The sequence below is a fragment of the Arvicola amphibius genome, chromosome X (assembly GCF_903992535.2).
Source record: "Arvicola amphibius chromosome X, mArvAmp1.2, whole genome shotgun sequence".
Classification (NCBI taxonomy): Eukaryota; Metazoa; Chordata; class Mammalia; order Rodentia; family Cricetidae; genus Arvicola; species Arvicola amphibius.
Genome location: NC_052065.1, coordinates 45,215,207 through 46,368,639, shown reverse-complemented (window position 1 = coordinate 46,368,639; position 1,153,433 = coordinate 45,215,207). Strand labels below are relative to the sequence as shown.

General features: G+C 35.6%; 1 protein-coding gene and 1 pseudogene across 1 annotated transcript; both read left to right on the top strand.

The window, feature by feature from the left end:
* Window positions 1-376,810: 376,810 nt before the first annotated feature.
* Il1rapl1 (interleukin 1 receptor accessory protein like 1) lies at window positions 376,811-1,032,496 on the top strand. Its single transcript, XM_038315713.1, is given in 23 exon segments — window positions 376,811-376,865; window positions 377,512-377,791; window positions 476,047-476,233; window positions 479,862-480,015; window positions 710,528-710,602; window positions 981,816-981,841; window positions 981,843-981,896; window positions 981,898-981,950; window positions 984,154-984,227; window positions 984,230-984,309; window positions 1,016,771-1,016,912; window positions 1,030,982-1,031,067; window positions 1,031,069-1,031,143; window positions 1,031,145-1,031,154; window positions 1,031,600-1,031,721; window positions 1,031,723-1,031,812; window positions 1,031,814-1,031,879; window positions 1,031,881-1,031,934; window positions 1,031,936-1,031,995; window positions 1,031,997-1,032,131; window positions 1,032,133-1,032,165; window positions 1,032,168-1,032,189; window positions 1,032,192-1,032,496. Coding segments are annotated over 23 exon segments (2,238 nt in total).
* Window positions 1,032,497-1,075,919: 43,423 nt separating this feature from the next.
* Window positions 1,075,920-1,076,771, top strand: LOC119805418 (annotated as a pseudogene).
* The last annotated feature ends 76,662 nt before the right edge of the window (window positions 1,076,772-1,153,433 follow it).

The following is a 1,153,433-nucleotide window of genomic DNA, read 5'->3' as shown; positions in this document are numbered from 1 at the left end:
TGACAGACATTTAAAGTGGAAATAAACTTGTTCAGTTCATAGAGAAATGAACATATTATATGTAGAAATACAGATTATGTTTTTGTTGTGTGGTTTTGAATTACTTGAGTTAAAAATACACTGGGAATTAAAATTTGACCAGGACTTTAAGCTAAATTGTTTCTCAGAAAAGTCCTAATACCACATTATTAGAACATCTAGCTAACATTGAGCTATAGAGTGTGGAATTGTGAGAGAATTTAAAGGTCATGGAATCTAACCTCCTTCACAATTCAGGAAATCCCTTGCATCCAAGTCTTCGCAGAAATTCTGTTTGAATAGCTTCAGTGTTGGAAAATTTACTCCAGTACATGCCATTTCTGAATAAGCCTAACTGTTGAGAATTTTCTCATACTGAACAGAGAAGTACCTTGCAAAAGAGTGGAACTTGATTTGCATGTGTGCTCTGAAAAAAATCATTAAAGGAAAATAATGAAAGTTATTAAGAAATCTCAAAATTGAATTCCAACTATTTATATTCATACCCTCAAGAACCTTCATTTCTGTATAATCAAACTTTTGCCAATAAGTATTTCATTGGGAGAGTATAAGTTGTTACATATAACACAGTATTTTTTGTTTTTATCACTCAAGACTTTCACTGCCTTTTAACTATTAAAAGATCTGTGATTTCTTTCTTATTTTGTGGACTTTCCATTATCTTCTTTTCTAATTGTAGCTAAGCAAGTTTTGCCTCTATTTAAATTTCAATTATTTTACTCCAATTTATGCTTCTTAATTTTCTTCCTTTGAACTATCTATAGCATCTTTTTGGTGTTCTTGTTTAATAAACAAAAATGGATCATGTTGGTTTTTACTCTTATCTGCACTGGTCATTTTATCTTTTTTGAAGGAAAAGAAAGTGTGTGGTGCTGAGGTTACGGCCTCTGCTGCATGCTACCCAAATCCTTTTGGAGGCCATCTGCCACAGTGCCCAGTGGAATTCCATACTACAGTCAGGTAAACTTCCTCAGAAAAAAAAGATACTTCATGAGGAGTTTAATGTACATGTTTATGCTGTCTTTGATCTTGGAAGTAAATCAAAGGTGACTACAGAATTTCTCATCTTTCTCAATTTTATTCTCCACTTGTGCTTTGCTTTTGAGTTGTTTCCAGCCACTGAGATATTTCCAAGTGTTGGCTAGAAAAGTTGTGAATTTAATTCTATAATCTGATCTTATGGTAAACGGATGCCCAACAATGATCAGTATATTTGGAAATTTGACCTCAGCCTCTTAACAGTTAGTCATTTACATAAATGATGTATTGATTTATACTAGTGGCTCTCAACCTACAGTCTATGACTCCTTTCAGTGGGGTAGTTGAATGACCCTTTTTTCAGGGGCTGATGAAGACCATCAGAAAACATAGACATTTATATTATGATTCATAACATGAATAAAATTACAGTTTTGAAATATCAATGAAAATAATTTTATGGCAGGGATCCTCACAACTTGAGGAAATGTATTAAATCGTTGCAGCATTATGAAAGTTGAGAACCACTAGTTTATAGAGACCTTATCTCTGATGAGAATGAGTAAGAGAAAAGATAGTTTCCTCACCTTTTCTCTTTGCATAATTTTCCTGTTTACATATAAAGTCAATTATGAATTTCATTTTTACTAGCAAGTGGATCTATGGTGACGTTGTTTTAATATCCCAGTCTTCATGCTTGATTAAGAGAATAAACAGCTTATAGTCAGGTCTTTCTTTAAACCACCAGCTCCCAAATAATTATGTGAAAACTTCTTATTAAGTATGGAAGTTTGGCCTTAGCTTAGGCTTGTTACAACTAGGCCTTAAGACTTAAATTACCCCATTTTTATGAATCTACATTCTGTCTCATGGTTCATTACCTCTGCTCAATACCATGCATCCCAATACCTCCCTATCTGGCTGGTGAATCTCCACCTCTCTGATTCTTCCCCAGAGTTCCTCTTTCTTCTTGGAAGTCCTGCCTATCCTCTCCTGCCCATCTCTTGGTCATTTAGCTGTTTATTAAATGAATCAAAAGGTGTCTTAGCAGAGATATGTCTTCACAGTGTATAGAAAGATTATCCCAAAGGATTTCTAACTCGTTTGGTCTAAATAAGAAGAAAAGGTTTCAATTCTAACACTGTAAAACTGTATACAATAATAACAACTATCAGGTAAAAATTACATTTTCAATATCTAGTCCATTTGTATTTGGCACATTTGGAGAAAGTACTCTATTATCTATTCTATTTTGGTTAGTCCACATTTTTTTTACCTAAATCACATTCTATCATAACTTTTATTACCAACCTAAAAGTATCACTTTAATCTTGAAATATTGTCTTTGATAAACAACTTAAGCTTTTATGTCTGTCAACCTTATAAGTTTCACATTTCTTTTGTAAGTTTCTTTTCTGAATTCAGAAACAAGGAAAACTGTAAAATTATAACTATCTACTTTTCAAACCTATCAAAGACCTAAGAAGAATAAAATATTACCTCAGTAAATAGGTAGTGCATAACAAGCAACTTCCAAAACTACAGAAATGTTAGAGACAGCTGGCTGCTAGGACAGTCACCCAAGGTTCCTCTGCAATGTTCAACATCCATATTTTGCCTACAGGCCCAGAATATGTGACAGACATTTCTGCTAAACATAGATTTTGAAGGACTTGTGTATCTTTTCTCTGCAAAATTTGGCAGTCAACTTCCCTTGTGTCCTTCTGTCCAATTTGGACAGCATAGTGTCAGCAGTTGAGGCAAGGGCAGTTTCATGCCCGGTGGGTAGCATTGTCACAGTGCAAGCAAACTCCATATGGAAATTCTTAAATATAAATCATCTTCTATAAAGTAGAATAGTGCCTTTAGGAATATCTCCCTGTCATTAAAACCTTTATGTTATTAAAACATCTTAAATACCATATTCTGTAGATTTCTGAAGTGTTTGAAGACCACCTATCTATTGAAACTATATCTCTGACCATTGAAAACATACCTAACATGACTACAAATTTGATTTTTATGGATGATTACCTAACATAACTAAAAGTTTGATTTTTGTGGATGATAAATTATTAACCTGCATTTCTTAATTATCCTAAATAATTTGTAAACATAGTTTTCAAGGGCTAGAACTTTAAATTACCTCATTAAAATGATCTTCATATCATATATATAAAGCCTAAACAAGAATACACATATATGTTTGGTGTGAACAAGTCAGTTAATGAGCTTTTGATTTATCTTTGAACAGTTAAAAGGCAGCTGTCAACTGTTATAAGTATATTTGCTTTATATAATCAAACTGTAATATAAATCATCCATGCCATATGAAAGCATGGCATGTAATAATAAGTCATGAGGACTTCATAGCCAACAGATTTATCATGTCTCACATCATATCAGAGCTATTTCCTTTTCAAGGGATCTACTTCCACTCTGGAGGTCTCCTCAAGTCAAATCTGATCTCTATTAATATGCAATCTGTCTATTAATCTGCAATCTGTGGAAACAAAAGCATAACCTCTCTCCCAATACAATACAAGGTCTGACTTCCATTTTGAAGTAAAGATGTTTTTAAACTATATAGGTTGGTTTAATTAGCAGTTTTCACAACCCAATGTCTCTTAGAAGCTATTGTTTTTTACATTAGCATTTAATTGCAAAATTAAAAAGGCACAACGTAGGATCCAGACTTCCTGTGTATTATCCATTCTTATGTAGCTTTTTATTACTTAATTCTCTCTTTATAGAGTTTGCTTTATTATTAAGCTACTTTTCTATGACTGTCTATCCTAACTTTTATTAGCAATCTTAGAGTATCATTTTAAACTTGAAACATTTTCTTCAATAAACAACTTAAGCTTTTATGTGTCTCATTACTTCTGCTCAGTACCATGTATACCACTTGCTCTGTGTCTGGCTGGTGAATCTTCACCTCACTGATTCTTTTTCCGAGTTCCTCTCTTCCCTGCTTATCCTCTACTGCCTAGCTTTTTGCCATTCAGCACTTTAACCAATCAGAATGTGCTTTGGCAAAGGTACATCTTCACAGTGTATGAAAAGATTATGCCACAACAGCCACTATCCCAGAGACTGTGGTTTAGGGAAATGAAAATTAAATTTTCTTTATTAAAGTAATAGTTATCCCTTCTATCTGGTTAGTATAGCTTAAAGTGTATCAGCATTCCAAATAATTAACTAGTCCTGTTGAAATTTCACGTGAGGGGTGCGTTCACTCATGGAGACAGTAGGAACAGAAACTAATGGTAGATCACCAACTCCAGTTGGAATGGGACTGATGGATCATGCGACCAAACCCGTCTCTCTGAATGTGGCCAACAGTGTGGGGTGACTGAGAAGCAAAGGACAATGGCGCTGGGCTCTGATTCTTCTGCATGGACGGGCTCTGCGGGAGCCTTCTCAGCTTGGTCGATCGCCTTCCTGGACCTGGGGGGAGTTGGGAGGACCTTGGTCTTAGCATAGAGTAGGGAACCCTGATGGCTCCTTGGCCTTGAGAGGGAGGGAGTGGAGGTATGGGTGGAGGGGAGGGGAGGGAAGGGGGAGAAGGACGGGAGGGATGGTGGAGGAGGAGGGGAGGGTAGGGGGAGGAGGAGGGCAGGAGATGGAAATTTTTAAATATAAAAAAATAAACCATGAAGAAAAAATGAAAGTAACAATTATAATAATGGAAAGTTCCTACATTACTCAATATTGTGCCTTTTGGTCTGTGCAGCTAAAGCATACTTAAAATAACCCTCTTGTCAAAGGGAAACTGAATTCATTCATCTTGAATTTAAATAAACAAGTCTAACCACATACTGGACAGATAAAAGAATAAAACCTGGATATATTGCTAATAATAAAAGAAAAATCCGTGTGTCCGAAGAGGTTTTACTATATTTTTCTAATATAAAATATGGGTAATTTATTCCTAAATTGAGTTTTATTTTCAAGTTATATTTTCAAATATATTACTAATTAGAGACAATGACTAGTAATAATGGATGCTTCATATACATCTTATTTTCTGCTTTATAATGTTACCAAAACCTTGAATTTATCCAGAATAAAATAGTAAGTATTCAATGGTTTTTATTTAATATATTTAAGTAAAGTATAATTATATCATTAATCCATTTTCTTTCCTCCTTTCAAACACTTCCATGTTACTCCCCTCTCTCAAATAGATAGCCAATTTTTCTTTTAATTGTTAAATTTATGTGGACATATATGCAAATACAACCTACTTTTTCCATTTTCATTGCTTGAATGTATATAATTTCAGGGCTGACCACTTTCAATTAGTGTCTCTTAGGAACACACTCCATAACTGGTTATGCAGACGTCTTTATACTGATTGCAAAACCATAGAATTGAATTTCCTTCTTAATACATGTCTATATGCATTTGTGCATGCATATGTACATATTTGTTTGTTCCGTGTATGTGTGTGTGTGTGTGTGTGTGTGTGTGTGTGTTTATGGAATCCAAATAACAACCTCCAGTGTCATCCACAGTAAAGTTATTTATCTGTTTTGAGTTAAATAGCAAATGGTTTCCTGTCTCTTTCTCCCCAACATCGAAACCACAAATGTGTGCTACTACACCTTTCTTTCTCACACAGTCTGATGATCATAATCACATTCTCATACTTTTGAGGTCAGTACTGTACAGACTGAGGTTCCTCCACAGACCCTAGTGATTTTCATGTGTATATCATTCATTGTTTTTTTTCCAGTTTATTTATTTTTTATTAAAAATTGCCATCTCCTCCCCTCCTCCTTCCCCTTCCCTCCCCTCCCCTCTACCCACACCCCCACTCCCTCCCTCTTGAGGCCAAACAGCCATCAGGGTTCTCTACACTATGTTGAGTCCAAGGTCCTCCCAACTCCCCCCAGGTCCAGGAAGGTGAGCAACCGAACTGACAAGGCTCACACAGAGCCCGTCCATGTCATAGAGACCAAGCCCATCGCCAGCCTCCACCATCTGAATGTGGCTGACGGTGGAGGAGGACTGAGAAACCAAGGACAACGGCAATGAATGTGAACTCTACAGCATGGATGGGCGCACTGTGAGCCTTAACCTTCACCTGGCGATGGATGGAGATAGAGACAGAGCCCCACATTGGAGCACCGGATTGAGCTCCCAAAGTTCTGATGAGGAGAGGGTGGAGAGAGATCATGAGAAAGAAAGTCAGAACCACGAGGGACGTGTTCACCCACTGAGACGGCAGGACAGAACTAATGGGAGACCACCAAGTCCACTTGGAATGGGACTGATGTAATATATCATTCATTCTTATGTTAGTCAACCCTGGGGGTTCACATATGGAAGGCAAGCACTTTGCCACTGAGCTAGAATCTTTGCAGTACAGTAATAATTTTAGAGTTTTCAACAGTATATAAGGGTTGAAATAAAGTATTCATTGTGAAGCATACTGTAGTTTGGCTTTTCGTGCTTTTGATGTTCAACAAAGTTGGTATATAATACTCTGTTCCATTTATATATGTTTGTTCATATATACATAGGTTTATTTACTTTTCAAAGTCTACCTTATTAATTATTGATTTCTTGTATATACAGAAAGTAATGTGGTGAAAACAAGATGAATAATATGATTATTATAATTGCTTTCAGGATTATTCAAGAGTTTATGTTGCATTAGTTATAAATTTTAATGCTCATATTTATTAAGATCATAAATAATTTTCTCAACTTATGTTTTACCTATGTAAATTTTTGGAGATATCACTTAAATGAATTGTGGACATTCATGTATGAAATCAGTTGTGCAATATCCTTTTAAACTGTTTTTTTATCATTTTCTCACTAGGAAATTTTCCAGTTTTTTTTAAATTCCTTCCTCTTATTTAAAAATAATTGCATTAGGTACTCATATGGTATTCTGATCTCTTTAGAAATTGACTTTTCTCCCGAGAAATGAGATTCAATTGTGGCCATTATGCTAACACTGAAATAAAAGTAGAATGTAGAACAATTAACAAATACACCCACTTTTCTACCTATCTCTAACATTTTACATTTATTGGTTTAGTGTGTGTGTGTGTGTGTGTGTGTGTGTGTGTGTTTATGCATGTGTGTGCACCACTGTGTGCATATGAAAGTAGAAGTGAGAAAACAACTTATAGAAGTCAGTTTTTTCCTTCTCCAAATGAGTTCAAACTTAGGTCTTCACACTACTTGCTTAGACAACTCACAAGCTCTAACTTACCTTCTAAATACAAAAAATAAGTTTGTAGAATGCAATTTTATTATTTCCATAAAGCTAAGATTTGGGTTAACATTATCAATTATTTCAATTAATGTCAATATTTTTATTTTGTAATAATTTTATTCTTGAGGTTAAGTCTAGAATCTCTTATTTTGATGATTTTCAGGGTCATATAAAATGATATTAAATGATTATGTTGCTCTAACATATTATTAGTATTGTTTTAGTACCTGTGTATTTATATTTAATTTTGTTTCATATAGATACTAGAAGATAACTGTGACTTTGTGTTTCGAAATTCACACTATTCTTATAATTTAAGACTAAGCTATATTCAAATGAAAACATACATTGAGTGTTTCCATATATAAAAATTTTAAGAAATAATGTGGTGAGATGAGAGGTAAAAGAGATTACCATTAATGATACAGGTAATTAACATTAAAATATTTGTGGATGTGTAACACAGTCTGTTCACGAAGAATTTGGTATAGTATATTTGCAAAGAAAACATTTCCATGTGAATTTGAAAGAGTAGACTAGAAATTACTAAGCTTGTACTCTCTGGAATGAAGCATGTTTCTTTCTGTTTTGTTTTTCTGAAGGCCTCATTCTTTACTCATTTTCTCTCTACAATCTTTGAAGTTATTAAGCAGACCGCTTAGGGGAGAAACTGTCTCTAGAGAAAAAAAATGTAATATCTTACTTAGGGGTTTTAGTATTTGGCTACAGTTTTTCCTTCCTTTCTTAATAGATTCACTCTCTTTGTTCACCTTTCTAAAGGAGGCATTGTAAGGAAGCTTTCCTACAGGGAATTTACTGTATCCAGAGATGGCTGGCTCTTATTTCCCCTTTTCGGCTAGACAGTCCTTTGCTGAAAGAAGCTTTTTTTTTCTTTTTTATCAGCATGGATTGTACCCCTTCCCCACTGTTATAAATCCTCAATATTTTCTTAAACGGAACAGACTATACTGGAAATTTAGCTCCAATAGTGTAGTAGCACTTGAATTTAAATATGGTTTTTTTGTTGTTGTTTTGCTTCCTCTTAATCTCTATAAACTGATAGTTACTTGAAGAGAACTTGTTTTCTTTGTTTGTGTTGCTCAATTCTTAAGCTTTAGTGATACACAAGGTGAGACAGTCTAGATGAAAGAAAATCTTGAAGGGCCATGAAATCCTCATTCACTTTAGAGCAAACACCTTAGGTTAAATGTTTCTGCAAATTTACATACTTAGGGTCTTTATGATGTGAATAATTCTCTACAGTAAAAATTGAATCTGACTTGAAAACCCCACACATTTTTTGAAAATATTTAATATTTTGCGACAATTCATTGATAGTGTGTTTTAATTTCATGGCAGTTAATTACCCTTAGTTTTCTAATAAAATACTTCTAATTGCATATTCATTTCTGGCCAATATTAATTGAGATTGGATTTCAAGAGAGACATGGGCAATTATAAAATAATTTATTTTATTAATATTTTAAATAAAATTTTTAGAGAATGATGTATTACATTTAAATTTTCAAACACTCAAAATGTCACAGAAAATTATATAAAACAAATTCTATTATTTATTTGTTACTCTATAGTGAAACATTGGCTCATTTTTCTATTGAGCATTTTTTTCCTAAGCTATATTATGGTCTTGCTTAAATAAGATGTATTTCCCAATTAGTTTAATAATTCAGAACCACTTAATTATTACATTTAAAGGATGAAAAATGTTGCTGAATATTATTTGGTAAACTACTGAATATATTATGCATACCCACTATAGTAATTTTATACTATTCTTGAAAGAAAGGTCTCATTCTATTACCTTGGGGTTGAAATTTCTACATGCTAACCTTCTGCTCTCACTATCCCTCCCTCTTCATCCTGAGTATGCTACTACACGCAATACATTTTATTTTGTAATGAAGTTCCTTATGGAAAATATTAGGCAATGCCAAATTGGCTTCCATCACTGTAAGTCCATAAGCTCTAGTCCCTCAATTGAGCAGCAAAGTTTAATTATTTTGCCCTTAGTAAAAAGCACTGTTGATGTTGTTAGATGAAGGGATGGTAATAATTTGGATTTTAATTTGTACAAGTTGGGTATTCTTTGTGTGGAATGCTTGAGGACTAGAGGAGTTGGCCACTTCAGATTCTTATATATTTTGGAATATTTTCATATAAATAATATGTATGTTTTCTCCAAGGTCACATGTATGTCTAAACAATAAATTCATATATATATATATATATATATATATATATATATATATATATATCCTGTAATTATTTTATATAATTTAAAAATCAGTTACAATTTTAGACTTGAAACAGTTAGAAAGTCACAGTTGAAAGGGTTTTAGGGATGGGTTCATATTCTCTCCCCCAGAGACTCCGAGAAAATTGTGTTGCGTGCCTATTACTTAACTGAAGCCTGTCATAAGAAGTCAGTTGCAGAACTGTCCGTTATAGTATCATGACAGAGTCTAAGAAATTTTAAATTTCATATTTCAAGGCTGTTGATGGTAGGCGTTCAAATTTTAATGCATAACTGTGAAAGCATTTGTAGAAGCTTATCGTCATTTTTGAAGATCAGAATTGGTTCTCTACTAGTAATATTCATTCATACATTTATTGATTATGCAAACATAGATGATTTGTATACAAAAACAATTAAAAATGCTTAACAAGCACTGAGGAGCAAGAGTTACAAGATTATCATTGATCTAAAGATATATATGAAACATTAGATCATGCCAATGTAAAAAATATTATTTGAAATTTTCTAAGCAAATAATAAATGTTAGGTCTAGAAAATGTAATTTCACTAACATGATAGTTACAAAACTATCCTGTAATTGAAACAGGATTATATTAAGAAAGAGGAATATAATTGTAGGATCCAGAAGAGTTGAGGGTACCAGGAGAACATGGCTTAAAGATTCAACTAAGGAAAGCTCATAGAGTATCACATAGACTGAAGCAGCAATCACAGAGCCTCCATGATTCTATGATAAGTCCTCTGCATATAAGTTATGGTTGTTAGCTTGGTATTTTCATGGATCTCCTAACAGTGGGAGTGGGGTTGTCTCTGACTCTTTTGTCTGTTCTTGGAACCCCTTTCCTCCTACTGGATTGCCTTTTTTACCCTTGATATGAGGGCTTAAACTACTCTTGCTGTATCTTATTATTCTGTGTTCAGTTAATATCCCAGAGAAGCTTGCTTCTTTTTGAAGGGAACTAGAGGAGAAAGAGATCTCGGGGAGAGAAAAGATAAAGGGAGACAGGGAGGTGGTTGGGATGTAGTGTGTTGTTGAAGGAAGCCGCGGGCTGTGTCCCGCCACCCGGCTAGCTTTACCCAAAATAATTACACGGAAACTGTATTCTTTTAAAACACTGCCTGGTCCATAGTTTCAGCCTCTTATTGGCCAATTCTCACATCTTCCTTTAACCCATATTTAGTAATGTGTGTAGCACCACGAGGTGTGGCTTACCAGGAGAGATCTTAACCTGCGTCCATCTCGGAGAGGAGAAGCATGGAGACTCACTATGGCGACTGCCTGAAGCGTCTCCCCAACTCTCCCAGAATTCTGTTCTGTCTATTCTGCCTACCTAATTTTCTGTTCTCTTAAAGGGCCAAGGCAGTTTTCTTTATTAATTAACCAATGAAAGAAACATAGACAGATAACTCTCCTCCATCATTTCCCCTTTTTCTGTTTAAACAAAAAAGAAAGGCTTCAACTTTAACATAGCAAAATTACATATAGCAAAACAGTTATCAAGCAAGTATTACAGTTACAATATTTAAATCTATTTTATCTTTTATCATAACTAAGGAAATCTATAACTATCTATTTATTCTTCAACTCCATCAAAGACTCCAGAAGGATATAATATTACCTAAGTAAACAAGTCATTTGTAACTTTCAAACTCTAGAAATGACAGAGACAACTCGCTGCCTAGACAGTCACCCAAAGTTCCTCTGTACCGTTGGGGCATCCATCTTCAGCCTTCAGGCCCATAGTGTCCAGCAGACTTTTTCATGAAGCAGGAAATTCCAAAGACAGTTCAGTCACTTTCTGCTGTGTCCTGCAGAACGACTCGCAGACTCTTTCACGAATCAGGAACCCCGAAAGACCATCTCACCTTTAGGCAAGTTCAGCAGTCCTCTCTCTGCGGGTTTTTTGTGTCCAGTTTATGGAACAGTCCAGCCAAGAGCAGTTTCTTGCCCAAATGGCTAACAAACTCCATAAGTAGCCTCTTCGATGCCCCTCTTCCTCTCGAAGTAGATTGGTGCTGCCAGGAGCAGACGTGTCTCATTGTCATGAAAAACCCTAAGTTATTAAAACATTAAATGCCATATTCTGCAGTCTTTGAAAGATATGAAGAATGTCTATCTAACTGAAATATATCTCTACATATCTAGAAAATCTAATAACATGACTACAAGCTTAACTATTATCAATGATTATCCATTAACAATCTATATTTCCTAATTATACATTACATTTTAAAATGAACTACACAATCACAATAGCTTAATCAAGATCAGAAATACATATACATATAACAAAATTGTCCTTAAAATCTATACCAATGCAAATTATTCATATCTATATCATCTCCCCCTTTAAATGTAAAAGAACATTTATAAACAATATTTGGGAAAATGGGCGCAGTTTTTTCTCTCCAAACTGCTTCCTGCTGACTGGGGGCGCTGTTATTTAGGTCTTTATAGGTGTAACCTGTGTGCTAGGTTCCTCTCAGTTGGCAGTTGAGTAAAGTAATTTTTGAAGATGTTCATAGCAAACCTTTCAGGAGGGCGTGGTCTATCATACCATATTGGGATAGAAGCAATCCACAGAGTCTCGTCCTCTGTGAAAACAAAAGAAGAAACTCTTTTCCAAAGCATCATGTTCTTAGATCCAAATCCTGAAGTCATACCATTAAGATGTCCATTCTGGTCTAGCCTGGCAGCCCATATAATGAAATGTCTCTCTGTATTTAGCTCCTTTACAGTCAAAAATTTCAAAGAAAACACAATAAAATACATAATCCAGACTCTCTGTGAATTTTCCATTTTTACGTGGTTTATTTTCACTCTATCACTTTATTCTGTCTCTTTAAAGACTTTACCCTTTTTTTTTAAAAGGCATTAACTTTATTTTCTATCTTCTTCTCTCTCAAGACTACATACATTCATCCAACATTGTGACTCATTGAAAAGTCTTTTATGTCTGAATCTGTCCTATTGTGAATCTGTAATTCTTCTACTGTCGAGAAACATCTTTGATTTGCGCCTTTACATCGCTAAGCGCTTAAGACTCTAAGCTGTGACAATCCTAGGTCAAAAACAGGTACTGTGAGCATGCCACACCCAGTCCAACGTGGAGGAGCCACTTGTGACTCTGAATCGGTTGCACCTCTGAGCTGCAGAGCCGCCGGACTATTCTGGATGTTGGCTCCACCTCTCTCCAATTTCAAAATGGAGGATGTACCATTTTCTACTAGCTCTGGGGCCGCCAGGTAGGAGCCGCACTCAGCACTTTAACTCTGAGACTGAGCTTGCCACAAAGAAACTCTTTTCATACAAGTTACAGCCAAATCTGAGACACAGAGCACTACACAGTCTGAAAACATCTCTCTGTATGGCGGCAGAAATCTGTCATGTTCTCCCACTTGCCTAAGCCTGATTCCTCCATCTGCCCAGGTGCAGGCGGGGAGCAGTGAGCCATTGGCATGGTCTCAGAGCACTTTCTTTCCTATCCCAAGAAGGCACACAAACATCCAGTCCATAAAAGCCACTGAAATGCTTTATAACCAGAGTTTGCACTGGCGGCACAGCACCAGGAAGCCGCGTTTTAAAATGACTCAGCTTTTTCTCTGCCGCTATTGCCGAAACAGGAAATCTCTCTACAGCACGTCCAGGCAAACAGCAAAAAGCTGTGTTAAACTCTCTGTGTCCTTTATTTAAAGCCCTCTCAGGTTTTTAAGTGCATTTAGTCACCACGTTGGAGCGCCAATCTGTTGAAGGAAGCGGCTAGCTTTACCCAAAATAATTACACGGAAACTGTATTCTTTTAAAACACTGCCTGGCCCATAGTTTCAGCCTCTTATTGGCTAATTCTCACATCTTCCTTTAACCCATATTTAGTAATCTGTGTAGCACCACGAGGTGTGGCTTACCAGGAGAGATCTTAACCTGCGTCCATCTCGGAGAGGAGAAGCATGGAGACTCCTATGGCGACTGCCTGAAGCGTCTCCCCAACTCTCCCAGAATTCTGTTCTGTCTATTCCGCCTACCTAATTTTCTGTTCTCTTAAAGGGCCAAGGCAGTTTTCTTTATTAATTAACCAATGAAAGAAACATAGACAGATAACTCTCCTCCATCTTTGTGTGAAGAAATAATAATGATAATGATAATAATAATAATGAAACTGTGATATGAATCTTATTTTTTCAAATCATTGAAAATTGTTTATAAATATTTGTAAGTAATATTTAAAAAATAGAACAAAATATACCAATTACATACAGAATTATAAAATCAATAGATACAAATCAAATATTATCCAAGAAAGCATTAGTAGACTATACTGAAATGTTATGCAGCATAATTATTTTGTTTACACACACATAGTGATGCAAATAAGTGTGTTGAATTGTTAAAATATCACATTGTTATGAACATTTACATGTTTTCCAAAGAGATAAATAACTCTTTTGACTTTGGGGGATATACCTGGTGTTACTCAATTATAAATTATGTAACTTTGAGGAATGAACAGAACTAATAACAGCTGTATTTTTCTTCCCATTTGTAGTATAAGAAACCATTAATTTTTCTGCATTATTGCCAGCCCTTGTGATTAAGAGTTTTACTATATACACCTTAGTGGTATCAAAAACTATGCCACTGTGGTTTTAATTTTTCTTTCTTAATTCTCTAATAAGACTAAACATTTTTTTTGCTTAATGTCTATTTGTGTGTTTTGTTTTAGAAGTCAGTTCATATCCCTTGGCCATTTTAAATTTTAATTGTATACTTGTTGAAATCTCAGAATTCTTTCATTTTTTGCTTTTAAAATTAATTTTGTTAGTTCTTTTATAATTTGATACAATATATACAATATGTTTTGCTTTTATCCCCTCTCATCTCTGACTCTTTGGGCATCTATATACATTCCCTAGCCCTACAACTTGCTGTGATTTAAAAATGTTTTATACTAATAAAGACCAATTTCTGTTGCCCAAATATTTTTAGGTGTGTCATTTTCTACTACTAGAGTATGATTGAGTTATTAGGGCATGAAGTCTTAAAGAAAACAGACTTTCAGTCTCCCAAAAGATAACAGCTGCTATAAGCTCTTCAGCTAAAGGAAGTAGACTTTGTGTCCACCTTGATATGGGGCTTGTTTGGGATTGAAATATTTACATAGGTATTGTGCATGTTATTGCAACCCCTGTGAGTTCATGTGTGCAGCTACGCTAGTGTGTTTGAAAGACACTGTTTTCTTAAAATTATCTACAACTAATTGTTCTACCACTCTTTCTGCATCTTCAAGTATCTTTAAATTGGGGCATATGGCTATATATATTTCTTTTAGGGCTGAGTACTCTGCAGAATTTTAATGTCTGTTCTTTGTACAGGTGTGTGTTATATGTCTTAATCACAGTCTATTGCAAATTGAGGCTTTTCAGGTAAAGATTAAGAGATGCATTGGTCTATGGCATAACAATAAATTATCATTGGTCCATTTTATCACTATGTCCATTCATTAGAATAATAGTAGTAGTTTTTTTCCCGAGTCAGGTATCTGTTGTCTTAGTTGGGGTTTTTATTGCTATAAAGAAACACCATGTCCACAAGACTCTTACAAGGAAAACATTTAATTGCGGTGACTCACAGTTTCAGAGGTTTAGTCATTATCATCATGATAGGGAGCATGGTGGAAGGCAGGAAGATGATGTAATGGAGAAATATCTGAGAGTCCTACATGTTGCAGGAAACAGGAAGTCAACTGAGACACTAGGTAGTACTCTTAGCATAGGAAACCTTAAATCCCACCTCCACAGTGACATGCTTCCTCCAAGATCATACCCACTCCAACAAAGACACACCTCCAAATAGTGCCACTCTCTATGAAATTATATAGGGCCAATTACTTTCAAACTACCACATCTGTCTAGCAATAGATCCTGGGTAAATAATGATACATGTATAAGTTTCATTTTGTGGACTGGATCTTAAATTCAAATAGACAATAGTTATTCCCATATCAGGGCCAGTATTATACCAGTGGGCATTCTTTACCACACAGCACCAGTCATTATTGTAATTCTCATTATTGTAAGTCACAGTTTGGTGAGACAAATGATTGTTTTTCTTTTCATGTCATATATATATATATATATATATATATATATATATATATATATATATAAAACATCATCTAGCACTATGAAAGCTAATCAGTAAGGATTTACATCAAGTCAATACCAGTTTAATTTCCCTAAGTTGTATGATTTAAGTGTCTGGTGTCTCCAGGAATAGGGTCTCAACCATCAAGTTGTGGAGGGTAAATGAGAACACCAACAACTGTAATTTTGGGGCATCTTTAGGACCTTTTTGGTCAACAACTTGGAAGAAGCTACTCATTCCTGGAACCAAGCTTATTTGTTAGCCTCTATTGTTTAGTAAGGGACATTGTTGACCCATTTTATGATAAATCTATTTTAACTCTTTTTATGTGTGTATATAAATATAATTTAGGAAGTTTCTATGTTAATAGGTCTCTACATGCATTCTATTCTATTATTTATCTTTCTATGTTTTTCTTTTCTACCCATCCCAGCCATCCTTTGCCCTATTTTATCCCTTTCTGTTCACTCTTAACCCCTTATATCAGTACATTCTGTCTTCTTCCTTGAAAGCCCCTCCCAGTAGCCTGTTTGTGGTATTATTTGTAAGTATTTTTCCTCATTTAGTGTATTTCCTATTTTATTGTCTATAACGAGTTCTCTGAACACAAATTACTTACAATTTTTGTGGAGATAGGAACTACTTTTAATCTCTTTTGCATTCAGTTTATATTAATATACTGCCTGACTCAAGGCCACAAGGCTTTCTCATATTTCATCCTAAGAGTGTTATAGTTTTAGCTTTTACATTTATACTTGTGGTTTGTTTTGAGGTAAAGTTTGTGCATGGTGTTAAAAAAGTTTTAACTTTATTCCTTTATAAGTAGATATTTAATGGTTCCACCTTGATGCATATTTTATAGTCCAGAAAAAAAGGCTGGTGGGTTTTCAATCATTGATGTTCATAAGTATCACCTAGAGTTCATATTGAAAATGTAGATTTTTGTATAGTAGAGAAAACTCCAAATCTGCTGCTTTACCAAGTCCCCAGATGATTTTTGTAGTGGCAGTAGGATATTTTGAATAGCACGGAAATAGACAACTGCTGAACAAGTAATTCTAAGTGCATTCTAAGTATTCATTTACTTTTATTCACCTTTGTGAACATTGGCTTTCTCTACTATTCCCTCTGTGGAGGAGATTGTAGCTACTATACTACTTTTAGGATCACATCTCATTAGGTGCATCCGTAAACAAGAAAATTCCTAGGTGATATTACTAAGCTTGACGCTTTCATCCTATCACAGCCCATTGGCTACATTAGTTCCATTTGTTGACCATCAGCTATAGCTAAGGTTTTTAGAATGCTCAGTGGGTGGGTAACTAACTGTTCCTGGGACAGTGACTAGAGACTTTCTACAATTTTACAGTTGTTCTGCTGCCTAATGTCAAATAAAATTTGATCATTTTTTACCTTAAACTGAAAATGTCTAAAGGGGCAGTACATTAGTAGAATTCAGAAAGCCTACAAATAAGTATCACTGTCTAGTGTTGGACTAAGGAGTAGAAAATTGAGTTTCTGTTTATTACTAGCTCCTTTTGTTTCAAGTTCAGCAGTTCTAGATAATGTATGGCATCAGTAAGGGCTGTTATTGAAATAAGGACAGTCCTAGTACAAAGACTATGGAGCAAGCAGTCACTAGCAAGATTCTAGATCTACTGGATGCTTTGCCACTTAGAAACTGAATTAGGTGCCCAGTAGGGGATATTTAAATCATTTGATGTCTGAAACAAGCTATAGGTGCTGGATTTATGTTTGTTTACCTCAATTTTAAGTAGTTCTAGAGAAAAATATTTTCTTTGATTTACATGTAAATGTCCACGTCTAAGACCATTAAATTAAAAATAAAACAAGAGCCTTCCAATGGATATACAACATGGGTTTTCTACAAAATTAAGGCTAAAGTTGGATGGTCTTAACTGGATATGGATTTGACTATGATATTTCCTGAAACTTCCTGGAAAATACTGATTAATCAAATTGTGTTTAATATTTAATATGCCACCATGAAAAGGCATATTAGGAAGGTAAGCAACCAAACTGACAAGGCTCACACAGAGCCCGTACATATCGTAGAGACCAAGCCCATCGCCATTGTCCTTGGCTCCTCCGTCAGCCTCCACCATCAGCCACCCTCAGAGAGTCCGATTTGGTCACATGTTCCATCAGTCCCATTCCAAGTGGACTTGGTGGTCTCCCATTAGTTCTGTCCTGCCGTCTCAGTGGGTGAACGCATCCATCATGGTTCTGACTTTCTTTCTCATGATCTCTCTCCTTATGTTCCTCATCAGAACTTTGGGAGCTCAGTCCGGTGCTCCAATGTGGGGCTCTGTCTCTATCTCCATCCATCGCCAGGAGGGAGATGGGAGGACCTTGGACTCAACATAGTGTAGAGAACCCTGATGGCTCTTTGGCCTGGAGAGGGAGGGAGTGAGGGTATGGGTGGAGGGGAGGGGAGGGAAGGGGGAGGAGGAGGGGAGGAGATGGCAATTTTTTAATAAAAAATAAATAAACTGGAAGAAAAACAGAAAAAAAAAGAAAAGGCATATTAGTTTTTTAAGGAGAAAGATTATGTAAAAAATCATATAATGAATGGTTTGGAATAAATACCAAGAACAATAAAGTGACATAATTGGCAAACCATCAAATAATTAACAGTTTTATTATGATCATTACACTATTGCTTGTGTTTATCTCCATATATCTCCTTTTGTGGATTTTCTGATAAGATTCCTCAACCTGGATAATCCAAGATATTTTACTAATACACTGAGCATACATTTTACCCAATACACTGAACACATATTATACCAATGTAAATGCACCATATTCAATTCTGTTTTTATAAAAAAAATTGTGATAAGAAGCTTAAACAACAATACCGTCTGACATGGTAATGTGGGTAGTAGAAATTTAAAAAAAAAAAACCTACCCACAGAGTAAGATTTACAGCCAATTAAAAGCTGCTGAAAGAGGGAGAATCCGTTTTCTCTAGGGATAAGCCTGCTGAAATGTTATTGAATTCCAAGTGGTCAGTAATGAAGCATGATTAATAAAAACTCAGAGACAAATATTGGGGTTCAAACTGAGTACGAGAAAAGCAAAGCAGTCAGCCATTGACTCTTACCTTGATGTTAGACCAAAAATGGTGATCCTGCCTCCAGAAAACCTCAGAAAGAGACTGTGAATGACAGCTGTCTCCTGCTTTATAATCCTCTCTAGTTCTGGGATTAAGGTTGTGTACCACTACCCCTGGTTTCTATAGCAAGCTAGTGGCTGCTGAGATTAAAGGTGCATGTCATGGTGGCTACTAGGATTAAAGGTGTGTGTTATCATATCCTGGTCTGTAAGGCTGACCAGTGGAGCTGTTTTACTCTCTGATCTTCAGGCAAGCTTTATTTATTAAAATACAGATGAAATGCCACTACACAGTTCCAAACACACACATATATAAGCGCAACACTAAATGGACTCAGAATGCTGTATTTGTGTGTGTGTGTGTGTGTGTGTGTGTGTGTGTGTGTGTGTGTGTGTGTGTGTGCTTGTGTGTGTGTGTAATTAAGAAGTCAAGAAATCAACAGGGAGTTGGGGTGCATTAGAATTTTGATTGGGGTAACAAAAGGTCAAAATGATGTAAATACAGCACTCAAATATGAAACTCTGTGAAACTCTCAAACTGTTTTTAATTGAGAAAATGACATTAGCTTGGACAATTGCTACTATTTATTTACATACTTGTCTCCTGAGCAGCTATTGCAGTTGCAGTGGGGATGCTTGACTCATGTGGTATCAAATGAAAATGAAGTTGTTAGCAGTGGAATATTTTGTGTAATAAAGTCAACTTTAGTCAACTTTAGTACTAAACTGCATACTTTGTTAATTACAACTGATGTGGATTGTTTTAATGATACATTGAACATTTCTTTTAAATTTTATCTGATACAATATTTCACATTGTTCGCTTAAAAATATATCTCTCCATTTTAGCTGGCCAGTGGTGGTGCTCACATTTAATCCCAGCATTCAGGAGGCAGAGGCACGCAGATCTCTGTGAGTTTGAGGCCAGTCTGGTCTGCAAGAGCTAGTTCCAGGACAGCTAGGACTGTGACAGAGAGAAATCCTGTGTCAAAAAACCCAAAAAATAGAGAATATATATTTCCATTTTAACATATTTTAAAAACTAATTCTTTTACTTTTAAGACCATAATTATATTATTTTTCTTTTCATTTTGCTTCCTTCAATGCCTCTCATAAGCCCCTTATTGCCCACTTTCAAATTCAGGGCCTCTTTTTCGTTGATTGTTGTTACATGTAGATAGATAGATAGATAGATAGATAGATAGATAGATAGATAGATAGGTAGGTAGATAGATAGATAGATTCCTAAATATAACCTACTCTGTCAGTATAATGTTACTTTTAAGTATGTTTTTGTGGCTGACAATTTGTCACTGCATAACCACTTGTCGTGCTTTTTCCTAGGTTAGGCTATTAACATTCATTTATTGCCCGTAGTTCTTTGTGTAGAGTTGAGACCTCTTTGGGTTTTCCCCTGTCTATGTTATCATGTACATTGTTTTTGTCCTTCTTCAACTTTGGTTTAACAATTATGTTATAAGTTACCACATGCCTATTCAAGGTAAATAAATACAGTGATGATTATCCAGATACCATAAATCACTGCGTCCTATGTCACACATGTTCGGCCCCATATAGAGGTGTTTCAAAGTAAAACAGAATTGGACTTATAACTTCAGTTACCTCAGAAGAGTTTCTGCTTAAGTCTAATAGTCTAGTAGTATGGCCTCATATATTCTGCTAATAATCTCTAACTTAACTGTGTTTTGAAGAATAATCAATAGTATATTGACTTACACAAATATTTAGCAAATTTCTCTTTTCTTTCTATCACAAAATATGATGTCAATATCTAAGATTGAATTAATTCTCCAAAGGCTAAAATATCATTTCCTTTCAAATGTATGGATTTTATTTTTAGTATTTCTAGTAAAGATTATCCTCAAAAATATACAGATACAAAGCTAAAGTTCTTCCACAGACAGATATTATTTTAACCTTATGGATGTTTGACATGATCTAGGTCAATAACTCCAATAAGAATTCCAGGATACTTCCAAGTTCACCAAGGCTTCTTGGAGCCTCTGTGGTCCATGATTATAATGTCATATGCGAATATTTTACTTCACATTGACTTTTGTTTTCTTAAACTAGTTCTATTGAACATTCTGTCACTCATGTTGATGTGTTACATAATTTTATTAAAAATTCTCTTGAAGTTTGATTTTGTCTAGAATTTTTATGTATACATTTTACCTGCAGCAAGTCTGTCAATACTCTACATGGTCTTAATTTTTTAATTAACATATTTGACTTTTTTCTTTGTGTTTTGCTTCTTATTTATCTAAAAAATAGAACCAGACAATACTGAACCTTTTAGATGTATTTCTTTATTTATCATTCTGTTAATTTCAGTACTTGAAATTATAAAAAAATTACTTAATTTTGTCACCTATTGAGTTTGCCTATCTACTATCTAGCCTTCTGAATTCAAGTTTCCTTGTTCCGAATTAACTCAATTAGATGGATAGTGGTCAGCTTAGGCTTCATAAAATAATATTTCTAATAAGAAAAGTAACAATATAAAATACTAATACACCTGCCAGACTTTGATACTAAATACATTTCTCTTCAAGAGTCAAGGTTCAGCAATAGAGGATTATATTTTAAGCATCATAAATTTATACAACTTACATATATAAGCAAATAATTGACACATAAAAATAAGCTTATATGTATTCTTTGATACTAATTTTCACACATGTACAGAAGAATTAAGTATAGAATTAAAATGTCTCTCAGTTAAGTGAACATATTAATAAAATTAAAATAACTGAATGGAGCCAAATAGAATGTGGTTATTATGGAGAAAATAATCAACTACCTTTAGTAAAGGTTTGATTTCAAATTAAAAGCATAAATCTGTCTTCAGAGATAGTCACAAATTTTTATAATAATACTTAATAACTAGTAACTTAACTGTTAAGTTTTCAATATTTATGTCAAAAATAACTTAAATATCCCAAATGGCTAATGATTTTATTTATTTATTACTTGAACCTTAGTGCCAAATTGTCAGATGTGAACACATAACCAGTAATAACTACAGAAACTAATAAAATAAAAACCCTTTTTAATTTTCTATCCATTGTCAGGATAGGGAGGGTGGGGAGCAATAGAGTGTAGAAGAGCAGGCTACAAGTAATCTGGTCAGAGAAATGGGAAGAAGGGAGATCCTTAGCGAGAGAGAAGGTGTTGAATATAAAAGGTGGGAGGAAGTTGTAAGGGAATATAAAAGGTAGTTTTAAAGTATGGGCTGTATTGTATGGTGAATATTAAAGATTAAATGAAGAAAATATCCTTTTATTTCAGACACTTATATAACTTGATTTGTCTCTCAATTTCTATGGCGAGCATAAGCTACTATGTATTTTTAAATGAAATTTAAAAAATAAATCTCAATAATGTCTTCAACCATGACATATCAAAAAGGCAATGAATAACTTACCAGGATCTGTTTAAATTTTATTAGAAATTTATCTGATAGTTTTCCTAATAATTTAAAATAAATTAATCTGATAATTATTTTGGAAGCCAACATTGGTTTAAAATATTTTTTCTGACCCATTATAAGTGATTTACTCAAAATAAACTTTTCCTCCATTTTTTTTCTTTAAAAGGCTTACAGCGTTTATTTATTTAGAAACAGTTGGTACCTGTTTCTTTACTACTTGTTATTCTTCTAATTATGAGCAACCGCTCAGAAAGTTTACCTATTCTATGTAAACTTTTAAGGGACAAAACAAAGGGATGCCTATTGGAAACAAGAAACCACTAACTCTCTTTGGATACTATGTTTTTCTGTAACTTGTATTAAATAAGTCTAAGATGCTGACATCAGATGACATATAAAATTGGAATCAGTTTCTGGGTTCATGAAGAGAAGCTTAAATGTGAATATATAAACTGTGTTATTTTTTCCTTAGTTTTTTCTGGTTCATTCTGAACAAAAGAATGATTTGGCATCTGTGTTTATAAGTTTCTTGAATATAGCATAAATTCTCAATGTGCCTGTGTGTTTGTGCCTAATATATACAAAACATCCCTTGACTAGTTGATTAGGCTTTCAAGTATTATGTCATTACAGTGTTTGAATGATGGACTGACAGTAATTCTGGTTCCAATAACAATTAATTTGAAAGTTTGATGAAATTATCGTGAAGAAAAAAAAAAACAATTGGCCAATGTTACCTTTCAAATCTTCATAGCTAAACAAATTGAAAAAAATACGATGGCGATTCAAGTGTTTGGGGTAGACACTAATATGGGGCCATTTCTTAGAAACAATTTAAGACCACTAATTTCCATGCCATAAAATTGAACTTCTTAACATGAAAATAAATAATATAATAGTTAAACAATAAAATTTAATTCAACATTATTTTCTGTTTATTTTGTTATAAAAACATAAATTTAGATAAATTGATACATACATTTTTTTTACTTTTAAATAATTAATTAATTTTGGGGGCATAAGTTAATAAAGCAAAAGGATTCAAGATCAATATACAAGTAGAACAACTCAATTCTACTTGTATACATTAGCAATTAATGAATGATGGGAATAAATAACTTGAGTTATATTTAGGAAGTGGTGTCCTGTGCCCATGCATTGAAGACTACCTCCCATTTTCTCTTCTATCAGGTTCAGAATGGTCAGATTTATATTAAGGTCTTTAATCCATTTGGAATTGAGTTTTGTGCATGACGATAGATATGGATCTATTTTCATGCTTCTACATGCTGATATGCAGTTATGCCAGCACCATTTTCTGAAGATACTTTCTTTTTCCATTGTATAATATTAGCTTCTTTGTCAAAAATCAGGTGATCATACGTGGACTGATAGTGGCAGAACCTGCATAGGACCCACTTTGAACACCTGATTTTGGCTAAGCGATGTATCCCTCCAAAAAAGAATGGGCTCTGAAAACCCATTTCAAACAGTAAGGATAAATCCTGGTCCCACTGCCAGTGTCCCAACAGACTGCCTAAGCCACACAAGTGTCACCCACATTCAATCCAGATTCAGTGAGCTCCCACTAGCTCAGATTAGCTATTTCTGTGGGTACCCTTATCATGGTCATTTTCCCCTTTGCTCATATTATTATTCCTCCCTCTCTTTGACTAGTCTCCAGAAGCTCAATCCCAGTGGATCTCTACATCTGCTTCCATCAGTTGCTTGATGAAGCTTTTTTTTTTTTTTTTTTTTTTTTTTTTTTTTTTTTTTTTTTTTTTTTCGAGACAGGGTTTCTCTGTAGCTTTGGAGCCTGTCCTGGAACTAGCTCTTGTAGACCAGGCTGGTCTCGAACTCACAGAGATCCGCCTGCCTCTGCCTCCCGAGTGCTGGGATTAAAGGCGTGCGCCACCACCGCCCGGCTTGATGAAGCTTTTTTGATGACAGTTAAGGTAGTCATCAATCTCATTTCAGGGCAAGGCCAGTTCATGCATCCTCTCCGCTATTGCTTAGGGTCTTAGTTGGGTTCATCCTTGTGGATTCCTTGGAATTTCCCTTGTGCCAGGTTTTACACCAGCCCCAGATTCAACAAAAATAAATGCACAATATACCCAAACCTATGGGACACTATGAAAGCCATGCTAAGAGAAAAGTCCATAGCACTAAGTGCATATATAAAGTAAATGGAGGAATCTCACACTAGTGACATAACAACACTATTTAAAGCTCTAAGAACAAAAAGAAGCATAGTCACCCAGGAGGAGTGGATGGCAGGAAATAATGAAATTCACATCTGAAATAAAAAATAAAAATAAAGAAATTAATAAAAAAACAAATGAGACAAAGAGCTGATTCTTGGAGGAAATAAACAATATAGACAAATCTTTATCCAAACTAACCAAAAGACAGAAAATATCCAAATTAACAAAACCAGAAATGAAAAGGGGGACATGACAACAGACACTGAGAAAATTTAAAATATATTTTCATGTGTTATTCAGATATAATTTTTATTCTTTGTCTTATTAATGTAGAATATATTGATTGAATTTTCTAATGTTATACAAAGTTATATACAAAAATCAGTGCCACTTGTTTGTGGTTTATGTTTCCCATTTTTCTTCTGATGGATTTGGTTTGCTAATATATTGTTGAAAATTTTTACATGTGCACATATATTTATGCTGTATATCCATCTATAACGTTTGCAATGTACTTAATTTGTTGCCGAACTCTTAGGTCTATAAAATATTCATTTTTTTTGTTTTTTGAACTAAATTGGAAAAACATTTTTTCTTACTTAAATCTTTTTTTCTTTTTTTTATTTAAAAATTTCCATCTCCTCCCCTCTTTCTCCCCCTTCCCTACTCTCCCCTCCACCCATACCCGCTCTCCCTCCCTCTTCAGGCCAAGGAGCCTTTGGGGTTCCCTACTCTATGTTAAAACCAAGGTCCTCCCAACTCCCCCTAGGTCCAGGAAGGTGATCAACCAAGCTGATAAGGCTCCCACAGAGCCTGTCCATGCAGAAGAGTCAAAGCTCAGCGCCTTTATCCTTGGCTTCTCAGTCAGCCTCCACCGTTGGCCACATTCAGAGAGTCTGGTTTGGTCTCATGTTCCATCAGTCCCAATCCAACTGGAGTTGGTGATCTCCCATTAGTTCTGTCCCACCGTCTCCATGGGTGAACGCACCCCTCACGGTCCTGACTTTCTTTCTCATGTTCTCTCTCCTTCTGCTCCTCATCAGGACCTTGGTAGCTCAGTCCGGTGCTCCAATGTGGGGCTCAGTCATTTTCTTCATCTATCGCCAGGTGGAGCTTCTATGGTGATATGCAAAAAATTCATCAGTATGTCTATAGAGACTGGCCTTTTCAGGCTCCCTCTCCTCAGCTGCCCAAGGAACTAGCTGGGGGCGTCTCCCTGGAAACCTGGGAACCCCTCTAGGGTCAAGTCTCTTGACAACCCTCAGATGACTCCCTAAATTAAGATATATGCTTCGCTGCTCCCATATCCATTCCTCCGAGCTCCCCCCATTCTCCCCTTCACGCTTTTCTCTCCCCATCTACCCTTGGCCCCGTCTCGCCCCACCCTCAAGTTCCCAATTTTTGCCTGGCGATCGTGTCTAATTCCAATATCCAGGAGGATTACTATATATTTGTTGGGGGTTCACCTTCTTATTATCTTCTCAAGGATACCAAATTATAGGCTCGATGTCCTTTAATTATGGCTAGAAACCGATTATGAGTGAGTATATCCCATGTTCATCTTTTTGGGTCTGGGTTGATAAAATGTATTTTATTTATATTAACAGGCTCTGCCTTTTACGTGTTTGACAATTATTAGCTTGTGTGTGTATCTGTATATGTAAGGATGTGAAATTGTTGTGTAGCGTTTGTGAACAGAGGACAGTTAGCAGGAGTTCTGAGGTTGTCAGACTTGGTAGAAGATGCCTTTACCCACTGAGACATCATGCCCTCCAAGTTTCTTTCTAATTGCTTTACTTGGTCAAAAATATTTTAAGTAAACATTAATACAATTAGATTAGTAACTACCATATATAAATTATTTATATTTATTGGGTTTATGCTTTATAAAATATAAAAGACATCTTTTTTACTTAAATTATGAATTAATATTTATAGGGAGAAATATATTTCTGAAAGTTGTGGTCTTGAACATTATGTCCAGTTTTCATTGAACAGATATCCTTGCATTGAAGAAGACTATAAACTTATCTTTATACTACTAATTTCTGACACATTTAAAGCAATCTATATCTATTTGATAAATTATAAATTTGGAGTCCAGTCTCCTGCCAACCCTAAAATAGCTCCCATAATTAAGATATATACTTCCCTGCCCCCATATCCACTCCTCCTCCATCTCAACTGTCCCATTACCCCAAATTCTCCCCATCCTCCCCTTCTCACTTCTCTCTCCACATCTCCCATTACCCCCATCATACCCCACCCCAAAGCTCTCCATTTTTTTGCCTGGAAATCTTGTTGACTTCCAATATCCAGGAGGATAACTACATGTTTTTTGGGGGGTTCACCTTCCTATTTAGCTTCTCTAGGATCATGAATTATAGGCTCAATATCCTTCATTTATGGCTAGAATTCACTAATGTGTGAGTACATACCATATTCATCTTTTTGGGTCTGGGTTACCTCACTCAGGATGGTGTTCTCTATTTCCATCCATTTGAATGCAAAATTTAAAATGTCATTGTTTTTTTACCGCTGAGTAGTACTCTAATGCGTATATATTCCACACCTTCTTTATCCATTCTTCCATTGAGGGGCATGTAGGTTGTTTCAAGGTTCTGGCTATTACAAATAATGCTGCTATGAACATAGTTGAACAAATACTTTTGTAGTATGATAGGGCATCTCTTGGGTATATTCCCAGGAGTGGTATTGCTGGATCCTGGGGTAGGTTGATCCCGAATTTCCTGAGAAAACCGCCACACTGATTTCCAAAGTGAGGGGTTCCCAGGTGTCCAAGGAGATGTCCCCAGCTTGTTCCTTGAGCAGCTGAGGAGAGGGGGCCTGAACTGGCCCTATACTTTAGCCACTCTGATGAATATCTTGCATACCACCATAGAACCTTCATCTGGCGATGGATGGAGATAGAGACAGAGACCCACACTGGAGCACTGGACTGAGCTCCCAATGTCCAAATGAGGAGCAGAAGGAGAGAGAACATGAGCCAGGAAGTCAGGACTGCAAGGGGTATGCCCAACCACTGAGACGGTGGGACTGATCTAATGGGAACTCACCAAGGCCAGCTGGACTGGGTCTAATAGAACATGTGATCAAACCGGACTCTCTGAAGGTGCTTACATGGAGGGCTGACTGAGAAGCCAAGGACAATGGCACTGGGTTTTGATTCTACTCCATGTACTGGCTTTGTGGGAACCTAGTCTGTTTGGATGCTCACCTTCCTAGACCTGGATGGAGAGGGGAGGACCTTGGACTTTCCACAGGGCAGGGAACACTGACTGCTCTTTGGACTGGAGAAGGAAGGGAAGGGGGAATGGGGAGAGAGGGAGGGGAATGGGAGGAGGGGAGGTGAATATTTGTAATAATAATAATAATAATAATAATAATAATAATAAAAATTTGGAGGATTATTTTTAAATCATTTTCCTTTTTGAACATTCCAGTGCTGCAATCAATATATTTAACTTTATTCCAATCCAAACTTCATATTAGTCTAATCTTGTAAAACGTTATTGAATTCATGAAAAAACTGTCACCCAATGATGTTTAGGTGAAATAAACAATAATGTTTTCTTTAAGTAATAGTCATGGTAATGAAAAATGCAGATTGCCCCTTTTTGATTATTGAACTTGAAGAATCATCTTTTTCTTTTGCAGCACAAATTCCAATTCCTTTAATAAGCTTTTTGATATGAGAATCAATGACCTTTTTACTTTGTTCAATCCAATACAAAAACATACCCTGACATTTGTTAAAATTTTAACAGTAAAAAATTCTTTTGATAGCATTAGTAAATGTAAACGTAGCAATCTGTTTCATTATTCTAATTTTTATGAATTAGTAATTATTTACGTGTTTTCCATTATATTTACAAAAACATGAGCAAGCAGAGCTAGACATTGCTATAAATGTCAGAGACATGGAACAACTTTTAGAAAAGCAAAACTAAACAGCCCTATTAGATATAAAAGCTAACTGCACTGATGAAAAGAAGATAAAATATCCATCTAAAAGTAAATCAAAAAGAAAGAAAGAAGAAACAAAGAAAAAACGGGTGAAAAGGATTTTGGAATCAGCTTTCCACCATCACATTTGGTTTTCTAGAAGTGGATGACTATGGCAACTCTACGACCGATGAGTAATGTAGATAACAGTGACTGCTTAAGCGTTCTTATGAGTGACCCTAATTCATCACTGTCTAACAGTTAATAGGTTTAGAGTGGCTGCATTAAAACAACAAGTGCAGTATTTTTTCAAAAGAATGTAATTTGTCTTGTTTTTGTCATGCTGGCAATGGAAACTAGTTTTATTTTGATAAAGGTTGCAGAATTTACTGGGAGGAGATATCTGATGGCATGAAAAGGTCTTTCTCAAAGGAATTTCAGATACCAAAGTTACATATTGAGGCTCATTCTCTTGACACAGTCATACAAGAAACATTTTATAGAGGTAGTGTAGAATACTAATGGGCTATTTTTTAAGAAACAAAAATAAATTCATAATCCAGATTGAATGAATGGTATATATTAGATTAAAACTATTTAAAATAAAAAAAAATATTTGTTTGAAAAATAAACCCATGAGCTATCCAGCATCCAATTCCTGGTCATCCAAAGTGTTTGGTTGATATCCCTGGGAGGTCTGCTCTTTTCTGAAAAAAAAAAATGGAGGAGTGGCTATGGTGGAGAGGGGGAATGTGGCATTGCACTAGGAGGAGTGGAGAGAAGGGATACTGCTGTCAGCATGTTTAAATGAGAGAAGAATAGATGAAAAAATGATCCCATGAGTCCTTAATATTTCCATTACCAAATAAGGCAAGTTTACAAATTTAGGGCAATAACATATAGTGGCATGTCAAGCTATCTGCTGTCCCTTATGGATTTAAATGGAATTTACAGGAAATTATTGTACAAATTAAACATTGTTTTTTTTTCTTGAAATTATGTGTACAAGTTATTGGTACAGAAAATAGACACTAAATTTGCATGCATCACTAAGTCATTTAGAATCAGTGCTTTCTGTATTTTGGGCTATTTTCTGTTGATCACAATGTTTTTTTTTACCATGTATCTACAAATTATCTTTATATTTTTGCTAAAATATCTTTACATTTTTGCCTTTGGGAAGTTTTTGAGGGTTCTTAAATAAGTCATGGCATAAGTTGGCCTTTGGCCAAGCCTGGTGACCTAAATTTACTCCCTCGAAACTACATAATGAGAGAGTAAAAACAGCTTCAGCCAGTTGTTCTCTGACCTCTACATATACAGCTTGGCACGAGCATGCCCATATATACACACAGAATAAATAAATAAAGTCTTAACTTGAATTTTATTTTAAAATCTTTATTTTCTTAAATTTGAAACCTACTGTATTAATAGTGAAAGGACTCAAGAATAGAATTACATTCACATGCATTTGAATATTTATTTTGAAAATAGGATAATAAGGATAATAAATTCTTAGTGTGTGTTTGTGTGTTTTTGAGTTTTTCTATTAGGCCGTGTTTGTGGTTATTTTATATAAAAAATAAATTTATCTTTGATTTATGTTCTACCATATTCACTTTAACTTGATGCCAGATACTTTAAAACTTTTAAAAAATAATCATTTACACGATGATATCCTATAGCATGGATTTCTCTCTTTTCTAATGTTGATTTCTAATAAACAATGTATTGATCCAAGATGAGCAACGAAATTTAGCAACTGAAAATTGCCTATATGGATGGCTCCTTAGAGCCATTAAAATTGTGAGTTCTATGTATTTTCCAGGTCATATGTATTTGACATTAAAGTGGAAAACTTATACCAAGAGGTGGTGTTTGTAATTTTTTAATCTATCTGAAAAATATTGAATTGAAGCTATAGATACTTGGTTCTAAGGACCACGTAATGACTATTTCCAGTTCTAAATTGCACTGACAACTTTAGATTGCACCTCATAATTCCATGCTGAACAATTCCTTAGAAAATCTACTTCAGCATCAATGTAAGGAAGTGTTATTCTCCCAATCAAAAGTAAGCTAGTTCTTTAATTACTGTTTTGTATCCTGTATGATGCATGAAAACAAGGAAAATATAGAACAAAATGAGTACTTTTGGGAAAAGGTAAGTCCAGTATCTGCAGCAGTACAGACAAATAGAGATGTTTGTTTCTGTAAACAGCTCATGAGAAAATCTGATGTGACAGCTCTGTCTGCTTGAAGTTCGGTTCGGTATATAATGTATGTTCTGTGTCTATAAAGTAGTGGTATTAAATGATTTGCCAGTTGTCTCCTAAGAAGAACTGAATTGTAGACATTTTGTGGATATTAATAATATTGATATCATCGTTATTTTAAGAATATACTCAGATATATACTTCTGAGAACTTGTACCATATTACTAAGTAGTTCGACATACAAAATTGGAAAAGAGTCAAAATAGTTTGGAAGGTATTTTGAAATGAGACAGAATCTAGACTAATCAGACATCAATGATTCTTTAATTTCTTTCTATTATTTTTTGTATGCTTAATGCAAAATTATGTGAATTACAGTAAATACCTAGCCACTGTCTGTGCTGATTCACAGAGATGAAGTAAACATGTCCCTTATGCCCATAAAATCAACTCCCAGATATTAACATAGGAGATGAAAATAGGTCACACATATCAAAGAATCATAAATCATTTGAAAGATGACAAACATTCATAACATAGCCATCTAGTGTTGGATAAATTTAGATAATCTTGATTTCATAACTGTAAATTATTTCCCCCATAGTTAATCTTAAATCTTACCTCCAACTTTACACTTTATTTCTCATAACAAATTAGACATCTGGGAATAAATATATGAAATAAATTGTTTCAGAATATCACTACATGTTATTTCAAACCTAAAATTTCATTATTGAGACTTTATATATCTTTTAGTTCCTAGTAGGTTAAAAATGTCTATACTTTTGAAAGCACATGTTCATTCTAAGTACTTTCAAGTTATAAAACACTCATAACTACTAAGCAGATTTTTTTAACCAAAATGAGTCAAAGGAGAATTTTATAAATATTTATAGTATTAGTTGTAGTTCATATATTCTATGAGGATACATATACATCATGAACTTTACATGAATAAAATTAACCACTGAACACAGACATTGTTTACTTATTCTAAATTGTTAGTAAATTTACATATGAAATGTATAAATATGAAAAATTTATGCTTTTAATTGAAAAAAGGCAAATTATTCTTTTTCATCGTTTTCAAAGAGTTTGGATTTCTATAAATCTTGGACAACATAAATGAAACAGGGAACTGACAGCTTCCAAAATGTCATAAGATTTTCATTGTAATTTGGTTGTAATACTAAAAATATTTTTAAGTATAACTGGTTGAAAATGAAATTGTTTAATGTTTATAACATTCCGACATTGTTAGAAATTCATTCCATATGTGGGCTAATTTCCCATGAAATACTGGAAGTAAATTGTTGCATTTTCTCCTCTATATGATTGATGAGGTAAACAAAATTTACCAACAAGATTTGATCGAGCAATAAGGTTTCCAAAGGTTGTAGTCTTTTTCCATCAAACCATGTCTTTTGGCCTTTGATTTTTTTGTCTGTAAATGGAATTATTTGATTATCTAATATATAAATTTGTGGGAATATGACATACTAGATGAAAATAATTTACAATAAAACATCACCTTGTAAATACTCAATGATTTTTGCATATCTTCCAAATTTTAACATTTTTCAACTTAGAATAAAAATGATCATACTTCACTAACTTTTGAACAGTATGAATGAAAATATTAGTTAGCTGCTAATTTGAAATAGCTAATAAAGAACTAATTGAAATAAGCTACTTATCTATGAAATGAAAACATTAAATTAAGAACTATTTAAGAGCACGAACTGTTTTACAAAAAGTGAATGTGGATGTGAATAACACCAAATTTCTTCCCTACTGATAGTTGTTATGAAATTGGATTGAGTTCCTACTTTTAATGAGATAAATGCATAAATCTTAGAATAATCATAGAAAGCAGAAACAGATGCTGTAAGCACCTTCGTTGTTGATCCCAGAAATACTGTGTCAACAATGTTAGAAAACTCGTTTTGTTGATGAGATCCTGGCTTTCTATGCGCTTTGCTTGAATAGTTGTTTGAAATTTTACACATTGGCAGTCTGTAATTGTGCACTTCAATTTAATGTTTAAAATGTCAGCATCGGCCAGAGGCCTTTTCTTCAGCTAGGCTTATGACATTCAGGAAGTGGTATTCTCTAAATTCATGCTCTAGCTATGCCACTTAAACTTTTTGGGAAGCATCTACAGAGTGTTTTATCAAGGCAGGGGGTTGTAGTAATTCTTTTGGCCAGCCATCTACCTTTCCAGTACAACAATATGCCATGCACCTTGAATTGGCAGAGCATACTTGGAAAACCCGATTTTAAATATAGGTGATGCATTATCTAGGAGAGTTTTATATACTGTAAGGATATTTAAAGAGAAAGTTACATAATACACTAATGGTAGGCAGTTTTCAAACCTTAAGGAAATATGTGTTTGTCCAGCCCCTCAGATGCACTGCATTTCAAACATGAAGCACATGTAATGGAAGTTATTACAGAAGTGTTTCTACATGGATATGTCAAAAATGAAAACCTAAGGAATATCTCTACTTTCTTCAAATTGGAGTATATAATATAAAACTACATTTTAAAGATTTACAATCATAGTTTGTACCATAAAGTGCTTTTGTATTGCTGTGTACCCAATGGCTGCATCCCTTAAATTGAGTTGCTGTTTATAAGGTGCACGGTTTTTAGCTGCATTGTTAGTTGAGAGTTGGCTGAGCATGTCCAGTTTAATGTATACTTACATAAAACACAGGATTTACCTTCAAAAAGGGAAAAAAAACCTAGGTTCCATCTGTCCGAGAGCACCAAAAACATTGATTTTAAATAACTATTACTTCCATTTTGCTGTTGTCCCTTGTGACTTCCTTTTTATATGAATATTTTCTTTAAACATATTGACAGTCAATTTGACAAGCTGTCACTTTTAGCAAATGTCACATTTTCCATTAGTAATTTCTGTCTTTCAACAAATAGTATTAGTCACCTTATAACATTAAGCACATCCTTTTATTTTTAAAATGAAAATTTTAAAACAAATAGTTTTGATGCTGAAATTATATCGAAACAAAACTTAGAAGACCAAAAAGCATTACCTTGGTGATGTAAGTGACCAAGGTATTGAAGTAAATTGGAAAATAAACAAATGGAAGTATGATAACAAGAAATGGACATTAAGCTTTTGAGGGATTGATGTAACAGTCCTAGTATTGGGATGCAAGCTTGAGTTTTGTAATTTTCAAGATACTTATAGCATCCAGGCATTATGGTCTTTCATTGGAAAAACTCTTTATACTAGCTGAATGCCTGATAACATGTATTCTACAACTACACATAAAATAGGATCTGAGAATAAAAAGTGGAAATGACAAGTGTGAGAATATAAAAGAGATCAATCTTTTATGTGTGTATCAAGTAAAGGCCTCCATGCTTTCAGAACTGAGATTTGAAAAATGATTGCTATAAAACGGCTAAGGTTAATATATCCTTGCTAATAATTATGGCCTTGAGTTGGAAAGTCAGAAAAAACAAAATTAGTGGGAATGATACGTAGCACAAAGAGGAGAAATGGGTCATATGAAGTAATGGATACCTAGGCCATGGTATATATTCCTTATAAACTTTGTGAGGAGTGTCATTAAGCTTTTGCATTTTTAACTGCAATAAAAACCACAGAATTAATTTAAGCAATCATTTCACATATTTTCCTAATTTTCGTTATAGCAAATTAATTTAATGAGCAGGAAGTCAAAGAAATTTATGGGGAAAAATTAGGTCATTCTTGCTGAAGTCCATGAACTTGTATTTACTCTTTGTTAGTGTAAATGGAATGAAAAATATTAAAAGAACATTATGCATGCTCAATAACTGAGAAAGTGATATGCTTGTCTATGGGGACATTAACAAGACTTGAACATCTGTTAATGTCTGCTATCCTTAGGAAAATTATTTCATCAAGCATACACTGTTTCAACCCTTATTAACTTATTTCTTAAAGGATTATATATCTGACTGTGATCCCTTAGCTCAATGCTCCTCTGCTCATTGCATCAGTGTGAGACAACTCACTGCTCTCTGCAATCATAACTTATAAATATGACATTAAAGACACTAATGGTATCTGAAAAATGTCTCTTCTCCCATAAAATTATTGTCATATCTTTGGAAAGATGCTTCTTATAATGTTGAACTTCACAGAGTAACTGTTAAAATGTATGCAGAAACAAAAATAGAATTGAAAAGACAGACATACTTTTTTTTTCAATACATGTACTTGGGAATAAAATATACTTGAATTCTAACTCTGTCATTATTAACCATTTGCACTTGAATAAAGTACTTGCCCTTTATCATCCTGAAAGAGAAATAATGATAAGTACCTCATTAAATTGTTGTTTATGTAAAGCAATCCCTGAAAAAGCCTATGACTTACATATAATAGATATTCAATAGGTAAAGGCTATGCAATATAAGTAAAGTGAAAGATGTGGTTATCAGATATGTTAAAAGGAATACAATGGCAATTATTTTTAAAAATACAAAATTTACATGACTACTTGAATATAATAGGTCAATTTTTTAATTTGGTTTCAGATTTTAGAAAGTACATTATGTATAAATGTGATTCTATTTGCTTAATTAGTTTTGTATATTTGAATGCACAACCACTTAACTCTGACTATTATATTACTGAATTGGCACACAATAAATGGAACCACCCAGATTTAAAGTATGAGGAGAAAAGTTGCCAGAGTTTATCTAATTCTTTTTTTTCATTTTTTTTATTAAAGATTTCCATCTCCTCCCCCTTCCCTCCCCTCCCCTCCACCCATACCCCCACTCCACCCCTCTCCAAGACAAAGAGCCATCAGGGTTCCCTTCACTATGTTAAGTCCAAGGTCCTCCCAGCTCCCCCTAAGTCCAGGAAGGTGAGCAACCAAACTGACAAGGCTCACAGTGAGCCCGTCCATGCTGTAGAGTTCATGTTCATTGCCGTTGTCCTTGGTTTCTCAGTCCTCCTCCACCGTCAGCCGCATTCAGAGAGTCCGGTTTGGTCCCCTGTTCCATCAGTCCCATTCCAACTGGACTTGGTGGTCTCCTGTTAGATCTGTCCCACCGTCTCAATGGGTAAATGCACTCCTCACGGTCCTGACTTCCTTGCTCATGATCTCCCTCCTTTTGCTCCTCATCTGGACCTTGGGATCTCAGTCCGGTGCTCCTATGTGGGGCTTTGTCATTTTCTCCATCCCATGCCAGGTGAAGGTTCTATGGTGATATGCAAGATATTCATGAGTATGGCAATAGGATCTGGACATTTCTGGCACCCTCTCCTCAGCTGCCCAAGGACCTAGCTGGGGGCGTCTTCCTGGACACCTGGGAACCCCTCTAGAGATCTAATTCTTATTCTTTATCTATTGAGAATGAAATACACAATATCAGAGGGCTTTTTGCCTCTTTCTTCTCATGCCTAATATTAGTTATAGAATTTATCTCAGAATCAGCCTTTATACTAAATAATTTTGTCATAATATCAGGTCTTGGCAAACCTCAACAACTTCAGGCCAGAGAAGTGGCCCGATGCATATAGACCATTATATCCTGAAACTGAAGCTCTAGTTACATGCCTGGAATCCACATGAAGTTGAAAGAAAAACTGACAATACATAAAACTTTTAGTTGATCTTCATACATGAATTGTGGCATGACTCCTAATAATAATCATAATAAAAATAGTGATAGCAACATTAAAATTCACAGCTTCCTTAGTAACTATAATTTGTAAGGTACCTGCTGTTTCAGAGATATCAACATTGAGAGTGATAACCATTTCAATGACATGTGTGCAAGGTGTTTCTTATAAGGAAGTAAAATGAGTGTCCTCTAAACATTAGTCTGTATAATAAGTAGTACTTTCTCATTTCGAATTATAAATTTCTACCATATTAACATTTCTTCTGGCAGTTTAGCAGTAACAAGCAAAAAGTCCTAATAGAGGTGCAGCTTTAGGAATGTAATGTTGTGAGTCCAGGTCAAGATTTGGCATTCATCTAGTTGCTAAAATCTAACAGAACTTAGATGCAAAGAACTAAAGTGGTGAAATCATGACCAAAATACTTGATTTACCAATATCTGGCTGTCAAACACTATGTACCAGAAAACAAGGCTGTTAACAATTGCTAGATCAAGATCTAATTGTTCTGCCTGCACCTAAAATAAAGCCTTTGTAGCCTTCCAAATTATTCAATAGCAATGGGCTTGCAGTAGTGATGATAAAACATGAACATTGTACAGGCATCTTTCATCCCCATCACTCCTCTATGGACTAATTTTCACATCAAAGCATCTCCCCTTGTACTGTTAGATGAGTAATCCCCAGACCTGATTATTACTTTGTGATTAGCTACCTCAGGAAAGTAATAAATTCTAGCTCTCTACATGTTAAACTCTTGCATAGAAACATTGGTATGCTACTCTGCAGTTGGAGACAGGTTAGAAGATGGAGGAGGAGAAACAGGAGAAAGAGGAGAAAGAAGAGGAGGAAGAAGAGGAGTACAGATGTTGATCAAGCTTTTATGGGTTTCTAAGACCAAAACTTATCACAAAAAGATTTGGTCAAAAGGCTGATTATGAAAGAAAATTAATGATATTAGGCATGCAAAAGAGGCAATACCTTCTCTGATGTTGTGTATTGCACCCTGAAAATAAAGCATTCTAATTAGATGAACTTCTTTTTTCTTCAGAATTTGCATATTGGCAGTGCAATTTATTATTTTTCCTACTAAATAACAACTATATATGTTCCTTAATAAACAAACAAAGCAGCAGTAGAGCCAGCTTTTAAAGTATGTGGATTTGAGTCAGAATAATTTCACTGTAATTAAGGAACTATAAGTGGTAAAATAGATTTTACCACTATTTGAATGATAACTTGGAAGGAAATAGCTCTTATAATTCTTGACATATTAATTACAAGATTAACACAAATTTTCAAAATGTAAAAAATGTATTTTATATATGTGACATATAGCACATACATGAACAAAGCTATTGCAGTGGTGAATGTTGACTTTCAGTTAGATTAAAGATTGCCCAGGTGATTAGTAAACCATAACTCTGGATGTGTTTTCAATAGTGTTTCCAGAGAAAATTTGATCATAATTGCTCTAACTTGGTCAATGGATTAATTATTGGAAACTCATGAAAGGCAGAGTAGGAATTAGTCAGAGGAAGCAGTTCACTAAAAACATGCTCTTCGGTTCTAAACACTCCAATGGTCTCTCTTTTTCTAACCTCCTAGTCGCTGTCATTTCTCCCCTCTCTCTTTCGTATGTGCCAAGACCTAAAGAACAGCCATTAACTGAAACTCCTGCCACTAGATACACTGTTCAAATTTGGGTAGCCAAGTGAACTTGTGCTCAATTATCTAAAGTCAGCAGTCAAAATAATTCTTTATTCTTTAAATTGTTTCTGTCAGACATTTGCTCACGGTAATGCAGGAGTAACTACTAAATGCACTGTTTTCTACTATAATGAAAAGGGAGGCACAGGGTTCGTTTTTCACTTCCCCTACCCTCATCTCCAGAGGCCTTTCACACCAAGAATTCACACTTCTATTTTCTTATATTAGTTACCCCCATTCCTTTCTTCTTTTCAGTAACATGAGACCTTAGATAATATAGGTTTCTCTAATTAGCTTCCTCTTTGACATTCTCTTCATGTCTCACTATAAACCACCCCTTTATGGCCACCTACTTAAAGAAATCTACCTGATCTTGAAATAAACTTTTTTATGTAAGAAAATCTTACATCATTTCTGATGTTTAAGGACTTTATTTATTTCAGAACAGGGTCATTCTCCTTAATATTCTTTTGACATTAAAAAGTAGTATTGTAAGGAATTGATAATTTTAAAACATCCTTATTCTTTGCCCTTTGAAAATTGTTATATCATTGTCTATTATCATCTACATTTAAAACTTTGAAGCCTATAGAAGACAAATGTAAAATAATCTGACAATTTTCTTAATTAGCTAAGTTGATATTATCTGTTGCTTGTAAAAGAAGACTATATTGTGGACTCTCCATGAATTTTGTATTTGGAAAGTTTAATATGATATTTTCTTCTGGAATTTAAATTCATGACATTTTAATAACACTAATTTTAGTTAAACATTGAGAATGCCTTGTGGAGTTATACTTTTTAAGTATACTTTGTGGAGTTATACTTTTTAAGTATTCCATGGTAAATGTGACCTATACATTTTTTAAATTAAATGGAGGAGAGTAAATTTGCTTTGACTTCTGCAGAAACTTTTGGGTTATTCCTGCAGGAAAAAATCAGGTTGATAATTTAATATTACTTATTTTCAAATTTTGCTTTAATTTATATATTAATCTAAATTTCAATAATAAAAATTACAATGATTATTGAAGTTCTTCTAGTGGTACATATACAATTACATTTAGTATGTAAAGTTTGCATTGCTATCTATATGGATATTGAATAATTGTGAATTGATTAGACCTACTAAAATGTTTGTGGATGAAAGAATCTCAGGTTTGAGCATACAGTGAAACACAATGAAATGATCAGTAATTGGTCTTTCATGTATGGTAATGCAAGCATAGTGAGATGTAAACTATGGAATCTAGAGGATGTAAAAAGTCCAATTTTAGAGTCATAAGTTTTCTGTTGATCACAGGGTATAAATAAATATGTAGAATTTTGGGTTTCATTCTCTTCTTACAAATATTCTGCGTACCTTTTGATGTCTGTAAATATGATCAAAGTATGACTCATATGTAGTTATGTTTACATACTTTATATCAAACATTTTAATCAGTACTGTGATTAGCTTTTATTTCTTTTTAATTTTAGTGGTATGAATATTTTTATGCATGTTCTTAGTTAGCAAGTACTAAACTTTAAATTGCTAATATATGTCAATTTTCAAAACATATTATTACAATGAAGTTCTTCTATTTAACCAAACTGATGGTGAAACAGATAAATGACCTAGGAATTTGTTTTAAACACTAATAAAGAAAATAGAATTAATATCAACATACAACATAAGTCTAAATAACAATTTTTATGTTGGTTTTTGTGTACATGTATGTATGCACATACATGCATGTGAGTATAGAAGCTTAAGATAAATTTCAGGTGACTTCCTCAATCACTTGCCATCTTTATTTTATTGTGTGTATGTTGTAGTTGGAATGAGAATTTTCTCTAAAGGCACATACCACTACAAGCATTAACTGGAGACATGGTCACTTTAGATTTCATGCAAGTACCTGAAAGACCCAGACAACCCGAATGATAAACCTACCTTTTGTACTTTGTTCATACTGGATCACTTTCTACAAAATTTCCAATGAATTCATCCTTGGACTAGGTCCCTGGAAAACAGAAGTGATCTTCCAATTTATATAAAGTACTGTTAATATGGCTTTTACCTGAAACAATTTACTATAGATGAGTAGGTGCATTATGCCAATATAAGAATTTTAATATAAAGAACACACAAAAGAAGAAAAGTAAAATTTATTTATAGTCTTGGAATATATAAATGATTGAGATAATAGTGTTACCAATGAAAAAAATAAAAGGGTTTTTAAATTCTTTCCATAGCTAATTTCATTTGCTAAGATTTTGCTTTTTTCCAGTGTGATTTCCTAGCCTTTTATTTGTAAGAACAAGTTTTTGTAAGGAATCCTAATACCATTTTGATTTCTAATAGAACAACTTGGACAAGGATTTTAAGAACATTGTTTTATACCTTGTTAAAAAAAAACTCAACACACCGTATGTGAATAAGAAAAAAGAACATACTGTAATGTTTATATAAATATTAAAAGTATGTTACAGTTCCAATAAATGTTGCAATCTGTTGCACTTTTAAGTAGCATAGTGATTTTACATTTCCACTTGAATTAATAGCTAGAAGGAAGCACCAATATTCAATATAAATTTTAGTAATAAAGATATACAAAATTAATATATCAAAGTACACTAAAAATTCCATAATGAAAATCTAATTTCATAAAATTAGCTACATATTTATAATTTGAACAGTTATGTCATTTGTGGAACATGATACTACCACCTACCAGATTTTCCATTTTTACCAAATATTCTTATTTGTTTCCAGTTCTCAGCATATATGTACTTTATTGTTTATATATGTGAGGGAATAGAAAATCAAACATTAATTTTTCATTCAAATATATTTTTATTTGTATGTGTAAACTTTTTAAGTAATTATCAATCATACTAAATATTTTAGAATGACTATGAAATGCCTATGAATCAAGAAAATTACAACTTGGAGCTTTTTGAATATTTTAATCTGTACTTTTCAAATAATTAATTCCCACTTAGGGTAGGAATTTATTCCATATTTAAACATTCAGAATAATAGCGTATGACCTATGTTTGGGTATCTAAACTTGTCTGTTCTAAATTTTACTGGTGTTTTGGTTGACAGTTTTATCTGCTTATGTGGTATAATATGATGTTTCAATAATGCATATATAAAGAGGAATAATCAAATATATTTAATTAAAATATCCATCACTTTAATCTCAGCTTACTCTTTCATTCCCGAAACACCCAGACACAAATTATCACATAGAAGTTATATTAATTCCAACACAGCTTGCCCAATGAATCTAGTGTATTCCTAGCTAACACTTACATCTTAAATCAATCCATTTCTATCAATCTGTGTATCACCACAAGGCTGTGGCCTACCAGTAAAGTTCCTAAGGTGCCAGCATGCCCTTCTCCTTTGGAAGCTACATGGTGTCACATTGATTCCTCCTGCTTTCTTTCTATACCTCTGTTCAGATTTCCTGCTTGGCTTTACTCTGCTAAGCCATTGGCTGAAACAACTTCTTTATTAACCAATGGGAATAAGACATTTTCACAGCATATGGAGGGGAATCCCACATTACATCACCCTCCAAAAGTTATCAATTTTTTCAATGAAAATACTTTAAATATTTTTAATAACAACAAGAACAGGTTTTTGCTATTTTGCTCAGACTGGCCTCAAAGTCATATCTATATTCCTGCATCAACTCCTCCAATACTAGGATAACAGGTGTGTACCATGAGGCCTACCATTTATCAACATTTATTTTCAAGAATGCATTGCTCTCCTTTTAATTAAAAATTTCAAATGTGAATATAATGCATTTTGGTCAAACCCACCCTGATTTTTTTCTCATTTTTTTATTAAAGATTTCCATGTCCTCCCCTCCTCCTCCCCCTTCCCTCCCCTCCCTTCCACCTATACCCCCACTCCACCCCTCTCCAGGTCAAAGAGCCATCAGGGTTCCCTTCACTATGTTAAGTCCAAGGTCCTCCCAACTCTCCCTAAGTCCAGGAAGGTGAGCAACCAAACTGACAAGGCTCACAGTAAACCCGTCCATGCTGAAGAGTCCAAGCCCATCACCATTGTCCTTGGTTTCTCAGTCCTCCTCCACCATCAGCCACATGGCGTTGGATGGAGAAAATGACAGAGGCCCACATTGGAGCACCGGACTGAGCTCCCAAGGACCTGATGAGGAGCAAAAGGAGGGAGATCATGAGCAAGGAAGTCAGGACCGGGAGGAGTGCATTTACCCATTGAGACGGTGGGACAGATCTAACCGGAGACCACCAAGTGCAGTTGGAATGGGACTGATGGAACAGGTGACCAAACCAGACCCACCCTGATTTTTACATTCAAAGCTTTCCCTGTTTCTTCTACCTTTTCACACTGCAAACTTCCTGTGTATTTTATTTGTAAATAGCTGTTGAAGCAGTTTAGTGTAGCCGGTAAGTGTTGCTGGCCCTGAGAAAACTGACTTTCCTGCTCAGAGCAGCCATCAGTTGTCAATAACACCTCAGATACAGGTGGGACTTCATGGTAGTCTATAGTATGCTAGAGAGGTATTATCCTTCTGTTATAGAATACATATTTAACCTAATTTGTGGATGCTCTTAAAATCTTCCATTCCCCTATTTTTCAATGGTACTGGAACCTTGTGGTAAAGGAATATGATGTATATTTCCCACTGAGAGCCAAGAACTTGATAGTCTCTTATTCCCTACCTGTATGCCAGGTATGTGTCTCTGCACCGATCTTCACCTACCGTATAAAAGAAGTTTCTAATGCAAGTTGAGAAATTCACTAATCTATGAGCATAAAAATGAACAATACTAACTTCTCATCCCCCTTCCTATTTAACACTAACTGTCTCATTTTTCCTTTCCCCCTTCATAGCACTGGTGTTTGATCCCTCTTCCCTCGAAGTATCACATGGCCAATTACTAGTTCCATGCTTTCTAGAAATAAACCATTTTAAGCAACATATGCAAAGTTTCAAATCTTACAGCTCCGTATGAGAGATAAAAATGCAACATTTGTCTTTATGAACTCAGGTTACCTAACTCAGAATGGTTATTTCCAGCTATTCCTATTTGCCATTGAAGTTCATACTTTCATTTATCTTTATAGCTAACTCGCATTTAATTCTCTCTTTCTTGCAAAAACAAAATTTACAAGATTTGTTTTGCATATGACTTTTGGGATTAGTATTTGCAATTTGAATATTCAGGACTATGCTATTCATGCTTGTGTCACTGTGATTACTGGAATTAGTTTCACACTTTCTATGGATAATCCAGTTTAAGAAACATATCCAAAGTTTCAGATTTTGCAGCTTCATATGAGAGGAAAAATACAGCGTTTGTTTTTCTGATTTCAGGTTTCCTATATACAGACAGAGAAAAAGGTATATTTCAACTCATGTTTTTGAAGGCTTCAACACATAATTGGTTGACCCTGTTGCTTTAGGTTTGTCATAAGGTGCGACATCATTTCAAACATGTGCAACAGAACAAAACTACTCATATAATTGCTAGGCAACAAAATGGGAGGAAAGGAAAAAATAAAGGAGGCAGTTTTGAGTCCCACTATCACCTCTGAGACATAACTCTTTGACATAAAGACCTTCAGGCAATTCACATCTCTTAAAAATTCCATCATCTCCCAGAAGCAGCAAGATGAGAATCAAATATTTACTATGTAAGCCTCCAGGAAAAGACATATTGGTATTTTTGTCTCTGTGAAACAATATGAATAGATTGTCAGTTTTAATTTATACTTAAGGAGTAGATTCTAGACATAGAACAAAAACTGAAAACTCTTGAATGAATAGTAGAGATTTGACCATGACAGTCCTTTTATAAAAGGAGTATAAAATATCTGGATTAAGAAAATATTTATGACCGGGCCGTGGTGGCGCACGCCTTTAATCCCAAAACTTGGGAGGCAGAGGCAGGTGGATATCTGAGTTCGAGGCCAGCCTGGTCTACAAGAGCTAGTTCTAGGACGGGCTCTAGAAACTACAGGGAAACCCTGTCTTGAAAAACCAAAAAAAAAAAAAAAAAATTATGACTTAAACTATCAAATAATTTGATATTTTGCTGAGGTAGATTTTGTGAAAATGTGTGTGTGTGTGTGTGTGTGTGTGTGTGTGTGTGTGTGTGTGTGTATGTCTGTGAAGAAGTGTGAAATACTGCAAAGTTGATGTTACTATTCAGATTCATTTTTAAATGTTTAAGTTAGTTCATAGGAAATCAATTAAGGGAATGATTTTCCTTATTTCATCTTCCCATAATAATTAGTTTTATAGACTCTCTTTAGTCCCTACCTCCAGGTTCCTGATTCGAATTCATCCCTTCCCTTCATTTTGGTCAGATATATAAGCGAAATAAACCCTTTCATCCTGAATTTACTTTCATTCGTGGTGTTTATCACAACAATAAGAAGTACACTGAGACACTTGGACCTGTATTCTTCTTCTATCATTTTAAGAAGTCTCATATAGTAAGGCAGTTTGAAAAGTAAGTAGTTTTTACTCTAAAACTAATGCTGCTGGTTTATTCTCAATTTGTCTTGGTAAACAGTACCTTATATGAAGATATTTAGAATTTAAGCAGTTTTTATTACAAACAAAATATTTTATTTTAATGTTCTATAGCTAGAGTTCATATTATATATAAAGGTTTCACTTTTAAATTAATGAAAATACTTTCTACAAATTCCATTATGAAAATTAGTAAGTAGAAAGTACAACTATAGCAATATTTTATTAGCTGCCATTAATTAGTATTTAACTTCCATGCTTCAAGTTAGTTATAATTAGTTAGCTAATGATGTATATCTTATTAAATCAAACATGGAAATTATATTTGAAAAAGTATTATATAATTAATTTAATTACTAAAATGTAATTGAATTATTATTTAGTATCCAATGTTTTATTACCTATCATAATAATAGCTACATAAAATTATTTTCCAATAGTTTTATCTGTGATGTACTTAAAGTTGAATTTGCATATATAACTGTATGCATTTATACAAAATAGGCTCTGCCTAAGGATAGTCAACATTTTCTGTTACTTTTCCATACAGAAAGACCTTTATTTCTATATATATATAATTTGTGGACATTAATTGAGTTATGGAAATGATCTAATGAATATTGTACATCATTAATTTCACCTGCCACCCCAAAATCAATGTATTTTAAATTTGCAAAATCTACATATCGTGATGGACCTATCTTTTTTCCAAACAATCCTTAATCTTTAAAAAGTTCTATAATTGTCTTCTAATTTATTAATGAAAGTTGAATTTAAGCTTTGCCTTGAACTTTTCTGATTCAGTGAAAGCAAAAGTGTGTTTTCTGTTTTGATTGCTGCTCCAAAGAAGGAATACTCTCCTTTAGTTCTGGTTAATCTTAAGTGTTGGCAATAAAGAAACAATTAACCCAAATATAAAGTAGCACAGAGAAACTAAAATGTCTTCATATATCCCTTGAGGAAGAACTATTTAGCTTTTACTGTTTTTAATTTTTACCAATGAGTATATAATGTTTTTATATACCAATGAGTATATAAGTGTTTTTACATTTTTCTTTTGCAATACAGCTTATTTGTAGTGTTAGCAAGTAAGGATTGAAAAGGAGAATAGGAATTATTAAATGTTCTAAGGGTTAGCATAAACCTGACTCTAGAGAATTCCCAGGAATCCACAAGGATGACCCCAGCTAAGACTACAAGCAATAGAGGAGAGGGGGCCCGATCTTGACTTGCCCTGTAGTCAGGCTGATGAGTATCTTAAATGTCACCATAGAACCTTCATCAAGCAACAGATGGAAACTCACATCGGAGCACTGGAATGAGCTCCCAAAATCCAGTTGAAGAGTGGAAGGAATGAGAATATGAGCAAACAGATCAAGACCATGATGGATTCACCCACTGAAACAGTTGATCTGAGTTAGTAGGAGCTCACCAAATCCTCCTGGACTGGGAAGGAACAAGCATAGAACCAAACTAGTCCTTCTGAATGTGGTTAACAGGTGCATGGCTGGGTCAGACTGAAGTGCCGCTGGCAGAGGCACCAGGATTTATCCCTACTTCATGTACTGGCTTTTTGGGATCCTATTCTCTTTGAATGTATACCTGGCTCAGCCTAGATAGATATAGTAGGGTGGGCCTTGGACCTTCCAAAAATCAATATGCCTTACCCTCTCTGAGGATTGAATGGGGGTAGACTGGGAAGGTGTGTGGAAGGAATGGGAGGAAAGGAGGACGTAGGAACTTGGATTGGTCTTTTTTAAAAATCTAATAAGTTAAATTAAAAAATGAAGAAAACATTAAAAACAAGAAAAATAGAAATGTTCTAAATTATTTTTCTATGCAATTTTAAATATTCCATATAAACTTATATGTAATTTGTTCCCCTTATTTTGAATATTTTTAATTCATTGGTAATTCTGTACACTTATAAAATTATTTTTAAATTGCCAAAATTTTCTCAAATTCTGAAGTTAATACTGGCTGTGTTTCTACCTAACCCCATGACATCCTGATACTCTATTAGAAAAGGACCAATATTTAAGTGGTGGCTTTATTTCAAATTTCAACCCATAAATGGTATTCTACAGTACTTGATGCTTTTTGGGCATATTTTATTTATTTTATTTTTTTTACTGTTTATTTATTTTTATTTTCCCAAAATAAGTTGGTATCACACTGAGAAAATTACATATATTAACAAATCTAGGTATAATTATAAGGTGATCTTCAAAACTCTGAAAACATTGGTCAGTCAAATGCCATCTAAGAGTAGACATGTATAAAGGAGATTATTTAAAAGTAAAAATACCACATATTCTCTTTTATAAAATTAGGAAACTATAATATGCTTGCCTCATATTACCCACATATACAAACACACATTGGGAGGTCTGCATATACACTAGAGAAATAAGCATAAACAGACATGTTTTTTTCTTTTTTTGATTTCTTTTTTTTATTAAAAATTTCCATCTCCTCCCCTCCTCCTCCCCCTTCCCTCCCCTCCCTTCCACCCATATCCCCACTCCACCCCTCTCCAAGACAAAGAGCCATCAGGGTTCCTTTCACTATGTTAAGTTCAAGGTCCTCCCAGCTCCCCCTAAGTCCAGGAAGGTGAGCAACCAAACTAACAAGGCTCACAGTGAGCCCGTCCATGCTGTAGAGTTCATGCTCATCACCTTTGTCCTTGGTTTCTCAGTCCTCCTCCACTGTCAGCCACATTCAGAGAGTCCGGTTTGGTCCCCTGTTCCATCAGTCCCATTCCAACTGGACTTGGTGGTCTCCTGTTAGATCTGTCCCACCGTCTCAATGGGTAAATGCACTCCTCACGGTCCTGACTTCCTTGCTCATGATCTCCCTCCTTTTGCTCCTCATCGGGACCTTGGGAGCTCAGTCTGGTGCTCCTATGTGGGGCTCTGTCATTTTCTCCATCAAATGCCAGGTGAAGGTTCTATGGTGATATACAAGATATTCATGAGTATGGCAATAGGATCTGGACATTTCTGGCACCCTCTCCTCAGCTGCCCAAGGACCTAGCTGGGGGCGTCTTCCTGGACACCTAGGAACCCCTCTAGAGTCAAGTCTCTGCCAACCCTAGAATGGCTTCCTTAAGTAAGATATATAATTCCTTGTTCCCATATCCACCCTTCCTATATCCCAACCATCCTATTCCCCCAAGCTCTTCCCATCCTCCACTTCACACTTTTCTCTCCCCATCCCCCCATCCCCCCATCCCACCCCACCCCCATGTTCCCATTTTTTGTCCAGCAATCTTGTCTACTTCCAGTATCCAGGAGGATAACTATATGTTTTTCTTTGGGTTCACCTTCTTATATAGCTTCTCTAGGATTTTTTACAAATTATAGGCTCAATGTCCTTTATTTATGGCTAGAAACCAATTATGAGTGAGTACATCCCATGTTCATCTTTTTGGGCCTGGGTTACCTCACTCAGGATGGTGTTTTCTATTTCCATCCATTTGCATGCAAAATTCAAGATGTCATTGTGTTTTACCGCCTAGTAGTACTCTAATATGTATATATTCCACACTTTCTTCATCCATTCTTCCACTGAAGGGCATCTAGGTTGTTTCCAGGTTCTGGCTATTACAAATAATGCTGCTATAAACATAGTTGAACAAATGCTTTTGTAATATGATTGGGCATCTCTTGGGTAAATTCCCAAGAGTGGGATTGCTGGGTCCTGGGGTAGGTTGATCCCAAATTTCCTGAGAAACCTCCACACTGCTTTCCAAAGTGGTTGCACAAGTTTGCATTCCCACCAGCAATGGATGAGTGTACCCCTTACTCCACATCCTCTCCAGCAAAGGCTATCATTGGTGTTTTTGATTTTAGCCATTCTGACAGGTGTAAGATGGTATCTCAACGTTGTTTTGATTGGGCATATTTTTTAAAAGTTAAAGAGAGTTTAATAAGATGAAATATTCTAAATCCAAATAACTCAATGTCAGATCAAATTCAGGCTCTCCTATGTTAATTTATATGTCCAAATGTAAACTAAGCTTGTACATTGCTTAGCATTCAGATTGTAAGACTAGTACAGCCCATAGTTTGTATCAGTAATCATTCAGAGCATACAAAACAGGAGCAGAAAATGTCTGCAAGACATAATTAGATATTCTTATGTTATATAATTGTACTCAACTGTCTATTCTAGAATAATGATGTTGGACCATACAGAACACACTGCCCAGTGTTTCACACTTGCAAAATTTCTTAAAAGCCTCATTTCATATACAAAGGTCATTATTTCGTAAAATTGTCCATAGTGAGATTACAAGTTTTGAAGACATAGCATTCACGGAAGTCCAAAGATACTGGATATAAAGGTACTGCAAATTCTCTTCAAACACACACACACACACACATGCATATATCTCACTACTGATATCAACTACTCAGTCCTGATATTAAGGCAGTATATTGGTATAAACAAAAGAATATAAATTTTTTAATGAAATCATCAATCAGAAAGTAAACTTTATTTTTGTTCAATTGATTTTTGCTAAGGTCAATTCTGTAAATACATATAACATTCAGTCATCTGTATTATATGCCTTATTCTATTTAATTATTATACACAAATCTTCTTGTACATCAGGAAGAACAAAAAATTGTACTCTGAGAGTAATATGTTAAAATATTTTTGTCATGATGGTTAAATATATCCTGTGTGTACATAAGGTAAAACACATCGTTTGTTTCAAGTCTTTAGGCTCTGACTCTAACAAGTAGTTATCTTTCTGCTACTTGAATAAGTACAAATACTACAGGTAGTAAGTAAATAGTGATGAAGGAAAAATATAAAGTGGACTCTATAAATGTCATTATAAACAGTATTGCTAATTGGTATACGATAGACACTAAAATTAGTGAGAGAGTCAAGAAGATAGAGTGTATTTTCTGTCACTATAATCTTTTTTATACTGTTTATATTTTATATTTTGACTAATATGGATATTGAAAACAGGACCATATGCAATAAGGCAATCATTTATTTTGAGCAACATTCCCATATCCTTGTCCAGTTACTGTGTCTGTGTGCTATTCTCTATTACAAGATTTTTTTTTCATTTTTTTGTGTTTTTGAATTAGGGTCTAACTATATAGGTTTTGATGGCCTGCAACTTCCCATGTAGATCATGTTGACCTTGAACTCAAGTAAATCTTCTGGACCAGTGCTGGGATTAAAAGTGTGTGCCATCACACCCAGCTAGGATATGGATTTTATAAACATTATGGTTATCACTCTCACAAAAAATTATGAGACCCTAATGGGCATTTATTACTCTTCACATTTCAAATATACATGGCTTTTGTACATTTTAAAGTAACTAAAATTGAAAATATTATTGCATAACTCTTTTAATTACAGTGTTTTTTAGTCTTTTTATAATAACATAACATCAAATCTTTCTATCAATATATCTTGGCTTTAGACAAATTTAAAGTATTCAAATGCACTATTATTTAGAGAAAGTTAAAGAACAAATTTTATTCACAGGATTAACTAATTGCAGAGTAGGACGAAATCCACTAATTGATCATATCTAAGGTTTAGCTATTCACTTTGTTGGAATTTTGGCTTTTGGCTAACAAACTGAAAGCAGTTACAATGACATAACATATAGGCACACAATTGCCAAATAGAGTACCCTTTATATTTAATATATGAATACAGAAGTATCAGGAAAAGATAAATATGTTCACTGAGCATAAAGAAAATTGCATTCGTATAAGTACCTTGTATTACCTTTTCCTCAGCTGTGCTGAAAATATGAAGCAGGTTGGAATGTTCATTTTATGTGGCTCTCAAGTTCCTGCTCTCATAAAAGTAAAATGAGAAACAGTAAATTATTGTGAAGTTTGGTAATAAGAACAGAGAAGACATATATTTATGACAAAAAATATTGAGTAGCATTTAGTGAAAATATGTTGAAATTCACTTGACTTGATTTTCTTAACTGGTGTAAATAAAAATGATTTGACAATAAAAGCCTATTCCTAATTTCTTTCTTTTTGCTATTATTTTCAAAGGTATTTCATTTCATCTGAACAATTTAGAATATGATCTTGTCACATAAAACCCTTTTTATCTTTCAATATCAGAAGTACTTTTTAGAAGTATAAAACGCCATTAGCTGTAATTGTAAGCAAATATGACGTAGTTGGCCCACATGTATTATAAATCTTTTATGAAACAAATAATCATTTAATTTTCCCTTCTTTGGGGAACTGAAGATTCATAAAGTAATTTAAACTCTCTTCCAGTCATATTTGTTTGTGTTGAATGCTCCTGATTAGCCTTTTCTCAGCCATTTGTATAAAGTGAAAAATATCTGATTTTTTTCAAAGAGGACCTAATAATTTACCTGAACCAATATTACACACACACACACACACACACACACAGAGAGAGAGAGAGAGAGAGAGAGAGAGAGAGAGAGAGAGAGAGACAGAGACAGAGACAGAGACAGAGACAGAGACAGAGTGAGACAGAGAGACAGACAGAGAGAGAGAGAGACAGAGAGAGACAAAGAGAGACAGACAGAGGAGAAAGATGGATGTGTGAGTGTAGCATGTGTATGCTATGGTTCCCATGTGGAGGTCATAGGACAACTTTAAGGACTTGTTTGTCTTCTGTTACAAAATTTTTGAGGTCTCAACTTTTGTGTTGCTTATGCTGTGTCTTGCACACTAAGATTTGACTAGTTGATCACTTTCTGGGCTGTTCTCCTGACTCTCCCACCCATCTTGCTCTAGGAGCTCTTAGATTATAAATGTTTGCTACTGCATCAGTTTTTTCCCATCTGAATTCTTTAAACTAAAGTCACGCTGTCATGCTTGTACAGCCAACATTTTATCCACTGACCTATCTATCTCAATAGCCTTGATTTGTATTTCTTCTTACAATTTTCCTGGAAGATTTTTACTTAGAGTTGAGAAACTCATGAATTTTAAGATATCTATGAGTCAGAAGATTAAGAACTTAAGACATCTTTAGCATCATTTCTATAAAATATCCATTTGGTGCTATCTCAACTGATCCCCAACAAACAGGCTGGAGAAGAGAAAGATGCTTTGTACTCAATGAGCATTGACCTTGCTTCAACATCAGCATAATATCTGAAGGTATAGAAATGAAAAGCTTTAACATAAATTCTATAGTTTTTCTACAATGACAGACAATTCTTTTAAATGCATGTTTACAAGATTATTCACACTGTTATTTTAGCTCTACCACACCTTGTAGATCTATGTAATGTGTTCTCTGTTCATACCAAGAAAATATGATTACATCGTTGACATAGAGTCATTTTCAAAATAAAATATGTAGTAGATGACAACTCCTTTAAGGGAACTGTTGTGCCTTGTGAGCTTATTTTTGTACAGAGGCTATCAACTGCTTCAATAAATCCTTAATAAATCTAATTAGAGTACTGTTGACTTTCTACAGTCTCAGAGAATAAATATTTTATTCTAAAATTTGGTGGATTGTCATGTTCAAAAATGAAGAATTTCCTTCTTAAAATATTCAGTAAAACTCTACACATAACACCGCCGTGAGAACAGGACAACAGACAAGGATTTCATCTAGTGAGATGAATTCTAGCATGTCCAAATCCATAAGGAATTATCCTGAAAAAGTATATGCCTGTTCTGCACTAGAAATGATTGAGCAGTCTGGGAAAGTATTTAGGGGGAATTTTCGACAGAGAATTTAATCATTTCATTTGTGAGTTGTCTACTTGATTCATGTTTTTTAAGTGGAAGCATGTTACAAAATATAATATGGGATTGTGAGAGATGGCTCAGTGATGAAGAACACTTATAGTTCTTGCAGAGTACCCAAGTTCTCTTCCAACCATCATTCCTGGCTGGCTCACAACCACCCCTTCACAGCAGCTCTGTGGCCAGGAGCATTCAGTGCCTCTGGGAACTGCAGGCACCAGCCCTCACTTGCACATACGGACATATAGAAACACAGATACACACACATATATAACTAAAATAATAAATTAAAAATAAAAACTAAAATACAGCATATAGTTTGTTATATGAAATATTTTATAAGAGAATGAATATGTTATAAATGTAAATTTATGTCATATGAAGTTCTGTTATCTTATATTTTCACTTTTATTTATTTATATTTTGAGATTATAATATGATCACATAATTTCCCCCTTCCATCCAAGCCTTCCCATATATACCTTCTTGCTCTCTTTTAAATTTCCACACTTGTTTTTCATTAATAGTTATTACATACACACATATATACCTTATATACCTATATGTTCCTAAATATATAAATACAAACTTCTCAGTGTCTAAAGTGTTACTGGTATGAATGTTTTCAGGGACCGAATAACCAATTGCTGTGCTTTTATGAGAAAGACTATTACTCCCACCATCAGCATTCCTTATATACTTATAGTTCTTTGAATACAGTTGAGGCCTCATGGGTTTTCCTTTTTTCACATTGGTGTATCTATTGTTTTCCTTGCTCAGCTTGTGCTTACAGAGGTTAGTGGTAATCTTTAGTGTAGTAGCTTCTGACATTACTAGGAGACACGATATCAAAGTAAACCCCCTGTCACTCTGACTGCTGCAACCTTTCTGCTCCTTTGGCAGTGCTCCCTGAGCTTTAAGTACAACTGTTGTACTGTAGATGTATTCAAATGGCCTGAGATCCATATTTGAATTTTGATTGGTTGCTGTTTTGTTAATTATTAATACAGTTATTTGTGGGTATAATGACAAATATTTAGAGTGTAATTAGGGATTTTGATGGTTTAGTAAACTGCACATTATAAGTATCCTCCAAGATTGTTTCAGACAACCCTGAACAACTCAAAAAAGCTCCTTATACCCAGTCTTGAGGTATTTCTTTTTCTTTTTTTTCTTCATGGTTTATTTTTTTATTTAAAAAATTCCATCTCCTCCCTTCCTTCTCCCTCTTCCCTCCCCTCCCCTCCACCCATAACCCCCTCCTTCCCTCTCCAGGCCAAGGAGCCATCAGGGTTCCCTACTCTATGTTAAAAGTCCAAGGTCCTCCCAACTCCCCCAAGGTCCAGGAAGGTGATCAACCAAGCTGACAAGGCCCACACAGAGCCCGTCCACGCCTTAGAATCCAATCCCATCGCCATAATCTTTGGCTTTTGAAAGGAGTGCTGTCATTCCAGATGGGAAATTTTCACATAAACAATATATGTGTATTTATTTATATACTTATGTGCATTAAAGGCATTTTTTAGGTAGAGTGCCAATATTTGATTCCTTTTGAGCTTTTAAATACATTTCCTATTATTTTACTTTCTTCCCCCTTCTATATTTGTCAATGCCCATCCCCATTATTCACCATCAGGTCACTTGTACCCTATATTGCTCGTCAACTCTCCCACACCAACAAGGGTCTATTTTTACTTTCCTTGTTTCTGCAGTTATTCCATGTTATTCACACAAATCTGAAGATTTGGAGCTAGAACTTCTGATGAGAGAGTAGATGTAATGTTACTTTTTTCTAGGTACTTCACTCAATATGGTCAGTTCTAGTTCCATGCACTTGCCTACAAAGTTAACAATTTCATTTTTCTTTCCAGCTCAATAGTGTTCCATAGTGTATATGTATTACATTTTCATTATTATTATTAAAATAATGTCACATAAGCCCATTTTTAATAATCAAATTGCAGCTCTTGCTTGTTCAGTATCCTAAATTTCACATGTAAATAAAACATGTTAGTTATGTAAGTAAAATGTAATGTTAAATGTAGTTCTCATATCTCATTAATATAAGAATGTCAGTCACAATAAAGCATAGTATAACCTTGTCCATGTAGTATCTTTAGATAAAATAAAATTAAATATCAAACAAAATAAAGCAAGGAGTGTCGCAGGTAAGATTTAACATTGATTTAGATGTTGGTAAAGGAAGAAATTTCTATTATCTCTTAGCCAGGTGAACTTCTATATCCCTAATGACAGATATAGAACATGGTATGTAATGGACTATGAAAAATGGTTGATATTTAGAACAGCATTTATATTTATATTATAATGGGATCTTTGTTGAAAGGTCAATTGATTGGAATTGAAATTGGGCAGGGTTAAAAAGACACCAACTGAAAGTAAGGAGACAGTGAGAGTCTTATTTTCAAATTTTCTAAAGTATTGTCCAGAACAATAAGATGTAAAACTAAAAATAAAACAACAATAGTATACATGTATTCTTAAAAGGAGAGAAATCATCGTGTAAGCAATTTTTAGGGTAAATTGATATTATGCTAACTCATAATTAAATTTCTTAGAAAAATTGATATATGTTACTACACTGAAATGAGTAGTAAGGCTGGCATGAGAAGTATGGGAAGACAGTTTTCTCTCTTACTAAAATTCATTATGACTCTTAGATGTCATGTTTTTAGAAATAACATCAGTGCTTTCATAATTGTCTAAAGTTTACAAATAGTAGTAGGCAAGGGAAAATGTCATAAACCCTAGATTCACCACGGTAGATTAACAGTTTCATAATTTCTTCCTTATTATTTATACTATATATTTTCTGTTTTTAATCTCATATTACTCTTAGATTTATTATTTATTTATTTATTTATTTATTTATTTATTTATTTGTGTATTGAAATAATCTTTTTTAATTTTACATTCAAATCCCAGTTTCTACTCCTTCCTTCCTCTAGCTCCCTCCATCTTTCCCCATCACAGCATCCATCCACTCCTCAGAGAGGGTAAGGCTTCCCATGAAGAGTCAATAAAGTCTGGCACATCAAGTTGAGGCTCGACCATGCCCCAACCCACCACATCAATTCTGAGCAAGACATCCCTCTATAAAGAATGGGCTACAAAAAGCCATATCATTCATTAAGGATAAATACATTTTATAATTTCTTAATCTTCCATTGTCTGTTATAAGTATTCAAATATTATGGCACCAATTTGAAAATTTTCTTTCATGTACTGGTGTATTCCATTTAGGTCTCTATGGGCTGTCTCCACACTACTTTGTGAACATATTTCATTGCTACTGTAAATAACATTGAAATGTAAATGTCTTTGAAATATTCTTTGCCTGCTTCTATATAGTGTGTTATGAGTTCACATAGTAAGTTAGAAATCTATGCATGTGTAATGTGAAATTATTTTATCAAGTCTGTAATCAAGAACAATGTTCTGCAACATTTTGATTTTCTTTCAATTTTAATTATATGCAATATTTAACAAAAAGAGTAAGTACAGCCAATAGAAATATCTTTATTAAATATTCATTCTGTATTAAATGATTGAAATTTTATTTAAAGACTGAAGACAATGTGAAAATTAACTACATTGAATGTTGGCTACATCTTAGCATAGAAATATTTAATATTGGGTATAAAGCTAAAATTTTTTACTAAAGGAAATATTTTGATGGCCATTTTAAATTGGCCCAATTAATGAAAACTGTGCATACCATTTAATTATCAGTTAATCAATCATATTTTAAGTTTATGCATGATTAGAATTTTTATCAAGTCTGTTTATATCCGTGTATACACACATACAGACACACACATACAACCACATACTCATAAACTTTTGGAGAGATCTCTTGCAAAAGCTAACTTCTCATTGGATATGTGTTAGTTACTTAGTCTTAGTATAATTTACATACTCACCAAAGTCATGAGATTGAAAGTATTAGCAAAGTATTAAGTGTTATTGTAATATGCATGCTACATTAATTACTTTCAGATATTTAAATTTATATACTTATGAATAACTAAGGAAAGAAATTATAGAAAACTATTCATTTTGGAATGGTGATTGTTTAGTTATAACTGAATTTTAAAGCAAACAGTATTTAGTGTGTCAATCAATAGTTGAATCAATGAGGTATGTGGTTCATATATTTAACAAATTGGACACTATAAAATACTAGATCAGAGATAATACCAATTACTGAATTATTTTATGATGTTGACATACTCAAATCCTTAACACTGACTTGCTTAATACAGCTCTAATGCATTTTGATATTATTTTCATAAGTATATACTAAATTTTATTATTTATATTTTCTTAAGTGAAGTAAAAATTTTCTTTGTATATTAAATTTCATATAATATGGATGTCATTTGCAGTATTTTAGTGTTGCTCATAAATTTGGTAGTCATTTCCTGCCCTTTTTAAGTATATACTTTGGGGGAAATTATTTATTTTGATGTTGGTGCTTTAGGTTCCTGTGTTTTTCTATGCACTAATAGATGAAAACACATTCTAAAATATTTTTCCAAGGAATACATTGTACCTCGTAAGCTTTCAGGGTAGCTAATATTATCGAAAAGAGTAAATTTATCCTTCAGAGTATAGTAATTCCAGAGCCTGAGTTATCTGATAGATTTTCCCATTTTAACCCAAACAATATTTATTGGGCTCCTTTTATGTTCAAGGCACTATACTAGATTAGGGATATAAAAGTGAGTAAGAGAGGGTTTACACTCTCAGTTTCTTACAATTTAGTATGACCTGTGAAGGCTGTGCTCATATATTTAGATGATATGTAGTATGTGTTTTAGTAAAGAATATGGCCATGCTAAAACTTAATAAAAAGCACATTACTATTTGCTTATATTTATCACAGTGTCTTTTTCCTCTGAAGGAATTCAATGACTTTTTATCAATGCCAATTCTATTATCTACTAAACAAATTTGGACATTAAAAACAGGAAAGGCAAAAACAATGAATTCTAATAAGCACTCACAGTTTTTATAAACTCTTGACTTGAACCTAGGTCAAATTAGCCTGAATGACATGCAAGGTGACAAAGCTGTTCTTTTTTACTTTATGCCAAGCATAATGGGATACTCTTATTTAAATTTCCCTTTTGGTGCCTTTTAATATGTTTTAAACTGGAAAGAAATTTGGATAATCAAAATATTAGGGTTCCATAGCAATGGTAAATGATGGTTGTATATGTATGGCGCTCATATACATGCAAGGAACACATACATTCAACAGGCTAAAAGTTGTTTTTCTATATCCATTGAGCATCAGTTTAAGTAACTCTTGTTAATATCCACATCTGCAGATCACATCCCTGTCTTGAAAAACAAGCAAAAAGAAAAAAAAAGGAAAAGAGTGGAGAAATTATATTTGGTGTGGTGTGAAACTTAGTGAAAATGTCAATGTATGATTTATGCTAGAAATTTAAGAATAAAGATAATTTTAGAAATAAGAAAAAGAATAAAGTGACTTTCTAGCATGAGAAAAAATGACTGGGAAATTTCAGTATGATTGTAAATTTTCTCATGTTTTAAACAACTATCCAGCAAACAATATAATTAATATTCAAAGTTGAGTTATTGTTAATTGCAAAGTATCATTTATAAGAACAAATATTGCTTTGCAAATTAGCAATCTATGATTTAGTCTTAACAAGCATAAAATTTGTTTCAGATAAAATAGAAATGAGATATGATTATAGATCATTATCTCCTTAATTAATAAAAATTAAAATTATATATATTGAATTCACTTGTTTTTTTTCTCAGAAATTAATAGAAGCCCTACAACTGGGTATATAAAATCTAAAGAACTAACTTCATTGAAAGTCTTATCTGAACAAAAAGCTGCTTCTGCAGACATCAGAAAACAGTGGTAATATATCCCCTACAGATACATTCATAAAATACATTTAAATTCACTGTTCAGAGAGATGTAGTGTTAATTCTCACACTTTCAATAGGTAGTCATGACAGTACATATTGATTTCCTACCAGTGGGATGATAATAAACTTAAAGAATTTTCAGAATTAGAAATACTTCCTGTAAAAACAGTTGCAGTATTAAACACAATAATCATGCAATATGCATTCATTTTGTGCTTAAATGGAAGTTATGAATAGAAGCATAATGATATAATATTTTACAACAAAAAATAGTATCAGAATTATCTTATATGCATTGATCTTTTTCTGATAACTAGAATTTTTTCCAGTTTATTTATTTTTTATTAAAAATTGCCATCTCCTCCCCTCCTCCTCCCCCTTCCCTCCCCTCCCCTCCACCCACACCCCCACTCCCTCCCTCTTGAGGCCAAACAGCCATCAGGGTTCTCTACACTATGTTGAGTCCAAGGTCCTCCCAACTCCCCCCAGGTCCAGGAAGGTGAGCAACCAAACTGACAAGGCTCACACAGAGCCCGTCCTTGTCGTAGAGACCAAGTGATCACCAAATGTCTATAAAATCATATCCATTGAATTTGGTCTATAGTATGTACTCGCATTTCATTAATCTTAAAAAGAAAGCAATCAAATCAAAGCAAAACTAGCAAAAAAAGACCTACTAGGCAAAGTATTATTTTTTTTTAAACATGACTAAGCCTCTTGCATTTTTATTCAAGGAGAGTTGGAATTATACTGAGTGAAGTACTAATATTTTCTTTACATGCTATAGAAATATAGCCACCTTTACATTATCTAAGACATATTTCTTACTTGAAAATTTCTTTCAGTCATTAATGCCAGACATTCTTAATAACCAAAAAAGTGTGAGTGATGTAATATAAAATGTGGATTCTAATATGCATTATTTAGAATTCCTGAATGTAATTTTTAGAAATTTAGGTTATTATAAAGAAATGAAGGAAGACTGGCAGACCAAAAAACCAGTATCTGAATTTCAATGCTGTTCTATTTGTAACTGAAAAGCCAAGATTTAATTATTGCTTGTGAATAGAAGAGTCTTTTAGAAATATAATTCCCTAAAGTTGTTATACCTCTGAAATCGTGCCTGATAAGTGTGCATATTTACATCATTTAAACATGTTCAAACTCATTGCACTTTCACGCAATATTAAACCAAGGAACTTTAAATAAACTGTAAAGAATGAAGAAATTGGGACTACAGTGTATCAAAATACCTGTGAATAACAAGTTGTAATTTGTTAAGCAGATCCAAATGATGCATGCCATAAAAATTCTGTCCTCATGTAACATAAATTCATATAGTTTGTTTTATTTATCTTTTAGTATTTACTCTATTAATTAAAGTGAATTGTGCTTTAATATAATGCACTGTTTTCCTTATTAAATTCTTTTTCTTTCTTCCTTTAATAATTTGCAATCATTTTATATTATGTTCATTTTCACTTCTATAAAAGTACTTGACACATTTTAGAGTTTACATATAATAAGATATCTGTTCAAATATGTTAGGTTTAAATCACTTCAAATTACTAACAGTCAACTGATTTGTCATGTAAGAATGACAATTTAATATCTTTTAATCTTAAATTGAATGGATTCATACCTAATATTAAATGTTCTCTTTCTTTTTAATAATTTAGTTTTTTACATTCTGACTGCCATTTCCCTTCTTCCTCTCCTCCCAGTCCTTTCCCCCACCTTCTTTCTGCCCCCTGAACCCACTTCTTCTCTCTTTCTATTCAGAAAAGGGCAGGTCTCGCATGGACTGATATTGATTTTTAATCTTCACTAACTGTACCTGAATTTGAAATACTTTTTAAAATGAATCTATTATTTTAATAAATGTTAATGGTGATTTCATATTTTTGCAATAATTTTTTGCTATATAGCCATTGCATATATTTCACAAATTTCTACTGGTTTTCAAATGCATTCTCATTTTTTCAATAAGAGCATCCTTATTTTATTGATTTTTATTAATATATCACTTATATTCTATCTATCCCTGATAACTTTTCTTATTAAAAATTTCCACCTCCTCCCATTTCCATCCCCCTCCCCCCACTTCCTCTCCCCTTCCCTCTCCAGTCCAAAGAGCAGTAAGGGTTCCCTGCACTGTGGGAAGTCCAAGGTCCTACCCCCTCCATCCAGGTCTAGGAAGGTGTGCATCTAAACAGACTAGGCTCCCACAAAGCTAGTACATGCAGTAGAATCAAAACTCAGTGCCATTGTCCTTGGCTTCCTAGTCTGATGTGTGGGAGTCTTCTGTTTGTGTTGATTTCATTCGTTAACAAAGGAACTGCCTTGGCCCATTTAATAGGCCAGCCCTTAGGTGGGTGGAGTAGACAGAACAGAAAGAAGTGAGGCAGAATGCTTCAGGCAGTCACCATATGCAGTCACCATGCCTCTCCTCTCCAAGACAGATGTAGGTTAAGATCTCTCCTGGTAAGCCACCCCTCGTGGTGCTACATAGATTATTAAATATGGGTTAAAGCAAGATGTGAGAATTAGACAATAAGAGGCTGAAACTAATGGGCCAGGCAGTGTTTAAATGAAAAAAAAAGGAAGATGTGAAAATTAACCAATAAGAGGCTGAAAATAATGGGCCAGACAGTGTTTAAAAGAATACAATTTCCATGTAATTATTTCAGTTGTAAAGCTAGCCAGGTGGTGGGAATCAGCCCGGCAGCTCCATCAACACTAGTCAGCCCTCCTTGTCAGCCACGTTCAGAGAGTCCGGTTTAATCACATACTCCATTAGTCCCAGTCCAGCTGGCCTTGGTGAGCTCCCATTAGATCAGCCCCACCTTCTCAGTGGGTGGGCGCACCCCTCACGGTCCTGACTTCCCTGCTCATGTTCTCCCTCCTTGTGCTCCTCATTTGGAACTTGGGAGCTCAGTCCAGTGCTCCAATGTGGGTCTCTGTCTCTATCTCCATCCATCACTAAATGAAGGTTCTGTGGTGAAATGCAAGATATTCATCAGTGTGGCTATAGTATAGAGCCAGTTCAGGTGCCCTCTCCTCACCTGCCCAAGGAACAAGCTGGGGACATCTCCTTGGACACCTAGGAACCCTTCTAGAGTCAAGTCTCTTGCTAACTCTAAAATGGCTCCCTTAATTAAGATATATACTTCCCTGCTCCCATATCCACCCTTCCTTTATCCCAACCATCCCATTTCCCCAAGCTCTCCCCATCATCCCCTTCACACTTTTCTCTCCCCATCTCCCCTTACCTCCATCCCACCCCCATGCCCAAGTTCCCAATTTTTGCCTGGCACTCTTTTCAACTTCCAATATCCAGGAGGATAACTATATGTTTTTCTTTGGGTTCACCTTCTTATTTAGCTTCTCTAGAATCACAAATTATAGGCTCAATGTCTTTATTTATGGCTAAACACCACTTATAAGTGACTACATACCATATCCATCTTTTTGGGTCTGGGTTACCTCATTCAGGATAGTATTTTCTATTTCCATCCATTTTCATGCAAAATTCAAGATGTCATTGTTTTTTACCACTGAGTTGTACTCTAATGCATATATATTCCACACTTTCTTTATCCATTCTTTCATTGAAGGGCATGTAGGTTGTTTCCAGGTTCTGGCTATTACAAATAATGCTGCTATGAACATAGTTGAACAAATGCTTTTGTAGTATGATAGGGCATCTCTTGGATATATTGCCAAGAGTGGTATTGCTGGATCCTGGGGTAGGTTGATACCGAATTTCCTGAGAAACCACCACACTGATTTCCAAAGTGGTTGCACAAGTTTGCATTCCCACTAGCAATGGAAGAGTGTACCCCATACTCCACATCCTCTCCAGCAAAGGCTATCATTGGTGTTTTTGATTTTAGCCAATCTAACAGGTGTAAGATGGCATCTCAAAGTTGTTTTGATTTGCATTTCCTTGATCGCTAAGGAGGTTGAGCATGACCTTACATATCTTTTGGCCATTTGAACTTCTTCTGTTGAGAATTGTCTGTGCAGTTGAGTGCCCCATTTTTAATTGGGTTAATTAGCATTTTAAAGTCTAGTTTCTTGAATTCTTTATATATTTTGGAAATCACACCTTTGTCTGTTGCGGGGTTGGTCAAGATCTTCTCCCAGTCAGTAGGTTGCCTTTTTGTCTTATTGACAGTGTCCTTTGCTTTACAGAAGCTTCTCAGTTTTAGGAGGTCCCATTTATTTAATGTTGCCCTTATTGTCTGTGATACTGGGGTTATACGTAGGAAGTGGTCTCCTGTGCCCATGTCTTGTAAACTACTTCCCACTTTCTCTTCTATCAGGTTCAGTGTATTCAGATTAATATTGAGGTCTTTAATCCGTTTGGACCTGAGTTTTGTGCATGGTGATAGATATGGATCTATTTTCATTCTTCTACAGGTTGGCATCTAGTTATGCCAGCACCATTTGTTCAAGATGCTTTCTTTCTTCCATTGTGTACTTTTAGCTCCTTTGTATAAAATCAGCTGTTCATAGGTTTGTGGGTTAATATCCGGGTCTTCTATTTGGTTCCGTTAGTCGACTTCTCTGTTTTTATGCCAATACCAAGCTGTTTTCATTACTGTAGCTCTGTAATAGAGTTTGAAATCAGGGATGGTAATGCCTCCAGAAGTTCCTTTATTGTATAAGATTGTTTTGGATATCATGGGTTTTCTGTATGTATGTTGAGGACTTGCTACTTCTTTTAAAACTTTTGGAAGTTATGTAGTTGATTTCAACAAGTAATATTTTAAAATCACAGAATACTTTTAGGACTTTGGTCTTTACTTTTTTCCTGTAACATATTTTTCAACATCTTTTTGTTTTTGCCTTCTAAAATGCTTTAAGTATCTGGCAGACATTACCATGAAGCAGGACATTTCAAAGACATTTCTTCCTATATTGGCAGTTCGTCAATCACTTTCTTCTGTGTCCTGCAGAGTGTCTGCTAAATTCCCTCATGAAGCAGGAACAGTCTCTTTGATGCTCATCATTCCCTTGAAGTAGATTGGTGCTGCAGGAGCAGACATGTATCATTGTCATGAAAAGTCCCCTCACGGTCTTTGAAATTTCCTGCTTCATGGTAAAGTCTGCCAGATACTATGGGCCTGTAGGCTGAAGGCGGATGCTCCAAAGACACAGAAGAATGTTGGGGGACTGTCCAAGCAGTGAGATGTCTTTGTCAACTCTAGAGTTTTGGAAGCTGCTTACAATGCACTTCCTGTTATCTCAGGTCTCAGCAGCTGGGAATGAACAAGCAGCCTCCACCTACAGAAGTGTGTCACTGTGTGTGTGGGCATTGGGGTCTCATATACTCAAGTTGTACCCAGTGTGGGGCATAGTGTTCTTCTGCTATCTACAGATCAATACATAAAACTTTCAGCTCTTTCTCCAGTAAAAAAAAAAAATGCTTTAAGTAGACCTGTAAATGACTCAATAGGTAAAAGGTGCTTGCCACTGATCCTGACCCAGCTTAGTTAAATCCCCAGAATTCATGGCAACAGGCACGAAACCAATTCCCACATGTTGTTATATGATGTCTTTATTTGTGGAGACACACACAAAGTAATAAAATATTTTTAAAATTTTAATCAGGAAAAATATGCTTTATTTAAAATGTATATATCAGCCATTCTAATGTAGACAGGTATTCATTTCCTCTCTATTACATTCTTGTGTTTCTTCTTTACAACTGACAATTTAAGTTATGTACTGAAGTAGTGTAACCAAATCATTCCTACATATCAATGAATCAGAAACCCCATTTTTTTTTCTCTAAAATTCGAAGCTGAGGCAATGGTGCATTTCTTTATACATTAAAATTGCAAAAAATAGTTATGTGGCAACATAAGGTACAAGCATGTATCTGCACTTTTCCTTATTTCTCTTATCCTACACATTCTTAAGCAGATTTATTCCTTTAATACTGTATTTTGTATGTATATTTCTAGACAGTTTTCTCTATGTATTTGTGCCTACAGAATATATCTACATAGATCTGTATAAATTATACTTCATAATTTTCATATCTTGTTATTGTGACTTGGTTATACATCAAGGAAGCATTTTCATGAATGTATATTTAAATATAACATCATGTAAAGTAAACATTTTCAATATTTAATCCCTTTTTAAACTTCATGAACAAATAATAGAGTTTAAAGATTGATCAGTGGAGAATGGACTAAAGGAAGAAATCCAACAGTACTCCACTACTTCAGCAACCACCACAATCATTTTCTACCAAGAAAAAAATCAATTTAAAACCTTCTTGCTTTTTTAACATAGGTAACCAGGACATATGCTGAATTATGCCATTATTTATTTTTTTCAGTAAGTGCTCTGAAATTTTATTTCCTGCATAAATCATTTCCATTTATCTTGTATTTATAAATTTTCCTGTGACATGCCAGTTTTCCAAAGTGATAATCATAATAACTATTTATTTCCCCACTCTTGAGGTATATATTCATTTTTAAAGAAACATGCTACACTGAATTTCTCCTTAATTTTTGTTTTTAGAATAATGTCTTACTCTGTCGCCTAAATTTCCCACAACTCCTGGTAATGTTACTGCCAACTTCTCAAGTGCTGGGATTTCAAGCATAACCCACTCCACCCACTTTATTGTTTTTTCATATCTTTGCATATTGATTGGAATAGTTTTGACATATTTTTCTTAGTCAGGTTTCTTGGGCAAATGATATATTCATTTCATTCCTAGAGAATTCCAAATTATTGTCCTGTTGTATAGTGTTACATACCAAAAAGCAGCTTCTTTGCTCTTAAAGTATGTATATGCTTTTAAATTTTATATTATTTTAATAATTTACTATTGTCAATGCCTCTAATTGTTCCCTCTTTACTAAATATTGATCTTTTCTCATATTGTATTAATACAGCCAAATAAATGAGATAAAAATTCCCCAACTGTTATTTTCTCTAAATTTCAGAGATTGGAATGATTTTTATTAAGAAAATTTTGCTGTTAGATTTATCTGTGTCTCTCTGGCCCTCTGTTTCTCTTTCTCTGTGTCTGTCTGTCTGTATCTTTCTGTTTGTCTGCCTATTTATCTGTCTGTCTCTTTTCTCCCTTCCCCCGTCCCCTTCTCTCCCTCCCCCCCCTCTCTCTCTCTCTCTGTGTGTGTGTGTGTGTGTGTGTGTGTGTGTATGTGTGTATGTTACACTTTCTTTCATGCTATTCCTAGAATATACAACTTTGGTTGATTTCCAGCACACAAAAGTTTGTTTACCTCGTTCTTGATTTCATAATCTGACCATTTGGATAGAATTATACACAAATACTTTTAAAGAGCTGTACATTCTAATATAGCTCAAGTGAACATATTTTACTTATGTTTACAAATTCAAAGTTCATTTTAGACAGATAAGGAGGTACATGCAATTCTTTTTTCCTTCTATACTTATTTGTTTCTCATTTCCCAGACCTTAAATTGATAAAGAATTTTAACATTCTCTTTTTAATGACACATAAAATAGATTTTGACCTGAAATGGTAAAGCAATTATCAATTTCATGAGTAAACTTTTGTTGTACTTATTAATATAAAATTAGTTCCTGCATTTCAAGCTGCAGATATCGAGGCAAATTACACTTTGACCATTTATTTCATAACATCTTCAGTTTGCAAAAGGAAAATGAGCTCTTTTCTTTCTATGTCTGAATATCTGAAGGAAAAAAAAGAACTTTTGCATTAGGGAATTTTCTTAACTGAACAAAGTGTCCTTTGTATTTCAGTTCTGTCTTTTACATAGTAAGGAAAATTACCCTTAGGAATTATTTCACAGTCTCTAATGATAACTTCAAAACGTCACAACTCATTGAATTGGGATAATACCACAGAGAGTTGCCTTTGATTTTATTTTTAATCCTTTAATTCTCTACCTATAGGATTGGCATTGATTTCAGTGTAACTCTAAATTTGACTCAGGTAGCAATATCTGCTTATCAGTGAAGTAAGTATTAATGTGGTAAAAAATATGAAGCAATCTATGTGCTCTCAGTTGTTGTGTCTTTGTATAATTTAATTTTTGACTAGCCATTACCTTATTTAGTAAAACTATGTGTCATATAGAAGTCTGTTAGAGATACAGTTTTATCATAATGAATAATATAAAACAATCTTTTAACACTTAACTGATTTGATGAATATTTGCTTTGTTCCTCTTATATTTAGAGCACTATATGAGGCATGTATTCAAAAAGCAAGAACAACTTGAATTCTTTGGTGTACCACATTGTGTAGAGCTGCATAATGAACCACAAATTAAACAGACATGAACATAATTAAGATAACTTGCTTTTTGGTTTCAAACACATATACTTCCAGGTGCCAATTCAGGGCAAAAACAGTTATTTTATGATTAGACTTCTAATGACACTTCTCAGTATTTATAATTATAAGCTAAAGTTTTCCCTGTTTTTCTGGAGAAAGGAATGATTATGCTTTAGAAAATCTGGTTAGATATTTCTAAAACTATAGTCACTACTTCTGCTCTTCTTATTTACTTCTTTTCTTCAAATGAGCAGACAAAATTCTATGGTGATGATCTAGAGGTGATCAGATGCCATTTGCAGTTAGGAAGGGTAAAAAGGTGTGAAACTTTGATGGTAGAAAGCAGACTGCCCTTCCTTCCTAAAAAAAATCATATACATGCTGACAGTCAACCTAACATTCCTTATGTGTGTTTCAAATAAGAGTGTTGTGCCAACTTTGCCTCACTCCACTTGGAGAATTTTTTAGGTTTAAATTTATATGTCATCAGCTTTAATTGAAGTTTAATATGTCCATATCATTGTGTATTATATCAGTTAAGCAATCCTGATTTTTTGACATAAACTCAAATGTTGAATGTGTAAAAACCTTTAATATTGCATTCATTAAATCCATTTTATTTTAATTGATCTATAATAAGTGAGCACAACTGTCAAATCAAGTACGTAATTTTGATTTGTAGATACAATGTATAATGATCGATTTATCTTTCACTTTAAACATTTATAATTTATTTGGGTTAAGACTATATCATTTCTTTATTTTAAATAAAAGAAAAATATACAATTCTTGCCTCTAGCAATCTTGAAAATTCTAATTTTTGTGCCTTATAACTATAGAAATAACTGTAATTTGGTGTTTACTAATGAGACTTTCTTTAGCCCCTTTTCTGCCCTATAAGTCTCAGACTCTATTAGCTACTATTATAGTTTTATATGTATGAGATCAGCCTGTTTCTTTGTTTTTATTTTCAAATGGAACAATTATTTTCTTTTCTGTTTCTGTGTCCAATATATCTCAGTTAACACATATGAATCTACATCAAACCGTACTGGAAAATTTACAGCTAGGATTCGGAAACTGAGTACAGTTTTCATCATGAAAGTAATAATCCTTATGATTAAGTGATCAAAAACCGGTCTTCTTTATGTAGTTCTGTTGTCAGGTAAATCACTTCTGACTGCTCAAAATGTCTGTGGTTTCTCTATTAAGGTGAGGTTTCACTGAAACATGTAACTTTGTGACTTCATTCTAAAGAACTGATTCTCAAAATATATCATTTATGTTATCATTTAAGGCTCTATAAAGTGACTTACTAATGGGTAGAAACATATTCTTATGCTTTTATCTTTTATCAGTCTCACAGATGTTCAATTTTATATTTGGAATTTATTTATTTTTTTTAACAGAAATTTTAATTACGTTTTATTGAAAACTGCACTGAACGCTAAATGTCCACCTTTACAATAAACAAATACAGTAACGATAAACTCACACTAAAACAAAACATACTTTTGATAGCCATTATTTTTCTGTTTGGGACAGCTTTAAAGTTTTTCTTTTGTCACAAAAACAGGAATGTACCTATACAAAGGCTCGAAATAGGCCATCTTTAAAAACAAAAAGGCAATGATCAATTTAGACTTAAGTCTGGCCTTATTTAGTTTTAAACTTATATCAACTTACAAGTTCTACATGACATTAGTACTTGATATTTTTGGCCAACAGGAAAGATAAGCAATTTTAGTCCTTTTATTTCTTTAATAACTAAAATTTCCCTCATCACCTAAATTCATTCCCCAATTCTATCTTTAGTTATCTTATCCTCTAGGCTTACCACTTTGAAATTTATCTTTCCTTATGATGTCTAAACACCTGGATCAAACTTTCCCCAAGTTCTACTCTTCGAGTCTAAGACCTGAGGAATAGTATTGTTTGATTGACTAAAAATGTGTAATTGAAAATATCATCATGTGATAATGCACCTCATTCTAATAAGTTATTCATTGTGTACTGATATATAAAAACAGTTAACTTAAACTGAATATTGTTTCAAACAATTCCTAAGAGGAATAAAAAATCATTATTTGCATTTTAATGTCTATAGAACCAATGTAATATTAAAGAATCAGACAGAACTGTTGATTCTAGGGAAAAGATTTATGTACCTTTGGTCACTGCAGTATGCTTGTAAGTGGCTTCGTGCCTTCATTTCTTAGTATTTGCTAAGTGTAGGAGACCAGATGACATGCTATATGCTTCTTAGAATAAAAAAAGACTTTTGATTATCATGGGCACAGACTTTACTTAATAAAATATAAAATATTATTATATACTTGTGGAATTATTTATAGTCACATTTTAGTTAAACTCAGAATATAGGCAACCCTCAATGAAGAATGACTAATTCAATGTAATTTGATAAATATTGCAGTTTAGAAGAATAAGTTACATATTTAAGTATAGTTTATTGATAATTTGGCAGGTGCATACAAAGTGCCATTCTCAAGGTGTAATATTATGAGTTAAAATTAAGAAGTAAACATGTCCAAATATATATTGAATATGAAGGCAGTGTTTAGAATTCAATTTTCTGGGTAAGATATAGAATTCAAGATTTTACAAGTGTTTCAGTTTTATGTATGCATGTCTTTGCATACATGTCCAAGTGTGGACATGTACACATACTTGGAGAGATGTTGTCTGGCTAGGCTTACAAAACCAGTAACAAAGGTAGAATGAATGCTTTCATTTTGATGCAATTGACTTACTGAAGAGCAGGAGCCTGATTTTAGCAATGCCATACACTGCTCAATTGTTTTCGAAAATGAAAGCCATAAATCTTACCAACCATGTACACCTCATTCTTTATTGTATCAGAAACATAAAGCATTTATTTAGCTCATGAATTGAGTGTGCATATTAAGATGTAGAGTGAAGCACATTCTTTCCAATGCTGTCTAAGTCAGGTATTGCCGAGTGTAAAACTGCTATTTACTTATTCATTTTTTAAAATATGTAGAATATATTGATAAGCAAACAAAATCAAAAGAGTAAATTGTTTGTGCTTAATATTGACATTTTAAAAATTTCTTTAAATCATGGATTGAGCAGTTTCACAAACAGGCTTCCTGTATTTTCTCAAGAGAATTGGAAATATAAATTGAATCATTCAGGCAAAATATTGAATTTCAAGGCATTGTTAAAAACTAGATTGCTTACATAAATATTTTTATTAACTGTAAGCATTTGAGGCTAGTTTGGGATATAATACTTCAATAGCCACACACTGATTTCTTAATCCCATCAATTCATGCACTTTAATTTTTGATATTTGTTCGGTTTATAGTCTTTTATAGGATTTTAAATAAATGAAAAAATAAGTAACTATTGAATTCTTGCAGCGATAAATCACTGCATGGTTCAAAGTGCTAATTACTTCATAAAATCAAGAAACTATATTTGTAAGTATTTGGGAATATAATTTCACATTATAGTCTTTTTTTTTTTTTTTTTTTTTTTTTTTTTTTTTTTTTTTAATATTTATTTATTATGTATACAATATTCTGTCAGTGTGTATGCCTGCTGGCCAGAAGAGGGCACCAGACCTCATTACAGATGGTTGTGAGCCACCATGTGGTTGCTGGGAATTGAACTCAGGACCTTTGGAAGAGCAGGCAATGCTCTTAACCTCTGAGCCATCTCTCCAGCCCCCACATTATAGTCTTTTATATTTAGGGATTTAGAAATGTTTTTTATTTATTTCACTTGCATTCATGCTTTAAAACGTGTTCTTGTTTACTACATAAAAATTTAAATATAAACTATATAAACAAATTGAGTCCTTTTAAGAACTTAAAAACAAAGTAACTGGGAAAACATGGAAGATCTAGCTTACTTATTTAATAAGCATTCATTCATTCCACAAATATTTAAATTATCTATTATTAGCTACAATGACAATTTTTGTAGACATTAAAAGACCTTTTTTCCTATTGTTTCTTCTCTTTATTGTTTCTTCACATTTTAATTTAACAATACATGATTGCACTTAGAAAAGTTGAATATTAAAATGATGTAAAGACTAGTTCTCTCATGCAAACTTTATGAAAATAAAATAAAATGCAGGATCAGCAGTGTGCTGCAAGACCTTAAAAGATTTTTCCTCAAAAAATTCTAACCTTGAAGACACCTATTTATCATTCAGCATTTTGTATGTGGCATTTTCAATCTCCTCTAGAATTTATCTCATTTGTTCTTAGCCATGCAGCACAAGTCTAAAAAGGTACACGCAGATATTTTTATGTGGTATATATTCTCTACATATTCAATGGAATGAAAACTCAATGGAAAAGATAAATATTGGATTATAAATATATTTACTTCTTATTTTGTCTTTGTATATTCAAAAGTCTCCTGGCTTTACTTGCTTGTTTTGACTTCTAATGCTAAATTGCCATTTTTGCAAGTGTTTCCTAACTACCGAGGTATATTTTAAGACGATCATTAGAAGAGAGGTTTTTATCCTTTGCCCCATTTTTACTCCTGAATTAGCCATATAATTTTCATAACCACATAACTGGAAAAGTTGGATTTATATTTTTCCATAATTTTGAAATATTAGCCAAAAAAGAGGAATTATTTTGTTTTAAACAATCCTAGAATTCTTGATAAAGCAATTGCTTAGAGTCAAATGGAGTATATTGCCACTGCCACTCAAGGTCCTCCTTTGCAATCTCTAGCAGGTAATCTATAAATTCCAATGACCTACAAGAACAAGACAAGGATTGCAGGTGTTCAGGCACCATGATATCATTAGTAATAATCAATGCATGACTGTGTTTTTTCACTAATACATGAGTAGAGTACTAAATTATTGAGCAATGTTAGATTGCTCTTTTATCGAGCTCATTAGTCTTGGAAGAATTCATTAATCATTTAAGCTTAGAAGAAAAAATGTAACCTAGGATTTGGCAGAATAATCAATAACATATAAGTTAGTGTGTGTGTGTGTGTGTGTGTGTGTGTTTGAAGAGAAAAATAAGGAGAATTCTAAGTTTTAACATTGGATTCGGTGGAGGAGTCAACTTAAACTTTCTGTATTGGGGGATAGGGCTGGTACTGTATAGCTTTTGCAGCAATACCAACATAGCATTGTAATAAAACTAATAGTTGTCTAATTTATGTACCTGACATAATTAACATATTATACGTTTTACCATTTTGAACTTTCTTTTTCCTCCAGAAATCACAGTTAGCATGATGACATCTTACCACAAGTTAAATGACTTACTATTCTTCTATTCATCTATAATATCTCTAACTGCTTCTTCCAGCTATTGGTAGTGATTGTAATTTATTTCAGAGCCATGCTCATTTTCATCTGAGCTCTTAAAATTATCTGTTAAAAACTTTTTCTGTTATTTTACCCACTTTATCGTTCATATTGTCCAATATATCTCTATAAAATAGGCATTTTTCTATTTACAAACAATACAGACTTCTGCATTGTTTAATAATGTAAATCTCCATGATTTAAAATGGACAAAAATAGTTGATAAAGTATTGATGTATATTATGATATATGTATACATTTGCATAGGAGATACCTGATACAAAAAGAGAACTATTAACTTGTCAAATTTAAGGAACAAATGTAAGAATATGAAAGAAACAGAATGCAAAACATGTCCTTTAACTGTATAGTTATACACAGAACCACAACCATCATACATTTACAGATTTATTAACTGTCATTCTCACTCTTCTATACACTTTATGTATAGTGAAACCTAACTAGCCATTGTAATTCATTTCTCATACTTCTCTTCATTGTCATCTAATTATTTATGCACTTGCTTTAGCCCGAAGATAACATTTTCTCATCCATCAAGATAATAATCAAATATCTCTTCCTCCCTGAAATCTATTAAACTCTTAAGAATTTGCTCCAAAACATACTCATAGTATATCTCCAACATATAATTTCTACTTCTATGATTGCATGCATATTTTTTATTTGTGTTCATGCATTATCTTGACTTCTTGACAATAGTGTACTTTTCCAGTTTCATGGCTGAGTGAACATTTCTAGACCATGTTTATAATATTTATTGCATGAATAGATTCTGTGTTAACTGAAAGCGTGATGGCAACAACATGAAAATTCACATGCTACTCTTTGTGTGTTATGTTTGAAACTTAAATGTAAAAACACCTTTGTCTCAATAATGTAATTTCACATAAAATATGATAAATTTTCTACTATTACACAGGCCCATATTTTATATTCTTGCAGTAAACTTCATTAGCATAGTTGCCCCATTTTGTCCTGGAGCAAGGTCTATGTTTATAACGTTTCTTTTCTTCTACACTGCTGTTTCTTCATTTGCTTTTATCTATTGTTCTTAGTAAAAATGAAACTAGTAAAAAACACGATTTTTTAAAATTGTGAGCCCATTGGCCACATGTTTTTATTCTACATATAAATTGAATGAACAATGAATGGTTATAATGCACTCTTGTACAGATTATGGTAATCTTCTGACTCATTCATTCAGTATATATTTTAGCTGTCCACTAGCTACTATGAACCAATCACCTTGTTTTAAGAAACTTGAAGTGTATTCTTGTTTGTTCTGCTACAAAGTAGAAATGTTAATTTTGATGAGTTGATTGAGAACTTTGAGGAGATGATTCATATCTACATTAAGTTTTAGATAAAAATATAAGTATATTTTTTGCATAGATAATTAAATTATCCTTAAGTAAAACTCTTACTATCAGTAATGTCTTTATCCTAACATTTGTATTTTACATCTTAGTGTAGTCTATGTGAGAATAGCATTGTTTCTTTTGTTTAATGAGTGAACAGACAGATGATCAGAATGATTAAGAAACTCAGTTTAGGCTATTTGGCTTCTGAGTGTTCAGTCTAATACTGGATCTATATTTCATAGTCCCTTCTTCAAAATTGTTTAGTTTAAAAACTGACAATTAACAATTATTAGATAAAAAGTAAATGAATATAGTATATTTTATGGCGAGAAATATAAAAATTATTAGGGAAATATCAATTTAAATATAATATAGACATAAATATGAATAATTTTAGATACATGGAATATGTATTTATTTTTGAAGCTCAAGAAAATTGTAAAAATGAACATTTTTATATGATTCAAATTAGGATTTTTGTTATATTTTGTCATAAGTATCAAATAAATGTGCAATTAAGAAAATTATTATGGTCCTAATCCTTATATTGCTAATATGAACTCATCAAACCAAATGGAGAAAAATGCTAAAACATGATTAGTGAGTTGAAAAGAAGTCAGAAATTACTGGTGAACTTCTGTAAGGTATCATATTACTGATTAGCCAAAGATTAAAACCAAGCTTTGATTGTTAGACTTAGGAATCTATTAGCTTTCAGTGACCTTGACAGACTAGGCTTTAGAAAAAAAATGTTGGCAATAAATGAATGCCTGAAAGAGAGATCTGATACGAGAGAGAATTGAGAAGAAATTAAGGTAAAACAGAGTACCTTCTACCAAATGAACTAGTATCACTTTTTAAATTGATTTTTATTGAGCTCTACCCTTTTCTCTGCTCCCCTCCCTGCCTTTCCTCTCCCTTTCAACCCTCGATTATCACATGTACTCACTCATATGTTGTTTTTAAACATCAAGCAAAAAAAAAAAAAAAGCCCACAAATCACAATCCCAGAGAACTTAGACAACAATGAGGACCCTAAAGGAGACATCCATAGATCTAATCTACATGAGACATAGAAAAAGGCAAGATATCCTGCGTAAATTGGAAGCGAGGGTTGAAGAACTAGTATCACTTGTAAGAGTGACGAAGAAATGGAGCTGTGATGGTGAATGGGAAATTGAATAAAGAAAGATATTTCTAAGAATGGAAAATGATAGCATAGAATTCTGGTGGCAATAGTAAGAAAGAAAGTGCTTCGTAATTCAGGAGTGAGAAAACTAATTGCTGGAGCTTTGCCCTTGACTAGGCAAGAGGGAAGGGGATGGAGAAGAAAGAAGGTGGGGTTTGTAATAATGAGCTGATTAGCTATGGGTTTGTGCATCAGTGCAGCTATGTATGGGGCGAGGATATATGATAGGAACCGGAGCTTATCCTTTGCTTCAAATTTCTCAGGTAAATGAGAAGCAAGGTTATTGATCGAAGTGAGGAAGTGTTTTAAGTTGGAGGAAATGGAAGAGAATAAAACTGCCATCTAGATAAAGATACTTAAATGTTTCTAAACACTGAGATTTTCTCAAGATTGGAATTGCAATGTCCAGTTTCCAACCAAGGCAACTAAACTCAGAAACCTGATACTATGTCCTACTTTGGTGCCTTAAAACCATTCCCTAGTACACAGATAAATTTGATGTTAAAATTGGAGGTCATGCTCAGTGCCAACTTAAAGTTAGTGGTCATGAATATAAAGTGAGAACAATTAGAATAGAGATGTGCTTTCTCCAGAACTTCCAACAGAAGTGCGAACAGTGCGTGAGTGCTGTGTTGAAAACAGCTGGTTTTGTACCAAATGAGCACCAAAACTTAAAGTGAGCTAAAAAGAACTGAGAGAGATGCAAGAGAATTCTTGCAACACATTCTAAATTTAGTATTTGTAAGAGAAGTGGGCATATGAAATGAATAGATTATCAGAAAAATCCACTAGATAGCTGTACTTCAAGGCTTGGTGATAGTAAAACTTTGTTGCAACAATTACTAGAGTCATCGGAATATATGAAACCTGAGAGTATGATGCCTGGAAAAGAATTTCTTAAAACATTTAGAACATGATCTCATGACCAAGGCGAAGTGGAAGACAAGATATCTTGAGTCAAGGAGCATAGTGAAGTTCAAAGCCAAAGAAACACTTTCAATGGCGATTTAAACTGGTGGAGTTTATGAGGTACAGATTGCAGAGGAAGAGAGAGGAATGAATTAATATCTTCAGGAAACAGGATGCTGCCTGCTCTGACGTAGCTTCAATTTGAAATGATACGTAATGTTTCCATACTAGTATTACTTTTGGTAATGCTTTAATTGAGATACATTTAGTCTAATGAATTGTGAATTTAAATTCTAGGTAGCATGCTTGTTGCTGTGCTGGGATTTTACTTTGCTTTCTGCTTACGTACAGAAACATAATAGGAATAAATGCAGTTTGCTAATAAAAGCCTTATTACATATATTTGTTGCTAAAACTACCTTAAGCCTTCAATCTGTCACTGGTTCACTGAATTTGATTGATGAATATTTTCTAGTCATTTTTGAAATTACAGTGCTTTTGAACAATATGCACATTTAGTGTGTACAGTAGAAATGTTCACCTTCCTGCGAATGAGATAGTAGATACTTACAGCTAATACATTGTAATTTACTAGCTTTTTTACAGCAGTCACCAAACATTGCTACTTTTCTTGGATCCCAGGAGAGCCATGAGTGATTGATTGATTCCAAATGGCTCTCAGTCACTTGGAGGGAGTTCTCTTCTCCCACCTGCAATGTTTTATGTGGGTTGTTTGACAAATGTGAACAATCTGATTTTTCTGCCATTCTCATTTTTTCAGCATTCAGAATTGATATTTTTTACTTCCAGCCTCTATTCTGATTAATTAGATTATATTCCCTTGCCATTAAATGTTACTGATTATTATCTGCATATAATTATATCAAGTTAAATGTGTGTTAACAAGTGTGACAAGTATTTTATTCATTTAGTAACATGTTTATATGTAAATATACCAATTACTTCCTCTATAATTTGCATATATATGTTATATCAAATATGTGCGAATTAGGGTTGGAATTTCCTAATATATATCAAGAATTTAACATTGTCTGCTAAAACTCTTTAGCTTTTTTGTAGAATGAATTACTTTGTTTTTATGGAAATTATCCTTAGCAAGTGTTTTCTTTCAATAATTGATTTTCAGTTTTGGTGAGGACATATTTAGATCTAGGAGAACTGAATAGATTTTTTTCTTTTCTATTTTACAGCACATTCATTTTTGCTAGCAGCCTCCCCAGAAAAAATGTCTAAATCTCAAGGTTTTAGAATCTGGTCAAGTTTCACATTTAGCTCCATGTTATAAATGTAATGAATGTGATACATTTATTCCATTAGATGAAAGATGCATGCTTGCATCCACCGTTCCACAACCTTCAAAAGTGAATTATTGGTTAACAGTGATACTAGATAACTGATAAACTGAATTTAACAGTTTATAAATCTCCCACATATGTATACAATGATATTTAATGTTTCAAGACCCCTAAGCCAGTACATTTTCAAATTATGCAATTATAGTCAGAGATCACTCATTTGTTTCCTGGCTGCCCAGACCCAAAATAACAGCACAGAAACTGTATTATTACAACACTGCTTGGCCTATTAGCTCAGGCTTCTTATTGGCTAGGTCTTATATCTTAAATTAACGCATTTCTATTACCCTGTGAATCACCACATTGTTGTGGCCTACTGGTAAGTTTCTGTCTGGCATCTGGCATTTGTCTCCTGCAGTTACTAATGACTTCTCCCTGACTCTGCCTACTCTCTCCTCCTCTATCTGCTTGGAATTCCTGACTTGCCCTACTCTGCACTGCAATAGGCACAGAGTAGCTTCTTTATTAACCAATGGTATTTACAGAATACAGAGGAGAATCCCACATCATAAAATATTGCTTATCCAATTGTTTGCTGATTGTGTATCTGTCTTTTTCTCTATATCAGACACATATTCGAATGAATTAAAAAACTTTATAGGTATTTCTTTCTCTAGACACTATAGTTGGTAAGATACTGAATACTACTTATGACTGTCTCACTTCTTATCTAGATATTCACCAGAGTTATGGGATGACTCAAAAGAAGCCTTTGCCTCCAGCAATTTGTGCATGATCTTGAGCATTACTAAACTACATTAGATCGTTAGTTAACATTGATTATCCAGCTCTTCAAACTCTAGTAGTTTGTTAAGGACAGGTAGTGGTGCAGACACCTTCATACAGCCCCCTCCTTTTATCACTTTTACTCAAGTCACTACCAAACCACAGTCTATGAGTTGCTACTAGATTTCAGTCTACCTAACACCCTTACTGTAAAATTTCCTACTGATGCTCATGCATTAAACATTTCTTAAACTTTTACCATACACCAGACTTTTAAGATCATTGAAGGATAAGGCAGAAACTTCCAATTGAAGAGCTTTTGCTTCTATTTTCCTCAAAAACTGATTATTTAAAATAAACTGATAAGGTAGCAAAGAGAGCAAGGTATCTGATTTCTGTTGCATTATTCTTGTTCTAAATCCAAAAAGTTTAGTGCTCATTGCTGATACAGACCAATTGTTATTTTGTAGAGTTTCTCTCGGATGCTGCTGCTATTTTTACTATTTATCAGGTCCTTTATGTAGCTTGCTATAATCATTTGCAATAAAGTTTCTCAGAAACTAAACCATGAGCAGGCAAAGCAAGCCTTTTCTTCAGTCTTACTATTTAACATTTATCATATGGTACAGTGTCTCCCTTAAGGAGTTGTTGTGATGATTAGTACAGTCATTATATGTTAAGTATTTTGGGTATAGGAAACCCTTCATAAATATATTATTCATGTGGTGTTCTCCAGTTATCTAAAAAAAACACCATACATTTTGCATTTAATACATTTCATTGTACATGTTTCTTTTAACATACATATAAAAGATCATTTTCTTTTAATAGTTTGATTTTAGAGAGTTTCAGATATAGGTCAGACTTGTTTAAAGGCAAAGAAATAAGCTAATAAGATAAATTGTTTACCCTAGATCATAAGGTCAGCCCTGAAATGCAAATACCTGGCCATAAGTCAGTACTTCTATCACTATACCTGAATGTCATCAACTTTACTGGTATTTAGGTAGTCTTGTTCGAATTTTAAAACATGTTAATGATAAAATGACGACTTATTCTCATATAAAGGGCAATACATAAATTTTAATAGCATTCTCTATAGCATTAACTTTTCCCCACTGTTTCAAATGATGTGTTCAATTATGAAACATTTTATCTTTGTTCATATGTTTTAATAAGACTCACATTTCTCTGATTGTTTTCATATTGTTAATTGATCATGGGGATATTTTGTCTGTCTTATACACAAATGTCCAAGACTTTTACTACAAAGAATTCCTGGGAGTCTTACCTTTTCTCCTGTCCTAATTCTATTGATAATGCTAAACCTTTAGATTGAAATTGTATTGAAAAAATGTTCATCTTTGACTTCCTCTGTTTTCAATATTATTTTGGTAAAGTCACACACCTGTTTCACAAATCCTAGGAGCAAAGTAGTCTGCCCATCTTTTTTTTTAATCTTACTCTTTGTACTGGTCTCGTAATTTATCTCTAGTTTTGTTTTGTGTTTTGAGACAGAACTTCATGCACTCACAATGTAGTTGAACCTGCCCTCAAATAAGATTCTCCTTCTCATATCTGGCATTTTTATTCATGTTTTAAGAAAACAAATTAAATTTTCCTCAGTGTGTGCTTTCATTTTGATATATCATATTATTCTTATAAAAACAGAATTATATAATTATACTGCTATTTAGTAATTTTTTGAAATTTATCTAAATCCACTGAGTAGCATTGTATAACTTTCAAACAGTATTCCAATTATTTAATGCATTGACAATTATATTTGTGGAAAAATACAGTATAGAAGTAATATAACATAGTATATAATAATATAGCAAGGAAATAAAAATATACCACAAGATAACTTCCTAGTTAAAAATTTCAAAAGTGGAAGTGAAATTTTCTCTAACCACACATAAAATTTTTGTGTTTTTGTCGATATGTTATTTTTACAACTTTTTGCACAAAAAATAAGGTTAAATATTTTGGGGAAGTTATGTCATGTCACATGTAATGCAGAACATTTAAATGGTGTGTGTGGCATCCATTAAGAGTTTTTGATCAGTGCTGTCAGAGGTTTGATGATAAGGAGATTTTCTACATTAGCCTACTATGGATACCAGTAGCCATATGACTGTTGAGAACTCAAATGTGGCTAATATAACAGAAAATTTGTTTTATTTTGATTTTCTTAATTTTCAAAAGCTATGAATCATATCTGCAACTATCAGGGGCCATGAGAGGTACAGTAGGTGGTAACTAGTGTTCAACAGGCTAACCTACCAGATGAGTGATTCTCTGATAGGATGCCCCATCTAGCAAGACCATGGAGTACACGCTGTGGAAACCAGGTCCTATCTGTAACTTCACTCATGAATCACTTCATTTCTTCCCTAAGGACTTCATTTATTCCTTAAGAATAGTTTTGGCTGCTTTTCCACTGCTTGTGTGCTTACTCATGAAAAACATCTGCCTTCTGATCACATATATCCAAGGGTGGTCACAAAGATGACTTTTCATTTGGCTGTATAATTTTGATATATAGAATATATACTGGGAAATGCTTCATAACAGGATATACTTGTCCCACAAGGATTATGGACACTTGTTTTGGTATTTTGCTCAGACTAGCTGCACACAATAGGTTCACTTTTGCCTCAGAGCAAGTTCAAACAAGACTAAAGGCTTTTTATAAATAGATTATAAGTTTAAAACCTTACTGCATGCACAAGGTCAATGTTGCATATTTCTGACCAGGGTGATGCTTGGAACAACCTAGAAAGGGCATTTACAAGCCCTTCTTCTTTTGTCCATCTGTTAACAATGGATCTGTGTCTTAAAGTTATCACTGGACACTGGGTGCCCCCACATCTGGTTGTGGTCTTTCCCGTATGTCCTTGGGAAATTACGTTGCCTCGGCAATGGCTCAGTTTCCTAATTGCCTACCATAGAAATGTGCCTTTGACCAATAAGAAGATAATTCGACATATGAGAAGGTAATTCTTATATTTTCTTAATCACATCAATAATTTTTGATAATAATAAATTTTGATAATTTCTGAACTTACCAATTTTTTACAAGAATGGTCGAAATAAGCTCATTTCTTATCTTTCTCTCTGAAAACATCTTACATTGCATTTTTCCTTGTACAGTCATTTTACCACAGTAGATCTTTCCCATCAGATGTTTTTCTCTGTCTTTCTTTTCTTCTTCTTGACAAGTTTTCATTCCTACTTTTTCATACATTATTCTCACCTATATATTAGTAAATTATAGAGCAATTCTCTAAACAAAAAAAAACCTCACCCCAGAGAAAGAATGACCAGGCTATCATTTTAACTTCATCAGTTGCTATGTATCAGAAGTATAAAATAATTGTTAGGACACATGTTGGAGTATTATATTAGAGTCATTTATAGGTGTCATTCTAATTCTCTCCTCTAGGTAACATTATTTCTAATCTGAATTTCATGAAAACTCTGGAGTTCCAACAAGATGAGCTAATGTTTCCTGAATGCTCTGAATTCGTGCTATACCTCAAGGCAGTAACAATATTTAAAGTCTCTTCTACTTCTTGTATTTGATGAAAAATTAAAAAAATATGTACTGGCTATGATTCAAACAAATATGAAAATATATAGGATTAGTAAAAGTAAATTAAAAATACAGTACTTTCAATTTCCTTGAATTAGATTATTCTTTTATTTTTTAAATTTATATATTGATTAATTTTTATTTTGAGATAAAATCTGGTTTTATAGGTCAGTGTGTACTCACTACGAATCTTTGGATGGCCTTCAATTTGTGAACTTATGACTGCCGTCTTGCTAATGTTATAATTATAGACATACATCTCTATGACTGTAGACTTTAAATACTATTAATTTGCAATTTAATGAATAAACATTTAAAAGTTTGGTACTGTTTTAAAATGACATATGTGTTTTGTAGTAATGATATGGTGTTCCTCACCAGTTTGTTGTTTACAAGGAATAAAAGGAGGCATGAAGAAAACAATAACATTTATAACATAAAAAAATAAAACCACAAACAGTGATTGGCAGAGTTATGGGGTTAATATAATATTGTGTATTCTTTGAAAACACTGTGTAGCACAAAATTCAGAATAGCACAAATGCACAAATATGTTCCTTGCTGTTTCGTAGACTTTCCCACAACTCCATATGCTTAATCTATTCTATGTTGCTTTAACATAGCACCAATGTCTGGATAATTTATAAAGCAATTATTCTCCACAGTTCTAGAGGATGAAAAGTCCAAGATGAAGGATCTGGTCTATGAAAAAGACCATCTTCTTTCAATATAACATTTGAGAAAGCCTCACATTTTCAGAGTGTAAGAGGGCAATAGTAAGGGTTTGGCTTTATAGCTAAATATCATTACTAATGTATTTGTGAGAGTGGAGCCCTCATGACATAGCCCTGTCTAAAAAGTCTTACTATTTGGTAGGAATTTTTAATGGTACCAGATGTCAAAATGAGTGTCTAAAGCATCAAGCACTCTACTAATAAACTACAAGTTCTATAATTCATGTTTCACAATATATCTACAAAGCAATCAAATTTAAATATTAATATTGAAAAGTATATAAATTGCAGCAATATATACATACATACATAAATATGCATAAATATGCATATATATAATATTATTTCCCTATATTGCCTTTGGTAAACTTGAGTCTGACCTTTTCACATTTGAACAACAAATGTGAAATAAGTTTATTGGGATATTTTATCAAGGTCCTGAATATCAGTCAACAGCTCAGTGTGAGTAACATATCCTGTAATGCCCAATGAATGTATTTTTTGTTTTTTTATTAAAAATTTCCACCTCCTCCCCACCCCTCATTTCCCTCCTCCTTCCTTAACTCCCCTCCCCCTCCCTTGCCAGTCCAAGGAGCAGTCAGGGTTCCCTGCCCTGCAGGAAGTCCAAGGTCCAACCCACTCCATCTGGGTCCAGGATGGTGCACATCTAAACAGACTAGGCTCCCCAAAAGCCAGTACATGCAGTAGGATCAAAACCCAGTGCCATTGTTCTTGGCTTCTCAGTCAGCCTTCGTTGTCCAACACGTTCAGAGAATCCGTTTTGATCCCATGTTTTTTCAGTCCATGTCGCGCTGGCCTTGGTGAGCTCCCATTAGACCAGCCCTGCAGTCTCAGTGGGTGGGCGCACTCCTCAGGGTCCTGACTTCCTTGCTCATGTTTTCCCTCCTTCAGCTGCTCATTTTGGCCTTCCACAACGAAGAGGAGGCCTGGCATGTGCAGTACCAGACAAGGTCTGAGCCACAGTCAGCAAATCAAGGACAAGAACTGGGACTTGTTCAAGCCTGCTCAGAAATGGAAAACTGTAGATCTGACCAGCCCCAATGAATATATTTTTAAAACTTGTATACTTATGGGAATGGTAGCAAATAAAAATGAAATTATGTTATTAATAAGGAAAGTATACCACTGGTAATTATGCATGTTGCAGTATTCACAGGTAAATCTAAGCACCTTAGATGCATCATATACAGGCAGAAAGGGGCCATAATAGAAAGAAAAATGACAAATCTAAAGATCACATATGAAATAACAATATTGCAATATATTTAAAGATGTGCCTGAAAGCTAAGATATAATTTAATTATTTATCTATTATAATGAGAGTAAATTTTATTTATCTTCTACACAATATTTGCCATCTAACAACCATTATGTTTAATATAGAAACAACTATAAGACACGGCAGCCCATGACTTTAATCCACGAAACCCCAAGTTAAAGGAACCTCAAGGTCATTATGAGTTTGAAGTCATTATGGTCTCCCAAATCTTGCTGGATGAAGGTTCTATATTGACTTTTCAGACAGTCATCACTCTGACTAAAGTCAACAAACAATAAGAACAACAAAACCCCTCCCTAGTTTGTTTTCCCAACCAGAAATGATGTCTCTTTATTTCCTGTAATGCTCCTGAAAGGGTTATTATTTTCTTAGGATTACAAGTAGTCAATTGGTGTTAAAATGTTTGATGTAAAGGACAAAATAAGTTAAGGGGCTTAGTGATTTAATTTTATCAATGAAAGAGATGCCCTTTCTCATGTTATCACTACCCTGGACTATATAAAAAGTTTAGTTTCAGTGTGCAAACTTTTTCTTTTAAATTATTTGAGAAAATATTTCCTTAATTAGTATTATATTATCCATACCTTAGGGTCTGTTTTCCAACCACCTGGAAGACACACATAAAAGAATATGGTATCAACAAAGAATACTTTTTAAAACATAGTCTATAAACCTTGCCTCTTCAGGGAAGTATTTTTGATGTTTTATAAAAATTTTTTAAGTGTCTAAGAGACTTCTCTAGAAGTGGCCCTGTATCAAGTTAGCAGCAAAGTTTATTTAATGGCAGTCTGCTTTACAGAAACCTGGATATGTCAGAGACTCAGTACTTTGTGCTGCATGGGAAAAATGCACAGGCTCATTGCAGAAGCTCCTTTGAAAAAATATTTTGGCCCAGTCCTGCTGAAACAAACAACACACACACACACACACACACACACACACACAAACACACACACATATGTGACACACACACATATGTGCACATATATATGTGTGTGTGTGTGTGTATGTATGTGTGTGTTGTGTTCTTCCTATGATAAATAAAATAAAAATTTATGAAAATCTGGCATCTCACCTGTCCCCTTATCCCAGTAAAAATATTGGGATAAACTAATTTTTTGGATAAAGAATAACTTTTAAAGAAAATCAAGACACGGGCATATGCACACATCACACATCATACCAAACATGCATATCACACACACACACACACACACACACACACACACACACACACACTAGTTTGCATAAATCATCTTCCTGTTAAAACTTAATTAATGTACACTTATACTGCCTCTTCCAAGGCAGTAAAAAGTATGACTATTATCAATATATTATGCTACAAACAGCCTCTCTGGCTAACTAACTCTCTCAGCCTTCTATAGGTTATTAAAATAAAAAACCAGAATTCTCATGTAGGAGGAGTATGATGACAAGCAGTGTTTTTATCTTTATAATTTTAACAAACATATGAATTGACTTTGTCAGTTATTAAAATAAGTGTACTGAATGCCCTCTGTGTGTGCATCAGGACAAGTGGTCTAATCAAGTTCAACTGTTCAGTGTCTATTTGGCTCAGCTTAATTAAAATTCAGCCCTGCTTTTGAGCAAGCCGCAGTGGTTTGGCAGACCTTCAAAGGGCTATACTGCAGCAAACAATAAAAGTGATAAAGACACACAATAACAATCAATACAGTGCAAATGCTCCTGTAACTCACAAATCAAGGAAAAGGTTCTTCCTTGATGTCTTCTCACCCATTTCTGATTATAAATTTTTTCCATCTTTTATTTGTACGAGTGTCTAGACTCTTCTTATCATTGACCTGATGATTTTTGACATTTAATGGAACAAAAAGGAGAAATGCATTTAAGATAGATTTGTGCAATACAAATACTTTAAGATATTTACAACTGGTGTTTTAACAGTTGTACATTGCAGGAAAAAATTATATGGAGGTTTTTTTTTTTACTTGTATGAGGTAGAGATCCCTTAATTCATCTCCCATTCACTTGTGTGTGGGAGATACATTCTTGGTGATCATCCCTTTTTTTTTCCAGTTCATTTGGCAGACTGCCTTGGTCCCAGATTTTCTCACAAACCACCATCTGGCATTCTCACTGTCCCCCACATATAGCTCCATCAGGACCTCCTCCAACCAGGCTGGAGAATTTCACAGCTTCAGGACATAGGAGTATACATGAAGTTGCAAGCACTTCAGGGACGATGTCTCACTTTCCACCCACATATCTTTACTGTTAAGAGTTTAGGCATAAGAAATGCTTAGGCACTATGTATCAGGAGTCCTGGAAGAAATATTAATTCAACTCTGAGTATATGTATGTTTAGTTACTTAATGTTTATTATGCATTTGAAGATGAGAGATTTAAAAACTCTGATCTAAATTTGATATGTTCACCTTGGATAATTACTGTACCAAAAATTATATAGAAGAGTTACCTGAGAATTCAAGATTAAGCTGTTGATTACCAGTTCTATAGTACTGGTGATTTTATCTCTAAATAATCAAATAATGTCTTTAATCTGTTAAGAAAACTTTAAATGTCACTTCACTGAACTGTAAGAAATGAAAGATTCAGACAACAGAATTGGGTACATGAGAGCAGGAAATGTTGGAAATATCTAGGATTTGTTGCAGATTTTAATACAGACAAACACTGTTATTTTGTGTGTACTTTGTGTATGGGTCTAATTGTGTATCTTTCTTCTGGAACTCATGTAATTTTTACAAAGGCATATTCATCATTGTATTAGCTTTGTCACAAACTTCTATACTTGAAAGAGGTTCCCTGGGATAGAGCCATCACAACTGTTCACAGAATTCTGGCCAACACAATGGCTAGTTACTAGCCCAAGGTTTTGTGAACTGTTGCTATGGCTCTATCTCTGTGCTTCTTTCATCAGTTATAATGAAAACGTGTGCTTCTTAATATTTTTGTTGTGTTGATTTTTTCTTTTTCTTGTTTGAGGAAGGTTGAAACAAAAATTGATGAAAATTGAAAATTGTGCCCAAAGCAGCTGCATGCTACATCTACCAAGGAATCAAATGACTAATAGTTTGGAAAACAGGGTGCCCACTTGGAGACAGTTTTTTCAGCAAGTTATGCATATTTTATCTCATCAGATATAGAATAATAACAATAAACACTTGTGCTTCATAAAATGTAAGATCACAAAAGGCAGAAAGTAAATTTGAAGGAATCCTTAATGGATATGTGGTTTCTACTGTAGATTACTGAGAGTGGCTTTTGTATTTTGTATCAAACAATCACACAGGTTATAAATATTTAGGCAAAGTTGTAAATACAAAATAATTTATTTTAATGTAACATATAAAAATAAAGTAATATAGTAAGGTAGCCCTCTGAACCGAATGTATAGCCTAATTAGTGACTAGTCATTAAAAATCTCCTCATTTCTTTGTGCAATAAATATTTGAGAAAACAAATTTGTTCTAAAAATGAAATATCCTTCAAATATAATATGAATATTTAATTATCTGTATTACAATGTGGCTTACAGTTGATTAATCATTTTTATTTAGTTATGTTAATCAGTCAAGAAAAAAAATCAAATGAATATCAGGTTAAATAAGTCAAGCATGCATTAATTTCAAGATACTGAATAGTTGATAAGATCTTACTTTTTACAAATTGCATATATTTGTTGATATTGCTCTGTATGTTATGAAATATAATGTCCATAGCTTGGATGAAAGAATCATCTCCAAGTGGGCACCCTGTACTTCAAATTGTTAGTCATTTGATTCCTGAGTAGATATAGTATTAAACTGCTTTGGGCACTATTTTCAAGTTTCATCAATTTTTGTTTCGACCTGTCTCATTTTTGAACCAAATCCTCAAGTTACTATTTGAGATCAACCTAGAATAAGAATACTTCATTGTGTTATATATGAGAAATTTCTCAAAGCTTAATCAATAATCCTATCATTGATAAATAAAGCTTAGTTAGTCTGAATGGAAAAGATCTGCCTCAAATGTCAATTATTCTAAAACCTGTTAACATTTTAAGTAGTTTTATATTTAAGTGAAGCATACAGATGTTTACTATTTCTTTTCAGCTAATTGTTTGGAATTTATATATTTTACTTTGATTCCTGTTGCTACCTTTGGAGCAATATGTAACAGTGAGGATGTAGATGGTACTGCAAAGTTGTCAGAGGAAAAAAAGTAGGTAGAATCAGAGGCCAGACATACTGACAGTGAACATACATTGAGGACTTTCAATGTAAAGTTGACCAGCTGGAAAGATGTATGAAGCTAGGATGTCCTCAAGTATAAACTCAAAGTGGTAGATATGATTGATTTTGCAAGTTCCAGCTAATAGGAAGTACATTGAGATATAAAATAGTTCTGTCTTGATTCACTTACATACACTGAATAAAGCAATTCAAAAATATCTATTTATTTACTTCATGTATATGTTTGTATGTGTGTGTCTAAGTGCATACGTATACATTATGTGTGCTCAATTTCATGAAGGTCAGAAGTTGCTCTTAGATTCATTGGAACTGGAGTTATCAGAGGTTGTGAGTTCCCATGTGAATGTTGGAACCAAGCTTAGGTCTTCTACATACAAGTGCATCCAACTGCTAAGCAATCTCTTGAGCCACTAATGTTTTTATTATTCCTTTAAGAATTTCACTCAAAGTATCTTGATCATATTCATCCCTCCGTTTGTCTCCCTACCTCATCCTGGATCTTCCCCTATCTCTCAAACCTCTCAATTTCTTACACTCATCTAAAAAATAATACTCAGTTGATTTTCTGTTGCCCAAGCACTTATGAGTGTAGAATTATTCATTGGAGTGTAGTAAATCTATCAGGGTATACACCATCAAATAAAACTGATTATCCTTCCCCTAGAGCCATGAAGTGACAATTACTCCTCTGTAAATGGAAGGGACACATGAGTTTTTCTGTCCTCCATGCTAGAATGATGACTGACATGTTCTTGTGAAGATCTTGGGTAGGCAGCCCTAGATACTGTAAATTCATGGGTATTGTGGTCCAGGCATGTCTAGAAGAAACTCTTTGTCTCTAGTCCCCCCTGGTCTGTAGATTTTACCATCTTTATGTCCCTCTCTTCAAATGAACCTTGACACTTGGGGTCATGATTTGGAAGTCCTATTTATGACAGCACTGAACAGATACTTATTCTTTGTTCTTTTTTTTTATCATGGCTTAGCTACTATTCTATTGCTGGGACAAAACAACTTAACAAAGCTAAGTCATAGGAGGAAGACTTTAATTCGGGGCTTGCTTACAATTTTAGGGAGTTAGTTCATGACCATCATGTAAAGAAGCATAGCAGCAGGCAGGCAGGCATGATGCTGAAGCAAAAATAAAGAGTAGGTAGAGAGAGCTAACTAGGATTGCCATGACCTTTTGAAACTTCAAAGTCTACCCACTTGATACCTCCTCCAGCAAGGCCATACCTCCTAATCCTTCCGAAACACAACTCAGCTAACTGGTAACAAAGCATTCAAACAAATAAGCCTATGGAATCTATTCTCATTAAGACCACCACAGACCAGGTATGAGTTTCTTTGCTAGCCACTGCTAGAGAAAATACTCTGATAAGGTATGAGAGTGGAACTTGTTTGTATATAAGGAGATAAAAATAATAGAACTGATAAATGACTGATAAGAGCTTCAAAAGTCTGGAAGCTAAAATATATTTGTCACATTGAATAAGAGGCAGCATTTAAAAGTATTAATTTAAAAGAGCATCAAAAAAGGGATACCTTGCTCAGCCTAGATACATGGGGGAGGGCCTTGGTTCTACCTCAAGTGATGTGACAGATTTGTTGACTCCCCATGGGAGGCCTCACCCTTTCTGAGGAGTGAATAGGGGTGGGGTAGGAAGAAGGTGGAGGGAGCGAGAGGATGGGAGGGAGAGGGACATGGGATTTGTATGTAAAATAAGATTGCTTTAAAAATAAGAAAGAAAGAAAAGAGTAGCAAACCAATGCCGTATCAGCCCCCATTTTCTCCTATTGCATATGTTCAACTCAGGATTTCTACCCAGCAAGCTTGTTTAGAATGTTTCTTGTGTTTGGACCAAAAGCAATTTCATTATCACTCTCCTCAAAGCATCCTTGAGTTCTCTGTTCCTCATGCTGTAGATCAAAGGATTCAGCACAGGGGTGATGAATGTGTAAACCACAGACACTACCTGGCCCGACGCAGGAGAGTAACTGGAGCTGGGACACAAGTAGATGAGGCTTCCACATCCATACTGCAGGAGGACCACAGTCAGGTGGGAGGAAATAAAAAAAGGGTTGTTCTTCAGATGAGCTTATTTATTATTAAAACTCAGCTTTTGTTTTCATGATAAATAAAACACATAAGCTAACCAGGTTGAAATATATATATAGTCCAGTTATAGTTCAGATATGTTAAATTGTGCAGATATGTTAAATATGTCAAAAATTCCCAAAATATGATATAAATAATAAAATATAGATGTTAACCAAAATTAATTACTTTCTTGGTTTTTTGAGACAGTCTTTCTCTGTATAATACCCCTAGCCTCACAAAGATCCACCTGTCTCTGCCTACCATGTACTGGTATTAAAGGCATGTGCCAGCACCACTTGATCAAAATTAATTACTTTTAAGCATTCAGAAAATATTGAATTAAATTACTCATTTAAAGACAGATGTAAAACTATCAGTTGGAGATGTAACTCAACTAATAGATTGCTTTCCTAGAATTAATGAATTCATAATCTCTGTTTCTAACACTGTTCAAAACTAGCCATGTTTGTGTATACATGTGGGTTCCAGTGTTCACTAAATAGATGAGCTTAAATTTCAACACCATAAGAGAAAGCAAATGCTGAGACAGGATATTAGGTTTGGTATTTGACAATGAACTGGAACACAAACCAAGTTTATTCTATCCTCAAGAAATAATTATACTATTTTCTAGATTAGATAACATGTAAGTTAGAGCACATTTAAGACATCAAAGTACTGTAGAAATAATAATTGACTTAATAATTGCTATTAAATGTGATTTACTACTCTGTGAAATGTCTATTCATATAAACAATGAAGATTTTTTTGAGCATTTTGGCAAGTATAGTTCGAGATATTGGGGATATATTGAAGAGTAGTAGAAGAACCTCCTTTTGGATATCCTCACATTCTAATGTATAAATAATAAACAAATATGCTCATTAGAAAATATAAAATTGTGATAAAGGCTGTGATGAAATTAACCAGGGGAATCTTAATCATTTATTAAAAATTTGTTTCATAGGTAGGTCTGAGTAACGAAAGTACTAGTCATACCAACAAGTGTGGATGGAAATATGAGACAAAAGGAAAAGCTATTTTAGAAACTTGAAGATGGAATAAGGATGGTATGACCAATGAGCCAAAGAGTTTGTGTGGCAACAGTAATTTTTAAAAATGTGACTACTACACCAACAAACTCAAGATCCACCTAATCAGTCACATCATATTCATATTGGTTTTCTAGATTTGAAAATTACATTGTACTTAAATAAGATCTTAGCATTTCAGATAATTTGTTATATTGTATATGGTGGAATCTAATTCTTTTAATTTCTGAATTTGAAAGTATTGCTAATGAAAAATGGGAAATTACACACAATTTTCAAAATAGTGAATGTTGAAAGAGATCTAATCAATGGAATCTTTCATCTACTTAGCATGAAATATTAGAGTAAAATATTTTTGCAATGTGGAAATGAAAGAAATCAGAGTTCCAGTCATAGTACCAGACTTCTGATTAGCAAGTAATTCTGCAGTACATGAAATCATACTACTTAAAGCAATGTGTTGTGTGTTTTCCCTATACGTAATATGTTTATTTCCATATACTTTAAGATAAGTGAGTTTTGTTGAGATTAAGTGGAATATAGACTGACTTTATTAATCATTGTAATGATTTGTGCCAAGATAGTTGTATTTAATGAAGGTTTGTTAAATTGTTTCTTAAAGAGCAAGGATTGAATATATGAGAAGTTTAATTAAACAACTTCTACCCTATAGTGAAGAAATTTTTTAATTCCAAGAAGTATGTCTTCATTACTATTTATGTATACAGAATATAAAAATTTAAACATGAGATTACTTCCAATTCTTGGGATGTTGCAATAAAATAATGAAACATGGAGAGATGTGCTATGTCCATTTTGTTTATATTTGAAGCCTTTTATTGGAAATTGTTTACCTCATCATTTAAATGATTTAGGCAAACAAAATTCTACAAGTAGCTATGGTATGGGACATCTATCATACTATCATGTGCCCCATGTCTTCCTATTAAATGCATGGATTAAAATACCAATTACACCCCTACATTAAAAATTGAATATATAATAATTATAGGTACCTACAAATGTGAAAATATGCTCAATTCTTCAGAAATAAAAATTTTAAAAGAATTTTTTTTTATTTTCTTGATAGTTGCCAGTATCTTCAAGGATTTTTTGTTTGCAAACAAAAATTCTCAGACATTTATTCTAAACAAACTAAGAAAACATTTTAGAAGTACTGATGTATTTATTTATAAAGAACAGAGTTTAAAGGAATTTTTTCCCTACAGTTTTGTATTGTAGAGTGATGAAAATGTCTTCTTTGAGATTTTCACTATGAATCTTTGAGCTCATATTCATACTATTATTGTCAAAGTATTGTAAGTTCCCAGCAATTAGCCAAAAGATTTAGAAACCTTACCACTCATCATTGACAGGTCTCAATCAATCTCTCAAAATACAAAGAAAAGAGCTCTGTTAGTGTTATTAATATGCCTCATAATTTGTTAATTTGCCCTTGAACTTACTTTCTCTTTTTCAGCTTTCCAACAGTAGAAAAGTTTTAAGTCAAAAGGAAAGACAGTACCCAAGAGGGTAGATGTAGTATAGATAGCTAAGTTTAGAAAAATCAAAATAGCAAATGTACCTTACAAACTCCCACCATGTTGACACATGAACCAGAAACGGGTTCATTCTGTCTTTATGTATTTACTGGGATATAACTCAATTATTCACAAAATCAATCAATTTAATGTGAAATTAATGTTGCTGCACAACCCCAGAATTGTGAAAGCTTTACCAAAAGAATTTTTGAAGATTTATGTCTTTCGACTCAAAAACTCTAGAACCAATACAAGAAAGTTTCCATTTTATCCAAATCACACTCCTCTCCATGCCTCATCTCCAGACAGCCAATAAATCTACTTTAAAATACAATGGATAATGCTGTTATAGACAATTAATATAGAAGAAATCACATACTACATTTTATATATGGTGTATTTGCTTAATATAATGATTATTATCTTCATCCATATGGTACAGTGTATAGTACGTAGTTTCTTTACATACAGAAATACCAAATGTATCATGAATACTTTCCATTCTTCATTTGATCCACATTTACATTGATATAATTCTGTACCTTTATGGATACTTCTGAATGATTTTAAAATAAATACATTATTTTACATAACACTCAATGGCACATTAATACCTTGATTTCCTCACACCTCTTTAATACCAGTTGCTTATATAAGGAGTGATAAACTAAGCATAAGTTAAATTGTATTATTTTGGCCACTTAAAGTATATAACTAAGTGGCATTTAATACATTTACAGTGCTGTGTAACTGTCACTATTATCTCGTTTCAGAATATTTTCATTATCTGACTCAAGTCCTTCTAAGGATAAAGTGTCATCTCATATTGATGTTTATTTAAATATGTCAGATTGGTAATGATTTTGAGATTTTAGAATGTGATTATGAGACCAATGTTTGTGTCTGAAGATACGTTTTTTTCAAACCTTCTATTCAAGTTTAAATTTGGTCATCATTTTATTGTTGATTCATAATAATGAAAAAAAACTCACTCTTACATCAACAGTTGTCATACATGAAAACTCCACTCAGCAATGCTGGTAATTTAATGCATTGGACAATTATTCTGGGATTTCTAGTCTATGCACAGAGAGCATCTTTATAAACTCAGAACACTTTTAATAAATACCCATTTGTTAAAGTGTGTGTGTGAAAAGTTGGATAAAACAATCATGTATGAAATGCATATACGAATAAATATGCTAACAAAAATATAAGCATGTGTGGCATAATTCTGTTTGTAGCTTGTGAGCTTGTTCAGTTAAAAATCACACACAATGTTTTGAAGAATATTTTGATTTTTTGTTTTGTTTTGTTTTGTTTTGTTTTTTGAGATAGGATTTCTCTGTAACTTGGGAGTCTGTCCTGGAACTAGCTCTTATAGACCAAGCTGGTCTTGAACTCACAGAGATCCACCTGCCCCTGCTTTCCAGTTGCAGGGATTAAAGGCATACACCACGACTGCCCATCCTGAGGAGCAATATTCTTAAATCATAAATTTTTGAAAAACGTTAGTGTATTATTATGTTTTTCTCATCAATGTGTTTATTAATAAAGGGCCACAATATGGGTATTAGAGCTATATGGAACTTTCTGTTCCATTGATTATGTAGAATGTATTTTATCAAAATATGTGATTAGATTCAATTATTGTGTGCTTTCAAAATGAGGAAAGCATTTTTCTTGGTGTAATGTTGTACTTCTCTAATGTAGAACATTATACAAATAATAATGGGAGGAGTAAGCCAAGTGATAATGCACAGCAGTTAGCCTTATTTGTAAAGATATTAATCCAAACGTTCTCATACCAATGTGCTCATTAGTAGAGCCACCATTGGGTGGCTGTGGTTGCTCTTAAGAGAAAAACAAAATGATGAAAAAAACAATATTTTATTCACACTAAAAATTTTAAAATTTCTCAGTCTTTTTTCTGAAAATATTGACTCTCTTAAACTCCCACATCTTTCCCTATACCCCAAAATGAGATTTTGTTTAGGCAATAGTAAATACACCTAGTTGTATGTGAAAATATTCAATTTTAAAGTCAATTTGAAAGAGATTTCCAAGACTTTGAAGGCTTCCAGATGGTGCTCAGCCATTTCACTGTGAAGTTTATGATTACATTGAGTAAAGCAGCCAGTCTCTGCAATGAACAAGTTGTCATGAGAAAAATGCCCACCTTCTCCATTGTAGTTCGGGTTGTCCAGGAGAAGACTTGTACCCGTCAAGGGTAATTTCTCCACTGACCGTTTTCAAAGTCTGTTGGATTTATTGAGGTAAACCCATTTCTGTGGTACTAAACTGACAGAAAGGAAATTAACCAATGTTCCTTTCTTCACTCAGGATGACTTTATTGCCTTAAAAACATTCACCTCTTAGAAGGCCTACTTTTTGCCTGGTACTAGAAATAACAACTGAGACTATTCAGGGGAAAATGGAACTTGCCCCAAAGAAAGTGAACTCAAACACAACTCCTAGACTGAAAAGGATTTTTTTTTCCAGTTTATTTATTTTTTATTAAAAATTGCCCATCTCCTCCCCTCCTCCTCCCCCTTCCCTCCCCTCCACCTCCACCCATACCCCCACTCCCTCCCTCTTGAGGCCAAACAGCCATCAGGGTTCTCTACACTATGTTGAGACCAAGGTCCTCCCAACTCCCTCCAGGTCCAGGAAGGTGAGCAACCCAACTGACAAGGCTCACACAGAGCCCGTCCATGTCGTAGAGACCAAGCCCATCGCCATTGTCCTTGGCTCCTCGGTCAGCCTCCACCATCAGCCACCCTCAGAGAGTCCGATTTGGTCGCATGTTCTATCAGTCCCATTCCAAGTGGACTTGGTGGTCTCCCATTAGTTCTGTCCTGCCGTCTCAGTGGGTGAACGCGTCCCTCATGGTTCTGACTTTCTCATGATCTCTCTCCATCCGCTCCTCATCAGAACTTTGGGAGCTCAGTCCGGTGCTCCAATGTGGGGCTCTGTCTCTATCTCCATCCATCGCCAGGTGAAGGTTAAGGCTCACAGTGAGCCCGTCCATGCTGTAGAGTTCACATTCATTGCCGTTGTCTTATTTCTGCCAGCTTTGGTCATTTGACAGCTACAATTCTCCTTGTCTAATATGTCATTTCAAATCTTCTTCAACATTCTAATGGGAATCCTGCATTTGGTTCTTTAATGCTAATGCATAGAGACACAGGGAATGAATGAACTTTCATCTTATTTATGAGGTTGAAAGTTTAATATAGTTTACTCTATGTTTACCATTTACAGCATTGTTTCTGTATTACCTGCATATTGAATTAAGATTGACATTTGTTGCTTTTACAAAGACAGTCTGGGATTTGTGCAATGGTAGGGTTTCTATTCATAGTAAGAGAGAAGAATGTTTATGTGAATAAGTACTAGCTTTTATTGAAAGAATGGGTCGGTTTTACTTAATCAGCATCCAAGGGAAAGGTAAATGGCTATGATGTATCTTTCGTTATTTGTGAACACACAGGGCTCTGTGGTTGTTGCTAATGATGGGATAAAGGAAAAAAGTCTTTCTGTGCCCTCTTTTCGCAGCAAAAAGGGAATGTATGCCTAAAATTATCCGTCAAAAACTAAGTAAAATAACTTTAGAGAAAGCATGGAATTTGTACCCATTTTCATAACTTCCTGTTGCTAGCTCCCAGAATTTAGCCAGGATGATTAATGACCACTGCCACTTGTGAGCTTTCCAAGTCCCTACAGACATAATGAACTTGACCCTTTGGCCACACAGAAGGAAGCAGGCTGTTAGAGCCCTACCACAAGAAATATTCATGATTATGAACTTCCTGCAGTTGAGATGAAAGAAACATTTCCCTAGCTCTAAGGTCTCCTATTTATAAAAACCTTTGTTTCTTGTCTTCTTTCTCCTGTTTCTGCTTTGAAATTCAGAATCAAAGCTTGAAACTACCCAACCTTGTTTAGCTCCAAATCACTCAATCAAGAAACACCAAATGATTCTACTGTTGCTATGCTTTACTGGCACATTCTCACTGTTCGTGGTAATTTTTTATAGTTATCTTCTTCCATGTTCAATTTCAACATCTATTTCCTTGAAGCTTTTATGTATCCTTTTCATAATACTTTTCAGACACTCTATTGTATTATCATCGTCTTCATTCTTAGAGTGGAGAAGAACAATTCTCATAATCGTGTGTTATAACTTTTAGCTCTACAATGCCATCTTAGTGTGATTATTTAAAGAAAAAACCTCTAGATCACTTATATACTCTTTCAAAGATTTCTTACTCAGTATCCACTGTTTGCCCAATGTTACTTAAACTGTGCTTCTTTAGTACTGATGAATTAAATAAAAAATCACTAACTCTAAACGTCTATCAACCTTACAGTAATTCCACACTACTCAGAAACAGTTTTGAAAATTATAATACTTTTAAGATATTAATATTTATAATATCTATCGGCTTTAATTTCTTAAGTTAGTCCGCTAATTGATACAAATGATTAGAATCTTGCATTGAGTTGGCTGTGAAATAAGTTTGACAATCAAAAAAAAGAAGAAAAGAAAGAAAGGAAGGAAGGAAGGAAGGAAGGAAGGGAAGAAAGAAAGAAAAAAAAAAGAAAGAAAGGAAAGAAAGAAGAAGAAAGAAAGAGAAAGAAGAAAGAAAGAGAAAAGAAACCCAAAACAAGAAACGAGATTCTTAGAATGCTATGTATTATGATTAGGTATTGGGAAGACACTATTCTTGTTCAGTACCAACGTTTGTTTAGGGTACTGTTTAATCTCCTTCCAACTGTGAACTATTTTTTTTATCAGAAAAAAAAGACTAAGCAATACTATAAGCTAAAGATGATATGATAAATTTTACATGAATTTGCATTCATATTCCTTGTTTTCATCTTGCCAATTCCTTTTCTTTCTTTTCTAATTGCCACTCTGGAAGCCTCACAGAAACATGGAAATACTATGATACCATCTTTCTCCTCCATTATTCTTGCATTCTTGTTCTGTAACGTCTGAGCCCCTTGCAAGCAGACCTTTTGTCTTGTTTATCTTTCGGTATGCACAGTTGTCTCTGCCCTTATACTCAACAGGTGTTCAATGGTAGCTCTCTGAATGGAACTGAATAATTTTAGGGAACTATGTAACATTGCAGATTCTGGTGAATTGCTTTTATTCCGCAAAAAGATTTTTTATCCCAATTTTTCTCACCGGTGTTGTATCACTCATAATACAACATGCTCCACCATAAGGCCAGCAAATGTGCATGAGCACAGCTGCCCAGTTCCTCATCATCTCTTCTTTTGAAATAGTATTGATTATATATATTAAAGGGAACAGTTATTGTATAGTAATCCTTTTTTTTAACAAGGTTTTCTTTCTAGTGGGTTATTTTTTTTTTTTCAGAAAAGAGAGCATTGTTCAGTGTCTCCAGGTCTAGGATGCTATTGACAAATACTTTGCTCTTCCTCTGGGAGGAGGATAGAGCCTGAACTCCATATGGCCTTCATATGAATTTTTTCAAGCGCTTTCGAATTATCATTAGTTTGTCATAGTATCTCTGAGCATTCTGCTCGTGTCTATGTACTGTCACATTTCTTTCCATTCTTCTCTGGTGGGAAATACGTATCTGCCTCCATTTACTATGAAAGAATTTTTTTATGCACATTACCAGTCATGATCTAATTTGTACTGTAAAATTATACAGAGCATATGGAAAACCATATCAATTTTATTTATTGCATGCTAAAATTATGTATACATTATTAGAAATTCCTTCTTGTAATTACACCTAACATGCCCCCACTTAATGAAGAAAACAATCAATTCTTAGAATAATAAAAGTAGAAGTGGTCTTAGGGAGAGTGATCAAATCAATAAAATGCACAAAATTTAGAAAGTTACTTCATAGTTACCGAAGAAACAAGCTGCAGTGTGTATGTAACCTAGGTATTCTTATATAATTATAGAGCCGTATGCTTTAGTCACAGTGACTCACTCCCGTTATCATTTAGTTGTGTGAAATAGTATAACTGCAAAATGGAAGTTTTGTATAGAAAATTGGTGAACATACTATAGCAAATGTTCTTATTCTTCACATTGAAATGCAACCCTAGTCAGTTTTTATTTTTTTCTAACTATAGATAAAATACTCAAATGAGTGCATTTATAAAGGTTTGATCTTTTAAAAGTTCATATAAATGAAGTAAATTTTGTATGATTTGCTGGAAACTGAACAACATTAAAAGGGACATTAATTGCATATACTTTTTGAAATAATCAGGTAATATGATGATGAATTTGATAGCATTGTTCTTCACATTGACAGAATGAAAAATTTAAATTTATATCAGCATCGATGAATAAAACTAGTAATTATTTAAAATAATGCAGAAGTATTTAAAAATTAAAATGATTAAAAAATCCAGCTCAAGCATAAGATGGTTAGAACACATTAGGATTATCAAAATAAATAACAATAAAATGATTATTTATCATATTAATTTATTTAATGAAGCAATAAAGTCAAATAGTTAACATTATAATTCAAGACAGTAACTACTGGATAAATGAGGCATAGTGATTAAGACCTTCTTGAGGTTGGCTCCAGGTACAAGTAATATTCTATCTATTGACCTAATTTGTGGGTTTTATTGACTGGAAGTAAACATCATTAAACTTAGTATTCAAGTACTTGTACACACACACAAACACACTTAAAAATAATGGAGTAGATTATTGACTTGCATTAGTCATATATAATACTCATTTGATTCTTCTAATATTATTAAGCACATATATTCAAGTATTGTTGAAATTTTTGTAGAATAATGGATCAAATGAGCTGTTTCAGTAATTGAGTTTATGCGTTTTATTTTACTTGGGAGGGGCTAATATTATTTAAAATACAACTGGGACTTTGCATTTCAGAATACTTTCTGTTCTTGCAGAGGATACAGAAGAGGTTCTGGGCACCCACATCAGGCAACTCGCAACTGGCTGTAACTCCAGTTTCAGGGGATCTGACACTTCTGTTCTTATAAACTACCTGTATGCAAGTAGTTCACATAAATTCACACTGTCATACACACACACACACACACACACACACACACACAATAACAGTCATAATTCATGTCACAAAATAATGTGTAAATGTAGAAATTCAGAGAGTAATCTTATATATGTCAGCACACATACAAATACACTAATGTTCACTGTTTACCGTGTGATAAAATTTATGATTCATTGGAATATTGATTGATTTTGTTCAGTGTGCAAGGTAGTATTGTGACTGCTGGAAACTGAAGGAAGAAATATAAGCCTATCTGTGGAGTCTGATGACTTAAATATTAAATATATTTCTAAGAGAAAGGAAAAAATAGATTTGCCCTCCCTGTGAGATTATAATTATGCAAGATTTTTCATTTATAAATACTTTCTTGGAAAGTAAGTGAGTAAAGACATTACAGACACAAAATCCAGTTTTCATAAAAGAGCTGAGGTGGCAAATGCAATGATCTCTTCCTCAAACCATAAGAGGCGGTGAAGCTATAGATCTAAATGTACGATTTTATTTACTAAGACTTTGGACATCACCTTTATGTATCAAAAAGAACAAATATGTTTTAATACGGGGTAAATAAGATACAAAAATATTCACAAATAGAATAGCCTTTGAAGTATATGTAAAGAGAATGCTGTATAGTTGCATAAAAATTTTGCTAAATATTTAGGCAATAAAACTGGGGGAATATTATATTATATTATATTATATTGGATAAAAATGAAGGAAGACTGAGAAGCCACTAGGCCACTGAGAATTATTTCTGGGATTTTATTCTCTAGCATTTTCTGTAGAATATATCACAATAATCTTAAAGGAAATCTATGCTCTTCTTCAATTTTACTCTATGTGCTTGCATGAGGTCAAATATAGATCAGAACTATATCTGTTGTATTTAATTCTACAGTCTCAGCACACAGTAGTTGTTTCAGTTAATTGAAAATGAAAACATGCTTGACAGAAAGCTGATTGCTTATATGCTAATGTGACAGTATTGTAAATCAAAGTATTCATAATACCTGTCAATCCAGCAAATGAGTAAAACTAAATTCTGCACTCTGTGAGCAGTCTTCACATAAAAGATATAGTTGGATTCAAATGGTTATGACCAGTGCATCTTGCTATATTGAAAACTAAAGAAATCTGTGTTAATTCATTGTCTTTTACATAAATCTAAAATCATAGTGGATTTTAAAGATTAAAATACTTCATTTTAGAGAATATTATCTTTGCATGTGTAATCTAATAAAGACAAAAATAGAACATGTTTTTATTTCTATTTATTTTAGGAAAAATATTATCTTTTCTCATTTTACATGCCAAATTCATTTTCCACTCCCTCCCTTCTTCTTGCTCCCTCCATTCCCCATCCTATCCCCCATTCACTCCTCAGTGTAGGTAAGGCTTCCCATGGGGAGTCAACAAAGTCTAACACATTGCTTTGAGGCAGGACCAAGGCTCTCCTCACTATATCTAGCATGACCAAGGTAACCCTCCCGAGAAAATGTGTTTCAAAAGCAGAACAAGCAGTCAGGATCAATCCTGATCTCACTGCCAGTGGCCCCACAGTCTGCCCCAGCCATACAACTGTCGCCCACATTCAGAGGATCTAATTTGGTCCTATTCTGGTTCCCTCACTGTCAGAAATGAGTTGGAAGACTTCTCTTAGCTCAGGTAAGCTGTTGCAGTGGTTTCACCATCATGTTCCTTAGTTCTTTGCTCTTGTTCTCACTCCTCCCTCTCTTCGACTGGACTTTGGGAGCTCAGCCCGCTGCTCTGCTGTGGTTCTCTACATCTGCTTCCATCAGATGGAATGTAGGTTCTATAATGACATTTAAGATAGTCATCAGTGTGACTACAGGGCAAGGCCAGTTCAGGCAACCGCTCCACTGTTGCTTTGGACCTTCACTGGAATCATACTTGTCAATTCCTGGGAATTACTCTAGTGCTAGGTTTCTTGCTAGCCCCATAATGGCTTTGTCTTTCAAAATATCTTTCCTTGTTATCCACCTTTGTCCTTCTCCCATCTCGACAATCCCATTCCTTCTAGTTCTCCCCGCACACGCACACTTTTCACCTTCCCATCTCCTTGCACCCCCATGCTCCCAATTTTCTCCAGAAATCTTGTCTATTTCCTCTTCCCCGAGGTTTCTACGTGTATTTCTCCTAGGGTTCTCCTTGTTATTGGCTTCTCTGGGGTTGTGGACTAGAGGCTCCTTATCATTTATTTTACAGCTAGTATTCTCCTATGAGTGGGTACATACCATGTTTATCTTTCTAGGTCTGAGTTATGTCACTCAGGATGGGATTTTCTAGTTCCATCTATTTGCATTCAGATTTGAAGATGTCGTTTTTTTCCGCTGAGTAGCATTCCTTTGTGTAAACGTACCACATTTTCTTTATTCATTCTTAAGTTGAGGGATATCTAAGTTGTTTCCAGGTTCTAGCTATTATGAATAATGCTGCTATGAACATGGTTGAAAAAAATGTCTTTTGAGTATATGCCTAACAGTGGGATTGCTGGGTCTTGCAGTAGGTTGATTCCCAATTTTCTGAGAAATTGCCATAGTGATTTCCAGAGTGGTTGTACAAGTTTGCATTCCCACCAGCAAATTAGGAATGCTCCCCTTGCATCACATCCTCTCCAGCATAAGCTATTATTGGTGTTTTTGATCTTAGCCATTCTGAACATTGTATGATGGTATCTCAGAGTAGAGAAAACCATGTTCTCTAATATGTTGAAATTATAATGTAATCATATCATTTTCTTTTCTCCTTCACCTTCAAACCCTCTCATGTACCCACTTAATCTGTTTCAAATGAGTGGCCTCACTTTTCTTTAACTGTGTTTTTAATTTTTAATAAATTATTTTACATCCCTGCTGTACTTTCCCCTCCCTTCTGTTTTCCCACTTCCTCCCCTCAACTCACTTTTATGAATCCCCCCAACCCATTCCTCCTGACCATTTTCTATTATATATACAGTTAGTGTGCTCTTCCCTGGGGAAAACTACTTCTCCCACTTTAAGCATTCCTCAGTTGTCCCTAGATCTTTATGTCAGGTTGAGGCTTTAAATGAATTTTCATGTCTCTTTAGCAAGTAAATTGTTGTCATTCCCATTCAAGTCACCTTTAGGCAGCTGTGTTGGGGCAATTTCATGAGTATAGCTTCTGACATTTCTAGAAGACATAATCTCACAGGTAACTTACTGACTGTTCTTCTAAATCTTGAAGTCATTCTAACCAATTTCCTACAATGATCTTTGAACCTTATTTTCTGGAAGTATTCTATACATATAACAATTGAAACTTTGCTGAGTAACATGGACTTTAATGTTTTTCTAATTTTAAAAGTTACAAGAATATGTGAAAAACATGTCATGAGAAATCCACCACTTGCTATACTCAAATTATTTTTAAAGTAAAATTTATAGACAATGAACTCAAAATCAAGATGATAAAAGTCTTACCGTACTCAATTTTATATAGAAGTTATTTATATTTGAGTATTTGATAGAATGACTGAAAAACATAAGCTACAAAGAACAGTTGACAAACATATCTTCAAATTCATTAAAAATTTTTGGGAGCATCCTAGTTAAATCGTGTTATGACTACTTCTCATGGCGATGAATGATACGGACATTCTTAACAATCTAAAACATGTGAATGGGCCAAATAATGTTATTTAATGCATCCCATTTGACAATTTAAACTGAAGAATGTATCAAATACAGCTATGAGCAAAGTGTTGAGATTGTGAACTCATATGCATTTTTGTTAAATTAATTGATTGGTTTATTCTTTCTATTAGCAGTAGAAATCCCAGTTTGAAATTATTAATGGCATGAGGCTGAGAAATCTTTAAGATAAATATCCTATAACTAGTTAAACAGAAACAGTTACATGACATACTTTATGATATGTATTATTGCTGTTAATTTCACATGGATTTTAAAAATATTATTATTCCAAAGGTACTTCAGATTTCCTCATGACCAAAAATAAGATAAAACAAATGTGATTGAACTCCAAAATGATAATGTTTTATTCTATGTATGTATAATTATATATGTTCAATTTATACTATACAACGTATATGTAAGTAGCTATTACATTCTTTAAAGCATTAGATTATACTTTACATGAAAATATACAATAATGGAATTAGGTGCATTTTTCTCTCATTTGAAATTTTGTTCTATAAATCCTGGCAAGAATGCACACTATATTTCTCCTCAATCCCTTGAAGGATAGATTTTTGTATGACATTTTACCAGTTATTTAAAAATGAGTAAACTTTAAATGTTGAAAATTACATAAAACCAATTGCAGAAAGCAAGTCTATTCTTCCAGAGTTGTCATTATAGATACAGTGTAGTAATATTGAGAGTAATTCTTAATATAGCAGTAAGAAAAACATCTAAACCTTAGTCTTGTAACTTTTGATTTAAAATCAGATGCCTCATTGGGGGGAAATGCTCACACTTTTCTTACTTTGACTTTTCTATCTTTGAGTAAAGACATGTCTTAATTAGAAAATTTTGAATATGAAACATAAATTACCATAGGAAAGTCACCAGCATAGGCAACCACTTCATTCACACACATTAAAACTTTTAGCCTGTATTCATTTGGATGGGCATATAAGGACCCATGTTTGTCCTTGTAGTGCACATGTGGAAACCCCGACCAAATTATGGCAGCTGGTTGTCTTCTTCCACTGTGTGGATTCCTGGAGTAGAACTCAGGTCACCCAAGTTGGGTGCAAGTGACTGTCCCTTGCTTGCCCCATTGATATTTGAGATTATCAATGTTCCTGCATTGGCTCTAAAAATAACTTCTTTAATAGACTGAAAATATAAAAACACTGGTTTGATTCTTGACATTATTGACATTTGAGGAATAGGAATTTGCTAAAACAAAGTACCGAAAATGGACTGTAAGTCAACATATGAATTACTGTAATATAATATTTTTAAAAATTTAGTGATGAGCACATATGTAAAAAGAGAAATATAAAGGTTACATTTCAGCTTTAAGTTCAAAAATAATTTGTAGGATAATTTAAATGAGTCCATGCAGATCCACTTACTTTTTCCATATAAATGACAATTTCTCTGTGGAGTGTCAGTAAGAAATATTGGTTCCTTCCTTGTCCTCCAGCTTCCAGCTGAGTGTGACTGGGGAGAACAAAAGAAGGATTTGTGAGATAAAGAAAATTGGGTGAGGGGATATTTTTTCTTTGTTCTACTTTTGTAAATTGATAATTTAGGTGACCAAGAGATTAGATATAAAATTCACAGATCCTGGCTCAAAGACCTCTCTTTCCAGCTTTTCTACTATCTCAGGGTCTAGTATTTGCATGGTATTTTTTTTATTTTTAGTTATGCCTTCACTGTGTATGTATACACGTGTGAGTAAGTGAATGTATTCCTGCATGTGCTTGTGCGTGTGTGTGTGTGTGTGTGTGTGTTTTATTGAAGTTTCCTCAAGTAATTCTACTAAACACATAGTTTAATAGTTTACTGTACATAGAAAATCATCTAGATAGTATTTGTTACTAACATGAAAATATTACAACCACAGAAGTAGTGGTGAGGGGGTGTTCAACTTCTCATATTTTGATACTTTAAATTTATATTATTTACATATTTATAAAATTCCTGTATCCATTCATTTTTAATAGCAATAAAATATACAGCAAGTGTTTGAGGGATACTTTTAAAGGAAGCCCATTCATTTTGTTGCTTTGTAAAATGTTTTATGTAGGCTGTATTAAAATTTGGAATTTGACTCTGCGTTTAGCAATTGATATGTATTTCACACTAGTACAACGCACAAGTTTTAAAAAATTTAGACAAATAATGCTGCTATAAGCATAGTTGAACAGATGCTTTTGTAATATGATTGGGCATCTCTTGGGTAAATTCCCAAGAGTGGGATTGCTGTCCTGGATACTGGAAGTAGACAAGATTGCCGGACAAAAAATGGGAACATAGGGGTGGGGTGGGATGGGGGGAGGGGGGATGGAGAGAGAAAAGTGTGAAGTGGAGGATGGGAAGAGCTTGGGGGAATAGGATGGTTGGGATATAGGAAGGGTGGATATGGGAACAAGGAATTATATGTCTTACTTAAGGGAGCCATTCTAGGGTTGGCAGAGACTTGACTCTAGAGGGGTTCCCAGGTGTCCAGGAAGACGCCCCCAGCTAGGTCCTTGGGCAGCTGAGGAGAGGGTGCCAGAAATGTCCAGATCCTATTGCCATACTCATGAATATCTTGCATATCACCATAGAACCTTCACCTGGCATTGGATGGAGAAAATGACAGAGCCCCACATAAAAAAAAAAATTTAGACAATGATCTGGAAATTATTTGGAACATTTCTGACCTGTAAATTTTTTACACATTTAAAGCCCCTCATATATCATAAAAGTGTATGTATACATCATTAAAGTAGGGACTAATGAAAGGAATTTTTGTGATTAGTGGAAACTAAATGATTTTTCTTTCTGTTGCTGGTCATTACAAATTGAAATAACTAAAATTGGGTTCATATCCTTGGTAAAAATTTATGGAACATATGAAGACATCAAAATTAGCAATGTACACGCTGAAGATTTATGATAGATAACACGTGACCTAATTTTAAAAATCAATATTACGCTATTCTACGATGGTTTAATGGGGAAAGGTGTTTCCTACCAAGAGCGATTACTTGATTTTGATTACTGAAGCCAGCATAGTGGAAGGAGTGAATAACCCTTGCAGGTTGTCCTCTGATGTTCACATGTGGGCTAATAATGCACATGGACCCTCTCCCACATACACAAATATGCACACAACTAAATATGTTATTTTTTTAAAAAGAAGACATTACTAAATATTTTAAAAATCAGTATCTTATGATTTTAATTAAATATCTGTTCAAAGCACATTTTAAAAGATGAAGCAGCAATTGATTTCACAGAATATATAAAATGAAGACTATACAAAACCAAAACTCTCTTTTTGGTCCTTGGGAAACTGATTAAGGATGACAACTTGAAAAGTAGTTCAAAACTTTGTGTTTAAGATACAAATATTTTGTAGGTATGGATGGTAGGAAGGAATATCATTTGGTGATTAGCGATGGAAACTTTGTTAGTGTTTCTTAAAAAACTGAACTGTTCCTTCCATTGTAATGTCATTCATACATATTTAATCCAGAAGCAATTAAGGTACATGTTCATTAAATTGCTGCATGTTAAAGAGCATAGAGCACAACACAAATTTATACCACCTGGAATTACTCCAAATCATTGTGAAGAAAATGAGTTTGTATATGATGTTTTATGCATATAACATTACTCTGTAAATTGAATGAGATATTGTTTTCTGAAACAATACAGATGAAATTTATACTGAGTTAAAAAGCCAGCCCCTTTGCGTGATACGTAAAAATTCTATGCGTGATCCATTTCACATGAAATTCTCTAATTACAAGCTAATATGTAACAACAAAAATGTATGTGTATATTTTATACTCACTCCCATGCTCATCTATACTGTTTTTTTTTTATTTTGATAGTTCTTTGAAATCACACTTTGAATTTAATTGAAATTGACTTTTATATATGGTAAATTGATGAAATTTTAATTCATACATGGAATTACAAGATAATAATATATTACAATGGAGACATGTACAGTGTTGCTTAGAGCCCATATTTTTTATTTATGACATTTCAGGTAAAATTGTTCAATAATATAAATCTAATTTAGTAGCATAAACTAACAGTATTGTAAATGTGCTAAATTGTTTCACAAAGTAATTAGTAATAAATTGCTTTATCATTATTTTAGATCATCTATGTAATATAAGCTTCATTTATTCTAAAAAGGAATTGCTTTGAAAATTCTTATGCTTAGATATTTAAATGCCATGATTATATGAATATTTAAGTCTTTAAAGACAGACACATTTGCTGCTAATGCCAATCAAATCTAAGATGACCAAAGGAACCCTGCATTCATGAATAAGTAATCTTTATTCCCAAGAGTTTTCTGAATCGTCTAAGAAGTCCTGTGGGAATAGGGAGAACATTCTTTGAATGACATTTTATCTAAAAGTGAAACAATCACAGGAGCAGATGTAGGATATTAGAATCTGCTTGACCTGTATATAAGGATTTCTGTGTTTGAACTCTAAAGAATCTTCTTTGCTTGAGTCTAAACTATAATCAACAATATTGAATCACTGACTCACTATCAAAAGCCTATACAATGCTTTGAATGTATATCTTGATCACCCAGTATAAATTCCAAAAATATTTTATAGTTACTATTTTTTTTCATAATTGCAATGATAATAGCCTCCTGGAATTTTGAAGGTCAGCCTTATACTGGAGATTTGACTTGGAAATTTCATAGTGGCTATTTAAACTATGTGAAATATTTTCTGCATAAAACAATAAATTTTGTTTAAATTTTAAACTGCTTTATAAAGATACAGGTTTGTTGAATATTGCTGGTGGTTCTGCTGGGACCGTTGAAGCTGAATTCTAATAAATATGTCATAATTATGATGTAATTGTGCACGAGTTCTAAGAGAAATGTACTCTATTTCAGGAATTGTTAGAGTAGAAAGAGTGTCATTAAAAAAACTCTTAAAATTATACAAATCTACATAAAATTTAGTAAAATTTTATCAAAAGCCTTATACATTTTCTAGATAATGAAATATATACACATATACCTCATTCTGATGTCGTTAAACATTTTTTGTTAACAAATGATAAAGAATTTAGTCCTCACACATGTATAAAATTAATACTACACAATAGATTGTATTAAGTGATGTTTATATGTACATTTATTAATTCAATATGTTTGTAGCTTATTTCTAGTGCTAGGTAAACAAAATGTGCAAAGAACAGTATCAAGAGCTGACAAATGGGTTTCAGTGACAAACACAATATTATTGAATGATAAAACCTGTACTAAGCAGTTCACAGGGGACAGCGAGGCAGAGACATTCCATCATCTTTTAAAAGACACAGCAAATCCCTCATGAATGACTGGTAGATTGGAGATTATGACTGTTGTGTGTGCAAAATTGCATGATACATTTGCTATTTTATATATGGGGTATTATTACATCATAGTTCATCAGTAAAACATGTACTCAGTTAAATATTATCACATGGGAATCATTGTACTTGTATTGAATTTATATTTCATTATATTGAATTTTGGGTTAGTATACAAAGTGGTGATTTTCATCAATGCATGGTGTTATTTATCATAGTTTACTTTCTTTCATTGTCTTTACTCACATGATGTATTTTAATATTTACAACCATGATTTACAATTAAATGGACTTTATACGTCATTCAAGATAACAATCGTTGAAACCTTCATTATAATACTCTAGTAGGCTCAATATTTCAGCATTGTTTTATTACATGTTTATAACACAAATGTATATTTATCAGTGATTGGTTTAACTTGCCAATATATCATTTTTCTGGATATTTTCAATCACATATTCAAACAACATCACAGCTCTGTGATATAGTTTAAATTTTGACATATTTTATATGCTTCACTGTGACATTTAAAACATGATTATATACATGCAAAATTTATATACACATCTGCACATAGATTATATATTCATTTCAATACATTTATGGAAGAAATATTTTCTAGTATAATACATTCATTGTTTGAAAAATAGTAATAAATGTGAAAACATGAAAAATACTGCAATTTATTGTTTTGAAAAAGTTAGAATTATAAACAATGTTTGATATTAAATCAACATGTCATTGTATTCTAAACACTTGTGTCAAATGAATATGACTCTATTTCATAAACACTAACAAAACAATCCAATTCAAATTGTACTCATTAAAGCCAAAGTGAATAGCACAAAAAATGAATAACATGTAGTTTCACTGTCTGTCATTTTAAAAGACTAAAATAAAAAGGAACATTCTGAATAGATAGTGAATCAATCTCATACACTTTCTCAGTGAATTAACTGAGAGTGGTTTTGTATGCCCACAATCTGTTCCTGTATACTAAAAATTAATGTGGAGCTTTTACCTACTTATATCAAGTACTTATCTCTTGAAACCTTTTAATCATCTGAGTATCACCAATGCAAAACAGAACCCAGGTAAATCAAAGAAGAGAGGTTCTTTAAGCTTTTAGGAACTAGACATTACCATAGCAACAAGAGGCACTCTTTATAAGGCTTTAATACCTCTGTTTTATTTTCCATTGCAGCAGAGGTTTACAAAAGGCACACTCAAAGGCTTTGTTGGGAATTTTATGGTGTGTCAGCATAGCCATGGTTGGGGTTATAATGAAGTAATTTTAAATTTATACAGGAAAAATCAGGATAAGTAGAAAGCCACTTTTTAAGCAGTAACTCAATTCTGTGTTAAAGACACCCATACTACTATCCTGTAATAGGAAGCATTGATATTTGAAAATAAAAAGAAATATTTATCATGCAAAACTCCAGTTTTTATGTTTATATATTTTTACATATGTTATATATATACGCAAACATAATAAATATTTTAAATTTACATGATGAATATTTTATTTTTATGAATCATATACATATGATCTTTAGTCTTTATAATAGATTAAAAATGGCATGCATGCCATTCATTTTGAAAATCATTCTATAATTTAATATATGTTAAGCCCCCTTCTTTTTGTTTATTTTAGTATGCAAAGTAATTTCTTTCATTTGACATTTTTATATATGTACATCGTTACTTTCTTATTGATCTCTATCAAAGACCCTGACCCTATTTTGGTGGTCCTTACCCTTCCTCAAATTAAAATAGTCCCCATTCTGCTTTCGTACCATGTATACTCCCATATCTTATAAATTTGCTATTTTTCCCTCCCTAAGGACTCTTTTTCCTTCCTGATTTATGACCCTCTTTCTATATATTGTTTTACTTTGAAACTGCACATTTCCACACTCCCCTGCATGCTTATGTGTGTATGTATGTATGTATGTATGTATGTATGTATGTATGTATATACATATATAAGAAAAACAATATAGTAATACAGTATTTCTCTTTTATAGTTTGGTATATTGTGTTAAAAGTGATTTCTATTTTTACTCATTTAGAGAGAATTATGATGTATTTTTTCAGATCTGAATAAAATTCCATTATGTGTTTATACCACGTTTTTTGTATCCATTTACCTTTTTATGGACATCTAAACTGGTTTCATTTCTTAGCTCTTCTTCAGAATATAGTTTTCTCCTTTCTAAATGGGGACTCATGTGTTTTCACTATTTCCTCCAGTAACTCATATATACCCTTTATTTCATTGCCTCTCAAAGCAGAACAATCTTCCATATGAAGTCCAGATATGTTTAAGGACATTTAATCAATATTCAGTGGATTTGCATGCTAATTAATTAAATGCAGTATTTATTCATCCATGTAAAAATGTTTTAAAACATTATATGTTCTAGAAGTTTTAACAGAGAATATGGGGAAAGTATGACTACATTGGTCTTATTAGCTCTGTGCCCTGACAATAATGTGATGTTAAATAAATTATATTGAGGCAGATAACTTTAAGATGAAACAAATACAATAGAATGTTCATTGGCTATGCTGACAGCATTCAGACAGAGCGTATAATTCAGCCTAGAACATTAGAGCATCAAAAGTCATCATGCATCGATGTTAAGTGAATTAGGGCAAGTGGACATAATAATTTGAATAGCAGGGATCTGAAGGAAGACAAACACATTTTAAACAACTTATAGTTTATCTTCAGTTGACTGGTAATGACCCAGTGGTACACTCTCAGATTCAAGCTTTAGAAAAAATACTCTATTTACTAGCTATATGAGAGAAGAGTGTGCTGAAAGAGCATCAGAGTAGTTCAGATAAGCAGAAATATAGGTGAGTATTTCAATCACACAAAATAGGCCTAAATTGGATACAAAACTGTGGATACACAAAGTATATCATGGTTCCTAGATGCAGAAGGGGAGTAAGATATAAAAAGTATTTTTAATGAGTACACCATTCTTTGGATATACTATCAAGATGTTATCTCCAGTAATCCACCTAATCAGCTCACAGTTTTTAACAAAATCAATATATCATACTTGCTTCATTAAGTTGCAAAAGAATCTCAGAGGAGGGTGTTACTAAAAATTACAGATGACGTAAGCTTTTCACTTCATACCAAAAGATGGACAGTTGACACTACCATGAAAACCCAGCTACTTTGGCCCGCTTTAACCATTTGTCAAGATATATTATGTCCTTTTCAATATCCTGGGGGTAAAGATTATCATTAATCTACAAGTGAGGAAATAAACAACTATGTCAATGACCTGGTGCTTGAGTGTTAATGCAAATTATTTTTTATTGCAACTTTCCTTTAGTTTTCCTATAGTTTTCTCTTGTTGTTCCCTTTGCAAAATAAAAAGTGCAGTTACATTGTAATGATTAAATATACACATATAGCATCAGAATGTTGGCCATTGTGAAATTTTGTGGGTGTGCTCAGAAAGACAGGCACTGACAATGCAGCACTTGGGCTGAGGTAGCATATAGATTGGTGGAAACGAGAGCACACCAGCTATAAATTCACCAGTGTTCATTTGCTAAAGGGACTGCTTTATGTATCTGCAAATAGGAAATAACAAAGCATCCAACTCTTTTTTAAAAGACAAAGAAAAACAGGGACCTTGTAAAGCTTTCTTTAGAAATTTCAAACAGTCATTTTTAATTTTAGATGCTGTTCCTTATGTTTGATGCAAAAGAAGATAACTTACAGTGGGTGTGAAATGCAATTGCATTTATAGCATGTTATATTTTATGTAAATTAGCATTTATATATTGAGACTTTCATATCAGGGCGTCTATGGATTTTCTATTAGAACACCGGCGAATATTTTAATTAGAGCTTGTGAGAATATTTTGTTTTCCTTCAAAGTTCAGATTAGTTTTCAAAACGAAATGACATTAGTTTTGCTCTTTATTTAGCACCTTAAAAAGGTAACACTTTAGAGAGTTTACAAAATAGTAGAAAATTGTGAGTCACAAATTCTGATTGTACAAATAATTTTAAAGTGATTATTAAAGAGTTGGTCCATGTCAAATACGATTCTTTCTTTTATATTGCTTGTTTTTTAATTCTTTATCTAGATTTAGTCATGTTTTTCTTCATTCAACTATAGCAATCTCTTCAAATACCCACAGTCCATAAAATAGGTCATAATAATAGAAAGGTACCTTATCTTTGACACTGACTATAAAAATCTACACAAGAGCCTTTTAATATGGTATATATTGCCATTATAAAAAGCTAGTAATTTGTTGAGAAATAAAATGATATCTCCACATGGAAATATTAGTCAATTACAAATAGTACCACAATCCATCACTTGTGCAATCAGACCAAACTGGGATAAGTTACACTATAACATGGAAGATAAGAGTACAGAGAATTGTGGAAAGATGCTTAATTATATCCCTTTTCACTTTGTATTTTTAAAACATTACTGAAAATAATTGAATAATAACCATGTGCTGTATTTCATGTCTCTTTACAGACATGTTTATTTGATGCAAACTGCTGTGTATCTTTGAGAATGACAAATTACTGGTTTTGGTTTTAAGATGAAATGTTAATAAAATAAGTAAATGAAGCACAAATGTTCTCCCTTAAAGGTTAGAAATACCTACTTAGATTGTACTTAGACTTCTTAAAAAAGTGTTTGAAAGTTTCTTAGATTAAATTTTAATTTTTCACTTTTCCAAGATAAAATAAAATGTAAATAACATTATAAAATAGGTGGACTTTCTTAAGTTTGGATGAAAAATAGCTACATAATATCACTGTTAGCTCTATTGTTTGTTTTATATAAATGAGATAAGGTGATGTATCTAGTACTCATAATCCACAAGAATAATCCTGTGCCAGGCGGTGGTGGCTCACGCCTTTAATCCCAGCACTCAGGAGGCAGAGGCAGGCAGATCTCTGTGAGTTCGAGAGCAGCCTGGTCTACAAGAGCTAGCTCCAGGACAGGCTCTAAAGCTGCAGAGAAACCCTGTCTCGAAAAACCAAAGAAAAAGAATAATCCTGTGTAGAAAATTCTTATATGCAGTAATTATCAAGAAGGCTTTGTTTTTCAAATCTCATAGAGTCAACAATTTTAGTTTTATAAATGTGATAATTGTTACAATGTGAAACTTCATCAAACATCTTACTTGTAAACATAAAGTGGCTTAAATATAGATACTAGATTGTTTTAGGGGAGTCATTATTCTTTATAAATATACTTTAATTCTAAATACATAAATTCTTGTAACTTATGTATAAATGTTTATCTATATACATATATGTACATATGAATGAAATCAGGGAAAATAAGAGTAGACACTAAAGAAGATTGGCAATAGTATGGAAAAAAGCTAATTTGCTCACCTTATTGAGTCTTTCAGCCATTAACATATTATATGTATCACTTACATGCTTATTTTATATTTTATTTTCAGAAATCAAGCAATAGTTGCATAAATGTTTATTTTATTCTTTTAGTATATTTTTTCTGTGTGAGTTAATTCTAAATTGTATTAAAACCATTTTTTCATTGAAATAAGCACTACTGTTTTATTATACTTAAGGCCAGAGCCACAAGATGAAACACATATTTAGAACTGTTATCCTGACTAACAATATGCTGTATCAAACTTAGGTCCTAGTAATTCCTTTTTTTTTCTTTTTTTCTTTTTAATTTATTTATTTTTACTTAAAATTTTCCACCTCCTCCCATCCCCCTCCCCTTCTCTCATTCCCCTCCCCTTCCTCCCAGCCCACTCCCCCTTCTTCTCCAGTTCAAAGAGCAGTCAAGGTTCCCTGCCCTGTGGGAAGTCCAAGGTCCTCCCCCTCCATCCAGGTCTAGGAAGGTGAGCATCCACAGACTAGGCTCCCACAAAGCCAGTACATGGAGTAGAATCAAAACTCAGTGCCATTGTCCTCGGCTTCTCATTCAGCCCTCCTTGTCAGCCACGTTCAGAGAGTCCTGTTTGATGACATGCTGTATCAGTCCCAGTCCAGCTGGCCTTGGTGAGCTCCCAGTAGATCAGCCACACTGTCTCAGTGGGTGGTCGCACCCCTAGCGGTCCTGACTTCCTTGCTCATGTTCTCCCTCCTTCTGCTCCTCATTGGGACCTTGGGAGCTCAGTCCAGCTCTCCAATGTGGGTCTCTGTCTCTATCCATCGCCAGATGAAGGTTCTATGGTGATATGGTAAATAAAAAATATTTACCAGTATGGCTGTAGGAAAGGGCCATTTCAGGTTCCCTCTACTCAGCTGCCCAAGGATCTAGCTGGAGACATCTCCATGGACACCTGGTTGTAATATTAGTCAGTTTGGAATATTGAAGCAAAAGATCAAACTAAAACTTTCACATTTTTTATTTTATATTTCAGACTTCAGGAACTGAATATAAAGTTCAAGTTTGGTTGCTTAGGAATAAAGAGCTTTAGCAAATAGAGTAGTATGAATGTAATAATAATTATATAGAGGTCTAGAGACAATCCTATTGAAAGAATTAAAAACTGCTAAAAGAAATATTCCGGAAAAAAAAGGAAAGTTAGGAGAAGTCCAACAACAAGGTAAATGTTAGTTCAGAGTACTAGTGAAAATCATCTCAGGGACTGCTTTTAACCTAGTAACTCACTTTGTAAACTCTTGATTGTACCACCATATATTCTCCTCCTTCCAAAGTATTATATTATTTGTTGTCTAATTCTAGCTTGTTAAATAACAAATAATTTTTTATTTTGGTTTTGTAAGAACAATACTGCTTGTTTTGGCAAACTTACTTAAACCTTGTAATCTCTTTAAATTTTAGTTTTCAAGGACAATGAGTTCTAATATGTTTCCTTGGCTTACAAAATTTTGCATTGTATTTTAGCTTTTTGTATTGTTAGTTCTTTACACATAATAAAGCAATAATGTATTCTTTATTCCCATAAAATAAACCATAATGTTCAGCTTGTTTGGGAACCTGAAACAAAACTCCTTAGAGGTACGAATCAAGTTATAAATCAATTATTTTTTTTCTTTTCTATTTGTTACTACTCATCACAGACAATAACTAAGAACAATAATTAACACTTTTATTTCTAATAAAGACATCTTTAAGCATTCTTAAAAGCTAAACCAAGAAGCCCATGATTGTTATTGTTTAGAAGATAGTTTTGTGTTGTGTCTATTCTATTTTCTTGTTTGCATTAAGAATGAGTGGACAAGAAGATAAAAACCATCATAAAGACAGAGAAGGAGTCCTATTGCAGATCAATTAAATTTTATGATGTGGGAAGTCCTTCTGTATATGTGTTGCTTTTATTGGTTAATGAATAAATAAACTGCTTTGGCATGTAATAAGGCAGAGTAGAGCTAGCAAGAAAACTAAACTGAATGTTGGAAGAAAAAAGGAAAAGTCAATGAGAAGCCATGGAGCCGCCAGAGGAGAAAGATGCAAGAGGTCAGCCGCAACCTTACGTGTAGGCCACAAGCCTCGTGGCAAAATATAAAATAATAGAAATGGGTTAATTTAAGATATAAAGTAGAAAAAGACAAGATCTCCTGAGGAAATTGGGAGCATGGGGACCTTGGGAGAGGGTTGAAGGGAAGGGGAGATGCAGGGCGGGCAGCAGAGAAAAATGTAGAGCTCAACAAAAATCAATTTAAAAAAAAGGAAAAAAGAGTTAACTAGCAATATGTTTATGTGATTGGCCAAGCAGTGTTTTAAATAATATAGTTTCTGTGTGATTATTTCTAGTCAAGGTGGTTGGGAACAAACCTGTAACCCCAAAGAACAGTTTTTAATGAAGTGAACAGTTCAATAGTCTTATGATTTTCATCATTGAATTCGTAAGCTGTACTGATGTATATTTTCTTTTCTTTATTTTTTTTTACTTAAACTTTTTGTGGGATTTTTTTCGAGGAAGAGTTTCTCTGTGTAACAGTCCCAGCTTCCCTGAAACTAGCTCTTGTAGACCAGGCTGGCATCAAGCTCAGAGATCCAACCAACTGCCTCTGACTCCTCAGTCCTGGCATTAAAGGTATATGCCACTAACGCCATTTATTTTACATAGCAACCAGTTTCCCCTCCCTGCTCTTCTCCTGTTAACTCACCTTTCCCATCTATTTGCCTTCTCAACTACAGCTCCTGTATCTCTGTTCAGAAAGGAGCAGACCTCACATTGGCTTGTGAAAAGCATGGCACATCAATTTGGGGCAAGACTGAGAACTGTCCCTTAATTGAGATAATCTAGCATGGGGAACAGGTTACCAAAAGCCAGCAAAATGCCAGGGAAAGTTCCTGCTCTTACTGTTAGAAGCCTTTCAAAGAGAGCAAGCTACAGAATTGTCACACACATGCAGAGGATTTAGGTCAGTTTCATGTAGGCTCCCTCTTGGTACAGTGTCCATGAGTTCCTGTGAGCTTATTCCAGCTGTCTCTGTGGGTTCCCCCATCCTGATTCACCTGGCTGATACAATCCCTCCTCCCTTTCTTCGGCAAGATTCTAGAAGGTCAGTGAAGTTCTTGTCTGTGAATCGCTCCCTCTAAGCAGACTCTTTTGGAGTGACATCAGAAAAAGTGCCTGACATACAGTGTTTATGGAATGATATCTTCTAAACATAAAACTGTGATTGACTGCTAGTAATCATATTATTCTTTATTTATAGAAGATAAATTTTAGTAAAAAATGATATCACACACTTATTAGGATTCATTGTTTTTTATATCATTAAAGTTTTCATTTGAAACAAAGTTGTGGAGAATGTTATGGAAATTCTTTAAAGCAAAGGTTCTTCATATGTACAGCAGAAATAAACAGATTAAGATGTGGAATATAGAAGTACTATTTATTTAACAACATATGTGCCTATTTTTCTGTCAACCTATGTATCTATATGGTGATCATGTATAGTAACTGGAAAATTTTAGGGTCTTAAATATTGGGTTTTGAAGTGCGAAGAGGGAGAGGTGTAAATGACATAGAGTTACCCATATGTGATGTCTCAAAATAAATGTAAAAATAGTTTTAAAATAGATATTTGTCATCTACTCTTCTATATTGTGTACTTTTAGAAAATATTGCTCTTATCTGTGGAGGCTGTGCATTGCAAACTTTTGATGGTTATGTTTCATATAAGATAATGGGAATAATGCAATAAATAATGCATTATATGACTTGTCAAGCTAAATATAATGACCATCTATTTTTATATAGCACTTCATACCAGACATTATTTTCTTTTTTTTATTAAAAATTTCCATCTCCACCCCTCCTCCTCCTCCTCCTTCCTTCCCCTCCCCTCCACCGATACCCCTACTCCCTCCCTCTCCAGGCCAAAGAGCCATCAGGGTTCCCTACACTATGTTGAGTCCAAGGTCCTCCCAACTCGCTCCAGGTCCAGGAAGGTGATCAACCAAGCTGACAAGGCCCACACAGAGCCCGTCCTTGTCATAGAGACCAAGCCCATCACCATTGTCCTTGGCTTCTCGGTCAGCCTCCACTGTCAGCCACTTTCAGAGAGTCCGGTTTGATTGGATGTTCCATCAGTCCCATTCCAACTGGACTTGATGATCTGCCATTAGTTCTGTCCCACCGTCTCAGTGGGTGAACGCATCCCTCACGGTCCTGACGTTCTTTCTCATGTTCTCTCTCCTTCTGCTCCTTATCAGGACCTTGGGAGCTCAGTCCGGTGCTCCAATGTGGGACTCTGTCTCTATCTCCATCCATCGCCAGGTGAAGGTTCTATGGTTATATGCAAGATATTCATGAGTATGGTTATAGGAGCTGGCCTTTTCAGGCTCCCTCTCCTCAGCTGCCCAAGGAACTAGCTGGGGGCGTCTCCCTGGACACCTGGGAACCCCTCTAGAGTCAAGTCTCTTGACAACCCTCAGATGGCTCCCTTAATTAAGATATATGCTTCCCTGCTCCTATGTCCACCCTTCCTATATCCCAAGCATCCCATTCCCCCAAGCTCTCAATAAATAAGCATTTAAACTAACAAGGTAATTTTTAAAAGAATATATTTATATTTAAACTACTTTGTTTTTATTTTATTATAATGTAATTACATCATGTCCCCATTATATTCCCTCCATCCAAAACCTCCCATATACTGGGTAACTTCCTATATTCTTCACTACCTTGACCTTAGCAGAATCCCTTGTGATGGAACACATAGATAAGATACTGACAGTTTTACGTTAACTAGTTTTGTTGTCATATTCAAGTGAATGGATTTTAAATTCCGGTTTCACGATTCACTTAATCTATAAGCAAAATATCTTCTTTTTGTTGATTGAAATCTGAAGCCATTAAAGGCGATTTGACTGGTTGGATAAAATTAAAAAATACTTTGTACATAACATAATAAATGAAGTTAACAATATGGATTTCATCAGACTGAGAATAAAGCACAAGTTACTTATGTTGTTTGAGAAATGCTGAATATCTGAAGATAACTCTTATTAAATGGCAGAGCACAAGGTATAATTGATTTTATTTCATAAATTCTCTAATTACATGTATTTATGAAACATTTACAAATTATTTATTAAATACAAGACACTGGGACAACACATATGTTTACATGACCTCTTCCAGGAAGAAACTTACTGTTTGGAGATAAAATGGTGGGAGAGGAGATATATTCTTTCACTCAAAGACTGTCAATTTTTAACAGAAGAACTTTAAATAACACTCTTTAATCAACTGATAACCATTAAAGATAAACATTTAAGGTAGTGACATTAACTGAGCTATCAGATATAGTACATGTGTTTGTGGAGTACAGAATAATTGCAAAGTGTCAATGACAGGCTATAGAAATATCATTTGTGAAATTCTTCAGAATATTAATATCATGAAACAGAAGATACAAAAGGAAGTTATAAAAAAATTCTTTTGAACTCTAGGCATAGGAGATACAGCAGAGACCATATAAAAGTGGCCTCTTGTCCAAAGTTGCGGACCTAGGTTAATCCCAATGAGACTGATAAGAAAATGGCAAAACAGAAGAGATTATATGTACGTGAACATACCCACTCAACAGACACCATAATTAGCTAATGGCTATAGCAAATAAAAGGAAATTAACATAATTACAAAAATAAAGTTCATTTCTAATGAGAAAAGCATAACTAACTTGGATATGTAAACTTCAGAAATCCATATTATTATTTCTAGATATATTTTAATAAAATTTTATGCTTTCTACTTAATTTGGAATATTTTAGTTAATATTTTATATTTTCCAGATGATATGTTTTCCATGAATTAATTATTCACAACTATATTTTCCAAAATGATATTAGTCTGAATTTTGAAAACAATTATATTTAATAGCCATCAAAATTATGATGTTTACATTTTTAAAAAGTAGGATATTTTGTGTATCTTTGTTTAGATTTTATTTTTGTACTTATAGCTTGTTATGTATTATTAGGATGCTCATGAAATTTTTCAAAATATTTGACTAGATTTTTATTTAATATTTTGACATGAAATTTATTTATTTTCTATGCCATACATTTGTATAACATTTATAATAATTTAACAAAAGAAGTTCAGATTTCATATTTTCAATACTTTGTAATAACGTCATAAGATCTGAAATCTTTAATTTCTGGAAAGTGTCCAAATGTTTGCTGTTAAAATATAAATGCTTGATGCTTTGATTATTTTAAATAATTCATGTCTGTCTAGAAATCCCATTATATAATAAAAATGTCTCAGAATTAAAAGAAAAAACTGTGTTTACCTTTCAAGATGATTGACAGTTCCTATTTTAACAATGAATTTCTGATAATTCAAAAATGTATCAGTTATAGATAGCTATGATGAATATAGAGGAGAATGATAATACCATAAAGATAAATTTACAGGCAAATATAGCACATAATTAAGATTTTTGTTTCAAAAAAGTGCAGCAGAGTTTATTTTTGAAATGGCAAATGGACAAATAATTTTGAAAGAAAAAAAGCAAAATCGCTATCATAGTATATACTGTAGTTAAAGTCAGGTAAATTAAATATGTAACAATAATAACAAATTAAGAAAAATTTGGAGAAAACTTTATGTGTACTTTTATGTATCAGTGCAGAGGAGATTGTTTATTATTTTAACAGTTATGGAAGAAATGCATGCTGTAAAAACGCTAATGCACATAACTATGTCCTTTGCATTAATAGGTGATTTAAATATTCAAATGACTAACATTAAACTCAAGTATTTCAACATACCATAGTGTAAATTCTAATTTATCCTGTCATCTGTATGTCATATTTAAATGATGCATTTTTGTTTTAACAATTTAAAATATAGCTTCTTTTTCTGCTTTTGACTGCCTTTTGTAGAAATTCCCCCAGCTGCCAGTCCAAATTTCTCACCCAGACTCAGGGACTCTCATCACCTATCCAACAGGGTATTAAGGCTGCCAAGTTGGCATCAACTCTCTTATTAGCTTCACGAAGACTTGAGACAGAAGCTGTCAACACTTCCTCTTTGGAGTCTATGTGACTGTGAAGAAAAGGTCACAATTTAGTCAAAATAATCTTATCCACTTATAGTTAAGAAAAGGATGTTTTGCTAAAGAATATTCCTGTTTTTTCTAGTGTTCACAAATGTAAAGTGCTCAATTACTTGTGTTACTATTTCTGTTGGAACTTAATGCAGTGATTCTGACACAGCTGAGGAAAAGGGGAAAAACAGTGATTTCCCTAAGAGGATTTTAAAAAGTAAAGAAGATGTAACCAATAAAATTTAAACCCACACAAGTAAAGCAGTCATTGCCCCTATTTGTGGCAATTGTTATACAAATATCAATAAGAAAATCTCACAATTTTCCTATTTTAAAAATAAGAGCTATAAAAAATTTAAGTTCTATGTTGTTTTATACATCTTATATACTGCTTGAGACTATTGTCAAATTTGATAAGTCATTTTAATCAAATTATAAATTATTAAATATAGGGCCTTTATAGGGAGAGAAAAGATAATTATTTATTATTACTTTTGAATAAGCGTTTGGAATTTATACTCCCTTAGAATTCTCACCAGTAAAAAATTGAATTTTCTCATTTATTTCAGTGATATTTAATTAAAAGGAAGTACCTGAATGACAGTGGTTAGAACTTTATTTTACAAGAATGCTAATTTTCTACAATTATTAAAAATGTCCCTTGATAAATGGTTCTGGGATCACATAATGTTGAAAAATAGCAAAGTAATTCAGTCAAATTTAATGAATACCTGAAAGTCTTAGAACCATATACTTTCCCATTGTCCATCCTGAGGCTTCTAGTAATATTCATAACATTTATCTTGTCAAACAAGTGTTTGAACACAAAACTCCATCATCACATAGTATCCATAAATATTTATTTATAACCTCATATTATATGGAATAGAATTTTAAAAGTCGTGCTGTAAGACATTGGATATGAGGTATAAAAATCTATTTTTGTGTTATATGGCAGCTGCTATTAACTCTGACAAATAACAATAACACTTATTAAGGACAATTTGTTGAAGATAAAATGTTGAATGAATCTGTGAGCAGGATTCTGTTATGATTCAGCTATATACTGTGGTTTATAAATAACATTTCACAAATAAACACATAGAAACATAATGAGTTAAAGCAATTACTTCTTAGACTTCAGTGGTATTTTGAATTTTATGTTTGGGTAATATTTCTGGAGGCTAAAATGGAAGTACAGGTCTGCAATCCAAACTGCTTGGAAGACAGTTCAGGGGAAGCACAAGCCCAAGGCTTCCTTGAGGACACTGAGTTCACACTTAGCCTGCAAAAGTTAGTGAGAGGCTGTCTCAAGAGAAAATAAAAATATACAAATAAGAATAAGTAAGTTTATAGTTTTACAAACTTTATTGTTGGCAAAATCAGTCCTTTTCAAACAGTTTTCAATGGTGAAATGACTTCTAATTTCTTATTACATTCTCTTATAGAAGTCCCATTGTACTAAAAAATAGTTATTTAAACGTATAAATTTATATCTGAATCAAGTAGTGCTTTTATTGTTTGCAGAGTTATTACTACAATGGTGTTCTTTTGAATTATGTGTGTGCTCCAAATGAAGAATTTATTTCACAGTGTAATGATAGGATATTATTGTGGTTACCAAGTTTGAAAAATACAGACATTAACTCTAAGGGATTTTACCGTGAGGGGTTTTGAGTTACAAAGTAGAGTCTTCTATATTTCAATTTTTATAAGTTTGTATGTCATTGTAGTCCCCTCATCTGTATCCTCATATTTCTAGGAAAACATGTGTATATATATATATATATATATATATATATATATATATATATATATGTTAATAATATATCAAATAAATATATATCTTGATTATTTATCATATCCTACCTTATCTTGATATTAAATGCTACAAAAATAACAGAAAATTAATAAATTAATACATAAATTAATACACAAAATGTAAACGGAGACTTGTTTTACTTTCCCAGCTGCCTAGACATGAATTATCACACAGAAATTATATTAAGTTCAATGCTGTTTGGCCTATTAGTTTAGGCATATTCCAAGCTAGCTCTTATATCTTATATGAACCCATTTCTATTGTTTTATATTTTATCATGAGGCTGTGGTTTGTTATCTCTTTCTTCTTGGGCAGCTACAGGGCATCATTCTCCTTTGGTAGCTATATGGCATCTCCCTAACTCCACCTTCTTTCTCCTTGCATTTGTAGTAAGGAGAAGCAGGCCACATCCCACCACCCGGCAAGCTTAACCCACAGAAATAATCACACAGAAAACTGTATTAATTAAATTACTGCCTGGCCATTAGCTCTAATTTCTTATTGGCCAACTCTTTCATCTTCATCTAACCCATTTCTATTAACCTGTGTTCACCACAAGGTCTTGGCTTACTGTGAAAGATTCTAACTAGCATCAGTCTCAGGCAGGAGAATCGTGGTGTCTGCCACACTGCCCTTCTTCCCTGAATCCAGTTCTGTCTTCCCTGCCTATCTAAGTTCTGGCCTATCAAAATGCCAAGGCAGTTTCTTTATTCAACCAATGAAAGCAACACAAATATAGAAGGACCTCCTACACCATGCATTCAGTTTAGTTTTTCCACATACCTATACTCTGCCCTCCCATAGACTCAAGCAGGTTCTTTACTATCCAACATTAATAAAGCATTTTTATAACATACAGATAGAAATCCCACATCATCTCTCCCTTTCTGTCTAAATAAAGAGGAATGTTTTAATTTTAACATAGTAAACTGACATATAACAAAATAGGTTCAAGCAAGAATTACAGTTACAATATTTCTTTGAGTTTAAAGCTTCATATCTAATTTATCTTTTATCATAACTAAGAAAAACTATAACTCGAACTATCTGTGTTCAAGTCCAACAATGACCCCAAGAGGATCTAAATATTATCTAAATAAAAAGGAAGTTCATTGTAAGCAACTTCCAAAACTCTAGAATTCACAGAGCCATCTTGCTGTCTGGGTAGTCACACAAAGTTCTTCTGTAACATTAGGGAGTCCATCTTCAGCCCTCAGGCTCACAGTATCTAACAGACTTTTCCATGAAACAGGAAATTTGAAAGATTGTTTTGCCTATATTGGCAGTTTATCAGTCACTTTCTGCTGTGTCCTGTAGAATGTCTGGCAGACTCAATCATGAATCAGGAACCCTGAAGGGCTATCTCACTTTATTTACACAAGTGCAGCACTCATTTTTCTGTGGGTCCTGCATATTCAGGTTATACAACATAGCATCAAGCAGTTCAGAAAAGAGCAGTTTCTTGCCCAAATGGCTAGCTTTATCACATTGAAGGCAAATTCCATAATGAGTTTCTTCAATGCCCATCAACCTGTCTAAAATAATTGGTACTGCAAGAAGCAGAGATGTTTCACTGTCCGAGAAAAGTATACGTTGTTAAAACATTTGAAATGCCATATCCTATATATATTTGAAGTATGGAAGATTATCTTTCTAACTGAAGTATATCTCTGTATAACTCAAAAACCTAACTAGAATAATTAAAAGTTTAATCATTAATGATTTCTAAACTATACATTGTATTTTTAAATGAAGTACAAAAACAATATCTTAAATAAGAATAGGCACATTCTTATTAAAGTTATTATTAGAACATATACACAGTATAATAAAATCAACCTTAAATTTTTATCAATAGACCAAGATCCATCCCAATGCAAAGTATTCATCTATATCATATCCCCCATACTTTTTTTAAGAAATTGACTGTGACCATAATCATTCATAACCAACCCCTTTAAAAGGAAAATAAATATTTATAAACAACCATTTTGGAATTTGGGCATAGTTTTCTCCAAACTGCTTCCTGTTCTTTGACAAGCAAAGTATTTTTAAGGTTCATGGAGACCTTTCAGGGGGTCTTGTTCAATCACCACATTATTCTGGAAGGAATCCACAGGTTCCCATCCTCTGTTGAAACAAAAGAACCTCTTTTCCAAGTAACATGGCCTTAGAATCAAATTTTGAAGGCGAGATACCTTTAAAATATATGTTGATTTAGCTTAGCAACCCCCACAATAGTGTGTCTCTGCAGTTATCTCATTAGCAGTCAAAATTTCAAAGAAACCACAATAATATACATACTCCAGATTCTCTTTGTATTTTTCATCTTTAAGGTGTTTTTATGTTACTTTTATTGTCTCTTTAAAGACTTTTGTTTTATTTTTAAAATTATTTTTATAACTGTTTATACTCATTCATTTTCTTAAGCCTATGTCCATTTTGTAAATATACTATGACCCATTCAGAAGTTTATTTCTGTCTGAATCTGTATTTATTGCATATCTATAATCCTTTTTTGATCACTGCTGTAAACTGTTAAGCAGGCATGACTATGACCAGAGTGGCCTCTTTCACAGTTGATTCCACCCTGCCCAGCTTTCCAATATGGCAGAGGTCAATTTACCATCAGCTCTGGGAGCCATGTTTACCACTCCAAGTCTGGGTAACAGTTGGTCCCATATTGCCACCAATTAACTTGCAGCACATGGCCCTCAAACCCCATCCAAGCAGCACTTTCCTAAAAATCCAGAGCCATTTATGCAACCAGTATAAAACAGGAAGCTGTTTCTTAAAGAATTCAAGCAGTTTTCTTGCTAATGCTGAGTCAGGAAGCCTTCTGTTAAAGGAGCCACACCTCTGCTTGCCACCAGAAAATAGAGCTTATCTGAGAAACAAAAAAAAAAAAAAAAAAACAACAATACAGTTACCAAGAGACTGTGCTTGGATCTCATTTTTGTAGGCCTAGAAGCCCTCTTTTTTTATTCTAAAAAGCTTTTTTAGGTCTTATGTGGATTCATGCCCTATAGTGGACACCATTTGTAAATGGAAACTGCACTTTATTTTGCCAGCCACTCAGACATGAATAATCACAAAGAAGCTGTATTAATTACAATGCTGTTTGGCCTATTAGCTTAAGCATATTCCTAGCTGGCTCTTACGTCTTAAATCAACTCATTTCTATTATTTTATATTTTTGCACTATATATATATGTGTGTATGTGTGTGTGTGTATATATATATATATATATACACACACACACATACACACATATATATTGTTATGTCTTACTGCTTGGGTGGCTACATGGCATCTTTCTCTCTTGGTAGCTACATGGTGTCATCCTGACTCTGCCTTCTTTCTCCTTGCATTTAGTTTAGTTTTCCTTCCTACCTATATTCTGCTCTGCCATAGACTAAAGAAGCTTCTTTATTAACCAATAGTAATAAAGCATATTCATAGAATACAGAGGGAAATCCAACATTAACAAAATACAAATGTACTTGTCTTGTCTTTAATTTAGTGGTTTATAAAATTGTTTTAACATTGATGCTCTTCTCATGACCCAATGTATTCTCATCAGTGATATTCCCTTTAATCAATGTCATTGACATCATTTAAAGATATCCATGGAAGTTTTGAAGTTAGAATGCTGAGTCACTATATGGATAAATGAAATTGAGTTATCTACATAGTCAAAACCCTTGGCTATTAGGTTAATATAAGAAAAGTTAAATTATAGTACATTGAAATAATATCGCTTCTCGGCCTTTTGGCTAAGATCAAGTGAAATAAACTTTGAATTCAATGTACGAGTACATTTTAAACTAACCTTTCCTTGTGCTATAATATTCCTTTCATGTTGGTTCCTTTAATAGAGTTCTAAGTCTTATTTGATATATATATATATATATATATATATATATATATATATATATATATATTTTCTCCTTTCAATTTTTAAAATGTGAAATAAATAATGTGACTATGCCGAAGTATTTATACAGAATCTGGAATGTATTTTCTTGTCTCCATCTTTAAGAATTGACTCACCCACAGTAATGTAACACCAATTTGATTCAGTGACTCACTTTAATTCATGCTTTTCAACATTTTCATTTCAGTTTTAATATAAACAACCTTATATTTACAGTCAGAGTTTGCTCTTTTGCCTAGTTTGTAATTGTATAATTATATTAGACAATAAATGAGTAAGGAAAGGTTTTAGAAAAAAACACATCAGACTGTAGACACTAGTCAAGGGAGAATGTCGAATGTTAAGCATGCATATTAGTTCAGGGAAGTACCTTTTTATTATTAAAAATTTCTGCCTCCTCCCCACCTCCCATTTCCCTCCCCCTCTCCCACTCCCCTCCCTCTCCCTCTCCAGTCCAAGGAGCAGTAAGGGTTCCCTGCCCTGAGGGAAGTCCAAGGTCCTCCCCCCTCCATCCAGGTCTAGGAAGGTGAGCATCTAAACAGACTAGGCTCCCACAAAGCCAGTACATGCAGTAGGATCAAAACCCAGTGCCATTGTCCTTGGCTTCTCAGTGAACCTTCCTTCTCAGCCACGTTCAGAGAGTCCAGTTTGATCCCATGTTTTTTCAGTCCCAGTGGAGCTGGCCTTGGTGATCTCCCATTACATCAGCCCCACCGTCTCAGTGGGTGGTCGCACCCCTTGCAGTCCTGACTTCTTTGCTCATGTTCTCCCTCCTTCAGCCCCTCATTTGGGCCTTGGGAGCTCAGTCCAGTGCTCAAATGTGGGTCTCTGTCTCTATCTTGATCCATCGACAGATGAAGGTTCTATGGTGATATGCAAGATATTCATCAGTATGGCTATAGGAAAGGGCCATTTCTGGCTCCCTCTCCTCAGCTTCCCAAGGAACTAGCTGGGGACATCTCCATGGATACCTGGGAACCACTCTAGAGTGAAGTCTCTTGCTAACCATAAAATGGCTCCCTTAATTAAGATATCTTCTTCCCTGCTTCCCTATCCACCCTTCCCCCATCCCAACCATCCCGTTCCCCCAGGGTCTCCCCATCCCCCAGTTGCTATATACTTCTAGTACACGATCTTTTGTAAGTACTCTCTTTTTCCAGCCACCTTCATTTAATCATTGCGTTCTGCCTGAATGAGTTCTTTCCTTTGTCCCTGAGGGCCTTTTTTTTTTGAGGAGAAAGCTTACTTCCTGTTTTGTCAAGGAAGGTAAACATTTTCTACATGGCTCAAGCAAAGGAGAGGTAAAGTTACCTCCACATTGCTTCCCTACTTTCTCTATGTTCCAGCTTTTATATAGTAAAATTTATCCAAAATTATTTAACAGGCTAATAGTTTAGAGAAGATACCTTATAAATATCATTAACAATAACGTGCTTGAGAGTGACCCTAGACGTCACAGTCTCTGTAAGATTCTCAGAGTATTCCACTGCACACCAATAAAAAACAATATGAAAAGATTAAAGTTTGTGAATTGTGGTGTCTTAAGCATATACCTGTCCACCCTAATTTGTATATTGGCAGCCAAGACACACATGAATGCACTATAAACATAGGCCAGTGACAAAGAAATTGCCTAGAATGTGCAGGGAAGTGGGTTCCTTTCTCAGTACTGCAAACAAATAATTAAATAAGAAAACTGTGAACAATTATCATAAATCTCTATGACAACGATTTGGGGGGAGTTAGAGTACAGATAACTCATTCTTTTTTCATTTTTGTCAAATTAGAATCTTCCACGGGTCATTCCAGTCAGTGTTCAACAAAGTTCTGTATGCTAGTGGAATAAATAAATGAATGAAATACAACATAGTGCTGAAAATGATTTTCTAAATGATAAATGTTTTCTTCCATATATAAGTGTGTGTCCTTTATTCTTGGATACATTCTTCCTTAACATGTACAGTAAGTGCAGAAACTGCAAACACACCTTCTGATAGAAATCTTCACAGGAAAGGAGGTGATCAATAGTTGTCATGCACCCAGCTTCTCCTGGCTAGTTCCTGGCTCTTCCCTCTGGAAGTAGAAATGTTTTCTTACTTGAAATACTTGATTCTTAAAAAATTATAGTACCTAAAGTTCTCCTGGAAACTAGATATTGTTAGGATGAGGCAAGACTGAAGATTCTGTATTTCAAATGAGCTGCCTGGTGCTGCTGCTGCTGCAGAACCAGGGATCACAGTCCACATATAGAATTTAGGTCATGTGTATCCACTAGTTTTTACTAGCCACATTTATTAGATTAACAATTTTGTGCTTGTCCACATTTCTCTATTTACATCTGCCAAAATTTATTTATTAGCATCAACTTAATTTTCTCACTAACAGAAAGAAAGAAAAGAAAAAAAAAACTTATAATTACTTGAAAACCTTGACATGATATGCAAGGTATGTGCACTGTGATCTTGGTATAATTTATGATATCAATAAATAAGTATGGTAACAAAATTATCTAAATCTAAACTTTCTCCATGCCAGGATTACTCAGAAAATGACAGCAGCATACAAGCACTAGAATCATTTGTTAATTGCACTATATGAGTAGTTTGTATGTATGTACAAACATAATGGTTATGGTGGATTTTTTTTCCATTCAATGCATTATCCTTGGTGTGGCTTTATAGATTTTTTTTAATTTTATTTTTTTAGTGATGTGTGAGATTTTGACAAAATTTTGAGAGTGTATATATATATATATATATATATATATACATCTTTGAAAGGAATGTGTTCCCATGTTTCCTTAAGCAACAAATATTTTAGTGAATGTTGTTGCTGTGATTGTCTTTGTGCATCCCATTGAATGCCTGATCCCTTCAGTACAAGCATAAATTCTTTTGTACATATTTGAATATGCTTCAGTGAAATACATGAACTAAGTTAGAATGGTAATGTTTTATTTCAAAGTCTTATGAGACAATTAATTTTCACCTTCATTCACATGGTCTTTATATTTGGTTTGCATATTTACCTTAACTTTCATTTAACAATGTTTGCTGTGCCTTATGCAAGAGATAACATGTTCTAAACATACAAATATATCATGAATATCCAGAAGAGTTGTTCTGCTCTCAAAGGGCTTAGATAATAGGTTGTGTCAATCTATACAAGGAAATGAATGGCAAAGTGTGAGGTTTAAAGATAATGATATATGTCTTGAAAGTATTTTCAAGATACACTACTAGTTTTTTCTTCATTTATATATCTGATAGAAAGAAAATGTATAAAATATATGAGTTATGCAATAAATAGACAGTATGCTAATGATGATGAATGTGGAAAACATTATATAGTTTCTCATTATAGTTTGTTTCAGGTACAGTAAATGGGTAACTACTATCACAATATAACATTAATCTAAGCTTTGAGATCCTATTGCCTTACACGAAAAAATAAATTCACCTATGATTCCTCATGATATAAGTAAGTGATTTCTAGTTGGTCTCCTGTGGAATGGTATCTAAGAGAAGAGTGTATAGTAAAAAGAAGAGGCATCACTTGACACGGAGACTTTCCAGAGAGATCAGAAATCAAACCTAAATTGTAGTTTCTTACAGTGAATATGAAATTCACCTTCTCCAAAAAAGAGTTATGAGTTTTAATTGTATCATTTAACCTCATTAATGTTTATTCCTAAAAATAAAACATAAAGCGCATGTATATACAAATTCATATATACATGAATACATTTCAAGTCTCTTTATGACTTTAATTTAAATACAGATTTTTTTGAATGAGAAAACTTTTATTGAATACAATTTTGTCAGCCTCAATTTTATTCCTTTTCCCTTTCAAGTTTTAGGTATACTGTTCAGTACACATAAACATCCACATTTTATGTTATTAGTATAAAAGACAATAAACTAAAGAACACAACTGCTTATAACTTGAAGAATAATATGGGAATTATACCTATAACCAATGTTTTGATAGTAAACAAAAGAAAAATCCCTTAGGAATACTTTAACTTACAGTTAAAAATTACCTCATAGGATTAACTTTTGTCCTGGTATAAATATGGATAGGGTATAAATATTTTACATGGCTGTAATACACCTGTCTGTCCTCACCCCTAAAACAGTTAGTGTGAGGGGTCATGTTTAAAAGAAAAAATAAGTTGCATTAGCATGCTTGATTTCAGAAACCAAGTATATTTATGACAGTGCATGCAATACATGCCTACCATTGCTACCATAGCTACCATAACTATCAGTGCTAGACCCTCAATTTCCTTCTCACATTTGTGAAAAACCTTCTCCCATTATATTGATTGCTTTCCTCACATATGTGACCAAATGTTGAACAGAAAAAAAAAACTAAAAGGAGGAAATAATTATTTTGTCTCATGGATTTAGAATATTAAGTTGACCATGGTAAGAAAACCAGTGTGCTTCATGGTAAACAGAAAGGAGAGGGCCTTCTAGAAACCAGGCAAGGCTGGTAGTTATAACTGTAACTATAACCTCCAAGTTATACTTACTGAAGTAGCATGATCTGAAATCATACCCAGAGACTTATTTTCTACAGCTAATTCCCACCTCCTAACATTTCAACCACTTCCCAAGATAGAGTCACCAGACTGAAAACAACAGAGTATGAGCCGATTGAACACATTTCATTTTCAAACCATCATGGTAATGTTCAAATTATATTCATTTGATGTACTATTTAAAATTCTCTACCCTCTCTCCCTCCTACCCTTCTTTCCTTTTCTCTTCTTTCAGGTCTTTAAATTTAGAAAAGGCCTCCTAGAGCCATTTGCGTACTTGTTTGTCTTGAAGATTTTCTTCTTTTATTAGAAGGTCCAAGATTTACATAGACTCAATCATAGGAATTGTTAAATCTTAACAATACAATAGAAACATTTCCCTATACATGGCTTCTCTTTACTTGTGTAAAATATACTTATTGACCCCAGGTCTTTTCTTTTATCTCGTGCAACATGACCAAGCCAGAACTCCAATAGCTTTCATTAGCCTGGCTCAGCTATAAATCCAAACTCTCCTGAAATTCATTAAAGGAAAAATAGCTAATTAAAAATGAATGTAAATTTTCCCCATGGGATCATAAAACTAAGTCTTTTAAAAAGATGTGTTGTGGGCCTTAATGAATTTTTCTTTATTTCATCTCAATCTTTCTTTGGTTTTGGTGATAGGGTTATCAAAGGCAGCGAGCCCAGATAGGTGTCTTGTAAACTTTTAAGCTGGATGCCTATCTCAGGGGATCTCAGAGGGTATCATATCTTAAGTGTTATTGTTTTGGAGTGTGGAGTGTTTCTGCTGATAGATATCTCCCCTGGATTATAACGGTGTGACAGTGTTAAGCTTATATCATGAGCTGACTTAGACAAAGCATCTAATTACAATACTAACCAGATGGAAGTTGAAAGATGGTTCCATTTTAATATCTGCGGAATTTGTTCATATGGAAATTTTTTAAAAGGTACTAGTGATGAGTCTCCCAGTTTTAGTTTAAAAAGTAAATCAAAAAATAGAACAGAAGGATATCGTTGCTCTATGATTTCCCTGTAATGATTAATATGTGGCCAATCTCAGAGAATCCTTTGGCCTCTGCACCAACATCAATCATAATGTTTTGTGTTTGCAGACATTATTTCTGTGGATTAATAGAAAATACTTGCCAAAATTGACTTGCTAATTTTACAGCACATTCTAAGGGACTCTGTAGACAGCCTACCCACATATACTAGATATTTTTTTTTAAACTGGAACAAAGCAAAGTAAGTCTAGAGTCTTGTTAACAAAGTAGAAATTTAACTGTGGTAATGAACTCTACTGTTTTTCATGTCTAGATAGATTCATTACTTTTTCTAATGATTGAGAAGATCACTTGTACTTATGTTTTTCCAGTTTACAATGGACTGTGGGTTTTTACATTTGTGTGTATATGATAAATAAAAATACTTAAGATTTTTTTAACATAGGTATTACTTTGCCCTCTAGAGGCTGCTCAATATAAGGAACATTCAGTGTTAAAAGATTGGTAGTGGTAGATGAAAGCACAGCAGGAAATATTGAATGATACAAAGAACTTAATTTCTCTTCTTTCATAATGTATTACATTGTAATAAAACTGTAAGGTTTGAAACATCTCACTGTGACTATTAATATTGAGTAGAAGTTAACACTATATTTGGACAGTTTTCACTATTAAGAGAGTCTGTATTTTCAATCCTGTTTACATTTCAAAGGACATTTTAACTCATGTCAGCTTTCAAAAATGATAGCCATAAGTCTAATAGCAATATAATCTAATACAAGTTCCTTTTCTGGGAAGTTGTTTAATCACCAAGTGAAAATATTCTTATTGAGTCTATTTTCCTTTTGTATGCACATATTTATTTATAACTATATTGTAAAACCTTAGGCTAGGGCAGGGAAGATATTTTAGTGGATAAAGTGTAAGCTTTCCAAGCATGAGGACCACCTGAATTTGAATCACTAGCATCCTCATGAAAATCATGAACAAGGTCCTGATAATCTATAACCCTTGGGCACGGGTCCAAAAGAGGAAGGCAGACCGATTCCTAGGGTTTGCTGCCCAGCCAGTCTAGCCACTTTAGTACATGATTGAGTGAATGGTTCAGTACACTCAATGTCCAACTATGACCTCCACACAAATTATCTCAGTCCTCCACATTCTCCACAGAACATAAGACAGTTGAAATTGTCTTTGCTTTTCATAAGACTTCTAATACCCTTTTATTATTTTGTAGTTCAGCTTGCTCCTAAAATTCAGTTTTCCTGTAATCATTTTAAATAATTATAATATATCATATTATTTGCTGTTTTACCCTCAGAATGTAGTTTTTATGATTAAGGTCTGAGGAAAGGGGTGGAAGGTGCATAACAAATCATCCCATTTTGTAGATAATAATATCAAGTCTTAAGCCAATCACCTTGCATAGGAACAGAGAACTTATAAAGTCATGAATTATGTTACTTGATTCAAATGTACTAGTGATCCTTTCCTCCAGTTTCAGTTCCAGAGTTGATTATTTGCCTCATACTTAGTGAATACTGCCAGTTACATAAGCTGTGTTACTGGACTCTCTGCCTCCATTTGAACATGGCAATTACAGCTTCATTGATTCTGATTATTTGACTATAGAGGAAGACTTGCTATTGGCAAAAGAAAACTCTTCTCATTTATAGGGTAGACAAGAATGAATGAATCAAGTAAAAATAACCATTGTTCTGACTTGCCAATTGCTTTCATTTAACGACAAGGGGTAAAACCACATTTAACTGGAGAGGGCAAGAATCCCAGTATGGTTAAGCCATACTGATGTGGATATAGCACACACTTTTGGATGGCTGGGTCTGGGAGTAACACTGCATGGTCTGCAAATTCTCTTCATCTATTCACAAAGTCTGAGTCCCTTGTAATTGCTAATTCAATGCTAATATGGTTGAATAGAAAATAAAAACCCACTTGTTTACTTTTTAGAATGTCTTTTATTTCAGATGCATTCTTAGTCAGTCAAAAGGGATGTTCCACACAAAAGCTTATTTCTACATGATGTGTTAATGAAGAATGACAGTACAAAAGCAAACAAAGAAAGCAAGTTATACAGTGAAATTATTTCAAGCCAAACCACAGCTGTTTGAAGAATGACAATATGATACCTTAGAACTGCCACTATTCGTAATTAATTGACTTTACAGGTTTTTAGAAAGTCACTGGTATGTCTTGTACTTAGGGCTAAAAATGCACAATAACAGTCGATAGCAGTGCTACAACATAGATCTCACATTGTCAAATGCTGCTATGGATGAAGAGTTCTCATTTGCTCTGGATCTATTTAGATGAACCACTTGAGAGTTACAGATGCATTTATTTCAGGCATATTCAGACGGCAAGAGCATTTAGTTCTAAATGTTTCTGATAGAAATGTAAAATTCAAGTTGAAAGCTAAGTATAGCTAATCTTTTAAAAACTTAGATCAGACATGAACAGTAAATAATGAACACTTAATGCTACCTTTGGCCATAGAGCTTGACTAATATTTAATGTAGGCAATCTCTTTAACCTTTCCAACATAAACTGAACTTTTGTTAAAGCTTTCTGACTTCACTGAACTGGGCATATCCTTTGATTTTTCCTTCTTGAAAACTTTACACAGTAAGTCCTGGTTTGTATAATTATTATATTCCACCCTTACACTATAACTATGCATATAATTATACATGGACCTTTTTCATTCACTTTGTTTCTTCTCTTGAACCTATTTCCTAGGAAACATTGATTTCCCATGAGATAAGGATTCCTGTACATTTAGCTTCATTTGTTTATGTCATCAGTCTCTAGCATGTGCTTGCCTTCTGTTTATATCTTATTATATGAAAGAAGAAATTGATGATGAATGAATTAAATAGATAATGTAGTTTCATGTAATGCTTAGTATACATTAAACTAGTCTAGACAAGTTGTTTCGTGGTTTGAATTAAAATTACTATCCAATTATTTTCTGAATAATGGTGTTAGAATTCCTAGGAAAACATTTTGTTGGTATCTCATTCCAAAGCTCTGACTCACCCATGATTTAGTTCAGTAACAAATACCTAAAAATCTCTGAGTGTAGCTATCAGATGCTAATTATTAGTGTTCTCGTATGGAGGGGGACATTCCCAGGCTTTTACATATGCTTCTCAATATGATTCCAATTGTAGTAAATTAATTTTTTTATTTTATTTACTATCAACCAACTTACTGTATTCGTTGAGAATCTACATCATCTCTTATATATCCTTAACATTCTTCATATCTAACCAATTTCAACATTGGTTTTTTTTTAATTATTGTGCCATATATTATATAGGAACCACAGTTCCCCCTCCCTTCTCAGCTCGAGTTCCTCCCTGCACCTCCCCTCTCTCCCCAGATCCTTTGTTTCCCTTAAGAAAAGGGCAAGCCTCACAAGGATATCAACCAAACACAGCATATCACTTTACAATAAGACTAGGTGCATACCCTCACATTAAGGCTGGATTAGACAACCCAAGTAGAAGGAAAAGTGTCTCAAAATCAGGAAGAAGAATCAGAAGCAATCCCCACCTTCCACTGTTAGGAGTCTGACAAGAACACCAAGCTACGTGATCATATCATATATGTAGCAGACATAAGTTAGACCCACACAGGCGCCATGATTTTTGATTCAGTCTCTGTGATCCCCCTAAGAGCCATGGTTAGTTGATTCAATGGGTCATCTTGTGGTTATCTTATTGACATTGGTACAGTACTCTCAAGTAACCTTAACTTCATTTGCGATTTTATCCAATAATAAACTTTTCTGTTTCAAGATCCATAGTGTACTCATACTGGAATGTAGTTCTCATCCTTGCTTAAGAGCTTACAGTCTTCCACTGAGAGCTAGGGTTCTAAAATTTTGGATATGTTATGAGACGTTCATTGACTTGGACATCACTGCAACTCTTCTCATTATTAGACTGTGGTTACCATTCTTTATTGAAAAATATATTTTAAGGAACACTGTTGTGATAATGTTTTACAAATGTGAAACTGGACCATAGAATTATTAAAGAATTTAAGGGATTGTGACACAAGCAAGAGAATCTTGTCATATACCTTCATCTCAGTCTTATACTGAATTATAATGCCTAGGGTTGAATATTGGTACACTACTTACCACCTCTATAATATCTGTTTAATTCCAGGTTATGTTAATGATCTGTGAAGGACCCTAAATTATTTATTATCTCATGTGTCACTGCTTCAAGCAGTAAGTAGGTTATCCTGTATTTCTTGAAATTTTTAACTTTTAATTTTGCCAATTTTTTCAGTGTGACTTTTTTAGTCTTGTTGACTTTTTTAACTGCACAGCCACATTTTCATAAACCTCAAGGAGTAAGGAACATTGAGTTTTGTTCAGTATAGTCTTTAGCCAGAAGGTGTTCTGGAATGAGTGCTTGTTTATCATGAGAACATGTTCCATAAATGCTGTAAAACACTCCATGTACCAAGAAAGAAAGCAATGCATACCCCCAATAACTTCTCCAAATATGGAAATCAAGGAACAAATGCAATGCCATTTTTTCACAAATATACTCAGAATTGCTAGGAATATATAACTTTTAGTGTAAAACTATAATATAAATGAAAATAACACCAAACAAGAACAGTCTGAAAGTTGTTAACTTAGTAGATAGTGTGTATGGAAATATTTAGAAATGTATAATACATGAATAGTAATGCTATGTTTTATATGCCAATAATTTTAAATAGTAATTCTATCCCAACCAATTCTTAAATTATATATCTTTAGGTGTTACATGAGAGACTACTGTCAATAGTATTAACTTAAGAACATTTGAAAAATACACAGGAATTAATTTTTCTTTTCTGTGTATCATCAAAATAAAATGCCTAATAGTAGAGATGATGCTGATGTCTTTAATCGAAGCACTCAGGAGGCAGAGGCAGGCAGTTCTCTGTGTTCAAAGCCAGCTTTTTCTACAAAGTGACTTCCAGGACAGCCAGGTCTACACACAGAAACCCTGTTTCAAAAACAACAAAAAATGATATAATGTCCAGGTTAAATGAATTTATTTATTTATTTTTAATTTATTACATTCATTTAGTGTGTGATGAGGAGTACATGTTACATCCTGCATGTAATTGTCAGAGGAAACCTTGCAGGAGATGGTACATTCCTTTCACATTGTGCGTCCAAGGGATCAAACTCAGGTTGTCAGGGTGGATTGTAAATGCCTTTATCTACAGAGTCATCTAACTCACCCTCTATAAATTTACTATGGCTTCTAAGCGCTGTGCTGCTCTACTTATATGGGTTAATTTTAACCCTGTTAAAGGAACATCATAATATTAATATAATTCAATAATGTCCAAAACACTTTTTATCCATTAAAGAATGTACTTCATCAGAAACATAGAAGACTCAGAAATACAGAATACTCATAAAGAATATATTTTTTATCCAATTATTATCATTAGAACCATGCACTATTAATAGAATTAACAAAACATATTGAATAGTATTTAGTTAATACTTTTTCTCTTAACATAACATTGGGTATAATAAGTTCAAAGATGATCATTTCATTCAGTAGGATAAATATGACCTATACAATTGAAAATACAGATATGACTGGTGCATTTGGATCAACAATTTCATTTCTATTTATTTGCTTTCAAATTACCAAAGCTACTAAGATTCATAAGAGGATAATCATTGAGAGTTGTCTGAATGATTAAGATGACAAATCTGACAGTACTGACATTGTACATACTTTACGTTTAAAGATTCATTGACTATACAAACAGGGTACATGACTAATGAATCATTACTTTATTATATTGACATGCCTACAGATAGGAAATTGGTATTCTAATTTAGATACTTGTCCATGACTCCCTTTGTCTATTTTAGGATAAATTTAACCTTAACATAAATTACTTTGGGAAAGTTTGAAGAAATTAATTTGAGTAAATAATTGAGATATAATAAGGAATTAATTGTTTACATAAATAAGTTTATCGAAAAGAATCATTTACTGCTCTATCTTAAAATTATATCTAGATATTTTTATTTTTAATCTAGAAGATAATATGGTGATAAATCATCTGTCCTTCTATGCTATAAATTGCAGCTTTTGGTACATTTCGTATTGTATTAGAGTCTCAGGGTTCAGATACTTTAATATGGATATAACCACAACTTTGATCAGTCTCTAATTATGACTATTATTTTTATATGTTTTCAGTCTTATTGCTAAGAATAACTAATATTATTGAATCTTTCTATTATTTTTCATAGATCCTGAATCTTAGTGACAGAAAGAGAGATCTCTTGGTATATATTAATGTGTATGACTTATTTGTGATAATCAGTGTATGTACTATTAACATATAAAAAGTTGATGTCATGCACTGTTGTGTACATTTTTTCATGGTTACATTTATCTCAACACTTTGTATCAATAAACTATGAATGAACTAATTTAATTACATTATTCAATATTAAATATGTTATTGTAATGCTGTTGACTACTATTAACAGAGGAGTAATTCTAATAAGTCATTGTATAATGAAATATTTCACATGCACCAAATATTTTTCTTCTTTTTATCTATGCACCAGCTATTAAATTTTATACATAGAAAGGAATTTCATAGCAGTCATGATAACTTGATCTAGCATTATTGAGGCTATGAGAGTATATCAAAATTCTATACAAATTATCAGAGCATTTTGTCTTATTAAATGAAATAATGCTAACTAATTAACCCTTTCAAAACAAGTAGGCTATGCATCCACATATGTGCATGGTAATGTGAGAAGATGTAGCTTCCTGGTATGAGAATGTTAATTGTATTTCTGAAAGTTACACCCAGGGGCCAATTTCTATCTTGGCCGCCTGACACACATTAGGACAATTAAAGTACCAAAGGAATCTCATTTTATTTCTTCATCATTATGTCTAAGTAAATTGATGGCTCATTACTAAGATGTCTTCAGGTTCCAGTAATTAAAATAAAAATGAGGATCTTATCATGATATTCATATTGCACATTTATCCACTTCTCTTTTGATTTACAACTTATTTTTTATTTAATGTGGCTTACACAAATCTCTTAGGCTTATGTATTTGTGAGTCTTTGTTAATATTTACTAATGGAGTACAAGTGTACCAGTATAGTCTGATGAAGTATTTAAGTCAGAATCTTGGGAGTGAATTGGAAGCTTTGAAGAATACCATATTTATTAAAGTTGTTTTCCAAATAATTCACATTATTCTGTTTTCCGTCTCTGAAAATCTCATTATTAGTGACTTAGAGTTGAATAGGTTTGAGAATAGCAGTAAAACCAAGTGGAAATAGTCAAAATACTTAAACATGTAACAATATTTGTAGTTTCCTGATAATTTTTAAAACTTCTCTATTTTGCTTTGATATGATAATTAGACATTTGTATTTGTATTGATCATTATATATATATATATATATATATATATATATATATATGTCCTATTGTGTCTATTAAGTTTATTTGGTATATAAACAATGACCAAAATAATAATATTGAAATGTGTCAGAAACCAACATTCATAAACATTCATGTGTAAAATTTCACATTTCTGAATAAAATGCCTAGCTGGATGAAAACATTAAGAAATGTCATTCTTTTTAATAAATTTATTTATAAATTTTATACCCAGCTGCAGTTTCCCCTCCCTCACCTCCTCCTAGTCCCTCTCTCTACCCCTCTGTTCCCACCCCCAATCTTTTACCCCTTTGTGTTTAAGAAAGGCAGGTCTCCCAAGAATATCAACAATGCATGGCTTATCAAGTTACAGTAAGACTAAAATATCATTCTTGCCTTGACCCTCACTGGAGAGTGTGCCCATGCACACAGGCAAGGGAGAACTGACCCTACTGGCATGGGCATGATGGAACTGGCTCCACTCCCTTGCCTGAGACAGGTGACCCAAGTGGTCCAGACTGACCAGCTCAACTACCACATACCTACAATGGATTGGCCCACCTAAGGTTTACCTATCTAAGACCTTTTGGAGCTCATGGAGATACTGGTTCTGTCGAATGATAACCAATACCCAAAGGCTATACTTGAGTTGGGGCTGCCTTGGGATGGCCAAGAGACATTTGAATGTAGATCTAGTCATGATGATGTACCTGAAGCCAGAACCCAGGACTCATTGCACTGAACATTTGCTAGTGAAACTGATTGACAAAAAGATGTACTGTGTGATACACTGCTCCCAATTCCACGAGAATTATTGAAGAGGTGCTGGAAAGACAGGTAAAATGGAGAAATGTAGAGTTTTCATGGGACGTTTTTTATTTGTTTTGTTTTAGTCTTGTTTTTGTTTGTTTGCTAGCTTTGTTTTGTTTTGTTTTGGTTTCACTTAAAAAAAACTTTCTATTCCTGGAGTGCTGCAGTGGTGAGAGGAGGAGATGGGGGGACTGGGAGGTGAGCAGAATTGGGGTGTCAAATTCCCAAAGAAACAATAAAAAGTATGTTACAAAAAGAAATGCCATTCTCCAGACAAATGACTGAATATGACAACCTTAAAATTAACTTTTCCCCCTTGCATTGGATATCTTACATTACAAAAATATAGAGAATCATGGCAAATATAACACACAAATAAATGTAGTATTCAACATAAAGAAGTTGTAAGTATTCCATCTTATCCAGTTCATTACAGCACTTTGTACTTATCTGTAGATAAATGCCCCTCAGAAGAGAATCTGCTGTATGTTTTTATATTATCCAGCATCAATCACTTTGATTAGGGTCTCACACAGTGAACCAGGTGTCTTCTCTTCCACAGCAGCTCCATATGTCTCCTACAGCTGTTCTACTTTGGAGGCAGAACATGACTTTTATAGTTTGTGTCCCTGTCAAAATGACAGCGGATAGATCCTTTGGTTTTTTTTTAAATCTATCCTTCTTTCTTTTGTCTTGTGATATGACTTATGGCCAGTAGTAAAATTGAGTAGTATGCAATAAGAGTAATCATATCCCGGAATATCTGATAGCTGAAGTATTAGCATCAATTATCATTCCAAAATATTATTGGAAGATCCTGGGCACAGGAGTAACTTTATTTATGAAAAATAATACTGAGGGAAACTTTTGCTAATCCAATGATGTGTGACTACTATAATTTTGATTTATTTAAATGGAGGATAAATTTAATTTTATATACTTTATATATAATCTTGAGATTTTTACCTTGACAAAGTGATTATCTTTTGTATTATGTTACAGAATCTAGGACTCTACACTCACTATAATCATGGTAGAAATGATAGAATAATCTCTGTGTATAAACTTGTCAAGATCTAAAGGGTCTGCTATATGTAAATAACATATATATGAGTATAAATAAATAGCATATATATGAGTAAGACAAATAAAGAAATTTAATTTGTTGTAAATAGTAACATTATTCATGTCTAAAGATATAGAGTTTTCATAGAGTCTAATGTATGAAGGTAAACAAAGCTATGGGACTTTGAGGAAATATGGCATTACATGAAGCTTACTAGAAACACTTTTTTGGGGAAAACATAAAGAAGCTTCTCATATTGAACTTCTGAGATTCTGATAAAAAAGTAAAAGCATATTAAATCTCAATTATCTTATTGAAAGAATGATCCTAGGAAGATTCATAATGTTGTAATAGTTTTATTATAAAATGCCGTCGAAGACAGAATATTATATAGAATGAGGCAGTAGTTACCATAGCGTGTTCATTGCAAATGAAATTTCTATTTACCTTTTATGGATTTATAACAATTATTACCACCAACAATGTTCGTGATCTTTTAGAAAAAACTAACAGTGCAAAGGAAAGGGGCTAACTAATTCTCATTTTCAGCATGCTCTACCCTGCAGCTTCAGATTTCTCTGTTGGTAGCAGCTTTCCTTGCTGGTAAAAATCTAGAATTGGTTTGCTAAATATCAGTTGATAATATTCTTGTTTTATCTTGCAGCAAATATACCAGAATACATCCCACTTCCTGTAGAGAATTACACCAACTTAAGTCTAGTTGTTTAAATGAAAAGAAAAGGCAGATGAGGCAATATAATTATAAAATTGATAAAGGGTTACAAATGAATAAACAATTGGCATATTGAATAGTTAAGGGCCATGGCTTTTTTTATTTAGCTGTAATGTTTCAAATTCATAAATTTATGATGAATCAATAGTGTACTCATTTGTACAAACTTTGACAACCAAAATTAATTCTTACTGTCACATATTTACCTTTACCTATTTATATATTTACTGTTACCTTACAACCACCCCTCCCCCACTATACACATATCACATTCCATACTTTAGATGCTTCTTATAATCCCGACTAGTTCTGTATTAAAAAAAACAAAACAAAAAAGAAACTTAGTTTTTGTCAATTTTTCTAATCAAAATATTAATGCCCACAATTTTACTTATCTTTGGGTGTAGGAGGAAGGTTCTGTCTTAGAATTACAAAACCAGGTTATTCATTGGCAATCCTCGAATTGAATAATCTTTTTAAATAGCTACTAAAATACCTTACAGGAATACCAGGTAGTAGATTAATTGATTGGTTTGGGGAAGAAATAGGCAATTTTAATGTGTATGTGGGGGATTTGGATGTTCATGACACTAAGTAACAAATAATAATAATTTTCAAAATGCATTAATGCTTTTCATTTCTAAGACCTGAGATCAGCAGGGATTCTCAGTTTTGGAGAAATCATTGAATGTTTGGACCCAGAGAACCCACAAACTGTTGGAGAATAGTACAAAATTCAGAAAACATTATGTAATATGAACACATTGGATTGTGTATTATATTAAATGCATTAGTCTGTTAGTGAAAAATTCATTTGCATAAACTTCTTGTAAAAATAAATTTATAATAAAAACACTATGATATGTAAAGAAATCTATAAAGGACAACAAATAATTGTTCATCAACAGGTACTTTACTATCAAAAAGCCAAAGAAAAGGTAAAGAAAAGGAAAGGGATGAATGATTTAATCATTGTAAATGTACTCTCTAGTGAGCTAAACTAGAACATACTAATTGCTGAACACATTTTACACATATTTAGCAGATATTTGTTGAATTTTGTAGTGTAAGATTCTAAACAACTACATAGATTCTTTCTTCAAAAGGCTTATAATCTAGTAATTGACAGGTAGACTTACACTGATTGAACCAGTGCTCCCAGATTGCCTGAAGCACGTATAAAAGATGTTGAAGTCACACAAACTCATTTACATTAAAACACTATGCTTTTGATTATTCTTTATATTTCCTAGTATATTCTCTTATTCATCATCTCCTATCATTCATAGTTCTCACCTCCTCAGACACCTAGTCTAACAATTTCATCTCCTAATTTTCTCACATAATTAATTGCATTTACTTGTTTATTCACACACCATTCCTCTCCCATATGACATGTTGATTAGCAGCTCACAATGGTACTCCATATTAGCACTAAATGTTTGTTGAATGAATAAACAAATAAATTTATGGAAGAATGCCAAAGTAGCAATTTTCATATATAGAGAAATAATTTCTAACTCACAGCACCAGTGAGTGCTTTGTGATTAATACAAGCCAGCTTTTAATCTTCTGGTTTTGATATTCATAACATGAGAAATTAATGTAAATAAACCACTTACATGTTATTATTTTTATTTTATAATGATGAAGGAAATATTTTAATAATGTATGTCCAGATTTAAGTTTTAGTCTATAATTTTCCATTTCTAAAACCAGTACTGTGATTAATTGAAATTAAAATTTCTATCTAATTCATATAGTTCCCTATCCAGAAAGGCTTTTAAGAATATGGCTGCATACGTTGATTGTTCTTCTGTTTACAAACTGTATTATTGAGGAAAAGCTAAAAGATAACCATTCAGTTTGTTGAGTGATATTTTAATTCACATATGGCTTATGAGTTCCTAATATAGTTTAATACTATTTGATTATACTGAAATAAATACACTCAAGTAGAGAGAAGGATATCATTTTATCATTCTCTGCGCATTAACAAAAGTTTACTTGTTGCTATTCTTTATTTGCAAGTTATAAATGTGTCTGAATTGTAATACTTATTTTTGGTTGTTTCAAGACAGGGTTTCTCTGTGTAGCTTTGAAGCCTGTCCTGGAACTCACTCTGTAGACCAGACCAGCCTGAACTCACAGGATGATGTCTCCCAAGTGCTGGGATTAAAAGTGTGTGCCACCACTGACCAGCAATAATAATATTTTGTTGATAATGTTTCCATGCACCTTCACTTATTTTTCTCCTCCACAATTTTTGCATTTATATATTCATTTTTGTATATTGTGCATGAGTGCCAAAGTCAGGGACAACTTTTGTGAGTTGTTTCTCCTGTTCCAAGGGTGGAACTCAGGTCTTCAAGGTTGACAGCCTGCACTCACTGAGTCTTCTTGCTTGCCTCTCTTTTCTTTCTAACTTCTGTAATATACTACACGCAAATGCTTAAATTTTCCTTACATTTCCATAAAATTTGAATTTTATGGTTTTATTATTATAAGTGCTCAAAATTGATTTGTAAAATATAATTACTTGAAATAGCAATGAATATATTCACAGTGTAACCCATAGCAACATTTTCACCATCTCCCAGGCATTGCTCTTGAGACATGTCTAGGTTCTATGGGACCCTATATTTGAATGCTTGCAAGTTTAAGTAAACAGTCTGGTTTCAAAAATTGATATAACTATTTCAAAATAATTTGGATATTGTGATTCATGTCTTTTTTTTCGGTTTTTTTTTTCCTCTCTCATGGTTTATTTTTTTTTTTATATTTAAAAATTTCCATCTCCTTCCTTCCTCCTCCCCCCTCCCTCCCCTTCTCCTCCCCCTTTCCTCCCCTCCTTCTCCCCCTTCCCTCCCCTCCCCTCCACCCATACCTCCCCTCCCTCCCTCTCAAGGCCAAGGAGCCATCATGGTTCCCCACTCTATGCTAAGACCAATGTCCTCCCAACTCCCCCCAGGTCCAGGAAGGTGATCGACCAAGCTGAGAAGGCTCCCACAGAGCCCGTCCAATCAGAAGAATCAGAGCCCAGAGCCATTGTCCTTTGCTTCTCAGTCAGCCCCCGCTGTTGGCCACATTCAGAGAGATGGGTTTGGTCGCATGATCCATCAGTCCCATTCCAACTGGAGTTGGTGATCTCCCATTAGTGCTGTCCCACCTTCTCCATGAGTGAACGCACCCCTCTCGTTCCTGACTTTCTCCCTCAAGTTCTCGCTCCTTCTGCTCCTCATCAGGACCTTGGGAGCTCAGTCCAGTGCTCCAATGTGGGACTCTGTCATTTTCTTCCTCTATCGTCAGGTGGAGGTTCTATGGTGATATGCAAGAAATTCATCAGTATGGCTATAGGAACTGGCCTTTTCAGGCTCCCTCTCCTCAGCTGCCCAAGGAACTAACTGGGGGCGTCTCCCTGGAAACCTGGGAACCCCTCTAGGGTCAAGTCTCTTGACAACCCTCAGGTAGCTCCTTAAATTAAGATATATGCTTCCCTGCTCCCATATTCACCCTTCCTATATCCCAAGCACCCCATTCCTCCGAGCTCCCCCCGTTCTCCCCTTCACACTTTTCTCTCCCCATCTTCCCTTGGCCCATTCTTGCCCAACCCTCAAGTTCCCAATTTTGCCTGGCGATCGTGTCTACTTCAAATATCCAGGAGGATTACTATATCTTTTTTTGGGAGTTCACCTTCTTATTATCTTCTCAAGGATCCCAAATTTATAGGCTCGATGTCCTTTAATTATGGCTAGAAACCGAATATGAGTGAATACATCCCATGTTCATCTTTTTGGGTCTGGGTTACCTCACTCAGAATAGTGTTTTCTATTTCCATCCATTTGCCTGCAAAATTCAAGATGTCATTGTTTTTTACCGCTGAGTAGTATTCTAGCATGTATATATTCCACAGTTTCTTCATCCATTCTTCCACTGAAGGGCATCTACGTTGTTTCCAGGATCTGGCTATTACAAATAATGCTGCTATGAACATAGATGAGCATATGCTTTTGTAGTATGATTGGGCATCTCTTGGGTAGATTCCCAATAGTGGAATTGCTGGGTCCTGGGGTAGGTTGATCCCGAATTTCCTGAGAAACAGCCACACTGCTTTCCAAAGTGGTTGCACAAGTTTGCATTCCCACCAGCAATGGATGAGTGTACCCCTTACCCCACAACCTCTCCAGCAAATGTTATTATTGGTGTTTTGGATTTTAGCCAATCTGACAGGTGTAAGATGATATCTCAAAGTTGTTTTGATTTGCATTTCCCTGATAGCTAGGGAGGTTGAGCATGACCTTAAGTGTCTTTTGGCCATTCGAACTTCTTCTGTTGAGAATTCTCTGTTCAGTTCAGCGCCCCATTTTTTAATAGGGTTAATTGGCATTTTACCGTCTAGTCTCTTGAGTTCCTTATATATTTTAGAGATCAGACCTTTGTCAGTTGCAGGGTTGGTGAAGATCTTTTCCCAGTCAGTAGGCTGCCTTTGTGTCTTAGTGACAATGTCCTTTGCTTTACAGAAGCTGCTCAACTTCAGGAGGTCCCATTTATTCAATGTTGCCCTTAAAGTCTGTGCAGCTGGTGTTATGTGTAGGAAACGTTTCCCTGTGCCCATTTGCTGTAGAGTACTTTCCACTTTCTCCTCTATCAAGCTCAATGTGTTCAAATTAATATTGAGGTCTTTAATCCATTTGGACTTGAGTTTTGTGCATGGTGATAGATATGGATCTACTTTCATTCTTCTACAGGTTGACATCCAGTTATGCCAGCACCATTTGTTGAAGATGCCCTCTTTCTTCCATTGTGTACTTTTGGCTCCTTTATCAAAAATCAGGTGTTCATAGGTTTGTGGTTTAAGATCCGGGTCTTCTATACGATTCCATTGGTCAACTTCTCTGTTTTTATGTCAATACCAAGCCGTTTTCAATACTGTAGCTTTGTAATAGAGTTTGAAGTCAGGGATGGTAATGCCTCCAGAAGAACCTTTATTGTATAAGATTTTTTTTGGCTATCCTGGGTTTCTTGTTTTTCCATATAAAGTTGATTATTGTCCTCTCAATCTCTGTGAAGAATTTTAATGGGACCTTGATTGGGATTGCATTGAATCTATAGATTGCTTTTGGTAGAATTGCCATTTTTACTATGTTGATCCTCCCAATCCACGAGCAGGGGAGATCCTTCCATTTTCTGGTATCCTCTTCAATTTCTTTCTTCAAAGACTTAAAGTTCTTGTCAAATAAATCCTTCACTTCCTTGGTTAGAGATACTCCCAGATATCTTATGCTATTTGTGGCTATTGTGAAAGGTGATACTTCTCTGATTTCCCTCTCTGCTTCCTTATCCTTTGTGTATAGGAGGGCGACTGATTTTTTGGAGTTGATCTTGTAACCTGCCACGTTACTGAAGGAGTTTATCAGCTCTAGGAGTTCTTTGGTGGAGTTTTTGGAGTCGCTTATGTATACTATCATATCATCTGCAAATAATGAAAGTTTAACTTCTTCCTTTCCAAATTGAATCCCCTTGATTCCCTTATGTTGTCTTATTGCTATTGCTAGGACTTCAAGCACTATATTGAAGAGATAAGGAGAGAGTGGACAGCCTTGTCGTGTTCCTGAATTTAGTGGGATAGCCTTGAGTTTCTCTCCGTTTAATTTGTTGTTAGCTGTCGGCTTGCTGTAAATAGCTTTTATTATATTTAAGAATGACCCTTGTGTCCCTAATCTCTCCAAGACCTTTATCATGAAAGGGTGCTGAATTTTGTCAAATGCTTTTTCAGCATCTAATGAGATGACCATATGTTTTTTTCCTTCAGTTTGTTTATAAGATGGATTACATTGATAGATTTTCTTATGTTGAACCAGCCCTGCATCTCTGGGATGAAGCCTACTTGATCGTAATGGATAATTTTTCTAATGTGTTCTTGGATTCGGTTTGCCAGTATTTTATTGAGAATTTTTGCGTCAATGTTCATGAGTGAGATTGGCCTGTAATTCTCTTTCTTGGTTGAGTCTTTGTGTGGTTTAGGTATCAGGGTAACTGTAGCTTCATAGAAGGAATTTGGCAGTGACTCTTGTGTTTCTATATTATGAAATACCTTAAGGAGTATAGGTATTAGGTCTTCTTGGAAGTTCTGGTAGAATTCCGCATTGAAACCATCTGGTCCTGGGCTCTTTTTGGTAGGGAGGTTTCTGATAACAGTTTCTAATTCTTCGCGACTAACAGGACGATTTAGAGCATTTACCTGGTCCTGGTTTAACTTTGGTATATGGTATTTATCTAAAAAACTGTCCATTTCTTTTACATTTTCCAATTTTGTGGCATACAGGCTTTTGTAGTAAGATCTAATGATTCTCTGAATTTCCTCTGTGTCTGTGGTTATGTCCCCCTTTTCATTTCTGATCTTATTAATTTGCGTGTTCTCCCTCTGCCGTTTGATTAGTTTGGCTAAGGGTTTGTCAATCTTGTTGATTTTCTCCAAGAACCAGCTTCTTGTTTCATTGATTCTTTGGATTGTTTTCTGTGTTTCTATTTTGTTGATTTCTGCCCTCAATTTGATTATTTCCAGTCTTCTACTTCTCCTAGGTGAGTCTGCTTCTTTTTTTCCAGAGCTTTCAGGTGTGCTGTTAAGTCACCAATGAGCGCTTTCTCCGTTTTCTTTAAGTGGGCACTTAGTGCTATGAACTTTCCTCTTAGCACTGCTTTCATTGTGTCCCATAGGTTTGAGTATGTTGTGTCTTTGTTTTCATTAAATTCAAGAAAGACTTTAATTTCTTTCTTTATTTCTTCCTTGACCCAGGTGTGGGTCAGTAGTTGACTGTTCAGTTTCCATGAGTTTGTGGGCTTTCTGGGGGTAGCATTGTTGTTGAATTCTAATTTTAATCCATGGTGATCCGATAAGACACAGGTGGTTACTAATATTTTTTTGTAACTGTGGAAGTTTGCTTTGTTACCAAGTATATGGTCAATTTTCGAAAAGGTTCCATGAGCCGCAGAGAAGAAGGTATATTCTTTCCTATTTGGGTGGAATGTTCTATAGATGTCTGTTAAGTCCATTTGGTTCATTACCTCCATTAAGTCTTTCAATTCTCTGTTAGGTTTCTGTCTGATTGACCTGTCCATTGGTGAGAGAGCAGTGTTAGAGTCTCCAACTATTAGTGTGTGTGGTTTGATGGCTGCCTTGAGTTCTAGAAGTGTTTCTTTTACATAAGTGGGAGCTTTTATATTAGGGGCATAGATATTCAGGATTGAGACTTCATTCTGATGGATTTTTCCTGTTATGAGTATAAAGTGTCCCTTTCCATCTCTTCTGATTGATTTTAGTTTGAAGTCAACTTTGTTGGAAATTAGTATGGCCACACCCGCTTGTTTCTTAGGGCCATTTGCTTGATAAACCTTTTCCCAACCCTTTGCTCTGAGTAGATGTCTGTCTTTGTGGTTGAGGTGTTTTTCTTGTAAACAGCAAAATGTTGGATTCTGTTTTCGTATCCAGTCTCTTAGCCTGTGCCTTTTTATAGGTGAATTGAGTCCATTGATATTAAGTGATATTAATGAGCAGTGGTTGTTAACTTCAGTCATTTTTAGTAGTAGAGTTTGTGTGTTTCCCTTCTTCTAGTTGTGATGGTGAAGGGTCGCTAGATGACTGAGTTATTGTGGGCGTTGTTGGACTCCTTGGTTTGTGATTTTCCTTCTATTACTTTCTGCAAGGCTGGATTTGTGGCTGCGTATTGTTTAAATCTGTTTTTGTCCTGGAATATCTTGTTTTCTCCATCAGTGGTGAATGCAAGCTTTGCTGGGTATAATAGTCTAGGCTTGCATCCATGTTCCCTTAGTGTCTGTAGCACATCTATCCAAGCTCTTCTGGCTTTCATGGTTTCCATTGAGAAATCAGGTGTAATTCTGATAGGTTTCCCTTTATATGTTACTTGACCTTTTTCCTTTGCAGCTCTTAATATCTGTTCTTTATTCTGTATGTTTTGTGTTTTGATTATTATATGGCGTGGGGGATGCTTTCTTTTGATCCAGTCTATTTGGTGTTCTGTAGGCTTCTTGTACCTTCATAGGAACATCCTTCTTTAGGTTGGGGAAGTTTTCTTCTATAATTTTGTTGAATATGTTTTCTGGGCCTTTGACTTGTAATTCTTCTCCTTCTTCTACCCCAATTATTCTTAGGTTTGGTCTTTTCATGGTGTCCCAGATTTCCTGAATGTTTTGTGTTAAGAATTTGTTAGATTTGTTTAGTTCTTTAATCTCTGAGTTTATTTCCTCTATAGTATCTTCAGAGTCGAGATTCTTTCTTCCATCTCTTGTATTCGGTTGGAAATACTTGTCTCTGAAGTTTCTGTTCGTTTACTCAGAGTTTCCATTTCCAGTCGTCCCTCAGATTGTGTTTTCTTCAATACCTCCATTTCATTTATCAGGTCTTGTACTGTTTCCCTTACCTGTTTGATTGCTTTTTCTTGTTTTTCTTGTTTTTCTTGGGTATCTTTGAGAGATTTATTTATTTCGTCTACCTTTTTGTTTGTCATCTCCATTTCTTTATGGCAGTTTTTTACCTCCTGTTTAAGGTCCTCTATTATTTTCATAAAGTACTGTTTAAGGTCGGTTTCTTCTATATCTTCTGGGGTAGGGTGTTCATTCTTGTTGTTTCGGGATGTCTGGCTTGTGGTGATGTCATGTTGCCTTTCATGTTGTTGGAGGAGCTCCTGCTTTGGTGCCTGCCCATCTCTTCCTTCAAAGGGAGCCCAGAGGCCTTTGGTGTCCTAGGCCAATCTTTGCTGTGATTGAAACTGGTTGGATCTCCCCAGTGCCAGAGGAGGACCTATTCCTTGCGACCCAATCTGAAGATGCCCGCACTCCCTTGCAGGAATCCTCAGACCTGCCTGGAGGCCAGAGTCTGACTCCTCTGGGTGGATGGCCTTAGAACAGGAGCAGGACACCTGAGAACACTAGGGAAAGCTTGGGAGACACAGGGACGGGAGAAACCGACACAAGCCTGCAGAGGGAAGTGGGGGTAGGGGGTCTGTGCTCTCTTCCAGGGCAGGTTGCCCCAGGGTCCGCATTCACTCACCAGTTCAGATGGAATGTCAGGGCACAGGATCAGGGATTCCAGGCAGCCCAGGGTCGCAGCCCCGACAAAAAGGCCAAGGTGGGGGCAGGGCGGGATGGAATACCACACAGCGAACCTGGCAGCACAATCTGAAGGAGCCCGCACCCCTCCGCAGGAATCCTCAGACCTGCCTGGAGGCCAGAGTCTGACCCCTTTGGGTGGATGGCCTTAGAACTGGAGCAGGACACCCCAAAGAATGATGGATCCTCTGGCAGACTGTCAGGTCCCCTTGCAGGCCAAGCAGCTCTCAGACAAAGGCCTACCTTGCCCCGGGGCAGTCAAATGAAGGAGGGGACCTCCCACCAGCCTGGGTGCACTCAATTCCAGGTCCCCAGAGCCCAAACAGGCTGAGCTGTGGGATTTTGTGGCCCCAAAGACGGGAGGATGAGGCAGGGGGAGGGGGGGAGGATTCTGGGTGCAAGCTGGGAAGGGACAGGAAGAGAGAGGCAGTATCCGGGGAGAATAACCCCTGCAGGAAGAGCAGGAATTGTGCTGGTGGCAGGGGGAGTTGTGGAGTGTAGGTGGTCCCTCTCTGGGCAGTTGCCGTGGTTCAGGCACTCACTCCTCACTCACCCCAAAGAATGATAGATCCTCTGGCAGACTGTCAGGTCCCCTTGCAGGCCAAGCAGCTCTCAGACAAAGGCCTACCTTGCCCCGGGCAGTCAAATGAAGGAGGGGACCTCCCACCGGTCTGGGTGCACTCAATTCCAGGTCCCCAGAGCCCAAACAGGCTGAGCTGTGGGATTTTGTGGCCCCAAAGACGGGAGGATGAGGCAGGGGGAGGGGGGGGAGGATTCTGGGTGCAAGCTGGGAAGAGACAGGGAGAGAGAGGCGGTATCCGGGGAGAATAACCTGATTCATGTCTTTAAATCCAGGAGGGTTATGGAGATCACAACCTCTCAGGCTACAAAGTAAGACTCTGTCTCAAAAAGCAAAGTAATTGAGGGAACATTAAGCCTCAGTGTATATTCTTCAGTGATCAGGGGCTAATTCCAAAATTAGCAAGAAATGAAAGCACCACACATGAGAAACCCTCCTTTGAGTTGTTGGTCAGCTAAGTCCAAGAGTACCCACCAAACAACTTAGACTACCGCTATTGCTTTTAGTTCCCTCCCACATTTTGAAGGTAGGACTCTGTTGCCAGAAACCCCACAGAATATAATTTGTGAAGGGACTGAGGTGATCTGACCATAAATACTAGCTCTCTTAGTATTGGAAATGCCAAATGAGTAAAGCAATCAGTAGAGCTATCTGATAGTAAGCCTAAAAATCACAATAATGACTGAACTAGCAATATGTACACAGTAGTCAAGTACTGACACTTTTATCTTAGGGATAATTAACAGCTGTCTAGTAGGTGCTGTAGGAATTCCTAAAGCCAGTAGCCTTTAAGTTACACACTCACTTGGGCAGGGCCTCATAAAATTTATGGTGATGTAAAGTGCGCTTCCAGCCTCTTTTCCAGCTGCAGGATTTGGATATTGATTTGTGAGTCTACCCCTAAATAAATAACCTGCTATTATTCTCAATTCTGAGCTAGTGTGGGATTTCTTTTAAGTATCCATCTTCAAATAGGACTTAAGGCCTACTTATCCGGAGGGAATTCATGCCTCGTAATGTAAGCCTAGCCTACTATCCATGATTACTAAGGTCATAAATACAAGTGGAGAACCTACTACTGCCATCTTCCTAAGCCAATATAATTTGTTTGTTCTAAATATGTATCCTTATACTCACACATAAATATAGCTCTCACCTCTCATCAAAAGTGCTTTACTTTGCAACAATGGAGACTATTACAGAGATATTCAACTGGCCCAAAATGCCAAAAAAAATAAGTTACTATGAGATGAGCAACCGCAACTGATCCATTTGCAATACAATCTTTTAACCCAAGACGCTGACAAAGCTGTAGAAGTGAGAATGGAAAGATTATAAGACCCAGAAGTCCAGAGTGGATTTTGTGTGTCAATATACCATGATGAGAATAGTGCACCCAAGAATGCAAAATAACATGACTATAAGAATAAGACCAACATAATGGCAATACCATTTGGCATGCCAGTGTGAAATTCCTCATGGTTCTACCCATAGTTGAAGATTTGTGGAAAGTCAACGGCTCCTGCTAAGCGATAGAGAGAAAATCAGTTCCTTCCAGGGAAAAATTCCTACATAGGTTGTCTGATCAGAAGTAATAAGCCCAGGAAGCATACATATACAAAAAGAGCTACATGGAATCTTTATCTTATACATAATGTTTGCATACATTGTGTGTGCATATGTGTGTGTCCATACCTGGAAATATCTCTTCCCCTTCCCAAATTTGCAATCTCTCTCTCTCTCTCTCTCTCTCTCTCTCTCTCTCTCTCTCTCTCTCTCTCTCTCTCTCTCCCTCTCTCTCTCTCTCTCTTTCTCTCTTTCTGTGTATGTGTGTATGTGTGTGTGTGTACATAATAGTAATAGTAAGAAAAGAAATTGTGAATTTGGGATAGGGAAGAAAGCTTTGGAAGGGAAGAGAAATGGATAATAATGTAGATGAAGTACTAAAGTTCAAAACAATAATAATATTAACTCTATTAAAATATCAAACTACACAAAAACTACAAAGAAGTATTTCAGAATTATTTAAACTCCTGAAAACTGGATAATCAGAGTGTAGGATAATAATTATAATTCAAGCTAAGGTCTTGAATATCATAATCTAAAATTGGTGACATTTTTGGAAGCAAGAATGAGACTGAAAGTTGCTAGGCTAAAAGAATATTCAAATTTAAATAACTTTAAGTAATACTCCTAATAAAAGCACATCGTATTCATATGACCTCGAAGTTAAAATGTTGTGAATGAAATCACTCTAAATCTGATACCTTCTGTAATCATTTCATCTTTTTATATAGATATATCTCCTATTATCAGTTATTTGGCAAATTCACTTGTTAGAAATTGCTCTTTTGTCTTTCTCTATTTTTATTATTCATAACTCACTCTGGGCATAGATGTCCTAATGCTGAAAGTCAAGAATTTTTTCTGTACCACTCTCTATATCACTACATTTTCTTTACGTGTCTTGAAATGTTATGACTGCATTAGATACACTGTGAATTAATCACTTTGCTAACCTTTAAAACCAAACCATAGGCCTATTATGTAAGAGATATTACAAATGCTTTAAAATTGATTTAAATTGGGGCTGGAGAGATGGCTCAGAGGTTGAGAGCATTGCCTGCTCTTCCAAAGGTCCTGAGTTCAATTCCCAGCAACCACATGGTGGCTCACAACCATCTGTAATGGGGTCTGGTGCCCTCTTCTGGCCTGCAGGCATACACACAGACAGAATATTGTATACATAATAAATAAATAAATAAATAAATAAATAAATAAATAAATAAATATTTTAAAAAATTGATTTAAATTGAATGGTTGTATTTTAGAGGTAGAATTGAATATATTTATAAGCAGTTACTCTTTAGCTTATTGATAAATTCAATGCAGTTTTGAAACCAGAACGTATATTCTTGTTAATAACTTAAGAACAAATTTAATTTCAGTATAAAATCCAATCACATAAGTGCCATGAAGCATGCAAAGTTATTACCAATGTCTTTTAGACAAAATAATTTCCTATTCACATATTTATCTTTGTGGGAAATAAACCAATTCTATGCAATTATTTTTTTAATTTCTCTTGTTTTACCTAATATGAATATAAAATATAACACATATTTCTATATCTATAGATGAATTTAATATATTTTAAAAGTATTTCATAGACATTTATTTTTAAATAAACATATGAATATAATTTTCTTTTATCTTTGAAAGAAGTTTTTTCCTTGTAAACCTAATTTAGCATTTCTAGCATATGAATTTTTGCTAATTCTATTTAGACAATTTCAGATTAAATAATATAATTCTTTCTTAAAATATCTTGATTAACCTCTATGGTAACTATTTATCATGTGGAAAGATCTACCATTATTATGCCAGTAATATACATAGTGCTAATTCCCAAAATTGGTGGAACTATATTTTTCAACTGAACACTGTAAATATATGAAAAGCAATTAAAGACCTTTGAATAACCATTCAAATGCAACATACTTCTGGATCTTAGAAATAAACTATACACAATTAGGCAAGCCAAATTTTAACTGAATGTATAATGAGGGAAATAAGAGCTGTTTTTTAAGTCTAAATTTATAAAATTCTTCATGAGCTCTTGTTCACTAATAGAAAGTATAATTATTTCCCAGCTCACTTACTTGTCAGCATGATAATAATTCTAAATAAGCATTTTTATTAAGAAAAAATATTTCAACCTATTCAATTCTGAGAGTGGTATTGCATTTTGCAGCTATGTGATAGCAAACATTCCCATTTCCTTTCTTACTCTCAAATGGATTTGTGGTTTGATGACTATGGCTCCTTTTCCTATCCTACCAGTACATAGTTGGCCTGCTTGGATTGACTATCTTGTTTTCATATTCTGTCATATTGTGACTTTCTGATATGTTCATTTAACAAACTCTTTGTTAGTTCTGCAAATTACTTTATTATCTTCTTCTTTTTAAATGATGACTTCAGACAAACCTTAAGTGGTTTAACTTTGTCAACTATTGCATGCACTTTATTGTCCAATCAAGTGAATTTATCTTTTTTTACGTACTTAAATCATGATTAATAAAGTCAAGAAAACCAAAGAACCATGGAAAGCAAAGTCCATGCAGATTGTAGTCATTGCCTTTCTTTGGTTTTAACATTGCATGGCATTTTTGATTTCTTTGGTATTTTCCTCTTCCCATTATCTGATATTAAAATTCAATGAGCTAGATAACCTATAAAGTTCAGAATTTTAACAAATCACTTATTTATTGATTGATATGTGGGTTTCTGTATGTGTAAGGACACACACCCCATGGCAATCAAATGGAAGTCAGAGAACAACTTGTGGGAGATAGTTCTCTTCTTCTGCCAGATTTTCAGTCTTGGATGAAAGAAAATTACCTGCTTAGACATCTTACCAACCCCAAAGTAAGAGAATTGTATTTCTCACAGTTCTGGCAAATGAAAGACAAAGATTGAAATGGTGGCAGATTTGCTATCTGCTAAGGACATTATTTTTCATAGGTTGCAGATTATTGTATTATGTTGAAACAGTGGACTAAATGATTTTTCTTCTAGTTTATAAGGGCACTATTTATTTTTACAGTCTTGTTCTTTCATGACCTGACCATCTTAAAATGGTACATCTCATTAATTCCTGAGTTAAGATTTTAAGATATTAATTTACAGGTGCCATAAATATTTAGGCCATTGTCAATGTATCTACTATTAGGTAACTGTGTGATGACAATCAATGAATTTATTCATCCTCCTAAGTCCTTGATTTTTATTCACATCTACTCTTGTAAGACCAAATGTAATACTAATTTCTGAAACAACAGTTTATGGAACTCTCTTCCTCCTCATGTGATTTAATTCTATCTCTGACCAAATCTGTGTATATTCTGATCATTCCAGATTTCCCCCGAGGATTAAATAAAATCATTAAAATTCTGAATTTCTATAAAATGTTAGAAATTTAGTCATTTTATATATAGCAAGTATTACATACAGTTAAAGAATTTCATAGTAGTTTATATAGAGTTTATTCTCTTATAACTGTTATTTATTTATTTATTTATTTATTTGTTTATTTATTCTGGTTTTTCAAGATAGGGTTTCTCTATGTAGCTCTGCATATGCTGGAACTTGATTTATTCTGTTCTCCAATGCCTTATTTATATTATTATAATATAATATGTGAAAAATACAGTTGTGAAATTTTCCTTAGTTCTAACTAAATCATGGACCAATAATAATTCTGAATGTCAATTGAAAGTGATAAAATATTAAACCAGCTTATAAAGTGCTTTACCAATCAATTTTGGTATCCTAACACCTCTGCTGATTTGTATGCTTCTTTTTAAATAAACAGATGCAGTGGCATGATATATCACTCACATGAAATTTCAAAGATATATAGATATACATACATGTATATTTAATAGACAGAAACCCATACCTATGTTTTAAGAATACTTTGTTCCTGTCACTGTCAGTATAGATAGCCGAAAAGTTGTATTAAGAAGACTAAAGCCTGTTATTCTGTAGCTATGACATGTATTAGATGCTTATTAGTTTTATTCTAAAAGCAAGTTGTATACTATGAGATAACATAGACTAATCTCAATATCTGTGTACAAAGTTAACATTAATAGATTTGAAACAATCACTTATATCCTTTAGTTTTAAAAATGGAGCCCTTTGAAGTTCAGATACTTAATATAAATATGCATGAATGCAAGGTATATTAGAATATCATTGTCAATCTATACCCTTTATGTGTTTGTTCTAAATATAATTCACCTGTTATTCACTAGGGTATTTTGATTTCAAAATAATAATATACAGCAGCACTTTACTGATGTAAGTTAAAGACAATGAGTCATATGGAACCAAATAAAATGGGCATGAAAAATACCACAAACTACCCTACTTGTGTATGTTGTTTTATGTAAATAATTATGCTAGTAATAGGCAACATAAAACATATATTTCTGTCTATAGAAATTTAATATCCTTGGGTCAACATGTAAAGTGACTAGAATAGATATGTTTGCATCTTGTTTTCCTGAAAATACCTTTCTCTTGTCACTATCAGTTAAAAAATAATACATGAAATTATATAAGTAATAAAGTATGAAATCAGGTGAATAGCTTATGCAGGAACTCAGGTATACATACATACATATATATATATATATATATATATATATATATATATATATATATGTGTGTGTGTGTGTGTGTGTGTGTGTGTTTGTGTGTGTGTGCATATGTACATATATGTATATATATATATATGTATATATATGCTAGTATATATGTATATGTATACATATATGCTAGCATACGGATAATAAAAGGAAAATTGTAATCAAACTGTGTGGAGGAAAATTTAAAGTAATATTTCCCAAGATATAGAGGTGTGCTTAATGTGAAGAATTCATAAAAACAATGCAAATAAAAAACTTCCCATTGATTCTATTTTTGCATTTGTAATTTTCTTTTAATGCTATTGTATACTTTTATCTATTATATTTATATTTAGTTTTTAGGGTATTTTTCTTATCTCATTAAACATTCTTTTTAATACTTTCTTTCATTGTGTCTCTTCTCCCATTGTTATTCCCTTGGCGTGAGTTTAATTTTTCAAATATGTATATTTTAGTGTTTAGTAATGTAATAACCAGCCACAGGTCTTTTAAAGTATTTAATGTATTCCATCTATTTCCTGTAGAAAATTATACTCTTCCTTCTCTCTTCCCTTTCTGAGCATCAAGCTTATTAGATTCTGCAAGTTCCTTTGGGTCATTCTCTAAGCTTTAACTATTGTGTGTTTCATTCAGAATATCCATAGACATTAGATATTTCATAATGAACTGAGGGCGGCAATCTCCAAAGTAAGGGAAGAAAGACTATTGTGTAAAAAAATGGCTAAGGAAGAAACCAAAATAAAAGGTTTAAATGAGGGGAGTATGGAAGGGTGGAGAAAAAGATGAAATATTGGAAGGGCTAACTAGCAGCAGAGCCCTTTTAAAAAGCCACCTTGACACCTACTGTGGTATAAACAGTTTAAAATATGTAATTATATAAAATAAATTTAAATAGAGTTAAAATATAATGGGGGAGAGAAGGCACCAATTAGACCTCCAGGAAAACTTTACACCTTGTGAGCTTTTTGCCAAAGGAGATCCAGGAACCCCAGTCCCCAAACATCACAGGAAATTGCAAAGGCTATAGGTTACCATTTTCACCTGAAAGTAAGTAACTATTGCTGAAAATAACATTTACGTATATCATGTAGCATGAAAAAATTGTACTGGTGCCCAACTAAAAGTTTCATTCCTATTTACTTAACATTCATAAGGTACTACATAAGTACTATGAGCTGTGTGAAGAGACAAGGATTTCTTTTTTTTTCTTTTTTTTTTCTTCTCATGGTTTATTTTTTTTATATTTAAAAAGTTCCATCTCCTTCCCTCCTCCTCCCCCTCCCTCCCCTCCTCCTCCCCCTTCCCTCCCCTCCTTCTCCCCCTTTCCTCCCCTTCCCTCCACCCATACCTCCCCTCCCTCCCTCTCAAGGCCAAGGAGCCATCAGGGTTCCCCACTCTATGCTAAGACCAAGGTCCTCCCAACTGAGACAAGGATTTCTAACAGTTCTTAGGAACTAAGTACGGACTACGGACTACTGACGACTTACTATGTATGTACTATGTACACACTATGTGCTACGTGATATGTACTACGTGCTTCGTACTACGTAGTACGTAATACTTATCCTTAATGCACACTATGTGCTATGCACTACTTACTAAGTGCTACGTACTACGTATATGTATATGTATTAGGTATACGTAATACACACTACGTGCTACGTACTACGTAACACGCAATGGGTAATACGTACTACATATACTTAATACGCACTACGTGCTATGTAATACGTACTACGTAATACATACTATGTGCTCAGTAATACGTACTACGTAATACGCATACGTAATACGTACTACATACTATGTAACACGCAATACGTAATATGTACTATGTACTAAGCACTACGTGCTACGTAATAGTACTACGTAATATGTATATGTAATATGTGCTACTTGCTACGTAATACTTACTACGCACTACCCACCACGTAACACGCAATAGTGTAATAGGTACTACGTAATACGCACTACGTGCTACGTGATATGTACTATGTAATACGTACTATGTGCTACGTAATACGTGCTACATAATACACACACGTAATACGTAATACGTGCTACATAATACGTAATACATACTACGTGCTATGACCACGTAATACGTAAAATGTGCTATGTAATACATAATATGTACTATGTACTACGCACTACGTAATGCGTAATACGTTCTGTGTGCCATGTATATGTACTACATGCTACTTAATACGTGCTATGTAATAAGTACCACGTAATAGTACTACATACTACGCCACTACATAATATGTAATACATGCTGCGGTGCTACATAATATGTGCTACGTACTATGTACTAAGTGCTATGTACTATGTACTGCTATGTGCTAAGTGCTATGTCCATATTGCACTACGTACTATGTCATATGTGCTACATACTCCGTGCTATGTGCTATGTTACTATGCGTTAAGTGCTATGTGCTACGTGATAGTATGTATGCACTACGTGCTATGTACTATGCATTACGAACTACGTACTACTATGTGCTATTTACTACGTGCTATGTACTATGTGCTATGTACTACGTACATACTACGTGCTAACCTACTATGTTACTATGTAATAAGTAATACGTACTATGTAGGTACTAAGAGTGCGGTGTAGAAGAGACAAGGATTTCTAAGCGTTCTTACATCATGGTTTTCAATTCGTTGAATATTTTGTACTTCCATTAGTTTCAACTATTTAAGAATAATATTTTTAGTAAAGGAATATTAAAAAATAAAATAACTACTTAAAAAATACTGTCTTTTATTATGGACATTGTATTAGTTAGGATTCTTCTATGATATGAATAAGACACCATGACCAAAATATGTTAGGGAAGAAAAGATTATTTGGCTTAAACTTCCACATCACAGTTCATTACCAAAGAAAGTCAGGACTGGAGCCTCAAGCAAGGCAGGATTCTGGAGGCAGGAGCTGATGCAGAGGCCCATAGAGGGGTGCTTACTGACTTGCTTCAATGGCTTGCTCAGTTGCTGCTTTCAAATAAGAACCAGGACCCCCAGACCGGGGATGGCTCCATTCACAATGGGCTGGGCTCTCTGCCATCAATCACTAATTGATAAAATACCCCACAGACCTGTCTACAGCCCAATCTTCTGAAGGCATTTTCTCAATTGATGTGTCCTCCCTAATGACTGCCTAGCTTCTGTCAAGTTTATATAAAACTAGCTAGCGTCAAAACATTACCTCAAATAAATTAGCTTTATAAAATCTGGGTGTTGGTGGCATATACCTTTAATCCCAGCACTTGGTAGGCAGACGCAAGTGGATCTATGTGAGTTCAAGGTCCACCTAGTCTGGAGAGCAAGTGCCAAGACTAGTCTTGAAAGTATACAGAGAAACCCTGTGTTTCCTGTGTTTAAAAACCCAAAAATAATAGATAATGAAATAAAAGTTGGTAAATTAGCCATGGATCATAACTGATACTTTATGCTTCATATTCTGTATTTCCAATGGTTAAATGGTATTGTAAGTAATTAAATTAATCTGTATGTACTCAATATGTTGTGCTTGAAATGAGATAAACCTTTTCATGAGTTTTTTTTTTTAATCTGCTATTTACTAAGTGGCTTTTAACCAATAGTTCTTTATTGTGTCAGGCACTCTACTGGGCTTTCAGTATGCAGAATTGGTGAGAAATCCTTTTTTACCTAAAAGGAGATAGCCATTTAAGCATACAACAAGGATACAGTTTGATAGGCACTATTGAAGAGATACATGCAAAGTGTTAGGTAACACAAAGGAATGAAGACTCCCTGGAGGGGAAGGATAAAACTTCAAAGAGATCTAGGAGATGAAGTTATTTGAAATTGGTTTTAAAAGCCAATGAGGAATTTTCTGGCTATGGTGAAATCCAGGAGGGCCGTGTCTAGCAAACTATACAGAACATAACAAAATTGAATTGAGGACTAAGGAGATGTTTCATTGGATGCAATGCTTGTGGTACAAGTATAGGCACTAGAGTTAGGATTCCCATCAATAATACTTAAAAAAACTGTCATAGTAGTAAATAGTTGATTCTCTAGAGCTGACTAGACAACAGCTGAGACCACTTGTTGAGTTCAATTCTGGATCCAGAGAATGACACTGTCTCAGACATAAGTGGGGGACAACTGAGGAAGATGCCCAATGTATGTAACTCTCATTTTTATATGTACCCCCAAACACATGCACATACCTACATGAACACGTAAATACCTCTCTATATATATCTCTGTATCCTTACATCTTTCTCAAATAAATCATTGTGATCTTTTTTTTGAGCGCTGAGACAGTGTTTCTCTGTGTACCTTTGGCACCTGTCCTGGAATTCACTATGTAGACCAGGCTGGCATCGAACTCATTTTGCCTCCATTTCCACTTAGAAAGAGCCAGCCTCTAAGAGATGACAGTCAAATGTCACAAAATAGGATACAATAAGACAAGGCAAAAGCCCTAATACTGAGGCTGGACAAGGGCACCCCATCGATGGCAAACAGTACTAAGAGCAGTTAGAGTCAGAGACACACCCACTCTCGATGTTAGGAGTTCCATAAAAAAACCAAGCTAAACAAACACAGCATGTATGCAAAGGACCTAGTGCAGACCCACACAAGCTTTATAATTGTCTTTTTACTCTCTGAGTCCCTATGAGCCTGGCTTAGTTAATTCAGTGGGTCATGTTCACCTGGTGTCCTCCATCCTGTCTGACTATTACAATGTTTTCACCCCCTCTTCTGTGGGGTTCTCTGAGCACATAGGAGAGGGACCAGATGGAGAGCTCCAATTTATGCTTTCTCTACATGCTTACTGTCTGACTGTGGTTCTCTGCAGCTTCTCCCATCTGCTGCTGGAGGAAGTCACTGACTGTAGCAGAACATCAGTTGGAATCATTTTGTTATTTTTTTAATTAATTAATTTTTGTCTGTAGTGTTTATATCCATCCAAGTTCTCTGTGCTATCCAATCTCCAGTTCCTGGCCATCAAGACAGTATAAGAAAAGAGAAACGATACAAGACAAGCAAAAACCCTCATAGTGAGGCTGGACAAGACAACCCAATAGGAGGAAAAGAGTCCCAAGAGCAGGCAAAAGAGTCAGAAATACACTTTTTCCCACTGTTAGGAACCCTAGAGAAACACCCAGCTTACAGCCATAACTTATATGCAGAGGATCCAACGAAGAACCATGCAGGCCCCGTTTTGCCCTTCAGGCTCTGTAAACCCACATGAGGGCTGCTTAGTTGATTAGGTGAGCTGTGTTCTTCTCTGATCTTAAAGAGCAAAAGTTGGGGTGTTTGGGAAGTTCAGGAGGTGTGATTCAGAAGGATAAAAGGATGGTATAGAAAGGGAAAAGTGGTAGACTGAAACAAATATATATATATATATATATATATATATATATATATATATATATATATATATATATATATAATCTTTTCATAGAAGATGGGCAATTTTCCATTGGCAAAGAAATACCAGACAGAATTTTAATCAATATGGGTGTCATCCTAGGTAAGATGTTTAGAATAGTAACTGGTTACACTGTGGATGAATGAGGAACATAGTGCTTACACGTCTTTCCTACTCCTTTAAGTAAGCATAATAATCACTGAGAAAGGAATATCAGTTGGACCTGTTCCATACAATAAAAGTGTTTCCTTCCTAATCTTGCGTCCCTACTAGCAAATACACTTAGTCTTGTCTTATAAAGTCAGCAAAGTGATTAAGATTCAAATGTCTAGCTTTGTTAGCAGACCAGGGGAAAATGCTTTAATGATTCCCATATTTTAAAGAAAGTGTATCTTAATTTGTGAAATGTGTTTCAAATTCATTAGAAATCATTCATTGCAGTGAAATGAGGCAATCAGAGTCCATAGTGAAATGTTTTGAAATGTTGCTTTTAATGGTATTATCCACTACCTACATGATGTAATTAATATTGTGAAAAATAAAGTTAGTTTGGGTTTCTGATGCCTTAAAGAGTGAGTTGCGGGGGGGGGGGGTAACTATTTGGGAACTTAATCAGTAGTTGTGTTTCTTTTTTTAATGTGTTATTTTCTTCCCAAAACTATAATCTCCACCCCTCTCTCTCTCCCCCCCCCTCTCTCTCTCACACACACACACACACACACACAATTACAATAGTACATTCCTATGGCAGCCATTTGATTTAATATAGGAAAGGTGTATGTGAATTTTGTAAATCATTTCCATATGTTGTTATTAATATATTCTGCTATATCTACAGAATATCTAGGTCACTAAATGGCATGCAAAGTACATTCACATACCATGTCCTAATTTCTTCAGATTAATTCCTATGGATTTCACATACATTATTACAAATTTTATATTCATTTTCACAGAAACCTACCATGAGCGACTTTCACACACTGCTATCAAATACATTATACAAAAGTGGATTCTCATATTACTTTTGTTTATATATTGGAAAGCTCAGAAATAATTGTCTTTCCTTTCCTGAATGTTACGAATAACAATCTCAACATCCGTTGCAGGTGTTGTTACTGAGTTAACACATGGGGTTTGTAAATTTACACATTAGAATATAATTATATTAGAGAAAAGGCTCTGGTATACTCAAGAATTATGAATCGCCATGACCATCTGGGTCCTATAGCAGTCCATTTCTCTTACAATTCAGAAATTAGTTAATAATTTCAGTGTACATGGGAATGACAATATGCCTAGAATTTGCCCCTATATAGAAGCTTCTTAAAAATTATGCATTTTTCTGTTATTTCAAGGGAAAAGTTTTTACTGCTTAATAATATGAAACACATTTCTGTTTTTCATATTACCTTACTTCTGGAATACTTTAAATTCTATAAAAAATAATTTTGACATCCTGTTGTGATTTTTCAATTTCATAGCATTAGAAATTAGTTATTCAAGAATAGGTAGACTGTAATGGGTAGCTTATACTTCATTTCTCAAGATAAAAACTTTAGATTGTTCATAGTTTACTTTGGAGCAGTAGATATCTTCATCCTAATTAACACCTTCCACTTCTCCTCTCCCGGTACTTGAGAATTTGGCTACATTACCAATGGAACAGGGGTTATGAAATTGAACAGGGATCTGACACAGATGGACCTCAATTGTCTCTCATGGCCTTGGGGTACTTCCAAAGTTATTTTGTACAATAATTCTCCCAAATCCTGGTCCTCATTTCATATTTTCTCACATTGCTCAGTTCCCCAAATGTGATGAAACATGCAGCGAAATATCAAGTGGGCACATAAATATGACTCTCCTGGTATGTTTAATGTGAGAAGACAATGTAACTGGGAAGAGGCTGTCAGAAAACCTATGTAAACACTTCAGTATTAATTTTTTTTCCTTCACACTTTGCACATTTTATCAAAAATTTCTGATATTTTATAGAAATATTTTATTTTACTAAAGTCTCATAAAATGACCTTAGTTTTCTTAAACTGTTAAAATGTTGATATGCAGCTCTAAAAATATTTTAATGTTCAATAATTTATTTGTGTTTTTCCTTACATAGTTAATCAAATTTCACAAAATCCCTAACTTTCAATTATCTGAGGACTTACCTACATCTGAAGATTGCTTATGTATATCGAACATGACAATAAACAAATACAAGTATATAAATATATCTTTTATTTTATTTTTTATTCTTTTTTGTTTATTTTTTATTAAAAATTTCCATCTCCTCCCCTCCTCCTACTTCCCTCCCCTCCTCTCCAGCCACACCCCCACTTCCTCCCTCTCCAGGCCAAAGAGCAGTCAGGCTTCCCTACACTATGGAAAGTCCAAGGTCCTCCCAACTCCCCCCAGGTCCAGGAAGGTGAGCATCCAAACTGAGAAGGCTCACACAGAGCCCGTCCATGCCATAGAATCAAAGCCCAGCGCCATTGTCCTTGGCTTCTCAGTCAGCCTCCACCGTCAGCCACATTCAAAGACTCCGGTTTGATCACATGCTCCATCAGTCCCATTCCAACTGGCCTTAGTGATCTCCCATTAGATCTGTCCCACTGTCTCTGTGGGTGGGCACACCCCTCGCAGTCCTGACTTCCTTGCTCATGTTCTCCCTCCTTCTGCTCCTCATCAGGACCTTGGGAGCTCAGTCCGGTGCTCCAATGTGGGTCTCTGTCACTATCTCCATTCATCACCATATGAAGGTTCTATGGTAATATGCAAGATAATCATCAGTGTGGCTATAGGACAAAGCCAGTTCAGGCACCCTTTCCTCTGCTGCCCAAGGAACAAGCTGGGGACATCTCCTTGGACACCTGGGAACCCCTCTAGAGTCAAATCTCTTGCCAACCCTAAAATGGCTCCCATAATTAAGATATATATTTCCCTGCTCCCATATCCACCCCTCCTCCCTCCCAACCATCCCATTCCCTCAAGCTCTGCTCATCCTCTCTTTCTCCCTTCTCTCCCCCCATTTCTCCTTATCCCCACCTTCTACTCAGCAGTAAAAAAACAATGACATCTTGAATTTTTCATGCAAATTGATGTAAATAGAAAACACTTTACTGAGTGAGGTAACCCAGACCCAAAAAGAGGAATATGGTATGTACTCACTCATAAGTGGATTCTAGCCATAAATAAAGGATATAGAGCCTATAATTCATGATTCTAGAGAAGCTAAATAAGAAAGTGAACCCAAAGAAAAACATATTGTTATCATCCTGGATATTGGAAATTGACAAAATATAAATATATCTTTAATGCTTAAGGAAATACAAAATAATATGATCATGTACTTGAATAGATTAATGGTGAGTGAATATTGGAAAAGATGTACTAATGCTTCCACTCTTGTTTTATTGTGATTAAAGTTAGTTTGTAAGAATAAAGAAGCCTGAATCCATTTGCCTCAAAGAAGGGAACACAAATCCGGAAGATATTTGATCTCACACAGAGTTAGTGATGTTCTTCACAGGCCACAAGGATGGATAAGAAGGGACTTTTCTAAAAGTTCACAGACAGCCATTTTGTGGCCATTTTCTCTAAAACTGTCACATTTATCATACATTTAACATAACTACATTCTACACACATTTCTATCAAAATTGAGAAAGGTATAGGCCAACTGGTCATGGTTGCCATATCTCTTATATTGGCTTGGGGAAAAAAAAAGCTTCTTTTAACAGAATCCCATAACTGCTGAAAATATAATGAATATCTTAGATTTTTTTATCTGCTGGAAGTATATTTCTAATCAAATATATTTTCTCCCATCTTTCAATATATAGAAATATTCAGAATTCTTCTATGATGAATAGTTCTATGCTTTTTTATTTTTAAGAATTTTAAAGAATGTACAAAACTGTCCTGAAAAGATGAGCAAATTATGCTATTACACTTTATCCCCTCAGTTACTTTTGTTATGCTTTTCTGTTCAAACAATGCACTTTGTTTTAGACAAAATGGGATATGTATAATATAGCTTTTCTGCTTATGCTAACATTAGAGTTAGAAGCAACTAGAAATATATTATTTGCATGCTTTCAATTTCTGTCTTGAATAATTTCTATGCATTCTTCTCTACTCAAAATTCTAGTTCTGGGTTACTATGTGTCAAAACTAGAATGACACAGACTTGCCATATGTTTCAGCTCTGTTAAGTCAGCAACATTGTATACATTCTGTAGTTCCTAGAATAATGAAAAAATGGGAACTTTTTTCTGCTGTTTTTGAAATGTTTACCTAATATAGTTTCCACATTCCTATTCCTATCCTTAGGTAAAGCTACACTTTTCATTATCAGCAGTGTTGTCCTATTAGAGACCAGTGATTTGACTCACCAACTTAGTTTCTTCATTATTATAGTTCTTTTTCCTTCTCCCTGACAACTCCTGGTAAAATGCATAATACTCATCTAAAATTTCCAGTAGTGCCAATAAATAGATTTTGCATTGCATATTAAATTATGTAAAATGTACTGTGTATAAGAACACATCGTTCTACATATACATACAATCTCTGATTCATTAAGGAAAAATTGGAAATATAGAATTCTATAATTTGGTTTAAATTAGCATACTTTACTCCTAAACAAAAATGACAGTTACAATATAATGATGGAGTCCAAATTATTACAAGTTTACTTAAATGAGGAAAGTAGCATTCTTTGTTATTAGAAAACATTCTTTCTCCTTGCAGTATCAGTTGGCAAGCCAATTTTGACTTTATCTGATCTAAATTATCTAAGTCCTAGAATTTCAGCAGTCTCTTTAGTTTTAACATAATGATTGCTTTTTATTTAAGGTTTTACAGCTTCCTTCTAAGAAATAACAGACAAGTGGCTTTCATGACATACTGTAGGTGAGAGAAGATGGATACCTTCAACCATGCTGGTTTTAGGTACTGAAGACAGGATCCATCCATTAAATGTTTTGTTACAACTTGCTAATTATAATTGACACTTATTAAAATTGATAGTCCACATTCTCTCAGCTTGGTTAGGGCTTGTAATGATTCCTCATTTCTTTGGCTACTCTGAACAAACCCATGAAGTATCTTCTTTTCTTTCCATAGATTTTTTTTTTCTTTTCATCCAATATCTCTCTATTGTAAGGATAGCAAACTGGCTTTCTAGTTGCTGCCCCAACTGTATGACCTAAAAATAAAAAAAAAAAAAAACAAACTAAACTAAAAAAGTTAAGGGGGGGGGGGCATACTATCTTTGAGTAATCACCTTAATTGTTTCTTACAAGAAATGAAATATTGTGTATCACAATCATTTACACAGCACTTTCTCTTAGTATTCAAAGTAGAGAACAAAAACCTCCATTATTTTACACAATCTGTAAAACTAAGGTTTCTTTCAACTTGCAGCATCAAAAGGTGATTTAGAGATATGTATCACTTCAATATCTATCTACTTCCTCTCATTTCCCTCTGAATTATCAGAGGAAAAAATCACATTTTTAGTTTAAAATAGTTAATCCTATTGTATATCAATAGATAATATGCAAAATATAATTTAATTTCAAAATCTTCTTACCCTTTTATCTTCATCACTATCATTACACCAATCTGTTTTATTTCACATATCAAAATGACTTTCATCTTGCCTTTGCTATTTTTCTCCTCATCCTGTTATCAGATTATTTTTATTTGCTATGATTACATTGTTTTATTTTCATTAGTACATACATATCAGAATTATATTTAAACATTTATCTGGAACACTCTTTCATTCATATGCCCTCTGAATATTAAAACTCTACTGTTCTTATAAATGTCTTTGTACAGCATGCTAAATTGATCTTTATCTGATATTTTGGATTATCATTTTATATTTTAATGATAACATGCATATGCTGTTGATTGAGAGCATAAACTCAGACGCTTATATCTTCATCATTTGCTAACTGTAATTCCTTCAATAGAACATAAAAAGCTATGCTATGGTAGTATAAGATTTGTATTCTACATAAGTTTCACAGAATGATTCAACATTTGAGTGATTCATTACATATACTTTCTACTTTCATTAAATTCTTATACTGTTATAATTTAAAACTACTTTAACTTAGTGGTTTATAACTTAGCTCTGGAATTGGGCAAATAGTTCTCAAGAGGAAAAATAGAAGTGATAGAGAAATCTTTATTTAATGTTCAACATCCTTAGTCAACATTAAATTTACTTACTATTTCATTTACTAAGTCAAAATAGCTAAAATCAAGAAAATGAATGACAAGAAGTCCAGGAAAGGATGTGGGGAAATGGGAAGCGTTATCCACTATTGGTCAGAGTGCAAACTGATTAGCAACTGTAAAAATTATTGTAGAGGTTTCTTTTTTTTTTTTTTTTTGGTTTTTTGAGACAGGGTTTCTCTGCAGCTTTAGGGCCTGTCCTGGAGTTAGCTCTTGTAGACCAGGCTGATCTCAAACTCACAGAGATCTGCCTGCCTCTGCCTCCCAAGTGCTGGGATTAAAGGCGTGTGCCACCACCGCCTGGCTTGTAGAGGTTTCTTATGAAGCTTAAAGTAAAGCTACCTGTGATCCAGTTATACTACATAGCAGCCCATATCCACACTCTGGAGATATTGCTGATACATTGTCTTTGCTTCCCTGTTCACCAGGGCATAGATATATGGAATCAGCTTAGCTGTTCATCCACAGATGAATGGTAAAGGAAAAGTGGCATAAATACAAAATAAAGTTTTTCAGTAATACATAAAAATGAAATTATGAGATATTCAGATAAATGAATGAAACTGGAAAAATGATGCTGAGGGAGGTAATCCAGACTCAGAAAAATAAATGACATATGTTCTGTCTCCCAAGTGAATCTTAGCTTCAGATCTTCAGATTTGTGTCTTTAATGTAGATCACGTTTAGAACTCAGAAAGCTAGAAAGGGGTCATTGGAGGTGGGAGGGAGATTTTAACAGAAGAAGAAGATTTTAGAACAGGTTATATATGAAGGAGAGAAAACAATAGGATGGTGTTTATGAGGGGGAGGAAACTGAAGGGTAGGGGACAGGAAGTGATGATGAGGAACTAATCCTACGTGTTTTGAAAAAGGCATACAGAAACCTACTATTCCGTAATCTTACTAAAATATAATTTTAAAAGTTTGAGTGGAGTCACTATACACAGAGGAATACTACTTCTGAAGCCAATTCCTTATCAAACATGAATCTCAGTGCCATATGTGCGATACCTCCCTTTGATTTGGTTATGAAATGGTTGTCAGAGACTCCTCATAATCCAGGCTCTCATCATTTCTTTTTGGTTGTGCACTAGACCATGATGGTAAGATCAACTATTTCTGAAGTTTCCTCACGTTTTGATCAAAGGCAGAGGCGTAATTAAGCTGACACTCATCTGGAGTCTTCCTTTCAGCTGGCTAGCTTTCATGGTGCTGGAAGGTGCTCTTTGGGCTGCTGGGGGAAAACTCATCAACATTTCGAAAAATTTTATCTACATTATTAGTATAGCAATATTTCCAACATACTGCTTCTCATTTGTGACCATGAATATTCACATGTATTTGTATTTCATCATTCAAGTGAAGCCCTCACTTCCTCGTTACTAGAAACTAAATCAACCTGACAAGAGTTTAATAAGATTGGAATTGTTTAGAATGTGTGCTTCATCAACGATTTCAAGTCAGGCAAATAAGATTGAGTACAGTAAGTAAATATTCACGGCTTTTAAATTTCAATCAAGCGCTATTTTACATTTATGTTTGAAAAGTCAGGAAATGCCCCCTTTGGTATTTTATTATTAAAATAAACTTCGTTGTAACTGTTTTACTTGTGGTTATAAGGTGTGTTGGCTATATTTTAAGCAAATGCATATGATGGTGGTAGAGAAACATCATACACAAAAAAGTTTTCTGTAACCTAAGGCATACTCTGACAGGGAAAGTACATTTTGTACAGTAAAGGTACAGTATTCTCTCTTTGTTTTTGTTTGTTTTCTTTCAGTTTGCTTTTTACCAGAATCTTCTGTGGACTATAATTAAGTACAGGTCTAGGTAGGATGGACAAAGCAAGATTAATATACCAATTTGATTTAAGATGGTGATTACAACACTAAATATTACTTTAGTTAGAATGAAGTACATGTTTTACTTAATGAAGTTCATTTATTTATTTATTTATTACTGAATATTTTGAAGAAACTGTCAGAAAATATATTAAAAAGACGAATTTATGGAATAGGTCTGGCATTTTGTCATCAAACTTAGACCAATCTTCACAACTTTCTGAGAGTAATATTACCTCAAGGATATCGTGTTATTGTTCAACTTCTGTATTAAAATAGTACAACAATTGAACCCACTTTATTAGTATTTGGGTACAGTGGCTATGATTTAAACGTGTTCTACTATGGGTAGAATGGAAAAATCTGTACTTATATGAGTTGTCTAAGAGCAACACTGATTCCCAGAATAAAGCTCTCTCTCTCTCTCTCTCTCTCTCTCTCTCTCTCTCTCTCTCTCTCTCTCTCACACACACACACACACACACACACACACATTTCAAGACTACCTTCTCTCTGGATATTCCTGAAATTTAAAAAAAAAGTCATATAAAGCCTAAAAACACAAATAGTATTATGTTCTCACTCATGCACACTACCATCTCCTAAAACCAGAAATCTTAGAGGTGGTTATTAGAGGCTCAGGGAAGGCAGACATGGAGAGATGACAGCTAAAGGGTGCAGAACCTAGCGTAGACAGGGAGAATAAAGATATATTTGAGCTATGCTGTGCAATGTAGTGAAATAACCAAAAGCTGAGTGCTATACTTTAATATGTCTTTGGGAGAATGGCAATTAAATATTCACATCACAGATGAGGTCAGACAATTGAAGTGACAAGCGGGATGTTGGGCTTATGTGAGCATTACACACTGCACTATATTCAAAAGCCATAACTTCCCTTTCTGTTACTAAAATGCATACTAATTATGATATGTTAATATACTTGAAAGATTATGGTTCTATTATTTATCTACTAAAAGTATTTGTGCTTTATTATGCTGATATTGTACATTTTGACAAACATACCTAATATTTAAATTAGTCAATTATTTCATCCAAAAAATGTGACTACTGCTTGTATAATTATCACAATTGCCTAAAAGTGTTTTAAGAAGCTGAATCAGTGAAATCTGTTAGTAAATTTTATTTAAATGAATAAGGGTATTATTATTTATTTATAAAGCGTATTTCTCTTCATTCACATTTTTAATTATAACATAATTATTATGAATGACATTCATATTACTGTAGATAGAAGTTATCACTACTGTCAAAATAAAGCCGTATGATTTTTGTGAAAAATTCATCATTTTTCCTAGAGTGTGCTCTTATATTTTCATAAGGTATCCAATGTAATGGCCATTCAGTTCAATTCATTTCATATACTTTGCAAAGGAGAAGAAAAAAATATCTCCTCATACTTTCTGAAACTTCATATTTAATTATATTTTGAAAATCGGACAATAATTCTGAATATTGTTCAGATTATTTTCATTGAGTTAATTCATTCATACATCTTTTCACAAGAAATATTATTCACATACCTTTGATTATAAGTATTCTTAGACAGATAAAATACAGAGAAATAAACAAACAGGCACAGGCTTCTTTCTTTCTGAAGCATGCTATTGTAGGGGAATCCAGGCATATTAACCTGTCTCAGACCTACAATATAAATGAGATTATATAAGTATTTAAAATGGAAATTTAAGCAAAATAATGAGACTTACCATTTACTGTTACATTTATTTTTTATTTTTATTGAAAATATGGTTCTATACAATATATTCTGACCACAAGCTCCCTCCTCCTCATTTTCTAGATTGTCCTCAGCACCCTACTCATCTAATTCCATGCTACCTTTTCTCTTCATTCAGAAAACAAACAAATGAAAAACACACCAGAATAAATAATACAAACAGCAGAAAAAGTAAAGGAAAAATATGAGAAACACATATACACAGACACAAGCATGCAAATACACACATACACACTCAGACATAAAACACAAAAATCAGAAACCATAGTACAAATAAAAGACCAATAAGGTAAAAAAATTACCCAAAGCAATATGAAGCAATAACTCTGTTTCAGATTGGCCTTCTACTGCTAGGCATGTGGCCTTCCATTTATGTGGCTTGTATAGCCAGCAAGACTCCACTGGAGAAAACTTATTTGATTCAGGATGAACAAAAACTTCATGGCTAAGATGATCCGGGAAGAATATTATGGGCATTCCATTAAACTAAAGGCAGAGTGGCAGGAGCTAATAGGAACAATCCTTACAACATGAAAACAGTTTGTAAGGATATGATTTGCCTTTGGTGTGAAAGATTTGTGAAGAAATTTTGCTTCCAAGAAAGTGAAATGTTAAGATATAAAAATAAAATAGTGATTACTGAATTAGATCATGGCCTTAGATACCATGTCCAGGAATTTGGATTTGGTCTTGACAGAGTCTGAAGAAGCAGTGGAGAATTCTGTGTAGCTTCATAATAAAAATTTTTCTAGTGAGAGGGTACATTTTATTTAAGGCAAAAGGTCTGCTTGAAAATAGCTTCTTGCTGGGTGCTGGTGGTGTATGCCTTTAATCCAAGCACTCCAGAAGTAGGAGCAGGCAGATCTCTGTGTGTTTTAAGTCAGCCTGCTCTAGAGAGCGAGTTCCAGGAGAAACAATGCTATTAAACAGAGCAGTCTGTCTCTAAAAAAAACAAAAATAAATAAATAAAAAGCTTCTTTAAAATGGGTTTTATTTAAACTATCTTCTTTCACTCTATTGACACATAAAATAAACATAATAAAACATAAAATAAACAGCATAGAACACTTCATGTTGTATAGATGAATACAATAGTCAGGTTTTGTACAATTCTAATTTTTGTTTACTTAGAATAGCAATAAACAGCATTAGCTAATAAAACACGCACATGTACAGCATGACAAGTTGAGAGACAGACTACAGCAGATAAATATATTTTAGTAGTTTAAGCACAACCCATTTCTCGCACCACACAAATTATATGCCCTCCCTGTTTCCAGATGTGTCATAGGTTTTGCACTATAGCTTATAAAAATCCCATCTCTTTTTTCTAAAACTGTCATTATAGTAGTGAGTTTTCAAGTCACTTTTGAAAATTGAAAATTAAGAATGAACTCATTTATTTCTTTATGAATATCTGTTATGTTGTATTGCTACTCTGATAGGGATACCAGGAATGAAAGAAATTACACCGACTAAATGCATTAAAAGGAACCCTTATGGAAAGCAACAGTCCTACCCAGTTGTGACACAATGAACCAAATCAAGTTTTAGCATGCCCCAACAGCCCTAAGGAAGCAGTAATGGCACACATACCCTGGCGTTAACCAAAATCTTTCTAATTGAGCTTAAGACCCACTCGACAAGAATGAAATCATACCTGATACTGAACATCTACCCAACTAAAACTCAGTGCTAATGAAGTCACAGTTACTGGAGGAGAACACCAGTTTACTAAACTGTAATAACAATATAAACATTTGTGCTTATATCCACAAGTGTTTTCCTCATCCCTTCCCTCATCAAAGAATGGAGACCATTACAAAAAGCACAACCAATCAAAATGCAAAGTTTTGAATCCAGTCCCAGTGGATATGTGTGTGTATGTATGTATGTATGTATGTGTATATACACATATATATGTATGTATGTATGTATGTATGTATGTATGTATGTATGTATAAACACTCATGAAAACCAAGGCTCAAGGAACATTGTGGAAGAAGAGGGGGTGAAAAGAGAAACAGCAGGAGGTTTCCTGTGACATTGTGTCTCTTAGTAATATCAGAAACTATACCCATAAAGTCTTGCTAAGAATAAGAAGACAATAAAGACACCAGAACGTAAAAATTATATATCCCATAGAGGCTGAGACTTTCCTTATCCTTATTCCCCTTTATTTTACCATGATCTTTTTCTTGGGTTTTGTTAGTCTTTTCAACTCTTTTGAAAGTGGTACCTTTTCCTGGGCACAACAGAAATTTTAATTAAACTTAAAACACTATCTTCAGATTATTATTCTATTTACCAAAGTTTCTCCTTTGTCTTTTCATATAAACTGAAACTCATCAGTAGGTCCTGAAAAGTTCTGTAGCCTGCACTCATTCTCCCAAGTAAAACTCCCAAGTCAATCTAGGATTTGGTAACATCTGAGAAAATGCAGAATGACTGATTATGTATCTTCTGGGAGTCACAGAAAATACAGATGACTAAATCACTGGTCCTTTTTGGGTTATGTTTATGAAGCAGATGAACATTAATGTTACTGTCCAGTATTGGATGTCTGTGATGAACAGAGTATAGATGCTAAATTGTAACACAGAGTAATGTGCTTCTGAGAATCTTCATCTCCACAGGATTCCAATTTAAATCTGTAGAATTTGGAAAGCCATAACTACTGGGGTTGTGTAAAGACTCTCAGTCCACCAGGAAAGAGTGCAGGTAGCTGGACTCAGTCACATCAAGTGCCTTCCAGCAGAGCTTCATGTTTGGTCTTTCAATAACCCCTTTGTTAGTGAAAGGAGACAGCACCCAATGTTAGAGGAATTTTGCAAAAGGGAAGATCTACAGAGGAATGCTATTTAGTTTGAGGCATTCTGCAGTTGAACTTCCTTAGTTCAAGAACATTGAACATTTCACAAGTGAGGGTAAAGATGATAAATATGATTGTTGATGTATATACTAATGTACGAAAGAGCTTAAATCAGCAATGGGAAGAGAGTGAATGAAGCAGAAAGGTCATCTCACTTATGAAGCATGTTATAAGAACAATAAATAAGAAGCAAAGGTCAATTGAGGTTTTAAAAACTTATAGAAAATAAGGATAGGCAACTTTTAGACATTTAGAGTGACATTGTACAATTTGTGGACTTGAAAATAGAATCATAATCACATGAGATTTCAAGTACATAAATTTAGTTACTAAGAAAAAATGAGGTCATGACATATATTTGAAGGCTAACAGAGTTACATAATCAGTTCTTCATAAATTAGCTATTACCAAGTTAAGTATATGTGTATTTGTTCCAAGAAAATAAACACATCATTTTACTCATGGCAACAATCTCCCTCCTAGCTAAATTCCTTGAGGTGATAATGAGATAATTGTTTATCTTACACTGAATACAGACAATAAAGATTAAAAATAAATTGTGGATATAGGAAAGACGAATTCTATAAGTAAGATTTTATAAAACTAGGGTGGCAATTCCTTGAAGATACTGTGCTCTGCTATGGAAATATGTGTAAATATGATAATTTTAAAAGCCATGTTATTTACTCAGTAGTGTGCCATTTCCTTCACAAAACAGTTACATTCAGAACTCAGAAGGAGTAGAGTAATACTTTGCATATAAATAAAAATTAATTTAACATTTCAAGAGAGTTAAAATATATTTTATAACATAGACATTAGGTTTGACATACAGTTTTACTTACTGTTGCTTTCACACTGAAAGAATTGCTATATCACAGATATAGGTTAAAATATGACATATACAAAGTTTGTTGTTCATAAAAATTGATGTTTACTCATCAATTATTTTTATTCTCTTTTGTATTAAGAGCTTATTATAGGACATATTAATATAATATAATAAGAAATCCAAGCTTTCAGAAGGGGAGAATCAATCCATAAATACAACCACTAAATAAGTATTTATTCAGAACAAAAGTGGGCACATTGTGAGATTAATTTGGATAGTAGAAATGTAAACACATGCTGTACGATATACATATGAAATAAACATCACAGAGTTTGGTATATTGCAAGAGTTTAAGGATATACAATGACCATGTTGTAAAATATAAACACCACAATTATTAAAGGAGTTAAAAATATCACACAAAGATAACATAATTTTCGATGGCATGATGGAGCCAAAGTCACCTAGAGAGAGTCAAGTTTTAAAGTGTTTACTAGGCCATGATATTGATATGTCAATACTTGGGTGTTCCATATACATTCACATGTGAGAACACATATGTGGTGGGTACCACACTTATGGAAAAGGGAATGGTGATACAAGCTAGTTGGTTTAAATACCTCTTTTGTTAAACAGTTATTCATATGTAGCATATTTCACATGATAAGTTCAAGGTAAAACACAAATGCAGGATAATCAAAATCAATCGTAAGAAGTGTGCTATCACAGAGATAAGTGATTTTATTTATATTTTACTTATTAAATATTAATTAATGAATTAATTGACTTCATTTTTATCTCTTGTGGTATTTAACCACTACAGTTAAACTGAGTCTCCTTTTAAAACAGCCTTTTCAAAACCATTCTTAGAAGTAGTTTCAAATTTAAGATTTTTCACAAATAGTGGTATAAACATCACACTTTGAATTTTAACACAATATTATCTGCAATTCAACATTTCCCCCAGGTTTAAAGGCAAATATGTAATCATTTCTTATACCTAAGATATTATGCAGAAAATCCAAAAATACCTTTTAAAAATTTCAAAATAAAGCATTTATAGTGAAGTTGTGGTTACTATTCAATAAAGTAAAATATATAAACAATCCATACTTACAGGAGTGATGGTAAGCATTAATTTTGCATTTGCCTGTGCTTAGCATTATCTAAGAGTATGGTAAAGTACACCTCTAAATATGTCTGTGAAAGGTTTCAGAAGGATTAAGAGAGCAGGAAAGAAAGATCTTGTATGTAAGTATAAGCGGTGCTACTCCATAGGCTTAGAGGAAAGATGGACAAAAACGAGAGAAAGGAAATTAAGATTTGAACCAGCTGAGCACTCATTTGGCCCAACATAGTGAGATTGGCTTGCTTTATTACACCCTACCTACCATGAGAGCTCTGAAAGTATGATCCAAAATAAACACTTCATCCTTAAAATTGTTTCTGCCAGGTATTCACCACAATTATTTGAAAGTAATTAGCACAAAAAGATCCAGTTAAACCGTATTCTGATAAAATGACACTTTGTTGCAAACCATCAACATTAAAACTGTTATCTGTTATTCAACAAAAACAAAACTATTGTTGACATTGGAACTGAAAATACTATTGTCCCTAACATAGCACACATCCAAAGTGTTGTAGAGCCTTTGTTCTCAACCTTCCTAATGCCGCGACCCTTTGGTATAGTTCTTCGTGTTGTGGTGACCCCAACCATAGAATTATTTTTTTGCTACTTCATAACTGTAATTTTGATACTGGGTGACTCCTAGTGTAAAATACCTGATATGCAAGACATCTGCTATGAGATCCTTTTGAAGGGTCATTTGCATATTAAAAATTTCCAAAGGATATCAATTTTCCAGTTTTCTTTTATGAACCCAGCATCCTGTTGATTAAATGTAAAAATTTGTCATATGGAAGCACATAGTTACAAACAAAACTGTATGATTGTCTCTATAATGTTCTCAGCATGATGCTTCTGTAGAGTTCTGAGTGAAAAAGAATATGAATTCTCAGAGTTCTGGCACAATTAATCTTATTAATATCTTATTTTTCTTTACATTTTGTTTACAACCATTTCAAATCAAGTCATTTAATGTGCCAAACACAGCAGCTAATCTTTATAGTTAGGGAAAAACGGACGTTGCCTAATCAGTGTTTTTGAACTTGGATGTTGGCATGCCATTTTATTCAAGTGTATTTCTCATTTATATTTCCTAACATAGAAGTCATCCAAGGGAACCTGCAAAGTATTTAAGAGGTAAAACACTCAGGATGCAATGAGTATTATTGTAAATACTTGTGAATAAATAAATACATGTTTTCTTTCTCTATGTACATTTTATTAATATACCCAAATTTAGCCTTAAAAGAATATAGGATATTAAATACATGAAGACCAGAATACGAACAGCCATCTGAAAAAATCTTGGCTTGCTGATGCAAGGCGTGATAAAAAAAAATCCAGCCTATTCTAACTTGGTTCACAAAATTAGAATCTTATTTAGAATGCAATTATAAAGCATAAGAAATAATGGTGTTCAATAAGCCTTGAAACATATTTCATAGCCAGCATGGAGATGAGCAGGGGCCCAAGGTAAATATAGTTGTATGTACTCTGGATGGTTAGAATTTTGCTGTTTGGCATGCATTTATTTAGCATGCCTTGTTTACACAGTAGCAACCAGTGTGGTATACTTTTTCACAGAACTCTCCACTCTCTCACTAATTATGTTAATGCAGATAACTTCCCCACGTCTATCATCTTAGCGTCCTTTTGTAGTTCTTGAGCAGGGCCATTTGGGCCGTATGATTCCTAATATTCTCAGATAATAACATTTTTCTTAGTTAATCACTGGGAAAATATTACATAAAATGAAACACCTTGCGCTATTCTACATATTTATGGTGTAGTTTATTTAGTGATTCTGTTATATTAGATATAGATAGAGAATATTTCCAGAAAATAATTCATAAAAATTATTTGAAAACAAAGAGAGTGACAAAGATATAAATCTGCCAAGGTTGTGCCTGTGTCTTCAGGAACAATCAGAGACCAGGCAAGTCTGATGGGGATATTGTTAGAAAACAGGTAGCCAAGCAAGTGCTTGAAAAGCTACCAAAGGGAGCTTACTTCAAAGGGACAAGCACATTTCTGAGCTAATCCCTTCCTTAGCTTTTGACAGGCTTGCATGTCAGTGTTTGTTATAATGTGAGCCATTATGTGCTGACTTCAGCATGGGCACACTGAAATTGGGGCATGATTTCACATTTTATTACTGACTCAACTCTTCCAAGTCCTGGGTAAAAAATATTTGTTTTTAAAAATGTACAAACTCCAATAAATAATAATGGCATACATAATATAAAATGAATTTGTCTTTTCTACAACAATTCTAGGATGAAATTCTTAATAGATAGTGTTACAAATTTTATCATTCAAAGAAACCCTACCTAACTTTTGAAATATTTTAAATCGGGTAACAGATTTATTATCCCCTTTTAAAATATTTTCAAATAGTACTTTTTTGAAAGTATTACATTTTAGTTTTATTTAAATGAAATCTAACTTGGAAAATATGAAAGAAAATATAGCAAAATCTGGCCAATAGATTTAAAGGGACTTCAAATTATTATTATTTTTTGTGTATGTAGGTTTGGGCACATATGTGGCAAGGTAGACATTTGCAGGTAAGAGGAGAGATTTGTGAAGTTGGTTATCCCCCACACTTTTATGTTGGCTCTGGGTATTCAACTTAGGGGAACATGGTTTTTTTGTTTTTGTTTTTTTTGCTTTATTTTTTTCTTTTTTTGTTCCCATATCCACCCTTCCTATATCCCCACCATCCTATTCCCCCAGGCTCTTCCCATCCTCCACTTCACACTTTTCTCTCCCCATCCCCCTCCCCTCATTCCACCCCACCCCTATGTTCCCATTTTTTGTCCGGCAATCTTGTCTACTTCCAGTATCCAGGAGGATAACTATATGTTTTTCTTTGGGTTCACCTTCTTATATAGCTTCTCTAGGATTTTTTACGAATTATAGGCTCGATGTCCTTTATTTATGGCTAGAACCCAATTATGAGTGAGTACATCCCATGTTCATCTTTTTATGAAGAAAGTGTGGAATATATACATATTAGAGTACTACTCGGCGGTAAAAAACAATGACATCTTGAAATTTGCATGCAAATGGAGGGAAATAGAAAACACCATCCTGAGTGAGGTAACCCAGGCCCAAAAAGATGAACATGTGAACATGTTTATTAAGCAAATACTTTTACCTGATGAACAATCTCAGTCGCCACTTAATGGAATTTTTAAACATCAATAGCATTCTAACAATTCAGGATATTTATATGTAAGGATTTTTTGCATTGTTTTAATAATCATAATTTTAGCAATCATTCACACATTCACGCGTGTGTGTGTGTGTGTGTGTGTTTGAGTGGTGATAGCTATCTATATCACGTGGCAGCACAGTTACCATTTCTCAATAGGACCCTGAGCAGCAAAGTACAATGGGTGACAGTGTTGGGGCAGATGAATTTGAACCAAGTACAATGATATGCATATAAGGATGTCCTAGAATGATCTAAGCATGAGAACTAACCCCAGCTGTCAGTACTTGTCTTGAAACAGTATCCAAATGGTATAAGATTATCCAAATTTGCCAAGTATTTAAAAATCTGTATTCATAATTGAAACCTTCAGTTTATTAAATTCTTGGCAATTAATTCTAACATAAAATGTTAAATGGGCTCCAGAGAGCATATCAATTATTGAGCCTGATGATGCAGCCCAGGTGCCACCAATGCACTATCCCATCATTATACAGAAGCTTTTACAGAATTAAAATTCAGGGGAGTAAAACCTCACATTCTCTTAGTATTAATATTTCTAATAGCTAAGAGAGTTTATTAGTGATAAAATATTGATGTAATGAATAAGCACAGGTGTACAGAAAAGTCAAAGCTGAGAAAATGTTTTCAGGTTTTGCCTTAGCTTTATGTTCCAATCCTCTGAGCATCTCTGCTTGTGATGATGATTGCCAGCGGTCTGAGCCTTGTTTCTTACACCACATTATAAAGATCACAGAGGAAAAAAGAGGTTAAAATCTTATTACCAAAGAATAAGACATGAAGCTACGTTATAAACCTGTATGGCAGCATTAAATTCTTTTATCTGGGAATCGCTAGGGAGAAGTCTTATATTTCTGATAATGTCAGATACAATATTTCAACAAAGACCTGACAAGAATGCTAGGTGTTTTCTTACTTGGTTTGACATGACCTCTCTGCTTTGCTCACCTTGCAATTTGCTCACATTCTTTTTATGAATTCTTACTGTTATTAGCCTTGCTATTTAATCCAATTAGAATTTAATTTTAGTCACTGATCTTACTTTGAAACATATTGGATTATGTAGGGAGTCCTCTCTCCTTCTTGGCTTGTCAGCCATCACAGTCCATGATGGGAAAAAAAGGCAGAAGGGGCTGTGTATGAGACCATGAGCAGGAACAAAGGGAGGCCTCCATGAGTCAGACTTCAGTGTAGCAGCATAACTTGACTCCAGAATATATGGAATATATAGGACTGTTGATCCTTGGGACAAACCTTAATTTGCACTAAGTAGCATGCTTCTATCACAAGGCTTAGTAAGAGAGAGTAAGGTCCTATAGAAGAACACCTAGCACCTAGTCTTCTCAGCAGGAATCTGTGTCAAGGGTGAAGCTAAGGAGGAATGGAGACAGCTTTTAGATAAGGTCAGTCCTCCAGACTTCGAATAAGCTGCCATAGTATGGCAGGCTGTGACCTGTAACCACTCAGTAATTCCAACAGGATTAAAATGTCAAAGACATATTAGTAAATTAGGGAATATATAGGGTAGAGTAAGGTAAATGGTGAAGGCCATTAGCACTATACCACGTGAGAAATGCTTAAACAATTCTGCAAACGAAAGAATATTTCTGGAAAATGTGCTAGCTTTCTGAATTTCTCTGACAGATTAATAACGAGAAAGCTTTAGTGATTTGATGGCTGTCACCATTATTGTGACTTGGAAAGAAAGGGAACTACCAAATACAGTTTCTTGCTCAGTTCAGTTTTGACTTTTTGGTTTTTTTGGATTTTTGTTTGAGAAATAAATGGTCTCATTTTGGACTTTGTTACTTAGATTTACCTTGGACATAATATGTAGCATATGATGGTCTTTACCCTATGATTTTCTTGGTTCAGCATTCTAATGTGATAATATGTATAACTTTAGAGCTGAGCTTAGTTCTTTAGAAAAAGAACTACCTGAAAAATATAGTGACTATCTCAGAAATAGTTGATATGTGTAGCACAAATTATAAAAACCCAGAGTCAGTTATTGGGGTTCAAGCTGAAGTTCAGAAAAGATAAACAGTCAGCCACTGACTTTTACCTCTTCCTCGGTCTGAAATGGTGATTCTGCTTCCAGGAATCCTCAGAAAGAGACTGTGTCTGAGACTTGTCTCCTCACATCTTACATTCCCCTCTAGTGCTGAGGTTAAAGGTGTGCACCACTACTGCCTGTTTCTATGGCAAACTAGTGTGGATACTGGGATTAAAGGTGTCTGTCACCACTGCATGGAATGTATGGTTGACAGGTGGGACTGTTTTATTCTTTGATTTTCCGGCAAACTTTATTTATAAAAATACAAATGAAATATAACTACAAAAACGCAGTACACAGAATACTCTTATATTTGCCTTCTGCATATCTGCTTCAATAAGTCAACAGTAAAGCAGTTAATGTATAATAATGCCATCATTTCAGATGACTTTAGGACCTTCCAGTGGACACCATTTTGTATCCCACCTATAAACATTAATGTAGATTATGTAATAAACTGACATTAATATAACCTCAAGGTGCACTGTTTTATAAAAGTATGAATAAATGTCACAGACTCATGTGATATTGATCTTGTTTTCTCCATAACCTGCTGAGTAACTAAAAAAGTCCAACAACACTTCAGTTAAAATTAAGAATGAACGTCAATGATTCTAAAACTATTCTTCCAGTATAAATTTATATAATATACAATGATGGAAGGGTCTGATTTTATCCTCAAAAATCATAATATTTTCTCTTTAATAGGGTCTTTCACATAATTACTGACTTTTTTCATACTAAGTCTGTTCTTAAGCACTCTATCTGGTAGTATTTCATCAAATATATGCTGGACTCACTGCCTTTAAAAAGGAATTACTATTTTGTATATGTATAATGTGTTTGTGGAAGACGCACATGCACTGGTACATATTTGGGGGTAAAAAGAACAATTTTGTGGGAATTGATTATTTTGCTTCCACCTTTAGGTAGGTTCTTGAAGATGAAACCCATATTATGAAGCTTGTAGCATCATGTGTCAACTGCTTTTACCACCCACCTTTGCTTACTGAACTTCGACTAATTATCTACACTCACGTTATATATAAAAAGAATTCATTGATTCAGATATTTCAAGAAAAAGACTTTCCCCTGTATTTTATGATTAACATTTGATGGTCACTTTTGTATTTATTATACAGCTCTGATTTAGAAAGTTATTAAATGGGACTATGAGTAAAATATTGAGTTCTAAGTAGCACTTGTTACACATTTACATGGACAAGGTACTATTCTATTACAGAATATTCTTATAATTGTCTTCAGGAAAAGTAGATTTTAAATAATTACTGACTGGTACACTGTGCTTTGAAAACAAAGGGAACATAAAGTACAAAACACTAGCCGATAATGTAAAGAACTAACAAATATCCTCATAAAGAAAATAACATGAACTGCTTTGCACTCTTAGTCTGTATCCTCAAATTTTCACTTGCTATTATTATTCTCACCTGATTTAAGCACGCCATGCTTCAGTGTTTATCAGTTGTCAGAGGAAAACTATTTGCTCCCTGTAGAAAATGATATCATTCTTACCTGTAAGCAAATTGATATTGATACCTTTTGTCCAAGACAGGCACTCATTTCATTAACGCTGTTATTTGTGGATACTTTTGTCTTACTGGCAATTTGTTTCATGTTTTCTTTGAATGTCAAAGAGCATGCAAAGAGTGAAGCAGTGAAAACTGACAATGGTGGATTTGGAGTAGACAAAATTGAATTACTCTAAAGTATATTTCATCCCGTACTTATTGATATAATATTAGTAAAAACTATATATGAAGCTACATTGCATGATTATTTACATATATATATATATATATATATATATATTGTGACATGATTATCCAATTTAAATTATTTTCAATCTCTATCATTTCAGTTTTCTTGCCTGAGTGACAGCTGTGCTTCCAGCATATATTTTAGCTAATTTCAAATATATAAATGCTATTGTTAACTAGACTCATCATGCTTTACACAAGATATCCAGAAATCATTCATCATGAAACTGAAATTTTACACTGAGCACTTCACTCTCTTACTTCTGTTTATTTTTAAATCTTCCAATTTTCATTCAGAATTCTGTAGTATGTTGAGCCTTTCCTTTGTTTTACTGTATAATACTTGTTTGTATGAAATGAGAAGACATATATATATATATATATATATAGTGTCTTATATTTTATTTTTTATTGAAAAAGGATTCTTCTATCATACAATACACCCTGATCATATTTTCTTCTTTCTCTTCTCTTCCCAACTGCCCCATTACCTCCAGTCTTCCCCAAATCCACTCCTCCTCCAACTCCCTTCAGAAAACAACATTCCTCTAAGAGACAATAATTTTGTCTTTAAGTGTGAAATCTTTATTTCAATCGTTTACATGGTCATCATTATTTTTTCCTCTTAGAAATATGAAGCATATACAGATACATATAAAGAATATTTTTCTGCATTCTTTGCTTTGTCCAAAATTGATAGAGAACCACTGTGTTGGAAAATTAGAGGAAACAAATCTGATTTCTGTCCAACATGCTCAAAATAAATTCTGTGACTTTGTTTTCTAAAGTCTTTGTTTTATTCATTTTGTACCAGAGACAGAAAATTCTTTTGGTTTAAACTTTGGAGGTAGATATCAACAGGCCCACTCACTGTGAAACTGCAATTGTAATCAAGTGATGAACTCAACTTAATCTATAATATAGTGCATTATCTATATCAAACTGCATTTCTATAATATAGTGCATATATAGTGATGAGCTCAACTTAATCTATAATATAGTGCATTATCTATGTCAAACTGCATTTCTATATTCCTGTACCAACTTGACTGTTATCTTTCAAATATGAATCACTAAACTTGATGCTTTGAAATATAATATTTCTTAAAGCTAATATAAAAAGTTAAACAATAAAGGAAATTTAAGTAGATATATTTTTATTTTCATAAATCTCCTTTATATTTGCCTGCACCTTACTACCACTCTTTATTGAAAACACTCTTCCAAAACGTATATCCATATGAAGCCATTTCAAATTATAGAATCCTTTAAATCATCTTTGGTAAGCTCAAACTGAAAAAGAAAACTTTCATGTTTAATAAATAGGAACTAAGCATTTTAAAAGTTTGATGACTTTCCAAACCTATAGAAATTAATTCCATCATTAGGAGGAAAATATTTTGCTTTCATTAAAACAGCAATGACCAAAATGTTGACAACACTTTTGCTATTATTAATCCCAACTGTACTTAAAATACAACAATGATTGTTTTCATTGTCTCAATGACTTGCTACACTATTAATCTGTTTGGATTGTTCTGGTTATAACTAGCTTGTGAAAAGCCAAAACTCTCTTTCACATCCCCTCTACATGTAGAACAAAGACTGTGCTCATGGTTCTAATAAAATGGAATGAATAAGTCAAAACATTAGAATATGATAAAGGCTGACCGACTTGATCCTGTGACTTTCACATAACTCAGAATGGAAATAATCCAGCTCCTTTATTCTTGTAGTGAAGAAACAAGTCAAAATCACAGAGGCTGGTAACTTTCTTTACATAGATTTTCAAACAACTTACATAAAGTCGTTGGGAAAATTCACAAAGACCAAAATAATGTTTCAAAATTCTGTTTGGAAGACAGGGCAGAGCTGCATGATACAATGATGCCATCTATTGGTATCCAAGGAATGGCACTGACCACAACAGGTTTGCACTGTTTGAGCTGGGGAGGTTTGTAATTTGTATCATGTTAACATTTAACCCATTTAAAGCATAGATTCTTTTTCTAATGAGACTCACTTGTAAATATTAAATTACATATGATGAATGTACACTTATGTTGTGCATTGATATTCTCACCTACCTCCCCAATAATGTTCTCCATGGTGCAAGAAGTTCAATACTATGACACGGTCTGGGCTTTGTCTTCCTGTGGACTAATAGGCGTCCTGTTAGAACAGACAACCCTCTCTTATTTCAGTATGTTACTCATGTCTTTCTCTTCCATGTTCCCAATCTCAATAGTTATTTTGGTTTCTAAGAAGAAAGAAAAAGTTACAGAATTGGGACTTTTCACAGTTGAGTTGATCCCCAAATATTTCAACCCAGAATGTGATAAGAGAATCTTTGGCTACTCTCCAGGAAAAGTAAAATACTCAATTGTGTATTGCATAATAGTTTCATTTTGCCCTGATAGTTTTGGAGCTTGGGATGTATTCAGGGGAAAGACAGTTTGACTAACATACACAAGGCATTGGTTTCAGTGTCCAGCCCTGACCCACTCGCAAAAACCGTGTGTCTTGTAAAAGTCATTTGTAATGAAATATGATCATTTGTCTTATCCTTACACACAGATCATAAAATAGAGTATACATATTATTTCAAACAATGCAAAAATAAAAAATAAGATAGTCAATTAACACAAATACAATGAAGGCATCAAGAACATCAAAATTTTTAGTTATATTGTTAGTGAGGTCAGGACAGGAATAGTCTCCCATTTTACTTAAATGGTGATAAAATGTTAAGGGATAAGGATTTTCACATGAAGTAAATTGCGATGAAAGTTTCCAAGATTGCCACAACAAAGCGCAATAAAACAGAACAAAATAAAATATTTCTTCACTAAATTTTCATATTTTAAATTTTAAGGATACTGACTGTACAATTGTAAAATATTTTTTAGCACTACCCTAAACAGAAAAAAGTGCTAAAATGTCATAACTTCTGTTGCATTTTCATCACTTGCTTTACTTCTTGGGGGAATATAGGTGGCACTTAAAATGACCCTTACTAATAGCAATTTGACTTAAAGTTTGCCAAATTATATTCTTGTTATACATTGTGCTTACTTGCAGATTGTTAAGACTATGTAAGTCTTATTTAAAAAAAAATATGTGAATAAAACCTCTCGAACACTCAGAGAGACGGGTTTGGTCGCATGATCCATCAGTCCCATTCCAACTGGAGTTGGTGATCTCCCATTAGTTCTGTCCCACCGTCTCCATGAGTGAACGCACCCCTCTCGTTCCTGACTTTCTCCCTCATGTTCTCGCTCCTTCTGCTCCTCATCGGGACCTTGGGAGCTCAGTCCAGTGCTCCAATGTGGGGCTCAGTCACCTTCCCCATCTGTCGCCAGCTGGAGGTTCCCTCACGGTCCTGGTATGGGTGGAGGGGAGGGGAGGGAAGGGGGAGAAGGAGGGGAGAGAAAGGGGAGAAGGAGGGGAGGGAGGGGGGAGGAGGAGGGAAGGAGATGGAAATTTTTAAATATAAAAAAAAATAAACCATGAGAAAAAAAAAAAAAAAAAAAAAAAAAAAAAAACCTCTCGAACAAACACATTGATTTGAATTCTAGGGTTCATTTGAAAGAATAATCAAATTTAAAACAAAAATCCATATCAATGTTTCTATTGTATGTTTCTGTCATTTTTCAAATACAAGTACTTTTAGCTCTTCTGTCATTATAGATGTTATATAATGTTAGAAATGCTTTATATTAATATATTTCCTTTAATATAATCGTGCTTTGACTAACATACTTTCAAGGCTAATTTTATATTTTTCAAGTGAAAAACCTGGAATATACATAAGTAGTAGGACATAATTTTAAATATTAAAGAAGTAATTATAGCATTGCTCTTTTAAATGATACAATTTACACTTCATCATATCTTATTGATTTACCAAAAAAACAATCTAACCTTATTATTAGCATGTTATATTAGTTCAAAATAGTTTCTCAATTAACAGGAAGGGATTTTTACTCATGTATAAGAGTACATGGTACACATGTATGAGCTCATGAGTGTGTGTGTGTGCCGTGTGTGCATGTGTGTATGTATGTGTCCACATGTGTACATGCATCTATGGAACTAAGATTAACTTTAGGACATTGATAATTCCTCATTATATTAATTGAGGAAGGACCTCAACAAAATTCAGAGCTCATCATTACTGCCTTATCTCGTTTTCTAACTTGTTCTGGGGATACCCAGCTTTATATCCCAAGAACTAGAATTATAAGAGTCCCCCATCATACATATCATCCAGCATTTATATTGGTTTGGGGGATATGAACTCCAGTCTTAGTGCTTGTGTCAATCACTTTATCCATAAAGTCATGTCCTCAGCCCTACTGGAAAGTTTAAAACTTTCAGTTGTAGTACTAATTAGTAGTGGGAATCAAAATGTGGAAACATGAGGCGGGAACAGAACAGGAATTACTCAACTAGTTTTGCTAAGAATGTAGGATACTGAAATCAGTCTCAGAAAATACATTGCAAGTGACTATGACCACATATGTACTTCTTTTGGAGACCTGACCATGAAAGCCAACTCCACATTTTTGTCTTGAGAAATGATTGAATTCCATATAAGTGTACTTAATTTATATATGCTTGAGTATATATGCTTATTAAAATATGATGGATATGTGTTTTGTAAAATTATTAGCATGTCAATTGAATTTCTGAAATTCACAGTGATTTTATTTTGTATCTGTATTTCTTTGAGGTGTTAATAAGTAGATTCTTAGTTCTATCTTTTAGATGTTTTAATTTTGAAACATTTAAAAATAGTTTCATTTTAATAAAAAGAAATATATCTATAAGAAGTTATAGAATATGTACCTAAGAAAAACAAATGTAAAATTTTACATATTTCTACCCATTCATGTATATATATTTCCATCTTCATTGATTTTAATTTAGGCTAGAATTCTATTCTTTTGAAACTTTGGTGTTAAAGATGAAATTTTCTTTACGTTCACTGAGAATTTCACTTATGTGTAATTTAAAATCTTTCTAATTTACAGATCATATTCTTAACTTTTTGTATAATAAAAATTTAGCTTCCCCAAAGAATAATCCCTCATTTTAACAAAATAGTATATGGCTTTTCATACAGTGTATGTATTATAATAATGAGAAAGGGGATGAGGATAATTTGTTTTTAATGAGACAGGGTAAGCCACACTGTGTAGCTCTGGCTCCAATAGAACCTGCAATGTAGACAAGGTTGGCATTGAACTTATAGTAATCTCAAGCATAGCTTTGTATTATTTTATTTTTCTCTTCTCATAGGCATATCAATTTCCTTCCTATGAATTTAAGGAAGATGGTGATTTTTACCTTTCTTGGTAGCTGCTTTATAGGCAGAAGTCACTCTATCAGTCACGTGATGGTAGTTTTCACCGCTGCAGGTGCCTCTACTTATTAACGCTTCATTGCTGAAATCTACTAATTTACTGGTTAGATACTAAAATCATCAGTTCATTTAACATTTTAAAAATGAAAATATCTTAGCTATATCTCAAACAAAAACTAGTAGATGGTCACAGTGATTTGGAGTTGAGACCCTCAGTCCTTAATAAAGCCCATTAATTTTGTTATAGAATAGTTTTGAATCACATGATAAATATGCTTTAAATTAATAGAATTCTGACACCACAAGCAGGTGTAGTATAAAAATAAACATTGCTTGGTCATTTTAATCTTTTCTATAGAACTGAATTAGACATTGTCCATGATTATCCTCACCTTTCTCAAATGAAATGGTTTATTTGGTGAGTTTTTCTGCTATTACTTGAAGTTATAGCAACACTGATTTTGATACATAACTTGCTTTCTCTTGAGAATTTCACATGGAGATAAATTTTCTTTTTTTTTATTAAAAATTTCCACCTCCTCCCCGCCTCCCATCTCCCTCCTTCTCCCCCTCCCTCTTCAGCCCAAAGAGCAGTAAGGGTTCCCTGCCCTGCGGGAAGTCCACGGTCCTCCCCTGTCCATCCAGGTCTAGGAAGGTGAGCATCCACACAGGCTAGGTCCCCCCGAAGCCAGTACATGCAGTAGCATCAAAACCCAGTGCCATTGTCCTTGGCTTCTCAGCAGTCCTCATTGTCCGCCATGTTCTGGGAGTCCGGTTTTATCCCATGCTTTTTCAGATCCAGTCCAGCTGGCCTTGGTGAGCTCCCATTAAATTTTCAAAGGTTCTATCTTGTGTCAGCACATTGCTATGGCTCTAATGGTAGCATGGATATAATCTAAAAATTCTGTTTTGACTATATGTTCATTTTTCATGTCAATGTCTATAGTGATTTTCTCATAACTAAAATAAGATTGACTTAAGACAAAATATAGGTATTTGCAAACAAATTTTCTTTTTCTCTGCCAGTTCACAAAAAATAACACAGAGACTTACTAATTATGAAAGCTTGGCCTTAGCTTAGCCTTGTCCCACTGGTTCCTATAACAAATTAACTCATTTACATTAATCTACATTCAGCCACATGGCATTATGTTTCTTCCATCCTGAACCTTGTGTTTCCTCTGTTGGGACTCTGTCTTTCTTCCTTCCAGAGATCCCTCTGCCTGGAAGTTCTGTCTATGCTTCCTGACTAATTATTGCTGTTCAATATTTTATTACAACAATCAAATCAACACACCTACACACAGTGTACAAATATCTCACAGTACAGTATTTCCTCATTTTGTCTAAATAACAAGGAAAGGTTTTAACTCTAACATAGTAAGCCTATATACAACATGAATAATTGTCAAGTAAGAATTACATTCACCATGTATAGCCCATCTGTGCTTGGCAAGTTCTGAGAAAGTATTATATTATCTATCCTATATGAGTGAGTGCAAAGTTTTATATCTGAACTATTTCTGTCATAACCTGTATTGCATCTTACAAATATGGTATTAAAGCTAAAAACATTTTCTTAGATTAACAACTTAAAAGCTTATGTTTCTCAACTTTATAAACTTTATATTCTTTATATTTCTTATAAATTCAATAACAAAGAAAACTGTATACTATCTAGCTCAAATCAAATCAGAGAAACAAGAAGGATATAATATTACCTGAGTAAACAAGAAATGTAGAACCAGCAACTTCCAGAGCTATAGAAATGACATTGACAACTGACTGCCTGGGCAGTCACCCAAGGCTTCCCTGTAACAGTGGGGTTTTCATCTTCAGCCTACACGTCTAGGATATCTGACAGACTTTTGTGAAGTAGGACTTGTGAAGGACTGTCCTACCTTGTCTTTTCAAAGTTTGGCAGCTACTTTCTTTGCGTCCTTCTTGTCCATTTTGAACACCATACTGTCAGCAGTCAAGGCAAGGACAATTTCTTGCGCAAATGGCTAGCTTTGCCACATTGAAAGAAAACTTTTTACGGAGGTTTTTAAATGCCTGTCATCCTTTTTTGAAGTAAACTGATGCTGCCAGAAGCAGGTTTCTCACTATCACAAAAATTCTTAGGTTATTAAGACATCTTAAATGCATGTTCTATAGGTATTATGAAGTTTTTAAAGACCATCAATCTAAAATATGTCTGGTAAAACTGACTTGTACAGAATACAAATTTCCCACAACAGTATCTCAAAATCAATTGTTCTTGAAATCACATCAATGATTTGATGGTTCATATAAAATAAATATATATTACTTCTGACAGATAAGGCTTGTTAATACACTGCAAATATAGTACTGTAAAGAAAAAAACTGTTTCACAGTTGATATAACTAATAGTGCTTCTGTAAGGAAATTTTATGCAGTTAGCAGAATAACTACAAAATAATAATTTAATAATTTAATAATTATAAAATTATTCTATTCATGTTAATATAAATTTTCAGTACATTTATAATTATTAGACATAGTCTAATTTCAACTAAGGTATTCAAGCAAAGAAAAATTCCTTATACAAATCAGTTATAGCATTAGGTCAATTGTCAGTTTGCTGTGTGGTGTTTTATTCTTTTGTCTTTTGGAGGGGCATACCACCCAGCTCCCAAATAAATCACATAGAGGCTATTTTTAGTTATGAATGTCTGGCTTTATTTTGGCTTGTTTCTTGATAGTTTTTCTTAAGTTATTCCAACTACCCTTTGCCTCTGGGCTTTTATCTTCTCTATTGCTGTATACCTTTCTTTACTTCTTTTTTCTGTGGATTGCTGTTTAGCTGGGTGGCTGGCCCCTGATGTCTGCCTCTCCTTGTTCTCTTGCTCCTTTTCTTTCTAATTTCTCCTTGTATTTACATTTTCTGCCTGCCAGCCCCACCTATCCTTGCTCCTGCCTTGCTATTAGACAGTCAGCTCTTTATTAGACCATCAGGTGTTTTAGACTGGCAGAGAATCACAACTTTATAGAGTTGAACAAATGCAGTATAAACAAAAAGCACCTTAAATAATGTTGCTCTACATCAATAGGAAAGAATATTACTTTCTTTAATGAAAACCCAGAGCATTAACTCACTATAGATATTACTTGTGCTTATACAATGACATTTTATCAGTTTGATCCTTAACATTTAATGCCGGTAATAGTATATAATACAGGATATATATTCTCTGCAATGATGACTTAGAAAATAAATAATTTTAATGAGAAAAATCTGTAGCAATATATGCAAATGTGTAATATTATATGCACATGTGTATAATACTTATGCACATGAAAAGTAATTTTGAATGTGTTATGGTTAAATTCAACAGAATGACCTTAATATAACTTGCACTGAAAATATATTAGTATTCAACATTAAAAATATTGACTTTTGTCGTCTTGGGTGTTTGGTTTTGTTGTTGGTTTTTGGTAAAACAATGTAGAAAACATGCAGGTAAAATATTAGTGAGGATCAGAAAGACTCAATCTTGGCCTAATAAAGCCCCTGTATAAATAATGCAGGAAGCTTTGCCTGGGGCCCACTGTTCTACCACATAACTGTGTAAGGGAAACTTTGTGAAAATAAATCTGAAACAATTAATTTGAGCCATAGAATGAATCAATAATGTTAATTTTGATTCTAACACTGAAATCTTAATTTCAGGAATCAGGACATAGGTAAACAAATTTTAACTGCTTCTTAAATCTTAGGAACTATGTGAATATACAAACTTTGACTACTCTTTCATTTTCACTTATTATAAATTTTAAATGTAAACAGAGGCAGATTTGCAAACCAAACAGCTAATTCCCTTATTTATGAAAAATTTTTGTTTATTTTAGATTTTTAAAACATTTACAAACATCAATGAATTCATGAACTCATTGGATTTCAAAAGACTCATGTGACCTCAAGACCAAAGATGTGTACTCTTGTCAGTCAGCCGTGGCGCATGCCTTTAATCACAGGGCTTGCAAGACAGAGGCAGGTCTCTGAATTTGAGATTAACCTGGTCTACAGAGCAAGTTTCAGGACAACTAGGACTACACAGAGAAACTCTGTCTTGAAAGACAACAAGGCATACTCTTTTTTTATATCACATATCTATGGACATATCTGAGTGCCTAAGACAAGTTGTAATTTCTAAAAGTGCAAAAGTTCTACACTTTGAAAAACAAGAAAAATCAAACAAATAAAACCCCTTATTGCTGAAAACATTTGTTTGTATCCTCAAAGTATCAAAGGAATTGCTTCTGACTTCCATTCATATATATTTCCAGAAACTATGAATAAGTCATTTCCTTAGACATAACTTTTAATCAGTGGTGATCTACTTTCTTCAATATGTAATTGTAGAAAGGTTGAAATATGCTGCTTGTTGGTTCCCAGCCATTCAGCCCCAAAACAATCACACAGAAACTATATTAATTAAATCACTGCTTGGCCCATTAGCTCTAACTTCTTATTGGCTAACTCTTACAACTTAATTTTATCCACTTCTAGTAATCTGTGTATCGCCACGTGGCTGTGGCTTAATGGCAAGATTCCAGCTGGCCTCTGTCTCTGGCTGGACTACATGGCTTTTCCTTGACTTGCCTCCTTTCTCCCAGTATTCAGCTTAGTTTTTCCCACCTAGCTCTGTTCCCTTATAGCTCTGCTATAGGCCCAAAGCAGTTTCTTTATTTATCAATGGTAATCACAGCATACAGAGGGAAATCCCACATCATAGAACATTTTAAATATTTTGTTTTGAGCTCATTACATTAATTAAAGCACTCAGTCTTTACCAAGGAATACTCTAAAGCTTATCATACAAAACTTTATCTAGTCTCCACACTAAAACCAGCCACAATTAATAGACTTTGAATTCATGGCATTGAGAAAGATGTTAACAAAAACACCATTCTTTTGATAATCAAAACATACATTTATCGCTGTAGAAAATAACATTATGTGGATAAGTCTCTCAAATGAAAGTAGAAACCTGTGCATACACTTTACTCAGTCAACTAGGAAAAAAAACTGATTTCCTACTTAATCACATGCTACTAGAAAAGTTTGAAAGATGCTACAGAATTTAAAAATTCCCCAACTAGTATGAATCAAACTTAACCATTTGATTGAGAGTTAATAATAAATCTATAATTCTTTCACACTTTTCATCTTTTGTATGTAGAATGAATGCACATGTTCATATGCGTACATTTATGTATACTGATGGAGATCAAAGGTTGCTGTCACATATGTTTTTCATTACCCTACCACATTTTCAGAGATAGAATCCAACAGTGAACTTGGACCTCACAATATCAAATGGACTTACTGGACTGTGAGCTGCAAGGATATTTCTGTCTCCATGTACCAAGATTTGAGATTACAGGCCTATTCAAACACATATAGTTTTTCTGCATATTTACGTGGGTGCTTACAATGAAGAATTTTACCAATTTAGTCATCTGCTGAAACTGCTTCTTTTCTTCCTTTATTATATCTTTTCTCTTTATCTTAAAAATCTGTAGAATTCTTTTGTGCATCTGCTTGCACATTATACTTTAAATTTCTAATACAACTCTGCCTTTACTTCTTGTCCTTTCTCTTTTGTATTTTATTCTTATCCATTGTATTCCATGAATATTTTTTGTACTATTTACAATCACATTCTCTATGATTACCTTCTTCACATCTGATGTAAAATTATCACTTTTAAATTATTGTTTTATATTATTCTTCAAATTCTTCCATGTTTCAATTCTTATTAGAGCTTTGATACTAAAAGTATGGGCCACTGATTGACAGTTTAGATAAATTCTACAAAATGGCCATTCTTAGAAAATACCAGCCCTAGGCCATAAATTAAAACACAATAAAACAAGATCCTTAGTATATACAATGTTAGGCCATATTAATATTTAGGAAGCATTGTTCAAAAATGTATTTTTCCACAAAGTTTACAAAACAATATTAGTTATTTGATTTTCAAAGAGAAAAATGTAAAATGATTTTTTCCCATTTTCAGTATAAATTTATAATGTTTCTAAAACATTAGCATCTGATGGCATTAGCTGCTGTTCTATTAAGACTTTTTGTCAACCAACAACAAAATACTATGATTTGTCATGCATATGCAGGATACAGGCACAGGCTTCAAGCACTTACTCCAGCATTTGTAAATCTCAACATTTTCTATGTTGGTGGGAAAACTGACTATTAATAATTATTGCTATAGTGATCATGAAGTTTTACTATTTGAAAAATCATATGCAAGAATATTTTCAGTTCTTTTTCAGTGTTTAAACACACTCACTGAATAGCTTCTAAAATCCTCAAACTATCATACTCTTATATAGTAACTAAGTTTTTAAATATCTGTGTTATTTTTTTCTACTAGGTAGTTTGATATTTTGTTGTAGAGTCCAGTTCCTTCTATGCAAATTTAGTTTCCAGCATTTTATACTCACATGATTTCAGAAATCTTTGCCCTTACAATTTTAATCACTTAGTATTTCCAATGATTATATGAATCAAGCAAGTAGACACACGCCTGTAATCTCAATACATGGGAGAGAAAACTATGAGGATCACTGCTACTTAGTGGGTTATATAGTGGGCTATATAGAGAGTTTCAAATAGAAAGAAAAATTCAAAAGCCTTGGGACTATGAAACCTAAGTTAGTTGAGTTAGTCCATGTAAAATATCTTCCTTAGTCTTACTAAAACATTTTTTCTCCCACCATCTTTTTTAAAACATGGATATGTTCTAGGAGCAAGAAAGCCTCGGTAGGTAAATATATTAGATTTGCAGCTTCCATATTAAGAAAGAAAGTAGGATAAAAGGCCTTCAGCGTCTTTTGGGTTACCAATCCATAAACATGATTACAGTTCATATTATGTGAAAATTTTAAATTGACTATATCAGATATTTTAAAATTAAATGATATCCACATTTATCTAAATATGATGATCACTTTTCTCCAGTATTTTGTTCCCAAAGTGTTTGATGTCAGTAATAAAACTTTTCACAGATAACTTATTTTGTCAGTATTTCCATAGTGGAAGGAAAAAATATCCTTAGGTCAGATCCTGAAAAAAATGCTCTTAGCAAATCCTCAGAGGTGTCGCTGCTGCTGCAGATAATCACAGAATTTGCCAGAAATTAAAATGTGCAGCGGGTGAATACAAACCTTCTCCTTCTTTGCAGTGTTAGAAATATCTAACTTCTTTTCTAACCACCACAGTGTCGTTGCCATATTTTAAAACTCTTTTCCTGTGACATTTCTGGGGCAACCTAGTCACCTTCATCTTTATCTCAGTCACAACCCAACAGGATCTTGTCAATCATAGTCCTGTGATCTCAAGAAATTCTTACCTGGCTTCTTTGTCTCTGGCCAATTCCCTTGAACTCAACCATTTTTAGTGCTGCTCGATATTTACCACTCCAGGCTAGGAAATCTGACAACTTTTACTTCTGAAAATCCATCAATGGGGTGTCTGTAGCAAGGGTGATATTATCCAACTTTTTATTCCCAAATAGCCCAACAATTTTTTTATTCTTTTCTGTCATTACAAAAGTACTTTTTATTTGATTTTGAAATTGATCCTTGTCTAGAATGTATTTATTACTCCTCAATTCAACAATATTATTCTTCCAAAAATTTGTCCTTAGCTAAACTGACACAAGGCTGTTTTCTTTTCTTGCTTTTCTTCTTTCTTTGTAACTCCTGTATTGGCAGATTAATTTGTCAATTTATTCATTACATATTTCCAATGAAACTGTAAGTGCCAGAAATTTGGTTAAGCATAGATATTATGAACAAATAAATATTTTATGAGATTTTGGATGCTCTAATTATTGTAAAACATTTTTAAACTATTAGTGAATCACTAGAATCTTGAAATCTTGAAGGGTAATTGATAACTTCACCCACATTCTCTTTCTATCACCCTTTCCCCAACATATAGACACACGTTGATATAAAAGTTTCTTAAGAGAAAGATGAAACTATTTTCTTCTTTCTCTCTGAAAATATATATTATCTAGCACAAAGGCCCAGCAAGTTTTTAAAGAAAATTACTTTTTGTAAAATATGTTATGATAAATTTGTGAAGAGAAAAAAGAAAGGCAATAGAATAAAGATAAACTACTTTCTTAAGTTGTGAGAAGAACACAAACAAACCTCACATGGTTTAATTCATTAAAGTATTGTGAAATATTCAGGTTATTTTGCTAAAATTAAAGATATTAAGTATAAAGGTATTTTCTCTTTATATATCTATAGTTTTTTTATGAGCTGTTTTATTACTTGATACCACAGTGGAAATTTGAGCATAATATAGGGTGAGCAAAAATAATCATTTCTACTTAGGGATTTTTTTCAATTTCAAATGCTTTTTCTAATCTATTGAAATTGTATGTAAATAATAATATCTTATTAAGTTAGTGGATTATTTATATATTCCATATATTTTGTTTCTCTTGCAGGGTATTGTCTTGAAAGTCTTGTATTGAGTAAATTTTACACTGGTCTATATTTTTTTATTTTTCCTTGGTTCCTAAGATCAAGAGACTTATAAGATAGCTATAAATTGTAGATCAAGGTCAAAGATGCATACAGATTACTATACTACAATTGGGAAACAACTAATTGCTCATGATATTTTCTTGTACATGAATATTTAGATATTTAAATTAAACTTAAAAAGAAATGTACTACATCTTATTTGAGTAATATTTTTCTTTCCATTCCGGTAATCTTTCTTAGGGATCCAAAATGTTTCCCAAGAAGTTAAAATCGTTGAAAATGGCAGTATCTAAAATTATTTTTTTCTCTGTTGGCTCTATAAGCTCACTCACTAGAATGACAAAACCTTTTTTCTTTATTTCTGAAAGCATTTAATGTATGCAAAGTTACATTTGGCTCAAGAACATTTTTAAAAATAAACTTTTCAAATTGGAATGTTCTTACTGAAATAAGACTTTTATGATGCTGTTTGATTTGGCATATGTTCCTTGTGATATCTGTATTGAAAACATTTTGCATCTAAGGTACCTTTTTCTGCCGTATTGGAAAATTTCAACTCAATTTATAGTTATCATTTGGGGAAAAAAGACTTCCATCCAAAAGAGGTTTCAGTAAGATTAGCAGTTAGTGCCTTAAAAAGAACAACAGAAGTTAAATTGAACCTTTGCCCACTTTAAAAAAATAAAGATTCATTACAAAATCTCTTTTTCTAAAGACTCACAGACATATATATATATATATATATATATATATATATATATATATATATGAAGATATTTCAATCTTTGTTAAGAAACATGTTTTACTATGTTATTTGATTCCTTACAAATTGGTTAAGATGAAAATTATTACAGAAGAGTAGTGCTGAAAATGTCCTTAATTTAATCCTTGTATTCTTTCCAGAGACATCTTTGTATGAGGGTACATTCAACATGATGTAACAGTCAATAATTGAAATTTGGATCATGGAAATGGTTACTATTTATTTAACTGAAGTTTGAGCAGATATCTCCATGGTTATAATGTTTCGTGTGTCATAGGTAGACTGTTCTTTGATTTTTACAAATGAAACAAATGCACCTGGGGAACTCTCACATAGCTAAAAAAAGAGAAATTTATCTGAACCTGAGAAATGGACATTTACTCAGCTTTAGTCCTATTTTCCTAAGGTAGCACTGCTCAGGGTTCTGACAACCTAAATTATTTTCTTTTTTTTTTCTCTGTCCCACTATTTTTTTTTATTTTAACTTTTTAATTTGTTTTACATACCATCACAGTTCCCCTTCCCTCCTCTCCTTTCTCCCCCACAATCATCCTGTCCATTTCTCTGAAAGGGTAAGACCTCCCATGGGGATTCTGCAAAGTTTGCTCTCTGCTATAGTTCACATGTTTAATTTCTCCCAAAGCTTCATGAGTGAATAGTTTGGTTCCCAGGACAGGGACACTACTGGGATTTTTTGGAGCTTTTAAGAGTAGGATCAAGACCAGGATCTATCCTTAATGGATGAGCTGGTTTTTTGGATCCCATTCCCTGTGGTGGGATGCCTTGATCAGCCTTAATGCTGTGGGCAGGGCCTTGGTCCTGCCTTAACCTAAATTATTTTCTTACTTATTTTCTTACTTTTATACTGTTTATAGATGAAATTCTACCTTATACACTCCTAGAGTCTTATTTCCTTTTCAACATTATGCTACTGAATTTATTCTTGTTGTGGAATGTGGTTTTAAACATCTACATTTCATTCCCATGGCTATAAAGTATTTTGTCATGGAAAATATGTTGCCATGTTTACATAAAATTTACATTGTGAGTAATTTTCAGTTTATCACTATATTGAATATCCTTCTCTTGTGTACTTAGCATATGCCATTTGACAAACATTTCATGTATGGTTCTGTTTGGTATCTGTATAAAGATATGTACAAGAAGAATTATTGTTGGCCGTGCATATGTTGAGCTTCAGTAGAAACTACAAATTTTCCAGAGTAATATATTTTTTCTTCATTTTAAGGATCACAGCTTGAGTCTTTATACAGCATTTCTCAACAAGACAAAATAAAATATATAAATTAAAATATCTATTCAATGAGTTACATTTAATTGAACATTTTGGTGTGCAGTAGAAACTTTGCATTAGTTAAAATTAAGAAAGTATTGATGGTGTTGAAGAAATGGACTAGCCTCTAAGAGTTTATAATGCTCTTGCAGAAGACCTGGATTAAGTTCCCAGCGCCTTTATCGAGTGGCTCACAACCACCTAAAGTCCAGCTCTAGGGAATTTGACCCTTACAAGCATACCCACACAAGACACAAGCACATATTTAAAAATAAAATAATACAAAAACCAAAACGAGATTGCATTGATATGAAGTTGTGTTGAATTTGAATTAAAATATAATGAATTCAGTCTTTCTTTATAAATTCAGATCTCCTTTTAAGAAGTCCTTAAAGAGATAATAAATACCCCACTTTCATAAATTTATCGTTGTTTTAAAAGTAAAGTCATGAAGTCTGCTAGAAAATGCAGTTTGAGGTAGATCACAGAAAATGATTGCCATGACCCCTGACACACTGCTAATTTCTTATTTGTTCCATGGTCATAAAATGAAACATTAAATGAAAATTTTAGTTCTTATATTCAAGTTTCTTCTATCTTCTTTTCAATAATATTGAATTATTTTAGAATACTTGATCTTGCGGTAAGAAACATCAAATATTTTTATTGTGATTTCTATGAGTCTAGTCTAAAGCAGTCAATTTTTCAATATGTGAAGAAGGTAGAATGGCACTTTCTCTTGTATATTACTAGTCCTATATTTGTGGCACATGTGTATTTTGAGTAAAAGTACAAAGTTCTACTCATAACAAAATTATATGTATAAAAATAGTTCATTGATTTTCTTTCAGCTTATATTTCACTATCAAAAAGTTTCCTTCAGTCTCACTTTACATGAGAAAGTTAATGGCATTTTGAAATATTGGCTTTGAAAAAACTACAGTTCAGTTTGCTTTGATGACAAGGAAAAATAATTTCCAATATTAGATTAGAGTGAAAGCAGCCATAAAAGAGAGTTTAAATGGAAGATCGTTGCCTTTCATCCTTTTACAGTTTCATGCAACTACTAAAAGAATAGTCTGTTTTATAAAGATGTTCTTTAGCCAATTTCCTAAGCCTCAAGGCATTCATATTACACATTATGCACTTCAGCTGTACGAGCTGGAGTCTTTTTTTAAAAGAAGCCCGGGTTTATATTCTTTACATTTGAATTTATGCCTGAACAAAAACAACAAACTACTTAATATTGCTGCCTTTCTTCATACAATGATTGACTATTCCTATGTGCTCTTTTACATCAGCAAACCATTTTTTTTTATTTCTCTCTGAAATGAGGTTACGGAATAATGTGACATAAATCTTATAAGTGTGTTCTGCTTTCTAAAGAGCCTTTATTTTTACTTTTGTTGTTCCAAATATAACAGTTATCTCCTCCCATTCCCCTTATCCTCAATTAGCTGCCAATGGTCTGGAACTTGATGATTTTACCTCATGTGATTCTATTTGTTTGTAATCCTATATTCAACATTGTATTGAAGTCTGTTAAACATTGATAAGCCGGCTTTTATGCAGCAGGTCCTCAGAGAGCATTCCACTAAAATGCTGCAAAGACCGGGATTAGCTTTAGGTATTGTAAGGTCGTTTTGAGACGTTTTCCTAGTGTCTGTTCTTCCAAAGGTGCCAAATCAACTTGGCCTTGATTTAATATTGCTAAAAATGTAGCACTGAGCTGAGTTGGAACTCCACATACTTCAAAATGAGTTTTTTTTTTCTGGGAGCTATTTAACAAACAGTTCCATTTTTAAGTGCCATGGAATGCAGTGCACACATGGGACATTATTGTGTACTTGCTGTAAAACATTGCATTCTTTGCCAAAAATCTTACATTCTTCCTGTTGCTATTCTTGCTGCACCTTATTCCGTTATCTCTTGCCAACATTTTAATATTATTTGATACACTTTTATTTAGTAAGAAGAATTTTATTGTGCTTAATTTTATCTTATTTGTAAAGAATTAAAATTTCCTGGAATCACATAGATAACCGTTATTTGGGAATATGCCCTACATGTGCATATTATAAATAGATATTTTTGGAAATAAAATAGTATATTACTTGGAAATTTGTAGGTTGGGTGTAATGTTATATGCCTGTGATACCAGCATTTGGAAAGTGGAAGAAGAAAGATCAAAAGTTTCACATCATCCTAAGCTACATGAGACCATGTCCTAAAGAAGGAGAGACTGAGTGGAGAGAGAAAGAGAGGAAGAAGAACAGGGTGAAAGATTGAGGGAGAGAGGGAAGAAGAGAAAGGGAGAAGAGAAAAGAGGAGAAATAAGCTTATCTTCAAAGTTTTCTTATATAGTATTATATTCCAAAAATTTATTACATAAGATATAAATAAAAGTGAAGCACATACACACATTAACACCACCTAGCCTACATAAGAGGATAGATATTTTGAGTCTCCATGTATTTATGCCAAATATTAATCCTTCCTCTTACAAAGATAACTGTGTTTCTTAATTTTATATTTGTTGTTCCCTTCTTTAAACATCATTTCTTTATATGCACTTATATTCTTAAATAATTTATTGTTATTTTTGTTTGTTAGGCCTTTGTGATAGAATGTTTATAATATTTCTGGGTAATTTATAATCCATTATTGTCTCTGAGGTACATGCAGACTTTGAGTAAAGCCATGGTTCCATTGTTCAGAAACCAGTACAGTATTTCATAATGTCTGTAAGAAGTAGTTTTATTTCTGGTATTCTTAAGAGGGCATGGCTTTTTTAGTACTTTTACTCTAGCAAATTATTTTCCCTTGAATACTCTTGTCTATCTTTTAATACATGTGACCAGGAATTTCTTCATAGGAAATAGATAAAAGTGAAACTATTGGGTCATTAGAAATATGTTCAAGCTTCCAAAGGTGTTTCACTTTTGCTTTGGTAATATCATATTTTGATTGCTACAAGTTTATTTTTTTAACTACATTCAAATTTAAAAACATTCTTTTTTATTTTTCTATTGATTTTTATTGAGCTCTACATTTTTCTCTGCTTCCCTCTCTGTCTCTCCCCTTCCCCCTTCAATCCTTGCCCAAGGTCCCCATGCTCCCAATTTACTCAGAAGCTCTTGTTTTTTCTAATTCCCATGTAGATTAGATCTATGTAAGTCTCTCTTAGTGTCCTCATTGTTGTCTAAGTCCTCTGGGGTTGTGGTTTGTAGGCTGGTTTTCTTTGCTTTATGTTCAAAAAGCATAACTCACTCACCTATGAGTGAGTACATGTGATAATTATCTTTCTATGTCTGGGTTACCTCACTCAAAATAACGTTTTCTAGCTCCATCCATGTTCCTGCAAAATTCAAGATGTCATTATTTTTTCTGCTGTGTAGTACTCCATTGTGTAAATGTACCACATTTTCCTTATCCATTCTTCAGTCGAGGGGCATTTAGGTTGTGTCCAGGTTCGGGCTAAAACAAACAATGCTGCTATGAACGTAGTTGAGCACATGTCCTTGTGGCACGACTAAGCATCCTTTTGGATATATACCTAAAAGTGGTATTACTGGGTCTTTTTTTTCATGGTTTATTTTTTTATATTTAAAATTTTCCATCTCCTCCCATCCTCCTCCCCCCTTCCCTCCCCTCCTCCTCCCCTTCTCTCCCGTCCTTCTTCCCCTTCCCTCCCCTCCCCACCACCCATACCTCCCCTTCCTCCCTCTCAATGCCAAGGAGCCATCAGGGTTCCCTACTCTATGCTAAGACCAAGGTCCTCCCAACTCCCCCCAGGTCCAGGAAGGTGATCGACCAAGCTGAGAAGGGTCCCACAGAGCCCGTCCATGCAGAAGAATCAGAGCCCAGTGCCATTTTCCTTTGCTTCTCAGTCATCCCCCACTTTTGGCCACATTCCGAGAGACGGGTTTGGTCGCATGAACCATCAGTCCCATTCCAACTGGAGTTGGTGATCTCCCATTAGTTCTGTCCCACCGTCTCCATGAGTGAACGCACCCCTCACGTTCCTGACTTTCTTTCTCATGTTCTCTCTCCTTCTGCTCCTCATCAGGACCTTGGGAGCTCAGTCCGGTGCTCCAATGTGGGGCTCTGTCATTTTCTTCATCTATCGGCAGGTGGAGGTTCTATGGTGATATGCAAGAAATTCATCAGTATGGCTATAGGAACTGGCCTTTCAGGCTCCCTCTCCTCAGCTGCCCAAGGAGCTAACTGGGGGGCGTCTCCCTGGAAACCTGGGAACCCCTCTAGGGTCAAGTCTCTTGACAACCCTCAGGTGGCTCCCTAAATTAAGATATATGCTTCCCTGCTCCCATATCCACCCTTCCTGTATCCCAAGCATCCCATTCCTCCGAGCTCCCCCCATTCTCCCCTTCATGCTTTTCTCTCCCCATCTTCCCTTGGCCGCGTCTCGCCCAACCCTCAAGTTCCCAATTTTTGCCTGGCGATCGTGTCTACTTCCAATATCCAGGAGGATTACTATATCTTCTTTTGGGAGTTCACTTTCTTATTATCTTCTCAAGGATCCCAAATTATAGGCTCGATTTCCTTTGATCATGGCTAGAAACCGATTATGAGTGAGTACATCCCATGTTCATCTTTTTGGGTCTGGGTTACCTCACTCAGAATAGTGTTTTCTATTTCCATCCATTTGCATGCAAAATTCAAGATGTCATTGTTTTTTACCTCTGAATAGTATTCTAGCATGTATATATTCCACAGTTTCTTCATCCATTCTTCCAATGAAGGGCATCTAGGTTGTTTCCAGGATCTGGCTATTACAAATAATACTGCTATGAACATAGATGAGCAAATGCTTTTGTAGTATGATTGGGCATCTCTTGGGTAGATTCCCAATAGTGGAATTGCTGGGTCCTGGGGTAGGTTGATCCCGAATTTCCTGAGAAACCGCCACACTGCTTTCCAAAGTGGTTGCACAAGTGTGCATTCCCACCAGCAATGGATGAGTGTACTTCCCACTTTCTCTTCTATAAGGTTCAGTATGGCTAGCTTTATGTTGAGGCCTTTGATCTATTTGGACTTGAGTTTTGTGCATGGTGATAGATATGGGTCTATTTTCATTTTTCTACATTAAAATATTGTTAGTCTTGTACATCTTGCTTTAAAGAATTCTTCCCTAGCAAAAGAACATGTAACATTTCTCCAAATATTATCTTTTAAATGTTTTTAAATTATCTAAAATATATGATACATCAAGCAATTAGGATTTTCTTTTGTGCATTATCATATACCTGTGGTCAGATGTTAGTCATTCAGATATATCATCTCAAGTACCTATCAAATTAGGAGATTGTATGGTACCAGTGAAAAAGAATATTTGAAAAAGAACAAGTCAATCCCAGTATAAATTGCTGCTGAAATGTTAAGAAGAGGAGAATTAGCAAGAGTTATTCTTTGGCAAGGATATTATAGATAAGTTTGAAGAAGTGAATTCTTATGAAAAGTATCAGAAAAAGTAAGGACTTGATATGGCAATTAACCCTGTTGTAGTTCACGGGGGAATAAAAACAATATTTACTACTTCATTCAAAAAACTAAGTAGCAAGAATAAATGGTCTATTTTCATTTGAAAAGAAAGAATGAGTTTTATAATGAAAATATCTGTAACTGAACATGTGGAAAATTGAAAAATATTATAAAATCATGTTTCTTAATGTTCTGGTAATACCTATATCCAGCAACCATTTGTACATTATAAAAATAAAGCATAAGATTTGTAGTTTTATAATGTTTTTTAATTAGACTGTAAGTATAGAAAACTATCACAAAGACTAATAAACTATTACTTAAGAAATTGTAATTCACTACCAAACAGAAACATGGAGATGTTCAAATACTTTGTACCTGATTACAAAACAGGAAAATCATCGTGATGCTCAGACCAGAGACCAGTGTATACCTATAGAAAAAAAATGATATTACATTAACCCAAATGCAAAAATATATAACCAGCAAGAAAAATTCATTTCTCTAGCCAATTAATTTGATGATTAAAAATATGTCTACAACTTCTACATCTCATATAAGCTCTGAAGGTTGTAGTCAATAATCAACATATTTTCATAATAAATTTCAGCAATATTAAAGCACATCAGACACTACCATATGTAGTCTGGAATAATATACCAAATACAGTTGTGTGTATTTGTGTGTATGTGGCATGTGTGTGTGTGTGTGTGTGGTTGTGCATTCACAAGATTCTACTTTAAGCTTCAATTAGGTCAACATTGTCAGATTCCTCACATGAGAAAGTTCATGTGATACTTCTCTTTCTTTACCTGGCTTATTAACATTAATATAATGGTCTATATCTGCCTCTACAGAAATTTCATTTCAGTCTGCTGTTGCTGAAGTAATTATTTAGTTGATGGTTCCATGAACTGGTTCCACATTATGCTTATTGTAAAATTTGTTACATGTAATGCCAATTATACATAAGGTTGTAATAAGCATGTTAGTGGAGGTGTTACTTATTTAAGAATATTAAATTTGAGTATTAAGAAAGCATGTGCTAGCTAACACTCTGCTTCTCATTTTGCAAATCTATGAAGTACCATCTTCAAATCCCTATTATTGTGGATCTATTTTTAAGCCGTTCTCTTCATGATAGAAATAAGTCCCTCAAACTTCAAGCCAAAATTAAGTCATTCATACATTAATAAAAGCTCTGTGAGGGTCTCACATTTTTTAGTGTGGAGGGGAAAATTTGACACGTACATAGATAATTTTATTTTTTATGGGTTTTTTGTTGTGTTTTGTTTTGTTTTGTTAGTTTTTTGAGACAGGATTTTTCTGTAGCTTTTGGAGCATGACCTAGAACTCACCTTGTAGATCAGGCTGTCCTCAAACTCACAGAGATCCATCTATCTCCTGACTCCTGACTGCTGGATGAGAGACTTGTACCACCACCACCTGGCTGATAATTTTATACTTAATAAAGCCTACTATTAAATGTAATGCATTTACCAGTGTCTTGCAACCAAGAGCTCTGTTAGAGCCCATTATATTTGGTTAGGAAAGGAAGTACCCTGTCTAGTCCCTTTAACCATTCTATACCCAGAGTAGAAATATAGATTCCTCCTACACACTTATTCCATCATTGCTAAATGACAGGAGAACAATAAGAGAAGCTTCTCAGGGAAAGATACTCACTATGACTGATACCTAATTGTGTCTGTCAAGTATTTTCCTCCCTTCTATGTCATAGCACTATATTATTAAAGGCAAAATTGCCACAACATATTTCACCTATTATATCATGACTGATTTCTGCAAAAAACTTCACAGCTTACTAAAACGCAATAAAGTTAACTTGAAGAAAATAAAAATCACCAAACCATAGTCAACTGTCACAAGCATATCACATCTGCCAAATGCTTGATTAACAAAGTTAAAACAAGTGTCAGTTTTTTTCTTTCAGAAAATAGATGCAGCAAGTATTTTCCATCTCATCTTATAGTTCCTAAGTTACTCTGATTAGATGAGACAAAAATACTATGAGACAAAATATAAAATATATACTAGTAGTTTATGAAGAACATTAAATTCTAAGGCATAATAGAGTTATGCCAGTTATTCAAGAGTGATTGTATATTTAAAAATCAATTATTATTAGTCACATTGAAAAGGCAAGATAGAAAATTCTTATAACCATATCAAGGAATGTAGAAAGAATACTTGGCAAATTCTAACACCTATCCATGGCAATAAATCTCAGAAAAGAATAAAGGAAGATATCTTGACATCGACAAAGATCTTTTATAAAAATTATAACTAATAAATTCGTACTAGTTGTTGAGAAGTTCAAATCTTTCCTTGGAAGGAGATAGGGAACGAATTAAAAATGTTCACTCACTAGAAATTTTCTGCATCAATACTTGAATACCCAGATAATGCAATAAGTCTACAAAAGGAAATTAAAGGAATATTTTATAAGAAGGAAGTAATAAATTGTCTTTGGATATTATTGACTTTTTAGAAAAATAATGTTAAACTTGACATATTCTTTGAGATGAATAAATAACATTATTATAATACGTTGTTATACAAAACTCAATTGCTCTTACATACATTAGTAGGAATCAAGTACAAATTGAAATTACAAATACATTACTATTGCCATTATAAAGATGGAAGCCACAAAATAATCCCACACTAGCTCGGAATGGAGTATAATACAGGGTTCTTTATTAAGGGGTAGACCCATAGATAACAATCCTCTAAATAAACAAGGAACAGGAACTGAATCCAGCAGTGGAAAGAGAGAGCAAGTGTGCACTTTACATTGACATTTATAGTATAAGAGGCCATGCCCAAGTGGGCTGGTATCTTAAAGGGTACTGGCTGAAGGAGTTCCTATAGCACCATTGTCTTCCAAAATGTAATGTTTACATATAAAATTAATATGTATAAATATATTTAAGAAAATTAATACATTGCCAAGAAAGATAAAATATTCCAAGAAGTAGGTTGATATTCATGTGCTTATATAATAATAAATATTTTCAAAAATACCAATTTGTCCAAATTTTATGTGTAATTTCAAAATATTTCCAAATTAAAATCTCATGAAGTTATTTCATTAATCAGGAGGAAAATATTCTAATGCATATAGGCAAAATAATCAGATGAAACTAATATCAAGGAAAAAGGGCATATGTCTAATACTAACATAGTTCAGAACTTTACACTAATCATAATACCCTGGTATTGATAGAAGTGTGGTAAGCTAGCTAATGAGTTCCTTTTTTTGTTTTTTTTTTATTTTATTGAAAATATATTCTTTTCTCAAACATTATGTGCTGATTATAGTTTCCCTTCGGTCCATTTCTCCAAGTTTCTCTCCACCTCTCCTTCCATCCAGATCTATTCCCTTTCTGTCTCTCATTTAAAAAGAACAGACTACCAGTGGTGGTGCACACCTTTAATTCCAGCACTCAGGAGACAGAGGCAGGTGGATCTCATTAAGTTCGAGGCCAGCCTGGTCTACAGAGTGAGTTCCACGACAGGCTCCAAAGCTACGCAGAGAAACCCTGTATCAAAAAAAGGGGAAAAAAGGAGAAAAAACAGAAAATTACAGGCTTCTAAGAGATAACAACCAAACATAACAAAATAAAACAGTGAAATGAGGAAAATATATTAATATCAAAGCTGGCCACAGTAATCCAACAGGAAGAAAAGAGTTCCAAGAGCATGCGCAAGAGTCAGAGACCTACACTCATTCTCACAGTCAGGAATTCTTTAAAAATATCAAGCTAATAGCTATAATATGTATACAGAATTCCTGGTGCAGACTCAAATGGGTCTGTACTTGCTGTTTCAGTCTCTGTTAGTGAGTTCATATGTGGTGCTTGATTGATTCAAAGCCATGTTCTCCTGGTGTTCTCCATCTATTCTGTCTCTTACACCCTTTCTTCTGACTCTTCTCTGGGATTTCCTGGGCTCAGAAGGGAGGGATTTGATGAATACCTCAAATTTACACTCTATGTGTCTTAGTGATACCTGACTGTGGGTCTCTATATCTGTTGTGATCTATATAACAAAGGAAGCCCCTCTGATGATGACTGGATAAGGTATTGATCTGTGAGTATAGCAGGATATCATGAGTAGTCAGATTTCTTAAAGTGTGGCTCATAATTTCATATAGGATTACATGACTAAATGTGGGGTCATATATTTAGCAAAATGAAAAGGTTTCTAGATGTATACTGACCGAAACTGAATTAAAATGTAAGCACATGGTGAATCCAATATGTCTCTGGGAATAGTTGTTTATGCTTCATCACAGAATTTCACCACAGACTATGTTGTGAATACACAATATATTCAATATATTAAAACACCACAGCACACTTGCAAACATTGTATGGAATGCCTCTGCTCATATCTAAGAACAGATGTGCAAGTATCTCCATAGTATACTGATCTACAGTATAAATACACAGGAGTGGCATGGCTTAGAAACACTATTTTTTTGTAGATTTTTAGTTTTTTAGTTTTCTGTGAAAACTCTACACTGATTTGATTGTGGCTACATTAGTTTACATTTCTTGCTGCAGTTAGTTAAGGTTCTCCTTTCCACACATCCTTACCAACATTTGATTTTCTTTTGCAAAATGAAATATATATTTTAATTGCTATGCATATACATTCTTTAACTGAATGTGTGTCTGTGTACTACCTGTGTAAAATGTCCATAGAGGTATGTATGAAATTCTTTCTATTAACATTCTAGAATATTAAAACAACAACAATAAAAAAGAAAAAAAAGACAATAATTAGTTGAGTTAAGAAACAAGCAGGGTTGTAAGAGTTGAGGTTCTGGGAAATGACTTCATAAACTTCTATGACTCAAATGCACCTTTAGAATGTGAACAATTGTATTTACATGAGTTTTGTGGAAAGAATTAAAAGACATACTATATTTAATATTCTTAATAGAGTACCTGACACCTCAAATTCTCAGTTTGTTGTTAGAGTCATTGCTTCTAAGAATAATGAATTTTACAGTTTAGTAGCATGGATATGGCTATCAAGGCAAATGGAATTGTTTGTGTTCATTTAATTTTTTGATAAATTAAATGCATATTTTATTCAGTAATATGTTTTTATAAAAGAATGATTTCTAGAGGTGATTAAAATTTTGATTATAACAACCCTTTAGTTTGATAATTTAAAAATATTTTCACAAGTCTATGATAAATTTGCCCCATTTAAATTTTTATACTCAATAAGGTGCAGTATTAACTATAATTAGAATTTCACATGACATCTCAGGAATTACATTTTCAACTATTAAACAATGCAGACAAAATTAAATTTCATATCTGGTCAGGACCCTAAGCATATGATTGATTCATTATCCTTAAAAGACCGTTTAGAGTAGTGATTTTCTAATCATTGCAACTAATATTTTGAATATTCACCTGTGAATAGAACTTATAATAATAGTTTAGAAATGAGAGTGACATAAAATTAAAATGAAACTTTTACCTTTACCACTTTTCATGGGGTCATTTGCTGATTAAATTATTCCTTATGCTTGCTATTTATCTTACTACATCAATCACTCATGATTTTAAATTTGAGGCATTTTGATAATATAATTAGTAAATCATCACTTTTATCTACTAAGTAACAAATTTATATTTTAGAGCCCCTCAGATAGACTGTGAACCTTTGAATAATTCAATTTCTCACATTAAACAATGCAAACTACAAACATCCAGTAAGTTGTAACTCTAAATAACAATTCTACAAAGGATGAGAGATAATAGCTAAGCAATGCCTTTTGTCCTACATAGCAATACATGTTACTATTTGTATTTCTGCCACTTCCACTTCATCTTTAGTGTGCAATTCCTACCCCAGTTACAGTGTTCACTATAATAGGGGGATAGAGAATCTAAATGAGATGTGAAAGCTGGCTCAGCGAGTAAAGGCACCTGCTAGAAAGCCTGGATACTTGAGTTCAATACCCAGACTCCACATGTGGAAAGGAGAGAATGAACGCAACAAAGTTGTCCTCTGAATTCTCTGACATATACAGAAGAATTATGGCAAGCACCACCACCTATGCCTACATGTACACTAAAAGAATGTAAATTGAATATTTTTTAAAAAGAATCTAAATGACTCATTTTATAGACAGATGAACAATACTTTCAAAACAATTTGGGAATTAATCTTACTCTACAGTTTGTTGTTATGATACTTAATTTTTGTCTGTCTCTTGGCATCACTATCCTCATCTAAACTTACTAGATAGAAACAAAATGTCTTTACACCATTTTTACAACTTAATGGTTTTCATACTCAAAGATATAAAAATTTCATGAGTAGTTTTTAAAAATATACAGCACTAAACATCTCTCTCAGAAGTTCTTATTCAGTAGGGTGAGTGGCTTTAGAACTTGCACCCATATCAATTATTCTAATAATGCAAATGATACTGATCACGGAGGCCTCCTGGTCTAGTACATTATTCTTTGTGTTCTTTTCTAGACACTCACTGGCCTTTTTCATGTTATTCTTTCCCAAATCTATAGCACCATTTCCTCTGTCTCATTACACACCAATATCTATGCATATGTTTATCCACACATGTAACTGGTCACAAGCCGGGCTGTGGTGGCACACGCCTTTAATCCCAGCACTCGGGAGGCAGAGGCAGGCGGATCTCTGTGAGTTCGAGACCAGCCTGGTCTACAAGAGCTAGTTCCAGGACAGGCTCTAAAAAAGCTGCAGAGAAACCCTGTCTTGAAAAACCAAAAATAGAAAAAAGAAAAAAAAAACTGGTCACAAACTCACTCATATAAACCATCAACCCCTCCCTATCTTTTATTAGTGTGCCAAATCAGTACAGCAACTGCCTTAGTACACAGGTTGGAGATATCCCTAGACACTCATATTTAAATGGATATGTTGGAATTCTCACAAAGCTTATTTTAATCAAGCATCATTATATTTTTAAGAAGACCATATTTTCATGGTATTAGATTATTGCTCCCAAATTAGTTCTTAGTAGCCTGTGAAAATAGTAGCTTTAACTAAGTATTCAGTGTCTGAACTGAAAAACACCTTGTAGAGATTTTATAAAAGGTTATGAAAGGAAGGCAAATGAACATCATCTACTCCTGGGAATGATGCCCTGAGGACACAATATTAGCAATGTTCTTCAAGCATGCCATAAACCAATGGTGAATAATGCAAATCCCCTATCTTCCTAGATTCACTTCTCCATGCTTCTTCCCTTAAAGTCAGCATCACTATTTTATTCATAATATTGAGGAGCATGCATATTTCTCAGGTTTTTATTCCCGCTATTTCTTTTGCTTGTTTCATGCTTCCTCCTATCCAGAGCACTTTAGGTTTCTATGCCTAACTAAAACAAACTAGAGCTTGAAAATTAAAATTAATGTATTTTGAGAAATCTTCCATTCACATTTTATAGATATGTTCCCTGCTTTTCACCTATTTAGAGACATTTTTCAAATATTTTCATAGTTTTCATTTTTCCATTCTGTGGCTTGAGCTGCAACTTTTCAGGAATGCATATTCAAGCTACATAGGGAAAAATAAATAAAACATAATAAAATTTGATCAATTTTATATCTTCTTATTTACTAAAATACTGTTCATTAGGATCTAGGCTATTCTTTGTGTTCACCTTATTTAGCTTCTCTAGGATCACGAATTATAGGCTCAATGAACTTTATTTATGGCTAGAAACCAATTATGAGTGAGTACATCCCATGTTCATCTTTTTGGGTCTGGTTGTATCACTCAGGATAGTGTTTTTTATTTCCATCCATTTGCAAAATTCAGGATGTCATTGTTTTTTACCGCTGAGTAGTACTCTAATATGTATATATTCCACACTTTCTTTATCCATTCTTCCATTGAAGGGTATCTAGGTTGTTTCCAGGTTCTTACAAAGAATGCTGCTATAAACATAGTTGAACAAATGCTTTTGTAATATGGTAGGGCATCTCTTGGGTAAATTCCCAAGAGTGGTATTGCTGGATCCTGGGATAGGTTGATCCCGAATTTCCTGAGAAACCGCCACACTGCTTTCCAAAGTAGTTGCACAAGTTTGCAATCCCACTAGCAATGGATGAGTGTACCCCTTACACCACATCCTCTCCAGCAAAGGCTATCATTGGTGTTTTTGATTTTAGTCATTCTGACAGGTGTAAGATGGTATCTCAAAGTATGCTAGGGATTTTAAAGGACGTTGGTATATGTAATAAAGTACAAAATTCAAAGAAGTATAACTGAAAAATAAAAACAAAATAGTCTCAAAAATTTCAAATTAGACTTGTGAAAAATATACTTTGTCCAAACTATGAGTTCATTTTTATTTCATAAATACTGAAAATGACTTCGCAGGTCATGCTTTCCTACAAATTCAGGGTTTAGAAACTTCACAGCTGAGCCTTTGGAATTACTTGATCAAGAGTCCAATAATGTTAAATAACTCATATGTATGTTTTTCAGTAATACCTGTCCATGGTTGTAGTATTATTTTATCAATAGTAATATTTTTCTTTAATTCATTTTATTATCAATTTTTATGTTTGTTTAGAAAGTAAATTGTTCTTCATTTAGTTGAATATATACTCCAGTAAAATAAAAGAATGTTGTAATTGCTGGTCCTGGGGCATTGCTTTGGAAAAATAATTTGGGTAACTATATTTTTTGCCGCATTTCAAAATCATCTGTTCATTCCAATGGTTTTCTTCCTAAAAGATTTTCTGTACATTTCCAGTTAGGTAATAGCCCTAGTTTATGGCAGCTCAGGAAGCAGAAATGTCTCTACTTTCTGGAATAGAAAGGTCCAGCTTCCCCATTTACGAAAGCCCTTTGTGTCTTGGAAACATTTTTCTTCAGCAAGTTATTCTCTGAATATTGACACACTCTCAATAGCAGCTTCAATCCCTATGAAAATAAATGTTCCAGGTCACTGGCTAAGAACATAAAAGATGTTAGTTGACAAAGTCTCTCACTTTTTCCTCAAGTATACAATGCCCAGCAAGGGTAGCAAAATATTAGCGTTGGAATACTTTGATTTTTTTTTCTTGGTTATAACTTGAGAGAGGGTTGAATGGAAGGGGAGAGGCAGGAAGGGGAGCAGAGAAAAATGTAGATCTCAATATAAATCAATAAAAAAGAATAATAAGAAATGTACTTTTTAGGACATTTTTTTTCTCATGGTTTATTTTTTTATATTTAAAAATTTCCATCTTCTCCCCTCCTCCTCCCCCTTCCCTCCCCTCCTTCTCCCCCTTCCCTCCCCTCCCCTCCACCCATGCCTCCCCTCCCTCCCTCTCAAGGCCAAGGAGCCATCAGGGTTCCCTACTCTATGCTAAGACCAAGGTCCTCCCAAATCCCCCCAGGTCCAGGAAGGTGATCGACCAAGCTGAGAAGGCTCCCACAGAGCCTGTCCATGCAGAAGAATCAGAGCCCAGCGCCATTGTCCTTTGCTTCTCAGTCAGCCCCCAATGTTGGCCACATTCAGAGAGACGGGTTTGGTCGCATGATCCATCAGTCCCATTCCAACTGGAGTTGGTGATCTCCCATTAGTTCTGTCCCACCGTCTCCATGAGTGAACGCACCCCTCACGTTCCTGACTTTCTCCCTCATGTTCTCTCTCCTTCTGCTCCTCATCAGGACCTTGGGAGCTCAGTCCGGTGCTCCAATGTGGGGCTCTGTCATTTTCTTCATCTATCGCCAGATGGAGGTTCCCTCACGGTCCTGACTTTCTTTCTCATGTTCTCTCTCCTTCTGCTCCTCATCAGGACCTTGGGAGCTCAGTCCGGTGCTCCAATGTGGGGCTCTGTCATTTTCTTCATCTATCGTCAGGTGGAGGTTCTATGGTGATATGTAAGAAATTCATCAGTATGGCTATAGGAACTGGCCTTTTCAGGCTCCCTCTCCTCAGCTGCCCAAGGAACTAACTTGGGGCGTCTCCCTGGAAACCTGGGAACCCCTCTAGGGTCAAGTCTCTTGACAACCCTCAGGTGGCTCCTTAAATTAAGATATATGCTTCCCTGCTCCCATATCCACCCTTCCTGTATCCCAAGCATCCCCTTCCTCCGAGCTCCCCCCATTCTCCCCTTCACACTTTTCTCTCCCCATCTTCCCTTGGCCCAGTCTTGCCCAACCCTCAAGTTCCCAATTTTGCCTGGCGATCGTGTCTACTTCCAATATCCAGGAGGATTACTATATCTTTTTTGGGGGAGTTCACCTTCTTATTATCTTCTCAAGGATCCCAAATTTATAGGCTCGATGTCCTTTAATTATGGCTAGAAACCGATTATGAGTGAGTACATCCCATGTTCATCTTTTTGGGTCTGGGTTACCTCACTCAGAATAGTGTTTTCTATTTCCATCCATTTGCCTGCAAAATTCAAGATGTCATTGTTTTTTACTGCTGAGTAGTATTCTAGCATGTATATATTCCACAGTTTCTTCATCCATTCTTCCACTGAAGGGCATCTAGGTTGTTTCCAGGATCTGGCTATTTTTAGGACATTTTTATAATTTTACAAGAAAATTGGTTATAGAATACAGATGCATACATGATAAATACATAGATGATACTTGCATCTAGATGGAATCAGTGAAATCCATACATTATGACTGTTTTCCACATCACTGAGCTCCTTCTCCACCTTTGCCATCTCCTGTATTTCTTTGTTACTGTAAAGTTTCTCAAAATCTGATTTTTAGTGCCTATATTATTTAGATAGAGTTTAACATGCTCTCTGCCTTCTAGATTTTCTGTAGTGGAAGAACATTGATCTGGGTTCAACTTATTTTGAAATAACTACTACAACTTGCTTTTTTTTCCTTTTTTTATTAAGCCAGTTAATCACTTTTTTTCTCAAAAACAGACTATACTGGGCTTACCAGAATAACAACATATGATACCTGTGGAAATTTTAGCAAAGTGTTAGATAAATTGTGTAAAGTCTACCATAGGAAAAAAATGAACATCTGGATTAGAATCCTAAAACCAAACGCTTTAGTTTTCTTTTACTACTAAGGAGCCTGCTTTCCAGGAGTTACTCTCCTATTGACTTATAAGTTTTACATGGCCTAAAGTACAAATGAAGACATTTGCAGGAAATTCTCATTACTGTGTAATGGGATTCTGGTAAAGAAAATTTACATAAGTATATGCAGTTAAATTAAATATGTACTTACTGAATAATCATATGGCTTCGTGGTTAAGCTTCTGAGTTCTTTATTTTGACACCTAAATAGGGATCTCAGAGTGTGTTCACAGTGTGATCACAAACAGTTACAGAACCTAGTTCCTCTTCCTGCTAAGTGAGATGTTTCCAAAGCAAGGGCTTATGGATACAATCATGTGTGGATAATGTTTAAGCAAATCATTACAACAAAATAGCATACAATCAGTGATGTTCAGAATTATAGGAGAAATAGTACTGTGCAAAGAAGCAAAGGAAAGTGATTGTGGAGATATTAGTTTAATAGTACATAGACTTCATAGACTAAAGAGCCTGTCTTTAGGATCATATCCAACCCTAAATGTTTGTCTGATGTAAAAATCATAACCTACTGAATGCAACACTGAAAGGCAAATATGGCATTGGATCAAAATGAGGTACATTACGTTGTCAATTGTACACAGTTACAAAATCCATTAGACTGACTGATAATACTGCTTACCTTGATATCAGCAAGTAGAATATATAAAGACAAAAATTCTTTTAGTTTCGTTATTTATATTTAAGTAATCTGAGTCTCTGCATCTTTGGGTTCTACATTTGTTCATTCAAGAATATGCACAATCAAAATACTAGAAAAGAAGAATGTGTCTGTCTTGAACAGACCCAGGACTTTTCTTGTCTGTATTTCTTAAGGAGTACTACATAACAATTAATTGTCATTTTCTTTTCATTGCCCAGTATGAACTATGTAGACATCACTTAAGAGATTAATAAAGTATATGTATGGTATAACTACATATCATGAATCACCACATCATTTTTTCCATTTTCTTTATATATTTGTTTTTACATCCCAAACAAAGTTTCCCCTCCTTTTTTTTTTCCTCTGGGTTCCTCCTCCTATCTCCTCCACCCATTCTCTACTCTTCTGTTTCTCTTCAGAAAAGGATAGGCCTCCCATGGATATCAGCCAGCTATGGTATATCATGTTGCAGTATAACTAGGCACCTCCTCTTTTATTAAGGCTGGATGAAGCAATACAGTAGGAAGAAAGAGTCCCGAAAGCAGGCAAAAATCAGAAACAGCCACAGCTCTCATTGTTAGGAGTCTCACAAGAAGACCAAGTTACAAGACCAAGTAGAGGGCACAGGTCAGTTCCATACAGGCTCCCTGGTTGTCGGTTCAATCTTTATGAGCACACATGAGCACAAGTTAACTGGTTTCTTGTTTTTTGTTTTGTTGTGGTACCCTTGATCCCAATGATTCTAACAATCATTCTCCTACTATTCAACAAGATTCTCCATTCTCTTCCTAATATTTGGCTGTGGGTCTATGCATTCATTTCCTCTGTTGCTGGGTGGTTTCCCTGATAACAGATGGGCTAGGTACAAATCTCTGAGTATACCATTAAGAAAAAAGGGTTTCTAGCTGGACCAGTCATTACTTGGTCACTCTAAAAAATTCTGTACTGTCTTTACCCATAGCAGATTTTGTAGGCAGGAAAATTTTTAAGTCAATGGGTTTGCAGCTGGGTTGGTATCGAGGTCCTCCATTGGAATTCTGTTTTTTTCATGGTTTATTTTTTATATTTAAAAATTTCCATCTCCTCCCCTCCTCCTCCCCCTTCCCTCCCCTCCTCCTCCCCCTTCCCTTCCCTCCTCCTCCCCCTTCTCTCCCCTCCCCTCCACCCATACCTCCCCTCCCTCCCTCTCCAGGCCAAGGAGCCATCAGGGTTCCCTACTCTATGTTAAGACCAAGGTCCTCCCAACTCCTGGTTATAGGAAATAGCTTGTTCAGGCTCTGCATCCCCCATTGCTAGCAGTCTTAGTTATGTACACTCTCAGAGATTCCTAGAGTTTCCATTCCTCTAGGTTTATAGCTCATCCCAGAAATACTGTAATCCCAGATTCCAATTCTCTCTCCAATTGTCTCTTCTAGTACTCTCTATCATTCCCCAACCTGATCTCTCCAGTTCTGATGACCATTCCCTTTCCAGACTCCTCCCCCTGTTCAATGTGAATATCAATTCTATTTCCCTTTCACAGTGAGATTCACATTTCATATCACTTCCCCTTGAGCCTTCCTTTGTAGTTAACTTCTCTGGGTCTATGGATTATAGTATGGCTCTCATTCAGTTTACCACTGTGATCCACTTATGAGTGAGTACATACCATGATAGTCTTTCTGATATGAGGTGCCTCACTTGGGATGATCTTCTCTTGTTCCATCCATTTGCCAATAAATTTCCTCATGTTGTTGGTTTTTTTTTGTTTCTGTTTCTATTTCTGTTTTTGTTTTAATAAAGAGTTTCTCTACATTACAGTCCTACATGTCTTGGAACCATCTTTGTAGACCAGGCTGGCATCGAACTCAAAATGATCTGCATTCTTCTGTATCTGATAGGTAGGATTAAAGGCATGTGCCACCAATGCCCAGAGAGATATTATTGTTTCTAACAACATAGTAATACTCCAGTTTGTAAATGTACCACATTTTCTTTATTAATTCTTGGGCTGAAGGACTTATAAGTTGGTTCCACTTTCTGGCTATTATGAATAAGCTGCTTTGACGGTAGTTAAGGAAGTGTCCTTTTGAGGGACTGGATCATCCTTTAGGTATTGCCAAGGAGTGGTATAGCTGAGTCTTGGGGTAGTTCAATATCCAGTTTGGAAGAAAGTGCCATGTTGATTTCCAAAGTGGCTGTACAAATTGCACTTCAGGCTGCAGCATAGTGTTCCTCTTGCTCCATATCCTTTCCAGCATGATCTGCCACTTGAAGTTTTCACTTAGCCATTCTGACAGGGATAAGTTGGAATCTCTGAGTCATTTTGATTTGCATTTCCCTGATCTCTAAGGATGTTGAATTTTTCTTTAAGTGTTTCTCAAAAAATTGACATGACTCAGTTGAGAATTCTCTGTTTAGATCTGTAACCCTTATTTTAATTGACTTTGGTTTTTTGATGTCTTGCTTCTTAAGCTACTTATATATTTTAGATATTAGCCCTCTGAAAGATGGGACTTTGAAGAAGATCTTTTCAACTCTGTGGGTATGAATTTTTCCTTTAGACAGTATCCTTTGCCTTATAGAAGCTTTCAGTTTCATTAGGTCCCATTTATTCATTGTCAATACTAGAGCCTATTAATTTGGGGTTCTGTTCAAGGAGATGCCCACTTTCTCTTCTATCAGGTTCAGTTTATCTGATTTTATATTCAAACCTCTGATTCACTTGGATTTGAGTTTTGTGCTGGGTGATAGATATGGACCTTTTTTTTTTGCATTTTTCTACACACTGATATCCTATAATACTTTCACCATTTGTTGACAAAGCTTTCCTTTTTCCATTGTATAATTTTTGCTTCTTTTTCAAAAACCAAGTATGCATAGGAGTGAGGATTAATTTCTAGGTCTTTGACTTGATTCCACTAATGAACCTGTCTGTTTTCATGGCAATACTATGGAGTTTTTTTTTTTATTACTTTTGCTCTGTATTACAACTTAAAATCGGGGATAGTGATACTTCTAGAAGTTCTTTTATTGTATAGGTTTGCTTTAACTATCCTGGGTTTTCCATTTTTCCATATAATGTTGAGTATAATTCTTTAATGTTCTGTAAAGCATAGTGATAGAATTATGAGGAGGTTTGTATTGAATCTGTAGGTTCCTTTAAGTAAAATGCCATTTATCTATGTTAATCCTACCAATCTATGAGCATTGGAGATCTTTCCATCTTCTGAGATCTTTTTCAAATTCCTTTTTCAAAGTCTTGAAGTTCTTGTCATACAGGTCTTTCACTTGCTTGGTTATAGTTACTCTGTGATATTTTATTGTATTTGTGGCTATCATGTAGGGCGTTGTTTCCTGTTTTCTCTCTTAGGCTATTTATGTTTTGTATATAGGAGGGCTACTGATCTTTTTTTAGTTATTTTTTTATGTGGCCACTTCATTCAATGTGTTTATCAGATGTAACAGTTTCCTGGTAGAATTTTTGGGGTTCCTTATGTATACAATAATATCATTTGCAATTAGCAATACTTTGACTTTTTCTTATTAATTTGTATCTCTTTGATCTCCTTTAGTTGTCTTATTGTTTGTAGGCATGTCCCCGCAGCCACTCCCAAATAACCACACAAAAACTTATTAATTGTAAATGCTTGGTCAACTGCTTAAACTTGTTTTCAGCTAGCTCTTACACATTAAAGTAACCCTTTTCTATTAATCTATGTGCTTCCTGTTTCCCTCGTATAAATGCTTTCCACCCTGCTTGCTCTGCATTTCCTGGTATATCTGCCCATCATTTTCTCTGCATTCTCTCAGTCCAGTTCTCCTTCTTAACTGTATCCTACCTAATTATAGACCAGCAAGCTTCTTTATAAAATAATCACAGTGCTATATATTCACACAGCATAAAAAATTTTTCCACAATAGCTCTAGCTAAAACTTAAAGGACTGTATTGAAGAGATATGGGGAGAGTGAATATCTTTATCCTGTTCCTAATTTTAGTGAAATTCTTCTGTTTCTTTCCATTTAATTTTATGTTGGTTATTAGATTTAGATTTCTTGTATATTTTTCCTTTCACTTCATTTCATTCATGTCTCATATATATATATATATATATATATATATATATATATATATATATATCCCTTATTTCTCTAAGACATTTGACATGAATGTGTGGTTTTGTTTGTTTCGTTGTCAAAAGTTGTTTCAGCATCTAATGAGATGATCACTTTTTTCTTTTTTTCTATTTAATTTTTTTATATGGTGGATTATATTGACAGATTCTAATATGATGAACCATCCCTGAATCTCTGTGATGAAGCCTACTTGATAGTTGTGGATGATGTTTCTGATGTGTTCTTAGATTCTTGTGTTTGGGTTGCTTTATTTATTGAGTATTTTTGCATTTATATTCATGAAGGAAATTGATCTGCAATTCTTTTTGTTATTTTGTGTGGTTTGGGTATCAAGATGACCTCATAAAATAAACTTGGCAATGTTCCTTCTGTTTCTATTTTGTGGAGTACTTTGAAGAGTATTGGTTTTAGCTCTTAGCTGAAGGTCTGGTAGAATTCTGCACTAAAACTGTCCTCCTTAGCTTTTTTTTTTTTTTTTTTTTTGTTGGGAAAATTTAATCACTGCTACTATTTTTCTTGGATTTATAGATCAATGTAAATTGTCAATCTGATCATGATTTAAATATGGTAAGTAGTATCTATCGAGAAAATTGTCCATTTCTTTTAGATTTTCTAATTTTGAGGAGTATGGGTTTTTGACTTATGACCTAAAGATTCTCTAGATTTCCACATTGTTATTTTATCCAACCTTTCTTTACACTGAAAAAAAAAGTTAAAAAAGTCTTTGCTTCATAGATTCTTTGTATTGTTTTTGTTTGTCTGTTTGTTTCTATTTAATTGATTTCAACCCTCAGTTTTATTATTTACTGCTGTATATTTCTCTTGGGTGTGTCTGCTAGTTTTTGTTTTACAGCTTTGAAGTGTTCTCTTGAGTCATTGGTTTGAGAATTCTCTAAATTCTTTATGCAGGCACTTAGTGTCCTGTGGAAGTCTGCTGAGCTTGGATGGCGTGAGATGTGAGAAGGGTCTTGGGTAACAGAATCTAGGGAAGCAGCTTCTTTGGCAGTTGGGTCACTCATAAGTTCTAACTGCCAAACCATTTTATTTAAAGGACTAGCTTAAACATTGGTTTCAGAAGGTAGTCCTAGATATCAATTTCACTGCGACTATAAAGGGATGAGTGCACAGTACACACACACACACACACACACACATACAGTACCAATGTGTACACTGTAATCATTATCAAGTGTGCTACTTTTCCCTAACTTCTTTCCTCATATATTAAAATATGGATATGTTTTTATATATGTTGGCCAGATGAGATACATAAAGTCTAATTATTTTTCCTGAATTTCAAATAATGGAAATTATATCCAACAGTTTACTTTGATGAAATTTACAGAAGATCCCAGAGATTTCACTGCTCACTCTGTGCCATGTTTGATAGATGGCACAGTAACTGAAACGACCTGACTGTTACTGTTCCAATTACATACATTTTCTATCCTTTATTTAGCATCTCTAGAGAAGATAGGTATCTACCTGTTAATATGAATTAAACTTTACATTAAAAAGTGAAGATATTGCTCATGATCTCCCTCCTTTTGCTCCTCATCGGGACTTTGGGATCTCAGTCCGGTCCTCCTATGTGGGGCTCTGTCATTTTCTCCATCCAATGCCAGGTGAAGGTTCTATGGTGATATGCAAGATATTCATGAGTACGGCAATAGGATCTGTACATTTCTGGCACCCTCTCCTTCGCTGCCCAAGGACCTAGCTGGGGGCGTCTTCCTGGACACCTGGGAACCCCTCTAGAGTCAAGTCTCTGCCAACCCTAGAATGGCTCCCTTAATTAAGATATATAATTCCTTGTTCCCATATCATGAACTCTACAGCATGGACGGGCTCACTGTGAGCCTTGTCAGTTTGGTTGCTCACCTTCCTGGACATAGGGGGAGCTGGGAGGACTTTGGACTTAACATAGTGAAGGGAACCCTGATGGCTCTTTGTCTTGGAGAGGGGTGGAGTGGGGGTATGGGTGGAAGGGAGGGGAGAGAAGGGGGAGGAGATGGAAATCTTTAATAAAAAAATGAGAAAAAAAAGTGAAGCTATTTTAACTTTAAGTGTCAGACACAAATGTTTAAGATTTATTTTATTTGTTAATGTTTTTGAATTCTTATGTCGTTTGAAATGGTAATTTTGTTCCTGTAGCTTTTTAAATAGCATATGTATGGTTAGCAAAAGCAATCACTTTGGCTTGCCAAAGCTAATCACTAATGTGTATAATCAACATTATCACATTGATGTAATTTGTAACCTTTCATAAGTCACTTTGCCCTTTGAAATTGAATGTACCAGTATAAAGAAATGGCTTGCAGAATACATTACCAAGTTTTGTTGACTGTTCACAACTACTATATAAAATAACTTTGAAGTGGTATTCAGTTTAGTCTTTTCAATACAGAAGCCAATGAAGTATAAGTGATTGGTAAGGTACTATCTAAAATTTATATGAATTATTTTGTGTGTTTCTATGCCTTATTACTTAATATTTCAAGCACACATGCATGTCCATGCCCCCCACACATACATATAACACACACAAACAAATACACATACATACACAGAGAGAGATTCCATACTGTCAAGTTTACTAGATTTCAGGGTTTTATGATATAATGATAATATACTAAAATATTACTTCAAGCAGGCATCATTACTTCCAAAGCTTTTCAATATATTAAAAATATATGAGTTTATATCAAATCACTCTGTCATTCTTAGAGAAAGATATTAGTCATTAAATCTTGTTAATCTACTAATAACTATCAAGTTTCCAAAATGCATTTTAGTGTTACCTACAAATATTTTGATACAATTATCACATGACACTAGATATAAATATAAAGTCTGTATAATACTGATTAATATTTAAAATATAGTTTAAAAGAAGATGGAAGAATAATGATACACCAAAATGACCTCCATTAATCCCTAATTACTTTGAAGTTACATCTTATTTTGTGATTAAGCTATCATGTCATTTTGAATTTCATATGTACATAAAAAGTAGATAGTACATATACAATAAACAGAACCATTTTAGCACCATTGTGCAATATCTGTTTTATTATAATAAAGTAAATTGAATAATCACATAAAAATATGTAAGACCAGGTTGGATGCATTCACTAATAAGTGCTTACTTGATGGAAAAAAGAGGTGAGCTTTTTAGAAAGGACAAAGTAGATTAACTGTGTTCTAGAAATTTTATGATGGTTTCCCTGTGGGAAGCTCTTAAGTGACTTGTAAGAGACAAAAACCACAAGACTTCTCTAACCAAATACTTTAAACTGAGTAATTTATAAACAAAAGCAAACAATTGCTGACAGCTTGAATGACCAAGATCGATGAGCCAGCTGACTCATTATTCACTGAAGAAGGCTTCCATGTTGCTTAATGGGTGATGCTTTCTCAAATACTCGTTGCATGGTGGTAACATAAAACAATTACTCCTGTCTTCATTCATAAGACTGATAATCTCATCCATGAAGACAATATCCACATAAGCTACTCAGATCAAGCTTTCACTGTCTTCTGGATTAGCTGTCAAAATGTTAATTTTAAGGTAACATAAACATTGAGAAAATAGTTGATAAAGGATAATAAGAAAGATGATAATAAGATTGTTGGCAGATGTTTCTGTCCTACCTTGTCTGGCAGATGTTTCTTTCCTACCTTGTCTGGCAGTTGTTTAGTTCCAAAAAAAGACACAGTGGTCTACTATAGTTATAAACTAATTGACCTATTATCTCAGGCTTCATATTAACTCTTACAACTTATATTAACCCAAAATTTTTGTCTGTGTTAACCATGTGACTTGGTACTTTTTTCAGCGACACAGTCATCTTGCTTGCTCTGTGGCTGGCTTCCTCTGTGTCTGGTTGACAACTACAGGCTGAATCTTTCCTCTTCCCAGCATTCTCCTGTTCTCTTTGTCCCACTTCTACTTCCTGCCAATCCACGTTTATTTAAAATACAAGTGACACAGTGACACGGTAAAGACCATTGTCCCACAGCAAAAGACAATAAAGATAAAAAAATTTAAAATATAATAAAAAGAAAACTAACATTTCATCTTTACAATATTTGCTTTTCAATGGACTTTACAAAATCCAGTTGGTTCCATTGAAAATATTTTAGGTGCTGTTTAATTTTACATTCATTTTGTTGAAAAGAGTGTAAAGACACAGACAGGCACAGACAATCACAATTTATAAGATATGCTGAGCAAGGACTTTCAATTGAAACACAGTAATGAAAACTTATTCTTATGACTTTGTAAAGAAGAATTATCATAATATATAAATAATTTGATAGTATATAAATTTATAAATGTCTCCATATTACTTTCTTGCAATATTGATTGCAAATGCTCCCACATGCTAAACACGTAAGACATTTTCCTGCAAAAGCAATCAAAGTTTATTTGCAAAGCAACCTTGGCAAAACTTACAAATAGGATTCCCGAGGGTAGAATCAATTGATAAAATGTTATATTTCTTTAAAAGAAATATTAGAAAAAATAAAATAGTATAACTTAATATTTTAATTATTTAATTTTATATGTATGACTATGTATCTACATATATATATGTTCACCACATGAGTGCAGTACCCTCAGAGGCAAGAATATGGTATTATAATTACTGGATTGGAAGTTCCAGATGGTTGTGACTTGATTGTGTGTACTAAGGTCTGAACTAGGTACCTATTAAAGAGCAGGAAGTACACTTAATGACTGAATTGTCTTTCCAGAGCCAGTATGAGCTGATGGTGATATTTCAAAAAGTTCTGTCACCCTTAATAGAATCCAAACCAATATGGGTATTCCAAATGAAACACATATCTAAAGGTATCAGTGATATATAAGAGAAAACATGTAACATTTGTCTTTCTGAACCAGGATTGCCCTACTCAAGATGACTGCTTCCTGGTCATTCTATTTACTTGAAAATATCATCTTTTTAACAGCTGGATAAAATTCCATAGTGTAAACGTCTCATATTTTGGTTATCTATTCTTCAGTTGATGGATATCTAGAATGTTCCTATTTTCTGAATATTGTGAATAGAACAGCAGTTAACATGAATAATCAAGTATCTCTGTAATAAGACATAGAGTCATTTGGGTTTATGCTGAAAACTAGTATGCCTGAATATTGAGATAGACTGATTCTCAGATTTCGGAAGAATATTCACACCAACTTTTATAGTGGATATACCAGTTTACGCTTCTACCAGAAGTGATTCAATATTTGCCCTTTCCCACATCTGATACAACACTTGGTCATTTGCTTGTTTACTTATTTTTATGTTAGAAATTCTAACTGAGCTAACATAAAACCTCAAAATAGTTTTAATTCACAACTCCCTAGTATCTAAAGATGTTGAACATTTTAAAATGTTTCCTAGCCATTCATATTTCCTCTTTTGAGAACCAAATTGAGTTTTTTATATGTTCACACTATTTTTTATTTTATCTGTATAACATATCTTTATCATTATTTATGTAGACCTACTTTTGCCTTATGAGTGAGGAATATAATTCTAAACATAGACAAACTGTAAGAGGCCAAAACTTCTTCATGATGACTTGTTAATAGAAATATATATATATATATATATATATATATATATATATATATTCTATGTAAGAAATATAATATTCAGGAAGATATATGGTACAGTGAAGCTGTTCATTTATGCATTTATCATACTATAAGTATTTTGTAAATATTCTTTTAAAGCAATAAATCCTATGTTATAAAACCTGCATCTCTATTACATAAAATGAATCAATTTCATTGTTTGTGGGCATATTATCAATATGCATTCTGAAGCCAGAAATCGATACTTAATAATTTCACAGAGCATTAGAGAATATGCTAATGATTTACCAAGCAAATTACATCATAAAGGGAGGATCTTTTAGCAGTTCAGAAATTTTTCCTTTTGTTTTTTTTTTTTTTTTATTTTCCATCTTTGTGTGGCTTTATTTTAACCTCTATTTTGTTTATTTTTACTTTTACTTTTTTTTGCCTTTTTTCGAGTTTATTTATTTATTTATTTATTTTATTTATTTACTTTTTTTTTCCCCTCATGGTTTATTTTTTTTTATATTTAAAAATTTCCATCTCCTTCCCTCCTCCTCCCCCCTCCCTCCCCTCCTTCTCCCCCTTCTCTCCCCTCCTTCTCCCCCTTCCCTCCCCTCCCCTCCACCCATACCTCCCCTCCCTCCCTCTCAAGGCCAAGGAGCCATCAGGGTTCCCCACTCTATGCTAAGACCAAGGTCCTCCCAACTCCCCCCAGGTCCAGGAAGGTGATCGACCAAGCTGAGAAGGCTCCCACAGAGCCCGTCCATGAAGAACAATCAGAGCCCAGAGCCATTGTCCTTTGCTTCTCAGTCAGCCCCCGCTGTTGGCCACACTCAGAGAGACGGGTTTGGTCGCATGATCCATCAGTCCCATTCCAACTGGAGTTGGTGATCTCCCATTAGTTTTGTCCCACCGTCTCCATGAGTGAACGCACCCCTCTCGTTCCTGACTTTCTCCCTCATGTTCTCTCTCCTTCTGCTCCTCATCGGGACCTTGGGAGCTCAGTCCAGTGCAATGCCAAATGTTTAACTCTGATATTTCATCTATTCAATCAGAACTAGAAATTTCTAAATAAGTTTTATTTATATACTTACTATGTAAATCTTTATTAAACTATTGATGAGTATCATTAAACTTGTCAATTTTGTTTTGTACCATAGAAAATTATAAAAGCAATTAAGTTATCTCATAATATTACCCAATAATATTCTTTAAATATTATCTTCATTAGGATAAAAATTAGTCAAAATAAATTATGTTCTCACATATGAAACATTTAGAAATATATACAACACCAGCTTGTGGTATTGCTATCACTAAATCTGCATTCAATAATGACTGTATAGACAAACTGAAAACCTGACAAAACAGTGGACATATTATCTGAAAATGTTCATGTTCAGCAAAAACAATGAAAGTTTGCAATATCACAGATTAAAGATCACTGTGAAGATGGTGTCACTAACACATTATGGGCTCAATTGGGCACTGAGTCAAAGCACCCCATAGTATAGAGTCTCATAAAATATAAATGAGGTCTGTAGAAACATCTATTCATTGTAGTTCACCAATGTTAATATTTGGTTTTATAATGGCTGTATATTTGCATAATGTGTGAATAAGTACTGGGTAGATATTATCAAAGAAAAATGCATTTGCTGCATAAGAATGGGAACCTGACTTTGAATCCCCAACACCCATATTAAACCTAGTCATAGGTACTTGGACCTTTAACCCCAGTGCTGCAGAAGGCAGTGACAGAAAAATTTCAGCGACATGCTGGCTGACCAGATTACCTGAAAAATGGTGAGCTCCAGATATAGTGAGACACTCTGTCTCAAGAATATAATATGGAGAGTAATTGAGTAGGGTGCTAGACATTCTCCTTTGACCTTTGAACATGCACTCATTAGGAATGCAAAACCTGAACTCACACATACATGTAACACATACACACACACACACACACACACACACACACCACTGTTTATAGATTCTGCTTTAAAATATTAATAATACTGGAAGCTGAGTGATAGAACACAAAGGTATTTGCAATTTTTCTGTAAGTAAAACATCTTAAAATCAAAAATGGAAGTAATATATTTTAAATCAAGGAATGCAAACAAATACTGCAACTTCTAGTATAAGAAGTTTTATGTAATTTTTACTTGAAAATGTGTTTATTCAGGAGGACCAAGGGAACCAAATTATGGGATATATTTATGTTAACAAGCTTAGTGCTATTATGCAAGGCATAGTGCTTCATGACTTAAATGGAGATCATTTATTTTGATAATTATTTCATGATAGCTTTCATTAAGCTCTAAAATTTATAAAATATCAAAACCAAAGGTTAAAATACATGAGTAATTAATGGCATAATCAGATGTGATTACTGTAAAGATTAAACCTGGCACATATTGTCTTAGAATTATAAGATGTATACAAGCAGTGTTTTTGAAAATATAGTTTTACTTTGAGATTGAGGATGTAAAGAGTGGCATATTGCTAAACTTGTGAGAATCAAAAAATTATGCATAAATATCTTAGGTATGAATTTCATGAAATATCTGAACTAATTTCTTTTGTGGTCAATTGGTGAAGTCCTCTTAAGGCATTTGATATTTTACAGGCAATTTTATCTGATCAAATGATTTTTCATCAAGAGACTCGCTTGGTCAGTACACATTCAATGGTGATATGATTTGGTTGTAAGAGGGAATCAGATGGCTAATCAGGAGAACAGAGATAAGAAAAAGCTTACCTCTGAAGCAAGTAACAGAGTAATAGTGAAGGGCTTAGCAATGATCACAGCAAACTAGATATACTGTAGAACAATGAAATATACTTAATATAAGTGACAATGTAGAGCTACAGCTATCCCCTAAGATAGAAAGATAAAAATTTTAGAGAATATAAAATAATTGTTTTTCATATGTGTAAATGTTATATGTCATGATTCCAATTAATTGAAAAACTGACCAAAGGGCAAGTAAATTGATCCTCTAAATATTGAAAAATGCTACCTAACTAGAAATTTAACCCAATCATTTTGAAGAGCATAATAAAGAAAATTTGAGATAATAGTAGTAGTAGTAGTAATAATAATAATAATAATAATAATAATAATAATATACAATCAAACGTTGCCTAAATGACCCAATAGAATTGGGTCTACTGTAGATCAAGCTGGTCTCAAGCTCACTGAGGTTCATTTGTCTGTCTTCCAAGTGCTGAGTTTCACCATGTGTGCCACCACACCTGGCTAAAATTTGCTTTCTGTTTGATTTTCCGTACAGGGCTTTTCTGTGTAGCTTGGGCTGTCCTGCAGCTTATTCTTCATAAAGCTAACTGCAAAAATGGAAATCTTTTTGCTTCTGCTTCCCAAATACTGGAATTAATATCATATGTCAAAAGATAATAGACCGTAATTTTTCTTCTAATATGGTAGTTAATGCCTTTTGAGTGTAAAAAAGTTTAACAACTGGGAATAGTCATTTAGGCCAGATCCAGAAAGACAAACACCAAACACGGTATGCACTCACTAATAAGTGAACATTAAATGTCAGTATTTAGGTAAGAATACTTTCTTCTGTTGTCCATGAGTATAGTATATACTTGTTTACACATGATGTTCTTATTAGAGAATGCAAGTGCACATGTGTGCTTGTGAATTGAGGCCTAAAGTTGGATTAAGAATTTTCCTCCATTTTTCTAATCCTTGTCTTTTCAGGCAAGATCTCTTAATTCACACCCAGGATTGTGCATATGGCTACTCTAGTTAGCCTGCTTTCTTATAATAAAAAAAGAGTTACCACTCCTCTGCAGCTCTCATCCCCAAGTAACACAAAGGGGGTGTAAAACATTAAAATCTTACTGTGATGTGATCTCACCTACTGCCTTTCTCCCACTTGCTGTCCCCTGTGATGTATGCCTCTTCAAAATATCATTTTGTGCACTTTTAATATGCTTTTGATTTTTACATAAATTATTCTACAAGGAAGACATTTCCAAACCATTGCCAACTCAATTTCATTCCCTGTGTCCCTGGCCTCCTTTCATTCTTGGTTGACTTCATCATCAGTTTTTGTTTCTTTTCTGATTTACCTTTCCACATACTTATCCAATTAGAATCTAAATTGCATTAAGGAGATTATTTGTATTTGTTTTTCATAGTTGTACACTAAATGCCTTCATTATGAATCAATATTTGTTGAATAATATTAGCAGTAAATATTCCCTAGAGGCATTTTTTTTTGCTTTCCATACTAATTTATTCATGGAAGAATATATTAGCATGCTTGGTCTAGGTTTAAAAGATGCAATACACTTGAACAGTCATGAATAGAGATTTCTGGTCCAGAAGTTACAAGAGTAAGAGTAAATTCTGTAATTTGTACTGTCTTGTTTCAGCAGGAAAACCCCTCATAATTTATAATCTTATTTGTATTCTGCCAAATTTGCAATGCAAAAGCAGTGGTGCAAAATGACAAATTAAAAGTTTTTAAACATGTTTTGCAGAAGTAACCCAAGCCTGAAAATAAAAAATAAATCAAGTCTATATTGCTCAGTTCTGCTTGAGATCTTAGTTATAAAATAAACTCATATTTCTGCTTTTAATTCATATGTTTTTTATAACATGGATCATAATCTATGAATAGTAGCACTATCAAAAAATTTTGGCACAATTCTTCATTATGCTTATTCAAGCTGAAGTTTTAGCACTTCTTCGTTATAAGCAGATCTGCTAGAGTGTGGAAAACATAGACTGGGGAAATGTTGAAAACGATTGTTCTGTCTCTTTCATTTACTTTTGTATCAGTCCACAGCCCAAGGGTTCTGTGAAATGACAAAATTGGGAGCTATGGATTATAGTTGGTTTCCATCTCAATATCAGCCCCAAAAATCTCCTGTGAATTCTAAGGCCAAATTTTGTACTTTTTCTTTGACTCAGGGTTATGCTTAATCAAATGTCTATAAACACAAAGGAAGAGGAAATGCACACACAATATTACACCATTAGAAACGATAACAATAGCAACATTCATAAAGGAATAATTAGTTTAGGATTACCGGCCTCTTTAAAAAAAAAAAAAAAACATCAGGTTAAGGGAGGTGTGTGTGTGTGTGTGTGTGTGTGTGTGTGTGTGTGTTGGTGTGTGTTATAATGTAACTAAGGTGGTGCAATATTACTAGCGTGGTCAAAACTATGATGAAATTCCCATTTGTAAAAATAATGCTGTACACTGTCTACCTCAAAAAAAAAGATAGCCGGGCGGTGGTGGCGCACGCCTTTAATCCCAGCACTCGGGAGGCAGAGGCAGGCGGATCTCTGTGAGTTCGAGGCCAGCCTGGTCTACAAGAGCTAGTTCCAGGACAGGCTCTAAAAAGCTGCAGAGAAACCCTGTATCGAAAAACCAAAAAAAAAAAAAAAAGATGTCTTGACAAATTCATCATTATTATGCTTTCTCTCCACAGTTCATTTCCTTTGCATTCTATGTAGTTCTTTAGGCCCTGTGGGCTCATCTATCATAAACTGTGGTATTATTTCAGAATCATAAGCCTGCAAATCACAAGTTCATTCAAAATCACAGCACATAAAAAGATGTTTTTTAAAGAGACCAATTAGTCTTTTATCATCTTGCAAATGCATGAGTTGATATTAAAGATTTCTGATAGCTATGGCAGAAATATCTCATAGTATGTAGTCATTACTACTGAAGAAGAACTCTGATAAATTTTCCAGAGAAAATACACTACCATGTTTATATTCAATGTATATAAAAACTGTACCTTTTTGTGAACTACCAGATGATGAAATTTTATAGCATTTTCCTAATGATTTTCAGCCATTCTATTTCTCTTCTGTAGGAAAATTTGAAGGAGAGAAGAGGTATATTAATAAATAAATGTGCACATATCTGAATATATTTTACATACATGTACATATATATGTATATGTTGTAAAGATGTGCACAAGATAGAAACACATATACAATCATGTATAAACATGGATTTATAATTCATATATTACATAAAGTTCTTCCTGGTCACAAATTATATTGTATTACTGATTGTTTATATTCATTGGTGTTAGAATTTAGAATTTTTGAGTCACTGGTTAACTTTTCCATACTTTTCAATAATGAAATCAAGCTTCAGTGCTCCTTAGGAACCAAAAGATAGCAAAATTTCACTGTCGTGGCCTTGCTTTTAAGGCACGTTTCATGCATCATCCTATGTGAAAGCACAGAAATCCCTATGTCTGGAGTTAAGCAAGTATTAACAAAGCAAAGACACTATTTTTTATGTTTAATTGTAAATAGAATTTCTAATATAGCAATTCATTTAAAAATTCAATGATGGGTTTTTGTTTTTGAGAAATGTTCTAAGAGTCTATGAAAATACTTTTACTGGAAGCAGGACAGCTTTTCCCCTCAGCAAGAAAATAAAACATACATTTGGATCAGTCGTAGTTCCCCTTGTCAGTTGAGTCAGCTGAAATCCTTGGAGTTGTCAACATCTGCGTACAACCTTAGGCAGCTCTGACACAATGGAGAGCTGTGACTATACTTTATTCCAAACTAATGACTTTTTGAAATGTTCAGTATTATATTTATACCGATAGGTACAGAGCTAACTTTTGCATTAGAAGAAGCTACAGTTTGAAGCACCCGAATGATTCTTAGTTTCAAATGTGTATAGCTGCTTTATTTCTATCCTTTCCAGATTGCTAGTCATTTATCTCTGTAATTTCTTTATGACTACTATACTTAGACACAGAATAAAGAACATATTTAGAACAAAAGATATAAAAATCTTATGGCTGTTTATGAAAAAAAATATTCTGTACATTCTCAAAAAATGTACCATAATAATAGTTGGCCATAATTAAATAAGTATGACAAAATCTATTTTAAATTCAGTAATGCTAAGCAGAAAATTTGTTTTATCAGTGCACCAGTTGCATTTGTTCATCACACACACACACACACACACACATAATATTATAATACATATCATATTGGTTATATATGTAATATTTTAATTAATGCATATATGTTGTAGTGATTTCTATCTATGCTTGAAAAATGTTTCTGTAAATAAAATGACTTTTCAATAGCCCTTATTTTGGAGCATTAGAATGAGTAAGTTGTTATAAGATCAGTGCCAGTAGACATTTAATGGAACACCTCATTTACAATTGGAGGCTTTTAAAAAATTGGAGGCTTTTAAAAAATTGTATAGAGTGGGGAATGCTGTATTAATAATGGTCACATAATCTAATTGTTCCCTATATTCAACTAGACATTCTTCAGAATAGAGAAATACATGTGAGTAATATAGGTAGAACACTAAGAAAATGTATATTCCAGTATCCTTTATCATTAACGATCCACGGGTTTAAAACTCTGTGATTACATTATTCCCATCATGACAACAAAACTTATCACCATATCACAATTTAACCTGCTTTTCCATGTAAGGTCATATGGTCAAAGATGTGGGAGATTAGCACACAAACATCTTTGGGAAAGCTTTATTCTGCCTGCTGCAATTGTAATTCCCATTTTTTCTTCAAAACTCTTTTTAATAATCCTATTTGTTTAAATGTTATAAATGATTTATGAAACAATAAAAATATCCAAGGTGCTAAAGATTAAGCTATGATTTAAACAAGTGGATCCTTGTGTCTTACAAAAATTATCTGCATTTTGTTTTAAAGCATAAAAGTTAATTTAGAAAATTGAAATTTCTATTGATATGCAAGTTTTTCTACTCAAGATCCAGCTATTGACTTACTTTTACCATTTGAAAATAAACTTGTCATTTGTGTCATTATGATCACTTATTTTAAAGTAAATTACTTATATTGACTACAATGAGCAAATTAAGCTATTTAGCTTATGGAACTCTCTGTCATAGACTGAGCTTATTACATTTGTACTTGATTCCAATAACTCGGTAAGAGACATAAGAAGGCTATGCCGCTCATCATTCAATTGAACCCTTACAAAATAATTCAATATCTCGTCCAGAAATTGAATCATAAGATAAACATATAAACTGAAGACAAGAAGGAAATATATGCTGTAGACATATTAGAAAACGTGGGAATTATATCTTATAAGCTCTTTGTTTTGAGGAGAAGTGAAAGGTATGAGAAATAGCCTCTGTTTTGCTCAACATGATGAGCTGAGATTTATCCTGGATGAATTTTCTTTGTACTTTCCATCCCAACTAGGTCCCAACTAGGTAAACTGTGGCCATGTTACCTGTGGGGTGGAGGTGGGATTACATTTCCCAGTCACTGGTGATTCAGACATTCCCATTTCTTTTAAAAAATAACTTGTTGGTATCTACTTAATCAGGTCTTTCTTATTTTTTTCACTGTATGTTATCCTAATTGTTTTTAATTACATACCAAAAATAATCTATGAAAATTTAATAATAATTTGTACTGTCATTCCTTTCTCTCATAACATATGGCCAACTGACACATAGCTGTAAATAATTCAACCAGATTTTTAGAACAAAGACAGTAGAGCATAGGGTGTGTTATTCAGTTTGTGTTAAATAGTGATCTATTATACAATTTAATTTAATTTAAGTATCAATAAAATTTGAATTTGTTTTATCAATAAGATAAGAGAGAGAGAGAGAGAGAGAGAGAGAGAGAGAGAGAGAGAGAGAGAGAAGGCACCTGTGTGGTTAAAAGACATGACATCTTTGGAGAATTAGCTATCTCATCCTACCATATGGGTCCCTTAGAAACAAACCCTACTAATTAGGTCTGGTAGCAAGTACCGTTACTCATTGAACCTTCATGATCATGCTAGGTCTTGGAAATATTATTGCTGATATTATGACTGAAATAAACATTAATTGTAAATATTCCATTTACTTGTTATATACTCTTGGGCAAACTAATTTGTTTAACTAAGCCTCTGCCTTATTTTCTGAATATTAGTTCCCTAGTATCACTTACTCAAAAGGAATATAGCTTGATTAATTGATATTTATACATATATATATATATACATATAAATCTAGCATAGTTCCTGGCATAAGGAGTTCTTGATAAATTTTAGCCATAATAATCATTATTACTATTATAATCATATTAAATCCTACTGTAATGAATTTAATTTTTCTATTATAAATAATATAAACACATTCAAAAGATTTAAATATATATCTGATATTTAACGTAAAAGACATGAACCCCAAATGGTTAAACATAAATAGCAAATAAAAGCCTAAATAAGAAGGACTTGATTTTTAATTTTTGTCTTAACCCTGAATACTTAAGTTATTCCTGGGTTAATAGTTCCTCACTTCCTAAAGAGTCAGTGTAATGATCTGTCCTATCTCTTTAAGAGACAAGCCATGCCCACTCCCCCTCTGCTGGGGCAAGCTGATTTTCAGCTTCCAGCCTGAGTTCCTTCCTTTTTTGTCTCCCTCTCAAAAAGGAAGCTTTTGTCTTTTCTGTCTTTTCCCACTTTCTCTCTCCCTCCTTTCTCTCCGTCTCTCAGTCTCTCTGTCTATCTCTCTCTGTCTCTCTGTTTCTCTCTGTGCCTCTCTACTCTTCTCCCTTTCTCCTTTTCCCCACTAAATAAATATCCAACCTCACTCTGAATGGTGTGCCTATCCATCTGTCTCTTGCCTACAGTATGGTTCCCTGCCCAGGACTAGCTGCCTTTGAAGACCTGCAGCATGGTCTCATGGCATGCCCATCTGTCTGTCTCTCCTTGTGGCCTTCTGCAGTGACTCTGTGCTGCCTTGGACTGGCTGCTCTTGGGACCCGCTGCCTGCCTGCTAGACCAGCAGTGTTTATGCCTCTCTAGCTGCTGGATATCCTGCAGCATTTTAATTTTTCCATTATAGTCAGGGTTCCAAATTATAATAATCAATTCTAAGACTCTACATTTCCTATTGCAAACACTTGTTTAATAATACGAAAACACAGTAAAGGGCATCTTGGATGCTGCACTTAATTTGAATGACTGGAAATGATTCTGATTACAAATTACAATAAGGACACTGTTAGGGGCCAGCCTCGACAAAATTATCTCTTGCCATGGTGGAGGTGTGGGGATATAGAAAATATTAGTAAAGAATATGAAGATGTGAATGAAAATAATAAAACAAAGAAACATATAGGATAGTATCGGGAGAGAGTTCTAGTGAGTACTGGAATTTGCCTGCATTTAATTTCCAATAGTTTAAAATATCCCTGACCACAAAATGGAGGAGTAAGAGTTGAAGGTCGCAGGCCACGTCCAGAGCTGTACATTCTGTTGATAGAACAAAACAAGCTCACACCCTAGACCAAAACTTTCTGTAGGCAAACGACTCCATGGGTGGAATCCAATGTTATCTCCATAAAAGGAACTGGAACTTCTTTGGAAGTTCTAAGGAGACTTCTGTTTGAGGTATAAACATATCTACTCCATTCTTGAAATACAAGGTCTGGATATCAGCCATACCTATTGACAATAACATTGAGAGAGCAAAGCTCTCTGGTCTAAATCTAGGTGGTATCTTTCCTTGCAGTAGAAGCACAATAATCTTGAAGGCACAAGAAATAAGTTCCAACTCTCTGACCTTTGGTCAACAAGGAAATAGGCTCACATTTTCCGACTTCCACAGGACTCTTCATTTATCCATTAGCCAGAATTCATTTTTATTTTAAATATATGCACTTTTAATTTGGTGGTGATATTTAGCAATACTGCAATCTGTGTGTCAATGTTTATAGATAAAAAAGAAACAAGATACTCTAAGCGTGCTTTCAGAAAGCTACTCCCAGTTGGGACACATCTTTTTCAAATCTGTGTTGTTTTGCACTTTTTTCTCAAAGATGCATATGCCAGAGAATGAGTGTCATCTTGTACTATCTTTGTGATCTCTTTGGGGTCTTTGATAAACTGTTAGAACTCACTGCATTATCATCTATGAGAATGAAATGAACGTATGCAATATAAAAATTTATACCCACGATTTTCTCTCTATTGCTCCAGGGAAAGGAAACTAGTACCTTGAGTGTGCTAACTGCATGTTCAATCACTGAGCTGTATTCCAAGATCTATTAGTTCTTATTTCTTTTATTGAAAATTGATTATTTTCTCATACAATACATCCTGATTATAGTTTCCCTTCTCTCTACTCTTCAAAGTTTCTCCTTCCCTTCCTTCCCCTCCAATCCAGATCTACTCCTTTTCTGTCCCTCATTTGAAAAGTAGAGGCTTCTAAAGGATAATAATAAAGTATAACAAAAGAAGGTATAATAAGATAAAACAAAAACTATCACATCAGTCAAGACAAGCAAACAGAAGGAAAGGAGCCCGAGAGATGATGCAAGAATCAGAGACCCACTCATTCTCACACTTATGAGTCCCATAAAAATACTAAACTGACAGCCTATATATATATATATATATATATATATATATATATATATATATATATATATATATATGCAGGGGAACTGGTGGGCCCATAAAGGCTCTGCACTTGCTTGCTTCAGTCTTTGTGAGTTCATATGAGCTTTGCTTATGTTGACTTAGAGGGCCTTGTTTTCTAGGTGTCCTTATTTTCTGGCTCTTAGACTCTGTTTATCTCCTTTTCCACTGGGTTCCCTGAACCAGTTCAGCTAATATGCTTATACATCACATATTACAAATGTGAAATTCTTCATCCTGGTTTCATATGTTTTAGTCACATAGTCCCTTAAAATGTAATTATACGGCATAGAATTAGCTATGCAGCATTGTTTCAAAGACTTTGACAAAGTCATTTTAAGAAATTTTACTCTTTTTCTTTTCTTACCTTGTACACTCTTTCTCTCTCTCTCTCTCTCTCTCTCTCTCTCTCTCTCTCTCCTCTCTCTCTCCCTTCATGACTGTGCGTGTACCCCCAATGTGTGTGTGTGTGTGTGTGTGTGTGTGTGTGTGTGTGTTTCTGGATCTAGGTCTCTGTATACCAAGACATGTGTGTGAAAATTAGGTGATGACTTGAAGGAGTCAGTTCTTTCTTCTAACATTTGTATCTCAGACATTAAAGTCAAGTCATCAGACTTGAGGAAAAGAGATTTTAGCTGCTAAGCCATATTGCTTGCACCAGCACTGACATTTTTCATCAAGTAAATTGTAATGTGGCACATCATCATTCTATAATTTAATTTACAAGACAATTCTTTTTAACTCTAGTGATATGAATTCTAGAGCTTGTGGCACTGGTTATATCATTTTGGGCAGGTGATGGCTAAGTTTACTGTGTAAAAGATATATTATTTACCAGGTCTGAAGTAAATAGGTTCATAATTTAATATGTCAACATTCATATAGTTCAGAAATGTCTGCAAATTTCTAAAGTGACATTCATTTTTAAAAGAAAACTGTCATTTTTGTAATGGATAGTGCATAAACTGAGTTTCCAAGTACACTTAGAAGATTTATATGGCATAGTTCATCAGTGAGGCTCTGCATAAATCTAGCTTAGGACTAATTCTTCAGGTTTCATCTTTCAGTATATCACTATCCTTTTCTTTTAAATACCTGTTTCTCAAGAGTATTGTCATAATATTTTTATTGATATTGAATGGGTTTATAATAGGTTAAATATTCTTTAAATCTAATAATTAATTTTATAAATATGAAGAATACATTTTTGTGTTGGTATGTGGATGGCATTGTTTTACAATTTTTGTTGGCCTATATGTGCTGAGAAAAAACTAAACTACTCTCATAGTTGTTAGCATTATAGCTGAGATGGAAAGGCATCCTGACAGTTGGTAGCCAAGGAATACCACAAAGTCATACTGTATGACAACCCTCATACAAGAGACTTATTGAGAGGAAAAAAAAACAAGGAGGGTGGCTGCCTCCTCTCAGGCAAGAAAGAGCAGCAAAGTGAGTAGGATACAGGGCTTATAAAGTTTCTTGGGAAGTGGGTGGCACTTTTTACATGTGAGCTTTTTCAGGGTAGAAATTGGTGGAATTTCATGTCTAGTGACTGGGCTTTTGATGCTGTAGAATCCAGTAGCTAAGGCAGTTAGAGTATTCTGTGAGTGGAACCTGACAGTTAAAGGTCCTGCGGGAATGGACACTTGTGTAGCTTGATTGGCTTGCAATAGTTGTTATTAATTACTAGTATAGTACATTTAATATAATGAGAATACACTATCTCATTTTCTACCTTTTAAAAAGATTTTATTAGATATGGCAATTTTATTATAGTTAAAATAGTGTTTGACTTTTGAAAATTATATATATATTATGTATTATACACACATATACATATATATGTAGCAAACTTTCTTCAAATAATTTTATGGTGGAAGACTTTTTAAATTTATTTTATTTGACAATTTCATACATGAGTACTGCACTCCTCATTGACCCCCAACTTATTCTCAAGTTTATAACATCATTTTCTTTTTTATTGTTATATACACACAATACATGTATATATAATGCATCGATATATAAGAACAGGATTGTTCGTGTGTGTGTGTGTGTGTGTGTGTGTGTGTATGTATGTATGTGTTTAGGACTTAAGATTTAATAGCATATCAAGGGGCTAGTCTCTGAAGAAGATTGATTGTACATTTCTCAAAGCCATTAGATATTAATATCTAATATTAATATTGATGTTATTAATATTATATTATTAATATTGATATTATAATATTGATATTAATATCAAATATTAATGTTGAAAGAATGCCACACACATTTCCTTCATTATGACTTTGAAAACCCCATTTCTTCATTGTCTTTAAAATAAATGTTTTAAAATGCCCACTCAGTTCCAATTATTACAAAGATCATGTATGTATAATTTCCAATATGGGCATATGTAAACAGAAACTGCACTTTTGTTTCCTGACTGCCCAGACCCAAATAATCATACAAAACGAAATTAATTGCAGCACTGTTTGGCCAATGGCTCAAGTATATTCCTAGCTAGCTCGTACATTTTAAATTAACCCATTTATTTTCATCTCTGTATCACCAGAGGACTGTGGCTTACCGTTAAGTTTCCGGTGTCCTTATCCTTCAGCAGCTACATGGCATCTGCCCGACAGTGCCTTCTTTCTCCCTACATTCAGTTTAGTTTTCCCACCTAGCTTTTTTATAACTTGCCATAGGCCAAAGAGGCTTCTTTATTAACCAATGTAATAAAACATATTCATAGCATACAGAAGAGAATCCCAAATAATCCATTCTTTCAGGGACTTTGTATTCCAGATACAAATTCAGGTTAATATAGACATTACAGAGTATTATATATACACATTTCATTAAACCAGTTGTTGAGACTCTAAAAGTAGAATTATATTTAGCATAAAAATGTAGAGATTATGAATGGAATTTGTTTGTATAAAAGACATAATTTCATAAATATGTTCAAAAAGGAATAATAATCTAAGAAATTATCTTATTTTGATTGCATGTTTGAACATAATTTATGATGGGTGCATGTTTTCAATTTATGGGGTAAAATTACTTGCTCAATTCAACTTACACAGGTATCTCTAACAATACTCCTTTTAAAATAAGTGGCTAAAAATATTAATGTCTTAAAACTTTTCAGCAGCAGTTCTCAAGCATGGAAACATTTAAGGAAATGAAACACTCTCACACCTTTATCAAGAAGTATTCATCAAGTTATAATAGAGACAGTTGTAATGTTTCAGTTTGTTTCTTTTCTTCTTTCCGTTGAAGGCTGTTGTGGTATTCTGTGTCAAGAAGTGATCTCAAAACAGATTTAATCATCAAAGAATATCAGACAAATATTTGAGAAAATATCTCGATAACTATACACTTGTCTTAAAATAATCATATTGTATGTTAATTAAACTATACATTTCTGCATTAAGATCATATATATATATATATATATATATATATATATATATATATATATATATATATATATATATATATAAGCAAATTAGAGAATTTAAAGAAAGAGCCACTATATGTTTCATTACTTGGGAGGTAAAGGTAAAACAAGGAGTGTTGTCACAACTTTGATGCCAGTGTGACTTAATTTGAAATTTCCAGGATAACCAAAGTTTTAAAGCAGTACCCTGCCTAAGAAAAGATTAAAATAGCTTAAATTAACTAAAAATCAAGTTTCAGGTTTTTTTAATTTTCTTATAGATAATATCTTGCAGGTTACCCAGAAAGTGGAAGCTTGTTTTGCATACCCTCTCACTGAGAGTGCAAAGACAAGTAATCAGCTATGGCTAACTCAAAGAACATCACAATATTGTAGTCGAAACAGCATTTTCAAAACCCAAATGCCATTTTTGAATTAGAATTTGGGTATCTTATTGGTTAAGTCAGTAAGTATTTTCAGGACAAATTTATTTGTACATTTTGACAGAATAAAAGGACCAAGGGCAGAAAAGCGTTGGTACAGTCCTGTAGTAATCCTTCTCACAAGTGTGCTAGAAATCTAGGTTGGAGGCTAGGAGTCGGTATTCACAAGTTCCCAAGTACTGCTGGTTGTGTTGTTATGCAGGACACATTGTATGGTAATGCTTTTGAAGACATTTCCATAGAAAGAAGAGTTGTTAATTTGATAGAGTCAGCATTGAGAGAAATTCTGGCTAGAGGCAATGTGATCAAGTTGAACTCTAGGCAAATTCATTTAGGAGCAATTTATAGATTGCAGGCCAACACTGCAAGCAGGGAGATAAGTCTGCAGGCAATTACAAAAATATAGGTGAGACATAATAAGGTTTCTGAACTAGGAACTGAGAGTAGAGACAGGGAGAAGATAAAACTGAGGGATATGGTAAAAGGGGAATCAATCTGAGAAAAGAGATAACAAACTAACACAAGTGTAATATCTAAAGCAAATTAAACCAAAGGCTTGGAAAACTAATGGGAAATCTGGCCATTTCTGTTCATGTAGTAATTTAGAAATTTAAATTTTCATAAATTTGAATATATATGCATAAATGATATATGTTCTGCTAACCCTAGGAACTTCTGGATAAAACATATCACAAAATAAAACTATCTTTGAATATTTTTAATCTTGTTTTCTAATCCTTATTTCTAGAATGAAGCACTGGTGCAGAGATCATGTGTACATATGGGTCCCATAAATTTCTGCAATTCTATATAGAGACTTATTCACATTAAGCAAAAGTTTACTGGTGATCTGTCTCCAGGTGAAAACCACTAATGTCTAAATAAAAATACATGTGATGTTTGAAGCTTATAATATGGAGGTAACAGAAATGTACTTTCATTATATGCTTTTGAACTTTCATAGCTGTTTGTGACTGTCCTTGATGCTAAACACAATGTCGTTCAAAGAGGCCACTTTGTTTGTTTGCTTGTGAATTTGTTCATTGAGCATTCCCTCCTGGGGAATAAGTTTCTTTTTTATTGTTTTTATTGTCTTGTATACTTTCCCCCAAACCTTCTCACATGATCTCCACACTCCAAATTTACTCAGAAGATCTTGTCTTTCTCTACTTCTCATGTAGATTAGATCCATGCTTTATGGACATTTATGTTATTTAAGCTCTTTGGGATTGTGAATTGTATGTTGGTTTTTCTTTACTTAGTGTCTAAAAGTCACTTTTCAGTAAGTACAAATTATATTTGTCTTTCTGTTTCAGGATTACCTCATTCAATATGTTTTCTAGATCCATCCATTTGCCTGCAAATTTCAGGATGTGGTATTTTTTTCTACTGTGTAGTACTCTATTGTATAAATGAGCCATATTTTCTTTATACATTTTTTGGTAGAGGGGAATTTAGGTGGTATCCAGGTTCTAGCTATAACAAGTAATGCTGGTATGAACATAGTTGAGCACATGTTCTTGTGGTATGAGTAAGCATCCTTTGGGCATATACTCAAAAGTGGTATTGCTAGGTCTTGAGGTAAGTTGTTTCCTAATTTTCTGAGAAATCAACATACTGATTTCCAAAGCAACTGTATCAGTTTGCACTCCCACCAGCAATGGGGGAAAGATACCTTTACCCCACATCCTCTCCAGCATAATCTGTCATCAGTGTTTTTGATCTTGGGCAATCTGACAAGTGTAAGATAGAAACTCAGAGTTGTTTTGATTTGTTTTTCTCTGATGGCTAAGGATGTTGAGCATTTCCTTAAGTGTCTCTTAGCCATTTTAGATTCCTCTGTTGAGAGTTCTCTATTTAGGTCTGTACCCCAATTTTTTATTGAATTATTTGTTGTTTTGATGACTGATTTCTTGAATTCTTTGTATATTTTTTTGAAATCAGTTCTCTGTCTGATGTGGATTGGTGAAGATGTTTTCCCATTTTGTAGGCTGCCATTTTGTCTTGTTGACCATTTCCCTTGCTTTACAGAAGCTTCTCAGTTTCAGGAGGTCCCATTTATTAATTATTTCTCTCATTGTCTTGCTACTGAGGTTGCGTTCAAGTGTACTTCCTACTTTTTCTCCTATGAGGTTCAGTGTGGTTGGTTTTATGTTTAGGTCTTTGAACCATTTGGGCTTGAGTTTTGTGCACAACAATAGATTTGGATCTATTTTTGTTCTACATTTTGATATCCAACTATGCCAGCACCATTTGTTGAATATGATTTCTTTTTTTCCATTTTATATTTTTTCCTTCTTTGTCAAAAAATAGGAGATTATAGGTGTGTGGATTGATATCTGGGTCTTTGATTCAAATCCTAATCCATGGTCATCCTGTCCGATTTTATGCCAATACCAGACTGTTTTAGTACTGTAGCTCTGTAGTAGACTTTGTGGTGAGGGATTATGTTATGATGCCTTTAGAAGTCCCATTATTTTATAGGATTGGTTTGTTTTTGTTTTTTGTTTTTGCTTTTCCATATGAAGTTGAGTATTGTTCTTTCGAGGTCTGTGAAGAATTTTGCTGGAATTCTGATGGGCATTGCATTGAATCTGTAGATTGCCTTTGGTAAGTCTGGCATTTTCCTATGTTAATTCTGTCTACCCAAGAGAATAGGAGATATTTTCATTTTCTGGTGTCTTCTTCAGTTTCTTTCTTCAAAGATTTAAAGCTCTTAAAAATACTTAATAAAATATCGGCAAACCAAACCTAAGAACAAATCAGAAAAATCATCCACCATGACCAAGTAGGCTTCATTCCAGGGATGCAGAATGAACAGATGAAATCTGTCAATGTACTCTACCACATCAACAAACTTCAAACTGTAAACTGCAAACTGCAAATTACAGAAAAAATGATCATCTCATTAGATGCTAAAAAACCTTCAACATAATACAACACCCCTTCATAATAAAGGTCTTGGAGAGAGCAAGGATACAAGGAACATACCTAACATAATAAAAGCAATATACAGCAAGCCACAGCCAACATCAAACTAAGTGGAGAGAAACTCAAAGTGATCTCACTGAAATCAGGAACAGGACAAGGTTGTCCACTCTCTCCGTATCTATTTAATATTGTACTTGAGGTCCTAGGTAGAGCAATAAGACAACAAAAGGAGATCAAGGGGATACAATTCAGAAAAGAAGAAGTTGAACTACCACTATTTGCTGATGATATGATAGTTTACATAAGAGACCCCAAAAATTCTACCAAGGAACTCCTGCAACTCATAAGCATCTTCAGAAATGTAACAGGTTACAAGATTAACTCAAAACATCAGTAGCTTTGGATTTTTCTTCGCTTGGGGCTTTTTTTCATGTATCTGTGATTTTTATGTGTTTAGTCATCTATGCAGCAGGTTTTTCTTTTTTTTATTAAAAATTTTCACCTGAGAAGAAAAATCCAAATCAAACCATTCAAGAGTAGGTTTGCTCAGCTATTAAGTATAAAATCAGTAATGTGTCACAAAGGTTAAATATAACAGCCATAAACATAAAAACAGAAAATTTGTTTAGAAACAAAAGTATAAAAAATTAATAGAAATAAAAATTTATCTTAAACTTTAAATTCATTGACTCCTTTAAACAAACTATTATTAATTCTGAAAGAAAAAGATCTAAGAAAACAATAACAAAAAATAAAAATTGATTATTAGGATACATTCTAACAATGGCAAATGCCTTGGAAACACATATAGAAATTCTATAATAAAATTAATTAAATGGTACAAATATTATATACAAAGAAAAAGTAAATGCTAGGGAGGACAATATTTATGGTTTCCCCAAACCAAATTTAAGGCACTATATACACTATCTAATGACCCATATATATTATCTAATAACACTAAACATGCACAAAGATAGGACCTCTCCCTTGGTGTTTCCCTTCTTATTTGTTTAAGACTTATAAATGTCATTGTTAACTATTTTAGATATTACCTCTGAGGACTCTAATCATGGTAATTGATAGGTTAGGCAATAAAAAAAATCAGTAGCCCTCCTGTACACAGATGATAATTGGACTGAGAAAGAAATCAGAAAAACATCACCCTTCATAATAGGCACAAATAATATAAAATATCTTGGAGTAACCCTAACAAAGCAAGTTAAAGACCTGTATGATAGGAATAAATTTCTTAAAAGTTAATACTACCCGATTCACCCTTCACTGTAACACTAGATTCCAGTGCAAATACTGAGTAAGTGACTGCAAAATGTGTGTAAAAATGGCTCACAGCAAACCCTACTGCAAATTTGAATACTGAGAAAATCTCATGTGAAATGAATAAATGGGCAGATAAGGAAATGAAGTTTTGACTTGTTGGTTGGTAGAATGTACAATTCTACATTTGGTTTCTTATTAAAGTATCGATGTTATTTAGCCCAAAGTGGGCAATCATTATTATGTTCTATCATGTCATATTTCATAGTGAATTTGAAATCGAAAAGCTAAATTTTATTTATGATAGGCTAATTGTCTTAAGTAATTTTCTATTGCTGTAAGAAGACAACAGGACCAAAGCAACTTCTAAAAGGAAGAATTCAACTGGGAGCTTGCTAACTGTTTCAGATAGCTAGCCCATGATCAACATTGTAGGGAGCGTAGCAGTAGGCATGCAGATAGGTAATGTGCCAGAGCAGTAGCTGAGAGTTCACATCTGATCGGCCAGTTGCAGGCAGGGCAAAAGACAAAGAGACAGAGCAAGAGAAAGGGAGAAACCCGCAGAGAGAAACACACCCAGAGATGCACACAAAGACAGATAGAGGCATACACACAGACACATGCACACACAGAGAAAGACAAAGACAGAGAGAGAGAGAGAGAGAGAGAGAGAGAGAGAGAGAGAGAGAGAGAGAGAGAGAGAGAGGGAGGGAGGGAGGGAGGGAGGGAGGGAGGGAGAGAGAGAGAGAGAGAGAGAGAGAGAGAGAGAGAGAGAGAGAGAGAGAGAAACTTGCTCTGGTGTGGTATTTTGAAAACTAAATTCAGCTTTAGTGACACACTTCCTCCAACAAACCCATACATACCTCCTAATGTTTTCTAACAGTTCTCTGAACTAGTGGACATTCTCATTCATACCACCACACTAACACCGTGGATTCTTTGCATTATGGTTTAGCTTAAATATACATTGAATTCATTCATATCAAATCAGCAGAAAAAATTCAAATACATAGATTGTTTTATTCTATGCAGCCCTCCATTTTTCATTATGAAAAATAATTTCATTGTGCACCATTATATGTATCCATGAATAATGTATGTATGTATACATATATGTATACATACATATATATATATATATATATATATATTAGAAAGCAGCATCCCCAGTGAGCATTCCATTTTCTTGCTCATAGTAAATATCAAAATCTCTACAACTGAACATAAACATGGTTCAGCACAGGATCTCAGTTATCAATTCTTCAGAATGTATACATGCACAGTCTCTAACTGGAACTTATCATAATATATACACCATCAGAATATAAAATTTTAAAGAAATTATTTTAGGTGTATATGTATATTTATGTTACTGTATCTTACATATATGCAGGTGCCCATGGAGGCGAGATGAGGATAACAGGTCCACTGGATTGGAGTTACAGGATGTTGTGAGCTGTCCAACCTGGGTGCTAGGAACTGATCTGCTGAGCCATGTCTACAATAGGGTATAAAGTATGCAAGCTCAGTATGCTCAGGACGTTTGTACAAAAGTGTCTTATTCATACTCGTTTCTCTACCAGTAAAGTTACTTATACTACTATACCGGGACCAAACTTACAACTGCATACTGTTTTTACGAAAAAAAATCACTGCTTTTTTTGAGTGTTTACATTTTCAAGTAATACTGATATGTGCAGAGCTTTGGAAATCATCTTTGTGAATACTATATTCTTTTTTACTTTATTCTGAGGAGTGATAGTAACTCAATTCTTATATTGTGTAGCTTGCTTTGAAAAGGGCAACTAGATGATCAATACACAAAACAAACCAAGACACTCATGTCCCCTACAATGATTTCTCCTATGTTGCATTGCAATGCTTGAAGATTTTATAGCTTGATTTTGGCCACAAGAGAATTTGTGCTTAATGTCAAGTCTAATTCATATTTAATAACCATCATATATTTTTAGTACCTAAAATAGAAAAGCAAAAAGGCACCACTAGTTATCACTTGGCTTTTGTGTCAAAATCCTTGAAAAAATAAACTCAAGGCTGTAAAACTATATTTTGACTTCATTTCAGAGATTTTAACCATTGACTCTTGACTGCATTGCTTTGAGGTCTTTAGTGAGGCAGAAGCTCATGAAGAAAGGGTGTGTGTTTGTACGAGAGCATAGCCAATGGCAGCCAGAAAGCAGAGACAAAGAGAGAAAAGGGCTAGGGACAAGGTGTTCTTCAAGTGCATATCTCCAGTGATCATATTCTTTCAACTGAAACTTATATCCTACAGTTTCCACCATCATCTGATAGCACCATCAGATAGGGACCAACATTTGGACAAATCAGCCTTAGAGGAAAATTTAACTTCCAAGCAATGGCAATGTACACTGTGAAGAGGAACTTCCTATACAACGTGATATCACCTCCATAACTGAAGGATTTATGTTGTTATGATAGGAATTATACCAAAAGTTATGGGCATTCAAGGCAAATACACTATCATTAAGCAGCACCCCAAGTCCTGTATTAAAATTGTTGATATCCTAAAAAGACTTATTGAATTTCTTCTTATGTTTCCTATTATATAGGCATATAATATTTTACCACTAAGTACTGTCTCTTTATCAAAATAAAATTACATGTCCCTATGCAACACTAAATTTGAACCTACATAGGGCTTTTCAGTTCAGTTTAACCTGAGCAATAATTTCTGTAATTTATTATTATTAATACATACTATTGGAATTGACTTAAGATTTATGCTATCCTGTGCTTTTGTGTTACCGAGCTGTTATTTATATGTTGTCTCAACTATAACTTCTGTCAATACTTATATTATATGTCATTACACAAACACCAGATAATCACATGGGTTTTTTTTTCTTTCAGTATGTTTATATGTTGGCTTACATTGACAGATTTGTGTGTGTGTGTGTTGAATCATCCCTGCACCTCTGGGATGAAGTCTACTTCATCACAGTGGATGATTTTTTTGATATGTTCTTAGATTCGATTTGTGAGTATTTTATTTGGTATTTTTTGCATCGACGCTCATGAGGGAAATGGGTTTGCAATGCTCTTTCTTTGTTGTGGCTTTGTATGGTTTAGATTTCAGGGTGACTGTGGCCTCATAAAATGAATTTGGAAATGTTCTGTTTTTGTTTGGTGAAATATTTGAGGATCTTCAGTAATAGCTCTTCCGTAAAACTGGCAACTTCTGTGCTAAAACAGTCATGCCTGGGACTTTTTTGAGGAGATTTTTAATAATTGTTTCTATTTAATTAGGGATTATAGGTCTATTTAAAATTATTTATCTGACCTTGATTTATTTTTAGTAAGTGGTACATATCAAGAAATTTATCCATCCCTTTAGCTTTCTCAATTTTTTAGAGTATACATTTTTTAACTATGACCTAATAATTCTTTGGATTTTCTCATTGTCTGTGTTAATAGGTGTGCAAACTTGTACAGCCACTTTGGAAATCAATATGGTAGTTTCTCAGAAAATTGGGTATCAATCTACTTAAAGACCCTCCAGTTATACCACTCCTGGGCATATACCAGAAGGACACTCCGTTCTAGCATAAGAACACTTTCTCAACTATGTTCTTAGCAGCATTTTTTACAATAGTCAGAAACTGGAAGCAACCTAGATGTGTCTCAACTGAAGAATGAATAAAGAAAATGTGATACATATACAGAGTGATGTTTTACTCACCTGTTAAAAAATAGCGTCATGAAGTTTGCAAGCAAATTGATGGAACTAGAAGAAAATAACCATTGTGCATGAGGCAATCCAGACTTAGAAAGGCAAACATGGTATGAACTCACTAATAAGTGGGATATTAGCTGTAAAATAGAGTATAATCATACTACCACCCACAGACCTAGGATAAGTAACAAAGAGGGCTCAAGGTGGTAGGGGAAAGCATGGAACTCCCTTGGAAAAAAATAGATTTTACTGGTGGACTAGGGGTGGATGCAGATGGGTACAGGAGGAATCAGGTGAGAGGGAGAGTACTTGAAGAAATGACTCAAATTAGGGGACATTTCAGGGGTGACGTAGAAATATAGTGCAACAGAAACTCCCAGAAATCCATGAGGGTGACCCTAGCAAAGAGTCCTAGTAATGGGTCATACAGCCATGTTATGTAACCAGGCAAGGCTCCCAGGGAAGTGTTTAGGATACCAACCTGTTATAGACTTTCTGGGACCACCAGCCCTCAAATCATGACATGGAGATTTATTATAATTTATGATTGCTCCGCCTTATTTTCTGCTTGCCTTATTAGCTCTTGTAACTTAATTTAGCCTGTTTCTGTTCATCTGTGTTTTTCCTTGGGGCTTTTTCCCATTTCTTTCATTCTGTATATTCTGCATTCTGGCTTCCTCTGTGACTGGCTACCTGGCCCCTGGCATTGCCCTCTCTTTCTCTCTCATTCTATCCCTCTGCAGAACCTATATTCCTATTCTCTTTTCCCACCAGACCCACTTATCCCTCTACTATCTAGCTATTGGCCATTAAGCATTTTATTAGATCAGTCAGGTGCCTTAGGCAGGCAAGGTGAAACACTATTACAAGTTTACATAGTTAAATGCAGTATAAACAATAACAGCATTCATTTGTATGATGTAATATTCTGCAACATATAAATGCAGCATATATTTACTCAGTTAAACTAATATTGCATAAAACCAACTCAGTCACAAAACCGTTGTCCTACAATTTGACCTGCCTACAGGATGTGCTGGGGTAAAGTTGGCAAAAAACTTGTGGGAGTGGCCAACCAACGACTCATCCACCTTGAGACTCATGACACAAGGAGAAGCTGCCTGGAGGTCCAGGAACCAGTTTGGATAGCCTAGAGACTTAGGATAGAGCCAAACAGAAGCAGAAAGAGAAAGAAAGAAAGAAAGAAAGAAAGAAAGAAAGAAAGAAAGAAAGAAAGAAAGAAAGAAAGAAAGAAAGAAAGAAAGAAAGGAAGGAAGAAAGAAAGAAAACAATGATAGTCAATGAAATTAATGATACTCCGCTATACTTGTAGATTGGTTCCTGGCATCATTAGAAAAGCTTCATCTGAAACTGATGCAGAGACCCTCAAGCAAACATTAGCCAAGGCTCTCGGAATCCTGTGGTAGAAGGCAACAAAGGGTTGTAGGAGCGAGAGAAGTCAAGGACAGAACAAGAAAATAGCTCTCAGAATTAACTAAGCAGGGTTTATAGGATTCACAGAGACAGAACCTACAATTAGAGTGCCTACATTGGTCTGTACTAGGTCTTTTGCATATATGCGGTATGGTTGTATAGATTGACCTTCTTGTGGGACTCCTAAGAGTGGGAGCAAGGATTGCTTCTGACTCTTTTGCCTGCTTTTAAGACACTTTTCCTTCTCTCTACTGGGTTGCCTAAGCCAGTATGAGGGTTTCTGCTTAGTGTTTTCTTAACTTGTTTTGCTGTGTTTGGTTGATATTTCTAGTAGTACTGCTCTTTCTGGAAGGGAAAGGAGGGGGAGTAAATTTGGGAGAAAGGGGGGTGGGAGGGGACTGAGAAAGAAGATGTAGGGGAAGCTGTGCTTGAGATGTAATATATGAAAGAAGAATAAATAAAAGAGGAAAATAATTTAAAAAGGAACAAAAATAATGCAAAGAAGAGTACATGAAGTTCTTTAATTAAATGAAATAAATGAGACATTTAATATAACCCATTTTATTCCATTTTAAAGAATACTATGATACAATATCTCATTGACTTCTGTTTATGTGGTTATTGTCAATAAATGATATAAAGAATCTAGAGCTTCTGGAATCACTCTTAGATCTTTAGTTTTCTGTTTTTCTACTCCCATCATGTTACAGAGAAAAGCAATCCTCACACTCATTGCAACTGCATCTAATCTCGACACTATTCCATTGACTGTTCACTCAGTATTCAAATCTGTATCTTAAAAATGTACACATGAGGGATTTTCTTTTTCACATTATATATCCTGATTACTGCGTCTCCTCTCTACTTCTTGCGGTTGCTCCCCTCCTCCCATTTCACTTAGATCCACTTCCTTTCTGTCTACCATTAGAAAGCAGACAGGTTTCTAAGGGAAAGTTATAAAATAAAATACAGAGAATGCAAACACTAGCACTTTTGGAGTTGGAAAAAAGCAACCCAACCATAGGAAAAGTGCTCAAAAGACCCGAGAATCAGAGACCCACTCACTTGCCCACTCAAGAATGCCATAAAAGCACTGAACTGTAAGATATAATATATGCACAGAAGGCCTGGTAGAGACTCATGCAGGCACTGTGCATGCTGCTTCATTGTCTGTGAACTCATACAAGATTTGTTCTTGTTTTAAAGAGCCCTGTTTTCTTGGTTCCTCTGTACCTTCTGGCTCTTATATCACATGTCCTGGCCTTTTTATTCCAGGCCCATTACACATGCAAAATATTCTGTCTAAAAATTATTATCTGATAGGTTATCCTCACATATTTCATACAATTTTTTATTTTATTTTTCTTGAATTTTCAGATTCAATGTCAGTTTCTTAGGAAAACTTCTCTTTGCATCAAAGACTAGATTGGAACTCCCTGTTTTGTATCTTCCAGCACAATGACTCAAGTTTAATAACAGTCCCAGATATTGTTAATAAATTGCATAATTCATGAATATTTAATAATTGCAAATTTGATGCTAAATAAGGCTGCATTTCTGTTGTTCACAATGGATCCTGAAAATTTTGGTGTACTTTTTATTGTAACCAAAATTATTTCCCTTTCTCTCATCTACACTTCTTGTCTTCTTTTTTCTCTAGTTCTATCTCCCTTCCCCTGTCCCTACCTCTCTCCTCTCTCTCTATCTCTCCCTTCCTTTTTTCTTTCCTTCCTATATCCCATCTTCCTTTCCTTCCTCGCTTTGAATATCAATATTTCCTCTTGTTTCTCTTTTTAAACAAAGCCATGTTGCATGATTAAAAAGTCTAGAAACTGATGATGTTTTTTTTAAAGGAATACCAATTTAATTTTATTTTGTAAGTAGAGACTAATGTAACTTAAGTTTTATTGTTTTATTTTCTACTCTAATATGCACCATATGATAGGTCAACCAAATTAACAGCATTGTGAAATCATGGCACTTTTGAATGATTTTCTTTCAAATCTATGGTACATTCGCAGTCAGCCATAAGTATTTAATATATGATGGTTAAGGGGCGTTTCAAATTCTACATTTTCAATAGCAGAATAAAATTTAATGAGACAAACAAATTAGATTCCCAGAAAACACCAAACTAAGTTATTAGATGTGCTGATACAAATTTTTCTAAAAAATAGAACTTCCTTTTAATTTTTTAGTGGAAATACTCATCAGGGAGTAAGGTGTTCTGCATTCAATAGATTGTCAAATGGCATTGCTATACTAAGAGGCAGTTTGTATAATGTTAATTTCTAACTGTTTTCTGTTCATTTTATTAAATTAGTTATTTATTTTTAAACTCTAATGAATGTTTTAGGCATTACATTACTTCATAATCATTGCCTCCCCATCAAAGTTATTTTACTCTTTTGAGATGACACTATATATTGAGAAAAATGCCAACTTCTATACTAATTTAACAGGTTTTTTGCCTGACTTTTATAAATTAGTTGCTAGAATTTCCTTAGTTATAGTTAAAGCCAATATTTATGAAAAAGAAGCAGACACATCTATCACAAAAGGCAACCATTTTGAGAGAATGTGTTGCAAACATACATTCCTAATTAATGAAAAAAAAGCAATTTGAAACTACCTGGTGGGATTTAATTTGATGATTCTTAAGCATAATTTCTTAGAGTATTCATTGTTGTCTTCCTTAACTTTTAATGAAAATAGTTGGAAAACATCTCTGTTACCCAGATACTGAGTAATTAAACTGGACCATTAATCCTGATAGCTAATGTTTCATGAACAAAAATGCGCATATTTGCATAAAGCAATAAAAAGAAATAAAATGTAAATAAGAATAATTATATGTTGTTTCTATATATGTGATTCATAGGAAAATCTCATGTTACTTTAAATTTTTGTTCTACAATATTTGTTTTGTTATAATAGAATCCATGTAATTTATTCTCAGGAGTTTCACTTATGCATCTGATTGCAATTCTTTCCATGGAAACTGAATCAAATATTATACTGAAAATGTAAATTTTGTGAAGAATTTAATACAATGTACAAGCTAACATTGCTAATAAAATAAGATTCTACAAAGAATACAATTAACTCATAAGATTAGTGAAAAGTATGAATTGTCATAAAAATATGTTATGGGTATTTGAAGGTATTTTAATATTAAAATGATGTTTTACACTTAATATAGTCATAATACAGCAGATCCTGCTCTACAAAATAGTTCTAAAATTCAGTTCATGTTCCCTAAAATATATACCTATTTGAAAAAAAAAAAAAGTAGCACTGATTTCCTCATACAGTGACCCAGAGGACATTCCTTATCTGACCAAAAAAAAAAAAAAAAAAGCAGATGCAACTTATGAAGCCTGTTATTTTTCAGAAAGACAGTGAAAAGGTAGATTGTTTAGGATTGCTAAGGGAATTTTACATAGAATAGATATGAAGTAGAAGACTGACGTTTGATACGACTTGCAATCAAATTTTCTCTGCTTCTTTGCAGTTTAGAAGTCCAGTATAACTATGTGATTTCAGATTACACAAATGCTTTGTGAATTGATTGGCAGTTTCCTCTAGTAGAAAAATAGGAAATTTGACTAGTGAATAATCAATATATAATGTAGAAGGGATTGATACACAGGGTTTATTTGAATTTAAGAATTAGCATGATACTGATAGAAATGAAATAATATACATTATAAAAAGTTAAGCAAGAGTATTTAAAAGTTTTATCATAAAGTAGAAATGTATGAAGTACTAGTTATCGTTAACCTTATTTTTTATTCATTTATGTGTGATCAGTATGTAAAACAAACCCTTTCACATTATGGAGAATTGTTCCATCACTTACTAAGCTAAATATAAAGCCAAGCTTAATTTTATTTAAATATATATATATATATGTGTGTGTGTGTGTAACATATATATATATATATGTAAAATCATGTTATAACATTAAATGTATAATATTTAGGTTTTATGTAGTACTTCCATTTAAATTATTAAAATGAAAAATGGAAATTGCTAACTTAGAAGTAAGAAATGTGTAATCTAGCATCTCCATAAAATTGCTTTAAAATCAGTAAGATCAAGTTATTCTTTTGGTATTAGAGCTATGTTTTAGTTTTGCTTAAATTCAGATACCTCCAGATGAACTGTTGTAATTAAAAGTGTCCTATAGTTCCTCTCACACTGTTTAAGACTTAAAAAATATGAACTTTATTGCCAAAAAATCTTTCAAATAAATATAAATATCACATATCAAAATTAACTAGCTCTTAAATTTCTAAGGACACAAAATAGGGATTGAATTTTAGTGAAATAGTAAGAATTTCATTCAACAGTCTAAGGCCATGATTTGAATTTTGTTGTTCTTGTTTTCAATTGTGGGGTGTTATAGCCAGTATACTGAGAATAGGGTTAAATTTAAGGATCATTGACAATAAAATTAAAATGAAAGTCTGTATGAATGACTAAGCATATAATTGGTGTTAGACTTCCTACCCTCTCGGTAATTGGTACAGGTTGTCTGTGGTTATTATATAAAGTTAAAGATCATAAATCACACACAATATTATCTAGACAATATTATACAAATTAGATTGTGTTGGTTCGACTGCTATCATATGTATACTAGTCAATGTAAAAATGTACTATCTTATATTTCCCCAAATGTAAATAACAATAAAGTTAAAGACAACAGTATCATGATCACCATAAATTATAACATATATCATATATGCCTAGATGTAAAATTAGCTATTTATTAGTCATATTAAATTATGACTGTAGACACTGGGACATAATTATTTCAAAGCAAAACTAAATATCATGTCTATGTGCCCAAATGTCAGGAAAAGTGGCAAATAAATGGAATGAGAAAAGAACACTTGTTTTGCTTTAAACATAAACCTGCATAATTTTGAATGTGTATTATGGGATCTCTCTCTCTCTCTCCTCTCTCTCTCTCTCTTCTCTCTCTCCCGATCGTCTCTCTCCTCTCCCTCTCTCTCTCTCTCTCTGTGTGGGTGTGGTGTGTGTGTGTGTGTGTGTAAAATACAGTCATTTTAACTGAAATAATGTGAACCTCCTTTCAATAAGTACTTTTTATTTGTTTGAAAATGTCTTACCTTGTTGCAAACAATGATTCATTTGACATAGTAACCTTAAATGCCTCTAATTAACACAGGGCTCTTTGAATACATTGTTATCTTTCAGGCATGACTGAAAAATCACTATAGTGTATTGTTATAGCAAGTTTCTAATTGGTGTTAATAGAGAACCCGGAGTCAGATATCAGGGCAATGAACACTGAAAATTCAAAGAAGCAGAGCAGCCAGCAGCTAGTTCTTACTAGACATATTATCAGACTGAATGGGTTATTCTGTCACTACGGAAGTCCTAGGACTGAATGCCTTGAGCTCCTTCTCCTAACATTTATATTCCTCTCGTCCACCGCAGCCAGTATCCCTTCCTCTCTCCACCTTCCCACTGCTGGGATTAAGGCATGTGATCCCACGTACAGGGATTAGGAGGTAAACCACCACTACCACCTGGCTCTGATTCTCATTTAGATGGAATTGGTCTTGTGTAGCACAGGACCGCCTTGAACTCAAGAGATTTGTCTGCTTCTTCCTACTGAGTTGCTGGGATTAAAAGTGTGTGGCAACACTGCCTTGCCTCTATTGCCAAGTAGTGGTTTAGCTCCATCACTCACACTCAGGCATTATTGTTAAAAGATATACAAAATACCACCACATTTTTTTTTTTCCAAAAGGTAATGTTATCTGTATGGTTTAAAGTTTTTAAATATACATATACATTACTATTCTGTGGGTAAAGGTCAATCTCACAGTGTTTGTTTGCACTGGGAACTGTACTATACCAGACTATGTTCATGACTTCAGTTCACAGGAAAGAGATTGTTCAAAACATAGTTTATTGCCGAGAAGCAGCATTGCCTGAAAATCTGTTTAGAGACACAAGTATGAGTCCTCATACCAGAACTATTCAATAAAAAAAAAATCCTGCAGCAAACAGTAGTTCTAATATGTGCTGAGAAATCTGTCAAGTCAGCTACTTGAGTGTCAAATGGTAGTATTGGCAATATGTAGCAAAATTTTCGAGAGAGAAAACCCTTTATCAGAGGAGTCTAAAGTCTACTGAAGTCTAATGAGAAATGTGTGTGTGTGTGTGTGTGTGAGAGAGAGAGAGAGAGAGAGAGAGAGAGAGAGAGAGAGAGAGAGAGAGAGAGAGAGAGAGAGAGAGAGTTTGGGAATAGATAGATGAAAAGAGTAGGGAAGTTGTGTGAGCATTTGATGTCATTATTATCTTGAAGGAGCCCTAATATAAATTTCTTTAGTTTCAAGCTAAAGATAAAAATTGGATATTTCCCGGTAAGCCACCACCCCATGGTGCTACACAATTACTAAATATGGGTTAAAGTAAGATGTAGAATTAGCCAATAAAAGGCTGTAACTAATGGGCCAAGCAGTGTTTAAAAGAATACAGTTTCCTTGTAATTATTCTGGGGCTAAGCTAGCCATGAGGGAGCCGGGTGGAAACCCAGCCTGCAGCTCCTTCTACAAATAGGTGAAGATTAGAGCCTTATAATTTGCATTTCTAACAAGATTTTAGGTATGTTGATGTACTTGGGGTCTATTCTGGAATCCACAGTTGGAGAACACTTATTCTCATCTCTCATATAAAATTGAAATTCCTCACACACTTCCCTGAAAAACCTTCAAAGTAATTTATCATCTGTGCTATAGATGTTTTTATTCTGAATTTTTATCTTTAAAATAGTCACAATGAAAAACTACTAATTTCTATAAAAATAAACTAAAATTTAATTTATATAGATAAAACATTCATACTTAAATCTAGTAGTCATTTTGTGCATATAAAAGACTATGACTCTATGGGATGGACAGCCTTTCTGTTTCACAAACAGATATTATCTTGAAAATGTCAACCCTTTCTGCTGTGTTATATCCCACAACACCAAACTCATCTATCTATTCTTCTGGTCAATGTGTGTCCAATGATTAATGTCACTGGCATTCAGAGGGATGATGAACAGTGATTCAGAGAAGATTGGCAAAAACCAGAGAAGACTGTTTTAGAACTCTAAAATGAGTCAAAACTTTTTCTTCAAATTGGGATAAAATGGTATTGAACATTACTGACTCATTCTCAGCAGGTTCACTTCCTTTACAAATATATTGAAGACTGGCCACAGAGAGATCAGGGCTCTTTCAAGCAGTGTAATACCCTTCTGCATAAAAAGAAATATGAGTGTACAGTGAACTTAAGTGAAGAAGAAGGAGGAGGTGGAGAAGGAGAAGGAGGAAGAGAATAAAGAAGAATAAAGAAGAAAAGAAAGAAGAAGAAACTATGTGAAGCAGTTCCATTGATTGGAGAACACATAGCAATGCATATTGCATGGCTGACTAGGAGACTAAAGCTATCTTAGTCATAGAAAAAAATAAAATAAATAAAAATAGAGTGGTTTTAAATCATTTGTTTAACTTGCATTACCAGATCATGCCATTATAAGCACAATCACAATAAGTACTGCTTATGTATTCTTTTGTCTCATTATAATTACACTGAATTTCTTTCAAATATCTACTACTGCTCACAACAGAATGTTTAATATTATGAAAAAAATTTCATGAACTGCTGCAATCCTTTTCAGAGCTATGGTTAATTCCATTTTATTATGATATTAACCACACACACACACACATACACATATGTGTGTGTATACATTTTAGTAAAGTAAAAGTAAAGCATTTAATTTATAAAATAATGAATATGAAGTATGGCTATGCTTAATTAGTTTGATTTTGCTCTTAAAATCGTTCTCCCAAACTGATCCTCATTTTATATTTTATGGTATTCATAATAGTGTTGCTCCAAATTTATTCACAGCCTTAGAACCTAAGCTATGTTATGTTACATTACAAGCAGGATTTTCTCCACAGTTAGGAATCTTGAGATTATTGTAGATTATCTAGATGTGGAAATTGTAGTCGCACAGATCTTTATAGACTGGGGACTGGAGATCTTGGCAGAGCTCCTATTAACAATGCAATAGAATGCATGATGAAATATCAAAGACACTGATCTGACTTTAATTTTTAGTACTTTCTATAACTAAAATATAACTAAAATTTATTGGGTTAGATTGGGGCATCTTTACTTGACTCTATGGAAGGAGAGTTATACCTCATTACTAACAAGAACAGTGGTTCTCATATTTTAACTTGCACCAGAATGCCCTAAAAGTCATTCTATAACATTCAGTTTAGAGGTTGAAGTCAGTATCCAGGAATTTAGATTTCTGACAGATTCAAAGATGAAGCTGTTGCTTGTAACGAAGTTTTCTTTGAATCCCCATCTCCAAAATAATGACACTTCTTATTAAGTACGAAAGCTTGGCCTTATCTTAGGCTTGTTTTCAACTAGCTCTTAAAACTTAAATAAACCCATTTATATTATTGTACATTCTGCCACATGGCTCGTTACCTCCTCTGTGCTATAGGTTACAGTCCATTTCCCTCCCATTTGACTGGTGAATCGTACATTTCTCAGATTCTTTCCCCCATGTTCCTCTCTCCCTGAGTAGTCCCATCTCTTCTTTCCTGACTAGATATTGGTCATTTAGCCCCTTATTAAACCAATCAGAAGGTATATTAGGTAGATGACATAAAACAAACACATTTTCACAGTATACAAAGAGATTATTCACAAAAGCTTTTGGTGGTCTGAAAAACATAATTTGAGAATCAGTAGTCAGGGTAATATATTTGTGAACAATAATGATCAAATACAGGTTTCATCCTTGAAGTTGGACATAGAGATAGTGAGGTTGTGACGATGATTATATTAATAAATACAATATCTTGGCATTTAGAAGAAGTTAACAAAAACTAACAATAAGGGCTGGAGAAATGGCTTATTGATTATAAACACTGGTATCATAGGACTGGGTTTTATTCCCGAGAGTCACATGGCAGGTCACAACCACTGGCAACACCAGTTCCAGGGAAACTGACACGCTCAAACAGACATGTATGCACAGAAAACACAAATACACCACACCCACACACATACACACCCACACGTACACCCGCCTCACCCCCCATATATATATATATATATACACACACACATATATATATGCATATATATATGAGAAAATATATCACATAAAACACCACTCAAGATTTCATTGATCCTCTTGTATCAGGACCTTGTTTGAATGCCTCACTCAACAACCTATGCTACAGAGAGTAAATAAATAAAAAGATAGTTGTTAGTACAATGAAAATTATTGTCTTGAAAATAGGAGCTAATGTATATATTTTAAAATAAACTCTACTTTATGATTCTATCATTTAAACTCTTTTAACAGTTAAAGAAACATGTGACCTGATTGCTAAACTATCACCTGGAAAAAGTTAGTGAACTCTTTAACTCCAAGTTTCCTCATCTCTTAATAGTTACACACCATAGGATTCTGGTGAGATGAAGTTTATATGATACTCCTAAGAATTTTAGCACATTTTCTCTCCATGATACTCATTAATACTTTCAGTTACTTATAACTATATTTGCCCCACTTGTATTTATAATATAGTACTTCAGATTTCATGGAGCTTTAAGTAAATAAAACCATTTACTTTGGAATCATAGCTTATAATTTTAATATGCTAAGGTCTAAGCACTACTGTTACTATTTTTGAAAAGTACAGATGTTATGTACCATTGTTTTTTGAAACACCGAGTTTTCATTTTGAAGACTTTGGTCATTTCACATGGAGTTTATCAAGGATAGGGTCAAATTTAGAAAGAATTAAAAAGCATTTATTGACTGTTCATTCCATGTAATGGTTATAAAATTCCTGCTATGCTCTCTCTATACACCCCTTTTCATAAATTCTGTGATATAAGTCAGCATCTAAATAACATGTCACTGAGCTCCTTTTGTTCTAATGTACTCTGCCTTCTCTCAGAAATTATATAAAATAAAGGATGGTAATTGTGTATATTTAGGCAATAACTCAATTTTATTCCACATTTAGTTTTCTGACAAGTTTTTTAATTATCACAATGTAAAGCAAGCACACTTAATGACAATTTGTATTCCTTCTCTTCACACCATTTATAATATGGTATTTGTAATAGTAAAATTGTGTTTTTAAAATAAATATTTCATATTTAGTCTTCTCCATTTCTTAGCATACAGTGCCTAAAACACTTTGAGTTACTTCTGTGTGCTAATAAGGCATATGATAGCAAGAGGACTTACTTATAGATTCAGCATGGGTAACTGGTTGCTGGGAGAACCAATCATGTGATTAAAAATGTTGGAAAATTTGAGTCTTACATACCAAGCATTATGAGAGGAGAAAAATCCAAAGACTAAATTGATCCCTGGTGTCCAATGATTTACTCAGCATGCCTATAGAATAAAGTTTCATTAAAATTAACAGATATAAGATTCATAGAGCTTCTGGGTTACTTAACACTTGGAGTTAGTAGAAGGGTGAAAATCTTGGAGGCAATTGTAAAAACTCCAAGCAACTTCACAGATGCCCTGACCATCAGGTACGCTGGCAGATTCCTCATCTGCATGTCTTACAATATCCTTTCGAGTAAATAATTAAACACATAAAAGGAATATTTTCCTGATTTCTATTATACATTGTAGCAAATTATTAAAATCGAAGAAGGGATTGTTGGTAATCAGGTATATAGACTGTATGACAGAAATAGAAATCAAAACCTGGGATTGTGATTAGCATTTCATGTCTAGAGGTAATCTTGTTATATTTCCTTTACTGTGGAGAGTCTATATTAATTCTAGTACAGTGGAATTACCTAACAGAAATTTGAGAAACTCAGTTCATATTAGAGACCTAGTTGTATGTGCAGAAAAATTACCTTTTCTGGTCACAGAAATAAAAGTTGTCCCTGTCTTCTGGAAACATGTGGTTTGTGAAGAGAGTGGATTAAAGGGCAGGAAATAGAAACTTTTGATTCCAATAGGTCTACAGCCCACATGAGATGGAAACACAAATTGAGTGACACCTTTGGAGATCATTTTTAAAATTGTTTTAGGATCCATGATCTTTAGTTTAAAAGTATATAGATTTTCTTCTATGAATGGAATCCATCCCTGTCTAACTTTTCATGATCTGGCATGCCCTGTGACTATATCCAGGTCTTTTACATAGAATACCTAACCTTTATTTAAGCAATTAAATAATTGTTTTCTTATCACTACTAACTATAGCTTTAAAGATTGTATTACTGATAGTATAAATGTAAGACTGAATTTACCACTGAAGGTAGAATTCAATCAAACCAGAGACATGAAATCATAATCCTAATTGAAGACATTTATTTGAAATAGACCACTCATTAGCTTTCTTTTATATAATATCCAAGGCAAAAATAACTTTTCATTGGTTGATCTACATACAGCCATGCGGTACTATGTTTGGAATACAAAAGATGAAGAAACTAAGAAAGATTTTCTAAAATGACAGAAAAACCTTACAAAATTGCAACAAAATTAAGCAAAACATTCCCCTTACAACAAACAAAATCAGTAAACAAAACAGAATTGAAGAATTTTCATGTTTATATTACATGGAGTTACATTATAGACTCATAAACTAATATTTTTCCACAGTTGTAAATGTCGAGATGGATATCCAGAATTTATAGAAATTTAGGGACATTAAGGTTGTCATGTAGAAGTAGTCAGTTATTACACACACTTTATAATATGTGCTCTTTGATAAGCACAATTGGTAAATGTTCAAAGTTGTCTTTTCCTAAAACCCAGAACTGGTAGGTGTCATCATATATGGATAGGAAAGTTTTACATATATCCTAAACTAAGGATCTTGAAGTGAGATGATTATTTGTGACTGTCCACATGGTCCCCGTTAGATCACAAGGGTGGTGACCAGTGGGGGGCAGGGGGCAAAAGGAGTACAGCTAGATAATATGCAACAGACACAATATGGAGAAAGGCATGCGAGAAGGGATTGAGCAGTCTATAGCAGCTGTAAAAGACAACAACTATCATCATCAGCTCCCGTAGACTCTCCAGATGGAATGCATGCCCTTCCTATCTATTTTAGACTTCCAAGAAGACTTGAAGAAGACAATTAGTTAGTGTTTTAATTTTATTGAAAAATATTAGCTGATATTTAAAAAATACAAAAAATGGTACGTATTCAGGAGACAACACCATGTGGAGACATATATAAGCACTGTGTGTTATTTGCATCAGACTTAAGCTGTTTTTAAAGTGCTAAGTTAACTTTAACACCAGTGAAGCAATTAGCATAGCTAATGATATATACTGATCACTTTATATAAATACTTATATGTCACGACACCAATCACTTTATATAAATATTTACATGTACCAGTGACAAAATTTCAGAATTCCAACTTACAGGACAACAGAAGAAAAAACTAAATCAATTATTTTGATACACTCTGGGGAGAGAGATTGTATCCTAATTCACTCCCTCTTCTTTATTCCTACTGCACTATGAGTGCAGAATCAGCCTTCATTTGAATAAGTACTGATTCAGAGTATCCTCCCATTCTTCCAAATTTTGTACTTCTTCAAGTCCCTTAATTTTGAATTATTGTATCATTTTTTGTCAGATTTAAATCGGATCCTGTCATTTACTTTTGAAAACAGCCCCATGCTTCCTAAATTTCCATAGGCTAAACTAGAGTTCTATAAAATTTCCCTACAATACTTCCCCTTGCTTCCTCAACATTTCTCCCTTTGCACATTCACCATCTTTTGAAATGATTTGGTCCAAACTTGCACCATTATTACATGTCTCTACTGGAATATAAGCCTCCTTTCATTCACCCTTAGTCCCTTTACTTTTATTTCTGTTCTTAAGACGTAGATTATTTTTAAGTGTTTAGTTCAAATAAGTCTGTGTTTTGCCTGGCGAGTTATAACTGACCATGCTTTTATTTAACTATTCATTTTACCTTTGTATATTTCTATTTTAAAATGAATAACATTCTGATTATGTGTTTATACTTTGGTTTTACATGTCTAGACTACACATAGTATGCAGTCATGTGTAGACAGAAATCATCACAATTTAGTAGAGCTTGTGTCTTTAGAAACAAATACCTTATTTCTGTTAGTGGTAGAAGTTTAATAAAGTCTCGATGAATGAAATCATTAACCACTGCTCACTTGAACTCATATTATAATATTGGTCAATAGGATATACCATTTTTTAAGACATAAGACACGATATTTAAACACTTATTAGGACAAAGTTTTTCTTTTTATGACAGAATTTAACAGGCTCCTTCAGAATGCCATTGGGGTACAAAAAGTACAGGTTTACCACTGAGATTGTTAAGTTCTTTTAATTCTCTTAGATTTTGAATGAGAACTTTGTGAAAGAACAAATAAAATGATGTTTTTAGGTCAATATAAATTATAAAGATCATTTCTATTACTAAAGTAGAATTGCCACATTGGGGGAGATCTGTTTGTCTTTATGTACTATATTATGTTGTTCCTGACAAGATGATATTTCTAATTCCTTTAAGTTCTAATCAATATTCACAGAGTTCATTGTCATATGGTAAGAACCTGCCATCTCTATAATTTTAAATGATACATTTAAATGACCATGAGTAATTTTGTTTTTTTGTGTGATTTTAAAATATATTTCAGCTGTCAATGCAATAGGAAAAGCTTTTTTCCATTAATCATTCATGAAATTACAGCACATTTTAATGGGCTGGAAACATTCTTTAGCACTTTCTTTAGAAGTAAGCATAGTGGTAAATTTCGAATGAGGCCTATATTCTTACACTTTGACTTCTTGCAGAGAAAATTGATATCATGGGCTCCTAAACCTATTTTATTGCTAAAAACTGCTTATATAATTTGGGGAAATTACCCATGTTAAGCTTCCATTCCCTTAGATATAAAATGGGATTAATCAAAGAGGTATTTCAGGGGCTGTCATACAAATAAAGTAACAAGCACAATGCCTTGCTTGCAGTAAACGTTCAAAGAAGATGCACTAGAAATATTGCAATGAGCTCTCTATCACTCCTTGCTTTACTATTCAAAATACAGTGTTCTCCACTTAGGAAGTATTCTGTAAATACTGTTCACTACATTTTTTACAATACCATAAAAATAATTAAATTGCAAACTTTGAAGTTAGCATAGTTTACATTTGGACAAAAGAGATATGGCAAATCAGCAATGGTTCTAAGAAAGAATATGATTGTTTAGTAAACTAAAATGTGTGACCAGGGTATGGAAAAGAGAAATGACCATCATTAACTGGGCTCTGGCAACATAGCAATCATAGCAAGAAAGGTTCTATGTAGTTACTGGAGATGGGACTAATTTTATCAAAGAAAATAACGGAGATAAGGAAGGAGAGGCCAGGAACACAAAATGACTAATAAGGGAGCATGCAAATATTTAACTAAAGCAAGTAGTGTTACTTTTAATCACTCAACCTTCTACTGCTTTTTTAATCTTCATCTCTAAGTTTAACAATTGATAACAAGTATTTCTTAACAGTTTGTAATGTTTTTCAAATTTATATTCATTTAAATATGTAATTTTTGTTTTTATTCCAAAAATTGGTACAGATGAATTATAAAGAATCCATAAAAATGATGATGAATGTAGCTGTATTTAAAAATGTTTGTTGCCTGGCCAGGCTGGTCATCAGAGATGCTTCACCTAGAACTTATAGAAACAGATACAGATACCCACAGCCAAACATCAGGTGAAGCTCACAAATTCTGTGGAAGAGACCAGGGGAAGGATCATGGTAGCCACAGAGGCCAAAAACACCACGAGAAAACACAGAGAGCAGACTCACCTGGGCTCAAGGGGCTCACAGAGACTTAACCTACAAGCAGGATACTGCATGGTATACTGACATAGGCCTCCTAAACTATATGACAGTTCTGTAGCTTGATCTTTTTGTAAGACTTCCTAAACCGTGGGAGCTGGGGGTTGTCCTGGACTCTCTCTGACTATTTTGCTGGCTTTTGGACCCTATTCCTCACACTGCATTGCATTGTCCAGCCTTAATATGAGGGAATGTACCTATTGTATTGAGACTTGCTATGCCATGCTTGGTTGATATCCATGGGAGGCCTGCCCTTTTCTGAATAAAAGGAAGAATGAGTGGATAGGGGTCAGAGAGGAGATGGGAGTTTCCGAGAAGAGGTGAGAAGGGAAACTGTGGTCAGGATGTAAAAATAATAATAACTACAACAATAAAACCATAATTAAGTAAAATGCTATGTAAAATGTTTCAGAAGTGAAATTCCATAAACAGTTCTGGAATGAGAAGTTGATGTGGGAGGGTCTTCTGTTTTTAATAAAGAAACTGCCTTGGCCAGCCTTAGGTGGGTGCAGTAGACAGAACAGGAAGAAGGAAGTGAGGTAGATGGCTCAGTCAGATGCCATGCCTCTCCTAAGTGAGAAATCGCCATGCCTCTCCTCTCTGGGATGGACTGCCGTGCCTCTCCTCAGGGAGAGAGATGGATGAAGCTAGCCGCCAGGTCAGACATGTTGAATCTTTCCTGGTAAGACACTGCTCGTGGTGTTACACAGATTATTAAATATGGGTTAGTCAAGATGTGAGTAAGAGGCTGAAACTAATGGGTCAGGCAGTGTTTAAAAGAATACAATTTGTGTGTTGTTATTTTGGGGCATAAGCTAGCCGGTGGCTGGGAGCAGGGCGGCAGGAACACAGCCCGTCTGCTCCTCACTACAAGAAGTATTATATTTGGGATTATAAAGAATCTAAAACATTGTACATGTCTTGTCTATTATGATCAGTTTTGCTGAAATCAAATAATAGGATGCCAGAAAATCTTAACATCATAAGTACAACCTTTGGTCCATTCTATGATAAAGACAAAGAACTTTACAAGGGAAAAATATAAGAAATTAATGGAAAATTCTGGCAATGAAGAAAGAAAATTTTTGATGTGATGGAGGAGTGTCTATGTGTTACTTTCATTGGTTAATTATAAAGAAACTGCTTGTCCCAATACGACAGAAAATTAGGTGGGCAGAGTAAACAGAACAGAATGCTGGGTAGAAGGCAGCGGGACAGACAATTCAGGCAGTTTGCCATATGCAGTCGCCATGCTTCTCCTCTCTGACATGGATGCAGGTTAAGATCTCTCCTGGTAAGCAATCCACCTCGTGGTGCTACATGGATTACTAAATATGGGTTAATCCAGATGTGAGTAAGAGGCTGAAACTAATGGGCCTAGCAGTATTAAATGAATACCAGTTTTCCGTCGTGTAATTATTTGGGTAAGCTAGGTGGGTGGCGGGACACAGCCCGCCATTCCTTCTACACTGATGTGCTAATTTAGCAAAAAGAAAAAAGAGGAAACATGAGAAAGAAAATTTTAAAAAGTTATAAATGTATTTATAATCCTGTTCTCATAGTAGTAACAAGTTACAATGATTACCTGAAAAAGAGAATTCATCTCTGAACAGCATATAATATTTAATGAGAAGGCTTTAATAAAATTATTCATTATAATAACAATTATGATGGTATTTGTTAATTATTATATGGCTAGTATATTAAAATATACTTTTGGGTACAAATTTATGAGAGATTAGGAATCATTTAATATGTAAGGAAGTCATGTCTAATAACAAGTGATGATATTGGGATTTGAATCTTGCTCTATAGAGCAATGAAATTAGCTAGTCATTCAGGTGTTTTTAACGGCAGATTCTAGCCTTGTTGCAGCATTTATGGAATGAAAAATTGCATATTCTTTGAAAGCATTTTCTATTATCTTAGAAACCTACCTATAATTGTGACAAGTATATATTTGACCCTACTTGAAATAAACAATATAAAATGCACAAAGTTTATGAGTAATGGCACATAACACACTGTATTATGTCCCAAACAACAAAATAGATATTTTACTGTAATAATTTCACAATTATTCCAGTCCTTACCCTGCAGATTTAAGGCAAATGTTAGCGCAATGGATTGTAAGATGGAGAAGGCCACACATTAGAGAAGTCAAAATATTAGACAATAAACATGCCTAAATATTACTCCTGAGGAAGACTATTCTCTAAGCTGTCTGCTTATACAAACATCATTAAGAAGCTAATTTAGGACAAAATGTTTCTTGCCTTCTACACTTAAAAGTATATGAGGTGCCCACAGACACTTCTCACTTAACATCTTTTGTACATAAATGTTACCAGCTTATCTTACATTGTTCACTATTTTCTTCTCATCATACTATTTGATTAAACTACGCCATTTGAGATTCCAATTTGGTTTGTAAGAGAAAATTTTTAAGTGTAGTACAAGTATTCTAGCATTAAGTAGCATGGAATGTGAAGGATATAGATATTGGAAACAAATATCTCCAGCTCTGTAAAACTTGTCTTAGTAGCACCTTGTTGAGATACTTTTTTAAAACATTGATGGAAATGTTCTCATTTTGCTTGTTTTTTTAGTTAGTCTTCTCTCATTACATTCCTGATCACTGTATTCTCTCCTCTCATTTCCCCAGATCTACTCCCTCTCCGTTTACCTTCAGAAAATAGGGACTGTCTCTGAGATATCAACCAAATATAGCGAAACAAGATGCAATAAGACTAGACACAAACCCTCTATCAAGCTGGCTGAGGCAACACAGTAGGAGAAAATGTGTCCAGTAGTAGGTTAAAAGGGTACAGACACTCCCATCTACTACTGTTAGGAGTTCCAATTAAACACCAAGTTTTGCACCATAATATATATGCAGAAGGCCTAGGTCAGTCCTATAGACTCCTTGTTGTTGTGAGTCTTCTGTGAACCCTCCGGTACCGTTCCAGATAGTTGATTCTGTGAACCATTTTTCTTGTGATACCTGGACCCCGCTGGCTTTCTACAATTCTTCATCCTCCTCTTCTGCAGAGTTCCCTGAGCTCCCCTAATGCTTGACTGTGGATCTCTGCATTTGTTCCCTTAAGTTTCTGGATGAAGCCTTTTTTTGGTGATGAATGGGCTATGTATCAATCTATGAGTATAGAAAAATATTAAGAATCCTTTCATTGACTTTTTGTTATACCAGTAGTGCTGATTCTCTCCTAGGTCATTGGGTTATCCATTATGCTTTGTACTATAATGTGCCAAATATAGAGGCCTAATTGAAGTTTGTATTCAAGCTTCTGTATTTGTAAATGCAAAACAAATTCTAGTATCTGCTGAGTCACTCAGCTTCCATCCAAATTATAACAACTTCCTTAGGAGGACACCTTGCTTAAAGCCTCAACTAGTGGTTAGAATCATTTTTCTTCCAACTGTCATTACAAAAAACAAAACAAAACAAAAAACAAAAAATGTTTCATCCCAGTAAAGAATCTCTGTGTATCTCTTCCATTATGACTCTGAGGAACTTGACTGGTAAGATAGTACTATACTTATCTTCCTAGTTTTAAAGCATTTAATTACCAATAATTACTGCCAATGTGATTTTTTCTCTATTGCACTTTAAAATTTTGAATTCCATTCATTTTTCAATAACAATTTAAGTCAATCTGGAAAGTCAAGGAGTAATCAATTACCTGTAATTTCTCAAACAAAAAATGCTAAAAATATAGAAATAAAATAAAAATCTAGTGTAGAACAAGACTAAAATGAATAAGATTGGCATGAGCAAGGGAGGTGTAGCAATATGAACTTTTCATAAATATTTAAAGAGCTGTTTGTGCTGCAGTTGGGTTAAAACATACACTTGTAATCCTATTCATCATGTCTCTCAAAGTTATTTCTTTGAGTTTTTATTGTTTTTAAATGTTACTACCCTTGAGTGGTTTAATGAAACTATGAGCCACAAAGGACAGCAATTACATAATTACATTTTATGCCTCAGTTTGGTCCTCTAATCCAAAATTGAATGTTGAATCAACCTATTTTTCTTCTCCCGAGTATATTAGCTATTACTTTTGGTAAGCTCTTAAGTTCTTTGAGTCTCACAACACTTTTAGATAGTGGTAATCATGCTAATTTTATAGTTCTTATGAAGGCATTATGAAATAATTTATTAAACATACTTAAAGCATTATATAGAACTGTATTAGCTTCCTTTCCTTATTCCATTTTTCTTTCACTTTTATGTTCTGTTATTACCTTAATAAATATATATTTCTTTCTGTGTTATAAAATTTATAAAAGCAGTATTTTCATATGAAATAAATTGTTGCATCTTTTCAATAATTTCATATTTTTATTTGGAAAGTAGAATTATTTTGCATTGTTATCTGTAAATATGAAGAAGAAAGAAGGTTTGTGCTGCATGGTTTTTATTTTTATTTATTTATTTTTTATTTTTTTTCTCATGGTTTATTTTTTTTATATTTAAAAATTTCCATCTCCTTCCCCCTCCTCCCCCCCTCCCCTCCCTCCTTCTCACCCTTCCCTCCCCTCCTTCTCCCCCTTCCCTCCCCTCCCCTCCACCCATACCTCCCCTCCCTCCCTCTCAAGGCCAAGGAGCCATCAGGGTTCCCCCTCTATCTGCTAGACCAAGGTCCTCCCAACTCCCCCCAGGTCCAGGAAGGTGATCGACCAAGCTGAGAAGGCTCCCACAGAGCCCGTCCATGAAGAACAATCAGAGCCAGCAGCCATTGTCCTTTGCTTCTCAGTCGCCCCCCGCTGTTTGGCCACACTCAGAGAGACGGTTTGGTCGCATGATTCCATCAGCTCCATTCCACTGGAGTTGGTGATCTCCCATTAGTTCTGTCCCACAGTTTCCATGAGTGAACGCCCACCCCTCTCGTTCCTGACTTTCTCCCTCCTGTTCTCGCCTCCCTTCTGCTCCTCATCGGGACCTTGGGAGCTCAGGCCAGTGCTCCCAATTGTGGGGCTCAGTCACCTACCCCATCTGTCGCCAGCTGGAGGTTCCCTCACGGTCCTGACTTTCTTTCTCATGTTCTCTCTCCTTCTGCTCCTCATCAGGACCTTGGGAGCTCAGTCCGGTGCTCCAAGGTGGGGCTCTGTCATTTTCTTCATCTATCGTCAGGTGGAGGTTCTATGGTGATATGCAAGAAATTCATCAGTATGGCTATAGGAACTGGCCTTTTCAGGCTCCCTCTCCTCAGCTGCCCAAGGAACTAACTGGGGGCATCTCCCTGGAAACCTGGGAACCCCTCTAGGGTCAAGTCTCTTGACAACCCTCAGGTAGCTCCTTAAATTAAGATAAATGCTTCCCTGCTCTCATATCCACCCTTCCTATATCCCAAGCACCCCATTCCTCGAGCTCCCCCCGCTCTACCCTTCACACTTTTCTCTCCCCATCTTCCCTTGGCCCAGTCTTGCCCAACCCTCAAGTTCCCAATTTTGCCTGGCGATCGTGTCTACTTCCAATATCCAGGAGGATTACTATATCTTTTTTGGGAGTTCACCTTCTTATTATCTTCTCAAGGATCCCAAACTTATAGGCTCGATGTCCTTTAATTATGGCTAGAAACCGAATATGAGTGAGTACATCCCATGTTCATCTTTATGGGTCTGGGTTACCTCACTCAGAATAGTGTGTTTTCTATTTCCATCCTATTGCCTGCAAAATTCAAGATGTCATTGTTTTTTACCTGGCTGAGTAGTATTTCTAGCATGTATATATCCACAGTTTCTTCATCCATTCTCCACTGAAGGGCATCTAGGCTGTCTCCGGATCTGGCTATTACAAATAATGCTGCTATGAACCTAGATGAGCATATGCTTTTGTTGTATGATTGGGCATTCTCTTGGGTAGATTCCCAATAGTGGAATTGCTGGGTCCTGGGGTAGGTTGATCCCGAATTTCCTGAGAAAACCGCCACACTGCTTTCCAAAGTGGTTGCACAGTTTGCATTCCCACCAGCAATGGATGAGTGTGCCCCTACCCCACAACCTCTCAGCAAAGGTTATTATGGTGTTTTTTTTGGATTTAGCCAATCTGACAGGTGTATAGATGATATCTCAAAGTTGTTTTGATTTGCATTTCCCTGATAGCTAGGAGGTTGAGCATGACCTTAAGTGTCTTTTGGCCATTCGAACTTCTTCTGTTGAGAATTCTCTGTTCAGTTCAGCGCCCCCATTTTTTAATTAGTTAATTGGCATTTTACCGTCTAGTCTCTTGAGTTCCTTATATATTTTAGAGATCAGACCTTTGTCAGTTGCAGGGTTGGTGAAGATCTTTTCCCAGTCAGTAGGCTGCCTTTGTGTCTTAGTGACAATGTCCTTTGCTTTACAGAAGCTGCTCAACTTCAGGAGGTCCCATTTATTCAATGTGCTGCATGGTTTTTAAACGTTTTTTTCTGATGCTTAGCACAAACATGTCCATTTCTCCATATAAATTCATAAGCTTTTTGGTATCAATAATCTCCATCCATTTTTGACATTCCAGTACAATTCTCAGACATTATAAAAAGGATGTTCTCCATGGTCACAAAGCTTTCACGCCACCCCATGAGAAGAAGTCCCTACCTTTTTTTTCCAGTTTATTTATTTTTTATTAAAAATTGCCATCTCCTCCCCTCCTCCTTCCCCTTCCCTCCCCTCCCCTCCACCCATACCCCCACTCCCTCCTTCTCCAGGCCAAAGAGCCATCAGGGTTCTCTACACTATGTTGAGTCCAAGGTCCTCCCAACTCCCTCCAGGTCCAGGAAGGTGAGCAACCAAACTGACAAGGCTCACACAGAGCCCGTCCATGTCGTAGAGACCAAGCCCATCGCCATTGTCCTTGGCTCCTCGGTCAGCCTCCACCATCAGCCACTTTCAGAGAGTCCCATTTGGTCGCATGTTCCATCAGTCCCATTCCAAGTGGACTTGGTGGTCTCCCATTAGTTCTGTCCTGCCGTCTTGCATATCACCATAGAACCTTCACCTGGCATTGGATGGAGAAAATGACAGAGCCCCACATAGGAGCACCGGGCTGAGCTCCCAAGGTCCCGATGAGGAGCAAAAGGAGGGAGATCATGAGCAAGGAAGTCAGGACCGTGAGGAGTGTGTTTACCCATTGAGACGGTGGGACAGATCTAACGGGAGACCACCAAGTCCAGTTGGAATGGAACTGATGGAACAGGGGACCAAACCGGGCTCTCTGAATGTGTCTGACGGTGGAGGGGGACTGAGAAACCAAGGACAACGGCAATGAATGTGAACTCTACAGCATGGACGGGCTCACTGTGACCTTCACCTTAACCTTCACCTGGCGATGGATGGAGATAGAGACAGAGCCCCACATTGGAGCACCGGACTGAGCTCCCAAAGTTCTGATGAGGAGCAGAAGGAGAGAGATCATGAGAAAGAAAGTCAGAACCATGAGGGATGCGTTCACCCACTGAGATGGCAGGACAGAAGTCCCTACCTTTTACAAGAGAGGAAGATGGCATTCATTCAGTGACTTGGTTACATTTATTTATTTCCTGTTTTTAATTTTTAAGATTATAATTTAATTACATCAATCATTCAAACTAGAATCATGTTTAAAATAAGTTATTCTCTGTTACCACTATCAAATTTGGAAGTAATGAAGATACTTTCAATACTCTGTATCATTATATAACTTATACAGTCCATGAAAATTAAAATACCCTGCCTAAAGGGATGGTTCAATGCTAGAGCACCATTGTTGCTCCATTCCCTACACAGGACAGTTCACAAATCTCTGTGCCTTCAGTTAAAGAGATCCTCATTAGATCTCCTGCTTTTGGACTCTAGGGTTACATGGGTTATCCTTATACATGGGCTCTAGGCATACAGGTGAGATATATATATATAAATATATAACATATATATAAACAAAACACACAAAATAAAGATAAATTAATCTTTTAAAAAATGATATTGATATAATCTAGACATTAGAACACATAACACAGAGGTATGTAGAAATGTAGAGGTAAATTCCCTAATAAACTCATTTCATGAACTTTCATGGACTTTATTTAATCCTATCATTGTTGGTTAAAAATTGGAGAAGAAATCATCTAAATACTGTGAAGCTCAGATTGGTCAACTCTAAACCATGTTTAATATTTGTTAATTCACATAATATTATTATTTGAGATTTAACTGGGTAAAATGTGATGTAGAATGACCAGTAGACAATTTATTCTTCATTCTACCATCAACTATGTGACTTGTGCACCCTTTAAAAGTGTCTACCGGACACAGCTTCCTTTCTTTGCCTCTTACTTCCTCTCTTTGTCTCTTCTTTCCTCTCTTGCCTCTTTCTGCTCTCTTACTTCTCTTCTTCCTTTTGTCTGTCTGCCACTCTCCTGTTCACACTCTGACAGGGCCTTTCATCCCCCTCCTCCCAATAAGCCTCTTGCACTAACTCTGTTGCATGTGGCCTGTTTGCTTAGTGGAATATCTTGGCAGGGCCAACCAAAAGGTACCTACTTGCCTTCCTTTTTTATTTTTTCCTTTCATAAATTTTTACAAGCCTTTGTTTACATATGTTGCCACTGAACAAGTTTGAATATACTCACTTATTTATATAGCTACATTTTGCTTATAGTAATAACTAGGTAATGATTTAATGATTATATCATTTCAATAAGCACACGAACATGACATATTTATAAATGAATCAACCTTACATACTTGTCTTTTTGGTTTGAGACTATGGCTCCTTATGATCCTTTTTGTCACTTTCAAAAGATAAAATGCTTTTCTCAATAATGAATAAGTCTAAAAGTATTCAATACCTTAAACCTATTCTAAAGAAGTGGTCTGCTTCTACATGTGTCCCTTCCTGCCTCATTGAGAGACAAGCTGAAAATTTACAGTCAAGAAGGGATGTATTTACCGCCAAGTAGTACTCTAATATGTATATATTCCACACTTTCTTCATCCATTCTTCCACTGAAGGGCATCTAGGTTTCTAGCCGTAAATAAAGGACATCAAGCCTATAATTCGTAAAAAATCCTAGAGAAACTATATAAGAAGGTGAACCCAAAGAAAACCATATAGTTATCCTCCTGGATACTGGAAGTAGACAAGATTGCCGGACAAAAAATGGGAACATGGGGGTGGTGTGGGATGGGGGGAGGGGGGAATGGGGAGAGAAAAGAAAAAAAATTTAAAACAAAAAGAAGGGATGTATTTGCCATTGCCTTTCTGTCCATGCCCTGTACATTGTCACCCATTCCTGCATACATCTAACTTGATTTGGATTCCTTGTGACTACAGGGCAGTGCATGAAAAGAAACAAAAGAAGCGATAAATTACTTATTTAATTCATTTTGTGGTGATGGTTTCTAGGGTCTTTTAGAAACAGTATCTATTTACTCCATGATCAAATATTTGACCTGTTGTTTACTTCACTGGACAAAAGCTATCTCCATTTTAGCACCCTTGGACTTTGTTCTTTGTCCTCTGTATTTGGAAGGTCTTCCTTCATTGTTCTGCAAATATCTGTGGCCCTCCTGCAGATTGCTCTTTAACAGGGCCTCAAAGGGATTTTTCCCAAGCTTTGTATCTAATACTGATAGACGAAGTGTCTGTTCTAGCCATAGTCCAACATTCAGAATCAGCGCCAATAGGTTAAACTCTCTTTTGCTCAGAATTCTGACCCATTCAGCTGTATATCATACATCTGTTTATGATTTTCCCCAATAACAGAAAGGTAAAGATGGTTTCCTACCTTAGAATGAAAAACGATATGTTCCCTACTCCTCTATAAAAGACAAAATGCAGAGGCTCATGAAACAGAAAATGCTGTTTTCTCTACCCTCCAAACCTTGTCATGCTCCCATGAGACAGTGTAAAAAAGATGGGTAAAATGTATTCTGCTTTTCAACTGGAATATAAAATTTATATCTTCATATGATATGGTATGTAACAAATTATAAAATAATATATCTCTCTTACATTCTGATGGACCAAAATTACGTTATGAAGATGAGAAAAAAAATCCTAAAGTATTTCTCTGAATTGAGATATAATTATATCAGCAGCATTAAAAACCATTTTAAGAATTATTTTATTTGAAATAACTAGATGTATCTCAAAGCCATTTTCTCTGTTTCTATTAGTGATATGTAATTCACAAAACTCATTGACAATACTTATTCTAAATTCAATTTTTCTCAAGAAGGTACATGTTAGTATAAATGTTATTATAAAATATTAGCCCAGAAACGTTAATGTTTAAATAAACATAATCTAAGCAATAGCTATTTGAACATAAAATATGCAACTTAAAATCTATTAAAAATACTATTAGTGGAAGAATGTATAACATTTACATGGGCTGGTTTGTACCACATAGCTTGATTTTTTCATACATAATGCAGCTCAAAATAAGAATTGAATATCTCTTTGTAATTTAATACAATTATTATTGCCATATGAATTTCATATTGATTATCTGGTTTGATTATTTCATATTGATTATTTGTTTTGAATTCTTAGTGCTGTTCTTATGGATTAGGAAACTTACACAAATATTGAACACTGATTTTCACTAGAACTTCCCCATTTTTCCAAAATTATGAAGTTGAAATTTTAAATGTTCTTTTGATGAAAATTTTCAGTTCTTCTATATTATCATATTTTAGAATAACATTTGCTGTTCTTTAGTTTATGAAGTTGTTTCTCAATAGAAGCTACAGCAGAAAATAAAGCATAAATTAACTAACTCCATTTGAATTTCTGGCAAAAAAAATAGATAGCCTTTTACATACATCCTGACTCTAAGGGTTTAATTGCTCTTTTATGGAAACATAAAGCAATCAAAGTGTAGAAAATCATCTATAAATTCAGTGTAGTAACAGATAAAGTCTAAGAAGTGCCTTTTAGTAAAATACAACTGTGATAATGAAATCAAACCTTATATATTGATTGGGTGTTACACGGGACTGTAAATATAAGACCACATAGAATTATACACATAAGGAAATTATATAGAACCTATATCCTGTACCAATAGCAATTTTATTATTTTTAGAATAAGCTGAAGTTATACAAGTTGTTTCCTTTGGAGGAAACTAGGTGAAGGGTATAAAGGACCTTTCTGTACTATTTTTGCAAATGCTTGTGAGTCCATAATTATTTCAAAATAGAAAGTTATAAAAAGATAACCTTTGACTGCTTTTCCGTTTTCTCACTTAATCAGATTCATAAGTCTTTCACTTTAAGACACCCGTTTTCCAATAAAATTGCTCAAAATTAAAGAATGACCTAGGACCCATGGCATATTATTAATGTCAAGCATATTATTAATGTCAAATGTGCTAAAATACACTTAAGCAAACATTTTGAAAAACACTGAATTACAATGTTTTTACATAGTATTATAATGAAATTTGTTCTCTATAAGTAGAAAAATTATTATGATTATCTTAAAACCAGATATGTTCAAAATGTTTCATGTCTACGTGAATTTCATTTATATTCAAGCCATCAATATAAAAGATCAGTGCTTCTTTTTACGAATTTGAAATCACCTTATTAATAGAAGACTGTTTTATAATTTAGCATAAAAGACAAGTCTAATCCCGTCTTATAACAATGAGTTATATAATGGAAGTAGGATCATGGGATACAAATTTATTCATGCAGTAGTTTACAAATATACAATTTTACTTGTGTTACCTTTGGGAAAAACATTATTAAACTCTTTTCCTCAAGGAATAAGTTCCTATTCTTAGAAGATGAAGTTGTAAACAGACATATTTCAGCAAAGTCTTTTGAAATGTCATTCTGTCTAAAAAGTTATTTTAAAGGACATTGATAAGTAATTTACTAGGAAGAGACCTGTATATAAAATTATGGTAATCATATTTAATAATAGAAAATATAAATATAATAATTAAAATCATTTTCAGTATTTATAGGATTTGAAAGAGTAGAATCTATGTATGTCTTCTTTGGCCATATGTCTAATGGTTCTTTGCCAGTAGAAGTGTTCCCTATATATCACTTGAATATATTATCATAAATTTTTTGTGTACTACTCCCATAGAATGGTCAGTTTGTTTTGGAGATCAGGTCACACAGTCTTCTTATTTTACAGTTAATAAAGCTAATTTAGAATTAACTTGTCCTAGTCTTCACGATCAATGAGCACAAAATATGGATTTTCACACTGGTCTGATTCCATGTGTAGGGTTCTTTTAAGATGATAAGAATTATCTAAGACTTTGGCTTTAAATGATTGTGACATAAAACTATCAATTATATTTCCCAGTGTCCTACCAATATAATTTTCATGTATATTTGTCATCAGGACATGTTTACCAAGGAAACTAAGTAAAGACAATTATATACTCAAGACTGAAAACTCAGTTCTAATCTCAGCTCTGGACTGAAGGTGAGACACTTCTACATATGATTATATAACAATAGAAACTGTCGTCTGTGACATAAAATAATGGTTATGGAAAACCATGGAAGGGTCAATTATATCCATCTTCAGAGATACCCAAAGATTTTCAAAATAATGTGGCTGTTATTCTAACATTTCGGTTAGAAGAATTATGGAAATAGAGCCAAGGGTATACTCAGGAAAAAGCAGTTTTCAGTATAATATAATATTCTGAATATACATATGCTATCAAATGTTTGTTAATTTAGTTCATTGTAGATCTAAATCTAAATATCTGAAAATTTAGAAATGTACTCTCTAAAGCTTTTCAGCAAACACCAAATAAGGTTTTATTTTATAAGAAAGATATTAAAAATATAGAAATTTGTTCCATGTCAGCATATTTTGAGAAGTTTCCAGATCATTATTTTCAAAATTGCTTCAGTTTCAATCTTTACAAAACCTTTCCATATAAGAAAATGAAGCATGTATGTACATCTTGAACTTTGAAGCTAAGAAAGGACTAACAGAGAGGAAAGGAAAATGTATATTGAATGTTCATTTCTAGAAAATGTTTTCCTAAGCAATAACAATAACAATTCAGCCAATTCAGCAATCCAGTACTATTCAGAAGAAATCCACAGTGATATTCGTTTTGTGTTTTTAATCACTGAATTTGACTTGATTGAAGAACAATTAAGCCAGAGCATAATGATTACATTTTAATTCATGTATAGATCATGTTTGATCATATCACTACAAATGCGTTCAGTTTATAGATTTGAGAGCAAAGTGGAGAAATCTATGGTACAGTATAATCTCTTTGCAGTGACTTGTTTAGAGCCTACTTTGTTTTCATTATTTCATTATTATTATTATTATTATTATTATATTATATTATTACAAATTTTTACCTCCTCCCCTCCTCCCATTTCCCCCCCCCAGTCCCCCTTCCCCTCCTTCTCCAGTCCAAAGAGAAGTCTGGGTTCCCTGCCCTGGAGATCAGACCTTTGTCTATTGCGGGGTTGGTGAAGATCTTCCCCTAATCAGTAGGTTACCTTTTGTCTTAATGACAGTGTCTTTTGCTTTACAGAAGCTTCTCAGTTTTAGGAGGTCCCATTTATTCAATGTTGCCCTTAATGTCTGTGCTACAGGGGTTATACATAGGAAATGGTCTCCTGTGCCCATATGTTGTAGACTATTTCCCACTTTCTCTTCTATCAGGCTCAGTGTGTTCAGATTGATACTGAGATCTTTAATCCATTTGGACTTGAGTTTTGTGCATATCAATAGATATGGATCTATTTTCATTCTTCTACAGGTTGACAACCAGTTCTGCCAGCACCATTTGTTGAAGATGCTTTCTTTCTTCCATTGTATAATTTTAGCTCCCTTTGTCAAAATGAGGTGTTCATAGGTTTGTGGGTAAATATCCGGGGTCTTCTATTTGATTCCATTGGTCAACTTCTCTGTTTTTATGCCAGTACCAAGCTGTTTTCATTACTGTAGCTCTATAATAGAGTTTGAATTCAGGGATGGTAATGCCTCCAGAAGTTCCTTTATTGTATAAGATTTTTTTGGCTATCCTGGGTTTTTTGTTTTTCCAAATAAAGTTGATTATTGTTCTCTCAAGGTCTGTGAAGAATTTTGTTGGGATTTTAATGGCTATTGCATTGACCTTATAGATTGCCTTTGGTAGAATTGCCATTTTTACTATGTTGATCCTACCTATCCAAGAGCATGGGAGGTCTTTCCATTTTCTGGTGTCCTCTTCAATTTCTTTCTTCAATGCCTTAAAGTTCTTGTCAAACAGACCTTTCACTTCCTTGGTTAGAGTTACCCCAAGATACTTTATGCTATTTGTGGCTATCATAAAAGGTGAAGTTTCTCTGAATTCCTTCTCTGCTTCTCTCTCTGCCTTTTGATTAATTGGATAAAGGTTTGTCAATCTTGTTGACTTTCTCAGAGAACCAGCTCTTTGTTTCATTGATTCTTTGGATTATTTTCTGTGTTTATATTTTGTTGATTTCAGCCCTCAGTTTGATTATTTCCAATTTTCTACTCCTCCTGGGTGCGTCTGCTTCTTTTTTTTTTTTTTCTAGAACTTTCAGCTGTGCTGTTAAGTCTCTAATGTGAGCTTTCTCTGTTTTCTTAGTTTGAGCACTTAAAGCTATGAACTTTCCTCTTAGCACTGCTTTCATAGTGTCTCATAAGTTTGGGTATGTTGTGTCTTTATTTTCATTGAATTCAAGGAAGACTATAATTTCTTTCTTTATTTCTTCCCTGACCCAGGGGTGGTTCAGTAGTTGACTGTTCAGCTTCCAAGAGTTTGTAGGCTTTCTGGGGATAGAATTATTGTTAAATTCTAACTTTATTCCATGGTGATCTGATAAGACACAGGTGGTTTGTACCGGCAAGGTACCAGCGGTTATAGGGTTTAGGGAAATAACCACGGTAGTCCTTTATAATAAATCAGTTTTAATACAAGGGAAAATAAGGGAACTTACAGATCCAAGGGTCCAGTGGAGCAGAAGGTACGCAGGGGAGAACCAAACAGGCTCCTTCTGGCGCCCCAATCCTATTTAAGGGGAATGCTACTCCGCTGGGGCAGCCACGCCCCTGAACGCAGGGATTGGGCCAGCTGCCCCAACAGTGGTTACTAATATTTTTTGTATCTGTGGAAGTATGCTTTGTTACCGAGTATGTGGTCAATTTTCGAGAAGGTTCCAAGCACTACAAAGAAGAAGGTATATTCTTTCCTATTTGGGTGAAATGTTCTATAGATGTCTGTTAAGTCCATTTGATTCATACACCATTTATTCTCTTATTTCTCTGTTAGGTTTCTGTATGATTGACCTGTCCATTTGTAAGAGAGGAGTGTTGAAGTCTGCTACTATTAGTATGTGTGGTTTGATGGCTGCCTTGAGTTCTAGTAATGTTTCTTTTACATAAGTGGGTGCTTTTATATTAGGGGCATAAATATTCAGGATTGAGACTTCATCCTGATGGATTGTTCCTTTTATGAGTATAAAATGTCCCTCTCCATCTCTTCTGATTGATGTTAGTTTGAAGTTAACTTTGTTAGAAATTAGTATGGCTATGTCCGCTTCTTTTTTAGGTCCATTTGCTTGATAAACCTTTTCCCAACCCTTTACTCTGAGGAGATGTCTGTCTTTGTGGTTGAGGTGTGTTTCTTGTAAACAGCAGAATGTTGAATCCTGTTTTTGTATCCAATCTCTTAGCCTGTGCCTTTTTATAGGTGAATTGAGTCCATTGATATTAAGTGATATTAATGACCAGTGGTTGTTAACTCCAGTTATTTTTTTTTTTGGTAGTAGAGTTTGTGTGTTTCCCTTCTTCTAGTTGTGCTGGTGAAGGGCCGCTAGATGTCTGAGTTATTGTGGGCATTGTTGGACTCCTTGGTTTGTGATTTTCCTTCTATTACTTTCTGAAAGACTGGATTTGTGGCTACATATTGTTTAAATTTGTTTTTATCATGGAATATTTTATTTTCTCCATTGATAGTAAACAAAAACTTGGCTGGGTATTGTAGTCTGGGCTTGCATCCATGGTCTCTTATTTTCTGCAGTACATCTATCCAGGACCTTCTGGCTTTCATGGTTTCCATAGAGAAGTCAGGTGTCAATCTGATAGGTTTACCTTTATAAGTTACTTGACCTTTTCCTTTGCAGCTCCTAATATTCTTTCTTTATTCTGTATGTTTTGTGTTTTAATTATTATATGGCAAGAGGATTATTTTATTTGATCCAGTCTATGTGGTGTTCTGTATGCTTCTTGAACCTTCATAGGAATGTCCTTTTTTAGGTTGGGAAAGGTTTCTTCTATAATTTTTTTAGATGAGAAAGTACTATGATTTATTTAATCTTTTTTTTTAATTTCTGCCTCCTCCCCACCTCCCATTGACCTCCCCCTCCCCCCTCCACTCCCCCTCCCTCTTCTGTCCGAAGAGCAGTAAGGGCTCCCTGCTCTGTGGGAAGTTCATTTCCCTCCCCCGTCCATCCAGGTCTAGGAAGGTGAGCATTCGGAGGCAAGCGGACTTTTTTTTTTTTTTTGATACAGTCTATTTGGTGTTCTGTATGCTTCTTGAACCTTCATAGGAATATCTTTCTTTAGGTTGGGAAAGTTTTCTTCTACAATTTTATTGAATATATTTTCTGGGCCTTTGAGCTGTAATTCTCCTCCTTCATCTACTCCTATTATTCTTAGGTTTGGTCTTTTTATTGTGTCCCAGATTTCCTGAATGTTTTGTGATGAGAATTTGTTGGATTTGCTGTTTTCTTTGATCAGTGTGTTTATTTTTTCTATGGTGTCTTCAGAATCTGATATTCTTTCTTCTCTCTCTTGTATTCTGTTGGTTATGCTTGTTTCTGTAGTCTCTGTTCATTTACCTAGATTTTCCATATTCAGCCAGCCCTCAGTTTGTGTTTTCTTCATTGTCTCCATTTCAGTTTTCAAGTCTTGAACTGTTTCCATTATCTGTTTGGTTGTTTTTTTCTTGGCTTCCTAGGATATCATTTATAGATTTACTCATTTCTTCAAACTTTTTGTTATTCTTCTCATCCATTTCTTTAAGGGAGTTTTTCCCTTCATGTTTAAGGGACTCTAACACTTTCATAAAGTCAATTTTTTCTACTTCTACTTGATTAAGGTGTTCAAGTCTTCCTGTTGTAAGTTTGCTGGGTTCTGGTGTTTTCATGTTGTTTTTCAGATTGTTGGAGGGATTCTTGGTTTGGGCCCTGCCCATCTCTTCCTCTGAATGCTCCCCTATGGATCTTCTGGTACAGGATCAGTTCCCCTTGCTGGACAGGGACCCCTCTGATGGATCTTCTGGTAAAGGATCAGAGCCCCTAGGTGACCAGGGGCCTAGCAGACAAAAGGCCTACCTTGCTGCAGGCAGGCTATTGAAACAAAGGAACTCCAGCCCGATTGCGCTCACCACTCCTTCCCAGTGCCCAAAAGGGCTGAGCTGGGGGATCTTATGTGTTTAGAGCCTACTTTAACCAGCAATTATTGCTTTGTTCTTATGACCTGGGATCAGATTCACCACTCAAATTAGCAGGATAATGTTCTTCACCATCTCTCACTTTAAGTAGGTCTCTCCAGGTGAGGCAAAACCATGCTTTTCCACCTCACGTCAAGGCTGGGCAAGGTATCCCACCATAGGAAATAGGTTTCAAAGAGCCAGTTTATGCATCAGTGACAGATCCTGATCTCATTGCTAGGGGCCCAACCAAAAATCAAGCTACATAACTCTCACTCGCATGCAGAAAGCCTAGGTAGGTCCCTTGTGACTCCCTAGCTGTTGGTCCAGAATCTGTGAGATTCCACAACCTCAGTCAGCTGTCTCTGTGGGTTTCCCCATCATGATCTTGACACCCCTTGCTCATATAATCTCTCTCCTCTATCTTCAACTGGACTTCTGGTGCTTGACCCAGTGCTTAGCTGTGGATCTCTCCATCTGTTTCCATCAGTTACATGATAAGGCTCTGTGATAACAATTAAGGCAGTCACCAATCTGATTATAGGGAAAGGCTAGTTCAGGCACCCTCTTCACTTTGCTCTGGGTCTTAGCTGGGCTTATTCTTCTGGGTTCTTGGGAGTTTCCCTGGCATCAGGTTTCTCCCTAACCCCATAATGGCCCCCTCTATAGAGATAACTCTTTCATTACTCTCCTCCTCCTTCCCACCCACATCTCAACCATTCTCTCATATCCCCTCCTGCATCCTTTGCCCTCTATTCTCCCACCCCCAGTTTACCCAAGAGATCACCTCTATTTCTGTAGTAATAGGAGGTGCAGGGAGCTAACTTAACTTCCTAAATAACCACACACAAATTGTATTCATTTAAACCACTGGCGGCCCATTAGTTCTAGCCTCTTATTGGCTAACTCTCACATCTTGATTCAACCAATTTCTAATAATCTGTATGTCACTATGAGCTCGTGGCTTTACTGGGAAGATTCAGCATGTCTGACCTGGCAGCTTCATGGCAGGTGGCTCTCTGACTCTGCTTTCTTCCTCCCAGAATTCTGTTCTGTCTACTCTGCCCACCCTAATTATCTGCCCTATCAAAAGGCCAAGGCAGTCTCTTTATTTAACCCAATGAAAGTAACACATAGAAGATCCTCCTACACCATATTCCCACTTGTCAGGAAGATCCATACATCCCTTCTTGGGTCCTCCTGTTACTTAGCTTCTCTAGGGCTGAGGATTGTATCCTGGTTATATCCTTTGCTTTACTTCTTAATACATACTCATGAGCATAGTACATACTGTGTTTGTCTTTCTGGGTTTAGGTTTCCTCACTCAGAATGACTTTTTTTCTAGTTGCATTCATTTGCCTGTGGTTTTCATGATGTCATTGTTTTTGTTTTGTTCATTTGTTTTTTCTAAGTAATACTATATTGTTGTATTTTTCTTTATCCATTTTTATCCATTTTCTTTATCCATTCTTTGGTTGAGGGGCTTCTAGTATTGTTGTTTGGCAACAGCTGTGGTGGCAAGGAATGAGTCATAGAGTACAACAACACTATGTGGAAATTTATTAGAGAGAAGGGTAAGAAGGGATTGGTGGGACTGGTTAGGAAATGGAGTGAAAAGGGGCAGAGCAGATGGGTTTAGCTTGCTTAAAAGGGAAAGTTTGAAAATGCATACAAAGCATTATGGCGTCACACAACATATGATGCAGCCATGCAACATAAGACATAGCCACACAGTATTTGATGTAGTGTTGCAGGGCTGTGGGGCTCCGAGCTGACTAAACATTTGCCTGAATGCCAATGGGTGTATCCTGCCAGCTGACATGGTACAGGGTAAGTGAAAAGATAGAATCCTAACACAAGGTTGTTTTCAGGTTCTGGCTATTAGGAATAATGCTGCTATGAGTATAGTTTATTAAGTGTCCTTGTGGTATGAGTGTGCATCCTTTGGGTATATGCCTAAGAGTGGTATTGCTGGGTCTTAGGTAGATTAATTCCCAGTTTTCTGAGAAACTGCCATAGTTATTTCCAAAGTGGCTGTACAAGTTTGTACTCCCACCAACAATAAAGAAAAGCTCTTCTTACCCCATATCCTCTCCAACATAGACTTTCATTAGAGTTTTTGATCTTAGTCATTTTGACAGGTTTAAGATGGTATCTCAGAGGTGTTTTGGTTTGCATTTACCTGATGGCTGAGAATTTTGAGCAATTCCTTTAAGTGTTTCTCTGCCCTTTGAGATTCTTCTGTTGAGAATTTTCTGTTTAGGTTTGTAACTCCTTTTTTAATTGGATTACTTGGCATTTCCATGTATAGTTTCTTGAGTTATTTATATATTTTGGAGATCAGGCCTCTGTATAATGTGGGGTTGGTAAAGATATTTCCCCATTCTGTAGGCTGCCATTTTGTCTTATTTAGGGCATTTATGTTGTTTCCAGGTAGCTCTATAATGGAGCTTGAAATCAGGGATGGTTATTCCTACTGAAATTTTTTTTTAATTGTAAAAGATTGTTTCAACTATCCTGAATTTTATTTTTTCCATATAAAGTTGAGTAGTGTTCTTTCAAGATCTGTAAAAAATTGTGTTGGGAATTTGATGGGGATTGCATTGAATCTATAGATTGCTTTTGGTAAGATTACCATTTTTATATGTTAATCATACCTACCCATGATCATTTAGGATCTTTGATTCTTTGACTTTTTCTCCAATTTATTTCTTCAAAGACTTAAAATTCTATTCATATAGGTTTTTTACTCATTTGGCTATTGTTACCCTAAGATATTTTATATTATTTGTGGCTATTGTAAATGGTATTGTTCCTCTGGTTTCTTTCTCAGTCCATTCATCATTTGTACATTTTTAAATAACTGAATCAAGAAATTCATAATATTTCTAAAATTAAGTTATGATGGATTATGAATATTATCTCTCAGAGTATATGAAGAAGAGGGAATAATTTGAAAACAATGGACAGTAAGTTTTAGCTACATTTAGGGAATGCTTTTTAGAGATCTTGATATATTATCACACAACTTTATTATTAAATCACTTTTTTCCAATTTTTACTTTTAAAATATTTTAATCAAATGCTACTTATATCTTTTTGATTTTTTTGTACCTTCAATGCCTATTGGTTCTCCAGGGTATGACTATGACTTCTTTCTATATAAATATCAGCATATGCATTTGCTGTATTCTGTATTCTGGGGTTTTAGTTGTATATTTCAATGGTAGACCTGAAAACAAATCTTTTCTCTAAATAAATTTTATAATGGAAAAAAGCATCTCTGTGTTATAAGAAAGAAAACAGTTCAGGTCGTGCTGGCCTTGGTGAGCTCCCATTAGACCAGCCCTGCAGACTCAGTGGGAGGGCGCATTCCTCTGGGTCCTGACTTCCTTGCTCATGTTCTCCCTCCTTCAACTCTTCATTTGGGCCTTGGGAGCTCAGTCCTGCACTCCAGTGTGGGTCTCTGTCTCTATCTCCCTCCAATGCCAGATGAAGCTTCTATGGTGATATGCAAGATGTTCATCAGTATGACTATAGGAAAGGGCCATTTCAGGCTCCCTCTCCTCAGCTGCCCAAGGAACTAGCTGTGGACATCTCCCTGGATACCTGGGACCCCCTCTAGAGTGAAGTCTCTTGCAAACCCTAAAATGGCTTCCTTAATTAAGATATCTTCTTCCCTGCACCCCTATCCACCCTTCCTCCATCCCAACCATCCCATTCCCCCTGGATCTCCCCATCCTCCCCTCCTCACTTTTCTATCTACCTCTCCCCATCACCCCTTACCGCCACCCCACGCCCACCCCCAAGATCCCAATTTTTGCCTGACAATCCAGTCTACTTCTAATATCCAGGAGGATAACTATATGTTTTCCTTGGGGTTCACCTTCTTATTTAGCTTCTCTAGGATCTGGAATTATAGGCTCACTGTGACCTTTATTTATGTCTAGAATCCACTGATGAGTGAGTACATACCAAATTCATCCTTTGGGTCTGGGTTACCTCACTCAGAATGATGTTTTCTATTTCCATCCATTTGCATGCAAAGTTCAAGATGTCCAGCGCGACCTGGAATGAAAAAACATAGGATCAAACCAGACTCTCTGAACGTGGCAGTCAATGAAAGCTGACTGAGAAGCCAAGAACAATGGCACTGGGTTTTGATCCTACCGCATGTACTGGCTTTTGGGGAGCCTAGTCTGTTTAGATGCGCACCTTCCTGGACCCAGATGGAGTGGGTTGGACCTTGGACTTCCCACAGGGCAGGGAACCCTGACTGCTCCTTGGACTGGCAAGGGAGGGGGAGGGGAGTTAAGGGAGGGGGAGAGAAATGGGAGGTGGGGAGGAGGTGGAAATTTTTAATAATAAAAATAACTAAATAAAAAAATAAAAAAGAAAGAAACATCCTGGAAAAGATGGTAGTACTGTTTTATGTTGCCTGGATGCTATCCTTGTGATTGTTTTCCACAGCATAACCTTTTAGAGGCTCTGCATGGCTAATAACATGAATCAACATGTGGTGGATTCTCTGACTCTATCAGGTCTCTTACTTGATTGTACTTAATTTCTTCTCCCTCCAATTGAGTGCTTAAGCAGTTTCAAATCAGAAAAGTGATGCAGTAGTAAAATTTGGAAATATAGAACAATCATTCATCCTAATGATATGCTATTTGGCACCTTTGAATATATGACTATTGCAAATGGTTCATCAGAAATTCAAACAGGTTATTTGTCTTAATTCAAATTCACATTTGAAAAGCAGAGAGGAACCTGCCACAGTTGAACGTGTGCAGATACTAAAGTGAAGTAACATTCTTCTCAGTAAGATAATATCTTCACAAACTCAGGATGTGTTTAAGATTGACATTTTAATAGCATATCTAGCCAGGATATAACACCTAGAAATGCAATAACTGCATTTTTTGTACTATGCTCTTTAATTCATATTAGTATTTAAGACATGTTTATAATATTTATATTATAGTACAACAGGGAAATTTTACTGCATATTACAGAGACCTGGATATGTTTATTATAAAACATGTAGAGATGGTTCACTAGCATTTGTTAGTTCCTTTATGATGTGTGGTGTTTGATTAGGGGCAGCAAATATAAAGATAACACCAGTTTTCCATGATGGTTTCCAGTCACCAAAATAGTTATATCTTAAATCTTATATAGTTTTACTACCTTGACTATTATGGCATTTATCATATATTGTATTAACTATTTTACAGTATAATTAACCATACTTTAATTTAATTTTCTTGTAATAAATTTGTATTCACTTTATATTTTATGTTGTCCATTTGATTTTAATATTATTTTTAAATTTATAAGATAAAATTAATTAGAAGAGTTTATTTTTTAATATAGTTACTTGTGTGTGCATTTGCTAGAGTTGTGGCTTTTTCTGGAGTCCTTACCATATACATTATTGTAAAGTAATTATACTTTGCTTTTTGAAAATCTAAAAGCAAAGTATGTATCAGGTACAGAAAGTATTTCCCCTTTAAACATTTTATTAAGAAATCTTTCTGGAGAAGCTTCCATGTTGGTAATGTATGAAAGATGATATCATGCATATTCCTGAGACAAGGAACTAGGGCCCATAGTCCTGTTAACATTTTCTTTATCAAGCAGATACAATTTGTACCAAAACTGTTTTGATTTTTCATCATAGTCCACTACTAATTTTTTTGAAAAATTCTAGGTTTAAGCAAGATTGTTTAAATGTGTCTCTCTATATAAAAAAGAAACAAAATGCAGCAGGACATGTGGTGGAAGTGGTGAGAAATTTAGTTCAGATCATGTCAGTAGCCCAGAGGGATCACATGCTAGTACTGAGTTAAGCTCCTCTGAAAGAAAAGATTTACAGAGATTTGGATGCCAAGAGGACAGTAAAACCAATATACAAAAAGACATTTGAGGGTAGGAATGACAATGTTTAAGGGCAATTAGGCCACCTGTATGGATAATTTTCTATTTTCAAGTCAGGGCTCTTCAATTCCTGTGAGAGTGGAAGACAGAAACGTTTTTATTATTGTGATCATTGTACATTAAACAGGATGGTTTCATGTCATAAAGAATGACAGACAAATGGAGGTTCCCTCACGGTCCTGACTTTCTTTCTCATGTTCTCCTCTCCTTCTGCTCCTCATCAGGACCTTGGGAGCTCAGTCCGGTGCTCCAATGTGGGGCTCTGTCATTTTCTTCATCTATCGTCAGGTGGAGGTTCTATGTGTGATATGCAGAAATTCATCAGTATGGCTATAGGAACTGGCCTTTTCAGGCTCCCTCTCCTCAGCTGCCCAAGGAACTAACTGGGGGCGTCTCCCCTGGAACCTGGGAACCCCTCTAGGGTCAAGTCTCTTGACAACCCTCAGGTGGCTCCTTAAATTAAGATATATGCTTCCCTGCTCCCATATCCACCCCTTCCTGTATCCCAAGCATCCCATTCCTCCGAGCTCCCCCCATTCTCCCCTTCATGACTGAGCCCCACATTGGAGCACTGGACTGAGCTCCCAAGGTCCTGATGAGGAGCAGAAGGAGAGAGAACATGAGGGAGAAAGTCAGGAACGTGAGGGGTGCGTTCACTCATGGAGACGGTGGGACAGGACAGTTGGAATGGGACTGATGGAACATGCGACCAAACCCATCTCTCTGAATCTGGCCAACAGCGGGGGCTGACTGAGAAGCAAGGACAATGGCGCTGGGCTCTGATTCTTCTGCATGGACGGGCTCTGTGGGACCGTTTCTCAGCTTGGTCGATCACCTTCCTGGACCTGGGGGAGTTGGGAGGACCTTGTCTTAGCATAGAGTAGGGGAACCCTGATGGCTCCTTGGCCTTCAGAAGGGAGGGAGGGGAGGTATGGGTGGAGGGGAGGGGATGGAAGGGGGAGAAGGAGAGGAGGCTGAAGGGGGAGGAGGAGGGGAGGAAGGGGGGAGGAGGAGGGGAGGAGATGGAAATTTTTAAATATAAAAAAATAAACCATGAGAAAAAAAAAAGAATGACAGACACTCCTCAAAGAGACATAGAATGAATCTACAATCACCAAGTTTTCTTACAGTAAAATGATCTAGGAAAGGGAAGAATTGATTGGAACAAGCCTTAAGTTATATTAACAGTATTGAGCATCCTTAGAAATATAGGATTCTCTCCTAACTATATGCCTCTTGAGTGACTGGAAAGTTTGTCACTGTTTACATAAGTCTATAATTGTTGGAAGTGTATAGATTTTTGTGGGATAGCAAGTTTCATTTCTAGAAGCCAAGGCTGAAATTAGTAGCTAAGTCAGAAGACTTTGATTAAAGTTAGTCAAGGAGAGTAGTCACACCCTACACCTCATCGTAGGGAAATTGGACTAAGAAGAATGTTTCACATTTATGAATATAAGTTTAACAAATATATTCGTATCTTCAACCTATGCTTGCAATCAATACTTTAGAAATAAAGATAGCATATGAATGAATGGTGAAATATTTGACTCTATAAAATTTGTGAGATTCTCCCAAATGTATGCCTTTACATTTAATTTCTGGTCACAGGACATTGTGTTACAAAATGAATAGTCAGATTCACTTTGTGTAATAGTTAGTAGATTTTGACATCCAATTCTCAAAATTTAACTCTATCTTTTAACAGGTATATGACCTTATAAAATCAATTAAATGGCTCAAGTTTCAGTTTTCTCATTAAATAAAACAGACATTTTATGAGTAACTGCTGCACAAAGTTATAGTGATCATTAAATGATTCAATTGCTACGCAAAATACATGGTAAGAAGTAATGAAAATTAGATATTTTAAAACCTGGATGAGTACAGACATAGAAAGTAATCTATATACTTATATATTTAAAAACCATTAACAATAAGACTTTTTGATTTTTTACTTGAGTTTTCATCATTATTATATATACTTGATCTCTAGTCTATTTTATTTGTTTCATCTATGTAAGAGGTAATTATATAAATATGTCACATTTTAATATATCATTCAGAAAATCATTCATAAGTTAAATGAGAAGTCTATACCCTGAATGGCAAGGAGTTTCGTCTTAGTGCTCAGGATTAGCTTGAAGGAAAGCATGTTCAGAGATATTTCCTATCACTGGTTAATTTCATCAACAACCCTCTAAAGTTGCACTTCAACACTTAGGACATAGGTATGCTTTGTAACAGGAACAGTACCAAGAGAACATACATAAGTCACCCGAGACAATGGGAATCTCTGCTTATATATAGATTTTTTTAACTTTGAGTGGAATACAGAGTTTAGAAAACTAATGTATTTAAGAGAGCCAATCTTAGGAGTCAAAACAATTGATTTGATTCAGTTTTTTCTTTCTAGAAGGATATTAATTGTAGCAATAGTAATTCATCAGAATAATATAAAAAGGATAGATTTTTTCAAGGATTATCTCATATTTTTATAAAAATAGTCTAAGTTAAATGAAATACTTAATTTTATTTTTATAATTATTTATTAAATTCTATTTTTTTTTCAAGGTTACCACTCCTTCCCATCCTCCCCTTCCCTCCACCCACCCATCAGAGAGGGAAAAGCACACCATACTGGGAAAGGTCCTAGGCCCTCTCCACTAAATCTAGGCTGAGCAAGGTATACATCCAAATGGATCAGGCTCCCAAAAGTCAGCTCATGCAGCAGGGACAAATTTTGGTGACAATTCCTGTGGCCCCTCAGTCTGCTGCAGCCGTGTAAACTGTCAACCACATTTAGAAGGACTAGTTTAGTTCCATGCTTGTTCTTCCCAGTTTGGCTGGAGTTGGTGAGTTCCCAATAGCTCAGGTAGACTGTTTCAGTGGGTAAAACCTATCATGGTTTTGACCATCTTTGCTCATATTCTCACTCCTCCCTACTTTTCACCTAGACCTTGGGAGCTCAGTCAGTGCTCTGATGTGGGGTCTCTGCCCTGTCTCATTCAGCTGCTCAGATTAGGTTATATGGTGATATTTAAGATATTCATCAGTCCAACCACAGGGCAGGTTAGTTCGAGTACCCTCTCATCTATTGCTTAGGGTCTTAGGCAGGGTCATCCTTGTGGATTCCTGGGAATTTCTCTAGAGCCAGGTTTCTGCTAATCCTATAATAGCTCCCTCAATCAAGATATCCTCTTTCCTTGCTCTCATCTCTGGCTTTCCTCATCTTGAATATACCATTCCCTCAAGTTCTCTTCACCACTCCCTTTCTCCTCTCCTCTTCCCCTTCTACACTCCCTTTTCCCTCCACCCCTATGTTTCCAATTTTGTCAGGTGATCTTGTCTGTTTCCAATTTCCAGGTGGATCTATATATGTTTTTCTTAGGGTTCACCTTATTACTTAGCTTCTCTAGGATCATGAACTATAGGATTAATATCTTTTGTTTTAGCTAGTATCCATTTGTGAGTGAGTACATTCCATATTCATCTTTTTGGGTCTGGGTCTGGGTTGCCTTACTCAGGATGGTGTTTTCTAGTTACATCCATTTGCATTCGAAATTCAAGATGTCATTTTTTTTACCACTGAGTCATACTTTAATGGGAACACTTAATTTAAAAAAATAGTAGCACACATGAATATTTGTGTGTATGTGTGTGCATGACACACATGTCTGTATATATGAGTGTGTGTGCATTTTAGCTTCTGTTATTTTGAAAAAATAAATATGTTCATTCCAACATGGGTAATGTAAGTTAGTAAACAAATATTCAAATTAGAATAAATACTTATTGGAAAGTTATGATAAAATTCAAAGTTAATTAATAATGAATAAAAATTATAAGATCATATAAACCTTGTTCCAGTTACCCCAAAACACTTTTGCTCAATAATAATAAACATTTCATTTATGAAACAGAAAAGGACTTTTCATACACATTATAAAATTCTTTGTGTCCCCTATATGTCACTCCGTAGATGACAAATGTGTATCTTGTGGAATTTTACTTGAATAGTTTTGTTTTGAAAGAAAGAACAATACAGATTGGATACATTTTTTTTTTTCTGGAATTGGAGATATCTGTTTTTTACTTTTTCCTAAATATAAGAAATAAAAATATATAAACCAATTTTTCTCAAATAAATTTAGAAAATTAAATATAGTTTTCAAGTCACAAAATATAATTAATATTATTAATGATGCCTGAATCCACTATAAAAAGGGAAAATTCTTTTCATTTTGTGCTACAAGCTGCAACACTTGAACAGCAATTACTCAGACCAACTTTTCATGAAGTGACTCATCAGAGCCAAGGGTTTTGAGAAGGTTTAAACCAAGATGCAGGATATTTTGATTTTATAGCCTTTTTAAAAAGTGATTGTTTCTTGCTGTAAGATTTCCTGCTGTAGCTATTAGTCTTTGGTTATATAATTTGGGGTTTATATCTCCCACAGTTCATCACTATTTGAATTGTGTGAAGACAGTCACACAGTCAACAAATCTGCTTCCCCCTTTCAAGAAATTTGCTTCCCACTACCAGGTCTTTGCTCCTTTGGTCCTATATGAAATATAAATATCTGCCTTCCTGCAATTATCTTTATTTGACAGGCATTAGGTCAGTGTTTAGGGTCTAGGTATAAGCATTACATTAAAGAATTATAAGATTCCAAGGACATAGAATTGCTACATACCGAAAGCTGTTAATTCATAGCTGCTCACATAGGTAGAAAAAAGTTAACCATGCCTTGGTTTTACTTCATTTAGATAAGAAAGTGATAACTCCAAACTAACTTTGCATTAAAAGATGACTGAGAAGCCAAAGACAAAGGCGCTGGGCTTTGATTCTTCTGCATGGACAGGCTCTGCGGAGCCTTCTCAGCTTGGCTGATCACCTTCCTGGACCTGGGGGAGTTGGGGAGGACCTTGGTCTTAACATAGAGTAGGGAACCCCGATGGCTACTTGGCCTGGAGAGGGAGGGAGGAGGGGTATGGGGTGGAGAGGAGGAGGGAGGGGAAGGGGGACGAGAAGAGGAGGAGATGGAAATTTTTAAATATAAAAAAAAACCATTAAAAAAATTCCTACTTCCTCATCTAACCTTCACTTCAGTTTACTGATAACTTTAGATCAGGAGATTTACTTCTTGTGTCTACTCTCAGGAACAAATAATTAACCATCTATCCACAGCCCAAAGGAAGACAAACCTTCACTGGCACTTCTGATAAACTTCAAACTTAAGAGCTTGCTAACATTGAAGCTTACTAACATTTGACAAAATGCTAATGGACCAAAGGCCATAAACTTCTCTTTCTGATTACATAGGTTTTCTGGCTACCTATACTTAGAAGGGTTTGTGGGTCTGTTAAGCTGGGTAAGAACAGAGAAGCAGGAACCAGAAGCAAACCGAAACTGAAAAAGAAAAAATAGAAAATAATGTAACAGAGAAATGAAAGTCGAAATTAGAATTGAGACCAAGAATTAGAACTAAGAAGTTATAGATAGTTAAGGACAGAAGAATTAGAGTAGAGTACAATGAAGAGAGAACAATAAAGAAAGAGATGTATGCTGAGGAAAATTGCCTGTGAGTTGATTGTTTTCACTCCACCTGCTGTCTAGTGTCTTAGCTGGTACTTAAAGGGACCTGAAGGCCTGGTACCCAGAAGAACCCTGTTTATTTTGTTTATCATGTATCCAAAATACAAAATGGTAAATGCTGACTAGCATGGAATATACTATTAGGATACAAGTATTTGCTGGTTTCACATATAGCATGTTTTAATCATTTTTTGTATTTTTTGCTGTGTTATTTTCTTTCTACATGGGCTTTCTAATCTAAGGAATTGTGGAAATATGAATTCATCAATTTATAGAAAAATAATTATGAACTATTTAGGAGGTAATATCACAATTGAAGGAAAGCATGAATATTAAAGCAAAAGTCCCTGCTAACACATGAAAATGTGACTTTAATGAGACAAAATAGCTTCACAACACAAAGATTCAGTTTTATATTATATACATATACATAAATATTGATCAGACTGTTTATGTTCAACTGATTTGAAATCATACTTTTCTTAGAAACATCTGGTTTCAGAGGACTTGTTATAGCTTGTATTTATTTAAACATATTTCAAAAATATATATCTGACACAATCTATAAATATATGTTAATAAAGAAATAGCAGGATATAAATAAAATCATGCAGATGTGATTCATATTTGAAATCTTGAGTTCTGATTCCACTTTTTACAGAGCTAATACACATTAAATATGAACATGGATAAGATTCCCAGTGATGGGATTCCAAATAGCACACTTCTCAATCAGTGTTCAGACTTCCAACAGACTTGTTTAATATTAAGTCCTTAGTCCAAACAACCTAATTAGTTTGACAATAAAGATTAGAACCCTGGAAACAATAGTGAAAATGTGTGTGAGATACAATTGACTTAGCATTGTTTTAAACTACTCAGAGAATTAATGTTTAAGGAGAATATATAAGGGACAACGTAGGGTTTACATTAAATATCATACATCAGTAGACAATTTTGTAAGGATTTCACTGAAATTTTATGTACCAATCCCAGTTCCTACTCCTTCCACTCTTCCAGCTCCCTCCACCTTCCTTTCCACCCCACTGCCATTCACTCCTCAGAGAGGGTAAGGCTTCCCATGGGGAGTCAAAAAAGTCTAGCACATCACTTTGAGGCAGGACCAAGGCCTTCCTCATTATATCTAGGCTGAGCAAGGAATCCCTTCAAAGAGAATGGGCTCCAAAAAGACAGGTCAAGCAGTAGGGATAAATTCTAAACCCACTGTCAATGACCCTGAACCACTAGGCAAGCAGTACAAAGTGTCACCCACATTCAGAGGGGCTTAGTTTGGTCCTATGCTGATAAGTTTGGAGTCAGTGAGCTCCCATTACTCTCAGGTAAGCTTTTTCAGCCAATATCCCCATCATGGTTTTGATCCCTTCAGCAGATGACTATTATTTGTATTTTTTATTAATAGCCATGGTGGTATGTTGTTTTCATATTATAGTTTGGATTACTTTGTGGCCATAAATACTAAATACCTTATTAATATCAATCAATAAGAGCCTATTCTCCTGCCTCCTAATCAAGATCATGCTATCATTTTAATCTCAATTTTAGCAGTGAGTAAAGGTAAAAGACTATTTTCTTCACATTTTGTTCATTATTTTAATGTTTGTATTTATGACTCCAAATATTTCATTATTTGCATATTTACTTTATCTCTTCTCCCTGGTACAAACATTGTTACTTACATTTTATTCTTTTCTTACAAAGCTGTTTAAAATATTAACAAATATTTTTATTTATTAGATTTAAAAACATACCAATCCAAGTTCCCCACTCACTCCCCCTCCTCCCATTCCCTCCATACATCCTCCCCACCTCTCCCTGCATCTAATTCTCAGAGAGAGTAAGGCACAATTGCTCTGTGAAGTCCAAGGCCCTCCCTACTATATCTAGGCTGAGCAAGGTATACTTCCAAGAGAATAGGATCCTAAAAAGCCAGTACATGCAGTAGGGCTAACTCCTGGTGCCACTGCCAGTGGCCCCTCAGTCTGCCCCAGCAATGCAACTGTCAACCACCTTCAGAGGGACTAGTTTGGTCCTATGCTTGTTCCTTCCCAGGTCTGCCTGGAGTTGGTGAGTTCCTATTAACTCAGGTAAACCATTTTCAGTTGGTGAACCCATCATGGTCTTGACCTCTTGCTCATATTCTCATTCCTTCCACTCTTCAACTGGGTCCAGTTTTCTGATGTGAGTCTCTCTGCCTGTTATCAGTTGCTGGATGAAGGTTCTATTGTGATATTTAAGATATTCATCAGTCTGACTACAGGGCAAGCCAAGATGGGACACCCTCTTCTCTATTGCTTAGGGTCTTAGGTGAAGTCGTCCTTATGGGATTCCTGGGAATTTCTCTAGAGCCTGCTTTTTCCTAACCCTATAATGGCTCCCTCAATTAGGATATTTTGTCCTTGCTCTGGGAGGGGAGACAAGGAAGAGGAGGGAGAAGAAGAGAATTGAGGAGCACTTGAAGGAGTGAGAGTGTGAGATGGAGGAAGGACAGAGAACAAATAAGTTTTAAAAGGAACACATTTTTAAGTTTTGTGTGAAATCTCTTTGAAATGTAATTTGCTTTTATTTTGATAATTATAATGTACGAAAAATCAGTTTTTGATAATACTTCAGCTTGTCTTTTTTATTAGTCAACAATATTTTAAAGTCAGTCCTTATTTTAGTATACACCTATTCTGCCTTTTATCTTCATGTGCACATTTAACCTTTTGTGAGAATAAGAAAGGTATTTTCATGAAACTTATTTCTCTTGGCCTTTTGGCAATGGCCCTTCTTAGTTGACTTTTTTAAAGAAAACAAACCCCATACCTGTACACATCTGAAATGAGAACAGTCCCGGGTGTGTATCTATCTTTGTTAATAGACTGCACCCATTACTTTCAACTCCGCCATACAAATGCTGTAATGAATACCCAGCTATATGTCTTATAGGCCTGTGTGAAAATGTCTCTGGGATAAATGCCAATTGTGGAATTTACTGTGTCAAAGGGTATGTATATACTTAATTTGACTAAGTAGTAACAGATGGCAAGGCAGATTGCTGCGCATCTACACTACCACCAATGGAGTGTGTCAGGTACTTATGCCATTGTAACTACGTGGTTGATTCCTTTTATAGTGCATGTATTCCTCTTAACTGTTGTAGAAAGGTGCAAACAATGTTTCATACGTCTTGAAATACCTTTATTAGGAACCTAGGGATTAGGAAACTTGATAATGATTAAAGCTAAACTTGGCAGATAATGGCTATACTGGAACTGGCTCTTAAATAATCAGATGTCTCACAAGGTGCAATAGGTGTGTGGTTGCTGTTTTCCAGAAGTATGTAATTGTTTTCAACAACACAACTTAAACATGTTTGTAGGTGTTGGTGTTGTTTCATGCATTTTAATAAAGTGATTCTATTTTTATCATTCTTTGATTTCATACTTAAGACACAGAATGAAAATAGTATAAATAAATATGATGCTTTCCAAATGTCTTTTATAAATGCTGTGATCATGAAAAATACTGTTTTATTTGGAGAAGTTTGTTGTAACAAAAACATGATATTTATAGTATTTTTCACTATGCAGAACTCATTGTATTGGCTTTTATATTAAACTGCTATGAGTAGGAAAGTGTTCTTACTGGCCTACTAATTTTAAGACAAAAACATATCCCCCATATGCTATTAGAATGTTTTTGTTAGATTTTTTTTCTGTTAATTTATTTTACTATTCATTCATTCATTGTCTGAAATATAAATGGCAATGATCTGACTTTAGTCAATGGTTAGAATTCAGCCATATTTAATAAATTACCACAAACTCACTCTTGATACTGACTGATCACTTGGCATGCTATTGCTATTGACATTTCCTTTTTTTCTATGACCAAATGATAAAATCCCATTTAAGTATAGCTTAAGAGATGTGCATCTTGTTCTTTACAATAATGCTGGGTAAATTAGTAGTAGCTCAGGCAAATACACATTGGCTGGTATGTGAATTCTTTTTTAAAAAATGAAATTTACTATCTTAAACTCTATGCCAAGCTGATCTTCTGCCTCAATATACACTAAAGTTTTGCCACATTTCAGTCCTGAACTTATATATGTGCACACATGTTATACCATACATAGACAAAGAATGTAGACTGGTGGTTATAATTACATTATATCTTACCAATATTGTATTTTTCTTTGAAACATTGTGAAGCATACTCATAAGTATATATAAATCCAATGAATTTATAGTAAAATATTCTCTCACTTTTTTACCTTTAAATATGTACATCTAATGGATATGGGATCAAGACTGAGTAAACACAAAAATTGATCTAGGAGAAAAGACTTTATTCAGAGTATCTCTTCTCAATTGTATCTTTTAAAATTTTTTAAAATTCATTTTTATTTTATGTGCATTGGTGTTTTGCCTGAATGTGTGTCTCTGATGAGGTGTGTCAGATGCTTTTGAACTGGGGCTACAGACAGTTGTAATCTGCATGTGGGTGCTGGGAATTGAAACTGGGTTCTTTCAAAGAGCAGCCAGTGCTATTAACCAATGAGTCATCCCTCCAGCCCCTTAAATTATTTCTTGATGTTATAAAGAAACTTATAGCATCTTGTGGTTGTTACTTACTAACTATGATGTCTTTAAATGAGTAAGCATTGCATTTATTGTTTAAGAAAGGCAAGTTTTGGTTCATGCTAATATTTTGATGACAATTCCATTTACATAAAGCACAAACAAGCTCTACCTTCAGGAACATTTAGGAAGAATGCATTTTCAATTCCCTGTCACTATGGTTTACTTGAGAGAACAGAAATCTACTCAAGAATAGAAATCTACTCATTTCTTGATGGAGAGTGACTGAAAAAGGTTAGAAAAGCAGCCAAGGTTGTAGTGGGGAGACATATGCAACCATAGGTAGTTACTCTTAAATAATTCTGAACCTAGTAACAAGATAAATCTGAGGGTACAGAGAAATGCCTGATCAATCTAATGACCTCATGCAATATGAAGAATTTTAAATTAAAGTTTTAAAGGAATGAATCTTTATAACCATAATGGGCCATCTCATTACCCTTCTTGTTATTCCTGATCTCTATTGACATGCTTATTGTCTTTACATGGAGCCTTCTATATCTGGCTCTTTTCTTTTTATACTAATAGTCTCATAAACCCTATAATCATCATTGTCTAAAAACAAAACACCTGCATTCTGATGCTTACAAAATTTGCATATGCAACTCAAACTCCTATACTTCCACACATCACTATACATCTCTAAATTCATACTTAACATCTGTATCTGGATACAAATCTCACTTCTCATGTCAGACCTAAACTCTTCTCTCCAGATGTCAATTCCATGGATTACAACTCTTAATCAGTCACAACATAGTCTATGCTAGCTGAGGAACTGTTTTGGATGGCTTCTTGGCTTCTCCCTTCTTTTCATTGCTACCATTAATAAATATGTATTATAACATGAAGATATATCCAAAAATATTACTTCACTAAATTCCAAGTTAGTCTGAAAGTTCATGATCCCTCTCCATGACTCATAATGTCTAGTCTTTATACAGAAACCAGATTATTTGTTTTACAGGACCACAGTGAGGGTTTATATATGTTCAATTTAAAATGATTCCGTTTTAACTCACAAGAAAAGCCAGAATCTTTAAAGGAACTTCTGAAGCTTTCCACAATGAGGCCTCTGATTCTTTTATCTCTTGGCATAACCATTTTTATCTCCACTCAAATCTGTTGTTTCACATATGCTGCCCAATGGTATGTGAGTGTGCCTTGGGGAATTTGACAGCGCTTGCACTCATTTGAAGTGACATGCGACTCTTGAACTTCATCTTATATATCTGCTTGAATAAGTCCTCAGTTAGGGCAACTATAGTTCAAACAACTCCACTGTTCCTAATACTTTCTTAGTCACACTGAAATTTCATTTGACCCATAGTATTTACCATTCTCAAACATACTGGAAAACTCAATTTCTTTTAATAATTATATTATATCCTTCCAATTGTAACAGGAAATTCCTCACAGTAGAGATCTTTTCAATTTTGATCATAGGTAATCCCCAAGTCCATATACATTATCTACTAGATATGCATAAACACTTCTGGAATGATTAAGAAGAGAAACCCAGTTATCAAGGCAATATATTTCATTCTCTTTACTTATAAACGCACAACTGGAAAGGGCTCAAAAAAATGATCTCCTTTTGGTCCACCAAAGAAAATGCATGCATTGTGGAACCGTGATTTAGAAAACAATGAATAAAACGATATTGGGAGATCTAGGTAGATAGTTGTTATATTTTATGATTTTAAACTACTTTAATATTGTTATGTATCACAGTGATGTTTCAGTAATTTTAAGGGGTTTATTGTGCTTGTGATACAAAATGAAGTAGTGTTTATAAATAAATGATTTGAGACACGACCCTTATTTTAAAATATTCTAGTAGAAAGTTAGTAAGAGATTTACATTACTCATCAACTAATGGTCATAGGTATTAGGGGATTATACTATTTTTATACTTGTTTGTATGTTTGAAAATTTTCCCAATAAAATAAATAAGTGAACTCAATAGGACCTCTTTACACAAAAATGTTTTATGTTGCTATTTAAGGAAAGATTATTACTTATTTTCATCCTCTCTGTGTGTAGAGCATCACAGATAGAAACAGATGTAAATTATGCAAAGTTGATATATAAGCAATGAAATACCATTAGGTGAGTAAGTTCTGAATCATTGAGTCATTTTGATGATGAACCAGAGAGGAGAAATAGATGAAATCATGGATATAACACTTTTGAAATGGTCTATCTCATAAATATAGAGGCAGTCATAAAAATGTACAGTTACATAAAACTTACAATTGACTTTAGTTCAAGGATAAGATATAATTAGGAGTCATTGAAAATCTAGAGTAAAGATAAAAAAAAATACACTAACTGTATAATTCAACAATAATTCCCTGAGATGATTTCTTCTGGTATGAGAAATAATCTCATATAAATAATAAAATAAGATCATAAAAGCCATAGGGTCAGTGAAGAGCCTTTCTTATTTAATTTTAAAATCCTGGTTGCTATAATATCTATTGTTATTATTTTTGCTATGTATGCTGTCAAAAGCCCCTCAACCCAGCCGGGCAGCGGTGGCGCACGCCTTTAATCCCAGCACTCGGGAGGCAGAGGCAGGCAGATCTCTGTGAGTTCGAGACAGCCTGGTCTACAAGAGCTAGTTCCAGGACAGGCTACAAAGCTACAGAGAAACCCTGTCTGAAAAACCAAAAAAAAAAAAAAAAAAAAAACCCTCAACCCCATAACTCCTAAAAATGTTTTGAGTTTGATCAGAACTAGTACTCACCTGACTCACACTAAAAACTCTTCTGTAGTCCCAACTTTCATTCCTTTTTTCAAAAAAAAACATTATTATTTATTTATTTATTTATTTATTTATTTATTTCGTATACAATATTCTGTCTGTGTGTCTGCCTGCAGGCCAGAAGAGCGCATCAGATCTCATTTCAGATGGTTTGTGATCCACCATGTGGTTGCTAGGAATTGAACTCAGGACCTTTGGAAGAGCAGGCAATGCTCTTATAACCACTGAGCCATCTCTCCAGGCCCCCCTCAACTTTCATTTCAAAGGCTGCTCTCACATTCTCATTTTAGCTATGTGGAAAATGGGGGGGGGCTTTGCCTATCACGTATAACTTGGCTTTGCTTTAAACTATTCAGTCTTCATTTTGTATAATATAATATAATACTATTTATTATTTGAGAATGTAATATATGCATACAGCTATTTTGATCATATTAACCTCCAGTTATATCCCCCAATTTCTTTTCATATCCCTCCAATCATCATCTCAGAGAGTTAATTTTAAGTGATGATCATATAACAGATGGACTGGGAGCCACCCCAATGAGCATGGTCAACCTACCAGGGGACCACACCTTTAAAAAAAATGAACATTCCCCTCCTTTACCATTCACCATTTGCCAGCTCTTCAATAGGGGCCCAGGATTTTTGTGTCTCTCTCCATTCATGCTATAATGTGGACTGGCTGGATATTGTGCAAGTTTTGTCCAGGCAATCACAGCTTAGCTGTGTTTCTGCATCTGTTCCCATCAGTTTCCCGGGTCATTGTAGTGGATTCCTGGGCATTCTCCTAGTGCCAGGTTTACTTGATAGCCCCATGATGGCTCTTTCAATCATGATATCACTTTCCTTGCTCTCCCTTACTGTCCTTCCCCCCCCCATTTATGCCATCTGTTTCCCCTCATGTTCTGCTCCCCTATTCCCTTCTCTTTTCCCCACCTTCTTTTGCCTTCTTTTTTCCCCTCGCTTCTCAGGCTCTCAATTTTCTCAAGAGATCTTGTCTACTTCCCATCCAAATAAATTTATAATGTTCAATAGTATTGTTTATATCATTACACTTTGATAAAATACTAGCTATGAGTTAATAGATACAACAAATATATTATGTACCTAGGAAATGTGCTATAGCTTCTGTTTTAGAAAACTATTATAAACATCAAAAGAGTTCCCAAATTCTCTCTTTAATATTCAAGATACAATGTGCTGTAGTAGAAAGATTATGATCAGCTTTAAAAGAAACTGCAAGTCATATTCCTAATTTGTTCCACATACAATCATGACTTTGTAGTTATATTTCTCAAAAGTATTTTATTCTGATGAATGTTAAAGATGATAGTTTAAGAAAAGATAGTTGATATATATGACCTAATAGATACCAGGTCTTATTTTTTATAAAAATTTATTTACAATGCTTCAAATAATGTATTTTGATCATGTTTTCCTCCCTTACTCTTCCCATATCTAGCTTCTTTCCTAGCCACCAATAACATATGTATACTACTTTCTGTCCTTTTCCTTTCTCAAAAACAGCAAAATAAATAAATAAATAAAAGTAAAAACAAGCAAAAAAAGCAAAAAAGTGAACCAAAAACCCACACAAAGAGCCTTGGAGTTCATTCTGTTGGCTAACTACTCCTGGGCATGGAGCCTGACCTGAAGTATTAGTGACATACCCAGGGACATTCCATTGGAGACACTTAATTTTCCATTTCTGAATAGATATCAGTTGTAAGTACTGTCTTGAATAGGGTGGGACCACTTGTCCACTTCTTCTCAGTGCTAGAACCCTCATCTGGCTTGAACCTTTGCCAATCCTATGTGTGTTATCATAATCTCTGTGTGTTCATATGTAAATTATTCTTAGATAATAGTTCTACCATTTATCAATTTGTGATGGGAAACACAAACAAAGAAATGTTCAAGTGATACTCTAAGAAATTATGAAAACTGAATTGATTTCCTGAAATCTTGAACTTACAAAACACGAATCATGTAATTCAGAATTGCTCATTTTCTTTCGTTTCTATCTGTCTGTCACACAAACATAAAATCTTCTTATTACACAAGGAAGAGACAGCATGCAAAATAAGCTAGCTTTACTTAAAATAAAACCAAATGGGGGAAACCACAAAATTTTAGCTTTTAAAAATACTTACCCTTATGCAGCTTCGAGTCATGTGATTAATATTACCTACTATTGCCCAACTTTCTTTTTTTCCTTATTATTATTATTATTATTATTACAAATTTTCACCTCCTCTCCTCCTCCCATTTCCCTCCCTCTCTCCCCATTCCCCCTTCCTCTCGCTGTACAATCCAAAGAGCAGTTAGGGTTCCCTGCCCTGTGGGAATTCCAAGGTCCTCCCCCTTCCATTTCAGGTCTAGGAAGGTGAGCATCCAAACAGACTAGGTTCCACAGAGCCTAGTACATGGAGTAGAATCAAAACCCAGTGCCATTGTCCTTGGCTTCTCAGTCAGCCCTCATGTAAGCCATGTTCAGAAATTCCGGTTTGATCACATGCTCCATCAGACCCCGTCCAGCTGGCCTTGGTGGGTTTTTCATTAGATCAGCCCCCCTATCACAGTGGGTGGTCACACCCCTCACGGACCTTGACTTCCTTGCTCAGTTTAGTTAACCAGTCAAGCACCACAGCACTGTAAAATAAAATCACATATAAATTTACTGAGAAAATTGCTCCCTATTGTAACTTTTCTGATTCATTGCAGTTATTAAAAGATATCAATGTGGATACACACAGTAATGATTTCTTTGGGGAGGGGGTTCGAATCAGGGTTTCTCTTGTGTGTAGCTTTGGAGCCTGTCCTGGAAACTAGCTCTTATAGACCATGCTTGCCCTGAACTCACAGAGATCTGCCTGCCTCTGCCTCCTGAGTGCTGAGATTTTAAAGACATGCACCACCACCAGCCCAGCTTGATTTTATTTTTTAATGTTTACTGAGTTTAATGTCACTATTCTTTTTTTGTTTTTTTTTTCTCATTTTTTTATTAAAAACTTCCATCTCCTCCCCTCCTCCTCTCCCTTCCCTCCCATCCCTTCCACCCATACCCCACACTCCCGCTCCTCTCCAAGACAAAGAGCCATCAGGGTTCCCTTCACTATGTAAGTCCAAGGTCCTACCAAGCTCCCCATAAGTCCAGGAAGGTGAGGCAACCAACTGACAGGGCTCACAGTGAGCCCCGTCCATGCTGTAGAGTTCACGCTCATTGCTGTTTGTCCTTGGTTTCTCAGTCCTCTCCCACCGTCAGCCACATTCAGAGAGTCTGGGTTTGGTCCCCTGTTCCATCAGTCCCATTCCAACTGGACTTGGTGGTCTCCCGTTAGATCTGTCCCACCGTCTCAATGAGTAAACGCACTCCTCACGGTCCTGACTTCCTTGCTCATGATCTCCCTCCTTTTGCTCCTCATCAGGACCTTGGGAGCTCAGCCCGGTGCTCCTATGTGGGGCTCTGTCATTTTCTCCATCCAACGCCAGGTGAAGGTTCTATGGTGATATGCAAGATATTCATGAGTATGGCAATAGGATCTGGACATTTCTGGCACCTCTCCTCAGCTGCCCAGGGAACTAGCTGGGGGCGTCTTCCTGGACACCTGGGAACCCCTCTAGAGTCAAGTCTCTGCCAACCCTAGAATGGCTCCCTTAACTAAGATATATAACCTAGATGCCCTTCAGTGGAAGAATGGATGAAGAAAGTATGGAATATATACATATTAGAGTACTACTCGGTGGTAAAAAACAATGACATCTTGAATTTTGCATGCAAATGGATGGAAATAGAAAACACCATCCTGAGTGAGGTAACCCAGCCCAAAAAGATGAACATGGGATATACTCCACTCATAATTGGTTTCTAGCCATAAATAAAGGGACATCGAGCCTATAATTCGTAAAAATCCCAGAGAAAGCTATATAAGAAGGTGAACCAAAGAAAAACATATAGTTATCCTTCTGGATATTGGAAGTAGACAAGATTGCTGGACAAAAATGGGAACATGGGGGTGGGGTGGGATGGGGGAGATGGGGGATGGGGAGAGAAAAGTGTGGAGTGGAGGATGGGAAGAGCTTGGGGAAATAGGATGGTTGGGATATAGGAAGGGTGGATATGGGAACAAGGAATTAATGTCACTTTTCATCATTGATGCTGTTTGCTGTTTTGCTGAGGCATTATAAATGCTTCCAATTATTTCAAGTCTTTCTATAACTTCTCTAGTCTATGGAAAATTATAGAACACTATACACAGAGAGAGACCGAGAGAGATCAGAGAGAAGAAAGTACTTCCCTAATATCTCTTACGCAAGACATGCATAACACATGAGCAAAAATAACAATTTTAAGGCTTTTGTCTTGTAAAATCTGCTTGAAAGCTATTCATAGCACCCCAGAGTATACTTTCATGGTTACCATGAAACTAAATTTATATAATTTAGTCCTCTTGCTCTCTTCTGCATGTCTGTGTCCTTAATTACATAAAACCTAAGGAATCTAAATGTTGACTACTACTCTCACAGATAAGACCAATAAGTAGAATGATGTTTTCTGAAACTGTTTCATTATTCAAAGCAAACAATAATGTCCAGCTATGTAGTCACTTTAAAAAACTCAGCTTATTCCTTATCTTTACCTCAGGAAGCAGGGATGATGCTGGAATAAAGCCAAAGTATATTCAACCACAGTAATGAAAATACGATTTGCCATCTGCATCTAAATTAATATATTCATATTATAAAACCTTAGTATTCCTCGTAATTTGGCTACTTAAAAGTAATTATCTTAGTGCCAAAAGTAGTATATATTTTAGCAAACTTGGCTTTCATGAAGAAAAAAAATTACTTTGTCCTAGTATATTGTCAACTCATATACTTCTTAAGGTTAATATTTCTGAATATTTGCAAGATCATTCTCAAGCTCATTAAAAGGATGAGGGCAGAAATTATTTTAAATTCAGTCTTTTGAGTCAACAGATGAACAATTTATAATGGCCTTTTGAGATGTACTTTCATTGTAACAAATACCATTAGTTATTAGTGTGTGAGAATACAAGTGAAAGCAGTCTATTTTTGTTGGCTAACAATAACAAAAATGAGGAAAATAGTGGACTGGTCAAATATTCCCAATTAACTTTGAGAAGAGTTGAGGCTCAAATTTGAAAAGAACTTCTTTGTCCATTTAATATTAACATTAAAAAAAAATCTATCTATCTATCTATCCATCAATCTATTTATTTATACATTTGCATTTGGAGTTTAGAAAGAGAGAGAGACAGAGAATGGAGGTTTATTCCCTATAATGTTTGTGCATAATCAAGGGAGGGACAGATAATAAAAATGTCAGAAGAAGGAAGCATAGAATAGATAGGAGAGATGGGAGCTGGGTGTGATGGTGCACACGTTTAATCCCAACATTGACAGGAAGAGGCAGGTGGATTTCTGTGAGTTTCCAGGCCAGCCTGGTCTGAAGAGCAAGGGTTACACAGAGAAACCTTGTCTCACAATCCACCCCCCCTAAAAAGACAGAAAAGAAAAACAAAAACTAAACAAACAAAGAAAAAAGGAAGAAGGAGGACATAGGAAGAGAAGAATGTGGACTAAGAGGATATAGTAATGGAAGTCTTACAGGAATGGAAAACCTTATGTTGTCCAAGATTTGAACCAAGTGGCCTTTTGACTGACGACAAAGGCAGAATTCTAATTTGAGCTTCATGTTACATTATATACCCCTCTTCTCTGGACATCTGCCCATTCAAAAATCTTTGCAGTTCTCTGTGTTCTTTCAGATATGCCTTTTTCACTTGCTGCCTGCGTGATTTTTGTAAACTCTGAACTCTACCAATCATGCTTGTTTAAGGACTATTAGTGTCTTTAATCTTTCTAAGTGGATTCAAATTCATTTCCTAACCATGTGAAAAACCTTTCTTGCTCTGACTTCAGTAAAATATGCTAGCCTTAATTCATGTTATTCTTCTAGAAATAATCCTTGATTCAGAAACTCAAAAATCAAACAAACAAGCAAACAAGCAACTACCACCACTATGCCTAGGAAAATTTTCTAGTTTGGGGGCCACTAGAAACTAAGGAAAATTGTAAATAAAAGAGTGTTCAGAAAATACCTTGGAAAATGACAGTTTAGGAAACTTGAGAAATAAGTGAATAATAAAGGTAGTGAACAAGATGACAGAGAAGAACAGCTTTTTGGGTAGTAAAACAAAGCTGAAGCATGCTCTCATTTTTCCAAACCATTTTTTGTCTAATTTGCAAACTAAGTCCATTGAAAAACATACTTTTCTCTCACCTAACCAACTACACATCTGTTTGAAAACTGTGAACTCTTAAATCCTAAATGCCTTTTAAATAACATTTTGTATATGTTCCTAGTTACTATGCCATTTGAATTTGATTTAATAATTCTCCTCAATTACAAAACTGTCTGAAGAAATTGTATTAAATGTCCAAAGCATCACAATAGCCTAAGAAATTGCCCTGAGTTCATACGTTTTGGAGATTCTTATCTTCTCCCTTCTTTTCTAAGGGATAATAGCAGTTCTAGGGAGATAGAACAATTGATAATGGTTTTTTTACAACGCATATATTTTCTGGCATATGATCTCTATATCACAGCTTCATTACTGTAGTGAGAGTGCTACTCTTGGTTGGTTGCAAAAGGGAATTGGGAATTGATCGCAGCTCTGTGAAAATTATAAATGTCAGATTTCAGTTTAATTGTGGTAGAAATGTGTGCTAGCTCATTTTGAGTATTAAACAGCTGTGTAAATATTGAAAAAGCAGAAAATCTAACATAACTAAGACTTAGATGCTCTTAGACTCTTATTTTAAAATGCCATGAGTAAAAATCCCATGCAGACACACACACAAAAGGTTATGATGTAGAACATAACTCAGTTTCTCAACACTGACAGCACATTAGAGTCACTTTGGAGTATTTAAAATTAAACTTATGCCTGCACCATCACTGAAAGATATTCCTCATCAATTGTTATCACCAGATATCATTTACATTGCTTCTATAATAAAATACACAGTTTATTCTATTGGGTAGGATACCCTCGGTTGAGAGTCATTGGTCAAAATGTATGAATACAAGGTTCACATACTTCATTTACACAAAGTAATGTAGAAAACTTACCTAATATTTTTAGAATTTCTTACTTCGAAGGAATCATGCAGAAATGTAGTTGACAAAAATTAAACCAGTTACTTTAAATTTTTTCATGAAACTGAATCAAGATCTTTCAAAAATAAAAAATGGAAAGTAAACATGATAGAAGTGCATTTCGCTGGTGTCTGTCTGTGTCTGTGCATGCACATGTATGTGTATGTTTTCCCATCTTCATGACTAGATACTACTACTGCTCAGCTAGAAAACTCATGCTGACCGCACAGGTTTATATGTCCTGTGACGGTCTCATAGATAAGATAAGATTGGAATTACATAGGAGGTTATTTATATTGAGAACACAAGCTTCCTAAGCAAGAGAATATATACCTGCATATTCTATACTACAAACATTGAGCGAAAAAAACTAATATTGACATATACAATATCTTCTTGAGATCTTTTATAAAATGCCAAAAAAACATTCACAGTATGTGCATGAGACAGGAGTAACAAGTATAAATCAAGTATACCAGTATTTGCGAATACAGGGTATGAGCACCAAACAAGGAGCATTGTTTTCTTAAATAGTTATTGATTATTTTACTATTTCTATGTCTGATTTTGGCATGTTTGTGGGTTGGGGTGACTTACATATTATGGAGCATATGTGGAGCTAGAGGACAACTAGGTGAATTTGGTTTTTCTTCTTCTACCTTTATGTGAGTTTTCAATGATTGGGCTCATGGAACTAAGGTTGCATGGTAAGCACCTTTACCGGTAAGTCATCTGCCGGCCCTTGTCCTTATATATTTATGGTAATTTTTATCTGGTGAGAAGCTACTAGAGCTACTTTCAATAGATATTTTGCCTGCAAAGACTCAGATGCTGTACCAGGAAGACTATGAAAAAAAATTGTGCAAACACCAAACAGCAAACGGACCTGACTGTTGAGGCCATAAAGGCATAGTTCAAATCATATTTCTCCATAACATCTCTGTGCCTTGACAATCTCATCAACACTATCATTAATTTCAGAGGATTGTGGTGAAGATGAACACCTTTAAGCTGTCCAATATACTGTTTGTATATGATTTCAGAGATGACCACTTAGTATCAGACATATTATACAGATATATACATGTCAGCAGGTTGTATTATATATGTAGGAATTAACAGAAAATGTATTATTATTAATGAGGCCAAAAGTTATGATTTGAGGAGAGACTAATGGTGTATCACTGAGGGATTGAGAGAGGTAAGGAAAAGTTGTAATGATGTAATAATATTTAATTAAAAATACTGAAAAAAAACATAAGCACTATGGACTGCAGTGGTATTTTTAACTGTGGTCCCTCAACCCCAAGATTCAAGATGCAAGTGCCTTACACTTGACATTCACTGAAAGAATAAGTGAAACATTGTAAAATAGACCACAGTTCACTTTGAGGTTAATCAAAGTTGTAAGTAATATTATGGTTGTTTTGTTTCAAACATGGTTGGATGAATTTGGATCATTATTTAATTATAATGTCACACAAAGCAGCAAGAAGAGGATCCTCAAGATAATACAGTGGTTTTACTTGCACTCATAAGAAAATATAGGTATATAATACCAAGAAGATATCAAACTATCCAGATATGAATGGTGTTATACTCTAAATGATGACAATCCTCCAGAAATATGTATTTCCTACTCCTTGGCAGCATTGTGGTAAATAATACAGTGATAGACTTGTATTAAAGGAATCAAGTATACCTCCCTGATTCCATATCCACTCTTCCTCCATCCCAACTGTCCCATTCCCCAGGCTTTCCCCATCCTCCCCTTCTCACTTCTCTCTTCCCATCTCCCCTTACCTACCCCATCCATGCCCCCATCCCCAAACCTCTCAATTTTTTGCCTGGAAATCTTGTCTACTTCCAATATCCAGGAGATAACTACATGTTTTTCTTTGGGTTCACCTTCCTATTGAGCTTCTCCTAGGATCATGAAATATAGGCTTCAATTCTAGGCAATCAGATTCCCACTAATGAGTGAGGAACAGACCATATTCATCTTTTTGGGTCTGGGTTATCTCACTCAGGATCGTGTTTCTATTTCCATTCCATTTGCATGCAAAAGTCAAAGATGTCATTGTTTTTACCAACTGCAGGAGTACTCTAATGCTTATATATTCCCACACTTCCCTTTATCCATTCTTCCATTGAGGGGGCATCTAGGTTGTTTCCAGGATCTGGCTATTACAAATAATTCTGCTATGAAACACAGTGGGAACAAATGCTTTTGTGGTATGATAGGGCATCTCTTGAGTATATTCCCAGGAGTGGTATTGCTGGATCCGGGGGCATTTGAAGGTAGGCAATAGATTGGACTTCTAGAGGGTTCCAGGTGACCAAGAAATGTCCCCAGCTTGTTCCTTGAGCCAGCTGAGAGAGAGGGGCCTGAATGGCCCTTTACTATAGCCATATGATGATTATCTTGCATATCACCATGTAACTTTCATCTGACGTTGGATGGAGATAGAGACAGAGGACCCACATTGGAGCACTGGGCTGAGGTCTCAAGGTCCAAATGAGGAGCAGAAAGATGGAGAACATGAGCAAGGAGTCAGGAATGTGAGGGGTACGTCCATTCACCTAGACAAATGGGACTGATATAAGGAACTGGACTGGGACTGATGGAGCATGTTGAAAAATCAACCGGACTCTCTGAAGTGGCTGATATGAGGAGGGCTGACTGAGAAGCCAAGGACAATGGCACTGGGTTTGATTCTACTACCATGTACTGGCATTGTGGGAACCTATGCTGTTTTGGATCCCTCACCTTCCTAGACCTGGTTGGATGGGTGAGGAACTTGGGACTTCCCACAGGGCATGAATCCTGATGCTCCATGGACTGGAGACGGAGGTAGAGGGGGGAATGGTGGAAGGGTGAAGGAATGGAGGAGGGGAGGAGTATGTGAAAATTTGTAAAATTATATAATTTAATAATACAAGAAAGAAAAAGAAGTCAAGTAAAGATGTAGTATGCTTTGCACAGGATCCCACAAGCATAGTCCAGAATGTCTTCTTTTGTTTCTACTCCTAGAATACCTAATCTTATTCCATGATGGATTAAAATCTGAAATCCAAACATCCTCTGCGTTGCTGCTCATTCTCAGTCTGAATTATTCTCTAGTTAGTCTTTACTCCTGGGTATTTCTACTAAGTTGGTTCTCCCTGTCTCTATCTGGGTACTTACTCATGCCTATTGGCTATAGTCTTTTCTGTACATTACTTTATGGTTTTTCTAAAGGGTATTGATGAACCAATCTGAAATTTAAAAAATTGATAGTTCATCTCTGACTTTGAGAAATGATCAATAAATTTTAAATTACTCTTGATTTCATCGTAGAACCCCTAGAAATTATAGGGAAACAAGCCACAATATTCAAACATACATTCCTATATGACAATTTCATTTTAAACCAAATGTCATTAGTATTTACTTAAATAGTAAGTATTGTCCACTGTCAGTGGTGCTCCATTAACAAAAATATTTAACTTTTAAAGTATGTCCATATGTTTTTCCATGTATTATACCATTTCACATTTTAAAAATATTGTTTGCATTATTTGTTACTACAAAATATGACTACCATTAACTCTTCTCATCTGTGGTGTTATAAAAATTGCATTCATCACTGTATTTCAAATGTCTGTTTTTCAATAGATATAGTTTGCTGTCTAACCCACCATAGTTTTAGCTTATGTAATATGAAGCATTCCAAGAAAGGCTCCTATAGTCAGCAAAAGATGGTTCATTTTTCTTTCTCACGTGCACATGATATTTGATAACCTATGATCTAGGTATCAAGTCTATGTCCATTGGTCGGTTGCTTTATCTTCCTTACTAGGAAGCTATAGCATGAGCAAAAGGAAGTGTGTCCTTGTTTTAGGACTTATGTTGGGGGAGGACCATTTTCAGTGTTCCACATACTAATACATACCAGTGATATTTTTTTACTAGCACAAGGTGGTCAAGGAACGTTGAAGAACATGGTCCAGCTAGTAGTATGTTTTACTTTTGGTAAAGTTCTCTTCGCCTATCCCAGGCATTGTGGCAAGAATATGAACAGTATCTCAAACAGGTGCATCACAAAGGTATATTACTAAGGCATATCTTTGCTCAGAACAAGCTCCTCCTGTTAGAAATGATCCAATTCCACAAGAGTGAAAATTTCACACTACAAGAGGACCATTAGTCTCTTCATGAAGGACCACAAGCCAAATACTAGAATATCCAGTAGAAATTCTAGTAATGGGTGTTAACTAAATTGAACTGAATTAAAGCCTTAAAATGTGGGCAAGTTTTCAGACAGATATTTGTAGTACTCCTTTAATCTTCAGTAACATTAAACACAGGCTCAACATTTCCCATCATAGAATTTAAATTTGAGATGTATTTTATGATTATTGCTCCAAGTATATATTTTAGTGTATGTGAGCAAAGACATGTACTACAAGGTGAAAATGAGCCCCCATCATGGCTCTCAAAATCTCATACCTTAAGGTCTAATTCTTCAGAAGGAGACAAAGGTTTTCTGTAGCTTTGGGTTGTATAATTTTTACTCAGTTAAAAATAAGGAAGAGGGCAGGTAAGATGGCTCAATGGATAAAATTGCTTGCTGCCAAGCCTTAGGATCTCTATTTCTTAGTTACATTCCCTGAAGACAAGCATCTCCTTCCAGTTGTCCTCTGAGCTTCATATACCCACAGTGGCACACATGCTCCCAAATACATACATGCATATATGCATAATATGAATAACCAAATAAATGCATGCAATAAAATAATTATAAATGTACAAAAGTAATGGAATTTTTATACACATTTTGCTCCTTTGATCCTTGTTCCTACCCCAGCCCCCTTTCCTTATCATAGTTTGGTCCCCAGGTAGTGGAACTATTTGGAAAGGATTAGGAAGTGTGGCTGTTGGAGTAGGTATGGCCTTTTTGGTGAGGGTGTTTCACTGTAGATGGGATTTTATGTTACAAAAGTCTGAGCCATTCTCAGCTAGCTCTCTCCTTGCCTTACTTGCAGATAAAGGTGTAAGCTCACTCTCTTTTCCTGCTCCAGTGCCATACCTGCCTGCCTACAGCCGTGTTTCCCATAACTATGGTCATGCACTCTAATTCTCTGGAATCTCAAACATGGATTAAATTATTTCTTTTGCAAGTTGCCTTAGCAATGGTGTTTAATCACAATGATAGAAAAGTAACTAAGACACACATGGCCATGTGCAAATAAGAATTATATGATTATGATTATGTATTGGAAAGATATTGATGTCATGACTAAAATCTGTTTTCTTTCCGTTTAATATTAGTAAATATCATGGCTTAGAAGTAGACTTAGAGATCTGTAGCTGTTGTTCAGCTTTTGTGGTGTATTCATTTCTAAGTGGTGTGTAATGGATGATATCAGGAACATGTATTTTACAGTGCTTTTAATTTTTAAATTGAAAACAATAAATGACAGACATAAACATATGTTACTTCAGAATACACCCTGAAAGGGCGCTCAGTTAAACACAAAACAAACTAATCAGGTAATTGAAATAGAAATGCCTTTTCATTATAATATCATTAAATTCAGTGGTGCTTATCTAACATTTCCGTGTTCCATGTTCCATGTCTGTTTTATTTTTATTCACGCCCTATTAAGCACTAGCAAGTTGTGATCAATGTTATTGTCCACAGTAGTGCTTCTCATTTTATTGGGTGCTGAAGCAATTGGGAATTGTGCTATAATGTGGATATCAATTATTGGTTGGGACTGAGGATCTTGTGAAAAATGACAACAACCCAGTAAATCAGGCAAAGTAGATATTATCAAGATTATTAACATAGGGAATAGACACTATTAAATGCTGAAGAAAGATTCAAGTTCATGGAAACATAAGGTGGGAAGATTTTTAAATGCTGAAGTAAGCTAATTAAAAAACACAAGAGAGTACAGGCAAGTACGGAGAAGGATGTTTAATGTGTTTGGGCCATTATAGGTACTAATAGCTGCTTTAACATGTTAGACTTGTGTCATGCCACAGAGATGAAGAAACTGGTACCCCAATATTCTTGATGATTCCATTTTAAAATGATAGACTGAAGATCTTTGAGAAAAACATTTTTGAGTTGTACAAAATTTACATTTTACAGGATTCAGTGCTTTCACAATAGAATGTTTTCTAAAACAAATCATAAAAAGATGCTTCTTTCAGGAAGAAGCTGTCTAATGACTAATCCAGTTTGAGTTAATCATGAAGGCAGTCTCATTGAGTGACTATTTTAATGAGTTCCTAGGGGCTGTGGATATTGTTGACCTGTAACCACACTAAGTGGCAGTATATATGCCTGCATTCATATTCAGGAAATACTGGAATTAGGAAGATCCTAGTGTTCAGGAAATTGGTGGTTTACTTCTCTTTACTATGGAAAAACATGCTTATGATAGAGCATTATTATTGTAGTTTGTTTCATTGTTTTCTTCAATTTCTAACAGATTGCTTCATCCACTTTTAGCAATTGAATAAAACAGCTAGGTTGTTGATGCGATCACAAAAATATAATTTAGTGCTACAAATAGTTATTGCATGATAACATCAGTGTCTTTTTTCATCAGGTGAACCAGAGCAAGTGTACCAGAACCATAGAAAATCATAAAAGTTAGAGTAATAACATTCTAAAACCTTTTCACAAATTGAATTTTTCGAAGGATGTTGTTATGAACGAATTTTTCTAATTATAGAGGAATGGAGGAACACTTGCTTTCATAAAATTAGTTGATAGACTTTCCAAACATTTGAGTCATTTGTGTGGTCAGTGACTCTTACTTTATTAAATTAATGTGGTCCTTTAAAGTGGTCTTATTGGAGTTATTAGTATTTGAAAATAAATTAATTTACATATTTGCATTGAAAATAGTGAGGTTTTTTATGTCAGAGTCTCACTTGGTACCCCAGGCTGAATTGGATCTTACTCTGTAGGCTAGATTTGCCTCACACTCTAAGCAACCCTTCTGTCTTAGCCTCTCAATGCTAGAATTACAGGTACAAGCTATCACAAGAAAAGATTTTAAGTGTTTTCACCACAAAAAATAGTAGGTATGCATAGATTTGCTTTCTTTCTTTTCTTTACTTTTTATTATACTTTTTTATTGTTTTTATTAAGCTATATACTTTTCTCTGCTCCCTTCCCTCCTTTTCCCTTCCCCTTCACCTCCCATGGTCCCCATGCTCTCAATTTACTCAGAATATCTTGACTTTTTTTACTTTCCATGTAGATTAGATCCATGTATGTCTCTCATAGGTGCCTCATTGTCTAGGTTCTCTGGGATTGTGATTTGTAGGCTGATTTTCTTTGCTTTATGTTTAAAAGTCATTATGAGTGTATATATATAATATTTGTCTTTCTTGGTCTGGGTTACCCCACTCATTATGATGTTTTCGAGATCCACCAATTTGTCCCCACATTTCAAGATATATATACACACATATATATGCATATATATATATACATGTATACACACACACACACACACACACACACACACACACACATATATATATATATATATATATATATATATAATGATTCTGCTGTGTAAATGTACCACATTTTCCTATCCATTCTTCAGTCGAGGGGCATTTAGGTGTTTTCCAGGTTTTGGCTATGACAAACAATGCTGCTATAAACATAGTTGAGCACATGTCCATGTGGTACAATTGAATATCTTTTGGGTATATACTTAAAAGTGGTATTGCTGAGTCTCAAGGCAGATTGTTTCCTAATTTTCTGAGAAACACCATAATGATATCCAAAGGGGTGTACCAGTTTGCACTCCAGCCTGCAATGGAGAAGTGTTCCCTTTACGTCGCATACTGTCTAGCATAAGCTGTCATCAGTGTTTTCAATCTTGGCCATTCTTACAGGTGTAAGATGGAATCTCATAGGTGTTTTGATTTGCATTTCTCTGATGGCTAAGGATGTTGAACATTTCCTCAAGTGTCTTTTAGCCATTTTAGATTCACTGTTGAGAGTTCTTGTTAGGTCTATACCCCATTTCTTTATTACATTATTTGTTCTTTTGATGACCAATTTCTTGAGTTCTTTGTATATTTTGGAGATCAGCCCTCTGTCTGATGTGGAGTTCCTGAAGTTGCTTTACAGAAGCTTCTCGGTTTCAGGAGGTGAAAACGAAGTATTTTTAAGATTATGATTCTAAAAGAATGAAATTCTGGTTTATTTCTTAAAACTAGAAACATGAGACTAATTTTGCAAACCAAAGCATCAATAATGTCAACCTTTTTTATATTATACCAACTTACAAAATTGAAAAGTTTCAGAAACACCACTTTTGGCAAGAAATCCTTGCTAACATTAATTTTCATTTTTACAAAAGAAATTATTGTTCTTAATCAATTTTGTCTGATAATTTTTTAAGAACCTTATTCAAGTCTACCATGATGAAAAGCAGCTACAATTTCATTAAGCTTTTTAAATAAAACTCCTTCTATTTCAAGTGCATTTTTGCCATTAAAACTGTCATCTTACTTTGTAGAAAGGAAAAAGGTATATTTTTACTTCTTTCTTTCTTTCTTTCTTTCCTTCCTTCCTTCCTTCCTTCCTTCCTTCCTTCCTTCCTTCCTTTCTTCCTTTCTTCATTCTTTTCTTCTCAAAAAGTTTATCTAATGTAAGTCAGAAAGCAAAAATATTCTCCAGACATTTTGGGGTCTGTTCTTCCATCAGCTTTTTTTTCTATTCACATTGCCTTCTATCTGGAAACCTGTATTTCACATGTAATGGCAGACAAATTATTAGCTGAGGAATAACTCTGCTTCCCCAGGACTATGCTCTGAATGACTCCTTTCTTCATTAACCACTTGTATTCTGTTCTCTCATACTATATATTGGAGAAATCTAGAGCATTTTTAAATTAATAAAGTAAAAGCAATTAAAGATCCCTGGTTGGATTTTACCTTCTTTACTTGTTACCTTGTGTACATAATCAGTCTTAAACAGTCTGCTATTTACTTTGTATCCATGGCCACTAACTGATATGACACTGACTTGAAATGTTATAATTGTTGCTGTAAGCCTTCCTATAATTTTGCTATATATTCAACCAATCACAAGAAATTTACAATGGACATATAACTATCCTATTAGTCTATAAGAGGCTGATTTGTTGTGAAGTTACTGGCTACAATTTATGAAAGTGTAGACCTTCATTTCAAATAAGACAGCTCTATTCCAAAGGACTTTAAGACATGTCTGTACACCATAAGTTTGTATTAATGTAATAGGATAGTTTGAATAGTTTTTTGAAAAGAGAAATATTTGTGTTGGTTAGTTACTGTATTATACAAATATATTAATTGGGAGCTTTAGAGTATACTGCAGGTTTGTGCTTTATTTTTGTTTTAATGTTCAAAGTTCTATAGAAAGAAATCCATTAAAAATGATGTGATTTTAATCTTCGGGGCTTTTGGATTCCTGCTCATTTAGAAACTTTTTCCCAAGCTCACTTGCTTTCTTGTGGACTCCATATGATATTACAAATATTTCTGTTAGAATCTGTTAGGCATTAGGAGAGTCTTTTTAGATGTCTTCACTTCCTTATTCTTTTCGACATTTATTTTGAATGCTGAGCATTGAAAGTTCACATTATTGTCATCTTTCAGACTCTAGGTATGCCAAACTTGTTTCTCCAACCATCAAATTACCACAAGGTAATCTGATAAAGTGTTCATACTGGATTCTTATAAAAAAGTGATCACCTGTAGGAAAGGCCATTTTTCTTCATTCAGTTTATAAGTGTAATTTATCAGTGGTCCTTCACAAGCAAGGCAGGTGACTTCTGATGGAATTTAAAATTATCTGAGATAGTAGACCCATGACTTATACCTGACACTTTGGTTAGCAGGCAATTCAAAGCCTATAATTCTGGAAAGTCTGAAAAAAATATAAAGATAGCTATTTTGACATTTTTAAAGAGAATTATTGCAAATAGTATAGCACTACAAGTTCAATGGAAGTTTGCCTTCCATCGAGAGAGAGGAGGGAGAATCTGGTGCAGTAAGATATTAAAATCTCTGATCTTTTAAGCAACAGGTTAATTTCCCTGCCTGGATTCCTGCCTTTGCAGATGGAATTTGTTGAGAAGGCCAGAGAACAGTTGAAGAGGTAGCTGGTTTGTGCGGGTGCTGGGTTGCTTTTGTTTATTTTCTGAACTGACCTGGCACAGGCGGAGGCGGAGGCAATGCATGTTTCCTGCCATTAGGCCAGTGATGTATGGCCTGAACCTTCAAAAGGAGGAACATCTTCTCTGTGGGTGAGAGTATAGCCGTGCAAATGCTTTATATCCCATATTGCTTGCATTTTGCTACCAGTTCTAACAAAAAGTATTCACCCCGCGGGAGTTCGCTGAAGCTTGTATATTGGTTTTAGTCTGAGCATTTTGGCAAAATTAAGGCCTGAGTGAAACCATAAAATTGATTTTCCTTTACAACAAAAGCCTTGTGGTGTTTTGTTGTTGCTCTCACATTTTTCTTAGTTTTTTGAAGTTTTTTCTGCAGGTGGTTGATCTAACTTTATACTGAATCTGCATCTGTTTCAGGATTTTGCTTCTGCTGGGTTTCTCCTTAATTGTTTTTTGTGCATGTCCTCCTTTTCTTTAGTCTGCCTCTTCTGAGAACTGTGGACATCTCTTTTCCACCTCCCAAACTCAGTTGCAGCAGATACAACAAAATGATCTGTGGTGAACAGATTATGTAGCTTCTCTCTGTTCTTAAATTGCTACAGATTTTGTGGAAACTTCCTTCCAAATACTGCCAAAGGAAGGAGAGCATAGAAATGCATGTTAATTAGGGCATCATTCAATTGATCAACGTCATTATGATATTTGAAAGTATTTTCTTTCTAAAAATGCCTTAAACATATTAACAGCAACGATACTGACCCCAGATTCAATTCAATTTTTAAATGAATCGGAGTTTGTAGGGAGATGAATGATTCACAAATCAGGAGACTTGAATTTTAGTCTTAACATTGACAGCAGCTTGTATGATTTATGGCATCTTCCTTAATTTCTTTATGACTTTAGTTCTTTATGTTTAAAATGAAGAGTCTGTTGTTGATCAATGATTCTCAACCTTGGTATAATCATTAAAATAATCTGGGTACCTTTTTGAAATATATAAGTAGCAGATAACTATCATACCATACTTACTTGAAAAGTAATCTCTACAGAGGAGGAACAATGCATAAGCATATTTTGTAGTTTCCTGGTTGTTTTAAACATAAAATCAAGGTTAAGAGGAGAATAGGTCATTCCTTTAACCATGTAAAATTGCATTATTCTAATGTTCTCAGAGACTAATTTGTTTCTTGTTCTATTTGTTGTTTGAACAAAGTCGGTCTTAGTTAGGAGTCCTATTGCTTTGGAAAAAGCATCTTGACCACTAGAAGCTCTTTATAAAGAAAACATTTCAGTGGGCGCTTGCTTAGAGGGTGTTAAGCCTAGTAAAGCTTCTTCAGCACTGCAGGCCAGACATGAATGCTGGAGAGAGAGTTGAGAATTCTCATATCTGTTGCAGCAGGCAGCAGGAAGAGACCTGACAAAACCAGTGGCCATTCTGGAGCGATCTGCAATGTCAACAGAAAGAGCCCATGCCAGTGACACAACATACTTCCTCCACTGAAGCTATAGCATAACTTACAAGAAGGAACTACACCTCCTAATAGTACCATTCTCTGTGATGCCTACAAGAGTTATTTCTTTCAGATCATCCAATATTTCTCTATGTAGCTTGGCTGGCAGACTCACTATGAAAACCTGGCAAACATTGAGCTCACAGAGATCTGTTAGCCTAGGTCTCTTGAGTACTAGGACTAAGAGGTATGTATTGCCTTGCCCAATATGTCAGAAAGTCTTTTTAGCTGTCATATTTATGCCTTTGGAAATAAAAGTATACATGGAGTCTATTTGCCTTTCAGTCCGTTATCCATAGTTTTAACAGGGCCAGTCAAAATCAAGCTGTTTTACATAGTTCATTTTTAATTCCATCTTCCCTAGTACTGTAGCCAATGATGTCAGTGTTACAGACCCAAATTAACCCTCAATTTAGGTGTTTCTCATGTAAAAAGAGGTGAGGAATTGCACATTGTTAAAAACATCTTAAGTGACTCTGCCACTCCTCATTCAAATCTTGTTGTTCAGAAATATCCAATACCCTGCCGGGTGAGTCATGTTTCAAATGCTTCTCTAAATGATCAATATAAAAAAGCCTTAATTCCATGGCTTTAAGTATGAGTTGAGCTTGTACTTCATGGAGCTACTGAAACATTACTAGAGATATCTTTAGAAATAGATGTTAAGATGATGTACAGAATAGTTGGAGTGAACTTTTGAGTTTTCCTTAGAAAAGAGGCTAAGATAGAATTATAGGGGAGTCCACCTAGTGGTTATGCATATAGGCCTGTCTTATTTTTCAGGTTTGTCATTGTGGTATTTATAGAATGTAGATGCAAATTATGTAGTATAATTAAGTGTAATAGTAGACCTCGAATATATGTTTATAGACTTAGTTTCATATTAAATGATGAACTTGTATTTAAAATTCCAGAGTTGCTCAGTCTGCTCAGAATTAGTTACCTTGAGCTCCTTTACTTTATTTTTACTACTGCACTTTCAACAGTACTTATTCTTTGTCTGTGTTTTAAAGCATTAATGTATACACATACACATATATACACTGACATATAACTTTATCATCTGCAAATGTTTGGGAATGCATTATAGCTGTCCTAGACCATATACAGTCTATGGGCCGCAGGTTTGGCACGCCTGTTTTAAATCTTTGTTTCAAAAATGTTTAACATCATTTCACATTTGGCAGTATATGCTGTTTCTCTAGATTCTTAGATTGTTTTGTTTGACAATTATGTGTATATGTATTAATGTCTGTGATACATGTAATTAAAGAATAGAGATGTAATGCAAAAAAAATCATAGTCTAAGAATTATTGCCGTTTTCATAGGATCCTGAAGGGTTTTTTTGTTTATTTTATTTTATTTCTTTCTTTCTATTTTGTTTTTTTGAGACAGGGTTTTGTTGCTGCAGTTTTTGCAGCTTGTCCTAGAACTAGCATCTTGTAGACCAGGCTGACTTGAAACTCTCACAAAGGTCTGCCTGCCGTCTGCATCTGAGTGCTAGGATGGGATTAAAGGCATGCACCACTGTTTTGTAAGCATTTAACAGTCTTTGACAAGATGGATGAGGTTGACATAGGGGCATTGTCTAAAAATATATTATACTCCGTACATTATACGTGTCTCTGATATTTATCCCTCAAATGAATATATGTGTCTCGGAATTTATCCCTCAATCTCCTAAGTTCCTTCATGTTGCTTTTACAATGTTATAAACATGAGTTGCAAGTTTTAGTGGTAGTGTTATCTGTAACACATAAAAATACCTGTATGTAGGAGGAAAAATGCCTAAATACTCATTTAGCTAGTAGAAAATTTAAATAATATGTGTTATCACAAACTATATCCAAACAATTTGACATGTAAAGTGTTCTAGACTAACTTACATTTTATAAATTCATATGTTGGTTTATTCTTCCTCCATTTTTAGTCATGGGAATCATCCATTTATACCTGATAGTACTAGTCAAATGAGTTTCATGTTTCTCTTCTGCTAATTTTGAGCCCACTCCCATACTGTCTAGGCTTTTCAATGTCTTCTGTGTCATCACTTGTGATATTCTTCTACACCACAGTATATTCCATCATCTGCTATTCTTTCTTTATAAATCTCAGTTAAACTTTCTACACTTCCCACAGAAACACAAAGACAGTAATTTGGCTTACTATCTTCACAGTTTTATCACCCCCCCCCACATTTTCTGCTGGTTTTATGTCTAAATGCTATTGTGAATTATTTATTTGGAACAAATTCATAATGGAGATTATGAAGACAATTAATATGTAAGAAAATGGCCCCCAAGGATTGTTCCTTACATAGAAAACATGCCTAGCACAATAACCTCCCAGTCTACATGGTTAAAACTGTGAACAAGAAGAGTTGTCCTTCTCGGACTGGGTCACTTTCTACAATAGACACAAAAAGGAATTGTACCTAGATAATGTAAGGTACTAATTGATTTTGTGCTAATCAAAAGGACAGTTATCCAGGATAGACATGATAAAATCATGTGAAAGACCCTGAAGTAGGAATTGGGCAATTACAGAAGAGAGAACTTTCTGCTAAATATGATGCATCACATTGTAATGGGGGCTATAAGAGGGATATGTGAAAATAGTTTTGTGTGGCTTTTAGAAGTGGCCCTGAACAGACAAATAGCAAAAATACAAAGATCTAAAGCACAATGAAATGAATTTTGCCAGAAAATTGGCACAAACTGTACAGTGAGCTAAGTTCCACAAGTGAACAAGTGAAAGTAGCCTAGAAGCTTCCTTAGCACAGTCATACAAGATTTAAAGCACAGAGCCCAAGTAAACCATGCCTGTCCCTGAATACCAATATTCATAGAAATTATGAGATAATAAATCTAGGCTGATTGAAGCCTACCAGGTTTGTGTTTGATATGCATCTCTAGAAACCTTATGAAAGTGGTTTTTGGTTTTTGGTTGTTTTTTTTTTTTTTGCTATGGATTAATGTAGTACCTTGAAACAACACTCTCACATCTCTTGCCAATTCATGTGCTGGAGACCCAGTTATTTTCTTAAAGATTGAACATTCTATAGTGTTATCTCTGTAAGGTAGGGTTTTGTCTTATTGAAAGGCTTCTAGAGGAAGGTTAGCATATAATGTATATCCTAGAAGTACAGTGTATCTTGGCAAAAGCTTACTGTATTGTATACGTGTTAGAAATTTTGACTGTGATACTGTCTTCTCTTCACATGTGCATACACCAAAATATCTGTTGCTCCCCTTTATGCACAGAGGTGCCCCCTGATGAAAAAGAAGTCTTTGCTGCAAATAACTAAATAACTCTACCATTTGGCCTTTAGAGTTAAAAGAATATCAGGTGCAAATTTTAGCTCCTAGCATTGTAGCCCCTGAAGTTTCTATGATCACATTAATCCCTACTTTTTTCAAATATTAAACATGACAGGGTTATGCATTTAACTCAGTAACACAAGACTTTGGGCTTAGTCCTCAGCACATAAAGGCTAAAAAATATCATGCCATTGAAGTTATTTTTGAACATTATACAAAGAAATCATTTTGCATATTTTACCATAATTGGCTTATGCAGTAGATCAACAAATTCAGTTATGACCATAGCAAATAATATACATTCTTTTTGCCAAATTTTTCTTTTCATAGTCATATATGGAACGACTACCTTTCCCTAAAGATAACAAAATAAAATACAGGAATTCTGACAGTTTCAAGTTCTACCTCTTCCTTGCAAGAAAACTGTCACAAATGTCTTTGCCAGTTTGACTATCTGTGAAAATGGCTTTCATTGTTAGTACATAGCTCTCCATTCTGTATTGACTTCTAAGACTACATAAAATAGTTACATGGACAAAATCGCAAAAAAACATTGATTAATAAGAAACACATCCCCAAAATGCAATATTATTGATAGTGTGAATAATATTTTGAAGACACATGGAGGAACACTATTAATGTTTTCAGATGTTTGGGTAATTTGTTGTTCCTGCAGATATCTGTCTAGATTCTCTTCTTTCAGTTAGTCACAGATTGAAACAATTTGTGCATTGCTTTCTTACTCAAAATTTGAACTTTTTCCTTGCACTACTATTTAGTGCACCAATTTCTAACTTATGTATCCTTCTTATATTTATAATGTTATATCTGAAATTGTAAGTAAGTCTAGAAAAGCCTGGAAGACACACACACACACACACACACACACACACACACACACACACACACACACGCCCGGGGATGTGGGGTCAGAAGGAATATGTGTGTTTGACTGATCCATTCTGTTAGTATTTAGGTGGCAGTTTTGAAAGTACTGGTGTTAATTAAAAATAAAGAAATAATCATTTTAAGGTGTTGTTCCACAGGTTATACTTCTTATCAATGAATGTAACACAGTTGTAATATATGAAACTTAAATATATTGAGTCTCATATGACTGTTTAGGTGAATTATACCCCAAACAATGGAATCGATGTTCTGGCAGCCTATACTTTAATGAACCTATGTTTATAGTAATACTTGTGCTTTCTTCTATTCTGGAAGTATTAATGAATCTCTATTAATTTTCAGAATGAATTCAGTTTGGGATTCAAATCATTAACATTATCTATGCCTCATTGTGCAGAATTTTGTGCTCTAATGATACATTTCAGCACTATCACACAATTAGACTTTCCAATGAAAATATTGGTCAAATCATTTGCAACATTCTTTAAAGACAATAGTTGATCATAATATTCATAATTTTTCATCTGTTACGGTTATGATATTCAAATAAAGCATGCTTCTGAATACATGGCAACACTTCACTATGGGAAAATAATCAGAAGTCTTAGGGGAAAGAAACTTATAAATGTAGTTATAGTTCAATATATTTCAACATTCCTTCAATTTGCAGAATTCTAATTAAATAACTTATTTATGACTTTATTGAGCAAGGGTATGGTAAATATTAGCAAAGTCACAACTACTTTTTAGGTTGGGTAATGACCCTGCTGCCAGCTCTTTAGTGCATAAAGATGGTGCTCTCTCTCTTCACTTAGAAAGGATGTCTTATGTTACAACAAACACTACATGAATCAAAAGAATTAAAAAGAGATATATTATAAATGTAAGCAACAAGACCCGTGGTTTAGAGTTTTATCTTCCTATTACTCTTTTTACCTTAATTTTTCCAGTTCAAAGTCAAAGCTGTATACTTTATATAAGCCAATAAGAAGGATAAAATTGTGTTGCACTGATATTGTTCAATTGGTATTCAGTAAAATAAAGCTATTGCTTGCAGTAAGGGGTGAGAACTTGCCTTTCACCTAAAGCCAAATTCATCAGAAATTCATGTTCACAGCCCAGAGAAAAAAAAATGGGTTTTTTATGAGGTTCCAACAAGTAATATATCTGCATGATGGGTTGTTCCAAGGAACTAAGCAAATGAAAATGTCAGTTTGCAGAAACTGTCAAAACCAGCCCATAACTTAATTTAGAATTGCTGCTTATTTAATAAACCACCAGTAGCCCTATCAGAGAGAGCTCTGTCACTATTTTTAAAAAGGACTGCTTTTTCTTCCACTTAACATAGTTTTATAGGTACCCTGGGCTCTGCTATTGGGAAAAAGAACATTAATTAAATATAACACCCTATCACATACAACCACAAATATAGTCAATGTTTTAAACATATAAATTGTAGAAACTTTGATCTGAAATACATCCTGATACGTTAAATTGGGAGCCAAGTTGTAAGTGGTTGTAATCAGTGTGCTTTGCTCTATGTGTTGCATGTGGCATTCTCAAAACATAGAAATCGAAAAGTACTCTTATGAATGTACATTTCATATTGTACCCTTTTATAAATGTACATTGTATATTTCTAATTTAAAACAAGCTTTTATCCAGTTTCTTTATCAAAACACTAAGGGAACTATTAGTCTTTTACATACCAGTGTGCCTTCAGAGACATCACCTCAGGCTTGATCTTTTGAAGTTGCTAGCTATTGGGTAACCAACATGTTAGACCTGGCAATATGATAATGACAATTCAGTAGAACACATGAACTAAGTTGATTACATTGTAACAGAGGAACACTGAAAGGGTAGGGCAGGATATGACAAGTGTAGGGTGTGAAGAAACACATTACAAAGGCAGGAAATAATTGTGCTGTTTTAATTGCATAGAATAACTTGATTGTGAGTTTCAAAGACAGGCTGAGAAGGAATGTAATCAATTCTCCACATGTTGGCACAATAGAAATTTCTGGGGAGACTGTGTAAGAAAGAATATGAAAACAGCTAAATGAACTCGCTTACTATGATGTGGAGCTTTCCCTTTTGTTGAGAATGGAAAGGAGTGCTAATGCACAGTGCACCAGATTTGGCAGCAAGCTGTATTTTCTCAGTATGGCAGATCCCTATTGTGCGTGAGTATTTGAGAAAGACCTACACACCTGCTTCAGTTATTCTCAAGATGAATGATGATTACAGAGTTTAAAAATGGCCTTTCTTTCCTCTCTGTTAACATTTCCTCGTATGTGGGAGAAAGTAGTTCATCCAACTACCTAAATGTCACTTGGAATTGTTATATCATGCAATGAGCGTTAAAAAAAATTGAGGAAAGTGGTTTTGGATGGAGATTGTAGATAATGTTTTAACAACTTTTAACTATTTTTTTCCAGGGTATTTTTCCTTCAGCATCAATTCATTATTGTAAACTCAACTCTACAGGCCTGTAACAGAGATATCATGATGCTTTTTTTGTCATTGTGTTTTATTACTTCCAGCCAATTTATAATGGGGGGCAATTTCTTCCACATGCTACTTTCAAGCCTGCCTTTGATTTACTGTTTATGCAATTATTCATGCAAAATCGGGGAATCACCCTCTCATCCCACAAACAAAGGTTCTCATATAATTTCTTTCTCCTATTGCTTTATTTATTTCTGGTCTTGATACATCATAAAAATCTAATTTGGACACTCCACTGTGTTTGGAAGAACAGAAACATCATTAAGTTTATATCTTCAGTGGCTCTGGCTCGATGTTTCTCATCATGAGCTTAAAAACTACCTATATATATGTAGATTTGTTGGTAGGGTGAATTGTCAGGCATGGGCAAATCTGCAGAACAAAATGTCAAAGATATCAAAGGCCTGATGTGACTTTATTCAGTAGCAGAACCATTTCCAATGTGGTTTACGACGTTCATTTCAAATCAAACAAACAGGAAGGAATAAAACTACTTTTTAAAATCAACAAAATTTTAGTATCTATTTAATTAGTGCTGTGAATTATTGATTTGTTCTTCCTTTTATTTTTATTTAAAAAAAAAAGAGCATGGGATCAAACTGGACTCTCTAATGGTGGCTGACAATTGGTGCAGAGTGAGAAGCCAATGATAATGGCACTGGGATTTGTCCTCTACTGCATGTACTGGCTTTTTGGGATCCTATTCTATTTGAATGCATACCTTCCTAAGCCGTATGGAGGGGGGAGGGCCTTGAACTTCCCACAGAGCAGGGTACTCTGTGCTCTCTTAGGACTGTTAGGGGAAGGGTGAGTGGGAGAGTGGAGGGGGAGTGGGAGGAGGGAAGGAAGTGAAATTTGAATGGTAATTATTTATAAAAGTAATCAAAAATAATATAAAAAATAGTATTACATAAAAATAACTAGCTTTTTATTTTACATACCAATCCCAGTTCCCACTCTCTTCCCTTCTTCAGTTCTCTCCATCTTCTTCCTCTACCCCCACACCCATCCATTTCTTAGAGAGGGTAAGGCACATTGCTTTGAGGAAGGCCCAAGTTTCCTCCCCACTATATCTAAGTTTATCAGGGTACCCCTCCAAAAAGAATGGGTTCCAAAACCCAATAAAGCATTAGGGATAAATTCTGGTCTCACGGTCAGTGGTCCTATAGATTGCCCCAGCCATACAATTGTCACCCACATTCAGAGGACCCAGTTTGGTCCTATGCTGGTTTCCCCGCTGTCAAGACTGGAATCAGTAAGCTCCCATTAGCTCAGGCCAGCTGTTTCAGTGGGTATCCTCAACATGTTCTTAACCCCTTTGCTCATATTATTGTTCCTCTCTCTTTTTGACTGGGTTTTGGGAGGTCAGTCCAGTACTCCACTGTGGATCTCTGCAGGTTCTTCCATCAGTGGCCAGATGAAGGTTCTATGGTGACATTTAACATAGACACCAATCTGACTACAGGGCAAGGCCAGTTCAGGTAACCACTCTACAACTGCTTAGAGTCTTAGCTGGGGTCATACTTGTGGATTACTGAGAATTTCTCTAGTGCCAAGTGTTTCTTGCAAGCCCCATAATGGCTCCCTCAATCATGGTATCTCTTCTTTCTTGCTCTCCATCTTTGTCCTTCCCCCATATTGACTATCCCATTCCCTCAAGTTCACTTCCCCCCCTCGTGAATTGTGATTTGTAAAGATACAAAAACTCTGAATTTAAACAACTTTCCATTTAACGGAGGACATCTTTTACTATGCTTTAGATAACAAAGATGACCATTTAAAATGGAAATAACAATAATAAAATATCATTCTTTATATTCTTTGATAAAGCTCATAGTCATTTATATACAACCATCAATGTATACTTTATCTTGGGGTAGTATATGTTTGTTATTGAATAAGCATTTTTATAATATATTGTGCATATATACATATATAATGAATACTTGTTAAAATTATATTATTTTAAAAATTCAGTCAATATTTTACATAAATAAAGAGCATATAATATTCAGTTCACTGATAATAAAATTCTAAATTAAAGACAAAAAAAGAGTCTTCTTTGGGGATCTATTACAGATAGAATAAATTATAAAATTATAGTGTCTTTAAACAGCATAAAAATTTATTTCCATACACTTTTAGAGATTAGGAATCTGTAAGATAAAAGACATCATCAATAGGACAAAACAGAAGCCTACAGAATGGGAAAAGTTTTTAACCAACTCCACAACCAATAGAGGGCTAGTATCTAAAATATATAAAGAACTTGAGAAACTAGACATCAGCAAACCAAATAACCCAATAAAAAATGGGGTATATACAAATCTATACAGCATTCTCAACAGAGAAATCTCAAGTGGCTGAGAACAAAGAAATGTTCAACAATCCTTAATATCAGGAAATGCAATCAAAACTATATTAATATTCATTCTTAGCTTATCAGAATGGCTAAGATCAATAACACAGTGACAGCTCATGTTGTTGCGGATGTGGAGCAAGGGGGACACTCTTTCATTCCTGGTAGAAGCGCAAACTTTACAGCCACTTTTGGAATAAACATAATGCTTTGTCAGAAAATTGGGAATCAATCTACTTCAAGACACATCACTCTTGGGCATATATCCAAAGGATGTTTCATCCTACTACAAGGACATTTCCTCAAATATATTAATAGGAAGCCTTATTCACAGTAGCCAGAACATATAAATAACCTAGATGCTTTTCAGAAGAATGATAAAGAAATGTGGTACATTACACTATGGAATATTATTCAGGTGTCAAAAAATGGTATCATGAAATTTTCAGGCAAGTGGATGGAACTAGAAAATAATCATCCGGAGTGAAGTAACCCAGACTCAGAATGACAAACATAGTGTGCACTAGCTTGTAAGCGGGTTTTAGCTGTTAAGTAAATGATAGTCATGATAGGACCTACAGACCCAAAAAGGCTGAGTAACAAAGAGGGCTACAAGATAAGATAGGATGTCCTTCTCTATGCTATGAATATGTGTTTCTTTCATTGGTTGATGAATAAAGCTCTTTTCACTAATGGTCAGGCAGAATAGATCCAGGTGGAAAATCCAAAGATACACATGGAGAGAATAAAGGCAGAGTAAGGGAGATGCCATGTAACCATCTAAGGAATAACATTCTAGTGCATCACTGGTAAGCCACGACAATGTAGTGATACACAGATTATTAGAACTTGCTTCATTTAAATGTGAGAGCTAGTCAGTAATAAGCCATAGCTAATAGACTAGACAGTTTGTAATTAATATTAATCCTCAGAGTATTTGACTAATAAGCAGCTACAGGGCTGGGAAGAATGCATAAAAGGCTTCCAAGTACACTAAAAGAGACACATGAATCTCCCTGAAAGGGGGAAATAGAATAGATTTTTCTGCTTTACTGAGGGTAGGTGGGAATGGGAACAGGAGGGGTCAGGAGATGGAGTGAGAGATGGAGGAAGAAAGTATAGAAAGCAACAACTGGAATTGGACAACGTTTGGGGGATAGGGGCACTGTGTAAACCTAGTGCGATAAAAACTCCAAGGATTCTACAATGGTGATCTAGGGAGGATTCTGTATAATGGAGAATACTGGAGCCTAAACCAGCCATCTTCTGTAACCAGGCAAGGCAGCCAGTATTGGGACTGGGACACCAACCCTGCCACAAAATCTTTGACCTACATTCTATCCAGTCTGTAAGATATATGGGGGCAATGGAGGAACAGAATTTGTGGAAATAGCCAACCAATAACTGGTCTAATTTGAGACCCATGGAATAAAAGAAAATGCATGCTTAGCATTGTCTGGATGTCCAGGAACTGAAGGCTGGACATCCCAGAGATCTAGAATTTAAAATACCTATGAAGAGATTCCTAATGATATTTTGCTGAACTAATAGAACAGTGACTAGTCCAATTGCCACTAGAGATGTTTCTTCTCCAGCAGCTGATGTGAACTGATGCAGAGACCCACAGCCAAACAGTAGGGAGAGAGAGAGAGAGAGAGAGAGAGAGAGAGAGAGAGAGAGAGAGAGAGAGAGACCAGAGAGAGAGACCCCAAATTAGAGATCTTTGTTGAGTCTCTTCTCTTGGAGATCAGGAACCCCACAGAACAGGTTAAGGGAATAATTGTAGGAGCCAGAGGGATGGAGGAAACCAGGGGAACATTACCCACCAAATTAACTAGGCAAGGCTCTTAGGGGCTCACAAAACAATCACAAAACCTACATTGGTCTACACTGGGACCCCTGCAAATATGTTATGGTTGTTAGCTTTGTGTTTTTTGTAGGACTCCTAACAGTAGAAGTAGGGGTGTCTCTGACTCTTTCACGCTTACTGGTTCCATCATCCAGCTTTGATATAAGGGCTTATGCCTAGTTTTATTACATCTTGTTATGGCCATGTTAGGTTGATATCCCTGGGAAACCTGCTCTGTTCTGAAGGGAAATGTAGCAGAATAGATATAGTGGAGAAAGGATGTGAAGATGGGGATATGAGAGGAGTGAAGAAATAGACAGCATTGGATGGTTGCATTATATAAGAGAAGAACAATAAAGAACTCTTACCAGTTTCCTGTTCAAGATATGGAAGAGTTTGCATTCCTTTATGGAAGCTCTGGGGAAAAATACATTTCTTTGTTTTACCAGCTTCTAGAGCAGTGGTTCTCAGGTGTCCTAATGCCGTGACCCCTTTATATAGTTCCTCATGTTGTGGTGTTGCCCAACCATAACATTATTTCATTGCTAATTCATAACTATAATTTTGATAATTTTATGAATCTTAGAGTAAATATTTTTGAGGATAGAAGTTTGTCAAAGGGGTCACAACCCATAGGTTGAGAACCACTGTCAGGAGACAGCCTCCCATTCTGGTCTTCATTAATGCCCCTTCTATATTTAAAGCCAACACTATACCATCTTTATCATCATCCTTCCAAACATATCTCTCTGACTGTCCTGTTTTACCTTCCTCTTCTCCTGCCTAATGATTAAGCAGATTTAATTAATTTCATCTTATTAACAATATTAATTTCACATGCTACCTCAGCTCCCATTTATCCTGGAAACTAACATATTTATGGAGTCTAAAAATTAAAATGAAGACTTTTCTCTTTGAAAAGGTGCATTATTCTGCCTACCACCCAGGGAAATATGCTTCGGTATGTCCATGAAATCCATGGTAAACTAAACAAATTAAATACATTATAACTTTCAAATTTACAACTGTGCATTTTCTTAGAAAGGAAGTCAATAAGATTTTATATGTACAGTTTTGATTTTGTGGAAGTCCAGAAATATATAAAAATTTGAGGGCATTAAAAATTTTTCAATCAGAAGTAATGAGCCATGGCACTAATATATAAAAGTAACTCCAGAATAAAGAATAAAGTTAGTAAACTGCTAATACCTTTAAATTTACTCCTCTGAGCTACTGGCCACCATTAATTTCTTCTCAACTCAGAAATAAAAAAGTATTTTAAATATTAAATTACTTTGTGTTTTCACTTAAGTAGTTATACTTGAGGTGATTATTGTGAAAATAGAAAGTAGTAAGATAAGGGATACACTCTTCAGGCAAATATATTGCATAATAACCATGAATTACATGAGACACGGAGTCAAGGAAGTGTTTTACAAAGACACTATAATGTGGTAGGGAGAATGGTGGGTAAGGAACAAGGTGTCAGATTCTGCTTTGTCTCTAATTAGCATGTCATTTTGAGTCAGCTGAATGGCAGTTTATGGGCTCATTTTCCTCTTTGATAATGACTTTCTAGAGAATTATAACTGAAGTTTTGTAGCATTCACAATTTAACCATCATGCTGCAGTGCTCCTTCATGCCTGCTGGGTCAAGTGCTCTGATGCTTTTTTTCTTGTTCTTTGTGACTTCACTGGCCTATCCTGTAGAACTAATGGTTGACTAATATGACTATACCAACAGCTACATTAGTTGAACAGATGGAATGAATGAAGATAAAGACAAGCAATTAACATTCTAAATACATTAATTTGACCTCATAACTAATGGCTCTTGACCTTACTTGATTTTTAAATTCATTTCCCATTTTTCTCATATGTACCTGAAAAGATCTCTCTAAGGTCCACTGTTTTCATTCGGTTACCCACTTAGTGGCTAAATTTTCTTTCCTTATAAAAAATAATGATGTGACTTCAGTTTCAAGGATGTTGAGTGACATTAATGGAAAGAACAGGATTGTATTCCTGTCTTTAAAGGGACTTTAATTATAGACCCTTTTTGTTTTGCATATTAAGAATTAAACGCAAGGGCTCAGATGGGAGGTAGGAAAGTGTCCTACCACTGAGCTACATTTGCAATTCAGGCTCTGAATTATAAAGCAGTGTTTTCTTCTTCCTGCCATTCATTTTTAAATATTATGCAATAACATGTGTACATCTATTGTTTGTTTCTGGTGTTATAATAACAATATAATGAAATGAAATATAATAAAACTGGAACATAATGAGAATATAATAACACACCTCACAGTTTAGGGTATAGCTGTATTATATTCAGAAAGTGATTTGACAAGAAAAATACACTCTCCCTATCATTGATGCTCGCAATCAACACTGGAGCAGAGAGTTGATAGCAGCATTAATATTTTGCAAATGCTGCCATAGAAACCAATGGAAAAGCAACTTTGTACGGAAATGTAACATCTCTGAGATCTGTCTAGTGAATCATTGACATAGAAAGTGAAATAAATTAGAAAACAATTTTACATAGAGTCTCATAGATTTTCAAAATGTGACTCTCAAAGCATTTGAACAAAGTAATGCTTTAGGCAAAGAAAAGGCATTTGTTCTTGGCCTATTAAACTCACAGGAAAGGTTTTCTTTACATGTTAATACTATGGTTATTGAAGAATTATTCTATCTACGGCATTTAACTGATCTCAAGAATTAAAGTTTTTATTTTAAACATTTTAGATAATAAAGGTTTTATTTTCCAATCCTAAATCAAACTTTTCATAAATTTCAGACTTTGGGTTTAAATAGCCATCAAATAAATGTGTTTACAAAACTAATAACTATTATTTTGCAGTTCATGTGTAATTGCAGCTACACTTTATATGTTTAGTATTGTCTATTCTGTTCTTTATATTTTTCAATAAATATAATTTCACTGCTTATATTAAAAATAAGATTAATAATTAAAACCTTAATAATTTATTGGTGTGGTCACCTGTAATCATTACTGTTAAAATATCAGTTAATTAATTTTCTCATTGTTCTGATGAAATACCTGACAATGGAAGCTTAAACAAGGGTCACTTTGACTTACCGTTTGAGGGTACAGTCATAGTAGTAGAGGCATAGTGAAAAGTCACACTCTGCCCACATTCAGGAATGAGAAAACAAGGACTGCTGACATTCAGTTCAGAGTTTCCATTTTCATTCCATCCAGAAAATCAGAGCGTGGAATAGTGTTCATCACAAGGGCTGGTCTTCACACCTCCGTTCATCCAGTCTAGAAATGCATCGGAGACCAGTCCAGTTGTCTCCTGAATTATTCTTCATTTTGCCAATTTGACAATCAATCATAACTATTACACCTTTATGGATTTTTTTCTTCTTTCCAGTTTTCTTATTTTTCTTTCTTTTGTCCCGTACTGCAACTCCAGACTTTTTTGTACAGCCTTACTTATGTATAAAGTGGTAATCTACCAGAGAATAAAACTCCTTGAAAGTGCAAAACTAAGTAACCTCAGCACACTGAATACTAAGTCTAATGGTACTTTCATCTGTGATATTGATTTATGTGTTCCATCCATATGGGCTTCATTCTTTTCTAGGAGGGAAGTTTTTCAGCCACTCCTGTAACTGCATTTGGGGAAATCTAGATCTCTTACCCATGTTTGAAAGATCTATAAGTTTTGTCTCTAGAAGAGAGAACCTAATTTGACAATGTTTATTTCATATATAGTGAAGCATAGGAAAGACTTTGACCTGAAATATGTCTAAAATATAGTTTTTAAATTAACAACTAGTGTTGTACTCATCTCAGTTATGTTTCTATGTTCTGTTTTAAATGGAGCGTGCAAATTATGACAAATTATTCTGAATACCTAGATATTTATTGCAATATATACACCTTTAAATATAATTGCTTTTATTCATACTCCTTTTGTGTCTGACTGCCTCTAAATCTCTCTTTCTCTCTCTCTCTCTCTCTCTCTCTCTCTCTCTCTCTCTCTCTCTCTCTCTCTCTGTCTCTCTCTCTCTCTCTCTCTCTCTCTCTCCCTGTGTGTGTGTGTGTGTATAGTTGTGTGTGTGTGTGTGTGTGTGTATGATTACAGACACATGCATCACAGAGTGTGTGGAGAGAACAGAAATCAACTTTCATGTTCTTAATTCTCTCATTCCTCCCTTACCTGTGTTCTGAGGAATAAACTCATTTTGTTCAGTACCTGATTACTGTAAAATTAATTATTCTCTTACCAAAATATACATTAAGTATTAACATATACTCATAAAATTAAGGACATACACAGACAATATATCTTGTCTTATTTACTCATTTCATTTTAATTAAATACAGGGGATATGTTGTATAAATATTTTATATGATGTAAATTCTGGTTACAGGATAATTCTCATACATATTAAAACGCTATAGAACATATATGGAAATGAACACCAATTCAAATCTCATCTGAGAGGCTAAACTTGAAGATTTCTAGGAGTTTGTGCCCAGCCAATAATATATAACAATAACCTGTTTCATAAAGAAGACATAGAAGGAGAAGGAGAAATAGGAGGAAGAGAAGAAAGAGGAGAAGGTAAAACAAATATCAGAATAACATAGAAGAAAACTAAACAATAAAACCAAATATTAAATAGATTAAATAGCGGTAAATGGTAAAAGTCATTTCCTGGTGGAAGCATATGATATGTTTAAGAACACAATTTTTCACAATGGCTCAATGAGTAAGGGGGCCTCCCACCAAAACTGAGTTCAATTTTCAGAGCTAGCAAAGAAGCAGCAGAGAATCCATGCTGAAACGTTCTGACCTCTACACATGTGCTGTGGTTTGTGCAAATGCAAAGACACAACAGGAGTCAAGAACAGAGTTAAAACCATGGATATTTTGGTGTGGCACTTTGAGAATTTAGTATAACATGCTAGGGTTCTAAGCACATTCCAATTTGGGAAAAGTACTTAACAGTTGTAAGAGGTAGAAAAATAAGCTCAAGTGTGATGAAAGTATGCATTTCTTGATGATTTTACTTTGAAAATATTCAAAAGAATAAGGCACAAATGAAATTTGTATGAAATTAATGCCACAGAAAATAAACAAATCATACTAAATCTTATAAACTATTAAGTAAAAATGCACAAAATATTTTCATGTAATATGAATAGTTCATAAGAAATGACATTTGCATTTTCCTGATCCATTCTTCGGTAGAGGGGCATTTAGGTTGTTTCCAGGTTCTGGTTATGAGAAACAATGCTGCTATGAACGTAGCTGAGCACATGTCCATGTGATAAGATTGAGCATCCTTTGGATATATACCTCAAAGTGGTGTTACTGGGTCTTGAGTAAGGTTGTTTCCTAATGCAGGAGTGTTCCTTTTATCCCACAGCCTCTCCAGGATAAGTTGTCATCAGTGTTTTTGATATCGGCCATTTTTACAGGTGTAAGATGGAATCTCAGAATTGCTTTGATTTGCATTTCTCTGATGACTAAGGATGTTGGACATTTCCTTAAGTGTCTTTCAGCCATTTTAGATTCCTATGCTGAGAGGTCTCTAGGTCTGTACTCCATTTTTTAAAGGAAAATGTGGTACATTTACATAATGGAGTACTACATAGCAGAAAAAAATAACGATATATTAAATTTTTTAGGCAAATGGATGGAGCTAGAAAACATCATTTTGAGTGAGGTAACACAGACCCAGAAAGACAATTATCACATATACTCACTCATAAGTGGTTTTCTATACATAAAGCAAAGGAAACCAGCCCACAAATCACAATCCCAGAGAACCTAGACAACAATGAGAACCCCATGACAGACATACATAGATCTAATCTACATGGGAAGTAGAAAATGACAAGATTTCCTGAGTAAATTGGAAGCATGGGGACTTTGGGAGAGGGTTTGAAGGGGAGGGGAGAGGCAGGGAGAGGAGCAGAGAAAAATGTAGAGCTCAATAAAAATCAATAAAAAAGGGGAAAAAGAACAATTAGAAAAAAAGAAAGGACATTCGCTGGGTGGTGATGGCACAGGCCATTAATCCAAGCACTTGTGAGGCAGAGGCTTGTGGATCTCATTGAGTTTGAGGCCAGTGTGGTCTACAACACAAGTTCCAGGACGGCCAGGGTTGTTACTCAGAGAAACCCTGTTTCAAAAAAAAAAAAAAAAAAACAGAAAAGAAGAAAAAAGAAAAGGAAAAAGAAAGGATATTCAATTGCATTTGAAATATATGAGTATACATTTACATTTTGTTATAAATAAACTATAAAAGAAAATCCACTTTTACTCACTAGATTTTAATATCTAAAGTAGCAGGAGTTTATGAAAAATATTGTTTTCATAAAAGTAAACGTATCAAGACTATGATATACTATGCTATTTCTAGATGGAAAGAATATGGATATCTCTAAACAAACAAATACACCCTCATGTTCATTGAATATTTCTGACCTATTTGTACTTGAATTTGGTCCTAAAAGTTGTGTATAGGAAACAAGACTTTTCTTTAGAGACTGGAGTAGAACATACAATTTTTTCAATTTGTATTTTTTCATAAAATTAATATTTTTATTTAGTATATGGCCAATACATACAATTAAAAAGCAAAAAGGATTTGAACAAAAATTTTCTAGGAAGAAAATCCCATTCAATTAGAGTTACTTTTGCTGTATTAAGAACATGGTAATAATGAACATGAAACATGAGAGAGAAATATTTCCCTGATATTTTGACACCAATCTGAGATTTTTTGATAGCTTTTGCCCAATTAATATTCTTAACTGATTGGGGAGATCATGTTTTGACCCAAAAGTGCAATAAACCATTAAAGCTTCTCCTTTATAACCCATTAACAATGACAGCACTCTATGTTACCTTTTAAAATTTTTACATCAGAGTCTCAGTTATTTAACCATTTTCCAATTATTAAAGCCATATATGAATCTGATTCACATTTTGTAGTCAGAATGATGAAAATCAAAACAGGCATTTCTCATGACAGTACAGAATATTAAATGGAAGGGGGTGGAGCCTAAACCAAATAGAGAAATCAAAAATTTCACATGAACATGAGAGTATTTAATGGCAATTAGAAGACTCCAGTGGTTTAATTTTCATACTGGTTTGGGTTGCTGTTGCTATAATGAAAGGACGTAACCAAAAGCAAGTTATGGAGGAAAGGATTTATTTGGTATACACTTCAGTATTGCTGTTTATCAGTGACGGGAGTCAGCACAGAGGCTCAAACAGGACAGGAACCTGGAAACAGGAAGTGATGCAGAGGCCATGAAGGAATGCTACTTACTGGCTTGCTCCTCATGCCCTGCTTTGTTTTAGAATTTAGGGCCATCAGCCCAGGAATGACACCACTCACAATTGTCTGGGCTATCACTCATCAATCACTAAATAAAAAATGCACTACAGGCTTGCATACAGCCTGTTCTTATGGAGGCATTTTCTCACATGAGAAGTAATACATGGAGTGACTAGGAAAACCACAATTTAGAAATGAGAATGACCACAAAAAGTTTAGCCAAATAATTAAAGATATTTGATGAGGATTCCAGTGAAGTGTAAGTTAATTAACTTGAGCCAGAATAGGATGAACATTAAACAGTACTGCTCAACTTTCAGAAAACTGATGACACTATTAAACAAAAGCTTAGGAAAAAGATTTCTGAAGGTCAATTTACTAAGTGCAAAGTCTGCTTTTGTTAAACATTTCCCATTTTCCTCTGGTATATATAGAAACTGAGGCAGAGAGTTTACCCGTAAATAATACTGGAGGCCAGTTTCTCATCCCCAAGTCCTCTTTTAAACAGTGTGCACTTATTACTTTTGCGACCTGATATCTAAATTACTAATGTCTTATTTTTATCTATTTCTTTGTCTTATTATTTTAAAAATATCATCGAGGAAAACGAAGGATATTCTGTTAACATCAGGCATTTCCTTTGATTACTCCGTGTAAACATCTGCTAGTATCAGCAGTGGTACCTTGGCCATTGTCCAGCATCTTTAATTGGCTCTTGTTTGCCTAATCTTGTATAACAGATAATGTTATTATAGAATCATAGGATTCCAAAAACCTCCTCTAAAACAAAATAAGCCTTTTAATAAGAAACTCTGCATTTGGCATGCTTTGAGCAATGTCAGTCTTATTTTACTTGTGATGAAGATATTCTTTTTCTTAACAAACATGCTAATTCTAAACCAGGAAAACATTTAGTTTCTGTCATTTCTTTTGTGGAATGATTAAAAGTTCAAGCAAGAAAATTGGAATGAAATTTAAATTGAACTAATATAGAAAGCAGGCAAAATTAAATTGGGCTCAATAACCTCTGATTGTAACACACTCTGATGCTCGTTTGCATCTAGAAAGATAAAGCATTAAAATATTTACTACTTTTAAGTATGCACTGTTTTATTCTGCAATAGTAAATGGTGATTTATTTGCCCAGATTTGGTATTGGTTTTTCAGCTATTTTGTATTGCTTATAACAAGAATTCATTTGATGAGTGTGTCCAAAGTTTAATTTAATCTTCTTCACACTCCTAACACAGTAGATCAAAACAAATCAGGGAAAATAAAAATACATTTTAACTATCATTTATAATTCAGCAGTGAAAAAATTATGTAGAGAAAAATAATGCATAAAATAATAGGAATAGACTATGTATGTGACAATCAATAAAGAACAAACACACACATATATAAAATTTTATTTAAGTAGGCATACATGCATATAATATAGATGGTTGAATCATATCACAGAATTTTAAAAATAACACTGCCTCTGGATTGATATTCAAGAAAATTTAGACAAAGTAAAGGCACAATCAACATAGCCATGTTCAGAGAAAAAAATTACAGGAAGTAAAAAGAATATGCACATGCCAAGGTAAAAGCTTGCATTTCAAGAAAAACCAAGAGTCCGATAATTTGAGGGAAATGCTAAATATAAACAGGGAGAGGCATGGTGAGTTTGCAAAAGGTAAAGTAGGATATTTGTGAGCAGACATGTTTAAAAATGGATTTACATTAGATAACATATATACAATGCAATGAGTATGTTAGAGAATCAGAGCAACAAGGAAAAAAATGGAAGAGAAACAGGGGTACAGGTAGGTATATTCAACCTGCAGCCCACAGGCTGCTGGTGGCTCTATGTATACAAGGATATAAATGTGGCCCATCTCACAAACTTAACTCACTTAAAACATGATTTGATTTTCTTTCATAATTTTTTAAGTCGTAAGTTGGATAGTTCTTGAACATGAAATTGGCACAGCATAATACCCAACTGCTGTCAGAAGATGACAGGGATGTTAATATCAATTCTATACTTTAGGACAATATTTCTCCTTTTGTTAGTTTCCAAGAGATGTGAGGAAATAAAATTTCATACATCTGTTTAAATAATGTATTAAACATGAATACCAATTAAAATGAATTAAGACAAAAGTGACAATACACTTTTCCTCACTTGGCTTCTTTTCTGTTAAGCAACTACATTATTTTATTTCCTTTCATGCATCTGTTCTCGTTAAATAAATTTCTTCACTTAAGACATTGTTTTATTCCATCAAGATATATACACACTTGTAGTTTATTAAATTTGTCATCTTAATGTTTATTACATGTATTTATTTCTTGGTGGGTTGTGGTGCACAAAAGCCACAGTGTGCCTGTGGAGGTCAAAGGATATCTTGCCGAGTTGGTTTTCTCCTCCCACTATGTGGGCTCTGGGACACAAACTCAGGTCAACAGCCTGCAGAAACTGTTTCAACTTGCTGAGCCATCTCAGCTGCCCTCCTTTTTTCTATTCTCCATTACATGCTGAAATTTTCATGATGTGATTGCATTGCATATATGATGAACATGTTTTTAATTTCAATCTCAAGATTCAAGTAGCCAAAACCCATTTTAATAGAATGTACATATTAAATATTCATGCCAAGAAATAATGTCCTTCACTTAGAATGCTATTATCTCTTTTTATCTACTGAATCTAAGATAGTTTTATGAAGTATTAAAGAGAAATTAATGTAGTTTCTTACCTAGCTGTACTTTCTCATGTTCTGTAAGATCCCAAGTTAAGGTACAGTGTAATCACCAGAAATGAACTGTATCTTCTAGTACTAAATTATAATTCAAGGAATGTAAGAGATAATGTCTGTCTACTGTTGCTCATCATGTGCTCATATATCTCTTTAAGGAACAAGAAAGTGAGCTAATATATCTAAGACAATAGTCACATAATGCTTATAAAAGTGAGTGGACATTAGGAGGAGTTCAGAAAAGTGCTAATTATTTGAATGAATTAATAAAATGAAACTATTTTGATTATGATAAAAGTGAGTCCCCCACATAATCCTCCCTCTTTAATTTATTTAATAAAGCCCATTCTTTCTGCTACAGGACAGATGACTGTGCCTGGCTTAGGCGGCATTCTTCCACTTTCCAGACTTACCTGTCATTAGTACATCTTAGCTTTCTTAGAGGGGAAAAATCTTATCCATCATTGACTACCAACATTCATAAATAAATGGTTAAGGGAGGGTGCACAGCTAGGTGCTGTGTACCTCTGAGTCAACTTTCCATCTAGAGAGTTCACAGATAACTAGATGACCATATGGGGGTCTATAGAAGTAGATCCATTCCATCTTGACTAAAGGTCAGAGAGTTCAGGTCTATTCTTGTTCCTTAAGGTTACTGACAGGAGATTTAACCTAAGGTATGACTACTAACAAAGATATTTTGACCTAGGGTGTTGTTATTTGGTACTTGAAGTATTAAGATGGCAATCATTTTGTTTGTTCTTTGTATCATGATAAAAAAAAAAGCCTTTTGCTTTCTTCCCTGTTTTTGGATTGGGGTATTTAAAGATCATAAGAAATAAACATGGGTAAATTCAGCATTCACTGGGTTGCCTGCCTAGTACTAAAAAAAAAAAAAAAAAAAAAGTGAGTCATGTTGATGAGAAACACCAACAGACCATTGATAATCCTGCCATAGTATTTTAAAATGAACAGCGAACTGTTCAAGCAGATTAAACACAGACTGATATAACACGATAGTGAACGAAATGTGGTTTTCGGAATAGTTAAATTAAACCAAACAATATGAAACTGAAAGATTTACAGTCCACAGAAATTTGAAGTCCCATGTGGTTGGTATCATAAATTTTACTTTTCACACAAAGAAACTGAGAGGACTGAGTGGACCATAATGCTCTAAGGCACTGAGAGCTAAAGTTTGAAGTTGTTAAAGGGTTTGATATGGTTGGACGTTTGGGGCACATTATTTTGTATCATCAACTTTAATAGGCAAAACCTGACAAAGAGACCAGGGAGGGGATAATTAGAAAAGACAGACAAGAGCAACTTAAGACCTTTATTTAGGAACTAAAGACAAGGTGATAGTTTGATAGCTACAAGTAAGCAAATGGTACCATCTTTTCACATTTAATTTATTCATTCTATAATTTGCATTCATGGTTTACATTTGTGAATATGTTATACTGAGGCAACTCAGAAACACAATTTTCATTTACATTGAAAATTGGATATGCTTATACATATTAATTTTTCTGTGTCCATGTGTACATAAACTTGGTGTGTGGCACACACAGAGAAACAGCAATTTTAAGGCTGTTTAAGCTAGCAAAATAACATGATATACATATGAAAATGATATGTTCCAGGTGATGGTGTATGCATTTAAATACTAGTATCACGAGACTGAAGAACAAGTCGAAGCACTCGAATGAAAGCAGAATGATCATATGTGAGACATGAAAAATCTCAATGTCACCTTGAAATAAATACAAAATTGATGTTGACAGCTCAACAGTGAGAGGAGGCAAGAGACTGCCATGCTATAAAGCCACAAAAGACACAATTGATATTTTAATCTCAAATATCATGTCTGACTAGAAGGTCTGAAACCGGGAATTGTTATTAAAAATAGAAGGGTATCTACTGATACATGTCAGACTTCACTTTTCCTTTTCTAACCCTCATTCTCATAGCTGAAATCAAATACTTTATATTTCTTAGTTCAATTGGATATTTAATTGTATTTCTTGGAATGAATTGTTAAAAAGACAAGAATCTAATGCATTCTATGCTTCTTCGTTCACTCATGGAGACGGTGGGACAGAACTAATGGAAAAAATTTCCATTATGGTTGGTTTTGTCAGTCCACTCTCATTTTTCTTATTCAAGCATTTTGAAATTTCTTAATAAAGATGTGTGCATGTTGCATATGCACATATTATATAACTGTATTCAATTTCCTATCACAGAAAATATAAACCCAGTTGCATGTGTAGCAATAATGACATTTGCCTTCTCTAAAAATAGGATAAAAGTACCCTTAAAATAAATTTGTTTTCAAATGTAATTGTGCTTCAAGCTAGGAAACCTAGAACTGAAGAAAATAGCTTCAGAAGATAAAGTGTAATTACTATTCATCAAAATATGTACACCAAGGTACATGTCATTTACTTATGACATAGAGTTCTATATATCCCATTTATTGCAAAGTTTGTTTTTGAATCTGTGAAGTGAATCTAAGGACACCATTACAGAACAAGTGAAGGCACTCTAATACTGATGTCCCAAACATTTCAATGTACTCATTATTGGATCTTGTATATACAAATGAATAATGGTGTCAGAGAAGATGATAATGGTGGTGATTTTGATGCTACAGCTAATTATGACAGTTAACATGTTTGGTAAATTAAAAGATTGAAAATTATGCTTCTTTTTTTTACTTACATCACAGAATCTTGAAAACAAATCTATTTTAAGGGTAGTTTTCTCCTATTTTTAGAGAAGGTGAATGTCATTATTGCTACACATAAAAATGGTTTATATATCATGTATGTCATGCTGAAAATCTTAAGTATGAAGAAATCCCTCTGTGTCCCTTGCACAACTTATTAGCTAAATGAAATATGAAAGCAATAAATTCAGAAGAGGCAAAGAGTTACATTTTTTCACATTGTAAATTCTAAATGTTTCAAAAACATACTTTGAGAAAGTGAGAAAAGCATTTTTATTTCCTCTTTCATCTTGTGTCTAGAAGAACAAGCAAAGTTTGTTCCTGAAAATTATTCCAAAGTATATAGTTTTAATATTGGCATCCATATAGCCAGAAATAAAATTTTGGGCAAAGCTTGCTTGAAAATACTGCACCATTCAAATCCAAAGGAAGATATTAGAACTGATAAGAAATGTTAGTAAATTTGGCTCCTGTTTTATAGGCTGCATGGCACAGTTACTACATTTATCAATTTACATCTTTCTGTTCTGCGCAAAATAAGCATCTTAAACAGTTCAGAAAAATAATGATGACATTTTAGCTTTTATTGTAAAGTTGAACTCCAGAAGGTAGGAAATATCCTTTCATGCTTACATTACCATGACAAATGGAAAGAGATAAATCCTCATGGAATGGGATGTGATATAGGAACTAGGGGATTAATGCTTAGATGCTTCTTCCAATTTATTTCTCCTATTATATGTGTTAAAAATATATACCATATGTCATGCAGCATGTTTTAATCCCATCAAAATTTCTCATACAATTCCTCAAGGGATATATTTTTCGCTGCCAAGTTTTCACTGTGCGAACGCTGACTTCCTATTCCTTTACGGAGTTCTCCATGTTTTATTTTATGATAACATGTTTTTATGCCTTTTCGAGGAGTATTTTATAAGGAAAATAGTCCCAGGGGTGTTTCTTTTGATAGTCATACACTTCATGGTGACAGAAAAGGATAGAAATATTTCCAGAAAGCAATGTATCTATTGGTTGTTTTCATAGAACAAAAATTCCTTTGATGACTCTTGTGAAAGGCTTTCATTACAGCCTGAATTTAAATTCAGTCCTTGAACTGTGGTTTTCTTGGATAATTGAGGGTCAGTTCAGAATTAGTTCTTGTTGCTATGCAGCTTTTCAGTGACAGCACATTACACCTAAGAGCAAATTCCGGGCCATCTCTTTTAGTAGTATTAAGTACATATGACTTTTAGTGAGAAAGCCTGCATATGATAGCCCTGGAAGGAATTTTTGCCTTTGGATCAAGTTTTCTCCTTTAAAGAAATGAATAAACTTGAATGCTAGTAAGTAAAGAAGGAAAGTATAGACTAATATTCAATCCAGACTGAAAAGCACACTGAAACTTTATCCCAAGAAGATCATGCTTCTTTATGCTTCCTCTATGTGAGACTTTAGTTTTAAATGGCAGTAATGTCCCTAGGGTTTCCATTTACTTGACAGAGCATTGTTCAGTTGAATAAGCTGTGGTCCTCTCTGACTCTCAGTTATCAATTATTACTAGTCAGGGTTCATTACAAACTTTACTTGACTTTAGTGCTCACATATGATGAAGCTGAACTTATTTTTTAAGTTGTTCTTGAATCTATGCATCCTTTGTCCAAGCAAGTACTCTAATTATGATTTCACCCCCCTCATCACAGAGTCAGCTGATATGTCATACGAAAGAAGAAATAGCAAATACATGTGTGCATGAGTTTCAGAGGTGCATATTGGGTTTTCATACTCTTATAAGAAGTAATGCAACTAGGTGTCAGGTGAGCAAATAACATTATATTTTAATGAAGGAATTCTCCTGCCCACAGTTGCAATCCTGTCTTTTAAGTTATTTGAAGGAATTTAATAAATGGGCAAGGTGGGGGGAACTGATGGGTTATGTGACATCATAAACAATATTGGCAGAATATTGGTAGTATTGTAGTAGCTTGTTCCTCCCTTCCCTCTCCCTCTACCTAATATGGTTTATACACATCAGAGTTCAGTTTCTCTTTGTCAAACTCAAATTGGATTTTTTTTTTTGCTATCAACTGGAGGCTCAAACTTCTTTGACCCTAATTTGGCGGACCTTCAAGGAGTTTATGGTGAATGCCTTTTCTATTTCTAACAAAAAAGCAAGGTTCAATTCCATTTTACAGAAGTGGATTCTGTTTGAAGTTTTATGTTCCAAAAGTGATATCATACTTCCTGAGCTCAATTCAAAAAAATTATTTCTATATTTAATGACCAGTAAAGTTTAAATTCAAGTGAAAATAAATTGTATTGAGTAAAAATAACATATTTCACTTTTTAAACTGACTTCAAAGTCAGATTTACAAAAGAAACAATGTCAATACCATAAATACCTAAAGAAAAATAACAAGATTAATTAATTTAGTTGTAATTGAGCCTCATAAAACTCAGAATTACAATTAACTTCCAAATTATATTTCTACTGGAAATATATATATATATATTTATATATAAATTTATATCTATATGTCCAAATGTGGTCAAATAATTTTCAGTGGTTGCCTTTACTTAAATTTCAATTTTTACTCAGAAAAATGACCAATTATTTGAGTTTTTTAATGAAATATAACCTCCATATAGTACCATAGACTTTTTAGTTTGTCTTATTTACACTTAAAAGAATTTCAGAGAAAGAACCAATTAAGTAAAAAAAAAATCAATGTTTTAAACAATAAATACATAACACTAAACTAATAAAATAAACTTCATTAAAATATCATAAACTTTTCTTTGCAGCTTGAAATATACCTTCCTTGCTATGGTTTAATGGTTCTTTAATGCTACTTTTATGATTCCCTCTTATTGTCTTTCAGATTTGATTCTTTAACTATTGTAATCTAAATACAGATAGCATTTTCAGTGTTTGAAAGATTATTGGTGATAAACAACCACACAAAAATAACTCTCTAGTTCTTAATAAACCTTAACTTTTAAAATCTTCCACTTTTATTAAATTCTAGATGTGTATTCTTGGAGAATTTCATACAACTTATTTTGATCAAATTCACTTCTCCATTCTTGTCCCCCACTCCTCCAAACTTCATTCCTCCTCCTCTCTCCCCAGAATTTTGTGTCATCTTTTTCTATTTCAAAAATAGCTTATTTTCTTATACAACGTATCCTAATTTCAGTTTCTCTTCCCTCTACTCTGCTCAATTCCTACATCCTCCTCCTCCCATCTAGATCCACTCCCTTTCTCTTCATTAGAAAAGAACCGGCTTTTAAGAGATAACAACAAACATGACAAAATAATATACAAAAACGTTGCATCAAAGTTGGACAAGACATTCTAATAGAAGAAAAGGAGCTTAATAGAAGACACAGGTGTCCAGACCCATTTATTCACACACTCAGGAGTCCCATGAAATACTAAACTGAAAGTTCTAATATATGAAGAGAACACAGACCTATGTGAGCCTTGTGCTTGCTGCTTCAGTGAAAAAAGACATGGAAAAGAGTTGTTAAGTTCCAACTCTAATTCAGAAATCTCAGATGTGAATAGAAGACAGACTCGGGGTATATTGTTTTGTGCAAATTTAATGCAAGAACAGACAACATGACATATCCATAAAATCAGCTAATATAGATAATGCAATATTCAGAACATACAAATATATTTTTCGCTTTTTTCATGTTATTTTATATTTAAAAATTTCCATCTCCTCCCCTCCTCCTCCCATCCTCCCCCCTCCTCCCCCTTCCCTCCCCTCCTTCTCCCCCTTCCCTCCCCTCCCCTCCACCCATACCTCCCCTCCCTCCCTCTCAAGGCCAAGGAGCCATCAGGGTTCCCTAATCTATGTTAAGACCAAGGTCCTCCCAACTCCCCCCAGGTCCAGGAAGGTGATCGACCAAGCTGAGAAGGCTCCCACAGAGCCCGTCCATGCAGAAGAATCAGAGCCCAGCGCCATTGTCCTTTTCTTCTCAGTCAGCCCCCGCTGTTGACCACATTCAGAGAGTCCGGTTTGGTCGCATGTTCCATCAGTCCCATTCCAACTGGAGTTGGTGATCTCCCATTAGTTCTGTCCCACTGTCTCCATGAGTGAACACACCCCTCACGTTCCTGACTTTCTTTCTCATGTTCTCTCTCCTTCTGCTCCTCATCAGGACCTTGGGAGCTCAGTCCAGTGCTCCAGTATGGGGCTCAGTCATTTTCTTCATCTATCGCCAGGTGGAGGTTCCCTCACAGTCCTGACTTTCTTTCTCATGTTCTCTCTCCTTCTGCTCCTCATCAGGACCTTGGGAGCTCAGTCCGGTGCTCCAATGTGGGGCTCAGTCATTTTCTTCATCTATCGCCAGGTGGAGGTTCTATGGTGATATGCAAGAAATTCATCAGTATGGCTATAGGAACTGGCCTTTTCAGGCTCCCTCTCCTCAGCTGCCCAAGGAACAAACTGGCAGCATCTCCCTAGAAACCTGGGAACCCTTCTAGGGTCAAGTCTCTTGACAACCCTCAGATGGCTCCCTAAATTAAGATATATGCTTCACTGCTCCCATATCCACCCTTCCTGTATCCCAAGCATCACATTCCTCTGAGCTCCCCCCATTCTCCCCTTCATGCTGTTCTCTCCCCATCTTCCCTTGGCCACGTCTCGCCCCACCCTCAAGTTCCCAATTTTTGCCTGGCGATCGTGTCTACTTCCAATATCCAGGAGGATTACTATATCTTTTTTTGGGGGGTTCACCTTCTTATTATCTTCTCAAGGATCCCAAATTTATAGGCTCGATGTCCTTTAATGATGGCTAGAAACCAATTATGAGTGAGTACATCCCATGTTCATCTTTTTGGGTCTGGGTTACCTCACTCAGAATAGTGTTTTCTATTTCCATCCATTTGCATGCAAAATTCAAGATGTCATTGTTTTTTACCACTGAGTAGTATTCTAGCATGTATATATTCCACAGTTTCTTCATCCATTCTTCCACTGAAGGGCATCTAGGTTGTTTCCAGGATCTGGCTATTACAAATAATGCTGCTATGAACATAGTTGAGCAAATGCTTTTGTAGTATGATTGGGCATCTCTTGGGTAGATTCCCAATAGTGGAATTGCTGGGTCCTGGGGTAGGTTGATCCCGAATTTCCTGAGAAACCGCCACACTGCTTTCCAAAGTGGTTGCACAAGTGTGCATTCCCACCAGCAATGGATGAGTGTACCCCTTACCCCACAACCTCTCCAGCAAAGGTTATTTTGGTGTTTTGGATTTTAGCCAATCTGACAGGTGTAAGATGATATCTCAAAGTTGTTTTGATTTGCATTTCCCTGATAGCTAGGGAGGTTGAGCATGACCTTAAGTGTCTTTTGGCCATTCGAACTTCTTCTGTTGAGAATTCTCTGTTCAGTTCAGCGCCCCACTTTTTAATTGTGTTAATTGGCATTTTACCGTCTAGTCTCTTGAATTCCTTATATATTTTAGAGATCAGACCTTTGTCAGTTGCAGGGTTGGTGAAGATCTTTTCCCAGTCAGTAGGCTGCCTTTGTGTCTTAGTGACAATGTCCTTTGCTTTACAGAAGCGACTCAGCTTCAGGAGGTCCCATTTATTCAATGTTGCCCTTAATGTCTGTGCAGCTGGGGTTATGCGTGGGAAACAGTCTCCTGTGCCCATTTGTTGTAGAGTACTTTCCACTTTCTCCTCTATCAAGCTCAGTGTTTTCAGATTAATATTGAGGTCTTTAATCCATTTGGACTTGAGTTTTGTGCATGGTGATAGATATGGATCTACTTTCATTCTTCTACAGGTTGACATCCAGTTATGCCAGCACCATTTGTTGAAGATGCCCTCTTTCTTCCATTGTGTACTTTTGGCTCCTTTATCAAAAATCAGGTGTTCATAGATTTGTGGGTTAAGATCCGGGTCTTCTATTTGATTCCATTGGTCGAATTCTCTGTTTTTATGCCAATACCAAGCTGTTTTCAATACTGTAGCTCTGTAATAGAGTTTGAAGTCAGGGATGGTAATGCCTGTAAGAGTGTAACATTGAACTGAAACCCCATGTACACACAAGGCAATTCCTTCTGACTAAGAAAGTACTTGAGGTATTTCTGAAAAATAAAGTATATGAGTTAAGGCACTGGTGAACTTAGTTCAATCTGATCTCAACTCTGAGAATAAAAAATGGAAACTTGACTAGGATGACAAAGGAATTAAGGAAAGGCAAACATACATACCAAAGTGCTAGGATCAAGAAGACCATGAACTCTGAAACAGTGTGGAAATTGTCTTTATTATACACCGCTGAGAAAAGGAGGCAAGTTTATTGTATACAATAGAAAGAGTAGGTAGATTTACTAAATACATCTGAAGAAGGAAGAGAACTAGCTAATCCAGGAACAAGGTCTCTGTAGGGGAAGCCATTTGGGAGGAGGAAACTATCTGGGAGGAAGAAGCTGTGGTTGATAGTTTCTGCAAACACTGGTATTAGCTAAAGGGCAATCATTTATGGCATCTATACTTGGACAAGAGAAAGGCTCTTTTCCATGGCTTGGGAAAGGTTTTGGCATTTCTGGAGATCTGAAGCTATTAGGGTTTTTTTTTCTTTACCCATTTCCCTCCCCCTCCCCCCATTTCACCTTCCCTTCCCTCTCCAGTCCAAAGAACAGTCAGGGTTCCCTGCCCTGTGGGAAGTCCATTGTCCTCCCCCCTCCATCCAGGTCTAGGAAGGTGAGCATCCAAACATGCTAGGTTCCCACAAAGCCAGTACATAGAGCAGAATCAAAACCCAGTGCCATTGTCCTTGGCTTCTCAGTCAGCCCTCCTTGTCAGCCACGTTCAGAGAGTCCGGTTTGATCACATGCTCCATCAGTCCCAGTCCAGCTGGCCTTGGTGAGTTCCCATTAGATGAGCCCCACAGTCACAGTGAGTGGGCGCACCCCTTCGGCCCTGACTTCCTTGCTAGTGTTCTCTCTCCTTCTGTTCCTCATTTGGACCTTTTGAGCTCAGTCCAATGCTCCAACGGGGGTCTGTTTATCTCCATCCATCGCCAGATGAAGAAGGTTCTATGGTGATATGCAAGATATTCATCAGTGTGGCTATAGTATAGGGCCAGTTGAGGTGCCCTTTCCTCAGATGCTCAAGGAATAAGCATTTTTTTGTAATAGCCAGAACCTGGAATCAACCTAGATGCCCCTCAATGGAAGAATGAATAAAGAAAGTGTGGAATATATACTCTTTAGATTACTACTCAGCGATAAAAACAATGACATCTTAAATTTTGCATGCAAATGGATGGAAATAGAAAACACTATCCTGAGTGAGGTAACCCAGACCCAAAAAGATGAATATAGTATGTACTCATTCATTAGTGGATTCTAGCCATAATTAAAGGACATTGAGCCTATAATTCATGATCCTGGAGAAGCTAAATAGGAAGGTGAACCCAAAGAAAAACATGTTATCCTCCTGGATATTGGAAGTAGATGAGATTGCCAGGCAAAAATGGAGAGCTTGGGGGTGGGGGTTGTATAGGGGTAAAGGGAGATGGAGAAAGAGAAGTGAGAAAGGGAGGAGGGGGGAGCTTGGGGGAATTCGACAGTTGGGATGGAGGAAGAGTGGATATGGGGGCAGGGAAGTATATATCTTAATTAAGGGAGCCATTTGAGGGTTGGCAAGAGACTGGACTCTAGAGGGGTTCCCAGGTGTCTAAGGAGATGTCCCCAGCATTAGGGTTCTTGACATGACTGTGGTCATGTCAAAAATACACATTCACTCAGGAATTCATGCTCTCCCCACGGGTTTATTCACTGTTGGTTTTATTATAATTGAAAATGTTTGATTAGTCTATGTGATAATGTAGCAAATACATGCATCGTGGTCTAACTCCGTAATCTTATTGTCGGTGTTATTTTTTTAGGTAAAATAATTGGACTTGATACAGTATATTGTAGCTAGATAAACTACAGATATATGAATGATGTTTTAGAGCGATAGAAAAATAATCGACAGTTTTATCCATCTAATTGTTTTCTTATAATTGAATAATCTTGGTATAGATTAAATTTATTTTTAACATGTACATTTTGATTAGATGTTAGAATTAAACATCAAGAAAAGAAAAAATACAGAATTACATATTTCGTGCTTTTATTGAAGATTTAGAACTGCTTATCAGTGTATAGTAATGAATCATAACAAATATCAAAATGACATTTTAATTAGTATCAAAGGTTAATTATAGTAAAATGCAGCACCTACCTGACTAGATAGAAAAATATACTATGTCAAACAAAATATGAGTAAAGAATTGCTCTCATATCAGCAAGTGCCATTAATAATAAATTCCTGATTTTAGGGCTTACAAAGACCCACAACAAATTTCCTCTTCCTCTCATTCCCCAAGATAATTTAAATATACGCATTATCTTTTCTCTATCCAGGTAGTTAGCTTGCCTTTCTCATACCTTAGAATTTCCAACAATGAAGTAATGACTAATTCTTTCCCTTGCATGCCTCTTTAAAAGGTTTGAAGACTCACTAGGACAAGTTAGATTCCTCATAATGCTCTGGCCATCTTTGTTTGTAAATATTTATAATATTTTATTTCATTCTACAGAATAACTGAATGAATAGAATATATTTGATAGTATTATATTGTATCACTTATGAAAAAAGCTATGATGCCTTAGGGTTATTAATAAATCTTGGGAGGTCTTGTAAGAAAACGCATACACAACCACACACACAATCAGAGCTTTGATTTCTAACATCTCTGAACATGAGAACTATCAAGTTATTATTATCCTTGGCTATATTGTTTTTCTCCTATATGAGCCCCCCCCCTTTTTTAAGGTGGAATATTCTTTTTTTTTTCCTCATGGTTTATTTTTTTTTTATATTTAAAAAATTTCCATCTCCTTCCCTCCTCCTCCCCCTTCCCTCCCCTCCATCCAAACATCCCCTCCCTCCCTCTCAAGGCCAAGGAGCCATCAGGGTTCCCCACTCTATGCTAAGATCAGGGTCCTCCCAACTCCCCCCTGGACCAGGATGGTGATCGACCAAGCTGAGAAGGCTCCCACAGAGCCCGTCCATGCAGAAGACTCAGAGCCCAGAGCCATTGTCCTTTGCTTCTCAGTCAGCCCCCGCTGTTGGCCACATTCAGAGAGACGGGTTTGGTCGCATGATCCATCAGTCCCATTCCAACTGGAGTTGGTGATCTCCCATTAGTTCTGTCCCACTGTCTCCATGAGTGAACGCACCCCTCTCGTTCCTGACTTTCTCCCTCATGTTCTCGCTCCTTCTGCTCCTCATCAGGACCTTGGGAGCTCAGTCCAGTGCTCCAATGTGGGGCTCAGTCACCTTCCCCATCTGTCGCCAGCTGGAGGTTCCCTCACGGTCCTGACTTTCTTTCTCATGTTCTCTCTCCTTCTGCTCCTCATCAGGACCTTGGGAGCTCAGTCCGGTGCTCCAATGTGGGGCTCTGTCATTTTCTTCATCTATCGTCAGGTGGAGGTTCTATGGTGATATCCAAGAAATTCATCAGTATGGCTATAGGAACTGGCCTTTTCAGGCTCCCTCTCCTCAGCTGCCCAAGGAACTAACTGGGGGCGTCTCCCTGGAAACCTGGGAACCCCTCTAGGGTCAAGTCTCTTGACAACCCTCAGGTAGCTCTTTAAATTAAGATATATGCTTCCCTGCTCCCATAACCACTCTTCCTATATCCCAAGCACCCCATTCCTCCGAGCTCCCCCCGTTCTCCCCTTCATGCTGTTCTCTCCCCATCTTCCCTTGGCCCAGTCTTGCCCAACCCTCAAGTTCCCAATTTTGCCTGGCGATCGTGTCTACTTCCAATATCCAGGAGGATTACTATATCTTTTTTTGGGAGTTAACCTTCTTATTATCTTCTCAAGGATCCCAAATTTATAGGCTCGATGTCCTTTAATTATGGCTAGAAACCGATTATGAGTGAGTACATCCCACGTTCATCTTTTTGGGTCTGGGTTACCTCACTCAGAATAGTGTTTTCTATTTCCATCCATTTGCCTGCAAAATTCAAGATGTCATTGTTTTTACCGCTGAGTAGTATTCTAGCATGTATATATTCCACAGTTTCTTCATCCATTCTTCCACTGAAGGGCATCTAGGTTGTTTCCAGGATCTGGCTATTACAAATAATGCTGCTATGAACATAGATGAGCATATGCTTTTGTTGTATGATTGGGCATCTCTTGGGTAGATTCCCAATAGTGGAATTGCTGGGTCCTGGGGTAGGTTGATCCCGAATTTCCTGAGAAACCGCCACACTGCTTTCCAAAGTGGTTGCACAAGTGTGCATTCCCACCAGCAATGGATGAGTGTACCCCTTACCCCACAACCTCTCCAGCAAAGGTTATTATTGGTGTTTTGGATTTTAGCCAATCTGACAGGTGTAAGGTGATATCTCAAAGTTGTTTTGATTTGCATTTCCCTGATAGCTAAGGAGGTTGAGCATGACCTTAAGTGTCTTTTGGCCATTCGAACTTCTTCTGTTGAGAATTCTCTGTTCAGTTCAGCGCCCCATTTTTTAATTGGGTTAATTGGCATTTTACCGTCTAGTCTCTTGAGTTCCTTATATATTTTAGAGATCAGACCTTTGTCAGTTGCAGGGTTGGTGAAGATCTTTTCCCAGTCAGTAGGCTGCCTTTGTGTCTTAGTGACAATGTCCTTTGCTTTACAGAAGCTGCTCAACTTCAGGAGGTCCCATTTATTCAATGTTGCCCTTAAAGTCTGTGCAGCTGGGGTTATGCGTAGGAAACGGTTCCCTGTGCCCATTTAAAGCAAAACTGTCATCTTTCAAACACTGAACTAAAAAAGTTTCCATTTTCTGTGTGAGTCCATTTTTTCAGTGAATATTTTCAGCAAATGAACAAGCACTGCATTAACTCCAAGCTCTGTTTCAGTGATTTCGTCAGTCAGACTGATTTCACTGAATGCTGTGTGAAAATTGGTCAAATAGAGGAAGAATGTATATTTCCACGATTTATTGGGAAGTTTCAAACTTCTATTATCTCACAGGACCCAGAAATTGAATTGAGGCTTTGTTACTAAGCCAGGTTGTAGTAATGGACCCAGGAGTCAGTAGCTCAATTTTCTACTTCTTTGCATCACATTTTCTCTTGAAAATGATGCATGCAATACTAAAGAATGACAGGGAGGAGCCTCTCTAACGTTTTAAATATTTGGTTCACTGGGTCCTATCAGCAGGTATGGCCTGCAGGGAGCTTGTTTATCCAGCAGAACGATCTCATTATGAGGACAGTGATGTAGTATAGTTTATTTCATACCCTGAAGCCATTCAAGAAAACAACTGAGTGAATGATATTCATCCAGGCTCTGAATTGTGCTATTAGGAGCTGCAATAACTGGCAGCATATTAAAATAGAGATCAGGGACTTTAGCTACTCTGCAGAATGAAGTTTTCAAATTCAAAGCTATTGAATTATTCAGTATTTTCCAATTTATAGAATAAAAGAATATGTAATTGACTTTTCACAGCACAGTAATGGAAATAAAGAGAATCCATAGAGTTTATAAATCTCTCAGTAAATATTTTTCATAATTGTTTGGTACCCGAAGGAGTCATCTTATAGGCCAGGATAGACCTTGCTATTAAATAGGAAGAAGAGAAATTCCCTTCAACAAATAAACATGTTCGTGAATGTGGCTCAGCTGTAGATGACTATCTAGCATACATGAGACCTTAGGGCAAAAATGTAAGTAATAATAAAGGCAAAATATATCTCTAGTGATCTACTCTATTTGACTATATACTTATCAATAAGTATAACCCATTTTATTACACTTATGTTGTAAAACATCCATGAATATTACTAGTCTGAGAAAAAGTAAGCAATTCTGAGAAACTACTCTGACTAAATAAAGTCAGCTGTAAGTTTGTCTTAAGAGAAACTCGTGGGATGTGCTATGCAATAAATTCATTAAGTACCTTAGACCTACCATATCCATTGCCTTAAATACAATGAGAATTCTGTACACAGTTGGCAGAAGAAAGAGTTAAACAATGTATGCTCCCTTCCACAAGTGGAACATATTGTATATTGTAAAATTGTTCCTCTTCTTAACACCTCCTACTTCCTCTATTCATATAACTTTTTTAAAATTATGATGTAACTACTAAAATTAGTTTTCAGCTTTGGGATTGTCAAGAAATATTGCTATAGTTTGTTTTGTTTTTAGAGTAATCAAAGAAAACATATTGTATTAGATGAGCCATAAAATGTCATATGCTCCTCTTTATCAGTCAATGAGAGATACACAATATTCTCATTAGTGAACATTTAAACTTGTTATTTAAATAATAATCACAAGTATCATGAAATAATGTTACTAATGTACTTCCAGTTCTGAATATAGTCAATACTAATGGACATATTATAAAGATAATTTGCTTAATTCAACACTTGAAGATCGTTTAATTGCTAAATAACACAAAATTTAACCAGAATTTGTTTGGACTTTAATCATATGAAGAAATGTTCAGCATAGATTTTCAAATAAAACTTGCCTTCAAATTGAATAACCATCTGAAATGTATATGTATTTGACCCCCAGCTAAAGGCTGTGTTTTCTCAAAGATAGGAAAAATTAAATCAAGATCAACAAAGCCTGAGTCCATGTAATTTTCTGCTGTCTACACAGATTCTGGTTTGCCATGTTTGTTTAAAACAAACCTGAAAGAATGTCAGCAAAACCCAGGAAGGTTCATAGCACCTTTTTGCTGCAATTCAATAATTTAGAATTCATATGCATTGCAAAACACCACATGCCTTAAGCATACGTTAAGCAAATATAATTTTATTTACCAAATCTATATATCTCAATTAATCTCAAGAAAAACAAATGAAAACAAAAAATTAACATGTTTTCTTAACTTCGCTGGTTTTCTTCTTAAATCCAACAATATCTAAGAAAATGGTTTGTAAATGAAGTACACAAAATAAATTATTGCTTTATGATTCATTATAAATCAAAACCTTAAAGCTTTACAGATATTTTTATAATTACTCAACAAAATTTCATAAATCAATATGTTTACATCATAATAGATATACATGTGCATATGTTAATATACATTTTCCTAATATGAATATGTTAAATATACATTTAAATGTTATTATGTTTTTATGGGATTAATTCCACTATAGTAAAAGTAAACAGTACCATTTAAAATGGATGTATTCCTTTTTTTAATTCTTGGAATATTATTTTAAAAACTATATATAAATTGTGTCTAATTTTTTCAATAACTTCTTGATATTTTCAACATGAAGACATGCACATTAAAATACAAAACAAACTTTATACCTATTTCTTGCCTTGAGATTTCTCTATTGTAAGTGTTTTTGAATGCTAAGCAGAGCTCATGATGTGAATATTGTGTATTCTGTTTTTTTGCTGCACAGACCAAACATCTCAAGACATAACATTTTGCTGTTTAAAAAATACACTTGTTATAAAGACAAAAAATGCTGTACAAGCTGAAAGTGAGACTTTTATGCCAGCCTCACTCATCATCTGCTTCTTGATATGGGCTTATGTTCCTATTCATTAGTGATGTCACAATTCAGAAATCTGTTTGGAATTCTTACTTAGTTATTCTGAATTCCTTCTTCCTCATAACTGCATCCTATCTGCATCCTGGGCATTATGCCTCACAATTTCCCTTTCTTTGTTTCTCTTAACCTCTCTTATAAGAAGGAGGAGGAGGAGGAGGAGGAGAAGGAGGAGGAGGAGGAGGAGGGGAGAGAGAGAGACAGAGAGACAGAGAGACAGAGAGACAGAGAGACAGAGACAGAGAGAGAGGGAGAGAGAGAAAGCTCCCTTTTTGGCTCCAAGCTGTCCACTTCCAATTTATCTTTGATATTGATACTGTAGTGATCCTTCAAAACTGCTGAGCAGATAATACCACTCCTTTGCACACCTTCTTTGGGGCAGTGGTCCATAAATCGTCACCGTTTAAACTCAAGCATTACCTGGAGATTTTATATTTCAATTATCAGGTTCCTCCCATTTCTGATCTTTATCTTTTACTTTCCTACATACCTGAACTATTAAATTGTCTTGGACTTTCTTCTTCTTACATATTACAATGAGAATTTCAGATAGTCTTTAAATTTCAGCTCATTCTTTAATCATTCTTTTAACTTTCTGGACAGATTTCATTCACTGTTATTTCATTTTTAGAAAATGAAAGGCAGTTATCTAGCAAAAGAATAGAATAAAACGTTTATTCTATTTCTGCAACATTGCTGGCTCTACTACTGAAATGCTTCCATTTATATTTTTATTCAATGTAGGTATGCACAGAACCATCCTTGTAAAAGACAGTTTCCCCAAATAAAAAAGAAAGTACTAGTTGCAGTAATTGTTGGAAATCATCAAGCTTCAGGTAGTAAATAGTAGATAGTATATGTGGAGTTACATCAAATATGATTTTAAGTGTAATGCATGATTATTTTATATGTTCATTGCTGAAAACAACAGGCTACTTGGGAATTTTATAAAATTTAAAGACCTTTTATAACTTGCAATCTTTAAAAATGTAATTCAGTTCTGTTACTTACTTTCAAGCAACAATGAAATAAAAGTAAGCCTGTGCCTTGAGCCCTGTTATTCTCTATAAAGGACCAATTTGCAGGGCAAATATCGTGCCATCCAACAGGCCTTTCCCTGGGAGGAACCTGTAAATTGGGGAAAGGATTAAATTTGATCAGTGTTTGTTTTGTCTGCTGCTCATCATGTTGTTATTGAACTCAGTGTCTAACAAGTATCCCAGGGGTTCAAAATACTCAAGACTAACAATGCCTTCATACCTATTTGTATGTCTATACTATTTTCTCATCCAACTAGAGGAGTTTTGTAGAGACGGACACGAATAAACAACAACCTTAGGAACACAAAACAATGTGTTATTTGATAAATCATAAAGCATTTACTGAAATTTTAATTGTATTCTTGCCCGTATAATCCAATTGCTCTGATTAAAAAGTTACAACCTGTAATATTATAAATAAAAATTGATATTGTTACTTTATCCAGTTTAGCAAACATAAAATATCTAGAAAAATAGTCATTTGTGAATGTTCTAACATAAGATACTGGATGTCTGTACCAATGTAAATGAACTTCAGTAACCACTCATTTATTGAAAACACTGGCTAATTGCTTGTATGCTCCAACAATGGTATAACAGATACATATAGATATGTAGGTAGTTCCAGTTATTTAATTAAGAGTTAAACAAGCTTCAGATACAATGCTAAGAAAGAGGGTTGATTTCTAATTCTTGAGAATGAATACAAAGATGCAAATAATTATTCAATATTTTACATAAGTCTAAATTCAATAAAGAAACCAAAATAAATAATTAGATGAATTTAAAAAATAGGGTGATGAGATGGTTCACTTTTAAAGCACGCGCCATTCAGTTCAATAATCTGAGTTCAATCTTAGTACCTATATGGTGGAAAAAGTGAACCAAGTCATAGAAGTTAAAAATGTGTCTCCTAGTTTCCACATGCATGTTGTGGAATGATATGTCTGCCTTCTCCAAATAAATGACTAAATAAATAAGGAGATTTAAAATTCATAAAAAATTAAAATATATAATTAAATAATACTATTGATTCATTATTTTTCACATGTGTCCATAGCTGTGGTGTGCATGGGTATTTGCATGTTTGCATATGTATAGGTGCATATGTTTGTAATGGAGTCTACTTACTCATGTGTATGCTGGCTCATGTAGGGAACCAAGGGTGACAATGGTACTGAGATGAGCCCAGAGCTCTCTGTTTATCCTTGTCTCTTCTTTGCAAATGCTGAAACTACAGTCAGGCTACCACACTCACTAAGCCTTTACATTGGTGCTGAGAGTCTAAACTCCAGTTCTTCCTTCCTGTCAATCACTTTTATCTGTTTCTCCAGCCCCTGTCTTACTCTTAATAGATGGACCATATACAACAAATTAGTGCATAATTTTATCAAATCTTTATTTATGCTCACAGTAACAAAACATAGTAAATCTTTTTTTTTTTTTTTTTTTTTTTTTTGGTACAATCTACATCTGCTTGTATTTGCCCAAAGAATGAGTTGGTTTTTGGCTCAGTTTATCTGAAAGAATGGAACAAAGAATATCAACTTTATTATAGTCATTGTTTTAGGCACTTCTTTTTTCATTTTAAATGCTGATATCAGAAGAATAGAGGTTCAAAGAAGACAGCTCTCCAGCTGAATTAGCATAGAACAAGGAGAGAATAATAATCTTAAACAGGAGAAATTCCTTCACATTATCTATGAGTGGCTCAAAGAATGAAACCTTAAAAAAGAAGAAGGAACATAGAGATGCTCATAAGTAGACATATAATTTTAAAATGCAAAATCGGGGCATTTTAGAAGTAAAAGTGTTTGGTAATCTTCAACAATTATTGCGGATGGCCCAGGATGTTTGAAGAACTCCTACTCAGGCTCTTTATTCTAGAGACTACAAATGAATCATAGACAGCACACAAGCCATCTTCAATCTTTTGTCATTTTTCTAACCAATTACCTGAGAAGCTCTTACTCTGAACCTTTATTCTGTGGCTCTGATGGCTCTGATCATTTACTTTCTCTTGGTTCACGGGAAAGGTACACGAACAAACAAACTCCCAAGGCAACGTGATTTCCTTATCATCAGGAAAATACTTAGGATGATCAGTGTTGTCAACTTTACAGGCTCTAGAAGGGCTTCTAGCACACCTGTGGGATTATCTGAACTGCCATGATTGGTAAGTTCTGTCCCCACTGTCGAAGGCACTCTTTTCTTGCCAGATGGAATGTACAAATAGTAAAAAAAAAAGTTAGTGGAAGGAAACATTGAGTGTTTTCTACTTCTTTAATGTGGGTGTGAAATGATGAGCTGCTTCAGGCTTCTGCTGCCTTATCTTCCTGTCCTAAGGTACTTGTGCAACTTGAACAGTGAGTCAGAATCAATCCATTCTTTTATTGGAGTGTTTTTTAAATCACAAACAGAAAAGAAAACTGAGACAATACCACATTGTTAAATGCATAACCGAAGGTTTTAAGAATTTGAGAAACTTATTTTATATTAAAATAATCTGTATTTTAACTTGGATCTGGGTTGTCCAGAATGTACATACAATCATTCACACACACACACACACACACACACACACACACACACACACATACACAAACACACATGCATACACACATGCATGTGTGTATAATGCATGTGCATTTGTGTATTTGTGTGTATGCACTTGTGTATGCAGGTACACATATGTTAGCGAAGGCTGCTGCTTCATTCCCTACTGCTCAGCCCTAAAACAATCACTTAGAAACTATATGATTTAAATCACTGCTTGGCCAATCACTTAAGCATATAGCTTATATGCTTCTATCTTATATCTTTGGTTAACCCATTTCTATTAATTTGTGTATTAATATGTGGCTGTGGCCACATGATTCAGGCTGGTGGCTACATAGCTGCTCCCTGACTCTGCCTACTCTCTCTCTGTATCTCTTTTAGCCTGGCTTTACTCTGTTAAGCCATTAACCAAAATCAGCTTTTTTATAACCAATTCCAATAAAACATTCACAGCATATATCACCTCCCACATCACGCATACACATGTGCATGTGTGAAAGTTGAGACCACAGATAAATATCAGGTATTGTTCTTCAGGTGTACCACCCAATAGAGATCTGCTTGTCTCTCCTGCCTCAAAATTGGATTGCAAATATATACCAACATACCTGGATTTTTATGTTGTTTCTGGGATTCAAACAGATCCTTATGCATGTCAGGAAGCACATTACTGACTGATTGCTCTCCATATATTTTTCTTACTCTACCTTTATACCCACAAAAGGAATAATCAATAATATAGTGAATCTGACTCACACGGCAAATTCAGAATACCTTTTGGTTAAATTATGTTCACACTTCATTTGAGTACTTCATTATACATCATGACATGTCATTTAAGTCACTGTTGCTATTTCTGGCCTATTAGATTATCCAGATAACTCTATTAACTTCCCAACTAACAATTAAATGTATATAAGTTATATAGTCTTCTCAAACTTTTATATATTTACTTAAAACTCAGATTCTGATCTCACTTTTCTTTACAAATGTAGTTGGCTGAAATAATTAAAGAGTAGTGTTGAACTGATACCCAATATCCTAGTATCTTAACAGGAAAAGAAAAACATATTTATTGAGACACATGGGAAGAGTGATGTACAAAGATGGAAGCAAGAGATTAGAAAGACTGATGTGTCCACAAGCTAACAATGCTAAGTTTTCTTAACAGTCACCAAAAGTTAGGAACACATGAGGCAGGATTTTACTCAGTTTCTATAAGAAATTAACTCTGCTAACTTCCTGAGTTCAGTCTCTTATGCTCTAGAACTGTGAGAGAATAAGTGCACAATGTATTTAGCTATGAAGTTTGCAGTACTATCTTATGATGATACCAGAAAGATACTATAAATAGTTTGTGATACACACTGACTGTGAATGGCCATTTACATGGGTGTAGACCCTGTCCAGGAAGAGTCTAGGTACAAGGACAAGGACAAAAATAAGTGAACACAACAGTTCTTCAATGAACAAGGGGTGCTATATGTTGAGGTTTTCTAGATGTTCCTCAACCTTGAAAAGTAATATGGCTATCTGGTTTTTGTTGCTGGTGTGTGTGTGTGTGTGTGTGTGTGTGTGTGTGTGTGTGTGTGTGTGTGTGTGATGGTTGGTTGGTTTCTCTTTATTTTTGCTGAGGAAAAGTCTTGGACTTACTTCATTCCTATAAACTCAAAAATAACTCTTAAGTCCCACACTAGCTAAGAATTAAGAATAATAGAGGGTTATTTATTTAGGAGTTGACTCACATATCACAATCCTATGCTGAAAAAGGTAACAACAACCAAATCCCACAGCCTGAAAAAAGGAAGGACCTGTGCTTTACATTGGCATAAATAGTATAAGAGGCCACGCCCAAGTGGGTGGGTAACTTAAAGGCTATTGGCAATAGGAATTCATACAGCACCTCCTGCTTTTGTTTAAATAAGAGCAATCTACGCCTGATACAAAATTATATACAGTAAGAACAAATATGTCAAGCAAGAAACATGTGATAAATGTTTTAATAATTATCCTATCCTAATTAGTTTATGTCTTGTATAATAAATAATTTGGCCAAGTCATGAAAGGAAAGTAATTACAACTATCTAGTCTTCAACCCCATTGAAGATCTGAGGAGGGAAATAACATTACTTGTGGAATAGATGCTTAAAGAAATCCCACACTAGCTCAGAATTCAGAAATGGATGTTTATTTATTTAGGGGTAAACTCACAAATCAGAAACCTCTGCTGCAATGGAGATCAGAAACCAAAATCTGCAATTGGAACAGAGAGAGAGGCCAGAAAAGAGGCTGGACTCATGCTTTGCATCAGCATATATAGTATAAGAGGCCATGCCCCAGTAGGCGGGTAACCACAAGCTGCAAGACTTTCTACAGCAATTACTTGAGTAAGCAGGAAGTGTACTCAAGCAACTTCTAAAATGTGCAACAGATAACAGAGACAACTGGCTAACTGGGCAATCACCCAAAGTATCATTTTCTATGTTGGAGCAACCAACTTTGGCTAAGGCCTAGAGTAACTGACAGATCATTTTCAGAGGCAAGACATTTTTCTAAACCATCTTACCCTGTCTTGGCAAGATTTGGCAGTCTTTTTTCTTGTATCCTGTTTATCCTGTCTGGACATAGTGCATTTTTTTTTTTGGTTTTTCGAGACAGGGTTTCTCTGTAGCTTTTTTGGAGCCTGTCCTGGAACTAGCTCTTGTAGAGCAGGCTGGTCTTGAACTCACAGAGATCCGCCTGCCTCTGCCTCCTGAGTGCTGGGATTAAAGGCGTGCGCCACTGCCACCTGGTGACATAGTGCATTTTATCAGTGGTCAATGCATGGGCAGTTCCTTGCCCAAAGGCCAGTTTTGCCAAGAAGAAAACAAGCACGAAGTAGAGTCTATTTGGTACTCAACATTCTCTCGGGAATATATTGGTGCTGCCAAGAGAAATCATGTCTCACTTCAACAGAACGCTGTTATTTAAATGCCATAGTCTATTGCTCTTGAAGTGGTTAAGATTACCTATCTATGAAGAATATAATCTCTATATGTATCTTCCTCTATTGCTCTTCATGGTTCCTCACTACCATCTTCTAAGTATTGAAAATATCGGAAGCTATCATCCTTGTCTAGGTTTCACATGATTTTTGAGGCTCCAAACTCAGGTTCTGATGCCTCTGTGACAAGAATTATACCCACTGAGACATGTCTTCAAAATCTACAATATTTTTCCTTCCCCCTTCATTTCTCCTTTTATTGAAAATATATTACTTTCTCATAAAATATATTCTAATTACAGTTCCCCCCTCTACTCCTACCAGTTCCTCCCTACCTCTTCTCCCATCTGTAGCCACTCTATCTCTGTCTCTCCTTAGAAAAGTACAGGCTCCTAAAAGATTAAAAACAAAATATAACAAAATAAAGTGTAATAAGATAAAACAAAAAGTTATTAAGCTTGGACAAAGCAAACCATCAGAAGGGAAAGAGTCCCAAGAGCAGTAATAATAATCAGAGACCCACTTGTTCACATACTCAGGAGACCCATAAAATTACTAAGGTGAAGGTTATAATATATACACAGAGAACTTGGTACAAACCCATTTAGGGATTGTCCTTGTTTTTGTAGTCTCTGTGAGTTTATAAGATCCTTACTTATTTCATTTAGAGGGCCTTGTTCTTCTGGTATCCTTCATCACATCTGGCTCTTACACTTTTTCTGCCTTCTCTTGATAGTTTTCCCAAAACTTTGAGGGGGAGGGATTTGATAGAGACATCACATTTATGTCTTGGTGTTCCAAGGACTGGACTGATCCTCTCTCTCTGTGTCTCTCTCGCTGTCTCTCTCTGTCTCTCTGTCTCTCTGTCTCTCTGTCTCTCTCTCTCTCTCTCTCTCTCTCTCTCTCTCTCTCTCTCTCTCTCTCTCTCTCTCTCTCTCTCTCTCTCTCTCTCTTTCTTTCTCTCTCTCGGAGTTATTTTATTGTTCCGGATTGACTTATCAATCCCAGATTTTATGTTGTTGTTGTTATTTTTCATGATGTTGAGAACTGTCCCTTCAAGATTTTGGAAGAATTTTGATAAGGAATTGCAATGTAGATTGTTTTTGGTAGGATGGTCATTTTTACTATATTAATCCTACCGATCCATGAGCATAGGAGATCTTTTTATCTTATGATATCTTCTTCAATCTCTTTCTTCAAAGACTTGAGGTATTTGATCATATAAGTCTTTCACTTGATTGGTTTGAGTTTCTCCAACATATTTCATAATATTTGTGACTATTAAAAGTGTTGTTTCCCTAGTTTCTTTCTGTGTCCATTTGTCATTTCTATATGTGTCGGGGAGGGAGCTTCTGATTTTAGTGAGTTGATTTTGTGCCCAGCTACTTTGCTGAAAGTGTTTATCAGATTTAGGAGTTCCCTGGTAGAATTTTGGGGCTTAGTTATATATTTTTCTATCATATCCTCTGAACATAAAAATACATTGACTTAGCATCTGGTTTCTCCCAAACCCCATAATGACTCTCTCAAGATATCTCTTTCATTGCTCCTCCTCTCAGTCCCTCCCCCAACTCAACCTCCTGTTCATTAGGAGGTTTTAAGGAGTTTTACTTGTGCTTCAGTCATGTTGGAATATCCAGGACCTGCTGTGGCAGAGTAGCTGGGCTCTAGTGGAGACATATTACCCTAACTGTTACTGTGTTTTTACCATGACATCTAGGTATCTGGAACTGGAATGATTATAGGTATAGGTGCTAATTCTGTATTTGTCTTTGATGGATAGATATTTGGTTCCTTGGTTTCTGTTTCCTCTCATGGTTTTTGGAGAGTATGTTGTCTGTATATTGCCTGGTAAGAACTTGCTTTGGTCTTGAGACATGTGACCACTGGGGATTCCAAATAAAATGTGATTTTTGATATTGGGAGCTGACATTGGGGATAGTATAGGGGTTTGAAGGGGGTTCACACAAGGAAGAAGAACAGAGTGTTCAACAAGAATCCATTTATTTCATCTTATTGGAATGAGGGGTGACAGTGAAGACAGATCACCCTCTATGAGGTCTGGTATTGGACTGGGGATGAGACTGGGGTGTTGGATCCAGAGAACAGAAGGAGAAGGGAGATCTGCTTAAAACCTACATGCTTCCCTTGCAGGAGTGGTCTGTGGGTTATCATGAAGTGCCTGCTGGAATTGGGGGCTGGGAAAATGCAACAAGTAAGTAGAGGGAGTTTATGGGCTTTGTGGGATCTACAAGAAATGGCAAAAGGTGGGCAGAGAAGGTTGTCGCAGGTATTCCATTGCAAAGCTAGGAATAAGGCTGGAGAACTGGGTTGGGAGAAGAGGGTAGAGGAGATAGTGGCGAAGATTTTCAGTTAGCTTACTCCTTTCCTTGGCGTGCTCAGTAGGTGTGTTCACAGGGAATATCTGCTGGTGTTGGAGGCTGGGTTACTGAGATGAGCTTGGGGAAGAAAGGATTTGAAGAAGAAGATCATTGTGATCTGTCTCAGCCAGAGAAGAAAGGGAATCCACAATACGTTTTCAGCTACAGAGCTGAGGATGAGAATGGGGGGTGGGTGAGTCTGGAGGAGCAGAAGACATGGGTGGATCCACTGTCAGCCTACTTGTTGCCTTGGCAGGAGCAGCTCTTGAGTTATCATGGGGTATCTGCTGGGGTTGGAGGCTGGGGACAAACCAACGCATGGGGGGGGGGGGGGGGTGGAAGACCTGTGGGACCTACAGGAGATGTCATGAGAGGGGCAGGAAAAGTTTTTCGAGGTGTTCTGCTGCAGAGCTGGAGATGACAATTTTACTTCTTGACACAATGTATTTCGATGATTTCTATCTGACTTCTCAAAGAATTGGAAATTTATTATTTTCACCACAATACCATTAGCATCTCTAGCATCCCCTGGACTACAGTGGGGACCGAGGAGTGAATGGCATAACATGATGGACAAACAAGTTAAGCATAAAGTTTCCATTAACACATTTAAGTATAACTGGTAATCACGATTATTTTCCTTTGAGTCTTTATACAAGATATTGATCAGATAAATTTCAAATCCTAAAAGAAATGACACATGAAAAACAATCTAAGATTAGAATTCATTTACCTGGATCATGTACAACTCTGTATTTCCTTTTGCTTTTTCGGGGGGAGATGTCTGGTTAGAGAGGACAGTCATTTTAGATTTTACTTCAAGAGTTCCTAAGGGGACTTTACAGGACGAATACAAAAAAAAAAAAAAAAAAAAAAAAAAAAAACAAGCTAGAGTCAAATCTGTGTGTGTGTGTGTGTGTGTGTGTATGTGTGTGTGAGTGTGTGTGTTTAAAGTTGTAGGGTGGATGAATGATTACTCTAGAGAACCAAGTCTTTAGGCAAAACTAAAGATATACAAATGTATCAGGCTAACAGAAAGATATTTAAGAGATAGGGATACATCTCAGTTGGAGAGTTTATATTTAAAATATACATAAAAATAGATGTGGATTTAATCCCTAGCAGGCACACACAAGTCGGCACACCTGTATCCCCCCCCCCACACACACACACAGGAAAGAGAAAGACAGAGACAGCAACATAGCTAGACAGAGAAAGCAGAGTTTTATTATTCATATGCAGGGCAGGGAAGATCAATACTAGGCTGTTACTCCAAACTTCACTGACTTCCCCTCAGTTTGGATGTTCTTGCCTAGGAAGGCTCAAAAGATAAAATTCCACCATTAAAGGGAGAAGTAGCCACAAAGTTCCACCTCTTCTTGAGGATGTGCTCATAACTGATAGCTAAGAAGAGAGGGAGAATCAGCGGTTTTAAAGGGAGTGGCTCCTGAAAGCTCTAAAATGCTCCAGTTGATAGTCACATACCTGAGAGTATATAGGCAGAGCTAATGGTATTCAATATACCTTTTTAAATTTGGAGTACACAAAGTTGTGTCATATAGAATAGGCAGTGAATATGAGGGAATTGGGCTGAATATGATAAAAATATAATGTATGATATTCTGGATGAGTCGTCTATTATTTTTAAAGTCTATTTCTACTTTCCCTGGATCGTGAAGTCTCCAGAATATTTCCACATTTGTAGTGATCCCAACAGCAAAGTGGTTGTTTATTATGATAGACTGGAAACACTAAAGACTGATTTGAAACATGGTTTATGTAATCTCTATGTTGCCATTCTCAGTGATGACTTTATTGTTTTTTACTCAATGATATAGACAATTGCTGAATTAACTTCCATATTGTGAATTTGCTTCTCATTGGAGGAATCCTGACATAACTTATAAGTCTAATATAGATGGTGAGATAATAGTTTATGAATGCTTTATTCTCCTGTAGTTTCCCATCTCTTTTGTTAACTGTAATCAAATGCTTGTTTGAAGGAAATCCTTACAAAAGGTATAACATGCAAAGCAATACTGTTGTTTTCAAATTAGGAGTACCTGTTAGAATTTAGAGATTAAGTATGACCATGGTAAACTACATTACTCAGTTTTTGTTCATCTAGGAGTCAGCTTTTCCCTGATCAACAGGGAAGCCTATCTTAGAAGGATCATGATTACAGCTAAGCAAGGTCTACACTCACCTAGCGATGACCTACTTTGAAAGGCTGATTGATAACAAGTTTTAGGCTTTATCAGACAAAAGCTTTCTAGAGGCTGTGTTCAGGATAATCGACAGAGCCTCCTGAGAAGCATCATATCTTAACGTCCACATAGAACTTACCAAAATATTTGAAAGCGCTCTCCCAAAGTTGTTACACTTCATATATTTTTAAAGGGAAGAATCTGGAAGAAATCTCCCCCCTGGTAAATGTGATTGAGAAAGTAAAGTTGGTCCCAATGCATTTTGTAAATGCACGTAGAATGCAAAGGTGAGCTTTTGGTGGGGTTTGCTGTCCTTAGCACAGATTAACTTGCAGTGGCTTCTGCTTTCCCCTTAAAATGACAACAACTGTAATTATGCCAGATTTCAATTATGAAGTTTATATTTTGAAAGTGAATCTGTCAGTGCCTATTTAAAACCTATCCTCAGGAGCAGAAGGAGGGAGAACATGAGAAAGTAAGTCAGGACGGTGAGGGAACCCTCATCTGGCAATGGATGGAGATAGAGACAGAGCCACACACTGGTGCACCGGACTGAGATCCCAAGGTCCAAATGAGGATCAGAAGGAGGGAGAACATGAGCAAGGAAGTCTGGACTGCAAGGGGTGCTCCCGTCCACTGAGATGGTGAGGCTGATCTATTCAGAGCTTACCAAGGCCAGCTGGACTGGGACTGAAAAAGCATGAGATAAAACCGGACTCCCTGAACATGGCGGACAATGAGGGCTGCTGAGAAGCCAAGGACAATGACACTAGATTTGGATCCTACTACGCATACTGGCTTTGGGGGAGCCTAGCCTGTTTGGATGCTCACCTTCCTGGACCTGGATGGAGCAGGGAGGAACTTGGACTTCCCACAGAGCAGGGAACCCTTACTGCTCTTTGGACAGGAAAGGGAGAGGGAGTGGAGGGGGGAGGGGAATAAATGTGAGGCGGGGAGGAGGCAGAAATATTTTTTCTGTTACTTTTTTTTTCTTTTTTTCCCTCATTTTTTTATTAAAGATTTCCATCTCCTTCCCTCCTCCTCCCCCTTCCCTCCGCTCCCTTCCACCCATACCCCCACTCCACCCCTCTCCAAGACAAAGAGCCATCAGGGTTCCCTTCACTATGTTAAGTCCAAGGCCCTCCCGGCTCCCCCTAAGTCCAGGAAGATGAGCAACCAAACTGACAAGGCTCACAGTGAGCCTGTCCATGCTGTAGAGTTCACGTTCATTGCCGTTGTCCTTGGTTTCTCAGTCCTCCTCCACTGTCAGCCACATTCAGAGAGTCCGGTTTGGTCCCCTGTTCCATCAGTCCCATTCCAACTGGACTTGGTGGTCTCCCGTTAGATCTGTCCCACCGTCTCAATGGGTGAACGCACTCCTCACGGTCCTGACTTCCTTGCTCATGATCTCCCTCCCTTTGCTCCTCATCGGGACCTTGGCAGCTCAGTCCGGTGCTCCTATGTGGGGCTCTGTCATTTTCTCCACCCAATGCCAGGTGAAGGTTCTATGGTGATATGCAAGATATTCATGAGTATGGCAATAGGATCTGGACATTTCTGGCACCCTCTCCTCAGCTGCGCAAGGACCTAGCTGGGGGCGTCTTCCTGGACACCTGGGAAGAGCTTGGGGGAATAGGATGGCTGGGATATAGGAAGGGTGGATATGGGAACAAGGAATTATATATCTTACTTAGGGGAGCCATTCTAGGGTTGGCAGAGGCAGAAATTTTTAATAAAAATTAAAACAAAAATAAAACCTATCCTCAGTCTTTTGTTCAGTTTTTGTGATATACTGCACACATGATCTTTATTTATTACTGACAATCAGGTCTTCAGCTTTGTGTTACTTCACCTTCAAAGGTTAAAATCTATTGATGCCATTATGCCAGACATTCACTTCTGGTTAGTTCCATTTAGAAAAACAGAAAATACAAGCAAACACTTTAACTCCATCTATTGGAGACTTTAAAAATTCTCTGTATGTTCATAGTCTAAAATCTTTTAATGAGAGCATGATAAAATGCCTTTCAATGACATTACCACTTGATACATATGGAACTGTTGACTTCCTATTATGAAAATTGTTAAGTCTATAGCACAACCAAAATCATGAGTTACTAAGTAAATTTATCTTACTCCTCTCTCTTGCTATTTATATTCAGTCAATTGACTGCTCCTGACCATTTGTACCTCTGAAATCTTTGACAAACATTACATCTCTACTGTGTCTGCTGAATTCAGACCTTGTACATATTACTTCTCTGGTTAAAACCTTCTTCTAATTTATACTCGGACCCAAAGTTCTGTATAGTACATTAAGGGGAAAACTATTAAACTGGCTCTATCACTCTCTGATTGAAATGCTTCAAGGTACACCATTGCTCTTACAAGGAATCTAAACACTCTTAAACATCTCTTAAAACTAACAATAGAACCTTCCTTTGTTTACCTCTTTCCTTTTATATCTTGTTATTTCTTTGCCTTAAATTTGAGAGACAACACAAATTCATTAGTATTTCTTATAAAACATGCAGTATCATACTTATGTGACTATTCTTTCCCTTCATGTCTGTATCTGTATTTGTCTATTTGTTCTTAGTGTGGTCAACTTGCTAAAGTTCCACATATATCTCCAGTATTTCCTTTTCATGAAATATCACCAGAACCATCATTGCAAATTCTTATTACTGCAGCCCTATTTTAGATTACACACGCACACACACACACACACACACACACACACACACACACACACACACACACACATATATATATATATATATATATATATATATATATATATATATATATCTTCAACAAGACTGTGAGCTCAAATGAACCTGGTTCTCAATACATGAATACATAAGGAAATATGTAAGGAAATATGAGTTGTGAGTATTTAACAGCAACAACTAATCTAGAGACAAGAATTATCAGCTAAGTAAAGGAGAAGTTTGAATTGATCATTTCTGACAAAATTATTGATGTCTTTTTTTTTAATTCTAACACTTTTGTTTAGTTTAAACACAGCGCCTTATACATGCTCACCACGCACCCTACCAATGAACTATATCACTTTTACAAAGCTTTTTTGTTTTATTTTTTAATTTGTGAGATTTAGGTAAGTAATGTGGGCTGACTGTAAATTCATTGTATACCTCAGGCTAGCCTTCATCACCTGATTCTCTTGTCTTCACCTCTTGTGTCTGTGGATTATAGACATGTTCCACCACACCTGACACTTAAATATTCATATTAGGATGCAATATGTGTGAGTTCTACGATTAGATTTTTTTAGAATTCAACCTTTAAGCTTGTTACCATGGAAATATTTTGAGCTCTTACATATGTAGGAATGGTGACTTAATTAAAATAATTTTTCTAATCTCATTTGAATATATTGACATTTTCCAGTGTATATAGCTTTTGTTCATGAAATGATACTTCAGTATGAACTGTCTAGAAAGCAATTGGTTCTGAGTCCCAATTCCATCACTGTCTTCATCTAAATTCCTTCAAATTTAAGGGTGGCAAAAGAAATAAATAAGGATACAGTTTCCTTCATTTATTTTCCCACATAATTTTCTAGCTTCATAAACTTCCATTGATTGTAAAGAAGTATTACTGCAGAGGAATATGGAAAGAGGCTGTTGTCATGGAATCTTCCCATTGAAGGTTCAACTCTTTAAAGGAGACTTGATAGAAGGATGTTTTATTCTGGAAGAAAAAAAAACAGATTAAATACTGTTCTCTACAATTACCTCATAGTAATTTTTAAAAACTAAGAAGAAAAAAATGAAATTTGCCTTGTTCTTACATAATCAGAAGTATATAGAAATATGCTTTTCTTCCATAATTTTCCAAGTAAGCAGAACTTATACACTGAAATAAGGAAAACCTGAAAGAACTGAATGAATCTATAATAATTTTAGTCAACAAGAGTGCAATTTTAGGTGATCATATATCCTTTTAAAATTTGAGATGTCTTTAAAACACCATGCTAAAAACTACTTTGTTGTATAATTAAAATGGCTTTTAAGGAGATACTGCTGTGTGTTGGAGTAAAATGTCATCACGCCTCTAAATTATTTTGTACTAATTAATGGGAAAAATGAACACATGGGATGAGAAAGAAAACGTAAAAATAATGAAAAACATTAGAAATATTGAAAAATAAAGCAGTTTCATAATTTAAATATTTGCTCAAATATTTTGAGTAGACCTTATTGTAATTGACAATTTGTCATATTTTATCTCAGAAGTTACTGATGACTCAGGCATATGGACAGTGTCGGTGTTTCAGTAATGTTTTGTATGTGTATCAGGGAGGGGATATTAAAAGATGTTGTTAGCAGATATACGGGAATATGCCTACTCTTCTAGGATTCAGCAATGGAGTTAAGTACATAGCAGTTTAGACATATAGAAAGTCTCAGGTCATTATTGCCACGCAATAATAGTTTGCCTGAAATTTGGAAAATTGTCCCTTTGGAAAATATATAGAGAAAAACCTTAAACCTTAGCTTCTTTATTTTCTACCACGTTTCTTATTTATATATTTTCCTTAATACTAACAAACATCAGAGCAGTAACTGTTTACCCTTGTGTTTGACTGTGAAACTCCTATCAGAGCACAACTCAATTTTATTTCTTTCTATATACTTTAACTATAACACATTCATTTCTGAAGTTATCGGCATGAGTCTAATCAGTGAAAGAACTGCTTGGGCTTCCATAACAAAATATAATAGATGGAGTGGCTTATATAATGTTAGCTTATTTTTCCCAGTACTGGTAGCTGGGAATTTCAATATTAAGGTATCAAGCAGTTCAGTTTTAGTGATGGCTCTCTTCATAAATGGCTACCTTCATTCTGTGTACTTACACAATGATCTTTTAGTGAGCCCCAATGGAAGGAAAAACAAACTTTCATGTCTCTACATCTAAGGGCACTAATCCTATCAGAAGGAGCCACAGCCTTCTGACCTCATCTAATTCCAAATACTCATACCTGGTTCCTTCTCCAAACACCAGTGTATTATACTGTTACTGCTTCAATTTGTGCTGAGGAGGGGCTGGACAAATATTCAGTTCATAGCAAAAGAAAATTTTAGTTGACAGAATATTGGTTGTCATTGTCCAAATCAACAAAATTGAACTTCCAAGCAATGGATCCCATTATTGGTCTTTCCCCAGAACAGAGATGCAAACATTACTGGGAATGTATTGTCTGGCTTAACTAAATGTAAGAAACCATAGAGTTTCTGCATTAGTAGAACTTGATGGTAATACAACTGCCCCAGAGATTGCCAACAAACAGTCTTTCTGAAGTTCTCGGAGGAAAGATTAGTTAGAAGATATCTCACCTGAAGGATTGCTAAAAAATTTACCAAGCTGCTGGGTACCATTCACTTCCGGAGTCAGGTGCTGGGGAGCCATATATGCTGAAAAAAACCTGTCAAGTAAGCATGCTAGAACAGCAACATTTCTCCAGCCTCCTCTACTGACAAAGCTTCAATGCTGCAGAACAAAGGAAAAATATTTTAAAGTCCCAGAATTATTTTTACAGAGCAGGGTAAATAGTATATTTAAACTGGAGTAACAATAAATAAATAACAAACTCAGTGATACAAACTAAAACTGAACATTGGAAGGAGCAAGTAAATAATGCATTGTTTGTCAGCAGAGTAAACTACTTTTAACAGAAAATTCTCAGTATTATTCATCACTATATGTACTCTATGTCTAATATAAGTCTGACTTAGTTCATATACTCTGTAAACAGTTAAGTAAATGAATGAATGAAAAAGATTATTGCTAATTCTTTTCTCTAATGATTTTCTTCTCTCTCCTCTCTTTATTATTGCAGCTGATGGATGCACAGATTGGTCTGTGGATATCAAGAAATACCAAGTTTTGGTGGGAGAGCCTGTTAGAATCAAGTGTGCACTCTTTTATGGTTATATCAGAACAAACTACTCCCTTGCCCAAAGTGCTGGACTCAGCTTAATGTGGTATAAAAGCTCTGGTCCGGGAGATTTTGAAGAGCCCATTGCCTTTGATGGAAGTAGAATGAGCAAAGAAGAAGACTCCATTTGGTTCAGACCAACATTACTACAGGACAGTGGGCTTTATGCCTGTGTCATCAGGTACCTTTTAATGAAATTATTATTGACTCAATGAGACTACATAGTGTTTTCTAATACTTAAAGCTTCCTGCTGTCACTTTCAACTATACATATTGTCTCAATATTTGCATGTGTTGCCATGTACTAAAATTTAGAATCTAAATCATAAAAAGATGGGATTGGAATTTATATTGAGACATTATTTCAAGCTTATGGAGAAGAGAGATACCATCTGGGTATCTACTTCTGCTGCCAGAAATTACTAAAGACTATGATATAAAATTTATAGAGGAAGTAAAATGTTGCAAATAAAATGTAAGCAAAGTCTTGCAGAAGAGATGCATAGTTTATTGCTAAATGGGCAGTAACATTTTGTTATTGCCCTTCACAGACAGACAGAGCAGAGACTCCTCTGGTTTCTGCACACATGCAAAGAAGATTTAGGTAATAGTGATGTGTTTTGTGTGTGTGTATGTGTGTGTCTAGTGCCTGTGCACACACAGGAAGAAGGTTAACATTGCCCTGTTAGGAAAAATAAAGATTCTTTTACAGAGCCTTTTGTTAATGACAACTACCAGTCAAAAAAAATCTGAGTCTTCATAAGCAAGGATCAAAGTTAGTAACAAGTATTTGCTATTATCCATAAAGAAATGTATTGCATATTTATAAATATTTTCAGCATAGAATAAAAGATATGCATTTTACTTAATGCATTAAAACAGTATCCATTTAACACATTAACAGTTAAAAACCCCAGTTTAAGCATGTTTAGACTTTCATGGGCTGTGAATAGCACCTTACATAAATGATAGTGAATGCCATTACCAAGCTGATTATAAGGAAGGAAAGGTTTGTTTAGTTATAGTTATTGATGTTTCTGAATTTCAGTGTTTTGCTATATAGTGAAAAGTTTAAAGTAGTTGACTGTGAACTGTGAAAATGTCTTAAAAATTTTTAATATTTATCGTAATTAAAATTCAGCTTCTCCTTCTGAAATTCTGATTAACAACAATCATTCCTGTGTCCTGTATTGTGGCTTATGCTAAAGCATCAACACAGGCGTGTTGGCATGTTAAAATACCTCAAAATCCCTTAAGAGGAACAGAAAAGAACTTTTCAAACCAAAAAAAAAAAACATGTATCAGAAGTTAAAGAAATAGACATGTTATGAGTATTGATAAATGATTGCCATATTAGTATAGGACCACCTGCTCATGTTGAACCATCATTTAATTCCATATTTTCTGTCTGGCATGTAAAATTTCAGGGGACTCTATAAAACACATCAATGCAGGGTCATCATTCATCTGAAATTTGTCATGTTCAATTGTCTTGAAACACTCATTTTCTTCATTTGTTGTTGATGGCAAAATAATGTGTCCCATTAGCAATCTGCATTTCAAAAGCACTGACCTGCGATTCTTTTATATGTTTAAATATAACCTCTGATCCAGTCCTTTTCACAACTTTCAACAAAATGACCCCTGAATTTAGAGTTACAAGGATGAATGAAAAGTTGACAATTTTCCAAAATGATGCCCTTTGCCATCTGTTCATACGTCTACATTTTAATGGAAGGTGAAATTGAAAGGCAAAAGGCTTTAGAGTTGAATGCGTGTCAAGCTGCCTTCTAGAGGAAGTAACAAAGTGAGGAAATAGTAGCTTTTGCCACTGAAATTCAAGCATGCAATTGATTTGCAGCTCATGATGGTGTGGCTTCCTTCTCCAATTCGGAGAAAGGTTCTCAAAATCTTTATAAAAAAGAAAAGCATTTAAAACAACATGACTTGCTGTTGACAGGTACAAGCCTAAAATTGTTGAGTCTCTGTAATTTTGGCACATTGTTAGCTATTAGACAGGTCACAAACTGTCATGATGACTTTCCAAATAATTCACTAGCAAAGAATTTTAGAAGTGTCAAAGCATGCGCTTTTAAGATAAGCTTCCAGTTTTTCTCATAAGTGTATGGTATTAACTTACCAATGACATAGTTTAACAGGCCTTATGTACATCTAATTCACATATACCTAAATATATGCAGTGGAGTATTTTAAGTCAAGAAATATCTATGTTTACTATTACTATAATGAACTAAAGTTTCCTTATCCTTTTAAAAAGAACAACATCGCAGAGTTGCTTGAATCATATAAAATATTTTTTTAAAATTTTTCCTTCTTTTTTATTTTAATGTTTTATAAAATGAATGAAAGACAGTAATGGTTTGTTTCTATCATTACTAGCTATAGAAATAAGCATACTTTATAAAAGAATACAGATTTTCATGAATTCTTGACCTCCTAATTTTAACTCATCACTTTAGAGAATTATGCACAATTGGAAGTTTCCTATACAGAGCTGGCCAGCACACATATAGCATTCCAGTGCCCCACATGGTAGCATATTGTTTGATCTATGCATTTTTATTCAAAAAGTATTCTGAATTAATTACAAAATTGTAACTGGCAAGGAGAAATAGTATTCAGAGATATTGTGAGGGATTTCCCAAGGTTCAATGTTGAGATTTTTCAAAGATATGGTCCAATATCATAATGAGGATAATGCCATGAGGGCAATCAAGATATAGAATTACACTACCAGTGCAAAGAGCTGTCCTATTCTTTCATAGTAATGTTCTTTCTACATAATATTACACTTAAAATGGAAGCCATCATATAGTATATAATCATTTGGAATTGGGTTTTTCACACAGGATAACTCCTTTGAATTTTATCCAAACTGTTACATTTCTTTTTATTCCTAAATAGTGTTCACTGGTGTTTTAGTTCACTTAATGGCATCTGGTCTATTTCTGATGTGAATCAGGTAAAGCTAAAGTTTCCCCCCTTAGTGGTAACCCACTCCTACAATCTCAGCACAGTACGGATTGTGTATTTAGTGATCAGCCTGGATTTCATAAGGAAATCCTATCTCAAAATGGCAAGCAAACAAGACAAAACAAACAAAAATTATCTATAACTTTTAAAAAATGAAAATTTGTTCTACTTCTTATGTCATAAATATACAAGAGTATATGTATGTGTGTGTGTGTATGTGTATGTGTGTGTGTGCATGTGTGATAAGATTGTTATGCCATAAATTTAAAAAGAATTCTGTCAAACTAGTTGTCTTAAATACTTTTCAATTGCTGTGAGGAGACACCATGACCAACACAACATATAAAGGGAAGCATTTAACTGGGGACTTGCTTACAGTTTCTGAAGTTTTGTCCATGATCATCATGGTAGAGAGTATGGCAGCAGACAGGCAGGCATGGTGCTGAAGCAGTAGCTAGCAGCTTACATTTTATCAGAAAGTTGAGCTTTTGAAACCTTAAGGCCACCCCCAGTGACACACCTTTCTCAACAAAGCCACACCTCCTACTCTTTCTCAAATAGTGCCTCTCCCTGATGACTAACCATTTAAATAGGGGGCATTCTCATTCAAACCAGCACATTAGCTGACAAAGCAGCATTACTGTGTTCCTATTGGCAATGCACAGGTGATAGAGTTCACCACTAATTATACCATTTTGTCATTAAAGCCATTCTGGTAGGTTTCTTGTGACATCTCATTATGATTTTAATTTTCATTTCTCTAATAGTTAATGATGGCTAACATCTTTATGTGCTAATTTACCATCGCTGTCTTCTTCAGTAAAATTTCCATTAATGCATTTGTCTATTATTTTATAATTGAATTGCCTGTCTTCTTTGCTGGGTTTTGAAAATTCTTTGCATGCCTAGATTCCAGTTCCTTTATGAATATGTGATTTGCAAATACTTTCTGCCACATCATGGCTTCATTGCTCATCATTTTAATTTCCTTTGCAGAACAATGTTTTCTTTTTTGGTGATGCCTGTTACAAGGTTTTCTATGTATGGTAATAATTTTGTGTGAAGTGAAACTTTTGCTTCTATGTGTTTTTTCTTGATTTTTAAATGTGTAATATTTCAAATTTTGAATGCCAAACATTTTATTGCTACATATATAATGTTTATGTCTTTGATTCATTTTCAGCCAATGTCTAAGATGTGAGCTTATACTGTAATGGTTTTAGTGTGTAGGTATATAATAGACCTAAATTTCTAACAGAGCAAGTCTTCCTACTTCTCTTCCAAAACCATTCTTTTAAAATATGCTGCAAAGTTATTACAGTTATTTAGCTGTTGTACAGTTTAGTATTGTCCATGAAAATTTTAACATATTTGTCTCCAAAATCAGCCCAATTATATTTTTATGGCAATTGCGTGAAATTTATTAATTGATCTGAGAAGAACTCATGTCTTAAGTAGGAGGAGCCTTAGATCTATGAGTCCAGTAGGATGTTCTATTTATTTAGGTCCTTTACTTTGGTTTCTTTCATCAGCATTTTGTCATTTGAAATATGCATCTTTTATAAACATCTTAATTATTTTGTACCTAAGTATTTCTGTTCTTTGGAGTATTGGTAAAATATTGTATTTTTATTTTGAATTCAATATGTATATTTTAAAATACTTGAACATGATAACCATTTTGCTAGCAATTTCTAAAATAATGATTTTCTCAGTTGTTGTAATCTACTCTTTATAGTATCTAACTACTTTCCCCGTTTCTTCAGTTTCTATTTGGAGAATCAAATGGTTCTCATTTAGCATTTATGCTACATATTAAATATCTATCAAAAAGTACTTAACAAAATACATTTACTTATTCTTTCATATAACAAATATCTTCTGACAATTTTGTGATAAATGGTGTGCTGATGTTAAAATACAAAGATTTTAAAACTTTCATTCATTCAAGTAATTTGCATAAGAGAGAATAAATCTTCAATAACTTGCTATAGATACTATGAATATAGTTTACAATACCACATATTTTTCCTCTTACAGTTGAAAATGTGGATATAACATTAGGAAAACACCTAAGATATGTCTGAAAAGTTGAAAAGGCTTCTTCAATGTTATGAAAATGCAGCATGTTTTTAAATTAATTAATTTTACATCCCAACCTCAGTTTCACCTCCCTTCTCTCTTCCCATTCTTCCCCCCCCCCACCTCCCATCTATGCTTTCATCTACTCCTCTTATGTTTCTGTTCAGAAAGGGGCAGACCTTCCATGGGTATCAAGAGAGCATGGCATATCAAGTTGTGGTAAAACTAAGCACCTCCCCTTGTATTAAGATTGAGCAAAGGAACCCAGTATGAGGAATAGATTCACAAGAGTCAACCGAAGTGTTAGGGACAGCCCTGCTCCTTTTGTCACACAGAAGACCAAACTACACAATTGTCAGATATATGTAGAGGGCCTAGGTCCATCATGCAGGACCCCGTGGTTGTTACTTATGCCTCTGTAAATTCCTTGGGTCTGATTAAATATTTCTATGGGTTTTCTTGTGATGTCCTTGACAACTCTGACTCATGCAATCCATCCTTCCTCTCTTCAGCAGGATTCTCCAAGTTCAGTCTAATATTTGGCTGAGGGTCTCTGCATCTGTTTCCATTAGTTACAGGATGAAGACTTTCTGATGGCAATTGGGGTAGTCACCAATCTGATTGCAGGAAATGGTCAGTTCAGACTATATATCTACTATTGCTGAGAGTCTTAACTGAGCCATCCTTATATATTTCTGGGAGTTTCCCTGGCACCAGGTTTCTACCTGATCCCAAAATGTTCTTTTACCCAAAACCATACAACACAGTTTGTTCTATACAGACTAATGTATGATTTTTCACCTTTATTTATTTTCCTGAGATTAATTTTTGTGGTCTACTCAAATAACATATACTGATTTCCTGAAGAAATCTAGTTTTATGTTTGTTTTTTACTCTGCCTGTCCCAAATTGCTCAAAGAAATTTTTAAATATTTTTTATTGATTTTTATTGGGCTCTACATTTTTCTCTGCTTTCCTCCCTGCCTCTCCCCTCCCCTTAAACCGTCCTCCAAGGACACCATTCTCCCAATTTACTCGGGAGATCTTGTCTTTCTCTACTTCCCATGTAGATTAGATCTATGTATGTCTCTCTTAGGGTCCTCATTTTTGTCTAAGTTCTCTGGGATTGTGTTTTGTAGGCTGGTTTTATTTGCTTTATGTTTAAAAAAAAAAACACTTATGAGCCGGGCAGTGGTGGCCCACGCCTTTAATCCCAGCACTCGGGAGGCAGAGGCAGGGGGATCCCTGAATTCGATGCCAGCCTGGTCTACAAGAGCTAGTTCCAGGACAGGCTCTAGAAACTACAGGGAAACCCTGTCTCGAAAAACCAAAAAAAAAAAAAAAAAAACAAAAAAAAAAAAAAAAAAAAAAAACCAAAACAAAACAAACAAAAAAAAAAAACCACTTATGAGTGAGTACATGTGATTATTGCCTTTCTGTATCTTGGTTACTAAACTCAAAATGATGCTTTCTAGTTCCATCCATTTGCCTGCAAATTTCAAGATGTAAATAGACCCATATCTATCACCATGCACAAAACTCAAGTCCAAATGGATCAAAGACCACAACATTAAGCCAGCCATACTGAACCTTATAGAATAGAAAGTGAGAAGTACACTTGAACACATTGGCACAGGAAATTCCTTCCTAAATATAACTGCAGCAGCACAGACACTGAGAGAAACAATTGATAAATGGCACCTACTGAAACTGAAAAGCTTCTGTAAAACAAAGGACAAGGTCAACAAGACAAAATGACAGCCTACAGAATGGGAAAAGATCTTCACTAACCCCACATCAGACAGAAGTCTGATCTCCAAAATATATATAAAAAAACTCAAGTAATTGGTCATCAAAAGAACAAAGAATCCAAAAAAAAAAAAAAATGAAGTAATGACCTAAACAGGGAACTCTCAACAGAGGAATCCAAAATGGCTGAAAGCCACTTAAGGAAATGCTCAACATCCTTAGTCATCAGAGAAATGTAAATAAAAACAACTCTGAGATTCCATTTTACACCTCTAAGAATGACCAAGACCAAAAACACTGATGACAACTTATGCTGGAGAGGCTGTGGGGTAAAGGGAACACTTCTGCATTGCTGGTGAGAATGCAAGCTGGTACAGCCCCTTTGGATGTCAGTGTAGTGATTTCTTAGAAAATTAGGAAACAACCTTCCTCAAGACCCAGTAATACCACTTTTGGGTATATATCTAAAGGATGCTCAATCATGCCACAAGGACATGTGTTCAGCTATGTTCATAGAAGCATTGTTAGTCATAGCCAGAACCTGGAAACAACCTCCATGCCCCTAGAACCTAAGAATGGATAAGGAAAACATGGTACATTTACACAATAGAATACTACACAGCAGAAAAAAAATAACAACATCTTGAATTTTGCAGGCAAATGGATGGAGCTAGAAAATATCATTTTGAGTGTGGTAAATCAAAGATAATTATTTTAATGGCCAAATGTGAGTAGAAGACAATTTGTAACATAATGAGTTAAAGCAAAGCATATTGTACTTTAACACATTAACTCCCATTGATCGAAGTTCTGCCATAGTTACTTGTGGCTGAGCCTCCTCCATATATAAATTTTCAGAACCTTTTTCTTCGTTTTCACATGACCTTTCCAACAGGACAACCATATTGTCCTCAACCAATAATGAGTGATAAGATATAAACTTTTATGACATGTTTGCTTATCTCACAGTTACATATACCTTGAGCCAAGTCTAACGCTAACTTGTGAACATCCTTCACAAGGGCTTACATTCAATGAGATTTGGAAAATTTTCAATGTCTACAAAATAGCATTGGACTAGAATCTACATTTAAGGTCTTCAAAAAACACTCATCCTATTCCTTAGGTGATCTCCCAAGTCATATTATGACATCAGGCTCAGGTTAGAAACCTATGATCACATTTTCTATGTTAGCTTGAGATGTAAATAAATTTTCTATGGTTAGTTCTAACACAATTGTTCAGGAAAAGATGCTCATAATTCTAAGTCCAAGTAGGAAGATATGTTGTCTTTTTCTCATATTTTGGGTCTGCAAAGATGACACAACATAGCATACATAAGCAAAATTGTCCCATTTGAAATAAATTGTTGTGATAGGAGTTACTGAATAGTCACATCCCATAGCTATTGCATATTTCAACTGATATATGTCACTGGTTCCTTGATTAGGGTTATTCTGATAAATAGAAGTAGTTCTCACAGACTCTTTTGGTCTGCTTCCTTGCTTTCCAGAAAAATGAAGGATGCACAGGATCATTTTCAATCTGAACTTCATCTTTTCTCAGATCACAATTTGTTATTACTTAAAATACTATGAGGCATCCATGTATTAAAAATGAAAAACATTCCACTTTGATATTGAAGTCATAATGCATCAAAAAAATTATACATCTTTGGTCTAGCTCTTTCAGTTTGACACATGGACCTTTGTATCTATCTTCTTTTGGTGATGTAAAATGTGTTATACTCCAAATATGTTACAACTGACATTCTTATGATTCAAAATCCATTTGAAATGTTTTACAATAAAATATACTCATTACATATTTTTAAATGAAGTAATGAATAGGATTAAAGTATCATAATATACATTGAATAAAATATTATTTATACAATATTATGATTCTAATAATTATTCACGGAAAAAATAAAACCCAATTCTGGTATCCTTGATTACAGAAAAGCATTTAATCCCACATAAGCTAGACCTTTGAAAAAAGAGCCAAATATAAGTGAAAGTCATAATGAAAGATTTTAAGTCTTTAGTAGCTGATATATCGAAACTGCAAAACTATAAATTAGGCATTCTTCCATCACATTTTGACAAGAAAAATCTCTCTTGCCATAGTAGGCTTCAATGAGATTTTCTGGTTCCATAACTCTTATAATGTTTGGAGATGATACTGAAGTGATAGACCAGTCTTGAGCAGATGCTAAGTTTAGCTTTCTTCCTACAAACGTTTAGACTTTTCTAAAGGATACAAGTAGTTTGGGACAAGGAAATTAATTAGCTAAATTGCTTTCTGTCTGCTTAATTCTCTCAAAGAATATATCCAGTTGCTAGGAATAAAACCCAAAACCCATGTGAATTGATTTTTCATTTACACATTTTTCCATCCAGGAAATATGTTTTCAACACCATAGTCCTATTTCCTTACTAGGAAGATGAAATTAATTCTGCTGGAGTGAAATGGTTATAGGTTCTTAGGACACTAGATATTAGGAAAGGAGCATCTAATTTCTAATCTTTCACTGAGAGAAATCTTAAAAAAACTGTTTGAAATTATGATTTAATGTTAAGGAGAGACATGCACAGTTTTAAAGACATTTCAAAAAATTAATTTATACTTTTTAGGCTGCTGAAAAGATATATATTTTAAAATAAACACCTACAAAATATTTAATGGGATATAACTTATAAGTAGGAAGAATTTTTAATTTAATTAATCAATTCATTCACTCATTTGTCTATTGCATTTCTGAAGAGCTAACATGAGACCTCATGCATGATAAGCAAGCATTTCTAACCAACAGAGGAAATTATTAAATTATAAACATGAGCGGGTCATGACAGCTGAAACTGCTGAGCCATCAGTGTGTAAAAAAAGAACTTTTCGTAAAGGCTGAACAACTTGACTTATATCACCGCAAATCACAGTAGAGGGAGAAAACCAACACCCCAAAAGCTGTCCTCTAAACTCCAAACATTATGCATTATGCCACTTTCCAAAACACATATGACACACAACACACACACACACACACACACACACACACACACACACACACACAAAGAAAGAGAGACAGAGACAGACAGACAGACAGACAGACAGAGAGAGCATTTGAAAATAAGGAAGTACTAACCTTGTAATGTTGATGCAGAAACCAAACAGGTAGATTGACAGCTACTGACTAATAAATCTTCATATAAAATGAAAAATTAAATCTGAAGCATCTAACAACATGCAAGCTTCTTTGCATCTAACTTTGCATTCTGTTGCTGAATAAACAAGGTAAATAGAATCAATAAACCTAGATAAGAGGGAACTGACTCTTAGCAAAGTTCAGGAAGAGCCTGGATTTTGAGTAATTTGGAAGACAATGCTTTTGGGTAGGGAAAGTCCAACTGAAAAACAGAGGTTTCTTATTAAATAAAGTCATAGAGCAGAGATTTTACAGCTTTATCTATAAAAGGTCAGAAGGGAAAATTTTAGACTTTGCAGGCAGTATAATGTCTACTGCAACCACTCTATTCTACTGCTGTCATAAGACACCTGCACACAACATAGAAACAATGAACTTGATACTGTTGTAATAAACAAACTTAAGAACTAAGATTGCTGCAAGTTTTGATTTTCAATGATAGTTTACTGACCTGCTGATACAGAAATTCTATGAACAGTTAAATCAAGAGCTACAATTATTGTTAATCAAAGAAAATAAAAGTCAGAACATATTCCTAAAAGGTCAGGCAGAATTTTTATATGTCATGGTTAGAAAGATAGTTTTCAATATTAATGGAGAAGGGAACAGATGCTACTATTTAAATGGTAAGCAGTTATCAAGAAGTAAATATTAATCAAAACCAGTTTTGTGAAGTGATACTACAGTCATTGTATGATCAGTTTATAAACATTCTAAAACATAGGAAATGGACAGTGAGTTTTTACAGTAATAGGGGTATGAAGCAATGGGGACTATGTTTGCATGGTAATGGTAGTAATGGTGAAACAAGAAAAACAGATTCTAGGTTATTTTGTTAAAAAAGAATCCACCCAAGTTTATGATTTCACAGGTATATTTTAAGTGTGATCAGATGTTGTGGTAAACAAGAAAAAGGGACACTTCATGGGTGCATATTAATGTCTTCCCATACAAACCTAAAGGTTTTCCCCGAAACACCTGAGATCTTGAGAAACAAAATTACCGAGACCTTACCTATTACACTAATATAAGTAGGAGTTTGGGTAGAGTTACCTGAGCAGTGCTCTTTCATGCAACCTTTCAATAAATAAAATGGGAGCCTTGGGAAAATTTAGATTATTTCTCTATGTGTCGAAGTTTTCTTTTGACTGTTGACTTTTAAGGACAGATATTTACCTTGCATCTTTTCATGACCGCTGAAACATACATGACTGATAAAATTTGAACATTGAAAAACTTTGGACCAACATTTACAGTTTTACCAATTAAAGACAGGCTTTGAATACACAAAGAAACTTATACATGAAAATAGTCTAAACAGGAGCTGGAGAGAATGTGTGGCCGTTAAGAGTCCTTGTTGTTCTTGCAGAGGATCCAAGTTCAATCCCTAATATCCACATTTGGGGGACTGGAGAGATGCCTCAGAAGAGAATTTGCTTCTCTTGTGGAGAACAGATTCAGTTCTTGTACCTATGTGGCAACCTGCAACCTCCATATACTTCTGGCTTTTGCCAGCACCGGACATGCACACAGAACACATACACACATGCAAACTAAACACCCATACAATCAAAATAAAATATATCTTTTAAATTAAAAAAATCTTTAAAACAAATAGTCTAAAAAGTTTGTTTCATGAAGTCATATCAATATGTAAGCATTTCAGAGCTGACATATGGGTTATCCAATTGTTATGGTTACCTATTTTCACTGTTTTCTCTAGGTTATGACTTTTATTCTTATTTTTACATATGAACGTCTATCAAGCATATCTATGATTCTTAACCTGGAAGGTGCAGAGTAAAAGGAACAAAGAACATGATCATTCCGACCTTACATAAAAAGTCCCAAAGATTTCTTTCATAATTCGTGCTTCTGTCTGTTAGGCTAGAACTTGACCACATAATTACACCCAGCTGCAGTGCAGATGGAGCAGGTGCTCTCAAGACAAATCTTCAAAGGAAGGAACAAGTCAAAGGTGTTTTTGAAAGTCTAGCTTTAGGCAAATCCTACAGAGCATAAACTGTGTTGCAGAGTTTGTCTTGCCTTTGAGCAACAGGTGTGGGGCTGGAGTATCCAAGCATTTCTGTTTGAGAAGCTTTTGTCATACTAATGTGATTCTTTACAAAATTAACTGACCAGCCCATATCCACAGCAGGTGGAGGATTGATAAACATTTCATTAGCACTTATTAAATTATGCAGCTATTTAAACAATTTTCTACTTCAAAATCTATCATAATCTTTCTTCTTTACAAATGCTTCTTCCCCTGTACTGGTGCCTGCTACACTTAGAGCTAATTAGAATTTCGCTGACATTCCTGAATTGACAAACTTAAAGTCTTGGATCTTTCAGAGATCTCTAATTTTGGTTGTTCTTATTGCCGAGGAAGTAAATAGATAGCTGGGTTTCAGGGATTAGTATATATACAACCTTATTATGTTCACATACTATAAAACCACAGATGAGGAACCACTATGGCTATTCTTACCAGTTTGCTGTGGCCTAGATTTATTGTATGTTTACAATGGTATTTCTGGCTTTCAGGCAGATCTCCATTTAGTAACAGTTCTATGGTATAGAAACTGTGGTTATAAAATAAAAACATAAAGAGGTCATTGAATAGGAATTTAACTGATTTAATTATCTCTCACAATTATAGATCTGAAACAAGCCATCTGCTCCAAGAAGGTCATAAATGACGGTCCCATAAAAGAGTCCAGGTTATAAAGAGAATGAGTAATGTTTGAAGGCTAGTTTAATGGTTTCAGGAAAATATCATGTGTTGTTCTAAAGCCAGAAAAACATCATTTCAATGCAATATTATATCACATTGAATTATAAGTCATATTTCGGAAATGAATCTTAAACAAGGTTGTATACTCTCTTCTGGAAAGCAGCTGTAATGTAGGTATTCCTGGATTTTCATAATGGCTTCATGACTTTGCATGGGCCAAACTCCAAGACTCTTTATGTTCTGCCATTTTTAGTAGGTAGCTTCATTCTCAAGGTCAGTCTATGATCAGAGTGCTCTTAGAAAGCAGGAATTTTAATGTTATTTAATTCAAAATAATAATACTTGGACCTTTTAAGAAAAATACCTCGTGTGTGTGTGTGTGTGTGTGTGTGTGTGTGTGTGTGTGTGTGTATACATGCATGTGGACATCAGAACAGGATGTTGGGGTTCATGAAGATGGAATTACAGGCAGTTGTGAACTGACTCACATGAGTATTGGGAACTAAACTCTGGTCCTCAGAAATAGCAGAAAGAACTCTAGTTAACTTCTGGTCTCCCCAGTATCTATACTTGACCTTATTACTTGTTATGAGACGACCATTACAGGTATTGCACACCATTCTTACGCATATGTCAGAACAGAAACTTTCCTCAGTGGTTCTTATTTAGCCTCAAATCATAATGCATTTTTGGTAAGGATTTTTACTTTCTTTATAAAATTACTTAATTTTCAGATTAATACTACAATGGTGATCCATGAAGGCCAAACAAAACCCTTTTAAAGCTAGCATTTAGATATACTGAAAATCAATCTAGATTTTGATTCCGTAATTAAAACAACTCAAAATTGTTTTAAAATGTAATCTATTTTTCTTTCTATAATTCAAGCAGGTCTCTCTGTTTCAAGAATTGGGTTTTTTATTCAATTATCATTTCACTTATGATAGTTGAGAAATGATAATTGGAATTTTTCTTAGTATTTTTTAGTAAAAGTTGTTATATTGTTTTTAGTAGAAGTATGATTATAATAATCTGGCAACAAATTTTTATTCTATCTATAAATACAAAGGATTAATTTATCTTTTTGGGCCTTGATTCTAAACTAATCCACTAAATGATAGGATTGTAGACATTTTGTAGTAATAATATGAAAACAAGTACAATATATTCTATTTTAGAAGTTTTAGAATTAGTTACTACCAAATTTATATAATAGACTTACTCAGAAATGTATTTTGTATTGTGTCCATATAATGCATTCCAATTGATAGTTAAGCATCTTCTCTATATTAGACACTAGAGTAGCTGCTGGGAGCACAGTAGTGAATTCAGCCAACCAAAAGAAACTATAATTCCTGGAAGTCTATTCTCAAAAAGATCATTTAAAATAGTAATAACTGTGGACTGATATGTAGTAAGAAAATGAACAGGGTGCCTTATGACAAGCTATCAAGCTGACCCAACCTACTTGGTGTGCAATATTACTCTAAAAAGCTCACTCCAGATAAAATCCAAGTACTTCTAAGGTTACAGAAAGAATTTTCAATGTTTTTTTAAAACCAGAATACTTTAAAGCAGTTCATCTTGAAACTTCAATGTCCATATATTCTTCTGTCTGAATTGCCCAATGACTCACACTAACGCTTCTCCACTGCAGAAAAGAAAGGTACCTTTCTCTTCCTTCTCAAGCCATCTTATGATAAAATGCCCTGAGGTGGAAGAAGGACTTGGATGATAGACAAAGGATAATATGAAATATATTTTTAAAAATCAAGTAATGAAGAAATCTCTGCCTGCTTGTCTTACATGAATTTCAGTTGTATGTGAAGCTTATTCTTTCTTTATATTTTTATTGGTTTTATTGAGCTATACATTTTTCTCTGCTCCTCTCCCTCCTCTCCCTTCCCCTTCAACCCTCCCCCATCCCTGACTTCAAAGTCAACTATAGAGCTATAGTAGTGAAGCTTTTTCTAAGACAGATAGCATATTTCTGATTCAGAAAAATTAAAATGATAGACAGTCATGATGCTGAATCATTTGAATCTAATTGGAATGCATTGAAGGACTATCAGGTTTTCAAAATGTAGTTGATAAAATCCAAGACATTTTTTTCTTATATTTGATTAGTATTGTCCAAAAACTCCTTTGAAGCTTATTTCATCAAATCATGACATAAATCATTTATTTATTTATTCAATTCTCATCTTATTCTATTTCCTATTATGTGTAGAGCTTTATTACATAATTAAGTTTATTTATTGAGATAAACATTTTTACATGCTTAAAGTTATGGTCAGACACCGCTGCATTAAAAAATCACAAAGGTGCTTGGTTTTAAACCAACATTAAGCTCTCTGGATCCTATCATAAACCTACTGAATCAGACTTTCTAAAAAAAATAGAGATTATGAGATCTGATTGTTCACATGCATACATGTGATTCTTACTACATTAAGTTTAATTTTTTACATTTATTTCCTTATTCTGTGTGGTGTGTAAAATTTGTCCTCGGATGGCAGTAATCGTTTTAATAGTGTTATATTTCACGCATATCTAACAAGAACGACTTTGATAACAAACATAATAGAGTCTCTTGATGGTTAACATTTAATACCTATTACAGTGCTTGCTTAGCAAATTATAGAAGCTGATGAATTGATCTTTGAATGGAATCTACCTGTAATCTCAGTACTTGGATTGCAGAAGCAAAAGAAATAAGAATTCAATTAAAAATTGTAGTACATAATGAAATACCATCTTAAAAACAAAAACAAATGGCATTTAATGCTGTAGGGCACTTACTTCTCTCCCAGAAGATCTGAGTTCATTTCCTAGTATCCACATCAGACAGCTCACAACTACCAGTAACACCAGCTCCATTTGATCTTATTGTTCTCTAACAGAATCCCCAGGCATTACACTCATGTGGCATTTATTCAAAACACACACACACACAAAGAGAAATATACATACACACAATGCACACATGCAATGAAATATTAAAAGCAAAACAATAGCTGAAAATGAATGTATATATAGGTGCATATCATCTCTCAAAATATCAGAATGTTATCTATAAATGATGCAACTCCTAAACTTTTACAGATGTGTTCTCTAGTAATTGGTGCTTTTGATAGATTTTTTTCCTTTGACAAATGATGTACATCTTAAGCTAAATTTAATTTACAGATAGAATCATAGGTAGCAAAGTTATAGCAGGGTACCTTTGAGGTATCACTGCTTTGATCTTCAAATGAATTAGCAGTGAAGATTAGTCAACCTTCTGAAAACTTCTTAATTAAGAAAGCTAGTAGCGTGCAATATAACAGTCTCTGTGTTAACCTTGTTGACATAATACAAAAAGCTCATGTAGACAGCTTGCACAAAAGAATAAAAATGCTGTTCTAATCTCTCAATTGGAAATTTTAGTAGTTGTATTTCTAATGAAAATTGCTTCTATGGGTGTCTGTTCAAAGGCATTGACTTACAAAGTAAGGGTTTGAAAATATCAAACTTTCTTATCTATGAATGTTGTTTTCATTAATTAGGTGAATATGACAGCACTCTCTTTACACTAATAGCCACCCTGGAGAAAATAACATTTTTTGTTTGTCTAAACAGTACTTAATGACTACTCTAAAATTAGAGATGAAGACCTTTAACTCTAGAGTGTAAAGCTGTTTGTCCTTGACTCTCATGTTCATCATGAATATTAATCCCTGATCTTAAAGTGAAGTCATGAAATTTTTATTTATTGTCATGCCGTCCCCTTGATAATTTTTGTAATTGACATAATTTCTTCATCAGCAAGAGCTGGCTGTGGTTTCCCTGGTAAAGAAACCTATAAAATTTATAGCTCTGAATCCTGTCTTTATTTCAAATTCAAGCTACAGACTTGTTTACTCTGAGCAGTAACTAGACCTCTGATCTTAAAAGAATTATAGTTTTTATTGGTGCCCTTACATGATAAAGGACTCAATATATTTTTGTCATCACAGGCTTTCACTGTCACCTTTGGGATTACTTTCCTATTAAGGGAGATTTATGTCTGCTGCTTCAGTCACTTTCTCTGTTGCTCACATAAAAATATTGTTTTCTGTAGATATGGTAGCCTATCATTTTCTTCAAAATTTCCTGATTGGTATTTTTTCATCATCAGATATCAAGTTATGCATTTATATCTATCTCTATCTAGATATCTAGATAGATAGAGAAAGAGAGAAAGAGAGAAGCAATAGTAATTATTCATAACAGGCTAACATTAAAATAATTTAGACCATATATGTGTAGATTTAAATATTATAAATACATATATATTTCAGAGGAAACATTTTTCTGTTATTAATTTTGATACACATTTATCAAATACCTACTAAATGTCAAGCTTGAATCATGTTCTGAGAAGGAGAAAAGATGATCATTACTCAAATTATCTCCAAGATGCCACAATCAACCAAAGAAGACAGTCAGGTTCATTAAAAATTATCTGCATCACTGAATGGCAGATACTTTTGGAGATATTATAACAAAGTACTATTGCAAGCATGGCTGTTCTAGTGATTGTTACACAGAATGGGAGGTTCTGTGGTTATGTAAAGTGGATTTTCATTGATAGAAAAGTGGGAATGATATTTTGATTTAAACAGTAGGAGTGAAACATTGTCAGTCATGGTGAGTTTGAAAAAGGGTTTTGAGAAAATAGGAACAGCAGATATATGTAATTACAGTTAATGGTGCAAAAAAGAACTTTGAACAAGTTAAAAAAATAAACAGTGATTAGGTTTAGGAACCATCTGAGCATGTAATCTCAGGTTCTGCTGTTTGAAATTTTACAGACTAAAATTTGATCTATCAGATTACTTCCATAAAAAATTTTACATATATTTATAAAGCTATTCAAATAATTTTATAATAAATGATTTAGCAGAATTACAACTGAACAAGAACAGCAAAGAGTCAGAGCTGTGTTCTCCATAATTTATCCTATTCTGAAGGTTAAATTTTCATTTTACAATTAATTTCTAATATAATAAGGAGTAAAAAATGTAAAAGTAGTATAATAATGGTAAAAGAAATAAAATAAAATTAAAAATAAGAAATTACGTAGCCGGGTGGTGGTGGCACATACCTTTAATCCCAGCACTCGAAGGCAGAGGCAGGTGGATGTCTTGTCTTTGAGTTTGAAGCAAGCCTGGTCTACAAGAGTTAATTTCAGCACAGGTTCCAACGCTACAGAGAAACCCTATCTCAAAAAACAAACAAAAATATTATCAAAAGTTTACTGTAGATCCTTATGGCACAAAAGTATATCTTAAAAATCCAAGGGATGCTATGCATTGCTAACATGCACAAGCTATGGATCTGATCTCCAGCACTACCAAAAAGCTATCAGACTGAGTATGCCAGGTGTTTGAAGACTTGTAGCTTGAGAGAGAAATGAACCTTTGTTCCAAAAAGTCAATCATATTTGTCAGTTACTTGTAATCAATTCTTACGTTAGTACTTGACATTATGATGAGATATTACCACATATCTGGAAGACATTAAGGATAAAGACTAAGCTTGGTGTGAAGAGGCAATTAATATACCAGGTTCCAAAGCTCTCTTTGAATGAAGCATGGATAAGATTCCTGAAGTCAAAACACTATAGAAATACCTGATGCGTGTTTTGAAATGACAAGGTTGTGAGAAAAGAGTGCCCAGCATATTATTAAGAAGCCATAACAAGAACAAAGCACCTCAGCACCTTTCTCTTAAATGCAGAAAATATGAGGAAATAAATAGGCACATCTGAGAATCTAAGGAAGCAATAATCACCAAGCACAACCAGGATATACTATGCAAATCCCAAGAAGAGACAGGGATGCTGAGGATTTGGAGTAGATACCCAGTTATAAAACCAGGATATTAAAGTATTCAGTGAATGAGTTAGAGATGAAGGATATATGTGGTAATGGAATTCTAAGTCAGTGAAAGGAGAAATTAAATTATCAGGGGGTACTACTGCAAGAAAATGTGTATTGTAATGCAATGAATCATAGAAATTTGGACACTGTTTTGTGGCACTAGAAAGGTCAGGCAACATGAATTCACTATTGCACTCTCTTTAAGAAGATGCTGTGCTATTCTGTAGTGATGACAGAAACCATAAACTCTATGCGTTTTCTGTTAGGTAGATGGTGACCAGATATTTAGATGTCCAATTTCCATTTTTACTCTTTAGTGCAATCTCATTAATTCTCACCTGTTTAATTGCTTCTAATCCAGCTGTCAGACACTTTATTTTATACTATTTGAAAAGTTATATTTATGAAATATAAATCAGACTTGTTATTTTTTTTAAAAAATCCTTCAATGATTCCTTAAGTTTTCAGTATATTATTTCAGCTCTGTTAAAGCATAAAGGCTCATACCCTCTGTGTCAGTCAATTTTATATTTACAATGAAATACTTGAGGAAATTAAATTACGAAGAGAAAAGCATTACTTAGCTTACAGAGGTCGCAGTTCATTATAACTTCTCCTCACTGCTTAGTCCTTGATTGAGAGGACTGGAGGCAGGGTGTGAAGTGCATGTTGAAGCAAGCCACTAACATCCTAAATCAGTAAGAAGATGAAAGAACAAGATGTGCTAAGTCCTTCATTTTTAGTTAGGACATCATTGGATGATATAAGGATTTGCCCCTAGGCCTCAATTCCTGAATGTTCCATTACATCCCAATACTACTACTCTGGAAATCAAACTATTTAGACCTATGAGGATCACTACCTGTATTCACAATATTTTGATACTTGAAAATCTTTGTTATCATTGATCCATGTTTTTATTGATAGCAATATTCCTAAGTCCTCTGAAGGCATTTAGTATGGTTCACTCAATAGAAGATGTCAATATTATAGGAGACAATCAATATAAGTACCAATAGCTTATACAATGCTTCAGGTAAGGTGCCTCACAGGAGCCTTATACCAGCAGATCCAAAGAATATTGCACCTCCTTCTGGCCTGAGGTTATCTGTACAGGCACACATGTATACACATGAGTGCTGGACGGTGGTGGCACATGTCTTTAATCCCAGCCCTCTGGAGGCAGAGTCAGGTGTATATTTGTGAGTTCGAGGCCAGACTGTTCTACAAAAGCTAGTTCCAGGACAGGCACCAAAGCAACAGATAAACCCTGTCTCAAAATTCCCCCCCACAAAAAAACGAATTGACATATTATGATATTCATAGAAAAGGCAAATAACAATACAATTAGCTACATCCTCTTAGCGTTTTTTTTTTTTTTGATTTTGTTTTGTTTTGCCCAGAAGAACAAAAGTTATGGTCTTACAAATTTTTGGCGAAAAGATAAAATTCAATGAAACTTCTTGCCCAATAGTTGACAATGTGTTTCTGAAATCTTAAGGGTGTTAATTGAGTTAATTCAAAACAAAATTAAAAATATATGATGGTAATTATTAACCTGGAGTCGGCAAAATGATATTTTACCTTCCAAAACATTGTTAACTACTAAGTTATTTGTAGGAAAGAAAATTAATTATCTTTGGAAGAAAAAAAGAACACCAAAGTTTACTCTTATGAATTCCCTATAGAATATTAAGCAATTTTTTATTTAACTTTACAGATTTGATATAGCTAACTCATGGTCAAAGTGATATTGGTAGCATGGAAAATCTTTACAATAAGGTACAATAGTGTTGAAACAAAGGTGAAAAGGTATACTCTTTCATTGAAATAGAAGTAAAAGTTCCAAGCATTTGGATGAGCTATAGGGAAAGTACTGGAAAAAATAGGTTTAAATGAAGTGACTGGGCCCTCTGCAATGCTAATTGTTGGTCATAGAAGTTAACCTCCTACTCCATATTGCACTTGGACAGAGAAACATTATCTTTCTCAATCACTGAATTTTAATGAGACCATTGAGTGCTTTAAAAAGGTATTCTGAGTTTTAAAGGATTAAAATCCTCCAAGGGAACATAGTATAAATTTGCATTTTTGTAGCATGGGTGTTTTAAGAGAAAAAGGTTTGGGTGCTTATCATCAGGAAAAACACTATGCAAAGATTAATGAAGCTAAGGAATGAATGAAGGCCAATTGGAATAACACCTATCATTCTAAATCTTTGTGGGCCAACTTTACCTTTTGATGCTTTCTAAAGGATTTGCATGCCAGATTGTGGTAAATTTATATGAATTTCATGGTTTTGAGGTTTTGAAAAGTGTGTCATGACTATTTTACTATGATAGTCGAACAGCCAAAACTTTTAAAAGCTGAAATTAGTAAACAAAATACAGTAGAATAATAATGGAGACATTCTAAAATACAAATTTAGAAATGCCAAGAAAAATCATTTCTAAAATCTGACTAATGACATAGTAGTGGAAAGCTAATGGGGTAAGAAGATTGATTAATGGAAATAACTGGTTTTGGAATATGAACATTAACATAATGGAGAGTAATAAATAAAAGGCCTATAGCAATATTAACTATTTTTGTGTCATTTTCCAAAGAGGCCTAAAGTTGAAAAATCATACCAAAATGAAAAAAATTAAAATATTTAGTCAGAAGAAAAGTGTGTGATAATCTAATAAAGCTCAGAAGAGTCTTGGAGTAGACAGTTTAGTAGTGCCTCTTAATTAACTCTTAATCCTGACGTAAAGATTCAACTTTTATTTTAGTTGTTATTTTTGTATGCTTGTTTTTAACATTAGGTTAGGTAGTTTTTATTCTAGGATGTGTGAATTAGGAATAAACTTGTACATTCCAAGAAGCATTTTTATAAACTCTGAAATTGATTTTTATACTTTGAAGCAGGGTCTTATTGTATAGTCCTAGTTGGTCTGAAACTCACCATGTAGACATGGGTAGCCTTGAACTCACAGAACTCCACTTCTCCCTCCTTCTGAAATTCTGGAATTAAAGAGACTACCATTAAATATCCAAAATTTGACTTGAATCCAGATTCAAATAGCTAGTGTTTTGAAGGAAAAAGGCAGGACATCCAGATCCCTTTTATTACCCTTAGTATTCTGAGCAGTTCTTCTAAACTTTTAGGTTCTTGGATTCAAGACATATCTGAATTTATAACTTTCCCACTTTTAAAAAAATAGCCAACACTATCCTCTAACAGAGTTGGTGATTAGAGATAATTTAATATAGAGTTAAACATGAGGGTTAAAAGCTGAAGAGACATTCAAGAAGACACACTTAAGGGCACATGGTATTGGCATCCCTAAAAGGGATTATAACTCCTCATCTTTAAAACTGCCAGGTAACCCATTTTAGTAGGTTTGAAGTAACTCTCTTCAAAAGGTTGTTAATAAGTCAAAATGAGATTACTGCTCGGTTTCTTAGAGGCAATTTAACTAGATTACAATTAATAAAGTAAAAGTTTAGCTCATAGGGATGCAAACTACTTTGTTTGAGATTTTCAAGCAATGTGTTGATAAAGAAATGAGGACCTACCCATTGTCCTATAAATTCAGGCCTTAGACCTGGTTCATTATTGCTTTCTCATGAAATATTGACAGATGAAAGACTTTTAGCACTGTGCCAATAGCCTTTATAACAAATGCTTTTAATAGTACTAGAGTTCTTGCCTCTCAGATGTGGAGCATTCAGGCTCCCTCTCTTTTCTAATGTCTCCCATATTTTCTGTCTTTCTATCCTGCCTCAAGACTTAAGTGAAACTTTAAGCATTTCCTTCTGTAATGGCAAGAGAAATATTTATCTTGATCTATTCAAATCCTTCCAGGCATTTCCATTTATTGAAGTTTATAACAGTCATTTTCTTTGATGTTACTTTATTTTTTCATCGTCTATGATACTAAACTGAAAATTCTATTCCCCATTTCTTAAATTACTGCTTTTCCACAATGAAAACTTTAAGACTACTTAAATGGTTGGAGTAAAATGGAGTATGGGAATTTGCCTTCTATGGGAATGATTCACAATTAAATAATGCCAAAAGTAGAGATCCAAGTTTTGTTTTCAGCAAACACATGGAGGATGCTCCATGAATATTTTTGCTTTGATTACTTTGATTTCATAATTAATCTTACCAAATGTCAAATATAAAAGCTTTTTGTACATAATAGGTAGATAGATAATAAATTAACATTAAATTTGGGGAGCAACCACCTGCTTTATTTCCAGTCTGTGTGTAATCAACATCATCCAAGCAGTAAAGGATGCTGTATAGTTGCATTATAATGCATAATCTAAAGATTCACAGATAGAAAAATCTTACTCTAAGGGAACTTCTCAAAGACTGTGTTCAGACAATTACAATTTTTCATCTCCTCCCCTTCTCCCATTACCCTCCCCCTCCCCCCATTCCTCCTTCCCTTCCATCTCTAGTCCAAAGAGCAATCAGGGTTCCCTGCCCTGTGGGAAGTCCAAGGTCCCCCCCCTCCATCCAGGTCTAGGAAGGTGAACATTCAGACTAGGTTCCCACAAAGCCAGTACATGGAGTAGAATTAAAACCCAGTGCCATTGTCCTTGGCTTCTCAGTCAGCCCTCCATGTAAGACACGTTCAGAGAATCCAGTTTGATCACATGTTCTATCAGACCCAGTCCAGCTGGCCTTGGTGAGTTCCCATTAGATTGGCCCCACAGTCACATTGGGTGGGTGTACCCCTCGCTGCCCTTACTTCCTTGCTCATGTTCTCTCTCCTTCTGCTCCTCATTTGGACCTTGGGAGCTCAGTGCAGTGCTCCAATGTGGGTTTCTGTATCTCCATCCATCGCGAGATGAAGCTTCTATGGTGATATACAAGATATTCATCAGAGTGGCTATAGTATAGGGCCAGTTCAGGTGCCCTCTCCTCAGCTGCTCAAGTAACAAGCTGGGGACATCTCCTTGGATACCTCAGAACCCCTCTAGAGTCCAGTCTCTTGCCAACCCTCAAATGGCTCCCTTAATTAAGATATATACTTCCCTGCTCCAATATCCACTCCACCTCCATCTCAACTGTCCCATTCCCCCAAGTTTTCCCCATCCTCCCCCTCTCACTTCTCTCTCCCATCTCCCCTTACCTCCATCCCACCCTCACCCCCCAAGCTCTCCATTTTTGCCTGGAAATCTTGTCTACTTCCAATATCCATGAGGATAACTACATGTTTTTCTTTTGGGGGGGGTACACCTTCCTATTTCGCTTCTCTAGGATCATAAATTGTAGACTCAATGTCCTTTATTTATGTCTAGAGTCCACTAATGAGTGAGTACATACCATATTCATCTTTTTGGGTTTGGGTTACCTCACTCAGAATAGTGTTCTCTATTTCCATCCATTTGCATGCAAAATTCAAGATGTCATTTTTTTCTACCACTGAGTAGTACTCTAATGCATATATATTCCACACTTTCTTTATCCATTCTTCCATTGAGGGGCATCTAGGTTGTTTCCAGGTTCTGGCTACTACAAATAATGCTGCTATGAACATAGTTGAACAAATGTTTTGTAGTATGATAGGGCGTCTCTTGGGTATATTCCCAGGAGTGGTATTGCTGGATCCTGGGGTAGATTGATCGCGAATTTCCTGAGAAACCACCACACTGAATTGTTAAGAGCACTTTCTGATCATGCAGCAGACCCAGATTCAATTCACAGTACACACATAACAGATAACAACTGTCAGTTGTGCAATCTGACACCTTCTGGCCTCTAAGTGGACTGTGCAGCTGTATTATACACACATACATATATACATTAATACATAAAAGCATTCATATATGTTAATTAATTATTAAAAATAAATTACTTTTCACATATTAATAAGAGTATTACACCTTTTTACAAGTTGTGTAAGAATAATAAGAATGAAATGTGTGAAGCCATTTTCACATTATTCCCTATTATTTGTTGCCCATTATTGGACTGTATACTTAGCAACTAGGAAACTAATATGTTCATTTATTAAGATTTATTTGGCATGTACCAGCGAGATGATTGGACCAGTTCCTGAAGTCTGGTAAATGCCAAGAAACATAGAGTACTATAGGATTATAGAAGTAGCAACACAATCAAGATTTGTCCTAAGGAATCTTCCCAGAGGGAAACAGGAAGACAAGAAAATCTTTGTCTGGCTAAAGAGACTCATTCAAAGTGGCTCAACTTCTCTAAGATTCTTGTGGATTGTTTCCTTATGATCTGAAATTCAATAGATTTTTCTGAGTTTTGCATTGTTTGAGAGTATCCTCAACATTGTCTATGTTTTTGCTGTCCACTATCTTCTCAAACCCATCCATACTGAAATACAGCATGAAAAGACCATTCTTACTCTAAAGTATTGCTCCTCAGTGTCAAGTGATTAAAATACAACATACAGGGATTAATCACATAGATGTTTGAGTATTTTTTCTGTAAATTCTACATTATTATAAAAATGAAATAAGTATTCCATGTTTTAGTTCTTAATAAAACACATATACACATGAGAATGCATGCATTCACATATACATATACACACTTAAGCTCTCATAGTCTCTATTTTATTCAAACATTGACAACTGTCCCTGTGACTTCATTATACTTTCTTTTTTTCTGTAATCCAGTCTCAAGAAAATAAGGAGAGGGTATAATAAAATATGAAATCTTTTAGACCCTTCGTCAGATAGAACTAGAGCTCTTTTAATTTCTTCAAGAAAAAAGTCTCAGTGTTCTGCATAGTTTTAACTCTTTTGTAAGATCTGCTCCAGCTTTGTTCTTCTAACCTAAGATTTAAGATTCTACAATTATTATTACTCACATAATAAAAGCCCAAAGAATTTGGTATTAATTTTAAAAATGTGTTTCTACCCAGAAACTTTAAAAGGTGGCAAAATGTAAGATTAGTTAGATCGCAATTTGTATAGTGACCTTACAAAAGATAAATCTTAAAACTATTCCTAAAACTCACCCTTAAGTGACACTAAACTCCTCTGTTGTTTTGCCCTTGACCTCCATTTTCCTCAAGCTTCAAGTGATGACAGTTTCTGGTCTCTTCTTTAAAATATTCATTTTGAATTATTAAATGAAAATTTTAAGCAATATTGCAGAATCAGTTTTCTCCTAAAAATGTGTTAGCAAACAATTCTATCAAATTGCAAATTCAATACTGTAAAACTAACTGTAATCTTAAGATTTGTTTTCTTGACTCAGTGTCAGATTGTTATTACAAATACAGATGTTAAAATACGATTCTGACTGAAATGGAATGATGTTAGTGTCAATTTTTACCATTCCTAAATAGCCTTCAGTATAGTGTACTAATCAAGCACAGCTGAATTTCCTAAATAGTACAATAACAGCACAAATAACTTAACAAAATCTTGGCCATTTCTCAGAAAACAAAATCTGAAGGCAAATATTTATGTAGTCACGAGTTTGGGTTCAAGTGATTTAAAGTAGGTCTTTGAGTGCAGATGTCAAATTAATAAGAAAGCTGTGTACTCAAAAGCCATAGAGACTAAAAGGTTCATTTCCCGGTGTCACAAAGAGTGCTCTGGAGAAATAGAAATGACATACTCAGGCAGCAACAGATCTAAATTTTTCTGCACACTTATATTTGGGAATCTGATGTTTGACCCAGGACCTTGATGGATAAGTTGTGATCCATGAGCCTTCCAAGGATCAGAAATGATCTTTTCCAAGCTAAGGAAAAGGTGTGTCAAAAAGGCTATAATCTATTCATTCCTACTCAAGTAAAAGATGAGGATTAGTTATTGTAATTCCATATAACGGTTCAGCTTGATATGTAATAGATGAACCTAGATAAGAAAATTATTATTAAAAATCAGAGTTCAACATAAAATAAAAGCAATTTTCCAATAGATACGAGTTAAAAACAGAGTATAAAGGAGATTTGCATCCAGATAATGTGCTTGAGTGTCTTTCTTACAAAGTCTAATGTCTCTCTTTATTACTAAGGTCAAAGAAAAATTAAAATTATCTGTGTCCTTCTTAAGCATCACAGAGATGTGATTTGATTAATCTAGCATTGATGAAATCTATATTTATTAATGTTGTATGTGTTTGTTATTAAAATTCTTCTAATGATGTTAATGTATAGACAAGATGTAAAGATGGCTGAAATAGTGACCACACAAGACCAGTATTCAGAAGCTTAATACATTTCATTCTACAATGTTCTTAGTAGTGCCATGCATGATTCTGAGAAAAAATTATTAAAATAGTTGTACTCTTGTTGAGAATTAGGTTAGAGTCTTTTGTCATTCATGTTCATCTGAGACTTCACATATTTCCTGTGAGTTTAAAGTAAAAAGTCAATGCAATGTGTGTGAGATAAGATAAACCCAAAAGAAGTAGATGATAGGATGAGCTAAAATTAAAATATTGGGAGAAATATGAGAAAGAGAGAGAACTCAAAGAAGAGCAGACAAGAGCAGATATGGTGGATATGAATCAGAGATAAAGATAACAAATTTGAAGACATAGAAAGGAAGGAGTATCGTAATACATCCTCACTATGTCCTGAGTTCTTATTTCTCTTCCATTCTGCAAGCACAACTGTTGGTTACTGAAGTCCCCACCTCTGAAAATCATTAATGGTTTGCACTTTTTCCTTTTTTGTGTGTAAAGGCAATACCCTCAAGCTATTCCCTGACCTCTTTCTCAGTTCCAAAATAGTTCTCTTCTCTTCTGGGTGTTTTTTTTTTCCAGAGTAGATCTTGTTTTGGAACTGAAAAAGTAATATATTGGGTGTCTCAAAACCACACATAATACCAATATTTCTGAACAAAGTGTCTTGAAGAAACATTTTAGAATGCCCCTGCTGCATTGTTGCCCAAGGTCACATGTCACATTCCACAAAGAGAAAGTTATAGTCTGGAAGAAACACTAAACATATGTACTTTAATTTGTTTTATTGAATTATAAATGAGAAAAATAATCAGATAGGATTTGCTGAAAATTGTTTTCTATCGAATAAAATTATAATTCCATTATTGCTCCCCAAGTACTTGAGCATCCTCAGTGAAAATTGCTGAATGCCTAACTCCATGTTTAAAACAAGGCTGTATGGATGCCAGTTTCTCACAGGTTACAAGAAAATTTCCAGAAAATGTGCAAGATGGCTGTCAGAGACTTTAGTATTTACAATGACACAAAGCCCTCTTTTTATTTTCATTCACCAAAGTCTAAGAAACTTATTTTCCTGTAATTCCCCTAGAAAATTAATGACAGTTGGTGTTTCTTATGCTTTCATTTTAAATAATAGAGATTTATAAATAAGTTTTATTGAAAAATATTTTTAGATACGTTGTAGATGGGAGAAGGGTAAAATTCATATAGTTGTGACACCAAATCACTCAGAAATAGCATACATTGTATAAAACTATGCTTTTGATTTCATATCCCATGGTTGATAATTATATTTATTCTCTAAGAAAGCAGTTGTTAATATGTAAGTAGAAAAGCATATGATGACACATTAAATACAATGTTTTCTGGGAAGATAGAACAGTTTCTCATTCATGCTTACATACCTCCCTGTGTTGACATTGTGTATTCATTCAAACATAACGAAGTCACTCTCCTTTGCATAATATTGTATTTTTTTCTTTCCAGTATTTCTCATATTTTCTTTTTTGTTTCCTTATTATTGCTACAAGATCTCAATTATACATGAGGTACTTCAAACAAATCATTTTGACAAGCAGTGAGATTGTGAGCTTGAGAACCAATATTATATTATTAATGAAGCAACAATCTTCCAATTAATAAACCACCTTCTAACCAGTAGCCAGATGTTTAGATACAACTAACCCACAAATTAAAACTTATTAATATATCTTCATCGTTAATTTGTGAAAAGTGTTTAAATGTGAAATTTAATTATAATATATAATATAGTTATATGTAAATATGACATATAACTAAAACAAGGAATTTTGTAATTGCTTCATTTTTTCACAATGCGTACATATTATATATATATATATATATATATATATGTATAAAACAATACATATGGGAGGGAGGGAGAGAGAGAGGGAGAGAGAAAGAGAGAGAGAGAGAGAGAGAGAGAGAGAGAGAGAGAGAGAGAGAGAGGAGAGAGAGAGAGAGAGAGAGAGAAACCCATATAGGACTGAGCACTAAACAGTAACTTCATTCTTGGCATATTGACCAACTCAAATTTGTATTAACCACCACTGCCTTCAAATAGAAACTTTTCAGTCTAAGGCCAAGGGATTTACTAATTTGTGGAAATAAACAAATATATTTAGAAGACAGTTTCACATCATGTCCATTTATCATAATGACATTAGAAGACTCCCCCTTAGGCTAAATGTCCTCGTTAGTCATAAAATTTTGACCAAGTTTACAATATGGCACCGTGTCCTTAAAATCCAAAAACATCATAAGTTACCTCTTAACAGTCACGTTACTATTGAACCAGTGAGTACATCTTACCTGGTTGGTTGATATTGTGGATCATAGGACTCACAGCTGCCATTGATAATTTTTTCCTGCAACATCCAACATATCACTTTCTGATATTGTGAAACTAGGCAGCAGAGGGAAGCTACCAGCCCAGTTCCAGTCTTATTATCTATAACCCAAGGGAATGGTGTTTACAGCCATCGGGTCTCATTGTCTACTTTTATTGGGTAATAAAAATCAGTAAAACCAGCCTATATTATTTTGGGGGACCCTGTGGCTCTGGAGACATAGCTTACAAAAAGGTATCCTTGGCACTGAAATTTTCATTTATTAATCCATGATCCACAAATACAGGGACCTCCTTTCAAACTCTTTTTTAAAACTAGTTTACAAAACAATAGGTTCCCATATGACTTTTTAATAGTTTGGAGATTTGGGAGTGGGTTTTTTTGGTAATATATTTGGTGGGTGTTGCTAAACCCTCCCAACCCCCTCTTCTCCCACATTCTTCTTCATTGCCACTTAAATCTTTTGACCCCCATTATTTCCCCATACTTTTTAATATCTTGTATGTTCTATTATCCCATTCCTCTCCCTTAAGACTCTTTCTGCTCCACATAATGGTCACTTTCTATCTTCTTGGCCTCTAAGGATGGTCCAACAATCTAAGTGTTCAAAACCAGAAAGCACATAAGAGAGAAAGCATGCAGCATTCATCATATCTGGCCCTGGACTACTTCATTTAGTATATTATTTTTCAGTTCAGTTTATTTAGCTAAAAAGTTAAATATTTCATTTTTATATTTGGCTGAATAAAAACCTCGTGTGTGTGTGTGTGTGTGTGTGTGTGTGTGTTTGCGTGTGTACACCACATTTTTATTATATAGTTATTAGTTGATATAATTTTGGCTTTTCTGAAAGATAAGCAATTAAATTTACAGAGACATGGGGTTTGTAGTTGTATCTTTCTCCAGGAAGAGATTAGTCAACTGATTTTAACCTTTTAGACATTTTCTTAGTTTATCAGAAAGTATAGTATAATGTAAGAAGAGAGTATAGAAGTAAGAGCTATACATCCTGAAGACATACTCTGAGAAATAAAAATTAAACAAAACTGTTCCTTATTAATTAAATAGTTTATTGTTCTTATTTTCTTTTAATAATGCCATGGCTATCTCAAATATATATTTGTGGTCGAATACCAAAGTTTCAAATGAAAAGGATAATAATCTTAGCATTCATAGAGTGCAGTGCTTGTTTTATTTTATAGACGATGCCTATGCTGCTTTTATAACAAATTGGTAAGCTAAAAGAATAACCTTATGTAAATGCAGAATGTAATTACCATTTTCACAATTTTGGTACATGTTGGAAATGTCATTTCAATCAGGGCTAATCATAATATGACAGGAATAACTGTGATACCATAAGTGATAATGTTATGCTGCTCACTTTTTCTAAATTTGGTGGCAAAATATGCAAAGATAAAACTTTCAAAGAGCCAGTAAAACATGTTCAAGAATTTTCCCACTTTAAAAAAAATATTTTCAGGGAAATATTCATCATTATAGAGCAACAACTATTTTGATACTTGAGTTATTTTTAAGCAAATCCTTTTTAGCATTTTTGTCATCTTCTATGGTCAGTGATAAAAAATAGCATCCGCCTTTAAGGAGTAAAAAGTTTATTTTTATGTAGTTTTCTCTATGCTTATGTGCATTTCATATGCCATCTATATCTGTATGTATATGTATATGTATACATTTACTAATGTTATCTACATACACTCTCCATATATTCACATATCCGTGGATGGATAGATAGATAGATAGATAGATAGATAGATAGATAGATAGATAGATAGATAGATAGATGATAGATAGGCAGATCTACAAAAAGCATGCATATATATATGATTTATAAATGTGAATTTCTGCATGTAAATTTGAATATAAATTTCTAATGTTCGCATTAATCTTGCTAAATATATTTCTTATTGGTAATAAAATAAGCAAGTTAAAAGCAATAAGAAGGTCAAAGAAAAATGAATAATACTATTCATTGCAATATTCATTTGTTATTAATGTATTTGATGGTATATTTTTACTTGAGTCATGATACCACAATTTAATTGCATAACTTCTTTGATTTGTGGCTATAATATTCTTAAAATTTCATATAGTTTTAAATCAACTTAAAAGTACCCTTAGATGCCATTCTACCATATCCAGAATTGCTAACATCAAAAAAATGACCAACCCATTGTTTGTGGGAGTGCAAACTAGTGTAGTCATAATGGAAATCAGTGTGGAAGTTTCTCAAAGAGAAAAATAATAGTCTTATCATATGTTCCAGCTATAGCACTATTGAGTGTATACCCAAAGAAATCCATATATTACTACAGAGATTATTTGTCCAGCCAATTTTTGTAGGTTTATTCCCAATAACCAGGAAATTGAAAGAGCCCATATATCTATCAACTAATGAATAGATAAAGAAAATGTGATGCATTTACTAAACACAATATTATTCAACAATTAAGAAAAAATCTCAGGTAAGTGGATGCAGCTAGAAATAATCATTCTGTGTAAGATAACTCAAAAACAGAAAGGCAAACTTCACATGTTTTCTCTAGCTTTGAATCTTTAGATATGTATGTCTCAGTTGGACACATAGAAGTCAGGAAAGCAGCAAGGCTCAATGTAGGGGATTAAGAAAGTGGAGAGAGAACACAGATCGTATGAAGGGAAAGGGGAATAATGGAAAAGAAGAGTTCTTTGAGTTGAAAATGTGAAGATGGAGTAGAGGAGAGAGTAAGAAAGGCTGCTAAACACTAAAGACTTTTGAAACTGCAAAATGGAAAGTGGCTACTCCAGAAAAATTCCCAAAATATATACAAACAAATATTTTAAAAAGAAGTTCTGGCAGAGGTACCCTGTAACGGAGTTAGGGGAAATCTTCCTCCTAGATAGGTAATTTTGGCAAATAAAAGGCCCAGTGTCAGGTATGGTTTATCTCCTCTTGAGTTCAGTGGAATCCCCTAGACACCCAAACAGTACATTGAACTTAGTCTTTCATTATTCCTTAACTCCCTAAAACCACTTCAAAATTTGTTCATTTCACATCAAGTTATTTGGAAACCTTTAAAATATTACTTTAAACTAATATTTGAGAAATGTCATCATACCAAAGATCAATATTGTTACTTTGGCAGATGATATAGGTTCAAGGTTTAGTTAGAAAAATATATCCAAGTCCTAATTTTATGAGAAAAAATACCAATTTAATTTTTTTATATTAAGCAACAATAATGTTAATGGTAATAATGATAATTACTCAACATAAATTGGATCACAACAATTTCCCTTTTGAATGATTTTGAGGTCCTAATCATGGTGAAATACATGGTTAACCATGTACATAAAGAATAGCATACTCATGTTTGGTTTTTTTTTGTTTTGTTTTGGAAGATACTTTAGTTAAGATTTTTTAATTGTGATTTCTCTTTTTCCCAATTATATGTTCTTAGACAAATTTCATACACTTCATTTTGATCATATTCATTCCCTCCTTCCACTCTTCCCAGCTCCAGCTCCAATCCCTACACACCCAACTTTGTGTCATTCTTTTTTTAAAAAAACTCATTAAATACAGTCTAAGCTGTCCATATATTCTTGAGTATGTGGCCATCCTTTGGAGCATGATCAACCAACTGCAAGTCACACCTTGAAGAAAATCAAGTCTCCCCTTTTCAGTAGTTTTCTCTTGCTAATAGTTTCTTAACTACAAGAGGGACTTTATGTCAACTTCCAGTCAGAATTACAGAATTTTGTCTGCCGTGAGGCTCTGGAGGTCTTGTGCATGCTTTTTCAGCAACTGTGAATTTAGATGGGTAACTGCCTTGTCAAGTCGAGACAGCATTGCTCTCTGGTAGTTGTCTATCACCTATGGCTCTTAGAACATTTCTGGTATCTTTTCTGCTATGATCCCTGGCCCTTGAGTATGACAGAAATGTTCCATTTATGGCTAGGCATTCCAAAGCCAATTATTCTCTGCACCTTTATCAGTTGTGAGTATCTGTATTAATTACTGTCTGCTATAAAAAGTTTATCTTCTTGATGAGAGGTTGACTGATGCGCTAATCTATGGTTATACTAATCAGTCAATATGAGTCAGTTTAATACTATGATTCATTAACAGATTAGTAATGTAGTAGGCACTCCCCTTGGGCCTATACTTTGTCTAACCATAGATTCTTGGCCCAAGTAAGAGTAACAGATATAAAGTTTCAATTCATGGAGCAGGCCTTTAAGTTCAATCAGAAAGTGGTTGTTTACTCTCATAATATTCATACTATTACTATAGCCAATGAGAAGGCCAGTCATTATTGGAGCTCTGCCGGATAACATTGATGATTACTATTCTCCTCCAGATGTGTTCACAGCACACTCTAGCACTATGAAAGCTAGCCAGTAGGGATGAAGCTTCCTAGTGAATACCAGTTTAATATCTTCAATTTTTTATGACTCAAGTGTATGATGTCTTCAATGATAAGGTCTTAACATCAAGTTCTGGAAGGTAACCAAAAGCATTGACAATAACTTGTAATGTTTGGGGGATTATGGAATCTTGGTGGCCATCAATTCAAAAGGAGGTAAACTGTTCCTGGATCTGGGCTTTTAACTTGTAATTCTGTGGTGTTTAATAAGGTCATTGTAGCCCTGTTATAGGGTAACTCTGTAAAATTTATTGATTAATGTTTTTATTATATCCTTCTTTTTTCTTTTGCATGCTATTTTTCCACTGGGGTAAAAATCTAATTATTGCATCTGGCAGTGATTCTAGACCTACTTGTTGATTAAAAACCTGTCAATATGCTCTATTATTTTTGCATAGTAGCTGACATATACACATTCAAAATGTTGATAGCTCTATACCAATAAACAAATGTACAATAATAATGACTTGATGAATTCTCAAAAATAAACCCATGAAGTTGGGAGTTGATATTTTGGGAGAAAATATGGGAGAAATTAGAAGAGGAGTTAACATGAACATAGTGAAGGGAACCCTGATGGCTCTTTGGCTTGGAGAGGGGCGGAGAGGGGGTATGGGTGGAAGGGAGGGAAAGGGAAGGGGGAGGATGAGGGGAGGAGATGGAAATTTTTAATTAAAAAAATGAGAAAAAAAGTGAAGATACCATGCCCCAGTGGGCTGGTATCTCAAAGGCTATTGGCTGAAGGAGTGGAAGGAGCTCCTGCAGCACCTCCCTCTGTTTAAGTAAGAGAGTTCTAAACCTACAACAAAATTATATACAATAAGAACAAATATCCTATTCTAACTAGCTTAAGTCTTGTATAATAAATAACTTGGTCAAGTCAAAAAAAAAGAAAATATTTAATTGTATAGATGTATGAAGTTTTATGAATAAGGGGGAAAGTTGTAGTCAATTTAAAATGTTTTTAACTTTTGAATTCCAGATAGGTTTTTAAAACACAGGTTAAGGTTTCCTTAAGATACTCAAGCACAATGTATTCATTATGTTCTGAAGTAATGTGATTTTGTATTTAACACATGTACACATACATAAGAAAATATACTTCCTTTCTTCTGCACTTTTATAGCTCTCTTGTTTTTTTGTACCAATACACATGCAGCAATGGTTAATTATTTATATTTATTTCAACTTCCTAATTCATATGGACTTTTAAGAAATGATTTGTTGACTAGCCTATGAGAATTACACCAGAAAACTGAAATATAATTAATAATATATGAACTTTGGTTTTTTTATTGATTGATAATCTCATGCATGCAGATAATATACTTTGATCAAATCCACCCCCTTATGCTCTCTTCTCTCTCCTCAAATCCTTTCACAATCCCCAACAACTTTTCTCTACCAACTCCATCTACCCTTCCCCACTGAGTCCGTTCTTCCAATCTTTCCCATATCTCTAACAATTTTTCCCTACAAATTCTGCAACATCTGCCACTGAGTTCACTTAATAGTGCCTGTATGGGTACAAGTATTGGACCATTCACTGGAATATGGGTTTCATCATTTTCTTCAGAGGTCACATACCTGAAAAGAACCAACTCTCTTCGCAGCAAGCATCAAATACCAATAGCTCCTCAACTGGAGGTAGGACTTCCTGACATTCTCCCTAATCCATGGTGAGATTTTGTCTGGCTTAATCTTGCACAAGTCATAGCAAATGTCAGTGTTGTGTCAAGAAAAGAAAACTCTTTTCTGTGTATTCATTCATTGCCTTCAGTTCTTACAATCTCTCTTCTACCTCTTCTACAATGATCCCTGAGACCTCGAAGAAGAGGATAAGATAATAATATAGGTAACCCATTTAGGGCTGAGTACTCTGCTAGATTTATGATTACCAGTTATGGATCTCTGTTAAATTCATGTACTACAAATAGATGCTTCTCTGATGAAGACTGAGAGCTGCACTAATCTATGAGTGTAATGATAAAACTTGTGGAGTCAATTTATTCCTATGTGCATTTGCCAAGATGATGTAGTAGGTTATGCTGTAGGGTCTCAGTGGTTTGTTAGTCCCAAAACGTTCATGCTACAATTGCATCAGTGGGAATATCATGTCAAGCTGGTTATTATTCTAGTTCTCAATGTTCTCATATTATTAAGACTAATGAAGATGCTTTTTTCCTTTAATAGCATTCATAGCACCTATGAGCTCTATGAAAAAAAAAAGCTAGCCAGTAAGAATAGAATTTCCAAGTCAATGCCAGTTCCATGTTCTATGTTCTCTCACTCAAGTATGTGATGTTTTTGACAACAGGGCCTTATCATCAAGTTCTAGGGGTAAGCAAGAATAATGGCATTAGCTTGTAATACTGCAGTTGTGATTCAGAGGGTCTATGGACTTCAGTGGTGAACAGCTTCAAAGGAAGCAGTGATTCTTGTCATTGAGCTTTTTATGTATTAGTCTATGATTTGAAGTGGGAGCATTGTTGCCCCAATATATGGTAACTATATGTAACTATATTTAATCTCTTATAATCTACATATATGTTCATATTTTATAATTTTACAATGTAACTTTTTCAGGCCTTTAATGTTCATTAGCCTTTCCTATATTTCCTCCTCATTGATCACCTCTTGCCTTTCACTACATTCAACCACTCTGTGGGCTTGAATTAAAAATAACTTTGAATTCTATGAGCTAACACTAGATATTTTACTGAATAACTATGTTATATGTACACCATAGAGTCTAAAATATAATCCATGTCAATTATAGGAAGACATTTGTCTACAAGTAGAATTGACAAAATAGTCCGTGATTCAAAATACAAACAAGAGAAATCATTTTTATATATTTTTTTAATTAGAAACTATAAATTTACTATTTATAGTAACATATTGGACAGCTTCACATACAAAAGAGAAGTATTTTTGCATAAAATATGTCATCAAACTATACTTGCTATTTTGTTCATCATAGCTAATGATACAACGATAAATTACAAGTTGGTTGTATTGTGGAATTTTTTTTTCTCATGGTTTATTTTTTTTATATTTAAAAATTTCCATCTCATTCCCTCCTCCTCCCCCCTCCCTCCCCTCCTTCTCCCCCTTCCCTCCCCTCCTTCTCCCCCTTCCCTCCCCTCCCCTCCACCCATACCTCTCTTCCCTCCCTCTCAAGGCCAAGGAGCCATCAGGGTTCCCCACTCTATGCTAAGACCAAGGTCCTCCCAACTCCCCCCAGGTCCAGGAAGGTGATCCACCAAGCTGAGAAGGCTCCCACAGAGCCCGTCCATGCAGAAGAATCAGAGCCCAGCGCCAATGTCCTTTGCTTGTCAGTCAGCCCCCGCTGTTGGCCACATTCAGAGAGACGGGTTTGGTCGCATGATCCATCAGTCCCATTCCAACTGGAGTTGGTGATCTCCCATTAGTTCTGTCCCACCATCTCCATGAGTGAACGCACCCCTCACGTTCCTGACTTTCTCCCTCATGTTCTCGCTCCTTCTGCTCCTCATCAGGACCTTGGGAGCTCAGTCCAGTGCTCCAATGTGGGGCTCAGTCACCTTCCCCATCTGTCTCCAGCTGGAGGTTCCCTGACGGTCCTGACTTTCTTTCTCATGTTCTCTCTCCTTCTGCTCCTCATCAGGACCTTGGGAGCTCAGTCCGGTGCTCCAATGTGGGGCTCTGTCATTTTCTTCATCTATCGTCAGGTGGAGGTTCTATGGTGATATGCAAGAAATTCATCAGTATGGCTATAGGAACTGGCCTTTTCAGGCTCCCTCTCCTCAGCTGCCCAAGGAACTAACTGGGGGCGTCTCCCTGGAAACCTGGGAACCCCTCTAGGGTCAAGTCTCTTGACAACCCTCAGGTGGCTCCTTAAATTAAGATATATGCTTCCCTGCTCCCATATCCACCCTTCCTATATCCCAAGCACCCCATTCCTCCGAGCTCCCCCCATTCTCCCCTTGACTCTTTTCTCTCCCCATCTTCCCTTGGCCCAGTCTCGCCCAACCCTCAAGTTCCCAATTTTGCCTGGCGATCATGTCTACTTCCAATATCCAGGATGATTACTAAATCTTTTTTTGGGAGTTCACCTTCTTATTATCTTCTCAAGGATCCCAAATTTATAGCCTCGATGTCCTTTAATTATGGCTAGAAACCGATTATGAGTGAGTACATCCCATGTTCATCTTTTTGGGTCTGGGTTACCTCACTCAGAATAGTGTTTTCTATTTCCATCCATTTGCCTGCAAAATTCAAGATGTCATTGTTTTTTACCGCTGAGTAGTATTCTAGCATGTATATATTCCAGTTTCTTCATCCATTCTTCCACTGAAGGGCATCTAGGTTGTTTCCAGGATCTGGCTATTACAAATAATGCTGCTATGAACATAGATGAGCATATGCTTTTGTTGTATGATTGGGCATCTCTTGGGTAGATTCCCAATAGTGGAATTGCTGGGTCCTGGGGTAGGTTGATCCCGAATTTCCTGAGAAACCGCCACACTGCTTCCCAAAGTGGTTGCACAAGTGTGCATTCCCACTAGCAATGGATGAGTGTACCTCTTACCCCACAACCTCTCCAGCAAAGGTTATTATTGGTGTTTTGGATTTTAGCCAATCTGACAGGTGTAAGATGATATCTCAAAGTTGTTTTGATTTGCATTTCCCTGATAGCTAGGGAGGTTGAGCATGACCTTAAGTGTCTTTTGGCCATTCGAACTTCTTCTGTTGAGAATTCTCTGTTCAGTTCAGCGCCCCATTTTTTAATTGGGTTAATTGGCATTTTACCGTCTAGTCTCTTGAGTTCCTTATATATTTTAGAGATCAGACCTTTGTCAGTTGCAGGGTTGGTGAAGATCTTTTCCCAGTCAGTAGGCTGCCTTTGTGTCTTAGTGACAATGTCCTTTGCTTTACAGAAGCTGCTCAACTTCAGGAGGTCCCATTTATTCAATGTTGCCCTTAATGTCTGTGCAGCTGGGGTTATGCGTAGGAAACGGTTCCCTGTGCCCATTTGTTGTAGAGTACTTCCCACTTTCTCCTCTATCAAGCTCAATGTGTTCAGATTAATATTGAGGTCTTTAATCCATTTGGACTTGAGTTTTGTGCATGGTGATATATATGGATCTACTTTCATTCTTCTACAGGTTGACATCCAGTTATGCCAGCACCATTTGTTGAAGATGCCCTCTTTCTTCCATTGTGTACTTTTGGCTCCTTTATCAAAAATCAGGTGTTCATAGGTTTGTGGTTTAAGATCCGGGTCTTCTATACGATTCCATTGGTCAACTTCTCTGTTTTTATGCCAATACCAAGCTGTTTTCAATACTGTAGCTTTGTAATAGAGTTTGAATTCAGGGATGGTAATGCCTCCAGAAGTACCTTTATTGTATAAGATTTTTTTGGCTATCCTGGGTTTCTTGTTTTTCCATATAAAGTTGATTATTGTCCTCTCAATCTCTGTGAAGAATTTTAATGGGACCTTGATTGGGATTGCATTGAATCTATAGATTGCTTTTGGTAGAATTGCCATTTTTACTACGTTGATCCTCCCAATCCACGAGCAGGGGAGATCCTTCCATTTTCTGGTATCCTCTTCAATTTCTTTCTTCAAAGACTTAAAGTTCTTGTCAAATAAATCCTTCACTTCCTTGGTTAGAGATACTCCCAGATATCTTATGCTATTTGTGGCTATTGTGAAAGGTGATACTTCTCTGATTTCCCTCTCTGCTTCCTTATCCTTTGTGTATAGGAGGGCGACTGATTTTTTGGAGTTGATCTTGTAACCTGCCACGTTACTGAAGGAGTTTATCAGCTGTAGGAGTTCTTTGGTGGAGTTTTTGGGGTCGCTTATGTATACTATCATATCATCTGCAAATAATGAAAGTTTAACTTCTTCCTTTCCAAATTGAATCCCCTTGATTCCCTTATGTTGTCTTATTGCTAGTGCTAGAACTTCAAGCACTATATTGAAGAGATAAGGAGAGAGTGGACAGCCTTGTTGTGTTCCTGAATTTAGTGGGATAGCCTTGAGTTTCTCTCCGTTTAATTTGATGTTAGCTGTCGGCTTGCTGTAAATAGCTTTTATTATATTTAGGAATGACCCTTGTATCGCTAATCTCTCCAAGACCTTTATCATAAAAGGGTGCTGGATTTTGTCAAATGCTTTTTCAGCATCTAATGAGATGACCATATGGTTTTTTTTTTCCTTCAGTTTATTTATATGATGGATTACATTGATAGATTTTCGTATGTTGAACCAGCCCTGCATCTCTGGGATGAAGCCTACTTGATCGTAATGGATAATTTTTCTAATGTGTTTTTGGATTCGGTTTGCCAATATTTTATTGAGAATTTTTGCGTCAATGTTCATGAGTGAGATTGGCCTGTAATTCTCTTTCTTGGTTGAGTCTTTGTGTGGTTTAGGTATCAGGGTAACTGTAGCTTCATAGAAGGAATTTGGCAGTGACTCTTGTGTTTCTATATTATGAAATACCTTAAGGAGTATAGGTATTAGGTCTTCTTGGAAGTTCTGGTAGAATTCTGCATTGAAACCATCTGGTCCTGGGCTCTTTTGGGTAGGGAGGTTTCTGATAACAGTTTCTAATTCTTCGCGACTGACAGGACGATTTAGAGCATTTACCTGGTCCTGGTTTAAATTTGGTATATGGTATTTATCTAAAAAACTGTCCATTTCTTTTACATTTTCCAATTTTGTGGCATACAGGCTTTTGTAGTAAGATCTAATGAGTCTCTGAATTTCCTCTGTGTCTGTGGTTATGTCCCCCTTTTCATTTCTGATCTTATTAATTTGCGTGTTCTCCCTCTGCCGTTTGATTAGTTTGGCTAAGGGTTTGTCAATCTTGTTGATTTTCTCCAAGAACCAGCTTCTTGTTTCATTGATTCTTTGGATTGTTTTCTGTGTTTCTATTTTGTTGATTTCTGCCCTCAGTTTGATTATTTCCAGTCTTCTACTTCTCCTAGGTGAGTCTGCTTCTTTTTTTTTTTCCAGAGCTTTCGGGTGTGCTGTTAAGTCACCAATGAGTGCTTTCTCCGTTTTCTTTAAGTGGGCACTTAGTGCTATGAACTTTCCTCTTAGCACTGCTTTCATTGTGTCCCATAAGTTTGAGTATGTTGTGTCTTTGTTTTCATTAAATTCAAGAAAGACTTTAATTTCTTTCTTTATTTCTTCCTTGACCCAGGTGTGGGTCAGTAGTTGACTGTTCAGTTTCCATGAGTTTGTGGGCTTTCTGGGGTAGCATTGTTGTTGAATTCTAATTTTAATCCATGGTGATCCGATAAGACACAGGTGGTTACTAATATTTTTTTGTAACTGTGGAAGTTTGCTTTGTTACCAAGTATATGGTCAATTTTCGAAAAGGTTCCATGAGCCGCAGAGAAGAAGGTATATTCTTTCCTATTTGGGTGGAATGTTCTATAGATGTCTGTTAAGTCCATTTGGTTCATTACCTCCATTAAGTCTTTCAGTGCTCTGTTAGGTTTCTGTCTGATTGACCTGTCCATTGGTGAGAGAGGAGTGTTGAAGTCTCCAACTATTAGTGTGTGTGGTTTGATGGCTGCCTTGAGTTCTAGAAGTGTTTCTTTTACATAAGTGGGAGCTTTTATATTAGGGGCATAGATATTCAGGATTGAGACTTCATTCTGATGGATTTTTCCTGTTATGAGTATAAAGTGTCCCTTTCCATCTCTTCTGATTGATTTTAGTTTGAAGTCAACTTTGTTGGAAATTAGTATGGCCACACCCGCTTGTTTCTTAGGGCCATTTGCTTGATAAACCTTCTCCCAACCCTTTACTCTGAGTAGGTGTCTGTCTTTGTGGTTGAGGTGTGTTTCTTGTAAACAGCAAAATGTTGGATTCTGTTTTCGTATCCAGTCTCTTAGCCTGTGCCTTTTTATAGGTGAATTCAGTCCATTGATATTAAGTGATATTAATGAGCAGTGGTTGTTAACTTCAATCATTTTTAGTAGTAGAGTTTGTGTGTTTCCCTTCTTCTAGTTGTGCTGGTGAAGGGTCGCTAGATGCCTGAGTTATTGTGGGCATTGTTGGACTCCTTGGTTTGTGATTTTCCTTCTATTACTTTCTGCAAGGCTGGATTTGTGGCTGCGTATTGTTTAAATCTGTTTTTGTCCTGGAATATCTTGTTTTCTCCATCAATGGTGAATGCAAGCTTTGCTGGGTATAGTAGTCTAGGCTTGCATCCAGGTTCCCTTAGTGTCTGTAGCACATCTATCCAAGCTCTTCTGGCTTTCATGGTTTCCATTGAGAAATCAGGTGTAATTCTGATAGGTTTCCCTTTATATGTTACTTGACCTTTTTCCTTTTCAGCTCTTAATATCTGTTCTTTATTCTGTATGTTTTGTGTTTTGATTATTATATGGCATGGGGATGCTTTCTTTTGATCCAGTCTATTTGGTGTTCTGTAGGCTTCTTGTACCTTCATAGGAACATCCTTCTTTAGGTTGGGGAAGTTTTCTTCTATAATTTTGTTGAATATATTTTCTGGGCCTTTGAGTTGTAATTCTTCTCCTTCTTCTACCCCAATTATTCTTAGGTTTGGTCTTTTCATGGTGTCCCAGATTTCCTGAATGTTTTGTGTTAAGAATTTGTTAGATTTGTTTAGTTCTTTAATCTGTGAATTTATTTCCTCTATAGTATCCTCAGAGTCCGAGATCCTTTCTTCCATCTCTTGTATTCAGTTGGAAATACTTGTCTCTGAAGTTTCCTTTCGTTTACTCAGAGTTTCCATTTCCAGTCGTCCCTCAGATTGTGTTTTCTTCAATACCTCCATTTCATTTATCAGGTCTTGTACTGTTTCCCTTACCTGTTTGATTGCTTTTTCTTGTTTTTCTTGTTTTTCTTGGGTATCTTTGAGAGATTTATTTATTTCATCTACCTTTTTGTTTGTCATCTCCATTTCTTTATGGCAGTTTTTTACCTCCTGTTTAAGGTCCTCTATTATTTTCATAAAGTACTGTTTAAGGTCGGTTTCTTCTATATCTTCTGGGGTAGGGTGTTCAATTCTTGTTGTTTCGGGATGTCTGGCTTGTGGTGATGTCATGTTGCCTTTCATGCTGTTGGAGGAGCTCCTGCATTGGCGACTGCCCATCTCTTCCTTCAAAAGGAGCCCAGAGGCGCTTAGTGTCCTAGACCAATCTTTGCTGTGACTGAAACTGGTTGGATCTCCCCAGTGCTAGAGGAGGACCTATTCCTTGCGTCACAATCTGAAGAAGCCCGCACTCCCTTGCAGGAATCCTCAGACCTGCCTGGAGGCCAGAGTCTGACTCCTCTGGGTGGATGGCCTTAGAACAGGAGCAGGACACCAGTTCAGATGGAATGTCAGTGCACAGGATCAGGGATTCCAGGCAGCCCACGGTTGCAGCCCAGACAAAGGGGCCAAGGTGGGGGCAGGGCGGGATGGAATATCAACACAACGAACCTGGCAGCACAATCTGAAGGAGCCCACACCCCTCCGCAGGAATCCTCAGACCTGCCTGGAGGCCAGAGTCTGACCCCTTTGGGTGGATGGCCTTAGAACAGGAGCAGGACACCTGAGAACACTAGGGAAAGCTTGGGAGAGACAGGGACTGGAGAAACAGACACAAGCCTGCAGAGGGAAGTGGGGGTAGGGGTTCTGTGCTCTCTTCCAGGGCAGGTTGCCACAGGGTCCGCATTCACTCACCAGTTCAGATGGAATGTCAGTGCACAGGATCAGGGATTCCAGGCAGCCCGAGAAATCATTTTTAAACATTTGTTGTTTAAATAAGATTTTCTGATTAATGTCCTAAACTTTAAAAATTGCTGTCTGAAAAATCTTTCCCGTTCCATACATGAAGAAAACTTCATTCCAAAAATAGAAGAATCCCTCTAATTTTACAATTACATTAAAAAATAAATTATATAATGACTTTCTATAATTAATCAAAATGAAGAGTTGTGGGTCTCAGTGTCAATGGACACTTCTATAATACAACTACTAGACATTGGGCTCAGGGATCATCGAGGAAGAGGGGGCAAATAGATTCTAAGGGGCAGAAGAACAGGGTATTTTCTATGAGGTTATGTCTTCTACAAATGTCAAAATCTTCATCAAAAAATTGCAATACACATGCTAATGAGAATGGGGTCAGATGCAGGTGAGGAGTGACCAGGGGAAGTCCAAGAGAACTAAATACTGTACAAAAATCTACAAAATCTGCAGGGATGCTGAGAGATTCAGAAATAGACATCCTTAGCGGAAAGAACACTAATTAGCTGTCCAATAACAAGTATTCATCTATGAAAACATACTTAAAATAAAATTGTACAGACTGAGCAGGTTGCATTTATATGTTTAAGAATATGTAATGGAAAAATGTCATAAATTTGGTAAAAGAGTAAGCAATGGTGTATAGGAGACTTCGAATGGAGAAAAGGAAAGTAGAAATATTAAAATTGTATTAAAATCTCAAAAATGATTAAAATTAACAGAATCTGTTTCTTTTATTGATTCATTTTCATGTAGTTATTACTCTTAGTCTTTCCTGTCAGAGCATATATTCTTTATTTATAAGATTTTTGGTAAGAAAGGTACTCTGCAAGGTACCAAAAGAGAAATATAAACACCAAGCGAGACAAATACTGTTTGATTGAAAATGATGTGCTACCTGCAAGATATGCTTGGACACTGGTGGCATGAGGCTTGTGGGAAGTAATCAACCAATATCTGATTTGACTTAACACCCACTCCACAAGATGGAACCCATGCCTGACAAAACATGTATGGGATAAAACCTGAGACTAGATAGCAAAGGGACCTAGGGTAATACAAAATACTACTGCTTTAACAGAAAAGCTCCAATCAAAAGACTCCTAACGACTTTCTGGTATCCTTACAGAGCAGTTGCCTTGCTCAGTCATCAACAGAGAAGCTACTTCCTGCAATAGATGGGAACAAAGACAGAAACCCACAGTCAGATATTATTCAGTATTTGAGTTCATGAATACTTATCCCTAATGCAATCTCCATCAAATTCCTCCACTAAGGGCTCAAAGAACCCTTTGGAAGAAGATACAGACAGAGTGTAAGAGTCAGCAGAGATGAAAGATAACAGGGAAACAAGTCCTTCCAAGCCATGACGATCAAAGCACATATGAACTCACAAACACCGAGGCAGTGTGCACAAGGCCTGGGTTGCACTGCACCTGATCCTCTGAGAGTATGCTATGGTTTCCAGTTTAGTGTTTTTATGAGATTACTAAGTGTGTTAATGTATAGGTCTTGGATTCTTGTGCTTTCTATGGTCTCTTCTTCATCTGTTTGTCTTCTTCAACTCTAATGTGTTAGTTTTTGTTTTATCTTACTATATTTCATTTTGTTTTTTTTTTATAATCCCATAAAGTCTTTCTCCCTGAGATAGAGAAAGGAAGCAAGTCTGAAGAGGAAAGGAGAAGAGGAGGAACTAGAAAGAATAGATGGAGGAAAAATCATAGTCAGGATAGATTATATGAGGGGAAAAATCTATTTTCAGTAAAAGCAAAAATAAATTAAGAAAATCAAATAATGACCATCACCTTGGTTTTTATGGTTATCTTATTACATAAATCATATTTGATTAGTATTAATATATGCCATTACATTTTCAACTTTTTGTTGCTGCAACAAGGGCAGTGACGAAAGAATTCTTACAACTTAAGGGCCAGGACCCACTGAGAGATGCTGTCTCCAAAGTAAGGTGGAAAGTTCCTGAGTAATGCCAACTGCAGTTGAATTCTACCATCACCCCTATACACACACAACACACACATGCACAAACACACACACACGAGAGAGAGAGAGAGAGAGAGAGAGAGAGAGAATTTGAAATGTTAGAGTAAGTTAGCATTTTATTTCTCTGTTACCTGTAATATGAATGTGAATCCTACCTAGTTTTTGAGGCGAATAGACATGAACACCATCTCCAAACCTGAGATAAGCACAAAGAAGAAATAGAGTAAGGGAAAGAAACAAAAATAACCTGTGTAAGAAGCAAAGACTTAGTGAAAGAGTTTTTCACAAAGAAGAGTTCAAAGGATATAGATAATTATTTGCAAGCTATTGTTACATTCTTTGCAAGATATTATTCCAGAACACCATTAAGAAAAGGTGTCATAGACGTACGCACAGACCAATGTGATATAGGCAATTTCTCAACTGAGGTTCTCTCTTCCCAGGTGACTCTGGTTGTGCTGAATTGGCATCTAGAACTAACTAGGATAATGACAATTCTAAGCTATAAGTTTTGAATGTTAGAAAGTTAATGTCCAAAACACTGAATCTAACTTAGTATTAAATAAAGTCATCTAATTTGAAGACTTAAATGGGAATATTCTGGGAAAATTAAATTGTTAGCCACCTATTGAACTGAACACACAGCACATCATTTATACTTCACATTTTGAAACATGGTCTCATCTGTATTATGTTGTAGTAAAACAATATTTTTTGTTTGTTTTTGTGTGTGTGTGTTTGTGTGTGCTCCTCCATGTCTCTCAGACACAAAGAACACATTAAATAGATTCCAAAACGGTATTATAGATATTCCTTTGCCTGTAGAGGGATGGTGAGTGAGAACCCACAATTCTTTTACAAGGAGACAGACAACAACTTTCTAGGTAAATATCTGAACAAAATATTCTCCTCTTCACTGTCGTAAACCACTTAAGGTCTGAAAGTCTGCAATGAATTTAAGATTAGGGCACAGGTGCTATTATGATTTATTTGATTGCCAACTTGACATCATTCAGAAACACCTAGGATTTAAACCTCTGGGCATGCTTATGAGAGATTACCTAGATTAGTGAAATTGTGGTTAAGGGATTTACCTTAAAATTGAGTAGCACCATACTTTAGCCCATAGTCCTTGACTGCTTAGAAAGGAGAAAGCAAATGAGCTGAAAGATTCCTCTGCTTCTGCTTCCTGACTCTGAATAAAATGTGATGAAGCCTTCTCAAGTTCCTCATTCTATACCCTTCCTAAAATGATGGCTTCCATTCTTGAGCTAAGTGTGCAATAAGCCCTTTATTCTGGAAGTTGCTTTTGTCAGAGTATTTTATTACACCAGTCAGATAAGTAGCTAATCCAGAGATGCTTACCCTTCTTTTGTGAAAAATCTTCATTTAAGTGGTTATAACTCACATTATTATTTCACAATATTTGTAATGTGGTTCCAGAAACTTTCCTTCCTGGACATCATATGGTTCTGGCATCTCTCAAATCTTGGGATCTCCATCACAACTTATGTTTTACCCCTACAACTTTATTCAGTGGCCTTTTAGGGCCTCCTTGTGGGGATGCAGATCCTCAGCTCTCATTCAAGGATTACCTGGTCTGAAACTGTAGGGCAAAAGTCCATGACCACTCTTGCATCTTTTATGACTATACTGTTTCAGGTGAATGATGCAGCCAAGTTCTGCTGCTAGCTCAGAGTTGAGCCTGACTCCTTCAGTCCAAAGCTGTAATGGTCTTTGTGTGATGACCCTGATGAAACACATTTCTAGGCAGTTCTTTGCCAAGAACTGTGAACACCTTTGTCAATCTGAGTTTAGGCTCTCTCTTTTCAAATAACCTTGTATGTATTTTTTTACCATAGTTGGTTTCTTGCCTTCAGAGAGAGAATCCTATAGTCTCAGTGTAAAGCAGTCTCTCTCTTTAAAAAAACTTCAGCTTTTACTACAGCATTCATTTTAACTGTAACTTTAAACTCTGTCGAAACTGTTTTTTTTCCAAGAATTTGCACACGTTTTATATCTTTTTGTTCCACTTATTGTTCTTTAGCACTGCAGATGTTCTAAGGGTGTCAAGTACTAGCTATGCTACTGACTGAATGCTACTGTATACTGAAAACTCTTCCCCTAAACAAATCATTTCATAGCAATAATATCTTGCTCCACTTTTTATAGACACAAACAGGATGCAGCCTCACTGTTTTTACTAAATTATAAACCGAATATATTCTAGCCCTGTTCAGATAGAGTCTTTATTCCCGCTGAAAACACACTAGCTGGGCCTTCTTGGTCCACATTTCTCGTATCATTGTTTTCCTAAAAACATCAGAACATCCCATTAGCATCTGCTTACAGCATCCCAGGGATTGTCCAGGCCAAAGATGAAACTCTTTCATATTCCTGCTGCAATCCAGCTACGGAGACTTAAAAACTACATAGTCAAGTTTGTAATTGGAACAGACTCACTATATGGTACAAATTGTCTATATAAGTTCCATGTCTTCTTGCTGGAACAAACTTCCTAACATAAGGGTTAGAAACCTGGCTTAGCCCTGACTGCTTTTCCAGAGTATACAAGGTTTATTCCCAGCACCCATATAGCAATATACAACTGTCTATAACTGCGATTCCAGGGAATCTAATATCCTCTATGTGCAGCAGGCACATACATGATGCATAAACATACATGTGGGCAAATACCCATACATATAAAAATAAAAATAAACTTTCTTAAAAAGATAGTAACTTCCTTAAAAATAGAGCATATCTATTTTAAAAATACAGTACAAAAGTAAGTTCAGGAGAGGGTTGCCTTCCCAAAAGCTGCCCGTGGTTTTAAAGACATCTTTATCTCTGTATGCCATGCTGTGCGTGTGTGTTCCCTCACCTTTAATGAAAGCCTCTAGTCTCTCTCTTAAAACAAATAGTAACATAAGGACGGAAAGGTAGTTTTGGCTCACAGTTTGAGAGTACAGTATATTATGTCAAAGGACTCGTGGTGGCAAAAACTTGAGGAGGCAACTGGATACCTGTGGGGATAAAATGAGGATTTGCTTGTCGTTATTTAATTTTTAAAAACTCCATTTAATGAAAAATAATAGTTTAAAAATATTATTGATTTAGATGTATTTAAGTGCAAAGGAACTTGGAAACATTTCTCGAAGTGTGTAATACTGTGGTGATTTGGAAGAGGATGGCCTCCCTAGGCTCATTCATTGGCATAGTTAGTCCTCAGTTGAACTGTTTGGAAAAGTGTAAAGATGTGGCCTTGTCGGAGGCGATATCTCTGTAAGCAGGCTTTAAGGTTTCAAAAGCCCAAGCAAGGCCCAGTCTGCATGTCTGTCTTTCTCAGTCCCTTTCTCTCTCTGTTTTTCTCTTCTCTCTGTCCCCCACTCTCCCGTCTACTCCCCACTAGCTGCTTGCAGGATATAAATCTCTCAGCTACTTTTCCATTACTATATCTGCCTGCAAGCTGCCACATTCCTTAACATGATAGTCGTGGCCTAACTTTCTGAACCTGTAAGCAAGCCCCAAGTTAAATTATTTCTTTGATAAGAATTGACATGATGTCTCTTCACAGCAATAGGATAGTAGCTGAAACAGAAACCTACAGGCATCTTGTATCGTTAGCCTCCATAAGCGCTTCATTCATGTGTACAACCCTCCACAACAACGCACACACATACAGGTAATTTTTAACAATCTTTACAAAGAAAATGAAAGAACTTTGTCTATATTTAAGAAGCATCTGTGCCAATTAATATGCACATTTTAATATTAATATTTGACTGTATGCTAGATTTATGTTCACATTTGCTTATTTATTGTGCATGTACCTATGTACAGGACAAGAACATGCATAATATGGTGTACACGTGAAAGTCAGAATACAACTGGTGGAATTTGCCTTCTTTCCTACCACGTGGAGACTGGGGGTCAAACTCAAGTTTTCAGACTTTCCAGTGAGCACCTATACCCAGTGATGTATCTCATTATCCCATATTTTTACAGATTTTGAAGGTTACATTTCAATTAAATCTGTAAGCTATGTACTATTTTATCTTAAATTGTTATCTAAATTATAATAGAATAGACAATTAGGCATTACTTTCTAATCTAAAAGGACAAAAAATGACTTGTGTTTCCAACTTTAAATGAAAGTCAAAAGTAATAAAGAGTTATACTACTGCCTAAAAGTAATGGTTGTAGTTCACAACTCTTGAGTTCATGGTCATCATCTGTGTAACCTTGTAAAAGTAATTTAACTTCAATTAACCTCTGTGTGCTCCTGTACAAAATGAGAGTATTGATAATCACGTATGAGTCATAGGATTTTTCTAGATTAAATAAAATGTTATACATAAAGGTTTCAAAGAGTGTTCCAAATGATTCACTAAAACTAACTAATATAATTGTTATTAATTACATTAACATTTTAATATTTTTGCTTCATATATTTGTTCCTCTGGACTAAGCATCTTAAGGACAAACGGAGCAAAGATTAACAATAATAAAAATGTTTCATCAGTTAACAGGATCGAAATCTTTAGATGTTTGAGTAAATGGACTATTATTAATTGAATGAATAAATTTTTGGCTAAGGTAACTATGAAGTGAATGATAGTCATGTGAATTTATTTTTACATATACTTAACCTTTATTTTTATATAGAAAATGACATTCATGGGTGTGCTTATGCATGCACAATCATATATATAGTCAAAGTAGATATTCAACATTAATGTGCTATTCCTAATGAAATTAAATATATTAAATTATATGTTTTAACGTTTTACATTTTAAATTTTGTTGACCACTTAAGAACCTTGCTTTACTAGATTACTAAACAATTGATTTTAACTTACTAAAAGTATAACACTTTTGTTTTAAATGTTTATTTTTAGATTACATATACTGCAGCACAATCTTCTAAGGGTCAAGTAATAGACATGCATCATCACAAAGTGGTCTGTAAGCTATGTACTGACTCAGTAACCAAGCCTCTTTATGGGGGTATGACTGTCATTTGATATATAAGTACTTAGTCTGCTTCTCTCTTTCTCCTTTCTTTTCTTTTTCTTTCCTCCGTTTCTTCCTAGCGTTCCTTTAGTGAACTGTGTTTATCCCTGTCCCCACCTTGATCTTTCCTCTCCTTCTTGACTGTTCTATTTTCTGTATGCTTGTAGTGACTTCATTCTTAGTAATCTGCTCATTTTCTTTCTGGTCATTAAAATTGCTGAAAGAGTATTTTCAAGCTTCTGTTACCATTAGTGTCCTTCATTTTAGAAAGTCCTTACTTTTTCTTTAGTCCGTCTTTGACAGCTTGCCTTTGTCAAATGCTGATGCTTGATTTAATCTTCATGACCAAGGAGGTCATGAAGTGTGCTAACATTTTGCATCTCTTTTTTTATAAGAGAAGTAGCTTGGCATAATAGGGTGCACATTTAGTGTACAAGCACCCTATTAGCCCTTTCCTCTTTCTCATTTCCATGTTTCCTCTTTGAACTATTACCCTTATGGTGAAATATCTATACTTATAAAATGTGACAGAATGACAAAGCTGAAAATTAGAAGAGCTGAGTTGTACACCACTGTAGTTTTGATTTCAGACCTAATCTATGTGACAGATAAAGAAACATCTAATCTGTTAAAAAAAAATACTGATGTAGAAATGCTTATTTCCCGTAAAATATGAATCCAAATGAATTTAGACACCTTTCCTGATCAATGGGTTGATCATTCTTTTCAATTAATCCTAGATGAAAGTTATCTTATTCAGAATGTCTTTTGCAGTACATACTTTCATAAATGTTGTTGTCATTCTCATTTTTTTCTAAAAGGATTATTTTGCACACCTATCAGCATAAAAACAGGTGACAAAATTATGTCTAAAAATAGAAGTTGTTACCATATAGCATGAGTTAGATATCAGCATGCAAGCACAGATACCATCTAAATAAAAGTGGCTACTCTTCTAACAAATAACCTAATATCTAAAGAGATGTAGTGGGGAGCTGTGGGCAGGCCTATTTTTCAACCCACACGGATCCCACACGGCTAGCTTTACACGCCTGGCTAGCTTATGCCCCGAAATAACAACACACAAACTGTATTCATTTAAACACTGCTTGGCCCATTAGCTTCAGCCTCTTACTGGCTAAAAATCACATTTTGATTAACCCATATTTAGTAATGTGTGTAGCACCACGTGGGGTGGCTTACCGGGAAGATTCTAGCCTACGTCCATCTTGGGTCGGAGCTTCATTGCATCTGACTCACTTCCCTTCTTCCCAGCATTCTGTTGTGTCTCCTCCACCCACCTATGTTCTAACCTATCAGGCCAAGCAGTTTTCTTTATTAATTAACCAATAAAATCAACAGATTGATAGAAGACCCTCCTCCATCAAAGAGATTCTGCAGTAAATGAGGAAGTACTTTATATAGATTGCTGACATTCACCTAAAGAGTTTGACACCTGATAATCTGTAGATTATATAATTCATTTATTCTTTTATTAAAATACATTCAAGACAAATAGACAGTAGTAATCCATGAAATTTATGAAACATGTAAAATATTTCTTAAAGAAAAACAGAGTAATTAATTAAGCTGAAATGAAAGAATAATTCCACGTTGGAGCTGCAAAGCAATTGTAATAATGATTATTAGCCTTGAAGATAATATCAAATAAAATAATCTGAAGAAAAAAAGAGTATGTGTGGACTTTGAAAGAAATGTTATCTTGGTAAAAAGAACATTTTCAATTATGTAGATAAGAGGGAATGATTGAAACATGGGTTATACTGATATTTGAATAAAATACTGATAAAAATACTTTTGAAATAAGAAGTCATCTTAAAAAAATGTGGAACCCACCAATAGACATGTCAAAGTGGATTGGGGAAAGTCTATGAGGTCTCAACCTTACACAAAGTACTCCAGACAACTGAGCAAGAGAATTGGTCTGTCCCCAGGAAAAGTGCACCAAATGTTATCTAGGCCAGATAGCCCTGAAAACAAACAAACATACATGTGATGACCATTATATCGATTGAATAGATTACATTTAAGAGCATATATATATATATATATATATATATATATATATATATATATATAGTAGATGTACACGTATGCACTATATATATACACATATATGATAATTAGTAAAAAAATATACCACAAATTTGAAGGAAATAAGGGAGGAGTATATGGGAGATTTTGGATAGATGACAGGGAATGGTAAAATGTTTTCAAGTTATAATCTCAAAAATAAATTACATGCCGAGCAGTGGTGGTGCATGCCTTTAATCCCAGCACTTGTGAGTCAGTGGCAAGTGCATCTCTATGAGTTTCAGGGCAACCTGGTCTAAAGAGAGAGTTCCAGGACAGGCTTCAAAGCTACACAGAGAAACCCTGTCTCAAAAAATAAAATAAAATAAAATAAAACAAAAAGAGCAAAAGAAAAAACCCAGCATTTTATGATGAGAGGACATAAAAGTAAAGTTTGCATGACAGAAAAGTAATGAAACCTTAAACCTGAGGACAAGATCAAGTTATTTACTTGAATTCATTTATGGAGGCCTTATTAAGGTATAGGACTCTTCTAGGAATTGTGGATTAAATTGCAAGTGAAAAAATAAGACTTTTTTTCCTCATTAGTCTGTTAGGGAAAATAGCAGTAAATGTGCATATTACAGAGTTTCTGAAGAGGCAGTTGTAGTATCACATGACTCTCACCCTCCGATTAATAATGTATAGTTTTGAGACTAGAATAAAATGAGGGCATATGCAATTCAAAAAGAAAACATTTTCTTGGGGGGTGAATCATTCAGCAAGTATAACAGCATGTAGCCATTAGTTTTATATTTGACCTTCTTTGTGTGTATTTTCCTCAGTCAAAACAAAGGATGAACATCAGTAAAGATAAAGATAAAACACTGCTGGTTATTTCTTCAAATTGTTTGCGAGTTTTTAAGTTTTCAACAAGTCTTATACTAAGATAGCATCACCTGGATTATATAATTAAGCTAACAAATTTTAAAATAATGATGGCAATAATGTTCTTCACTTTAAGTTTAAGTAAACATTATTAAAAGGAGCAGAAAGCAAGTGGAATATACCAGGGCAATGGAGCAGTATAAGAGGGCTCCATTGCTGGGTCACAGGTCCCAATGTTAACGGCAAAACAAGCATATATATGTATATATATTCTGGAGTAGAATTTCAGGCAGACAAAGACCAAAGGAGCTCCCCTAGATAGCTTAACCTCATTACTTCTGGAGATCTGAGTGCCTGGCATAGATAATTTTTAAATTATTGTCAAAATGCTTTAATATAATCAAAGTAACACACTTAATTTTCTCTATTTCAATTATTTTAAAATATAAGGTGTTGTAACTATAACATCTATGTACTTTTTTGACGAGCACACAAGATCATTTGAACATTTTGGACTACCTAGATAAATTAACATCAGTTTTCTCTCATAATGCGATATTCCAGACATATGGTTCTACTTATTTTAAATCAACAGCTTTTAGAAGAAGTTCAGAATGTTTAAATTTTTATGTTTGATATATTAATCTCCATGCTTTCTTTTTTCATCTTGGTGTACATTTCTTCAGAAAGGCTGCCCTATACCTATGTCACAATATAAGCATTAATGTATTTATAGAATTTAAAATATGATTTACTTCATAATTCACCTAGAATTTTAGTTGTAATTGGTTCATGTTCTATATGAATGTGATTATAAGGCATAGATTATGTATGACAGCTTCTTCTTAAGACAAACAAATATGGAATATTTTTAAATCAATAATTTTCATAATAAAGAAGAGGATTGCTGTGAAATAGTCCTTCTGCACACTATATATGTACTATGCTCATTGCTTAATAAAGAACCGACTGGTCTATAGCTGGGCAGGAAAAGATTTGGCAGGAAAGCAAGGGGAGGAAGGGCAGGGTCAGGACTACCAAGCAGACACAGCGGGAAGCAAGATGGGCATGCATACTAAGAAAAGGTACCAAGCCAAGTGGCAAAGCATAGATAATTAATATGTATTAATTTAAATGTAAGAGTTATCTAGTGATAAGCCTAAGCTGTTGGCCGAGGTTTCATAATATAAAGCCTGTGTGTGATTACTTAGGAGCAGCTTGCAGTACAGAAACTTCTATGTACAGAGGTTTATATTTGTTTTTCTTGCACTGTTTAATATTTTTTTTCTAAAATAGAATCTATTTATTTGTCTATGTTGTTCATCAAAAATATTCCTTCTACTTATTATGTCCAGTTAGTTCTTAGTTTTAAAGCTCAAAAGACCCCTTTGAGAAACAGTCATCGTGTGTGTGTGTGTGTGTGTGTGTGTGTGTGTGTGTGTGTGTGTGTGTGTGTGTTTTGCTTTGCTAGTGATTAAGCCCTGGACCTTAGGCCTGATAGAGAAAAATGCTCTACCACTGAGTTCTAACCCTAGCCCTTGACTACTTTATTTTGTACTACTAATAGTATCTTACCTCTGGTGTAGTCGGCTAATAAAATATCCATCTTTCTGTCTCGTATAAGGAAACTTGCAATTACTATTACTAGGCAGCCATCTGGGTAAACTTGGTGTGGTGGTTTGAAGAGGAATGAGCCCAATGGGCTCATGTATTTGAGTGCTTTTTCATCATAGAATGGCACTATTTAAAAGGGTTAACATTGGTTCTCAACTTGTAGGTCATGACCCCTTTGGAGGCAAACCATCCTTTTGCAGGGGCTGCACATCAGGTATTGACATTACAATTCATAACAGTAGCAAAATTACAGTTATGAAGTAGCATTGAAAATAATTTTATGGTTGGGTGTCACCACAACATGAAAAACTGTATTAATGTGTCACAGTAGTAGAAAGGTTGAGAATTATTGGATTAGAGGGTTATGATGTATGGCCTTATTGGAGTAGAGTGGCCTCATTGGAGGAAGTGTATAACTGGGGAGTGGGCTCTGAAGTTTTGAAATGCCACACCACATCCAATGTTTCTATCTCTCTACCCCACGGATCAGGATGTAGCTCTCAACTCCCCTCCAGTGATGATTATTTATTAAATCTATGAATCTGTGAGCAAGCCACAAATTAAATACTTTCTTTTGTGAGAGTTGCTGTAGTTCAATAGAGTATTACTCAGTGGTTAAGAAAATGAGTGCAAATTGTTACAGCCCCTTTGTATATGAGTATGGTGATTTCTCAAGAAATTAGGAAGCAACCTTCCTCAAGACCCAGTAATACCACTTTTGGGTATATATCCAAAGGATGTTCAATCTCACCACAAGGACATGTGTTCAGCTATGTTCATAGCAGCATTGTTTGTCATAGACAGACCTGGATACAACGGAAATGCCCCTTGACCAAAGAATGGATAAGGAAAGTACATTTACACAATGGAGTACTACACAGCAGAAAAAAATAATGACATCTTGAAATTTGCAGGCAAATGGATGGATCTAGAAGACATCATATTGAGTGAGGTAACCCAGACCCAGAAAGACAAATATCATATGTACTTACTCATAAGTGGCTTTTAGACATAAAGCAAAAAATATCAGCCTAAATCCACAATACCAGAGAACCTAGACAACAATGCAGACCCTAATCTACATGGGAAGTAGAAAAAGACAAGATCTCCTGAGTAAATTGGGAGCATGGAGATCATGGGAGAGCATTGAAGGGGAGGGGAGAAAAAGGGAGGGGGCAGAAAAAATGTATAGCTCAATAAAATCAATAAAAATATAAACCCAAAATTAAAAAATTAAAAAAATTGAAATTTGAAGGCAAATGGATGGTATTAGTAAAATCCATAATAACTGAGCTATCCCAGACCCAGAAAGACAAACAGCATGTTCTCACTCATAAGGGAATACTTGATGTAAAGCACAGGATTACCAGGCTGCAATTCACAACCCCAGAGAAGCTAGATAAAAAAGAGGACCCTAAGAAGGACACACATGGAGGGCTCCAGGAAAGGGAAATTATTAAGGTCTCCTGGGTAAACTGAGAAGGGGAGTAGAAGGGAGGGGAATGGAGAATGTGAACATATGGGATTGAGACGGCCTAGATGGGGGAGGGACTGATAGAGGGAGGAAGGAGAGAGATATCATGATAGAGCAGGTCAATTATGGGGTTAGGGAGAAACCAGGTACTAGAGATATTCCCAGGAATCGACAAGAATGATCCTAGCTAAGACTCCTGGCAATAATGTAGAAGGTGCCTGAAATACCTTTCCTCTATAATCAGAAGAGCAGCTGCTCCAACTGTCATCCTAGAACCTACATGCAGTAACTGATAGAAGCAGATTCAGTGATCCACAGCCAAACATTTGGATGAGCTCCTGGAGCATAGTTGAAGAGAGGGAAGAGGGATCATAGCAAGAGAGGGTCAAGACCATGATTTGAAAACCACAGAGACAGATGACCTGAGCTAGTGGGAACTCATGGACTCTGAACCGACAGGTGAGGATCCTACATAGGACTTTGAATGTGTGTAACAGTTGTGTGGCTTGGTCTGTTTGTGCGACCCCTGGCAGTGGGACCAGGATTTATCCCTAGTGCATGACATGGCTTTTTGGAGCCCATTCATTCCCTGTGGAAGGAAGCCTTAACAACCTTGATGTTGGGTGTAGGGGCTTGGTCCTGCCTCTACTTAGTATACCAGACTTTGCTGACGTCCGAAGGGAGGCCTTATAACATCTGAGGAGTGAATGGAGGGTGAAACAGGGAAAGATGGAGCACAGGAGAAGGGCAGGGAGAGGGAACTGGGGCTAGTATGTAAAATTTAAATTTTTTTAAATAGAAAAGAGGATCCAAATACATATCTAGCTGGCAACATGTTTTGCATTCACATAGAAAAGAAGAAAAAGGAGTTGCTATGGTTATGGCGTCTCTTCACAAAAGAACAGTGACTGAAACATCTGCCAAATATTTTTATCTCGAGATTCCTAATTTAGTATACCAGTCATGTATCTTTTACCTTGTAAAGTAACACACTGACAATTTTTGGGATTAGAATATGCACATTTGGGTAAGCATTCTTAATTTTTGTTCCTTGGTGGCCTTTTTTGGTTCATCTCACTTGCCATCAGTATGAAAGTTTGTATATCCGTGTAGGTAAGTAGCGTGATAGGAGTTTGGAGTATTCTTGATCACAAAAAACTGAGATAGAAACTACTTACTCAGGGATCTGCCTTGGCAGAGCAAGCATTTATTTATCCAGGGCTTGAAAATTTTACATATTAAACTTTATAATAAAGTCAAATTCTTAATAATTCATAAAACAGTTTAAACAATGTATGGGAATCATAGGCATTATATTTGTATCCTTTTGAAAGATTTTCTTTTCTTTTATGTTTATACGTGTATGAGCTTGCACACATGTTTATGTACCATGTCTGTGCCTGGTGCCTACAGAGGTCAGAACAAGCCATAAGATCTCATAGAATAGAAGTTATGGATGGTTATGAGCCACCGTGTAGGTTCTGTAAATTGAATCCAGGTCCTGTTCAAGTGCTCTTAACCACTGAACTATCTCTCTGGCCCTTGTATCTACTTTATTTTATTTTTGTCTTTATCTAATTTTAAAAATAAAATATGAAGTATGTTTTCAAAAATGTTATCTTAAGCAGACAATTGGTTTATAAATATGATATATATTCTTGGTCCCAGAGGCCGGTATTTATGTGAACTATTTTCTTCAGATATACTAAACTCTGAGCATGAACTGTCAAAAGGAAATGTATGATGACACGTTCTTAAAAAGTAATTCACAAAATAGTAGTTTTATGCACATAATTGATGTGTAAAATGATGTGTACTTACTCCATAGAGATAATATTTATGTGAGTTACTTTCTTCAGCTGTACAGAACATTGATATCAACTTTCAGGAAGAAATGTACATTGACAGGTTTGCCCTGTTATGGATATATATATATATATATATATATATATATATATATATATACTTTATCCTTGTCAAATTTTTGCCAGAATATCAGCTTAAGATCAAAAATGACTTATACACAGTGAAAAAAAATGTCATGATCAATTTACAAACCCCATATTTATTTCTGGTATCTTTACATGGTACCAGATGCTAGAGAATTTGAATGACAAATAGCATATTATCCTTGTCATCAGGCTTTTGAAGTCTAATCAGGTGAATTCTTCTGAATATTAAAATACTTCATAAAGCAAAAGTGAATTGCATTATAACCTTAGAAAACATAAAAATTCAAAAATCTATGACAGATTTTGTAAATGAAATTATCACACACATAAAAGTCTCTTAAGGTAAGTAGGTAGGATTTGAAATGACCTTTGACTATAAAGATGAAAGTTAGATAGAGAGACACTCTATGCAAGGTATTAATGTTACCTAAGATAGGAAGATAGAGAATTCAAGGATATAAAATTAAAGAGAATACTTTGACAGAAATAGAGAACATTGCACTTATGGTTATAGAGAGAGAAAAACGAAATGTTCAATATAGCTTTTAGGTCATATCCCAGTGTGATGGGAGTTGAGCATAATTCTGTAGGAGGTAATGATTTCTGAAGAGGGAGATGTGTCATCAAGCCCACTTTTGAGGAAAATTGATTCTGCTGACAGATACTAGTTAAACAGAATAAAGGTAAGATTAATAAGAGGCATACCAGTTAACAACTTCTTAACAAGAGGGCTTGAGTTAGAAATAGTGAGGGCTGTGACTAAAATTGTGAAAATTAACTAGAAAAGAGGAGATGGTTGTGAAAAGCAGGGTGTGAAGCAGAACTGCATGATTTAGCAAATGACTGAGGCAGAAAGGGAAGGAAGAAGCCCATAATGACTGGTTTCCTGCTTCGATGACTAGGGAATGTGCTATTAGAATAGAAACAGGAAATTGGGCTGATGATATATTCTGTCCCTTGAACAGATTTAGGATGCTAGAAGATTTCTGAGGGTGACTGGTTGAAACAAGTCTGAAAATAATGGCTGAAGTTCTGGAGAGAGATAAAGAAAGGGGAAATCATAAGTTTTAATGGAAAATATTCTTACTGCGAAGGAAGTGGAGCTTTGTAGCTCATCTCGTGTTAGGAACTCATCGTACTTGAATTGCTGCCCTTGCCTCATATCTGCTAACTGGTTGTCTTTCTTCAGTTTGAGCTCTGAGTCACCGACATCTTGAATCAGACATTTCTATTTACAACATTCAGTTAGAAATATGATTTTTCCTGATCTTTCTTCTTTCCTTTTGAGTATAGTTCTTAGTACCCTATTCTTTATATGTCTTTCTCACAAATGCTCTTGTCCCATTTTTAAAAGCTATAAATCCTTGCTCAGCCTACTTTTCTAGTAAAACAGTGTATATAAGTGGTGTTTAGAAGCAATGCATTATCTTTGCGTCTAGTTTTGCTGTGCTCCTGCCCATACATTTTTCCAAAACACAAATTCTTTGAAAATCCTGAACAAAACTTGCCTGTTATCAGACATACATAATTCAATCAAAATGGTCTAACAGATATCAATATGATCACCTAGAGAAAGATGCTAGGAAGTGTGACCCTCACTTCCCATATCTATTCTTTCCTCTGTTCCTATATTTTCTTGGTCTAATTGGAACACTAGTTCATTTGAAACACTTTCTTTTCATTTCCCTGTCTTTGCCCTAATAACTTGCCCTCAGTCTCAACCCTGTGATTGCTTTTTAAAAAGTATTTTAGTGATATGAGTTTGAAAATACACCAAAGATAACTAACTCATGGCAGACATGCTGTTACTGCTGCTGCTGCTGCTGCCTGTTGATCTGCAAATGTCTGTAAAAATAGGTAGCTTCTCTTTTGTTTCTATCATATTTCAACTTAAAGTAATTGACCGTTACAATAGCAGGATCATTTTGATCTTACATACATATGCTTATTGGGCTGTTTTTTCATCTCCATGTGAGAAATTGGTTATAACATATAACTTATATATAGGATAGGGTACAAGACCTAGCAATGTTTTCTTACTTTTTATAATAAGTTTCCGAGGGTCTAGGTAACAATGCTGGATCAGATTCATAGAAACCTTATAGAAGTAAAAGCTAATTTCATGAAAAATGAAATCATTGCTTTATTCAAAACAGATCATATGAAACAAAATTGTTTTAATGTTAAGGACCTAGAATTTTTTGTGATTCTTGTTTTGATGTGTGTTTTTGTTCTGTGTGTGTGTGTGTGTGTGTGTGTGTGTGTGTGTGTGTGTGATTGGTATATGTATTTGTGTATACTTCTATGGGGCTTCATGAATACATATGTGTGCATTTGTGCATGTATATGTGGAGGAAGTAGGGCAAAGCTGGATATTTTTCTTAGTCATGCTACACCCTGTATTTAGAGACAGATTCTCTCACTAAAGCTGGAGCTTACTGATTTAGCTAGGCTCTCAGGGTCACTGAGCCCCAGGGATCTTTGTCCCTGCCTCCTCTATGCTGGGATTACAGATGTGTGCTATAGATCTGGAATTTATATGGGTGCTAGGAATTCAAGCTCAAAGCCTCATGCTTGTGCATCATGGTCTTTACCAATTGCACCATCACTCTTGCCATTAAAACTTGGTTTTTTCATATGAATAGTTGAATATGAATACTATTGTATGCATTTATAATTTATTTATGCTCTTTGAGTACATTTTACATGTGTAATATGAATATTAATGCCTTCTTCCTGGAAATATTGAGAGTTAGGAAGATGACATGCATGAAACACTTAGAATTTTGTAAGGCACATAATGCTCAGTTGTTATTTTCTATAAAAGTTTGATGACAGAGTAAAAACACCATCTTATCCTCTTTGCATTCATTTTCATGTTGGGAAAATAGCATAAACACTACACTTGAGAAGAAGCTTCTCATGTATATTTTTGAGCATTCTAACTTTTTGTGAAATTGAACACGATTATTCTACATTTTTTTCTTTATAGCAGCAACAACACTTGTTCATTTCAAAAAAAATTGTAGCCTAAAAGTCCGTGTTCTTCAAAATCATACATTTATGCCTGGGTAAACCTTACCTCCTTTTCCCATTGACCCTCAACATCTCTACTTGTTTTATAAAGATTGTTCCATTGCCTATTTGTCATGAATCACCATAAACAAAGAAATTAAATGAGATGTGAACACTCTGAACTTCCACTTTGCTCATTCTCATGAGTAATATTTAATATGCTTTTTTTTAAACAAAGAAGTTTGTGGAGTACTCCTTGCCTTTCTGCTTGGCAGCCATCACTCTGAGAGGGGAAAGAGACGGAAACGGTGATAGAAAGATTGGTAGCTAGCCCATGAACACTAACAGAGACAGCCCTCCAGGAGACAGATTTCGGTGGATCAGCTCCATTTTATTTCAGAGAATAAAGAATATATAGGATTGGGAATCCTGGGGATAAATCCTAATTTGTATTAAGTGACACACTCCTATAACAAGGCTAAAGCAGAGCCCCTAGCTTCTTAGCAGGGATCTGTGCCAAGGGTCAAGCTAAAGATGAATCAGGCATCTGGTTTAGAGACAGCCTTTAGATAAGGGCAGTCCTACCGACCCAGGGACATTTTCCAGATAACAGCAGGCAGAGAACAGGAAGCCTTGCTGGAGGAGAGAGAGAGAGTATCGCTATTGCCGAGCTTAGAGAAAGCTGCTGGGCTATGGAATACTGCGATCTCTAAATAGTCAGCGATGCATTCCAACAAATAATTTTATTTAGAGAAAAGTGATAATAGCATAGATTATGAAGGGACATGATATCAATATTGATGGAAGACTAACTACATGAGAATATCCAATTTGCTATTAAATCTCTTCCTTAAGTCCTTAATTTTCTTGGAGTTTTTCATTTCTACATGTTTAAATTATTTTAGTTTAAATAGCTTAGTGATTTTTAAAGACATATATAAGAATATCCATATGTATTTTATACTCACATGCCATTTACTGGAAAGGTATTTTTTTTATTTGCTGGCTGCTAACTCCAGTATCAAAATTTCACTAAAGGTGATGGTAGCTATTCTCAGTTCTTTCTTGTGATTCTTGTTCAGATCCTCATTTTTTCTTCATGATTAGTTGTTGTACTTTATTTTAATTTAAAGGAGATTGTCCTTGTCTTTGGAATATTAATTGTGAGGATACTCTGTGGCCTTAGATGAAGGGAAACTGGTGTAGAGATGATCTTTATTAACCTGAGCAAGAACCTAAGATGTAATTACTTTGGGATCACATAAATTAAATCAAATTGATGGCTTTAGGTTTTGGGGTCTATCCAAGTAATAAGAATTTGTGTTCTAAATCTACCTTAAGGAGATAGATAGATAGATAGATAGATAGATAGATAGATAGATAGATAGATAGATAGATAGATAGATAGATAGATAGATCTCCAGAACAAACATTCTCATTCCAAAAAAAGACTGGTGGTGCATAAAGTAGGAATAGAACCAAAGAATGATGAGAATCAAGACTGACAAATACTATTTCCTTTAGCTCCATGTCTGGCATCTGAAATATACAACATCATTGTGTGTGTCCCGCACATTGTTTCACTAGGTTTGGTAACCTCTGGCCCTGTGGCTTTGCCAATTTCTGTCCAAATGTCTTGTCCTTTGTGGCATTGTGATCCATTACCTGTGTGGCCTTCAGTACGTATTTTACTTCAGTATCATCTGTAACATTCGTCAGTTTCTATTGCAGTGTTACCTATACCTCATAGGTGCGTTTATTACTTTCTCAAAGGCTACCCAAAGGAATTCTGACTCTACTATACATGGTCTTTTCCTTTCAGGACTTCCTTAATAATCGAGATGAAATCTTTCTTTACCCTATAACTTTTGTATTTTGTGTAACTGCAAAACTAGCACATGGTGAAATTAGATTTGCATTATAAAATGTATTATGAAGTAGGTCTTTCCATACATTTTAGTCATTAGGTTTCTGAATGCCATGAGAGGATTAATACTGTTTCAGAATGGAAAGAATGTGTTTAGCCCAATTATCCTTTGTATACTTAGACATGTTTTGAGAGGGCTCACTTGTCCTTTCACATGTGACACAGCATGAAAACTCTTACACATGAATTTCCAAGCTTCAGAGTCATAATCCTAATAATGCTTACTGCTTACAAATTACTTAGTCTATTGTATTTGTCCTAGTCGTGTTTCTACTGCTGTGATAAACTCCATGACCAAAACAATTTTGCAAGGAAAGGCTTTCTTTCAGCTTACAGTTGTAGTCCACTATGAAGGGAAGTTGGGGGCAGGAATTGAGGCAGGAACATAAGTAGAGACCAAGGAGGCACACTGCTTAGTGGCTTGCTTTCCATGGCTTGCTCAGCTTGCTTTTTTTAGGCAACTCAGGACTATCTGCCCATGGGTGGCATAACCTACAATGGTTGAGCATTCTTAAATCTAACATTAATCAAGCAGCATGGACGGGCTCACTGTGAGCCTTGTCAGTTTGGTTGCTCACCTTCCTGGACTTAGGGGAAGCTGGGAGGACCTTAGACTTAACATAGTGAAGGGAACCCTGATGGCTCTTTGGCTTGGAGAGGGAGGGAGTGGGGGTATGGGTGGAAGGGAGGGGAGGGAAGGGGGAGGAGGAGGGGAGGAGATGGAAATTTTTTATAAAATAAAATAAAGAATTAAAAAAAATCAGAGAAAAAAAAAGAAAATGCCCTAGAGACTTCCCTATGCTCAATCTGATGGAAATATATATCCATCTGAAGTTCCTCTTCCCAGAAATTCAGGCTTGAGTTGAGATCACAAAATACTAACCAGGACAGTACTCAAATTTAACATTATGAATTCTGCCTCATTTAATTTCCCAAAACTGTCAGAATTTAGTTACATTCTTTCCACAATTTTAGTCTGAATGACTTCTAGTCCAATTTCTGATCCATAGAACTTAATCTCTTCTAAAACGTTGTGAGCTGAAGCTTCACTGTTCACATTACTATCAGTGTTCTCAGCTAGAGTATCATCTCCAAAAATAGTCATGTTTATTGATATTACTATTCTTCTGACCTTGTATATATAGCCATTTCTAGGAGAGACTATTGTTTCATGACAGATTTCCCAGTATTCTGGGTCTTAGAATCTTTCATCCCCCTCTTTCACAGTGTTCCCTGAGCCCTAGATAAGGGAGCTGTGATATATTTGTATATAATGGGGCTGAGTTCTCCAAAGTCTATTGAGCTCTACATTGTGTGCAGTAGGGGCTTACTGTGATGATCTCCATTTGCTGTAAGGAGAATATTCTTTGATGAGCATAGTAGCTATACTTGTCTATGGGTATAAGGACAAAATTTAGAAGGCAGTAAAAAGTTATGATAGTATAGAACTAGTAGGTTTTTGTATAATATCCTGAACCTCACTAATCAAGGAAGTTGGCTAGATTTTCAACACCAGGAATGATTTAACTTCTGTTGCATGTGACTTGCATCCAATTAGACTACTGTTGGTTACCACCAACACATGAGTGCCACTTATTATGCTTTTATGCATATCTTTCCATGCCAGGAATTATCAAAATGTATAGGTGTTGCAACAGGCTAGGACTTGTTTAGAGGTTTAGGAACCACTGAATTTAGAAAGCAGAGAAGAAGCTTTCAGGTCAGATACAGCTTCAGCCATCTGAGTTCTGTGTCCTATGTGTGTTGTTTCTTCAGCAAAGGGGCGCATCCTAACCCCTGAGAGCAACATCTATAATCTATATTGTTTGGAGAATTCCTTGGATTCTCATGATCAACTCCTTGAAAGATTTCTCATGTCTGGTACTAGAGATTTCATTACTCTATAGCTCTTAGGAGGAACATTATCAGCCCATGTTTCCTTCAACATACATATATATGGATACATATATACATGGATAATGGATAATGTCATATATTATGTATGAATACATGTATATGTTTATGTATTGTGTATAAATTTAGGTAAGCATAAAATAATTTGATTCTTTGTGGCTACATCCAAGAATTTTGGTGTGATTTGTCCCTCTATCTCCTTTTGTGTTGACTTCTGTCACCGCTTCCCAGTTGGAGCCCCATCCGTTATTCCATATCCAACTTCAAATCATCTTCAACCTGCTACTTCCTTCTCTAGCCTTTCCCGAAACCTATGGTTCCTTCATACTTTCCTGATTTCTGTTTTAACTCCAACTTTTATATTCACATGTGAGGATTTAAAGCTGGATATCCCAGATGTGTGAGAATATGTGGCATTTGTCATTGTGGGTCTTAGTTATCCCCACATACTATAATCTTTTCTAGGTTAACCCATTTTCTTGCAAGTTTAATGATTTCAGTTTTTATAACTGAATAGTTTTTCATGGTGTATATATGTACTACATTGTACTATGTTTTCATTATCCATGTATTTGTTGAAGAACATTTGAGTTGCTTATATTTTCTGGTTATAGAGAGTACAGCAGCAATGAACATAGCTGAGCAAGGATTTATGGAGTAAGGTATTGAAATTTTGGGCATATGCCAAGAAGTGGAGTATCTGGGTCATTTGGTAGGTCTCTATTTAGATTTTAGGAGGTTCTCCACAATTATTTCCTGAGTGGCTATAGCAACTTGCATTCCCACCAATAGTGAATGAAGGTTCCTCTTTATCCACATCGTCTACAGAATTTAATTTCAGTCATTTTATTAATATTGGCCATTATGATTGAAGTGAGATGTTGTTTTAATTTGCATTTTCCTAATTGCTAAGAATAATTAACATTTTTGAAGTGTTTCTTAGTGATTTTTATTTATTTTTTATTGATAACTACTATTTAGATCCCCCAACCCATTTTCAATTAGATCATTTGTTTCCTTGACTCAGTTTTTTAGTTCTCTCTATAATCTGGATGTTAATCCTCTGTCATATATAGAGCTGGCAAAAATTTCTATTTCTCGACTTGGTTTCTTCTGTTTCTTTTTTTATTCAGTATAAAAACTTAGCCCATGGGATGGTGACCTCTATACTTTTCTGTTACCTCTCTTCTGGAACTGGGTGGTGGTGGTGCATGCCTTTAATCCCAGTACTCAGAAGGTAGAGGCAGATGGATCTCCATGAGTTGGAGGCTGGCATGGTCTATAAGAGCTAGTTCCAGGACAGGCCCCAAAGCTATACAAAAACCCTGTCTCGAAAAAAACAAAACAAAACTCTTCTGGAAAGCCCTCACTTACATATTTGAATGTATACATGTTTAATGCATTGTGTGTTTCATAATTTAGTCAAGTAAATTATCAAAATTGATTTTCATAAAAAAATGTTATTTATACATTTCTTTCTCCTTGCATTGTCACTTTGAATATGTTAACATTGTCATTGACATAAGATAAAAATACTCAAAATTTATAGGTATTATGAAAACTTACAATTCTTCAATTCTAATTTTCTAAGTTTGCATATATTTAATGTTGCTAAGTCATTATTAATTATTTGTTGATCTTAGACTCCTAGTTCCCAGAACTACAACATGTTTTTATTATTTTTTTTTTATTCTGGGGAATTATAGCATAATTATATTCTTTCTTCCTTTTCCTCCCTCTAAACCCTCTCACATACATTCGGTATCCTTTACTCTATTTCAATTTTTTGGCCTCTTTGGTTGTAACTGTTACATCCATTATAAGTATATATAAATACACACACACAGACACACGCACACACACACATATTCTTAAATAAATAAATACAGCATTCTCAGTTCATATAATGTTAATTACAAGTATATGTTTTCAGAGCTGCCATGTTGTATTAGATAATACATTGATGTTCTTTTCCCTGAGAAAGATTGTTTCTCCTGCTCTGCTGTTGGCATTCTTTAGATGCCTACAATTCTTTATTTTGGGTAGAGACCTTATGAGATTTTTTCCCCTCCCATGCTATCATGTCTCTTAGTATTGTCCTTGTTCATATAGTGTTTAGGCAGCCATTTTGGGGAGACTTTATGTCCACTCCTTCTCTGACATTTCTAGGACACAATCTCACAGCAAACTTTCTATTTTACTCCTACAGTTTTTCAGCACCCTCTTCTGTAATGGCCCTGAACCTTTGGTTCATGAGGTGTGCTGTAGACTACTCAGCTAGGATTTGGCTCTATGACTGCATTTTCATTGGTTGTGGTCTTCTGTTATAGCCTCTATCTACTACAAAGAGAATTTTTCTTGAATGTGGAGGCTGGTGAGAATTACGTTTATCTTCAGACATAAGAACAAATATTTAGAATGTAGCTAGAGATCTTTCTGGTTTGATAACAGACTGGTTGTAAATTCTTTTCCAAAGACCATGAATTCACCAGCCCTGACTATTTGACTAAGTTTCTAGTACTACTTCTGACTGTCCTCTTGTGGAGCAGGCTTTTATTTTGTATCTGGAGGTTCATCTAGGTAATTGTTATTGGCAGACATTTCTATAGAACTGATGGATTTTTAAGAGAGGAATAATACTTGCCTTGGTCTTTCATATTGTTTTTGCTTTTGAAGTGAGATCTGGGCTGTGACCTAATTTTGTTAAGGTTTATCTGATATCAAGAGAGCAGATTGGAGCACCAGAGCAGATATGCTGGTTGGTTTGGGTTTAGAGATTAGAAAAGGCTTAGGAGGAATGACCTCAAACTCAGGGAACTGGGTAAGCATTCAGGTTGTGTTTTCTGTTTCACACTTGGAGTTTGTGGCTAGTTGTGGAGCCTGAGGTGGGTGTGAGTGTGTGTGGGGGACCAGGAAGACTCACTGGCTGGTGGTGCATAGGGGGCCTGAATGTTGGAGTAAGCAAGGCAGGTAATAGTAGACTTCTAGAGCTTTGGTAATAGCACTAGCAGGGCTGGCCAGACTAGGCTGGGCACTGAATTTGGAATTGAGGGTATATCTGGAGGTTTGGGGAGGGTGTATGTAAAGAGAATCAGGCAGAGTCATCCAGGTATACCCCTGTGAAATGAAATAAGTTTAATGCATATAGTTTCACTAGAATCCTCAGTGAAACATGTAAACATTTAATTAGTACTTCTTGATTCAAAGTCTTGATTCATAAAGTAATTTTTAAATAAATGTATTATCTATAAAGCTTTGACCAACACTTGCTGTGATATACATTTCATTGTGACCTTTATATCAAGGTTATGAATCAATCTTAAATGGTTTTATATTTCTGTAAGAAAAAAAAAACTTCATACTTTCATATATGAGGACAAGCTTGGACCAGGATACACAGCCTGTTCATAAGCTCTGACAAAAACTTCAGTTAAATTTCCCTAACAATATTTAAGTTTCCAATATACCGTCCTAATTACACCCAGGAAATACTTGTGTCATAAAGCTACAACTCACAACTAGCAATGTAATCCTCAGTAACAGGCTTTCACAAAGTAGCCATTATATTAAAACAAATTGTATTCACTATCAAGGCTTCAACAGCTTAGTCTACTAATTTTCTACAATGCCACAGCTACAGTATGTTGGAAAATAAATTAAGATGGGAAAGCGACGATAAATTTAACGATTGTCTAGAGCTTGGGATTCAGGAAAACAATTACTTTATTGCAGTATCATGTATTATGGAAGAAAAGTAAAAATTATCCTTCTGCAGTTTTATGTGGGGCTCTTCACACAAAAGATGCATTAATATAGGTAGCTAGAAGTATTCTCTATCCTGCTGGTCCTCCTGGGCTGGTTTTTCTCTGCCTTCCTGTTCTCAAAGATGCTTATGAAATAACCATTCTGAGGTTGATCATCAGTTACAATGTCTTAGATTTCTTATTGGCTAGCTCTAACTACAAAATTAACCCATTTCTATTAATCTATATATTGGCATGAGTCTGTGGCATACCTCTATGGCATGTCCCTTCTTTGGTGGCTACATGGTATCCCTCTGAATCTGCCTACTCTGTCAATTACAATCTTCTCTCTCTCTCTCTCCATATATATATATATATATGTGTGTGTGTGTGTGTGTGTGTGTGTGTGTGTGTGTATGTATAATTTCCCACCTGCCTTTACTCTGCTAAGCCATTGGCCAAAATAGCTCTGGTCAACACACATACAGAAGGACATCCCACATCAAATATGTGAAAAAGGAGGCATTGGGGGATAGATTAATTGATAAAGTGTCTCTCTCATAAGCATGCAGACCTGAACTAAATTCTCAGAACCCACATAAAAATTCTTTGTATTTGATGTGTGTCTATAATTTCAGTATGAAAGAGATAGAGATAGGGCATGCAGGTGCTCATTGGCCAACACGTCAAGCCTAATTGGCAAACACTAGGCCAGTGGTAGTCCTAATTGCATAGGAGGTTTACAGCATTTCTGATGATGAAACCTAAGGTTTACACACACACACACACACACACACACACACACACACTCACACACACAGGCACTGAAGGATGCACACATGCACCGTGTATGTATGTGTATGTATGTGTGTGTGTGTATATATATATATATATATATATATATATATATATATATATACAAAAAAATAAGAAAAAAATGAGAAGTGCCAAGGGAAGTTTAATAACATGTATATCTTATACGTAAATTCTAAATACCAAAGATATACTGTTTAGATTTCAACAGTAAGCTAAAAACAGAGAAACATAGTATAGGGATGGCCAGATGTGGGCTGACAGCTAAAGTATGCCAAACAATACAAAGACTTATTCTTTCTCCATCACTTAAGAATTGCTTGTCATTTTGTAATATTTTGCCTGGTACAGAAAAGTAATGTCTTTGTACTAAAGATTTCTAGTAACATTTGAATTGCATTGTAATATCATAAATTCTGTGGTTTTGAGAGCTCCTTTTGTGCCAGAGTGAATCTTAAATATTCATCTCAAAATAATATTTATGCCTAAAGAGGTATATTTTAGAATGCCTTATTCTCTTCTATAGTCATATTTTAGAGTGACATTCTAATATCCTACAATTTTAATAACCAGTGCCATGAAAACAAACAAAAAAAGAAGATAATCTGAAATTTTTTAGGTAGAACATAACAAGTAGGATACATAATTAAAATGGAAATCTGCATCTTAATACTTTCTTATCGTTGTCAGAAAAAATTTCCTTAAACATATTTATATTCTCGTGTAACTTACTAATTATTCCCAGGAAATTCTTGTGGCATAAGACTACAACCAATAACCAGAAATGCAATTTTTTGTTGGAGGAAGTGTCAGGAAAAAAGTTTAATAATTGGAAGCAAGGATGAACAACGTTAAAATGAGTGTATAAGTGTAATATAAGTGTTTAGGTTAATTGGCCAGAATTCTTTTAAATATTATTTAAAATACTATTAATTGACCCCCACCAGCTTCAACACTTGGGAGAGCTGAAACCTGTGGCCAGGACCAATACAATAGTGTCAACCCTGTTAGTGAGGTGTGGGTGAGCCAGCCCTAAAGTAATAAGTTAGGAGAGCTGTCCCTATGGTCTCATCTGTCTTGTGATTCTCCCCCACCCACCAATCAATGCAAGGGCCTGATGGAAGAGATGGCCCTGTGATCATAAGAACGGGAAAGCCACCCCTGATCCTTACCAGCTGCCACACTCAGGAAAGCAGGCCCTGCACCTCATTAGGGTAGCACATTAGAGCCAACCCTGTTAGTGCAGGTGTGGATGAGTCAGCTCTGAAGTTGTGAGCACGGGAGATTTCCCCATTTATCCATCTGTCTTGTGGGCAGCATGGGTGGGAGAGAATTGCCCTCTACCCCTCCCCACCCATCAACACCTGAGGCAGGTGGGAGAGAGGGCTCTATAATCATTTGGCAGACAAAACCTACAGCTTTCCAGGCCCAAACCTATGGTTATGACTTGACCTGTCCCCAACATCCACGCCATCAATAATCTGCTGAAGGACCTGAAAGGAAAGCTGACCTGCAGACCCAAATCTGAGGGATCTCCCACAATACAGGGAAACAATAGGATTGCCCAGGAAGAGGCCTAGTGAGTACCCAGCATTATAGTTAGGGTAATGAAATCAGAGGCCTAGAACCAGACCAATGACTTCTTGCAAGGAACACCTGCAAGGAAAGATTACGGACAAAGGGATCTACAATGTTACTTACTGTGTCACACTGCAGCTTCCATAATGAGATTTTGTTTTTTTCCCATTAAAAAAATTTTGCCATTTTTTCTCTTATGTTTTATTTGGAGAGTTTCAGGGGCATCAGGCAAGTACGAAGGGACAGGGAAATAAATGAGATAAAGCTACATGATGTAAAAGATACACAGAATAAATAAAAAAATTAAAATGAATAAAATACTATTAAATTATCTGAGATAATACAATATATTTTAATAAAATTTATCCAAACTATTGTATTCATCCTATTTTAACTCCTGCCATTCTACCATACCAACCACAGCATCATGTGCTCCATCCACTTTTACTTTAATTTAGTAATTGTTAACTCAAAATTTTGATTTCCATATATTTCTGGGTATGGAACATCCATTGGAGCACGTTCTACCTAACAGAAGCAACACCTTTTAATGAAACTAACTGCCCCCCACCACTGGAAATCTTCAGTTTCCATAGCTCCTTGGTTAGGAGTGAGGGCTTACGGACCTCTTGCCAGTCCATGCATTGTGGATTAGCTTGATCTTGTGTAGGGAACAGCCGCTCTGAGTTCATGAGTGGAGTGCTTCTGTCATACCCAGTAGACATTGCCTCTCTCAAGTCCTCCCTTACCTCTCACTTTTACAGTCGTTCTGCTTCATCTTCTATAATAGAGCCTCAGCCTATGGGAAGAAGCATGGTATAATGCCCCATTTCCATAGGAACATTCCTAAATCACTTACTCTTTATTCTTTGGCCAGTTGTGTTTCTGTGTTAGCCATCTATTTACTCTATGAAGAAGCTCCTTGAATGAAGTATGAGAGCTACCCCAATTTACAGTTAGAAAGATATTAACTTAGAGGGCAGTTTGATGCTATGCTTCTTTTCCAAATTATTAGCAGTAGGTCACCCAGGAACGCATGAGCTTCCCAACCATGAGTTCTTAGACAGATTAGCAGTATCAGGCATGTGTTTTCTCTTAGATCCAATCAGAAAGAACCCAGTTACGCCGACAACATTCACACCACTCTTGTACCCATGGGCATATTTAACCATACTGGTCTTTAGTTCATAGGGTTCAGAGCTGGGTCAGATTATTGATGGGTTTTTATCCAGTCAACATGAGACATTCCAGTTCTATGAAAGCTAATTGGAATGGAGGAAATTTCCTTGTCAATACCAAATTGATTTAGCCCTGTTCTGTGACCAATGTGTGTGGTGTATTTAGCAATAGGGTCTTGATTTCCAATGGTTAACCAAGAGCAATAACAGTACCCTGTATTGTTTTAGCTGTATTCACACCTCTGAATGTATAACTTGAGGAGACGTGTCCCACACCTGGCAATAGGCTTTCTCCTTGGCTATTTCAGCCCTCTCGAATAATCCTAATTCTCTGAGATATGTAACTCCAATTAAACTATTGTGTGTGTGTGTGTGAAGGTTGTAAACTGATAGGTTACCACGTGCCCTTTTCAAGCATACCTTTAGTTATCCCTCCCCTAACACTCTAATACTCTGTCTTGCCCTCCCATACCTTGCTGTTCAAACCTCCCTCATCATTATTTCCTTTATCCCATCATATTACCTGGGTTCTACTATCACTTCTTCCTTAAAGTCTTTCTTCCTCTTCTCCACTAATAGGCCCTTTTTAATTAGTAAGAAAAGACTTCAGACAGCTATAAATTCAGAGTGGAAAAGGATTATATTTGTATTAAAAAATAAATTCAGAATATTATAAATCTTTCATTTTTACAATGAATATAACAATACCTTAAAATATTCCTAAAATATGATGCTTATATAAAATGGATTTCCATGGTTAGCATGACAGTTAGAATACACTATTTTGAGTCAACTGATACATGTGCACACACATGCATTAGTTCATCCATTTCTGTATATCCTTGTACGAAGAAACATTTATCACCATTTTCAAAGTTATATCTGTATTTTAATATTTTAATTATTTTTTTATTTAATTTAAATAATTTAATTAATATTTTAATATATCATATTCATACATTACACTATATATATTATTTACACATGCATGTATATGCCCTTTTATCCCCTATAGTATCTTTTTTTATTTTTCTATAGTGAACCAATCAATATTCAAGGTATTTAATATGTTGATAGTAAAAAAATGTGGTTTTACTTTGTATACATATTTTTATAACTCAATTATATTACATACTTAAACAGTTTTTTACATTATAACTAATCTCCGCTTTGATGGAGAGAGAGAGAGACAGAGACAGAGACAGAAACAGAGAAATTTCTTCATGCAGCCAGTTGATATCAGGTGTCTTCCTCCTGTTTCTGAGATAATGATTCTTTCACTGAATCTAGAACTTACTCAGAGGAATTACCATTGCCCCATATCCACATCATTACAGATAATAATCCATTAAACAGACTCACAGTTGATTTTTAGGAGTGAGACATTCTCTGTTATTTAAACTAGAGAGTCATGTGGCTGCATCATTGCAAAATGTATATTTCTATGATTTTTTTTCAGTGAGTTGTCTAGCTTGCATTTCTCTTAACACTAGTTGATGCATTTCATGATACATTTTTCTTATTTGTCACTGAGTCGTAATTTGTTTTTCACCAAAGAGTGATGTTTAATATATTTTAACTCTACGATTCATAAATGTGTTCTAAACCCTAATGCTTTCCTGATAAGCTCTTATTATTCTCAATCTATGAAATCATTCTTCATAAAACCTTTGATACTTCATACTTTGTTAATACAACATGGAAATAACAAGCTTAGTTCAGGAGGGCAGATATCCTAGTGATTCTGCTACTTTTTATACTCACTGATACATGATTCTTCATGTATTTAGTTTCTAATTAAAATGTTTTCAATGGGAAATTATGGAATAGGAAGTATAAAGTCGGTGTAAGATCAGAGGACGTGGTAGAGAAATGAGTATGGTAAGGAGTGATTAGCATGAAAGACCTTTGAAAATGCCACATAGAAGCTTCCTAAAACATATACATATAAAGAGAATTCAGTGTAGTTACCCTAAAACCAGATGGCAAATCCCCTCCCAGACACTATTGACTGTTATATAAAATATTTCAGTGAAAGTTATGATTTAACTTTTTTGCAATTTGTTGGTCAGTGATGTCCATAGACACACACACACATTATATTTTGTTGTCATTGTACTTGATGGTAAGCATCGTCAGAACTTAATGTTAAGACCCTACTGCTGAAGAGACCATTATAAATCATGAAGAAATCAAACATCACATCATAAACCACATATAAACAATTACTATTGAAAATTAATACATAGCTTCTGTATCAATAAATGATGAAAGCATGTTATTTGCCCACTTTTAATAAGAGAAACCAATTTTTCCATTATTTAAGTTATGGTTTTACTTACATATAAATTAAAGATAATACTTTGATGTAAAATATAATTAAATTCACCTTTATTCTAAAAGCCTCAAAGTATAGAAAGACCACTAACATGTATCTGTACTATTTTCTTTTAAAATACAGTGGAAATAAAGATTCAGTATGCCGTATTAGGAGCCACATAAGAGCAGAAATATGAATTATATTGGTTCTAAATCTTTTAGTCAACTATTGACCTAACCTTTGTGGAATGCACCTAAGAATTCAAGACTGCTAAAAAATTGCCAAACAACAGGAAGATAACCTATTCAGTTGAATAAGATGAAAGTGAAACGAATAAAATCTCCATCATTCTTCTCTCTCTCTCTCTCTCTCTCTCTCTCTCTCTCTCTATATATATATATATATATATATATATATATATATATATATATATACATACCACAAAGTGGGGGGAGAGAAAGCATTAATATGCATGTGCACATGTACAGAGTAACAAATTCACAGAACAATAATTATTATTGATATATTTCATTCCAATACTATCTGTTCTATAGCAGACTGAAGAAATTCATCTCACAAGTACTTAGAAATCAGTGAAAATATTGTTGGATCCTTCAGGAAAAATATATTCAAAGAAAAGTGGAGAAAGAATAAAATGATTAAAGTGCCATTTTTATTTGTAAGATCCTTTACTGAGAGAAAAATGTCTAGGTTTTATGAATTAATGTGGGTAAAGGAAATTTGGTTTTTAATACTTTCTTTAGAAGGAAAAAATGGGGGGCCAGAAACCAGATTGAAAAGAAGACTGATCATCTTCCTGTGTCTTTCTAATTCCCTTCATTTCAAAGTACTCAATTCCAAGTAACCGTGTTGTGGAGTATTTCTGCTATCATTTTCTGATTCACATAACCTCACATGATTTAGGAAAATAAAATGTATTCAACTGCATGTTTTTTAACATGAAAAATTTGCAGTTTTTTAAAATTTATTTAAAGGATTGTTAACTGTGCAAATCTCAGGGCACAGTTGGAGTAGAGTAGTCAAGATATAATTATGGAGGTCAAAATTAAATATAATTAGGAATATATTCATTGGAACTCAGATATTTTATTATTTTCAAGTTTGATTTGTTGTATAAATACTATAATTTTAATAGCTTTAATTTATTGCTTTAATCAAACCATTTAAGTGCTGACTTTTCTGTTGGGATTACACTATCTAGCTACATTAAGGACTTCAAATTTAAATTCATGAGTGAAACCGCTAAGTTCAATTCCAAAAGTTTATCTGTTTTATATCTTGGGTTTCTCAACTAATATTTTTCAAATGGATATAAGGAATGAATATTCTTTATTATTATGCAAATTTGCTCCTCAAATTTTTGCAGCTACCAGACTAAGGTTTTTGATTGAAAAATATTCCATTTTCATGTAATGTTGTAATTTTTGTACATCTTTCCTAAAATGCTTGCCCTGAGATGATAAAATACACTATGCTCTAAGCCATTGTACTACATTGGCTTACCCAGGTAGTTTAACTAATTGCTAAAATAACATAGGATAGATACCGATGGAATTTCACAGACTGGAAGCTAGTTCTCTGAAAAATGCAACTTTTATAGGTAATACTTGGTATATCCTTGGGTTCACCAAAATCATCCTGTCATATAAACTTAACTAAGTGCATATATTCTCATAAACAGTCAATTGTACTATAACTTTCCGATTCTTTTTGCCCATAAGAGAACCTGAAAAGACCATGTCACCCCTCCATACTTACACAGAATAGTTTCTTCATTGTCTATATATATTTTGCTTTTTATAACCATAAAATTTATTAATTGTAATACCCATTTTCTCTAAAGACTGATTAAAAGGCAGCAGCCTTAAAAATAGAAATATCATTTAGTATGAAAGTAGTGTTCAGGACATAAAAAAGTATTATTCATTTAGTATTTATCAAATAAAATTTATGTATACAGACATTTTCTTTTCAAACACACGTAGGAAGAAAATCATACATTTTAAATATTAAGAATGGGTTGAGAGTTCCAACATTTTTGTTGCCTATTATAATGCAATTGTGTGCTAAGACTCTTAAAACAATAGAGACAGCATTTGTTTATAAGTTTAATTGCTTTGGATTAAATGTTGAAAGATACGAGCCAAGAGAGCTTATTAAGCTGCAATGAGGACAAGTGATGCTTAAAAATTGACACCACATCAACACTCTATCTGGAGGTCTGTTGCTATTTCTATCTTAAGTCCTAATTGCGATTTTCCTAAAAATGGTTCTCAAACGTGTGGACCATTGAAATGTTATAAAAACAAAAAATTGTTAATGCAGAAAATGTGCCTGATGAATACAATGTGGTTTCCAAGTGAAAGAACATTTCTACTTTGTTAACATCTCTGCTGGAAGACAAACTTTGGAAAAGGTCATCTCATTTATTCCTAACTCCTACCTCTTCAGGGATTCCATACAGTATTTCCAGTAATAATCAAAAGTTATTGCCAAATTATGTGTGACTGCGTGAATGAAGGTATACTAATACTGCAGTAGTTATTATAAAGTCAAGAATTTATGCAGTACTCCCTGGAGAATTTCCCTCTTTCCAGTATTCACTAGAGTGATTGTATACTTACTAGTTAGATTTTAATACATTAGAACAACTAAACTAAAGCCTTTAAATTTTGTGAGAATAATAAATCCTTCGTTACTGTTTTGTGGTGAGTTTATTTTGTGGAATATCCAAACAGCTAGAAAATATTATCTTAAAAAAAAGTCTTTGTAAGAATTTTATGGGGGACAGTTCCATTAAATATCTCCACTTTTTATATGAAAAACAAAATACATGAGACATGGGGGAGGTTAAGGGACTTACTAATAGCTGTTCAGGAGTAAGTGGCTGAGTCAGGTTTGGAAATTGTTCTGTTTGTTTGTTTTGACAGAGTCTTTCTCTACAGACATGTAGCCATTTCCACTTTTCTGTGAGCATATAGGCAACTCAAGTTCCCCTCATGCCTCTTAAAATGAAGATTTTGTATAAAATAGTTCTTTCATTGTTGTTTTCAATTTTCAGCTGTGGTTGAAAAATATGTAAGATAAATTTACCATCCTTCCCACTTTGCATATATGTGTCATTCTGGATTTGATTTCCCCATTCTAGGCAAGTGCTCTATAAACCAGCACAATATTCTCTGAGTGTAAAATTAATAATTTTAAATATATCCATATTCATTTGACACAGGGCCCTAAAACATTTTCATTTTAGAAAAGGCTACATACCAATATCTGTTTTTAAAATCCAATCATCCCAAATGTAGTACTGTAATCTGACAAGAATCCACCAGAGTATTACAGTATAATATATCAATAAATGATCAGAGAAAGGGGAACACTGATCTGTTTTCAGTATATGGTCAGAATTCAATACTGAATTTTAAAAAGACATGCAAAAAGACTGGAATAACCTGAAATAAAAGGTAATATGTCTTATTTTCTTGTTCCTCAATCTGACTTTGAACTTTGGCTTTTGCAAAAAAAAAAAAAAAATCTGTTTTCATTCATTAGAATAACCTATGCTTAAATCATTACTTCAGAGTTTTTATTAGCTCAAAGCTAAAAATCCAAAAGGACTTGTATTGTATTTATATAACTTGCATTGAGTGTTCTCTTGACATTTTAATAAGACATTAAAGATATAAATTTCAGAATATGAACATATTACATTTATACACAGACTTAGGTAGAATATATTCTTAGTTACATATAGGAAAGATTTAGTTAATCAAATGGAAATTGCATATAAATGATCTCAAAATTCTATAATGTCTATTAGAAAATATTAAGAAAAATATCTGAGGAATATTTATATTAATATGCAATATTACTGTATCATTAGTATTAAATTTAATGTGCATTCTAGATTATCATATCACTACACATTTTAATATTTAAAAACATGAAATAATAAAAATAAGATAAAATACATAATACAATGATTCAGAGTCAGATTATGACATGGTAATGTTTATGTAGAGAAGGGGAAAAGAGCTTCCTATATGGTTTTTTCCAGAAATATAGAGGTATGAGGATGTGTGTGTCACATAGTGATAGCACCAGTAGATTCATACACCCAAAGCCATGATATGAATATGAAAGTGGCAGGCAATGTGAAAACTAGACAAGGTTAAAATGAATATTCTATTATCAAACATAACAGTCTTAAATTGATCCCACATAGCATGGCAATCTAAGGAAGGAAGGATATGAATCAAAGAAGCTCTGATGTTCAGGATTTCTATAACAATACAGGTGGAACATTTTCCTCATCAATTCATTCACTAGCGTGAAGATACGTAATATCTCTAACTTCTTTGCACTGTCTAGTACCCTAGATTGGAGATTATTCAATTATTAAGAAAGTTTTAAAATTTCTTACAGATCTTTCACTATCCAGAAGGCAGACATGAAATAGGAAGTATTCAGAATTTTAGATTAAAAATTCATCTGAAATTGCTTGACAAGTTATTAATATATATTGTCAATTATTTTAACAACAAATATTAAACATTCTCATATTCTTAAAAAATGATTAATACCAATATTATTTGGACATTTTAATTTAATTATCACATGCCAGTCAACCAAGGAATATCAAATATTATAACAATAAAGGTTTTCAATAAAATTAAATAATCACATGTTTTCACATTTTTGGTAGGTAATTATTCTCCATAAATATTCTCTTCCAAAAAAATAGGAAAATAGTGTGTTTGAGTTACACATTTTTATAATTATGGATAAAAGATTCACATATAACAACTCCTGTTTGACTTTATTGAGGATGTTTCAGGCAGAAAAACATTTAAAGATGTATTTTTTATTTATGAATATGGGTGATTTTTGTCTTCATGTTATATATGGGTACCACATGTGTGGACTTCCTGAAGGATCCAGAGAGTGGCTCAGATCCTCTGGAACTGGAGTTAAGATGACTGTGATCTGACATGGAAGGTTGCAGAGAATCAAACTGAAGCCAACTGAAAGAGCAATCAATACTCTTAACCACTGAGCAATCTCTCCAACATCATTAGAAAATTTTTCCTTTGGTTATTCAGTTTCCTATCATACTCTGCTATAACCAAAACACTGTTAAAGATTTACAGTAATAATTTAAATTAGCAAAAATATTTAAATGTGTTTTCTATTACAATTATTTACAGTCATTTTTCAATGATTCCTTGTCATTTATTCCATTGGTTCATCTAATTTTTTTAAACTTATCTCTTAATCATAAGCCAAGAAACCTTTGAATATTTTTCCTGATTGTTATCATGTCTGATGGGAAGAGATTAATTGAAACAGAATAGAGAAGCAAGACAACTGTCAAACAGCAGGTGCATTTGTATTTTATGAAAGGTTCTAAAAAAGTAAACACTGCATGAATAATGTATATGAAGAATATTGTGGAATATTGTGTGGCAAATAACATTAAAAGTCATATATACAAATAATCCCACAATTATTCAAAAATGAATACCATGTTGTCTAATACTTTTAGTTTTGTAAGACATGGAAAATTCACCCTATAGGATTCTAAGCAGACTTAGAAGGACTCCTTGTTCTTTGTATGAAATGTAAAAAAAAAAGGAATATATGTACATGCAGACACACAGAGAAAAATAGACAGAATATTAAGGCATTCAAATTCCTTGCTTAACATTTTGTTAATTTCCCATGATACATTTACAATTTATTCTAAGGTTGACTTACATTCAATATACCAAAATATTATTGAAATTCTATTTCTGTAGCTTATTCAAAGTTTAATTATTCCTGCTCTCTTTTCAAATAGCTTACCTATCTATTTTATAAACATTATACATCAATTAACTGAACTCAAGTGGTATGTATCATTACTGTTCACAGTATACATATAAAGAAACAAAACCTAGCAAATGTAAAAGGAAGAATCAAGGTATTAAATAAAGCAGCACTGGCATTTTGACATAATGATGCATTGCATCCAAGCCCAATGTTTTTAATTTAATAGTTTTCACATTTATATTTAAGTACTATAGGGAACAACAATAGAAAGGTAACTATGAACCTAGACTGTGGTTGTGTATGACCTTTTTCCCTAGTAGCGTAGTACAGTGGCACATTTTCCTCTCCTTACTGCTTTGTAAGAAACTTCTGGCAGTTGATAGCTGCAGCGAAGGGACAAATGACCTTGTTTGAGAGTATGGACATTGGTAGGTTTTCCATGCTCTAATGGATTGACATGCACCCACGTACATATGTGTAGCACTAATGGGAGTTAGTGGATGGGGGAAAGGAGAGAAAAGAGGGAGGGGTGAGGAGGAAAGAGATGTAGATGGTGGGGAGGGGAGAGGGAAAAAAGGAATTGGATGAGGGGATGGGGTATAAATAATCACATTTCATTGCAGACATACATGAAATTCTCTAAGACTAAAAAGCTGATATGTAAACAAGAAAAACAGACAAAAATAATAAGTAATCCAGAAACTTCTATTCAATGCTCTTAATTTAAAAGAGAAGGAAAGGGGAGGAAAGGAGAGAGAAGAGGTAAGGATAGAGAGAAGTTCATACAAAACCAAGGATTATGGAATACTTAGATTCATCGCGTGCTCACTGTGGAAACAGTGGTTTTGTGTTGTGTTGTGTTTGCTGTTGTGTTGTGTTTGTGATGCTGAAATTGTCACAGTACATACTGAAGGAATATCAACTTTAACTGCTGCTTTATCAGCCTTATCAGCAGCTTTATCTGCTGCTGCTGCTGCTGCTGCTGCTGCTGCTGCTGCTGCTGCTGCTGCTGCTGCTGCTGCTGCTGCTGCTGCACAGAGGAGTACTGCCACCAACATTGAGGAAAGTTTTATTCAGCCTTTGCTGGGCTAAGCCAAGCTGAAACAACAGAGATGCCTGGGGTGGCAGAAAAATTCTGACTCCAGTAAGGTTAATGAAAACACCTTGCTGAGTGGCTAAGAGCTATTCTTGACTGCTTGAACCTTGTATAGAACCATGTGGCACTGTCAGTGGAGGACAAGAAGATGTGGTTGGCACAATAATAACCACCGTATGAATAATGCATTTGAAGATTATTGTTCCTATTGCTGCAGTTATTGTTGTGGAATCAACGGATACAGCTGGGGCTCATACTACTGGGGGTTTACAGTGAAGGAGTAGGGTTGAAGCTGCAGAGTTAAGGGACTTGTCACATTGCTTACTGAGTCATACAATTATCTGTTTTGGCAGCTACATTTCTGGGGGCATAAATTGGCAAGCTGAACTTTGGGAGTCCCAGGAGTGTTATGGAACCAGGGGAGCATTCCAGCTCCTTAACTCCACTCACCAAAACTCAGACTTCCAGGTTGACATTGGCTGACCCCACTGATGCCATTCAAACCAGTTACATTGGTGTGTTTCTGTGTGCCCAGACTGGTTTCTGATGAGTTAATGGGGACTGAACAGCTGGGAGGAAGGGTGTCATACCTGTGACTACCACAAAGGCTTTTTGAGTAAGGCTGTGCTACGTAAGAGCATGAGTATCCTATAGCTGCCGGCCTGGCATGACTGGTAGCTGAGGATACTTTTCCTGAATTGGAAGAAACTGTGACTACTGGAGGGAACACTGGTTTGATTGGGAGCTGCTTCCATCGCGATCTGTAATCAAGACTGTTAGAGCCACTGGACCTGTGGTGCATTTTGCCTGAACACACAGCCTTGCCCTCAACAGACCCCTGGAATGCATTGATTATGCTGTCAGGTTCATTCTTTACTTAACCACCTGACAGGTCAGTCATATAAGTAGTTGTAAAAGAGATACATCTGGTTCCCATATCTGTCTTCTTTACATGATGCTATTTGGGCAGAGAAAAGTAGATCATTATGCAATTTTACGACACTCTGCTCCAGTTCTGATGGCTGATTGTCAGCTTCACAATCATATTTTAACTCACGAGGTGCCCACATTGTTACTTCTGCTTCCTCGGGTCAAAAAGTCACTTCTCCCTTAGCATACCTCTATACATTCACTTCGGAAGATCTGACGAAGGCCCAAGTCTCTGTGCATACACACCTACAAAATTGCAAGCTTTAGAAATTTTCAAGTCATAATACTGACCACCTGCCTTTAGTACATTTTGTAACCCTACAACAAAATACTTTAATTTGGGAAATTATTAGGAAAAAAATCTTCTCCTACAGTTCAATATATTTGAGGACAAACATTAATATCAGCATCTGGTGTAGTCCCTGTTGTTTCTTCTCCACCTGACATTAGGCAGGAGAGGGAGTCTTGCAAATTATTTTCTCTACCTGTGTCAATCTGACATCCACCAGATGGTATCTTCATGATTTGAGTACCTCTCATTGGGTACTACTTCCTAGCAGTGTTGAGTTGGTAATTTCATTTCCAACACATCAATTTGATGGAGGATGTGTTTTAAGCATAGCATTTGAGTTTATTCCTATAAGAACTCAATCCTATGAAATCAAGAGAAGACAAGCAATAAGATAACGTGGGCAGCCAGGCGGTGGTGGCGCACGCCTTTAATCCCAGCACTCGGGAGGCAGAGTCAGGCGGATCTCTGTGAGTTCGAGGCCAGCCTGGTCTACAAGAGCTAGTTCCAGGACAGGCACCAAAAGCCACAGAGAAACCCTGTCTCGAAAAACCAAAAAAAAAAAAAAAAAAAAAAAGATAACGTGGGCATAGGCTACCTCTTGCAGCACGACTTTGTTGATCCAGTACTCATTTTTTGTAGTATGTTTACTAGTTACTGAAGAAATTCTGATTTTTGCGTCCTCCTCAATGTAGTCCTCACAGAACTTTGCCTTTCCTGATTTCGAACTGCTCCCACTACTTATCTTTCTGTAGACTGTCCTTTTCTACTTGGAATTTTCTGAATGTATGTTTCATACTGCTCTTTTAATTCTACAGTTGCTTGTTTGATGTAGGAGTGTTTCTATCTATCTGCTGTTTCATTTGGTTAATTAATAAAGAAACTGCTTGGCCTGATAGGTTAGAACATAGGTGGGTGGAGTAGATAGAACAGGATGCTGGGAGTGAGGCAGATGCTTTGGGCAATTGCCCTTCCTCTCCTCTCTGGGACAGACGCCATGAATACAGTTTGTGTGTTGTTATTTCTGGGGCTAAGCTAGGTATGTGGGAGCTGGGTGAGATGAAAAGCAGGCCGGACCGCAGCCCCTCGCTACAGAATGGTGCCCAACGTGGGGCTCGAACCCACGGCCCTAAGATTAAGTCTCTCATGCTCTACCAACTGAGCTAGCATTCATACAAACTGTATTCATTTAAACACTGCCTGGCCCTTTAGTTCCAGCCTCTTATTGTCTAATTCTCACATCTTGATTAACCCATTTCTAATAATCTGTGTAGCACCATGAAGTGGTGTCTTACCAGGAAAGATTCAGCATGTCTGACCTGGTGGCTGGCTTCATGGCATCTGTCCCAGAGAGGAGAGGCAGGGCAATTGCCCAAAGCATCTGCCTCACTCCCAACATCCTGTTCTGTCTACTCCACCCACCTATGTTCTAACCTCTCAGGCCAAGCAGTTTCTTTATTAATTAACCAAATGAAACAGTAGATAGATAGAAACACTCCTACATCACTTATTCACATATGAAATTCCTTTCACTGTCTAGTTGCCAGTTTTCATCGAGTTTGTGTATGTGGATTTGAATGTGGTAGGCATAGTTTCAGTTGTTGAACAGATACTCAGCTTTGATCTTTTCATTTTCCTATAGTAACAATAGAAGAAGTTCCATCAAAGTAGAAAGGAAAGGGATGGCATGACTTACTTGATTTTATAGTTGGAGACTAATTACTTATGATGCTATAACTGAGGAAAAGATTTTTTAGTTGTTTCCCTTTGTTGATCATGTGATGATAGTTAAAATAAAAGATAGGTGTGATATTTCTCAAGTTTTGGCTGCTTCTGATTCCTGAACGTTGAGTTAGCTTATCAAGGTCCTTTAACTTTAGTTAATTTTTTTCTCTAGAGATCTAATTTTAACAAATACATTTATTTTACCATAAAAGAGCTCCATGAATTTTGCTTTTTGTTTCCCTTTGGTTGATTAGTTGGTTAGTTGATGAAAGTTTTTTATTGTTTTTCTGAGACAAGGTCTCAGTATATAGTGCAGGTTAATATCTTGAGTTCAGGTTGCTCCTCCCAAAACCTCTTAACTTCTGGAACTTTTGTTGTTCATAAAAAGAGACATTTACCTCTGGTGTTGTACTCTTCGGTGTTCCATTCTTTTGGGTCTCCATTAACCTGTAACCTAATACACCAGGTTTCAAATCAATGCTCAATCACTTCCAACTAAATCATGGACCTCAGACACCCCCTAAAATTAGTGGAAATAGGAAAAAAAAACCTAAGATAAAAACTGTATTGACATAAATATTAATACAGGAGATTAGAAATTTTTGTAGTATTTGAGAATATATTAAACCTCTAGAATAAGAGGGTGTCAAGTTAAAGCTAAAGTAAAATTCCACGAGATTATTAATGAACAATGCCTATAGCTAATGGTTTTAGCTAATAATGTGGGGAAATATATAATTCTTGTGCTTAACAAAAGATTTGTTAATAGGTTGCCATCAGATTTGACTTCAGAACGGCTCTGCTATGTGGAGGGGAATTATCCGCATTCATATATACAAATATTAAATATTTCCTTTGTTTTTAAGTTTTGAGAAAGCAAAACAAATATTTATCCTGCTTCTTTGTGTGCTGGTAGCATGCAAACGATACTCATCATGAGCGCAGTAATATTTTATTTACTTGTTATCATTTACTAACATAAAACATTAAAGATAGATAAGGAGAACCTGTAGGAACTTATACCACTTAATAGAAAGAAAAGGATGGTTAGAAACAAGAAAGGAAAACCAGGAAAAGACCTTCTAACAAATTCTCAAGCAGACGAGGTCACAAATACTATTAATGTTCCAGATTATTTAAGCCAGATAATTATTATAGGATGAAAGAATATGACAACCTTAGTTATAATATTTCCTTTCATGACAACAAACTGAAATCATAGGAAAGAAAAAGCCAGCTCTATCTTGAGAAAGTGAGGAGAATAGATCTTGACAGTTGGTTACAATGGAAGATATACAAAAGGAAAGTTTAGACAGAAATATAGAACAGAGGCATTCACATGAATAAATAATAATCCTTGTGAAATTTATCAATAATACAATTATGGATCAGGTAAATGTAGCATACATAATCATATTATTAATGATATAACTTTCAACATTTAGGAAAGGGCATAAGCTGTCAGGTAGCCTTTTATTTGATGAATTGAAAATAGCATATCCAAAGTTGCCTTCAAATTAATAACTTGTTCATGTTATGTGCTTTATATATTATACAAATAATCACTGGTAAATAATGACATCAGTAACTACAAAGTCATATAGTACAGAACTACTTAGTATAATTTGGGCTCCAAAGAAACCCATATTAGCAAAAGAAAGTTAGAAGCCAGCAGTAATTTAATAGCTCTTGCAAATTAGCCACCAAGGTACTCAATTATAATTGTATTTAATAGACTAGTGAACATAAGGTGTGTGCAAGTAAGAGTGATAACGTTGTTGCACAAACTGGGGTCTTAAGAAATATTGTGAAGAAAGGATTTTCAAATAATCATGACAATGTTCTTTATGTATGTATAAAAGTCAATTTGGAGAAACACAGCATTTCTGTGAGTCAAAATAATTGGGCTAAACTACCATATTGCTTAAAATGACTTTCTCTACTCTTTTCTTACTATAATTATAGACTTTTAGAAATGAGTCAGGTAGTGTAAGTGCAAATCACAGAAACAAGGAATGTATTTTCAATTCTTTGTAGAAATGGTTTCATATGAGAAAAATATGAGAAATGATAATCTTATAACACTAACAGGAAAGTCATTTTGACAGCTGAATGCTGTAAAGTCTCCGGTGTTATTATTCCACTTCCTCAGCCACTAGAGAAGTTTTTTCAAATGGCCCATAGTTTTCAAAATACTGAATTTCAAAATGTCTGTTTATTTACACAGTTGTTGACATCTACAGATATTTAAATATTGAGTTCTAGAATCCCCTTGTTGATTCAACAACCTAAAACTAAGGAAAGAGAGCAGAGATAATAACATATAAGCTCTATTTCTTAGTGTTTTATTTATTTATATTTTCATCTAACTACTGCATCTAGGGATGCTTCCTACTTTATATGCTTCTGTGTCAACTGCGGCTCTTTTTGGCAATAACATAGACAAGATTAACTCAATTTCAAATGTATGGGACTTTGCTCCCAGGAAGAGTATTCTATTCATATTGAACATTTCTATAAAAATGAAAAGTTGAATCTGGAGTGCAGAAATGGAAGAAGATGGTACTCTCAGTAGAATAAGAAGATTGAATAGGAAGAAATTTGTGAATTATTTCTTTTATTAGATGGCTCCAAAAAATGAAATTAAGCCTCTAAAAATGAGTGACCTTGATATAAATTCTATAGTTAGCTACCAATAAAATAAAATATTAAAAGTGTATGAGAAACAACTTTATATGTAAATGATAAGTTGAAACAGATGTAGTGATGTTGATTATAATTCTAATGATTTAATTCATTTCTACAAATAAGGGTGAAAGCAGTAACATATATTACATAACTAAAAAATTTTAAAGGATGTCTTACTTGTTACCACAAGATGTTATTTGTTTCTTAACATAAGTCTACAAGGAAAAATGTCCTTGAAATTTTATGATAAGGTGTTTGAATTTCAGGAAAGTTAAATTTGTTTTACATGGTTAAGCAGATTATCAGTAAATTCCTCTATCCATGCAAATATCCTCTTCTGATTGTATGATTTATGATATTTAGATAAAGATCAGACAGCCTACATTTTAGTACTAAACTTCTAATCATATTGTAATTTAACTATGATATTATAATCTGGCAACCCAAAATGTATGACTTGTGACATTGCAATTATTGAAATGCATTACTTTTTGAAGTTTTTATATTTCTGCTTTTATGGATCTTTTCCCTGAATGTGCAGCATTTATGCAACATGTGCATGTATGATGCCCACAGAGGCCAAATGAGGGCATTGGATGTCCCTGGACTGGATTTACAGATGATTGTGAGGCAACATGTGGGTACTAGGAATTGAATTTAGATCATTTCCAAGAGCAGACAGTGTTCTTTTTTTAAAAATTGAAAATAGATTTTTTATAATATGTAAAATAAATTTTGATTACTGTTTCCCCTTCTCAAGCTCCTCCAAGATTCTCCCCATTTCTATACACAGCCAAATCCACACCCTTTCTTTCTCTTTCTCATTAGAATACAAACAAGTACATATAATAATAAATAAATAAATTTACAAAACACAATGCAAGATGCAACAAACAGAAACAGGTGTCAAAAAAGCATAAGAAACACATGTAAAACTGCCACACACACACACACACACACACACATACACACACACACACATCTGTACACACAGAAAACTCATAAAGACTTAAAATCAAAAAACTATAATATGTAAGCAAATTAATTTGTAAGGTTAAAAATAATAACCAGAAAAGCACTATGAGACTAAATCCTCCAAAAAATATCACTGTTTGATTTGTATTGACTATCTATTGCTGAGCATAGGCCTGCCCTTAAATGTGGTTTGTGTACATTTCATCATCCATTGATGAAAATTAATTTTGCCTTTGCAAATGGTTATTAATTGGAAGTAGCTTCTAAACTAGGGATGCCGGCTTGTGTATCCTCTCTCAGCACTGCAATTCCATGTTATTTAGATCTGTGCAAGCCCTGTACATGCTACCACAGCTTTTATAAGTACATATTTGAGTCCATCCTCTTGTGTCTAGAAGGCCTTATTTCCTTGGTGCCTTCCTTTTCCACTGGCTCTTACAATCTTTCTGTCTCTCCTTCTACAGAATTCCCTGAAACCTGAAGGTTTTTGATGAAGATAAGTAATGTAGGATTGAGTAGTCCAAGGTCTCTCATTCTCTGCACAGTCTAGCTGTGTATCTCCATATTTATTTCCATTTACTACAGAAGCAAACCTCTCCAATTGTGGATGAGGAAGACCCTGATCGATAGGTATAGCAGAATGTAGTATGAGTTGTCTTACTGATACATTCCTTTAGCACAACAGTTGTATTTGTTTTGTTTTCCCTTACACCCATTGCCTATCTAGTCTCAAAATGTTGGTTGTCTGTAGGGTGCTGGGAATAGGTTCTGTCTCATGGAGAGGGCCTTAATTTAGATCAGGCAGTGCTTGTTTATTTCCGCAACTTCTGTGCCACTATTGCTCTGGTGTATCTTGCAGGCAGATCACCATATATTTCAAGGTTGGTATGTGAGCTTGTGTTTACCTTTCTGTTCAATAGCATGCAGAATAACTTTTACTGCCATGAAGTAGGGATGAAGGCTCTATGTCAGCATAAGCTAGCCTTCTCTTTATTTAATGAGTTATATAGATGTTGTCTTCAGCAATAGGGCTTTACCATCAGTTTGGACAGATACTTACTCTTTCATTTGCACTGGTACTGTATTCACAATACTTGGAACTTAGAAACAACCTTGATGTTCATCAACTGATTAATGGCTAAAGATAATGTACATACATACAATGGAATATTATTGTGACATAAAGAAAAATTATCTTTTGAAATTACCATATAAACAGAGGGAGCAGGAAATGATCATTCTCAATGAAGTATCCCAGACACAGAAAACCAAATTATTTTTCTCATATGCAAATGATAGTTTTGGATCTTTCAAATGATGTGTGTGGAATTACATTATCTATTAAAGTCAGAAAACTTATATGAGACCATGGTAGGTAGATTTCAATGAAATACATAATATGGAAAATATAATATACATAATATTTTCCATTGGAATATATATGTTTTCAGTTGAAGAGAACAAGGGAGAGAGTGAAAGCATGTGAGACATATTAATGTTAAATTATATCCACAAAGGTACAATTTATATATTGTTTTCCAAATGATATACTGTGGTTATATTTTGTTTGTACTTTAACAAATAGAGCTTTCCTGAAGATCAATGGAAGATCATGGAACTCAATTCATCATTTAAGTGAAAAAGTCAAATTCCAAATGAGAAAGCAGTAAGCCAGGAATTTTAGGTCTTAGCTGCTACATGCTTTCATTCTAATCTTTTTAGTAAGGACTGATTTCAACCAGCTAAATCAATGGGTCCTTCAGAGTTCTCTGAGAAGAAAAACTAATCCAAACAAACCTCCCATTTAGTGTCAGTAAGTATAAGCATAGTTATTTAAGAAAAATAAGATGCAAGAAAAGGGCCACATACATAGCTTCACTAACACCATAAAGACACATGGAACAATACAAAAGAAAAATAAACAAATAGAAGACTTTCAAATCAGAAATAAATCACAAAAGTAAATTTAAGGATTAATAAACTTTGGGACACTAACTCTACAATCCAACCTTTAATTGTGTGTGTGTGTGTGTGTGTGTGTGTGTGTGTGTGTATGTTGCTTCATTCTCATAGCTAATAATAAGACCTGAGGGCCAAATTTAGGGTTTATCTGCCTTCCTGACTGTTGAGTTCTGTTATGATTGGTAGTAACTGTTTAAATTGCCACATATTTCTGACAGTTCAAAAATATTAAGTGTCATGTCCTAAAATATGGTTTTAGTATGAAAAGGCATTTGTTGTACATGCCTTATAGCATCACTTTGATTTCTGAGACCTATACTGGCAACATGACTTTGATTTCTGGGACCTATGCTGATAACATGAGTTTGATTCCTGGGACCTATATAAAAGTTAAAAGAGAAATAACTTCACAAAATTGTCTTCTAACTGCTACACACACACCATGCCTAATATGTATGTACATGAATCAGACACAAACACACACAAAATGAAATAAATGAAAATATAAAAATACTGTGTGTCTTTAAATTTATACAACAATTACAGATGGTTTCTTGTATACTATCAATGAATATTAGGGAGTTGACCATATAAAATGAAGATAAATAGATCTACTTTATTCTTTAAAGATACTGATCAAATCTCTGATTTTCTTGTACAGCATTTTATAAGTGATAAAAAATGCAAAGAATTTTGGAAATTGTATTAAATTCCCAGAGAACCACTGAATTAATACACTATACAAGATAAATGTTTAGGGCTGCTGTTAGAGGACACATTTAACAGTCAACTTACTTGTAGTTTTGTTAATGGAAGAGATATCCCATTATTATGCTGAGAGGGAGTGATTACAAAATAATTGTAGTTGTGCTATGTTAACATATTTCATAAAGTGGTTTTTAATAGACTTCTTCAGTTATCCAGAGATATGCAAAAATTCGCCTCCCAATTATATATTGCTCTGATCTCTTTCTAGTTTAACCTTTATTTATACCCCTAAATCTGTACTTCTGCAATGTATCCATTCTTTTAGAAATAATACTTTATAAATCCTGATACTACCCAATTCAAAGTAGCATACTGGTGAGAAATGTTGGTAGCATATCTGTGTATTCTACGTATTTAGAAAGTCCATATATAAAAAAATTACTTTCAATTTTATCATTTTGTTTCATATCAATTCCTTTTTTTGCATATATCATTGATATATTGATTTTATTATCTTTTAAAATTCCATTTGCAGGGGATCAGATGGCTTTTTCTCTAGTGCACACACACACAGAGGTAATAATGCAAAAAAAATAAATTAAAATGAATCTTTAAAAATTGTTATACTCTGGAGGAAGATCACATCAATCATCTGTCCCATTCAAAATTTTTAGCCATGAAAACATACATATAAGAAATAGTATGGAGACTAAAGAGGTTATATTTAGACATGTATATACAAATATATGTATGTGTGTGCATACATGTATATTCATGTAATAACAATTTGTGGAAAGAGGCCATGTGCTTTGAGAAAAGTGGAGAGGAAATATGGGAGACTTTGGAAAGAAGAAAAGGAAGGGAGAATGCTGTAGGAATTCCTACACCATTAGCCTTTAAGTTACCTTCCCATTTGGGCTTGGCCTCTTTTTTTTTCTCATTTTTTTTTATTAAAGATTTCCATCTCCTCCCCCTTCCCTCCCCTCCCTTCCACCCATACTCCCATTCCACCCCTCTCCAAAATAGTTATTATTTCCCAATGTTTATACAGGATTCCAGTGTAGAACCATTTCCTTCATAAGACAAGTCTCAAAAGCCAGTGCTTTCAGAAGTCAGTCATTTTATAAATATATAAGAATATATATTAGTAAAAAGATATTATGAGTCTTAATTTATTAAGACCTGGCACTTGCTCTCTTTCAGTTTTATTAGATTTCAGAGAAGTTAAGAACTTAAATTTTCAGAAAAACAGCCCAAGTTATGCCGTCTTTCATCATTTTCCATTTTACAGTGCAAAACAAATATAAATTCATGTATTGAAGGTGGGGGCTCTTGTTTTATACAAAGAACAATTAATTATGCAGTTATTGCAAAAGTACATACAATATATTTGTTATTTAAATTTATTGTGTATGGAATCATTTATGCATGCTGCCCTAGTACTAATTATTTTCAAGGGAGCAATGCATAAAAAAGACATAAGCTTTACCCCCATTTAGGTCTTTAGTTGTTTAACAGAAGAGCCAATTCGTCGACCTTTTCAGGTGTTAGGTACCTATGCTATGAGGCCATGACACTGAAAAAAAAAAACATAGTTTTGTACCTGGTATATACTATTAGAGTCATTTATATCAGAAAACTAGATTGTTTGCTACTTTGTTCAGTAGCAAAGATAGTGGGTGTTTACACTCGGATTTAAACAACTTTGTTTTCCTTGAATACTTATAAATTCTGTGTCACCCTTGTATGAACAATAAGAACATCACTTATAGTGATAATTTATTTATATTTTAATAAGTAAAGCTTTCCTAAATCAGAAGGGGAAAGATAAGCCACTTGATGTCAGGCAATGGTGGCACACATCTTAAATCCCAAGGTTTTGGAGACAGAGGCAGATGGATCTCTATGAGTTCAAGAACAAACTGGGCTACAAAATTTCAATCTAGAAATGAATCCAGGTGGTGGTGGCCTACGTTTTTAATCCCAGAACTAGTGTGTCATACATCTTCAATCTCAGCATTAGAGGGGATAGAAAATTAGAGGAGACTGAGACCTAGTCTGCTTATTCTGTTTAGTCTGCCATCGCCCAGCCTTGGTAGTGGTAATACTTCTCTAGTGGCTTGATTGATTGGCTTTTCTGGTTTTCAGGTTGCACCTCAATATCTGACTCTGGTTTCTTATTATCTCTGTTACCGTCAGTAATGTTTCAAGTTTTAGCCTATACTGCAGCCTTTCTCTTATAAAAAGGTAGAGCCAAGTAAATACAAGATAATGAATTTTCCCATATGTTCTATAAGTGTATTTCCCTTACCCCATTTATCCCACTCTACCAAATATCTGAGAGCCATAATGTTTAGTTGTAAATTCCCCTCAACAGTCTAAATGTTTATGAATGTGTCATATGTTGATTTCTACTTGTTGACTCTTCTCAGCAAATAGGGAAACAGTAATAATCAGATCTAATAATTTAGTAGGATTTTTAAGTCACCTCCTGAAGAACAGAAACAAGCAAAGAAGTAAAAAAATGAAAGTAATTTTAAAATACTGCTCCTTAGGAAGCATTAAATCCAGAAATTTTAAATCTGCAGTCACTGCACAGACAGGGTTTGAAAGTCAGGGAAATGAGAACTGAGGACATCCGTCTGAAGTCACTTTTAGATTAGGAGTCAGTTGAGTTTATGAAAGAAAATGAGTTAACAAATCAGACAGAGAGCCCATGTTCTCTTCAAACTTCAACCATTCTTTTCTATCTCATTCAATTATTCCCAAATGAGAGCAAAACAAAACAAAATATATGAATATAACTATTTTATTATGTTTTGCAGTAATTACACATTGAAAAATTAAAGGCATTACATTTTCTCATCTACTCAGTGAACAAATCTGCTGGGCTGCATGGCAGAGTAGAAATATAAAGGAAACAAGAATTAAGGGCACAATAATAAGATCAATCACTGAGCATAGACTCACTGTATGACAGGCACTATTCTATTCTCTATTAATGTTTTAGCATGCTGTATGTCACAACAGGAGTTTTTCCTTATGCAAGTATGAAATAGAAAAATGAAGAACTCAAGTGAGTAGTAGTCCTGAGTTTTCAAACATTGAATTGGAATCTGTGTCCCTACTATTGTGCTATGGAGTTCTTATTCTTTTTACCTAACTGTATAAAATTTATGTGTGGGAGACAAAACAATAGAAGTAAACAGAAATTGGAAAACAGAAGAAGCCTAAGATTCCCATATCTAAAAGGTTATATGAAAGATACAAATTTAGAATATACTGATTCACTGCTTAGAAAGGTCTGTGTTCTTTTTCTTACAAAAGAAAAATGAGTTTATTTAAAACCTATTCCATATTCAATAGTAGAATGAAAGGCTGCCTACATTGAACTTCAAAAGTACTTCATGTATAAACAATGTAACTACTTCTTTGTTTTTAATTTACTATAAAAGAATCACTGTTTTAAAAAGTTATAAAAACATATTTAATAGCTACTTATTTAGAACAATATTAATGATTGAAATTTTTATTTTCATATATGTAGTTTGTAATATAGATTGAACCTTTTGAATTTCCAATTATTATTTATAAAATCAATTTATTATAAGAAATTTATAAACAAAATAGACTATGCAGATAGATTAATATAGTCACTCAAATAAACACTTTCCCATATTCAAAGTCTATGCAAATCATCAAATTGTCTATGTAATCAAAACTGCCATTTAGAAGCTGTGAAAATTCATTTTGGATTTTACACCTTCACTATCTGTAGATGGAATTTTCTGTCCCATTTGGTCTCACAGCCATTCAGTCCCAAATAAAAACACAGAGGCTTATATTAATTATAAACTGTTTGGACTATTGCTCAGACTTATTATTAACTAGATCGTACAACTTAAATTAATTCATAATTCTTATCTATGTTTAGCTATGTGGCTTGGTACCTTTTCTCAGTAAGGCATTCTCATCTTGCTTCCTCTGCATCTGACTTGTAACTGCATCTCTGCCTTTTCCCTTCCCAGAATTCTCCTAGCCTAGTTACCCTACATATACTTCTTGTCTGGCTACTAACCAATCAGCGTTTCATTAAACCATTATAAGTGACAAATCTTTACAGTATATGAGAGTATTATCCCACAACAACTATCAATTATAGTTTTGTACTTATGCACTACACACACAGAGAGAAAAAATGCACAAATAAAAATGAAAAATACATGATAAGATTAAATTAGGAAAACAATTTGTTTAATATCCTTTTTATTAACTAGTGCATTCTGTCCATCGTCATTGCCTAATATTTACTTTTCCTTCTTCTTCTAGAAAATCTTTATTAACCATACTACAGACAAGCTGTTAACACCTAGAAATCACCAAAAAATTAATGCCATAGAAATAAAACTACCAATAAACAAATGGACTAATAATGGGCATTTTTAAAAAAAATGGACAATTTTCAATAACCATTTTTAAATGTGCTCAAACACCTTAGTCAACAGAATAATGCAAATTAAAACTGCTTTGACAAACCTTATCACCCAAGTCCGAATAGTTATCATCAACTAATCCAAAAGCAAATGATGTAGAAAATGTAGGAAAAATAGAGGTATCTTTGTTCATTGATGATTGAGATACAAATTAATCAAGTCATTACAGAAATCAATTTGAACATTCTTAAAAAATAAAACTACCTTTTTACTGAGCTGTTTTATCATCAGGCACATGCCCAGAGAATTCCATACTCTATAACCTCTTATGTTTATTGTTGCTTTATTCACCATATGAAGAAAACAGAGCCAACATTGTTATCCATTAGCAGATTAATCAGTAATGAAAAAGTATACATTTTTTAAAAATGGAATGTTATTCAGCTCCAAAGAAAAATAATGTAACAAATATTGCAGAAATATAGATGGACTTGGAATAATGTATTAGTTCCTATATTCCTTAAAATATCAATAGCAAATCGTGTTTTATAAATATATGTTAACATGAAACATAAATATGTTAAGAAACATTGTATGCTAATATAGTTAACTAATTAACTTCAATAATTACTTTACTTACAATGATTTGAAAAGAATACATTGAAATAATATCAATTAATATACAATCCACACTCCTAACAGGCCTCTAGAGTGGCAAATATTTCACTTTGGTATTGAGCTAAAATTTCACACATTTATTTTATTTTATCTCATAATTCTTTCTATTTTGTTTCTCATACTAAAATATTGAATCTACTTTTCATATAATCAATTATAAAAATTATACATCTTGTGTGACTCTGTTCTTTACTATTACATTTTAAACTGGATTCTTCTTTCTTATGCCAATGTAAACTATTTGAGGTTACCATTTTTCCTAAATTAATGCAGTTCATTTCTATTTTATTAAATTGCATTCAGTTTTCTTTCTTTCCCATATTATCTATTTTTCCATTACAATAGGAAAAAACTTCCAAAATACAAATTTCATTATCATATAATATCAAGTCTAACACCTAGAAATAGGTTGCATGTTTTTCAGTCTGGTTCCCGTGAATCTATTTTTCTCGAGCTCTTTCTAATATATCCTCTTATTGTTCCTTCCAGGCTTTGCGCACAGAATTGCTTGAAATTGCCGTTTTGATGATTGCCAAATTGTCATTTATTCTTGAAGACAATCCTAGTAGCTAGGAAACCTTGTTTCTTTTTTGAAAAACTTTGGTAGTTTATGTAATTTTCTATTACACATTATGTTAAATTTCTCTTGTTTACATTTACACTTTTCTTCCTTGTTTCTAAGAGGCTGGTGACAGAAAATTTATTTTATCATTGTAACAAAATTTGTGAGCACAAGATTTGAATGGAATGACCTGTTGAACACTTACCAAGAAAGAGATACTTTCCAACCTTTGAATTCAATGCTTTTCTTTATCTTCATTTTCCAGTATCACATAAAATATACTGCATCAAATATCTAGACATATAAATACTAAGCAAAATGTAACAATTTAGTTACATATTCATTTTCCCAATTATTCAAAATATCTTTGATCATAATTTTTACTCTAAATTTTTCTAAATTTTTATCATAATTTAGGATTCTACATGGAAAAAAATAGGATGCTGACTTATGTCCCCATTTATGTAGAATCCATCAGTAAAGAATTGACCTTTGACACATCATGGAGATTTTTTTTCCTGAGACAGGGTTACTCTGTGTAGCTTTGGTGCCTGTCCTGGAACTAGCTCTTGTAGACCAGACTGGACTCGAACTCACAGAGATCTGCCTGCCTCTTCTTCCCAAGTGCTGTGATTAAAGGCATGCGCCGCCACCATCAGGCTAGATCTTAAGCCAAATAGATATGTATTTGTAATCGCAACTGTTCATTTCAGTACTTTAACCAAACTTGTTGTTGTCCCATACTCATCAATCATTTCTCCACCTATCTAGTTTTAAAGTGTCATAAGAACTGCATGACATTATTCTTATTCTTTCACTTAAGAGATCAGTTGGACCCCTTCCTCTATGTTTACCTTGCCAGTTTTACCACAAACCAATGTATGACATTTTTCTGTCCTAAATTTTTCTTTATTCGTCTCACTTTTATGCATAGATATGTATATAGTAAATAGTTTTAGAATTTAATCCAGCTATAATTTTTATAGAAAATGAATATAATATGCATATCTGGTTTTATTAAGCCAGGTATTTCCTTTTTTTTTCTTTTTTATGGTTTATTTTTTTTTCTTGGTTTCTCGTCTTTTTTTTCTCATTTTTTTTATTAAAGATTTCCATCTCCTCCCCCTTCCCTCCCCTCCCTTCCACTCATACCCCCACTCCACCCCTCTCCAAGACAAAGAGCCATCAGGGTTCCCTTCACTATGTTACTTCCAAGGTCCTCCCAGCTCCCCCTAAGTCCAGGAAGGTGAGCAACCAAACTGACAAGGCTCACAATGAGCCCATCCATGCTGTAGAGTTCATGCTCATAGCCGTTGTCCTGGGTTTCTCCATGAGCAAGGAAGTCAGGACCGTGAGGGGTGCGTTCACCCATGGAGACGGTGGGACAGAACTAACGGGAGACCACCAAGTCCAGTTGGAATGGGACTGATGGAACAGGGGACCAAACTGGACTCTCTGAATGTGGCTGACGGTGCAGGTATTTCTTAGTTGGTAGACAGTAGACAATCCTTTGAAGTAAGTCAAGTTACCAAAGAAAAAGCATTAAACAGTGGAGGCTTTCTCTTTCATTTATTCATTTATTTATTTTTCATAAGAAGTTGAACACTCTGCGTTGGCATCATTTACTTCCCATGCACAACAGGTCACATATAAATTCTGCTTTGTTACAGGAACTCTACATACTGTATGAAAGTATCCATCTCACTGACAGTAGGAGAAAATGACACTGGACTCTGCTACAATTCCAAGATGAAGTACTTTGAAAAAGCTGAACTTAGCAAAAGCAAGGAAATTGCGTGCCGAGACATAGAGGACTTTTTATTACCAACCAGGGAACCTGAAATCCTTTGGTACAAGGTATGGACTGTGGAAGATTTTATTGCCTGCAAATAATTTAATGTATATCTTATTTTAGAGAAATCTGGATGAAATATTGAGTTATACCTCATGTTGTACGGAGTACTATACCAAGTTACGCTGCTCATTATAGGTTTTTATGAGATTATATTTGTTTTTTATGGTATGAGTGTTGCCTGAATGTATGTCTCTGTACCATTAGCATACAGAATCTAGAGAGGAAATTAGAGGACATGAGATTCCTAGGACTAGAGTTATAGATGGTTGTGAGTGGCCATGCGGGTTTTAGGAATCATACCTGGGTCATCTGAAAGAGCAACAGTGCTCTTAACTGCCTATCAATATAAATTTTAGAAGCCATATTCTTTCATAAATAAAATATTGGTTAATGTTGGCATTGTTGGTCTACCACATAAGCTGTTGTGCTTATATTTAAATTTTGCTTATATCAACAACTGTTTCAAAAATTTTGATACTGAAATACATTTAATGATAATTTCTGGGATTAGCATTCCAGCATATCCCAAGGCAAGAGAGAAATAATAGTTATTTTTCTATGATAATGGCACCCTAATTGTAAAGGAATATTATATTCAATGGTCATAACTTTGCTTATATTATAGTCATTTTCATATTTAAATATGCTTAATAAATAACATAGTAGAAAACATATTACAGCAGTAGTATTTTCTTCAAAAAGAAAATAAACCAATCCCTCTTTGGCCATCATGTTGCTGATATTCATTGATCTTTTAATACTGCTTATGGTTTTAAGCTTATTTTTACCACCTAAGAGTATTTTTTGGATTTGGATATACACAAAAGTAAATTTAGAATCTATGAATCTTCATATTGAATGGTTTATTCACAGACACAAACTCCTAACTTAACATTTTCTTTATCCAATCAGTTGGGAGTTGGACTTTATGGAACTGGACCTCATTCTCTCTAGTGTACAGATGTCAGAATCAAAATATTAACCCTTGTAATTGAATGCCCATGAATTGAAAGAAAATTATTTACAATAAAACAAGAAACCTGAACAAGTTCTAAAACATTTCTTCAAAATTATAAGCATTCTTCTCAAAGACTTGACTTTGATCCTGCATTAATAACCAATGGAATCTCAGAGCATTAAGCGAGCTGTTGAAAGATTTTTCAGCTCTTCCCTTAGATTTTTGTCCTGGCCAATGGCTAACATTACTAAATTATTAGTCCCACTTGTTTTGTTTCTGTGGGAATGAGTTTTGTTTTTTTCAGTTTTGATAATTTTGTACATTTCATTGTGACATTCCTGTCTTCCACAGTGAACCTTTAAGAATATGATGAATTTAAAGTTTTCTAAAAACCACATATTCTTTTATAGCATTTTGTGTGAACATTCTAGACTTGAAGCTTTTCTTGTTTGTTAGAAATAAGAGAGGGAGGGAGGGGAGGTATGGGTGGAGGGAAGGGGAGGGAAGGGGGAGATGGAGGGGCGGGAAGGGGGAGGAGGAGCGGAGGGAGGGGGAGGAGGAGGGAAGGAGATGGAAATTTTTTAAATATAAAAAAAAATAAACCATGAGAAAGAGAAAAAAAATAAAAAAAATAAAAAAAAATAAAAAAAAGAAATAAGTTGATTTTGAGATATATATTATCCTTATCTTTTGCAGTGAACTTCTTAAGGTTTTCTGAAATATGAGAGTAAATATACATGCATGCATGGGTACCTTTCAATTAAAATTAATTCAATAAATTCAACTTCATTTAAAGTTTCTTTATTTCATACTATTCAGTTAGACATGTTTTCACGATCATAATAGTCAATTAAACTATAAAAACATCATGACAGAGTGGTAGGTAGAGGTGCAGTATATATTATATGACACTTTAAATATTTTATAGTAAATACTTAATCTCTTCCACATAAATTTTGGACATTAAGAAACTAATTCTAAAGAATAATACTTTAATAAAAATTTATGTAATTATGACTACTAATATAACAAATACAATCAAATGATACGTATATTTTGGTTTGAAATAACCGGAAAACACTACACATCATTATACAGAGGCACTGACTCATATACATTATAGTCCTTAAAAATTTGACTTGTCAATAAATAGTTTTACCTGTTTATAGTTTAAAAGCTTTTAAAGCAATTCTGTCCTCATTCTATTAGTTTAAACACTAGTCTGAGAATAGGGATTTAAATTCTTGAAAAAACAGAAATCTCTTGACCCAATAACCTTACGACTAAAGAGATCATAATTTGGCACATTTATTAATAATGAAAATGAATATTCATGAAATTTAGCAAATAAAGAGCCCTCGTTCAATGCTAATAGGAGTGTAATCTGGCATAGCTCTTATGAAAATCATTATAGATACTTTTCACAATCTTAAAAATAGAACTTCCATATGACAGAACCATACCACTCTTGGGATAGACCCAAATAATCCCATATCCTACCACAAGATACACATGTATACATTTTATTGCTGCATTTTCACAATAAGGAAATGGATCGAGTACAGATACCCATCAAGAAACAAATGGATAAAAAAGTAGTATATATACGGATTGTAATTTTGCTTGAGCATAAAGAAAAAATGTTCAAAAAATAGATCTGAAAAGTAGTATATTAAATGAGGTTACCAGTCTGAAAAAGGGGAAAAATCACATTTTCTCACATATGCAGATTCTGTTGCTGTGTATGTACATGTAAATCAGAGGTTGTGAAAATGAGCATAGATTATTAAACTAGATAGAATTACACAAGAAGGAAGAGGTGTTGTTAAAGCCAACTAAGGCAGTCAAGATAAGTGAAGAAAGGTGCCATGGCAGTGGAAAAGAGGCTACTTCATATGGAAGGGTACAAAGGAAGAGAGGGAGGTAGGTGGTGAAGAAGAGTATACAAGAGAAACAATAGAAGCAAATTTGGTTTGAAAAATGCCATATTGAAAACGAATACTTTGTATATTAATAGAAATTCAAAAGGCCTTGTACACAAATGTTAACTGTTTCTTCAGTATATAGAGATTTCAATTTTTATAACTGCAGCAATTATATTTGGATATAGGACTAGAACAGAAGCATTTACCCTGCCAGTCTATTTTGCACTGTTTATTTAATAATACATTTTAAATCTTATGTGATGGATACTAATAGAGTCAATGTCACAGTACTCCTCTATGAATTATTTGCTTTTAAATTTTATGTTGAGTATAATTCACATATATCTGTTACTGTGTCTAACAAATCAATGCTTCTACTACCAAAGTAGTACCATTAACAAGTTAATGTGACCCTAAAAACTACTCTCCAAGGGGATGCTCATGATTTCCAGATTTAGAGAAAAAGAATGTAATTTCTTTGTATTAATTCCAAATCTTTAGCGCCTGTAAAATCTTAATGTATAAATTACTGTTAAGCATCAGGCATTGTACTGCATGCCTATAAACCTACCATGAGGCAGGACAATCAGGACTTAAAGCCTAATCTCAATTACGTAGCAAGTTCAAGGCCAGCTTGGTCTACAGGAGACGTTGTGTGTTTTTAATGAAATCAAAATTCTTGCTTCAGTGATTTAAAATATTTTTTATTTGTCATATGTACTACCTGATTTTATGGTTCTTGTGTAGGAATGTAGAACGAAAGCATGGAGACCAAGTATTGTGTTCAAAAAAGATACCTTACTCATAAGAGAAGTCAAAGAAGATGACATTGGAAACTACACCTGTGAACTAAAATATGGCGGCTTTGTTGTGAGAAGAACCACCCAGTTAACTGTTACAGGTAATCACTGTCTGTGTTTCATTTGTAAGTAGAGAAACTGCCTTGGGTGTCAGTGTCAGGGCTGCATACTGATGTTTTTCAATGTGGGTAATGAAAGAAACACTCAACCAAATACTAAGTGGATTCCTATAGGTGGAATTTATCCTCCTTGTGTTTAAATCATCTTGTGCTGAAATACATTTGAAAGGTTAAATAGAATATGTTTGGGAAATTATATAAATGTTAGCTTTTGAAAGTACTTGAAATAATGAGTTTACAATTTTTGAAGATCATGCTTGTACTTTGTAGTGGAATCATTTTTAGAAACATTTTCTCGAGCAATGGAATAGAATACATAAAATCTACCTCTGCATTTATGTCCTGCTGAACATTAGACAAATCATTTTTTTTCATTTTGACTTATTTGTCATTATATAGATGACACATTTGATCTCTTGGTTAAAAACAATTTCAGCCAAAATCATTTTGAAAAGTAAGGTTTGTTTTTATTTTTTTCAAATAATCTTTTTATTTTACATAACAATCCAAGTACCTTATCCCTCCCCTCTTCATTCTCCCCCCAACTTCCTCACACCCCATCCACTCCTCAGAGATGGTGAGGCCACCCATCGGGAGTCAAAAAGGTCTGTCATATCACTTGAGGCAGGACCAAGGCCATTCACCCTGTATCTAGGCTGAGCAAGATATGCCTCCACAGGGAATGGGATCCAAAGAGCCAATTCTTGCACTAGGGATAAATACTGATTTCATGACCAGTGGCCCCAGAAACTACCCAAGCCACACAACTGTCACCCACACTCAGAGGGCCTAGTTGGGTGTTTTTAAGAATCACAGAACCATCCTGATATCTTGTTGATGCAGAAAGTAACCAGAATAATATCAGAGAACTACTTTTTAGAAACAATGTACAATTCACCAGTCTAACAAGCTTATTTGAATTATTTTAAGCTCCAGAGTGTTAGTTTTCTAATGTACAAAATGATGAAGATGAAATTTGCTCCTAGGGGATTTTCAAGTGTCAAATTATTTAAGATAATATGAATATGATGTATATATATTTGCAGTGAGAAAATCAAAATGTTCAGCAATTTTGTGATGTAAAGGATGATACTCTTGATCTTTTTACATTTACAACAACAATAACTTTTGAAAAAAATTCCTTATGGAACGTAGAAAGGAAACAAGGAGAAAACAAAATGGGAAATTACGTATATTTGCACATTCTTATTGAAAGAGGTTCTTGATAAATTTGGTGGGTCATATTATGAAACATTTTTAGAACACCATATATTAATTAATTTGATGCCTTCACTAATGCATGTAAAATATCTTTCTTCTATACTAAACAAATATATTTTTATGTGTGCATGTATCCATGCATCATGTAAGAATTCATTTCTTTCAAATCTTGAAGTACGATATAATTTGACTCAAAACTTCATTGTTTCATGTGACTCATTTGCCAAATAGCAATTATTCTGACCAGGGAAAAATTCTTTGCATGATGTTCTCTTTGGTAAAAGCTCTGATAGATATCACTAACAGCGAACAGCTGACACTTGCAATTAATGATAGACTTGAAAAGTCAACACACATTTAGTCTCTGGTGTGTATTATATACCTATCATAAATGTATGTATGATTTGCAATCATTTGGTCTGCAGTTTAGTTTTGTGTAATAGATCAGTGTATAGAAAAATTCAGAGGAGCACTTTATCACTTTTATTCCCATTGTTTTTGACAGTTCAGTGAAAAATATGCCAGTGTACACAATAAATACTGAATATTTTCTGTTCCAATTTTAGCTTACAAAGTATACTGCGATAGATTTTCCTAACATTAGGTATTAAAAAAAAGAACCTAAAAATATGAATGCAAATGATATTCTGAATAAAGATATTTTTCATTTCTTGCCTAAATTCTTTAGAAAGGAAAATCTATCCATGGTAAGTATATCGTTCTTTGTCTAGAAACACCAGTATTTATAAATACAATCCATTATGAGTCAGCTAGAAACTAAACATTGTATCTTGAACTGATAAAAACCATACCTAAGAATATTAGGTAAACCTAAGAGTAGAACTTTGTGCTCTTATATTGTTTTATAATTTTCTGTACTTTCTGGATTTGTACAAAACCTTTCCATTTTATTCATTTGAAAACGGAGAATACTTAAATCCTGATCTCCATAAGAAAGTTGGTGATTTTGGCAGAAATCAATTATATGAATTAATAGGTCTCTACGCATTCCTGTATTATGCATTCATCATGAACAACTCCCTTCTATTCCACCCTTTATCTAGTATGCCTTGTCCAGATGATATTCCACTGAGGCTTTCTTTTTTCTAAATGGAAACAGAGGAAAGCAGATGCGGGGGAGGGGAGGTGGGATTGGCAGGCTGGGAGAAAAGGAGTGAGGGCAAACTGTAGTTGTGATGTCTTGTATGAGAGAAGAATTTAAAAAAAGAAAGAAAATGTCAAATTAAACATGAATATAAACAGAAATCTCTTTTATATGATGACATTATTTCCTTTGGTCATATACCCAAGAGTGGGAGATCTGAATCATCTCATAATTCTGCTATTGTTTTTGGTTTGTTCTGTTTTGTTTTAGAAACCTTCATACTAATTGCTACATAGGTATTCCTTTTTCCTCATATTCAAGCCAGAATTTGTTGCCCTTCCTCCTCTCTCTTTCTCTTATCTTATTCATTTGGCTGGGGTAAACTAACATCTTAATGTAATTTAAATTTCAGTCTGCAGTTCCCTGAGGACTAAGGGTGTTGAATGTCTAAAAGGTATTTCTCAACCATGTGTATTTCCTCTTTTGAAACTACTATGAGCCAATTACAAATATTTCTTTCATTTTTAATATCATTTTTCTTTCCCTTACCCCCATCCAAGCCATTCTATATATTCTTCCTTCCTCTCTTTCAAATTTGTGGTCTCATTTTTTACTAATTGTTGTTACATATATATTTTACCAGGCCCTCCTGAATTTAAAATTTCCTGTTAAATAATCATTTGTTATTCTAATAACCTGACTTTATAAATGAAGACCTTCCTCTGTTACAGCTTTCAAATTTTTCTCCTTAATCTCTATCTTTTAATGTCTTTACACACATACACACACACACACACACACACGGACACACCCACCTAAGTACAAAATTACAACCTGTTAAGTCTGTATGATATGATTTTGATGTATACTTTCAGGGCTAATCATGTGCTATTGGAAAACCAATTGGTGTGCTCAGGAAAACTATTTTTCTTACTCTCAGAATTCTTTGTTTGTGTAGTGTTGTGGCCTAAAGGATTTTCTCCCAAACTCATTAAAATTGTTGTCATCCTTGTTAAGGTCATGCTTTGGTATCGTATTGATGAATCTTTATGCGTATAGCTACTGAAATTCCTATGACTTCCTCACCCTAATGGATTCTGTCACTCTTGAACATAAGTCAATATAAATTCTTTATTTCTTAAGTTTATTTTGGTCATAGTATTTTATCATAGGAACAGAAATTTATAATTCATTTGTTTTGGTGGGTATAATAGTCTGAGTTAGCAGTTGTGGTATTTCCAAATATTCAATATCTTTCTAGGTACTGCTGGATTTAAACATTTCTGTTAATCATTTGCTCTACTAATGTACCTACCTTTATAAGTGAAAGACCTTTCTTTATTCTGTATCTCTCAATGTTATGTCATAGGATTTTCTTTTCTGCTCCTGTCTATTTGATATTCTATAGACCTCATACATATACAGGTAACTCTTTCTCTAGGTTCAGAAAATCTTTTTCTATATAACTGAAAATGATCTGTACACTTTTGTTATCTTCTCCTTCCTCCATGCCCATAATTTTAAAGTTAAATCTCTTCACCATGTTGTAACCTTTTTTCTTGTTTTATTTTTTAAAGTAATTTTTCATCAACTCTTACTGAGTGATCCAATTTCTCTACTTTGTCATTCAGTTTTGCTTTTTTCCATGCATGATCCAGTCTGTTGGTTAAGTGATCACTGAAGCTCTTATTTGTCTTATTTATTTTTTCCATTTCCACTATCATTTCAGTTTGGCCTTTCTTCAGTAATTGTACTATTGAATTTACAAAGCATTCATTAATTTTCACATTTCATTAAGCTCTTTGTTTTTATTTTGTAATATATTAATATCTTCTTTGAGTTGTTCATACATAGTTTTAATTTTTTTCAATTCTTTTTCTAGAAGATCTTATAAATAGTTCTCATTGTGGTTCATTACCATTGGGTTACTCCCAATGGGCCAAGCTTCAAACATATGAGTCTATGGGGCCATTCCTATTCAAACAACCACATTTCACCCCCAGGACCCGATAAGCTTCTAGCCATATCATAATGAAGAAATTCATTTAGTCCAACATCAAAAGGCCCCATAGTCTTTAATAGTCTCAAACTTGCTTAAATGTCCAATGTTCAAAGTCTCTTATGAGAGTCATGCAGTCTCTTAACTGTCATTCCCTATAAAAAAAAAAATTAAAAAAAGCAGATCACATGCTTCCAAAATATAATGGCACAGGATACACATTACCATTACAAAACATAGGTAAGGGAGCATAGTAAGGAAATATTGGACCAGCTAGGCAAATTCTGCATCTCCGTGTCTGATGTCAAAGCACTCTTCAGATCTCCAACTCCTTTCACTTTTGTTGACTGCAACAGACTTCTCTTGCTTGGGCTGGTTCAGCTCCCTGTTAGCAGCTTTCCTCAGCATGTATCCCATGACTCTGGCATCTCCAAAATCTTAGGATCTCTTAGGCAATCCAGGCTTCACCTTCACAGCTTCATGCAATGACCTCTCTGGTGATATACTCACGTATATCACCAACATACACCTGGCCTCAGATGCTTTCCCTAGTCATAGAGGTATACGCCATAACTGCTTTCTTCTATCCTTGACTCTAAAGCCAGAAGCACGTGCCTGAGCTGCCAAGTTCTGCTGCCTGCTGGGGCTGGAACATGGCCCCTTGTTTAATTAATCTTTACCAGTTTTCTAGTTTTGATGCTTTCCAACATTGACTAAGCTTAGCTGTTCTGTAGACGAGGCTTCCCTCAAACACAAAGCCTCTACCTTTGGAGGGCTAGAATTAAAGGCACACACCACCACATTCTACTCTAAGCTTTACTAATTCCTTTTCACAGGTTGCAAACTTAGCTGGATGGAATCTTGCCTTGAGGTCACCACTACCTTTATTTCATTTAAAACCTGACTTTTCTTAATCTTTTCATCTCCTTAAACACAGGACTTAGTTCCATTTCACTTACTGGTGACCTTTTACTTCTCAAATTGTACATTTTATAATTTTGTTTGTCCAGCTTGCTCTGTTTCATTATAAATCTTTATTATAAGAGTGAGCATTAATAACTATGACAGAGTCAATATTAGGCTGTTTTGAGATTTCTTCTGCCAAGGGAATTCACCCATATCTCTTCAATTTAGCCTCATTTATACTGTTTGAACAAGGCAAAAACCAGCCACATTCTTCATCAAATTATCAGCAAACCATTCTCTAGATCACATACTAGATTTCTTCTCCTCTGAAACTGCTTGAACCAGGCCACACAGCACCACTGTCTTCCATGTTCCTACTAAGATTGCACACTTAAAGCTTTCAACATCTTTTCCAATACACAATCCCCAAATCCATGTTTTTTTTTTCAAAGAAAAACAATGTCCAACCCATCACAGCACTACTCCACTCTTGGTACCAGCTTCTCTCTTGTTTGGTGTTTTATTGCTGTGGAGAGACACCATGAAGACAGCAACTTTTATAAAGGAAAACGTTTAACTGAGGCGGTCTTACAGTTTCAACTGTTTAGTCTATTATCCATGACATGAAGCCTGGTCACAAGCAGGCAGGAATGGTGTAGAGAAGGAGCTGAGAGTTCTCTATCTTGATACGCAGGCATCGGAAGGGAACTCGGTGCCGCAGTGGGCATAACTCGAGCATATGAGACTTCAAAGCCTACCTCCACAGTGCTACACTTCCTCCAACAAGACCACCCCTACTCCAACAGTGCCATACATCCTAATAGTGCCAGTCCCTATGTGATAAGCATTCAAACACATGAGTCTATAGTGACCATTCCTATACAGTCCACCACAGATGGCAAGTAAAAATGTGCAAACAGTCAAATATCTATTGATATAAATGAACAAATGACTGATATTTAAATTCCTTATACTAAACTATCTTTTACTTAAAATATAAATTTAGCAGTAGCCCTTTTCCAAATTATTTCTGAAAATGTCAATCTGGAAAAAAATGTTTTATGTGAAAAATGATCCACATTAAACCTCATAATCTTGAATTAAATTATACTTCTTTTGATTGCTTTAACATTTTTGTCAGTAAAATACTTTGTTTCCTTTTATAAATCTTTTTAAATTACTTATTTTTATTTCATGTTCATTCGTGGTTTTGCCTGCATGTATGTCTGCTTGAGGTCATCAAATTCCCTGGAACTGGAGTTACAGACAGTTATGAGCTGCCGTGTGGGTGCTAGGAATTGAACCCATGTACTCTGGTAGAGCAACCAGTGCTCTTAACCGTTGAGCCATCTCCAAAGCCCCTTGGTTTCTTATTAATCTAGCTAGAGAACACACATACATGTGCACATGCACACATTCACATTCATATACACTTTCTTGACATACAAGCAGGAATTTTGTAGCTTTTTTATAATTTTTTTTATAATTTTATCAATTTTTACTGTCTCCTTGAAAATTGATTAAAATATTTCCAACACAATTAATAATAAAAGCAAATTATTATGAATAAGGCAAAGGGTAAGAAGAGATGGGCCCTCTGGGGGATATCAAAGATAAGTGGAGTTAACTGGAAAAAAGTGGTTTAAGAGGTTAACTCCTCTGTAATAAACATAGACAAGACCTGCCAACAATGGCTTAAGTGTTACTGATTCTTAAAAGACAACTCTGAAAAACTTGATGTTAGAATGTACCTTTTCCTATACAGTCAGTTTGCTACAGACCAAATGAGGCACAGCTCTGACTTTCTTCCTTGATATTCAGACATCTTAGTTTCCAATAACTTATAATTTATCTATTGCATAAAATTTGATACAAACTTTTTCCTATGTGAAGATTAATTCTCACAAGTACAAAGTTGAATTTCCTTTATTTAGTCCTAAGATGCTTTCTGTCAAACTTAACTCCAGTTAAACTTAAACTCCAGTTACTCCATGTACTTTCTGATAATTCTATTATCATTTCAGACCATGGTCAAAACACTCAGTAACACATTTACATTTTATACTTCTCTTGGTCACTTGAACCACTTGCTCTTCTCTATTTAGTTCTACTCCACTTTCAGACATTTGTTGAAACATAACAAACAGCAGTGAACTGGGTTTTCAAGCTGGAGTCTAATCTGTTATCAAGAGTTTGGTTTTTTGTGGTGCTGTGGTCCTCCAGTCCGTTTACAGTTTCTTGCTGGGCGGTGGTGGTGCACGCCTTCAATCCCTGCACTTAGAATGCAAATCTTTGAGTTCGAGGCCAGCCTGGTCTACAGAGTGAATTGCAGGGCAGCCAGGACTGTAACAAAGAGAAACCTTGTCTCGAACACCACCACCCCCCCCCCCGCCAAAAAAGACCGCATCTTGATTTCTTTCCATAACTTTACCTTTTATAGCCTGCTCATGTCAAGGGGAGCTGCACACTTTCCAACCTTCTTGAAGTTCATTTGTTTCAGCGTTTTCACATTCTGCAATGTGAACTGTGTTTTGATTCAGTACCCCAAACAATTTTCTATCCAAATTCTGTAAAGCGTCTTGAAGCATCACAAACATCCTATTTACCATAAGAAAATCTACATGGACATCAGGAATAAGCATCATGTGGAATCTATTCATCCATTATGTTAGGTATTCAGGCATCCGTACAGTCCTGCCCTTGGGATCCTGACAGGTTACTTCCTCAGCTACAGCCACTAAGAGCACTTCCTGTGCACATTTGTTTCATTTCCCACCTCCACTCTCTCTCTCTCTCTCTCTCTCTCTCTCTCTCTCTCTCTCTCTCTCTCTCTCTCTCTCTCTCTCTCTCTCTCTCTCTCTCTCTCTCTCTCTCTCTCTCATCCCTCTTGTACCCAGGGACCAGTCTCTGCTCCCTTCTCAGCCAGTTTCACTGTCCCCTTTTCTCTTTTCTTCAAATAAACCTCCTATATGAGCCTTGTTGTATGGTGTGACTTCTCTTCACAGCATTTTGAAGTAAATTACAAAACAACTATAGGACCATAATTTCAAAATTTCTAAATCTTCAGACCTGGTATTGTCTGCTAGGTTCCTGAGAACAGAGAACTGTTGGTTGTTGGGATTGCAGGGCAAAAGTAGTGGGATGTGACAGGAGCAACATTAGGAACAACATTAGTTTTGGCTAGCACTGCTAATAGGTTCAGGAAACTGCAGCTCCATAGTTGGCACAGTTGGCCCATGTTCATTCTCTCTCTCTCTCTCTCTCTCTCTCTCTCTCTATATATATATATATATATATATATATATATATATATATATATACTCTTGTAGAATTTTTAATTAGGAAAACATTTACTTGTTCAAAGTATGAACATGTCTGGTCTAAAAATAATAAAAATAAGTATGGACCACCATAAGTATTGGTCACATAAGATTCTTTCAGAAATATTGATGTCACTTCTTGGACTAGAAGCAACAATAAGAGAATGGATTAGGAAAGTCTTCTATATTGAAATTTTTTCCTAACTAAATGTGAGACGTAAGCAAATTAGTCAAGAGTTAAAAACAGAAAATGTTACTGGAAAAAAATAAAAGGAAAAGAATGAGAAAAAGGTGCTAAAAGCATGATAGTTTTAGTAACATTTTCATACTGGGTACATTTTTCACAGAGATAATGCAGCAATATATTTAAACTACTTTCCCATCAACCATGGGATAAATTTATGCTTTCAAAAGATACATCTTCCTCTTCTTTTTTTTTGGATGAGAAAGCTGAGGCAAAGAAAGGTTAAGTGGCTATATCAAGGTCACAAAGCATCATGGTGACAAATGTAGGAATAAAATTTAATTCCGTGAACTTCAGTCTATGATTTACTCCACTAGATAATTAATAGTAAGACACTGTAGTTTTCATATTAGCTATGCTGATTGCAATGAAAGATTTATCATTTAGGTTCAACTGAAACACATTGTACTGAGACCTTTAATTCTTCTGCCAGTGATGTAATTAAATAGTGTATTTCTGGGTCTTGCCTGAGGGTAAAGGCATTTTTTTCTTTTCTCTGTCTCTTTCTTTCAAAGTGGTATATTTTATCTTCCTGTTAGGAAAATTGTTTTTGTTGAATATTTCAATGAATCAACAATGTTTTACTGACTTGCAATCTTTCATGAACTAATAGTAAAGGATATACATATATTTAAAATATTCTTGTGAATGTTTGCTAATGTGCCAGAAATAATGCCTTTGAAAACAAATATACATGTTGTTTTTGGTAAACTAAAGCACATTGATAGCTATAGATATTTTATATATAAAAATTTAGCATATTTGGAACTTCAAGGATCACTTATACATGCATAGTAGCACATGCTTGTAATTCTAACATTAAATAGGCTGAGATAGGACCATCTCAAAGTCAATGACAGGTTGAGTTACTTCACAAAACCATGTCTTAAAAATATTTTAAAAATTCTTGTACATATATTTAACTTTATATGTAAAAGGTCGATAAACTTTTCTGCAGCAAACTCTGAGTTTAAAATAATTTGTATATCTAATCTTGATCTGAAGTTTAGTCCCTAGAGAAAAAATATTTTCTTTAAAAAGTATAAGACAGGCACCATGTAAAATGCTTTATAGGCATAACCACCTACATTCACCAAAGAGGAAAACTATAAATACATTTTGGAGGTGTACTTAAAATTTAAATAAAATAATTGCCATTATATATAGTGGGTAAAATTGAGTTCTACTGCTTTCTTGCCATAATTTCTGATGTTCCTATGCTTATGGGCAACAAAGTCAGATGTAGGAGTATAATCGCTACCCAATAAATACTCACTAGAATAGGGATTTGTATACAAATAGAAACATACATAATATCTGCTCAAACTTAATTCTTTCAATTGTGTTCTGAAATGAAACGTGGTTAGATTAAATTGTGATATATTACTGAGTATAACATAGATAACTGAGTATAAGAAATATCTCTTTAGGATTTTAAAATTTTTATCAAATGATTAAATCATATTTTGTATGTTTTTTAAGTATAATATATTACAGAATAAGAGAGGCCAAGAGAAATGGGGGGAGACCAAAAGTGACTAATATTACATATTGCTTTTTTAATTTGGAGTATCTGAGTATAATGACATATGAAATATGTCCTAAGTTTAAGCAAAAAATTAATTTACAGTCTTAAGCATATACCTTATATACATGGTCTAAAAAAATTGGGATTTTCTGGTATTTTTTCCTTGACTTTTTTCACTTAATTTTTTGTTTTCCTTTTTTTGCATAGATTCTTTCTTATACAATATGAATACAGTTACCCCTCTGTCTACCATTGCTCGTTCATCCTTACTTCCTCTCCCATCTGTATCTACTCCATTTTTGTCTCTCATTAGAAAAGAACAGGTTTCTAACAGGCAACAACAAAATATAATAAAATTTAAAATGAAATCATATCAATTTGAACAAGCTAAGCCAAAAGAGAAACAAAAGAGCCCCAAGAGAAACACAAGAGTCAGAGAATCACTTGTTCATACCCTCAGGAGTCCCGTAAAAGTATTAAACTGAAAACTATAATATGTAGGCAGAGGACCTGGTACAGACCCATGTAGGCCTGTGATTAATGCTACAGTCTCCATTAGTTCATAGGAACTTTGCTCCATTGATTTAGAGAACCTTCTCTTGGTGTCCTCTGTTCCCTTTGCGGTTAGCAATGCACAAGGAATACTTATATATGAACATTGTCTTTTAGATGTCATTGATTAAAATATAGTAGTTTATATATATATGAAGTACTATAAATATATCTGTTTTATGCATCTGATTAAATAGTGAAGTATAGTGTATATAAACAAGATAAATAATGTATGTTTGCATTTCTACTTTTAATATGATTATAGATATGTATATATATTCATGTTTATATTCAAATTTGCATGTATATGTCCCACTATACATCTGAATTTGTATTTTCCCTTTTAAGATTTACTTTTTATATTTTTAATTTAAATGTTTTGAGTAATGAATATTTGAGAATTGTGCTTATTTCATTTATACTGTTCTATATCCCCCTCCAACTCTCCCTATAACCTCCATTCCCTCTCACATTCATAACCTTTTATTTGATGCTTTCTGAGTTCCTTTAATGTTTCTCATTTGTATATTTGTTTAGAACTGACCACTTGGGTTTGGATAGCCTATCACAGACTTCTTTCCTGAAGAACACAGAGTCTTTGTCACTCAGCAGCCATCTATTGCCTATAGATCTTCATCTTTCAGTAGAAGTCTACATTTTTTTCCACAGTTCCTTTTTTTTATTAGTAAATAGATAAGGTAATTATTTCCCAGGTCAATCATAGTTTCCCTCCCTCCTCTCTTCTCAGTCCTCCACCCCCCAACCTCCCTTTCCTCTCACCCCATATCCATTCCTCCTCCTTTCTCTTCAGAAAAGGGCAGCTCTCCCATGGGTATCTCTCAAGCCAGCCATGGTATATCAAGTTGCTGGAAGACTAGGCATCTCCTCTCTTGTTAAAGTTGGAAAAGGCAATCCATTAGGAGCAAAGGGTCCCAAAAGCAGGTAACAGAGACAGAGACAGCCCCTACCTCTACTCTTAGGAAACCCACGAGAAGACCAAGCTATACAACTGCAATATATGTGCAGAAACCTAGGTCAATGCCATGTAGGCTCCATGGTTGGCAGTTCAGTCTCTGTGAACCTCTGTGAGCCCAGGTTAGTTGATTCTGTGGGTTTTTTTTTTGGTTTTTTGAAAGGCGTCTGTGGGTTTTCTTATGATGTCCTTGAGCCCTCTGGCTCCCCCTCTTCCATAGGATTCTCCAAAGTCTGCCTAATGTATGGCTGTGGTTCTCAGAATCAAAATTTTTAATTGTAATACAATCTGAAGTATACTCAGATTTTAAATGTAATATATTTATAAATATAATTTAGTTTCAATATTGTTCATGTACTCAAAATCCCACGCATTTGAATTTTGCATAGGTTAATATGAGACAGGTTCTGTAGATGCACAAGGCTGTTAAAGTAAGGCATAGGATACCAAAGTCAGGTCGAAAGTGCCTGTTGTAGGCTGGCCACTCAAGACAGTCTTATTGTGATTGTTCACTTTTTTTTCTCGTTTTTTTATTCAAGATTTCCATCTCCTCCCCCTTCCCTCCCCTCCCTTCCACCCATACCCCCACTCCACCCCTCTCCAAAGACAAAGAGCCATCAGGGTTCCCTTCACTATGTTAAGTCCAAGGTCCTCCCAGCTCCCCCTAAGCTCCAAAATATATAAGGAACTCAAGAGACTAGACTTTAAAATGCTAATTAACCCAATTAAAAAATGGGGCACTGAACTGAACAGAGAATTCTCAACAGAAGAAGTCCGAATGGCCAAAAGACACTTAAGGGCATGCTCAACCTCCTTAGCAATCAGGGAAATGCAAATCAAAACAACGCTGAGATACCATCTTACACCTGTCAGAATGGCTAAAATCAAAAACACCAATGATAGCCTTTGCTGGAGAGGATGTAGAGTAAGGGGTACACTCATCCATTGCTGGTGGGAATGCAAACTTGTGCAACCGCTTTGGAAAGCAGTGTGGAGGTTTCTCAGGAAATTTGGGATCAACCTACCCCAGGACCCAGCAATCCCACTATTGGGAATTTACCCAAGAGATGCCCAATCATATTACAAAAGCATTTGTTCAACTATGTTTATAGCAGCATTATTTGTAATAGCCAGAACCTGGAAACAACCTAGATGCCCTTCAGCGGAAGAATGGATGAAGAAAGTGTGGAATATATACATATTAGAGTACTACTCGGCGGTAAAAAACAATGACATCTTGAATTTTGCATGCAAATGGATGGAAATAGAAAACACCATCCTGAGTGAGGTAACCCAGGCCCCAAAAGATGAACATGGGATGTACTCACTCATAATTGGTTTCTAGCCATAAATAAAGGACATCGAGCCTATAATTCGTAAAAAATCCTAGAGAAGCTATATAAGAAGGTGAACCCAAAGAAGTCTACATTTTATTGGCTTCTTAATGTCACTTCTTTACTTCCAATTATCCGGTGTAAAATCCAATTTACTGTGATTCTATTATCTACTTTATAAAACTACTACTACTACTTCATATAACAAAGACCTGATTACCTGTGAATCTATTTATCTACTTATAGGAAGTGCTTAGAATAAGCCAAATCAAAGATATGTAGTAGAATAGATGTTACAGAGCTTTTGAGATAAAGTAATGGTGAGTTATTTCTTAATGGACACAAGATTCTCAATTTCAGATGGATGATGAAAAAGTTTTAGATGTGAATGCACTGGTAGTTACTGTAAATACACTTCTTTACACTTCTTACCAATAAATTTTATGCTTAAAATTGGCTGAAAATGTAAATGTTATATCACATACATTTCACCCTAAAGTAATTTCAAAATGTATGTTCATAACCATGTAATTTTCATTACCATATCAAAAATACTTTATACGATTCTCTTTTCCACTGCTTTATGTTGGCTCTGCAATTTGACAAGAAATGATTTTTCTATAAGTCTTTGAAGCTCCCACTTTTATGTCAGCACTTTACATTAAGTGATTTTAGTTTTCACATCAGCAAAACTGACTGTGCACTCAACATTGCATCTATTTCAATTTAGAAACTGGTGAGGAACATTTCGTAGGACAAGTTAAGAAAAAATTCCAACCAGTGTATTTGATTTTCTTATTCCCATTGAATCTGAGATTGAAAATATATTTTAACACAATAAAGTTCTTATGATAGGTGATTATGCATCTAAAAGTAAAGTTTTTTATTTTTTATTTTTTATTTTTTTGTTTTTTATTTTTTTTATTTTTCGAGACAGGGTTTCTCTGTAGCTTTGGAGCCTGTCCTGGAACTAGCTCTTGTAGACCAGGCTGGTCTCGAACTCACAGAGATCCGCCTGCCTCTGCCTCCCGAGTGCTGGGATTAAAGGCGTGCACCACCACTGCCCAGCATGCTAAAAGTAAAGTTTTAAAGATGAACGAAGAACATAATAGAATACCAAATATCAAAAGATTTAAAAAAGATTGTGACATATTTATGACACTGAAATCTGAGTATCATCAATACAAATAGTGATAACATCAATTCTCCAAAATAATCAGTAGTTTATTCCATGTAGCTTTATATAAAACTTAACAGCATACAATGTCACTACCAAAACCTGTTTAAAACATTTTAATGACTAAAATATATTTCATAACAATTTGATAAATTAATTTGATGTTTTGATATAACGATACCTCTATATTCATACCCTAATTTAGTTTCCTAGAGAATGATAAAGCCAATATCATAATCATATGTTACATTACTAATTTTATTACCACCGCTAAATGGGCAAAATGGTTAAGTGTTGTTGGAGACCGCTAGTTCATTTCCCAACCACCCTAACTCGAAACAAACATACAGAAATCTGTATTAATTGCAGTATTGTTTGGCCAATAGCTTTAGCATATTTCTGGCTAACTCTTATATCGTAAATTAACTCATTTCTGTTAATCTGTGTATTGCCACGTGGATGTGGCTTACCAGCAAGATTCTGGTGGGCTCTGGCAGAGGTATCTGTCTCCTATTCTCTGACTCTGCTTACTCTCTCTATATATCTTTTCCATCCTGTCTACATTCCTCTAAGCCATTGGCTGAAAGCAGCTTCTTTATTCGTTAACCAATAACAGTAACACATATACAGAAGGATTTCCCACACCATTTCCCATTTTCTGTTTAAATAAAAAAGGAAGGTTTTAACTTTAACATAGTAAAATTACATATAGCAAAATAGTTATCAAGCCTGAATTATAGTTACAGTATTTATACCTACTTTATCTTTTATCATAATTAAGGAAAAGTATAACTAGCTGTTCTTCAACTCCATCAAAGACTCCAGAAGGATATAATATTACCTAAGTAGACAGAACATGCATTGTAAACAGCTTCTAAAGCTCTTAAATTGACAGAGCTATCTCTCTGCCTGGACAGTCACACAAAGTTCTGTAACATTGGGTCATCCATCTTCAGCCTACCTTCACATAGTATCCAGCAGTATTTTCTATGAAGCAGGAAATTTGAAGATCTGTTCTGCCTTGCAATTGCAAAGTCCATTAGTTTCTTTCTTCAGTGTCCTGCAGAATGTCTGGCAGACTCTGTAATGAAACAGGAACCCCAAAGGATGGTCTTACCTTTAAGCAAGTTTAGAAGTCATTTTTCTGTGGGTCCTGCATATCCAGTTTACACAACATAACATCAAACAGTCCAGGCAAGAGCAGTTTCTTGACCAAATGGCTAACAAACTGTATAAGGAGCCTCTTTGATGTCCATCATCCTCCTGAAGTAGATTGGTGCTGCCAGAAGCAGATGTGTCTCATTGTTGAGAAAAGACCTAAATTTTTAAAATATTTTAAGTGCCTTATTCCATAAATCTTTGAAAGTTTTGAAGATTATCTATCTAAATAAAATGTGTTTTTATATATCTAGAAAACCTAACATAACTACAAACTTGACTATTATAGATGACTATCTATTAACCTGTATTTCTTAATTATACATTGCATTTTTAAATGAGCTGCATAAGCACAATACCTTAATCAAGAGCAGAAATATACATCTAACAAAATTGACCTAAAATTTGTACCAATAGACCAAGATCCATACCAATGCAAAATATTCATATCTATAGTATATTCCACTTTAAATATAAGCATACTTTTATAAACAATATTTGGAGACTTGGGCATAGTTCTCTCCAAACTGCTTCCTGGTTTTTTTGGGTGAAGTAATTTTTGGGGGTGTTCTTGGTAACATTTCCAGGGGATCTTGGCTCATTAAACCACATTAGTCTGGAAGGAATCCATTGGTTCTCATCCTCTGTGGAAGCAAAAGAAGAACCCCTTTTTCAAAACAACAAATCCTTAGACTCAAATTTTGAAGTCAAGATAACTTTAAAATATATATGTTTGTTTAACTTAGCAGCCCATACAATGAAATGTCTCTCTGTATTTAGCTCCGTCTGATGGAGGAGAGTTATCTGTCTATGTTTCTTTCACTGGTTAATTAATAAAGAAAACTGCCTTGGCCCTTTAAGAGAACAGAAAATTAGGTAGGTGGAGTAGACAGAACAGAATTGTGGGAACAAGGAAGTAGAGTGGGGGAGACGCTTCAGGCAGTCGCCATAGGAGTCTCCATGCTGCTCCTCTCCGAGATGGACGCAGGTTAAGATCTCTCCTGGTAAGCCACAACTCGTGGTGCTACCCAAATTACTAAATATGGGTTAAAGGAAGATGTGAGAATTAACTAATAAGAGGCTACAGATAATGGGCCAGGCAGTGTTTAAAAGAATACAGTTTCCCTGTAATTATTTTGGGTAAAGCTAGCCAGGTGGCGGGTGGCGGGACGCAGCCCCGCCGCTTCACACTACAGATTGGCACCCAACGTGGTGACTAAATCCACTTAAAAACCTTGCCCGCTTGGGATCGGAAAGAAAGTACTCTGAGACCATGCCAATGGCTCACTGCTCCCTGCCTGCACCTGGGCAGATGGCGGAATCAGGCTTAGGCGACAGCATTTGCGGATTCCTGCCGCCATAGAGAGAGAGATGTTTTCAGACTGCAAGGTGCTCTGCGCTTCAGATTCGGCTGTGACTTGGATTAAGAGAGTTTCTGTGCTGCACGCTCAGTATCAAAATTAAACTGCTGAGTGCAGCTCCAATGTGGACTGCTATGCACCTGGAACTTTGTGCAGCTCAGGGGCACCAAATGACTGAGGCAGTAGCAGCTTTGGCTCTGCTCCGCCATGCTGAACTGTACTGAGCTCAGGCAGGATCTATCGTAATTACCATGATAACAGCGCAGTTAAGGTTTAGACTTGGCTATAAACAGGCAGTACCGTATTATTTTAAGAAGTGGTTAACCTTTTAAGAAATGCTCCTGGATAGTAAAAAATTACAGATTCACAATAGAAAAGATTCAGACATAGAAGGCCTTTAAATGGCTCACGTAGGCTTAAAAGAGAGAAAAAGAAAATATAGAGAATAAAGTTAACGCTTTAAAAAAAAAAGGTTAAAGTCTTTAAAGAGACAGAGTACAGATAGTTATAGATTAAAAGAAGTAAAGTGATAGAGTGAAAATAAGCCACATAAAAATGGAAAATTCACAGAGAGTCTGGATTATGTATTTTGTTGTGTTTTCTTTGATTTTTTTGACTGTAAAGGAGCTAAGTACAGAGAGACATTTCGTTATATGGGCTGCCAGGCTAGATCAGAATGGACATCTTAACGGTATGACTTCAGGATTTGGATCTAAGAACATGATGCTTTGGAAAAGAGTTTCTTCTTTTGTTTTCACAGAGGACGAGACTCTGTGGATTGCTTCTATCCCAATATGGTATGATAGACCACGCCCTCCTGAAAGGTTGCTATGAACATCTTCAAAAAATTACTTCGCTCAACTGCCGACTGAGATGAACCTGGCAGACAGGTTATACCATGAAAGACCTAAATAACAACGCTCCCATTCAGCAGGAAGCAGTTTGGAGAGAAATAACTGCGCCCATTTTCCCAAATATTGTTTATAAATGTTCTTTTACATTTAAAGGGGGAGATGATATAGATATGAATAATTTGCATTGGTATAGATTTTTAAGGTCAATTTTGTTATATGTATATGTATTTCTGATACTGATTAAGGTATTGTGATTGTGTTGTTCATTTAAGAATGTAATGTATAATTAGGAAATATAGGTTGTTAATGGATAATCATCAATAATAGTCAAGCTTGTAGTCATGTTAGTTAGATTTTCTAGATGTGCATAGATATATTTCAGTTAGGCATTCTTCATATCTTTCAAAGACTGCAGAATATGGCATTTAATGTTTTAATAACTTAGGGTTTTTCATGACAATGAGACACGTCTGCTCCTGGCAGCACCAATCTACTTCGAGAGGAAGATGGGCATCGAAGAGGCTACTTATGGAGTTTGTTAGCCATTTGGGCAAGGAACTGCTCTTGCCTGGACTGTTGCATAAACTGGACACAGGAACCCACAGAAAGAGGACTGCTGAACTTGCCTAAAGGTGAGATGGCCTTTTGGGGTTCCTGATTCATGAAAGAGTCTGCGAGACGTTCTGCAGGACATAGCAGAAAGTGACTGAACTGTCTTTGGAATTTCCTGCTTCATGAAAAAGTCTGCTGGACACTAGGGGCCTGAAGGCCGAAGATGGATGCCCCAATGGTACAGAGAAACTTTGGGTGACTGTCCAGGCAGCCAGTTGTCTCTGTCATTTCTAGAGTTTGAAAGTTGCATATGACTTGTTTACTTAGGTAATATTATATCCTTCTGGAGTCTTTGATGGAGTTGAAGAATGGTTCAATAGTTATAGATTTCCTTAGTTATGATAAAAGATAAAATAGATTTAAATATTGTAACTGTAATACTTGCTTGATAACTGTTTTGTTATATGTAATTTTGCTATGTTAAAGTTGAAGCCTTTCTTTTTTGTTTAAACAGAAAAAGGGGAAATGATGGAGGAGAGTTATCTGTCTATGTTTCTTTCACTGGTTAATTAATAAAGAAAACTGCCTTGGCCCTTTAAGAGAACAGAAAATTAGGTAGGTGGAGTAGACAGAACAGAATTGTGGGAACAAGGAAGTAGAGTGGGGAGACGCTTCAGGCAGTCGCCATAGGAGTCTCCATGCTGCTCCTCTCCGAGATGGACGCAGGTTAAGATCTCTCCTGGTAAGCCACACCTCGCGGTGCTACCCAGATTACTAAATATGGGTTAAAGAAGATGTGAGAATTAATCAATAAGCAGTGTTTTAAAAGAATACAGTTTTCCGTGTAATTATTTCGGATAAAGTTAGCCGGTTGCTGGGAACTGGGCGGCGGGGTCCCGCCGCTTCACACTACATCCGTCACAGCAAAAAAATTCAAAGAAAACACAATAATATAAATAATTGAGACTGTGTATATTCCATTTTTATGTGGCTTATTTTTCTTACTCTATTACTTTTCCTATAAGTTAACTCTGTCTCTTTAAAGACTTTGTCTTATTTTAAAAAATACATTTCTTTTTATAACTCTCTATACTCTTTTTCTTCTCTCTCCCAAGCCTACGTACATTTTTTAAACACACTGTGACCCATTTAGAGGTCTTGTTCATCTGAATTTGTCTTTATTGTGTATCTGTAATTTTTTTCTGACCAGGATCACTTCTTAAAATGCTAAGCAGTGTGGTTAGTACTAAGGCTCCTTTGCCTTTTGGTTCCACTTAATCCAACATGGTGGAGGTCCGTTCACTGCCTCTGAGACTGTTGGGAGGCAGCCATCCTCATGACCTCAACTATAGGTAGCACTGTGCAGCATGTAAATCCTTTTTATCTGAATAAAAGCTAAATCTGCAATGCAGCACACTGCATAACCTGGAAATACCTGTGTATGGCAGTAACAATCCTCCATGCTCTTCTGCCTTGGACTCCTAGCAGACCAAATCCGGCTGCTTGCTCAGGTGTGGGTGCTGAGAGATCAACATGCTTTCAGCTACTTTTCTCATAACTCTGAGTGGGCATATAATCACCTGTACCCAAAGTGTGTGGCTGGTCACACGGGTAAGGCCCAGTCATCCAGGCATCAATCTGTAGGCAGATGCCACTGGTTCATTTCTCGACTGCTCTGACTTGAAATAATCACACAGAAATTGTATTAATTGCAATATTTTTTGGCCAATATCGTAAGCATATTTCTGACTAACTCCTTTCTTAAATTACCCCATTTCTATTAATCTGCATATTTCCATATGGCTTTTACTCTCCAGAAAGGTTCTGGTGTGCTCTGTTGGAGGCATCTGTTTCCTGCGGGAGACTAACATCGCTTCTCTCTGACTCTACCTACTCTCTCTATATATCGTTTCCAGCCTGGCTATATTCTGTTAAGCCATTGGCTGAAAGCAACTTCTTTATTCCTAAACCTATAAAAACAACACATATACAGAAGAACTTCCCACACCAGTTAAGCATGTATAAGTGCTTGCCTTCATTACTGACAATCAGAGTTCAATCCCTGGGACCCACTGTATCACGGGCCTCCCCATATTTGTTCCATTATTTTTAATATGTTTTCTTGATATTATAAAATAATTACTTAATTATTCCTCATCTTTTTCATCCCTCCCACCCCTCTCTCTAGCTCTCTCTCAAATTTATGGCCTCTTTTTATTGTTACATTTGTACATATATTCCTAAATTTATAAGTATAACCCATTCAGTCTATATAATTTTACTTTTATGTGTGTGCTTTTAGAGCTGACCAGGGTGTTGGATAACCAAATGCTCTAGGTGAAGAAGACTGTTTTACCCATCCCTTATCATTCCTTAACTGCGTGTACCTCTTTCTCTAGGGTTGAGGCCTCCTGAACTTTCACCCTTGCATATTAGCAATGTCTACTGGTGTCTTCCTTGTTTAGGTCTTTTTTTAGGCAGCTATGTTGATGAGTGTAGCTTTTCTAACACTTCCAGAAGAAACAAACTCAGAGCAGACTTTATTTGTCTTTAGCAATATCCCTGAACCTTTGGTGCAAAAGTTATGTTGCAGATATATAGCTGAGACTGGGCTACACACATCTCCATTTTGTTTGATTGTGGTTTTCTGTCATGTTCTCCATCTAGTGCAAAGAATGTTTCTTTATGAGGGGTAAGAGCTACATATATCTGTGGGTATAAGCATAAATATTTAAAATGTAGTTAGGTATTATGGTGGGGACTCCCAAAACATTAAAGGCTTCTTGTTGCCCTTGTTTGCATCCCAGAGGTGGAAGGTAAGTTTAATGCGGAAGAGACCATGCGGTTCAGAAATGGGACTCAAAAGACTTAATCTAGCTTTCATGATATGAGACATGCCATGCAAGCTTCTCAAGAAGAGAAACAACTAATAGTCCTAGTCAGCTATGATGCCTGTGAACTACAACAATCAGCATGGCACAATAACCTTAAGTTGTAGTAGTGTCATGCATGCATTGGTGACAACACACTGCTCTCTAAAGGCCAGTTTAACAGGAAAGAATTTGTTTCTGGTATGAGAAACCTAGCTAACTTTTTAGGGCTAGTGCATCTTGAAAACTGCAGCAGCCACTTTATTAAACCAACACACATGTAAGTGTAATAAAAACAATACAAAATATCCAAGACATTTGTTACTGGGTATAAATAAAACCAAGCTGATTGTTTGACCAAGAGGTATCTATTGAAATTGTTGACCTTATATCATCTCAAATTTAGTTCAAGTAAATTCATATTATATTTCAAAATTAACAACAATCCATAGAATCAACAATAGAATCATTGCAAAATCACTCCCACTCTCAAAATTCTATTGCTTTCCTATGTAGTCAGTGCTAATATACTGAGCTCTGATTTTTTATTTGTTCAAAATTAAGGAAAAAATAGAAACATTAAATAATTCTCTATTTTTCTTATTTTGTTTATTATTCTTAATTGTTATCCAATTTTAGTTTTCTTCTTTCTTAAACATCAGATTAACAAAAACTTATGAAGAAATGTAAATTAAAGCATACTAATGAAATCATAGAAAATACCAAAGTTTAAATGGACTAATCATGTCACTACATTTTTAGATGTAAGACCTTATTGATGTGCCATTAAATGTTAAAAATTAGAAGAATTCTGAATAACAGAAGAGCAACTAATTTTCTACAAAATTTGTGATTTGAGAAACTATAAATGACTAAGAAAGTCCAGATATTGTGACATTATGTTTTGATATAAGAAGTTAATAACATGGTAAACATTTAAATAATGAAGTTTGTTCTCAAATTTTAACAGTCTAAAAGCATTTTATTATTTTGAATTCTATGGGAAAGGTGAATAACTATATTACAGGGTTTTTACATAACTCTCCATAATAGCAAATGCATTCTTGTTGAAAAAAAAAAGAGTGCTAATGCTTAATTTCAACTAATAAAAATACTTTATCATATATGTTTAGATGAGTTTGGTAAGCTGCCTGAAAATAGAAACTTTATTCTTCATGTAAAAATATATGACATGCATCCTAAGAGTATTTCATATTTTCATTTCTCAAAAATGCTTGACCAAGGTTTTTAGTCATTATATTAACATCTGTTGTTCCATCTGGTGAACCTAAAAAAGCCAATGTATTCTAAATGGATAGTTCAGCATGAATATGCAAATTAATGATATTTCATGACTTCTGTATAAAATGTAAAGAAGCTGCTTCTTCCATGCCTTAAGTAGAAGACCTTAATATATATATTTCTTCATCATCTGTTGGGTTGAGCATTGGACTCCATTTCAGCAAATCAACCAGAACTTTCTGTAATATAAATGGCATCAAAGATTCTTTAGGAATGTCATATGCCTTGTCAGAAATAACCTACTGCAATACATTTCCAGGAAAAGAAAAAATACACACAGCTAAGAGATATTATCTTGTAATACATAAGTACTATATGTAGCCACAGCTATGTTCAAGTGTCAACAATGTATATTCTAGAACCATTAATGGTACTTAGTGTTAGTTACGTTCTGTTTACATACTGTCATTACTTGCTTCATAAGTAAACCCAAGTATATTCTAAGCACAAACATAACTACTATGTTATCTACCTTCAAATTTCATAATGTATCTTTACATATGCATTTTTGTCTTAAACAAGTTACAGTTACAAAGCACATGATATACCTCTATTTAAAGCTACAATTCATATTAAGAAATAAAACATGCAGAAAATATATGCAAACTTGTTTTTGATTAAAATAAACCTTTTTTAAATTGTGGAAAATTATGGCTGATAGGTATTAACAATATAGCATGAAGTTCAATAAAGACCTTCTTGCTCTTCTCACTGTTCCTTTGGCGTGTGCACACGTCTCTCTCTCTCTCTCTCTCTCTCTCTCTCTCTCTCTCTCTTTCTCCTTTAATACAGCTTTATGCCTAAAAAAGACCTTCTCAAAGTATTACAAAGAGAGTATTTCAGGCCTATGAAAAACTATAATAAATGAGACAAATTCCAACACAAGTAATTATAATTTCTATACCTGGATGATTTGAATAGACTATTAAAAAGGAACCTGCAATACTCAAAAAAGTATTACATGAAAATAATATGTGTGTAGCTTGATATTAATATAATAATTTCAATAAAATTCTTAATGATATATCTTTTCAGAATACTAAAGTCACTAATAGTTGTTACCATCAAACACAACAGGTATAAAATACAAAATACGTGAAAAATATCTATCAATATTAAAACTATTTCTTATTATGTAGCAACTTAGCAATAAATTATTTACTTTTCACTGGTAGTTGTGAAATTGCTAAAATTCTATTAAAACAATAGGCTGAAGACAAAGATAACACAATTATTCTAAATGATGCTTTCCTTTTGGTACATAATCAGATCATTTTATGTTAATTTACTTTCTCCTTGAATTAAATAAACCAATTGTGTTGACTTGTCTTCATGTGTTGTTTGTCTTTGAACATGATCATTTGATAAATGTTTTTAAGAAATAAAATTAGTCTGACGAAAACCATTTTTACTTACATAGGCAACTTATAGTTTCTAATTGTTTAAATGAGTGCTTCTTAGTCTTCGGCAATATTCCCACTTGTTCTTTTTGATGGAGTTAATAATAAGTAATGGATGCTTTTTGGACTGATATTATTCAAATTATAAATAGGAAAAATTTAGTGAAGTGAAAATTTACTCCAGGTAGATTGAGAAGCCTTTTTTCTGGATGGCCAGATGGTGGAGGCTGACCGAGAAGCCAAGGACAATGGCGATGGGCTTGGTCTCTACGACATGGACGGGCTCTGTGTGAGCCTTGTCAGTTTGGTTGCTCACCTTCCTGGACCTGGAGGGAGTTGGGAGGACCTTGGACTCAACATAGTGTAGAGAACCCTGATGGCTCTTTGGCCTGGAGAGGGAGGGAGTGGGGGTTTGGGTGGAGGGGAGGGAAGGGAAGGGGGAGGAGGAGGGGAAGAGATGGCAATTTTTAATAAAAAATAAATAAACTGGAAACAAAAAAAATAGGTAGATAATATGAAAAAGGTAATTGATTTAAGAAATACTTAAGCCAAGGACAATGGCGTAGACAGGCTCTGTGTGGGCCTTGTCAGCTTGGTTAATCACCTTCCTGGACCTGGGGGGAGTTGGGAGGACCTTGGACTTAATATAGAGTAGGGAACCCTGATGGCTCCTTGGCCTGGAGAGGGAGGGAGTGGGGGTATGGGTGGAGGAGAGGGAAGGAGGAGGAGGAGGGGAGGAGATGGAAATTTTTAATAAAAAAAAACATGGCTGGGCGGTGATTGCACATGCCTTTAATCCCAGAACTCCGGAGGCAAAGGCAGGCGGATCTCTGTGAGTTCAAGACCAGCCTGGTCTACAAGAGCTAGCTCCAGGACAGGCTCTAAAGCTGCAGAAAAACCCTGTCTCGAACCCCCCCCCCCAAAAAAAAACCCATGGAAAGAAAAAAAAATACTTTAGCCGTTGGAGTCAGTTATCAGAAGAGATGAAGCCATAAATTATAGAAACCAAATGGACCTTCTATTTGAGTTGGAGACAATTTCTGTAGATGTGTTTCTGTACTTTGTCAAATAGTTCTTATTGTGTAATTGAAATAAAAGAGTCCCATTTATATAATATGAATGTCATCAGGAAGAAGTTGTTCATCAAGAATTGTGTTTCCTACTCACCTGCTTAATTCTAAGAGTCATTTGACTATTTTTCATCCATGAATGTGAGAGGAAAGATTATTTCTGAGTCAAAGTTAGAAAGAAAGAAGTAACGTTTCCCCCATCTTTCCCCCAGTTTTTCAATGCAGAGCACTGAAGGCTTTAAATGGAGGAAGGACTCGGGTCTCCACTACAAGAAGTAGATCACTGATCACTCTCAGTGTATGACTTTCCTAGTGAAGAATAGCCTTGTGTTTTTTAAAACTATTAAGATTGTGAGGCTTACAACCTTGACAGATTTTTTTGTAATCACAATTAAGTAAGCCTTACCAAGCAAAGGCATACATAGGATAGCATCTATTTTCATGTTACAAAAGGCCTTAAGCCAATCTTTCATCTGAGCAGATGCCACCATCCAGCCTAGACACACTCTTCTTATATTGTCTCCTGCTCATGTATCAAATCTATGTTCAGACATTATCTTGCTTTCAAGAGCAGATCAATATATCACTTCTCCAGTCAGCTACCAGGGACAGCATAGCCCTGGACATTCACTTCTCCAGAGAAGTCAGTTCTGTTTTTCACACTTTGTCACCTTTGTAGTTGCTTGGTTATTTTAGCACATTCTTTCTCTTTAATGTTGGCCTCAAAATTGTTTGAGTTAAGATGTGGTTTGTTATTTTCGCTGGTATTAGTAAGTACATTTCATATTATTTACTATATAATGGAAAACTGATTAATCATCACTTTGTGAAATATTGAATGAGCAAAAGTTGAATTGGGTATTTGTAACAAGATTCTACTATAAATATTTCAACCAAATAAAGTTAGTCTTAAGAATAAGACTAAATAAATAGTTATTTAATGGTTCTTTGTTTATTTATGAGATAATTTTAAAATTCAACTCCTTTATGTGAAAGCATTTGTGTATTCATTATTGGAAAATTAATATTATTGTTACAAATAAATTAGAATATCTTTATAAGTTTCATGATGTGATTTTTATTTAAATTTAGTACAAGAGATCTTTTATAAGGCAATTGATGTATTTTTATAAACATTCATATTTCTGTCAATTCATTCAAAATACACATAACAAAATATTTTAAGTTTTAAAGCTTCAAAAATACCTGCAATGTGGAAAAATAATTATTGTAAGACTAATGCTATCAGAACACACATAGAAAAACAAGGAGACCACTATGGAAAAATTATATTAAAAGCCATTAGTGAGAATATTTACCAGCTTTTGAGAAAGGACCACTATATGTTAATTTGATTTTCTCATTATGTTACCCTTTTATAATCTGTAGTATCATTTGCAAAATAAATGTTACTTAAGGAATTAAATGTTAATGAATAAATAATGATAAGTAGAAAACAAAACATGCTAGAGGCCCTGTCTACTTTATAACATTTTCTCACATAATTTAAAAGTGAGATTGTACCTTCTAGCAGAAATACCTGAACTAATTTTGGCATTTCTTCCAAGAATAAAGCAGCCTAATATGAAAACACAGACCCACCCTAGAAAAGTTTTAGATTATTCTTCTTTAACAAGTTCTAAAATACTGAATTTTTCAGTGTTGATATTCTTTAAATTTCAAAATTTCTAATCATAATGAATCTTCACTTACTATTTTAATAAATATTTACAAAATATCTTGCTTGCAAAATAAACTAGATTTTCTCCCTTCAACTTGATATTATGGGCAAGTTAGCCTTTCAGATAAACTTCCATCCATTGATAGAAAATTGTGATGTGAGTTATTTAGGCACTCATTGTAGTGCTTGGCTTGCACCAGACTCTATGAATACTGTTTCCTCCCATGGATAAATAAAGAAATGGAAACATGCAACAATAGTTAAGTACCAATTCTGTTCTCATGTCAAGGATATATTTGATACAAGATGAATTTTTTACAACCAATTTTCAGTAGTGTGATTCAAACCATGGTAAAATTATAATTAAAAGCTTTCATATGAGAAATAAAACAATTCAAGAAATATCCCTTCTTTGTTTGAGCCGTCAGTGCAATGTAAGTTGTCTATCCATTGATTAAGCATTATTTTAATGTAGAAAACAAGAAAAAAATTCTGATGACTGTGAGGATTGATTACATTTATTAGATAATTAGATATCTATTGTGTATGCTACACTAAGCATGCTGCATGTAACATCTGATTTAAACTGACTCAAACATAGCATATCTTAAAATACCCTATGTTGGTTGCATTTTGTCAAGGACAGTTTTCATCCACTTTGCACCATTGAACCACTAAGCTCTTATTTTTGTTCTGTGCATATCTCTGTGGGACCTACTAGAGAAAATATCTCTTATGTCAAAAATGTGAATTATATGAAAATAAGATACAAAATGATAATAAAAGAGATACATCAAACATAATCAAAAAGATCCTGTGATGTCGGAGTCCCCTCTGAGTGCTGTAATTACTATTAATGAATAAAGAAACTTCCTTGGTCTGATAGGGTAGAACCTAGGTAGGAGGGGAAAACTGGGCTGAATGCTGAAATCAGGAAGAAGGGGAGAGAGATGCTATGGAGCCGCCGCCAGATTCAGACATGCCAAATCTCTGCCAGTAAGCCACTGCCACAGGAAAATATACAGATTAATAGAAATGGGTTAAGTTAATATAAGAGTTAGCCAATAAGAAGCTAGAGCTAATGGGCCAAGCAGTGTTTTAATTGATACCGTTTCTGTGTGGTTATGTCGGTTCTGGGTGGCCTGGAGGACAAGCAACCTCATCCAACAATTCTGAGAGTTATAGTTGGCCATGCAAAGTTTACTATAGGAATAGATTGAAATTGTTTTACTAGGAGAGGATGCATTGAAGTAACGACGTCAAATTTGGTGAGAGGGGTGAGACTACTTGAGTAGACTACTGTAAATGAGAAGGAGATCAGTGTAATGAGAATACTATGAGTAAAAGACCTGCAAGTCTTTCAAGAATTAGGTAAATGGTTTTTGTTTCATAGAAAGCGAAAATTAAAGTAGAAAGATTGAGGACTAGTGGCATGGGTGAAAAGAAACTTAGTAAGATTCTCAGAAAATGTTGATACTGAGGCTAGCCTAAAATTTGGACAGGTCAGTAAGGGACATCTATGAGGCAGAAAAACTTTATGCAACCTGGTAGTCACTTTTTTAATACTGGAGGGGTTAATCTATGAATCACATCTGTAAGAGAGGCAGCCTGTCACTGAACAACATTATTAGTCCTCCTTTGACCTTTTGAAATGTGTATTTTGAGTATTTTGAAAAATTTATTTATTTTTTAACTATCTTTTCTCATTTTACATACACTCCTTTCCCTTCCACTCCCCCCATATTACCCCACTCCATTCCCCCTCCTCCCACCTCCTGTCCATTCCTCAGAGAGGGTTAGGCTTCCCATGGGAAGTCAACAATGTCTAGCACATTGTTTTGAGGCAGGGTCAAGGCTCGCCCCACTATATCTAGGCTGACCAAGGTATCCCTACAGAGAGAATGGGTTCCAAAATCTAGTACAAGCCATAGGGATAAATCCTGGTCTCAGTGCCATGGGTCCCACAGTCTTCCCCAGCCATACAACTGTCACCAACATTCTGAGGGTCTAGTTTGGTTTATGCTAGTTCCTTTGCTATCAGGCCAGCATTGGTGGGCTCCTATTATCTCAGGTAAGCTGTTTCAGTAGGTATCTCCCACCATGGTCTTGACCTCTTTGCTCATATTCTCACTCCTCCAACTCTTCAGCTGGATTTGGTAGCTCAACCCAGTGTCCCATTGTAGATCTCTGCATCTGCTCCCATCAGTTCCTGGATGAAGGTTTTATGATGACATTTAAGTTAGTAAATAATCTGAATGTAAGGCAAGGACAGTTCAGGTACCCTCTCCACTGTTGCATAGAGTCTTAGCTGGGGTCATCCTTATGTATTGCTGGGAATTTCTCTAGTGCCAGGCTTCTTGTGAGCCCCATAATGGCTCCCTCAATCAAGACATACCTTTCCTTGCTTTCTGTCTCTGTCCTTTGGCATCTCAACATTCCCATTCCTTCAAGTTCTCCTCCCCTTACTTCTCCCCCTCATTTCCCCTTCTTCCCTCCCTTCCTTCCCCACCCCACACTCTTAATTTTCTCAGGAGATCTTGTCTATTTTCTTCTTCAAGGGGATCTATATATGTCTCTCTTAGGGTTTGCCTTGTTATGTAGTTTCTCTGGGGTCATGTACTATAGGTTCATTATCCTTTGCTTTACAGCTAATATCTACTCCTGAGTAAGTACCTACCATGCTCATCTTTCTGTGTCTGAGTTGCCTCACTCAGAATGTTATTTCCTAGTTCTATCAATTTGCATGCAAATTTTAAGATGTCATTTTTTTTTACAACTGAGTAATACTCCAATGAAAACAGCTTGGTATTGACATAAAACAGAGAGGGTGACCAATGGAATAAAATCATAGACCAATATTAATCCACATACCTGTGAACACCTAATTTTTGACAAAGAAGCTAAAATTATACAATAGAAAAAAAAATCTTCAACAAATGGTGGTGGAATAAGTGGATGTCAGCATGTAGAAGAATGAAAACAAAATACATCCATATCTATCCCCATGTACAAAACTCAAGTCAAAATGGATTAAAGACCTTAATATAAATCCGATGACACTGAACCTGATAGAAGAGAATGTGGGAAGTAGCCTTCAATGTATGAGCACAGGAGATCCCTTCCTAAATATAATACCAGTAGCACAAACACTGAGAACAACAATAAATAAATGGGACCTTCTGAAACTGAGAAGCTTTTGTAAAGCAAAGGACACAGTCAATAAGACAAAAAAAGCATTCTACTAAATGGGAAAAAGTTTCACCAACCCCACTTCAGAAAGAGGACTGATCTCCAAAATATAGAAAGAATTCAAAAAATTGGGCATCAAAATTCCAAATAATCCAATAAAACATGGGGGGTACAGACTTAAACAGAGAATTCTCAACAGAAGAATCTCAAATGGCAAAAAGACACATAAGGAAATGTTCAACATCCTTAGCCATCATGGAAATGCAAATCAAAAGATCTCTGAGATATCCTCTTCCACCAGTCAGAATGGCTAAGATCAAAAACAGCAATGATAGTTTATGCTAGAGAGGATGTGGAATAAGGGAAACACTCATCCATTGCAGGTGGGAATGCAAACTTATACAACCACTTTGGAAATCAGTATGGCTGTTTCTCAGAAAACTGGGAAACAACCTACCTTAGGACCCAGCAATACCACTATTGGACATACAACGAAAAGATGCTCAATCATACTACAGAGGCATTTTTTCAACTATAATCATAGAAGCATTATTTGTAGTAGCTAGAAATTGAAAATAACCTAAAGCCCCTCAACCTAAGAATAGATAAAGAAAATGTGGTGCATTTACATATTAGAGTACTAATCAGTGGAAAAATCTTATTTTGAGTTTATTTGGAGATAGTATACTTCTATGTAGCTATACTGTCCCAGAACTCACTATGTATGCCAGGATGATATCACAATGACAGAGATCTGTCTTCCTTTGTCACTGGAGTGCTAGGATTAAAGGTGTGTACAACCACACCTGTGATTTTGAGACAGGGTCTCACTAAATTGTCCTAGCTAGAATTGAACGCACTCTGTAGTCAAAACAACCCATACACTTGGATTATTTCTTCTTCTTCCATATCCCAAGTAGCTGGTATTAAATGCATACGGCAACAGATTTGATAAAGAAGATAATCTTTAGGTATCCTTAAACATTGCTAAAGTCTAAAAAGAAGTCAGGTAAACTTTCGTGATTTTATTTTAATTGATCAATGTGGATAACATATTTCAATTTATTTTAGAAGCAAAGACTGGGAAATTTTCCTTTTCATGAGATCTAGGGAAAATTGACCACATATATCTTGAATAATTCAGATGAAGCACACTGGTTATGTATGAAAAACCAGCATACAAAACAAAAAAGGAGATTTCCTTCATTTTGTCATTTTCTAGGATTACAGGATTTGGATAAAGTCCCACATTTTCTGTTATGTGGAGGGAATGACTATGAGGATTGTTAAATAATAAGATACTAATAGGTTAATAATTTGTATACTCATGGCATGGATGTAATATTAGAAAAGAGCACATTAATAAATAACAATGGTATCTTGTTTTTTTTAATTTTTGACTGCTAAGGATTTATCTAAGTATGTTACATTATCAACTCATTTAAAAACGTCCACCAATCATTCAACATTTCCAGATAGCAACATCATTTTCATTTTAAAGACAAAAATCTTAGAGATTAAGTGACTTGACAAGAATGCTGGTGAGGAATAATTCTGGAGGTCTGAATTTTTCCAGCCAATGATTCCCATCAACTGCGTTTTTATTCTTTCTTTTTTATGCATAAATACAAAGAATTCTGGGTTTTTCTTTTCTAAAAGGGGAATGGAACAAAAACAATTGAAAATGGGAGAGAGCAAGAATGCATCAGTTTCAGTTTTTTACATCCAAAATCAATGAAGTCCAACAAGTTCTCCTAAAAGAAGACAAAGAAAAATTGAGAAAAACTGAATGCCAAACCTTATATGTAGAATAGTAATTGTCACAGCTAATAGAGCATAACATAAAAGAGTGACTGACAGAAAAGACTGACACTCTTGAACAGGGAATGAAAGAACAATCTGAGCCAGTAATGACAAAGTCCACTCCTATTTTTTTCCTGTGAGAGAATGGGGATGAGGTGCAGATGAGGGCCAATTTCAATGAACTTTATTATCTTAGTAAACTATCATATCTTAGTTTCATTTAGTAGCGAATGAGACTATGTTCAGTCTTCTTGATAGAGGTAGACAGTATCAGGCAAATGAGCCTTTTAAGAGCATCTAAGCTACCTTGATTTCTCCACTAGTACAATTTATCCCTCAAAAGCAGAAGGCAAGGATTTAATCCAGAGAGCACATGACTTTTTCCCCTTTCTTCATTTATACTTTCTTGTACATACCCTGCCTTGAGATACATATTTCAAATGGGCGTCTTGCAATTCAATACACTTTGTCTAGTTAGTTCAGGAATATACACTACCTGGGTGTAAGATACATTAAACTTTGTTTACTATTTGGAATATCAAAAATATGTAAACTACTTACAATTCTGAACCCTAGTTTGTAAAGAAATGAAGATTTCTCTAACTACTGTGATTTCATGGAAAGGTGGGATAGTAAACCAAACAGTGAACATGTACTGAGCCCATTCCATGCCCCTATATGAACTTTCTCAGTCTGTCATATTCCCCACCACATATTAGTAGAGGATATGCTGACTGTTATTTGAACAAACAAATTAAAGTTCTGAGATATTAATCACTTTACCTAAGAACTTTTATCTGAAATTTTGCAGCAATATTTTGAACCCTGAATCCATCCACTTAGAATTAATTATTAAAATTTTCAAGACTATTGAATAGCAACTTTGTTATTAAATAGGACATTATTTAAACAGTTTTTTACATCATGTGAAATGTGTAAACAAACATCTACCTTTCTCTCATGAAAATTATGATGATATTAAAAAATTGATATACATAAAATATTTTAAAGCACATAGAACTACTACTTAATATTTATTATCCATGATGGTTTATGTTTTACAGACAATAGTATCATACTCTCTTTTCTCAAAAGAATAATTAGACACAAGATGTTAACATGATTTTATATAGTAGGAGAATTATAAAAAAATCATATATCCAATCAATTCATATTTACTTTTAACATGAATATTGAAATATCTTTTCTGCTTGTCATTAAATTTCTTGGGTTTCTAAAAATAAAATTTGCATCTTATTTGCATCTAAGGATGGACATTTATGTGCTGGTATTTCAGGATATTTTGAGGATTTGCATATCATTCTGTTGGTATCTAGGGTATTAAAAACATTATAATATTCAGATGTGTTTTCTCATGTTTCTCACTGATGTGAATAGACATAGACATACTATTGTTGTTTTTAACTACTTGCTTATGGTGGTTGGACTCTGTGAAATTTCTGCTAAGCATGAGTTATCTTGTCCCAGTTATCTATGGATGTGTGTACTGTGAGCAGAGATCAAAAGCCAAAAAATAAAATCTAAGAGAAAGGCCAAAGTATAAATTTAAAGATACATTCCATTATCATTATCTACAGACAACACAGATAAAGGTTGATGCAACAGCAAATATTCATAAGCTCAAAGCTATTTTAAACTAAAATTTATTTTAAAGCCTGCAAGGTTGATGTTCAGATGACAATGGTAATGTTTGCTTAAACAAAAGCTATGACCAACCATGAGAGTTTGTGATCATTTTATGCTCTGGGAAATGTGTGATTTATAGATAAAGCAATCTAGGCCCAAAAGTTTGCAATAGGTATTTCTCAGGATATTATAAAAAGAGTATTAAAACTCCACTTAACTATTTTACCCAAGCATTATTAAGGTATGTAGGAAAAAATGTAGTACAACCATATCTTTAAATCTTAAATGTACTTATTTGTCTATTTTGTGCATGAATGTAGGAGGTAGGTGATGGAGGACCCTTATTGGTTAATAAAGAAACTGCCTTGGCTTTTTGATAGGGCAGGGTTTATATAGGTGAAGTAGACAGAACAGAATGCTGGGAAGAAGGGAAGTAAAACAGAATGCCATGCCTCTCCTCTCTGAGACAGATGCCATGGAGCCAGCCGCCAGGTCATACATGCTGAATCTTTCCTGGTAAGACACCACCTTGTGGTGCTACACACATTACTAAATATGGGTTAAAGCAAGATGTAAGAATTAGCTAATAAGAGGCTGAAACTAATGGGCCAGGCAGTGTTTAAATGAATACAGTTTGTGTGTTGTTATTTCGGGGCATAAGCTAGCCAGGCGGCCGGGATCTGGGTGGCAGGAACACAGCCTGCTGCTCTTCACTACAGGTAGGTGTGCATGTGATAAGGCAAATACGTGCAGATTAGATGAAAAACTTGTAGGAATCATTAGTCTCTTTCTGCCACATAAATGCTAGGACTTAAGTTCAGATCATCTAAGTGATGTCAGCATTTTTATTTTTATACATATAGGTGCTTTGCTTTCATATATATCTGTGTACAACATGCATGCCCGGTAACTAGAGAGGCCAGAGAAGGAATAAGATCCCAAGAACAGGAGTTACAAACGGTTGTGACTCACCATTTAAGGGCTGACATTTGAACCTGGGTCCTCAAGACCTTGATAAAAGGCAGATTCTGATTCATGATGGTGTCATTGGTCTTCAGAATAAAAACTGGGTAGAGATCCATACACTCAGGTAGACCTTTGGACCCATCTACAATAAGTCTCAAATTAAATGCTACTGGGTCACTTTAATAAACTATATAATATTGGTAGTATAAAATTACTTTGAGATTCAGGTAGTACTTTGCATAACTAAAAAAATTCTTAGTTTCTTTGCCTCCTTTTGTTCCTTGTTTTTTCCACTTTTGTTTGTTTGTTTTTCGTTGCTTCAGGGCTCTTGAGTATGTGGAAATCCTTCCTGCAATCTTTCCTTGATTATTCATTTATTTTATTCCTTGGAGGCATTTACAATAGTAGCACTTCTAAAAATGAAAAGCTAAGAGGTACAGGAAATACATGATGAAAACCTGACCCTATTATTTTCTTGAGTCATCAGTGAGTGAGTTGTTTCTTTCTCTAGATTTGAACTCCATTAGAGTATCTATAAAATTTCTATAGTCTTCTATATTTTTTGTCAGACTCAGAATTGTTTAAGTATTTTCAGAAATGAGAAGAATTTTATATTAGTCATTTTTTTCGTATTTGAGACTTGAATATGTTTAATATAGGCCCAAATAGAGGAGAAAAGAAAGTACTTTGACCAGGAAGAGAGTAGACATCTTTGCATTTAATCTCAATTCTTTTTAACTGCATGGATTGTGAAAATAGAAAAGAGTAAAAATAACACAAACTTCCTGTAATCAAATTACCACCAATAATTTCAGACATTATCTCTCCAAATATAAACAAACATAATCTTAGAGTGCAAGGACTATGGAGCCGTCATGTTCTCATGATAGAAACAAGTAAAAATCTTTCACCAAATGATAGTCCACTTCACTTTTCTTCCTACTCTTTTCCTCTCCTCCACTCTCCATCTCTTCTCTCTCCTGTCCATTGTTTCTTTTGTTTTTAAAACAAGGTCTCATTATGTCACCAAGACTGGGCATATGTTATCCTCTTACTTTGTCCCCACTTCATTGTGTCAGAATTATAGGCAAGTACTTTTAATAGTATGGGATTTTGTTTTTAAATTTCAATATCTTTCTGACCAAGCAAAACCACAGAAAAAAATTATAGAATAAAATATAAGTTCATATTGCTAAAATTTAGAGGATTATATTGCTGGTACATATAGATTTTTATTTAGCCCCCAGTTTCTTTTAGTTCCATACCTCTACATTTATTTATAAATCATAATCATGTGGTCTATAGTCACATGCCATAAATATAGTACTTATGTATCTGAAAATCTAGTGTACAGTATTTCATGAATGTTTTTATATATACACGCACACATACAAACCTATAAATTTTAAAAAGGGTGTCTGACACGATTTGATCTGTTTTCTGAGACAGGATTTTCCTGTGTAGTCCTGATAGTCTTGGAACTTGTACCGTAGTACAGGCTGACTTTGAACTCAGAGATCAGCCTACCTTTGCCTCCCAATTTCTGAGTGTAAAGTTATGTACCATCCCTTCCTGGTTCAGATGAGAAATTTTTAACAGGAGAATACATTTTTCTGTTAACTGTAATAAAGGGTCTGCTTGATGGTTTCTGGCTGCTCAGCCCCAAAATTATCACAGAGAAACTATATTATTTAAATCACTGCTTGGCCCATTATTTGCTAACTCTTACATCTTAATTTAACCCATCTCCATTAATTTGTGGATCACCAAGAGGTCATGGTTTACCAGCAAAGTTTCAGCATGTCTACCTCTGGTGTCAGCACCATGGCTTCTCCCTGTCTCCACCTCCTTTCTCACAGAATTCTGTTTTGTTTTTCCCACCTACCTAAGTTCTGTCCTATCCTAAGGCCAAGGCAGTTTCTTTATTCACCAATGGTATTTACAGCATATGAAAGGAAATCCCACATCAGTTAACAACATGCTAAATATACTATTAATTTTATAGAAAGACAACATCACCTAAATACTAACAGTACAGAACTATTATATTTGGGTGCGAATTCTAACAAATTAAAAGAAAATCTGCATGATCCATGCTTCTAATTATCTGACAGTGTTTATTGTGAATAACCTTACTGAAAGCCACAAATACAGCAGTAGCACTTAATTATGAAACAGTCTATAATACAACACAATGTAGTTTTTCTGCTGCCTTCAAGATCACATTGGCAGCAGAGCTTACTATAATGAACTGTCATGAAGATTCAGAGTGCTGTTTTCAGCAGTTTTGCGTTTGAGTATTCAGATTTTATGGTGTATGAAATCTGAATTGAATGTGCTCCACCACAGTAATTCTTATTTCAAAGTATTTATACTTCCCTTTTCATCTGAAAAGCATGTTAATAAAAAGCACATAAGATATTAAGAATAAGTACCCATCATGAGCTAATAACTAAATAGAAGTCTAAAATTCTTTATGGTACACTAATAATACTTGGATCTGAGAACTTTCTTGTGCTGTAATACACATTTAAATAAGAACTTCACATTTCACCAAGAGTCTCAGTCTCAAACTCTTGAGATCAGAGTTATTAACATTTATTTATTCAATTGTCCTTTGTAATAAAAAACAAAATATCTATTTTCTCTTGATTCTTGATATTTTTTACACATTATCAAAGTATGTGTCCACAGTATTAATGGACTTAATTCACACAATTGGAAATTATATGGAATTTTAAAAGTCATTACTTTTAAATGCTTTCTGAGTAGCTCTGGCTTTTCTGCCCTTCATGGTTAATATTCTCCTTTTTGCATTATATTTAATTTGGATAGAAATAGTGGCAGAGGGTTTGAAATATGGAAAGGCATTTCTGTTTTACTAATAATTAATATCATGCTAATATATCTAAAGCAAATTATATTTAGTTGTAAGTATGTGTCTACTTTAACACAGTGCCATTGTTTTTTAAAAAATTTTGTATGGGTGTTTTACATCTGTGTATGTCTGTCTAGCATATGCATGTGATGCCCACAGAGACCAGAAGAGGGTGTCAGTTCCCTCTGGAACTTGGGTTCCAGATGCTTGTGAGTTGTATGTGGCTGCAGGAAATCATGTGCATTCAGAAAATCAAATTTGGATGATCTGGAAGAGAAGATCTTTACAACAGAGACATCTCTCCAGTCCTGTGTTGTTGCTTTTAAAGGAAGGTATTTCATTACAGGGCTCTGACTATCCTAGAACTCATTCCACAGTCCAAACTAGCCTCAAATATATGATCTTATATTTACATATCAACTAAATGAGATTTTAGAAGCACACTACCACAACAGGCATAGAATGCTATTTTAAAAATAGTATTTAATATAACGTTTTCTTCTGTCAGGTGTAGGAGCCAGCCATGATAAGCTAAATATGAACAGATCATCCAAAGGAAGTGCTTTACTCCCAACCATTATCACATGCCAGAGTAGGACTCAGTCATCGATATGTTTACTGGAGGCCTGAGTCTCAGTAATTTACCCTGAACCAATACCTGGTTGAAAAAAGAGCCATAAACTAAGATTACCTGAGCACCACCCAAGAAACAGACCATCCAAAGAAAATGCCTAACATTCCAACCGCTTTAGATAGGATCCCCTGCTATCACAGACTCAGCAGGAAACCCCTAAACAAATGTCACCCAATCAGGGGTTCTGAACCTCAGAAACTTCTCACGCCCACCTTTACTACTATAAAAACCCAACTCTAACTGAGCTGAGGGCTCTCTCCATTTATTCCAATATGTTGGACATGCAGAGAGACCAAGTTTGCAAACTTGCCTAAAATAAAGGATCTTTGCTTTTACATATGGAATTTGGTCTCCTTGTTGGCTTTTGGAGGACTTTGTGGATTTGGACATAACACATATAGTTAAAAGTATGGCAACATTTATGAAACATTTTTTCATACACAATGAGATCTTGATGGAGGAGTGTCTATGTGTTACTTTCATTACTAATAAAGAAAACTGCCTTGGCCCTTTAAGAGAACAGAAAATTAGGTAGGTGGAGTAGACAGAACAGAATTGTGGGAACAAGGAAGCAGAGTTGGGGAGACGCTTCAGGCAGTCGCCATAGTGAGTCTCCATGCTTCTCCTCTCCGAGATGGATGCAGGTTAAGATCTCTCCTGGTAAGCCACACCTCGTGGTGCTACACAGACTAAATATGGGTTAAGGAAGATATGAGAATTAGCCAATAAGAGGCTGAAACCATGGGCCAGGCAGTGTTTAAAAGAATACAGTTTTCGTGTAATTATTTCGGGTGTAAAGCTAGCCGGCGGCCGGGTGGCGGGTGGCTCCTTCTACAAGATCTGTCATCTGGAGTTGTAGAATATTATTTGTCACAGAGTAGTAATAAAAAACCCATTTTAGCAAATCATAGGATGGCTTCAGTATTCTATAAAACAAAATTTCTTTGTTTTAATCTTTTATTTTTGTTTTTACAGACCAAAGTTTTTTCTCCCCCCCTTCCAATTCCTCCCCCACCTGCCCTCTCTGCACCTTCCCCCACCCACTCCTCCTCCACTGTTTCTCTTGAGATACAGTCAGGCCTCCCATGGATATCAGCCAGCCTTGGTAAATCAAGTTTCAGTGAGAAGAGGCATCACCTCTCCTCTTAAGGCTGGGTAAGGCAACTCAGTATGAGGAGTAGGTTTCCAAAACCCAACACAAAAGCAAGAGACAGCCCCTGTTATTAGTCCCACAAGAATACCAAGATACACAACTATCACATATATGCAGAGGGCCTAGGTCAGACCCATGCAGTCTTCCTGATTTTCAGTCGAATCTCTGTGAGCCCCAGTGAACATAGATTAGTTGATATTGTGGGCCATTTTCATGTGGTAACCTTGGCCCCACTGGGTTCTACAATCCTTCCTTCCCCTCTTCTGTAAGGTTCCCCCCAACAAAAATTTTTAATAAAATATTTGCAAACCAAATCCAAGAATACATCAAAAGATCATTTACCATAATCAAGCTGGCTACATCCCAGAGATGCAGGGATGGGTCAATATTCAGCCTTAAATTGTATTAACATTGTTAAATATGCTTACCTTTATATGTTATTGTACTTTGTTAATATAGACATTGTTATTTTGACATGTGTACCAGAGTGTATTTAACTACTTTCTTGTGATATATATAGTTTTTTCTATGTTTTATTTTAAATAATGCTACTATAGCTATTATATAATCTACTATTTGTACATTTTGTGTAATATATTTGGTCATAATATTCCAAAATGAAATTTTGAGATTAAGCAGCAAGTATATCCAATTAATGCATTTTATTAGAAATTGTAAATTTTCTTCCAATAAGATTTTTTTCAGTTCATATGCTTTTATATAATACCTGGGAATTCATATGTAAATACATATGTAATGCCTGGGAATACATATTTAAAACCTAGTACATTATTAATTTTTTTTAATCTTGAATATAGTAACAAATAGGAGCAAAGTGAACTCTGAGCATTTTTTCAGTTATATATTTTTTCATATATACCATTGTTGTTTTTAAAGTAATAATATTGACTATTTATATGCTTTAAAAAACTTACATGATCTTGTAACTTTCTTATCACTTTCCAATTTTTTATATCTTAATTGCTCCAAAGATAATTATCATCCAAAATAATTGGTGTGTTACATTGTGCTTCCTGTAAAAATTGCAGGACAGTGTGACAATTCACTTTACAAATTACTTTTCCCTCCTTCTTCACTGACTGTCAGGGTAAATTAAGGTTATGAGTATAGTGATGCATATAAATTAGTTTTGTGGTGTGCCTCACAAAAGTATATAATGATATTTTTATGAATTGCCACTTTAGAAAAACATATTTAAAATAATGGCAGGGCTTTCCTTTTTATAAATTAACTAATTTATTACATATAAAGATTTTTGATATTCTAATGCATATCCTTTATGCTTATATTTAAACTTTTACTTTTCTTTACTGCCCAATTAGTTCCAAGTATTGTTTTTGAACTGAAATTATTAATTCCCTTTCATCCCTCTATCTTTTTGAAAATATAAAATGGTTTGCTGAGAAAAATACACATGCTTCCACTAAGAAGTAGTTTTTGTTTTGTTTTGGTTTTTGTTTTGGGGGTTTTTATTTGACAGGACAGATGGATCAGTAGTTAAGAATGTATACTGTCCTTGCAAAGGACCTGAATTTAGTTCCTAGTAATCACATTACAATCTAGTAATTCCAGCTTCCAGGGATCAAACACCCTCTCTGTACTACATGAGTACCTGATCTTACACACACACACACATACACAAACACACACACACACACACACACTTAAAAAATAAATATTTCTCAAAAAGTAGTTTATAAAAAGCAGATTTTAGAACAGATGTGGTTGTGGGTCACCAGAAAGAATGAGGAAGTAAAAAAAAAAAAACAATTCAAGGCTAACTTAAGCTACATAGGAAAACCATGTTTCAGGAAATCACAAAGAAGGAATCAAAGAGAGAAAGAATGAACTGAAAGTTTGAAAGTCAAAGAGATTTTGACTATAGACATTAACATTGCATTGCTCTACTTGCAGTCCATTCATTCCAAACATTTTTTCACTGTTTGAAATGTGAAGCAATCTGCTTTTTCATAGTTGAAATTTCACATTATGTCATCTGTGGTACATTTTCTCAAACTTATTCACAGAGCATTTACTGATCCATTTTAATATTGTGTTCCTATGAATGTCATTTCCTAATATTTTGGATGTAATAACTGTTACTTGGAAATTAAAGTGAAGATTAGCAATTATATTTTGTATTTGGTGATTTTCTCTGCAGAAACTGTAACTTCACTGATTGATATTGCATAAACCCTTAATTTACCTTTTAAAAAATTAATTACTATTTGAATTTTTGTGTAGTCAGACCTTTCCTTCCTGCCTGCAAGTTTCCAAATAACTGACACAGGAACTGAATATTAATTATAAATGCTCGGCCAATAGCTCAGACTCATTGCTAGCTTATTCATACATTTTAACTTTACCCATATTTTTTATATATACTTTGTCATGAGGTGGTACCTTCTTTCAACATGTCAGTTCATCTTCCTTCTCTTTGTATGTCTGTGTGTAATTCCTTTGTCTCTATCCTTCTTCCCAGTGTCCTTATTCTGGTTCTCCTGCCTAAAATCATCCCGTCTAGCTATTGGCCAGTCAGCTTCCTTATTAATCCTATCACAATAACATATACTCATAGAGTAAAAGGAATAATTCACATTTCCCCTTTTTTTGTCTAATTAAAAAAGAAGTTTTTAACTTTAACATAGAAAAATTATATACAATAACAGTTAAAAATTGGTTATATTATTTAGTCCATTTGTATTTTGTAAAATTAGAGAAAATATTCTATATTTATTTTAACTTTGTGAGTCTAAAGTTTTATATTTATTTTATCTTTTATCATAACTACAAAAAATTTTTAAGTCTAATTATTTAGTCTTTAATTCCCTCAAAGACCCTGGAAGGGTATAATGTTACCTAATGTCAGGGACAGCTGGATGCCTTAACAATCACCCTAATTTCTTGTTTTTGTTTTTGTTTTTTCACAAAGTTGGTGCACCTAATTTGGTCTATGTGCCTGGAGTGTCAGACAGACATTTATATTAAGGAGGGAATTTTTAACAACTGTCCTACCTTGCTTCAGCAAAGTTTAACAGTTGTTTCTTTTGCATCCTACTGAGCCAGTTTGGATAGTATACTGTCAGTAACTAAGTCAAGGGCAGTTTCTTTGCCCAAACAACTAACATTTGCCATAAATAAAGCAAACTCTATACAGAGATTCTTTAAACCTCATCATCTTGTTTTGAAGTAAATGGGTGCTGTCAGAAGCATATATGTCCCACTGTCATGAAAAGCCTTAGTTTATTAAACATATTGGATATAATATTCTATAGGTCTTTGAAGTGCTAGAAGAATATATATATGTATATGTATATATATATATACATATACATATTGCCTAATACAGTGATACATTGACTATTATTGATAACTATTAATTCTGTATTTCTTAAAAACACATTTAATTTTAAATGAGTTGCATAAGCATAATACCACAAACAAGAATATAAGCATACATATAGTCTAGTAAAAATAACTTTAATTTCATATCAATAAACCAAAATCTGTACAAATATAAAATATTTTAATATTGATAGGATTTTTAATGTAGATTCAATAATTTATCATTTTTTCCTAACATTTATCTATATCCCCTTTTTCTTTTCAGAACAAGAATCCTGTAACTAATCTTTGTTCAGTCTTTTTTTCCTGACCATACCAATAACAACTTGTAATCAACCCCCTAAAATGATAACAAACATCCATAAACAGTATTTTGGGAAAGTAGGCATTGTTTTCTAGACTACTTTCTGTTGTTTACGGTTATTGCTATCATTGGGGGAACCTTGAGAAAATTGGGATAATAATGAAGTCTTGGCTTGTGTCATCCATGAGTTTGGACCATCTCAGCCAGTAGCGTTAAAGTTGTTTTGCATGCTGGATTACCTTGCTAGTTCATTTTTATTGAGATCTTGTCCTCTTCTGAAAATACATAAACTTTTTTTTTTTTTTTTGGTGAGCCAATTTATTTTACTTACCCTAAAAATCTATTAGTTAGATTTTTTTTATTAAAGATTTCCATCTCCTTCCCTCCTCCTCTCCTCCCTTCCACCCATACCCCCACTCCACCCCTCTCCAAGACAAAGAGCCATCAGGGTTCCCTTCACTATGTTAAGTCCAAGGTCCTCCCAGCTCCCTCTAAGTCCAGGAAGGTGAGCAACCAAACTGACAAGGCTCACAGTGAGCCCATCCATGCTGTAGAGTTCACGTTCATTGCCGTTGTCCTAAACTTTTAAAGGTCACATACATATATGTATTAATACAAGTATAGACTGTGCATTGTACAAAAGTCAGCCAAAGATGATTTTTTGTTTTATGTTTGAGCAGGTAAAATATGTATCACATGCCTTGCAGTTCTTCTAGGTTTGTTTTATTATGTTTGAGTCATTATTTTCAGGGGTCTTCCCTGATCAAACTTGATGCATATCAACCTAGAACAAATGCAGAGTCTCTCATATCCTGTGGAAATAAAAATATAACCTCTCCCCAAAAGCAACACATATTTTGACTTACTTTTTTATGTTCAAAATATTTTTTTAAAATACATAGGTTGGTTTCATCTAGTACCTTTCAAAATAAAATGTCTCTTAAGAACTATTGCTCCTTTATTAGCAGTCAAATTCAAAGACAACACAAAACATATAGGATCCAAATGCTCTGTGTATTTCCAATTTTTATGTGGCTTATTATATTTTATTACTATATTCCTTTTCAAGTTCTTTATTCTGTTATTTTTAGACTTTTTGAATCTATGATTGTTTTATCCTTTCTCTTTTTATCTCTCAAGTCCATGTATATAGGTTATAACCCTTTAGAGCTTTTTTTTTCTCTCTGTATCTGTCTTTACTGAGCATCTGTATTGTTTCATGATTACATGGGATGAATATGAAAATACTACATCAACCACCACTGGTGTAGCTTGGTGGCTGGTAGCTGGCTCATCGCACATGCAGCTGCTGTGAAATGTGTCTCTGTAATGCAACCACCATGAAAGACAAACTAGGAAGCTGCATTTGGTTCTATTTTTCTGTATTTAAAATCTTTTTTAAGTTTTCTTAAGGCTTATGTGTATGTAGGTACCCCATTGTTGAGTGTAATATGTAGGCCAACTTTTCTGTCCCACTGGCAAATAGCTGGACAGGAAAAGGTTAGAAATAAGACCCAGACTTAGGGCAATGGGAATAAGAAGGCCAGAGTCAGAAGAATTGTGAACAGACACACAAAGAGAAGAAAGATAAATATGCTATGTAGAGTACAGATAAGAAATATGGGTTAATTTAAAATGTAAGAGTTAGCTAGTAACAAGTCTGAGCTATTTGCCAAACATTTATAATTAATATTGAGTCTCTGTGTTCGTTATTTGAGAACTGGCAACAGAAAAGGAACGTGGACTTACATTTATCCTTGAGACTTACTAAAGCAATTGTTTTTAAAACTTCATATATATTACATATAACATGAAGCTTATAATTTCAACTTATTTAAGTTGTAAAATTTGGTAAATTTTATTATATTCACAATAATGTACATCTGTGTTTAGGACAGAAGAAACCTCAAAACTTCACCATTCTTCCTTTAGATACCTCAATTTCTTGTGAACAAGTATTCTACCTTTTAGCTTTGTAGATTTGACTTCTCTAAGATTTCTTATGAATATAATCATACAGTAGGTAGTCTTTTTGACTAGATTCTTTCATCAGTCAGTTTAAAATGTCCTTCAAACATGTAGTATGTTTAAGAGCACTATTCCTTTTATTTAGGAAATTATATCCCTTCTAAAGGATCTACCCCATTATATTTATCTACAATCATTGGTTATATGATATTCTACAAGAAATTAAGGATATATCTGTAATACATTTTTGAAAGAAAAATAGTTTAGCAAACTTAAAAAATCTGATCTAAGTCATTGTTCATGGCAAACTGTTTCACTTCTCATGTCCTTTTCTTGTTTAGTTACACATTTTAAAGAAGTTTTAAATTATTATTTTTTTTAAAGTTTAAAAAAAGTTTTAAAAGAATTAAACTGATAGATTTCTATGCTAATAGAGAGGAAATTTTAGCTTTTCAAGTCTAATATCTAAAACGTTTGGATAAGGAGAAAAAAGTCATGCTTATTTACAGCTGTTATTGACTTCTAATAGGGAAAAATATAAGTTCTCATTGAAAATATTTTATATGATACTAATATATAAATCATTGTTGCAAGTAGCTTAAACACATGTAGCAGTTCCATTAATTCCACTGCACCCATTATTAGTTAAATTAAATGTCTTCATGAAGTATTTTGCTCTTCTGAAAGACAAAGAATAAAAAAAGGTGAAACTAAAGCAATATAGAGGAATAGGGAGAAGGAAATTATATGATTTTACAAAATTACTGTATTTTGTATTTTGCTTGTACTTTATGAACATTTTAAATTTTTAAAGATTTGCTAGAAATTGATTACTTTTCATTACAAAATGAGTCTGCCATTTTTTAGGACTTCTCCTACTGGTGTATTTTGCAAATTTGTCAATGGCATCTTTTGTTTCACTTAGTAGGAAAATCCTGCCTGCATTCTCAAGAATCTAGCCAAGAATGTGGCCAAATTAGTATTTGCCAAGATTTTCAGGATTACTATAAACAAAATAAAACAAAGGAAAACAAAGCAAAACATCATAACTATATCATAATAGTTTCCATGATCACTTTTCTCTTTGTCACTTGTGTAAAAGACAAGACTCTAGAAATGGTGGCAAGAAATTTTCTGCTTCTTATTTATTGACTGAATAAACCCACCTTCCCATATGGCTTAACCTTCCTTAATTCTGAAAACAGTGACAATCAAATCTCTTTGAAAATAAATTTAATATTTCCAGACTATCTAAAGCTAATGCTATGATTCAAAGAGATCTAAAAGTAGGAATTATACTGATTATTCTGCAAAATCCCAAGAAAGATCCAAACATACTTTATATTATCATACATATTATTTAAAATTATGTGTTTTGTACTTTTTTATTTCAATTATTTGCACAGGTTGAAGTGTGTTATACCATCCAAGAAATATTTATCTGCCATGGTCTTCATACCTTGACAAAAGCTACTGAGGGGAGAACGGGTTTATTTTAGCTCATAGTTCCAGGTCTTAATCCATCATATCAAGAAAGTCACAGCAGCTGGAGTTCCAGAGAGTAGGTTGCATTGCATCCGTAGTCAAGAAGCAACAAGGGATGAATTAACACATGCTACATTCATGATAATGCAGAGCTCATTTCCTCCACTTTTACAGCATTCAGGATCTACTGCCTAAAGAAGACCACTACCTATAGTGGGTTGATGTTTTCACCTCAATTAATCAATATCATCTCCCACAGAAAAGTCCACACAGAACCCTGAGCTAGACATTCCTACAATTGGGACTCTTTTCCCCAATGATTCTAGTTTACATCAAGTTAAAACTAGTTATCACAACTATGTTTCAGAAAAACAAAATTAAAAAAAAATACTAGTTTCTTATTGTTTTGGTTGTACAATAAATGATGGCTAGACATTATTGCTTCATGATGTGCAGAGTCATTACATTTGAATCTATAATTCATGAAAGATGTAGCCTTAGATACAGCTGACCATTTTTAAGTGTTAGTTACACCGTTTAGACATACCACGTTGTTATACTTATTCCTTTTCTCACATATACCACTACTACTCAAATTTTAAAAGACAAATAAAGGAATTTCACTAACCTTTGCAGAACTTCATTAGGTAGGCTACATTAATAATGCTATATAACAAACAAAGTGATAACTATTAATTATTTGATGGTGAAAGTCTAAGGTTTGATTTCCCAACTTGTTGCTTGTCAGTAAAGACTGGTCTTTTTGTATTACTGGTATTCAATTAGATTAAAATCTGTTTTGATATATTATTTTTCAGATCCATTGTTATTTTTGTATCTGTGGCACAGTAGCTACAATTAATTCTATTGCTGCCTCAGCTACTGACTGCATCTCTGCCACCACAACCTTGCAGCTTAGGCCGCAGCCTGGAGAAGCCTTCATGTCCAGCCACCACTTCCTCGGCTGGCTCCACTTAGGGAGATAAATGTTTTAACTAAGTCTCTATCCTTTTATTTTACCAATGAAGATTTGGGAGTCAGATGCTGGGGTGAAAGCCTTTTATCTCAGAAAGGCAGACAAAGAAGTCAGCTTACCTTCTTCCTTCCCTGTCATCTCATATAAAGAAATACTCTTCCATCTCTTCTGTTTTCCTCTACTTAAGAAAATCCAACTTCAGGAGTTAACAGTCTCTAGCTCTCCTGACTTCCTCTCAAGGTTTGGATAGGTTGCCAAAGCAAAGCATAAGGGACTTAGAAGATTTCTAAAGAGGTAATGGAATGAACTCACACATGTGCTGTTTGAGCCATGCTTTTTATTCTTTTCTGTTACAGATTTCTAGGCCTATATAAATCCAATCATTAACAACTTGTTGGTATTATTAAAAAATACTAGAACACAAATTCTCAGAGACACAGGCATTCTTTTTTTAATATGGTTTATTTTTTTATGTTTTACTTGGACTTTTATTTATTGATTTATTTTTACTTTACAGATCTTTTGCTTATATATTATGATTCCCAGTTTTATTTTTGTGGGTTCTCTGTGTGTGCAAATGTGTTTCTCAGTACCCGTATGTATTTCTGGTGTTATGCTCTTTGGACTTTTTTGTTTTTAAATCTATTTGATCCTATTCTGGTTTGTTTGTTTGATTTCTTCTTCTTCCTATTGTTATTATTATATGCCTGTTTGTATTTTAAGGAGAAAGAAAAAAGGGGAATGGATTTGGGTGGGTGGTGAAGTGGGGAGGATCAGGGAAAAGTTGGGAAGCAGAAGCTGTTATCAGAATATATCATATAGAAAAAATCTATTTACTATAAAAATTAATTAGTTAATTTTTAAAAGCAGCTAGTGCAATGGCTCAGCAGGTAAAGGCACTTCCCTCAAAGCCTGATGGTGTGAGTTCCGTGCTCAGAACCTATTTGGTGGGAGGTGAGAATCAGCTTCATATGCATACATGGTGCACACACTCCCTCACACACACACATGAATAATTTTTTATATTTAAAAATTTCCATCTCCGCCGGGCGGTGGTGGCGCACGCCTTTAATCCCAGCACTCGGGAGGCAGAGGCAGGCGGATCTCTGAGTTCGAGGCCAGCCTGGTCTACAAGAGCTAGATCCAGGACAGGCTCTAGAAACTACAGGGAAACCCTGTCTCGAAAAAAACAACAAAAAAAAATTTCCAACTCCACCCCTCCTCCTCCCCCTTCCCTCCCCTCCCCTCCATCCATACCACCCTCCCTTCCTCTCCAGGCCAAGGAGCCATTGGGGTTCCCTATGCTATGTTAAGACCAAGTCCTCCCAACTCACCCAGGTCCAGGAAGGTGATCAACCAAGCTGAGAAGGCTCCCACAGAGCCCGTCCATGCAGAAGAATCAAAGCCCAGCGCCTTTGTCCTTGGCTTCTCAGTCAGCCTCCACCGTTGGCCACATTCAGAGAGTCCAGTTTGGTCTCATGTTCCATCAGTCCCATTCCAACTGGAGTTGGTGATCTCCTGTTAGTTCTGTCCCATGGGTGAACGCACCCCTCACGGTCCTGACTTTCTTTCTCATGTTCTCCTTCCTTCTGCTCCTCATCAGGACCTTGGGAGCTCAGTCCGGTGCTCCAGTGTGGGGCTCAGTCATTTTCTTCATCTATCGCCAGGTGGAGGTTCTATGGTGATATGCAAGAAATTCATCAGTATGGCTATAGGAACTGGCCTTTTCAGGCTCCCTCTCCTCAGCTGCCCAAGGAACTAGCTGGGGGCATCTCCCTGGAAACCTGGGAACCCCTCTAGGGTCAAGTCTCTTGACAACCCTCAGATGGATCCCTAAATTAAGATATATGCTTCCCTGCTCCCATATCCACCCTTCCTGTATCCCAAGCATCCCATTCCTCTGAGCTCCCCCCATTCTCCCCTTCACGCTTTTCTCTCCCCATCTTCCCTTGGCCCAGCCTCGCCCCACCCTCAAGTTCCAAATTTTTGCCCGGCGATCGTGTCTACTTCCAATATCCAGGAGGATTACTATATGTTTTTCTTTGGGTTCACCTTCTTATTGTCTTCTCAAGGATCCCGAATTATAGGCTCGATGTCCTTTAATTATGGCTAGAAACCGATTATGAATGAGTACATCCCATGTTCATCTTTTTGGGTCTGGGTTACCTCTTTGAAGATACATAACAAAACTTATCAGCTAATTTGTACTCAACCACAGCTGCAGCTGCAGCTGTGAAGTTCCGGCCATCTTTTAAAGGGGCCACTACAGGTTACAAAGGGAGAAAACTAAGCCTTTGAAAAATTTAAGGAAATGGTTAAAGAATAGGTGTATTATTTAACATTTCTTAAGTATGTTTAAAATATTTGGACATTGCTAGTCAATTAACAGCCTACTTTTATCACCTGAATCTCAAGATTCAAAACAAATCTGCTGAATCTAAAGTCTTACATCAAAAACTGGTACAAAGTGTTGATTGCTATTTTAAGTCAGAGCAGGGAGGTGCTGATGAAAGAAGCTCAGAGCAATATAGGTACTATTGATCTCTTGATGGACTACAATATAACAAAGACATACACCTGCAGTACCACCCTAATTTTTCATATGCCTTGGAAGGACTTAGATGAAGCGAATACAGACACCTGCAACTCCACTCTGAAAAGTTCCTCCTGTGATCACTCCACAGGGCTTTTGGCTGGCCAAATCAGTCTGTCAGGGAGTTAATTATAGAGAACAGGCTTCGAGGTTTTTTTTATTACTATGTAGGACAAAAGATTTGACTGTCTTATTTTATTTGCCAGAATCACACAGTTTGAACAAAAAGTCACCCTACTAACAGAACACAGGAAAATTATGCCTGACATTTGAGGAATGCACTGCAGGGGAGCTTGTTATCACAGAAGAGAATATGAAGTTAGAGACAAACAGCTATTCAGAAGGCAGTATTTTTCATGGGCCATGCCTATGTGAATTTATTATGCATCAGATGTATAAATCTCTGGTGGACAGGCCTTCTAAAAGTCAGCTGATCTATTGTATAACCTTGCAGATCTCATGAATCTGAGTATTCTATTGTTTCTTTGTTTACTCATTAGTTAATTCTAGCATCTAAGTCATAATCCAAAAAGGACTGCCATATTCAAAGAGAATGAAGAATTGGAAGCAATAACCAATTTGTGTATGACTTACTTTTAAAATCCATACTATTATGCCATTTATTCCACAGTTTTGGGGAAAATGAAGATTAACTCTACAGTTGAAAATAATATAGATTGCAAATTATAAAGGATAGTATTCTTTAATATGAATTTAGAGTATATGCATTTTATTATGAAGAGATGCCTTTAATAAATTAATGAGAATATATTTTCAATGAAAGGCACAGTATATTGACATCAATCAGTTTTAAAATCTAAGCAAATCTGTTTCATTTTCTTTGCTCTAGATTGAGATACTTTGTTGGAAGGAAATTTGTAATCATTTGTAAGATCATATTTAATCATATCATTTTGATATGTATATAGTGAGAGAAAATATGGCCAAACATTTGTGCTTGTTATTATCTTAAGAAGCCTTGACAAGAATTTTGTGAATTAAAATTATATAAATTATTTGGTATACTTATTATATAATTATTATAGAAAAACCTATTAGATAACATATACCTTAGATTTTTCAGGTCACAAATTGAACATTATTGGAAGAGATATAACAGCCATTTAAAATACAGAAATAAATAATACTGTGAATGCAATTTTCACTTAAAATTCAGAATAAGGAGTTAACGTTCAATATTCAGTTGTTTTCATATGGACATGGAGAGCAATTCTGTCTGCATAGAATGCAATTAGGGTGCCAATTTGGTTGTGGTTGATGTAGTGATTTTAATGATATAGACACCTTTTCCCCCAAAGACTGCTCTGGGGCCACCCACATACTACTCTGTTTCACACTAAAGAATGATTTCAATAACTTCTTGTCAGACTCGTTGAAATAAAACCAATTTTCCAGAACAGAGGCATTTGCTCATTAATAGTTTCCTTAGGTCAAGATCAAAAAAATTAAAAGCCATATTAAAAATTATTTGTGTTTGCAAGCATTCATGTAAATGACATTTGAAACATAATTATGATAACAAAATAAAAGTAGCTAAATTAGAACTCAATTAGGGCCTTCCCAGTACTTGTCAAATAAAAGGAATAAATTTCTGTGAGAAAATCAGTGAAGCAAATGAGTTCGAACATGCCTATTGCTGTTTGATTTCTCATCTTTTTTCATTGCCCATTTGCCTCTTCTTTCCTTTGCATTTTACCTTTAATAGTGGCTCTGTACTGTCTTCTCTTCCAAAGAACTAATCAAATATATCCATCTAATTACTAGAACCCAGCACTGGATTATCCTTGTTTCTTCCACATCTACCTTACCTTACCTCACATGTCTGTCTCCTTCTTTTTCCTTTACTAAAGGAATGCAAATATTCTATTGTTTCTTCACTTATCCACCAGTTAATTCTGCCATTTAAGACATAGTCACTATTGTTTTGCCTATTGAGATGTTCTTCAACTCAAATTTTTATTTTTTATTCTCTGCGAAAATAGGAAAAAAATAGCATTCAAGATTAGTGTCTAAAGCATAAATATTCCACTGAATTAATGTGGTTCTAATCCTCATTTCCTGTTACCCAGTCAGAATACATGACACATGGTTCTCAGCAGATGTTTTATTTGACCTTAGCATTTCATGTTCCTAGAAATGGGTTAGAGGTTCAAGACAATGTCTTAGAAAGCCAAAATCAGTTATGCCATAATTGACACATCATGAAATCTGTCTATAATATTAGTCTAAAGTGTTAATCCCCTGTAAAATCTTCTTGTCTGAAAATATTGAGGCTATTAAGATGTTTTACAAATGTATTGCACATACATTTATCTGTAGCACTATTCTCACAGCTTCATTTCCCCATTCTACAGAAATGTTGTCATTGTGCAAACGTGGACATGAAAGCATTTTGAGAATACCCAAGTCATGAGTTGAAGTGATTACTATTTCAAGACTGCTACTGCACTCATTAATGCTAGTCTGGGTATTTCTCTAGAGACCTGGTTAGGATGAAATGGTATTCTCTGGGCAATAGACTTCTCCCTCTCCAGTTTGGAATAGATTTTTTTTCAGGTCTTGTGACTCAGAAAAGTGATCCTATCTGCTTACCCTTGTCTTCGAAAATTTCATGTTTTAGTTAGCTGATAGTACCTCATTATTTTGGTGTGAAAATAGAAAACTCTCTTGTCTGGTTTCTGTCATTTGGTGAGATTTTTATTGGGGAGAAATTTAAGATAAAGCAGCATGCTTAAAAGAATAAAATCCTTATTCTGGGGTTTTATGTGTTTTAATATCTTCATTTGAAATATATTTCAATTTTAAAACAAGTTGCGAAGTAGTACATGGTGACTTTGTTCAAGTTTTGTTCAAATATTAAGAACTAACATAATATTAGTGAAAGAAGTTGGAATCTGTGCTAGGCCGAGTTTTCTAAAGAAACAGAACCAGTAGAAAGCGTTTGTTATAAAAGAAGACTTATTAGCTTGGTGTACATGATAGGGAATAAGTAGTGTTAACAGTGACTGCCTGCTTACTACTGAGGTACAAAATTCAGTAGCTGACAAGATATGAATCTGAGTACCCCACCTCACAAGTCACAGTGCAACACTTGGAGTCCAAAGCTTGGTTGGAGCATTGCTTGTAGTCAGTCTACGATGGAAGGTCGAAGAAGATAGAGTCTAAAGTCAGGAGTAGTGATAGATATTCACTACGAAAAAATAACTACAGACAGGCAAGCATGCACTATTTCCTCCTCAGAGTCTATTATAACTGAGCCACCTTTTGGAAGATGTTACACCGTTAGACGTCTCCCCTCAGTTAATTATCTTTAAATGCCCTCAAAGATATACCACGAATATGTTTCTACATGAGAGAACATGCTTTTAATTAATCTATAGCACAACTATAGGTTGGCTTTTTTGGCAAAGTATTGCTATGTTCCCCATAAACTCATATTTTGAACATTTGTTTTTAAACTCGTAATGACAATTTCGGAGTGTGTGAAACTAGTCTGTGGTAAGAGCAAGCTAGCAGACATTTATCATTGTAGGGTAGGGCCTTAAAGGCCCTGGTTTCAGCCTTGCTTCACACTCTTGGATCCTTTTGATGAACAAATTCTGTCCCCAATACCCATGTGTGATGAACTGCTCTGTTCCTTGCCACACTGTACTGAGACAATCAGAAATTGAACCAAAAGAAATCATTCCTGCCTTAAGTTGTATTAGCTTAGATATTTTGTTCTGAGACATAGAAAAATAACTACAAATCCAAAGTTTTATTGGTATATTGATTATATTTATCCAATGTTTTATTTACATTCTATTTATATTGTATTGCAAAAAGATTTTCAAATTAAAGATACTGGCTTTAACATTTTTAAGTAAAGTAAAATATGTATTTTCCATTATATTCTAATTTTCAAAAAAGTCACACCTTCTTTTACTTGACTAATAGATACTCTAGTTAACTATTTTCACCGCAAAGAATGATTAGAACCCTTACATGATCAGAGATTAGCAAGTTTTTGCTCTTTGCAACTTGAACTAAAAATTCCTAGTAGACTTTGATGCAGATCGTTGCACAGGAACCAAAGTATGCTATATCTCATGTACAGTATAACTACTGGGCCTAGAAATCTGCTACAAACTCAGCTATGATATTTCTCTGCTCTATCTGTGTGTGTTTTTAATCTCCCTCACTCCTTTTTAGTTATAAAAAACTGCAATATAAAACCCTTAAGTGGATCCTTCTCTCTGTATGCATATATATATATGTATAATTAAATATATATGCATTTATCAAATGCATAGTTTTATATATGTACACATATATATACTTTTAAAATAACTATATATATATATATATATATATATGTGTGTGTGTGTGTGTGTGTGTGTGTGTGTGTGTTTGGCTGTATATTGTTATGTTATTTAAAAAGTTTTCTTCCATATGAATCCAAATAACTAAGATGAGTGACTTCTCAGCTATTTTCTTTTTGTAACTCAGAAACATTTTTGTGATTCTGACTTTGTTCAAAATCCAAATAAAAAATTCTTATACCACACATAGCATGGGAGAGCATAGACTGTATGTTTGGATTATGAACACATGAACAAATTTTATTACCTTATGTACTATAGCTCTGACTAAACCAAGGGAATTATATCATTTTGTGTTTGTTATAGAAAAGGTAAATATAACCACACCAAATATAGCGATTTACATAATAAGTATTCATTTGCTCACATTTATATGAAACTATTACTTAAGCTTGACTAAGCAAAGTTTGCTTAACTCTGCTCTACATGAAATCATTTGGACTCATTCTCATGCCTGGAACCTCAGCTAACTTGACTTAAATTACCTTCTTTTTTAGTACTTAACCCTTAAGGATTCATTCTTACGCTGGCAGAAGGCTTCTCAGAAACAAGAGAATGAGATATACCCGATTTTAAAAAAAAGTACTCTCTAATCTCTTTTTTTGTGCCACTTTGACAAAATCAAGTTCCAGAGACAAACCAAGTAATTTAAGAATTGCATTTGGCATTGTTTTAGAAGTTTTAATATAAGACATACGCACAAAGGTGAAACAATTAGTGACTCTTAAAATTGGTGGGACTGATCCAGGGAATAATTATATTTCAAAATGTAGATTAACTAATTTGGACCAAAAATATGTATGTGCATATTTACCTGGTCAATGTATTAATGAGCAGCTTCACAATATGGACAATACAATGAGATCAGAAGGTGGCTATGATTTGTCTACATGGATTCACTTCTTTTTTTTATTATTTTTGTTGAGCACCACATTTTTCTCTTCTCCCTTCCCAGCGTCTCCCCTCCCCTTCAACTATCACTCAAAGTCTCCATGCTCCCAATTTATGCAGGAGATCTTGTCTTTTTCTACTTCCCATGTACATTAGATCTATGTATGTTTCTCTTAGGGTCTTCATTGTTGTCTAGGTTCTCTGGGAGTGTGATGTGTAGTTTGGTTTTCTTTGCGTTATGTTTAAAAACCACTTACATGTGAGTACATGTGATAATTGTTTTTCTGAGTCTGGGTTACCTCACTCAAAACGATGTTTTCTAACTCCATCCATTAGCCTGCAAAATTCAAGATGTTGTTATTTTTTTTCTGCTGTGTAATACTCCACTGTGTAAATATACCACATTTTCCTTATCCATTTTTTTTTGAGAGACATTTAGGTTGTTTCCAGGTTCCGGCTATGACAAACAATGCTGCTATGAACATGGTTGAGCATATGTTCTTGATGCATGATTGAGCATCCTTTGGATATATACCCAAAAGTGGAATTACTGGGTCTTAAGGAAGGTTGTTTCCTTATTTTCTGAGAAATCGCCAAACTGACATCCAAAGGGCTGTATCAGTTTGCATTCCCATCAGCAATGCAGGAGTGTTCCTTTTACTCCACAACCTCTCCTAGATAAGCTGTCATCAGTGTTTTTGATCTTGGCCATTCTTACAGGTGTAAGATGGAATCTTAGAGTTGTTTTGATTTGCATTTCTCTAATGACTAAGAGTGTTGAACATTTCCTTAAGTGTCTTTCAGCCATTTTAGATTCCTCTGTTGAGAGTTCTCTGTTTAGGTCTATACTCCATTTTTTTTTTTTATTATTTGTTCTTTTGATGACCAATTTCTTGAGTTCTTTGCCTATTTTGGAGATCAGACCTCTTATAGAAGAGAAAATGTGAAGTACACTTGAACGCATTAGCACAGGAGACCACTTCCTAAATATAGCCCCAGTAGCACAGACACTGAGAGAAACATTTAATAAATGGGACCTCCTGAAACTGAAAAGCTTCTGTAAAGCAAAGAACATGATCAACAAGGAAAAACGATAACCTTCAGAATGGGAAAAGATCTTCACTAACCCCACATCAGACAGAGGTCTGATCTCAAAAATAAGCAAAGAACTCACTTCTTTTTTTAAATTGGTAAATAAAATTATTTCAAAGGATTCAAGAAATAGATTGAGAAAAGTATATAGTAAAATCAACAAGCCTATAAAATAAACTATTTTGTTGTCATTTAAGTAGGGTTTGATAATAATAACATTGTCCTTGTGTAATATACTTATATTAAAAAGTTGACATATAAAAGATACATAGAGGAAAACAAGAAAAAAGTCTCATAAAAATAATAGTAGTTGTAATTGATACAAAAAAGTAGGCATATATTCTACCTTTCCTTTCTTGACAGTAGCTTTTTTTATTTTTGTTTGAAAGTTTCAGAGAAGCCCATGTTGTACCTTTATAGTTGATAAACAGAAGCAGTATTTTCCCTGTAAACATTGCTTTGCTGCATGAAGCTGAACATACTATGTGACCTTCTATTTTGTAGAATATTCATAAGATATAAATTCTGTAATTAGATGCATCATTGCGACAGAGTTCACTATCAGGTCAGTATAATGAAATACTTTTTTCTGGGTATTCAAACTGGAAGCATTAATAATGTTTCAAAACCTTAAAACTCCATCTCTTCACTACGCCTACGTTCACTTAAGGAGAGAATGGACCTGACTAGTGGGTAGAAAATCAATTTTGACTTTCTGGCGCTGCATTAAACTTGACTTATCAGTAGGATACCATTATCTCCTTTAGAACCCTGCTGGCTTACCCATTAGCTCTTTTTTCAACATCAGGGTCAAGCCTTTACTGTTTCAGAGTTTTGGGTTTTATGTACTATACAGGAATGTCTGTTTTTTTAAGAAATAGAATTGTATAAATAAATTTGTTAGCATTCTATAAAGATCATTGCAGAGAAAACAGTATAGCTCAGAATTTACTTTTACCTGACCCATTTTGTGACTACTTAGATTCTAGTCTCTATAAAATTATTTTAGTGGCTTTGAATGTTAAAATTATATGTACAACTTCATTTAAGTGAAATAATTTAGTTATTCTCTTTTCCTGATACAGTCTCATGGAAACCCTGACTTAATAATTCTGGGTTCTTATTAAAAGGGGGGATATTAAAAGGGGAGTAGTATTCCTCTGACTTAAGGACAAGATAGCTTGTATTGTTTGAGGAGTTTCTTTGATTCTCATAACAAATAGTTCAAAAGCTCAAAGGGAGATTTCCTGTGCATAACACTGGGATATTGTCATCTCTGTGTGTGCATGTGCATACATATGTGTGTGTGCATTTTGAATACAATTTAAAAACATTTCCCTATGGCTTTTACAAATATCCTTAGTGATGTTTGTTGTTTTTTTGTCCTCTCCCAGTGTATTACCCTCATTCCCTACCCCACTTAGAATCAAATCCCCTTTTCTTTATTGCCCTCCATCTCTAGACCATCTTCTGCAGTCCCTTTCTACTTTCTTGGCAAACTGTATACTCACATCCAAAGATTGAGAGGTATGATCACAAATGCCTATGGCTGGAGAAACCAAAGGCCATGGAGAAGAGCCAATTACTGTCATTCTATTTAAACAATCTATTTTAATGTACTTTATTCTAAGTATTTATCCTTCAAGCCACAGATAAGTGTAGTTCTCATCTCTGATCAAAGCAGCTTAATTTTACAGTAGACAGGAACTTCTACCAAGATCAAGAACCAGTCAAAATGCATATAAATGACTATGGGGTTTCAACCCTAACTTACATATCTAAAATGCAAAATCTAATTTAAGATTTAGGGACCAAAATATAAGAAGAGGAAGAAAGATGATACAAACCTGATGACTTGAACACTTGCTAGTAGATACTGTCTTCTAGACTTGAGACAGAAGCTTATGAAATCTCAGCAAAAGGCTTCTTAAGTAAGACCTACATGATTACAACACTGGTTAACATCACAATGTGGATGGGAAAATTTTCAAAAAGTCCTGCTTCTCAGTGATGAGAATGGGAAATTAATGACTTTGGGGAGAGGAAGACTCAGGTTTCTCCAGGAATGGACCCCCTCTTAGATTGTATATTCCGAAGTTGTCATGAGAACACCACTATAACCTCAGTAGGTTGTGTATAAACGTGTATATATTCACATAGGAGTAGAGGTCATGAACTCAAGAGGGATTGGAGGGTACATAGGAGAAGTAGGGAGAGATGGAGGGTATAAACAATATCAATATAGTAGCCATATATACAATTCTAAAATAAAATTTAAAATTACATAGGATAGGTTCCTTTGCCACAATAAAAATATTATACAAAAATTTTACAGGTATCATTTATTAATTTCAAAATAAATTTGAAAAATACTTTAGTATATTTAATAGTTTTAGTAAAATAAAGAAAATTTTTTAATTAAAGAAAAAAAAGCTTTAAGTAACTTACAATTTAATGAGTATATTTACAGATTGAGATAGTAATTAAAAGTATAATTGATGAAAATTTGTAATATAATACCTAATACCAACTAGTTTTTAATATTTATCCTTGCATAATTTGAATTATATGAAAGCATGTCTTGTTAAAATACATGATTAAACACTGTATAATTATGTAATTGTGAGTGAATATAATTTCATAACATCAAGAAATATTTTGATGGAAATTATTTATACTTTAGTTTAATAAGTCATGCGATATATTTTGGCATTTAAATTAGAGTGTTTAAATCTATCCTTTAGACCAGTGCTTCTCAACCTTCCTAAAGATTCAACCCTTTACTGCAGTTCCTCATGTTGCATTGACTCCAACCACAAAATTATTTTCTTGCTATTTCATAACTGTAATTTTGTTACTGTTGTGAATTGTAATCAAGTGTTTAAAATATCAGAACTGAAATACATCTTTTCAGACAACTAATTAATACAACTTAAATTAGTTCTTTTGCTCTTCAAGTGGCTTTGTTAGTTTCTAAACAGAACAGTCTAAAGCAGTGCTTCTCAATTTGAAGCTCATGTAATATACTCTCATTCAAAATAGCCAATAGCTGAATTTAAGGACACTCCTCCTTCAACCTCCTTCCTGGCCATCCAGAGTTGAACAGCTTTAGCCTAACACCTGCTTGTGCTATAACTATACCATTTTCCCACAAGTTCAAAACAACATGGAAGGTGACCGTGAATTAAAACCACTAACACTAAGAGCTCAAAGAAACTTTTCTTCTTTTTTCTTTAAATTATCTCAGATATTTTGTCATAGTTATAGAAAGCTATGAGTTTCCTTTTACTTTTCTACAGGTTAGTTCTAGGCCAAAATTTCTGCAAATACTCAATTATTTTACACCATCTTTATAGAAAAAAAAAACTAAATTTTGTATTTTTATTATATAGTAACTGTTCTAAATTTTATCACAAATTGGAAAAGTACAAGTCACAAAGAATTGGATACAGTATGTTAATATTGATGGATCCTAAACATTTCTTCCATTGGCAAGGCATCATTTAACACTAACATCCCATTGCTAACACTACAATGGCAGTTAATATTCTTCTCATTTTACAAAATAATGAAACAAACTTTCAAAAAAAACTAAACAATGAACCCCCAGTCTATGACTATAATGGGATAGGAAGTTGCTAAGATGTGAGCTCAGATTCCCAGGAAGAATACTAATAGATGCTGCTCTGAACAGAAATAGACCTTGGATATGAAATGGTGACGGGACGCTGACGAGTAAGGATGACTGTGTGTATGTGTTTATCTGTCCTTCTGATGACTGAGACTAGATATGGAGACAGAGGACACTGAAGTAAAATATGTTTGGGGGTAATTCTCCATTCTTGCTGTTAGGTATAGGTATGCTATACTAAGAGGTATAAATAAAAAATGATTTTAATTTGAATATTTGAACACACTCACGAAGTGTCTTATTTTGTAATTTCCAAAGTTCCTGTAATATTTATACTCAGTGAAAAAGTTCTTGCCAAATCTAAATAGAGTTTAATGAAACTCTAATAGCGGGGGAAGGAACTGTTCACCATGTTGATTAATAAGGAAGGCACTCTCTGTTTATTTGTTTTGTTATTTGTGTTCTTTGTTCAAGATAGGGTTTCTCAGTGTAGCCTTATTTGTAGCTGAGAGCTGCTGTGGCAGTATACGGAAGTCTTGGCTGTCCTGGAACTCACACTGTAGACCAGGATGACTCATAGAGACCCACCTGCCTCTGCCTTCTAAATGATAGGATTAAAGGCATGTGCCACCAGAACCTTGCTGAAGGCTAGTTTTAAATGAGAAAAAAAATTAAGCAAATGTACACATACAGAGAGAGAAACTATAAGGAGGAATAATTTTATTTTATAAAACTATTATTTGCTGTGTTCAAATGTTGCAGCTATTGAAGATGTGATAATATTAATAATTTAAAGTAGCTTAAAAGAAAGGGAAAACAGTAAGCTACAACAAGAGAAAATAAGCAAGGGAAGATTGTTGAGTCTGGGAATTCTTTTTCACTGGTCTAATTCTACTTCCTTGCTAATGTCAGCAGTTCTATTTTCCTAAGTTTATTGACTTCTAAACTGAACGGAAAGTGTCAGAGTAGAAAGGAAAGCTTTCTAAGTTTTAGCCTTTTAATGAGAACTTAAGTTGACAAATTTAAATTTAGTTTACTACATGAAAAGATATGATATAATTTAGGGACATTTAGATATTGTTTGAATAGAAAAATAGCCATTCAAAATCTTAATTCAAAAGTGGCTATAGTGTGCTGGTAGATTTATAAAAGTGTAAAAGGCCTTTCATTTACACACTTATAAAACTTTTAGTTGTAGACAAAGAGTCAAAGTTACTAGTTTAGGCTGGTAAGAATAACATGGTCTTTACTGCATCAGCTCTCCTCTACTATTGTAGCATAAAAATAGTCATGGGTCATCATCAAATGAACATGACTAAGTCCTGTTCAACTATTGTTTAGAGACACAAATAAGGATAAGCTAGCTGGACTAAATTTTGCTGACCTCTAAACTAATACATATTCATATATTATATATAGTATATGTGATATACTGTATATATTAATATATAATATCATCAAAATATATTATGTGAGACAAATTTGATAGAGTGTTAATAATGAAGGTTCATATGATTTTTCTTTATTATTTTAAAATAATCTTTTCTCATTTTACATAACAATCCCAGTTCCCACTCCCTCTCCTCCTCCCATTCCTCCCACCTTCCCCCCACATCACCTCCCTGGCACTCCTTAGAGTCAACAAAGTCTAGCATATCACTTTAAGGAAGTACCAAGGACTTCCCCCCATATCTAGGCTGGGCAAGGTATCCCTCTAAAGAAAATGGGCCTCCAAACGCCAGCTCAAGCATTAGAGAGTTCTTGTCCCACTGCCAATGACCCCACAGACTGCCCCAGTCCCCCAACTGTCAGTCACATTCAGGAACCCTAGCTTGATCCTATGAAGGTTCTTCTGCTGTCAGTCTGGAGTCGGTGAACTCACAGTAGCTAAGGTCAGGTATTTCTGTGGGTATACCCATCATGGTCTGGACCCCTTGCTCATATTATCACTCCTCCCTCTCTTTGACTAAACTCTGGGAGCTTAGCACAGTGTTTAGTTGTTTATCTCTACTGCCTTCATTAGTTGCTGGATGAGGTTCTATGATGACAATTAAGATAGTTATCAATCTGATTACAGGAGAAGGTCAGTTCAGGTATCCTCTCCTCTATTGCTTGTGGTCTTAGATAGGGTCATCCTAGTGGATTATTCGGAGTTTCCTAGTGCCAGGTTTCTTGCTAGAAACTTAATGGCTCCCTCAATCAAAATATCTCTTTCCTTGCTCTCCCTCTCTCATTTCCCCATCTCAGCCATCCCATTTCCTCAAGTTCTCCTCCACCTCCTCTCCCACCCTCTCTTATCACCCTCCCCTCCCCTCTCCCGCTCACATTTCACATTTTCTCAGGAGATTTTGTCTATTTTTCCTTCCCAGGGGCATTGATGTCTCTCTTAGGGTTCTCGTTGTTGTGTAGCTTCTCTGGGGTCATGGAATATATGCTGGTTATCCTTTCCTTTAAGCCTAATATCCACTTAAGAGTGAGAACATACTGTGTTTCTCTTTCTGATTCTCTGTTACCTCACTCAGAATGTTTTTTTCTCATTACATTAATTTGCCTGCAAGTTCCAAGTTTCCATTGTTTTTGTTTCTGTTGAGTAGTACTCCATTGTGTAAATTTTCTTTATATATTCTTTGGTTGAGGGACATCTAGGTTGTTTCCAGGTTCTGGCTATTATGAATAATGCTGTTATGAACACGGTTGAGCAAATGTCCTTGTGGTATTAGTGAGCATCCTTTGATTATATGCCCAAGAGTGGTATTGCTAGGTCTTGAGGTAGATTGATTCTAAATTTTCTGAGAAACCACCGCACTGAGTCCAAAGTGGCTGTAAAAACTTGCACTCCTACCAACAATGGAGGAGTATTCCCCTTCCACCACATCCTCTCCAGCATAAACTATCATCTGCGATTTTGGTAGCAAGTGTTAATAAAGCATGTACATATGATTTTTAACCCTTATAGAGTTGAGCAAATCAAAGCATCTAGTTTTTAAAATTCAATATTTATTTATATTATAGTTAATATGTTAAAACTATTTTATTGATACTTATTTCAAGCAAGTCATTTAAATGAAGTGGCATCTTCACATTCTGGATCACCTTAGAAAGAACCTGGGAACAAGTCTTATGAAAAAGATCTTGAACTGTGACAAATAAACTTGAAGAACAAGTGAAAAATATGTGTGTGTCATTGCTTGTTTATACTATCACAAAGTAGTACATAATAGTAATGTAGGTTGTGAAGGTTTGATAATATGTCTGTGATCACATTGTCAGTCATAATTACATTCAAAGAATGCAAGATTGTGAAGACAAACATTTATTTAGGTATACAATGGAAATGATTGAGTCAGGTTATGTCTAATAGGAAAATGATCTCTTATTTTTTCAAAAGCATTTTAATGAGTAATCCTGTAGAGATGTGCAAAGTATTTCATGAATTTATTTCTAAAAAAATATTTCTTTGTACTTATCAACTAGAATTGGTTCTTTCTCCCTTTTCCTTCTACTTTGCTCTCTTCCTTTTTCCTTTGTCTTTTTTTCTCTGCTTTGCTACATGGCTTATTCAATTATGCATCTCAATATTCAGTTTTTAAGTACTTGTTTCATAATAACTCATATGAAAAGAGTTGGTGTGGAAGGTACTTCTGTCTATGTGATACTTTTAATGGTTAATGAATAAAGAACTGCTTCGAGCCTATGGCAGAGAAGAACAGAACTAGGCAGAGAAAGCTAGGCTGTGTTCTAGGAGAAAAAAAAGGCAGACTCAGGGAGACACCATGGAGCAATAAATGTGCTGAAACTTTGTTGGTAGGCCACGACCTCGTGGTTATGCACAGATGAATAGAAATTGTTTAAATTAATATGTAAAAGTTAGCCAATGAGAATCTAGAGCTAATGAGCCAAGCAGTGATTTAATTAATACAGTTTATGTGTGGTTATTTTGGGGCTGAGCAGCCGGGAACTAACAAGCAGCCTCCTGCAACAAAAAGTTTTTATTTTTTATTATCCCTCCAATAATATTGTTATAAAACAAAACTAGAGAACTAATTATAATGAACAGGAAAAATTTAAACTATGATTTTTCATATTAGTTCACAATTTTATTTTAATAAGAAATTGGTACAAATTTTATACAATGCTCTTCTAAGACATTTATGAAAAAAATTTAAAACTGAAAGAGCAATACTGTCAGGTAAAGATTATTTACCTAGCCTGAGTTAAGATATCAAAATAAGAAATACAATGAAAGTAGTAATAACCTGGGAGGATTATAATGAAGATCACAAATTGAGCTTATTAAATATCTAAAATCTATCTTTTCAAAGTAAGCAATGCTAATATTATAAATTAAGTAACATTATGTTTTAATCTTCCAAATGTTAAATTTGTTGCAAAAAACATACATAAAGCTTGCCTAAGTTACTCAATTATTTACTTGTGTCTGTTTTCTTCTTTAAATAGGGTTCTCACTTGAGTCTAAACAGAAAATTATTGATAAGGAAAAATGTGTCCAATAAAGTCACCAATAACATTTGTGGGTAACATATTATAGCAAGTCATTATATGAATACATTTTTAGAAAAGCAATTCCTTTGAACCTGGTTTTGGGGGAAGCACTGTATCCTTTATTTAACTGTTTAGAATACAATTAATAGGAATTATTTGTGATTTATAATTTTAAAATGCTTTTCTTAACATTTCTTTCCCTGGTAGATCTACCACGATTACACCGTATTATAAGATGCTTATGCTTCCTGCAAGGGGAGACTTCCACCTGTTTAGCTCAGAAAGAAAATACCATTTTCTGCTTTATTCTGCATATATCAATGTATTTTCCACCTATCAGAAATATCTAGAAAAGTGCTACCTAACATAGGGACAGGTGCTGAGTAAATCTATGTGAACAGAAACAAAACCAGTAAAAACTTAAGACCAGCCAGTCTATATAATAGTAGTAGAATCAGAAGTGATTCTACTACTGTACAATTGGCTGAGAAAAATCTATTATTTTTCCATTTTTTTAACTGAGGGAAGTTTGAAATATCTTCATGGTTTATTTTAAATATAAAATATTTTGTCATTTTTTAAATGACAAAAATGTAAGTACTTTCGTATTATATATGTGCTCTACTATTTTTTTTGAAACTTGTGACCTAACAAATTTACTCATTTCCTTTAAAAAAATTACACCCAGAGGACATCAAAACTTAAAAAAAAGATTCTGTTATCACAAAGATTTTCTTACCATGCTCTCCATAGGACTGTTCCAAAGGACATGCGGTATTATTAAATATTATATTCTTTTTTAATCAAAGAAACTTTTATTTTTTATTTTTTTCATGGTTTTATTTTTTTTATATTTTAAAAATTTCCATATCCCTCCCCTCCTTCTTCCCCTTCCCTCCCCTCCTCCTCCACCCTGTCCCTCCCCTCCTTTCTCCCCCTTCCCCAATCCCCTCCCCTCCACCCATACCTCCCCTCCCTCCCTCTCAAGGCCAAGGAGCCATCAGGGTTCCCTACTCTATGCTAAGACCAAGGTCCTCCCAACTCCCCCCAGGTCCAGGAAGGTGATCGACCAAGCTGAGAAGGCTCCCACAGAGCCCGTCCAAGCAGAAGAATCAGAGACCAGCGCCATTGTCCTTTGCTTCTCAGTCAGCCCCCACTGTTGGCCACATTCAGAGAGACGGGTTTGGTCGCATGATCCATCACAGAAACTTTTATTGTACATTCAAAATTATTTGTAAGATTATTTAGACTGCAATTTGAGTTCTTCCTCATAGTATGAGAAAAAAAGCATTAGAAAAGAGAAACATCCCAGGTACATTGTCAGATCAAGTTTGACTATATCGGAAAAACAAAACATAAAAATGAGTTTCCATAATATATGTTATATACTTCATATAAAACCTATATTATTCCTCCATTATTTTTCCACATTCTTATTTACTCATAAGTGCTTCTCGATTGGAAGATTGCTTGGATAAATATATATCTGCCATTTGAAAAATACAAGTTATAGGGAGGAAAAACAACAATGAAACAATTGTTCCATATTGAATTGCTAACTGAAAATTAGTTATTTTCAGATTAGGGCATAAGACTATCACAGATACAAGTTCAGAAATAAACAGACAATCAGCAACATTGTATACATCCATTTCAATAGAAAAGCAACATTGGGCAAGAAGCCAGAAAAGCATCTAGGAATCCTGAAGAAATGAGTTTAGAAGGACAAGAGATTTATGAATAAATCAAATAAAAAAATTTCAAAATCAACAAAATATGAGAAAATTAAAGCATGAACATGCCTTGCACAATGGCACGTTTGTAATTCTAGAGCCAATGAGGTAAAGACAACCAGATCATGATTTGGTGGCCATCCTGAGCTACATATTGAGACTCTTGCTCAACAATCCAAGGCCTATGTAGGTATTGCAGTGCCAGAATGATAGTCAAGCTTTTGTATGGCCCTGGATTCCATCCTCAACTACTAACACAGTATAAATATATTATGAATTTTACTAAAACATCAACAGCAGCTATTACTGACAACCTGAAAGTATGTAAAATCTCTTGTCACTCATTTAGATAAGTGCACATCTCAACTATTATCCAAAGAAAGTTCCTTTATGTAAGTAGATGGTAACTAATTACTGAGGCCCACAACTGATCATAGTGCAGAGAATTAGAAAATATGGAATTCTCATATCTAAATGGGACATTTATATTACACCTCTTCCTGCTAAGGTTCAGAGATCATCACAAGAAAGGCAGCAGAATGATTGCATAGGCCAGAGGCAGTGGACGACAAGAGGGCAGTTGCACATATGAAGGACTGTGACTACATACACAAGACATGCACAGGATCAAGCAGGCAAAACCCCAGCATGGAAGTAGGAAGTTTTCAGGAAGAAATTCCATCCCTGGCAGAGGAGCTACTGACAACTGATGGCTGTTGGAAAAGGAAAAGTCAATTTTCTTCAGTGATGTGACCTCTGAGAGGCTATTGAAATATATGGAATGGTGGGTAGATATAACCCAAACCTAATTTATGCATGTATGTTAAACACTTATGAAGTTGGCCTTTTACAGTAGCAACAATTTCTCTGGCACAGTTGTTATCTGCCAACCCAAAAGCCAGCAATTTGGTAGCTCTATTTTTTAAGCCTAAGTGTAAGGCAGTACCAATTGGGGTGAATCCTGACCCAAGAAGCATTATGAGTTCATGAAATAACTAACGATATTATGAGACGAGACATACAGAATCAAGCTATAGATGTCATTGGTTACAAACATATCATGGCTAATGAAATCTTTTCTAGTTTTTTTTTCTCTAAATTTTTTTAAATCAGAAACTTTTGAAGAGATGTTTCCGTTTCAGCAAATTTTCTTAGTTCTTGTCTTAACCTAGAGTTCCTACAAGTTGAATAACTCAAGATATTTCTTTGGCTATAAGTGCTCTTAGAAGTATTAGATGACTTTTTTCAAACTAATTGAGATCATAATATATACTTCAATGACTCTTTTGAAAGGAAAAATGTCTAGCGCTAATGGTTAATTATATGAAAATGCTGAAGTCAGAGGATGTCTACCTTATAAACCTTTAGACTTGAAATAAATGATAAGGTCCTGTGATATTTAGTAGACGATAATCTGAATGGCTCTTGCAAAATATGGATAAGGGTTATTAAAAAATAACAAAATATTAATTTAATTAAGTACTTATCAAGTAAGCTACCACAAATACCTAATGTACATTCACACTTGAGGCTCTTGCATTTTTATATTGCATAGCATTTGTCTTTTTAATTAAGAAAAAACACATTTCTCTTGCATTGCCTTGGGGTTTTCATTTAATTTCCTATTTAAAAGTAATTTCATTTCTCCTTTTAATTTAATTAAAAATGTGAAAATTATGAGAGGGGGGAAGTTAAAGAAAGGCATGAGTCATCAGTCCTCCATTCCTAATTATCCGTATTACTAATGAAGTTATCTCTAGAACAAACCACTGACACCACTCATTGGATAATAAGTCTTTTCAAAATTGTAGATTAGACATCAACTGAAATTGATTTATTGTCTTTAAAATCAGTAGAATACTGTAAAAAGCAGATTCACTTACTCTGAGACAAGTAATATAAGACAATCAAAATACGTCTTTATTTGACAAAATGTTATTTAAAAGTTAAACAACAAATTTATACATCCAAAACTCATTTTCATGAAATAAGAGAAAATGATTTTTTAGAAACCTTTGGTTAGAAAATTTTTCACATCTTTTAAAATGAATTATATTGGTGCATTTTTTATGTTCTCAACTGACACAATATCTTCCTTTGAGAATCTATGCATCAAACAACAGACGAGGCCAACCGAACTTGAATTTTAACCATTAGTCCAATATGTAGTTTTTCGGGTAAGAGGTGCAGGAAATGTGGTTGCAGCTAATATGGCTTCCATAAAAGTGACATTAATGCAAGTCAGGTGGCTTATAATTGGATATGGACAAAAAAGTTGCCTTGCATTGAAAGAAAGAAGTTTACAGTGAAGTGTCCCAACAAGAACTTGATAGTCTCAAATACAAAAATTAAATATTGAACAATTATTTTAAAGAGGATTTATTGAACATATATTAAGTGCTGTGATTTGTACTAGATGTAGAGTATATAGTGACAAAAAACATAATGTTCTTGGTTAATTGTAGTAAGGAGCCACAGGCTGTTTCCTGCCCGGCTCCCAGCTACCTGGCTAGCTTATGCCCAGAAATAATAACACACAAATTGTATTCTTTTAAACACTGCCTGTCCCATTAGTTCCAGCCTCTTATTGTCTAATTCTCACATCTTGATTAACCCAGTTTTAGTAATCTGTTTAGCACCACAAGGGGTGGCTTACCGAGAAGATTCTAGCCTGCATCCATTTCAGAGAGGAGAGTCATGGCGACTCTCTCAGCCATCTGCCTTACTTCCTTCTTCCTGTTCTGTCTACTCCACCCACCTATGTTCTAACCTATCAGGCCAAGCAGTTTCTTTATTAATTAACCAATGAAATCATCAGATAGATAGAAGACACTCCTACATCAGTTAGTCTATTGGAAAGGCCTTTTTGTCTTATAGAAATCCCAATGTCTTTAAAGCTTTTTAATCCATACAACTTTAATTGACATTTTAGTAACACATTTCTATTAACAAAATAATATGGAGGAATATTTCCATGCATGTTTCATCATCATTTACATATAATAAAATATTCTGTGAGAATAGAATTAATTGCTTTGAAACTGTTATTAAAATTACTGAGACCAACGAACTCAATGAAAATGATTTTTTATTATTCAATTTATGTCAATGTTTATTTGCTTCTCTTCTAAAAAGCTCAGTTCTATGCTGTGAATACTTAATTGCAGCAGCATAAGTGAGTATGGGACTTGAAAATTCACAGATTCATTCTTGACAAAAGGACTTGAACTAGAATGCTGCAAGCACCAACAGTCTGTTGCAGCGAGAGCTGCTTGTTTGTCCCGGCTGCCCTGCTAGCTTAGGCCTAAAATAATAACACAGAAACTGTAGTATTTAAATCACTGCTTGGCCCAGTTAGCTCTAGCTTCTTATTGACTAACTCTTACATACTAATTTAACCCATCTCCATTAATATGTGCCTCACAACTAGGTTGTGCCTACCGGGAAAGTTTTAGCACATCTGCCTCTAGCGGTGGCTCCATGACTTCTCTCTGACTCTGCCCTTCTCTCTCCCAGCAATCAATCCAATTTTCCCTGCCTACCTAATGTCTGCCTTGCTATATTTCCAAAGCAGTTTCCCTTTTAATCAATAGTACAGAGGGAAATCCCACATCATCTGATGAGTTTCTGTTTCTAGAAAACTATTAAGTAAAATAAAGCTTTTCTATGAAACTTGTCTTCTTGGTAAGTCAATCCTTGAAAACTTCAAGTGCAATCATGCCTACATTCCTGGAATACAATATTTCAGATCTTACTGTCATATAAGTAACAGAGATCTCCCTCCTAACCATAGTTTACAAATATCTGCTTGGAGCCAAATTCATCTTTAGTTTTTCCCACAAGTGCCTTTACATATGGTCATATTTAATGGATATCTCTGCGTTGGCTCATCATATTCATCTTAGACAATCAGACATATCACTGAATAATTCTCCCTGATGACTATAATATTTAACTGTGATATTCAAATATAAGGACATCTTACAAAAAGCACAAACATCATGTAACTTAACACTGATAGATTCTATACCTTAGGTTTTGTTAATACTGGAAAGTAATAACAGATATTTGAACTAATCTCACTTCTAGCTATACTAACACCAGTGGAAGACTTTTCTCATAAAACTTGTATATGCAAGAGGAAATCTTATTCAAAGTAGTTTATATATACTCACCTAGTACATATCACAAATGTTATCAATCACAATCATTGCCTTGCCTACCTTCCAAACATATCAACCCAACTAGCACATATATAAATCTACACAAAATACTAAGAATAAGAGCTAAGCATGAAAAAATCTATAAGGAATCAAAAGACTTATTCTGTAATTATTGAGTATATCAGCATTTCTTAAATGTGATACAAAAATGAATGATAAAGTAAATATTAATAAAGTAAACCTTATAAAATTGTACCTTCTTTTTTAGAGCTGATCACACACATATTAAAAATATTACAGATTTGAAAAGGGTTTCTGAAACAATATAGACATAGGTTTGTTATAGAATAGCATAGTATGCTGATCAATAACATACTATATTTGAAGATCAGTTAAAATAGTTAAGTAGAAGTTTTATTAAATATTGTATGCAAATCACCATGACTCAAATGTAAAGATGTTCAGCATTACTCACTATACTACTCACTTCAAACTTGAATTATATTTAGATATCAAAAGCATGTCATAAATGTGTAAAATCTAAAAGACAGACAATAGTGATATAGACTAGCAAATATTGACAATGAAGTAGCAAAACTAATGGTCACACAATGGTGGTGTGAATTAAATTCATATTGATGCTTTGAAAATATTTTTAATAAACATTCATGGTATATGCTATTTATAATAATTGCATGATGCACACCTATGGAATAAGAATATATATTTATACAATTTAATAATTAGATGATCATTTTAAGAACAGGCACAATTTGGAAGTTCTGCAATTTTTCATTGACTTATAAATGAATAAATAAATGTGGTATATGCATACATTTCAGTGCTGTTCCACAAAGTATATTAGATAAATATAAGTATATAATGACATGAGGAATGCAAATGATAAAAAATGGAATAAAAACCATGGTAGAAAAAATCATACAAAATTTATTAATTCATTTATCAAATAGATCCAAAAATCAACATTATACACGCAGAGAAAGCATATATGGGTACTTGGGTTCATAGGTAGGAACAGTGAATGGATACAAATATGTGTGAAAATACTTTGGAGTGATATAAATGCTAAAAACTGGACTATGATGATGATGATGATGATTAAACAAATATGTCATACTGAACACTCAAATTTTATAACCCAGAAATTATACCTTAGAAAAGTTATTATGATATACGATAGAAAGTAGTTAATATGAAGAGATACTTATATTTAAAAGATGTATTTAATACAAAAATCAATGTCTTATCTAAAGCATAAAATAGACATAAAATTTAGCACATATGGCTAAACCATTTTTCATTGATATGTATACTGTAAAATTGTGTGCTTTGCTTTATGGCCAACAGAATGGAACTTTTACAGTGAAAGTATATTCCCAGTCATTTTTTGAAAGGAAAAACAGCTCTGTGGAATAAAATATTGCTTAGAGACTTTTCTCATACTGCTTGTCACAGCGTTCTCCCTGGCTGATAAGTTATTATTGCTTTGTGATAAAGGCCTGTGCATTTCCTCCTCTCTTATAAACATTTTAATGAGAACTTGAACTGAACTCTCAATGAACCTATTTTCATTCCAAAATCTTATGATTTTAATCTTATGGTACTCCTGAGACCTGGCACTGTGGTCTATGACAGCATGGATGCTTCAAATTATTCCTCCTGTTTGTAGAAAACACCATGTGCATCCATCATCCTTTCTCTCTCATGCTGCCTCCTGGGAACCACAGCCTCTAGCAAGGTCAATAATTGCAGTTTTGGTTGACAGTTCCAGGCCAGCTGAAGCACACCCAGCTGGTGAAGACCAGCCACAATGGGTATTGACTGCCCTCCCATCAGTATCTTTCCTCCCAGTTAGTTTGCCCTTAAAATTCTTAGCAATGTGATAGATGGACTTGAATTATCTCATAGGGACTCCCCAGTAGAGAGAAAATAAATGGTTTCTCTACAGCCATGTGTGTTAATGTGTCTGTTGGTATGGGGGGAAAATTGATCTAACAGTTCTGGGGTAAATTAAAGATCTTTCCCTTGGGAATAAAGCAAACACTGTACCAGAGGTGGGTATTTAATAGTAACTTTGGCATCTAAAATCATTGCTGATGACACACATAAAATAAGAGCCTTTGTATTAAGAGAATAGTCTGTAAATCAATGTGCGTCATATCCTAATGCTTACAATTTTAGGCTGAGCATTAATGGTCCACCCCTTTAATACCAGCACCCAGGAGGCAGAGACAGGTGGATCTCTGTGAGTTCAAGACCAACCTAGTCTACAGAGCTAGTTCCACGACAGCTCTATAGCTAGACAGAGAGCCCTGGCTGAAAAATCAAAAAGAAAATATTAATGACAGATTTTGGCTATGTTTAAAACTAGTTCAAAAATAAACCAAATAGTTAGAATTTATTTTCTATTGTATTTCATAACAAGTCAGTAGTCCCATGCATAATATTAAATAAATGCTGTATGTCTTACACAAATATGCACAGTAACAGTACAAAATTGTTAAGCAAATAACCTCTGCAGTGTATATACTAATTGCATGATGCAGATTTAAGGTAAAGAAACTTTCATCTAATATTTGGTAAATTTCAACTAAAAAATCATTTTAAATGCAGTTCAATATTTTTTATTTTTTTATTTTTGAAATTTATATATAATTTCTCCCTTCCCTTTCCTCCATCCAAAACCATCCCATACACCCTTCCTGTTCTCTTTCAATTTGTGCCCTTTTTATCATTTATTATTATATGCATATATGTATCTTCCTTGCGGAAAACGATTCTCACAGTTTTTTTTTTTTTTTTTTTTACAAAGTGAGGTTGAATATTTATTCAGGGGGGTTATAAAGGGGGAAGGGAGAGAGAGAGAGAGAGAGAGAGAGGAGAGAGAGAGAGGAAGAGAGAGAGACGAGAGAGAGAGAGAGAGAGAGGATGAGAGAGAGAGAGAGAGAGAGAGAGGAAGAAGAAGAGGAGAGGGGGAAAAGTAGAGAAGTGGGGAGAGAGGCAAGAAGTGAAGCTGCCTCTCAGAGAGGAAGATGGAAAAGAGGATTCTCACAGTTTTTTGCATTTCTTAATTACCTCCAATTTCTGTGTGTATGACTAAGGCCTCATGGGGTTTATTCTGTCTATTTTGACATGCTTATTGGTGTTGATTGCTGTTCAGCTCATGTTCTGGTAGTCATGTTGGTGAGACTTTATGGGTGTGGCTTCTGACATCCTTAGGAAAAAGTCTCACAGCAAAGTTCTTGATTTATTTGCTCTTATAATCATTCCACTCCGCCGCCTTCAGTAATATTCCCTTAGTCTTAACTCTACATTTGAAGGTAATAGCTTGAGTACTCAATTAGAGCCAACCGATTGTTGCCTAGATACTATCCCATTATATATTTTAAATAATTGATTATTTTATTATATACTTTCATGCACTATGAAATGCATTCTAATTACTCTTCCTTCTTTTACCTGCCAACACTCTCACTCCTACAAGTCACTTCTCCACATCCAGTTCTTTTCATTTCATTTTGTGATTCACAATTGCCTATGTCATCACAGGCTTAGAAATATCCATTGAAATTTTTTTTTTTTTTTTTTTTTTTTTTTTTTTTTTTTTTTTTTTTTTGGTTTTTCGAGACAGGGTTTCTCTGTGGCTTTGGAGCCTGTCCTGGAACTAGCTCTTGTAGACCAGGCTGGTCTCGAACTCACAGAGATCCACCTGCCTCTGCCTCCCGAGTGCTGGGATTTAAAGGCTGTGCGCCACCACCGCCCGGCTATCCATTGAAATTTTATGGGCTCACTTGTGAGCATACAACTGATGACAGTTACTAGCCATATCCCATGGCACCCTGATACTCTCAGGCTACAAATAACTCAGTTTGCTTCTTGATTTGTTTTTATAGTTTTGTAAATTTATAGCTTTGTCCTTTGTTTTGGGGCTTTCTTGAGGTTTGTAAAGATTTACTTGAGAATGATTAGAAATTCTGGAAGAAAATTTAAATATATTGAAAGGTTTAAAATATAGAAGTTAATAAGTCTTGGATAAATACTGAACATAGATATTTTAAAGATCCAAGATTATTATGGTTTCAGTCATAACTAAGAACCACTGATGAGTTTTTTTTCTCTATCCAGTAATTTTCAAACTGAACTGCCTTATTAGAGTCTTATCTGAAATTACTAAAATGCTGGTGAATTGATATATATTTGTCAATTCACCAGCATTTTAGTAATTTCAGAGTAAATATACAAATGCATTCCACAGAGTCTCTTTAATGTTTACATTTTTAGGATAGAATATTTGAGATTGGATAACCATTTAAGGTACTTAACACTAGGAAAGACTACTTCTCCTTCTCTTGGAAGTTTATAATTGCCTATAATCATTCTTTCATTGCTTCCAAAAAGCACTTTTAATAAGGTTTGAACAATTTTATAGTATAGTAAAACTGTTGTGACAAAATTAGAAGAGTATACATATGTGGATGGAGTAATGCAATCTTTTGTTATATTTTTATGGTAACCTAGGGTCTAGACCATGCTAGGAAAACATGACCACTAAATTACACCCCTGACTTTAACGTTTCATTTTCAGACAGCTTCTCACTAGTATGCCTAGACTAGCTGAAACTGTTCAGTTGCCCCTACCACTTGAGTAGCTAGAGATGCAGAGATTCAGCTCCCTGTGCTTTTTTTTAAGTACATAGACTAAGGATTTTTTTTTGGATATTTTCTTGCCTGTATAATGAAGTAATGATTATTCTACCCATCCCATTTTCTTGTTTTCAAGGTTAAGTGAGCTTCTGATAAAAAAAAAAAAAAAAAAAAAAAAAAAAAAAAAAAAAAAAAAAAAAAAAAAAACAGAAAAAGCTGGCACCTTCAGGTACACTGATAACTGTTGTTCACAATAGCTTTCAATCTGGATGGAGAGATGCTAGGCAAGGGTTTTATTGGTTACTTTTTTTATCTGAACTATAAAACTTTTACCCAAACGTGCTTTTCTTAAATGATTAGCTAAAAAGAAATGTTACAGGAAATTAAAAGTACTTGAACTGAATAAATGCCTAAACCCTAGGAAATATTCTGAGGTAGACTATTTTGACTCATTTTCTATTTCTGCCCTCAGCTACTTCCTTCCTATTGTGCCCTCTGTGCTAATATTAACTGCTTTCTCCTTCCTGTTTTTCCAAGGATGAGAGTAATGTCAACTTTTCTAAGAATTTTAACTTGCGTTGTGTTGTTCTGGGAAGAAAATGTGCCTCATATTTTCTGGATGACACCTCTGGTTTCTGCACGTTAGGCTTTCATTGTCCACATAAAGAAGCTAAATTTGCAAAATGACGTTTGTATCTAAACAATAAAATATTTGAAAAGTCAGGCCTAGGACTCTGGTATGCACATTCTTTCATTCCCCATAATGGAAAGGACAATTTAGTACAGTGTCCTTTGGAGAATGTTGGGAATGAAACCATGAGCACGGTCACCAGCTCAATTCTTCTTTATTTTATTTTATAACATTTATTTTACCTACTTTAGCTTCAAAACTTTCAAAATCTTATATTGAATCATTATTGCAAAAACGAAAAATTTTCATTTATAAAACAAATATATTTTAAGACAAACTACTTACTTCTAATGGGAAGTATTATTTTATTCTTCGAAGCAGGAAAAGGAATACATTAGCAAGTAAGTGAAAGGAAACACAAGCAAATCTATTCAAGTATTACAGCTGTTTGATTGGTGAGATAGTTTGAGAATACTGAACTATTAATTTTTCCCTATTTGGTTTGCCACTAAAGGTATAACACTGATTACTGTACATTTCATGGAAAACAGTCCTTCTGGTCATCAGAGTAGCTTGTCTTTTTCTTTATTTACTATCTCAGCTCACCATAGTGACCTTTACTTCATTTTCTCTTGTCTGGTCCGCTTTGCAGACACTATGAAACGTGGTGTCTATTGAGCTGAAGTCAATTAATCACAGGGTGACTTTTAGAATCAAGATTAATAATAGGTTGCTTCATAGCTGGAATACTTGATGAAGATGAGCACATTTGTGGTTCCCCTTATGCCCAAGAATTATTGAACTAAGTTCCAATGTTTCAAATAACTTTTCATCTCAAGTGACTTTCTCTATAAGAACTTCTCAGCTTAGATAGACTCACCTAAGCTTCCATCAGGGATTCCAAGAAAGGTTGTACAAAATAAATTTTCTTGGCCACTTGGTACCCCCAAAGAGTAACATCTTTTTAAGCCATACAGCATTGACCCTTCCATCAAAAAGAATGGAGAGATTTGAAAAGAATAAGAGAATGCCAATCTGAAAAGATATGTCTTAGCTATGCCCCCATGGTTGGAGAGAAAGTTTCTGTTTCATTCTTTAGTCTTGTGCCAGATTTCCTTGTTCTGTCTATCTGCATGAATCCTCAAAATAGTTAGTGGATCCTAACATATTAGAAAGTATGGAACGTTTCAGTTTCTGTACTGCTTAGCAATGCAATAGTACAGTTTAGCAGTTCAGTAAAATGGCAAGCTTGTTTGTTTACTAAACCATGCTGTGTACTATATCATCAATCTGATTTTGCCTGATGAACTAGGAGAACTGGCTCATGCTGTTGAGGTTGAATTTTACAGGTCATTGCACCACCCATAATTTTAAAATCCAGGAACACACTCACACTCTCTCCTCTCCTCCCTATTTGGGTGTGTATGTGTGCATGCACATATGTGTCTGTGTGTCTCTGCTGTGGCTGTCTGTGTGTCTGTGGTAGCTCTCTCTCTCTCTCTCTCTCTCGTCTCAGCAGTGGACAGAATTCATTTTTTTTAAGATAAAATATTTTTATTTACTGGCCATCACAGCTGAGAGTTTCTGTGCAGCTGCCACACAAGTCATTTTTTAAGATTTATTTTATTACTTTACTTTCTATTCCCCAGGTGTACCTTTTCTAACATTTCCATCCTAAATACAATTGCCTCTAAAACACAATACATCTCTGAATGGATGACAGTTTCCAAACTCCATTCAAAACATACAGTGCAAAGCCAGGTGTAACACAATGCAACTACCAATGGTGTTACAGGCTAAATATGTCCTGTTCTGTATTATTTTAATATATTAGGATATCCACATCCTAATAGCCTATGATAATCAGAAAGCAAATCATAATTATTTTATACTTTTTTAATTCTGTGTGCATGCATGTGTGGGAGGGTACTTGCTTGCACACATGCATGCACACACACCCTGAGACTAGATTAACAGGAAGTTGTGTACTGCTTATGTAATTTCTGAGAATCAAATTCTGGTCCTCTGCAAAAATCAGCATTTGGTATTAATCATAACCTGTTTGAAGTTTGCTTGACTCTAATGAGAACCTAGAATGGATTCTAAAAATGATTTCCAGTGAAATAAACTGTTGTTTTTATATTTGTAAGTATCGTGGTTCAGCTTATCACAGCTAATATTTATTTTATTTGCCAAACTGTGGTGGTATCTTTCAAGTTCATGTTCATACTTATAGAGAAGTAGTTGGAAAATGCTATTTTGCCTTGTAAGTTTGGTGCTCAGTTCTCAAAATCATAGGGTTCTCTCTACTGCTAATTTAGTCATAAGAAAGAGAACAATTCTTTATTTGTTTCAGTTCTTTCGTCATCATCTTGCTAGAGAATACTCCTCTTCCTCACCTGTCTCCAAGTGGTCATTTATTGACAGATGGCTTTAAGTTGCAGTTTTATTCCCCCGACACAGCCCAGGATTCTACGTTCATGGAAAAAAAAAAACAGAATTAATACTTTTGGCTTACACATTTTCATCAGTTTTTAACTCATAATAAAATGTTACCTACATAGTACCTAGAATCTTTGATGTCCTCCTAAATCTTCTTTAGATTTTGGCCTTCTATATTTAAAACATAGATCTGATTATATTAAATCACTCAAATTTCCTCTTTTTTAAAAAGTCACTTTGATTTAGGGGTCCACCCTACTCTTTTGTGACCTCAACATACCTAATGATATCTGAAATCACCTTATTTACAAACAAGGTCATATATTAAGGTACTAATAGCTGAGATATAAACATGTATATGTGAGAGATATGGCATAAAATTCAATATATAAAACCTAGCCTACTCCTTTAGTTACATTCATATTCCAACACTTTCTATGATTTTTTACATGCCAACTACATACTAGTCTTTTAATAAATGAGCCAGTACCTTCACATCTTCCTAAAATGCTTTCTATAATATATTTCTGAAGTTTATCCACCCTTTATCCTATATACACATACATATAAGCCATTAACCTGGATTATTTTGTTCATTATCAGTCAATATGGCATACACAATCTGTGTTAGTTGGATTACGTGTCATGATCCCACATATCACCTACTAGCTCCAGTATCACATGTTGATTACATACATTTTCTTGTCTTTTTTTTTCTACCAATGCCTATTTCACCCAGAGTGGCTTCTGTCTCATTTTGATATGCAGGTCATTTTAGCATGCAATAAAAAGTTCAATTAATATTTTTAAATCCAAACATTGTTCAAATGTTACTATTTTGACAAATCAAGCTATTTGAGATTCTCTATATGTAGATACTTTTCCTGACACTTTAACACCTCACTCCCTCAAATAATAGTATGTGTGCCTTGAAATGTTTTTACTTAACTACATCTTTTGCTCAAGGAAATGTTTGCAAAAAAGAATTTTGCATCTGGTGATGTATTCTCAATATAAAAGTTGATGAAATAGTTTTTTGTCAGAGATTTATAATGTGGATTAATTAAGATGCTGCATTCAAGGTAACTTTCAAAACAATGGCAGAATCATGTTTGTTATTTATATTCTCTGGGATCTTAGACATGTATCTTGGCTCAGGTATGTATATGGACTCACTTTCTCATACACACATACCATTAAGTATACAAAACAGAAAGTAATGGTGAAATTTCTCTACGTAGAAGCACAATCGCCTCAAAAATGCATTAGTTGAAATTTTAAGTGTTAATAAGAGTATAATGGAGCAAACTATTTAAATAATATTTGCTTTTATAAGATTATTTAAAGAGTTATATGAACTAAATCTGCCTCATGTGGCAAGTTACAAACAATAACACTTAAAAAGGAAGAGGAGAATGACAAGAATTACTAGGAAGAAAGCTAAGAATATAGGGACTATCCTTATAAAAATCTGTCTACAACACTGAATGGCATGGCTAAACCTGCAATATTCTTCATGAGAAACAATTTCTTTGGGTCACTTTTAATTCCTTAGAAATAAATAACACATACAAATCAATAAAAATTTGATGGATGAATATTAATTCAACAATATATTTTATATTTGTTAATTAATCTGTTAAAAATTGGCTCCACTTTTGCATTTGTTTATGTCATTGGGTTCAAAGGTATTCAAACTACTATAAGAATATGGCAGTTTAAATTTAATGTGATCATTAATTTGTCATCAGGACTTACTGTGAACACCTACTTTACTCAAGCATGTAGGATATTCATAGGCACACAAGTACAGATCGTATGTATATTTTATAACACGAGGTACTCCTGCGCTTTAGCATCTATATATGAATTAGCATATAAAGATATGAGTAATTGTTTTAATGAAAATTTCACCACAGCACCACTTTTCTCTGGCTTCATTGTGAATTCAATTAGGTTTGCCATAGCCTTCTCCCTGTGAGCCTGCAGATAAGGTATAAAATTATTTTTACTATAATCCTCCTGCTTAGATATGATAGGAAAACACCAATAAATTTAATACTATTAATGTTCTCTCTCAACTGGAACATTTAAATTATAAGGAATCACATATTGTTTTTATTAAAATGTTGACAGTATTTCAAAATGTGTGTTTTGAAGCAAGTTTTATATGAGTTCTTACAACATATGGGCATAGTCTCCATTTGGTCTTTCAATTAACATGATGAGAAAGACACAATGGTTATTTCTGCTTCAGATGTGTTATGTCCCTACCACGTTGTCACGTTTCCTGTAATAACTCATCACACATTCTGAAGTGTTGCCGTATATAAAGAGTTTCTTCAGTTCTTCAGCATAATCTGATGATGCCTAACACATTGCTGAATTTTCTATTGAAACAATGTGGCTATATTATAGTTTTATTACAATAAAAAGAATTAAAATAAATTTCAAGCATAGTTCATTTTGCACTTGCTGTGATGCTATGAAAACATACTCAAATATTTATGTGCTTTGGGACTCACGAGGGCAATTTAGAATTACACAATGAAGCAAGCAGAGAGAGTAAACAAAACGTAAATGCTAATACCAAGGTCATTATCTGATATACATGAATTAACTATTAAGTACCTGATGTTTAGAAACCTAAGATTTGTCCAGATCTCTGAGTTTATGGTTCTGAGCCTATTTAATGTAATGAGACAGAATATCCATGTGACTAAAAATCATGTAGAATTATAATCTGACTCTGAATAAAAGTGAAATTGATATGTAACCTAAAATTAATAGCAGAGCAAACACCATTTTCTTGAATGCCATCACTTAACTTTTACAAAGCAACTATATGCATTTTTCTATGCAGTTATTACTGTATGGCTCCATTAACATACTTGAAAAGTTGTATTATTGTGACATAAAGTGTATAAAAATACTTTCTCTCTGTTTTCTGTATGATCTATTAGGGTATTAAGTATAGCTGATACAGTGATAATCAATTATCATTACATTATCGATCTAATAAAAATGTTTCATCACACTGAAAATTAATAAACCTCAAAACATCAATTATACAAAATCCCTCATCATTTTACATTAGCTGATTTTGCAATTCATTAACTTCCAAGAAAGTTATGATCATATAAGAGCTATGTTAAACTATATCCCTCAACAGAACTCCAAATCTGAGTATTTCAGGAATTAAAACAACTTGTTAAATAAAGCAAAGCATTTATTATGATAATAGCTCTCATTTATATGTGCTACAGATTTTCTGTGTACTTTGTAGTTAATCACTTACATTTCTTACAGTTTATTAACTAACCCATAATATAATCTGTCTGCTTCCTTTATCGGTATAAAGTCACTAAAGCTGATTTCATGAGAAAATAGGGATGACTTCTAAAATGTTCTGTGGTGAATTATTATTAATGGTACCATAAAAATCTCATCCAATTACTGTTATTATTATCATCTCCTCCAACAGAGGGTCTTCTTTATAAAGAAAAAAACTCATTGGATATCAATAGGGAATGTTAATGTCTTTGGGGGTAATTAGAAGTTTGATATAAAGTAATTCTGTTTCTTCCCCTTAACTCTATATCTTTATAAGCACAGTCTATCTTTCAACTATTCATGTGCCAGATAGCACTTATTGCCTCATTGTCTATGTGGGTACACTTGGTCTACTAGATTTCAAACAACTAAAACAGCAATAATAGCTAACACACCATTAATACACCTATATGACAGTCATTTTTCTATGTGCTCTATATACTTTACAACAAAACCTGAAATGCAGTAAGTGAAGTGTGGTTAACCTCCTATATAAATTATGTGAAGTTCTGTTAGTCATCGAGGTTTAATAAGTTATTAAGTGGCACAGGTGGTAAGCAAACCCAGACAGTCTAACCAAAGGCACCATGCAGTGTTTGCTTAGCACGTTGGAACCCTCTACACCAAAGAAGGAACTATGAACAAAATTTAAATAAAGATGACAAAGTGAGAATTGAATTTAACAGAAAAATATTTCCTATCAAAAAAAACACATCCAAGAAATCAGAAGAACAAATGACAAACATCAATTATAGGAAAATGCAAGCAGTTAAAAATAATGTGAGAATTCTTGCCAGTGCTTGGAACTCATGCATGTTTTGGTAGTGCTAGTCATGGCAGTCATGACCTTCCACATTCTAGACAAGCATTTATCGAACTATGCCCCTAGTGTGAGATATCTAAATTTTAGAAAGTTAAATTTACACTTAAAAGATGTGTAAAAATATTAAAAGCAAAGAAGGGGTAAAGCAAAGGAAAGACAGCAAAGAAGGGGTAAAGCAAACAAAAGACAGCAAAAAAAGAAGGAAATTGATAGAATTACCCAGTCTATCTTTCTTCAATTGCTCCACTACAATATACAGTAGTCTTTGTATTCATTACTTATTTAAGGAAAGAAACAAAATACTTGAGAAGAGAGCCTGAAGTAACAAAGTGTTGCTTTTATGTCACAGTTGGAAGATACATCCTAACAGGGAAGGGGTGGCAGCAGGGGTGGAGGAAGCTCTTTATTTTATGTCCACAGTCAAAATGCAGGGAGTGATGAGTGGTTACACTCAGCCAGCATTTTCCTTTTGATCACCCAAGAACCCCAGTCCACCAAAAGCTAATGCATATATTTGGGATGAGTCTTTCAACCTCAATTAATATAATCTAAATAATCCCTAATACATATGTTAGGAAAATTTTCCATGGTGATTATCTAAATTCTACCAAAATGATACTACAGATTAGCCATTATAGGCACTGTAAGGACACTCAGGTTTAATTGTGCAAAATGTTAAATCTGCTCTTCCTGAAGATTTTTCCAAGTTATGTGTTCAAATCTGGCATTTACACAACACTAGTGTTTTATTTAGTTCATTTTCCAAATCCTTAGATCCATCCTTCACTTTTATTCTTTTTCACTCCTCCAAGAAATACAAATGCCAATCCTTCCGACTCCATTTTAAAGACAATCCAAAAGCCTACCACCATTCACCACGTTCATTCCTCCTTCTGTGAACCTCTACCTAGATGGCTATATTTATTCATTCTTTTCATCTTTCCATGCTTCAGCCATCCTAAAGTCTATTTCCACCTACTGGCCAGCTTTGTTTTACCACACAAGATAAGTGATTCTTCATCTCTGTTCAATAACCTCTGACTAAGCTTTCCATCTCACTAAAAGTAAATAGATAATCTTTACTATGGTCTTGTAGATGACAAACTCTCAGTCCCTCTCCTTCCACTAGTCATATTCCTTGCCACTCTTACCACACACTCTAGCTTCTCCCCGGTCCTTCTCTCCAAGCATAATAATTGACATTCCTTTCCTCCTAGTTGCCTTCTTCTTTGTTCATCTCTCTACCGGAACTATTGTAGTGTTGGAGAGTCATCATGTTCTCATTACTGGCTTTCTAGGCATTGCTCCCTGGGCAGGCCTTTTCCCACTAACTTTGTCTATGACAGTGCCCTTTCCTTACACTGTTAATTAACTATCTACCTAATTCTATCTACATTATTTTGGTTCAAACTCCTTGATGTTTTATATGCTTAAATAATTTTCCTTATTCCTGCTAACAGAATATGTCTTCCAAGCTAATATCTAAAATAGTATATAAATTTTGTAATCAGCATAATATTTTAATATATGTTTCCAGGCAGGCCGGAGGTGGTGCACACCTTTAATTCCAGCACTCTGGAGGCAGAGGCAGGCAGATCTTTGTGAGTTCAAGGCCAGCCTGGTCTAAAAGAGCTAGTTCCAGTACAAAATTGAGTAACACTCAATTATTAGATATTTCATGATAGACTCAGATAGCAAACTAAAATGTTTAAAAACCAAACAAAAATTTAATTGTTTGTGTTTTCTGCCTTATTTGACTAAAATGAATAAATCTTCCCTGAATAGTTATAGTTATCTGTAGATTGCTGATATACTTTGTAACTTAGCATAAATAACTATGTATTGAAAAAATGAAAGCCATATTCCACAGGATAAATGTAGATACTAAGTGAAACTGAAGATTTACTCATTTCCTTCAAAATTCTTTCAATTAAAGCCTCAGTCCTTTAAAAAAAGCACATTAATATCTAATAGACAAAATAATTTATAGTACATATATGCCCTGTGAGAGCATTTTGAAAGATTTCTGTCAAAGACTGACATTTGAGGACGAAAGCATTAGGTACTGTCCAAGCTGGTAGAAAATGCGTAGTTTCCCATTTATCTGACAGAAAATCTACATAAGGACCTGAGTGCCTCACACAACCTATTTACAAGGGAACAACTCAAGATGCTCTGAGCCATCGTCCAGAAAGAAGACCATCCATTTGTGTGAAAAAGAAAGCAATGCTGGTAAAGGGCCAGATTGTCTCTGCTTTCTCTTGTCTGGAAACCAGTACAATTTCAGAAGCATAACAATGCTGTAAGAACCCTGATCATATTCTATTTACAATAGATACCTTATTTACAATATCATTGTGAGTTATTTCACTATACCCTCTATGATAACAGATGAATTAATTTAAGCAATGTGGGTACCTGGGATGCAAGAACAACCAAGAAAAGGAAGAAGTAAAAACATATTACATATATATGCTGAAACTTTACAAAATTGACGAAGAATTTATCCAATATTCATTTTATATTTTCAAACATTTTGTTTGCCCTGTTACATGAGGAATACATGTCAATAAACTAAAAATAAACATAAATGAAAATATCTTTTGAAAAATCCCAAGTCCATTCTGAACATTATTAGCTACTGTGAACTTGGAATATTATGGTCAAAACTTATTTTTGTGCAATATACAGAAATAGCTTGTGTGAACAGCAATATATGTAAATAACAGTGTGACATAGTAACAAAGACCAAGGCTCTGTTCAGGTTACAGTCCCAACACCCTCTCTTTTAACTTCTATTCACAGTGGTATAAAAGTATCTAACTTTTTTAAACTTCTGTTTTACAGATATGGTTATAGTAATGGAGTCTTTGAGTCAGTCATAAGGTAGATATGAGGATATATACTTTCTTAAACATTCTTAAGATCTTAAAATGCATCTATAAATCAGTATGTACAAAATTGTTGTTTATCAAGCACACTAAGTGCAGATTAGGAAATGGAATCACAGAATATATGTAGTATAAAAGGAATAAATTTAACCCCTCAATACATATACATGGTATTAATGTTCAGAACCTGCAAAGAATCCTATTATAGAGTCATAACATAGTTCCTTATTTTCAGACATTTACTCAGTTGTACTGTTTTTTCATTACTTATTTTTACTTTTGTACACAATGGGAAGTAAAACGGTATATAAGTTCCGCATACCCATCACTAAAATTCAGTAATTAGAAACATATATGCATTCTTTATAGTACATAAGGGATACTTATTTTGAGCAATAAATCTGATAAAAATTATGATAATCATCTAATTGGCTGTTTAAAGAGCCCATCTACTGAACAAATGATATTATATATCTGCTTTTACATAAAAAGTTACTCTTTACTCAATCTTCAAGAAGCCAGTTTTTATCCAATGCCAAATTAAATGCTCAGTTCTCAAGTTATTCAAGTTTACTGAAAAAATTCTTCATTTTATATTGCTTCCTTCTGACATATCTGAGAAGAAAATGGAATATTATGGGATATTCCAGTGGAATAAAACTATATATTCTTCAGCCTAATACAAGTACCAGAACTATTTCAGCCAGTATAATTGAAATCTCCTCATTCTGCACTGATAATTGCAAATCACATATTTTTAGAGTCAGAAATCTCTTTCCAAAAATGGTAGAAACTCTCTTGAAGTCAGTGGGGAGTTATAACATTAAATTACAATGCAAAGGCTTCAGTGAACTTAAAGAAGCATGTATGTTCTTCCACATGGGTTGATAGCACTATCTATCACAGCAATTACAGTATAAAATGAAGGTAGTCAGTATGAAATATAGCCTTTTAACATTTTCTCTAGTATAGAATATTATGTTAATCTATTTAAAATAACACACTAAGCAACTACTTTGTAGAGGACACTACTACATTAAGGGTCTGGGTTAAAAGAAAAACATGCTTCTCTCAGTAGATCTTTTTCCTAGTGAAGGGTGGATACACCATAACTACCCACATAAATAGATCATGATATATGCAATAAAATATAATGAAGAAACATAAATAGGATGAAAGGCATCAGGAAAGAGAAATGGGTACGGTTACGTTAGGCATAGTGTTGCAGAAATATATTCACATCTGAATAAGGACTTACGGAAAGTGAACTAATGAGCCATGCGGCAGAAGAAAAAGGAGAATGTGACCATCCTGGTGCAGAAATACAACACAACATATCCCAGATAGAGACACTGTTCTCATAGCACTTCCTTTTTAATGAGGAAAACAAAATAAAAGGAAATGCTAATAAAAATTATAATCCATCTGGTTGAAGTGCTGAAGGTTAGAGAAGTGGATAATGCACATTATGCAAGATAATCCTGTATCTCAAAACTAAATAATTATCTGCAAAACTAGATAGATGTATAGCATAGAAGGACTATTTCACAGTGAAAGAACCATTTCTGGTCATGTTATTGTCTTTGAAAATGTACTTTGGAATTGCTTTAATATCAGAATACATCTGTTAGAATCTATTTTATTGCTTGAGAATAGTACTTTACACAAAAAGTGTTCAAAACATGGTTTTTAAAATATAGTTCTAACTCAATTTTAAATATCCTTCAGGTAAGTCTTGAAAGTGGTCTGCAGAGCTGTTTTACCTTAATATAATAAACATTTTAATATGCATCATGAAATTAAAGAAAAATATTCTTTTGTCTATACTTTAATTTCATTATCCTCAAGTGACTAGATATTTAATGATGCAACTGACAAAATATATGAAACTGTGTTTGCAAGAGAGTGAAGAATAATTAATATTCAGAGAATGAAGAGTACTACTTATGTCTGGGGAGATGGCTCAGCAGTTTACAGCACTTACTGCTCTTCTAAGGGACCTGGGTTCAATTCCCAGAAGCCATATGGCAGAACAGAACAATCTTTTATGTTGTAAAATATTATTTTAATTGAGAAGAGATGTGTTACATTTGTTTGTGCTGTATAATATTACTTTAACTATGTAGAGGTGTGCCACTTTTGGTTATGCTAAATTTGTTTAATTATGTAAGCGTGTTTTGTATTTGTTTGTCTGTACCTGCCTAAGGCACATGATAGATCCACTAAAAAGCTGAATAGCAAACAGCTAGGCAGGAGAGGGATAGGTGGGGCTGGCAGGCAGAGAGAATAAATAGGAGAAATCTAGGTTTGAGAGAAAGTGAGAAGAATGAGAAAAGGGGGATAGAATAAGGAACACACCTGGGGCAAGAAACCAGGCAGCTGCTAGCCAGCCAGACATGGAGAAGCAGTAAAGTAAGATATATGGAGTTAGGAAAGCTAATAATCCCTGAGGCAAAATGTAAATAAAGAAAAACAGGTTAATTTAAGTTAAAAGAGTTAGCCATAAAAGAGCTAAGCTGACCGAGCATTCACAACTAAAAATAAATCTCCATGACGTTTTGGGTGCTGATTTGGTAGCCCAAAAGAAAATACCTGCTATACTTTTACTACAATTCCTAGGGATTCCATGTCCTTTTCTGGTAGCCTCAATAGGCACACACATGCTACATGGGAATATATGCAGGCAAACCACCTGTACACATTAAAAAATATACTACATAATATTTAGATATTGAGTATGTGTCAGGTTAAGTACTAGGAACTAAAATGTTTCTGCAAATTGGGTAATACTATCCTTATTCTTATTTCATAAGTAAATGCCTAATTATGCTGTCTATATAATTCCACATCCTTGATTCTTTAATCCCAATTCTTAATTATGGAATTCCCACCAAGAACATTTTCCTTTCCTATGATTGTTCTAGTCACGTTTTCTTGTGTCCTTCAATGTTGCAAGTATCCTAAATAAATCTACCTTCTACTATAAATTATTTAAAAATAGCATCCATTCCATGAATACCCTCAGATTCTTGTTCTCAATGTCTGTCCGGAATTAGGATTATCTTCTGTTGACATTATCCCACTTCTTAAAATTATCAAGTGTTTAGCTGTCAATCAGGCAATCAAGGTTCTTGCTACTCCAAGTGTAAGCGAGGATCAGCGGCAGCAGTTACACATTTACAGAATGACCCTGCATGTTAAAGAGATCCCCAGAGGTTCTGCAGGCACAATTAAGTTTGCGAAGCCCTGCCAAAGCAAGCATGAGAATCACTTGAAACTTTGCTCTAACTGCATTATTTATGGTAGAACCTGTGGCAGGGTAACCCAGCAATGTGTGTTTTTCATTCCCTCTAGGTTATTTTCTGTTTGCTTCTCAAGACTTACTCTCAAGGGACTGAGATCAGCAATACCAATGCATTACAATAGATTGTTGGTTCTCAGTCTTGTCTGCATGTGAGAATTGTCTGGGAAATTTGTAGGATATGGTGAATATCAAGGATCTGTTGGAACCAAATGTATTCCAGTCTTTGAAGGATGGGCCTATAAAATGAATGGGTAGTATGGTGTTTGTTTTCCTCTGGGTATCCCAGCATTAGAAACCACTGCTACCAAATCACTCTGCTAAAGACATTTACCTTTTGGTAAAAAATTGAACATTCCCAATGTAATACTGCAAATATTAATATCACCATCTAATTCAGCTTCCATGACAATATGACTGCCATTTGTGTATTTTTGTATCACACTGTTTCTCTTTGATTTTGTTTCTTCTAGAAATATAAGAAGAGATCAAGCAATAGCTTCTCTTTTCTGTTGGGATGAAGAAATTAATGTGAAAGTAACATTTTGAGAATTTTCACATGCTGTACAAATATGAGGTTTCTACTTTATGATTGAATCTGTTCTTTACATTTTCTCAAGCAAACAGGAGGAAGTACATATGGGGGTGGGCTCAGGCTTTCTCCGATATAATATGAACATGCGGGCCAGAAGTTATCAGATATCATGGAGAGCAGAGCTTTTAGCTATCTTCAATGGTTCTAATATTAGATATAGTGTGCACAGCTCATGAAAAAGAAACATCCCATGAAAATAAATGCTAAAAATGGGATTGGATGTTTCTCCAGTGCCTAACAGTGCAGGAACTCCAAAGGCAACACTCCCTCTCCTCAAAATCTTATTACAAAGCGTGAGGCCCCTGTGTTGTCCTTTACCCTTATCCAACTTGGGAAGTTGAGGGTGACACTTAAATTCGATATGCTCAAACAAGCAAGCTGGCCAGTGAGTGAGGAGAAACCTGACTCACAGATCTCACTTTAAACAGTACCACTGCCATTCTGGCGCTGATTGTCCTGGGTAAAGTAAGACAGCCATAGGAGCAAGCCATTAAAGTAGCATTCTTTTGTTGACAGAGGTTTCTGTCCCGCCCAGTTCCACAGCCATTCATTCCCAAAGAAACTCACAGAGGCCTACATTAATTATAAACTAGTTGACCCATTAGCTCAGGCATCTTATTAGCTAACTTTTAAATATTAAATTAATTCATAATTTTTGTCTGTGTTAGCCACGTGATTTGGTACTTTTTATTAGTGAGGCATTCTCATCTTGCTTCCTCTGCATCTGGGTGATGACTACAGATTGAACCTTCCCAGCAGTCTCCTACTTTGGTCACCCAGCCTATACTTCCTGCCTGGCTACTGGGTAATCAGCATTTTATTAAACCAGTACATGTGACCAATCTTTACAGGATACAAGACCAATGTTCAGAGTATTCCTCTTTGCCCTCTGCTTCAGCTCCTTCCTCCAGGTCTGTGCCTTGACTTCTGACCCTGAATTCCCTTAGCGATGGACTGTGATGTGGAAGCGTAAGCTGACATAAACTTTTTCTCTCCAAGTTGTGTTTTGTTGTGTGCTTTACCACAGCAATAGAAACCCTAAGACATTATCTAAATTCCTTATGTTTTTTTCTCTTTTTGTACCACTTTATTGATTGCTCCTTGCCTTTTATTTTTGTAGTTTTGTTTTTCCACTTTCCTTCTAAGACTTTCTAAGTGGTTTCCTATTTTATTTTCACAGGCGTGTATAGATTGTAGCCCAGTTCTCATTGTGTCAGTCTTCACTGAACAATTCAACAGAATAAGAAAGTGTTATGTGAATATCCCAGTTTCATACATCAGAGCGTAGAACTTACAAATGCATGTCCACACAGAAATGGTGAAATCTAATGAATAAATCCTGGTGATCTATTGTAGATCCAGGTAATTATAATTAATGATAATGTATATTTGAATTTTGCAGGACAATAGGCTTTAAATCACAAAAATAAATAGAAACTCTCACAAATAAATTAAAATTATATCTTAATTAGCTAGATGGTGGTAATTACTACAACATATATGTGTATATCAAAAGTCATTATACAGTAATATATATATACATATATGTAATTGACAATTGTGTATCATATGGAAAAGCATGAAAATATTAAAATGAAAGCAATGGAATTCATGATAAGGGTGGATGGAGATCTTTCTATTTGTAATGTGTACTTTGGTGAATTTAATATGCTAACAGAAAAATATTATTTTTGAAATAACAGCCTTAACAATTTAAAAATAATAGATTTCTATTAACCTATCATTTTTATATTAGACTTTAAGTTTGATTTTTATTTTATTTAACATATTGAATAAATAAATAATATATTCATTTTATTTTTCTTCAAAAATATTTTGTAAAAAATATTGAATTTGATAGCTAAGGAAATTGTGCAACGAGTTAAAGATCTTGATATGCAAGCATGAGGGGCTGGGTTTGATTGCCCAGTGCTCAATGCAGTGCTTAATATGGCTGTTTGTGCCTCTGACTCCAGCATTAGTTTGTGGAGGCAGACAGATCTCAAGAACCTGTTTGCTGGTCAGCCCTGCCTAAAAGGTAAGTTTCCAATTCAATGAGTATGATGCTATCTTGAGGCAGTGTATAGAATGATAGAGGAAAACATTTTTCCCTGACCTCTGAATGTGTGTGCAGGGTCACACATACCTGAACATTCACATGAATGCATCAAGCACACACACACACACACACACACACATACACACACCTCATACATATATACAGGTCACAACACACAGAAAAATATAGCTCTATATTAATTGATCATTTATCTGGCCTGGGTTATACACTTTGGTTAGTAATTATAAGAGCCTAAGTTCCATCCTCCTTACTAAAATTAAACGATAATAATAGTAATTATATAATAAGCATAAATGTAAATTCTTTATGCAATTACATCATTATAATCTTACTAATTAATTTACTCTTGTTTGGGAATATAGCTTAGCTAAAAAAAACTTACCTAGCATATCAGAGTACATGATAAAATTTTGATTGTCATGCCTGCTACTTAAATTTCATATTGGAAATAGATATGGCAGAATGCTTATGAACATATTTACAAAACTAGTCTTAGTTGTGTGCAGTAGACAACACATGTAAGCCTACAGTCTCTCATACAGGTTGCTGACTCAAACATGGATAGAGCTAATAGAAGAGAATTTGATTAAATAATACTGGGGTTTGTTCTCTTATGCCACTGTCATTCAAGTCTCAACTTAATTGTTATGTTGTTAGAGGGAAATTCACTGACACTTAACAAAGTTCAAAGATCACCTCATTTAATTCTCTGTGGAGTGCCTATTAACCTCTAACACCATATGACTGGTTCATCCCTGCTTGATTGTTTCTCGAGCTCCCTCAATGTCAAATCAAAAAGGTAAAAGACTCATTGTGATTTATTACTGTGTCTTCAATGTCTAAAACAGTTCCAGGCATATTGCATAATAACTCAAATTTGTTTATTCATGAATTCATTAATTAAAATAATTTAAGAATGTATGGTCATTATATTAAAAGTAGAACTTTTAGATATCAAATCAGAATTTAGGTAACTTGAAAAACTGAATGTAGCGCACCAATGATTTGTACCTGCTATGACTTTGCATTTTAAGACACAAAAGAGGTAAACATCCCTCTTTATTGTTTTTTCTTCTTCTTTAATATCTCCTTTTTATGCACAATAAAATATCAATATTTCCTTTAGGAAAAGAACCTCATTCCTTCCTACAAATCAAAAATATTTACACGTGCACCATACCAACAAAAAATCTTTACTCTCATATACATATTTGTATACATATTTGTATTTTATAAGTAAACATGTTTTTAAATATATTTATGATACGTCATTTGTAGTCATTTTATGTTTATCATTGCTAGTGGTGATAAATATGTATGTGTTACATTTTCATCACTGGATGTTGAATTTCCAGTGGTTGACCTTCTTATAATGAAGAATAATTTTATTTTTTATTTTTTTATTTTTTTGTTTTTTATTAAAAATTTCCATCTCCTCTCCTCCTCCTCCCCCTTCCTTCCCCTCCCCTCCACCCATACCCCCACTCCCTCCCTCTCCAAGCCAAAGAGCCAACAGGGTTCCCTACACTATGTTAAGTCCAAGGTCCTCCTAACTCCCTCCAGGTCCAAGAAGGTGAGCAACCTGACAAGGCTCACACAGAGCCCGTCCTTGTCGTGGAGACCAAGCCCATGGCCATTGTCCTTGGCTTCTCCGTCAGCCTCCACTGTCAGCTACTTTCAGAGAGTCCGGTTTGGTCGCATGTTCCATCAGTCCCATTCCAACTGGTCTTGGTGATCTCCCGTTAGTTCTGTCCCGCCATCTCAGTGGATGAATGCATCCCTCATGGTTCTGACTTTCTTTCTCATGTTCTCTATGAAGAATAATTTTAATCAGAACTATTACATGAAAGCACGATGTTTTCAAGTATAGTTTTCAACATTTACCTCAGTGTTCTAATTAAAATGTAATTTACCATGCATATCTGCTTATCTGGATGCCTTCAGCACTTTGAAATGACTTAGTATTCTAACTCATCCTGCATCGCGTGGAAGCATATCAAAATTTCTTGATATTCAAACATACTGTCACCAACTATAAATGGAACACTACCTTTTTCCAAAGGTAAATTATTTGTGATAAGGGTGTTTTGATCAAAATTGTTCCTTACTTAAATGACTTGGAATACCCAATTTGTTTCTACATAATAATTTTTAAAATTTGCTTGTAATATTAAATATTGACTTCAGTATATGCCTCTATAACTTTAAGAGAAAGTGGGAGGCCCTTAGATTTGATTTGCTTCCAATGACAGCTCACTGATGAATAAAATCGATTTAACAGAAGAGGCTAATTGTATAGAACAAGTAAATATTACACATACAGTGCTCATTTGCCTAAAATTATACAGGTAATGCCTGTAGTTAGTTTCTTAATTTCTTGTTATAAGACAATTGCATCTCATTTAGCCATGCTTAATTGCATTGTTTCCATCGCTAGAATAATAGCACATTCCCTTTTTAAGATGTTGAATGACACATTTAGATTGTAATCACTTATTATCTTTCTCTAAGCAAACCATTCAAGAGTATTTGTTGCAATGAAAATCTAATTTTCTACTCATGATGGCCAAATGGGAGCATTTTAGATAAATGTATGTTCTCTACCATAACCGTATCCACTTGTGGTTAAACTATTAGCTTAATAAACCTAGTTGGCTAATAATGTAACTATTTTCTATAACTATCATTATAAAACTTGTACTACTTAACCTCACATCTCAAACTACTTAGAAGCTTTTGTTTCTCATTTACTATGCCTGCATTGGGGTGCTATAGTTAGAATCTAGAATGCTTTTCAAATGTCTATATTTTTTTATTTATTTTAGAGTTCTATCTTTTTTTGCATCAGATTCAATTTTATTTTTATTTTCTTTATTAAAAATTTTCGCTTCCTCCCCGCCTCCCATTTACTTCCCCCTTCCCCCTCCACTCTCCCTTCCTCTCCTGTCCAAAGAGCAATAAGGGTTCCCTGCCCTATGGGAAGTCCAAGTTCCTCCCCCCTCCATCCAGGTCTAGGAAGGTGAGCATCCAATCAGGCTAGCCCCCCCCAAAATCCAGTGCCATTGCCCTTGGTTTCTCAGCAGCCCTCATTGTCCGCCATGTTCAGGGAGTCCGGTTTTATCCCGATTAAATCAGCCCCACCAACTCGGTGGGTGGGAGCACCCCTTGCAGTCCTGACTTCCTTGCTCATGTTCTCCCTCCTTCTGCTCCTTATTTGGACCTTGGGTGCTCGGGGAGGATGGGGAGAGCGTGGATGAATGGGATGGTTGGATACAGGAAGGGTGGATATGGGAGCAGGGAAGTATATATCTTAACTAAGGGAGCCATTTTAGGGTTGGCAAGAGACTTGACTCTAGAGGGGTTCCTAGGTATCCAGGGAGATGCCCCTAGCTAGTTCCTTGGGCAGCTGAGGAGAGGAAGCCGGAAAAGGCCAGATCCTATAGTCATACTGATGAATATCTTGCATATCACCATAGAACCTTCATCTGGCGATGGATGAAAATACAGACAGAGCCACACATTGGTGCACCGGACTGAGCACTCAAATGTCTATATTTTAAAAACTTGATCTCCACAATGATTTACCATAGGAGGGTGGTAGGATCAAATGGGGATAAATTAGGTCATGGGGGATGTCCTTGAAGGGGATAAAAGCCCCATTCCTTTCTTGCTCTCTCTGCCCTTTGTGTCCTAGCTTCAAAGACAGTCTTTTACTTTAGCATGTACACTTCAATATGATTTTCTGCCTTGTCATAGGCTGAAAAGCAACATGGCCTAATCAACCATGAACTGAAAACTCTGAAGCCCCAAATGAAATTACTCTCCTTCTCCTCCTCCTCCTCCTCCGCCTCCTCCCCCTCCCCCTCCCCCTCCACCTCCACCTCCTCCTCCTCCTCCTCCTCCTCTTCCTCCTCCTCCTCCTCCTCCTCCTCCTCCTTCTCCTCCTCCTCCTCCTTCTCCTCCTCCTCCTCCTCCTTCTTCTTCTTCATCATCTTCTTCTTGTGAATGCATTGTTTCAGGTATATGTTACAGTAATGGATGGTTGACATAGGGGAATGCATGTAAACTTGTAGTAGTCAGATATTTGTCACTGACAAAATAGCTAACACAATCCACTTTGAAAACGAAAATAATTGGGAGGCAGAGGTAAGTGGATCTCTGTGAGTTTGATGCCAGCCTCATGTATAGAGTGAGTTGTGGGACAGCCATGAAAATAGAGAAAAACCTGCCACAAAAACAAAAAAAAAAAAAGAAAAGAAAAGAAATCACCTAAGTTCATAGTTTCATAGATTTGAATCCATGGTTGGCTAGCTCTCTCCAGTTTCTGGGCCTATGGTGAGCCAGCACAGCAGTAGAAAGGCCTGACAGAGCAATGCTTCTTACCACACAGCAGTTGGAAATACTGCCCTTCAATAGCATACTAATGACCTACTTTTGCCAATTACAACCTCCCTCCTAATTTTTACCGCATTCCAATAATGCCATCAAATTAAGCATCCATCAGTGGGGCTAGAGAATTGGTTCTGTGGTTAAGAGTACTTGTTGCTCTTGGCAGGGAACAGGGGGTTCAACTCCCACTATCTATGTGAAGCCTCACAACCATCTTAACTCCAGTCCTAGAGCCTCTAATGTCCTATTTTGACCTTCCTAGGCACCAATGCATACAGGCAAAACATGTATGCATATAAAATATCAATAAATAAACAAATCTTAATTTTTTAGAAAAATAATCAACAGATATTTTTCCCATTGATTAAGTCAGAGCCTTCATGATTCCATTACTTCCCCCAAATCACACTTCTGAGTATAGCATAGGGGATTAAAAATTCATCATATAAGTGGTCTTTAGGGGTCACTTATGATAACACAGGAAGTTATACAGAGTCCAACTAATAGGCAATTATTAGTAATAACAGCTATATAGGTCTGCAATTTCAAAAAGCAGTTAGGTCAGAAAGATGTAAAATGTACATTTTGAAGAAATAAAGAACACAAGATTTGATGCTATGGCAAAGCACTGTGCTAAAAGAGATAAGGTAATTAGGGAGAGGCCTGACCCTCAGGATCTGCATTGTAATAAAGGTCATGGTTCCCTCATGACAAGACTCCACCCAGCTAACCTTCCCACTTGTATAAGGAAAAGTTCACCCCAAGTTGGCAGCTGAACTTGGCAGTGCTGGCTGTAGAGACATGAAGGATACAGGACTAAAGGGTTTGGATAGTTGTACTTCATTGATCTGCTAAACTTAAGTGTGAATCAAGAAACTCCCTACCTGGAGGCCCTGAGAGGCTTTGTGTGAAACTATGGAAGTGAAGCCTGGGTTGCTTTGGAAAATTCCCAGAGAGATGCTAGACTCAGTGATTTCTGCTGAGCAGAGATGTACAGTGGACAGAACCAGCCTGAGAGTGTGAGATATATTTTGTGTGCAGCAAATATAAAGTGCAAGAAACATGGTTATGGAGCTAGAGACATTGGTATTTGGCTTGCTGATTTTTAGTCATGCTTCTTGGTCCAGTATTTCCTCACTAGATCCCCATTCCTCTCTTTTGGAATGGTAATGTGTCTTCTCTGGTATTTTATATTGGAAGTGTGTAATTTTCTTTTTTAATTTCTTGGGTTATGATACAGTAAAGAAATTGCCTTGAGTCTCAGAAGAGACTTTGGAATTTTAAACTATTGAGAACTGTGAATGATTATGGAGACTTTTGAAGTTGGACTAAATATATTTTATTCTAAATGCATTTTTGCATTATGATATGGCTAGGAACCTATGGAGATCAAAAGTAGAATGTAGTTCGAATTGAAATGTCACCCATACTCTTGGGTGACATACTTCATACTTTTGGGCATTGGATAGTTGCTGGCATTGTTTGGACATTTTCAGAGGTGCTACTATCAGTTTGATATCTGTTTCCTGCTTGCAGTACAAAATGTGAGGTCTCAGATTGCTGTTCCTGTCGCCATGTCTGCCTTCCCCATATGTTGATCATGGATTTTTATCCCTCTGGAACCACAGGCCCAAAATCAACCCTTCCTTCTTTAAGTTGTATGTTGTTTTGCTATACTAATAGAAATGGAACTAATATATCATATCAAGATCAGATTCACTGGATGGATTAATAACATGTATGCTCAAGGGAAGGGCATTTTCTGCCTGATACGTAGAATCTCATACGACTTAGTATGCTTGTGTGATTTTCACGGATCTGGAAACTGACCTTAAGATATCATATTAGGCTAATAGGCTTAAAAGTTCATTACATGTTGGGTTCCTTAAAGCTTATTATACAGCCACATCCCATACAAACCAAGATTTCTGTTACTACTTTCTTTGGGGTTTTGTTATTGTTCTTTTAATGAGAAACTGATAGCAAAGTTTTTACTTTTAGGTTTATTTTCAGTGGAATTGGTGCATTATAGATCTAAAGAAACCAACAATTGCTGTAAAAAGATTGGGGATGCAGTTAAATGTGTAAGGATTAAGATTGAGAGCTCTGCTTTTTCTCACTTGGAAATTCTCATTCTTGGGTCATGTTTCTCATATAGATCTAGAGGTAAGGAAGAAGAAATGCTTTATCTGGTGAGAATGGAAACCATTTCTCTGGCCAACTCTTGTCAACCAATTTTCAGAATACCTGTAATCTATATTAGGAAGCTGTTAGAAATTTACATGAAGTTATATTTATTTAATGCTCATATTTAGTGTGTTGTTTATAAATACAATTACACTTTAAATATTATTTACCTATTCTGGAATTCTTTAATAAATGAACATTTTAAAAGAATATGTATCTTATGTTGCAGAATTTTGCTATTCTCTCTAGTGCCTTCCACATTTTTTAAAGGTGTAAAAATGAAAACACATGTGGTTTATTGCAAATAGATTATGGTAATGCATCCACAAGTAAAGTATATTTTAATACTTGTTTGGTAGTCTTAGAAAATATCGTGTGTCTGTACAATGAATAACAAAATTTGGAACAATATCTTAAGTTTTGCAGATTGTAAAAATGTTTATCATTATATATTATTAGTTATAGTACCACTATAGCTGGTTTTTCTATAAAAAGGTAGTGCCAGGTTGGCTTATATATTTGTAACATTAAATGTAGATTTACTTGTTTTTTTTCCCCTCGTGCTGATTCCCATCTACCAAGTTAATGCATTGTGTATATCTATCCTCAATATATATAACATCAGTGAATTTATTTTAGACAGGAAAAGATAGTCATATGACTAAACTTAAGAAATGCCAAAAATTGAATATATCTTTACTCCTTTCATTCTTAGGAAACAATCATCATTTGCTGTTTACCTTTCATTTAAATGCTTGGTTTATACTGTCTTTACTAGGTCTACACTTCATCAAGCCTCAATTACATAACGTTTGCTTATGGTAGTTCTCAAGTTCATGTGTCTCAGCTCACTAATGAAATGCCTCCTAACCTGTGAAACTTCTGATGAGTTCAAGGAGCCATATAAAAGAACATTTCAGGTTTCTAAGAGGAAAAAGGGGAGTACGGGGAGTTTGGGTCTTCCGGTACACTGCAAACAGAAGCAGTGTTCTTGTTCCGAGTTATAGTCATTGTGTTCTTTCGATTCCTTGCTACCATATGTTAAATCTACCTACCTGATAATTACAGCAGTTTCAAATGCCCCATTACTTTTTTAAAATCCTGTTTCCATAGTCATTCTTGGTTATCTTATTTTAACATTTCCAAATTCAGTTTGAAAACATAGCAAAAGTTTACCAGCACCTATGAAACGTGAATATGAATTGAGATTAGACATATATTTAGATAAAATGAGAGATAAATGCTCAGTTAAAATTTATTATTTTTTTTTGCTTATTTTAAGAGATGCAGGTTCCAGTAATGACATAGTTCAAGACACACTAAAATGGAGTAAACAGATGTCAGAAGGAATTTGCTGGTGATGTTTATCTACTGAAGGCTGATGGGTGTTTTTACTTTGAAGTACCTTTTACAACCAGAGCTCCAGTTTCAAGCAAAGTTGCTATTTCCTACATATATGTTTAAATCCCTCTTTGCAAACCTCAAAACCAGGCTGTAACTTGTTAGATAAAAGGTTTGGCAGACTAATAATCAAATAATAATTATTCCCTCTCCCTACACTTTCATCTAATAACACACTTAACTTCTTTTATATGAATCAGAGCCCTTGAACAAGTTCTAAATATCACATGGCTTGGACTCAAGCTCTTTCGTTCAACCCGTGTAATTGACTCATTTTCATTGAAACTACACTATTACCTGCATTCTTCCTCCATATGCTCTCTCTCTCTCTCTCTCTCTCTCTCTCTCTCTCTCTCTCTCTCTCTCTCTCTCTCTCTCTGTCTGTCTCTTTCTCTCCTCTTTCCTGTTTAAGTTTCACAAAGTTGTTGTGATTACATCTCCGATATACTTGTTTTCCTTTCCTGAGAGTTATTCCTTTGAATTAGCTGAATAATCCTTTTCTTCTTTGCCTTTGATTCCTTCCATATTAAACAACAATCAGATGCTTACCTGTTTTGCATAGGTGAATTGTTGCACACAACTAGTATAGGTATTTTATAGTAACTTTGTAAATAAATTATCCATAGGCTAAATAGAAAAGGGCAAATATAATTATATTTTATTTTCAATATGCATGTACATGTGTTGTTACCCACATCTCATCAAAAGCATAGTTATACTAAGATTCCTATACTTGCATATCAAGTTATTTATTTTACATAGTTGTATTTTGCATTAATATACTTGTGTAATGAATCTCATCCTACACATTTTTATTTATCTGATGGAAATGAGAGAGAAGCCTATAAAAATTTAGGTAATGGAGAAAGAGAGACTGATTAGTAATGCTAAATATCCAGTTTTCTAAAATTCTATTTAATTATTTAAGTCAGTACTATAAAATAAATAATTATGCAATTTGCTAGTGCTTTGAATCCAGCCTAGTCTACTGAATATAGAATAACAGAGTTAAATCTTCAATGAAAGGAATCAGAAGGATAAAATGGTAACATAAATTTCAAAAGGGTAAAACATATGCTATCCTCAATCATCACAAAGTCAATTTCATAAAAACAGGGTGGTTTAGGATAAACAGATGTTAGAGATAAATAAGTGTAAGCCAAAGGACAATGTCTGAAAAATTAGAGAATGGGATCAGTTGTCTTTCTAGGAAACAGAATAACTTTTAGGATATATAATCCATTGTGGATTACAAAGATCAGAATATACATGTATTTTCCTCTAAGGCAGTTATATAAACTATAGCTCATAGTTCATTAATCATTATGAAATAAAAGCATAAAAAGCAGATTACACTTTAGGTATAAAGTTAACATAAAGCTGTCTTACTTAAGCATTGTGGAATAAGATCACTGATATAAAGATGTTTATAGTTAGATAGCAGGATAAATAGCAAGAGAAAGAATGATAACCTGCTGGCAGGAAAGACCTTGATTCCATGAAGGAACATTTTTCTTTACAAAATTTGTGGAAGGCTGTACCATGTGGGAAAAAGGATCTCCCTTTTGTTATTGGTAGAAGTTTTCAAAACATGTCTCTATGTTTGTAGATCCTATCATTTAAATAGAGTTTAAAAAGGAGTCATGAATCAGATGTCTGATATCTTAATGCCTCTTCAGATGTGAACTCCTGTCTTATTCAGGAGAGGGAGAGATACAGATAAAATAAATGTCATATAAGTTGGCTTTAAGATAGAGAGGAGATATCATATGTATACTTGAATATATACAAGCATAATATATGCAATATATTCCATAGTTGTCCTTTTCTTCTGAGGCCTCATATAAAGCATATTTTATAATACATTAATATATTATATTTAATATAGTATTAATAATCAATAGATTCCATATATTAGATTATTCTGTTTCGTATACATATGAGATTGAATGTTGGCCTCATAGTATAGAGGCCAACAGTATGAGCAGAAGAGGGAAATGTGAATGTATAGAGTGTGATGAACTGTCTCTGATTAGTTTTGCATTAAGAAGTAGTAAGTATATAAAGATGACATTAATATAGGATTTATGGAAGAGAAAATTTTCTGCTAACTGTGTAGACACTCCTTTCTGAGCAGAGGTTCACAGCTGAACAACAAGCACGATCTTTGCAAGGGAGTTGTTACTTTTATTTTGGGAGGCTTATTTTCAAAACAAATATGGAAAGTGAAAATGCTAGTAAAGATATTGTATGTCTAATTGAGGAATATTCCAATATTTGAATAAATAATAAAATTGTAAAATTATAAGCGGTGACATATATACATTATTTAAGCTTACTATATCATTTAAGATCACAAATGAAGTCTTCACACAAAGTTAAACTAGAACAAAGAGATTTGGTCAGGTTTTACCTGTTCTCTCTTTATTCCAGTCTTCTCATTCTTCTTTTCTTTGGGGAAACCAATATAATCCACCTAATTATTCTTTTTTTTTCAAAGTAGATACATAGTTCAAAAATGAGTGATAGTATCTTCTCTAAATATATGCAATAGAATTAAAAACATGTCACCCATTTGACCAGCAAGGGTAATAAACATTTTCATCATGTTATTCATGCTATTGTCTACCATGGAAATGTTTTAGAATGGCATTTTTATAAATTCCTGTCCTTTAACCATATTAATATTAATACAATATGCAGGAATTCAATAAATGAATCTTTAAATCTTATTGTATATATATTCATTTTGTCTGTGTGCAAATGAAGCATATATATGGGCACATGTGTGTGCCCTTGTGCATGTGGAAATCAAAAGACAGCTTGAGAGTATAAATTCTTTCCTAAAATCATGTGGGTCTCAGGGATTAGAATCTGGTTCCTCAGCCATTATGAAAAGTTCTTTTGCCTGCAGGACCATCTCACAGGCCCAGAATGCATTTTTAAAATTCACATTTGTTGCTCATTTACTGTCTATTTTGGTAATGATAGAAAACAGATTCTCAATTCCTCAGTTGAAACTGACAGTAATTACTGAGTGATCCCACTGTTATTTATAGTTTGTTTTTGACATTTTATTTCAGTTTTATTGAATTATGATTAACTGTCAAATTATTTCCAAGATCACTCTAGTTTATAATGAACAGATCATCTGTCATAGTTTTCAGAATAAAAGTAGCCTAATTGAATTAATAAAAACACTGGTCAGTCCCCACCATATTCATAAATGTATTACAAATGCCCTAACTATGTATTGCAATTATTTACTTGAATGGTGCTTTAGTGGTGGCAGTAGTGGCGGTGTGTGCGTATTTCTGTGTGTACAAGTGCACATGCAACACTTAGTGTATGCATAGGCAAGTACCATTTTCCTTATTTAACATATTACTTTACAGTGTTGTTTCTTGACTTGGATAAAGTTTGCTTTAAATTATTTTCCATTAGTTATTAGGTACAGTATTTTACTTTTCTTGATGGCAGTTCCTTGAAAGTGGAAAATTAGAAGAATAAAATTACAATCCTGGTTGCCCATATTGTGTACCAAAGTTTAGGCTGCAGTCTAAACTGTGATTTAAGTCCATAATCTCTTCAGTATAAACTGAATACCTTGTAGGAATATCTTATACAAATTATCATTTTTCCATAGTTACTGAATTTAATGTAGCCTCTTAGATAGTTGTGAACACTAATTACCTACTCTGGTTTAGATTACCATGGATTCCCTCCTATCAGTTTATTTGAGACTCAGATCTGTAAATTGGAAACAGTATCAATGATTCTAAAGCCTAATGCTAGTTACCCTGATTCCATGTATTTATGTTGGGCTAACCTAAACTAAAAAGTACATACTTGCATACTAAAAAGTACATATAAGCTATTTTTCACTTTTTGAAAAAAATCTTTATTAATTACTGAGAATTTCAGATATGTACACAATAATTTCATACCACCCAATTATCTCCTGGACAATAGATCAATATTGACTACATTTTAAAATCTAAAAAAGTAAAAAGCACAATAAAGAGAGGGTCTGGTTTTGAATATAGAAAATAGCTTTCAACTGTTTTCTTTTGTGTAGAAAAATGATTCTTAGAAGCCCTTGAATGTACAGCATTTTTAGGAACTAAGCAATCTCCAAGTATGAGATTTGGAGTATACTCTGGTTTTGTGCAGACTAATTGCCAAGTGATTCTTGGAACAGAAATTGAATCTAAAACCAAATGAGAGAACAATCTTAACTTATAACTTCAATATATTTTCTATGATACTTCAAAGTGTGAAAGTTTAACTAACATTGAAATAGCCATAGCTTAGAACTATCCTAAAAAGTGAAAAGCAATCAAAAGTCCTATGAAGCTATAAACCCTACAAACCACAAAAATAACCAACCTGGAAAAATATCCCCAAGAGGATATTATGACACATATATGTTGGGTAGAACCAATAGCTATTTAATTGCACTTAAGGCCTGCTCAGTAGTGGGAATTCACATCTGGTATTGTAAACCGATCCAACTAATTGTCACTATTGGGATCATGGGCCCTAGAGTGATGGAGGAGTGTTTATGTGTTACTTTCATTATTAATAAAGAAAACTGCCTTGGCCCTTAAGAGAAAATTAGGTAGGTGGAGTAGACAGAACAGAATTGTGGGAACAAGGAAGTAGAGTGGGGGAGACGCTTCAGGCATTCGCCATAGTGAGTCTCCATGCTGCTCCTCTCCGAGATGGACGCAGGTTAAGATCTCTCCTGGTAAGCCACACCTCGTGGTGCTACCCAGATTACTAAATATGGGTTAAAGAAAGATGTGAGAATTAATCAATAAGAGGCTGAAACTATGGGCCAGGCAGTGTTTTAAAAGAATACAGTTTTCTGTGTAATTATTTCGGGTGTAAAGCTAGCCGCTGGCGGGTGGCGGGACGCAGCCCCGCCGCTTCTTTCTACACTAGAGGACAATTAGCTATTGCCACTATCGTAAGCTGAGGTATTTTCTAGCTGCACTCTAAATATTTATGCCCACCAAAGTGTAAGTAGCAGTTGACATCAAAGAAGCTTCTGGGTTTTTTGTTTTTTGAAAATGGAGACTACTAGAAATACCCACAACTGATTAAATTACATGGATCAATTGAACACTGGATGTTGAACCTAATATGATAAAATACAGCACAACGCATACACCTAAAATTGAATGAACATCATAAATAGAGGGCAGAGAGATTATAAGAGCTAGAGGAGGAGGACATATTCTGTGACATAGTATCTCTTATACATTCCAGGGCTGGTGCACATATTAAAGCTCAAGAATATGGTTACCTGAACAAAGCCTGAATAATGACAGTATCAGTTGACCTGCTAACATGGATGTGGAAAATATCATAAAGCCCTACCCATAAATGATGAATTATGGGCATTGAATGGCCTCTGAGAGAAAGGGAGTCGGTCTTCTCCAGAGATAAATCCACTAATAAGTTATTCAACCCCATGGGATCAGCCTTAAATACATACACAGATGAGTAACACTAACGAGACTCAGCAAGTTATATGTATGTGAGTATTTATATATGTCAGACTAATGAAGAAGTCATGGATTTGAGAAGGAATGGGGGAACAAAAGAGGTAGAGACATAGAAATATTATTATGCAGTACCCATGTATTAGATTCTCAAATGAATAAATAAAAAGACCATATTTAAAATTTTTGCATTAAGTTTCTAAGAAAAGAAAACCAATAAATACAAACTGGATTACTTAATGATTTATTAGCACTACTTAAGATGGAAGCTTTTGAGGGTGTTCTATACTTTTCAATTCTTCACTTGCCATTATAGCTATAGTTTTAAAGAATAAACAGGAAAGATTAATAAATCAACAAAAAAGTTCAATAATGTACATTTTAAAAATCTTCATTATTATAGAAAGCATAGATACATAGAGAGTGACAGACAGATAGACAGAGACAGAGAGACAGAGAGCAATAGTGAGACAGAGGCAGAGGCAGAGAGTGTGTGTGTTTAATATTCAGCAAATATTTGGGGATAGTTGTATTGAGGTTTCAGAATTGATTTTATTAAGGCCTCCACAGTTCAATGTGAATGATAGACAGCTGCATGTATACATTTTTATTTGTATTTTATATTTGTATTTGACCTATAGCCTAACGTTGTGTGTACTGCAATGAATTCCATCTGATGTGTATGTAACAGCAGAAAGAGTGAATCACAGTTCTAGGAGAAGTTCCAAAATGAATAAAACATAAACATCATCCTTGACAAATTCACAAGGCTACAATAAATATATGCCATACTAAGTTTCCTGAGGAAAAGAAAAAATGTGAGAAGAAAGCTGTTTTACAACATGCAGAACCAAAGTAGATGACAAACATTTGAATTTTTCAAGTGATTTGGTGATCACTAACAAACATTTTTCCATGCAAATGTCCATTTTTTTTAGTAGATTTCAGCAGACTAGCCGAAAGACAAACTATTTCCAAGTGCTCCCATATTCAGTTAGATGGTATTGGTACAACTATTTTGTATGTATAAAATTTAAGTAACAGCTATAAATAATTTTCAAATCATATTTTCAGATTTTGTAAATAATTATAGTTTAGCATAGTATTATATAAAGGAATAAATGTACAAAAGAATTTTTTTCTATCTCCAAGCTAACTAGCATTTCCAGTAATAAAATCCCCTTGTGGTTAGATTGTTAATAACGATCTAAATTTACCACTGCTTCTCAACTGCTTGATTATAAAATTTTAATGTAAAATCAATAAATTTTATTTTTTTATTTCTCAGTATGAGACAGTTTCTTAAAATTTTTGTCTTTTAATAATATTCTCCACATTAAATATATCATTTATTTCTATGTAAACTGATACTTAAAGATGAACAAATTGATAATGTTTGATATTTATGGGACACTGTTTATGACGTTATCCACTTAAAGAGTATAAAATAACAGTTTTTAATGAAATATAATAACTGAGGTAATACTTTAAAAAATATGCCAGGTGAAATAATTTCTTTTGCATAATTAAATCTGAAAGCAAGGGAAATGGAAAAAGAGGAAACAAAGAGAAAAGGAATACAAATTTGGGGGATGAATTGATTTACTAGAAGTGATGAAAGAGATTCCATAGGAATTTCATCCTAGGATGCTTCACACATGCCCTTGAGTAGGAGACAGTATCTGCAATCAACTCGACTAGAGAGAATGAGCTTGAACATGTCCAAGACTGAAATGAGGGAAGCTCTTCTCTTGAAGCAGTGATACAGAGTGACAGAAAAATCATGACTGTCAAAAGGGAAATAATAGAGAAACTGAATCTTTATTGATGTAAATGGCTAGTTCTTGATTGAACATGTCAGTTTGGTTAGTATCATTGGCAAAGATAACTTTGATGCCTGCCAACTGTTTACTCAAGTTTTTTCCAGTCACTTCTCACTGATCTCTCTCTCTTCCTCCCTTTCTCTCTCACTCCCTCTTCCCCCTCCCTCCCTCCCTCCCTCTTTCTCTCCCTCTCCCTTCCCCTCCCTCCCTCCCTCCCTCTCTACCTCCCTCTTCCTTTCTCCTTCCCTTCTTCTGCCTCTCTCTCTCCCCCTCTCTCTCTCCTTCTTGCTCTCTTTCCCCAACCTCTCCCTTTCTAACTATAAGAAGATTGTAACATGATAGCTTTATCCCATATTGAAAACTGTGCAAACATTTAATTAGAGGGGCTCACTAATGTTAACATGAACCTCTTAAGAATTTGCATAACATAAATTGAAACCCCTAAAATATGTAAAAATCAACTGTATATCACAACTTCTTAGAATATTACACTTTCCCCATACTTAGAAAAGACCGCTACCGCTACACAGATTTTATTTAGAAATTACTCTAAGATAGTTATCCATTCTTTATATGAAAAATAATATAAGGAAGTTTAAGAAAAACAAAGGCTGTTTAAATGACACTGAAAATGAGTCCAGATTATGAATAAATTAATAACTGTTTTAATGTTAGCAAACTAACAGTGCTAAAAAAATAAAATTAAATATCCCATATATATAGGGATATTTATATATAGCCATACGATGCACTAAATAAATTGGATGTGTGTTTGTACCTAGGAGTTAAAAATATGGGACAACAGTAAACAAATGAACAAAGCAAATATACTATCAACATACAGGAAGTTACACATTTAACTAACAAATTGCCTGAGTATAAACTAACAGGTCTGTAGAGTTTCTTCCCTAAATGTACGGAGAAATTAAAAATAAAATGGTATAATTTATGATCACACTTTTGTATAATTATAATACATAATTTAACTCTGAATATCAAGTATAATACTATTACTTAGAGTTTTAGGACTATATTGTCTTTGTGATTGCGTTGAATATGTAGATTTCTTTTTGTAAGGTGCACATTTTTACTATGTTAATTCTACTGATCCTGAGGTTCCCTCTTCAATTCGTCAGAATGGCTATGATGAAAAACACAAGTGACTGCTTATACTGGAAAGGATATGGAGCAAAGGAAACACTCTACCATTGCTGGTGGGAATGTATAGCTACTTTGGAAATCAGTGTGGGATTTCTCAGAAAACTGGAAATCAATCTAGCACAAGACCCAGCTATTCTGCTCTTGGATGTATACCCAAAAGGATGTTCAATTATACCACAAAGACACTTGTCCAACTATGTTCATAATAGTTTTACTTATAATAGCCAGAACCTGGAAACGACCTAAATGTCCCTCAACCAAAGAATGAATAAATAAAATGTGGTACATTTGCACAACAGAATATTATCAAGCTGTTAAAAACAAGGACACTGGAAAATTTGAAAGCAAATGGATGGAACTTAAAAACATAAATCTCAAGTGAGGTAATCCACACTGAGAAAGACCCAAAGAGACTAGGTAACAATAGGGTTCATGGTGAGAAACCCAGATCTTCCTGGGGAGAGGAAATAGAGATTTTCTAAATGGGCTGAGGGTGGGGATGGAAAAATGTGCAGTCAGGTTGGGGTAGGTTATTGAAGGGGAGAGTGCCGAGAAGGAGTGCTGGGGAGCATTTTGGGATCATGTAGGAGCCTGGTGTGTTGCATGGGGTAGGGGGCCGTTTGTTGATTCCCAGCTGCTTAGCCCCAAAATAATCACACAGAAACTGTATTAATTAAATCACTGCTTGACCCATGGCTGTGGTGTACCAGATAAAGTTCCCAGTGGCTTCTACCTCTGTCTGGGCTACATGGCTTCTCTCTGACTCTGCCTTTTTTCTCCCAGCATTCAGCTTAGTTTTCCTCACTTAGCTTGTTCTCCTATAGCTCTGCTATAGGCCTAAAGCAGTTTCTTTATTTATCAATGGTATTCAAGCATACAGAGGAAAATCCCACATCACTGGTGCAAGGGAATCTGCCAGCAGTCTATAGGGAGGACCCAGCTTAGATTCCTAGCAGTAGCAAAGAAGTAGCCAGAACTAACTGTTGTGAACTAACTGTCTCCAGTTACTATATTGGTACCTGGCCCAATTGTCATCAGAGAGGCACCATTCAGCAACAGATAAAGACAGATGCAGAGACCCAGAACCAAGCACTAGGGAGAATTCAGGAATTCTTCAGAGGAGGAAGATACAGGAGTATAGGACTCAGAAAGATCAAGGACACCACAGGAAGGTTCACACAATCAACTAACCTGGGCATTTAGGGGCTTACAGAGCCTGTGTGGAACTGAACAAGGCACTTTGAATATATGTTACAGTGTAGCTTGGTCCTCTTGTGGGACTCCTAACAGTGGGAACAGGAGCTATCTCATACACTTTTACTGAATTTTGGGACCCTATTCCTCATAATGGGTGACCTTGCCCAGCATTAATATGTAGGAAAATATTTATTCTTACTGCAACTTGATATGCCATGTTTTATTGATACTCATTAGAGACCTGCCCCTTTTCTGAATGGAGACTGAAAAGGAAGGAATTTGGGGGTTGGAGGCTTCAGCTGGAATGTAAAAAAATGTAGATGAATAAAAAAATGAAAAATAAGTGCTTTCATTGGACTATCTTGTTAGGGAGGCTGTTTCATTATTTTGGGGACAAACAAAGACTGGAGATCATTAATCTGGCAAATTCACAATTGTGTGTGTGTGTGTGTGTGTGTGTGTTAACATTGCTGGCAAAAATCAAATAAGTCTTTTTTTTCATTCATTCACACATTCATTTATTCATATTTTCTATAACTATTGATTGAATATTCACCGTTGACCAGGTACACTGGCAGATGGCAAATAAACAACTGTGATCAGAACAAGAGCTTTCAGATTTTATCAAAGTCCTGAATTTGAAAAGCATTTGGGGCAATGAACAGGGGCATGAGGATCTACCATCTTTTCATATAAGTTCTTAGTTGTTAAATAAAAATAAGTGTTATTAGTTTTAATCCTGTTTCTGTGATTCAGTGATTAACCCTGAATATTTTAAAACATAAATCATCTTATACATCACAGATTAGCAAAATAAACAATGGTTTAATTATCAAGATATAGAAAAATGATATATTATAAAGTATAGTAAATCTAAATATTTATGTTTTATATACAGTTCACAATTTGTATGACTTTCATCTATTAGAAGCACTATACTACTCTCAGCTTTTCTTTGTCGCTTGTTATTTGTGTAGGATTGAGGGCACAGATAGTCTTTCCTAGCAATGAACACACCACTTGGTTATCCAATACCAAATAGTCAGTCTTGAAAACCTTTATACAAGCAACATTATACAGAGACGTTTGTATTTATGCATTTAGGAACACACACACATGCACACAAATGCATATAAGACAACAATTGATGAAAAAGAGGGCCATGAATTTGAAAGAGAGCAAGGAAGGTTATTGGGAGAATTAGAAGAAAGGAAGGGAAAGGAGGAAATGATGCTGTAATTATATTATAATCTCAAAAAAGATAATTTAAATGTTTTATGTTATTTTTATTTAATTATTCAGGAAAAAAATAATTTAACAAAAATATTTAGAACATAAAACATAAATAATGGCATCACATCACTACTGATAAAATCGATGCTCATTAATGGTTTATAGGTTAAAAATAATCCTCTGCCCTCTTGTCTTAATTCTCTTTTAGGTACCAATAGGCCTGTACAGATTTAGCAAAAAAACATCATTTGGAAACATATGTTTTAATTCTTATTTAAAAGTAATAGTTTTCACTGATGAAAACTTAAAATCACAGAAGCATTAAAAGATGGAAAAGGCATTGCCATTTTATGACCTAGGATGACTAATTAGAAAATAAATTTAAAAATTGAGTATGTAAAAAAATAAATGTCTTTATCAGTATCTGAAGTTAACGCTATTTTATTGTAATATATGCACCATTTGCTAAAATTATTTTTATATTTCCAGTGCATTCTGAGTACTTTTGGTTAAATATTCTAACACATCTATTTAAAAAATAAAATTCTATGTTACAGCATAATTTATTTAACCGATCAATCTTCAGTTGGTGGGCATTTAAGTTGATTTTTGATCCACTGATGAAAGTAGAAAGCCTGATATTACTAAAGTGCTTTTTAAAAATGAATGCATACATTTTGTAGTCTAATTTTATACCAGGAGTATATATTTGCCTTATATGACTTTAAACAAGTACGTCTTCTATTCTTTAAAATTGTACAATCATGTTAATGTAATGATGCAAGTGGTTAGCTAAACTAATTTGAATGCATTATGGAGGAAATGAGTAGATGCCTGCATTAAATCCTAAATGTGAATCTTGAAATAACTGCTACTGCATGACTGACATTCCTTAGCATGGCATTTGCTATTTTAAAACATCCAGATCTATTCATTGATTCTTTTGTAGAGAACTGAGTGCTTTATGAAACAGTTCAAGTGACTATTCTTATCCTTAATAAAAAAGACTTTGGACTAAGTTTTATTCCAAGAGAATTAAAATCCTAAAAGGTGTGCCTAAATTCGACGAAGTTTCTTTAGGTCAAAAACAATTTTCTCCACTAAAGGCTACACAGATGCCCGTGGTCTTGACAGCAACCTGTGGCCATGCATGTGTCTGAGGGCTGTGCTGTCACTTGGACAATATTGATCTGAGTGTCCTGCATAGCCACACAGGGTCATGGTCTCTTCTCTGCCAGGGTTGCTCATAAAGGCCCTGGTTGGGTCCTTGGCCTTACAGCAGTCAGAGTCTGAGTTGATCTGTGGCTCTGGTTACCACTGAGGGCTATGTGGATGCCAGGGGTCTAGTCAGCCTCATGAGACCATGTTATTGTCTGAGGGACATGCTGCCACCAGGGTCATACTGATCTGCTTGATCCATCCTTTCACCTGGTGCCATGGTGACATTCAGGTCTGAGCTGCTGTCAAGGACCATGTCTGGGTTTGTTGTTCCACTGCCGATGGGGTCGATGTTAATGTTCAGGGCAAGTGTTACCACAGAGAGCCATAGGAACCGTGGATGTTAAAATTACAGAGCCATACTGAGCCAATCCCACTCTTCACTGTTCCTGGAATGGCTAGCCCTGCCCCTTGCTGGACATTGCAAAAAGAGACCTTGCCCTGCCCTTCATAGGAGAGCTCCCCATTCCCCCAGCCACTCCCACACTCCAGGGAGGTGGCCCACCCCTCACCACAGGTTTGGAAGAACTGACCCTGATGACATGGGCCTAGGAGAGCTTGCTCTGCCATTCATCTCAGAGAAGTGATCCAAGTGGCCCAGGCTGGATAGCTCAGTTATTACTCAGGTCCACATCTGGGTTTTGGGTTGGCCCACTCTAACGTCTACGCCATCGATGACCTGCTGGGTCATGTGAAGGGACTGGTCCTGCAGAACAGTAGATACAGGATCCCCATGACTCAGGGCAACAGTAGGATATCAAGAGGAGTTTCAGTGAGGGACAGATATGGAAAGACTGGAAAGTGAATGGGATTGGAATGCATGATGTGAAATTCCCAAAGAATCAATAAGAAATTATTGATCTTCTATAGTTTCCAGAAACAAGATTTTTTTATCTCTCATAATTTGACTTAATATTGGTATATATTCCTGTATCTATAACTCTGTATAGAGAAATATACATCCTTTTTATTTATTTAAAAGTGATAACCAAAGTGTATACTACTGTCACAATTTGAATGAAGTGCAGTTTTTTTAAATATGGGGAAGGTGTTGATGATAATATCACAGTGTAAGAACTGTGTATATATGTATAATACTTGATAGATTTTATTTAAAAACATAAAATTTCACAGAAGCAATCCTTTGAACTATGAAATAATTGTCCTAGATTTTCCTAAACACAATAAATAAAATATTACTACATCTATAACTTGAAAATTTTTCTTCAAACATTTCTAACTTTGTTTTCAGTTGAGACACTTTCAAATAGCATATTTAAGATGGGTGGTGATGGCGCACACCTTTAATCCCAGCACTTGGGAGGCAGAGGCAGGCGGATCTCTGTGAGTTTGAGGCCACCCCGGTCTACAAGAGCTAGTTCCAGGACAGGCTCCAAAGTCACAGAGAAACTCTGTCCCGAAAAACCAAAAAAAGAAAAAGAAAAAAAGAAAAGTACATTTAACTAAAAATAAAATTGTATGTTTTCATTTTTTACTTTTAAAAATAAGAGACTGTGACCAACGCACTCAAGTTGCACTGTTTTTATCCATGTCTATATCATATGGCACAACTGAATTATTTAAAGATCAAAATTATAGAACCTAAAGAAATATAGTGAATCCCAATGAATTTTAAGATATTTTCTTATTGCTATGAAGAATAGCTCTGGAATTTTGATTGGAGTTACATTGATTTGTGGATTGCTGTTTGTAAGACAGCCATTTCCAAAACATGGATTCTTCCAATTTCATGCATGGAAAACTTCTTCTAGTGTCCTCTTATTTTTTTCCTCTGGTATTTTTTTTAAAGGTTTCTTTCACTTCTTGGTTCAGTCTTATTCTAATATTCTTTTTAGGCGATTGTGAATTAGATTATTTACCTGACTTCTTCTTTGACATGTTTATTATATACAGGAACAGCACTAATAAGCATTCCTGGACATGTTCCTTAAGAACTCTATATCCTTCCACAGAAATACTTGCACATTTATGTTTATTCTCATTTCCACTCCCAATAGCATGGAAATGGAATCAGCCTAGATGTCTATCAAATGATGAATGGGTAGTAAAAATTTGATACATATATATGATGAAATTTTATTTAACCATAAAAAATGAAACTGCAGGAAAAGCAACAGAATTGGAAAGTATTCTATTAAGTGAGACAGTGCAGGCTCAGAAAGACAAACACTGTGTATATACTATCATATGATGCTCTTAATTTCCTAATTATTATATATGTTTATTTATGTGGGAGTGGGTATATGTACTGCTCAGAAAACCAAAAAGGGCCCGGTGAGAGGGGGTAGTTCAAGCCCCTGTTTGAATGGAGATAGAGGAGTAGATGGGGAAGGGGTAGATGGGAGGCAAGGGAAGGAAATAGGAAGAGAGGAGGGAGGAGAAACTGTAGTTTATATGTAAAATCAATAAAAAAATAAAAAGAGAGGAGACAAAAGATGTTTAAAGGAAAAAGGGTAGGGGAGGGTAAAAGAATGCATGTGGTATGAAAATTAAAATAGGGATATTGGTGTTGGGAGGACAGGAGCAAGATTAGAGAACAGGGAGATAGAAAGAATGACAGTAAGGGGCCATAAAAAATGACTGCATAAGAAAATAATACAAGGAAAGCTGTGCTTTTGCAAATTAATGGAAACTAATGTTTAATTAAAAATTAGTTGTAAAACTGGTCATTAAGCCGGGCGGTGGTGGCGCACGCCTTTAATCCCAGCACTCGGGAGGCAGAGGCAGGCGGATCTCTGAGTTCGAGGCCAGCCTGGTCTACAAGAGCTAGATCCAGGACAGGCTCTAGAAACTACAGGGAAACCCTGTCTCGAAAAACAAAAAACAAAAAAACAAACAAACAAAAAAAAAACTGGTCATTAATTGAAACTAATTTCTTTATAGTAAGAGCCTTGAGATTCTTGGGAAACACAATGCTATTTATTTTACTTTGTTTTTGCTCATGCTAAGCCAATGTACTAGACCCTCACTGTCATTTCAAGGTATAGACAGTGTCAGCATATTTTCTAAACATAAAAGCTCTCATTTACATATGTTGAATGAGAATTATCCCCAGTTGATTTTTCCAGGGTGAAAACATGAATCTTGAAATAGTAGCCACAAAATCATTGTTTGAATGTGTACATAAACTTTTAATGCCTGCTGATGATTTCTGACAAATATTTTCATGTTATTGCGGAGTTTTCTATTCAAATTTAGCAGTGTCCTTGTAAGAATACAAGTGTTACTGAAGAAACATTTTATATAAAATTTAAGCCATCCATGCTATATTTGAAATAAATACATTCTTCTCATGGTAGATATTTACTAGTTGATAAGTGACATTTTAAAATCTTTTGCTGCAAAAATTTACATTCTGTTTCTAGTCACCATAAAAGTGAAATATTCAATGACTTTTGATGTTAATTATTGCCTTTTGCATTAGTTAGTTTGTTTGCTTCACTGGAGTAGAGAACTAAAACATGGGTTCATGTATCCTAAAGTGACCTCAAACTAACCACATAGCTTAAGCGGGCCCGGAAATCTGGACTTTCTGGATTTTACCACCCAAGTGCTGGAATTATAAACACAATCTAATGATTAGTTTTTCTATGAAAACATTTGTTAAAAAATGGGTATGATGCATTCATATTTGTTTTTCTTTTAGGTTTTGAAACTACTCCATTAAGGAAATGGACAATAAAACTCCCACAATTACAATCTAAATTTTTCTTTTAATAATATAGTGTGTGTGGTGATTATATTCACTCCCTAGTCCTCCCTAAAACTCCTCTCAGGTCCACCTCCCTAGTCCCCTAAAATACTTTTAAAAATATTGTCTGCAAAATATATTTGCAAGGAGTTGAGAGTATTACCCAGTTGGAGATTAATTACCAAAGAATCTAGAGGTGCTGGATATGATTCCTCCAGTACCTAAAATATATATTGGATACAGTTTGTGAATCTGTGTTGTATTTTCTTCATATTCATTAAATAAATATTTTAAATGAATAAAATAAGAATATAGTTAAGAAAAATAATGAAGTTAAAAGATCAATATTTTGTATAAAAATATGAAAATTGAGGGGTCAATGATATGGTTCAGCACATGCGAAAGCTTGCCATCAAGCTGGATGATGATCTGAGCTCCATCACTAGGGCATAGTGGAATAAAACCAACTTCTGGAAGAAGTTCTCTGACCTGTACAGGTGCCCCATGGCATGCATATACCTATACACACACACACACACACACATACACATGCACGTGCACACACACGCACACGCCCACACACATCACTCTCACATACAGAGACAGACGTGTGGACATCCACACGTAAGTTAAATAAATAAGTTAGTAAATAGAAAGGAAATATTAAAAATGACTAAAAATAAGTATATTTTAAACTAGAATAGTGGCCTAGAGACGTAAGATCCTCAAAATAATGTCAATTTTATGCTATATTGAAGACCAAGAGAATGTTCTTTCTTAGAGAACTCTCAGAATTATTCCCACAAAAGTGTTTAAAAATCTGATGGCTTATCATTTTGCTATGAAGTACCTGTAATCAAAGACTGTTCTTAATTTTAAGCAAATCCAAACTTTATCCTTTTATTTTTCTGGTTTGAACTTTGGGAATATACTTTAATTCGTTTTTGCAAGTGCATGTGGATATGTGTATAGTTTTTTTGTACTAGTAAAAAACCAATATAATGCCATCTATCTCAAATTATAGCATTCATTTATCTACAACTTATTAAGAGATATATAATAAAGTGTTATGTGCACATATTGCATTCACTCACATATAAAATATATACCTGTAACAAAGTTTCTCTTTATGTACTTTAGCTTAATTTTGCATTATTTCTCCCTACTTTGTTGTTTTAGCCATCTTCCCCAAATACCTTCATTTTACAGACGAATGAATAGCTGAGATTCTTGTCATTTGTCTTTGGTAGTCATTGGTGTAGGAGCCAGCCATAATAAACTAAATATAAACAGATCACCCAAAGAAAGTTCTTTACTTCCAACCATTATCACCGGCCAGTGTAGGACTCAGCCATAGATAAGTTTAATAGAGGCCTGAATCTCAGTAGTTTACCCTGAAGCAATACCTGGTTGCAGGAAGGAACATAAACTAGATTACCTGAGCACCACCCAAGAACAGACCATCCAAAGGAAATGCCAAACATTCCATCTGCTGTAGATAGGATCACCTGCCAGCACACACTCACCAGGACACCCCTAGAAAAATGTCAGCCATTCAGGGGTCCTTAAACCTCAGAAAACCCTCATCCCACCTTTACTACTATAAAACCTTATTCTAATTGAGCTAGGGACTCTCTGGCTATTCCAATACATTGGACATGCAGAGAGACTGAGTTTGCAAACTTGCATAAAATAAAGGCTCTTTGCTTTACATACTGAACTTAGTCTCCTTGTTGGCTTTTGGGGGATTTCACAGATTTGGGCATAACAACTGGCATATTCAGTGGCGTAAATAATATATATAAATTTTATTTTATAAGACATTATATTGTTCATGATTTATTTTCTTTGAAATATTGACTCTACCCCAAATGTCCTGTGACATAAAAAAGAAAACATCCAGGGCAATTAGTTTAATAAATAACTGTGTGTAGCACTCACTTGACTGTGAAGATAAAATTTTCTTTCTCCAAGTTCCTTCCATGAATACTGTTGTGTATATCCCTTTTGAAAAAGTAAACTGGTAACCACTGGGCAGTTTGTGCAGAGGAACAGATCAGAAGGCTGTTTGTCTCTATTCCCAAAGTGAATGAGTAGAAAATTTGTGAATGCTTGCTGACTGATTTCTGACAAAGTATAATACATGGTTGTTAAATGATTTGAAGACTTAACTAGTAACTTTCATTTGCCTAGGAAGATGAGTAAGATGAATCCTCATTGAGTAGGCACTCCGTGTACATAAGGCAGTGTCTGTGCCATGTGATGTTACCTATAATTCATTATTTTATTCATTTATTCAGCAAACATTTTGATACATTCTGTGTGTCAAGCTCTTTTCTATGAATTGAGATAAAGCAGTGAATCTACCCGACGAAAAGATCAAAATCTACATTTTGAAAGAACTGGAGCAATACATATGACAGATTACTGCCTTCGAGGTAACTGAAAATTGAGAAATGCTGCAGAAAATAGCATATGGCCTGCTTCTCCAATTTCAGTGTGCATGTAACTCACCTAAGAACTTTTTAGTTCTAGGAAGAATGATTTAGCAGGTCTGGGTAGGTGTGCACTGAGATACTATACTCCTGTCAAGTTCCTCAAGAATACCTGCTGCACTGCTTTGGCAACATTGTTTTAGTAGCAAAGTGTTGTCAGGGAATGTGGATCAAGAGTAAAGAATTGGAGAGGAGTGACTGAAAATTTCAATGTAGTGATTATGGTTGGTTTATTTACGAGGTGATAATTTGGCAAAGCAGGCAAGGGATTTTAGCTAATACTCATAGCAAACTAAAACCTACCAGGTCTTGACTTATTCTTGCTATGCAGGTCTTTAAAAGAGAGGTGTGGACTAGGTGACAGGCTGGACAGGAAAGCCTGGAGTTCAGGGAAGAAAACAATACAAAAGGTTGGAACTTTCTGTCATATCCTCACAATAATCTTTGGTTCATCTTTTCCCTCATTTAAGACTGGGAAAACATGGGTAGAGGATGTAACTAACTGATTTAGCTTGTCAGCAGTAGACCAGAAACTCCCAATATCATCAGCTTTATTCCAAAGCCCACACTGTTACATGCTGTCTATATGTAAAGAATCACCACAGATCACTGGAACATGTCATGCACTTAAACAGAGAAAGTCAAAAATGTTTTTAGGCAGAAAAAAATTTAGTTGACAGTTCATCATTTTAGCTGCCTCGCTTGGCTACTGTAGAGAGATTCCTTTAAGTCAATACTTGGCAGTTTTCCGTTTAATCTAGAAAGTCATACTCATCTAGGTGTGACTGTCTTTATTCATACACACCCTTTGGTGGCTTTATTAGAATTAAGAAGAGCACAGGATTAGTGATCTGGGGCTAAAGTCTGTGCTATCTGAAGAATTGGAAGGATAGGAAGGAGTAGGATGAATATTGTGACTTTACTGTACTATGTTGGGATAAAAGGCTTGTACTAAGTAATGTCTCAGAAATCCCCAGCAGCAAAATTGAGTTCTAGGTGTCTAAAGCAATACCAGGGACATTAGTATAACTAGTGCTTTGCTTTATTTCCTTACCTCACTTTGTCCTTCATTTCTGTTTGCAATCAACTCCTTATAAATAGAGTTTTCTTGTCCCAACTACCCGTTTCTGAATACCTGGAATCCACTTCCCAAATTACCACACAGAGGCTTATATTATAAATGTTCAACCAATAGCTCAGGCTTGTTTCTAGCTAACTCAATTTAAATTAACTCCTTTATATTAATCTATGCACTGCAATGTAGCTCCTGGATTTATCTGTCCTCTAGCTTCCTGGGTGGCTGGCTGGGGTCCTTCATGACTCCACCCTCCTTCTTCCCATCATTCTCAGTTTGGCTTTCCCATCTAACTTGCTGCCCAGCTATGGGCCAGTCAGTTTTTATTAACTAGTGAGAATAATACATATTCATCATGTAGAAAAGGCTTGTTCCAAAGCAACTTTCAAGTAAAATGGTTGCTCTAGAGTTTGATTTTCTGGCTGAACTAAGAGAAAAGGTAATATAAAATGTGCTTAATGGGTCAACCAAGGATAATTCTTTTAGGTTTCTGAATATTGCCTGACAGAGATTCAAAAATATTTACTGGAGCAAAGAATGACTTTAAGGATATTGATATGACTTAAGGATAGTGAAGTCTTATTAATAGTTGCACAATTATTATTTTTGGTGAATATATTCTTTTTTTCTTTTTTTCTTTTTATTATTATTATTACAAATTTTCACCTTTTACCCTCCTCCATTTTCCCCCTTCCCTCCCATTCCTCCTTCCCCTTCCTCTCCAGTCCAAAGAGCAGTCAGGGTTCCCTGCCCTGTGGGAAGTCCAAGGTCCTCCCCGCTCCATCCAGGTCTAGGAAGGGGAGCATCCAAACAGACTAGGCTCCCACAAAGCCAGTACATGCAGTAGGATCTCTTCTTTTGCTAATGAAGAACTCCAGTTCCTGTGGTACCACGCACATTCACAGTGTGTCTTACTTCTTCAGATAAGCTTATCTATAGATGTCCTAATTCTAATATAAAATATGAATTCAAGGTTATTCTACATCCAGTAAAGTAAACAATGATGATTAGACATGACGTACAAACCATTTTCATGTATTTTTCTAGTCTATGCATGTGCATGTGACTCTAAACATGTCTACAAATGAATGTGGATATCAGAGGTCTGAAATCAGCTTTCAGTGTAGTTCCTCAGAAGCTTTCCACATTGCTTTTTTGAAAGAGGAACTCTCATTGGGATTTTAGGATCCCTGATTACGTTGACTGGCCAGAAGGCTGCAGTAATCTCTTTCTGCTGCCAAACCTCAAGGATTGCAAATGTCCCATCCTGCCCAGATTTTGAAGTGGTTTCTCAGGATCAAACTCAGGTCCTTATGCTGTGTGGCAAGCACCTTAGCAAATGAACTAACCTGTAAAACGAAAGCAGATCACTTATAAATTGTAACATGCCATATTTAGCCCTCAAAATTTAGCCCTAAATATGCATTTAGTCCATTTCTAAGAGTATCAAATGCCTTAACACTCCTAACACTAAACTGTCTCAACTGAGACTCAAGACAATATTTTCACAATATGCTTGTTTAAAATGCAAAACCACACTACATATTTCAATGGGACAGAATGACATTCTTGTTAGAGAAAGAAAGAATAAGAACATAGCTAATAAAGACTGGGCCAGGGAAAGACTTAAGTTCTTCAAGGACAACTCCATTTTTCTATTTGGAATCGACTGCAAGTGATGTAATGATCTGCGTGCAACAGTCTTGATGTATTGCATTCCTGTAGCTCTGTCACCTGTATTACTTAGGACATCTCTCTGTCCAGTTCCATTCTGTTCTGTAGCTTTCCTTGACAAATGCACTGTGGATTTGGTATTTGTAATACCCTGGAGTCTCCATTGCAACATAGGTTTACCTTTACAGCTTCAGGCAAAAACCCACTGAGTCATTTCATGCAGAAAATCTGGTCCTGCTCCACATTGCTTGGCTTCAGAAGCTTTCTGGCATCTTGAAACAAGCCTCTATGACTCTGTCACCTTCCAACTTGCATGCTGGAAAAGCACTAGCACACAGATAGCACCAAATTCTGTTGACAGCTTGATGTGGATCTTCTCCCACTTGTCCTCTGTTGTAGTGGTCTTCATGACTGAATCTGTAAGATATTTTGATTTTGAATAAAATGCCCCTATAGTTTTGTCCTCAAATTCAGTGTCTCCTTTCAAATGAATTTTTACTTTTTTTGAATGCTAAAGAATTCCCTGGGTGAGATCTTGTCTTCAAGGCATGTTTTCTGTTGTTCCAATATGACATTATATAAAATTAGAGAATTCTCCTTAGTTGCACTAATGTATTTAATAATTAACACTATTTTCTCTACACCCATCTTGTCTTGCAGCATTTAAAATTATTTTATGTGCCTTCCCTCACTCAAATGCAATTTTTTTCAGATTTCTGTTTTTTCTCTATTAATGTATGTCTGACAAAGAACAACGCAGAGTAATTATACCACAACCTGAATAATATTCAGTTTTTCCTACAACAAGCAAATTAGTCCATTAATTTTTAATTATTTTGTAGATTAATTTGTTATATTTTGTGTATTTTATGCCTCTAAGTGTTTGCCTGTACATATGTCTGTGCATCACGTGCATGCTTGGTGCACACAGATGTCAGAAGAAGTTATCAGATCATCTGGAAATGGAGTAGTAGACAGTTGTAAGCTGCCATGTGGGGCCAGGATTCTGACATCCTATTCTAGCTTCTGCTGGAAGTGCACTAATATAGTTCATAGACAGTAGACATACATAAAGGAAAAACATGCGAAGTAAAAATAATTATCCTTAAAAGTTAGATATAACTTCCTCTTGCTATTGCTTGTTCTCTCTCTCTTCTCTCTCTCTCTCTCCTCTCTCCTCTCCCTCATCTCTCCTCATCCTATCTCTCCTCTCTCTCCTCGTCGTCTCTCTCTCTCTCCACGTTTGTAAGTGTGAATGTGTGTATTGTGCATGTGTGTGCATATGTATGATCATGGATGCCACAGACATTTTTGGATGTCTTCCTCAGTTGCATTAAACATTATTTTAAGACAAGGTATCTTTCTGAACCTGGAGCTCACTAATTCAGATAGTCTGGTTGGCCAGCAAGCTATAGGGATTCTTGCGTCTCTAAATATTTAGTCCTGGGATTCCAGACGTATTATGGATGCAAATGGATTATTCACATGGTTTCTGGATATTAGAAATGAGGTTTTCACACTTGCATATTAACCATTTTATTTCCTGAACTATTTTTCCTGCTTCTATATAACCATGTTGGGGGTATTTTCTATGTAGTATATTCTTACTGATATTAAATCACAAAATCAATATTTTTCAAGTGCTTCTTTGGTTCTGATAACTGTTCATGAGAAAAATATAGCCATTCAACCTAAGCAGTGAAGCCTATTTAATTATGTTGTGCTAATCAATTCACAGTGATAATTCAAAAGATTTAGACCCTGCTTTTTATTAACTAAGGGGAGCAAACATTAAAATATAAAGGGAACATACTCTACATGGCATACTACTAAGAAAAACTAAAATAAAATAGAATCTAGGTCATTTTAAAGAAAACATCAATAAACTGTAAATATCAGCATTTTGAAACTATTATATAGAAATATCTGTTTTCATTCTATAAATGAAATTCAAAGATGAAAAATTATTCATTACATATCTATTTAATTTAGATTCATTTATATTTTTTCAGGAGAAAATAAGCAATATACCATAATGAAAAACTTTGCCAATGTATAATATTGAGATAAAAGATAAAGTAATGTTCGCCAAAAATGTGAAAGTCTGATATATGTGTGCAGTAATAGTTAATAAAATTATAATGAATAAAATGTTAGTGGTCAGGATATTAAAAATACTTAGGCAGGATAATATTCCATTATATCATTGGAGAAGCAAATTAATATTTCTTGGTAGAAGGCTGTTTTATAGGATCTGATACCAGAAATTGTTTCTCAAGAATTTAAGGTTTTCTTCTTAAAACATGAACATCTTTTTAAGTGAGTAATTTTGAGTCAAATACTGAAATCTCTCAGGCTAATGGACAAAGTAGTTTTCCAGTGTAAAATGGCTGTCCTGTGTATATATAAAGTTTTATACATACAAATGTATATTTTCATGTGTATTAAATTTTAACACATAATGTTTATATGTAGTTTAGGAGCATGTGAATTATTGAATGAGACCAAGCAAATGTGTACATTCTATAGATACATATTTTTTCTAATTATATAAAGGCTCTTTATAAAATTGGCATTTGAAAAAGACATGAATTTCCTCACAATGATATGTTTTGATAGAGTGGTTTTGCTAAGTATAACACAACTATAGGAAGAAAGACAAAAGTCCAAATTAGTATTTTTCTAAAGTCTTTTTTATAAATACTTTCTAGGCTCTATCAGATGTGCTAAACACAGCATTTTATTCCATCTTTTATTGAATCATTAATTAAGAACTATGTCCACCAGAACTAGACAGTAAATCAAAACAAAAAAGAGCATGTGTTGATAGAATCTGAAGTATTAAGATGAAAAGAAATCAAATCCAAATAAAAAAAGATGAAAAGATCATAACTGTTAGAAAAAAATAGTGAAAAACATGGAATACAAATAGGTATGGAAATAAAAGTAAAGACTGTGAGAGTCATACTTATAGAAAATGATTCAAGTGTTATAAACTCTAATATAATAATGAATCAGCTTGCTATACATTGAATATTCCACCTAGAAACATCTATGTAAATCACTAGAAGTAGAAGGTAGTGAATATTTCTTTCAGTTAGAAAGTATAATAAGTCCATTAGGGATGACAGCTATCTGCCTCAAAATAATTTAATTTTAACACCCAGTCTCTGTTCTAATGCAAAATTAAATGCTTATTTGCTTGGTTTATTTTTCAGTGTTTGTTTGACAGAGGCAGAGTTAGCAGTTAAATATTACTCTAGTATATTATATATTAAGTGTGCAATAAATCAGCTAATTACAAATTAAGTATTTTTCCTTACTTATAGTAAAAGATTGCAACAAAAACTAGATCCTGAAGGTAGACACTTAAAAGAAATCCCACACTAACTCAGAATATAGGATAATAGACAGTTATTTATTAAGAGGTAGACTCACAAATCAGAATCCTCCACTGAAATGGAGAACAGAAACTGAATCCCGCAGCTGGAACAGAGGCTGGATGCATGTTTTACAGCAGTATAAATAGTACAAGAGGTCACAGCCCAGTGTGTGGTTAACATAAAGGCTATTGGCTGTATGATTTCCTACAATACTTCCCCCCTTTGTTTGATTAAGAGAGTTCTAAGCCTAACCCAAAGTTATATACAATAAGACAAATATATTTAATAATTATCATATCCTAATGATTTTAAGTCTTGTATAACAAATAACTTGGCCAAGTCATGAGAGGAAAGTCACTACAACTATCTATTCTTCAACCCCATGAAAGATCTGAACAGGTAAATAATATTACTTAAGTAAGCAGGAAGTGCAATCAACCAACTTCCAAAATGTGCAACAAATGACAGAGACAACTGGCTATCTGGGCAATCACCCAAATTCTCATTTGCAACGTTGAAGCAACCAACTGTGGCTAAGGCCTAAAGTAACTGACAGACCATTTTCAGAGGCAGGAAATTTTTCAAAACCATCTTACTCTGTCTTTGAAAGATTTGACAGTCCTGCGTATTTATTTTCGGATACCATGTACCTTGTCAGTATTTGAGGCATGGGCAGTTCCCTGCCCAAAGGCCAGTTTTACCAAGAAGAAAACAAGCTCCAAGTGGAGTGTCTTCAGTGCTCAACATTCTCTAGGGAATAGATATGTGCTTCCAGGAGCAATTGTGTCTCATTTCAACAGAACCTTAAGTTATTTAAATGTCATATTCTACAGTTCTTTGAAGTGGTTGAAGATTATCTATCTATGCAGAATATAATCTCTATGTATCTAAAGAACCTGATTAGCCTGACCTTAAGTATGACAAATATAGATGACTATTGATCTATAATTCTTATTACCTACATAACTTAAAGTCTAAGACTTCATATTAGAATATTATATAATAAACAACTGTGCAGCAAATGAGGACAATGACCTCAAAATAGAAACAATGTATAAGTATCTTGATCAGAGGTAGAAATGTACATGCAATATGATAAATACATCCTAAAATTGTATCAATATACACAAATGATTTAAGCAGATGTAGAAGCATGCATGCACACAATTTGACAAAATAACTTTGCCTAGGTATACAAATGTGGTGGATGAAACTAGGAACATATTCATTTATATATACAAACAAAATTACATTAACTTAATTTTATTAAAATATATAACCACATTTAATATATTTTTTCTCTTACAACCATGTTTATTTCTACATATGAATTATAGAGACCAATTGTTACCTGATTTTTGTTTTTATGATCATTTTTCGTTTTTAATATTGATTAACTTTATATGCTACAAATATGATTTTGTAAAATAAAATAAACATTTCAAGAGACAATTAGTAAAAAGTAACATAAGAATCAGAACAGCTTTATGCAAAATTATTTAAAAACAATTATTTTAAATTTCATATATATTCTAGAGAAATGTCATGTCTACTATATACCCTTCAAAATATTTTGAAACAAAGAATTAACATGTCAACTTATCACTATTACTTTGTGCAACCTTCACCTCTTGTTTCAATTGCAAATAATTGACATCATAGAAACAAATACTGTGACAGGCCTTAGTTAATACATAGACCTATAATATAAAAGCTATATAAATATAGAACATATGATACGTTTTGACAAGTAACAGATCATTGTAAGGATGAATTCACTCAAAAGCTGCCTTTTCATGAGAGAGAGCGAGAAAGAGACAGAGACAGAGTCAGAGACAGAGACAGGGAGAAGAAATACAACCTACATCAAATATTCTATGTACTCTTCATCCTCTGATGAGATAAGTTCTAATAGTTTAAGACTGAACTTGGCATACGTGTTTTCATCAGCCTTGGAAAATGTGCTCTGCATCATTTCTTTTCACTTCTTACTTTCCTGCAAGATCTCTGGTTAGCAATCCATGCGGCCCATAATTATCTCCTGGACTTTAAAGCATGAATTTTTCACTTTCAATAGAAATGTATTTTTATAGTACCACTTATGAGTTTATCATCCAAAATTATGTAATAAAAACTGCCTGCAGAGATCAATGGTATAGAGGAATAACTTGAATTGAGAAAAAACTAACACATTCTTGCATTGCTTGCAACCCTAAGTTTTATTTTCTTATTCATTTTGTTCCCATGATTCAGGTCAACTATCTGAAGTATATATTTGATTGGAAGCCTCTTGTAAACAGGTTTCCATTATATTATGTGACTTGGAGGCCAGCCTGGTCTATAAGAGATAGTTCCAGGAGAGGCTACAAAGCTACAAAGAAACCCTGTCTCGAAAAAACCAAACACACACACACACACACACACACACACACACACACACACACACACACACACACACGCACACACACACACGCACGCACACACGCACAAATAATTTTGAAATAGATCTGTAAAATGTCACTTTAGAATTCACATGATACTAGTATTAACCACTGTATCTAAGCAAACACCTATTTGCATAAGTATAAATGGGATAGCATGGTAGATTAAAAGTAAAATATTAAGAGTTAAAAGAGATCTGTAATTCAACCATAAATTTATTGGATTAACTCATTTTAAAAATAGGCATAACCAAAGTCAATTCCATCTTAAAAGTCGCTGGCTATGACATTCTTCTTGATGAAAATTCTCAAATTTCATGTTATAGAACATCTATAAATAATGTTAGAATAATCATATTCATGCTCATTTGTCTCTCTGTATTCTGAAAAAGAGGTTTTTTTTCCTTTAATTTTTCCTTCTACAGACCTTAGCTAAACAAGGCATATGCTCAGTATATGTCAAGTCAAATGATCCTTTTAGTTTTCATAGTATTAAATGTCTGGCAAATGAGATCTGAAAGGAACATCTACCCTTTGACCTTAATTTGATTTTGTTTATACAAATGCAAAGAAGAGTTAAAGCACTTGAAGTATTTTATATCTCATGTAATAATTTAAGTTTTATTTCTCTAAATGGCACTAGTAAATGTGTGTAAAACTAGATTTCACAATCTACTTTAAGCTTCTTACCAGACAGATCTTCAAAGCTCTCACTCTCTTTTTTGTCTTAAGATCAGATAGGCATTGCATATAAGAACAAAGTTGCAGTCAAATTTAGCTGTTTGAATGACTTTAAGAAATAGATCAGACAGGGCTAGAGAAACAGCTCAGAGAGTAAGAGCCCCTTTTGCAGAGGATCCGAGTTCAGTTCCTAACACGCACAGGTACTAACAACTGCCTGTAATTTCACCTCTATGGAATTCCTCAGCCTTTGCCAACTTCTGTGGACAACTGTACTCATATGCACATATACATGTATATACACAAACATATGCACATAATTTAAATAAAATAAATATTTGGAAAAATTAACTGGAAATAGCTGAGATTATAGCTCTGGTATAAAGCTCTAACCTAGCACATATGAGACCTTCAATTCAATTGCCAATACCAAAATAAATTAGATAAATCAACCATAATAAATCCATATGCTAAGATAGATTATAAACTATAATTATCATTATGCTAATGTTGAATATTCACATAATTATTATAAACCATTAGAAAATTAAGAGGAGCATGGTGACAAACACCTATAATATTAACCACTTGCAAGATTCAGATAAGAAAATCCTGAGTTCCAGGAGAGCATGGGCTACATAGTGAGACACTGTTCTCACATAATTTAATAATAATGGTGATGATAGTAGTAATAGTAATAAAAATACTAAAATATCAAAATATTTTTAATGAAATATATTTTATTACTACAAAGATTAAAAGCTTTGTGCTAACTTTCTGCCAACTTTGTACCCATTCAATAGTTGTATTTTATCTTCTAAAGTTTTTGGTAATGATCCCTGCATATTAAAATAAATACACTCATTATTTGAAAGCAATTCAAAGAAAATGAAATTCTCTGGGATAAGTTGTATAACTGAACTTCTGTGATAATTATTTCAAAAGCAATAGAAAAGGATATTGCTATGCAGAAAAGGTAGCAGTAGAAGCCCAATGAGAAATAAAGACTATAAATGTTGAGAATATTAATGTTTGCCTTGATTCTTCAAGGAGTTCCCTAAATATTATTACCGAGTTCTTATTATCAACAAATTGTATTGTGGATAAAGCTTCTTTAAAATGGATATTTATCACCCTGGAAAACTTGTATTGGGATTTTTGCTAGAAAAGAGAATTGATATTTACTTGTAGGATTTCATCCATAAATTTATAGTGAAATAGTAAGGGTCTCTTTTATTTCAAAAGTTTTAAGAAAAATAAAGCAGACAAAATTATTTCCTCTAACAATAGAAAATGTGTTTTTTTTTTATTTGTGTGTTTTCTAGGTAAAAGAATGCTTTTGAGGGAATTTTTAATTAATTTGTTGAAAACTTTACTACTTTAAGTATAAATTAAGCTTTAAAGGTCCTTATCTTTTCATTGTCATGACAACATTTGAAGAATAAAAACAAATTTGAAACGGTTTTTCAGCTTATCAAAAGTATTTAAAATATTCAGGTGGTCATTTAAAAAACATTACACACAAAATCATTCGTTATAAAACAGTTTCTTCTGAGAAGCTTAAAATGTCTAGGTAATTCTACCACCTTAAAAAGAAAGGCAAGCTCCAAGCTGTAATTTCCAGTGTCATATATTTCTTTATATAAAAACTCTCATGACTGTGTAAATGGATATAATTCTCTTCAGTATAACAAGATATATAAATTTCTCAATATAGCAAGGTATAATTTTACAACTTCCTCGAACATAATAAACTTCATTTGCTAAAAAGCATTGCTAATTTACTATTTAAAATCCTCTTCAGTCAAACTAAAATGCATATATTCCAGATTTAAAATGTAAATCATAGTCTCAATTTAAATACATATATAATGACAAGTTTTCTTTAAAACTTTATGAAGTTCTGTTGACATTCTTCTTCACTTAGGTAAATAATGCTAGTTGTAAGTTTACTACCCCCATCAGTGTAAACTCATATAAGTGGGTTAAGCACAATTAAGAGTCAAATATAAACGAAGCACAACAATGACTTAGATGTAGATGGTAGAAAAGAAAACATGAAAGAAACTGCATGTGTGCATGTTAACCAGTGTTCTGTTACTGGCATGAATTTCTGAGATTTGGTCAGTAGTATTAACTACATTTTCATTTCATTCAAACATCACTACCATCATACATCTAAAACTTTACACTTTGAAGAATTGAAACTATATAAGCATTAAACAATGGTTTACACTATCCTTATGGCAAGAGTCATTCATCATTCTGTTTTGATTAATTTCAGTCTTCTTCATAGTAAGTACAATGCCAATCTGGGCTACAAACCATGACCCTGTTCCAAAATGAAAACAAACAAACAAAATACTATCAAAATGGAATAATACCAAACTCAACTCAACACAGAGAAGAGACACTGATCAAGACAGATAAGCTTTGCAAGCTATACATTTGGCAAGGGATTGAATTACAAAATATATAAGGGACCAGCAAAACACAAAAGCTTTGAAAGGTCCCAATATAATATAGAATAATTGGCTAAAGTTACTAATTCTCAATGAAAGACATATATGCCCAAAAGTACATGAAAAATAAAGCTGATCTACTTCTGATGGTTAAGATAATTAAGTGTACCTATTGTAGAACTAAGTATGGTAAATCTTCAAAACGTTAAAGGTAGAAGTGCCATATGCTCAAGAAATTCTATTTCTATGTTCATATTTTTAAAAAGTAAGTTCAGTATGTAAAGATGTGTTTATACTATTCATTGCATCACTTTTATTACAATACCCAGAACTGAAAATAACCTAAGTATCTATCAAGTAATCAATAAATAAAGAAAACATGAGACGTGTATACAATGGAGCACATCAACTCAAAAAATTGTGAAAGCCTATTATTTGTGGTGAAATATTTTAAGCTAAAACTTCTGGCATATTAATTCATCTTTGAAGTCTTTTTATCTTTGCATAGCAAGTTTTTTTTGTAAATGAACTTTTCTTGGTTGTATAAGATACACTGTGAATACCATTAAAGGAATTATTCATTTTTATTACAGTATTTCTGATTTCCAGTATTCTATGCAGGTGCTCCCTTAGAATTTCTACCTTTATTTAAATTAATCACCTGGTCACAAATGCTGTGTACTTTTTCTATTAGCACTATTATAGTAATTATTTTTTTAGACTTTCATATATTTAACGTGTGGTGAAGGAATTTGGTGTCATTGCATATTCTCAGAGGTTAGATGACTACTTGCAAGATTTGGTTCTCTCCTTCTAACAGTCAGGTTTTGAGAATAGAATACTGATCATCAGGCTTAAAGACAATAGTTTTTATATACTGAACCATCTTATCTGTTCAACCATTTTAAGTTTCTTCCCTGACATTTCAAACAACCATGTCTCTGTTTCTGGTTTTGTTTTCTCTAGTTTTGTGCACCTTGAACCGATTGTGAAAGTTAGGCATGTTAGACTGTACTTTACTGGGGAGACTGAAGCTAATATAGCCAGGAGATGTGCTGTGTTGGAGGTTTTCTCTAGCTGTGTTTGTTGTAGTTTCAGCTTCATGTAGTGTCCTTCTTCATTTCTCTGGCTTCAGTCTTTCCCAACAAAATCTTCAGAGAAGTCTCCAACTTCTCTTCCTTTCACCTGCTATCCACTCAAATTAGCTCTTGAACTATAGGAGAGGAAAACACTCTATATTTTAAATTAAATATTAGTTGGGTTTTTCTCTTGTTTTTGTTTGTTTTTTTTTTTGTTTGCAAATTGTGTCCCTGGGCTTTGACGTTCACATGTGTTTCTTAGACATTTTGTTTTCACTCATAGATGACACAATAAATATAGGTGGGTGACGTGGGATGTCTTTCTATATGTTGTGAATGTATGTTGCTCTCATTGGTTGATAAATAAAGCTGGCCTATAGCGCGGCAGGACTGAGCCAGTTGGAAAATCCAAGCAGAGATACAAAAAAAGAAAGGCAGAGTCTGGGAGATGCCAGCCAGCCACAGAGGAAGCAAGACATGTAAAAAAAAATGAGGTAATGCCGTGGCCACATGGCAATCCTTAGGTTAATAAAAATGGGTTAATTTAAATGTAAGAGCTAGCTAGTAATAAACTTTAGCCATCGACCAAACATTTATAATTAATATTAAGCCTCTAAGTGGTTATTTTAAAAGTGGTCACAGGACCGGGCAGGACTAAAAGCCTTGGACTGCAAATGGCATCCACTTTTGGTACCAGATGAAGCACCATCCTAATTGATCTTAATAATAAGAACCTGGAGTCAGATATTAATGGGTAAAAGCTTAAACGTCAGAGAAGCAGAGCAACCAGCCAATAGAGATCTTACCTCCAAGAAATCTCAGACCAAAAGGAACTAAGATTTTCTCTCTGAGCTGCCTTATCACTTCCTGTCTCTCTGTCTACAGATGTCCAAACCTCTATAGTGAACTAGTGACAAGTTCCACCCTCTGATCTCCAGGCAAGCTTTATTTGTCAGAACACAAAATGAAACACAACGGGTGAAACTAGAACTCAGAAAATGCCCTTTGTGGTTGCATGATGCTCTGAAAATTTCTTCCCATCCTTCCCTGTAATATGCCTTTGTCCTGGAGAACATTCACACTGGGGTGGATTTCACTGTATTTGTTCATATTTACTCTTCTTTGCCACCTGGATTAGCAGAACAAACAGATCTATCTTGGTTCATCACTGTGAAAAAGATGAGGCTGGGCTACTGGAGGGGACATGCAGAAAACTATAGAATACCTAGGAATTTCTGGCTCTTCTGCTAGTCTGTAGATATCCTCTAGCAAGGCAGCAAAATTACCTTTAAAGAATTACTATGAGTTTATGACCACAGGAACCTCAGGAATCTGGCTCTGAATTTGTTAGTCTAATCATAAGTTATAGTAGGCATTTTTTCATGACTTCACTTCTCTCATGGATCAAAGAATAGTGACTGATTTTCAGTTTGGATTTTCTTGTCAGGGCTTAGAAGCTGTGTAGATATTGGAGCATTTTATCTTTTATTGAAAATATATTGTTTTACATATTAATTATGATATCTCCTCCCTCTAGTCCACACAATTCCTCCCCACCTCTCCTCCCATACAGAGGCACACACTTTCTGTCTCTATTTAGAAAAAAGATATAAAGGATAATAATAGAATTAAATTAAAAAATTAGCATGGAACAAAAACACAGTTTGGAATAGGATAAAAAGTAATGAGAAGGCAAAGATCCCAAGAAAAGGCATAAAGAACAAATATATATGTAAATATCTACTCATTTGTACACTCAAAAATAGCATTAAAAAGTTAAAGTCATAAGATATACTCAATACCTGTAGGGCAAATAAATAAATAAACAAAACAACCCGATTTTAAAAAGTCTTAACATGACAGGACACAGAACCTCCAAAGTTACCTTTGAGTTTATTTTTTGATATCCATATACTGCTGACCATGTGACCTACCCTTAAGAGGGGTTCGTTTCTTCAATGAGTCACCCTTGGAAAAAACTAAATTTTCATTTGCTTGGTTAAAAATTAGAATTAGCTTCTGGGTTATGAATGGAGGCATGTGTCTACTTTTCCTTTCAGTTCTGGGGCCCCATCTGGTAAAGACCCTTGCAGGCCTTGTTTCAGTCTCTGTGAGTTCATGTGTGAATGGGTCTTGCTGTATTTAGAAGGCATTGTTTCCTCTGGCTTTCTGCTTCCACTTCTGTGGGATTCTTTGAGCCCTGAAGAGAGACATTTGATGGAGACATACTATTTAGGACAGAGTATTCTGAGATCTCTCTCTGCAGATTTTCTGGCTATGGATCTCTGTATTTCTTCCCATCTTCTTCAGGAAAAAATTGCTCTGATTATGGCTGAGCAAGTTAGTGATCCCTATGCTATCTGATCTCAAGTTTTTGGTCACCCAAGTATCAAGTATGGGTTCCATCTCATTGAATGGGCTTCAAATTAAAGCACGTATTGGTTGGTTACTCATACACATTTTATGTCTTCATTGCACTAGTGTAAGGCAGGAAGCCATTGTAGGTTGGAAGTTTTGTAGCTGGATTGGTGTTTATGCCTCAACTTTGGTAGTGTATAGAAGAATTTCTGGTACAATGAACACTAACCAGTAGGAGCACAGGCTCAAAGAAGACACCAGCTCTATTTCTCCATATTCAATGAGTTGTGTAGGTGTTATTTTCAGCAATAAGGCTTTGCCATCATTCTGTGCAGAGAGCAACCTATAGCCATATCAACAGATTGGATTATTTAGGGCTTCTCGGGGAACCATTTTGGCCAACAAGTCTATTGAATGTAAGCCATTCTGATACCTGAAACTTCACTTAGTGATGAGAGGTGTTCAGTTGGGGTTTTCTCCCCCCCCCACACACACACACTATTTGGTAATTTCATTTATATTGCCTTCAAAGATGTGTATAATTAGGAAACTTCTACTTTATAAGGTTTCCATAAAAGCCCCAAATTATTCTTCATTTTAGAAGTCCCTCCCCATATTTTCTTTCTATCATCCTCTTTAATTCCTTCTTCTGCTTTATGATGTTGGAACGTTTTGTTTTGTTTTGTTTTGTTTTGGTTTGGTTTGGTTTGGTTTGGTTTGGTTTTGATTTTTCAAGACAAGTTCTCTTTGTGTAGCTTTGGAGCCTGTCCTGGAACTCACTTTGTAGATCAGACTGGACTTGAACTCAAAGAGACCTGCCTGCCTCTCCTCCTGAGTGTTCTTATTAAAGGTGTGCACCACCACTGCCAGGCAATGTTGGAACTCTTAAATTGTCTTTTACAGTACTAACCAGTTGGTTAAATACAAGAAAACTGGCAAAAAGGATCAAATAAAAATCACAAAGTATTTTTTGGCAACAATTCATTGTGAGAGGAACAATGTCTACTAGACAAGTGACTTCTTATCTTGCTAAACCCAAATCTAGTGTTGTTGAAAAGCACCAGCTACTCTTCCAGAGGACCCCAGTTCAGTTACCAACACACACATGAAGGCCCACAGCTATCTAAAACTTTGGTACCAGAGAATCTGATATTTTCTCTGACCCTTCTTAGGCACCAGGCACACTCAAGATGTATGGACTTGCATGCAGGTAAAACATCTATATACATAAAATAAAAGTATTTAAAAACAAAACTAAAAATATCACACAATCCTATAAACTTCAGGACAAGGTGCTCCATATTATAATATTTAATAATAATACACTCACCAATGAAGGTTTCAGTTTGAATGTAAATAATACCTTATCATTATTCTTCATTCAATGTCAAGTCTAATGCCTCTTTTTCTGGTTGTAAAAGAAGCCAAATGTTTTCAGCCAGAAAAAAGAAGCTTACCAGCCTTCAAGTCCCTCTTTAAAGAGATTATGTTAACCTGGCTGCTGGCTAGATCCTTCATCAGTCCTTATAAGAGAATAAGCTGACAAATGGGATCTCAGGGGGCACAGATTTTTTTCTCCCAGTCCTCTTAGAATTCTAAGCATTACCATTGTATCTGTATAAGTCTCCTACAATTTTTACCTTCAGACATCACTAGCTTTGTCCCTCTAATACAATACTGATGCATAATGACATACATGCCTTGGGCATTCTTCAAAAGTTACCTCAGAAATCAATGAAGTGAGTCCAACATTATAATAAAACTGATTGCTGAAAGTCAGCCAGGTGTAGATTCATGGGTCCTAGTGTACTTGCACATTCCTAAATTAGCTATTTACTAGCTTTATCTGTTGTTTTCACCATTTTGGGTTTTTTTGTTTGTTTGTTTTTCCACCTAAATAATGACTTTTACAACTAAAACAGGAATAGAAACAATGCTTGCTTACATATATTGAGGAGTCTGGGTGGGCTTGAAAATCAACACAGAGGTCATGTCTGTGAAACTGAAAAAAAAAAACCCTTAATGGAGTTTTTCAGACCACCTGTTACACTTGGATAGTCAGAAACAGATTTTCCCATTAATTCATTCCAGGAAGGAATCTAATCCTAAATGAGGCATGTTATAAGCATTTGGATTTAGAACAAAGCCATTCTACCATATGTTTGCATTTTTGTTGTACTTTCAGACAATGTTGTGGTATCATTAAAAGTATTTTATTTTGTTGGTTTGTTTTGTTTTGTTTATAACACTACCTGTTTAACCTACAGAGCTTTTTGGACAATAAGGGGCCAAACCAAATAAAAGGCAGAGGAAACTGTTTTCAATTTAGGACAAACTGAGATTTTGAAGATCCACGTAATTCTGATATATCCCTGGCATATTTGGTTCACGGCAGACAATTGTCTTCCTTCCATGCTTCAGCACTAAGGAGGAGGGAGAAAGTGAGGAGAACATTTTGTGGGCGATGATCCTCAGTTGCTTTTGATGCCCATTAACATACTTGATGCTTGCTCCTGAAATCTTGAATAGAGATATGGCTGGCTATATCTTTTGTGATGCTGTAAATCTCAGACATGTCCTCATCACATTGAATTTTACCTGTGTGCACATCCATTCATTTGGTGCTTCCAATGGCATGAGATCATATTGAGATCAGCTGCATTATGAATCATTCTTGCATCCCTCAGATCTTCCTATGGAGCCTGACACATAATTGGTATTTGATGGTGTTATTCAGTCAGTAATTGAAAAATTCAATGACCTATATGTATGTTGCACTTCAGGTTTCCTTAAGAAAAAACATTTTGGAAGACAAAAGCATATGGGGCAAATAGAAGGATCTTGTTTGCACTGCAATTGCAGGAATATGTACTTTCTGAACAAGGCAATGCAATGCCTCCCTACCTTCTACTAAGGACCTGCCGATGCTAGGAAAGCAAACAGCATCCTCTTTCTGCCTTCATTTGCACAGTTTATTTATACTTTGCTTAAACCACATAATTGGAGATATTTTATGCTCTTCTGTTCTCTAGAATATGGTCATCAGCATCTCTCAAAAGTAGAAACACATGGCAGACTCTAAGATAGCTGAGGGTCCTGCAGTGTCCAGTCTGAGAACATATGGCATTTCCATTCCTACCATCAGGGCTTCCATCCACTGAGGTGAACAGTCAATAGGAGACTAAAGAGAGTTAGAAAAGTAAAGTTGATTGTTTTCCTTATCTTTGTGTGGTGCCCATTAGCTAAATAAATAAATAAACAGACAAAAAATTAGAGATAAAAGTAAATACAAGAAATAAATATGAGATACAAATAAATATGAGAAACAAATACTAGAGTGAAATAAATGTATTTCCTACTTTTATCTTTATTTGATACATTAAACAGCACATTTTACTTATTTATGTTTGTGCAAGCATGATGATGCACAATGGGAAGCCAGAGGGCAACTTTTGGAAATCTGGCATCTCCTTCCACCTCATGAATCCCAAGGGTCAGCTTATGTCCTGTGGTTTGGTAGCAAGTTCCTTTACCTACTAAATCTTCTCACTGTTTTTTATCTTTGTTATTTTTCTTTATTTCTTCTTTTCTCTTTTATTGAAAAAAAAAAGAATCTTTTCTCATACACTGTATCCTGAGTAGCTTCTCCTCCATCCATTTTGTTTCTCCTCCCTCTACTTTCAGTTTCCCCCCACATTCCCTTCCCCTTTTCTCTAGAACCTCTCACATTCTGTCTCTTATTAGAGGAGGCTTCTAAGATGTAATAAAAAATAAAAAGTAATGTGATAAAAAAAAAACTATCATATCAAAGGGAGATTACAGTAGGTTTCCAGCTACAGAGCTGGGGGAGGGGTTGAATATCTGGAGGAGTAGAAAAAGTGTGGGTGTAGGAGTCCCCTTGATCATTCCCAGCTGCCTTACTAGCTTAGACCCAGAATAATCACACCGAAACTGTATTGATTAAATCACTGCTTAGCCCATTAGCTCTAGCTTCTTATTGGATAACTCTTACATATTAATTTAACCCATTTCTATGAATCTGTGCATTGTCACGTGGCAGTGGCTTACCAAGTAAAGGGAAACTCGGACTAGTATGTAAAATTTTTAAAAATAAATAAAAAAGAGAAAAAAGTATAGTTTTCGATCAAAGATGAATGCATGTTTTGACAATTCTAACAGTGTAGAAATATATATATAAAAGCTGTAAAATATTTAGGAAAAAATAAGAAAATAACTGATTTAGATGAATATACTCAATACGTATTCAGAATACCAGTTCTCAATTCAGATTGCATAACTGAATGGCTTGTCAAATTTTCAATCAACACAAATATGTATTTACCTTAGCTATTCTTTTTTTTGTTGTTTTGTTTTTGTTTTTTTTTGTTTTTTTTTTCCAAGACAGGGTTTCCCTGTAGTTTCTAGAGCCTGTCCTGGAGCTAGCTCTTGTAGACCAGGCTGGCCTCGAACTCAGAGATCCGCCTGCCTCTGCCTCCCGAGTGCTGGGATTAAAGGCGTGCGCCACCACTGCCCGGCCACCTTAGCTATTCTTAACCCTTGAGAGTAAATCATTTAGTCTGAAGAAGACTTGAACACTTTTTAAAATGATGTGCTTTGGTTCAGTGTTGAATATCTATGCCCCAGTTTACTAAGTAAGTATAGACATACTAAGGAAAAGAGTTTTTATTTTTTTTAACCCTTCATTTAAAGTTTATAACAATTTTTTTGGTCAGTGACAGTCAGAACCCAAAAGATTTTTGTAACAATGTTATTTATAAGTACATTTTTAAGACAAAGCTGGTTACTGACTATCAATAGGCTTAACTTAACAGTCTGGAAAATCCAAACATACCCAGTAGAATCCACATTGTGGATAGTGATTTTCACATGTTTCTGAGCTAGCACCACACAATAAAATACTATAATCTACTGCTATTATGAAGAACTTGTGGAGCACAGCCAACTAGATAATGTGAGAACTTCCCCCTTTTCAGGGGAGATAATGTGGGTTTATAGGCTTAGGCATTTTTTTTTGTTCATTTGCTTCTTTGGTTGTTTGTTTTTCTCCCAAAGAGTTATAACGCTTTGATGAACTCTTTTGTACCTATAATAACAATCTTACTTGTGTGTGGCTGTTCAAATCATTTCTTCTTAGGGAAATGAAAAATGAAAGTATCTAACCACCTTGCTCAATGTTCTCTGAAAGTTACTTTAGAAAGAACAAAATTCACCCCTTCAACAATGTGGTGTACAGCACATTGCCCTCTGGAGAGATAACTGTGTTTTCCTGTATTCCAAGGTCAAAGGTTAGTTATGAATTATTCTGAAAAAGTAATTTGATAGAACAGAGTAGAGACCATCCACAGATGGTACTCTAGTAGAGAAAAGATGAACACAAAGAATATATATATATATATATATATATATATATATATATATATATATATATACTTATATATATATAGGCATTTTAAGACTACCAGAGCTACAACCAAAAGCCTTACAGAAGGTAGAGCATCTCCCATCCTAGAGCATCACAAACAGCAAGTGTTAGACTTGTAAACAAGAAAAAACATAAATTCATGTTGAATTAATAACATATTGTTAAGATGTTAAGACTTGAGTTTGTATATCAACACTGATGATAATTCTCAAGAACATAAATTAATTATAACATATGACTACATTTTCATCTTGTCAGAGTAGACTTATTTGTGATATTCATGGGCCAGCCACACATACTAAATTCAGTAGATGCTCACGAAGCTTATATACATGGAATACTATTCAATAAAAAATATGCTTATCCCCTTATAGACTTCTGATTAGATTAATAGTCCTTATTATTGATAATATATAAAGTTTATGGAAATATTTTTATACTATATTGATTTGGGGATATGACAAGAAAGTCAATTTTGTATATGTTCAATATACAGTGAATACTTTCTGAGTATTTTTATCTATGGTTAATTGATACAGAAACTGTTGATATAAAATATTAATTGTACTTGCACATGCTTATGTTTCTAACTTTGTAATCAGTCAGTTAAAATGACTTTTCCTTAGAAATACTCAGTTTCCCTTTCCCTTTTATTCTTATCACTAAAGCTCCTACACTTTGTGATATTCCATAAAGATAATTTGTTATATTTATTTGTTTGTTTTGCATATGTGTATGTGTGTGTGCACTTGTGCAAACAATTGGAAGTCAGAACATAATTTTCAGGAGTAGATTCTTTCCTTCTACTATATGAGACCCAAGGATGGAACTCAAACCATCAGCTTTGGTGGCAAACACCTTTACCAGCTGAGACATATTGCTGGCTTCTCCCCACCTTAATTTTTGAGACAAGATCTCTTATTGAACCTGAACTTTTCCTGTTGGTCTAGCTTGACTGAACAACAAAGCTACAGTTATTTTCATATATTTTCCAAACAAACTTCTAGCTTAAAAGATTGCAAGATGATACCTCTGCTTGTTTATGATTTTAAATACGTGAGTTATTATATTGAAGTAAGATCATATTGAGGGAAAATACTGAAAGATACATTTTTCAATTTTAATTTAATTTTACTTTCTGTGTATGGATATTTTCACCGCATATATATTTCTGTGCCTTTCAGTCATGCCTCTTACCTTCAAAAGCGAGGAGAGGGTGTTGGTGTCACTAGAGCTAGAGTTACAGACAGTTGTGAACCACCATGTGGGTCCTGACAAACAAACCTGGGTTTTCCATAAACAGTGCCAGTTCTCTTAACCACTGAGTAAACGGTCCATCCCCAGAGGACACATTCTAAGACCCCCCCCCCCCATTGATACCCAAACCACACAGTACTTAGTCTTATGGTAAACTCTAATTCATAATCCATGCATAGAAATGTCAACAACAATAGCTAATAGCAAAATACTAGAGTTGACTTTGGAATGCAGCTGAGTGCTGGAGTGCTTGCTTATCTAGTATGTACACCCATGAGTTTGATTCCCCAGAACAACAGAAAAAAAACATAATAATAATACAACTACTGTAGCTGCACTGGTGTTAATAGATGCTGGTGTCACTATTCTGGAGACTGAGGACACACTGGACATGAGCTGCAAGATTGTAACAACAGGTCAAAGGTAGCACACATCACATGGACGTGTGGGGCAGAGGGATGATTTGCATCCTGGGTGGATATGTGGGATAGAAGGATGACTTGAATCCTGAGTAGACACAGTAAAACAGAGAGAGAGAGCTTTTAGAATTGTTCAGAATAATGTAGAATTGGAAACTTAGAAATTACTTATTTCTGAAAATTTTTACTTAATATGTTAGGACCCCAGATGACATGCTTAACTTGTTTACATGACTTCTGGGGATTTAAACTCTAGTTGTCTTGCTTACATGGTAAACAATTCTCAGTGATCTGTCTTTTCAGACTTAATCCTTTGTATTTCTTTGTAAATTAATTTTATTCTTATAAAAAGATGACCTCTTCTAAACTGATCTCATTTAATGAATTGTGAAGAGATAAATGTTCTGTCTGTCAATTAGGCACAAAAGAAAATCGGCGTTGCAGAACTCTCTGGTGGCAAGCACTTTCAAAGGTGACTCAACTGATCAGAAAATGTTTGACAGATAGTCAAAGGCCTTTCAAGACCCAGAGGAGATTGAAAGTAGACAAAAAAAAGTGCATTGATTGCAAATGCTTATGCTACTGAGCAAAAAGGAATATTCACTGCTGCCAAAAGGTTGAAATGCAGCATGGCCAATTGCTCTTTTATGGCTCTGATGATAGCAATCAGTGAAACAAAGAAGTCACTATGGCAAGATTCAGAATAGAACTAAAAAATTATTATGCCCTTGGCTTTATTGTAAAACAAGTGAGCAATGTGAGAAAAACATCTTTTGTAAACAGAAAAGTGGGAAAAACATGACAAGAATTTACAGCACTGCTGTAGTCACTAAATGAAGTGTTTCTGTCTACAATCAACGTGGTCATATTTGGGCTAAAGATGGTTGGCAATAAAGGCCCATAGGAAATTGACAATATTAAGTTCCTTGACTATCATCAGTGGAAACTAAATGAATAGCATTTATGGTACTTCTGTAGTTTTTAAGATATCTCTTCTTAGTAGTGGCAACCTTACTATTGTCACTGCTGACTAAATTTTCACTTCCCTCCTCTTTTTAAAACCTTTACTTTTCTACTTGCCTTCAAGTTACTACCTGGGGATGTAGTCCTTTTTCTACCTTTTATTTGCTAACGCAACTCTCTATCTTTTTCAAAATTGTTCAAAAGCTCCATTTCCACGATTAATTAGTCACTATTCATGATAGTGTCCCTGTTGAATGAGCCTTACTCCAGACCAGCTGTGGTTGCCTTAAGAAGTGCCTGGCCTAAGTCCAATTTCTGTGGCAGTAGTGAGGATGAAAAACACTCATTTATTCATTCAATGTATAGTACTAAAGCTTCTTCTCTTTTGCGCCATTAAGAGTGCTATGAATTATGAATCTTGATTTTTAATAAGAGGAGATCAGCTATACCGATAATATAATGAACTCATATAAGTAAAATACAAATAACAAGTTATAGATTTGATAGGATCTTCTCAGAGTGAGGCTGTTGTAATGACATTCTTGACTTCAAGCTTTCTTAGAGAAAACTTATACGCCAGCAAGTGCCCTGTTTACACATATGAGTTATTTTGGTGAAAATGATTCAGATACATGTGATGTGGAGTTTAAAGAGGGAATGTAGAAAATGGAATCTGCATAAAATATTTGCATTATCCTGATAATAAATAGCATTCACCATATAAATAATAGTAAGATGTCATTAAGAATTGTGATAGAAGTAACTATTGTCTACATGATGATTTTATACATGGTTATTTGCTTTAATCAAAAGAAATGTGACAGTACTTATGTTTCTGTTGCCCTTCAGTTCAGACTTCTTAAGAATTAAGTTGGAATACGTTTCCACAAGATGACACTCATAATCTCTTTCTTGTTTATTTCTTATGCAACCATTTAACATACTTGAAAAGGTCCATAGATAATTTTGAATAATTTCAAAGGCTTAATTTTATTTCTGATGGGTGTTATTTATCTCTCTGAGCAATTAAGGGGTGATACTAGATTTGAAGAAAATATGTCCTAAAATGAATTTTGTTCCATGAGTAAATGTTTGTTTTATAAATGGCAAGATGGTAAATAAACTAGATTTTAGGTATTTAATACTATAATGGTTTTACAATTCTGTCCTCTAGATACAAACGCTCTTCTTAAAATAGTTGATCTGAAAATTATGTTTGATGTGTAATTTTCTGGTATATATTTCCATTTTTATGCTTATTTTTTAAAGATTTTACTCACCTTTGAGATGGAAACTTTGGGGTTGATTTCATCCTTCCAGTTTGATCTTTTATAATATACCTGCATCTGGACATTTTTGGAATAACTCCATTAAGAAGAAGAAACTTATGTTCTGGTTTTGGAGAATATAGGGTTAAAAGTGTGACCATTGCTTTGAATGATTTCCATAAACTCATATATTTTGAAGATACATTCATGTGAGGATGACAAGACAAAAAACGAGCACAAAAGCAGGGAAGAAAGGTATTAGGATAGTGGTAAATCTTCTAAGATTAATTCACAAAGTTATAGTCTCACAAAAGTTATGAATCGTGTGATATTTTTATTAGCAATGATATGTGAAATAAAATTATAGAGAAGATCTAAATTAACAAATAAACATATATGTATCTAAAAACAAAGCAGAAACACAGCAGCATGTAGAAGGGTAGAGTGCTGTGAGCAAAGTCTGGAATGGGAAAGGTCTTCCTATTTTCATATCCTCTGTGCTTCTAGACTGTTACTGCCCTTAAAGAGGGATATTACTACAAATAGTCTCTCTATGAAAATAAATGAATAAAATGCAGAATTATTTAAAATGGGGTTCCTGTTTTTGGCCTCTAAACTGTAGGAGGCTGGATAAATAACTGTATTGGTTTATCACTTTTGCTATATAATGAATTATAGAAAATTTGATACCATAAAATAACAAAACATACTCACCCTCATTCTGTAGGTCAGAAGACAAGCACATATATTGGGATAATTGAAATGGTGATAGGGGTGCTCCCCTCTGAAGGTTCCAGTGGAACAATCCAAGTCTGTGCTTATCCCACCCTCTAGAAACTAAAAATATCCCTTTGTTCATATCCTCCATCTTCCATCTTTGAAGCAGCAACTTCAGGCCAGCACAAAACTTGAATGACTGACAGAACTGATTTTTTTTGTCACAGTGCCTTCTCTCTGTTGTCAATTTCTGAATCTAATGGCTTTTTTTCATTTACTGAGAGAATAATGGTGAACATGATCAAATATAGACATTTTACGATAATTCTGAAACTAGTGGTAACTTTCCTTTATCAAAATGATATTTTGCTGTGTAGTAAAGGCTATCCTAAAATTTACAATTCTCCTGCCTCGGCCTTCTGATTTTTTTTTGTATTACAAGAGTAAGCTACCTTATTGGTCTTCTCTATTATAAGTAAGTAAACAACTTCTATATATTAACAAGAAACAACTAATTGATACTCAGAAAAATCTCTAGGCAGAGAACCAAACAAGTCACTAAATATAGGAAAAATTATTAATTTTCATTCTTTATCAGGAAAATGTCAGTTTACCAACATAAATTCACCATTTCTATAATCAGTCTGAATAATTTAAAACTTTGCTATCACACAATAATAAGATTTATTAAAAATATCTAAAGTTTTACATAGAAGTATTATATAAATTTTAATTTGGGGCTCAGTTGGTGATATCACACAGAAATTGAAAGTTTTAGTCCTATATAAATACTTATGCACATATATAAAATATATATCATTTTTTCATTGTTGTTTGCAATATAGAAAAAGTGACATGAAAACAGTAAGCTACAAGTAACCAGACAGGATGTAAATCAATAAAACTTTGCAAAATGTGTAATGTGATTGTACACTGAAATTAACTTATGAATTCGTTATACGGAGGAATTTCTTAAAAATTAAGAGTAAATGCTAATAATGAAATATTTATTCATACAAATTAAGACCTTACTGAGGAACTCCATGGTAATATATTCAAATGTGCAAAAATTAACAGAGGTGTCATGTGGGATTCCTCTCTATATGCTGTGAATATGTTTTATTACTATTGTCCAATAAAGAATTTTCTTTGGGTCTATTGCAGCACAGAATAGAGGTAGTCAGGAATTCCAAGCAGAGATAAAAGAGAAAAGAAGTAGGAATCAGAGAGATGCCATGTAGCAGCAGCCAAAGGAGACAGATGTCCTGGAACCTTGCATGTAAACCATCATCTTTGTGGTAAAAGGCCAAATGATAGGAAAGGGTTAATTTAACCCATAAAAGTCAGTCAATAAGAAGCCTGAGCTAATAGGCAAAGCAGTGTTGTGATTAATATAGCTTCTGTGTGATTATTTCATATCTGGCCTGCCGAACAAGCAGCTTCTGCCTACAGAGGTGTATAACTTTCTAATTGTGCTTATTTTAGCAGATAGGTCAAATAGATCATCAATGGAGATATTAATTTCAAGTGAACTAACTTTGTGAATGATTCTTGTAGTTATTTTATTTTGAGATAAGTCTGTATTCTATTTTTAGTACTTTAAAGGAGATGAATTTGAAAACAGTTTAGTTTGAATTAAACTACATTGTAAACCATGGTTCCTTGTAAAACTGAAGTATAGAAGGCAATTTTATTTTTCTATGCTTTCTCACTTCATAATCCTTATCAGACTAATTATATAAAAATACTTAAAAATGCTAGGGTTGCGACTATAACTCATTAATGTATATTAATGCTAGAAAGCACAAGCCAGTGTTGATAAAAGCTTTCAGAGGCATTTATACCTAAATCAGGGAATGAAACCAATAGATTCAAATGGACATATAAAGGAACATTAAAAGACCAACACAGCTTTTAAGAACCCAGCATAGAGTGAGTGGATTATTATTCAGCAGTTAAGCATTTGTCTAGCAGATAAAATGCCATAGATTCAATTTCCAGCAGCCCCTCCCAAACACAAATCTGATAGACTACTCATAGGAAATACACAATGGGAGTATCAGAGAGGCACTGTTTGGATTGATAATGTTAAAGTATTTCCCAGAACTAAAAGCCATGTGAGCTCACTGATTAAAATTGCATATTAAATGACCAGGGTGTTCAAATAAACTAATTCTTACCTAAGTACACCAAGGTTAATATGAACATCTCATTAGACACCAGAAAGGAAAGACATCTTTGCAGCAAAAGAAAGATACAACAACAAATTTCTCATTAGCAAGGTAGGGATACAAGAAAATAGCAGAGATTGCATGAAAACATTTATAGAAAAAATATATCATCTTCAAATTTTTTTTTTTTTTTTGGTTTTTTCGAGACAGGGTTTCTCTGTAGCTTTGGAGCCTGTCCTGTCATCTTCAAATTTTATGTACTGTTAGATTTTTACTAAAGAGAGAAAAGAAACTGGCTTGCTTTGAAAGATGAAAGCAGACTTTGACCAGTTGAATGGATGGATAGATAGATAGATAGATAGATAGATAGATAGATAGATAGATAGATAGATTAGATGATAGATAGACAGACAGACATATAGATAGATTATATGATAGACATATTGATGGATGGACAGATAGACAGATAGGCATAGATATAGCTAGATTAATACAAGATAGGTAGATGATTGATAGAAAAATAGATATATGATAGATCATATACATAGATAGATGTTAGATGTGATAGATAGATAGATAGAGAGATAGATAGATAGATAGATAGATAGATAGATAGATAGATAGATAGATAGATAGATGATAGATAAAATTAACTTATTCAACAATAAATATGATAGAGAAAGAGTGATCTTACTAAACAACCAACAATATCTCCACTATATATGTGTGTGTCTATGTGTGTCCTATTCTTTAGTGAGGATATAACAATATCACTGTTATATAACATGACAATATGACTATTATTTAGGCCATCAGACAAATATACAATCAATGTAACATAAATTAAGACCTTTAAAATATATAGCAGATATCCAGAAACATAAGATTTCTACGTTAGCATATGGGAAAATCTGTAATCAAAACTATTTTATTGTAAAAAAAAATGAACTAAGATGTGAGTTTCTGGTTCCTTAATTCCAGTTTTCCTGAAGAAGAAAAAAAAAGCAAAGAACCTAACAAAACATCACACACAAACCATTTTCAATCCATACAGTTCAATTTCTGCTTTATCACCAACAGGAGTATTTTCTAAGAAAGTAAATTGAAGGAGAAAAACTAAACAGTTTAACCTAAGTTTTGATATTTATTCCTTTTCTGAGGTTTACCATATTTTTCTTCCCATACATTATTATTTAACAATAAGAAAGGGTAATGTTGCATAGCCTTTTTTCTCTTTATGTGGTTTCATATGTTCTAATTCTCTGTGTCTAAGAGAAGTTGATACGTATGAAAACAAAAATTTCTGTGCTACTCACTACTAGGTTGGTTTAATACTACCTCTTCCTAAGACTATGGGCTTGGATTTAAAAACTATGCATGTGTGTTGAACAATAGCCAGAGGAGATTCCAGTCTTGTGCCACTTGAACATTTTGACAATGGATATAGAGCACTTCATGACACTGAATTACCTGGCCACAAAAGGTTGTGATAAGAACTTCTAATCTCATACCTGAATTTCTTCATTGTATCTGTAGTACTGGAAAATGGAGAAAATGCATAGAGACTGTATTTTAGTCAGACTTCATCCAAAGCATGTATTTGAAATCATTGTCTAAACATAGTTTCTCTTGAGTGAACTTTTCTTTTTTTTTTTTTAATGTTGGGACAGGATTGCATTTATTGCTTTAGTCTTTTATATCTGACCACACGGAAACATAAAAATACCATTCCAGAGCACCACCACATTTTTAATTACAATTTTCAGGTATGTAGCCTGGAGATCCATATTTTTAGAAGACCCCATGGAACTCTTTGCATTGAAAAATCAGTAAACTAACCCAAAGGATACTATTTTACATATTTTACAATTACCCCATACTTCTCTTCCTTGATGATCTGAATCTGATGTAATTATTTTATTTTTCTTCCTTTGTACCCTAATGTTGTTAGTAGTTCAAAATTTGATTAAAGGGGGACCAGTGAAATAGCACAGCTTGTGAGATTCCTTTTCAAATACTACTATGCTTGCCAGTATTCCTAGTCACTGCGGTTCCCAGAGAGAAATGTAGTACTCATGTGTTGTAGGAGGTTGCTTGTATGTTCCCAGCTGCCCAGAACCGAAATAATCACACAGAAACTATATTATTTAAACCAATGCTCAGCCTATTTGTGGAGGCCCAAAGAGGCCAAAGGTCAGAGAGTTTGGGACTTATTTTTAGTTCATTCAAGATTATTCTGCTTCTAACTCAAACAAAGGTCCCACCTAGTTGTAAATCTTCTGCTCTCTCAAGACTACTGTAAACAGGTGTGGCTAGTTGCCAGACTAGAAACAGGGAAGTAGTTGGTTCCTACATAAAACAAAATCTAAGGATCCAACTCAGTTCTAGTTCCCTTTGTGGAAATAACTTGGGATTATACCCAGGGAGTAGTTTGCCTACAAAGTGTTTGGTCTAGGGCTTGAGTCAAGGGCATGAGAGATTAATGTACCCCATGGCTTTCAATTAGCATGTTAATGCAGTCCTTTTGTTCTACTCCTACCTTTTGAAATCAGGGATATATTAAGCTGCTGGAAATAAAACATGGACAAATTTTCAGTACTCACTGAAATACCCTCCCGATACTATGCTATGGTTTCTGAGTTATTATTTTTGTTCACATCTTTCTATTCTTTACTATATTTCTGAATTCCCACACCTCCACTCTGGAAGAAAGGTATTTTGTTAAGGCTCGCCCCCGACACCTATTAGCTCTAGCTTCTTATTGGCTATCTCTTACATCTCGATTTAACCAATTTCTATTAATTTATATTTTACTATGAGGCTTGTGGCCTACCAGCAAGGTTCCAGTTGGCAGCTCATGTCTTTCCCCTCTGGCAGCTACATGGCTTCTCCTTGCCTCTGCCTTCTTTCTTCCAGCATTCAGTTTAGTTTTCTCTGCCTAGCTCTACTCTATCCTATCACAGGCCAGGGCAGATTATTTATTAACCAATAAAAGCAATACATATACAGGATTTCCCACACAGTAATTCTAGAAGTCAACATCCCCTCTCCTAACAAAGTTTGTCCTCAGGGCTAAAGACATAAATTGGGGTTGATTATAATTGGTTTAGGGCTGGCGGTTCGGGATTGAGTGAACTTTTCACATTGTAATGCTGATTGAAGCCTGCAGCATTTCCAAAATTAGAATTTAAAGCTATATTTTAAAATAAGGATTTTCAAGTTAAAGATAATCATAATGCTTTTAGCCTAGAATGAATCAAAATAATATTAGCTCCTAGCTGGTAACATTTACAGCTAATATTATAAAATGATTAGAGAAGACTTAATGCTAAAGAAAAGAGAGCAATTTTATTTTCTTGGGGTGTGTGTGTGTGTGTGTGTGTGTATGTGTGTGTGTGTGTAAATGAAAGATACATGGGTGATATAGAAATATATAGATTTTGTTTTTGAAACAAGGTCTCACATAGCCCAGATAGTCTCTAACTGTCATATAGCTGTGAGTGACTGGGAACTTCTGATCTGCCTGCCTACACCTCCCAAGTACTGCAATTATAAGAATACACTGCCACTTCACGCTTTGGAGATGTGCTCCTAACACCATTTCCATAACCTTTAGATATAATTATCTAAATTTATTCTCTTATATACTTCCCACACAAACATATGTAATATACAAAGAAACTTAGATGGAATCATGATACAGAACATTCTCCATTGCATGTCATTAGTTTTTGTGACTTGTAGCATCCCTTATCATTTATGGGAGAAGGAAAAGTAAAGGAAATGGATGAAAGAATGGTCATTTCCGTGCAGATGATGTTACCACTGATGTCACTTTACACTGCTATGTCCCTGTCTTCTGTAATTCTTGCCCCAGAACTAATAGATCCCAGATATCTTAGAGTTAATGATGCCCCCTTTCATTCGTTACCTCATTTAACAAATAATTATTGAACAACTATAAGACATGTTCTTGATTGTAAAATTTGGTAGTCTTTAAATTTTCATATTTAAAGCTATTTTATCTTCTAAATAATCAAAACAGCTTACTGATAATCTTATCTTTGAGTTCACATTTGAATATTACAGTATTCAAACAAACTGTAATGAATTCTCATTTTGTTTTTCTCTTTTATATGTTCACAAATGAAAATTAAGGTATATAACCATTTAACTCAGGAGTATACCTAGGATTTGTAAACCTACTTTTGGATAAAGAGTTTTAAAAAAAGAAAAAAAATGTAAAATTACAAATGAAAAAAAAATGAACACCACAGGACTTAAAATTTGACTGTGCCATCTATCTATCCATCTCCATCCCCCCCACCCCAATAGAAAACCCAAATTGCTGATGTGCTTTGTTTCAGTAAACAGATTCACCAAGTTTTGAAGCTTAAAAAAAAGAGTTTTATGAAGTGAATATTAAAGTTGGTAGCATTTTACATAGACTGAATGAGAAAACTCTGAAGTCATTTTCTTGTTAAGAAAAGCTATGGTGGTGTGATTGAAAATGCCCACCACCGCCACCACAAATGAGTGGCACTATTAGGGGTATGGCTTTGTTAGAGGGGCTGTGTCACTGTAGAGGTGGGCTTTGCGGTCTCACACATGCTCAAGCCACACCCTGTGTTTCAGTTCCACTTCCTGTTACCTTCTGAACAAAATGTGGCCAGCACAATGCCTAAGCCACCATGACCTACCATGATGATAATGGACTAAACCTTTAAAGCTATAAGCCAATCCAAGGAAATGTTTTCTTTTGTAAGAGTTGCTTTGGTCATGGTGTCTCTTCACAGCAAGAGAAACTCTAAGACACAAGTCATCTTTAGTCTTTTTTATCTAATGTGTGAGGAATAGTATTGGTCATTATAATGTCCTTGCTTTCAAATACACAACAAAGAAATTTTTATTGTTTAAAAATGTTGCCTTTTTTAATAAAAATTATTTTGTTCACACAATAAAACATTTTTTTCAGACATACTCAGGGTTTTATCGGTATACTATAAATTATCTGTTCTATATTTTCCAAACTGTATGCCAAGTGATGAATGTCCTATACAAAATCAAATTGGAGAAATGGCAAGATGGCATAGTGTATGAAGGCATCGGTAGCCAATGCTGAAGACATGAGTTCAATCCTCTCCAAGTCTGCATAGTAGAAGGCAAGTTGTCCTCTGACTACACAAACCAAGATACATGTATGTACAAAAATTGAAATAAGTATTTTAGAAGGTGTTCTTACTATTTAAATATGCATTTTCCATATCAGAATAAAATGTTAAAGAATTAAATTGGGCATAGTAGTGTGCACCTCTAATCCCAGATCTGGGATGATACAGAAAAAAGAAAGAAGATAAAGAGTGCATGTGTCCAGTCTGATTTCCATAATGACACCCTGTAGGGGAGAGTAGAAAAATCTTCCTCATCTTTTTCTGTCTGCCTTGAGAAAACAGAAATTAGGAAAAGAAAATGGAAGGTATTCTTTTTTGTATTTTTTTGGTTTATTTTTTTTATTATTTCTAATAGCCAGATCCTGGAAACAACTTAGATGCCCTTCAGTGGAAGAATGGATGAAGAAACTGTGGAATGTATACATGTTAGAGTACTACTCAGTGGTAAAAAACAATGACATCTTGAATTTTGCATGCAAATGGATGGAAATAGAAAACACTATTCTGAGTGAGGTAACCCAAACCCAAAATGATGAACATGGGATGTACTCACTCATAATCGGTTTCTAGCCATAATTAAAGGACATCGAGCCTATAATTCGGGATCCTTGAGAAGATAATAAGAAGGTGAACCCCCAAAAATATATAGTAATCCTCCTGGATATTGGAAGTAGACGATCGCCAGGCAAAAATTGGGAACTTGAAGGTGGGGCGAGACAGGGCCAAGGGTAGATGGGGAGAGAAAAGCGTGAAGGGGAGAATGGGGGAAGCTCGGAGGAATGGGATGCTTGGGATACAGGAAGGGTGGATATGGGAGCAGGGAAGCATATATCTTAATTTAGGGAGCCATCTGAGGGTTATCAAGAGACTTGACCCTAGAGGGGTTCCCAGGTTTCCAGGGAGATACCCCCAGCTAGTTCCTTGGGCAGCTGAGGAGAGGGAGCCTGAAAAGGCCAGTTCCTATAGCCATACTGATGAATTTCTTGCATATCACCATAGAACCTCTACCTGGCGATAGATGAAGAAAGTATTCTTTTTTAAATCATATGAGTATGAGTATTGTTCTTGCATTTATGTCTGTGTGGTCACGGAGGCCATAAGAGAGCACTGGATCCCTAGGAATTGGAGTTACAAATGGTTATCAGCCACCATATGGGTGATGGGAATTGAATCTGGAATCTTTGGAAGAGCAACCAGTGCTCTTATCCACTGAGCCATCTCTCCATACCAATGAAATATATTTTAATATAATGCATTAGTGTATGGATTTAGATAAATCCATTTAAGTACTTTAATTAGTCTTTAAATTTTTAGCAAAATATAGTATATTCCAATTATATATATCTATAATTTTTCTCTATTACAGCATGAAATTCATACAGTAGAAAACCAGATAGAACATTTATTAAAGCTGTAATATGAAAACATCTTAGATTGGCAACAGAAATTCATTTCTAATTGTTTTTTAAGGCTGCATCGAAGATCAAGGCACTTGCAGATTTTGTATTTTATGGAAGCTCTCTGTTTTATAAATGACACCTTTTACACTGACCTCAGATGGCAGGAGGACACATATATTACCTTCTGTCTTAGTTAGGATTTCTATTGCTGTGAAGAGACACCATGACAACAGCAAATTTTAGCTGGGCTAGCTTACAGTTTCAGAGGTTTAGTTCATTATCATCTTGGTGGGACATAGCAGTGTACAGGAAGACATGGTACTGGAGGAGCTGAGAGTTCTACATCTTGTTCGACAGGTAGCAGAAGCAATTGTGTGTCACAATGGGAATAGTTTGAGTACATTGGACCTCAACACCCACCTCCACAGTAATACACTTCCTCCAACAAGGCCATACATACTCCAACAAAGTTATACTCCCTAATAATGCCACTCCCTATGGGAGCCATTTTTTGCAAACTACCAAACCTTCTTTAGGCTTCTTTCATATGAACACAATAATCTCCTTCACAAGGGCTGTTTCTTCACATTCTAATCCCAAACTCCATATTTTAAAACAAACAATAATTAAAGTAGGGCTCAATTTATGGTTTTGGCATAAATACAAACATTCAGAATGTTATAAGTATAAACATTACATTTGGGGAGAACCTGAAACAGAAAACAGAAAATGCAATTGAGTTGTCAAAAAATTATTGTTGGTGTTAGAGTAAGAATGTCATCAAGGTGCTTTATCTTTCCTCAACTCAAAAATAATGTATATGAGTACAGATTCACTTTTTGTAAATACCTTACAATTGATTCTCTCCCAAAAACTTGTTGGCCCTAATAAAAAGAGATTTCTGCTTAATAAGAGAAAAGAAAGTTAGGGTGAATTATCCAAAGCACCTTCTACAGACCAGGATGACTTGTTTCATTTTTAAAATGGGATACCAATCTTTACAGCTTTTGTGTTACTTCATTATTTTCTTCCATAGAGCTATTTCTCTGTAAAAGTCAGATACGATCGGCTAGAACACCTTATGTAGGTTCACAGAAAATTATCATTTTACTAATTTTAATAACGTTAATAGGTATAAGTGTTACAAAAATAAGTCAAAGGAGAAGTTGACTTTGGATAACTGCTTAGATTCATTATCCTAATGATCAGAAAAAGTTTAATTTACAAATAAAACATATTTATGTATATGTGTATTTAAACTCCTATTATAAAATATCTTCTATGGGTATAAAGTATTTGCATGAGAGAAACCATACGTATTAGAAGGAAAGTCCCCAATTTGCACTTCCCAAGGCACAAGATTCTTAAATGTGGGACTTGTTCCTCAGGACTACTTGAAGCTGTGCCAGTGGAACTATTCCAAATGACATTTGTTTATGTGAGTGCTACTTGCCTTATATACCTGATTTGGAGATAATTCCTTGAATCTGAACTGTGTCATCTAAGGACACAGTGGCTCACAGAGAGCTGCGTGAGCTGTCATGCTCATGATTTCCACAAAATCTCTTTAGCAAGTAACTTTTATCATCTAACTTCTGTCTTCTGGATGGACCCATGGCTAGAGTGGCAGTCATCCATTCAGTTGAATCTAAGGCAACCCACTGAAAAGCATTAAAATGGTACTTCATTCCTCCCCTAACAAAAAGATTTACTTTTATTCTTTATACCATGAATCACCAAATGAAAAATAGGGTTTCTCCAAATGAGAAGTTTAAAAAATACAGAAGAGAATCACTATGAAGACAGATTCCCAACCTATGTCAGACTCTGTGGTCTCTGTGGTGACAGAGCCTTGTAATCTTTCTTTCCTTTCCTTTTTTTGTTTTGTTTTTTGTTTGTTTGTTTGGTTTGGTTTTTTGAGACAGGCTTTCTCTTTAGCTATGGAGCCTGCCTAAGAACTAGCTCTTATGGACCAGGCTAGCCTCAAACTCACAGAGATCTGTGTGCTTCTGCTTCCCAAAGGCTTGGGTTAAAGGTGTGTACCACCACTGCCTGGCTGTAATCTTCGTTTTTAAAACTTACTTTTCCCCATGATGTTGGAGTTTTTAGATCGCTTTGTAAGACCAGCCACTAATTTTATTAATTTTTATAATTCATGACCTTATAATTCCAATGGTTTCTTGATGCTATTATCTATAATGTCTTTATATGTAGTTAACATTCTCATTTCTTCAGAAAATGTATGTAACTGGAATTACCCGAAATGACAACAAACTGAGAGAGATATGTTTACATGACTCAAGTTTCACTGATGCATGAGCTTTTTTTCTTTTGTAATTATTCACCTCATTCAAGATCTTCTTGATCCCATATAATACATTAGAGTGGCTTATGGCTTATTAACACTATATGACACTTTTGTTTAAAGTATTGGATGTCTTTTATCAACTATCACCATTGTCACTGGTGCCTTGATTCTAAAGTGGTGACTTACTAGAAAGTTAGAAATTGAATTATGTCTTACCAAACAAGTGGAAATCAATAATTTCAGTCAATTTAATAGAAGACATTTCATGAATACTTGAGACGAAAGAAAAATTCCTTTTGTTGTTTTAGTGAAGTTGTGAGGCTTTCCATTGGTCTAGGTTAATTTTCTGGGAGGGAGGGCAGAGAATTCACTTTTTGTTTGTAATTTTGATTTAGAGTTCATTAGAGCTTTATTGTCTACAAAAATAAAACTGAAGTAAATTTTAGTTCAAGGACATTGCTTTCTTTCAGAATGAGATACTTTTCAGTGATTTAGTTTTCATTTCGGGACAAAATAATCAGTGAGACAGGAGCATGATATGAGTTATAAAATTTTATTAGATAGTATCCCAGGCCATCTGACGTTATGCATTTTAGGCTCTGGAATGTACAGAAAGAGTATGGCATTTGATCCTAGTTTTTCTGTTTCATCAATTTATTGAAAGTTGTCCTTGAAGGCACATAGTGTAGTGTTGTCCTCTTTGTGTTCCATGGCGCTTTTACACACTCAATATTTCATAAGTATTTAACAAGTGAGTGAAATGGGTGCTATTAAAAAGAAATACTACTATGAGGTGCCACAGTGAAGTGACAAAGCAATAACAGTCCTCCATCTATTTCACCTAAAACACACGTGGCTCCACCCCTTACCTTTACCTGAAACGTAAGCTTTCACAACTCCTTAGATTCTTCCACTCTCCATTCCCTATCTTTCCAAACTCTTAAAACTCAAGTCATTATGTCCCTATCTCTAACAGAGAAAGCCTATTTTCTGTCGGTTCCCCCATGTGGTCTTGTCCTAATATGAGAATTATCTGATAAATGAAAACAGCTATAACACATATATGAATGAGTTTAACTTCACTGGGATGCATGACTAATTTAAAAGACTACAATGAAAAATGAAAGCCACATACATGTTAATTATCCCAGATGTTGGGATTTAAGATAGGGCACCACATGTCAAACACATCTTTTGGATGGGACGCTAAAATAATCACCTTTATTATGTTTCTATATTAATAACTACAACTTTATTTGATTAGTTTTTACTGTATAAGCTATAATTTTTTAAAAGAACCTTTCTTGGAGGAGGTAGGAGAGTGCGTAGGGGATTAGCAATAATCTCTGGTTCTTTTACATACATTATTCCCTAGTTTTTTTGTACATTAAAATTATTCTCAAGTACTTAATCCACTGTGTTTTGCAGGCCGTAGTAGAAACCAGTTGTCATTTTCTATACCTGGCACAGAAGATACACCTAATCCTATGGTTACCTCAGTTGTCAACTGGGTCTCAGCAACCACTTTTGGCTTATTGCTTAGGCCACAGACCTGGGGAGCCTTTGTATCCTTCTGCACAGAGATGCAGGGATGGTTCAACGTATGAAAATCTATCAATGTAATCCACCATATAAATAAACTGAAAGAAAAAATAATATGATCATCTTATTAGATGCTGAAAAAGCATTTGACAAAATCCCACACCCCTTCATGATAAAAGTCTTGGAGAGATCAGGGATACAAGGAACATATCTAAACATTATAAAAACAATATACAGCAAGCCAACATCCAACATCAAATTAAATGGAGAGAACCTCAAAGTGATCCCAGTAAAGTCAGGAAAAAGACAAGGCTGTCTTCTCTCTCCATATCTATTCAACATTGTTCTTGAAGTTCTGGCTAGAGCAATAAGACAACAGAAGCAGATCAAAAGGATTCAAATTGGAAAGGAAGAAGTCAATTTTTGGCTATTTGCAGATGATGTGATAGCATACATGAATAAAGTTTTTAAGCTGAAAGCTCAGAAATACAAGAAAATTCTCTGAAATTCCTTTGTCAAATGATATCATAAGGCCAGCCCATGTACTAGTATGATGATTAATATTGTAAACATGACAGGATCTAGGCTTTCTTCATAAACTGAACATGAATGATTGTTTTCTATTTCCTGACCACAATGTAAAGTAACCAGCTGCATCAAGCATCTGCCACCATGGCTTTCCTATATCTGTTGTCCAAAGTAAAATCTTCCGTCAGTTGCACTTGCCAGGAATTTTGTCACAGCAACTACACAAGCTACTAGTAGAGGAATGGAATTAACTACTACTGGCACATGGAAGAGGATGGTTTTAAGACTCTGATTTTTATCATCTTTCAATAGTCTATTCAATTAGACTGAGGGCAAAAGTGAGGTCAGACTGAAGATAGCCCCCTTTGAAATACAAAGGCTTATTAGATATAAGCTGTGGCAAATGAACAGGTATGTATGGAGAGGGACAGGAAAGATATCAATGGATGTTACATTCTAAGTAACTGAGAATTGAAATATGAATTTTAACTGGAAAGGAGGAAGATACATAGATCAAGCCCCATATGCACAATCTATTTCAGAAAACTGCCAGTCACACTTGTTTTCTGAAGTTGCTATATTCCTATAATGCTTTCTTTCAAGGGCAAAGCATATTTCAAAATTCATTACTGGAGGATTTGGGTGAAGGATTGGACATTTCATTTATTAGTGGACTCATAAGACATTGTCATACCAGCAAAAATATAAATAATATATGTAGCTTTTTGTTGAAACTAGTGTAGCTTTAATCTCAACTCCAAAGCAAGTAATTAAAAGTTTCAAGACAAAAATATTTGGTACAAAGTCTATAAAACAGCTTAATACACATCTAGAGAAATCTGAGAATGAGCAGAAAGAGTAGCACTTTACTGTTCTTTTTGTTTATTGAATTACAGGCTTTTTTATAGATTTTTCTCTCAGGAGCACAAGCTATAATAGCCTTATTCTTATGCAACCATGTCATCAGTACTAAAAAAGTCCAGAGTAAGGTAAATATGCCCCATTTAAAGTAAAGAATCATTTTACCATAGAAAAACAAAATGTGCTCAACTGCTTCCTTTATATTTTGGTCCAAAATGTCTTCCTTTTCATTGTGATGTATATTATGAGATGTACTGTTAAATACTATATGTTCATAAATTAAAATATTTTAGTGTTAGCTTAAGAATATCCAATGACATTTAACTCAATGTTTATCATTGATTTCTGATCAATGATAATATTTATCGTTATTATCATTTAAAGCATGATGCTAAGAAAAGGAAAAAAATTATTTTTCTTCATACCTATAAAACTTGAGCCTAGTTATGGTTGCTACACATGCATTCAAACAAATATTTATTCTATATAACTGAATAATTTGTCTTACTAGCTCAGACATGAAGAAGTATTTATAGTAGCCCTTATTTTATTTTATTTCTCTAATAGTTACTTTTAAGTATTTGTGCATACCATAAATCATATGAAAACTCAGTGGACTGAAACAATAGTACTTAATTTTAATTCAAACATCCATGAATTTTCTGGAGTTTGAATGACCTGTACTGGCTCAACTGAGTTAATATCAAATTGTACCATGGGTCAAGATCTACATGTCTCTTGTTATACCTGGATCTATCAAAGTTTTAGGGCATGGCATATTTTAGGAAGATGACTCTGACAGTATATTTTGTCTTTTGCCATTTCAAAAGTAGTTAGCTAAGTATCTCAATATATAAGATATAAAATAAGAAAAAACATGCAAGCATATCTTTATTGACTTTTAAACAGTAATGCTATTTCCCTTTACTATTCAATTTTGCTTTCAATTTGTGAAAGCATGTTATCTCCATCAATTTGTGAAATCTACATTTGACTCATTCCTGCTTAATCTATGTCTGAAATAAGTTTATATTATAGAAATAAAACGTCTTTTACCTCAATGTTGTCCAAAGCCTGTTAAATGAGATAGATTTCCTTGAACAAAAAGAGCAGGTCTGCAATGCATCTACTTTATCCCCAGGTATTATGTCAAGTGTTTCTTTAGCATTTATATGAGTTGCATATATCAAACAAATAGACATTTATCAATTCAAATAGAGTACAATTTCTGTCACAAAAATGTGCTTTAAAATGATATTACCATTTGGATTTTGCTTGCACTTACTTGAAAGGCAATTCACAAATATTTTTTATTCATGTAAAATATAGGTAGATTTCTAGACTACTAGGGCTGGAAGTGATTTTCATACATCATGTAATTCCATTCCCACATTTGTCATAATAAAGAGTACAACTTGGATGTGTTACATGGTTTTCCAGAAGCTGCTCTATGAGTTAGTGGGTGAGCTGTGTGACAGAAAATGTTATGTCAATTTGACACAAGCTAGAGTCATCTTGGAAGAGGGAACTATGCATGCTGACAGTCAGGCAATAGGCACACCTTTAGAGCATTTTCTTAATTCGTCATTTATGTGAAAGGGCCCAACACATTGTGGTTATGGCCACCCATGTGTAGATGTTCCTGGGATCTATATGAAAGCAAGCTGAGCAATCCATGCAGAGCAAGGAAGAAAGCAGCACCCCTCCTACCTCCAGGTTCCTGCCCTTCTTGAGTTTTTGACCTGACATCCTTCACTGATGTACATGATGAATGTATATGCCAAATAAACCCTTTCCTCTCCAACTTACCTTTCATCCTCCAACAGTAACTCAAACTGAGACAAGTTGGAAATTAAATCTATCTCTCTTTACTTCTCAGATGAATTTTTACCTTAATTTCCTGATCTTGGGGTTCATGCTAACAAAAAAGCACCAATGGCACTTGAAGACTGGAATATGAGAAACTTCTTAAATGTATTATTTGTGGGGAAATACTTTAAACTGTGTTTAATTTCTTTATATATGTATATATATATATATACATATATATGTGTGTATGTGATTGTATATGTATATATATTTTAAAAATCACTGTGATATATTCATTAAATATGCTCCAGATTTCATAAAGATATTTTCATATATTTATATAATGCACATTAACCACATTCTCCCATTAGACCTCTTTCCCTTAATCATCTTTCTCTCCTCCAATATATACACGTCTTGCTTTATGTGTCCATATACAACCTTAACAATCACAAACAAGATAAAACATACAATAATTATCTTTTGGAGACTTGTCAGCTTAATTCACTTAATACGAATATGTTCAGCTACATCCATTTTTAATAAATAACAACTTCATTTTCCTTTAAAGCTGAAAAGCAATTCATTTTGTATATAGACATATTTTATTTATTTAGTATCATGCTGTTGGACACCAGATATAATGAATACAACTTGGATGTGTCAGGTGGTTTCTCAGAAGTTGCCCTATGAAGAGCTGTGTGATGGTTAACTTTTGGTCAACTTGAAACTTCTACTAACTCATAGTGCAGCTTCTGAGAAGCCATATGGCATATACAAGTTTTATTCCTTATATCTATATGTTCAACAAAAAAAGACTTAATGTAATTTTGTTATTTTGAATACTGTCATGGTAGAAATTATTATACAAGCATCTCTAAAATTTGTTAAATTTCTAAAGTAATTCTTGAACTATCTCTGAAACTCTGCAATTAACACTGATATTTCTTGTCTCTGAATGATAAGAGATACCCATGCTGGTATGATAATACTAAAGTTGCTCAAGATAGAAAACCTGTCACTTTTTCCCTTTTCACTCTAAAAGGAATCAGGGAATGTCTGGTTGTTTAATACTGCTAATTGTCAACTCCAAGGAACAACTGAGAGAGTAACCTACTGATTGATCAGTGAGGGGAAATGAAATGCTGACAGAATCAGATATTTGTAGATAATCTCCTACAAGAAATGTGAGGGCATAAGCTGAGGTAGTATTATAAAAGACATGAATAACTAAATACAGTTGCATAAGCATCATGATATAATTATTGATAGATTATTGGTATTGATCAAGAAAATATTTGGTCTACTAATAGCTCTTTAAACCAAGAGACATTTCTTGAAACAACAAACTGAGCAAGTGTTGGAGCCAGCTGCTCGTTCGTCCCGGCTGCCCAGAACCAAAATAATCACACAAAAACTGTATTAATTAAAACACCGCTTGGCCCATTGGTCCTAGCTTCTTATTGGCTAACTCTTATATATTAATTTAAATCATTTCTAATAACCTGCGTATTAGCACGAGGTCATGGCCTACCAGCAAAATTGTAGCACGTCTATCTCTGGCAGCTCCATAGTGTCTCTCTCCATCTTCCTACTCCTATGCTATAGGCCAAGCCACTTTTCTTTATCCATTAACCAATAAAATCAACACATAAACAGAAGGACCCCCATACCATTTCCCCTTTTCTGTTTAAACAAAAGGGAAGGCTTTAACTTTAACATAATAAAATTAGATATAACAAAACAAGTTTCAAGCAAGAATTACAGTTACAATGTTTATATCTACTTTATCTTTTATCATAACTAAGAAAACTAACTATAACTATAAATTCTTCAACACCATCAAAGACTCCAGAAGGATATGATATTACCTAAGTACACAGGAAGTACATTGTAAGCAACTTCCAAAACTCTATAATTGACAGAGACATCTCGCTTCCTGGACAGTCACCCAAAGTTCTTCTGTACTTTTGGGGCATCTATCTTCAGCCTACAGGCCCATAGTATCCAGAAGACTTTTCCATGAATCAGGAAATTTTAAAGACAGATCTGCCTATATTGGCAGTTTGACAGGCACATTTTTCTGCATCCTACAGAATGTCTAGCAGACTCTTTCATGAAGCAGGAATTTCAAAGGACCATTTCAACATTAAGCAAGTTTGGCAGTCATTTCTCTGTGAGTTCTGCATGTCCAGTTACACAATCCAGGCAAGAGCAGTTTCTTGCCCACATGTCTAGCAAACTTCATAAGGAGCCTTTTCAATGTGCAGATTCCTCTCGAAGTAATTGGTGCTGCCAGGAGCAGATGTGTCTCATTGCCATTAAAAGTCCTAAGTTATTAAAACATTTTAAAGGCCATATTCTGAAGTGCTCTTGAAGATTTGAAGAATACCTATCTAACTGAAATATATCTCTATATATCTAGAAAACCTAGCTAACATGACCACAATCTTGACTATTATAGATGACTATCTATTAAGCTATATTTCTTAATTATACATTTTAAATGAACTACACAAATACAATACCTTAATCAAGAGCAGATACACAAACACACACACACACACACACACACACACACACACTATAACAAAATTGACCTTAAATTTGAATCAATTGACCAAGATCCATACTAATGCAAATCTCTATAGCATATCCCCCTTTAAATGTAAAGAAACATTTACAAACTATATTTGGGAGTATGGGCATAGTTCTATCCAAACTTTTTCCTGCTGTTTATTGAGTGAAGTATTTTCTTTGTGGGGGTGTTCACAGCAACCTTTCAGAGGGTCTTGCTTCATCAAACCATATTATTGGTCTGGAAGCAATCCAGAGGTTCTCATCTTCTGTGAAAACAAAAGAAGACACTCTTTTCCAAAGCAACATATCCTTAGACTCAAATGTTGGAATCAAGATACCTTTATATTGGTTTAACTTAACAGTCCATACAATGAAATGTCTCTCTGTACTTAGCTTCTTCACAGTCAAAAAATTCAAAGAAAACACAATAATATACATAATCCAGACTTTCTGTGGATTTTCCATATTTATGTGGCTTACTTTTCTTTACTCTTCTTAATCTATGATTGTCTGTACTCTGTGTCTTTAAAGGCTTTGTTCTAAATTTTTATACTCTTTATCTTATCTCTCCCATGCCTACGTAAATTTATCCAACACTGTGACTCATTTAGAGTTCTTTTCCATCTGTAATTTGTCTTTATTGCATATCTTTAATTCTTTACTGTCTAGGAGTGCTTTTTAAAATGCTACGCACTTCTTAAAACTTAAGCTGCACCATTACTAGGGTACATAGGTACTGCTTGCTTGCCTTGCCCAGTCCAGCATGGCAGAGCTGCTTGCACCTGTGAGCTGCGTGCATTGCCCCATTCTCAGGCACACAGCCAGTCCATGCCGCCATTAAGCAAGTTGCAGCAGTCTTCTCACAAGCCCTAGTTAAATGCTCCATAGATGGACCTCCAGAGAAAGAGTTAGAGTTTGTGCTGAAAGCATGACCCAGAAAGCCAGCATTTCTAAACGGTGCAGCTTTTTTTCTTTTTGCTACCACTGTATTATTTAAATCCCTGCTTGGCCCATTATCTATAGCTTCTTATTGGCTAACTCTTACATATTAATTTAACCCATTTCTAATACTGTGTATTGCCACGAGGTCATGGCCTACCAGCAAAGCTTCAGCATGTCTAAGAAAGTTTTATTAGTGATTGTATGTGTCTATACACATATACATATGTGCATGTTATAACAATTAATAAAAACAGAGGCTATGAGCATGAATGAAAATAATGAGAAATATATGGGAGGGATTAGAGGAAAGAATGGCAGATGATAAATGATATCATTATCTCAATTATTAATTTTTACTTAAAAATTAATAAAAATAAAAAGAAAATGTGTCCATTTAATTTTAGCATTTTTCATGTGAAAGAAAGAACAATATGCATCCTGCCAGAAACTTTTGGCATGGAACTATGTTGTTTCCTGTTTTCATTCTTTAGTGACTTGTTGATCATAGTTATATAATCCTAAAATCCTGCAGAGACCTAAAGCTTCATTCAGAGAGTCCACATATTGGAAATTCATTTTTATATCTCCATAAGAAAACATAAGGTAATGATGAATTCAGGATTCACATTCAGGAACTAGAAGAACATAAATCTTTTATATAGAAAAGTGTCTTAGAAGTGCAAAAGGAATCTTGGTACATCAACTTATGTTTTGTGAAATTTTTCACTCTTGTGGGACCTGTTTTCTAGTTTTCTTTACTTTAACTACCTCATGATCTCAACTATCTAGTCTACAGACAGCCACTAAAACTGTTCTTGCTGCTTGTTTATACTTGGCTTTAATCTTTCTGCTTGATCTCATACAACAATTATATCCTCAGTTTTGTAACTCTGTTAAATAAAGTAAAATTGTTCTATGGCAATTTATGAAAGTCAGCCGTAAAACTGCCAGAGATTAAAAAAGAAGTGGGGAGAGACAGATAAATCAAGGACTCCAATGTAGTGAACTAACTGGGAGAAGCATAATCTTGGTGATTAGGTAGAACAAGTGAAATCCTATGACTTGGAATGAGAAACAGACATGTGTCTGTCTACTGGTTAGGACAAAAGTCATTTGATCCAAATTAGATAGATTATGACTTAGTTATCTCAAGCTAATATCAAAGTATAAGGCCCATTCCTGTTTCAGTCTTAAAGCCCCATATACCATTTTAATAACTTTGCCTATTAAGTATATGCTATAAAAATAAGCTACTGTTCCTCACAATCATGGAGTTAGCAATTCAGGATGGCTGCAATGACGTCAATGTGAATCTATTCATTTAGCCTTTCTAGTATCTGATAATTGTGTATACTCATCCCATGAAGCTGTTTTCAGGTGACATACAATAGTGTGTTTGTTAACTAGTGTCAAGGATATCATTTCCACAATTTTCTTCTCTCTACCATAGTCAGTTTGTTCCTCTCAACTGAATATTCTTTAAAGCATGCAAATAGCCCATTGATTCTCCCAACCAAAAGAAAACCTCTCAACTCTAATTCACATTATAGTTAAGCTTCTATTATCTCATCTCATTAGTGCAACTTTCCTTAAATTTCTTTAATTACTTTAATTTCTCTCCTCATATTCTCACCTGAATGTACTCCAATCAGTCGCTCACCCCCACTACTCGGCTGAAAATGTACTGGTCAAGGTCAACCTTGATTATTACACTGTTAAATACATCGTCATTCTCAGTGTTCATCATACTGAAAATTTCAATAGCACTTCACACACAACTGATCAATCTGTTCTCTGCAGCTTTTCCTCTTCTTGACATCTAAGATACCACACATGTTGGTTTTACCCCCAAATACATTTCTAAATACGTCAGAATGTATTTCATTTCTCCTGTTTTTTACTTTCTCTTCAGTTTTTTTATTTTACTTTTTAGTGGTATTTTACTGAGTTATTGACATTTACCGAGATAATTACACTCTGAACAAAATTTAAAAGGCAAGATAAACGGCTGCTGTGCCCAGCTATGATATTACATATCATAGTTCTGGAAATTGCTCATCTTCTTTAAATGAGACTTTAGGCATAATGATTAGTAAATCTTCATTTCACCTAATCCCTCAGTCCTTAGAAAGGACAATGACATTTTATTTCTGTGACTTTATTTCAACCCCTCTTGTAAGTTTAATCATTTAACATTTGCTTTCCTGTGACTAGTTTATTTCACTTAGCATAATTTGCTCAAAGTTCAGCTTGCTGGAATTCCTGAAAACTTCAGTTTCTTGTGTTCCTTAACAAATATTGCTACAGAACTATGTAGATGGTAGTAAAGAAAACAAGATGATTTACTAGGAAAGATTGTGCTTGGAAGAGATGAATTTGCCAGGAGTGGAGAAGAGCTTCAAAAGCTTAATGGCCATACTGAACAAAGGTGCCAAGTTGAAGGCTTCTGTGTCACATTTTTGAAGGGTTTGAAGAATATTTGCATAGTCATGACTTTCCTGTGCATACTCTGTTTTTTATATACAGCTCTCAATATTACTTCATTGACGACCTGTCTCGTGAACATTTTAAATCTCCACCAAAAGGTGTGCATCTAGTGTTATAATGACATAAAGATCTCTCTATTTATTGTGCCTTCTGCACCTGTCCCTGTGGTGCCAGTCACTTCTAATAGCTTTATCAGTGAGATTTCTAGCTTTCCTCTATGTCAGCAGGTTTTACTCAATTGCAAATTTTGCTCTCTCTGTATTAGACCTCACCCTCTACCTGATTCTACTATCTCAAGTCACCAAAAGAGTTGCATGGTCCAGAAATCCTTTAGGGAGATGAAAAATGATGACCTGTGATATTTTTCAGTAGAGAACACTTTGAGGGGGGGGGTGTCATTAAACTACTTTATAAAGGAAAAGAAAATGACAAGAAATAGTGTTGGTAAACAAGGCAATTATTGGGCCAATAAAAAGCTTGACTTCTGTTGTTTGCTTACTATTTGTCTGATTACATAGGTATCATCGAAGGTGTTTGGCATAAGATCAGAGCTGTTAGTTTCTGATGAGTTATGGGGGAAAATCAAGCACGTGCTGTGTTGAATCACACATAATTCAATAAAGTACTGGTATGTCTGAGTCGTCAATGCCAGGTCTGATCATTTATTCTAGTTGAATGAAATATTGTTAGAGAAAGCTAAAAGAGAGATACCCTGAGAATGACTTAGGCCACTCAGGAGTAACCATTTCTGTATTTCACGTGACTCTTGGATCACTAGTACTAACATTATCTATAGATAAGAATTTAGAATTACATGCTCACATCTTAGAGTTAAATTGTACATTAACAATATATCTAGTTATTTGAAAATATTAAAATTTCATGATCACAAGTCTGTTAAATGGATTTGTTCTTAGGTCAGAGCTTATATTCTCAAGGTCCATGATTCTAATATGAATGGTGCTTTTCTTTTCAATTCAACTGATAGCATTCTCTAAGATTATGGTGTATACTTAATTCAAAATCAGCCTATAAGATGATGAATTAATTTTTGTTTTTCATCCAGTACAAATACTCATAGATATTAAGCATCTCCCTTGTCAATCACTATGGTAGGTCCTGGGCATACCATATTCCTAACTTCATGAACGTTTAGTTTACTATATTTTTCCATGCCAAACTGTTTTTACAAGTATTTTTACTCTTAGATCACTGTTTTAATTATTTACAGGCTTTTGCAGCATGTCAAAGACAGTTTGCTTTATCAAGTTTGAAGTAGCACTCTATTTTAAACCAGAAGGCAATAATTTCTATGAATATACTATGGTTTATTAGAAATATGGTTTGGGAAAGCTAATATATTTGAGTAATTCTCCTAAAACTATAATCTCATGAGTTAGTTCATAGAATAAATATCAAATAATAATATTAATTATCTAGTAGAGTACCTTGCCTAGAAGACTTTCAGTAAATTGGAGAAGCAAAACTGCAGCTTTTGGACTTAAAGTTTAAACAACATTATGTACGTCTATGAAATTATCAAAATTAATCAGAAAAAGTAGATTTTACAAGCTTACATAAGAAACAGCATGAGGCTCCTTTAGGCTTCTTAATTAATCAGAAAGCCATGAGAGCACTATTATTGTATGGATAGACACCTCCCTGGGGCAGAAAGACTTACACTGCCACATTTAATCCTCTGAGGTGAGAATTTTTCGAGGTAGAAGGGCATTTGACAAGGGGCTGGAGTAGGTATTTGCTATGATACTCATCACCACTGTTTTTCCTTTGAAACTTATAGGCACAGATGAGTACAAACATAAAGTAATGGCGGTGTACTAGCTGATGCTCTAAGCACTTTGACTTTGAAAAGACTTTTCCACCTAAGTTCAATTTTCATTTTGCCCCCGCAACAGATTAGTAACAAATAGAAGGAGTAAGCATCGAAACAATAATATTTCTATGCATGTAAAATTTGGTTGTAAACAGAGACTGTGCTTTCATTTCCCAGCCATCCAGACCGAATAATCTCACAGAAACCATGTTAATTACAACACTGTTTGGCCAATGGCTTCAGCATATTTCTGGATAACTCTTATATCTTAAATTAACCTATTTATATTAATCTATGTATCACCACAAGGCTGTGGCCTACCAGTAAGCTTCTGGCATTTGTCTCCTTCGGCAGCTATGTGGTGTCTCTCTGACTTTGCCTACTCTCTCTCTCTCTCTCTCTCTCTCTCTCTCTCTCTCTCTCTCTCTCTCTCTCTCTCTCTTTGTGTGTGTGTGTGTGTGTGTGTGTGTGTGTGTGTGTGTGTGTTCTGATTTCCTGTCTAGTTTTACTCTGCTAAGCCTTTGGCCCAAGCAGCTATATTCACCAACCAATAAAAGCAAAACATATACAGAAGGACACCCCATATCATCTCCCATTTTCTGTCTAATTAAAAAGGAAGATTTTAACTTTAATATAGTAAATTACAAATAACAAAATGGGTATCAAGCAAGAATTACAGTTACAATGTTTAGTCTATTTGTATCTGGCAAAATTACAGAAAATATACTATCATCTAGTTTATCTTTGTTAGTCTAAAGTTTCATATCTAATTTATCTTTTATGATAACTAAGGAAAATTATAACTTCCTTAAACTCCATCAAAGTCCCCCAAAAGGATATGATATTACCTAAGTAAACAGTAAGTGCATCATTAAGCAACTTCTAAAACTCTAGACTTGACAAGGCATCTCACTGCCTGGACAGTAACCCAAAGTGCTTCTATAACGTTGGATCATCCATCTTCAGCATACTGGCCCACATTATCTGGTGGACTTTTACATGAAGCATAACATTTGAAAGATTGTTTCATCTATATTGGAAGTTCATCAGTCACTTTCTTCTGTGTCTTGCAGAATGTCTCAAAGATACTTTTATGAAGCAGGGAACTTGAAGGACTGTCCCATCTTTTGGAAAGTTTAGCAGTTACTTTTCCATGGGTCAAGAAGTAGACATGTCTCACTGTTGAGAAACCCTAAGTTCTTAAAACATTTTAAATGCCATATTTTGTAGGTCTTTGCAGTGTTGAAGATTAACTAAATATATCTCTGTATATCTAAAATACTAACCTGACTACTAGTTTGACTATTATAAATGACTATTAATCTGTAATTTTAAATTACACATTACATTTTATAATACCTTAAACAAGAGCAGAAATACATATAAACAATGTAGCAAAACTGACTTTAAATCTGTATCAATAGACCATGATCCATACCAATGCAAACTAATCATCTCTAGATCACCCTTATTTTTTTTGAAATTGATTGTGACCATTAATCACTTACAAACAACCCCTTTTAAACAAAAACAAACATTTATAAACAATCAATTTTGGAATTTGGTTGTTTTTTTCTCCAAACTGCTTTCTGCTGTTTGGTGGGTAAAGTACTTTTAGAGTTTCATGGAAACATTTGGGGGGGGGCTCTTGTTCCATCAAACCATATTAGCCTGGAAGTATTCCACAGGTTTTCCTCTTCTGTGGAAACAAAAGCAGAACTTCTTTTCCAAAGTGGCATGTCCTTAGACTCAAATTTTGAAGTCAGGATATCTGTAAAATATACATGTTGATATAACTCAACAGTCTCTACAATAAAATTTTTCTCTGTAGTTAGCTCATTCACAGTCAAAAAATTTAAAGAAAACATAATAATATACATAATTTGGTCCCTGTGTGTATCTCACATCTTTATGTGGCTTTTTTCTATTTTACTCCTTTAATCTATATCTGTCTATACTCTTTTTATATTACATTTACTGTCATTTTAAAGACTTTGTTTTTAAACTATTTCTTACTTTTTATAGTTGTCTATGCTCTTTTTCCTCTCTCTCCCAAGCCTACATATTTAGAGGTCTTTTAATGTCTGAATTTGTACTATTGTATATATAAAATCCTTTTCTGACCAGGAACACCTTTTTTTAATGCTAAGTGGGCACAGCTAGGACAAAATCTGAGGTCTTGCCTGTTGACTTCAACCCACCCAATATGGTAGAGGTATCTTTACCACCTCTACAAATCATGCTCACTGCACCAGCTCTAGGAACACAGCAGGTCCATGTCTCCATTAAGCAATTTATAACATGCTGCTCACACATTGCATTTAAGTGCTCCATAGCAGTACCTCCTGAAAGAGTCAGAGCCATTCATGCAAGCAGCACAAACCAGGAAAGGCAGTTTTTAAAGAAGTCTTACAGTTTTTGCTACTAACACTGAGTCAGGAAACCTCTTAAAGGAGCCCTGCTCACTGCCGACATACAGAGCCTATCTGAAAATATATGGCCACCAAGAATCTCTGTTTGCCTCCCATTTTTGTGGGTCTAGAAGCTCTCTTTTTTCCTTAAGCTTTTTTAAGGTTTGATGTGAATCCATGCCTTGGATGGTGAGTGCCATTTTGTAAATGGAGACTACTGGGTCATTTCCCATCCACCAAAACTACATGACATCTCTCTGATGATGTCCTCTCTCTCTCTCTCTCTCTCTCTCTCTCTCTCTCTCTCTCTCTCTCTCTCTCTCTCTCTCTCTTCTGATTTCCCACCTGGCTTTACTCTGCTAAACCATTGGCCCAAAGAGCTTTATCTATCAACCAATAAAAGCAACATATATACAAAAGGACATCCTACTTCATTTGATGGTCATTATGTGGCAGGAAATGCTTATAAGCAAGTTTTCCTAAGAGTCCTAAGCACAACCCTGGAAGAATTTTCCTCATTCTTGGAACTCTCTTGGAAGTTACCCAAAAGCTAAGTCAACTTCTTTTGCCATGACAGAGACAGAGAGGAAGAATCAATCACAAGAGAGAAGTAACAGAAGAACCTAGAGTGGGTCCAGCCTAATATATCCATCTCCCTTTAGTTTTCTGATGTAGAATTTTGAACTATTGCTATTTCACTCTTTCAAATATATGATTTTAAGGCAGATTAGAGATGTTTTATTTAGATTGAGGTTGATTTCTGTGTTTGATCATCGCATCTCACTGTGTAATTTACATAACTATTCAATCATTAATAATTAATAACTAGTTAATAACTGCTAATGCCAGAGACTAGCTTATATTTTACTATTACTATCTTATAACAATATACTTTCAGGTACTACTTCTATACTTTATCATTAATTTTGATTACTTTACTAGTGTCAATGTATATCCATTTACCCCACAGGAAGAATCAGAATACTTGCTAGTAATTTGTGTTCCAAGCCATTTTCTTGATATTAAAGGAGAGCATGAATGAATAGTAAATTAAAGGTGTACACCCATAATTCTTGTTTTGTGTATTTCTTTCTTATTTCTCTTGTTGCTCTTCAGTTTTCATGAATAATTTCTCCTTTGATAGGCTCATGTCAACTACACTGTCATTTTCTTTTCTCACACCTGTTAACCACCTTCTGTAATTAGTACTTTCCTATCATAACTAAAGCCCTTATTATCTCAGTCATTGCCTTCAGTTTTGCCCCAAAGTATGACAATCACTCTGATGTGAGTAAATGTGCTTATTAGGCCCCAAGCTCTCATCATGATTTCATACTTCTTGGAACTTATTTCTGTGAAACCAGTCATTCAAATACCCGCAAATAACCAAGCCCTCTCTCCCTCAAAGGATACTGAGAAGAGAATTCTTTAAGAAGATGATGATCTACTTTGACTTGGAACGTGGACAATGGGGACAAGTCAAATTTCTATGCTTAATGGAGCTCTAATATTTCTTTTCTCTACTCATGATGTTGGGCTTTAATCTGCTACATCCTGCACAACTGTGTTCTTGGCCTTAGTGTCTTAAACATAAAAATGACTTCGCATTAGCCCATTCTATAGCCTCTCATTAGTCAGGTATCCACCTCCTTTATTCTGGATCTTAATCATGTCACTCTTCTCACTGCATATTTCAGGTTTGGGAATGTGAATGATCATGATAAGAAACTGGTTCTAGCAAAACTTTTCCTCTGAGGAAAGTCTCTATTTGACATTAGGATAGTAGAAAACTAAAATGACTTTTGGTGGCATTATTAGTTATTTTTCTTTTGCAGTGATGAGGATCATGACCAAATGTGACCTGGGAGAAGAAAGGGTTATTTGACTTAAATGTCCTGCTCATATTCTGTCATTGAGGGGTGCCAAAGCAGAAACTAAATGAGGATGTTAACTCAGAGATAGGACCTGATGCAGAAGGCATGAAGGAACACTGATTACTTTCTAGTTTTTCATGGCTGGATATTCATGCTTTTATATTGAACTCATGACCACCTATCCAAGAATGGCACTGCCCACAGTAGGCTGGACACTTCAATACCAATCATTAATCAACAAAATTTCCTACATGTTTTTCCAAAGATTAATCTGATAGAGACATTTTCTCAATTGAGAGTCCCTCTTCTCAGTCTGTGTTAAATTGGCAAATCTAAGCAGCACAAATAGAAAGCTTTTCTTGTATATAAAAGGCAGTGCTCTACATTCTTTGATAATAACTTTGAATTTGCCTTTCAATTCATTTAAACATATTTAAATGTGTTCAATGAATACAACCCCAGTTCCTCTTACATTAAAACCACTTTATCTCATCTTTAAAATTTATATATCGAAAATTATTACTCTATTCGTCATTCACTGGATAATTTAGAAAACAATTTCTGCCCATCTGTCCATGGTTTAAATAAGATATTGTGTTTGTTCACTTCATATGTGTTTGAGTGCAATGGTTTTACCCAATTTGGAAAGAATTTCACTGTTTCAGATACCAAATAAATTGTTCCAAAGATCCACTTGTCATATTTAAGTCAATTTTGATGCATTATATATACATGGCCAAATTCTGGATATGTCTTTTCCTTAGATAAATCTAAAGCACTAAGAAAATTGTGTGTGTTCTCTATTTTTCTACTTATAATTTAGTTTCTACTAATTTTGTGCTTCTATTTTGTTTTGATTCATTTGTAGTCAATACATTATTAGTCATTGTAGGCAGCAATGGTTGAGAATTTGATTTTAGTGTCTGACAATTTGAAAATTTTTCAAAAAATTTGATGTCTTGGTAAAACCTAATCTCCATTGAATGTAAAAATACAAAGAATCTGATTTGTCATCCTTCACTTTTTGTCAGTTTTTGAGCTCAAATCAATGAAGATTCTTATGTCTGCTGGTAGAACAGCTCCTTCATTTTCATCAAAGCGTTTTCTCTTTGTTTACTCCTTATTCATGGCTGAAATTTTAGTAGTGAATGTATGGGTTTTATTTATTTGTATGTGTTTGTCTATGTGAACTCAGAAATGCACCTATATCTGGATTGTGTGAATATGTAGCCTTTTCCATAGATTACAAATATGGTATAAAATCTCTTAAACTAAAGGAAGCTTGTTCTAAAGGCCACATATATAAATACAACATGCTCAATCCATCTAGTGTTATTTGTATGTATAATGATTTCAGTTGCTATTGGATAACCAATTTGGGGGTCATCTTTATGGAGGAAGATTTCTCAAGATCCCCCTATTCTTTTGTTGCCTATAGTTCTTTATCTATGTCAACGGCCCTGTGAGATTTTTTTATTTTAATTGTAACATATCTATTGATGTTGTCATTCTTCAGGTCTATCTTGGGCAGTCTTATTGTTGAGGTACCATAGGTGGATCTTCTCTGTCACCATCCATGAGACAATTGCATAGCAGGTTTCCTCGTCATTTGGCTCTTACAGTCTTTCTGCCCTTTCTTTTGAAATGTCCCCTGAGCCTTGGATGCATGAATTTTTGGTTGTTGATGTATCAATTGGTGCTGAAAACCTAGCACTAACTTTTTGTCTGTATTTTGAAAAATTGTAGTTTTCTATAATGGTCTCCTTTTTTGCAAAAAGAAATTTCTTGGATGACAGGTAACAGTTATACTTATCCATATGAATATGAGTATATATTTAGAATTCAGGGAGTATTAATACTAGTTTAGTAAAGTTAAGATAATATGATCTACCCTAACATACATGATCCCACTGTCCCTGGGCATTAGCTAGGTTTCCAGTACCAGGAATGGTTCTCTTCCTGGGGAGAAGGCCTTAAGTACAATTAGAGAGATGTTGATTATTACCAGTATGGTGCCACTATTGCAACCTTATGATTATTGTGTCATAGTAGTACATTGACATTGCAGCTGGATAAAACTATTCCACTTTATCTGGTCTTTGTGGGAACTGCACAGTATGTAGGGCACAGACATGCATGATTGTAAAACACCCTTACATATAAGATAATTTTAAAGGCATACTTAGAAATAATCTGAAGTTTTGTATGACATACAGTCATAATTCATGAGTGAATTCAAGAAGTTGCTGTGGTTTTTTGACAATTTCTTTCAACAGTTGTAACCAAATTTTCAGATATAAAAACTAAATATTTATTTAATAATATCTATCATAGGTATTATGTATCTCTAGCATGATTTTAAAAACTTATTTATATTCCCCTTTGTTTAGGAGTTTTGGGCAAAATAATCTCAATAAATGTTTTCCTAAATTTTCTATATTTATTATTTGAAATTTATATACATGTGATTATATATATAATTAACACATATATAATACATACTCTCTCCACAACCTCCAGCAATCACATTGTCCAACACACAAACTTGTTTCCTGAAATTTTGCTGATCATTTTCCATATTTTTTCTAGTCAATCTGTTGTTATTACAACTAATTAATAATTTCATTTTTATAATTTTTTTTTTTTGGTTTTTCGAGACAGGGTTTCCCTGTAGTTTCTAGAACCTGTCCTGGAACTAGCTCTTGTAGACCAGGCTGGCCTCGAACTCAGAGATCCGCCTGCCTCTGCCTCCCGAGTGCTGGGATTAAAGGCTTGCGCCACCACCGCCCGGCCATTTTTATAATTTTAAGAAAACATTTGGGAATTACTTTGGAGAAGAAATTTTCATATCTTAGCATTCAAGAAAGCTGTTTTTAAACATTTAACATGTAGGAGAGTTGTAGGACATGACAATTTTTGTCATCCAAATGATATTACTATGGAAATGTTTCCAAGAATTCCATTTAGAAAATGTTCTCTCTTTTTAAAGTTCCTTAATTTAAAATAAGCAATACACTTTCTTTGTTAAAGTAGAAGTATAGCACCTACACTGAATAGTCAGAATCTTTAATTTATTGATTTATTTCATAACTGTTTGGTAATAAATTTCTGATAGAAAAATATTATAAACTTCTGAACATTCATCTTTTTAATTAAAAGAAAAGTTCCTAATTTAGTTGAGCTTGATGAAGTTGTGAAATACTTTGCAGTAAAATAACCTACAAAGTCCTATGCAGCCCAAGGGATTTCCTTGGTCACTCTTCATTTTTGTGTAAAATATTATAAAGATTTTAGTCATTATGCGAATGAAATCCTTAAATCACTTTACCTGGATAGTGTCTCATATTAGGTTTAACATGCACAAATAACTACCAATCTCTTTACTCTTTCAAACTCCTTTCCACTCTGGTGTGAAGTAAACAGAGGAAAGAAATAGAATCAGTTAAGATACTTAGATGCTCACTTTTTACTTTATGTTGATGTCAAATTAATAAGCAACAATTTTAATAAGTAGGAATAGAACATATTATTTATATTTTGATATAGCATCTTAGTGTTTGGGGACTATAAACTAAGTTGACAATGAAATGGAAAGAAGCTATAAAAGAGAAAGCTTTCTTCAGAAGATGTTGCTTGCTGGCTAGAATAGTCCCAAGCTTTGTCTTTCCTCATATACTTACATTTTCTTCAAAATCTGCTATTTTCAGAAAATGTATATGACTTCAAGGTTGTGTAATACCAATAACAGTATGCTGCAAAACAATCATGTATTCTCCTTGTTGGTAACATAATTTGAAATAAATACATGTTGAAATGTCACTAATGAGAGGAAAAGCATAAACTTTCAGTGAGCTGTTTCATTAGAAAAAGGCCTTCCACATATGTGTATGCACACATACATAAGAAAAATTTATTTTATTTTCTGTGTGTTACTAAAAGAATATAATGCACAATATGTTGTAGCCGGTCTGTAACCAGAAGCCAATGTTGCAGGTAAGTAAGTCTGAATGTACAATCATTTCTTTAGAGTTGTTTAAATTAATAACTAATTTTCATCTCTTTTAGTAATCTAATCAACACTTTCTTGTGATTCAACCTATTACCATGTATCTACTTTCCAGCAAATCATAAACTGTTTTCTACACAGAAGTATTTCATTCCGTGTCATTGAGTATTATTCACCAAAACATTTTAACACATTTGCTTGTGTGGTTTTTTTTACATCTAGTGTTTCAAACTAGGAATCTTTAAGATTAATGTCAGGTGAAATATTATTAGAAAAAAAATCAATGTGGAGCATTGGAAAACCTGACAAGATATCTAGAAAGAGGAAGAGAGCACTAACGAAAATAACTGGAAAAGCAAGAATTATACCAGAATTCCTAATTATGATTTCGGAGTCAGCAAGAAAAATGCCTGACCATTATTTCCATTTAAAGTATTAGAAGAACATATTTTCCAAAGAATTGATTTAAAATCATATGTATTAAATGTATAACATTTCTTGAACTATCAGTTAAAGGTAAAATATTTATTGGTAATATATTCTTAATTTGCCCTAAAAACAAGCAGAGAGAAAAAATGTGAGAGATATTTAAAATGTTATAAATTAATTAATTAATTTAGATGATAGATTATTATACACACATATGTATGTGTATATATATATATATGTATATATATATATATTTAACTCAGTTCCAATTTGAAGTTTCATTATTTATTGACACCTTAATGATTTCCCCTAAATGTCTCTCTCCATTCGTTTTCTGTATCTGGCCCATGGATTAATCTTGTTTGAGCATTTAAAAATATCATAAAAAACATTTCAAAGTCTCTTACCATAAGTTATGCATATAAATTTACCTACAAAATTTATTAAAAAATGATCAGCTCTGAAAACATAGACCCAGAAAACCTTATGCATACTGAGTATTTAGTATTTGTATAATTATACATAATATCTAACAATTAATTATAAAGGAAGTCATAAATGTGAAAGTGAGAAGTATATGAGAAAGTTTAGAGGGAGGAAAGGGTGAAATCATGTAATTATATTATAACCTCAAAATTATCAGAAATAATTTATATATATATATATATATAGATAGATAGATAGATAGATAGATAGATAGATAGAGAGAGAGAGAGAGAGTGTGTGTGATTAAAATAGAACTATATTGCTATACCCCTCTTTCCTCCCTTCATCTCCTCCCAGATTGATTCTAATCCTTTCCACGCATCCTCCAACTCTCAATTAAGAGCTTCCTTTTCTTTGATTATTCTTACTAAAGTTTATTTACATAAAATGACATTTAAGGTTCAAAAGGAAAATAGCAAAGAAATGTTAAATCAGATCACACAATTAATGTGTGGCCGAAAAGGTAATGATGAGCAAGCTATCTAATAGTAGTGCAATAGGTGGTGACGAATCTCTTGAAGAAATTAGAAATAATAAGACAATAGACTGAAATGTTATAGATTTTTGCTACTGCCATACAGCATCTATTGTAAGCAATATTTGTGGGGAAGTGCCCCTTTGGTAGATATTTTAATGATATAAGTTGTAAATAATCAAGTTTTAGCAATATTAACAGAAACTTTTAGTTATTACAAATGATTACTTGTCTACAAGCAAATATATAGTTCAAAGTCACAGTTAATTAGACTTCTCACTTGAATATCTAATCCCCAACACGCAAACTCGACTACATACATTTATTTCCCATGTAAATTGATACTCATTTCAAACTCTATGAGATAAATTTTTTGAAGTTATTATATACCTTATAGTGATATTACATATTTTTCCTATAAATAGAGATTTTTGTATAAACAACAGTGGAATAATGAATGACTCGAGGATAAAGAAACATTGCTTAACATGGTGCTGCATACTTTTAGTCATAGTACTTGAGAAATAGAAGCAAAGAAGAGCCAGAGTTCATTGTCATCTTCTACTACATAGCAAGTTTGAGGTCAAGCTCAGTAAATGAAACTCTGTCTCAATAAAGTAAGAAGGAAGGAAAGAAAGAAGGAAGGAGGGAAGGAAGGAGGGAGGGAGGGAGGAAGGGAGGGAGGGAGGGAGGGAGGAAATAAAGAAAAGAAAAATAACGATGTAAAAAACAAATTACTTCAATTTTGTATGTAATATTTGATACTTTATTTTTATTTGTTTGTTTTGGGATAGAATCTCATGCTGCCCAGGCTGTCCTCAAACTTATTAGGACCTTAAACTTCTGATGCTTCTATCTATAAATTAAGAATTCTGAGATTACAAGAGTGCTAACACCACATCTAGGTTATGTGATACTGGTTATTGAAGCCAGGGCCTCCTGCATCCTACACAAGCATTCTGCCAATTGTATTGCCTCTCATCTCACTCAATGTTTTAGTGAACTGAACAATAAAATAATGTGACCTATATATGATGTATTTTTATATTTTACCATTTTCAGGATCAAATATGTTGAAAAAGTTTAAAAATACTAATAAGATTAGTTTTTATGTTTATTTTGTATTACTTGAAATTGATGAATAAATCCAGAAAATAATGTCTATTCTTCATTTTATGTGATTTACTTTAACTTAGTATTACGCATAAGGTAGAGGATCTGGGTTCTGAAGTAAGATTCATTTTAGTAGTCATATACTGTAGTTGTATAGTGGGGCCATTCCTCCCTTGAGACATGTCCATGACTGTTATCAATTAATCTAAAATATTATAAAAGTCAACTTTAAATGCCAGGCGATCCATCCCTGGAAAACTTTTAGTCTCTTTGAACCAGTCTAAGAACCAAAAGAACAATACAGAGCCCCATAATATTTATAAGATCTTCCAATGAATCATACTGTTATAATTGCATTGAAACAGTAAATCTCTGCTTATCATTATCTGTCTTTTTTTTTTTTTTTTTTTTTTTTTGGTTTTTCGAGACAGAGTTTCTCTGTGGCTTTGGAGCCTGTCCTGGAACTAGCTCTTGTAGACCAGGCTGGCCTCGAACTCACAGAGATCCATCTGCCTCTGCCTCTGCCTCCGGAGTGCTGGGATTAAAGGCATGCGCCACCACCACCCGGCTTCATTATCTGTCTTGAAATAATATTGCACGGGATTAAAAATTGAGCAAGTATTTGCCAGTAGAAGACAAAATGGGTATGACGTGGGTAGGTTAGTGATATCAAATATGTCTTGTTTGAGAAAATTAATTCTCTAAATGATGATGATGTTAAGTTTTCTGGAAACATTTTTCATTGTATGTTCAGGCATAAACTGTATCTTTTCATCTTACCCAACTTCTCAGCAAAGGACCCTATGTTTCTCTGCTGTGGGGTAGTTTTCTGTGGCTAAGAGGGGTTTTTTTGTATTCTTTCTGCTACTCTGCTCTCTTCTGAGTTTCACTTTTGTCTCCTTTGTTGGCTTATATTTCTTCCCTTAACCTTTTCATATAAGAATATGCAAACTCATACCTAGAGATGTTGTTCCTCATCTCATTTTCCATTCTTATTATAAATGATCTCATGAATGATTTTGACTTTAAACAGTATATCTGACTGAATAGCTTTAAATTTTATGTCTTTTGGTCTCTCTTGTTAAGCTGCATAAAGTTCCTGATGGTATTGAGGACATTCCAAATTCCAATGGTCAATTCAGTTCTCTACTTTTACAGTAACATAGCAATTTAAAGGATGTAAATCTTTTTTTTAATATTTTCTAAATTTATTAAGATCACACACACACACACACACACACACACACACACACACACCCTGATATCTCCAACTAAATGCTTGCCTATGTTGGTAGGTCTTAAATGCTCCCTCCTTCCACGTGACGTCTTTTCTGTTATAGTTCTTCCTTGTTTATGTCTCCAAGAATAAAGTATGGAGATTTTATACAATGGCCACTGGGTTTTAAGAAAATAAAGGTAGAAGTTTCCAGTGTTCTGCCAAGTATTATACAATAACTTATAAAATATTCTAAGTTTGAGAGATAGAATAGCTATTTCCACCATGAAAGAATTTTAAAAGAAAAGGAAAGGATACTGGTAAAGATGGTAGAAAGGTACAGGTAGACTCAAATAAACTTTAGGAGAGGAAGAAGTGTTCAGCAATAAATATTTTGTGATAATTAGCTTTATTATTGGTTGGAATATGAGTTGCTATTCATAAATTTTACATCTGTCTGTCTTATTTTTTTCTACGCTGTTCCAACCATCAGTGATCCTCTCAATAATATGGATTTATTTTAATGTCAGAACCATTTGGCTCTTAGTCTTAACCAACTCAACATGCTTTAATGTTTTGCATGCCAAAAATTTATATAACAATGTCTTGAGAGATAGATAAATGTTTCTTGTTCTCAATACCTGATTGACACTATATGTTCCACCTATTTTTTCTACCATTTATGCAAAAAGTAAATTAATAGTGTCAGAATAAATATTTCCTTTGAATAGATCATTGCTCATAATTGACTATATTAGAAATCAAAAGACAAACTTAGGAACCTAGTTTTAGATCATCCAGAAAAAGAGAACATGTGAGGACCCAGAAGGCAGGAAAATTCTAGGCTTCTCAATATTGACCACTAAGATAAATGAAATCTAATCATTTCTCTTTCAGGGGTGAAACATTTTGCTTATAATAGTTTAATTAATTTTGGTGGATTAATTTGCATTTTGTAAACTTTTTAAACTTTTGCTTATTGCTTTATGGATAGGTTTTTCTTAACATATTTTATTAATTTGGGGGCAATTTTATAAAATGCATCCCAATCACACTTGCTTTCCATTCCTCTAAGGTCCACTACCTTATCCTTATTCCCTCCCCAACACAAAACAAAACAAAACAAAACAGAAACCTGCCAAGTTCTATTTGTGTTGCCCTTATACTCATTGGAGCAGGGTCAAACTCCCAGTGGCCAGCCTCTTAATAAAATTGAATATTTCCCCACCACCACCCATTTGCCAGAAGCTATCAACTGTGAAGAGCTACATTTCAGCATCTTTATCACATTTTTAAGGACTCTCTTCAATAGTTTCTTCTCTGGACGATTTCTTTTTCTTTTCGTTTTTTTCTTTTCTTTTTTTTTTTGATGGGAGTGGGAAACATCATCACAGAAGCCTTCGGTGTCTCTTATTCTCAGTTATGAGTCTGAAGTCATCAATACCACTGCAAAAGAAACTTTCTTTCCCATAATGTCTAATTTTTCATTTATTTGCTATCTTATGAGTATGGCTACACATGTACCATGACACACACATGGAGTTCATAAGACACCTTTTAAGTGTCATTTCTCTCCTTCTATTATGTGCGTCCCAGGGATAAAACTCAAGATGTCAGTCTTAGACATGAGCACCTTAATTTGAAGAGAATCTGGCTGACAATTTGAGCCACTTATTTAACTCAGAGAGGAGCCTGAGTGTCATGGAGACATTATGCTAAGTGATAGAAGCCAGACTTGCAAAGAGGAGGCAAGATTATGAATTCCAGGTCAGACTGGGTTACCTCCAAAAACAAAACTGACAAGAGCAAAAACATTGAGAGCCAAAGAGTCTGCCAACAACTTGAATAATTTTACATCAAAATTATAGTGAGATAAGTAATTTTCTGAAAACAAAGCAAAAACAAAGCCTTTGGATGCTGCTATTAGAAAAGATGGATCTAATGTTGGTCAAGCATATAATTTTCCCTTTAAACCAAATCATATACCTCCTATATTTTATCACATTGAAAGTCTATCAATGATAGAGACTTACTTATAAAGCAAATTAGCTTAGTGCTAGTAAAAACCTGATACAGATTTATTTAAAATGGTTGGGATTAGAGACAGATAAACAATTTGAAAGGTATCAGGAGTTGCTTTTAAAGTCTTCATGACAATCAAATTTGTTTTGAAATATACTATTTTTGATAGGTAATAATTGATTTTCATTTCAAGCAATTTTATAAAGGCAAAATTATTTTTCTTTTAGACACTATTTTAAGGTGCTTTAAAATTGTGACCGTGCTCACTTGAGTCACCACGGCAGGGGCTTACAATTAAGTCTCCTGGGGAATATAAGAATTAACAGGGAAAGATAGTATTTTTCAGCCACAGGATAACTCTTCTTAATGTTAAAAACCAGGGAAAGTACCATCATTCTACTCTTAGATGATTTCATTTAATGCTTAATGAAGTAATGGTTAGGAAATATTTTTTAAGTCAAAGCAATCTTTTGCGATACTGATGAGAGCTACAATATTCTCTACCCTAAATAAACACAAGCAAAAATAATTTTCACACGATTCCATAAGATTCAAGTATCCCCAAAACATTTCTATGGAATTCTATCTAGAACCATTTTGCACATACATATACAGCACAAAATACATAATTCAGATTAATAATTATAATAAAGAACCCAAGAGATAAGATAAGGATGCATACTTCTCACTCTTTTACTTAACTAACTCTTTTACTGATCTGGAGGTCCATTCCTGCATTATAAAACAGCACATTTCTCTCCCATAGAGCTAACATGTGAATCCCAGGCTTTTGCAGTACTCATCCACTCACTCTCCCCCTATATTTTTGTGTGTTAAATCAGAAAGTCAGTAAATTTCTGAGACTTATGTAACAATTGAACTTGCACTGTAAATGGTGCTCTTTACATTTTACTTAAGAACTGTTGCATGAATTTGAAATATATTGGGACCTATGATGCAAGTTATTTTTTTCTTCATCTTTTGACCAAGGCATGGTATCTGTATCTCTGGCTAGATTTATAACTATGTCTTTAGTATTAAGATTCCAGTTGTTCAATAAATATCTACTTAGCATTTAGTCTGTGATAGAGACTTTACTAGATTCTGAAAATATATTGATGAATAAAATACATAAAATTTCTGAATATGCATAGCTACTGACTTTTATTGGGGAGTAGATAAGAAATTTTAAGTAAATGGAGTAGATAAGAAATTTCATGTATACAAAGAAATAAGAATTTGAATTTCATTTTTCTAATCACAGAAAAATGATGTTTATGAGATAATAAATATGATAATTAACTTGATTTATGTTCCTCATATTATCCTATACATTTGATGCTATTTTAAAACTTTGGCTTCATGGATTGAAATTTATTCTACATATTCTTTCTGAAATGTATCCTAAATATAAGTACTATTGGATAGAATTACAACAAATGCTACAAAATATGATTTTAAATATTCAAAGAAGTATCACATAAAAATTAAGAAGAAACAAAAAATATAATTTTTAATAATACATTTTATTTGCCAAGTATCTCTTGAACACGGTAAACTCCAGCTCTCAGGAGTCTAATATATTCCTCTAGTCTCTTCAGGCAATTGCACAAGCACATGTGTATGAATACGCATGTGCATGAATGCACACATAAACATACACACACAAATTATATGTCTTATTTTGCCAAAACATTAACGTTTAATATGTAATTCATATAAAAATTTATTGCTGGTATGTTTTATAAGTTTTCAATTAATTCTTCAAAATCTAACTACATATCATATGTCTAACAGTAACACATGGCTAATAACAACTTTATAGGGTAGATTAGGCCACACTATTTAACTTCAACTCCTTGATACTTCTTTGACTACTTCACTTTCTCAAACTTTCTTTTGTGAAGATATTTGGATCTTTCACATAATTGGTGGTCTTTTGAAAAAAAAATTTAATTGAGAAAATTGTTCACATTCATGGAATACAGGGTAATATTTTATAACATTGTATAATGGTTAAATCAGATAAATTAGAAATTAGTAATGACTTACTTAATTTTGTGATATTAAATTATCTCTTTTAACTATTTTGAAACAGATAACATATTTTATTCATGATAGTAGATAATAACAGTTATTAGAACTTGTTTCAGCACTCATTGCTCTTGTAACAGTCAACGCGTTAGCTATGCTCTTCCATTCCTCCCTAATGCCTTCTAAGCACTAGACTATTTACTTCTATGAGGATATTTTCACGTTTCATATATGGAATAATAAGGTTTGTGTTACTGTGTCTGGCTTATTCCAGTAAATGCAATATTCTATGTTTCGGATTATGTTGTTCTAAATGTCAGAAATTAATTGTTTTAATATATGAATACTAATCTATTGTTATTATATGCATAAAATGAAGATAAAACTATATCAAATAACCAAATATAGTGCCTGAAACTATGAAGTTACTAGAAAAAAATTAGAGTGGAGATGCATAATAAAGTTGGACTGGTCAAGTATTTTACATTTTGGACAAAACTTCAAAGTAACAGGCCAAGAAACAAAAGCTTCACAGACACATTTATATTATATAAAAATGTTTTGCACCACACAGTGATTCGTGGACAGAAACAACTGAAAGAATTAAACAGAATACTGACAAATTCTTCATGGGACAAGGAGCTAATATAGAGAATTTATTATTAAATTAAACATTTCTGTCCCAAATAATAACAATATGACTAAAAGTGGTTAAAAAAAGGACCTGTTTTGAGAAGTGATGTTGCTGTATATCACAAAGTGGCTATAAATTCATGATTGTCTTTAGATTCCTGAATAGAGATTATAGGTGTGCACCACCATACCTAGCCAGCAGAAGTCATAAACATTCCTCAAAAGACAATATACAAATGGTCAAAGGTACATAGTAAATTTCTCAACATCAATATTCATTGAAGAAATGAAAATTAAATTGTAAATAGTTATTACTTCATTCCAAATAAATGGAAATTATAAATAAAAAAGACGAAAGATATCAAATGTTGTTAACGGCGTAGAGAAAAGAGACTTACTACATCTGGTAGAAATGTACAAAACTGAAGCCCTTATAAACAATGAGCTTCTATGTGATACATCAATCCTACTACCAAGAATGTAACCAAAGGATATGAAGTCAATATAGGAAAGAGATCTGCCTTCCTGTGTTTGTTGCAGCTCGATTTTTAAAAGCCATGATATGGAATCAACCTTAGAATTTTGCATTTCATACTAAATATTTGTTTTGTTCTCCCCCAAATGCTTAAAAATGTCTTAAGTCTTACAAAAAGAATTCTGTGGTAAACTACCTGCCCACAAGGTAACCAACAATAACAGTGTTTGTTTTATGTAACAGATACATAAGAGAAAGTGAAATCAACTGAATGACACTTTGGGTTTTGGAGAACAGATAGAAAAAAAGAAAAGAAAATAGGACCAGGAAGTTGCTCTTTCGAATTAATTTTATTAAAGACAAATGAAGAAACATTAACAATATGAACTTGATGTGTTATAAAGTATAAAACTTTAATACTATAATAATAGCATATATTTGCTTTTGCTTATTTGATACATCCAATGCATTATTTCTATCATTGATTTGGCAGAAATTTAAAGAATTGACACAACTGGAAGATCTATCATGGATTCTTTAGGGAATCCAAGAATGGGTGTCCACTCTGGACAGATGCATACTAAACCCTTACAGGAGACAGTGTTAAAGAATGCTACTGAAGTTCACAAACCCATAGTTTACATGAAAAATCACCTGAAAAGACAATGATCAATTGTATCAATTGCAATTTTACCTCAGCTATCTGATATAATGGGTTCTTCTCTGACATTACTGTTATAGGTGTCTCCTATTACAAATCTTTCTTTAATCATACTCATTAATGAGATGACTATTTTCTAATCATCTATATATAGGGAATCATGCTATAATCTCCTACATCAACAGTGTTTAGGACAGGCTTTCTACTCACTGAATTTTCAGGTTTAATAATTCCAATGATGTGGGGGACCTATAGGGCACACACATGCATATACCAATGTGCTGGTTGCTATTCTGATATTGTGCAAAACATGATGACCAATAAGAACTTAAGGAAGAAAGTGTATATTTTGGCTTATGGTTCCTGAGGGATAAGCGTCCATCACAGCAGAGAGGCAGGGCAAGTATGGTACTACAAACAAGAAGTTCAGATATCATATCACAAACTGTGGTGGTTTGAATAGATATCCCCGCCCCATAGACTAACATGTTTGAATGCCTGGCCTATAGGAAGTGGCACTATTAGGAGGTGTCGCTATGTTAAAGTAGGTATGGCCTTGTTGGAAGAAGTGTGTCAATGTGGGGACAGGCTTTGAGGACACATGTGCTCAAACTACATCCAGTGTGGGACACCAAGCTAAGACAACAACCACAAATACAAAACAAAGAGAGAAATAGAAGTGATGCAAGGCTATGAGTTCTTAGCTCCAACTCCCAGTGAAAGTGCACCCCAAGAAAGGTTGCAACAGACAACACAAGCAACTGGGAAGTAAACACTCATATATGTGAGCCTGTAGACAACATCCTTACTCAAACCACTGCCACAGGCAGTGGGTAACTCATGAATGTCTGTTTAGCACATATTTAGAGATGAACAGATTGGCCAGTGCATTCATATGGTGTCATCTCAACTCCTGTGTAGTAACGTCATGAACTAACCTGTAGCCTGTAGAGATTTATTAGTTCTAGATTATGGTCTCTTAAAAAGTCTTTTTTCAAAAAAGCCTGAGATGATGGCCTTGTCACTAAAGTGCTTGACATGCCCACCTAAGGACCTGAATTCACATCACTGAACCCACTGTAATACAGAGATTGGAGGACCTCTGGAGCTTCATGGCCACCCAGCCTAGTTGAATTAGTGAGCTTCAAGTTCAACAAGAGACCTTGTCTAAAAATGAGAAAATGATATCAATTTCATTGTGTGTATATACACACTTAAACACAAACACACCACAGCCTGTCTCACACAAAAAACAAAGAATAATTAAGATAACCTATTCAAAATATCTTTGTTTATTTCTTTGCATGATGGGAATTATGTAAACTAGACACAAATTCATCTGGCAATGCAGAGGAAGTTATTTTTAAATGTAATCTGCTGGAACAATAAATTTATGGGGGTGACAATTTGAGTAAGGAGCAATAGCATCCATTAGCAAGGATCTGACAACTTGCTCAGATAACAGGAAATTTACCTAGGAAGATAGTGTAACTACCTTTGAAAAAAATGTTTCCTGGAACACTGACATACCATACTTGTTCTTACATTTATCCTGCTGCCTCCAGCATTATTTTTTTTTCTAAAACTCAAGATCAGGTATCTGCAGTAAATTATTTTTGCTTCAGTCTCATGAAATTTAGACAGGGATTCTCCAAAGTAATGCATAAATAAGTTTGTTTCTTTGGAATACTAGAGTGTTTTGAATTGGTTGTTGTTTTTACTTGTCTCTATGCATCCCAAAGCATACTGCATAAACTGAGGATAACTTTGAACTTCTGACCTCCCTTCCCCTACCTCTTGGGTTCTAGGATGATAGGTATGCATCAGCACATTGTTGATATAATTCTAGAGATTGAACCCATGAATTCCTGAGTGTTAGCTGCTAAAATAGTCATTTCATAAAGAATATCGGTATAGCTCACTTCATCCCCTGTATCAAGAGGGATGGAAGAGAAACATTCATTCACTTAGCACCAAGCATAACATAATTTTACCCGACCTTGTCATTTCTTGTCGATTTTACTTCTCCTAACATTCTGTTTTCAATCAAACCCACCTGCATCTAGGTCAGCAGCATATAAAACACAGATTATGTAATTTTATAAACAAAACACAATCTTTCTACCCTGGTCAGAGGTAGAGATCCCATTGTCCATTTTATATTTTAGACATTTACTCATTTTCCTTGGGTTTTCAAAGAAAAATACTGCAGTCTAAAATGTTTACTAGCTATTCTCTTATAAGAAAAATACAGTTAAATTTAGTGCTTACCTGTATAATCCATGTAAATGTACCTCCCTCAGAATCCTTAACTTAATCATATTTAAAGCAACATTTTAAAATATATAATGTGATACAAGGACCAGAGATCAGAATATGGATATTTTAGAACACTATTTCATCTACTACATCATGAAAACCTGTGCTACCCATTTTCTCCTGTACTTTGGACTTCTTGGTGTATTCAGGTTGTTTCAGCTATTTTCTTGGTTAGCCTCCAAACATACAAATCAATGTAGATGGATTTGTTACAGACAGCAACAGTAATTCTCTTAATTTTTATAAATATTTGATATATCCAATATTCAACCAAAGAATGTTTCAACAATTTCTCTAAAACCAAATGAACATATATAAAATGGCATCTGTCATTACCTCTAGTGATCATTATTTTTTTAAAAAATCATATTTCTTTTAAATCAGTGATGCTTAGATATGGCACTAGGAGCTGTCTGTCCTAATAACTAATATGGAACTAGAGCTTTGTAAGTAATCCTGATTTTTTTCAAAGATTTTCTTGGCTTCCAGGAAGCATAGACTAAATTTAGTGTTTAATTACAGTAACTATTCTTGGCTGTTATTTTTTACATAATTATATGTTCTTCAAACCAAGCCCAATAACCATTTCTTCTTACTATGATGCTGTTAAAAATTTATCTCCATTTTTACAATCCTATTGTATGGATCCTTTATTATAATCTATTCACATACTCTTTAGAAATAGACACGAAATAAAGCAAATAGACAAAGTTGTAACATGTATAAAATCTAGCACCAATTATGGCCCATCTGCATTTTGAGGATCAAAGGTAAAATTCTGACTGTGAATATATTTTGTTACTACAAAAGCATTGTACAAATATATTTCTCCTTATTATAAAGCTTATTAAAATAGCTAGATTACCTTAGAAGGAAAAGATGTGATAATTAATGCTGCTATAGCATGAATCCTTTTGGACTTTACTCATTACCTTTTGATTTTAATATTTCATTGCTGATCAATGACAGTAATAAAACTTAAAATGGAAAAATGCAAGCTGACTTTTGTTAAAGCGTCCTACATTAAAAAACATAAACACAATTTTGGAATCATAAGAGCATTTTATGGTAGGATTTCCACAGGATAGAGGATTCATTTGGGAAGCCTTTTGGACAAATCTTTTGATTTCTCATTCTGTTTATTATAATTTAACCTAATATCTAATACATGTGGCTAACATGAGATAATAATAGTGCTTACTGTAATCTATTTTATTTATTCTATAAATCTAGTTCTGAAGATCACTAATAATAGCAAGGTTTTTTACAATTTATATTTACATTATTAATAAACCTAAATGACAGAGAAATTTAAAACATGACATACATCCAATCATATTTCAAGTACTAAAAAACAATAAATACATGTGTTTAAATGGGATTTGAGATAGTCTCAGGGAAACTTTGACTTATTAAAAATCAATTTAAAATCTGGAAAATTGACCCACTAGTTAAGAGCACCTGCTGCTCTTTCACAGGACCCAGATTTACTTCCCAGAACCCACACTGGTCACCTATAACTCCAATTACAGGGACTACAACACCTTCTTCTGGTCTTTGTGGACACCTGTATACACATGATGTACATACAAGTAGGTACACACATAAAAACAAAATATTTCTGAAGAAGAAAACCTTTTTGAGAAGGTATTTGACTCAGAAATAAACACTGAATTGTAATTGCATTCAGAGATCTTAAATTCAAACTTCACATGCACCAAATTGTATCCTTTTTGAGATGTCAATATTTTTTTAAATATGTGAACATTGTAAGCTGTTTAAGATAACTAATTTCATCTGGTTTTGTGGTATTCTTTGCTGTATTTGTTTTAATTTTTTTTTCTTATTGAGATTGGACACAGATGTTAGAGTATTTGCCTAATCTACATATCCCCAACCAGAGATAAACTGGATATGGTGGCCTACATAAACCCACACTAGTGATCCCAGCTATTGGGATGTGTAAGTAGAGGAATCAGAGTATCATCCTGGGGTGAGTTTGAGGCCAGTTTGTGATACATTAGACCCTGTCTCAAAACATTAGAATAAAGTAAAATTTCCAATAAAACGATCTCAATATTTTAAATTAGCAATCCTAAAATTTGTGACATATATAAGAGTAGAGACTAATATAATGAGATAACTTAAATATTTAATAAAATATAGACTAAGAAAAATGCTTTATATCACATTAATATGTATATGTGTATATATTTAACAAACATATAACAGTAAGTGTACTATAACTTACACAGATGTTTCCTATTTTGTTCAAACATACCCTGCTTTTTAAATATTAGGGCAGAATTATTAAAAATAATTTCAAGCTCACAATTTGAGTATCATATGACATTTCAAAAGTTGCCCATTATGAACATGTATATATGTACCATTCATTTGGCTTTAAAATTTTCAACATCTTGTAACATAATGTTGGTAAATTCAAAGTTCTTCAAGCCCTCTTTCTTACCTACTGTCTTTTCCCCCACAAGGACCTTATTTTAAATTTTGTGCATATTGTCACAAATTCTTAATTTTTACTTCTTATGTATACAGCCATGGCTATGGAGCAGTATTGATTATATTTAAAAATGTGCATGATGTAGTATACTCACAGATACTTCTGTGTTTCTTGGCTTATCATTATGCTTTGATATTTACATAGGTGATAACCTGTAACTAAAGATTGTCTATTTTAACTGCTCTGTTATGTTCCATTGAAATATACTAATTATTCTACTATGACTTCAGTTAGAATTTTATTGTTGTTGTGGCCCACATGAAGCATATTCTAATGTAATGAAAATTCATATACATTCCCATTTCTCTAAAAAGGCATGTTTCATTAATATTTACGTCAAAAAATGTAATTCTATAAAACCAAAACATTCTTGGCCTTCTCATATTGACAAATTGTCCTTCCAAATAGGCATTGCATATGATTGATGCAATAGTATTACAGAAGAATTCTAAATAAAAACAACTAATAGAAATCAATAAAATATATTATTTTAAATGTTATTATTTTAATTACTAATGAAATTAAAATGCTCATAATTCTCATCATTTAAATTTATTCAAGAAATTTTCATAATTTCTATTTTTCTTAGAAATATGGCTTTTTGAGATTTTTTTTATAATTTATTAGAGTTTTAAAGTATACCAATCCAAGATCCCACTCTCTTCTCTCCTTCCATTCCCTCCACACACAGACACACCTCACGCCACCCCAATCCAATCCTCAGAGAGGATAAGGCACATTGCGGACTGAAATATCCAACGCCCTCCATACTAGATCTAGGCTAAACAAGGTATTCCTCCAAAAAGAATAGGTTCCCCAAAACACCAGTACAAGCAGTAGGGATAAGTCCTGGTGCCACTGCCAGTGACCACTCAGTCTGCCCCAGGCATGCAACTGACAACCACATTCAGAGGGACTAGTTTGGTCCTATGCTTGTTCCTTTCCAGTCCGGCTGGTGTTGGTGAGCTCACATTAGCTCAGGTAGACTTTTCAGTGGGTGAACCCATCATAGACTTAGCCTCTTTGCTCATATTCTCATTCATTCCACTCTTCAACTGGACTTTTGCAGTCCAGTGCTCCTATGCGGGCCTCTGCCTCTGTTTCCATCAGTAGCTGGATGAAGGTTCCATGGTGAGATTTAAGATATCATCAGTCTGACTACAGGGCAAATCAAGATCAGGCCCCCTCTCCTCTATTGCTTAGATTACATAGATTACAAAGATGAATAAATGTAAAACATATAAAATTGACCAACATAAAATATTTATTGAATAATTACAATGTATATATAGTATTTGTATTTTATGAATGTTGTTCCATTTTAAACTAAAATATTTATACTATTAATATTATTTTAAAAACAAATTATACAAACATATAAAAAGTTTGCAAACAAATGTTCATCTCATGATTAAAAAACATAGTTTTCCTTTTTTGTGTGTTTGCTTTGTTTCTGATATTGTTTCTGCTGGTACTTAGAAGTGTAGATTGACATAGTTAAGCTCATAAGAACTCTTAACTCATGACGCTATATATCACAGATCTATTTTTTCTTGTGTTTCTCATTCATGGAAACTACACTGGAGATAAAAACCTCTGTAATTTGGATGTTCTTCTTCTGACAGCTCGTTTTGTTTCTCTGAATTTAGATGAGATTTTTAGTTCCTCATTCCAAATTATTGGGAAATTTACCAGGGAATTAAATAAAACATATTTTTATATAGTTTCTATATACAGTAGTTTGTACTACCCAGGTAACTATAGATATATGACAAAATCTTTTCTTTAACGAGAATATAAATTTCACTGATAGTACTGAAAGATGACACATTTGGACCACATACTAGTTTTAAGTCAAATACAAGATTTGTTTCCATCACCATGCTTTCCCTATAACCTGGTGATATGTATATAATGCAAGATTGCTTGTATTTGTGAGATACATTGCTTCTTGAGGTTTTGCCAAAAGTGCTACATATAATAGCTGAAATTAGCTTAAGTAACATTTTATATCCTTTTCCATAAAATAGCATATATTGTATTGACATACACTGACAATTCTACATACTTTGTACAATAAAAGTTTTGAGATTATTTTTATAAATTATCAGTTCACTGTACCACACATTTGGGATTGGTTTATGATACAACACAGATAGGAATCATGGATATATTTTGTTTTAGTTCTATCAATAGCTCTTTGAATGAGTACATAAACTCTTTTACAGGTGATTTTAAATCTAAGTTTGGAGAATCTTTGATCTTAGGGATGGACAAGTTGTATATTATTGTCCATCATCCTGCCTCAAATACCATATAATAGACATTGACCTCAAGTTAATTTATGCTTCCAACGCTATAACATGATTTAATTCACATTTCTTCTTCTCCTCCTTCTCCTTCTCTTTCTCCTTCTCCTTCTCCTTCTCCTTCTCTTCTCCTTCTCCTTCTCCTTCTTCTTCTTCTTCTTCTTCTTCTTCTCCTCATCCTCCTCCCCTTTCTCCTTCTCCTCCTCCTTCCTCTTTTTATTAGTGTGTATGTGTGTCTAAACATTTATATGCCAAGTTGTGTTTGTAAATTAGAGGACAATTTTCAGGAGAATTACAAATGTAGCTTGGATCTAAGAAGAGAGTAGAAATCTTAAAGTTTCTATCAATGCTTCTGCAGAAAAGAGAGGCTATAACTGTTAAGGATAGTAGAATAATTATGGAGAAGTCTCCTGCTCTGCCCTAGACCAATAATAAAAGTAACTGGAGGGAAAGACCACACTCAGCTAAGAGTCCAACCTGTGAAACAGAATCTACGGGGTTTCTTTGCCCCTAGAAAGCAACAACAATGCAAAGATTTTGTGAATGTAAATCGAGAGGGACAGGGCCCATTCCAAGAAGCAATGGAATTCAATTTGGTAGTGCTGTCTGTCCTCTTAGTATTGACTTTTTAAACCTGAAAGATGCAAGAATGAGTGTTAGTGTCAATTCTTTTTCTGCAGTGCCGCGCACCGCACCCCTGTCTGCACACTATTCGCTAGAATCCAGTTCGTGAGCTTCAGGCAAGGGGCTGGATGTTGAGAACACAAACACACACAGAGACCGACAGACACATGGACCTCCAACCACTGGTACAAAGCCCTCTTTAATAGCACCATGGAGGCTTAAATACCCAGCAGTCAATGGCCAACAGGTGAAAATCCCATCCTCTGATCCTCTAGGAAAGTCACAGCTTTTAGTAAATTAAATTAGAAGGCTCTAGACAGGGAAGAGCAACTGAAGGCCAGGACTCCAATTGGTCCCAACACTGTAGTTCCAAAGAACCACTGGTGCCAGAAAATGTGTGGCAGGGGAATTCCTGCAAGGAGTATCTTTGAGTGCAGCTGATAAAGTGAAACCTAGTTTGCCGTGTCATTGAATGTTAGATGTATGGAACTTGGCTTTAGATTTTACAGGTGGCTACAATTAAGAGATTGACATGAGTCTCAAATGAGACTTTGGACTCTGGTCTTTTTTTTCATTAATCAAACAGTAATTTTAATTTTTAATCTAAAAATCATATTAAATCTCATAGTAGCTATAGAAGTATACATTTCCACCATGGCACACAAGGGTTCCCTGAAAGCAGTGACAAACATAATAGTTTATTTTGATAGAATATAAGGTATTATACATAATAAACATGTAAGAATCAATTGCTGATGACTATAGTGTGTTTTGAAAGAGAGAGAATGATCTCACAGTGTATTAAAATTATATAATTGAAAGTTTATTTGACTTTTGAAACATTTTGCAACTTTTTTAGAGTGTCATACATTTATATCCTGAATTTTAGATGCTCTTTTCCGGCTTCCCATCATCTTTTCCCCATTAGCCCCTAAAGGCCTTCTTTTAAACAAGTTCCATTCATACTTTGTCATTTCCTTACATATGACTCACTGAGTTTAATCAGAGTTTTTTATTTACTGGTGGGAGGGCAATTTATCAGTTGCTACATCACTGAAAAAAATGGCAGTATTTTCTCCAGTGAGTGTTACCTGCCAATAGTTACTCAGGAAGAGAGAGGTCTTATAGACCCCTGCCTCCATCCATAGTGAAATGTTTGCAGGGCCAAGGTTGTACAAGTCTTGAGCAGATAACTATCGCATCAATGAGATTTTTTTTGAGTGAATGCAATGACTATGCCCCATCTAGAAGACTTCTCTTTGCTAAACATCACCCCACTCTAGGTTCTTACATCATGCCTGTCCCTTTGTCTGTGATGCGCCCTAAATCTCGAAGTGGATGATAGGTAATCTAGCTGTCCCATTTATGGCTAAGCTCTTCACCATCACTAATTCTCAGCACTTTAATTAAATGTGAGTTTGGTTTTTTTTACTTTGTCTGATAGCAGCAAGGTGGACTCTGGTCTTTTAAACTGTATTGAGAACTAGAAAGACTATGGGGATTTTTAAACTTGTACATACGGTATGCATTTTGTGTTGTGGTATAACCTTGAGGCTATGGTGGCCAGGGAGAGGAAGGTGGTGGTTTAAAAGAAAATTGTGCCCTTAGGCTTACACATTTCACATTTTGAGTTCCACTTGATGGCACTGTTGGGGAGGTTGCAGACATTTCCACCTTGTGAGAGAAAGTATGTCACAGGCTTTGAAAGTTTATGACCTCATTCCAATCCCAGTTTGCCACTCCTCCCTATATTTGAAATTAAGGATGTGATCATTCAGCTTCCTGATCCTGCCAACATGCCTGCTGCTTGCTGCCATGCCTCTCCCCAGTAATGAACTATTACTCTGCTGGAACCATAAGCTAGGATGAATTGCGTCCATAGTTCCTTTGCATCACAGTATTTTATCACAGCAACAGAAAACGATTATGACACCTTCTGTCATCAAAGCATCTATTGGCTTAGTCTAATATCCAGAATCAAATATTTAAAAAGTCTGCTGTTATGTCCCATTGTCAGAGGCTGCTCTTTCATTTCCTGGACACCCAGATCCAAAATAATCACGCAGAAACTGTATTATTACAACACTGCTTGGCCTATTAGCAGCTCATGCTTCTTATTGGCTAGCTCCTATTCTCTAAATTAACCCATTTCTATTAATTTGTGTATCAGTACGTGTGATTGTGACCTACCAGTAAGATTCTGTTCAGCATCCGGCGTCTATCTCCTGCGGAGGCTACCTAGCGTCTCATTGTTTCTGCCTGCTTTCTTGTCCTCTATCTGCTTGGAAATTCTGCCTTGCCCTATTCTGTGCTGCAATAGGCCCAACACATTTTCATTATTAACCAGTGGTATTCACAGCATACAGAGGGGATTCCCAAATCAATGTCCTATAATATAATATAGGTGTTTTAAGAAAATATAAGTCCAGGCTGGGCGGTGGTGGCACACGCCTTTAATCCCAGCACTCGGGAGGCAGAGGCAGGCGGATCTCTGTGAGTTCGAGGCCAGCCTGGTCTACAAGAGCTAGTTCCAGGCCAGGCTCTAAAAAAGCTGCAGAGAAACCCTGTCTCGAAAAACCAAAAAAAAAAAAAAAAAAGAAAATATAAGTCCACCTAATTAATAATTTGTGTAAATTTGATTTTGATAATTTGAGTGAAAAATGCTTGGTGTTTTTAATATAATTACTATATTTAACTTTAAGTATACTGAGATAAACTACCTTGTTCTCATCACAATATTGGGTATAATTAAAGATATTTAGACAGTAATATTATAGGTAATTTTCAAGAATATAATAAACTCTTTGACAAATATCTCCTTATCATTAAACATTACATTTAACATTTACAAAAGAAAGGTGGTGTTACATTTAAATTATATCATTGTATATTTCTGAATGTCATATTTGCCACTTGGAACAGCATCTTTGCTTGCAGTATTCTTTTAAAACTCTTTTGTGGAAAGTGTCATTTACATAAGTGATAGCATTCTCTTTGAAAGTCAAATAGAGTTTCTATATAAAAAAATTAAAATCAATACCAATGAAAATTAATCTGTGATAAAATTACCACAGTATGACTTGTTTATCAGTGGAAGAGTAAGAGAGTTATCTTTACAATTGTCATAACATCTGAAAAAAAACAACAAAGTGCAAGATTTTTATGGTCATGCCAGTCCTAATTTGTGAACTGTCCCTATTATAATCCCTTTGAAGGATGGCTACCTGCATTAACTGACATATCCTAAAAAATTTTGTCAAGATTATCCCCATGCACCCATACTTTTTCTTGCCTTACTCCTATCTAATATATATAACATATTTAGCATTTACATGAAAGGAATAATCAGAAAGCCCTTTCATAGCCCATATCATTATATAATAAATTATTTTAAAGTAGAGAGAAGAAAGAATTGGGTCAAACAGTTGCTTCCAAAGTGTTAAATTTCTGTTTCAGTTGCATCCATTATTTTTCCTCACTGAAATTGAGAGATTATTCATACTGAGATACAACTCTTTCCCTCTAACAGAGTCTTCAATACTTGATATTTTATTAGTCCATAATAAGAGCTGATTTAAAAGGTGTCAATGGTAGTGGCAGACTCAATTTACTAGGTTTCTTCTTCGCAAAGTCTCTGCAATAAATGCCCATTCCTGGAGAAAGGGATTTTTCCTTCCCCTCCTCCTTCCAAATGCTTACCATCAAGGAGGCACATTTTTCAAAGGTGACCCATCAGATAGGATGACAGCAGTAGGCTTGTGACACAGGCATAGTTAGTTCAAGGCCATCTCAGAACTTCTGAAATGGCAGTGGAAAATGTTCTTCCATTGGAGTCATGGTTCTTAAACGGGAATCATGCAAACTTGCAAGCTGCTGGCATGATCTATTTTCTGATATGTGATTTTAAAAATAGAAAAAAAAATCTGCAGAGGGACAGAAAGCAGAGTGAAATGGATGTACAGAAGAAGAGAAATGGAACTGAGATATAAATAGCACTTGTGGTTTCTCATAGCATTTGAATCACTCATGCCATGTCACCCTCTCACTTTGCTGAATCCCTGACCCTGACCTTGAGTTACAGGTGATAACTACACATATACGTAGAAAATTCTCAATTGCTCACTTTGTTTAAATGGGTTTCTATAAGATAGAGCTAAAAATTTCAGACATTCTTTCAGAGTATATACATTCTAAAACTAGCAGAATGTAATTAGAACATGTTTTATAACTACTCTTTCACAAAGTATGATGCTAAATTATTAAATAAGATTGATTTCTAAGATAACAACTAAAAATAGTTTATATATGGAAATTAAGTTGCATTTGAATAATTTTGTGTGACTACTATCATCCAGACAATGGTATTAAATAGATAGTAATGGATGCACAAAGATGAATGTTTAGTCTATTATGGATATATATATATATATATACATATTAAAATTTTCTGAAATTAGAAAATAATTTTAAATTGTGAAAAATTCTATAAATAAAATGTAGTGACAGGGAGACAATTAAAATTCTTTTCAGTTAACTTTATTCCAGAAAGGCATGAACTACATGCAATACTATTTTGAATATTAATTTATTCATCAAACTCTCCTTTTATAATCAATGTGAAAAGTAATTTAATCCCAGGAACACGTGTGGATTCATAATGGTCTGCCCAAAAAATTAGTAAAGTCCTATTTATCATGGTGGGAATGTAGAGGTGTCCTTGTATGTTTACCTAATTTGTTGTCATTCTATTTCCCCCACACGGTGGTGTAAAGACATGAAATGTTATCAGCTGCTGGAAGAAACCATTCTGATGACACTTGGTTTAGGCACCAATCCTATGTGTACAGCAAACTATCATAGGAATCATTTCATTGACTTTTTTGTCAGTTGTGTTTGTTCTGCCTTAGGTCTCTGAGTCATCCAGCTTCTGGATCCTGGCCATCTAGGTAGTGTTGGGCATGGGCTCCTTATGATATGGCCCTCAGGTTATACCATCCTTTGGTTGGCGCCTCCCACAAGTTCAGAACCATCACTGCTCCATCACATTTTGCAGCCGGGCTTGCTGTGGGTCATAAATTTTGTGTCTGTGTTGTTTTATTATCCCACCTCTGGGAGCCTAGCCTGATTAAAGAAAATGGCTGGCTCAGGCTCCACACAGCCAAACAATAAGTAGAGCTCCAAAAATTCCACAGAAGAGGAGGATGAAGGATGGTAGGAGCCCAAAGAATGAAGAACATTGCCCACAATCAACTGAGAAGGGCTCATAGAGACTCACAGAGCCTGAAGTGATAATCTGGGTGCCTGCAGTGGTCTGCACTAGGTTTTCTCTATACATGCTTTGGTTCTTTAACTTGGGGTAGGGACTAGAAGGAGGAGAGGGAGGCTGTAGTTGGGATGTATTATGTGAGAGAAGACATGAAGTGTCCCTTTTTAATTCAGTGTTAAGATAGGAAAACACTGCACTTGGTGATGTTCACTTAAAGGAACAGTGCAAGGTAGTCTTTTGTAACATTTCAGGCATCTTTTAAAAACTTTTGTCAAGAATTGAGAAGGAAAAATTACACTTTTGGAAAATTTCAAGGTTTCTGAGTGATGCTTGAACTATTTAGGTGGATACAAAAGAAGTTGTGCATTTAGTTGCCATGGTACTGCTTCATGCATTATCTTCATAGAGAACAAGATGATACTTTAACAACAGTGTGACTCATCTCCTGAGGTAACACTGATAGACTTCCTTTCTTAACTGAGTCAGAATGCTTCTATTGGTAAGGATGTTTTGTTGCTTTTGATGCTGATAAAGACAGAATTTATTGAGAAACTAGGTTTTAACTCCTGCTACAAATAGAAAACAGCTTCTTTGAACTAATTCACAAAATAGTATTTGGTCACTAAATCGAGTTGTCACAAAATAACAGTGTTTTCATAACTTGTGGGTTTTTTGGGGGGGGTGATACCCAAGTGTTGATGAATGCATGACATTGATGTTCCTGGTGTTCTGATAAGAACTATCAATTATATGATTCATAGTGTACTCCTGACATGATAGCTTCAAAGCTTCATTTTTCCTCAGTATATAATCAGTGAAAAGAGTTCTAGAAGACACAAAAATGAGTTTAAGAATTTCCTTGTCCTCATACACCTAGAAGAAAATAAGAGTCAAATTTAAGAACTATTTGTATTCTTACGGACGTGACACCCAGGCAATATTAAGGAACTCCCTCCTCTAAGCTCTCATTGTACGGTGTTTATACCTCCATTATGACATTTCCACTTTGTTTTATAATTTGATTTTTCTGTATTCTTGTTTTTTTAAGTTTGAATGTATGGTATCATCACTGTTGATATCATTATTATTTACTCACAAGAAGAATAGGCTCAATACAAGTTTGTTGAGTAAAAGTAATGGTCATTAACCTTTAAGATTATTTCAAAAATACAAAGAAAAGGAAATAAATCTGAGATTTATTTAATGGTCATATGTACAATTGCTTTCTTCGTTTTTGAAGATATAATATTTTTATTAATTCTTCAAGACTTTCATCCAGTGTATTTTAATTATATTTAGTTGCCTATACCTCCCCTTAACTCCTCCAAGATCAAACCAATACCTTCCTACATACTCTGAACTTTGGTTCTTCTTTTTGTTTTTTTAATAACCCACCAAGTCCAATTATGCCACTAAAATATACATCAGTGTGGAGCCATCCAGTGAGCATAGATGGTCAAGTCACCATAAGCCACAGCATTAATGAATGATGTTAGTAAGTCTGTTACTCTCTTCCCTGAAGGTCTTCAACTATCAATAGTTCCTCAATTAGAGCTTGGGGCTTGCAAGCCCCCATTCCAAAACTAGAATGATGACTAGCTTGATGTGTTGGTCATGGGAATGCAAACACAGCTGCTGAACTTATGGGTGCAGTGGTTCTCCCATGGCCAGAAGATACTGTTTCTCTGTGCTTGTTCCAGACCTCTGACTCTTGCAACATTTTTGCCCCCTTGTTGTTTGATTGTTTCTGAGCTTTTAAGGGGGTAATATAAATGTTTCTTTGTGGTTGAGGATTTCACTGACATTTATTCTTTCAAATTTGATCAGTTGTGAGTTTTGATCTTAATCACTCTCCCCCCGAAAAACCATTATCCGAAGAAACTTTTCTGTAGAGGTCTGCACTAATTTATGGTTTAGAGAGATAGAAATGTATTGGGAAGTTTGATACTATATCCGTTTATAAATATAAAAGTAATAGATGCATCTCTGCGGCCTATGAACTCCCAAAAAAGAATTCTGGCCCAAATTTACAGTATTGGGCATAAATTTCATCCTATGGTGTAGTCATTAAATTCAAACAGAAAATGGTTGGTTACCTCCATAACACTTCTGCCTACTGAATATTATTGTAGCCTACAGAGTTTGCAGCTGGGTAAAACTTGATGATTTTCCCCCAGGTGTGTATAATAGCACCTCCCTGTATGATGGAAGCTAGCCAGCATGGGGGAAGGTTAGCTGGTCAGTACCAAGATTATTTCTACATGCTCTGTGACCAAAGCATATGAGAAAATTCTGGGGTTTTTATTAGCTTTCTGATAACTCGTATTTGCTTTATCTAGATGAGCTTAGGTGAAAATACATATATTTAATTTATTATTTTAATTAAACATTTGAAGCTTTTAAAAATATCTATTTTGCATTCTGACTGCAATTTCCCCTCTCCCGTCTCCTCCCAGTCTGTTCCTCCATCTCCCCACTATACACTATACACTCCTCTTCTATTGAGAAAAGGGGAGGCCTCCCATGGAAATCAGCAAAATATGGAATATCAAGTTGCAGTTAAGACTAAACACCTTACCTATATTAAGGCTGAACAAGGTAAATTATTATGAGGAATAGGGTCCCAAAAGCCAGCAGGAGTTGGAGATAGCCCCAGGAATCCTATAAGAAGACCAAGCTACACAACTGTCAACATTTATGCAGAGGGCCTAGATTAGTTTAGTCCCAGGCAGGCTCCCTGGTTGTCATTTCAGTCTCTGTGAGCTCCTATGAGCCCATGTTAGTTGTTTCTGTGGGATTTCTTGTGATGTCCTTGACTCTTCCATCTCCTACAATCCTTCCTCTCTCTCTTCAACAGCATTCCCTGAGCATGGCCTAGTGTTTGACTGATGTGTTTCTATTTACAGAGAATATTTTCTCACTCTAAACCAATATGGCAAAAGAGACAAAGGACTTCTCTAATTTCTCATTTCTTTTTGACACAGGATCTAAATATGCTGAGCAAGTTGACTGTCTCTTCTATTGTGAAGAGACACCATGGCCAACATAACTTACAGAAAAACTAGTTTATTGAGAGTTTGAAGTTTTATATGCTGATTCCATGACCATGATGGGATGAGAGCATGGTAGTAGTCAGGCAGGCAAGGTGCTGGAACAGTAGCTAAGGGCTTTCATCTGACCCACTAGGAGGAAGTGACAGTGTCAATAGGAAAGGAGAGAAAGGACAGAGAATGAGAGAATGCTGACTAAGAATGGCTTGGACATTTGAAACCTCAAAGCTCATTACCAGTGATATACATCCTTCAGCAAGGCCACACCTCATAATCCTTCCCAAATTATCCCACAATCTCTGAACCGAGCATTCAAATGGAAGATCATATGGGAGGCATTCTCATTCAAACCATCACATTGACCTTAAAACTTTTATTTTCGTTTATAAGCATCTAGAAGGACAGGATTATAGCTGAGTACACACCATCATGTCTAGTCTCTGAGTTTTCTTTTATAAGAATATTAATCTCATAAATTAGGGCTTGATCCCCATGACCTAATCACTACTGACAATCCCAGTCTCCTACTATTTATCATTATTTTAGGGATGAGGATTTGAACATGTGAAATTAAGACTGAACATAAACATCCATATTATAGTGATAACCTATATAATAAATCTTCATTTATTCATGGTAATTAGGAGAGTAGTTAGGATTTGGAGGAGGAGTTCATATTGGTTATTTTGTGTTGACTGATTTAATATTTGGTTTTCAATTGCAGTGATATCTTGAGTTAAGAACTGTTGAAGGGTTCCTTTAGTGAGACTTCTTGTTTGTAGGTATTTTAATATAAGGGTCAAAAAATTGTCTTTAATAAATGGCACATTCTCTAAAAGACTGTTTATATTTTCTAAAAAAGTATTGTACTTAATAATAACACAAAGAAAACCTAAAGATCTCTTTTCTTTCTATTATTCACATAAAACATTAATATTTTTAACTTATTATGGTGGTTTATCAGAAAATGGTCCCCAAAAGGAAAGGTAATATTAGGAGGTGTGACCTTGTTGGAAGAAGTATGTCACTGTGGGGGCAGGCTTTGAGATTGATTTTCTTATGTTTCATCAGCATGACAATTTGTTAACTTCCTATTGCCTGCAAGATGTAAGATGCTCAGATACTCCAAAACTATGTCTGCTTGCATATTTCCATGCTCTCTGTCTTGATAATGAAGTGAACTTCTGAACTGTAAGCAAGTCACCACAATTAAATATTTTCTTTTTAGGAGTTGCTGTTGTCATGGTGTCTTTTTACGACAATAGAAAGCCTAACTAAGACACTTAATGTATAAAAAAATGAGCAGAAATGGCATTAACTTATGCAATTGTAGACAAAATTAGCAAGAATCACCAGCACAATAATTTAACTAGTGCTATTTTCTGACAGATGAACCATTTAATAATCCAAAGAATTTCCTCCAGAAATTTAAATGCCTAAAAGAATTAGATACTTAACCTTTCCATTTTTTAACTTAGCCATCAATTTGCATTTGACTTTAAAAATGTTAATACATCGAACCTGTTTAAAAGCTAAATCACAGGTAAGCAACTATTAAAAAACCCATTCTCACTGTCAGTGTCTGTATAGTGGCAGAAATATAATACAAGTAAGTGGAAACATAAGATTGTGACCTTTAGCTAAACAACTACTTCTTGTAATTGCCATGAAGTTAATGCATGTGACTGTTAGATTTTACTTCATCATCTATTAGAAAAAATAACATATACCAACAATATTCTGTTAAAAGAGTTCAGTGTGATTATAGCTAATTAAATTACATAAAACCACAAAACTCAATTTAAGCAATATTGAGTACAAAACTAAAATATACAAAGAAGGAGCAAAAGTAACTTTGAGAGTCAGATATTCCTGCCATTGATTTTTCTAAGAAACCCCAATCATTGTCAGCTAAAAGTCTAGGTGTTAATTAATGTGACAGAAAAAGTGAGGCCTTTCTAACTTTACTTTCACTAATTATGTATTTATGTGAATTCTAAGACACTTCTTTTTAGTCTCATATTGGTGCCTCAAGTTTATAAAATATATCCCCAAATTTTGGGTAACACGTGTACTCTTGAATGTAGTATATTTTCCTATTGTGCTTAGAGCTTGAATACAGGGCCTCATATACACCAAACAAATATATTACTATTGAGATCCACCTACTAACTCTGGGGTTGTAAACTGTTTATTTCATTGAATTGTTGTCTCTGAAATGTATGTATGCTTATTTCACTTATTGTAGGTTAAAAACATAAAATTTGAAAAACTCTGTTATGTGAGCATAAAAATATGATTGCCCTGATAACACTGAGTTTCAGAGGAGCTAAAATAGAATTATTTTTTAGGCCAACAATATTTTAGAGATGCCTTTTTTTATCTGTGTGGGAAAACAGGTTCCTCTTGCTCACTTTAACCTTTATATGAGTGAAAATTTTAGGTGTAGATAAGGGTCATATCCTTCTTTAGCCTTTTCCAAATCTTTACTAGTAATGCAGTACATTGAGTATACAAGACACTAATGATTTCATGTCTGTCAATCTCACCTATAAATAGATGCTATAAAATGTCCATTTATAATGATATCATCAGCATGATACCGAAATCTTCATGAATATTCGCATGTACTGAAAATGGGGTTACTTATGAAGAAAATCATTTCTTAAACTACTTTTTAGTGGCAAAACTGAACATACAACACCCATCCATTTTCTTCACTGGTATAGCTCCAAGAGAAACAGAGGAGACATTTCTCTGAATATTTACAAAGCACACAATTTGTCGTTGCCACCAACTCAAAATGTGTAAAGATTCATCAATACTACAAGGAATAGATAGTATGGCCAGAGGAACATAAGTAAAAAATTGAGTGAACTGTCATCATGAAAATTAATAGTATTAGTAAATTTCATAGACATAGTATTATGTACATGAAGCAAACAAAGTATGCTTCAAAGTAAGCAAACAAGCAAAATGTTTTCTCTATGTAAATTTTAAAAGAGTACAATTAACGACCATTATGAAAATCATTAGAAATTCCTTTTTCTGTGGGAGAAGTGATTATAAGAAGCCATTGGAAATGAGTCTAGGTTGTTAATATAATAATATTCTATTTATTTATCTGCTCCTGGATTATTTTTTTTCTCAGTTGTAACACTTCCCAAATATATATGTGTGGTCTATTTCAATAAAAAAATTCAAACTTTAAAGGTTTTGAGGCTAAATATAATTAACTGAACTCATGTGATTATTTTTGTCAGTGCTAGTTTCCTAGCATTGTAACAAATCACCACCAATTGGATGGCATGAAATAACTGCAATTTATTCTGTGTCATAGATTAAGGCAAGAAGTCTAAAATTAATATGCTTTGTAGGTTTCTTTTATTACAGAATCTCTCAGTGAATCTTTTTGATGCCTCTCTTCTAATAATAGCCTCTGGTACAGAGAAAACACCAGTTTTCTTGGTGTTAGTGCACTATAGACATACCATTACAATCGCTACTTTATCTTTTCACATGATTTATTCCTTTGTGTTTCTTCTCTTCTGACATTGATTAGGACACAAACTTTTAAACTTAGGGTCCACATGTGTAGTTGAGGTTCTTTTGAGTAAGTTTATTGCATCTCTAACAGCACTGGTTTTTCCCAGTAGAACCACAGTCACAGGTTCCCAGGTAACATAATTTATTTGGGTTAGGTACCATTAAATTCACTACAGGGCTCATTCTTCAAAGTCAATATGAGTCATAGTAATAGAAACATAACAATATTATATAAATAACACTATGAAAATATTATAAAGTAGACAAATGATAGCTTTAAGATTTTGAAATATGGAGAGTAAATATTTTTGATATAGCCAAATGCCATAAATAAATTTGGTTGTAAATAGAAATCCAAAGAAACTGCAGGATTTGAAGAAAATAGGTACTTCTGCACCTATAGGTAAAGAATGGGGCTTAAAATAGTAATAATTAATCAAAAGATGAAAATGAGTGAGAGAGGTATACAAAAACATTTGGAAGGAGGAAGGGTAAAGATGAAATGTTATAATTTTAATATAATTTCAATTTTTTTAAAAAAAATATAAAACATATAAAAGAAATCAAAGAACAAAATCATAATGGCTCTCTACAACTGTAAACACAAAGAATTAATGAGAAAGAGGTGGAGTCATTATACATAAAGGAATAATTATAAATCAGTCTATAGTTTAAATTGTGCACATTCAAACAATTACCACATTTTGCTCATGTGCTAGTTCACTAGCCCTTGAGCTAATGCTGCATACCACTCAGAAGATTGGAAAATATTTCTCTAAAGAAAACTCTCAAGTTCAAGAAGAAATGCTTGTTTTTTGTTGTTTATGATATTGGTGGTGCTGTAATGGTCTTTCCAATTGAAGAGATTGGTACTTTGCTACGACACACACTAAAATCCATCTGGTAATTAGTCTTACTAATTTAAAGATTTCTTCAACTTGTGATGCTTCACTTATACACAATATGAAAGACAAAGTACTTTCTGAGAAGCTAACATATAAAATAACAATCAGGAAACAAAGATTACACAGGAAAAAATAGAAGCTTCAAAAATAATGACTGTTTTTGAGTAAATTCGAAATTGTTTTACAATTTATTGTTTAAAATGTACATTCACAGAGTAAGAACACTATAGAGATTAAAATACTTTGATAGTTTAAATGAGAACAACTGCATAGACTTTAATATTTAAATACTTGGTCCCCAGTCAGTGAACTTTTAGGAATTATAGGAAGCATGTCATTGCTGGAGGATGCCTGCTGCCATGTTCCACACCATGATGGTACTGGACCTACCCTCTGAAAATTTAGCCACTAATACTTCTCTCTTCTTTAAGTTGCCTTGCACATGATGTCCTACCACACAATAGAAAACTATAACGAAGATAAATACACAATAGAAAACTATAACCAAGATAAATACTTTACCATAAATCTCACAGAAACTAAAACAAATTACCAAAGAAATTATAATTTGTTTCAAAGGAAAATCAATATAGAAGTTCTAATTTTAAAGGGGTGAAAAATGGAGAAATATAGACAAGAAATTTTAAAAATAAACAATACAAAGATTTATCCTTAATTGATAATGTAGTTTTCTCTATTTTTAGGATTCAAAAACTGATTGCCAAAGTAAATTAGAGTGACATATATTGAGTTATATTTTCTAGAAATTTTAGAGTAAGGGTAAAGATGTTTAAACCTTTCTAAAATAAAGTAGAACAAATGTAAATGTAATGAAAGTCAGAATAGCTTTAATATCTTCAAAAGAAACACTACAGAAATGTCAAATATCAATTTGTGAAGGAATTATACTGTTTTCTACTAATAACTCAATATATACTCAAATTAACAATCAGTTTATATGAGAGCGTAAAGCTCTCAAAAACACATCTATTTAGTTTGCTTTCCCATTGAAGTCCTGGTAACTTTGGTAGGAAAATTGACAAGAAAGCATTAATAATCAGAAAGTAGAATCACAATGATTTTTTTTAAGTAATGAAAGAGAAAATGTATAGAAAGGAACATAGAAGTAAAAAGGAAAACAAAAGTCTAAATGAAGAAATACTTCTCAGTGAAGAACTGAGTAAAAAAAAAGATACATAAATAAGAATGATGTTCTCAAAAAACCAAGCCCTTGTGTGTCTGAAAACCTTGCAATATTTCAGGATTTTAAAGAATTCTTTGCTTGGTAACCCTTTTGTCCATATTCATGGTCATTCACTAGTCCTTCAGACACCAAATTTAAATGAAGTAGCATATAACACAAATTCAGTCATACTAAAAACTAAAATTAAATCATATTGTAATGCTGAACTCATATAGAAAATTTAATTATTTTAAATTATACAAATATTTAATAGATAAACATCAGAATGGAAAATTTCATTTCCACTTGATAGTATAATTTAAAAAGTGATGTATAATATTGTCAATTTGGAATGAAGAATCTGGTTATAGATTAAGAAGATTTAGTCTCATAGTAATGTTACTATTCTTTAAAATTGTTTTAAAGTAAAATTGTCAACATTTACATTAATATATCTCAATTTGAGGAGATTCATGAGTTTTTTAAATGTTATCTTTTATATATGATTATTTTTGTTTCCTAAAATATAACTGATATTAGCACATAAGCACAAAATCTTTTTTTGTGCCTCATCTGTGATCCTCTATCATTGTAACACTACTGTAAGGTTATACTACTCTGCTTGAGGTTTAAAAAAAAGGAGTCACTGAAAGAAGTATCATATTTCCTTTGTATTTCTACATAATAATGGATCTGATATGTAGTGCATAGTAAACTCCCAATACAAACTTAGTAAGCTCACTCCAAAGAACAAGATTTTTACACAGAAAAACTTGTACCATGGTTTGAATGAGAAATGTTCCCCCATAGGCTCATGCATTTACACACAGGGTCCCCAGCTAGTCGCACTGGATGTAGAGGTTATAGAACTCTTGAAATGGGATTTTTCTAGAGGAAATGGATCACTAGGGGTGGGACTTGGACAGTTACAGACTTGCCCCACTTTTAGGTGGTTATCTGTGCTTCTTTTATGTGATTTACACATAATCTCTCATTTTTCTACTCTGGATGCCTATTGCCATGTCTTCTATGCTATTATGGGATCTTCCACAGAAACACTTCCTTCAGTCGTCTTTGGTCACGGTATTTCATGACAGAAATTAAACAATAGGCACTTTCCTTTGTCTTTGGAGAGGGGTGGAGTGGGGGTATGGGTGGAAGGGAGGGGAGGGAAGGGGGAGGAGGAGGGGAGGAGATGAAAATCTTTAATAAAAAAAAGAAAAAGCAAAAACAGAGAAATTTAGAGAAATGTTAAAATTTAAATTTTCTAGCCTTTTGCTTTCACCATGAACCCATACAACATGCTTTTGGAATATATCCCTAGTAAACATGAAATGGTACTGCTTTGTGTTTGCATAGTCTTTGTATATTGAAGATGTTCCAGACTCTAATTAGCAAACCAAACCTAGTCTAGCTTGCTGGTCAAAGGTCCCTCTTTCAATTTTCACACTCATAAATATTTATTCTTTGCGCTAATGCTGAGTTCTAGATTGCTGAATGAATTGTGGCATTTTTTCTGTAACTCTGATGTCATATTGGCTATATCTGCTACTCTAATAATGCTTAACTTCTGCCTGTCAAAAGAAATTAACATTATTTGAATATCTAGTGAGTCCATAGCAGAATTTCCATTACCTTCTGCTTATTTAGAGTCTTGTTATTAAGCAAATCTTGAAGACAGAATGACATTTGTTTGGAGGTTGGTGGTTTTTTGTGTTTTTTTTTATTTCATGTTTCATGGGTTCAGTTTTCTACTCTCCTAAAGAAAACATATGTTATTATATTTTGCAACTATCTATTTGTTTTTTGCAGTTAAACAATGCCCAATTTACAAATTAATACTTTTGCAAATTCATATGGTGGCTATATAAGCACATAAATGTGCTTACTTGGACCGAGTATGAAGTTAATGTGCTGTGGTGTCTTTTGTCAAGTGAATTTTTAATAAGGGATGCTATCAGATTTACTTGTTCACACATACACAAGGTGCTAAATAGAAGTTTTGAAGCAAACATTTAAAACAATGTGTATTATCTTCTTTTATGAAAAGGATAATTATATTCATAAAAATTAACTTCATTTCTTAATAATGTTTTAATTTTTAACAATCTTTTTGGTTGTTCACAATATTATCTGCTTTTTCAGATTTTGGGCAGGCATGATGACTTAGTAGCCAAGATTGTGACCCAATATTCAGTTGAAACAATAAATTGTACTTTTTTCTTTCTTTAATTATTCATGTGTGCCTTTCTGTCCTTCTGTGTGTTAATTTCTCAGCATGCATTTGGAGCTCAGACAAAAATGTCCTGGAGATTATTATTTCCTCCTGGATTCTAAGGATCAAATTCATATTTTCAAACATGAGTGACAAACTTTAGCCATTGAGTTTTCTTGCTGGTCCCAGTGTATTTTGTTAACCAGGTGGTTCCTGATTGCTGAACTCTGCACACTGCAATAGGCTTCACAAATTAATCTGGTATCTTGGCACTTGGAAGTGTTGCTTTCAGATATATTTTCAAACACACAACAGAAGTGCTTATGGTAGCACCAACTTTTCAGAATTTCTTTTTTTAAAATTATCATGGGTTGTAATACAAAATTCCTTCATGGATTTGAGGCTTTTATAATTAGAAATGGCAGGAAGAACATGGGGTAATTGTGGATGGAATTTCTGTCCCTCCTGATCCTGCAGCAAGTCAGTCCCAAAGAAACACACAGAGGTTTATGTTAGTTATAAACTGTTTGGCCTATTAGCTCAGGCTTATTATGAACTAGCTCTTACAACTTAAAGGAACACATAATACTTATCTATGTTAAGCCACATGTCTTTGTACTTTTTGCAGTAAGGCATTCTTATCTTATTTCCTCTGCATTTGGCTGATGACTGTGTGTGCATTTCCTCTTCCCAGAATTCTCTTAGTCTTGTTGCCCCGTCTATACTTCCTGCCTGACTACTAGGCAATCATCATTTTATTAACCAATACGAGTGATAAATCTTTACAGTGTACAAGAGCATTATCCCATAGCAGGTAACACTTGCCAATTTGGCAACATAAAGTAGGTCACATATACTTGCTGATGAGCAGAAAAACAAGTTGATTTTATTCATTTTCACCCCACCATCACAAAACTTGTTTAGCTAATTGTTCTTGTTGTCAGAGCTGTCCGTTAAAGACAATTCAACAAGCTAACATTTAAGTACTTTATTCCAAAATCATAAGCTTTGCATCAGAGTTGGCCAGGGTTTGGAAGCAAGAGCCACATTACAGGTGTCTGCTATTTTGTAGGCATGCATGAACACACTGACAGACATTCAGGTAGCAGAAAGAGTTTTTTGAAATCCTGCTCAGCCCTTGGTGTCTTTTAGCCCTCTCTTGATCTCTAGTCCAGCTGTTCAATGAAGAGAAATTAAGCTGTTGAGGCATCCGTGTGGCTACAGCTGGTATGATAAAGGTTGGCGTTGGGCAACCAGATAGCACAGGCATTATTTTTACTCATGTGGAATGTTGCCTTGCTGTGCATTTGAACTGTTGTCAGAAAGATTGATTCCTGAATATTTTTTTAAAAAAATGATAAGTACTAGCTACTTTGTATATTTACCCAGGGGCATCGCAGCTGCCTGGCATTGCAGTGTGGCAGCTGAGCAGTAATAGCTGCTATTTCTCTGATTTGTTTGTGTCTTTGTCAGCATTTGAGCAGAAGGAAGTTCAAGCCCAGACTGGAGCCCTCACTCCCCAGTGATCTCATCCAGTCCATGGCTTTAAATATTCTCTGCAATGCTAATGACTCCCAAATTTATATCTCTGGTCCTGATGTCATCGCTGCATCCCAGCTGCTTACTAAATAGCGCTGCTTTAATGTCCATGAGATAGATCCAATTTAACATGACCAAACCAAAATCCTGAACTGTCCATCCATATGCACTTCTGATTACCAGCCTTTCCATCTTTCCATTACAATAAATGGTAACTTATACAGTTATTAATCCAGCCCAAGCTTTATAGTTATCCTTAAGTACTGCTTTATCTTGTATCCCACATTTCAAGGACTTTACCTTGAAAATACATTAACTACATAGGTGCTTTCCTGTGCTGCCACCTGAAACCTATTCAAATACAAATTGTGTTTCAACTGTTGTCTCCTAACTTGCCAACTTGTTTCTCTTATCCCAACACTATACTTTCTCTCAGCAATTGAGGCGCAAAACCCATAGTAAATCCTAGCATACATTATGTTACATTGTCTTCTGATTATAAGTTATTTAAGGCATTCAATCACAAAGCCCACATGAAACCTAAATAGTCATAAGCAATCCGTGTCCCCGAAATTTCTCTTTTTTCCTGTATTTTCATTAGTTGATGTCCTTATTTTGCTGGTCTAATATTCTACTCAAGGCCCTGTCCCATTTCACTTTCAATTTGCCGGTCCCTTTCAACTTTCTTTTCTCTTTGCATAGACTTCTCTTCACTCAAGTGTTTACATAGCTGAGTTTGACAAGTCCTTTATGTTTCCACACCAATGTCCTACTATTGGCAAGCTCTCTAATCATTAGACTTTGTAAACCATGCTGCTTCTCTTATACCTCTTACTTTGCTGTGCTTTCTTAATGGCTATTATAAAGCCCTGCTGCCCTTACTGCTTGTGCTCACAGACTTCCTTCAGTTGGCTACCAGTTCTCCAGTACTGAGAAGAATGCATTGTGCATAGAATAAGCATTTGTGAAAAGTATAAACATCCACTTGATTCTTCTTTCCACCACTTCTAAAAGAGTTCTTAGGACACCTGATTTGTTTTCTAATTTTATAATAGCTCTATAGTATCTTTAGTTCTTTGACTAAAGAGCCTCTGAAAATCCTCTCGATGCAACCCTAACTTGAGCAATCATGATTCCTGCTATTGAAAAGCAGGTTGTATTCTGGTTTCCATTCTTTGGATGACCTCCAAAAAAATGCATTAGTGATAACAATATCATACAAACACCATTTGCTTTCCATCAAGTCCCGGAGAGCTTCAATAGCTGCAACAATCCCCCTTTCTTAATCCTTGAAATTCTTTTCCTTCTTTAGTAGAGAATCTCACTATATAGCCTTGAATGGCCAGGAGCCTGTTAAGCAGGGCAAAATGATATAAACTAACAGAGATCTACCTCCTTCTGCCTCCCAGTGGTGGGATTAAAGGCATGAGCTAGTGTGCCTAGTCTCAGAAGTGGTATTCTTTTAATTTATATTGTCAATGAGTTTTCTGATATTTTCAAAACAAGGACCATGGAACTCAATATTAGTGCTTGCCGTAACATTCTGAAAAGGCCTGGCCAATGCTACTTAACTCCATTACATCTATTACTTTGGGTTTCAGTCTTTTCCAAATCTCTTTTATGTTAAATTATCCATCATTTTAATTAAAAATACAAACCCAATTAATAATTGACTTTTCAGGAGAACAGACTGGTATACTTTGATGATATATCGAGTTGGATACCAAAGAAGACATAGCTTCCTGTGTGATGTGCATTGCCACACAATTGTACTTCAGAAACTTTTCAAATACTGTAAGATGTTATTTTCTCTAATCTCTCAAGGTTAACAAGAGCCCTGAGGCTAACCACTTCTGGTGGCAAGATTGTCCTACAAGAAGTGTTATTTACAGTACGTACCATCGTAAATGTTAAGAATAACTCTGGTTAGGCACAGCTAAATAGAACTTAATTTGTAGTCATGGAAATACGTGATTATACTTAGTTATTTTTGTTTCTTTTTTATTGTAGCTAGTTTGGCTGATTCTAATAACATGCTATGTAACCTACCAGGAACCAAAGCTTTAAAAGAAGCACAACTAAGCAACTTATCAAGCTCAGCAAACATTAATTTGAAGTGTTAACAACCCATAGTGGGACCAGCAGGCAAGAAATAAATTAAATTGATAAGCCACTCACTTGAGAATAAAATCATCAAAGGAAACTTCGTCTTCTAATGGGGCTGCCATTGTTGGATACCAGCCTGTTGACTCTAGCTGTGTTCACTTGCCCTTCTGCTGTCTTCTTTGTGTTTGATGATATGGCAAACAATAGTGCTATTCCCTGGAAGTGACTTCAAAGTCCCACCTGCAGGCCTTACTTTATTGAGTATAGGTTAATCTGGCACCTGTACTGTTCCTCTAATAGAGCCTGCAGCCATCTAGTAATTTCCCTTTGGGTCCCACAGACTATCTGTTGTTTACTGACCACATCTCTGCCTTCGAGGATCTGCCAATATGTGATGAGGCCAGTGTTCTGTTTAGAAACACTGGCATGCTAGGTTAGTCTTTAAGTAATTAGCTTTAGCTTACAACCATTGTTTTTGAAGCATTGTTTAATCCAAGTAAGAGCATTACGTAGAATAAGATTTGTGAGTCAAAATTTACTACCTAATGTCACCTTACAAGAGGAAAAAAGCATGTTTGACAAGCTATTACTCATGCATAAATTAATCCTAAGAGAAAATAAATATTTGGCCTCTACCCCATAATTCTTATGTTTGTTAATTCTCTTAATAAAGTTTATAATGATGCCTATTTACTCATATTTCTTAAGGTGTGTGATCAAGTGTGTCCCATTGCCTCATTAACCCTTGCCCATGGCCTCTGTTCAGCTCAGTTTATTTTATTATGCCCCAGCTTTTTTTTTTCTATCATGACCCTCCCCACCTTCTTGTCTCAGGATAATTTAGCCTGGATTCTGAAGAAAGTAAAATTCAAGAAACTAATATTATTGTCCACCTGCGCTTTTGGAGCACATTGTGTGGTCTAGGAATAATACCATCTACTGTTACCTGGAATCTCAATCAAACTTCGTCATTATTTTCAGGAGATATATTTTACAATTCTCTTTCAAACAAGGAAACTGGAATTCCAGCAGATGAATAAACTTGCCTAAATCAAGTCTACAATGAAGGCAAACTAAGGGTGCAATCTAGGAGTTCCTAACCTTAAAGACTTTGTTCTTTAGATGGCACACAAAGAAAACAAAGAGATCTAATGAAGGGGTCTCAAAATTATCAACCTTATGTCCACTTAATATAGCTTTGTAGTTTCCTTGTTTAACTGACTCATTTCCAACTCTTGGCTCCTTTCTATTGTCATCTTATTTGTTATCTATTTTATTAATGTCATGAAAGCTTGAAGAAACAAATGAATGTGTCTTTTTACAATGTCAGACTTTATTGAGTAACAATAAGTTCACTAAGTGTAGGGGTTTTAATTGTAATTTGTCAGATAATTTTGGCGTCTGTTTGAGGTTAATGCAGATTATGTGGTATTCAAACCTTAATTACTAATATTAACATTCATATCACAGAGTGCAGAGTAAATGTGTGTGTGTGTGTATGTGTGCATGTGTTTGGTTTACAGAATGAATACAAGTTAAAGAGGCTATAATGGAATTCAAGAGATTTTAAAACTGAGTTAATAGAAATGCATGTATAGTCTATATTGATAAAAAATAATGAACCCAAATCTATCTCCATGGAAGAAGCTGATGCTGAGGCCATGGGAGAGTTAGAGTTGAGAGTTAAGGTGCAGAGCTGAGAGCATGTACCAGGTAAAAAATCAGTACCAGGTTGAAACAAGAGTAGCAGTCTAGGTCAAGATTGTTGAACAAGTAGATGAGTCAGCAGCAGTGGATCCAGCCAATAAGCACCAGAGATAATTTTTGTCTAGTGATCCTTCATACACACACACACACACACACACACACACACACACACACACACACGCCTTTTGAGCACCCATTATAGTCTACTTACTATTTAAAGCACTAAAGATCTTAAGGACATTATTATTTTAAAACAACACAATCAATATTTTCAATGGGTTTACAGTTCATTGGAAAGATAGAACTTTTGAATGTAAAAATGTCATTTTGCCCCTTAATGGACAAACAGATATAAAGAGGCTGTGTTTATCTAGAAGGTTTGGCCAAAAAAATGACATTAGTGAAAGATATAGAAGGATGAATTATATTTAATGCATGAGGATATGGTGTTATAGAAGGAGCAAGGGCAAAGCATGCTAAAAATTTCAAGAGAATGGTAAAGCACAATTAATAAAAACTCAAAGACAGATATTGGGGTTCAACCTGAAGCCCAGAAAAGGAAAGCAGCCAGCCATTGGCTCTTACCTTACCTCAGTCTGGAAATGGTGATCCTGCCTCCAGGGAACTCAGAATATGACTGAGCCTGAGAACTGTCTCCTCATGCTTTATAATCCTCTCTAGATCTGGGATTAAGGGTCACCACTACCACCTGTTTTCTACAGCGAACTATTGTGGCTACTGAGATTAAAGGTGTTTGTCATTGTGGCTACTGGGATTACAGTTGTCATTGCTGTCTGGTCTGTAAGACTAGCCAGTGTGGCTGTCTTTCTTTTCTGCTCTTAGGCAAGTTTTATTTATTAAAATACAAATGAAAATCCACTACATTATAATGAACCTGGGAAGCTGTAAATGTTCAGTTTGCATCAAGTAGAGTATCTTAAAGACAGTTGCAGACTATACTAAAGGAAAATGAAGTTGATTTGCATTGGGTCATATTACTTTCTTGGTTATGAATAGTCATTGTTCCACTATGAATTAGTTAATAAAAATTATGTTAGCTTGGTGATATGTAAGAAATGTGAGCAAGTCAAGAAGGACAATACCAAACGCTTTACCTTCAGTTGACCACATTAGTATGAGTAAGCCACGCAAAGATCAGTGAAATGTGGTCCATGTTACCTGACACTCTCAGCTACCTTGATAATGCAAAGTAATAATACATGTTTGTTATTTTGTTACTCTCTTAATTACTATTCCATTGCTCTGAAGACATACTCTGACCAAGGAAGTTTATTATTTTTATTGTTTTTATTGTTTTATACATTTTTCTCCCCTCCCCTCCCTTCTTCCCCTCTCCCCTTTTATACTCTCCCATGATCCCCACACTTCAAATTTACTCAGGAGATCTTGTCTTTTTTTCCTTCCTATTTAGGTCCATGTACATCTCTCTTAGGGTCCTCTTTGTTGTCTAGATTATCTGGGGTAATGGAATGTAAGCTGATTTTTCTTTGTTTTATGTTTGAAGACTACTTATGAGTCAGTACATATTATATTTGTCTTTCTGGGTCTGGGCTACCTCACTCAGGATTTCTTTCTAGATCCATCCATTTTCATGCAAATTTGAAGATGTGATTTTTTTATCATTGAATAGTTCTCCATTGTGTAAATGCACCACATTGTCTTTATCCATTCTTCGGTTGAGGAGCATCTAGGTTGCTTCCAGGCTCTGGCTATTACAAATAATGCTGCTATGAACATAGTTGAGCACATGTTCATGTGGTATGAATGAGCTTCCTTTGGGTATATACCCAAAAGTGATATTGTAGAGTCTTAAGGTAGATTGTTTCCTAATTTTCTGAGAAATCACCAGACTGATTTCCAAAGAGGTGGTACAAGCTTGCATTCCCACCAGCTATGGAGGAGTCTTCCTCTTACCCCACATCCCCTCCAACATCAGTTGTCATCAGTGCTTTTGATCTTGGCCATTATGAATGATGCAAGATGGAATCTCAGAGTTGTTTTTATGTGCAGTTCTCTGAAGGCTAAGAATATTGAACAATTCCTTAGATGTCTTTTGAGCCATATGAAATTTGTCTGTTGAAAGTTCACTGTTTAGGTCTGTACCACATTTTTTTAATTGGATTGTTTGATGTTTTGATGTCTAATTTCTTTAGTTATTTGTTTATTTTGGAGATCAGTACTCTGTCTGATGTAGGGTTGGTGAAGATCTTTTCCCATTCTGTAGCCTACTTTTTTGTCTTATTAACTTTGTCCTTTGCTTTACAGAAGCTTCTCAGTTTCAAAAGGTTCGATTTAGTTGTTACTATCAGTGACTGTGCTACTGGGGTTATATTTAGGAAATGGTCTCCCATACCAATGCATTCAAGTGTACTTCCCACTTTCTCTTCTATAAGGTTCAGTGTGGCTGACTTTATGTTGAGGTCTTTGATCCATTGGGACTTGACTTTTTTGCATGGGGATAGATATGGATCTATTTGCATTCCTCTACATGATGACATCCAGTTATTCCAGCACCATTTGTTGAAGATGCTTTCCTTATTCCATTGTATAATTTTAGCTTCTTTGTCAAAAAACAGGTTTTCATAAGTGGGTAGATTTATACCCAGGTCTTAAATTTGATTCCATGGGTCAAGGTGTCTGTTTTATTCCAATACCAAGCTGTTTTATTTACTGTAGCTATATAATAGAACTTATGTCAAGGATGATGATGCTTCCAGAAGTTCCGTTGTTGTACTGCATTGTTTTGGATATCCTCGTTTTTTGTTTGTTTGTTTTTCCATATGAGGTTGAGTATTGTTCTTTCGAGGTCTATGAATAATTTTTCAAGGCAACTTATAAAAGGAAGCATTTAATGGGGAGTTTGTTTACAGTTTCAGAGGATTTGTCTATGATCATCATGATGGGAGCATAGCAGCAGGCAGGCAGAATGCTGGCGCAGTGGCTGATAGCTTACATCTGGATCTGTAGGCAGGAAAGAGAGAGATAGTGGGCCTGATGTGGGATTTTGAAATCTGACAGCTCACCCCTAGTGACACACCTCCTCCAAAAAGGCACCATCAACCGTTCCTTCTCAAACAGTTGTACTTACTTATGACTAAACATTCAAAAGTATGAATCTATGGAAGCCGCTTTCATTCAAACCAGCACAGCTAAGATGTGGCATATTCATTTAACTATGAGAGGTACATGAGACCTCATGTCAAAAACTGAAACAAAACAAAAATAATAAAGAAATATTGATATACTATATTTCTATATGTTCACATTTAAATGTGGAACAATCCCTCTATATTTATTAAACATTACAAAAATATGAAGAAATTTCTTTTTACAAACTTGACTCTAAATTTATGTTATAAATTTATAAATTATGTTATAAATCGTGTGGAAATAAGTAAATAAGAAATGTAGGTGTAGACACTATAAAGAATACTCAAAAAACTCAAATATAATGTAGTCTCAGATTGAGTTTTTCTCAAATAACTACTTTTGATGGATAATTTCAAGTAAAAGTGAGAACAGCTTGCAGAAAACACACCTTGTTCAGCTTTAGTAATTGTCAGTGCTTTATGTATGCTGTAGTTACTGGCTTTGCCTTTTTCTTCTCCTTTTCTTTCCTTTGAATGATTTGAGTGGCATTCAAAGCAGCTAAGAAGAAATGTGAAGTTTGTCCATGCATTACTTTAATGCTTAACATGACTAACATTTGTTGTCAAGTATCTCTTGGTATGTGCTGACAACAGAAGTCATCTAACAGAATTTGAGGCATAATAAAAATGGAATCATGTTTTGTTTGAAGGGTGCTTGATTCTATTGCTTATAGGTACATTATTTTCTTTTCTGTTCTTCTTACTGTTTTGTTGCTGGTTTGGGACTTATTTTTTTCAAGGAAGAAACACTGGGTTTATTATATAAATAGAACATCAACACATAACATTGAAGATTTAAAGAAAAAATATATCATGGGTTTAAAACTAAATGTTTATGTCTACATACTTTAGTGGTATATTCACAAAGTCAAGATCAAAATACCATTTGGTATAACCTTAAACTCTGTTAATGGAGAAATTCAGTTTTGTTCTATGATTGAGAGCCAGTGAAGAATTTTGGGTAGCTATTTTATTTTATGTTGTGTTTGTGTTTCTGGGCTATTGAGTTGTTGTTGTTTTTTTTTTTTTTTGGAGTCTTTTTTTGACTTTTTAAAAATTTTTAGTAGTAATTGTATTCTGATGGCTTGTAATCCACTTTCCTTTTATGAAACAATAAAAAAATTCAAAAAAAGGGAGTTGAATCCTCTTGAAATGATCCTTGGTAGGAGATTATTTGTTAAATATTTATTTATGTATTTTGGTATGTTTTGTGTGTATTGTATGACATGGGAGGGGGCACATGATATGGCATATATGTGGAGGTCAAAGGACAATTTCATGGAATGAAGTCTCTCCTGTCAACTTTATGTATATTCTGACCTTCAAACTTGAGTCATTGGGCAGTGTTTTTTCCTTCTGAGCTATATTGTGGGCTCCCTAAGTTATCTTCTTTTAAAATATTCTCAAGTGGTAACAGTTAGACAAATTATAGCAATGAATTAGATAGCAGTCTGAGAGTGCTCTATACAAGGAAGTTACAATGGTTCTGTTTTTGCAGCAACAAAGAATTGAAAAACTTGGCTTGTCTCTTCTACTTGATACAACAAGAAAAATACTAAGTTTTCTCTTGTAATATATTTCTTAGTAAGCAAGAATGATTAAGGATAATAATGGTTATATAGATGGGGGAAAAGATGTACATGGTGTGTTGTGAAAACTCCTTCACCTAATAGCCTTTAAGGCCCACATTGGGTGTGGCCTCATGTACTATAAATGCAGATGAAAAGCATACATAGCCCATTTTGTTGCTGGATTCGGTTCCAGTTCCCAGTTTATGCAGAGAACTGAGGATTGCTACTCTTACTGTGAGTTTATCCCCAAATAAAAACTGTTGTTTTACTCCATTCTGGGCTATTGTTGAACTCTTTGGTAAGACAACAAATTGGCCCCCAATGTGGTGCCTTGCCCAGACCTCTGTCAATCACTAAACACATTAAGTTCAATACTTTTTGTACATATGTTTACTGCTTGTAAATAAAATTTCTAGCCATTAAAATATAATAGTATTAAGAAATTATTTCTCTGCAATAATTTTATAGTATTTCAATAATTAAACATTTAAAAATAGTATAGCAAGTATTTCAGAAGATTTGGAACCTTGCATCACTCTGTATCTGAAGGCTTATTTGACGACTTGAGGAAGAACGTCTTGATTTTAGTTGCATGTGGGGAAGAGAGCTTGGCAGGGGTTATTGTTCTTCTGGGATTTCAAGATGGAAAAGTAGACTACTCATTCTTACCTCTTTTTATTAACTTAATTCATTCATTCATCCTACTTTTTCATATCTCCCCTGCACACTCGCCGTTCTTTTTTTTTTCACACTGAGCCTATGAAGGGTTTCATAGAATATTTGTGACTGTGGCTTACTCTGGTAACACAGGCTAAACTTTCATCTGCTTTGTGTTTTAAGTCTTTATGTTGTCGGAAGATTTCTACTTAACATAATTTTAATCTTTGGGTAATCTGGGCTTGAAAAATAGGTAATAATGACACTTTTATTGCAGTTATCACATGACATTATTTTAAATCTTAGAGATATTAAACACTGTTGAGAGGTCAGATTATACCTAGAGGAGTCCCTAAGTATTATAAGATATTTATCAATAATCTTTATCAAAAAAGACCTCCCACCAATTGTTGCAACCCTGCTTGAGAATATAGGGCCATACAAGTTAGTAGTAATACAGATTTTATGACTTGACTGGAAAACCAGGAAATGTAACTGTCTTTTGCAGAAATATAACTATAAATGCACCAGTTAAGTATTTATAAATTATAAATACTTATTGCACTAGGTTATACTGTGTTAATGTCTTATCATATTATGCCATGACAAGCAAAGAATTTTAAATGTTTTGATTCTTGTTGGTAACATAATGTCATTCATCTGATCTACAATTGACTTTCAATAACATTTCATAATAACTTTAAGTTAAAATTTTTTATTCCATGACAGTCCTTTAATAAAGAAAAAAATGATATATCATAAGAAGTTTGCATACTTTCTCATTGCTGCAGAAGATGCTTTCCTTTGGAGGACATAGAATTTCTTGGAATTAACTATTGTCCCAGGAAGCTAATTAGTAACCATTAGGTTTTTTCTTATCTATTGACAGAAATGAAAACAGTAATTGGCAAGCTCACCTTCTTGATTATAGCTCTTATATAAATCAGCATCCTTTTCCTGGGTTTCATCATAATTTCACTAGAAAATTATGCATTGTTTCCCTTTTCTCAGCATTTTTAACTTTAGCTTTGAGTACACACATCAATTTACTTTAAATACTTAAAATCAGGCATGCAATCAGTTAGAATTCATCCAAACTGCATTTATGCAAAATCTACAGTGGAGATTTTTTAAAGAATGAAATTATGACATTGAAACGCCTTATTTACTCTACATCTACCCATGATGTCTGCTATCACACGCCTTGGTTTTCTTTTTTTTTTTTACACTTATTTATTTATTTACTGCTCATTTTGTTGAAATTGGAGTTTAATGGGTATTTGAGTGAACTGTGAAATTTGCCATACTGCTGAGTGAGTCAAGGAGTGACATGCACAATAGAAGCTGAAGTTAAAGATGGAAATACATATGAAAAAATAGAGATTCAAATTGTTAACACTAACACCATTGTTGAATATATTTTCCTTTTATATTCTTGATAGATTCTTCTTTAAGAGAAATTAAAATAGTACTTTTAATTTCTTACCTGGATGTTTATTAGAATACTGTAAGGTGACTAAGCATCAATTCCATCACTCAAATAGTACTTCCTAATAAATGCTTTAAAGCAAAAAAAAAATGTAAGCTATACTATTCAGTTAAATATGTACTATATAACAAGGAAATAAGAGATACTTATCAATTTTCACATTGCTTAGGTAATTATGACTGATTGTTTTATTAAAAAATAACCTTTGTAGTCTACTTTTTATTACTGTGAATGGTAGCTGAATTAACAGAACTGCATCTTATAATAAATGAAAGTGACATTAGCTTGAAATAAGAAACTGAAAAGACTACTTTCTCAGATTTTAGGGACCATAATTGCTTACCCATGTGACTCAATTTCTGAAATAGAAAATATTGATAAAAAATTAAACTAGTTTACATAGATAACTTGACTGAACTCATTCATAAAATCCATTTCTTCAGAGCAGGAAAGATGGCTCAGTCCTTTTAAGAGCTCCCTGTGCAAGCATGAGGAACAGAGTTCAGATCCCAGCACCTACAAAAAAGCTGGCTGTGGCCCCACATATACCATTGCTCCACCACTGAGAGTCACAGAGAAAGGAAGAATTCCGAGACCTGTTGGCTGCCAGAATCACAGTAAAATAAAACAAAAACCCTCAACCTCCAGGTTCATGGAGAGGCCTAGTCTAAAAAGGAGCAAGACGAAGAGTGACAAAAGAGGAAACCCAGCACTCTTCTTTGGCTCCATGGGCATAGGCATGCACACTACACAACATGTACACATATACCCCATACACATGCATCATACACATAAAATTCTCTTGACATCTGTTTCTCATAAGCATGATTTATCAAACTATCTTTTAATATCATTAGATGACATGGTAGTCATGTAGTTGCTCAACCTCATAACTGGAAAATCCTTTTTGACTCATGAATACCATCTGTATCCCACAACTAATCCATCAGTAAATTGTCCATTGATATCTACCAAAAAAGTGTTTAAAGGGGAAAACATCTTACTGTAGTGATGAGCTGCGGGCAGGTCTGTTTTTCATCCCACTTGGCTCCCGCACGGCTAGCTTTACAAATAACAACACATAAATTGTATTCTTTTAAACACTGCCTGGCCCATTAGTTTCAGCCTCTTACTCACATCTTGACTAACCCAGATCGAATAATCAGTGTAACACCGTGAGTGGTGTCTTACCAGGAAAGATTCAGCATGTCTGACCTGGCGGCTGGCTTCATCGCGTCTGGCTCAGAGAGGAGAGGCATGGCATCTGACTAACTTCCCAGCATTCTGTTCTGTCTACTCCATCCACCTAAGGGCCAGCCTATCAAATGGGCCAAGGCAGTTTCTTTATTAACTAATGAAATCAACAGATAGATAGAAGACACACCTACATCATCTTACCATTTCTGCTACCACCATTATGAGCTCTTTGTGAACTGCTTCAATATTCTCCTATTTGCCTGCCAGCCTGCCTCCCCACTTTGTTCTTCCATATTCATTCACTTCAGTCCTGCTAGACGCGAATATCAAGATACCTGAAAGCTGTGGTACTTCAATGTTAACACAGTCACTCACCTTCACAAAAACCTCAAAAACATTCCTATAGTGTTTAGAATAAAAATGAATTCCTTTCTTTAAAAAAAAGAAGTCCTGCCTACATTGGTTCATGACTGTTTCTGAATCTTTTTTAAATCTGATTTTTAACATCTCTCAAATGTTCCATGTGTATTCCTGTCTTGTTCTCAGCTTGTCCCATACATAACTTATCTCCTCCTTTCTCAAAGCTCTGTCTCAAATGATCTTCACTCACAACAGTCTTTTCTGACTGTTCCCTAAAATAGCACCCATGCCAGTCTCTATCTTTTTATGTGTATCATTTTATGATATTTATTATCATGTGCATTTTATTACATATGTATTCATGTACATGTTTATTATATATCTTACTTTTTCAAAGATTTGTCCCCTGAAAAGAGGAATCTTGTCTGTCTCTGTCCTTGTAACTAGAATAGCTGTAAACAAAGAAAAGATGCTTAGGACAGACTTAAATAAGTGAATGACTGGATGTGTTTGTTTTATTTTCATTGTACATAAAACTTATCAAAATGAGCATAATATTAAGTATCAAATTTAGTCAGGTTGATTTGTTGTTTTTCCTTAGCACATGCATTTTGGTAAATACATTATTTATGACATTTGGTATGACGCAAATATTATTCTGTATGTGTAGTGCTCTTCCTGGACTTCAGTGCTCAATAGCTTTTCTATTCCTTTATCCTTGAGGCTTCTGAGGCTCCGTAGCTGGTGTGAGTCACCATCGTTATAATTTGTGAGGAAAAGGAGAAAATACATCAAATTCAGAGCATTAGAGACAAATGACAAACAAAGCATCCTTTCCCTACTAAATGAATTTCCCATGTAACATGTTGATATGTTCTTCCTTCCACCCTTTTTAATTCCATGGGCCATGGCACAGTGCATTCAGCTTTCATACAATCTGTGTCTTATTATTAGAAACTATTATTCAATGATTCCAGACCAAAGAAAACAGAGCTGAAATCCTACCAGATTTATTAAGAGTTCACACTCTATGGATGTGTAAATTCTCTTATCTGCTAAGAAAACTAACAGATGTTTGTCAATTTGTTTAGGTTTAAAAATAAGACATTAAAAAATTACCCATTGTAAAATGGAATCGGCGTAATTGCCTCAAATGTTCTTAATTGTCTTTGAATATTTTATTACCAGTTTTAGATGATGAACTTAAAATAAATTTCTAAAGAAACTAACCTAATACTAGACTTATCATAGCATGTCAAAAATATTCTCTTATTTTTAAGAATCTTTGTGAATAACTCTAAGCACAGCACCCCTCCCTCCAGCACCCCCTCCCTCTGTGTGTGTGTGTGTGCACGCATGTGTGTGTGCATGTATGCAAGTGTGTATGCATGTGTACACATGTGTGTGTATAAATGAGTGTGTATGCATGTATGAATGTGAAGTCCTGAGTTGAACATCATGTGACTTCCTCCATCACTTTCTACCTGATTTTCTGAGACACTGTTTTTCATTGAACCTGGAGCTTACTGTGAGCTCTAGAAATCCTCCTGTCACATCACATGTTATGAAGCTTTCCCAACACAACACTGTTGCATCTGGCTTTTCACATGGGTGCTGGTGATCCAAAGTAAAGTGCTTATACTTGTTCAGCTAGCGCTATACCCATTGAGCAATCTCCCATCATCTCTTTTATTTATAACTTAGTGTTTATTATTTTAGTCACTTGATAAACCTTCAACAAATTGAATTATGGGTATAAATACATGGGTTTTAATCTTGATTGGTGAAGAACTCCAACTTTTAATGTAATATTTGAATCTTTTTATATTCACAGTACATTGTGTGAATATTTAAAGCTACTCAAAATTTGTTTGTGGATTGAGTTCTTAAAGATAAATAATTTTCCCTGTATTGCAAAGTCTGTGTGAAGCATGAATAATTTAAATTCATAGTATAAGGCACTTTGAACCTTTAGTTAAATATTAAGTTTATTATTCAAAAAATAATATTTTTCTTATAGGGTTAAAAAGATTCTAAGTGCTATTGCCCAAATATTGATAGATACTATTAGAACATATTTATTTTGTATCCACTCTACATAGTTATTTTTTTTTGTTTTTTTGTTTTTCGAGACAGGGTTTCTCTGTGGCTTTGGAGCCTGTCCTGGAACTAGCTCTTGTAGACCAGGCTGGTCTCGAACTCACAGAGATCCGCCTGCCTCTGCCTCCCGAGTGCTGGGATTAAAGGCGTGCGCCACCACCGCCCGGCTTACATAGTTATTTAATCTATTATATTACTGAACCTTTGCATGAATCCATGAGAAAAGTGTATTTATATCACACTTTACATACAAGAACACTGAGTCCACAAATTATTAAATACATTAGCCAAGCAATAAGCAATACTAGGAATTATTATCTCCATGTGTGTGTGATCTTCCCTATTCTATCAAAACTTTTCTAGGAAACAAAGTAAAAAGGGAACTAATTAAAATACGTTATAGAGGGGCTGGAGAGATGGCTCAGAGGTTAAGAGCACTGACTGCTCTTCCAGGGGTCCTGAGTTCAATTCCCAGCAACCACATGGTGGCTCACAACCATCTATGATGAAATCTGGTGCCCTCTTCTGGTGTGCAGGCATACATGCAGACAGAATGCTATATACACAATAAATAAATAAGTCTAAAAAATACATTATATAAATTATTTAGGATTGATAAAGGACAAATTTTGTGATAGAATAAGTGTAACAATGCAAGAAATATTGAGTATGCTTGTTAACATTTGAAGGACTAGAGAGGGGATTGTTCAACAGAGAAAAGCATGTTTTATATTAGGTATGTTGCATATCCATGATCTGTAAGAACCTTAGAAAGAACCAAGAATCCTGGTTGTGTTCCTTAAGGAGAAAGAATCCATGTTTTTACTCCCCCATAACTCAAATGCAGAAGTGAACAAATCTTAAGGCACTGAATTGTCAGGCATGGTAGTACACACCCTTAATGCCAGAACTTTGGAGGCAGTGGCAGGTGAATCTCTATGAGTTCAAGGCCAGCATGGTCTATAGAGTGAATTTCTGGACAGCCTGTTACATAGATACAGGGCTGTTACATAGAGAAACCAGTCTCAAAAACAAACAAACAAACAAACACAACAACAGAACTCGGAATAGTTAAGGAAGAGTAATGACATAGGTGAGCAGCCAATTCTGTAGACATTTTTAGTTATTGACTTTTAGACGTTTCTCTAACTGGTGCTCAGCAAGCAAATGGAAAGACCTTAAAATTCTACTTTTTTTTTTAACAGAACCATCTGTCAACTGAGACGTGTTTGTAGGAGAAGGTTATCATTATTTTGATGACTTATTAGCATTAATGTTGTTGATATAATATTATAAAGAATAGCATGAAGGCCTGAAATAATTTTGTTGGTGGCTATAAAGCTCTATGTAATACATAGCTAATGAAAGTAATAGTTCTATTATAACTGTGCTTTAGGGAAATAAAATATGATTTAAAAATCACACTGTGTTTCATATCACTACTGTTGGGTATGAACTTGTTTTCCTGTGATTTAAGTTAATGGATGAGTTTTACATGTTTTTATATAAGTAAGTAAAAGAAAAGTGTTCACAGATACATTGTTATCTTCACAATCAAAATGACTTGCTCTTCCTAGTAAGTGCTTTCAGAACTAGACCATCTAGTTCTACCTTTGCAAATAGAGGAAAGAAATGCTTGTCTAGAATTCATTTTCACTGACTATTAGAACTCCTGCCTTTTTTCTAGTTCTGTCATCTCTCAACTTAATTAAACTAATATATGTATTAATCATCATAATATGCCAGAAACATAATATGCCAGAAAGGATCATTCTGTGAATGTTCTTCATTTGTGGAAAAGAATTTTGCTAGACTCAAAGTACTGGGAAACTGAGTTACACCCCAAACTTAGTGACCACCTCTTATTCACAGTCATGGTACTAGATGCCAGATCAGCAGTTTAACTATTGTGATAGTTGGAAAAGTTTCATTCAAATTTAGCAAAGAAAGTCAAATCCCAAGAGGAGTGTTTCAAATTGATATCCATCATAAAATAACATAACACCAAAATGTGATAATTTTAGATTATGACAGATTGCACTGGAACAGCTGTCTGCTTGATGTTGTAATGACTTAATTGCAAGTTTTCACTGTTTAGCAGATTGTACACACCTTGAGGGGAGACTTTCAAAGCGCACCGAACAAAATGTTAAGACAAAGAGATCTACTGAAGACTCTAGCTTCAAATCGCCTTGTTATTGGCAAAGGATTTGACTTTTTGCAACTCGGATTCCTGGCTTTTAGAACAAATGAATAGAATTAATTCAAGATGTTTTATTATTAAACTATAAATCAATGTGAGTTATAGTGAATCCTCTAAAATTCCAAACAATCAGTGTTTGGCAGATTATAATAGTATGCATACAAATATATGTACATATATATATATATATATATATATATATATATATCCATATATATATCGTGTTTGTGTAATTATGTATATTTAATTAGTCTGGTCAAAAATTTGCCTGGAATGACATAATGGCTATAATTAAAAACAAGAAAAAATGTTCATCAGACTATGAATAAGACAACTCTTTATACTCTGGTGATAAAAATGTAAAGTAACACAGCTACTATAAAAATAATTGGAGGTTGCTTAAGGAACTTCCATGTGATCCAGCTACACCATGTGCATCATATACTTATTTTTTGTTGTGGTATTATTATTCACAATACACAGGATATACAATCAGCATCGGTGTTCACAATAGAGAAATAGCTAAAGAAAATGTAGCATAAGCACAGTGGATCAAAATCATGAAATAGTGTTACTTTGAAGAAAATACACGGTTCTGGAAAATATAACAATAGATGAGATTGTCCAGCTACAGGAAAAAAAATGTGTATTCTGTCACATGTAAGAAAAATGAAACAGATAAACAACAGGAAACAGGACATTAACTGAAAATAGAAGGCGAGTATTTAGAGAAGGGTAAGAAGATGGAAAGGGGGTGAGACAAAGAAAGATGGGATTAGGGAGAGTACATAGAAGCAAAGCATAATATGTGCTTTTATGGCAATGCCACAGCCAAATTCATTAATTTGTAAAAATTAATATGATTCAATAAGTATAGCAAAAAGTAAAAGTGAATTATTGATAAATAAGAACTAAGCTTGACTCTAGAAGTGTTCCCAGGTGTCCATGGAGATGTCCCCAGCTAGTTCCTTGGGCAGCTGAGGAGAGGGAGCCTGAAATGGCCCTTTCCTATAGCCATACTGATGAATATCTTGCATATCACCATAGAAACTTCATCTGGCGATAGATGGAGATAGAGACAGAGACCTACATTGGAACAGTGAACTGAGCTCCCAAGGTCCAAATGAGGAGCAGAAGGAGAGAGAACATAAGCAAGGAAGTCAGTACTGCAAGGGGTGTGCCCACCCACTGAGACGGTGGAGTTGATCTAATGGGAGCTCACCAATGCTAGCTGGACTGTGACTGATGGAGCATGTGATCAAACCGGACTCTCTGAACATGGCGGGTTTTGATCCTACTGCATGTACTGGCTTTGTGGTAGCCTAGTCTGTTTGGATGCTCACCTTCCTAGACCTGGATTTGGGGGGGGGGGGACCTTGGACTTCCCACAGGGCAGGGAACACTGAATGTTCTTTGGATAGGAGAGGGAGAGGGGGATAGGGGAAGGGGAGGGAAATGGGAGGAGCGGAGGAGGTGGAAATTTTTAATAAAGATAAATAAACAAACAAACAAACTAGGTATGGCGGTGAGCATATGAAATTTCAATACAAAAAAAGTCTGCCCTATATAGGAAGATGAACACTGCGGAAATCATTTGAGTTATTAATGTGACTTTAACATTAAAAATAGACTCAATAAACAGAATTCTCTGTAAATCCAACACCCTGTGATTCTATAAAGAATTTATTTGTTAACTTAGACTTTGTCACACTTCAAAATGTGAAAAGTCAAGTTTCTAACATTATGCCAAAGAGGCAGAGAGGCTAAGGTAAAGAACCACAGAGCATTTTGTATTTCTGAATACATATGATACATATAGATTTCAGTTTCTTTCTCTAAAGATCTCACCCTCTTATCACAGACTAGTGTGGGATGTGTTTGTACAAGGAACATTTTTCTCAGTTGCTTTTAAATTAAACTGTCACATTATCTACTGCTAACTACACAGTCACAAGACTTATTTATTAACTAAGTAAATTTACTAAACAAACTGTTTTAATATTTGTGTATAATGTACATTATTTTGAGAAATGATCATGTAATGTTGAAAATCACTGAAAAGCTGTCTCTGAAAGTAGGGTTGCTTTCCTCCCACATCAAACCCAAATGTGGTTGTCACAGTGTGTCCTTCAAGACCCCTGTCTTGGTAAGGGCGGTTTCCTTTCCCCAACATAGGCAAAAAGTACAAAACAGCCCACATATAAAATACTGTGTCCTTGAGAACAGCTAGAAATTACTAGTTAGAGATGTTACTGTCATATTCCACCATACAAAAGTGCCTGTAGTAGGAAAGAAAAGCCTGTAGGTCAGTCGTGAGTGTTTTGCCATGGGATGCTCAGTCACAGAGAGACAGTTCTGTTAGAAAGTTCCTCTTGCCTCAGCTACCCCAGGTGGGTTCTGCTGGACATTGTGAGTACCAAATTAATGATATCATCTTTATCTGTGTCCTTTTACTCAGAAACCTCATATGAGGGCATATTTTGCTCTGCCCAAGATTCTATTGAGAACTCCAGGTTAAAAGGGATCTCTTTGTAATTTCAAGAGATACGTATATATCTCTCATTTGATAACATCACCTTTTTATGTTATTTGTTCTTTTACTTGAAAACCTCACCTGAGAGGAATCAGCTTTGTTCAAGACTCTTTATTTGGAACTCCAACTGACAATATTAAGGGAGCTTCATCATTTAGTTTATACTGGATATTTTGAGTACCCAAGTTTATGAAGTTTTACTACTTATCTAGTATTTATTTTTATTATTTTTAATTGTGTGGGGGTATACACATGGATGTAGTTTTCCAAGGAGGCTGAAGTCCTCAGAGTAGTTGGAGCTGAAGTCACACATTATTGTGATCATCCTGAAGATCAGGTCCTCTAGAAGAGAAGTAACTATCTCTCTAGATCCTTGTCTTATCTGGATATCTATGTATCATTTATTCATCTCTACTTATTCTTCTTTTTCTTTGGCTAACTCTAGACTCAAAAACCTCCCTCATTCAAAACCAAAAGAATAGCTACCATAATTCATTTCTCAGGACCATATAGATCACACAAGCTTTTTTTTAAGTTCACTATAATCATTTGATAGAAGAGTCTAAGTAACGTGACATATTTGTCGATTAATGACATATCTTTCCAAAATTCAATGAATAAACAGATTATTTAGGTGACAAAAAATTAAGTATGTTAAGAAAATTTTAGACATGAAATAAAAACTTAAAAGTTAACCAGAGAAATTTCATAACTTTGAGAATTTTAATGTGTTGTTTCATTCTATTAACTAAACCTTCTTTACACCTTTCTTTCCAAAACCTAAAGAGTAATATAGGTGAATAAATACTGTGCTCAATTAGTTATTAATAGAAGGATTCAAAATCATGTATGAAGTTAGTTTCCCAAATATAAACTTTGGTAACATCTCTTTCTCTGACTTAGTGTGCATCATACTTTTGCAGTAATTTATTTTTGTTAAAAGGAGATGGAGGCAAGCTGCTAAAACAGCCTAAATTCTTCAATCCTCTGCTGAAAAGTACATGTAGCCAAGTCCTGGCTGCTCTACCTAGATGAGCTTTCCAGTTATCAACCAAGCTGGCATGTGTTCCTGGCAAATAAGAAAGAAGTCCTGGAAGCAAAAACATTTAGTTCAGCAACCATTAATTGATCATTTCTGTACTTGCTACAAAGTACAAGTTGCAGTGACCGGTTTCAACGAACCTGGGCAATTCAATCAGACAGGAGTAGGGGCAGGCTTCAGGAAGAACTCTTTGTTACAGTCCAGAGAATCTCGTTTAGCTGCGAATGAAGTATCCAGAGGGAAGCGTCTTTCCGTAGAGAGCTTTCACAGCAAACTGATTTATTGGCTGATAGTTGAAATTGACAAGAGCACAGAAAGAAAATGTGTAGAATCTTAAATTTAAAGAGAATGCCATGTAAATTAGCAACAAATGCCACAAAATGTAATGGATAGTAATAGTAAAGCTTTTTGTCAAGAGAAAAATACGGGTTAAGAGAATATGCTCTGTGTGGGAGTTCATTTTTTCTGCTAACAATAATTTAGTGCCACATTGTCTCCTCATTAGATAATATACTAGTAGGAAATCGTTACTAAGTTATGTATTTTTTTTTTTTTTTAGTTTTTTGAGACAGGGTTTCTCTGCAGCTTTAGAGCCTGTCCTGGAGCTAGCTCTTGTAGACCAAGCTGGTCTCGAACTCACAGAGATCCGCCTGCCTCTGCCTCCCGAGTGCTGGGATTAAAGGCATGTGCCACCACCATCCGGCTTAAGTTATGTATTTTTAAGCAAAGTGATCAACATATTTAAAATAAGAATGGAGTTAACAAGAATTATATCATTCTATGCTGGAAAACTATAGTACATTTCATATATAATATATACCTTTCACACAGTACAAAATTTAAAACACTCCTTCAAAACTAAAGGCAAAGTAAAATTGAGGAAACCTGGTCATAAATTCCAAAGGACTGACCAATTCTGATTCTGTAACTCACAATATAACGATCAACGTGTTTTATTTCACACTTGTACAATCTAATAACTTTTTGATTTGCTTGAGGTTACTACCTGAAAGTTTAAAGCCATTACTTTGTAGAGTGCTTTGACATTACGTTAAAAAATTTTGGGAAAATTAACTATGTTATTTCCTTTAGTCCATACAGCATAACTGTAAGTCTTTATATTATTATTTTTTTGTTTTTCAGCTCCTCTGACTGATAAGCCACCTAAGCTTCTGTATCCTGTGGAAAGTAAACTAACAGTTCAGGAGACTCAACTAGGTGAGTAATTCAGTTCTGCTTAATATGACTTTCTCCAATACATTTTGATAGCTAAATAAGTCTGAGTCATAATATTAGGCATGTTATACTCAAAACTGCAAAGGCCAATCTCTGCAATACTTTCTTTGTAACCAAACCATGCATATAATATTTAAATGGTTATTGGGAAGGAGATAGATAAGCTTAAGATTTTAATAGTATTCTTATAGCATATTGTAACCTCAGGTTGCAGTGGTTGCATTGGTTTTTAAATAGACAGTATGGAGCCATGTGATCTATAATTCTACATAATGAATTAAAATACAATTTTTGAAATTGATAAAAAGGTTCAAGTTCACTAAAATAAAAGTCAATATTATAATAAAAACATGTGCTAAAAATTTCATCCAAGTAAAAGAGACACATCTGTGGGAGAGTATTTGCTTGGTATTACAGGGCCTGAGATTTGAGCCCTAGTACTGAATATTATTGCAATTTTTTAAGTATAATGCTGAGTTCTCAAGAGTGGTCATGTTTATATATACATTGTGATAAGTTCTGCAGACATGTATTTCTAAGAAATTGGGTAAAACTTGCAACATATTGGGTCAAGAATAAAGGAGCTTATGATAGTAGTTAGATGTAATGAATATACCATAAGAAAATTATAATATGTTAATTAAGTTTTTCATAACGTATTACCAAAATTTGAGTAAGTTGCCTTTGATAAAGAAACTAGTAGATTTATACATGAGATCATGGACACAATACACATAAACATGAAACTGTACATAAACAGGAATTATATCAAATTTATATTGGAAGAAGTATAAGATTTTTGCCTAAATTGGGTACACAAACAAGGAAATTGTGAATCAGTTTTAGAAACAAAGATAAAATGTAATGATCTTTACTCATAACATAAGCATATTGTTTCAAATCTCCTCTTAATTAGAATGTACATAATGTATTATTTTCCTTGCATTTTTATTTTATTTCAAATGTGCAATGAAGAGAAATAGGTCAACAGACAGAAAAAAACTTCTGTAGAAATGTATTCGTTTTTAGTGATTAAGAAAAAAAGATTTCAAACGTATATTTCAATTGTATATTCATGTACTTAAGGAACTCCTTACATAAATCATTAAAGAACAAAAATGCACTTAATTTTTACAACTAGAAATAATCTATTGTCCATTTAGTTATTAATTCTTAACTGTAAATTTGGGGAAAATTCTGAGTAAGGTGACCCAGACCCAGAAAGATGAATATGGTATGCACTCACTCATAAGTGAATACTAGCTATAAGCATAGGATATTGAGCCTATAGTTCTGAATCCTAGAGAAGCTAAGTAACAAGGTGAATCATAAGAGAAACATATAAATCCACCTGGAAAGGGGAAATAGACAAGATCTACTGACAAAATTAAGAACATGAGGGTGGGAGGAAAAGGGAAAGTGGAAGGGGAAGATGAGAGGAGAAGGGGAGGGATGAGGAGAACTTGAGGGGATGGGATAGTCAAGATAGAAGAAGGACAGAGAGGGAGAGCAATAAACGTTCTATCTTGATTGAGAGAGTCATTATGGGGCTAATGAGAAACCTGCCACTAGAGAAATTTCCAGGAATACACAAGAATGGCCCCAGATAAGACCCTAAGCAATAGAGAAGAGGATACCTGAAGTAGCCTTGCCTTGTAGTCAGACTGATGAATATCTTAAATGTCAGCATAGACCCTTCATCCAGTAACTGATGGAAGTAGAGGCAGAGACCTGCAGTGGAGCACTGAGCTGAGCTCCTGGAGTCCAGCTGAAGAGTGGGAGGAGTGAGAAGATGGTCTTTGCCTTTTACCTTTCATAAATGGAATAATTTGTAAAGTTGGTTTTAGTATTTTTTTCCTGGAAAACAATCATAAAGACTAAGCAACCACATCACAGGGAGATGAAAAGGTCCCATGTTATTTGGAGTGTTTCCTATGCACTCATTTGAAGAAACACGGAGATGCCTTTTCACAAAGCACTAACTCCCTTATTAACATTGGTCAAAAAAAGTCAGATTTCTTTAACCAATTGAATTTAAGGCATCAATCTGGAATTTTGATTATTTTATACAATATTTCTGTAATATTTCCTAATTCCTATTTTTAGCACATAAGATAAATAATTCATTAAATGGATAAATGTAGCCTAAATATATGTCTCTTTTGGTAACAGTCTATTTGAACGAACAATCCACCTATTGCTGTTAATGGTTGAATAGTGGATCCAAAAAAGAAACAGGTGTTGCATGCCTGAAATTTTATCACTGTAGAGGTATTAGCAAAAGAATTGCAAATTCCAGATGTGCCTGGGATACCTAGTACTGCCCACACCATCTTTGGCTACTTAGTAAGTCTTTGTCTGAAAGAAAAAGAAGTGAAAATTGAAAAAGTATTAATAAAAGATTCCAGGCACCTAGAAATACCAGGTTTTACAATTTTGACTTTGACTTATCATTTGTATAAAGACTTCAATTTTGTCTTTCTTGGATAAGGAAAGCTAGCAATTCCAACAGTCTGAATATATGGCCTTCAAATAATAAGAAAGGTGTCTCAGTGAAAAGTCATTGAGTGGTTTTCAGAGCTGAGTAGCTTACATCAGTGATAAAGTATCTGTACAAGAGTCATCCTGCATCTTAAAAAAAAAAAGCTCAGGAATCTTCCAGGGCCAATATCACTGGCCATGATTTCAGGGCCCTATCTCAAACTGTATAATGAAAGCTAATTCAGTCTCATGTCAATGGTTAAGAATCTTATAATAAAACTCTTGACTGTTTTATTAGAAAACACATATGGAACTATACAAAGCTGGGCTGTTACATATCTGATCACCTAATTTTAATATTCTAGTTGAACCAAATATATATCTAATCAACTCTGGTAACTCTAAATATCTGGCTTTTCCCTACAAATAATAGTATGCTTAATAATAAGTCTGAGCTGGAAGATAGCACAGTGTGTAAGAGCACTTGCTGAGCACGCATATGATCTGAGTAGAAGTCCTCCACACCCACAGAAGAAGCCGGGGTGGATACCATCAGTTTTGTACACGGGGTAGGGGATGGAGACTAGAGAGTCACTGAGCCTTTCTGGAAGCCAGCTGAGAGCCAGGTTCAGTGAAAGATCGTGTCTCGGTGGAACAAGGTGAAGCGTGATAAAGCAGGACATTGACATTCCTTTCTGGCCTCTGCACAAGATCACATTTGCACTACAACTGCACACATTTGTGTGCACACGACACATACGAACTCTCCTCTCTCCTTCTGCCACCCTCTCTCTCTCACACACACACAATAATAATAAGAAAAACTACAGCTATTCAATTCATAGGTTTGCCTTTCATCTCCACATTCACTTGGCATGTCCTGCTTTCCTTTTATGTGTTCTCTGTGTCCTGTCCTAAGCCTTTATCTTTTCAAATAAGAAATGTCTGGTATTGATTATTAAGATTGTTCCACTGTAGAAAACAAAAGGCATTAAAACCCAAAGTACTTAGAGAAAAAGTAATGCAATGTTAAGTAAATACACATAAAATACATAACATGACAGGTTTGAATTGAGATTAATAAATGATGACAACCTGGAATTTCTACTTCATGTAGCATCTGCACGCTATTTCTAAATGTTAAAGAAAAATCATGTCTCTTTTAAATAACTCAGACATCAACAAATATATGGACAGAGAATTATTGGGCAAAAGGCCCAGAAGATACAGTGTTGACTCTGAAAGTCAAACCAGGAAAAAAAAAAACCAACATAGTCCCTTCAGACTGTTGCAGTCCAAGGAATCAAAAAGACAGGTATAATTGACTTGTTGAGCTTGAGCCCTGTCATTTAGAAATCCATCTGCCTGTATGGCCAAGAACACTCTCTAGATGAACCCAGAGTAAAGGATAGCATATTCTATTGTTACCAGAGATTCAAATGAGTATAAATCCAAATTACCTTTGACATAGTATGGTGCATCTTATTTACAACTCCAATTTGGCAACTACGAAAGGTCTACAGCTCCAATACTTCTAAAAGACAATGTGATGAGAAGCCTGCACTGAAAATCATCAACAGATGTGCTCTGATTTATATTTAATAACTTATTCTCATATGTTATCTTGTTAAGAAGCAAATCTCTTTGCTTTTGCTTATGAAACCAGGTTTTTCCAGGTGTTAATATCTAAAGGAAAGCAATTGATATAAAAGCTCAGATTTGTAAATAAATCTTAGAAAATGAACACATATACTATATATCTGTATTTATATATCATATAGCTGTATATACGTTTACTTAACTGAACTGTAGGCTAAATTTTTTTTTTTGGCTTTTTGAGACAGGGTTTCCCTGTAGTTTCTAGAGCCTGTCCTGGAACTAGCTCTTGTAGACCAGGCTGGCCTCGAACTCAGAGATCCGCCTGCCTCTGCCTCCCGAGTGCTGGGATTAAAGGCGTGCGCCACCACTGCCCGGCTGTAGGCTAATTTTTTAACACCATGCTAGAAATTGGTCGGTCCTACTTGCCTGCTTTCACCATACTATAGAGCACAAATTTTTAAATTTTAAGGAAATTCAATGAAAAGTGATCAAAACTTTTATGACAGATTGCAGTCAATATATTTATAGGAAAGATTCCTTGTAATGGAAGTTACATATTACTAAATGGGTTTTTAATATACATAATTTTTTTACCTTTATTGCTGTGATTTGTATGGTGTAGAATATATTAAATGTATGTGGCATGTTGTTGGGAGAAGGCTGCTTGTTGGTACTCAACTGCCTAGCTAGCTTAGACCTGAAATAATCACACAGAAACTGTATGAATTAAATCACTTCTTGGCCCATTAGCTCTACCTTCTTATTGGCTAACTTTTACAAATTAATTTAACCCATTTTTATGAATCTGTATATCACCATGTGGCAGTGGCTTACCAGCAAAGTTTCGGCAGGGCTGACTCTGGTGGTGGTTCCATGGCTTCTCTCTGAATCTGTTCTTCTTTCTTCCAGCATACAGCCTAGCTTTCCCCACCTAGTTCTGTTCTATCAATAGGCCAATCCAGTTTTTTTATTCATTAATGGTAATCACAGTACACAGAGGGAAAATTCCACATCAGCATATGAAATGTATTTATTAAAAAACACATATCTGAGTTTTAATTGCAATAAAACACTATAGATAATTATCTTATGGAGTGAAAATTAGTTTGAAATAGGTTTCTTAGGCCTGTGTATATAGCTGTTATTTTCTTGAAACAAAGCATCTAGTTTTTACATAGTTACTACTTTACTAAACTGAACATGAGAATCTAGGATTGGGAAACATTTTATATCAATACCTCAAAAAATATTAAACCAAGTATTGAATTGGATGTTCATATGTGAAAGTAGGTTAGAATACTGTTCAATTTTTTTAAAAAAAAAATATTGTACTGCTAGAGTATGAAAGTGGCGATGTTCCTTCCCGCAGATAGGAACACTAGCTGGGTTTTTGCTTTGCTTTCTCTGGAGTGAAAAATAATAGCATCCATATTTTAAGTCTTTATAAAAATATTATTTTCGCTGTTAACAAAAACATCTATATTAGCCTAACTTTAGTTTCTCAAATAAACTTTGTTAGACATAAAAGCAAACTTTTCACTTTAGTTCGTCTGGTTTTTGTGTTTGTTTTCTGTTTTGATTTTAGAGACAGGGTTTCTCTGTGTAACTTAGGAACCTGCCATAGAACTCGCTCTGCTGGTTTCTTAATCATAGCTTCAGCTGACCCAAACCACAAATTCTTAATTCAAAGTGCTTAATGGGCCTGATAGTCTTTACCTCCATCTGAAACTTCACAAGCCAGGATTCCATCATCTACAGAGCTCTCAATACTCTTATATTCTACAGAATATCCCACTGAGCTCTGAGTACTCAACAGTCTTTCCAGCCCAAAGTTCAAATACCACTATCATCATCCAAAAAAAAAAAATGACACGGTCAGGTCTGTAATATGGTCAGGTCTGTGACAGCAATACCTCAAATCTGTGTTATTTATTTATTTATTTATTTATTTATTGTTCTTAGGAGTTCTAGTGCTGTGATAAAAAAACATGACCAACAAACAAAAAATGGGAAATAAAAGGTTAATTTCTTCTTATAAGTCTTAAGTCACACTCATCAATGGAAAATCACAACAGAAATTCAGGGTAGGAAACTGGAGGTGGGAAGGGAAGCAGGGCCTTTGGAGGAATGATGCTTACTGGCTTTTTTTTTCATTGCTTGCTCCTCCTGGCTTGCTCAGCCTCCTTTGCTTATAGTATCTAGAATCAACACTAGAGTATCACCGACCACAGTAAATTTGGGAAGATCCTGGGAGAAACTTTAGGGCCATATGAGAGATGGATATAACTAAGATACATTGCATACATGTATGAAATTTTCAGAGAATTAATACAAATTGTAAAATATAGATACTATAATAATAGTGCCACTTTAGAATCATTGTGGGTACTTATTCAGATAGCAAAACAAAGGATTAGTCCATATCTCCTGGCATGTATTAAGTCATTAGTGTTTAGTTTTAGGAGTAGAAGGGTTTTCATGCAATGAATAGAGTTCTGAACACCAGTGTTTGTTTGATCATGCTTATATTCTTCCTAGAATGCAATACTATAGCAACATGTATAAGGTTTATTGTAGGAGGGATAATAGTTTGGAAAATTAGGTTCCATCTCCCCATAAGAACTCACATGCATATTAATCTTTATACTTTAATACGCCTATGAATTTAGTTTTGATTTCATACTTCTCAATCATCACATCTGTCAAAATGTGTTAACAAAAAGTAAGTACATAAGTACATAAGCTATAAAAGAATAACATGCTCCCTAGTCTTATTTTAAAGAGAGAGAGAGTTTAATAGACACTGTACAATGAAAATTTGTAAATGCCAACAGGATGAAAATGAAATAATTTTTATCAACAATTTTAATTTTTTAAAAAGAAAACAAACTATCTTTTTTCATTGTACATACCAATCACCATTCCCACTTCCTCCCCTCTTCCCATTCCTTCCACTTTCCCCTCTTCCCCCCATCCATTCCTTAGAGGCACATTGCTTTGAGGAAGGCCCAAGGCCCTCCCCACTATATCTAGGCTGAGCAAAGTATCCATCCAAAAGAGAATGGGGTAAGAAAATATCAAGGGGATATACATATGTTTTTCTTAGCGTTACCTTCTTAATTAGCTTCTCTAGGGTCATGGACTATAGGCTCGTTATCTTTGTTATGCAACTAGTATGTGCTTATGAGTGAATATATGCCATGTTCATCTTTCTGGGTCTGTCTTACCTCACTTAGAATGTTTTCTTTCTATTTCCATCATTTGCATGAAAATTTCAAAATGTCACTGTTTGTTTTTTGTTTTTGTTTTTTTTTAACCTCTGAGCAGTACTCCATTGTGTAAATGTACCACATTTTGTTTATCCATTCTTCAGTTGAGGGGCATCTAGGCTGTTTCCAAGCTCTTGCTATTACAAATAATGCTGCTATGAACATAGTTGAACACATGTTCTTGTAGTATGATTTAGCCTCCTTTGGGTATTTGCCCAAGAGTGATATTGCTCAGTCCTGAGGTAGGTTGGTTCCCAATTTTCTGAGAAACCACCACACTGATTTCCATGGTGGTTGTACAAGTTTGCATTCCCACCATCAATGGAGGAGTGTTCCCGTTACTCCACATCCTCTCCAGGATAAGCTATCATTGGTGTTTTTTATCTTAGCCATTCTGATTGATATAAGATTGTATCTCAGAGTTGTTTTGATTTGCATTCCTCTGATGGCTAAGGATGTTGAACATTTCCTTAAGTGGCTTTCAGCCATTTAAGTTCTTCTGTTGAGAATTCTCTGTTTAGGTCTGTACCCCATTTTTAACTAGATTATTTGGAATTTTCATGCATAATTTCTTGAGTTCCTTATATATTTTGGAGATCAATCCTCTGTCTGATATGGGGTTGGTGAAAATCTTTTCCCATTCAGTAGTCTGCCTTTTTGTCTTATTGACTGTGTCCCTTGCTTTACAGAAGCTTCTCAGTTTCAGGAGATGAAAATGAAGTATTTTTAAGATTATTATTATAAAAGAATGAAATTCTGGTTTATTTCTTAAAAACTATAAACATGAGACTAATTTTACAAAACAAAGTATCAAACCATTCTTGCTGTCAAGCTCTTCATGAAGATCTCTGTGCTAGCCATATTCATTTTATTGCAAAGACACTGTTTTCCCAGCAGAAGCACCACTATGGGGAAACATCCTAAATCACTCCTCATGTCTGAAGTTTACTAGCACAGAAAAATATTGCAAGTGTCCTATGTTAGCAAGAACTGCTCAGGAATTTGCAAAGCAAATGCCAATTTATGAGAAATAAACCCATCAATGGACATTCTGGTGCAGAATACTGAAGGAGGTTTCAGAATAAGAGCATGCCCCATGTGACTGATGTCCATTAAAAAGGAGACTATAAAAAGACTCACATCATTTAGAGTTTGGATATAGAGAAAGATGTTCATCCATAAATTTTGTCTTGAATTTTGGCTAAATAAATGAGAACTCCTAAATTATATGAAGACTCTCCATGAAAAATAACTTATGCTGGAATGTGATTATGAAAGGGGAATACGAAGATTTTACAGTAAAATGTTAAAACACTTAGCATTCCAGTCAAACTTCACTCTACTGCCTAAGTATGCTCCTGCAGATCTGTGGGTAAATTGAATCATCATAATTTCAAAGAAGTGCTTCCTTCATTTTTGATTGATTTCTAATTAGTAGTGGCTTAACATGTCAATTTTAAGGGTCTCTGTCCTCTAGTCTCTTTTAAGCAGCTAATGATCACTGGAAGATTTATACTCACAAGGGAAATGTGCTATTTAAAGATACTCTGTGGTGACTGATTTTATATGAGAACCCTTTTGTAATTGAATAATCATGCTCATTACTTCTTTCTGTGGTAATGCAGACTTTTACACTATCATAAGATGGGGCTCATGGATTTGAAACTGCCTGTGCCATTGTCCTGGACAAAGGACCATACACCCATCATTGCCAATGTTTCCCTTTAGTTTTGTCAGTAGAGAAGAAGGGAACGTTTTGCCTCCTAATAGGGAGTAGTAAATTCATTCATTGGCTTCACAATAAATGGTATTTCCTTTTAAATATTTGAAAAATGGTATTGTAGAATACAATATTTAAGTAATGGCATCTCATGTTTAATTGGGACAAAATACATTGTTTTCAGAGGTGATATATTTTGAGGGCCACCCTGCTCTATTACTTGCCTCCATTTTGTTAAATACATAACACCCCATGGTGCAGTTTATTAGTCAAAGTAATAACTATCATGAAAGTACTGTTTCCTTTTTATTAGCATCTATAGTTATGAGTTGTACAAAGTTAAGTGTTTCATTAGACGATTTTGATATATACATACAATACATTCAGACATGTTGTTCCAATATATTTCTCATTCTTGACAGGAGAATTTTGTTTCTTTTATTTTTCTCAAATTTATATATCTCTTTTTATTATACTATCGTGGCAACCACCTCATTTGAACTTGATTTTTATTTGAAAACTAAAGCTTATACATTGTGATTTAACTTAACACTTTATGAACAAAGATATCACAAATATTTTCCTAAACATATGCTGCTAAACACGCCATATGTTTTCATGTGTAGAGTAACCATAAGGTTTTAAAACCTAAACCCCACAGCAAAATCATTCGAAAAGGCATCCTTCCAATCACCATCTATAAAATTAAGGGCTCTTTCTCAGAAAAACTAGAGGTTTTTAAAAATAAGTTATTAAAAATATGTAACCAGTTTATGTTTATAAATTACAGTAACTACTCAATAACAAAAAGAAAATTAAAAGCCTAGTACAGTTTTTGTCTGTCTAAATTCACCTGTTTTGAAATAAATCGAAAGTTGACTCTACCTGCTCAACTTGACAAGAAGTAGGAGAAAAGGCTGAGAAGTTGTTCAGGGCTCTAAAGGACTCAGTCATCCCCTCTTCCTCCTACTTCTGTACAATTACCTCTTCAAACAAGCAGAAAAAAGACATTTTCATGTTCTGAATGTTCTTTTGGCTTCTAGTTTAACAGAAGTGCAGGGCTTTCCTGGACTTACTTTCTGAAGAATTGGGTTTGCAGAAACTTGGCAACTCTTTGTATAGGAAGAAACAAAGGGAAAATATATGTTCTCCAGAAAAAGCTTTAAAAAAATGAAACTGAGCACATCAAGCCAGAAACAGAATACTCACAGTTCTAGGCAAAACCAACATTACTGGTACAAATATTCAGTAAGAAACTCCCTTGTGAAATAGCTGAGAGGACAGTCAGAAAGTAGTTTTATTGTCTCTTCCTAAAAGAAAAAAATTGAATGACTTTATGAGCATGAATTCTCAGATGATAGTGAAATTATCTTGGAAATTTTATGACTTTTAAATTAATTGATTTCCTGAAATGCTTCCTGGAAAATTCACTCCTTTACTAAAATTATTTGAGCTATATTTGTATTATTCTTAAGTACTGTAATTATTATTCACAGTCCTTTATAAATAATTATATTCCCTTCAGAATTATCCACCACATACTGTATTATTAAATGAATGCATATGAAGATATTATTTCATGCATGATTACTTATGTCTGTTAAAAAACTTTTTGCTTCCTAAGAATAATGTGTTTCCACTCCAAAGATGTTTATTATTAAGACTTTCCACTAGAAAGCAGAAGTGCTATTCTTATATATTGGGTGATAAAACAAGCAAAAATTTGATGAGAATGCTAAGTGACGTTTAAGTTTCAGGTGAGACTGTGTCACAGAGGATATCAATAACTGCATATGAAAGAACGTTCAATCAAAAGCAGTTCCTGCTGCTGTGAATTTCAGGGCAAATGGGACAGGATTTTCTTTGAGCCACTCTTTAGATATACAAATTGAAATAAAGAAGCAAGGCAGTGTCTCAATAGCCTAGAGAGGAAAGCATGGGCAGAGTTTATTTATACCTAAAAAAAATAGCTATTTTAAAAAAAGGTTAACTTAGAACTTTTTTTTCTTTTTTCTTTTTTCTTTTTTTTTTTTTTTTTTTTTGGTTTTTCGAGACAGGGTTTCTCTGCAGCATTTTTTTAGAGCCTGTCCTGGAACTAGCTCTTGTAGATCAGGTTGGCCTCGAACTCACAGAGATCCGCCTGCTTCTGCCTCCCGAGTGCTGGGATTAAAGGCGTGTGCCACCACTGCCTGGCTTAATTTAGAACTTTTGCTGGAGAGATGGCTCAGCGGTTAAGAGCATTGCCTGCTCCTCCAAAGGTCCTGAGTTCAATTCCCAGCAACCACATGGTGGCTCACAACCATCTGTAATGAGGTCTGGTGCCCTCTTCTGGCCTTCAGGCATACATGCAGAGAGAATATTGTATACATAATAAATAAATAAATATATATATAAAAAAGAACTTTTGCTATTGGCTTCTCTCTTTTTTCTTTTTCTTTCTTTCTTTCTTTCTTCCTTTCTTTTTGTCTTTCTTTCTTTCTCTCTTTGGGGGGTTTGGTTTTTCAAGACAAGTTTTTTTCCATGTAGCCCTGGCTGTCCTGGAACTCAGTTTATAGTCCAGATTGACCTCAAGCTTACAGGGATCTGCCTGCCTTTGCCTCCCAAGTGCTGGAATTAAAGGTGTGCACCCCCACAGCCTGGCTATTGGTTGACTTGTATTGACTAGCTTTACCTTTGTCTATTTTTCTTCTCCTCTCCTCCCTTTCCAACTGTCTCCACCCTTCTCCTCTCTTCTCTCCTCTTTTTTTTTCCTTGCCCTTCTCTTTATTTTTCTTTCCTTCTGTTCAGGGGTAGGTTTTCCTGTGATAAATTTGATACTGGATTTAAGGCAAAAAAAAGTCTCATGGTTGATTTTCATTCACTTTTCCCAAAGTGGAGTTCAATTTTGGCTGCTTCGAATTGAACTACATGCGATAGGAACAAGTCATTCCTTCTCACCTTCTTCAATGGATTGTCTTCCACTTCATTATACTAAAAGTGGGCACTGTGATCTCTCATTCTATTTACTTAGTATTCTGAAGATAGTTTGGTCTGTAAGCTTAGGCTTTTTAGCCTGGTGTATCTGAGGGAAGATGTAATGGAAAGAATTTACTCAGTTCTACAAGGCAATTCAAATTTGAAGTGTGACACTTTCTGATATTTCATAGTCAGTGCCATGGTTGTAAGTGAAAAATCATTTAAAAAGCATGAGGGTTGGAGATCACAAGAAACACTGTAGCAATACCGACATGTTCTGAATTTTTTTCCCTTTCTGTGGAACATCATTTTTTAAAGGTGGACTATGACTATTCAGAGAGGTAAAAGGATGTGGAGATAGATTAGGTTAGCTAACTTTATAATAGGAAGAAACATGGATTTGGAAGTCTAACTCAATATTTAAATCTCAGAGAGAAATCCTGATTGGCATAGATTGGGTTATAGTTACAAATTTCAAACAAATTGTTACAGCATTAGGAGTAAGATCTAGACTCAATAGCTACTGTATACCTATATTTTGGGGCAAGTATATAGATGTGGAAGTTAGGGCTTGTACCAGACAAAGATAAGATAACCAATAGTTATCATAAGATCTATCTTTTCTTTTAGACTTAGTATCTGATGTACTTGTCATCTTTGATTAATCTATGTCTTATTAATTTAAATATAATATTTATTATGTCTCCTCCATAACCTAATAAGGACAGAGCTAGGCTTGTGATTCATTTTGAATGTATTTTAATTTTCTTAGATTATAAACCCTTTGCTTCTCTCTCCAACAAATTCTGACATTCTATTTTTTGTTTATGCATATGCATGTACATTCACGGGTGCAAGTGTGGGAGACAGAGAACAACGTTAAGGCTATTATCAAGGTACGATACACCATTTATTTGTGACAGGATCTCCAACCAGCTTGGAGTTCATCAAGTACCATAGGCTGGCTGACCAATGAGACCCAAATCTATGCCTTGAATCTATCTCCCAGAGCTAGCATTACAAGAAAGCACCACCATACTTGTTTCTTTGCTGTGCATGCTGGGAATTGAACTCATGTACCCTTGTTTTCAAAGCAAGAAGTATATTGGCAGCTATTTTTCCAGCTGCTACTTATTGTACTTTGTGGTACATGTGTCTTACATCCAGACCTATACTCCTCTGATTTCTCTGTCCTGTATAGCATGCTAATTCTTAACCCTGAACTTAATGTCTGTTGTAAACCAAACATTATATTCTCAATTGCTAGCTATAATTTGTGGAAGAAAGTACATATTCTGTAGTATGGGAGTGGCAGAGTGTGAATCAGAGTCAACTTTATATAAGTGAGTAAAATTAGGTCAGATATAATACTTTGGTGAAAGACTGAGACCACAATGATTTGGATAAAAACATGGATAAGGGGGTTAAAATTCATTTTAATGTGATATAAGCTAAATAAAACATGCCTATGTGAGTATTAGTCTAGTGGTCAGAGTATGATTCCACTATTGGAAAATCCAGTGTTGATATAAGAAAATGCAGGTTCTCTGTGGAGCTACCTTAAAGACAATGTAAGCTAGCAGCAGGACTCACAAAGACAATCATAGAATATAAATCTACCATTGTGTATGAATTCATCATGCTGCAGATTAGAGCATGGTAGAAATTGATCTGCAATGTGTATAGGAATACTAATGTAATAAGATCTATCTTCTCAGAACCAACGAGCTCAAGGGAAAAATTCAAGTTCATCATGAAGGGAGAAACATTCCATCATATGATACAGAGACCCTGGAGGTAAAATCCAGTGATAAAGTATTCTTTAGGAATCTGGCAACACAGAGATACAGTTATGATTATTTTCTTCCCACACAGTTGTTAAGAAAAGTAGAAGCATCTATAAGCTATTCCAGTAGACATTTGTACTTGTACTTTTTAAAATACATTTCGGGAATTAAACCAATTGACTATGAGAAACAGAGAATCCTTTGAACACTGCCTGTAACCCAGGCAAGCCTTGAAATTGCAGCTTTTCTGGCTCAACCCATCAAGTGGATTATAGGCCTGCACCACCACGCCTACCTGTTACTTCCCTTTCTCTACAAAATTTCAATGTGGATATATCCTTGCTCCTGAATCCCTTTACTTGAGAAATAGCAGTACCTAACTTCCCTAACTTACTTGGAAGGGTATATCCTTGCCTTATTAATTACAGCTTCTGTGTAGTGGTTTTCATCAACTTAATGTGATCATCATCCCTATTTTGGCAATCGGGGTAAAGGGTTGGGTCAACAGAAATTAAAAATTCTTTAATATAGATATTTGTATTTTTAGCCCATTGTAGGAAAAATTGAAGAGTCCATTTATAAGATTTGCAGGTTGATTTAATAAGAAAGTCATCTTTATAAATTTCAGTAATACCAAAGTCTCTACTGTGAATCAATAGTGTTGTGTTTACCTGCTATCTAGATTATAAAATCAAAACCTAACAGGAATCGAACATATCTTTTTATCTTCATGTTTTCATTCACAGCACTGTTAACTCACGCCATTGGCCAACCATTTTCACCTTATCATGACCTTCACTATTCTATAAAATTACATATCCTATGTCGGTAATCTAAATTATACCTGTATTAGTTAGGGTTTTATTGCTATGAATAGTCAGCATGACCATGGAAACTTCATTTTAAAAAGTTTAATTGAGGCTGGCTTACACCTTAGGGGTTTAGTCTATTATCTTCGTAGCAGGAAACATGGTGGCATACAGGCTGACTTGGTGCTAGTGAAGGATCTTAGAGTTCTACACATGGACCTGCAGGCATCAGGAAGAAGAACTGTCAGTCAGTCACTGAGCCTGGGCAGGAAAATATGAGACCTCAAAGCCTGTCCCCACAGTGACACACTTCCTCCAACAAGGTCACACCTTCTTAATAGTACCACTCCCTATAGGCCAAGCATTCAAACACTTGACTCTATGGGGGCCATTTCTATTCAAACCACCATAATACCTCTATGCTTTCCTTATTCTTGTGTACATACATTTTAACACACTTCTCAATATTTCCTCTGTGATGCTTTCCCTCCTGCTTGTTTCCACTAGGCAGACTTAAACACTACCTGCCAACCCCTAGTAGATACCAACTTTTCATATTATATCTATTTATGCCTCTAAATAAAGTGCTCTATAGATGGAACAGGGGATACATGGAGCAAGCTGGCTAGCTAAAGCAGCTGAATCAGTGAGCCACAAGTTCAGAGAGACATCTTGACTTAGGAAATCAAGTGAGCAGAGATTCAGCAAGACTCGGCATAAACCTCTGGTCCAATAGACAGACAGAACAGACCAGACAGACAGACAGACTCATACACACAAACACACATGCAATACACTGGCATGCATACTTGTGCTCAAATATTTGAAACATACATCTGTGTACCATATACACAAATGTACTTAAAGATATGTGTGTGTGTGTGTGTGTATGTGTGTGTGTGTAAATTGTCTGTCCATAAATGTTAAGAATACCCAAAATGTTAGAGAGCATTGGTTCCCAGCCTCCTTTAGAGATCCAACAAATGAAATTTGTGGGCAGTGGTAAAAAGATGTAGAGAACAAAGAAATTGGGTGCAAACATTTTATCAAAACTCTCTAGCAATTTCTTATGATAAGCTCTAGTATTAAAGACAAATGCCTAACTTGTTACTAACAAGCATGCCACTGGCAAGCTCATTTAGTGGTATTACCATTGCCAATGGTTTATGTTTGCATACCACAATACCAAAGACTCCTTTATTTGGAGAAAAGAATAGTAAAATTAAAGTGCAATAATTGAAACAAATGCATGTGTTATTTCAAAAGCCAGCTGATTATCAAATTGAATACAAATTGTGTTCTGCATTTGAGGACTGAATTGATTATTATTCTAATGAGCTTTGAAAATTATAGGCAATTTGATACCTAAGAAATTATTCTTACAGAGCATAATAAAGTCAGTTTAAATTGTGATTCATCATTATATTATTATGCTATAATTACAAATATTTTGAATCTATTGGTCATTGACATTTCATTTGTGAATATGAGCTGTTATTTTTACTCTTTTGCAGTTGCTGGAATAGAGCCTAGTGTGTACACACATGTCAAGAAAGCACTCTCCCACTGAGCTACACCCTCTGGCCATGCTTCCATCCTCATTTTCACAATTTCTAGATGTTTCCCAATACAATGAAGCCTTGCACCTAGTAAATGTCATGGCATAGGAAAAAATGCAAATTACTTTTGTAGGTTAATGCAGCATACATTTACATAACAAAGCACTTTTCTTTCTATGTAAAGCTTATCAAGTTGTTCACCATGAAGGTATATTACAAATCCATGGATAAGGCATACTTCCAAATGTCATAAAATATCATGAGTCCCACCTAACTTATCAGTTAATATTATTTTAATGCAATTGGTTACAGGTTTTCTAAATGATTAATTTACTAATGCATAAACAGTTTTTACATTTAGATGTTCAAACAATCATTAGGTGGCTTTAAATTACTTATCTATATATAGTCAAATAATTGTATTGGGAAAGAAAATGTGCATCCTAAATTTAAAAAGTCCATCTTTTGTGAGTAGGGAATTAATAGTCACAGTAAATCGACAAATCAATTATTAGTTTTCTGTTGTCTATTTTAAGCAGGAGGGAAATGAGACCACTTGCTCTGTGTTTGCTGTTTATGAAGGGATTATAACTAGCTGCTTTTTAAGGAGTAAAAACTTTGATGAGCTGACTCTTCTATCAGCTTTACTCACATTAACTTTTGCAGCTCACAAGACATTCTGTTCATGAACATTCTAAGTACTTCCATTTCCCTAAGTGCCTTGAAAAGAAATTTCATGCTTCAAGATCAGTGTAAGTAGAAAAGTGTCTGTTAAAATGTACTTGAGAGATCAGAAGTACAAAAAAAAATTGGAATAAGAAAATAGGAGGCAAAGATGAACAGAAGTCGATCCCAGAGCCATGTGACTAAATAGAAGGGGTGAGAGTACACAAAGAGCTGAGACACTGTTGATCGATATGCTTGTGTCCCCTTATCATTTTCACTTCAAAACTTAGTCCTAAATTATTAGGAGGTGGAGGCATTGGAAAGTGATCGAGTCCCAAGGGCACTACCTTTGTAAATAGGATTAATTCTTTTATAATCAAGGTCCCAGAGTGCTACAGTGAGTCGGTAAACATACGTGAACACAGGCAGAAGGCACTATCACTCGATGAAGCAGGCTGCCCTCACCATGCCTGAAATCTGCTGGTGCCTTGATCTTAGACTTTCTAACACTCAGAATGGTGAACAATAAATTTCTATTGTTGTGAGTTCCCTGCAAAAGGTACTTTGCTTTTGCAGCTCAAACCAGTTAAGAGAGAAACGTTTCAAGGTCAAGTTCGTGTTCAACTGAAAATTTTCTAGATGTTTTATTTAATGAGCAACAAAATCTGCTAACAATGGAATAAAATAAAAATCAAAAGGATAGAAAATTTTGTTTACTATTAGAGTTCAGTCTTAGATTTCAGATGGCTCACAATCAGCAGTCAACAGAGGTATAAGAAGCAAACAACGAACATTCTATTTTCTAGAAATGTCCCAAGAATTGGAGCACATAAACTTTGGACAGAGTCTGTAAAATGCAGACATTGTAGACACTGCAAGTTGTTGGAAAGACAAAATAACACAAAACATAAAAATACCTTGCAAATTTAAGTTTCTTCAGGATCAATGAGAAAGCAGGTTCACTAATCAAAAAATGCTGTACCCACAGATCCTGATTATAAAGCTCATTTAAATGATAGTTGACATTCAATCAAGGCTGAAAGCGTAAAGTCATAGCTTCTTCTTGAGGAATAGGGAGTACAGATGCAGAGGTCAACTGAGATAATATAAATTCCTCGTGAGATGGAATCTGCCCATTTATACTTTAATGTATTTACTTTGTTCAGTCCTAGGAATTGAACCTAGGACCTTGCTTATGCTAAACCAAAACATTAGCCTTTTTATTTTGAGAGCCAAACTAAATTACTCAAGATAGACTGAAATTAACACCATCATAGCCTAGGTTGCCCTTAACCCTGTGATTCTCCTGCCACGGATTCTAAGGTAACATGGATTACAGTCATATACTACTGCGTTTTGTCTGTCTGTCTGTCTGATGTCTTCCTATTTCTTATCTATCCTGTTGTAACCAGGACTTGCACCAGGAAGATTCTTAATATCAATGTAGTAAAAGGGGCTTAGCAAAACAATTTATCATTCAGGGCACTGAGATTGAGATGTCTACTAGGCTAAACTTTAGAGTTCTGCCCCCAAACTCAAGACTCCAGTTAACTTTCTACCCTTGACCAGTTTCCTAGCTGAACTGTGAAATGTAACTGTTCTTTTAACCCCTATTTATTTTTCCAAAGTCAACCTACTGCTCTATTGTGACCTTCAATATCCAGCTGATCTTTCCTCCTCTGTCCAATCTGGACTTGATTTATTGCTAGGCTTCCCTAACGAGACTCCTGAGCTTTTCTCTGTCTCCCTCATCCATGAAGGAGAATCTTCAATCATTTCTTGCAATAAAATAAATCCAGCTGTTTTATTGTGCTTTACTCCATTATTCTATAGTGTACACTATTCTGTAGTATACTATTAAAAAGAGTAAGTTATAAATGCTACGTTTATTTATGTTATTGAACCTCATGTATTGACTTGTGATGTTTCTCTGAATCATATACTGACTTAGGTGTTAATTCTATAAATATTAAAATATTCCAGTTTGTTCAATTGAGGATACAAATACAAAAAGAGAAAATGACACACAATGAAAGAAATGCTAAAATGGGCATACACACAAACACACACATGAGAGAGGTACTGACAGAGAGACAGAGAGGAGAGACAGAGACACACAGATGTGCCTATATCGCTATCTATCTCTTATCTATCTATATAATCTATCTGGCCATCATATACCTTGATATATATCTCTTCTAATCTGATGAGTCTGATTCTTTCTTAGTAATTTTCATAAACGTCATGTTTTATGAAACTGTTTGCTGTGTGTGTGAAGTTAACATGTGCATATGGATTACTTTAATAGTAAGATTGTTAGTTTTAAGGAAGACTCTACAACTCAGAGATAGCGACTGTAAGGCCCTCATAACCTTTTACAATGGAAGCTTCTCTGACAATATAATGAGGAATTAGGATAAAGATGAAGTGTGGAAAGAAGACACTTCTCCATAGGGGAAATTTGAGAAGAATGTGAGTGTTTTCTCTTATTGAAAAGTTATTTTGGTATCTGCGTTTAGTTTCTTGTGATTACTATAGATAGTTTCTGTAAATTAGTTGGTTTAAAATAAACAACATTTATTATTTTACAACTTTGGAGTTCACAAGTATAGACTTAAAGACTTTGCCATCTCTGAATGGTTCTAGGGTCTTAATGTGAAAAATGACAAAAATCTACTATAAATTCTCAGGCAATATTAATTTTAATCAAATTGTAACATGTATTTTAAGTGGATAATTTGCTAATATCTACATTGTTTAAGCAGTAAATACCCAACAAAAACTTGAGTCAGATAGCTCTTATAGTATATTTTACGTACTCCCATATTCCACTAGATTTATAAAAAAAAATTATTTTTAAAGTCCATAAAATAAGTGAGCAGTGAATTGTCATTTATCATTTATAGGGTTCTCTGTTTCTGTTTCTGTGCTCTCTGTCCATCAGTCTGTCTGTCTGTCTGTCTGTCTGTCTGTCTGTCTCTCTCTCTCTCTCTCTCTCTGTGTGTGTGTGTGGGTGTGTGTGTGTGGTGTGTGGTGTGTGTTTCAGTGATATCTTTAAAGTAGTAAGGACGGAAATCAGGTATTTGTGTAAAAATAATTTCTTTTTGTCTCAACTATTATCAGAATAATAAGTAAGATAGAGTTTACAAATTTCTGAGTGTTTTATTTTTTTCTTTAAGTAAAGGTGTGTTATACTTCCCCCCTGAATAACCAACAGACAGATTTTCTTCAATGGGTTCTTCATGAGGTTTGGGCTATATCTTAGTAACTTTTCTTTTTTTCTTTTTATTTTGTCTTTTGAGACAGGTTTTCTTTGTGTAGTGTTGGTGGCTGTCCAAGAACTAGACCTTGTATACCAGACTAGCCTAGAACTCACAGAGATCCACCTGCCTCTGCTTCCTAAGTGCTGGGATTAAAGGCATGTGCTGTCAGAGCCCAGCTTTAGTTACTTTTCTGTTTCCATAAAGAGACACCATGACCAAGGCAACTTTTACTAAAAAAAAAAGTATTTACTTTGGGCCTCATGTTCTTATGACCATCATAGAAGGGAGCATGACAGCAGTCAGGCATAATACTACATTGCTAGTTGATAGCTTGCATTCTTGTCCATAAGCACAAGACATAGAGAGGTAGAGAGAAAGAGAGGATGGGAGAGAGAGAGAACTGGGGATGGCATGGGTTTTTGAAATCTCAAAGCCTATCCATAAGAGATACACATCCTCTAACAAAGTCACAAATCCTAATCCTTCCCAAACACTTCCACCAACTGTAAAACAAGCATTCAAATATATGAACCAATCTGATGCAACCACACAGTTTGCAATGTTTTTGAGATTGTCTTATTTTTCTCCCATATGTAATGGACTCTTTAAATATTCATAATTTACCCTAAGGAAAATGTTTTTTTTAGGAAAAAAGCTTTTCAAAAGTCTTTTTTAAAATATAATGATATCATTTCAATTCAGTCTTTCAAGCTTCCAAATGTTTTCCTTTTTATTTTATTTATCTGTAAACATAATTTTACAATCTCCCTAAAATTCTTCTGATTTTTCCCCAGGTGAGTTTATATACATTCAAAAGCACTCATTCATAAATACATGTACTACTAAATAAATTACTACCAGCTTCATTTTCTTTTCAAATTACCCAGGGAAAGACAGTACTATTTAGGGACTATAAATAATATAACCAAAATTTTAAAGAATAAATATTATTTAAGAAAATAATAAAAAACATTTGAGAAGAGCATTTTTGCAGATGTTTCATGAAAATAGACACATATTTGGTGATTATCTGGAACTGTATATATTTAAATGCTTGGGACTTGCTGCAAATTTTCTAGTTTTCTTCCTCTATCGTCTGTCTTACCATGGAATGTTGATTCCTGAGTGTTTGAGGAACTTCTATTTTCCAGCTCATTTAAGTGAATTTCATCCTGCTGTTTTGGTCATCAAGTGACCAAATGTGATTTGAAACACAAGGGCATTGTATTTGTTTATGGGTGTGGGATTTTGTGGGGTTGTCTCAAAGTATTTAGATAAAGTAAGTTATGTTGAATGTCAGTAATTCCAAATTTTAGGGTTTATGAATCAGTTGAAATATTTGAATAAGCAGAGAAACAAGGAAATAATCATAAAGTCACCAAGTTGCCATCGGTTGGGTGTATGTGTGTGTATTTTTGTTTTGTTTTGTTTTGTTTTGTTTTTCGAGACAGGGTTTCCCTGTAGTTTCTAGAGCCTGTCCTGGAACTAGCTCTTGTAGACCAGGCTGGCCTCGAAATCAGAGATCTGCCTGCCTCTGCCTCCTGAGTGCTGGGATTAAAGGCGTGCGCCACCACCGCCCAGCTTGTGTGTGTATTATTACACATGTGTGAAGAGGTCAGAAAAGCTCATCATTTGTCCTCTTTTTTCACCTTAATTCCTTGAAATATGTCCTCTCACTGAAACTAGTGGTCATTGGCTAGACTAGATAGACACAAGCTTCAGCAATCTTTCTCTCTTGTCTCCACCCAGAGCTGTGATCACAGTTGCATGCATCCATGCCTAGAATTTGACTGTGTTAGGGATCCTAACTCATAGCCCATTCTTATGAAACTGACATTATTATACGCTTAGCCATCTCCTTAAACCCCAAGTGAACTTTTCTTAAAAATAAATATACTAATTCAGTATCTTTAACCAATTTTAATATGTTGTTCCTTAAAGGGATAGTTTTAAAATGAAAACCTTAGAGTTTTTCTCAAAGAAAATACTAGCCATTTAAATGTAATTAACTCAATTTTATATTTCTTTTAAAACTCACTCTGTTCCCATAGGGCTGTCTTTCCAAATCATGTATCATAGAGCAACTGAAATGGAGAACAAAATTTTATGAGCATATTCTACTTTTAGGGAAAACTATAAATATAAGATCTTTTGCTTATTCTGCAATAAAATAAAATATCTGATAATGAATACTAATTAAGCTTGTGATTATATTTTCTTTTGAGAATTCAGCATCTTCATTAATATGTATTTTCTATTTGTTGATATTTCAAGTGACAGAAAATATGTTCCTATCAGCTATATATGAGTGGCTGAAGAGATAGCTCAGTGATTAAGAATACTGGCTGCTCTTCCAAAGGACCTGGGTTCAATTCTCAGCAGCCACATGGCAGCTCACAACTATCTGTTATTCCTGTTCCAGGAGAATCTGACACCCTCCCAAAGATATACATAAAAGAAAAATACCAATGTACATAAAATACAAATAAATAAATTATTTTAAAAATAGTTATATATGAATATACTTTGTAATCCTATTGTAAAAGGTATCATACATAAAATATAAACTTACCATTTGCCCTAATAACATGTCCCAAAATAAGCATAAGCAGTACTTGAAGCTAACATTATTTACTTCTATGTCTCAAAATAACTTGGATGAAGCATAAATATTTTCTAGCATTGAATAAAATTGATTTGTTATTCTATTTTAATTATTTTCCATTATCATAAATAAAGATATAGGCCTGTTTCAAATTCATACTCCTACTATGCATTTCTGCATTTCCTGTCTTCCTGTTCTCTTATGTAGCAATTTTGGCTCCATTGCTTATGGATACAGAAGCACTAATTAAAGTTGAGTAATACATTAATTATTGCCATCTTTTTCTCCTCTTACTGGTATTTATTTTTTTCTGTTTTGCTTTGTTTGGGAAAGTTTTTTTTCTTGTTATAACAATTGTTTGCCTCAAGCTTCCATTATTGTTTGAATATATATTAAAGTCTGTCTCATACTCAAGGCTTCTCACAGTTTTTGGTTGCCCTTAACTGCTCAACATTAAATGTAAAATGTTTTAAAAGGTGCTTGACAACTGTTCATACTCTATTGGTTATAGTCATCATAGTTTGTTTTCCTGGTAAGTTTGTGAAAAGCTTTGCTGTAAAGATCTTTGCAGCTTTGGTCTTGCATTGATCAAAATCACAAAGAAGAGTCCTCCAGTATTCTTCCAAATTACATCTGAGCAATGTGAAGAGTTCCCCATGAAGCACAAAAATGTGGTGGCAGCCTCAACAGGTGTCTTGTATTGCAGAGGCTCATTCCACCTATACAGAAAATAAGTGAACAGGCTTCACCAAAATAGAAAGGGGAACTAACATCCAACTGATTCTTTAATTTTCTATTCCTCTTGCTTCCACTCTACATCCATTTCACCTTCCACAGACAATTTGTATCATCAATTCCTAAGCCTTTGAAGAAAATCAAGTTGGTTCTTTGCTTCAGTCTTTGAAGGATTGAGGTTCTGGTGGGTTTTGGCTTTTGGTTTGTCTGTTTTGTTTTGTTGATTTGTTTGTTTTGCCAGAATTCTTTAGCTTGTAAGAGAATTGTCAATTAGCATACAAAACATTTGTATTAATTATGGTATTTCAAACAGATTTTATTCTTGCTGATTTTCATTCACACCTTATCCCTTTTCTGTGCTGTACTCTTCCATCCCCAGTAGCCTTTGTTTCCACATGGGACTCATTACAGTCTCCTTTCTCGACACCTTTCTCCCTTTTGTGGTCTTTTTCTAGTTACATAACTATACATTCATATAAACATTGAAAGCTAGGATCTCCATTCAAATCTTTTAAGAGAGTTACTACATAATAATTTTCATATTATATAATTCTATTTTCATTTTTCTGAATTGTTTTCTTTTCCATTATGGACTTATGCACAATGATGTATCTTTTCATTCATATGCCCATATATCTTCAAAACATAAATAAATCTTTATATTTCTATTAAATCTACCTTCAGTATATAACAATCTACTTTTGATATTAGGAAACTGGTTCCTAGCATTTTATAAAATGCTTGACAAAAAGTAAACTGCCAGTCTTCATGGAATTTAAGTTACAATTGTAACACTCTATTTGTTAATAGACACCACTGTAAATTAAGCTAAATCCAGTCATGCTTGCTATTCTTGATGTGCTGTGTATAATGTGTGTGTGGTATATTTACTAAGTATCCCCTATAAGCTCAGGTACTGGAAGCACTATTTGGAAAAGAGGTACAGCTTTGGTAGAAATATGTTCTAAGAGTTGGCTTTGAGAGTGTACAACCTTAAGTCCCTCCTATTATACTGTTTTCTATTTGCATTTGAATATGTGGTTTCTGTTGCCTGCTTCCCTGCCTGCTGCAGTGCACTATCCCTACCACTAGGGACTCTACAGCTGCAGTGCACTTTCCCTACCACTAGGGACTCTACTGCTGCAGTGCACTTTCCCTACCACTAGGGACTCTACAGCTGCAGTGCACTTTCCCTACCACTAGGGACTCTACAGCTGCAGTGCACTTTCCCTATCATTAGGGACTCTCCTTGGGGAACCACAAGCTAAAATAGGTTATTTCTTCCTTAAGTTGCTTTTTGTCCAAGTATTTTATAATAGCAACAGAAAAATAACTAATACAGTAAGTAATTTTTAATTATTACCCCATGAATAATTGCAGTCCTGTTCATAAATCTTGTTACTGGTCACTTTTTAAAATACCCATAACATAGAAGTATAAAATTTACTTATTTTCTTTATTTTTCATATGGTGGATGAAGTCAGTCATGCTTGCTATACAGAAATTGTTGTCGAGTACTCTTATTTATCTAACAATTTTCTTAACTTTTTAGCTTAACTTTCTTGTATGAGACTAAGCTTATTAATGTAAAGAATTGGTGAGCAGTGCTAGTCATATGTAAAACTCACCATCTACAATGTTTTGTCTTCATTTCAAGAAATCTATATACCATATTATAAACAGCTGTTCTTTTGGGTTAAATTTTTGATAAAAGATGAATATCAGAATGGAAATAGAATCTATTGTGTTAATTCTTTGGAACCTAGGCATTTTCTATACACATGAAACAAGAGTATTCTGGAACTGGTTATAAATAGATCTTGCTGAGATCTGCTTTTCATCAATCATTTTATCCTGTCAAACAAGGGACTTCTCTTCTCTTCAGGTTCTCATCCATTTATAAAGATTTAATTTCAGCTTGCAAATTCAATTTTATTCTTTATTGCTGGAGTAAGAGATTTCCTAGTTTTGATCTAGTTTACAGATTTATGGAGGGCTCAGTGTGCATGTGACATACATACAGATATCATTCAGGGCAACATGTCATTTTCACTGCAAAGGCTAATGTGTATGCCTGTTTGTGCATATGTTTATGGACATATGAATGATAATATAGTATTATGGTATCCTACTCCATTCAGGAGCCTATAATAAATTATAATAAGCAGTATGTCTTGTAAATAGCAGTAGTTTAGTTCTTATAGTTCTGAAGGCTGATAAATCCTATATTAAAGCATTCATCAGTCTGATAATGTAGCAACAACCCAGTTTGTGGTGCATAAACTGCCATTTCTTGATATGACTTCACAAAGTTGAAGTGGCTCTTTTCTGGGCCTCTTTTTGTGGGCAATATTGCCTTTCATGACAGCTCTGACCCCAGACCCAATCACTTTGTAAAGGCTTACTTCTTAATTCTATGGCTTTTGGCATTAATTTTTCAAGACAGGAACATTGATGGGCCCAACTTTCAGGCTATAACATGTAGGTGTGGATATAGACTTTTAAAGTATATTATGAATAGATGCCTTTAGGGACACAGCATATGCAATAGTTACATGTGTGTTTCACAAATGGGCAGGGCTCCTTCAGAGACCATTGACTTTGAGAATCAAAGGTGAGGGAAATTTATCCAGGTGGAAGATTATACACCATAACAAAAGTGGTATCAGCAAAAACCTATGAGTAGTAATAAATTTGAGTGGCTAGAGTAAATAAATCCTCTGAAACAAAATTAATGAAAATTCACCCCTAGGTCTACCTATGCCAATAAGTAATATTGACTTAGTGCTGCTTATATGTCAGACAGCATACTAAGAGTCTTTTCTGGATGATTCATTTAAAACACAAAGTTGATTATGATTACATTTTACATAAGAGAAGCTTGAGTCATAGAGATTTCCCAAGATTACAGTGTTATTTGTGCCTATGAAACAAGCCTGAGAAGTTTGACTTATAGTATTTGCTTCCTAATCTTGTGATAAATATCCTGACTAAAAACAACCTGGGGAACAAAGGGTTTATTTCACATTGTGGGTTACAGTTCATCAACAAAAGAAGTTGAAACCTGAACTCAAGGCAATAATCAGGAGGAATGACAGTGGAAGAACTATGCTTACTGACTTAACTCCAGGCTAACATTTTGTTAGTTACTATTTGTTGTGCAAACCAGAGCTGTCTGTCCAGCGGTGACCCTGTCCATAGTGACCTAGGCTAAACTTTATCAATTAGTAATTAAATGATGCCCCCACAGACTTGCTCGCCGGAAAAAGTGATGGAGATTCTCTCTTATTGCTAAATCATAATCACAATATTCAAACACAATTCCATGGTAATATTTACTTTTATAAAACAAAGAAAATGTATTTTAGCAAATTTAAGATTATCTTGTATTACCTTGAATAACTTATTAGATGTCTTCCTCCAGAGGTTATTGAATTTTTAACAAGAGAGATGACAATATCTCAAACCTTCAATTTCTGACATTTTGGCCTAAACAATTCTTGTTTGTAAAAAGTGGCATCATACAGTAGAATACTTAGAATCTCTGACTCTACCTATTGAATGTCACTAGTTGTACCAACCAAAGGTAATTTTCTGGCATTTCCAATGTCCACTATGAGGAGAAAAGTATCTTACCACTGACCCTGACAAAGCCTTGCCTCTAGAAATCTAGGAAAATCTCAGGAAGAGAACTGAAGTATGGTCATAGAGCAAAATAGCACAATTTTAACACAACATCAGACCTTCTTAATCCAAATCCAATGTTTTAGAGTCAATAAATTGCTAGTTCAGTGTCTTCTGTCAAAAGCCATGATCCAGAACTATGATTTTGAAAGTGTTCATTTGTCATCCATAATAGCAGAATAAAATTGTTCTGACAAGTAGTATAAAGCTGATTTCATCAGCAAGTGTACATAATGAGCAAGGTGATGGCATGCCCCCGTCGGTTTACCTAAAAGGAAAGTGAGCCTTCACCCTTGAACTCAGGTGTTCTGTCTAAAACTGGGGCCACTCAGCTTAGCTAATCTTTGAAGAAGAAACAACAGAGTATCTCTTTGGTAACTTTTCTGTACCATGGCTTTCACTTCCTTCACCATGACCCTCTGTCTTTTGCAGATAGAATAATAGCAATGACGTTTTTTTATTCAACATGGTTAAGGGAGTGATAATATTTTCCTGGATACTTGTAGTTCACTAACTTGTATATAGAACCTGAATAATCAAAGAATTCTTGAGATTAAAACATAAAATGAAAGTTAAATTATTTTATGTTATAGAAGCCTCAACTGTAGACCCCTGATGATTTCTAAGGACCTAAACAGAGCTGTAAATGAAACCCTGTTCCAAAGTTTCTGCTATCTTGAGTTTTGTTATAGGTCTTTGTCATAGAGTCACATAAAATCAAAATATTTAACTATCTGCTTCTGTCTGTCTATCATTGTGCAGTCAAACCAGAGCTCTTAAGGGAGTAAAGGACAAGGGTCTACCAAGTCACACTGGTAAAGTGTTAACCCTGTCTGCAAGGTACAGAGAAACCAGTTCAAACTTGATCCCAAGCTATAATGTAGCATAATTGTTTATCTTTAAAAAAGTAATTCACCCTGACTGCTCTTTGGACTGGAGAGGGAGGAGGAGGGTGAGGGAGGGAAATGGGAGGAGGGGAGGAGGTGGAAATTTTTAATTAAAAATAAATAAATAAATGAAAAAGTAATTCAATGCCAAGGTTTAATTAACTATAGTTTATATCCTGATGTACATTGAACTATACAAATAATTAAAGGTAAAAGAGCAAGTATTCATATTTATTATTATTATTGTTATTGTTATTATTATTATTATTAGTTTATCTTTCCATTAAAAAGCATTCCCCAGATAATATAAGTCTCTATGCTTTCTGTGGGCAAAAATGTGTGTGTGTGTGTTGTAAACTGAAATTGGCTTAATGTTCTGTCTAAAATATATATGGTTAAATAAAGGGATTTTCAAGCCCTCCTTTTAATTACCAATTCTGAAACCAATAGAACAGAATGCACATTTGACCCATTACATCTAATGAATTGCTGAATTCTATTGGCAGTACTTTCTCAATACATTCCAAACTTGCTCACTGATCTTCACAGCTCTAATGAACACATTAGCTATTGTCAGCTTCTCATTAGGATGTAGAAGTTGGTTTTTAATTGTTCCTACACATCCACACTTGCCCTCTTAAGTAAATTTGGGTATGAACATCCATAAAAATTTTTATAGAACTCAATATGCCCCATGGTAGCATCCTTTTAAAACCTTTTCCATGACTTTCTATTGCAGTTGGAATAAAACTCCAAAAAATTCTTTTGAGACAGGGTCTCACTATGTAGACTTGGCTGACATAAAACTCACTATGTACCAAGCTTGCCTCACCTCAACCTCAAAGAGATCCTCGTGTTTCTGTTTCCCAAGTGCTGGGATTAAAGGCATACACCACCATACCTGGCTGAAAGGCCAAATTCTTGACACTGGACATAAAGTCTCACATAACTTGTCTCCTCTAATCTCTTTGTCTTCTCTTCTCCATTCTTACTAAGCTCCATGCATGGTTTGCCCCAAATTGACTTTCCCAAGTAAATTGCTCAAACATGCTGTTTCCTGTTTTTAGAATGTTCTGTGAAGTTATTCCTATTTCTCCCCATTATATTACAGTCTCATGTGGGTCTAGACTTATGTACTTGATATCTATCTTTCTCACTTGACTTGAAACGTCAGAATTACAAAGATATAGGTCTGTATTGCCCATTGTACTTCTCCAGTGCCTAGCAAAGAGCCGGGGTAAACAATGAAGAGAAAGAAAATATTACTTTATTAATTGAAAATTCTTACCATTATGGTTATAATTCTAAAATTATTTCTTTAATTGCTGTGATATCTCCATTCATACTGTAGTCTCGTGTTCTTTAGTAATATTTTTATTAATGTTTCATGTATTCGTGTGTTCAATACAATATACTTTGATCACATTTACCTCCACTCCTCTCTCTAACTCCTCATAAACTGAGATCAACTTCCAATCCAGCCCCAATTTTCCCCAACTTTGTGTATTCTTTTTATTTATTTTTATAGCCTACTGATTCCAATTTCTGCTGGTCTTATACTCCTTTTATACAGCCATCCAGTGCAACACAGATGATTGATCAGTGGCCACATCCTTAAAGTAAGCTAAGTCTCCTTCCCCACAAAGCTATCAACTACCAACAGCTCTTCAGTTAGGGTTGGGGGCCCCTCCACCCTCTAAGCTGAAATTTTGACTGGTTTGTGCAGGCAACCACAGCTGTTGTAAGTTCAGGAATGCAACAATCTTGCCACATCAAGAAAAAAACACATATACCTCAGTTCTCCCAGAACTCTGTCTCTTACAATCATTTTGCCCCTTCTTCCAAAATGGTCCTTATGGCTTGAAAGAAGGAGCTATGATACAGGTCCCCTGTTAGTGGCTGGACAGTCCACAGACATAGTTTATTTTTGTCTATTATTTTTCTGTCTTCATTCAGCCTGTTGCCCTATATTCTTATCTTGCTAAGTATAAGTGAATGTCGTAAAGTAGATTAACAGGCTGGGGGATGGTGACATATACATATTTAATCCTAGCACGCAGGAGGTAGAAGAAGGTAGATCTCTGTGGCTTTGAGAACTAAAGAGATATGTCTAGGAAAGGCTCCAAATTTACAGAGAAACCCTGTCTCGATAAACCAACCAAACAAACAAACAAAAAAGTAGATTAACAGTTTTAAGTTTGTGGAGTAAAGGCAAATATTTGTATATATATTGAGTCATAGTACTTAGACATTTTTATATTTATTTGCCTTCATAAAACCCATATTTTAATATGTAAGGATTTTTCATAGAAAACAATTCAAACCTTATAAAATGATAAACAATGAATATTTCATATTTAAAGTCTAGCTTTGTACCTAGTCTTTCTTCCCTGAAGCAACCAGAGTTTTCAGTTGCAGGATACATGTTTATTTTGATTTAATGATTTCTCAATTTGTTTTCCATTTATTTTGCTTTTTTATTTTCCGCCTGGAGTTCACTTATCATTGAAATGGTTGCCTTAATGATAATTAATATTGCATGATTCTTAAAAAGATGCCATGTGGGTTTAAGTATCTCCTTGCATGCAACTCTATTATGCAGTTATTTTATCTCTGAATATTTTCCTGTTTTATAAGATAATCATGTATTAATGATTTTGTTTTATAGTCAAAATGGAGTATAATTCTTGAATTTCAATAATATTATTTTAAAGATTTTTGTATATTGCCATGAAGGTTTTTACAAACAAAATTTTCAAGGTTTTATTTCAGTTCCCATTTCTTCTACAAACTTTAGCCAGAAATATTGTTTTTTGAGTTCATGAACCCTGTCACAGTAAATTACTTCTTAACTTTCTGTTCTCAGCAAAAAAGTGACTAACTCCCTAATCAAGACTTTTTTTTCTTACATTTGATTAGTCTGACCTTTTTTAGTAGACTAAATGTTATTGGTTTTAAAATAACTCTGGAGAGATTCCTTGTTATTGGCTATGTAAACAAGTCCAAAATGAAAGGATAAATTCACTCATAAATTCAGAAAAGAATAATCACTTGAGTCAACCTTTTGTTTTACAAGTCGATTTTAAAAAGTGCAATATGATAGAAGAAATTGACAGATTAATTTCTTGCTTCTTGCTTCTTGCTCCTGCTTGGTGTTTCTCTTTGTGAACTTCTTATTGAGTTGGTTCCTGAAACTTTTTGTTCCATCATTACAAAAAGAAAAAAACATTCAATAAAGCAGGAAATGAATAAAATAAAGTCAAGTAATTATTATTACTATGAGGACAAAGACTTGCTTTCTTTTTTATTGAATATAAAATATACATCACACAATTTTTATTTTTATAACACAATTTAATTATAATTAAAAATTATAGTACCAAATTATATCTAACATAAAATTTTGATCTGACACTCATCCAAAAGCTGTAGAACTTTGTAATATGTGTGCACATGTATAGCCCACTGATTCTTTACACCATGAGTTACTTATTTGTGTAAATGGACTTAAAATTAGTATGTTAAATTTCAGTCTAATACGTTTTTCAACTTATTTTCTTCACCTCCTTGTTGAGATACCAAATACTTTCCTTGATTTTATTAAATCTTGTTTTTCTTCTTGTATAATCAATGGGTATGGAAAATATAGGTGGCATGGAAAGTGACAGTCTTACAAAAGCACAAAAAAATAATTTAAAATCCATTTAATTGAAAAAAGGTATTCACAGATATTTTATTAAATTGTACTTTTCCCTCTCATCAGATTAACAGTATTACAGTTTTTCACCAAGTTTATGTTGAAAAAGAAATGGCATAAGGCTCAAACAATACTTACATATAGGTAAGTGTGGGTCTTATCCTTGGTAGGCAATTTCATTTTATTTATCTTTCTATCTTTCTATAGCCATTTGCATAACATGCTACCCCAATCAACAAAAAATTTTGTGACATTTATAGCAAATCTTAGTCTTTTTAGTTTTTGTAGCATTGTGATCTACTCTTAGCCTTTGATGCTAAATGTGACAATTCGAAACAGTTCATCCAATTCTGGGGGAAAACAGACTGAAGTTAATGTTTCTGTGTTGAAATTGTATTGAAAGGTTGATTTGGAGGATTGTTGTACTGTTACAAATCTCAGTCTTCTCAGCCTATGCATGTATTTGTGTGTACATATATTATTTGACTTTCTTGCATCTTTTATATATTCAAAAAGGTTTGGATGTGCTTTTATCCAGTTTATCAGATTCAAGTTTTCTACTGTATAAATTAGAAACAATTTTTCCATCACTAACTACCTTTCAGGGCTGGATTTAAGCTAAATTGAAATGATAATTATGAAATAATTACATAAATGATAAGATTTTTGCTGGGAGGTTAGGTTATTTTTAGCCTGAGGTAGGTTGCTTAATGAAATTTGGGGGTTCTTTGAAATTCTATTTAATTATTATTCTCCTTTTTCCAGCATAAAAGTTAAGATCTTATAATTATTTAAAGTAATTGCTATTTTTCAACAATAGGAAAACTATTGTTATATTTAATTATTTCTACAAGGCTTAGTCATCCATGGTTTTTCATTTATCTACTGCTGCCTTGAATTAATGAGGGATATAAAATAGCATTTCAGCAGTTATTTATTATATTCTATACTATGTTGGTAGCATTGAAACAGGTTTGAGACAATTATTTTTGTTTTATGGGACAAACTTAAATTCAATAGTTTTAGAAGACTGCTTGATTAAAAATTTAAGTGTATTAGTGTTTTTCCTGCATGTATATATCTTTACCATATGCAAACTTTGTCCACAGAGGACAAATGTTTTGTATTGCACATTTTCTGTTTTGTTTTGGTATTTTGTCTGATTGATTTTATGTATTTATATTTAATTTGTCTGATTTTAATTTTTGGTTGTTTGTTGTTTTTCCTTTCTTGGTTGTTGTTTTAGAAAGAGTATGAAAATGCATGGGTAGGTATGTGGGGAGAATCTAGGAGAAGTTGAAGAGATGAAAGAATATGAGCAAAATATATTGTATAAAAACATTTTTTAAAAATGTTTTATTTTTCGAAAAAACCAAAAAAAAATGTTTTATTTTATGTGTTTTCCTGAATGTTTGTGTACCGTGTGACTGTAGTGCTCACAGAGACCAGCAGACATCATTAACTGGAGGTACACTTAGTTGGGAGCTGCTGTGTGTGCTAGGAATCAACCTTGGATCCTCTGAAAGCCATCTCTCCAGGCCCCTCATCTTTTCTTTGCTTTCGCTTTTGGTTCTAATTTGAGCAAGGAAGAGAGGTATTGAGACAGTGTCTCGTACTCTGACTGGCATGGAAGTCACTATGTAGGTCACACTGGTCTTGAACTCACAAAACTCTGCCTGCCCCTGCCTCCTGAGCACTGGGATTTAAGGCATATGCCACAATACATAGCCTGATTTTTAAAAAAAATTTGTTTTTTTTTTCACAAGACGGCGTGGGAGAGAGTTCTCACGCAGCACACGGACGCAGACACGGAACTGCTCCGTGACAGAATCACACACGGGATTCGAACTCAGGACGTCACGCACTCGCGCCTCACTCGCACGCGCCTTACACACTGAGCCACCGCCCAGCTCTCTTTTGACCATCATTTTTATTATTACTACCTATATTGAGAAATTTTCTCTTAATGTTTTTTAGTGTTATTAACAAATAACATAAAATGCACTTTTTTCTTCTGGATTCTTTTAAGTTGATCATTCCACTTTACAAAAAGATGTAATATTTACAGCTTGACAAAACAGTAATAAAAAATCACCTTTCTTACTGTTTTCATCAGTATATTATCAAAACTAGGTTCAATAAGAAAACATTCACTTGACTAGATGTAAAAATGGAAATTATAGTGATAAGGATATAAAATTTGGCAAAAGATTTATGAAAGCACAACACTTAAGAGACGACATCATATATATCCAGCCAGCACATAATAAATACTTTTGAAGAAAGACAAGAAATGTCATACTCTAGAAAATAGATAATATTTTAATACATTAAAATGAGGTCTTATTATTACTAAAGGAGATAATTGCTAGCACAAATATGAAGTTCCACTTACAGCTTTTCATAAAGCTCTGTTCCATAAAAGCAAATAATTATGCTGTTATTGTGGTGAATTAGTTGACAGTAGTCATACATGTGATGTGCTGGGTTAAGTATATAATGGATACTTAGCCTATATGAATAAAAGATGTTTTTATTTTAAAAGCAAGAGTGTTTCTTGCAGATTCTATTGGTATATTATATTAAAACAGGAGAATCACATTTAAAGAGGAATATTGATAAATCAAACTGTATTATAAGTGTCTAAGTTGATTAAATATATGAAAACCTTATCATGAGAAAAGAGTCAAGGATAAACACTGACAACAGAAAGGTACTGCAATTTACAAATGAAGCCACACACTTAAGTGGTTGTTGTGTTAAACCAAATTAAGTCTAATACACTCCATAAGGAAAAAAAGAAGAACTAATACTTAGTGGACAGATTCCATTTCAAACAAGACTAATTTAACACTCAAATTATTTAAACGTGGGAACAATTCTACTGTGATTAGGAAAGGAACTTCCTGATCTGGGAAGACTGAACTCAATGGTTCTATCTAATTTAGTGTTTATAAAGTACCTGGAGTGTACTAGTTGTTGAGCTTTATTTATGCTTAAATATCACTAGTTCTTAGTAATGTGTAGTTCTAAATTTTAATCTGCAGATAAAATGTTTATTGGGGCCTGTGGATGACTCAGTGGGTTAAGGTGTTTGCTACTAAGCCAGACAACCTGAATTCAATTCTCAGAATACATGTGATAGAAGGGGGAAAAAAAACAAAATGCAACAAGCTGTTCTCTGATCTCCACATCGTGCTGTGACTCCTCCTCCCACAAACACACACAAAAGTGTAAAAAATATAGAAATAAATGTTTCTAGTAGTAATTTAATGCATATAAATACATACATTTTTAATTTTGATTTATACATGGGTGAGTGCCTGCTTGTTCATATGCTCATTGTGGTCATGCAGATGCCCACTAAGGCCAGAAAAGGTCATTGATCCTTTTGAGTGACATTTGTAGGCCAGTTTAGGCCCATTGAAATGGGTGCTGGGAACTGAACCCATGTCTTCTGCAAGCCTAGCAAGTTTTCCTAACTGCTGAACCACTTATTCATCCCCTATAGAAACATTTTTTTTTAGATTCTTATAGATTTGCCTACCAAGCAATGGATTTCATCACAGCATTTTATGCATAACACATATATAAACTATAAAAAGTTGTAGTATTTATTATATGTATAATATATTTCTGTATGTATACCAATATACACATCTCTGTGAAGTAGGATAAGTAACAAGAAATACAGACATGAAGGACAAGACACTATTCCATTTTTAAAAAGAATTCCATACTTGGATTCATTGGTATTTTGATTTATTTTTTACTTCTAGTGTAGGAGTGGAGAAAGTGTACTGATAAAGTGATGGCTGAAGAGAAACAGAGGACTGAAGAGTGAGGACATGGGTCCCACAGTCTGTTTCCTGAATTAGTATTATCAGCATCACCAGGGCACTTTTAGAATGTAATTTCCAGGGCTCCTCTCTAGATCTGTTGAGCCAGAAACTTGGTAAGGTAAGGTGGCATGGGCAGTAAGTTTAACTTTAATCAAATCTCCAGACTATATCACTGTAAATAGGAATGCAGATTCCATAATTTCTAGTAGTCACGTGATCTCTAGAGTAACTTATTGGGGGAGCAGCCCCCAGAGAACTCCAAAGATAATGTTGAAACTCTTGCACTGAAAAAATAATATTGAGATAGATTTTTCTCAATGTTTATATCTAACATTGCAAATAATAAAGTCTAGCTGTCTGCCAGAAACAAGGCCTATTTATTTTGTTTCCCAGAGAATAAATCCTATCTTCTTCTAAAACAGGATTGGGTAATGTTCCAAAAAAGTAATTACAGGCCAGTTAGTAAATATATGTTGAGACAGTAGAGTGCCAGATAGCAATAGCTATATGTCTGTCTGCCACTGCTGCTAAATCAGCCAGGTCTTCTTTCTAGCTCTCTCTTTTTTTAACCTAATGTGTAAAAGGAACTCCACTGAGGACAGAATCCTCATTGCAGTTACTGAACATTCTCTCACTGGTTTCCTAAGTATTTCTGTATTATTTTCTTTTTTTCTGCTGTCTAGTGGAATGACAATCAGGACTGCACATTTTTACAAATTGCTTCTTAACCTCCTGTACTCCTGTTTTATTCAAAAGGCTTGTCAAGCATCCAAGCTTAAGGAAGTGCAGGGAGTTAAAACCTCACGGCCAATTCAGTCTCATTTTAATATAAACTGAACAGCAAATTACTTTATTGTAACAGTTTATCATTTTGGACCTAAATTACAGAAAAGTAGTTTGGAGATCCCATAACAAAGACGGAAAAGTCCATTTGCGTAGGCATGTTTTCTACAGTTTGCTGTATAGCTCTTTACTCTAGCACATTTTATATAACACTTTAATATAATGGTTTGGATGAAGATAGACCATGATCTTTTGGACTTTCTGATTTTTCTTCCTTATCCTTAGTTGCTTAAGCTATTTTGTAAAGAAACATTTTTAATTCAGTGATTTCAAATTCTAGGATTATTTGTGTTTGGTATGAGGAAGGATTTTAAAGCTGTCTGGCAAGGGAAGGTTTATCATTGACTCACTTCTTGGTGCTTGGCCCACTCATCTGTGATGGGTTTTTTTTCTGATAATTTGTCTTGTCTTAACAGTTGTGACAATAATTAGTTTAAAGCTCTGCTTATATGTACAGCTGTGTTCTCTAGTCATTTTTTATTGTAGGAAATTATTGACATAATCTATGGTCTTGCTGTTTCCCCAGACATCTGCCTAAACAGGTATCAAATTATTCTGTTTCCAGGCAATCTGATTTGATTCTCCTCACACATGATGGGATACTCAATCTAAAGGATTTGTGTGAATATATTTTGTTGACTATTAGAAAAAAATCCTCTATTGCTTACTGCACAGGTCACTATTGGTATGGCATTCAAATGCCATTAGGTTTCAAGTCCATGCAGATTCCCTACTGCTAGTAATATTGGGTTGGACTTTACAGCCATCGCCATCACAAGCCGTCTACATATCTGAATCTCACAGAGTACTTACTGAAACGCACAGCTGGCCTCAAATCCTAGACTATCTCATTGACCTTGAGATAATATCCATATCTAACAATTCTCAGAGTGATGCTAATGTTGTTGCTCCGGATAACACAAGATAAATCTGGTTGTTTGTTTCTTTGGTTGGTTGGTTGTTTTCATTCATGCTCCAGAGCTCCTTACTAAGATCAGATATTCTGAGTCAGCCTTTCTCTCCCTAGCCTGCTTTTTACACTCTTATAATCTTAAGGGCACATTTCTAATAAAATATATGAACAAAATTACTATCTCAAGCCCTGCTAATGAGGAACATGATACTTGCATCTAATGATCTCTGATAGCAAGTGTCTTTGGTTCAACTTATTCAACAAACTAGTACTGAATGATGTTGAATGCTGTAGGTGTTATATGAAAGATAATTACCAGTCTATTTCTTAAGCAACTCAAATCATTTAGACAAGAGTAGAAAAATAAATGTGCAATTACAGAAGCATGGTGATAGTCCTGAGAATTTCAGGCTAGTACACTCTTCATCTGAGCTTTGAAATACAAGTTGAATTCCATGCTAAAAAGTATTTTGAAATGCAATTGTGTGGGCTTGAAATTTATTGAAGACATATTCTTAGGGATACCAGTGAAGAAGCAAAGCAAGCAGAACTGATCAGAGAAGTTGGGAAAATGCTCAGGTGAACACAGACATAAAACATCCCTTCCAAATTGCCCATGATTAAGGAAAAAGATCAATCATTCGATTCAAGCTTCCAAGTGAGGAACAGAATATTGGGAGAAATAAGTCTGGTTAGCTGAGAGATGTTCAAAGAAGATACACACAACATACATATAATAAATCAGTTATAGTAGATTCTTGATTATAATCATCTCAGTAATACGCACTGGCTTTCAGCAGGAATTTCAACTGAATCTTCTCTTAATGTATTACATTTCTTCAATATCACAAATGCTAAATGCAAGAGAAATTTCAAATTGTAATTTTCTCAAAATGTATACTGTAGTCAGACCTGAAAAAGTGCCAGCCCTTATTGAAATTATTCCGAGGAGCAATGCAGCAGGTAACAAATCTGCCAAACAAGCAGCAGTCTTCAGAATAAACATATGTGGGCCCAGAGTTCAGAGGCTAAAGTCAATTTAATGAGAAAGCTGTCACTACTCTTTTTTACATGAATTAAATATGTTTCAAGTAGCAGAAGTCACAACCCAGTGGTAAATTGTCTGGCTGCAGAGCAGAACATTCGTTTATTTTGTGCTGTTCTTGGGGTCACCTAAAGATGAATGTGAATTATTGGACTGAGCAGAATTCTGGTCACTATGTTCTAGTATGCAGTGATAAAACTCAAGAACACAATTAAAGATAATTCATCTGAATGCAAATATTGGTATTTTGTAGTTAGTACTACATCCATTCCAAATAATGAAATTTTTCCATCACTGCAATAATACCACATAGTTCGTAAAATGGAATTTATAAACTTAATTAATAAAAGAGAAGACTATTACTAACTCTTCAGGAAATTAATTGCATACCATTATGGTAACAGAAAGACAAATCATTACATGCTTACTGTGGTGGTTTCAATAACAAGTGCCCCCATTGGCCCATATGGCACTGTTTGAGGGGGACTAGAAAAAGTAGGAGGTATGATCTTGTTGGAGCAAATAACAACTGGGGGCAGGGCGTTGAGATTTCAAAAACCTACATCAGACCCAGTTTTGCTCTCTAGGACCACAGATCAGGACACATCTCTCAGCGACTACTCCAACACCATGAGAGCTGTCATGCTTCTCACCATGATAATAATGATCTAAACCTCTGAAACGCTAAGCAAGCCCCCCAAATAAGTGTTTTCTCTTATAAGAGTTGCCTTGGTCACAGGGTCTCTTCATAGCAATTGGACAGTTATTAAGACAGCTACTCAGAGTAAATATTACCCAAATCCACACTTTCTATATAGAGTACCAGGGATCCAAACACAAACATGCATACACACATGCATGCACAAAGACAGATATGAAGAAGGCCTACATTCATCCTTACAGTAGCTGAATTTTATCCTGATGGAGAGGCTTTTGATGATGTTATGCTTCTGTATGAAAGAGTAACCAATTTGGTCTCTACAAACTACCTAACTTCTGAGGTGTGTGTATTAAATTTACCTCATGGCAAAGATAGTGACATTAAAGGGTTGACAATGTGTTTAGCTAAATAAAACTGGGTCTCTATTTCTCAGACCTTTTGCCTGTCTACATTATTCAAACATTCTGCTGAAAGGATAATACAAAACTCTAGTAGCCAAATCATTATAGGATAATAAACCACTTTTATGTCCCTGTTCAAGGTCTGGCAAACTAAAACCTTGGGGACAAATTCAGGCACTCATTTTGGTAAATACGACATTATTGGAACACAGCCATGATCATTTGTTTAGACATTATCCTGGCTATTTCTTTTAACTACAACAGCATATTTGAACAATGCAACAGAGAGAATGTGAGGCACAGTGCCTAACACACTCTAGCATTCATCTATTCTTCCTAGTTCAATCTTCCAGTCCCTTTCTTTGGAGAATTAGAGTCAGTGAGGATGGATGAGATCCAGAAACATACCTGGTTAACAAAAACTGAAACGTTTAATAAATACAGGCCTAGTAATTTGACTTTCTGATTCTTTTGCATGCAATTTTTAAATTCATCAAATTCACATTCTTTTCTTTAAAATTTTCTTCTCCCTATGTGAGTTCCAGGTACTGAGCAGTGCAATGTATAAAATTCTCAAGGCTTAGGTTGGCAAAAGGTGGAACCTGTGGTATTAATTAGGAGAGGGAGGACTCTCGGGGGAAGGAAGCAGTGTAGGATAGGGGAGAATAGCTAAGCAAAGTGTTCTCAGCTGGAGGCATGCTTTAGTGTGGTTCCCAGAGTGACCTCTGCAGCATGGATTGAACCATCAAATTGAGGTATGAGGCTTTTTGGACCCATTTCCAATTCCCATGCTATCACTTAGTCATTTGAAAGCAGGTACCCTTAAATAGAGGAAAACCAGAAACCATTAGCAACAATGTCTGGGGCACATGTGCAACCACAAAGATCAGTAAACACTGGGGTGTGGGAAAGTCAGTTTTCTTCAGGGATGTAGGCTCAGAGAGACTACCCATGTTCGAATACTGGCGAAATGGAGACTGAAGGATCCCCAGATTTGGATGGTCAGCCAACCAGTGTAGCTGAATCACTGTGCTCTAGGTTCAGTGAGAAATCCTGTCTCAAGGAGGGAAGTAGTGGTAAGTAAACATGATCAATACACATCATACAAATGTATGAAACTTTCAAAGTAAAAGAATATTTTTTTTGTATCTTTTCTTTTTTTTTGCCATTTTATTTTTTTTATTTTTTTCACATTTAAAAATTTCCATCTCCTTCCCTCCTCCTCCCCCTTCCCTCCCCTCCTCGTCCCCCTTCCCTCCCCCCGTTCTCCCCCTTCCCTCCCCTCCCCTCCACCCACACCTCCCCTCCCTCCCCCTCAAGGCCAAGGAGCCATCAGAGTTCCCCACTCCATGCCAAGACCAAGGTCCTCCCAACTCCCCCCCCCCCCCGGTCCAGGAAGGTGATCGACCAAGCTGAGAAGGCTCCCACAGAGCCCGTCCATGCAGAAGAACCAGAGCCCAGCACCATTGTCTTTTGCTTCTCAGTCAGCCCCCTTTGTTGGCCACATTCAGAGAGACGGGTTTGGTCGCATGATCCATCAGTCCCATTCCAACTGGGGTTGGTGATCTCCCATTAGTTCTGTCCCACCGTCTCCATGAGTGAACGCACCCCTCTAGTTCCTGACTTTCTCCTTCATGTTCTCGCTCCTTCTGATGCTCATCAGGTCCTTGGGAGCTCAGTCCAGTGCTCCAATGTGGGGCTCAGTCACCTTCCCCATCTGTCGCCAGATGGAGGTTCCCTCACGGTCCTGACTTTCTTTCTCATGTTCTCTCTCCTTCTGCTCCTCAACAGGACCCCGGGAGCTCAATCCGGCGCTCCAATGTGGGGCTCCGTCATTTTCTTCATCTATCGTCAGGTGGAGGTTCTATGGTGATATGCAAGAAACTCATCAGTATGGCTATAGGAACTGGCCTTTTCAGGCTCCCTCTCCTCAGCTGCCCAAGGAACTAACTGGGGGCGTCTCCCTGAAAACCTGGGAACCCCTCTAGGGTCAAGTCTCTTGACAACCCTCAGGTAGCTCCTTAAATTAAGATATATGCTTCCCTGCTCCCATATCCACCCTTCCTATATCCCAAGCACCCCATTCTTCCGAGCTCCCCCCATTCTCCCCTTCACACTTTTCTCTCCCCGTCTTCCCTTGGCCCAGTCTTGCCCAACCCTCAAGTTCCCAATTTTGCCTGGCGATTGTGTCTACTTCCAATATCCCGGAGGATTACTATATCTTTTTTTGGGTGTTCACCTTCTTATTATCTTCTCAAGGATCCCAAATTTATAGGTTCGATGTTCTTTAATTATGGCTAGAAACCGATTATGAGTGAGTACATCCCATGTTCATCTTTTTGGGTCTGGGTTATCTCACTCAGAATAGTGTTTTCTATTTCCATCCATTTGCCTGCAAAATTCAAGATGTCATTGTTTTTTACCGCTGAGTAGTATTCTAGCATGTATATATTCCACAGTTTCTTCATCCATTCTTCCACTGAAGGGCATCTAGGTTGTTTCCAGGATCTGGCTATTACAAATAATGCTGCTATGAACATAGATGAGCATATGCTTTTGTTGTATGATTGGGCATCTCTTGGGTAGATTCCCAATAGTGGAATTGCTGGGTCCTGGGGTAGGTTGATCCCGAATTTCCTGAGAAACCGCCACACTGCTTTCCAAAGTGGTTGCACAAGTGTGCATTCCCACCAGCAATGGATGAGTGTACCCCTTACCCCACAACCTCTCCAGCAAAGGTTATTATTGGTGTTTTGGATTTTAGCCAATCTGACAGGTGTAAGATGATATCTCAAAGTTGTTTTGATTTGCATTTCCCTGATAGCTAGGGAGGTTGAGCATGACCTTAAGTGTCTTTTGGCCATTCGAACTTCTTCTGTTGAGAATTCTCTGTTCAGTTCAGCGCCCCATTTTTTAATTGGGTTAATTGGCATTTTACCGTCTAGTCTCTTGAGTTCCTTATATATTTTAGAGATCAGACCTTTGTCAGTTGCAGGGTTGGTAAAGATCTTTTCCCAGTCAGTAGGCTGCCTTTGTGTCTTAGTGACAGTGTCCTTTGCTTTACAGAAGCTGCTCAACTTCAGGAGGTCCCATTTATTCAATGTTGCCCTTAATGTCTGTGCAGCTGGGGTTATGCGCAGGAAACGGTTCCCTGTGCCCATTTGTTGTAGAGTACTTCCCACTTTCTCCTCTATCAAGCTCAATGTATTCAAATTAATATTGAGGTCTTTAATCCATTTGGACTTGAGTTTTGTGCATGGTGATAGATATGGATCCACTTTCATTCTTCTACAGGTTGACATCCAGTTATGCCAGCACCATTTGTTGAAGATGCCCTCTTTCTTCCATTGTGTACTTTTGGCTCCTTTATCAAAGATCAGGTGTTCATAGGTTTGTGGTTTAAGATCCGGGTCTTCTATACGATTCCATTGGTCAACTTCTCTGTTTTTATGCCAGTACCAAGCTGTTTTCAATACTGTAGCTTTGTAATAGAGTTTGAAGTCAGGGATGGTAATGCCTCCAGAAGAACCTTTATTGTATAAGATTTTTTTGGCTATCCTGGGTTTCTTGTTTTTCCATATAAAGTTGATTATTGTCCTCTCAATCTCTGTGAAGAATTTTAATGGGACCTTGATTGGGATTGCATTGAATCTATAGATTGCTTTTGGTAGAATTGCCATTTTTACTATGTTGATCCTCCCAATCCACGAGCAGGGGAGATCCTTCCATTTTCTGGTATCCTCTTCAATTTCTTTCTTCAAAGACTTAAAGTTCTTGTCAAATAAATCCTTCACTTCCTTGGTTAGAGATACTCCCAGATATCTTATGCTATTTGTGGCTATTGTGAAAGGTGATACTTCTCTGATTTCCCTCTCTGCTTCCTTATCCTTTGTGTATAGGAGGGCGACTGATTTTTTGGAGTTGATCTTGTAACCTGCCACGTTACTGAAGGAGTTTATCAGCTGTAGGAGTTCTTTGGTGGAGTTTTTGGGGTCACTTATGTATACTATCATATCATCTGCAAATAATGAAAGTTTAACTTCTTCCTTTCCAAATTGTATCCCCTTGATTCCCTTATGTTGTCTTATTGCTATTGCTAGAACTTCAAGCACTATATTGAAGAGATAAGGAGAGAGTGGACAGCCTTGTCGTGTTCCTGAATTTAGTGGGATAGCCTTGAGTTTCTCTCCGTTTAATTTGATGTTAGCTGTGGGCTTGCTGTAAATAGCTTTTATTATATTTAGGAATGACCCTTGTATCCCTAATCTCTCTAAGACCTTTATCATAAAAGGGTGCTGAATTTTGTCAAATGCTTTTTCAGCATCTAATGAGATGACCATATGGTTTTTTTCCTTCAGTTTATTTATATGATGGATTACATTGATAGATTTTCGTATGTTGAACCAGCCCTGCATCTCTGGGATGAAGCCTACTTGATCGTAATGGATAATTTTTCTAATGTGTTCTTGGATTCGGTTTGCCAGTATTTTATTGAGAATTTTTGCGTCAATGTTCATGAGTGAGATTGGCCTGTAATTCTCTTTCTTGGTTGAGTCTTTGTGCGGTTTAGGTATCAGGGTAACTGTAGCTTCATAGAAGGAATTTGGCAGTGACTCTTGTGTTTCTATATTATGAAATACCTTAAGTAGTATAGGTATTAGGTCTTCTTGGAAGTTCTGGTAGAATTCCACATTGAAACCATCTGGTCCTGGGCTCTTTTTGGTAGGGAGGTTTCTGATAACAGTTTCTAAGTCTTCGCGACTAACACGACGATTTAGAGCATTTACCTGGTCCTGGTTTAACTTTGGTATATGGTATTTATCTAAAAAACTGTCCATTTCTTTTACATTTTCCAATTTTGTGGCATACAGGCTTTTGTAGTAAGATCTAATGATTCTCTGAATTTCCTCTGTGTCTGTGGTTATGTCCCCCTTTTCATTTCTGATCCTATTAATTTGCATGTTCTCCCTCTGCCGTTTGATTAGTTTGGCTAAGGGTTTGTCAATCTTGTTGATTTTCTCCAAGAACCAGCTTCTTGTTTCATTGATTCTTTGGATTGTTTTCTGTGTTTCTATTTTGTTGATTTCTGCCCTCAGTTTGATTATTTCCAGTCTTCTGCTTCTCCTAGGTGAGTCTGCTTCTTTTTTTTCCAGAGCTTTCAGGTGTGCTGTTAAGTCACCAATGAGCGCTTTCTCCGTTTTCTTTAAGTGGGCACTTAGTGCTATGAACTTTCCTCTTAGCACTGCTTTCATTGTGTCCCATAGGTTTGAGTATGTTGTGTCTTTGTTTTCATTAAATTCAAGAAAGACTTTAATTTCTTTCTTTATTTCTTCCTTGACCCAGGTGTGGGTCAGTAGTTGACTGTTCAGTTTCCATGAGTTTGTGGGCTTTCTGGGGGTAGCATTGTTGTTGAATTCTAATTTTAATCCATGATGATCCGATAAGACACAGGTGATTACTCATATTTTTTTGTAACTGTGGAAGTTTGCTTTGTTACCAAGTATATGGTCAATTTTCGAAAAGGTTCCATGAGCCGCAGAGAAGAAGGTATATTCTTTCCTGTTTGGGTGGAATGTTCTAAAGAATATTTTTGAAAGAAAAGAAAAAACCAAAACTACTTTAACAACAATGAAAAAAGTAATATAAAGAGCAATTAAGATATCCATTATTGAGCTCTGGCTTGCACACTCACACACACACACACTCGCACACACACTCACATACACACACACACACACACACACACACAAAGAAAGAAATCAAGTAAGGCATTCTTGGCCTCTAATTAGACGTTTCTGTCTAATATCAAGAGAGATAAAATTCACTCTGATGGGCAGAATCATTACAAAGCAACGTATTGGACTTGGGCGGTGGTGGCACACACCTGGAATCCCAGCATTCAGGAGGCAGAGGCACAGGAATCTCTGTGAGTTTGAGGTCAGACTGGTCTACAGAGCAAGTGCCAGAACAGACTCCAAAGCTACACAGCAAAACCAAACAAGCAGACAAACGAGCAAACAAACAAAACAAAGCAACATATTGGCAAAGATGAATCTGAAAGCAGTATACACGGGGGGAGAAGAACTGAATGCTATTCAGCCTCAGGGAGATGACCAGTCGTATCTCTTCTTTCTGCTTCATGTGCTTGTCTACCTATCTGTGAGGGAAAAAAGTGTAGGGTAGTAGGCTGCCAGGCTGACCATGTGATATTAATTATTTAGACTCTAGAGATAGACCTGGGTCAAATCCTGACACTGCCAAATATTAAGAGCTCACCAAAGAATAAATTGCATTATCCCTTTAACTCTCTACTTTCTCTACTTCTTATCCAAATAAAACTCAATATGTAAGTTGCATCACTAATTTCAAAAATCCCCAATTCTCCACAATTTAAAATATTTGCAGTGCTAAAATGATGCCACAACTGAAAAATTCCTGTTATGCAAATGAACAAAATTACTGAAATACTTACTCAAACTTGCACAGGCTATATGCATGTGGTATGTTTCCTGTCTGGACTTGCTTTCTACTCCCACGATATTTAACTATGTATGGACAAATATTCTAAAATCTGAAATATAGAAGCTGAACTGTAAAACTTTCTGAGCCCAAACATTTTATCTATACAATACATAATTGTTTTCAAATAACCTGCTACTCTTTAACAAATAAAATCATATGTGGAAAAGTCTTCCCTAATACCTAACAGACATACTAGGTATGTGGAAATATTTAACATTAGTATCTTTACTAATTTCCCAATTCACTTAAAATATTATATAATTTTCAATAAAATGAGAGTAGTATTCAGGTACATGGGCATTTTGAAGAACTGATCTCTGAAAATAAATTAAGAAAAGAATTTTAATGGAAATCTTTTATTTAGAGTGAAAAAATCAATTTCAGTTGTAAAGACTTTGCTTGTAGTAGATACATTTCATTCCCATGATTTATCAAAGCAAAATTAAGTGTTGCAAATTAAGATGTTACTCAAACATGTGGGACAGAACAGATGCTTTCTAAACCCTTTGCACTGGTAAGACAAAGTTGGTGGCCTTGGCCATTATGCCCCTTGTTTTCTCAAATAATACCCTTGTTTTCTGGATTTTGATGAGCATGCAAGCTGGAAGAACACATGATTAGATCTGAAACTAGATCACTGTTCAAAACTACTCTCTTTCATTTGGATTGGCATTAATTACAATTACTGGATGTCTCTAATAAGCCATTATACTTTTTCCCATGCCCTTTTGGAGTGGTGCATCCCTAATCCTTTCTGTTAGGCCATCTCGTTCTCTTATTTCAAGCCCACAAAATGTTCCTTGGTAGCAACCAAATGTAGTTTTTTCCCAATATATGAGTGTGTTTCTGTCTATGCGTGTGTCTCTGTGTGTATACAACAATTATGTGTTATCAATCTGTACTCATGTCTATATATACATACTAGATGATCTCATCATGTTTATATGATGGATTTTATTCAGCTATATGTATGATAAATTGAGAAATGTTCAAAACAAAAATTATGTCCTTTTCTTTCCCTCCTTCTTTCCTTCCTTCCTTCCTCTCTCTCCCCCTCCCTCCCTCTTTTTCTCTCTCCCTCAGTTGGTCTCCTCTCTTTTTCTTAACTTTCCAGCACTTTCCCCAGCTACCTGAACCAAATATAAACTACCAATATATATTGGTTTCATGACTGAGACAAACTTCCCATCCTCACTGATAGAAGATTTGAGACAGTAAACACCTAAACAGCATTGGTGTGGATGCAAAAAGTACTAAAGCAATAAGGACAAATGGAAAGATCTTTGAGAGACATCTATTGTTAATAGTATGTTTGGGATGGTTCCCCGCATACCTTTTGATTCAGCTTCCAGGTTACAATGTGAAACTGATATTTGCACATATTTCAGTATCTTTAATGTGTAGAATTCTGTTTGTGACTATAGAATAAAAGTCAAACACCACCACAAGTTTAACACAGTCTGCCTGCTTTTTTCCGTCATTTATATAATACTGAACACATAAATGTTAGTTTACAAAATAAAAGAATAAAAACAAAATCTGGCTCTCAAATTTCTATATGAATATATTTTAACTATTTTATTCATGTTTAAAAATAAGGAAGAATAACTTTATCACTAAGGGAATGTGTGTAAAAAAAAAACAGAATTCAAGTGTGGGTTGATAGTTGAGGTTAAACTCAACAATGCTTTCATTGCAGTGAGCACTTCTTGCGTCTGTCAAAGGTGACACACAGTCATTGACACTGAGTCCTTTCTTTCTGGCATGGGGTTCATTGTGCTTTGCAGTGCCATGTTATTCAGAGTTAAATAACTCTTGTCACTGCTCTATAATTTCACCATGAGTTATCTGGTTACTTTCAGACAAAATAAAACGTTTCATAATAATGGGCTTGTGTACGATTCTGAGTTTTCTTCCAGAAAAAAAAAAAAGTAAGGATCTATGTAAGGATTTATCTCCATTCACATTGAGAAAGAAAATAAGCTTTAAAAAGTTTTACTCCACCCTCCCTTTAGCAATTATTATGTGACTTTCCATAGGAGACAAATGTTACCCTCAGAACATTCTGTGTATGAAATGGTACCAAATGGTCATAACAAGCTGTGAACAATTTGAAAAGGGTGTTTTCTTCCTTCTCTGTCTCATGTAAATGTGGAAGGAAAAGCCCCTCTGGGTAAATTAGCACTTTGAGGATTTAGCAAAAGTGAATTAAATGTGATAAAGTCCCCTAACACTTTCAACTGATGATCTTGCAAGTCCTTTGGCTGATTACCTAGGATACTACTCTGCTCTGGGATTCCACTGAGTCATTAAAATGTAAGACAGGTTCTCTGGAAGAGAGAAACAAATGAATCTTGACTTACAGACAGTATGGCTCACTAAACAGCATTGTCTTTAGCCAACCATCCCTTTCTAGGGGTGCCTAATTTCTCTTGCCTTTTCATTTGACAAACAAAAATCTGACAGAATGTCAGTTGCAAAACCTCAAAGATATGTTGTAGACACTTTACAAGTAATTAGCAAGTGTTCTCTCTAAAACTCAATACATTAATATCATTTGATATAGATGATAGATAGATAGATAGATAGATAGATAGATAGATAGATAGATAGATAGATAGATAGATGCTGCAATCTAGCTTTTTTTTCATAGTGGTGTATAAAGAAGAAATGAAAAAGGAAACATGTGATGACTATATTTATAAAAATTGCCAATCCCTCCACTCTTCATTTTGCAAAATTCCAAAATAAAAATCACCCTAAAGAACACACACACACACACACACACACACACACACACACACACCTCTTAGTGATGGCAGATTTAAGCAACTTGTGACTGAAATTTACCTAACTGTAGTGAGGAGCTGCCGGCAGGCCTGCTTTTCATCCCGCCCAGCTCCTGGCTGCCTGGCTAGCTTATGCCCCGAAATAATAAGACACAAACTGTATTCATTTAAACACTGCCTGGCCCATTAGTTCCAGCCTCTTATTGTCTAATTCTCACATCTTGATTAACCCATTTCTAATAATCTGTGTAGCACCACGAAGTGGTATCTTTTTTTCCTCATTTTTTTTATTAAAAATTTTTATCTCCTCCCCTCCTCCTCCCCCATCCCTCCCCTCCCTTCCACCCATAGCCCCACTCCCTCCCTCTCCAGGCCAAAGAGCTGAAGTGGTATCTTACCAGGAAAGATTCAGCATGTCTGACCTGGTGGCTGGCTTCATGGCGACTGTTCCAGAGAGGAGAGGCAGGACAATTGCCCAAGGCATCTGCCTCACTCCCAGCATCCTGTTCTGTCTACTCCACCCACCTATGTTCTAACCTATCAGGCCAAGCAGTTTCTTTATTAATTAACCAATGAAACAGCAGATAGATAGAAACACTCCTACATCACCTAACCTTCTGTGAGATACCCATCCTTCTTTAACTTCATTATCTATCTTGATATTATTGTTCATATGATTCACTATATAAAATAGTATATTTAATTACAATGTCTCTTAGTCTCTACTGAATGTGCTGAAGAATATAAATTTTATTAATTAAAAATCATACGTTCAGAATCTTGTAGTCTCTAATACATATTTCTAGTTGAGGTATGCTGCTAGCTGCCTTACAAACTTTATTTCATTAAACCTCATAACCTCTTTTGAAAATAGACATTGCTATGACCGTTGGTGTACATATGAGGAAAATAAAGATTTGGAGAGGTAAAATAAATAGTGGCTTATGGTCCCTTTTCCAGTTATATATTTTTGCATAATCAACACCCATGAAGGACAATGATGTAAAAAAATGTTTTATAGCAAACAGACAATTCTGTAACTTGACTCAGCTCAACTGAATGGTTCCCACATATGGCTTTTGTCAAACAAGAGCTGGGATTAGAATCATCTGTGAGTTGACATTTTGGCTCAAATATCTATGCTTCAGTAGAAACAACTCCAAGTTGGCAACTGTCTCTTCATGTGACCTCTGTGTGTTGATGTTAGTGTTTCATATCACAGCTTCAGCATGGTCATACTTCTTATGGCACCTGGTATGCCCTACTAGAGCATATGTGCCAGGAAGCAGAAGTGAAACCTTATATTCTGCTAAAAACCGACCTTATAAACTAGCACAGGGCCACTTCCATTTATTTATTTCCCTGGATTGAGAAAGAAAGTTTACAGCAAAAGGCATAGTCTAGCATTTTGTGAGAAAAATGGAGGCTAATCACCCTGTAAATTATGTTACTTGGCTATTTTTTTAATTTATTAAAAATTTCCACCTCCTCACCTCCTCCCATTTCCCTCTCCTCCCCCCACTCCCTCCCCCTCCCTCTCCAGTCCAAAGAGCAGTCAGGGTCCCCTGCCCTTTGGGAAGTCCAAGGTACCCCCTCCATCCAGGTCTAGGAAGGTAAGCATCAAAACAGACTAGGCTCCCACAAAGCGAGTACATGCAGTAGGATCAAAACCCAGTGCCACTGTCCTTGGCTTCTCAGTCAGCCCTCCTTGTCAGCCACATTCAGAGAGTCTGGTTTGATCACATGTTCCAACAGACCCAGTCCAGCTGGCTTTGGTGAGCTCCCAGTAGATCAGCCCCACCATCTCAGAGGGTGGGCGATGTTACTTGGCTTTTAATAATATAACAAAATACCCAAGGAAGTCAGTTTTAGCTCATGTTTTTTGATTATTTTGGCTCATAATTTTGTATTATTTTGGCACATGGTTTTCATTATTTTGACTCATTGTTTATGGATTATTTTGGCTCGTGGTTTTGGATTATTTTGGCACATGGTTTAGGATTATTTTGGCTCAGGGTTTTACATCTTCACCTGTGATTGAGTGGTACCACAGCTTTGTTCCCTGGTGTGACAGAGAATAACGGAAGGAATGCATATCAGCGTCAACTATTCAGCACACCATTCAAGAAGCAAAAGGAGGAAATGAAAAGGAAACCAAACCATTGCTGCAAAATTCCCTTCAAGGGCACACATTCCCAATATTCTGAGGATATTCTAAAATGATCCTTCCATCAACAGTTCTAGTGCCTACCAATAATGCTACCCTGAGGATCAACTTTGGAGCAACATTTAATATCCAAACCACACTTATAAGTGATATCTAAAATTCATCTTAGTTGGACTTAGTGCAATGTTCATTCACAGTGAAGCAAAGTCATCACTCACATACCATTTCTTTGTTTAGTACTTTCGGTTTTGATGTTCTGTTGCTTAACATTCCATCTTTGCCCATTCTTTTTCCTACTCATGCATATTGTAGAGGTATCAAAATGGTGATGTGTGGTTAATTTGAGAGAATGTATAGGAACATTATTTTTTCTCATTCTCATTTTAGGGATACTAAGCCATCATTTTAAACTCACATTTAAACACTCTTTGAAATTACATTTATTCATTTATTTTGTGGAGATGGCAGTGTGCATGTTGTATCATATATTTGCAGGTTAGAGTACAGTTTGGGTGAGTTGGTCCTCTCCGTCTGATGTGGGATGCTTCTATTGGTTAATGGATAAAGCTATTCCTGCCTGACTTTAGTCTGCTAAGCGATTAGCCAAAGCAGTTTTATTCACAATGTGGGACGACTACACCCACATAAAACCTGAGAGAGCTTGTAAGGAATTCTAGACATGAAAGAACAGAGTTAAGCATGGTTTCCTGGTAGCAGCATTTTCTCGGGTGGGCTCTGTTTGCTAGAGGCAAGCAGAGGCATGATTCTTTTAAGAGAGGGCTTCTTGACTCATCATTAGCAGCAAAAAAAAAAAAAAAACCTTCATCACTTCATTAAGAAAAGACTTCTAGGTTTATGCTGGCTGGCTCTGGAGGCTGGAATAGCTCTGGCTCTTTCAGGAAGGCCTGTAATTAAATGGGGTCTGTGAGCAGGGTGGTAAAAATTGTTTAAGGGCATAGACCTGCTGGGTCCCTGGAGCTGGGGTGGTGAGCATGGCTCACAGGCGGTGAACATGCCTCCACCATGTTGGACTGGATGGAGCAAACAGGCAGGGCCACAGAGTTGGTCCTAGCCACTTCTGCTTAACTTTACTTTTAAAAGTACTTCTGGTCAGAAACTTATTACAGATATGCAATAAAGAAATAAAGACAGATTCAGATAAAAGAGAGCTCTGAATAGGTCACAGAGTCGGATAAATGTAGATAGGCTTGGGGGAGAGAAGGAAGAGTATAGACAGTTATAAAAAGAAATAGGTTTAAAAAAATAAAAGTCTGTAAAGAGACAGTAAAAGTAATATAAAAGATTACAGACAGTTATAGATTAAAGGAGTAAAGAAAAATAAGCCACATAATGATGGAAAATATGCAGCGAGTCTGGATTATGTACATTATTGTGTTTTCTTTGAATTTTTTGACTGCAGAGAGACATTTGATTCTGGGGGATGCCTAGCTAAGCCAACACATATATTTTAATGTTGTTTGACTTCAAAATTTGGGTCTAAGGGTGTGTTGTTTTGGAAAAGAGGTTCTGCTTTTGTTTCCACAGGGGATGAAAACCTGTGTATTCTTTCCAGGCTAATGTTCTTTGATGGAAGCCCTCCCCCCTGCCAAAGGTCTCCATTTACATCCTTCTACCTTGTAGATTCTGGGGATCAAGCTCAGATTGCTAAATCACCTGCAGGCCCTTCACCCACATATGTTAATTAAGAAATAACAAACAAAATTGTAACATAGGAAAAAATTAACTCTAGGAAACGTGGCCAAGGGAAGAAGGCACAAAATGTACCTTTATCCCTACACTATCTCTCCTTAAAAACTACAATATAAGTCTAAGCAGACTTATTTTTAATTTAATTCTGTAAATATTTGCTCCAGCTACAAGCACAGTGACTGATATGTATCACTGCCCATTTCTGCAGTATGCATACAAGCAGTTCCATAAGCTGAGGACTCTAGATAGCTCAGTAATTAACTGCCCTCTATCCACCAGAAAATGAAAAATGAGAAACAGCTGGGTCATGCTGTTTCATTCCAAGCATTTTAGCTTTGAGGCCTGAGTTGATTTTGCCTTTGTGTGTTAAGCGCGGAGTCCTAGAAAACCTTGAGACGAATAGTGAGGGCCTTGAGAATTGAGGGTCTGTCCTGATTTGTGGAGTGATAATCACACAGTGCTGCTCAGAAAAAGAGTTGTTTCAGTTGGTGTTTCTTTAGGGAGAATCAAAGTTTCGCTGGGATTTGGCTAACTGGCAGTCCTGATTTTGAACTCTATCCTCATTTGGTTAAGCCTATCACATGTGTCAAAATGACATGTTTTTTGTTTTGTTTTGTTTTTTTCTTCAGGGAGCTTTGGGAGGGAAGCTCACAGCTTGCAGCTGTGCTGATAAAATACAGCTGAAGAGTAGCATAGCCCTTGTCTGCATTCCTCAGAGATGCAAAACACTTATCTTCTCTATCCTGTCTCTCAATCTTTCTCCTGGATGCTGACCTTTACCAGAGTCCCTCCTTGCCCTGTATTATCCTAGTCACCAAATACCAACAACTTCTTGTTTAAAACATCAAAAAGGAAGGAAAAGAGGGAACAATGGAAGGAGAAGAGAGAGAAGGAGGGAGGGAGCAAGGGAAGGAGGGAAGGAGGAAGGAAGGAATGAAGAAAGAAAAAAGAAAGGAAGAGGAGAAAGAAAACCCCCTCAAATTTTCTCACTTCTGCCTGGTTCTAAGGTCAAATTAAAACTGTGGATGACTCCATCCTACAGGAACAAGCACCACTTCCTACAACATTCCTGAATTTTAATTCACTATATATAGACAATCTATTCTGTCTTTTCATTAGGGTCATCTCTCTTGTTTTCAACTAAACTCGCTGAAAACATTGTAAAGAATCATCACTCCCCCAAACCAAGAAACAGGCAAGAACTAGTTGTCTTGGACATCACAGATTGTTATACCTCCATGTAGGACAGCCGTTGAGATCACCTCATCCAATTACCTCATTTAATCAACTAAAAATAAATGGGAGCCAAATGTTAAAGCCACATTCCCAGAGATATTCAATGACACATTGAGGCTATAATCCAAGTCACATTCCTCTTAGTCCAGTCACCTTTCTGTAATGCTATATTTGGTCAGAATTCCAACTTTTGTCTGTCACAATGTCCTGAATATTTTACTTTGTTCCATACTTGCACACTCCTATGCCTTACCATATTGTCTCTTCAAACTCGTTTTTTGTTTCTCAATTAAATGTGAATATATTGGCCAAAAAAGCTTTCACTGATCTCATTTCATTAGCTACCAGTATGTGCATTCTTCGTCTTTGTTCTGATTGGGTGGTTGATCCCAGGTTGACAGAGCAATTTGCATATGTCTTAATGATGGATGAAAAAGAAAGGAATAATCTGGGGTCTGGAAGTCATCATACAGCATCGCTATGTCTATTGAGAATTTACACTCTCAGCATAAATAATTATATAAATTATTATATAATTATAATTATATTAACAGCAGATGATATTCCAAACTCTATGGGAGCTTATAAATAGAACTACACAATTGGAAAGACTCCTGCCTAATACATATGACCCTATATGTCTATTCTAGAATTCCACAGCTGGATCATGTATCAAACACATCCGATATGGTGAAACACAAACCTTATCTCTTCAAGGTCTAAAAAGTCAGTGACCAGGACTCCAATTTAGATGTGTCCCTGGTAGGCTTTTAGAGAGAGTCTCCACAGAAACGGTGCATGGTAATAAGTTATATGCCTGGCTCAACTTTATGTTTCATCTAATAATCTTGCCTTTCTCAGTAGAAGTTGAAGCTAATGTTTTGCTTTGGTTAGGAGAAGTGGGATATGCAGCCAAGCGGTCGATCATGTGTTCCCTTTTAGAATAATACCAGATCTTTCAAAGCCAAATTTGTAACCCTTTTGTAGTCAAGAGAGAGAGAGTTTTCTTAACCACCCTTTTGATTGAGATTTTGCAAAGAAAATTCTTTATTTATCTTGCTTTAATATTTCATATTCTTTTTTCATGTAACATTTTATGGGTTCCCCTTTTGTAGTAAAATGTGCAGGCAAAGGAGCAGGAGGCGTCAAAGGAAAGAAGAGAAAAGAATACAAACTCAAAAACTGTTTTCTATATATATCTTATTCTGCTACCTGGAAGAATAAATCAATTTCCCCATGAGGCCTCATGGTACTTTAAAATTCTTATAACAAGCAATCATAGCATCCACATCACTGTGGATTATTTAATCCTCATCTTGAACATTTTTGCCATTCTACCTGACTGCAAAGTCTTTTTTTTCTCATTTTTTTATTAAAAATTTCCATCTCCTCCCCTCCTCCTCCCCCTTCCCTCCCCTCCCTTCCACCCATACCCCCACTCCCTCCCTCTCCAAGCCAAAGAGCCATCAGGGTTCCCTTCACTATGTTAAGTCCAAGGTCCTCCCAGCTCCCCCTAAGTCCAGGAAGGTGAGCAATCAAACTGACAAGGCTCACAGTGAGCCCGTCCATGCTGTAGAGTTCAAACTCATCGCCGTTGTCCTTGGTTTCTCAGTCCTCCTCCACCTTCAGCCACATTCAGAGAGTCCGGTTTGGTCCCCTGTTCCATCAGTCCCATTCCAACTGGACTTGGTGGTCTCCTGTTAGATCTGTCCCACCGTCTCAATGGGTGAACGCACCCCTTACAGTCTTGATTTCCTTGCTCACGATCTCCCTCCTTTTGCTCCTCATCAGGACCTTGGGAGCTCAGTCTGGTGCTCCTATGTGGGGCTCTGTCATTTTCTCCATCCAACGCCAGGTGAAGGTTCTATGGTGATATGCAAGATATTCATGAGTATGGCAATAGGATCTGGACATTTCTGGCACCCTCTCCTCAGCTGCCCAAGGAACTAGCTGGGGGCGTCTTCCAGGACACCTGGGAACCCCTCTAGAGTCAAGTCTCTGTCAACCCTAGAATGGCTCCCTTCAGCGGTTAAGAGCATTGCCTGCTCTTCCAAAGGTCCTGAGTTCAATTCCCAGCAACCACATGGTGGCTCACAACCATCTGTAATGAGGTCTGGTGCCCTCTTCTGGCCTTCAGGCATACATGCAGAGAGAATATTGTATACATAATAAATAAATAAATATTTTTAAAAAAGATATATAATTCCTTGTTCCCATATCCACCCTTCCTATATCCCAACCATCCTATTCCCCCAAGCTCTTCCCATTCTCCACTTCACACTTTTCTCTCCCCATCCCCCCATTCCCCCATCCCACCCCACCCCCAAGTTCCCATTTTTTGTCCGGCAATATTGTCTACTTCCAATATCCAGGAGGATAACTATATGTTTTTCGTTAGATTCACCTTCTTATTTAGCTTCTCTAGGATTTTTTTACGAATTATAGGCTCGATGTCCTTTATTTATGGCTAGAAACCAATTATGAGTGAGTACATCCCATGTTCATCTTTTTGGGCCTGGGTTACCTCACTCAGGATGGTGTTTTCTATTTCCATCCATTTGCATGCAAAATTCAAGATGTCATTATTTTTTGCCGCCGAGTAGCACTCTAATATGTATATATTCCACACTTTCTCCATCCATTCTTCCACTGAAGGGCATCTAGGTTGTTTCCAGGTTCTGGCTATTACAAATAATGCTGCTATAAACATAGTTGAACAAATGCTTTTGTAATATGATTGGGCATCTCGGGTAAATTCCCAACAGTGGGATTGCTGGGTCCTGGGGAAGGTTGATCCCAAATTTCCTGAGAAACCTCCACACTGCTTTCCAAAGTGGTTGCACAAGTTTGCATTCCCACCAGCAATGGATGCATGTACCCCTTACTCCACATCCTCTCCAGCAAAGGCTATCATTGGTGTTTTTGATTTTAGCCAATCTGACAGGTGTAAGATGGTATCTCAATGTTGTTTTGATTTGCATTTCCCTGATTGCTAAGGAGGTTGAGCATGCCCTTAAGTGTCTTTTGGCCATTCGAACTTCTGTTGAGAATTCTCTGTTCAGTTCAGTGCCCCATTTTTAAATTGGGTTAATTAGCATTTTGAAGTCTAGTTTCTTGAGTTCCTTATATATTTTGGAGATCAGACCTTTGTCTGTTGCGGGGTTGATGAAGATATTCTCCCAATCAGTAGGTTGCCTTTTTGTCTTAATGACAGTCTCCTTTGTTTTACAGAAGCTTTAAAAGACAAGGATTACTTTCTTTTCTTAGTATCTGCAGCTTGTGGCACAGTTCTTGGTGTTCAGGATCTTCCCTAGAGCTGCCCTCCCAAAACCTTCCCTCGGTGCAACAAACGGTTGCCCCTCCCCTGGAGCTGTCGCCTTCAAACCAGGCCTCAAAAAAGCCCACCAAACAGCAAACAGCAGCTCCACCCCCAGAGGATATTTAAGGTCTGTCCCACAGATTTACCCTTGTGGTTCTCCCTCAAGGTTTCTCCTCTTCCTCTGGAACCACCTGGGAATGCTTTCCTCAGATTAAAACCTGGATTATTAATTTGGCCTGATCTGATTTATTGCATCTGCCGAGAGACTTAATATTAGGGTACAGAAACCCTTCACTTGGCTCCAGAAACTTTTCAATATATGTTTATTGAGTGTATAGCAAATGAGAATAGCTTAAGAAATTTTAAGCAATCATATGCATTAATTTATCTAATTGAAGTCATGTTTAAGACTTAGTCTCACTCTCTGACTCATATTTCTGACCTTCAGAACTTTATATGTGACTACTCAGTAATATTTTTATTATTCATGTCTCCAACTGACTTTCAGCAAATAACCTGCAGCTTTGTTTAAAACAAATCAGATCATATTAAATATAATTAAAAACTCTCCATGAAATACAATAAGATCCCATTGGGGCACCACAAAACACAATTATACCTTCATGGCATATGCTCCTTTAAAGCAAATCCATTCCTGAATTCCAAAGCCCGACAATCCTTTCTCAAAGTTCATATCAGCCTATAAATAATACCACACACAAAATAAGAATTAAGAAGCTATTGTATTATCTCTATCCTGGATTATTTCTCTAAGCAGAACCATCAACATTGATACATATGAGGGATTGAGTTTAATGCCAAATCAGTTATACTGGTATAAGAGTTAATTATAACTATTATTTTTGAAAGATGATGAAATTTGATAATATGTATTTGGTAAAAGCAGATCCAGAAGTAAAAGACAAGTTTAAATACTTTCTATACGAGATACAGCAGGTTTGACTACTAGAGGGCTTTTTCATTTAGATTTACAAGGTCATTGCTAGGGTAATTGCCTATATTGTCCCTTGAAACATTTGAATAGTAATAAAATAGTCTAGGAAATTTTTATTGATTCTGATTTTTTTTCTTATTCAGAGGAGAAATGGGCACGGAAGAAAAAGATAGTATTGTTAGTTGAAAAATAGACTTACACATTTTTTTATTTGAAAGAAAGTATAGTTTCATTGAGACAATCATGATTCATGACTATGTAAAAGGACAAGCAAAAATGGCTTCAAGTGTAACACATATGGATTTGTGTTCTGTATACATGTATTCACACTTAGACACATGCAACTGTAGTTTACAGACGTCTTATGTTAAACTATAATGTCACAGCAATCACCAATCCTGACTAACATTAGTACAAAGTACAATATCAAATGACCCACTAAGCAAGTTCTAGCCTCACACCTTAAAAGCATTGCTGTCTTGCAGTATTTCAGGATAACAGAGGGGAGCAGGGTATCGATATTTTCTCAGTGATTTTTTTTGTGGAATTCTATTCCTTTTCTGGTCAATAATTCCATTTTTTCCAAAGATGCATAGTTTCCTTCATGATGTATCTCATTAATGACTTAGCTACTTGAAAACATCTCCCTTCAACGTATCATCAATCTTCTCAACATAATCATGGCTTCAGCCAGAAAAGAGCAAGCTGAAACTGCCTTTTATTTCACTTCTTACTTGGTGTCAGCAGCATCAAAAGCCACAGGGTTGAACAGAGAGAATTCTAATATAAGAAGGGGAAATCTGAGGTTATGTAAGAGTCTCAGGGGAAAGCAACATACACTTAACCTTTCACAGGGACATTCCCAGGGGCCGTATCCTCCCTAGCCACATCCTCTTTTGATCTACATTTCTTACAGTTGAATCATTCTTCTAAAGTGAATACTTTTCCTGAGGCAACTGTTTTTGTTTTCTATTCATGATGAGACAGACGACTACAAATTTTAAAAGAATTCCATCAAGATATGTTATAGTTCTAAAGTTCGGAAGTCAGGAAGAGAATTATTGGCCTATCATCTAATTGCTCATAAGGCTGTGTTGTTTTCTCCAGGTTCTAGTGATGAATTTCCTTCTTTGCCTTTCCTAGCTTCCACAGGCTTTGGCCACTTCCTTCATATTCAAAGCTGTGGTGTCTAATTGAATCTGTCTCATATCGTACACCTCTGCAGCTGTAAGACACATGATGTTGTTTTCTTATGAGGACAACTGTAATTATATTAAGACCCTTAGATAACTACAAGCTATTTTCACCATGTTTCATTTTTTTGAGGTTTTCATATATGAGTACTCTTTTTACATTATTTCCCCTTCTCTTTCCAACACCTCTTGTGTCCCACCTGCCCCTACTCCTTTTCAAATACATATCTCCTTTTTGCTGTTATTGTTGTGTGTGTATATGCATGTGTGTGTATACATGTTTGCACACATTAGTCAAAGGTTTGTACAGACATGCAAAAAGTGTTTTCCAGACATGACAGAAAAGTTGCACACATGACCTTATTTCATAGGCTGTGACCATATGTACAGCACCTGTGCAAGATCAATCCATACAGAATTCCATCGAAGATGGGATAAGGACTCAAGAAATCCTACCCCTAGCTGAGAAGCTATTGGCAACTGATGGCTTCTGGGAGAGGGAAAGTCCATTTTCTGTAAGGATATGGTCCCTGGGAGGCTATTCATGTTCTAGTAGGCATCTCTACCCTTATTAATATACTGCCAGCATTAAATGGATTTAAACTCAGTGGATTTAACTTCTAAAAAGCACATGAAATTGAGCAATAAGAGTTGTTGGGTGGAATAAGAAGGATTTGGAAAGGAGGGAATAGGGTTGGCAAGTACATAGTATGCATATATGAAATTATCAGATCAGAACTTTTGGAGGGAGACAGAAAAGTCTGTGGAAAAAAAGCTTGGCTGGGAAAAAGATGGCAGTTCATCAGAAATGGGATAGAAGAAGCAACTCCAATGTGGTCATGGGACATGCTATTCTAAATTAGGCTTTATCAAAGAATTATTTCTACACTGACCTTTGCATAGTCTTCTATCTTAAGGGTGCTCTGTGATATATCCGATAAAGAAAATCAGCCATAAAGATTTCAGTGAAATCTTTTATTTATTAAAAATTTCCTCCTCCTCCCCGCCTCCCATTTACCCCCCTCTGCCCTCCACTCCCCCTCCCTCTCCTGTCCAGAGAGTAGTAAGGGTTCCCTGCCCTGTGGGAAGTTCAAGTTCCTCCCCCATCCATCCAGGTCCAGGAAGGTGAGCATCCAAACAGGCCAGCCCCCACCCCCAAAGCCAGTATGCTTAGTAGGATCCAAATCCAGTGTCATTGTCCTTGGCTTCTCAGCGGCCCTCATTGTCCGCCATGTACAGGGAGTCCGGTTTTATCTCATGTTTTTCAGTCCCAGTCCAGCTGGGCTTGGTAAGCTCCGAATATATCAGCCCCACCATCTCAGTGGGTGGGAGCACTCCTCGCAGTCAAGACTTTCTTGCTCATGTTTTCCCTCTTTCTGCTCCTCATTTGGACTTTGGGAGCTCAGTCGTGCACCAATGTGTGGCTCTGTCTCTATCTCCATCCATCGCCAGATGAAGGTTCCCTCATGGTCCTGACTTTCTTTCTCATGTTATCTCTCCTTCTGCTCCTTGTCAGGACCTCCGGAGATCAGTCCGGTGCTCCAATGTGGGGCTCTGTCTCTATCTCCATCCATCGCCAGATGAAGGTTCTATGGTGATATACAAGATAATCATCAGTATGGCTATAGGATCTGGCCTTTTCCGACTCCCTCTCCTCAGCTGCCCACGGAACTAGCTGGGGGCATCTCCCTGGATACCTGGGAACCCCTCTAGAGTCAAGTCTCTTAATAATCCTAAAATGGCTCCCTTAATTAGGATATATGATTTCCTGTTCCCATATCCACCCTTCCTATATCCCAAGCATCCCATTCCCCCAAGCTCTCCCTATCCTCGGCTTCACGCTTTTCTCTCCCCATCTCCCCTTGCCCCCAACCCACCCCACCCCCAAGTTTCCAATTTTTGCCCGGCAAACTTGTCTACTTCCAATATCCAGGAGGATAACTATATGTTTTTCTTTGGTTTCACCTTCTTATTGTCTTCTCAAGGATCACGAAAATCTTTACAATTCTAAATTTCTACTTTGTCTTCAGTTTTAGGAAAGTGAACTTCTGAAATGGTTATAAAAAATCCATTTTCCCCCTGTGGTTAAGAAATGTATTTATTTCAACATTAAGTATGAAATAATCTAGTTTTATAATAAGTAGATTTAATTATGAACTTGCTTGTAGCTAGGGTACAATGAGATCATCTAACAGTCAGTCTTATCTATACAGATTCATCCTATAGCTGTCCTTGCACTGCCTTTTAAATGCATATGTATAAAACAATATGCAGTGTAAAGCAAACGAATAAGAACCTTTCATTACAGAAGGCTGATTATTATCTGGGTTAGGAGATTTTTCACAGCTTCCACTCTACCATAATGCAGAAACAGCCTCCAGAAGGCTCTTTTTGAGATCATAGAATCTAAGATATTTAAATTTCAAATCGAATCTTTTCTACTTTCTGTTCACTCTCAGCTCACTTTCAGGCAAGCTCGCGGATGCCTTCATCCCTTGTTTAAACTTTTTCTTTCTTCCAGATTTCCCTGGGAATAAATTCCAAATCACAGAGGAGGAAGTAAATTACCTTTGCCCAACTTCCACCCCAAAGACATCTTCCCAGGTGGGATCTTTATGGACATTAAATATATCCACTGATCCAGGGCTAGTTCCCCATCTAGAGCTGCAGCTTCTATGGAGCTCAAGGGAGCACAGAAAGGTTCCATAATGATTCCTTTCGGCTACCAGGCTAGCTTGAGCAGATTGTAAAGGATTCTAAGCCTGCATGACAGCATGGTGCTGCAGCTATTCTTGTGACTTAGTTTCAGTTTATTACTATCAAGATTTTAGTTCTCACTTTTAGTACAAACTCATGGTAATTTAAGACAACTGAGTCGGAGGATTGTTCCACTATCCGTACCTGAGTGAAATAACCCGTCCTCCTTTATAAGATGCTATGTCAGAAACTGCCTTCCATACATCAGTTAGAAAGAACTTGCTCTAGAAATAATGTCTCTATTACATCACAGAATGCAGAATTTGGTCAATCTGTGATTCATATTCATTGACTGGATTTAGCGTCACCATGGAAATGTACTTGCCAATAGGCATGTTTTCAGAAAGCTTTCACTCAGCAGAGAAGACCCACTCTGAATATGGATGACATCATATCAGGGACTGAGGTCATGGACTGAATAAACAGGAGAAAATTAGTTAGGCAGCAACATCTATCTCTTCCTGCTTCTTGGATGAATCTAAAATGTGACCAGCTGCCTTACATATCTATGGTTTAACTTCCCTGCCATGCTGGACTAGATCCCTTCTTATACTTTAAGGCAAAATAAACTATTCCTTCCTCAAGTTGCCTTTTATCGGGTGTTTGGTCACAGTGATAAGAAAAGTAATTAATACACATTCTAACAGGAATGATAGTAAGTGACCTGAGCATTGTCAGTGTTCTCCTATATTAGGACTTTTCATCTTTACAGATCAGAGAAAACCAATTAGGTAAATGTTTCCCTAGTTTGTCATCCAGGGAAGGAAATATGTGAAAGGTTAATTGGTGTTCTGAATGACACACAGTGAAGCGTGTGGCTCTTCCCATATCTAGCTCTGTATTCTCTTTTAGCTCTTTTATGTTATGCTGTCTCTTACAAATGCATTATCAGATAGGCAATCTTACCCCTTTGCTGAGATAGAGTATTACTTTGGAGATAAGGTTTACCTAGAACTTACTATTAACTGCATCCAGGATAGTCTCAAATTCATAACAGCCCTCCAGCTGTTATGTTGGAAATACAGGTATTAGTTCCAGATTTTACCGCTAGAATTCTAAAATAGATCCCAATTTCATTGTCACATATAACTGACGATTTTTAACAATATTTGAGGATAATAACACAACTTTCCCCTATATTGTTTGTTCATTTTAAAATATTTTCCTCTTTATATATATATATATATATATTCTAATATTCTGAATTGCTTCTCAGTATTGTCAGAACACATAAATTTTATTCAATCCAATAGCTTCATGAAAACATTGATGCAACATCCCATGCTACTTTTAATTTGATCCCTTATGATTTGCAATAAAAATGAAGCTTTTTATTTGTATGCTTAATTATTAAAATAACAAATAATTATTTTTAAGAGAGTGCTGTGGAATATTACTTTAATGGTGTAAAGGTGTGTTACATTTGTTTTTGCTGCATTTATTTAATCATGTAAAGCTGTGTTGCTTTATTTATGCTGCATTTGCTTACGTAGGTAAAGATAACTTGCTGTTTCATCTTGCCTGTCTAAGGCACCTGATTGGTCTAATAAAAAGCTGACCGGTTAACAGCTAGGCAAAGGAGGGATAGACAAGGCTGGTAAGCAGAGCAAATAAATAGGAGGAAAATAGGCTCACAAGAAGGGATGGAGAAGAGAACACGGTAAAAAGAGAGGGAGACACCTGGGGCCAGCCAGTCAGGAGGCCACCAGTCAGACACAGAACATACAAATGAAAGAAAGGTAAAAAGTCCTGAGACAAAATGTAGATGAAGAGAAACAGGCTAAGTTTAAAAAGCTAGGACAAACATAAGGTAAGGCAGAGCATTCATGATTAATAGTTATCTCTGTGTCATGATTTGGGAGCTGGTTGGTGGACCAAAAGGAAGTCTGATACAACACAGTCTCCTAGCTCTGTGTCCGTGACTATACAAAGTAGCACTCTTCCAAGCTTCCTGTGACATAAGTGCATACTGTCTTACCTACTTCTAACCACTAATTCTCCAAAATTATTTATAGTCAGCTTGAATCATGACGTTCTGTTCATATTCTACCTTATCTCAATCTACACACTAAATGTTCAACATGGTGTTTTAGGTTCTTTCTCGTTCTGAGGTCAGATAGGTTCCAGGGATTTAGTCTTTCACCTCTATAAACATTGCTAGTACAGAGACCTTGTGATTCAGATGACTGTCTAGAATATCTGTTTTCCCCTCCAGCTTCCTAATAGGAATCAGTCTGGATGTCCCACTGGCTCCTCCAGTCCAATTTCTCTATAACCATGATTGCCACCTTTCTCCTAAAGTTAAAACTCCTTCTACTTTTCATTTTATCATTGTCTTAGAAGCGCTCTTGAGCCTTTGTTGCCTTTAATCTTTTCTTTCCCTATTTTATTGGATCCTATATCTTATAAGTTATGCTGAGCTTATACTAACTGGACCATTTTTGTTGTCACCATGTTTCCTACACCTTCCAAATTCTCCAAGGTTTGTTGATCTCTCAAACTCAGCATTTCATATGAGCCCCTTAATACTTTAAAAGCATGCATTTTTCTATTGCAAAACTATAAATACTATTCCAAAGTTATTTAGTTCAGGTTCAAAACTATCCCTCCCAAATGTGCTTTGGTCCCCAACATGATGAGTGACCCGAATTCTTCAGCATCATGATATTCTTATTTCCATTCTGCTGTTTCAATGATTATGACTTTTGCATTGACACTATCTAGTGTTTTATTGGTAATAATGAATAAAAATAGGTTAATCCTAGGTTGCGAGCAGAAATATGCAAGAGTCTAAAGATAAAAGAAAGACATATTATGTGGTAGCTTATATCTGTATTCTTTTTGCTGTTCTATCAGCCTTTACTTGAATGCATAGGTCTTATAGGAATATTGAACATAGGCAATTTAAAAATTATCATTTTGGTCATTCATTTCTTTGACTTTGAGTATTATTTTTTATTTTAATACATTATTTATTTATTTATTTTACATCCCAGTCACAGTTTCTGCTACCTTCTCTCCTCTAAGTCTCTCCCCAAATCTCACCTCTGTTCTCCTTCCAATCCATTCCTCTTCCATTTCTGTTTAGGAAAGGGCAGGTCCTCGGTGAGTATCAACAAAACATGGCATATCAAGTTACAGTAAGACTAAGCATCTCCCCATTTATTAAGGTTGGGCAAAGAGACCCAGAATGTGGAATAGGGGCCCAAAGGCCTGTAAAAGAGGCAGAGACAGGCCCTGTTACCACTGTTTGGAGTTCCACAAGAGTACCAAGCAACACAACTGTAAAACATATGCAAATGCCTGGGTCAGTCCCATGCAAGCCCCCTGGCTGTCGGTTCAGTCTCTATGAGCTGAGGTTAGCTGATTCTATGATTTTTTTCTTTGTGGTGTCCTTGACCCCTCTGGCTCTTACAATCCTTTCTCCTCCACTTCTGCAGGATTTATAAACTCGGCACAATGTTTGACCATGGGTCTGCATCTGTTTCCATCATTTTCAGGAATGAGTTTCTCTAAATACAATTTGACTAGGCAGAAACATGGTCACAGGAGATGGCCGGATCAAGCTTTGTTTCTTCTGTGGGTAGGAGTCTAAGCTGGGGTATTCCTTGTGGATTACTGGGAGATTACCTTGCACCAGGTTTTTACCTGACCCCAATCCCTCCCCTGGCCCTTTCCAGTAGTCTCTTTTGGTGCTCTCCCCCTCTGTCTCCCTGCAACCTGATCATTCATGTTCCTATTTCCACCTGGCTTCAGTTCATTAACAAACTCTCTTCTATTTCCCGTTCCCATGGAGATCTGGGTGTCCCCCCATGAACCCTCTTTGTTACTTACACTATCTAGGGATATGGATTGTGAAATTGTTATCCTTTACTTTGCAGCTAGTATCCACTTACTAGTGAGTACATAACATTTTTGTCTTTGAGTTACCTTACTCAGAATGATTTTTCTAGTTTCATCCATTTACCTGCAAATTTTAAGATGTCATTGTTTTTTATCACTGAGTAGTACTCCATTGAATAAATGTACCACACTTTATCCATTCTTCAGTTGATGGGCATCTAGGCTGTTTCCAGGTTATGGCTATTACAAATAGTGCTGCTATTAACATAGTTGAGCAAGTGTCTTTGTGGTATGATTGAGCTGATTATTATTTTAAAGCCTACATATTTTTCTGAAATTAAAATTCAGTTCCTTCCTATAAACAATCCTCTTTTTTTTTTTTTTTTTTGGTTTTTCGAGACAGGGTTTCCCTGTAGTTTCTAGAGCCTGTCCTGGAACTAGCTCTTGTAGACCAGGCTGGCCTCAAACTCAGAGATCCGCCTGCCTCTGCCTCCCGAGTGCTGGGATTAAAGGCGTGTGCCACCACCGCCCGGCTAAACAATCCTCTTAAATACATCCATGTAAATAATCATTGTAAAGCTTTTAGTTTTGTAATCAAGGATAAATACTGATATTGTCAATCTAGTAGGCACCATGTGAACACAAACTTGACTACATTGCTATCATTTTAAGCAACAATTGTTAGAATTATTTCAACAGGATTACTTTTTTTCCTCTAGTAATAAAAATAAGCTAAAATCTGAAGTCTAGCATATGAATATTGCAAGGGAGGTAATCTTAGTTGAAGTGTCTCTGAGACCTGTATGTCACTGGGACTATCTGTAAACACAGATTCAAGAAAACACCCCATGTCTCCATGCTGACCTCACACAACATCCTAATTAGTATATAACATTGATGCATTTCAGACTTCTCATAACAATGCACTTCTGTTATTCTGGGATCATTTTATCTTCCCAGAAGAGTCTGATAGATGAAACAGTTTCATCTATTCATATCACAGTCCTTGTGCATTATTACAAAACAAGGAAGAAAACTACTCTCATACAAAAGCTGTCCAAATACCCTGTGATGAATAAGAGAAAATGTGTATGTATACTAAGAAGATAAATGGTTACCTTGGATTATTTTCTTTAATGTTTCACAAATCCACTTAAAACAAAAAAGTACATCAATTTATAATGGCTACTAAAAGTAGAATGGGAGTATATGTGAATGAGTACAGATTTCTTCACAAATTATTTACCTTTTGATGAATTAACATACTTAGATTTGAGAATTGTTGGTCAAAATACTGTGTAATTAGAGCAAAGTTTAGAATTAGATTCTATTTGGAGCTGGATAACACACAGTCATAATTTCTACTCCTAAATCCAGTATACTGACTGTTAGCACTGTGATGAAGATGAACAATGGACTGACTATTAGAAAAACCCCTTTAATATCAAAGTATATGTCTTATTAATCGTTAGGGTAGAAGCAACAAACTTCCAGAAAATAAAGGAAAGAGAAAAATTTCAAAATCATACAATAGAACAATATATACACAGATTCATTCAGAGTTATCGTAATTCATCTTAATAAAAACTGAGCTCCCAAGATCCAGTTGAAGAGTGGAAGGAGTGAGAGTATGAGCACGGAATCCAAGATTACGAGGGGTTCATCCACTGAGACAGTTTGCTTGAGCTAATGGTAGCTCACCATCTCCAACTTAACTTGGAGTCAACTCTGAAGGGGGTTGACAGGGCAGACTGAGTGGTCACTGATATTTACACTGGGATTTGTTTCTAAGGCATGTACTGGCTTCTTGGGACCCTATTCTCTTTTGAAGTGTAAACCTTGCTCAACCTAGATGTAGTAGGGAGGGCCTTAGGCTTTCCACAGGGAGGGGCGCATGGCCCTCTCTTAGGATTGGGGGAGGTGGGGTGGGAGGGTCTGTGGAGTGGGAGGAGAGTGGTGGAAGGGAAAGAGTGGGAGGGAAGTAGGAGGAGGGGAGGGAGTGGGAATTTGGATTGGTATTTTTAAAAATAAAATAAAATAAACTGTGATATTTAGTGTTCAATAATTAATAATAGTAAGTATTCAATCAAACTTCACAAAAATTTTCATTTTAGATTAAAAAATTAAATAATAATCAATTTTCCTTGGACTTGACAGCAAACTGATGTATCATCAAGAAAGATTAGAAGGTCAAGGAGTCTGAGACTTAAATTCTAGTTCAGTCCCTCTTCTAGGTGTGTGGTTCAGAACAATCCAGCTGGTATTTGTAATCCTTTCTCTTCAGCAAAAGAATAGTAAATGCTGCTTATGAATAATTATTTTATAAGTATACATTACACACACAAGGAATTAGTATATATTTCAAGCAATATAACACTATTAGATACAACATATTTATATGCCATTTGCATGTTCAATGTTTATATTTGTTGTTGTTTGAATGTAAAATGTCCCCCAGAGGCGCAAATGTTTGAACATTTGGTCTTCAGCTGAGGTACTGTTCTGCAAGAATGTGAAAACTTTAGGAGGCAAAGCCTCCCTAAAGAAAATGAATCATTGTGTTCGGCAAGGTTCTATAGCCAAGCCCCACCTTCTGTCTACTCTCTGCTGCCTGACTCAATGCAATGTGACCAGTCACCTCATGTTCCAACAATCCACCATGCCTTCCCTATTCTGATGGATATCCTTTCTTAAACCATTAGCCAGAACAAACCCTTCTTACCTTAAGTGACTTCTTGTCAGTATGTTGGTCAAAACAACGAGAGAATTAATACAATATGCTAATATCATATTAGCACAAAGCATATAGGTTAGTTTGAAAGTATGTGTACATATGTACCTTTTTGTCATATGTGTGGAGTTCCAGGAAAGCACTGCAGTTACTACATCTGAGAATTTAACAGCCTGAAGTTTCTTAACCAATGTTGTTAGACTATAGGCAAATTCAGTTTTTTTGTCTCTCCATTTAATTTGCTTTAAACAAAGCAACTAATGAGATATTCTGTGTATCTCATTTTAAATATGGTTTACAAAACATGGTTGTTTTTATACTAAATATTAGGCAAATACTAATTTTCTTTTGGAACAGATTGCCACCATGCAGGCAATAGCAGTAATAGGAAAGAGCTGCTGCTTTAAGTTCCTCTTCTGGGAGGTAACAGAGCTTTTCTCTTTATAGCAAATGCTTGAATAGTGAAGAACATTGCCAGGACAGGCATTGCATACATTCTCTCATCAAACAGCACCATCACTGTCTCAGTATTGTTGTTGCTGTTCAGCATTATTGATTTTTCCAACACTTTAGTTTGTTTGCAATAAGCTGAACCAGAGCATAACCTTTCACTAATTAGAAAAAAATGCATGAGTATTAGCTTGAGGAAGCAACAGCATTCCTGTTTGTTGTCTAACATAAGCTCAGGGTGATACTTTGCATGATTGCTGTTGTTCCTTTTACCCCTTGTGAGAATGCTGGTAAGTCTGATGCAGAACAAGACAGACAACATTTTAAATAACATATGCCCCAATTGAACAGGCAAAGCTCTACAAAGATCTTCTCTAAATGAATTCTAAAATCTATAATATCTTAAAATACGAGAATCTCCTATGATTCCCTGTATACCTCTGAGAATTTGTTTTACATTCTTCAAAACTGCAGACTATAAAAATGTTTTTCAATTAGGAAATATTCTTTGATACATATTTATATTTTGCATGTGTGTTTGTGTGTGTGTGTGTGTGTGTGTGTGTGTGTGTGTGTGTTCACCACTTCTGGACAGGCTAATTGAATTGGCCCACGTAGATTCTTTAGTTCAGTAAAGCTCAGTCATGTAAATAATTTTAATTATATAATAAAGTAAAACCGCTCTGCTTCAATATAGTCACTGTGATTAAAAATAACTATTTTTTCATAAGTTTTGAAATCTGGTAGTGTTCCTTTACTGAAAATGAGCACAATAATCATTGAGGCTGAAACAGGTACAAAAATAATAAAGGAAACAGAGAGTTTGAAATTCTTGACCACAGACCAAAGTATCTGTGAAAGTAAAATTCAGATGACAGGAAAATCTCTAGTAGGACAAGGAACCCAGAATCACCATATTGTTAATATCATGTCATTCTTATTCTTAAGTAGCAATACAAGTGCGTACATCATGATTCCAACATTCACACGAAGGAGTCTATATAGATAACCTTGAATCCAATTCTCTTTGAAGACTTTATAACATCAGAGGGGAAATATTTCATGATGTGTTCTCAGCTGTAAAATTTTTCTTATGATAAATGTCATGATTCCAGTACACAACACCAACTCTAAGTGACAAGAATAAAAGAATAAATAAATTCATCCCTTTGTGTCTTCATCTACTTCCCTCAGAGTGTTCTTATACTCTGAAGATCACTGACATACAAAGAATCTTATATATGGCATCTGTGGATTAACATATACGCTAGAAATTTATCCCTATGGCAACAAATATCATGGAGAAAAAAAAAACATGTCTCTTTTTTATCCACATTTTAGGTAGTGTTGGCCCTCAATAGCTAAAGCTGACTAATGGTAAGGAATATGTACCCCATTTAAAATGGTTAGCACTTAGGATTAGGGAGATGTGTCAGTTTGTAAAGGACTGGCTGCACAACCATGACGACCTTAGTTTGGATACTCAGAACACAAGAAAAGCTGGATGGGCTGCCTATAACCTCAGAACTTGGGGTCTTGGTTAGCAGTGGCAGGTGTGTGTGTGTGTGTGTGTGTGTTTAAAATAAGGCTACCTCTGGTTTTGCTTTATTTTTATTTTGAAAAGAATCTCGCCGAAGGTGGCATAAAAATCAATATGTTCAGGCTGTTTTAGTATACAAAGTAGTTCTCCTGCCTCATCTTCCTAACTGCTGAGATTATTGGCATGAACCACCTGCCCGGTCAAATCACGGCTTTAAGCCTTATTAAAGTGGACATTGGTCACCATCAGGTTGTGTGTATTCTTAAGAAGTAAAGCTTTTGTTTCCCTTATTCTTTTTACCTGTTGGCATGCTATTATTAATATAATCATTATTATTGGACATTATAGATCCTTGTCAGTTACTTCAGAACATAACATAACAATAATATTAATGCATCATTGTTACAGACAACTTTATTTTCTTGATACATTTGTTTCCTCTGTTTCTTTTTTCTTTTTTTTTCTCATTTTTTATTAAAGATTTCCATCTCCTCCCCTCCTCCTCCCCCTTCCCTCGCCTCCCTTCCACCCATTCCCCCACTCCACCCCTCTCCAAGACAAAGAGCCATCAGGGTTCTCTTCACTATGTTAAGTCCAGGGTCCTCCCAGCTCCCCCTAAGTCCAGGAAGGTGAGCAACCAAACTGACAAGGCTCACAGTGAGCCCGTCCATGCTGTAGAGTTCATGTTCATTGCCGTTGTCCTTGGTTTCTCAGTCCTCCTCCACCGTCAGCCACATTCAGAGAGTCCGGTTTGGTCCCCTGTTCCATCAGTCCCATTCCAACTGGACTTGGTGGTCTCCTGTTAGATCTGTCCCACCGTCTCAATGGGTAAACGCACTCCTCATGGTCCAAGGACATCGAGCCTATAATTCGTAAAAAATCCTAGAGAAACTATATAAGAAGGTGAACCCAAAGAAAAACATATAGTTATCCTCCTGGATACTGGAAGTAGACAAGATTGCCGGACAAAAAATGGGTGGGGTGGGAGGGGGGTGGGGGAGATGGGGAGAGAAAAGTGTGAAGTGGAGGATGGGGAGAGCTTGGGGGAATAGGATTGTTGGGATATAGGAAGGGTGGATGTGGGAACAGGGAATTATATATTTTAATTAAGGGAGCCATTCTAGGGTTGGCAGAGACTTGACTCTAGAGGGGTTCCCAGGTGTCCAGGAAGTTGCCCCCAGCTAGGTCCTTGGGCAGCTGAGGAGAGGGTGCCAGAAATGTCCAGATCCTATTGCCATACTTATGAATATCTTGCATATTACCATAGAACCTTCACCTGGCATTGGATGGAGAAAATGACATAGGAGCACCGGACTGAGCTCCCAAGGTCCTGATGAGGAGCAAAAGGAGGGAGATCATGTTTCCTCTGTTTCTAATGTGATGTCCTGAGTTTTTAAAAATGGTAATATTTTGGGAGCTTGTCGAATTAAAAAGCACCATGAAAATTCAGCTAGAATACTGCTAAAGTGTTCTAGCCTGAAAATCTGAATTCCTTCCTGAAAAATTATAATAATAAATTTTAAGGAATTTTTGATAAGTACAAAATGAACTTTTGAAATATTAATACATCAGCAAAGCACATCTTCTAAAGAAATTTTATTTGTAAGAAAGAACTTGGAAATTTAATAATAATCATAATTTAATGAATAATTTTCTGTAGTGAGTCACCATTTTTTGCTATAAAAGTAATTTTTCTCTTTATACATTCATGGAATGAGTTTCTGCAAATGAAGCCAAAATTTGTGAGCAAAAGAATTTAAAGGATTAGCAAAATCTTCCTAATTTCTACAAGGTTTCATGCAATGTTTGGTAATATGTTGAAATGACTAGTTCTTAAAGATTTTGTAACAGAGATGGCTGCATTAATTGCATGCCTTATTAATCATGAAACACTTCATTAAAAATAAGAAGTAACAACAACATCAGGATAGTCTCAATTCACTGGCCCAGCCAATGTGCATCAAACATAATAGGCACTCAATAAACAATTGTTGAGATAGACAAGATTAAATCATGATGGTAATCAGAATGGAAGCTACTAGAAACTACAGCACATGATATTGGCCTTAATTGCATAGCTGTTCTACAACAGAAATTGATCAAAGGCCTGAAACAGTTCAGTGTTCCAGCCATTTGAGTGTAGGTGTGAACACATGCTCTTTGCTCTTAATGCACTGTAGATATTTTCTGAAGTGGAGACAGCCTAATTAAACCTGGAGCAGATGTTATAAATATGTTTCTAAATATATCACTGAGGTGAACACAAACATTTTATATTGAAACAGAGCTTCATATCATTAACTATAAATTCCTAAAAGGTTTGCCAACAAAGTTGAAAGTACTATTATTATTCTATTGACTTGCCCATAATATCCATAGAAATACCTACTTACGTATTTATTTGCCAAGCGTGTCATATTGGACATACTGAACTTTTGATCAGTTGTCTTCCTTGTGCAGTGTACCAGCTCATTAGAAAGACTCTACAAAGTAACAATGGAGTCATTCTGAAGTCCATAAGGATATCACGTGGCAGGGGAGGGTTGTGGGTTGGGGAAGGGAGTGTAAATGAAGATTATACTTTCGTTCCCAATCCCACAGATCCAAATATTCACACAGAAGCTATATTAATTACAACAGCGTTTGACCGATGGCTCGAACATATTTCTAGCTAACTCTTACAACTTAAATTAACACGTTTTGATTAATCTATGTATCACCACAAGGCTGTGGCCTACCAGTAAGATTCCAGCATCCTTCTCCTTCACCAGCTACATGGCGTCTCCTTGACTCTGCCTATACTTTCTCATTATCTCTGTTCAAATTTCCCACCTGTTTTTATTCTACCCTGCCATAGGTCAAAGTAGCTTCTTTATTAACCAATGGTAATAAAACATAATAGCATACAGAGGGGAATCCCACATTAAGGGACTGAGACAGTTTAACTAGTAAAGTCACTTGCTTCCAAGTTCCCAGAACCCAAGTGGTAAAAGTAGAGGACCGACTTTAGCAATTTTTTTCAGACCACACTCCATATGCAGGTCAAGAAACATACACATATGTACACACAAAGTAAAATTAATAAATGTTCTGGCTGGCTAGATCGCTGGTTCAATGGTGCCCGCTGCTCTTGCAGAGGACCATAGTTGAGTTCCTAGCACCTGAATTGGGTGGCTCACAACCAGCGCCAGGAATCTGATGCCTTCTTCTGGATTCAAACATCACCCATAAACATAAGTGTGCACACACACACACACACACACACAAATATGCCACTCATGTGCACATGTGCACGCACACACACACACATACACAAACACATTCACAGAGAATAACTAAATTAATGTAATAAATTGTTAAAGAATTTTTACTGAAACATGGAATTTAGTTTGATGTTTTGAGAACTGGAACTAAATAGCATTAGTCTCACATATGTGAGATATAGGGCCACTGACCCAAATTTTGTCCAAATTAAAGAAAGCTTTATTCATCTACAAATCAGAGCTGGATTATCAGCTTTATGCTCCTAACAACAGCTCATGAAACAAGCCGTGAGAAAGTTTCCCAGGCTCCTTTTATAAAGCAATACCATAGGATTTTGCCATCAAGCATGTTTTAAAAGCTAGCCAATGCAGGTAAGATAATTTTTCTATAACATTTGGTACTGATCGTTCTATAGTTACTATACTGGGGGCATAGGCCAGCTCTGAGAAACAGAAATTTAAGTCTTACAGTAATGGCTTCTTATTATAAAATGGAGTTGGGTTGGTTCTTCAGTTGATTTTAAAACTATAGCATCAGTTGATTTCCCAAATATATCTTTAACTAAAACTAATTTTAAAACATAAAAACAATAGCTTTACAAATAAATAGTAAATTATATTATTTCACAACTACAGTTATACTAAAGTCATTTGAAGAGGAAATATGACTAATTGCCCTCTTATAATTATTCTCTATATTTACCATCATTGGAAAATGTAATACCTCACACAAAAACTAGACTGTATTAGACATTAGTGTTTTACAAGTTGTTAAGGTTTGACTTTTTCATCAAACTAGTATTTTCATTTTTAGGTTTTATCATTTAACCTACCAAAGTACCATCACCATAGAATGATAACTCTACTCTCTAAGATTTCTTTTAAAGAAAATTTTAAAGTTACTCTGAAAGGTATTTTGAACTCTTTTCTAGGTCAAACTACAGTTTAAGTTGTCAGTGAAATGTGTAGGCTTTAAGTTGTGTAATCATTTGTTTTAAATTTGTGTGTGTGTGAGAGAGAGGGGGTATGTACAGGTGCCAATGGAGGTCATGAGAAAGCATCTGATAACCAGGAAGTAAAGTAACAGGCAATTATAAACCACCTGACCTAAGTGCTGGGTTCTGAACTCAGGTCCTCTGGAAGAGCAACAAGAGCTCCTAATCACTGAGCCATTTCTCCAAAACCATTTGTATCCAGCTTTTAAAATACAATATAGACTTGAAGAAATTTGCTCCATTACGTAATCAAAATAATCTTACCCCAATAATTAATGTTATTTCTTTTTATTTTCACATAAGTTATATAAGCTTTATTTGAAATGAAGTAGTATATATTACAACTTGCTTTCCATTTTAAGAAAACGTGGTTAATAGAAGACCATGATAGATCACAAAGCACATAGTAAAGTACAGGAGACAGGAAGGTTGAAATCTATGAATACATCCAGTTTTCCAATGTTTTTTCCCAGGAAGCAAATTCATGTCTTTGTATTAAGAGTTTGCTTTCAGTTTGCACACATAAAGCCACAGTTTATGAAACAAATAATTGATCGGGTAATAATGGCTGATTTTCTATCTCAAAAGATACTTAAAACTCATGGGACGCTGGGAGGTGGTGGCGCACACTTTTAATCCCAGCACTCAGAAGGCAGAGGCAGGCAGAACTCTGTGAGTTTGAGGCCAGCCTGGTCTACAAGAGCTAGTTCCAGGACAGGCCTCCAAAACTATAGTGAAACACTGTCTCGAAAAAACAAAAGAGAAGAAAAGAAAGGAAAAGAAAAGAAAAGAAAAGAAGAGAAAAGAAAGAAATTATAGGTCGTAAGATGGCTCAGTAGGTAAGATCACCAAGTCTGATGATCTGAATTTGAGTTCCAAATTACTTGCTGACAGAAGATAGTCCCACAAATTGTACTCTAACCACCCTGCATACCCCCTCTCCAACAAAATAAACAAATATAAAAATATTTTAAAGATATTTAAAATTCATAATTTAAAAAAAAATTTCTTATTTTTATCTTAAGCATTACAAACAGTTGTTAGTACCCCTACAAGGAAATAAGAATTACCTAATTTTTATGACATAGTATTTGCAATATTCTACAAATAATTCAAGTTCAGTATTATGGGTTATTTTAACATATTAAACTTTATGTAAGTATATTTTTAAAGTGCATCACCCTAACACACTTACTATATGATATATACTGATTTTCCTGAGGAAGAAATGATGAATTAGAGGCATAATCTAGCCAATCTAATATGGTAACAGACTTTTAGACTGTATGCATTCCTTGTGTTGTATGTATGTCACCAGGAAGAGAGGACAAGGTTGGCTTTCCCTAAGTATCTACATGTCTGTTCAGTTTGCAACAATGACTTTGAATCTGTAGGAATCCCGTATTTGTTATAGCTCTTCTTGATGAGGTACTTGACCTACTCATCTTGAGGTTCTGCTAACTGCTAAATACTATATATTTTATTCTAAAGTTATTATAATGAATTTTTATATTCTATATTTTATTTTATTGTAAAATTATTATAATCAATATATGTACATATTTTAAAGAAATACAACACAAAAATGTGAATTATAAGAGAAAATGGGAATTCAAAGCTGGGTTATAGTTAGTTTCAACAAGTATGAACTGAAATCCTCCTATGTGATTGAAAATATTAATGCTTATATAAATCAAACATACATAATACTTTCTAAATTTTTAGTGTTTATTGACGAAAAACATTAAATATATTATCATGCCCTCACCAAAATAAATACATGCTTAATGCCATTGGATTTTTGGTATTCTTGCAAGAATATTTGAGAAAAAAAGAATAGGTGGATAACTGCTATAGAACATGATAGAGCATTCAAAATGAAAGAAAATCTATAATATCTGAGGATTAGAACATACATTAAAGTAATACAGAAATACTTTATATTTTCAAATAAAGATTAATTATTTAAACAAGTGATTTAAGTTTGGGTTATCAATTGTGATTTAAGTTTGGGTTATAAATTTTCAAAAATGCAACCAGTTATGAATGTCTATGATAGTCTTCATGCACTTCCAAAAGAAAGTTCTTTAATGAGCAATGAAAGCTACACTTTCCTGTGGGTTTAATGATAGGTATCTATAATACAGTTAGAAATTATACTGGTACAATAATAATAAAATAAGGAGAGATCATGAATTTTAAAGCAGTAGAGGGAGACATAGGAACAGTTGGAAGAAAGAGGGGTGAACACAATTTAAATAATCAAGTATGAAATTCTCAATAGTTTGAAAAATAAGCCTCAAAAATATGGAAAATGCAACTCTAAATGCATGACCAAAAAATGGTCCCTAGATGTCTAAAATTTTCCCATACATTTTAATATAAATAATTATCATTTATGGAATTCAGTATAAAAATATTATGATATTAAGACATGCTAAATAAATTCATTTGACTGAAATCATTGTATCTAGTTTTTAAATAAGAGTCTCAGTGGGGCTTATTTATTTGGGATAACTAAATTAAAGAGGATAGGCATTTATGTTTCATCTGAATGTAGAATCAATGTTTGTCTGACTAATCTTGACCTTGTGATCTTTTCACACTTTTTTGAGTTTATTTTACACCCCCTGATATTTCACATTAATTACAGTTTATCCTGGAGTTGGCTTAAAAATGATGCAAATTGTTAATAAAATTATCCTCTCTACAGGCAAGTCATTAATTCTATCTTTTATCTATTTCTTCTTACTGAAAACTAAGTCATTAGTTTACAGGATGGTCTCAGACTGAAGAGTGAAGATATATAATCAAAAGTATGAATGAGTCAAGTGTGTCTTTCCTCAGCATCCTTTTAATAGTCAGGCTCATAAAGTGAGACCTTATAAAAAGGATGCCTTGTCTAAATTCAAATGTTTTATTCATGATCTACTAGAGTAGATTGGTCAATTAAATTAAAATAAAGTGATTCTAGTTTAATTAGACTATCTAAAACATTCAGGCAATTAAAAATAACTGGTAAACAAAATTGCTGCACTCATAAAAGTTATTTTAATTATCAAACAAAACAAAAATAATTTCAATTATATTGATATCTTGTTTGAGCTGGCTGGATTTGTTTATGAGGTACTTACTTCATTATTTATTTGTCATCATTGCAAATATATATATATATATGTATATGTATATATATGTGTATACATATATTTGTATATTTGAGTTCTTGTCATCTGGAAATAATTGGCTCATTCTATTCTAGAGAGAGATAAGAAACTGAAATAGGCATAAACCCGCCCAACATTTAATGACTTAAATTTACCTCATTGATGTACCATTCAACTCCAATAAATAGTTGGGCATGTGATCCACTAAAATCAATTTTTGGAGTATTATTAAAACAAAGGACATCCTTTTATATGACAAGCTATAATATCTAGCTACTGAAAGAACTTCCATACTTCTCTCCTACTGAGAACTATTTGTTATGTAATGTCACTTATAGACTACATGTAAAATCAAATTATTATTTCCAGCTCTGCATGCTGCAATGCTGATTAAAAACGTGTCAAGCTATCAGAAAAATAAGGCCATTTCCCAGCATGGAACAATGTTATTTATTTTAGTTTTAATGACTGGTACAAGAACTGATGCTTAATAATATTATTGGTGACCCGAGGTGATGGCAGGGAATCATTTAGAATGGTTCCCTTATCACAATCCAACAGGACTAGAATTTTTGACAATATTGGAATAATTGTACAACTTTTAAAATGTAGCAGAAAGCATTAAAATAGGCACTAAATTTTTTCTTAAATCCCTTCCCATATCCTCTCCACTTTCACCACTCCCATATCCTTTCCAGCTCCCCACCTTCCCTACTCCACACCTTTTCTTTCTCTTTCCCTAGAAAACATACAGGCAAATGACAACAATGAACAAGAATTTAAAAATAGAATTTGCTAAAGGCGGTAGGTACTATGCCATTTTTAGCATTTGTATCATCATGAAAGCATTCAACACAGATGATCATGGTCTTCTTACAATAGTCTATTTACTCTCTAACTTTTCCTATATTCCTTCTCTCTCCTTCACCGGTTCTTTGCATTCTGATTTCACGTTAAATAATATTTAATCTTGTGATTTTTCTAAAGTTCCCCTTTTATTTCTATTGCTGTCCTGAATAATGCTATGCTTCCGCATGTGCTTCTTCCCTTATATTTTCCAGGAAAGATCTTTCTCTTGACCCACAAAGCCATAGGTCTGAGACATTTCCCACTCATAGCTCAGAATCAAATTGCATGATTGAGTTTATTTCCCTATGTTTTACCTACACTGGTTTGTTCAAAGGTGTGGTTCTGAAATTCATGTAGTCATGTGACAAAATTCCTAAGAAGCGACCTTCTTCACAGTCCCATTCACTAAAACCTGATGGGTCACCTCCTTAAAGACTTCTCAGATAGATTTATGAAATTCTTTCTCCCACTGCTTTGGTTTGTGTGTTCCAATCACCTGTCCACTCTCATCATCTCGGAAGATTTTCTGCCTATATTCATTAACATCACTGATACAGTTGCCTCAGTACAATTTCTAAAAAGACCCAATTATATTTCCAATCTTTGACTGTATACTAGGTCTAAATTTAAAATACACTAGCATGTCATAAGCAGTCTTTGTGGTCAAATATTTTTATGGCAAGAAAGAATTTTTCATACGATATCTTCTGATTATGGTTTTACCACTTCCATATCCTCTCCAGCTCCCGACCTTCCCAACTTCATGCCCTTTCTTTCTCTCATAAAAACACAGAATCCAATACCATAATATAAAAAAGAAATCCAATAAGATGAAAGAAAATGCCCAAACAAAGCAATAAGAGTAAAAAACAGCATTTAAAAACACCTTTGAGTTCATTTTGTGCTGGTTGTCTTCTGCAATTCATGATGCTTACTCTTTGGCAGGGGGTGTCAAGACAGAAGTTTTCTGTGTAGATTTGTAACCTGTCTTAAAATTTATTCTGTAGACAAGGCTGACCCAGAACTCATAGATCCACCAGAGTGCTGGGATTGAAGGCATGTACCACCATCGCCGGGAAAGTGGGGCCTACTTTTAAGTATGATTAAAATACCCAGTGAGGCTCCACTGGAGAAAATCGAGTTTTCTTTTGCTAACAGGTATCAGTTCAGATAACTTCTTAGTATGTGTCCCCTTCCCCCTCTCATAGCTGGGTTTAACCTGCACGGAGCCTGTGCATGCTGCCACAGTCTCTATGAGTTAATATACAAGCCAGTCCTGTTTTGTCTGGAAGACAGTGTTTCCTTGGTGTCCTCCGTATTCTCTGCCTTCTACAATCTTTCTGCTTCCTCTTCCACATTGATCTCAGAGATCTGAGGGGAGGTTGATGAAGACATCCCATTCAGAGCTGAGTGTACTAATGTCTCTGTGCACATTGTCCACTTGTGCATCTATGTGCTAGTTCCCACGTACTGCAAGAAGAAGCTTCTCTGATAATGGCTGAGTGAGGAACTGATCTTTAGGTATAGCAAAATGTCATTAGGAGTCATTTTATTGTTGTTTTCCTTTAGCAGAACACGTTTGGTTTGCTTCTCAGCCCGTGGCCTATTTACTTTCAGGTTCTTGGCTGTTCAAGGAGTGTTGGACATGGGTTGCTTCTTTTGGAGTGGGCCTTAAATCCATTCAAAGAGACGCTAGTTACTCCCACAACATTTTTGCCTCTATTGCACTATTTATGTCATCTAGGAATGGGTAACATCTAGTTGAGTCATTGGCTAAAGGGATCCAATAAAACTTCCAAATATCTCAGAATATTTCCACAGCTTTCTTTATTTGTTGTTCTCCACAACCTGGTGGTAAGGCCCATTACTTAAAAACTGGGCATTGGTGGTACATGCCTTTAGTCCCAGCACTCAGGAGGCAGAGGCAGGCAGATCTCTGTGAGTTCAAGGCCAGCTTTGTCTAAAGAGCTAGTTTCCAGGACAGACTCCACTACAGAGAAACCCTGTCTCGAAAAAGAAAGAAAGAAAGAAAGAAAGAAAGAAAGAAAGAAAGAAAGAAAGAAAGAAAGAAAGAAGAAAGAAAGAAAGAACAAAGAAACAAAGAAGAACAAAGAAACAAAGAAAGAAAGAAACAAAGAAAAAAGGCATACCTCAATGAATATGGAAAAGTAAAGCTGGTAACTATGTAGAGCCTTCTCTCCTACTGAATACTGTTTATAGTACTGGAAGTTACTCTGAATGGTACCAGAAGAGAAAGGTAAGTAGAACCCAGAACAAAACTTGTGGTCATATCTTGAATCACCTTTCTCTCCTATGACCTTGGTTTTCTCTCTTTTGTGCTCTGTGTTTCAGCCAGACTGCATTACAAAAAAAATTACACTCTTGTGGGTATATACAAATCTATTTTGCAGAGTTTTTCAGCTTATAAGATATATTGTAAATATATTAACTGTTACATAACAAATGATCCCAACATTAATGTCTACATCAATTTATATTTGTTATCTCATAATTTTTGTAGGTTAGAAATCCTCTTGTATCAATATTGGTTTTGTAATTCAGAATGTCTAACAAGCAGCAATAGAGATGCCATAGTCTCATCTAAAGGTTTAATTTGGAAAAGATCTATTTGTAGATGCATTCATTGACTGTCATATATCCCAGTTTGCTTTCTGTTCCTGTGATAAATACTATGACTGAAAGAAACATGGGGAGGAAAGGGTTTATGGGCTTTTAGGTTATACTCTTTATTCTTGTAGAAAGAGAAAATACGCACTATGGAACCTAGTATCAGAAGTGACAACCCCTGAGTGTTACTAGGTTCTTTTGAATAGAAACAAATCAATAGATTTAGCTCACATTGAAAAGGAAAGGATTATACTATAATGCAAATACTGTGAGATGGGAATTAGTGGGAGTTATTTCAGAACCTGCCTATCATAGTTATTAGGCACATTTCTCTCACTCCTATCCACTTGACAATTCTTGGTTGAATTCTTTAAAGACTGTCAGTTATTAAAACTAAAGTTCCACAATGAATATTTTCCTGCACAATTCATCCTCAAGTTAATTAATCCCTTCCTTGCACTTTTTTTGTTCATGTATGTCATGGTGTTTTGACTACATGTGTGTCTGTGCACCACATGCATGCAGTACCTGCAAAAGCCAGGAAAGGGCTTCCGATCTCCCAGAACCTGAAGGTTTAGAAGGTTGTGAGCCACTTGCTTAGTGGATTTGAATGGAACTCAGGTCCTTGGAAGGGCTGTCAGTATTCTTTTTTTTCTTTTGCTGCTTCTCTCATACATTACATCCCAACTTTAGCCTACCCTACCTCCATTATTCCCAGTTTCCCTCCCCTGTCTTCCTTCTCTTGCAGATCCAATCCTTCTTGATTTCCCTTCAAAACAAAGAACAGGCCTACCAAGGAAATCCACCAAAAATGGCTTAACAGGTTAACATAAGATTAGGCATAAACCCTCATAGGAGGAAAAGAGCTCCAAGAGCAGACAAATGAGTCGTGACTCCCCACCCCCACTGCTCAGAGCACCAAGCTACACAACCATAATATCTATGCAGTTTAGACCCATGCAGGGTCCGTGATTGCCACCTCAGCCCCTGTTATCCCCTATGACTCCTGCTTAGTTGATCTGTGGCTACCAATATTCTTAACTACTGAGTCAGCTTTCCAACGCCTCTTCTTTGTACTTTTTTGGGGGAGGGGTAAGATATGGCTTCTCTGTGTAGTCCTGGCTGTCCAGGAACTCAGTCTGTAGAGTATGTCATTCATCTTCAGATATAAATGGTAATTATTTAATGAGTGACATCATAATGTAAAATGGTTGTTTCTGTCTATTATTCTGACTTACTTTATGTTTGTTTTTATGAGACATGATCTGCTTATGTATCCTTGGCAGGCCTGTAACTCATTGAGGTCCTTTTACCTCTGATGCACAAGTACTGTGATTAAAGGCATGCACCACCATGTCTGGTTGTAACTTATCTCAAATTAGAAGAAACCATAACATTAAATGTCATATGACTAGTACATTATAGTAATTTTGTGTATATAACAGGCTTCAGTGTGGAAATGTGGAATGGAATCATAACTCTACTACTTATTGGCTCTGAGGCATTTGATATGTTAGTGAATCTCCCTTTTCCTTGAATCCCTGTACTTTGAAATTTTTTTTTCTTTTTTTTTCATGATTTATTTTTTTATATTTAAAAATTTCCATCTCCTCCCCTCCTCCTCCCCCTTCCCTCCCCTCCTCCTCCCCCTTCCCTCCCCTCCTCCTCTCCCTTCCCTCCCCTCCCCTCCACCCATACCTCCCCTCCCTCCCTCTCCAGGCCAAGGAGCCATCAGGGTTTCCCACTCTATGTTAAGACCAAGGTCCTCCCAACTCCCGCCAGGTCCAGGCAGGTGATCGACCAAGCTGAGAAGGCTCCCACAGAGCCCGTCCATGCAGAAGAATCAGAGCCCAGCGCCATTGTCCTTTGCTTCTCAGTCAGCCCCCACTGTTGGCCACATTCAGAGAGACGGGTTTGGTCGCATGATCCATCAGTCCCATTCCAACTGGAGTTGGTGATCTCCCATTAGTTCTGTCCCACTGTCTCCATGAGTGAACGCACCCCTCACGTTCCTGACTTTCTTTCTCATGTTCTCTCTCCTTCTGCTCCTCATCAGGACCTTAGGAGCTCAGTCCAGTGCTCCAATGTGGGGCTCAGTCATTTTCTTCATCTATCGCCAGGTGGAGGTTCCCTCACGGTCCTGACTTTCTTTTTTTTTTTTTTTTTTTTTGGTTTTTTGAGACAGGGTTTCTCTGTGGCTTTGGAGCCTGTCCTGGAACTAGCTCTTGTAGACCAGGCTGGTCTCGAACTCACAGAGATCCACCTGCCTCTGCCTCCCGAGTGCTGGGATTAAAGGCGTGCACCACCACCGCCCGGCACGGTCCTGACTTTCTTTCTCATGTTGTCTCTCCTTCTGCTCCTCATCAGGACCTTGGGAGCTCAGTCCGGTGCTCCAATGTGGGGCTCTGTCATTTTCTTCATCTATCGTCAGGTGGAGGTTCTATGGTGATATGCAAGAAATTCATCAGTATGGCTATAGGAACTGGCCTTTTCAGGCTCCCTCTCCTCAGCTGCCCAAGGAACTAACTGGGGGCGTCTCCCTGGAAACCTGGAGATATAGTAATCCTCCTGGATATTGGAAGTAGACACGATCGCCCGGCAAAAATTGGGAACTTGAGGGTTGGGCGAGACGCGGCCAAGGGAAGATGGGGAGAGAAAAGCGTGAAGGGGAGAATGGGGGGAGCTCGGAGGAATGGGATGCTTGGGATACAGGAAGGGTGGATATGGGAGCAGGAAGCATATATCTTAATTTAGGGAGCCACTTGAGGGTTGTCAAGAGACTTTGAAATTATAATAGCAATTTGACCTACACTGTAGAGACATTTCAAAGATTGAATGAAATGATCCCTAAGGATGGGAAAAGATGTGGACTCTCCATAAACTTCAATCACTATTATTTCCAAATGTAATATAAAATAGAAAGGTCTCCATGACATGTGACTGAGGAAAAGCAATTTGATAAACCATGTGCAAAACATTTTTGTAATAAATGAATATATATATATATATATATGTATATATATATATGGTCAATTTATATGCATCCTTACATATAGGGGAAAGTTTAAGTATACACAGTTTTTGTGTGTTTGTAGATATGTGTGCTGTACATGCATGTGTATGCATATGCACTTGTGCATGTATTTATGTGAAGTACTAAAGTTGAAATAAGGTGATTTCCTCCATCTCCCTTCAAGTGTAGAGTCAGCTATGGCAGGGTCTGTCACTTACCTAAAGCTTGGCATACCAGCTAATCTGGCTATACAGCTTACTTTGGTGATTCCCTATCTCTGCATTCCAGCCTGAAATTACAGGCTGACTGTCACATCTTCTTCCTGTTTATGATCCAAACTCCAGTCCATACTCACGCAGCTAGTACTTTACCTCTTGAGCCATCTTCTCAGCCATAGTATTTAACAAAATTTTAACAATGATTATTTCCAAAGCTAGGAGAAGAAGTGCAGGTGCTTATCTTCATTTGTGATTTTGCAGACAGGTAGTGAATCTTCCTTTGTTCCACTAGCCAGCTCCCCAATAGCAACACAGAGACTTATTAATTATAAAGGCTTGGCCTACAGCTTAGGCTTGTCCCACTAGCTCTTATAACTCTTCTGCAAATAAGGACATTTAAATGACTATCCTACCTTGGTCTTGTCAAAATTCAGCTGCTTCCCTTTTCTGTGTTCTTCTTCTTCAGTTTGGACAGCATGTTATCAGCAGTTAAGACAAGGTCAGTTTCTTGCCCAGGGGCTAATTTTGCCAGAAAGAAAGAAAACTCCATATGGATGTTCTTTTTATGCCCATCCTCCTTTTTTGATGTAAATTGGTGCTGCCAGGAGCAGACATGTCTCACTGTCATGAAAAGTCTTATGGCATTAAAACATTTTAAATGAGTCTAGTGATGATGATGCATCCCTTTAATCCCAGCACTCGGGAGGCAGAGGCAGGCAGATCTCTGTGAGTTCGAGGTCAGCCTGGTCTACAGAGGAAGTTCCAGGACAGGCTCCAAAGCTACAGAGAAACACTGTCTTGAAAAACAAACAAAAATATTTTAAATGCCATATTCTGTAGGGCTTTGAAGTGTTAGAGACCATCTATCTATCTAAAATATATTTCTGTTTCACCTTGAAAACATATCTAACATGACTACGAGTTTGATTATTATAGATGACTAACCTTTATTTCTTAATTATTCTAAATAGCTTTGAAGGGTTAGAACTTCACATTACATTTTTAAATGAACTACATAGGTACAATAACTTAAACAATAATAGAAACATATAGACATTATAACAAATTAGCTTAAAATTGTAACAATATGTAAGAACCCATATTAATGTAAAAGATTTGAGAATAGTGTTTATTAGTTTGAAAGTAGTTTCAATAATTTTCACTTTTTTCTTATCATTTCTGTATTGCTCTTTTTTTTTCAGAAGGAGATACCTGAATCCAATCTCCTTTGCTTAATATTTTTCCCTGACCATGAACAGTAACAAATTACAACCAACCTCCCTAAATGATGACAAATATCCATAACCCACCGAATAATGAGAAACCACCCATCCCTTTTCTTAGGAATGTAGGCATTGTGTTCTTTAGACTGGGGACAATGGCATCTTTACAGGACTCTCAGAAAATTGAGACAATGGTCAAGTTCCGGGAGATTTAGCTGTATCATTTACTGTTTAATTTCTGTGTAATGGGAAAGTGCAGATGAAAATGTTAATTCCATGAGTTAAGAGTAAGACTACTACCACAATTTTGAGCCAAGTTTGAAGCAAGCTTTAAATAATTACTGGCCAGGTTGATACACTCTCCAAGTCCATTTCTGGGTTCACAGAAATTTGTCACAAGTCACACCTCCCAGAAGCTTAAAAAAATGCAACCTCAAAAGGCAATCTTATTTCCCAACAGGTCTAATCAGGCAAACATATATCCTGACACACTTCCTGCCTGTGTGTACACCCACACCCACACACACACGTACACCCAAAAAGGCAAGGGCACATCCTGAGGTATTTCATGTTTATGTACATTCTATCTACATGGGATCAAGCACTTGCAGTGCAATACATCAAACAAGTTTTTTAGGGGAATGAAAATATGAATAATTGCCTTCAACATTTCACCGTGATTCTTACAGTCATTGGTTAACATGACTGTAGTAATACATGTGGGCCTGAATTCAAGGTGACTAACATCCTTATAAAAAGAGAAGGGATGAATAACACCACAAAGAAAACTGGAAGATGTGATGACTCAGGCAGAGACTGAAGCACTACAGATGCAAGGGATGTTGAGGAAGTTGGCAGGCAAAGCACCAGACTGTGAGAAACAAAAAGGGAACCTGGTTCAGGGGTAACCTGTCTCGATCAACCACTTGCCTCCAGAACTCTAAAACAATACGTTTCTTTTGTTTCAAGGTACCCAGTTTCTGTTTGTTATTACAGTCGTCCAATAAAAACTAAAATATAACCAAAATGACATAATAGTTGTTCTAAAGTATAAAGAAAAAGAAAAGGGAAAAGTAGTTGTTATAAGTGATGGTGCAGAAAAATTACCAAACTAGACCTCTCCATATGTAGGAAGGAAGATTTATTGAAGATCAAATTGTCAAAGCTATCTATAGGTGAGAGGCAGGGCAGAGAGAAAAGCAAAGTGGCAGAAAAGCAAACCTACTTTAAACCACAGTGAGCAGGGTGGTGATCTGAGCTGATGTGGGCTGCCAGGACTGACTACTAGGTGCCCTTGTCTGATTGGCCTTCTTTAGAAGATTAAGGGAAGTTCCTGAGGGATTAAGGGTGGTTCCTGACAAACTGGAAACTGCTTTAGGAGATCTGTTTTTCTGATCAACAGAAACCTACCTTTAGACTTGTTTACCCAAGAACAATCCTTCAGTTTACCTTGGCCAAAGTTCTTCTGTTTAGGGCAATGTTACCAGCATTAACAGGTAGAGGGGGTGCTTTGGTTCTAACATTCAAGCTTTTTGTTGATCATACACTGTGATGAGTCCTATCTTACTTTACTTTTGATTGGGGGCTTGAAAAGCAGGTGTCTGGAATGCTGGTCGAAAGCAGGGACTCAAGCTGCCAGGCAATGATAGGAGACATGAGGGAATTCTATCAGAAATTTATAGAACATAAGGTAACTTTGCTTCAAAGAACATGAGGGGATGGAAAGCAATCGTGTCATTCTGAGGATAGAGATCAGTGGGGCTGAGGAGGGGTAGAAACTTAGAGATCCAAGGGAGGCCACAAGTGATTCTTGGAGTTGCCCCTGGAACCAAGAAATAAACATGTTCACAAGCCAGTTCTCTTTCACTTGATCGGTTTTGAGCAAATCCTGGGCTCCCCAATTCTACAGGACTACCTGGGGCTAGTGAGGTGAACCTATTTTGGAGCAGTTGCAGGGTTACCATTGATTCCTGGGAGGTGACTGTAAGCTTAATAGAGTTCTGCTGGAACAGATACAGAGTAAGCAGGTACATAAGGTAAAGGTCTAAGGGTTCTTGGAACTTCCAGGCTTGTCTTGTTGCCTGAGAGGTTTGGAAGACAAGAGAACATACACCCAACAGGATGGAGAAAAAGGGTCCATTTGAACCATGAGAAATGGATCTATATCACATTTCCATACAGCTTGCATGAATCCTTTAAAGTTGACAAAGTTTATCTCTTTATTATTAGCTTGACCACTGTCAGTAATCAACACTGGAATCCTCATTGCAGAAAAAGAGGTTAATAAATATGGATAAACAGTTTGAGCAAATGTATCCTTTTTAGTCACAGAAAAATAAAGCCTGAATAGTTATCTACATGACAGAAGCATGAATCAGTAAGAAGACAAATTTCCTGGCAGGAAAGAGAACAAAGGGGAAGAAGAGTTTGAGGACCAAAAAAATGGTTCTGGGCTAAAAACAAACACTTTTTCCTCTATCCAGATGTCTGACTATATATAGATTGGATGGAGGTGTTTTCAGCATGAGAAGCGCATTTAAGTCTATATTTAGAAAACAACCAATGAACATTTAAATTTGAGCCTGTAACTATATTTAAAAGGTTTAATAGCCAGTGCTTATTGTAACTGTTACCAAGGCTAAATTAATAACTTATCAGAACTCCATTGATTAATGTTAAACTTTTAAAGTTTCAACATCATATTTACCATTTTAAGTCTCATTTGTACATATCTTAAATCCCTTCTTAAGACCTTCACAATTTACATAAACTATTAACTTATTCTTTTCATCTGAAAATATCCAAATATCCAATCACTTACTCTTAAACATTTTTGTGTTTAGTAATAGGTTTTCTGCCCTCTCCATATTAAGTTTCTCTGCTGATGCTGTAAGCCAGATCTAGTATAATTGAAAAATTATAACAACATGCAAAGCAACTCACAGGTGAATTTCCCAGTCCCAGAGACCAAGGCCAGAAAAACCATACCCCTAAGTAAAGCAGGGAGACTTTATAGGTTGGAGGCAAGAGGTGATGATATGTCTGCCACAAGCTGGTTTTGTGCCCAAGTATGATCAAAAGCTGAGCACTGTAGGGGAAAGGACTTGAGCAGCTGGCAAATTTAGGGGAGGAAGGTGCAGTAACCAACAAGAATACAGAACTGGGCTTTTTGAGCACATTTCTTTTGTTTGGAGACCCTCTGAACAAGTGGGGTTTGGAGAGAGAGAGAGAGAGAGAGAGAGAGAGAGAGAGAGAGAGAGAGAGAGAGAGAGAGATGGGGGTTCTGGATCCATCCACCATGAGAGACCTAAGGTTTCAACCAAATATTTGGTTACTGAGAGTAGTTACTGAAAAGAAGATTTTGTTTTGTTTTGTTTTGTTTTTGTTCTTATAAAAGGCATTATGAAAAGCAAATTTTCAGTTAATACAAACAACATGGTAATTTGAGGTATGTTTTCTTTTTGTTTGTCTGTTTTTTCTTTTATTTAAGCCTAAGTTTATTGAGTTTATTTTTTATTTTTTTATTTTTTTGGTTTTTCGAGACAGGGTTTCTCTGCAGCTTTAGAGCCTGTCCTGGAGCTAGCTCTTGTAGACCAGGCTGGCCTCGAACTCACAGAGATCCACCTGCCTCTGCCTCCCAAGTGCTGGGATTAAAGGCATGCGCCACCACCGCCCGGCTTGAGTTTATTTTTTTACATCACAAAGCATGTTAGCAAGGTAAACCTATCTGTGAGTTTACCTATCTCAGCAGGAGACACAGTAGCTCCAGGAATAGCAAGGCCTGAATTTTGTTTATGAAACCAATTCAGGCTAGCAGGTAATTGAGCTTCAGTTTTAAAGTGGTTGTTGTTTTGTGTGTGTGTGTGTGTTTGTGTCATCGTTGTTGTTGTTGTTGTTTAAGAGACTGGGGTGATTTTCACTTTTGTTTTACAGGTTTTAAATTTGTATCATTATTGTCCATATTTTGCCGCAAAAGTTACTATAAATCCAGAGTATTTTAAAGGTGACATCAAACTTTCTATCTATGAATAGACTTGATTGGCAGCTGCAGTCTAAGGGGAGGTGCTGACTAAGGTCAGTTTGCTGCTGTTGCTGAACTGTCTGATAAAGCTAGGAGCTGCCATCAATGTTATCATAGAGATCTAAGGATACATTTGAGCAGGAAGTACAAAGCAAGTAGCATCTAAATTACAACAATGACAGACTTACCTGCTACCTGGACAGTCAGTCTGGGATCTTTCATGGTGATCTTGATGACATTGCTGGGGGCAGAGGTTATCACTTTGGGCACCACACAGGCAGCATTTAGTCTTCTGCTACCACATGGGGAAGCATCAGTCTTCAGTTGCCAGATTCAGAAGACCTGAGAGATTTCCCTGTAGGTGAGGAATTTGAGGAACTAGCCTACATTGGCATGGCAGAGTGGAGCAGTGTCCACAGTTTGGGCAGTGCTCTGTCAGTGGGCAAAACATAGGACAGTTCTTTGCCCACTAGTCAGCATTACCACACTAAAAGTAGGTACAAATGGGTGTTTCAATTTCCACAGGACTGTCAGAATCTGGTTCTGACTATCAGGAAAAACACTAACCATTTTGGGGTAGGTAGAAGTGAGATGCAAATAATTTCTAGGAGGAGGCCATAAAGAAGGTGGGAAAGACTTAGCAAAGGAGTCATAGGAGTCTCATCAGAATTTCAGTAGGGTAAAAATGGAGACATGTGGAAGGGAAGGGCTAAGTGCCTTGGCGACAGAGTCTCAATCTAAAGGTATCCCCAAATGGAAAGAGACTTGTCAAAGAGATGCCCAAGATCAGTAGAGGGGTATCCCTCCTCAACTGTGATAGGTTGTAGAGAAGCTGCCTGACTTACCAGAGTGACTTTCATGGCAGCAGTAGGCTCCACAAGTCAAGAAGAAGACAGTTCCCAGTGACCAGGATGCTCTAAGGTGGCACTTACCACAGTGGAGTAGGAGAGATGAGTTGTTAAAACAGGTAGAGGAGAGGAAATTCAAAGAGCTGAACTCTTAAAATTTGCACTCAAATATGGTGGGTGGCAGGAGTCAGAAAAAGTGATCTGAACCCGGGAGGGCCAAAAATCAGCAATTGGGTTCAGTTAAGAGAGACAAGGGGCCCTTTAGGGGTGCCCAGTGTCTCTCCTTGGTTTGGGCACCAAATATAAAAAGAAAGGTTGGGGATCAAACTGCCAAGGCTTTCTTGGGGTGGGTGGAGGCAGAGAAGAGCAAAATGGTGGAAAAGCAAGCAGATTTTATAGGACGGTGAAGCAGGGCTATATAGGCTGATTGAGCTGATACAGGTTATCTTGATTGACCAGGACAAAGGTGCCTTTGCCTGAGATAGTGGCCTTTGGGGAAAGGTTAAGGGTGGTTCCTGGAAAATAGCAACCTGTCTTTGGAGATCTTTTCTGGTCAACAGAAACCCTTTTCAGACTTGTTTACCTGACAACAATCATCCTCCTGTTTACCCACAGAGTTCTTTTGAAAAATGTCATCAACACTACCATTTGTGAGGGTGGACTGGGGTTAGGGAGTATTGGTTCAACCTAATAGTTGTCAGTGTACACAGTTACCTCTTGGTGAAATTTAAGCTTCATTAGCATCTTAGCTGTTACTTTTCTGGCCATGGCTTGGCCCAGTATCAGAGAGAAAGGAAAAAAAGGAAAGCTTATATGGATTTCCCAGTGCTACTTATGGAAGCAACTGCCCTGAAGCTGGGGCAACTAGGAAGAAAAGGTACATTATCTCATTAGAGGGATAAGTAATCCTCCCCTTCCTTAGTTGATTCAGATTTTCTGCTTTGGGATGGGTCATGGACTCATCCAAGTAATTGACAGACCTTTTTAGATTAACTATTAAGGCAAGAAAAAATATTCTGTAATGTTTTGGGGTAGTTTAGAATATGAGGTCTTCACCCAGGGATAGAAGTAGAATGTAGATTCTATTTTATTTTTTGTCTTTATTATTTGGTTTTTGACTCTTGTTTTCATTTGCTTTTTGTTTGAGAAGGAGGAAGCAGCTTTGCTTTAAGGGTATCAACAGAACCCAGATACACCCACCTCCATATGATAATTTAAAAGCTACGGAGCTGCAAGGCTGATGTTTACTTTTCTAGTATTATCAGAGAAAGAGAGGTTGAAACCTAAAGCAAATTAAAAAGAGAAGATTCCTCCTCAATGGCCTCCAAAGCTGTTAATCCCAGAAACATTATGAATATATGTGTATTGTATTGCAAAATATGATAAGAAAAAAATATAATAATGGAAGACAAGTGTTATGCCCAAATCTACGGGGTCCCCGCAAAAGCCAACAAAGGAGACCGAGTCCCATATGTAAAAGCAAAGAGCCTTTATTTTAATCAAGTTTGCAAACTCGGTCTCTCCATGTCCAACGTATTGGAATAACTGGAGAGCCCCAAGCTCAGTTAGAATAGGGTTTTTATAGTAGTAAAGGTGGGGGTGAGGGGTCTCTGAGGTTTAGGGCCCCTGATTGGCTAACATCTGTCTAGGGATGTCCTGTTGAGGTGCGCTGGCAGGTGTCTCTCTCAACAGCTCTTGGAATGCCGGGCATTTCCTTCAAATGGTCTGCTCTTGGGTGGGGGTTGGGCAGTCTCAGCCTGTGGTTCCTCCTGCAGCCAGGCATTGTCCCAGGGTAAACTATTGAGACTCTAGCCTTCATTTAAATTCATTGATGGCCAGAGTCCCAGGTGATAATGGTTGGAAGTAAAGAACTTCCTTTGGGTGACCTGCCCAGACTTAGCTTATCATGGCTGGCCCACTCAGCAAGGGGTGGTAAGAGCAGGGAAGGAATTATTTGAGGAAGGAAGGAAAATGCAAAGGGAAGTATATTTCTTTAAATCTTTCATTTAAACAAGTGTTAAGTATTTGCCATTATAAAGAAAGGAGAGAAAAATAGTGTGTGTGTGTGTGTGTGTGTGTGTGTGTGTGAGAGAGAGAGAGAGAGAGAGAGAGAGAAAGAGCGAGAGAGAGAGAGAGAGAGAGGTTATTCAGAGTTACTTACTGTTTCTTATTGAAAGAGCAAACCACTGATGTTTTCCTCCTGAGCAAAGGTCAAACAACCTGAGAATTACCTGCATGTGGAAATGCATCCTGGGGTTAATAGTAACAAAGTGCCCATCTTTGAGTTATTTTGACAACTCAACCCTAGAGACCAGAAAAAACTAAAAGACAGTAAAGAAATATAATTACACTGGACACTAATGTCAGGAAGAGTTAATTAGGCATCAATGGGTCGTAACTTATTTTCAGGATGTGGCATTTTAGAAAACCACCTAGACTGATTCATATTACCCTCAAACACTCAAGGTATAATTGTTGTCATTATCATTTTAATCGGTGCTATAATTTAATGGCTATCCATGTGGTTGTTGTAAGGTCTTTTCAGCTGTCCAGAATTTTGATATTTGAAATATGGCTTGAGAAAATAGAGAAAATAATTATTACAATTCGTAGATATTATATTGCCCTTTGTGGTTAATGACAATGCTGCTTTAAAAAGCGGTTATTATTGATAGCACAAGTGCATGATGGCTTATCGAGCTGCCTTGCATAGCACTGTGGCAGTTAATTTCAATTGTCAACTTGGCACTATCTGTAATTACCCAGGAAGGGACTTCCAGTGAGAAGCTTCTACAATGGGCTGATCTGTGGGCATACATGTGAGAAGTTTTAATTGGATTAATTGAGAGGACAAGAACTATACTAAATATGGGTAGCAGAGTTGCATGGGCTGAGCCCTGGCCTGAATCAAAAGGAGAAAGGGAGCTGAGAACACACTTTCCTTACTCTCTCCTTCTCAACCCTGAAAGCTATTTTACCACTTGTCTGGAGCTGCTGCCATTATACTTCCAGGCAATGGTGAAATCTAGACACAATCCTTTCTCCCCGAAACTGATTTTGTCAGAGAATTTTATCACAGTAACTAGAAAAAAAAAAGACAGGCACCATATTCTGTTTTCTTGGAAATCGTGGAGATTACTGAATAACACAAACACGACTACCTTAAGCCATACATAATTTAGAACAGGTCTGTGACTAGATAGTGAAAGGGGAAATAAAAGCACTTGGAGTAGTTTCTAATTGGCAAGCAATACAATTACCATAGATCATGGCCAGAATAACTTCTTGTCGGTGGTAGGCCTTGATTTTCTTGCTTAGGAATGCTAGGTAAGCCACACTGCACAGTTTGAAATATGTATAGACCCATGAGTAGAAATGCTTACCTTCCCTAAATGTAAATGGAATGGTGAATGAGTTTTTGATAAACACATTTAAATATGTTCCCAGCCAGCAGTAGAATAATTTTAGATAGTTAAAAAAAGAGACTATGCCAAAATTATTGCTAGGTCCTTTATAGTGAGCACAATGGTCTTTATATAGTGTTTGGTAGGAAATCTATCATTCCTGTTGGAGTCATGGCCAGTTTTTTTCATATTGTAATAGCTTTAATGTCTAGACTTTCAGTTAATTTCACTTCCTCAATCTTGAAAATGGGGCAAAGCATAAATATCTAAAAAGAAGATTTTCTTGGCCATCTTTAGTTTTAGTAACAGAGTTTCAGTTTTTGAGTTTGGTCTTCCATCTGAACTTAAGAACAGTTCAATATGCCGGAGCTCGTAAAAGGGCTGCATAGTCAGCATAAAATGGCAAGGGCCCGGGTCTGTCCTCAACGCTTTTCATTTAATTGGTTCATATATGAAGCTTAGACATTTTTTATTGATCTTTATTGAGCTCTACGTTTTGCTCTAGACATTTCTGATAAGGCTTCCAGGTGATGCGAATAAATGGTCAGGGCTGAAAACCACCACATTTGTAATTATTAGATCAGTTGTCAAGAGACAGCCCACCCAACAGTGTGATATTGCACTATGGTTTTGCAGGTGGTTACTACTAGGAAAAATTGGATAAATGGGTCATGAAAAAGAAAATCTAGGCTTCCTGTCTTACTGCTTGTGAATATGCAATCATTAACAAAGAAAGAAAGATTAACTCAGTGCTTTAAGTGGTCTGCCAGTGAATTCCATTCAACTCACCTACCACTCTTTAAAATCAAAGTTCTTGATTTTATCTCAGATCTAACAAATCAAAAAGCCTGTGAAAGGCCTCCCGCAGTCCAGGCTTTAGCAAACTCTCTAGGTGATTTTGCTACAACTGAAGAAACCAGTTTAGGTGCTTATATGGTTATGTCTTTAGTTTACTAAAACTTCAAGTCTTTACTTAAAGCGGGATTTAGACAGATTGACCTGCAAAGGTTTTCCCATTCAGTATTTCCCTACTATTCCCATTTCACTTTTCTTAGGAAAGGTTTTCTTTCTTTTTTTCCCCCCCGAGACAGGGTTTCTCTGTAGCTTTGGAGCCTGTCCTGGAACTAGCTATCTTAGAACAGGCTGGCCTTGAATTCACAGAGACATGCCTGCCTCTGCCTCCCTAGTGCTTGGATTAAAGGAGTGTGCCACCACTACCTGGCAGGAAAGATATTTTTTAGACCAAGATGCTGTGATTGTTGTAAAGTAAATATAGAAAAGTAATACATGGTGAGTGTCCAGTTATTCATTCAGCAGATTAATAATGAGCATTTGTTATTTACAAGATGTAGTGCTACATTTAATATTCAGGGTATGAAGTCTATAAGATAATCATTTTAAGGATTGTTATGACTCTTTTATGCATTTCTTTTTAAACCTCAGGACTAACTTCATGTAGATTCCTTTATTCTTTACACATTGGAAAACATGATACCAAAACAGAGAGAGACATAATTCCTGATATATATCATAATCTTATGTAATTTATTATACATATACATATTTATATATATATATTATACATCATGGATCTTCGGCATGTGAGTTAAGCATCTACATGTTGAATTTGTAATCTGAAATGAGGTTGTTATATTATGGTAAAATATACAGAGCATAAGATGTATAGTTTAAAATACATTTCACAACACTGAGAAAATATCCCTGTCTATCTCCAGAAAGTGTTCTCAAAATAAAGCCCACTAGTCACTATAAAACATTAGAGGGGGTTTTTATTGCACAATATGTGACATTTTAACCCTAGGTATTCTCTAGCCATGGAAGAGCTGGCAAAAGATAGGAAACAATTTAGGAGAAAGAACATTTGTCAGAATTTCCCAAATCACACTGTGAAGCAAGCCTTATGTGGTAATCCAACTTGCATAGGGCTGAACTTCAAGTGAATCTGAAAGAAGTAATTAACAGCATCATATTGTGATTTTAAAAATGGAAAACAAAAATCTCATTGTGTAGTCTGTTAGCCAGTTTGAAAGCCAGGGTGGCCATTTACTAGCTGAATGACTTAGGGTCAAAAATGTAGCCTCCTTGTGCCCCAATTACTATTTATTTGGGTTGTAAAATAAGTAGATTGATGGTACCAGAATGATAAATTCATTGCAAGTACTAAGGGATTAATGTAAGGGATTAATGTATAAGAAGTCCGGTCACCTAGTTAGTATCTCCTCAGCTACCTTACTCACCCAGCCACTCACAGCCAAAGTTCAGTGTTCCTTCAGTTGTTGGTCTTAGGTGTTTCATGTCCATCCTTTCAGTACAGTTTCACTGTTTGTGTCTTTTCCAGTTCACTAGTCAACCCAGTTTCTAACAGCCGAAACTTATTTTTCAAGTAGAAGAATCACATCCTCACCTGCAGGTCTCAAGCAGCTTTCATGTGGAAAGTTTTCTCTCTCAAGCACTAGAGGACACAGAAGCATCCCCTGTCAATAGTATTTGAGCAGTGGAGGCATTGCTTTTAGGAGAACATAGTTCCGTTTTTCTTCTGTTTGATTAGATAATAGACAGTTGATGGCAAATCCATGGGCAATCTAAATATATAACTAATTAGAAAAGCAAATTGAAATTGACTAAATCTCTCAGAACCTTTGGGAAATGACGTTTCAAATGGCCAAAACAGTTACTTAGGTGATCTAAGCTGGCTTTTAAATGCAAGGCAGTGTGCAGTGACAGTACAAAAGAGAAGCTAGGTTCCCCTGAAATTATAAATGCTAACTCTGCCCCTTAAAACAAGCAAAAGTCTCTTCCTATTGTCACTATCTCTTCTAGGACAAATAGTTTCGTATTTTATGAAAGGAAAAAAAATTATCAAAAGCATTTTCATGAAATGTACTTCTTTTGAAAAATTACTCCTTGAATCTGACTAAAAGAATTCTTTAGAAACCACTACCGAGATGATTCATCTGCACAAAAGAAAAAATACTATTCATGATGCATATGTGGAGATATGAAAATGAAAACCAAAGATGATTTTTAAAATAAGTTTCAAAACGCAACAGGAAGGGGGGGGGGAGAAAATTTGATAATTAAATTCATAGGTGATACAATTCTGGAAATGACTTTCATTCACTATATTACTATGCAGTGGCAAACAAAAGACAGGAAAGATTCCCAGTCCTGCCCCTGATTTTTCCACAGCTAGGACACCAAAGCATGTACGGAAGCCTAGCTAGGCACGGAAAGGAATTTTTCTTTAATGGTAATTATGCAACAAAGCAACCAGAGCTTCCCTTGCAGATACAAATGGACAATGAAGGTCAATTTCTGACCTGCCTTTTTGGCTATTCAGTGCCAGCACAATTTAATTGGGATCAGGTAATTGCTCAGAAGGCTACACTGAGCACATTATCATCTCTCAGTGTCAGTCCGGCACACCTTGTTATCCTGATGTTGTTTGTCAAAAACTGTCACTAGGGAGTGCATTTCACTAGGAAAAATAACCTATGTGTCATTACTCGAAGCTTTAAGACCAAACTCTGAAGCAAAGAGAAAAAGAACTTTTGAGCAAACTAAACCTTTTGCTCTCTCAGCTGATTAAACTCGTATATCATGGTAATATCAATGTTTTCCTAGTATCGATTATTTAGGGTAAATCAATGGTCTTGTTCCTCTCTCCCATGGACAATTGTGTCTACTATATCCCTCACTGTTTCTGGCAAAGAAGGATCAGATATTTGTCTTGAATATCATCTGTACACTATTGATGAATTTTGCAAATTAAAGATGTAGATGCTGTTTTAAGGATCATAGTGCTTTCAATTTTGTTTTCGCTGCAAAAGAACCATCTTTTGTGATTTTCTCCACTATTAAATTAGAAACAGAAAATTATAAAGTAGGGTGGAATTTTTTGTAATAAAAATTGAGTATAAGATAAATGAAAGCATTTAATAATAATACTATTATATATAACCGATTCCTATAATTTATAATAGCTATGAGAAAGAGTGTTTGATTTCATTCTAGGGCATTTTAATGACTTTTGAACATGATCTATTGAAAAAAGACTCAAAGGTTAATTGGTGATAAGAGCTCCAGTGTTTTCAGTGTAGAGAGTGAACTGAAGCAAATGTCACCCTGTGCCACATTTCTGCGTGTCAAGACATGGTGAAAGGATCATTTCTGATTTTGTAAATGAAAGCAGTGATATAGAAGCCACCTATGTCTTTCTCCAGCATAGCTGTGGGCAATGTTGTGCTGTACACTTTACACAAATGTGGAAATAAAAGTGAAGAAAGTATCATAAACGACAGGCTCATGACTTGACTTAACATCATTGTATTCAAAGGAACTACATTAGTTTTTAACTTCTGCTCATTGTTACTAATGTGGGAAGGGATTGATAATCCTTTAATGAGTTCCTGTAATAAACATGATTCAAATTATGGAAATTATAGATTATAGAATAAAGGTCCTAAAAGTATTTTATGAACAAAGTAGAAACCAAATGATAAATTGAACTTAACTATCAGTAGAATGCATTTGTATAGTTCTCTTCCTAACTGAGGTTTCAGGAATTTTCCCTGAATTCATACATTTAAGAGAAACTTGTGCCTGTGTGCAGTATTCCAAAAGCACCAAGGTTGATTCTTTTCTCCTCGAGTACTCCCATGAGAAATGGGTGTCATTTGGGAGAAAGAACTTGATCATACAAAAGACTGTTTTATCTTTCCTTCTGAATAATGGGTGACTTAACATGTGGCTTTCCAAAGTCATCAGTCTTGCTTTTATTAGGAAGCAGATATTATAGGCTCAATAAGGTTTACATTGTAAACTTTAAAGGACTGAGTGGAATGCCATCCTTAACTTCTTTCTTGCTTTCTTTTTCTTTTTCTTTTTGACACAGGGTTTCTCTGTGTAGTTTTGGAGTTTGTCCTGGAACTTGCTCTGTAGACCAGGCTGGTCAAGAACTCACAGAGATCCTCCTGTCTCTGCCTCCTGAGTGCTGGGATTTAAGCTATGTGCCACCACCGTCTGGCCATTGTTAACTTAATTCATGTTGTTTATATCAAGACTTCTTTCTAATTATCAGACCATATCAAGAGTAGTAAGACAGTGTTTTTATTATCAATATGGTTTAGCAATGGAATAGATCTCAAAATACATTGAAAACATCCACAACATATTTATAACTTTTTTAAAAACATTTTTTCACTATATACATTTGCCTGGCTTTAAAAGGCAGGTTTTGTTTTGTCCAAGCCAAATTTTGCATTGTACATTTAACTGCTGTGCTGAAATAGGAAAAAAAGAAAAGTTTGTGTTGGCAAGTAAGCCATACTCTGATCAGGACCCAGTCATCAGAACGTACATTTATTTCGTGCTTTGATGCCTGTCAAGATGAGGGAGTCTGTTTGATGCTCTTTCTTCCATGGCTTTGCTCCCGCTGGCCTAGTCCGTTCTTTCCTATAAACAGAACTCACCCATGTGCTGGAGAATGAGATACTAAACTAGGACAAGAGCTGCTGCTGAAAAGATCATGCCACTACCCGCTGGAAACTAATTAAAATTACTGTTTCAAGAAACCAGTCCGCTACTCATTCCAATGACAGTACAACGAAAAGAAATCATTCCTTTTGTTTCCTTTGTTTCATGCAGTGATTTGTGTGGTTAATTCATTACAGTCTTTGTTCTCGAGTGGAATAAAACAGGCCAGTGAAAGAAATGGGCCATTTTTCTTCTCGACGTTAAGGTGCTGTTCATTTTAACAGGTACACCTCAGCTCCCAATTGTCTTTAGGTGTGAAGTTAATAGCAGGGCTTGTAAGCATTTTTTAATCAATGCTTTCTTAAATGTCATTCTGGTTATTTACATGTGAATATGGAGGCCACATTCTCTCTGTGTCAGGCAGCCAGGCCATTGGCAATAGTATAATTTATAACATGACTAATTAAAATAAATTTGGTCACAATAATATCCTGTGTGCTATTTGTGAGAAAGAAGTTATTAAAATATTCAGTACAGCTATTGTGAACTTGAATACAAAGTAATAATAATCATGCATTTTTAATTACATGTTTAATACCCATTTGGCTAATGTAGAAGTATTCTGAAAATTGCTTAAGTTCAGCACAATGTTTGTGCTTAGTGGTGTCCGAAGACATGCTTCAAATGAGCTTAGCATGTATGTTGTCACCGATATGTAACTGTTTAATAGAAGACACACAATGTGTTCCTGTGATTCGCATGGGGCACTTATGGTGAACGTGAATCTATTTTTCTTGTAGGTATATTCTTCATCACATGTGAATATTCAAAAACCACACTTGGAAACAACTGAGTCTCTTCTGTTATGTTTTCTCTAACATCAGACATAGAGCTTGCTATTTCCACTGCTTATTGCCATTTATTTTCTGCTAACAAGGCTGTCCCTCATTAAAAAAATAACACAAGATTCCAAAGGCTGCCATATTTCCACCAACATTCATTACAAGTATTTCAAGCATATGACTATAATGAATATGCATCTGCCCTTCATTCAGAACTAACTATATATATACAATTTCTCTCACTGTTTCAGTCGCCTCTCTCTCTGCATATGGATGTCTACTTCGTGTGGTCGTTTAATTTTTCTGCACTCTTTTGACAGTTAATTGCAGATGTCATCTTTTAGACATCTTCACAGCCACAGCAAGCATATCGCATTCAGGAGTAAGCAAAACACATCCAGATTTATTTTTCCACAACTCTCTCACTAATTATTGTCCATTAATTAGAGTTCTTCCTTGGTCACCACCATGCTTGTAATCCAGAAGCATGTGGTGCATTCGGTTGTCAGGTGCATGCACTGGATCATATGTAATTTTACAAAAATTTTCAACCTCTTTTATAGTCTTAAAACATTGGTTCAAATTTTAAATAGCTCCTCAGGGTTTTTCTAGGCAATTTCTGAGATGATATGAATTCATACACAATAGTCATAAATAAGCAATGGTCATTTAGAAGGATTTTATTTTTAAAAGATCCTTTCTCAACTCTTTGCTATTTTATCCGTAATATTGCAAAAAAGATCCCCCCTTCGTGTTTATTGGGATGGCATTTAAACTTATAAGTAGCAAGATACTTTCTTAGTTTTAAAATAAATTGTGTGGACTACACTTACCTATCAAGGCCCCAACCCTCCACAAAGAACTATGTGAAACTGAGAAAAGTTAAGAGATCTGGATAGGTGGTTTTCCCCAGGGAAGAGCACACCAATTGGTTGTTCAGTACCAAAGGGTTATCGCTGAAAACATACATACACATAACATTATATGGACTTAGTGGGTTATATTTAGGAATATATCTATGTATACAAATGTGTGTGTGCAGTAACAATGAGTGAAAAAAGTGCATGCATTTTTTTTTTTTTGGTTTTTTGAGACAGGGTTTCTCTGCAGCTTTAGAGCCTGTCCTGGAGCTAGCTCTTGTAGACCAGGCTGGTCTCGAACTCACAGAGATCTGCCTGCCTCTGCTTCCCGAGTGCTGGGATTAAAGGCGTGCGCCACCACCGCCCGGCAAGTGCATGCATTTTTAATTGAATATTCATATATCATATTTCAATCACAGTTTATGTCTCTCATCTCTGACATGATCCCTCCCCATATCCCCATCCATCCAATTCCCTCTTATCTCTTTTGAAAACAGGCAGGGGAAAAAAACAGAATTTTTTAAGTATATGAAACACACACAGAGAGAGAAGAGAGAACACACACAGAGAGAGCGAGAGAGCAAGAGAGAGAGAGAGATTGCACAAACAAAGCCCATAAAAACACAAAATCAGAAATCATATTATACAAGCAAAAGACAAATAAGATGTAAAATGCCCAAACAAAGCTATAGGAGACAACAAAAATCTATAAAAACCAAATTCACTTTGTTTTATTTTTACCATGTACCTCTGGGTATGGGGCCTACTCTTAAGTGCTGTTAATATGCCCAGTGAGCCTCCAGCAGGTACCAATTGCAGATACTTTCTTGCTTAGGGATGGGAGCATGTGTCTGTGTCTACTTCCCCTCTCAGTGCTATGACCCCACAAATTCTGGCTTGACTTTGTGAAAGTCCTGTCTATGCTGCCACAGTCTTTGTGAATTCATATGTGAGTCCGTCCTGTTTTGTCTAGAAGACAGGGTTTCCTTGATGTCATCCATCCCCACAAACTCTTACATTCTTTCTGCCTCCTCTTCCGCACAACTCCCTGAGCTTTGAGGGGAAGGATTTGATGAATACATTCCATTTAGGGATGAGTGTTCCAAAGTCCCTTCCTCTCTGCACAGTGTACAGTTGAGGGTATTAGTTACCATCTACTGCAAGCGGAAGCTTCTCTGACAATGACTGAGCTCAAGGCAGTGATCAATAGGTAGAGCAGAATGCCATCAGGAGTCATTTTATTGCTGTGTTCTTTGGCATAAAAATAATTATCATCATCATCATCATTTATGTACTGTCAATGATTAAGCATGCATGGGCAGTCTGTTTATGATAGTTATCCAATTGTTCCTATCCTGGCCATCCTAGATGCTTGTGTTATTGTCATACCCAAGGTTACACAGTCTTCCTTTATGCTGTCAAGCAATTTTGGGGCCTTCCTCTTTGTCTTATCCCGTGCACTCCTCCAAGCAGCACCATCTTTGGGTATCTGCCATCATTCATTCTCACAACATGGCCAAAGCATCTCAAGTATCATTGCCATATCCTGTAGTTTAGCTCCTTCTGTAAATGGAGATATTTCTTAATGTCATTATTGCACAGACTATCTCTTCATGTGACACCTAGAATCCTCCTGAGACATGCCATCTCAAACACATTCAGCCATTGTTCTGAGGAGCATTTCCTTATCCAGGTTTCAGAGTTGTAAAGAAGGCCACTCAAGACAAGGTGTCTCATATACTTGTAATTTTGTTGTTGTCCTATGTCTCTTGCTGACCAAACCTTTCCAGTGCCTGGAATGCAGCCCTCACTATCCCTATCCACCTCTACAATAGTATTTGGTTTTCCCCTAGTCTCAAGTTCTTGGTCTTCTAAGCTGCATTGGGCATCGACTCTTTCTCATGAAATAGGAGGCTATGAATTTGAAGGAGAGTGAACAGACATATACAGAAGTATTTGGAAGAAGAAAGGGGAAGGGAGAAATGTTGTAATCATATTATAATCTCAAATATTAAAAAATAAAAAAGTCAAAAATTTGTTTATGCATGTATGGAGGTGTGCACGAAGGCATATATGACATGTTGTGGGAATGCAGAGTCGTGTGGATTGTGGGTGCATATGGCTATCACTGGACAATTTGGGATGCTGGTTCTACTTTGAGGCTTGTTTGTGTCTCTTGCTGCTGTGCACACAAGACAGGCTTACCTGAAAGCTTCTGAGGATTCGCATGTCTCCGTATCCCATCTCCTGGTGGGAACAGTCATCAGGCTTTTTTGTAGGATCTGGGTGTTCAAATTGAGACTCATGCTTGCAAGGCCAGTGCTTGACTCACCGAGCCATATCCCTAGTCTATATATTTACTTTATTAATGTCATCGATGAAGATTTTTGTGTAGATAGAAATAAAGGCTTATTAGGATTCTGATGGTAATCATAATTTTAACAGTGAAAGGAAGTAGGAACATGAGGCGAAGCAGGATAATTTAATAAGATATAGAGATTCACATTATATTGCTATTATTAGTAAGTGGTATAGAAAATAAATCTGTATCAATTGAGATTTATGTCTTAATTGATTTTTATCAGGATAGTGCAATAGTACATCTACATAAGAATCCATATAGCTTCAAGCACAATAAGATAATTATGGCTCATATATATGCATCTTTTCATTTATCAAAGCTATACTATAAACTTTTGGTGTCTTACATTTTAAAAATCATATAACCTTGAAACTTCCAAACAGAGCCTAAGTAAATCATGTTTTAAAAACCATACCTATTTATGGTGCTATATTGTGAATTAGATCACTATGCATATGACAGATCTCTATGCAAAGTTTATTCTGATTAAGTATTTGGAATCTTATATATCCATTATATTTATCATGTCTGTTAGCTTTTATTCACCAATTTTTAAATATTTATTTATTATGGATACAATATTCTGTTTGCATATATGCCTGCAGGCTAGAAGAGGACACCAGATCTCATTACAGATGTTTGTAAGCCACCATGTGGTTGCTGGGAATCGAACTCCAGTCCTTTGGAAGGGCACGCAATGCTCTTAACCGCTGAGCTATCTCTCCAGCACCTTATTCACCCTTTTTTAAAGTTTTATTTTTCTATTTAATAGTGCAGACAAAGAGCACACAATGCTGAATAATAATTCTTTACAAATTATATTTGTTTCTTTAAACTATAAACTTTAGAGTATTATGACAAGTTTTGTGATAGATCTTCTTTCAGCATTCAATAACCTAAGAATGAAAAGCCACTTTAAATTCGGCGATTCCAACTGCATGAATCTTCTCATTAATGAGCTTTCTCAAATGTGTTTTAGGCAGAATGAAAATTGCTGAATATAAACTAAAACTGCTCTGAGAAATGCTTTTGATTATGCACTTTTGAAATGAAAGTGAATGTACAATGAGCCCAGTTCCCTCTTCAGTGCCCAGTGCGCAGCTCAGGGGCTGCATGTTCGTCCGATTCCCTCTCCTCTCTAGTTATGCAATTAGTGTTGATTGACTGATAGATCACACACTTGATGTCAATGGTCACTGAGATAAATACACCTCTAGACAAGGCATACCAAGTCATTAACGTTCCTGGCTTCTGACTGGAGAATAAAATCCAACATGATTTTTCAATCAGCTATACCTACACTGAGTTTGTGTTATAAAAAGTGAACTCTGTCTGCTGGTGTCTACCAACAGTTATTTAGTGATTTTGTTTCTCTGGGGATGAATATAAAATTTACAGATTTCCCTTAAGGCACACAAAAGGTTGTGTTTCACTATCTCTGTTTTAAGCTTTCTTTAAGAAGAATAAGTAAATAAGTTCAGAAATTTTGTTTGTGTTATTCAACAGTGCTTAATATGTAGCATTTAATATGTGCTTTGGCACTTCCAGGAGTACTTTTTAAGTTACGGTTAACCTTAAATATAATATGAGCAAGATCGCATACATATTTCTTTTGTATATGAAACGTAATATAGGATTTTTTCTATATGTTGATTAGCTCATCGGGTCCACTGTTATGCAAATATCATATTTTACAGTATAGATAAAGTCCAAATGGCCTTTCAATCTTTCTGCTAACATAGTGAAAAAAAAAACTTATGTATCTCAGCAGTCACTGGCAGTATTCCATCCCCAGTCCCTAGTAACCACTAATCTGCTTTATATCTCTGGAACTTTGCCTATTTGGGACAATGTATATAAATGCAGTCACACAATATATAGCCGCTTGTATCTGGCTTCTTTCAGATAACATGACATTTTCAAGCTTCATCTATTTTTTGAGGTTTTTTTATTTGTTTGTTTTTACTTTGTTTTGCTAAATTGACAGAATTTCCACATTTTACACATCCACTCACCAGTTGATATAAATTTACATTGTATTCTGAATTTGATATTTTACTATTATAATGCTGCTATGAATATCTGTGTACACATTTTATATGGGCATATTCTTCCAATGTTCTTGATTATATACCTACAAATGCAATTACTAGGTAATGTTTTTGAGGGAGTGCCAAACTGTTTTTTTAAACAAATCATTATTTTACTTTCTCACTAAATATACTACTGTGTCAACTGACTGATGGCATTCAAAGTGAGAAGAGATTTCTCACTTCAAGTTCCAGTGGAAATTCTTTGCTACACTTGAAGTTAAATATTCTAAATTTAGCAATAAAATGACACTTTACATGACTGCTAAGTGTTAATTGTTAACTTATAGAATCAAGGATCACCTGGGAGATGAGTCTTTGGGCATGCCTATAGGGGACTGTCTTGAATGTATTTATTGATATGGAAAGACCCATTTTAATTATGGGAAAGGCCTGACTTGTGAAGGTGTAGAAAGTGATTTAAGTCTTACTTGCATTGAGACAAAATCAACCCATTCTCCTTCAAGCTGCTTTTGTGATGGTATTCCATTTCCTAGCAATAGAAAAGAAACTAAGACCATGACTGACATTATTATGGTGATTGACAACTATGTAATTATTTTTAAAGCATACTTTAAGAGATTTTGCCATTAAAATTTGTAGGTGCATAGTTATGCCTTGCAAAGCACAATACGAAACCAAACAGGAGATGAGGGTGGTGCCCATCAATGACCTGCACTTACGGGGCTCAGACAGTCATCCAGCAAGAGGGAGCTGTGGTTGATATTCTCTGCATGCAGCGGTTTTAACTAAAGGGCAGTTGTTCATAATACCCATACTTAGATCACAGACTTCCTCATTCCTCTGAGCCCTATCTAGGGAAGCTCTTGACATTCTCATGGCATTGGGGTCCTTGACATGGCCATGCCCGTATCAACCATATACATTCATTCAGGACATCATTGAATTCCCTCATGATGTGAAGCATATTTTGTCACATATAAAATTCACTTGATCTTTGCAGAATTAATATAGGTATTATTGTTCTCATTGCTATATTTTAATTATTATTCTATAATTCAAACATTATATATACATATATATGTATGTGTGTGTGTGTTGTTCATGGAATTACTGCATGTGCTTGTCATGCATTTAACTAAAAGAAAATGTGTAACTACATTTTTTGCTGCTAGGACTGTCATCATCGCATTAGAAATATTTTGGAGATGGCATGTAAATTTTCCTATACAAAAAAAGTGCCCCAAAATATGTTCACCTTCAATTGGCATGGATGAACACAGTTGCACTATATATTACACATTGCTGTTCATTTTGTTTCCTTCTAACAGTGTCCCATATTTTTTTTTTTTTTTTGGTTTTTCGAGACAGGGTTTCTCTGTGGCTTTGGAGCCTGTCCTGGAACTAGCTCTTGTAGACCAGGCTGGTCTCGAACTCACAGAGATCTGCCTGCCTCTGCCTCCCGAGTGCTGGGATTAAAGGCGTGCGCCACCACCGCCCAGCTAGTATCCCATATTTTTGAAAAAAAATATTTCCTTGTAACTTTGGATTTAAAAGTTTGAACTGAATGGCATATTCTTAAATAAAAAAGGAACAGTATTTCTTCATGTTTTGTAGATTTAAAACCAACTTATCTACACAGGACGTCTTCTCAGAAGTTAAGATTTTGGGGAGGATTTCTCTGTTCTCTGAATTACTATTGCTAGAAGGAAAGTGCAATAAAAATAAATTAATGTCTTTTTCTCCTCTTTTTGTCAAAAGTTTGTGGTCATTGTTTTGAAACTATAGGACACTGTAATGACTTGAATAACTAGCAGAGAACAAACCACTTAAACCTGCTCTAGTTTTCTATGTGTTTCTTTCATCTAGTTTCAGTTATATTTTCAAGAGAAAATTATAGTACATGATTTCTGACAGAGAATATGTTGAAGTACCATTTTCTCTGACCTTGAAAAAGAATCTTAAATCTGGCTTTCAAAATGTCAGTTTAATTCATTGTCGATTTTATTGTATAGTGATTATGGTGAGATAGTTATAATGTGATAGAGTTTGACTGTATAAAAGTATAATTGTGTTGTGTTAGTGAGGTAGCAATCTTTGTAAAGAATCACAAGTCATTAAAAGTGCCCTTCTTTCTTTTCTCATTTACAATCTGGTATGTTGTGAAACCAATGTCAAAGAATGTCTTCAACTTCATTGCCATACTAAGGTCAAATAGTATTATGTTATTGGTTTGCTTTAAGATTGTATTTTTAATGAATTTGTAGGAAGCTAATTTTATTACTGTCTGATTTCTGCAGTGAAAAAGCATGACTAAAGCACTTAAGGAATGATTAATTTTTGGTCATAGTTTGAGGACACAGTTCATTATGTTGCTAAAGGCATGGCAGTAGGGGCATGGGGCAGCTGATTACATCGTATATATAATCAGGAAGCAGAGAAAGATGAATGTTGGTGTTTAGCTTGCCTTTCACTTTTTATTCAGTACAGGAGCCCACCTGTTCCATTTAAAGGTTCTGTCAAGATTAAGTTGGGTGGGTCTTCCTTTCTCAGGAAGGAAGGTTAAGCTTGTTCCTGTAAATTAGTAGTTCTCCACCTCCCTAATGCTGTGACACTTCAATACAGTTCTTCATGTCATGGTGACCCCAACAACAAAGCTATTTTGGTTGCTACTTCATAACTGCAATTTTGCTACTCTTTTGAATTGTGATGTGAATATCTGTGATCTCTGATGGTCTTAGATGACCCTTATGAAAGGTTTGTTCAACCCCCAAAGAGGTCTCTGCCCATGGGTTTAGAACCACTCTTCTAGAAACATCCTCACAGACTTATATGCAGGCCTGTCTGCTATCTTAATTCAAATTCAAATTCAGTCAAGTTGATAATTAATATTAACCATCACCAATCATATATGCCAATTATATTCTCCTCTCCTCTCCTCTCTCTCTCTCTCTCTCTCTCTCTCTCTCTCTCTCTCTCTCTCTCTCTCTCTCTCTCTCTCTCTCTCTCTCTCTCTCTCTCTCGAGCAGAGGATGAAGAGAAAGTGGTTGGGTGGTAAAATTGAATCCTAGTTAGTTCCCGTTCCTCTGGCTTTCCGCTTTAAGAATGTTCACATTCAGTGGGTGTACCCATTATGGTCTTGGTCTTTTTACCTGAGCTAATGGGAGCTCACCAACACCAGTAGGACTGGGAAGGAACAAGCATAGGAGCAAACTAGTCCCTCTGAATGGGGGGGGGAGGGTAACAGTTGTATGCCTGGTGCAGACTGAGGGGCCACTGGCAGTGGCACCAGGATTTATCCCTACTGCATGTACTGGCTTTGGGATTCCTATTCTCTTTGAATGTATACCTTGCTCAGCCTAAATATAGTAAGGGGGGCCTTGGACCTTCCACAAAGTAATGTGCCTTACCCTCTCTGAGGAGTGGATGGGGGTGGGGTGGGAGAGTGTGTGGAGGGAATGGGAGGAGGAGAGGGAGTGGGAAAATGGATTGGTATATATAATAAAAAAAGATAATTTTTTCTTTTAAAAAAAGTAAAAAGGGAGAAAAAAGAATGCTCACATTCCACTTTCAGTTGCAGTAGTATGTCATTAAGAAAATACTTTATTCTTCTGCATTTCTATGAAGCCCTGTGGTCATTATCATTATCATTCCCTCACGGATTCCTCTAAAGGCATCCTGCAGTAAAGCTATAATCTCAGAATGACTTTACCCTTTAAATACTTTAATGGTGTTTCTTGTTTTCAGAAATTGAGGAAAAACAGTTGACAATACAATGGTAAACCATTTCAACTCAATACGTGAGCACTTGAAATGATAGATGTAGAGGAAAATATAAGTAAATACATAATTAACTCTTAACCTACAAATTCACTGAAATAGTCTGGAAGTCGTTCAAGGCGGCACAAGGTAGAGAGATTCTGTGCCAGTGCTTTGTTCCTGAGCAATTGCTTCCTTCCTGAGTTAGCATTATACATGGAAGTGTACACGTTGTTAAAATGAAGATACTTGGGCCTTGTTCTCACTTTTTCCTGTTAGTGTCCAGCAGTGCCCAATGACTTCATTGCCTGTTTAGGAACTTCTGGTCTTACTTCCTGCCCCCCATATATCTCTGTTACTAAGTAATTTGACTTCAAGTTCATATAGTGGTGGCTTTATCATAATTGCTTTTAGATTTAAAGATTAAAGCTTATAACTTAATTATAAATCAGACTTCACCAGAGTTTAATTTAAATTTACTATTTTAGTTAATCTCAACTCATGAGTTCTTGTTACATGTCCCTGCACTAAATTTATCCTTGTCATTACCTTCAGTGCTGTTTCAGTTACAAGCTGTGATACAATAACAATGCAGACTTAAATTGTGTCTGAGTGTCTGAGCTAATGTTCAGAAGGGAGATATATATATATATATATATATATATATATATATTACATATGATATTGGTGACATCAATATTTTACAGTTTATCTAGGTTAATACTAGGTTAATAAATGCCTTTTTGTGTGGCTATACATTGTGTGTGTATGTGTGTGTATGTATGGAGAAAAAAAGAGAGGGAGAAAAAAGAGAGCAAGGACATTCATGTACATGTATGTATAAATATATATTTGTGTGTCTGGCTATGACAGGACCTAAAAACAATAAACCTAATTAAAAATTATCTGTATAATCCAACCTCAAATAATTAAGTAAATGAAATTTGAGAGAGAACACATGTTGTTTCCCAATATTATGTTCTGTATAAACATAATAGAATATACACTACTATACACATAAGAGGGTCAAAAACATACACATGACACTTTTACCAGTGTAGTTATTTAGGGGTTTGAATGTTAGCATCTACTATTTATAGGAACACTTCAGGCCTTCTGCATCTTTCTTTCTCCTCCCTATACTTCCTCTAATTTAAAGAAGAGGACAAAGTAAATGTCATTTTATTTAAGAAGAACTGTTTTAGCAGGATTATAGGATTTATGCACATACTGTGATGTTACCTTTAACATGGTAAAATTTTAATTTGTCATTATGGTTCATCAGATCAGAAGGGACATATAAAATGTTTCAAGATAAAGATTGGGGAACATTGGTGAACTCTGTATATAATTAGAGAATAATAGTGATAGACAAGCGATATCTTTCAGTGGTTAAAAATACTAGTTTTCTTGCAGAAGTTTAACTATGTGGATAAAATTTTAATTAGGTTTATTGTTTATGTCTTATAGGTATTTATAAGTATGAATTTATGCATATGTTCACATAAGCAGCATCCTTCTCTGTCTGTCTCTCTGTTTCTCTGTGTCTCTTTCTCTGTCTCTCTGTCTCTGTCTGTCTCTGTCTCTGTCTGTCTCTGTCTCTCTCTTTCTCTCTCTCTCTCTCTCTCTCTCTCTCTCTCACACACACACACACACATACACACATTCCAAGACATTTATTATCCTAGATAAATTATAAAATGTTCCCAGTATCAACATGATCATTCATAAATATACATAACATTTTGCACATGCATGCATGTATATAAAGCACTCATACACACAAAAATAAATAAATCTAAATTTTAAATATTTAAAAAAAATCATAGTGAGACATTAGAATGTGTTCCTTTTGTAAGCAATAGAATATTAATAATACCAACCCTTTAATCCCAGCATTCAGGAGGCAGAGGCAGACAAATCTTTGAATTAGAGGCAAGCCTGGTCTACAGAGTAAATTCCAGAACAGCCAGAGATACAGTAAGACACCCTGTCTTGAAAATTCCAGCTCCCCCAAAGAAGAATAATACCTGGAAATGTATGTTAATATGATGATTAAGTATCAGCAAGTCTTCTTTCTCTGTCATCCTATTTAAAATCCCAATATATAAATAGGGTTTTAGAGGTAGATGCAATTATTAATATTCAACTATAAAAAGAATTACTTCTCATTTTGGCATCAGTAAATTTGAACTGAAAGTGTTTTATCTTTAAGACAGTGTTGTTCAGCCACTTAGCCAAAGTAATTATTTGGGAACAGATGGAGCCTTGTCAGGGGCTATCCACAACCTGACTCAGTTGCTTCACTTCGATTAGCTTTAAAATTGAATGGTCATTGTTTTCTTCTTTTTTTACAATAATAATATCCTTGTTTTAAAATGTTTGAAAATCAATGTTAGTTGATGGTTACATTTCCAGTTTCAATGTTAGTTAATGGTTACACGTGAAATACAGTGTCTCTGCAATGAAAATCATAGAAAATATGCCATAAGAGTAAGAGACACTTAAGCAGAATCACTGAATAGTATCAATTTTATACTGTAAATGTGTTGCTTAAGGAAAGTAGATGTAATTAGAAAACCATAGTAGGCAGATTAAGAATTTCTTGAGAAATGTGGACAGCGTAGTAGGGTATTTTCAAGGGCTGTGAGCTTTAGAGTATCATTGTATCCTACTGCCCTTTCAGTTTGTCACTGTTATTTTCATTTTTCCTGTATTTATTAATCATCATTGGGGTTCTTTGCAAGCTTAGAAGTCCTAGAAGCTGAGGAGAAAATCCTCCTCTAGATATTAAAATGGGAGAACGAAAGAGGGAAATGAAAGGATAGTATGCTTTTGTGTGCTCAAGTGCCTGAGGTAGAAATAGTCGCCTAGTAAGAAAGAAAATTGAAAACCATGCAGCTCATTTGTCTTTTCATATTGCTTTCTGGAAGAACTTCATCGGATATTCATTCATTTACTATCTACTCAGCAGAATACATTGCATGAGTACAGTGTATTAGGGGAATAACATTCACTAGGGCTCCAAAGGCTTCTTGGATATTTTAGTCTGCAATCATAAACCAAAGAAGCACATATTTTCTCTTGTATGTGGATGTTTACTTTTTAAGTTTTGCATATGTGGTTCAATCCAAATAATCACAGAGGAGAAATCAGGGAAGTAATAGATCAGGGACTAAGAGGGTATCTTCCAAGGTAAGAAAAACAGAGTAAATGTTTTTAAGAGATAAAGAAAAGCTAAAGTAAAAGCAGTAAGAAAGAATGGAGATAAAGTTTGTTGTAAAGAAGGGAATGAGGGAGGGACAGTTTATAGTAAGGCCACTTGAAAACCTGTAAGGAAACATACAATTATAGAAGCTTCCTAAAATATATACATATATAATTGGATCTAAATGTACTAAACATATAGTAGCAGAACTAATGCTTCAGCTAAATATTTTAGGCCACTAAGTAAAACCTACAGTGCCAGGAACGAGTTACATATTGTTGAGCCATTAGCCAAAAGGGTCTCATGGGTTCCTCCAAGCATCATGTGTTGTTGCCAAGGCTATTGGTGATCTCCAGAGCCTGCTGGTAAGGCCCTTATTGCTGAAGATACTACTAACTTCTGTCATCAAACCATGAGAAACTGAGCTGATACCAGCTAGAAGGTAAACCCCTATTGACCAGAATTCATGGTACTGGGAGATATTTTGCAAGCTATCAGAGGAGAAAAATAATCATCAATTTTACCCAACTACACCCTGCCACCTATAACAGAGACCTCCTGCAACATATACAGGCGTAATCATGACACAAATGTTATGGGAGCAATCAACCACATTTTTCATTGAATTAAAGGCTTAATACTTGGGATTGAAACCATAGGTCATGAGCCTAGGGGGGAAAAGCCCCTACTATTATTCTGCTAAAGGAACTAAGCCATGAAATGACTTCAATGACATATTGCTATACCCATAGAGCAAGGCATCATTCAAACCTCATCAGAGAAGTTTCTTCTTGTCGTAGATGGTAACTAACAAAGAGACACATAACTGGGCAATGTGTGGAGAGTGAGAGACTTTGGAGCAATCACACCCTAAATAGGATTTATTCATAAAACTCCTCCCTTCAAAGGTCTAGTATCTACACAGGAGAAAGGGAAGATAGTAAGACCCAGAGGTGGTGGGTGTCTCCAAGAAAACAGTATCTTCCAGACAGAATGGATTGATACACATAGGAAATCACAGAGATTGTAACAGTACATACAAAGCATCAACATGTTTAAACAAGACAAAAATCCAAGCACTAAGAAGGGTAAGTGGACCCAAAGTTCCACCTCTAATCAAAAAGCTGTTTGCAACTGTTACCTGTGGGGAAAGAAAAACTGGATGTATCAATCACAAACCCTGGTCAGACCCCATGCTCAAGTTAGTCAATACAAAACAGATTCAATGGATTGGTGTGTGTGTGTGTGTGTGTGTACTTTGATTTTGGTATTTTTTGTCTTATCGATTTTTTTAGTTTCTCCATATTTGAATTTTTTTACTTCCATTTTGATTTTCCTGTTTTTTTTTTCTGAGAAAGACAGACAGAGAGAAAGTTGGATTGGTAGGGTGGTATTCAGGATCTTGCAGGAGCTGGGGAGAAAGAATATGATCAAAATATATTATATGAACAATTTAAAGACAAACATATAGATAGATGATAGAGATAGATAGATAGATAGATAGATAGATAGATAGATAGATAGATAGATAGATAGATAGATGATAAATAGATAGATAGATAGTTGGATGATACATAGTGGCTGGAGAAATGAGTCAGTAATTAAGAGTATTTGCTATTCTTACAGAAGACTAGAGTTCAGTTCCAGGTAACTATGCTGGGTGGTTCACAACCGCCTGTAAATTCAGCTCCAGGGAATCTGAAGCCCTCTTCTGGCATATGCAGCTGACTGAATGAACACACACACACACACACCAACACAAACACTCATACACACACACATACACACACTCAGAGAGAGAGAGAGATGCATTATTTAAAAAATAAAAATATCTTTTTTAAATACATAGAGTATAGAATGAGAGTTCACAATAAAGGAATCCATTGTTACTGGAGCGCTTAAGGTAAGAAACTATCTTTTGGTAACCCTATCTTGGCTCAGGCAGTTGTCAACCACAAGCCAATTAAAGAAACAAGGTAGATTTATTCATTGTGGCCCCGAAAGAGGAACAAAGAGGTTCAGTAAACTCCAATATATCTTTGAGGCCTTGACATGAAGTTTAGATTTAAGTACAGGGCAAGAAATATGTACAGCTAAGCAATTGATGTCACAGTGTAGGCAGTCTCAGCACTGACAAATCAGGTCTCTCCTGAAAGAGGGTCTGACAAGTATTCAGAACTTGGAAACCTCTCCTTGGAATCATATTCCTCTTCTGGATAGACAAGGCTTCTAGCCTTTTTGTTTTTACAGAATGAGGTTGCTATGAAAATTCCAATACTGTTGTTTCATTTTTCTCATAGGTGTTATTCAATGGTGGAGCTTTTCTTGAGCCACCCATGGTCGTAGTGGGACTATTCAGTGGTGTAGATCTCCCTAAATTTCTTAGTGGACCTCCCAGTAGCGTAGGTGAGCTTGAAAGGCCAAAGCCTCTGAAAATAATCCCAATACAAATATTGATTCAATGAGATAGATTTAGAGCAAACCCTTTCTTTTGCTATTCCGTGTCCTCTCTACTTGGCATAGATAGATGGATATTTACATCTTCTGAAGAAAAGTCACGTAACATATGACCATTGTGACAGACATTATACTCCCAATCACAAAGTCAAGCACTTTGATGGAATTTTTTAAACATGTATTTTTCAAAATTTTAATGTTCTGTGTATGAACGTATCTGTGGGTAACTGTGTGCACATGCACTGGAGGCCAGAAAAGGATCTTGGCTCCCGCTGGAACTCGAGCTTTTGATGTTGTGAGCTACTCCATGTGGCACTGGAAACTGAACTTGCGTTCTCTTCAAAAGCAACATGCACTTGTAACCACTCAGCCATCTCCACCTCAACAGAATTTTGCATCTTAACTTTCTATGCTGCCATGTCCATACGCTTTATTCCTTTTTTCTCTAAACATTGTATTATATTCATATGTTCAACAGTCCAATCTCCAAATCTCTCTCAATGCCTTCCCTTACAAGTTTCCTTTTAACTCAGGTTTCTGACACTAACTGTGGATCATAGAGTATTTTCCCTTCCCCCCAAATTGACCTTCACAAGCATTTCACCATCACATCCTCAGTACAGACATATTCAATGACATAGCCGACAGAACAAAGCTATCATCTTTGTATGTGTTCTCAATATAATCTCAACTATCTCCTACCACATTTTTCAAATTCTTGCCACATGTAACTTAACTAATTCCTGAGCATAGCAGGCAATTAGGCTCTGAGGCCTTTAGAGTTGTTTGCACACCTCTATTCCTAATTATCAACCACAATTTGTTTCATTGAGGTTTCAATGAGGTTGCTGAGAAAAGTCCAATATCATTGAAACTTTGCTCTTGTGTTTGTCATACTCCAAATTCATCTTGCTTCCGTCCTTGTAGTTAAGTCACTTTTGCCTGTCTCTCCCCTCTTCAGAATTCACTGTACCCTGTCCTTGTATTCTGCATTTTATTATAAAATTCCATGACCTTCAAGAGTTTGTCTGATTTATATATTCCTTTTGTCTTGTTTTTATACTTTATTTATTTGGGGATAAAAATCTGTATTTTTTGAATTCTTGCAACTTTCTGAAACTGAAGCAAGAGACAGTGGGAATGGAAAGATAAAGGGTTTGTGATAAGAAGGCTTTAGATATGTTTGGTTTATTAGCTCTTCATCAGCTGAGTGTACTCTGAGATGATTGATCATTAGGAATTCTTTAAATAAGTTATCAAATAATAAATTCAAGCTTTGCCTACATGAAGCCAAACATGTACATTTTGATATAAACATGTAGATTTACAATATTGATTTTAAAATGAATATTTTTAGTAATGGTTTTTAAGCTCCTAGTTAGCTGGGTACATACTTTTATAGTAGCCATCTCTAAATACTCACTTTCAAAGATTTACATTAACTCAATAGAAGTCTTATGATTTAAGACCCAGTATTGTTATTTACATGAAATTAATTAATTGTGTAATTATTGATTCATTACTCACTGACAATTATGTACAATTAAACATGAATCTCGCTCTCATACTAAGATATGTTTTTCAGTCAATTGCTAATTGAATCTTACAAGGCAAACAAAACATAAATTGTCTGTCATTTATTTTTGACCGTTTTTTGCAAACCTTGACACTAGTCACAGGTTAATCTGAGGATGAGGATGGAATCCTACCATATTTTCACCCAATGTATCCCAGCCTTCCCTCCCTCCCTCCCGGATTTATTTATTGCACAAACCAGAACACATGCAGGTTGTAATAGAAATAAAAATCCTGCTGGACTTCTTAGTCAACAACAAAAAGATATTTTTGTAAAAATGGAAGTGTACAAGATGGCAGGCGTCTGTTATTTAAAAACAACAGAACTATATTTAAATCTAATTATAGTGTAAGGGCTATGCTTTGAAGCAAGGACAAATTTATTTATGGACATTTAAATAGGGGAAAGCTTTTGTGTTTTGCTTTATGCTGATATGAGATTGTATAATAGTTGATCATTTTTAATTATAGACACTATTGGTTGAAAATGTAATATTTTCAATTATTTATGAACCACATAGACATGTAATTGGACAATTCTGAGGGTTGTTCCCTTGAGTTTGGATGACTTGAAATGTGTATTTATCACATCAGCAAATCTGCAATAGATATGCGGTAACAGAAACCAGTAACACACTTGGAATGTTCTCCCCCCAAAACATGTAAAGCATGTAAACTTTATACTAGAAATAAAATAAAAGTAATTGCACAGGGTTTTAATAAAATAAATTTGAATCTGATCAGTTTTTGCTAAAAAACATGTTCTCCTACATATGCGTTAAAATTATTAAATTATATAGATAATATTATTTTTATATTTGATAGAAATGTCTTCTATACAAATCATCTCCATCACTGCAATCATTTTTCATCTTTGTGAGGAGAATATTATAAAGTGTATATATGCTTTTCCCACACACCATTATGCCTTGCAGGTGAAAAAAATTCTAAAGTGACACATATTCCTTGAAAAAGATAATTCACCATTGCAACACATACTTTCTACAGAGGTTAATAAACTGTATATCATATAGAGGCTTCTGACGAATGTGTAGTATAGACTGAAAGTATGTAAATGTGAATTAATTTTCTATATTTATATGTTACCATACCAATGAGCATTTGTTTCCCTTTGTAAACTACCAGAGCAAACAGTGAATATTCAATCTACATGTAGAGCAGATCATGGTCTCAAAATACCCAAAATATAGGCATTACAAAGAAAAAGGTCACATGTTCTGTTTTGCTTTTTGCAATTCGTGGGTTGAAACTTGTTATGTACACCAGGCTAACTTTGAATTTGCAACAACTCCCCCGAATCTGCCTCCTGAATACTTGGATTACATTATGAGTAATGCTAAAGATCATACTTGGAGCTTTCTGCATGTTAAGCAAGCAATCTGCCAATGGAGCTACATACTGTAGACTAAAATCAAAACATACTTTTAAAAAGATGACTATGCTGAGCGATGGTAGTGCACATCTTTAATCCTAACACTGAGGAGACAGAGGCAGGTGGTTCTCTGTGAGTTTGAGGCCAGCCTGGTCTACAAGAGCTAGTTCCAGGACAGGCACCAAAGCTAAACAGAGAAACTCTGTCTTGAAAAACCAAACTAAATGACTTCATTCTCTCTGTCATAATTTAAAATTGCAAACCATTTCTACTTGGATTAAAGAATTTATAAGGTAATACATGTTCTAGAATAATAACCCCATAGGACATGTTTTAGGCATAATGATCCTCCAAATATTTTATTGGATATGGGATTTGATAACTTATTCTTTCACTTTGGGCCTTGTACTTGTTACTCCTGTGAAGATTTCCATTGTTATGGTCAATGCCAGAAAGTCTTCCAGGATTGTTTCAAGTTCTTTACTATTATTCTTTTTAAAACATTTATTATAACACTATTAGTATAAATAGCAAAGAATCAAAAATTCACACCCAAAATGTATTTCACCCTGAAATATTTATAAATTGAAAAAATGAGATACTAATCCAAATATATTCTTTGTAATAAAATGTAAACTATAACACAATATTTAAAATTACAAATTCTACAAGAAGAACCATGTCAGAGAAGGCATTCATTACTAAATAAGGGCTTCTTTGACTTTAATATTCTCCTCTATATCCTGGAAATCACATTAAAATGCAAATCTGTATTCAGAAGACTGTGGAACCTGTGAATCTAAATTTATAATATGGTCTCAGGTAATAGTGATATTGCTTGTTCATGAACAAACTATTGTCAAATGAGATATGAAGTGAAATAAAATATGAAATGAAATCTGAAATGTTTATTTATAAATAGCCATGTTTGGAAATCTTGTTTTATTTTACATTTTTCTCTGCTCCCCTCCCTTCTTGTTCCCACCCCTTCAACACTCTCCCATGGTCCCCATGCTCCCAGTTTACTCAGGAGATCTTGTCTTTTACTAATTCTCATGTAGATTAGAAAGGTGACTCAGCAGGTGAAGGCACTTGCTGATAAGTCTATCAGGTTGAGGAACTGAGTTTCTTCCATGGGCCCCACATGATAGAAAGATGGATTTGTCTCCTGCAAGTTTTCCTTTAACCTACAATGTATGTGTACACATGCACACACACACACACACACACACACACTGGTTCATGTGTATGCACACACATACATATACATAAATAAATGTAATAAATATTGAAGCTATCTATGACAAAACTGATGGGCATTTATGAACCTGATGATATAGCTTAGATTTCTGAAAATGTCCAAATTGGATATTTATTTGCGGTAAAACACTATTGTGATAAATTGAAAGGGAGTTGAGATACAATCTTTTACCTCAACTGACATAGGAAATCTAGAGCTCACAGATGAGTTGAAGCACGGTTTCCTTATCCCCAGATGATGCATGCCCTTTAAAACAGAACATTCTCTCTTTTAGATATTGAAATTATGATAACATACCCTCAATAAAACATTCAGAAATTTATTAACCTTCAACATCTAATTAGTTTCTCTCAAGAGTAAATTCTTTATTCAACTCAGTAAAAGTGATAGACAATACTATATTTTTGGAATATATTTATTGATAAAATTACCTTCCTTGACCATTGTTAATAATGCTGGCCAACAATGAATATTTCATAATGAAAGAGTTTAATGTATTATTTTGTTTACTTCTTTAGGGAAAGTTTGATTTTATGACAAAATTAAAAGGAAAAAACATCACAAATACAAAAACTTAATATTATTGTTTGATTAATTTCATTAGCTAAGTGGAATTTGTTTTCTAATTTTTAAAAATCTACTTGAAGCTCCTATAATCTAGTTCCAAGAGTTTTCAATTGTTTTTATTATATAACAATTCACATTTCATCAAAAAGTATCTGCTGTTTAATTGTGTATATGAGTATAAATGACACAAATTCATTTTCACATTTATTATTTTAATTATGTATGTGCATACATGTGTCTTTGTGAATATGTGCATGTGATTGCTAATGCCCACTGAGACCACAGACATTGAGCACCTTAGAGATGGTGTTTTAGGAGGTTGTGAGCTGGTCCACATGGGTGCTGGGAGTCTGCCTAAAGAGTAGTACGTGATCTGAACCACTGAGTCACCTCTCTTTCCCACAAATTCCCAAATGTAAAGCTAAGAAAATTATTTGTCACATACACAGTATAAAATATAAAATGAAGTTGTATTATTTGCATGAATTAGACACTACCTCATTGGTAATTTTATCAAACTTGAAATACTTTATTTATTTTAAAATTTAACCAGATTATTACACCAAGTGAGAAGACAAATATATCCATAGGTGTTTCAAGAAATCTCCTGTGTTTAAGGAGGAAGCTGTAATGTTTTCTGATGAGCCATTTATCATCAGTTCTTCCCGTTCTATCCTCACCTATTACCCTAAATTATATTAATTTTATGAAAACAATAAATGGAATCTCCTTACAAGTTGCAAAAGCATACTGCTATGATGTGGAGAACATATAGCACAACCAAGTAATATAATCTGCAGTACTAATTAGGCTCAAGGCATTAAAGAAACAACATCTGTATTGTTATTACTGTTCATATCACTTGCATATTGCCTCATAGATGGCACAATGCTTCCTCATTTGCTTTTGTATATCACAAATTATGAAATGCCAGTATTTTAAATCATAACATATTAAAATATTATTTTAGTATTACATGAAACTTTGATTTTCTATGATGCCATGTATTCCCATAGTGATTATGATTGATGAATTGCTATAGATTCACAAACAATATTTTCTTTTGAGAGCTGACAACAGATGTTGACATTTTAAGAAAGGGCAAACTAAATAATCCACATCGTGCTCAGAACAGTGAACTGAGATTTCTTTTTAAAGAAATCATGATAGCTGGTAAATTTCCTGACACTTATAAGTTTTTATTAAATACATATTTTCAGAATATAACATAAACACACATACACACACACATCATTTTTCTTTCTTTTTTGTCCCTCAAACCTTTCCCATGTATCACACCCACCAATTCCTCTCTTTTAAATTCATGGCCTCTTTTTCATTAATTGTGTTGTGATGTAGATGTATCACCTTTGACTTGACTCCACAGTTCTGAATTTTTATCAGTTGTAGTTTTCTGTAATGGGCTCCATCTGTTGAAAAGAGAAGGGGCTATGCAAGCTTCTGAAGGAGGGAAGTGACCAAGCATCCTACCCAGCAATTACACCTATGAACCACAATGACCTTCTGGCACAAAACCCCCAAGGGTGCAATAGTGGCATACATACAAACCTTGATGGAAATAAGTCTCTAATAAGACTTAAGACCTGTTCAACAAAAGGGAAATCAAACCTCGTACTGGAAACTTAGTCAATTACCTAGGGCTAATGAAGTCATTGATCTTGGAGGAGAACCTACAGCTGTCACACTACTAAATTAACATATTCCCTAACTACATTCTAAATGTGCATTCTCTTTTTTTTCTCCAGAGACAAAAAGATAATTTTATTTTGCTGTCCAGTTATTTTCTTAAAAAACATTAATGTCTGATAAAATAAAACAAAATTTTAGTACCATAGAAACCTTTTGAAATGTACAATGACTTATTATCACTATGTACAACTTCAAACAAGTGCTTCCTGCTCCAAGTGAAGTCATGCTCAACATCCAAAATAGAGTCAAGCTAAGGAAGCTTCCTGGATGGCCAATGTAAGCCTTGGCTTGGAAGAACTTAACAGCTTATAGAGTTACAAAGTATAAATAAGACCTTCAATGAGTTGAGAATTATAACAATGTTGTCTGAAGTCCAGACAGCTGCATTCTTATACCCAGAGATAAGTGTAGTTCTCACCCTTATGATCTTTTAAGAGGATCAAGTAGGTGTCTTTCATAGGTATTTACCTGAAAATCACATTGGTAACTACTCAACTTTAAGCTTACCACTCTTTTTAAAGAACAGAATCAATTTAAAAGACAAAGGTTTCACAACACATAACATCAAAAACCCTCATTTTCATTATAGTTTTATGTGTTTTCTTTGGACCAATGTGTCAACAAAAGCAAGAAACAGAAAGAAAGTATCTTGTTATTAAGGAAAGAGGATGAAACTAGGGAAAAGCACTAAGTCCAGAGATATTGAAAGGCAAAAAGGAATGAGTGCCTATATATGGAAAGACAGTCACTGATTTACAAAAGATATAATCTGCCTCGTGTCTAAGGCAGTGAAACATTATCCCCCCGATTGTTTATTTTGTTTGTTGTTATTGCTTATTGGATTTAGCTAGACAGGCTGGACAGCAAGCCCCACCAATCCTCTCGTTTCTGCCTCCACAGCATTAGGGTTATAGACGTGTGCTTTATGCTGGTTTTTATCACATGGGGGCTTGGAAAATGAACTCAGCTTCTTATTTTTGCTTATTAAGCACTTTACCTTGACCCATTTCTGAAGCCCAATGAAAGAGGCTTTGCACATGAAAAGTTAGTAACTCTTCAGTGTGTAATGTTAAATTTCTAAAATTATTTTTGTGTTCTCTTCCAAATGTACTTTGAATTTAAGTAGGTGTATAATGTAATCAATATAGTGTCCCAGTAAAACTCAATTTGTTTATTATAGTGATGCAAAAACCTTGAAAAGTCACTAATTTTCAAATGTTTTAAAACACCCCAAATCTCTTCAACACTGGCTGTTAAAATTAATACTTGAATGTATATTTTGTTTACAGGATATGGTGATTTTTATACTGTATTAATTGGCTACTTATATTTAAAAATGAAAAATAACTCATAAGCATCCATGTTCTTCAAACATGAAGGTCTAGCAAGTTGGGACTCGCTTTCTACCTCAGATGGATATTTACTGTCCTCTTACCATTCCCCCAGGTCCAGGCACACGTGCTCCTTCTTTTGGCCACACTTGTTCTGGCACCTACTGACATTCATTGTTGAAATGATACTCCTTAAATTTGAATAATACACTGGTTCTCTGGTTCTTTGGAAACCCACACTGAGCTGAATGAACCATATTATCTTCTCATTGCTTCCTTATTCTCATGCAAATACACACATGAGTTATCCCTGCCTCACATTTTTTTCAAGTTTATAATATTTTACACAAAATCAAAATTAATTCACTACTTTTCACATTTACCGTCTCTCCTGATGCCAAATCACGGCAGGAAGTTACAGAAACCATTAATCTATGTTTGTGATCATGAAGGGAAACAAACTCTACAGAGTGTAGTGTTGACTAGGCTAGTCAACAGATTCGGTGGATTAGCTGGAGTTTCAACTCAGTACTTTCAATTTAACGTGCATTCAGTAAGACACTTAATTTCATTGTAAGTTGAGGAGCATATTGTGAGAAACAGGTAGAGACACACACAGAGGACAGAGAGAGGGGGAGAGAGAGATAGAGGCAGACATAGAGTCAGAGACACAAAGACAGAGAAGCAGAGGGGAAGACATAGAAGATAAGTATAGGGGAGAGAGGAGAAGAGATGAGAGGAAAGGAGAGAAGAAGAGAAGGAAGGGGAGGGGAGGGGAGGGGAGGAGAGGGGAGAGACCATGGCATATGTAATACTTTCAGTAGGTAAAGTGAAGTTGCATGCCATATACATAAGAGCCAGCAAAGAAAACATACATACTATATCATTTACACTCCATAATATTTCTGTGCAAATTTTGCACAATATGTAAGTGAATATGTAAATGAAGAACTGTACATCAAGAATTTAGTCTGTACTGGCTTGAGATGACTCAGTAGTTAAGAGTGATTCTTTCTCAATCATAATGTACAGAGTTCAGATCCTACTAGCATGCATACCAGGAGGCCTACCTGTAACTCCAGCTCCATGAGATCTGACACCTTCTTCTGGCTTCTGTGGACACCCACATACACTCACACAAACACATTCACAGATGTTCATAGCATACATAAATAAAATAAAGGGTTTGACCTATGTCTGAAATATCAACTCCTTCTTTTCTATTTTGTGACTGGAGCATAAGTACAATGTGTACCCAAAACCTCTACTCTGGAGTATAGTAATTAAAAAATTAAATATATAGGAGCTGAAGAATGTACTTACTGCTTTTTCAGAAGACGCTAGTTTGATTCCCAGAATCCATGTGAATAGAACACTACTGTTTGTAATTCCAGCTACAGAGAACCCAGCACCTTCTTTTATACTCCATGAATACCTGTGCTCATGTGCATTTATTCCCACACAGACATACACATATACACATTATTTAAAAACAAGATAAATATTTAAGGATTTAAAATAAACAGTAAACACTAAAGATTAAAGTATTTAAGGCTATAATGCAAGCAAATGCACACTTTTTAGAAGTATTGAGAAATAATTATTCATCAGGAAATCTAAGAATGTCCATAGAAGTAGTCATTGAAAGGACCTATAATCTCAGCTATTTGGGATGTTGAAGAAGAAAGATCCCAAATTCAAGGCCATGTTCTACATCAGAGCAAGTCCCAAATTGGACTGAGTAACTTAACAAGATCTAGTATTAAATTTAATTGAAAAGGTAAACTTTAAAAAATGAATATGCATCTTATTCAGTCGGACTTTTGCCTAACACATTCGAATACCTAAGTTAAGTCCCAGCAAAGAAAGTGCTCCTTGAGCTAATTGCTAATTCTTAGGGGCAATATTATTAGTAAAGTTTTACTTGTCAGAGTAATTTAGGAGTTGGGGGAAGAGAAATAATATGATCAAAATATTTCAGGGGAAATTTTTAAAGAATAAATAAAAATATTACCTAAACGTAACCTCCGTGGAGAAGAAATAGCATACAGAGCTACCTGGATATGTGAAAGACAAATTTTTAATCTTTGCAAGATTCCAATTGAAGTGTATCATAGGTAAAGAGTGGAGGGAGATGCAGAAGTGTTATTAATTGGTTTATCTTTGAGATTTAAGGGTATTTTATTCTTTTTCAAAGAATATGTGAAGTCTAGACTGGCAATAGACAGAGACTGTGAGAAATTACAATGAGCAATTGGTAAAAATCAGAAAAATAAAGAAGATAAACAAATTTTCCTAAGTCTGGGAAGGAAAGTATTTTCTGTAGTAGGGATAAGAGTTCACTGAGATATGTGTGAAATTCTGTAACAATACATTATTACCCATAAATGTTAATTGGTTATCTGTACTATACATTGTTTGGAATTCATTATCATTATTGATATCAATGATGTTGTTATGGCAGTAGAAATAGTATTTTAGAAATGTGAATGATTGCATGCTGTCACACATCTTGGGAATACTGATAAAAACAAACCAGAAAGAAAAACTGATTAATACAAAAATATGCATATTTTAAAGCTTCTTTCTTCTTTGATACTCTAAAAGAACCAGATACTTACACTTATTTTTATATTATTTTTTTATTAAAAATTTCCGCCTCCTCCCTGCCTCCTACCTGCCTCACATTTCCCTCCCTCTCCCCCACTCCCTTCCCCCTCCCTCTCCAGTCCAAAGAGCAGTAAGGGTTCCCTGCCCTGTGGGAAGTCCAGGTCTAGGAAGGTGAGCATCCAAACAGGCTACCCCCCCAAAGCCAGTATCTGTAGTAGGATCAAAATCCAGTGCCATTGTCCTTGGCTTCTCAGCAGCCCTCATTGTCCACCATGTTCAGGGAGTCCGGTTTCATCCCGTGCTTTTTCAGTCCCAGTCCAGCTGGCCTTGGTGAGCTCCGATTAGATCAGCCCCACCATCTCTGTGGGTGGGTGCACCCCTCGAGGTCCTGACTTCCTTGCTCATGTTCTCCCTTCTTCTGCTCCTCATTTGGACCTTGGGAGCTCAGTCCAGTGCTCCAATGTGGGGCTCTGTCTCTATCTCCATCCATCGCCAGATGAAGGTTCTATGGTGATATGCAAGATATTCATCAGTATGGCTATAGGATTAAACTCATGTTGTTGCCATTTTTTTGGAGAATAGCTGTGTGCATTGCACAATTGAAGAAATATACCACTACTCTGTATAATAAAGGCCAATTTTTTGAAGTTCCACAGCTACTCCCAAATTGTGAATATCAAATGGGCTATATTGAACTAAGTAAAACTACCCAAATACATCTTCCAAGTAGGTTTAAATTCCATATACTCTGTAATGATATTTCATTTTTATTTTAATAAATAAAGCTTGTGTGAAGATCAGAGAGAAAAAACAGCCCCACTGGTCAGCCTTACAGACCAGGTAGTGGTCACACACACCTTTAATCCCAGTAGCCATGCTAGTTTGCCATAAAAAACAGACAGTGGTGGTGCACGCCTTTAATCCCAGCCCTAGAGAGGATTACAAAAAAGGAGACAGCTCTCACTCAGTCTCATACCAAGATTCCTGGAGGCAGGATGGCCATTTAAGACTGAGGTAGAGGTAAGAGCCAGTGGCTAGCTATTTTGCTTTTCTGACCTTCAGGTTGAACCCCAATTTCTAACTCTAGGTATTTTCTTAATTGTGGTACAATAACCACTGGTATTAACATTGAATTTTAAATGTTTGCATAGATTATAGTTATTTATCTTACTGTTATTATGTACCTTTTTAATTCCTGATTTTAGTTTCTAAGTCTCTTTCTCCGTGATCAAATTCTGCTTGTGTTTATTCCTATTAGACATCTCATCACTGACAAAACAAACCTTGACCTTGTTTAGTTCTTTAATATCTGACCCTATTTCCTATTGTATAGGCTACTAATGCAATATATTGAGTATAGCAAGCTACCGTCCCAAGATTCAGTGGCAAGTCACAGACAGGCAAATATGATGCGTTTCAAATGAAGTAATATCTTGTTTGTTATAAACCATGGTATTTTCCGGGGTATTTTTAATTGAGTAATTAACATAAAATAAAACTGTACTCTAGAAGCACATATATGTGTAGGAAGAATGAAAAGTGGCAGCTCTACTTGTCAAATTTGGAGTTAAAAATTAGATTTAGATAATTAAAATAGAAGCTTTTTTAGTTTATGGACTTTATTATTATCCTCAAAAAAGATTAGTGGGGTTTCCAGCTGAGAGGTATGGTTGTAAAAAAACATTTTGTTCCAGTTAGTTAATTCTTCCCTACATGTGCTATATTCATCGTATCCATTTTAAAAGCAAATGAGCCATCTCTAGCTCCTCTCATATTTGTGGCAAACTCTTATTGTGCCAATTTAAGATTACATGCATCTCAAGGAGAATAAATGTTCTAATCTTAATTATAGTTTTAAATTAAAAAATGAAATTAGTTCAATATACTAGTATGCTAGTACAACCATTTATAAGTTGTATTTGTCAGACTATTATTGTGTCTTTTGGAAAAATCAGAAGAGATGTCTATATATAAGTGGTAAATTCCCGCATTAAATTGCATATTAGTATGCATGCCAATAGATTTCAAATCAATAAAGTAATCAGCTCATGCAAGCCAAAATCATTGACAAATGTGCTGTTACTGGAGATTTCAGCCATTTTTCAAGTAATTATGGTGAACTGTCAATGAAATTATATTCATTATGAAAGCAGATCCTCCCCAAGTGAAGATAAAGGAACAGAAAATAAAGGAATGCATTATTTATCATATGGAGTAAGTAAATTAATTTCCAATGAGATATTATTGCACAGTTGTTATAATCACTAAAATTTTAAAGATTAAGTGTACCAAGCATTGTAAGGATACATATCTAAGACATTTAGATGCTGTCAATAAAATATAGTAGAATCATACTCCTTTCATTCATTCTCTGAGTCAAGAGAATGGCTCTGCTCACAATTAAGATGAGTTTTTCCACATCAATTAATACAACACAAACATGCACAGAGGCTCATCTTTCAAGTGATTCTAGATTCTGTATAGTTGACAATTAATACTAACCATACCAGTTATGTGGATATCACAGATGGAAAACCCCAACAAGAAATAATACTTGGAAGAGCAGAACTTTTTCTCTCCGTGGTTAATTCAAAGAGTAAATAGAGGGTAGGGTAGAAATAAAACAGTGGTCTATGTGGAAAAATGAATGGTAGGAATTAGGCGGTGTTAATCCCTCAGTATTCAGAGTAAAGCGAATAAATACAAAAAGGTATACAACAAAATACCAAAATGTCCATCTTTTGAATTCTGTTTAATTATAATAAATGGCAGAAAGTTTGCTAAAATATAAAAATATTCCTTATTGGGTGAATTAATATGTGGGTCTTTGCTAGCTATGTGTTATTTGTGAGTTTTTATTTTAATACTAATTAAGGGAAGCTAATACCCTTAAAAGTATTACCTTAAAGATTTAGTAAACAGTTCTAAAGTAACCATCAAGGAAAGAGTGAATAGTTATAGGAGGAATAAAACCTGAAGACAACTTTCACATTACAGAAGATTTCGAGTACTAGACAGATGGAAGCAAAGAATACATCCGTTTCTTTACCATTAAGACCTTGCATAGGTGTTTGTGACATTTGGAGCTGAGATAAGAAAATGAGAATTTTTTCCATCTGCTCAAAGTCTTTATTATGCTTTTCAGTGTAATTTTATCTTTTTAGTTATTACATGTGATTCTATTTCTGTATTTTGTGAGGGCTGTCAAAAAAGGACAGCATCCTTACATATAGACATCAATTCTTCATTGATCAAATTACAATTTTTATCAGATATTATGATACACACATGTTTAATATGTTGAAGATTTGGATTACTGAGTAAATTTAAATAAGGTAATCCTTCAATTTTTGTCAATACACTTATTATTGCTAAACTCTATGACAAAGTGACAGCAAAATCAGAAACAATTTTATTACAAATAAATTTATTCCTATTATCATAGGAATTTACCTAATGTTCATATGCTTAAGGTTGTCATACTGGAACACAAAGGAGTACACTTTGTTTTATTAAAAGAATTATATTCAGATGAGCTTTAATCTTTACTTACATCCCATTCTAATATTAAAAACAAAGGGAAATCAGCTTTTGTGTACATATATTAATCTTAGAGAAATTATCCTTACATGAAGATTAATCCACATTGAAGATTCTTTTCTATTCAAGATTACAGCAAAAGGATGAAGCCAAGTTTAATGATGCCAAATCACTAAGCTAAGTTCCCCAATATGACAATTGAAAAAAGTGAGCTGAGGACAATTGTTCCCTTAGGCAACGGGCAAAGTGCTCTGTTACAAACTCAAAGTTATGAACTCTGAACTTTTTCAACCAAGTAAATGTATATGTGATACTAGTGTCTATTAAATTTAACTTCTGCTTACAACCATTTTTCCACGTTTATACTTCTCTTAGTCCTTTTCCAGATTTCCTTAGCCTTATTCTCCAGGGAGCGAGGTGAGTGCACTATCTTCCCATTCCACAGCCCCATAACACAGGACAGTCAGATCCACAGCCCCATGAAGCAGGGTCACCAGATGTGATAGAAAGTCAAGTCAAAGCAGGAACTCAGTTTATTACTGTGAGTATCAGCTTATATAGGTTAAGTGACGTCATGTGATGTGGGGGTATCTCCAACCAATGAGAGACAGCCAAGCCCTACCTCTGGCTAGAGGGGCATCTACCTAGATTTTGCTTTCTCACCCCTCCCCCTTGGTAGCTTTGAGACTATCCCTCAAACTAGAGCCAGGCTTTTCTCTGTCCTACAGGCCTTGAGGTACAAGCCCTAAGATAATTTTGGCCCAACATCTCCCCCTTTTTTGTTTTATATACCACACCCTACCCGGGTCACCAAACCAGAACAGCCCACCGAGGAGAAAGTACAGGTCATGGCTGCCCCTATGCAGAGTTTTGGCCTGGATACTCTCAAATTGAGAGTTCATTCATGGGGTGGGATGTATCAAGCCTATCATAACGTACTCAAAGGACCATAAGTTGTACTTGTTGTTTTGGTTTTGGAATGCTTGTTTCAGCCTTTGGGGAACACATGGGCCAAAAGGACAGATCAATAAACAAATAGTCATTGGCCTAATTAGGGAAGAGATGAGTGTGGTAAGTCATGGGGACCAATTAAACCAGGTCTCATAGGGGTTCCTTGACTTAAATGAATCAATATCTTTTCTTAACTCATTTAGGGATCTTGTAACTGTCCCAGAATGATCCATATAGAAGCAACATTCTTCCCCAAGTGCTCTGCAAATTTCTCCCTGTTCCATAAACAGCAAGTCCAAGCCTCTCCTATTTTGCAAGTTTACCTTTGCTAAGGAATCCAAAGACTTTTGTAAATAGTGTAATGCAGTCTCTATCTTTTCTAATTATGTCCATCCAGCCTGTTCACATTCCCAGGAAGAACAATAGTAATCAGGAGCACCCCACAGTTTCTAATAGCAGAGGCAGTCCGGATGCTTTCTGAGCATACATAAAAGGGTGTCTGCAGGAGGGCATGTCTCCTAAGGACATGAGAACACCCAGGTTCATTAGGGTAAGATGCCGGGGGTAGGATGTATCCCTAGAACTTCTGCATTCAGGTCTCCCTTTGATCCCCAGAATCCAGTCTCCTATGTCCCAGATCCCACACACCAAATAACAGAGGTCAAACATCATGTCAGTCCACAACATCCAGCAGGTCGTCATCTGAGAAGTCTTTAGGATCCCTCTAGTGCCAGAGCTAGACAAGATCCATATCACCTTCTGTGGGTGGTGGGGGCCTGGACTTCGATCCCCGTGAGAAGAGTTAACATGATTATGGCCAGGAGGAGCATCTGAAATAGATAAACAGGCAGCACTTTCCCCAAGGTTCAGTGTCCCTTGGGCAGTGATTATTTTTATTTTCTTGTGTTTGGATTTAAGGGTTGTCCACCATAATCTCTTTGTTTTTCTATATTGATCACCTTGGTCTTCCCCATTGTCCTGAGGGGAGGGGAGAAATTTTAAGTTATGAGTGGGTAGCCATATAGGTAATTCCCTTCTGTTTGGGAAGACACATCCTTATCCTAAGCCTGGTGTCAACAAGAGATCTGGGCCCCTCCATTCGTTAGTGAGAGGATTCTTCTACCTATCCTTTAGGCAGGGCCTCATTGGTAAGGATCCCCAGTGTTTCTGGAATCTATTTTGTTCATTTGATTTTTGAAAATTTAGAATATTGATGGTTAATAACACCTTTGCAGTTGTAGATAGGGGGAGACTTCTCCCACTTTTTGCTTTATAAGGACTTTGCTGAGATATTGATGATGTCTTTCAACAATTGCTTGATCCTGGGGGTTGTATGTGATACCAATAGAATGGGATATATTCCATCTCTGGAAGAATTATTTAATGTTTTACTTATAAAACAGGGATTGTTGTCAGTCTTGACCTATTGTGGTAGTTCCAATGTAGTAAAACATTGTAAGAAGTGGCTTTTGGCATGGGTTGCCTTTTCCCCTGAGTGGGTGGTAGTCCAGCATGCCTTAGAGTACATGTCTATGGTCACAAGCATATATTTTAATTTGCCAAACAAAGGGTAATGTGTTACATCTGTTTGCCAGATGATATTGGGTCCTAACCCTCTTGGGTTTACCTCCGACCCTTGTAAAGGGGTGGGAATGCGGAGAAACTGTTGGCAAGTCTAACATATGAACAATTCTCTTTAATTCTATTGGAGGATCTGTGGGTATAGGTATTTGAGTCCTCTCCAGTTAACATGAGTTAAGTCATGCATTTGGGTAGCATTTTGTATAGGCAGAGCTGAGACCTCTATGAGACAGGCCCCTGAAGCTGCAGCATCCGCAGCAACATTCCCTTGGGAAATGAGGCAAGAAAGGTTTGGGGGTCCTCTGAGATGCTGAATATATAAGGATTTTTGTTCTACCTCTAAGAGTGATCTGAGTTGTATCATCAAGGCAGAAATAGGATTAGCATCCAATCTGATATAGGCGTAGGGTAAGTGTGGCAGTAGATTCACCACATAAGAGCTGCCTGAATAGAGGTTGCAGGGTTCTGGGACCTCTTGTAGGGCATTATATAGGGCCATTATTTTTTGATATTTAGCAGATCCACCAGAAGGAAGAATTTTGGTAATATTTGTCTTGGTCCCCCCTGCAGGGAAAACTACAAAGGCGCCCCAATTTATCTTGCCATCTGCACAAACAGTGAATGTTTGGAGCAGGGGCCTAGAAGAAATGACTAAGGGGATGCTCCAGTGTAGTTCCTGATATAATTTCACTAATGGGACTCCCCAAAGTAGGTGTCCAGAGTCCCCAGAAATCCCTCCGGGGTGAGGCTCAATCGAGAACAATGTCAGGGTGCCCTTTCTAAATCCTTAATTTTGAAAGGAATTATTAATTTAAAGGGATCTTTCCCATAATGTTGGAGGGACGTGTCTCTAATTTTTATGATTATATCAGTTATTTGATCGACTAGAGAGTACACCGTGGGAGTGCCCCCAGTGTGATGTGTACCCATTCTAGAGGTTGTGCCTGCTGAACAATGGCAGCCTGCATGGTCTTTTTCCCTAATATATCCAGCCTTGGACTGGAGTGTTAGGATTATATCTCACTAAAGAAGCCTGGTAGAGCTTGTTGACGAATTCAGTGATTGCTTGACCACCCTTAGGAAGCAAGAAAATATAACACATCTAGTCTCCCCGTCTCTACAGGCAACCAGGGCCTTACCCAGTTTATTTCTCCGAGAATCTTTTATAACCCCAATAAGGTGAGAGGCTCAGGCAAAATTAATTGGGGTCCATTCACTTTGGCTTAAGTGAGTGTTAATTGGGATATCAATATATGAAATGGGGGTACCGTCTGTTTTTTGTTTGGGGCTATCTTAAAGCCATGTTGTTGAAGAATATCAACAATAGTGGTTACCCAGAGACCTAGCCCTGATTCCTCCAAATGTCCAATGATTAGATCATCTATATAAATATATTGAAGGGTATTGTCTTTGTCAAAATAAGGAGAGAGGATACTATACAAATACTGTTGGCAAAAGGTCGGACTATTGGCCATTCTCTGTGGGGAGAATAGCCCATTCATATCTCTCATCAGGTTGAGAGGAGTTAACTGTAGGAATGAAAAAGGTGAACTTTTCATGATCCTCCTCATGAAGATAAATTGAGAAGTAGCAGTCCTTTATATCAACTACAGTGAGGTGAAAATGGGAGGAGACTGCTGGGATCCAAGGTAAGTCCCTTAAAGCGGCCCCTACTAGCTCCATACGGGCATTGATTGCTTGTAGGTCCTGCAACTTTCTCCATTAAGCTTATGTATCACAAACACAGGGCTGGCTGTTCCAGGGGATCATTGAGGGCTTTATCTGTCCTTTAAGCAGATTTCTGGTGATTTCCTTGAGCATCTTAAGTTTAAGTTCAGGTAATGGCCGCTGCTCCACCCATACCAGCTGACCAGGTGCCCACCTAAGGTGGCGAGGACCCTGGGGGCAGTGGCCTCAACTTTTGGGGGTGAATCCACCTGTTGGGGGTCTTCCTGATGACACCTTGCTCAGTTTTATCACCATAAAAGGCTAGGTGGTCAGTGGTAATAACTGCATCCATTTGTCCTAACAAATCTTGTCCCAGGAGGTTTACAGACAACCCCAGAGGATCAGAGGCCTGAACTTTCTTTTTCTCTGTCTAACCCCACCCAAGTTATGGAACAGATCTTCCCCCAACCTCTGTGACAGGTGGCCTAGTTATGAGATCCCAGCTGGTTGGGACCTCTTCCTTTCTGAGGATCATCCTGTCAGCTCCTGTGTTTATGAAACAATGGAATCTTTGTTCCCCAAAGACCACAGTCATATTATATGGGTCAGAAGCCCTCTACCATTGGAATGTTCCAGTTAACCAAAGGTGCATCTTTCCTTATTTTGGTTAAGGGGGCTGGAAGGTGCCTCCCATCTAGTTTAAAAGTTGATTTGCAATAGGTATCCTATTTATATCAAATTTGGAGTGTCATTCTGAGCCCTAATGATACCCCTTGTGGCAGCAGGGGCAGGGAGACAAAGGGGGTTCCTTCCACACCTGAGTCTTATTGCTGTTTTGTGGGCAATCCCTCTTAAAATACCCCAGTTGACCGCATTTCTCAGGTGTTTGCTTTGTTGTCCAGCCACCAAGGCTTGAGTAAAAAAAGAGGCTATAATTTGGGTCTGGGCCTGAAGGGCCACCACAAGAGTCTGGTTGGTATGTGACTTGGTCCCAGCATTCTGGGATGGCACAACCCACTGCTCATGGACCCTTCCCTAACGCCAGCATAAGCCATTCTAGAATTTTGTTTCATACCTTCCCAGACTATGAGTTTAGTAATTTGACTCTAAGCCCACCAGGGGCCAATTTCGTCTCAAGGCTGATCTGCACGTGGACAGTAAAGGCCAGAAGCGGCTCACCTGGATTTGCATAGCGCCAGCTCTAGGTGTTTCAGTTTGTCCCTCCTCTAGCTTGTCCCAGCCCTCCAGGCTTGCTTGTCCAACTTGGTCCCAATATGGAGCGGCAATTGCAGCTTGTTGGACCCCAATGAAAAAGCCTTCCCTTGTACTAGTTAACACCAGATAAGTGATGGGAATTGAAGGGTTGGCCATTCTATTGAACTCTGCCCCATGCGACAGACCTCCTTAAAGAAGGCCGTCCATTTAACATAATGGGATTCCCCCAGGTTAGCGTTAGCGATATCATACCAGTCCTTGGGGACACAAGGATGGTAAGCTACCTCCTGAAGGAGTATTATGGCCCAAGGGGAGTTGGGGTCATCCTTGGGCACTGCCTTCCTCAGTTCTTTCAGGTCCTTAGATTCCCAAGGATACCAGGCTAGGGAGCGATTAGGGTAGGGGGCAATATTGACCAGGAAGGCTTGGAGTCTGTAAAAATTAGCCCTTTAGGGCTCGGCATAAGTAGATTTAGGACCCCAAGAGGCTCCACCCCAAATTCCTCTGTCTGAGAGCCCCAACTTTGCAGTTCCTCCCGGAGACTCGTATATTCATTTTCTCTTGGCAAGGATGGAGCCCCTTTATTTGTCCCATTCCCCTCTACCATTTTATCCTTTCCAGGGTGGCTGAGGAATAAGGAGGTGGCCACTTCTCATCACAGACAATATCTACTTTCCTTTCTGTCTTTGCCTCTGCCTGCCATATTCCTTCCCCCTAGGACTACTCTTCAGTAAATTGCTCCCATTTTTGCCCCTTCGTCTGCCTCCTTTTCTCCTTTTTTTTTAGTTTATCGGTTACTTTTGGATTCTTCAGACCTCTCCCGATCTTTTGCTTTTTCCTGTTTCTTGCCTATTTCCTTCTCCTTCTAGCCTGTTGGTTATTTCAGATTCTTTAGACCTCTCCTGGTCTCTGACCTTTTCCTTAACCACCGTTGGGGGAGACAGAGCAGTTGGGTGAAAACATACCTTAAGGGCTGGTGTGGATATTATATCAAAGTGTTTTTCCCTTTCTCTGGCCAGAGACTCTACCGGGTTCCATGTGTCCCATGAGAAAAGAATCCCAGTGGATACCCAAGGGGCCAGAGTAATTATATCCTCCCATGCCTGGATTGCATTGTGGTCTGACATTTCCAGGCCTTGGGAGAGTAGTATATATCTCAGCACCTTAAGGGCTGGGTCATTTTTGTGTGAGTTGCATTACACCATCTTGAGGTCCCACTTAACTTGACTGACTGCTTTGCCCTGGGACCAGTTGCCCCACTGGGTGCCAGTTGCTAGGCCTTCATCCCCAGGGAAAGGTGAGTGGGAAAGGTGAGTGCACTATCTGCCCATTCTGCAGCCCCACAATGCAGGACAATCACACACAATAGGGAATCAAGTCAAAGCAGGAACTCAGTTTATAATTGTGAGCATCAGCTTATATAGGTTAAGTGACATCATGTGATGTGGGGTTATCTCCAGCCAATGGGAGACAGCCTCTGTCTTGAAGGGCATCTACCGAGATTTTGCTGACTCATCCCCCCTTGGTAGCTTTGAGACTATTTGTCAAACTTGAGCCAGGCTTTTCTCTGTCCTACAGGCCTCGAGGTACAGGACCTTAGATAATTTTGGCCCAACAGCCCATGACACACTAGAATAGAAAATAAAATAAATGTTTAAAAATATTTTCATAAGTCATAAAGTAGAAAAAGCATTTTTCCCATTCTGGGTTATTAGTAACTTTAGAAAAATTAAAATTAAATTGGTTGGTGTTTTTCTGTTAATAGTAAGAAACTAAATTAGTTTTTTGGTAATAAATTAGAAGAGTTTATTTCCTTTCCAGGAAGAGATAAATGATGCCTCTAATTTGTGTAAGATTTTCACAAACCAGTAATGGAGAAAAAGAAACTCATATTTATTTCCTTCATGAGATTTTTTTTTTAATCTTAAGGTGGTTTTAGAGATTGAGGATTGGCTGTCTATCACATAATATGGATCTAATGGGAAACATATTAAGGTTCTGAGCTTCTCAGATCAAAGAAAATATTTGAAACCAAATCAATATTATGCCATATTTTCTGATCATGAGCTCAAGATAGTAACTTTGGGCAGAATGATTGTATCTGTCAGCCAATAAATTAACATTCATAGGTTCTAATACTCTATGGATTTTCCTATGACTATTATTTTTCTCTCAGGTCTATGACCCATGAGTATTTAACAGTAACAAATCAACATTGGCTTTTTATTATGATCACATACTTGATGCTTTTTCTGTTTCTTTAAAAGAAATAAATACGTGTTTTAATATATTGATGAATTTATTCCTTCTTTGTAGAAATTACTAGTAGGAGTCAACATGAACTACAGTAATACTCTTTTTTTCTGGTTTTGAACTTCAATGAATTAGCAGAAGAGACAGCAATTTGAAGATGACATACATCTATGTCCATGTTCATAGTGGAGCTCTCAATGGTAGCTGCCCCTTTTGCTAGGTGTCACCTTTTTGAAGAAACTATCCTGTCCAGAATAGCCCCAAGTTAGTAGCTCTCATGGTTTCAATACTATTTATTTCATAACAATTTATTAAATTTATTAAATTGGGAGATATTTCTTTGCTGTTTTATTATCTGTATCAGTAGCTCTCCGACTCTCCTTACAAGTTCTAACAGAGTGAGAACCTTATCTTACTCAAGGCAATATATACCACCCAAGGTCATAACCTTCAATATATACTCTATGATCCTTACAAATTTACCATGAATAATGTATCAATATGTCAAAGTTCAGAAGAAATATGAACAGTTATGTTCTTGAGGCATTGATTGTCAAATGTTTTCAGCTTGTGAGGTTATTGAATTCTTCATGAACACCGTTGAGGCCAGTTAGGGCTACATAAGACCCTGACTCAAAAGAAAAACAAACAAAAAGGTAATTCAATATTGTCAAGATTTCCACATTTCCTACCTGTAGAATTCAACTGGGTCAAATTTTAATAGGTCTTTTGTTCTGTACTTCATGGTTGCTTGAATTCCCTTACAGAAATTAAAGCAGAAATAAAACTGTGTAAGGGAACAAAGGTGCCTAATCTAATGAGGAGAGGTGACAAAAGAGAGGAAAGAGGTAATGATCTCAATACACAAAATTTATATCTTATGAATCTGAAAGGTGTCTTTACTTTGTCCATTCTTTCTGAATCTTGTTTTGGTTGTTGGTTTATATACACCAGGTTGGCATCAAACTCATATTGTAGTCAATGATATATTTGAATTCCTGATCCTCTCTTGTTCCAATCATGTTCATTATTCAGTGAGCTTTAAAATTCAAACATTTTTTCATTAATTTTTTTCTTTATTTAAGCAACATCAATTTCTTTTTACTATACTGGAGGCTAGCAGTCCAAAATCAAGGTTATTGGCATAACTAGTTTTTCATGACCTGTGTCTTCACAGATTTTTATTTCTTTATTGAATATTTTGATCAATGCTCAGATGAAAATACCTTTGTAACTAGACTTTGAGACTAGACATTGCGTGTTCTTTATTTCAGTCAGGTAAATAAATGAAAGATAGGAGCTCAGAATGAAACAAAAGCCAAGTTTATTAGCAAGTATCACAGACTCTCTAATTCATAAAGGTGAGCTTTAGAGTTTGTGCCCAATCTCTAAACATGTTTAGGTTTATTTGGGGCTTAAGGGCTCCACCTAAGTAACTGTCCACTTCCCTTCTTTTTTGGTGCACTAGGAGCTCCTGTATTTCCATCCACAAACAAGGAAACAACTTCAATAGGATCCTCTACCTCTGTGCAATACCCTTGACACAGGGATTAGGTTACTTGACTTTGATGCACTAGTACAGAAATAATTGTTGGTAAGAGTGGGCTCCCCAACCCGCTCTACATTTGTGATGTGATGAAGACTGATAGAGGAAACACATCTGAAGGGTCATGGCTTATGTTAATGGAAACGGAAACATTGCTCAGAACAAAAAAGTCACAAGAAAACAGAGACTTGTGGTTAGGGACAAAGGTAATGAAAACTTCAAAATGGGGCTAAGATCCCCCCTTCCTTCATCTAAGAGGTTCTCTGTCCTACCTGAAAGGATTAACATTTTAAATTTAGTTTCAATTTCAACTATATATTCTTAACTTTTGCTTTTATAAGCATAATTATAAGTTTAATACAGAGACAACTTTATGTTGGTGTAATATATCTTTGCATAAAGAATAATATGTTTAAAACAAGATTATTTACAAATGTTTAACATTAATATGCAATAGGAATAAAGAATCTAATTTATGAAACTAAAAGGATATTTTGGGGAAAGAGATAACATTAAAAAGCTATAAAACAAATACGATGAAAATATGCCAAACAAAAGAAAATGAAACAACACACACACACACACCACATGCACACACGCACAAAACAAAACCCCAAAAAAATGGACTCTGAACATCAAGCTGAAGGGGGGGGTGTAGGAGGCAGGGAGATTTTGCTGGTGTTGAATAGAGGAAAAGAATAAGATCCAAACCTATTGTATGAAAACCTTTTTGTTTTATTTTTTAAAAAGAAAGCAGACTATCATTTTTATTTTACATATAAATCCCAGTTCCCACCCCTTCCCCTCCTCCCATTTCATCCACCTCCCCCCACCCCCTATTCAGTCCTCAGAGAGGGTAAGCACATTGCTTTGGGGAAGACCCAAGGCCCTCCCTATTATATCTAGGCTGAGCAAGGTATCCATCCAAAGAGAACGGGTTCCAAAAATAGCCAGTACAAGCAGTAGTGATAAATCCTGGTGCCACTGCTAGTGGCCCTGCAGTCTGCCCCAGCCATACAACTCTCACCGACGTTCAGAAGGACTAGTTTGGTCCTATGCTGGTAACTTCCCTGTCCAGCTGGAGCTGGTGAGCTCTCATTAGCTCAAGTAAACTGTTTCAGTGGGTGTCCCCATCATGGTCTTTATCTCTTTGCTATATTCTCACTCCTCCCATTTTCAACTGGACTTTGGGAGCTTAGCCCAGTATTTCTCTGTGGGCCTCTGTCTCTGTTTACATCTGTTGCTGGATGAAGGTTATATGGTGACATTTAAAATATTCATCAATTCGACTACAGGGCAGGACCTATTCGGGCACCCTTCCCTCCATTTCTTAGGGTCTTGAGCAAAGAAAATAAACTATTGTCACACAAGTGTATGAAGATGTCAGGTGTGGTATTGCTAGTGTATGTTTGTAATCCAAGCACTTGGGAGGTAAAGGCAAGAAGATCAGATAGCCAAGGCCAGTTTTGTCTACTCTGTCCCATAAAATGTGGATGACAAAAGCTTAGTAACCATATATAAATCTTGATCAGCTTATAAACCAGGTTGAAGAATATTATAACCAGATCTGGTTCTGGTTCTACTACTCTGTGTGCATGTGTGTGTATGTGTGAACACATGCATGCAAAAGAGAAAAAATACAGAGACAGAAAGCCAGAAGCAAAGAAACTGAAAGGAGAGAAAGGGAAAGAGGAAGTGGGAAGGAGACTTACCGTTGGTTAATCTCTTAACAATTACAGGTTAGAGATGCTGTAGTTTATAATTTTACATTTAATCAGGTGATTCTGTGTCTCATAGCTATTGAAAAACAGGATGGAGTTGCTATAATGAAAAGCCAATTTGATTTATGGAAACATACACAGGACAAAGTTTCAGGAGATCTGAACTCCCATTTTTACATAAGTATTTCATTCCATATATAATCTGTATTTATGTCACATCTATTAACATTCCAATGCAAGTGTGTTAAAAAAGGCACTCTCATAACCTTCTTCAATAAAAATTAAAACACCACTGTCCATTCAAAACATAACACTGCGACAAGTGAAGCATGCGATGTAGATATCAGAATATCCAATAAAGCATTCATTTTCTGATTTTTCATTAAATTTTGTTAATGAATGTTAAGTTGGATGAGAATATACAACATGTTAGTAAAATTAATATGACATCATCATTTTAAATCCATTTTCTCTTCAGATAACTTATTCTTAGAGATCTTCTTTTATATTAATTCAATCTTTTACTTATTCCCCTGACTAATCCATTGTCAGAGAGCAACTTAGAGGTCTTGCCATGATAACATTGACATCTGACATTTCAATAAACCAACAAGAGTCTTGATATGCCCTTAATTCTTTTTATATAGGATGTAGTTATTACATTATTGCAGTTCATATACTTACTATTTTTATTACAATAGCTATGCTCAAAAATGATCTACTAAATCTGACTCTCAGGGCACACATGATAAGTCTTTTAACAATGAATGAAAAAAGGCAACAAAACACTTTATCACAAAACATGAGGAAAGTTTGAGTTTAGAATCTGCACAAGAACAATTATATATACATATATCCCATGCGATTGAAATTGATATATATATATTCGTATATATGTTGGGGAATATTATTTTAATGTTGTGTTGCTTTTTTATGTGTATTTGTTTAACTCTGTGAAGCTGTGATTCTTTGCCTACTTAAAACGCCAGATGGTCCTAATAAAGAGCTAAATGGCAACAGCAAGGCAGGAGCAAGGATAGGTGGGGCTGGCAGGCAGAGAGTATAAATAGAAGGAGGCAGAGCAGCAAGAGAACAAGAGGAGGACATCAGGGGCCAGCCACCCAACTACACAGCAAGTCACGAAGAAAGAAGTAAAGAAGTAAAGTAAGATATACAGAAGCAGAAAATATAAAAGCCCAGAAGAAAAAGATAGATGGAATAATTTAAGTTAAGGAAAGCTGCCTAGAAACAAACTGAGCTAAGGCTGGGCATTCATAACTAAGAATAAGCCTGTGTGTGATTTATTTGGGAGCTGTGTAGTGGGCACTCAAAAAGCCAAAAGAACAAAAACATCACACAACATATATACATATATGTACAAATATACATATAAATAAATATGTATATTTCCATGTCATGGAGCCTTGCCTTGATTAAAATGCATATAATGTTTAGCAATTGTTCCAGGAGGACATGCTGTGTCCTATTGAATGGATCAGGTACCAGTAGGGGAGGTTAGAGCTCTCTTCTCTCTCTCTCTCTCTCTCTCTCTCTCTCTCTCTCTCTCTCTCTCTCTCTCTCTCTCTGTGTGTGTGTGTGTCTGTGTGTGTACATGTGTTTTTAAGTGACTGAAGAAAAGAAGTTATAAGGACTAATGTTCTGCTTTTAGTAGCATAATTATAAGGTTAATAAAGGACAACTTTACTGTGTAATACATATTCACATTATGAATCATGTCCTCAATATCATGTATTTTGTATTCATTTTCTATTTGTATGGAGTTAGAGTAAACTCACACAATTTATGAATCAATTGCAAACTACTTGAAAATGAAGGGAAATTGCATTAATTTTGAAATGTTAAATATATATATATAGTCAAATTTTAAAGTATTCCAAAAGATAGTTTAGAAACATAGTGAACTTATTATCTCCAAACCATTATATTTTCTAAACTTTAAACATGTGCTGTAAAAACTAACCCAAGCCAGTTTGGCTATCCAATAGTTCTCAGTCTTGTAAAGCAAATTTTGGTAGGACCCGACAGTTGAATACAGGTAGATGATTCATAGCAAACTTTCCCAAAACCCTTACTACCACGTCGTATGCTAAAATTAAAATAAATCTTACATCACATAGATGCAGCTTTGTCAAATGTAAGGTAGTGATGAATCAGTTACCAAATGTAACTTTGTAGGTTCAAACCCTCAGTCCACAGAAAGTTACACATATCTCCTTCCAAGGCAGCTTCACTATGAAGAAATTTATTCTAATTAAAAAAAATTAAGTCTAATTAAAATTTAAAATTCTAAATCCATCAGCAACATAATCTTACACAAAATTAAAAATGACAGACCAAAGGGAAATTATACCTAAAATATGAGAATTCTAGCCTTGGCAAATCTTATGCCTCACTAATACAAAGGCTCATAAAATTTATTTAACTTTTTTATTGTTAGCCTAGTCTTTTAGATGTTGAGCCATGAATTTGAAAGAGAGCAAGGAGGGTTATGTGTGTTAGGAAAAAAAAGAAAAAGCAAAAATGATGTGATTTTTATAATCTCAAAAAATAAAAGATATAATAAAAATAAAAATATATTTGCCACCTTTAAGTCTTAAATATTATGTATTTCTGTACTAATTATGCCAAGTATTACTTTGGTGAATTAATTAAATCTATAATGCTGATTTTAGTTTTTACATTTATTTATTGCTTGGGTGCGCACGCACGTGTGTGTGTGTGTGTGTGTGTGTGTGTGTGTGTGTGTGTGTGTAGAGGCATGCACATTCCATGGCACACTTATAGTAAGAGGGAAATTTCTAATTTTTTTCCTTCCACTATGTGGTCCCTGAGAATTAAATTCAGGCTATCAGGCTTAGAAACAATGGTCATTACCTGCTAAGACTCTTTCCCTCCCTCTAGTGTAGGTATTAACAATGATGATTGAATTCTTAGGAGACGTTTTTAGAGTATGGATTCCTGCCTAAGAAACTTCAAATTCCAAATACCTTAGGTGATGAATCAAAGTTAACATACAGATACTTAAGTAATAGTGATCAATTTTAAGGTAAATCACTAAACTTCAAGCAAAATATCTTCTTAAATTGATCTATCCTACAATGTTACATGTACAAAGATGATATAAATTACAACAGCTAGCAGAGAACCATACATGGAATATATCTGTCTTTAAGGAGATGTCCATGGCCTCCTTTATGGATACACACATACATACATGCAAGCATGCATTAATACATAGATTGACTAACATTTGATGCAAAAATTTGCAATAGATGCATAGATACCATAAGATTAGACTTACTGAGAACACAGTCATTTGAAGGAGGATCACTGTTTTGTATCTACTAAGTAATCTTAACTTTCATCCACAGGAATTCTTATGTACTCAAATAATGTAAACCTATTCTCTTCCTACTTTTAGTTTTACTAGCTGAATCTAGCTGTCTTTAGCAAGAAATCTGGTACTTGCTAAAAGAAAACAAGTGTGGACTCCAATGGGATTCATAAAAGGATATGAATATGAAAAGTAAAGACAGGATATGCTTGCTATATGTCTACATCTTCCACGAGGGGAGCTCTCTGGAAGAGAGAGATCTCTAAAGTCCCCCCTTGCAAAGGAAAGTTTAAAGCCATAAAGCTAGGTCCCTGGGGGGAGAGTTCTGGCAGTTTCCTGAAAACTACCTGTAGAAGGATATTTAGACATCTTTTCAGGAAAACATTTCTTTACAGATGGCGAATTACCTTATGAGCCAATAACCATGGTATGCTCTCCTCCAGTTTATTCTCTACGAATAGGGGAAGTAATTTACTTTTAAACAGTGTTTCTAAGTCCTTTTCCCTTGAGAAAGTCATTTCTTCTCATATTCCTGGGTCAGCTGATTTCCTATAATCAGATAGCGTGAGGGCTTTCTGTTATGCCTCTTATATTGGCAAAATATTTTGAATAAATTATCCCAAGATTGAGTGTACCCCAGTGAATCATAATGTGTCAAACTTTCTTTTTGCTGTGACAACCATATTTTTATGATGTACCCAGTTTCTACTGAACAAAGACCCAGATATTCAGATGTCAATTAGAAAACTCCTTCTGAAAATATGACAGGTAACTCAACAAAAACATTCAAAGGTAAAATAATGGTTTGCTACCTGGCTCTACAAATAGCTCATATTGCATTCTCCCTTATCCCAGATAGCCACAAACATGCTACATTTAAGCTAAACATCAAAGAGCCAGTTTTCATTTCTCTCTATCCCTTCTACCCCATACCCATTTTGCTATCATTTCAACTTCACCATCTCTTCTGCTGTTTTTCCAGCTCAAGCCTCAACAATGTCACCAAGAATGTTGTATTGTGTTGCCACTTATTGGGTCTCTTTTATTGTAGCTTTGTTTCTTTGGCTAACACTACAATTCAATGCTTAAGAAAACCCCAAATACAAAGATTTGTATTTTCTGTATTTGTATCATGGTTTCATTAAAAACTATCTTGTTTCCCATACTTCATTTTTTATTCATTTTACATACCAACCACAGTTCCCCCTCCCCACTTATACTTTCTCTATAAGCATGAAAGGAATCCTCTAGCAATTATCAAAAATACATCTACAAAACCACAGACAACCAGGTTCCTGCTAACTCTGACAGCACAGTCTTTTCTACTCTTTTTTGGTTTTTTATATTATTATTATTATTATTATTATTATTATTATTATTATTATTATTATTATTATTAAAAATTTCCACCTCCTCCCCACCTCCTATTTCCCTCCCTCTCCCTCTACTCCCCTCCCCCTCCCTTTCCGGTCCAAGGAGCAGTCAGGGTTCCCTGCCCTGCGGGAAGTCCAAGGTCCAACCCACACCATCTAGGACCAGGAAGGTGCGCCTCTAAACAGACTAGGATCCCCAAAAGCCAGTACATGCGGTAGGATCAAAACCCAGTGCCATTGTTCTTGGCTTCACAGTCAGCCTTCATTGTCTGCCACGTTCAGAGAATCCCGGTTTGATCCCATGTTTTTTCAGTCCAGGTCGAGCTGGCCTTGGTGAGCTCCCATTAGACCAGCCCCGCGGTCTCAGTGGGTGGGCGCACTCCTCAAGGTCCTGACTTCCTTGCTCATGTTCTCCCTCTTTCAGCTCCTCATTTGGGCTTTAGGAGCTCAGTCCTGCACTCCAGTGTGGGTCTCTCTCTCTATCTCCCTCCATCGCCACATGAAGCTTCTATGGTGATATGCAAGATATTCATCAGTATGGCTATAGGAAAGGGCCATTTCAGGCTCCCTCTCCTCAGCTGCCCAAGGAACAAGCTGCGGACATCTCCATGGATACCTGGGACCCCCTCTAGAGTGAAGTCTCTTGCTAAACCTAAAATGGCTCCCTTAATTAAGATATCTTCTTCCCTGCTCCGCTATCCACCCTTCCTCCATCCCAACCATCCCATTCCCCCAGGGTCTCCCCAACCTCCCCTCCTCACTTTTCTATCCACCTCTCCCCATCACCCCTTACCGCCACCCCACCCCCACCCCCAAGATCCCAAATTTTTGCCTTACTCTTTTAAATAATGTCGAATCAATATAGTCTACTCTCATGATCTTTGCTTTCATTACTCACTCTGACTAGAAAACTTTAGCTCCTAGTATTAAGGTTTAATTCACTTAAATGTAAGTCTCAGCTCAAATATCACAGTACAATGAAGCCACACCTACAACTTTATTATGGGAAGCTCAGCAACATACCCTGAGTATCTACTGTCTATACCCTAACGTGCTTTCCAGTCTCTGGAGCATCTTTCATGAACTGTACACTTCTTTGTTATTGTACCTGTACTCAGACTATCATACAGAGTATACAAAGGCAAGGATTTGCCTTTTCTATTCTTATCTTTTGCCTTGAAAGTGATGAGTCATTATTGGCTGAATAGAGAAAGAAGGACAGATCTTTCTTTCAGGAAACTGAGCTGGGTGGTGGTGGTGCACGCCCTTAAACCCAGCACTCGGGAGTCAGAGTCAGGCAGATCTCTGTGAGTTCGAGGTCAGCTGGTCTACAAGAGCTAGTTCCAGGACAGACTCCAGAGAAACCCTGTCTCAAAGAAAAAGAAAGAAAGAAAAAGAAAAATCTAGAAGGGAAATGATCACTTCAATGTGATAGAAGACCTCAGTATTACATGACTAACAGCCCTGAATATTCCAGAAACTGAACGGCCCCACTTAAATCTAACTTAGAATAATTAATTACCTAAAAGGCCCCTAAATTACTAATGGGTTTAACATTAACATCTCCCATTCCCTTAGTTCCCTTACACTATTTTTATGGTAAACAGACCTGGAATAAAAGGAATAGCATCATATTTAATAGGTAGTATGACCACATTTTATTTGACCTCAACTCCAAAGAGAATTGAAATTGAGTTATTCAATATCAGAGCCCTACAACAAAGTTGTCATCAAAAGTGTGGCTCCTGAAACAGAAGGATCAACACAGAGTGGAAAATTTTTAGAGACGGATTCTAAGAGGTTTTCAATGACTTGTTTGAATAGAAGCTTTAAATCAGTAGGAACAAGCCCTTTTCAACAATACAAGATCTAATGCACCAGAATAAGAGGGTCTAACCTTGGCTGTGGCTTACAATTACTACCAGCCATAAATTTTTTTATGCTTGGGTCCCTGTTCTACATGTTTTAGTTTAGATGATCTGCCGTTGGATAGATTTCTGTTTTATTTATATCTGATGAATTTGTGAAGTTTAGGACCACAGTTCTAAGGTGCTTATAGGCATTGCAGCATATCCAGATACTTCTTCAATATACTTTTGGAAAGGGATATAATTTGGAATTCAATCATCGTTTGCCTCACAATTTTGCAGAGGGGTGAATGAAAATGATTTGGCCTAAAATACAGCATATGGTTGTAAACGTTAGTGTTGAATAGCCTCTTCCAAATCATCAATTCACAGAAAAGCATGTTAAAGCAGTGTAATCTTTAAAACGAAGTTCTGTAGTAAGCATCTGCTATAATAGATTGACTTATTTCAGAAGGGAATTTTCATTTCAGGGAAGCTTATCATGATATCAAATATGTTTTGAGTTAATGAAAACGCAGGAAGCACCAAGTTAATAGGGCAATTTTAAATCATAAAACTTAATTTAATTGCACCAAGAATGACAGTGTAATGTTCCTTTCAAAAGGAAGTTTCACAACCTTATTGAGCAAATGGAAAATTACTAGGATGCTGCATGATATCGCTTTTGAAGAACTTGACTAGGAGAGGCAGCCTTCCTTAGAATACGGTTACTTACTTCTTAATTAAAAACAGACTGATTAAAAAGAGATTTCACTTTAGAAAGCCATGTAACAGCTTGTTTGATAAAAACTGTTATAAGCCTCCAGACTCTCGTTTACATGTTAGTATTGATTTCTTTTATTTGTCTTCAGAGATACTTCAATAAGGGTTTTTTGAGGTTTTTCCTTATATATTTGGTTTTTAATAGCTGTTATAAGTAAGATGAAGTTTAAATGTCAAGAGAAATTATGCTTGTTTTTATAATAGACTCTTACTTTGTGCAATTTTAACATTATCCCTTTCTTATAGAGAAAAGTCTACATTTTAGCTGCTTAATTTCAGATTAAACTAATTGTGTGAAGGATCAAAAGTAAATATTAATGAAATTAGTCTATATCTGTCAGTATATACATATATATATATATATTATGATATATATTATAAAAGATAAAAATAGTTTGATCTTATGCTGGTTCTTTCCCTGTCTGGCTGGAGTTGGTGAGCTCCCATTAGCTCAGGGTGTCCCCATCATGGTCTCTACTCCTCCCACTCCTCCCACTCTTCAACTGGACTTCAGGAGCTCAGCCCAGTGCTCTGCTATGGGTCTCTGCCTCTATTTCTATCAATTACTGAATGAAGGTTCTTTGGTGATATTTAAGATAATCATCAGTCTGACTACAGAGCAAGGAAAGTACCCATCCCTTCTCATCTATTGCTTAGGGTCTTATTTGGGGTTATCCTTGTGGATTCCTGGGAACTTCTCTAGAGCCAAGTTTTTTGCTAACCCCATAATGGCCCAGTTGATCAAAATATCTCTTTCCTTGCTCTCATCTCTGTCCTTCCTCCATCTCTTCTATCCCATTCCCTCAAGTTTTCCACCACCATTTCCTTCTCTCCTCCCCTTCTCTACCACCCTCCCTTCTCTCCCTACCACCTCTGAATGTGGGTGACAGTTGTATGACTGAGGCAGACTGCACGGTCACTGGCAGTGGCACCAGGATTTATTTCTAATGCTTGTACTGCCTAATTGGAAACCCATTGTCCTTGGATGGATACCTTGCTCATCCTATACATAGTAAGGAGGGCCTTGGACCTTCCCCAAAGCAATGTGCTTCAAGGTCTCTGAGGAGTGGATGGGGAAGTGAGGAGTATGTGGAGGGAATGGGAAGAGGGGAGGGAGTGGTAACTGGGATTGGTATGTACAATGAAAAAGATGCTTTTTAAAATATATATATATATATATATATATAGTTCTTTCATTATAATTGTCTTGAATTGAACCAACTTAAGTGTTTCTTTTGAACCAGATTTAATCAATGGCTCTTTAATAACATCCTCTGTAAAATATATTTCTAAATTGGTATTGGCTACCCCCCCCCCCATGTAAGTGCCATTATCAAAGTTTTCAGGACATCTTGCCCTGGTGATCACTGTGTGGTTTGTAAGCATTACAGCTGGGTAGGACTATCGATGGCTACTCCCTTTGTTACTTGGATAGCACCTTCTAGTAAAATAAGAGTTATTCCTGAGGAAGGTGTTTTCCAGGTTGGTTCCAACCTGTTTCCAAGGTTCATGGTGCCTAGAAGAGGGAATTACCTTCAAATTCCGGAAGACAGTTTAGTAGCATTTCCTTATCCATAAAATCAACTTTTACTTTGTGCAGTAAGAATATTTCTAAGGTTCCTTAACTAATTAGAATGCCTAGGTCATGAGTAGTAAAACTAGCCAGGCCATTTCTACATAGGAAATATTAGAAATACACTACATACAAGAATTACAATTTTATTAGTAATTGAACTTTAAAAGTTTAAAAATAGACTAAATATAATACAGTTTAATGTGAATTTGAAGTAAATAAAACTAAATAATATTTACATGTTATTTCTTCAGTAAGACTAGGCATATATTTAAAGTTACATGCTGTACCATTTTCTATGCATGACAGTGTGAGCACAGTGTGTATCATCACAGAATGCTCTATTTGGCAGTCACTGCTGATTGTCTACCATATAAGGAAGTTAACTGTTACGTCATTTTCCTCATTCCCTTTTCACTTTCCTGTGCTTAGTTGTTTTACTACTCTTTGCTGTTTTAGAGGGTCTGCCATCCTTCTCCCAAATAGATACACATGGAGACTTATTATTACTTATAAACGCCCGGCCTTAGCTTGGCTTGTTTCTAGCTAGCTTCTCCTTACTTAAATTATCCCATCTACCCTTTCTCTATTTGTGTGTATCTTTTCTTTCCTTCTTATTTCATGTCTGCCTGTGCGGCTGGCCCCTTGTATCCTCCTCTTCATCTTTTCTTATTTCTTGATTTCTCTTGCTTTCTCATGCCTCATTTTCTCTTTCTATTTATTCCCTTTGCCTGCCAGCCCCTCTGATCCTTTCTCCTGCCCCGCTATTGGCCATTCAGCTCTACATTAGACCATTAGGTGTTTTTGACAGCTACAGTAACACAGCTTCCTAGAGTTAAACAAATGCAGCATAAAAGAATGCACCACATCTTTGCACCATTAGAACAAATGTTCCACAACATAAAAAAATAAAACCCACCTTAAACTAATATTCCACCACACTCTCCAATCCCTCTCTTGTACCTCCTTGCTCCCTTTTTACATATGGCCTCTTTTTCTTTTACTGTTTTATTGCCTAAGTACATAAATGCAATTTGTTCAGTCCATTCAGTGTTACTTGTATGTATACAATTTTAGTCCTAACCCTTAAAATTGTTTAAACCATTGGGGTATTAATTCCTGAGAATTAATGACTATTTCACTCCCTCAGTATTCATTAGTTTTCAGTAACTAAAATATCGTTTAAATAAGTACACAATCCACATTTCTTGTCATAGTTCACAAATGAGAAATGTTTATCTCAGTGCCATAACTATTTCATTGTAAGGATTGCAAAGTCCATATCCCCTATTCTATCCAATGTATATGTATTAGACCTGCAATCAATTTTCGTAAAACCACTAAAGCAATTTGGAATAAGAAACGTATCATGAATATTTGTCTTTAAGTTTAATGGTGGCTTGTGACCTATGAATATTTGTACTTACACACACACATACACACACACACACACACACACACACACACACACACACACAAAGGGTGATGAAAATCCCTCCTGCCCAATCAGCAAAATATTATTATTTCCAATTACTTGAAAAATGTAAATTTTGTAAGGTATTAAAACCTTTCATTTAAAATCAATTTAATAAATATCGTGGCATTTGCAAAAGGAAAAAAACAAGCTATTCCATCAGTGAATATTACTTTAAAACTTAAAGACACATACACAGCTTCATCCTATGAGTCAAGTAAAGCAAAGATTTTCTAAACTTTTTCTGAGTCTTTAACCCAAATCCTGTTATCTGGAAAAGAAGGTGGGATAAAAACCACCGACATGACTTTGGTCTGGAAACCTTTCCTTAATACTTTGCATGTTCGCTTGAGACAGATGTTTGGAGGACGTTTTCCAGGCAGAACTAGCTCAAGTTTAAAGCTGTGCCTGGACACCTGTTAAGCCCTTCTGTGCCATCTGCTTACGGGAACATACACATGACCTTAAAATAGCTGCTGCTTTGACAGGTTACTATCTTAGAACTGAGAGTTCGCCTGCTACAATCCATAAGACGTACAAAGTGACTTGTGTCAGAAGGGCACTGTTGTCTTCAAGTATGATCTTCCTTTTATTTGATGAGCTGCTTCCTGGCATTTGGAAATGACAACGTGTCAGTGTGAGGTTCCTTCAAATAATCTTCCTTAAGTTTTATCAGCTTTGCGGAATGTTACAAAAGGCCTCTCTTCCGTTCAGGCAATGTTTGAACTATTGAAAATTTTATGTTGGCCAGAAGGAGTAGAGTCCTTTGCTAAGGTTAGTCAAAGACAGTTCAGTAATGATTTGGGGCAGTAATGGTATTTTTAAATAAAAGAGTTACATAGCTGGTTTGTTTTATTTTATACTCAGATTCATAGAATTTTAAGGCAAGATGTATATATTACTCCTGGGAATAAAAGGAAATGTTAGGAAATTACTCAAAATAGCAGGAAATTAAATTGAAACTGAAAAAATTAGGTTAATGACTTTAATGAATCTTATATCGAACTTTCATATAATCATAAATAATAACATATAATATAAGAATAAATAAATATTAAAAATGTGATTGTTAATATTTGTATGTATATAACATTTTTATGTTTAATGTGGTTGAGATGACTGACTCAGTTTTGGTCCCATTTATTTGAACAATTTATTCAATGCATGCATCATTTAATAAAATAGCCATGCAACAAGTTACTAGCTGTTATTTAGTGGATTAATCAGATAGAAACTGTACTTGATCAGAAAAAGTTGGGCTGGCCTTCATAGCTAAATTATAAAGCTGTTTTGGAAATGCAAAAAGATACAGTTTATAGTTTGTCATTATATACCTGACATATTTGGACTCTGTGAGTATTGATGCTAAAAATGTCAAACACCATTTTCCAGCACACATGTTAGCTATAAGGGAATTATATATGAAATCTTAGTGAGTTGGCAAATACTTCAGTTCATGTTTTTACTTCTGCCCAGAGGGTACTTGGTGAAGACCCCATCACAACTGCTTGTGTTTCACGGAAGTCAACACTCAATCACAATGACACACTCAGTCACAATGACATCAGTTCATTAGTCTTTATTGACATAATTTTTATTCATTCTTTGGGAATTTCACATCATACACACCAATATAAAATTCATTTCTCAGTCCTTTGATGTCCACCATTTACCCTTATAGTTTTCTCCCAAAAAGAAAATTAAAAATAAAAGACAAAACAAAACAAAACAAACAAACAAAAAAAAACCACTTCACTCCTCTAACTTTCTGGCCTCTCTATCACCTTCATTCCTCTCTATCATCTTCATTTTTCTTAGTGACCTTGGGAGATGGGGTGTGTCTTGCATTATACCCTTTTGCCCAAACAGTTGCACTTGTCAATGTTCATAGCAATGAGTCATTTGTCAAGTTCAAGGTCTCTGGCTTCTGGTACACCATCAATAACTGAACCCTCACTGAAACTTCTCTGGGATATCCTACTGTTGCCCCGTGTCCTGGAGATCCTGCTGCCATGGTTCCTCAGGGACAGTCCTTTCATGTGCTCCAGCAGGTCATAGATAGGTTAGATGGTGGGGAGCACCACCTCAAAGCACTGAATCTGGGCCTGGGTGGGAGATGAGTGGCTCAGTCCTAGCGCCCACCAGGACTGCTCCCCTCAGGTAAGGGTCTGGGCCAGCTCTCCTGTGCCCACACTGTTAGGTCAGCTCTCTGACCCCACGTAATCAGGCCAGTTCTCCTGCATGCATGCTGAGATTTGGAGCTAGCTAACCCATGCCATGTCACTGGGACCAGTTGGAGGCAGGCAGCTCTCCGATGCTCAAACCACCATGGCCAACTCTCCCATGGACCCCATGGTAACACAGGCCATGGACATCAACACAGATCCCAGCTACAGTAGGACCATGGACTCAGACATGGCCCTCAGCCACAGCTAGAGCCTGGATGTCACCATGGCCTTTGGTGTCAGTTCAGGCCACTCGGTTCAGTATGACCCTCAGTAGCAGCATTGCCCACAGGCATCAATTATGGCCTCTGGTGGTGGCCCAGTCCCCAAGTATCTTCATGTCTTTGGTTGATAACACGGGACACAGACATCAACACAGACTCTGTCTGTGGCAGGGCCACAGACTCATACATGGCCATTGCTGAAGCTTGGGTTCAGATATCAGATGGCCCTAGGTAGCAGTATAGGCCACCCATATCAGTCTGTTCCTCACTGCCATCAAGTCTTTTGTTCTGCTTCTTTCTACTGTGCACAAACCACTCCACTTATCCTGTCTCTCATTTCTCTACACTATTCCTGTTCATCTTAGTGGTGCCTGCCTCTATTAGTCTATATTTTTAATAAATGCACCGGTGAATATAAAAGACTGTTACAATGAAACTTAACGTTAAAAAAAAGCAATCCTGGTGAGGTCTATGTGGGAGTTTTGGAGTGAATGGAAAGAACATAAAATCCAAAGGAAATGCTTGACCACAAGGACACGTTACCTTCTAAACAAAGCAGGCCAGCTACATGTATAAACTCCCAATGATTATGACAGCATATACAAGAGCCCAAGTCAAATCAAATCCCAGCTTGGAGAGTAGGCATACAATTCTAGCCCTAGCCATGGAACTACTGGCAATTAGCTGCTAGGAAAAAGAGAAATTTTTCTCTAACAGTGTAGCCCTGTTAAGATGATGAAGATAAAGTGGAAGATTATACATTCAAGAATATTTAGACAGCATAAATTGATCTTAAGGGATTAAACAGATACACAAATAAACACACACACAACATGGCATGCCAAGTTGAGTGAGTAGGGGGGATGCCGTGGATCTGGGAAGAATTTTTCAAATATTGTTTGTAAAACAAAAAGGCTATACATTAAAATTTTATATCTACATTTAAAGGAAAACATTCTTAGAATGTTACCCATAAATTAGAAATTAATGAGTAATTGGATAAAATCCATGATATATTTTAATTTATAATATAAGGACTCATCTTTATATTACTTTTAAACAATAAAATAATAAGAATAAATAAATTTAAAATAAACATGGAAACATATTCAATATTACAAACAATTTCTAATCAAGCAACTTATATTGAAAATAAAACACAATTATTTTTCCTCAGTGTTATTATGTAAAAGGTACCCTGAAACACTATTCATCAGAATAAACTATTCCAGGATGATTAGGTAAGATGTTGGTCTAACAGTTCAAAATTTTGCAGTATTGTCTTAAGAAAATAAGTAGATTTCTACCAAAACATATGTAACAAGGTAGGTTTCATGCTAATTCTTATGGTACTAAACTTTTTGAGGTATCCAAATCACAAAAACTAGAATAACTATGTAATTATTAAATTGGAAAATAGAAAACCTTAAACTAGACATTATGGTGACTTACCTTATTTTAGAAAGTAAATTAACCTTACTTTTGTATTATATTTCTTTTAAAAAATAAAATTCATTTATCTTAAAAACAACATTGAATTAAAGTAAAATATTTAATGGAATTAGTTCTTACAACTCTGTTAAGTTACAATAAGTTTCTTTTTTTTTCCCACAAGAAGCCGTGGGAGGTAGGACACACACACACACACATACACACACACACACACACACACACACACACACACACACGGTTCGCACAAGCAGCACACCGACAAACACACGGGATTCGAACTCGCGGACACACGCACGCACACGCACAATCGCCGGCACCCTACACGATGAGCCACCGCGCGGCTCGCTTACAATAGGTTTCTTGTGTGTTACTAATTTTTATTAATGGTTGGGAAGCATTTGCATTTCAAAATTGTTTGCTACATAAGTTCAGATGTGTTGACTGTATTTCTCAAGTCACACTTTGAGGTGATTTGATTATGTTTTTAGCCTAGCTTATTATCAGGTTGTAAACAGAGTGCTGAAAACCTTCAGGTATGGTACTGATTTCCATGTCTATTCACATTGTGTCAAAATTTAGTTATACATTTTCACACATATGTTAAGTGAATAATTACACTGACTGATTACTATTTACACACTCACACATACACACACAACGATGCATTATTTAGATAAAGTGAAACATGGTTGTATAGAGGACCTCTCCAATACTTTTTCTTTCGGCCTGTTTTTACCAATATTGTTAAGCTTTATGTTGTTTGTGTTTACTGTATCTAAATGCTTCCCGCATTATATTGTAAACTTTTCATTCAGATATTTTTCTTTGCAAAGCATGCAGCTGGATTTGAGTTTTATTTTACTCCTGTATGACAATCTATTATTTAAAAGTTCCTGTTCATCTTTATTTTTAATGACTTATTTTAATTTAATTGTTTCTATTATATTTTCTCTGTTTACGTTTTTTTTTTCCTGTGATATTGATTCCAATTTCTTGTTTTTCACCCTGGCTGAGCGTGGAATGTCTGTATTCAACATCTACGCTTTTCATGACTATTTGTGAATATCATGTACATTCTTAACTTATGAGAGCCATCATACACCTTTCTTCACTTTGGAAAAATATACCTACAATACAGGTATTTCACTTTTCAAAAATCTGGTCTATGTAAATAATCAGTTGAGAAAGTGATTATAAATTGTTGTTCCACAATATATGTGGAAGACTGATTCTATGAACTTTTTGCAGATACTAAAATCCATGATCCTCAAGTCCTTCATATAATAAACTAGCATGATGTCTGAGTATAGGCCCCACATCAGCTCCATATATTTTCCTGCATTATGTATAACACCTAAAACATTGTGAATGGTATGTAAATAGTTGCTATACACATTGTTTTGGGAATCATGGCAGGAAAAATAGCCTGCTCCGGTTCAGGAGCAGATGGAACTTTTTTTTCCTGAGTATTTGTAACATTTGATTGATTGTGACTCCTTGAATGTAAAATGTTCAGTAATGGCAGGATAATTGAACATGATTTCAAATTACAGTGGACATTAGCAGAGAATTTAACTTTTGATATCCATGCGTGTGATTATAATACAGTAAAAGTCATCTGGTAAGGATCTTCTGATTTTAAATTAAATGAAAATAGCACAATATTTTTATTGTTTATAATGTGTTAATCATTTCATAAAGATTCAAGGGCAGTCAAACAAGATTAAACCACAATATTAACGACTATTGCCTTGGGAGAATAAAATTATTTTTCTTCTTTTCTTCATATTCTACATTCTCTGTCATGAATATGCATTACTTTGCTCACCAATGTGTTTTTGAAAGTGACTAAAAGAAACTCTAAATAATTTTCTTTTTATCATTCAATGAAATCGATTTTTTTTTTTTTTTTTTTTTTGGTTTTTCGAGACAGGGTTTCTCTGTAGCTTTGGAGCCAGTCCTGGAACTAGCTCTTGTAGACCAGGCTGGCCTCGAACTCACAGAGATCCGCCTGCCTCTGCCTCCCGAGTGCTGGGATTAAAGGCGTGCGCCACCACCGCCCGGCTGAAATCGATTTTTAAAGAATTCTCTGATAGATAATTTTGAGCACATCGAGAAAATTGCTCAGAACAGCCAAGCAACTTACAGCGAAAGTGGCAAGGTTATAGTCCAACTTTGATATGTTCATCATTAATGCTTCATTGCTGCTCCATCTGTCTGAATGGACTGAGATGGATTCATAATAGATGAGTAAATAAAAAAGTGATTTTCTCTCTAAATTAGTATAATGACACATTTGGATGATGAATTTTCTAAACCACTTCAGGTTATACCATCCTTTCCACGAGTTCAATTATCTTTGTCATAAAAAGGTTTCCTACTATAGACAACCTTTACCCACTTGTCATAGTCTAATTTAGCTACAAAGCTGTCAACATCCCATTTGGATATGGTGATAAATTGCCTTTCAACTGACTTGAAATTTTTGAAATTAAGAGCTATAATACACATAGATCTAACCTGACCAATTATAAAGAGAATAAAAAACCAAAATAAAATACATATAGCTTTAACCTTGAGTCCTGACAGGCATTTAGATAAAAGATGTGCTATCTTGTGTATTTAAATTTTCTAGGCTCCCTGTGCTCTGTGTGGCATGATTAGACTTTTTTTTAACACTTATCTATCTTATACTAAATGTGCAAAAAACATATGCTTTCTTTTGTTAGTTCTTCCATAATATTTTACTCAAACCTGCATAATCTAATGAAGTTTCAATAATAACAGAGATTTACATTAACATTTTCTTCGTACCAATTTGACACCTTTATGTTGATGATAAAACATCATGGGAAAATTCAAACTAAAGTTTACCTTTTAGTCTAAACTTCCCTAGAAAAGGTTCCTAGACTTTATCACAACTGTGAACTGTCTTACATTTTTAAGTAAGTACTTTAAAATGTATTTTTGTTTTACCACATCATCAACTAACCAGACACCAAGATTTTGGCATATTATAATAAATAGCTTGTAAAACCAGAGAAAGAGGTTCTGGGACTATATTATTTATGTCATTTATTTGAGAGACAGAATGGATAAGTTGAAATTTCTAGGTTTTTAGAAGCCCATTTGCCTTTGGGTTGTCGACGATACATTTTCTTATACTGAGTTTGTTTGTCCTTCTTGTTTTGTTCTGCTTTGTTTTTAATGGAATTTTCCAGGTGTCGCACACCTTTAATCCTCGTACTCTTGAGGCAGGGGCAGGCAGATCTCTGTGAGTTCAAGGTCTTTGAATTCAAGAACAGCCTGGTCTACATAATGAGTTCTGGTTCAGCCTGGACTATATAAGTAAACCCTGTCTCATCACACACACACACACACACACACACACACACACACACACACACACAAACACACACACACACAGTATTTAATATGTACCAATTCCCTCCCACAAGAACATTGTTTATACATTATAATTTCTGTTGTTTCCGATGCTGAATTAGTGTCTTAGGAAACAATATAATAGTTTTGTTAGGAAAGCATATATATATATATATATATATATATATATATATATATATATGTGTGTGTGTGTATATATCAGGCTAATTATAACAACACATGCACACTATAGATAGATAGATAGATAGATAGATAGATAGATAGATAGATAGATAGACAGATAAACAGATAAACAGATAGATATAGATATATAGTGTGTGTTAGTATAATTTATAATTTTGTTACCAAGATAATGTTACTTTTGTGGGTTTTTTAATTCTTCAAGCTATAACATTTCCGTTCTTTTCCCATTGTTTTACTTTGAGAATATTATAAACCTAGCCAGACATTTCAATTCCTCCATGCTGTCTCAAGTTTTAATTTGAGCAGTTTTGTATCTCACCCCCTCCCCTTTTTTAACCCATTTGCTTCTTCACAACAGCTCTTGACTTAAAGGGGAGTTACTTTTACTTGCTGTATAATTAGCCTAGCATACATTTTAATTTCAAATTATCTCACATCTCTTAGTCTGGTTCTCTATCAGGGCAGTGGATGGGGGGTTGTGATTGTTTTTAACAGCTTATTGGCCTTTTTGTATTTTAATGCACTCACATTTTTATTTCTTAGTCATACCTATATAATGTTGTTGGTGAATTTTCAGTTTAACCAATTCCCTGGGTATGCTTCCCAGTTTATCTACATTGTATCTGTAGCTTATATCTCTTTGTTGGCAAAACACTAAATTGGAAGGCATATAAAGTAGTTTGTTATTTCTTAGAACATTCTCTGTATAAGATGGCTCTATATGTGCTGTTGCAGAGTACATTTCTGCAGTGAGGTCTATCTGGGAAACATCATTTCAATTGAGTTGAAAACAGCAATAACATAAATGTAAATTTCTCCAAATTTTTCAAGGAAAATTTCTCACATGATTCACAAAAGCTAAGATGCTTTTCCAGGCAAAGTCATAATTCAACAGACTAAAATATGGACTGAATGGTTTTGTTTGACTTAAAGCTCAAGGATGTGGTAGGATTTAGGATGGGATTATTCAAGTGATGCTATCATGAACTTGGGTATTTTCTACTCTTCTTTTATAATTCAAAGCTCAGAATCAGCCTGTGTTAGTAGGAAATAGTTAGAACTGCCTTAGTAATAATATCTATATTCAGGAAATGAGAAACAGACATTTTCTAAGAATATCTTTCAGAAGCATAGAGATGTCCCTTAGTCTCCCGAAAAATATTAAACTTCAAATCAAAATGAAGTCATACTTGGAGGAGTCCAAAATCAATAGACAAGATTACTCTTACAAAAAGATGTCCTCCCTAAAACTGGGGTAAATTTCAGTTTCTCTTGGTACAAATGACCACCTGTACTTAGGAAAATATCTGATCAAGATGCCCTAGGTTAACAGTATAATTAAGTGGATACAGCGATGATTGCAAATCATCAATTCCCATTACTGGGCTTAATCATCACAGTTGTTCCCTTAAGAAATACATAAGGAAAGTAGATTCCCTGTAGGCAAGCTGTGATGACCAACATGTGTTTCTGAATATAGCTGGAAGACAAAGAAAGACAATGACAATTTTCATAGTTTAGCCTTAAGTTAAACTAATTGATAGAATTTCTTAACAAGCAGAAATTCATGTATTCAATTATTCAATTCCCCAGTACCTAAGAGATACATTCATAGATAAATCTGCAGGGCAGTACTTTATATTGATAAACATTGCACCTATTGCTAGTATCTGTACCACCATAGGTTTCATAGCTTAGCAGTTCAATTTCTCCTCAGATCAGTCTTATTAAAACTTTAAATACAATTTTCATATAAACTGACCCTTGAGTTGATCAGAAAACATTAACATTCTTAGGGATAAATGACAATAATTTATTTCGAATGTATATTAAAGATATATGTTTTCTGACAAGATTATATTTTAACTGCTAGCAATTGAATAGGAAACAGCCTTTTCTTCTTTTTTCAATGTAAAACATAAATTGGTTTATGATTATAACTCTTAATGAGTGTGGATGAATATAGATGTGAGCTAGAGGGAAAATTTATTTTTATCAGTAAAACTAAAGTAATTATATATTATACCCTTATGGTGAAAATCTATTTTTAGTTAAGAATCACCTAGTCCTAGACATCTTAATGTTAGCTTCATTCCTTTTGACTCTCAATTTCTCCTGGAAAATAATCTGCTCCAGTGTGTTGACACATTTACAATCTTCCTTAACATTTCAAAAGCAAAACCAACATCTGTTTTCAAAAGACATTTACATCATTAGTATGTAACTATTGTTAATATTAAGTATTCCCTCTGATAGTAAGCACTACCTATAATCATTGGGACAAAATGAAGATAAAAGCTATTGATATTTCAGTGAGAGAGAACATGGGATATTTATCTTTCTGAACTAGAGTTGCCTTACTCAATGCAACTTTTTATAGATACATCCATTTAATTATACATTTCATAATTTCACATTGCTTTAAAAGTGGATAAAACTTTATTGTGAATATGTTCTACATTGTCATTATCCATTCATCAGTTAATACATATCTAGTCTGATTCAATTCCCTTGCTATTGTAAACAGAGCAAGAGTGAACAAGGTTGGACAAATGCCTCTGAAGTACGATATAGAAACCTTTGTGTATATGCTTTTGATATAGCTGTGTAGCTGAGTTGCATTTCTACCTAGGGAACCTCTACACTGATTTTTATAGTGACTGAACCAATCTACATCCCCACCAATACTAAATAAAGATCCTCTTTCCCCATATCCTAACCAGCATTTGCTGCTGTTTGACTTCTTGAAGATCTCCATTCTAACTAGAGTGAGATGAAATCTCAATGTAGTTTCAACTTGCCTTCCCCCGAAGGCTAGTAATGTTGAATACTTTTAAAGATTATTTATTAGCAATTTGCCTTTCTTCTTTTGTAAATTCTCTATTCCATTCAGTGCCTCACTTTTAAAAGATTTATTTATTTTTATATGAATGCAAGTGTATTTGTGCCTATAGAGGTCAGAAGAGGGCATGGAATCTCCTGAAATTGCAGTTCTAGATGATTGTGAGATACCATATGGGTGCTGGGAACCAAACTGGGGTACTCTAGAACAGTCAGTGCTCTTAATCTCTGAGCTCTCTTCTCCAGTCCTGATGGCTCATCTTTGATTGTTTTGGGGTTTAGTTCTTTGTGTATTGTATATATTAATATTCTGTTTGAAATGGAACTAGAAAATATTTTCCCCATTTTGTGGTCTGACATTCAATTGAAAGTTTCCTTTGCTACACAGAAATTTTTTAGTTTCATGAGATTGCATTGTCATATTTTCTGATACTGGGTGTTTGTTTATTATATTGGGTACAAGTTGTTATGGATAATGGTCAAAGGAAAAAAGCTAAACAAAGGAGATTAGATTCAGATATTGTTTTGAAAAGAAAAAAATGGGAAATTCTGTGAAATAATGTTCCTGTACACTGTAAAGATTTGTCACTCATTTTGATTTAATAAATGATTAATTGGCCAGTAGCCAGGTAGGAAGTATAGTTGGGGCAACCAGACTCAGAGAATTCTGTTCCAAGTTAGATGCAGAGAAACCAAGATAAGAATGTCTTACTGAGAAAAGGTACCAAGCCATGTGGCTAAACATAAATAAGAATTATGGGTTAATTTAAGTTGTAAGAATTAGTTAATAATAAACTTGAGCTAAGAAGACAAACAGTTTATAATTACTATATGCCTCTGTGTGTTTCCTTGGGACTGAATTACTGTGGAACCAGGTGGGACAGAAACTTCTGTCTACAGTCTTCAGTTGTGTATCCACTAAGGAGACAACCAGGCTCCAATAGATTGTTCCAACTTGTAGTCACATAGTGGTTAAATACACACAGAGACACAAACACAGAGAAAAATAACAAAACCACTAAACAGCAAAACTCACCAATACAAAAGGAGACTTGTAGAAAAGTGTAGAGTGTACTAGATGTAGGAGGAGGATTTGGAGGGGGTATAATAATCAGAATGCATCTTGTACATATCTGAAATTGTAAAAAAAAAGTCTGTTAAAATTTAAAAATTAAGCTTCATATTTTTTCTGGTACCAATATGATTTTATTTATAGTTGAGATAAAAATATCCCTATAAAATATTTTACCAAAAATCCTAGGTACAAGTAAGAACACTATATTTAACAGCTTGTTTCTGTCAAAACACCTCATAATTATCTAGTTGCTTACAGGTAAAATGTAATATAAAGATTGATCTGGATAAGCATGAAAGTAATTATATGCCCATTCATGAGTTAAAATTATTCACTTAGGCTGTGTCATGATATATGAATATTTTATTACAATAAATAACCCCAATCTTTATCACCATGTATCACAAGAAAGAGAAAAAATATTTAAGGCTCAGTGATATAAGAAGGCATTTTCATTAGTTGATGTATCTAAAAGTCAAAGAAAATGACTCTAAAATTGTTATTCTTATTATAATTAATGGCGTTCTTTCTTTAAACCAATGCTTATGGGACAGTCCCGTGGGAGCTCTTGATTAAAGTCAAGATGGTATAGTCAGAAACTGTTTTCATTTGACTAGTGAAAATCTCTGTTGTCACTTAATTGGATGGGAAGATTAGAAATCCTTTTTATTTGGTGGGGAGCCTTAAGTAATTTATTATTTTTGTTTTCTGGTTGGGTGAATATGGGTGCCTCTGTGCATATGAGGGCTGAGGCTCTTGATCTAACAGAAGCTGGAGTCACAGCCTGGGAAGTCAGCTCAGATCCTCTACAAGAGTAGTGGTCACTCTCAATAAACGAGCTGTCTCTCCAGCCCCAATAAGCAACTTATAATGACAGACATTCAACCTTTTGGGGCTTGAAAGAATCTTAATTAAGGAAAATAATAACAATATGAGTAATCTAAGCTTTCTCCATTTAGTAGACATGTACTATACAGTTGGAAGGCACAGTCTAGGTTTAAATTTAGCAACCTCCATATTTTAATAACTTTTAAAATAGCACGAGTCTTTAAAGTCTCAAAGTCATACTTCCTCCAACAAAGGCCACACATTCTAAAACTCCCCACATAGTGCCATCTACAGGAGAATAAGGATTCAAATACCAGACCTTATGGGAGACATTCTCATTCAAATCACTACAGCACATAAAATTTGAAGTATTCACCAAGATTACTTTAGTTGTAGTGTGTAGGGTAGATCTTATGATGGGACATGAAAATAAATATTAACTAGGAAAAGAATGAAATTTTTATACAAAAAGGAGTAAGTAATAGAAGTGATCAAGTACTATTTGTGAACCAAAGAATATGTAATACAGCTGCAAATCTGAGCTGCTAGACTCCACTGGAAGCCATTTGAAGGTTCCACTGAGGACCTATTAAAATTGTTAACTGCAAGACAATAAATTATATTACATATATATGTGCATATATATGTATAATTAGTTTTCCTAGATTTATTTGTGATTTGTTTTAATTTTTCCTTATCTTTTGAGTCTAGATCTGATCTCATTTCTCCAAAATTCTTCCTTTTCTTCACAAGAATATTTCATAAGTTTCATGTTCAAAATAATCATCATTATTCTCTTTTGGGAAGGGAGAGGAATAGGTTTATTTGGCTTTTACTTCCATGTCAAATTCATCACTGCAGGAAGTCAGAACAAGAACACAAGCAGGGCAGGAACCTGGAGGCAGAAGTTTCCACAGAGGCTTGCTCTCTACTAAGACTCCAAACCGTAGAGAAGATGCCTAAACTGGCCTTACCCTGTAGTCAGACTGATGAATACCTTAATTGTCATCATAGAACCTTCAACCAGCAATAGATGAAAGCAGATACATAGATCTACAGTGAAGCACTGGTCTAAGCTACGAGAGACCAGTCCAAGAGTGGGAGGAGTGATAATATGAGCAAAGGAGGTCAAGACCATGATGGTGATACCTGAGCTAGTGAGAGCTCACTACCTCTGTACTTATAGCAGGGGAACTTGCATAGGACCAAATTGGACTCACTGAATGTGGGGGAGAGTTGTAAGGTTGAATAGTCTGTGGGGCCACTAGCAGTAGGACCAGGATTTATTTAACTGGTGTCTAGGAGCACATATTCTATTTAGAGGGATACCTTGATCAGCCTAGATATAAGGGTGAAGGTCTTAATCTTACCTCGAAGTGAAGTGCCAGACTTTGTTGATTCCCCATAGGAAACCTTACCCTCTCTGAGTAATGTATGGGAGGTGATGTGGAGGGAGGGATGGAGCAGGAGGGAGGGAGGGAATGGGAATGGGGGATAGCTGTGTAAAATGAGAAAGAAAAGATATTAAAAATTCTTAATAAAATGTATTTGCTAATAAAAAACTGGCTAAAAAAATCCTGGAAAGAAACAGAGGAAACAGTTTTAAGACATACTTATGTAAGTGTTTAAATAACTGCATCACATCACATCTCAACTTAAAAAGTTGAGTGTTACAGATGTAAAAACTATGGAAAATAATTGAATATTCATTTGTGTTAAGATTATGACAGATTGTATAGACTAGTAATTTTTCCATATGTCTCAGAAAAATTCTAGGCATCACATGAAGAGATAAGCTGCGTAACAATTACATTAAGAATGATCACCATTATTCTAAAACAGAAGCATGTGAAAGAAACTACCTCATTTTTCTGAAACTGGTCATCATAAAATGTTAAAAATATGTAATGTGTAATACAGCTGCAAATCTGAACTGCTAGACTCCACTGGAAGCCATTTTAGGCATTCACACTCAGGACCTATTAAAATTGTTAACTACAAGCCAATAAATTATTTTACATTGATTTCTATAAAAAATGAATCACAAAGTGATACCAACCTATCGAGAAGTCATAGGAGGTGTTGGAAAGACAGATCAGAGGAACCAGATTCAGTTCCCAGTACTCAGGTGGCAATTTACTAATGTCTATAATCCAGTTCCATGGGATCTGACTCTCTCTTTGGTATTTTTCTGTTAACTGCATGCCTGTGGTGAACAGATATATATGCATGCAAAAATACTCATATGCATAAAAATAAAAATAAATAAGTCTTTTAAAAAGGTATGGACTGTTTCATTTAGGCAGAGCAGCACATTATTAAATTCTTATGCTATTGATATATTGTAGTTAAAAATAATAATAGTAATAGCAAAACTATGTATGATATTTTTTTGAAATTTTTTTATTATTTTTTATTACAAATTTTCACCTCCTCCCATATACCCCCTCCCCCCATTCCCCCTTCCCCTCCCTCTCCAGTCCAAAGAGCAGTCAGGGTTCCCTGCCCTGTGGGAAGTCCAAGGTCCTCCCTCCTCCATCCAGGTCTAGGAAGGTGAGCATCCCACAAAGCCAATACATGGAGTAGAATCAAAACCCAGTGCCATTGTCCTTGGCTTCTCAGTCATCCCTCCATGTAAGCCACATTCAGAGAGTTCAATTTGATCACATGCTCCATCAGACCCAGTCCAGCTGGCCTTGGTGAGTTCCCATTAGATTGGCCCCACCGTCACAGTGGGTGGGCACACCCCTCACGGCCCTGACTTCCTTGCTCATGTTGTCTCTCCTTCTGCTCCTCATTTGGACATTGGGAGCTCAGTCCAGTGCTCCAATGTGGGTCTCTGTCTCTATCTCCATCCACTGCCAGATGAAGGTTCTATGGTGGTATGCAAGATATTCATCAGAGTGGCTATAGGGCCATTTCAGGCACCCTTTCCTAAGCTGCTCAAGGAACAAGCTGGAGACATATCCTTGGACACCTGGGAACCCCTCTAGAGTCAAGTCTCTTGCCAACCCCCAAATGGCAACCTTAATTAAGATATATACTTCCCTGTTCCCATATCCACTCCTCCTCCATCCCAACTGTCCTATTCCTCCAAGTTCTTCCCATTCTCCCCTTCTCACTTCTCTCTCCCCATCTCCCCTTACCCCCATCCCACCCCACCCCCAAGCTCTCCATGTTTGCCTGGAAATCTTGTCTACTTCCAATATCCAGGAGGATAACTACATTTTTGGGGGGGTTCACTTTCCTATTTAGCTTCTCTAGGATCATGAATTATAGGCTCAATGTCCTTCATTAATGGCTAGAATCCACTAATGAGTGAGTACATACCGTATTCATCTTTTTAGGTCTGGGTTACCTCAATCAGGATAGTGTTCTCTACTTCCATCCATTTGCATGCAAAATTCAAGATGTCATTGTTTCTTACGGCTGAGTAGTACTCTAATGCATATATATTCCACACTTTCTTTATCCATTCTTCTATTGAGGGGCATCTAGGTTGTTTCCAGGTTCTGGCTATTACAAATAATGCTGCTATGAACAAAGTTGAACAAATGCTTTTATAGTATGATTGGGCATCTCTTGGGTATATTTCCAGGAGTGGTATTGCTGGATCCTGGGGTAGCTTGATCCCGAATTTCCTGAGAAACCACCACCATGATTTCCAAAGTGGTTGCACATGTTTGCATTCCCACCAGAAATGGATGAGTGTTCCCCTTGCTCCACATCCTCTCCAGCAAAGGCTATCATTGGTGTCTTTGATTTTAGCCATTCTGACAGGTGTAAGATGGTATCTCAAAGTTGTTTTGATTTGCATTTCCCTGATCACTAAGGAGGTTGAGCATGACCTTAAGTGTCTTTTGGCCTTTTGAACTTCTTCAGTTGAGAATTCTCTGTTCAGATCAGCACCGCATTTTTTTAATTGGGTTAATTAGCATTTTAAAGTCTAGTTTCTTGAGTTCTTTATATATTTTGGAGATCAGACCTTTGTGTGTTGCGGGGTTGGTGAAGATCTTCTCCCAATCAGTATGTTGCCTTTTTATCTTACTGTCAGTGTCCTTTGCTTTACAGAAGCTTCTCAGTTTTAGGAGGTCCCATTTATTCAATGTTGCCCTTATTGTCTGTGCTACAGGGTTTATACGTAAGAAGTGGTCTCCTGTGCCCATATGTTCTAGACTATTTCCTACTTTTTCTTCTATCAGGTGTTCAGTGTGTTCAGATTGATATTAAGATCTTTAATCCATTTGGACTTGAGTTTTGTGCATGGTGATAGATATGGATCTATTTTCATTCTTCTACAGGATGACAACCAGTTCTGCCAGCACCATTTGTTGAAGATGTTCTCTTTCTTCCATTGTATACTTTTAGCTCCTTTGTCAAAAATCAGGTGTTCATAGGTTTGTGGGTTAAGATCCGGGTCTTCTATACGATTCCATTGGTCTACTTCTGTTTTTATGCCAATACCAAGCTGTTTTTATTACTGTAGTTCTGTAATAGAGTTTGAAGTCAGGGATGGTAATGCCTCCAGAAGTTCCTTTATTGTATAAGATTGTTGTGGCTATCCTGGGTTTTTTGTTTTTCCAAATAAAGTTGATTATTGTTCTCTCAAGATCTGTGAATAATTTTGTTGGGATTTTAATGAGGATTGAGTTGAACTTATAGATTGCCTTTGGTAGAATTGCTATTTTTACTATGTTGATCCTACCCATCCAAGAACATGGGAGGTCTTTCCATTTTCTGGTGTCTTCTTCGATTCCTTTCTTCAATGTCTTAAAGTTCTTGTCAAATAGATCTTTCACTTCCTTGGTTAGAGTTACCCCAAGATACTTTATGCTATTTATGGCTATCATAAAGGTGAAGTTTCTCTGGATTCCCTCTCTGCTTCTCTATCCTTTGTGTATAGGAGGGCTATATGCATGCTATTTTTATAAAAATTCTGTTTCAGAAGGCTAGAAACAACCCAGATGCAGTGGGAGATATTTGTAATCCTAGCACCTTTGAAACTGATACGGTAGGATCATGAGTTTAAGGAAAGCTTGGGCCGCAGAGTAATATCCTGTCTCAAAACAAATCAAGAAATGGAAAGAGGATAGATTATTCACCTTGGGGGGACAACTCTTTTTTTGTAATTTTTTATTGTCAGTACCAGTGCTGTTTGAAGTTCCAGATGCAAATAACAGGTTTGACTTTCTACATATCATGAAATTTTAAGGTTCATATCTTAAAAGTACATTTAAGTTTTCTAGAAAACCATCACCAAGTCCAACTAATTCTCCAACACTAAAGAATTCTTACTACAGGATTACGATTGTTTATTTATGGAAATATTATTTCCCTTTGTTTATGACTTAATGTATAAATTGAGACTTAAAAATGGAGGACTTGATTTAATTTGTTTTTATTTCAACTGCCTGTGTTTGTATGAATTTTTATTCTAAACTACTCCTTACCTAAAGTACAGCTAATAGTTCTAGTTTGGAAATAAAATGTGTGTGTGTGTGTGTGTGTGTGTGTGTGTGTGTGTCCCTTTTACTCCTTATAGCCCTGGATACTCCTTCCTTTAAGTAAGATATTACTTCTCAAATTCTAAAGTACACAGATATCACTAAAAATAACTCATGAAACTTTATGTCTGTATCCCTGTAAATTCTAGAGATTCCCATTCCACAGGACTGGAGAGACCAAAATTTTGTATTGTGACCTGCCTTGCTAGGTGGTTTCATACTGTGGATTCAATGGATTGTACTTTAAGTGGTTGTAACTTTGTCACTTTTCCTATACTATAGATTTCAGATAGTTGTATGTGTCGGTGACAAATAACTAAACTAAACAATCATAAAGGAGAAAAGCTGATTTTGACTAACAGTTTCAGAGGCTTCAGTCCAAAAGCAGGTCATCCCTTGCTTTGAGCCTAAGAAGTGGGAACATGTGGTATAATCTGCTCAGAAGTGATAAGGGGCTAAAAAACAAAAGAGCTACCCAGGACACATCCATAATGTTCTACTTCCTACAACTAGCCTCAACCTCATAATGATGCTATTACATTATGAATAAATCAGGAGATTAATCATTTATTTCAATGGTTCCTTAATGATACAATCACTTCCCAATGATTGGATCCATCAGCTGAGGACTAAAGCCTCAACACAGAATGTCTGGGGAAACACTTCGTGTCCAAACCATAATGTTTCTGCTTTATGTTGTGCTCCCAACTTTATATAACTACTGCTAATTATCTAATTTACATCAGCCATTGTGAATGACTGGGAAATTTCTATTGAGAGATTCTGAAAAACTATGTGCCTTACCAGAGTCTGATTGATCAGTGGAAGCATCATCCCACATTGAGAGCTGCTATTTTGTGCTAATATAGCACAATTAAATGATCTCATTTTTAGTATGTGCTGACATAGTTCCTGAAAAATATCCTTTCCAATGGTAATATCTTCAACTCGTTTAATTACACTTGGGCCACAACCCAATTCAAAGCCATGTCTACAAAGGTTGGCATTTAGTCAACTAAACATTTGAATGCTTCATTGTTCCTAAAGAGGAAAGCAAAAGACTAATTTCCCTAACTTGTAATTGCAGGTACAGGTTTTGTTTGCAGTCTTCCAAAAGAAAGTGTCTCAGTGAAGGAAAAATTAAATGAGAGGGTTAGGAAGGGTATTTGAATCCTCTGTCTTTTTCTATCCTACTTTAAAATCCGTCTTTCTTAAGATGTGAGACTAAATTATAGGGTGTCTTTTTTATAGTAAGTAGCTCAGGGGGTTGGAAGAAAGCAAAAGGAAACTGTCAAAACATAGTCATTAGGTCATCTTAAGTATTTTTCAATAAAACTGCAAACAGGTAAGAATCTACCCGGGAAAGGATAAATAAAATAACTAGGGATAAAATAATTGCATGCTTTAGTCATGCACTAGAGATAACCAGATTTTACCTGTAGGTCTTTCACCTAATTCTTTAACTGAATTTATTTGTATTTTTGGTTTTGCTTTTCCTGTCAGAGAATAGTTCCCAGCATGTAATCTGACAAATCCTCTCTGAGGAGTCTGAACACTAATTAGCCAACTACATTGAAGGCCTCTTAAGCCCTGCAGCGTGGACGCAAAGGGGACCTTGTCTTCAGATATAACAAGTTATCCATCAGGAAAGACTGGCAAGAAGGATTTTTACATAGCCATCTTATTTGGCTGATTTTTCATTTGAGAAACTTTACTGTTAGTCTGTGAAACATTCCATATAAAATAGGAGGCTCTCGCTTTATTTATTTTATCTTATGTGTACCAGTGTTTTGTCTACACATTGTGTGCCTGGTGCCTGAAAAGGCCAGAAAAAGGTACCAGATCCCAGGAAACTGGAGTAACAGAGAGCTAAGTTTGAGTACTGCAATTTGGGTGTTGGGAACTGATCAGAGGTCATCTGCAAGCGCAAGTTCTCTTAAGAGTTGAATAATCTCTTTAGTCCTAGACCCTCTTTTTCATGACTTTTGATTCCTTTCTCTATTTCCTGAAATTTCATCATGTTCTTTTTGCTTACTAGAACTCCTCTGAAAACACCTCTTAAAATATCAAATTCTTACTGACTGTAGCAGATAATCAGCTGATGCTTTGGAAAAATAAACATACAATATCTACTGTTAATTAAGCAGAGGCCAGAATACTTTTTCTGTAGGTACTTGATAATAAATGTTTGCTTTGGTAAATACTATGATCTGTCACAGATATCCAGTGTTTCTATTCTCATTCAGAAGAGACCATACATAGTATTTAAACAAATAAATATGGCTTACTCCTGTGAAACTCCATTTATAGATCCTCAGGCCATCTCATATAATTTTGATATTACAAATAGCAGTCTTCTGATGGTATTAATATTCATAAATGTAGAAATAAATAATTCTTGGCATTTAGATTCTACAAAAAATAAAAAGTAGGCCAAATTTGAGTTATCAAATATGGTTTACTGGTCCAGGTTGAGAGGTGAAAATTTCTTGAAGGTTCTTTTCCTACAATATAAGTCTTCCTACAATGTTGTAAGGAAATTAATCTTCTATCATTTTATAAATGAGGAAGCAATGATGCAGAAATGATATATCAATGCAAAGAAAGAGGGCTGACTAAACGGATTCTGAGAACCAACTATCACACATCCAGTAGTATTTTCTGATGCCTATAATACACTTTATACTAGTCTTCCATCTATGATTGACAAAATTCCAGTCACCAAACCAAACTCCAGTGACGCAGACATTTTTTTAGCCTTTTTCAAGCATTATTTAAAGTATACATATTCGTAGGGTACAGCATAATAATTTGAGAGTGTGTGTAATTTAATGAGCAATATAGAGTACTGTTTATTTACATCTCAATTTTAATTTTTTATTAACATATGTTATATATATTTATGAAATACAGGGTGAACAGTACGTGAATAAAATATATACTGATCTAATCAGGATAAGTTATAATTCTATGTCCTTGTGGTTTGGGGTGGTCTTGTATCGATGAGTCATATTCTACAATGCTTTCCTTTGGAAGGAAATTTACCTAAACTAGGATATCTCAAAATGTTCTAGAAACACCAGGAGAGCTTGTTAAAACACAAGTTGCTAAGCATATATCCACATAGTTCTAAGTTCCATGGAGTTAGGGAAGAATCGAGGATTTTTGTTTCCATCATTTAGTGAGATATAATTCATATACCATAAAATTTGCCATTTACAGTATTATTTAGCTTTAGTGTCTTTATAGACGTGTGCAGTCATCATCCATGACTAATTCCAGAACAGTTTCCTCAGTCTAAAAAGGAAATTTCTAACAAGTGTACCTTTACTTGTAATTTGTTCCTTCTCTCTAGCTCCTAATAATCACTGACTGACTTTTTGTGTGTATAAATTTTCTTATTTAGCATATCTTATATAACTTGAGTAATATTACATGACTATTTTTTGGTTTTTCGAGACAGGGTTTCTCTGTAGCTTTGGAGCCTGTCCTGGAACTAGTTCTTGTAGACCAGGCTGGTCTCAAACTCACAGAGATCCGCCTGCCTCTGCCTCCCGATTGCTGGGATTAAAGGCGTGCGCCACCGCCACCCGGCTATTACATGACTTTTTATGTCTACCTTCTTTCATTTGATATCAAGTCAAGGATGGTTTCATATTCATTCATTTTGTGACATGAATTGTCATTTATTATTTTTATGAGCAAATATTGTTGTTTCATGTCTATACCACAGTTTTTTTATTCATTCGTTGCCTGGCAAACCTATTATTATATTGTTCAAATATCATGAATAATGCTACTGTAAAAATTCTGTCCAAGTTTTGATACAAACATGGGTTTTCAGTACCCTTTAATATGTACCTAGGCATGAAATTTCTGACTACTATGTTAGCTCTGCATTTAAGTTTTCCAAAATCAGCTGCACTGTTTTGTCTTTTCACTTGCAGAGCATAAGAATCCCAATTTTTCCATATCTTCATTAATACCTATTATTGCCTGTCTTCTTAGAGATATATAATCTTAGTGAATACAGAATTGCATTTCCTTCTGGCTTTAATTTGTATTTGACTAGAGAAGAGTGAGGACAGGACAAAAAAGAAGGAGATTAATGTAAAATCAGAGGGGCAAGATAGGGATCATATCATACACGAAAAGCAGATCTGTGTAAAATACCTTGCGATTCTGAGTGATATGGAGAGATACTCTGGAGTTTGAGTTCAGAATGATTCACATGTTAATAGGATCGCTCAGGCTCAGATATAGGTAATACGTCGTTGAAGAAACAAAAATTGCAACCAGAAAAACACATGAATATGCATATCATGAAATACTGAGGTTTCCAGATTAAAATAATTCATCTAATTGGATTAACACTAAGCATATTTTTTTTAAAAAAAATATATTACTTTCCCTTAAACGGTAATTCTCAAAGGTCATATTAGACAGTAATTCTTAAGGTAACCTTTATAACCTGCTTAAAGTGTTACAAAATAAAAGTTGTAACAATGTTATAATGTTAGGATCTTTTGGTATTTCATTTTTGTCTAAAAGAGATATAGTGCTAATAAGGCAATGACCATACATAACAACTGAAGACTGGATGGTGCAGGGAAAGCCCATCATTTTGTGTTCTGACTTCACTAATTTCAGCTTTAAACATTTGGCACTAATTTATGTAAACATTATTTACAAAACGTTATTAGTAGAATTTGTCCTATTTCAGTGTTGTAGTCAATCTTAAATAAAATTATATATAGGAAAATGTATTCTAGAAAGTGCCAAAATTACGTTCAAGAAGAAATTTTGAGATGCTATCCTTAGAGACCTTGTTTTGATTGTTTACTGTTGTATTCTCTCTGTGTAGTTCTTGGAACATAAATATTTATTGATTGACAAATGCTATTAGTTAGTTGTAGTTGTTATGCTTATCTGAATTATTTTATTTCTATGCTAGGGCACTATGTGAGCAAACCAGACCCAATGAAAGGACTTAGGAAGGAAAAAATGCTATAAAATAAAAACATATAAAATAAACATAAATATGGCCGTTCTTACTCCTGGATACTGAACAATTACATCCTCCTACAGAATGCAGCTTAAGGGAAACACATGCGTACTATCAGCCAGAGATGGATCCCAAAGGATGTTTAGAAACTCATTAGCACATGAGAGGGGTATTAGTCCCACCTAGCAAGAACAAAAAGCACAAATTAAAGTCAATTAAGCACGTTTTGTTTACTATGTTAGAACTGACTCTCCAAAATGGGATTTAAGAGAGCAGTGTGGTTAACTTTTCTGGCTTCTTTTTATGGGGAAAAAGTGTAACTGAGGGTTTTTCAAATTTGATAACATGAGGATTTGGCAAGCAATATTTTTTCTGAACTAGATAACAGATTTTTCCCTCATTTTTTATTAAAAATTTCCATCTACTCCCCTCCTCTTCCCCCTTCCCTTCCCTCCCTTCCACCCATACCCCCACTCCCTCCCTCTTCAGGCCAAATTATTTGACAGATCATCTTGGAAAGACATCAAGAGTATGTCCTAGGTGTGAGACAACTCCATAGTGTGGGGATATCATAATCTAGCAGGGTAGAGTAACTCAGAGGTACGAGTCAAACTCCATAGAGTGGGAATGTGTCAAATTCCCAAACCAGATTAAAGCACAGTCAACTTGCATAATGTAACACACAGAAATAAATTAATTTTGACTTTAAGATGGAGTCAGGCTAGTCCATCATAAGCATGGAATCTCAGTCAGAAACAAAAAGTATGTACAAGTTCTTTGTATCATTCAAAAGTCCTGGCTAGTTTTATGTCAACTTGACACAAGCTAGAATTATCTGAAAGGAAGGAACCTCAGTTTTAAAAATGGCGTCATAAGATGCAGCTGGAGGGCATTGACTTAATTAATTAGTGATTGATGGGGGGAGAACCCAGTCCATTGTGGGTATGGCCATCCCTGGGCTGGTGGTCCCGGGTGTTGTAAGAAAGCAGGCTGGAGCAGGTCATAGAAAGCAAGCCAGTAAGCAGTCCCCCTCCGTGGCCTCCAGGAACTCCTACTCCTGCCTCCATGTTCCCACTCTGTTTGACTTCCTGTATTGATTTCCTTTAGTGATGAACAGTGATGTGGAAGTGGAAGTTGAATTAACCCTTTCCACTCCACTTGGTTTGGGTTATGGTGTATCATCATAGTGATAGTAACACTAAGGAGGACAGGTGGCTTTCTGGGAAGATGTTTTATGGTTTAATATAAACATAATGATAAAAATTATTGAAAAAGTACAAGTCAGATTATAACAATCTTCATTGTTAGCCGGGCGGTGGTGGCGCACGCCTTTAATCCCAGCACTCGGGAGGCAGAGGCAGGTGGATCTCTGAGTTCGAGGCCAGCCTGGTCTACAAGAGCTAGTTCCAGGACAGGCTCTAAAAAAGCTGCAGAGAAACCCTGTCTCAAAAAACCAAAAAAAAAAAAAAATCTTCATTGTCGTGCTAAGGAATTTATAGTTTGTGATGACTAAGCTTCAGATAGCTACTTATGTATGCTGACATAAAAATATGACCTAAATATTTTCATGTTCCATAAGAAATTTGACTTCTTAGAAAATTTTTAATGATACTTTATAAAGCATAGGTAAGTCATAAGGGAGCCAAGCCTTCTGTCTAAATATGAGAGAAATAAATATTTATTGTTAGAAGTATTGATAACTCAGACACCTTTTCCCATCCTCTTCAACAATATTTAGTTAGAAGATATTTTATTACAAGCTCTGGATACACCAGATCCTGATATGACTGCCTTGTAGTTTTATTATATAAGATGATTAGTTAACTATTTCATATTTAATTTAATAAAAAAGAAAATTTACTTTGTGGTAGTTTGAGCTACTGTTTGAATAATTGTTTATAACATTGTCAACCTCATGACCAAAGATGAGATTCTTTTTCATAAAGTGACATCACAACTGTTATTGTGTGTGATGTTAAAAGAGTAGAAACAGCTGCTCATAAGACACAAGTAAATATCGCCTGTCTTATTCTTTCAAATGACATATAAATACTATCTGCTTTAAGCAAACTTGATGAAAATGAATTAATTAATGTGTGTTGTTGAGAAAGACAGCAATTAGAAGAAAATGTTGAGGGAGATTTTCTTCCTTACAAATGTCAATTCATTCAAAAGTACTTAATACTCTCTTATAAAGAAAAAGAACTCCATATGAGAACTTTGCCATTTATCACATCCAAACCATAAACTACAAGATTGGTTGTTAGGTTGGAGAATAAGGAAATAAAATCTGAGGTCATGAGTAGGGAGTTAGAAGCAGAAAGAACAATATATCGAAAAGTCATATGAATATCCCTGACTGTCCATGTCAATGACAGTTAGAAATTATATTTTCAGCTCAGTGTTTGATTGTAACAAAGACAAGACAAATATCCCCCACTACTAATTGTGAATCAAATGGGATTCCCATCTCAATGCCAGAATTACCACCCAGCTCTTGCTTCTTCAGTAAATACAGTTTCACTTTTGTTTTGTTTTTTTTTGCATTTGCTTTTGTACATATAAATTTTTCCCTCTCAGGTGTCTTTATTGCTTAAGAGCTCCCCCTCCTTTTCCCTGAGATGGGTATCTGTTGACTTTGATGCTCATTGCGTTAAGTACTTTAAGTATATTGTTATTATCAACTTGCAACTTGAGATTATACTTAAAATACTTAATACTTAAGCTATGATATGGGTCTAAAATCTTTCTTTAGAAAACTTGAGTTTATTCTTCTTGGGAATTACTTTATAAATTATGTAATCCTAAAATGCCAAATAATTCTTATTCCTGAAAAAAAATTGGATTAATCTTAACTGGCTTCCATCTAAAAAACAATTCCACGTTATTTTTAGTGACGTCACATAAAGAGCAGAGATCTCTGAGATCAGTATGCTTTGGGCATGGTATATCATTGATTCAGTTTGAAATAAGTATATTTGTCTTTCTCTTGAAACTCTCTCAAACCTGGGACATAGAGCAGCCATGTTCCATCAAAAGAATATTCTATAGCAACATCTAAAGTCTTCTTGCTGTCTCCCAACACATAATGTAGCATCTCAGTCTTTTCCCAGTGTGCCCCAGCTTGTTCTGGGAATGTCTCTCTATCCATCACCTCATCCACAGAGCACAAAGTATTGTACGTTTGCAGAAACTCCAACTTTTTCTTCAGGTCACAAATGACTTAAATACTATTTGCTCTGTGTACCTGAACTCAGTGAACTAAAAGCAAAAAATTCCTTGATTTCTTGACTACTAATAGAGTTTGCTGTAACATCAAAGAAATGCTTTGAAATGCATCATTATTTCTTACCTCGTTTGTAAAGGGCATTGCTAACCAGCTTTGTATTTACTACTACCTTGAAGATTTTGTGTTCTTACATGTCTCACTAAATATGGCTATGGGCACAACATTGACTCCAGTTGTAAGTACATTTGACCTCCAATAGGAAAAAAAACAAACAGAAAATGGCTTATGTTTGTTAAAAGGAGATAGCACAGCAGAGCCCCATTCATACCCTCTACCAAAGGGCTATGACAAAGACAACTTTGAAGTCAACTTTGTATGATTTCCTTTTAACAGCTTTTATTATCACTTTTAGATCTGCTTGAGAAAAAAATCTTCACACATTCTTTTATGATGGACTCAGAGAATAGCATCGATTCAATCAACAGAATGCCAAAAATAATATACCTGCAATTTTATGACTCTATCAGTCTAAAACAATTGAGTTTTGAATATCTATCCATGCTGTGTAACTGGTTGAGAAAAACCATTCTGAATTCCTGATGGACAATTTCTGTCATATTTTTACATGCACTGATATATTTTAGAGTCTTTCATGGGGTTCTAGGTCTTTATCTTATATTCTGTGTTATCTTGTATCAGCAACATATGAAAACTATTCATGTTTCTTGTTATGACACCTATATAAAGTCCATGTCTCACAGTTGTATATTAGACAGAGTAACACAACATTGATCTGTTTTGACACATATGGATTTCATGTTTGTCTCATAACACTTTGGTCAAACATTCACAAACGTTGTAGTACTCCATAAATAACAGTCCAGAAGCAAAATTCACATGGCCTGTCTAATATTTTGAGCTCAATTTATACACTACAGAACTGCACATTGCTTTTCAACATTTTACATTTTGTTTGGTACCCTGTATTTTTAGTGTTGAAGTGCTACGTTCCTCAAAATCCAAAGCTGCCTGAAGGTAAAAGAAAAGGCTTCTTTAGAAGGTGTTCTTAATTTTCCAACAAATTAAAAAATATCATTTGCCAGGACTTTCCTAGACTTCTCTGCAGTTTACATTGTATTTTCTTAAGAATTATGTTAAGTCCTATAATGACCCTAGTAGGCAGATTATATTGTTGCTTGATTCACAGATAATAAAACTCAGACTCCAAGATGTTAAGTAATGCCTAAGCTTTCAAATTTAGAATTTGAACCTGGCTAGTCTAATTTCTGAGGTCCCAGTTCCTGACAGATGCTTCCCAGCACATTCAAAATTATAATGAAAGTAAAAGTTTGAGATTTGAAAAGGGGGACTCAAATGTTTTGAAGAGTGCCTACTATGCATTATGAATCCTAACAGACAACATCAACAACCTTCCTTCCTGTATCAGTCGTACTAATGAAAGACCAACAGTACTTCATTTTATAAACATTGCTGAAAAAGTTAAGCTAATAATTGTTAACATTAGAAAAGTAAGGAGCTTTTCATTACAAATCTGGTAAGGGAGAAATGCTAGATGTGGGCTCCCATCTACTCACTTGGGCTAGATGTCCATTCTACTCACACATCATCTCCATTCTCAAACAAAACATTATATGAAAAACATGGTTGTTTAAATTGTATTGTTTGTTTCATTTTTATTCCTTTTAATTAGCATTTATTAATTGTACAAAATAATGGGTTTCATTATAATATTTCATGCATGTGTATAATATCCTCTGAACATCTTCAGTTCCCTGTTGGCATATCCTGCTCTTCACTCTTTATGCTCTTTCCATATTTTTGGATTGAGAGAACAAGACACTAAAGGGCTTTAGGTCAAACAAAAAGTACTTCTGTCTTTCTAATATTTTCAAGCCACGGTAAATTCCTCTTAGCATCATCTTGAATTACCTTTTTCTTGGAAATTGAGTAACATTGCTAGCATTTTGAAAGGCATTGATAAAAATGCATATTATATCATAAGAACAGACAATTAGAGAAAGCATATAAGATAAAGTACCTGCACACAGGCTGTAATTGCAGCTGGTAATTAAACTGAAGTGTTTCATTTTCTCAGTCAGCTCATCAGTGACACTGGAAAATAAACAATTTGGAAGTGAAACCCTTGGGGGCAAACAATAGTAATTAATTGCATTTTCCAATGGAAAAAGGTTTCCTGAAGTCTGTTTGGGATGACCCCTTGAGTAACATACCCAGTGATTTACACTGTGATCAGAGGGCGGGGTTCATAACCAGACCTGATAGGACTTGAATATTCATGACATTTCCAGCTTGATTTAGATTTCAAACCCATGTCTTTTGTCAAATTTATTGCCTCCTAGGTTAAAAATGAAGGCAGATTTATATTCTGAAATATTCATCACACAATGAGATAATCAGCTTGGAAAGATTTTTACAATGGTGGAAACACACACTGTGGAGCTGCTACCAGTTCCTTCCAGCTTGAAATCTCTTCAAGTATCAGGATATTTACTTTTTAGATCTTTAGGAAGTGAAATGCAGATATTTATGAATATAAATTTAGGTTCACATCTCATTTGTTTACTATATTATCATCACACAATCCAGACTATTTCATCACTGTTCCCTTGCACATAAGAGTGTTGTGTTCTGTATGTATACACGTGTGAGTGAGTGTGGGGGGGAGAGAGAAAATTTTGATCACATAGAATAGACATCTGTTACTCAACTCTGATATATACTGCTTGATTTAATGCCTGACCTGAAGTAAATTTTATTCTTTATAATACCACTTCAGTTAGTCAAGTGCCATAGCACCTATTTTCTTGTTTTCTAATGGTATTGACATTCCCATTGAATTAGATAGGTATATATAACAGCGAAGGCCACCAAATAAACTGTGTATTATTTGATTTTGCCATATAATAAATTGCCTTTAAAATAGTAGTTTAAAATGATTGTCTGTTAAGCTTATGATTGTGCAAGAAGGCTTTTGAGTCTAGGATGGATCTTCTGGGTTAACTCAGGCTCATCAGGACTCAACAGATGTATACTTCAGCATCTGCAAGTAGCATTCAATTTATTTATGTAGGCCTCTCTATGTCTTCCACTGCAGTGGCTCTTTTTGGCTTCACATCCTTTTAAAATTTTTAGCTGGCATTTCAAATAGTGATATGGGTGGGGATTACAAGCTCAGAAAGAGACACCTAATTCAAATGAACAAGCACCTTTGGTGACTCTGCTGTTATTCAATTAGTTACTTCAAAGGACAAATCTCAGTACTTTGTGAAACACACACACACACACACACACACAAACAAACAACAACAAAAACAGGATACTAAGAGGCATAATAATTTCAAGGCCTATCACCATAACAATGTAGTGCACACACATATAAGAAATACAAGATAGCTTTTTAATCCTCAGTTCAAGTTTTGGTATTATTTGAGGAACTTAAAGGACTATATGTAAATTAATGGGGAAATTATCTGATACAAGGGATAGCAGATACTTTTGGTATTATTTGAGGAACTTAAACGACTATATGTAAATTAATGGGGAAATTATCTGATACAAGGGATAGCAGATACTGACCCTTTTTTAAATGACTATGCATACTTATTTATTGACTGCATGAAGTTTACACTTTTTTAAATTTTACTAAGACTGCAATCATTCATTTTAAAGGAATTCAATGAACCCTTATAGAATAAAAACTAGATACCATGTAAAACATTATAAATCAAGACTTGCCACAGTACAGGACAACTGCTACCTCTGAGAAGAATAACTAAACATCTTCAAGTATCTTCATACATTATTTTTTTCAAGTACCCTAAATGGAAAAGAAGTATTTGTTATTCCTCAATTTCCATTTCCATGAAATATATGCATGCATAAAAGGCATCAAATAATTATAATTAATGAAATTCAGAAACTTTTCCTCTGTTACTGCAACATAATCCATTTATTTTCCCTTTTTTCTACAGACAATATTTCTAATAACACTCTACCTCCACTAAATAAGACAACTACAATAATGATGAAGTGTTTTAGCCACCATTACCCACTTTGACTTTTCTCAATGTCCATTCTTATGGAAAGTTATGTATCACCAAACAGACCTCTCATCTTGCAACCAACCAAACAACAAATGTGGACTATAGGCACTACACAAAGAATTGTATTTGAGCCTGTTGGGACACAAGACAGATACCAGCTTTGGAACATTGAACCAATGATGATAGGCTCCTTGGAAGGGTCCTGATATAAGGCTGACAAGAACAAGGACTTTCCCAATCTCCAGATTTCAGCATGTCAAGGCAATTATTATGTCACATTGAAGATACCTGGTTTTATTTTATCCATAATAGTCACTCTGAGATTGGGTAAAGGCCATCTAGGCACCCATTGTATATATGTTGGGGCCAATTTCAAAAAAACCCAAGGAAGTCCTGCAGGACTTGGTTAGAGTATATCTTAGAGGTTAGGGGCCGGCACAACCAAGGTAATGGGCTCCCTCAAAGATTCAGTATAAGTTTGAGACTTTAGAGGCCTTTCTCCCAGCCTTGACAGCACTAAACACATTTGGAATCTTTTGCAATAATTTTTCTGTTCTATACCAGAGACAGGGTGACTCTGTGTGCTTCTGAATCATTAGCATCCAGTACAGGAAATATCCAAAGGTACATGTTCAGGAGGTGAAAGGTTTGACAAAGCCAGGGTCTCTCATGTCTGGCACAAGCATATATTTGAAGAGTATTGCGATGAGCATGAACTCTACAGCATGGACGGGCTCACTGTGAGCCTTGTCAGTTTGGTTGCTCACCTTCCTGGACTTAGGGGGAGCTGGGAGGACCTTGGACTTAACGTAGTGAAGGGAACCCTGATGGCTCTTTGGCTTGGAGAGGGGCAGAGTGGGAGTATGGGTGGAAGGGAGGGGAGGGAAGGGGGAGGAGGAGGGGAGGAGATGGAAATTTTTAATAAAAAAATGAGAAAAAAAAAGAATTATAGCTAGGATTATAGGCATGTACCACTATACTCAGCTGGATAAAACAATTTTAATTTTGGCATAAAGTTTAAAACAACAACAAAAAAAGTATTTTCTTTCACAGAACATACTGTGGTGGTGTCCATAATGTTCACCCTGTCCCATATGACTCCAGGCAGTCTGTGTTGTGGAAGCATGTAAGGAAACTCTCCTTAGAACCTGTCAGTGCTCTATCTTCTTGACATGTCATTCACTCTTCATTCATCTGCTCAGTATGTTTTAACACTTGCAAGATTACTATATATTGCACTAATACCAAAGTCATAGTTCATGTCCTCCAGAATTCTTTTTCTTGGCTTTCTTTTTTTAGGGGTGCAATGAACTTTATTGATGGTATTCAAGAGAGTAGGGCTCCCTAAGCCCCTCCTGCTATTCTGGGGGTCTGGGATGGAAACTGTGAGGGAGATGCTCAGTGTCAAGGGTTGAGTTAGTACAGGGACTGCTCAGCAGCCGAGGGTCTCTCTCTTGCCGTGTCCTTGCTGGGATGGGTGGTCAGGGCAGGCAGGCTTCTTACTCCTTGGAGGCCATGTAGGCCATGAGGTCCACCACTCTGTTGCTGTAGCCAAATTCATTGTCGTACCAGGAAATGAGCTTCACAAAGTTGTCATTGAGAGCAATGCCAGCCCCAGCATTGAAGGTGGAGGAGTGGGAGTCACTGTTAAAGTCACAGGAGACAACCTGGTCCTCAGTGTAGCCCAGGATGCCCTTTAGTGGGCCCTCAGATGTCTGCTTCACCACCTTCTTGATGTCATCATACTTGGCGGCTTTCTCCAGGTGGCATGTCAGATCCACGACGGACACATTGGGGGTAGGAACACGGAAGGCCATGCCCGTGAGCTTCCCGTTCAGCTCTGGGATGACTTTGCCCACAGCCTTGGCAGCGCCAATGGATGCAGGGATGATGTTCTGGGCAGCGCCACGGCCATCTCGCCACAGCTTCCGAGAGGGGCCATCCACAGTCTTCTGGGTGGCTGTGATGGCATGGACTATGGTCATGAGCCCTTCCACAATTCCAAAGTTGTCATGGATGACGTTGGCCAAGGGGGCCAAGCAGTTTCTTTTTTAAAGGTTCTTCTTACCCATGGCCATTGCATGTAGGTGGATCTCTATGAACCTAGTCTAAGCAAGTGAACCAGACTTGAATCATCTCTCTTTGCCCATCACTTGGCCATGCTTAGCACTGGACTGGGTTCAGACCAAAACTAATTGAAGCCATATGTTTTAGGAAGAGACCCACATCTGGGGCAGACATATCTTGCATACGATCCTACCTCTGCCATTTAATGACTTGGACAAGTTTCTTTATTAGCATATTGATTAATACAAGCAGGTATTTTAATGTAAAAGTAACCTGATTATGTCATGTCATCCAACTGACCTCCAGAATTGTTTCACTATCTGTTTGGCATTAAAGTATCCTTCTTTCTATACCATTTCATGTCAACCTACAAGTCTTACAGACTGGTTTAGTGTAATGGTCCCATTTCCAATGTATTGATCATGAATATGCATTTAACTTAGCAAAAAAGAGCTTCTATAAAGAGGTATATTTCTAAAATTTTGTACAGCAAATGGATTTTTACATAAAGCATTTCCATAAGAACTAGCCATTCCTTGAGTCATTCACTTAACTCTTCTTTTATTTTCTTACAATGTACTAATTAATCAGAGACAAATCTGTTGTAATATAGACCATACATTGCATCAGGGCTCAGGCTAGATGAGATCATAATGATTCAGTTTTCAAAGTATTGATTATGGCCATTGAAGAAGCTAAGACGTTTTAAAGCCAGCTTGACATTATAATCAAATAATCAAAAGAGCCCTTAAATTGAATTCTACTTTGGCCTGATTGTCTTTAAAAGCTAGCTCTGATATTACTGCATGGATGTTCACATCTTTAATTTGGAATGAGGCCACTGACACAATAGAGGAGATGAGGTTCCATAATTTTCAAGTGCACACATTCTTTTTCTCATTGATCTTGGATAATAGATCACTCCATTGGCACCATTGCAGCATTTGCATTTAGCCTGTCTAATTCAAAATAGGCCAGTAAATGGAATACCTTGACCTAAAAATCACTTGAATGAAGACTCATTAAAATTCCAAGAGAATACTGTGTTATATTGGCTATATAAAAAATTTATTTTTTTTATTTCTCAAAAATACTATTGCCTTACATAGATTGTTATTTCACAGGTCATTGAAATATTATAAAGCACTATAAACACATATACAGACACACATTCTTTTTTGACTGAACAAAACTCTTTTATCTTTGCTGATTCCTTAACCAAAAAACATAAGACATTGGTCATCATAGACTAAAAAAAGAAATGTCATTACAATTGACAGTCATGGAGTGGCCATTTTGGCGAATCAGAAAAAGAAGGAAAGAATGAATGTGTTAATATGGGACAAAGTAGCATGGTTTTAAAAGTAATATTGGTTACATCAAAATAAACCATTCAAATAACAGCATGCATGTGTACTCATGAGTGCACACACATATCTTTATATGTGTGTATAGTTTGTAATTGGTAAACATGTGTAATATATATATATATATATCATTTGTAAATTATTTTGTGATTTAATTTGTTACAAAACCAAATAATTGGCTATTTTACCTTAGAGTTTCTTAAGATTGAAATATTATCATTTTCTTTTTATAAATGAATTAATCCCTTCTCATTAGAAATAATATTCTAAGCTGGGAAATTTTGTGCATATCTGTATTTTTCCCTAACCTTATTAACACAAATGGATGAAATTTTACCATTAAAATATATTGAGGCATAATAGACATGTTAGTAAAATTATTACTGCCTCTTGAACATTATATTGATTCCTTTAAAATATAATATAATCCATGAATTTGCTAAGGTGGCATCTAAATACTACATGAATATTACAAGATTTGATGAGGTATGTGCAGCATTAACTTTATTTTTGACAGCTCTGATCACTGCTAGTAGAGAAAGCCTTCCTCTAAATATAAAGTTGTTAAATTTATCCAATTTAAAGGGAAACATAGGTAGACGCATTACAAAGTACTTATTAACAATTTTAGAATTTTGACCAAGTAATTAAAATCTTTATTTATTGCAAATCATGACAATGCTCATTCTAGGAGAAAAACTTAAAGCTTCAATCTATCTTCATAGTTGAATATGATAATAATTTATTATGTTACCATGCTTTACCTTAAACTAAATTCTGTTTCTGTGCTAAATAAGTTGTTTAAGCAAAATAATCTTTAAATTCTAAAAATGTTATTTGGTTGTATTTGGAGATACGGCATTTCAATCTCTTCTACAAGTCCTACCATGATGATGATGAAACGGAACTAGCATTTGTTACATAGTCATTTGTTTCACCACTCTCTGTGCTAGAACATCATAGCAAAAAGATGAATAAAGCATGATTCTTGTCCTCAGAGGAGAGGATGTATACACAGAAAATGTACCATTTCGCATAAGTACTACAATGGTGAGAACTGAGTTGCTCAGAACAATTGAAAGGGGGATTTTTCTGAAAGTATAAAAAATGACAGATGCTTCATGGTGATGACACTGGAGCTTAGAATTCAAGAAGCTGGGTGGGGATATCCCAAGGATAGCCTCAGAAATCACTGAGTCACAAGGGACACTCACTAGAGTCAAAAATCCAGTTCAAACAATGTCTACAAAGAAGTTCATTAGAGATTCAGTACTATGGGCCTTTATTGGTATGTGATCTCATAAACAATTTCTATTATCTATCCAAATCAAAGATTCCAAGAAACACAGAGGGTGTTCATCATTAAGCCTATTGTTTGCGTAAACAGTTTAGGTGCAGACAGTATTTTTATTGGGCCATGATTAGATACCTCTTGATGTCTAAGGTCCCAGATGCCAACTGAGTGCTAAGCTGACATTCAGGACTTTCTGAGGATAATGGTATGGTCTATCTGGATTGTTCTCTGCATGAGTGTGTAGGACATCCCCAGAGAGAATTGTCAAAAGAATTAATTCAAGCTGTGAAAACATCAAAAGGTGAACAGGGTTAGGAGAATTGGTTCAAAAAATTTAATTCTGTGTGATATTTAGAAAGTCAAATCCCAATCTCTAACATGTCAAATGACTCCTAGCACTCCTTACCAGATATTATCTTCTAAAGAGAGTTAAAACAGTATTTATTCTAAATTCAAGATGCCTTACCTCAATCATCTATGTTAGTCATATAAAGATATTCAGATATTGGTCTTGGTTCACTGATTTATTTTCTTAGTGTGTTCAGTTGATCATAACAACTTTGAAGTTTTATAGTTCAAAGGTCACTGTTTACAGTGCAATGGAGTGTTTAATGTTTTCCTTAGGGAGAGTCTGTACTTTCAGAAATGACATTTCAGAACATAGTATATTCCTAAAAGTACTCAACGCAAAACTTTTTTTGTCACTAGTAGTAACTATGTTGCTTATAACTCATGGGATTGTGTTGTTCTTTCCCCTGAGCAGATTCAGATATGCTTTTATGTCTACAGATGATATTCTAGTATATTACAAAATTGCACTAACTCTGGATTTCGCTAGGAAATGCTGAAAACTGTGGCAATTATGAATATTTTACTGTAGACTGCCATGTGCTAGTTGTTCACTATTGAATTCAGCTTCCGTGGAATGCTGGTAATTTGCTACTGCTAACTTGAACACAATCTCTGCTTCAGTAAATACTGTGATTTATGTTGATTCACGAGTTCCACATGTTCACTGACAGTCAATATAGTATATATTAACCTTATTAATGATGTAATTGGTACAGTGTATTTAAGTGAATGAAGAGGTTTTCAGCTTAGAAATTTAGCTACTGAGGTATGCTATTCGTGTTAGATGAACTTAGAAGTATAAGTTGGATATTTTATGAGATATTTGTATAAATATTATCTCTGCCTTAGCTTTAGAAATGTTTTAAAGAATAAATACATTCACTTATATTCCAATGTGTTTTTACTTAGAATGAGTAATTCAAAAATAAAGTTTTAGTATAAAATATGTCTCATTGCTTTGTCTATTTTATTGATGATAAATTAGTACTCTGACCAAAAAGTGTATGCCTTGTCTCGGTTTCCTATTGCTTCTGTAATAAACTGTAACAAACTTAGTGGTTTAAGACAAAACAAAATATTATTTTACATTTGTGGAAGGCAGAAGGTCAAAACCAACTCTAGTAGACTAAAACTCTAACTTGGTCAGGGCTACCATTCTACCTGGAGGCTCCATAGGACAATCTGTTCCTTTGCATTTTTCAGCATCAATCACGTCTATATTTCTTTTCTATGTGTCCCTTCCCTCTACTTTCAAAGTAAGCAGTACACAGAACCTTCCTATAAGCCTTTCATCCTCTATAACTGTAACTGCACTGTGCTTCAACCAAAGTGTGTCTCCTGTTTGTGACTCTCCTGCCTGCCACCTCTGAGATCTGTGATTGCATTGCACTTAACTGGATTTTCTAGAATTATCTTGACATCTCTCTCCTTAATCAAATCTATAGTTCCCACATGTAAAGGAACACAGTCACAGTTTCTAGAGACAAATATATAATCATCCTTAGAAAGAAAGATTTCTTACCTACGGCAACACCCATACTGTTTTTGTTTGACCATCAATAACGTATGTTCTTAAGAGCAAATCACTAGTATTTGACCAAAATTTTATCATTTCGATTTATTTTTTATTTTTTCATTCAATAACTTTTCATTGAGAATCTAATTTAATTTACTTTTTTCTTTAAAAACATTTTTTTCATTTTACATACAATCCCAGTTCCCCTTCCCTCTTCTCCTTCCACTCCCTCCACCTCCCTCCACTCCCCACTTTCTTCTAGCCCCCACTTCCCTCCACCCAAAAGTAAATCGTAAATAAAAAACAGAAATGGCACCATGAAAAACTACCAACTGACATTTAAACTATAATGATTCAGTGATGGAGAGATGGCTCAGCAGTTAATAGCACTTGCTGCTCTTCAAGAGGACCAGTGGCCAGCTCCAGGCCATCAGATGCCCTCCACCTTTTGAGGGCATCAGGCACTCATGTGGTACATATGAATTCATGCAAAACTTTGATACACATAAAATATAAGTAAGACTTTATTTTTTTTCTCTTTTTTGCTTTAGAACACGTTTAATCATAAAGTTTTCTTTAATGTCCCTCCCAGTGTGATGATAACCCCTCTGATTTGGCTGCTCTGTAGTTTCATGAGTCACTAAATACTCAATCTTGTTAAAATGTTACTGTATTCATTTTTTCTTTTATCATCTCCAAGTCATAATCTTTCTGACTATGCTCTTGTGTGGAAATAAGATCTCCATAGACATGATTAAATTGAGGAAGTGGAGATGAGATCTTCCTAGATATTGGGAGGGTTCTAATTTCATTTATAAGTGTCGTTTTAAGAGACAGAGCAAGAGAAGTCATAGAGAAGCAGCAAAGGGAAGGACACATGATTCACCCTTAAGGCAAGGAATACCAGTTTGTCAGAAGGTCACCAATAGCCTGGGGAGTAGAATGGAAGAGATTCTTCTTCCTACGTTCCAGAATAATGTAAACCTATGGCTACCATGATTTGAGAACTCTTTCTTAGCTCCTGTGAAAGGATAAGTTGTTGTTGTTCCAAATTACCTAGTGCATACTTCTTCTTTATAGCAGCCCAGGAATACCAAGACATGTAATGTTTGTACTAAGACTTTCTCAAAATGAAAAAATGGACCATGGACCGACTGTAGACAAAGCTGCTTCATTCTTCTGGCTAGATGACAACAATGAAGCAGTAGGACTATAACACAAGAAGAAAGGAATACTTACCAAAAAATAATAGCAAAACTATAGTTTAGGTTAGATCTAGTAAGAAGAACCTTGAGTATTATGATAAATGATTGTTATTTTATTCTGTATAAATGTTAGCATAATTATGGTATATGAAAAAAGGTGATTTTATATGACATATTTTAGTTTGTTCATTGCACAATTCTTTTTTAATTCATTACATTCCAACCACAGTTCTCCCTCCCCCACAGTCCACCCACGTCCGCTCCTCCCATTGGATAAGGGCCCCCATGAGGAGTCTAGGCCAACTGTATACGGGAAACAGTTTGTAAAGCTTGAACTATCTGAAAAGGCTCCTGGCAGTGGGACCGGGATCTATCCCTGGTGCATGAACTAGCTTCTTGGAGCCATTCCCTGTTGTGGGATGCCATGGTCAGCCTTAATGCAGCAGGGGAGGGCCTTGGTCTGGCACAACAATTCTTAACTATCAAAAGAAAGTAGTGCTGTGGGATGTCCTTCTGTATATGTGTTGCTTTTATTGGTTTATGAATAAACCTGTTTCAACCAATGACTTAGCAGAGTACAGCCAAGTGGGAAATCTGAATAAGTAGGCAGAGTCAAGAAAATACCATGTAGCTGCCAAAGGAGAAAGATGCCACTGGAATCTTACCATTAGGCTACAGCCTCGTGCTCATGCATAGATTAATAGAAATGTGTTAATTTAAGACCTACCTAGAAAGACACCTAAGTCGTTGGCCAGACAGTATTGTAATTTATATAGTTACTGTGTGATTATTCAGGTCTGAGCAGTAGGGCAAAAAAATGAGCAGTGTTTGTCTACAAAATGGTGCCCAATGTGGGGCATGGATCAACATAACGTCTAAAAAAAGCTTTTAAAAGAGAGCATTTTTTAAATATGCTTGAACGTTATCACAAAATATGGAGTTTTTAATTCTGATACAATCAACATTGTGATGTAGCTAATAGTTTTCTAAGAAATGTTACCCTTTTCCTGAATTTAAAAATAGATAGGGTCTTCCTACTCCTCCACCAGAACTTACTTTTGTCTTTGCACATAAGAAAAAACTCTGATATTTAGATTCTCGTGGATACATTCTGATGATTCCACAAGATAACTTTGTCTTAACTCATGTTATCTTAGAGACTGAAGATAACACAAAAATTCCATAGAAAACCCTAAAATTCTTACTTGCTCAACAAAGGAATAAAATAATTGTATAATGAATAAAGCTAAGTTTCATGTCCCTGGCTGGTCCCCAGCTACTTGTGGTGTTAGAAAGTCATATAGAATTATCAAAAAATAATGAGAGAAATAATGATTGTCTTATTCAAACTTTTAATATAACTACTAATATTTGATAGAACTGCTTAAAATAAAAAATTAACACAAAGTCAAATCATTAGAATCACTATACACATTGCTAGGACAAATATCATCAGTAAAACAAAATTGGAAAATGCAGGGTTTTATTTAATATTATGTATAAGTTCAGCCCCAATTCTTCATAGATTTCTCATTTTTTCTTATACTTTCACTCTCTTATGTTCCTAAAATCCTGCTTTCTCTCTTCATGTTTCCAACAAGAGCAAAGTTGTAACACAGTGGTCTCTTTTAACATTTTCTTGTTCCCTCAGGTTAGTATAATCTCTGAGAATTGAATTTTTCTCCTCTACTTCTCTTTTTCCAAAAGGACTAGTCATGTACTTCAGAAAAGGAAGTTCCTAAGAGTAACAATGTCCCCTTCTCTTAAGTCACCTATCAATGGGACGCATGGTTTATATTTCTACACAGGAGCAAGCCCTATTTATGAACGCATTGACCCTTTAGATTTTTCTCAAAGACCTTAAGGAAGATTTTAAGTTTAGTCATGTTCTTATGCTTCAGGCATTGTCTATTCATAATCAGCTTTGTACATAGTGAGAATCTAGTTCATGTCCTTCCATTAAATAAAATCTTAGATTGTTCAAAAATAGCTATGAGTTCTTCTATAATAACTAAAATCCATAATTTCTAGCCATTGAAACTCTTTGTCTTCTATGTCATCCTGAGCACCTCACTTTGAGAGATGTTGCTATTCTTTCCATGTAGATCAGGGACTTGCCTCTTTCATTTTCTACTCTCCATGGTGAGATTAGAAATAAGATATGTGAATCCCAAACTGTGTCCACATTGGATTAAGTGATAAAATATACTACCAAAACTACATTAATTTCTTGTGGGGAAGATAGATAAGTTCCTTAAAGAAAAAAAATGTGTGGCTTCTCCTCGCATGTATTCAATCTCAGTCATTCTAACTTTAAAATTATCTTCAAAAGACACAAAATCTGGAAAATTACAAGTTTAAGGACATTCTGGATTACATATTCAGAACCTGTTTCACACACACACACACACACACACACACCTCTGTATCTGTCTGGTAGAAGCACCAGGGTTTCTGTATAATTTATCAAACACCTTTATGTGTTAGCCATGAATTTTGAAGCATGATGAAATTATACAGTCAGCTTAAATTTTTACTGGAGTTGGGTTTGGGTCCATTTGCTACACACTCTTGAAACAGTAGAAACAAATAGCGCTTGATTATTTAGCATCGCTTCTAAATAGCCTAGTAATGTACTCTTACAAAACATAAAGCCACTGACATAATGTTGATGCTGGGAAAGTGTTCCCACGGAGGGCTTTAAGTCCATATATCATACTGAACATTATTTTTAAAGAGCTTTCCCAAAGACATTTATTGGAATGTTCAAAATTATCTGTTCCAAGCGGTCTCAAAGTTCTTGCCTTTTCTATCATCCAGAGGATGTCTGGTCCCCTTCCTCTGTTTGTGTTCAGCAATGGTCAAACAGGCTTTGCTTTATAAACAGATACTCTCTGATACACCATATGAGAGCCATGGGCCCTTTTCTATCCTGACCACTTTTCTTGCAAGTGCCAATATTTTCCTTTACTCACTGCGTATGCTCATAATTCTGGGAAATAAAAATAAAAGTGATAAATTGGTTGCATTCTTGGCTCTGGCTTATTGGCAGCCAAAGATTTAACTTAGTTCAATAAATACATAGTGACCACATACTGAACATTACAGATTACAGTAACCATAACAACAAGTTATTCTTAAGACATAGCTGATCCCCTTAAAATATTGTAGCATAAATTGTCAGTTTAATGAGAAGTTACACAAAGAATGTTCTTCAAAGATTTCCCAAAGGTTCAAGGGCCACACCTCAGATTTATAGCAATGAATCTGTTCACTTGGGGCAGGAGGATCAAGCTATGAGAAGTGATGAATGCTCAGCCAAGTTGCCAGAAACTGATTTATAAACCAGAATGCTGATTCATTAAATTAAATTGGAGATGAATCTGGTAAGATAACCGACATCCATCATTTGAACAGGGCACTCCCTCTTAATGAATAAGTCCATCAGAGACTAAATTACAGATCAGAAGTACTCTCCACAGGGGGAATTAGTGAGAAGGAAAGCCATATATAAGAAGCCTTCCCTCCAACTCAGTTTACTAAATTTGTTCCGCATTCTAAAGTTCTTGTAAAGAACTTTGGCATCTGACAGTGGAATGATGTCACCCTTGGGCAGGGTTTGCCCTTCAGCCGACTTTTGTCTCTTCTCTTCTCAAACACATCCTTGTTTTAAGAAAGTAAGCACTTAGGTCATAGTTTGCTTTGTGATTGTTAAATTTATTCTGAAGTTCTTTTAGGATATAAAGTAGAGAATCCAGTTTTTAAAAAAAAAATCTAAGAATTTCTTTAAATTCATCAGCTGTCCTTAAACTATGATTAGTACTATGTTTTCTCAACAGATGAATAAGCATGTCTGTTTTGACTTAATGGATATTAGCTTTAATTTTCAAAAGATGGTTGCTTTCCCTATTCAATTTAACAACTACATACTGATATTCTCTAAAAGAAGAAAACTCTCCAGAGGAAAAGAAAAGGGAACAAGACTGTCATCCATGGATGTTTTCAGTCAGATCTGGGAAACAAGTGCATAAGTCTGGGGAGAATTAAGAACTCCTGAAGCAATCTTGGAGAATCTACACAAGAAAAGCCCAGACATGTTCAAAGAAAAAATAATGGTATGGATTCTAATGGAAGATTTTAAGGAGTGCATATAAAAGCCCTTCTCTGCAAATTCTGTTTTGAAGGAACAAAACATACTCCTCCAAATTTCACATGTAATTGGAATCATGACATTAGCTGTTTCTTTTATCTTTTATGAATTTGAAAAGTGATTGGACCATTATAAGTCTTTGTGTGTAGAAACCAGATGTCGATGAGAAATAGGGTTTTGGTCTACTGACAAAATACTTGACAAAAACTACTTAATGAAGCAAGCATTTATTTCATCTTACAATTCAAAGGTACAGTCTGTCATGGTAGGGAAGCCATGACAACAGGGTTGTAAGGTAGCTGATCCATTGCATCCACCGCCACAAATCAAAGAGTGATAAATACTGTTGTTCAGCTTGCTTTTTATCCAGTCCAGGACCTCAGCTAATCAGATGTGGCTACCCACATTTCAGGTTGATCCTCAGAGCTCAATCAATCTGATCAAGATGATCCCTCACAGGGATGCCTGGAGGCATTTCTACTAAAGTGAATATAGATACTGGCAAGGTGACAAAATTAACTATCACAGATGGCATAAAAGAACCTATGGAAGATAATATACATCCTTTACTTTCTGTCTCTTTTCAATTGTTTTTGTTTGGTTTTGGTTTTTCAAGACAGTGTTTCTCTGTGTAGCTTTGGTTATCCTGGAACTCACTCTGTAGACCAGACTAGTCTCAGTCTCATAGAGATCCACCTTCCTCTACCTCCCAAGTGCTGAAATTACAGGCATGTGCAACTACTGCCTGGCTACTTTATGTCTTTTGATAATTCACATATGCTCTGGGCTACCTAAATATATGAAAATCTCCATCAACTGAGTTCCCTCAGAAGTGCGCTTTTGCCGTATTCTAATTAGTGAAGACTCAATAGCTAATGTTTCAATAAAATTAATTTACAAGATTTTTAATCTATTACAATATTTTTATCCAATTAAAATGACAAAGATATTGTGTTTCCATGGTTGCTATGTAAACCATGAAAAAATGACTCTCACTATATTTAATGTGTGTCTGTTTCCCTGACATCTTCTTTCAACATTCTTACAAGTTCTTGGTATATAAAACATCACTTTCTGGCTTCACATAAATTGTTCCTGAACCATTTCTAGTAGTTAGTAACACCTGTCTCCTTCATACTTACTAGAGAAAGATTTCTGACACTGCTCAATCTCTTTTACTATCTAAAGTAGTTTAAAACTGAAAGAAGACTGGAATATTATCAATGACCTTGTGGATCTCATTTTATACCTCTTGTTAGGTCACATCGTGTTAGCCAAGTATACGTCCATGAAGCTGAATGCCAGGAAGGAGTGAGTAGACCGATTTAGGCTTAAGTTGCAGGGGCTTCCTAAAATATAGTGAACATCTGATAAGTAAGAAATACTGTAAAAATTCAAGGGGGATTTTGTTTTAATTCATTCTTAGTTAAACTAGAACACTGTTCTTTATAATTGGCAAGCCATTCAAAGATAGGACTCTGATTTGGTCAGACTTTGGAGTTGTACAGCCTATTTGACTTCTAATTTTACTTATTACTTACTGTGACTTTGGGAAGTGACTTACTTCTAAAGCACCACACTAGTTTTCTCTTTTTTTCCACTGGAAACATCGATAGAGTTTTCCTGTAAGGATGATTGATGGAGGAGTGTCTATTTGTTACTTTCATTATTAATAAAGATACTGCCTTGGCCCTTTAAGAGAACAGAAAATTAGGTAGGTGGAGTAGACAGAACAGAATGCTGGGTAGCAGGCAGTGGGGAGATGCTTCAGGCAGTCGCCATATGCAGTCGCCATGCTTCTCCTCTCCGAGATGGATGCAGGTTAAGATCTCTCCTGGTAAGCCACACCTCGTGGTGCTATATAAATTACTAAATATGGGTTAAAGCAAGATATGAAAATCAACCAATAAGAAGCTACAGATAACGGGCCAGGGGCCAGGCAGTGTTTAAATGAATACAGTTTCTGTGTAATTATTTTGGGTAAAGCTAGTCGGGTGGTGGGACGCAGCCCGCCGCTCCATTCTACAGATGACGATTAAATTTTATGACATATATGATACTAGAATAATACTTGACAGAACAATAAAACCAATAATGTGATCTAATCTTAAAAATAAAAAGAAATTATTTTATATGTGAGGGAGTTTATGCAAGATTTTCTTCTGTCTTTGTGATCATAAGAAAACTCTAGCTATTTCTGAATAAAAATTTTGAACTAGAGAGATATTTTGGGGACTTGTATCTAAACTACTGTATCATGAAGACACTATGTGGGTTTCCACCTACTACTGCAGTTGAGAAATTTCTCTCATTAAGAAGAAAATGGTTTCATAACAGGGTAAGGGATGATTCAATGCCCATTAATATCATTGTTTTGCTTTGTTTCTTGAGATAAAGGTCTCACTATGTAACCTTGACTGGTCTGGAACTTGCTATGTGGACTAGGCTGGCCTCAAAATCATAGAGATGCACCTGCCTCTACCTCTGGAGTGCTGTGATTAAAGGCATATACCACCATCCCTAGCTCCATTAATAATTTAATAAGATAAATAGTACATTTCTATTGGAATTAATTGTGAAAGCAGATTGGTGCATAAATATAGTAACCTTAATGAGTTTATGCAGTAAGCTCCTAAATATGAATACTTGGTTCCTAGTTGGTGATTTGAAAGGATTAGAAGTGTGGCCATAAAGTGGTACATTACTTGGTATGGGCTTTGAAGCTTCAAAACCCCCATTGCATTCCCAGTGTGCTCTCTGCCTACTGCTTGAGGTTAGAGATGTGAGCTCTCAGTTGTTTCTGCCACCACATCTTCATTCCATCCTCATTGACTCTATGCCTCTGAAATTGTAAGCCCAATTAAATGCTTTCTTTTATAAACCGTCTTGATTTTGTCACAGTAATAGAAAAATAACTAAGATAATATGTATACACATAAGCATACATAAATATCTTTATCTTTTTAACCTACCCATGAACACAACAGAATAGAAAGGGGATGTACTGATTGATTCTTAAGTCTTCAAAGCCATGGCATTTATTTGTTTATTTGGATCAAATTTTCTGAACGGAAATTTAAGTATGTTTTGTGGCTATTTGACTCAAGATTCAAACAAAGATTCTCTGGCTAAAGGCCCACCCACTAAAATACCCACATATATCAGTTACTTTTACCAAGTACAAAATACAAGAAAGAAAGTAGGATCCTAAGTTAAAAGATTTTAAGATTCCCCCTTCCTACAAGGGCAACTAATGTTAGAACTATTTGAGTGGAAGAGACAGGGTAGAATCAGCATTGAAGCACTTAAACCACTTAGTTCAACTTTGTATGTGTTTATGAGAGAGAGTGTATTTTAATACATTTAAATTCCAAAGTGTTAAGAAGTTTAAATATTTCAATAACCAACTTATTATTCACTTATGGCTTACTATTCACTTATGAATTTCTCAGGGAGGACTAAAGCAAGTAGTACAGCCTGGGTATCATGTAATTACTCAGAGTGGTAGCTGTTGTGATTGACCTGTCCCAGACAGAACATGGGCCTCTCATTTGTCCACCATCAGTGTTCTTCTCTTACTGCTACTCTCTTCTGAAAGGCAAATGTATCATCATTTCTACCATGTTCGAAAAAGAATTATATTCAAAATGACCAAAATTAAATTTAGAACACTCTCCAATGTAATCCACAGAATCCTGCTTCTTCTTGAAGGAGACCCTTAAACCACCTAACACTCTAGTAACTTTTAAACACACTTAGTGTACCTCACAGAAAGGAAGGAGCAATCTGAAATCCACCAGCTGCTGTGGGGATCTGGGGTAGCATGCAATTCAGAACTGTAGTGAAAGGTTGGCCACAAAATGAATTAAAGTACCAAAAAAACTCTTTCAGTTTTCTTAGATTTTAAGCAGTCAGAATCATAGAGAGAGGGGATAGGGAGGATGAAGAGGTGGAAAGGATTTGTAGTTAAATTCAGGTATCCAGGAAGCAATATAAAACTTAAATTTATTTCTATTTTTTCCTTGAAGTTACAGTATTATAAATTGTACGTTAGGAACATTTCCCAATATAGTGTAGTTTATCAAGATGGATTATTTTTGAGTTACATAAATAGACATAGGCACCTATACATTCATACATATGCATATATTATATTCTGCTTGATTTTCTATATATTTTTTTAGCAATATTTAACAGTGTATCCAAGTAGTTATACTTGAACTAATATAAATTGGTTGCTTAACACAATCAGCACATTTAAGTCATTTTGAAGAGACTTTAAAATCACAACTGAAAGTTAGAAATCTATCTTAGTAATGACCTATTATATGCAAAGAAAATGAGTTGAGTACTTAAAGCATAACCCTTCTCAGTTTCTCTTAAAAATGATTTTGCCAGAATATGGCATAGCATTGAATTCACTGATAAGAAAAGCAATGAAGCTTCACAAAATAAATATATTAAAATTTAAGATATATTTAAGATTTCAAGTGAAAAATGGAAAAGCTTCCTTAAAGATTTCAAACTTACAAAAACCATTAAAGAAAATGTCATATAACTGTGAAATAAAGTAAATAAAATCTCAATGCCTCTACTTATATTTATAGTTATCTAGTTGTATTTATATCACAGATAAAATAATGTGTTCCTTTTAAGTAAAATCTAGTTTTCATATGTGGAAAATGATACCTTTTTGCCTCTTTCATCGCCCACCTATGAAAAATTGATCACATGACTTGTGGAGGACACTAAACTTTACCCCTACTCTTTTCTGTTTAAAAGCCTGTACCGTTCCCAGGGTCTCTCCCAAACCCCATCCTATCCCACCTTACCCCTGCCTCATGCTTGTAAACCAAGATGCAAGCTCTCAGATACGGCTCCAGCACTCTGTGTGCTTACCTGCTGCCATGTTCCCCCATGAGATGGTCACAGAATTTAACCCTCTGGAACAGTGAGCTCCCAATTACTTTATATTGTAAACTGCCTCAGTCATGGTGTTTTTGCACGGCAACAGAAAAGTAAGACAGAATCTGGTACCAGGCAATGACATATTGCTGTGATGGGTTTGACCATGCTAATTTTTAGAGCAATACGGAAGACTTTGGGACTTTGGACTAGGAAAATAGTTTAATGCTATAAGCAGAGTTTAATAGACCATCCTAGTAGACACTCGAAAGATAGTAGTGCCAAGAGCAATGTGGACTATAGAGGACAGCTCAATAGGGAAATACTGTTCGCAACTGGGCTAGAGGCCATTCGTGTGATATTTTTGCTTTTTGCCCTTGTCCAAATATTCCTGAGGATAAATTGAAGTTTGGGACTAATTTTGTTGGCAGAGAACATTTTAAGTCAACCTAATATTGACTCTGACACTTGGTGCAGACTTGTAGTTTTAAAAAAAAAAAAGGTCAAGTAGGGGGAAAAGAAATAAAAAATATACAGTTTGAAAAGAAAAAGAGCACCAGGAAATTTAATGTTTAAGCCAACTCTTATGCCGAAAGAGATTAAGGACAGACCTTATGCCAAATGGAATAAGAGAGTGGTGGCCTCAGGGCAAGACTACCCCCAGTAAATCCTAAAACTTGGGAAAGGATGATGCATTACTGACTTTCTGGTACTAAAAAGCAACAACAAATAAAAGCTTATAGAAATTTAATTCAAGGAGTGATCCAAATTCTTTTCCAAAATAAGAGCCAAACTTGACATCTTTATACCCATGATTCTAGCTTTAGAGTCATGAAGCATATAAGAATAAAGGAGTTGTGGAATCTTCCTCTGTGGCCAGGCATGTGGCAGAGGCATCCTTCTATGAAGGCCCCGAGAGGGCCTTGAATACAGCTATGAAAGGGTAGCCTAAATTACACCAGAGACCCTAGGATACTGGAAATGTTAGAGCCATGGGTATCTGACAGGGAGAGCTGCACACAGAAAGTGGAAACAGTCCGAGAAAAAGAAGTGTGTTGCCAAAGACAGTTTAACAGAGCTTGTGGGACCTCACAGACTCTAGACCGACAGCTTGCGGAGCCTGCATGGGACCAAAATAGCCTCCCCCCACCCCAGCTACATGCAGATAACAATTGTATGGCTTGATCTGTTTCTGATTCCCTTGGCTGTTGGACAAGGATCTATCCCTGATTTATGAGCTAGATTTTTGGAATCCATTCCCTATGATGGGCTATCTTGCTCAACCTCAATGTAGCTGGGAGAGGCTTTGTCCTACCTCAATTCGATGTATCAGGCTTTCTTGACTCCACATGGGCGGGGTCTTACCCTTTCTGGGTAGTGGATGGGGGTTGGGAGTAGGAGACAAGAGGACAGGAGGGATGGGGAGCTGTGGTTGGTATGGAAAATGAAGATTTTTTTTAAAAAAAAAAAGAAAGTGAAGTGTGTTTCAGTCAGCAAAGCTGAAAGAATGAGACCATATAGCCCTTTGACATGAGACATAAACCTACAAGATTTAGAATCTTCCCTGATGATTCTGTTCTTGATTGGGTCCAGTATTTCCTCACTGAGCCTTCATTCTTCCATTTTGGAATGCTAATGTATATTCTATTCCATTGTATGTTGGAAATATGCTTTTTAATTATGCAAGGAGTTAAAACTGAGAAGAAGAAGAGACAGATTTTGGACTTTTTAAGCATGCTGGGACTGTGAAAGACAATGGAGACTTTTAAAGATAGACTAAGTGCAGTTTGCATTATGATATAGCCACAAATCTATGGTGTCCAAGGAACAGAATGTGGTGGTTTGAATGAAAATGTCCCATATAGGCTCACATCTTTGAATACTTAGTCCTCATTTTGTAGAACTGTTTGGGAAGGATTAGGAGGTGTAGTTTTGTTGGAGAAGGTGTATCACTGAGGGATGATCTTTGAAGTTTCAATAGCTCATACCCTTCCCAGTTTCTTTCTCTCTACCTCTTGTGAACCAATATGTAGTTCTCAGTTACTATTCCAGCACTGTGCCTGCCTGCCTGCTGCTATGTTTCCTGCCATGATGGTTATAGATTCTAAAATTAAGTGAATTCTTTTTTTTTTAAATTGCCTTGGTCATAGTGTTTTGTAAGACATACTATTAATTTTTTCTGTCTCCCTTATTTTGCAAAACGCTTCTTTAATTTTTTTCTACCCCATTACTTTCTGGATAGATGATGGAGATCACCAGCAATTAATTGATGTCTTTGTTGAATCAGGCCTCTGAGAGTGACCTTTTCCCTTTCACCTGTGACCACATGAGAACTATCCAGACACTGATACTATGATAGCATGAATAATTTCAATACATCTTAGGATATAAAAATATCCATACAAGAAAGAAAATGTCTTAGGTTGCTTTTTATAAAACAAGTTAGAATTGAAGAAAATACTTGTGCAATGAAACAGCCTCTGACAAATATTTCAAGAGGCACTGTATGTGTGGCATGTACAATTCAGTCCAACTGTCAATGGTTCTTACCATAAGAGATTATACTGATAAAACTCTGATGTAAATTATATAAATGCATATGTATTGCAGAGGTCTGTGAAAAGACATTACTGTGTCATTTAATACGTTCCAAGATGTACGTAAGAAATGACATATATTTATTCAGTTTTAATTGCTTTTAAAGTTTAATAAAGGCTTTTCTTATAAATGAGAATTGATAAAAGTATTATTCGTACATGAGTGGTGAGGTATGTTCTTACAGTTATATGAAATCTGTCTAATAAAACTTGCTGTATTAAATTCCAACTGTTTTTAGTTATGACCAAGATACTTCATAAACGACAGTAAGTCATCATTCTATGTCAAGTCATCTTCACATGTGTGTGCAGAGGCTAGAATTTTTCAGAGCCTCTGGAGCTGGAGTTACAGGCAGTTGGGTGCTACTAGGTATATTCTCTGGGAACCAAAGCTGGAAGAACAGCAAGTTGACTCAATTGTTGAACGATCTCTCCAGCCCCCCCCCCAAAGTACTGTTTTTAGTAGTGCAAGAAATCTATAAGTAAAAATGACATTATGCCCAAATATAGAAAGGTTAAAGAGAAAACAAGGACAAGAAACAATTAGAGCGACTTTGTTGCCATTTTCCCTGTTATGTCATTTTTGGAAGAGGATCTCAATGTCTGATTCATCAGTGGGAGTTTTCGAAACATAAACTCTACCCCCAGAGAAATTAAAATCACATCCCTGGGGATAGACCATTCTTAGGTTGAGTAAAGTCCCTTGGTGATTCTAATATCCAGTCACAGTTGAGAACTTCCAGCCCAATAGATTGGAAAGAGAGAAGCCTAGGATGACTGTAACAAAGAACTTGAGAGGAAGGGGGTCTAACCTCACTTAACTAGTTGTTCCTGGTATGATTGGTAGGACAACAACATACGAATTAATAAAGCAAGCCTCAGTTCTTTACCAGTGAAAGTGAGAGGACTGTGTTAGAGGTTTTCCAAAGTTAACATGTGCTATAGTATTTTGAATTGACTAAAGCTAGCTGCTAAATCTGATGGAATATTTCTTCTTCTAGTCTGAATCTAAACTAAACCATCTTGGACTATGAATAAAGCTACTGTTATTAGAACACGCATTAAATAATCTAAGGATCTGAGGAGATTATAACATGAGAAGTCAGGTGTGAAGTCAATATGTGGGTGGATGATGTCTAAAGCTCCTATCTCTTGATGACAGTAAATACATTATACTCTCGTACTGCTTATTGGGTGCTTGGTACATTCTGTGTGTAAAGGCTCCTCTCACATATTCTAATTCTAAAAATGTGCTAGTTCCTTGGTGTATAAGAAGAAAAACTACAGTTGGCCATAAAAAAGTGATGGATGTTCTAGTGGCTATATTCAGCTGTAAGCAATAAATGCTGAGCTCGGCAGAAAGTACTATAGGCAAAAATGCAAGTGATTTACTAGCTCTCTAAGCATATGAGATTTGTAAGGCATGAAACCCTCAGGCTCATCACTTCCCTTCAGTAATGGGAAACAATTTTTTGGTAAAAAATGATACATTTAATATCAACTTTGTGTTATAAAGCAAAAAGCTAACTAATTTTTATTTTATTATTTATGTACATATACATACATATGCATATATACACATATGTAAACACTTTTGTACAGGGTCTTGGATCTTTTTGGAAATACATAATATCTCTTAAGCTGCAGGAACAGGAGAGCATTCAGAAAACATATATTGGTAGACATTTATTATTGATTGTGTGTGCATGGTTCATGGGATCAAAATGAGAAGCTAGTACTGTGGCAGGCCTGTTATATTCTGATAGACTCTCCTGAGAACTGATTCTAACTTCCTAGCACTGTTTAAGGCGGATATGTATAGAGATGATTGCCATGATTACATGGAGATAATGAAAAAAGTCTTGGCTTCCAAAGAAAAAGACTCCAGGAAAACAATAGAAAGAGGTATAAATGTTACCTCCCCCAAATTGATTCAGAATGTCATCAAAAGACCAGCAACACAAATCTCAATTTTGTTAATGATGCCTAGTTTAAATATCATAAACTTTCAGTGTTGTACCGGCGGGTACCGGCATGTACCGGCGGTCGGAGGGGTTTGGAAATAACCAAAATAGTCCTTTTATAATAAATCAGTTTTAATATAAGGGGAAATAAGGGAACTTACAGAACCAAGGGTCCAGCGGAGCAGAATGTAACGCAGGGGATAGCAAAACAGGGCTCCTTCCGGCGCCCTGATCCTTTTTAAGGGTATCCTACTCCCCTGGGGCAGCCACACCCCTGAGCGCAGGGATTGGGCCAGCTGCCCCAACACAGTGTCATATTTTATCATTCTCTAAAATACTGACCCTTTTGGGAGTTTCAGTGTGAAAGATAAATAAAACCTCTTTCTGGGCACTTTGAAAATAAAGTCTGTATTTCAGAATAAATGTTAAACAATAATAACAATGATGGAATAGCTGATACAATGCAAATTTTAAATGAAGGAGAGTAACTTTCTAATTACTGGCTACATTTTATTCTTTGTAAGTGTAATTAGAAAGAGACTATGTTCCTTTAATTAGAAAGTTAATTAGATTGTGACCTCTTTTCCTGCCTTATTGTCTTTGACTGCAGGCTGGGAGTAAATTACAAATCCCATGACCTATGTGTCTACAGCCCCTCCAAAGACAGATTGGTTAAAAACAAATAGGACCACAGTCAACAGTACTAAGACTTAACATTCAGTTAGGGACTTCCTAGAGAATAGAGACAGTTTTATTAGGGAAAGTATTTATGCAGATAAATGAACAAGGTACTTTTCTGGATCAAACCTAGGCAAGGAACTCGCTAAATTATGTTCTTTAGAATGCTGGTTCTGTTGTCCAGTGACTCTCATACTTTGACATGTATAATGCATTTGTTAGACTAAATACTTCACTATTTCACATATAAAATTTTTATTTCAGTTAGTCTTGGAGTTGCTGAACTAAACTAGGCAAGTTTCTTTATTGTGTGGTAGCTTAGATTGCTGACATGAACTCTGGGACTATCCAAACTAAGACTCCCATTTGCTAGAAAGTTTATAATTTACTTTAAGCTATTTCTTCATTGACAACATATGACAGACTTTCTGTGTTACTTAGTTTAAGCTAGACTGCAGAGGTGAAGTTGTCATTAATAATTTCTAAAATACACTCCTATAATCACCTTCACTTAGTGCTAAAGCTATACCAGAGGTTTGCTATTTCATAATTATTTGGAAGTGAGTTGTTAGTATGAATAGGGTCTTTTGTAATTTTTTAGCATTAATAGAAAAATATTAGGAATGAGCTTCTACCATTGTAATTACTCATGTACCCATGGAAAATATTGTAGAGACGTTCCCTAGTACTATAGTAAAAGGATATACAAATCTAATGAGGCATCACTCTTTAATGTGAGGAATTGTACTATTAATTTTATTATTTATTCTAGAAGTTTCTTAATGGCTTTACTCCTATCAGCCTAATTAGTTTAATTATTTTTATAATATCTTATTTGCCTCAGGTAATTTCACATAAAGTGCTTTTGGGTGTCTTTTTGGAGGTTTGTGACTTATTAGTCTGGATCATTTGTATGTGCTTGTTAATAAATTCTTAAAAATCAATTTGCTCTAAGATTTCCTCACATTATAGTCTAGAAGCAAAGCTCCTCAAGGCAGGGACTACCCCTCTTCCACCTGTAACCAGTAGCATTTTCTTAAAGAAAACCATGTTTTTACAAGAAGAGATTGAATTATGATAGGTCACAACCCTACCCTTGTTCCATGCTCCAATTCATGTTTAGGCTTGTGTTTGTCAAGTATTTTATGCAAAGAGAGTTCTTCAAAAGTACTTGAAGAAATGCTCTGAAACAATTTTCAACCTCATAGAAGAAAAGCAGTAGATGTCCCAGGGAACCAAACAACATTAGTAAACAAATTTGTAGCATCTCAATTGTTCTATATGAAAATGGTATGCAGAGAGAAAACAGAAGGGGCAAATGCTTCTATGTTTACATTCTCAGTAACAGTTTCTGAGGGAAATAATAACTGAGGAGAAATAGTCAAATTGCCTTATTTGATGATACAAATTGTATTTTGTCTGGAGAAGTAAGTGCTCTAGAGCAGGCAAAACCATTTTGTCTACAGAGGATTAGAATACTGGGAAGTTTGAAGAAACCCCATTGCTGTGCTCTCATTTAATATAATTTAAAGGAACATGTTCCTAAGTATACACTGTTAATACTAAGTGAAATGAACTGTAATCCTCACCATGTTGTTTGCAAAATATTTTCTCACTATATGTGCATGTTTGCATCAATGTTATTTTGTGTGCTGCTATAGTTTCAATTTAACTTACTATATATATATATATATATATATATATATATATATATACACATGGGAAAATAATTTGATGGCATAATTGCTGTATTCTACAGTATACCTTAAATGGGTGCCATTTTAAACCAGAATCAAGAGAGAAAGCTCAATTTTGGAATTGGTTTCAGGATCACTTGTTACTTGGGTTTAGCGTTTATCAGATCAGTTAGGGTAAAGATATCTTGCAACACTCTAATTATTAGAATGTCAATTTGATTCCTCAAAATTATACTAATGAAACGTTTCCTTATCAATGGCATATATAAAAATCATTTGATAAATATGTGCATTTTATATACCATGCCAAGACTGGGGCCACTAGTGGATGGACTCATTAACTGCATTTATGATTGTCATATCTAGTCACAGAAGACAGGAAAGCCCAACAGAAAACATTTAATATATGAACTAGGGAGGTGACTCAGTGTGTGGGACCACTTGATGTGCAAGCACGGGAACCTGAGTTAAAATCCCCAGTATCCATATTCAATTAGGCAAGTCTATTCGTGCCTATAACCCTTGCATTGGGGAACAGAAAAAGGCAGATTCCAGGAATAGCCAGTCTAACCAAAATGCTAAGTTTCTGCTTAAGAAAAAGACCCTGTGTGGAGGAATAATGTAGAGAGTGATACAAAAAGACACCCAATGTCTTCTCGCCTCTATATACTCACCCAGGTGAATGTTCCACCCATATTTCTACTACATATGACATCCATGAAAAATAAATAATTTTGCAATATAGTATCAAGAATGGATGAATACCATAACGAAACCTTGCCTTTACAGCATGACAAATACACAATTGACAAAATTTGAAGTCTTCAGAATGGAGGTATAGCCCAAAGTACAGCATATGTAAAATACATTGTAAAGGATTTGACATGAGGTAGGTGTCCAGTAAATGAGGAATTCTATTCTATTGTGATTTCCAAAGGTAACACTGTTGACACTGATGTCTTTTCATAAGCACCTGGCATGTGTGCATATTTGGGAAACAAACATGAGGAAAGAATACTTAGCTAATAAAAGTACATCAAAAAATCATATTCGTTAAAAAGAGAATAATACTTTTGCATATTGCTGCAAAACATGTCTGAGTTCTATTTTTTGTGAGATAATTATTATGATTATTGCAGTAGTTTGTGCTCCCTAGATTGATAGAGAAAATATGTGCGATAATAGCTACTAAAAATAATAACAGCTGCCAGCATTAACTAGTGACTATTTATGTATCATATTGTACTAATTGCTTTAAATTCACTACTGCTTTTCAATCCCTCACTAATTCTATAATGAAGATATTAAAATGTTGTTTAAAGTGATGTATCCAGGAGCAGCCAGATACTTACCATCAGACCTATATTTGAACCTTAGAACAGTGTGCAATAATTATTATGCAATTATTCATTAATTTTCAATAAAATATTTTCTAAAAGGAAAATTATAGCATTAAAACCTCTATATACTTCACTTAACATTATGGAATTAATAAATAAACTGTTGTTCCAGACGCTGGAGACCAAATGTGTGTGTGTGTGTGTGTGTGTGTATAATTTATTTAATAAGAAATGTTTTACAATTTTCCTATGGTCTGAACATTTCTTTTCCCATGAAAAAATTCATATGCTAAAATTCACTGGTCAATGTGACAGTATTTACAGGTACAGTCTTTAGGTGATCATTAAGTTATGAAAGAGGTTAAAGGAAGTCTCTAGCTCATTCTGTCCTTTCTGCCATGGCAGGGCCCAATGTTCAAGGTGCTGTATGAAAGCTGATCCTGGCATCTAATCAGACACTATACTTCTCAGTGTGTCCATTTTAAACTTACCAGCTTCTGGAGTGATGAGAAATAAATTTTGTGGTTTGTAAATTATCCAGCATCTAGAATTTTGTTCTGGAAGTATAAATGGGACAAGAGAAACAACAAACATACAAATAAAAGTTTGGAGAACACATTTTTGTACATGGAACATTTTGCAGATAACAGTTCCTAGGATTTTGGCACCAAGAATATAAAAAATTTACTCCGACTTTTATTTTTTCTTTATTATTATAAATTAAAGTATAATTACATCTTTCTTCTTTTCCTACATCTAGCCCTTCCCGTAAACACCTCTCCCTCATCTCAAACTCATATAGTCTATGGCCTCCTTTTCTTTTTTTGTTTTTATGGATGATGCCAAAAGACATGTCAACATGAAAGGGGGATATCTCACACAACCCCAGCCCTAGACAAAGAAATTTCATGAAACTAAGAAATGCTAAGAGTAGGAGAGAGTTATCATCCCCAGAAATAGTTTCCTAATTAGTTATTCAATAACAGCTTGTTAGTCCTGAAATCATATACTGCAACTTTTAAGACAACATCCAGCTAGCATATCATATGCCATGATCCCATATAAACTCATTCAAACAATTCTAATTCCTCACAAAAGTCTGTTCAAAACATGGAGATTTTATCATTTTGGGCTTGAAAACTTGGATATCTAGTTAATATACTTCATATAGTATAATGTCGCTTGTTATACAAATAATAGAAATTATTGGTCATGTTATAAAAAACAGAAAATTAGGTTGCAAATTTATTACAAAGTAAATGACCTTTTTCATTTTTACTTAGTTCATCAAGGTCTAGTCCTATCACTTTTAAATTCAATGAGTGAATGCCCCGGCCTCATATCTGAACTGTAGTACCACATAATTGTGATTTTGTTTAATTTGACCTTGAGAAAACTGCATCATAGAAAAACAGTACAAATTTTAAGGATCTTGTAATTATTCTATCTAACAAGATTTCCCAACACACTTTGCAAAATTTAAAGAGAAAAAGTAGGATTGGTCATGTTCCATTTTTGCAGATATTTTTAATATCTCTTTTTGTTGGTGCCTCTAGTGTTTTATATATCCAGTGGATATACTTGTATATGACTTAGAATTCATTCTTATGAAGGACTGGAAGGGATTTACAAAAGTGAATCTCAACCATCATTCTCTCTGGCCAGATCTCTGCTCTACTCAATGCAATGTATAACATGAAACAGGCACTTAATTACTATTGTAATTTAAAACACATACTGTATTAATAAATATGGAAAGCAGAGAGTGGAAAGTTGACCTGTACTTTCCCTTTTTGTTTGGAGTTTAATTACAAGCTAAAGAAGTAGTTGGAAGCCGGGCGGTGGTGGCGCACGCCTTTAATCCCAGCACTCGGGAGGCAGAGGCAGGCGGATCTCTGTGAGTTCGAGACCAGCCTGGTCTACAAGAGCTAGTTCCAGGACAGGCTCCAAAGCTACAGAGAAACCCTGTCTCGAAAAACAAAAAAAAAAAAAAAACAAAAAAAAAATAGTTGGATACAAATACTAGATATGGATATAATAGTGAATATTTCATGATTTATATTTTCTACTAACATTTATCTTTTTATTACATTTTTATTGAGTGTGTGTAGGTATGCTGGCATGTGCATGCCACAATCAGCATGAGAGGGTCAGAGGACAACTTACTTTACTGGTTTGGTGAGAATACTGTCCATGAGCAGCAAAATAGTAGTCAGTGAGAGGTGCTTTGTAAATTGGGATGGGAGTGGTAATACTGAAACAAGATTTGTGATCACTGTGGCTCAACAGAATTAAGGGTCTGATTTTGGACTATGACTTAGAATAATTCTATTTTAAACAATAATTAATACAGGGAATGAACTAGCTTCCATAAGCCCCTCTACCACAAAATTTCATAGACTATAAGAAGAAAATAACACTAACTGCTATTCCATATATAACTAGGGTTCTCTTTCACTTACTTTGAATAATATGACAATTATTCATTTAGATGAACTTTTCAAAAAAGTTGTTATGTGGAAGAGGGTGCATAAACACAATGAGAAGTTAATCTCAATGGGGATGGATGAGATTCTTTGTGTAGAGCAAAGTAGAAGCCAAAGCATCATGGATAGGTTACTACATATCATCATTGTTTCATTGGAAACTTCTTTGTGGCAATGTGATAGAAACTATTTTGAGATTGACAGTAGTAAACTAGATTAGGAGTAACTGACAAGATGACAACAATTTAGAGAGGCCATATTAAAAACTGGCTAGTCATGTTCAATTTTAGAAAATTACTAGTGAAAGGTATTAGACACACCTAATGGACAAGACCTAGTTGCAGATTATATAATGAGTGCAAGACCTAGAGCAGTGTAAAAGATCATTCAACATCTAGGAATATGGCCATTGTCAAGGCAAAGAGACAAATGAGTGAGAAAGTATGAGAAAAAGAATGGTAAGATTTTTTTATTAAGTTATAATTTTCAGTTTCTCTATAATTCTACTTTGGAACCTCATACTTCTCTATAACCAGGGGCAGAAATTCCCTCACCTAGAGGATGCTAATTAAGACTGAGTTTATGCAGATTACTGTAGTTCCCCCATTCAGTAGATGTCTTAACATTAGTTATGAGATGTAGGATCTAAATGCTGAATTAATAAACATATCTTCCTGTCCAAAACTTCTAAAATCACATTGTATGTGGTATTTCAAAAAATGGTCTCACACTTTCTAATTATCATAACTTTCTGTATCCACTTCTCTAGTTTAGATCACAGTACATCCTTATCAGTTTCCCTCCTAATTATGACTCTCAATTTACATATTTTGCCAGGATTATATCACAAATACATTTGCTATATTTCATTACAGTGGCCAAGAAACGTACCACAGAACCAGCAATAAATTCTACTCCCAAAAGACATAGTAAAGAATCCCTCTTTGACTATGACTCCAATAATTTCTACTGCCACTAGTATTATTCATTAAGCTCTGATTATTGCTTTATATGCCTTCTCCAAACCCACACCTCAAAACTCTTCCATATTCCAACTATAAACACATTCCAGAAGCCTCCAAATTGTGTAACAGAGTATAATCACAATGGCTACTTCCATATTACTCTTGAACTATTATGACCATAACACTTAAAATAAACCACTTTAAAAAATAAAAGAAAGGCAAGTTTTAGTTCATTGTTTCAAATGCTTACTCTATCTTGGCCCAAGGGTCATGACAGAATAGAGTGAAAAGAGTAAAAAGGAGAATGTTAACATACTCTGTTCTGCTTGTTTGTTTTATTTTTCCAGGTTCCCAGTTAATAGAATGATGTCAATGTCAAACACATTCAAACAATCTCCCTAACCCTTATTCTTATGACAATACTTATATCATGAATAATTAAAAAAACAGAGACTTATAATGGGGTTCAACCTGAAGATAAAAAAAAAGCAGAGCAGCCAAGCCACTAGTGAGCTCCTACCTCTAAGAAATTCTCTGACTGAAAGGGAGTGAGTTCTTGTCTCATCCTGGTTTATATTCCTCTCCAGTGTTGGGATTAAAGGTGTGTACCACCACTTCCTAGCTTAAAAGCATACTAGTGTGACTACTATGATTAAAGGTGTGTGCTACCACTACGTGATCTGTAGACTGACCAGTGTGGCTGTTTTACTCTCTGATCTTCAGGCAAGCTGTATTTATTAAAATACAAATGAAATATCACTACATTTCCCCTTTTTGTCTAAAATAAGAAAGAAGGCTATAACTAATATAAGAAATATATATATAAGTACAATAACTATACACAATATATACAGGCAATAAATATATCAATGTCTAGTCCATTGCATTTGACATATTCAGAGAAAATACTTTATATCTATCCTATCTTAGTGAATCCAAAGTCTTATACCTAATTTACTTTCTATCACAATTTGCATTACCATTCAAAACTATCTTTTAACACCTCTCAACCTTATATACTTGAAATTTCTTTAGTTAAATTCTTTTCTGAGTCTTGTAAACAATGAAAACTATAACTGTGATTATCTAGTCTTCAACTACTTCAGGAAACCAAGAAGGAAATAATATTAACTGAGTAATCAGGAAGTAAAAGCAAGTGACTTCCTAAAATTGTGAGAAATGACAGAAACATCTGGCTGCCTGGACAGTCACCCAAAGTTCCCCTGCAACATTGGGGCATCCATCTTTGGCCTACAGGTCTAGAATATAGATTTTTCTATGAAGCAATGTTTTTGAAGGACAGTTCTTCTATCTCAGCCAGTAGGGCATGAGACTCTTAATCTCAGGGTAGTGGGTTCAAGCCCCATATTGGGTGACATTATGTAAACAGAGAATGTGCATTCATTTCCCAGTCATCCAGACCTGAATAATCACACAGAAACTATTAATTACAACACTTTTTCTGCCAATGGCTTAGGCATATTCCCAAGTATTTCTTACATCTTAATCCATTTCTACTAATCTATGTATTGCCACAAGGCTGTGACTTACTGGTAACATTCTGATATCTTTCTCATTCGACAGCTACATGGTGTCTCTTCAACTCCACCTACTCTATCTCTGTTCAGATTTCCTACCTGGCTTAGCCCTGCTAAACCATTGGCCAAAAAAGCTTTGTTTATCAACCAATAAAAGCAACACATATACAGAAGGACATTGCATATCAGATACCCTTATAGATACACCTAGTGTGCCCAAACAATATCCTATTTTATTTTGAATCAAGACAAGCTGATAATAATGTCTAAACACCACAAAAGGATTTTCCAATCTTCTCTAATTCACATGGTTAGAACTCATCACTTCATTTTGGATTAAGCCCATTGCACAATACCCTAACCCTGTATCTCATATTGAAGATACTCATATTATTGTCTTACATTTAAAAGTCACCCAGATAAAATCCCAGCTTGATATGCTATACAAAAGAACACATTTATGAAAGGGAATTCCAGAAATATGGATTGTTGTAGACTTATCTACTGATAGAAATTAGCACATTCTACTGTAACAAATGATCACAGTTTCATGGACTCACAACACATAGACATCATCCCCCTACTCAGTAAGTCAGAACACAGGTACATCTTTCTGGGATAAAAATCAAGGTTTAAGCAAGAATGAATTCCAAGGAATTTCTGGGGTAAGAGTTTCTTTGCCTTTTATAGATGCCATAGGTTACCCACACGCTTCCATCTCCATCCATGAAAGAGCAGGTCTCCTATGAATATTAACAAAACATGGCATATCAAGTTGCAGCAAGACTAAGTACCACCCCATGTGCTAAGGTTGGATAAGGTGACCCCAGTATGAGGAGTGGGTGCCAAAAGTCAAGACAGTCCCTGTTTCCACTGGTGGGAGTCCCACAAGAAGAACAAGCTACACAGCTGTAGCATATATGCAGAGTGCCTAGGTCAGTCCCATGCAGGTTCCTTGGTTTTTAATTCAGTCTCTGTGAGCCCCCGTGAGCCAAGGTTAGTTGACTGTGTGAGCCTTCCTGCAGTATCTTTGACCCTTCCGACTCCAATATTCCTTTCTCCTCCTTCTCTGTAGGATTCCTGAACTTTGCCTAATGTTTGGTTGTGAATCTCTGCATCTGCTTCAATCAGTTGATGAATGATGCCTATCTAATGACAATTGGGCCAGGCACCAGTCTAGGCACAGAAGACCGCCAGTTCAGGCTACTTATCCTCTATTGTTAGGAGTCTTAAACTTGGGTCCTCCCCATACTTTCCTGGGACATTTCCCTTTATCAGGCTTTTGCCTAAACCCAAATGCCCCCAGCAGTCCTCCTCAGCACTCACAGCATTCATGCCTGAAGTGTCCCCTAACCTGATCACTCATGTTCCCGTTCGCACCTGCCCCCAGTCCACTTACTAAATCTCTTCTATTTCCACTCCCCAGGGAGATCTGGGTGTTCCCCCATGAATCCTCCTTGTTGCCTAGTCTCTCTAGGGCTGCAGATTATAGTGTAGTTGTAAAAGATTTTCATTTTATGAACAAAAGTACTTCTGTTATTTTGTACTGTTCTCTGTAGACCAGGCTGGCCTTGAACTCAGAGATCTGCCAGCCTCTGCCTTCTGAGTGCTTGGATTACAGGTGTCACCACCATGATGGTTCTAAACTTTTCTTTATTTCCTTTTCACTTTTCTTTAATTCCTTTTTACTAGTTGGAAGCTTAGCTGGTGGAGGGGTCTTGGTATGCAGTCACTACTCCCTTTATTGCATTTAGCATCAGGTTGTTCTTTAATCTGTTTACACTTCCTGGTGCTCATTTTCTCCTCAAACTGTACATTTTGTATTCTTCCTTTTTCAGTTTGTTCCTTTTCATTAAGATGTACATAAGACTGGCCACTAATAACCACACAGCACCGTCAACACCAGACTACTGTGAAGTGTCCTCTGTAAACACAATTAATCCAAAACTCTTCAATTTACCCTCAGCACAACTTTTTTTCTATGCTCCTACTAGGATGGCTAATTTAGTTCACTTAAGATGTCCAATCATTTTTCTTGTTCAAAGTCCCAAAATGTTCCATATTCCTCCAAACATCATGACCATGACAACTCTTATAAAGGAAGGTATTTAATAGGGGCTTGCTTATAGGTTCAGAGGTTTAGTCCATTGTTAGCATGGCAGGAAGCATGGTAGCACACAGGCAGACATGGTACTGGAGTGGGAATTGAAAGTTCTACATGCAGATTGGCAGACAGCAGAAAAGAGTGATATTGAGCCTCTGTTGCGCATTTGAAACCTCAAAGCCCACTTACAATGGCACAATTTCTCCAACAAGATCACACCTACTCCAAAAAGGTCATACTTCCGTTTGGTGTAATTTTCTGCCCAACCAGTCAGCTCCCAAATAATTACACAGAGAATTATTATTAACCGTAACTGCTTGGCTGATAGCTTAGGCTTGTTACTTACTAGTTCTTACAACTTAAATTAACTCTCTTCTATTAATTTACTTGCTGCAATGTGGCCCATTGTTTGTTACCTCATCTTGTCCACATCCTGCTACATCTAGCTGCCTTTCTTCATCCCAGAGAGCTCTTTTCCTGTCTGCAAGTCCTTTCTAACCTCTTCCTGCCTAGCTATTGACCGTTTAGCTCTTTATTAAACCTATGAGAGCAACACATCTTCACAGTGTAAAAAAAGATTCTTCACAACACCTCCCATTAGTGCTACTTTCAGTGAGTCTATGCATGACACTTTCATTCAAACTGCCACAGGAACGATTGGCTATAAGAAGGGCACATACCATGTATCAATTCTTCAATTATTGAGGTCAATCCAAAAGTGAGTACCAGTGGTGTTTTTAGCAACCTGACAGAATAATAGGTTACTCATTTCAGCTGCAATGATTTCATGTTAGCATTTTTTCTCAATGTCATCGGAACAGAACATTTCTTATGAAGAATGTCATGTCAGATAGCTTTTTAGCATAAAGCCTATAAATACCCTAATTTAAATAATGAGGCCATTGTAACAAGTTCTAGGCTATTGTCAGCACTTAGTGAATCTCCTCTGTAAATTATCTTTTCCTTTTCTAGATAATTGTCATATTCAACTAGCAGTCTCTGCTTTTATCTCAGTTAAGTTGCTTTCTCAAAGCTGATTCCCATGTGCCTACATAGAACACAGCACTTATTTTGGAAGTGCAAACTAGGTCACAGTAGATGCAAAGATGTCATCACAAATGTTCATCTTGTCTGACCATTACTATAAAAATTAAAATTCTATGTCTACCTTATATTGACTGACATTGTTCTATGTATAATTTAAAATAAAAGATGAAATGAATACTAGAAAAATAAAAATATAGAATATGGAGAGCTTCTAATTTATTCTGCTGCCTTGTTTTCACCCCACTGTTCAAGACAGATAAATAACAGAGACCTTTACTTAAAAGCCCCATTATCACAAATACTTCTATTTATTATATAATATCACTAAAATTGATGTAAAGGAATAGCAAACTGTGGGACCAGGAAGGCCAAAGAAGCACAAACCATTTCAATAAACTTTAACAACTCTTCTATTCCATGCTTTAACTGACATAAATAATTCACTCAAGAAACTCTTTAGAAAGGGTTTCTTTTGGGGGAAAGATTTTCTAGACAGGGTTTCTCTGTGCAACAGCCCTGGCTGTCGTGGAACACCTCTGTAGAGCAGGCTGGTCTCAGACTCATGGAGATCTGACTGCCTCTGCCTTCCAAATGTTGGAATTAAAAGTGAGCACCACCACTGCCTGGTTGCTTTTTATTTTTCTTTCTTTTTAAATCTTTGAATGATGTTTTAATTATAAAAATGAATGAAAATTAGTATAATTACTTTGGAAAATTGTTTAACAATATGTACTATGTCAATTATGTCTTTACCTCACCTACAACTCCACATCTATGAATATTCTCTTTTCCAAAAATACACGTGGTAGAATGGTATGGTAGCTCTTTTTTTAAAAACTTAATAATGGGTGGAGGGTGTGGCTCTGTTGATAAAATGCTTACCTAGCATTTATGAAGCCCTGAGTTTGATCCCCAAGCATGATTATGTGTATCTGTAATTGCAGAATTTACAAGACAGAGAAAAGATAAGAAGTTCTCAGTCATCCTTCACTTGATTCTGAGTTTGAGGCCAGTTGGAGATAGTGAGATACCTAAGACCTTGTCTCATAATCTTCTCATGTAGTATTATACAAGTGTATTAGACAACTACCTCTCATTATAATTAAATGCTTCAGATAATTAACTTACAAAAGAAAAGTTTTACTTAGCTCCAAATATCAATGATGAGAACAATATGGCAAAGCAAATGACAAATCTCAGGACAAAGGAGCATAAGAGGAAAGAGAAGTATTAAGATGAGACCATAAGAAATAGTATTATTGCATTTATCAAAGAATTCCAAGGAAAAATTTTTTGCTTCACTCACCATTCATGAAACAAAGATTGAGATAACAGTTATTTATTCAAAATTCCTTTTCAATACTTAAACTTCTAGTGCTGACTTTAGTTTTTAGAATTAAAGGAAATAAAATTACTTTGTTTACAATCATCTGGTTTGTAGTATTTCCTTAACAATCCAAATAGACCAAAGCAGGTGATATGTTCCTAAGGTCTGTGTTGCTTTCCAGTCAATTTAGCAAAGGACTTCTAGGAATGGGTCTGTTCACTGACTCTCCTATGATAGATCTAATTTTCACCAATCAATATGCATATAATTAGTACAAGTAAATATTGAGCTAACTTTTATGAATGTCTAGTCACTTGGCACTTTATGACAATCTTCCAACATATCCTGACCTAACAACCTTTTAAAACAGAACATACATTCTAGATTCAAAACTGATTCTCTGAATGAGTATTTATTTAATTTTTACCAGTTTACTCGCAATTTATTATATTGACTAATCACTCCCATGACTTAGATTCCTGGCATTATATTTACGTTTGGGTTTCTTTATGTCAATGGAAACATTACACCAATCAATTAATCCTCACATTAGTTCATACAAGCACATGTATACACATACACACACACACACACACACACACACACACACACTGTTGTAGGTAGGGTTGCTGTTGCTATGATGAAACACAATGACCAAATCAACTTAGAAAGGGTTTATTTTGCTTCTATATCCTTGTAGTTCATTGTTGAAGGAAACCAAGACAGGAACTAAATAGGGCAGAATCCTGGAAGCAGGAGCTGATGCAGAGGCTGTGGAGGAGTACTGCTTACTACCTTCTCTCCATGGCTTGTTCAGCTTGTTTTCTTATAGAATTCAGAACCTCCTGCCCAGGGGTGGCACTACCCACAATGGACTGAGCTTTCCAATATCAATGACTAATTAAGTAAATGCCCTACATCAGTGGTTCTCAACCTTTCTCATGCTGCAATCCTTATGTTTTGGTGACCCCTCCCAACAATAAAATTATTTTCATTTCTATTTCATAACTGTAAGTTTGCTAATATTATAAATTATAATGTAAATACTTTTGGAGGTAGAGATTTGCCAAATGGCTTGTGACTCAAAGTTGAGAGCTACCGGATTGCCAATGATCTAATCTTATTGAGGCATTTTCTCATTTGAGAATCTGAGAAAGTCTTCTTCTCCAGTGTCTCTAGCTTGTGTCAAGTTGGCATAAGACTAGCTCCCACACTCCCCCCCACATAAACATATTCACTCACATGCACACACACACAAACACAACACACATGCACACACATACACCCACATACACACAACAAAATCACCCAAATTTTGACCATTAAATGAAGAAGGCTTTCTTTTGGGCCACCAACCATTTCCCAAATCATGACACAGAAACTTATTTTAATTATGAATGCTCAGCCTTATCTTATGCTTGTCCCACTACCTTTTATAACAAATTAACCTGTTTCTCTTCATCTACATTTTGCCTTAGGGCTTTTTACCTTTCTTTCATATTGCATTTCCTATTCCATATCTTGCTGACTGATGGCTGCCTGGCTGCTAAGCCCCAGGCATTTCCCTGTCTCCCTCATTCTCTTCTTCCTTCTCTCCTCTTGAGGCTAGATTCTTCTTGCCATTTATTCTCTCTGCCTGCTAATTCCATCTATCCACCTACTGCTAGCAATTGGCAATTCAGCTTTTTATTAGACCGATCAGGTGCCTTAGGCAGGTAAGTAGAAACAGAAACACATCTTTACATGTTTAAACAAATGCAGCATAAACAAATGTAATACACCTTTACAAAGTTAAAGTAATATTCCACAACAATTAAAATTATGCAACTCACTACTGGTATTGTGAGTTGGTTCTTTCTGTCTTTACTTGCTTCCTATTTATAATAAAATCAGTTCAATAATGGCAAAACACTAAAAAAAATTAGTGACTTCAAAAACATGATCAGATTGCTTTATAAAATTATATGGTGACATTGATACTTGGAACTGAGTAAAGATGGAAAATATTACTTTATTTCTTCATGATATTCAACACTAGACAGTCCTTATCATCAGGTTATCTGAGGACATCCTGTTAGTGCCCTCTGGGTGCTCCTTGTCGAAATGCATTCCATAGCTTACTACAGATTCAATACAACAAAGATTCTGAAAATGACACTAGGAAATAAAATCTGTTTGGGTAGTTCATATCCACTAAAATTAAAGAACCAATGTCTCTCACAGCCATTAGAAATATCACTCTAGAATTCCACAGAGGCAATCACAATGCACCATCTAACCAACCATATATATTTATATGCTGACACAGAATCTATAGATTTCACTAATTTAATTACATTTAAGTTTTTATTCCTGGGGGAAAGTAATACAGATATAGTGGGGGAAGTCTTTCAGCAAATATGTGCTAATCAGATAATATGAACATGAGTATAATCTGACATTTAGATAGGAAGAAGCAGTGGTCAAGAAAAGGGATGGATTGTAGTTCAATAGAGTACTTGTCTATGATGAACAAAGCCTTGGTGGTTTCCATGGCCAAAAGACAGTGTGTGTGTGTGTGTGTGTGTGTGTGTGTGTGGTGTGAAAGAGAGAGAGAGAGAGAGAGAGAGAGAGAGAGAGAGAGGGAAAGAGAGAGAGAGAGAGAAGATGGTAAGTAGACCCAGGTGATGCCTGGCTCTATTCATTTTGCATTTGTGGCTATATCACTTAGGTAATTTATATGATTTTAATGATCAAATGTGAATGAATGTATGTATATTGAATATAGTATATGTGTACGGCATAGAGTAGTTCTTCTTTGAAGAGTCAATGGGTAATTCATCCATGAAAAAAATAACTAGGAGGTTAATATATGTTAGTTTACCTTCACTGTTTTCTGTCACTAGTACCCAAAAGAACTGAAAATTTAAAAAAGATCTGTTGACAGAATCTAACATGACATTAGGGCATGTTTCTATGTCATATGCAGATACATTTCATTTCTCTAAATGTGTTGTCTTCTATATAGTTCGGAAAATGTATACCTATTAGCTTTATTAAACAGCAATAATAGTCTGGTATTTTTCTATCTCATGGTACAGCTCTTGTTAATGTTCCCACAAGTCCAGTCATATAAGTGACAAACTGCATCTAAGAAATATTCCTGTAATAAGAAACCTCTAAGGAAGAAAGATAGGGCTATTGTCTCCTATTATCCTTATTTTTACTTTCAGGAAAGAGAAAATAGTAGGAGAAAAAAGAATTAAGAGTCCAAGAAAATGGCATCAAACAAGTGCAAATAGGATAAAAAGAGACCAATAAAATAAATAGAGCACAGCAGAGCTAAGTTGTCTGGCAGTTCATGAGAACTGTTATTTGTGTTTGACTCCCAGTTTCTGAGTCAGAATCTACCAATAAAAAAAAAACTACTAAATAGATCAGACCAAATATCCCATATCAGTGCAAGGTGCTAGAGAGCGACCCAGTTGTAAGAACTAAGGACCAAGCTCTGTTTTCCAGGGTTTTTGAGAATAACAGGAAACCTTTGGTATGGGAAATAGATAAGCAGAAAAGAGAGAAAGCATATATCATTGTAGATAAACTGTGAACAAAACTCCCATACTTCCTGTAAAAAAGTAAACTGGGTTTAATTGTTCATAGAAATTCTAGTTCACAAATTGCCACTGTAAATCATTCTACACCCAACTCTTTTGCAAAGCACAAGGCAAACTGCTCTGCACATCCCAGATGCCTTTCCAAATCAACACAGAGGGAGTCTTTTAATCATTGCAACAACCAGGGCACTACTGCTAGTCTCAAACAATGCTGGGAGGTTTCTAACACCTGTGTTCACCGTAGTCTGTACGTTTTTAGACTTTTTGTTGGCAGAGAATCTGATTTGCTTGTTGGTTGGTGTTATCGCAGCCCAGAAGGAAAAGAATTCTGTCACAAGTAAAACTATGTGTGCATTTTACTCTTCAAATGCATCAGCTTAACTGGAACTCTGTCTTGGTTGGAGGTTTTGCATACATCTACCTTTCATTTTTAATTTCGCTAACATGAATGGCAGTTTTCTTCTGTACTTATTTTTTAATATCTTACTTGAAGGCCCTTGCTCTGCCACTAACATCATGAAACCACTTGGTAAATAGCATCACTGAGACAAAAGAATCTCATTATGTTTATATCTAGGAAAGATGACAAATTATGAATAAATTAGCATCAATATGACCTCCTTATAAAGGGGTTGAACTACAAACAGAACGTATAAACACCACAGCAGTAAGCCTTCTTAATCACTATATTTTCCAAAACATTCTACTGGAAAAAGTAATTAACAACTTATCATGTTAACTTAAAAAGGATATAATCACTAAGAAGATATTATGTGCAGATAAATAGTGTATTTGCATGTTAACACATATTTTTATCTTAAGGATCTGATTCATTAACTCATGAAATGAGGAAGTAATAAGCTAACTAGCAAGTTCTTAAAGTGATAAATGTCTAATGTGAACCTGTTAGCTCCAATTTTCAATTTGTTTAGAGAGAAATCCAAAGGATCGTTCTGTACTTTAGAACATTGGTTTAGGCTCAGTTCATACCTCTCACAGTGAAAGTGCAAATGCTAAGTACTTAATCATTGAGTTGCATTACACTGTCAGTTTTACAGTAATACGCACTTTGATCTGGTTTGATCACCAGTGTATCTCGAGTGCCTAAAACATGGCTAGCCATGCTGTGTGCTAGTAATAAATGGTTTCAAAATGAAGAAATAAATAGATATTATTTGTTTTGTTGACAAATTTACTGTTAACTAGTAACATTATCCAAGTAAAGTTACAGGCATAGACATCTTTCTTAGGTGGAACTAACCACAGAAAGGTACGTTCTATCTGAATAGAACTATCTGGAAGATTATCCTGGAAGATTATCCTAGAAGATAACTAACTGGAAGATTAGGACAACCATCGTTTTGTCATATATCTTGCAGATCCCATTCTCAGTTGCCTTCCACATACAACACAGGAAACTTTTTTTTTCTGCCCTTTGATTTAAAAAATTATTGGATTTATTTCACTAAGGGGAGTGGTGTGTCACAAGATTGTGGAGGTCATAGGACAATTTGTAGGATTAGACTCTTTCCTTCCTCCAGGTATGTAGTTCCTGGGAATCAAACTCAGGTGGTTATCCCAGAAGCAGGCTCTTTACTGGTGCAGCTATTTGGCTGGCCCTCTTTCATGTTTTTATACTGAAATCTTTATCACTAAGTTCTTTTCACTGAATCTATCCACATTCAAAAGGATCATATTTTTCTCATAAACTCATTTCTCTAGTTGACATAAAACAGAATCTTAGACTTTGGTATTAACAAGAACAACAAAAAATACATTCAACTTTCCAGATTCTACCGCTTTTTTCAGTCTTTCATTCATTTCTTTTCATTTATTCATTCATTTTATTTATTCATTTATTTGTTTATTTGAATTTTATATGTATGGGTGTTGTGCCTGCATGCACTTCTGCTTACCATGTTCCTTCCTGGTGCCGATAGGCCAAAAGAGGGAGTCGTATTCCCTGAACTAGAATTACAAATGGCTGAGGGTAGTGTGAACGCTAGAAATTAAACATAGGTCCTCTGGAAGAAATGTGTGTTCCCTAAACCACTGAGCCATCTTTCCAGCTTTCCACAAATCATTTCTAAAATAATGTCTTTATTAGTTCTTAACAATTACATACACTGTATTTTGCTCCTATTTGCTCCCTTTCAACTCCTCCCATATCCACCCTCTCCATCTTCACCTCTTTACCCACCCAACTTTGAGTTTTTAAAAACTCATCGTGCTGCAGGAAATCCTACAGCCATAGTAGTAGTTATGCCCACTGGAGCATAACCTCTTATATTATTTATGCCAATGTTGAGCATGTGTACAGCCTCTTTTCCAGCTGCAGGATTTGGTTGCTGTTCTCTGTTCCAGCAGAGGATTCTGATTTGTGAGTCTAGACCTAAATAAATAACCATCTATTGTTCTCAATTCTGAACTAGCGTGAATTTCTTTTAAGCGTCCATCTTTATCTGGCACACACATGGGTTCAGACTCCACACCTACTGGGTGGATGGCCTAAAGGTCTACCTGGTCCATGGCCCAGAAAGTCTCCCAACCCTGCTCACATGGCTTGCTTTTATCTAAGTGGTTTTTTTTTGTAGAACCCCCACCACAATGGAGCTTACTGCGTACATCCGATATTGTTTCCGGAAAAGTTTCCTTGATGGTATCCGGCTCTTAAAATCTCTGCCTCTTTTTCCATGGAGATCACCAAGCCATGATAGAAAGAATGTGATAGGTATATCCTGTTTAGGGCTTAAAGATTCACCATCTCTTACTTTCTTCAGGTTTACCAATTGAGAGGCTCTTTGTTCATTGTCATTTCTATATGAAACTACTGTGATGAGGTTTGAGAGATGCTTATTATGTATAGCAATAAGTCATTATAAGTCATTTTGATATTATGCTGATTTAACATAATAATAGTGCTGGATTCTCCCTATAATATATGACCTACCTAACCATAGGTTCTCGATTCTTTTTACTGTACAAGGTATAGGTTCCATCTCATGAAGCAGGACTCAGATGTAATCAGAAAGTTGCTATTCTTATTATATTAGTGCCACTATAGCAACAATGGGCATATCTTCTTTGGCTACTTGTTATTGTATTTCTCAGGGTTCACAGTTAGCTAAGTATGAATGTTTTTTTTTTCCTTTTGGCAGCATGCAGGATGTTTTCCAATACTATAAAAGCTAGGGAGTATGTATAAAGCTTCCAGATCATTACCAGTATAATTTCTTGTTGTTCTATGACTCAAATACATGGTAACTTCAGCAATAGGGTTTTATTATCAAGTTCTGGAGAGTAGCCAAGAGTATTGGCAATAGTCTATAACACTTGGGTGTCAATGGGACCACATTGGTCACCTCCTCAAAAAGAGATACCTCATTCTTAGTACTGGGTTTTTATTACTAGCATGTAGCATCTACTTGGGGTATTGCTCCCCTAGTAGGGTAATCCCATTAAAAATCTTTTTGTATATGCTCATGCATTATTTTAGGAGTCTGTTATAATAGTTAGCTTCCATATGGTACCCGTGTTCTGGTATCATATCCAATTGTTAAACATTATTTCTCCAAATTTTTGAGATTTTAATTACATAATTTTCCCCTATTTCCTTTCTTACTGAATGGGGAAAAAATGAAAAGAAAAGGAAAGGAATGAAAGGAAAGAAAAGGAAAGGAAAAGACATGACTGCTCCTAGGTATGGTAGAGGAGAAAGATTTTTCTGGATATGTGGAGTAACACTGCTAAAGGTAAGGACAGTTGGGAGAGTCCAGAATGGACATAACCAGAGTAAACTGGGCCATGTGGGGAAGGGGAAGGGAAAAAGAGAAGAGAGGGCAGAGAACCAGGTGCAGCAGCCAGGAGGCCAAAAGTACAAAAGTGTTAGGTAACCAAAATGTCTTGACTATATAAGGAGGAAAGTCAGGGGGTTAGGGCAGTCCAGCACCTGGGCTAGAGATTTCAAGTAGAGGGTGGGGTAAACAAGCCATACCCCATACCTGGTAGGTACTGAAGGATGCTGGGAGAACCTAAAGACCAGGTCAGCTTTGATATGTTAAATAAGCATGGCAGACATTTGTCCTAGATTTGAAACTTGACACCTACCTCCAAGTTTTCCCACATACCTCTCCTTGTGTATTTCAAATTCATGGTAACATTTTTTAGTTGTTTTACATACATACATACATACATACACACACAAACACATGTTCTCTCTCACACACACACTTCTAAAGACATAAGTACAACCTCTTTATAATGTTGCTGTGTGTATGTTTTCAGAGCTGGTAATTTGGTACTGGATAGCCAATTGGTGTGCTCTTTCCTACTTTCCGCATTCCTTAGTTGGAGGCAGGATTTCCTGTAGGATGGAGACCTCTTAGGTTTCATCATACTGCAGCATTCACATTAGCAAGTCTATTGTGTCTTTGTTTATCACACCCTTTAGGCAGTCACTTTGTAGCTACAGCTTCTGACTTTCCTGGGAGACACAATCCCACACCCTGCTCTGCTATTCTGGTTCTTGTCCAGACCAGCAGGACAGGAATTGACCCGGACCCTGAAAGAGAGGAATAGGAGGGACAAGAGACATGAGAAATGAACAGCAAGTCTGTATTCTGATCAAGCTGCCAACTTTATTTTTTCTCAGGAGCATTATATAGCAAAAAGGCCAGGGGGGAGGGGAAGGTAGGATGCTGGAAAGTCAGGTCTGGAGACATCTCTAGCTGAAAGGAAGAGATAAGGAAATGCTGAGGGTCTGTAAATATTTACAGGGGGATATGCTAATCACTTCTGCAGGCCTGTAGGCACTCTTAACTCACAGGAAGATAAGGGTTATATCCTAGGCCAGGAACTTGCCCTACAGAGGTGACAGAGGTGAATATCTTACTTAATTTGTGACTAAGATGGCTATAACCAAATACAGGTCTTTGCTCCCGACAGGTTCTTATAGTCATTGATTTAATTAGTTTGAGCCTTCTCTTTCTTTCTTTTGGTTGGTTTAGCTAAAGGTTTGTCAATCTGGCTAATCTTTCCAAAGAACCAACTCTTTGTTTCATGGACTCTTTGTATTGTTTTTTTTTATTATTATTATTCTATTTCATTTATTTCACACATGATTTTTATTATCTCTTCCTATCTATACATTTTGGGCATTGTAATGGCTATTATTGGTTGTCAATTAGACTAAACCTAGAACTACAATCCAAGCAGCTGGGTGGACTTGTGAGGGATATTTTTTCTTGCTTGGATTATTTGAGGTGGAAAGACTCACCATAAATCTGAATCATTTGAGGTGGGAGGATCCACCTTAAATCCAGGAAAACCTTCTGGTGGCAGCCTATATAAAGTGTTAATTTCAAAAATGAGAGGGGAAAGACCACTAATCCAGATTATCATGGCCAAATGAATTAAAGGAGGCTTTTTTACTCGTGTGCACAGGTTGCCTCCCCTAAGTCAGGGTTGGGGAGTCAGCATTGGAAGTGAGGAAGACAGGCTTTTATAGAGCTTGTGATTGGGGGATTCCGATTAGGGAATTTGGCAGGCTAAATAGGTGGAATTACAGGAGCAGAACATAAACTAAGAACAAGTCATAGGTAATTATAAATCTTCTTGAGACAAAGATAGAGTTGCAAGATAGTAGTAAATAACTTTTTGACAGGAAAACATGAATGCCATTCCTGGAACAGGCAGTACAGAACCATTGATAGCTAGAGTTATACAGGTGGAGCATAGCCCAATCCTTGAGAAACAGAGATTTAATCATAAGCAGGAATGAACCTAGTTTGTCTTTGCTATAGCATGGTTTTAAGCCTAAGATGGAAGAAGGCTGTTTCATCAAACGAATATTAAGAAGGGAACTTTTGCTCATGGCCTGCTTAACCTCACTTTCCTTGACAAGTTCATTCCCTCCCTGGCATTAAAGTCTATTTCTTCAGGATCAAGTGTATACTGAAAACCATCTGAGACATTCAAACTCGTCTAGATAACTACTGGATTCTTGGACTTTCCATTGGGAGATAGTCATTGTTAATATAATCAGACTGGGGACTGTAAGTCACTCTAATCAACAAATACCTATTCATTCTATTAGTTCTATTAGTTTCGTTTCTCTAGAAAAATCCTAAAATGGGTGTTGTTTGTTTTTATTTGTCCAATGTCTTTAAGTATAACATTGTTATTAATATAAAATCTCTCCAACTTTCTATTGTAGGTACTTAGTGCTATAAACTTCTCTTAGGGGTGTCACTATGGTATCCCATAGACTTTGTTAAGTTGTATTTTGATTTTCATTCAATTCTAGGAATTTTTAAATTTCATTCTTGGTTTTCCCCTTGACTGAATTTTCATTCAGTAGCATGTTGTTTAACTTCTATGATTAGTGTACTTTCTGCCATTTTTGTTGATATCCAGCTCAGTTTCTTTGTGGTCAGAAGAATGCAGAATGTCATTTCAATTCTCCTAAATTTGTTGATAACTTTGTGTCTTAATGTGTAATCACCTTGGGGGTAGTTTTATGGACTGCTGATGTTCTTTAGTGTTTTGGTAGAATTTTCTGTAAATGTCTGTTTGATTTATATGATTTAACTCCAGAGTTTCTTTCTGGACATCTGTTCATTGGTGAGAGCAGAGTATTGAAGACACCAAGTGTTATAAAACAGCACGAGACAAATCAAGGCAGTGGGTTGGATCCAAGGAGCCCAGAGGAGGGTAACAAACATACATGCCTTGCAGACTGAACTTATGTGGGGAGTTTTGTTGGGGGGAAGGAAAGACAGTGGAAGATGGGAAGAGATGTACACATATGAAAGCTTTGCCATAACTAGAAGTAGAGCCAAAATTATGCATCAAAAGAACAAGATTTTGGACATATTGTAAATGTCCTACAAGTAAATGGTGGTTTTACATGCATTTATATATAAGGTATCAAACACAGAAACATAAAGCAAAAGAAAAATGTTGATATTTCGCATGAAATTTTTAAAATTAAAAACATCTAAACCATTAAAACTGCTACATTACTTTTATTTTTAACTGTTATTTTTTCACTATAAGGTTACAACACAGATAATTTAGAGATATTTCTGGAAGTGTGTTAATTAAAATGTTATGGTCTATATAGAAGGACTTCAGAATAAGAATATTCTTTATTTGTTATTTGAAAAATACACCATCTCCCCCTTTAAAATATTATAAACTTTATTTTTATTTCAAATTGATAAAATGTGAGTCTTGTTTTAAACTCATTTTCTTACAGCATTTGGTTAATACAAGGATCCAAATTATTAGTTGTTATTTTTATACAGTATTTTTCTGGCAACATTAACTCCATTTGCTTATAGTGAATGTTATAGTACTTCTGCCAAGCTGGGAAGCTGAGATGACAATTTCCTAAGTGTTAAAAATATATAAAATTAATAGTTTCATGCCTAAGAGCCTCTTTGCACATGAGATTAGTACACTATTCTCATTTTCATTTTGCAGTATAATTTGCCTCTTCAGAAAGCTCACTTTATTCCATTCATTTGCAAAGCTGGGATGGTTGATATGCCTATAATAAATTTAGAAAATTAAGTTATTACTCCAATGAAGTTTTAAAAATTCCATTCACTCACAAGTAGTTTAGTCATAATATTCATAAAGAAGAGAATGGAAAGACAGATATCATCAATATTGCTCTCCTTTATCTTAATTCATTTTCTTATGCCTTAATAGTTAAAGTATGATACCATTCCATAAATGAAAATATATGTGCATGTAACAGAAAAAGAACAAGTGCACAGCATTGTAGCCTTATCTTTATGTTCTCCATTTCATTTCAGAATATAGTTACCTTTTTATGCTATAATTTAAACAACAGAAAGTTAGTCAATATATTTAATATTTATCTTTTATTCCGATTTATATGCCCTCTTAGACTTCTACATTGTATAATGATGTAATATTTTTTATATTTTGTTTTCTTGAGAAATCTTCTAAACTATGGTTTTAATTACAATGGAATTACAAATGACCAGGAATCAGGAATTTGAGAAGAGCAATGTCATAGTAAGAAGAGCAAGTCATAGTAAACCAGATCCATAAAATGACTCAAGGGGCAGAAGAAATAGCTCAGTGGTTTTAGTGCATACAGCTCTTGTAGAAGACTGTAGTTCAGTTCCCAGCACCAATGTCAAGTGTCTCCGAACAATCTGTAACTCTAACTCCAGGGGAAACAAAGTCTTCCTCTGGCCTCTGCCAGAACCTGCACTCATTTCGTTCACATACAGACAAGAAGCCACACACATATACATATAACATATTAAAAATAACAATAAAATCTAATTAAAAAAGAAAAATATGAAAGTGAATACTGAGAGGAGAATAAACTATGTTCCTTTAAAGATAGAATCTATATACTTTGTGTTTTCATTTTAGATCAAAAGGTAAACAACTAACTAAAATAAAAACATTTTCCTTTCATAGTAAAATCAGTCAACTTAATGGTTTTATACTAGAAATTAAAGCCTCCTATCAATATTGTTCTTTTCAAGATTCTTTGTTAAATGAAGACTTTTTATTTTGTTATTTTTTGTTAAACATTACTTAGAAAAAAATAAAACAAAATAAAAAGAACAGCAAATGTTTTTGTTGTTGCTGTTCGAGTAATTTGTTGTTGTTGTTGCTTGTTTTTGTTTTGTTTTGTTTTGTTTTTTTCCAAAACAGTTTCTCTGTGTAATAATCCTGCCTGTCCTGCACCTTGCTTTGTGGACCAGACTGGATGTAAACTCACGGAGATCTGCCTGCCTCTGCCTCCTGCATGATGGGATTAAAGGCATACGCTTGTTGAGATGATTTTTAAAGAGACATCAAAATAACCTTTTATTTTCATTTGGGCCCTATCTTTATTACAAGGGATGATTTCATAGTGGAGTCTACTGTGGAAACTGTATTCATTATGAATAATAATATGGAGGATCATTGAATATGATAGAGAATTGATTGTGAACAATTGTTCACAATTTCATATTTCTTTGAGTCCCAGTTTGATTTCTCTTGTTTTCATTAGAAATGTTACCTTAGCCGGGCAGTGTTGGCACTCACCTTTAATCCCACCACTTGAGAGGCAGAGGCATGTGGATCTCTATAAATTCGAGGCCATCCTGGGCTACTATGCAAGTTCCAGGACAACCAGGGCTATTACACAGAGACCCTGTCTCATAAAACCAAAAAGGGAACAACAAAGAAAAAAGAAGGAAATATTGCCTTACATTTTATTAGTCTTCCAAAGGTTTTGCGCACATTCTGTCTTATGACCTTCTTCACCTCTCAGCTCCTTATCTACTCACAGATGCTTATTCTTAGGGTGAGCCCTGTGAACCCGAAGTGCTTCATAGGACATTTCTAAAATTGAATTGTAGTCAAAGCCTAAGACAAACAAAATGTTAGGGTGGGTTTCTGACAAACATAGCTGACGGAACTTAGACTGTCAGGGAACAGTCCACTGACTTCATCAGACTCCATCAAGCAGAGAATGAGTTAGGACAATGGCAGGTCACCTAATATTGGGTATCAGCTGAGGGATAAAGAAAAATTGGGAAATTCTACTCTCTGAGGACAATTTGTAGGCTTCTAGAAGAAAATAATGGCACAGATTTTAGCCTGACATTACTTTCAGCAATTAGGTTTTTTTTTCTAAAATTATTGCTGTCTGCCACCTTCTTTCCATTTTGTTCAGTTTTCATTCTTTATCTTCCAAAATCTCCAGTCCATGTTTGTACAGTCATAATAATATTCACTGATTAGAATTTGATATTTGCTAATCTATTTTTTCATGTATTTGTTTATTTGTGTGGGGTGGTGCACAAGATTCACAGCACATCTAAGCTAAGAGGTCAAAGAATAATTGGTGGGGATTGATTCTCTTCTCCTACCACTTGGTTTATACAAGATGAATTTAGGTCACTAGGATTAGCAGCAAGTACTTTTACCTTGGAGCCATTTCACCAGCCCAATTCTTTTAAAATATTTAATAGAGTTATTCATAGAAAGAGAAACTGGGTTCATAGTTTAACTGTGCCACTTGGTGACTCAGATAAAAAGAACCTCAAGAATCCATTTCTGAACTGGGCACATTGTGCATTAAGTAATACTGGAGAATGTTCATATAGAATTATACAAGTAGCCAGGCGGTGGTGGTGCACACCCTTAATCCCAGCACTGGGGAGGCAGAGGTGGGCAGATCTCTGTGAATCTGAGGCCAGCCTGGCTGGCAAAGTGAGTTTCAGGAAAGTCAGGGCTGTTATACAAAGAAATCCTGTCTCAAAAACAAAAACAAAAATATACAGAAAAATTACACATGCTGTGCAGAGATACCAAATGTGTACTTATTTGTGGTTGTCTTGGGGCTGTTGACAGATTATTTCATTTTTATAGCACAGATGATATGAAGCCTTATTTTCCTACAAATATGTGAAGATTTTTTTAATCAAGAATTAGTCCGTTTCTGTCCATCCTTTTTCTTTTATCTTGAGGAATTAAATGTATAGGGTCACCCTGGTTTTCTGAACAATAGCGGGATTTTTTGTTGTGACAATCACTTTTTAAGGATTATGTTATTATTTACTTGTGTGTATGGCAGGCAGTATATGCACATGCATGAAAATGTCCCCAGAGGTCAGAAGAGAGGTTATGAACCAGCCAGTGTCAGTGCCAGGAACTGAATTCCAATCCTCTGAAAGAACTGCAAATGTTCTTAATCATTGAGACACCTCTCTAGTCCCATAATACAATCTTTTCATTACTTCAATGAACAGGGTAATCTCCAGAGATTATTGGAAGGTGAACCATTTGTTTGTCCCTGCCGCCCAGAACCGAAATAATCACACAGAAACTGTAATAATTAAAACACTGCTTGGTCTGTTAGCTTTAGCTTCTGATTGGCTAACTCTTATGTCTTAATTTATCCCATTTCTATTAATCTGTATTTCACCATGAGGTCGTGGCCTACCAGCAAAACTCCAGCACTTCTATCTCTGCCAGCAGATCCATGGTGTTTCTCTAGCTCCACCCTTCTTTCTCCCAGCATTCAGTTCTTTCTTCCCTGCCAACCTAAGTTCTGCCCTATCAACAGGCCAAAGCAGTTTCTTTATTCATTAATGGTAATGACAGCACACAGAGAGGACACCTTTGATTCAAATTTGGCTTCTGCTTTTGTTCTAATTTGTAATCCCAGACAAGTTTTTTTTAAGGCTCCTAAGCTTTAATTCCTCATCTATCATAAACTGGGATAATACTACTAGTATAAATAGTGTAGAGAAAAAGCTACCTCAAGATTCAACAATTATTTTGTTTCTGTAATAGATCAGACAATCAATGTTTTAGGTTTTATAAATTACATACAGTGTATTTTTCAGTTTCTCAAGTATGGCTATGGTATAAATTTCCTGGACAACAAATGAATGTATATGGTTGTATTTCCAAAATTGTTTTCTTTTCAAAAGCAAGCAGCAAGCCTGAAATTTATTTGGTGAGGTAACCTGGCAAAACCTCTCAGCTCTCAAACTGTCAGAGATTTTTGAGAAGGATAAGATTTTACTTGAGTTACTGATTAAAAAATGACAGAGAACTTACTTGGTTGGCACCAAGAGCTACTCTTTTTGGCTCCTCCATGGTTGCTGAAGGTTGCCCTTGACCTTTGCTGGTTAGCACCAGGCCTGCCTGGCTCCAGAAGATCCTGTGAACTAAGAAATCTGTAGGAAGACAGGCCTACCTTGACCTGAGGAGCTAGACTGTAGATTCCAGCAATTCCGTCCACGTCTAGAGGTATTTAGTTTAGACAAAAGGCAGTTTTTCCCAATGGTCAGTGCTCAGCAGTCGACACAAACTGTAGAAGGATGTTGTTCTGTGCCCATTTGTCTTCTGTCTTCTTTGGAGGAAGCAGAGTGTTGCTGCTAAGGAGCCAACCTGTCTCTTTTTGTTATGAAAAGTTTTTTTAATAAATAAATATTTAAATATCACATTCCCCACATCTCTGAGCAATTGAGGGCTGGATTAAATATAGCTGCAGAATAGAATCTGCCTGGAAGGTTGGGTCTGAGCTTGACTGTTCTGGCTCTTAACAGATAAGATTTACAGTCATAAAAAGGTAGAAAGAAGAAAGAAAACTGCTTGTAATATAAGTTTGATGACAGAACTTACAATAGTAGAGAACAGACTTATGATTTTGTAGTCTGAAATGAGATATAATGAACAATTATTATACATAGAAAGAGTGAACAGGAATTGGGCAACGTAGATGCCTTTGATGGGCCCTATCAAAGGCATGCCACTGTGCAAAACACATGTAACAGAGTTAACAAGAGGATTTTAGTGAAAACTGGAGTGGGGGGAGGAGGTAGGGCATACTTAAGAATCGGAGGGCTTGGTCACATGACCTGGTTCTCAGATAAGATGGCGATAAAGTCACCTGACCCCAGTGAACATGGCGGCGACCACGTGTTGTGGGAAAAAAGTAATAATTTTGAGCTGTAAGGATTTTAAGCTTAATGAGAGGGACCTAAAGGCGTGATCTGCTCTGTTGCTGAGCTGCTGTGCCATAACACAAGCTGCAGAGGGGGGCAAAAGGCTGGAACCGAAAAAAAAAACTGCATCATGCCATGGCTGGAATTGAAAAGGCCGGCTGAAATTTTAAAAGCTGTCTTAGGGCCTACATATTTGCCTGTACGGTGGTAGTAATTTGACAATTTTCGTAAAATGTTGGGATCAAAGGTGCCATTAGGTGGCCATTTACAGTTTCCCTCAAAGGTATATTGGGGTCATTTTTTGAAGAGAGATGGATAAGTGTGGAATTCTGTAAGGAAGGCATTAAAGCATGAGGCTACAGGGCATCCAAAAGGTGTCCCAGCGGGGAGGCCAGAGTGATAGATCTGGACGGCTTGGCTCCCATGGTCAAGGCCATGAAAACACCCGCAAAGAAGCTGTGGCACCTCAAAGCCTACAACAAGAATGGCTCCCCGTTAGGTGAGATGCAGATGGCACGAACATCCAAGACATGTAGTTGGGCATCCCCAGGTCCCTGAGTGGGATGCTAAGGACCTAGCTGGATTTGGGCAGATTACTCAGAAACCAGAGGCTGTGCCACACCGTAGCGGAGGGCCACTCCATAGAGGTGGTCACGACGAATAAAAGGAAGAAAAGGAATGAAAAGAGAGAAAGAAGAACTGGAGACCCTGGGCCTCCAGGTGCGGGTGAGCTGGGAGGATGGCTAAGGCCGAGCCGTCCCAGGCACGGGTTTTGCAAAGGAGACAAGCTGGAATTGAATGCCAGAGAAGGGAATAACCGAGGCCCTGAAGGCCCACAGTTGGAGGTAGTTCCTCCAACCCTAGAAACACTGGGGGCTGCCGGGAGCTCAACGGTCAATCCCTCGGGTTAAAAGAGACAGTTAAACTGGCCGAAATGGGAACACTCACGATTAGAAGCCGGTGTTGTTTGGAGGGGCCGCGCCCAGGCAGATGGAACATGTGGGTTGTTGTTGAGAAGGTCCTCAGTTACGATTCCATTCTGGACAGCCCCCGGCCCCAAGTGGAAGTCCGGTGCAGGCGAATCTGTCGAGTCCACAGCACCATTTTTTTAATGGTATAAAGTCCCAGATGGCAGCTGTAGGCAGGCAGTGGACTCTGGGAGCAGCCAGTCCTAAGGCAGAGATGACTGTGGGTCCCTGCAAGATCCACAGGGGCCATGTGAGAAGGCGGTGAGCTCACAGAGCAGCGGGAGCCCAGCGGGTCACAGCGGGTCCCAAGTGGGTCACCCAAGATCCCCTGGTGGTTCACAAGCAGTGGCTCATCAGGGACAAGCTGGTTCCATCATGTGGCAAGCGGGGAGAGACAGCTCGTGGCAGGTTTGCGAAAGCCACCCAAGTGGGCAGGTGTGGACATGCAGTGGGTAAAAGGCACATAGACACAGTAGGCAGGCATAGAACTGGACATTTATTACTTAGAGGAGAGAGAGAGAGAGAGAGAGAGAGAGAGAGAGAGAGAGAGAGAGAGAGAGAGAGAGAGAGAGAGAGAGAGGAGAAAGGAGAGAGAGGGGGGACAGAGAGACAGAGAGACATGCATGAACATGCCAAGAAAAGGACAGGAAGAGAGAGATTCAAGATGTTGGTGAGAGGTCAGGGGTCACCGGGAGTGGGCGTGGCATTTTCAGCCTAAATGGTGATTTCAGGGGTTTGCAATTCAATCACAAAAATTAGCTGCAGGAAGAAACCTGACATACAAAGTCCAGACCCAATAGGAAAATTTCATTACATTTCTAACAGGGAGAGAAAAGTACATGTGACCATTACAAGAAATAAAACATAAAAATCATTGCAGAGGACTTGCTGTGGATCCTTCTCTGTTGTAAGGCAATTTAAGATTCCATTCCTACTCTGCCTCCGCTGTTTCCATACACCCACTGGGGAATCCTACAGATTTCCAAATGTTAGATGACTTTACAACACATTTCCTTAAGGCTACTTTTCTGTTTTAGGTTGAACCAAAGTAGCTTTTTGAATCTCCATTTGTTAATGGAAAAAGGAAATGTCAGTCATTTACTATAGCATTTTATGCACTGAAAATTGGAATCATTCTTTTGCCCTAATGTAGCAACACAGGGTATGACCTGCATTAGGCTTCATGTTTTATGATTGAGCATTAAGAAGTGGCTTCTGAATGTTAAGACATTTCTTCGATGTGAGGTTGAATTAAGGAAGCTTAATTAACATTTTCTAATTAAATATAGCATGGCGAACTCAATCACATTGTACTATGCTTTGATGAGATTGCTCGGTCTTTAAATAAACAAGATGGTTTGCAGGGTTGAAAGCTTGAGCAATAACCACGTCATTGCTTTCTAGGTTATTAGCTTCGTCCTTCAGAAACATTTTTAGCTACTCATACAATTGAGGAATTTGGTAGAAATGTGTTTTCAAAAATACTCCAAGTATCCAGGTACATATCTGCAGTCCTAAAATGTGGGGTGCTGAGGTAAGGCAATCACTGCAAGTTTGAGGTCAAACTGGGCTGCAGAGTGAGACCCTATGTCAAAAACCTAAGGAATTAAAAAAATAATATTTCCTTTATTAAATACTTAAGCTATGTATATTGTATTAATTAGGGACAAGTTTTACTTGTATTCCTTTTTAGGTCATTTTATACATGAAATCCATAATGCATCATATAATATATACTATGTGACATATGATATGTGATTTCTGATGATTGCCATTTTTAATTTAATGGCTAATATACCATCCTCAACTTGTGCTGGATTATACTTCCTTTCCCATGGTTTCTGGACATCACACCTCACCAGTTTTCCCTCTTGCCTCTCTGGCCACTGCCTTTTACTCTTTTTAGTTGATCATTCCTTTTCTTTTTGATCTCCAAATATTGCAATGTACCAGGGCTTAGTTTTCAGTCTTCTCTGATCTCTCTACTTTGATGCCATTGATGACCTCATGTTGTCTATAAGCCTGCAATTCCTTGCTCAGTGTGTTTATGCTGCTCTAATAAGATTAAATTCTCTGTCCTTGAATATCTGTTTATCTGAGTATGGGCACTCAAAATTCTGCATTGAAACCTGAGTGCCTAATCCTTTTTGCATATTTTACCACCCACAACTATCTCAAGGACAGTCACTCCAGTCGCTTAGTCCCAAAATGTAGGAATCATCATTGTCTTCTTTTTCCCCTCTCAATCTTCATATCCACTTCATCAGGAAATTCTTATGTATCTGACTTAAAATTATTTATTTAATCACTTCTCACTTCCCTAGTTATTGTCAACTTTGCTTTGCATAACTTCTCAAAATTCATCTGACACAAAACTCCCCTATTTAGTATTAGAAGCTAGAATCTTCACAAGGGCCTATTGGAGCAGGCCCAGGTAATCCCTCTCTCTCCCAGTCTGTCTCTTCTCCTCTTCCTCAGGCCACAGTAGTCTCTCTAGTCTGCTTGATGTTACTCTAATACAACAGATAATCCTCCTTCCCAGAATTTCATGCTCACTTCTCCTCTATCTGAAATGTTCATATCCTCCTGGACAGCTAGCAGCCTTACTTTCTTCTTTCTCAGATATAGTCATTTCACTGCTTCTTCTCTTGATTCCCTATTTAAAGTTGTAAAGCTACCCCATTGCATTCATAGACAAATTCTATCTTCCTTTCCCTTCCCCAAGTAATTGATCATACTTGAATACATTATATTATTTTTTGTCTAATTGTTATCTCTCTATTGCACCAAGAGGCAAATCTCACAGGGGATGAAAGATTTGCTTTGCTCTTTTATATATCCCAAATACTTAAGACAATGTATTCCACTTAAAAATCACTCAATGGCTACCTGAACTATTAAAAGCATACCTAGCCACTGGAATTTTATGTATTTATGTTTAATTTTTTTACACATTACATTGATAGGGATCAATACCAGGGACTTGCAGATATTCTACCATGAAGCTAAACCCTTAGATTCCAAATCTAAAATGTAACTATTAAAAATTCAAGCATTAGGGCTGGAGAGGTATCTCAGCCAGTAAAGGCTAGGCTCACAACCAAAACTATAAAAATTCAAGCACTGATAATAAGTAGCACAATGCTAAGTAGTTTTAAATGCATTTTAATGTAAAAGAAATGATTCTTACAAGTAATTTTTGTTTTAAATTATTAACATTTTAAAACATATATTTTGTCTTATAAAAGCATAAATGATGGCATTAAATTTTAACATGTTTTAAATAGATAATGCATACTTTTCCATTAAAATAAAATCAACAAGAATATATAAAGACATATAGAGAGATGCATAAATATACAACCTGCTAAGTCTGCTTTTGTTGTTTGTATATATATGATTTCAAGGCTGACCATTTTGTATTGGGAAACTAATTAGAGGGCTAATCCCTAAGGAAGACTAATTTCTCCCTCTTTCAGCAGCCATTATTTGATGTTCTTTTACTAGGGATGGGATGTCTTGAGATTTTTTTCCCATCTGCATTAGCATGTATATTGTCATTGTTCAGGTCTTGTTTTGGAGTGTAGAAGGAGCTGCGGGCTGCGTTCCCACCAGGCTCCCGCAAGGCTAGCTTTATGCCAAAAATAACAGCACACAAATTGTGTTCATTTAAACACTGCTTGACCCATTAGTTCTAGTCTCTTATTGGCTAACTCTCACATCTTGACTAACGCATATCTAATAATCTGTATGCCACCACGAGATAGTGCCTAACCAGAAAAGATTCAGCATGTCTGACCTGGCGGCTGGCTCCATGGCATCTGTCTCCAGTCGGAGAATCATGGTGACTGCCTCATTTCCCTTCTTCCCAGCATTCTGTTCTGTCTACTCCACCCACCTATGTTCTGCCCTATCAGGCCAAGCAGTTTCTTTATTAATTAACCAATGAAACAACAGATAGATAGAAACACTCCTACATCATTGGAAACCATTTAAGAAAAGGGAATCAGACATGGCCTTAACTGGCCATTCCAGATATATATTCCCATAGCCAAACATTAGGCCAACTTCTAGGAATCCTGCTGAAGAGAGGGAGGAAGGATTGTTGGAGACAAACATGCCAATGCCATCACAAGAAAACCCAGGGAAACCACTGACTTGGGATCAAAGGGGCTCACAGAGACTGAACCAAAAACCAGGAAGCCTCCATGGGACCAACCAAAGCTCTCTACATATGAGTGACAGTTGTGTAGCTTGGTCGGTTTGTGGGACTCCTAGCAGAGGGAGTGAGAGCTCCCTAATGCTTTGGTGACTTTTGGGAATCTATTTTTCACACTGGATTGCCTTGCCCAGCCTAAATACGAGGTGAGGTATTTAGTCTTTTGGCAATTTAATACACCATGCTTAGTTGACACCCTTGGGAGGCTTGCTATTTTCTGAACAAAAACAGAGGAGGAGTGGATTGGTGGGGTAGAGAAAAGTGGGAGGGGAGAGAATTTGATGAGAGGAGGGAGAGAACATTGTGATCAATCTGTTAAATAAATAAATAAATAAATAATAAAGTTTATTGAATATAAAAAATTTTAAAAAATCAAAAAGGGATCATTGATATGAGAGGACATGCGGGACTAGGGAGAGGTTGAAAGTAAGAAAGGGAAGGGGGTGATATAACTATATTTTTATCAAAAATATATTTTAAAACTAGAACTAGCATAAGAAAAATTAGCAGCAAAGTGTCCTCATGATTTATTTAACAAAATGCTTAAAATAGATAAGCTCCATCATAGATTTAACTAAGTGTCTCACATTTAAAGAAATTTGGTACAGTGATAATGAAGGAAATTTGAACTATTTTTTATCCAAATCTTTGTATATTACTTCTACGTAGTGCACCATAATTTATTTAGCTATGCTTGCTTAGTAGCTATGCAATAAGCAATCATTTATTCCCTTTAATCTCTGATTTATAGAACCTCCTGCTCTGAGTTTGTTTTTCCCATGTTCTACTTTCCTCACTCCAGAAGTTTTGATCATATCCAATTGCTCTTAAGATGATTAACAAGTGAAAACAAGTAAGAACTTTGGGGAAAATACAAATTTCCCTTGGATATTAAATCCTAGTCAAGTAAAGAAAAGCTATTCTTAATACATATTCATAATTTTATATAAGCTCATTGGGAATTTTTAAGAATAATAATAATTTTTGGAGTCATTGAAAATAGATTAACACCAAAAAAATGTACTAGGGGTGTAAAAATAGATCTAGGTGTGAGCTACTGACTCAAAGAAAATAATAATTTTTCCATAATCATTATTCACAGACTAGCATTTACCTAGGAATAAAAATAAGAGTTAAATGCAATATGGAACACTTCATAAGACCTAGAAATCAGACTTAATTTAAAATTTATGCCTTCTAAAATAATTGTTTCACAGAAACCTTTCATGAAAATCATAAATCATGATATGTCATTGTTGATATTCTTACTGAATACATTCTATACCTTTGCTTTGATGCTTTACAGCATTAATTTTATGTTCAAAATGAGCCCTAAGCAAAATTATAAAACATTCAAATACTTTGAATTCCTGTATGAATTGACCTCAATCAATAAATTAGAATTTTCCTTCAGAAATAAATACTACTATTTCATAGTAAGCTATATTTTACTTATATATTAAAATGCTTCCGCTTGAAATAATTATTAGTTCTTCAACTTAATAAAATAGTCTAATCAAGTCTCTAATATACCACTAATAAAAACATATAATTTATCTGAGTCTAAACATCACACTTTTTTCAAATAAGAAAAATGGGAAAACTGAAAAATTTCAGCTGCAAAGTCATTTGTATTTTAATAAAATCATAAGACAAATGAAAGAACTCGAGTCTAGCAAATCACTTTCCATATTTGCATCACTTTAAATAATGTTCTTTGTTAATGTCAGTAAATGAGAGCCTTTTTTTCAACAAAGATATACCTTCTGGATTGAAAGTAGATTCTTCTACCTTTAATTTTAGTTTTCAACCAAATTGTCTCTTATCAATAATTAACTTTCCCAAGGTTGGAGTGATAGTTCAGTCATAAACAGCACTGACAGATCTGCTAAAGTACCTGGGTTCTATTCCCAGCTTCTACATGACCGCTTAAGACCATCTGTAACTCCATTTCTAGAAAGTCCATTGCCACATGTCTGGTCACCACAGGCATCAGATACATATATGGCACAGACATACAAGCAGGCAAAATACTCATACATGGAACGTAAATAAATTAAAACTTAAAAAGAAATTAACTTTTCAAAATTATACCTCTCAAATCCAATTTTCCTCTTACTAGTCACTCTTTATTGATTTCAAAAGAAACACTGTTTCTAGCTGTTTTATTTATTTTTTTATTTTAAGCTCCATGTTATAGTTTGCTATATAACAATGTCTAATAATATATCTGACTTGTCTTATCTTCTCTAGATTTCAAAATACTGCCCATTTTCACTTCATGTCTAACAACTAATCCATAATACATCATTCTTTCATTATAATGTCCTCTAAATTATTTTTAAAAATTATTTTAAATTAAAATAGAATTATATCATTGTCATCCTTCTCTTTCCTCCTCCCAAGCCTTCCCATGACTCCCATATCAAATGATAGCCTCTTTTTCTTTGATTATTATTGTTACTATATATGTATGCACAAATATGTAAGTATAATCTGATGAGGCTCTTTTTGTTATGCATTTACAGTTTCAAGGCTGACCTCTTGTTATTAGACAACTAATAAGGGGACTCATCCTTGGGAGATGCTAATTTGTCCACTCTCAGCAGTCATTAGTTGCATGTAGATCTTTGACTAGGGGTGGGACCTCATGAAATTATTATTATTATTATTATTATTATTATTGTTTTATTATTGTTATTTCATTGGTTATTATTGATAATGCTACTGTTCCAGTCTTTTTATGAAGTCATTCCTAGAAGTGATTGCTTTATGTCATATTTCCTGGTATTCTGACTCTTTCGGTTTTTCTACACCTTTTTCGGTGATGATCTCTGAGCCAGAGACTCACAAACTGTGGTATAGATGTATGTTTTGGGGCTGAGCCCCTCACAAACTATTGATTTCTGCATCGTGTCCAGTTGTGGTTTGTTGTCATGGTCTCTATTGGCTGTAAAGAGAAGCTTCTTTGATGAGGGTGATAGATACACTTAACTGTGAGTATAAGAATAAGATTTAGAATGTAGTAAGGGATTATGCTGGTTTAGCAAAGTGGCAGTCGTGGGTTTTTGCAAGTATTATGACCTCACTAGTGCAGGGAAATGTTTGGGTTTCTAGTACCAGGCATGATTTTCCTCCACTGAGTGCGCCATAAGTCTAATTAGACAGCTGTTGATTATCAGTGACATTTGAGTGCAATGTATTGCACCTTTTCTGACACATGAGTGACTCCTATTGTACCTTTCTAGATATCTTGCCATGGTGGTCATTATTGTGGTTTACAAGTGTTGCAGATGGTAGGGCTTTTAATCGCTTTCTTCCTTTAACAGCTTATGCACTATCTTTATGTACCATGATAGGCAGACCACAAGAAGGAGGGTTTTAAGTTATTCATCCGAATCCTGTATTCTAAATACACAGTGTCTTTAGCAAAAGGGATTTACCTCTGAGAAGCAACCCAGGGTTACAAGAATAGTCTATATTGTTTTGGGAGATCACTTGGATTACCCTGACTATCCATATGAAAGCAAGTTTCTCGTGGTATCTGGTACTAGGGTTGTCAGTCCATTTTGTATGGCTTCCATATATATGTATGTATGTATGTATGTAAGTGTGTAAGTATGTATATATGTATATACACACATATGAGAGAGTGAGTATAGTTTTAAGCAAATATATAATAGGATCCTTTGAGGCTTAGTATTATTTGTCTCTCATCACTTCTTTTTTTTTTCTTTTTTTTGGTTTTTCGAGACAGGGTTTCTCTGTAGTTTTTTTAGAGCCTGTCCTGGAACTAGCTCTTGTAGACCAGGCTGGCCTCGAACTCACAGAGATCCGCCTCCCTCTGCCTCCCGAGTGCTGGGATTAAAGGCATGCGCCACCACGGCCCGGCTTCATCACTTCTTTTTTAAATTGACTTCCATCCTTACTCCCCAGATGGAATGTCCTCCTCAGTTTTCAATTTGCCACTTCTTATTGTTAATCCCAAAGATGGGAGGAGAAAAACCACTGACCCAAATTATCATGGCCAAATTAATTAAAGCAAGTTTTTTTCTTGTATACAGGCTGCCTCGCACAAAGGCAGGGTTCAAGGGGTTAGCATTAGATGTGAGAAAGAAAAAAGTTTCAAACCAGTCTCAGGGGTAGGGAGTTTCCAAATGAGGGATTTAGTGTTCAATATAAGTGGAGTTACAGGACAAGACTCTAAACATAACAAGTTAGTCATAATGACCCCCTGAAACAGAGACATAATTACAAAGTGTTCATAAGGTAGTCATAACAACAGGTGATCATAGTAACCTTTTGAAACAAAGGTAGGGTTGCAAGATAGTTATAAACAAATTTTGGAAATAGAGATGTGATTGCCATTCCTGAAACAGGCAATACAGGACCATTTGTAGTTAAGGTTATAAGTAGGGTATAGCCCAATTCTTGATAAACAGAGGCTTAATCATAAACAGGAATGAGCCTAGTCTGTTTTTACTATAAAATGGCTTTTGAACCGAATATAGAGGCAGGCTGATTTATAAATATCACACGTATTCTACCATTTCCACTTTCAAGTACCCACCACCAATGGTCCCTTTATGTTTTCATGGTTTCTATGGTTACTCCGTGTTATTTATTTACATCTGAAGATTTTGAACTAGGAATAACACATGTGAAAAAAATGTGGTGTTTGTCTTTCTAGGTCTGAGTTACTTCATTCAATATAATTTTTTCTAGTTTCATCCATTTACCTTCAGATTTCATGGTTTCATTTATCCTTATATTTAAATAATAAATCCGTCGTGTATATTTATCACATTTTCATTATCTGTTAGTTGAAGGACATTTCCTGGCTATTATAAGTAGAGAAACGACAAACATTTCTGAGCAAGTATCTGTGGGGTAGGATGTCAAGCCCTTTAGGCATATGCAAACAATAATATATCTAAGTCATGTGACACATAGATTTTTCGGTTGTTGAAGACTAACTCTAATGATTTCCAGTTTACAAGCACCCATCTACATTCCCACCAACAGTGAATGAGAATTCCTCTTTTCTTACAATATTGCTAGCTTTTGTTGTCAATTCTTTTGTTGATCTTTGTCATCTTCACTGTGGTGAGATGAAATCTCAAATTTGTTTGAAGTTGTATTTTCCTCATTGCCAAGAAAGATGAATACTTTTTGAGGTATTTCTCAAACATTTCTTTTCTTGAAAACCTGTTTATATCCCTAACCTATTTTTAAAAAACATTTATTTATTATGTATATAATATTCTGTCTGTGTGTATGCCTGCAGGCCAGAAGAGGGCACTAGACCACATTACAGATGGCTGTGAGCCACCATGTAGTTGCTGGGAATTGAACTCAGGACCTTTGGAAGAGCAGGCAAGCTCTTAACCTCTGAGCCATTTCTCTAGCCCCCCTAACCTATTTTGTAATTGGGCCATTCATTTCCTTGACACTGAGATATATGTGTACACACACACACACACACACACACACACACGACCTGTTAGATTTATAGCTGGCAAAGTGATGTGGAGGAGTCTTCTGTTTGAGTTGATTTCATTGGTTAATAAAGAAACTGCCTTGGCCCATTTGATAGGCCAGCCCTTAAGTGGGTGGAGTAGACAGAACAGGATGCTGGGAGTGAGGCAGATGCCTTGGGCAATCGCCATTCCTCTTCTCTCTGAGACAGTCGCCATGAAGCCAGCCACCAGGTCAGACATGCTGAATCTTTCCCGGTAAGCCACCACCTTTTGGTGCTACACAGATTACTAAATATGAGTTAAGGAAAAAGAGAGTTAGCCAGTAAGAGGCTAGAGCTAATGGGACAGGCAGTGTTTAAAAGAATACAATTTGTGTGTTGTTATTTCTGGGCATAAGCGAGGCGGGTGGGAATGCAGCCCATCACCTCATCTCTACAGCAAAGTCTTTCCCCTTCTAAGGGTTTTTTCTTCACTCAGTTGATTATTGCCTCAGCTATATAGAAGCCTTTTAGTTTTTGTTTTATGAAAATTCAGTTGTTAATCTTTGCCCTCAAATTCTGAGAAAATTGAACAGTTCAAAAAGTCCTTTTTATTGTTTTTATTGAGCTATATATTTTTCTCTGCTCCCTCCCTTCCTCCCCCATCCACTTCTCCCCTCCACCATGATCCACACATTCCCAATTTACTCAGGAGAGCTTGTCTTTTTCTACTTCCTGTGTAGATTAGATCCATGTATGTCTCTCTTAGGGTCCTCTTTGTTTTCTAGGTTCTCTGGGATGTAAATTGTAGGCTGGTTTTCTTTGCTTTATGTCTAAAAGCCACTTATTAGTGAGTACATATGATATTTATCTTTCTGGGTCTGAGTTACCTCACACAATATGATGTCTTATAGGATACTGCCTATATTTTCTTCTAGCAGTTTTAGTGTTTCAGGTTTCAAAATGAGGTCTTCTTTCCACCTGAAATTAGACCTTTACCTATCACCATAAAAAAATTGGATTCAATTGGATCAATATTTCAATTTGAAACTTTGCTTTTTTTTTTTAAATGTGCATGTGTGATATTTAAGTACAATGACAATAATGTAGTTTCTTGGAGTATAATTCCTTGTTTTTTTATATACCAGACTTTAAATTGTAGATACATTATCATCTTCAAAATAAACTCATATTTTAAATAGAAAAGTAAATATAGCTTATAAAATTTAGAATCACTTGTCTTTACTGCTGATTGGAATTATTTTGAAATTTAATATTTGATGAACTTTTCCTTTCTTCATATTGTTCATTTGTGTTTAATATTCACCAGTCTGAAATTTGCATATAAATTTCTCCATTTTTATTCATGATATATTTCAATATTTTATATATTATTTATACTTTTCTATAAATATATCTATTTAACAACATTTAGAACAGTCAATTTTGAAACAGTAAGTACAGATTGAAAAGTTTCTGCACCCTGATAAACCTCTCCACTGATGCAATAATCTCAATCAGACGAAATCAAACCAAGTTAGAGAAATCCCAGGTTTAATGGATACCAGCACTCCCAGGTGGCCCTCCAGCACCTCAGAAATGAGAGGGGGAAGGAAGACCAGAAAACCATGTGTTTGTTCTCTGGGGGGCAGTTTATAAAGCCTGTGAGAGTGGTCTTGAGCATCTCTTGGGAGGGGTCATCATTTGGCGGACTTTCTTAGAGGTGGAGTCTGGACTGAGGCAATTCCCAGAGGAGGGGGCCTGGAATGGAACTTCCACCCAAATACACATGGCACATAAAAGTGTCCCTGGATGTGAATTGGGTAAGCTATAATTAACCCCCATATACAATACTCTGTTTCTGTTTGAAAAAAACAATACATATACATATACTGATATAATCTCACTTGTGCTTTATAAACAATAAATGTATTTGTATGTGCACATATGTGCCTAAATGTGGTTATGGAGTTATATACATTGAAGGACTACCCAGACTCTATCAAGTTTTATTGAGCCAAATTTTATTTAAGCTGCACCTGACCCTTTTGGTTGGACTTAGGACTGTGGCCCAGCTAAAGGGGGAGGGAAGCTTTTATAGGTAAAACCCACCATTCACTTCTGAGGATGTGACTTCCACAGGCAGGAAATAACATCTTGAGTCTTTTGCATTCCTGGGATAACTTAGTAAGCTTTAAATTCCTGGAATTTTCTTATCAGCTCCAATTTGATAACAGTTATGGCCTCAAGCCTCTGAGATGATTATCTTGGTCAAAATGAAGACATGAGCTGCTAAAAATGATACATGTGTACACATGCACACATATTTATATATACATTCTGTATATATTTTTATTTTATATTTATATATTATTAAATATAACTGTGCATAAGTATATAGTTATAGGGTATAGTAGCCAAGAAATATACAAAAGTGACTGTCTCCATGGTTACTCCTTGGAAATAAAACCAAAGAGTGCAATGTGGGTAGGAGCTTTTTACTCATCATTTTTTATTCTTCTTCATAATTTGGATGACCATATAAATAAGCATAAGATTTATGATACACAATCAAATATACACATAAATGAACTTATATGCTATATGTAATATATATATATGTACATATATATATATATATATATGCCATATAACCCCTATAATCAAAGAATTCATTGTATGATTAAGGAATATTGATAATGAGAAAAGACAACAAGACCCATATCACTTTGCTAATAACATTTTATTTCTGCTTTACATTTTTATTATCTAACTGATCATTTCCTTTATCATTCATTGCTGTCACAACTCAACTAAGACCCGAGCCATCTGCCATAGTACCTTAGAGTTAAGTATATCAGAATCTACAATCACAGTTGTAACGGCTTAGATAAAATTCTACAGGCCCCTGAGTGGCGGCAGGCAGCATGCCATGAGACCACGCTGCAGATCCCCTAGTGGTGGCAGTGAGCGTTAGATGATCCCAGGCAGGGAGCCCTGTGGCAGGTGAGAGGGAGACAGGCACACCATGCAGAGTGAGGTTGGATATTTATTTAGTGGGTTATGGAAAGGAAGTGGAGAGGGAGGGAGAAGGGGGATGAGGATAGAGGGGGTGGACAAGAGGGGAAAAAGAAGAGAGGAGCCATAGCAGCAGCTACCTCTTTGGGAGAGAGGCTGAAAGGAAGGAGCTAAGACAGGACTCAGAAGGAAGATCCAATCTGCCTGCATCGGTGGTGGACAGGGGAGGCAGTGGGCAGGGTGTATCTCTTAAAGGGACAGGACAGAACATTACAACAGTCACAGTTGTGGAACCTTGTAACAGAGTGAGGTCATAGCTTTAAACTGATTAACACCCACAGGAACCAAATACCAGAAATTCCTAATAGTTGGGAAATTTAATCCCAGCCCACTCTTGCTCCTTTCTAAATCCTCATTAAATGTGTTTCTTAGCCACTTCAATAATGCAATGCTTTCTTTAGGACTAACAAATTCTTAGTGGTTACTAAATATGAGTTAAAAGTCACTACTACTCTCATTAAATTCATTCTGCTCAAGCAAAAAGGCGGTTACTTAATCCTAATTATGCTGGCAGCATCACAACAGTAGCCTACAGAGAAGAGTCCTGTTTTCCAAACTGTGGATGACTAATTCATTTTGTACTACTTAACAGTAGCTGTAACTGAGAATTTGAGGCATGACTCAATTTACTTTATGTTAGCCACTGCAGAATTCTACTCAGCCATTAGTACCTAGGGTGCAATATATAAGCATCCAGATCTCAAAATCCATAAAACTACTCTAATCCACTCAAGATAGGCCAGATTCCAACAGGAGTCAGACATAAATATGTTCATTTTAAGGGCATTTGCCTCCCCAAGTTCTACTTTTGGCACCTTCAGTTTGTTTCTAAATCAACAGATAAAACCCAGGTATTCTCAGTTCTACTGAGTATCTAAGTCATTTTGAAAATCTGTTTTGTTAAAAATAGATTTTTGTTGTTGAGTTCAATGATCTGAGTTCAGTCATGATTATCTGAGGTTAATCTCCAGATCTACATGGTAGAAGGAGAAAATGACTCCTGGAAGTTATTTTCTGACCTCCACACATGTCCTATGGAACACAGAGAGACAGACAGATAGATATTACACACACACACACACACACACACACACACACAAATGAATGAATGAATATAAGTAAGTAAATGAATAAATATATGTGTTTTTTAAGACAAGATAACAACTTTAAAATAAAAGGCAGACATATGCTTCAAGTCAGATTTCTCTCTGTTCCCAGAAGAAGGTCTGTGATTTCAGGCTTTTTTCTTCATTCAAAACAAGCCTTCTGCCTTTCCAAACATCCATCAGATGGCACTGATTGGTCTGCACTCAGAAGCTTTTTAGTACAAAGTGAAGATGTGGCTGCCGGGCCCAAATTCCTCCTCAGAGGTTCTGAAGCTAAGGCTCATTTAATGACATTGAAGGACATGGCTACGCTCATGTACATTTTAGAAAAGGGCTGTTGTATGCTATGAACTACCTAAAAGATGATGCCACATACCTGTTTAGTTTTCGACCTACAAGCCTCTCTACTGACGCAATAATCTAAAACAAACCAGATCAAACCGAATTAGAAGATGCCCAGGTTCAATGCATGTCAGCACTCCCAGGTGGCCCCCCGGAAAACACAGAGAGAGGAACAGAGAACTGAAAGACAAGGGAAAATGGGAGACTACAAGTTCATTTTCTGGGGGACAGTTTAAATAGCCTGTGGGAGTGGTCTTGACCCTCCCTGGGGAGGGGTCACTGTTTGGCAGGCTTTTTGGCCATCCCTGGGGAGGGGTCACCATTTGCCCAGCTTTCTTGGATGTGGAGTCTTGACTGTGGCCACTCCCAGGGGAGGGAGCTTTGAAATGGAGCTTGTCACCCAACATTTAAAAATGAATGCCAGGGGTCCGTTGTGCAGCCACCAGACAAACATCTCAGATTTGGGGGGTAAGGATGTTAGGGGCTTTTAACCAAACATTCCAGACTCTTTTGGATAAAGGGGACACTGGTTCCAGTCTGACTACTTCCTGCTGGCATGGGGCCACATGGGAGTGGGGAGAGCTGGGAGTTGGTGGGCTTAGGCTCAGCAAGAGGTGTGGCTGGAGCAGTTTCCAGTTTACTGTCATTCTGGAGACCTCAGGCAGCTGTTCCTTGATGATGAGGAGGCAGGTGGCTAGGAGAAAAAATATATTGTTATAATTGGCCCTATAAATGGGGCTAGCCATGGGAAGGGTCATTAACTGCCAGAAAGAATGGAACAGAAAAGTGCCCTGGTTGTACAGGAGAGGCACGGGTGAATTAGGGAGACACAAGAGCAGATGTGACATTTTAAAACCAGATTTTAGTTGGTAGGTGTCCTTGAGCCAGGAAAGTTGGTTCCAATGGAGCGGGTGCAGGTGTTGGCATTGTTTGGAGGGCCCTTTGTAAATTGGTCTTCACCCAGACAGCAGAAGTGACCTTTAAAATATGTTTGAAAATGGGTGGGGCTCTAGAGACTGTTAGATTTCATCAGACCAGATTTCTTGATGAATCAGCAGAACTAGACTCTGGAGACTGTTAGTTTTTATCAGACCAGATTTCTTGATAAAGTGGCAGAACTTTTTTAGGAACCTGCAGGTATCTGTAAGACAACTGGAATATGAATATTTTAGAAGACAATTAAAGGGAATTGGGAACTGTGGATCTCTGAAGATACACCTGAAACCTGCTTATCCTGGACTATGAAGCCTGTGAAAGAGGCACACCTGTCCATATTTTTAGCAGGAAACTTAACAAATGAAGTAATGAGCTACCAGTACCTTAAGTCATCAAATGCCATTTGACAGATCTGGAAGGGATATATATATATATATATATATATATATATATATATATATATATATATGAGCAGAAATGAAACAGCGTTTTTAGCTTTGCAGGAAATTTTAAGTCTCCCCACAATCTTTGGAGAAGACTAGCCTTAGAAGCAGTGCTTGTCGTTAGCTGCTGAGTGTAAGAGTCCCAAAGATTTTTCTGTGGGGGGAGGATTTAGTCTACCTGTTTTGGCAGGATGAGAAGATCCATCCCGGGTGTAGCATCTAAGAAGCTGAGGGGGTGGAAGGCCACATTTTGCTGTGTGGGTGACTTTGCCATACCCAAAGGCAAGGCTTGAGGCAGAAGGTCTTCTGTAACCATGTATCTTCTTGGAGGAGCTATGTCTCTGTGTTAGAAGTCTTTTTTTGTTGTTGTTGTTAAATGTCATATTCTCAGATCTGTAAAGGCACTTGAGAATTGGCTCTCATTACCCGTTAGTTATATTTAAATTAGACATATAAGTTAAATTTAGACCTGTATTTTACCCAATTAGTAACAGCTTACCAATGCTAGTAAATGTAAAAAGATTAAAAGGAATATTTTAGTAAGTTAAAGAATATTAGTACATGTTGGTATTGTTATTAAAGATGGTTGTGAGGTCAAAATAGCAGCTACTCAAGTGTCTGTATTTTTCCAGAATTGTTGTAATCTGGAGTTATAAGTTTTAAAGATCTTAAAACATGCACACATACACACAGAGAAGTAAGATGATCATACTATGGAAACAAACACACATATACACGTACACATAAAAGCGAAGTGTTGTCAAATTATTTTAACAGACACGAATAAAACTTTTTAGGAACCTGTGTCAGCAGACCAATTTAAAATTCTGGTGTAGGCAGCAGAAGCCAAGAAAGCACACATGCAATGCCATTAAGGACCAGATTAGCAGACACTGCAAGAGAGAACACAACGAAGGATGGAACACCTATACAGTTTTAGAGTGGAAGGACAGGGAGGGAAAATGGAACCCTTGTAGAGAGTCCCAGTGTGAGACAAACAGCAAACAGCTAGAGAAGCAGGGAGTAGATGGGGATGGGGAGTAGGAGTGGGAGCACAGCATCCATAAACCATGGGCATATGGGGCCTTGTTTGTTTTATGGTTGGTGTTAGATTGTCCCAATTTATAAGGATTTTTGTACAAGGCAGCCCAAGGGAGTTTGGAGACTCGGATTTGAATTGCATGAGCCCATTTTTACAAGTCTATGCCAAGTCTCAGGACACAATGCCTATCAAAATGCATCCATAAGATAAGACTCTAGTCAAAAACAGAGGGGTATAAGAAATGCATGGGCAAATGTCTCTGTCCCACACAATTCTACCTCAGAGAGGACTGCCTCACTGCTTATAGGGTCAGGTGTTGGGCATGGTGGTAACTCCAACAGACGACCCAGCAAATGTATGGGCCCTGGGCCCTAAGGGCATGTACATGAAAAAGGGGAACTCACCCAGATGAAGCTGAGCTTAGCCTGGTGGAGAGCATGGACGAGAAGGGCGTTTTCCAAAAATGTCGTCCTGGGCCAGTGGGATAAACAGCCCATATTGGTTGGACCTCCAAATGTTAAGTTTTTTCTGACCAATAAACCTCTTCACTGACACAATAATCCAAATTATACCAAAGCAGACCCAAATAGAAGAAGCCCAGGTTTAATGGATGCCAGCACTCCCAGGTGCCCCCTCCCTGCTCCCAAAAACATGGAAAAGGGGAAAGGAGAACCAGGAAGATCACCTGTTTGTTCTGGGGGGGGCAATTTTTAATAGCCTGTGGGAGTGGTCTTGACCCTCCCTGAGGAGGGGTTACCATTTGGTAGGCTTTTTGACCCTTCCTGGTGAGGGGTCACGATTTGGTGGGCTTTCTTGGAGATGGGGTCTGGACTGTGGCCACTCCCAGAGGAGGGAGCTTTGAAGTGGAGCTTGTCACCCAACATTTAAAAATGAATGCCAGGGTGCTGGTGTGCATTCCCCAGGCAAACATTTCAGATTTTTTTTTGATAAGGATGTTAGGGGCTGAGGTGATGCTTTTAACCAAACAATACCACAGAAAAGAATGAAAAGTCCAGATTACAACAAAAAAGAAAGAAAGAAAAGAAAAAAGAAGCAAAAAATCAATTGTGTGATTTGAGTTTAGCGGTTTGAGTTAAGAAAATCCTCCTCAGTTAGAAGGAATGAATATAATACTACAATAATTTTTCATAAACGTCTATATTTTGGCTAGGCATATATGGCAGTGATAGAGCATTTGTCTAGTATGTTCAATCCATCACTAGTATGCAGCATGTATACAAAAATGATTTTTAAAAAACTAGTAGGAAGAGTTGAAGGGGTCTTCATTAATTGAACACAACTATTAACACCATCTCAAAGAGTTACTGAATAAAGAACAAAGTCTTTGTTAACTAATTATACACATACCTCACGTTCTTAGAATTATGATTGTTTACACTTCCACAGCCATAGTGCTCATAGGTTCAAAAGTGTTAGACATAATATTTTACCTTTGATTATATGTCTCATTTTCTTTTCCCATTCAAAAGAGGTTTCTGCAACTGCCTACATTTGGGTTTGCCTTACTTGCTTTAGAAACTCTCACTAAGGTAAGAAATCCCTTCTTGGATATTGACAAAAATACACTATCAGAAGTGGGTCCTAAAAGCAGGATTGTGTTTCATAATTTTCTGACTTCAGAGGATTTTTCTTTTTGACTTGTTACCTTGTCTGTTTATTTGCATATAGGTGAGTATAAAGTTAATCCTCACCAGGAAAAAAAAAATCCATGTAGTATTTTCTTATGGATTTAATCTCTGAGATTTTTACATTAACACTATGATGTCCCTTGAATCTAAAATAGGAGGATTTATAGTTTATAAATTTTATGTAGATGAAATTATTGTTTGCAAATAACTTTATAGTCTGGTGAAGAGTCAAAGGAATAAAATAAAAGATGTAATGAACTTGAATAAATGGGTTGAATTTAGAAGGTACACTGGGGATAGAGTGAAGGCTTGCAAATTAAGTCAGCTTTGCATAGTCGAATACCTGCAACAGGCTACTTTATGAGGTAAAGTAAGCCTTGTCTAGCTCATGCTGTTAGAGGTTCAAGGTTATGACACTGACATTAGCTTAGTTCTCAAAGAGATCTCACTTCTCACCATGGCAGATAATAGTCTGGACAGCAAAACAGAACCAAGCAAGTGACTACAACTCAAACCAAGAACAGAAAGCAGAGCTAAAATCCCATAATCCATGTTGAAATTTACCACCGCTTCACATCACCCCTAACTACTATCACCTCCTAATATTTGTACCCTGTAGAACATGACTTCAATCACAATATACTTCAGGGAGATCACCTAAACCATAACCAAATCTTTCAGCTGTTTGGTCATTTGGGAAGACACTCAAGAATGGTAACAAATATAAAACAGATTAAACATAAAATATAAATTTTAACTAGTACTACAATTTCTTATTATTTATTGAACCATTACTCAGTGCTAATTTCTAGTACACTTAGCATTTCATATAATCCTTATTAAAAATCTTTTATTTAAATGCTTAATACCTAGGTTTGCAAAAGAATAGTGGATAAATGTCATAACTTGATTAATGTTAACAGACAAGAAAAGATAAACATCCTTACTTTGAAAAAGGGGCCAAGATTTCAACTGATACTTTTATGTTTTAGATTACAAATTGCAAATTGGTGTTGCAGTACCAAACCACTCTGGAAACCTGGTTTTTGCAGCCTATACAACATGGTTCAAGGAAATCTGGATGTGAAATTTTAAATAGATGGAACTGTTAACTGGAGTCATCATGCAATTTTGTTTTACCCTAACTTGACATTTAAGATTTTTGCTCTCTTATTCAAAATTACCAGTTCGCCTTCACACTTTTATCTACATATATACTTAAAAATAGCTTACTTAAGTAACACATAAACACAGATATTTAAATACTTAAAGTATTTTCGATGTGTTTATGTATGTACATATAAACACATAGAAACCAAATCAGCACAGCATTTAAAGATTGTTTCATTGTTCATGATGAAGAGATAAAATATGAAACAATTGAGGAAATACTACAATATTTATGAAGTAACTGCAGACCGTACTTTTGTGATGTTACAGTGACAAGTTTTAGGAAGTTCCTTCTTTCTCTACTGCTTTCAGGTCTTGCTTTTCTTGAACAGGCACAGCCAGAGGGATTCCTTTATGTAATACTCATCCATATGTCTCTGACAACCAATTAATTGCTAATTAATGCATCAACCTGGGTGATAATTGGCTGATAGACAGATTTTGTAAAAAGAGGTTGTGAATATGTTCCACTGGCCCCACTTACTCTCCGATGTAAAGATCACGGTGAAGTCAATGTCAAATTTCTCATCTCAAATACTGTGATGAGTTTTTTCATTCATGCTCTATTGTGGTTATGGTTGTTTATACTTTATGCTACTTTGTACTCCACTTGGAACTTGTTTTCTTCTTGGCAAAACTGGCCTTTGGGCAAAGAAATGCCCATGCCTCAACCAGTGACAAGATACATATAGTAGCTGTAAATGAATAAGTAGGACTATCAAATCTTGCCAAGCCAGTGTGAGACGGTTTTAAAAATTCCTTGCCTTTAAAAAGTCTGTCAGTTATTCTAGGCCTTAGCCAAAGTTGATTGCTTCAACGTTGCAAATGAGATTGGGTGATTGGCCAGGTAGCCAGTTGTTTCTGTCATTTGTTGCAGGTTTTAGAAGTTGCTTAGTTGCACTTCCTGCTTACTCAAGTAACATTATTTCCCTTCTGGGATCTTTGATGGGGTTAAAGACTAGATAATTGTAGTTACTTTCCTCTCATGACTTGGCCAAGTTATTTATCTTACAAGACTTAAATTAGCTAGGATAGGATAATTATTGAATATATTTGTTCTTATTGTATATAATTTTGTATTAGGCTTAGAACTCTCTTATTTAAACAAAAGGGAGAGGTGCCATAGGAAGGCTTGCAGCCTGTGGTTACCTGCCTACTGGGGCGTGGCCTCAGACCATATATGCTGACACATAGCCTGCTTCAGCCCCCTTTCCCTCCTTTTCGCCAACTGCCTGTTCGAATTATTGGATTGCTGGATTCGATCTTTGTCCACCGTTCAAGCAAAAAAAAAAATCTGATTTGTGAGTTTACCCCTAAATAAATAACTACCTATTTCTCAATTCTGAACTAGTGTGGGATTCTTTTAAGCGTCCATTAACCACTCATCATTTTGTTTTACACAGAATACTAAATATCATATTTTACAGGGAGGATATTTGAAAAAACAATAACTAAAATAATCACCTAGTTTATATTCAAGGTATATAAAACTGCATATTCCTAAAAGCATATAATAAAGCTGTTAAGTGAAAAAAGAATGGTTGAAACGTCAGATGAAATGGCTAGTGAGTTCCGTGCATGTTAGGTAGTTTTCATATTTTTAATACATAGAAAGAACTTTAAAATTTTTTCAGAAATTCCAACTAAATGTTATTATTGTTGAATTTAACAAGTTTTTTGTTTTGTTTTATTTTCTTTTGTTTGAGACAGAACAACACTATATAATCATGGATTCTCTAGAACACTTATGTAGACCAGGCTGTCCTCCACCTCATAGAGATCTGCCTGCTTCTACCTCCCAAATGCTGGGATCAAAGTATATATGCCAGCACATCCAATTCTTTACCAATATCTTAATATATTAAATGAAATGGATTTTTAACGTAAACTCTTTTACTAGTTATTGTCACTAGGTAAATAAATATTTTAGTTTTCTTTCAAAAATTCCAAGTAGTTTAGGGTTTAACATAGTAGTTTATTTTCTTCAAAAGACCCAATAGAGTTTGCAATGAACCCACACCAACCTGCCAAATGTTTCCAATGTTACTTGAATATATGTTTGTAATGTTGATCACTTTGTTGTGGATACCCAACCACTATTCTCATCCCAGGGGAAGACAAATTCTCCCTCTCTCAAAAGATGCCATTGTATATACCTCTTCATCTAGGGATGGATCCCTATGAGATTACTCTCAGCTATGTTGGGACATCATCAATTGTTAGGTTATTGAGGTTTATTTAGGCAGCCATGTTGTTGAGATTTCATGGGGTAGTTTCCATGTCTAGCTAGAAGGCAGTCTTTAAAAACTTTATACATGTATACAGTATGTTTTGATCATATTCACTCTCATCACCTTAACTTCTCCCTGATGCTTCCTCTGTCTTCTGCCTCCTCCCGACTTTGCATTCTTTTCTTCCTTTTTATAGCCCACTGAGTTCTGTTTATGGTGTTTACATACTCAAAGGTATAAGGCCACCCACTGGAAGAGGAATACCTACAAAAGGCCAGGACCTTAAAATAAAATGATTGTCCCTCCCCCAGAAGCCGTCTACTTCATAATGAGGCTTGGGATCCTCCCCTATCCATGCTGGAATTTTGGCTGGGTCATTCAAGGATAGCTCTTGTGAAGGCAGCCCCAGATACTGTGACTTCATGAGTACAGTTGCCCTGTCATGTGCAGAAAAACTACTGTTTCCCTGGGCTTATCCCAGTCCTGGCTCTTCACAAGTATTCCATCCCCTCTTTTTCTGTGAGTTTGATGAGGGGGCATGGTATAAATGCCCCATTTATAGCTCAGCACTCCACAGACGCTTAGTCTCTACACATTAATCAATTGTGCATTAATTACAGATTCTCTTTTTATCCTCCCCACCTCATTACCTATGTAACCTTTATGTTTTGTCTGCCTCTCATTTTCAGTAAATGAAATAAACAAAAACAAACAAAAACCCCAATAATCATATACACACAACCAACAAAAATAAAAAATCAAAACAAATAAGCAAAAGATCTATGGGGGGAAGCCCAAAACAAAGCAAAATGAAAGAAAAAGTTCTCAAAAAATACCATTGAGTTCATTTTGTGTAGGCCAATCATTCCTAGACATGGGGACACCATTACAAAAAAAAAAAAAAAAAAAAAAAAAAAAAAAAAAAAAAAAAAAAAAAAACCTGATTTTTCCTTTACCAGCTGGTACCAATCACAAATAGCTTCTTGGTTAAGTGTAGACCTTCATATTTACTTCCCTGTCTCAGTGCTAGGATCCCATCTGGTTTGAATTGTCTATGAAGGTCTTGTGTGTCCTGCCACAGTCTCTGTGAGTTAATATGTGCATCTGCCCTGTTATATCTGGAAGACGCTGTTTCCTTGGTATTATCTATAACCTCTGACTTAAACAAATTTCCTCCTCTTCTGCATAGATTCTTGAGTATTTTGGAGAGGACACCGTGTTCTTACATAATCAACGACTTTAAAAGTCTTACCAACTAACTATCCCAGTAGAAACAGTCTTAGTGAAGGGATGGCAAAACATATACAAAATATAGAAAGATGGAGTAAAAGAAAGAAAATAAAAACATAACTACCTAAACTATTTGTTTCAGTCACATGCTCTTAGTGGATGTCAGACTGCACCAAGTAAATGTGACCTGAGCCTTTAGTGTGTTACATGTTTAGGCAAAAAGACTGGGAAACACAGTAGGAGAGAAACTAACTATTTAGCACTTCATACATGATGCTGCATGTATACCAAGCTATTAGCTCTGACTATTCTTAAAAGAGTAGTCATTGAGAGAGAACTTTTTATTAAGGGTAAGAGAGTGATAACTATGTCATATCATATATATCAGCCAGGGTTCTGAGTTGCAGAATAATAAGGTATTATATATGAATCTTACTGCTTGTGTGTGTGAGAGAGAAAGAGAGAGATTGTTTAATTTATTAGATTTATTTGTAAAAAATACCATTCAAGTCCCCATTCCCTCCCCTCCTCATTCCTTCCACACACCCTCCCACCCCACCCCCATCTAATCCTCAGAAAGGGTAAGGCACATTGTTTTGTAGAAAGTCCAAGGCCCTCCCTACTATATCTAGGCTGAACAAGGTATACATCCAAAGAGAATAAGATCCCAAAAAGTCAGTACATGTAGTAGGGATAAATCCTGGTGCCACTGCAAGTGGCCCCTCAGTCTGCCCCAGCTATGCAACTGTCAACCACATTCAGAGGAATTAGTTTGGTCCTATGCTTGGTCCTTCCCACTTTGGCTGGAGTTGGTGAGCTCCTGCTAGCTCAGGTAAACTGTTTCAGTGGGTGAACCCACCATGGTCTTGATCTCTTTGCTCATATTCTCATTCCTTCCACTCTTCAACTGGACTTTGGGAGCTCAGTCCAGTGCTCCAGTGTGGGTCCATGCTTCTGTGTCCATCAGTTCCTGGACAAAGGTTCTGTGGTGATCTTTAATATAATCATCAGTCTGACTACAGGGCAAGCCGAGATTGAGCTCCCTCTCCTCTATTACTTAGGGAGACAGAATCATTTTAATGGAGAAATGGTTTCTGTAATCTGGAGGAATACCAAAGTAGTCTCCATAAGTGTTTCTACACCTAGTGCTAAAATTTGATTCCATTAGGTCCACTGAAACCTGTGTTGGTTCAAGGAGCATGCACTTAGTTTTCTAGTCTTGCAACCATAAACTGAAGGGGAAAAAGAGAAATTGCTTCCAGCTGTCGTTTCAAGCTAATGAAACAAAGTAGTATTACAACAGCAAGCATGCAAGTATTCCTTTACACTCTGTTAAAATATTGGCTATCCTTTTCATTCTCCACTAGTGTTAGGAGAATTTTTCCTGTAGCCTGTTATGATTAGAAGTACATAAGTAAAGGGAATTCTGGGAAATACCATTTGACTAAGCTAAATGGGCAGTTACATAGCTATTGTAAAGTCATGAACAGCGGAACAAATAGAGGTGACAATATTGACTTAAATTATGGAAAGACTATAAATATTGTTCACATATCTTTGACTCTCACAATGGAGCAAGTGTTATCACAGGTTATAGTTTTACATTGTTACTACAAAGCTGCAAGTAGAAACAAGGTCCCAAACACTGCTTTTAAAGTAAAGGGGGGACTAGTCTGAAAAAAGGTGACAGCTCAGCCAAACTGATTCAGAATTTTCAGTTGTAGTGAGAAACACATAGTCTTTAACTACAGATGAACAGCATAACTCTTCTAGTATTTGCTCATGTGCTTTTAATGTTGCACTCTCAACAAGTACTTGTGATCTAAAGTCTATAAAATTATGATTTTCAAGGCATATTTAAGATCACAGATCCACAAAACATACTCGTCCAATTGTGCCTCACATTTTCAATTTTATTGTTTGACAATTCCATGCATATAATGAATTTTCATGTGACTAAAAATTCTACTCACAAGACTCTGTCTGTGTTAATAGTCTAACTCAGGTGGAGGTTTACATGTTCAGTCCTTTTTCTTGTTTTGCTATATTTTGATAAATAATTATCAGAACGGCCTGACCAATCAGATCAATGAGCACTTTCATTAATCCAAGATGACGTTTGACTCATAACACACATCCTACCAGCTGTTCTCATAGAAACAAAACAAACACCTTTGTAAATCACACGTGGATGCAGAAACAAGCACACACACATGGGACAGAGTCTACTTATATTCCTCCCTTTAAATGTACTATTAACCTTCCAACATGTAGCATTGTCATGGCTAATAACAAGAGTTAATATGCTATAAAGCATCAACTAGATAGGAGCAAATGACTTTACTCTTTACTTTAGACTAGGTGGTTGTTGATAGAATTTCCTGCAAAATATTTAGATATAGTTGCTATATTTTAGTTACATGAATTATAGTACCGAAATACACATACAGAGGTCAAATATTGGCAGAAACACAAGATTATTCATATATCCATGAGTAGAATACTAATATATGCACTTGTGTAAAAATACTGGAGATATATTTTGGCGGGAGTGCGGGGGGTCTAGACAGAGTTTCTCTGTGTAACAGCCCTGGCTGTTCTGGAACTCACTCTGTAGATCAGGTTGGCCTAGAACTCAAAGAGATCCCCCTGCCTCTGCTTCAAAAGTACTGGGATTAAAGGCTTGTACCACAATGTCCAGCAAAAGTATTCATCTTTATGCAATGATTCAAAAAGTTATTTCCTAAAGAGAAAAAAAAATGCTTATTTTAATTTCCTTATACATTTTTCTACTTAGAGTTGGTATTTATACTAAAAAGTAAAAAAATAAAACCCACATGCAATAATAATAAAAGACACAAAATAGAATATATTTTCAGAGATGACAGTTGCAAGGATATTCTCAAATGATAACCTTTATTTGACACTGACAAATCTCATACACTCCTTTACAATCACCATTATTGAGAACATCTTGAAGGTAATAAACCGTCTGGGTAAATCTTATAAACTTTACATGTGACAGGTGTCACTTAAAAGTATGTTAGGAAAAGGAAAAAAACTCTCAATACATCACAGAAGAGTAACCATTCTGTATGGAAATGGGGACGGGCACTTATATGTGTATTTTTTAATGAGATGCTTGGTTCAGCATAAAGGCCAGGAGCAGGGAAGAAAAATGATAAAACCTATGACTGAACTCCTAGAAGGAAGAAAAGACTTCTGAAGAAAGTTGAAGCTTCTCAGAAAGTCATATGCTAGATATAATAAAATACTTTGAAGCATTTGTTGGGGGAGGGATAGCTACTGAGCCTGAAGTTCTAGGATCAGGAAAGAAGAATAAAAGGCAGAATATAAGGGTTTCTTTCAAGTGATTTTAAAGACTCTGCTATTTGAATGTACTGAGATGACAGGTTGCAAAAGGAAATGATGTGTCTTTCTTAAGAATGAAAAGAATTGAAATAGCTTTGGTCGTAGAGTGATAATAAAACTAACAAGGAATTCTTAAAGTACTGAAAATAATCATACCTGCTACCAACTTCTGAAACTTTTCCTGATTAATTCATCACAGAAAATTCCCTTCCATTTGGAACTTCAGTGGTTTAAACTATTACAGTTCATTCAAACTGTTACCACATTTCTTTCTATGGAATATGAACAAAGAAAAAGAAACTGTAAAACGCTCCATTGGATGTTTAGAATAAGAAGTTATCAGACACATTTTACTAAGTCACATAAAGAGGTAAAAACACTCGCAGTTCTTCCTGTGGAGTTTCAGTGTAACATGGAGAAATAAGAGTCCTTCTAGGCAGGAAAGATGATAACAGAAAAAGTGAGTTCACTGACTCCTCAATTATATTTTAATAATAAATAACACGCATGAGCTATCACTATGTCTTACACAAACCATGTTTTATAAGCTTATAAACCCCCTAAAAGAATATTTAATTAACCTCAAAAGTCAATAAACCTAAGAATTGTGAATTATGTTTATTAAAGCATAAGAAAGCCAGGCCTGCCTTGTGTTTATTTCTGAGCGATCCATTCAGTCTTTGAATATTAGGACAACCAGGTTAACACAAAATGTGATGAAGTGGACATTTCCCTTTAACTCAAACTCTTCTCAAAAAAACAAAACAAACACCTTTGTAAACCACACTGGGATGCAAAGACAAGCACACACACCCAGGACAAAGTCTATTTACATTGCTATCTTTAAATAAATAAAAATTTAAGCAAATCTACTGCAGTGGTTCTCTACTCAAAGCTGGAAACTTTTATTTCAATTTTCCTATTTTGTGCATATATACTTTGGGAAATTATAGGGGATAGGCATGGCTCTTGCATAAACCCCCAAGTGAGACAGACAGTATACGGTCATGGGTTAGCTGCCACCATAAAACTTTCAAGGTTAAAAGAGAAATGATTTTGTAGGTACTCACAGGGACAGACTATGCTAATTAACAAGGATATCCCAAAATGTATTATCTTCTATAAGTTAAAGGGGAACTTACTACTGCAGTAGAGAGCTGTCTCAAACTAAGCAAGAAATTCTGTTCTGTCAAGTTATTCAGGGACCCAGGTTCCTTATAGTTTGTTGCTTTTATCATTTGTTACCATGTATGTGCATAAACCAGATCATGGGCACATCTGTCTGTAGGCAAGAGATGAGACTTCATTATAAAGCAAGTGACCAGGAGACTGTACACATACATCTCTTCTTCATTCATCTTATTAGCCTTCTTTCAGTTGTGTTGCCAATTCTAACTATAATAGAAGCTAAGAAATGTAGCCTGTAACTGAGAATCCATATATTCACCAAATACTTTAGTGACAGATATAAGGAAATAGTAAACACTGGGACATGCTTAGTGGTCTCTGCTTCAGTAGTTATCAGACTGGGTTTGGCAAAATCAACATAAGCCGAAAAAATAAAACAGAAATAATATTAAAAGGAGAGGATGCAATGTGTAGATGGCGTCCATAGTAGAGTATTATAACCACTGTGAATCGATAGATATCAAAGATAAGAATTATCTACATTTGCATAAACTGATGGACCTATCCATCACATCAGCACTAATATCCCCTTTGCACCTTCTTTCAGTATCCTCCTTTCCATATTCCTGTCCATTTGTTTCTTTTATTTGTTTTCCTTTGACTGCTTGTGATGTTGAGTTCTAAGTACTTTGCTGATTACTCACTCCAGATAAACATTTTTTTCTTTGCATTTCTAGTGGCTAGTTTAATTACAGTTGGATTTTGAAGATACAAATGTATCACAGGGGATGAAGGAATCAAGGATATAGAACAGCGGCTACACAATTACAAGGGTAAAAGTACAGTACATATTTTTAACAAGATACATCAACGAAAGTCACAGCATCGTAAAATCACAAAGCCTCTGCAATAACAATATTCAAGTGTCTGCAATAGGAAGACGTGCATAACTTGAAATGATTTTAAAATGACAAAAATTATAAGCAGTTCTGATGTCTTCCTCAACAAGCAAAGATACCATGACTTCTATCCACTGCTAAATTCAGGAGCAAATTTATTGTTGCTTCCACCTCATAGACATTGTTAAAAGTTTTTCACTACCGATTTGAGCAAGTCTGTGTAATGTCATTTGAAAGAATCTCACTGCAATGCTATCCCCCTTGCCAATATTTATCTTATACCTGCCTTTGGCAACATTCTCAGGAACCAGGTATCAGGAGACACCGGGTGGCAAACACTTTTGTGTCCCTTTCTTCACTAGTCATTATTCTAGACACCTTGAGCTTTGATTTGACACAGAAAGAACACAGCCTTCAAGAACTAAACTATAGTTTTTTTTTTTTCCAGGAATCATTGAACCACTTCAACATAATGTGTTAATCATATTCCCATTTTCCTTCCTTCTTTCCAACTTTATAAAAATTCTGACTCTGCTATGGAGCCCTTGGCTATGGTTTCTCTTTATTACAACAGTTTGGAAGCAATTCCAACAGTTTACTCAGATTTTAAAGTGCAACTCTCTGATTCTTGAGTTGGATAATTTGGTCTATCTTTGTTCAAGACCATCATTTAAAGAAAGCCTTCCTTCCCATAATAACAGCAAGTCTAAAATTAATTACAGTCAGTAAATCAGCAAATCTTGTGGGTATTATGAATATTTATTGACTTGGTTAATTCTAACTTATTTGTACTCACTTAAATTCACTGACAATCTATTGCCTGGCCACACATGGCTTTGTGCTTAACAAAAGTGGCTGGCAAGGTAGTTTGCTACAGAAATCTCACACAAGAACTGGATTTGTTTAGCAAGTTTTAAAATGCATTCCTTGTTCTTCTCTTGTGATTTTGTTCCCTTGAAATATAAGCAGATGTCAGACCTTGCAGGAATAACCTTTTCAATAATTATTGTAACACACCTAGTCCCTCCCATGGCTTTTGCTTTCTTTCAGTGTTCTCAGACAACTCTTTGGTTTCAGAAGAACTATCTACAGGTTGATGCAGGCAACTCTTTGCTGCCATAGGTCCTAATCTTTGTTTAAACAAAATGTCTTAAGATAGTTCTAATAGCACTTTCTTTCCTGTCTAGAGTAGGGTAGGGGCAGACAGGGAATACAGAGAAAGAGGACAAAGAGAGAGGTGGCAGAAAAGAGATTTTTTTTTTCATTTTATGTTTTTGAATAAAGGCTTTAAGTTTTCTGGGAAAAGCAGCTCTTCTGTATAACTAATGACAAAAAGAAATATATTTTGTAAACCACTTTGCTTTTATCTTAAGTGGGTAGTCTTTGGTAAAACATTTAACTTTACCATGATCATAGAGTTATTTTAATATACATGATAAATGATGCAATAAAATTAAGATCCTCTTCCTACTCAACATCTTATTTAAGAAAAATGCTCACTATTTCCTAATTGCAGCAAGTAAGATCTCTGGATGCTGACACTTTTTAATTAGGGAAGAAATTTTCTTTTAATTAGGAAAGGAGGGTTGTTGGTGTGTGTGTGTGTGTGTGTGTGTGTGTGTGTGTGTGTGTGTTTGGTTGTTTGGTTGGTGTTTTTGCTTTTTGTTTTTCATTATTTCTCAATAAGTTTGAGAGTGTCCTCTAGTGGAGAGATGCTCTGGTCTCAGCAGTTTAAGAAATGACTAAATTATGTCTAATTAGATGCTTTCATTAAATAAGAAATGTTCCTACTTAGCTGATTGAAATTTGCTAGTTAAAGGGAAAATGTATTCTTCTCTCTTTAAGACATGCTCACAATATGGCCTAGTTGAAAACCTGCACTGTGACAAGCATTGTTCTCATTTTAGATAGCAAATGATTTTTTATGATCAATTTCCGTGCTTCCTTCAGAACCTAGTGAGATTGAGCTGACGGTGCACCTTTCTGCCAAAAAGGCAGCAAAAGCATTTAGTGCAATTTACTGTAGCTTTTACAGATATCAACTGGCAGAGGCAAGAATACCATTCCCTTCCCTTCTCCAGCTCTGCCTGACTGATATAACTGAAGTACAGAATTCTCGGGGCCACAGTTGAGATATGTCTCTCATTAGGTGGAAGAAATTTGGTGGAGAAGAAATCTAAATAAATATGTGTCTCTCCTCTGTTACTTCTGGTATTCTAGCCCTAATTTCCTATATTTGTAGTTAAGCATTAGTATAGAGGTGAGATGTAGAGGTGAGTTCTTCTTCAATAAATAAATGTAAAAGAATGAAGAAGAGTTCTGATGCTAGGCTCTCTGTGTCACAGTTAAAATTGCCTTACCAGAAAATGCATGTTACAGCAATTTAGAAACGCAAAGAAAAGAGGGATATTAGCTCCTGATAAAAAGATGAAGAGTTAGTTTGACTTAAATGAAGCACATGTATTTTTTTTTAAATGCTGGTTCTTTGATTTGGAAAAAGCTAAAATAAATAACAATAATAATGATGAATGGTATTGGTAAAGCCCTGTCAGATACATAATATGTTCATATAAATGTTGCTTATTTTTATGATATGCAAGCAAAATCATAGCATTCTGGTTAGCAGATGTTTTTCAGAAATTGTACCATCCCGACTTTTGTGCAGTGTAAGAAGAGTGAATTTTGGAAAAAAAACTATGCATATGATATGAGAAAGTCAAACAGATGATGCTTGACAGGGTCAAAGGAAAAATCAGAACAGCTGGTGTCTGTGAAACAAAGGGCTGTGGAGCTAAATTGTAAATGGAGATCATATTATTTTTCCCTAGATTTCAGAGGGGAGGTGGCAGAAACAAATCAGTTCAATCATTATCAGACTGCGGGGAATATGCACATCTCTCAGTTACTGAATTCAATACCAGGATCCAATAACCCTGAAATATATGCCGTACACTAGCAAGTCATGTCTTGTTAGAAACTGTGTCTGCCTGCATTGTTTTGGAAACAGGATCAAATACTATGGCTTGGTTTAAGATCAGTGCTCCATTTGTGCATCCTGCTTCACTACTCTGGCTACTACTCTTTATGCCATTGTCATTCTTCTTCTTGGCAGCTGCCCTATCCTTAGTTCCTGCTTATTGTCTTAAATATTGCTCTTCCTTTCTTTCTCCCTTTCCTTTGCTTCAGGAAATGAGGGATAATAGGGGTGTCTCTGAGTCCATTTCTTAATTTATAAAAGTTTTAAGACAAAGTTAAGGCATTCTACTGTTCACAGATATGTTTTTAACCACTTGAATAAAATGACCCAAATTCTCTAGAATTCTCACCCTGTCAAATCAAAATTCTGTCAGATAGTGTCTTAGTTTCTATGGGTGGGAAAAAACATCATGTCCAAGGCAACTGATAAAAGAAAGCATTTAATTGGCAGATTCCATCCAGGTTCAGAGGGTGGGTCCACGACCATAATGGCAGAAAGTGGGGCAGCAGGCAGGGATGGTACTTGAGCAGTAGCTGAGCGAGTGCTTACATCTTATCCATAAGCAGGATGCAGGGCGAAAAAGGTGAGAGAGACGACAGAGACAGAGATCAGGAAAGATTGGGCCTGGTATGGACTTTTGCAGTCTCTAAGCTCACCTCCAGTGACACACCCTTTTCCAACAAAGCTACACCTCCTAATCCTCTTCCAAAACAACTCCATCAACTAGGAACCAAGTGTTTCAAATATTTCAGCCTATGAGGGTCATTCTCATTAAACCATCATAGGTAGCAACATATTGTAACAAATCTTAAGTAAACTGTCTTAAGAAAAGTAAATAAATAACTAAAAAATAAAAAAAAGAATTTAAGCCCATATGTCTCTCAAAATAAACAGTATCATTTCGTATTATGAAAATAATAACCTTCCCTGACAGCTTCTTCTCCAAACTGGTGTATGAACCTCTTCCTTTAGTACTGAAAATAGAACACAAGGCTACAGACATACATGGGAAACATTCTACCATCGCCTATGCACCAGGCAAGGAATAGTCATCAGAGGCACTAACTAAGCTGTCCTTTCTCTGTTTTCCTTTTAACTAAAAGTATACCCAGATATATGTTATATAACAGTGTAAAGAAAACATTACAATCATTCTGGTTGTTGTGGTTATCTTTGTGGTTCTAGATTCCAGTGAAAATTGTATAGATATGCTTTTCAATCTGTCAAGCTTGATATTGCTGTGCTTTGTATCCTCCAATTATAAGAAACAATTTTCCCACAATGCTTTAAGTAGCCAGAACCTGGGAAACAACCTAAATTCCCCTGACTGAAGAATGGATAAGGAAAATGTGGTACATTTACACAATGGAGTACTACACAGCAGAGAAAAATAATGACATCTTGAAATTTGTAAGCAAATGCATAGAGCTAGAAACATCATATTGAGTGAGGTAACCCAGACCCAGAAAAACAGTTATCATATGTACTCACTCATAAGTGGTTTTTAAACATAAAGGAAAGAAAACCAGCCTACAAATCACAATCCCAGAGAACCTAGACAACAAGGAGGACCGTAAGAGAGACATACATGGATCTTATATACATGGGTAGTAGAAAAAGACAAGATCGTCTGAGTAAATCGGGAGAATGGGGACCATGGGATAGGGTCAGAAGGAAGGGGAGAGGAAGAGAGGGGAGCAGAGAAAAATGTATAGCTCAATAAAATCAATTAAAAAAGAAAATGAAAAAAAGAAATAATGTATTTCCTTCTACATAGTATAGTTATTGTATAATTAATACTTAAGTCATTAATTTCACATTTATGTGATTGTATAATTTGAAACTAATGTAATTTCCAGATAACAGTTCTTGATTATATTATTTGAAACCAAGTTTCCAGATTATTATTCAATTGATAACTTATTATATAAAGGTAAATCTAATACAATTTCCAAGCATTCTCCAGATCATGAAATACAGCTTCAATTTTCAAAATTTATGAGGGTGGGGAGATAGTGTTTAGAGCACTTGCTTGTTATTCAGAGGACCTGCATTCAATTCCCAGCACATTTATGGTGGCAATCCAGGGGATCTGACAACCATTTTTAGTTTCTGTGATCACCAGGTACATGTGTGGTATACATATGTACATAAAGGCTAAACAATTACATGTATTTATAAAATGAATTTATATAATGAACATATAAAAAGATATCTAATAAACATATTTATATATAAAATGAATTTAAGTTTTTCCAAACTTACAAACTTACTTCTTTAGGAGAAAAGAAAATTCCTTTTTTTGCACTAATTGTCTTTAACCATTGTTTTATTTCTACAAACTCATAATACATGTGAGGTATATCCTTGCAAAATTTCATACTAGACTCGTAGAGATCTGCCTGCTTCTGCTCTTGGGGTGCTTGGATTAAAGGCATGTAACCACCATGCCCAACTCACATGTCTTTTTGTTTTATCTCTCTCTCTCTCTCTCCTCTCTCTCTCTCTCTCTCTCGCTCTCTCTCTCTCTCTCTCTCCCTCCCTCCCTCCTCCCTCCCTCCCTCCCTCCATCTATCTATCTATCTATCTATCTATCTATCTATCTATCTATCTATCTATCTGGTTTTTCAAGACAGGGTTTTTCTGTGTAACAGCCCTAACTATCCTGGAACTTGCTCTGTAGACCAGGCTAGCCTCAAACTCATAGCGATTCATCTGCCTTGCCTCCTGAGTACTGGGATTAAAGGTGTGCTCCACTACCACCTGGCTCACTTACATTCTTAATCTAAAGTCTATACAAATGTGTTGAGATGGTAGATATTTTGTTGTCTAGGAATTACTACATGGACTCAGTTTATTCTACAAGGCATTGATCCATCTCTTGGACTTAATTTTTGTTGTTGTTATTTAGAATGATTCTAACCCTACACAGTGTGTCATTATGGAATAGTAATACAAAAGAATTTTCTCTTAGAAGGTGAACTTCTAAAACTTAATAGCAAATGATTTCTATGTATGTGTTTCATTTGGATATTTGAAAGAACTCATTTTAAAAAATAAAAATATTTTTTTAGATAAACTATTCAATCACATTATGCTTGGTTTTAGGGTTTTGTTGTTTGTTTGTTTGTTTGTTTTGTCCAAGACAGGATTTCAAAGAGACAGGATTTCAAAGAACAGGCTATCATCTAACTTACTATGTAGATGAAGATGACATTGAAATTCTAATCTTCTTTCCACTACCTCCCGAATGCAGTTTATCTTAGTTTTTTTCATATTTTTTGAGAATTTCATAATACAGAAAAAGTCTTTTGACCAAATGTACTCCCAATCTCTCCTTTCCAATTTCACTGCATTTTTCATCCATTTTCCAAGGTTCATATGCTTTCATTCTAAATCCACTGAGCCACCCTATAGATACTATAGTTATGAATAATCTCAAGAGCATTATAGTACAATGTAGCAAAATAAATCCAAATATTCAGCATCCATTACTTCTGATTTAGTCAACTAATTGTGTTTCTAAAATTTGACTTTTAATTACTGTGATTATCAACCTGCTTATAGAATTTATAACCATGTGGTAATAAGTTCTTGTCAACTAATGAGGACTCACCTCAACATGTTATTGAAGCAAACTTCTGAATTAGGAGGCTCTACATTTGCAATGTGAAGCCTACTATATAAGATTGATTTGGCCTTTTGAGATATATGGACAGGTAGCCTTAAAATAATGATGTAATAAAACGTTACTTACCAAAGAAAAACAAGAAGTTGAGTATGGTGATGATGCCTATAGTCTCAACACTTGGGAAGCTGAGATAAGAGAAACAGGAGTTGCAGGACAGTTTGTATTACATACTGAGTGCTAGGTTAGCCTGAGGTACACACCAAAACCCTTCTCCAAAATGAAAAAGGAATTAAGATCAAGTGGAAATTAAAAGTTATTAAGCATATTTCTAATTTGTCATTGTTTATTGGATTTCTAATGTATTCAAGACACTGGAATATAAATCACAGCTGTGTTATTCATTTGCTTAGTCACCATTCCCCAAGTGAAAAGTGTCAGAGTCGCTGAGATTTTCCAAAGAATGTTAGCCCTTGGGTAGAATTTCCCGTGTAAGCAGGACTTTACTGGTCTTCTCTGAAGAAAGATTCCTCTGGTCTCTATTGGTCTTCCCTACTAGCAGAGCTATGCACAGGATGAGGACTGGAGGCTTTTGTTCAGCGACACAAGTGGATACAATTCAGAGAAACCACTGAAACTCTCTATACAGCACAGCACAGCACAGATCAAAATGACGTTCCCTATGACCTATATTGAGAAGCAGCTGGTTGCACTTTAAATCAGTTTACCACTCTCTTCCTCTTTTCTCTCTCCTTTCCTTTGTTCTTCACTCCTCATTCTTCTGCTCCCTCCTCTTTTTCCCCCCCCCCTCACTCACTTTCTCATTCTCTCATTCTCATACAAACATCACTGTGACATTTAAATTATACAAATAGAACTGTATTTTCTATCTATGTTGTAAAACTTATTGTTTTTAAATTTTGAGATTTGTTGGTGAGAGACAGAGCGTGTGTATGTATGTGTGTGTTGTGTGCATGCATATCTGTGTGCCAACATGTGTGCAGTGTCCACAGAGACTAGAAGACAGAGTCAAGCACCATAGAACTGGTGTTATAGATGGTTGTGAACAATATAGGTTCTGGGAATCAATCCTGGTCCTTTGGAATAACGGTCAGTTGCTCTGATCACTGAGCTTTCCTTCCAGTGTCTCAGGCTTTTTATTATGCTCTGCTTTGAGATGTGGACAACACCTGGCCACCCTTTTGTGATAGGCATAACATTCTATAGTCCTTGCTTATATGTACTCTTTACCCTTGGAAACAATTATGTATAAACGATCTGATATTTTCACTGACTGCTTGGTAGTAATGCCAGAGTACTGTAATCTTAGTACTTCTTGATCCTTTCTGATCCAAGCCTGTGTTTGAAATGCAATGAGAGCTAGGATTTTACATGACAGATATGATTATTTTCAGATGCTATTCCAAACCTTCCCCCAGCTTACCTTTTTTTTTCTTAAATGAAGTCTAAATTGTTCAGAATTGCTTATGCTGCTGGTCTGGTCTTGTCAATAGTCATTTTATTGCTTCCAAAGTCTCCTCAGTTCCTCACTTGTAGCAATGTGGCTAAAACCGGTCTTGCAGCTGGAGTTAAAGGTCAAAGACAAGGCAATGCGCAATGAGAAAGAAAGAATTGCATGAGTGAAGGAACCATTTCCTAGGTGGAGCAGTACAAAACCTGAAAGAGAAAGGAACAGCTGGGGATCTATAAAGTTCCTTTGTTTAGGGGGTGGAGAGAGTAATGGGAAAGACTATTTCAGGGTCCCAGAAAGTTTCAGTTGGCTCTAAGGAATGTCAAACTGAGATACTCATGGTGCAATCTATGTTTATTTAACAAAATTGTACTGTAAAGCTAGGCAATCTCTGGAGATTTTTATTATTACTTACAGGCATTGAATCTCCCCTTAAAAGTTAAACTTGATCTTTCAAGCAGCAGATTGTGTACATTATTGATATATGCCTTCTAAGTTATATATCTTGATTCTGTTTAAGATTTGCTGGTGAATTATGGCTGCATTGACATGGTAACAACCATTCCAGCTGCTTAAATTAATAACTAAAACCTTAAATGCACATCCAGGTGTTAAAGTGCACACACCCTGTAATTCCACCATGAGGAAAGCCATACTTCATTTAAAAGTATATATTTCTATAGAATGTATATTCATACATTTTTATTTTTTAATTTATTTTTTTATTTTTCCACCCCATTATTTACACTTCCTTCCCTCCCTCCCAATCCCCTCCAGTTCCCATACACCCCCTCCTTCCTATCCCATCCTTTTTTAAAATTTCCGCCTCTTCCCCCCTCCGCCTCCATTTACCTCCCCCTCCCCCCTCCACTCCCCTCCCCCCTCCACTCCCCCTCCCTCTCCTGTCCGAAGAGAAGTAAGGGTTCCCTACCCTGAGAGAAGTCCAAGTTCCCCCCCCCCTCCCTCCATCCAGGTCTAGGAAGGTGAGTATCCAATCAGGCTAGCTCCCCCCCAAAGCCAGAATGTGTAGTAGGAGCCAATCCAGTACCATTGTCCTTGGGCTTCTCAGCAGCCCTCATTGTCGGCCATGTTCAGGGAGTCTGGTTTATTCCGTGCTTTTCAGTCCCAGTCCAGCTGGCCTTGGTGAGCTCCAGTTAGATCAGGCCCCACCATCTCAGTGGGGTGGAGCACCCCTCACAGTCCTGACTTCCTTGCTCATGTTCTCCCTCCTTCTGTTCCTCATTTGGACCTTGGGTGCTCCGTCCGGTGCACCAATGTGGGGCTCTGTCTCTATTTCCATCCATCGCCAGATGAAGGTTCTATGGTGATATGCAAGATTTTCATCAGTATGACTATAGGATCTGGCCTTTTTCGGCTCCCTCTCTTCAGCTGCCCAAGGAACTAGCTGGGGGGCATCTTCCTGGATACCTGGGAACCCCTCTAGAGTCAAGTCTCTTTCCAACCCTAAAATGGCTCCCTTAATTAAGATATATACTTCCCTGTTCCCATATCCACCCTTCTGTATCCCACCATCCCATTCATCCAAGCTCTCCCCATCCTCCCCTTCACACTTTTCTCTCCCCATCTCCCCTTACCCCCATCTCACCCCACCCCCAAGTTCCGAATTTTTGCCTGGCAAATCTTGACTACTTCCAATACCAGGAGGATAACTATCTGTTTTGCTTTGGGTTCACCTTATCTTTATACTTCAATTTGTAATGTTGGTTGAGTAAATAAAAGTGTTGTAAAACGGCAAAGAATAACTGAGTGTTCTGGAGACATTAGATTCATAGGTACATTTTAGCCAAGAATTTATATGTAACTTATTAAATAGTCAATAACCTATATCCTACCCATTATATAAAATGATCTAAGTGTAGTAAAGCAAATACTTAAAAAGCAGATCAAAAACTTCATCTCCACCATACATATCTTGATTACTTTGATGAAAATTCCAAATATTTATTGTCATGAATTTTATTCATTTTAAGGCAATTTTCTACCTAATATTGTTGTTTATGCTAAGAAAATGTATTCCTTATGTGATTCAAAGTCTCTTAGCAGCACTTTCTTGCCTCTATATTTGCTTTCCCCCCAGGCAAATATTCTGCTGTTTTTACATGTATGCTTTGATGAAATGCCTTGAGAGGGATATATGCCTTCTGTGATTCTTCCCAATAATTCATTAAACTCTCAATCTATCAATCTAATCATAAGAAAATATCATGGAGCCTCAATGAAAGAATATCCTATAAGAACTGATCCTCTTCTAAACCTCATACTTAACTCTCATTCCATAAAATAGTACATAATGCCAAAAGGTGATACATTTGATAACTTGACAAAAAATAGAAATGTTGAACAACTATTTTCTTAGCTCTTTCAATCAATGGAATGGTCCAGTTCTTACCAGTCAATTTGTTTTAAAGAAGTGGGTACAAATGATTTGAGTGTTTTCCATCACTTTTTCTCCACAGGTGACTCGGCCAACCTCACCTGCAGAGGCTTTCTTTGGGTCCAGTGGAGACGTCAGTCCTTTAATTTACTGGATGAAAGGAAGAGAAGTTTATTGAAGATCTGGATGAAAATAGAGTTTGGGAAAGTGACATTAGGTAACCTATTTTTCACTCTTTTGAACATGTGCAGTTGAGTTAACCTTTGCTCTGCTAAGTGGGTGAGAGGAGTGGTGAGCTAAAACAGAGAGACTTTAATCATTTTATCTTCTGTTATATCATAACAGGAAATACTGATACTTTTTGTGTAAGAAGCAAGAATTGTTGAGACTGACTATGGAATTACAAAATGTGAATGCCATTTACAAAACTTTAGAGTAATGTTTTTCATTTTAAATATTTGTATTAATTCATTGGGATTTCATACAGTATGTTTTGAACATTCTTCACAAACATACCCTACTTTCTCCACATAAGAATGATTTCCAAAGGGAACTTCCGCTAGTAGCTCACCAAAGCCATAATAATGGAAAATATCGAAGAAGGCCCATATAAACCTTAGAAAAAATCGCTGGCCTTTTATTTTTAAAAAGTCTTTAAAAGTTGCTGAGAAGAACCAGGTGTGGTGGCTAATGTCCGCAATCACAGTGCTTGACAATCTCAGACGAGAGTGTTGCTGTGAATTGAAGGCCAACCATGGGAACAGAGATCAGTCAGTGCCAGCCTGGGCTTAGGGTGAGACAACTGTCTCTAAAAATAATTATTGAAAGGAAACGTTTGCTAGGCACTACATGGACTCAAATGAAACTTTATATTTTCCTTGGATATTTTACATATTTAATTAAGCTACCAAGTCGAATATAAATGTTTGAGGAGGTGATGGAGGATATGCAAATTTTTGTTATCTTTTCTACTCTAATGTATAAATATTTATGGAGAGGGAATAATAATAGAAGAAACCCTTAGATTTATTAGGCATCTATTTTGAGGGCATAATGTTTATATTTCTTTTTTTCAATGTAGTAGTTACATATTTACTTACTATGTTAAGTATCAAAGTAATTCAATGATTGAGGCAAATATTTTTGAACATGAGAAGTTAGTTCTAATCATAATGCAAATGATCAAGTTTACATAATGATAATTAGGTTATATCCAAATACAAGGATGGATATTTTTCTAAAATATTCTTCCCATCTAGAGGCTTTCGATACCTTCCATGATTTTCCATGACCTCGGTAATGAAATTTAAGTGCGCCTTTCTCCTTTGTTCAATGTCAAGCCTCCTTAAAAACTTAACAAAGAAGTAAGTAAGAGGAAATGTTTTTGTCAACTAAAAAGCAAAAATGTATAAAACCTGTCATAAAGGATAATTTCTATTGGGACTTATCTCTGGCAACAATATACAATATACAATATCCAACTCGGATTGCTCCAATTGGGGTCCTGGAAGATCCAAATGGTCAGTTCTCCAATAGGATATGAAAATCTTTCTTTGTCATTATTCATATTTAAATTTTACTTTTAACACTTACCAATACTTTGAATTATTTAAATTAAGGTAGGCTATTGTAAACCTAAACTTCAACTGTATGACCTTGACAAAAAGTTCCGGAAGGTATTACTCTATAAGATAGATATTATGTATACATACCCATTCATCAAGGTAGGAGTTTAGAACTAGGAATACTGGGGACATGAAAAGGATACCTAGTTTAATTTCCATTTGTCTGAGAAATTGCTAAAATATATATCAATCAGATAGTAAGCATTTACCATAATTTTAAAAGTCAGAATTAAATACTTATCAGAACTTTTAATCTCTCAGTTTATTGGCTTCATTATTCTTTTAAAACTTATGCAACCTTGTTTGTATCATTAGAAAAAGTAAGTCAGGCTGGAGGGTGTCAAACCAATGTGTCAAAATAACTTGGAAATGTTTTCTTTCTCTCTTACTCTTTTTGAAAATAATCCGATATATAATTAGGCTTCCAGCCTAACATTTTGAAACTGTTATCTCATTTTTACATCATATTTCCTTCTTAAAGGAAAACGATTGTAAACTTTTCTTCAAGGGCTCGTCACCTCTCTATTATGACAGTATGACTGTCCTCCTATGAGGAGAGATAATTAACTGCAAGTTCATTAACATCTCCAAAGACAAGCTTCTTCATTAGAAGGGAAGAGGAAACGGGCATGCTATCATTTAATTAACTTAGCATCAATTCCTAGCCAGAGTTGCAGCACCAACTCTAGTAGGTATATTCTCACCAGATTCGGATTCATCTACATTTCTTCTTTTTCATGTATGTGTATGTGTATGTTTGTGTGGGTTTTTTGTTGCGTTTTCCTTTCTGTTTAGAATTCTTAAGGAACATCTTGGAGAACAGGAAGTTTCTATCTCATTAATTGTTGACTCTGTGGATAGGGAAGGTGACCTGGGAATTATTCCTGTTATGTTGAATGAATGGAATATGGACGTCGGCATGCCAGTGTTCTCCTTCATAAACGAGGGTGAGTGTGACCTTCCCTGCTTGAGAGATAAGCTGAATCTTCCATGGAAGGACTTCACTGGACTCCAGTAAAATAAAACTGTTCTTTTATTTTTCACATAAACCCTGGTACAAAATAAAATAACCACATTAGCATTTGTACATGAAAGTGTTAGTGGACTCATGTCCATAAACACATTGTTCAAAGGTCAGTACTCCGAGATGAAATGTGGTTAGAAGAAAGCCAGGGCTATTAAATGGCTAGCACCTGAAGAAAATGGCTATTTGTCCCTAGATAAATGACATCGTAGAGAACTGGGGTAAAGAAAGATATGAACTTGTTAGGGAGAGGAAAGGAAAGAAAGAATAGGGGAGAACAGAGGTTTATTACCCAAAACAATTCCCCGTCCCTGATTGTGTGGACTACCACTCCAGAAGCTGGTAATTGATGTTGACCTCCTGGGCTTAGGATCTGTATTTTTTTTTTAATTACTATAACTGGGCCTGAGAGTTAATTCTCACAGCAATTAGTGTGCTTTTGTTTGCTAATGCACAGAAGTAGGATAAAGAAGTACATCTTGATTTTGTCTGAGGGGCATCCAGCTGTTCTGGTTTTGTAAAATCTAAATATCATTTAGCGCTTAACATCTGCATTATTTAGGTACAGCTTTCTTTAGAATATAGACTGGTGGGCAATGACAAACCACAAGGGGACAACCACCAATGCAAAAGAAGAGAGCGTCATAGATGGATGATTAAATAAGACTCAAGGTCAATTTTGGTTTCGTTGCCTTGCTTTACTATCAAATTATAGCCTGAGCAAGATGTTCTCAAGTGTAGGTTTCCAATATGTAGATGTGAGAAAAATATATTCAACTCTTCAGTGTTTTGCAAAGATAAAAGAAGATAACAAATGGAAGGGTTCATTACAGTACCTATAACAGAAGATGCTTAGTTAAATGGTAGTTGTTATAGAAATATGTATTAGGTCATTTAACTTCATTTTTAATGCAATAGAGTGTGCCATGATTGAAGGTTGTTTCATTACTGCAAGAACTGTGCCTGATGGATCTCCAATACAATATTTCTGATCATTTTTAACCTTGTATAGTTTTTTTCATATATGATATCCTCTCATGATTAATAGTAACTTATTTTAGTAAGATGGGGTTTGTGTTGAGGGCAGTGTCTGAAATAAAAACTTTGTCCCATGGCGTTTCATCAACTTATGCACAGGTATCTGTGTGTGTGTGTATGTGTGTGTGTGTATGTGTGCCCATGTGTGTGCAGTGTGTGAATGTGTTTAAAGTCAGACATGATTATATAATGTGACCTATGCCTTTGAGTTAGTGAAATCTTTTATGCACACTAAAGGAGAAAAGGTTTTCTTGCATTATGCTAAGTGATAACATCTAGTCTACTTATTCCAAGTATGTTTAATACTTGCTTACCCAGCAGATTCACAATGATTATAATTTCAAAGTATATCTTCAGTCCTAGAGTCTTTGAGGTTTGCAAAGAGACAGAATGCTGAAGACTGTTCCCTACCTTATTGGGAAACAGATTCTCTTTGCATAGTGATGCTGAAAGCTAGTCAAATAAACACCTTGACTGTCAAGGTGACTATAATATTGAAGTAGTATATTATGCTGGGAAGTGAGGAGAGAAGAAAAGTAAGCAGCAGCTAGCAATGTTGCTTACTGTAGCTTACCACAGAATTAAAGTTAAGCAATGAGGGAATGTGAGTGCCCACGTACAAAATCAGCCTCAGTGTAGGGAGCAGCTTCAATGATGTAGAGTTAACACTTATCCTGCCACAGCACCTTCAAAATGATGTATCAGCTTATACTGGGTCACATTCAATCTCTAGGCAAGCCATCTGTCTTTGGAATGATCTGTTAGAGATCATCTCCCTTTCTTTAGTTGGCTATCCATTGGCTCCTGTTTACACTTTCCAGTGCTATTGCCCCAATAATCAGATGTTGGTTATAGTTGCCGTGATACTACTGATCTTGATTTCAACAGACTCAAACATAATCTGGTAACTTCTACTCATTCCTTATTCTATGAATCATTCTTTTTTTTTCTTTCTCATGGTTTATTTTTTTTATATTTAAAAATTTCCATCTCCTTCCCTCCTCCTCCCCCTCCCTCCGCTCCTCCTCCAACTTCCAGCCCCTCCTTCTCCCCATTCCCTCCCCTTTCCTCCACCCATACCTCCCCCTCCCTCCCTCTCAAGGCCAAGGAGACATCAGGGTTCCCCACTCTATGCTAAGTCCAAGGTCCTCCCAACTCCCCCCAGGTCCAGGAAGGTGATCGACCAAGCTGAGAAGGCTCCCACAGAGCCCCGTCCATGCAGAAGAATCAGTAGCCCAGCGCCATTGTCCTTTGCTTCTCAGTCAGGCCCCCCACGTTGGCCACATTCAGAGAGACGGGTTTGGACGCATGATCCATCAGTCCCATTCCAACTGGAGTTGGTGATCTTCCCTTAGTTCTGTCCCCACCGTCTCCATGAGTGAACGCACCCCCTCACGTTCCTGACGTTCTCCCTAATGTTCTCGCTCCTGCTGCTCCTCATCAGGACCTTGGGAGCTCAGCCCAGTGCTCCAATGTGGGGCTCAGTCACCTTCCCCATCTGTCGCCAGCTGGAGGTTCCCTCACGGTCCTGACTTTCTTTCTCATGTTCTCCCTCCTTCTGCTCCTCATCAGGACCTTGGGAGCTCAGTCCGGTGCTCCAATGTGGGGCTCTGTCATTTTCTTCATCTATCGTCAGGTGGAGGTTCTATGGTGATATGCAAGAAATTCATCAGTATGGCTATAGGAACTGGCCTTTTCAGGCTCCCTCTCCTCAGCTGCCCAAGGGAACTAACTGGGGGCGTCTCCCTGGAAACCTGGGAACCCCTCTAGGGTCAAGTCTCTTGACAACCCTCAGGTAGCTCCTTAAATTAAGATATATGCTTCCCTGCTCCCATATCCACCCTTCCTATATCCCAAGCACCCCATTCCTCCGAGCTCCCCCCATTCTCCCCTTCACATTTTTCTCTCCCCATCTTCCCTTGGCCCAGTCTCGCCCAACCCTCAAGTTCCCAATTTTGCCTGGCGATCGTGTCTACTTCCAATATCCAGGAGGATTACTATATCTTTTTTTGGGAGTTCACCTTCTTATTATCTTCTCAAGGATCCCAAATTTATAGGCTCGATGTCCTTTAATTATGGCTAGAAACCGATTAGGAGTCAGTACATCCCATGTTCATCTTTTTGGGTCTGGGTTACCTCACTCAGAATAGTGTTTTCTATTTCCATCCATTTGCCCTGCAAAATTTAAGATGTCATTGTTTTTTACCGCTGAGTAGTATTCTAGCATGTATATATTCCACAGTTTCTTCATCCATTCTTCCACTGAAGGCATCTAGGTTTGTTTCCAGGATCTGGCTATTACAAATAATGCTGCTATGAACATAGATGAGCATATGCTTTTGTAGTATGATTGGGCATCTCTTGGGTAGATTCCCAATAGTGGAATTGCTGGGTCCTGGGGTAGGTTGATCCCAAATTTCCTGAGAAACCGCCACACTGCTTTCCAAAGTGGTTGCACAAGTGTGCATTCCCACCAGCAATGGATGAGTGTACCCCTTACCCCACAACCTCTCCAGCAAATGTTATTATTGCTGTTTTGGATTTAGCCAATCTGACAGGTGTAAGATGATATCTCAAAGTTGTTTTGATTTGCATTTCCCTGATTGCTAAGGAGGTTGAGCATGCCCTTAAGTGTCTTTTGGCCATTCGAACTTCTTCTGTTGAGAATTCTCTGTTCAGTTCAGCGCCCCAATTTTTAATTGGGTTAATTGGCATTTTACCGTCTAGTCTCTTGAGTTCTTTATATATTTTAGAGATCAGACCTTTGTCAGTTGCAGGGTTGGTGAAGATCTTTTCCCAGTCAGTAGGCTGCCTTTGTGTCTTAGTGACAATGTCCTTTGCTTTACAGAAGCTGCTCAACTTCAGGAGGTCCCATTTATTCAATGTTGCCCTTAAAGTCTGTGCAGCTGGTGTTATGTGTAGGAAACGTTTCCCTGTGCCCATTTGCTGTAGAGTACTTTCCACTTTCTCCTCTATCAAGCTCAATGTGTTCAGATTAATATTGAGGTCTTTAATCCATTTGGACTTGAGTTTTGTGCATGGTGATAGACACGGATCTACTTTCATTCTTCTACAGGTTGACATCCAGTTTTGCCAGCACCATTTGTTGAAGATGCTTTCTTTCTTCCATTGTGTGCTTTTAGCTCCTTTATCAAAAATCAGGTGTTCGTAGGTTTGTGGTTTAAGATCCGGGTCTTCTATACGATTCCATTGGTCAACTTCTCTGTTTTTATGCCAATACCAAGCTGTTTTCAATACTGTAGCTTTGTAATAGAGTTTGAAGTCAGGGATGGTAATGCCTCCAGAAGTACCTTTATTGTATAAGATTTTTGGCTATCCTGGGTTTCTTGTTTTTCCATATAAAGTTGATTATTGTCCTCTCAATCTCTGTGAAGAATTTTAATGGGACCTTGATTGGGATTGCATTGAATCTATAGATTGCTTTTGGTAGAATTGCCATTTTTACTATGTTGATCCTCCCAATCCACGAGCCGGGGAGATCCTTCCATTTTCTGGTATCCTCTTCAATTTCTTTCTTTCAAAGACTTAAAGATCTTGTCAAATAAATCCTTCACTTCCTTGGTTAGAGATACTCCCAGATATCTTATGCTATTTGTGGCTATTGTGAAAGGTGATACTTCTATCATTTCCCTCTCTGCTTCCTTATCCTTTGTGTATAGGAGGGCGACTGATTTTTTGGAGTTGATCTTGTAACCTGCCACGTTACTGAAGGAGTTTATCAGCTGTAGGAGTTCTTTGGTGGATTTTTTGGGGGTCGCTTATGTATACTATCATATCATCTGCAAATAATGAAAGTTTAACTTCTTCCTTTCCAAATTGAATCCCCTTGATTCCCTTATGTTGTCTTATTGCTATTGCTAGAACTTCAAGCACTATATTGAAGAGATAAGGAGAGAGTGGACAGCCTTGTCGTGTTCCTGAATTTAGTAGGATAGACTTGAGTTTCTCTCCGTTTAATTTGATGTTAGCTGTCGGCTTGCTGTAAATAGCTTTTATTATATTTAGGAATGACCCTTGTATCCCTAATCTCTCCAAAACTTTTATCATAAAAGGGTGCTGAATTTTGTCAAATGCTTTTTCAGCATCTAATGAGATGACCATATGGTTTTTTTCCTTCAGTTTATTTATATGATGGATTACATTGATAGATTTTCATATGTTGAACTAGCCCTGCATCTCTGGGATGAAGCCTACTTGATCGTAATGGATAATTTTTCTAATGTGTTCTTGGATTCGGTTTGCCAGTATTTTATTGAGAATTTTTGCGTCAATGTTCATGAGTGAGATTGGCCTGTAATTCTCTTTCTTGGTTGAGTCTTTGTGTGGTTTAGGTATCAGGGTAACTGTAGCTTCATAGAAGGAATTTGGCAGTGACTCTTGTGTTTCTATATTATGAAATACCTTAAGGAGTATAGGTATTAGGTCTTCTTGGAAGTTCTGGTAGAATTCCGCGTTGAAACCATATGGTCCTGGGCTCTTTTTGGTAGGGGAGGTTTCTGATAACAGTTTCTAATTCTTCGCAACTGACAGGAGGATTTAGAGCATTTACCTGGTCCTGGTTTAACTTTGGTATATGGTATTTATCTAAAAAACTGTCCCATTTCTTTTACATTTTCCAATTTTGTGGCATACAGGCTTTTGTAGTAAGATCTAATGATTCTCTAAATTTCCTCTGTGTCTGTGGTTATGTCCCCCTTTTCATTTCTGATCTTAATAATTTGCGTGTTCTCCCTCTGCCGTTTGATTAGTTTGGCTAAGGGTTGTCAATCTTGTTGATTTTCTCCAAGAACCAGCTTCTTGTTTCATTGATTCTTTGGATTGTTTTCTGTGTTTCTATTTTGTTGATTTCTGCCCTCAGTTTGATTATTTCCAGTCTTCTACTTCTCCTAGGTGAGTCTGCTTCTTTTTTTTTCCAGAGCTTTCAGGTGTGCTGTTAAGTCACCAATGACTGCTTTCTTCCATTTTCTTTAAGTGGGCACTTAGTGCTATGAACTTTCCTCTTAGCACTGCTTTCATTGTGTCCCATAGGTTTGAGTATGTTGTGTCTTTGTTTTCAATTAAATTCAAGAAAGACTTTAATTTCTTTCTTTATTTCTTCCTTGACCCAGGTGTGGGTCAGTAGTTGACTGTTAAGTTTCCATGAGTTTGTGGGCTTTCTGGGGGTAGCATTGTTGTTGAATTCTAATTTTAATCCATGGTGATCCGATAAGACACAGGTAGTTACTAATATTTTTTTGTAACTGTGGAAGTTTGCTTTGTTACCAAGTATATGGTCAATTTTCGAAAAGGTTCCATGAGCCACAGAGAAGAAGGTATATTCTTTCCTGTTTGGGTGGAATGTTCTATAGATGTCTGTTAAGTCCATTTGGTTCATTACCTCCATTAAGTCTTTCAATTCTCTGTTAGGTTTCTGTCTGATTGACCTGTCCATTGGTGAGAGAGGAGTGTTGAAGTCTCCAACTATTAGTGTGTGTGGTTTGATGGCTGCCTTGAGTTCTAGAAGTGTTTCTTTTACATAAGTGGGAGCTTTTATATTAGGGGCATAGATATTCAGGATTGAGACTTCATTCTGATGGATTTTTCCTGTATGAGTATAAAGTGTCCCTTTCCCATCTCTTCTGATTGATTTTAGTTTGAAGTCAACTTTGTTGGAAATTAGTATGGCCACACCCACTTGTTTCTTAGGGCCATTTGCTTGATAAACCTTTTCCCAACCTTTTACTCTGAGTAGATATCTGTCTTCGTGGTTGAGGTGTGTGTCTTGTAAACAGCAAAATGTTGGATTCTGTTTTCGTATCCAGTCTCTTAGCCTGTGCCTTTTTATAGGTGAATTGAGTCCATTGATATTAAGTGATATTAATGACCAGTGGTTGTTAACTTCAGTCATTTTTAGTAGTAGAGTTTGTGTGTTTCCCTTCTTCTAGTTGTGCTGGTGAAGGGTCGCTAGATGCCTGAGTTATTGTGGGTGTTGTTGGACTCCTTGGTTTGTGATTTTCCTTCTATTACTTTCTGCAGGGCTGAATTTGTGGCTGCGTATTGTTTAAATCTGTTTTTGTCCTGGAATATCTTGTTTTTCTCCATCAATGGTGAATGCAAGCTTTGCTGGGTATAGTAGTCTAGGCTTGCATCCATGTTCCCTTAGTGTCTGTAGCACATCTATCCAAGCTCTTCTGGCTTTCATGGTTTCCATTGAGAAATCAGGTGTAATTCTGATAGGTTTCCCTTTATATGTTATTTGACCTTTTATCCTTTGCAGCTCTAATCTCTGTTCTTTATTCTGTATGTTTTTATGTTTTGATTATTATATGGCGTGGGGATGCTTTCTTTGATCCAGTCTATTTGGTGTTCTGTAGGCTTATTGTACCTTCATAGGAACATCCTTCTTTAGGTTGGGAAGTTTTCTTCTATAATTTTGTTGAATATGTTTTCTGGGCCTTTGAGTTGTAATTCTTCTCCTTCTTCTACCCCAATTATTCTTAGGTTTGGTCTTTTCATGGTGTCCCAGATTTCCTGAATGTTTTGTGTTAAGAATTTGTTAGATTTGTTTAGTTCTTTAATCTGTGAGTTTATTTCCTCTATAGTATCTTCAGAGTCCGAGATTCTTTCTTCCATCTCTTGTATTCGATTGGAAATACTTGTCTCTGAAGTTTCTGTTCGTTTACTCAGAGTTTCCATTTCCATTCTTCCCTCAGATTGTGTTTTCTTCAATACCTCCATTTCATTTATCAGGTCTTGTACTGTTTCCCTTACCTGTTTGATTGCTTTTCTTGTTTTTCTTGTTTTTCTTGGGTATCTTGAGAGATTTATTTATTTCGTCTACCTTTTTGTTTGTCAACTCTCCATTTCTTTATGGCAGTTTTTTACCTCCTGTTTTAAGGTCCTCTATTATTTTCATAAAGTACTGTTTAAGGTCGGATTCTTCTAATATCTTCTGGGGTAGGGTGTTCAATTCTTGTTGTTTCAGGATGTCTGGAATTGTGGTGATGTCATGTTGCCTTTAATGTTGTTGGGAGGAGCTCCTGCATTGGCGCCTGCCCATCCTTCCTTCAAAAGGAGCCCGGAGGCGTTTGGTGTCCTAGACCCAATCTTTGCTGTGACTGAACTGGTTGGATCTCCCCTGTGTCAGAGGAGGACCTATTCCTTGTATCACAATCTGAAGAAGCCCGCACTCCCTTGCAGGATCCCCAGACCTGCCTGGAGGCCAGAGTCTGATTCCTCTGGGTGGATGGCCTTAGAACAGGAGCAGGACACCAGTTCAGTGGAACTGAACTGGTGGAATACCACACAGCGAACCTGGCAGCACAATCTGAAGGAGCCCGCACCCCTCCGCAGGAATCCTCAGACCTGCCTGGAGGCCAGAGTCTGACCCCTTTGGGTGGATGGCCTTAGAACTGGAGCAGGAACACCTGAGAACACTAGGGAAAGCTTGGGAGACCTGGACGGGAGAAACAGACACAAGCCTGCAGGAGGGACATGGGGGAGTAGGGGGTCTGTGCTCTCTTCCAGGGCAAGGCTGCCCCAGGGTCCGCATTCACTACCAGTTCAATGGAATGTCGAGTGCACAGGATCAGGGATTCCAGGCAGCCCAGGGTCGCAGCCCAGACAAAAGGGCCAAGGTGGGGGCAGGGCGGGAGTGTAATACCACAACAGCGAACCTGGCAGCACAATCTGAAGGAGCCCGCACCCTCCGCAGGAATCCTCAGGACCTGCTGGAGGCCAGAGTCTGACCCCTTTGGGTGGATGGCCTTAGAACTGGAGCAGGACACCTGAGAACAACTAAGAAAATATCACTGGTGCTACTGTGTTGAGAGGTCAGCGAGGTATGAAAGTGCATCTCCAGAAGTCGTCATCAGGACTTGCAGTGTCCCAAAGAATGATGGATCCTCTGGCAGACTGTCAGGTCCCTTACAGGCCAAGCAGCTCTCAGACAAGGCCTACCCTGCCCCAGGCAGGCCAATGCAGGAGGGGACCTCCCACGGGCCTGGGTTGCACTCAATTCCAGGTCCCCAGAGCCCAAACAGCTGAGCTGTGGGATTTGTGGCCCCAAAGACGGGAGGATGAGGCAGGGGGAGGGGGGGGAGGATTCCTGGGTGCAAGTCTGGAAAGGGACAGGAAGAGAGAGGCAGTATCCGGGGGAGACTAACCCTGCAGGAGAGAGCAGGAAGTGTGCTGGTGGCAGGGTGAGTTGTGGAAATGTCAGTTGTCCCTCTCCGCGGTTCGGGCACTCACTCCTCACTCACCCCAAAGAATGATGGATCCTCTGGCAGACTGTCAGGTCCCCTTGCAGGCCAAGCAGCTCTCAGACAAAGGCTACCTTGCCCCGGGCAGTCAAAGAAGGAGGGGGACCTCCCATCGGCCTGGGTGCACTCAATTCCAGGTCCCCAGAGCTCAAACAGGGTGAGCTGTGGATTTTGTGGCCCCAAAGACGGGAGGATGAGGCAAGGGGGAAGGGGGGAGGATTCTGGGTGCAAGCTGGGAAGGGACAGGAAGAGAGAGGCAGTATCTGGGGAGAATAGACCCCTGCAGGAAGAGGCAGGAAGTGTGACTAGAATCATTCTTGTCACTCGCTTTTTTATTGTTTTTATGAGCTATACATTTTTTCTTCACTCTCTTCCTTCCTTCCCTCTCCCCCTTCTACCTTCACTTCTCTTGATATAGTCCAAATGAAGAGTTGAAAGTAATCCTTAAGAATTAAAATAGTGAGAAAAAGCTTAGGTCACAAGTTAAAATCTACTGATTTGGGGATAAGTGAGGATGGCTGAGCAGTTAAGAGCATTTGTTACTCTTGCATAGAACTTGAGTTAAGTTTCCAGCACCCATAGGGTGGCTAACAACTATCTGTGACTCCATTTCTAGGTGATCTGATACCCTCTCTAACCTGCATGGGCACCAGGCATATATATGGTACATATATGCACCTGCACACAAAATGCTCATATACATAAAATAAACCTAAAAAAAATTTAAGTCTATTGATTTGGACAGCATCTATTTCCATTTGGAGCATGGAAGGGATGACAGTTAGGGGGATTATCGTAAGAAAAGAATGCCAACATATTTGATGTATAGGGGAAGCTAATAAGTTGGTTTGCAGGCAGGCATGAAGTCAGGTAAGGTCAGATATACTCTAGAGATTTCTAGCATGTTTTGCCTAAGGTTAAGCATATGAGGGCTACTAAAGCTTCCAACCACAGGAAAAAATACAGTTTTGTAGAATCAAGGAAATTGTTTCATAAGAATACCATTAATGTCAGATTATCTGAATATAAGGAAGACAATATAGCCACTATTTTAGCTGCTCTCAAATGCTTAAGCTTTCCATGATGCCTTTCAAAATTTATATTTCTATAAGCAATATTTGTTCTTATTAAGATAAAAGCATTAGTCCCAAAGAATCCTCAAGTTTGTGTACTCCAAAAAATCTCTACTTAAAGTGAATGTGTACCTTTTTAAAGGGAGTTGAAAACATGGAGGTTTTCTTTGCAAGGCAATAATGGACACAATCTTATCTCAGAGGGCCCATTGTCTGGAGTGACCACACTCATTCATCTTGAGAACAAGGAAGGACTTTGGTCAGCATGTAACATCATTTCATAAACTTCACAACTAATCCTACAAAGTTCAGAAAGAGAGAACACAGCAAATATGATCCCATAGGTTAGATCTTCAATGCCAATGTCTTTGAGAATGTCAGACTTCTGTCAGGTTATCAATTATGCAATTATCAAATAATTTTCTATATTACTCAGATACCAATGCTCAGAGAAACAATTGAAGCTGCTAATTTTAATATTTTGTTTTTTGCCACCAACTTAAAATTTCTTTACTTATGCAGTTTTGAAATCTCCCCTTTAAACTTGTTCCTTGCAAATACACTAAAAACACTTGTTTAATCTAGATCAGACGTTCTCAACCTTCCTAATGCTGCACTGTTGACACAGTTTCCTCATGTTGTGGTGACCTCCAACCATGAAATTACTTGTTGCTACTTTATAACTATTTTTGCCTACTGTCTGGAATCATAATGTAAATATTTGTGCTTTCCGATGGCCTTGAGTGACCCCTATGAAAAGTGTCACTGTGATGCTCCCAAGGGGTCACGACTCATGGGTTGGGGGAACCACTAATCTAGATCTTGAGCACTAGGAACTGTAACTTCTGACAAATAAAGGTTTATGCAAAGCTCTGTAAGTCATGCTTCTTCTACTGTACCTCCATTCAATATGTTGATATAACATGATGCCAGAGTCCTCCAATGGGTGGCAGGGACTACTTGGAAAGATTACCCCTAGCTATCAAATGAGTCTACATTTGAGGTAGGTTGGATGCTGAATTATTACCCTTTATTACCTTTATTTGGAAAGCCCTCCTGAAATCTACCAGGAAATTTGACCAGAGAAAATTCCATCTTAAGAATATTAAAGTTGGGGCTGGAGGCAATAGCTTAACAGTTAAGCATACTGGCTGCTCTTTTCAGAAGTCCTGAGTTCAGTTCCCAGCAATCACATGGTGCTAACACCATCTATAATAGTATACCTTCTGGCATGCAAGTATACATGTAGACAGAGCACTCATACCTAAGAAAAGCATAAATAATTTTTTAAAAGAATATCTAAAGTTATTCGACTTCTGTAGCAAGAAAAAGTTGCTGGCTAATTAGGATCATGTCAGATACAAAAGAGACAGAAGGGGTGTGATGTTCTATTTGTTATGAGTGTCCTAAGTCTTTCGTCCTCTCTCCAGGAAACTGCTTCCTTTTTCCTTTAGCCTTGCTAGTGTCTGGCTTAGAAACCACAAGAGTTTAGATACTGGCTTCAAAAAGAGCTAACAAGATCTCCCCCTTGATATGGGACCATGTGAAATTTTCCCCTGGCATTGTCATTATGATGGCGTGTTTAGGCAACCATATTGGGTCAGCTTTCTGTCTTTTCTAGAAACACTATCTAGCAGCATGTGTGTGGGTGCTATGTTATGTATATATGTGTGTGATGACAATAATAATTAAAAAATATGAGATTAAGAATTTGAGAGGGAATGGTAGGAATGTGGAAGAAATTAGAAGTAAAATAAGAGCAGAAAGTATGTAAATATACTGTTCCCATATGAAATTCTCAACTTTTAAAAAATTCAAATAAAGAAGAACAAAAATAAGGGGTTTACAAATCAGTTGCTGGGTTATTTCTTATCCTGCCCATAGTTGATTAAATTTGCGTGTCCGAATCTCTGACTATTTACACAGATTCCTTTGCTTGGGTTTCTAGTTGGTCTTGTCTGTCTTGACATGCACAAAGCCATCAGTTTTCCTCCAACCCTGGCCTTTTTCCTTTTCTCTCCATTTTGCATTTTTTCCATTTCTCCAATACAACAATACTGTAAATGCGTGGTTCTCAATCTTCACAACACCGTGGCCATTTAGTATACTTGCTCATGTTGTCATGGTTCCCAATCACAAAATTATTTTTGTTGCTCCTTCATAACTGTAATTTTACTACTATTATTAATCATAATATAAATATTTGTGTTTTCCAAGGTTCCTAGGTGACCTCTGTGAAAGGGTCATTTGATCCCAATAGGGTCATGACCCACAGATTAAGGAACACTGCTTTAAATGGATACACACCAGAAAAGTGTTTTGGCCTCAGATTTATCCATTTCTCCACTCACCAAAAGACGTGAATTTCTGGTTCCAAATTTAATGACTACTTGATGCCCTCAAAATATGGACATATTTATTTTCTGTAACAAAGCACTTTATTAGTCAAAGGTTTGGAATTGGGAACAAGGCTGGTTGTGTTCAAGACTCAACTCTTATGCAAAATTGTTCTGTCTTAGGCAACCCACTCCATTTATGAGGGCCTCCAATGGTCTTCTCTAAAATGGGAGTGCTAAGACGTCCTTTCACTTATAGCCGCTATGAGAATTTCATGAACTCATAGGTGCCAATGCGTATCACAGCATCTGACACATACTTAATGCCCATTAAATATTAACAAGCTACTACACGACTTCCATGTTCTGTGTCCTACTGCAGGTAAAGAAGGATGCAGCAATTGTGTGTTCAATTAACAATTCTATGCATTCTAAATTTATCTTTCATTGAAATGATCATCTTTAGTTCTAACAATTACCTCCCACTTATTCAGAATTTTACCTTAATATGAATTTTTTCTAGTCTGAATATACTGTTTTAAAATTTTCATTCATTTATTCATGCATTTAATGATGACTGTTATGTATCTCTATGTGCCTAACGTTGTGTTTGCTTGCAAAATTAAATAAAAAAAGAGGAAATAGGTACCAATATAAATTGGAATGCCATGATCTCCATTTTAAATTACACTGCTACTAAACATTCTTAACACAAAACTATGCTTTTTTGTTTGACTTTAAATTGCTAAGAGTCTTCATTAACAATCCTGGTCTTAATGGTTATGTTTACTATATTGATTACAATAATGTGGCAAATCATACATCAAGAGGTAGGAACTGGAAAAGTATCTATTTGAGAAACTTAGGCCTACTTAACAAAGATAAACATCTAGGTTTTCTCTATTTCCCCTCAAACTCATTTCACTTCTTCTGTACATGCTGCCTTCCTCCAAAGAATGCAATCAATAAGAATTAGACTTGCTCAATAAACTCTCTAGTCCTGGAAATATCTTTAGTAATGCAATTAAATGTGCAAATAATTTAGAATGCATTGCTTTAAAGCTGGATGAATTTAGACTCAGTGAACTGTTTATCCCTCCTTGTAATAAGTCATCATTGTAATGTGTGTCTGTGTCCTTGCATTTATTTGTCTAGTACATTTATTCTCTGAGAGATTCAATATGATAACGAATCCTTGTAAACCTCTCTGAGATTTAAGAAGAGCCAAATGATGTCATTGATAACTGAAACTAAAAAGTTTTTTTAAACAGTCAACTCTTGCTGGGATATCATGATGTCCTACTGTACTATATGACACTAGCTCCCTGGAAGATTGAATTGATATTCATAGGAGGGTCACTTTTAATGAGTCTTGCCTTACACAACACCATTGTACTTAAGAGCTTAAGTCATGTTCATACACAAACTCCAAATCACACCTGTCAGGTTTAACAACTTCTTTCCTTTAATAAGATTTGACATTTTATAGTCAAATTTTTCTTCATATAACTTTTTTTGCTTGTCTGACTCTCTTCTATATGAGAAAACTGAGTAACTATTTCTAATCCCACATTTTCTTAATTGCTAATGTTAAAACAAATAAAAACACTAGAAAATATTGTGAATATTAGTATCACAAATTATCCCAATTGTTTGATGCTAATAATCTTTTACTTTCATTCTTCTTAATAAAGGACATTTCAAGAAAACCACCAAGCTTACAGACATGAAAATTAACTTTTAAGATAACTATTTCATTACACAGAACATACAATTTAAGTAAGAATAACCCTAGGTTATTTTTCTCTGCTTATTTTGCCCAAGCAAAACCAATATGGGAAAGAAATATTGATAAACTTCTGTTTTCCACAATCCTTGTCAATCATGAATATGAGTGAAAACTCTTAAAATACTTCATTATATACAGCCATATTTATCATTTCATTTGTTTTCTACTAAAATGTTATATTCTTGGTAATGTAGGTTTACTTCTCTATCATATGTTTCAATGTACCTAACTTACTTAATAGATGTAATGAATGTTTCCCTATCAAAAAAGTTTGATTAAATATATTCTGAATAATAATAATAATTTCACCCATTGCAGCTTCTCAATTTTGTCACTATTGATATTTTTGGCTGAATATGTTTCTACTGTAATGGGAATGGTCTTGTACGTTGTAGATTTAGCATCATCTTTTGCCCCTACCTATATCTCCCAACATTATCAAATATTCCTGGAGAAATTAAGAACCTCTGTTTTACAATGTGGATAGAGAAATCTCCCTACAGGAAATGACATTAGCATCTTAAAGTGTTCATAGCGGAGAAATTCAAACTAAAAAAGAAAACTGAAATTTTCAACTTGAAACCCCTCCAAGATCATATCAAATGGAACAGGGATAGTCAGAAAGTCAGCAGAACAACAGTTTATGTACAGGAATTGACACAGGCAGACTATTTGTTTCCTCATTTGGAAAGCCAGCTAGATGTCCCTATTCTTGAACTTCTTCAGCTTTATAATTCTTGAAAATCACCTAGGGAGTGTATTAGAAAAGCAATTCAGATGTATTCATCTAAGATGGTACTCAAGATTTGAAATTCAAAAAGTTCATTACTAATATTTCTGCTACCAGACTGTGGATCACAATTGGCATACCAAGGCCCTAGCTCCACAATAGATCCTACTAATAAACTTTGTAGCATCAAAGAGTTAAAGGGCAACTAGTTCTCTCGAGCTCACTGTGTCCAAGAGAAAGGAATAAAGTCAGAGAACAAGCAGGCAGTGGGACTAAAACCAAGTAATTGCTTCATTCCTTTTTGTAGAGTCAACACCTTTGCCCTCACACCCTGTTCTTAATGAGGTTACATACATCACATATTCAATGACATTTTGCCTTCTAGAATGCATTTGCTACTCAAGAGATGCCTGGTAGAGCACTCTCTTCTAGTATAAAAATGATTAACCTCTTAAGTGAAAATGCTTTCATTGTTGGCACAGTTTCCTACGTGTTCAATACATTACAGGGAAATATATTCAGAAATCTCTCAACAACATATACAGATATAGATAACAACAAGTAACATAGTAACCTATGCACACAAGTTACCCATAGTGTTTCAGTCTGTGCAAAATAGTAAAAACTAAGTAAGTGACATGATATATGATAATCAATAAATTCTGCTAATTTCCTGATTTGAATATTGAATCCAGCCCAATCACAACTCTTTATAAGAAAGAAGGATTAGTATAAAATCAAAATTAACCACCGCATATTGTTGGTCATGAGTACACTGATACAGAAAAAAAGGGGGAAAAAGTATAATAGTCCAAGCAACAGGATAAAGTGTTCTATATGTTCACAAGTTTAATTTGCATATATACCTACCTAGCATCTCACAGAAAAGCTATAAAATTCAAAGAGATCTCACATGAGGCAAAGGAAATTTACTTATACTCAGACCTTTGTAGTATAAAAAGTAATTTACCATTTTGGAAAATAAATACAGTTTCAAACACTTGAAAGGGGGCCAAATAGATCACTTAGCAGTTAAAACTACTTGCAACTCTTCAAAAGGACCAGAGTTCAGCTCATAGTACTCATGTCAAGTTGGCTCACAACTGCCTATAACTCCTTCTCCATGGTATGGGACACCTACTTTTTACTTCCATGGGCACCGGCACTCATATGCACAGACACACATATACATACACAAATAAAACTAATTATTTTTAAAAAGTAAAATAAATCATTTGAAGGAAGCCCACCAAATCATCGAGTTCATACATGTCACAACCCACATAACATGTGCACTCAGAAATTAAGAGATAAGATGGTATGTCCATGACCAATACTCACTTAAGATCCTCTCCACTTTATGCCTCCAAATCACCCCCATAGTCTCATTGTTTGCAGACCGAATCTACCTTTTTATTGATGAAGCTTCATATCATACTGGAAATATTACTTCACTGTAGGCTGTTTAGGGAAGATAGTTTATCCAATGCTGTTGAATGAAAACCATTCCACTTTTTTAAAAATTATGTAAGGAATACATACATTTTTGCCAGTTTCAGGTAAAGCACATACATGAATTAGACCTAGTGGCTAAATCACTAATTTCAGTGGGAGGTATACTACTATCCCGGGGCAGTAGTACTGGAGAAAGGATGATGGCTGTGCTTTTGATGGCTGTGAGTTCCTGCATGGGGTTTAGGATTGCACAACTGGGTCATAATACAAGACAAAAGATATAACTTTTAATAAGCAGTTCTGGATGTCGAACTTTGACAACCAGGTCAGTAAACTGAGAACTTTGACATGACACATAAAAAAATGCTAACTACTCTCTCAGGTCACATAGCCAGGAAAAGTATGTTGATTTCCAATAGATTACCATGGTAACTTGTGTTAGATTTTTAGTGCTGAGAAATACATTTTGCAATCTGTAAGAGATACGTTAGCTATTTGTCTCTGCTTTTAGGGCACATCTTCTATTTTTAGCATGTGGCTTAGTGCAGAGTAATATATATGAAGGTTTAGTTTTCAAAATTAAAGGTGGACATTTAAATGTCATAAAAATGAATTAAAAAATAAATTCAGAAGGAAAATGCAGCAGTATATTCAGGAAGGCACACAATGATCATTCTTAAACCACCCCAAGAATTATTATCATTAGTTGAACTCTGATATGAAGATTGCAAAGAAATTACAAACGGTGATGGACAAAATGAGTTTCTTGAGAGTCTTTAATTTTTCACTCCTTAGTTGCTTGTTACCTAGAGCAAGTCTCTGCCTCATTGTTCTTCAGTTTATCATTTGTAAACTAATTGTCCCTCAGCTTCAGGGCAGAAATCCTGAAAGAAACATATTAAGTACTCACAATAATATATATGAGACCATTTTTCAGATTCTCAGGTTTCAAGGTGCTGTGCCTCATTTTGTCAAGCCTGAAGTGAGTTGAAGTGGCTGCTCTTCCCAAGGGCTTTCCTTCTGATTTAAGTGTTTGTTGCCTTTTGTGCCCATTAGTGCAAAAGACAAACCAAACTTCCCTATATGTGACTGTAGTCCAAAGCACTGACTTCCCACGGTTGCCTAATTCACACGAACTGAAATGTAACAGGCATTTACCAAAATCTGAAAGAAAGCCTGGTATGGTGGATCATGACTATAATCCCGGGATTTGGGAGGCTGCATAAATCTGAGGGCAGCATGAACTATATAATGAGTTTGATGTGCACCTGGGCAACAGAATGAGATTCTGTCTCAAAAAAAAAAAAAGAAAAAAAAGTGAACCTTAAATACACGACTTGAATGAATTTGAAAATTATTAATTCTAGAATCTAATGCAAAATGATTCCTCTGGGGGAGGAATAATGATAAATTTTGCTATTTTCTTGTCCTCCAAGCATGCTCATTACATCATGGGTTTTTTAAGTTCAATAAACTATTTGCAAATTTAGAAAACCAGGGCAAACTTTCCACCATGGTCCTCAACTGCTTTATGTATTCAAAAACAAAGAGCGATCAAAAGCACTAAAAAGTGAGAAGAAAAAGTGCTTTCTGTTACTCCCATTTGAGAGAAATAAACCAGCATGGGGTGTGATTACTGTTTTGGCCCCCAATAATTTCCAACTCTGAAAACCACCAAGATTTCAAATGAAACTTTTCTCAAGAGAGAAAGGTATTACCAATGACTTTCACCAAAACAGTTGTTTTTAATGCTTTCAGTAATTAGAAATATATTAAAAACTTAAGAAAGAAATTAAAATGATAGCAAAAGTCTGATGATATATCAAGGCTTTTTGACTTAGTACGTTATAGTAATAAGGTTTCACACATGTACAGTGCTCCATAAATTATTTCCATTAGTAGAATATATTTCAGATCATAATTTTTTTGTCAGAGTCCAGTGTTTCTGTAGAAAAAGTAGAAACATGGCTCTTATGCGTGATCTAAGCAGTCCAGATTTTCTGTGTTCTTTGGGCATTCCAAAGTATTCCAATGGAACAATCAGTTGTTCTAACTGTGACAATGTATCCTCTGGTGGACAAATTGCTTTCAGGATAAGCATCAAATCCTTTAACAAAAAAAGAGTAAAATGGCAATGCCACCTTTACTTTGACAATTTTCTCTCCAGAGAGGTTTTGTAACATTCCATCTGTGCCTGTCTATTTGTATGACATGTAAGAAGGGAATTCCTAGTAGAGAGAAAGCAAATACTTTTTCTTCGAAGATATTTTCTTTTAGACATCAGTGTGGTTTGACACCATGATATACAATAGCCCTGTCTTCTAAGCTGGTCACCTGAGGCCCTTTTGTTCTTTATTTAACAGTATACTCATTCTTTGTCTGATTTCTCTTCTGAGATCTCAGATGAAAGAGCCAACTCTGAATCGCTATGTCTGTATGCTTGGGCAAATATGTGATTATGTGTATGTCCCTTGTATACTCCTTATATACTAATATTTCAAATACTTATGTATACTCCAAAGGGGAAAAGTTTTCTACAATAAATCCCTACCTATGCTAGGAACTACATATAGTACCTTTGAAAAGAAGTGCTAAATTTCCTCAGGGGGTGAAGCATAGTCTTCTTGTTCTGACCTAAATTTGGGGACTAATTTAACTGTTACATGACATGAATTCCCAGACAAATATTTGGGGGGGGGAGGGGGTAAAAGCAGAGGTTATTTAATTTGAAAATAATTTTAAAAGATGAAACAATATACATTGACTAAATAAGAAAAGAAGAAGAACTTGCCTGAAATCACCTAACATATAAGAAATATATTTTCTCATTGCATACCATATCAAATTATTTTTCAAAAACCTTTATGGACACTCTTGCACTATGCCAATCAGTGATTGATTTTATCTCTAACCATCTGCCAACAAAACCACACAAACACATACACAAAATGTGCCAAGTGTGTTGCTTACTTGTCTAATGATTATGATACTTACAGTAGTGTTACATTCATATGAAGTTCGAACACATTGACACCTCAGTGCTCAATAAACATTAGTGGTACTTTGTCATATACATGTGCTCGCCTGTTAGAATCTACAAGATGGAAGGTCCCTGAAGGCAATAATCATACATTTCTTCCATCACTTTATTACTAGAATGCAAAAGCACTGTACCACCATATAGAAAGTACTCATTAGACAAGCATGAAATTAATGACTGGATGAAAAAATTAAATGTGAATAGTATATCTCAGTGGCAGTTGTTACTTGCCTGGATCTGTAAAGTCTTAATGAAACAGTAGGTGATTCTCAGATCCTAAGTGAATACAAACTTTAAAATTCTCTACGCCTATACAATATTATATTAGTGACATATTCATGAATGAAGGATAGCCTTTACCTCTATACTATAAAGTCCATTCTCTCTCCTCTCTCTCTCTCTCTCTCTCTCTCTCTATCTCTCTCTCTCTCTCTCTCTCTCTCTCCTCTCTCTCTCTCTCTCTCTATCTCTATCTATCTGTGTGTGTGTGTTTAGTTAGGCCAGAGGTTGACATTGAGTGGTTTTCCTATTTCTCTTCCCAATTTATTTTTTGAGACGTTTAAATAGGACCTTTCACTGCACCTGGATCTCACAAAATCAGTGATACTTAGCTAATTAGCAGTCAGCAGGGGTCTTCTTGTTCACGTCCTGAGTGCTGGGCTGACATGCGTATGCCATTGCACTTGGGCTTGAATTTAGGTCCTCATGTTTTCAAAGCAAGGACTTTACAAAGCTTAGTCATTTTCTCAGTCCCAGCTCTCTACTTTATGTATAATGTATATTTTAACCAAGTAATGGAATGGATATTCTTAATTATACTTCTCCAGCTGCTTGAACATTATGATACTCTAAACCAAAATCACTCAAAGAGATATTGGAATATTAGAGTAGAAGGAAATTAATTTTTATTTGAAAACTATGTATGCTTAGTCATCTATCTAGTTATTCATTTATTCAACAGATCATCATTGAGTTTTCTATAGTACATCAGGCAATTTCAAGGGATCTTAGATAAGTACTGAAAATAATCTAAAAAATAGAAAAACACAAACAGAAAAACAACCAAAGACTCACCATCATGGAATTTAAATTTCATCAAGCCAGAAAATAAAAGGCCAGGTGGTGGTGGCAACATGCCTTTTATCCCAGAAGCAGGGAGGCAAAGGCATGCAGATCTCTGTGAGTTCAAGGCCAGCCTGGTCTACAGAGCAAGTTCTAGGACAGTTAGGACTGTAACACACAAAAAAAAACCTTGCCTTAAAAAACCACATTAATTCATTAACTAATATTATAGCTAGTAATATGAAAACTGAATGTTATAAGGTAACAAAACTACAGAAAAATATAAGTAAGTCCAGAATGCTTTTTCTTTCTACTTAAGATGAGTGGTTGGTGGAAGAATTACACGTGTTGCGATATGAGCAAATACTTAAGAGACAATGAGGCTAGCCAGGCATAGTGGCACATGCCTAAAGCCCAGCACTCATCTAGGAAAACCAGGAGTTTGAAACCTGCTTAGGATACATAGACAACCTACAATATTCAGTTAGACCCTTCTTCAAAGTATGTGCTTGCAGATACTCATACATTCACACACATATTCTTACACATGCACACACACACACACACACACACACTCAGAGAGAGAGAGAGAGAGAGAAGAAAAGAATGGAGAAGAGGAATTGGAGAGGAGGAGAACACAGGAAAAAAGGAGTGAAAGGAAAAAGAGGAGCATAACATGAGAAATCTGGGACAGAGAAGCATTCTTGGTCAGAAGGGACAAATAAAAACAAAGATCTTATAATAAAGCAACTGTTTAATATGCTTGCAATGCAAAACCATAGACAAGAGAAACTCTGTTGATATACAGCACAGTATTTGATGAAACAACAACAGGAAACACATGTTGTAAGTGTGAATCACTTTGCCAGTAAATCTTCCCTGAAAGCATAGACTGTAGCATTCTGCAGGATTGGTAGGGATTAAAAAATGAAAGACAAAGGTTCTCAGTTGCCATGGAATCTAATCAAACTTCAATTCATAATGGAGAAATGATTATGGCTGGGGATCACTTATGTTAAAGGAATAAATGCCAATACAAACAATTCCAAATTCCCTTGATCGATAATCAACAAAGTACCTGGAGAAAATCTCAAAGTAAAGACATTTGGGGAATATCAACTTGAAGGCTTTTGTAGAGCTTAAATAAAAATAACTATACATATGCAACTTAATTCAAAGATAACCAAGCAAAAATATGCTTATTTCTAACCAAATGATAATGTGATCCTTTTTAACAAGTTATTGTTCGAAAGCTTAATGTGCTTCTTTAATAGCTTGGTCATTTGTACCTCCCATTCCCTCCCTTTCTCTCCTTCTTTTCCTCCTTCTTCTTGACAAATCTTCTTTCTACTTTTATGTTTCTCTTCATATGTGACCCACTGAGTTTAAATAAAGTTCTTGCCTGAAAATAGGTGGGAGGTTATTTACTACAGCAAGAGCACCTCATCAGTATTCACACCACTGAAGAAAGTGAAATCATGCTCCCCAAGCAACCATTCATTGCCAGTAGTTCCTCAAGGAGATGTAGGGCCTCATGGACCCATCTCCCATTCATGGTGAAATGTTGAGGGACCAAATATTTGGCAGGTCTTTCAGATAAACAGAACTGCAATGTGTCCGGAAGTGCAATGGCAAGGTAATAAATATTTAGAAGATATATCATTTTGCTGCAGTTCTCCATTTGATTAGTACTTTTATTCTTAGCTGTTATTTTAGAACAGAAAAGCAAACATTTCTCCAAAGTTTTAAGGTTTGTATAGTAAATATCTATTTTCTCCACCTAAGCTCACCAATTATTAACATTTGATATATTAACCTTAAATAACCTTAAATAATTCCTAAACATAGAAAAAATGGATAAAATGTACTCTGTCTAGAGAACGCTCAACAGAGGAATCTACAATGGCTGAAAGACACTTAAGGAAATGCTCAATATCCTCAGCCATCAGAGAAATGCAAATCAAAACTACTCTGAGATTCCATCTTACACATGTAAGAATGTGTAGTGATGAGGCGAGCAGGCCTTTCATCCCGCCCGGATCCCATACGGCTAGCTTTACACCTGAAATAACAACACACAAATTGTATTTATTTAAACACTGCCTGACCCATTAGCTCTAGCCTCTTACTGGCTAACTCTCACATCTTGATTAACCCATTTCTATTAATGTGTGTAGCACCACAAGGTGGTGGCTTACCGATAAGATTCTAACCTGTGTCCATCTTGGAGAGGAGAGCTATGGCGTCTGCCTCACTGTCTTCTACCCAGCATCTTGTTCTGTTTACTCCACCTACCTAATTTTCTGTCCTTTCAAAGGGCCAAGGCAGTCTCTTTATTAACCAATGAAAGTAACACATAGACAGATGACCCTCTTAAATCAAGAATGGCCAAGATCAAAAACACTGATGACAACTTATGCTGGAGAGGTTGTGGGGTAAAGGGAACTCCACTCATGAATTGCTAGTCGGAGTGCAAACTGGTACAGCCCCTTTGGATATCAGTATGCCGATTTCTTAGAAAATTAGGAAACAAACTTCCTGAAGACCCAGCAATACCACTTTTGGGTATATGCCCAAAGGATGCTCATCATGCAAGTGCCTGTGGTCAACTATGTTCATGGCAGCATTGTTTGTCATAGCTAGAGCCTGTAAACAACCTAAGTGCCCCTAGACTGAAGAATGGATAAGGAAAATGTAGTACATTTACACAATGGAGTACTATACAGCAGAGAAAATAATGACATCTTAAAATTTGCAGGCAAATGGATGGAGAGTGAGGTAACTCAGACACAGGAAGACAAATATCATATGTACTCACTCATAAGTGGTTTTTAAACATAAAGGAAAGAAAACCAGCCTACAAATCACAATCCCAAAGAACCTAGACAACAATGAAGACCCTAAGAGAGACATACATGGATCTAATCTACATGGGAAGTAGAAAAAGACAAGATCTCTTGAGTACATTGGCAGCATGGGAACCATGAGAGAGGGTTGAAAGGGAGGAGAGAGGAAGGAAAGGGAGGAGAGAAAAATGTAGAGCTCAATAAAATCAACAAAAAATATACTCTGTCTGAAAACATAGGTTATTACCACATCACAGAAAGTAAATTGCAGACATTGTGACTAATTCTTAAGTGTGACTCTCTTAAATTACCAAGAGTGTTTTTTATAGCCAAAGAATATTTATCAAATTTACAAAAATTCAAAAAATAATGAAAGACTACTGTCTCTTATATGGTTGCTCTACAGTCTAGTTACAGACACTGTCTCAAAAGATGCTCTTTACACCACATGTTCAGTATAAGAATATGCCTTGCATTTACATGTCCAGTTTCCCTAGTGTCCATTAACCTGAGATGGTTCCTTAGTTTTTTCTTTCATCAATACTGGAAGAGTATATCTGAAGAGTAGTGACAAGCAGAGTTGGATTCTTGCAGCTGTCTTTCAGTCTAGACCGGCCTGATACCACCTCATTTTTTAAATTTTTATCCATTTCTAGCTACCATCAATGATGTGTGTCTTCTTGGGGTATTATACCAGAGACCACCACTTTATATTATTCCTGGCAATGTTAACTTAATATCACTTTTGGAAGATGGTGCTTATTTTTCCTTTTAAATAATGAGTAAGACGGTACCTTGTAATTATAATATCTATTGATGACTCCTACCTAAATCAATTGTTATTGTGGTGGAGGGAAATGAGGATTTCTATGTCATTTCTTTTTTATTCACTAGTTAGCACTCTACTTTTAAAATTTATTTTTAAGAGAATTGCACTTTACATTCTAATTCCAGTTCCTTCTTCTTCCTGTCCTCCCATTCCTCCTACCACTTCCTCTCCACCTGCCCCCATCCACTCTTCACAGAAGATGAGGCCTCCCATGGGAAGTCAACAAAGTTAGTCACATCACATAAGGCAGGATCAAGCTCCCCCCCCCCCCCCCGCACCTCGTATATAGGCTGAGCAAGACATTCCTCTATAGCGAATGGGTTCTAAAGAGCCAGATCATGTACTAGGGACAAATACTGGTTCCACACCAGTGGCCCCGCCCAAGTCACACAACTGCCATCCACATTCAGAGGCGTGGTTCGGTCTTATGCTTGTTCCTCAGCTGTCGGTCCAGAGTCAATGAGCTCCCACTACCTCAAGTCAGCTGTTTCTGTGGATATCCCCATCATGGTCTTTGCCTCTTTGCTCATAATATCGTTACCTCCTCTCTATGATTGAATTATAGGAGATCGGTCTAGCGCTTAACTGTGAATCTCTGCATCTGCTAGAACCTGGAACAACCTAACAAAAGAATAGTCCTTAGTTCAAGGAAAAAAACAAACAAAAACCATATTACAAGTGAGGTTTTAGCAATGTTACTGAGAATGATGCATTTTTACTCTAGTTCCTTCTTCATCTTTTTGTGGTGGGTTAAAATGTGACAATTAAGTTCCAAGGGCTTCTGGGAGCTTGCTCTAACTAGGCCATAATGATTGGGCTCTAACTCATTGTCTACATTTCCATTTTTGATTGGCAGAAATTAAAAGTTCATTTAATGTTTTTCCTTGATAACCGCTTCCCAAAATGTCAAAGCTGTACTACTTTAAGGGTGATCTTTCTCCAAATATTTGGTCTCACCGATTTAGCTATTCCATTGAAAATCTATTTTTATACTTCGGTTATGATAATTTTACATGTCTTTCTTTCTTCCGAAAAATAAAAAGACTTAAAATTGTTCTCCTTAATAGGAATAAATGCCACCCCCAAACTTTTTCTTGCTATTATACAAGAAGCAATTCATTTTCTTAATATATCATCCCCCTGTCCCACAAAAATGTAACTGCTTCTAAATTGTGCTGATGTATTGTAGAAATTGAGTTGAATATCTTTGTGGGCTGAGCATAATTATCCTCCTGTCAGGAACAAATAATTTATACCGTTCAAAGTAATAAATATGCATATGAATTTATGTGGATGGATAAATCCTTATAAACCTTAGCTCTTTATAACAGAAGAGTTGTGGGGAGAAAGTACATGGAGAACAAAACTAATGAATAAAGTGAGATCATTATAGTGTCTATCATGTGTTTCTCCAACAAACTTGCATTTTACAGCCTATATATCAGGGCAGAACATTTCAAAGGATTTTAAATAAGAAAGAAAAAACAATTTTAGAATGAACTATTTGAGAATAAGGCACCCAAAGTCTTCCACTGCACATTCAACAAACTTTATACATTTATATGAATATGTATAGAGGTCAGAAATGCAAAATGAAAACTCAAAATAAGCTCAAAACCCACATGAACTTTCATTTTGTTAAAATTTTACTTCTTCAAAGATTGCTAGCAAAAGAGTTCCCAAACACTAATACCAGGTACAGGCAAAAAAATACATATGTACTTTACTGCACCAGGTACTTGTAGCAAGATTAGTATAAACCAAGTGCATTTATTATTTGCAGTGTAATCCAATATACTAAGAGATGGCATGTGCTTTATTTTAATTAGCTCTTTCTTTTAAAGGGTTGCTTGCACCAACTGTCTTGATAAGAAAAAAAATTGTAGTCATTGCTCAAAATGCTTGTAGCAAATCTAGTTTTAAATTGAAGCAATTTATTCAGAAAGCAGTCTACTACTGCAGCAATAATCAATGTGTTTTCCCTCAGACCGTACTGGAGCTTTGCAAGGGCTATTGTTAATTGCCTGTAACTAAATGACTGTTGGTGCCCTGAAATGTAACTCTTTGGCACTTGTTCATTTGTTGTGTTTAAGCAAATGCCAGTTTCCCTTAGGTTTTTGCTGAGCAGTTTCGCTTTACAATTTTCAATATTCTGTCTCGTCCCTTAAGGGAGGTAGAGTTTTATCATTTTAAAGAAACAATATTTTTTTTTAAAGTCTGGGTTTTCTCTTTCCACTCTCAGAAACTGAGTTGTGCTGAAATGGAATCTTTTTGTTTTTTCGTGCTACCATCTCGGACAACTTGGAGTAGTACTGAAAAGCAGGCTCCTTTCAAAAGGAAAATGCCATTTGCAAGGACAGTACCATTCACAGTCACATAGTAATGCAAATATGAAAGACAATAGGAGGCCCAGATAATTTCTCTTAACTATGACAAAATTTAGCACTTCTGATTTTCTCCTAACTCGTGGATAAGCCATAAAATGTCTGGCTCACATTATTATGCATTCAGCTTGGAGCAGGAGTGTACAGACTAAATCTAATGCAGCATTTTCCTGGAAAGCATTTTACAATGTGAAAATTTTACATCAACTTAATAAATAGTAAGTAATCTGTGTACATTTACAATAGATATGCCTATATAAGACAGAGCAATGGAGGAGCAGGCACTACTGTGTGCCTTGTGAGAAAAGACAGTTTCATTCCTGACCTCCTTCTAAGGATGCTGTAAGAACACCATGTTTTTACACATGGCATAGAGCATATGAAGAAAAATTTGACATATGCTCAAGATTTCGAGTAAAACAGCATGTTGAAAATGCTAAGTTTCTTTGGACCAGTTTTCAGATGTTCTTATTAGTAGTAAATGCCTGCACCTCGTAAGAGTTATTCTTGTTCATTACTAAGTTTTAAAATATATGCCATTTTTCATACGTTTGTACATTAAAGTTGTTCAAATGACACAGCTATTTCTGTAATTGCAAAGTTACATCAACCCTATTATATATTTTTATTATATTTCAGACAATATTATTGTCTAAATATAAAGAATATTTAAGGTATTATGTACAACTTTGATTTCTATAAAAATAAATAGTAATATGTTCTCTAGAAATAAAAATAACTTACTTTTGTACATTTTTTTTCTTTTACTTATTCACATTCAGTTCCTGAAAAAAAAAAACCAATTGTCCATGAATTTGAAAAAAAACAATGAGGGATATATGGGATGGTTTGGAGGGAGGTAAAGGAAGTCAGAAATGTTATAATTATATTATAATCTAAAAATAAAAGATATAACAGTTTAAAAAGGACCAAAAATAGCTATTAAAAAGTATGTAGAAACCTAAATTATGAACATCACCTAAAGAAAATGAGTCTTTTTTAAAAATTTAATTGCCAATAACATGCTTCAGGTATCATTTTTATTGTCTCTAAAGCTACTTGAGTAGATATGGTATTTACACTATATTACAGGAAAGGGCCTAGTGCTATGCCTCCAGCTGCAAATGGTAGACTTGGAGGCCCTATAGAAAAATCATTCCCTGCGTGGCTACTTATCTACAACAGAACAGCTGTTCTGACTCCAGTAGTTCTTAGAGTGTATCGCACACAGGCCTTGGGTCAGAACTTGTAATAACTTTTCATAAGCAATCAGAATTTTAAAGAATTGAGTTATGATTGGCATAAGATAAAATTTATAGACCTGATGTGATCAGATCAATGAAATTTAACAAATGCATACACTTGTGCATCCACCCCGAGACAAGATAAAGAATATTTCCTTTACCCTGCAAAGCTCCCCCTTACCCCTTTCCAATAAACTTTCCCTTCACTTATCCCATAAGAAAATATAGTTTGGGGGTTCTATCACTGTGCATTGTAATAGGCTGTTCTTATACTTGGGTAGAACCATACAGTAGATAGTACTTTCTGTTTGACTTCCTTTACCCAGTATAACCCTATGAGTTTTTGCATGGTGTATATCTTTAGTTTCTTCTTTTGCTTGCTGAATGCAATCTATTTAAGGACTGGCACTAATTATTCAGCATCTTCTGTTAATGAGATGGGTTGTTTTCAGTTGTGGTTAGTATGGATAAGACTACTCCAAACATTTTTGCATAAGACTTTCTGAGAGTATCTGTATATATCTCTTGGATAACTACATAGGAGTGGAATTGATATTAACATTGAAAACTTTATTAGAAAACTTTCCCAATATAATAGAACAATTATGTTCTCTCAAGACTAGGAATTAAGTATTCTTGATCGAATTTCCATTCTTATGCAAGAAATTTTAGTTGTAAATTATATGTCGTACTTTAGAGTTTCTATTGTTGTGATTAAACACTGTGACCAAAAGCAACTTGGGGAAGAAAGGGTTTATTTTACTTACATTTCTAGGTAAAAGTCCTTCAATGACGGAAGTCATCACATGACTTCAATCAGGGAAGAAACCTGGAGGCAGGAATTGATGCTGAGGCCATGGATGGTTGCTGATTACTGGCTTGCTTCCCATGACTTGCTCAACCTGCTTTCTTATAGTAGCCAGGATCACCAAAACCCACAGTGGGTTGGTCCCTCGCACATCAATAACTAATTAAGAAAATGACCTTCAGGCTTGCCTGGAGCCCAATCTTATGGAGGGAATTTCTCAATTCAGGCTCTTTCCTCTCAGATATTAGTTGTGTCCAGCTGCAATGTGGACTAGGAATGTTTCAGTAGTAAAGCATTCACACATCATGAGGTCCTGGGTTTGAGGATTGGACCTTGAACCACAAAAGTGGTCATGATCTAAATTATTATGTTTCCTTTAATGTCCAGTGTATTTTAAATCAGGATGTTCTGATATCTTATTCATCCTGTAGACATATGTACTTTTATTCAGGTTTCTCTGTGTGGTGAAATTCAACTGTCATTCTGAGAGAACGAAGGCCCAAAGCACTCCACAGTATTATTTACCTGCTTAGTCTTTCTGAGCACACAGTGAGAAAGAAACACTGTTCTGAATAACATTTTGTATTTTGTTCCTGGCACGTTTGCAGTAGTCTCTTGTGTAGCTCTTTACAATGTTAAAGAGATAAAACTTGTGCAATTATTTTCCATTATTTCATATTAATTTATTTTGCCTCTGAAATATTTAATTTCTTATTTTACTTTATTCTATCTTAAATTCATAGTCAGATATTTTTAATAAAATATTTTCTTAAAACTCTCATTTAATTTTACCAAGTATAAAAAATACACTTGGTTAAATAGTGGTTATATGTATTTACTTTATTCAACTGTTACATTAGGAATAAAGAACTAGATAATGAGAAATGTGACAGATTGTTTTTCTTAATTGTTACAGGAAAAACGTTATCACATACAAGCATGCACACATACACAAAAATATTCTCTCTGTCACACACACACACACACACACACACACACTTGTGAGAAAATGACCATACTTTCAAAATTATTTTCTCTGAACTGTCTTATTCCTGTTATTATTTTATCCTATTTATGAGAATTTAGGAGAGAACTTGTTACCTAATAATATTTATTATCACAAGTCATGAATTATTTTACTGTTCTTAATCTAGCCTTTTATTGACTGTGCTATAAACTATATAACCTACTCCTTCTCAGTTTCCCAACTACAGAATCCAGAACATTATTTTAGTGTTTTAATTTAAGAAATGACTGGATGTTATGTGATGCTATTCCTGGGGAGGTGTGAACAAAGGTCTAGTCACTCTGGGTAGGATACTGATGACAGGCCAAAATAAGGACACTACCAGAGATGGGGAACCATGAGTTTTCTTAGTGTTACTTACAGGAGTAGAAAAAACTCAGATGACAGTAGCACTAGCAAAGCCTGTCCCAGCATGAGTGATAACTCATGAAAATGGGCAACCTAAAAGCACACTCCACAGCCTGCAGGCAGCACAGCAGGTTGGAGAGTGTGCTTTCCCAATGACTCAGTCTGAATCTCTTTCAGCTAGCTTGGCTCATTTCTGCTTCTTCCAGGCAGCTGGTCTGGTCTCAGAGTCTTCTCAGCTTAGTTTGCCTGATAGTGACTCTCAGGGGTCTTCATTGCTTACTCTGGCCAGAAAAGGCCTATCAAATCTGGTTTGAGTTGTTTCCTCTCTGAGCTACAGAGGGGAATGTTCTACTTCCCTAAAATATCCTGTTGTTTCACCTCCACTTTAACATCCTCTATGTTCCTGTGCTTCCTTCCAAGATGTAAGGTTTCCATCTGGGGCAAAACTGCTACACACAGCACTAAATTTACTGAATTAAAGAGACTATTATTTTTCAAGTTTAACTTCAGGGAACATCAGCCACCCAACAGTTATAACATTTAGAAAATGATAATCAATGACATTATTCATACACAGGCACTTAGGCAGAGAGAGTTTCAATATATGTGCATGGATACTTATTATTTACATACCAGCAACCTAAATCTTGTTACAATCTTCATAAGACCTAAAGAAGAAAATGTAACCACATTAATCTATTCTATTCCAATTTTTTTTCTGTTTATTTTTGCTATAATATCAACATTCAGTATGATAAAGGAGAGCTTGTATGATCCACAATTAATAAAAACTCAGAGAGAGAAACGGGTTCAACCTGAAGGCCAGAAAAGCAAAACAGCCCGCCATCAGTTCTTACTTCTATCTTAGTCTAAAATCATGATCCAGTTTCCAAGGATCTCAGAATGAGACTGAGACTGAGAGTTCATCCTGTTTTATAATCCTCTCATGGACTAGGATTAAAAGCATGCACCACTGGGATTAAAGGCGTGCACCGCCCAGTTTCTATGGCAACTAGTGTGGTTGCTGGGATTAAAGCCTTACACTGCCTGGTGTGTAAGGCTGACCAGTGGGGCTGTTTTACTCTCTGGTCTTCAGGCAAGGTTTATTTATTAAAATACAAAGGAAATGCCACCACATTTGTATGCAGCAAATGTCAAAAAATTCCTCATTTAGACATGTCTATAGTAACTTGTCTAGCATAATATAAGGGAAAGTAAATAAAAATAAGAAAAAATGTAGTTTCTTAATTAAAAAAATGTTTCCAGCATATTTTCCTGTGATATATGTTAGGAGGCCTACTTTTTAAATCCAGTTAACCTTTCCACCTTCAGGATTATGCTAACAAAGCTGGACAGTACTCTTTTCAGAAAAATGGACATGATAAGTCATTACTTTTTGCAGGGGAGAGAGCAGATAGCATTCATCATTCATCAGGTAGTTCTGCCAACACTCTATGTGGCAGTGTACATGTCCTCTAGGAACTATGCTATTTGGCCCCTGTTTTTTTAATATTCAATCCAACTCCCAGGTTACAGTTCAGGTAAAAAAAATCAAGATTCATATGCAGATGTTCATAAAGCTGTCTTGTCTTTAAAAAAATTATTTTTTTTTATCATTTCCAAACACGTAGTTCATAGGACCTCCTCAAACAATATGTGTACATGTAAAAGTTTTTGCACTGAGGCCAACCTAATATTGTAGTTTTCAATTAGATATTTACAGTATTTTTTTTAGTCCAGGTGCAATGTGTCAACCAAGTTCATTTTTAGCAAAGCAGTGTTACTAAGCAACGCTGTCACATATCACCTTATCCAATTACCACGGTAACAGAATTGAAAACTAAGGATGGATTAAATCCTCACACAAGATAAGTATGTGGGTACATGCCCACGATCCCAGAACTTGAGAGACTGTATCAGGTGGGTCACAAGTTCAAAGTCAGCCTAGGATACACAATGAGAAGCAATTTTTAAAAAATGAAAACAAAGTAATTGTCATAGAAAAGGGGATGAGATTGCTCTAACACATCTGGAGTCATTTGCAAAAACATGAAACTAAATAGAATTTCATGTTTTTTATGTGATTATATAATTCTCCATTGCTCTCTTCCTCTAGAGTTAATGTACACCGTTGAACTTGCTGGAGGGCTTGGTGCTATTCTCTTGCTGCTTGTTTGTTTGGTGACCATCTATAAATGTTACAAGATAGAAATCATGCTGTTCTACAGGAATCATTTTGGAGCTGAGGAGCTGGATGGAGGTAAGACGATTTCCCTGCTCCATTGTTCCTTAGAAATATGTTTGCTTATTCCAGCAAAAGAAAAGTTATGCACATCTTTGTAAAATCATTTTATGTCTAGAAATATGTATAGAAATTTCAAACCAATAGGTAGTTTTATCTGCAACTTGTCTAGTAACATCTACTCTTTTTAGAATTGTATTCCAAGCAGCACTTACAAATTACAGACACTGATTGCAATGCCATTGGCATGTTCATTTTCTCTCACCTTGTAATCAGTACTGAAAGGCCAGATTTACTTTTCTATAGGTAAGGTGTCTTTCTTTTAATTGTCTTCCCTAGTTGAGTAGGTTGAAGTGAATTTCAATTTGTTCTTGTTTAGACTGATAACTGTTTTATTAAACTGTACTGACAATTTTAGCATTCTTCTAAGAGGTTCTTCAGTCTTGTCCATCTCTCTATTTTTAGAGACTATCATTCCAAGGGTAAACCAACGGGAGAAATACAAAGCCACATTGTTTTTATAATAACACATCTAACATTTTTGCTCACACTGAACAAGTAAACATCGTTTTAATAGAAATAGTAATTATCATTCACCTCTGGCCAGGCAAGAATATGTGTACATTCTAAAAAGAAATTAAGGTTCGTAAATTGACCCTCCCAACACCATTCATTAGTGAACTTAAAGGTCTTTTGTATTCCTTTGAGGTCATTTGGAAAACATAAGTTAAACTTGCAAAATAGCACTTGCAAAGTGAAAATGAATAGTGGCAATGATTAAGGCCTCTTGGCTATGTTGATAAGCATTTCTCTTTGTCAGTTTTGCACTGAACAGTGCAAAAGCAAATGAAACCTTGTCCCTGTTACCATACTTCAAGGATCTCTGGAGCAGTCCATAGGCAGAGATGTCAGCTGTCAAGCTTATAAAAAGGAGCACTTTATTGGCATTGCCAACACTCCTCTCCATTTACACTTCTCCTGTTGCTACTAAGGTGAAGGCCGGACTGTCAAAGCACTATTGCTTCGGGGAGTTTCTTAAAGCCAGGATTTTCCTTAGTTTTTTTTATATTTTTTTTCCTGTTCACACAAATTAGTTTATTTTTGTTGCTTCAAGAATATATGAGAAAACTGTCAATATGAGTGCCCCAATCTGTATGCCAGGGATCTAAATCTCATTCCTACTAAGCCTCATAAAAGTTATGAGGCCATTATTATAATCTCCTCTTTATTTCTAAGGTAAGTGGGGCTCTCAGAAGTTGAATAATTTCTTCAAAATAATAATCCAAGTATACTGTAAGTGGCCAAGTAAATCTACTTCTCCAAATCTTTTATTTTTAAAATTTAATATTCTCAGTGTAATCTGAAGGCATGTTATTGTTTGTGCAATTAGAAGTAGATGATATTTTAAAAAGAAGTTTATCTAAACAAGTTTCACGGTTTCAATTAACATTACTTTAAATATAAAGTTTATTTTTGTTTAGAATGATATGAACAATTTTACCCAAACCATCAATTTCTAGTGCAACCTTAGCTGTCATTTTTCTCAGTGTAGAAAATGACAGAATTGAATAAAAAAAATCAGAACCATATTCAGTTGAATTTCTGCGATTTGAAATTTATTTTGAGGATCCTTGCTACTTATCTACCCTGAAGTGGATTACTTGTATAGATTTAATGGATTTTGGTGTTGTTCTGGAGGTATTTGGGTCCTTGGTTTTTTTTTCCAGTTTATTTATTTTTTATTAAAAATTGCCATCTCCTCCCCTCCTCCTCCCCCTTCCCTCCCCTCCCCTCCCCCCACACCCCCCCTCCCTCCCTCTTGAGGCCAAACAGCCATCAGGGTTCTCTACACTAAGTTGAGTCCAAGGTCCTCCCAACTCCCCCCAGGTCCAGGAAGGTGAGCAACCGAACAGACAAGGCTCACACAGAGCCCGTCCATGTCGTAGAGACCAAGCCCATCGCCATTGTCCTTGGCTCCTTGCCCCACATTGGGTCCTTGGTTTTTTGTTTGTTTGTTTGTTTGCATTGTTTAGGTGATTAGACAGTGTAAAGAAACAGTAACAAACAATATTTTATCATGTTAAATGATCTCTCAGAAACCTAATTTAGTTTATAAATGCCCTAGGATTTGTCAAAGCCTGTCCTTCAGGCCATCTTGAACATAATCATGGATATAAGTACTAGGGCTTTCTTTGAGATGCTTCTGTGAATGCAATAAGCCCAAAGAAAGCCAAGGAAATAAACTTAATTATCATGTGGGTAAGATTAATGTACACATAATATTGCTAAGAGAAAAAGAAATCAAAGACTGCTAAGGCTGAGAGTATTCAAATGGTTTATGAGCAGGAATTCATACTGCAAAGTGTAAAGATCTTCCCAGTGCTAAAACAGACCTGCTCCTGCTGATATGGTGACCAGGAGCCCATCCTTAAATAATGCACCTTACTACAAAGGACCTGACTCCTACAACTTCCAGAAACATTGTTTTATAGGAAACCTTTTACAGTAATAATAAGAATGTAACCAGTTTGGGGCTGGAGAGATGGCTCAGTGGTTGAGAGCACTAGCTGCTCTTGCAGAGGAACCAGGCTGAGTACCCAGCAATTGCCTAGTGGTTTCTGGAGAAAATGGACACAAATCCTTACTGTTACAGATTCTTTCTGAAACAGTAGGTGCTTCTGTCATGGCCTTCCCCTCCCTGGTGACCAGAAATCCCTTTCTTAGAAGCCCATACAATGTCCTAACGTTAGGGATATTCCTTTATGTCTTAAATAATTGCCTAATCTTCTAAAGGTGGCAATCGTTTTGGAAAATATCCAATCCCTGTATTTCTAGCTCCCCACAGTCTTATTCCTCTGCCAAGGATGATCACTATTAACAGAAATGCCTGGTCTTTCAGCAGTTTTTGACTTTTAAAAAATGCACAATTTAATGATCAAAGGTGAGCCCATTTATATCTTTCTTCCTTCCTTCCTTTCCTTTTATTTTTAGCCATTTTTCAGTATATTGATTCTAAGAAGTATTTTTTTTTTAAAAAAATGTTGAAAGTAACAATAGGTAAAGAGATTAGCTGCTAGGTGACTGGTATATAGTTCACTGGTAGAAAACACATCTGGCACACATTAGGTACTGGATTTCAACTCAATCACCGAAGGAAAACGGTATTACTAGTCTTCTTTAGAGACAGTCTAATGTATTGGCAAGATAATAACACAGTCATTAAGTAACAAATGCTGGATGGATTGATTCATTTTGACTTTGCGAAACAAAGAAACTAGAAAGAATTTTAAGCCAAGTCTAACCAATTCCCATCTCAAAAATTATACCCAATGGACCAGATTGGGAAATGGAGAAATTAGCACCAGGAAACCATTCAACCAGTTTTTTTCAAGTCATTACAATAGGCATTTTCTGACTCTATGAGTCCTATATCACAAAGATTCTGATATAGAATGATTATGTTGATGTTTTCAGGATATAACATGTTCATGCATTGCTTTCTTCATTTGTACCCAAGTCAACTATTCAACCATTTACATAAAGGACAAATTATTTTGTTATCTGGGTTCAAACCTTGCCACTTCTTTTTTTTTTTTAAACTTCATCACTCCCAACTTTTTGGATCATATTTATTGTACTATTGTCAGCTGTGTTTATAAACACATAATTCTTAAATCTCAATATTCTAAATACATTTCTTTTGTTTTTGTGGGGTTTTTTTTATTATATGTTGACTATTTCTGCCAGGTTAAACACCAAGCCTGGCTTTTACATTACCTGTCTTTTATGCTCACTCTGTGTCATTCCTTCTATTCCTCGGTTCCTCTTGGTACCCCCTACCTTGATGAGCACAATTTTCCCTAAATTATCATCAGCCAATATATAAACTAGCCAAAGGCAATGTACCTATGCATCATTCTAAGGATATTTTAGCTAAATTAGGTATCTATAGAGGTTAAAGTCTAAAAGAGTAGTTTACCTAACCTCCCACCATAATTATTGCACAATAAAAGGAAATTTTACAGAAATTCTATTATATATACGTTTTTAAAAAAATAGTATATGCTGAGCCTGGTGCTGCATGCCTTTAGCCTCAGCACTTGGGAGGAAGAATCCAGCAGATCTCTCTCAGTTGGAGATCAGTTATTTGTTGTACATAGTGAGTTCCAAACAAACCACAGATATATAGTGGGAGCCTGCCTCATAAAGAAAATAAAGAAACAAAAAATTTAAAGAGTTAAAGTGCTGGAGATAAGTGTGTGTTGGGTGTGTATATGTGTGTTCCAAAGGAAAGAAAAGTTTTCAAGAAATTTTCCCTTGAGGCTGTATGACATCATTCCAGACATAGGAACTTGGAGGGAGGGGCCACTTGTTCATCCCAGCTGCCTAGAACTAAAACAATCACACAGCAACTATATTAATTAAAATACTTCTTGGCCCATTAGCTTTAGCTTCATATTGGCTAACTCTTTTATTAATTTAACCCATTTCTATTAATCTGTATATCGCCATGTGGCTGTGGCTTATGGGCAAAGATTCACATGTCTCACTCTGGCGGCTCCATGGTGTCTCTCGGACTCCACCTTTCTTTCATCCAGCATTCAGTCCAGTCCTCCCCACCTACCTAAGTTCTGCCCTATCAACAGGCCAAGGCAGTTTCTTTATTCATTAATGGTAATCACAGCACACAGAAGGGACTCCCACATCAGGAACTAAAGATCCAGCTGCTGACATCCAAACATTCTTTTCTGGGTCACAGGACCATAGTAGAGTTTAGTCTAGAGTTCCCCAAGGACATTGACCCTGATAGATACCTGTAAGGACAGGTATATAATCAAAATGTGTTAAGTCATTCCTTTGCCTTGAGTACCACGGATTTCAAAGGTTATATATTTAATAAAAAGCAACTAATTTTAGCAACGGAACCTGAATTTTATCTTTTCTTAAGCTAATTCGTGAAGCACCTACTTTTGATCTGATTTAAAAGGCATTTTAAATGTTTGAGGTAGTTGCCTCTAGAACAGTGCCATATTCGAATTAATAGCTGAACATCATAAGGAAGAGCTAGTGTCTTCAGAGGAGACGTTATACCAACAATATCTTAGTCTATACTAGACTAAATTAAAAGAAAAAACTTAAAAACAACAGTCTTCTTTGTTTTTGTTTGCCTTTCCTGGTGTTTCTTTTTTAGGTTTATTTAAAAACAGTTGACTGTCTTTTGTTTATCTTTGCCAGAGCACAAAGAGTTTATCCCCAATCCCTCTGCCTGAGAGGTATATAGGTCATGATTATTCATAATCTTAGCAGCTCAAGTTTAAAAACATTATACTAACCAATACAATTCATATTTTGAAGATAAAGACAGAGATCTAGTTTGATAATTAGTGTGTTAGACAAATGAGTTAGAACAACTTTTTTAAATCTCTACCCCATGTTCAGAAAATATGAGCCGTTGTTCCCTGTATACAAAACAAATTGGCATCTATGTAATCTTAGGCCATACATATGTAATTTTCTTTCTCCTTGAGCTACAAGTTCTTTCCTTATTTGTAGATTCAGTAATTATGGTCTTCATGGACATCAGTAAACAACGTGTGTCTGTATATCATTTAGAAAACCTATGACTCTGGCCTTTTGTTTCCATTATGTTTCCCTGTTGATGGTAATTAATTAAGTTGTATACATAGTTTTTGAATTCCGAAGGGGAAACAAAAAGTTATTTGGGGGAATATGACCTATTTAAAATCAGAAACTGTTAAACGGAGTGTCAGTCCCTCTTAACCCACATCCAGTGTAATAGTTTGCTACCATTTCCCCTCTTGCAATTACCTCTTCCGTAGGAGATAAGAACAAATGCCTATCCATCCCACACAGGGTACTGCAGACAAATAAATGGAACAATTCCATCCAAATCCAGCCTGGTCAACCAATGAATTTTTGAAGTACTTGTTTAAAGAGCATGGCTGAGGGGTTTCTCACCGGAGTATAGGTGATCCTCAAACAACTGTATAATGACAAAATCCCACTCCATCATGGATAATGTCCCTATGTAAACTGCATCATTGAGTCCTACTTCCTGTTAACCTTTCTGTTCTTGAACATGTGTGTGTGTGTGCGTGCGCACACACACACACACACACACACACAGCCACCACCACTAATGACAACAATAACAAATAACAAAAGCAAAACAAACAAACAAGCAAAGCCTAGTATCTCCCTTGATCACATGTTTATTTTAAGAAGTGAGGGTAGGATCCTTCCCTGGCTGCAATCCCAGGTGAGTATCATGTGACTTCTTACCTCCTTCTAACTAGAGAGTGCCAAAAGCTCCCTTGCCATTATTTAGACCTAGACATGGCTGTACTGATTTGCTTATTTTTTTTGACATGACTAACTGTCCAAAACAATCACTACTCCAAAAGTGCAGATGTGATGATTATGTTGTAACCCAAGTAAAAAGCCATACTACAACATCGCTTAAGACTTTTTAACAACTATGCTAGCTGCTGCTTTCTTAAGGCTGCAAAGGAAGGAAATTAATGAATGCTTCTTTAATGAGTCTAAAGCCAGATAATTTCTTTCATATATTGTATATAATCAGGATATATTTACTACTAAACAGATCCAAGAAGTTGCTGTTTTATCTCACTTTTTCCCAGTTCTGGAGACCAAACCTAGAACTTTGTACATGCTAGACAAGGGCCCTACCACTGTGAAATGTCTTAACCTCCATGGAGTTCTTTCAAAAATTAAGAAATAAAATCTCAAATGAGTCAGAATTTATGGAACTCAGAAGTTCATCTCAGTTGCTTTTGTTTTTGTCATATCAGACCCTAAATAAAAATTTTTATTTTTTAATTTACCTTTGTATGTATATGAGTGTAAATATGGGTGCACATGGAGTAATACATACATTTGGAGATCAGGACAGACTTGTGTGTTTGTCCTTTCTTACCACATTGTTCGAGTTGGGATATCTTGGTTTTTCCTGGCATATGAAAGCTAGCTGACCTGGAATTTTCCAGGAGTCTCTTGTCTCAGCCTCCCATCAACTCAGAAGAGACTGGGAATTCTGTACAGATGTTGCTGCTACTGTGTTTGGATTATATGTGGGTTCTGGGGATTCAATCTCAGGCCCGCATACTTGCATAAAATATGCTTTCAACCTCTGAGCCATGTACCCAGGACAATATTTTAATTATTGCCAAATTATGATGCTTATAATCTTAACACCCAGTAGGCTAATGTACGAGAATGGCAAATTTGATGAGAGCCCATTATGTACATAAAGGTTCTGTTCAAAAACTATGTAACTTAATGTTTCATATTTAAGAAATAGTTAAGGAATCTCTAGATAAAACATTTATCTAGAGAAATAGTTAAGAATCTCTAGATAAAATATTTAAGAGTCTCTAGATAAAACAGCCTGGGGTGATGGGGGAGATGGCTCACACTTAAAAACACTTGCTGTTCTTCCAGAGGTTCCCAGTTCAATTCCCAACACCCACATGGTGGTTCACAACCATCTGTTACTCCAGTTCCATGGATCTTATATCTTCATTTGACCTCCAAGGATCCCGTGGTACCAGCAGGACATGCATGCAGGCAAAACACTCATACACATAAAACAAATAAACCTAAAAAAGAAAATAAGACTGGAGAGATGCCTCAGCAATTAAGAGCACTGACTATTCTTCGAGAGAACACTGACTGCCCTTCCAAAAGACCTGGGTTTGACTCCTAGCACTCACATGGTTGCTCAAGATCATCTGTAACTCCATATCCAGGGGACCCCAACTCCCTCAAACAGACATATATGCAGACAAAACACCAATGTACAAAAAATAATTTAAGAAAAAATGAAAAAAATATTTAAAAGTCTGAAAAAATACTGAATGGAAAAATAAGTAGACCAGATCAATGTTATAAAAAGCCAAAGGAGCTTTTTTGAAAATATAAATTACAGAGACTTCCATAACAGAATTGAAGTTAAAAGTTTTTAGGGAGAGCATTTGGCTAACTTTCTGGTTTAATCTTACATATCACCAAAAATTTGGAAAAAAAATTAACAGATATTCAATAAGCAAAGAAGTCAAAACATTAAGATGATAATTTAATAATTTACTGTGTATTTATTCTGACATTATTTATGAATTCCTATAGTTTTTTAACATGAAAAGGGACACTTTACAAATGTGAGGCTGTACAGGAAAACAAATCATCTTCTTAGACCAAAGGAAGAAATGTGGCTCAAATTATGTCAGTGACAATTTCTAATGATAAGCTTTTTGAGCTATCGCATTCCTAAATGTCCATCATTGAGTTCTCTGGTTTTATTTTTGTAACCAATTTAGCAAATGATGGACTCTGTCACTCACAAGTCAGTTTCATTTATGTGATTTATAAATATTTGAGAGTAATAAAGAAGGCAGTTGTAAATAACATCTAATATCTGCTCAATAGATATTTAAAGGATAAAAACTATCCAAGACACAGCTATCAATCTCAAACCATTTCCTTCTCAGTATATCTCTTTTCTAACCCAGATTCACTTAGTGTACTATATTCATCTAGAAAATAAAGAGGACACCTTATATTTTCTGTTTTTTTTTTAAGATGTGTTATTCTGAAAACAAAATTCATACAATCCTCTTACATATTATTGAAACTCATATCTTCTTATGAATTAAAGAGATGCTTTTGTCAACACCCTAAACATTTTGATTTCTGATATGTTTTCAGCTTTGCTTTATCTCATGAAGATTTCATAATGATATTTGAATATAGTTAGTGTTGTTTGGTTGGTTTGGTTTGGCTTGTTTTTTGTTTCTTGAGATAGTACTCACAGTGTTATGCTTGGGTTGATCTGAAACTCTTGGCCTCAAATGGTCTTCAGCCTTCCAAATTGCTGTAGTTTAGCGGCATTGAGAATGAACCACAGTGTAAAACAAACCCATGTTGGCAGTTTATTGATAGGGTGTGAAAAGAGGGGTGCTCGTGCAGGCCTTCCTCAAAAAGGGAAGTGGCACCACTTTCATGTTATTGCTCAGGAGACAGGTGGTTGATTGCTGAGGGCAGTCAATAGTAAAAAATTGTACTGAAACCTGTTCTGTGAGTCCCCTTTTTGAGTTTGGGGATGTGGGTATCTCTGCGATGTTGTTGTTTCTTACCACCCAGGCACATTTGATAGTCTTTACATCTCCAGCTCTGTGGCTAATGGTTGGTAGACCTGTAACAACAATTAATTAGTTTAATTAGAACTTTTGAATATGTCATTGGAGATATATAGGGAGGAAATTCATGAAGTAGGGCATGATTAGTAGAGACAGAAGAATGTAGAGAGGGGTCAGGAAAGAAAGCATAGGGGATCATAGAGGATTCCCAATCTAGTAAAGTTGAGTACGGTTGTAGGGCTGTAGGGTTATTTCATTCTTCTGGAATTAGAGACAAGGCGGTTGATCTCAGTGTCCTCTGAAACTGAAGGAAGCAGGGCCATGTTGGGGTTACTGTGTATGAAGAAAGATTATCTTGAGCTGTGTGTTGGGCTGTATAAAGGGTTTGACGTAGGATAAGTGAATCCAATGAAGGAAGCCCTCAAGTTTAACAGCTGTGAGGTTTACAAGAATTACCTTAAAGGGGCCCTGCAATTTAGGGGAAATATTAAGAAGCATTGGTCACAGGAGAGAGAAAGACCTAATCCCATATGTTGACTGGCGATGGACAGGAGTTAGTGCATGGTCGGGGTAGGGAGTGTTTGGTAGAGTTCCATAGGAGGGAACAGAGATGATAGAGGGGGGATGAGTAGGTGATCAGAGGGAGGTGAGAGTTTGGATGGGAAGCTGGGGGTTAGAACTGTCATCCCATGCATGAGTTCAAATGGTAGAATTGAAAGGTTTCACTTGGGGGAGAGTCTAAAGCCTGAAAAGAGCCAGAGACAAGAGGTTTACCCAGTCAAGGTGAAGTTCCTGTGACATTTTAATACGAATGTTTTTAAGGAGCAATTAGTTCGTTTAATCTTTCCTGATAACTGAGGATGATATAGGATATGAAAATGCCATTAGATGGTGAGAGCTTTAGATAGGGTTTGAGAGATCTAGGAGGTGAATTCTGGACCACTGTCTTACTGGAGAAAGTTGGAGTTTCCAAATCAGGGAATAATTGCCCAGAGAAGGAGGTCGGAGAGTGTATGTGCCCTTTTTATAGTGGTGGAGAACACTTCCATCCAGTCTGAGAACATGTTCACCAGGAGATATTTAACTAATCTGACTGTGGGCATGTAGATAAAATCAAGCTGCCAGTCAAGTTCCTGGGAGGGAGCCTCTGACCCGGTAGGTAGAAAAAGGGGTGCTATGATAGCTGGAGTTAACATATGACTTTTGACAAATTTTGTAAGAGGCAGTAATAATTCTTAAGAAATGCAAGTCCTTAAGGGTGGGCTGGAAGTGAGCCTTAACAAAATGAGGCAGAACATAACTATTAGGATGAAAGAGCTGGTGTGGACAGGACAGAATTTGTGAAGTGTCAGGGGGGTGACTGTGGGGATGTGGGTTGGAGTGTGTGGACTCCCTGTAGTGGGTGAGGTGAGTCCGGAACTTGGAGGGCTGTTTCCCTAGCTGCCTCATCAGCTGGGCTATTTCCCTTAGAGATGATGGAATAGTCAGTCTAACAAGACCAGCAGTGAACAATTCCTATAGCTTTGGGGAAATGGGAGTTAATTTGACCTGGGTTAATTATGGATCCTCCTTTTGTTGTAAGTAGCCAACACTCTTTCCAGATGGCAATGTGGGACAGGAGGATATGAAGAGCATATTTGGAGTCTGTGTAAATGTTTAAGGGTTGTCCTTCTGCCAATTGGAGGACACAGGTGCGAGATATTTATTCAGCCTCTTGGTTTGTAGTGTGGGTAGGGAGTGTCTGTGGTTTCACCACCCCAGTATCTTACACTATGGTATAATGTGCTTTTCGGATCCCTTCATGTAAAAAGGAGCTGCCATCTGTGTACCAGGTACAGTTTGTTATGGATTTGCAGTGAGTCCCCAGCAGCTTGTTGCGAGGTCCCAGTGGCGGGAGGTCCACAAACCAAGGTGGCTGGTCCCCAGCCATGTGGTGGCAGCCTGATCCCCAGCAAGCCCGATGAGCGGTGTGAGCAGGTGGTGGGTGGGAGGCACATAGACAGGCACATCATACAAAATAGAATTGAATATTTATTAGTTGGGTTATGGAGGGGAAGGAAAAAGGGGAGAAGGGGGGGGGGGGAAGAGAAGGGAACAGAGAGAGAGCCAAGATTGCAAGGGAGGGAGAGAGGCTGCAGGGAGTGGGCATGGCTTGTCTCTTAAAGAGACAGCATTACACAGGGGGCCTGAGCAGTGTACCCTCTTGTATTGTGAGAAATGGGACAGTAATTCCTCTAGGGTTTCAGTGCAAGAATGAGTATGGGAAGTAGCCAGTGGTTGGTTGGGGATGAAGATTTGAGATATTGAAGGGAGATCAAGATGGGAAAGTAAGTGTGACATCTTCTAATAGTGCCACCTAGAGAATGAGAACTCTAGGAAGGAGGTGGAGTTTGTAAGCCTTTATAAGTTAAGAGATTGGGCAGGTTGTGGTGGGGAAGATAGTGGTGGGTGACCCAAAGGCTAGTTTTTTTGATTCACGAATGACTAGCTCAGCAGCAACTAAAGCACATATGCATGGTGCCCATCTCTGGATGGCTTTTGTTTGTTTTTTGACAGGTATGCTACAGGTGCAAAGAAAGGTCCTTGTAGCACAAATTCTAATTGGTCTTAAGAAATAAAAACCCCGAGTCAGATATTAGGGGGTTGAAAGCTGAGACATCAGAGAAGCAGTGTAGCCAGCCACAAGAGAGACTCTTTTACCTCTACTGAAATCCTCAGACTGAAAGGGCGATCCTGTCTCTACTAATCCTCAGACTGCATGCTCAAACTACATCTACCTCCACCAAGCCTCAGAATGCTTGCTCAGACTGATCCTCAGGCTGACTAATTCAGACTGCTGCCTCAGACTGCACTGAGCTCCTGTCCCTTCTCTCCTTATATTCTTCTTTCTGCTCATCCATATCATGCCTGTCTCTACCTCCCTAGTGCTGGGATTAAAGGCGTGGGATTCCAGGTGCTGGGATCATTTTTGTGTGACTTATGTTTCTCGTTTAGACTGGATCAATTTTGCATAGCCCAGGGTAGCTTTGAACTAACAGATATGTCTGTTCTGTCCCCTGAACCAGGGATTAAAGTGCATGCCACCACTCCCTGCCTTTAGTGGCTTAGTTCTGCACTCTGATCTTCAGGCAAGCTTTACTTGTTAAAACACAAATGAAATATTACTACAGGCCCCAGCTGGTGGCCTAGGACCCCAAGGGCATATCACTCTTTTTCTGTCACACAGAGGAGAAGGGAATTGTTTTGTCAGGGTTTCTGTCCTGCCCAGGTCCCGTAGTTGTTAAGTCCCAAAGAAATCACACAGAGGTCTACATTAATCACAAACTGATTGGCCCCATTAGCTCAGGCTCCTTATTAACTCTTATAACTTACATTAGCCCATTATTCTTATCTGTGTTAGCCACATGGCTCAGTACCTTTTTCAGCAGCGTAGTCACAATCTTGCTTCTTCTGTGTCTGGACAGGACTGCAGAGGGAGCTTCCCTCTTCCCAGATTTCTCCTGTTCTCATTGACCTGCCTCTACTTCTTTCTTGTTGTCCCGCATATACTTCCTGGCCAATCAGCGTTTATTTAAAACATAATTGACAGAATATAGACAATTGTCCTGCACCAATGAATGAGTTAGGTCTGGGAGATGAAGGGCTGGAACTTCTGTTGGAGCTTCTGAAAGGATAGTGATGAGACTGAGAAAGGATTCATGAGGGGGGCAAGGGGCAGCCTCATATTAAGTGGCAAGCAAGGAGGGAGAAGAAGAGGCAATTCGGAATTTAAGAAGCCACTACTTTTAGGAATGATAAAATTTCGTCTTAGTAGAGGGGACTGTGAGTGACTGGATTCGCAGTTTTTATCCAAAGTAATAGATTTGTGGGTTGAGGTAATGATTAATCCCAAATAGGTGACCTGAAGAGTGTAAAGTTGGACCTTGGATGATGAGACTCTATAGCCCGGCTAGACAAGAATTTAGAAGAGCAGAGGTGTTAGTTTGGCTAATTTGTAGGGATGGACTGCAGAGGAGAAAGTCATCTACACACTGTATGAGTTTAGATTTGGGGAGACCAAAGAGAGTAGGTCAAGAAGCTAAGGCTTTGCCAAATAGGTAGGGGCCATCATGGAACCCCTGAAGTAGGATAGTCTGGGTGAGCTGTGTGGAGAGGTGAGAGTCAAAATCAGTCCAGCTGAGAGTAAAAATGTTTTAAAATCAAAGTTTGAAATTAATTTTTCATAGCCCTTTTTTTTTTTTTTTTTTTTTTTTTTTTTTTTTTTTTTTTTGTTTTTTTCTTTTTTTTGGTTTTTCGAGACAGGGTTTCTCTGCAGCTTTAGAGCCTGTCCTGGAACTAGCTCTTGTAGACCAGGCTGGTCTCGAACTCACAGAGATCCGCCTGCCTCTGCCTCCCGAGTGCTGGGATTAAAGCGTGCGCCACCACCGCCCAGCAGCCCTCTTCTTAAAAAATATCCAAGATGGAGTTTTTAAATGCAGGATATACAATAATAACATACTATTATCTAAACATGTAGCTTTTATATAAACAGTAAAGATTTCCTATAATTTGTATTTTTGAAAAATTACAGAACTTGATATTTTGGTTGTGCCAGTAGTTGTACTTGCTGGTGATGCCAGAGGTTTATGAAGTCCAACACTAATCTCTACCCCATCCCTATTCCTTCATTTCTTTTGTCATTAATTTTTTCCTACTATTTTCATCACACCAGCAAAATCACAATGTATCCCTTTGTACCTCCAGCAAAACTGGTGATACTACCAAATACAAGATATAAGTTAATACAGGCTTTTTTATTTTCCAAGAGTAATGTTTGTATATATTTATCAATAAAAGTGAATACTGCTATATTCTGCTGCTTTCTTCCTGCACTCACTTTTGTAGAACTTACTTTGTAATGTTTTTTGACAGACAACAAAGATTATGATGCCTATCTATCCTATACCAAAGTGGACCCTGACCAGTGGAACCAAGAGACTGGGGAAGAAGAACGTTTTGGCCCTTGAAATCCTACCTGATATGCTTGAAAAGCATTATGGATATAAGTTGTTCATACCAGATAGAGATTTGATTCCCAACTGGAAGTAAGTTAATATTTTCACTTGTTTTATTTCATTGTGTGTGGATATATGTATTGCATTGTAAGTAGGCATGTTTATGTAGTTGCCATTTTCCTTAGCATTTTGCAACTGAGAATTTTGTTTTAGTTTCTCAAGAAAGAAAGAAATGTTTTTTAGATGAAATTGAATTTTTAATAAGCCAGAGAAGACAATTTATCACTTTATAAACCATTGCATTCTGTGAGATCTTAATATTATTTAATCAAATGAGGCTATTTGTACCTTGAAAAAATATCCCTAATTACTACAACAGAGGCCAAAACTCTATCCAAAGTGCTGTTCATCCCCTGTTTTCATCTTCACAACGTGTTGACAAAAAAAAAAAATCACATAGTATGTGAGAGAAAGTATAAGAAGCTTCTGGATCTCTTTATCAATTCATTTATCCTGCTTCTTCTTCTATTTATAGCATACATTGAAGATGTGGCAAGATGTGTAGATCAAAGTAAGCGGCTGATCATTGTCATGACCCCAAATTATGTAGTTCGAAGGGGCTGGAGCATCTTTGAGCTGGAAACCAGACTACGAAACATTGCTTGTGACCGGAGAAATCAAGGTGATTACTGATCGAATGCAGTGAACTCGAGGAATTATGAACTACCAGGAGGTGGAGGCCCTCAAGCCACACCATCAAGCTCCTCACGGTTATTAAATGGCATGGACCAAAATGCAACAAGTTGAACTCGAAGGTTCTGGAAACGTTTACAGTACGAAATGCCTTTTAAGAGGATAGAGCCCATTACAACATGAGCAGGCTTTAGATTGTCAGCGAGGCAGGGGGCCTTTCGGGGAGCTGCAGACTGTCGTCGGCCATTTCAATGGCTGCCGCCACCTCCCACAGCTCTAGCCATGCCCATCCAGATCTCCGTTCTACCTTTCACAACACCTACCATTCGCAAATGCGTCAGAAACACTACTATCGAAGCTATGAGTACGATGTAACCTCCCACGGGCACCCTGCCACTTACCTCCATAGGGGAAATCAGCATACCTACTGTAACATCCTATGACACTCATCAATGGGCAGCGGCCACAGACAAAGTCAAGCAGGGAGCCGAATCCAGATGAGGCCCACACAACAGTGCCATCCTGCCGTTGTTGCCGAGGGGAGACCAGTATATCCAGTGTTTATTTGGTGACAGAAAAGCAAAGGACATCCCGTCCCTGGCGTTTGAAAGGAATCTGCAGTCCAGTGCCTGGAACTAAATCCTCGACTGCTGTTAAAACAAACAAACATGCATTACAATCTCTAGAACACGAGGAAAAACAGGGTCTTGTACATATATTTTTTGGAATTTCTTTGTAGCCTCAGTGTTCTCCTGTTTTACCATGTCTCTTACCATTACATTTTTTTACTTTGTTTTATATGTCATTGGATTTGTAAATTTACATTTTTTTTAAAGAAGAGACTGATGTGTAGATAGAAAACCTTTTTTTTTTTTTTTTTTGCTTCATTAGTTTAGTTTTAGAATGGGTTTTTAATGTTCTTTTAAATTTTGTTTTGCTTTTAACATATCCTTGGGGTGCTTGGACAAATCTATATGATGGGACAAGGAGCACCGGATCCTCTCTCGGGTTCTTCCTAGGATCAGCTGGGCTACAACGGCCTTCAAGAGCAGTGCACCTGAGCGGCAGCATGGCACTGCAGTTTGGAACAAAAGAGAGAGAGAGAGAGAGAAGAACATTTGCTCATAGGAGGGCCCTGCCAGTCAGAGCCCTGAAATCTCTTCCTTGTCCCCACCTCCTTCCCCACCTCTACCCTTCTCGTGGCAGCATGGTATGTAGAACTCTGCAGAGGGTAGAGTAGGTCTAACTGTCTTAACATTTAATTCAATTCGCTTCAGCAGAACACACTCTAGACCCCAAGTCGTGCTAGTCACATAGCAGTGACTGCTACAGAGTGACCACTACAGAATGAAGATCGAAGGCATGAAAATGGGGAGAGTGTGCTTCCGTTTTTTTAAAAATGAGTTGTGTGTACCCTTATAAATATATATATATATATAAATAGAAATACAAATAGAAATATATATATAAAACAGCAAAACAAAACAAACAAATAAAAAAACACACAAAAATACAAAACCAAAAAAAAAAAATCAAGCCCTTATATTGATCACTTCCTGGAAGGCATGAAATGTGTTTGTGGCTGTTTTTGTATTTTAAAATCTACTTCCTCTCTTTCCCTCTACAATTAATTTTTCTGCAAATGAGATTATGTGCAAATACCAGGCAAGTTAACTCAGATAGGTGAATCAAGGCAAGTACAAATGAATTTCCATGAAGGCTTCCATTAACCAAAGGGAAGATCAGGAAGGTGTCATCAAATACGTTTTGTCACCTTGTATTATACAAAATGTTATCTTCTGAAAAATCAGAAAAAAAAATTTTGTGCAGCTTTTGTGGGATCCCCATGTTAACTGACTTGGATTTACTTTTCAATGCTTCTTTCAGTTTATGGCATAAGCAGCATTTATTAATGTAAAGATGTTTAAATAAGATCTCAGGAGGTCAAACATATGGATAACAACACAAACTACTATTTTCAAATAATATTATTTACACAAAATAGTTTTAAAATTAGATCAGAAATATACTTAAATACTAATTTTCTTGTACAGAAATTAATTTAATTTAACTATATGATTCTATCTTTGTGAAACAGGAAGCTGATGCTCCCAGGAAATTTGTCACTTCACCATCTAGCCATGTTTCAAATCAATCACATAAGCAGCTAATTCCTTGTTGTGCTAACATGATGCTAAATTGCCCACAAAATATCCTGTAGAGGGCAGAAATTGTAAAAAGATTACCTTTGTAGATTTTAGTTGTTTGTTCGTTTGTTCTAAGTCAATGTGAACACACTGGTCATAGAACTTAAGCTTTAGAGAACTTAAACTTTAGTGATTCATCATAGGAAATTCCTTTCCCATCATCATCTGTGGGCTTCAAGTTAAGCTACCCTACAGTGTTTGCTTTATTCCTGCTATAACCATATAACGGAAAACCAATTCTAGAGTTTGGGTCACAAGGTTAAAGTGTGAGCAGGCCACATGGACATAAAAGTGTAAACTGCAATAGAAGTAATTGGGGAGGCAAGGTAGAACCATGAATGTGTGAGAGACGTTCCACTTCTGTAACAATACAAAGGTCTCAGTGTCTGTGTGACAAGGCAAAGGAAGCCTTGGGATGTGCATTGATTTTTTTATTTGCTTAAAAAAGTTTTACTTCCCTGACAACTTGCCTGGGTCTTCTCTATAATATGTCTTATTCTTGTGCTCCTCTTGGTTCTGTGTCACATTTTCCAAAACCCAAGAACTGACGCTACAAGGACATATAAAACTTTAAGGTCAGCTTTGCACATCGGGTTATTTTCAGAACCAGAGAAGGCCATTGTTTACTTTGTACTATGGACACTTGTCATTGGACTGGATTCCCAAACTTCCCCAGTACTCAGCAAGATTGTAAATGTGGCAATGCCTGATTATTTCTTTGTTACTTTTTTTTTTTAAGTTTTAAGTGCACGGAGGGTGTGTGGAATAAATGTGGAGGAAGTAATCAGACCACAGTCATATTTTAGGCATCCATAGGTGTTAATTTAGCTGCATTGGGAGTACATTTTTGTTCTATTTTTAGTGTAGATTTAAAGCACTTTTGAATAGCATGATTCAGGGATTGATGGTAATATTTGATACTCTCACAACTTAAGAAACTTTTTTCCTCCAATGCTTTGTTATATTTACAAATGAAATAAATGCAAAGGAAGCTATCTATAGCTTTAGAAACATTCTTCCCAATTTCTATTCCTCTATCAGCTCCACATGAGAACCTGTGAAGAGAACTCATGGTTCACATGTTCTGTGTGTAATGGAAGTTTCTATGAGAACTTCACAATAAAATAAAAAAAAAACATGTATTTCCCCTAGTGCTTAGGTTCATCCTTCTCCTTTTTGTTGTTGGGGTTTTGGGGGATAAGATTATTCTAGCTGTAAAAACACATTGAAACGTGAATGTGTTAGCCAAGCTGGGGGGGAAGAATGGGCTTCCAGACTTGATATGTGTGATGTTTGGTATTGCCTGTTCTTCATCGATCACCGCCTGAGCTCTGAATGAAACACTGCAGATTCAAAAGTCCATCTGGTTCTTTAGTGTAAGCTCAACTTGCTGCGTTCTGAGCATCGTAGTCTTTATTCTGGTGCTCAAATCTTTGGTCATTTAATTTCTATCCCATCCCTTTGGTCTTCGATGGGCAGAGAAGACTTACATATATTGTGCGACCAGCTGGCTTAAGTTTAGATGAATTCTATGAAATAAATCGAAGACATGATGAGATCTGAATCTATTCTATTTCTATAGCTAAGCATCTGATTGTTCAGTCAACCATTTTGTAATTATTATTTCCTCATAGTATATGTGTTTGAACTCTATTAACTTAACTTAAATACGTAGATGCTGGTTTCTTCCATATTCATTGTTTAATAAATATTTTATAACAAGAGGAAATATTAACTGAGAGCCAATTCCTAACTCTAAATATGCTTTCTTTATCCTAGAATAGTCATTAACTTTTCAGATACCAGTTATTTGAGTTGCAATTACTATTTCTAGGAAATCATTCTACTTGTATATTGTAACTATTTTCTGATCCTAGAATGGTACTCTTACTTCTTTTTTTAAAGGAGCCTATTTTTAATCTTGTGTTTAACTTCTTCTTTATCATTTGTTATTTTTTTGGTTTTTAAATTATTTTTTTATTAAAAATTCTTGCCTCCTCCAAGCCTCCCATTTCCCTCCCTCTCCCCAACTCCCCTCTCCCCTCCCTCTACAGTACAAAGAGCAGTAAGGGTTCCCTGCCCTGTGAGAAGTCCAGGTCTAGGTAGGTGACCATCCAACAGGCTAGCCCCCGCCCTTCCCAAAGCCAGTATATGTAGTAGGATCAAATCCAGTGCCATTGTCCTTGGCTTCTCAGCAGCCCTTCATTGTCCGCTATGTTCAGGGAGTCCGGTTTTATCCTGTGCTTTTTCAATCCCAGTCCAACTGGCCTTGGTGAGCTCCAATTAGATCAGCCCCCACCATCTCTGTGGGTGGGTGCACCCCTCGCTGTCCTGACTTCCTTGCTCATGTTCTCCCTCCTTCTGTTCCTCATTTGGACCTTGGGAGTTCAGTCCGGTGCTCCAGTGTGGGGCTCTGTCTCTATCTCCATCCATCGCCAGATGAAGGTTCTATGGTGATATGCAAGATATTCATCAGTATGGCTATAGGATCTGGCCATTTCCCGGCTCCCTCTCCTCAGCTGCACAAGGAACTAGCTGGAGGCATCTCCCCTGGACACCTGGGAACCCCTCTAGAGTCAAGTCTCTGCCAACCCTAAAATGGCTCCCTAATTGAGATATATACTTTCCCTGTTCCCATATCCACCCTTCCTATATCCTAACCATCCCATTCACCCAAGCTCTGCCCATCCTCCCCTTTACACTTTTCTCTCCCCATCTCTCCCTTACCCCCATCCCCCCCCACCCCCACATTCCCAATATTTGCCCGTCTATCTTGTCTATTTCCAATATCCAGGAGGATAACTATATGTTTTTGGTTGGATTCACCCTTCTCATTTATCTTCTCTAGGATCACGAATTATAGGTTTTTTGAGACAGGGTTTTTTCTGTAGTTTTGGAGCCTGTCCTGGAACTAGCTCTTTTAGACCAGGCCTGGACTTTGAACCCACAGAGATCCTCCTGCCCTCTGCCTCCCAAATGCTGCGATTTAAAGGCATTTGTCACCACTGTTTGGCTTATTTATTTTGTTTTGAGACCACGATTCAGGCCACACTGGAATCGAACTCTCAATCTCCTTCTGCCTCAGCCTCCTTACTGCTGGAATTACCAGCGATTGCTTCTTTACTAATTTTAGTTTATATCATTAGTCCCAGAAAAAAATCTTATTGAAATTCTAAGGGAAAGCATTAAGAGTCACAAGTGAAATCACTGAATGGAACTAGAAGAACACACATACACAGAAATACCTTATTGTCTCTGATCTGAAGTTGTTTGGCCATTAATCTCATTACTGATATAGTAGATGACTAGAGATGAAATAGGCTAGATATTCTGCTGCAGATTCATATTCCCTATTGTGTAAAATGTTTCCAACTGCACATACAGTTATTAAAAGAAATCACAGCGTGATTCTGTAATTAAAGAAGACAACTTTGTCGATGAAAAGCATAGGCTGTTTCTTGACTTATCATGGGATCTTTCCTACCTGATTATTCTGAACAAAGAAGGGAACCAACAGTTTCTATTTTCCTTAATAATAGGCCTTACGCTTGAGTTCAAGGATATCTTGGCTCTATAAAGTCAATTAAAGGAAATAATGAACACTACTTGAAATTTCTTCCATGAGACTGATAAAGATTGTGTAAATCAGTTTCCTTTGTGTGACTCTCAAGACTTCCAGTTTCCCAATAGCCATAGAATTTATATTCAGAGGACAGGGTCATAGGCTAATATTCAGAACTTACATATCTTGCAGACATTGTGTTTGTTATTTTTATCTTCATTTATGAAATTCAAGGATGACTATTGTTCTTCTAGCAGAGATAATTCCTCATCCCAAAATGCCCTGACTTTATGAGAGACGTGGGAACAGTGAAGAAAAGTTTGCTAATGATAACTACATTTAAAAGAGAAATGTCTATTATTATTTGATATTTACTCATTTCTATAGTAATTTTAAACAGGAGATATAGAAAAATCATATTTGGATGAGTATGACTTATTTTAATAATTTTTTGTTTGTTTTTAATTGCAATGTCTACCAAGAATGATTCAAACTTGGAGAAAAAACAAGAAGTAACCATTTGATGTGTTTTTCTGAAAGAAACCAGTTTTAGTATGAAAAGAATTACAATTTTTATGCACTTTACTTTCAGTGATTAAGTTTTTGCTATTTCACAAATTCTAATATGGCCTTAGAACATATATACAGTTTTGAAAAGTGAGGTGGTGGTGATTAAAAAATTGCAGTTATTTTTTTTATTCGTTGCCAAATGAAACCTAAGCTCTAGGAAAACTTATGCTCTAGGTTAAGAGAATGAAATACTGTCAGAAGGAGCTGGAAATCTTACCTTAACTTGAATAAAGCAGAAGAAGGAGGAGAAGAATTAATTCTAATCTTAATTGATAGTGGCCCATTGTCATAATCAGACTTTGGCTAATCCAGTAGAAATGTCTTAAAGATGAAGGAAATCAACCATAATTTCCATTCAGTATTATGTCTTTTTTACAGGCTCAGAACCAAAATGTCTCTCCTTCCAGAGAAGATATGCATATATATTTCTAAGAGACATATGGTTTCATAAATATATATGTGTAAATTCCTTCTATTCATTAGTAAATTTTCCCCTAATAGCCTCTGCGTTCACTGACAAACTCATGCTTCTGAAATCATTCATTAAAGTAAGTAAAATACCTTTTATTGTTTTCTATCATTACTTCTCATTGGTACCTCCCTCGGTGTTTCATAATCTGAAATTTTTCTTTTTCTACACAAAGGAAAAACTCTAAAAATTCATTACACTGTGTTCCCCTCTACTACGAAATGACAAACCCAAAAAGCTGCCCATGAACTTCAGATAGTACTACATGTAATATCGATGTTGTGTAAATTTCAATCTTCATAATCTAAATGTTACCTTTCAAAAGGCATGCTGTGTCATTAAAAAAGATTTAATATGAAAGGACCTTATTACATAGTGCATGAATATGGGCAAAGTAATATGGATCTATCTTTACTAGTCAATGAGAGGGTAAATTTGGGAAGATTGAATGTGTTTTAGGTTAATGTTCAATTGGAAGTATGGCTTCTTATTGTTAGGATACATGGGCAATTGTCCATACTGCTTGCAGTATATGCTCCTGTTAACAAGAATCCTTAGTGTATTCTTCCACCAAAATAGTGGAGAGTGTGTTTATATAATCTGCTATTTTAATTACCACTTTTGCATCTTCAGAGTTTGAGGGAACCCACATAGGAAAGTGGATATAGTCATTTTCCCCTCTGCTGGAGTTCAAGTCATATTTTAAACTCAGACCTGCTCAGATCTGTTCACAGGGTCAGTACAAGTGCATTTTACATAGTATTTCTCTGAGTTTTGCTCATCTTCTTTGACTTTGTACAATCTAGATGTATGTAACTCATGAGTAGGTGATGGGGGGCGCTCCTTTGTTTTCTTAGAATATTACAATTATATATTTGGTTTTGACTTTGAGTAGCAATAGGAAAATAGACAAATACACGTGTAAAAATGAGAAATTTTAACTTGACTTATAATTTGTGTTTTTAATAGTTGTTTCATAAGTCTGTTTGCTCTCTATGAGTATGCTCTCTATATATCCTGTAAAAATAAATTTATATGTTACATAGAAATTCAAGAAATTAAATTATTTATAAGCTACAAGTGTTTCTTCTGATTTCTACCTAATGAATAGATGACAATAAATTCAATGATGTGTTGTTGGACATATGTAAGTATGTTTGTTAAATTAATAACTCTTTTTTATACTCTTCCTTTCCTTTCGTTGTAAGCTTATAAGTCTAGGACTAATTCCTACCATGGTTGTGAGGATAAACTTAAGAAATGCCCAGTTGGCTTGGGGAAAAAAGGAAAAGCAAGACTGGCTGAAAAAACCAAGTCTATTTACAATCCAGTTTTATATCCTTCACTATTGAATTTAAAGAAATTTGAATGGCTAATTCAAACACTTAAAGTGCATTATCACATCAATGGTCTTTTCAAAGTTAAATTCCCTGTGGGTTTCCTTTGAGAAACAAAAATGAAGGATAACTTGTGAGTCATTTGCTGAGTCCCTTTCTTCTGGGTATTTTCCCCTTTTAAGGTACTATTCTCATGATTATCATAAAATATTGTCCCCTCAGAAGATATTTTACAGTGACCAAGGTCTTGAATCATCTGGTTTTTCTACTTGTAATGTATAGTTATTCGTAAAAGGAAATGTGTTAGGCTTTTATTTTGTTTTCAGTTGAACATAAATAATCTTGTACTTTACTTTATCATCAAGGAAGCACCGACAAATTCATTATGAACATTTAAAGTTATAGTTTCCAAGCACTCTGTAAGGATCCTTTAGGTTGTTTTTCCAAATTTCATAAAGTCATTTCTACCTCAGTAGGGTTTTTTCTTTTTATTTTCTTTTTATTATTTTCTTGGGGGAAGGGTTGAGACAGTCCTTCTCTGTGTAGTCCTGGCTAACCTGGAACTGGGTTTGTAGACCAGGCTACCCTTGAACTCCTAAAGATCTGCCTTCCACTGACTCCACTGGCCATTACTTCTTGGCTTCCCTGTAAGGTTTTTTTATGTGAGACAATAAATCTTACTGAAAGGATAAGTTGCCATCAGGATTATGAATATTGTCTAACTTTAATAGTATATGTTAAATCACAAACCCAAGAATATGACGTTTTATTCAAACATATCAGCTGAATCCTATAGTTAAGAATCGGTAGAATCACTATGGCACTTCAAAAACATACATACATTTTCCAGAATTTTCTATTACACTCATGTTTTTGACAGGTGTTAAAAGAGTAAAACTAATAGAACTGTTAACATTTTACACTTTTTGAATATTCTTAAGTGATGCTGAATGTACATTTAACAAGAAATTTAAATGAAAATGAAGCAACTATTCAGAAATTTATAATATGGGTGACACAATAAACTTACGCCTTGGGCTTTGTACTATTCATATCCAGCCTGTAAGAACTATTTGAAGGAATCTCTTAATGTATCTTATTTTTCTTCAATCATATTTACTATTTAGTAATAACCAACATAAGGTAAGTTAGGTAATGTAGAATCTTATTTTTGTGTACAATAGAACAAGATACAGTTTCCAGATAATAGAGGAACATTACTTTTTGCGAACTGCTTAGTCAATTGCTTGTCTAAATTATAAATTTTAATCGTCCTTCTGTCAGTTCATTCTTATTTGTTTTGTGTGAGATTCCTATATGAACATTGAACATTCCTATGTGAGCATTGGACCTTGAAAATATAAGTTAAATATCAAACTCAAGATTTTATGGACATTCTCCTTTATGGTTTTGCTTGTATGGTAGATTAAATTGAAGCATATACAAACAGGAATCTAGGAGAGGTGATATATTGCAAATATCATCAAGTCTACAAATGACTTGCTTATTTGAAAAACCAATATGGCAGTTGATTTTCCTTTAGCCAAGGAAAATAGAAAAGAACAGAATAACGAAATGGACACTGACAAAAGGTAAAATACCCCATAACACAGGAAACAGAGTGTATCAAAAGTCTTCATGAATAGTCAAAAAAACTATGAAGTGTGGAACAGTAATGACTGGGTTAAGTAAAGGGAATAGTCTAGTTTGCATATTGCACTTAGTAGCAAAGAATTATTGCACCTTATGCAATTGACAGGAAACCTAGTCTCTGAAAATGAATTCTTTCTTAGATGATCTCAAGCCAAATGGAGAAACATTTCTCAATTACTTTAAATTAAATGAAAAATTGATTGCAAAATACTATAACATATGAATTACAAATAATGATTTTGGCATGCCTGATACTCTGACACAAAGATTTGTGAGGGGTGAATTATACTTTTATATATGATACCTGCTAGTAATAAATGCTTCTAAATCCTGGTGCATTTAGAATAAAAATATCAGCAAATGTAAGAAATACAGAAGCAACTAACCATTCTACGTCTGTTATTAATTTTAGTTATTTTCTTAGTAAACCCTCCAAAAACGACCCTTTAGAGAGCAAACAAAATTGCAAACTGTCCAAACCAAACCAATGGGTCACAAATGTTAGGTTCTAGAAGACTAGCCTGGAAACACCTTTAGAAGTAAAAATTCAGGACTGGGTGTATAACTCAAGAGGGTATACTTCTAATGTAAAAGCCCTGGGTTCAAACCCAGCACAAAATATTTCTAAGGTGCAATTTAGACTGAAGCCAGTAAGACATGGATAGATGGATAGTATTAAATTGCTTTCCCAGGTGATCATGTAACAGGCCCATCAATTGCCCTTGAGAATCACAGGTATAGAGTGTATCCTTTCTGTCCTTAAGACTGCTGTTGATCTTTGTAATATAAAATTATGAATTGTAGCAGATCATAACTTGGTAGCATCATAACTTGGGACATCCTGTTAAAATAATTCCTCCCTAATTGTAATATCAAAACACAATTAAAAAAACCTTCTGATGATGAATATTAACACCACAAAATTATAATACTTATTTCATAAACAATATCTGAAGAGAAAGACAAAATGAGAAAATCAAGAAAACAAAGTTGAGCACAGACATCAATATATCAAATATATGTCTTCATAAAAGCAATAAGCAGAAAACAAACTAATTAACAATTATGCAATTAAAATGAAACTCCTTTATAAAAGCATACACACATATTATCAGTTGTTTTTATCTGCAAAGAAAAATGGTACAACCAGACAATAATACTAAAGATATTGATTGTGAAAATATATACATGATATCAAATTTATTAAATTAATTAATCATCAATTTTTTTCCTCAAGTTAATCATCAATTTCCTCAATAGATTAACTCTACAAGGGGTTTTTATTCTCTGTATGTTCTTTAGCATAAGCATAACTTGACAAACTTGCCTGTAATTCTAACATTTAGAAGACTGACACAAGGAGATCCTGAGTTTGAGGTGAGACCAAAGAAAGAGAGGGAGGGAGGGGAAGAGGAGAGAAGAGTAGGAATTGGTAAGGGAGAATAACTTGTAGAATGCGTTATAGAAGTGATAGATGTCTGAATCTCAAAATAATTGAATCCTAGAAATTTTATTTATTGATCTATTTATTCTATATTTTTTGGTCAATTCTCACAAAGTAGCTCAGGTTTGCCTGGAGTTGAAGATTCAGCTTGAACAGCATCCCAGTCACACTGCGAATTCAGGGATGTGCTACAATACCCATCTGTGAAATTTTTGGTCATGTAATCTGGTGACTGCAACTTTAGCATATTGCATAAAACACAAAAGCATATTCATCCAGTTTCAATATATTTATGACCTTTTATGGTGACCCAGAGAGTAGCAACAAACTGTACTTTCTTATTTCAACTTTTCAATCATTTATTTCTAACAAAATAGTATCAGTCAGATGAGTTTATCTCACTGAATTAAATTATTTAATATTGCACATGATTTGATTGTATGATAGTATTAGGGAAAACATTTTAATGAATTTACCAACTTTCTTACCATCAAAACAGTGGTGATAAAAGAATAAAAATTCTGTCTTTTGTCAGAAGCAGAAGATGGAAAAATTTTTCACATTGGCCTCCATCTCCTGAAATCACAGAACAAGCACTATGTTTCTGTCCATGATATCTCACATTTATACGTCTTTTATTAATCAAATTATTTCTTTGATAGTATATATAAAATGCATTTTGATTACTCTTTCCCCTTACCCTCTCTTACTACTTTCTTTCCGTTACATAGTCTCCTCGCTGCTCTGTACCAGCTCCTTCTCAGATTCATGATGCTAGGGTGAGTTTTGTGACCCATCTAGTTTATCCAGGGACATCTTTGTGAGAAATGCATTGGGAATACCACTGGAGATTGGTGGAGTCATCATTGGGTACACAACTGAAGGCAATTGCTTACCTTTTCTCTGAACTTGTAATAAATAGCTCAGCAGTAATAAGGATCTCTGAGCCCCTCCTCTATCCATGCCTGGATATTGACAGGTTTACTCTAATGTATACCCCCCTTAAGCTCATTTTGATCTATATGCCTTATACTACTGTACTACTATTGACGTTGTTTACTTCTAGGTCTAAAGAAGAATGAATAAATCATTTGATGCAAGTTTTTCATGAACTAACCAGATCTCCAATACAGAACTAATATTTCAAGGACACAAACCTTGTCAGTTAAAGATAAATATTCTTTTTGGTTTGTTTGTTTTCAAGACAGAGTTTCTTCGTGTAGCCCTGGCTGTTGTAGAACTAGTTCTGTACACCAGACTGGCCTCAAATTCACAGAGATCTGCCTGCCTCTGACTCCGCAGTGCTGGGATTAAAGGCATGCACCACCACAACCCAGCCATAAATATTCTTCATGGAATTGCCAAATCAAAAACTTTCCGGAATGTGCATTTTGAAGTTATAAAAATGTCACTCCCATTTTAATGACTTCCACAATTACTTTAGGCCTTTTACTCACCTAAAATTTTATAATAGTAGAGCATCTCAAAAATAATAAGCAACAGAAAATGTCACTGAGTACAATAGCAATTTTGATATTCCTGTGCTAAACTGAAATAGAAAACACATCAATGTATCTTCTCAGTGCATTATGGACTCTAGTAGTTCAGACCATCTGACTGTGAATATGGTAAGCTTTTAGTAATTTTTAAATAGTGCAGTTATATGTATAATGTGTACAGACTCAAACTAAAACCATGCAGTATCAATATTTTCATTATACATCCTACCTTAAACCAACAGATATGAGTTGGCAAGTTAATATATTCCATAAGAAAATTATTCAGTAATCATTTCTTTATAGGCTAAAAATAGGTCTCTAGGTTTCTGTTCAATCAACTTTTCTTTATCGGTCATACATTTTATCTTTAAGGAGAGTCAGCTCATTTTGCTCTCCCTATAAAATTCTGTGATTGTCTCCAGTTCCCACACTTTCCTTACATGGTATCCCTGAATTAGTTATTTATAAAGAACGAAGAAGGTATTGCACTCAGCAACTATCACAAGAAAAGCCTGTAGAAGCATCAATGCTATTGCCATGTGTTTCCTATCTTTCCATCAAATTTATTTTTGCAGGGCTGTGAAATAGCATTTTTCAGATTCCATTTAAATTATGTCCTTTGTAAATAACATGTCCTCAGCAAAGTCTAACCTCAGAAATACGATTACTGATTTGATTTTTCTTAAGTTTTCTCCTTAGATACTAGACTGCATGCCATCACTGGTGTGAAATAGAAACACAACAGAATTAAGGAAATAAACAATGACATTTTAAGTATTCTGCACCAGGAAGAGACCTTTATTCACAGGCATCTTCAAAGCAGGCACCTGAATAACTCACTGTGTATCACAACAATGCTGGACATCAGGGGGAGAAATCAAAAAAGGGGGACAGCAGGGATTTCTTCTGGGGTAGCATTGAAGATATGTATTTTTGTGTTGCTATCTCTAAAGACAGCTATGGTTTATAGATAAGGCTGCATAGCTGACTGTAACACATAGAGCATACTTAGCAGTTAGACTTTAATTTATTTATTTTTATTTTTATTTTTTTGGTTTTTCGAGACAGGGTTTCTCTGCAGCTTTTTTAGAGCCTGGCCTGGAACTAGCTCTTGTAGACCATGCTGGCCTCGAACTCACAGAGATCCACCTGCCTCTGCCTCCCGAGTGCTGGGATTAAAGGCGTGCGCCACCACTGCCCGGCTAGACTTTTATTTTTAAGTGTGAAGGAAATCTGTCACTAAATATGAATGCTGCATATGCTAGCACTAGAGATAGTGATTTTGTAATTTTATTGCACTTGCCTTAATTTTTCAAAAAGAAAAAGTATATACATATAAACAAATGAAGATGAGGATGATTGAAGAGCATTGTTTGGAAATAGGCAAGTGCTGCATGGGTTAAACTTTTTAAAACATAATTTATGACATAATCCCAAAGCATACTTGCTGAATTCATGTAAGGAATATGTGAGCACATAAGAACAGCAGTTTGTATAAGCACAATATATTTCATATTGAGATTAAGAATTAATGATAACTTTGGTATGATTGCTGAAAATTTAAATGTTTGAATGTTCCAAGAAACATTTATTTATTACATGCATAAGAATATTTCTGTATAGTATTAAGAAAGACTTAAAAGTGGACTTTATTAGTGAAGCACAAATTTTAGAGAAAACAAACAAGGTATGTGTCCAGTTTTTAAAACGTTTCTTTCAAAATTTTTATCTCATTTGTTGAATGGAAGGGTATGATGACTTGAAAGACTTTTATGAATTGAACAGTCCCATCAACAGTAACAAAAGAACAAATAAAGCAGTGTGAATAAATTGCATATGAATACTTTTAATCAATGCCAATTTATCCTAACAACAAAAAAGAAGACCCACTTTTGTCAGTATAATATTAGAGATTTGTTTACCAGATGATGAATAAAGACATATTCTTATTTCTTATAAGAAAATATAAAGAAATTATATCTATTTTATAATATTTAGTATTTACAGAGTCAAAACTAACATATAGAGATAGTTCTTAAGTTTATAAGAAGTACATTTGTACTTAATAGATGTCAAATATAGGTAGGTTTGAGAATGCAAATACTAGAAAATTTGTGAGAAAGAGAAAAAGTATGAAAATGGTGTACTAATTGGTATTATTCATTATTTTATATAGCTCCTATATGTGTGTATATCTCATCAATTTATATGTATATATAAATGTGCTTTATATACATATATGTCCTACATAATATAATTGTACTTAACTTAAGTACCAGATTTAAAATCTACAAGTATAAGTGTGAGTACATTTGGGGAATAAATAGTATGAAGACAAAATCAAATGCCTCTTGAAGATTCAAATGATAGGTAAGGACATTAAATAAAATAATTGTCCCAGATAAGATGCAAAAATTTTCACACATGCTTTCCTAAGCACGGTAAATTATTTTACGTAGGTTCTATGAACACCTAACTGAGAAAAACACAAGAAGAGAAATAGCATCCTTTACTGGGGGTGAGCGTTGTAACAGAAAGTCATAATTTTTAAGTAGGAGATGTTTACTGCAACATTGTGGAATGTGACAAGGTAATGAACTTACATAGGTGCTGCTGTTTATTTTATGTTTGGAAACAATTCTTCCATGAGGCAAAAGGGTATTAAAATGAAAGCCTAATGTCTGGTATATCACAGATGTTTCTATACCCATGGTAAGTATTACTGCTTCTTAATGATACACACTTATTCTGCATTTTGAACATCTGTGTAAAAAGTTTGTAGCTATTATTGCATCAGATTGTGCCCAGAGGAAATGTGAAAACCAAGGGTGGGTGGATAGATTTGCTCACAACCCAATATAGACATTTATTTGGAAAATAAAAAGAACATTTGATATCAACAAAAATATCAAAAATGAAAAATTGATCCATAGAAATTGACCCTCATGCACTGTTATTTCACTCCCCCCATTGTACTTTGTAGCATCCTTGATGCAAACATGTTGTCATTCTTTTTTTGTTGTTTATGGGTCTAAGTATTTGGCTAAGGTACCACTATAGAGTACTTTGTGTCATTAATCTATGTCTTAGAAACAACATGAAAAATAAAAGTAACCCTTTATATTGTCCCACTATCCACACACAGAAAAGTAAACCCTTTCCTTTCTTCCAATGTTCTGAGCCTCGTGCTTCAGTGTAGATAATTTTTCATATAGATATCAGCCCAGGTCTAGGTTGTGGTGCAGATTTCCTGTGACAGTGTCAACAGATGTAGTAAGTCAGCTCAGAGATGGACTCTGAAGAAACTGCTTGATGCTCCATGATAAGTCTATATGTCTAATTTTGAGTTTTCTCAGCCCACCTCTGCTTAAGAGGCCGAAGAATATTTTGACTTGCATAGACTTATGCTAATCAAGTATTTAAGATATTGTCTTCAAAACAAATGATGATTATTAATAGCAGCCAAGGAGACCAGATTGTTCTTGTTATCTTGCAGGGATGTAAAGCCATAATCAGAAGTACTTTTTGGAAATGTGGAATTATATAGAGGAACGTTAATAGAAAGTGCCTAGTGCTAAGTATCAAGATGCATCTCTCCTAACAGCTGAGATATAATAGCTATTTGAAATCTAGCAACTGGAATTTTCCTTCTATACACAAAACTAGAAAGAGACCAGCTCTGACTATTGATGCTTTCTTGTTCTCACTGTGCCAATGCCCTTGCCTTCCCATTAAACAGCAGAGCTTTATTTAGGATCCTTTAACTATGCTGCCCTTCCTGGGTTATTAAAATTATTAAAGCTCCTCAACCTTCCCCTTTTTAAGTTTCAATCACTTTCTTTTCTCACAAAGATTAAAAATAATGGCATATGTTTTTCAAAGCCAATCAATCAGATAAACCAATTTACTAACCAGTAAGTCTCTGCTTGTCCTCAGTGTTCTTATTAAGCATGTTGTCTATTTTGAGTCTTGAAAAATAACCTTAGTCTTCAACTTTTGAATCACATGTTTCTTTCTTGTTTCTAAATAAGCTCAATACCACAGCAAGATGCATCTATTTGCGCTGATGGCCCTGATAATTGAATTAAAACTATAGACCTCTTTTACCTCTTGAAACATAAATATAAAAGAATTCAAGACAATATTCCTAGGATTTGCTTTAATATTTGGTAGAAGAGAGTCACTGGTTACTTTGTTTAGATCATCTAATCCTTTGAAAATTACTTTCGCCGGTGTTGCTAGTCTACTAATTTAACAACATGGAAGCCTTATGATGGACAATAAAATATGGGGAAAAACCATACAGATAGCATAAATTAAGTTGAGATCTTGACCATGTTATAAATCCTTCTTTAGGCTCAAATTTCATGTCTGGAAAAAAAGGTTAGACAGTGGTATCTACATTTGAGATGAGTTGTCAAAGTTCCCTGGTTGCTTCATTCATCTTTTCATTAATACCAGACATTGTTGTAGGGTCTGATGACATACTGGGTAATCACATCCATGATATTCTTTAACCATGGGTCTTACTCTCTAATAGAGGGTAATATAAAAGGCAGGAGGAAAAAATGAGAAAATTGTTACATGCAATCACAATGTTAATGGAATGAAATTACTACCTAGAAAGGTTAATATACATAGAATGAATATGGGAAGCCACATATAATGGGGGAAATTATGACTAAACCTACAATCTAGAGAAAAAGATAGCCAGTGCCTTAGTTTCATTTCTATTACTGTGATAAAACACCATGACCAAGGCAACTTATAAAAGAAAGCTTTTAATTGATGGTTTGCTTACAGTTTCAGAGGGTTAGTCCATTTCCACAATGGGAGGAAGTGTGGCAGCTGTCAGGTATTGCACTGCAGCAGAAGCTGAGAGCTCACATCCTGATCTGTAGGCAGCAGCCAAATAGAAAGCAACAGGGCCTGGCATGGGTTTTTGAATCCTCAAAGCTCTAGTAAGGCCACAACTCCTCTAGTAAGGCCACACCTCCTAATCTTTCCCAAACAGTTCTACTATCTGGGACTAAGTATTCAAATATATGAGTTTATGGGGGTCATTCTCATTCCAACCATCACTGCCAGGAAAGGAGTGGGCATTACTAGCTCTTCACTTTAAAAGATCAAGTAAGACATAGGCTTTGAAGAAGAAAAGAAAGACTTCGGTTACTGAGTCTCTAATTCAGGAGAGACAAAAGAAAACTGCAGGAAAACAGGGGAGAGAGGGAGGGAGAAAGGTTGGGAGGGAGAGAGAGGGAGATTTTTCTCCATTGATATCTTTGTATAGCATATCACATAGTACATGTAGTTATTAGGATTTATCACGTTCAAATGAAAAAATTACTTGCTTTAAAGTTATTTTATATCTAGTTATTATTAAATACACACGCATATATATCATATATGCATATATAATATTTTGTCTTTTTTCAACATATGATCCAGTTATAGTTTATCAGTGATTTTCATGAATGTCTTTTTGTTTGTTTATCTTTATTTTGGTTTTTGAGACAGGGTTTCTCTGTGTAACAGCTGGAGCTGTCCTGGAACTCACTCTGTAGAGCAGACTAGCCTTGAACTCACATAGATCTGCCTGCCTCTGCCTAGCAAGTACTGGGATTAAAGGCCACCATTACCTGGCAATTTATGAAGGTCTTTAACAGTTGGTAATAAAGAGGGCATATACCCACATGTTTTCATATTAACTATGGGGAAGACTATGAAATCAAAATATATACTCAGAATATGGACATGACTATTCAATTTGAGCCATAAGTTAGTCAGGGTCTATATGATTCTTGTGGTAATGAAGGTCAGAAATGCTTGTGTACTGCCATCTTTGAACTAACAGTCTCGTCTCTTACTACTCTAAGACATGTAAAGAAAGTGTAAACAAGTAAGAATTGGCAAAGCCTAAGACAAATGTATCAAGTTGTTTATTACTCACTACTTCAGAAGTGAGTGGTGTACGACAGCTGCCAACTTCTCTGCTGTTCATGCAAATTGATTATGATCGACTGCAATCAATAAGACAGTTCTTCCTTTGGCCTTTCTCATTCAATTTTAGAGGTGGGGATGGAGTCCTATGGCTACTTACTTAACTGGAAGGGAATGACGACTGTACTTAGCAGCTTCTCCAGGTAGTTTGGAGTGTCTATTCCTCACGTGATGCCAACACAAGTTCTCTCTCTGTGATCCCTCCAGCGGATTCCTGGTCTTCTGTGGCAGCTTGAATGTCCAATAGTACAATAGCAAATATAGTTGTGACTTGTTGTTGCTCAGAATGACAATTTATTGATTCAAGAGAATGAAGACAGAGAGTAGGATAGACTCCTTATGGAAAGGGGCCAGGCAAGTACATGAGTTCTGGAAGGCATAGTTAATGGTAGCCTTTGTTCAAGACTGTCTGGCATAGAATCAATGAGAAGGGCAAGATGTATGGAGCTGAATCCTCTGTTTAGAACCTTGTTAGTGGCCCCACCTCGTGACATATATAGATAGACTTGTTCTGTTAGACACAGAAGTCCACAAGTGCTTTCAGCAACTGAGCAAAACTGCCTAATCTGAAATGTCCATGTTCCCACCAAATTTAAAACACACACACGTACACAAGTACATATATATATATATATATATATATATATATATATATATATATATACATACACACACACACACACATAAAGAAAGCCTTCTTCTCTTTTAGTGAACAAAGGTTTTTGCTCCCTGTGTTTACAGAGGAAAATAGGGTGCTGACGGATTGGAGAGAACTGCATACTGCCTTTCAATTTTGCTGGTAGTAATTTAGGGCTAAATCTCCATTGGCAAAGACATTGAGTGTGAGTCTCTATATAAATAAAGATTTAGAGAGGCACAGGGGTAATTTCTTTCCTATCTGAAGTCTTCAGAACTGGGTACAAACCACGGCTACAGTTTTCTAGCCAAGAGGTCACTCTAACCCTTTGAGTAAGTTGAAGTTATGTTAAATACTCATTAGCATTTCTTTGATCAAATGTATATTTTCTTCCTTTTCACAACTTTCAAATGCAAATATGTGCTTAAACTTTAGCCACCAAGCTTCAACTGGGAGAACAGCCACAGAATGTTTAAACATGCAAATCTGCACCTCTGAAAGGAAAGAATGAACCTTGCCTTGACTTGGCTCTTTTGTACACAGCAGCGAGTCCTGGGAAGCACAATTAAATACAGTCTCTCCGAACACTTCCGTCAAGAAGTATGTGTGTTACCAACTGAACTACAAGCGCCTGTCTTTGAGAAATCTTAGCAAAATGCCATGTGTGCCCCCAAGAGATTCTAAATGTAACATGATTACAGGTAAATTGAGACACTATTAAGAAAAGGTTCAATTGCTGTTCTTACAGACCAAATAAAAAGCTTTGTTTGAAATTCAGCTCAGTCATTTCACTATTCGGATGATTTTTAAAGTAAACATGTATTATGAAGCCGAATGTAGGTAGGGGCTTAGAGGAATATACACCCATGTTGCTTTATTTAAAAAAAGCTATTAATTCAAGAAAGAATGTCATTAGAAGGCCAAAATTTGTTTTAAAAATATTAACAATTGCAAATAAATATAAACATGCTAATTAAAAGCCTCACTGAAAGTTGGTAAAGTCACAAAGAAATGGAGAAATGAAAGAAATGGGGAGACGGGTGCAACGGAACTACCTACAGGTAAAGGGTAAAGAATTTCCTGAAATGAAAAGATTTTCCATTCTTATCTGCTCTTATTCTTTATATTAAAAGCCATTTTTTTTGGTATAACATTCTATACTATGGTGAATCAAAGACAAGAAAGTCATAATTTTTAAATTATATTTTAAAGGTGTGGAGAGAGGACTCAGTGGTTAAGAACACTTGTTAGTCTTGCAGAGGATTTGGATTTTAGTCCCAGAACACATATATGGGAATTCACAACTGTCTATAAATCTAGATCAAGCAGATTGGACAGCTTCTTCTGGCCTATGTAGGCACCAAGCACACACATGGTGTACAGACATATATAAAGGCAAAACATTCATACACATAAAATTAATGTTTGGATGCTCACCATCCAAGACCTGAATGGAGGGGAGAGGACCTTGGACTTCCCATAGGGCAGGAAACCCTGACTGCTCTTAGGATTGGAGAGGGAGGGGGAGAAGGAGGAGGGAGTGGGAGAGAAATGGGAGGAGGTGGAAATTTTTAATAAATAAATAAATAAATAAATACACAAATAAATAAATAAATAAATAAATAAATAAATAAATGTAATTTGGGAAAAAAAACTACAACAGGGAGTGGGGTGATGACTCCTAAAAGCACAAATGACCTTGCATAAGAGTGCTAGTGAACACTGACGGTGGGCTAGAGAAATAGCTCAGTGGGAAACAACACTTGCAATGCAAGATTAGAGGACCTGAGTTTGAACTCTAGCACCAATGCAAACACCTGCACATGGGAGCTAGGAGGTAGGTGGTGGCGGTGACAGAGGCAGCGGGGCTGTCATAGTGGTTGGTGATTGCAAAGCCTTCGGAAAACAAGAATGAGAACCTGAATTCTGATTCACAGCATTACGGAAAATGATACAATGGCCCACCTGAAATTCCAGCCTGCCTGTAATAGCACCACGCAGTGTCAGCAAGAAACAGAGACAAGGGAATCTTCGTGCAAGCAGGCTAGCTAGATCATTAAACTCAGGGTTCGAATGAGAGATCCTGCAATCAAGGAAGACCTCTGGTTACCGCAGGCACATCACAGCACATAGACACTCGTGTTGCAAGGGAAAACGAGGTTTCTTTCTTTTCTTTATTCTCAGTATCATTAATAAAAGAATTTAAGGCTGGAGAGAAGGCTTAATGTTTAAGGATGCTTTTTCTACAGTAACTGAGGTAGGTTCACAGTACTCATGTCTAGCAGCTCAGTCACCTGCAACTTCAGCTCTTTTTCTGGTCTCCATCGGCAACCCTTACCCCCCCACCACACACACACACATGCACACATGTGGTACAAATGAGAACACACACATATACACAAATAAATTCTTAAAAAAGAAAAGAATATGAACATGGAATCCAATTGTGGTCAATTTTATTAATGAGAGAAAAACAACAAGGCAGGCAAGCTGTGCATTGTTACAGTTGTCAAAGGGGGGGATACAGAAAAGGAAGTGAGAAAGCCAAGCTTTCTGCGGTGTTTATCAATGAAACTTGGCAAAGCAGCCACATTGTGAAAGAGGAAAATGGCACTTCAAAGAAAGAATAAGAGTCTAAAGAAAGTCAAAAGTCCAAGGAAACAATGTGCTTAGGCATTCATTCAGTACCTAAAAGAAAGAGACTTAAAAGGGAAGGTTTTAATGCCTTCCTTAGTTGCTATGAATCACAAACCTATTATTTTTATGTTATTGGTTTTAACCTTTGATTGGTCAAAAAATTTGACCTAAATTTTGGTTAGTGCTCTTCTTGGCAATGTACTTCCTTCAGCAAATTTGATGGCTTTGATGGATTAGAATTTCCTCTCTACAAACGGTAATCATAGTCACAGTTTTTCACATGCAGAATTTTCCCATTGGATCTGCCCTTTTCTTTCCCTATCACTCTGCACAAGTCTCTTGAGATCATCTATCACCGTGGTTCTCAACCTTATTAATTCTGCAACGCTTTAATGCAGTTTCTCATGCTGTGGTGACCCCCAACTATAAGAGCTACTTCATAACTCTAATTTTGTTACTATTATAAATCATAATGTAAATATCTGTGTTTTCCAATAGTCTGAGGCAACCCTTGTGAAAGGGTCATTTGACCCATCGAGGGACCTTAACCCAAAGGTTGAGAATCACTGCTTAGGCATAAAAGGCCTCCATACAAAATGCTGTAATAAAGACAACATGTAGAAACCAGTCTTTACATGCAGACTCATTCTGAAAACCGTGAAATAGGTGAGGTATTTTGTTATTGCTCATGGAAGTGCACCCCCACCCCCACCCCAAGAGTTATCCTCACTCAAACCTCCCAGAAAATAAAGGAGAAAATCTGTCAAATCTGAATGGGGGCTTTAAGTAATATATCAAAGAGTATACCTCAGTGTATACCAATGCAATACTAAATTTCTAAAGATATAACGTAATGTCACCTGACTAAGTTGTTACTCACCCACAACATCATATCATGGAAAAGAAAGTATTAATATTTGCTAACAATTTCTATTAGAGATCAAATTATGTACTTTTATGGTATCAGATAGGATTTCTAAAGAGTTATTTTTATTTTATTATAACTATATAATGTGCCTTCTGCAGCTATAGCACCATTTCTTAAAGTCAAACTTATTAAGACTATGCCTTTGCAGCACTTGTACAACTGCATGTATTTCCAAATCCATCAATTTTATTGCTTCATTTTTACTTTTAAAATGTACTCAAATGTTCATGGACTCAGTAAAAGAATTTGAATCACTATATTACCCCTTTTGATAAGAAATATCCAACCTTGAAAATCTTAGGTACATTCTTGATATTCATAAAATATATTAAGTCGGTAGCACAGTCTGCTTATTATAAAATATTTGAATTCATTTCTTAATGTAAATTATAGGAGAGCTATAGGATGTGGAATATCCAATAAGTGTCAACAATATTTTAAACAAATATGTAAAATTATAATAGTTCTTCATAAAAGCACCAAATTTTGTATTTAAGTTCTTGGCTGCATGCACATGATTAATTCAAAGGTACCTAGAAGGTTCCATAAACTGGGTTCATCAAGGAGAAATGGTCTTTCACTATGATTAGTGGCTTGAAATTGTTAAGCTCTTCCAAAGACAACATTAATATCTTTTAGGGAGTTCAAGTTTTGTAAGTACTCCTGATTTGATGTGTGTATCTTCCCTTGAACTTCAGGCTATACTTATTTCCTTTTTAGTGCATATTTAAATCATTCTCTTCAATGTCTCCAATAGAAATAACCCATTTTATTTCAAATATAAAGAATAAGAAGGCCTCCAATGATATCTTCAATGACTTTAGAACAACCTATTCTTTATTCAGTAGACAAAATCAGCTGCTTTGATGCCCTAGCCAAAAACAACAATTTGACACTCAGAAAAGGTAAAATGAAACAAAAGAACAAAAAGAAACACTACTTCTCTCTTGACTAAGTAGTGCCTAAAATTTCAACCCTATAAAGTCACTCATCAATTCAAAACCCAGGCTTAATTACAACATAAATATAAGTATGACTTTTATGAGGATGTAACACCTTAGTTTAAACAGTGATCAGATGACTTGCTGAAACATTCCTTAAGAGATGAATCTGGCAGGGCAGTGGTTGTGTGCAGGTCTTTAATTCCAGCACTCAGGATGCAGAGGGAAGTGGATCTCTGTGAATTCGAGGCCAGCCTGGTCTACAAGAGCAGGTTCCAGGGCAGGTTCCAAAGCTACAGAGAAACCCTGCCTTGAAAAACCAAAGCTAAAACCAAAAAAAAAAAAGAAAGAAAAAAGAAATGAGATGAATGGAACAAAGTATACTGAGTAGAAAAATAGAAATCACAACAAACTTGTCCATAAGAAATGTGTATTATTTATTGATTGTTCTACGAATATTCCCCAAACTTAAAGGCTTAAAATGATACTGATATATCACAGTTCTGTGGAATTTGTGCAGACATTCTCGGGACCACTGTTTCAAGATGTGCAACAGAATTTTATCATCCAGTTAGTTAAATCTATGTTCTCATCTGAAGGTTCAATTGGAAAAATTTCTGTTCTCAAATTCACTTCTATAGCTGTTGATCAGGTTTTAATGTTTGTGGTATTTTAATTTAATTTAATTTAATTCCTCAGTTTGTCAATGACTACAAGACAGAGGTTCTCTCTCTCTTTTTTTTTTACTTTTTTATTATTAAAAATTGCCACCTCCTCCCCTCCTCCCATTTCCCTCCCCCTCCCCCCTCCTCCCCTCTCTCCAGTCCAAAGAGAAGTCAGGGTTCCCTGCCCTGTGGGAAATCCAAGGTCCTCCCCACTCCACCCAGGTCTAGGAAGGCAAGCATCCAAACAGACTAGGCTTCCACAAAGCCAGTACATGGAGTAGAATCAAACCCAGTGCCATTGTCTTTAGCTTCTCAGTCACCCCTCATTGACCGCCATGTTCAGAGAGTCCGGTTTGATCACATGCTCCATCAGTCCCAGTCCAGCTGGCCTTGGTGAGCTCCTATTAGACCAGCCCCACCGTATCAGTGGGTGGGTGCGCCCCTCGCAGTCCTGACTTCCTTGCTCATGAAATGGTCCTATCCTATAGCCATACAGATGAATATCTTGCGTATCACCATAGAACCTTCATCTGGTGACAGATGGAGATAGAGACAGAGACCCACATTGGAGCACTGGACTGAGCTCCCAAGGTCCAAATGAGGAACAGAGGTTCTCTTTAGGGACCTACTACATGTGCAGCTTGTTTCATCATAGTGTGGGAAAAAATGGGGAGACAGAAAGAGGAAGAGAGGGAGAGAGCCAGAGCCAGAAAGACAGAAAGACAGAGAGAGAAAGGCAAAGAATTACCACAAGGGATGAAGTTGCAGCCTTCTATAACCTAGTCATAAAAGTGAAATTCCACCTGTTGCTACACGTGAGGGATCAAGGTCACTTTGTTCAGCCCAAACCCAAGAGAGTTTACAAAAGAGTAAATGTTGCAGAACTTGGGAATCATCAAAAATGTCTTAGAAATCTGCGTTGTTATAGGATGAGTGTTAAGAAAAATGGAAATTTTGATAGGGCACTTCAATAATACATCATATCTTTTCTAGCACTTTGCCCAAGTGATTTCCAAAATGTCATGATTTTGTTATCATAAGCATAGATTTAAGAAAGCATGCTGAATGAAATCTGGAGTTTCTAGGAATATGTTTTGTCACTGACAAAATAAGGATGATAATCCTACCTTAAAGATGTCATTGAAATTAATGAGAATAGTTTTAGATGTAAGATTTAGGTGATGTTTCTCTGTGTGGTTGCCAATATCTTAATTTTTTTCTAGAGTCACACATATGGTGAAATGTTAAAGATATGCATTATATCTTTAAGAACGTATCATATCATCAATTAAATATTAAAATATCTTACCTATAAACCCGAGCTACTAATTAGAATACATATTTAAGTCGTGGATTTGATTATGGGCTTATTGTTTTCTTATTTAGAGATTAATCACTGTAACATAATCATTTTCTAGAAATTAACATCTATCCCAATAAGGAGAAATGAGCGCAGAGTAAACTCACTCCTCAGTATTTGATGCAGATTAGTAATGTGCTCCATCAATGCTCAGGATACAAGAAGTTGATAATGATATTTACATGGATGATTCCCTCTTTAACATGGACAAGATTCTTGGTAGCATTTAAGAGAGAAGAGAGAAATCCATATACTTAAATGTAGCCAATTTATCATTGTCTCAGTTAACTGCAACTTGGTAACAGTTCTTTATCTCATTTCCTACTTAACTTTATGCCAAATACACACTTTAAATGCTATGTATTATCGCTCTACACTGTTTTCTCTGTTTGTCACTGTTAATTAGAGTCACATTTTAGTGGGAGTGTGTTTGAGGAAGGTGCTTATTTGATTGCATTATTATCCTTATAACAGATGTCTGAAATAAATTTCAAGTTCATTCATTTAACATTGGCTAGTATTACAAAAACTTTACTACATTTATTTGTTATTTTGGGGTGTGTGTGTACATGAACACATGCCACAGCACACATGGATAGATCAGAGGACAGCTTTCAGGAATTGGTTCTCTTCTTCTACCACAAGGGGCCTAGAAATCAAACTCAAGTACTCACGCTTGGCAGCAGGCACCTTTCCTCTCTGAGCTATTTTGCTGTTCTACTTGGTTAGGTTTTACAATACCCAACATTTTGAGAAATTGATCTTATATACAAATATACCCATTGATTTTAAAAATATTGAGTCACTAATGAAGCTATATGATTACTAACAAGATAAATACTGCAAAAATTATCAGTTTATATTCATTTATATCAGTCTGATCAACAAAAGAATCATTAGATACCTTTTTACATAAGACTTGAATGTCAAAGTTTGATATATGTATATATATATATGTAAGTATTATGACATATTAAAGCATAATTCTGAAATTGTGAAAAACATGATATTCATACAAATTTGGAATGATTATGTGCTGAAGATTTAACAGTACTGAGTCTAGTAGGATGGTAAAATAGTTCAAAGTATAGTTTTAAAATGTAAAATAAAGGCCGATTTTAAATTGAAAATCCATGAAAAATAAGAGTATACCAGACAATAAAACTATGTCTTTTGGAGTAGTCATTTGTTCTAAGTAGACATTGTTAATTGGCATGTAATTTCCAAGCTTAGGCTAGACTGTATCATAATGTATTACAGTTCTGGCTGCTTTTATAACTAAAAGTGTATGTTTTCCAATTTAGGACTTTAGTTTCTTCAGGTATCTAGTATAAGTATCTTGATAGCAGGAGTCTAAGGAGGAGGAAGCCATTCACCTCATAGCAGACAGGAAGCCAAACAGGAAGGAGGGGACCAGGAACCAGATATAGCCTTGAAAGGTAAACTCATGGACTTGCATTCTGCAGGTAGTTTTTACCTCCTGACAACTCCAGAACCTTCCACAATTAGTTCACCAGCTAGGGGCAAAGTGTTCAAACACACAAGACTGTCAGGACACTTTATATTCAAACTATAGTGGATCTAAAACTGAATCCTCAATAATTATGTGAATGTTGAACATAACGTTTGGGGGAATTTTTTATTGTTTCACTGTATTTCAACACTTTAAAATCTAATTATGGTGTGAGGGAACTCTATCCAACAAAATGTTTGAAAGATTCTATTAGTCTTACAGTGTTTCTATTAAACACTAACATTCTTTGTTTGGTGTTGATATCTTATTAATACAGAAATACATTCTTTTCTCACAGACCAGAAATTTTGGTTGGCATTGGTTACTCTTTGACATACAAAAATAATAAAAGAGGACCTTTATTAAACAGGGTTTGGTAACTATTGCCCAATGTGGATCCAGATGGGATTACTGCAACAGTATCAGTGCGTGTTGAGCAAAGCAGTATGCAAAATCTGACATTGGCAACAATTCCAACACTTGGTAAAAGATCATCGACTCTCAGAAGATGGAAATATTCCACAGCTGTGACTTGCTTGTGTTTAAAATGTACACTTAACACACATAATTTGCCACCTGTTACATAAGGGAAGGAAATATCCTTTCACTGTGCACGTTATTATGAGTTTCAGATCATGGTTAGATTAAGAGACACTTACATGGCTACTGTCATATAATAAAATGCAAGGCAACAAGCCAAATTTAGATCACACTTTAATTTTTGTCAAACATCTCAAGTTTTATCAAAATCTCTAATAGAGTGGCAAGTCAATGAGAGAAGGAAAGACGTTATTTACACTTCACAATTAGATGAAACCCACAAATGTGAAAGGTTTGTTCCAGATCTCATAAGTAGTAATCTAGAAACTGGATTATATTGGTAATCAGTACCAGATGAGAAACTATCACATGGCCTCATATGGATAAAATTCAAAAACTCTTAAACACAGATTTGGGATGTCAGTTTATCAACTCTATCAATCCCATCTTGATGTTGTCATACATCTGGGGCTTGGCTGACTAGCCAGGGATAGAGTTGACTAGAGTTATTGAAGAATCGTTATTCTACAGTAGTCTTTCATCTTCCGGTCCACGAGCTTATATGTATTCTCTGTTCAGTGGAACAGAGCAATGCTATGAGTAAAATACACCAGCGTTTTCTTAAGCCTCCAATAATATCCCATTCTTCAAAGTATAGCGTTTTCCCATTCAGAACTCATGATTGAGACATGGTAAAGGTAGACTTATACCCACTAACACCTACTGCTTCGAATATGAACATGTGTTTTCTTATTCTTGCCTAATCTCTTTTTGCAACTGTATTGCAGATATAGTAAAATGAAGCACCATTTCATGAGAAATATCTGACTCTTATAAACTGAATATTTCTAGCAATATATTGGATGGCAATGTGGTTATCATTAATTATTTCAAAAGTTGTTTAAATATTTACCACCGATTGCATACCAGCTTTGCTTTTCAAAAATAAATCATAGAGTGGGAGTGACAGAGTAGTCAGTCACTTAAGCTTTGTAATGATGGTGATGATTATGATGATGACAATGTGCATGGCTGTTTTGCTTGAATGTGTGTCTGTGCACCACCTGGGTACCTGCTGCCTGCAGAGACCAGAAAACGGCAACAGATCTTCTGGAACTAAAGTTACAGGGAGTCATGGACTTCCATTTAGAGGCTAGGAACCAAATCTGGCCCTCTTCAAAAGCAGCCTAGCTACCTCTCCAGCCCAACGTAAGCTATTTTAGATTAATGGCGTATAATGCTCTTGTGTTTAATCACATTAGTATCAAAGTTTATTTTCCAGACTCCCCAGATTCAGTATTCTGATGCTGCTTCCAGGAAGCAAGGGGAAAACAAGCTGGAGGGCACTTGAGCAGTGCTACTCGATTATGCTCTGCAGCTATTACATCAACTGTCACATTCTTCACAGTCCTGCATACTAAACACTTTCAATCCCTTTCTCTTCCCTCAGACCTGATCTGATTTTAAAAAGAGCTAGAAGCTTAGTATCTATACTAAATGCCTGCAACTCCCTCAAATTACAAAATCTGTTTCTTTTTATTATTTCTGTTATTTTTTGAGATTACAATCTATAAACATCATTTCTTCCTTCCATTTCCTCCCTCCAAACACTCTTAATATTCCTCCTTGTTAATTTTTCAAATTCATGGCCTCTTTCAAAATTAATTGTCATTACACATATGCCTGTATATTTTCCTAAATACATTAAGTACAACTAGTTTTGATACTGAATGTCTCATGTGGAAAATTATAGGATCATGTTTCCCTCAAGGTCCCAGATATATTGCTATATGCATTGGTATGTAAGAAATGGAAGAGATGTAGGTTTGCCTAGATCAGCCTAGATTGTTATTGTTTTCATTGTAAAGCAGCAGAATTCCATTTTAAAAAGTTCCTAATAGGTTGTGTGTGTGTGTGTATGTGTGTGTGTGTGTGCATGCATGTGTGTGTGTATGCATGTATGTGTGCATGCATGTGTGTGTGAGTGTATGGGTATGCCATGGCATGTGCAGAGGTCAGAGAACAACTAACTGGAGCCAGTTCTCTTCTTCCATCATAGGGGTCTTATGGATCAAATTCATGTCACCAGGCTTGGCAGCAACTACCTTTACTCTCAGAACTGTCTTGGAGGCCCCAAACACTCAGTTTTTCTCGATTCTTTTGCAAGACCTGTGGTTGAGAATAGGTAAAGCCTGTCTTCTCTGGTTACGTTGAAAGTACAGCATTCAAAGCCCTGTCCACTTAATTTGGACAAAGTTTAATCCAAGGGGAGCATTCTGAAAGACTTTGAATATTCCTTGGATAACCCTAGTTCGTTTTGAAGGTCCCATTGTCCCCAAATATGACTAACTTAGCACTCAAAGAAATCCTAATATGTGACATACATGATGCTATGATCTAACTTCCTGTTCTCATAAAAATGTGACTGACTACTAAACCCAAGTGTCATATAAGAGCTTTCCCCATAAGATTAATTATTTACCATTACAAATTGTATTTGCATTCAAGATGAAGCTCATTTTAAATCTATGAGAGCCTTTCCAGTCATAGAAAAAATATACACAAGTGATTGTGTGTCATTTAAAATAAAACATTGCTTGTCCTAGATCAATTACTGGTATATCCTGCCTATTCACTCAGATGAACAAGCCATGAGCTCTGCAAAGACAGAATCAGGTAGTTAAAGAACCAGTAGTTAGAATCTCAACTGCTCCTTTTACACAACAACTCTGACGAAATTCATATCACTCAATATATCAGTGTTTGTGGATTTACCAGAAATCAGGCCCTAGAGACATATTCATGAGATTATAATACACAGAAACTAAATGAAGTACTGTCTTTTAGGGTACAAATTGTTTTATATAAGAGTTCAGATACTCCTATTTGCCTCACCTTTCTTTCAGAGGCTAGAAAACCTCCTCCATCCTCAAGCAAAGATTAAGCATATGAAGAGTACCCAAGCCTGACATTTATATCCAATATAGTTGTCTTCCAGTGAATTACCTTTGCTCAAAAGCTGCCACTAGATTACGTGAGACTATCAGGGCTGTGTCGTCATCTCTTCCTGCTCAGTACTGTTTTCCCTACCTTTCTTTCATAGGTGCCAGATATAAAATACAGTTTGAAAGTTTCCCCTGTTCATTCTCCCTTCCTTGCCTGATTCAACATTTGCTAACATGATCTTCTTTGCCTCTGTCGCATTCCTGATTCCAATTGAAAGTTAGCTTCCTGATGGCCCCAAATAGCACATTAGCAAATGCTGTAAGAAGTTCTATTGCAAGCCAATAATTTTATAAAATGAGACTGTATTATAAATGAATTTGCTTTTTTTAAAAACTTAATATCTGGTATTTACATAATGAATTTGGAGAAGATAGGCAGTATTTTTTAGGAAGACCATACAGTTTGGGTTGCTTGCAACAATGTCAGCTGGATGACAGATATTTTTCAGATGCCCTTCTGAGTTAATGTTTCCTACCATGAAAATTGTTTGAGAAGCTGCTACCAGTGGTATTAAATAGCAACTATAATTCTTTCAATTTATAAAGTTTCAAATACCTCATCCATATTTCCAAAGCAGCCAAAACTATTCATCTATGTTCTGATGTCCTCATTTCTTCCTGTATTCAATTAATGTCTAAAATTCTTACTGAGTTTCCTTTAGCACAGCATTATATGCCAAGACTCGAGTTAAAAAAAGATAAATTCCTGGGTAACATTTTAAGTCAAGTTGTACTTGAGTAGCTAAAAGAATAATTTTGAGAAATTAGTTTTTACCTGATTTTCTAGTTCACAAAGAGCATTCATAACAACGAGTCTACCATGACAGATATTTCCTTCAGTAGGGATGGCATGCTTCCCTTGGGACTATCTTTCTGGGCAGCAGCAACTGCAGTACAGGTTGCTGAATTCAGCTATATTATATTCGACAGATTGAAAGCTCACAAGTGCCTCGAGTTTACCAGAAAACATTTGTCTTTCTTAGTAGGAGAATTGGAACTACTTCAGTTGACTGTGCCAGGTTTTTCACTTATACATTTTTTAATGGAACATTTCTGTACTAGCAGGTTTATTTAGCAGAATATGTTCTGCTATACATTTAAACATTACAGATTTTTCACTTTTTCCTCATTTTTTAATGATAATGCTTCGAGTGGATGAATGCTTCTTGAAACAAATAGAGATGCTCTGACTTGTGTGGTTTTATTTTTATTTATGTTTTCACTTGAAAATGGCACCCTTGTCTTCACTTCTTCACAGCTCCCCCATTTACCTGTGCCATGGAAATGTCTAATAAGCAAGCTTAAAATGGGTTATCACAGGGAATACTCATTTACAGCACAATGGAATAATTATTTGTGACATCAGCGCCCATTCTGTCTTTGAAAATCTAGGCTGAAGTCTATTTCAATCAAGGAGGGGAAAAGTGGAACATATCAAAAGATAAATATTCTGAAGGTGGATCACTAGAAATACTATATCTTTGAGGGTTTTTTGTATGTTTAACCCCCCTTTTGAAGTCATAAGATGGTTACAACTGAAATATAGTCACACTCGTGATTATTTTACAATTCATTGGCCTTAGACAGCACTGAATTTCTGCTTACAGCATAAAACCCAGAGGTTTTGCATTTGCTGTATAATAAATGTGACATTTTGAGACATTTTTAAATATTAAAAGATGCTATCACTTTTTATCATGTATCTTTCCAATACATGTCTTAAATTTCCATATAAACATCAATTAATGCAGCAATTGTGAATTACTCCACAAATGAGGAACCCAAAATGATGTCACATTTGCTTCCTTGATTCAGCTTAACTAAAGTTAGCTTCAGTGCCCACTTGTATGGGCATCATCATTCATTTAGGAAGAATATTCCTTCACGTTCTTTTGAAAATCATGGTTTAGTCAGCAATATGGAAATCATTCTTGGTCTGTCTACTTTAAACAGATTTAATACAAACAAATTGGAGCATCTCCAGCATTCCTTGCAGGACAGAAACTAAATATGCAATGTTCACAGAGGGTAGGGAGCACTGATGACCTCAACTACCTCTGGGTTTGACATGGAAAAATTTGGAGCTTGCCTACTCTGTTTCATTGCAACAGTTACTCTCCATTTCCCCTCGTCATGCTTTTTCATTTTATGCCAGTCTTTTTCTGTGACATCACTTAATCTGAAGGAATTTTAGTAAGAGGATCTTTGGCATTTTGTTTCCATGTTCTTGGGAAATACAGAAGGTTAGAGAATGCTCTAGAAATCAGGAAAGCTAGTATTGATGAGAGCACCACAACCCAGAGGAAAACCAACATTTAAGGGTGGATAATCTGGAGTTTCACAAACAGCTTCCAAAAGACAGTCTCTTATATTTCAACCTCTAGCTAGAGTAAACAATAGTTTCTTGATCTACAGCTGTTATGATTATTATACATTCTTTTTTGTGACTATTTGTTTATTTATTATTATTTATTTATTATTTATTTATTTAATTTATTTTTGTGACTGTTTATTTATTTATTATTATTTATTTATTTATTATTATTATGAAGGTGCGTGGTTGATCGGCAGTTATGATTCACCAGACAAGCTTTAATATATATAATTCAGTTTTAATAAAGGAAAGGAAAGGGAACTTACAAATCCAAGGTTCCAGCGAGGAGGGCAGGAAAACAAAGAGCAGGCGGGCCACAGGCCAGCAAGATTTTATAAGTCAATATTAGCCTAAGGGGGACACACCTAAGAGGGACACGCCTAAGAGGGACACGCCTTTAGACCAAGGTGGACACGCCTTTAGACCAAGGGGGACACGCCTTACAAAACAAGGTTTTTGGCTAGGCTTCCCCTTCATCTCCTCCTTTTGTCTAAATAAGACAGAACCAAACCAAATACAACTATATTCAATAGGAACAAATAATAAATATAAAATTACAAACAACAAACAATATTAAGAAGAAACATATAACAAAAGTTTTACTAAGCATTCTATTTCAAGGAGTCTAAATAATGTAGAGGGTAACTACAATTATCTAATCTTCAACCCCATCAAAGATCTGAGAAGGGAAGTAATATTACTTAAGCAACCAGGAAGTACAAACAAAAAACTTCCAAAATGTGCAACAAATGACAGAGACAACTAACTACCTGAGCAGTCACCCAAAGTTTCGTTTTGCAATGTTGAGGCAACCAACTTTGGCTAAGGCCTAACACAACTGACATAACATTTTTCAAAGGCAAGGAACTTTTTGTAGAACTGTCCAACCCTGTCTTGGCAAGATAAAACAATCCTGTTTTTATCCATTTACGGATACTCTGAAACTCTGTCAGTGGTCGAGGTATGGGCTTTTTCTTTGCCTAAAGGCCACTTCTGCCTAGAAGAAGACAAGCTCCCAGTGGAGTGTCTTTGGTGCCCAACATTCTCTCGGGAGTAGAGTGGTGTTGCCAGGAGTGATTGTGTCTCATAAGTACCAAACTCTAGGTTAGATTAAAGGCCATGTTCTACAGCTCTTCAAAGAGGTCGAAGATTATACTATCTATACTAAATATAATTTCTATGTATCTAAAAAACCTGAAAAACAACTGTGCAATAAATGAGGACAATATCCCCAAACGTAAACAATGTCATTATACAAATAATATCAGAGGTAGAAATGTACATTGCAATATGATAAATATCTCAATATAACAATTGTTTTAAACAGAGGTAGAAGCATACTCTCATACAATAGAGGTAGAAGCATACTCACATACAATGTTCAATATACAAGAATCAATACCAATGCAATTTTCTAATAACAATAATTCACAAATACCAATCATCCCATCAAACCAGGTAATCCCCCCCCTTTTTTTTCATAAACACCCCTGAGTCCATATAATACCTCCCCCATTCCCTCAACCCTATACCATCTACTAAATGATGTCCCTAAACCAGAGGGCAAACTCTGTTGGGAGAGGGGGCGTCGTCCTCTAAGATTGCTTCTAGCTGACATGGGGGCGACGTTCTTCTCAGGGGGTTCCATGAAAGCAAATATGGTAAAATTCCCAGAATAACATTTGGTCGAGGAAATTGTAACTAGCCTCTGAGTGTTTTGAGGAGGTCCGGCCAGAGTGTTGTCAAAATTGTACACCATTTGAAACTGTCTTGTGTAGTTGGTACCAAAAAAAAAAAAAAAAAAACAAAAAAGGTCTAATTTTAGCGCTATTAAAAACATGACGTCATAGTAACCAGGTGAAATTGATGTTGTGGGGCCCCATCTTCATCCTGGAAACTTCAAAGATTACTGAAGGAAAATTTGGTGTTTGTTACAGGAAAGGTAAACATTATCTACAAAGACATATACAGACATATATATTCGATGGAAGGTATAATAAAGACAGACAGATATGAGGAAAGGCAAAGAAAGGCAAGTATCATCATCATCATCATCATCATCATTATCATTATTATTATAATTATTACTATTACTATTATTATTCTGTCCCATTTCATGGCTCCTGACCTGAGACAGAAACTCTGAGATATCTCTTATAAACAGGCTTGGAATTGAAGAAGGACTGAGCCATAGTCCAACTCCAAAACCAGCTCTATATACATATAAATAAAAGCACTGTATATATGTAAAAAAATGTTTTATACTTACTAAACATATTCGGGTTCTGTGTTGATCCATATTAGGTTGTAACTAGTGTCCATGCATCAGTATTTAAATATCCAGGGTCCCTTAAGTTCTTTGAAGATGAATGGTTTCCTGTGGAGATAAGAAAAGAACCCTGCCCCCAACCTATATGCTTTTCTTACCATCGGTATGATCATCATCCTTGTGAATGAATTATTTTTCTTTTCCAAGGGGCTTCTTCTCTTCAAACCGAACCTTTATTAATTTTGACGGTATCCACAATTTTTCCTCTCCTGTGGAGACAAGAGCAAAACCCCTTCCCCAACGCAACACATCTCCTGGCTTCCATTGCGAGGTCAGCACATCCTTGAAATAAACTGGTTGATTTAATTCAGCAGACTTTTCCATTATCCAATGTCTTTCTGCAGCCGTTGTCCCCTTCTCATTAGCGTTGAGAAAATTCAAGGTTAATAAAGAACTATGTAACCTATTTCTAGGGGTATTTTCCACCCCTTTCTGTTTGTTTAACATATCCTTTATAGTTCTATTTGATCTTTCTATGACTGCTTGACCTGTAGGATTGTATAGTATACCTGTAACATGCTTAATATTGTAATAAGCAAAAAACTGTTTCATTTTCCTAGAGACATAAGCTGGACCATTATCCGTCTTTATTTGTGTAGGTATACCCATGATGGCCATAACTTCTAATAAATGAGTGATTACTGAATCAGCTTTTTCTGAGCTTAAAGCAGTTGCCCATTGAAAACCTGAATAAGTGTCAATGGTGTGGTGTACATATTTTAATTTGCCAAATTCTGCAAAGTGAAACACATCCATCTGCCAGATTTCATTCCTTTGAGTGCCCTTTGGATTAGCCCCTGCAGGCAGGGGTGTTTGGTTATAAAAAGAGCAAGTAGGGCATTTCTTTACAATTTCCTTAGCTTGTTGCCATGTAATAGAAAACTCTTTCTTCAAGCCTTTGCTATTGACATGATGTTTTTTATGAAATTCAGAGGCCTGCAGCACACTACCAATCAACAATTGATCAATTTCTGCATTACCTTGTGCTAGAGGACCTGGCAGACCCGTATGGGATCAGATGTGTGTTATATACATAGGGCAAAGCCTGTTCCTGATCATGTCTTGTACCTGGATAAACAATGAGGTTAGTTCTGTATCATCAGGTATAAATTCAGCAGTTTCAATATGTAAGATTACTCTTTCTGCATATTGTGAATCAGTAACTATATTAAGCGGTTCTTTAAAATCCCTTACCACCATAAGAATGGCATATAATTCTGCCTTCTGGACAGAATTATAAGGACTTTGTTCCACCTTACTCAAATCTTCTGATTTGTAACCTGCTTTGCCTGATTTATTAGCATCAGTATAAAATGTACGTGCTCCAGTTATCGGAGCATCACGGATGACTCGAGGGAGAATCCAAGAAGTTCTCTTTATAAAGTTAAGCCTCTTGCTTTTCGGATAGTTGTTATTGATTTCTCCCAAAAAATTAGCGCAAGCTCTTTGCCATGGTTCGTTATCTTCCCACAACTTTTTTAGTTCATCAGCAGTGAAAGGCACTATAATTTCTGCTGGGTCTATGCCTGCTAGTTGACGAAGTCTCAATTTGCCTTTTATAATTAATTCAGAGACTTTTTCCACATAAGTTTTTATTTTCTTACTTGGTTTATGTGGTAAAAAGATCCATTCTAAGATAATATCATCTCTCTGCATTAAAATTCCTGTAGGAGAAATTTTGGAAGGCAATATGACGAGAATACAACTGAGCTCTGGATTCACCCTGTCCACATGTGTCTCTTGTAATTTCTCCTCAATCATTCTCAGCTCCTTTTCTGCTTCAGCTGTTAATTCTCTGGGACTGTTTAAGTCTTTTTCACCATCCAAGGTTTTATTTAAATGAATTATCATATCAGATGTTATGCCAACAGCTGGTCGTAAGCTGGAAATGTCTCCTAACAACCTTTGAAAGTCATTGAGAGTCCGTAACCGATCTCTCCTAATTTGTGCTTTTTGTGTCTTAATTTTTTGCAAACCTATTTTATAACCTAGATAATTAACAGAATCTCCTCTCTGAATTTTTTCAGGAGCAATCTGCAATCCCCATTTAGGTAAAAGTATTTTTACTTCTTCAAACAGTCTTTCTAAAGTAGCCATGTTTGAATCAGATAACAGAATATCATCCATGTAATGATAAATTATAGACTTGGGAAATTGCTTGCGTATTATTTGCAATGGTTGATTTACAAAATATTGGCACAGGGTGGGAGAGTTCAACATGCCCTGTGGGAGGACGGTCCACTGGTATCTCCTTGTAGGTTGAGAGTTATTATAAGTAGGCACTGTGAAGGCAAACTTTTCTCTGTCTTTTTCTTGTAAAGGTATAGTGAAGAAACAATCCTTTAAATCAATAACTATGAGAGGCCATCCTTTTGGTAATAAAGATGGCAGAGGAATTCCAGATTGCAGAGAGCCCATAGGTTGAATAACCTTATTGATAGCCCTGAGATCTGTCACCATTCTCCACTTACCAGATTTTTTCTTAACAACAAATACAGGAGAATTCCAAGGGCTGGTAGATTCTTCTATATGTCGAGCATCTAATTGCTCTTGTACCCGCTGTTCTAAAGCCTGCAACTTTTCCTCTGCTAAAGGCCATTGCTTTGTCCATATTGGTTTCTCAGTCAACCATTTTAGAGGCAGTGCTGTTCATATCTCTGAAGGGCCATCAATTGCTTTGCATTCTTGTACAGCCCGAACAGCCGGTTTCCGCCTTCTGTAATATCTTTTAATATTTCCCTTGGTGATATAGGCTCTAGAAGCAGCAGGAATGTTAATTTGGGTATTCCATTGCTGCAACAGGTCACGGCCCCATAAATTCACTGCAATATTGGCTACATATGGCCTTAATTTTCCTATTTGTCCTTCTGGCCCTATGCATTCAACCCATCTCGTGCTCTGCCTTACTTGAGATAGGGTTCCAATTCCCAGGAACTGAACATTTACATCCTGAAGAGGCCAATACGGATGCCAAGATTCTGGAGTAATGATACTTACATCCGCACCTGTGTCCAGTAGGCCAGTAATAAAAACGCCATTTACACACACTCTTAACTTTGGTCTTTGTTCATTTATAAAAGTCTGCCAAAATACACGTAACTCATCTTTCAGGCCATTTTTGCTTTTAACAGCAGGCATGGGGCTTTCTAATTTTCTTGATGAGGCATGTTCTCGGCAGTAACTGGAAATGACTGGACCACATTCGCCATGGGGGCCTGCGAGAGGCCCCCCATTGAGTTTCCCAGTGGCAACAGGTTGCCTTGTCTATCTCTTGTTGACCTGCACTCATTTGTCCAGTGTCTGCCTTTTCCACATCTCCTACATATACCTGAAGGCTGAGTCCTCCTACGTCTGTTATTTCTAGAAGAGGCATTATTATTATTATTATTATTATTATTATTATTATTATTATTTCTGAAAATCCGTTGTCTGCAATTCCTTTTAATATGTCCCATCTTGCCACAATTAAAACATTTGGTAACTTGATGTCTCCTTTTTGCATTAGAAATTGCTTCTTCTACCCATGCTTCAGTGCCATAGTCAAATGATTCAACATTCATTGTATGTAAGACCCATTCGTCCAAGGGCGCTGATCTCATCTTTAAAGGCCCCAGGATCCTTTTACACTCCACATTGGCATTCTCATAAGCCAAAGACTCAATTATTATATGTCTTGCTTCTGGGTCAGATATCCCTATCTGTACAGCTTTAGTTAGCCTTTGTAAAAAATCACTAAAGGGTTCTCTCTGACCCTGTTTAACTCTGATATATGATTCCAGTCTCTGTCCTGGGTCTTGAACCCTGTCCCAAGCCTTTAAGGCTGCTGTAGTACATATGGATAAGGTGTGTTCATCATAATTAGCTTGTTCCAGAGGATCGGAGAAAAGTCCTTCACCTAGAATTTGATCTAGGGAGATCTCAATTCCCTTTGCTCTTTCCTGCTGTTCTAAAAGTTTAGCCTCTTGTCTGAACATGCATTTCCAATTTAATTGTGACCCACTCTCTAGAACAGCTGATACTAATTGTACCCAATCATGGGGCGTTGCCTTATTGCTTATAGACCAAGTTTTGAGCATCTCTCTAACAAAGGATGAATGTAGCCCAAAGTTCATAATGGCTTGTTTAATTTCTTTGAGATCATTCATACGGACGGGTTCCCATGTATATTCCTTGATGACCTTAGGGTTTTTGGAACCAGTCACCTTTTCTGACGTTATTATTGGAAAGGCAGGTAGAACTTTATGGAAATTATCCCGGAGAGTTTTACTCATTGACGGAGTTAAATTTCGCCTTTCTACCGTTTGCTCCTGTTCATCATAGTCTATAATTTCCTCAATTTTTTCTAATCTGCTTACTATTGCCTTCTGTAAGGCCTGGATCTCCTGTCCAGAATTATGCTCCAAGGCCTTCATGGAGGATTCCAAAACATGAAGTTTGTCCAGTAGAGTTAGTATCTCATCCTTGGATAGAATTTTCATGGCATGAATTGTGCCTTCTTGTATTGACAATCTGTCAGCCAATCTGTCATATCCTTTAGACAAAGTCTGATTTTCACATTCAGCAGTTTTAATTCTCTCTGATAATGTTTCAGACAGGGACTGAAGTTTACGATCCAAATCAGCTGTTCTCTCCTCCGCAGCAATGAATCTCTCCTTAATATCAGACTGTAGTTTTTCTGAATTTTGCTCATTTGACCGAGTCATATCAGACAAAGCCCTATTCCCTTCCTTGAGACCTTCAAACTCTTTCTTGGTGTCAGTCTGAATTGTTTTTGCAAATACCTCGACCGACTTAAAGTTGTCACTCAAAACAGTTGTGCCCTTTCTTAAGCATTCAACCTCTGTCCTAAGAATCCTGGTTTCATTCTGTAAGGACTTTATCATTTTTCTATTTTCAAACCATGTAAGGGAGAAACCAAATACGAGAAAAATTGCAAGCCCTATAAACATCCAAGTTATGGGAATATCATATGTATTCTGTAATATTTCTACCATAGTATAATTAAATAGACTGCAGAAGCTTTCAACGGTGATATGGTCAGACATTTTTTTTTTTAATCAAAAGAAATTTTACCTGTAATGACCGTTCCCTGCCAGTAGGTGGTGAGGGCAGTAACCGCTCGGCCAAACCGAGTCTGCAGTACCGGCGGAGCTCGAATGCTGGGACTCTGGCAGTAACCACTAGTCTCCGGCAGGTCAGGGCCCAGGCAGAACTCAGCCGGGACTGGTGCTGCCTGAGGGGTAAGCCAGCTCGGACTGAGTCACCGGACTGAGTCACCCGCACACACACATCCTTTGCTCAGTACAAGCGGGGCTGGGACAGGCTAGTCTGGGAAACTGCTCTGAAGCAATCAAGAGCCCAAGGCCGAATCCCTGCCACGCAGTGTGGGAACTGGAGCTGAGGGCTCCCAAAAGCCCGAGTTGGACGCCAAATGAAGGTGCGTGGTTGATCGGCAGTTATGATTCACCAGACAAGCTTTAATGTATATAATTCAGTTTTAATAAAGGAAAGGAAAGGGAACTTACAAATCCAAGGTTCCAGCGAGGAGGGCAGGAAAACAAAGAGCAGGTGGGCCACAGGCCCGCAAGATTTTATAAGTCAATATTAGCCTAAGGGGGACACACCTAAGAGGGACACGCCTAAGAGGGACACGCCTTTAGACCAAGGGGGACACGCCTTACAAAACAAGGTTTTTGGCTAGGCTTCCCCTTCATTATTATACATTCTTATCCAATTGTTATTGTAAAAATCCTCCTTCATTTATATGTCAAGTTTTCACCAGCCAGAAAACCTGGTCCAGGTTTTTCCCAAGTGAAAAATATCATCACTATAGTGGGGAATACCTTTTTCTAAATTGTCTCCTTGCTAAGCTTGAGAATTTCCCCCATTTTGCAAGATACATGAGTTTGAGGTGAGGCTCCCGGCTCAGTTTTTAAGTACTTTCTTTCTTCACATGTTTTATTGGAATGTGCTCAGGTCACACTCAGCATCCACTGTCCAGTTCTGGAAATACTCCATTCCTTTCCTTATGTCCCAAACTTGAAGTAATATCTAATTCAGCATTTTAAGATTCATTTATTTTTGTTTTATGTGTAAACGAATGTTTTAACTGCATGTATGTGTGTTTTATATCAGTTTACCATGTGTGTGCAGTGCCCTTGAAGACCAAAAGGTGTCAGATCCCCTGAAACTGGTCTTACGAATAGTTGTTAGCCATTACATGGGTTTTGGGAAACAAATCCAGGTACTCAAGTGCTCTTAACCACTGAGACATCTCTTCAGCTCCAGTTGTTTCCATGTTTTGTTTTGTTTTCCTTTTTATTGTTGTCTTTAAAAATGTGAAGCACAACATGTTTTCTTCTGACTGACTTTTATACAATACAGCTTAATTGCATTCATGGATCTCTAGGCCTTTCAACACAAAGGTCTGTTATAAGGTATACTTATGTTGCCATGTTGACACCCACATGAAAACATCTCCTTACAGCCTCAAAATTCAAAACCTGATTAGACTTCTGTAGGGGATAAAAGATCCCAGGATCAGTGCAACATAACTACTTGGTTGGCTTCCTGGTGGGGTAAAAAAAAATCAGTTTTTGTCCTTTCACAATGAATCTCCAGCAGTTTGAACACGATGCTGTTTCTCTGTTGGCTGCCCCTTCATATCAAATTTGCAATAAATCAACCTGCTACTCTTGCTAGAATATTATCTTTTCATATACCTATGAAAATGGAAAATATTCCTCTAGGAAAGTCTCCATGAATGGAGAGCTGCACCTGTTTACAGAAGTAACTATTTTCAAGTGAGGATATGTAGGCCACATGTAGATGACTCCGTCCTTAGCCGTCATATAATTGTAACCTCACAAGAACCTATTCACCTGGAAACCACAAGAACTAAGAGCACACAGTTGCTCTGTATCTGTGGATTCTACATCCATGAATTCAAACAACTGCAAATTGAAAACATATGGAAAAATATCGCATCTGTAATACAAATGTATAGTCATTTTTGTTCATTATTTACTAAGTGATGCAGGGTAGCAAATATTTGCATAACTTACTATATATCAGATGTCATAAAAATCTAAAAATAAAAGTATAGCGTGAGGCTACAGGCATGAAATGCAAAGTCTAATTTCTAGATAATGACCTCTGTTGAAAAGAACATATGAAGGTTCATATCGCAACTTATTATTGGAGCCAAACAACAACAGTGAGGAGAAAGACTGTTTGTGAGAAATATGGGAATACAATAACACAGAAAGAATTATGCCTTTAAAGCTATTCTTGGTGCATTGATGTAAGATGGAAGTGTCAGTACAATTCAACCATAAATATAAATGGAAGAAAAGCACAATTGGAGGGGGAAAATAAGTTGGTGCCTTTCTCTTTCCAGTCCTTTTCTATGATGCCAGCAATCATGCTCAAAGGTTCAGAGTAAACACGGAGAAAATTACCAGAAGAGTCACAATAGGACTAGAGACAATACAACAATGCTCTGCATGTCTAAACAAAAGCTGAAAGGAGTGAATTTAACCTGGCCTTTAGTTTTCAGTCAACTGCTTAACTCCTTTAACCCCTAAGCCATTAGTGAGGAAGGTGTGCGATCACTTATGTGAGGAGCAGTGAAGAAAATATACATTTTCCGAACACAATGGATACTGCCTGTGTGACTGTATGTCAACCACGTGCAGCTTCCCTCTGCCAAAGAAAGAGGATCAAAGGAAGTTTTTTAATCCTACAGGGCAAACAAAGCCAGCTGCTTGAAAAAGCCCTATGTGTAGCAGTTAGCTGCTAAAGGACCATAGACTGAGAAAAATGCAATGTTTACAGTTGAGAAATACAAAACAGTAAGATCCTGGTGCCAATAAGAAGCAATAGTCTTATATTCCGGAGTCTTAGAAATAATAGAGTTTATTGCAGGATTTTTTTGTAACGTAGATACACTGTCAGTTATCCTTTCAGCTCTCTGTATGTACTAATTTCTCAAAGCATTGTTTAAGCAACTGAGTTTTAGGACAATTCTTCATAACGTAGGGTTAAGTCTGAGATCTTTCTTTCTTTTTTGCTAATTTTTGTTTATTATTATTACTCTCTGCATGTGTGTGTGTGTGCGCGCGCGCACGCGCGTGCACGTGTGTGTGCTTACACATGTATATGCTATAGAATGCATGTGGAGCTCAGAGGATAACTCTATGAAGGTGGTTATCTTCTCTGCTTTTAGCTAAGTTCCAGGAACTGAATTTAGGTTCTCAGGCTTGTGCTGTAAGTGCCTTTAAGTAGTAGAACCATCTAGTGCTCTCTCTCTTTCTAATTCAAGGATCTTCTGCTGGGCAATCTTGTTAGGGAGTCTTAAACTTAAATGTGAGTTGAGGCAAGCTTAGAGCTTACATAAATAAATGCATAAAAGATGGATATTCAGAGTTCCTGTGAGTTTCTTCCTGCTGTGTACATCTGGCCTCTGGCCTCTGGCTTCTAGCCACTTCCCTCGTGCTATGGCCCCGAAACAGCAATCTGCACTCCTGCCTCAGTCCAAGAAACCCAAATGGGCTCCTTCCCCGAAACTGGAAGGCAAGTCGGCCTCTCCCGCCATTCCGAAGGGAGAAAAAGAACAGCAAAAAGCAGTTGAACCTATTAACGAAGTACAAAATGAAATAGGCAGACTTAATGAACAAGCAAGTGAGGAAATACAAAAAGTAGAACAAAAACATAACAAACTCCGCCAACCCTTTTTTCAGAAGAGGTCAGAATTGATTGCTAAAATCCCAAGTTTTTGGGTAACCACATTTGTCAACCATCCACAAGTGTCTGCACTGCTTGCGGAGGAAACGAAGAGGCTCTGCATTACTTAACCAGAGTTGAAGTAATTTGAAGACATTAAATCAGGTTACAGAATAGATTTTTATTTTGATGAAAATTCCTACTTCAAAAATAAAGTTCTCTCCAAAGAATTTTATCTGAATGAGAGTGGTGACCCATCCTCAAAGTCCACTGAAATCAAATGGAAATCTGGAAAGGATTTGACAAATGCTCGAGTCAAACACAGAATAAGGCCAGCAGGAAGAGACAACACGGAGAGCCAGAGAGCTTCTTTACCTGGTTTACTGACCACTCTGATGCAGGTGCAGATGAGTTAGGAGAGGTCGTCAAAGATTACATTTGGCCAAACCCCTTGCAGTACTATTTGCTTCCTGATATGTATGATGAAGAGGGAGAAGCAGAAGATGATGACAATGATGATGAAGAAGAAGAAGGCTTGGAAGATATTGATGAAGAAGGAGATGGTGAAGATGAAGATGATGATGAAGGGGAAGAAGGAGGATGAAGGCAAGGATGACTAGCACAGAAGACTGATGGATACCGACCCTCTTTTTTATTTTCTTTTTATTTTTTAAATTTCTCCAGTCCCTGGGAGCAAGTTACAGTCATTTCCCTCCTGTCCCCAATTCCTCTTGTGCTCAGTCCCCTTGTTTTTGAGGTCTCGCTTCTCAACACCATCATTCTCAACTTATTTGGGGGGAAATGTCTTGAGCAAAATACAATGGGAAAAGAATTTCCACTCTTCTGTTCTACATTCATTTTTATCTTTTCTTGTCTTGAACTGTGGATTCAACACCGCCACCACCATGCTCTGTGGGAAAAAAGAAAAGCCCTCCAGCCCCTTTGGCTCTCTCTGCTTGAGGCTGGGGGGTGCTAGGCCCCTGTGTAGTAGTGCATAGAATTCTAGCTTTTTTCCTTTCTCTGTATATTGGGCTCAGAGATTACACTGTGTCTATGTGAATACAAACAGTTAGCATTTACCAACATGTATCTGTCTACTTTCTCTTGTTTAATAAAAAAAAAAAAAAAAAGGGAGTGCACCCAGGTTGGTGGGAAGTCCCCTCCTTCATTAGCCTGCCTGCAGCAAGGTAGGCCCTTTGTCAGCAAGCTGCTTGGCCTGCAAGGGGACCTGACAGTCTGCCAGAGGATCCATCATTCATTGGGGTGAGTGAGGAGTGAGTGCCTGAACCGTGGCAGCTGCCCGGAGAGGGACCACCGACATTCCCCAACTCCCCCCCCCTGCCACCCGCACACTTCCTGCTCTTCCTGCAGGGGTTATTCTCCCTGGATACTGCCTCTCTCTTCCTTTCCCTTCCCAGCTTGCACCCAGAACCCCCTCTGCCTCATCCTCCCATCTTTGGGGCCACAAAATCCCACAGCTCAGCCTGTTTGGATGCCGGGGACCTGGAATTGAGTAAACCCAGGCCGGTGGGAGGTCCCCTCCTTCATTAGCCTGCCTGCATCAAGGTAGGCCCTTTGTCAGTGAGCTGCTTGGCCTGCAAGGAGACCTGACAGTCTGCCAGAGGATCCATCATTCACTGGGGTGAGTGAATTGAATTCATTGGGGTGAATTGAACTTCTAAAAGAAGACCCAAAGGGGATTATTCAGAGGAAGAAATGGGCAGGCGCCAATGCAAGAATTCCTCCAACAATTTGAAAAACAACATGAAAGCACCAGAACCCAGAAAACTTATAACAGGAGGACTTGAACACACTAATCAAGAAGAAGTAGAAAAAATTGACTTTATGAAAGTAATAGAGTCCCTTAAACAGGAGGTGAAAAACTCCCTTAAGGAAATGGACGAGAAGAATAACAAAAAGTTTGAAGAATTGAGTAAATCTGTAAATGATATCCTAGGAAACCAAGAAAAAACAATCAAACAGATAATGGAAACAGTGCAAGACTTGAAAACTGAAATGGAGGCAAGGAAGAAAACACAACCCAAGGGCCAGCTGGATATGGAAAATCTATGTAAACGAACAGAGACTACAGAAACAAGCATAACCAACAGAATACAAGAGATAGAAGAAAGAATCTCAGATTCTGAAGATACCATAGAGAAAATAAATGCACTGATCAAAGAAAACAGCAAATCCAACAAATTCTCATCACAAAACATTCAGGAAATCTGGGACACAATAAAAAGACCAAACCTAAGAATAATAGGCATAGAAGAAGGAGAAGAATTACAGCTCAATTGTCCAGAAAATATATTTAATAAAATGATAGAAGAAAACTTCCCAAACCTAAAGAAAGATATTTCTATTAAGGTTCAAGAAGCTTACAGAACACCAAATAGACTGGATGAAAAAAAAAATCCCCTCGCCATATTATAATCAAAACACAAAACATACAGAATAAAGAAAGAATATTAAGAGCTGCAAAGAAAAAAGGTCAAGTAACATATAAAGGGAAACCTATCAGACTAACGCCTGACTTCTCTATGGAAACCATGAAAGCCAGAAGGTCCTGGTTAGATGTTTTGCAGAAACTAAGAGACCATGAATGCAAGCCCAGATTACTATACCCAGCCAAGCTTTCATTCACTATAAACGGAGAAAACAAAATATTCCAGGATAAAAACAAATTTAAACAATACATAGCCACAAATCCAGCCTTACAGAAAGTAATAGAAGGAAATTCACAAACAAAGGAGTTCAGCATTGCCCAAAATAACTCAGACATCTAGTGACCCTTCACCAGCACATCTCAAAGAAAGGAAACACACAATCTCTACTACCAAATAAAAAATGACAACCGGAGTTAACATCCACTGGTCATTAATATCACTTAATATCAATGGACTCAATTCACCTATAAAAAGGCACAGGCTAAGAGACTGGATACGAAAAGAGGATCCAACATTCTGCTGTTTACAAGAAACACACCTCAACCACAAAGACAGACATCTACTCAGAGTAAAGGGTTGGGAAAAGGTTTATCAAGCAAATGGACCTAAGAAACAAGCCGGTGTGGCCATACTGATTTCTAACAATTGACTTCAAACTAAAATCAATCAGAAGAGATGGAAAGGGACACTTTATACTCATTACAGGAAAAATCTATCAGAATGAAGTCTCAATCCTGAATATCTATGCCCCTAATACAAAAGCACCCACTTATGTAAAAGAAACATTACTAGAACTCAAGGCAGTCATCAAACCAAACACACTGATAGTGGGAGACTTCAACACTCCTCTTTCACCAATGGACAGGTCAATTTGACAGAAACCTAACAGAGAATTAAGAGACTTAATAGAGGTAATAAACCAAATGGACTTAACAGACATCTATAGAACATTCCACCCAAACAGGAAAGAATATACCTTCTTCTCTGCGGCTCATGGAACCTTTTCGAAAATTGACCACATACTTGTTAACAAAGCAAACTTCCATGGTTACAAAAACATATTAGTAACCACCTGCATCTTTTTTTTTTTTTTTTTTTTTTTTTTTTTTTTTTTTTTTTTGGTTTTCGAGACAGGGTTTCCCTGTAGTTTCTAGAGCCTGTCCTGGAGCTAGCTCTTGTAGACCAGGCTGGCCTCGAACTCAGAGATCCGCCTGCCTCTGCCTCCCGAGTGCTGGGATTAAAGGCGTGTGCCACCACCGCCCAGCTAACCACCTGCATCTTATCGGATCACCATGGATTAAAATTAGAATTCAACAACAATGCTACCCCCAGAAAGCCTACAAATTCATGCAAACTGAACAGTCAACTACTGAACCACAGCTGGGTCAAGGAAGAAATAAAAAAAGAAATTAAAGTCTTTCTTGAATTTAATGAAAATAAAGACACAACATACTCAAACTTATGGGACACTATGAAAGCAGTGCTAAGAGGAAAATTCATAGCACTAAGTGCCCACTTAAAAAAACGGAGAAAGCACACATTGGAGACTTAACATCACACCTGAAAGCTTTAGAAAAGAAAGAAGCAGACTCACCTAGGAGGAGTAGAAGACTGGAAATTATCAAACTGAGGGCAGAAATCAACAAAATAGAAACACAGAAAACAATCCAAAGAATCAATGAAACAAAAAGCTGGTTATTGGAGAAAATTAACAAGATTGACAAACCCCTAGCCAAACTAATCAAACGGCAGAGAGAGAACACACAAATTAATAAGATCAGAAATAAAAAAGGGGACATAACCACAGACACAGAGGAAATTCAGAGAATCATTAGATCTTACTACAAAAGCCTGTATGCCACAAAATTGGAAAATGTAAAAGAAATGGACATCCCACTAAATTCAGGCCATCCCACTAAATTCAGGAATGAGACAAGGCTGTACACTCTCTCCTTATCTCTTCAATATAGTGCTTGAGGTTCTAGCAATAGCAATAAAACAAAACAAGGGGATCAAGGGGATTCGAATTGGAAAGGAAGAAGTTAAACTTTCGTTATTTGCAGATGATATGATAGTGTACATAAGCGACCCCAAAAACTCCACCAAAGAATTCCTACAGCTGATAAACTCCTTTAGTATCGTGGCAGGATACAAGATCAACTCCAAAAAATCAGTCGCCCTCCTATATACAAAGGATAAGGAAGCAGAGAAAGATATCAGAGAAGCGTCACCTTTCATGATAGCCACAAATAGCATAAGATATCTTGAGGTAACTCTAACCAAGGAAGTGAAAGACCTATTTGACAAGAACTTTAAGTCTTTGAAGAAAGAAATTGAAGAGGATACCAGAAAATGGAAGGATCTCCCTTGCTCTTGGATTGGGAGGATCAACATAGTAAAAATGGCAATACTACCAAAGGCAATCTATAGATTTAATGCAATCCCCTTAAAGATCCCATCAAAATTCTTCACAGATCTTGAGAGGACAATAATCAACTTTATATGGAAGAACAAGAAACCCAGGATAGCCAAAACAATCTTATACAATAAAGGAACTTCTGGAGGCATTACCATCCCTGACTTCAAACTCTATTACAGAGCTACAGTATTGAAAACAGCTTGGTATTGGCATAAAAATAGAGAAGTCGACCAATGGAATTGAATAGAAGACCCGGATCTTAAACCACAAACCTATGAACACCTGATTTTTGATAAAGGAGCTAAAAGCACACAATGGATGAAAGAAAGCATCTTCAACAAATGGTGCTGGCATAACTGGATGTCAACCTGTAGAAGAATGAAAGTAGATCTATATATATCACCATGCACAAAACTCAAGTCCAAATGGATTAAAGACCTCAATATCAATCTGAACACACTGAACCTGTTAGAGGAGAAAGTGGGAAGTACTCTACAACATTTGGGCACAGGAGACTGCTTCCTACGTATAGCCCCAGCAGCACAGACATTAAGGGCAACATTGAATAAATGGGACCTCCTGAAGCTGAGCAGCTTCTGTAAAGCAAAGGACACTGTCACTAAAACAAAAAGGCAGCCTACTGACTGGGAAAAGATCTTCACCAACCCCGCAACAGACAAAGGTCTGATCTCCAAAATATATAAGGAACTCAAGAGACTAGACTTTAAAATGCTAATTAACCCAATTAAAAAATGGGGCACTGAACTGAACAGAGAATTCTCAACAGAAGAAGTTCAAATGGCCAAAAGACACTTAAGGGCATGCTCAACCTCCTTAGCAATCAGGGAAATGCAAATCAAAACAAGGTTGAGATACCATCTTACATCTGTCAGAATGGCTAAAATCAAAAACACCAATGATAGCCATTGCTGGAGAGGATGTGGAGTAAGGGGTACACTCATCCATTGCTGGTGGGAATGCAAACTTGTGCAACCGCTTTGGAAAGCAGTGTGGAGGTTTCTCAGGAAATTTGGGATCCACCTACCCCAGGACCCAGCAATCCCACTGTTGGGAATTTACCCAAGAGATGCCCAATCATATTACAAAAGCATCTGTTCAACTATGTTTATAGCAGCATTATTTGTAATAGCCAGATCCTGGAAACAACCTAGATGCACTTCAGTGGAAGAATGGTTGAAGAAAGTGTGGAATATATACATGCTAGAATACTATTCAGCGGTAAAAAACAATGACATCTTGAATTTTGCATGCAAATGGATGGAAATAGAAAACACCATCCTGAGTTAGGTAACCCAGGCCCAAAAAGATGAATATGGGATGTACTCACTCATAATAGGTCTCTAGCCATAAATAAAGGACATCGAGCCTATAATTCGTAAAAAATCCTAGAGAAGCTATATAAGAAGGTGAACCCAATGTAAAACATATAGTTATCCTCCTGGATACTGGAAGTAGGCAAGATTGCCGGACAAAAAATGGGAACATGAGGGTGGGGTGGGATGGGGGTGGAGGGGGAGTGGGAGAGAAAAGTGTGAAGTGGAGGATGGGAAGAGCTTGGAGGAATAGGATGGTTGGGATATAGGAAGGGTGGATATGGGAACAAGGAATTATATATCTTACTTAAGGGAGCCATTCTAGGGTTGGCAGAGACTTGACTCTAGAGGGGTTCCCAGGTGTCCAGGAAGACGACCCAAGCTAGGTCCTTGGGCAGCTGAGGAGAGGGTGCCAGAAATGTCCAGATCCTATTGCCATACTCATGAATATCTTGCATATCACCATAGAACCTTCACCTGGCATTGGATGGAGAAAATGACAGAGCCCCACATAGGAGCACCGGACTGAGCTCCCAAGGTCCTGATGAGGAGCAAAAGGAGGGAGATCATGAGCAAGGAAGTCAGGACCATGAGGAGTGCGTTTACCCTTTGAGACGGTGGGAAAGATCTAACGGGAGACCACCAAGTCCAGTTGGAATGGGACTGATGGAACAGGGGACCAAACCGGACTCTCTGAATGTGGCTGACGGTGGAGCCGGACTGAGAAACCAAGGACAACGGCAATGAACATGATCTCTACAGCATGGATGGGCTCACTGTGAGCCTTGTCAGTTTGGTTGCTCACCTTCCTGGACTTAGGGGGAGCTGGGAGGACCTTGGACTTAACATAGTGAAGGGAACCCTGATGGCTCTTTGTCTTGGAGAGGGGTGGAGTGGGGCTATGGGTGGAAGGGAGGGGAGGGAAGGGGGAGGAGGAGGGGAGGAAATGGAAATCTTTAATAAAAAAATGAGAAAAAAAAGAAAAAAAAGAAAAAAGGGGGGTATAGAAGTTCGGCAAGGGTGGGATTGAGGTGTCTGGGGGGGATAAGTGGGCATTGTGACAACATGGATTCTCCTTTGTCATGTTTAATTGTGATGTTTAACAGACATCCTTGCAGTTTAAGATGACACTTTTAAAATAAATTCTCTCCTATCGATGACTCGAGCCCTACCACTCAATGGGAGAATCAACAGAATCTGTAGGGGTTTATTTGGAGTTCACATTCTCTGTTGTAACTTTACTTTTATTTTTTTTTCGGTTTAGTTTTTTGGTTTTCACTGGAAGGAAAAGATGCTCATTTTAAATGTTGAAGTATACAAGTTGCTTTGTTACAATAAAACCAATGTGTACACACACAAAAAAAGATGGATATTCAAAGAACAAAATATTCTTTATATTCCACAGTAGTGTATTACCTTGTTCCTTTATGGTAATGTTCATGGAAATGAAGATCCTAGAAAGCAAATTATGCTTCAACACAAGGAAGAATTCAGGAAATTACCATTAAAAAGTTAAAAATCAAGGGTAATGATTAATATGATGCAACTTGTAGACTAAACAAACAATTGACCCTGTGGAGTTACAAATTTCAAATCATCACATTCAGCAAATTGTGCATGAAAAGCAAAACATTGAGTCTGTACTGAATATTTACAGACTTTTCTTTGTCATTTCCTAAACAGTACAGTACAAATATTATTTGTATAGAATACAAAAAGTACATATATATTTGTATGTATATATATACATATATATAAATACATCCATTTGAATTGTTTTGAATTGTGATTTTGTTATTAGTCTTTCTTGTCCCTGGATTTGTTCAAGAGTTATGAAAATGTTTTCATCTACAGTTCTTTTAGCCTTTAATCCATCCCCAAATTACCTTCTGCTTCTACTGTTCAACAAACCTACCTCTCCTATGACACTGAAACCCTTCATATCAACAAGTTTAAAGATACCTTTAAGTCATATAAAAAGCTAACATATACTTATTGAGTTCTGCAGCACTTAATAGATTGTTCTCTTTTTGATTTAGGCATTACGTTTTTCTGTTTTTATTTACTTATCATGTAGGAAGTAAGTCTCTCAGGAGTTTCGTACATGAGAAAGCTATGAATGTGGTGACACATGCCTATAATTCTAGTCCTCAGCCGGCAGAGCTAAGAGAATCATGAGTGGGAAGCAAGCCTAGGCCACACAGACAATTCTAAGTTAGTCTGGGCTATAACAGTCAGATGCTATCCCAAAACAATAACAAACCAAAAACTACAGTTATATCATTTTATAACTAAGCAAAAATAATGCTATTTAGTCATCATGTTATTAAACCCTAGAGGTCTATCAACAGATGAATGAATTTTTAAAATGTGGATGTTTTTGTATACACAAGATATACAATAAAATTTTATTCAGCTATAAAAGGAATAAAATGATAGCATTATAGTAAAATGAAGGAGATGGATATAAGTCTGCTAAATGAAGTAAAGTAGACTCTGAACTAAAACAAAACAGTGCTATCAATAGAATAGCTTTTCTTCAACCATATATGTTCCTGTACAATATATGGAATGTGAATAAAAATATTTTCTTTTGCTCTAATACATTCTTATTTGTAAGTTGCTTAACATTCTAATATATTCAGAATGGTGAAATAACAATACCACCCATTATTATGGTTTAATATGAATTCTAAACCCCAAAACTCAAATTGAAGCCTTGATCTCCAATGCAAAGTTCTTAGGTAGTACGTTCATACAGTGATTGAATCTCTGAACTAACTGATGGATTAATGCATTGTTAGATTCATATTTTGATGGGATTTGGGGGACCTGCGAGAAACTAAGAAATAAGATCTCTTGAAGGAAGTATGTCATTGGAAGCATGCCTTATATTACTGTGTATCCGTCCCCTGACTTTCTCGCTGTTTCCTAGTCACCGTAAAGTAGAAACTCTTCAGCTGTTTTCTTACAGGAAGAGAAAGTGAGGAACACACTCACATAGCTGCAGTCTACTCAGATCATAAGAATGATGGACCAGAACTACTAGCTCAGCTGACTGAGGTTGTTACTGTTTTCTAGATGTCACTTTTCACACTGGCCATGCTATCTCCCAGTCTAGAGGAATAGGGGGTACTCCAAGTTGCTATAAAACTAGAAGCCAGAGTAATCTGAGGACATCCATCCAGGCAACACCTCCATGTGCATAACATGTTTGTTTAAAAAATTAAAAACATGTGGAATAGGTAATATTCTTTTGGGGGGAGTTAAGATTTTTTTTTCTTTTTCGAGACAGGGTTTTTCTGTAGCTTTAGAGCCTGTCCTGGAACTAATTCTTGTAGATCAGGCTGGTCTTGAACTGACAGAGTTCTACCTGCCTCTGTCTCCTGAGTGCTGGGATTAAAGGCATGGATAATATTCTTATCTACTTTTACGTATGTAGAATTTGAGTTAGGATAAGGATAAACTATTTTTTCAAGATTATATGAGGAGAGTTGGTATATAAGAAGTCAAATCCTAGAAGAGAATTCATAACTAACTTGTTAGCCATAACTACTCCCATGCAAACTTCAGATTGGCTGCCTTTTTGAAATACTGTTACTTTTTATAAAGCCATAATTTTGAAATCTTCCTACCTTGTCACTCATTTCTGGTTTCCTTGTTGGCTCCTGCTTCATAGGAAAATAATGGTAGCATTATTTCCTGTTATTTCATCTTCTCTGGTATATTGTTATCTATTTATTTGACTTTTCAACAACATCTATACAAATAAGACTATGGATATGTGTATATTTTGATACTAATTCAAGCTATTTAATATGTTTATGTAAAACTTTAGAGTCATCTTTGACATTTCTTTCCTCCCAACTTAAGTACATTCTGTCTTTCCCTATGTCTGGTCGTCTATTGTACCACCACATAATATAGAATCTTTTCACTGCTTTTTTGACCACTGTGGCTAATCTCATCTAAGGCAGTCTCTACATTAACAAAGCAAGAACCATTTTATTAGATCGCTGTTTGCATATTTTCTCTTTGGAGTAGACTTCTATCCAGAAAAGTTCAGTCTAGATTGTGACCCTGTGCTTCCCAAATTAGCCGAAGAATGATTTTCTCTCATCAAACCATTTTTACTGCAGTCTTAAATCTTATAGCCATTTGTAATTGTTCTTTTCCTATTACAGATCATTTGTACTTTTCCTATTACAGATCTCCTATTTTATGTTTAAATGTATTAAAATATAGTAGAATTAAATTATACCCACTTTTCCTTTCTTCCCCCAAGCCCCGCTCAGTTACCCTCTCTTCAGTCCCTCTCATTCCCCACCACTTGTTACAGATGTGGCAGGGGGTAGTGTGTGTATGTGTGTGGGTATGTATATGTACAAATATATATATGTAGCCTGCTGAGTCTTGTTTTTTTTGTGTGTATATATGGTTTCAAGACTGACCATTCTGCATTGGACAACCAATAAAGAGGCATATCCCTGTGAGAGGCTCTTTCTCCTCCTCCTGGCAGTTATTAGTTGCTGGTAGTTTTTTATCTAGGGGTGGAAACCTCCAAAATTTTTCCCCTTCTACATTAACATGTGAATTGATAGTTTTTATTATTCTGCTCTTGTTTATGCAGTCATTTCTAAGAAAAACTGTTACAATAGCCTTCCTGGTATTCTGGCTCTTGCATCGTTCTGTCCCCTCTTTTGCAATGTTTCCTGGGCATAGATGCAGGAGTTGGGCTATCCATTATCCAGTGTTCTCTACGTTGTATCCAGTTGTGGTCTGCTATGATGGTCTCCATTTGCTGTAAAGAGAAGCTTGTTTAATGAAGGATGGTAGTTACTGTGGAACTAAGGATACATTTATATACATATAATGTGTATGTTTGTGTGAGTGTATTACTTTAAATTCCTTTATAAATATATACATATTCATATATTTATACACATAATTATACATATATTAAATCTAGTATGTATTTATATATCACATATAAAATAATTTATTATATCTCTACAAATACACAATATTATATATTTTGATGCATTTTAAATATATAAATATATATTATAGATATATGTATATTTATAAAAGAATTTAAATTATATATATATGAGTGAAATATATATGAAATGTAAAATATAAATATGAATGAAATAAAATTGAAATTTATGTCCCGGCAATGTTGAAGCATGCACGGGCAGCCCACATATGGTGGTTAAGTTGAACTTGTCACATTGGGTTTCATGGTTTAAGGTGATGAAGATGACTGACCAGGTGTCTTCCTCAAGGGGGCACCAGATCTCATTACAGATGGTTGTGCGCCACCATATGTTTGCTGGGAATTGAACTTAGGACCTTTAGAAGAGCAGGCAGTGCTTTTAACCACTGAGCCATGTGTGTGTGTGTGTGTGTGTGTGTGTGTGTGTGTGTGTGTGTGTGTGTGTGTGTGTGTGTGTGTTAAAATAATTTAAGCCACTTGGATTATAGAAACAATAGACTAACAAAAATCCCAGTACCAGGCATGAAACTCCTCTTTTCAAAGAGTTGGTCAGGGGAGTCCAAATGATTCCCAAAATAATATAGGCCTTGGTTGCCTCTCAGAGGTTGATGGTGGTACCCTATTGTTGAAGACACCACGCTTATGACGCAGTAATTGGATGACTCAAGCTAGATCTGACATGAAAGTTACTTTCATGCAGTCCAGAAAATACTCTACAAGCTTCCAAGGGAGGGAAGCAATTGAACAGTCATACCCAGTTACAACACCTATGAACCACAACAATTGGCAGTATGGCAGGATATGCATAAAGGTACAATAAGTGGCACTAACATGTCAGTGGCAAACAAAAGCTGTCTAATTTGACTTAAGGCCTTGTCATCAAGATAAAGATCATAGCAGGTAATGAAGAACAAGCCAACTTCATGGGACTAGTAAGGTCATGGACTTGTCATATTGCTAGACCACCATTTCTTACTACTACAGATCATTAAAATTTTTGACTTTATTACATTACTTTGTGTGTGTGTGTGTGTGTGTGTGTGTGTGTGTGTGTGTGTGTGTCTGTCTGTCTGTCTGTCTATATGTGCTGTGGAATAAATGTGTGCCACATCACAGGTGTACACATCAGAAAACAACTTTAGCGAGTGGATTCTTCTTTTATCATATAAATCCTGGGTATTGAAACCAGGACACCAGACTCAGAAGCAAATAATTTTATCTGCCAAGATAACTTCCTGGCCCCTATTACAGATCATTTAAGTCATTTCTTTTAAATATTAATAGAGTTTATATTTAGAAAAATTTCAGGCTGAAAGAAAACAATTGCCAATATGTTTCCCCTTCTTACCCTCACAGTTTTTCTTATTAATATTTTGTTTCAAGTAGTAGTAAGTTTCTTAGAATTGCTAAACCTATACTAATACAATACAGTTAACTTAGATCTATACATTCAATTTGATTTGTCTTCTATTGTTCTATGGGTTTTGACAAAGATGATACGAATTAACTGTTACAGTATCTATAAAATATTTTCACTAAAGTCCTCTTATATTCTACTCTTGCAACTTTTCTTACACTTGTTAAATTTCTGGTAACCAGTGCTCTCTCTATTTCTTCTTTATCTTCTGAGCCACCCGTACACCTGTACAAGCACAATCTTTAGGCACTACTGCAAGAGCTAATATTTTCCAAAGTAGCCATTGGTGAAATATAAGTCTAGTTTTATATATTTCTTTCTTATAGAAATATAACACTTTGAGGAAGACTATTGGAGATTATCTAATCCAATGTCTTTTTGACCCTTTGGTATTTTTGTATGATTCAATAGTCTACTTTTTATTGTACTGGGAGGAGGTAGGAATCTGAACCAACATGTCATTTTATTTTGAAAATACAAATTATAAATTACAGAGCTGGAAGCAACAGAGCAACATAACATGGTCTTGAAAATCCTATAGCTCTGAGGTCTTTGTGAACCATATCAGCTTTTGATTTCCAAATGCTCAGTACAATACTTATTTTCAGTAGGGCAAATCTAGAGGGCAAGGACATGGTAAATGTTATGGGCATTTTAATTTTATGGGCCAATTTGGCAGGGACACAGTGTTCAAACATGTGATAAAATATAATTTTGAATAATTCTTGTGAAGATTGTAATATCAACATTTAAATAAGCCCTCTGTAATTCACCTGGGCTTATCCCATTCAGATGAAAATCTGGAGAGAACCAAGGGAGAGGATTCTTTAGCAAACAGTTTTCAACCTTGAAAGGCAGTATTTAGTTCTTCCCATGGAATCCATTTTCCTTTCTCACTATGTTGATCCAATTTTGAACTTGTCAATCCTTTAATTTTGGGATCCAATTTCTTAAAATGAGTTTCTTTTATTTATATACATACATCCTACTGCTTTTATTTATTTCAAGAATCCAAATATACTTTCAGCCAGCAAGTTCACCAATAATAGCCGAATTCCTTCATCCTTCATATAGCTGAATAACATCTTATTCACAGTAAACAGTAGCAGAGGGAGATTGGCTAACAGACTGAAATTGAAATTTCTTTCTTTTTTGGTGGGAGGGGATGGGAGTTTGACAAAGGGTTTCTCTGTGTTTTCTCAGGCTGTCCTGAAACTTGCTTTGTAGACCAGAATGGCCTCAAAATCAGAGATCTACCTACCTCTGCCTCTTGAGTGCTAGCATTAAAAGCATGCATTACCATGTCCAGATAGACTGAAATTTCTTAGGAGATATTGCACCATAACTGACAGGTTTAAACCAAAATGGGAATTTAAGTTTTCCTTACTCACACCGTGGATAAAGAACTCATGAAAGAAACAAGATGGGAAGAACATTAATAAGAGACCAGAAAATGTTTCCAGCTCTCCATTATGGAATGTTCACAAGCATGTTGCAGGAACCTGAAAGTGATTACACAATGCTGTATACCGATGTGCTGAGATCAGATACTTTGGCCAGGATGGCTCTTATTTGCATAACCCAAAATTGAATGCCAGAGATAACGTAACTAGAAATTAAATGCATAGTACCTTAAGCTAGCCTTTAAGAACTATCTAAGAGCAAAATCCAGGCTGTCTTACTTTGTTTAACATGAATTAAAAGCTAGTAAACTAGACACAGGAAAAATCACCCTAAATGCAAAGTACTTCTTTCAAATTAAACATCTAGTGCCCTATGGCAGGCTGTATTCTGATTATTTCCCAGCCTGATGTTTTTTGAAGCACTGTTAGTAAGCTAGTTTTTATTGTTCTGGTCTAAAGGGTGAATGCATTCATCACCCACAAATGTATAGTCCACTACATATATCAGATTAATTTAAGGTAACATAAAGATGCACTCTTTCTTAGTCTATATTATATCATGGGAAAGAACTGTATTTCTATACAATCAACATATATACATACATATAAAACCATGATATTTGACACTAATTTTTTTCATTAGTTTAAATACATTATTTGCATCATAGTTATCTCTCAGGAAATGTTGTTAGGGATTTAACATTTAATTTTAGTAAGAGACTGCTTGCCACCATGTAGAGGATTTAATCCTCAGCTGTGATGGTTTGAATAATAATAGTCCCCCATAGACTCATATATTTGAATGCTTAGCCACCAGGGAATGGCACTAATTAAAAGGTGTGAACTTCTTGGAGGAAGTGTGTCACTGAGGTTTGGTTTTGAGGGTTCAAAAGCCAGTACCATGCCCAGATATTGTTCCCTGCCTACAGATCAGGATGCACGTCTCAGATACTTTTATAGCATCTCCCTTAATCACACCATTCTTTCTGGCATGATGATAATAATGGGCTAAACCTCTTAAACTGTAAGCAAGCCCCAAATCAAATGTTTTCTCTCACATTGCCTTGTTCTGTAGGTTGAGTTTTCCCATCCTGGGAGCTGCTTCCGATTTACCACACAGAGACCTACATTAATTGCAAATGTTTGGTCAATAGCTTAGGCCTATTGCTAAGTAGCTCTTACAACTTAACACATTTCTGTTAATCTATGTGCTTCCCTGAGGTTCATGGCTTTTACCTCTATCTCATTTTGTACGTATGGCTCATTCTCTATCTCACTGCTGACTTCTGACTTGGCCCTCCTTTTTCCCATCATTCTCAATTTGGTTTTCCCACCTAACTCTGTGCCTGGCTACCAGTCTGCCAGTTTTATACTAACCAATGAGAGTAATACATATTCACAGTGTGTAGAAGGATTATTTCACAGCACTGGTCATGGTGTCTCTTCACAGCAATAAAACAGTGACTAAGACAATAGCACTGTAAAAACACAAGAAAAAAGAAGCAGTCAGGTGAATTTCTACTCCTCTCTGAAAAATATTAACTTTAGTTTAAAAATGAATAACATTCATTAGCATTTCAAAACCTTTAGGAACTTACCAAATATAATATTTTACAATATGGTGCATATATATAATATTTATTATAATTTATATATTTTATAATATATATTAGCAATATATATTATTGAGATAAACCTTGCATATCAAAACTATTATAGGTTATGTACTATCACGTTGAATAGCCCTTACTTTAAATACTTCAGGCCAAATGTGTTTCAGACTTTAGGTTTTTAAAAATAGTATAATATTTGCATGTCCATAATGAGATATCTTCAAGTGATATGAAAATACAAATATGAAATTCAGTTGTATTTTGTATGTACATTCTTCACATAGCCTGAAGATAATTTTACATATTTTAATACTTTTCTATTTTTCTAAAACTATTAGTTTATTTTAGTTTTTTTTTTTTTTTTGTGTGTATGTGTGTGTGTGAGAGGGGGGGCGGTTAGTGTCGTTGTGGCCAGAAAATGAAAATGAATCCATGAATACCCTGGTGCTGGAATTACAGGATGTTATGAGTCACCCAGTGTAGGTACTGGTAATTGAACTTTGGTACACTAAAAGAACAGTAAGTTTTCTTAACTGTTGAGCTATGTCCCAAGTCTTGGTGCCTTTGATTTTTAACTATAATACATCATATAAAATGAAATGTGTTTTTAGCATGTGGATTCAAATCTATACTTAATTTGTTTTTCTATTTTGAAACATTCCAGATTTTGGAATTTTGAACTACTTGACATATACTCATGAACTTTTGCCACTGAAAAAAAAAAAAAAATGAGCCATAATTTTGATAGGGCAGTTTTGGTAGTTTCTTAAAAATTACATGACACCTAAAGTATTATGATTCCCATTATGAGGTCAAGATAGATACTGAGGACAGTGGAAGGCTGTGGGAAGATAGAGAGTGGGTAAATATTACTTCTACAGCTCCTCAACTTCCAACTGAATATAGGTCCTTCTAAAATATATTCTCTCAAAGTAAGTAATGGCTTTCAAAATAACTCATGACTCCCTAGGACAACATGACTAATATTCCTGTGATGTAGAAAATGATAATGCATCTTTCTCAGGAAATAATTTTTAAAAAGTCACTTTTGCTGTATTATCTCTTGTATTTCTTCTTAGCAACTCAACCTATAGTAAGCACAATATGGCTAAAGACACGTGAATCTATATTTGAATCTGTGCTTCATTTTCTGTGCTGTAGAAAACTGAAAACTTTTGCTATAGATTTCTTCCTTTATAGCAAGAGTATTGAAAAGGATTACTCAAAGGAAACTTCAAAAAATCACAGAATTTTCAAGTCTAGGAGACAGAAATTAACTTGTTTTCATGTGTTAATGCAGAAGGAAAGTTAGTAAAACTTATGGTTTGAGACTCCAGGCAGGGAATCAGATAAGTTAGCTGCATATCTTCACATCTTCCTCTGCCTCTCCAAGTGCAATCCCTGCAGTCTCATCCCCAACTCTGCAATGGACCACCTACTGCTGACTCTCTTTTCCCCTGCCCCCATATCCAGTTGTTCACACAGATTTTCCCCTCCTAACTTCCCTTCCCCAACTCATTACTTTTTCTCAGACCCCAACTCCAGCAGGTATTCCCTGGAAACCCACAGGTCTCTACTGCCAGGGAAGCAGTTAGGCTAACTGCAGGTCTTCACCTCTCTCTGAATTCCTCTGGGTCCAATCCCCAATCTCATCCCCACAAATTTAGTATATAGTTACTTCTGTGGCTTCCCCTTACCCTCTGTCCCCAATCTAGGGAACTAAGTAGACCCAGGTGCAATACATTGATTCTCTTCATCTTGGGTGACCCCCTAAGTACCCTCAGTACAGCCCCACTACTAAGTGTCATCTCCCAATAACTAGAAATATATTTTACCTGGGACTCCCAGTGGCTACACCAATCAGGATCTCAGAAAACATTCCAACAAGGCAACATACAGCATGCTAAATGGAATAATGAGTGATGACTTCAGGGAAAGATGTTGCCCAGTTAAGCTTCCAACTTATAAAAATGAATAAAAAGATATGCTTAAGCAGCAAAGGAAACTATCAAAAACAGAAAAATTGTAAAAATGTATTTGAATGGGGGGGGGGCAAAGTTCTAACCCCAGAAAACAAAAGAACTTGGCAGCTTTGGCAACATAGTTCAGGATTTAGAGTCAAGAATATAATAAAGGGGTTATGGAATCACCCTCAGGGCTAAGGAATGCCACTAAGGCCAAGGATGTATCAGGAGAGTTCCTGAATGGAGGCCCAAAGAGGCCATTATCTGAAGCTGAGAAGATCCAAGAAGCCTGGATTTCATTGGAGATCCAAAGATGTTGGAGATGCCAGAACCATGAGATACCTACTGTGTTACTTAGAGCTTTTATTGTTGTAAAGAGACACCATGACCATGGCAACTCTTACAAATGAAAACATATATGAGGTGGATTACATTGAGTTTCAGAGGTTCAGTTCATTATAATAATTGTGGGGAGCATGGCAGCATGCAGGCAGACAGTGTGCTGGAGAAGTAACTGAGAATCCTACATCTTGCAGTTAATAGGAACTGACTAAGACACTGGGTAGTAACCTAAGCACAGGAAATCTCAAAGCCCACCCCCACAGTGATTGCTAGTTAGAGCAATAAGACAACTGAAGAAGACTGAGGGGTTACAAATTTGAAAGGAAGAAGTCAAAGTATCATTATTGGCAGATGATATCATAGTCTACATAAGTGACCTTAAAATTCCACTGGTAAACTCCTGCAGCTAATAAACATTTTCTGCAAAGTAGCAGGATACAAAATTTAAACACCAAACTCAGTACCCTTCCTATATGTAAATGACAAATAAAATTTAAAAAATCAGGGAAACAACACCTTCCATAATAGCCTAAAATAATATGAATATCTTGGGGTATCACAAAGCAAGTAAAATACTTATATGATAGAAACTTTAAGACAATGTAGAAAGAAATTGAAGAAGATATCAGAAAATGGAAAGATCACCCAGGCTCATAGATAGGTAGCATTAATACAGTAAAAATGGTCATCCTTCTTAAAGCAATCTATAGATTCATTGCATTCGTTATCAAAACTCCAATACAATTTCTCACAGATCTTGAGATCTTTAACAGACAACTTTCAGTTTCAATAGGAAAAACAGAGACATACACAAAAACCCAAGATAGCTAAAACAATACTGAATAATTAAAGAACTTCAGGAGGTATTACTAATCCCTGATTCCAAGAGCTATGGTAATGAAAACATAATGGTACTGGCACAAAACAAGACATGGAATCAATTTGAAGATCCAGATCTAAATTCACATGCTTATGTATATTTGACTTTTGATCAGGAAACTGGAAACACAGTGGCAATAAAGACAGGTGCTGGTCAAACTGGATGTTTGCTTATATAAACATGCAAATAGCTCCATATTTATCACCTTGTACAAAACTAAACTCCAAATAGATCAAAGCCTTAACATAAAATCAGATGATACAATGAAGCTGTAGGAGGGAAAGTGGGGGGAACGTCATGAACTCATTATCACAGGAGATGAGTACTCAGTTATCAGAGGCACTAATATAAACAATTAATAAGTGGGATGCTATAAACTGGAGTTGAGAAAAACTTCTGCTTGGCAAAGGACACTGTCATATGGACAAAGTGTCAGCCTACAAAACAAGAAAATATTTCTACCAACTACACATGTGATAAAGGGTTTATAACAAAAATATATAAAAAACTCAGAAAACTAAGTGTCAAATAATGCAGTTTAAAAATGGGGTACATATCTAAACAGAGAACTCTCAAAAGAGGAAATTAAAATTGCTGAGAAACCCTTAAAGATATGTTCAACAACCTTAGCAGTCAAGGAAATACAAATCTAAACACCTCTGAGATAATATCTTACATCTGTCAGAACTGCTAAGATCAATAAAACAATTGACAGCTCATACTGGTGAGGTTGTGCAATAAGGGAAATACCCATACATTGTTGATGGGAAAGTAAAGTTGTACACCACTATGGAAATCAGTATGTTTCCTTAAGAAGCTGGAAATCAATCTACTTCAAGATACAGCTATACTACTCTTGAATGTATACGCAGAAAACTACTACTAGAGAGACACTTGTTCAACCATGTATTTTTGTGCCAGAAATTGGAAACAGTTTAGATATCAGTCAACAGATAAACGAATAAAGAAAATCTGGTACATTTATCCAATGGAGTATTACTCAGTTGTTATAAAAATGAAATCATGAAATTCTCAGGTAAATGGATGGAATTAGAAACAATCACGCTGAATAAAGTAACTTAGACCCAGAAAGACAAACAGGTTATGTATTTGCTTATATATGAAGGTTATCTCTCTTAGAGTTTCCATTGCTGTGATGAAATACTGTGACCAAAAAGCAATTTGGGGAAGAAAAGGTTTATTCAGCTTACACTTCCATAGCATTTTTTTTTTAATCATCGAAGGGAGTCAGGACAGGAATGCAAACAGGGAATAATTCTGGATGCATGAACTGACAAAGAGGCCATGGGAGGGTGCTTCTTACAGACTTACTCTTCATGACTCACTCATCTTGCTTTCTTATAGAACCCAGGACCACAATCTCAGGGATAGCAACATCCACAATGGGTTGGGCTGCTTTCTACTGATTGCTAATTGAGAAAATGCCATACAGCTAGATCTTATGGAGGCATTTCCTCAACTTAGGCTCCTTCCTCTCTGATGATTCTAGCTTGTGTCAAACTGACACAAAACCAGCCAGTATATTAGCTAAATCAATGGAAACCAAGTTATAATCTATAGAACCAGAGAAGTTAGGTATAAAGTAAAGGAATAGGGGAAATGGATAGATCACCCTAGGAAAGGGGGAAAGGATAGGTATAGATAGATTGGGGGTTATAATGGAAGGATCAAGTTGGGAGGGGGAAGAAAGAGGGAGAGGAAGAATGCTACAAGCCACAACATCCACAACATTAAACATTAATTGCCCACCCATCTTTTCACGAGCGACTTATCAGAACCAAGGGATATGGTAAAGGCTATACCAAAAGGCAAGGATTTTTTAATAAAGTGGCTGTTCTTAGCTGTAGATTTTTCACTGTAGTTGAACTTTCTTTCTGTTACATATTTGGGAATTAGTTCCCACTGTTCAGAACAGTTTCATAGTGTCAGGCCTTGTTCCCCTCTTCTAGGCAAGCACAGAGTTGTGCCTTCCAGTAATTATCTTTATCGGTAGGCATTTCCAGTAATTATCTTTATCGGTAGGCATTTGGTCCTAATTTAGGGTCCAGGCAAAGAACATTGGTGGGGGAGAATTGTCTGTAATCTGTCAATCATTTTATAAATAAACACTGATTGGCCAGACAGAAAATATAGGTGGGAAAACCAGACAGGAAGTAAAAATGATGTAATGAGAACAGGAGAATTCTGGGAAGGAGGAAGTTGATTCCTGCCACTTCTGCCCAGTCCACTGAAGAAGCAGGATGTGATCTGCCTCACTGAAAAAGGTACTGAGCCACATGGCTAACATAGATCAGAAAAATGGGTTAATCAAGATGTGAGAGCTAGCCAGTGAGAGTCTAGAGCTAATAGGCCAATCAGCTTTGTTACTTATAGAGATCTCTGTGATATTTCTTTGGGGCTTGCTGGCTGTGGGGTACTGGGCAGGACAGAAACCCCAACAAGCAGGCCTGGCCCCCTCATGTTACAGAATGGCGCCTAAGTGGATAAATACATCCATATAAAGCCTAAAAACTTTTTTTTTTTTTTTTAAAAAAAGACTGGATTAAAACATTTGGGTTTTCAGCCGTACCAGGAAAAAATCTGGGCTCTTTTAAAATGCTGGCTTTCTGGGTCTTCCTGTCAGGGAAAACTCTCTTTTAAGCAGGCAGTCCGGACTATGGAGCTATGGATACCTTGTTGCAGCTTGCTTCCTGGCAAGAAAACACCATAGGAGCTTTAGACTGTTGTTTATGAACATACTATTGCAGCTTGCTTCCTGGCAAGGAAACTTCTCCATATTCCTTAGCAAATTGAAGACCCATGTCGTCACAAAAAGAGAGATATACAGTAAAGAGAGATTCAAAGAGTAATAAAACCTCTAAATGGTTTACAGTATGTTAAAAATATATACAGACTAAAGATTAAAGTTCTCAAAAAAAAGAAAAAAGAAAAGAAAGAGAATAGCCTGGGAGGCAGAGACAGACAGATCTCTGTGAGTTCAAAGATAGCCTGGTTTACAGAGGAAATTCCAGGACAAAGATATACAGAGAACCTGTCTCAAAAAAGCCAAAAGTTAAAAGTAAAAATAAAAGAAATAGAGGTTAAAATAAAGCCACAGGTTCCACTTGACCTTGCCCTGGCCTGCCCACACATCATCCTGTGTGTCTGAGGTGGCCTTGGAATACCAGGTATTTCTATTTCAGTGCTGAGGAGTTTCATCCAGGCGGGTGAGTGTGTGCTATCCAGGGGAAGACTGCCCTGGAAGAGAGCACAGCCCCCACCACAGCTCCTGCTGCAGGATTTATCTGTTCCACTTGACTCTGCCCTGCCCTGCCCCCACATCCACCTGTGAGTCTGAGGTGACCTTGGAATACCAGGTATTCCTGTTTCAGTGCTGAGGAGTTTCATCCAGAGGGACAGGAACAGTTCCTGCTCCTGCATCCAGAGAGTTAGTCACAGCAGACTGAACCAAGACACCAAGACTCTCCTGGCTCCATTTGAAGGAAGAGATGGGCAGGCGTCAATGCAAGAATTTCTCCAACAATCTGAAAGGCAACATGACATCACCAGAAACAAGGGATCACGAATCAAGAATAATTGAACACCCTACTCCAGAAGAAATAGAAGAAATCAACTTTAAACAGAACATTATGAAAATATTAGAGGACCTTAAACAGAAGGTGAAAAACTGCCATAAAGAAATAGAGTTGATAAAAAAAGATTGAGGAAATGGATAAATCTCTCAAAGATACCCAAGAAAAACAAGAAAAAGCAATCAAACTGGTTAGGGAAACAGTTCAAGACTTGAAAAATGAAATGGAGGTAATAAGCCAAGGGAAGGCTGGATATGGAAAATTTGGGTAAATGAACAGGAACTGCAGAGACAAGTATTACCAACAGAATACAAGAGATAGAATAAAGAATCTCAGACACTTAAGATACTACAGAGGAAATAAGCTCACTGATTAAAGAACAAAACAAATCCAACAAATTCTTAACACAAAACATCCAGGAAATCTGGGATACTGTGAAAAGATCAAACCTAAGAATAATAGGAGTAGAAGAAGGAGAAGAGTTACAACTCAAAGGCCCAGAAAATATATTCAACAAAATTATAGAATAAAACTTTCCCAACCTAAAGAAAGATATTCCTATGAAGGTACAAGAAGCATACAGAATACTAAATAGACTGGATCAAAAGAAAAAGCATCCCCTCCCCATATAATAATCAAAACACAAAACATACAGAATAAAGAACAAATATTAAGAGCTGCAAAGGAAAAGGGTCAGGTAACATATAAAGGGAAACCTATCAGAATTACACCTGACTTCTCAATGGAAACCATGAAAGCCAGAAGGTCTTGGATAGATGTACTGCAGACACTAAGAGACCATAGATGAAGCCCAGACTACTATATCCAGCAAAGCTTGCATTCACCATCAATGGAGAAAACAAGATATTCCAGGACAAAAACAGATATAAACAATACGTTGCCACAAACCCAGCCTTACAGAAAATACTAGAAGGAAAATCACAAACCAAGGAAGCCAACAACACACATAATAACACAAACATCTGACAATCCTCCACCAGCACAACTCTAAAAAGGGACACACAAACTCTACCACCAGAAAAAAATAACCTGACTTAACAACCACTGGTCTTTAATATCACTTAATATCAATGGACTCAATTCACCTATAAAAAGGCACAGGCTAAGAGAATGGTTACAAAATCAGGACCCAACATTCTGCTGTTTACAAGAAACACACCTCAAACTTAGAGACAGACATTATCTCAGAGTAAAGGGTTGGGAAAAGGTTTTTCAATCAAATGGACCAAAGAAACAATCGGGTGTGGTGATACTAACATCTAACAAAATTGATTTCAAACTAAGATCAATCAGAAGAGATGGAGATGGACACTTATACTCATAACAGGAACAATTCATCAGGAGGAAGTCTCTATCCTGAATATCTATGCCCCTAATATAAAAGCACCCACTTATGTAAAAGAAACATTACTAGAACTCAAAGCATACATCAAACCCCACACTCTAATAGTAGGAGATTTCAACACTCCACTCTCACCAATGGATAGGTCAACCAGACAGAAACTTAACAGAGAAATAAGAGATCTGACAGATGTAATGAACCAAATGGACTTAACTGATATCTATAGAACATTCTACCCAAACAGAAAAAAATATACCTTCTTCTCAGCATCGTATGGAACCTTCTCAAAAATTGATCACATAATTGGTAACAAAGAAAAATATCCATAGATACAAAGAAATTGTAACCACCTGTGTACTATTGGATCACCATGGAATAAAGCTAGGATTCAACAACAATTCTAACCCCAGAAAGCCTACAAACTCATGGAAACTGAACAGTCCAACTACTGAACCACCCCTGGGTCAAGGAAGCAATAAAGAAAAAAATTAAAGTTTTCCTTGAATTCAATGAAAACAAAGACACATCATACCCAAACCTACGGGACACTATGAAAGCAGTGCTAAGAAGAATGTTCATAGCACTAAGTGCCCACATAAAGAAAATGGAGAAAGCACACATTAGAGACTTAACAGCACAGCTGAAAGTTCTAGAAAAAAAATAAGTGGATTCACCCAGGAGGAGTAGAAGACTGGAACTAATCAAACTGATGGCTGAAATCAACAAAATAGAAACACAGAAAACAATCCAAAGAATCAATGAAACAAAAAGCTGTTTCCTGGAGAAAATCAACAAGATTGACAAACCCCTAGTCAAACTAAACAAACAGCAGAGAGAGAACACACAAATTAATAAGATCAGAAATGAAAAGGGGGACATAACAACAGACACAGAGGAAATTCAGAGAATCATTAGATCTTACTACAAAAGCCTGTATGCCACAAAATTGGAAAATGTGAAAGAAATGGACACTTTTTTAGATAAGTACAATATACCAAAATTAAATCAAGATCAGGTGAACAGTTTAAATAGACCCTTAAGCTGCGAGGAATTAAAACCTGTAATCAGAAACCTCCCTACCAAAAAAAGCCCTGGACCAGATGGTTTCAATGCAGAATTCTACCAGAACTTCCAAGGGGAGCTAATACCTATACTCCTTAATGTGTTTCACATAATAGAAATAGATGAGTCATTGCCAAACTCCTTTTATGAAGCTACAGTCACTTTGATACAAAAACCACACAAAGACTTAACCAAGAAAGAGAATTACAGACCAGTCTCACTCATAAACATGAATGCAAAAATTCTCAATAAAATACTGGCAAACTGAGTCCAAGAACACATCCAAAAAATCATACATTATGATGAAGTAGGCTTCATTCCAGAGAGGCAGGGCTGGTTCAACATATGAAAATCTATAAATATAATCCATCATATAAATAAACTGAAGGAAAAAACATATGATCATTTCATTAGATGCTGAAAAAGCATTTGACAAAATTCAACACCCCTTTATGATAAAGGTCTTGGAGAGATTAGGGATACAAGGTTCGTTCCTAAATATAATAAAAGCAATATACAGCATGCCGACAGATAACATTAAATTAAATGGAGAGAAACGCAAAGCCATCCACTAAAATCAGGAACAAGACAAGGCTGTGCACTCTCTCCATACCTCTTCAGTATAGTACTTGAAATTCTAGCAATAGCAATAAGCATAAGGAGATCAACGGGATTCAAACTGGAAAGGAAGAAGTCAAACTTTTGTTACTTGCAGATGACATGATAGTATACATAAGTGACACCAAAACCTCTACCAAAGAACTCCTACAGCTGATAAACACCTTCAGTAATGTGGCAGGATACAAGATCAACTCTAAAAAAAATCAGTTGTCCTCCTATACACAAAGGATAAAGAAGCAGAGAGAGAAATCAGAGAAGCATCACATTTCACAATATCCACAAATACTATAAAGTATCTTGGGGTAACTCTAACCAAGGAAGTGAAAGATCTGTTTGACAAGAACTTTAAGTCTTTGAAGAAAGAAATTGAAGAGAATACCAGAAAATGGAAGGATCTTCCTTGCCTTTGGATTGGGAGGATCAATATAGTAAACATGGCAATTCTACCAAAAGCAATCTATGGATTCAATGCAATCCCCATCAAAATCCCAACAAAATTCTTCACAGACCTTGAGAGAACAGTAATCAACTTTATATGGAAAAACAAAAAACCCAGGATAGCCAAAACAATATACAATAAAAGTACTTCCGGAGGCATTACTATCCATGACTTCAAACTCTATTACAGAGCCACAGTAATGAAAACAGCTTGGTTTTGGCACAAAAACAGGGTTGTTGACCAATGGAATCAAATCAAAGACCCAGATATTAACCCACAAACCTATGAACACCTGATTTTTGACAAAGGAGCTAAAAGTATACAGTGGAAGAAAAAAAGCATCTTCAACAAATAGTGCTGGCATAACTGGATGCAAACCTGTAGAAGAATGAAAGTAGATCCGTGTCTATCACCATGCACAAAACTAAAGTCCAAATGGATTAAAGACCTCAATATTAATCTGACCACACTGAATCTGATAGAAGAGAAGGTGGGAAGTACTCTACAACACATGGGCACAGGAGATCACTTCCTATGTAGAACCCCAGTAGCACAGACAATAAGAGCAACAATTAATAAATGGGACCTCCCGAAACTGAGAAGCTTCTGTAAAGCAAAGGACACTGTCATTAAGACAAATAGGCAACCTACTGACTGGGAGAAGATCTTCACCAACCCCACATCAGACAAAGGTCTGATCTCCAAAATATATAAAGAACTCAAGAAACTAGATTTTAAAATGCTAATTAACCCAATTAAAAAATGGGGCATTGAATTGAACAGAGAATTCTCAACAGAAGTTCGAATGGCCAAAAGACACTTAAGGTCATGCTCAACCTCCTTAGAGATTAGGGAAATGCAAATCAAAACAACTCTAAGATACCATCTTCCACCCCTCAGAATGGCTAAAATCCAAAATATCAATGATACCCTATTCTGGAGAGGATGTGGAGTAAGGGGAACACTCATCCATTGTTGGTGGGAATGCAGACTTGTGCAACCACTTTGGAAAGCAGTGTGGCGGTTTCTCAGGAATATAGTGGATTACCTTGACAAATTTTGATTTGTTGAACCATTCTTGCATCTCTGAGATGAAGACAACTTGGTCATGGTGGATGATTTTTATGATGTATTTTTGATTCAGTTTTCCAGTATTATATTGAGTATTTTTGCATCAATGTTCATGAGTGAAGTTGGTTTGTAATTCTCTTTCTTTGATTTGGGTGTCTTTGTTTGGTTTGGACATCAGGGTAACTGTAGCCTCATAAAAAGAGTTTGGAAATGCTGCTGCTTCTATTGTGTTCGAGGAGCATTGGTGTTAGTTTTTCTTTGAAAATCTTGTAGAAGTCTGTGTTGAGTCCATCTGGTCCTGGGCTTTCTTTGTTTGGGACACTTTGGATGACTGTTTCTATTCCCTTAGTGGTTATAGGTCTATGTAATTTGCTTGCCTGATCTTGATTTAATTTTGGTAATTGATATTTGTCCAGAAAATTGTCCATTTCCTTTAAGTTTTCCAATTTTGTGGAGTAGAGGTTTTTGAAGTATGATCTGATGATTCTTTGAACTTCTTTTCAGTCTGTTGCTATGTTCCCATTTTTATTACTGATTTTGTTAATTTGGATATTCTCTCTCTGCCTTTTGTTTAGTTTGGATAAAGGTTAATCTATTTTGTTGATCTTCCTGAAGGACCAACTCTTTGTTTCATTGATTCTTTGTATTATTTTCTTTGTTTCTATTTGTTGATTTCAGCTCTCAATTTGTTTTTTTTTTGTAGTCTAGTCCTTGCCGTGAGTTGAATGCACTTGTACCCTGCAAAGATTTGACATTTATATTGTTTTAATAAAGCACTGACTGTCCAGTAGCCATTTAGGAAGCATAGGCATGGTTACCATACTTGGAGAATTCTGGGAAGAGGAAAGATTCAGTCTGCAGTCATCAGCCAAACGCAGAGGAAGCAAGATGAGAATGACTCACTGATAAAAGGCATCAAGCCATGTGGCTAAACATAAATAAGAATTCTTGGTTAATTTAAGTTGTAAAAGTTGATTAATAATAAGCCTGAGCTAATAGGCCAAGAAATTTATAATTAATACAATCCTCTGTGTGTTTCTTTGGGACTGAATGGCTGCAGGATTGGGCAGTAGCAAAAACTTCAATCTACCTCTTCTCCTGGATGAGTTTGCTTCTTTTTTTCTAGCTTTCAGGTGTTCCATTGATTCACTAGTGTGGGTTTTTTTCAACTTCTTAATGTAGGCATTTAATGATTTGAAATTTCTTTTTACCACTGCTATCATTGTGTCTCATAAGTTTTGGTATGTTGTGACATTTTCATTGAATTTTAGGAAGTCTTTAATTTTTCTTTATTTCTTCCTTGACACATTGGTGATTTAATGAGCATTGTTCAATTCCCATGTGTTTGTGGGCTTTCTGGAATTAGTGTTGCTGTTGAATTCTAACTTTAGGCCATGGTGATATGATATGATACATAGGGTTATTCCAAATTTTTGTATCTGTTGAGGCTTGAATATTTACCAAGTATGTGGTCAATTTTTGAGAAGGTTCCATGAAATGCTGAGAAAAAGGTATATTCTTTTATGCTTGGATGAAATGTTCTATAGATGTCTGTTAACTCCATTTAAGTCACAACAGCTGTTAGTTCCCTTATATGTCTGACAAGTTTCTTTCTGGAAGACCTCTCTAGTGGTAAGAATGGGATGTTGAAGCTTCCCTCTCTTATTCTGTGAGACATAATGTGTGATTTAAGCTTTAGTAATATTTATTTATATGTGAAGGTTCCCTTGTATTTGGAGCATAGATGTTTGGAATTGAGATTTCCTCTTGATGAATTTTTTCCTTTTACATATAAGAAATGGCCTTCCTAGTCTCTTTTAATTGATTTTAGTTTGAAGTCTATTCTGTTAGATATTAAGATAGCTATACAAGTTTGTTTCTTGGGTTCATTTGATTGGAAATTTTTTCAATCCTTTACTCTGAGGTGATGTCTGTCTTTGAGATTGAGGTATGTTTCCTATATGCAACAGAAGGATAGATTCTGGGTTTTATTTTTATCCAGTCTGTTGTCTGTGTCTTTTTATAGGTGAGCTGAGTCCATTTATATTAAGGGGTATTAATGACCAGTGATTGCTAGCTCCTGTCATTTCAGATTTTGTTGTCCATGATGTTCTTTTTTGTGTTTTTCCATTCTTGGGGATTTGGTGCTGTGAGATCATCTATTGTCTGTGTAGCTGACTTTCCTGGGTTGGAGTTTTCCTTCTAGTACTTTGTGTAGGGTTCTATTTTTGACTAGGTATTGTTTAAATCTGGATTTGTCGTAAAATATTTTGTTTACTCCATCTACAGTGATTGAAATTTTTGCTAGATATAGTAGTCTGGGCTGGCATTTGTGGTCTCTTAATGTCTGCATAATGCTTGAACAGAACCTTCTGGCTTTCACTGTTTCCATTGAGAAGTCATGTATTATTCTGATAGTTCTGCTTTTATATGCTATTTGGCCTTTTTCCTTTGCAGCTCTTAATATCATTCCTTATTTCTGTATGTTTAGTGTTTTCATTATTATGTGGTGAGAGGCCTTTTTTCCTGGTCCAGTCTATATGGTGTTATGTAAGTTTCTTGTATTTTCATAGACATGTACTTTTTTAGGATGGGAAACTTTTCTTCTACCATTTTGTTGAATATATGTTCTGTGTCATTGAGTTGGACTTCTTCTATCCCTATTTTTCTTAGGTTTGGTATTTTCAAGATATTCCATATCTCCTGGATATTTTGTGTTAAACTTTGTTAGATTGAAAAGTTTTCTTTGATCACTGAATCTATTTCTTCTATTGTATCACCAACACCTGAGATTTTGTCTTCCATCTCTTGTATTCTGTTGTTTATGCTTGCATTTGTAGTTCCTGGTTGTTTACCTATATTTTCCATTTCCAGATTTCTCTTTTTTTAATGCCTCTTTTTCAGTTTTCAAGTCTTGAATTATTTCTTTTACCCGTTTGTTAGATTTTTCTTAGTTTTCTTTAAGGAATTTGTTCATGTCTTCCAATTTTTTGTTTGTTTTTTCCTCCACTTCCTTGACAGAATTTTAAATTTCCTCTTTAAGAGTGTCGATCATTTTCTTAAAGTTATTTCAAAGCTCATTTTCTTCTCTTTCATCTGTGTTGACATGTTCAAGTCTTGCTGTTGTAGAGCCACTAGATTTGGTGGTGTCATGTTGTTCTTTGTGTTGTGAGTGTGTTCTTACCTTGCTATTTTCTCATCTTTTCCTCCAATTGGTATAGTAATGGCTATGTCTCTGGTGATCACTCTTCCATGTTTCAATGTGTCCAAGGCTCAGATGATCATTCCTCATGGTGTACGTGGGGCCATGGTTCCTGTCATGATGGAGGTTGTTCAGCAGACCCGGAGGTCTCTGTGACCTGCCTGCTACTGGAGACCACTGGGACCTTCCAGCTCTCCTTTCAGTCTTCTGTGTATGACCATTATTCTTAGGATTTAAGTTTTAAAATGATACAATTTCATGTCTTAGGTTTTTTTTTTTGTTTCAGAAATTTCAGAGCAAAGAAACAAAATCACACAAATATGTGATAAATCATAACCTTTTGATGAAGTAAATTGTCACATTTTATATAAAGCTAAATATATTTATAATATAAAGGTTGGCTATTCAAATGTTTATAAGAAAATTCCAAATAATTCCTCATTTTTTCATTTTCTTGGAAATAAAAAATCATGCTTGTATGAATGAAGTAAGCCTCAGTGATTGTTGAACAGAATTTATATTTTAAACATAAAATATGGCTTTGTTTTAAATCTGGCACACTATCACTATTCAGAACCAAACATTACATGGTATAGCACTATTTCCAAAGCAGCATACAATTATTTAAGTAAAATGAAAAATAAATTCTTTCCCTTGATCCAAGGCATGCACACATTATACAGAGAAGTTAAAAATATTAAGTGCCACAATGGAAGAAAGAGAACATCTTCAACAAATGGTTCTGGCATAACTGGATGTCAACCTGTAGAATAATGAAAGTAGATCCATATCTATCACCATGCACAAAACTCAAGTCCAAATGGATTAAAGACCTCAATATCAATCTGAACACACTGAACCTGTTAGAGGAGAAAGTGGGAAGTACTCTACAACATTTGGGCACAGGAGACCGCTTCCTACGTATAGCCCCAGCAGCACAGACATTAAGGGCAACATTGAATAAATGGGACCTCCTGAAGCTGAGCAGCTTCTGTAAAGCAAAGGACACTGTCACTAAGACAAAAAGGCAGCCTACTGACTGGGAAAAGATCTTCACCAACCCCGCAACTAACAAAGGTCTGATCTCCAAAATATATAAGGAACTCAAGAGACTAGACTTTAAAATGCTAATTAACCCAATTAAAAAATGGGGCACTGAACTGAACAGAGAATTCTCAACAGAAGAAGTTTGAATGGCCAAAAGGCACTTAAGGGCATGCTCAACCTCCTTAGCAATCAGGGAAATGCAAATCAAAACAATGTTGAGATACCGTCTTCCACCCCTCAGATTGGCTAAAATCAAAAACACCAATGATAGCCTTTGCTGGAGAGGTTGTGGAGTAAGGGGTACACTCATCCATTGCTGGTGGGAATGCAAACTTGTGCAACCACTTTGGAAAGCAGTGTGGAGGTTTCTCAGGAAATTTGGGATCAATTTACCCCAGGACCCAGCAATCCCAGTGTTGGGAATTTACCCAAGAGATGCCCAATCATATTACAAAAGCATTTGTTTAACTATGTTTATAGCAGCATTTTTTGTAATAGCCAGAACCTGGAAACAACCTAGATGCACTTCAGTGGAAGAATGGATGAAGGAAGTGTGGAATATATACATATTAGAGTACTACTCAGCGGTTAAAAAACAATGACATCTTGAATTTTGCATGCAAATGGATGGAAATAGAAAACACCATCCTGAGTGAGGTAACCCAGGCCCAAAAAGATGAACATGGGATGTACTCACTCATAATTAGTTTCTAGCCATAAATAAAGGACATCGAGCCTATATTTCGTAAAAAATCCTAAAGAAGCTAAATAAGAAGGTGAATCCAAAGAAAAACATATAGTTATCCTACTAGATATTGGAAGTAGACAAGATTGCGGGACAAAAATGGGAACTTGGGGGTGGGGTGGGATGGGAGATGGGGGAATGGGGAGAGAAAAGTGTGAAGTGGAAGATGGGAAGAGCTTGGGGGAATAGGATGGTTGGGATATAGGAAGAGTGGATATGGGAACAAGGAATTATATATCTTAATTAAGGGAGCCATTCTAGGGTTGGCAGAGACTTGACCCTAGAGGATTTCCCAGGTGTCCAGGAAGACACCCCCAGCTATTTCCTTGGGCAACTGAGGAGAGGGTGCCAGAAATGTCCAGATCCTATTGCCATACTCATGAATATCTTGCATATCACCATAGAACCTTCACCTGGCGTTGGATGGAGAAAATGACAGAGGCCCACATAGGAGCACCGGACTGAGCTCCCAAGGTCCTGATGAGGAGCAAAAGGAGGGAGATCATGAGCAAGGAAGTCAGGACCGTGAGGAGTGCGTTTACCCATTGAGACGGAGGGACAGAGCTAACGGGAGACCACCAAGTCCAGTTGGAATGGGACTGATGAAACAGGGGACCAAACCGGACTCTCTCTGAATGTGGCTGATAGTGGAGGAGGACTGAGAAACCAAGGACAACGGCGATGAGCTAGAACTGTACAGCATGGACGGGCTCACTGTGAGCTTTGTCAGTTTGGTTGCTCACCCTCCTGGACTTAGGGGGAGTGGGGAGGACCTTGGATTTAACATAGTGAAGGGAACCCTGATGCCTCTTTGTCTTGGAGAGGGAGGGAGTGGGGGTATGGGTGGAAGGGAGAGGAGGGAAGTGGGAGGAGGAGGGGAGGAGATGGAAATTTTTAATAAAAAATGAGAAAAAAAGAAAAAAAATATTAAGTGCCTTATTTATTATCAATTATATTTATTATGTTTTCAGTTGATATAATAGAAGCTCCACTTGAAATCCCTGAAAAATTGTCAGGCTAAAAGACAAGAATATGTTCTCTTTTCACTGCTGCAGGGGGCCAGTGCCCATGCTGATCAGGGTGCAGTGACAGTGTTGGCATCCCTGTGTAGTAGAGTGATTAGACATTGTTCTAACGAGTATTAAAATTTTGTTTTTAAAAATGAGTATATATGTGCCATATACATGCATACCTTATTTTATCTTAAAGTATGACAAATTATGTAAATTAACTTCATGCTGAGAAACAGAAATATTACTCAATTGAAGAAAATCTCATCTTGGGTGAGAATTATTGTACAATTTCCTCTGTGTTTTGAATGAGGCACTTCAGTCTGAATAAAAAGATACACATATTGCATTCTAGAAAGGAAAATAACAATTTCTTATAAGAAAGACTCATGCTATCATTTTCCTGTTATTTTATGCAATTCAATGTGGCAAGAGTGCAGATTGAAGAACTTTTTGCAAATCATAAGTTTTCATTTTCAAAACAATACACTTAACAATTGCATTAGTAATAAAGTGGCTTCTTTTGAGCTATTGTTCATGATAACTGTGTCTCAATCTGGAATTTGAAAGGGCTCTAATATCAGCAGTCTGTGAACAACATGAAAATCACGACCTAAATCTATTGCAGGCACAGTTTCTTTTCTTTTCATAAGACCTGTGGAACTGATTTAAGACCTGCAGAATCATAAGAGGAATAAGATTTTAAAACAAATTTGTCAGTCAGTGGACTATGTGTAGCAATGTGAAAGGAATAAACCTGAAGATGCATCTAAGTTAACACTGTGAATCCAAAACAAGGATGCTAACACACATGCTTTGTTACATGCTATGAAAGATAAATGTCTCTATGTTGTGCTTACATTTTCTGTCACATAGGCAAAGGCAAATCAAGTTGGGTGACTAAAGTTTTATAGCATCGTAAAAATAGCATTTAACTTTTTAAAATTATAGAAAGACCTCAGTAAGTGCTTCCTACATTAATAGAAATAATGGTATTTTATTGACGACTGTAAGTTAGAAGAAAGCAAAAACAAATTATGGAATCTCAGACATAGGAATTCAAACCAAAAAATTAAGTGTATTACTTGATATTAATTAAATTTATTCTTTTTTTCACTTGACATGATGGAAGCTCCACTTTAAAAGAATCTGAAAATTAGCGAGGTTAAAAGTACAGAGTGCTTTCTCTTTCTGATGTGGTGTCGGGGAAGATCTTTCCCCATTCTGTTTTGCCTTGTTCACTATGTCCTTTGCTTTATAGAAGCTTTTCAGTTTCGGGAGGTCACATTTCTTAATTGTTTCTTTCAGTGTCTGTGCTACTGGGATTATATTTAGGAAGTAGTCTCCTGTGCCAATACGTTCAAGTGTGCTTCCCACTTTCTCTTCTGTGAGGTTCAGTGTAGCTCACTTTATGTTGAGGTCTTTGATCCATTTAGACTTGGTGTCTGATCTCCAAAATATACAAAGAACTCAAGAAATTGGTCATCCAAAGAACAAATAATCCAATAAAAATGGAGTACACCTGTCAGAATGGCTAAAATCAAAAACACCAATGATAGCCTTTGGTGGAGAGGATGTGGAGTAAGGGGAACACTCATCCATTGCTGGTGGGAATGCAAACTTGTGCAACCACTTTGGAAAGCAGAGTGGCAGTTTCTCAGGAAATTTGGGATCAACCTACCCCAGGATCCAGGAATACCACTCCTGGGAATATACCCAAGAGATGCCCTATCATACTACAAAAGCATTTGTTCAACTATGTTCATAGCAGCATTATTTGTAATAGCCAGAACCTGGAAACAACCTAGATGCCCCTCAATGGAAGAATGGATGAAGGAAGTGTGGAATATGTACGCATTAGAGTACTACTCAGCGGTAAAAAACAATGACATCTTGAATTTTGCATGCAAATGGATGGAAGTAGAAAACACCATCCTGAGTGAGGTAACCCAGACCCAAAAAGATGAATATGGTATGTACTCAGTCATTAGAGGATTCTAGCCATAGAATTGAGCCTATATTTTCATGATCCTAGAGAAGCTAGATAGGAAGGTGAACCCAAAGAAAAACATGTAGTTATCCTCCTGGATACTGGAAGTATATAAGATTGCCAGGCAAAAATTGAGAGCTTGGGGGTGGGGGCAGGATGGGGGTAAAGGGAGATGGGGAAAGAGAAATGAGAAGGGGAGGATGGGGAGAGCTTGGGGGAATGGGACAGTTGGGATGGAGGAAGAGTGGATATGGAATCAGGGAAGTATATATCTTAATTAAAGGAGCCATTTGAAGTTAGGCAAGAGATTGGACTCTAGAGGGATTCACAGGTGTCCAAGGAGATGTCCCCATCTTGCTCCTTGAGCAGCTGAGGAGAGGGGGCCTGAACTGGCCCTTTATTATAGCCACATTATATCTTGCATATCACCATAGAACCTTCATCTGACGTTAGAGACAGAGCCCCACATTGGAGCACCGGACTGAGCTCCCAAGGTCCAAATGAGGAGCAGAAGGAGGGAGAATATAAGCAAGGAAGTCAGGACTGTGAGGGGTGTGCTCATTCACCGAGACAATGGGACTGATCTAATGGGAGCTAACCAAGGCCAACTGGACTAGGACTGATGGAGCATGTGATCAAACTGGACTCTCTGAACGTGGCTGATGAGGAGGGCTGACTGAGAAGCCAAGGACAATGGCACAGGGTGTTGATTCTACTGTATGTACTGGCTTTGTGGGAACCTAGTCTGTTTGGATCCTCACCTTCCTAGACCTGGATGGATGGGGGAGGAACTTGGACTTCCCATGGGGCAGGGAACCCCTGCTCCTTGGACTGGAGAGGGAGGGAGGGGGGGCGGGAGAAGGGGAAGGGTAATGGGAGGAGGGGAGGAGGTGAAATTTTGTAAAATAATATAATTTAATAAAAAAAGAAAAATAAATAAAAAAATTTAAAAATGGAGTACAGACCTAAACAGAGAACTCTCAACAGAGGAATCAAAAATGGCTGAAAGACACTTAAGGAAATGCTCACCATCTTTAGTCATCAGAAAAATGCAAATCAAAACTACTCTGAGATTCCATCTTACACCTGTAAGAATGGCCAAGATCAAAAACATTGATGACAACTTATGCTGGAGAGGTTGGAGGGTAAAGGGAACACTCCTGCATTGCTGGTGGGAATGCAAGCTGGTACAGCCACTTTGGATGGCAGTGTGGCAATTTCTCAGAAAATTAGGAAACAACTTTCCTCAAGACCCAGTAATACCACTTTTAGGTATATATCCAAAGGATGCTCAATCATACCACAAGGACATGTGCTCATTGGTGTTCATAGCATTGTTTGTCATAGCCAGAATCTGGAAACAGCATAAATGCCCCTCGACTGAAGAATGGACAAGAAAAATATGGCCCATTTACACAATGGAGTACTACACTGCAGAAAAGTATAATGACATTTTGAAATTTGTAGGCAAATGGATGGATCTAGAAAACATCAAACTGAGTGAGGTAACCCAGACCCAGAAAAACAGTTATCACATATACTCACTCATAAGTGGTTTTGAAATATAAAACAAAGAAAAGCAGCCTACAAATCACAATCCCAGAGAACCTAGACAACAATGAGGACCCCAAGAGAAACATACATGGATCTAATCTACATGGGAAGGATTAAAAGACAAGATTTCCTGAATAAATTGGGAACATGGGGACCATGGGAAAGAATTGAAGGGGAGGGGAGAGGCAGGGAGGGAAGGAGAGAAAAATGTATAGCTTAATAAAATCAATTTTAAAAAGAGTGCTTTTTCTCTTCTTTTCTCCACCGCAGGAAGTCAATGCCCATGCTAATGGGACTGTAGTGATGGCACTGGCATCCCTGTGAAATAGAGTGTTTGGACATTGTTCTAACTGGGATTAAAATTTTTGTATTTTATTTGTGTTCCAGAAGAAAGTAAATTGGGAAAGGAAAGATACAGAAGTGGGGATATAATTTTTTGTTTGTTTGTTAGTTTCTCCTTGGTTTTGTTTGGTGGTGGTGGTGGTGGTGGTGGTTGTGGTGTGTGTGTGTGTGTGTGTGTGTGTGTGTGTGTGTGTGTGTGTGTAGAGTTGTGAATGCAGGTACAGGTGAATGAGTATGTGTGTTCAAGTGGAAGCCAAAGGTTGGTGTTGGGTGTCTTATTTGATCACTGTCCATCTTAATATTTTGAGACAGGGACTGCCATTGAACCTGAGTCTCACCAGTTTGGCCAGGCTTGTTGGCACACAAACATCTACTTGTCTCTGATTCCCCAGTGCTAGGGTCACAGGCACATACTGTTTTGCCAGGCTTTTATGTAGGTGGTGAGGATCCAAAGTCAGGTGTAGGATTTTGAAGTAGGTACTATACTGACTAAGCCAATTCCCTAGCCATTTGGTTGAGTTTTCTGAGACAAGTTTTCACAGTTACCAAGGTTGAACTGAAGCTTATAACCTCAGCCTCTCAAATACTAAGACTATAGGCATGTGCTGTTATACCCCATCAGAATTTTTAAAAAATGTATTTTGTGCTCATTTGGTGCTGCTTGAACAAGGCATGAACATAGAGGCAGACAGATTTATAGAATTGTCACAGTGGAATGCACAAATCTCTGGAAGAGTGACCTGAGGTTACAACAAATTGTTCTTTCCTGTCCCCAGACACAAAATTGTTATTCTTTTATTACTTCTGCCAGAGCCTATGTATAAAATGTATGGTGTATGTGCTGCGAGAAATTTCCATTAAATTAGTAGCAATGGGCTCCTGTCTTTGACAAAGTACCTGAGCACAAGTTTGTCTTCTTATTTGTAAACAGCTAGCAAAGTGAATTAAGTGTAAAAGGCAACAGCTTTTAGACACAGGCCTGCAGAAAATGTATTATGGAGTTCCCTAAGAACAAGAAAAAACACAGTGAGCCTACCAGGAGGCACTTGGTGAGTTTGATGCCTTCTTGAAGGAGCAATTCAAAAAGAAAATGCTGGTTTAGTTTGAGGAGGGATTTGAAAAGAGTAGAATTTGGGAGCAATAGTTGAAAGTAGGGAACTGCACACAAGGAAAGGCTCTGAAAAATGGCTTTAAAGTTCATTTGACCCTGTTGCTGCATAATGAAGATATGCCCACAGTGAAGTTTACAATCGAGACAACAGAGTGATCTTGCAGCCAACACTGAGCAACTTCTGGTAGACAGATTTTAGTCCCTTGAGGTTGCCCCTGACCTATTTGAGATCTTGGTCTCCTTTCAAGACCATGAGATAAATTTATTGCTACTTCTCTGATTTCCCTCTCTGCTTCCTTAGCCTTTGTGTATAAGAGGGCAACTGATTTTTTGGAGTTGATCTTGTATCCTGCCACGTTATTGAAGGAGTTTATCAGCTGTAGGAGTTCTTTGGTGGAGTTTTTGGGGTCGCTTATGTACACTATCATATCATCTGCAAATAACGAAAGTTTAACTTCTTCCTTTTCAATTCGAATCCCCTTGATCCCCTTATGTTGCCTTATTGCTATTGCTAGAACCTCAAGCACCATATTGAAGAGATAAGGAGAGAGTGGACAGCCTTGTAGTGTTCCTGAATTTAATGGGATGGCCCTGAGTTTCTCTCCGTTTAATTTGATGTTAGCTGTCGGCTTGCTGTATATAGCCTTTATTATATTTAGAAATGAGCCTTGTATCCCTAATCTCTCCAAGACCTTTATCATAAAGGGGTGTTGAATTTTGTCAAATGCTTTTTCAGCATCTAATGAGATGATCATATGTTTTTTTCCTTCAGTTTATTTATATGATGGATTACATTGATAGATAGATTTTCATATGTTGAACAAGTCCTGCATCTCGGGGATGAAGCCACTTGATTGTAGTGGATAATTTTTCTAATGTGTTCTTGGATTCAGTTTGCCAGTATTTTATTGAGAATTTTTGCGTCGATGTTCATCAGTGTGATTGGCCTGTAATTCTCTTTCTTGGTTGAGTCTTTCTGTGGTTTAGGTATCAGGGTAACTGTAGCCTCATAAAAGGAATTTGGCAATGACTCTTGTGTTTCTATATTATGAAATACCTTAAGGAGTATAGGTATTAGGTCTTGGAAGTTTTGGTAGAATTCTTCATTGAAACCATCTGGTCCTGGGCTCTTTTTGGTAGGGAGGTTTTTGATCACAGTTTCTAATTCTTCACGACTAACAGGACTATTTAGAATGTTCACCTGGTCCTGGTTTAACCTTGGTATATGGTACTTATCTAAAAAAAATGTCCATTTCTTTTACATTTTCCAATTTTGTGGCATACAGGCTTTTGTAGTAAGATCTAATGATTCTCTGAATTTCCTCTGTGTCTGTGGTTATTTCCCCCTTTTCATTTCTGATCTTATTAATTTGCTTGTTCTCTCTCTGCCATTTGATTAGTTTGGCTAGGGGTTATTGAGATATGTAGATAGACATTTGAAAATGATGAAAATCTTTTAAAGATGGCGTTGTGGAGGTATAATTGGTAGACAATGAACTGTATTCATTCAACAGTTACAATTTGGTGAGTGTGGGCATTCCGCATAGCCGTCCTGAATGGTATGCAGTAGAAAAACGAACACAAATCTGAGACTCAGTCTGTAGTTTCACTCAATCATCTTCAATGTTCTCTTAGAGACAATATGTAGAGAGGGGTGAAAATTAGCAAATATAGGGGAAGCTTCATGACAGCACTAAGGAGGGGAGGTGTATCCGTATCCTATCTCAAAACATTGTCATACCCCTGACTGCTATGTAATTGAATCCCACTTGTAATGATTAGAAAATTAGAACTCAAGCAGGTAACTTTCTGAAGTTACTGCAACTGGAACCAATATTTTATTAAAGATACAGGACAGTTAATGCAGGTATTTGATACCCAGTCTCATCCCATTAAACAAGATGACAGTATTACAGTGTTTGTACTGTCTTCGAGAGGCGTAAAGGGAGCTGAATTGGTGCAATTGAAAATATAGGCATGGCCTACAAGGTCTGCTTTGCTCAACTTCTTCCTAATCTAATCTTATGTCCCAGTGCTTAGTTCTTGAGAATGGTCAGTCATCCTAGATTCTGGAATTATACAGAGGAAGACAAACACAGTGGGTTTTAAAAACAGTATGTTCTTCCCTCGTGATGTCTTAAGAAATGCACATTCCCAGGATATTATCATGCTTTATTTACTGTCTAAGTTCATTTAGGCTTCTGTTTAAATACCAGTTTCTAGTGGAGCAATATGCTTCCTACCTAAAATACAAAGCCCTACCACTTTCTACTTTTAAAAAGGTTTAAACTTGATGGCATTCATTGACAATTTCATACACATGTATAATGGTTTCTTATTACTCTTTTCCCTCTCTCTTAACTCTCTCCCATACCTAACTCATCCCCACCCATATTTTCCCACATTCATGACTTCTGATTAGGTTTTAATAATACATTCAGTTCATCCAGGGCCATCTGTGTGAGTGTTTTATTGTAACTACCAATTTGAACCTGGTGTGGTCACTAGTGGACAGACAGCTGAAGGCAATGTCTTCCGATCTACCTGAAGCTATCAACACCAAATCATTATTTCTTTCTGTTGGAAGAAGGGCGCTAGTTGGTCCCCAGCTGCTTAGCCCCAAAATAATCAAACAGAAAGTATAATAATTAAATCCCAGTTTGGCCCCTTAGCTCTAGCTTCTTATTGGGTAACTCTTTCATATTAATTTAAACTATTTCTAGTAACTCCCACATCACCTTTCCATAGCACTTCTGCCTGCTATATAGCATGTATAGTCTTGTCTATGTTTTTATCTTTTCTATCTCACCAAATGGAACTCAGCTCCACAAAGTCATGGATGTTTTCTGTTTTTAAACCTGCTTACTCTTCAATAACTGGAACATGACGTGGCATGTAAAACATCCTCAGTAGATATAAATGAATACATGTATATGTGAGTAAAAATTCCTTAAGGCAAACATGTAATGTTTTTCTCCCTATCAGCATATCTAGTCTATAAGTCTTCTGCAGAGTTCCACCAAAATATTTGAAATATTAGAGAAGAGGAAGATTTGTTTATTGATTTTTATTGAGCTCTACATTTTTCTCTGCTCCCCTCCCTGTCCCTCTCCTCGCCCCTTCAACCCTCCCGCAAGCTCCCCATGCTCCCAATTTACTCAGGAGATCTTGTCTTTAATCTACACAGGAAGTAGAGAAGGGGGAGATTTGTATTCAGCTCCTCTCAACTTTTTTATTTTCTTTTTTCCTTTTTAAAATTGATTTTATTGAGCTATACTTTTTTTCTCCCCTTTTTTTCCTCTCTCCACCCCTTCAACCCTCTCCCATGGTCCCCGTGCTCCCAACTTACTCAGATCTTGTTGTTTTCTATTTCCCATGTTGTTAGTTCCATGAATGTCTCTCTTAGGGTCCTCATTGTTGTCTAGGTTCTCTGGGATTGTGAATTGTAGGCTGGTTTTCTTTGCTTTATAACTAAAAGCCACTTTTGAGTGAGTACATATGTTATTTGTCTTTCTGGGGCTGGGTTACCTCACTAAAAATGATGTTTTCTAACTCCATTTGCCTGCAAATTTCAAGATGTCATTATTTTTTTTTCTGCTGTTCAGTACTCCATTGTGTAAATGTACCACATTTTCCTTATCCATTCTTCAGTCAAGGGGCATTTAGGTTGTTTCCAGGTCCTGGCTAAGACAAACAATGCTGCCCATGAACATAGTTGAGCTCATGTCCTTGTGGTATGATTGAGTGTCCTTTATGTGTAGTGAGGGCTTTGGGCAGGCCTGCTTTTCCCCTTGCCCTGCTCCTGGCTGCCAGCTAGCTTATGCCCCAAAATAATTACACGGAAACTGTATTCTTTTAAACACTGCCTGGCCCATTATTTTCAGCCTCTTACTCACATCTTGATTAACCATATCTAATAATCTGTGTAGCACCACGAAGTGATGCCTTACCATTTAGTTTCTAGCATACGTCCATCTTGGGCTGGAGCTTCATCGCATCTGTCTCCCTGAGGAGAGGCACGGTGGTCTGCTCAGAGAAGCGAGGTGGGGCAATTGTCTGAGCCATCTACCTCACTTCCTTTTTCCTGTTCTGTCTACTCCACCTATCTATGTTCTAACCTATTAGGCCAAGCAGTTTTCTTTATTAATTAACCAATGAAATCAACAGATTAATAGAAGACCCGCCTCCATCATTTATGTATATACCCAAAGTGGTACTGATGGGTCTTGAGGAATGTTGTTTCCTAATTTTCTGATAAATTGCCATATTGATAAGTAAAAGGGCTGTACCAATTTGCACTCCCACCAGCAATGCAGGCATCTTCCTTTTGCCCCATATCCTCTCCAGCATAAGCTGTCATTCGTGTTTTAGATTTTGGCCATTCTTACAGATATCAGAAGGAATCTCAGAGTTGTTTTGATTGGCATTTCTTTGATGGCTAAAGATGTCGAGCATTTCTTAAGTGTCTTTTAGCCATTTTAGGTTCCTCTGTTGAGAGTTCTCTGTTTAGGTCTGTACTCCATTTTTTATTGGATCATTTGTTTTTTTTTGAAGACCAATTTTTTGGATTCTTTGTATATTTTGGAGATCAGTCCTTTGTCTGATATGGGGTTAATGAAGATCTTTTCCCATTCTGTAGGCTGACATTTTTGTCTAGTTGACCATGTCCTTTGCTTTACAGAAGCTTTTCAGTTTCAGGGGGTTCCATTTATTGTTTCTCTCAGTGTCTGTGCTACTGGGGTTATGTTTAGTAAGTGGTCTCCTGTGCCTATGCATTCAAGTGTACTTCCCACTTTCTTTTATTGAGGATCAGTGTGGGTGGCTTTATGTTGAAGTCTTTGATCCATTTGGACTTGAGTTTTGTGCATCGTGATAGATATGGATCTATTTACATTCTTGTACATGTTGATATCCAGTTATGCCAGGACAATTTGTTAAATATGATTTATTTTTTCCATTTTATATTTTTGATTTTTTGTCAAAAATCAGCTGTTTGTAGGTATGTGGATTAATATCTGGGTCATTGATTTGTTTCCATTGTCCTCCTGTCTGTTTTTATGCCAGTACCAGGCTGTTTTCCATACTGTAGCTCTGTAGTACAGGTTTTTTTCTTTTTTATTGATTTTTATTAAGCTCTACATTTTTCTCTGCACCCATCACTGCCTCTCCCCTCCCCCTTCAGTCCTCCCCCAATGTCCCCATGCTCCCAATTTACTCAGGAGATCTTATCTTTTTCTACTTCCCACGTAGATTAGATCTGTATAAGTCTCTCTTAGTGCCCTCATTGTTGTCTAAATTCTCTGGCATTGTGATTTGTAGGCTGGTTTTCTTTGCTTTATGTTTAAAAACCACCCATGAGTGAGTACATGTGATAATTGTCTTTCCATATCTGAGTTACCTCACTCAAAATAATGTTTTCTAGCTTCATCCATTTTTCAGCAAAATTTAAGATGTAGTAGAGTTTGTAGTCAGGAATTGTAATGTCTCCAGAAGTTCCTTTATTGTACAGGATTGTTTTGGCTATCCTGGGTTTTTTGCTTTTCCACATGAAGTTGAGTATTGTTCTTTTGAGGTCTGTGAAGAATTTTGCTGGGATATTGCAATATGCAATACAGATTGCATTGAATCTGTAGATTGCCATTTTCACTATGTTAATTCTACCTATCCAAGATCATGGGAGATCTTTCCATTTTCTGGCGTCTCCTTCAATTTCTTTCTTCAAATATTTAAACTTCTTGTCACACAGGTCTTCCACTTGTTTGGTTAGAGTTACTTCAAGATATTTTATGATATTTATGGCTATTGTGAAGTGTGATGTATCTCTGATTTCTTTCTCAACCCATTTTTCATCTGTGTAAAGGAAGGCTACTGATTTTTTGAGTTAATCTTATATCCTGCTATATTACTGAAAGTGTTCATGAGTTATAGAAGTTTCTTAGTAGAATTTTTGGGGTCGCTTATATAAACTATCATGTCATCAGCAAATAGTGAGAGTTTGACTTCTTCTTTTCTGATTTGTATCCACTTGATCTCCTTTTGGTGTCTTATTGCTCTAATTAGGACCTTAAAAACTATATTGAATAAATATGGAGGGAATGAACAACCTTGTCTTGTTCCTGATTTCAGTGGGATCATTGTGAGTTTCTCTACAATTAGTTTGATGTTGGCTGTTGGCTTGCTGTATATTGCCTTCATTATGTTTAGGTATGTTCCTTGTATCCCTGTTCTCTCCAAGACCTTTATCATAAAGGGATGTTGTATTTTGTCAAAGGCTTTTTCAGCATCTAATGAGATGATCACTTGTTTTTTTTTTTATTTTTCTGTTTGTTTATATGGTGGATTACTTTGACAGATTTTCATATGTTGAACCATCCCTGCATCTCTGGCATGAAGCCGACTTGATCATAGTGGATGATTTCTCTGATGTGTTCTTGGATTCGATTTGCCAGTATTTTATTGAGTATTTTTGCATCAATGTTCATGAGTAAGATTGATATGTAATTCACTTTCTTAGTAATGGCTTTATGTGGTTTGAGTATCAGGGTAATTGTAGCCTCGTAAAAAGAATTTGGCAATCTTCTTTATGTTTCTATTGTGTGGAATTATTTGAGGAGTATTGGTATTAGTTCTTCCTTTAAAATCTTGTAGAATTTTGAGCTGAAACTATCTGGTCCTGGGTTTTTTTTTTTTTTTAATTGGGAGACTTTTAATTACTGTTTCTATTTTCTTTAGCAGTTATATGTCTATTATTAATTTGCTAATCTGGTCTTGATTTAATTTTGGTAAGTGATATTTATCCAGAAAGTTGTCCATTTCCTTTAAGTTTTCCAATTTTTGGAGTACACGTTTTTGAAATATCTAATGATTATCTGAATTTCTTCCATGTCTTTTGTTATGACTCCCTTTTCATTTCTGATTTTGTTAATTTGGATATTTTCCTTCTGCCTTTTGGTTAGTTTGGATAAAGGTTTGTCTGTTTTGTAGATTTTCTCAAAGAACCAGCTTTTTGTCTCATTGATACTTTGTATTTTTTCTTTGTTTCTATTTTGTCCATTTGAGCTCACAATTTACTTCCTGCCATCTAGTTCCCCTGGGTGAGTTTGCTTCTTTTTGCTCTAGAGTTTTCAAATGTTCTGCTAATTCTCTAGTGTGAGATTTTTTTTCTAGTTTCTGTATGTTGGCATTTAGTGCTATGAACTTTTCTCTTAACACTGCTTTCATTGTGTCCTATAAATTTGGGTATGTTGTGTGGTTATTTTCATTGAATTTTAGGAAGTTTTTAATTTCTTCCTGTATTTCTTCCTTGACCCATTGATGCTCAGGTGAGCACTGTTTAATTTTCATGTGTTTGTGGGCTTTCTGGAATTAGTGTTGCTGTTAAATTCTAATTTTAACCCATGGTGATCTGAAAATCCATTCTTTTGTATCTGTTTAGGTTTGTTTTGCTACCTAGTATGTGTTCAGTTTTTTAGAAGGTTCCATGAGGTGCTGAGAAGGTATATTCTTTTATGTTTGAATGGAATGTTCTATAGATGTCTGTTAAGTTCATTTGAGTCATAACATCTGTTAGTTTCCTTATTTCTCTGTTAATTTTTTGTTTGACAGACCTGTCCAGTGGTGAGAGTGGAGTGTTGAAATCTCCCATTATTAGTGTGTGGGGTTTAATGTGTGATTTTAACTTTAGATGTGTTTCTTTTACATAAGAGGGGCATAAATGTTCAGTATTGAGATTTCCTCTTGATGGGTTTTTCCTGTGACTAATTTAAACTGTCCTTCTTTGTCTCTTTTGATTGATTTTAGATTGAAGTCTATTTTGTTAGATATTAGGATAGCTGCACCAGCTTGTTTCTTAAGCCCATTTAATTGGAAATTTCTTCCCAACCCTTTACTCTGTGGCGATGTCTGTCTTTGAGGTTGAAGTGTGATCCTTGTATGCATCAGAAGTATGGATTCTGTTTTCATATCCAATCTGTTAGCTGTGTCTGTTTATAAGTAAGTTGAGTTCATTTATATTAATGGATATTAATGACCAGTGATTGCTATCTCCTGTTATTTTAGTTTTCATTGTTGGTGATGTTATTGTGTGTGTTTTTTCCTTTGGGATTTGCTGCTGTGAGATCATGTATTGTCTGTGTAGCCAACTCCCTGGAGTTGGATTTTTCCTCCTAGTATTTTGTGTAGGGCTGGGCTTATGGCTAGGTATTGGTTAGATCTGGTTCTGTCATGGAATATCTTGTTTTGATCCTCTATGGTGATTGAAAGTTTGTTGGGCATAGTAGTCTGGGCAGGTATCCATGTTCTTTTAATGTCTGTATAATGCTTGACCAGAACCTTCTGGCTTTCACTGTTTCCATTGAGAAGTCATGTGTAATTCTGATAGCCCTGCCTTCATATGCTACTTGAACTTTTCCCTTTGCAGCTCTTAATATTCATTCTTTATTCTGTATGTTTAGTGTTTTTATTATTATATGGCAAGGGGACTTTTTTGATTCAGTCTATTTGGTGTTCTGTAAGCTTCTTGTATCTTCATAAGCATATCTTTCTTTAGGTTAGGAAAGTTTTCTTCTATGATTTTGTTAAACATATTTTATGTGTTTTTGAGTTGGACTTCTTCTCCTTCTTCTATACCTACTATTCTTAAGTTTGGTCTTTTCATGGTGTTTCATATTTCCTGGATATTTTGTTTCAAGCTTTTGTTAGATTTAATTTTTTCTTTGACCGATGAGTCAACTTCCTCTATTGTATCTTCAACGCTTGAGACTCTCTTCTTCCATCTCTTATATTCTGCTGTTTATGCTTTTATTTGTGGTTCCTGATTGCTTTCTCATGATTTCTGTTCCTATAATTCCCTCTGCTTGTGTTTTCTTTACTGTCTCTATTTCAGTTTTCAAGTCTTGAATAGTTTCTTTCATCTGTTTGATTGTTTTTTCTTGGTTTTCTTTAGGGGTTTCATATGTTTGATTGCTTTTTCTTGGTTTTTTTAGGCATTTGTTGATGTCTTCCAATTTTTTGTTTGTATTTTCCTCCATTTCTTTGATGGAAGTTTTCATTTACTCTTTAAGAGCCTCAAACATTCTCCTAAAGTTATTTTAGGTAATTTTCTGCTTTATTTATATTTGATTGTTCAAGTCTTGCTGTTGTAGAACCACCAATTTTTACTGGTGTTGTGCTGCTCTTCATGGTGTTGCATTTGTTCTTACCTTGTCTACCCATCGTTTCCTCTGATTGGTGTAGTTGGGGCTTTGTGTGACTCTGGAGATCAATCTTCCATGGCCAGTGGATCCAAGGCTCAGTTGGTTGCTCCTTGTGGCGCAGCCAGGGACACGGTTCCAGTTACCCCATTGGTCAATGTTCTTGGAAGTCACTCAGTGCTCCCAGGGTACACTCTGCAATACCAGGGTTCCTTTGAGTCTGCTCCAATGGAGACTGCTTGCTTGGGGCTCTTTCTGCTTAGGTTGTTGCCTTGGGCTTGCTCTGCTAGAGGTCCTGGCTCAGGCCTACTCTCATGGAGGTCCCACACTCACACTTGTACCCACAGAGGTCTCTGGTTCCTGCCTACTCCCTTGGAGATCCCCAAGCCTCAGAGATCCTGGTTCAGGCTTATTCCACAGAGGTCCCAGACTCATGTCTGGTCCCACAGAGGTCTCTGGTTCCCAAAGATAATATTTTTTAGAGGAGCGATAATTAAATATAAGGGAATGACTAATTGTCAGTCAGAAAATTTAGAATTAATATTTGATGTGATACTAAATATCATAAAGAAGACAAAACTAGCTTTCAAAATTTCAATTTATTCATGGGAAAGAACAGATACTGAAGAACAAGGCATGACACGAGTGTAAGTAATGGATAATGGATAATAATCTTACCACGAGATACACCATGGTCCTAGAAAACCATACTAATTCAATAGTCACTATCCATAATGACTCTTTATGGATCACAGCGAAGGATACTACATGGGACTACAAAGATACATAAAGATGACTTGCCTTCTCCTTATTCAAAAGTTTGTTTCAGAATTAAAACTATACTCCCAGGTTTCTTGATAAATGGTCTTAAAATAAAGTACATTAAATTTCATTCTAAAAGCAAAGTCTCTAAAGAAAGAGATGAAGTCAAATGTTGTGTGATATTTTCATTGTGTTCTGACACATTAAAGTTGCTTAGAGTCATAGGGCAGAGTCAGTCACTAGCTGACCATAGAGGTTTTGTTGAACTGTAGAAAGAGAACAGGAAGTGGTAAGGCAGGGCTGAGACAGGATTTCAGCCTTTTTGGTCAGAGGAACAGAAAAGGTAGGAAGGGATTGTGACTCTCTGCTTTGACAATCTTTCAAGTGTTTACCCTGTCATCTGACTCCTGGTTTATATTGAAAAGATTAGATTTATGTTCAGTCAACCAATTTACTGTAATGTTACAGTGATCTCTTCAAACTCTCTGATTCTCTATTCCCATATCTATAATAGGGCCCAAACGAAATTTGTTTTGATGAGTTACTATCTCCTGGAAGGCTTATGTATTAGGTAGCACATTCCTGGCATTCAGCACATTTTTAGCATGAATTTCTTTGTAAAATAATAATTTTCTCCATTTGTGTTATTGGTTGTATATTATTGTCTATGATTTTCTTTTCAATTGAATTTCTATCACTTAGCTTGTTTATATGAGTATGTGAATATTATGTGAGAAGTGACTATTTCCTGAGGAAAAATATAGTTGACAATAAATAGAAGCAGTAACTGGTATGGAAATTCAGTAAATTCAGAATGGATGTAATTTTCTAACAAATGAACACCAATATCTGATTATTCTGTGAGATCAGCTTGATGGTAGATCACCACATTATATAACCTACACATTCATTCATGAATCTGTAGTCAACTGATGGTCTACTTCTTATTTCTGATGGTTAGTTACTTGTGTATTAGCAAGGTAAATATCAGTACCCATGCTGTGTACCTTACTTCATACAGCAGGCTCAATACAGCAGCCCTTTTCAGGTCTCTGCTTGGCATCACATGCACATATGGTATTATCTTACCAAGCAGAGCAAAAACCATATTGTTAAGTACAAAGACAGTGTCTTGAACTGCCAAAGACTAAGATAACAAGGAATGTATACATGTGGCTACTTAAGTACAAGACTTCTTAATTGAGAGTATCTGATGTGAGGAATAATTACTGATGAAGAAAGTAAAACACTCTTGATTTAAAAAAGTAAGAGTTAATAAGATTAAGACATTTTAGAGCCTGAAAGGGGCACATCTTCATCAAAAAGCAAAAAGAGAGCTAAAGTGATAGGTATGGGTATCAAAACAAATAAAGGTGCTTCACAGCTAACTTCTAAAAATCTGGTATCTTGGTTGTCTGGCTTTTCCCTTTAGCTTTTAAAAAAATCCTTTCTCATGTTCAATAAGACCCTATACTCTATTTTCCTCTGGAAACGTCACCTTTATATTTACTTTATAGGCCACTCAAAGACTTGGTACTGTTTTTGTTGTTTTGGTTTGGTTTCTTTTTCTTTTCTTTTTTTTTTTTTTTGTGTGTGTGTTTTCTGAGAAGTAGTTTAAAACTATAATAGCCACAAAAAAAAATGGAAAAATAGTTTGAGAAAACCTTTTTGCTGATTCCCCATAAATTTCAGATAATCTCAGTTTGACTCTGTAGGCTACAGAAAATCCTAAGAAGATTAATTTTATGTGCATAATTTCCTCCAAATGAATAAATTGCTCATTAAAGCTGAATCAAACTGAGATCCTGTAGAGATGGCCATAGCCAATCTTTTCCCAGCAGTACACATGAAGGCTTCATTTTTTTAAAAGTAGGGTTATTATAATAAAAACTTCTATTTTAAAATTATGTTTTGCTGGAAATGTAGTTCAGTTGGTGAGACTTATTGCCTTGCATACATGAAGTTTGATCTACAGCAAAACATAAAATAGGGCACCATGGCACAGGCCAGCAACTTGTGAGGTTGAAGCAAGTGAATGAGAGCTATTCTGTTATATATCAAATTTGAGGCCAGCCTTGGGCATATGATACCCTGTCTTGAAATAAAATAAAATTATGTTTTGATGGCAATGGAGTTGTCTCGGTAGAGAGGCAAAGCACTTGCTCTGCAAGCATGATGACCTGAGTTCAAATCCCCAGAACCCACAGTAAATGCAGTTACAGTATTTTATGTCTGCAATCTCAGTGCTTCTATAGGTACATGGGAGCCAAAGACTGTAGAGTCACCAGAAGTTCATGAGCCAACTAACATGGTTTACACAATGATATACAAAAAAAGAGCTGCTCTCTCAATGTGGAATGCAAGGACCAACATACGAGGTTTTTCTTGAACCTGCACATTTGCTGCAGTGTGTATGCACTTGACTCTACCTCAGCACAAACATGTACAAGTTCATAAACACGCACACATAAAATAAGGTTTTAAAACATTTTTGAATTTTAAGAATCTTTTCTGAAATAGTTTAAATTTTTGAGAATACATGAATACATCATAAAATTCTGACAATTATTATTTAAATGAAAATAACATTAATTTTCTCAGATGCAATACTCAGGATTTTGTCTCATACCTGAAATTAAATGGTCTGTTTATTTTATGTATATGTATGCATGCATGATTATGTGTATGTTAGTATAACTCTGCAAGTATGTGCTCAGGTGTGGAGATAAAAAGTCAATTTTGAGTGTCATTTCTCAAGAATTATCCTCTTTCTTATCTGTGACAGAGTCTTGCATTGGGATTTAGGGCACACAAATTAGGCTATTGTGGCTGGCCAGTAAACCTCAGGATTCCTCTTTTGTCCACTTTCCCAGCTCTGGGTTGCCAAGTGCACACCACCACATCTGGCTTTTTAGTTGTGTGTTTGCTGGGGATCAAACTCTGATCTTCAAATTTGGACAATTAGTGGCTAATCTCAATTGCCAACTTGATGAGATCTAATATTGGCTGGGGGGCAGGCCTCTAGACATGTATGTGGAGGATTATCATGATTAGGTTGGGGTGGGAAGATCAACTATATGTGGCATCATTTGTGGTCTGGGATCTAAGTCTGTAACAAAAGAAAAATGAGCTGACCACAAGCATTTATTGCTTTTCTCTTGATTACTGATACAATGTGACCAGCTGCCTCAAGTTCCTGTGGCATACATTGCCATGATGAACTTTACACTTGAATTGTGAGTCAAAAGAAACTGCTTCTTCTTGAAATGACTTGTCAGTGTATTTTATCACAGAAGTAGGGATAGTAAGAAACAAGCAAGCCAATCTTGCTTGTTTACTGAATGACCAATCTCTCCAGTGCTGAAATTGAAATTTATGTCATTTACACACAAACACACACCCACACCTTATCTTAGTCCATTTTTTTCTGTTACTATAACAAAACAGCACAGACATATTAATCTATATTAACAAAAATTTATTGGACCACTTTACAGGGTCAAATCATATTTACTGGAAATCAGTTTCTTCATTTTCCTTCCTCTCATTATCAAGAATAATATCTTGGACTACATTCAAATAAGTATTTTACTAGACACTCAGTTTGATTGGTATTTCTCAATAATTTTGTTCACTAAAAACAATTACAAAGTTACCTGAAGATATAGCTTAATATGTAAATATGGCAATTGAACTTAAGTCATGAAGTCAAGAATCATGCCTTCAACCACAAAAACATTTCATTTCAAAGGGCACCAGATTATGGTCAAATAGGTAGGTGATATGGCAGTCAACAGTAATCAGTCAATTAACTAATTGTTCTGGCTGTTTCATGTAGGTGCATTTGTGGGACAAAATTCAAAGGCAAGGGTATTGGAAATGTAATTAGTGTATTGATTGTATGGTTGCATCTAAGAAGACAATAAAGAAATGAAAACTCACAGTGGGAAAGAAATTTAAGCAATTACTTTATTCATGAAGCAGGTTGAATTCTTCATTTGTTTGGGTTTTGTTTGTTTTGTAAGACGCTGGCACTATTTAAAAAGAATGTTTAGCCTCTGTTTTATAGGAACTCACTACAGAAAAGTCTGAACTTAAAACTAATGATGATAATAACAATATTAGAAAGTGGTTATTTGCAATTAAAAATTATTCCTTAAGCTTTTAATAGACAGATGATCACCTGATTTTTTTATCTATTGTATACGGCTAATTTACAAAAGTATTACTCATATCACCTCAGCAATTTTGAAACAGAGTTGCTCTCCTTCCCAAAGTAACCACATTGAATAAGCTCAGGAATCACAAGGTTTATGCATTTGACATAATTTACATGTATAGGAATAAGTCAACTCATCATCTCTCCACCAGTAAAAGATGATAGTATAACCAGATGAAAGAGGTATACTCTCAGTTACATCTGTTATAACATAGAAGATAAAAAGTTCTGATGAGGAGCGGAAGGAGAGAGATCATGAGAAAGAAAGTCAGAACCATGAGGGATGCGTTCACCCACTGAGACGGCAGGACAGAACTAATGGGAGACCACCAAGTCCACTTGGAATGGGACTGATGGAACATGCGACCAAATCGGACTCTCTGAGGGTGGCTGATGGTGGAGGCTGACCGAGGAGCCAAGGACAATGGCGATGGGCTTGGTCTCTATGACATGGACGGGCTCTGTGTGAGCCTTGTCAGTTTGGTTGCTCACCTTCCTGGACCTGGGGGGAGTTGGGAGGACCTTGGACTCAACATAGTGTAGAGAACCCTGATGGCTGTTTGGCCTCAAGAGGGAGGGAGTGGGGGTGTGGGTGGAGGGGAGGGGAGGGAAAGGGGAGGAGGAGGGGAGGACTTTGGGATCTCAGTCCAGTGCTCCAAAGTGGGGCTCTGTCTCTATCTCCATCCATTGCCAGATGAAGGTTCTATGGTGATATGCAAGATATTCATCAGTATGGCTATAGGACCTGGCCATTTCCGGCTCCCTCTCCTCAGCTGCACAAGGAACTAGCTGGGGGCATCTCCCTGGACACCTAGGAACCCCTCTAGAATCAAGTCTCTGCAAACCCTAAAATGGGTCCCTTTATTAAGATATATACTTCCCTGTTCCCGTATCCACCCTTTCTATATCCCAACCATCCCATTCACCCAAGCTCTCCCCATTCTCCCCTTCACACTTTTCTCTCCCCATCTCCCCTTACCCCTATCCCACCCCACCCCCAAGTTCCCAATTTTTGCCTGGCAATCTTGTCTCCTTCCAATATCCAGCAGGATAACTATATGTTTTTCTTTGGGTTCACCTTCTTATTTAGCTTCTCTAGGATCACGAATTATAGGTTCGATGACCTTTATTTATGGCTATAAACCAATTATGAGTGAGTGCATCCCATGTTCATCTTTTTGGGTCTGGGTTACCTCACTCAGGATGGTGTTATCTATTTCCATCCATTTGCATGCAAAATTCAAGATGTCATTGTTTTTTACCGCTGAGTAGTACTCTAATATGTATATATCCCACACTTTCTTCATCCATTCTTTCATTGAATGATGTGGGAGGGTCTTCTGTTTGAGTTGATTTCATTGGTTAATACAGAAACTGCCTGGATCATTTAATGGGCCAGCCCTTAGGTGGGTGGAGTAAACAGAACAGGAAGAAGGAAGTGAGGTAGATGGCTCAGTCAGATGCCACGCCTCTCCTAAGTGAGATAGATGCCATGCCTCTCCTCTCTGAGTCAGTCGCCATGAAGCCAGGCACCAGGTCAGATGTGATGAAGCTCCAGCCCAAGATGGACATACGCTAGAATCTTCCCGGTAAGGCACCACTTCGTGGTGCAACACAGACTATTAGATATGGGCTAATCCAGATGTGAGTAAGAGGCTGAAACTAATGGGCCAGGTGGTGTTTAAATGAATACAATTTGTGTGTTGTTATTTCGGGGCATAAGCTAGCCTGGCAGCCAGGAGCCAGGCGGCAGGAAGCTGCCCGCAGCTCATTACTATAATTGAAGGGCATCTAGGTTGTTTCCAGGTTCTGGCTATTACAAATAATGCTGCTATGAACATAGTGGAACAAATGCTTTTGTAGTATGATAGGGCATCTCTTGGGTATATTCCCAAGAGTGGAATTGCTGGGTCCTGGGGTAGGTTGATCCCAAATTTCCTGAGAAACCTCCACACTGCTTTCCAAAGTGGTTGCACAAGTTTACATTCCTACCAGCAAAGGATGAGTGTACCCCTTACTCCACAACCTCTCCAGCAAAGGCTATCATTGGTGTTTTTTATTTTACTTGCAAGCTTTTCTTATCTTAAATTATCCTGACTACCTTTTGCCTATGGGAATTTTTTCTTTTCTTACTTCTGTATATCTTACTTTTACACTTTCTCTGTGGCTGGCTGTGTGACTGTGTGGCTGGTCCCTAGCATCTGCCTCTCCTTCTTCTATCTTTCTCCTTCCTTCCTCTTCCCAGATTTCCCCTCCTGTTTATTCTTTCTGCCTGCCAGCCCTACCTATCCTTTCTTATGCCTTGCTGTTGTCCATTCACCTCTTTATTAGACGATCAGGTTTATGAGACAGGCAAAGTATTAACAAGAGTATTCACAGAGTTAAACAAATGCAGCATATACAAAAACAACACATCTTTACATCATAAAACAAATAATCCAGTGCATAAACAAGTATAATACACTTTAAAATAATATTCTACAGCACTTCCACTTTCATCTAAATTTATAAAATTTAAATTATAAATTTATAAATTTACTTTAACTTAGTAAAACTATATACAACAAAACAATTATCAAGAAAGAATTAATTTACAATATTTAATTTGTAGTTAGCATATTCAAAGAAATTAATGCAATACTATCCTTAGTGAATCCAAAGTTTTACACTTTACTTGCTCTCTATCATAACTGCAACTATATCTTTAACTCCAAAGACCCAAAAGGATATAATATTACCTGAGTAAACAGGAAGTACTACAATGTAAGCAACTTCCAAAACTCTAGAAATGACAAAAATATCTTACTTCCTGGACTTTCACCCTAAGTTCCTCTGCAACATTCGGATATCAGTCTTCAGCTTACAGGCCTAGAGTATCTGACAGATTTTTCAGTGAAGCAAGAAATTTCAAGGACTGTCCCACTTTATATTGGCAAAATCAATCAGTCACTTTCCTCAGTCCTGCAAAATATCTGGCAGACACTTCTGTGAAGCAGGAATTTTGAAGGACTGGACTACCTTGTTTTGGCAGAGTTTAGCAGTCTTTTTCCTATGTGTCTTGCATGTCCAGTCTACACTTCACATTGTCAGCAGTCAAAGGCAAGAGAAGTTTCTTTTCCCAGGGGCTAACCTTGCCACAGTGACAGCAAACTCCATATGAAGTTTCCTCAATGGCCATCATATCTGAAGTAAATTGGTACTGCCAGGAGCAGATGTGTCTCATTCCCATAAAAAGCTTTAAGTTAGCATAACACTTTAAATGTCATATTGTATAGATCTTTTAAGTGTTTTAAGACCATTTATCTACCTAAAATAAATCTCTGTATGATTTAGAAAACATGCCTAACATATCTACAAATTTGTCTGTTATAAATGACTAACTATTAGCCTATGTTTCTTGATTAATCTAAATAGTTTGGTGTTGTGGGAGCTCCTTCGGCCAATAGCCTTTAGGATACCAGCTTACTTGGGTGTGGTTGCTTATACTATAAATGCAGCCGTAAAACTTGTATGTGCCCCCTCTCTCTCCTGGCTGCTGAATTTGGTTCCTGTTCCCCATTCATACAGAGGACTGTAATCTGTGAATCTACCATAAATAAATAACCCCTTTTAATACTCGATTCTGAGCTAGGATGAGATTTCTTTATAGGGTACATCTTCAGTTTATAATAATAACTTTCAAAAACTAGAATTTCACCTTAAATTTTTGAATGAGCTGCATAGATACAATACCTTAAGCGAGAGTAGAAATGTATATACAATATGTTGCAACAAAAAACAAAAATAACCTTAAATTTGTGTCAATATGAAAAATTATTTTAAAGAGTAAAACATATATACAGTGTAAAAAATGACTTTAAATTTGTATTAATATGCCAAAATTCATGTCAATGAAAAAATACCTGAGATTAATAGTTGTCTTTTTATTCTATATTCCTATCCTCCCCTAAGTACAACATAAATCCATGCCCCACCAATTAACCAAAAGCCTTCCACAGCCCAACTCCTGGGAATGTGGAAATTGTTTTCTCTAGACTGTTTTCTGCTGGATGTAGGCCAAGGCATTTTTAAGATCCCTGAGAAAATTTGAGATAATGGCCGAGTCTTGGAACGACCCACAGTATCTTTTGTTGATAGATACCTTCTGTTGTCGGAGGCCACTTGTTTGTTTCTGGCTTCCCAGACCCTAAATAATCATTCAGAAACTGTATTAATTAAGTTGCTGCTTGGCCTATTAGCTTATTCATATTTCTAGTGAACTCGTACATCTTAAAATAACCCATTTCTATTAATCTGTGTATCGTCATGTGGCTGTGGTTTACCAGCAAAGTTCTGGCTTGTAAGTCCCGGTGGGAGCTACATGGTGTCTCTGACTCCATCTTCTTTCTCCCAGCATTAAGTTTGGTTTTCCCCATCTAGCTCTCTTCTGCCCTATTACAGGCCAAGCCATCTTCTTTATTCATTAACTAATAAAAGCAACATATATACAGAAGGATTTCCTACACCAACCTGTCAAGTTTAAGAATATCTCCCTTGATCAAACCTGATCCATTATCAACCTGGAATGAATTTATAACCTCTTGTTTGCTGTAAAACAAAACGAAACTGATTCTCCAAAGCATTTTTTTTTGCCACTTGACAAATATATTTTTTGACCTTTTTAAAGTTAAGGTATTCCTAAAGTATATAGACTGATTAATTTCAACAGTCCCTCTTTCAATCCCATGTCTATCAGCAGCAGTCCTTTGCTTTTGAGCAATCAAAAAATTCAAAATCAACACAATACCATACAGGATCCAGTCTCCCTATGTATTTCCCATCTTAATGTGGCTTTTTTCTTTCATATGACTTTTATTCTCTTTAAAAACTTTGTTATTTTTAAACCATATCTTTCTTTCTATGATGGTCTATACCTATATTCTTTTTTCGTAAGCCTACACACATTGTAAAACACACTAGAACCTTCTTTGTGGGGGCTTTTCCATCTGAACCTCTTTTACTGACTATCTTTTAGCCTTTTTGATCACACGAGCAAACTTTAGACTGTTAAGCTACACCTGATTTCTCCATGTGTTTGATAGGATAGCTTTGCAGGCTCTCAGGCCGGGTTGTGAAAGCCAAGCCTAAAGATTACAGCCAGGTCAGAGGTGTATGACCAGGAACTGCATTTAACCTTCCTAAAGCTCTAGAATACTGATGCTTGTGCTGCCACAGGTATTTTTACTTCTGTTTTTGTTTCTATTTAGCATGAAAAATACTGTTTAGGTGCTTTGCTCTACAGCAGGGTTTCTGAAAGGGGCTATTTCTTTCCAGCTTTCTCGGGCTCTAGATGGATATTCGAGCCCCACATTGGTAAGCCAAAATGTTTTTGTTATTGTTGTTTTTACTCCAGTTCCACATTGGAATGCCAAAATGTTTGTTTGTTTGTTTGTTTGCTTCACACTTTTGGTTCTTGGCTCTTTTGACGGGTCTGCCACCAAGCTCCCAAATAAATCACACACAGTAACTTATTCTTAATTATAAATGCCCAGCCTTGGTGAGGCTTGTTTCTACACAGATTTTTCTTAAATTAGCCCATCTATCTTTTGCATCTTAGCTTTCATCTTTCTCTATTTCTGTATATCTTTCACTCTTACTCCACGGCTCTCTGGGTGGCTGGGTAGCTGTGTCTTGGTGTCCTCCTCTCTTTAGTCTCTTGCTCCTTCCTCTCCAGATGTTTCCTATTTATACTCTTTTCTTACCAGCCCTGCCTATCTTTTCTCCTGCTTCGCTATTGGCCATTCACATGTCTGAGATAAGCAAAGTATCAAAGAGTATTCACAGAGTTAAATAAATGCAGCACAAACAAAAGCAACATATCTTTACACTGTTAACAAATGTTCCAGAGCGTAAACAAATGTAGCACAACTTAAAATAATAATATACAATAGATTTCTGCTATACTGCTATTTCTGCTATCTATGCGGGGCCCTTTCTGGGACTCATCTTGGGTATCTTTGTTACCCTGTGTTTTCGAGATCCTGTAACTTTGGGTCTGCAGGATCAGCCCCTTTACATGCTCCAGCTGGTCATAGGTGGGGTGGATGTTGGGGTGGGCCAACTCATAATCCTGGTTCTTGCCCTGGGTATTTCATAGTTGGTCGGTCCATCAGTTCTCCCCTATCTTCACCACAAGGGCGAGCTCTTCAGCCTTGTTCCAGCTAGTTCATCCCTTGCAGCAATGAGCAAGAGGTGGGGATATTTCTCCTGTTTTCACATCCTCAGGGTTAGCTCTCTCACACCTACACTTTCATTCTGGCTCCACTCTGTTGTCCAGGTAAGGTTTAGGGGCCACTCTCCCAAGTGCTGCAGCTGGTGAAAGGAAGAGATAGCTCTCCCTCTCTTACTACCTCAGGCCCAGTTCTCTCAACTACTACAGGCAGCTAAGGGCAGGGGGTGAATGGCATCCCTCCTCCACCCATATCACCATATGATGGATGAGGGATGGTCCAGATCTCCCATGCTCACATTCTCAGGATTATTCACCTATATCCGTGTCAGTAGGATCAGCTCTATTCCATTGCCCAGGTGAGGTGCAGGGTCCACATTCCAAAGTACTGCAACTGTTAAGGGAAAGAGCCAGCTCCCTCACCCATCACAGGAGGCAAAGGCAAGGGATATGGCATCTCTCCATTGCCCTCAGTACCACATGGCAGCTGTCCCACTTCCACACCATTAGGGCCAGCTCACCTGTGCCTCTGCCACCAGAGTCAGCTCTACTGTGCTGCCCATGTGAGGAGCAGGGCCTGCTTTCCTGAATGCTCTAGTTGGTAATAGGGAGGATTTGGTAACAGGGAGGGTCAGCTCCCTCATCTGTCACAGGTCTCCCCTTACCACCAATGTTCCTCTCATGCCCTCAGTACTGGCTCATCCATGTTCTTGTACACAGGGTCTACTATGCTGCCCAGACAAGGTGCATAGCTCATTTCCTTGAGTGTTGCAACTGGTGAGTAGTTGGTTCAGGTCCCCTACCTCCTTCAGGTATTAAGGGGCAAGCAAAGGAGGGCTATTTTTATTTGTATATGCCTCTTTGGAAAAACACTTTTGCTGCATGTAGCTTGCCTAACACATGCTGCTTGCCATTGTATATTTTATTTATGTGATGCCTCTTAACCCTCAGAGTATAAATAATCTGATGTTCTGAATAAAGTTAGCTATTGCATGAAATTTTAGTCTACCTCATGTAGACAGAAGTTTCTGTCCCACCCGGTCCAACAGGCCCAAATAAACACATAGAGGTTTATATTAATTATAAACTGTTTAGCTTATTGTTCAGGTTTATTATTAGCTAGTTCTTATCTTATCTTATAAGCTATTCTTATCTATGTTTAGCCATGTGCCTTGGTACCTTTTCTCAGTAAGACATTCTCATCTTACTTCCTCTGCTTCTGGCTGGTGACAGCATCTCTCTCTTTTCTCTTCCCAGAATTTTCCTAGCCTGATTGTCCTGCCAATACTTCCTGCCTAACTACTAGTCAATCAGTATTTATTAAACTAATATGAGTGATGAATCTTTACAGTGTACAAGCACATTAACCCTCAGCAACCTCATTTATTGACTCCCTTCTCTCAGGTCTCCTGGTAAACACAGCAGTAAAAAGGAGAAGAATATCACTTGAGATGGGAGGAAGAAGAAGCTATAGGAATTTAGTGTAAATATGAGCAAGATACAATGATCTACAGGCATGAAGATGTCATAATGAATCTATTATATTATAGGTTTACTAAAAGAATTAAATGTAAAAAGAGTTAAGTCCATGATCATTATGTCTGATTTCCAAATGTTATTATTATTAAAATTCCTATTGAGTAGCCCAAGTTATCTTAAATGTTTGCAAGACAGTAAGACTAAATAGGAGTGTGTTTGGTAACATTTGAGAACAACAGAACTGCATATGAGTGTATTTTCAAAGGTTTTCATTTATAATTAGGGTCATAGAATCTTTCTTAGTATTTCCACCCAGGCCTTTTCACTTATATTCTAGTACATAAAAATTTAAGTAAAAAAGAGAGAGTTATATTCTTTAAGTCTATGGAAATTATCTTTACAGTTTATAGTTTCTATATATCTATCCATAAATACTTGGGCATTTGGGATTAGAGAGGTCTAATGTCATTAAAGATTAGGTATTATCTTTAGAAGTTCATTCAATGAATACTATGGGAATAAGTAAGAAATTTATATTCAATATCCTGAATCAGTCATTTAGAGAAAGCATGCTTATAATAATTAGTATTAGCAGAATGGCTGCTCTCCTTAAAACAATTATTTGAATGCTCTAAGTTATAGCTGCCTCATCTGTAAAACAAAGATAATATTTACTATCTTTGATGTAAATGTGAATGTATTAAGTGCTCTCCACAAAGCAGACTCAAATAAAATTGATTTATTTCCTTGCAAATCTCCAGGTAAATTCACACTGTGAAGAGGGCTGGCATTATATTGCAGCATGTAACAGAAACAGGTATGGAAAGAAGCATAGTATAGCACTGGATTGTTTATGATATAGAGAATAATGATCCAGGAAGAACTTCAGATAAGCTTTACCCAAACACGTGCATAAGTCCAAGTCATAATCCCCTTGTGGGGCATAACATCCAAAGAACTCACCTTCAACTTTCAGCCCTACTTCCTAAAGGTTAACACCACCTCACAAGAGCAATATCTCAGAGATCAACTGACTAAAACAAGAACGTTTTCAGGACAGTAAACACACTAACATCACAGGAAGAAGTTAGCTCTCAAAAAATTATTCAGTTTCCTCCATCTTGTCTCTTGAGACATGAGGATTTGGAATATTGAACTGCGATGTAAGTAGTGCAGACTCCCTGTTGTGTTTTTAATGCACCTATAAAGTCTCCAATGACTGCCCAAACATGAACTGAATAAGGATAACACCAACAGACATGCCAATCTGAATGAGGAAAAGTTTAAGAGGCCTCAACCCTACATGCTGGGAGTAGGAGAAATATTCTTTACCAGGGAAGAGTACACAGATTGGCTATCTAGTGACAAATAGTCAGACCTGAAAGCATGCATATGAGCTGAGTAGTTTATATTTAGGAATATATATGCACACATTCATGTGTTTTTAATTTTTTATAGGCTCACTGACCTTTATTTATGTCTAGAATCCACATATGAGTGAGTACATACCAAACTCATCTTTTTGGGTCTGGGTTACCTCACTCAGAATAGTGTTTTCTATTTCCATCCATTTGCATGCAAAGTTCAAGTTGTCATTGTTTTTTTTTTTCCCCCCCCGCTGAGTAGTACTCTAATGTGTGTATATTCCACACTTTCTTTATCCATTCTTCCATTGAAGGGCATCTAGGTTGTTTCCAGGTTCTGGCTATTACAAATAATGCTGCTATGAACATAGTTGAACAAATGCTTTTGTAGTATGATAGGGCATCTCTTGGGTATATTCCCAAGAGTGGTATTTCTGGATCCTGGGGTAGGTTGATTCCGAATTTCCTGAGAAACCACCACACTGCTTTCCTAAGTGGTTGCACAAGTTTGCATTCCCACCAGCAATGGATGAGTGTACCCCTTACTCCACATCCTCTCCAGCAAAGGCTATCATTAGTGTTTTTGATTTTAGCCAATCTGACAGATGTAAGATGGTATCTCAACGTTGTTTTGATTTGCATTTCCCTGATCGCTAAGAAGGTTGAGCATGACCTTAAGTGTCTTTTGGCCATTTGAACTTCTTTGGTTGAGAATTCTCTGTTCAGTTCAGTGCCCCAATTTTTAATTGGGTTAATTCGCATTTTAAAGTCTAGTTTCTTGAGTTCTTTATATATTTTGGAGATCAAACCTTTGTCTGATGTGCGGTTGGTGAAGATCTTCTCCCAATCAGTAGGTAGCCTTTTTGTCTTAATGACAGTGTCATTTGCTTTACAGAAGCTTCTCAGTTTCAGGAGGTCCCATTTATTCAATGTTGCCCTTAATTCCTGTGCTGCTGGGGTTATACATAAGAAGTAGTCTCCTGTGCCCATGTGTTGTAGAGTACTTCCCACTTTCTCTTCTATCAGGTTCAGTGTATTCAGATTGATATTGAGGTCTTTAATCCATTTGGACTTGAATTTTGTGCATAGTGATAGATATGGATCTATTTTCATTCTTCTACAGGTTGACATCCAGTTATGCCAGCACCATTTGTTGAAGATGCTTTCTTTCTTCCATTGTATACTCTTATTTACTTCCATTGTATACGTTTAGTGTACATAAGTGACACCAAATACTCTACCAAAGAACTCCTACAGCTGATAAACATCTTTAGTAATGTGGCAGGATACAAGATCAACTCCAAAAAATCAGTTACCCTGCTATACACAAAGGATAAAGAAGCAGAGAGGGAAATCAAAGAAGCACCACTTTTCACGATAGCCACAAATAGCATAAAATATCTTGGGGTAACTCTAACCAAGGAAGTGAAAGATCTATTTGACAAGAACTTTAAGTCTTTGAAGAAGGAAATTGAAGAGGATACCAGAAAATGGAAGGATCTTCCTTGCTCTTGGATTGGGAGAATCAACATAGTAAAAATGGCAATTCTACCAAAAGCAATCTATAGATTCAATGCAATCCCCATCAAAATTCTTCACAGACCTTGAGAGAACAATAATCAACTTAAATGGAAAAACAAAAAATCCCAGGATAGCCAAAACAATCTTATACAATAAAAAAATTTCTGGAGGCATTACCATCCCTGACTTCAAACTCTATTACAGAGCTACAGTATTGAAAACAGCTTGGTATTTGGCATAAAAACAGAGAAGTCCACCAATGGAATTGAATAGAAGACCCAGATATTAACCTATGAACACCAGATTTTCGACAAAGGAGCTAAAAATTAATTTTAAAAAGAGGGCATGTATATGACAAAGAGTAGGGGGAGGTTTATAGGAAAGGTTGGAGGGAGAGAAGAAAAGGAAGAAATGTAGTTATGAAGAAAAGAGAAGGGAGAAATATAGTTATATTATAATCTCAATTTAAAAAGAAATGGGATAGATAACAGTGAGGCATCAATCCTATTGCTTCAGCTTCCAGCGTCTCACGATTTCCAAGGCCAAATATTTTTGAGTGAAGAAGACTTATAGTGCTAAATAATCAGTAGGGATATTACGTTTAGGAAAAAAATAAAGCAAAGAGAAAAAAGAGATTGACATTCAGTCTTGGGAAATGAAATGCCTAAAACTTTATAAAAATTCATGAATGAGAAGTAACTAGTGGTATCAGTCAGTTCTCTAAGCCAGGAAGGACAATGACATTAAATAGCTGACATTATTTTAACTACTTTTGGGGAATGTTCTATTATTTACTGTTAGGTAGTAAATGCAACATCCTGCCTTCTTGTATCTGAATTAGCAAAATTTTCTGTTCTCATTAATTCAATCCTTCACTTGATTGTAATTTCTAGGATGGCAGGTTTGTTCTCTGTTAATGAGCACTGTTACCTAGCTCAATACCAGGCAAACACTATTCTCTATATTGGGAATTGGGCAATATGTCAGTGAATGAAGTAACTTTGCATGCTTAAAGAATCATAGAGTTAGGAACCAAAAGAAGCAGGTTGGAGACAAATCATGGGCACCACTGTGAACTAAGCTGAAGCAGTTTAACCTTATTTTGAAAGTTACTTGGATCCATAAAGGGATTTAGCCAATGGAGTGCTAATACTCAGATTCATACTTAGTAAGATCATACTAGTAGTTATACACTAGATAGGAAAAGATAAAAATAGGAAGTACAGATAGGTAATCTAGAAATGGTAACATGGTATAAAGATGTGCCAGTGTGATTTCAAAAACACATAGGAGAAAACAAAACATAGAAGTTTTACATAACATATTTAATAGTGCTCATTTACTAAATGGGCTTTTATTTAGAGCAAAATAAGTTAATTACATCTCTACATTGCCACTTTAGGACAATTTTTTAAAGTTTTTAATTTGATTTTCTTATATTTTTATTTATTATATATACAGTATTCTATCTGTGTGTATGCCTGCAGGCCAGAAGAGGGCACCAGACCCCATTACAGATGGTTGTGAGCCACCATGTGGTTTCTGGGAATTGAACTCAGGACCTTTGGAAGAGCAGGCAATGCTCTTAACTGCTGAGCCAACTCTCCAGCCCCCTTTAATTTGATTTTTATATTGTCTTTGAAATTACTGATTATTTCTGACTGGCAACAATCAGTAGCAGTAATAGTGTATCTCAGAAATAAGAAGCTGCCATATGTATTAATTTCATGTGATCTTGAAATTAATAGACTTGAATACACTCATCATGATATTCTTTTAAAAGTGATTTTCCTAATCACTCACATATCTTCTAAAAATAAATGTCCTATTTCCTTTAAAACATTTTAAAAATATTATTATTTATGTAATCTTAGATTTTCAATGTTAAGAGTAACTATTCTTTACTAGAGCTGTCAATCACACAATATAACTTACTTTACATATTTGCAGTTGTTTTGAATAAGAAGTTCCATGGAAGCTTACATGTAAGATAGAAAGAGATAATATGAGAAGTAGAAAGGGATACAAAATAGAGGTAAATTTGAAAATACAGTATTTAAACAAAGAATGAACAAAATAGATCATAAAATAAACCACTCTAGAGTATTAAATTATGAGATTAGTAGACCTAAGAATGAGAGAATATTCAATGATGAATCCTCAGAACTAAGGGATATGACAAATACTTTAGGTCACATGCTGAATTAATCTAGTCCTTGTGCTATACTAAAATATCATATTGCTAAGGTTTAACATGAAATGTCATCCATAGGTTTATATCTGATCACTTGGTCCCAACTGGTTCCTATTTCAAAAGCCTGTAGAGCTTTTAGGAGGTAGAGCCTAGCTAGAAAAAGTGGGTTACTGGTGATAGGTCTTGAGGTTTTATAGCCCACGCCCACTTCCTGTTACTATCTGCTTCCTGATTATTAACACAATGTGATCAACAGCCTCCATCTCCTGGCACTTTACTTTCCCTGCCTTGATGGATTGTATCATTTTCAGTGTGACCTAAAACAAACCCTTTCTTGTTTAAGTTGCTTTTGATCAGGTTTTTGTCACAGCAATGGGGAAAGATACTAATAATATATTACAGACAAGGTAATTCATAAGTATCAGCTTTGTCCCAAAGTTATGGAGGCTGGAAAGCCAAAGATGAAAACACTGAGGGAGTTAGTGTCATTTTCAATAGACAATGCATTTTCATTGGCTAATCACAAAGTCAAGGGGGTATGGGCTCTCTCCAGCTATATTCATAATGATACCAGTCCTTTTCTAAACCATTCTTATCATAGTGCAAAGAGCTTGCCATATCTTTGCATGGCTCCAGGGATGAATCCATCTGGAGTGGTATGGGAATGAAGAAATGATAGACACGGAGACCTATAGAAATATTTGAGTTCTGCTGGGCCCTACCTCCTGATGGTATCCCCCACTGTTCTGTCCTCCAATCATAACCCCCAGACCTGTGATGGGCAGATTTTAAGACTGAAATGAAGAGGGAAGGGGAATAGAGGTAAGAATGAGCATTCTGTGTTAGATTCATGGATTCTCTAATTTTGCAATGCCCAGGATTTTGTCTGAAGCCCTGGCAAAAACTCCGTTTGGAAAAAGCAACACAGTCATGCCTTCTAGGCATTAGGCCTCTCACTGCCACCCTTCCACCTTAGAAAGGAAAACAGGAGTTTGTATCCACTGGGAATTGTTTCTGCTCAGTAAGCTTTTCTACTGGACACACAGTATGGCCCACTAGGGCTTCAGGAAGGGCTGAGCATGCAGAGAAACCACAGACCACCCTAAGACATTGAAAGTTAAGCTCTACCAATAGGCACCAGTTTCTAGGATCTACCTAAGGGAAAGCTAGTTTCGGAGGGTGGAGAAGGTATTTTGATTTATAAACTGGAAAAAATGAGGACCTATCAGTCGTCCTTACAGTTCTCAGTCACTGTGAGCACATTCAGTAAAGTCCGCCACTAACATGCAAACCATTACCAGAGCAGGAAGCACACCTGGATGATAAGCACCCAAGGGCGGCCTCAACTGCAGGAATCTGAATTCCTGTCACTAAAAGCTGAGAGGCAAGGATCTGTGGGCAGCCATGCCCTACTCAAAACTTCAGACAGAACCCTCTACTCCAAGAAGAAATGATGCTCCTCCATTACAAATCCCGCCTTCTATAGTATGGATGGGACAAGCAGAATATAAGAAAAAGACTATCAAATCTTGCCAAGACAGGGTAAGACAGTTATGAAAGTTTTCCTGCCTCTGAAAATGGTCTGTCAGTTACTCTAGGCCTTAGCCAAAGTTGGTTGCTTCAAAGTTGCAAATGAGACTTTGGGTGATTTCCCAGGTAACCAGTTGTCTCTGTCATCTGTTGCACATTTTGGAAATTGTTTGATTGCACCACTTCCTGTTTACTCAAGTAATATTATTTTGCTTCTGTAGCTGTAGAGCCTGTCCTGGAACTAGTTCTTGTAGAACTGGCTGGCCTCAAACACACAGAGATCCGCCTGCTGCCTCCCAAATGCTGGGATTAAAGGTATGCCCCACCACTGCCCAGCTCAAAGAAGTGTAATTCTTAAGAACCAGACCCTGGAAACAATCTAAATGTCCCTCAACTGAAGAACTGATGAAGAAAATGTGGTACATTTATACACAATGGAGTATTACTCTGCTGTCAAAGCAATTGCATCATGAAATCTGCAGGCAAATGGATGAGACTAGAAAAAAATCATCCTGAGTGAGGTAACCCAGATCCAGAAAGAAAAACATGGTATATATTTACTCAAAGTGTATATTAGCTATAATATAAATAAAAAACATGTTCCAGTCCACAGCCCCAGAAAAGCTAGGTAACAAGGCAAGCCCAAAGAGAGATGCATGGATGTCCCTGGGAAAGGGAAATAAAAGAGATCTTCTGCGTAAACTGGGGGTGAGGTAGAGGGATGCAGGTATGGGAACATGAGGGATCAGGTTGGGCGGGTTGGGAGCAGGACAGATAGGGAGAATAATGAAAGAGATAGCTTGATAGGGGACATTTTGTGGTTAGGGAGAAGCCTGCTACCAGGAAAACTCCCAGGAATCCATAAGAATGATCCCAGTTAAGACTCCTAGTAATAGTGGAGAGGGTACCTGAACTGCCCTTCACCCATAATCAGATTGGTGACTAATAGTCATCAGAAAGCATTCATCCAGTAACTGATGGAAGGAGTTGCAGAGATCCGTATTCAAGCACTGGTCCGAGCTCAGGGAGTCCTGTTGAGGAGAGATAGGAAGAATTGTATGAGCACCATGGGGAAGAGGTCTCTGCCATGACTTACAGAGACGACTGACATGAGCTAGTGGGAGCTCATCGACACTGGGATGACAGCTAGGGTGCATGCATGAGACTGTCAAAGGATCTCTACATATGTGTGACAGTTGTGTAGCTTGATCTCTTTGTAAGGCTCCTAGCAATGGGATCAGGACCTGTTCCTGGCTCTTGAGCTGGATGTTGGGAGCCCAATGCCAAGGTGGATTACCTTGCTCAACCTTGACACAAGAGCAGGAGCTTGGTCCTGCCTCAACTTGATGTGCCATGCTGTGTTGACACCCATAGGAGACCTGTCCCTTTCTGAATGGAGACAGAGGAGAAGTGGATGAGGGTGGTAAAAGGGAGGTAGGGGAGGAAATGGGAGGATAAGGAGAGAGAAACAGTGGACAGTATGTAAAACAAATGAAAAAAATTAATAAATTTTTTAAAAAGGAAGCTCAGTATATTTATTATGTAGAGGTGAATAGGGACTCAGGATTTTACACAGTTGAACAAGGAGACGGGATTAACACATACAAATAAACAAAATATCTGTTATTTGAAAAGTGTTATTTAGAAATTCTTTAATAAGGTAAAATTGACCTATGTAATTTGTACAGAGAGAATCTTAAGAGGTCAATCTCAAAACAGACATCATGGTCTTCTAACCCTTATAACCTTCCTGACCCTGCTTCTGAGATGCTCTCTGGGTCTTAGGTGTAGGAGTTATGTTGGAGATGTGCCAACGGGGCTGGACTCTTTGAAGCCAGTTGTTCTCTGAATTTTGCCTAGTTTAGAAACCCTGTTTAAATTGGGGCTATATCACCTATAGAGGAACACAATCTGCGTTGCAAGGGAAAGAGCTAACATTTATAACCATTACTGTTTCTAGAAGTTAAGAAAGTCAAGAATCACACCAGGTACAGTGTCACATAGTTTTGTTCCCAGCACTCATGAGTCAGAAGCACGCAGGCAGATGTTTGTGAGTTTGAGGCCACTTGGGTCTACATAGTTAAGTTCAAGACCAGTCAAGGTTACATAGTGAGACTTTGTGTCAAGTAAATAGATAGATAGACAGGTAAACAGATAAATATATAAATAGAAAGAAAAGAAAGGGGATAAAATATGTAGAAGGGAGACTGGAAAAGAATGATTTGGGGGAAGAGAGGCCGAAAAGTAAGGGTTAAATAGAGGTGAGGATGGGAAGGCAGAGTAGAGATGGGAGCATAGAGGAGGATAAGTAACACCAAGACCTTTGAAAATATCATATGGAAACATGGTACTGTAGAAGCTTCCTAATATATATACCTATACAAGTCCAGAAGGCATTTAAATGGAGTTACATTATAAGAGGGGGTGGAGAATGCTTCTCCAAGACACCATAAGCTATCACACAAAATTCCAGTGTCAGAAATGGGTTACAAGTTTAGTAGTTGTTTGTCAGTGAAGTCCTCTAATCCTCTCCAAAAACATGAGCAGGCTACTTCCCTTGCAATTGATTACTCTTTAGAACTTGCTGTAAGGCCCTGTTTCTGAAGGCACCACATATTTGATTCATAGAACTTGGAGAAATCAAACTGGTACAAACCTGGAAGCTTAAACTCTACTGGCTGGCTTTCACGGTGCTGAAAGGTTTCACATATGACACTAAAGGGAAAAAGTAAGCAACAATCAATCTTGCACCCATCTGTCTACACCTGAGACATTATAATGACTGGCCTGGTAAGACATTCCCATTGGTAAAATAGTGTGGAGAAATAGTTTTAACAACTATTTCTAGTCATTTTTACATTTGATCTTAGCCAATGACCTGAGAAGTGATCTCTGGTCATTTAAAGCTACAAGATGCAGCTCATGAGTGATACTGTTAACTGGAGGAAAATAAAAAACAAAACAATAAATCCTGACTAACTAGATCATAAGCCCCGGGAGAACCTAACACTAGTATTCTGCTAAATGGACATAGTCATAATTGACTCCCTAAGCTCTTATCTTTATATCCATAGTTAATTGTTTCTCAATCCTCATCAGAGAATCTCCTTTTTGCAGTAGATGAAGATAAATAGAGACATACAGCAGCTCAATGAATTTCTCAACATTAAATAGGATATCTATAACACACACACACTCACACACACACCCTAAGGCCCTAAGACTCAGGGATCATAATGGAGGGGGCAGAATAGTTATAAGTTTTAAGTGGAATAAGTATCTGCAGGGGAACAATATTTACCAGACATGATAGGGTTGTTACGTAACAAATTCAGAGTCTGTGTGTGCATGCACAAGACTTGCACAAGTAACCCAAAATTCTAACATGGATGGGTGAGGTGTGAGTGCGTGCACAAGACTTGCATGAGTAAACCAAAATTTGCATAGATGGATGCAGGATTTGCGAAGTTCCACCCATATTTGAGGAGCTATTGCAACTGATAGCTGTTGGAGGAGGGTGAGCCAGTTTTCTTCAGGGAGGTGGCCTTTGAGAGGCTACTGATGTTCCAGGTTCCTGTCTTGAATTCCTGTCCTGATTGCCCTCCAAATTAGATACAAGTCTCAAAGTGACAGCATTTGTTTTCCTCAAGCTGCTCTCGGTCATGGTGTTTATCACAGAAATAGAAAGGAAACTAGGGCAGGATACAGTCCATAAATTCATGTTATTTCAAGTGATGTTGACTCCTCAGATATCTGATCTGTTTAATTGATCTCTTCTTTCGAATTTCTTTAACACTTTAGAAGATCACTGACCAGGCATTGTGTAGGGCTGTTCCTTTATGTAGATATGTCTGAAGCTTTTCTGCAGCTTGGAGTTTTTATAAAGACCACCTCAGAAGTAATGGGTTCTTCTAATGACACGATACTACAATTTACTTTGATGACATGGTTAAGGTGATGCCTTCTAAGGTACTATTTTCTTTTTTCTATAGTCCTTGGGAGCAAGTCACTAAATTCAGTTCACACTCAAGGGAGGAAGAATTTTCATCTTTTCTCAAATGAGGATGAACCCTCATTTTTAAGATTACTTCTTTTATTTTTTAAAGATCATAATTACATGATTTCCCCTTTAATTTTCCTCCCTCGGAATCTTCTCATATATTCTTCCTTGTTTTTTGTATCTGCCATGTTCTCTGGCAGAAATAGCAGGGGCAGAGCCTGAACCGCCAGACTCTCCCACGGGCTGAAGGAGATGGTGAGTGTTGCGACTCGGCCCTCCCCGCTGGGCACTGGGGAGAAACACACCTACTGAGTCAGGAGTTTGTCAAAGTAGGATCTCATTTAATGGTATCAAGCAAGGACTTATATAGGTTTGTGTTGTGGGTGGAGAAGCCTGGGATGGGCCACGGTGGAACAAAGAACAAGGGTCAATAATATTCTGCCATGCTAGAGGTAGCTGGGAGGAGGTGGGTCTAGGTTGGGTAGCCAGAGACAGGTCTCCAAGCCTCAGCTATTCCCAGGAAATTATACTAGGCCTCACGCCAATTCACGTTAGGCTCAGGAAATTACACAGGGCCTCACACCTGGGCCTCATGTGCCCCCAAACTCCCATATACCCTTCCTTGTGTTTTTTTCAAATTCATGGCCTCTTTTTTCCTTATTTTTTATACAGATACACACACACACACACACACACACACACACCAAAAAAACAGAAATACAACCTTCTCAGTCTGTATCACGCCACTGTGACTTCAGTGCTGACCATTGGTGTCTGATAACTAACTGCCATACTCTTCAAGAGAAGATGATTTTCCCTCTCTCAGAATTCCCTGGTTGTCTGTAGCTCTTTGTATAGGGTTGAGGCCTTCTGTGTTCCCTTCTACATGTCTGTTGTCCTTGTTCAGCTCATGTTTAGGCAGTCATGTCAGGGAGACTTTATGAGTGCAGATTCTAATATGTCTAAGGGACACTATCTTACAGCAAACTTCTTGGTCCTCCAGCTCTTATAGTCTTTCTGCCCCTCTTTCACAATGATCTATATGAACCACAGTGAGCTATACATGCAGGAGTTGTGATGTCAATGTGACTGGTCCAGAGGAGTAGCGCAAAGATGAGAACACCACCAAGTCTAATAAACCAGAAACAAACTTTATTCCAGAAAACATATCCCAGGAAAACCAGAAGCAAACTTAAAAATTAAAAATAAAATACACTGTGGGACACAGAAGATTATCAGCTAGATGAGAGCACAGCCAGAGATGGTGTTTGTTAGGCTGTGACAAAAGGCTAGTTTCTGAAGCCCCCTTTTATAGTTAGGGCACCAAGCATTAGTTCTGCACAAAAGAATTTTTACAATCTTACCCCATCTATGGGTCAGTCAATGTAGACCCTAAGGAGGGGAACGAGTTCTAACATCAATGGGTAACTAGGCAGCTATCATGAAATATGTTTCAGAGGAGATTACAGTGAAAGACCCTAATTGTAAGAAAACAGATGCCTTTAGCTATTAGTTTCTTTTTTAATTAAAAATTTCTACCTCCTCCCATTCCTCTCCCCCTCCCCCTATCCCTCTTCCTCTCCAGTCCAAAGAGCAGTCAAGGTTCTCTGCCCTGTGGGAAGTCCAAGGTCCTCCCCCTCCATCCAGGTCTAGGAAGGTGAGCATCCACACAGACTAGGCTCCCACAAAGCCAGTACATGGAGTAGAATCAAAACCCAGTGCCATTGTCCTTGGCTTCTCAGTCAGCCCTCCTTGTCAGCCACGTTCAGAGAGTCCGGTTTGATCACAATTTAGCTAGCCTAGCTATTAGTTTTTTTTAAAAAGGTACTGCTAGTAATATCAGAGGGCTAATAAATTAGAATAATTGGTTCTTAGGCTGGGAACTGAGAAGATAGCAGAAAGTTTATGAATACTATCTCAAAGTAAAACACAGATACATATGCCATGCTCTATAATCTCCATTATCAGAGCTCATTAGTCAAACCCATGTTTCTTCCTTGTCCACTGTCTCTCCTGGTTCCTCCAGGCAGTGTACACTGGAGCCCTATGCCTCCCCTATAATGGTGACAGTTTTCCATAACAGAGACAGTGCCTAGCCCAGAGGTCACCTATCTCTGCCTCCTAAAGGTTAACTCAATTCATATCTGTTGTTTATGAAGGATGGCCAGGACAATACCCTCAGTCTGCAGAGAGAAGCTCTGGCCTTGGAAATAAAACAGCCAGTTGTAAACTGAAATAACCTAGGCTGATGGAGGCTTCATAAGCATCTGAGAAAATAGCTCAGTGTAAATGACTGATACTGAGAAAGCTGCTGACAGTCTGTTCTCATTCCCCTAGACTTTATATTTCTTTATTTTTACATTATTATTTTTGGAATCTACATTTTTATTTTCTTATTCTTGGACTCTTCAATTGTTTGTAGCTTTCTGTAACAGTATCCATCTGCTGCAAAGAGAAATAGGAATCCTCATCTTTAAAGAATATTATTGTAAGGAAGTTCCAATCCATTTCCATTTCATGTTATTCAATAGTTTATATTATTCTGTAATCATTGATACTGATTTTATTTTTTAAGTAATCAATGCTATAATTATTTAGGTGAAATTGACCCAGCTTTGGACATTGGAAATTTTCAAGTAGGTTCTTTTTGTATTTTTATAGTTTCCTTTCAACTTTATAGTATTTTATTTAAAATAAAATATGATATAATAGTATTTGATATATCCTAGCATCTTGCACTGCAGAATGTTATTAGCCTTTCTATAATGTCTTTTCCTAACCCAGCAAACAGCCACTTTTCAAGAAGCTCTTATTTCTTTTGTTGAGGAGTAATATCTAGAAACCAAGGTCTAAACTGTCATGAAATATGTAGAGTACTTTCATTTATTTTAAAAAGTTTTATCCCGAACTCTTGCTAATGACACTGCAGAAGGAGCTTTTGTACCACAAATTAGGTCTTTCATTGGTGTATTCATCTGCTTATCTGTTAGTATCCAACTCTGCTGAAATGTATCTTCTGTTCAGACATTATATCATCTAGCTCATTAATGATAGTTTAAGGCCTGGAGAGTTGGGCCCATTGAAAGCACTTGCTGGCAAGCACGAGCACTTAGGTTTGTACTAAGTGTGTTTTAAGTTGTTTATGAAATAAGTGTGTTTCGTGTTGCTATATTTACCACTCACTCAAATGTACTTTAGTGGAGCACAGCATCTATTTTGCTTTTAGTGTAATGCCTGTAGTGCTGTAGGATGATTCGCAGTTTTTTTTTTTTTTGCATTCTGCTTTATTTTTCAGCTGGTTCTTCCTGCTTGTAAAGCAGAAGAGCAATTCTCTGTATACTGCTGGTGCTCTCCCACATCTTGGCTTTTAGATAAAGCAAAACTTGTATGTACAAGGAGAATATTAATGTCTCTGTTGCATTCCTACTCTTAGATAGTTGCTGCACTGCTCAACCTCAGAGATGGATCTTTATTCTTTTACCACCCCAATGGTTCACAGTCTCATTTCCTCCCACATGGCATCTACAACACATTATAAATCAGCCAGGTACCAGTGGAGATCTCAAACATGAGTGTGGTTTTCGCCATTTATCAGCAGCAGGAGACCTCTGCACACTAGCAATTTCCCTAGTTTTCCTCCAGTGGCAGCTAGGGATAGGGTCAGTGTAGGGTGGCAGGATGGCTTTTCTTTTAAGTAGTAGAAATTTAACTATTTACTAGAAGATTACAATTGTTTTTAAAACAGAGCACTCAACAAAAGGTATATATTCCATCAAATTATGAATAGGTATAGTCTTTACTTGCTTGCAAAAGTTTTTTTTTTTTTTTTTTTTTTTTTTTTTTTTTTTTTTTTTTTTTTTTTTTTTTTTACTGAAGGCGTTTATCAGCTGTAAGAGTTCTTTGGTGGAGTTTTTGGGGTCGCTTATGTGCACTATCATATCATCTGCAAATAACGAAAGTTTAACTTCTTCCTTTCCAATTCGAATCCCCTTGATCCTCTTATGTTGTCTTATTGCTATTGCTAGGACTTCAAGCACTATATTGAAGAGATAAGGAGAGAGTGGACAGCCTTGTTGTGTTCCTGAATTTAGTGGGATGGCCTTGAGTTTCTCTCCGTTAAGTTTGATGTTAGCTGTTGGCTTGCTGTAAATAGTCTTTATTATATTTAGTAATGAGCCTTGCATCCCTATTCTCTCCAAGACCTTTGTCATAAAGGGGTGTTGAATTTTGTTAAATGCTTTTCAGCATCTAATGAGATGATTATATATATGGCTTTATTCCTTCAGTTCATTTATATAATGGATTACATTGATAGATTTTCGTATGTTGAACCAGCCCTGCATCTCTGGGATGAAGCCTACTTGATCGTAGTGGATAATTTTTCTACTGTGTTCTTAGATTCGGTTTGCCAGTATTTTATTGAGAATTTTTGCGTCGATGTTCATGAGTGAGATTGGCCTGAAATTCTCTTTCTTGGTTGAGTCTTTGTGTGGTTTAGGTATCAGGGTAACTGTAGCTTCATAAAAGGAATTTGGCAATGACTCTTCTGTTTCTATATCATGAAATACCTTAAGGAATATAGGTATTAGGTCTTCTTGAAAGTTCTGGTAGAATTCTGCATTGAAACCATCTGGTCCTGGGCTTTTTTTGGTAGGGAGGTTTTTGATCACAGTTTCTAATTCTTCGCGACTAACAGGACTATTTAGAATGTTCACCTGGTCCTGGTTTAACTTAGGTATATGGTACTTATCTAAAAAAATGTCCATTTCTTTTACATTTTCCAATTTTGTGGCATACAGGCTTTTGTAGTAAGATCTAATGATTCTCTGAATTTCCTCTGTGTCTGTGGTTATGTCCCCCTTTTCATTTCTGATCTTATTAATTTGCATGTTCTCTCACTGCCGTTTGATTAGTTTGGCTAGGGGTTCGTGGCAGGATACAAGATCAACTCCAAAAAATAAGTTGCCCTCCTATACACAAAAGATAAGGAAACACAGAGAGAAATCAGAGAAGTATCACCTTTAACAATAGCCACAATTAGCATAAAATATCTTGTGGTCACTCTAACCAAGGAAGTGAAGGATTTATTTGACAAGAATTTTAAGTCTTTGAAGAAAGAAATTGAAGAAGATACCAGAAAATGGAAGGATCTCCCTTGCTCTTGGATTGGGAGGATCAACATAGTAAAAATGGCAATTCTACCAAAAGCAATCTATAGATTCAATGCAATCCCCATCAAGGTCCCAACAAAATTGTTCACAGATTTTGAGAGGCCAATAATCAACTTTATATGGAAAAACAAGAAATCCAGGATTGCGGCGAACCCCCCTGGCCAGCAGGGAAGAACAACCACCGAGTCGAGGATTCTTCTCAAATCACGCTTTATTGGAGCCTCTTGGTTAAGGGGAGAGCTGGAAACGAGGGGCCCCCAGCACCAAACGGCAGCTGCTTATATAGGGAGAGTGGACACGGGTCATGCCTGAGGGAGGTTCTGTCTAGAGCCTTGCCTAATATGGAGTTGTTTTACTCGGCCCTGCAGGGGCTCAGCGCCATCTTGTGATGGCGGCCGGCAAATCGGCTCCCTGCACAGGATAGCCAAAACAATCTTATACAATAAAAGAACTTCTGGTGGCATTACCATCCCTGACTTCAAACTCTATTACAGAGCTACAGTATTGAAAACAGCTTGGTATTGGCATAAAAACAGAGAAGTTGACCACTGGAATCGAATAGAAGAACCGGATCTTAACCCACAAATCTATGAACACCTGATTTTTGATAAAGGAGGCAAAAGTGCACAATGGAAGAAAGAGGGCATCTTCAACAAATGGTGCTGGTATAACTGGATGTCCACCTGTAGAAGAATGAAAGTAGATCCATATCTATCACCATGCACAAAACTCAAGTCCACATGGATTAAAGACCTCAATATTAATCGGAACACACTGAGCCTGATAGAGGAGAAAGTGGGAAGTACTCTACAACATATGGGCACAGGAGACCATTTCCTATGTATAACCCCAGCAGCACAGACATTAAGGGTAACATTGAATAAATGGGACCTCCTGAAGCTGAGCAGCTTCTGTAAAGCAAAGGACACTATCACCAAGACACAAAGGCAGCCTACTGACTGGGAAAAGATCTTCACCAACCCTGCAACTAATAAAGGTCTGATCTCTAAAATATATAAGGAACTCAAGAGACTAGATTTTAAAATGCTAATTAACCCATTTCAAAAATGGGCCACTGAACTGAACAGAGAATTCTCAACAAAAGAAATCCAAATGGCCAAAAGACACTTAAGGACATGCTCAATGTCCTTAGCGATCAGGGAAATGCAAATCAAAACAACTTTGAGATACCATCTTACACCTGTCAAATTGGCTAAAATCAAATACATCAGTGATAGCGTTTGCTGGAGAGGTTGTAGGGTAAGGGGTACACTCATCCATTGCTGGTGGGAATGCAAACTTGTGCAACCATTTTGGAAAGCAGTGTGGCAGTTTCTCAGGAAATTCGGGATCAATCTACCCCATGACCCAGCAATTCTACTCTTGGGAATTTACCCAAGAGATGCCCAATCATACTACAAAAACATTTGTTCAACTATGTTCATAGCAGTATTATTTGTAATAGCCAGAACCTGGAAACAACCTAGATGCCCTTCAGTGGAAAAATGGATGAAGAAACTGTGGAATATATATATATTAGAATACTACTCAGCGGTAAAAAACAATGACATCTTGAATTTTGCAGGCAAATGGATGGAAATAGAAAACACTATTCTAAGTGAGGTAACCAAGACCCAAAAAGATGAACATGGGATGTACTCTCTCATAATCA